The 1,153,433-nt window shown below is 36.6% G+C and overlaps 4 protein-coding genes, 1 long non-coding RNA gene and 1 pseudogene across 17 annotated transcripts; 3 read left to right on the plus strand and 3 right to left on the minus strand.

Annotated features, from left to right (window-relative positions):
* Positions 1 to 15,913: 15,913 nt before the first annotated feature.
* On the minus strand, positions 15,914 to 876,605 carry ATP8A2 (ATPase phospholipid transporting 8A2). 4 transcript variants are annotated; one of them, XM_016421852.2, is made up of 37 exons: positions 876,346 to 876,605; positions 728,234 to 728,378; positions 651,140 to 651,239; positions 649,333 to 649,431; positions 648,505 to 648,550; positions 647,556 to 647,596; positions 645,898 to 645,971; positions 640,890 to 640,959; positions 639,952 to 640,079; positions 637,420 to 637,531; positions 631,667 to 631,832; positions 627,997 to 628,124; positions 626,323 to 626,400; positions 623,414 to 623,502; positions 622,496 to 622,540; positions 621,638 to 621,713; positions 602,777 to 602,882; positions 601,522 to 601,604; positions 599,102 to 599,151; positions 595,660 to 595,729; positions 591,837 to 591,921; positions 589,635 to 589,774; positions 570,723 to 570,861; positions 552,524 to 552,588; positions 442,818 to 442,990; positions 321,635 to 321,818; positions 315,993 to 316,103; positions 236,438 to 236,512; positions 230,642 to 230,764; positions 226,624 to 226,702; positions 205,032 to 205,093; positions 204,383 to 204,439; positions 198,768 to 198,875; positions 68,892 to 68,980; positions 60,456 to 60,560; positions 30,462 to 30,553; positions 15,914 to 22,517 (listed from the first exon to the last, which is right to left on the minus strand). In XM_016421852.2, the coding sequence occupies exons 1-37, from the start codon at positions 876,419 to 876,421 to the stop codon at positions 22,420 to 22,422; spliced, it is 3,567 nt and encodes a 1,188-aa protein (XP_016277338.1). In that variant the 5' UTR covers positions 876,422 to 876,605; the 3' UTR covers positions 15,914 to 22,419. The 4 variants fall into 4 exon arrangements, with proteins under 4 accessions (XP_016277338.1, XP_007495297.2, XP_056650674.1 ...); XM_007495235.3 differs by lacking the exon at positions 876,346 to 876,605 and adding an exon at positions 788,764 to 789,112; XM_056794696.1 differs by lacking the exon at positions 60,456 to 60,560.
* Positions 404,041 to 405,691, plus strand: LOC103095323 (transmembrane emp24 domain-containing protein 4-like). Its single transcript, XM_056825864.1, has one exon. The coding sequence runs from the start codon at positions 404,041 to 404,043 to the stop codon at positions 404,737 to 404,739; it is 699 nt and encodes a 232-aa protein (XP_056681842.1). The 3' UTR covers positions 404,740 to 405,691.
* LOC100616975 (ATP synthase subunit gamma, mitochondrial-like) lies at positions 812,670 to 848,320 on the plus strand (annotated as a pseudogene).
* A 63,660-nt stretch (positions 876,606 to 940,265) lies between the features above and the next one.
* RNF6 (ring finger protein 6) lies at positions 940,266 to 954,085 on the minus strand. Of its 4 annotated transcripts, none has more exons than XM_007495242.3 (4): positions 953,867 to 954,085; positions 946,271 to 946,482; positions 945,266 to 945,373; positions 940,266 to 943,142 (listed from the first exon to the last, which is right to left on the minus strand). In XM_007495242.3, exons 1-4 carry the CDS (start codon positions 953,947 to 953,949, stop codon positions 941,389 to 941,391), a joined length of 2,157 nt encoding a protein of 718 aa, XP_007495304.2. In that variant the 5' UTR covers positions 953,950 to 954,085; the 3' UTR covers positions 940,266 to 941,388. The 4 variants fall into 4 exon arrangements, with proteins under 4 accessions (XP_007495304.2, XP_007495306.2, XP_007495307.2 ...); XM_007495244.3 differs by lacking the exon at positions 953,867 to 954,085 and adding an exon at positions 951,715 to 951,844; XM_007495245.3 differs by lacking the exon at positions 953,867 to 954,085 and adding an exon at positions 950,435 to 951,670.
* A 46,845-nt stretch (positions 954,086 to 1,000,930) lies between these two features.
* Positions 1,000,931 to 1,008,230, minus strand: LOC107648987 (uncharacterized). The gene is made up of 3 exons (XR_001622210.2): positions 1,007,733 to 1,008,230; positions 1,002,862 to 1,003,087; positions 1,000,931 to 1,001,097 (listed from the first exon to the last, which is right to left on the minus strand). It is a non-coding gene; the product is annotated as an uncharacterized LOC107648987 (long non-coding RNA).
* CDK8 (cyclin dependent kinase 8) lies at positions 1,001,957 to 1,121,881 on the plus strand. 7 transcript variants are annotated; one of them, XM_007495249.2, is made up of 14 exons: positions 1,002,757 to 1,002,893; positions 1,003,072 to 1,003,136; positions 1,067,427 to 1,067,502; positions 1,071,262 to 1,071,372; positions 1,074,348 to 1,074,488; positions 1,103,936 to 1,103,993; positions 1,106,664 to 1,106,795; positions 1,111,450 to 1,111,593; positions 1,114,136 to 1,114,205; positions 1,115,471 to 1,115,543; positions 1,117,971 to 1,118,068; positions 1,119,083 to 1,119,161; positions 1,119,284 to 1,119,442; positions 1,120,582 to 1,121,881. In XM_007495249.2, the coding sequence occupies exons 3-14, from the start codon at positions 1,067,479 to 1,067,481 to the stop codon at positions 1,120,705 to 1,120,707; spliced, it is 1,215 nt and encodes a 404-aa protein (XP_007495311.1). In that variant the 5' UTR covers positions 1,002,757 to 1,002,893; positions 1,003,072 to 1,003,136; positions 1,067,427 to 1,067,478; the 3' UTR covers positions 1,120,708 to 1,121,881. The 7 variants fall into 7 exon arrangements, with proteins under 7 accessions (XP_001366866.1, XP_007495308.1, XP_007495309.1 ...); XM_001366829.4 differs by lacking the exon at positions 1,003,072 to 1,003,136 and having other exon boundaries at positions 1,001,957 to 1,002,893; XM_007495246.3 differs by lacking the exon at positions 1,003,072 to 1,003,136 and having other exon boundaries at positions 1,002,088 to 1,002,893; positions 1,119,287 to 1,119,442.
* Positions 1,121,882 to 1,153,433: the final 31,552 nt, after the last annotated feature.

Here is a 1,153,433-nt window from a genome sequence, read left to right on the forward strand (position 1 = left end):
GGAGAGACAAGTGTTCAGTGAGAGAGCAAACTTCCTCTGTCCCCTCTCTTATAAAGCCAGTTTTTACCACTCCTCCTGGGACTCTTTGGTTGGACAGATTTAACTTCAGCCCATGTTTGAGTCCTGCCTTTTTGCCATGTCACCTGTTGTGTGGGGGACTCTAGGACACTAGCACAACAGGTAGTCAAAGGATGGAGCTGATATTGATCAAAGATGGGTTTTCAAACAGAATAAGGGGTACAATTTATGTTAAATTCACATAATTCCCCCTCTGATTCTTTGAGAGATTAATATGTTAGTCTCTCCAATGAATCATCATATGTAATATCTCTGAATTCCAGGATTATTTTATTAGAGTGCATAAGGACACAAAAATATACATTTCTTGAAGGATCCAACTACAAATTGGGTGTTTCTTAACATTTTAAAAAATGATTGATAGGCCCATTGACAAGGAGCCATTATGGGATATTACCCTTTTTGGCCCAAGGGTTTTATGATTAGAATAAAATAAGGGTGCATGGGAAGAACAAAAGCAGATGAAGGGCCAAACCCCTGAGAATTCAGTTTATTATATCCAAAGGCTCACTCAGAGCCTCATGATGTAGTGTTTGATTTCTGGGGACATCCTCTATTTCTGTTGTCTTTTTTAGTCCATTTGGAATCATGATGGTCCTTATAGCATCTTATCTATGTGATCTGCTTTTCTGGTCCAGGTTATTAGTGATATCTTTCCCTAAAATTGCTTTAGAAAGATCTTAAGAGTATGGAATTTTAGGAATACTTCATAGCATCTTGAATGGACAATTCCTTCCAATGCAACTTCACAGAAATTATAGAATTGTAGACCCTTAACATTCCAAGATGTCATCTACTTCAGTCCCCTATCCAATGAAGGAATCTTTATAAATGTAATCTCTTCTTAAATACTTCTAATGAAGAGGAGCTCACGCTCTTACAAAAGCCAGTCAGTTTTGTTTCAACTTATCATTTTCTCTAGAAAAGGGGCACAAAGAGAAAGGGGAGAAAGAAAGATGACATAATTTTGGTATTGGATATAAGTAGATACCAAGGCAGTTCTAATTCAGGTAAACTGAGTTCTGAGCTTAGTGAATATTGTTTGTATTGGTGTGTACATGTGAAAATAAAGTCTATTGTGCTTTTGTGCTATGGATCCCCTAATATGTAAGAAGGTCAGAAGCAGCCCTACTTTGTGAGAACAAATTCACCCATTTAGATGAGATAGAATTGGCAGAATATAAAAAAAATACTATATTTTTGGGAGGTAGAGCAAGGGGGGCTCTTTAGTCTAAAATACAGGAGACTTCTCCCTCTTAAACACTCTCCAATTTATAAATTCAGGATTTACTATTCCAAATGTTTGTGGTATGCCTGCCAACTCATCACAGGTCAAGGGTTTCTTCTTGGGAAGAGAGAGAGTGGACTCCAGGAGGATTGAGGTTCTAATCCTGGCCCTGAAACTCACTAGCTGTGTTACTTTGGACAAATCACACAGCCAGATGAAGCCATTAGCACTTCCTTACCTGCTAACTGGAGATAATAACACAGTTATGAGGATAATTACCCAACTTGTATGCTATTATAGAAATGTGCAACTTGTGGCTTTCAGATACCCTGAGTACTTGTGGCTTTCAGATACCCTGAGTACTAAATATTTCCCAATTATATTTGAATCTGATTCAGATTCATGATCTTCTTAGCTTGGAGGTTGATTGTCTACTATGTGAACAATCCTGTCATTAAAAGATAGAAATTTAATTTGCTAAATGTTTGTTGTATGAACAAAATCTGCTATATGCATTCTCTTCCTAATAGGAAAGTCTCCTTAGGAAACCAAAATAAAGTCAGAAAGTTAATTGGTGAAAATAGAGTCTAAATAAAAGCTAGGATTTAGGATCTGGAAGGGACCTCGGAGGCTAGCCACTTCAATTTCTATTGAGGAGGATACTGAGACTTGCCCAAGGTCATCCAGGTCACTCAGTGTGGCAGTCAAGATTCAAACCTCAAATCTTCTAACTCCAAAATCCATTGCTCCAATGTGATGATCTTGAAACATTTACCTTTGAAGCATATCAAGACACTAGCATTGACCAGGGAGGGCACCTTCTCTCCAGGATACTTTTGGAAGAACTCATAACTTATTTCTTTTAAAATTAAAAAAATAATTAATTAACTAACTTGTTTGTTACCTTAAAATTCCCAGTTTCTCCTTCCTTGCCTCCCCTCCCCACACTAGAGAAGGCATCATTTGATAAAAAAGATATATGCATCTATAAAATTATGTATTGCTTGTTTATATTTATCAGTTCTTTCTCAGGAGGTAGTATTCTTCAATATTTCTGTTGCTGTATAGAATGTTTCCTTGGTTTTCATGAAATCTTTCACAGCTTTCACTTTCCTAATGTTCTTTCCACTGACCTAAAGCTTCTGTTGCAACATTATCTTTTCTATATATTACAATGATATTACAATTTATATTAGCTAAGATTTTGGTTGGGAGATGGGAACTCTAATTTAATTGGCTACAGAGAGATGTTTATTCATGCCAATTTCTATAGATAATTTCAATTTAATTTAGCAAACATTTGTCAAGCACCCATTGCTTTGATACTGGGTGAGAAAGAAATTCAGAAAATACGCAGTCCCTTTCCTCATGGGATTTGTTCTGAAATTTTCAGTGTTGAGAACTGTTGCTCTTTTCATCATACTTATCACTTTAAGACTAATTGGAAATAAAATGTGTGGAAGAAAAAAGTCAGAGATGACAAGAAGCTTTCAAACAGGACACTGGGCTCATTGACAAAAAAAAAGTTAGAAGGAAAATTCAGTTTAGGAGAAGGCTTAAATTAGGGTTCTGCTGCTGCTTTCGAAAAATCTTTTCTTTAGATTCTTGGATTGTTTTTATTTTTTTTTGGAGTCCTATACTTTTTTATAATTTGACTAGAAATTTTTTATTGTTCAGTTGCTTCAGTCATGTCAGATTTGTGGTCCCATTTGGGATTTTCTTGGGAAAGATACTGGAATGGTTTGCCATTTCCTTCTCCAGCTCACTTGACTGATGAAGAAGCCATGGCAAACAGGTTTAGGTGACTTGCCCAGGGGCACACAGGTCTGAGGCCAGATGAGTCTTCCTGACTCCAGAGTTGGCACTCTATCCACTGTACCACCTAGCTGAATAAAATAGCATTTGCCCAGGAAAATACCAATGACTAAAAACAGGATACCTTGGCTTGGCATTTTGTTAGCTATTAATTTGTATGACTGCATTTCTTGAAGTTCAAACCTTGCTTCTGACACTTAGTAGCTTTCTGACCTTGGGCAAATCATAAAAACCCTCTCTGCCTCATGGAGATAATATGGAGATAATAATAGTACCTGCCTCATGAAGTTTTTGTGAGGATCAAATGAAATAATAAATGCTAGCTATTATTATTAATGTAATTTATAATTAAATTCTATAAATCTAAAAATTATCTGTAAAAATCTATAAAATCTATAAATCAAATTATAAATAAATAAATAAAATTAATTTATATCAGCTTTCCTACCACAATAGCCTAAATGGAATCTTACCTGTAAGAATAATAAAAATTGATATTTATAGTTGGTATTTTAAAGGTTTAGAAAGGAATTTACATACTTTATCTTCATCCAGTAATTCTGTGTAATAAGAGACATAGATAGAATTATTCTTATTTAAAGATGAGTATCTTAGGGGCAGCTAAATGGCTCAGTGTATTGAGATCCAGGTCTAGAGACAGGAGATCCTGGGTTCAAATTTGACTTCAGACACTTCCTAGCTGTGAGAGCCTAGGCAAGTCATTTAACTCCAGTTGCCTAGCCCTTACCACTCTTTTGCCTTGGAACCACCATATCAATTCTAGGATGGGATTAATAAAAAATAAAGATGAGAAACTTCATTGAGGTTAAGTGATTTAGTCAGTCAGAACTCTCTACTGTTACCATATAAATAGTACTCTTATTCATGGGAGATGCTAGATGAGCAACTCTCTTGTTTTCAGCTCTGAAAGACAGGATAGAAAAAAAGATTAGGAATGGACGCGGGGGGGGGGGTGTCTACACTGGCAAAAAAAAATGTCAAAAGCATAGAAAATTTAAAATCAATAATGTTGGGATGGGGAGTGTATCCACTCAAATATTTATTCTCTTGGATGCTCTAAAGAGAAGAACTTTTAAAGGATAAAAAGATCATATGTCTCCTATTTTCCCCTTCATCCAAACTCTTCATAAGGCAGCCGAGTTGTCCAGGTGGTAGAACGTCAGTCCTGGAATCAGATCCAACCTCACAAACTTATTAGCTGGGTGACCCTGAGTGTCACGTCACCCTGTTTGCCTCAGTTTCCTTATCTGTAGAATGAACTGGAGGAGGAAATGGTAAACCACTCTAGTATCTTTGCCAAGAAAACATAAATAGGATTATGGGTATAGCTGAAACAACTGAACAGCCACAACCAAACTTTTCAACTATGGTCAATAAACTCACTGGGGCCAGGGCTCACTTTGTCTATTTCTTTTTTGTCCTCGGTGGTCCCTAGAATAATTGGGTCAGCATATAGTAGATGCCTAATACATTTTAATTGAGGGAAGGCCCAAGGCAGGGTGGGTACTCTTCCCATGATGCTACTCTCCTAACTGTTCTCACTGCTTAGACTGGGTCATACCGGGGAGACAAGATTGATCTCTTGAACCAAGGCAGAGGTTATATCAACATCTTCAAACAGAGGCAGCATGATGCAGGCTTGGGAGTTAGGTTTGGGGTTACATCTCAGCCTCATCACTTAAACCTCTCTTCTTACTTTCCTGCATTGCTTTTGTTAGGATCAAGTAATGCAGGTTCTAAACGTTTTTGGTGTCAGTCTCCTTGGTATGAACTATGGACCCCTTCTCAGAATAATCTTTTCCCCCTAATAATTGGAAGAGATACTAAATTTCCCTTATAGGTTAGTGGAAATACAGCTGTAATCTTTCCCCATCTAAGTTCCCGTCCCTCTAAAATGTATCCATGAAACTTTGTATTTATTTATCTATTCAAGGCAAGATCCTTAACCAAACTCCTTTAAATGATGCTGTTTGGCAGAGACCAAAGGAAAGAGGGGCTCTATTCCTTTTCCCAGTTCCATCTTCTGACAAGACTTGAGGATACATTTATGTCTGGCAGGCCTATGACAAAGTAACACTGAGTATCAGAGAAAGCAGAAGGTTCTGGGGTAGAGAGGAAGTCCACAATCTCACAGGATGGCATGCTAGGAATTTAGTTCCTCACTAATGCCCAGAGTTACTACTGCCAGCCATACCACATGTTAGTGAATCTGTTGGTCTGTCTGCATACTTTGGTAGCATAGCAGATTTCCTGTAAGGGTTTTTCCCTATTCTGGGTTGCCAGTGACTTTTTAAAGTCTTCCCTCATCTTTATGGCAGATGCCCAATTTCATAGGAGATAGAGAGAGGGGCTGAGGAGACTTAGGTAAGTTTTATTAAACTCTTGAGTTTCGCCAACCTTCCAACACCTCTTCCCCCCTTTTTTTCACCAGTTTGCAGAAACCAACACTAATGTCTGGCATTGGATTGAAGTGAAAGCTCCGGGAATTCAGAATGATTGTGAGCTTTAAAAAAAAGGTCGTCTTCTTGATATCTTCTATTCCCCCTTCTTTTGGTTCACTGGGAACATAAACATGAACTGAGTTTATTTCTAGAATTGAGTGATTCCGAATGATGGCAAAGGACAGAAATTGTCAAATAAAGTTTTTCAGGCAAATTAGGTGGTAAGGTAGCCATACATATTTCAGCTGATTTCCTGAAGCATATTTCCAGCAAGCTGCCCTCCATTCTGTCTAAAGAGCATTAAAATCCTACTGAGCAGCTCTCAGTTGTTCTGTTAAAAAATTTTAGGCATTTGTGTATATTAAATATAACTCTACCCTGCCAGGTCTGAATAACTTGGAGATACAATTACAAAGCTTTGTGTAGGATTGGGGGCTGTGTGAGTCAGTGTCCTTTTCAGTTAAAACTTCAGTACTTCCAGAAATGTAGATGCAAGATGAAGAAAACCTGGGTTTGTATCAAGAAAAAGAAACGTGTAAAATTAGACTTTTGTTTTTCAAGGCCAGAGTAAAGATACCACAATGTGGAAGGAACCATCAGTCTTAATGCAGGATTTTTTTTTTTAATGTAAGCTTGAGTCTTAATTTTAACTGCCTTAAAAGTGTGGGTTTTCCATTTAGACAAATCAGATTCCACAGTGCGTTATTTATTCTGCAGACATAACAGCTTAAGGAGACTGATTACCATCTGTACCATGTATACATAATTACCACATGTATGTATACATGCATGTACATAATGATCACAAAAAAATTAAAAACAGAAAAATTTGCCATAAGAGGACATCTCGTTCAAGTTGATCTTCTTGAGAATCTCCAGTGATCTTTTAAAATAGGAATTAGGTTTCTTGTCCCTTCCCTTTCCACCTAATAACTGTTAGCTTGACTCTAAAGTAGTTCATTCACTTTTGTTCTCCAACTCAATTTTATCAGGTTGGGTTGAACCATCAAGTCCTTTTTTTCTTTCAAAGATACTTTCAAAGATATTTATTTATGAGCTATCTTGGGAGGCTTTTTTCTTCAGATTTTCTCTCATAAATCCATTGCTAGAAGAATGTTTGCTGGCCTATTTAGAATTCTTTCAGATCAGTTTACCACCTGTGAAACCCAAGTGTCCAATCTTGTGTTTAAACAAGAATTTCCTCTCTATAGAATTGAAGGCTTCTCAGAAAGGCATTTCCCCAAAGTCTTGAGTTGTTCCATCTCTGCTCCATTTCTTTATAGGAGCTGATGCTGTCTCCTACTCATTTTTACCAGTAGGGAGGGTCTTTTTAGATACTGCATTTTCCAAAGACCATCCTGGAACATTCATTACTAGGCTAATTTGTCATTTCATATCATTCTAGGATGAAAGTTTAAAGGAGAGGGGCTCATTTCCTGTCCATGGGATTTTTTTTTTAACTCTAAAGTTGTCTTAAAATCAATACTAAGTACTGGTGCCAAGGTAAAGTAAGGGCTTAGGGCACTGGGGTTAAGTGACTTGCCCAGGGTCACACAGCCAGGAAGTGTCTGAGGCCACATTTGAACCTAGGATCTCCCATCTCCAGGCTTGGCTCTCTATCCACTGAGCCACCCAGCTGCCCCAATCTAAAGGACTTTTAAGTAGGGTGGATCTCACAGGGGTGGAGGGGGAGGAGGAGCTTGTTTTATGCCAGATTTAATGTACTGTCTTCTCTGTCAGCCCTAAATGTCAGCAGTCCCGTAGCCCTTAGAATTTCCCTCAGTCCTGCAGTGACTTTAGTATCTAATGTTTTCATTGACTTATATGCCTGGCCAAGTCAACTAAGATCTGCAAAGTTGTTTTTCTGTGATTTTGTGATTATTTTTGATTCAGTCTTTTTGACTTAATTAGTGCAGTGAGGTAGCACAGGGGATAGAGATGGTTGCTCCTGAGCCAAGAGGACTTGAGTTCAGATCTAGTTTTAGATGTTGCCTAGCTGAGTGACCCTTGACAAGTCCCTTAACCACTGTCTGCCTCAGTTTCCCTATCTGTACAGTAGGGATAATCATAGCACCCACCCTCCAGAATTGTTGTAAAGATAACAGGAGATTATATTTGTAAAGTGCTTTACTAATCTTTTAATGCTCTATACTTGCTGTTAATTACTACGTGGCTCTGGGCAAATCACAAACTCTGAGCCCTTTTTAGTTCTTTCACATATAATATGGGCATTAGCACTAGCTCTCCTTCAAGGCTGTTGTGAGGAGAGCTCTGTATAAATGACCTATATAAATGTGAGTTATTATTATCTGCTTTTTTACTGATGATATTGTGCAATGATGAAGCCACTCCCCCATCTTTTGTTAGTTTCTCCAGCACTGCTATCAAATCAATACAACATTTATTTATTTAACCCCTTATCTTCTGTATTGTCTCTAAGGCAGAAGAGCAGTAAGAGCTAGGCAACTGAGGTTAAGTGACTTGCCCAGGGTCACACAGACACATTTGAACCCAGGACCTCCCATTTCCAGGCCTGGCTTTCTATCCACTGAGCCACCAACTGCCCTTAATCCAACATTTATTAAGTGCCTGCTAAGGTGGTGGAGTGGAGAGAGACCCTCTCCTTCTGGGCTTGAGTTTCACCTCTTCCCCATAATGACTGTGTGACCTTGGGGAGGTCATTGATCTCTCAGGTCTGTAGGTCAGTACTGTTAAATTCAAATAGAAACTGTAAGAATCCCTGCAAGCTGGATATTGACTTAGTTTCTAAAATATAATGTGATTTGCATTTTAATTGTATTCTAATTTAGTTTGTTAAATATTATCCAATTACATTTTAGTCTGGTTTAGTCTATCCTGGGTACCAGCAGGTTTGACACCTCTGTTCTAGGTTCTCTTTAAGACTCTCTGGGGAGCAGGTGGCTCAATAGAGCACTGGGCTTGAAATCACAAAGACTCCTCTTCATGAGTTCAAATTTGGCCCCAGGTACTTATTAGCTGTGTGACTCTGGATAAGTCATTTAACCTTGGTTGTCACAGTTTCCTCATCTGTAAAATGAGCTGGAGAAGTAAATGGCAAACCACTCCAGTGTCTCTGCCAAGATACCCCAAATGGGGCCATGAAGAGAACAACTGGACAATAATGAAGGCTCTGTATTGCAGAAGAAATGCTCACTTGCATCAGAAGAAGTTTCCTCTGCTGGGATTTCCCAATATCATAGAAATCACTGCTCCAGTCCATATCATTTTGTGTGGGGTACTCTGCTGGACTCTAGGGGTACAAAGGAGAACAGTGAAGTCTACTTTGTTTTCCAGGATCTTATATTCTATTGGTGGGGTTAGAAGCAGGAGGACATGTGTAATCACATAAAGAAGGAATACAGAATGAAGGTAAAGAAGCAAAATATAAGGTCATTGAGGGAGGGAGGGAGCAACCTCACTTGGGGGGATCAGGGAGGGCTTCTTGTAGGAGGTGGTGCTTGTGAAAGAAGAGAGGAATTCCACTAGTTAGAGGTCAGGGGAGTACATTCCAGGCATGGGGGATGCTCAGCCCAAAGGCAAATTGTGTGTGTGTACTCTGACTAGGCTGTTGCCTCAGAAAGGGAAGAAATACCCAACAAGGCTAGGAGGACATTGGAGTCAGGAAAGCTAAAAGAAACAAGGAGCCCCTGGAATTTATTGAGGAAGGGAGGGACATATTTTGATTTTTCCTTCAGGAAAATCCCTTGGGCAGTTGGGGGGAAAGGCTGGAGAGGAATGACTAGAGGTAGGGACTCCTTTAGGAGGCCAAAGAAGTAAAAAGATTGAGGAGGAGAAAAAGGGAGAAAAAAAGATTCCCCTGGAACCAGGCTGGCAGATGGGATGGCTCTTGGTCAGAGGCACAGCAGGACCTCCAGAGCCAAGAGCAGGTCCAGCGGCTCCTCGGGGTGAGCGTGACTTCCTGAGCATGAAGGTAATTTGGTCAAAGGTCTCATCAGATCCGTCATACCCACTCCCACGTGGATCTGGCCCACAGCGGTGTCTAAACTCGCTCCCTCGTACATCTCCCCCTTTTTGCTGGCACGCCGTTTCATGTTCTCATTTCGGATTTCACATCCATCCTTCTTTTGATCCACAACTGTCGGATAACCAAAGGGTTAACAAAGCCTTCCGCCGAGTCCTGGGGCTGCCAGTTGTGTCGAAAAAAGCCACTTCTCTCTGCTTTGTTTTTATGAGAACATTTTTTATGGTGACCTTTATGAGCAGGCCTAGCATTTGCTACTTCTTTCTAGGCTCTCTTTGATCATGATTTGATTTGGAATGCTGGGTGCTGGCAGGACACAATGCATTTTATGTGAGCATCTCGGAAAGCTTGAAAGCACTCCAGTCATTTCAGTAACATCTTCCACAATCTTAAATCGGGAGGAGGAGGGACAGAATGAAGTCGACACACTTGCCAAGTGTGGGGTCTCGTGGCCATTTATTTGGCCCGTTTGGATTGTGAACGAGCTTTAAAAAAAATGCAGCATTGCCCTGTACGTTTGAGTTTTAGGCAGCAGTTTTTGGTAGTAGCACAAAGGAAATCACTGTGAGGAGAGCAATTTATTTCATAGGTGAAGGGGAAGGTGGGAAGGGAAGAGCCTGCCATAATGCCTGGCAAAGAGATTAAATTATTCACCTAAACTTCCTGAATGGAGAATAGAGGGCTTGATCCAGGGAAGGTATCAGTCTATTGGTCTCTCAACTCAAAACGGTGAGTGGACCCAGCCTGACTTCCTTTTTTTTTTTTTTTAAGGTAAGGACCTTCCATCTTAGAATCAATACTGTGTATTGGTTCCAAGGCAGCAGTAAGGGCTAGGCAATGGGGGTTAGGTGACTTGCCCAGGGTCACACAGCCAGGAAGTATATGAGGCCAGATTTGAACCCAAGACCTCTTTGTCTGAGTCTAGATTTGAACTCAAGACCTCCTGTCTCTAGGCCTGACTCTCAATCTACTGGCCACCCAGTTGTTCCACCCAACCTAACTTCTAATTCTTGGTCTCCTAGGTGATGGAGAGCCCTGGAAGACCTGGGTGAGGATAATGGTAATAGAGGGTCAGGTATATTTCTGTAGTTTGCATTCATTGAAATGACTATATTGGAATCCCCAAAGACAATACTAATTGCATTTTACATTTTACAACATCCTTTACATTCATTATCCCATTTAAGTCATAATGCTATCAGCAAGGATCTTACAGGTATTGTGTTCTTTTGGACCCCATTTGGGGTTTCCTGGCCAAGATTCTGGAGTGGTTGGTCATTTCCTTCTCCAGATCATTTTACAAATGAGGAAACTGAGGCAAACAGGGTTAAATGACTTATCCAGGGTCATCCAGCTAGTAAGTGTCTGAGGCTGGATTTGAATTCAGGAAGAGAAATCCTCCTGACTCCAGATACTCTATCCACTGCACCAGATAGCCCCCCCATTACAGGAATTACTGTACCCATTTTACAAATGGGACTTAGCACGGTTGAGTCACTGGCCTTTGTATGGTTGCTTACATGCCATGTATAAGTGCAGTGTGATCATAGAATATGGGAACCTGAATTGCTTTAAAGGATGAGGAGGATTTAGGGAGGGAAGAATGAACAAAGGAAAGACTTCAAGTGAGAGTGGTATATTTGGGGGATAGGGATCCCTCGCTGTAACAGCATTGATGATATGGGGCGGCCACGGAAGATGAAAATGGAGAGCTTAGCATTGGGTTTGTGGTTTTCCCCAATTACTTGTTGACGTAGCCAACTTTTGGAAAAGAAGAGCATCAGGAAGTTTTAAGACTTTCTATTTTATTTTTTAATAAAAGTTGAGATTCAGGCAGCTCAGTGGATAGAGCCAAGGTCCTGGATTCAAATGTGGCCTCAGACACTTCCTAGCTGTGTGACCCTGGGCAAGTCTCTTAACCCCCATTACCTAGCCCTTACTGCTCTTCTTCTGCCTTGGAACCAATACACTAAATTTCTAAAAAAGAAGGTGAGGGTTAAGAAACAAATTAATAAAAGGAGAATTCAATGATAATTATCCATAGGGGACCCTTGATAGAACCCTGGTTGTTGGGGTCCATGTTGTGTGGGGGACCTTAGAATAAATTGTGTTTTGGCATTGCTAAATAGAGCCTCTTTTTCACTTTTTCAGAAGGTCCTGATGAGTTATGGATGACAGTTGTTTTATTTTTTTGCTTTTGGTAAAAGAGATCTGCTGTTCCCACTGTTTTGCAAAAATGCTGATTTGGGCCGTAGGATAGATGAAGTTCTGGAAAGTGCTGAGGAGGAGAAGTAGGGGGAAAGGGAGGAAGAGCAAGAAAGGGGGGAAAAGAGGAAGAGGAGGAGGAGGCAAAGGAGGAGGTGGAGGAGAAAGAGGAAGAGGAGAAGGAGGAGGGGGACAAAGAGGAAGGGGGAAGGAAGAGGGGGAAGAAAAGGAGAGAAGGAAGTTGAAGAGGAAGAGGAGGAGAAGAAAGAAGAGGAGGAGGAGAAGGAGGAGGCAGAGGATTTTAGTGAAACCCAAGCTGGCTGGCTTGTTCTGCATTAAGTTTTAGCTCTGAGGATCCTTAGCAGGATTTGCTTCAGACATAACCACAGGCACAGGCTTTAACTTTAAAGCCTGGGCACAGTTCTGTTAATCCTCCAACTCCTGGTGTAGGCCCTGCTGGGGCGGGAGTGAGAGAGCTGGCTTTTTTTGGAACCCAGGGGCAGCGGGAGTTGTCAGACTGAGGCTCCTGCTCTTCTCGGGTCTGTCTGGGATAGCGGAGCTGGGAGAGCCCTGGAACAGTTTCCCCTTGGCGCTCACAGCTGCCAGAAAGTGGGTTTACTCTTGTCTCCAAAAATAAGAAATGGGTTAAGTCCTTGCATACTTTCTCCTGCACCCATGAGCAACTAAGCCAGATTCTCAAGGTTAAGAATGGTTTTTTCTCTGGAGTAATGTTCATTTTTGTCTACTTCATTTTTCACTGGCAGGATTGTTATATATTTATACACACGTATATATTTAAACACAAAATACATGGTGGATTTGAATGGTTTTAAATCATTCATGGAGAGAAGGATTTCTGTTGAAGACTTATCAACATACAATCCTATGGCCTCTTCTATCAGCAGCACACTGATATTGGGTCTCTCTCCCCAAATTAATTGAAAAATGGGATCACATTAAAATTTTTTCCAGCTAAAGTATTAAATTAATTTGCTTGGAGGTGGTTTCCTTTCAAGATGAGTGAGGGCTCCCACCCCCAACCCAGCCCAATTATAAATCCAATATGAAAAAAAAATCCAGTGCTTTTTCCTCCAGTCGTCCTCCTCTAAGTGATTTGCAAGCAGCTTCTGTTACCCAGGCTGGGAGAGAATAGTGAGTTTAACAGCTTTGTTCAGGCCTAATGAACTGCTCTCATTCCGCTGACAGCAACACCTCACTCCCTCTATTCAAGGTCCATTCGGACAACAACTCCAATAACTACGACAGCTTTTGAGCTGACAGGCAAGAGCACCGAGTGCAAAATGGGTTAGAGTGCAAAAGAATTTTTAATCAAAGTTTAATTTATGCAGAAGCACTATTTGGAGACACAGGGGAAATCCACTTCATGTCAGGGATGATTCGAGGTTTCCTGTCTACCATTTACACAATTATTTTATGGCACCTCAAATCCCAGCATCTTGTCTTTGAAAAAGGAGGAATGGTCTGTCCACAACTCTCTTAACAAATGCTAGGCAGAAAGCTCTAGGTAGAAATGCTCTAGGTAGAAAGGTAGAAAGCTTATTGTTCCAATATGGATCAAGAAGATGGCCTTAGTGTCCCCCTCGTACCTTATTTGTTCAGTTGTTTAAGTTGTGTGTCCAATTTGTCAGGACTCCATTTGGGGTTTTCTTGGCAAAAACACTGGATCGGTTTGCCATTTCCTTCTGTGGCTCATTTTCCAGATAAGGGAACTGAGGCAAACAGGGTTAAGTGACTTACCCAGGGCCACACAGCTGCTAAGTGTCTGAGACCAGATTTGAACTCAGGAAGAGGAGTCTTCCTGCTTCCAGGCTCCATACTCTAGCTGCCATCCTTGTTGGATTCTAGTTACATTCTAAACTCAGGGATGACTAACCCTTATTTCCTTTGAGATAACCTTCCATTTCCCTGCATATATCTTGTTTGTACAGAGTTGTTAGCATTTTATTTCCAGTAGACTCTGAGTGCCTTTATTGCAGGGCCCGTGCTTTTGCCTTTTAAAAAAAATATCCCCCCCCCCCCCCCCCCCCCCCCCCCCCCCCCCCCCCCCCCCCCCCCCGTGCTTAATGAAGTTTCTGGCATATAATGGACTTTATATGGAAACAGAGACAATTTGTTGGAGATGAAGCCTTTGGGACAATTCTCTTGAGAATTAGAATACACATAAATGATGTTTGGTCTTCTTTCATTCATTCAGAAAACATTTAAGTGCCTGGCATTGTGCTAAGTGCTTTGGGAAACTCGAATCTTCAGAGTAACTTTTTGGTAAGGGCTGATGTGCTTTCAATGTTTTGTAGGCTGAACTGGAGGGCAAGGAGGTTTCCAGCTAGCCTTTTTGTGTTATGAGAAGAAGTCAGGATCCCCAGCTAGACTGAGTTGTCCTTCTAGCAAATAGTTGGCTTCAAAATGAAAACACTAGAAAATTCTCTTCGAAGGGCCATATGTTTAACAGGAGGTGGAGGGAAAGTTTCAGAAGAAGGAGGGTCCTTCTGATGAAAGGTCTACAAGTTTGTTATGGATCCTCTGGGTTGGTCCCTTCCCCAAAATCATGCAAATAATAAATACACACATATGTATGCACATATGTAATAACATTTAAAAATAAATAGGTGTGAATAATTTTCCAAATTCCTGTGAGTCTTTTCCAGGAAGAACATTCTAGTGAAGACGTTGCTTTAGACAGAAGGCTAGTATTCATTAACTTCCCTCTGGTGCAAAAAAACCTGGTGCAAAAAGGGCACAAGTGAAGCTTGATGTTTCCAGAGACAAATTCTGCAAAGGCAGGACCAGTAAAAGCCATGGCTCAGAACTCTCAGGCTGGCCCTTTGTGGCTTTTATTTAAACCTTTGGGAGGGAATTTTCACATCCAGGAAGGTTGTGAGATGATAGTTGATGGATATGGGTGGATTTTTTTTCACTCTGTAGAGGAGAGGGGCAGAATCTGGGCCAGAGATAAGGTCATCCCTATTTATGTGCCAAACATGAGGACTCCATCTGCAGCAGCAGGAGGCAAGGAGCACCCTACAGCTAAAAAGTTTTCATTTTCTACCCTTATGCCTCTGGGGCTATGTGGCCACAGCTGATGGGCCAGGGCATGTTCACCAAGTTCATTCTATACAATGCCATTAGAAAATGAAATTTTATATGACCGAGAAAGCAAATGTAGTCACTGGAGACCAGATTTCGATTTGGGAGGGGCAAAAGAATCGGTCTCAAGTCCTTTCGGGTTCCAGAGTCTATCTCTATACAGCTTGGTATTTCTTTTAATGGACTCTCTTCTTTCTTTTTTTCCTTCAAGAGCTATGGGAACAAGGTCAGTGTTGGCCATTAAATGGCCCATAGGACCTTAGAGACCATCCAGTCTAATCTCTTAAAATTACAGATGAGGAAACTGAGACAAATTACACACATTGGAGACTGAATTAGAAACCATGTCTTCTTGCCCCTTTCTTCCCAATGGTACAGCAACTGAAAATGTGACTGAAGCAGGAGGTGGGATGGGCTCCAGGGTACTCAGACCTCCTCTTCTCCAATCTAAAAAAAATGTATGTTGGAAATATCACTTGAAAGAGTAGGATGGAGCCAGAGTGCGCTAGAGTACTTCTCTTCCCACAATGATATACTCTTGGGAATGGAATTTCACCTGCCCAAATGTGGGGTGATCTATAATTTTGCATGCTGTTAACAAATGAGATAATAGTAGGAGAAGCTGGTGCTTTGAAGGCATGATCTGAAATAGGGGAGAAGATCTCCTATCCCCATTTGTAAAGAATCCCAGGTAAACCAGAGGAGGTTAAGACAAAGAAGCAGCTTCTTTCTTAAGCTTCTTTTCCACTGTTGTTAGCATGTGTTCCTTCACTGTATCTCTCCTTGTTTAAACAAAAAGTTATCTTCTGAATCCCCTGAAGCCATCCTAAGGTATAGCTCAGATTTCCCTGCATTTTGGCCATTTTAATAATATTTTTCCGAAGCCCCCAGTTCCTGAAACCCTGGCTAGGCTGCACCTGCTGACAAAACCATTCTACGATTCAGACTGGGCTCCTTGATGGCAGCAACTGCTTATTAGTGGAGAAGAGAATTCCAAAAGAAAACAGAGTCCAATCATTTACTTTAACAAAAGGTTTATTTGAAACAGGTTTGTGCAGACATACACCAGTCAACAGGACTGATCAAAGCTACAAATCACTAAATTCTCCGAACCCTCTAAAAACGCAAGTAAATGACCTTCATTTGTATTCACTCCAGGAGGGAACCCCACTCCACTGTAATGTGCTCCTGTAATTTAACTACCAGAGGACATTAATAGGACGTGAAAATGGCAACACTTCTAGAGGGAGAGAAAGAAAAAAAAAACCCACACACCACTGAAGCTCCCGCCGCTCTGCTGGGAGCCAATTAAACATTCCCCTACAGCACTGCTCCACTCTGCATATCCAGATTAAAACCTCCCCATCTAAAACAATATTTAAGCAATCCAAGCACAGATATGACAGACAAGGGAGCACGTGACTTTACTCGCTGATGAAAAAGACACAGTGATGATTCTGTCATTCAAACAGCAGAATATTTGACCTCCAGGAACAATGGGCCACACTAGTGAAATATCCAGGACCATGATAGGCTAATCAACCCACGGACCAGAGCGCTCCCATCTGTGCCTACCAGCAAAGAGTATGAAGACCATCTTTGTGTCTCTGCACTTGCTTTTGTTTGCTTGGCTGCCATATTTAGAAAGAGGCCATTATTTGCTTGGCTGCCATATTTAGAAAGAGGCCAGCAGGCATGAACTCTGAGCACATTCATTGCTGACAAAGTATGAAAGGGAGAGAATGAGACTTAGCATTTCCTGATAAGAGAAATTCTGCTTTATTCCCAACAGGTGTGATTTAGACAGCTTGGATTGCTTTTGTGAACAGTGGGAGAGTGTTTTTGTTTTTCTTTCTGTCCAATGACAATGGAATCACACAAGGGATATTCCCTATCTCTACAACTTGATGATGTCACCTTCTAAACAGGTTCTTATCTTTATTCTATTCCTGAGGTTTGTTTCTGAAAGTTTCCTTTCTTTCTCTTCCACTTTGGGGAAGTTGCCTTGAAGGGTGACTAATCAAATTGATCTTGGCTTGGCCCTCATGTTTTTCTGGGAATGGTTAGTTGGAGATTAGCCCCAAGTTCAAATTTCTTTTTTCTTTTCCCTCAGACATAGGGACCTGACACTAACTATACAGCATGAATGCATGAAGTATGGAGTTAGTTATTAACCTTTTTTAGTAAGTTGACAAACCTTCTTTCCCTGGCCCGGCAGAAATGCCTTCTGGTTAATATTGGGCGCACACGCGATCGATCTTCTTGGTCTGAAGCTATGATAGAGGCGGTAGGTAGACGGGGTTCTGCATTTGAGAATAAGCTCCTTTAGGGGGCTGGCTGCCAAATCATCCTCCCTGACTTTTATTTAGCCTGCTTCCTCTCTGTTAGTGCTGAAAGTGGACATACCATTTCTATAGATATTGTTTGTGATTACAATTACTTGCAAGTTAGGCCTCCTCCAATCTTGGTCTAGAACTTAACATTCTGGCTAGCTGCTCCTCCTTTTGTTCAGTAGCCCTTCTTGTCTCTAAGACTGCACTAATTAAGCATCCCATACTTTAGGTTGATGATTTGGAATGAGTTCTTGTAAGATTAGAAAGAAATATATTTATACGATGTTGGCTCCTTCTGGGGCCCAGGGAAAACTATGTTAAGAGGATAAATCAGTCCTGTTTGCAAAGCCCCTTATACGGTGGCAGAGCCACAGACCACTACAGTGTTGAGTGTGTCCAAATCTCTGAAGGCAAACCATTGTTGAATGGCCATGTTTATTTTGTAAGCATACGGTTTTTAGTGGAGGAGTGGGGGAATAAGTAGTGGGAAAAGGGTCACTAAAGTTTCGGCCTTGAACCGGGAGAAGCCCCATAGATCCTGCTCTCTCCCCTCTCAGTAAAATTTAAACATTTGTCAACATGGAAAACCCTTGGGATTGTCCTCAGGCTCCTACTTTCATTCTACCCTTTTAAGACAGAAAAATAACCAGGTTTTTTTGGATGGCATAAGATTAAATCCTCTTCCTCAAGGCTACATCACTGAGATGCATGTCTGCCTGAGGCCAGTGTAGGCCTTACACTAAAAATCCATTGGACAATGCCTAAATAAAGTCACTCTTTTTTAGTCCCTGGCTTAGAGCTTGGTATGCCCCCATCCCCACTTCTCATTGATTCATTTCCATGAAGCATTCGCTGCATCTTCATAATTATGATAGGAGACACTGTCTTTTGGCTTGACCTGGTTAACTCATTTCTTTGATATGTTAGCATGTCAGACTTCAACGAGTTACCAAATTCCTTGTTTGTATTTTTCTATGGATCTCAGGAGATGAAGGATTCATTACAAATGCTGAGGTTAAATCACTCCTTGAATTACTTGAGGACTATGACCCTGGGCTGTAATTCAAACCGGAGCTGAAATGTGTGCAGTTGTTTTCAAAACAAGGAATAGATCCTGTGGAGTAAAGCTGGTATGAGGGATTCCAGGCAAACTTAAGGGCTGGGCCCTGACAACTTTAGAAACCAGGAAATTGGATGAGAACTTTTTCTTCATTATGGTTCCAAAAGCAAATTAAGGGGTCACTGTGATAAGTGGAGAGTTAGTTGCCTGAAAAAAAGTCAAGTTTAGTGTCCATAATATATACATCCAACACATTTCTCGACATTAGCAACTAACTCTGATTTTTTTCCCCTACTATTTCTCCTTGACAAGTTATTACTGATTTCCACTGCCAGCTCCCTACAGCAAGACCTGAAGCCTTGTCAAGGAAAAGAAAACGTCAACAGACTTCTCAGCAGTGCTCTGCTAAAATCTTGGTTCACTTTTAAAAATATTACTCTAAGGGTGTTAAAGAAACAGTATCTTCTATCCACAGCGTGCAGGTATGGCATGGCAATTGATCCCAAACCCAAAAGTTTGTGTGTTTTCTTTCTCGGGAGGAATGGGAGGGTGAAGGAGGGAAATGGGAAAGGAAGCCCTAAATATTTTGGACTACAGAGAATGGGGTAGATGCATCAGTGGCTCCCCAGAACTTAGTTCCAGAAATATTGGCTGGGACACAGAGCTGAAAAAAGAAAGTCCTTTTTGATCATAACTGAAGTGTTAATCCAGATCGCCAAGCAGAAAGCTTTAGTTCATTCTGCTCCACCACCCTGCCCGGTCAATCACCTTTTCATGGTGGACTTTCAAAGGCTGTCTTTGCTGGCATAAGCATCTCTGCAAATGAACTCAGAATTCGGTTTACACAGAGTGACCCGTCCTTTCTTTTTGCCTAGATGGCCAGGAACACACTAAGTCATCATTCACGCATACCAGCTCTAAAGAGTCAGTTGTGTACCACAATAGATTAAGGCTTGTAATGGTTCCAGAGAACAGGAAGAATGCTGGGGCTTGACCTGGGGTGGGTTTTGCAGGATTAAACCTGATTCAGATTAAGATCCTTGGGCACTGATAAAGTCTGACCTGCCAGTCCTAATGGCCCAGATTGTAGGGCCCAGTGACAGTTCCCGTGTGGGATTTCTAGTGAGCCAACATCTAGCACATGTATCTTAGTTCAATCCATTACTTCACTCTGGGGACGTTTTGTGCATGACATTCTGACCTCAATTTGGAGAGAGGGCAAAATGATACAGCCTCTGAGTCTGCACTAGCTAAATAAATCACATCAAATGACAGCTGCTCCTCCTAGAAACCAGGATCATTCATTTGGCTACAGGAAAGCTCACTGGGCTAAGGAAAGAGAGAGAGGCATCTTCTCCCTCCACTCTTTCCATGTGTGTGTGTGTGTGTGTGTGTGTGTGTGTGTGTGTGTGTATTTTCTTCCTCTTTCTAGAGATTGGTCCATTTTTTTTTTAAAAAGGAAAGTATCCTTAAATCTCAGGAAAGAGGGTCTGTAGTTAAGGAGGAAAGAAAATGATGAATGAATTTGACTTGATAAGACTAAAGGAGGTCCAGAAAGAGGGAGTTATCTCTTATTCTCCTCTTTCCATACAAAAATAGTTCCTAAATGAAAAAAAAAAACGTTTAAGGGTCAAGGTTAGAGCATCCTCACAGCAACTGGTTTCCTTTTCTCCCCTGTACCTTGAACACTGCCATCCATATGTTGGCATTTGTGCCTTGGCTACAGATGCATGTAAAAATGGGTATCTTTCTTGTTGTCATTCCCTCACAGTTTCCATGGTACTGGCTTTCCCAAGTGGTCAGCTCCCAAGAGCTGTCTTCCATTACATTTTGGAATGAAAGAGTACATTACTCTTTGTGATATGTGGGGAAAGAGATTTTTCCGAGCCTCAGAGTGACACTGGGAGAAAGATGACCCACACCTGTTATCTTATCCTTCCTGCTGTTTTCCATTCTTTTCCCAAATCCCATTTCAGCAGAGTTTGGTGTAACAGATCTTTTTTTTGGTTGAATGAAAAACATTCATGTCTGATAAGCCATGAATGCCCAGAAACCAAATGGCCAGAAAACCAACAGCACTGTTCTTTTGTCCTGTGCATTTTTTAAGTGCCCTAGTCCACAGAGTGACTGTGAAATGTCAGTCATTAACAGGCTGCCCAACAGTATTTACTTCATGCCAGTCAAGAATACGGTTTGGCAACACAAATGAAGGGGATGTGCCTAGAGGCTGGTAGTTTACTAAGGGCTCTCACTGCTCTTGCTTATGCCCCAAGGCATCCAGAGTTTAGCACAATTTGGAAGTGTGGCATTGTACATCACTGTGCAGTCCTGAAAATGCAGTATTTCAGCCCAACTTTTTCTTAAGATTCAGGATACTTAAGTCAATCCTGAGAAAGGTGCCAGTGTCTTAAATAGTCAAAAATAAATGGACGCTACCAAAATGCAAGAGCAGGTTTCCTTTCCAGGCAATATTTGGGATGTTGGTCAGCATTTTTCAATTCATTCTTCATTTTTAATCCTTTGTTCCCTCCTGGGGACTTAGTGGACTGACAGTGTAAATAATCCAGGGCTCATTCTATCAAAGGATAGCACTGTAAACCAATGTTCAGTGCTAGACATAAGAAGGCTACCCTTACCAAAAGACTTCCCCTTCTTGATACACTGGATGCAGGGTTAATACAAGAAGACCCCAGTCCTTGGGCTGGATTTTTATAGTTTGATTTCTTGGACATGATTAGCATGAACCCTCCATGTCTCCCTCTCTCCTATCCCACATTCCATCCTTGCAGTCTTTTCTTTTTCAATCCTTCCTCTTAGCTACCTTCTTCCTTGTACTCACTCCTCTTTTGTGGAGAAAGCATACTCCACGACTCAGCCCTCCAAGATCTCCTACAAAAGGAGAGGATGAGATCGCCAACCCTTTGTCCTTTCTAGGGAGAAATATTAGAAACTCTTCTTAGGTATGGCAAGTGAATGTCCAACATGGGCTCTGAACTCTTGGCATAGGTATGGACTCCAACAGCAAGGGGCTGCAAAGGCATGAACCTGCTGGGTACAGAGTGATTGTGAAGCAATCAGCTGGACAGGTAGTAAGGGAACTGCCCCTATCACCTCCTCATTAGCTGTGGACCCAAGGCAGGTCCTGTGCACCAGCCACCAAGAGACTGCCTCGTTAGGACAGAATTAATGCGTTCGGCATATGCAGGATGGTTATGACTCTTCTCTTCTGTTATATGAAGGAAGGAGAGTGGGGAAAAGGGGATGGGGAAAGTATTTCTCCTATCTGATCGGGGTTCTGTCGAGTTTGCAGGCTGAGAGGCCAGAAACAGGGGAAATCATGTGATTGGGACAGTCACAGCATTGGGTTGCCATGTCACCAGCACACCTGGCCTGCCATGCAGAGGGTCTGAAGGAAAGAAATACTGTCTGTGCGTGCAGGGAAGAAATAACTTCTATAAGGAACCTACAAAGCCCCCCTTGGAAGGATGTAGAATACTTCGCTGGAACACCTATATGTGAGCCCTTCTAGGAAGGTAGGTGGTTAAGAAGGTTAAGATAAATATTCTCAGATTTGTCATCCCGTTACATAGTTGTGATTTCATTGCAATCAAGAAGTTTATGTCAACTTCATACAAACAAAATTTAAATCAAAGCAAGGGAACAACCAGTCTAGAAGTAAGGTTTACATGCTGCTGGCATACTTAATCTGCAAGTTAACAAAACAGGAAGTTTCCATACCCCCATTCCAATTAAAGCAAGATAGGTTTCTCACGGAACATAAAATTCTTTTACCTTTCTCCCAGAACAACTTGTACTGATGTTTAAATATTGGTGAAACATAATGTTTTTAATTTCACACCTCACAGAGCACGGTCGAATGCTTCATAACAACATAAACAAAAGTTAGGCAGAGCATTGCAGACAAATTGAAACAACGATTTCCCCCTCCATATGTGCTCAAGGTTTGCAAAGGGGAGACATAATTAACAAACTTGTTGGCTAAGGCCACAGAAATGAATTTTCTTTCCGGTGTTTCAGCTGCTGTTGCTGCCAGCCTTAGTCAAGGATGCTGGATGCAATCACCCAAGTCTCATGAATTCCTGGTATTCATTAAATGGGAAGGCAGTGTCCTACTGCACTCCAGCTCTCTGCTTGGTGGTGTCGTAGGAGCGGACCACTTCTGACTGAGAGACGGCTCCGTGTTCTTCTTGAGAAAAGGCGTATCCATCTAAAAGAAGGAAGCACAGAGTAAGTCAGTTCAAGAACATAATTCAGGACCCTCTGGGGGTGATAAAACTGTCATAGTACCATAGAAACAGCTGCCCCTGTAGCTGAAATACTGGTCAGAGAAACCTCAACCCAATTTAGCCAGACTGAACTAGTGGGTCCAATATGTTAGCATCTATCATCACAGAAGGGAGAAAAAGGGATAGTGCTAGCATGACATTTGAGTACAACCCATTTTCCCCTAGCGCAAGGGTTCTTAACCTAAGGTCCACAGAACCCCATGTGCCTCTGCCTGCTCCCACCCCCCTGCAAAGGGTGGATTTGAAGGAATCTGTAAACTTTGATGGGGAAAAAATTACATCTATATTTGCATTAAGCTTCGATTTCCTTTTGTAATCCTATGTATTTCATTTTTATGCTTTCAAAACATGATTCTGAGAAGGGGTCCATAGACCTCACCAGATTGCCAAAGGGGTCTAGGACACAAAGTTTTAGAACCTTTGCCCTAGAGACTGCATCCATGCTGGGCTCAGAGCACTCTCACTCCACCTTCCTAAGCTACAGGTTTTCCTCTCCTTAGGCACTCACTGCTGAAGGGAGATGTAATAACTCTGGGACAGAGAGGTTCCCAGGTGTGAGACTGCTGCTGCCAACCTCAGACTAAAATGTGTTAACAGGGGATGCACTGGTCCATATCTAGATTTTCCCAACACCAATCAAGAGATCTCTGCTCCGGAAATGCCAGACTCTCTCTGCCTGTAACTGAAGGCCTGCTGCCTAATTTACAAAGCTGTAAACATGCTGGAGGAAAGAAAAAAATATTAATACTGAAAGTTGGCAAAGCAATTTCATGATGCCTGAAGCATTCCTAGGGCTTAAAAAAATCAGCCTGATTCAGATTGGCAATCAAATATTTAAAGTGGGTTTCTTTCAGTTTGAGTAAATAAGGCAACATGCTGAACTTCTTAAGAGGAATTTATTGATCAGCAGTTGAGGCCACAGCAAACTCATTTCTTGCATGTGGTTCAAAGGAAGGGTGACAATCACAATCCTGGTTTGAGAACTTTGGATTCCTCTTTCCTCTCCCTAATAGTCGGCTTCTCACCAATCAAAAGGGCAAGGAAAGGCCTCATACGTTGTTGGCTGGGCTTCATAAGTAAAGGGGCTAGAAAGTTATCACACCTAAATGAGAAACACTGTCATTAAATGAAAAAAAAATAATATAAGGATAATAAAGAGGTAGATGTTCTCATCCAGGCTTATCCATTTAAGCTAGTCTATGATTACCTGACTCATCACTGACAATGGAACCAATCTTCCTTTAAAAGGAGAAAAAAAAATGTCAGTCATGCAGACTGGGATCAGGCAATGTCTATTGGATTCTAAAATCAAGAAAATAAGTGTCTGTGGATGAGTTGACCTAGTCTTTAGATGTGTGTTAAATCGCATGTGTGGAGGTAGGTTGATCAAGAGAAGATCATGAGAAGAAGCCTTGAGAAGAGAGAGAGAGAGAGAGAGAGAGAGAGAGAGAGAGAGAGAGAGAGAGAGAGAGAGAGAGAGAGAGAGAGAGAGAGAGAGAGAGAGAGAGAGAGAGAGAGAGAGAGAGAGAGAGAGAGAGAGAGAGAGAGAGAGAGAGAGAGAGAGAGAGAGAGAGAGAGAGAGAGAGAGAGAGAGAGAGAGAGAGAGAGAGAGAGAGAGAGAGAGAGAGAGAGAGAGAGAGAGAGAGAGAGAGAGAGAGAGGTGAATCTTCCTCCTTTAAGATAACGATGAGGACCATCTTCAAGACACATTGAAACCATCCGTTTTGAACCATCCTCAAGCCTCTCACATCCCAAAGCTCTGCATGTCAAGTTCTTGGCCAGCCTCTTGGTTCTGAGAAAGGATGAAGAATAGCCTCTGTTTTGGTCCAGAAGCAACACACCACAAGGAATGAATCAAGAATGAGTAAGGTTGGAGCAATTGAGTCCATCTGCATTGCTTGAAGGGACAAGTTGACTGGGTTTGCTTGTGGACTTTGAGGGAGGACTGAGTTGGGTGAGAATTGGGAAGCTATATAGGAAAGTCATCATGAGGCTATGAAATGAGAGAAGGACATGAATGTGCTGGAGGGAGGGAGTAGAATGAAGTTTAAGAAGAAGAGTTCATGTTTTATTGAATCTTTGGGGAAAAGAGGGGCAAAATAAAGGAGAGAAAGAATCCAAGTTACATTATAATGCCTCCTCCCTTAAGCTCTCAATAAATTCCAGTAATTCCCTATCATCTCTGGGATCAAATATAAAATCTTTTGTTTGGCCTTCAAAACCTTAGCTCTCCCCCAACCTTTCTGGTTTTCTTACATCCATCTTACTCCATCTCCATGCCACCCCTTCCCCCCCCTGCCCCTATACCTGATCTAGTGATAATGGCCTCTTTGCTGTTCCTCACACAAGAAACTCCCATCTCCAAACTCTGGACGTTTTCTCTGGTTATCCCTCATGCCATCTCATCTCCATCTTCTGACTTCCTTCAAGTTCCAGAAGCCATTCCTGATCCCTCTTAATTCTATTGGCTTCCCTCTGTTGACTATCTCCAATTTATCCTGAATATAGCTTGTATGTACATAGCTGTTTACAAGTGTTTTCCCTGTTCTGGGGGCTCCCTGAGAGCAGGGAAAGTCTTTTCCCTTTCTTGGTACCCCCAGTACTTAGCCCAGAGCCTGGCACATAGTAGGAACCTAATAAATACTTGTTGATTGTATGACTGAAGAGGGGAAAAAAAGTGACAGAATAAGTCTAAGGATGTTTTTCAGAAACTTTTAATAAGAAGAGAAACCCCTCAGTAACTGGATATGTGAACATGGTGTCCTCCCCTTGATCTGTGCCTGGAAAAGTCACTGACCTCCTTGGGTCAAATGAAACCTGTAAGTGGGATGATGATGTGCTTGTCTGTTTCTCTTCTGTGCTCGATGAAAAAAAAAAGTTTATTTGAAATCTCTTATAATTGGTTTCCATAAAAGGTGGTTTTATAACCCTGAGCTTTGATTCTGATTGCTTTAAGACTTATGGGCAAGCTGCTGGCCTTCACTGCCCTGAAACTGTCTTCGCTTGGCTCCATTTTTCTTAAGGGCTTTTATAATGTCTTAGCATTGCCTAATGGGATGGGCATCAACACTTTTCAATCATCAACCTGGACAATGCAAACTTCCCTCTTCCAGCTAGAGCAGGGCTCTTCCAAAGCTCTTTTTCCCCTGCAGCCTAACCCTTCAAACCACACCTCAGATTCTCTGCTCAGAACAAGGGGCTCATTGTAAAGAGTCCAAGTAAGGAGCCTTTCCTCTGGAGTTCTCAAAGCTAAAACTAAGGAATATTCTCTCCCCCTACAACTAGATCATCAAAAGGTTATACCTTAGGGTTAGACTCTTTTGGCTTTTTTTTTTTTAAACAAAGGACATTTCTAGTAAAGATCTGACGTTCAAAGTGAGCAATTTTGGGACACAATGAATGCTAACATTTGCTTTTGCTCTGTGCCCTCTGGCAAATGCTTTCCCTCTCTGGGTTCTTTTTTTATCTGTAAAAAAAAAGGGGGGCACTTAGAAGAAAAATAGTTCTGTGATGTAAATAGAGTCATAGGACTGCTACCCACACTCTGGAAGGAATCACGGAGCTCATTTTGTCCAACCCACTGACTAAGGCCCAGAGAAGATGTGACTTATCCAAACAGCAAATCAAACCAACTTGTAAGAGGGAGTTGTCACAACAAGAGAGCTATGGCAGGCTTGGCTTGCTTGGGAAGGAAGTGAAGCTAGAAAGCCTTTGGTCAATGTGAGCTCTTCTCATCCTTATTTTCCAGGGGTCTTCTGTGGTATCTCTTCAACTAGACTGTCCACTCCTGGAAGATCTGCTGCGGGTCTTGGGTAATGCCCCCAGGGCTCAGCAGGCACCCCCAAGCCCTTGTTTAGGCAGACTAAATGCAAGGGCTCCTTTTATTATTTAAACTGGGGAAACACAAGGCAGAGTGTCTTAAGAGGTGTTTGTTTCCATCACTCAGCAGTTCTGATCTATTGAGAAATTAGTTGGATGCGTTTCAGTATAGAAATACATGTACTGAGCTTGTATGAGGTGCATTTATGGGGGGTAGGAGAGTGGGAGAGAGAAAAGGAAGGACTGAGCAGAGAAAATAAAGCGCACATTTCCTTTGCAGAGTTTCCAAGGGGTATGTTTGTGAAAAGGAGTCAGCCCTATCTAGGTATTTGTCTGTGCAAAAGGAGTGACTTGGGCTGCCAGGCAAGCGCTGGTAGATTTCCTGACCCTCAGTCCTTCCTGCCCGGAGGCTCCGCCTGAGGCCACAGAAAGGTGTCTGTGCAAACGGCCCACAACGATGGAAACACTGCGGCCCTTTTTTAGAAAGGAAAGAGTGTTTTCCTCAGAAAACTTTGGATGGGCATAAAATGAACATGGACTCGACAAAACCCATCCTCTTTGTGTAGAAGCACCATGGGACAGTGCAACAGCGCTCAGGAGTGTGGATTGTAATCTGCTACTTACTGCTGTCTGTGTGACCTTGGCAGATGTCTCTGTCCCTCAGTTTCCTCATCTGAACAATGAGGGGTTGCTCTATGTGACCCTGAAGGTCCCCTTTCCTGTTCAAAATCCCACGGTGGGCGATTTTATTTATGAGTTGTTGACCCTGAACAAGTACTCCTGCCTTTCTGGGCTCCGGCTACTTGATCTCTGGAGTCCTTTCCCTCCCTAACCCCGCGTCTCATCGTTTTGTGTTAGCGTCTAGTTTAAATGAAAGAATCCACTGTCTTCCTCCTCTGGGAGGTGCACCCATCATCCTGAGTGAGGCTGTGCAGTGGGCTTCCTTTGCCTGAAAATCTGTGGGGCCCTTCCTGTGAGGGCTCAGCATTGGGCTTCCCACAGGCATTCCAAGGGGATTGCTCAGTCATGCAGTCATGGGAAGAAGCACAAGGATCAGGTGTGGGGCCAATAATGAAAGGTTTTTTCCTTCCTACCAAACCCATCCATGCCACTGGGCAGACAAAGGCTAGAGAGGTCACTGCCTCGGAAAAGCAATAAACAGGCAGCCAGCCTCTTTCACCACCAGCCTCTCCTGAGGTAAAATATCACCAGAGGGCCACGAGCCAGGTCTGCTGGGCCTGGGCTGGCCACTCGTCTTTTCAGAAGGAAAGGGAGGCAATATCTTCTTTATAAACTATGTGGCGAGCACAGGCCTGATTTCCTTCCAGAACCCCCAGGTAGGAATCAGACCAGCTGTGGGTGAACAGGTAGACCAAGCAACCTAATAGCTTAGGATTTCCTGTTCAGTTCCCTGAAGATTGGCATGACAAAGATGCATGATGCTTGCAATAAGGACTCTGGCTAATGAACTTTTAATTGCTGTTGGCATCCAAATGCTTCAGCTTACTGGAACCCTCCTTTTAAAAAAATTTCCCACTTTCATAAATCTTGCAGGAAGTCTTGACAGCCTGAAAGTAATGACATGGACCTGGAGAATACACTTGCTGGAGCCAATTTGGGAGCTTTCTTTCTCTTTCCTCCTTTTTTTTTTTCATGTGCTTGTTGTACCAGAAACAGGGGACAGAGAAGAGAAAGGGAATTTCCAAGCTATTTTCACCTCCATCTAGGCATGATGAGGTCCAGAAATCAATCATACCATTTTTTTTCTCATCAACTTAGCTTAAATGCCATTCTCTAGTGGACTTTTTCAACTCAACTGGGTTTGGGTGACTGATGTCTTAATGAAGGCAACAGATTTCTGCCATTGAAGAGAGGAGATGGTCATAACAGTCAAATTGCATAAACAGCTTTTCTGTGCCTCTTATTCTAGGAATCCTTAGAATTCTTCAATGAGAGTTTGCCCTGAGGGTAAACTAAGGCACAAACAGGCTGAGGGGATTATCAGTAGAGGGGATAGAGGAAATCACATATAATCACGGAATGTCAGAGCTGAAAGGGACCTTAAAGATCATGGAATCCAAACCTTTCATTGCATGGATGTGGAAACAAAGACCCAGAGAGGTTTTGAAATAAACTTGCCCCTAGCCATATAGAGAATAGTAAGTGGTAGAGGCTGGATTAGAACCCAGGTTTCCTGACTCCTGGTCCAGTGAATTTTTATCACATGACATAGTTTACAGCAGTCAGAAAGAGTAGCTAGCTGCTTAAAGCTTCATTTTCCCAGTAAAAAATAACCATTTTATATATAACTAACTCATTTTCTTAAAAAAACAAAAACAAAAACGAGCAGGCTACCCAATGAGTTGTGAATTGCTGAAACAAAATAAGATTTTATAGAGGCAGCTAGGGGGCCTGGTACAGAGTTCAAATCCTGCCTCAGATACTTAGCAGCTGTGGGACTTTGGGCAAGTTGCAATCTCTTTTAGCCTCAGTTTCCTCATTTTAACAGGGATAATAATAGAATCTACCTCTACTATGTAGAGTACTTTTCCAATCTTGACATACTATATAAATGTTAGCTATTATTATGATTAATTGAGATTAAGAGGCAGGTTTTATATTTAGGGACTTTGTGCTCACTATGCTTCTTGGATTGCCTGTAGTATATTTCTTCGCATTCCCCAGAGTCGGAAAATGTGTTGCAGTAATTGATGTTTGGGAAATGAGGCTCCTTTCCTAAGAGGCCTGACTCGATATTCCCATGAAACGCAGATCCGAAGTGACATATGACCCCATAGAGGCTCCTGGTGACCCTTTGAGCCTTCATTTGCTTATGGAGGGGAAGAGGAAGGTCTGAAAAAAAATTCTTTTTTTTTGGTTTGCCAAGTATTTTGAGTTTTAGCACATATAATTCAGATTCGATTGTTAATACAAATCCTTTCCATGTCTGTGCTATGTACATAATGGTGAATTTTTATAATGATTTTACTGATTCTTTTCTACCTTGTTCTGCCGGCTAGTTCCTCCTAAGCCTCCCTGGGGAAGGGGAGAAATCAAAAGATGGAGGGAGGAGAGTGGCAGGGAAGAGGTGAGGGAGGAAAGAAAGAGAGGGACAAGGAGGGAGAGGAGCAGAGAAATTAAGGGAGAAAATAGAAGGGCGACAGGGAAGGAGCCAATATGAGTAAATGAAGCATAGCAAAGGTCATTTGCCATTAAATGGACTGAACAGGAAATGGAAAGCCTATACAGAACAACTCTGAAAGTCCTTTAACCACAAATGGTCAACACAGTGAGCCACTTATTGGTTCTCATTTGTCACGATTTCTCCTCCTCTCAAGATTCGTTCTTTGGGTCCATTCCTGTGGGTTTCCAGGCCTCTCTTTAAAAGCTGGAGGCAGTCCACACCTCAGATTCTGATAAACCTTGGGGTCTCTGTGTATTTATTCCTTTATGAGTTATCTGTCCACCCCAGCCTGGGTAGGTCTGCCTTTAGCAGAGGCCTAGGCCCCTCTTCAAAGGCTCAATGGCATGGCCAGTTCTGGGTGTGCCCCTACCAAGGTCAGGCGTCTTTGCCAGGAGATCCAGCGACTGGAAGGTGGGTGCTTGCTTTCTGGGGGGAGGAAGGGGGCCCAGTTTGAACAACGGGCCCAGTTTGAACAACTTTGTAAAATTATGGACCTTTACAGGAATGTTGTTATATTTATAAAGCAGAGTTTATACATTTTCTTTAAGGAAAACAAAGAATCCAAAACAAAGTATTTTAGCCTTGAAAAAAAAAAAACCAAACCTATTGGGACGGTGATGGAGGGATCTTGAACACATCAGGATTTTAAATATAAGGATTTTGTCATTCAGGAATCTGATTGGGTCCCCGGGAATTACCTACATTCAAGCTATACTTGCCTGGGGCCATCTACACTAATTCCACTTCCAAATTTATGTCTCTGGGTTGGCAGCTCAGTCCTCTTTCCCTATTAGCACTACCTACACTCTTAATTAAGCCTCCCCCTTCTCTTTACCTGGCTGGGTTTCAGCCAGCTACTTACGTGATACACCTTGCTGGATGGAATTAGAACGGAAGAGAGTTGGAGGCGTTTTTCTGCCCAGTCTCTTTAACAAGTGATCCCGCTCATTCAAGCTGTAAAGGAAATTAAACATGGGTCAGTCTCCAGCTTCTTTAAGTTCATCTCAGAGGCACTTGCTGAATAACTTTCAGGTTGTAAAATAAAAGAGAAAGGGGGAGGGAGGAAAGAAAGCTTCCCCACATCAGGAAAAATGCCTTGTTTCACAAGTTGTCCCACTATTGACAATAGATGCTATCGAGCCTTGAAGTCTGTCAGTACACACGGCACTCCTTCTTCTTTAAAAAGCTTTTCTGTTATAAGTTGGCGTGACACACAGCTCAGGTCTTCACCTTCCACTTCATCGACATGAACTACAAATGCCCTTTTCACACAGTTCTCAGGACATCTTTGAGAGGAAGTCTGATGTGTTTTTTGCTCTACGTCTTTAAAGTTGCCAACCCACCTGGAGTTTGCCTTTATGAACACCTTAGCCATAAATGGCATCAGTTCCTTCCTCCTCATCGCTTGTCTTTCAAAAGGCCCAATTCTCTCAACCTAATCAAGAGAGATTTCTTTCTAAAGAACTCACTTCTTGTGTTCAGATCCAGGACACCTGAAATCAAAGTGAGTTTTTTTTTTGTTTCAAAAAATTTAATGCAAGAAAAAAATACTTCCATAAAAAATGTCACAAAGCAAAAGCTATAAGGATATTCGAGCAAAGTCCTTTATTATTAAAGTCAATTAATTTATCCAAACTCAGTGAGGCCAAGAGTTTCTTTCTAGCTACCTCAATGCCATTTCAAATTCCATGAAAAAGTTGCCCAGAATATAAAGTAGCTTTCTGATGACTCTACTATAAATACTCAGAGTATGAGGTGGTTTTAAAAAAAAATCACATTTTAAGTTGACATTTCACAGTTCATTAAAATATTTTACATACATTTATAAAACACATCTCTTCTTTTTTCATAAGTTTATTGGTGCCATAACTTTCTATCAAAGATGATAGCCAACTTAAATTATTTTCATAAACCCATCACAAATAGGTGTACTTTTATAGAACCACTGCAATAACATAGGGAAAATGACTGCATTAAAGACATTAGGCAGTGAAAACAAAAACAACCAATAATAATAGCATCTTGGTGTAGGGGCAATAACACTAGTCCAAGAATCAGAAGACTTGGGTTCAAATTCTGACTGTCACTTATCAAAGTGAGTTTTTGTCTCAACCTCAAAGATCATCATCATCATCATCATCATCATCATCATCATCATCATTTTTGAAAATGGCTCCTCCGGAAGTGTCCCAATATGGACCAATGGAAGAGCCATGTTCCAAGATGGCTGTTGTTACTCAATTGCTACCTTAAAAACTAAAAAGACAATGAAAGTTGTAAAACAGCCCCAGAGCCAAAGGAAGTTTTTCTCATACCTTTAAGTACTTTATTAATAATAATAAAAGCTGACAACTCACACATTGTGCTTTTGAGTTGTATTGGTTGTATTATGGCCCAGGATTTCATTGGCGCCTCACAACAGCCCTGTGAGGTAGGTGCTATTGTTTCCATTATTAAGATAAGGAAACAGGTTCAGGGAGATCTGATAGGAGCATATCAGAGCCAGGGTCCGAGCTCAGGTCTTCCTGACTCCGAGTCCAGTACTCAATCTCCTATAACTGAGTGAGGCACACTCTCCCTCACCTTAGTCCCGAAGCCCAGGAGTGTTGGAGGCTTTAAGCAGAGCATCCATTACTAGCAAGCCCAAATAGCCTCAGACCACACTTTTAGGCCTTAAGGGGTTGAGAGTCCCCTAACTCATTCACAAAATGGCCACTTGGGGGAATGTCTTCTGGACTGCCTCATTCCTTCTCTTCAAGTTAGGAATCCCAGTGGCCAGGGCTGCAAGAGCATGCGTGTGATTTCTGGTCCAGTCTTTCTTTTCTTTTTCCTTTCTCTTTCCCTTTTCTGGTCCTTCCTCTCAAAAAATAGCTGAGATTCTGTCTAGCTTTGGACCTTTACTTTCCTCTTATGATCAGTAAATGAGGCATGCTCTGCTCTTGGGTATCCAGAACAGACTGTGTCTTGGCTAAGATCACAATGTTTAATTCATCACCAATTAAAATGAAGCCTTAGCTTAACAGAGCTGGGCAAAATGTTTGATGGCTGATGAGGCAAAATGCCTCCTCTATGCCATCACGGTGACTTTGCCTTTTCTCTCAGATGGTTTTTTCCCCCTTCTTCCACTAGCCAAATTAATCTCAGTGGACCCTGCTGAGCACCTGCCCCTGACCACAATGACCCTCAGATAAATGAAGAGCAAGCATGTTAAAGCTTGCCTGTCCCCATGCTGCCCCCGTGTAGTGATCCGCAGCTTCCAGGGCTTTCCGGTTTGGGGAAATGGAACGTTTTATGAAGTGCCTGTCCCTCCCTTGCCTGACCCAGCATGAAAATGGCTTAGATCCATGTGCAGAAGACAGGACAGATCCCAAAGAAGCAACACAGCCTTGTGGCTTCTTGTTCACCCTAGAGGCTGCTGGGGTTCACACAAGGCATTTGGAGCCTGCCTAACGGCAAGAGTTGGGCTGGACCCCACATCACCCATCAAGGCCATGCTCTTCCAGGATGGAGCATTTGGCTAACTTTTACTTTTCTAGGAAAGGTGAGGAACAGAAAGGCTTATCTTGACCCCCTTTCTACCCCTCTACCCGCAGACAGCTCCAATCCCCAGAGCCCTCACATGCAGAAGCTCTCCCAGTGGTGTAGCATCAGGAAAACTTCATTTACTCTCAGGCAGAAGTCATCTGATGCATTCCTTAGCCCTGTTTTTCTTCATACAAATGTCTCTTAACTTGGTTTCTCTGAACAGTCTGCATTGTTCTTTCTCCTTCATGCCCACACTTGGAAAGTGCCATGGGCTTGGAGATCAAGCATCAGAATGAAACTGCACAAACTTATGATTTTTCCCAAGGCTCAACTTATCTCACAAATAGCCTTCCCTAAGGACTTTTTAAGTAACTGAAGATTGAGGGGAGGAAGAAGAAAGCTTTTGTTTTTAGATTTTGGAAAAGGTTCTTAAATATTTCAAAGTAGAATTAAGGAAGAAAAATGAGTAAACTGTGTCTATACCTTTTGACCGAGTGATCCCACTTCTGGGCACATATCCCACAGAAGTCAAACACACCAACAAAGGTTCAAAAGATGCCAAAATAGAGCAGACAAAGAACTGGGAACAAAAGGGGGTGCCTGTTATGATAGCATTTAGACAGCACCTAATATGTGCCAGGGACTATGCTAAGTGCTTTTGCAAATATTTTATCATATGATCCTCACAACAACCCTGAGGGTAGGTGCTATTATTTTCCCCATTTTATAGTTGAGGAAATTGAGGTAAACAGTGGTTAGTTGACTTGCCAAAGGTCAGAGCTAGTAACTGTCTGAGGCTGGATTTGAACTCAGGTCTTTTTGCTTCTAGGCCCGGGGTTTATCCACTGAGCAATCAAAATGTTGTTGATTGAGGAATTGCTGCAAATACCATAGTTTATGAATATTATTGTGTAGTAAGAAATGAATGTGAGCTATTAAGAGAAGCACACTAATCATATATAAGTAGAACCAAGAGAATAATACATAGGACTATGAGGACACCAAAGAGAGGATTGTTAAAAGTACTCTGTCTAAGTAATTGAAAAATCTAATGATGATCTTGAAGAATAGATGATGAATAGATCTCTTCCCTCCTAGCAGAGATGTGGGGACTACCAGGACAGAATATTAAATACACTGTTAGACAGAGTGACTATATTGTATGGTTTTGCTTAATTTTCTTCTCCCCAAGAAAAGGTTCAATCTGAAAGGATAGGAGTTTAGAAATGATTTTTAAAAAAACTCTTACCTTCTATCTTAGAATTGATACCAAGTGTTGGTTCTAAGGCTAAAGAGAAGTAAGGCTAGGCAGTTGGGTTTAAGAGACTTGCCCAAGGCCCTGCACATAGCCAGAGAGTGTCTGAGGCCAGATTTGAATCCCGATATGCCTAACTCCAGGCCTTCCACTCTATCCACTGAGCCACCTAGCTGCCCCAGAAATGGATTATTAAGCTAGAGAGAGTATCAATAAAACATTTTCCAAAAAAATGTTAAATTTTTATGGTTGGACCTGAATATTTTAATTGGTGGTCACCAGGGATTTAATTTCTAAATCCCAAAGTGAATTACTAAAATAAAATGTAATTTATAGTAGTTTATTTTTACAATAGAGGGAAGATATTAAGGATGAGAGAAAAGGGGAGAGAGAGAGAGAAAGCTCCAGCTTCCTCTGAACCAGTTAAAAATTTTAAGATACCAGTCAGGGGAAAGGAGTCTCAAGACAAAGGGCCTTTCTTGGAGGTTCACACCTCCAGAAAGGCAAGGAAACTACATCAGCCTTTTATTTGGTGATTGTCTAAAAGGAAAACAGTTTGAGGTCTCCTGTATGAGCTCCTCCAGGGGTCCAGCTGTACAGCCAAGTGTCTTCACTCCAAGTCTGAGTGTCTGTCTTCCAGTCTCTCCTCAAGTGTCTGTCTTCCAGTCCAAGTCCAAGTGACTCTTCCAGTCTCTCCTCCCAGTGACTCTTCTTCACTCCAAGCCCTAGTGACTGAATCTTCACTCCAAGTCTGAGTGTCTGATCTCTTCTAGTCCAACTCCGAGTGACTGAAGATCTATTGATCCTTGTGTGCCTCTGTTTCATCTATTTAAAGACCTTTTTCTCTTGTGTCACCTCCCCTAAATTTTGTCTACAAATCACAGCTGACACTCTTCTCCAGAACTGCCCACTCGATGTATGAAATGGGTGTTCATACCTTTTGTAGTTAGTTATGCCTTTTGTGGTTAGTTAACACCTCTTTGTAGTTAAAATGGGTAGATCTACTTTAAATACTGAGTTAACACTTTGGGGATTAAAATCTAAAAATAGACAGGGGATTACAAATTTTATCTTCACTGTCAAGGAAGAGCTAAGTACCTCCATTGTTACAATCGGGAGAGAGCCAAATCCGATCTTCACAAAAATCAACCAGGAAGCGCTTCATTCAGGAAGTGCCTACTATGTGCTGGGTAGCTGGGGATACAAAGATACAATGAAACAGTCCCTGGTCTCAAGGAACTTATGGTATATTTTATATCAGGAAGGCTCTCAAAGTGTATAAGCAACATCTTACTGGAGGTGTTGGAGGAGCAGATGTTTCCATATTTCCTTTGTCATCAACAGGCACAATTTGTCCATTGGTTCCCATTATGAATCGCCCACTAAAAGAACTGAGAATTCTTTGTGAGCTATGAAGGAAGAAACTTATTTTCTTAAAACAAAGCATCCCATGTCTGAAGTATATCCATATCAATGTACTTTTTTTGAACCCTTACTTCTGTCTTAGAATCAATATGGTAAATTAGTTCTAAGGCTGGAGAGTGGTAAAGGGGTTAGGCAGTTCGGGTTAAGGAATTGCCCAGGGTCACACAGCTAGGATGTATCTAAGGGCAGATTTGAACCCAGGATTTCCCATCTTTTAAGCTTGGCTCTCAGTCTACTGAGCCAGCCAGCTGCACCCCCCCCCCCCCAAAGTATTTCATGGTTATGGAGTCCTGTCCTTGCTTGGCCTCTCCAGAGGGGATGCCAATGGTCGCTGTGTGTGCTTTCTCTGTTGGCATCCTGGGATCCGACAGCACTCAATTTGAAGACCCCAGGAAGGATCATTTTTAAGACACATTCACCTCCTGGTGACGGTCTCTGGTGCTTCTCAGGAATGATGCTGAAACCTGGCCCGAGAACGATTTCCTACCAAGAAGTCTGCTAGAGACTGAGATGCCACCAGCAGTGCTGGTATTTGAGGCAGGAAGTAAGGCGGATCCAGGGGTACGCAGACAGGGGTGGTGTTCGAATCTCAGGAAGAGACTCTGCACGCACATCTATGGAGGAGAGAAGGGAGACAGCCTGGCTATCACAGCCATTGCTAGAAAGGTTGTTCCTAGATGGAGCTCGTCTTGATCTAGCCAGGAAGGGAGAAAGCTTCCCATTCTTTCTGGTAGCTGCCTTTAAAAAACAACCTAAATGAATGGATGATTCTGGCTAATGTGATGCTAAAGGCAGCCGCATTACACAAGACCCCGTCCCATTTCTGCTTCTGAGATGGCTAGGCGGAGGAGCAGTTTCTTTCATTCTCTAGAACTAAAGCTATCATAGACGGAAGGTGCCTGCAGTGTTGTGGTGGCATCTTAGATTCCGAGCTGGAAGAGGCTTAAGGGGTCATCCTAATGCCTCCCAAGGCCTCATGTTACAGAAGAGGAAAACGAGTGCCGTCTGTGAGCAAGCAGCCCTTTGGAAGTCACAAAGGCATCATTCGCAGCGAACAAAACTGTTGAACATGAAAACCCTGGATTTGGGGATTTTGCTCAGCAGCCACACTTCTCTGACAAGAATCATAGCTACAGCAGCAGCAGGAGCTCAAACTCATTTAAAAAAAAAAGAAATATCACCAACATTTTCAATTAGCTGAGTCTGGGAAGCCTGGGAAGTCTGGGAAGCAGAGAAAGATTTTGTAGAAAAATTACCTCGTCAGACATTCCCTTCCTTTCAGGCAAGACTAGAAGACCTAAGGAGTCCCAGGCAGAGAAAATGGATTCAGTTTGTAAAGGCCTCTAGAGAATGTTATTCCACAATGGTTTTGTGGTACCCAAGTGTATCCTTTCAGCAGCCAGGAAAAAAGGGTGGATGAAACAGAGGATGTCAAGATCATGACCAAGGCCAAAGAGGGGTTATCTTGGCACAATTATTTGAGTAATAAGAAAGGGAAAAAAGATAGAAACTCTATCTGTAACTTAATTTATTAAATGAAGCCTCTGTAAGTACTATTCCAATAAATAATAATTAGTGATTTGGTACATTTTAAGCTCTTTAAAAACTAGCATAAGAACTATGTCTTGTTTATCGCTCTTTCTCCTTTGCTACCTAGGATAGCACCTTGTGCTCAACAAATATTTGTTGACTATACTAGCATTTGTACATCTCCTTAAAGCTTGCAAGGGGCTTCACAAATATTATCTCATTTTATCCTCACAACAACCCTGGGAGAGAAGTAATATTATTATCCTCATTTTATGGATGAGGAAACTGAGGCAAGCAGATGTTAAGTGACTTAAGGGGATGAGGGTGACACAGCTTCTAAGTGTCTGAAGTTGAATTTGAACCTGGGTCTTTCTTATTCCAGATTCAGTGTGTCCCACAGCTTCCTCTGGTATCTGAACAATTCTCTGCAATCATATTTCTAAATTGTTTTCATCTAAAACTTGATTTCACAACTTATCTTCTCCAATAAGATGACTTTTCACCTGTTAACTATTTTTGTTCTCTATTTCCCCACTTAAAGATCATTCTTTATTGGCAGAGAAAACAGAAACAAACTGGGAAATGAGTTTCTCCCTGTAGTCCATTACCATTACCTTGTCCCCATTTTTTTTTATTCCTTTGCATCCAATGAAATCTTCAGCTTTTCCTGAGTTTTAGCATTCTTGACTTTTTAAATAATTATTTTTTATCATTATAATTTATCTTCAGGTATCTTGCCCTGGCCTTCATCTTTCAAAGACCTAAGGTGGTTGATGGATTTCCTGTGTATCTACACTGGTTTCTCTAAAGAACTGCCCCTTTTCTTTTTCAGAGGAATCATCTGTGTTCACAGCATTGTAATTTTGTTCTTGAGAGCACCTCAACCATTGAGAAGATTCTCTTTATAATAATAACTACTCACTTATATAGTGCTGTAAGATATACAAAACATTTTCCTCATGAGTGATATGAGGTAATGAGGAAAATGGAAGTGGGAGGAAGTGACCTGCCCAAGGTCACTCAGTGAGTGTCAGTTCTGGGATTTGAACTCCAGTATCCCTCCCTTCAAAGTCCAGTGCTCTCTCCATAGCACTGTGATCATACAGCCTCTTGGTAGGAACTTAAGCTCTTCTCTTTGAAACCCAATTTTTAAAAAGTTATAGGACCCTAGGATAATGGATAAGGACCTGGAAGGGAAGCCATCTAGTTCAATTCCTTCTCTTTCCAAGGAAGGATGCTGAGAACTGGAGAGGCTAAAAATCTTGTCCAAAGTCACACAAGTAATAAATATCAGTGATGGGCTTTGATCCCAAGTCTTCTGACTTCAGAGTCATTACTCTTTCCCCACTGTACCATGCAGCCCTGAGCCTTTGCTAAGCTTACACTCCATCTCCAGGAGTTTGGGGAAAGCAAACTCTTCTCTTTTTCACATTTTGATCATCCCTAGCCTCTGTTTATTATAGCCTTCTCTAACAATGAAGAGGGGAAGTTTAAAACAAGAGGTTTCTTTTCAAGAAGCCACCTCAATAATATATTGAAGCAAAACGTATGAGGGGGAAAGTAGGATTTATTATGAACATATCCAAGGATGTAAGAAAATGTTCCCACCTTAAAATATGGTGGATTTGTGCATCCTCAAGCTAAGAAAGGCTGGTATATGAAGTAAGCTGACAGAAGGTTGAGAATAAGTCTCTAGGGATAACCATACAAGACAGGCACTTGCTTTGGATGGATTTGAAAAAATAAAATCACTACATCCAGTAAATCAATGAGCTTTCCTTTTGACCTAATAGTCAGGGTTGCAACTTAAATCAATCGGTCAGGGTATAGATGAGTAGAGGGGGTGGTGCCTGCTGGAAGGGAGGTCAGAAAGGAATATAAGGCTAACCCTGAGGGACCATGCTGTCCTGTCACTCACTTCCCCTGAGATAGCATCCTAGCAGAGATTTCTAAAGGTGGTGACTGCTGAAAAGTTGTACCATACAGCATCTTTCTGGATTAAAGAAAAACCAATAATTCTCCCTCCACCAAGCTTTGCAATCCAGTTGGTTTCTATGAATTCCTTTCTATTTATGTTTCTGTACTGTTTTCTCCTTTTGAAATTGTGCTAATAAATGCTATCTAACTATTGCATTTAAGAGGGGTGGGTGGGAAGAAACTCAAATACATCTCTCCTGGAGGCACATTACCCAAGGGAGAATCAATCTATTACAGGCAGTGCTGTTTCTGACCTCATTAGCTGAGCAGGCAAGGTAGAATTTGAATGACAGCCCCAGTGCATATGGAAACCATTGCCTCATGAGTCTTGGAATGAGGTAGTAAAGCTCATCTCAAATAAGGGAAGACACAGTAGTATGAACCTGGGTGGTTGTGAAAAGGTCAAGTCACAATCATGAGATTATAAAGAACAGAGAAGTGAGTGTGACATCTGGGCAAGAAGTGAGTGACCCAGAGATAGCAGAGAAAAGATACTATGTAGGCAGGGGGTGACATTAGAAAAGCTCCAGTTGTAATAGACACATTTGGGAACAATCTGAAAAACTAGAATCTCATGGGAAGGAAGCAAAAAAAAAACCCACTGGTGATAGCACAGGGGCAATTTATGTGATGCTGCTTTGAAAAAAGAAGGCATGGTTGTAGCAGTGGAATGATATCTGTAGCAAGAGATGGAAGTGTGAGAGGAAGGGCAGAGCAGACTAATGGATAGGGTACTGGATTTGGGAGTCAAAAGGACCTGAATTCAACTCCCACTTTTACATTTATGAGTTTTGTGGTTCTGGGCAAGTCATCAAACTTTTTATGCTTTAGTTTACTCATCTTTAAAATGAGGGGGTTGGATCCTATGGTCTTTAAGTTCCTTTCCACTTCTAAATCTATGATCCTATGCATTGAGAGAGCATAAGCATGATGTCATTCCTTCTTTTCCCAAAGCTGACAGCTTCTCTTTCTAGGTGGGAGAAAAAGAATAAGCTGCACCTTATTCTGAGGGTGGGACTATGAGACTGTGTAGGTAAGGAGAAAGAAGTCCCAGCTTTAGAAGGATAACTGGAATTTGGGATTGTATATAACAAAGGCCATTCCAACTAAGATGCAACTTTGTACATGATACCTGACATAGTATAATATTCAATAGCTGAGGCTCTCTTACTTAGATTGAGTTGGAGGCAAAAGATGAAGAAATAGCAAGATGGAGTTAAGTGACAGAATACTTAAATTCACAGTTTTAAGGATGTGAAGGGTTTTGTCAAAGCCCCACTGGATCTGTGGTTGTATCAGACTGGGGACTTAATCAGTGTTAATCTCAACCCATCTATGCCTTCTTATGCTATGCAACCCTAATCAAAGAGCTTCCACCAAGGCTCTGTCCAACATGGTGGAGTTGGCCTCTTGTCAAGGTCTGGTTCCATTTTGTGGGTATGGTGGGGCACTTGGGCTATTTGCCTATTATTTCTAGCTCTCATTCTATGAGTGAAACACTTCTTTTACAAAAAATGTAAGAGATGGGAGGGATCTCAGAGGTCTTCTGGTCCAACATGTACCTAAACAAGAACTCCAACTTCAACATAGTATAATTGCTTATGTGTGTGTGTGTGTACATATATATGTACAAATACATATATACATATGCATATATCTTTGACAAGTGAATAATAAACTGTGTGGAGGGAAAGGATGAAGAGAATTTTACAATATGAAGTCATTCCTGTTAGGTTGGCCCATTGTGAACCCTGATACTACATTTAGACCTCAAGGACAAAAGGAGAGGTGGCTATTTTTCCTCCAGAGATACATTCACCAAGAGAAGGAAAAGTATCACCTAAAGAGCATTAACCTCAAAATATTTTCCAAGGACACTGGGAATTGTGCCTCTTCTAAGACAACAATAGTAATAATGAATTCAGCTACAGTGAATGTAGCTATTGTCATGGCACTACCAAAGGCCAGGATAAATGACTGAAAGAGACTACCAGTAGGGGATGAATTTTCTTAGAAAAGTGCCATATTCATTTACTGGACATAAATATCCATATGGAATTAGAATGAACTATCATTGGCACCAGATGCCTGCTAAAAGGATTAAAAGGCTCCACTGCCCTTTAGATCTTTAGGAATCCCTCAAAGAACAGGTATCCTTCAGGGATGGTGAACCTATATAGCACAGGTGCCAAAGATGGCATGAAGAGCACTTTCTATGGGCACGTGAGCCACTCTTCCCCACCCCCCTTGAAGTTCCTTACTATAAAGGCGGAGGACTGAGGCAGAGCTGCTCCCCTCTCCCTCTCCTCTGTGTCTACAGATATTTTTTCATATTCTCCATCCCTCTGCCCAGCAGCCCAATAGGAGAACACAGGGGTAAGGTGGATGACTCACAGGCGGCAGAACTGGATGGGAGTAGAGTTCTCAGGCCACTCCCCTCCCCTTCTTTGCTTGTACTGAGGCATTTTTCACTTTATCTGTTCCTCTACCAAGCAGCCCAATGGGAATGCTTTCTCCCTCCCCTATCTGGGGTTAGGGGGTGAGATGAGGATGGGTGGTATATGGCATTTGGTCTGGGGGGATGGGGTGGGGCCTGACACTCCATCTCTAAAAGGTTCACCATCACTACTCTAGGAGATATCATGGCAGTTCATAATGAAGCCCAGCTGTTGGGTTGGGGGAGCCAACAATAGACTCAGAGATTATATGAACCATTCTGACACCTTCTGATAGGATCAAACTTTAAGAAAATGCTCAGCCTTGAATTCTCTATCTTTGTGTAGTCCAACTGATGTAAACATTTTGTATTTGATTTGCATGTGTTACATATATAATCTATATGTATACATGTTGTCTGCTACGTTAGGATGGAAGTTCTCTGAGGGCAGGAGCTGCTTTGCTCTTATTTATATTTTCCTCAGGTTTGTCACAGTACCTAGCATACAGTAAGAATAAATATTCATTGATAGATTCCCCAGGATGTCATCATTTTTAGATGATGATAACCAGTAATTCAGCTATAGGTCCTCTATTAGGAAGTCTTGTCCAATAAATCATGAACTGATAAATTATTGAAACAAATGGAATCCATAGATATTGACAATCTTTTGATGAAAGAAACTGGAAGACAAAAGGACACTGCAGCTAAATGGAAACATGGACTATAAGTTCTCCTTGAAGAGGCAAAGAAAGGAGCTGGGAGAACTGATGCTATTGTGCATATAAAGGAAGTAAAAAATAGGTCCTTGGCCATCTCTTTCTGCAATACTTGTGGTGAACACAAGGGAAGAGACCATGATAATAATTGTAATAGATGTTGGTAGAGAGGTAGAGAACTATGAAGGGCCAAACAAATTTTCCAACCAAATGAATATATTTTGCACCTTGATGCAAAGTGAGATACCAGATGACAGTGAAAAATACATCAGAGAATTCTCACATTTGAGAAACAAAAGAGGCCAAAGGCTTGTTGTAGGATACTTAGAAGTCTTGACTATAAGAATTCTTTATTATAGGGGAAAGTTAGAAGAGGCTGGATGATATATCTATCCAAAAATATCACAAAGCAGTGATAACTTGCATCTACATAGTATGTTATAGTTTGGAAAGCATTTTCTTCACAATGACATGTTGTAGCTCTGTAGTGTGATTTACCTCTTCAGAGATGGGGAACATGAGGTTCAGGGACCTGAAGGAACTATCTCCTTGGTCACCATAACCAGTAAGCACTAGGGTCATGCTCTTTTTATTATATCACACAATACGATGATGGCAAACCTTTTCGAAACTGAGTGCCCAAATGCCAACCCTAATGCTGAATATGAGCCCCCCACCCCCCACCACCTTACCCCAGACAGGGGAGGGAGGAAGAGCTCCCACTAGGCTGATGGGCAGAGGGGCAGGGAAGTGAAGAATGTCCTCAGGCCTGGTGGAGAGGGGGAGGGGAAGTAGCCAACACAAACACAGGGTGTAGGGAAAAGGTGTTGTAGTAGATAAAGCCTAGGGCCTTTCTGGAGTCAGGGAGATCTGAGTTTAAATATGATTACTGACACTTATAGCTGTGTGGCCCTGGGAAAGTCACTTACCCTATGCGCCTTAGATCATCTGTAAAATGAGGATAATGGCAGCATCTGCCTTCCAGGGTTGTTGTGAAGATCAAATGAGATGATATTTATAAAAGTGCTCAGCACAATGCCTGGCACATAGTAAGCACTATCATACATGCTGTAATTGTTAGTAATATTATTATAATAACCAATGATTATGATAGAATTGAACAAGGGAAAAGTTAAGGCAAACACAAGGGCATATTTCTGAGTTATGAGAGAACCTCCCAAGGGAAGTGGTAGACGTGTCATCGTTGGAGGAACTGAAAATTAAATCAGACTGAGTGCTGAATATGCATAGGCAAGAAAATGGGCTAAATGATCTAATAGGATTGTGTTTATTTTTTGCTCAAAAAGAAAACTCCGCTGTGATTTTCTGGAATGCTACCTTTCTTGAAGGTAAACTACTTCCACCTTTTCTAGTTAAACTTCGGAAAATTCAAATCAAAGGGGAAACGGATATTTTTCCATTAGTGTAAGGATTTTTAGGGGGGGAAATGGATTTTTCTAGGTCCACTAAAATCCCAGTTAATAGCAGTAAAAATGCTCTCTCCTCCCCCATTCATTTTCTCCTCTTCCCTCCCCTCCCCCACCAAAACAAACAGGCTTTAGGCCTGGACAACAAACATCTGTCTTTACAAATTCAAATGAGGAGCAACCAAACAAAGAGAATAATTCAAAGCTGGCCACAATGTCCCTCTGGCTCATTTGTTCAAGTAATTAAAAAAAGATGAGCTTCACCACCAATTAACCTAGCAAGCACTAATTAACGTTAATGAGGATTCAAGGTGCTTGGCAGAGCCTGACCTCTGTGCCCTCCGGAGCTTCCTAACAGGCTCTACAGAAAGGAGCCTGAAGTGGATGCAGGTGGAGCCGCAGCAGGCAAGGGCTCCCTGGAAACCCTGGGCCGTCCGGGCTTGGGAGAGAATGACCTACAAATGGAGGAACAAATTATGTAGCGCGCAGACATCCGCAGACGAGGCTGGATGGTGCGGTCCACATGCGCACACGCGCAGAGATGCTCCATGCGAAATGAGGCTGTTTCCGCCGCTGCTTGCAAGCCGAGAAGTGCCCGGGATGTCTGTTATCTAACGCGCAGCCACCCTCCCCACCCCCAGTCCTCCGCAGGAGGCTTTTTGCCTCTCTCCCCTTTCCCTCCCTCCCTTCCCTCAAGCAGATGACCCTATTTATGTTCCTGAAAAATTCCAGAGTCTAGTCACAGCGCCACAAATATTTGAAAGTATTTGTTTTCCCATCATCCCATATGAAGTAATGCAATCTGGACGGTCAAAACCTACTCAAAGTTGTTAAAAAAAAAAAAAAAAAGCCCTCTGGCAGGATGATTTGTGGGCACCGCGGCTGCCAGCCCACACCTTCCCCGTCTGAACGTACAGCAAACACCAAGTAGACCCGGGGCTCGACGTCTTGGAGTTGTCATAAAAGGCCTCAGTATTACAGAGTGCAGGCTGAGCCAAGAGCCAGCAGACGAAAAGCAAGGGAGAAGGGCTTTTCTCCGGGCCCTGGACCGGCTTGGCTTCTCCCACCCACACGTGCGGTAGCGCGTCTTACAGGCCCGCCGAGCTGCCACCAGAGTCACTTTTAGGTGAGAACAGCTAAGGAACAGGAGTCCGGGCTGACATCCTGCCTGGAGCTGGCACGCCTGTCACGGGCTGACACTTTAGCGCTCAGGCTTTGCTTTCTCCATCATTAACTGGTGATGGATTCCGGTGAACTTCGGAGCCTGCTTTGTAGGCTACAGTTTCACCATCCCTAATCCAGCACCCACGGTTTTTCCTCGGCCCTTTGTTTTTGAACGTCAGGCGCCTGGGTTAAACCTCCAAAGGCTTCTCTAGCAAAAATGCTTACAACAGGCTTTTGGAGAAAGTTAGATTTCCTCAAAAGAGAGTGATTTGAATCAAGGGACTCTCAAACCTCATTCGTAGGTTAGTAATATCAGGGTTGGAAAAGCCTGGAGAGTTTTGGAGAATCTACAGCCTTGGCTTATTCACTTAAAAATGCATTCACGACTGAGCTTGTAAATGGACTAAAGGCATTCACTGGATCAGTTGTAAAAGATGTAACAACAGGACAGAGAGGTGAAGAAGGCTGGGCGGCAGAATCAAAACAGGGGGGACTGGAACCTGGGTCTCTGCATCTCCTCCTACTTCTCTTCTTCTGTACCATGCTACCTAATGGGAGGCAGGCCAGCAGAGTGGACAGATGATACTGTGGTAGGAGTTAGAAAGACTTGGGTTCAAATCCCACCTCTGACATACTGGCTTGTGACTGGACAAGTCATGCGATTTCTCAGACTCTGAGACCATTATAGCTACCCCCTAGGTCTATAAATTGCAGAACAGTTACTAATCTAGGTTGGAAAAGGGAATTTCTTTACTGTGAATTATACACAATGAGAAAATCACATCTGGACTTCTCAAAATTGACTAGTATTAGTTACTCGATACTAATTCTAATTTAACACCCATTCAAGAACAACATCTGTAACATATGGCTGACTAATGTGGTGTCTCACTCAGTAGTTGGCTAAGGTCCATGAGTGGACTCAGGCAAATCATTAATCTTTTCATGGCATAATGGAAAGAGCAATGAATTTGGAGTTAGAAGAGATGGATTCCAATTACACCTTTTCTACTCATTACTCTGGAAAAGTCACAACCTTTCTGGGCTTGCAAAATGAGAGTACACTTACAACTCTAAATCCTTCGATCCTTAGTTTCGGTCAAAGAATCTGTAAGGAGGTTTTGCACATACTAAATAAATCCAGAATTGTAAAGATTTTAATTCACCGAGTCCATATACTAAATAAATCCAGAATTGTAAAGATTTTAATTCACCGAGTCATAAAGAGAAATGAGAGTTTTTGAGAGATCATCTTGTCTGTTTCCCGTGCTCTAAATAGTACTTAACCCAGCCAGACAACTGCTGGCAATGATTTTCTTTAAAAATGTCCATGTTTTTGTGGAACAATCAAATATAATAGACTCTACTACTAATAGCAATGCAATGATCAAGAACAATCCAGAGGGACTTATGAGAAAGAACGCTACCCACAGCCAGAGAAAACTGTGGGAGTAGAAACGCAGAAGAAAAACGTATGATTGATCATATAGTTCGATGGGTATAGGATTGGGGGTTTTGGTTTTAAAAGATCACTCTATTACAAATATGAATAATATGGAAATAGGCTTTGAGTAATAATACATGTATAACCCAGTGGAATTGCTTTGTTAGCTCCGGAGAGGGGAAGGAAAAGGGGAGGGAGAGAATATAGATCATGTAACCATGGAAAAATAGTCTAAATAAACTAACTGATTTTTAAAAATTTCCATGTTTGTTGCTCCCCAAGAAGTGTCTCCTTCATTCTCCAGGTTTGCCCTGGTAGGCATGGCTGAATCATTCTGTCCTTCAGTTTACTACAGAGAAAGAAATGGGGGTGGGAAATGGAAGACGAAAAAGTCTCTCTATTAAAATTATTTACATTGTGATTTTTAAAAGAAGAATATCTGGGTAGCTCAGTGGATTGAGAGCTTGGTCTAGAGACGGGAGGTCCTAGGTTCAAATCTGGCCTCAGACACTTCCCAGCTGTGTGACTCTGGGCAAGTCACTTGACCCCTATTGCCTAGCCCTTACCACTCTTCTGCCTTGGAGCCAATACACAGTATTGACTCCAAATCAGAAGGTAAGGGTTTAAAAAAAAAAAAGAATAAGAAGAAGAAGCTGAAGTCTAAATTCTTACCCCTAGCCGTTGCTCCTTTTAAAGTGATTTAAAAACTCAAACAATGAATTATGAAAATGTAACATAAAACTGTAAAATCAGATTATAATTTCTATTCTGTACTCTGAAGAACAGATTAGTCCAGTTCTTAGATGCAGGGAATATATTTATATTCCTAAAATGGAGTTAGGTAACTGCTGGTTTGTAAAGAATTTTTAATCAGATGAAGCCAGATTCTTTGCATATGAGGCTTCTTCTGGTTGACTTTTGATCTCAAGATTGGTGAATGTCTCATTTCATAGAATTTTAGAGCCAAAATATGTTTCTGTCTTTCCTTTCCAGGACTCAAAGGCCTGACAGTAGAATGAATACTGTCAGTAGTATCCATTTATTATTGTAAAGATTAGAAACAAGGGACTTATTACCCTGCCTGCTCAAAAGGCTCAGGGAGTAAGTCACTGGGTAAAGGTTTTCAAGTTGGAAGGAAGTCAGAACCTGGTTCTGTGCCTTTGAAAATCTATAGGAAGTAGAAAGTGATCTTCCCTATCAGAAGAGAAACATTTTACTTGATGTGATTTCAGAATATTCAACTATATTTTACCTGAATCAACCCATTTTCATAACCAATACAAATAACAATTCAATTGCCACAATGATACCATTTCTTATAGCTAATTCTTCTAGCTGGCCCTGACAGTGCTATGAGGCCTGAAGACTGGAAAACTATTTATAAATAACTCTGAGGGGGCACCGTTTTAATCTGGAAAACCAGATTATAATTTCTATTCTTACTCAGAGGAAGAACAGACCAGTCCAGCTCTTAGATGCATATATTTTAAGTGTATATGTGCTCAATGCAACTTACTGTTTATTAACTAGCCACTCAGTTTTACTTCTTTTCTTCTCAGAAAAAAATGCACTGAGGTAAATTTCTAGCATACGGACATTTTTTCATGCTGTAAGTGCTATTTTGCTGATGGAAAACAACTATAATGTGGCTTGTAGATGCCACCAAATGAAATAGGTGTTTCCAAATACACAGTACCTTTTATTGTCCTTTAGGCATTTTTCAGTTGTGTCCAACTCTGTGACCCCATTTGGGGTTTCTGAGACAAAAATTCTATGGTGGTTTAACATTTCCTTCTCTGGTTCAATTTTTATCGATGAGGAACTAAGGCAAACAGGGATAAGTGGCTTGCTAATGGGCATCTGGCTAGTAAGCATCTAAGGTCATACCTGAGCTCAGGAAGATGAGTCTTCCTGATTCCAAGCTCAGTGCTCTGCCCACTGCACTACTTATCTGCCCATACAAAGTATGCGAGACATTAAAAGCATGTCATTGCATATGCTTGCGAGACCATGAGGAACAATGCTCAACAAAGCCTCTTTCTTGGGTTCTCCAGCCAGGTGGTGTCTTCCTTCAGCCTCTGCTTTGGAGCTATCATACCAAAGGGCTGACCAATGGACATCCTCAAATGGCCAATGTCAGCTAGCAAACATAGGCAGGCTACTCTCAAAACTCTCATTTACAGTCAGGATGACACCTGGATATAGGGATGAAAAGGTGTGGCAAATGACTAAACTGAAAATACTATTTCCTCTTTTGGAATGCCGCTATCAAAAAAGATAAGTATACCACTAGAAGGAACCACCTACTGTCCACAATTATTCCACCACTCTTGCCAAGCAATTATTCTTTGGGTAAGATTTTTTTTCCACTCCAAAATACTAAAGACCAAATACTAAATGCCAAAAAATAAAGCCCTGTAGCCTTGCGGTGTTTCTAAGTGGACAAATGAACCCAGAATCACGAAACCTTAATTTGCAAAGGGATCTTAGCGGCTATTTTGTCCAAACTGAACAACAATCCCCTCTAACATCTCAAACAAGTTGTAATCCAGCCTTTGATAAATATCCAGGAATCAGGAGTCAACTCCTTCCCAAGGGCTCCCAAGGGAGTAAATTTTCAACGGTGAGTAAAGTGGCCCCTACATCCAGCTTAAATTTGCCTTCCTTTGCACCTTCCATCCATTGCTTCTAGTTTTGATTCTGGGGTTGATACCAGCAAAGCTAATTCATTGCCATGATAACTATCTTCACCTACTTGAATTGTGACAATAGCAAGCATTTATAACATACTTTGGAGTTTGTAAAGTGTTTTGTAAATATTATCTTAGTTTATACTCATGCCACCTCTGGGAGGTAAGGCGCTATTATTATCCTAATTTTTCAGATGAGAAAACAGGGGCAAACAGGTCCAGTGACTTGCTCAGGGTCAAAATAAGCATCTGAGGTGGTCTTTCGGATTCCAAGTCCATACCCTCTCCATTGTTCCACATGTCTAAAAAGGCAGCTAGCAGGCCATCCTTAAAATACCTGCTGATAAACTTCTCTTCTTCAGGTCCACTCCTTCTTGTCCCTTTGGCTGATTCTCAAAGGCCTTTACCCTGCTGGTTGCTCTTCTGGGTCCTAATTGTGGTGGGCAGAACTGAATGAAATGCTCCAGATTGGTCTGGCTGTGGCAGAGGACCGCAGGAGAGCTTTCCCTCTCTGGTTCCCAGACTCTGTCCCTTTCAGTACAATTTAATATAGTAGGTTTGGGTTTGTTTGTTTTTTTGCTGCTATATCATATTCAAATTGAGCTTGGAGTACACTGAGATCTTTTCCAGGTGAGCTGCTGAGCAGCCATATCTTCTCCATCTTATATTTGTGGGGCTAAGTTTTTGGAAACCAAATGTAAGACTTGAACACTCTTCCCCTCCCCATGATGTCACCGTTTTTGGAACTCCTACAAAGAGCTCACTCAGCCTTGTTTTGCCTTCACAATAAGCTGGGTTGGCTCCGTGACTAAAGAGCTGGTGTTGGACCCAGGAAGCCCTGAGATCAAGTCCTTCTTCAGACTCCCCCACTGGTTGTGTGGTCCTGGGCAAATGGCTTCAATGCTGGGGCCTTTCATCCATTCTTTAGGCTCTATTTTGCAAAAAGGGAGGTCCATGAATTTCCTCATCTGGGACCTTCCCATCCCATTGAATTCCCTTATCTCTATCCTTGGCCAAAGTCATCTCTCCCCTTAATCTTTTTTTTTTTTTGGCCTGTCTCCTCATCTTCTCATTCTCCCAGTTTTTATCTTCTAGCATGCTCTTGATGGGACCATTCCACAACCTTGGTTTGTACCTCCTGGCTCCCGTGGTGTTGCTTATTCCTTATATCTTTTATCTAGTTAGTGCAAGAAAACTAAGGTTTGGCATGGTTAGTAAGATAAACGTTTTTTAAACCCTTTCCTCATGTCTTAGTATCAATTTGACAACAGAAGGGCTAGTAAATCGGGGTTAAGTGGCTTGCCCAGGGTCTGAGGCCAGATTTGAACTCAGGAAGCGGAGTCTTCCTGGCCCGCTGCTCACTGCGCCACCTGGCAGGCCTTCCCCTGAAAGGCTGCTCTAAGGAGGTCTGCATTTTGCCCGAGCTTTCATCATCTCTTATTCTTCTTGGGTCACTCCAACAGTTCAAGGTAACAAGTACTTCCCTATTTTTGGTGCAGGAGCCCAAATGGTGGTCTCGGGGCGGGCATGGGAGGAACCTTCTCCAGAAGGCCCCTTTGCCCAGGGCCGGACATCCAGGAGGCTGCCATGACTGACTGCAGCCCACTGCTTAGTCACACTGGGGCTACAGGATAGACTGTTTCATTCTCCAGGCTAAGAAAGAACCCGGAGTTCCTCTTGAGGAAGTGTGAATGCTAGCCAGTAGCACCACCTCAGGGGTGTTAGTGGAGCCAAGGGGAGGTATTACTTGAATAAACAGGAGTATTAGGAGCACAATACAAAAGGAAGATTAGCTGAGCTTGGCTCTGCAGGCCACCAAAATGGTGGCTTAAGCACTGGCTCCAGCCCCTGCCTAAAGGCAGAGGCTCAGTGCAAGCCGGGACTGTCTCCAAACACATACGGGGCACTGAACAAGGAAGGAAAGAGCTTTCGGTGAGACCTACTATGCGCTACGCATTTTATGAAGATCTCATTCGACCCTTAAAACAAACGTTGGGAGATAGGTGCTATTATTCCCATTTTACAGATGAGGAAAGAGAGGCACACCGAGGCTGTAACTCCCCCTTACTGGTTCTCTTTTCTCTCAACAATGAAATGTCTCATCAATAGTCAGCCGAATCAGAGACTGACCAGTAATTTATATTTGAGCTACACAGATAAATCTGTTGCCTAATAACGACAGCTAACATAACCCAGGCTAAGCACTTCACAGTCATCGTCTCATTCAATTCTTACAACAACCCTGGGAGGTAAGGTGTAATAATCATTCCATTTTACAGACGAGGAAACGGAGGCAAACATTAGTTTGGTGGCTTTTTTCCAGTCACACAGCTATTAAGTATCAGATCTCTCTCCACTGAGCCACCTAGCTGCCTCCTAGACAAACAGAAGTGAAGTGATTCGCCCAAAGTCACACAGCCAGTGAGTTTCTGAAGCTATATTTAAACTTGGGTCTTCTTGACTCCAGGCCCAATGTTCTATCCAGTTATGGCTAACTGCTAAAAAATAACAATTAAAAAGAGAGGAGACAGCCTGGGGTAGTGGATAAAGAGCTGATGTCAAAACCAGGAAGAGCAGGGTTCAAATGCTGCCTTTTACACATCCTGGCTGTGAGACCTTGGGAAAGCCACTTCACTTCTCAGTTATCCAGGCATCTCTCTAAGATGATATATTGCAGAGGTGCATCCATAGAGGGAGTTTCCACACCTGGGAGTCCTCTATACCAATGAATTCCCGGGTCCAATCCCTATCCCTATCCTACTCTGCACAGGAATGAAACAAGTGATTTTCAAGACGTTTAACCCACAATCACTGAAGGGAAGATTATGGCTTTGTAGGATATGGAGAAGAAAAGGAAGAGTGAGAGGGACACCAAGCATCTGCTCAGGGAGTCGTGGGTGTTCAAAAATTCAAATACAAATTCAAAATTACTCTAGGAATTTCCCTAGAATTCTTATTGGCTCCTTAAATTTGGTCAGTCCATTGTATTGAGTGCTTACAGGAGGTCATCACCCAGCTCAAATAAGGCCATTTTCTCTCCAGTACCTTGGGATGGCCCACAGAACAAAGAGTAGAGTCGGGTTTCTGCAGGATTATGTCCAAGTTGTAACTCAATTTTAGGAGGGGTTTCTAGTTATCAGTTATCAGCTCACTGGAATGTCTTACTTTCTGAGATCAATTAGAGCTGGAGGAGAGGGAGACCCAGAGGAGAGTCTTAAATTGAAAAGCAAACAAACCCACTGATAAAGAAGCAGAAGTGTAATCAACCAAGATCTTCTGAGAACCTCTTAGAGAACCCATCTCTAGCTGGAATGTTTAATGCTGATATGTGTGCTATGTAAACAGCATAATGAAATAATCTTTGTCTCTGTAAATCCGCTTTCCTCAGCTTCTATTTGCTGGCTCTGTGGGGCAAATGAAATGGACATTTTACAAAAGGAGCCAAATGGTTCCTGGGTGTTTTCTGAAAGGATGCAACCAACCATCAGTGCTAATTAATCTGCTGCTGAAGTCTGCGATGGGAGTGGAACGGAGCCCACAGAAGCACAAATTTGTCAGGAAAGATGGGTAGTTTACTTGTGCTTATTCCTTTTAAGACAAAGGCAAAAATAATTGTATTCTATTCATCCTTGTAACCTAGAGGTGGAGTCCAAAGTGCCCCTCTCATCTCAGCCACCAGTGAACCTTTGGCCACTTTACCTCTCTATGCTAGTTTCCCCTCTTTAAAAGGAGGGAAAAAAGTGCATGGAAACCTTCTGTCTCAAATACTTTGTGAGAATGCAGTAATTAAAACCCCTCCTATAACACTAGGCTTTCATAAAATGATTTTTCCATTTAAATCAACTACAAAGGCATTTGTGTTGAATTGAATTGAACTCTATTTTGCTGTATTTCATAAGTGATAGTTTAAAACTATTTCATTTATTTTTTAAAATGTCCTCATGGGCCCAAAGACTTCTGACATTTTTAGTTCTATGTAATAGCACAGGCAGTTTTTATTTCCTTAAAACGGACTTTCTTCATCCTCTCAATCCTGTATCTTGAATGCAAATAAGGTCACCAGGAAATCCCATTTGGATAATCCAATGTCATTTCCTGGACCATTCATTCTTTTTGTTTCACTAATGCTTTCCCTTACCTGTTGTTTGTGAATATTTGTCAGTAAGGATGGGGATTTAAATCCACCTCCTTTGATGGTCAAGTTCACTGTCCAATTATTCATTTAACTAAGAATTTATCCTTAAGATGAAAACCCTCTTCCTCCCTCCCTTTGACCCAACTCAATTTCATGTTAAAGTCTATACTAGAAATGTTTCTTTCTGTTCAAAGATTCCATGAATTCCCATTTCCCAATAGGGCTTCTCTTTTCTGGACTCTCTTTTGCCCCTAATATAATTTATTTAGCCTCTGACTGCCAATGGGTTTCATTCAATATCCTTTCAAAACTTCAGGAATTCATAAAGTAACAAAACTTCTTTCTGACTGTTGCACATTTTCCCCCATAACTTTATTCTTGCTGAAAATCAGCCTCAATATTTCTCACAGGATTCCATCCATGAATTATTTTAAGAACACTATTTGTAGATTTAGCCTTTGGGCCTATCTCAGACTTGAGATTACTAGATAGCCATCTCTCAGTTTCTCTCCCTGACTTTTTCCCTTTCCTTTTCTGAATATGAAATAATGACTTGTAGCATTCAGGTAACTCCCAATTCTGCATCATTAATGCCATGCTATTTAAAAAAAAAAAACTGACTTCTCTAGCATCTTAGGTTGATGCTAGAGTTTGAATTAACTTGAAATGCTTTAGTAATATTTCCGAGTTTTTCCTTTTTTTTTTCTTCTTATAGGATCATAGATTGGAATTGAAAAGCACAAACTAAATGGCCACTGAGGTCCAACTCTCTCATTTTATACACAAGGAAACGGAGACCCAGAATAGTTAACTCATTTGCCCAGCTCATATAGATAGAAAAAACAGGAGGCAGGATTTGGCCTTCAAATCCAGCTCTCTTTCTACTACTTTATACTGATGTTTCTAAATAATTGATTTCTAAAAGAGAAATGGTTCAAACATAAAGAGGACATGAGACTCTCTCTAGAAATGTTTGATAATGATAACATCATGTAACATAGTCAACAAAATCTCTATGAACTCAAACATAGAATAAGAGAACTGAAAGGGACCTTCAAAGATTATCTAGTCTGAACCTCTTATTTGACAGATAAGGAAACTGAGGCCTAGATTTGTTAATACTAGAAGGACTAGTAATGTCAATTGGCTTTGAAATAAACATTTTCAACCTATTGGCTCTGTTTTCTTTGTGTTATGGATGAAAAAAAATATGGGCTCAACCAAAACAGCTTGGTTCTTTGAGACATCCTTAAATTCTGGTCCTTTTAATGTTAAATGACTGGCCAAAATCACATAAAGCTAGGGAAAATCTGAAGCTTGAACCCAGTTCCTCAGATTTTAAGGCCAGTACTCACAGAATTAAAAGATCATAGATCTGGAATCTTGGATCCTATCTTCTAGTTTAATTCTTGCATTTTACAAATGAGGAACCTGAGGCATGGGCAACTGAGGTGATTTGCTCCACAGGTCATATTGATAGTGAATGTCAGTGACAGGATTGAACCCAAGTCCCCTGATTCCCAAATTAGTACTTCATCCATTGCACTATGTTACTTCCTACTTAATCAGAGGAGTTATGTGATTTTGCTAAGGTCACAAAATAAGAGAGTGGTCTGAGTTTTATACCAGCAGATGGGAGGCCTGGGCTCAAGGTCCAATTCTTTTTTTTTTTTAACCTTTACCTTCTGTCTTAGAATCAATACTGTGTATTGGTTCCAAGGCAGAAGTGACTTGCCCAGGGCACCTAGGGAGTGTCTGAGGCCAGATTTGAACCTAGGACCTCCTGTCTCTAGACCTGGCTCTCAATCCACTGAGCTACCCAGCTGCCCCCTCGAGGTCCAATTCTGACAATAATTACACAACCTAAGCAAGTCATTGGACATCTCTACGCTTTACTTCTCTCATTCATCAAATGGAGGTGGTTGGATTAGATGGTCTCCAAGGTTCTTTCTGGTTCTGATAAATTATAAAACCTAAATGGCAGTAAATCTAGGCTTGGAACTCTATTTGAGATAGGCTTCTTTACTGAATGTCCAGGACATCTGGAAAAATAGATTTAAAATTTAAGAAGTCAAAATGAGCATCCTAAGAAGAAAGTGCCCCCCCCCAATCCCTCTATTTTAAGCCTGTTTGCACACTAGAAAATTCACATTCTGACTCAGAAACAAAAGAGTATCCACTGGTTTTTGATTTTGAGAGACCAAAATTAATCTCGGTTCATATACAATGCCTTAATGGATATTTTCTCAAAACATAGTTGAGTGCTTTTGAGTTCTTTTTAAAAGCATGGTAGCAGACTAAGCTTGAACTGGGAAGAAAAATGTCTTCTGTCTGTTTGAAAAGTTTCCTGGTGCACTTTAGGTCCTGTCCCATATTACACCCCACAAGGGGCCACAGGAACCCCAGGGTTGAAGAGGCCTGGACCTAGGCCCTGGCTTTTCAGAGGCAAACTGCCAGGGAGGAGTTTGCTCCCTCTCTAGGCTGCAGGACCTCAGCAAATGCTGAATCAGATTTCCCTGAAGGGTTTTGGTGAGTGAGGAGATCCCCCTTCATGTATGTCTGCATGGGGGTGGACTTCCGCCAATCACGCATCCATTTTCATGTACAAGGTAATACTGGAGGGACGATAAGGAAGATAACTTGTTCTAAGAGGGTAAGGCTAGCCAGGCAGCTACATTTACCAAAGCAAAAGAGTAAGCTAGAGTTGGTGAAAAGCACTTAAGTGAAAGAAAATCCCAGGCTTTGCTAGTTAAAGACAAAGGCAGGGACTAGGAACATTTGATATTTAAATTGAATTGAAGCAAAGCACAGAAAATTGTCCTCTCACCCCCATACCCCAAAATGATGATTAGAAGGGAAGAGGAGAGTGATCTAGATTAACACAGTGTTTGGCTTGCTGATCTGAACTAGGTTTACATGAGACTCAAACTAAGTATAACTAGGAAATGAGATAAAATTTTCATTTGTTAAAACTACTTTTTTTTTTTGGCCAATTGTACTATCAGTCTCCTTTACCTAAAATAAAGAAATGCAAAACCACAACCAAAAACCAACCCTGAAATAAAAACTTCTGTCTGTACTACTGAAAATGATCAAAACATCATTTTATGAATTTGTCTTACTTATCACACCTTTAAAGAAATTTCTAAAATAAAAGTTTTCCTTTGAAAACGGAATTTGATATAAATTAGATATCCCCCTCACCCTTCAGAAGCATTCTTCTGGAGGAAAGGGGGAAAAATAATTGTATCTAAAACAGAGAAGAAATCTATTTTTTATTTTCGTACAAATGTGCAAAATTTATATCATTCCTATTTCCATTGTGCAAAGTGAAAGGAAGGCCTTACTGTTTCACTGTTGTTCAAAAGATCCTGCTAGATAGGAGTTTGTGAAAAATATATGATGTACCAATAAAAGAAGAATATGAAGTGAAAATATTTAAAGCAAGGAAAAAAAATCTTCCTGCTTACTCACCAAATACTGCTCTGCTACCTTAGCCTTTATTTGAAAACTTCTATTGCCTCATTAATAGGCAAACTAAAGATTCTTAGCTACTAGGATGAAGGAGCCATTGACCTTGACCAGGGCAGAACTCAAGGCGAGAGGTCTCATTGCTTTTCTTTCTCTACCCTTTGTACTCCTCCTGCCAAAACACAGAGTTCTTAGAGGACTCCTCTCTTTGGTCACAGGATCCATATATCGTCTTAGGAGAATGTAAGCTCTTTCAGGGCAGAAACCATATTCCCCATTTTTCAACCATTTCAACGATTGAAATGAAACTTCCCAATCTTTGTCCTGATAGCAAGAGTTTATGTTTTTGGTTTCTGTTGCCATACTTCAATTTCCTTCTACTTCTGCTTCTTCCTATCTCATCCCTCAACCCCGGAAGGCTAATTCAATGGCTACATTTCAAGTGTGAATGGGAGAAGAGCTCTAGACCTTTCTTCCTTCTTTCCTTCCTTGGAGGAATTTACTGAGGAGTTCTTAGAGAAGAGCTTTTGGAGACTTTGGAGGACTCTACACTGAGCTTCTGGGGCCAATTCACATTTAGGTCAGGGTCCCTGATTCTAATTCAGGCCCATCTTGGGCCTTTTAGAAGAACTGGCCTCCAACATGTCCATTCTTGTGCAAATTGAAATAGTTCACTGCCAAGTGCTCTTCAGCTCTAACTACATGCTAGCTATTTTCTCCCCAAGGGACTAGATAACACTCCCCCACTCCAAACGCCAGAGAGGACCCCGATAATGCCCGACTTTTGCTAGCTGCCGCTTTTCGAAGACAATCCCAGCTAGTGGAGAGGGCACTATGGTACCACAGGTCCTTCCACTGCGGCCTCATTAGATACAAGTGGACTCCAGTTACTAGCTTTTCTCCTTAGAAAGTATTTGGGTAAACATGAATATCAGAGGTGCCAGCAGGGGCCCTCAGCAGGTTTGAGAAGAGACCGCAGGAAGTTATACCACCATGATGCAGCACTCAGCAATTATACAGGTTTTTAAACTATGTATATGGTCATGGCCTCCGAAAGCTAAAGAAGGGAAAACACAGCTGAAGAATCCTTCCCCCCCCCCCCCCCCCCAAGGTTCCATTTTCCCCTGCCCAAGGACAAGCACACCAGAGGAAGCAGGTGGGAGAGAGAGCTGAGCTCCACACAAAGGAGATGAAAAAGAACAATTGTGAAGCTCCACTCAGGAGGCTGCAACATCAGCATGAAGCCAGCACCTCTAACAGACTGGAGCACTTCCCCATTTATCTCGTTTGCAGATGGACCACACAGAAAATCTGGGAGCAATTAGGAGAGAGGAAAAACAAACTCATTGGGAGGTGGGGTTGGGGGATGGATTCCTTACATCATCCGCATGCAAGCTATTGGAGCAGGGGATCTGTATGGATGAAGACAGATAAAAGAGCTCACGGTCTGAACTCAGGAAAACAGGAGTCTATGAAAACACTGAGCACACACCAAAAAAAAAATCACGAGCTACAATGTTAAGTTTTGATGATGACTAGACAATATATAAACATAAATGAGGAAGGTGAGCAAAGTCTAGACAGATGCATGTACAACGGAGGCTCCAACTTCCTCCTGATAGTCAAATGGTATTTCAATCTGCATAAAAACTTTAAACAAGGAACTATTTTCAATAAAAATTTGTCTCTTTTAAAAACGATCTCTTCTGCATATAGCAGTCATATAATGCTAACATCATTAAAACAGTCCTGAGTAAATATGGAGATCCCTTCAAATTCCCCAAAATAATAATAGCCTTGAAAAGAGTTGAAATACTCCCCTCTCCATCATGTCCCTACGAAATGTTTAGGGTTCTTCTCTTCTCTTCAAAAAGTGTTTTTCCCTGACCTTCTCCCTAATAAATGAGAATGGTAAAAATTTAATAGCCACTAATGAAAAAGACTTCCTAGAAGTCTCTAGGACCTTTCACCATTTGTAGCTGTAATGGCAGAACTCATTCTCTGAGAGCTAATGTTCTGCTATGAACCATTTAATGAATGATCAACTGATAATTTACTGTTCATCTTATCTTGATAAGGCCACAATACAGAACATGCCTGTTCCTTTTAGAAGCCCTAGAGTTATGAAGTTTTTTCTATCATAAAGTAGGTACTATATTACCTTGATTTGTGAGACAATTTCCACTGTAATAATGAAATCTCTACTTTCAGGAGTGATTCAGAAGTCTGAAATTTCTCTTTTTATACCTTGATGAATATATAGGTGCATTGTGGGTTTCCATCTCATCACCTAATGACATGTTCATATAGTTCTCAGTTGCTTTTTCCTACGTAAAGCTCTTGAGCAATTCCAGAATGACTATTCAATCAATACCCTGCATTACATGATCTCTGTATTAGATCTCTTTTTCTGACTACAGAGGGCAGTTTATTATAAATATAATTTATGACAATACTTTATTGATAGCTTATTTTTAGCTTACCAAAAATTTCTTAAAATTCAATATGTCACTTTTGAGCAATTCAATTGGGAAACAGTGGGCCTTTTGCCTTTGGGCACTTTACACCAACAGATGAAATTATTTATGAACTAGTCATTTCACTCCAGAGTATAAGCTCCTGGAGGGGAGAGACTACTTTGCTTTTTGTATTTGTATCCTCAGAGCACCCAGCACCTAGAAGGCATTTAATAATAATACTTATCTGACTGTTAAAGAACCCTTTTTTTTTTTAAAATTAAGGGATGTACATCATTCTAGTTCCAAAAAGACATCCCAAGCTGAAAGAATGTTGATCTTGTCTATTAGGATACAAACTTTTCTCAGGCACCGGGCTTTCTTCTTTTTGCTAATTTATGTAGTTTTTGTCAAATCTAATTTAATCACCACCACCAAACATGCCATGAAATGGTTCCATGCTGTGAACAAGCTCATTTGCATGATCGACTCCTGGAGCTGTCTGGCCCGCTAGTGTGCAGAAGGCAGAGGTTAGGAGGTGTAATCATTTAAACATATACACACAGAGAAACTCACGTGACAGTCATGCTGCCACTCAGAGAAAGAATTAATAAGCTCATGGGCCCACTCCAAGTGGCCCGGTAACACGGGATGCGCATGGCCCTTGAAGATAAGCATGCTGAGGAATTCATGTTGGCAGCCCTGTATTAGCAAGAAACCCAACGGTGCAGAAATTCTGAGCAGAGGAGGACTGGGCCAGATACCAAAACCGAATGAGCTTTCTTCTGCTTTCCAATCCTCTATGGCAATGCTGCTGCGCCTGATCTCATCTAGCCTAAGTCAGAATCACTGCTTTTTCCATTTTCCACATTGGACTCAGTTTGGTGATGACAGGCCACAATATAGAATCCAGTAAGTGGAGAAAGAGGCTGTCCCGAGGACAGGCTTGGTGGTTAGACAGCCTGTGTTCCACACTGCCATATAGAAACAGAGGTTAGAGCCTCAGATTTGTTTGCTTCCTCAGGTGAAAATGAGTATTTTGTTTTTTGTTTTTGGGTGGCCGGTGGATGGAGGAAAAGCATGAGTAAATCATGATTATTTTCAAAACTGGGAAGGTGGAGAGAGACATGGGAGAGAGATATTGGGAAAGGGGTAGGAAGAACTGATACTTAAAAAAATAATTAGGACGGAATTGCCCCACCTCTTTCCATTACTATCACGAAGCATAGTTTTTCCCAGCTCTCTGGACTTAGTTTCCAATTCCTGAACCTGCTCCATCAAAGTTTTATGGTAGGTATGCTTGGCCCTGTATCATAAGGGAAAGACAAAAAGAGAAGACAACACATGAAGTTTACACAGCTATTTAAAAAAAAGCCCATATTCCCCTCTCAGAACAGAGATGTGCATCCACGGCCACAGCAAGGCTTGGGTCATGATGAGGCATTCAAAGCCTCCATGCAAGATACAGGATATAAACTAGGAAACCTTACCAGAATGCTATTGGGCTTCTGGTCTATGCGCAGTGTAATTATTCACCTACCTCAGAGAACACTTACTGTCTTATGAGAATCTTAGGGATTTGGGGCTCAACAGTGGAGACCCAACAGAGAAGCCACAGGACAGCCCCAGCCCTGAGCCATTCCCATGGAAGCCTCGATGATTTACTGAATATCAGTGAGTCAAACAAGCTGTGTATCCAGTATATCCTGAAAGACCTTTTCATTGCAGAGGATTGAACACCTGACGCAAAGAGCTGATTATCTCGGTCCTTACAAACCTCATCCAAATGGCCACGCACAGACACTGCAACGGAGCCCAAGTCTGGGAAAGAAACCTGTGGGGTGGGGGAGGGTCTGGCTTCTCCCCCTGCCTTTTACCCTACACAGCTCTTACACAATTTATAACATGGCAGAGAGGGGTATCCTGGCAGGACTCAGACCCTTGGAGTGAAGACTCTGACTCCAAACCTGGAAGGCAAGAAAAGTATCAAGATGCTCCATTTTTCTCTGGCTAACAACTTTCCATTAGACTGTGATCATCTCACTTGACAAGCTTAATAACGTCAGTGAAGGGAGTTGGATGTTAACAATGCTCATAAAAATAACATTTATAAACTAAAAGGTGAAGGCACATCTCAGAATTTCCCCTACTCCCCCCAAAACCTTTTATTCAACAGTAGCATGTCTGATTTTCAGACATTTTCTGAGCTGTTAGCTCAAGAAATAAGCTTACCTCACCTTGAAGATATCAGAACACCAGAGTTTTGACCTAAGCCCATGACATTACTGATCTCAGAATGACATCTACATACTTATAAAAATCACTAAAATCTTTGTCATTATTCTCATGCAATCTTGAAAGTAGAGAGACAAATCATTCTGGGACTAGAAAGTTACCACTTGGCAAACAACATGGTCAAAGAAGATGGAAGAGGAGGCTGTCAGAAACATTCTGGAAAGATCTAGGCAAAGTAAAGCTGTAAGATGGCAAAGAAGTGAGATATTATCAACATGTGCTAAGACCCCTTCTTTATTAAAAATAAACCTGTACATTAAAGAGACGCATTAAAGTTTATTTCTAGTTAATAGAAAAGGTAGGAGAAAGAAGACTTAGCACATTTGGCCAAGAAATAAAGGAAGATAGGTGAGTAATTTCACTGATGTTAAAGTCTTTAAATTCAAACAAAAGTGAATGGAAAGCTCCATTTCTAGAGCTGGTATTTTAGAGTTTTTAGGGGATAACAAAATATTAAGACATTTAATTATTAACACTGAAAAACACAAAAGCCTTTTATTTTCTTAATTTGTATAAATTACTGCATTAATAAAATTCCATTTCTATATATACATATGCATATTTAAAAATTTACCCCGTATCATGTAATTTTCAGTTTGACATAATTTTACTATATAAACCATGTTATAACATTATGACATGTCAGAGAATTTTCAAATCTTATTTATCTATGCATACATAACTAAATTTCATTGAAATGAATTCTGCAAGACAGAGTACAAACTTCTCACACTATATTAACCTGTAACTGATGAATACTCCAAATGCACTATGCATGCATATAAATAAAAAAGCTTATCACATAATATTTTGTATGTGTGTTGCTGAAGCAAGCACTATCATATAATATTTAAATAAAGGAATACAATCATATCAAGGAGTGTCCTGAGACTATCATTACAGATAAAATAATATATTATTTTTAATAACAACCTATGGCAACTTTATGGACTCTAGATAGTAGGTATATAGTAATGGGATAGCCAAAAGAACATTCAACCACATTGCCGCTTAATATGGACAAATGGCTATCTTGAGCACTTTTTATTACCCCCATTTTTGATAGAATATCTGTAAGTTAGGCCAGTTGTATTTGACTAGAAGGGTGAGCACAGGTAATATGTCCTTAGTTTATAAATACTCGACTCAAAAGTTACCTCACATACCCAAATCCCTGGCTAGCGTGTGCTGTTTCAGGCAGACTCTAAGAGACTAAGAACTGCGTCTTCTGAGGCACGCCAGGTACCACATGCTAGGTAGTGGGAACTGAAGCTTTTTTGGGCAAGGCAATTGGAAATGGGAAGTCTTTGGTGCCACCTTTGAGGATGGGCGTTTGAGGGCATACTGGTTTAGGTCTTGAGGGTTGTTCAAGGGTCAAGGCCTGGATGATGGGAGTCTTCTGGTTTATGAGGCATTCCTATCCTTCTCTGGCCCCCTGAATCACTACACATTTGTTAATGAACCAGTTAATCTGCAATTTTCTGAGAAGAGGGAGTGCTGCATTGTATAATTCTATATTGACTAATTCTAACCTTCTAAATTCCTAAATTAAACTGATTTTCCTCCAATTAATCTGTTTCCTCATTCATTTTCTCAGTGGGTCTTCAATGTGTTTTTTGATACCTCTATGTACCAGGTCTATGCCATCTCATTTAGTGTACATTGTGGAATGCATTTCTCTCTATAAATGATGTAATAAATGGTTTTTAGTTTCACAGACTAGATCATAAAAGTCCATTAATAACTTTCAAGGTAATTGGAACACTACAAATCTACAAAGGTATCTCTCCCTCTTGTTTTCATTAGTAATTGTAGATGAACGTTCTTCCTATGGCAAAATGAGTTCAGAATTCCTCCTGGCTTAGAAAAGAAGTTTTCAAACACGCTGCTATTGTGGAGGGGAGCTAATGACTCTAGATGAATAGTGTACTGAGTATGGAGTGGCACTGATCATGATGATAGAGTATTCACAATAACTGTGCTTGCCTGTATAGCACACATTTGTTTGCATATTTTTATGGACTCTTCTTTGACCCTTCTAGAATCCTGTGAGATAGGCAGACAGACCCAATTAGGCTCATTTGATGTACGAGTTAACTTTAAGTGACATACCTAATAAGTGATGCCAAGATGAAGTCAAATCCAGGTCTCGTGCCTTCATGTCTCACACCTCCCTTTAAAAACAAGTCCTAGAACTGGATGTGACTCCAAAATATTTACTTGATGATATAGCCTTGTGAACTGGCTAAGTCATAATACTAAAAGATCAAACGGCATTTACAAATTAATCACTGATATCTCACTAAGGCACCAAGGTGAATCAGGATTTCATTTTTCTGGGACATTGGAATAAACTTGCTAGGGCTACTCTGCCCAGGCCCCATCCAGACTATGCTCTGTTAAAGTAGCAGTGTGTTGGGCCCTGTACAAATCTTGATGCTGGGATTAAGTATTAACATAATTTGTGACCTATGGACAGGTTTTATGTTTTCAATTGCTTTCGAAAATTGGATATTAGGAATTTTGTATTTTCCATGATCTTAGTGTCTTTTCTTGACTTAACACAGGTAACTGTTTCCTCGCCCTGAGATGTATAGAGGTCATGAGCCAGCAGATCAAAAGGAAATGGTAAATCTTCTGAATGCTTTCACATGCACAAAGATAGTAGTTAAAAGGAAACAAACTTAATTACCTGGTTCAGAAATTACCTGCCATTTCTATGTTTTAACTGTCTGTTGCTTTATGTTTTGAGTTAAGTGTCTATGGGGGATTATGGCAAGGGAAAGAATGGTTGGATATAGTATAATTATTTAGGAAATGATAACCAAATTCCTAAAGGAGATAAAATCAAATGAAAAGAAATCCTCTCAAATGAGTTCACCGTACTTAAAGTTCTAACAAATGATTTTAAGTTAAATAATGAAATTCCCATTGCCAAGAGGAAGGCGTGCTAGGAAGTTATATTAAAAACTCAGCATAGGCAAACAACTTGGAAGATATAAACTAAAGGCTGTTAAAAGTTTTCTTGGGCAATATAAGATTTCTGCTTCTGTAGGCAATTATCTTTCCATTCAGGGATCATATTTATCTGAAAAGCTCTTTAGGTCAAAGGTAATTAATAATAATAATAATAATAATAGCTAGCATTATATATAGGCCTTTAGGGTTTGCAAAGCACTTTATAGATATCTCATTTTATCCTCACAACAACCTTGAGAGGTAGATGCTATTGTTATTGGAACTTTAAAGTTGAGGAACCTGAGGAAGACAAAAAGTTAAATAATTTGCCCGGGGTCACACAGTTAATAGGTATCTGAGGCTGGATTTGAATTTGGATTATTTTTTACTCCACTGTAACACCTGACTTCAAGTAAGTCTGGCATTTCAATAAGTTGTTCATCCTTGGTTTTCAAAGATGACCAGTGGCATCACAAACCACTCCAGTATCTTTGCCAAGGAAACCCCAAATGGGGTAACAAAAAGTCAGAAATGACTAAATGACAACAAAAACAGCCAGATTTCAGTAAGTATACTATATAGCAGAGCAATAGTGGAGGTCTCTTGTAAAGAAACTGGCAGATGATATAGAGAAATAATGGCTGTGATACTTCCATTTGCCTTTTGTTGTTTTTACAGATAGCCATAGGGCAGGGGAGATGTTGGGTAAAAAACCAGCAGGAATCCAGGAAGATGGGGTAACAAATTTGCTCAAGAATTCTTACCAATAGCTAAGAAAAGTTAATTTAAAATGGGACTGGGTTTTTTAGCCTATTCCACATGAATGATATTTCTAAGTTCTTGGTCCAATTCAGGGAAATAAGGTATAACCTAACAAAATCTCATGATTTTGCTCTAAGGCTCATTCCCTACTTAGTCATAAAATCTAACACTAAAGGGGGCAGCTGGGTAGCTCAGTGGATTGAGAACCAGGCCTAGAGACGGGAGGTCCTAGGTTCAAATCTGGCCTCAGCCACTTCCTAGCTGTGTGGCCCTGGGCAAGTCACTTGACCCCCATTGCCTAGCCCTTACCACTCTTCTGCCTTGGAGCCAATACACAGTATTGACTCCAAGACGGAAGGTAAGGGTTTATAAAAAAAAAAATCTAACACTAAAGTCTATAGATGCTCCTTGATTTATGTCAACTGTTAATTTACAATTATTTCTCTTAAATAAATTGGGAATGCAGTAAGGTGTTTAGACATCAGGGTGATTATCTATTCATAACAGTACTACTATAAGCAAGAAGGACAAATACTGCATGGTTTCCAAAACTGAACTTAGGAATGGAGACTAGAGTTAAACAATGTGGCACTAACAGAGCCAAGTATTTAATAATAAACTTCCTCTTCTCAGAAAAGGAGGAAAGACATTCCAGATTTACTTGACTCAATAGCAACTGTTCCAGGCCCAGGATGTGAAAGGAACGTTGAATGAGATAAATGGTCTATATGATGATAGTTGGATTCTTTGCACAGAAGAAAATTATAGAACTCAATTTGCCAAAGTTTCATTTTCAAAAACAAGAGTCCATTCTGGTTGAGACTAAAAAGCCTAACACAAACAGAATATCTACAGCTCTAGAATAGCTACAGAATCCCTCCCAAACCACCTTTCCCTTCACTGCTGGCAGCCCCTTCTGCATTAGGCAAGAACCTTTGTGTTGTTCATAGGTTACTATATAGGCTTGGTGATGAAAAATAGACAGCAACCAGCAAACACTGCAGAGCAACAGGCACAAACAAAAGTGACTTCTTCATTTCCCCCCAGTGTCTTCTTTTCAAGGCCCTTGGTCCTAGCTCAAATTTTATCTGGCAGAGCTCTAGGAAAGGAAATGTACTTTTACTTCTTCCATATGGCGAGGCTGCAAGCTGTGTCATTTGACTTATTGTAGTTAAAATGTAAATGGTGTTAATTTTACAATGACAGCAGTAGAAAAAAGTCCTGTTTGAGGGAACAGATTCATTTTCTTAATGGTGATACAGGCCTCCTGCTTAAAATCCATGGGGGAAAAAGTCCAGAAAATCAGACAGTGAGGTATAGGGTTTTGGTCTAGTGAGTTTTCTCATTCCTGCTCCTTCTGTCTTTAACACAGAGGTGGGGGGGGGGGGGGGAGAGTGAAAGGGGAGGTGGAGATACTATTGTTGAAATCCCATTAGGCAAAAACTGAGATTTAGCAACAGAATTTTTAGAAGGCTACTTCTAGATGATTAAATCTTAATCAATTGAGACCACTTTACAACAAAACCAATGCCTTTCATTCATTACCAGGAAGAAGAAGTCATGCATGCAGGTAAATCTGAGGGCACACTTGTCAGAAGGCGATTTGTACTTGATTCTCTTGCTGAATACAGAAAACTCAGTGGACAATGATTACATTGTGCTACTGTGGGGCCATTTCCTAAAGGAGCAAATATGGAGCATGCCATTCCCTTCCACTCTCAGTTAGCTTCATATTATCCTTTCTCTGGTTACCCTGAAAATTGCAGAGGATTCTGACAGCCATTTAATAGAAAAATACAGTTTTGGCACTTAGCATGGTGGTGGGGGAGTCATTAAATCATCATATCTCTATAAAACTGGACCTAGACTAAGAGCCCAAGAGGAGAAAAACTACTGAATTTACCTCAATAGCTAAAAAACTTAGTGAGTTGCTGACAATTTTATATAGCATATTTTGGGTTTTTATATATTTTTCACATTAGGTATCATCAGTTGTCAAGATAATGCCAAAATGAAAACTTCTTCAAAAGATATATCCTTAACTGTCAGGCAAGAACAATTCTCATTGAAGGTAGGAGGAAGGGAATGACAAAAATGAAATCTGATGTCTTTTCTTGGAAGCCTCAGATTAAAGCCATAATTCTCTACCTCTGGGTACCCCACCCCAATAATTATGCTGTGTCCTAAATGTAGCCAGGTTAAGAAATCTATATCTTTAGGGAAACTGGCAAGTATTTGTGGGAAGGCTTTGGCACCTCTAAAATAAAGTAAAAAATATTTTCTTTTAGAAATGACTCCTTTGCTTATGCCTTAAGCTATAATTTATAATGTTTTAAAATTTATTTCATTGTTTCATAATTGTAATAACTTCCTTAAAATGCTATGTAAATCAAAATTCTAAAAATGGGATAATTTCTCTTATGTTCCCATGTCATCATCTTAAAAATGCTTTGTCTTTATTTCTCATTAATGCTCAGTTGTGAGGGGCTCCAAACACTTTAGTTATGTTTTTTACCTCCCCTTGACCCTTGGCCATGTGCTTGGTGATCTGTAAGCCAATACTTCAATGAACCTGGGGAATTGCTATTTGAAGGAGTCTTGCTATGAATCTCTTTGATAAAGTGAAGAATCCTTTTAAAATCTGAGAACATATTATTTGCTTACTGGTGACAGAGGTACTTTTGTTTAAAGCCCATTAGGAAAACATCCAGAAAATTAGACAGCGAAGCTTTTGGTTTAGTGAGCTTTGTAATCAATGCTCATTCTTTCTCCAAAATGGTGGAAAGGCTTTGCTGTTGAAATCCTCACATTCAGGGCCAATCATGGAATTTTTTAAGAGACTGATTTAAGATGACGGAATCTTACTTGTCTGAGACCATAAAAACAAACAAACAAACAAAAAACCCAACCACAAATGAATCCGTGTTGTTCATTTGCTACTACAAATTAGGGACCATTCAATGAAGGCAAGTCTTAGAGTACACTGGGGAGGAGGTAACTTTTATTTGCTTCTCTGGTTGAGAATCAAAAATCTAGTAGACAATGACTATAACATGCTACACTTGGAAGCACATTTTAGAAATCATTGCTTTTATTCCTCCACCACTGGCCAGGCCTCTGATAACTGAATATCTAGTTTTGACTCCCATAAAGCAGAAATAAGATTCAAAATTTGAGCTTCTAAGACCTAACATTATTGACTGTTGTTTTTAGAAAGAAAATAATTACATATAAGTCCCGGTGACTGCAAATTAAGTTGGATAGAGAGTGGGGTAAAAAGAGGAAGGGTTTGGAGGAGGCCTGAGAATAGAGGATAAGAACTAAGAAAGTGTTCAAAAGGGGCGAGGGAATAAAGCCGGTATCTTTCAGATCCAATATATATATATATATATATATATATATTTTTTTTTTTTTAGAATGGAGTTTGAATTACAACTTAACATTAAATTCTTACGGAGATACATGCAGGCAAGACAGCTCAAATGTCCTCAGAGTTTCATAAAAATTCTTAGGGCATTTAGTATTATGATGAAATTATTAGCTTAATCTGAATAATAATCATGATACCGAGAGATAATTATCATTATTAATAAATTTATATTTACATCACTTTTCAACTTACGCTTTCCATGCTAAATCTTTAAGTAAGCATGCCCCAGGCACGAGAAGCAGACCCAGCCAGAAGTATCCACAACTTAACACCATTCCTGCCTGCAAAAAAAAAAAAAAGAAATAAATTCTTAGTATCAGTACTTTTACCTGGGTGAAGATTGCTTTCACAACCAGAACGAACAATGCAACATCCATTTCTATGGCAAGTAAAACATAGTCCTCAAGGTCAATGTATTTATGAGGATTATTTTACCATATCCTGTTATATGTCATGTTCATATTAATTAATGCATGCTCATATTAATTAATTCAATACATCTTTTCTAAGAACCTATTTGTCTAGCATACAAAGATAAATAAGATAAAAATGAGTAAGGCCTTGTCCTCAAAGAGCTTACAATATGGCATGGTAGTAGTTGGGCGAAGATACAAAACATTAATAAGGTAAGGCAGAATATGGGTGACCATGGGGTTTCAGGCTTGGTAAAGAGGCGTTGATGAGGGTGACACATCGAGAAAATAGGGAGGGTCCAGAGGACTGTAGGTTATGATATGGATGGAAAACATATTCAAAACAAGTGAAGGAGTGGGAGAGGTAGAAGATTAAGAATCTATCATCAGAAAGGAGAATTTCTTGGAGATTATAGAGGAAGAGAGATTCTAAATGATGGAGTAGTTGTACCACTGGGACACTGAAACAGAACAGATAGAAGTCATTGACCTGGTGTTTACATAACTGTGAGGCATGAATGTTAGTTAGAAAGGTAATCCATACAGATGTTCAAACTTGGATGGTCAGTTTTGAAGTTTATTTGGGTCATAGCTACTGATATTTGCCATATTACAACTTAAAACTGATAAATTCCTAAAATATTGGCTTATTAATTGATTAAAAATGACAAAAACAAACACATTACATGTTAACATAGATTTTTAACTGAAAAATAACTATATTTTCCAAAACAGAAACATATGTAAAAACATGCTATTGTTTTCCATATTTTTACAAATCTCTTTACCATCTGGCTTAATAGAAAATATTTGGATTCTTATATTTGTATTCAATCTGTTGAGATATGCTCTTTTTGGTTATAAACTGGTCTCACATAGATATACAGTTGGAAAGGGAAAAAGTATTTTAATAGGCAAATAATATCTTAGTATAATTATGATCTCATAGACTCCCTGAAAATGTCTAACACAGCCACAGAGGTCCATGGACCACACTTTGGGAACCACTGATTTAACCTAATTTTTGAAACTTATTTCCTAATCTTCCTTTATACAAGTCTGATTAAAGTACTTCTTATTCCCTCAGCAAAAAGAGAAATCCTACATAAATAATTATCTATTAGTCTAAAATATCATTAATACATTATAAATAAATCCCTTGTGATACTAACCTTTGTACTTGCCCCCTTCATCCTATTACCTTCCAGAGCATCCCCTCTCTCTCTAATTTTCAGCATCTATTTTATGTACCAGCTTCTTCCCTGCTGCCTACAAATATGTCCAGATTTCTCCTATCCTTAAGAATAAACATAAATTTTTTTCCACTTGATCTTACCATCCCCTCAAACTATTGTCCTATTATATCTCTCTGTTCATAGCAATACTCCTTTAAAAATGAACACCCCCCCCCCCCCCAAATTTGTCTATATCTGTTGCTTCTATTTACTTGCAGTCACTTCTAACTCACTGGACTCTGGCTTTTACCTCCTTCCTCCAAATACGGCACTGAATGAAATTGCTCTCTTGAAGGGTTATTAATGGATTTCTTTGTTGCTAAAGCTAATGGCTTATTCCTTAGTCTCATATTCTTTTATATCTCTGCAGCATTTAACATTCAGGATCACCTCCTACTTCTGGAGAATCTTTTGTCTTTGAACTTTTCTAATACTGCTCTGTTGTGGTTCTACCTTGCCTAAATGATCTTTCTGAATATTTTTTTTTTTGGGGGGGAGATGATCATTCATGTGGTATTCCCATGCCTAAGTGTTCCCTAGGGCTCTGGCAAAGGACCTTTCTTCTTCTTTGTCTACTCTGTATCTTTTATTTGTCTTATCAGCCCCCTCCCAAGATTCCACTATCATCTCTATATAGATGCCTCCCAAATCTACATATTCAGCCCTCATTTGCCATGTTCCAGTTCTAAATCTCTAAACGCTTGCTGGACAGCTCCAAATGTCACATAGACAACTCAAGGTCAACATGTCCAAAATCTTTCTTTTTACTGTCAAGTAATCCACTATTCTTTTAGCAACTCAGGTGGATAACCAAGGTATCTTTCTCTTTTTTCTCATTCCTATTTTCTATACATTTCATTGATTTTGTCTCAACTTCTCTCATAACTAGTCCCTTGTTTCCACTTCCATCACAAATATCCTACTTCAGGTCCTTTATCTCTTATCCAAACGGTTGTAATTGGTTTCTGTCTACAGTATGTGTCCCTTTCCATTCCATCCTCCACACAACTACCAAGCTGACATTTATAAAGTGCAGATTTGATCTTTTCCACCACCCCACCTCACTTAAGAGAATCCTGAGACTTCCTCTCTTTAGAATAAAACACAAATCCCCCTATTTGGCATTTAAAGCCCTTCACAATCTTGCTTTGACTTACCTTTCCAGAATGATTACACATTAGTCACCATAATACTCTCTACTCTCCAGCCAAACTGTCTTATATGCTGTTTCCTATAATACCTTTCTGTCTCTGCCTCCATTCCCTTTGCACAGGTAATCCCTCTTCCTTTGAACCCCTTCCTGCCTTATCTCTACTCTTTGGAAGCCCTGTTTCATTTTTGAGTCTGTATCCCCAGTGCTTAGCAAACAGTAGGCACTTAACAAGTTCTTATTGATTCATGAGTAGATTTCTCACTCTATTCTCACTTTTCCCTTCCCCCTCACCACCCACCACCAATACCCCATCATTTTTACAAATCCAAATCCTAACTCTTATGTTATACATATATTAATTCTCTAACTACAGTATAAATTCCTTAAAGGGATGGACTATATGTTATATTTTCAGGAAGAACACAAAGCCTAGCACCCATACTTCATGAATAATGAGGACCTAAAAAATACCCACTGAAGATATGCTATTATTTCTCTACAGAAAAAAGTAACACACTACCAGCAAATTTTGCCTCTTGTGGCAAATAATGGCACAAATCTTTAACATTTGGCAAAATGTTATAATAGAAATGAACAATTTATGGCATATCATCAATATCAATATCAATATCACAATTTTGGGGTTTGGAAATAGTGTTTTTTTTTTCATGACCAATATCAGAATCTGACTCATTACTCATGACAAAAACAGAATCTCTACAGTTTCTACTTTCTTGATTCTCATCCAGAAAATATGGAATTAGTGTGTCCACAAGGATGTACTTCTTCACTGAGTCCATCAAAAAGGATAATTATTATGTTGAACAAAGTGATAAATGGTGAAATAATTTTATTTATTTAGTTTTGTTTCCAAGGCTAAACACTGGGCTTTTTTTTTTTAACATATCCTTGATATATTAAGGCACCTAATAAAAACTTCAATTGATGACTGAATAAATAAAACATTAAGACAACTGCCAACCTAGTCGTTATTTCTAAACTGCTCATTAGTGATTAACTAATAAAAATAGAAATAATAACAGCTAACACTGATACAGCCCTTTAAGGTTTGAAAACATATTATCTTATTTGATTGGCATTAATAAGTTTGGTAGTCTGGATTGGAAACCATATAAGAAGAGCAATGCAGTGGAGGAAATCTGAAGGAAGCTTGCTGAGATAAATGGTACTAGGGATGGTTGGGATGAATCGAGGCAAACATATATCTTGCTTAGAGGGAATTTTAAATTTTGAAGGCTGGGAAGGCCACAGCTTGACTGGGAGGTCAGAAACATACTTTCTGGGTATAGAAAATTATGTGAGGGATTGCTCCTCATTGCCCATATATCCCTTAAAGCCTTTGGCTAGCTTATTTGTAAATAATAAGGGACAAGACTAATTTTAGGGGCATGATACTCTATCTTTGTACAGGAATAATGGCATGAACTTCATTCTGGGCCATGTGACATATCAGACCCCTGAACAGAATTGAGAGGGGAAAATACTTTTGGAAACTTTTGACTCTACATATGTAGTTAGTCAACAATGACAGTGAAAGATAATTATAATATCCTTTTTTTCCCCTTTCTATGAAGTTGAGACTATGGAGGCCCAAGTTTTATTTCTGAATTTTGGCATCCTGAGTATTTTTTTGTCCCACAGAATCTTCCTTTTGTTTCCACCTTTATTTTAGGAAGAGTGACATAGTTAGAACATAGTAATTTAGGGTAGTTGTGTCACAGTTCAGATATACTTAGTAGTAGTAATGTCCTTAGCTTTGGTTATACAGCAGGTGCTCCCAGATGCAGCTATCATTTAGAGAGTTCAAACCCTCATTGGGCTTGCAGAGTGACAGATAAATACTAACTCCTTTTTGCTGCAATGGAAACCAAAATACACGACATGTTAAAACATTTGTAGATGCCATGCCACTTGCCAGGGGAGGAAGTAAACAAATTCCAGAGAGAGATGTAGTTCTCAGTTTCCAACAATCACTCATGCCCTCTTTGCTGCCAATTTTAAGTTTAGATTTATTGAACAGGGAGAAAGGAACATCAGAGCCATACTTTGTAAAATGTGCTCAAGAATATTCTGCCACTGACCTACTTTAGAACCCTAGCAAGCTGGCAATTAAATAGTTTGTACTGGAAAGCCACTCTTCCTCCTGCCCAACAGGTAATTCTTGAATGAGTTCTTGTGTACTGCTTTGAAAATGCCAGTCCCCATACAGGGGATGAATATGGAAACAAGCTCCAGGAGTGTATTAAGAAGGCATTATTTTTGAGATTCTGCCAGGCATGTGCATATACTAACAGGACATACTCTTCAGTTCTCTTTCTCCTTATGTGTGCCACAAAATGGGCACATTATAGCTCAAAGATCAGTGTCCTTAGGAAAGTTAGGACAATAGCATGAGATATATAATCTAGTGGCACAGCTGGGTGCTTCACTACTACAGTCCTATTTTGAGAGTGAAAAAAGTGACTGTGTCTGAGAGGTAGAGTTAATTAAGTTAATTATTATTATAATATATAATATAATATATATAATATAAAAATATAATATAATATAATAATAATTAAGTTAAAGGTAATGTAATCTTAACTGTACAACCGACACTTGTCTAATGGATATTTCTGATTCTTACAATAGCTACGATCTCTGCTTTTTCTGGTTTGCATTTTTTCTTTTCAATTTTTGATACATATCTTGTGTTTTTATGTCCATTTTATTTATTCATACACTGCCCCTTACTCATTCCCCTACCCCCCATGAGTTGTGCCTTGTAAACAAAATAGATTAAAAAAATAGAATTAAGTAATTCGATGATTGAATCTGCAATGTTTTATACCTGAAGTCTCTCATTTCTGCTAAGAGAGGAGGAGGTAAATTTTCTCATCTCTTCCCCAGAGCCAAACTTGGTATTATAATTACAAAGCATTCAGTTTCATTATTTTTTGGTCTTTCCATTCACATTGCTACAGTACACACACACACACACACACACACACACACACACACACACACACACACACACACACACACACACGTTGTACTCTGATGGTATCCTGTAGTGTCCTGAACAAATAAATACCTATTGAATTAAATTAATTTCAGAAAAAATCATGTGAATCATTAAACACCCTGAAGCGTCATATAATGGTTGTTTTAACTATTCTAAACATTCTAACTAGAATTGTTGTATTTAACTAAAATAACGACTAAAGTTGTTGTTTTAACTATTCTAAGATTGCTCCTATAATTCGCATAAATATAATTTTCAGAGAACATTTACTTTGGTTATCAGCTATGGGAATGTATTATCCATCCTGGAGTTAAAAGACAACTAACTCTCTCAGAGTTGGGAATTTAACAATTTACTTAGAAGAAACACCCAGAACTGCTGGCATGTGTGTGGAATGCAAACACTGTAGTTAGCAGTTTCTCAACTTTTCTGGCTCTCCCTGAGTCAGTTAGAATTTCTACATATCCTGCATTCATGGGATGGGATTTACAAATGAGAAGAACTTTAAGGGGGAGAAGCTTTCCCTGGGGAGCACTATTTAGACAGGGGGGAGGGAGTTTCCAGCACCCGCTGCCAGGTGAGGTGGTGACAAACAACAACGCATGGTCTTCCTTTTGAGATTGCTTAGGGAAAGCTCATAGCAAAGAGCTGTGTAGGCTAGAGCAATAGAGAGGCGCATGACAAAGATTTCAGGGGGAAGAATGTATAAGGCCCTGAAGAATGAGGTGCCACATGGGCTTTTTCGTAGGTTTACTTCTCTGCTAGAGAGTTAAGCTCTTCTCACAACAGAGACGGAAAGTCCTTTTTTGGAAAGGGAGTGCAGGTGGAGCGGATGACTGTGGAAGGGATGGGGGGCTTCTCTAGCAGTAGCATCCCCTCGGACAGATTGGGGTCTCGCTCATTAATCCCAGGGAGCTGCCTGAGGTATGCGGATGGTAAATGAACCACAGCCCTCATGTTCAGAGGCAAAATTTAAAGTCAGGCCCAGCATCCTCTCTAAGGCCATGCCTCTACTTGGCCTCCAGGGGTGGGTTCCTACATGAGATGACCCTAATAACACATGGTGACGTTAAATTCCAATCCAAGAAGCTAGGGAGCAGAGTCTACTAAAAAAGGAAGAATGGGCCTGTCCCAAGGCTCAGTTGTCTGTTCTCTATTTTTCTCCAAAAAATATAATTCCTATTTGAGCACTTTGTGTTTTACACAGCATTTTCCTCCCCTACCCCTGAGGTAGGTAGGTAATGCAAACATCATCCCATAAGTTGCCAGGTCTTCTTGTTTCTACCTCCATAGTTTTCCTGACATCTGGCCTCTTCTCTCTACTCCCACAGCCACCTCCTTAGTCTAAGACCTCATAACTTCTCACTTAGATCTCTTTGATATGGTCTGCCTTTCAAGTCCCTCCTTATTCCAGTTAATCCTTCAAACTGTTATCAAATAGTGCAATTCTGACCCCCCTCTCCCCCACTAAACAAACTTCAGTGACTCCCTATTACCTTGAGGATAACATGTACTTCTGCTTAACTTTTCAAGCCCTTCATAACCTGGCCCCAATCTATTTCTTCGGACTCACTGTATGTTATTTCTCCTCCCCTACTGCACAATCTAGTCAAACAGGCCTTCTCTCTTTCTTCTTCACATATGACCCTGTGTGGGATGAGACTTAGTGTGTAATTTTCAGAGTAGTAGTTGGCTTATTGTAACCCCAGTTTTCAAGACCCCAAGTTGAAGGAGGGAAAGTACAGTGAGTTTCAAAAGTATATTTTTGTCCTAGTCTGGGAATCCCATGTTAGTTACGGGTTTTTCTTGATCATGGGGGTCTTTAGGGGTATGCAATGTTGACAATCATGCGCTCAAGACTATAAACGTCACAGCCCCCACTCCTGTGGGATTGGACAAAGGGGAAGAGGAGAATTTTGTGTCAAGATTATTATAAAAGTCTGTAATTGTACCTAGAAGAAGAGGGGACATTTTTGCCCTGAGCAAGCTGCTTGTGTGGGCAGAAACCTGTGAAGACTGGATTTGGCTCTCCCCTGATTGAACAATGAAGGCATTTAGCTCTTTCCTGATTATGAACATTTAAATTTTAATTCATGTCTATTTTTAGATTTTAATCCCCATAAGTGTAAACACCCTACTTAAAAGTTAAGTATGAAGATCTGCCCATTTAGATCTAATCACCAAAAGTGCAAATATCCCACTTAATCATGAAGTGGGAGGTCTGTGACCCACATGTGTGATAGTGGGTAATGAATCAGAATCAAACTACCTTCTGGGCAGTCCTAGAGCTGAGCATCAGCTATGATTGGTAGATGTGGCATTAGTGGAAGTGACTCAAGAGAAAATGTCTTTAAAAGTGGAGTTTGACTTGGAACTGGGTATTTGGAGTGGAACCTCCTGTGAGAGAGGAGTGCTTCAGTTTTGGAAGTGGAGACTGGAGGAATTCTTCATGCTTTTGAGTTGAGGCTGGTGAAGAGGGGCAGAAGGATCTGCTAACTGGACTGACGCGCGGTAAGTGAAAAGCTGACTTAACTGATGAATTTTTCTGAGGAGACTTCCCCAGGTCCTGGGCTACAAGGGCCAAGGCCTATCCAATTGAGGACTAAATTTCCCTGTTTTTAAGCCAGGGGTCAGAGTAAATTACTTAGTGTTTAGGCTAGAAATCTTACCTTATCCTCTCTTTGATTTCTTACTTCACTCTTCCTACATTTTGTAAATAAATTTAAATAAATCTCTTTGGAATTAATTAAATTCCTAGCAACCACTCTTAAAATATAAATCCAACCCTTTTAAAATCAAACTCCTTTCCCCCTTACAATCCCTTTTCCTTCCTTTCCCTGCTGTCTGCTGTTTTCCCCAAATAAAGCAGCATTTTTCTACCAGCATCTTATTAACTCTCCTGTCTACTCATTAGTGTGATTTCTGGGGTATGAGCCTCCCCAAAATTCCACTCCACACAACCCTTTCTCTCTTATAGCCTTGTACTAGTTGTTCTTCATGTCTAGAATACATTTTCTTCTCACCTCTATCTTAGAGAATGCCTCTTTTTTTTCAAGACCAATCTCAAGCACTGACCTTTCCTCATCCGAGCTTTTAGTGTCCTTCCTCTCTGAATACCTTTTATTATGTACTTTGTATTTATTTGTATTGACTCTCTCCATATACATTTATATATTTATGTGTATATATATATATTTCTTTTTTCCTTTCCTGTCTCTAGCCTCCCCTCACGGTACTCACTACTCCCTTGAGGCATCCTGGGTTAGCATTCTGGTGAGGCTCATGGCCATCCTCTCTTCCCCATTCAGATATCCTTTAACTTCTAGTTTGCAATGATGACTCTGGGCTTTATGCTACATGATGGTGAAAAGTTTTATTATCACCTACTGAGCTAGAACTTTGTGTTTATCTTAAAAGAGAGGCCTGCCCTTCAGTCATCTCTTCCTTTCTATCTTTCAAGGATGAGGATAATTAGGAGCTGCAGCCAAGGCAGTAGGATGGGGCAATGGTAGAAGCCTTATACTAAACTCGGTCCCATAGAGCTATGCCTATGCATAGGATGGGGCCCACCTCTCTTTTCTCGTTTCTTTTTTTCAACTAGGTGACTGAACAGCAATCTCAAAATGGACAAGTCCAGTAAATTTTGTGAATTTCAGAAAGTCATGAAGCTCTAACATCCACCAGAGTGGGCAACTGTGGGCAGTAGCAACATCAGAAGAAAGAGAGATAGAGAGACAGAAACAGAGATGGTGTTGAAACAGAAGAAAATGCTTGGAACCTACTGGGTTTGATTGGAAAGTGTTGAGTAAAGGTGAAATGTGAAATGGTCCCCCCAGAAAAAAAATTGCCAAACCCGAACTGTTTGTCTCCCCATAGGTATTGAATATTGGCCTATCAACTAATTTTTTTACTAGTAATGAGAATTATTGGATTTTATTCTAATCATCATTTGAGTCTTTATTGCTTAGCATTATCTTTTCTGTGTCTGAAGTTATTGATTTTAAATCTGATTTATGCCTGTACATTTGTAACCTTTTAAAATTTCCACCTTACTAGGCTTAGACTTTGAGGTATGAAAATTAAATTTAACTTTTCCATGATTGTGAAAATGAAATTAACTCCCCTGCCCATTTATAGATTTAATCACCAAAAGTATAAACACTTAAAAGTCGAGTGAAGAGATCTGCCCATTTTTAGACTGAATCACCAAAGGTGTACACACCCCATTCACACTTGAGTGGGGGAGGTCTGTGACCCACATGTGCAATAGTGGGTGACAAATCAGAATCAAACTGACTACCTCGGGGCAGTCCTAAATTAAGCTTCAATTGTGATTGGTAAACGTAAAATTAGGGGAAGGCACAGGAAGTAATGTAAAAGAAAGTGTCTTTAAAAGGGAGTGATAACTTCTTGAGTGGAGTTCAACTTGGCCTTTGGCTTCTTCTAGAGTTCTGAGTTGGAGACTGGAGAAGAATCTGCTGACTGGACCTGAGACTCTGTTCCTGGTGAGGCTGTTCTTAAATCTCTTCCTTTGGATTAACATGTGGTGAGTGAAAAGAGCTGACTCCTTCCTAGATTTTCAGGAAAAAAAAAAAAACTAACCTCAGGAGAGACCTAACTCTTGAGAGAGACTTCCCTGGGTCCTTGGCTACAAGGGCGGAGGCCTCTCTGGTAAACTCCCCTGCCTGGTTTTTGAGCCAGGGGTCAGAGTAAATTGGTTAGTGCTTAGGCTAGATATCTTACCCTATCCTTTCTCTGATTTTTCTAACTTCACTCTTTCTATATTTTGTAAATAAATTGTAAATAAATCTCTTTGGAATAAATTAAATTCCTGGTGACCCTTTTTAAAATATAATCCAGTCCAACCTTTTTATATAATTAACCACCTTTTCACCCTTACAGAGGCAATAACCACTTCTAGAGTTTGCCACTCTATAAGTAACTACATTTACTGAGCAGCGAAGGTGGGGCAAGGCATCAGTGAATTATGAGAATCATGGAGCCTACTTCCCCTATTGAAAGGTCAGGCAACCCCAGAACAATAAACCTAGCTCAAACTGTGGATACAGGTAAAGGATAAGAATTGGTGTAGGTTACTAGCCATTGTTGTCTAAGCTGAATGGTCCCAATTATTTGTTATGCTAGATGTTTGTGTGTGTGTGTGTGTGTGTGTGTGTGTGTGTGTGTGTAATGTCTTCCATTAGAATGTAAATTCCTTGCAAATACAAATTATTATATATATTTTTTATCACTAGCTCTCAGCACAAAGCCTGACACAGAGTAGACAGTCATGAAATGTTTGCTTATTGATTGTTTCTCTCTTTCAAAAAAATCCATGAACTTTCCTTGTTTTATTTATGATCTCTAGGCAGAGGCTCCCAAGAACAACTTTTCAGCTTTGACTTCTTCTTAAGCTATAGACTTTCAACTTTATGGTTTGCTGGATGTTGCTATTAGTAGATTCGATCATTCAAATTCAAAAATTCTCTTAATGCTACCTCTGGAATTTTCTCTACTTTTCAACAGGGCCATTAGTCTCCTACTCACTTCAAATTCCACATGTGGAGGAGAGGCTTATTTGACCAGTATCCCTCCTCCCACATTCAGTAAGTCAGTCAGTCAATAAATATTAAGTATTAGCTAAATGGCAGGCACTCTGCTAAGCACTGGGGATACAAAGAGAGACAAAAGACAGTTCCTGCCTTCAAGGAGCTTACTCTAAATGGGACAATGATATACAAACAGTTATTTACAAACATTATATACAGGATAAACTGAAGATAATAGAGGGAATTCACCATAATTAGGGGAAATAGCAAAGGTTGCTATAGAAATGGGGTCTTAGTTGGGAAATTAGGAGGGAAAGATGAGGAGAGAGAGGATTTTAGTTATGTGGAACTGGCTAATGTCTCTTCTACCCAGGTCTCTATTTTAACTCCCCAAACTCTCCCATTTAGTATAAGGCCTTACTACATCATGCTAAGACTATTGTCATGTTCTTTTAATTAGCATTCCTGACCTGGGTCTTTCTCCATCTGCTCTCTATCCTACACACTGCCAGTAGAAAGAATCGTCTTAAAATATACTTTGTATGTCACTCTCCAGTATTCAAAAGTCTTCAAAGATGTCCCACTGTCTATGCAATAAAAGTCTGAATTCCTTATTATGCCATTTACAACTTTTCATAATCTGGTTCCAAACTACTTCCTAAACTTTCTCCCTTCATATTCCTACATGACCTCCATCCAAAATGATCTTTTCTCACTAATGATCTACTATGAACATGCTGTAAGGATTTCCACCTCTCTACTTCAGTTAAAAATGCAACTTGTTCCATCTTCTGCCTCTGCTATTTATTGCTTAAAAGGCTTTTAGGTAATTATTTATTCTGCCTCAGTTTTCTCATCTATAAAATTAAGGGGTTGGGTTAGATGTCTTCTAACTAAGGTCTCTTTCAATCATATATTTATAATTCTATTATAAGTATTATTGGCATCTGTGAAACTGCTCCTGACAACTATAGACCTTTTTTAAACTATGGTTTCCCAAAGGAGTGTCAGTACCATTCACTTAGTTCTTACTGTGTAGTCTTAGTCAAATTTTTATGTAGCTATGCTATCTCCTTAACTAGACAATAAGTTTTCTGAAGAAGGATCATGTCTTATACCGTCCTGGGTGAATGCTTAGTACATATTTATGGAGGATTCTGCAATGTACATATTTTTAGGGATGCTAAACAAGGGTCTTAAATGTATACACTCAGACATACTTCAAAACTTCAAACTCAAAGTAAAGGGAAGGATCTTAATTTAACCAACTACTTTCTGAACCATCGGCAAAGTGACTACTGTGATAAACGCTAGCTCAAATCTCCATAGTCTCCAAGAACTCCCTCACTTGAGAAGAGGATGGAGATTATCTAGCTTCCTTCTAAGGAGGGATGGGTACTTTTGCACAGAGAAATTAGATGGATTATTCTAATTTTTTTACTATAATAACCAGTTTCAGGGAAAAGACAATATTTTAAATAAGAGAATCTTAACATTGCCCCTCCCATATAATAAATATAAATATATTTCCCATTTCTTGAAATGGTACATTGCTTCTCACTCAGCTTCCAAATGCTTGAAAAGTTAGGAGGAGGTATAGCCTAGCATGATGATTGATGCTACTTCATTCTCAGGTTCCAAGGTTGAATGACCTGGCTTACACACTTTACACCAGTAACTTCCATCTGGCCAGACTGCCTTCCCTTGGGTAGGTTTGTTAGAGTAGGAAAACTCAAGGGGAAATGTCTACAACCATTTTCTTCTCTGTTGTTTTTCTTCGTTAACTCTGACAGTCACACGCAACTGAGCAGCAGTCAATAGTCCCTAGGGATTCTCTCTTCCTGACTTGACTTTTTTGTTTTTATCAATACTCTTTTCTACCTGAAATTTATTCCTTCTTTCCCTTTCACTATATTTTTTTGTTTGAGAAATGACCTGTGCCAGACAAAAGTTTCATAATATCAAAGTGAAATTTGTAAATGGTTCATTCTTAGCTCCCAAATGTGAAAAATTTCAATAATAATGCTTTATTCCTCTATATGGTCCTTTTTTCACAGGGATTTAAGAAAGCTTCACAAAAAGACTCATTAATAACTATGATTCCAGGGTGTTGATAAAACAACAACAAAATGATTTTGGAATATATGGGTCCTGGAACATTAGTTTATCCAAACAATTTAATAGAGAAATTGGTACTAGAACCTACCATTTCTGATTGCTATCCCATAGGATAAAAGCAGACCAAAATATACTATAAGACAGCCTTTCTAGTAGAGGCTGACCAACAGCTTTTCCCCCCCATTTTTCTTCTACCTCTCTTATTTGATTTTTAAATTCCTTTTTGAGCTCTTTCAGTGCCAGAGATCAATTCCTTTTTAACTTCAAAGTTTTGCCTATGGTTGTTTTATTTCTCACTGATCCCTACTGAATCAGTGTCTGTAAAAATTTTCTTTGGCTATTTTTTTTTTTGGCTGTTTGCTCATTTTCCTAGTCTTTTTTGTCTTTTGACTTTACTTTATTAATTCTTGCTGTTTTATGAGATCATTGGCTTCAAATTGCCCAATTCTGGTCTTTAAAGACTGGTTTTCCGCTATAATCTTTTGATTTCCCTTTTTGGTTTGGTCTATCCTGCTTTTCATGGCTTCCAGCTGTTTAATTTTTGTCTCCAATTGGGAGTTCCTGTCTTTTAAACTGTTCTTTTCTTTTTTAACTATTTCCCACTTTTCTTGCCAAAATTCATCCATTTTTCTCATAAGTTCAGATTTAAGTTCTTCAAGAGCTTGTGACCAATTTCCATTTTTTTTGGGAAGGTTTGAATACATTTATTTGTTTGTCCTCTTCTGCTATTTCCTCTATAGTTTGGATTTTTCCTCCATAAAAATTATCCAGGGCCAATGCCTTCTTCTTGTTCTTCTTGGTGTTGGGAAGTTGCTATTCCTGGGCATTGTTTGCCATCACCATGCTGGTTTTTCCTTCCCTTTCCAGTCAGAAGTCCAAGTGAAGAAGGCAGGCTCTCTGTGTATGGAGTTAAGGAGTGTGGTTTTTGCCTGAGGCCACCTCTTGAGACTCTGCAGCTTCTACTGTTTGCTGCCCTTGTCTGTGCTATCTCTGCACTCAAGGTCTGCACTCTTCAGCCTGCTGGGGTCTCAAGTCTACCTGCTCTCAGGGGTAGGTCTTTGGTGGTCTTAGTCAGCTGCCAAGGACCTAGTGCCCCTTGCTTGCTCTATAGGTGCCCCTTGCTTGCTCACTGATTCTAGCACACTGCACTGGCTCTGACTCTAGCGCACTGGCTCAACGTGTGTGGGGTGGGGGAGGGTTGATAAGCTTGCATTTTGGTGGAAGCTTTTTCACCCCTTTATAGTGTAGAAATGCCCAAACACTCAACAAATACTTCTTAGAAGGAAACTGTTAGAATTTCCTCCTCCTTAATTATTGACCTTGCTGTCTTACCTGTGAGTATTATTCTCCTCCCTCCTCCCCCAGGCTCCTCCTGGATTGCAAGAGTCTGAAGAAACCACAAGCAGATCCTGATCAGGAAAAGGTACAAAATTCCCACCTTCCCACAGTACTTAGTGAGAAAGAAGGATCAGGTAGAAAAAAAGTTTACATTCGGAAAATACTTTTAATGCCTGATCTCTGTTTTCAGAATATCTAGTTCCTAACATAATACCTCACACACCAGATGCCTTGTAAATGTTTGTTGAATGTGTTAATAACTATCTCTAATTTTTAGTAAATTACGATTCACCCAATTCCTTTAATTTTAGGCTTGTCAGCATATTTTTCTCCCCCCCCTCCCTTCATAATTCATTAGAGTGAATTGACTACCTATCCACCTCCTTTTGATAAACTCTTGACTTTCCCATTTCTTTTTGAGAGTCATGTTAAAACATTAAATTTATAACTGCATTGAAATAGACTTTAGAGAATGCATACATCCCTTGACATGGTGCAGGGGTTATGATACTGTTTTGTACTGAGAAAGCTGTCATGCATCATTACCTAATAAAGCAAACATTTCTATGTCTTATTGCTCAATTAATAAACAATGTGCCTCCCTTCTGTTATTAGAAAGTAAAGAATGTGAACAGGCTGTGAAGCTTTATTTGATTTCACACTTCTTCAGGAGTGCAGAGCAACTATCATGCATAAGATATTAAATTCTTATTAATTATTGAGTCTATTAAACCAAAATAACATTTCACTTTTCAAGTGATCCCAGAGGGCACCAACAGGTTTGAAACAATCACTGCTGTGTTTGCTGTGCATGCCTGCTGTGTGTGTGTGTGTGTGTGTGTGTGTGTGTGTAAGAGAGAGAGAGAGAGAGAGAGATAAGAGAGAGAGAGAGAGAGAGAGAGAGAGAGATAGAGAGAGAGAGAGAGAGAGAGAGAGAGAGAGAGAGAGAGAGAGAGAGAGAGAGAGAGAGAGAGAGAGAGAGAGAAGGAGAACCTGTGTATAAATTAACGGCAGTAGCAGCTCTCAGGGGATTTCAAGCTTGTGTCTTGTTTGAAGCATAACTATATTGTCTGTATTTCACCCCTGTGGAACAGTCTCTTCCTTTGGGGCCCAGGAATGACTGAGATGCTTCATAAGTTCAAGCCCTAGAAGGTGAATAACTCATGCCTCGATGGATGATAACAGAGTAAAATCTATGTTCTTTTCAAGTTCTTCTCCTAAGACAGTAATGACGGACATCTTATTGCTCTTATCTGATATAAATAATCACACAAGACAATTCTTAAAAGCTGCACAGCCAAGATATTTTAGCACAAATGCCTACTGTGTGCTAGTCACTTGGGTGACCAGGGTGAAAAATGACAGCTCCTGCCCTCATGGGATTTGCAACTTAGTGCAGAAGAGGAATATATCACCTACCCAAACCTTTGTGATACAAAATACAGTGTGAGAGATGCAGTCAGAATGAATACTAAGAGTACATTTTAGAAGGGAAAGCTTGAAGATGGTTCCATGGAAATGGAGGTACCTGAGTTAGATTCCAAAGGAAGAAAAAGTTGTCATTATCTGGAGATAAGCAGGTGACACCCAGACACAAGGACTGCTTGTGCAAATTCATAGACATGTGGTGGTGGTGGTGGGGAGAGGATATAAAAACAACATCAGAGAATAGTCAGGTGCCCATTTGGGAAGAATATGGAATACACCAAGGGAAGTACAGTGAAATAAACCTGTGAAAGTGAAATTGAGTTGGATTTTGGATGGACAAAAATGCTGGATTAAATATCTGATGGGAGCCAACAAATGCTTTTGAACTGTGTGTGTGTGTGTGTGTGTGTGTGTATAATATGTTCACACCTTTGCTTTAGAAGGTTAATTGGGCAGGGGTGTGATGCATTATAAAGGGAAGAGACTGGAAGAAGGGAGACTACTTTAGAGATATTGTAGATGGAGAATTTCTAGGACTTGGCAGCTGATTGAAAATAAGAGATAATAAGGGAGAAGAAAAAGTCAGTTACCCAGATTTGCAGTCTGGGGAATTAAGGGCAAAAGAAACAAGAAATTAGGAGGCGGAAGAAGGTATTTCAGTTTTGTATATTACAAGTGGTATAAATGATTTTATATGACCAGTGCAACAGTTGGAGATGCAGGACTGAGTTTCAAGGAAGAGACATTTCCAGTTCAGGGCTGGATTTTCTAAGGCTTGTTGAACATGTGATATAAGAAATTAGTCATCTGTAAAGGTGATACCTGAAGACACAGGAATAGATGATATTGTTGAGGGAGACCCAGAAAAAACAGGGTCAATTAGGAAGGCATCTTAGCAGATAGTCTCACTTTCAGAAGAGGAAGATGAAAGAGGAGACTGGGAATATGTGGTCTCACAGGTAGGTGGAGAACCAAAGAGAAATGTCACAGAAGTCGCGGGAGGAGAGAGTAATTAGTGTAAAATTCTGTAGACATATTAAGGAAGATGGAGTGTCTGAAAAGCCATTATATTGGAAAATCACTGGTGACCTCTAAGAGAGCAGTTTTTTTGTTAAGTAGTCGGGGAAAATCATATTACATGGAAATGAATGAGGAGGTGGTAGGGAAGTGAAGGGTGCAGGAAAAAGTTGATCAAAGAAAGGGCTGAAAAGAGAATTCAGGTAAATAATTTATGTAAAACAATTTACCAACCTTTAAGTACTATATAAGTGGTATCTATTATTATTATCACAGAGAATAGTAGCTTGAAATTGAGGTTTTTTTTTTCTTTTTGGTTATGTTAAGGATAAAGAAAATTGATTGTTAGTATGCACAAGGAATTAGAAGTGTGGGCTGAAGGGGGGCGGAGTCAAGATGGCAGCTTAGCAAGCAGCAAAAGTTCAGACCTCGTGGAAGACCCTTCCTTAACCGATACAGACTGAATGCTCCTAGGGCACTGAAATTCAATCTGAACAACAGGACAGAAGAGGAGAACCCTCCTTCTGGACTCAAATCAAAAGATATGCCCCCCAAAAGCTGGAATCCGAGAATACTCAGGGCTAAGGGGAAGGCAGAGGGTAGGTCCCCTCCCCAACAACCCAGAGGGCTGAGCCCCCAGCAGCAGCGGGAACCTCTGAGCGGGCACAGGTGCTGGTTTACAGGGTCTACCTTGTGAGCAGCAGGGTGCTAGGAGCATCCAGCTTGGACAGCAGAGAGGAAAACGGAGAAACCTGCCATGGCTGGGTCCCTCCATCGGACTCCAGTCTCACCATTGCCTTGGGGCACATCCAGACTAATCCAGTTAAATCTAATCCCATCAGAACTCCTCAAAGTTTAGGGAGGTGGGCAAAGGCACTTGCTGTCAGCGGAGAAGCAGCTGGAGAGAACTGGAGAGAGCCTGGGCGGCCCAGCCTTCCAGGAGTCTTCAGAGCCTCAGAGCTTCATACCACATACAGCCTGGCCCAGTTGAACTCAATCCAATCAAAAGCCTCCAGAGGACAGGGAAGCTAACATTCCTCCCGTAGAGACTGTACCAAGAGATCTGACAAAGCTCCAAGAGGGGAGACTGACAGCCCCAAAACCAAAACAAAATGAGAGGAGCAAGAGCACAGCCAAATATGGGGAGCAAAGAAGGGGTAAACTCGAGCAAACAACAGAAAAAGAAGAAAGAAATTACAATAGACAGCTTCTGCACAGGTAATGAGCAAAGAGCGAATGAAACAGAGGGGGAGGACCCAGCAAAGGAAAAATCAGAAATCCCAGTGAATTGGATACAGGCTTTGGAAGAACTCAAAATGCAATTCAAAACACAATTAAGAGAGGCTGAAGACAATTGGGAAAAGAACTTAAAAACTAAGATAAGTCATCTGGAAACAGAAAATAGTGTCTTGAAAGCCAAAATCAACCAGCTGGAAAATGAGGCAAAGGAGATGAAAGATGAAGTGAAGAAGATGAAAGATGACCTCTAAAGAAAATCTGACCAAAAGGAAAAGGACGACCAAAAAACTAAGGATGAAATGCAGTCTTTAAGAACCAGAATACAACAACTAGAATCGAGCGACCTTACAAGGCAGCAGGACACTATAAAACAAAACCAAAAGAATGAAAAAATTGAGGAAAATATGAAGCATCTCATTCACAAAACAGAGGATTTAGAAAATCGTTCAAGGAGAAACAATTTAAGAATTATTGGCCTACCAGAAGACCATGACAAAAGAAAAAGCCTGGACATTATATTACAGGAAATTATTAAAGAAAACTGCTCTGAAATCCTTGAACTAGAGGGAAAAGTGGAGATTGATAGAATCCACAGATCACCTCCTGTACTTAATCCCCAACTGACAACACCCAGGAATGTTATAGCCAAATTCAAGAACTATCAGACCAAAGAAAAGATATTACAAGCTGCCAAGAAGAAGTCATTCAGATACCAAGGAATCACAGTGAGGATAACTCAGGATCTAGCTGCATCCACACTGAAAAAAAGAAAGGAATGGAATACGATATTCTGGAAAGCAAGGGAACTAGGTCTACAACCAAGAATCAACTACCCAGCAAAACTGACTATATTCTTACAGGGGAAAGTATGGTCATTTAACAAAATAGAAGAATTTCAAGAATTCATAAAGAAAAGACCAGACCTGAACAGAAAATTTGATGTCCAAGCACAGAACTCAATAGAATCATCAAAAGGTAATTAAAAAAGAGGGGGGGGAAAGAAAAACAAAAACAAAAAAAATTTTAAGAGACTCAATAAGTTAAAATGATATGTATCCCTATAAGAAAAGAGGTCATTGGTAACTCTTAAATTGTTATTACCTGGGCAGCAAAAAGAAGTATACTTAGAGGGAACAGCAACAAACTGTATAGGATGAAAGGACAAGACATAAATAGGTATATAGATATATGCATACAAAAATACATACTCATGAGTATGCATATATATATATATATATATATATATAACTAGAGCTTAAAATAGGTTAATATTAAAAGAAATGGGAAAAGAAACAAATGGGGGTAAATTTATATGTCATAAAGTAGCTCATGGTGGGAGGGGGGAGAACATCAATACACTGGAAGGGTAAAGAGGTCAGAGACAGGAAATACTCAACTTTTACGTGCTTTGAAAGTGACTCAAAGAGGGAAAAACAATCCAATCCATTGGGGGCAGAGAATAGATTTGCACCCTATAGGGGAATAGAAGGGTAACAAATGGTCTGGTGGGGAGGGAAGCAGTACAAGAGAGGGAGGGAGTGGGGGGTTAATTTTAGAAAGACTACAGGGAAAATAAGGGGGGGATAAATAGGGAGTGGGGTAGAAAGGGAAGTAAAATAAGGGTGGGAACAAGGGGGACTGTTCAAAAGCAAACATTAGTGTAGAAGGAAATAGTGAAAGAAGAAAAGGCAGGTAAAGGAGCAGAAATCAAAATGCTGGGAAATACACAGCTAGTAATCATAACTGAATGTGAATGGAATGAACTCACCCATAAAACGTAAGCGAATAGCAGAGTAGATTAGAGTCCAAAACCCTATCATATGCTGTCTGCAAGAAACACATATGAGAAAGGTAGATACACATAGGGTGAAAGTAAGAGGGTGGAGCCAAATCTACTGGGCATCAACTGACAAAAAGAAGGCAGGAGTCACAATCATGATATCCGACAAAGCCAAAGTAAAAATAAATCTAGTTAAAAGAAATAGGGAAGGTAATTACATCCTGATAAAAGGCAGTATAGGCAGTGAGAAAATATCTGTACTCAATATGTATGCACCAAATGGCATAGCATCCAAATTTCTAAAGGAGAAACTAGAGGAACTCAAGGACGAAATAGATAGAAAAATTATACTAGTGGGAGACCTGAACCTTCCTCTATCCGAACTAGATAAATCAAACCAAAAAATAAATAAGAAAGAGGTAAGAGAAGTGAATGAAATCTTAGAAAAATTAGAGTTAGTAGACATGTGGAGAAAAATAAATAGGGACAAAAAAGAATATACCTTTTTTTCAGCAGCACATAGTACATTCACAAAAACTGACCATGTATTAGGGCATAAAAACATTGCAAACAAGTGCAAAAGAGCAGAAATAATAAATGCAACTTTCTCAGATCACAATGCAATGAAAATAATAATTAGTAAGGGAACATGGAGAGGTAAATGAAAAATTATTTGGAAATTAAACAATACGATTCTCCAAAACCAGTTAGTTAAAGAACAAATCATAGAAACAATTAATAACTTCATTGAAGAAAATGACAATGATGAGACATCCTTTCAAACCCTATGGGATGCAGCCAAAGCAGTACTCAGGGGGAAATTTATATCCTTGAGTTCATATATTAACAAATTAAGAAGGGGAGAGGTCAATGAATTGGGCATGCAAATTAAAAAATTAGAAAGTGAACAAATTAAAAATCCTCAGATGAAGACTAAATTAGAGATCCTAAAACTCAAAGGAGAAATTAATAAAATTGAAAGTCAAAGAACTATTGATTTAATAAATAAGACTAGAAGCTGGTCCTTTGAAAAAAACAAATAAAACAGACAAAGTACTAGTCAGTCTAATTAAAAAAAGGAAAGAAATAAACCAAATTGACAGTATCCAAGATGAAAAAGGAGACCTCACCTCCAATGAAGAGGAAATTAAGGCAATTATTAAAAACTACTATGCCCAATTATATGGCAACAAATATGGCAATCTAGCTGATATGGATGAATACTTACAAAAATATAAATTGCCTAGACTAAAAGAGGAAGAAATAAATTACCTTAACAACCCCATTTCAGAAAAAGAAATTGAACAAGCCATCAAAGAACTTCCTAAGAAAAAATCCCCAGGTCCAGATGGATTCACAAATGAATTCTATCAAACATTCAAAGAACAACTAATCCCAATATTAAACAAACTATTTGACAGAATAGGCCAAGAAGGATTTCTACCAAATTCATTCTATGACACAAACATGGTACTGATCCCAAAGCCAGGCAGGTCAAAAACAGAGAAAGAAAACTATAGACCAATCTCCCTAATGAATATAGACGCAAAAATCTTAAATAGGATACTAGCAAAAAGACTCCAGCAAGTCATCACAAGGGTCATCCACTATGACCAGGCAAGATTCATACCAGGAATGCAAGGATGGTTCAATATTAGGAAAACCATCCACATAATTGACCAAATTAACAAAGAAACTGACAAAAATCACATGATTATCTCAATAGATGCAGAAAAAGCCTTTGATAAAATACAACACCCATTCCTATTGAAAACACTAGAAAGTATAGGAATAGAAGGGCCGTTCCTAAAAATAATAAACAGTATATATCTAAAACCATCAGCAAACATCATCTGAAATGGGGATAAACTAGAAGCCTTTCCAATAAGATCAGGAATAAAACAAGGATGCCCATTATCACCTCTATTATTTAACATTGTACTAGAAATACTAGCAGTAGCAATTAGAGAAGAAAAAGAAATTGAAGGTATTAAAATTGGCAACGAGGAGACCAAGCTATTACTCTTTGCAGATGATATGATGGTTTACTTAAGGAATCCTAGAGAATCAACCAAAAAGTTACTCGAAATAATCAACAACTTTAGCAAAGTTGCAGGATACAAAATAAACCCGCATAAGTCATCAGCATTTCTATATATCTCTAACCCATTTCAGCAGCAAGAATTAGAAAGCAAAATACCATTCAAAATCACCCTAGACAATATAAAATACTTAGGAATCTATCTGCCGAGACAAACACAGGAACTATATGAACTCAACTGCAAAACACTTTCCAAACAGCTAAAACTAGATCTAAACAATTGAAAAAAAACATTGATTGCTCATGGGTGGGACGAGCTAACATAATAAAAATGACAATCCTACCCAAATTAATTTACTTATTTAGTGCCATACCCATTGAACTACCAAAAAACTTCTTTACTGAATTAGAAAAAACTAAGTTCATTTGGAAGTACAAAAGATCAAGGATATCCAGGGAAATCATGAAAAAAAATGCAAAGGAAGGAGGACTTGCAGTCCCAGATCTCAAACTATACTATAAAGCAGTGGTTATCAAAACAATTTGGTACTGGCTAAGAGACAGAAAGGAGGATCAGTGGAATAGACTTGGCGTAAATGATCTCAGCAAGACAGTTTATGACAAACTCAAAGACCCCAGCTTTTGGGACAAAAATCCATTATTTGATAAAAACTACTGGGAAAATTGGAAGACAGTGTGGGAGAGATTAGGTTTGGATCAACACCTCACACCCCACACCAAGATAAATTCAGAATGGGTGAATGACTTGAACATAAAGAAGGAAACTATAAGTAAATTAGGTGAACACAGAATAGTATACATGTCAGACCTTTGGGAAGGGAAAGATTTTAAAACCAAGCAAGACTTAGAAAGAGTCACAAAATGTAAAATAAATAATTTTGACTACATCAAATTAAAAAGTTTTTGTACAAACAAAACCAATGTAACTAAAATCAGAAGGGTAGCAACAAATTGGGAAACAATTTTCATAAAAACCTCTGACAAAGGTTTAATTACTCAAATTTACAAAGAGCTAAATCAATTGTACAAAAAAATCAAGCCATTCTCCAATTGATAAATGGGCAAGGGACATGAACAGGCAGTTCTCAGCCAAAGAAATAAAAACTATTAATAAGCACATGAAAAAGTGTTCTACATCTCTTATAATCAGAGAGATGCAAATCAAAACAACTCTGAGGTATCACCTCACACCTAGCAGATTGGCTAACATAACAGCAAAGGAAAGTAATGAATGCTGGAGGGGATGTGGCAAAGTAGGGACACTAATTCATTGCTGGTGGAGTTGTGAATTAATCCAACCATTCTGGAGGGCAATTTGGAACTATGCCCAAAGGGTGATAAAAGACTGTTCGCCCTTTGATCCAGCTATAGCACTGCTGGGCTTGTACCCCAAAGAGATAATAAGGAAAAAGACTTGTACAAGAATATTCATAGCTGCGCTCTTTGTGGTGGCCAAAAATTGGAAAATGAGGGGATGCCCTTCAAATAGGGAATGGCTGAACAAATTGTGGTATATGTTGGTGATGGAATACTATTGTGCTCAAAGGAATAATAAAGTGGAGGAATTCCATGGAGACTGGAACAATCTCCAGGAATTGATGCAGAATGAAAGGAGCAGAACCAGGAAAACATTGTACACAGAGACTGATACATTGTGGTACAATCGAAGGTGATGGACTCCTCCATTAGTGACAATGCAATGTCCCTGAACAATCTGCAGGGATCTAAAAACACTATCCCCAAGCAGAAGATAAACTGTGGGAGTAAAAACACCGATGCAAAGCAACTGCTTGACTACAGGGGTGGAGGGGATATGACTGAGGAGAGACTCTGAATGAAGACTCTAATGCAAATACCAACAACATGGAAATGGGTTTGAATCAAGAACACATGTGATACCCAGTGGAATTGCGCATGGGCTATGGGAGAGGTGGTGGGAGGGAGGGGAGGGAAGAAAAGAAAATGATCTTTGTTTCCAATGAATAATGTTTGGAAATGACCAAATAAAAATTAAAAAAAAAAAAGAAGTGTGGGCTGAAGATTGAAAGGGAAAGAGAAGGAATGAAGAAGAGTACAAGGTCTTAGAAAAGTCAGAAGGGAGGTGAAATCAAGACACAAGGAAAACAGTTAGTGTGGACAAAGGAGGCGTCTATGAGACTGAAGTGATAAAAGAGAAAGACTAGGCAAAAGGATGAGAGATGAGAAAACTTCCATCTTCTCAGCACTGGCGAGAAGGGCTGAGGTTCATTCATTATTCTAGTTCATGAAGAACCCAGGGATCCTTTAGGATGCAGAGTTCTGGGCACTCCCAAGGTAATATTCCAGAGAAAAACGGAAACACACAATGCCTCCAGAAAGAAGAATCTCAAAAAGCAAATGACGAATAGGGCATTGGCCAAGTGTTCTAAGAGCAAACTATTATGGCTTAGTGAAGGGGAAAGGATGAGCATTTATAGTGCCCACTCTATGCCAGGCATCATACTAAGCATTTTACAAATATTCTCTCACTTGAAGCTCATAACCTGGGAGGTAGGTACTATTATTATTGCTTCTGTTTTATATTTGAGGAAACTGAGGTAAGTAGAGGTAAGGTGATTTACTCAGGGTTACATAGCTAATAAGTATCTGAGGATACATCAGAACTCACAGTGTTACTGACCACCATAGCAACAAGCAGCATTCACACAGTGCTTAAGATACCAAGTCACTGGTTTTCACAACAACCCAGAGAGGTAGATGCTTTTATTGCTTGTTTTATAGAGGAGGAAACTGAAGTAAACAAAGGCGAAGGGCCTTCCTCAGCGTCTCGCAGCAAGGAACCTTAGCTCAAGCAGATGTCTGTCTTTCTGTCTGTCTATCCATTTGTCCATCTGCCTATCACGTATGTATGCATCTATCGTCTATGTAGGTATGTATGCATGTATCAGGTATGGATGTGTTGATCTATCCATCTGTTTGTCTATCATCTTTGTCCATAGGGGTGTATCTATTTATGTATTTATCTAGAGACAAGGCAGTTAGATAAGCAGACAGAAGAAAAGTTCATGTCAAAGGTATTGGAGAATGAGAGGGAGTCTGAGGACTAGATAGGAAGGTGGAAGATAAAGGAAAGGAGAAAAAAAAGCTCAGCAAACATTCACACACAGTGGGGGGGGGGGGCTCTCCAATTTCTCTGATTTGACTCCCCAGCGTTCTCTGCCACCATCTAGCAGAGAATGTATTGTCACACTTCCTTTGATCCATTTATTTCCCCGTAAACTACTGCTTGTCACCCTGCTCTAGACACCTTCCACTTCACCTGGAATCACTTGTTCTCTAAGGATAACCCACTGACTTGTGAAAAAAGCAGGTAATACGTCACCTGCCCTGTTTGCACTTTTGTTCCCATTAGAACCATAACTCAGCCACAATACACATATCTATGTTTAGGTGTGAAAGTTAACACTTTATACAGTAATATGAAATACTATATATGTGCAATGAGATTAATTTACAGTTGTCATGGGATCCATAACTTTGCAATTTCCTGGCTTTGGTCTGGGTAGTTTTTCAGACTCAACATTTCATTAGCATCACGTTTTTTCATTGACTATCTGAACTTGATTCGTTTTCCCCATTGTATTAATTTGTCCATTTCTAGGCTGAATATCATGTTGTTAGTGTCCCTTCACTTCTCATCTCTCTTTGTTCGGCTATAGTTTTTACATCTACCCTATGGGGTCTGCACCTTCTTTTTATGCTGTAAATTAAAGCCCCTTTTCCCATGTCACTTCTAGGTTGAAAGGGTTAAGTAAAACAGAACCAAATTCTTTCATTTTGCCCTACTAGAAATGTTTTGGATGTGTTTCCCTTTTCAACATATTTCAATATGCCTTTTCAAGATAATTTCTTCTCTCATTTTTAATCCTGCTCAATATAGTCCAGCATGAATGTGCTCCATTAAGCTTTCTACAGTCTGGCAGCTGACCACATGTCACTCCTGGCAGTCCCTGAATCTGCTTGTCTTGAACTAAGGCTAAATGTGTAAATTAGATTTATGCAATATGTTCTTAATAAAATTATCCTGTCAAATTTGACCTCAGTCACTTCTTAGCTGTGTGACCCTGGACAAGTCAATTAATCCCCATTGCCTAGCCCTTACTGCTCTTCTGCCTTGGAACCAATACACAGTATTGATTCTAAGATGGAAGGCAAGGGTTTAAAAGAAATAAAACCATCCTGTCTTCTTCCATTCGATGATTATTCTACTTTAGAGGTACTTCTCTAGGGGTGCATTTTAAGATATTTGCTCCATTATTTTAACTAATATTACTTGGAGACAGTGAAAAGATCAGATTCATCTCTTTTCTTATTTCAAAAATTATCATTATCTGTGACCTCTTTTCAGCTTTTGACATGATAAAACAATACCCTATTTCCTTCATATATATATTTATTTATCTTAGCTTCTGTAATACTCCTCACTCTTGCTTCCCTTCTTATCTGACATTTGTTCCTTTTTTTTTCAGTCTTGTTTACTCTGAGACCTGATTTTTAACTCTGGGCATCCCCTCAAGGCTCTCTCCTGGGTCCCCTGCTCTTCTCTTCTTGGTCTCATCTCCTTCAGGAACTTTTTCTTCTAGCCAGACTGGATGACTGAAAGCATTCCATCTCCTGCTTCCATGATTTCATACAAACCATCTTGTGATTGGTGTGGATACAATCCCTCCTCATCTCTGTCTCTCAGCATCCTTGCTTGGGGGCTCATCTTAGATGTCACTTCTCTTGTAATGCCTCCTTTGATTCACAGTTAATCCTCTTTCCTTCAGTCTACTGCATTAAACTCATTTGTATAAATGTTATATTCCCTAGTAGAATGTAAGCTCTCTGATTTAAAAAACATGTTGAATTGAATTTCTACATTATATCCTTGACTTTTTTTAAACTCAAGAGGAAGTGACTGAGTTAATCTATTTTTTTTTTAACAATCCTTCTAAAATTGGGGTGGCAGAGATAAAATACAGGACTCGTAAGTCAGGAAGACTTGGGTTCAAATTCTGTATCATATTCTAAGCCAGGAGACATGTTACCTTATCTCTCTTTACCTCAGTTTTCTCATATTTCAAATGGGGATAATAATTGTAAGGCCTCTACTACAGGATTGCTGTGAGTACATGTAAAGTGCTTTGCAAATTTTAAAGCATTATCTCATTGCTGGTGATTATTATTACTGAGATTATAAACTAGATCTTATTCATACTTATGGTTTGACTCATCCACAAAGTAGCACCTACTTGTCAAATATTTGTTAAATTTAATGTTCCCACTGGACTCATCTTTTTTTTTTAACATTATTTTTTCCTATTTAAAATTCATAAATACATCAACATTTTTGGATTATTTATTAATATCAATGGACTTACTTTCTCCTTAGAAAAAACAAGCATATACCCTATCCTGATAAAGTGGGCGTGCAAATTATTCTCTTTTCAATTCTCTAAGGTAGCAACAGTGGAGTTTGTCTTAGCCTCTTATTGTCTCACTATGAAATCCGTTAGAGACTATTAATATATCAACAGTGGAACAACTGGGCAGGGTGGCAGGGAGAAACAATCTGAGAAACATGTTTTTGAATTTTTTTCAATTCATTTTTTACAATGATGATATTGTAACAGGTCCCTCTGTTCTTTGTGATTTTCTTGTATGACCATTACTGGGAAGGCCTAGAGTACACATCATTTCCCTTTCTTCTCGTGATTCTTGAAACATTCTCAAGTTTTAAGAGAGAGCAGCATGTGATCCAAGTTGCAGACCAATAAATTAAGAGGCAACACTTCTGGTGAGAGGTAGGGAAGCAAACTTGACCAGTTTTGCTCTCAAGCACCTCAAGAACAAACCCAGAGCATCCTCTCATTTACTTTCCACAGAATACAGAGTTAGACTGCATGGACCTCTGAGGCTTTTGGGGCTCGCCTGATGCAAAGGCAAAAACATGATGCCTCTCCTGGCAACGACACGTTGCTCTGTTGTCAACTAACATGGACTTTGCAGACTTTGCAGCTCTCCACGTCATGAGGTCTTGAATCCATGTAACTGAGGGGAAGTCTATATGATCAATGGGGCAGCTGTGCAAAGACCGCCAAAGGGAAACGGCAATGGCTAGAAAGGTGTCCTTCTGCTTCATGTCGGGAATAAAAAGGAGGACGGAATCAAGCTTGCATTGAAGGGGCTTTCCCAGGTGGGCCATCAACTTTCCGCCAAACATTCAGACACACTACAGAACTTTCCCTTCCCAATGGCTTACCAGTATACTGGCACAGGCACAAAAGACTACACTTTGAAGCCTGGGTGCCATGATGTCTCTAAGGAATGAACATTTTAGACCTTAGGCTAAACTAAATTTTGTGGGAACATGATACTTTCCTGCTCCATTCAATTTTCCTTTAACATGATGATTTACTGTTTTTCTTTTAATTAAAGGCCACCAGGAAAACATTTGTTTTGGGTCCAGAGATCCAGTCCCGCTGAGGCTTATTTCATAGAATTGCTCACAGGGAAGGTTCAGGAGGCCCTGTCTGCATCTCCACAATGAATTACTTCCGCAGACACACAGGCCTAAAGCCTCCTTGAATCCTTCCCCATAATCCCCAACATCTGTTCTATGTCCAATCCAGGCCAACTGTGGGAATCAGCAAGTATCTGCTGTCAGCGTTAGCACAGATGAGTAAACACACGAGCGCCCGTGTCAGCTTGCCATGTGATTTCAGCTGAAAATGCCGGACATAAAGTGGGGTTCTCATTTAAACCATTTGCAACATAAAGGAAACACCTGTTTTGGACCCATCCAAAATAAATGTGCTCCAAGACTTTTAAATGGGCCAGGATTGACAGCAGCAGTTCAATTTATGGCACTCTGTTTTTTATGTGCAGTTTGGTCCATGTATACAATGTACCCCAAAGTCCTTTTCTATTAATAATAGTCTATGTGAGTAAACTCTTTCCCAATATTTCACTTGATGTTATTAGATTTAAAATTGACCGAGACCTTAGTCTTTTTTTTTGGAGATGATGTACAAATGTTCATAAAATACTCATTTTTACCTTGAACCCCCCAAATTTCCTTTTTAATGAAAAGGAAACTCTTTTGGGATCCCTTATAACAGTTATTCTGTAGAAGAGGAATAACACTTGAATTATAGACCAACAGTATGATATCAGGTTTTAACCACAGGGTTTTTTCTTTTGGTCCCAAATTTCTGATTTCTTTGGTCAAGGCTAGGTAATTTCTTGGTGAGGAAATGCCCTTAATCAAGGCAGATCAGCAACTGTTATATTCAGTAATGCACAGGATTAGAGTTTCTCAGGGGCACTGAAAAATTAAGGGACTGGCCCAGAGTCACACAGCCAGAATGTCCCTGAGATGGAGCATGAGCTCAGGTAGTCCTGAGTGAGAATAATACTCTGTTATACTATGCAACTTCTCTAACCATAAGTACCTCACATATTTAAGTGAATATGAGGAAACCTGGTGCATATCTGAATCCATGTAATAGTAATAACAACCTCCTCACATTTAAATAGCAGTTTAAAGTTTACAAAATGCTGTTTTTTTGGCAGCAATCCTGTGAGACATGGACCTTGTGATAAGTGATGGCACCACTTTATTAGTAGGCTGGCATTCCCAATTTTTCTATAACATGAACACGCCAATTTAATAATCTGAACTATGGAGGAAGGTAACTGTGATGATGTGGAGGTTTAATATTAACCAGAGGGAACTAAGAGGAATACTTTAAAAGACTTTATGAAAAAAGACCAGTGAGGGTTTCAACATTATACTTTCTGATTCAAGGCATAGTTGGGTACCCAGATGGTAATTTGCATGTATACTTGCAAAATGTTATCTAAGGTATAATAGGAAACCCTCTTTGTACACTGTACCACGTCCTTTAAAGGAGGCCTGCCCCTTCACTTCCTGTTTTGAATAGCTGCTAACACTTTTTAAGTCTTTTGAAATTGTACAGTGCTCTGCATGCAGTCAGTGCTCAATAAATGTTTGCTAAATGATTGAAAATATTTGAAGAAAGAGAGATGAATAACAAGCAAGACATGCTTCATTGCCTTTGCAATAAAAAAAAAAAACTATAATGTGTCTTTCAGGAAATGGGATTTGGTTTTCCTGACATCCCTCAGGAGACCAAGGCAGCTTTTGCTCTCAGTATACTACTTCAAGATGAAGAATTTTTCAGTTTTAAAATGTGCTTATTAATAGGTCTGTGATCAAAATATATCTCATTTTGATAAGAGATTAATAGTTATAAAGTTTAAGAGTTGAAAGGGACCTTATAGAACACTTTGCTGTAAACTTCTTACCCCATGTCTTCTATATCATTCATGAATATTTCCAAGAAGGGAGACCTCCAAAAAGCAAGATTATTCTATGGTTGGTCAAACCTGATTGTTAGAAAATTCTTCATACTAAGCTGAAACATACCTTCTAATAACCCCTTCCTATTGCTCCTTACTTTGCCCTCATTAGCCAGAAAGAACATTTAATACCTTTCCTAAAAGGCATTCTGTATAGTTACAGATTCCTTCAATCTCTTCTCCAGGTTAAATACCACCACAAAAACCCTTATCTTCTGCCTTAGAATCAATACTAAGTCCTGGTTCACAGGCAGAAGAACTGTAAGGGCTAACATTTGGGGTTAAGTGTCTTGTCCAGGATCACATAGCTAGGAAGGATCTGAAGTCCCATTTGCATTCAGGTCTCCCATCTCTAGGTCTGGCTCTTTATTTGCTGAGCCACCCAGCTGCCCTGAACCATTCCTCCTAAGATATAGTTTTGAGACGTCCTAGTGAACTTGGCTGCCTTTCTCTGCATATGTTTCAGTTTGCAAATATCTCTCTTAAAATGTGGCTTCCAAACATGAACATGAAACTTTTGGTGCAATCTGACTAGCACAGTATATATTGGCACTACTTTGTTTAATAGTATAATTGCAGCTCCTGCTTTTTCTTTTTTGAAAATCACCCATCATATAGTAAATTTTGCATGACTCACCTTTATTCTGTATTTGTCTTTATAATTCAGATTTTTTTTTCATGCAACAAGTTGATGGGATATATTTTCTTATTCATTCTATTGTTTTTCATTTTATTGGATTCTCTAAACAATACACATTTAAGGTTATGATTACCAGATGTGTGTTTTTTTTTAATTTCCTTTGTTTTGATGTTTTTATTCCTTTCTACCTTTAAGTCAAGACTTTTTCCTTGTCATTAGCTTTGTTTATGTCATTTTATTCCCTACTTCCAAAGGCAGCCACCCCTCACTTACCTGCCATCCCAAGTTACTGGAATGCATTTAAATGTTAATTTCTGGGTTTATTAGTTCTTCCATAGTTTGACTCTTCTCATTCCAGATAAGTATAAAATACATAATTAACAATCATACTCCTCTGCCCCCAATACCAAAGTCTTACTGTAAATAACATTCTTTTCTTTTACCATTTCCCAAAGAATTTCCATTTACTTTGTCTTCCTCCTTATTTCTATCCCTTTCCAGGCTATTTTAAATTCTATTCTCCCATCATTTATTTCCTTTTTATTCTTTCTTCATCCCTCATGAGAGATAAAGTTTCTGTAAAACCAAGTTTGAGCTGACTCCTCTCTTTTCTGTGTTACTGCATTTGTAAATATTACCTTAAATCCTCCTTTTTCCTTAAGCATTTATTTATTTATGTATTAAATTTCTCTTATCTCTTTTGAGGACTTTTAGTTTTTAGAGCCTTCAGCCAGGAGATTACTATTTCAAAGCCACATATATTTCATGATCTCTTTAGGACTTTTTTTAAAATTTGTATTTATGGCTATAGCCAGCATTCTTTTTATTGGAATTATGAATCGATCTATAGCAATTTTCCTTTGAAGTTGCTATTTCTAATTGATTAACTAATTATCCCTTGTTAGTAAAAGTAGAAATTATCCTCCTCAATTTCGCTATCTTATTACAGATGGAACTGTCACTATGGCAAAGTTGATAACTTATTAGATGTTCTATTTTTAGTAGAATGAAACTTTTAGAAATGGTTAGATTTTGAGTCCCCCATTTGGAATACTTTTGTGCCAGTTTTACATTGGGAAAGTACTATCCATATTCTCCATATGACTAAGTGATCTATAGTACAGTCTCGGTGACATTATTTCTGCTTTCCTTTTTCTTCTAATTCATTGGAATGCTTTCTACCCCACATGACCACTCTCAAGCTCACTGGTTCCCATGCATAAGCATATCTACTTAATATAGTGCTATTCTTGTATTCCTACCAGATCCATTCTTGTCTACAGAGTACAAGCTTTCATTGCTCTGTGTCCAAAATAAACTATTGAACTATACCTTTGTGATACCTATGAGACTGTATTTCTCTTTGTGGGTCAACATTTAAAGTTTAGTTATTTATTGCCTACTCTTTCTGTGTTGGCATAAGTTATTTTTCTCCTGTGTATTATTATTCACTTCCTCCACTTTTTTCCTCCTATTTTTTGGTAATATACTTTAAGTTCTCCACAATAAAAGTTTTATAGTTTTAGGCAAACATTTATCTCAAGGATTAGTATTCTCATTGGTATGAATGGGTACTCCTAACAAAGACATACCCATCCATAATCTCCATTTGGCCAGAAGGTCTATATAATAGTCTTATAATGATATCATTTCTGCTTTTCTCTCATTTTACTAGCAGCTTAGAATGCTTTCTATGCCATACTTCTACTCTAAGCTCACAAGTTATCATGTGTATATATATATAATAGGTACATATTATATATATGTGTGTGTGTGTATATATAAAACTTTTACTTTCTGTCTTAGTATAATTTCTATGACAAGAAAAGCAGCAAGGTCTAGGCAATAGGAGTTAAGTGACTTGTCCAGGGTCACACAATTATTAGAAAGCATCTGAGGTCATATGTGAATCCAGGTCTTCCTGACTTCAGCCCTGGCACTCTATCCGGTTACCTGGCTGCCCCCTCTACCTTCATAATGCAGTACAAATCTTCTACCCCTATCAAATCAAAAGCAACAACTCCCAAAGCTTCCATTTAAAGAAGGCTTCCAAGTTGGCCAACTATACGTTTTCCACCAACTTGTACTTGCTGGATAGAATTCCATTATGTCTTTACGCTGGTTATCCCTTCCTTTCCCCTTATTCTTTTTAGATTCCTTTTGTGCATTGTCTTCACTCATTAGATTGTAAGCTTCTTGAAGGCAGGGACTTTTTTTTTCATATTTGTACTCTTAGTACTTAGCATAGTCCCTGGCGCATCAAAGGCACTTTAATGTTTGAATTTTTTTGAGTGTTTGTTAAGTGGGTGCTTAATGACAGCCCTCCCACTTCCTCTAATAACTTAGTAGATGATCTCTGAGAACCTCTGTGGCCAAAATTTTTATCACACTGTAGTCAACCTGGAAATGAGCCTCCGATGTTTCCTAGCCTGGTCCTCGGGCAACAGACATATGTAACACATCACCCTGCCTGTTCCTCCACTCCTTAAATTTCAGTTTAAAATCCTCTTGATGAGGTTGGTAAGCTAAGGATGGTAAATTGTGATAAAACTGGTCTACCAAACACATTCCTTTTATTCTTATGCTCTTTTTAAAGATAATAACTGAAATAATTTGCTAAAGAGTATTAGTCCCAATGAAACCAGTGAAAGTTTTCATTAAAATTAAAAGTAACAAATCCACTAAGGTGATGTTTTCATCTCTCAATTAACGGGATAAAAAATTTTGTGATCTCTTACTCCAATCTGAATTCACAGTCTTCTAGCTTCATTTAGAGATTCTACATCTAGATTTTTAGGCTAGGAAACGTTTTCTGCAATGTCCTACACCTTCCCCTTTTCACCCTCCTTTCCTCCACCAGCTAGAAAGATCCTTCCCTACTTAGTTTACCAAGTGTGCTCTCAGAGGTATTAAGGCTTTTGGCCCTGATTTTGCAATGAACTCATTTACCTGCATGGAAATTTTAGATTTACCACCTTTGGAAATCTTCTACTGTCCTTGACCTGCTTGGGCCAATCTGTCTTGGGTAGATTGCCTGACTCAATTAAGTAGCTGATTGCTAAGACTAGGCAGAGCTTGGTTTCTCTGCTAATTGCACCTAAAAATAATTCGGTCCTGAAGACTTCTACGGTCAGTCATCAGAGGATCTGAGCTACTGCTAGCATAAACCTCTAACATTTCTCTCTGCAAATGTTCCTAGCAGACTTAAGCTGCCTTTTCATTTATAGCCTGCTTATGACTGGATCTCCAGGGGACTTCCTAGGACGCAGGGACTTCTCTAACTTCCAGCTCATTTGCGGAGCTAAGATATCAGGGAGACTTTTTGCTTGATGGATGACCACAGGTTCAGGGAACCATCTCAAGCCACTTCCCAAACATTTTTTCATATCTCACTCTTCCAATGCTCTCTTTCTTTTCTAGCCTCACACCATTGAGAATGCTCCTTTCTAGAATCCAGGTCCACAAGGTCAAAATTATTTCAACATACAGTAATAACGGATAATTTCCATCACCAGTAAGAGGGAGGTCATCTTCCCACACCCTTAAATACGGCAATTTTATTTCCAAGATATTAAAAGAAATAAATACTAAACTGTCTAGCTACAGAGACATTGTCTAGTCTTTTGGAGATTTGCTTTCGAATATATGTGCAAAAAAGACAGGGCAAGTGAAAATACAAATCATTCAAGGTGTCCCTCTCCCCAAACAAAATGAATTACCCTCTTTATTGATTTTCCAACCCCTGACTAAAGAATGGCCTTGTTCTAACTAAGCGCTGGAGTACAACTTTAGGTATTTACTCTGTGTGACCGTGGACATGTCTTAACTTCTCTGTGCATCAGTTTCTTAATCTATAAAATGGGAATAGTAATATCTTCACTAATGATTACACAAGGCTGTTGTGGGGGAAAGTACTTTGTAAACCTTAACGAGCCCTATACATGTGATAATCCTGGAAGCTACATTACGGGAAAGGTCTTCATGGTAGAAGAATATTTTGGCATCAACTGTACCAAGAGATAGGTTCCCTTATCTGGACCTGCCTTGGTTTGCAACAGCAGTTTTATAGGCAAGGCAGAATTGGCTTAACTTTTAGGAGGTGACTTCAGAAGGTGGGAGCTATGTGCCAAGCCTCTGCTCCTGACAGTTGGCTCTTTGTTGGATACTCACGTATTTATTAATCTGAAGGACAGCTATAAAAAGGGTTTTCCCCTTTTGGGAATCTTCATATGTTACTTCACAGGAACTCTTTAGGGAACAGCCAGATGGGCAGAGAGGGATGAGAGGCATGCTTTTGCCCTGAGCAGTCAAAACACCCAGAACAAATCCTACAACCAACCATACATAATGGAACCATTCTGTTTATTCAGGTTTTAGGAGCATCAAAACAGCTCCTCCAAAAGCTTACTTTGGCTTGCTCAGAGTTTTAATTGGGGCTCCCTAAGGCTCACTAATATTTTAAAACTGAGGAGGAAAAAAATCAGGAGCCTTTGATACTAATGACTGCAAGGTACTATTAGTCTGTTTAGAATCTCTAACTGCAAGGGCCACGACTGATTCTTAGTTTTAACCTAAAGGATGTTTGAGGTTTTTCTTTGTTTTTGGAGGGCAAATGATTAGTGACATTGAAAAAAGTTTCTTTTTTATTCTTTTTTATTTAGGCTGTGTCAAAGGTGGTCAGGGGCAGGCTCCAAACAAAGTGGTTCCCTAGAGTTTCAAAATTATGAGACTTTCTTTAGTCAAGACACAAAAGAGTTAAGCTAAAAGTAGGTAGGTGTCTAGGGAAGTTTCTCAGTCTTGTGGCAGAATTAATCTATTCAGTTTTGAATCTGGATCTAGTTTTCTTGAATGGTGAGCCCATGTATGAGCTCCAACTAGACCATTATATCCAACTAGCCCCAGAATACTAGACCAGACAAAAGTTTAAAGTTTCCCATTGCACCCAACTACCAACTTGCCATCTACTCTGACGCCCCCTACTATTATTCCTCCTCTTCTCCTTTCTTCTCTTCCATCTCTTTTTCATAAGTCTGTGTACTATCCCTGGAGTGGCAACCAGAATGTGATTGCCTAATCATTGTGTGTGTGTGTGGTCTTTTAACAGAGGTTGGATGACCATTTAGAATATGTTTTCTAAACCTCTCTCCTAAGTCCTCAGAACTCCACTGTAAATGGACTTTCTCCTACCTTACTGAAATGGTTGAAACCATGAGCTCCTACATCTTTTTACCTTGACACCTCTCAGGTTTCACTTATCCTTTTCTTCTTTGCTACAATCTTAGAGACTGAGGTGCTTCCTCTACCCCCTTGTCAAAGCTACCTCCTTGTCTTGTGCACTTGATTCCTTCCTGTTTCCTTTCTGAGATCTCTCTAATCATCTTTACTTTCTCATTTTTAATCCTTTTTTATTGGTCCCTTATCTACAACTTCCCTTATATACATAGGATCTCCCTTATCCTTAAAACACATATCTTTCCCTGAATCTATCAGCTCAAGTTCTATAATCTCCATCTTTTCTCTTTGACCTTTAGGAAAAGCAGTCTACATTCAGTACCTCCACTTTACCTCCCTTTCACACCTCAATTCACTATAGTGTATTACCACCTCTTCAGTCTATTTAAATTATCCAAAAGTCAATGGCCTCTTAATTGATACATCTAATTTCTCTTTCAAATTTCTCATGTTTCTTAACTTCTCTGCAGTATTCAAAAATTTCTCACTCTATTTTCCTTACAATTCCAGAATCTAAATTTCACTGATCAAAAATCTCTATTACCCTATATACACTTTCAGTCTTGTTTCCACTTGTAAACCTTAAATAAGAGGGAATTCACTACCTCCAAAATATCCCATTCTAGTTTCAATAGATTCAATTGTTAGGAAATTTTTCCTCATATAAAACCTAATCAGCATTTCTTTACATCTTCCACCTGTCATTTCTATTTCTGCTCCCTATCTTCTAATTACATCTGTGACACTGGTCTCTCCTAATTCTCCTCTTACTTCTCTTCTTAATCATCATCTTTGGCCATCTCCAAGGGTTCATTATCCCTTCCCTGTAAGTGTGACTGTTCTCTAAGTCTCTGCAATAGGTTTTCTTTTCTCTCTTTCACTATATCATCTCCCTAGGGGAGCTCATCTGCCACTCTGGATTTAATTAACACATTTATGAAGATAATTTCCAAGTCTCTGTATCCAGCCTCAATATATTCCTTAATGTAGTCCATTAGACATTGTAGTAGAGGCATGGGGAGAGAGAGAGAACTTGCAAGAACCAAGGCTGGAGACTTAGCTTTAGCTGTCAGTCAGAGAAGATTCCCACGAGTGGCATTATGATTGTAGGTTAGAATTTTTAGTGATAGGGAATTTTACTTAGTGAATTTATAGACATTAGGAATTAGAATATTTGCATGTTGAATATGTTAGTGACATTGTTGAAATGATTTGGAAATTGTTACTTGTTTTATGATGTGGAACTATGTCATGTAATTCCCCTACCTAAACCATTTTCCTATAACCCATTCTTAGCTTAGCATTTAGATAGATAGAATAGCTAAGATGAGTTTAGGAGTTTGTTATGGGGGGTTGTAAGAGTATATTTCAGAGAGCAAAGAGTTGAGATAGAATTGTTATCAATGAGGTAAGTATCATGGAAAAAATGCAAGTTGCATTTTATGCCTAATAAAAGGGGGGATTGTAGTAGAGGCATGGGGAGAGAGAGAACTTGCAAGAACCAAGGCTGGAGACCTAGCTCTAGCTGTCAATCAGAGAAGATTCCAATGGAATGTTCCCAGGAGTGGCAGTTGGGGGTTTGCTGGCCACACTGAGAAGAGAAACTTGGCTTTTGGACTTGGTCTCTGTCTCTCTGACTCTGGGCAGTTGAAGCTGATAAGAAAAAGAAACTTGGCTTTTGAGTTGGTGGTCTATTTGAGAATTAAGCTGGCCAGGAAAAATTTAGAGACTTTGAATTTTGTTTTCCTCTGGGGTTGAAGCTGAGAAAGGAGACAAGCCAGGCTGATTTTGTGAGAAAGAAGAAAGAAGATTTAAAAGGCTGTTGTCCTCCATCTCCCTAACTGTCTAAGAGTTACACTTGTGACTCCCCAAATTCTCAATTTTACCTCATTTAGATTAGGGAAATCCTCATCCCTCTTACCTCAGTTTCCCATCCTGTTATCCCAATAAACCCCTTGACTTGATAAAGGAAAAGAAAAGAGAATCTTTATAGTTTACTCAAGTGGGGAGGGAAGGAGCCAAAGGCTTCAAGAAGAACTGGGTGGAGAGGGTTGGTTAAGGGAGGGAGTGAGGGAGGAAGGAGGTTAAGAAATAGATTGATAGGGGATCAATGGATAGACCCCAGAGCAAAACCCAGAGCAGTCCCCTGTGTGGCAGTATCCCTGTGTGGCATCCCTCAGCATTTCTTATTTCTACCTCCATTATAAATAAGCAGCCTCAGGTTCTTGTAGCAGCCCTCTCTAGTTAAAGCCAGCCAGAGAACAGCAGTCATTGTAAAAGGAAACAGGTTCCCCTCAGTTTACTTTAGTTTATTCTTTATTTCAATAAGTAATAGTTTTCCAGTCAGTTTACTTATTCTATTTCAACATCTCATTGTGTTCTAACTCCCCCCATCAGTTTCTCTAATCCCAGTAGCAACAATATCCTCCACTTAATCACTCAGGTTTAGAGTAATTTTTATACTCTCAACCTATCCCCTACTCATCTAATTTCTTTTCAAGTCCTGTTGATTCTACCTTCATACATCTCTTGAATCTGTTTCCTTCTCTTCATTCACACCACCAGCACCTTATTTTAGGCTCCTCACCTCTCATTTAGATTAGTGTAATATTTTCCTAAGCAGTCTTCCTGTGTCCCAGACTTTCTCTTCTCCAGTCCATTTTTAACACAGGTTCCAAATAAATCTGGAGAGGCTTTTCCCCTGCTCAAAGGTTTTCAATGGTTCTCTCTTTCATTGTTTATAGGACAAAATACAAATTCCTTGGGCTTAGAATTAAGACCCTACATGATCAGACTGCCACCAATCTTTCCAGACTTCCTATACTTTATTCTCTGTCATAAAATTAAGCTTGTGTATGAGAAAAGGATTGGTAAATATAAAGAGAAATTTTGAAGAAAAGAACCAAACACCTGGGAGAACTTAGGTTTTTGGATGGTCAGAATCTTGGTAAAGCAGGGAATCGTGTCATCTGCTAAAAATGAAAGAGTTGAAGACCCAAGGAAAGTGTTTAGGAATTAACCTACTTAAAAATCAAATTAGCAGATACTGCTGAGAATTATTTTGGATTTGCTGCTTCTGCTTATTTATTATGTCTATACAATGGGCTTATAAGGAGATGATTCAATGAAAAAAAATCTGAAAATGAAATGAATTCTACAAACACAGAATAATATGGCCATTTCCATTATAAAGATTTCCTTCTTCAAACTTGTAAGAATGCTTTGGTCTTTATTTTTGTAAAGTATTTAAGAGACTATAATTTGGTAGGTTCTGTTTGTATGTATGCATATATGTATATGTATGTGCACACATGGTACAATCATAAATCAAATCAATCACTTATGACAGGATTATGCCAATATAGGGTTAAGATCAACCAAAGTGAGCAAACTGGAAAATTTCAACTACACAGTGGTTTGAACCACACATAGACTTCACTGGACTCTGTGTTTGATTCAGTTTCATGTTTATTTCATTGGGATACTAAGATATATGTGTGGGTTTAAACCACTTTGTAGTTGAAATTTCCAACTAAACCCTCACATATACACCCAATAAAATGATTCTCCCATGTGCTTCAAAACAAATAACATACCTATATGGCAAATTGTATTTTTTTAAAAATCACATAACTCTGAATCAATCTAAACATTTTTAGTACTGAAAATTCCAAAGATAAGCCCTTAAAAATAGTTATGCCAACTATGCTCCTGTTTCTTCCTTAGAATTTCCAGCCTTATGGGTGAACTGTTGGCTCTTATAAGCCATCTGCTACAAGAAGCCAAAACAGTGTCAAAGGTGGCTTCCATAGCCAACATGAAACTACTTTGGAACTGCCAGCAAAGAATGTGGGTTTGTAGAACTTACCGATTGTTTTCTCTAGGGTTTGAAAACATAACATTTCCATGCAGAGGAAACAGTTGAGGAGGTTTGTTTTTTTTTAACTTCATGAATATTAAAAAATGATATAATTGAAGCCAAAACATAAGAAGAAAAATGAATACAGCAATTCCAAATGTGGGTGTTCTGCTTCCAAGGCAATCTGTCTCTATGTGAAATGTTTGAAGCCAAGGAAGACAAATAATATAAACATGACACCAAATCAAACATACATTTCAAATGGAAGTGACTCCAAACTAGATCTGGGCTCAAGCCATATTCTACAATAGGACAGAAAGCACAGGAAAGAAAAACATTATTATAACAGGGAAACCTCATGGAGGAATGGTAGGACATTAATAGAAAGATTTCAAGTGCCAATTCCATATTAAGGTTCTGATTCATTCAAACTGGATAGGGCCTGGACCTCCAGGGATTTATATATCCCTGCTTCAATTTGAAGAGCTAATAACCAATGAGTATTTCAGATAAGGCCTTATAAATATTTAAAACTTTTAATCTGTCGAGAGCCAAGAATTAGATTTCTCAACATGTCCTCATCTTCCCTGCAACCACCATGATGATATTTCCATCCAAATCTGCTGGCACCAATAAAAGTCTGTGGTTAGAAAAGTAGTAATCATTTGAGGAAGATGAAAAATACATCTAATTAATTCAGTTTTCCTACTGATAGACACATGAACATTTTAAATGTTGAGAGATGTAGGCCTCAATATACAAATTTATACTTCAGAACTGTTAGCAGAAATGTAGCTTGAGTGTTTAACTCCATAACAAATGCAGTAAATTTAAATAATTGCAACCTTATATTTGTAGAATGATAACAAAGAGTTTTCAAAGCATTTATGTTAACTCTTTTGACCCTTACAACTTTGTGGAACAGGCAGAACAAATATTAAAATTCTCATTTTTATAGATGAAGAAACTGGAATTTGAAGACTTTAAGCACTAACCCACAGACATACAATTAGTAAATTGTAAAACCAAGACTAGAATCCAACTTTTCTGACTTAATCAGACTGCACTGCCTTTCAGAAGAAAGTATTGACCAAAAACTAGGAAAAAAAATTTTGGTAGCCTTGAATATTTCATTCCCTTTTTTGCTTCAGACAAAACCTATATTTTGTTCCTCCCCACCCTGACTTTCCCAAAGTAGAAATTTTAGAATTTTTGACTTTGCATCTGACTATAATTAGAAGCAAGGGAAAAGAGCATAAGGAAAGACTATTAACCCACTGAAAAAGTCACTAGAAGATGATACAAAAGTGGAAACAAATACAATTTAGGAATGTAAAGGGTTTTGTTTTTTTTTTTTTTTTGATGGGGGATGTAGGTGGGAAGAAAAATCAAATACAGAACTTCTGAAATCAGTAACAGGCAGCAATGACACAAATGACTTTAAGTCTAGCCAATTAAGTGAGAAAGAGATACAGGTACAAAGAAAAAACAGAAAGTGGAAGAGTTAGAGATGGCAAGGGGAAAAAAATCAATATAGAAGGAAGAAATACAGACAGACATCTAGAAGGAGAGAAGTGGAATGAGAAAGAGAGAGGCTGTTATGATAAAAATTTCCTGGGGACTGTATCTTATTAAACAATAAAAAGTGGACAAGAGAAAGAAAAGGCATCAGCCACTCCTGAGACACTAGCCCGAAGCCAGACTACATGCTTCCTCAGTCTGGGATTTCAAGGAAAGAGAGACCTACTTCCTCTCTCTATTCCAATTTAGGCTCCTCCTGAGGTCCCAGCCTCTTTGATTGAAGGACTCCAACTTCAGTCCAGACAAGAGGCAGTCTTCCAGAGGTCAGAAATCACCACCACACAACTTTTAGAATGGTCCCATAGCACATGTCCATTCTTCTCCACCTGGCTTTGCCTAGCTCATTTAACTGTTTTACTACATAAGAGGTTTGTTTACAGATAAACAAAGAACTTTTATCTGCTCTATTTCAGTAAGGGAGGAGAAGCAAGTTCACATAGCTTCAATCTTAAAATCAAACTTTTTTTTCCTTTAAAATCCAAAAGTTGTCTTGAGGTGTCAAAAAGGGGCACAGATTAATATTGATTTTCCACACTAAGTAGCTTGATTATGTCAGTAGATAGCATTTTGTCACTCTACTAATCTACTTGGGTTGTGGTTAACAAAGTAAGTTATTTATACATTCTTTCACTAGACAATGAGTATCTATAATGGACAAAGTTGTGAAGCTCACCTCAGTTCAGAAGACTGCCTTCTGTACCTGCCAACTGCCTATCTATTTTCAGGCTTCAGATTTACTTTTGAAATAAATGATGTTTTTTTTTTTTTCAGTGTAGAATTAACAGGCCTGGGAAAGAATGACTTGGGTTTTAGAAGTTTCCTTTAGGACTTAAGAGTTGTAAGACAAATCTGTTAGTTCACCTAAAAGAGTAAAATAAAAAGTTCCTTAGAGCTATCATCTGAAAAGAGCCTTGATGTTCAAAACCCATCAGTCCAACTAACTTTAAGAGAGTAGGGTTTCTTTATTTCCTGATGCCAGAAGACTATTTTTGTGGCTGTCTTTATTTTTTCCCCAAATATCACCAAGTTCTTTTTTTGACTACTTTGACTACTCAAAACATTATTAAAAACATAAAATGAATTAAGTGGTAGAGCAAGGGGGTCACTTCAAGAATACTGGGGGTAACTATTGTTTATACCTTAGTTGGTCGAATCAAATGAAACCTTTAGAGGTTCTGCTTTGAATGTGAGGAGACATTTGGGAATTATGGAGAGAAATTATTTTGTGGGTTGCTGTGCTAAGGCCAGAATAAATCAACTCAGCCATTGGCTTCCAAGTGGCAAGTGGAATTTAAGCTGAGGATCAAATCTGACTGGCTATAGGATCTTCATCCCTTGGGTAGTCCTTTTATGCTGGATGATAGGTTGGGGGAAGGAGGGAAAGAGAAAGAGAGAGAGAGAGAGAGAGAGAGAGAGAGAGAGAGAGAGAGAGAGAGAGAGAGAGAGAGAGAGAGAGAGAGAGAGAGAGAGAGAGAGAGAGAGAGAGAGAATTTTTGTCTATCTCTAGCATCCAACATAAAATTAGCACCAAATAAATGATTACTTTTGATTGATTACATCCTTTTACTCCATTGGAATAAAACTTGAAGCAACCTCAAAATGTCATCTGGTCAAGTTTTTTCAGCTTCCCAAAATTCAGGTTCTTAACCCAGGAGACATCCTTGATTCCTTACTCTCTCATCCCACAGAGCTAATCTATTGCAATGCCTGCCGATTTTGCCTTTGTGGCATTTTGCAAACACTCCTCTTCTCTGCCATTGCCACCACTTTGATAAAGACCCCTCATCACCTCATGCCTCAACTATTGTAAAAGCTTGCTAGCTGGTCTTCCTGTATGAAGTCTTTTCCCCACTATAGAATGTCCTCTATTCATTTGTCAAAATGACTTCCAAAAGTGTGAGTATGATAATGTTACTCCCCTCTATTCAATAAATATCAGTGGCTCACTACCAGGATCAGAAATCAAATCCTTTGATGTTCAACACCCTTCACAAACTGGCTCACTTAAATCTTCCCTCTTGTCCCTTACCCCAAGTATTCTGCAATCTAGTGATACTGGCTTCCTTGCTGTTTCTTGAACTAAATATTTTACCTCCTGCTTCTGAGTATTTTCACTGGCTCACCCTAAAGCCTAGAATTCTCTCCCCTCACCTCAATTGGCTTCTTCAAGTCCTACCTAAATTTCATTTTCTATAGGAAGCCTTTCCCAATGCCTTTTATTTCTAATTCCTTCCCTCTTGATTTTTCCTGTTAATCTTGTTTATAGTTTGTTTGTACATAGTTGTACATAGAATAGTTTGTCTTTTGCCCGTTTTGTATCTGCAGTGTTTGGCACAGTGGCCTGGCACATGATAGACATTTAATAAATTATAATTGACAAACTAGTTAGTCAGATAAAATATCTACAACCTTGGATTTATTTTACATTCTTGTTAAGGAGAACCAAAATAATTTCCTATCTTTTACTTCATATATATCTTTGGCTTTACGGAGAGAACAGGAGGCAATATTACTATTCCCTTTTTTATGGGAAAAGAAACTTAAATACAGAGAGGCCAAATGACTCATTCCTGCATTTCAAAACAAGTCAACACCCAAATGGAGCTCAAATCCAAGTTTTCTGACCCTGAAATCTCTGTCTTCTAAACAACAAATATCAATAACATTAATTAATACAACATATGGTCTTACATTTACATAACTCATTAAGGTCTACCAAATACTTTTTATCACATTTGAGGCCTATAACAATCCAGTTAGGTAGGCCCTATAGATATTATTATTCCCATTTTACAGATGAGGAAACTGAGGCTCAGAGAGGTGCACTGTCTCAACTATGGTCACCCAGTTAATGTCAGAGTTTTCAGATTCCCAGTTCAGCACTCTGCGGCTGTTGAAGCTGCTTCTATTCTTAATCAGAAAGAGGAATTCAAAGAATAGCAACAAATGCATTGTGGATTTTGTGTTTTGCCTAGATGAGATATATGTTGGCTGATGATCATAACAAGGAGATACTGCATTCACTTGTACAATGGTAGCTGCTATTTATGGTAGATCCATGGTGGAGGACTTTTATATGGCCATACTCTACCAAACACAATCACTACTTAGGCATTACTCATGTGATCCATGGAACTTTATTTTTATATCTCTTATCTTTACCATTTTCTCTAGGGCCAACTTTCCATGCTATTTCATGGGCAATATAAATGAGGAGGTAGATTCTGGCTCTCCTTAATCTTGCCTTGTCCCCTATTAAAAAAAATGCATCCTGCCTCAGATTCAGGACCAAAAGAGAAGAAACCAAGAGCAGGGTCCAAGATGGCTCTTTATAAAATGTTTTCTCCAGGCATTTCATCTGAGCCAGCTCTGCACACTATTATGGGAATTAAAGCATAATACTGTCTTGTTGTCAGAAAATGCGGCTGGGTCACATTGCTTATGACGGGAACAGATGAACAACAAATGTGTGTAACAGGCTAAACCTCCCACTTCTTGGGAAACCACACCCAGGAGGGATATTTGGAAGCATCTAGGCATATTAGACATGGCACAGTATTTCTAACAGCAAGCCAAAAAATAAAACTTCAAAGTTGCTAACACTCTTGTTTAATACTGTACTTTCTGAATAGGTTCCAGTCATCACTTATTTGTAAATTACAGATATTTTATGGCCTTCTGTGGAGGCACCTGGTTTATTGGAAACCTAAGTACCCTGCCCTTTGAGTAGAAAAATACACCATCTTTTCTCATCATTGAAAATAGTTGCGATTCCATAATGTGATAGCTGTCAGCTTACTTCTGTCTACTTTTACTTGGTTCCTTGAAACTCAGATATCTGAAGATCTCATCATCCTGTCACCAGCTATAGCGAGCACATAAAACAATGAAACGGAAAATCTTGGGAAAAACCAACCAACTCTCATCTGAACCCCTATAAAAATGCACAGGATCCCAAGGAGGTGACCTTGTTTGCACTTTGACTGATTTAGAAGCCAAAGCTGTTAATGGGCATCACCAAGTGACCACATGGGACTTTTGGGGTGCATTTCATCTCAAAGTTGAATAAAATAGGATGTATATTAGAGACATGGTCACCAAATGAGAGCCTGGATTTTTCCTACTTTGCTTCAGGGCTCTGGAATGCTTGTCACTTTTCCATCTTTATATGAGACTAGGAAAAATAATCAAGAGAAAAAAACTCTATTATATTCATGGAGAACTTAATTTAAGCTAGGAGTATGGGAATAGCAAATTTAAACATTGCTGTCCTAGATTTTAACATACTTTCCACCCATGCACACATCTAATCAAATAGATAACAAAATATTTTCCTTACTATAAATATAGCACATACTTCCGTTGCTCAACATATCAAATAATCAAAACCATCACAGGTCAGCTTCTAGTAATAAGCCTTTCATGTTAACACAATAATTTATGGATAAACAAATAAAATTATATCTCTGAATGGACAGTTTGCTTTTAGTTCCATTATTTCTGATATATATATATATGGTTTTTTAAAAAGGAGGCCAAAGATTCAATTATTATATTATTAGAATTAAAATATTCCTAAGAAATATCATTACAAAGTAGATGCCCATTGATTGAAGGATAGTTAAACAAATTGTGGTACATGAAGATAATGGAATATCACTGTGCCATAAGAAATGCCGAATAAGATAAATATATAAGCATGGAAACACATGAACAGATGCAGAGTGAAGTAGATAAAAGAAAATAATATATACAACATAAATTGAATGAACAGTCATAAAACAATCAAAACTGAATGTTGAAAATTACAAAGTATAAGCATGGCCTCAAAGAAGAGATATGAGGAGATATTCTCATTCCTTTGTAGAAGTAGGCCATCTATTTGTGTGGATTGCATATATTTTCAGTCTTTTTTGATACAGTTATTGATTTTGGTGTCTTTTTCCCTTTTCCTTCCTAAAAATACTCTTTGTTATTTGGAATGGCTCTCAGAGGAAAGAAAGGATGAATATTATAAGGAATTCTGTACTGAAAATAATAAATTGTGTCAATAAAAATTTCCTTTAAAAATGATGAAGTAAATTTTGCTTGGTATGGTGGCAGAAGCCTATAATCTCTTTTATTGGAAAGGCTGAGGTAACTGAGGTCAGTAGATTTCTTGAGTTCAGGAGTTCTGTGCTGCAGTGGGCTAAGCCAATTGAGGGTCCACAAGATCCCAAGGAGGTGACTGTGTTTGCACTTTGACTGATTTAGAAGCCAAAGCTGTTAATGGGCATCACCAAGTGACCACATGGGTAACTTTTTTTTTTTGGTGCATTTCATCTCAAAGTTGAATAAAATAGAATGTTTATTAGAGAGGCATGGTCACCAATGAGAGCATATAATTCAAGGGATATATAAAAAAAGAAATGAATAATTTTTTTTTAAAAACAAAAGATGAGCATCAGTATGGTGAACCTCTAAGGGTTGGGGGTAGGAACGACACTAATTCAGGAGAGAAGAAATTCAGTCCTAAAATGGAGCATGTCAAAGCTCCTGTGCTGAGTAGTTGTGGGATTTGGTCCATAAATAGCCACTGCACTTCCAGACTAGGCAAGGCAGAGAAACCCAATCTCTCACCCTCTCTCCTCCAACATGAATGTTGCAGAATTACAAAGAAAACATAGCCCCAAGAAAGAGATATGAGAAGATACTTCTTTCTACTCCTTTGCAGAGGAGGGAGTTCCACAGGTATGGAACACTGGACATATTTTTAGATTTTTCAATGTACCAATTGGTTTTGCTATTCTTTTTACTCTAGGAGGAGGGATACTGGGAGAAATTTAAGGGATCTAAATAAATAAATAACATATATTTTTAATAAAAGCTGTTTTCAAGCTTTGCTATCAATTTCTTTTTTTGGTATAAAATTTCTGAAAGAATTCTGTGAACCAGTGGGAAATTTTGAATGACAAAGATTTTGATGATTTGGATTTATTTAAAGAAAATAATTATTATTAAGAAGTAATGTTAAAAATAATATAGTTACTAATGTTCAAAGAAAATGTAACACAAATCTGACTTAATTACTACTTTGTTGTTTAGTTTATCCTTTTGTGATGTAAGAAATCTGGGAATTTTCTCTTGTCCAAATCTTTTTATGATGGCTCTGTTTTTTTTTTTTAAACCTTGCTACTTAGATTCATAAGCATAAACTAAGAAATGAAATAAGATATAGCCTGAGAATTTCTGTTTTATATGACAAGAAAACCATTATTTTCTCAATATTCTTCCCTTTTCAGTTTGAAAGGCAAGTAAATAACCTCTTAGGGTGGTCATCTTTGAACCCTGACTGCCAGGTCCTTCGTTTCTTCATAGCATACACAGTCACATGGACAATCATCCCCAAGTCACTTTTTGGTTTTTAAAGATCCTGTAGCCTCCCGGCCTGCGAGAGGCTGCAAGGGTGAGAGAGAAGATAGAGATAGAGTAGAAGTTTTGCTCCCGCGAAGGGAGTGAACGAGCCGACTTTAGAGATGTGAATAACCGAGTCAGTAGACAAATATTATTTGTATGAGCCCACAGCTAAGCTCCGACCACTGAGTGTTATCCAGGCTAAACCACCCAATGATCTCAATTTAACACTATACTGGTCAGAGGATAATGCTAGCTCAGATGGAAAGGAGATCAGAAACTACAGGAGATAGATAATGCTAGGTAGCATTAGGAGAAAGAGAGGAAGTAAGGCAGGCCTGGCCTAAAGACCAGGCCTTAGTGAGAAAGATAGAGAGGAGCGAGAGACAGGGGAGAAGATCCTCCTTATCAAACCTGTGGATGCTCTTCAAGTGGGCGGAGCTGACTGAGGCTCATTTATTTATAGTCTTGACAGCTCAATACATATTGAACAGTTATATGATACCTCAATACATATGGATGAGTTACCTGGGGTATTCCCATTGGATAATGCAACTTATGACAAGGTGAAGGTGGGGTTATTATCCTCAGGTGAGTGGGACAAAGGAAAGCAAGGTTTCGTGCCTAAACTTCAGCCACGCTGGGAATAGAGCTCATTGCCATGCGCAGGATGGCCATGTGCTCACTCACAATCCTTGTCTCCCCATAATGTCTATGGGCTGGACTGCTACAGATCCAAAGAACTAAATATACTCCTAAATATCAACAAAGAAGGAATGAACTAGTATATATTATCATGGAAAATGGATAACAAAAATCATGGATGCATACCCCTGACAATAATAATAATAAAGAATAATAATGATTTCTAATTCTGGAGTATTTTAAGACTTACAAAGTCATCTTATCGCAATGGTCCTTTGGTATAGGCAGTGCAAATATTATTATCCTTACCAGAGAGGTTAGGTGACTTACCTAGGTTCACATAACTGGTAACAGTCAGAGTCTGTCCAGCTGGACCTCATTCCAAATTCTGTTCTCATTCTCAATATTCCATTCTGCCTCTCAGTATATAGTCTACATCATGAGATCTTGAAGAAGAGATTTTAGAGCTCAGCTAGTCTAATTTGCTTAAAGTCAAATTATTTCAAATCAATTAAGTTTTATTAAGTGCTTGCTATGTGCTAAGCACTGTGCTCTGTGCTCTGAACTCGGGACACAAATGCAAAGAGAGTTAGTCCCTGCTCTCAAGAAGCTTACATTTTAATGAGTAATTGAAAATCAGGAGTGGCATGAAGGGAAAAGGCAGGAGAAGGTACTTGCCGTGGACAAAGAGGAGAAGTCTGAAGGGGGAGAGGGGGAGTGAAGAAAAGTATGGTGGATGAATTCATTCTACAACATTCCTAACAACAGATTATCTAATCACTGTTTGTTCAAAGGCCTGTAATGTTAGATACATAAAAGATATAGTTAGGCTGCTCCCAGGAAGACTGATTAGACAGCTGAGTGGAAAATGGAATGAGAAGGAAGAGACCTGATGGACTAGATACGGCTTCCCAAGGCAGTCAGTTCTACTTTGGTCAGATGAGATGGTTAGGAAATTCTTCCTCACGTGGAGCTGAAATTTGTTGCCTGATAAGTTTTATTGGCAGTTCCAGTTCCTTAACTTTGGAGCCACACAGAATAAGTCTAACTTCAGTTCTATGTGATTCTCATTCAACTTTGTGATGACACTTGCCACACCTCCCTCCTATCCATTTATTCTCTTGTCTAGCCTTCAATAAAAGCATCATCATCAACAGCCTTATTACACACCCAGTCAGCCAGTCAATAAATACTTATTAAGCACCTACCTTCTGCCACGTTCTATGCTAAGTACAATGGAAAGGAAAAAGATAGATCCTGTTCTCAAGAAGCCCACAGTCTCATCGGGAGACAATATGTTGACAGCACAAATAAATTATATACAGGGGAAAATGGAGATAATGGATGGAGAGAAGGCACTAGAATCAAAAGGGACCAGGAAAAGCTTCCTGTAGAAGGTGGGATCTTAGTTGAGACTTGAAGGAAGCCAGGAGGTGAAGATGAGAAGTGAGAACATTCCAGACACAGGGATCACACAGTGAAAACATCCAGAGTTGGGAGGGAGAGTGTTTAGTTTGAGGAACAGCAAGAAGGTCAGTGTCATTGGATAGCATATATGTGGGCGGGAGAGGATTTGGGAGAAGGTCTCAGGTGTAAGAAGACTGGAAAGGTAGGGAGGGCCAGGCTATTAAAAGTTCTGAATGCCAGAGGATTTTATATTTGATCCAGGAGGTGACAGGGAGCCACTAGATTTTAATGATTGTCCTCATTCAATAAAAGGTACAGTCAGGTCTGCCCTTGAGGAAGACAGTCTGATGCAGAGAGGCCAACAAGCTGACCACTGCAATAGTCCAGGCATGAGGTGGTGCAGGCCTGCATCAGAGTGGTGGCAAGTATCAGAGGAGAGAAGGCAGGATGTATGGGAGATGTTCATGTGAGTAATGACTACTCTGTCAAGCCATCCTTTTCTTCAAATGGGAGAGACCCTAGATCAGTAGTAAATTATGCCTTCCTATCCTCATGCACCTTCTTCCTTTTCCTGTGCTTTTTTTTCTTCTACCCTAACCCAATGTCAGGAAGAGACCTGATATGGGTTAGTAATACTTTATACACATTTCAATCAATGATTCTTTGGGGGCATTTGCATTTTTTTAGTTGCTCTAGGGGTAAAAAGTTTTGTCCTCTACTGCAGGAATTTCAAGTGTCATTCAAGAAAGGGGGTGTGTTGGGTCATTTTTCGGAAAGGGGGCACCCTCTTCATTAGTCATCACTTTCTTTAAAAGTGACTACCATGCTTTTTCTTATTCTGGAGCAAAAATTAGCATCAGCCACCCAAATGTTATTTGATTCTCTAAAAAACAATCCAGCCAGATCTAGAACTCTAAATAGTAGAAGATTCAGACTTAATCACCCAAGTTCATTATTATAATTTATAGTAAAAATATTCAATTAGTATTTTGGGTTTTTTCTTTTAATCAGCCCTGAGCTCATATATCATGAATCAGGATAAAGGATAGGGGTAGATCAGGTTTCATAACTATGAATGCTTTATTTGAGTCTTTTTATCTCTTTCCTTTCAAGCCAAGAAATTGAGTAATTTTTTTTACATGTAAGTTCAGAACACATATTCACCTGAACAATTCTATCCCTGTTAGATACACCTTGACAAGAAAAGAATAAAGAAAGGAAGACTGGAGGTCACAAAACAGTAGGCTATTTTTTCTATTTCATCTTACATGTGATTATCATCTGCTATAAAGACCGAGTTTCCATCATATAGAGATTTACTGTGTTTTACTTTCAAAATTTTCAGAATTGTAGCTCACTTCCTTTTTCAACTCATTAACTATCTACAGTCTTAAGTAACATGTTTTCTAATACTGGTCCCTCAAAAGTCCCATGCATGAATTCCTTTTACCTTTAAGTAGTGATATTTATTTCTCTTTTCCCTGCTGCAATCACCTCTCCTCTCAAATTAAACCAATGGGAAAGGAGTCTTTGTTTTTCCGGAGTAATTCTAGTGAGAGAAATATACATCCACGAATCACATATCCATAGAAATTATGCATCTCAGGTCATCTGTGTAGTAACTTAGGAAGCCTTTTTGAATCTGGAAAATGAAGTTGTTCTAGATTTCTAAAGTTTCTTCCAACTAACAGCTACTAAAACAACAACAAATTTTCAATCCAATTTTCCTTAAAAGATTTAGCACCATCTAACCCTTGCTTCTGACTTTTCATTTCAACTCACTTTCTTCAGAACCATGAGCCTCAATTTCTCTGTGTTGGCAATTTAATTTCTCTCTTTTGGTGGTTCCTTTTAGTTCAGTGGAAGCCAGACACGATTTCTAACAGTGAACTCTAGAAACAAACCCACATTTGTTTTGACATGGTTTGTTACCTGGGGTTTGTTACCTTACACAATACTACAGTTTGCAGCAAAACAAGTGAGCTCAGACTAGGAATTTAACAATTGTATAAGCTTACATCTACTCACCAAAACAACAAATGCATTTTTTTGGCCACCTTACTTCCTGTTTTAAATTTCTCTTCCAACTCTTTCCCCCCCTCCTCTTTTTCTGATGTCCTAGCTCAGAAGGTCTCTAATCATCTCTATACCTCTACCATCTTGAAGTATTTTATTTTAATCTGAATGTTTCAGAAAACCTATCCTTCATGTTGCCCTGGCGCCCTTTTATTTCCAAAATGTTCCTTATCTGGCAGTCAGTTCAATCTATTTATGTGGTTTGGCCAAGATTTCTACTTTATGAAAGATGAATTCATTGAATCTAAAAACACACATCCATCCTTCTACACATGATCATTCTCTTCCCCCAAACATCCGCTTCATCATTTTCTCCCTTTCCTTATTTTTCTTCTCCTTACATAGCTTTGGTGTTTTCTTATAGTCAAAGATGGAAAACTGATTCTCAAGAATCTGCTCAGTTAAAATAAAATCTATCATCACTGTGACATGTCTAGCAGTATGATTATAATATCAAACTACATTTGAATTTGTCATTTGCACCTCCAACTGAGTTCCTACTCAGAACCAATCCCCTTATTTAGTGCATAACAGTAGGGTGAGAATCAATTCTTACTCATAATTTCACCAAGAGTGACTTGTTTTGAGAAGAGACTTACAATTTCTTTGATATTGGGAACTACCAGTGAGAAAATACGTTCTATTAATGTGTATGGGACATGCTCTCCAACTTAAAGTCTTAAAGAATTGCTAAGCAATGAGAAGTGATTTAGCCATGTTCAGAAGGCTAATACTGTCAGAAGCTAGAATTGAACCTAGGTCTTCCTGACCGAAAGGCTAACTTTCTATATACTATATCACGGCTCAGTAAACAGACATCTTTTTTGTATGGTCATTGAGCTAAGAATAGTTTTTACATTTTCAAATAAAGTTTTATTATGCTTTAAAATATAAGAAACCTATTTGGGTACACAAAACAAACCAAATTGGCATGGAATTGTTCAGTAATTTGTACATGTATGTACAGTACAGGATTAATCAGGGATGTGACAATGAAGACAGCTGCCTTGAATACAATACTTGCAAAGTCTTTTGTATCTGCTCTCTCATTTGAGTCTCATGAAAAGCCTGGGTTGACATTACAGGTATCATTCCCACTTTACATAAAGGAAACTAAAACTTGTTAAAGTTATAGATTGTCCATTGTTGTCATCTGGTCCACTGCTTTGGCACTTCTTTGGAAGCCTCCATCATGGCTTCCTTCCCCAAGAAATATGTCATTGGGAAATTACACGATGCTGCAAGAAGGAATCCATCTGGTACTTGGATCTCCTCAGTACTCTCTGCCTCACTGATTGTACCCTTTAACTAGAAGGCAGGGCCATGGGTTCCATTTCCAGTGGGGTTGAGCTAGATGATCTCTAAGGTCTCATCAAATCTTTGATTTGAAGATTCTATGTCTTTGGAGAGGCAAGTTGGCACAGGGAATAGAGATCTGGATTGAAGTCAGGAAGACTTGTTTCCAGATTCCATTTTTGACCCTTCTTAGCTGTGAGGGCATAGATAAATCATTTAACCTCCATGAACCTCAGGTTTCTTTTCTGCAAAACAAGTATAATATAATCTGTGGTATCTGCCTCTCACATGGTTATTATGATGCTAAATGAGAAAATGTTTATAAAGTATGCTGCAAAATTTAAAGTGTCCTATGTGTCAGGTACCATTATTGTCATTATTCTGAGCCCTTGTCCTTAGCTAGGCCTGGTGTCCAGAATCAAATGTTCTGAATTGGACACATGCTATTCATGTACCAGGAAAAAAAGAAGTTAAGGTGAAAATTGACAAATGATAGGTGATATTGTGGTAGAAAAAGAAGATGAGTCTATGTTATATAGTAGAGAACAAAGCCACAATAATCTAGAAGTTTGAGAGAAGCTATATACTGCAGTAGACAAGGAAATGAAAAAAAGTATCTCTATTATGGTTATTGGAAAACAAAATAAAATAATTTATAAGAAGTTGGTATGGAGAAGGAAGACAAAGTGCAAAATAAACTAACATGCATTCATACATATATATATATATTTATATGAATACACATTTAAATGTACACACATGGGTACTTATTTATATATGTATTTATGAATATAGATAGATTTCCCCAATTTCTCTCCCTTTTAAAAATATTTCATTCGAAGCTAAGGTGAAAGAACTTTTGGAAACAAACACTGGATTTTCGACTTGTGGACAGCTCCCTGGTGCCATGGCATATTCCATAAGAATTCATCCCTGTCAAATGATATCCTGTTAACAACTACCATTAGCTTTGGTCATATGGAGGAAATCTATAGAATGTTTCTGATGGGCCAGGTGACATCAGAAAAGGAATGCTAAAATATGATTCATGGGGAAGAAAGCGCCACTGCTGGAGATCCTGTGAGAAAGCCTGTGTACGGCCCATGACCCCATGTGCGCTGGTGTGGTAAGAGTCTTTCTTCCTCTGAATGTCTCCTCAGAGAGAACTAAGGCAACTTACAAGGGAAAAGGCTGGGGTTGGACGCTTAGGCTCTGATCTCAGACATGCTGTGCTCTGCCCTGCAGAAGACCTAACGAAATGACAACTTTGTTGTTTGTTTTGTTTTTGGAGTGGCACAGGATTGAAGAACAGCAAAGGGAGTGAGTTCAAACAGAACATTTCTGATGAGTTATGGAGAATTTATCCCTAACTCTTTTTTCTTCCTTCCCCACATTATTAGCATTTATTAAATCAAATGCCCCCCTCTTCCCTTCCTACATTTAATTTGACTTACTGCTGGCCAAACACACTTTTATAAAATAACAGACAGCTGAAAAATGTCCGTTTGAAATGATCATCTATCTCAATGTCTCAAGGGAACCAAGAAACAGACTCATAAACAGCTATATGAACTCTATGAAGAACAAGTTAACATGTTCTCCCTCATTCCACTTATTAGAGAGAACTATTTCACATTCTTTTTCTAGCAATGAATGGAGGGAAGGCAGTGAATTAGAATTTTAGAGCTAGTAGGGAACTTAGTCAAATTGCCACATAGTTCTCTCACTTTACATCTGAGGAAACTGAGGGTCTGAAAGGTGAGGTACCCTAGCCCAAGCTCACATAGCTACTATTGGGAGAGCTGAGATAAGAACCCAGGTCCCTGGCTTGGCCTGCACACTATTCTACTTTCCAAAGAAGCATGAGGAGCCAAAAGTGGGATGAAGCTTGTGACCCCCGAGCCACTCTTTTGGTTCGGTGGACTTGTACTTGACATGCTCATGGAAATAAAGGTTGGACACTAGGTTGGGTTTGTATTCAAGTTCCACCATTGATGTAATTTACTTTAGGCCTTATACACTTAGACTGGTGGCAACAAATGGCAGCCTAAAAGATCTTGCTTGTATCTCTAAAACTGAAGTAGAGAGAAAGACTTGTCCATTACTAATGGTGCCTTCCATTTAGAGGCCCCTAAGAAGACAAAGCAGGATGGAGCAGTGGATAATAGAGCACCAAACTTGGAATCAGGAGGACTCAAATCTGGCCTGAGAGACTACCTAGCTATGTGACCCTGGGCAAGTCACTTATGTAACTTAGTCCAGTTTGCCTCAATTTCCTCATCTGTTAAATGAGCCAGAGAAGGAAATGGCAAACCACTGCATTCTCTTTGCCACGAAAACTCCAAGAGGAGTCAAATATGACTTGAGATGAATGAACGGCAGAAAGAATACAACTTTCACAGCCTGGTTCTAACCTATATTCCCAGGCTGATGGCACATGACTCCTTCTGATGTTTGGTCCTGTTGGTCTACTTAATATTTTCTGTTTCCGCCATTTTATCTCTTGTCTGTGGGCCTTTCTATGGGCTAGGTCTCATGCCTGGAATGCTTTCTCTTACGTGCTGTCTTGTAGAATCTCTTCAAAGCACAGATCATGTGCCGTACCTCTTCTTCCAATTGCAAGTGCTCTGACCCACTTTTAAAGTTCCTTTAAATTTACTCTTTATAGAAAGATTATTTGTATATATGTTATTTTCTCCCAGGCAATTATAAACTCCTTGGGGGGCAGTATCGGTTTGTGTGTGTGTATGTGTGTGTATTTCCAGCATTTAGCATATAATGCCCATCACAGAATAGGCCCCTAATAAATATCTATTGAATTCAATTGATTTCATTATTTTGAAAAAATGTCACAACTATCTAAAGCAGCCTGTATCCTGGCAGTGTAACTTTTTCTTTGGCCCCCAAATAAAAGACTAGAAGAGAATGTACTTAAGTTCCATTTTTAAACAATATGTTTTAATGGGATGATTATTTAATGGAATGAAGATGATTCCTTGGCAAAGAAAACCCAAGTGCTACATATGACATATTTGGTGGAAAGTCTCTTTAGCTTGAATCTAATATGGTGAAATTTAATTATGAAAAGCCTAAAATCTTACAGTTGGGTTCAAAAGATTTTAATGATCATTTATTAAGCAGCTACTATTTGCCTTTGTATTCTTAGGGATACAAAGAAAAGCAAAAAGAGTCCCTACCCTCAAGGAACTCACATTCAAATGGGGGAGAAAACAAGAAAACAACTGTGCACACAAGATACTGACAAAGTAAATTGCAGGTAATTTCAGAGAGATGACATTAGTATTAGGGGAAGACCAAGAAAAGGTTTCTTGCAGAAGGTAAGATTTGAGCTGAGTCTTAAAGGAAGCCAAAGAAACCAGAAAGTGGGGGGTAAACAGAAGGCACATTCTAGGTCTGAGGGCCAGACAGCGAAATGAGGCACAGAAGTGGGAGAGAGTATGTCATGTGTAAGAAACAGGCAGAAGGTCATTCTCCCCACACTGCAGAGTACACAGAGGGACAGAAAGCATAAGACTGGAAAGGTAGGAAGGAGCCAGGTTATGATGGTTATGAAAAGCCAAAGAGAGGAATATATATTTGACTTTGGAAATGATAAGGAGACCCCAGAGTTTACTGAGGAAAGGAGGTGTAGAGAAGGGGTGTCTATGAGAATTATTCTGAGAACAGACTCATGACTCAGCTAGTGATTTGCTATAGGGAGTCAGTAAAAAAGCAAGGAAGTGATTAAAACAATGGTAATGTTCTAGACCAGTAATAAGGAAGTTGGGAAGAGAGGAGAGTTTGGGGGGGAAATATAGTGAGTTCTATTTTAGGTGTGTTCAATTTAAGATGTCTCTAGGACATTTGCTTTGAGAAGTCTAATATGCAGTTGGAGATGTGAGAGAAGATGTTAGGGTTGGGTAATACATCTAAGAATCCTCTGCATAGAGAGGATTATGGAATCCATGGGAGCCCATGAGATCATCAAGTGAAATAATATAGAGGGAGAAGAAAGCCCAGGAGAGCCTTGGGAGATATCCATAGTTAGTGGGAATGAATGAGATGAAGAAGGATGAGAGCAGTAAAATAGTTAGGAGAAATAGTTTAGAGCAATGCCATGAAATCTTAGAGAGGAGGAAGTATCAAGAAAGGGTGGTAGTCAAAGAAGACAGAGAGACCAAGAAGGATAAAGATTGAGAAAAGCTCATCATGTTTGACAATTAAGGGATAGTAGAGAGGAGTTTAAGTTGAATGATAAGGTTGGAAGCCAGCTTAGTTCCAGAGATTTTAGAAGAGAATGAGAAGAGAAGAAGTAGAGGTGTTTATTATGTATAATTAAAAAAAAATTAGCCCCAAAGAGAGGAAAGACATAGAATAGTAGTTTTGGGGGATGGTGAGATCAAGGAAGGGTATTTAAGATCAATTAGACAGGTGTTTGTGGGCAGCAGGTAAACAGTCAAGAAACAAAGATAGACTGAAGATTACTAAATGGGTTGATAGAAGGGGACAATTTCCTAGAGAAGATGGGATTAGAATGGGATCAAATGGGCATGTATTTTTTAATTTTTTTACCTCTAGAATTTTTTTTTTTGGTTACAAGTCATGTTCTTTCCTTCGCCTCCCTCCAACCCCTTCCATAGCCAATGCACAATTCCACTGGATTTTACATGTGTCCTTGATCAAAACCTATTTCCATATTGTAATGTTTGCACTAGGATGATCACTTAGAGTCTATATCCCCAATTATGTCCCTATAAAACCATGTGATCAAGCAGTTGCTTTTCCTCGGTATTTCTGCTTCCACAGTTCGTCCTCTGAATGTGGATAGTGTTCTTTCTCATAGATCCCTCCAGGTTGTTCAGGATCACTGCATTGTCACTAATGGAGAAGTCCATTACATTCGATTGTACCACAGTGTGTCAGTCTCTGTGTACAATGTTCTCCTGGTTCTGCTCCTCTCGCTCTGCATCAATTCCTGGAGGTCATCCAGTTCACATGGAATTCCTCCAGTTTATTATTCCTTTGCGCACAATAGTATTCCATCACCAACATATACCACAGTTTGTTCAACCATTCCCCAATTGAAGGGCATCCCCTCATTTTCCAATTTTTTGCCACCACAAAGAGCACAGCTATGAATATTCTTGTACAAGTCTTTTTCCTTATTATCTCTTTGGGGTACAAACCCTTCAGTGCTATGGCTGGATCAAAGGGCAGTCTTTTATCACCCTTTGGGCATAGTTCCAAATTGCCCTCCAGAATGGTTGGATCAATTCACAACTCCACCAGCAATGAATTAATGTCCCCACTTTGCCACATCCCCTCCAGCATTCATTACTTTCCATAGCTGTCATGTTAGCCAATCTGCTAGGTGTGAGGTGATACCTCAGAGTTGTTTTGATTTGCATTTCTCTGATTATAAGAGATTTAGAGCACTTTTTCATGTGCTTATTAATAGTTTTGATTTCTTTATCTGAAAACCACCTATTCATGTCCCTTGCCCATTTATCAATTGGGGAATGGCTTGTTTTTTTGTACAATTGATTTAGCTCTTTATAAATTTGAGTAATTAGACCTTTGTCAGAGGTTCAAATGGGCATGTAGAAGGGTTTACCTTGTTAAGGAGGTGAGTCATCTCTTCATGTGAGGTGAAAGCAAAGGAGGTGATAGTGAGAGAAGACATTTGAGTGACATGAGATGAAAAGAAGGGGATAAGAAAGAGCACTAGATAAACGGCCTCTTTTTTTTTCTCCCAGGAAGTTTGAGGCAAAGTTCTCAGTCAAAAGTGCTGGAGGAAAAGATGATCTAGGATGTTAAGGGAGGGATGAAAAGATTTGGAAAAGCTCTTTGTTGAGTGGGATAGTGAATTGATTAGAGAAGTATAAAAGGCTTAACCTTGCTGCAGTGAGAGCCTAGTTGAGATTATGTAACCAATTTGTAGTGGAGCCAATTCACCATTTCTTGCTTCCTCTAGCTCTTTTCAGCAGCTTCTGTTTAGGAATGATTGCAGTAGCTGGCAGGAGTACTGCAAGTTTGGAGCTTATCAAGACAAGATAAAACCATAAGGGGTCAAGAACTTGAGGGTACAGGATGGTGTAGAATTGAACGGGCTCACCAACAGGTTGAGATAGGGAAGGGAAGAGTTTTGTCAGGTCTGGGAAAGCACTGAGGGGTGGGGGATGGTTTGGAGTTCATGGTAAAGATGAATAACAGGACTTGGGGTTGTAAGAAAGAGGCAGAGTGAGAATGACAGCAGATTATGATCAGATATGAAATTGCAGGAATTTATGAGCATGGAAGTCAAATCCATAAATATATATACACAGATACTCCCTCAAACACCCCAAGTTTCTAGTTCCTCTTTATTTCTCTAATTTTTTTCTCCTTAACTTAACTATTGTAAACCTTAAAATTTCACAGACTTATGAATGTTAAAATTTTTACTCCACATTGAGGAATCCTCCAATTCCCTACTTGAAATAATTCCCTACCAGATAGTGAGAACTCTACTTGAATATGAAAACTCCTTGCTATGGGAGTATCCCTACTCCACCCCTACTTAAGACTGCTTTAGGGCAGAAAACTCCTTGCTAAACAATGAAAGTACTTGAAAACCATACTTATAAAGGAAAGGAGTTCTTTGAGCCATGCCTGTTTTTGGAATTGATACAATGGGATGCTAGGTGCCTATAAAGGTGGGGCAACTTGTAAACTACTTAGACCTAAAAGGTGAAAACTTATTCAGAGGTTTTCTCTTAATGAAATTAGTCAACACAGCAGCATTTTTCCCCTGACTTACTAAAGAGATTAATCTACTCAACTGTAAATTCAAAATGGGCTGTCTTTTGGAAAACATCTACAGTGATTGGTAGATGGAAGAACTTAGGGGAGGTGACAAAGGAGATTTTGCCCTTAAAAATAAGAGCTCAGAGAAGAGCTGGAGGTCATTCTGAAACATTCAGATTGAGGAAGTCATTCTGAAACACTCAGATTGAGGAGGACTCATCCTGAAACATTCAGATTGAGGAAGGACTGATTCTGAAACATTCAGATAGAGAAGGGAGCTGGTGAAAGCAGCTGAGATGATACTGGCCTGGTGTCACTAGAATCCTTGCTTAGGCAGACCTTGTGGTGAGTGTTAAAAGACTGACTGACTGATCTCTCTCTCTTAAGACTCAGGTCTAGGCCATGTTGGCTTAAGGCCCTTCATACTTATTTCCTTTTTCTCTCTTTCTTTAATTCCACATTTGTATTAACTAAAATCTCTATAAAACCCAGTTGACTTGGGTATTTGAATAATTGGGAATATTTCCCTGGCGACCACCTTATATTTGATTTAAAAACCAAGACACTGTAGTGAAACATATTTTCTGTGGTCAAATTTACTCACCCTCTCTTATACCTATCACAATTTATATCTTCCACCATTTTAACTCACTACAGTTTATGGGCTTCACTATTTTAAATCTCACACTATACATGTATATAGTATGTGTGTGTGTGTGTGTGTGTGTGTCCCTTAAGTGAGGGAAGGAGTTGTGGTAGATAAAGATTGAGACCAGTACTAGGCAATGAACTCATTGAGGAAGGAAGAAAAATGTCCTAGAGGCTCTGAGATAACAACTATCAGAAATTGTACTAGGTGATAAACATGGATTGAATTAACCTCAAAAGAGGAAAAGATACTCAGTGATTAGAATAGAATAAGAATCTGAAAGTGGCCTTGGGGAGCATGGGGCATATCACTCTCCACCACCACCAATGAGAGAAAGTTTAACTATTAAAGAGTGGCCAGTAAGGCTGTGTCTGTCATCAGAAGGGAGTCAAGCCTCATAGTGCCACAAGCTATACAGAATGAGAAAGGAAAAGGTTTAAGATGAAAATAAGTTTGTTGACTTTGGAGTGGGTGCTCCAGAGAGTATAGTGGAAGAGGTGCATAAATCTAGAGTGGGACTATGGGAAGACCTGGTTGAAGCTGAAGCAGATGGGAGCAAGGGAGTAGACAGTAGTGGATGAGAACAATATTTTGATGATAGTAACTGAGGTTTGGAATCACTAGGATGGGGAATGGGTTAGAGCAATGGTGTCAAACTCAAATAGAAACTGAAAGGATCACTGCAGTCACACACTGACTTAGAAAACTACAATTAACATTATTTTTGTTGCAATGTATTGTTATTATTATGTTAAACATTTCCCAATTACATTTTAATCTGGTTCAGGCAGCACTAAGGAGTTTTACAGAGGCATACCCACCAAGTTGCTAACCACTGAGGCCTGAATTAAAGCAGAATACGGGTGTTTGGAGAGTTCATTAAAGGAAGCAGGTGTTTGGATTGTTCAGGGCTCTCTCTCAAATGTCCAACATGACAGGTGATGATACTGACTATTTGGAAGCCCAAGAAACCCAGTTTCCAGAAGGCAGAACTGGTGAAGTTATAGCTTAAGGGAATTTAGATGGAAGGCACGAGTTGGCAATTTGAAGTGAGTCTAATCTAAAGGACAGTTTCTGGAGCATAAGAAAAAGCCTCGAGATAGACTGAAGCCAGAGGATTGGCTCTAGGACTGATGCAGGGCACTCTGGGAAGAGAGATAGATTGGATCTAGAGCTGATGAGGGAAACCTGGTATTCCTGAGGGGCAAAGGCATCAGGGATAGGCAGGCAGAATGGTATCTGGGGCAAAACAATGTTCCCTAAAAAACACTGGGAACAAAGGCAGAGACCACAGGCAAGTGGAGTGGATCAAGAGATTCAGAATTTCTAGGTAATTCCTGGAGATAAAGGCAGCAGCCATAGGCTGACAGACTGGAGCACTCTCTGGGAAGTCCAGTAGGTTATGTGAAAAAGACTTGGGGGAGTTCTAGTAGATGGCATGCTCAATATAAACCAGCAGCATGAAAGTGAAGCCAAAAAAACCCAACATGATCTTATTCTTCATTCAGGGAAGCACAGCATCCAGGAAAAGAATTATCCTTTGCAGTTGGCCTGGCCCACATTTTGAGTTTTGTGTTCAATTCTGGGCACATCATTTTGAGAATGATAATGAATCTGAAACCCATTAAGAGGAGAGTGACCAAGACAGTGAAAGGGCAGGAAATCATTTCATGTAAAGATTAGTTGAGGGAACTTGGATAGTTAGCAGGGACATGAAAACTATCTTCAATTATGTGAAAAGCTGTTATAGGGAAGAGGAATGAAACTTGTTCTGCTTGCCCTACAGGAACAAGGAAGAATGGATGGAAAATGCAGAAACATAGTGTAGCTTAATGTAAGGAAAACAAATTCCTAAGTTAGAGCTGACTAAAACTGGCATGGGATCTCTTGGGTGGTTCACCTTCATTGGAGAACTTCAAGGGGAAGACAGATGACAGACCACTTGTCCAGAATAGAGTAAAAAAAAAGATTCTTATTCAGAATGAAGTTAGATTAGATATCTGATTTCTTTTTCAACAATGAGACTGTAGGTTCCCTCTCAGATTACTTTGGCTTGATATTTACATGTTATCTCCCCTATTAGAATATATGCTACTTGAGAGCAAGGACTTAATACTTTTTTTAAACTTAACTCTATCATAAATGAAAGCTACTGTTAAATAAATATCAAAGTTTTTAGTATAATTTTATTTATAAAAAAAGGTCAAACACTGACATTTTATTTAGGATCATTATTCAAACTCAATGGAATTTTTTTTTTTTCATTTTAGGTCTCCCAGGTAAGTTGTAAATTGCTCTCTTTCCATCATGGATAAATGCGCACACACACACATCTCTCTCCATACACAAAAATGAACTCATAGAGTAATCTTGATCTCAAAAAGCATTCACTTTCTTATTGCATTAATTTTTTTTTTGGTTAAGCCAAAGTCTTCAAACTATTGACTAATTGTTTCAAAGTTATCTCTATTTACAATAGAGAAGAATGAGAAGACAATGGAATTTGGAATATAAGGTCAAACTCATATCTGAAATAAAACTATCTCCTGTAAAAAAGTAACAGCTGAAAGAGATGTCAGAAATCCAAACTCGATTTTCACTTACACAAGTGAAGCCTTTTGAATCTGCTTTCCCCTCCCCTTATGACATGTCATACTCCATCATCTACCATATAAGCCAGAGCTCACTATTTGTCCTTAAGCTGCCAAACTACTAACTGAATCCTTTTCATGTACTTCTTTGTCATCCTGAGGATAAGTCTAAAAGCTCTCAGTGCATTTCCTCCCAGTTAAACTCAAATTAGTCCCCTCTACTGGACCCCTACTAAGATGCCTTGGTACATCACAGAACCCTAACTGAGAAGATCTCTTTTTTAGTCTCTGTAAATCACCCACAGTACCTGCTACTCTGACTAGGCCTGTGCCATTATTTATTACATAATAAGCCCTTGCTGTTGAGGGTCAATTATTCCATTGACCAGGCATTACAATAATTCTTGGTAATTAAAAGAGGTACTTATGTGAATCTGGATGCATATTGAAAGAAACATTAGTTCTTTTGTTCTCTAGGCAAGTCTATTGTCCTGAGCCAGGCCCAACCAATTAACATCTTTTGCCAATCCCTGTCAGCTGGGACTTGGAAAAGAGTGAAAAGAGGGTCAGTCAGATGCTAATTTAGATACAATTGTGACAGCACAGTTTGGGGGGAGTAGCTCCAAAGAAGCCACCAGGGTTTAATGAAGCAAACAGCTTGGGTCCCTGTGACCCTGCAGGGGTAATTAAAAAAGGGCTGCTCTGTGTTCCCCTGCCAAACAGGAGAGTGGCATCATAAGCCTTTCCATTAGAAAAAAAAAGAAAGAAAGGAAAAAAAACACAACAAAACGCACAACCTTTTAAAGAGACATAATCATCCATTTAATCTGCTCATTAAACAAGTCTCTCATGCGGACTTAACACAAATTAGCACTTCTCTAAAAAGGTAAAATGTGACATAAATCAGAGGCTTCCCATCATTCCAAAGGTCACTATTTATTTTTTAAAATTGCCAGTTCAGTTACTGTTGATGTATTAATATTTTAGGGTATCCACTTTTGAGCAAAGACTGTTGCCTTAATTCATTTTAAGAGAGTCAGCCCTCAAAGTTTTCCAAGCTCAGGACCTGGCCACTTGCACCCGCTGGTGTCCCCCAAGGGTCTTAAACACAACCAAAAGGGAGCTGGCATTCTCTGGGTTTTAGGTTCTCTCAGTAATAGTTTGTACTTTAACTCTAGCTTTGGTCCAATGTCTCCCTCACGCTGTTCTTCTTCTGCCCCCCGACTCTGCTAACACATGTGAAGAAAGTAATTCGGCGGCTAGGTTGGTTTCAACCCAGCCTTGAGCTCCTTAGGAAACCGCAGAAACAATGTGTGTTCCTTCTGGGGCTTTTAAGCTACCATTTGGTCCAACAGAAACATAGTTTTGGATGCAGTTACTCAGGTTGCTTCAAGCATCATGAAGATTGATGATGGGCAGGGGAATGGCAACACAACTTCCTGGAAAACATTTTAAATCTTTATTCCTTGGCATAAAACAAACATACACATAGGTCTTCCCCAGGTCCCTCAACCCCAAACTCTCAGCCCTGGGAAAAACAGCCAAATTTGTTGTTACTTAACATTTACTCACTTACATTTCAGGGTCTCAAAATGTTCTGTTATTTTACTTTCAGGGAAGCCTGATGTTATTAAATGGTCAACCTGGCTGGACCTTCACAGTTCATGGCTGTTTACTTGGCAAACAGTCAGATGGGGAGTGAGTGAGTACCCACTAAAGAATTATTTCATCTTTAAAAGAGCAAAAAGTTCCATCCTGGATTCGTTTTTACAAATGTAAACATGACTCCTTGGTTAAAAAAGCTTTGGACCACAGGGAAAGCCATTCTGCCTTGAAAAAAGCAGTGTCTGTTTTGCTGTGAAGCTTATGCACACAACATTTTTATCAAGTTGAAGGGTAGCTCTTAAGGTACATATGGACTAATAAATCAATCCTTACCCGATTCATTCATTTAGCCCCCAAACAATTTCAAGATAGGCACAGAAAGATAGGGTCTCTGTCCACATAAAGTAATCTCAGCACATCAAATCTCAATGGAATTATAGCACTCAGAACTAAAAGAATTTGAAGTCACATATATGATTAAAATATGTGAAGATGTTTAGCATGAATATTCCTCATTGAAAAGCACTAGTTTATTTTGCCTTCTAAAGTTCTTTCTGTCTTCATTGATTTGGCCTTTGCAAGTTAGGTAACACACACCAGTATTATTCAAACTCTGTTGGTCAAACAAGCTCTCAGAAAAGTTCAGGAAACTTTAAAATGCAGCCGAGGCACACGGGACAAGGATGATGTCTGTCATGGAAGAATCGCTCTCCAAATGTTTATTTCTCTTGAGCAAAACAGCGGTCAATTGGTATTTGAAATGTTTTCTTTATTTAGAGCTTGTTGCTTGAACAATAAGGCATGACAGCTCTGGCTCAGCCCCCTTGAGGCCTGAACCAAGGGAAGCCTGAAGCTGCCATTCAGCAGCAGCAGCAGCGGCAGCAGCAGCAACAGCAGCAACAGCAGTGGCAGCAGCCATGGGATGTCTGGAATTTGTGTGCACTGAGCCTTAAAATGGAACAGCTGTTGTGAAAGGCTGTTACAAGACACCTACAGGGACATAAGGCTTCACGGACAGCCTTATCTACCCTGAATAGGAAGGGTAATCGTGGCCTCACCGCACCCTTGCCAGACGAGAAGTTACAAAGACAAATGAACCCAAGAATGAGGCTAAAAGCAAATGGGAATGCGGACAGGACTTCTGTCTCATTAGCTAGGGAAAAACTGAATGGTTGAAAGCCAGGGCAACAGCTACTAACATAAGTGCGTGGGCATTTGTACTCCTTGAAAAGTTATTTTTTTTTGGTGACATGTCTGTTTGCCCCGGGCACTGAGGGAAAATGTAAGAGAGGACTCAGATAACACTTCAAAAAGAATGGTCAGGAGCTTGAGAAGTTTGAAGACCACTGGTCGATGCTTATGAATTAGAGCAGTGATGAGGAAGGTGGTGGAGAGGCACACTTCTTTAGGCTCCAGTGATTTAGCAGACCACTTTTTATTGGCTCAGACATATTTTCAGCACACAGAAATAAACCAGGATCTGAAACCAACCAACCAACCATAATCAAACAAGACAGAGTTAGAGCACCTAAATTAATGCAATGACATAAAGAAGAATCAAGAACTTATTGACCCAGTTTTCATTATAAAGAAGGTATCAAGAAGGAAAAAAAGGCAAATGCAAAAAGCTAGGTTTAGAAGGAATGGAAGGGAAAAAGTAAAAAGGATCAAAAAGAAAGCTTGGGGTGGGAGAAGAGGGAAAAATTGTCAGTGCTAAGAAACAGATGGAAGAGACCCTTTTAATAAGAGGGCCCTAAAAGTCAGTCTAGGAAAAACAGGCCTTTTGGTAGAAACTATGTACATGGCAAATAGAATTTTAGAGCTGAAAGAGACTTTAGGAGGTCATTAGGTTAAGATAGATTAAGGCCTAGCCTGGATCACATATCTAGTTAGAAAAGCCAGTACTGGAACCCTGGACTTCTGAAATCCTAGTTCAAAGCTCTATCTTTTATATAACCCTGTCTAGCAGCAGTGGTGAGGTCATATGGGGCAAGATTTTGAATTTCGAGGTGGGAAAAGGTCTTAAAATGATATTCTCAATAATTCAGCAAACATTTATTAAGTGCTTAGCATACAATATACAGGGGCAACTAGGTAGCACAGTGGAGAGAGTGTCAGGTCTGAAGTCAGGAAGACTCCTCTTTCTGAGTTCAAATCTGGCCCCAGATACTTATTAGTTATGTGACCCTGGGCAAGTCCCTTAACCCTATTTGTCTTTGTTGCCTTAACTGTAAAATGAACCAGAGAAGGAAATGGTAAACCATTCCAGTATTTTTGCCAAGAAAACCTTAAATGAGGCCGTGAAGAGACAGACATGACAGAAAATTTTGAACAACAACATACAAAGTGTCTATGATAGCTTACACTGAGCTATTATAGCTTAAAATGGTACAAAGCCATTTGAGATTTCCTCTATATAACGCATCATACTTGGTGTGGAAGATAACAAGACAAAAACAAAACTTCTGAACCTTACATTTCTTTGGGAGGAGCCTCCATTGATACAGAACAATAGGTAGCACCTGCCCCTGGAGCTGAGCAATAAGTAGATTCCCAATGGAAACCTGTAGCTCAGGAAAGAAATCTTCAGTGTACTGTGACTCAGGGATTAAAGAGGCAGTTTCTTTCCCTTCATTCCAAAGGACAAGAGGGAAAGAGGAATCCCTGTGGCTGAAGAAATGAGCAAAAGGAGTTGAGAGGAGGACGTTAGGAGCCTCTGCAGGCAGGGCATGAGGTGAAGGAGAAAGAAAGTACAACCCTATCAGGGCAGCAAAGCAGGTTCTGACACCTTCTACCTACCTCTGCACCCCAGAAGCTTTAACTGCCCTGCTACAGGGAGCCAGTGATCCTGAGACTGGGATGGTGTGACTGGGGCTGAGTACAAGTCAGCAAAAGTGGGGTTTAGTGCTCCACTCACTGGGCCTTGAGTTAGAACCTGGTGAATCAGAGACTTTTATACTCTTTTTCATCTCCCACCTCAACCTTCTCATTTTTCTCGGGAGAAATAAATCTACTTTATCAATCTGTCTTTCTTAAGTGCATCTTGCATTGTTTTGCAACTTGCTCAAAAATAAGCTGGTTTCTCTAAGATGGTGTTGACTTTATTCCTGTAATAATTGTATGTGTATGTGCATGTGTGAGAGGCTGAGAGAGACAAAGATAAAGACAGAGCAAGACGGAAAGAGAGAGAGACAGAGACAGACAGATAGATAGAGACAGACAGAGAAAAGGAGGAGAGGTCCAAGATATAGTAGGTAGTTAGGCAGTAAGGAAAACAGAACTATCTGCTGACTCTAAAAAAAGAAGGTAAAGTGAGCTGGAAGACGGCAACCAAGATCTAGATAGTGTAAAATAGAGTCAAAGGAAGAGAGATTTCTGGATGGTGGCAGAGATCAGGTCTGGAAATGGCAGTGAAGATCAAAGAGTTTGCTAACTCCTCATTCTGGCCCTGGGTGTCTCAAGACATGATAGAACTAACCATCACTGGAGTGGAAGTGGCAAGAGATAAAAGCTATTCAAGAGGAAGTCAGATTCTCCCATCAGGAGGGAGAAAGAAGGTACAAGAAAGTGATCGGAGGTAAAGGAGAATTTCTAAATAAATCAAGGTTTGCAAGAGGGTGAATTGTAAGGAGAGAGCAGAGGAAGAGTGGGGAGTAGATTTGGGGCATATAGGGATTAGAATATAGGAAGAAATAAGGGACTGATTTTTATATCTGTAGACAGTAACTTAGAGAACCAGAGGATCAGAAAGTAGAAATTTGCTCATAGTAGGATAAGTGTGGGAGATTAGAGGGTTAATAATGGTAGCTGGAAAGTCTGAGGGGTAAAAGGCATCAGTGGTAATGATAACTAGAAGGGCCATGTGGCAAACAGGGCATCTAATCCTGGGTCACCTACTATAAGAGTGTAACAGAGCTTATCTCTTCTTTAAGGGCAACCTTTACCTTCTCCCTTGATTATGTTGTGAAGGGTAGAAGAATAAGAGTGGAATTACTGCACATTAAAGCTCTTTTTGTATTGTTTTTTGTCTTTCATGAGCTGAAATGGCCAAAACATTCATGACTTATTGGAAAAGTTCAAGACGAGTCTCATCCTTGGACGGCAGACACAGTCTATTGCTGGGAGTTTATTCCACAAAGAATAATAAACATTTATTAAGAGCTTACAGTGTTTAATGATCTATGCTACATGCTAGGGAATCATGAAAAATCACAGTCCCTGTTCTCAGGGAGTTTATAGTCCAGTGGGAGAAGATGCATATGATGTGTGCAGTTAAGTACCATGTAAGGTAAACTGTGATAGAAGAAAAACACCCCTCCCTCCAAATGCTATTGGAATAGGAATTTGAGAACTAACTGGCATTCTGGGATTTGCAGTTCAGGAGGACAAGTATTCTCTCAGCTTTGAGGAGAAATTTGGACTATCACATTATTTGATCCAGGAGACAAATGTGTCGCGCCTCAGAATTATGAAAAAGACATATGCTGTAAGAGGGAGACCTAGAGGGTCTGCATGAGATGAGCAGCAGGGGTAATGGGGTGGGTGGAATCCTCAGGCAACAACTGGGCCTGGATGAACTGAGCAGCCCTGGGAGTGGCACCTTCTCAACTCTCAGTGAGGTTTAATCAATTGAAGGGAAGAGAGAAGTGCTGCCATGTCTCCAACAAGGGAGTGAAGAGAGCAGAGAGAGCTGAGCCATGGGAGAGAGGCTAGAAGACATGGGGAGATGGGCTGCAGGAATCTTGGGACAAAATTTGGAGTGAAGCTGAAGGTTGTCTTTTCAAGGGCTGAGGGCATTCGCAAAAATTCTATTTTTTCCTCAACTGTCTCTTTCCATGACTATCTGATAAATGGACCCTGTTACATATTATTTTCTTGTTTCTTTTAACTAATTCCTTTAACTTGATTTTGCTTCCTATTAAAACCAATGGTCAGTCATAAAGGTTTGTATTGCATATCTATATACTTAGGTTATATCAAGAATGGGGGAATACAGATACTTCCCAATTGTGTGACCCTGGACAAGTCACTTAACCCCCATTGACTAGCCCTTACCACTCTTCTGTCTTGGAGCCAATAGGTAAGGGTTTAATTAAAAAAAAAAAGAATGGGGGAATAGAAGAAACCAGGCTTATGTAGGAATACTCAAAATTTAAATTGGGGCAGATGACCAAGTCTCTTTCCAAATATTAAGATTTCTTAAATGGTGGTTATAACCCATTACAATTTTATTAATAATTTTTCAGCTGATATAAACTTTATAAAATAGTAGAGAAAGAATCTATGTAGATCCAAAAACCATTATTTGCCCATAGGCTAGGAGCATGTTAAAATTTTTTTTATAAGAGGGGATGGATGATTAGATTAAATCTCTAGTCAAGGAAAGAAAGTAAAAACCAAAGGAAAGACCACACCCTGAAGATGTTCCTGGGAAGAAGATAGGTAAGGTCTGTGAGGATTTAACTCTACTCCTTTCCAGAAGGGAAATGATCTCTTTTATCCTGCATAATGATACTGGCTGGTGATATGCTATAATAAAATTAAAGTAGGAAAGATCAATTTCATCTTTGAGCATTGGGGAAAGTTTCAAGGAATAAGTAATGTTTGATTTGGGGCTTTGATTAAAAGGAAGAACTTCAATAGCAGAAATAGTTTAAAAAGTATGGAGGATAATCATGAAGGATTGTCTAAGCAAATGTCTAGGGACAGGAGATGGTTGGCTGAGAAGAGAGAATAGTTGAACTTGGCTGTAACATAGAATACATGAAGTGGGGAAGGGATGATGGGAGATAAAACTGGAGAGTTAGGTTGAAGTTGTATTGAAGAAATACTTGGTTGCTAGGAACTAGATATTTAAATTTTGTTTAATAAGCAATGGCAAGATTCTGGTAAGCAAAAATGAATATTTTTGGGTAGAGATACAGACATAATCCTCCATCAGCATGTTATTCTGATTACAAGATAACATTAGCTGGCTGTAGAGAAGGTGGATTTAAGAGGGAATAGACTGAAAGCAGGAAGACTTTTAAAATTAGTATTAAAATAGTCTGGGCCAGAAAGGTGAGAGTCTGAACTAGTTATAGCAAAAACAGAGAAGGACTAAATATGAGTGAAATTGTAGAGTTATTAGTAATGGATATGGAAACTCTATGGATATGTAGGGTGACAGAAGGAAGAGTCAAGATCTTTCCAAAGACATAAGCCTTGGTGTCTGAGAGGACATTCGTAGCATGAGATGAAGCATCACTTTCTAAATGAAGTATTTTCTGATTTCCCCAACTATAACTGTCTGGTCCTTAACCACTTCATATTTATTCTGTAAATGTTTGTCCTTGTACGTGTTGTCTCCCCTGCTGGAATGGAAGTTACTTGAAAGCAAGGATCATTTGATTTTTTTGTCTTTATATCTAGGGGCCCTGAATACTTTGTGGATCCCTTGTTTCCTTAGTAATAGTGGAATAATAGTGGAAAGGGGCCCAGAGTGGGAGTAGGTCATCCACAAACCTAGATTATTACAACTGCTTATTAAGCTTATTATTATGCAGCAGACATTGTATCAGATGTTTAATAAATATCTAATTAATGGGAAATGAAATTCAGTACTAGAATGAAGAATTCCAAAAGCTAGGTAGAAGTAAGAATTGAAAAAATAGGTAGGAATAATATTCATCATTTCTCAAGCAAGGAAACAATGTCATTAAAATGATTTTTTAAAATAATCTTTTTCTGGCAATATTACTCAGGATGAATTGTAGGGGTTGTGGGGTGTGGGAGGAAGACTGGAAAAAGAAGAAAAATGCAAATTAAAACAACCATAAAGTTATCCTTTATATTGGGAGGATTGGCAAAGATGACTTGAACTGGCAACAGTCAATGCTGGAGGGGCTAGAGGAAGATAGGCACAGTAACATATTGTTGGTAGATGAATAGAGCTAAGTGTTCTGGATAGTAATTTAGCATTATGCAAGAAAAACAACTAAACTGTACTGTGATCCAGTAGCCCTGCTCCTAGGCACATACTCCAAGAACTTCAAAGACAGAAACAAAGGTACAATACATATACAAAAATATTTCTAGAAATACTTCTTATGGTAGCAAAGAACTGGAAACAAATGTAGCATAAGAATGTGATGGAATATCTCTGTGCATTAAAAAGTGATGTATATAAGGAATTCATAGAAATGTGGTAAGGCTTGCATGAACTGATTCAGAGTAAAATAAGTAGAACAAAAAGAATAATATATGATGACTATAACAACGCACATAAAAAGTCACTGAAATGAACTCTCAGTAATTAAAGTCCCTCCCCCTTCCCCCACACTGAAGAATAGTCCTGGGGAACAGATAATGAAGGGATGAAATTTATCTACTTAATCTTCCAAAGGATTACTTTGGTAGAATACATTGCCAGACAAAGTACCATATCAAGTGTTTTTGCTTAACAATTTTTCTTTGTTATAAGGGAAAGTTCTGTTTAAAGGATGGGGCAGGGGAAGAGGGTTTTTCCCATAGATAACTCATGTAAAAGCAAAACATATAAATAAAGCTTATTTATTATTTTAAAAGATCTATAGATGACCTTCAGCATATTAGGTGGATATTCTGTGGATGATCTATGGGAAAAAAGTGGACAAGGGGAAGGGAAAAACATTTATATGGCACCCATTTGTGCTGTGTGAGTGTGTATATGTGTGTGTGTGTGTGTGTGTGTGTGTGTGTGTGTGTGTGTGTGTGTTTTAAGAATATTTTCAGAGGCAGCTTGGTGGCTCAGTGGATGGAGAGTCAAGCTTCCAGACAAAAGGTCTTGGGTTCAAATCCAATCTCGGAAGCTTCCTAGCTGTGTGACCCTGAGCAAGTCAATTAACCCCCATTGCTTAGACCTTACCACTCCTCTGCCTTGGAATCAACACACAGTATTACTTCTGAGACAGAAGAGAGGGGTAAGTGATTTGAAAGCATTTGAGCAGAAAATGTCTAGAATAGGTTTTGTGAGGAGTAGACCTGAGGAAGCATTAAAGAACTGAAAAAGAGGTAGATTGGGAAATATCTTTGCTGGGAACTAGGAGACTGCTACAGGACACTTTCTACCCCCAGGCACAAAAGGAGGAGGAGCATTAAAAGATGGTTCCAAGAAATTATTCCAATTTTGGTACATACATCTAAATCATCTGGTCATGTGTGATCCAATGGAGAAAATCCCTTGAGGTTTTTCCTTGCACTAGTTTCTTTGGGATGATCTCATTCAATGAACTAGAGTATAATTATAGATGAATTAGAGGCATCTTGTTTCTCTCATAGGATTTTTGGACCCTTAAATTGTATCTCAATTTATAGTCCCATAAGTAAAATCTTCCTGAGCACAGCAATCAACTGAGTATAACTCTTCCTTTTTATAAAAAGTAGTTCTCAGATGGCTATCACACAATAGACTTGTCAAAAGTAATTATTTTTCTTGATTGACTCCTTTGTTATACTTATGACCATGAGTTTGAAAAAAATAAATGCAATTTTCCCAAATGTTGGTGACCGAAAATGTAAATGGTGTTTATATTTGATTCCTTCTTCTCCAGAATAGAATGCTTTCTAAATGAATAGGAAAATGGTACTATCTGAGAAATACCTTTTATTCTAGCCAATAATACAGTTGATCTGGGTAGGATGAAATGATATTCTCTGGAGTTTTTACAAATGTTCTATTTCCTCATATACTTTTCTCAGCTTGGGAAAGAAATAGCCAAAGTATATTTTATAACAGATAGATCATTTCTTCTGACTGGTATTCCTTCCGATTGTAGGTATATGACGGGGGTTCTATTTGATTTCTGAAATGTAGAGATGAGAGTTAGGGGGTTGAAATGGCTTCCTGGAGATTTATTCAGTAACCATCAATCTTTCCTGTTCAGTGAACTTCATAATGGGCCCATTAAAATTATATACTCTTGATTGGCCAGTATTTGCTTATTTATCTTTTCCTTCTCCTATATCTGATAGCTTAGTTCCATAGAGTCCCCAATCCATCTTAATATACAAAAATTATTGTGAATTATCTGTATTCCTGCATCTCCAATTTTGGTACATTAGCTAATAATACTACACAGATGATATTTTCATCTGAATCATCTGTATATGCATTATTAAATAGAAAAAATCCCTTGAGAGGTCCAGCAAATGATCTAAAAAAATGATCAGCTAAAAAAAATGATCAGCTAAAAAAAAATGATCATTTACAAATAATCAGCATATCTTGTTTGGAGATAGTTTCCTAGCAAGCAAGCCAGGAGCATTCTTCACAAAATGATGATAGTTTAGCTAATAAGCTCTAGAGTGAAATCTAATCTAACTTTAAAAAGTAAGCCATCCATGGCAATTTTAAAGAAAGCTATATTAAAGAATACCGACAGATAACTGCCTCTGAAACCAGCGACCTTCAATTTTAAAGATTTGAATGTGGAAGGAAAAACTTGTAAAATGTATGAATATTTCTGTATTTCCATCAAAAATTCTTTTTGTCTTTCTTATTCCCTGGTTTGATTTTCTCTTAACAATAGCAGTAACCAAAAGATATGTGTGTGTGGTTTAGTAAATATTTCATTTATTGGAAGGAATGTAGTGTCTGAAATAATGGACTTTGAGAAGTCAGAGATCTTAGAGGTCATCTGGTCCAGTTCTGTCATTTTACAAATAAGACATGTGAGGCTCAGAGAGATTAATTGACTAAGCCAAAGTCACAGAGGAAGTAAACTGTAGTGGTGGGATATATAAATAGGCTGCATTTATAAGTTTAAAGCTCAAGATTTACAAAGAGCTTTACAAATACTATTTTATCTTTTAAAAAACCTTGGGAAAAAACCCATTTTAAAGATGAGGAAACCAAGGTAAACAGAAGTTAAGTGACTTGCTCAGGGTCACACAACAACTGACTGTCTAGGCTAGATTTGTCTCAGGTCTTCCTAAATCCAGGTCCAGGATTCTGTCCACCATACTAACAAAGTCAGTCATTTGTACAGCTTAGGTATATGTGCATATTTTAATAATTATAAGGAAATGTATTTTTTCATTCTCTCATATGTTTAAGATACCATGGGGGGGGGGTGTAACTGGAACTCCCTTGTCTAGAAAAATCCTTCAGCCTAATGGAAGCTTCCCTGTCACTTTACTTTCCTCTCCTACCTTTTTCTGTCCCCTTCAACTCAATTCTCAAACTTTCTTCTTCCCATTCTGTTCAGGAACCCTCAGACGCCAGACCATAAATGATCTTTGAGCCCTTCCAATAATGTCCTTTTGCCTCTCAGGGTTAACCTAGGCCTCTGGGTTTCTTCTTAGTATAGACAGCACAGTATGAATTTGACATCCTTCTCCCAATGCTTGTGTCTCCTACAGCCAGGGAACTTCCTCCCTATCCCCAAATGCTCAAGTAGGGTTACATTGGAATCTTGCTGCCTTCTTCAGTACCATCTTCTATCTCTAGGCAGAGTCCAAAGGCAAACACAGAGAGAGCATTCATGTCTCTTTTGAGAAAGCCAATCTTCTTCAGAATCAGACTAGGACAATCAGGCCTTTGCTCAGTCTGTCCAGTCTGCTTTTCTCCCCCCTCCCCCTCCATTTCTTAAAAAAAAATCTTAAAATGAATTAATTGGTTCATTAAAATTCCTAGGTATTTCCCTCCGTTCCTCTCCTCCCTTCACTAGAGAAGATATCATTTGACAAAAAGACAATATGGAGGTATAGAACTATGCCTTGCTTATTTCTATTATCAATTTTTCTTTAGAGGCAGACATATACAAGTCTTTCTTCAAACAATATTTCTGCTGCTGTATAAAATGTTCTCTTTGATCTGATCATTTTATTCTTCATCATTTCATGTAAGTCTTTCCATGTTTTTAAAAAAAATGAGTTGTTTATAATTTCTTATGGTGCAGTAGTATTCCATCCTAATCAAATGCTGCAACTTGATTGAGCCATTCTCCAGTTGATGGGCATCCCTTCAATTTCCAGTTCTTTGCTACTACAAACAAAGCTTCTATAAAATATTTTAGAACACATTGGTTCTTTTTCTTTTTTCCACGATCACTCTAGAAAACAAACTTAATAGTGGTATTGCTGGGTAGAACGGTAGACACAGTTTTATAACTCTTTGGGCCTATTTCTAGATTGCTCTCCAAAATGGCTGGATCAGCTTATAGATCTGCCAATAGTGTATTAGTATTCCTATTCTTCCATGTGTCCTCCAACACTTGAAATTTTGCCTCTTTATGCTTTTTAGCCAACCTGATAGGTGTGAGATATTTCAGAGTTGTTTTGATTTGTATTTTTCTAATCAATAGTGATTTTGCATATTGCTTTGTGAAGGCAGGTAAGTTTCCAGGCTTCTCTGTTTCTAGCCTTGGCAATTAATAGTTAAGGTTTAAGGAAATGATTTACCATAATTTCCCCTTAGGGTTCAATCTGGTTTATGCTGTAACAACAGCAACAATAATAATCTGACAATAACACTGCTATCATCATCTATGCCAGGATGAGATTTAGGTCCCACTCACCATAATACCTCAAAAAACTTTACTAGGGAACAAGAACTCCAGGAAAATAATATAGCTCTTATTCCAATACAGATCAAAAGGTACAACTGACAAAAGAAGAGGGGAGAAGAAAGGAGTGACAAGTTATAGGAAATATGAAAAGGGAAAGAATATAAAGGTTATTAGAGTCATCAAGTTATGAAGCATTTATTAAGTTCCTATTAAGAGTCAAACATTGTGATAAACTCTGGGAACACAAAGAAAGTATCCATGGTGCATTTTAAAGCTACTTATAATAAGATAATAAGAGCTTCCAATAATAAGTCACTGCTCTAAGAAGCATTTCCCAACTGGTTTGCAAATCTTGAATGTGACCTTCAATAATCATTTGAGTGTATCATGTATATACATTTAATTCTTTATTTTCATATTCAACGTGTAAATATTCTCTGTAAGCTTGATTTATGTCATGGTTTCCTGATAAACATTTTATCCCAATTGCCTTTTCCATAGAGAGGCATATCAACAAATTGTCTTTCTTTGGATAATGAATCCAATGCAAGCAGTGCTTGCGTTGCACTCATTGGATTAATGATTTAAACTTCTCTATCCTCTTCTACCTTTCCCTCATGCTATTCCTCTTTTTTGGTAAAGAAGTAAGAAAAGAAAATCATCAGCAAATCAGATAACAAGATCTTTTGGTTGTATGTAACTAAAAGGATTGCTCTCTAGTTATGAATAGGGTCAATTTTGGACAATTAATTAAACTGAATACTGCCATTATCAAGTTTCTTGAACTTGTACTTGATTTCTGTGATCTCTATGGTGGAGTCTTTAGATGTTTCATTTTATTTGCAGTAATACAAATGACTCGAATTTGAGGAAAGGCGGTGGCTGATTTTGGAATCTAAAACACTGAGTTTTTTTCTAAAATAAAATAAAATTTCCATTTTGATGCTTGCAGTTTAGCTTAGAAACCTTCTAGATACATTTAATATTTAACTAATGACTTTCTTTGCAGAATTTCATTATATTGTATTTAGATTTTAGATGCAGTAACAAGGTAGCTCTGGTTATTCAGTTTCCTGCTGCCCTCTTTTCAGTGTGAGCAGTATGGTAGTAGTCTGGCTAAGAAATTCAAGCATTGAAACCCTCCAGGTTAAGGGGTCCAAGGTGGCAGTGAGTGAGCCTTCAAAGGAGAACTAGAACCCACTTCCAGAGAGAATTCAATTTCTTATCTGTCAGTGGCAGCCTTTCAATTGCTTGTGAATGTAAAGGGGATCCTGTAACTATTCCACAACAGTAAATTGAGTTTTATTACATAGGAACTTTGCCTGGTACAATCATACCCCAAGACCTACTATATGCTTCAAATAAAACTATGCATTGGCATTATGTGGTATAAAAAGCTCTGGATTTAGAAACAGAGAATAGAAAGAATAGTAGATTCTAGCTCTTGTCACTTACTCCCAGTATGATACTGAGCAATAACTTTGCTGGGAATCTGTTTCCCAATTTATAAAAATTAGGGAGTTAGAATTAGGGAGCTAAAATCATTTCTAAGTTCCCTTTCTAGTTTTACATTCCACAAACCATTTTACAAACTGAAGGCCAAAAAAGAAAGCCAAAGGACAAATGACTGAAAATGTCAGTGCCATACCATAATCCAAACCTTGATCTCTTACCTCCCAGAGTTCAATACCCCACCATGTCTTAGCACAAAGTCTTTTATGTGCTTCGGTATTTATTTTAGGATATGATATTGTATATGAGGAAATGAGATGATCATTATACAAAGTACTTAGAGCAGAGTCTGGCACATAATAAATTCTATTTAAATGTTAGCTGTTATTATTTTCTATTATTGGGAAGCTATTCCTTAATATTGGGTAACCTTAAACAAATTGTGTCACTTTTTAGATTCCCAGGTTTCTCATTTATAAAAAACCTTTGAGTATGAGGATCTCTTTTTTTAAAGTAGGAAAAAAAAACTGACCTTCTGTCTCACCATAGTAATCACACTGTTAATACCTATTGACAGAGAAATACATAATGACAAAATCATGATATTTGGTATACAAAAATATTTGGAAATTCCTTGAAATAACTTTATGTTCTTCTCCTATCCCCACTAGGGTTTTTGCCCCCCTGGCATCACTGGACTAAGTGATTTTCAAACTGAATTTGCTTAATTAGATTATCTTAGAGATAATCTAATTAAGCAAATTCAGTTTGTATTCACTTTTTTATGCCTCTGAATAACTCTATATTCTCTGCATGTAATCCTACTAGATAATCAGTATTTTAGTAATGAGTTATAAGGAATAATTCCAATTATTAACTGACTGAATAATTATGTATTGAGAATCTGTAATCAACAATCACATTATAAGTAAAATCCTTTGAAATGGGTTGGTAAGATATGCTTGCCAAGGGGAGTTGGGCACCTGAGTCTAGCATCCTGGAATGTGTCCAGACATGATGATATCTCAGTTGGCTTGGAAGCTACATGAGTGACCTTGGTTTTTACCATATACAGAATGGATCATTACTTAATAGAATATGCTTTCTTAAAAAAAAAAAAGAAAGAAAGACCTTCTCTGGTCATACTTTTTGAGAAGAGATATTCAGAAAACTGTTTCTCTTTTAAGGGAGGGAGGTGTGTAATCTGACTCTATATTTGGTTTTTTGGCCAAACTGGAGCAGGTCTGGACCCCGACATTTTTATAATTTGTAACTTTCTACAATAAATGTCAGTATGGCTCAGAAAATTGCTTCCCGGTATTTATTTTTCATTTGAACACTTAGTTCTAAGTTTTATGATCTATGATCTCTTTCCATTTTCATTGATTGTACAAGGCAAACACTGATGTACAAGAGATGACCAACAGATAGCATAAAGGCTGCATTGGTATCACTGCAATGGTAAGAGAATGTAAGACAAGCTCCTAGGATGTTTGGCAGACTCCTTGTTGAAGTTACAGAAAGATGAGAAGTGCACAGGATGAGGAATCATGAGTGACTTGCAATTCATATCATTGGAGGGAATACCACCTTGATGAGATCACAAATCCATGGAATTATTAGAGACCCAATTCCCAAACTCAATGATAGTGCTGCAAGCTTGTATAAGACAGGTATTATATGTAAGTATTATTAAAAGCAATACCATTAAATGAAAAGAAAATCTAATGAATAAAAATACTACTCATTTTCAGCTGGAAATATAAGACAAATGAGAAGAGACTAAAAGAATTTTTTTAAAAACTCATGGAATATTTCATAATCCACCACCTGACAGAGAACACGTGGCACATCACACAATGGAAGGAGTTCCCTATCACTGCAGACCTTTATTTTTCCAAAGCTCTGTTGAGTTGTAAAAATTCATTCCAGGTTGCAACTTGGCAAACCAAATCTTAACCTGGGAGTAATACTTTACAACAAATTTTCATAACATCTGTTGTGTCATTTTTAAGTGATACCTTCTGTTTCCATAGAATTCAAACACAGCTTTGTTTTTGAAAGTGAAATTTTCTAGGCTTCCCTTCCAACTGTATGGGATATTCATTTTTGGCAATAAAAAAAGCTGCCATTAGGGACAATGGACCCAAATGTCTTAAGCATTCCTAACCCACAGAGCTATGTTCAATTCCAGTCTATTCCATAAAGACAAAATGAATTCTGAAAAGTATAATTTCAATCCCCATAATGGGTTTCCCACAAAGTATTCTATATAAGGGAAGTTCCTGGTCATGAAAAGTCCAACATGAGAGAGTTACAGATAGTTATAACAGAAATGTTCAGCTAGAGAGAGAAAGGTGGCTTTCCAAAATGTCACTGCTAGTCATATTTTCACTAGCATAAAATTTTAGTTAAGAATTAAGAAATTATGATGGTATCTTTTAATGATATGATATCTCCACCTGGAAAGAGATATTTCATATAAATTCCTACATGTACTTTAAAGCAATAAGAATATGTAGGTCTTTGCAAATGAAGAAAAACTTTATTGACTTGCTATGGGTAGCATGGGTGCCTTAAGTTATTTTTCTATCCATAGTAAAAGATTTGTACTGATCCATACATACAGCTTTCCAAGATGACCCTCCTGACTAGTGACATTTGCTTGAAAGATGTTTGGCTAAGGTTACGTATGGGATCCTTGGCCATGGGGTAGGATGAAGATGGAGGATCTTACAGAAGTGTGGCATCTTCAGTTTTTTCCTTATTACTATCATGTTCTAGCTAACCTAGGATTTTAATGCATTTTAAAGTAATATAATTTCTATGGAAATGATATACAAAGAAAATGGTAATTAAATATCATAAATTTCAGCCAATAATCTAGGCTGATGGGGACTGAAATTTGTTAAAAAGTTGTTTATAACCAATGACTCCATTTTTATACTTGCTCTTGCATTTTCTTTCTTCAACTCATTACAATCTGGCTTGTCTTTCTACCCAATCTATTGAAACAGTTTACTGAAAGGTTGGTTCTAATCTCATAAGCACCAAATTGATAGCCTTCTTTCCATCCTCAGTTTCCTTGGTCTCTCAGTGGCATTTAACATCATTTACTGCCCCTTTCTTCTGAATAGCCTTTTTTCACTTTGTTTCCATAGACCATATCCTTATCCTTATCCTTATCCATCTAGTTCCCCACTTACCTCTTCAACCATTCTTTTCCCCTTTTATTCATTGTTTCCTTGTTTTCTTCTTAATCTTTAAAGAAAGAATTTCACAAGGAATTGTTTTTTGCTTTTTTTCATCTTCTTATGCTATCTTTGAAAATTTCATTTGTTTCCACCTCAACTAATGCCTCTAAACAGCTGACTCTCAAATATCTCTTTCTCTTCTCCCAAACTTCAAATCTGTACTTTTTTTATTGCTAATAGGGCATATCTCTATCTAGATGAGGCTCCACTTTTATTTCAACAGTATGCTTTACATCAAACTTATAAAAAATTCCCTTGAAACCTATTCTTTCCTTTATCAAATATTTCTTTCAATAGCAATATTATTCCCCTCCTTTACTATGTTGAAACCTTGGTATTTTCTTTGAGGCTCCCTCATATCTCATTTCCAGCGAGTTACCAAATATTGGTGAATTTTTTTAGTCTCTGCAATACCTCTAATAACTATCTTTTAACAATTGATACACCTCAGAGAATCTTGAAATCTTGGCATTGTCTACTGGTTTACTTAAATTCTTTTGTTTAGAGTTCACATACATTTGTATACATCTCACCCCTTTTTTCCCAGACTGTTGGATTCTGTTATGATGTCATCAACCAATAGCTCTTCAAGATGGTTTCTAAGATCCTCTATTACAGATAAAGAAATCTTTCTAGACAATTGTCAAAATGATTAAGAGTTGTTAAGATGTAGTTTGTGAGTGGTTTCTCAGGTACATCCCACTCACCCAATGAGAACATGCCTGTTCTCTCTCTAAACTTTTACCTCAACCAATGCTTCCATTCTTCTGGCATTGGAGAGTCATCAAAATAAAACTTCTCAAAATCAATACTATAATACGGCCAAATTTAACTTCTTTGTATGCAGGTTTTTCTCTTAGAACTTCTTTACACAAAACCCTTGAATGGTTGTCCATTTTGTACCCAATGAATATCAGACTTTTTAACATGGTTTCAAGAACCTCTACAGTGTGATACAATGCTACCTTTCCATATTCATCCCTTTGATATAATTTATACTTTAGCCAAACTGAACCACTCACTAATCTTCATTCCTATCACCTGCTTTCACTTTTTTTCATGACTCCCCATGATCTTTCCTCTGTTCACAACCTGCAATCCTATCTTTTACCTTACTCAAAGGTCCGTCTTGCAGAGAAATCTCCTCCCAGTTGCTCTTAGCCTTTTCCAAATTAAACGCCACACAATACTTCATGTGGACTTCAATTCCACACTTAACATAGATTATCTTCAAATATGATGAGTAAGCCATTTATGTCTTTATCCAATGATAAAAAAAATTAACACATTTGGGGCAATAGTGCCACTCTACCATAGATTCCTACTCTAGTCAACCTCTATCCATTAATCATCCCTCTTTGTCTCTGGTTCTTTAACCAGTATGAATCAATATAACTATATAATCAACCTATAGCACTCCATTTTGATCAAAGAAATTATGAGATTTTACTAAGTGCCTTGTTAAAAAGCAGGTAAAATATATTATCTTGGTCCATTAATCTAGTAATTTTTAAAAGAAAAGGTTAGTTTTATGATTTATTTTTTAAGTAACTACTATTTTCCTTAATTCATGTTCATCCTATAGTTTGAAGATTTCATCTTCTTTCCCCTTTGAAAATTAAGGCTTTCTTTATTCTTCAAATCACTCAGCCAATAAGCATGTATTAAGTGTCAGGCACTATTTTAAGTTCTGGGAGTTTAAAAAATGAGCAAAACCAGGATGCCTGTTCTCAAGAAGCTCAGTCTAATTGAGAAGACAACTTGTGATCTGTTTCTTGTTCTCCATAATTTTGTAAAGATCATATATGTGGCAGGAGGGTAGTACCATGGATAGAATGCTGGGTTTAGAATTAATCAATCATCAATCAATAAATATTTATTAAGCACCTATTATGTGCCAGGCAATGTACAATCAGTAAAATCTGATTACAACTCTCTTCTCTGACATTAACTAGCCATGCCATCCAGGGCAAATCATTAATATTTTCTTAGTCTCATTTTCTTCATTTGTAAAATGAGGGGATTAGTTTTAATGGCCTCTAAGTTACCTTCTAGCACTAAATCTATGATACTATGATCCCAAGGTCAAGGATCATCAAGCAACAATCACATTTTACTTCTTTTAGTTTCCTCAGATTTGGGGCTTCAGATAAACTTTCCGAGTCCTTACTGTTTCTAAGAGTTCACATAATAGTGTGGAGACGATGAAAGAATTATTGTACAAAAAGGAAATCCTTGTTGAAATTAACTCACATGATTTTGGTGGATCCAGTTAGTACATCAATACTTAGTAGCTTACAAATAGGAGTGGAGAAATTAGATGGTGGACTTAGAATGAACTGTCAAGTAAGCAAGGGGACAAAGGGCAGGGATCAGCATGACACTATGATCTCTGATTACTCCTGTCTATACATATACTTAACAGTTTGTGACTATTATCCACCCCGATAAACCTCTCTTATGCCTTTATATTTCTATGCTTTGGCTCAAAATGGTCAACAATATCGAAAATATTCTCCACTCCTCTTCTGGAATTCCCACTCATCTTTTAAAGCCCAACTTAAATGTCTCTTTTTTCCCCCAAACCCTTACCTTCTCTCTGGGAATAGATATTGAGTATTGGCAGAATACTTAGGCAGAAGAGCAGTAAGGGCTAGGGGGTAGGTGAATTTGCCCAGGGTCACATGGCTAGGAAGTATCTGAGGCCAGATTTGAAGCCAAGACTTCCCATCTCCAGGCCTGACTCTATCCACTGAGTCACTTAGCTACCCCTGTCTCCTTCTTAAAATGATCTTTACTCTTACATAATTAACCTTTCCCCTTCTGACCCAGCATAGTGTTTGCTTCTGCATCTCTTTAATGCACTAATTATAAACTACACACATCATTGTGAATATTTTATAAATATATTACACATATAATGTGTGTATTTTATATGCCCATAAAACACACATTGTATATCTTAATTATCATGTATGGGAAGAATTCTTCTTTTTTACTTTAAGTTCCAGGAAGGCATGAAGAATATATTTTTTCAATTTTGTATTTCCCCTAGACCCTGGCATGATACTCATGGTACTTAATAAATCTTTACTGAATTGAAATGAAATGTCTTTAGTGAACCTTGGACTCCCTGAGCCTTAACTTAATCTCTAAATGTACTTAGCCTCCCAATTCCAAACTCTCTATCATGGTATGTATAATCATTATCTATACCTGCTCTATTCCTGTTTGAACAACAGAATCTTGCTAGAGAAACTCAGACCTGGGTGACCCATTAAATTTTTTTCTCGGCAATCGTTTTATTAGTCCCTTAATGATTTCCTAACACAGTCCCCACAATAGCTACTTTGAAACTTCTGTACTTTGCTCATGTTCCCAACCTTCCATAGCTCTACTATTTTACTGAGAAGATAGGTGCCATATGGCATAAGATCTTTTATATCACTCTTCTTTTAGTTTATTAAACCCTTCATTTTTTGTCTTAGTAATTCTAAGACAGAAGGGCAGGTGCTAGGCAAATGGAGTTAAGTGACTTTCCCAGGTTCACACAGCTGGGAAGTGTCTGAGGTCAAATCTGGACCCAGATCCTCCCAACTCCAGGTCTGGAGTACTATCCATTGTGCCATCTAGCTGCTCCTTCCTCACTTAATTTAATATGTGTTTTTTTTTCACTAATTTTCTATTGATTCCCTTCTCTCCCAGAGAAGGAATGGTATGACCTCTTCATTTCCAAGGTTAACTGTTCTACCCATTCATTCACTTTTCTCCTACCTCCCATAGACTCTGCTTCATTAGACAGTTCCTATTTTTATCAGCATTTTGCATCTAATTCTTTCCTCCAGCTTGTTCTTCTGACAAAAAATATTTTCATGTCTTCCCATTAAAAAAAAAACAAACCCTGCAAAACTTTATTAGATTCTGTTACCCTTCTAGATCCAGTGCTATTTCTCTTGTTTTCAGTCCAACTTCTCAAAAAAGTGATTGATACTTACTGCCTCTATTTTCTCACTGCTACTCTTCCATCCTGGTTTCTCAATTGAAATTGTATTCTCCCTAGTGGTTACTAAGAACCATTTTCTTGGCCAAACTGAAGAGTTGTTTTTTTCTTTTAAGTGAGAGGCAGTGTGTTTTTATTGAGAGTAGATGAGATTTGGTACCAGGAATCCTGGGCTCCAGTACTCCTTTACTAGCTATACGACCAAAGATACAAATCATAACTTCTCTGAGTGAACTTTATTCACTTCATTTGTAAAAAGGGAATGGCAATCCTTATAGGAATGTGAAGAATTCTACAAACCTTCAGTTAATAGATAACTGTGAGTTAGTAATGTGATTAACCATCTTTCCATTATTTCTCTTCCCCATTTCCCAAATTCTACTTGTAACTTCCTCTTCAGTTCTTACTTCTTCAACCTCATCTTCATTTCTTCTCATCACCAGTATTCTGGCAAATTTTCCCTTCACAGTAATATTGATGGACAGCTTCAAATAAGGATGAAAATGGCATCTAGGGCATGTTGATAGTAAATTATTTAATTTGAAAAGGCTTCAAGATAGTAAATTTAATTTGAAAAGGCTTCAAGCCAAGACTGATGTGGAAGGAGAATTGATACATAACTTTCTGTTTGAAGATGATTGTATACTCTGCAGCCTCTGAGATTGAGACGCAATAGAGCATGGATTGATTTTCTGCTGCTTGTGCTAATTTTGGCTTAACAATTAACTCCAAGAAAACACAGGTTCTCCATCGGCCAAGCACCACACTATCTATATGTGGGACTGACAGTTAGAGCAAAAGGAAAATTTTGAATGCTGGTGATAAATTCACTTTCTTTGGTAGCATATTTCCAGGTTTACACACATAGATGATGAGGTTGACTTATGTATTGCCACAGCTAGCTCAGTGTTTAGGAGTCTCCAAAAGAAAGGATAAGAGAAGAGGTACTGGGCTGCCTAACAAACAGAAGACCTACAAAGCCATTGTGCTGACCTCCCTGTATGCCTGTGAAACCTGGGCAAAATACTAGCACCATGCCAGGAAATGGAACCACTTTCACTTAAAATATCTCAGGAAGATTCTGAAGATCATCTGGCAAGATGAGATAGCAGAACAGGTTCTTTCTCCAGCTGTACTACCAAGCACTCAAAACTGCTACAGAGAGTGGAACTCTGCTGGGCTAGTCATGTTGTCTGAATGCCAAATACGCATTTGCCTAAAGGACTTTGCCTAAAGGACTATTCTGTGGGGAACTCCCACAAAGCAAGTGCTCATATGGAAGTCAGAAATGATACAAAGGCATTCTAAAAGTCTCTCTGAAGAACTCTGGTACTGGTTGCAATAAATGGGAGACATTGCCCACATCAAAGAAGGCACTGCATTTCATGAGCAAAGCAGAATTGTAGTAGCTCAAAAGAAATGGGAGATCTGAAAATTTAGACATCTCCATTCCAAACACTTATACAGGCTGTTGGTGCACAAACTGTGTTAAGGGCTTCTCTGCTCCTATTGGTTTGGTCAGCCACTATTGGATACACCATACACCAACCCCAACAGTGATGTCATTTTGGTCCTCTTCAAGTAAGAAGGATAACAACCAGCAACACTATGTGCCAAGCATGAAGGAGATATAGAGAAAGAAAGGGAAAATGACCATATTCTCAGGGACCTGTGACACTCAATTGGCACTTTTTATTTAATGTTTTAAATTGTGGCGATTTTTAAATTTGTATGTTTTTATCCTTTATAAGACTATAAGCTCCTTGAAGGCAGACATGATCTCACATAGCCTGGCATCTTCCTGAGCACAGACACGGTAATGTGAATGTGAATGGCACTTGATACATATTTGTTCTTGATAATAAAAGTCTTAAGTGACTCCCACATATGAATGAATTGGTAGAAGTAGAATGAATACCAACATTCTAGACTTGTAAGGAGAGACTGTTGGCTATGCTGCTCCCCCTTACAATGTAAATCAAAATTATCTGGTGAAATTGAAGATTAAATGCTTGGTAATTAAACCAGGAGCTAATAAAAAGCCTTTCAAATGTGTTAGCTTATACCTTAAATTAATTTAAAAATAATTATTGATCACCTTAAGCACAGAAATTTTAAACAAAAGAAATTAAAGTACTAAATGAAAAAAAAGTTACAATTCAAAGGCAAACAAGGAACCATTCCTGAATGCTTTTCAATGGCATTAGGGTGAATTAAGGACAGAAGTTTTTCTTCAACTTTAAAAAGCCTTTCTATTATAGGTCTTAGGTCATACTTTTAATATTGCTTTTATGTAGACCATATAAATATACTATACAGTCAGGTTCTGGTTCTGCCAGCTGGATTGACATTATTAAATTTGCCCAAGCTGCTTTATTGTTTTTTTTCCTCCTTGGAAAACTCAACATTAAAAAGTATAACTACCAACTCTATGTATATAGACCATCTTCCTGTAGAACACAGGAATTTCTTGGCCCTTCCTCTTGGCAAGATAGGATAGGGCTTGGAAAAAGGGAGAGATTGGCAGTATTATTTCAATCTGCCCAGATTTTTCCACCAATAGTTCCTAAATCCTAATCAGCCAGGGCCAGCCTATAGGAATAAACAGTCCTGTTTCCACACTCACTTAAATCTGGACTATGCTGCCTTTTGTGATGTAGTCAACTAGGAAAGGGGCTAAGCTTAGAAATGTTTTTCTCATAGACTACTGAACAGCTACCAGATGGCACAAGAGTAATCTGGGCTAACTCCAACTGAGTGACCCAGGGGTGATGAGACTCCAGGAGGTCTGATCCCCAGAGCTCTTCATTTCCCAGTTGTTGGTGTCCAATGTACACGCTTAAAAGCGATTTCATATGGCCATTGAAGGCATTTCATGCCACTAGGTTAGATTTAGTGACCTGCCGTCTAAAAGCAGATTATAGCTACAGATGTGACATTCAAAAGGGGTTTTCCTTAGGGTTGGGGGAAGGAAGGAAGAGAACAGATACACAAGGGATTTGATATAAAACCCAAACACACAAACCTCTCCACTATGAAAAACCACAAAGCAGTGTTCAGACTAAATGCTTTCCCCAAATGCCACCATGTCTATATTTACTACCTTTTAGAATGAAAGGCAATTTGGATTCATTACCCAAACCCACAACAAATCTTATCCTGCACCCACAACCCCACCCTTCTTTTGTTTATTGTTGTTATTGCTGTTGTGGTTAATAATAATTTGGAAAACTTTCTGGCCATTCCTAAGTAGTTGCAGATGTGTAAAGATGCACACCACAGGCTGCTTCATCAAGGGGCTGATACTGCCCTGCATGCCAATTTCCTAAGTAGCTAATATGAGCCTGCATTTGAAGCAAAGACAGGCCCCAAACCATTTGTACAACTTTTAAACCACAGGATAATAGGCAGCATCTGGCAGCATCTGGCAGCATCCTGTTCCAGGAGATCACTCTTGATCCAGTCTTTATTTCCTTCTATTCTCTTTGCAGGTATTTCATTCAGAATCTCTCTTTGGGATTCTGAAATAGCAATTCCATTGGGTTTTCTCTATTTTTTCTTTGCAAATTACAAATACAGAAATGTATTACTTAAATACTGTTCCTGGACAGGTAGTCAAGAATCCAGGAGATTATAAGTTAATGAATTATCTGGAGTAACAGAGAACACAGATAACCCCAATAAGGCAACTCAGAGAGAATTCCAAAATCATTACCAAGATCTGTTTTTTAAAATAATTTTGTAGATCACATATAGGGTCAAGAAAGAAGAGATGCCTTATGCATCCATAAAAATCCTACTTTGACTGAACTCCCAGCATCTGATTGTGATTTCTAGTATTTATAAGACACAAAGCTGTAGAACCTGTGAAGGAGGGAAGATATAAACATAAAAAAAGGAATTGGAAGGAATGTGCACTTAGCAATGGGTAGACCTTGATGTTTCTTCTGGATTAAATGTCTGTTTATTTGATTTTAGAAAATCACTTCTCTGTTCTTGTAACCATAGTATGGTGGGAAAAAATGCTGAACTAGGAGTCAGGAGAGCTGAGTTCTATGCCTATGTCTGCTACTAACTCACTGTATGACTCTGGGCAAATTACTTTTCTTCTCTGTGACTCAGTTTCCTCATGTGTCAAAGAAGATATCTAAAAAAGGCAATCTTCAAATTTCCTTCTGTCTCAAAAAACTCAAGTAGTCTAGAACAAGGCACATCTAATCTCTGTCAATGAGATTAAAGGATGGCAGAAGTAGCTCAGACAATTCTCAAATTGATTTTTTAGCTCTTATATTCAGCCTAAGTTTACTACCCATTTTAAATACAGCGAGGATTTTTTTTTTTCCTTTAGGAAGCAGGAAGGGGAAAAACAAGCAGCAACAAAGCACCTGCTAATTTGTATTTTGTCAAATTTTTCAGTCAATACCCATCAAAGTGTGACTTCTGATAGGACAAGGGGGCAAAGAATTCAACAGGAGAGGATAGTGGTTAACTAAAGAGTCATCATTACTAATAGAGGAAAGAAATGCCATGGAAGGGGTGATGACCTGGGAGTATACCGAGTAATGAAGAGACCATAGCTATGAGAAATGAGTTTAGGAGAAGTGAAACCTAGGGATTAAATAGAATGGAAATCTAGTATGGCTAGATAAAATGATTTCCAAATTCTTGATCATGGGCCAAAGGCAATACATGTGCTGGTAAGGTCCATGTACCTGATCAGCCCTGCTGCTTTTGCAGAAGATAACAAATATAAATGGCAGGGTAAGACCTGAGGATAAAAGAATCTGCCTAGGAATGGTTATCAAAATGTCCTGGCAGAGAAGCCAGAGAACTATGGCAAAAGGAGGCTCCCAGAAAGAAAGCCAAAGGTTTATCCAGGGAAGTGAAGGAAGGAGAAGGAAAGATTTGGTAGCCTGAATTTAAGGGTTAGGGGAACACTAAGGACACCAAGAAAATCAAGAATTTAGCAATACAGTCAGGGAGCAATAACGACACTCTCATTCCCTTAGCCCTTCTTCCATTTCTCTTCCAAAGGTGCTTCTGATTGTCATTTCATCCCCCTCCTCTACAGTTCCCTTCTGGGGTCTCCACTTGGGGAAGGACCCTGGCTGGGGATCCTTCATTTCCTGTTAGTGCTGCTTTTGACTTTTAAGACTTCACCCCTGTGTCCCAATGTAAGTACCTCCCCTCATCCACATCTCCCCCCACCCTTTCCAGAACCTTTTCTCTCCCATTCCCCTCCAATACTGATCTAATTAATGGGACCAGAAAATGATGAATCCTTCCTAGATCCTAGAAAGTTACTACAAGTGCCTAATGAGAGACAAGGAAATGAGGTCCTTTTCTGTTACTTCTCTTCCTGATTTGAGGGTCTGAAGCCTCCTTCTAATCCTGTCTGATGGGTCTTCAGTGATCATCTATCTGTCCTTTCCAGGGTGCCACCTATCAGTGGCTCCTGGACAAGGCAGAGGAGGGATCTGCAGCTTTAGTTATTATCCTTAGGCCTTCTGACTAAAAGGCAACAATTTTTAAGATAGAAGTGGAAAGACTCAGGCTAACCCTTGGCAGTCCTTTGACCTCACTAAGGACCATTTCTTCATTTTGTTCTTTGAATTTTCAAAGAAAGCAATGGGCATTTTATAGGCCAGGGTTAGGAGTGACCTGCCTAATACCCAGGTAACTGTGCCTACTTAGATTTAAAGGAAAGGCAGAAGCCAGAAAAAAAATGCAAATTACACATATAGGATTTTGAGGTAGCAGATAGCTATCTAATCTCTCTCTTAGTTGTGTTCTGAGGTCCAGAGGAATATTCTAAAGCAACTCTATTCTTTTCCACTAAAACTTTCACCCAAATAACTAAAGTGTTAAAAGTGTTCTTCATTTCTCTTTCCCCAACCTACCTTTTGGATAGACTGCTAATGAACAGTGAAATTCCCAAGAGGCAGTCAGGAAAAGGGAGTAGGAGGAGAAGCAAGAGGCCTGGATAATCCATAAATGAATCAGCCCCTAAATATTCGGGAATTGGCTGTTGGAGTAGATGACTGACAGGAGAGAATGAAATTCTGAAGCTGTCTCTTTCCTCCCAATATCGGATAACAGATCCTATTGCTCCCAGGGATTTGTATGAATGTGTGGAATCTCATTGCAGTACTGCCGGGAGGAAGAAGTGGGTAAAGAATGATTAAAATTCAAGTTGCCCTAGATTGCTAAAGCCAGCCAGAGGCTACTGACCCAGAGGCAGATATTGAAAGACAGCAGAGGTGAGCAAACCTTACAGTTGTTCTACTGCTAAAATCTCCCATTAGATGTTGTTACAAGTTAGTAATATTGATGGCACACACTGGGTGGGAAAGACAAAAGAAGAGATGCAACCCCTCCTTTCCCCCGTCTCTGAAAAATGGAAAGGAAGCAAAAGGGGGATGAAATAACTAGAAGTGTAAGCAGCTTGCTCTGCTTTCTGTCACTCTCGGCTGGGTTTTAAACCTCTCCTCCTATGCTAAAAGCAATGCATGTGCCAAAGTTGTCAATCAAGCTTCTTGCTGGCCTATAAATGTTATCTGGTGTATTCTCTTGATACTCACTTGCAGGTCCCATCAATGTTAATGGGAGTTCCATACCTGCTCAGCTGACTATAACTTGGTGATCCTTTTTTCAGTTTTAATTTGAGGAGCCTGGATAGAAGCTGTTCTCTGGTGGTTTAGAAAAGCAGGAGAAAGGTCAGCAGGCCTGGACCTGGGCTCTCCCTTCTTATGGAACAACCACAAGCCCTTCCTAGTGACTAGGGTTACAGCTAGAGTCAAGCATCAGCACAGGCACAGTCCAGTCATTTCAGTTAGACCTGGGGGGAACCGGCATCTAAGAGGGAAGGTTGTAGGAAATGACAAGATGACTTAAGGTTCTTGGATAAAAGAGGAAAGGGATTTTTCTCTTTGGGATCTGTTATTTCAACTGGTCAATCAGATAGCATTTAGTCTGCACCAGGCATCCTGCCAGGCACTGGGCATACAAAGACAGAAGTAAACCAGTCCCTGCCCTGAAGGAGCTTATAATCTTGGAGAGGAGATGCCGTGAACATACAGAAGGAAACATACACAGGTGGATTTGGGGGAAAGGAAGGGTTAGGAATGGCCACAGTGGAAGATGGCTCCGGGGCTGAGCCTTGGAGGAAGTTAGGGGTTCTACAAGGCAGGGGAGAGAGCCCATACAAAGGCGGGGAAGGAAGAGCTGGATAGATTGCTGTGTGTAAGGAACCAAAGAAGGTCTGTTAAGTTTGATTACAGGATGCATGAAGCGGAGTGGTAAGTCATAAGCCTAGAAAGGTAGGTTGTAGTCAGGTTGTAAAGGGCTTTAAATGACAATATTTGATCTACAGGTAACAGGGAGCCATTACATTTTGTTGAATTAGAGGGTAAAAGGGTCAGATCTGAACTTTAAGAAGATAGCTCTGGCAGCAGAAGAGAGATGAGAAAGGGCAAGGAGCAGGAGCAGGAGCAGGAGCAGGAAGAAAGATTAGGAAGCTCTTTTAATAGTATAGGTGAAAGGTGATGAGGGTCTAAACTGGGTAACTATGATGGAGACAAGTGACTTGTGCCAAAGGCTGACCTTGAACACAGGTTTTTCTTACTGCTTTCTTAGTCCAGTGTGATGCTACCTATTAAAGGGGAATAAATAACATAGTTATCACACTAGTGAGCATCCCTTCCTGGACCACTAAGGATAAAGGATCTGTGCTTCAATTCCATGTTGAGAAATTTAGTTCAATTTAAATTTTTATTAAATGATTTTTAGAGGAGACTAGTTGGTATAATGGACAGAACATGGGACATGGAGGCCGGAAGACCTGAGTTCAAAACCAACCTCATACAATTACCAGCTACCTGACCCTGATCAAGTCACTTAACCTCCTGAAGTCTCAGTTTCATAACCTGGAAAATAATAGCAACTCTCTTTCTTTGTTGTTGTGAAAGGATCAGATGAGACGAAGTACTTTGCAAACCTTAAAGCATTATATGGCAGTGATGATGCTGTCCCCCTTCTCATTTTATATCCCACTTACCATAATACTATTCATTTTTTTTAGGTGCTAGGGATACAGAGATGAAAGAGACAATCTTTGACGTCAAGGACCTTACAGTTTATAGCAGAAACAAAATACATTATGTCATTTCTGAGCATTTTATTTATTTCAATAGCCAAAGATTTTCAATTCACTAGTCTGTCTTTTATAAAGATTTATGAAATATAGGCAAATGACTTCTTTTAATGCCAATAGAAGTTTTAGTATGACCATCTTAAGATATAAGATGTATTCAAAATATCTTAATGAACTTTTTATCATGACTAAATCTTAGCTATCATTACCAACGTGCTATCTATCCCCCTAACAATCTCAGGAGCCAACTTCCTTCCTAGTTCAGACCCCTTTCTGTCAAAGAAAGCCTAGTAGTACTCTGGTTAAAATAACCTGATCTCTAGTCCTTCAACATGATTTCTTAAATTTGAACAAAGTAGTTTCATAATTTTCTGCACAGAATCATAGAATCTTAGAATAGGAAATGATCTCTGAGTTCATCTCATTAAATCCTAATACTGCTGATTTAACTCAAGGAGTCTGAGGATTTCCCCTAGTTTCAATAACTCCCTTAGGTTTTTCTTCCAATCAAATGTTCTCTAGGACCATACAAGCATTCTCTATTATGACTCTTTCCAGTGGATAGGGCCCAAAAAGGCTAGGCTTTTCTGAACAAGGTCAAATTTATTTGACATGAAATATGGTCTGCTCACGTATCACTCTGTTGGTTCCAGTTGAGATGGTCTCATAATATGTTTCACTTTACGAACAGCTGCCCTTGGGAGCTGATGATCTTACTTTGCTAGTGAAACCATAGCAACCCAAGCAACACCAATGAGCCAACATCTAAACTATATTTGGGCCAAGCAGATCCCCTGACTAAACCTGTTCTTATTTATCCCAGGGTAGTAGACTACATTCTTCTTCATGCCAAACAATTAAGCATGGCAAAGATTGTAAGCCCCTTAAGGTCAGGGATCATGCCTTGCCACTCTTTGCAACTCTGGCACCTTGATTCAGAGTATGCACTCATTAATGTTTGTTGATTATGATAAAAATGGATGTCTGTACAACTCTCCTATATGTGACCCATTTTAATTCAATATAAAAAGAGCAATATACATATTAAAACAGAATATGAATATACCAATCAAAAGATGTTTTCTTGTAGGTATTAAAAGGTGTGTTACCTATTGTGAACTAATAACACCATTTGAAGAAAACTAAAATTATTTTTAACTTATAAGAGTAAAAAGCACCACCATCCCAATTATATTTTCAAACAAAAACACTTTGCTTTTAAAAATAAATTATAAACATCATATTTGAGAGTCAAATTTCATTTTCCCAGAAAAACAGAATTTCAGAATTAGAAAGGACTTTCAAGACCATCTAGCCCAACTTTCTCAATGTATAGACAAGGAAACTGAGGCCTTGGGAAGTTAAGTGACTTGCTCAAGGATATATAATTAATAAGAGGCAAGGCTGGGATTCAAATCTAGACTTTTGGACTTCCAAAGTAATTTTCTTTCCACTATGGTAAGGAAGATCTCAAACTGCTCTTATACGACTGCAACTTTCTTGTGGACTTTAATATTGATCTAAAGGTTGTCATTATTTATTTATTTATCTTAACATTTTATTTAATTAGTCAATTTAGAACATTTTCCTCTGGTTACAAGAATCCTGTTCTTTCCCTCCCCTCTCTACACTCCCTCCCATAGCCAAAGCGCAATTCCACTAGGTTTTACATGTGTCCTTGATCAAAACCTATTTCCATGTTGTTGATGTTTGCACTAGGGTGATCATTTAGAGTTTATATCCCCAATCCTATCCCCCTCGACCCATGTGATCAAGCAGTTGTTTTTCTTCTATGTTTCTACTCCCATAGTTTTTCCTCTGAATGTGGATAGTGTTCTTTCTCATACATCCCCCTGAGTTGTTCTGGATCACTGCATTGCCACTAATAGAGAAGTCCATTACATTTGATTGTACCACAGTGTATCAGTCCCTGTTTACAATGTTCTCTTGGTTCTGCTCCCTTTACTCTGTATCAATTCCTGGAGGTTGTTCCAGATCACATGGAATTCCTCCAGTTCATTATTCCTTTGCGCACAATAGTATTCCATCACCAACATATACCACAGTTTGTTCAACCATTCCCCAATTGAAGGGCATCCCCTCATTTTCCAATTTTTTGCCACCACCAAGAACACAGCTATGAATATTCTTGTACAAGTCTTTTTCCTTATTATCTCTTTGGGGTACAAACCCATCAGTGCTATGGCTGGATCAAAGGGCAGTCTTTTATTGCCCTTTGGGCATAGTTCTAAATTGCCCTCCAGAATGGTTGGATCAATTCACAACTCTACCAGCAATGCATTAATCTCCTAATTTTGCCACATCCCCTCCAGCATTCATTACTTTCCTTTGCTGTCATGTTAGCCAATCTGCTAGGTGGGGGGTGGTACCTCAGAGTTGTTCTGATTTGCATTTCTCTGATTATAAGAGATTTAGAACACTTTTTTCATGTGCTTACTAATAGTTTTGATTTCTTTATCTGAAAATTGCCTATTCATGTCCCTTGCCCATTTATCAATTGAGGAATGGCTTGATTTTTTTGTACAATTGATTTAGCCCTTTATAAATCTGAGTAATTAGACCTTTGTCAGAGGCTTTTGTTATGAAAAAATTTTCCCCTAATTTGTTGCTTCCCTTCTAATTTTGGTTGCATTGGTTTTATTTGTACAAAACTGTATAAATTTAATGTAATCAAAATGATTTATTTTACATTTTGTATTTTTTTCTAACTCTTGCTTAGTCTTAAAATCTTTCCTTTCCCAAAGTTCTGACATGTATATTATTCTGTGTTCACCTAATTAGCTATAGTTTCCTTCTTTATGTTCAAGTCATTCACCCATTCTGAGTTTATCTTGGTGCAGGATGTGAGATGTTGATCCAAACCCAATCTCTCCCATAGTGTCTTCCAATTTTCCCAGCAGTTCTTGTCAAATTGTAGATTTTTGTCCCCAAAGCTGGGATCTTTGGATTTATCATAGACTATCTTGCTGAGGTCACTTACCCCAAGCCTATTTCACTGATCCTCCCTTCTGTCTCTTAGCCAGTACCATATTGTTTTGATGACCACTGCTTTAGAGTATAGTTTGAGATCTGGTACTGCTATGTCACCTTCCTTCACATTTTTTCATTATTTCCCCTTGATATCCTTGATCTTTTGTTCTTCCAAATGAACTTAGTTATGGTTTTTTTTCTAATCCATTAAATAAGGTTTTTGGTAGTTAGATGGGTATGGCACTAAATAAGTAAATAAGTTTGGGTAGGATTGTAATTTTTATTATCTTAGCTCATCCTACCCATTGGCGTGTTTTTCCAATTATTTAGATCTAGTTCTAATTGTGTGGAGAGTGTTTTGTAGTTGTGTTCATATAGTTCCTGGGTTTGTCTTGGCAGAAAGATTCCCAAGTATTTTATATTGTCTAGGGGGATTTTGAATGGAATTTCTCTTTCTAATTCTTGCTACTGAGATGTGTTGGAAATATATAGAAATGCCAGTGACTTATGTGGGTTTATTTTGTATGCTGCAACTTTGCTAAAGTTTTGATTATTTCCACTAGCTTTTTAGTTGATTCTCTAGGATTCTTTAAGTATACCATCATATCATCTGCAAGAGTGATAGTTTAGTCTCCTCATTGCCAATTTTAATACCTTCAATTTCTGTTTCTTCTCTAATTGCTACTGCTAGTATTTCTAGTACAATGTTAAACAATAGAGGTGAAAATGGGCATCCTTGTTTCACTCCTGATCTTATTGGGAAGGCTTCTAGTTTATCCCCATTGCAGATGATGCTTGCTGATGGTTTTAGATATATACTGTTAATTATTTTTAGGAAAGGCCCTTCTATTCCTATGCTTTCTAATGTTTTCAATAGGAATGAGTGTTGTATTTGTTAAAGGCTTTTTCTGCATCTATTGAGACAATCATGTGATTTTTGTTGGTTTGCTTGTTGATATGGTCAATTATGTGCATGGTTTTCCTAATAATGAACCATCCTTGCATTCCTGGTATAAATCCCACCTGATCATAATGAATAACCCTCGTGATCACTCGCTGGAGTCTTTTTGCTAGTATTCTATTTCATTATTCATAGATTTCTATGTTCATTAAGGAGATTGGTCTGTAGTTTTCTTTCTCTGTTTTTGACCTGCCTAGCTTTGGAATTAGAATATGTGTCATAAAAGGAATCTGGTAGAACTCCTTCTTTGCTTATTCTGTCAAGTAGTTTCTATAATATTGGGATTAGTTGTTCTTTGATGGCTTGTTCAATTTTTTCTGATATGGGGTTATTTAGTTATTCTATTTCTTCTTCTATTAATCTAGGCAATTTATATTTTTGTAAATATCCATCCATATCACCTAGATTGGCATAGTCATTGCCATATAATTGGGTATAATAGTTTTTAATGATTGCCTTAATTTCCTCTTCATTAGCGGTGAGATCTGCCTTTTTATCTTTGATACTGTTAATTTGGTTTTCTTATTTCCTTTTTAAAATGAAATTGGCCAGTACTTTGTCTATTTTATTTGTTTTTTCAAAGTACCAGCTTCTAGTCTTATTAATTCAATAGTTCTTTTACTCTTGATTTTATTAATTTCTCCTCTAATTTTTAGGATCTCTAATTTAGTTTTCATCTGAGATTTTTAATTTGTTCACTTTCTAGTTTTTTAATTTGCATGCCCAATTCCTTGACCTCTGCCCTCCCTAATTTGTTAATATATGAACTCAAGGATATACATTTCCCCCTGAGTATTGCTTTGGCTGCATCCCATAGATTTTAAAAGGATGTCTCATCATTGTGATTTTCTTCAATGAAATTATTAATTGTTTCTATGATTTGTACTTTAACCAATTTTGTAGAATATTATTTGACAATTAATTTTTGATTTGTCTCTCCATGTACCCTTACTAATTATCATTTTTATTGCATTATGATCTGAGGAGGTTGCATTTATTATTTCTGCTCTTTTGCACTTGTTTGCTATGTTTTTATGCCCTAATACATGGTCAATCTTTGTGAATGTAATATGTGCTGCTGAAAAGAAGGTGTATTCCTTTTTGTCCCTATTTATTTTTCTCTACATATCTACTAACTCTAATTTTTCTAAGATTTCATTCACATCTCTTGCCTTTTTCTTATTCATCTAAAGGTTGTTCTTAAATTAAAGAAAATTCTCAGTTCTCTTATAAATTTTATTACATTCACTTAGCAGATAAGGAAAAATTGACCTTTTTCCATCAGGATACTTGCAGACCTCCAGAACTAAGATAGACCACAGAGATCAATTCATCTTTCACTTTATGAAGAAACTGAAGCCCAGAGATGGAAAGGGCCTTGCTAAGACCTCATAGCAAGCTTGTAACCATAATGACAAGAACCCCACTAACCTAGTACTTGACCCAGGGCTCTTTTGGAATCAATGCATCCTCTTCTTTTACTCATTTAGTACCAGGGTACCATTGCCTTTCAGACTAAACAGAACTGTCATTTTCTCCCAGTAGAAGCTACTTCTTAGATTATGAAAAGCCATGTCCTTGCTTATAAATAATTACTATCAATGACTGCCAGGCTAAGAATAAATAGTTAGGCATGGAGAGAGGTAGTACTCTCAGGTTTGTAATGAAACAAGTCACTGAACCTATCAACTCATCCTTTCCCTAGGCCCAAATTCCAAGTGGAATAAATGAATACAATCAAGTTATGAACCCAGTGAGCTGAAGTTTATTATGGAAATGCTGACAGTCTGTGGGCTACAATGGTGCTGACATATTCATTTTAACCCCAGGGAACTGAAGCTGTGTTTGTAAAAACACAGAGGGAAATCAGGTAAGCCCAATGCTTTGCAGTGATTAAGATCTCCTCTATGAAAAGGAGCCTCCAGTTTCCCTTGGTTTGGCACTTAGCAGCTCTTTTTCAGTGTTCTTAAAATGATCACTACATCTTTTCAGTAAATATCTTCATTATTGTTTCCTCTCCTGGCTGTAGAACTGTCTTGCCTGATATTTCTCAAAGAGAGCCAGGTTTTCTTGTCCATTGGCCCCTGCATTCCTGCCAAAGCCCTGCAGAAACGAGAGCTGCTGCAGCTGCTGGGGTTTATTTACACACATTCCACCCACAAATTGAATTAATGAGCATAATTTAACTCAGGCGATGTCCTCCACAGCTCTTGTTTCTCTTTGCCCCATTCGACATTTCTTTCTTCCTCAAGCTCCCAATAACAACTCACTCCTGAAGTCCTTCCAGGAGTGGGCTTATGTTGCTCTGCTAGGCCACGTTAAGGCTGTGAACGTCCAGCAGAGTGAAGACTGGTAAATACATTTCTAACTGAGCAAGCAGAGGGAGAATTCTGGGCCAAGCTTCTTTCATCATTCAAAGTACCACAGAATCTGGGAGGGACCTCAGATGTCATCCTGTCATGCAACCTGTAACTGAGCAGAAGTAGCCAAACAATGATCAGCTAGCATCTCCTTGAGACCTTCCACAAAGGGGCATCTATCACCTCCTGAGGCAATTCAGACATAGGAGGTTGATCTAGCAGTCTACTTTGGTGGACTCCACCTTCTCAGAATAACTTCTAAAACTCCAGTGCAGAACTAAACCAAGTCAAAGTTCCTATTACTTCCTAACACAATCCAAGTCTCCTCTACAAACTAGAATCTGAAACCATGGAGCAGGAATTCTGGGACCCTTAACTTTTATATGAAAAGTAAAAATAATGCCCTATGAATGGCTTCAACAAGGTATAGTTATTTGCAGGAGGTCTGTTTATTGCATTGGACAAACCAATGAGGAATTTCCTGCATGTTATGCCAAAGTCAGAGAGTAAGAAAATTTCTCTGTGTATTCTCCAGTGTATTAACACATTATATAGCTTTGCTTGCAATCCATGGTAAAAGCCTTCAACTAAGAGAGGAAGAGAAGGAAAAGAAGGGGGGAGATTGGAAAGTGGAAAAACAAAAGGAAGGAAGGACGGAAGGAAGAAGGTAAATGACTATCACTTTGCAAACAAATGCCACTATACTGGATTTCTTTCTTCCTGGTTTTGAATACATGTAATGCCTGCAGCAATAAATACCCTTAACCTTGGACCTAGAAACTGTTTGCTCAAGCCCCTATTAACTCAATATTTGGCTGCCTCTATAGAGAATGCCTTTCATGTTGAATTATATGTGAAGGTGGGATTGGGGTGGGACTTTAAAGGGTAGTTTTAATTTATCTTTAAGCCATTTCACTGAGGATCCAGTAAAAAAGAACAACATTTAATTCAATACCTAAACCACAAAGACGGCAAATTCCTTTTGAAAAGTTTGACTCCTGCTGCTGAAAAGAATCCTCTTCAGCTAAAAAACTTCTGGGGCACTCAGGGTGGATACGATCACATTTCCCAATTCTGGGTACACAGATTATAACAATAAATACTTTCCTTTTGGGTGGAGAAAAGGCAGCTCGCTGACAGCATGCCTTCACTGTATTGGTTCTTCCACCATATTTTAAAAGTTGGGGTTTGTTTTATTTCATTGGAAATGGCCAAATTTGAACTAACAGAAAGACAACGAAATTATCTATATTCTCCTATGAATAACTAATTTATCTTCAAGCAGTTGTCATCCCCATCCTTATTCTAAGAAGTAATTTCTTAGAGAGACAGGCAGCTTGCTTTGATTACAGTAACTGAGAGATTCAATTTGGAGTGCCATCCATCTGCCACTCCACTCATGTGATGCTTTATCTAGCATAGTAAAGTGTGACTAATTAGTCTTAGTCTTTTGTTGTTTGTTTTTGGCTTGATCAACACTGATAGATCACCAAGGCAATTATTCTTCTTTGGGCAAAAAAAAAATTATTATGTGTTTTTGGAACATCAGACTACGTCTCATTGAGCATTAGTTTACTCTGTTATTACCCTATGGATCATGACTGAATTTCCTTGAAGCACAAATTTTGGATAATTATCTACACTTAATTCAAGATCAATCACCCAGTCCCCAGACATATAATCAACTCCATTTCTCCACACTCCCCATTTCAACACCTCTCTGTCAGCCTTTCTAAGGAGCTTTGTAAATCGCAAAGTGCATGGGATCTGGTCAGAAGACTCATTCAATTCCTGTGTGACACTGGTAAAGTCAGTGAACCTCTCTGGGACTTGTCTTCCTCATCTATGAAGTGAGGTGGTTCTCACAACCTCACTACACCTAAAGATGAGGACAAGTCTGACTGGTGTCCCTGCCTCAAGTATCTCTCTACTCTAATCCATCCTCCTTTCAGTTATGATTTTCCTTAACTACCAGCCTGACCATGTCATCTCTCCCACTTAATGAATTCCAGTGGTTCCCTATAGCCTCTGCAATCAAGTATGAAAAACTCTCTTTGATCTTTCTCCCTACTTTTTCCAGGTTTCTTCTGCCTTCTTTTACTCCTGCTCCTACTATCCAGCTATGGTAGCCTACTTGGTGTTTCTCACACACAACATTCTATCTCTGGCTTTATGCCTTTGCACTAGGTATGCTCTATCCCTATGGCTGGAATAGTTGCCCTTTTATTCCTGTTTACTGGTTTCCTTCAAGACTCAGCTCAGATCCACATTCTGCCTTTTTGAATCCCTATGACTTTCTTTACCCCTCCCTCTGCCTCAGCTTCTTTTTCTCTATGAAATTACCTTCCCATTACACTATATGTATTTATGTGTTATATTTATATTTACATACATCTTCCATGTATAGTACATGGTTATTTACATGTTATCTCCCCATTAGACTCCAAACTGGAAGGCAGAGACTTTGTTTTTGCCTTTGTGTCCCCACTACTTTAAAGCATAGAGCCCGGCATACAGTTGTGTGCTCAATAAATGCTTTTTAACCTGCTAATTCTAAAATATTTTCCAGTTCTATGTCTATGATTCTATCATCCTTCCTCCCAACATGTTGTTTGTTCCCATACCTACAAATCTGCTCATTCTATTAACCCTGCCTACATTGCCATCTCCTATTTTCTATGCTAAATATTTCCTTTAAGAAAAGTGTGCTTCACATATCTCCAAGGAGGTTTTTTACAAAAAAAAAAATTCCACATGCAACAAAATATTCATAATGACACTTTTTATGGCATCAAAGAACTGGAAATAAAGTGGATGCCCATGTATTGGAGTATGACTAATCAACTGAGGTACATGGATATAATGAGATATTTCTGTCCTCTATGAAATAGCAAACATGATGAATACAGAGAAACATGACAAGATTTCAATAAACTAATGGGAATTGAAGAAAGGGCAGTCAGGAGAAAAATATACACAATGACTCTTAACAGTGTAAATGGGAAGAATAACCATCAATCAAAACTGAATATTGAACAAAATATTAACTGCCTAAGAACAAAACATAGCAACTGAATGTTGTGAAATGTTAATGAGCAACTTGACAAAGGATTTAAGAGAAATTGTGAGGGGAGAAGGAGAAAATATCAAGTTAGACAGAGAAATAAGAGCTATGGAAATTATCTCCAGAGTTAAATCAGGCTGGTCTACTGTGGTACATGTAGTAGCCTCCTAATAAATGCCTTTCTAAGGAATGCATCTGTTCCTTAAGAGAAGTCACTTACAGGCTATGAAAGAGGCACATATTACTGAGAATATACCATATTTGTTTACTAAAGAAAAGAACATGTAAAGTAAAATATACTTATGATAAGATGTGCCAGTAAGTGGTTTAGAAGATGTGATAACCTTGAAAGAAACTATCCAACTTAGGTATTAAATGCCCCTCTGTATTCTTTTTTCATTAATTAAAAAAAGTTCAAAAGAGTGCTTATAGGAAGGCTCTTCTATTCCTGTTACCTTCCATTAAATAACAATGGTCAAAATGGAGTTCCCCTTGAAATCCAAAGAGAGGAGTTTTAAAGGAAATACTAGTTTATTGCCATAGGCTCTTAACATGGCACTTTCACCTTGAAAGGTTGTATGTAGTGAAGATATAAATAAAATTCAGGAGAGGCTTAGATACCATCTTGGATGATGAAACTAAAATGGGCTATTAAAGGGAAACTTGCTATCTTCATCATCTTTTGAGGTTGATGCCCTGAAGGGCAAATAAAAACTGTCACTTGGAGCCATAGTCAGAGAACAATGATCTACTATTAGATGGAGCACTGGTGTCCCTCAGGAAAATATTAAGAGAATGAGGGGGTGAAATTATAGAATATCTCTTTCTGAAGAGTAAAAATTATATAGAAAATTAAAATATTAATATTTTTGTTCAAGTTTTTGTGGAAAGAAAGGAAGGAAGGAAGGAAGGAAGGAAGGAAGGAAGGAAGGAAGGAAGGAAGGAAGGAAGGAAGGAAGGAAGGAAGGAAGGAAGGAAGGAAGGAAGGAAGGAAGGAAGGAAGGAAGGAAGGAAAGAAGGAAAAAAGAAAAAAGACCTGTATCCCCCAGACCCTCACTCTAATTCCTCCAAATCACTAATTTCTTCCCCTTTTAGACTACCAACTATTTTCTTTACTATGTATATGTCTTCTAAGCATTTAATTATCTGTATTGCCATCTCCTTCATTTGTGCTTCTTGAGGGCAGAGCTTTTTAAAAATTTCCAACCTTTTTTTTATTTCCAGAGCTTGGCATGGTATTTGGCACATGCTAAGTACTTAGTAAATGCTTTCTGAGTGACTAGAGACTTCTCTAACTCTAAAGCAGACTATTTCTCAAACTTTTGGTCTCAGGACTCTTTACACTTTTAAAAAATATTGAAAACTCTAAAGAGATTGTTTATGTGGGTTGTATTTATGAATAGTTACCATATTAGAAATTAAAATTGATCCAATTTAAAAATATTTGTTTACAAATTCATTGAAAAATGACAATAAACCCATTACATGTTTAAAATAAATATTTTAGTGAAAATATTTATTCATATGAGAAATAAACATGAATATTTATACAAAACATATATTTATAACCTTTTATATGGAATATATAAATATTTGTATAAAATTAGTATGAAAAGTGAATTATATTTTTATGAAAATTGAGTAAGAATGACATTTTATATATGTTTGTAAATAATTTTAGTTGTCTGGCTAAAAGAAGATAGGTTAGATCAATTTCTGCCTTTAATCTTCTATGACTGTGATGGTGAACCTATGAAACATGTGCCAAAAAGGGCACGCAGAGCTCTCTTGGTGGGCATGCCTACCATAGTTGTGTTTTGTTTTAGTTTGTTTTCCAAAAAGTCAGAGTGACTCATTGCAGAGTTATTCCCCTCCCTCTCTCCATGTACCTGAGGCCACTCCATGTACCTGAGAACTCCTCATTTCACCTGTCCCTTTGTCTAGCAGCACAATGGTAGGGCTTCCTTCCTCCTGTCTGGGGTAAGGGTGGGAATGGGTAGTAAGGTGGGGGTGGAGTGGGGCATAGCACTTGGTCTGGGAGGTAGGGTTGGGACAGGGCCCAGCTCTCTGTCTCTGAAAGGCTCACCATCATTGTGCTATGATATGTTCTATGATTTGGGTTGAAGCAAATGAAGAAAATCTGGCCTCACAGAGGTATAGTTTAAGAAGGAAGAATATTTCAATAGACGAATAGCATCTTTCAAAGACGAGTCTACTAGCCATACTTTTCTTACCATGTACTTGTGAATTTCTTTTTTTGAAAACAGGATTTATGGTAATTCCTGATATTTTTGGTGGATCAAATTCTAGGTAGCTGGTCCTATATGGAGAATTTTCTAAAGGGCTCTTAAGAATTATTTTTAACCATGGAATGAAAGGTAATAGTACCCTTTGTTAAAGAAATTTCATCTGTAAGTAAGCAAGTGGAGAAATAGCTGAATCTCAGAGATGTCAAGAACCAAAGGTCTACTAGTTCAACCTCTACTTTAAAAAAGAATTCCTTTGGTTTCACAAGGCATTTTGTACCCAAATGAAAATTGTTTTTCAAAGTTTCCACCACTAAGTTTAGATGTAAACACAATGCACCTGTGCTTTGACTTGTGCTATTTAACATTTTTATAAACAATTTAAGTAAAACCATATAGAGTCAGCATTATGATGTCCCAGACAAAAAAAAAAAGCTAATAGGATCTTCCACTACCACTTCCACTTCTACTACTTCCAGGAATTGAGAGGTGATGGTCCTACTGTATTGTATCATTATCAAAACTCATTTGAAATATTGAGTTCAGTTCTGGACACCATAGTTTAAGAAAGACGAATAGAATGATCAGTGGTTGACAACAATGATGGTGAAGGACCTTGATTCCCTGTCATAACAGGTGAAGGTGAAGGACCTTGATTCCATGTCATAACAGGATTCACTAAAGGAACTAGGCATGTTTTTGGAGATGTCTTGAGAGAAGTTCTCAAATATTTGAAGGCCTAAAAGGTGAAGAAAGCTTAAAGTGTTTCCTTTTAACTGCCCAGGACAGAACCAGAAACAATGGTGGGAAGTTACAAAAAAAGCAAATTTAAACTTAATAACATTAAAAACAAAAACAAACTTCCTCACAGAGGCCTGGTTTTTCTAGAAAAATCAACAAGGCCAGCATAAAATAGGTGCCAGGCTCATCTCAGACACTGTCTAGTGTGTGATCACAAGGAAATCAAACAACCTTTTAGTACCTCAGTTTACTTAACTAAAATGGTGATAATGCTTGAGCTATTGACTTTATGGGATTGTGATGAGAATGCTTTGCAAATGTTAAAGTTTACTTAAGAATGAGTAGTTATTTGAAGAATAAACATATTTTTATAAAGCAACAAAAATAAGATACTAGGCTAATTATGTAATATAATGTCCATCATTAGTGATTATTGCACATTTTGTCAATGCTGGTCTTACTGGTTTTGTACAAATCACTGCTCTTTAGAGAGTTCTCATTCAGGACTAATAAGTTTATTTTTCTAGAAACCAATCATAATACACCGATGCAATATTTAAATTTGACATTTACTTTTCTTTAGCTCAGAGTAGTATTAATTTCAAATAATTATGTGTTTTGAGGAGTATGAAAGGGTACTAATTTCCCCTTAAAGTTTAAAATTTTTTTATTAAATTTTCCATGTTGCTGGCAGAAAATTCAAGAATTTAGAGCTATTATGATAGAAGGGAAATGCCTGTGGTCGATCTTAAGAAGAGAAACAAAAAACATTCTTAATGTTATAACCAATGTTTTCCATTAACTATATATTCTTTCTCCAGTTAAATTGTTAAATTCCTTCCTTTCAGATTTAATTACTCTACATGGCCTTTCATATCAAATTAAAATATCATCTAATCTTCTCTGTATCACTTCTCCACTCCTTTCATCCCCATTTCAGCCTTTTAGCTTTCCACACCATCCCTAGTATCTTGATTAATTTATCTAACCTAGTCTCGTTAGCTTGTATGCCACCTTCGAAACTTCTCAACTTTGAAATCCTAAGATTTCTTCCATTTATTATAAGTCTTATGTCCCTCTTATGTTCTCGGTTCACCTTGGCACCCTCAAGCCCTTAGGCTACTTTACGGCTATCGCCATAATGTTTTCCCATTCAGTCCATAAAGTAGCTTTTTTCTAAACAATCTCTGAAATTCTACATCTTCCAAGAACTCTGTTGAGGCTGATTATAGTCCAGATGACCACTTATTTCCTAAAGGCCCCAATATTTAGCTAGACCTGAGATTTTCACAGCTAACTCAGCCATTTCAGTTATACATTTCAGCTTTTCAAAATATGTTGACTGATCATGTGCATCTTACTCTCCAAATGAACCATCTCCTTTCTTTCTGAAAGAGTTGGGTATATAGCTCATAGACTTCCAATTCAAGAAGGTTTGGCTCTTTTCCTCATTCTTACTGATATCTCTTGGAACATACCTTGGCCTTCCATTCCAACCACTTTCTCAACTCCAAAGACTTCCCCACTATACCGCAGATACCCACAAAAGTGCTCACATATTAGACTTCACCATGGTCCCATTTTTTTGCCTTTTTTGAAAATCATACCACCTTCGTTGATTATTATCCCCCATCCTTTTCTGCTCTGTCTGTCTGTCTGTCTCTCCCTCCCTCCCTCTTCTAAGACTCTCATCACTGCCATTGCCAGTCTCTCAATTCTTCCTTCTCTCCCAAATCATCACTGTTCTTATCCAACTTTGTTCTCATATTAATTACATAGGAAATCAGTTCAACTAAGCACTACCTTTCACCTCTGAATTCCTTGGCTCACCTCTCATTCATGCCCTGATAGCAATAATTAATTTTGGATAACTTTTAGAATTGAGAACCTCTGCTTTTTCTTTGTTGTCAGTCATCCTCCTATCCAGCCCAAGCAAAGGTCTTATCGCAAATCTGAGCCTCCCTTTTTTATTCCAATATCATTGTTAAAAACAAACAAACAGAACTTTTGTTTACTCTAGCTGTCCTCACTAGCCTCAACTCATTTTTTATAGGACCATGTCACACTGTGACATTTATATTTTGTAATATGGGCTTGTTTCTATCTTCAGTACTCTTCTTTTAAAAATCTAAACTGGGGAATGAGTTCCCTGGACATTTAAATTTATATTTTTAGGAAATCTAATTTTTCTTTTTCTTTCAAATTATTTCCTATTGAATTCACAAAATTTTATTCTTGAGCATCTTCCAGCCCTCCAGGGATGACTTCCCTAAAAATATTTAGCTGATGGGCTCTTCTCCAAAATCCTGAAATTTACTCTCCCCAAGTATGCATCCTAGGATGCATCTCACATTATGCCTAGATTTCTTTTGTTCTATTATTTTTTCTATTGGAATAGCTAAATGAATTAATATGTAACAATAAAGATATAAAAGCAGATATAGGCATGAAGGCACACTAAAGACTGTGATAAAGGCTGAAAGATTTGTAAAAACTTTTACAATGGAAGCTGGCATGTCAACAGACATGTTTAGCAATATGCTAGTGATGGTTTTCAATTATTTGATATATATTCCATATTTTGTATTTGTGTCATTCCCTAGTTACTGCTATTCTGTTTTTACTATGGATTGTATGAAGTCATTGATGGATTTAAAGCTGTGATATTATGGCATATGAACCCCTTGCTGTGATCTGTGGGTGTATTGTATACAAGTCAAGTGCCTCTGTGTGCCTTTGTGTTAAGTGTCTTAAAGATCTGGTAACCTGGTTCAGAAGGGATTCTGACTTAAAGCTGATAGTTATACAAATGAAAACTCAACTGGATACATACACTGGAGCAATTTTTAAACAACATGAATATGAATCAAGGCTGTGCACATGACAACAACAGATTAAACACTAAAGGGAAAAACTTAATTGGTTAGAACAGGAAGAAGCAGCAGAAATAGTTAATTTATGCCCACTTAGAGATATGCCAGTGGCTAAGCAAAATGAGGTACATAAAGTTAAGATGCATAAGAGATTTTCCCCAGAGGACCTTGAATCTATCAAAAGGAGGACCCCAAATTTCAATGACAAACCAAATAAAATAACATAGAGCAATTGATTTATACAATACTGATTTCAATGATTTTTCCCTATTAATGAAAGAGGTCTTGACAAAGAGAGAGAGAACAAAATTTATACAGGAGACAAGAATAGAGCCTTTATTATAATCTTGGCCAGAGGACTTAATGCAGGATACGTCAGATGATGGGGTTTATGATACGTCAGTAGAAGCAAAAGATGCTATCCTGGAGGTAATGGGAGATACACTAAAAGGCCCAATTCATGGTCAAAATTTGAGGCTATAAAGCAGAAAATCTCAGAAGCTCCTGCGATTTTCCTGGAAAGGATAACTGAGACAGCCGAAACTTTATTAGGGATGGATCCACTGTAAGAAAACTCAATTGCACACATTAAAAGGGTCTTTGTAAAGAATGCAGTCCCAAAGGTCAGACAATTTTTTTTAAAACAAATTACCCCAACTGGGAAGGGTTAGATCTTGATGACTTAAAGAGAAAAGCCACATATTTGACAAATGACTTAGAAGATAAAAATGAGAGAGATACCATTGTTGAGGACTTGAACAGGAAATTAAAGGAAACTGAAATGAAGGCTAAAGACAGTGAAATTAAAGAAATAAAGGTTGTAGCTGCATTGAGATCTGTACAGCCAAGGTATAATAATGACAATTATAAGCCTAATGAGAGGAGATCAGGGCCCTAGGTGCTGTTTCCTTTGTGATCAGATTGGACATCTGTACAGGAACTGCAGATTCAGGAATCAGGTTAGAAGACAATTAAATAATGGGTTTAATAAATACATGAACTGGAGTAGTAGTAATAATTATAATAACAAAATATGGAACACTAATATTAATAATAACAATAATCAAAATAGGTATGCAAATCAATGTCAGAAGGCCTGTTACCAGGGACCACAAGCACCGGATCTTAGTACTATGCAGTCTTGGGTAAATGCTGGAGCTAGACCTAAATACAGCCAAGTAGTAAAGGGTGACCAGAGTAAGAATGCTAGTGCCTTATGAAGTTTCCTCTAAGACATATGAGAATGAATCAAGAAATGAGTGTGATATAATTGAAAATGAGTTGAGGAAAAATGAAATTTGGTGATACAAATGAATTAATTGAATCAAAGGAGGATATAATTGGTGTAAATAATTGTACAGAGAAAGAACATTCTAATATAAATTTAATAGAAAATACTAATGAATATAGAATAAAGGAAATTAATGAAGAATATAAACTAAATAATAATAATGAAATTGTAAATGGGAACAATGATACTAAGATGGAGAATTTAAGGACCAATGAGAGTAATATAAAAGCTGATGATGCAAAATCCTGGGAAAGTCATGTAATTCAAGCAGATGTAGACTTGGATGGACAGGAAATGTCTGAGCTTTGTACTGATCTTACTGTGCTAGTACCAATTCTTAAAACCTTCTAACCTCCAAATAGTACTGAACCCTATGTTTCTGTAATTATAAGGGATCAGATATATGATCTTTTGGTGGATACTGGAGCCAGTAAATCCGTTTTGCAAAGTCTTCCTAAAGATTGTAAAGCTGTTCGTACTATGGAAGTGATCGGGGCTAGTGGAAAACCAGAGAATAGCAAAACTGCAATCTAAAATGATTACTTTAGGTCCACTGACTGAGGAGCATGCATTTCTTTGTATGACAGAATGTACAATGAACCTTCTTGGGAGGGACTTGCTTTGTAAATTATGAGCAACGATTCAATGTACTGACACTGGGGATATATCATTACAACTCCCAGAAGAATCTCTGAAAGCTTTTCCACTGCTGTTCTTAGATTCAGTCAGTGCAGAGAATGAGTTGAATTCCATCTATCCTATTCTTGAGGATATACCAGAAGATTTATGGGCAAAGTTTTCCACAGATGTAGGCCTATTGAAATCAGCTACTCCAGTAATAGTGAGAACCAAGGAAGGACAAGTTCCTTGTGTTCCTCAATATCCTTTGAGTAAAGAAACCAAAGACAGAATAAGACCTATTATTGAGTCCCTAATTCAATAAGTGATCATAATACCATGTTTCTCAGATTACAATACTCCCATATTGCCAATAGAGAAACAAAAGCTTGATCAAGGTGGCAGAGTTGTTTATAGATTCATACTGGATTTGAGAGCTGTAAATGATCATGTAATAAAGACTCATCCTATAGTACCAAGTTCAGTTGCTTATTCATATCTTATCCATTCCAAGTCAAGCAAGATATTTCACCATGGTAGATTTACATTCAGCGTTTCTCTCAATACCAATTCACGAGGATTCTCAAAAGATCTTTGCTTTCACATGGGACAGTGCCAAGTGGACTTTCACTTGTCTTCCACAAGGTTTCTGTGATAGCCCAAGTCAATTCTCTCAAATTTTGAACAGAGACCTTAAAACAATAACATTCAAGGAAAGTAAAATAGTACATTTTGTAGATTATATCCTCCTAGCATCTCCTTCTGCTGAAGTGTGTTTAAGAGATAGCAAGATTGTTCTGATTGAATTATATAAATGTGGACATAAAATCTCTAAAGCAAAACTTTAGTGGGTTTTTCCTCATGTTGATTATCTTTGTTTTGTGTTGTCAGAGGGTTCCAGAAGTATCTCTAAGAAAAGAATAGCTGATATCCAGAAACTGAGTGCATCTAAGGCCAAGAAGCAAGTCAGAGCTGTTCTTGGAACAACTGGTTTTTCAAGACAATGGATACCTGGGTATAGTGAAATTACTAAATGTTTACTAGATCTAACCAGGAATACAGAACCAGAACCTCTGAAACTCAAACCTGAACATCTGCAAGCCTTAAGAAAGCTTAAGGAAGCGATTTTATCTGCACCAGCTCTTGGAATCCCAGACTATACTAAAACTTTTCAATTATTTGTGAATGAGATGAAAGGAATTGCATCTGCTGTACTGACAAAGACATTAGGACAAAGTTATCATCCAATTGGATACTATTGTTGTCAGCTAGATCCAATTGCTGTAGGTACAACTCCTTGTTTAAGGAATGTAGCTGCTGCAGGTGTGTTAGTTCAAAAGTCATCTCTCAGGAAATTGTAAACTTGTTTCTTACTTGAGTGCTTTACAATAAAAACTAAAAGAATTATATTATATGGGAGTATTAATTCAAACTGGTCCTTTGGATTATTCTCTTCATAATTATGAACCAGGAGATATGGTATAGATAAAAAAATTTGCTAAAACAACAGCAGCACAGGAAATTGGTTAGGTCCTTACACTATTGTGTTAGTTTCTCTCTCTTCAGTAAAAATTTTGGGTAGAGATTCCTGGTATCATTGTTCACATATAAAATTAGCATATGGTATAAATAATGAAAATGTACAAATCACTGAAGAAGAAAATGAAGAAGAGATTGCAGAAAGATAGAATTACCAGTCAAATAGATCAGTAAGGAGAGGACCATTGAAGAGGATAGAAGAGGATAAAGCAGATGAAGAAGAGAATTCAAGAATTAAAGGACATTGTTAAAAGACTGAAAATTTATAAATTTAAAAGACTTTGTGAAATTTGCAATGAAGAGGATTACAGGATAAATAGACTGATGAATTTGGGGTAATGTATTATAGTACCTAATAACATAGTATTTATTCACATAAAAACACAAATATATTTACTACTATGGAATTGCAGAAAAATATTCAAAAAGGAGATGAGAATAGAAAGAAAGATCTGAAGTAGGGGTAAGTGTGTTGCATAAAACAATAACATAATTCTTACATAACAGTAACACTGACATTAAAATAGCAAAACAAAATGATATAGCAAAAATAACAACATAATAAAACATAAATACGGTTAGGTTACATTGAATCACTACTTAAATGAGTGAAACAATGTATAGTTAGGGTACTAACAATGTTATGATTAGCTATAGATATGTTATTTACTAACAAAATGTAGTTATATACTTAGATTTAGCTTAGGTATAGAAATTTAGTTAAGAGAAGTATTTTTAAGATAGAGATTAGTTTGGTAAAATTAAGTAAGATAAAATAAGAAAATTAGATACTGACTTGTACTACATCATACATTGCACAACACAGACAACATATGACATCATATATCAAACAAAATTGTAAATAAATATGTAAATATATGTAAATAGAGTATATAAGATTGTAAGTTAATTATATTATACTGTATGTAAATTATATGCATAGCTCACTAATATTTATTGTTACATGTATTTGCATAAGGGAGTTTAATGTTTGGTTTGATTTTCATTATAAAACTTACGCAATGTTGTGTTTATTGTAATTTTAAAAAATTTTCTCTAAGTTTAATGTTAATGTATTGCAATAGTAGTACAATGTTCTGTATTAACTGATAAGAGTATTTTTAAGTTTGATGTTTGCATGGAAGTTATGTTCATCTTTTGTCTGATGTTATATGCTGTTTTGATTTTGCTTCTGTTTGATTTTTATACTTGCTCATTATTTACTTTGTTTTCCTTTTCCCTTTTCCTTGTTAAAATTCCATAGAATAGGTTAGTGTTAGTTAGAATAAACTAGTTGAGTGTAGGTTGTTTGTTAATTTTGGGTAGATTTCTTAGTTTAGGTAATTGGTAAGTATTTTATATTGTGCACAAATTCTAAAATAGTGTTTCCAACACAATTTTTGGTTTGTGCAAAAAGGGGGAATGTGCTAAAGGATGAAAGGTTTGTAAAAACTGTTGCAAAAACTGAGAGATGCAAACCTTAGAGATTGATTAATAGGAGCATGTGACTTAGGGTCAAATGGAAGCATGAGCCTTGAGATATGGCAAAATTCTATTGTCCAACGGTTTCATCTCATAGTCTGCTCTCCTGAAAAGACCTAAGGCTTGAAAAGGATTTTCCTGTGACCAACAGAGGAAAGAAGTTTTCTGGATCTGGCTGCTGACAGCATCAGTGAGGAGATCTCTGGACCTACTTGGACATCTACCAACTTGAGATCTTGGCCCTATTTGAATTGGACTCCTGGTGTGAGACTTGGATATTGGGAATTTAATGTTTAGCTTAGTAATATAGTTTAGTTAGTTATAGATATTAGCTTTTAAATTAAGTATAAGTTTATTCCTAAACCCTTATTCCTTCCTACCCTTCCCAATAGATCAGAATGTATTTATATGTTTCTTCTTGTTTTTTCCTCACCCCAAATCCTACCATAACAAGACTGAGGAAATAAAATAATCAGTAATCATAAATAACAGGCTTCATGTAGAAGTATATGTGTGAATTCTATGGCTAAGGTCAGCTGGTTAGAGTATTAAGAATATTAGTTTCTCTGCCTTCGAGGTTCATTTTTAAAAAAAGACTCAACTTCTATCTTAGAAGAATCAATACTAAGTATTGGTTCCAAGGCAGAAGAGAAGTAAGGGCTAGCCAACTGAGGTTAAGTGACTCACCCTAGGGTCACAGAGCTAGAACATGTTTGAGGCCAGGTTCCAACCCAGGACTTCCTATCTCTAAGCCTGGTTCTAACCACTGAGAAACCAAGCTGCCTCCTAGGTTCACTCTGTCTAATTGAATCCTTCTCTTTCTTTGAGATTATACAAGATGTCATATGACCAACAAGATGGAGAATTAGAGTCCTCTTAGCCCTGCCATACTCATGATTTCTGAAATCTTTCCAAAATTCAAATTAGAGATGAAGCATTTTCAGCTACCTCCACAGTCTATGTAAATCCAAAACCAAGTAAAAGTTCAATAAACTAACATCAGAGAATGGTAAAAACTTCAGGAATGAACAGGAGAGAAGGCTAATCCCTAATCCCTAATATACTCACTTAATACCTCCAGTATTTACCATACTCTCAGTAGCAGGGTTGTAAAATTTATCCCAAGAGTTTGCAAAAGAATTTAATTCTACACCTCATCCAACTTCCCTCCTCTCAGTGCTGTGGACCTGAGGATTTGGAATAGAGATCCAAATGACAGAAATCTGCTCAGACTATAATAGTAATTAAGGAGCATTATAATAGCAACAAACAATAATGCTCTGTGCCACTATGGAAATCAGTCAGAGAATTGAATAATAGGTTTCTAAGTCAGGACATGCTTGTGTATATGTGTGTGTTGTATATGGGTCTTTGTGGCACTCCACTATGCTTGAAAGGAGTCCAGCATTCAATTGAGGGAAGTCCTGGGCCCTAAAAGTCTTTTGTGGCAGAGATCTAGGCTGATGAACCATGAGTTGCCAAGCATGAGAAGAAGCTAAGATAGTTCTGAGATCTAACCCTCAGGAAAACTGCCCCAAAAGGGAAAGAGTCAGAAAGTAACCAATAGAAGTAGTGGGGGGAGTCTGAAATGACCAAAGATCTTAGGAGGAAAAAAATATTCAACAAAGATCTTAAAAGTAAGCAGATAAACCAACAGGGGAGACAATTAATGAAGAATAGCAGAATGTTTTTGAATGATGAAAAGGAAAATAAGGATTGTGAAAGCAGATTTTATGACTCATACAGCAGACATAATTGGGAGGAAATGCCAAATCCCCTAAAACTTGAACCCATGATGACAAGTCATCCTAAAAAACTAGAGGATAATTAGTGGGAATGCAAATACATGTAAGTAAAGAACAAAATGGAAGAAGAGAAGCAAAAAGCAATGTCTTTGAAAGAAAGTACAATCTCCATAAAGCAAAGAATAGTGACCTGAAAAACAGGATACTTAGAAACAATTTAAAGATTAAAGAGCTCCCAAAAGAACATGACAAGTCAAAAAACATGAATATCACAATGCAAGAAATAATACAAGAAAATTAACCAGAACTTCTAAGCACAAAAGAAAAAGACCAAAGGAAAGAATCCAAATCATTTCCAGAAACACAAGACAATCCTATGCTGCAAGTTTAGGAAAAAGTGGTTTAATTTAACAATTCCATTGACAATAAATAAATTATTCAAGTGGCCAGGAGACAAACTTTAAAAATATAAAGGAAAGATAATCTAAATAACAAAAGTTTATTCTGAACCCACTAGAAACTAGAGGAGGGATCAGGATAAGGAGTTCTAAAGAACAAAGCAACTCAAGATGCAGGCCCAGGTAAACTACCCTACAAAATTAAGCCTAACCATAGAAGAAAAAAGGGTGACAGAATTAAAAAAAGATGCATTTAAAATATTCTTAGAAAGAGAACCAGATCAGAAGAAATTGTTTGCTTCTCTCTTCCTTAAAAACATAGCTCAAGCATTATCTAATGTACATGATTTTCCCAATGCCCCAACCACTAGTATATTCCAACTCCTTATATTTAACTATTTTGTATAAATTTGTATTTTCATTCTCTGTGAGTGTGCACACTCCATTGTCTAGTACATATTAGACACATAAAACTTGCTGATGATTAACTTTGGATCAGGTTTTTTTTCCCTCCAACAATAACTATGTTCTATTCCACATACAATCTCCTTGGCCAGCCATTTTGCAGATGTATGACACTGTGCAAAACAATCACCACCATTAGGAAAAATCATTTCCAAGCTTATGTCCTAGTGGTGGTGGGTCAATAATTCTATCTTCATATCCAAATGATATGTTTGTACTAAAATAAACTAAAGTTACAAGAGAAAATATTAGGACAAAAGAAAACTGCTTTCTTTTTACTATATATGAGGAGACTTCTGAGGTTTATATGTTTGAAAACTGTCACATTCACACATACATAGAACTTAGGAAATTTCAGTTGAAAATATTTTCAGAGTAATGATTCATTCTCCAAGTTTTTCCACTAGTTTAGTCTTTATCAACTTTCCTTTAGTTAACTGAGTAATTTGTGCCTCATTTCCAAATATCACACTAAGAGAAAGAAAAGAATGATGCAAATTTGGTTGACTCATTTGCTACAAAGAGGATTATCTACAGTGACCTGGAACCTTCCTGCAGAGGTATTCTAAGTAAAATCAATATTGGAAAGATTTGGGAAGAATGAGTCATGAAGAAGGATAAATGCATATTTGGTTATGTGGCTCTGAGTGTATCTACAAGCCATATTTAAAAGAATGTCACTTTTATGATGATGCAGATGCTAGAGGAAGAGATTGGGCAGGTTGAATTTTGGAAACTGCAGTATTTTCAGTGATCTTGAATTGCTTGCTACTGCAAAAGTTCATATTTTTAGCATCAATAGTCTACTCATGATGCTATATAGCTGCAAATCTCTGAAATGTAACAATTAAATTAACAATTTATTTTATTTTTGTTATTTTTGTTATGTTATGTTAATAACAATTAACAAAAAAAACAATTAAAGAACAGGAATTACAAATTACAAATACTCAAGGGGCAATAAGGAAGAATGTTGGGCATAGGTGGCATGCAATATGTTCCCATAGATGCAGTGCATTCATAATGTCTTATTTTTTTTATAACTCTTACCTTCTGTCTTAGAATCAATACTGTGTATTGGTTCCCAGGCAAAAGAGTGGTAAGGGCTAGGCAATGGGGGTTAAGTGACTGGCCCAGGGTCAAGGAAGTGTCTAGGCCCTCTCATCTGTGGGCCTGGCACTGGGCCAGTTAATTGCCTGCCCCTTCCCCATGATGCTGTATAAAAAAATAATAATAATGAGAGGCACATGATCTGAAATCTCCATTAAAGTCTTACTTTGATGCCTTATTGTGGTGTGAGGGTAACCTTGAAATTTCAAAAACACAGAGCTGGATCAGCACATCCATAATTTTAAAGATAAGGAAACTGAAGCCTGGGGAGGCTAAGACACTTGCTTAGTCAAGTCAAGACTTAAAATCAAGTAGTAAGTAGAGATTTGAATCAGTGATCTTAGAGATTATCTTTTATGATCCTAGAGATGATACAAGAGCCTCATATTTCATTTAGTTCAGCTCTCTATTTTACTGAAGAAGAAAGTGCAACCTGGGGAGTTTAGGTGGTTTGGCTATCAAAATATGAAAATTCTTATCCAGAGATTCTTACCACAGATCCAATGGCCCATAGCATAGGTGTTTAATACATGGTTATTGAATCTAATTGAATTTCTGCTGTATCAAACTACATCCTTATCCATGTCCTACATAACTACAAATATAGTATTCTTTTCTTTTTTTTTTTAATCCCTTTCATTTTGTCTTAGAATTGACACTATTGGTTCTAAGGCAGAAGAGTGGTATGGGCTAGACAACTGAGGTTAAGTGTTTTGCCCACGGTCACACAGGAGGAAGTGTCTAAGGCCAGATTTAAACCCAGGACCTCCTGGACTCCAGAACTGGCTTTCTATCTACTGAACCACCTAGCTGCCTCATATTCTTTTTCGGCACTATACGCGAAATTAATCATTATTCTGTCCTTCCAGAATGTATTTTCTAAGTTGGATTGAGATAACTGGAGAGGATCTTAAAGCCCATGAAATGCAATGGATTCATTGTACAGATAAGGACTCTGGAGCCCCAAGAAGGAAAGTAAATTGCCCAAGATTCCACAGCCACTTAGTGGCAAGACCCCAGCTCTCTTGACTTTCAGACCAGAACTTCTCGTGCTTCACCATCACTGGTGACTTGATTATTTTTGTAGCTCTTTTATGGAGCATCTCTAATTTCTCCATCTTCCTTTGAAGGTAGAAGAATGAACACTTTTATCTAGAATGGAAGAAATATTTAATTTTGAGGAAGCAGAGTGATAAGGTAGGAAGAACATGGACTTTTCATCAGGAGAATTTTAGGTTCAAATCACATCTATGAAACCATTCTAAGCCTTTCTTCATTATTAATTGGGGACAATAACACCTACAGCATTTACCTCACAGAGCTCTTGTGAAGATCAAATGAAGTCAGAGATCAGGTGCTTGGTACACCTTAAAGAACTCCATGAATGTCTACAGTAATTATTGTTAGCGTGATTAGGAACATCAGCTGTCACAAAAGTGATGCTACCATTCACTCAGTAGATGTTGAAGAGGCAAAATGTAAAACTATTTTAACATGAGTGCTCTGTTTGTATGTATTTTCATGTGCTAGGAGAATGGAAAGGTTCCAAAGCCACATCAAGTATACTCTGCAATGAGTGGGCATAAATAAGGAAAACAAACAAAATCAGCATGTCCTGGGAACATCAATTTGCAGACAGATTTCTTTGACTAACTTCAGAATGAACTTACAAGTGCCAACCCCACAGTTTAATATGCCAGAGATCAGATATATAACCCATAATGAAGGCAGCCATTCTGGTTAATCAGTATGAGGATTTTTTTGAAACAAGAAGTCAAAGAATAAGAATTAAAAAAAAATCAAATCTATTCCCCCCAAATTGAAGATGATGGCTGGACTGCAGGGTTCAGGAGAATGGCTAGGAAAAAGCAGGGAGAGGGAAGACTTTCCCTAAGCCTTTCCACAACATACTAAGTCAGAAAAAAAGAATAAGAATTTGAAACCTGCTTGACAGAGGGGTGGTTGGTCATTACGGATAAAGACTTTCAAAACTGCTGCTCTTAGAACAAAGTTGGACTGTATTTCCCAGTTCCCTTTCCATCAATCACTTTACTCCAGTTCAGGGACATTCACCTAATTAAGATCAGTCAGAAATACTGAAAGGCTGAGGGGGACACAATTATGGCTGGCAGATGTGCTCATGATACCTTGCTTTCCTTTTACCTTCCTGGTAGTTTGACATTGAGAAGAGCTCATTTGGGTTAATTTTACTTTTCAGCCATGCTAATGGCCAGTTTATTTAAGGCCTAGCAGGCCTGGCAGTGAGAGTTTAGATTGAGATTTGTCTAGAAGAGGGACTGGTCTAATCAGGGCCAATCAATTTAATGCAGTCCCACGAGACTAAGGGCAAATCAGGGCTTGTGACCTTGGCTTATAATATACAGTCACATTTTTTTCATAAGCTGCTTAATAAAAACACTGCTTGATTTCACCTGGTATTTCCTCAATTGGACTATGTGCTCAAAGATAAGAACAGTGTCTTTCCCTTTTCCTTGTGAATGCAGCATGGGCAGTGTTTGATATTCAACAGGGATTCAATTAATGTTAACTGACCACAGGTTCTAGAACCAGTACTGTGGGTAGAGAACTCCAAAGATGCCCTTTTGGATATACAAAGTCCACTCAGTGGTAGACCCGAACCCTTGGACCAATGCTTTCTTTGAGAGTTCCTTCAAACTGTACTAGATGGACTTCTCTAAAGACTGGAATTAGACTGATCCTCTGGGATGAAGAGTTTTTAAAGAAATCCTTTTCAGGACTGGTTTCCCACTCCTTTCCTTATTTAAAATATGACTGACAGATAGAAATTCAGGGTGATGGGGCTGGTTCTTGAACGTAGAGAGATATCCAATTCATTACACATTACCTTTACAGAACAGGATTACAATGGTGCCAAGAGAAATGTTGCCTTTTTATCCAGTGGAAGAAGCTGGGCCCCATCATTCCCCCACAGGGATGCTGTATAGCTCCTCTGCCCTAGGAAGGGGCCTGCGTCTGGCCAAGAGGAAACTGTGTAGGTAAGGACACATAAGGGGGAGGCCGACACCGAAAAGGGGTATTTCTGTCTGAGGAAGAACAGGACTTAGGAGAACTGGAAGGATCCACGATGCAGCAGAAAGGCCAGACGGACATCTTTGTTTTGCCACTTCAAGAGCTCTGGGATGTGGAGCCAGCTGCCTTCCCTTCTCTGTGCCCGCTTCTCCTGCCCTGTGACCTGCCTCCGCTGGGAGGCCTGGGGATTAGGCCTCCTCTAGCTCTGCTGGGCTTATGAACACTAGGCAGGGCATGGATCCATATTCAAACATTATAAGTCGCCAAAACTTAATGCTGACAGTAAACTTTCCCTTGTCAGATGCTGCCAGAAGGATACAATTGATCTCCCACCCCTACACTTTGTGGAAGTGCATCCCCGTGCCTAGATGGCATGCGTGCCTTACCTCCTGTGTCTGGGGTCTATTATCTCCCCAGCAGGAGGAAGGAAACAAACCTGTATTTCATGCCCACTATATGCCAGGTACTATGCTAAGTGTTTTACATTGATTTCATTTGATCCTCACGACCACCCAGGGAAGAGGATGCTATTATATTCCCTATTTTATACTTGAGTAAACAGAGGCAAATAGATTCAATGACTTGTGTCTGAGGCTGGATTTGAATTCGCGCCTTCCCAACCTTGGGCCAGGTGCTTTAGGTACTGTGGTACCACCTAGTCTCAGATAGCCCTAGCACCGGCGCCTAGCACAGAGCTGATTGACTGGACTCTTTAGTTTCCTTCAAGGCTTAGGGGAGGTGTCATCTCCCAAGGGAAGAGCGCCTAATTCCCCTGGTCATTATTTCACCCTCTGACCTCATCTCATCTTTTACTCATCTGCCTCCATGTTGCAGTTCCCAGTAGAACCCTGGGAGGATGAGGACTGGTTTTCTTTTTTATATTCCATCACTTACCATTACATCTTGCTCATAGTAGGAGCTCCTTGAAATTAATTTAATGATTCGTGCTGAGTTGTTTGTGGTTCAAGTAGAAAATTTAAGGCTAATATATACATTTATTCTATCCCATAATGTATGTATTTATCCCATTGCCATAGCATGAATACGTAGAGAACAATAGAAGTTCTACTTAGAGCTTAGTAACTGAGCATGACATAGAATGTGTATAATTACCGATGCCATTGCTACAGCAAATTGGTTTAGCAACACAATTCCATTACTGTGGCAACGCAGTAAGTACACACACACACACACACACACACACACACACACACACACACACACTCTCCAAGTGCTATGGCATGGAATGCACATATATCATATATGTGTGTATATTTGTGCTATAGTATGGAAGCCTCAGCAACAGGAAACAGTCCTGAAAGAGAAAGCATTCTGCAGCCAAAGATCATATATGAGTCAGAGCCTTTTCCTTGATGAAATCAAGTTAATCAAATGGGGGTGGGGGGGTTGTGTGGAATATGCTAAATAAAATGTGGGAAGAAAATTATGTAAAATCAATCCACTTTGTACCTAAAGGCAATAATGGAGGAGAACTGTAATTTCCCCTGATTGTTTGGCAGAAAGTACCACTGTATCATCCTGTGAAAAGCTTGGCTACAGTCCCTGGACCACGGGCAGCTCTGATCCTTTTGAGCGGGTAGGAATCTCCACCAAAAAATGGTACAGCAGACTCTGTGTCTCTGTGTGTGTGCACAAGACAACAGTGGTCTAAAGCAACAGGGTCGCCCCAAACAGCACATATACATGCTCTTCATTACCAAGAAAACACACAAAAAAGTATATTTGTTGGAAATATAAAACAGGTCCAAATTTAAGTACATAACTATTTCTTACAGATTACTTTCACAGAGAGACACGGAAGCTACCTTTTTTTTTCAGCATTGAAGAATGTCCAACAGTTTAGACATTAAAGCAAAGGATGGATTTCACTAGACCATTCTTTACTGATAACATTGGGAGAGGAAGCCCGTGAAAAATGTGCCTGCGCACGGGGATCTGTAGTGAAGACTTCACTAGTTCTCTTTCAAACTTCTGAGTCAGATTCATAGGCATAGAGACTCAGAGATTGTCTAGTTCAATCCCAACATCATTTTTGTATTTGTGTTTGGTAAACCTTAGAGTACTACAAAAATATGAATGCTCACGGTTCTTTTGCTCAAAATATGATCTGGCCAAAGCAGAGCATCTTCTTTGTCCTATACATTATATTTCAAATAATATGGACTTCTGTTCATAAATTCTATAAAGCTTGTAGCAATTATGACTATATAAACAATATGGCCTGCAGAAGAAAGTTATAAGGACCTTAAACCCTGCTTGTCTTGTGACTTAACTCTTGTGGAAAGTGTAGATAATTTCCTTTAAACTATGAAATCATGGTTTTAATCAGCAGCTATTTTAGTATGTGGTATTTTTAAAAATTATTAACAATTATGATCCTAAAGGAAGAGTTAATGATCAAACAAGAGAAAAAGAATCATGTAAAGTTAAATGAATAATTTTGATTATGTGAAATTAAAAAGGTTTTGCACAAACAAAAGTAATGCAGTCCAAATTAGAAGGAAAATAGTAAACAGGAATTTTTTTTAAAAAGAAGGTTCTCTGATAAAGGATTCATTTATCAAATATATAGAGAAATTGACTCAAATTCTAAAAATAGGAGCCATCCCCTAACTGATAAATGGTCAAAGGATATGAATAGGCAATTTCCAGAAGAAGAAACCAAAGCTATCAATAGTCACATAAAAATGCTCTAAATCATTATTGATTAGAGAAATGGAAATTAAAATAATTCTGAGATACCACTTAATACTTATCAGATTGGCTAATATGATAGAAAAGGGTAATGACAAAAAAGGGGATATGGAAAAATTGGGACAATAATGTACTGTTGGCGGAGTCATAAATGGTTTCAACTGTTTTGGATAGAAATTTGGAAATATGCCCAAAGAGCCATAAAACTCTGCATATCTTTTGATTCAGCAATACCACTACTAGGTCTATATCCCAAAGAGATCAAAGAAAAGGAAACAAGGACCTTTCTGTACAAAAATATTTATAGTAGCTCTTTTTGTGGTAGCAAAGAATTAGAAATTGAGGCAATGCCCACCAATTAGGGAATGACTAAATAATTTGTGGCATATGATTATGATGGAATACAATTTGTTTTTAGAAATAATTTGCAGCATGGGTTCAGAAAACTCTGGGAAGACTTAAATGAACTGATGCAAATTGAAGACCCAGGAGTATATAGTATACAGTAACAGCAATATTGTAAGGATAATCAATTATGAAAGACAGGTACTCTGATCAAGACAACAGTACAAGACAATTCCAAAGGACTTAAGATGAAAAATACTCCCCAATCCAGAGAGAGGAATGATGAATTCTGAGTGAAGATTGAAGCATACATTAAAAAAAAAAACACCCTTACCTTCTGTCTTGGATTCAATACCAACTATTGGTTCCAAGGAAGGAATGTGGCAAGGACTAGACAACTGGGTTTAAGTGACTTGCTCAGAGTCATGCAGCTGGGAAGAATTTTTGGCCAGATTCAAACCCAGGACCTCTCATTTTTAGGTCTGGCACTTGAAGCATACTTTTAAAAATTATTTATCTTTTTGTGTGTGTTTTCTTTTCTAACATGGCTAATATGAAAATATATTTTGCATGACTTTACTCATATAATCTAAATCACATTGTTTGCCTTCTTGGTAAGGGAAAGGAGGGAAGGACAAAATTTGGAACTTAAAAATTTTTTTTAAATGGATGTTAATAATTCTTACATGTAACTGGGAAATATTTAACAAAATAAAAAATTATATTAAAAAAACAGTATTATGATCCTAGCTATTTCAAAGCCCACATCTCTCAGAATAAGATATGAAAGCATAAGTTTACTGTTCTCTATGGTATTTGTTGAAAGTAACTGGGCTTGATGTCTGATAAAAGTTCACAGTTCCAATTGGAGTTAGAACCATAATGGCATTCCAATTGGAGTTGGAGTGAAAATCATAACCCCACAAATGGGTTCAAGACAGAGTGCTGTGCCCATGTTCTCTCTCTGCCAGTGAGAGAAAATATTAAGATTTCTTTGTTAACAGAACAGACCAACAACAATAATATGGCCAAAATGTTTCTTTGCTTGTTCTTATGAGATTATAGACTAACCCTGTGTACACACAAGTATGAATGTAAATTCTAAGTAAATTTATCCTGTATTTTTCACAGACAAATGAGTGCCAGGGTTAGGGACTAGATGGACATGGGAACTTGGCTCCAAAGATGAAGTTAGTAGTTTTTATCCTTTGAAGTCAAAGTATTTTATTTCTCACCTTCTCCTATTTTACTAGCAATGAACAGAACTTTAAAGGAAAAATAAGAAAGTTGGTGAGAAGGATTTTTCCATGGTGTACAATGTAATGTCATTTGGTACAACTGCTTATTCAGAAAGTTTAGCTCCCTTTAAGGGTACTTCCAACATTACCTGAATGCATCTGGCTGGTTGATTATATAAATCCATTGGGAAGAATTTAAAGCTACTATCCCCTATTGTAATAAGACCCAGCAGTAACCAAAACCTAGATGATCAGAAGTGGTTCCCATATAATAGAATGGCAGAAAAATATTTGAGACTACTCTGGAAACTAGAAAGAGTCAAAGATATTCTGCAAAGACAACAGTGAATTTAATGCCAAATTATATTTTCTCTTCTGAATGAATGAATAAAGCATTTATTAAATGCTTATTATGAGGATTTAAAAGTACAACCTATTTAATCTCCCAGATTGCAAGCCAAAATATATTCAGATAAGAGACATAGCCTCTAAGATTATAAACAAATTGTTAAGGTAAACTCTCAAGAAGTAGGATGTGTGAAAATAGGAAGATAGAGTTTTGGGATCTGGGTTTTTGATTATAGGATCTAGAGCCCTAAGGGACCTCAGAGGCCATTTGTCTAACATTTTCATTTTGAGATTAGGTAAATGAGGCCTGGGTAAATTAGGTGATTTGCTCATGATTACAGAGGTAGTAATTATCATAGGTGAGATTTGAATACAAGTGCCCTAATCTCAGAGCCAAGGCTCTTTTAAAAATCACATTTCCTTTATCTGTAGCCATACCAAAATCCCACCTTTTTTTAAACTTTTGCATGTATGTCCTTTAATTTCTAAAAGAATAAATTAATTATACATTAAAATTATAGTTTATAAAATTATGAATTAAAAGGCATGCATGCAAAAGTAAAATCATGGGTTTTTGGTATGGCTACATTTACAATTAATAATTATTAGGGACAGCTAAGTGGCTGATTGGATAGGGTACCTGGCCTGGAAGCAAAAGACTCATCTTCCTGAGTTCAAATATGGTCTCTGAGACTTACTAGCTGTGAGACTCTGGGCAAGTCGCTTAATCCTATTTGCCTTAGTTTCCTCATCTGTAAAATGAGCTGGGAAGGAAATGGTAAACTATGCTAGTATCTTTGCCATGAGAACTCCAAAATGAAGGGATGGCGAGTTAGACATGGCTGAAAAGACTGAATAACAACGATAAAAATTATTAAAGACCATTCCCCTCCCCCAGTCCCCCCAAATGGAGGACTTTCTAAAAAGAGTATATATTGGCTGACAAGTCCTGTGGTCACATAACTGACAGGAAAAGTTTGATTCTTTGTGTCAAAATTCATCCCATTATCTTAGTTGATTTTAGATCTGTTGAGTCAGTTCTATCCTTGATTATTGTCAAAGGTTTTCAGTAGTTCTGGGCCTTTCATCATTTTCATGCTCATTTATGCCCGGGAAAATGGAAGAGCAGAAGGCTTGCTCCTCTCTTGCATCTCTCATCTTCAACTGCTGAAAATCAACTCATCCTTCAAGACCCAGATCAAACATTACCTTCTCTATGAAGTCTTTCCTGATTCACTCCCTAATCTGTCCCTTTCTGTCCTTCTGGACTCATGATAGAACAGAAGGAATTTCTCCTTTCCAAGTCCTACTAAATACTTTGTTGTACTTCTTTTATATACTTCTTAGAGTCTACTTGTGTATTATAATTATCTTATAATTCTTATTCCCCCTACCAGACAGAAAAATTCTTGAGATCTGATATCTTCATATTTTTCTCAATGTCTATACCACAGTTATCTGCAAATGTATGTTGAATAGATGAACAAGTGTTTCAAATTTCAGGCAGGCAGAAAGAAAGGATAGATAATTTTTTTGATTTAAAAGATTTCCTCTGGGATGTCCTGGCTGATTTGACTTATTATGTTTTCATGTTCTGTATCAAGAGGTGCTTTAGGAGAGAGAAAGTCTCTTTGACAACTGAGAAAACCTTTTTTTGACTCGATTGCAGTTTCCTCCCTTTGCCCTCAAGAACAAAACCTGTATTTTCCCTCTGTGAGAAACCTTTCAAATATAAGGGGCAAGAGGAATCAATATTTAGTCAAAACAGTTTCATAAACTTCATCAGAAGTCATGTAACTTTTCAATGGCTTCCCATCTAAAATGCTCAATGAAGATATCTGATGACTAGAGAGAATCACTTCAGAAATGCTGACCACTGTAGGATGCTGTATTTCTATAGCTCTAAAGAATGCAAACAGTTTGGCAAATTGTCCTTAGAGGACGTAAAAGAATTCCTTTACAAAAATGCCTGGAAATATGATTTAGAATGAAGTAAATTTAAAAAAAGAAACCCTGTATCCCTAGCATTCTCCTAAATATGTTTTGGTTGCCTAGAACTACACTGACCAAAATGGCCTGGACAAAGGCTTAGGACTATTGTTTTGGGAGTGGGGGATAGGAGATTCATTTTATTAACTAGAGCCAAACTTTGCTGGAGTTCACTTGACCACTGGCCTCAGTGTTATTGACAGCATTTAATTCCTCTTGTGTCTACAGAAAGCCTTCCTGAAACCTAATGCCAATTTCATGCACAGTCTCTACCTGAGTGAGTGGTCTTTCAGCATTTCAAAAGGTGGCCAAAATGCTTTTTAAAAATCATCACCTTCCTACAGTTTCCAGAGAAGGAGCAAATTAGTATATCCAAATAGAAGTTAGATGGCATCAGAACAGGAGGGCATTATTCAAAATAACTCTTAAACTGTAAAGAGACACACTATTATGACACTCTTTTTCCAAGAGCTCTCCTCTGGTATTAGAATGAAAATGATGAACAGCTCTTTAATGCCTCACACAGCAGAATTCCAATGGGGGAATATGACTACAGGAGCTTTTGACTCTATTAATGAACTCATTCAATCACTCAGGGAAAAGCCTGTGCACTCCAAGAGCTTCGCTCCACAGTCTTATTTTACTCACAGCTAGATATTAATGTCACATGTCAAGACATCAATAGGGGCAGGTAAACAGAAAACTGTAAAATAACATGGGCTAAGTAGAAAATAACATTTTCAAGACAATTTTCAAGCAAAATCTGAATTTCAATTAACAGTTAATTTTCTTTGCGTTGTGACCTGTGCATCTGCAGATGTTAATTTACAAAGCATGGCAATAACTTGTGTCCTAGCCCTGATTTTAATTTAAAAAATTAACTCATTTATCTTTTTAATATATGGCCTTTAATTGTAAAGACTAGTTTGCTCCTTTATTTAAATGGCAAAAATCTTTGCACACTTATTATTGCATCAAGAGTTTGCTCCTCTCCACTAGTCCTGCAGGTTAGGCAAGAGGCAATCAAATTTCATCCTAATCAATGGATGTGTAAATTCAAGTTAGTAACTGGATGATTCGAGTTTGCATTATTACCTAGTGTGAAAATCCACAAGCAATTCATTGGGAAGTCCTATCAAAGGAACTAAATTTTATCTCAGTGCACTGATTGCTTCTTGCCAGCTGTCACTTTCTTTTGCTAGGTTAGACAGCTGTCCATGACAATTGATTCAAGCCCCATCAATTGTTTTTCATTCAAAACCCCAGAAAACTTAATACACACATATCTAACAATATACATATATGTGCACATATAAATATATACATACATATATATTAGACTAGTGTAACATTGACATCAGAAGGATGAAATACAAAACACAGGAAGCAACAGTGCCTTATAGAGTAGGAGTTATTGTAATATATGCTTCCTTTTTTTAAAAAAAACTTTTTTTGTACAAATTGCATAAAATACTTTCACTATATTTGATTTGCTTCATTTCGCAAAGCATACTTATTAGAAAAGCTCTTTTCACTACAAAATCCAATGTATTTATGTATGAGTGAGATATTTGTAAATATCTACCTATATCTTTGATTCATAGATTTAGTGAAACCTGGAATACAGTTTGATCTCTTGTTTTCTCATTTAATTTCACAATGCAAAGATATGTTCCAAAAGGGGGGAACCCTAGTGCTATAGGCAAGTCTCAGTTTCATTCTTATGCCCCAAAAGATATAATATCCTATTATCCAGAGGATGTCAGAAAATCCTGAAGTATAAAACTGATTGCTATATGCTGAAAAAAAAAAAGCAGCAATGCACAGGGGGTAAAATCCAGCAGGCCTGTTCCTTAGCTTTGCCAGGCCATGATTGATCCTTGGCCCGCATCCCTTGGAGCAGCTCCAGGAATGTGAGCTTGGACCAGGGCAGTCTCAGGGCTGCTTCTAGTTATCACCATTCTAGTTCTCCAGTGCCAAAGATGCTCAGGCAGGCAGGAAGATTTGTTGAAAATTTCAATTATGTTTGTAAAGGAAAGTCTTAGAAATATAGTCTCTAATGTCTAACCTAAGTACAAACTATGCAATTCTTAAAATAGCCAGAAATTTTATATAGCAAATGCTCTATTCCATGTGATATGGGATAAGAATTTTGGTTAATATTCTGGTTTTTAGTCCTGCCATGTATACCCTATACAGATTGTCAAATTTCAAACAAATAAATGGAGTAAGTAGCTCATATTTACTCTCTTTTCTTGATTCAGAAAACCACTGCAGATTTCAGAGTGCTTTGGAGTAATGATGAACCTCAGCTCCCACGGTTCAGAACCTTAGCTATGTGGCAGTGCCAGCTGAAGAACAGCTTCCATTTCAATTGGGTGGATGTGTTTTTACTATAAATATCAAACACTTCACCCAACATTCAGATGCCTCAGACAAACTCTGTGGGTTCTTTTGATTCTTGGCCTTTTCTTTTCTTCCTCTCCCTCGATGTAGGGAGGCAACAATAGCTGTGATTGCTGTCAAAGATAGTAAGGAACAAAGAACACACTCTGCAAAGCACATTGGCCCCTAGGAGGAAGCACTAACCTGCCCAACCATGTCTGGTGCGATGGGAATGACAGGCCAGAAGGTCGAGTAGACTCCAAAGAATGCCAGCCAGAGCAATATGCTTCCCCAAACAGCCAGGTGACTGAACTAGAGAAGAAAAGAAAGAAGTCAGGCCTTTCTGCTCTCAAAGGTTTGGTTTATTAACTCCCTCCTCCCCCCAACTCTGGTATTTCTATCCCATCTGGTGAAGATTTCGAGGCAGATATCAAAGCAACGTCCCTGCTCCTGTCTGATTTTGCATTCTTTCTTCAAACCAAAGATTCTAGCCACGGATTCAAGTGACAGATGGCAAAAGTTGTGGTGACCTTGTTCATAAAACAGCTTCCTCATAACAATCTTTCAAGATGGTGACGCAGCTACTAACCCCCTGCCCTCGTTTTAGAGGGAGGAAGCAGAGATGCAGCAGTTTTAAGTGACTTACTCTGAGTCAGCCAGCTATTTAATGTCAGAGGGAGGCTATAACTTCTGATCTGACTCTGAATCCTGCTCTTTCTTCCCTGTACCGCATTGTCTCTGAGAAGGCAGGAAACCGAACACAGACTCAAACTCAGCCTCAACTTTTCCAGAGCCTGACATACCAATTCAGGGACTAATCACTATCTAATTTGAAGTTTATCTATGCCTTTCTGCATTTGCCTGCTTGAGAGAACTATACATCCTACAGAAATGGGCTTTCTAGATTCTATAGCTAGACATGAAATCCAGCTTTGTGAATTTTTCCCCTTTGGGAATAAATGTGATAAGATAAATAATCTCTCATTAAGTGCTAAATGCAGATGTGTGACCTGAGTTCTCTTAGGAATTCAGGATGTATAGATACAATTTATATCAGAAACTACCAAGATAAGGAGAGAAAAATATCTAGCAGAAATGAACTTTAGATCATCACTAGATGAAAGAGGAAACCTTTTCAGAAGGATGCTTTTCTGTATTTCCCAGAAATATCATTTCTATTTTTATTAAAAACACTCACTGTAATGTTTATAAAGTACTTTCCATGATAAGCCTGTGAATGAGGGAGTGTATTTATTATTATCTTCATTCTACAGATTAGAAAATGGAGGCTCGGGTTTTAATAACTTGCCCTGGGTCACATGGTACAAATCAAAGTTGGGTTTCAAACTAGAGTCTTTTCTGATTTAGAGACAGAACTCTCTAAGTCTGTAGCTTTTATTTATTTATTTATTTATTTATTTATTCATTCATTCATTTATTTATTTATTTATTTTGCTAACTCCAGAGGAAAAAAGTTTGAAAGATTCATATGGAAAATTCAATTAGCTAAATGTTAGCAAAGCATGTGCACTTGGGAATGGATTAGAATTAGGGAGAAGGGAGTCACACATGGGAAAAGTGCTGACTCTGGCCCAGGGATCTGGTTTGGAATCACAGCGCCGACATTTACTGGGTGAGTGACCCCCAAAAGGCATTCCTTGTTGTGAGCTTCAGTCCTCTCATTTGGAGACCCTCTTAGTAGATCACGGAGTTGTTATGAGGAAAGGACTTTAAAAAACTTTTAAGTACTCTAAATATATGATTTTAATTTTGTTGTTGTTGAGTCCTTTTAGTCACATCTAGTCCTTTGTGATTCATTTGGGATTTCCTTGGTAAAGAACCCAGGGTGTTTTGCCATTTCCTTCTCAAGATCATTTTTTAAATGAGGAAACTGAGACAAACAGGGATAAGTGACTTGTCCAGGGTCACACAGCTAGTAGGTGTTTAAGGCCACATTTGAACTGAGGTCCTCCTGACTCCAGGACCAGTACTCTACTACACCAGTGAGGAGTTCTATGAGTTTAATAGCTGTGCCCCATCCTCAAGGATTTAAGTGCTCACTATGTTCAGTGCTGGGCTATCAGAGGAGATCATCTGTGCAAATGTTAGTATGTATAACATAGTTGCAAAAGTAAAGCAAAGTTTGGGGGAACCACACTCAGAGCTGTGAGGCAAGGATGATGAGGGCCCTCATGGAGTAGGGACACTTGAGCTGAGGTATGAAGGGAGTGAGGGATCCTAAGAGGCAGAGGTGAAGAGAGATTGCCTCTCAAGCCTGGGGGGACAGCTTGGACAAAGGCATGGAGTTTAGAGGTGTGATAAACAACAAGGAGGTCAGGGGGACTTTCTAGTCTCCTCAGCTAGTTGAGCTTCCTACTCTAGGGCAACCTTTCTTTTACTCTCTATGTGTCTTGTATATTCCCATTTATTTACAAATGGTCTCTCCCACTAGGATGTCAGTTTTGCTTGAAGGTAAGGGACATGTGTGTGCCTTTCTTTGTGCCTTTGACACTCTGACTAGTACCAAGCACACTGCAGATGTCTAAGAAATGTTTGCTGACTGGTTGGAGCTAAGAGCCCATAAAGGGGAGTACTGTGTCATGTGTAGAAAGGTAGGAGGATGCTAAGCTATAAAGGGCTTTACATGCCAAAAAGAGGTGTCTGCATTTGATCCCAGAGGAAATAGGGAGCCAGTGGAGTTTACTGAGTAGAGGAGTAACACAGATACGTGATTTAAATATATAGTACTTTTAGGGCTGTATGAAGGATGGTTTGTTAAGAGGTCAGACAGACTAATAACAGGGAGAAGACAGAAGAATGTTAGTAAAAACACAAAAGAGAAAAGACAATCTGTTACTCAACACTAGCTTACCCCACTGATGGGTATTTAGATGCGCAGCATGTTGAGGGAGATTTTTTATGGACCACTTTAAAAAAAAATTCCACATTCCTCCTCAAGCTGCCTTTCCATTTCTCTACCTGCTAAGCTAAGAGCATTGGTCTCCTGGGGATGCACTCCATGTAACCAATCTACCTGATGATGGAGACGAGGATCAGCTCAAAGCTGTGAACTTAATACTTGCATAGATCTTCACTTATTGACTCTCTTGCAGCTGAAATAATAAGTGCTTTGCAATTCCAGGCCACCAGGTCAAACCTTGGCACTGTCCTTTTGATTAAGGCTATCTTAGTGCTGAGCTGGGAGATTTGCCACATGTACAATGCACATTTACTAATAAGACTGAAGAGGAGAATCCTCCTAATTCTCAAGTTTCTGAAGCAGGTTTCAGAACACATTCATATCTTTTTCATAAATCTGAAGTACCCATAAACTAGAAAGATAGGTAGGAGTGACTTACAAATCTAAAAAAACCTAAAATGGACCTTTACCTTGATCAATGAATAATGTTCTTAACCAAAGGTAGACAATAATTATTATCATATGTTCATATTCCTGGGGGAGAATTTAAAGATATCCAACCATGAATGCAGCAGGTCTACATGGTATATTCCGCTGCCAGCAATGAGATCTTCTGGCTACTCTAACAGACAGACACTATTGACTATCCATGAAGAAAATTTGCTTCATACACTATACCTCATAAAGTGACTTCATAACTTTCTTCCCACACCAGATAAAAGAAGCACTGAATTCCTTGGGATACTCTTAAGACTTCAGGAAAAGATAATGAACAACAGGAAGAGCTAGAACATATTTCCTCTCTTGCTTGGCTTAGTTCCACGTGAATCCCTGAATCAGGCAGCTAGATGATGAAGGGGGAGCTAGGGACAGCAAGTTAGGCACTCCAGAACATAGCCACAGATGTTCCTAAATGAATTCACAGAATCCCAGTGACAGAGGCTTTCTAGTCCAACCAGTACCTAAGAAAGAATCCCCTCTGAGGTACGTCCAAGTCTTTGCCTGAAGATCTCAATGAACAGACACCCCACTACTTCTGAGGGAGCCCATTCTACTCTTGGATGGCTCTAATTGGTAGTTTTTCCCTTATGTGAAGCCTGTTTGCCTCTTTAGCTCCTACCTTTTGCTTCTAAGTTCTGTCCTCTGAGGATAAGAAGAACAGTTTTAATCCTTCTTTCACATAGCAGTCCTTCAAACAGCTGAAGACAACTAGTATGTTCTACCTCTTCTCTGGAGAAGCTTCTCTTCTCCAATTAATATTTTTAGTTTCTTCAAATGAACCTCATAAAGCATGAATTTGAGGCCTTTCACAATGCTGGTTGCCTTCTTCTCCAAGATGCCAAAGTCCTTAAAATTTGGTCCCTGGACCTTATCCTTCATTTTTATAATATAGTATCTAACCTAACTTACCAATTACTTGTCTCACTTATCCAGTTTAGCAACAACTTATCTCCAGGATCTCAATGCCCTTTAAATTTAGTGCCTTGAACAACTTATCCATAGGACCTGACCAGGGTAGCATGCTGCTGCACCACCAGCTCCCAGAACTCCTTTTGCTTTAGATAACTGCTCTCTGAGTACAACTCACCCAATAGATATTCATCAAGTTGACTTCCTATATCCACGGGTATGAAAGACCTTACGTTTATCAAATTTATTTTTGGATTCAGTCCTGATAATCTTTGTGAATTGTCTGTGTCATCCAATGTGGGCTCACAAATTCCTTTGGTAAAACAACATGCAAAATTCATATTGCTAATTTAAGAAGTATCAGGCTGTGGGACATTGTGGACAGCAAGTCATCTCAGTCACAAAAAATCAATCAATCACAGAAACTCAATCAGAAGAATCTCAATTACAATCATTGCCACCTCCAGTACTACTTGCTGTGGGATCCTGGGAAAGCTACTCACCACTCCCAGGACACTGCACAACTTTGCCTAGACCACTGAAACCATGAGGCCTACACACTACATCACATGCAAATATTTCTCCCCTTGCTAGTATAATTTGCTGGCATTTGGGGGTAGGGGCGAATTCATCTTTGTTGGATGTCTTCAGTGTGGAAACTCCTTATATTCAATAATTTCCTTCCCTGCTATGGTGTACTTGGTCCTCTAAGAAGATCCTTTCTCAAGGCTTAGTGAGTGTCTAGGAATACAGAATCAAAGTTTGGTATTTTTTTACCCCCCCTTTTTTTTTTTACTAAGTTAATATTTATCCTGAAATATTAAGCTAAGCGTTATTTCATAGGACATGGATAAAAGACAAGTGACCACATATGTGAAGACTATGTCAAACTTCAGGAAATCAAACAGAAACGGGAACTATAAAAAGGAAAAAAGTAGGAGGAATGAGGACAAAGAGTTTGAATAAATGTAAAGGTGTCAATATCAACGTGACCATCGTAACTGCTTTTGGAATACCTACAGCCATATTATTCCTCATGCAGTGAAGTCACAGATCAGTCAGTATTCTTGCTACATTATTAATTGCCTCGGGAAAAGAATATATGGTAAGCTGTATAATCTAACTGTTCATGGGTGACAAGCTCGTAAAACCTGATTTTCTTCCCTGACAATGTTCAGAGTGTACCTTGGCATAGAGTGATACCATGTTAAATTTCATTATAAACACGTTGGGTCATTTAACACGGGTCTCAGTTAATGGAATGCTAAATGAAGCCTTTTTCAAATGCCAGGCATACAAATGGAACAGCTGGAAAACTTCAGTAGGGAAATTAGCTGTGATGTAGATCAACCTACTACATGAACATTTAAAACTGAAGTTTTATTTGTTACCCAGTCACCCCTGATTCTTGATGATAAATCAGCATGTACAAGGAAAATGGCTGTAGATAATGCAGACATTAAGTTATACCCTACAAGGGAATATTTACCTTCGTCCAAGCTCTTGTCTCTAAACCGGCTTTCAGACAAACAGTAACGACAACATACTGTGGAAAGAGGAATGGAGTCAACATGTATTCTTGTGATGTCATATTTCCCCCTTAGATATCATATTGCCCCACGATTCCTCCATGGCAGTCTCAAGTGATGGAGATATTTTTTAAAAATCTGGCTGCTGAGGTAGAAATGGGCATATTCCCCCAGCCCCAGCTGACCCCCAAAGGATTCTCACCTTCTCTTAGCCCCAAGTTATCATCTCAAGGCTTACATAACTTGACATCATATCAAACCTGCTTTTTTTATTCCTACTTTTTTAGTTAACAACATAGACCTTTTGGTGGAGTTGGGAAGAAATCCCAAAGGCTTTTATTTCTTAGAATATGCATATATACACATACACACAGATGTAGATACGTATGTTCTCAGACTGTTACTCTTTACAAATAAATGGTCAAAAATCATTAGCCAGTAATTTTTGTTTTTCAGGCATATCCATCAAATAGGTATCAGCACAATAAATTAAAATAAAACCATCAGGAAAGCTCTTAATGAGTAAAGAGTTAGACCATACAGCATTAACTATTGTTAATGTGGCACACCTGCCACACTAGAGAAAGGGGAAGGCACTGGAAGACTTACTGTATAAACAATGTTTCCCACAAATAAGTAGTCCACAACACGACCACTTGCCAGCACAGCATCTGAAAAATGAAAAAGTTCAATGACATAAATGTGATTCGAAGAGTCAAATTATCTTTTAAAAAACCCAGGATTACAAAACTTGTGAATATACATTCTCATACAGAGATCACACTTCATTCCAAAGAGCAGGAATTTCAGTCTTATCTTATTGGGGGAACAAACATTGACCAGACAGTAGGAGGGTTATATTTTAATGACTGTTGTTTCAAGTGGTTACATTTTGATGTTGCATTATCTTTGGTGCCCTTATGTTTCTTTCTCCTCCGGATACCACTAACTTCTATTTCAAACTCTTTCCAAAAAGCTACTGTTAAATGTACATAGCATTTGTTTTTCTTTTCTTTAAAAAGCATAATAAAAATGGAACATCATAGACATTTAGCATTGTTAGTATGACCCTTGGCTAGTGCTCTAATTCTAACACCTGCTGTTTCTGCAGTAAAAAAAAGAAGCAGTGGAGTGAGTATATGTTAATATATCTTTAGAAGGTTCCAGTCTTGGCAGTTTTCACATGTCCATTTCTAATTCTTTTTTTTTTTTAAACCCTCACTTTCTCTCTTAGAGTCAATACTGTGTATTGGCTCTAAAGCAAAAGACTGGTAAGGGGTAGGCAATGGGGGTCAAGTAACTTGCCCATGTTCACACAGCTAGGAGGTGTCTGAGGCCAGATTTCCATTTCTAATTCTTGCTGGGCTGGAATAGAAACTCCAGATAAGAAGATGACAACTATACACATGCCCAGTGAATTTGTAATTGAACTAAAAAAACTTCTCAAACATGACCATTAGTTAGTTTTTATATACAACTAAATTGAGAGAATCCTGGGTAATAGGAGTGGGACTTTATGAATTTATACTTAATTTTTTTTTCATTTTTCCTTTCTAGAATACTAAGTACTGTATGCCACAATAATGAAAATATAATTCCAATAGTTACATAATTCATGTCTACTAATACTAAGGCTGTTCAGGAAAGTTCAAGTTGCATTTCTACTGGTAAATTGCCTGTTCTTTAGATCAAGAAAGGTTTCTTCAGATTAATTCTTCCGTCATCTTCAAAACTATACCTGTGGCTCTCACTTAAGTTTACAGACTCCACTTCATTTTTACCTTATGATTCTCAATAGCCTCTTTCACAAATTCTCCTGTTTTTAATAAAAATGAAGGCCAGCCAAGCTCCAGCTTCATAGTTGAAACAGAGCCTAGACTCCTCTATACCTAAACCAAAGGAAGCAATCCAGGGCAACTAGTTGCTGAAATCTGCTGCTGGCCTGGATTCAGAAACAAGGATGAGGATCCAAGGGGCCCATATCTTTGCTACCAAATACAAGGATTGGAGAAAATTAGCTGTGAAGATAAATATTTTTAAGATGGGTTTGGAATTGGGAAGTGTGAGAGAAACCTATTACCCCTGACTGGAAAAATAGAAGATTTCAGGGAGCAGAGTATTTAGGATTATCCTACTAGATTATATACAGGAAGGAGTGGGAGGTCAGACACTCTGCAGGCCTACATTAGACAGAAAGAAGGGTGTGGACCAAGGATTAAGAAGAAAAAGTCTTCTCTAAGCTAAATTGGGCTTCAAAAAAATAATAAAAAGTTGACTAGAAAATAGCTATTAACATCTTCTGGGTTTCATTTTCTGTGACTGGTACCAAGGTGATTTTATGTAATTAATATACTATATCTGTGGATAAGTACATGAGACTCAGCAAATAGGCACTTAAGAATACATAAAACATAATTTCTTTTCTACTAAATGAAGAGATCATATCACAAGGATAAATTCTACAAGGCCTAGTTAGTCAGTTTTCCCTAGATAATTAAAAAAATTGCAAACAATATTAAGGATCAATATGGCTAATTAAACTTGCTTTTATAACTTTTTACATTTAAATAAATTAATGTCAAGAAATAAAATATCATAACTTTTTAGTCAGTTCTTTTAAGTCTCCATCAGGATTTTTCATTTGTTTATTCATCATTATTCACCTGTCCATTTATATTATCCTATTTTTTTGTGTACTGTTGTGTTCTGGTTTTACTTCCTTTTTTTTTTGCCTTAATTCATAAAAGTCTTTCTAATCTTAATTGCACTGAGTGGTCTATTACTTTATAATGCCAAATAAAATTCATTTAATCATGTTCCTATTTCTGGACAGTTAGGTGGCTTCTACTTTGTTATAATTACTATATTATCCCAAATAAAATTTACTAAACTATTCTTTTTCTGGATATTGAGGTATATTCTAGCCATTTGCTATTACAAATAATGCTGCTATGAAAATCTTTGAACAGGCAGGTATTTGTTGTTTTTGTTAAGCTATTTAAGCTACATTCTGGCCTGGAATTATTGGGTCAAGGATAAGGGCTGTTTTCTAAATTGTACTGTTTATTATGCCAGACTATTCCCCCCCAAAATTCTACAAGTCTGAAATTCCCCCAGTGATGTATGAGTTTCTCCACAACTAGCCAGCACTGAATTTCATTGCTTTTTTATTTGATGTATGAGGGTCCAGTTAATTTTATTACAGTAACTGAAAGAGCAATAATTTGAAAGTTATATATAATTGTGAGGGACAAAATTTTTGGAAAATGAGTTGTTTTATATCTATAGTAGTTAGCCAATAATTTAATGGCAAAAAGTTAGTATACTGGATTGCTACATATTCACTCTAACTTGAGGTGTATCTTCTGGTCTCGCATTTCTTAATCTGTGACCAAACTGGCATATATTTTCTTTATGAAAATAGCAAATATCCACTTTGAAAGTCTGTGAAGTTCTATAAATAGTGAGCCCTGATCGGCACTAGAAAAATCCTAGTATAGCTAAGAACTACTAAATAAACATGATAGAAGCAAAAGACAAAGTGGAAGGCCATGCTTGGGCAATATCTGAAATGTTAGAGAAGGCTCATAGAGATAAAAATCCTATCAGATATGAATTGATTCAAGGAATAAAATTATATAGGATAGTTGATTTGAAAAAAAATTTAGAGTTCATTTATGTCTATGCAATATAAGAAAAATTAAATACCAGATGTAGGAAAATCAATGTTTATAAGAAATGTGAAAAAGTTATAAAGAGAAAAGCATCCTTTCATTAGCAGTGGTAGAAAAATGAGTCTTGAATATATAACAAAGCTATATAAGGGAAAAAATGAAAATAAATAATGTAGAGTGCAATTACTCAATGGGGATATTTCTAGAAAAGAATAAACAGCAATTTAGGTACACTATAACAAAAAATTAAGTCTAAGATACCTGTACTTTGAATATAATAAAGTAAACCAGAAAAATCAGGATTGTAGGGAGTCTTCTACAGAGACTACAGTTCTTTTACTGTGTTTACTTTAGGGCACTTCATTAGTAGGAAGATAAAGAGGAGTGGAGGAAGTTCACAGAAACGGAACATAGATAATTATGAAGAAGAGAGGCAAACATGAAGAAAGAACTAGAATAATGTACTGTTTGGCTGAGGGAAACAGAGTGTATGGGACATAACTGTCTGCAAATAGCAGGGGCTTAACCATACATAGGAGAAAAGACATATGAAGCTTTGGTTTAAATAAAAGTGGTACTAAAAGTAAGAATAACTTGATGGAACCAAATTTTGGTGGGTTTAATAGCTAGGAAAAAAGTCCCTTATGTGAATTCTGTTGGAATGGAGACTAATCTGTTAAGGAAAATAAAGGAAACTCTTTCCAAGAGATATTTAATAATAGGCTGACCAAAGAAGTAAAATATTTGTGAGACGATTTGGCACCAAAAAAGGAAAGGGATAAAGTAACCCAAAAGATCTGTTCAAACTCTGCTTTCAGGGATTTTACCAAGTATTTTCCTTCTATCTTTTTTCCTGCATAGACAATTAAATTAAGATGATTTTGAATTGCAATGAAAACATAGTGGAGCCTAGATTAACAGAAAAGGAAAGAGAATACTTAAGTAAACCCATATCAGAAAAAGAAATTTAACAAGCTATCAAAGAACTCCCTAAGAAAAAATCCCCAGGGCCAGATGAATTCACAAGTGAATTTCATCAAACTTTTAAAGAACAATTAATCCCAATACTATACAAACTATTTGACAAAATGAGCAAAGTAGGAGTTTTGCCAAATTTCTTTTGTGATACAAATATGGTACTGATTCCCAAGCCAAGAAAATGAAAAACAAAGAAGGAAAACTAAAGAGCAATATCCTTAATGAACATAGATACAAAATTATTAAATAAAATACTGGCTAAAAGGTTACAACAAGTTATCACAAGGATTATTCACTATGACCAGGTGGGATTTATACCAGGAATGCAAGGATGGTTTAATATTGGGAAAACCATTGAAATAATTGACCATGTCAACAACAAAACTAATAGAAATCACATGATTATCTCTATACATGCAGAAAAAGCCTTTGACAAAATACAACACCCATTACAATTGATGACACTAGAAAATATAGGAAAAGAAGGGCCTTTCCTCAAAATAATAAACTATATTTATTTAAAACCATCAGCAAGTATTATCTTCAATGGGAATAAGTTAGGTGCTTCCCAATAAGATCAGGTGTGAAGCAGGGAAATCCATTATCACCACTATTATTTAATATTGTACTAGAAATGCTAGCAGTAGCAATTAGAGAAGAAAAAGGAACTGAAAAGGAACTGAAGGGACCAAAGTGGGTAATGAGGAAACTAAATTACCACTCTTTACAGATGACATGATGGTATACCTAGAGAATCCAAAAAAAAAAAAAAACTACAAATCTAGTAGAAACCATCAATAACTTTAGCAATGTTTCAGGGTCCAAAATAAATCCACACAGCATCATCAGCATTCCTATATGTTTCCAACAAAACTCAGCAGCAGGAGTTAGAAAGAGAAACTCCACTGAAAATTACTCTAGACAATATAAAATATTTAGGAATCTATCTGCCAAGACAAACACAGGAATTATATGAACACAACTACAAAATACTTTTCATACAATTAAAACTAGATCTATACATTTGGAAAAAACATTAATTGTTCATGGGTAGGACAAGCTAATATAATAAAAATGACAATCTTACCCAAATTAATCTACTTATTCAGTGCCATTCCTATCAAACTACCAAAACACTTTTTTATAGAATTTGAAAAAAATCATTACAAAGTTCATCTAGTAGAACAAAAGATCAAGAATCTCAAGGGAACTAATGAAAAAAAAATGAAGATTGGAGGCCTAGCTTTATCAGATCTCAAACTATACTATAAAGTAGTGATCATCAAAACTATATGGTACTGGCTTAGAGATAGAAGGGTAGAGCAATGGAATAGACTTGGGGTAAATGAAAGTAGCAAGATAGTATTCAATAAACCCAAAGATCCCAGCTTTTGGGACAAGAACCCACTATTTGACAAAAACTGCTGGGAAAATTGGAAAACAATATGGGAGAAATTAGGTCAATATCTTATACCATATACCAAGATGAACTCAGAGCAGGTAAATGACTTTTTTTGGGGGTGAGGGGGGAGAGAGAAACCTTTGTATTCTACCTCTCATTGGTTGACACAATGTATCACTGATTGTAAGCTTTATATTTTTGATTTTTAAAACTCTTTTTTTTATTATTGTCTTTCTTTGCATGTGCAATATAGTATTTGGGTTTTATTTTTTCTCTTCTTTTTGTATTTGAAGCACATGTCAACAATATTGTGATTTTTATTTAATTTTTTTATTTTGCAGTAATGTAAGTTTTAAATACATTTGTTCTAATATTAATGCATACCCAAAAAGCTTTAGACTATAAAAATTATGTTATTGATTGTTTTAAAAAATTATGGGACTTTGCTTAATTATTTTGTTTGATTCCAGGAGAAGGGAATACAAAAAGAGCCATTGCACAGTGCCAAAGAAGCACAAAGCTAAACTGCACAGTGCCAATCAAGCACAAGGTCAAAGAGACCAACAAATCCCAATGGGATTGATGAAATTTTGGGCCAAAAGGAAAAGACTTGAACTTGTTTGGAGTTCGAAATTGAGGCTGTTTTGACACATTTCAACAACAGGTCTTCCTTGTCCCACATTCTACCAATTATCTCAAATTTGGCTCCTACATGGCTCCTATAATCTAGTCTGTATTCTGTCTTTCAATGTGTGGCAAAACTTTCTATAGTCCTGACTGCTGATTGGGTAAATGCATAATTGCTTAAATCACTTTAATTGGGCCCTGATTCAAGGACCTGTTATAGGTTTATTTTTCCTTTACTTAGAATTTTTACACATAAGATTTTGATAGTTTATATTTCATCCACACATCATTTTTTCTTTTATTTGGATGTTTTTGATTTCTCTTGCAAGTTGATTCATATACCTCATAACTCAGCCATGCATTCCTAAGTGATCCCTGTGTTTTCCAACACCCTTTTCAGGGGGGTATGTATTATTATTACTGTCATTGTTATAAATTGCAAAGTTTGCAAATTGCCAAATTTGCAAAATGCAAATCAAAACAATGCTGAGGTACCACCTCACACTTAGCAGATTGGCCAATATGACAGTAAAGGAAAATAATAAATGCTTGAGGGGTTGTGGCAAAATCGGGACATTAATGCATTGCTGGTGGAGTTGTGAATTAATTCAGTCATTCTACAAGGCAATTTGGAATTATGCAAAAAGGGTTTTAAAAGAATGCCTACCCTTTGATCCAGCCATACCACTGCTGGGTTTGTATCCCAAAGAGATAATAAAGAAAAATATGTGTACAAAAATATTTACAGCTGCACTCTTTGTAGTGTCAAAAATATGAAAAATGAAGGCTTGTCTCTTGATTGGCTGAACAAATTGTGTTATATGATAGTGATAGAATACTATTGTGCTGTGAGGATTGATGATCTGGAGGAATTCCATGGGAACTGGGAGAACCTCAATGAACTGATTGATGCAAAGTGAAATGAGCAGAACCAGGAGTACACTGTACACAGAAATTAAACATTGTGGAACAACACAATGTAATGAACTTTGCTACCAGTAGTAATGCAACAAGCCAGGACACGCCTGAAGGACTTATGTGAAAGAATGCTCTCCACATTGAGAGAAAGAACTATGGGAGTAGAAATGCAAAAGCAAAACATAGGACATCACTTATCACATGTATGGGTATGTGATTTGGGGTTTAGGTTTTAAAAAATCTCTCTATAGCAAAAACAAATAATATGGAAATAGGTATCAAGTGATAACACTTGTACAACCCAGTGGAATTGCTTGTCGGCTCTGGGAGGGGGGAAGAAGGGAGGAAAAGAAATTAATCATATAAATGCAGAAAAATATTTAAAAATAAAAAAAACATATTGGAAGAGGAGGCTAGGTGCCTTAGTGGATTGAGAGTCAGGCCTAGAGATGGGAGGTCCTATGTTCAAATCTGACCTTAGATATTTCCTAGCTGTGTGACCCTGGGCAAGTCACTTAACCTCCATTGCCTAGCCCTTACTGTTCTACTACCTCGGAGCCAATACCAAGTGCTCATTCTAAAACAGAAGGTAAAGGTTAAAAAAAACACACACACATTGGATTTGGATTCAGGGGTCCTGGGTTCAAATTCTAGTACTGTTACTACTTGTGTCATTTGAAGCAGGTCATTTGGCCTCCCTGTGCTTCACAGTTTCCTGTGAGGTGTTAGAGAATGATGACTTCCAACCTTCCTTCCAGATATTTATTTATGATCCCGCAATTCTCAATGTAACACATCATCCTTCTAGAGTTAAAGGCTATATCTGGAATTTAAGTCCAGAGAAGTATAACTTCTTCACAAGTCAGGTCTAATGTCATCTTGAAATAATAGTTTCTTTTTTACTTGAAAAGAGAGTTAGCATCAGATAGTGGATAGATGACCACTCTGGAGTTCGAGCCCTCCCTCAGACACATACTAGCTGTGGGATTGTAGATAAGGAACTGAAGAAACTCTCTAATATGGTAATATATAGACTAAGATCTGTCGAGTTCCTTAGAAAAGCTAGTGGATTCGAAAATATCAGCATCCAAATAGTTGTTCTGTGTGCCCTCCTAGGGAAATCGCCCCAGAATATGCATTTTAACTGACTGTAATTGAACTACTTTAACGGTGAGTAACTGTAGGCTCTTGTCTCTGGTTATAATCTGCCAAAATGCCTTGCAGAACATAAGTTCTCAGGAATTTCTTGTGGATAAAAATAATCATAAGCTAGAGCCCACTGAGAATTCAAGGTTATAAAATACCAATTAGGCTATTTCATTTGTTCCCAAGGCAGGTTGCCTACCATACATTTCTGTCTCCTTTGTCTAGCCTAAGTCTAGCACCAGGACTGTGCCATTTCATTCAGGAAAACTTCTTTCCTGTAGTTTAGCCGATATTGTTAGTCAGTAGTTCCTGATTTTAGATTACTTTCTAAAGCTTACATTTACTCTCCCCTCCTCCATTATTCTTGCCAATTTTTCATTTGGATACATGCTTCAAGAATTTCTGAATGTTCACTTTTCTCTCTCCTTTGATTAATGTCTAAATTAATATCTGAATTCCCTAAACATGCAGCCCAGGACATGATTGCTGGGAAGTTTTCAATGTAAGACTAAGAAAACTAACTTAAAAATGTCACACTTTAGCTATATAATCCCCAAATCGCATTTATAATTCCTAGACTTGATAATATATGGATTCTTTTTCCTCTATAATCTTCCTTCCCCTATTCTGGATTCTTCTCTAATATACTGATTTTATTCTTAACTTAATTCATTGATTATGAAATCTGTGGGTGATACAGGCAGCTGGGACAACAAAGAAAGTCAGGAAGACTTCAGTTTGAATTCTTGCTCAGACATTAACTAGCTGTATGCCATTGGGCAAGCCATTTAGCATTGTTAAGCCGCAGTTGCCTCAAATGTGAAATAGGGATAATCCAGTTACCTCACAGGTGGTTGTGATAATCAAATAAGATAATCTAAGTAAAAACTTTAGAACACCTTATAAATGCTACTAATAAAATAAGGCAGGAAGAAGACAAACTCACACTAGCCAATTTTGTTAAATATATGGGACATAGGATGGCAACTCTGGTGAAATGCTGGGTAAAGGAAGACACTGAGTTTGTGGCATATGTGGTAAATGTAATTTGCCATACTATCACTGCCCCTTATCATCAGAGACAAATGAGAGCTTGTTTTATCAGTCCAAGGTTTTAGAAATGACTTCTGCTCTTTTCTAAAACAAAGCTCCCCCTCTAAAAACAAACAGAAATTCCTTTTGCTACTCCTTAGAGAAAACATTTTACTCAACACTAAAACAAATTTGAAGCTTGGAAGGATCTTAAATAGTCATCCATTTTCCCGTTTCCCTCTTCCCCACCATAATCACACCTTCATCAATCAAGACCTGTGGTGGCCTCTCCTAATCTCAGGGTTCATCAGTCAAAGACAGACAATGATTTCCCTCAATGATCAGCTTCAATGTTTAACATTAACTATTAAAGAGCTTTCTTACGTCTGACCTAAGTCTCCTGCTGAAACTTCAGCCCATTTCCTCCTGTTGATCTTGTCAACACTTGGAGGTTCTGAAATTCACATTTTGGATGGTTGGAGGACTGCAAAGCTTAGTCATCTTTGAAGTATCACTTTTTTAAAAAACCATTTGGTTTTCATTAATGGCTAAACTTTAAATTCTCATGTCAAATCATGGCATAAAAGCTAGTTCAACTAATTTTTGTTTTTATCCTGACATTATAGTCTGTGTGAAGATATGACACAAATCATAGTTAAGTAGCTGAAGAAAGGGTATTTACCTGGCTACCCAAGAAAAGGAAACCAGATTGCATAGGGGGACATTTATTTCAGTAGAAAATTCTGCTGTTACTATATATTTCATTCAAATATTAAAGTTTTTAATACATATTTAGAGAGGTGGTATATGGTATCATAGGTAGTGACCTAACAGAAAGGCAAAGATCCAAGTCCCCCTTCTGACAGATACTGGCTGAACCACCTTGGAAGGGTCATTGTATTCTGTCAAGTGTTTCTAGGTAACTCTAATGATGAAAACTACTATCAACCTTCAGACAGAGAAATGATAAGACTCAGAGTGGAGATTCAGCCTTATTTTCTTTCGTTTATTATTTTGGGACATGGCGAATGTGAGAATCTGTCTTGCTTGACAGTATATATTTGTAGCATTTTATTTTTCTTGTTTTCTCAATTGGTGAGAGATGAGAAAGAATATGGAAATGACAATAAACTTAAGTTTACTTCTTAAAGAAGAATTTAAGTTGTAGAGAGAGTTCCTTACTGGAAGATTCTTATATGAGTAAAATGATAGGCCCAAGAAAAAATATACACATCTATGCATATATTTATATATCCATAGCTTTATAAGCTCAAAATTGCACTTAGACTTTGGGGACACCCTGCATATATAAATAGGCGCACTAATTTGTTTTAAATTAAACAGATGTATAACTTTTAAATGCTATTTAAAATTAAAGTTTTTTAACCCCTTTACTCCTACATTAAAGAAATAAGGAGCTAAGTATTTCTCAGGTACCAGCTACCAATAAATAAATAACTTAAAAATTTATTTAAACAAAAGAGAAAAAAAGAGGTCAGCTTTTCTCTAGCCTCCCTGTTCTTTGGAAATGATGATAGTATTTAGCTAGATGAAGTCAAGGGGCAGGCAAAATTTTACAATTCAGCATCATAGATTCAGCATTTGTGGATGTCTTGGGTGAGAGATGGAATTGATATTTATTTCTTCCTGAATGCTATGGTATCAGGCTAGAAGAGACAGCCATTAAGACCAATATGTCCTGGCTTAGGGCCCTTAACTAAGAAAAATTTTCCCTTTGGAACAGGTTTAAGTGTTATTAAAAAAAAAAAGGAGAGTTGTTCTCATTTAGATCTGAGAGGGGGAGGAAGGGGGGTAGAGAGGTGAGAGAAAGTGGGGTAGAGAGGTGGGAGAAAGGGAAAGAGAGAGAGAAAAGAGAGAGAGAGAGGAGAGAGAGAGAAGAGAGAGAGAGAAAGCGAGAGAGAGAGAAGAGAGAGAGAGAGAGAGAGAGAGAGAGAGAGAGAGAGAGAGAGAGAGAGAGAGAGAGAGAGAGAGAGAGAGAGAGAGAGAGAGAGAGAGAGAGGGGAATGTTGGGACCAACACTGGGAGAAACGGTATGATTTTCATATTGCCTAGTTCAGAGGGGAAAATGTGGGAAGAAGTCTCAGAATAATAACTCACATTTATTTAGCAGTAAAACTGTTAGTAAATGTTAATTAAAAGCATTAAGTCATTTCTATATTCTACTACTATACAGTGAAAAAACTCCAAAAAGTACTAATTTGTTTCTGACAAAATTTCTGTTTCTTAAAAAACAAAATTATTGTGGGCAACTGAGATTTTTTGAGATTCCTTAAAAAAACAGGAATAAAGGGGGCAGCTGGGTGGTTAAATGGTTAAATGGTTAAATGGAGATGGGAGGTCTTAAGTTTAAATCAGACCTCAGATACTTTCTAGTTGTGTGATCTTGGGCAAATCACTTAACCCCCATTGCCTAACCCTTACCACTCTTCTGCCTTAAAACTGATATTCAGTATCAGGGTAAGGGTTTTAAAAAATAAAGGACACAACAAAATTAAGACAATTGATTTCAGGTAAAAATGTTTACATTTGTTTCATAAAGAAATAGCAACCCCACAGAATCAAAATCATAAACAGTGTTCACATTAATGACTCTGTGTCTACCTTACCAAGGATACCCGGTTCTGCTGGGATCATTTCTCTGGGAGTCATTAAAAGTCCCATCCAGCCCCTATTCCCATAGTCACAGATGCTAGAACCCTTTCTGACCCCCACAGAATTCCATTGCTTCCGGAGCCCTTTTTGAGATGCTGCTGTGGAAATATTCCAGCTGCTGGAGATTCTATCTAAACTTTCCTCTTCTTCAAACATTGCCTTCCTCTCTAGGCTTCAAAGGAACTAAAAGCAAAGGGAACCAAGACTATAGGATTCAAGATGGCTCAGAGAGACTCAAAGATGGTCAGGGCTACTTATTATTGACCAAGTAACAAACAGGCATTTGTAGAATGCCTGGGAACATAACTACTATGTTTAATTATGTTTTCTGGAGGAGAATACATTTAGAAATGAACTTTTGGAAAATAATCTTTTAATTAATTAGATAGCGTCTCTGATATGATCAAGTCTATTTAAACCTCTACACATTATATAACTATAGAATGGGAGCTCTTTGAAATCAGGAGCTATTTTCCAGTTTTTATATGTATCTCTTGTGTTTCTTAATAAATGTACATTGTATGTAGGAAAAGGAGTTTCCTCCTTTCACTTATCAGTCAATACACATCTTCTTAGAATCAGTTCTCAATTCTTTTCAAGCCAAAATCCCAAGTTTTTACTTTATTTAGGCGTCTGACTCCTCTTTTCCTCTTATTAGTAAACCTTGCCAGAGAACTGTAAGAGAATCATAGGATTTAAAGCTCGAAAAGATCTTAGATATGAAATTTGAATATCAACTGTTCTACATACTAGCAATTTTAGTAATAGGCAGATGAGGAGGAGGTAAAAATTGAGGCAAACAATTTATATTGAGACCATAATATAAAGAAATTTAGGAGGTCTCTTTTTTCAGAGTAGAAGCTAGAAGTACTATTTGCCCTTGATAGTGGACACCATCTTCAAAAATAAAATGAGATTTTAAGATTTTATTCATAGAATCAATTTGTTCAAGTAAGTTGTACTACACACTAATACAATTAATGGGAAGGGAACAAGCAACTACAAAGCACTTGTTATATGTCAAGCACTGGGTTTACTGCTTTACAAATACTTCATTTCATCATCACAACAACCCTGGGAAATAGGTGTTGTTTTTATCTACATTTTACATTTGAGGAAACTGAGGCAAGCAGCAGTTAAGCAACTTCCTTGGGGTCATACAGCTGTTAATCATCAGAAGCCAGATTCCTGATTCCAGGCCCAATACTATCTGCTGTGCCACTTAGCTGCCTTAGTTAAATATCTTTTATGAATTAATTAATAATAAATTATTTTATTATTAATAATAAATTTATAATAATACAATAATCTATTATAATATAATATAATTTATGATAATTTACAATAAAATAATAATAAATTTATTAACGATTTGATTAATAAAAATTAATCAAAATCTGGTATTTCTGAGTTAAATTTTGAGAACTGAAGAAAAAAGAATGAAAATTTTTAAATATGAAATAAATTCAATAAAAAATTCTCCTAAATCACTTCAGATCTGGCCTCACACAATCTTGCTACATATATATCTATTTTTGGATTTTTCTAGAACAAAACCATATTGGTAAAAAAAAATCAGATGTCTCTTTGCTAACAATTTTTCATCTAGAGAAGTCCTTGAATGCTCGTCCCTCTACTCTTTTCCTTAACTTAAGCCAATTTTCTATTCTTAACAAAACATATCCACCAGTAGAATAGAAAGCATTCTTTTTTAATTTAGAAAAATCCTTAGGTGTGAAATTTGAGGAAAGCTTTTCATAAGTCAAAATAAATTATGACCACTGGGTCTCCTTTGACTACATGTTATTTACTTGTATCAAGAAAATATGACAAATTATTGTGGCACCAATCAATTAGATTCTGGCAGATGCAGTTATGAGAGTGCCCTTTCCTGTCCAGATTCAGCTTACCATAAAATAATGGAGGCCTTTGGGATTCGGATATAGAGCACCTCATCAATTTCACTTTGACGAGAAACGGGCTCAAGTAACACCATAGATGGTGGCCCAGTGGTCCCTGAGCAGCGCAAAGAAGCCCATATTCTATGATACATGTACATACGGAGCAATACTTCAGAATTTTTAACAAATTCATGGATCAGTCAGATAGTAGCATTTTCCCTACCAAGTAAACAAAGGGTGACTTGATAGAACTCAAGAACATTAACTCTTCAAAAGGATTATTGCAGAGAGTATTATTTATGATATCTTTTCTCCATTACAAAAATTAGTCTTGAATAGATGAAAATATTTAAAATTAAAACAATTTCTCCTTTTTTCTCTTTAAGTCAATTCTTTGGAAACTTCAACAAGAGGAATATGAATATGAGCATTAGTGAGTGTGGATGTCTGTGTGCAAGCTGAGTCAATATTCTTTTATTAATAAGCACTCTTTAATTCTAGGAGGAATGGTTAATGATTCATTTAGATTCACAAGTAGAAAACACGAGACTGACCAGCCTGTTGATAACTAGGCTGACAGTAAGGTTTCATCCAAGGTCTAAAGTTTAAAACCAAATTTACCTTCCATCTCAAAGGATGCACAATGCTGCCAGATTATGGGAGTGCTGTGGGCCCTGGGTGGGTAGACAAGAGTTGGTGGGAGGACATGATTTAAATTAATTGCCTGAGTGAAAATTACATTTTAAAATTTCAAGTAGATCTTAAGCTGCTTCCAATATTAATCAAAGAAGAGAGCTAGAAAGCATTCTAACAGGCAACATGCCTCCACTTGTTTAAGTCAGTCTCTCCCTAACAAGGAGACTACAGTAAGCAGTACTACAACATGGCATGGAGAAAAACGGTTTTGCTCTAGGGGTCCTGAAGATTCCTCCCTCTCAAGATAATTTCTCTGGAAGTGGTATTGGCATCAAAACTTGGTTAGCATTTGCTCAGTGATCAGGACAGAGCAGGTGCCTGGGCACTTCCCCTACTTTGATTTGGTAGTTCTAGAGTTAGCAGCGTTTAGAGAGGGGATGAATAGGATAGGGCAATACCAGCAAGAAACCTGCCTCTGGGTGCAAAAGGAAAAGCTGGGTGCTATATTTTTTTTTCCTTAAGTATCTTCAAAAAGGCATAGCAACATAGTGGCCAGAGAGCTGGCCTAGGGTTCCAGGTCTGCTTCTGACTGATCCTGGCAAGTCTCTGTGCCCTCTACACAACTCTGAGACTGTGGGGCCTTTAGAAAGCTCTAAGCTGCAGTGGTCTATGAGTTTCCTTACCAAAATGTCCTCTTTCTACTACAGAAATGACAGGCTGTATCTGTATCCCTATTCAGTAGCTTCCTGGCACCCATCCTCTCCCCCAATTTTAATTGTCTCCCCAAACTTTTCTTCTGGCAAAAGCCTAATTTGCAATGGGTGATTATAAAATAAAATAGATTTTATTTATGTGTATATATATACATGTATATGTATATATACATTTGACCCATAATACTAATTAGTATTAATTTAATGATTATTTTAGTTACCTGAATTGCAGAAATTCATTCACTTCTTTTGTTAAATTTGCCTGAGGAAAGTTGTTAAAAATAAAGCTGTTGATAAAACTAGGTTGAAAGAGAGGTAACATCCAAGGTTTAAAGTTTAAAACCAAATTTGTCTTCCCTATCAAAGGATGGGCACTGACGACAAGACAACTTATGGAATTTTAAAGGTAGAAATCTGCATCATGGAAAGAGCACTGGATAATGTAGTAAGGAGATCAGAATTCAAACTGAGGCTATAAGCTTGTAATCAAATTGTGACTTTGGGGTAAGGTACTTATAATTTTTTATGTACTTCATCTTTAAAAAGATAATATATACTCGTAATTCCTACCCTACCTACCTCATGGGATTGTTGAGAGATAAGTCAAAAATATACGTAAAGTGCTTTGTAACTGAAAATTTCAACATTATTATAATTGTTGTTATGTCATTCTCATTTGGTTCAATGGAGATGAGATAGAAATGATCCTGTGACAAACTGTTATTTTGCAGTCTTTTGTATTTAATATTTTGTACTCCTACAAAATGGTTTGTTTTTGTAATAATAAATAATAAAAGTAACAGGACTTAAGCTCATCGTTGGGGAGTAATGAAAGCATTTTCAGAAGCTGATTCTATTCCAACATGGTTTTAATTTCTTCTGTCAGTTCTCTATATTCTGGAAGCTTTTTATTCCATGTAGATTGAGGATTATCAAGTCAGAAATAGGTATTAAGCACCTTCTATGTTTGGTACTATGCTAGATGATGGGAATATAAATACTTACATCTGGTATGACAGTTAAAGAATTGTTCTTAAATTTTTATGGATAAAGGTCATTTCTGGTCTGTTATAATGGTCTAGTTCTAATACACTTTATTTGTAGAATTCTCAAGAGTACTGAGCACCTGCATTTCTAGTACGGGGATCTGTCATCTGTTTATGAAGGAGAGTGAGCTTCTGCTACATAATTCTGGCCATCTGATTGAATCTTTCTATGAATTGCTTAGGTCCCAATTTTTTTTGGAAGCAGTAGTTATATGACGCATATTTTCTATTATCTCCTTGCATAATCACTATTGTATTGATTATTAAACCAGATCTCCTTAAATTAGCCTTTCTGTAATTTCTGGTGCTGATGAGGGGGTTCCTGGATTACCACCTAGGAAAGCGGGGTAGTGCCATAGTGCTCAGCGCACTGGGGACCTGGAGTCAAGAAGCCCCAAGTTCAAATCCAGCCCCAGATACTTACTAGCTGTGTAACTAGGGGCAAGTCTGTCTTAGTTTCTTCATCTGTAAGATGGGGATAATGATAGATAGCATCTACCACTCTGGACTGATGTGAGAATGGAATGAGGTAATAATTGTAAAGCACTTAACACAGTAATTAGCACACAGTTAAGTGCTATATAAATGTTATTATTTTATCATTATTATTCCATTTCCTTCAGCTTCTATAAATAAAATTTGCATTTGTACTTGTTTGATTCTTCTTTGTTGACCTGCTATTGGTGGAGTTCATGAGGATTTCATTTGTGGAGGGTCTTTTGATTTCTGTCTTTGGGCCCTTGCAGGGGCCATTCTTTCCCCTCTCCTGTCATTTCTGCTTAATAAAATTCCCCTCTTCCTTCCAGACACTCCTCAAAGATCACCTTCTACATGAAGCCTTTCTTATTGTCTTTAATTGTTAGTATTCTCCTTCTAAAATTACCTTTTATTTAACTTCTGAGTATTTATTTATTTATATTTATTCTGCATATACTTGCATATGTAATTGTCTCGCCTGTTGGAATATTTGCAAGGAGGTATTGTTTTATACACTGTATTTATATCCTCAACATCTAGCATTGGCTCATAGTAGCCATCAAACATATACCTGTTGATGGGGTGTTAATATCATATGTATTTTTGTTAGGTTACTTTTCAAATTTATGGTCTATTTTATAGTTCAGAGGGTTTATAGTGATGGCTCTTGCACAAGGTTGGATGGGCTTAATTGTATTTTTCTTATTAAGCTTGATTTTTAGAATTCCACACATTGGTTTTTTTGTCCATTTGTTCTGAATTCCCCATATTGAATTCATAGTCAGGCACAATATTCTCTTGAATAATAACTAATAGAGGCTAACATTTATATAGAATGCTTACAATGAGCCCACTTCCCCCAAGTGCTTTACAATGATTATTTCATTTGATCCTCACAACCTCAGGCTATAGGTGCTAACTGTGTGACCTTGAACAAGTCATTTAATCTCTGTCTTAGTTTTCAGTTTTCTTATTTGCAAAATTGCACTGACATCTCAGGGGAATGGTAAAGTTGAGCATAGCATAGCATTAGGTAAAACTAAGCACAAGCCTGGCTATTATAGCAAGCACTAGATAAAGATTAATTATTATGGTTGTTGTTATCCCCACTTTACTGATGAGGAAACTGAATCAAACAAAGGATAAGTGACTTGTTCACAGTCTCACAGCTATTAAGTGTCTGCAGCTGGATTTGAACTTGGGTCTTCTTAAATTTAGGCCCATGAATCCATCTAGCTGTCACAAGGAGCTGTGCTCTTGAGAGCTTTATATGTGAAGTCTTGCCTTATATAGACCAAGACATTTTTAAGTATCAGTGTTCTCTGTTGGTTCAGTTTCACCTCAAAACTCAAGCTTAAAGCCTCTGGTGTCTATCGTTCCAAGATATCCATTAAAACCTGTAATCTCAGGTTCAAATGACATTTCAATAAAATTAGAGAAAGATTCTCTGGGGCGGAAGGGCTGTTTAATGGGGATGTATGCATGTAGTCATATGGCTTGATGCTATTCACAAAGATAAAGTGTTTTTAAAAGATATTCAGGTCTGATTCTCCCTCCCTCTACTTTGGAAGCCAAACTTAATTTCTATTTGGCACAGACAATAATTGATTTAGAACTGGGCAGGACCATAACAGGCTTTAACTGTTTCCTTAAAAATATTATATTTTACAAAATTTTTTGACATATTTGGGTTAGTAGTGTGCTTTAAGTGGAAAAGCTACCCATGTGGTTATCAAATACTCTAAATCTTATTTTCTGTGGATCAGTTTTTATATATATGTAGTACACCACCGAACCACAAGTGTAGAACACAGTCAAGGGCTTTGTGATCATCAATAAAAGTACTAAAGTTATTTCATAAAGGTTATGTCACTTGGAGCATTTGTTAAGTAATTATTGAAATGAGAAGTTGTCTTTTATTATACCTGGGGCCTTTTTGGTGTGTAAGATTTTCTTTAGTAGTAGAAGTTGTGCATACTTTTTATAAAGTACATGAATCTATAATTGGCTCATATTTGTTGGGGTCACCGGCATTATCTTTTGGTAGTATATGTGTGATGCCTTCTGCTATACCCCATTTGGGGTTTTCTTGCAAAGACATTATAGTAGATTGCCATTCCCTTTTCCAGCTCATTTAAAGATGGGGAAACTGAGGCAAACAGGGCTAAGTGACTTCTCCAGGGTCACACAGCTAGTAAGTATCTAAGACCAGATTTGAACTCTGGAAGAGGAGTCTTCCTTATTCCAGGTCTAGTACTCTATCCACTGCACCACCTAGCTGCCCAGTGTAACGGTTTATCTATGCATTATTCATTTTGCAAGCTGTTTCTCATTTGCATCAGTTTGGGTTTTTATTGGGATCATAGAAATGACCAAAATCTGTAATGATAAGGATGATAATGATGGTTATTGTGATATGTTTGAAATAGAGAACAATTTTCCATGTAGATATTAAATACCTAATCAATGATATTATTATGGAAAGAGAATTGAGCTTAGAATAAAATGATAAATTTAAATCCCAACTTTTGGTGAACTACATAAAGATAAATGGCTGAAAATCCACCAGTTCTTGTTCTCAAAGAATTTACATTGTATGTGAGGGAAAACAACATCTATAAAAAAATAAACCGAAATAATGAAAACATGCAAAATACTTTCAAGAGGAAAAGAGTACTAACAGTTGGGGTGGGGTGAGGGAGAGGATGGAGAAGGTAAATATAGGAGGAGGCTCCACAGTGGTGCTTTGAAGGAAGTTAAGGTTCGAAGAGGCAGAAGCAAGAAGAAAGTACATTCTAGACCAATCAGACGAGGGCAAAAAAGTGGGTATCGAAATTTAATGCAAGGAGGATAGTAGGCCAGTAGACTGGAATAGCGGGTGTGTGAAAGCCCTTTTTCTTCAAGGCCTAGGACAAAGCCTTGAGGGATAGCCGTGCTTGGTGGGTGGGAGAAGGTTGATGAGGCAGCAAGGCCACCCAGTGGAGAGAATGTTGGGCAAAGGCTCAAGCAGAGTGGAGTCTGGGTCCTGCCTCAGATGCTTCCTAAGTGGGCAAGTGGGTAAGTCACTAAAATTCTCTCAGCTACAGTTTCAACATTTGCATCATTGCTGAGTCCTCACAGTATTCTAAATAGGAAAACTGCTACTCTCTTCTCCATTTGGCAAACATACTTTGATCTATCAATAAATATAGGTAGAGAAGGAGGAAGATGACAAAATTTTGGAAAATCATTGTAATGGCCGGTTGCCACTTTTAGGTCACTGGGGATAGAGAAAGATAGAGATGCTGGTCTGGCTAAGTTCCAGTTCTAGTATGTTTCTCATAGCAGTAGCATATTAAGTTTTAAATGGAAATACACAGATGGGCTCCATCTTTAGGCAGAATGTCATAGCTGCCAGTATTATGCTGGTCTCTGTAAATTTTCAGCTTAGATGACTCACATAGGGAGCTGAAAACATGAAGTTAAGTGATTTTCCAAAAAATCATCTAATCTATTATGACTAAAGGGATAGAGTTTGAGTATCCAAACACTAAGAGAAGGTCAGATCAGCCCCTCCAAGAAAGACCAGCCAGCTGACCTTTTTGTGGTCCAGGGGATGGAGTTTCCATGGGACAGGGCTTCGAAGGGGGTAGGAACAAAGCGCATATTGCCACTAAAGGGGTCCTGGAGCCGGAGCTCAGCATACAATCACTACAGCTCTCCTACTTGTCTATAAAAATCTTGGTCTGGGTCCAGGACAATGAGGCAAGTTTAACACATTTCTAGGTTATATTTATCGCTATTTTTTGTGATGGATTCTTCTGTCACTACAGATGTCAGTTCTTCTGAAATGAAAATCACACATAGGTCCTCAAACACCAAAAATACTTTTTAGCTTGATTTAAGAATCTATTAGTTGACTTTAAGTTTTTGACCTTTATGGAAAAGGGCTCCTATAATTCCATATTGCTACACAGCTTAAGGATATTTAGATCCATTGTTATGTTACTTAATGATCTGAAGGGGAAAGTGGGCTTGAATTTACACACAGAGACAGTAAACTGGTGCAGTGAAACAAGACATGCACATTCAACATCCTTAAGCATTTAATGGGTTAAAGAATATCTCAGGGAGAATTAATCATTTCTGTTTGAAGCTGAAAAAGCTTTTACACAGAAACACAATGAAGGATGGAAACTTTATATTCTTTGGTTCCTTGGACAATAAAAGGCCTTGTCTAGTCAAGACTTGGAATAATTTTTCCCAGGGGGATTATTACTATTTGAGGGGGATGAACAGTGTACTCTAGTATACTCTTTCATCTGTTGAGACTAAAGACCTCTGTCTTTTTAAGAGGGCATTATTTGGGACTGTATTTTGGGACAGGTCAAGAAGTTCAAAAAACATACAAATAATACACTTCCTCAACTCCCACCTTCTAGTTCCAGTGAGATCAGACTAAAGCCAACTTGGTGATTTGGTCTTCATCCAGAATTCAATTTGAAATGCTATGTGCCAGGGGGAAAAAACGCTTGGCCAGATGTGTCAGCAAAAAACCCAAATTTTTACCAGGACTTGAGAGCTACTATGTGAATCAGAACACAGGCCTTAGGGATTGAAAAACAAGAGCCAGAAAGGAACAAATCTTTAAAACTCAATTGACAAGAGGACTCTGAATTTCATAACAGACCTATGCCTTCCATCAAACTTTGTGACTCAAACATTTATTAAAAATTAGGTGTGAAAGACCTTGTACTCCAAATCTACATGTCAGATACAAAGAGACCTGCTTCTGAAGGTCAGGGTTGATAAATGTCTGAGCCTGGAAACTATAAGCCGGGGGACTGCCTATCATCATTAGATATAAAGGAGGTATTTTTCCCCCCAGAATCTGTTGTGACTTCCATTTCTGTAGAAGGAAAAAAAAAGATTGCAAACATATTGGCACCAGTAAGACTGAAATGCTACTTGCTGACATTTGAAATAATGAAGCCGTTACCATGCTCCAGTACTTTCATTGGACCCCAGAAGAGAATGATGGAGTGGATCAAGGCGTTGATGCAGTGACCCCAGAAAACCTAAGGGAAAACAAACCAAGGGAGTCAGGAGGCTGCCCCAAACTCTTGACCTCTGTCTAACTCTCAACAAATGCCTCATTGTGAAGTTTACTGGCAGCATGTCACAATTCTCCAAAGCCAGAATATTATTCTTCAAAGTTTTCTAAAATGCATTTCCTCATTCACCTTTAAAAATCAAATAACTGTGCTACTGCAGGATAACACTATTTCACTTTAAAAATATACACAGAAGCCTGAGGCGTTAATAGCCAGTCCCAATCTAAACAGTCAGTTGTGATCAGACTTCTTTCAATTACTCAAAAAGGAGAATAAAAGTTTAAAAAATTTCCTTAAAAAAAAAAAACACCTCCCTACTAGGTCTTTAATTTACAACCTACATTTTGGGTGCACTTTCTCACAAAATCTTACTTTATGAGGCATATCCTTCATTTTTGTTCCTTAAAATTTGAGAATCTCATAGCTAAAAAAATCCAGAACTTTTCTTACTTTCAACATTAAATGCATACATTTTTAAAAATTAATTTCAATATTTTATTACTTCAGAGGTTAGTCAAACAATGGAACTGGAAAGTTAGATTATTTTCCAAACCATGAAAAGAAAACACATTATAACTTCATTAGTGTATCTCGATCATCTTTTCTAACCACAGAGATGACAGCAAAACTAAAACCGTATTAGTTTTATTTTAAAAATCCACCACAGAGACATGCTTAAAATAGGCCAGTTTAAATGATATAGTCTGACTGTACTGGGAGAATTGAGTCTTGTTTTTTTAATGGCTAGTCTTTGGAAACTAAGAATCTTTAGCTTCTATACTTTATTGCATATCTGTGAGAGGAAAAACCAACAGCTACATGACCAGAATTTGGTCATGTATGGGTTCCTGGAGTAGGGGCAGAGAAATTATTTTTTCTTACCATGAGATTGTAACAATCAGTAGGGGGTGTGGGGTACCCAAAGGACTTAGGAGAAATAGGCTGTCATAGTGGAGAGATGGCTGGCCTTGGATCTAGGAGGAACTGGCTGTATATATGCTGTTTCCCATATTAGAAGGTAAGGTCCTTGAGGGCCAGGATGGTGTTTGATTTTTTTTTTTAATGCCCAGAACTTGGCACAATGTAAATGCATAGTAGATGTTTTGTTGATTAGTAAATTGAGATCCTATTTCTGCTGCATAAAAGCTGTGAGACCACAGACAAATCAGTTAATCTCCCAGTGCTCTGGAGAACTATTGAGGTTATGGGTAAGTTGAAGCTCTACACTGGAGGGAGTTATTATACTAGGAGTTCATTACACAAATGAAGTCACAGATGAGGGCTATTCCCTCCTTTCTGTAATAAAACAAGGCTTAAGTTTATAATAGGCAGTATGGAGGGGAAACCTCTCTTTCCCAAAACAACCTACACACAGTGAAACCAACAAATTAATGCTTTCAAATGATTACAGATACAGATTACAGATATTTACTTATATTATTTCTCTCATGTAACACTTTCTTCTACTTTCATATCATTGATGAAATTTGGTATATGCCAGATTCTAACTGATTTTGAAGATAAAATCATGTGTGTAATTACTATTGATACTTAAGAATAAATATCAATATTTTATGAAAATGTTATTAAAAAGTGAATCACACATAATCTCATCTATGAGATCAATACATATTTGGATTGTGATTTGGGACTGGTTGTTCCTTCACCAGTGTCTCCATTCATTGAGGTACATCATGAATGGTGGGAATAGCAGCTTCTCCATCAGGAAACATTGTTAATCAGGTAAATGGTTCAGTTATTCAATATATGATTTCAATCTTAGCCTAATGGAGTTTTTTAGACTTTGGGATATCTAAATATTCTGAAAAAGAAAAACTAATTATGTCAATTCTGAATTAGATCCTAACCGTATTTAAGACGGAAGCATTAGCACCCATTGTAACTCTCTGTTCTTTGATATGAGAAGTCACAAATACAAGGTCTTTTCTATCTTCCTGAGGTTTTCCTTGCAATGTACTGGTTACATATTCCAGAATTTAGAACTGTCGTGCCATGTGAGTGATAAGGCACAACATCTATTCTACTCAGTTTTTTCCCAATAGAAATCTTGTAGAGAGGGTGTGTGTGTGTGTGTGTGTGTGTGTGTGTGTGTGTGTGTTCAGGGGGAGCTGGGGAGAAAAGCCAAAGTTGAAAGGAACAGCAAAACTTCTTTTGGTGATTGATGCAAAGATTGTTGGTGACTGAAGAGAACAATCCCAGTACAGAATTTTTGCTCTGCCAGAAGGTGGCATTTTTTTTTTTAGTTTAAAAGGGCTTTCTTCCTAAATTTTCCACCTTGGTGTGCAGAAATAAGTCCCAGGCTAGTTGTTTTTACTGTTGCATGATCTTTGAAATATACTCTAGCTAATTTTTGCTACTTCTCATTCCCTTTAAATGTTCAAATTTAGGACTCAGTATTACTGCAAAACTACCATTTGAAACAATGTGGGAATAATGAGGGAAGAGGGGAAGGTAAGAGCACAGAATAGAAAGAAAAAAAACACTTAAAATATTTGTATATAAAACTAGATCTACAGAAACTTGGATGATCAAAGGCCAATGCCACCTAAAGGGGGGAAAAACAACAAAGAAAGAAAAATCATGAAAATAAACGATTTTGATTTATTATCCAGGGTTTGAGGCTTTGGAATTAATTAATTCCTTCATTCTTGTTTAAAGACAGCATTACAGAAATAGGGCCAAAATTCATGCTAGTAATAGTATTAAATGAATAATAGTACTAAATGAGTGCTTTACTGCTTATGGAAATCATTACAAATTAGGGCAGCTACAATTAGGAATTGAAGACCTATTCTGTACTAAAGACAATGTAACCAAAATAGCCATTTTCATTGTTTTCAATCCCCCAAATACTAGAAGTTGTACCATTCTTGTTATGAGATCTTGGATAAAGGAGGTTAAAAAGAAGGCATTAGAAGGAATGGGAAATTGCTAACAGAATTTTACAAGAGCAGAGAACCTCTCATAATATAACTGGACTAAATAGTTGAATCACTGATTGAGACCTTGGGTTGCACTCTTATAAAGTGTAAACAAGAAAAGATTCCATGAATCCAAAAAATCAAGCATCATTTTAAGCATATGATTCAGTCAGCTGAATTTATTTAGTCTTTTAATCCCCTCTTTTAGGCAAGCTTCCACACACAAATTCAGTTTACATCTTTGTCTCCTTTGATTGGCAGCCCCCATTAATCTTGAGGAATGGATAAGGAACATGACAGATTCTCTGTTTAGTAGCCCAGTGACATAATCCTTATGTGTATCCTAGGGAATCTCTATTTTCTCTTTGGATGTCTCCTACACATTGGATATTCCAGCTTTGGAAGATACCTGTGATCGATTCTATCTCTGCACTCCTTTCCCAGGTGCTATGGGGCCTCTGAACCATACAAAAAAACAAGAGGTCATGGTGAATAGATAGGAAGGATTTTGATTTTGCCACTATCCAGACACCCAGATACAGGGATTTTGTAGCCCAAGGCTCATGGAGTCCTACTCTGTGTTGACTCTAAAGGTTTCAACTTTCTACCCTACTTTGGGTGAAGGAAACGATGAAGAGAGCTTAACAGCTGAATGGATACAATGCTCCCCCCATTAGTTCTTTTTCTCTCTGGTTTCCTATTTTTATGTAATAACTGCACTTTCGATACTCCCTTTTACTCCTCAAGCCCAGCCCCAACCCGACATTTCATTGGTTTCACTCTGTGGGCAGGAAGTGAGTCCAGAGCTCTCATCTAGTGTGGCTCAGTGGTTCCATTTCTGATGATCAAGGTGAGGTACAATTCAAAGTTGGGGGACCAGAGCTCTAGAGATGGGGGAAGAGAAGGTGGGACCGCTATGACATTTTAGAGCGCCATCCCTTCAATAACGCTTTTTGCTTACCTTTGTGTTAAACCCTTCAGCATTCTGGGTAATTCTGTAGAGCTGTGGAAACCTGAGCATGCTCTCCTGAGTACAAGCCCGCTCAAAGATTCCCAGAGTGAAGGGTGGTAATGCAGTGAAAATCTATACAGAGAGAAAACAATGATCCATTAAAATGGCCTGTTTGTTTTGCACACTTTCAAAGTGTTTCAGGTTTACAGAACGATGACTTAATTTTCCTGTCAAGCCCAAACCTGAGAATCCCCGTGATTCATAACTCTCTAAGCACCTTCAGCACAAAGGAAGAGAATCAGAGGATAAATTCTTAATCTTATTGTTCCTTCACTGGCCTAAAAACGAATAAATTGAGCCTTTTATAATTACAGGATACATAATAATGATTAGCTAACAAGTCCAGATAGATTAACATCTATTTTCCTCTTCAGTTCTGGCTGATGACTGTGCAACACACCCCAGTCAATAGTCAGGAACTGCATTCAGTTCTGAAGGAGCTCCAACTCTGAATGTATTTTCTTGAAGCTTGCAAGCGTAAGATTTACAACTCCAACTGTAAATTCTAACCTAGGAAATTCTGACCTCTGAACCAATGTCTGGAAAAAGTTGGGTTCCTTCAGAATAAGCAAAAACCTAAACAGGTTGTTTGAAAATTATTAGGATGTAAACATTTACATTTTAGGCACCATTGTCTTGCCTCAGTGTTATCTAGTATACTTAAAGCCACCAGAACCTCTCTTAGGTACTGGTGCATTTGGTCTTGGCATTCAGGCAAGCTAGGCCCTTCCTTCCTCCATTCCCACAGCAGCAGAGAAGTCCTGACCCTAGATTGATGTACTTGGTGATGATGTCAGTCAGAGACAGGCAAAGGATTCCAAGGAAGTTGTGAGCCCACACACGCTAGTTGGAGATTGAGAATCTGTGCCAGGGAAGGAAACTTTTTTTTTTCTTTTTGTAAAAACCCAACAGTTTAAAGTAAATAGAGATGAGGTGACTGAGATTAATAAAAACCTCAGCCTCATCATACTTAAGTCCTGGGTCCTATCCAGGGAACAGGGCCCGATGGATGATGTTTCCCTAGTCTATTTTTCAGGTACCCTAGAGCTATTTGGTTAGGAGCTCCCCATAGTTTCAGCATAATGAGCTCCATAGAACTCTTGGAAACTTTCCCCATTTTCTAGCGAGAATTGAAAGATCTAAGCACGAAGCAAGAAACTGTCAAGCCCAACAGAGAGGACCCCTAAGAAGTCATATCCTTAATAGTAAGCATTAACTTGAGGCCAGATGATTTATATCGTCTGCCTAGAAAGGAACACCTTAGTCTTTTTAGCTGTGTCCAAAACACAAGAAAGCTATGGATTGAGGGGCAGCATGATAGAGTGGATAGAGGGCTGGTGTACGAGTCAGAAAGACCTAGATAAAAAGACTATCTCTAACATTTATTAGTTTGTGACCACAGGTGAGTCATTTAATCTCTCAGTGACTGAATAGGCTCCTGTGTAAAATGCACATCATACAATCATCTGGGCCAAATGACTTGAAATCTTCAAAGGCAGCTTAATAAAAATAAATGATGCCTTTAGTATCTACATTTAAGGGTTAGGAAGATTTAAAGTTGTATAATGAACAATACAAACCTAAAAGTGTTATATAAAGACCAACTTTTTTAAAAAAAATTTTTATTTAGTAATATTTACTTTTACCTTCCATCTTAAAATAATACTCTATTGGTTCTAGGGCAGAAGAACCATAAGGGCTAGGCAATGGGTATTAAGCAACTAGGAAGTATCTGAGGTCACTTTGAACCCCGGACCTCCTATCTCTTGACCTGGTTCTCTATCCATTAACCCACTAGGTGCTTCTTTGCCATCATACTTTAACAAGTATAAAATGAGACTCTGATGTGAATTCTACAATTACAATTTTGGGTAGCATTTGTTTATTTGTCATATGTAGAAACACAGCTCAAAAGAGTAAGGACATTTGGGATTCAAACCTCATCTTGTATATCAGATTAATTATGTGAACTCAAGCAAAGCAGTTCATGCCTCTGAACCTGATTTCCTTGTTTGGGAGGGATAAATTGGAGAGATAGAACTAGATGATCTCCTAGGTCTTTACCAGAGCTAAATAGTCCCATCAAAGCATCAAAGATGCTAAGCTTGGATACAGAGGGCAAAGCAAAGACAAAAGGCTAAAATCAGCAGTCTTCAAATAATGAGATGCTGTGGAATCTCTGAGTGAATCAAAAAAAAGGCTGTGGGTCAACATTTCTTATCTTTGTACACATTAAAAAGGTCATCTTAGTAGAATGGTAATCAGAATGATATTATTTTTAATGACAAATCAGGAAGGGATAGTATAGGAAAACAACTTATTCACCATAGGATGCCCATGTAGGAAAATGTCACAGTATAGTATAGCATTAGGACAATAGCATGTAAGTGATTTGTCTGGACATTCTGGAAAAACCACTGGCTTTTGGGAGCTAACTTGATGTGTAGTTATTATTATATTTATTCTTAAAATGTTTACCTCTACTCTAGGCAACATTTGAAAATCTACTGAAGACTAAAGAGCTATAATTTATTTCCCAGTATCCTAAGAAGTTGAAGGAAGGATAGTGTGAGAAGGAATGTGTTTGACTTCATGTTCTTTGTCTCATTTGTAAGTACTGCACATTGCCATAAAGATGTTTTAAGAATCCCAGTAAGTGGTGCTTGTTATGTTTGAAAACATACAGCCACATGAATTACTTTTGTAGAAAAAGAAGAAATTAGCAGAATTATTCTGCATGAAAGTATGAATAGTTAAAGCTGTAAGAGTGTTAGGAATGAATATACTATTAATATTAATACCTCAAAAACTGGAAGGGGTTGGGGAGCAGACATACCAGCTCAGTTTTAGTTCTCTTTTCTGTTAAGTTGTAGATAGAGCCAGAATCAACATCAGGAATGTCATCTTCTCTGAAATGATGGCATAACTAGGTATAGTCCTACTAAGCTGCTATCATATAATTAACTAGACTTGAGAGGTACTTGGAAATGTTAAAATGTATGTAGATCATTAAGATCTAATATTGGGAATAAAAAGCCAGAGCAGAATAAGAAATTGCAAAATTAAACTGTAAAATCAAGCCAAAAAATTCAGAGACACAGTCATAGTATGGTAGGAAGTCAATGGACCTGGATTGCATTCCCATCTTTGCTATTAGCTTTCTGAACATAGATAAGTAATTTCAGATATATGGATATATACTTCAGTTTCTTTATCTTCAGAATGGAGAATTTAACTAGATTAATTTCTCATTTGTACCCCACTTTGAACTCTAAGATGCTATGATTTGAAGAAGAAAAAAAATCTGCGTTGACTAATTTGGACAGTTTAAGCTAAATTCTTAACTCATTCAACAACGACTACCAATTTGCATAAATGTAATTTGAATGAATGACAGCTTCCTTAGACTTTATTTATGACTTCTGAAATTTTGGGTTGTGAATTCCTTTGAAGAAAAAATCCCAGAATTTCAGTGTTGGAAAGGGACCTCAGTGGTCACATATCTCAATTTGTCCTTTTTAGAAACCTCCATGAAGAGGGACTCATGAAGCAAATAATTTCACTTCTAAACATTTCCAATTGTTAATGGGTTTTTCTTTGTTGTTGTTCAGTTGTGTCCAACTCTTCAAGACCCCATGGACTGATAGTAGGCCAATACTGACCATGGAGTTTTCTTGGCAAAGATACTGTAGTGATTTGCCATTTCTTTCTCCAGTGGATTAAGGCAAACACAAGTTAAATGATTAAGAATCTAAGGCCAAATTAGAACTTGGGTCTTCCTGATTCCAGGTTCAGCCCTTTATCTATTGAGTCACCTAGCTGTCTCCAAGTTTTTCCTTACACTATCCTAAATCTCCCTCTCTGCACCTCTCCTCTTTTTTTTTTTTACTAGTTCTTCCCTGAGAGATCAATAAAAGCAAGTTTAATTACTCTTCTAAATGATAGTCTTTTCAGTATTGTACTAGTATCATGTTTTTCCTTCCCCTTTCCCTCCTTTCTCTTTTTACTAGTCCTTTCTTCTCCAGGTGAAATATTCCTGGTTTTCTCAGCTGATCTTCAGATGACATGATCTCATGTCATTTGTCCTTTGGAAGCTTTCTTCCTTGTCAATGTCCTTTTTATAATTTAATATGCAGAAGTGAAAAGTAGCACAGAGTTTTTATTGAACTAAACCCACTCTCTTTTCCAAATTCAGTTTGCTTCTACCCACTAGTTTCATGACTTTAAAACTGCACTATGGATGGAGTCAATGTTTCGCTATAAATGATTCAGTCACAAGTTTTTGATATCTTTAGTTTCATTTTTAAAATGTCCTTACATTATATTTGATTAACTATAATTACATATACATTTGGGTTTAAAAAAAAATGGAATGGACCTGAATTTTTAAAAATGTAATGCCATTCATTGTATAGATCAAGAGTAAATATTAGGTGCCACATTCTGTATATGCTGTGTTCTCTAATATAAACTTTTTGCAAAAAGGGACTATTTAATTTCTTTGTTAGTATTTTGAGCCCTTAGCACAGTGTCTGACATATAGTAGGCACTTAATAATATACTTAGTAATGGAGGACCAAACAGTAGTCTAAATAACTTGTGCCAGGTCACGTATAGCTAAAAGATGCCCAAATTAGGCCTACAACCCTCATCCCTGGTTCGTGGTTATCTCTACTATACCATATTACCTCTGGAAATGGTATGAAAATTAAGTAAAAATTCAATCAAGGAAGCATTAGCAGAGATTTAAGTTGAAACATTTTTCTAAGCTGTTACCTTGTTTTAAGCTAATCATACCAACTTCATTCAATGCTTATGTAAATAGTCTCATGCTGTCCTCATTAAAGGAAGATATTATTGACCCACTAGCAGAAAGGAATAGATTCCAAAGTCTTTTCTGGCAAAGACTGAATTTACACTGATTCAGTCCACCTCCCTTCTAAATCTTACTTGTTTCTAGTTGCATAAATCGGTAAATCCAGTCGGTTAGTGGTATAATTGATTAGCATTCATGGAACACACTACAACTAACTGGTTGATAGAGTTTGAACCTGTCATGTGAACTGAACCTCAATGGCATAGTTCTCTAACTATAAATTCATATACATTACATAAATATTAACATCACTCTAGTGATATTTCTGCATGCCCAAAGACTTCTAAGGATGACTACACAGATGAATTCAGAACTAGTCCAATAATTGAATAACTTTAATAATTTAGAGTAGAAAATTTTGGACTATCAATTTGTTTTTGATGGGATCCAGAAATATGAATTCATCTGTTAGTTTTACTTAAGTCGGAAAACAGTTTTCCACAAGTTAATGTAAGTCAAAAAGAAAGACAATAATTATATATTTTATGTGTATCTCTAGGTTTGTGAATTTAGAAAATAAATTTTGAAATGGAATGTGTTTAGGTAAATTTCAGAAATTTTCATTTGGCCTAAGGAAATATTAAAATGTCACATAGCCAATTGCTAAAAAGGTTGCAATAGTATGTTATCAAGATATATGGAGTAATAATTTCATGGGGTGATTCCAGAATGATCTGCCATGATTGAAAACACATGTGGAGGGTTAGTGCTTCTGCAGGATGTGTCGTGGCCACAAAGGCCCTAAAGATGTATTTGTAGTGCATGATATGTATACAGATGATTGACTTAGATACACTTCCCAGACATAAACAACAATGGAATGTCACTGAAGTTCTGCAGGCTATCAAATGGAGATGGAGAATGCTTACCACATTGTACAAGCCAATGCACCAGCGTTCAAATAAAATCTGCCCAGAAAATCCATTAACGAAGGCAAACCAAAGCTGAAAGAGAAGAAAGTTGTATGAAGCTTTATATCAATATTGACCTAAATGTTTCCATACAGTGAAGAGAAGTGGTATGGAATGTGGACCACCAGCTGGACACAGCTGTTAAGGAATAATTAGCCATAGGGCCATAGCAGTTGTTCTTTCATAAAATATATATTTTGAATAGATCATACTATCAGTATTTTAAAGAAAACATCTGAGGTACTCTACTATTTCATTGTATGTTATGCTGAAAAATGACTCCTAAAAATAAAGCCACAAATGATAACATTCAAATAAAAACCAATGAAGTATTAATTATTAAACACATATATGACATACTCATGGGTTCACAATCTAATTGAGGAGATAAAACTAAGACATTTACATTGTGCTATTTCTGCCTTTTCTGTGCAACCTTCAGTTCTATTTTTCTAAGTAATTTGTGTCCACGTCTTATCTTCCTATTTGTTTTTAAGCTCCTGAAGGAGCTTAAAATGAAGCTCCTATGTCTTTTTTAATCTAGGTATTTTCCTCAGACCTAGAGTACCTTCATAAAGCAAGAAGTTAAAAATTAATCAAATGAAGAGTGAGAACATAAAATAAAGAGCATAATAAAAGAAAGTAATTAATTGACTAAATAGGGAAGTGTAATAATAAATGGTAATATTTCAGAAAACAAGTGGATCAAGCTTCATGTAGTTGAGACAAAAGTAGGCTTCAAAAGAAAGGTAGGATTTTGACAAGCAAAGAAAAGAGAGAAAAGTAGCTGGGAGATGATCTAATTAACAGAAGAAGAAATCTTTAAGACTATCAAGAAAACAAGAAATCAATCAATCCATAAGCATTCATTAAATACCTACTGTTGTGTGAGGTACTTTGCAACAGCATTTTCAAGACTGTCATTATAAATAAAAATCTGATAGTTTATGAATGATTTTGTTGCTTTTTATTTTACAGAGATAAAGTTAGTAATTTAAAAAAAAGCATTAGCACATTTAGCCTTTTTACTATAGCATGTCAACCCATAGAAGCATTTTATCATAACAAATATTTCTCAAAAATAAGTTTTCATTTCTTTTCTTCCTAGGGAGATGCCACACACATTGAAGTAATGGGATTATTTGTTCTGCAACTTTTATGCTCCTCAATGTGTCTAACTGTACCAGTCACAACATAACTGATGTGCCTATTAAACCAAACTGGGCCACAGAATCAGAGAATTTCAGAGTTAGAAGGGACCTCAGTGCTTTACCTGAAAAAGGATTCCTACTACAATGTAGAGAGCACAGAGTGATTCATCTATCTAGCTTTGGCTTAAAGATCATTAAAGAGGGAGGGAATTTATTATCATTTAAATAGACTAGGCCATTTTCAGACAGCTCAGTCTATAAGGAAGTTTTTCCTGACATCAAACTTTAATTTTCTTCTTTGCATCTCTTATGCATTATTATTGTTAGTTCTGCATGGTTCCAACTCTGACCAGGCTAATCTTTCTAAAATGCAATTCTAGAACTTATCATCATGCTACTATATTAGAAATTTACAGTATTGCATAACTATCTATTACATCAATTGTAAATTCTTCTGCCTAGTTTTCAAAACTCTCTATAATTTGATCTCATTGAACCCAAAGCAACTTTATTTCATCATTAATCTCCAATATGTACTCCTGCTTCCTAATTGAGCTGGTCCCATTTTCCTCAGAAAAATACCATGTCTCTGTTTCTATTCTCCTCATAGCCTGGAATACTTGTCAAATATTATTTCCATCTCATGTGGAATTAATTAAATTCAGGTCAAATTTCTACCCCATATTTGAAGTCCTCCCATTAATTAACATATCATCTGACTTTTTTCCCTTAGACTTAAAAAAATTATTTAATTAATTAATTTAGAATATTTTTCCATGGTCACATGATTGATGTTCTTTCCCTCCCCTCCTCCCACTCCCTCCCATAGCCAATGAGCAATTCCAGTGGGTTTTACATGTGTCATTGATCAAGACCTATTTCCATATTATTGATATTTGCAATAGGGTGATTGTTTAGGGTCTACATCCCCAATAATGTCCCCATCAAACTTCGTGATCAATCATATGTTTTTCTTTTATGTTTCTATTCCCACAGTTCTTTCTCTGGATATGGATAGTGTTCTTTCTCATAAGTCCCTCAGAATTGTGATGGGTCATTGCATTGCTGCTAGTAGAGAAAAAGAAGTCCATTACATTCAATTGTGCCACAGTCTCTGTGTATCCTCTGACTTTCTATAACAACAGCCTATACCAAACAGTTTGACATTATTACTGGTTTACATTATTAACTAATATTTCATGTTTGTTTGTCTTGTAGCCTAAGAAGTTCACCATTTCCATTAGGGCAGAGACCATGCATAAACAGTTTTTAAAAGGGCTGAGGGGATCTGGGTCAAACATGTTGACTGACTACATTTAGCACTTTTACAAACATCTGTAAGACTTTCTACTTATTTGTGATATTTGAATACATAAAAGCTGATGAAATCATCAAGAGAGAAAATAGACAGAAAAAAGGACCTAACATAGAAGCTTAGGGGGCATCCACATGTGGTGGGTAAGAGGAAGATCACAATCCACCAAAAGAGACTAAGAAATGGCCTCAGGTGGATAGGAGAAGCAAGAGAGCAATGGAAGAGACAAGGAAGGGGAGAATGCCATTGAGAATGAACTAAGTAAGATGAGGCTGCTTAGATATTTTATAGATCAGAGCAATAGACATTTATCACAACAAATGATCAGAAGAACTATTGGTGCCCGACATAAATTTGGGAAGGTCAGGAGAAGGGAGAATAAAGGGCAGCTGACTAGAGGTCAAACAATGTCACATCTTAGAAGGTGGATGGAAGAGGTGCTCATTTCCTTGGCAGTTACAGATCTAACCGCATATGAGAACTCTGACACATCTAGGCATTGTTTCTCAAGGGGGAAAAAAACAATCTTCACCAAAATTATATGTTTTTTAGCAGTTAGAGAAGGTACAATCCATCCTCCTAAGGAAAAAGAGTATATGAATCCTGTATGTAAGAGGGAATGGGTAATGGCTCAGATCTGAAGCCTGGAAATTCCAGTCAAATCTTTTTGACTATCCACCAACAGAAAAGAAGAACCAGGCAAACAAAAGAAAAAGAAAACCAGGAAGTAGTGATTCTGAACTTTCATTAAAAAAAATCTAATAACAAATTTCCATATGAATTTTCTGAAGTTATATAATTCAAATTGTCTCTCTTGCTCTTTCCCTCCACTCTCCTGGAGCTGTCAAGCAATTCAATCTGGGTTATACATGTATTATCACACAAAGCATGTTTCCATATTTTTCATTTTTGCAAATGAATAATCCTATAAAACCAAAACCCTAACCATGCACCCAAATAAACAAGTGATAAATCATATGCTTCCATCTGCACTATTACTCCAACAGTTCAATCTTGAACTTTTATAAAGAAGAGCTAAAATTTTTATTAAAAAAGCAATAATGTAGACTGATTTTCTTCTCTCCTCTTTTACTTTGTTGCAAATGGAATAATTTGCTAGATGGAATAATTTTAATTTGAGGTCTATGATGATTCATATGAGAATTAGGATAAAGTACTAAGCATCTCTCTATGATATTTAAATATCCAAATGAAATACAGACAAACTGAGGGCCCAGGCTGAAGTTGCTCTGTCTCTGGGAATGGTTCAATGACTTTTTAATGAGATCCTTGACTCTCTCTATGGGTGCCTTGGGAATAAGATATTAGAGATATTATTAAATAATTACATTGGTCACGAAGACTTCGTTGGGTTGTCTTTAAACTTACTTTTATCATGTCTATTGGATTATCAACTCCTTTCGTATAGGATTTTTCTTGATCCTTCCCCCATTCCCAGTGAATGATTGTATTTCCCACCAATACCATGTATTTTCTTGGCACATATTTTAGAGAGTTATACATGAACAAGTTTCCTCTTATAAACTATTGGCTTCTTGGGGACAGGGACTATTTCACTTTTACCTTTGTACTGCCATTGATTGGTTTGCTCTCTCTCAGGTCTTAGCACAAAGTAATGTACATTATAATGACTTTAAATGGTATAAAGCCAGAAATCCACCATATTACCTCACTCCAACTGGCAGTTAGGCGACTCAGAAGAGTTGGAAGAACTGAGTTTAAATACTGCCTCAAACACAAAAGCTATGTGAGCCTGGGAAAGGTTTTAGCCTCAGTTTTCTTATCTGTAAGATGGGGAAATTTATAAAATCTTACGTTACAGTGTTTTTGTGAGGTTCAAATGAAATAATTTATGTAAAGTGCTTTGCCAACTTTTAAGTGCTAAATAAATGTTAGCTCCTGTTGTTATTACTAAGGGGTAAATGAAATATGACCACTAAACACTGCTTATGATCCAATGAGCAGAAAGACCCTATAAAATATAAAATATTCCCAGCTTCTTTCATAATCAGTAATAACTCAGTACCAAATAAACACGAAATATGTAAAAATTTCCCCAATTCATGCTAGCCTTCTTAACTTGATAGTTAAATGAAGCCAATTTACAATGCTTATGAAATCCTGACAGTTCTTTCTAATCCTGTGGTTTCTAAACTCTTTGGATTACTCATCCAAAAATTTTGGGGGTATATACCCCCAATGTGTATATGTATACTCTCATATATATGTATATATCAACTTATTTATAAATTATATAATGACTTACTATTAAACTTATACAGAATAAGAACTACAAAAGACATAATATTGGCAACAGAATCAACAAGAAGCTATTGAAGTTTGTTGAGTAGGGGAGTGACATGGTCATTATGTGTTTCTGTGAATCACTACGAATCACTACGGGAGTTGTGTGGATGAGAGGCAGGAGATTTAAGGCAGGGAGAATAATTGGGCGATTATTGAAATGATTCAGACAAGAGGGAACAGATGTCTGAACCACGGTGGTCGATGTGTGAGTGGAGAGGAGAGGGCAGGCCTTTGAGGTGTGTGAAGGTAGGGCTTTGCTGGGATCTGGGGTGAGGGAGAGTGAAGAGACAAGGATACAACCAAGGTTGTGAATCTGGTGACTATCCTCACTAACCCATACACTCACCTAGCCACAAGAGGTGCTGGTCCAGGAAATCATTGGGTGATCCTGTTTGAAGTGGGCCAGGTAGGAGGTGCTGTGGATGGGAACTAGGCCTAGAGTTAGGAAGATCTGAGTTCAAATTCAGCTTCAGATATGTACTAGCTGTGTGGCCCTGGGTAAATCATTTAACCACTGTTTGCCTCAATTAGTCATCTATGAAATGTGGGCACATTGGAGAAGAAATGGCAAAACACCAGGATTCTTTGCCAAGAAAATGCACATGGACTTTGTCCGGGGTGTCACTTAGAGTCAGACATGACTGAACGACTGAACAGCAACAAGGGGTTAAGTGGTCTATCCCAAGGAGGGAGGATGGGAAGCACCATCCCAGACGCTGATTAGTTCACCGCATACTACTTTGGGGTCCCGCCACGGTCGCCACTCTGAAGACCAAGACCCGAAGTCACATCTGGTTTCGCAGCAACCCTGATGTGAGCGTTCTCGTGCGAGTGCTCTGAGAAGAATTTCGATATGTTTGTACTAAATGATCAATCGCAGGTCTAGCAGACTTTGATGGGCATAACATAAACCACAGAGGATCTTTCTTAATTTCACATTTTTATGCTTCGGTGAAAAATAGTCCCCGCCGACCCCCGTTTACAGGCTTGAGCATCGCCTCCATTCAAGCCTGGGGAGGAGACTGGGGAGGAGACGGCCCCTGCCCCAGGATGTCACGCAGGAGCCATGCATAGTTATAGCCGTTGGCTTCATTCAAACCAAAGAAAGTTTAGTAGGGAAAGAAAAAACAAAAACAGAGGCGGGGCTTGGTAGTCACTTTGTCTTGACAAAATGTTTGAAAACTAAACTGGATTTCATTTTCGTGTTGGGATGATCCCACCGGGCGAAACGTGAGAGGAATGAGAATATGCCGCTGTTTTAGCATGGAGACAAACTGACTTGCCTTCTCTCGTACCTAACTGCGGGAAAGGCTTGTTTAGGCTGTGTGACACGCTGTGGCATAAAATCAGTCTTCCACGCTAGCAAACGCCAGTCCACACAGAAAGTATGAGCACAGGCCAGTTCGTAAACACATGCTGCCTTTTGTAATGGAACTATAAGCTAGAAAGCGGCATGCTTACGTGCATACAACTGCACACACTATGCTATGTGAACGGAGGGACAAAGATCCCCAAGTGATTGTATGGAGTCACCGAAATTGTGGTTGCTTAGAGAGACTGTATTTTATTGTCTGAGGTTAGTGGAAAAAAAGTCCTTCGCCATCACCTTCTTGTTAACAAGGAATATTAAATACATATAAAACGGAGTGAGCCAGAGTCTGGCTCAGTTTGACTCAGACTTAGTACATTGGTAGGAAAACCTGCCAAGTCTTCCTGGCTTGCCAAGCTCCTGGGGTTTTTAGATCTCAAGCACAGTACTGCTAGGAGCAAACTGGCCCAAAGTTATTAAATGCTTTTCCTTCTTGGGAAAAAAGATTCCTTTTCATTTTAACTATTGCCTGAGTTTCAAAAATACCATAATGGCATTACCTAAATGAGCATGTGTGGGTCTCCGGTGATGACCATCAACCTTCAACAAAATTTCTGTAGACTCTTATTGACATCTAGATTCTCATTCAATTCAATGGGTTACTTACCTGGTGGCAGTTGCCATCATTTGAGGCTGTTGGTACATTAAAACGGTGCTACGTTTGGTGAAGTGAGAAGCTATGCTTGTGTTTAAAATGTTTTTAAAAAGTTGCGGTAGTAACTTTCTCATTCATTTGTTAAAAGCACACACAAACTCAGTTCTCTGATGTCCTGATCAGAGTTACAGGTAATGAATAATTCTATAGTTAATATATGTGCTGGTCTGAGGGATATGATGAATATTAAATTTTAGTATGATGAGTTCTTAAATGCCGTTATAATGGTGAGCCATTCATACTTAAATACGATGAAAGGAATTAAGAAAATCCAGAATTGAGTGTGAAAGTCTACATTAACTCCATAGTAACTACTCCATGAATTAATAAGAACTTATTAAATATCTACCCTGTGCTAGGCAGTGGTTTAGGCTTTAGAGATACTCAGACAAATCTAAACAGATCCCAGACTCAGTGAGCATGCAATCTATCAGGCTATAAGTAACCATGAGATGTGATATTCTATACATTTGACATTAGTATTACATGTCCATAAGCATCTAGATAGTGTAATGGAGAGTGCTGGCCTGGAATAAAGAAGACCTGAGGTCAAACCTGGCTTCAAATACTAACTTTGTGACTGTGGATAAGTCATTTAATTTTTGTTTGCCTTGGTTTCCTCAACTGTAAAATGGGATAATATCACCCACCTCTTAGGGTTGTTGTAAGGATAAAATGAGATAATAATTTAAGTAGATTAGTCTTAGCTATCATGATGATTAAACAAAAAATAAGTTCATTTTTACACAGACTCTCAACTAGCAAAGGATCTTACATTTAAGAATGGTGATAGAACAGTTAAAATATATAACAAAATTCTAGCTTCATTAAAAATGAATATAATTTAAAGTAGATTCCTTCAGCACTCTCAACAGAAACATGGTTCACTTTTGCTAATGGATGAATTGGGAAGCAAAACTGAATGAAAATAGAAAATGTTCATTTTTAGTTCTTGGGGTTTCTAAATTATTATTTTTTAACACAAACCAAAATATCAATATGGTAATCCAGTTGTGTTTCTAAAATGGCTTCTATTTCAATTAAGGAAATCAAGAAAGGGAAAATTTAAATGATTATATGCAAATAAATGTAACATTACATTTATATGTTCCTTGAACTTAGACTTCTCTTGGTCCTTTCAAATGATAGATAGTGCATAAAGTTTAACTTTGTGACTGAATATGAAATAGAAAAGGTGAGCCTGGTAAATGTTAAGAAATTTCCTTCAAATATTTATTTTCTCAGCACTACAGAATGTTTCTATTATTTAAAAAAAATTCGTGCTCACAATATGGGACATCAGGTAAATACAAAATTGGTATTTTTTTAAAAAGGGTTTAATTCTGACCAGATGGGGTATGTACAATTAAAGTGATTTTTTAATAAAGGATTCTTGGCACAATAGATTTTAATAGCTCCAAATTGTGTCAAGGACTACTTAGACTTTTATAGTTCAAGGATTAGACTCTTCATACCAAATATAGTGCTAGGGGACCAAACAGCTCAAGAGACTAGTAATGGGATAATAAGCCTTTCATCTAGAGGTCACAAGTTGGAATCTTTTTGTTCATTCATTAATGGCACAGTTATTATCAACTTATTGATGGTCATATAGCACAGTGGTTTTTATTTTTTAAAAGAATGGCAGTAATATTTATGAAATGATTTCAATTTATGAAAGTATATGTGGCTACACATTCTATTACTTATAAAACAAGGTTTTCAACTCATTACTGTTAAGCAGCTTGAGCAGCAGTGTATGAATGAGGGTAAAAAATCTGATCTCCATTCAAATGACTTCCTGTGATCTGATGGAACCAAATTATCTCTTTGAATATTGTTTTCCTTTCTGGAAGGTAATTTGGAACTATGCACAAAGGGCTTTAAAAGAATGCCTACATTTGATAAAAACTGCTGGGAAAATTGGAAAACAGTATAGGAAAGATTAGATTTAGATGAACATCTTACACTCTATACCAAGATAAATTAAAAATGGGTAAATTATTTAAATATAAAGAGTGAAATCATAAATAAATTAGTTTAACATAAATTAGTATAGCTGTCAGATCTATTGGAAAGAAAGGAATTTAAAACAAAGCAAGAGATAGAGAATATTGCAAACTTTAAAATGACTGACTTTGATATCAAATTAAAAAGATTTTGTACAAACAAAACCAATGCAACCAAAATTAGAAAGAAAGCAACAAATTGGGAGAATATTTTTATAACAAAATTCTCTAACAAAGGTTTAATTCCCCAAGTATATAAGGAACTAAGTCAAATTTCAAAAAAAATCGAGCCATTCCCCAATCCACAAATGGTCAAAAGACATGAATAGGTAGTTTACACATGATGAAATCAAAACTATCAATAAGTACATGAAAAAGTGTTCTAAATCCCTCCTGACTAAAGAAATGCAAATTAAAACAATTCTGAGGTACCACCTTACATCTAGTAGACTGACTAATATGGCAGCAAAGGAAGTGATAAATAATGGAGAGGATGTGGCAAAATTGGGAGGTTAATACACTACTGGTGGAGTTGTGAATTAGTCCAACTATTCTAGAGGGCAATTTGGAACTATGCGCAGAGGGTTTTAAAAGAATGCTTACCGTTTGACCCAGTCATACCACTGCTGGATTTGTACCCCAAAGAGACAATAAGGAAAAAGACTTTTACAAAAATATTTATAGTCACGCTCTTCATGATGGCAAAAAACTGGAATGTGAGGGGGTGTCCACTGATTGCGAAATGGCACAATAAATTGTGGTATATGTTGGTGATGGAATACTACTGTGCTGAAAGGAATAATAAACTGGAGGAATTCCATGTGAATTAGAAAGACCTATAAGAATTGATGCAGAGCGAGAGGAGCAAAACCAGAATATTGTACACAGAGACTGATACACTGTGGCACAATGGAATGTAATAGACTTTTCTACTAGCAACAGTGCAATAATCCAGGACAATCCAGAGGAACTTATGAGAAAGAACATTATCCACATCCAGAGAAAGAACTCTGGAACCAGAAATGCATTAGAAAACTATATGATTGAACACATAGTTCGATAGGGATACTCTTAGGGGTTCGATATTAAAGGATTCACTCTCCTGTAAATATGAATAACATGGAAGTAGACTTTGAACAATGATACATGTATAACCCAGTGGAATTGCTTGTCAGCTCTGGGAGGGTGGAGGGAAGAGAGCGGAGGTGAAATCATGAATCATGTAACCATGGGAAAATATTCTAAAGAAAAAAAATAACATTTTTTTCTTATCCATTATTTCAAAAGAATGTTGTAAGGAGAAATATGATGACTTCTCTAAAGTGGTTCTCAAACTTTTTAGTCTCAAGAAACCTTCAAATGTTTAAAAATCATAGAGTATCCCAAAGAGCTTTTATTTATGGAGTTATATCCATCAATACTTACTAAATTAAAAATTAAAACTAATCTTTTAAAATATGCAGGTTCATTAAAATAATATTAAAAGCCATTATGTTTTAATATAAATAGCATAGTTTTAGAAAAATATATCTTCAAAAAATTTAATGAGGAAAATGACAATTTTTATATATTTTAGCAAATCTATTATCCATTCTAATACAAGATAACTAGATTCTTAAATTTGCTTCTGCATTCAATCTGTTGAAATGTTGCTTGGGTTGGAGTATATAAAGAAAATTCATCCACACAAAGATATGTAGTTGGAAAATGGAGGAATATTTTAATAGAAAGAAAATGTCTAAGAATTATTATGACAACAGTTTCGAACTTGTGGACTTTCTGACAAGGTCTATGGACTAACAAGGATCCTTGGACTACATTCTAAGATCCATTTTTTCCTAAAGCCCTTAATGATCCTAGCAAAAAAAGAATTAAATGGAAATAAAGTCTTCAGTTGGACGAATAAAATAGGATGGTAAAATGATAATTCTTTTTGGAAAATCCATTATAAGGAAGTAGAATGTGTTTAAAGGATGTGCAAGGAAGAAATGAAAAGTCCACTGATTCTCATAAGTGCTGATTATTAGCAACAGAGGTGAGAGTTTTATTTAAAACTATTAGGCTGTGACAGTCAACAGATTTGGCTTCTGTCAGATACTAAGAAAAGATAATCTAAAAAGAAAATTTTAGATTAGCAGAAAAACTCAAATACTTTCTTTATACTGGGAACTGTCTTATGAAATTCTAATTTATGTAAAGGTATATTACATGTGTGTATGTGTGCACACATAAACACACTCAAACACATACACCCACATATCATACAGAGCATTAGGCTTATACCCAGTACCAAAGTAGAAGAAGATAGGTTAAATTAACCTACATATTTTAATAATACTCAACTTACTTACTCATCAGTCCAATTTTCTGCATAAATTAATGACATGATTTTACATAAATGTAAAGTCTTACATTTAGATAAAAAAAAATTAACTACAAAAGTATAAGAAGGAAGAGATAATGTTAGAAAGCAATTCACTTGGCAAAAAGATCCAAGGAATCCTAGAAAATCTAAACTTAATAAGAATGCAAATTAATTAGAAAGCACTTATTAAGGGAGAAGGGAATGAGCATTTTTAAGCACCTACTATTCACCAGACACTGTGGTAAATGCTTTACAAATATCTTATTTGATACTCACAGAAGCCCTGGGAGGTAGATGCTATCATCTCCATTTTACAGATGATAATGAGGTAGGCAGCAGCTAAACAACTCACTCAAAAGTTTCATACATAGTTTTTGAGATTAGATTTGAATTCAGGTCTTCCTACCTTCACGCCTGACATTCTTAATTAAATGGTTACTATGAGCAAAGTGCCATGTTAAGAAGAGCATGACAGTCTCTGCCCTCAAGGAGCTCCCATTGTAATGAGGGTGATGACACATATGATGGCATACAGATGAGCCAAATGGAAAGTTCCCATGGTCCTTAGGGAACAGTGGCAAAGCAGATAATAATATGGCAGCTCCAAAGGCTCAAATAATCTTGGGCTGGACAAAAGGGAAAGGAAGTGAGACTCCCACTCCTCACAACTCTGGTCAGACCAGAGTTCAAGTATTTGGTTCTGTGCTTGGTGCTACACCTTGGGAAAGACAGACAAGTTTGAGCATGTTGAGAAGAGGGCAATAAAGCTAGTGGAGAGTCTCGGAATTATTCCTGAGGAAGAAAAAAAATGTAGGGGACATGAAAAAAAGTTTTAGACTTTCTCTGCTTGACTCAAGAGATCATAACCAAGACCAGTGGGTGAAAGTTAAAGAGAGGTATATGACTGTGACAGAATACTATTGTGCTATAAGAAATGATGTCCAGTATAATTTCAGAAAAATCTAGAAAGACTTACATGAATGGATACAAAGTGAAGTGAGCAGAACCAGAAGACTATTGTGCACAGTGTCAACAATGTATTTTGATAAGCAACTGTGAGTGATATGTTTCTTCTCAGCAATGCAGGGATATAAGACAATCCTAAAGTATCACGATGAAAGATGTCATTTGTCTTCTGAGAAAGAACAGATGGAGTCTGAATGCAGACTAAAATGTACTATAGTTTTCTTTCTCCTCTTCTTCCTCTTCTCTTGCTTTTTGAGATATCTTCCACAAAATGATTAATATGGAAAAATGTTTTATGTTTTTATCAGACTGCTTACCATCCCAGGATAAGCTGGGCTGGGGAAGAGAATTAAGAACTCAAAATTTAAAAAAGAAAACGAAAGTTAAAAATTGTTTTAGATGTAATTGGGGAAAATAAAATATTATTTAAAAAGAAAGTTAGAGAAGAACTCCAGCTCAATATAAAGGAAAAAATATAATTACAACTATGTAAAAATGGGATGGACTGTCTTAGAAGGTAGTGAAAGCCTTGGCATTAGAGAGATTTAATCTGAATCTGGATAATCATGTAGTTGTTGTTGTTTTTTTTAAACCCTTACCTTCAGTCTTGGAGTCAATACTGTGTTTATTGGCTCCAAGGCAGAAGAGTGGTAAGGGCTAGGCAATGGGGGTCAAGTGACTTGTCCAGGGTCACACAGCTGGGAAGTGTCTGATGTCACATTTGAACCCAGGATCGCCCATCTCTAGGCCTGGCTCTCAATCCACTGAGCTACCCAGCTGCCCCCATCATTTAGTTGTTTTAAAAGATTTGTGATTTGGTTATTTGGCTCAGGATTTCACTTGATGATCCCTCAAGGCCCTCCCAATTCTAAAGTTCTATGGCTTTTATGTCACAGGTAACTAGACATATTCTCGAAGGGTAACTAGAAATACATTTTAAAATTTGTGATTTGTTGCTATGAACAAAGTTTGGAAAATAGAGGAACAAAAAGAGAGCAGTGAGTTAGGTTTTTTTCTTTTCTTTAAAGAATGGGGGGATGAGGGCTTTGTGAAGGAAGTTTTTGCCTCATCCCCTCTATGCTTGGCTTTACTTCCTTCTCTTTCCTCTGACTTTGAAAAAGCTAAGATTGAAAGATGGGGCTCACTGTGACCACTGTCCTTACTACAACTACTGGCAAGCATGAGAGCAATGTGAGAGTATTGCCAATTTCAGGGTTCATGTTCGGCTTCTGGCTGTGGTCAGAACATATCCTGATGCTATGAATTTCTGGGGACCCATTAGCAAACTCCTCAAATTCTCAAGTATGAAAATATATACCATTTAGATTGGTCATAAGAAAGTATGGGGGGAAATAAGGAGGGAAAAATAACTAGGGACTACTGGTGTCCTTTTTCCTGGGGGTCGTCTATTAATCCCAGGCTTAGGATCTTCTAAAATTACTTAAATACTAATTTTGGAAAAAATTTCTTCACCCTGCTACTATTTCCCCTGGCCCAACAGTGTGAAGCTTTAATTCTACCTCATAGCATCTATAATACCAAGTTGTAGAGATTTCTTCTGGGGAGGAGAAAGAAGAGTATTTACTTTCTTTATGCTCTGGCTCTGGGCTCTTCCACTATGACTGCCAACAAAGCTACCAATTAGTAACAATGTTCATAGAGACATTTATTCCAAGAGCCACATTCAGGATATCATCTCAACTCACAAACAGTGATGACAAAAACCAGAAATAACTTAAGTGGGTATTGACCTGGAGTAGATTTATACTAGTGACCTAGAAACAAGAGCTTAGTATTCTATAGCACTCCTGCAGAACCGTTACTGAATATTCTTTCCCCTGCCCCCCTTTTTCCATTCTCCTCACTTGTATTTTCAGAAGGAGCAAGTGATATTTTCTTAATACATTCTTCTCCCTCAAACAACTGTGAAGGCCGCTTTAATTGCATGTTATTGCTTTATGCATAATTATGGCAATATTAATTCTTGGAATAGTAGGAAATAATTTATTTAAAAGAGCTTGAAGGCATTGGAATAGCAAATCATCCATTCTAAATGAGTATATTTATGATGTCATGATAATAGACAGCTTAACAAGGGCCTGAAATATTTTCCAATCCTGCTAAAGGGCACAGAAAGCTAATATAGTCGGGGTATCAACAATTGCCACAGGCATCAATTACAGCCATAGTAGATGCTTTTATGATATAGAGAAGTTAAATGTCCTTTCTTACTATATACATTTTTTTTAACATTTCTCTAAAAAGCTAATTTATAGTTTTAACTACAAAATAAGATTTAAATATCTTGTGTGATAAGTCCTGAATGTCTTGATTAAATTCTTCTCTTGGAGACCTCACTACATGAAAGTCCTGAATCTTCTGTGTGTGCAGAGATACCATAACAGTCAATCCCACAATAGAACATGCACACAAGTACCAATTTTACAATCAACAGTTTGTTATCTAGATTTATTAAGGAACTTATTTCTTATACTGTTTAATTGGGGGTTGGCTGGCACATGCACAGTGCATCAGCTTGCTTGGCTGATGCAATATTCCCATGTGGAGAAGCTGAGTAGTTTGTTACTGGCATAGTTGTGATGACATGGCATGGAAGTACTTTGTAAAAATTGTAGAATATGTGTAGATATTCAATAAGTTGCTTTGGTTCTTTGCATTCAAAAAGCTTCCCACCATCTCTCTTGCCTTGACCTTTTTAGTTTACTGTTGGACTTTTCTGCTCAGTGTCTTGCACAAAACTAGAATGTAAAGGGCTTTTCCCTTCTAAAGCCATGGGGCCCTCTTCATTTATTGTTTCCTCTTTTAGATGAGGAAAACTAACCTCAAAGTTAGAAAAGCAAGACAGAAGAATTGTGGAGAAAGTATACACACAGAGTTTTGCAGTCAGTCAAATTTTAATATCCTGAGGAGCATGGAGTGACCTTTGGGTATGGCTTTTAGGACACAGAGCACTTACCTAGCAGCCATACAGACATCTGTATCTGAACATTGTGACACCAACATTATGTAGGAACTGTGCTCAGAGAGAGCCACTCTCCTTAGAACCTGAAGTGGTATAGGAGAGAATATGCTACGGAGGTGTGGGGGAAATAGTTCTGTATTTGTTGTTGCTATGTACTCAAAGTAAATATCCCCTTGCAAAGGCTGGGTTTAAATGGAACTAAGGTACTCATCACTGGCTCCACAAAGTGTGTATAGGAGCACACAATCAGTGGGAGCTCAAAGCAACAGCAGTAGGAAATAAATACTCTAAATCACTCAGAGTACCCCCTAAAACACTAAGAGGCTCTGAGATAGTGAGCCAGAGCAGACATTAAAAAAGAATTATTAAAAGATAGGCAAGCAACTTCACTTTAATTTATAGTAATAGTTGACACTTTCTCCTGCTTTACTATTAGTTTCCAACAAAGCTTATCAGCATCTAAAAATTTCTTTGCTTAACAATTCAGTGCTTCAGTCTATTTACCTTTTCATATAATTATATTGCAAATCTTTTAATAACCATCAAATAGGATCATTGATGTGAGATAAGCAAACCACAGATCCATTATGCATTTTCAAAAAAGCTACATCATTTTGTTAAAATGAATGCTGAGGGAGGAAACACTTTTCTTACTGTCGTTTTCGTAATAATAACACTAATCATGATGCAACAGAGGAGAATGGTCAATGGGGTGCAGATCTCAGAGCACTCATAGTAGCCCCTGCCCACTGCCAATCATGGCCAGGATGGCGAGATTTGGTGAGCATTATTGGTGATACTAAATGGAAGAGCTCTGCCTTCAATGCAGAGTACACACAGGTATATTGTGACTGTTTTCAGTCCACTACCTGAAGAGTGGGTGAAAAGAAGCCTTTTAATTGGTTGCTAAGTAAGAATCATAAGTGAATTAAAAGGTCCAGATGGAGAAACTCAATCTCTCTTCTCTGATGGTCAAATGAGGCAAGAACTGCAATAGGCTTTGGGTAGGGTGTACCTATCCCAATATATCACATTGACAAATGGGGTGACTGGTTTCTCTTTCTGGTGTGTTCATTCTTCAATGGAGAAGCCAAGGGTTAAAAAGCCAACAGAGGTCCAGGAACTCTTTGCAAGGGGCCAAGCCTGAAAGAGGGAGCAGAGGGGAAAGTATGCCCTTGTTTGAGGGGAGGAAATGTGTTTGTACTTTTGTTCCAACTTTGCAGTTAAGTCTTTTATTTTAAATGATGTAATAAATAGAAAACAGGCAGAGGAGATACTGTATATGCCCTGAGAACTGGGGACCACAGGCTGGTCCCCAATTTTACTAATAATTTGGTTTCATATCCATTATCTCATTTGAGCCATTGATCAATACAATGTTATGAACCCTTTTTTATATATGGGAGCTCATGAGCTAGAGAGATCAAATATCTTACCCAGGTTCACATAGCTAGTAAAAGTCAAAGTTAAGGTTCGAGACCAGGTCTTCCTGATTGCTGTAACAGTAGGGAACCCACTCTAGCAAGCCAGGAACATATTCAGTACTTCTCTACATAGTGACTCATTTCAGCAGATCTTGACTAATCCTCTGGTATTGCTAGACATTCCACTGTCGTCCACACAACACGGTCAATTAAATTTTGTGTCATTGTTCAGCTAGGGATAACCGAATCATTGTGGAGAGAACTCATCAAGAAAGCATCTGTCTTTTGCTTCTCTGTCTCAAGTTTCTCCCTACTCCAGTTCATCCTCCATTCATCTATTTAACCAATCTTTTAAAATGCAGGGATGTCCATATAATCCTGCTACTCAATGAATTCCAGCAGCTTCCAGTCACCTCCACAATCAAATATAAAATGTTCTGTTTGGCATTCAAAGCCATTCATAATGTGACCCCTCCTGTCTTTGTTGTCTTCTATGCCTCTCCACCACCGCATACCCTGTGATCCAGTGACATTGGCCTCAATGTTATTTCCTGTTCCTTGTATGGAACAATCCATCACTTAGCTCTGGGTATTTTCACTGGCTGTCACCCATTTAAAAAATGTTTTCCCTCCTCATCTCTATCACCTTGTTTCCTTCAAGTCCCTGCTAAAATTCCTTCTTTTATAGGAAGACTTTCCATCTAATCCCCCTTAACATATGGTCCTTCTCTTTGTTAATTATCACAATTTATCTTATGTATAGCTTATCTGCAGATAATTTTTTATATGTGTTTTTTTTTTCTATTAGAGAGTCCCTAAGAGCAAGGAATATTTTTTTCCTTTTCTAGCACTTAGCACAGGGGCACATACTAGGTGCTATATAAAATTGTTACTTATTCTTATTAGACAGTTTATTATTATTATTTTTTTGGCAAGGAAGTGAATGGTAAAATTATGATGCTTAGCAAAGTACATAAGAACCATTTAAGCTGAAATTTCTTATGTTCATTACTGATGATTCCTTATATTAACATTTTAAACAAAGGTTTACCTGCCAAATTAGAGACACAACAATGAACATGAGATATTGTGTACTGAGACCTTAAGAAATATTTGTTTTGACCAGAAATTCTATTTTTTACCAATTGCATATAATATCAAAATTTCACACAAGTTTTCCTAAGTTATATGATTGAACTTATCTCTTCCCCTTCCCTTCCTTTCCCCTTCCCAAGTGCTGACAGCTGATTCCAATCTGGATTATTCATGTATTATCATGCAAAACATATTTTCATATTGTTCATTTTTGCAAGTGAATAATCATGCAAAACCAAAACCCCAAACATAAACCCAAATAAACAACTAAAAAATCATATGCTTTCATCTATATTCTGACTCCAACAATTTTCTTTCTGGAGGTGGATAGCATTCTTTGTTCCTCAGAGTTGTCCTGGGACATTGTATTGTCGATAATAGCTAAACCTGTCACAGTTGATTATTCCAGAATACTGCTGTTATTGTGTCCACTGTTTTCCTGGTTCTGCTTATTTAATTTTGCATCAGTCCATGAAAGTCTATCCAGCTCTTTTAGAAATGATCCTGTTTGTCATTTCTTACAGTACAAGAGTGTTCTATCGCCATCATATACCACAACTTGTTCAGCCATTCCACAATTGATGGGCATCCCTTTAATTTCCAATTCTTTGCCACCACAAAAAGAACAGCTACAAATATTTTTATACAAGCAGGTCCTTTTCCATGAAAAAAAAACTCTTTGGGATACAGACCTAGTAGTGGCATTACTAGACAAAAGGGCATGCATTGTTTTATAGCCCTTTGGACATAATTCCAAATTACCCTCCAGAATGGTTGGATCAATTCACAACTCTACCAGCAATGCATTAGTGTCCCAATTCTGCCACATTCCCTCCACCACTTATCATTTTTCTTAATGTTATATTGGTCATTGACCAGAAAATTTAAGAACTTTCACTGCTTCCCTAACTTTTCAGTCTTCTTCCCAAAAGGGCGCCTAGGATTTCTTGTTGGAGGGAAGAGCAGTCACCCCTGGGGGCATCATCTTCCTCCTTTGATTTCTTCCATGCTCCCTTTCCTGTCCAAGTTGTCTCAGAAACCATTTTGATGGCCAGGCATCAGGAAGAATCAACATCACTAAAGGGAGCCTTCTGTTGTTGTCTCTCCCCTTCTCACCAGCCTGGGCTTTCCCAGAACACAGTCAGTTTGGCCTGGCAGTAAAAACACCACTCCTGTAGGGGGTTCCTTAACCCCCCCCTATCCATTGTTTCACTAATCACACAGTTTGAATGAGAATAAAATTAACAATTCTATTCTGTCTGATGTGCCCTTCCCTAAGGTCTTCTAGGCCTTATCATCTGCCTCTGTGCCCTGCATTCCCCAACCATCATAATATGTTTGAAAGTCCTCAGGACCTTTCTATCTTCCTCACTGTTGTACCTTTGGGACTTTTGGGTCTTTCCACATGCTCCATAGCAGAACTTTCTTTTATGTATTATCTCCTCTAATTCCAATATGTACTTCTTGACAGCAGAGGCTTGTTTTTTCTGTTTTTAGCCCCAGTGCTTTCATTTAATAATTTTTTTTCATCTTTTACTTCACTATAGATCCTGTGACCTTATTAAAATATTAAGTCCACAGCTAGTAGAACTATAAAATTAAACAGTGTTATTTTTCTACCAATTGAAAATCACTTCATGAGATGCCCATTTTCTGACTTGAAATACTAGTGCAATTTTCAGTTATGGGAGAGGTGACAGCCTTGTATAATAGATGGAGAGTTGACCTTGGAATCCTTAGACCTTGGTTCAAGTCTTGCATCTACTGGCTATGTGACCCTGGGCAAATCACAACCTCTCTATGTACCAAAGAAAGTCTCCAAGTCTAAAAGTTACGTAATAGCTATATAACTTTGGACTTACAGAGTTTTCCTATTCAGAGAACTCTCCACATTGCTAATATGATGGTTCCAGATTATCATACAATTAACAATGTGTATAATAAAAATCCACATGTAATAAACTACTGGACAAGGTTCTGATGGGAGATAAAGAGGTAGATGGTCACACTCATTACTACAGCATAAGGAATCTTTAATGGGATGTTTAATGGTGAGATAACAGATTGATTTCAACCCTGAATCTCAGAGGCAAAAAGCTGAAGAATCTGATTTCAAATATGGTCCCTTTAAATTCAGCTGCTGAGAAGCAGTGTCTGTATTTAGCCCATGTATGAAAAAACAAAACTATCTTATTTTTTTAAAAAATAGCATTAAGTAAATTACCACAAGTACCTAGACTGAAAAGGTGCAACAAGGAAGAATATGAACACTAACATGTTTATTTGGAAATAGTTACAAATTTAAAGTACATGTTATGGACTTTGTCCAAACCAAGAAATTTGAACCTACTGGAAAATTTTTGACAAATCAGAGATCAGAATCTAGTTGCTCACAATTAGTGATAATAGCACAGTAATTTATTTTTTCCAAACTAAGTTCAAACTTCAGATCTCTTACTTTTAAAGAGAGTACGTGTGCGTGCGTGTGTATGTGTGTGTGTGTATGTGTGTGAGTGATATGCTCACTCCTGCAAAAGTTCAAGATCACAGAATCTATTTTTTTTTCTTTTCCTTTCTCCCTTTTTTGTGTCAACAAATGAAGGAATCATTTGGGATTTCCACTGAATTAGGTCCACAGTAAGGTCATTTTAGATTCATAAAACCTTGTTTCATCAGGATTCTCTACATAGCAGAATGGGGTACCAGTCTTATTTGATTTTATTTCTAATAAATAAATAATTCATTTTTTGAAAACATTTCTAGCTTTATAAAGTTTAACTGAAAGTATCTGATTGCTTGGAGCCCAATAAAAGTAGTACAATTCAATTAGCTACTCTTAAGCAGTCATATAAATTAAGCAGTATCTATTCTATTCTTTTATACTTAACACATTTTTAGCTACATAATCATGTATAATCATGAAGTTCCCTACACCTGACAATGTTGTTATCACTAATTATTAAAGCAAAGCCACTAGCTTTGTCCAAAAATGCCTCATTCCTTTTTTGCTTCCTGCCACTTTTCCTTCTCTACCCGAAGAAGTCAGGGAATATGATATGGTTTCTATACATATTATCATATAATATATGTTTCCCTGTTCATCATGTTCTGAAATAAGATGCATATTGTTTACACTAGAAAAATATTCATGGAGCAAATGAAGTGAAGAGTAGAATGTTTCAATCTGAGTTGTCCTACCTGGTACTTAGTAGGCTTAGACTATACAATATGCATCATAATACAAATTCAATAAGCATGCATTACTTTGCCAAATTTCAAATGTTACTACTTATTTTTTATAAAAGCATATCCTCATCCCAAAACAATTAGAAAAGAAAAAATAAAACAAAAAATAAAGTGAAGTCACATGAATACTATATTTTAGAGCTTTAATTTGTTTAATCTATTCATTTTTTCTTATGCTAGAAGGCAAAGATCATAATTTTTCAACTGTCCATTCTTCCTTTATATATTTTCATTGACAATTCATCTTGGAAATGAACTGATGGTATTTTGCTATATTAAGATCTAACTCTCTTCCTCATCTACATCCAGAAAACATGATGTTATATTGAACAGTACATTCTATATATACCCTGGCGAAAATGAGAAGTTCTCTAAATTCAAATGAAACTTTTGCCAAAATATACAGTACACTAAAAGCACTTTCAGTTATGTCAAAGCAAAAAATTTTATTAATGTATTTTTTACCATAAAAATGATGGTTGAACTGCTCTGGAATAATTATCTGTTCTTTATTTGAATATGTACAAGGAAGTTTACTGTTCACATTACTCTGGGAAAATGAATAGAACTTTAAGAGACAGTAATAAGATAAACAGAAAAAAAAGAGAATAAGCACCTACTACCACTACCAAGATAGTACCTATGTGCCAAGAACAGTAATAAGCATTTTACAAATACTATCTTATCTATCAATCAGGAAGTTTCATGAGTCAAAAACAACTAAGTAGTATATTAATTCAGTATTTTCCAGGGCCTTTCATTTTTTTTTACCATTTTTCTATTGCAAAGCCCCTACTTTGTCTTACACTAAATCCCTCTTTGGAGGATGTGCCAACATTTCATTTTGTTTTTGCATAATCAGCACCTATTATACATAGCTGGCACTTAATAAATGTTACATTAATTTAATTTAATTAAGTGATGTCAACCAGGTGACAGTAAGTTAGATGGCTAATGATATATGAGTCATAGATACTTCAGGAATTCATGAGAATGAATGAATGTGAACTGAAAGAAAAATAAACACAAGATTATTTTTTATAAAAAGCTATAAGGAATTACGTGTAATTTCCAACATATAGGCCAATTCTGTTACATAAAAATTTCTTTTCAACAAAAAACATTTTAGGTAAATTTCAGAGTTTTTTCCAATGCATGATCCACTTATTTTAGACAGTTTTCAATATAACAAAATTACGTTGTAATAAAAAATAGTTAAGCAGTTCAGAAGTACTATATATTACTATAAATGAAAAGATCAGGAAAAGACATTGAACTTTAAAATAACAAACCAATAAAAGCACTGAAAAAAAGAGTAATAAAATATTCCTCTGTCCTCTCAGAAGTGTTGTATTTAGACTATGGGAATGGAACTTCACATATATTGTCAGAAATAGTCACAGTATTGGTTGTTTGTATTTAATTCTCCCATACACAGCTTGTTATGAGGGAGGGCTTACTTCTGGGTGTGATTGTTGCTGGTTGTTTTGGTGGTGATAATATAAAAAAATAACTGTATTGTAAAAAAACATAATAAAAATTACTTTTACAAGTGATAAAAAAATAGGTTATTCCTTCAACGTCACTGCAATAGGTGTGATCTGTATGATACTGATGGCCTACAAAGACTAGCACATGAATTTGGGGAGTGGTACCTAGAGCTATAAATACACTAATATAATCTAATAATAACTTTCAGAAAAAACCATTTGAGGACAAAATAGAATTTTTCATGGAGAAAATTTTAAGAATGACTATCTAAAATGACTATAAGGTAAAATAAAATATTATTTATATATTTTATATCATCTTACATAAATTATTAAAATTACATATCTTTATTTTTATATATTTTATGGACTATACCTATCTAATTAGCTTATCATTCAATATGCTCTAAAAATTTGTCACAACCTACTTCTCCAGATTCATTCTTTCTTCACACATAACCCATTTTCTAGATAAACCAAATTGGTCTCTGATTTCCATTTCATTACTAGTCCATTCTTGTTTTTGTGTCCTTGCTTTGCTCGTGTACTTCATTCCATTTGGACTGCCCTCCACCCTTGCTGAAATTCTATTTATCTTTCTGGGCCCAAATAGACAGTTTCTTTCTGAAATCTTTCCTGATTTTTCTGGCCGGAAGCAACTTTCCAACCAGTTTGGGGTAGTTAAGTGGCAGAGTAGTGCTCTATCAGCACTAGGCTTTGGTGTAAAGATGATCCTGGTTCAAATTCTGACACAGAAACATATTACCTGTGGGACCCTGGGCAAGTATGCTTGCCTTTTTCCTTATTTGTAAGTATGACAATAATAATAGCATCTACTTCCAAAAGTTATTGTGAGGATCAAATGAAACATTATTTGTAAAGCACTTTTACAAATCTTAAGAAGAAATTACATGCCAGCTCTTACTACTACTACTACTACTACTGTCAATAAACTCATGTAACTCTTCACTGGCTACCTTGTCTTATGTGCCATATATTGCTCTTTACTATAGACATTTACATAGACACACACACATCTCCCCAAGTTAGATTATAAACTCTCCCTATGCAAGGACCATTTCTTATTCCTCTTTTTTATCCTGCACTCTCTCCAGCACAGAGTCTCATTCAGAATGGCTTTCCCACAATATCTAAATTCCCTTTTCACTCTTAAACTAAGTGCTTAAAAGTAGTCTGGTCAATTAGGAATGCATGAACTGCGGTTAGATAGAGCAGTAAAATTGAATGCTGGGTATAGACAGAAAGATATGAATTCAAATCAAGTCTCAGGAACTTCCTAGCTTTGTAACCCTGGATAAACTACATAACCTCTGTTTGACTCAGTTTCCTCAACTGTAAAATAGGACTTATAATAGTATTTTCCCCCCAGAGTTGTTGTGAGGATCAAATGAGAAAATAATTATGATGTACTTTGAAAATCTTAAAACATTACCTAAATATTCCCTATTATTATATCTTGCTGACAGATTTACTAATAACTTAAAATATTTTTTTCCTGATCCTCTATTATGGGGATAAAGAAGGAATCAAACATTCATTATGTACCTACTATACACACCAGGGACTGTGCTGAGCACTTTCTCTCAGGGCATCCTTATGAAGTAGGTGATATTATTATCCCTCTTTGATAGCTGAAGAATTTGTCTATGTTCACATAGCTATTAAGTGTTTGAGACTGGATTTGAACTCAAGACTTCTTGACTCCAGATCCAGCACTCCACCATCCAGCTGCCTCTATTAAACACATTAACTATATATTGTAGTTTCCACTGAATTAATAGTAGTTTAAGCAGTTAAGAAAATGCCAAGTATTTATAATTATGCTATTCAATTCCAATAAATCACATGTAAAATGAACTCAGGCTTGATTTACTAGCGGCACCTACAATATTAGCTGCTATAAATGTCATGATGCATCTATTATGAATCCTTATAAAATGAAGGGTATAAAAATGAGAATCATTTTAAGATAGAAAATAATGGGGCAATAATTTCTGCTATGCTTGGCAGCAACACAATTCAATAGGAACAACTCTGGGCTGTAAGGACGGAGACCTAGATTATGGTTATGGGGCTACCAATAATAGGTGTGAAAGTCTCATAAATGAAAGTATAGTTGGAGTGCTCCCAAAATCATACAGACAAACTCCCGTAATATTCTTGCCCTTACTTCCATTGTGAAAAAAAAAACACAAAATGAGCAAAGGACCAAATAATTTATACAAATATATTATAGAGATAAAGTTTTTTGAATTATCATGTAATTATAGAATAGAAAATAATGCAAAACATAATAATTATAAGGATTATACAACTTTACCCCAAATAACAATTGTAATTTGTATTGAGTTAATAAAATTTTTTATCAGATATTATAAATCAAAATTGCTTTTTCAGATTTTAATTTTAAGTGTTACCTTTTTTTAAAATGGCAATTCCATTTCTGAATATACCAACTTATCAAATTTGGCTTCAAAAGACTTTTTGTCTGTTTCCAAAAATCTAATCCACCCTCAAAAGATAAAAGTTTTCTACTGATTTTTTTAAGTGCCAGAAACTGTTAAATGATATGATAATACAATCTATTTTAAGGTTGTTACAATGAAAACACTTTGTAAACTGTAAGATATTATCTACTATAAAATGGAGATTTGAACCTTAGACTTCAATCCCCAGAAGTCCTTGGTATTTCCCAGAATTCCCTATAATCTCACCTGAGTCTCCACCTGGGTGAGATCACAATGAGTATTTAATTAGCTCTCTGCCACACACTCAGTCTCTACTTGGCCATTGCAATGATGTAGTAAGCTAAGCACAGGCACTCTGAATGGGCTAATCAGCCCTAGGCACGTGGTTTTCTTAGTTTGTATTTCTTTATTCCTTGATTTCTAATAATCTTTAATAAACCTCATAAAATATAATATTTCTATTATTAGAGACTAAATTTAAGTTTTACAGTTATGGTGGCCACAAAGGGCTGAGAACTTCTCAATTTTTTTTTAAAAAATGAGATAGCCTAGATAATGTTTTTTAAGCCACATTTCTCAAAGGCTTTTCAGCAAAGCCTCTTGACTCAGCTCACTCCTGTTGCCTGCTTGCTTGCTATCTGCTCCTGCCTGCATTCATCCACTCCAGACCTGCTTGACCCAGATCACTCTCCCAGTCCTGACCTGCCCAGGCCCAGCCCCAGCCCCAGCTGATCTCCAGCCTCTGAGTCAGATTGCCCCAGCCCAGCCCCAGGACCCAGGCTGCTGGTAGCTGCCCGGGTTTCTTCAGGACTCAAAAACCAGCTGGTAAAAACGGGGGTGATCTTTCCTTGGGCTACAATTAGCCTCCACAGGGCAGGGGACCAAAGGGGAAGACAACGAGGAGAAGGAAGAGACTTTTCCAAACAGGAAGTTACAAGCATGGCTTATTTAAAAGGATATCTTTTGAGTGCACTGATTCTGTTACTTATCTCACCTGAGATTCAGGGGAGAAATTCATCTCCCTGCAACTATTTGGCCCAATTTGAGATTCCAAAAACCCACCCTCACTATGGGGGAAGCAGCTCAGTGGCTCAGTGGATTGGGAGCCAGGCCTAGAGACAAGAGGTCCTGGGTTCTAATTTGTCCTTGGACACTTCCTAGCTGTGTGATCCTGGGCAAGTTACTTGAACCCCATTGCCTACCCCTTACCAATCTTCTGCCTTCTGACAACAGGCATCTAAATGTATTAAAAAAAAATGAACTTTAAAGAAACTCGAGGTTATATTTTTAAGGCTTTTCAGACTCCAATGTTTTATAAAAATCTCTGTATTTTATTGCATTTTGCTGATTGTTTTAAGATTCAATTTTGTTGGTTTTAAGTTCATATGTTAATGTATTGAATACTATTCTGTTACACTGAATCTTTTTAATGTACTGGGTTTTAACTATTGTTATATCCTGTTGCTTCTCCCCTATAACTATACTGAACAAATATTATTGAATAAGCTTATATAAAAAACAGCCCTTTTTTCTGTTTTGAATTTGTAAATTGTCACCTAAAGAATGGATAGACAGTATGACCTGTTGTTGTTGTTGTTATAGTATTAGTGAGAGATAAAACTAGAAAAAAACTAGAAAGAAATATTGGGGTCATATTTTAGAGGAAGCCATATTTAGGCTATGGAGCTCAGAATTGATTGATTCCTCTTACAAAAATGGGGGGAAAGGGGTCAGGAAAAAGGTAGTGAAATCAACTGGAATAATTCACACTTTGAAATAAAATTTTTAAAAGACATCATCTATTTGAGTTTTTTGTTGGCAATTTAGATTGATATTACATGGGAGGAAAACCCCTTATCTTCTGTCTTACAACTGATATTAAGCGTTAGATCTAAGGTAGAAGAGTGGTAAGGGCTTTTTTAGCTTATTCCATTTTAGTTACTACTCATCTTGAATTTTCTTTTAAGAACAAATTATAAAATCAGAGTTTACTATTAATATAATGGTAATTGGCTACTATTCAAAGAATGATTCTCCAATTAAAGGGTACTATATTTTCTTATTGCTTAATGTTTAAATATTCTATTAATTAGCATTTGCATGCCAAGTTTTCTAATCCCTAAATCTTCTTCAGGATTTAAGCCCTGTCCCAATGTTTCCAGATCTCAAATTAAAAGACACTGATACCATGACAAGAAGAAACAAATCAATCTGAAACCACTGTGGTTTTTTTTTTCCTATTTTCTTAATACCTGAGCCTGAGTAGCAAGTAGCTCCTGAAAGTAGCAGTAATGGGAGGTAGGTATTGAAGGTTCAAGTAGAATTGTTGAATTAGCCAATTAGTTAGAACTAAAGTAAAGAACAGATCAGACTGAATTGGAGAAATATAGTTCAAACCATAAGAGGTAGGAATAACAATTTATGCCATAAGCCCTATGGCAGCTAAATAGATCCTCCTGGAATTGCCAGATATATAGGAACTCAGCAGTTGTCTTCTCCCTACAAAAGAGATAACTCTGGTCCAATATATCTCAAAACTATTGTGAGAATCAGTCTACCGATCAACAGGCAACTCCTTTTCAACTATGTTCTATGCCCTGTGGCAACAAGTGTAAAAATGATATGATTCCTGCCCTCAATAAGTTTACATTCTCTTGTGGGAAACATAAAAATGTAAGTTTATATAAAATATATACAAGGCAAAGAATTTTACAAACTATTATTATAAGGACAGGGACTGAACCCATCATTTAATGGATGTATTAAACTTTCATAAAAGGAAACTCCTTCTACCCTTGTAGGTGGGCACCTAATCACTTGATCTGCAAGTGGCAGTCAGAGATGCCCATAGGTGCTGAATGGTTTAATGTCATTCCCAGGGTCACATAGCCAGAATGAGTCAGAAAAGGTACTTGCACCCAGACAAAACCACCACAAAGCAAGAAGCACAAAAATATGGGGAACTTGATCAAAACTGGGCAGTTTAAAAAGGCAGAGATACAAGGGTGAAGATGGGTTCAACATCAGAAGAAGCATGAAGAGCTCCCAGGAAAATCAAACAATCTTCATTGAAGTAGGGTTCTTTGATGGTCATTACTTGCATATCCTTCACTCAGAATAAAGGTGCTAATGATAAGCTCAGGGGGAGATCTGAGAAGTAACTTAAGCAAAACCTCCATTAGTGTTCATGCTGATGGTTGAAAGATTTTTATAAAAGTAGCTTGGGAGACTATGCTTTGGAGAAAAGGCTCTAAGATTTGATAGCCACTCTTGATTCTTTTTAAATTGCATTATGATTATCATCTTTTTGTAGTTCAGGTATCCAGTTCTATGTAATTCTATGAACTTTTTGTTCATGGGGTTTTCTTGGTAGATATACTAGAATGGTTTGTCATTTCTTTGTATTGGTTCCAAGGCAGAAGAGCAGTAAGGACTAGGTAATGGGGCTCAAGTGACTTGCCCAGGGTCTATAGCTAGGAAGGGTCAGCTTTCAACCTAGGACCTTCAATCTCTAGGCCTGGCTCTCAATCCACTTAGCCACCCAGCTAACCCTAAAACTTTATATTTAATGGACATATAACAGTTAGTTTACTAATATTTATTAGAAATGCTGCAATCCGGCTCTGGTTATTTCCTTGGGCAAGTCTTTCCTGATCCCTTTAATTGTTTTTTTTAATTAATAAATTTATTTTTACAAGCATTTATTTTTCCTTCTCACTCCACCCCACCTCCCATTGAACAAAAAGCCCTCATAACAAATATGCATAATTGAACAAAACAAATCTCCACATTGGCCATGTTCACTATAAGACTATTTATTGCTCTGATAGGAGTTGTATGATGTGTTTCATTTTCAGTCTTTTGTACTTGAGGTTAAGAAGTCTAAAGCTTTTAAAAGTTGTTTTTTCTCTAAAATGTTGTAGTATAAATTGTTCTGCTAGTTCTACTCACTTCATTCTACATTATTTCATGAGATCTCAGTTTCATCTGAAACTATCCATTTCAAAATTTCTTAAGGTGTAATAATTTTACATTTCTTACATAGACCATTATTCAGTTAGCCATGCCCCAATAGGTGGAATTCATTCAATTTCCAATTTTTAGTTACTTTGAAAAGAGATGCTTATCAATATTTTTTAAAAATATGGATCCTTTCTCTTTTTCCTTGATTTCTTTGGTGGCACAGGTCTAGAAGGGTATCGTTAGATGTGAAAAACTGATTACTGCTACAGAAAGGCTTGCAAACAAGTGCAAGCCATGGAACTTTGAAGATCTGTCAATCAGAAAAATTCTAGAGAAGAATGTGGCCAAGGAGAAGGCAATTTGAATAAGCTGGCACACAAACTGACTTACTCATTTTCTTCCTTGAGACTGAAGAAGAAAGCTGACAGAGAGAATTACTCTGTAGTTTCTGGCTACTGGTTTCAACTTGAAAACTTAGGCTTAGCTCTGAAGATCTTTTCAAATTATTAATAATATTCCCTTAAAGACAATTCAATTCTACTTTCTTGATACTGAAGTTATAATAGATTAGGGAAAACCCCAAATTCCCTCTACCCTTATTCTCCACTCCCTAATCTTTCTTCCTTTAAAATAAGTCATTTTCCAGTACTTTGAAGTGAAATTAGTCTATTAAAAGCTGCTATCACTTACCATCTCTGAATAGCTGTTAGGATCAAATAGAAGGAAGCAGGAAGTGGGTGGGGGGAGGAGAATTCAGTGTCTCCTTGACCTTATTTCTTAGACTCATTGTTCCAGCTTTTCTCTTTACCTTAAATATCCTAGTAATTGAGCCTCCAATACATAGGTCAAAGGGGAATGGAACAGGAAAATTAGTTATTAAGTACCTTCTATGTACCAGGTATTTTGTTAAGCACTTTAGAAATGCTATCTCATTTAATCCTCACTACAATCTTGTAAAGTAGGTGCTAATATTATCCTTATTTTACTGTTTAGGAAACTAAGGCAGACATAGGTTAAGGGAGTTGAACTCAGGAAGTTTTTCTGATGTAAGGTCCTCCCTATCCTCTATCCACTGTGCCATTTTGCTGCTTTGGGTAGTTGTAGTTTAGTTCCAAGTTTCTGTAAGGATTGGATCAATTCGCTGCTAAACTAGTGGTTCATAAGGGTGCCTAACTTCCTACAGAATACTCCCCATCTTCCACAATTGTCATCTGACTTTGTCATCTTTGCCAATCTGATGGTGTGAGGTAGAATTTCTTCGATGCTTTAATTGCATTCTTATTACTGACTTGCTGAATCCTTTTAAATGTTCATTTACACTTCCTAAATAACTACACATGTATGTAATTGGTTTTTACATCTATTACTCATGTCAATGTTGACTAATAATGAAATCTCCCAGAAGAATGTAACCCATTGAGGTTTTATTTTGTCTGTATCTCTAGTACCCTCTATAGAACCTTACAAATACCAGAAGGGATCTGTGATTTAGTCAGTAGAAGTATTCCATCTCCAATGTGGATTAGAACTTCCCAGGGCCTGCCTTCCATATAGGACTCTTCTGCCACACGGGGGCCCATCCAACATGCTGAGGGGTTTCCTTTGATCTCTTCTGATATCACAGGAATGGAGGGCATCTGTTATGTTGTCCCTCTCTGGTGTCACCCCTTGCCACTTTTCTGTAGTAATTTGTTGTTGTTGAGTTGTTCATTCATGTATGACTCTTCATGACCCCATGGGCGACAGCAGGCAGAACCCTTCGGTCTTCTACTATTTCTCAAAGTCTGTGCAGGATCAAGTTCATTGTTTCCTGAAACTCCCTTTTCATCTCGTCCTCTGACAGCCCGTTTGTCTTTCCCAACACCAGGGTCTTTCCCAAAGCATCCTGTCCTCTCATTATGTGGCTTAAGTATTTAAGCTTCACTTTCGGTCTTTGAGCTTCCAGTGAGTCCTCTGAATTCATTCCTTTAAGTATCGACTGATTTGATCCCCTTGAGGTCCGAGGGACTCTCCCAAGTCTTCTCTGGGGTCAGAATGTGAAAGCGTGACCGCGGCGGCCCCCTCTCCTTACAGTGTGACTTAGAGCCAGGCTCTGCTTCCGGAAGGATGATGGCTCGGGGGACACGGAAGTTTAATCACTTCACTTCCTGTTTGAGCACATGTAGCCCGGCTCACAGAGCTCACATTTCAAGCTCCGAGGCACCGCCCAGCTTCACCAAGGTGGATGTTCCTCTTGGCTTTGGCCCAGCCTCTCCATTCGTACCCCGGCTGCTTGTAGTTGTCCTCCGCTCTTCCCCAGGAGCTCGCTGGATTCCTTCCACCCTGAGGACCGCGGGGGGGGGGGGGGGGGGGGGGGGGGGGGGGAAGGAGGGAAAAGCTGTTGGAGGGCTGGCCGTTCCCTTCTCCAGTGCGTTATTTCTTGTCATCGTGTCCTGTCTGTGCTGGGTCACCATTCACGGTATAGCTCATACTTTCCTGGGCTCCCGAGGCCTCTCCACCATGATGAGGCAGTGATCCGGCCACATTCGGCAGCACCGCTTTGCTTGTAATGTGCGGCGCCGGCTGCTGCGAACCACGTTTCTTGCCCTCTGAGGGATTCCGGATTTAGCTTAAGACACAAGACGTCCCTAGAAACATACTGCCACACACAGGCGGCCTTTGCTTGGGAAGATGTCTGGGGCCCTTAAAGGAACTCCGCACTGTTCCAAAGGAGAAAGCATGTCACGTGCTAAGGACAAGAAGGCAGGGGCTACTAGGTGGGGGAGCACACGGAGGGAAGTCATATCTACAAAGTCTAGAAAAGCAGGAAGACATCAAGTCGGATATCAGGATGCTACAGGCCAGGTTCATGCCTGTGCCCTATGATAGCACAGCACACCACGTGGCATGTGTGTGTCATGCAATGACATGATACATACCATGTCATAACCTGATGCAAGGCATGTCATATAATGAAAGACATGAAAACCTGTCTTATCCGAGAATGACACACGTCCTACAACATAGCATGTTATAAACATCGCCATGCAATATGGCCATATCAGCAGTAATATGATGTGCTGCCACAGATAGCCTGCAACATAATTGTCATGTGATAACCTGCCACAACATGTCATGGCATTAAAGACAGTATTTATATGACAACACACCACAACATGCCATGACACAAAGACACAGGAATGTCGTGGGGTATGCTACAACATGCCACATCATACAATGACACACTTTAGTCATGCAATAACATGCAATGATACACTGTTATATGTCAGTATCAGCAGCACAGGCAAAATGCTGAATAAAACCTATTTCTTATACCATGTCACACAACACACTCGTGACATACATGTGTTGTGAGAACACCAAACACCATGTCATATGACATACTAGCATCATACAATAACATGTTGGAGCCATTCCTGATTCATGATACACAGCAACATGCTATATTATAGTGAGACACACCAGTCACACACTATGGCACAGCATGCCGTGCAATGACAAACACTGTCATGTGACAATAGTTCACAACACACTTTGTCAAGCAACAACACACTAATGCCACAATAACATGGGATGGTGTGATGTGTCATAGGAGATGCCTATCATGTACCAATATGCCACAGAAGCTGTCATGACAAAAACAAAACATGCTGTGTCATGCAATGACACACCGATGCCACAAGATCTCATGCCATGATACGCTGTTCTATAAAATTGGGCTACAGCCCCTTATATTATGTGACACACCAAAGACAAACCATGCCATGCGGCACATCTATAAAACACCCTGTAATACAGCATCACTATGAGTCGCCCTTTTCCTACAGCATCTGAGGGCATGGCGGGTCATATGGCAAGCCTGAAACGCCTGTTTCATGACACTACAGGCCTCGTCCTACTACCATGTGCCCACCACAGGCCTGCGTCATACTACATGCCTCATCACATGACACTCAATGACACGCCGTGTTACATAACAAATGATGAGTTTTTCATATAATGAAATGCGGCGACACACCCAGGACGCCCCGGTGCTGTGCAATCCTATGCCATAATAGCACCACACAACGGCATGCCTACAACACGTCTGTGTCAAACAAGGACACACGAGGACATCTTTTCATACAACAGCCTGTTTCCTATGGCGCACTACATCGCCTGTCATGTAACACTCCTTGTCATACAATGAAGGCGCTTGCTAGCCTTTGAAGAGAAGCGTATGGAGAACCAACGGGGAGGTCTGGGGGCCTGCAGGGTTTCGGTGGCTCTGGCCACCAGTCAGGGCAGGGGTCTTCTGGGAAAGCCATCTGAAGAGTCAGGCCAAGCACACACACGTGGACACGATGACCTATCCATGCATATCTACGTTCCTGCGTGCCAAAGGAGAAGCTCTGTTGGGTATCCTTTTCTCTGCATCACAGTCTGGACAGATGGAGGCGCCATTCCCTGAAGAAGAAGAAGGGTGCCATCCTCTCTCCTCCGCCCATAGCGCTCTTTCCCCCCTAAAAGGACCAGGCATCCATGCACTTATGTACATGGACTATCCGCCTTCCACTAAAATGCAAATTCCCTAAGAATAAGGACTCTTTTTTGCTTGTCTTTGAATTCCCAGTGCTCAGGCCAGGCCTGATGAATAGCAGACCCTTCCTAAGGAATGTTCTTCAATCAACATGAATTCACATTTACTGAGTGTGTGGTTTGCAAAACATTTTTCAGGGAAAACTGTAAACTAGGTAGTGAGAATGAATACACCCATTTTGTAGATTCGAAAGCCGGTCAGAGTTTAAGCATTCAGTACTCTCCCTCCTTGAGTCTCCTCCCTCTGATCAGAGGGCACCCCGGCCAGCGCTCTCTTCATTTCCCCTCCGCGTACTATTATGTCCTGTCCCTTAGTACATAGCGTCCCTTAGTAATCATTCTTATCCATAGTCCCTAATTCTGTGAGCTTTCTTTTGTGTTGTCTTCTTCCATTAGCCCATAAGTCCTTGAAAGCAGCGGATATTTCTATTTTTCTTCCCCCCTTCTCTGCCTCTTTGTAGTCCCAGAACTTAGCACAGTGCCTGGTATATACAGTAGGTCTTTAATAAATGTTTGCTGACTGGCTGACTAATTTGTTCGTTGTCAAAGACAATCTTGTGACAGAGCCAAGATCCAAATACGCTTCTCCTGCTTCCTTCTTTTACTAAGCTACAAAGCCTATTCTAGTCTATTGTCATCACTTGAAAGAGGTGGATCCCCAAAGGAAGTCGGCGAGCTCTGCAAAAGTAGATGTAATGGAACATCAGGTAGGCAGATGATGCTAGAAGATGTTTCCAACGATCTTTGAGAAGCAAAGAGTAAGCCTCGGAGATCTAGTGGGAATAGCATTGCGAGGGTCAAGCTGAAAGAAAAGGTAGACAGTTCATAAACCACATGGCTGGGGGCCAAACAGAGCACAGTCCGTCTGGGTTGGAGCCTCCCTTAGCCCACATTCATTACTTTTCCCGTTCCAAGGGCTCCTAGTGACAGAGCAGATAACACCGCTACACAGAACAGGCGCTGCTCCTTGAGCCACCCTCAGGAATTCAAATTTCCCCAACAGTTCTTTCCATCTGGGATCTTGTCTTTTAGGCTTCTGTTTCCTACACTAAGGAAAGAATAGCATGGTCTGGTGAACATGTAGGCCAGGGATAAAGCAAAAAGACAGAACAAGTATTTATAATTCTATGGTAATGATTAGGGGCTGCACAGTGAATAGTGCTTGCAGGAAAGAAGAAAAAACCCTACAAAACGATGGCATAGTGGCCATTTAAAAACCAGAGTTGTTTGAAATGATTTTCTCACTAAGATAACTGTTTGAACTTGTCATTCTACACTCAGGATGGCAACCTCAGCAGTGGAAGCAATGCAAAGCACAATGTGCCTTTTTTCACATTGTATAGGCCAGGTGGTCTACACGGAGAATTAAATCAAAGCGTATAATTTTCTCAGTTAATGCTGAAGGTCGTCTGCGCCAAATGTAGCTGCACAAGACAAAGCTGAGGGATGTCTAAGATTGCTGGGTGACATTTTTCACAAATAATGGATGCTTCCCTCAGGGATTTTTGAGTTATGTGGTGCACTGTTCATTCTACAGTAAGTATCTTCAGAGGAGAAAAATCACTGTTTCTTGCAGAGCAAATGAAACAGAGCTAGCATGATTTCAGTCAGGAAGCTCATTATAGGACACGTGGTGGTCATTATGCAACCCCTAAATCAACCAGAGAATACTCTCAAGGGCAAAACCTCCCATATGTTTTAGGAGTCATAGAAAATAAAACCAAGGAAATTGTCTGGTAGTTAAAGAATGCAATTTTCATTCTGAAATCAAATTAATAAAAGAAAATAAGAGAATTATTTTATCAATGGTTATACATCACAAGCTCTGGTATATGCCTATTAAGCTGAGGCCGATTCAACTTGGAAAATGACACATTTTACCCAGTATCAATTTTTCCCCCTTCTGATGCCAATCATTCATGCTTTTCACAAAACTAATGCCTAAAGTCATCAAAAATATTTAAGTGCCCAATATATATTCTGTGCATGTACACTGTGCTAAGTATTTATTTTACTCATTCCCATCTCCTCAATACTTTAAAACCATTGCCTGCAATATTAAAATGTCCTGGGGGCAGCTGGGTGGCTCAGTGGATTGAGAGCCAGACCTAGAGACGGGAGGTCCTAGGTTCAAATCTGGCCTCAGACACTTCCCAGCTGGGTGACTCTGGGCAAGTCACTTGACCCCCATTGCCTAGCCCTTACCACTCTTCTGCCTTGGAGCCAATACACAGTATTGACTCTAAGACAGAAGGTAAGGGTTAAAAAATATTAAAATGTCCCAATCCTTGATGCTGAAAACTATATGTGCATAACTACTCAAATATAAGCATTAATTTTATATCTGGGCAGAACTAGGGGTTATAGAGAGGTTCTAATCTCTTCTCCTGATGGGAACTCTTTCCTTGTAGCTATCAGTTTGCCATCCAAGCATTAACATGCTCCATACTAGAAGCACTGCAAGATATCAGTCATGGGGCTGAGATACAACTTGATCCTGATCCTTTGCAAAGTCACAATTTTACTCTGCTCCAGCAACCTGAGCCTGAACAGAATGTTCAAGTGATTCTAAACATTTACAGACCTGTAATTTCTTTGGCATTGAGAATTTCAGATATAGAAACTTTGATCCATTAAGATGACCATCTGAATTGCAATTTCTAATTGTAATTGGGGTTGCCTAGGGTTCTGAAAAGTTAAGGAACTTTCCAGACACTCACAGCTAGGATAAGTTATAGATTGGACTTGAACTCGGGTTTTCCTTACAAGATTCAACTCTATTTCCCTGCCTCAGAATTGAAGTCTAAGAAATAGTTGATATTTTAGTTAGCTTAAAAGTAAAAGCATGTTGGAAGAAAGTTTAGTTCTTGCAAGACATATCCACAAAGGCAAATTGTGACCATGTCAAGTGCTTTAAGGGCTACTTCTGGCTATTAACTAAGAGACTGTATACCAACTTAGAGTCCCAAACCAGAAAACAGTCTGGGACCAAGCTATTCTAAAAGGAGGAAAAACAAGCTAGACAAGTGAGGGACTCATTCCCTTTTTTCTGTCTGTTTTTTAAAGATTCTCTAAAGAAACTTTCTTCAACATATTTGGCTTAACTGATTGATAGACAACCCTGCTAATGAGAGAGTTCTAGGATTGGGAAAAACCGTATCAAACTCTGTGGGGCTAACTTTTACCTGTATTACACTGGAACACAGTAGCAGCTTCTTCAATGTAGATGACACTGTGACAATGTCCGCAACTAACCCAGAGACTCAGCAAAATGCTTTCAGGAGATATTACCTTGGACTTTTAAGGGAAAATCAACAATATCAGAAAACTTCCTGATAGTTTAATGCTTCGTCATTATTCTCATATTAGATCTTCAGCGTTTGCCAGAGACATTAGGTCATTAGGCTTGTATACTTAGGCACAAGTGTACAAAATCAAGGCAAAGTACAGATCAAACAAGAAGAGTTCTGTGCTGAAGGAAAGGCCTCAGATCAAGGGTCAGTTACTAGGACCAGATTATAGCAAATGAAACCAACAAGTCAGTAAAAACATCCCTTTACATTAGTAAAGAACCACTATAGAATTTTATGGTTTTCAATTGATAATTGATCAAATGAGGTAGGAGGCTAAGATGGATTCAGGATTCACTTAATGGAATTGAATAAAGTTATGGACCTGCACTGTGGGATCAGGTTGCATCTCAGTCCCTTGAAAGAACTCCCATTATGAGAAGAGATTTGGACCTCTCCCTTAGTTTCCTATCCTATTTCCTGACAAGGGTTTGCTTACAATCTTTATGAGAATTATAAATTATTTTGCAATGGTTCAAATTTTCTCCATTGTCTTTCAGTGTCCTGTGGCTCAGTTGTATTAACCTAAACATGCAGGTGTTTATCAGAGGGAAGCCTGATAGCAGACTAGGTCTTTGATACAAGGCTATTTTTCATAGAATTTCTGAAGTACCACAAAGAGATTTACTTGCACAACTCCTGGTGACATTAAAAGGAACTATGTGACTGAAGGTTCACATAGACCTTTGAAAAATGTTCTCTCTTGGAAGCCTTTCTTGATTTCCTTTAATTCTAATGCCTTCCCTATAATTATTTCCAATTATTCTGTATATAGTTTGTGTATATATAGTTTTTTGCATATTATCTCCCTCATTAGACTATCAGTTCCCTTAAGTGCAATATCTCCAGCGCTTAGCAAAGTGCTTGGCACATAGAAGGCACTTAATGATGTCTATTGAAAGACCAACTAAAAATGAACTCTGATCAGTGTAATAACTAATCATGATTCCAGAGAATTGATAATGAAACATGCTACATACATCCTGAACAGAGGTGATGAATAAAATGTTTAAGATGAAATGCACATCTTGTAGAGTTACTTTGCTTACCCATATATATATTTGTTACAAATCTCCTCCTACATACTGTTACCCCTTCCCTTTCTCTGAACCATTGAGAGGGAGCAGGGCGATTAAAGGGAGAGAAAATAAATGCTTGTTTATTAGAAAAAATAATGTAAAACAAGAGTCAGCTTGGACTTCAAGTTTTGTCTCAAGTACATACAGGCTATCATTGAACCTCTCAATGTCCTAGGGAATGTTCTAAGACCATTAGTTGTAGGGAAATGAAGATTTGCACTAATAGTTTCCTATTTCAAAGAAATCACAGATTTTCACACACACACATGCACACATACACAATTTCTTTTTCTAGTCTTTAAGGGTGAAAGGGACCTATTCTTGCCAAGGTTAACTAACTCCTTCCCTTGCACCCTTGATTCCAATCCCTACAATGTCTATAAATCATTTCCATTGTGTCTACCTCTAAAAAATCCAATGCTACATACATTGCATTCCTTTTGCTAAAAATACCCTCCACTGGTTCAGCCTCTACCTCAAAGAAATGATAATCTCAAATACTCTTCCTTCTCTCCCTCATTCCCTTTCCTCTCCTTCATTTCTAAAAATTCTAGAAAGGGTAATTTGTGCTCACTGATTCCACTTCCTTACCACCGCTCACTCCTAAATTCTCTTCAGTTGGGCTTCTGTCCTTGTCTCTATTGAGACTACTTTCTCTATACCTCTTGAACTGACAAAATTAATGTCTTATTTTCAGTCCTCAGTCTCCTTGATATTTCTGAAATAACATGTATTGTTGACCACCACTCCTTGAAATGCTTTCCTCTCCCTTAGTTTTCATGACACTATTTCTGGTGATTCTCCTACTTATCTGACTACTCCTTAGCCTCCTTTATCTAACTCCCTAAGTCTCTGTTCCCCCAAGTCTCTGTCCTTGGCTCTCTTTCCTTCTTCCCCTACACTATCTTTAATAGATTTCATTAACTACTATGTTTTCAATGATCTGTTCTGATGACTCCTGATCTCTATTCCTAGACTGAACCTTTCCTCTGACCTCTAGTGTTGCATTTCTAGTTGTCCATATAGATGCTTCCGTCTAGACATCAGGCACCACAAACTCAATTTGTCCATATTAAATTCCCAAACCTGACCCTCCATTCATCTTCTTTCTGTTGCTAATATCACCATGATCCCTACTTAGGCTTCACACCGGGAGTCTTCTTTGATTCTTTACTTATCTAAGTAATTTCCAACTTCTTTCAAATTTACCTTCACATACTCTTGTATCCTTTTCTCCTCAGTCACTACACTGGCTCCTACTATCCCACTAATCTCTTCTCTAAACAATTATGAGAAGACTATTAAAAGAAAGTCTCCCCATTTCCACTGTCTTCCCTTTCCAATCCATGCTTCCTCAAGCTACCAAGTCAACTGATGGTATATAGAAGTTTGACAATATTATCCCCCATGGTCAAAAGCCTTTAGAGGCTCCATGTTGTACAATGGACATTGTTAGCTCCTTAGCCTGGAATTTGCAGGTCTTTGTAGTGTAGCTCCAATTTACATTTTCCTTATTTCACAGTACACTCTATTTTCCTTTATATAGTCTATATTCCAGACAAAATAGACTCCTAGTGATTCCTTGGTCTCATTCTGTATTCTTCCAGGCCATTCTTCATTCCTGAAACATACTCTTTCCACATCTCTGTCTAGTGAAGACCCAGCTCTTGTATTATTTTTTCCATAAAGATTTCTTTGATCCTCTCAGATGAAAAAGGTCATTCTCTCCTCAAAATTTCTCAAAACCACTTTGAATTTCTGTCTTGATCATTACATTCTGTCTTGTAGAACATTTATTTATGTCATATTTTACATATTAGTTTATTAGCTCCTTGAGGGTAGAGATTTTTTTTTATCTCTGTAACATTTGGATCTTAGTACAATGGTTAGTGGGAGGGATGTAGTAATAAAGATCCTTGTCACTTGAAAAATTTGAAAAATAAAGAAAATTAAATCCTAAAAATGTAAAACTACCTCTATCAAGAGAAAACTACAACTGTTCCACTATTGTTAGTCATAGAGAATTGTCTGGGAGCAAAAAGAAGCTAAATGACTTGTCTAGATTCACATGATCTGTACCTATCAGAGGCAACCTCTATTCTTGACTCTTCAGTTGTCTCCCTATTGTCTACTACTTCTCTGCCCTGAAAACATAATTGCCACTTAATATATTATGTTTGTTGATTTTGTTAGGCAAGATAACCTAGAAATCAAATCCTTAGAAAATGGGGGTATGTGTTAGATGTTAATTTTATTCAGGTTCAAATGAAGTAACTTCTTTCAAATCAAATTACCAGCCACAGAAAAGCTTAATTTGGACTAAAAATTTGATTTCCACCTATGTCATTCATTGTGCCCAATTACAATTTGCTATTAAAACCTTTAATAGAACCAAACAACCACATGATTAAAACAAACAGGAAGTAGCTACATAAGAATGCAATAACATAAAATGCAGCCAATTCCTAGGGTTGCCAAGTTATGCATTTTTAAAAAACGATGTTTTCAATAAGCTTGAAAAGGAAGCTGAAAAAAACACAACTGAAGTAAGACATTGTTTAAGAGAAGAATGATTCTTTGTTCTAAAATTTGAGGTATAAGATTCTTTCATCCTTGTTATTTATGCTCCTCAACTCCCCCTCTGAGGAGCTAGGGCAGGAACTAAAGGCAACAAGAGAGAAGATAACATGTCTACTAAGGTCACATTTTCTTCACTGGAAGAATTACAGAAGATGGTGCACAGTACTCTAGGGTTGTAAACAAACATGGTTTGAAAACCCCAACTAAAAGTCTTCTGGTCTTTAGATCATCCTATGTAAACAAATATGCAAGAACAAAAATATTTGGCCACCTAAGATTCCTTAAAGTGCACTCATTGCTTAAACATCACACTCAGGTGTAACATCAAGGATGAAAAACAAAATCCTACTAAACTTCTGGGTCACTTTTTCCTCTTTTTTTTTTTTTCTTGATGCTTGCTCCCATCTATATCCAGGCTCTATCCAGCTAGACATTCCTACCACAGCCAATCATGCTAAAGTCTCAACTGCTTTCCTTTTACATAAATCCTAGTCCTATAGACTGTGGGACCTACATGTGGACTTATTGGTGACACTAATTCTTATATAGCAATCATATCAAATCTATTCCCCAAGTAATATACTCCTTAAATCTTAGATGCTAAAAAGTTAGAAGACTTTTAACTCTCTTGCAGAATAATTGGTTTACATTGCCAGGGTCAGATGAACTAGTTGCTTGTATCACTAATTTTATCCTCTAGGAAGCCAGGCTTGTTCACCCCTGCTGGATGTAAGAGACGAGTGAATCCAGTGGGAGATACTTCCAGTTTATATCCCAACCTTTTCCTTTGATCAGCTGAGATGGTTCTAAGTGAGAATATAGTTAAGGAAGAGCAAAAGGAAACTGAATTGCATGTGAGATTTCTTGTCTCCCCAGGGCATCAGGAACATTTTGGTTATTAACCTTTTGACTCTATCCCTGTAGGTTTACATCAAATCTTGATAAAGTATTCTCTAAGAAGGATCATTCCAGAGAGGATCCTGGGGACTTCTAACTACTCTGGTAATGTGGTGAAATCTGTGGACCTTTTTCTTCATAATGTTTGTTGCCTATATTCATAATTGAATTAAAAGTAAATTCTAAATTTCAATTAAGAAATTAAGAAAAATAGAGATGTAAATTTTCTCCCATTAAAGTTTACAGGCCTTTTCAATCTGCCACTGGCCCTATGGGAATCCATGCTTAAGAACCTTTATTTTACAATGAGTGAAAAATTATAGGGGAAAAATACTCTTCTTGCTTGAATGGTTTTTCAGAACATAATTCAGCTTTGTAAATAAGTGTAAGGCATTTAATAGCTAAAATTAATGACTAACATTTGTGTAATGTTTCCAATTATAACAATTTAAATTATAAAGTAGTTTATTTATATATCATCATTGATTTTCATAATAGGACTATGATATAGATAGTACAATTATCATTATTCCCATTTTATAAATGAGGAAACGCATGCTGGGGGAGCTTAAGTGGTTTGAATAATATTAGATATTTGAGAAATGGTAGGCTTTAAACCTGAATGTATAACTCAAGTGCTCGTTCCATTATTGCCCTTCCCATAGATTATATATATTATGAATTATGAATAATGAAATTTGCATTCCTTACTCCTTCCCCTGCATAAATCTTTAATTATTCTGCATTGGTTGCTACTTGTAAGGTTGTTCCCAAGAAACCTATTTTCTGTCAACATAGCTATATTCTCCAGATTACTAAAGCTAATACGTGTTTAATAATTAGAAAAATGACTAAGCTGACCACCACCCAAACTGAGAAAATATGTAACATTCCTCCAGTTTTTAAGCCACAATGACAACTTCTTTTCATTTTCTTTTCACTTCTTAAAATTCTTGGCTCAAAGGCACTCATTTCAACTAAAAATATACATCCAGTATATTCTCTGACAGTGTGCTGACAATCTGTCATCCTAAAGGCATTCCATTAACTGTCAGTTTAAAGCAGTGTTGCAAAGTTGGCTAAATACTGTCTGAGCAAGGGCTTTTCCTATTTAAGCAAATTAGGGTTTCTAATTATTACCATAAAGTTTACCCAAAGGTCTAAAATGAAAAAATGGCACAGAACTAGATAAATATTTTATTTTTCCTTCTAATCAATTCTCCTCACCTTCATAATTTAGAGTCAATAAAGGAAACGTATAAAATTTTGATGGGTCTGTGTCATATTTGGAAAAATTTCTGCCCCAATTCCTCTGCCTTGGAGGCCCACTAGGCTTCTCAGTAGAGAACGTACAAAATGGAAGTCCTCATATGCATACAGTTTCCTTACAATTCCCCCTTGTCAGCTAAGTTGCAGATCCATAATCTCTTCGCACTGTTCCCTTGCTTGAGAAAGGGTTCAGTAGTCTCGCTTTTGTCCTGGCCCTTAGGGGGACTGAGAAAGGTATTTCTAATTTAGGCTTGGATTAATAACTTATTAACAGCAAATCCCATTACAAAGAAAGGCTTTATATACAAGTTCTTTCCATGTTCTGCTGGGTGGCTCACAGAACTAGTATTTTGTTGACATGACTACGTTATTAATTTTCCCATTCAAATGCCCTCTCTGATCTCTGCCCATGTAGTTAGCATAGTTCACAATGAAAATACCAAAGTTCTTGTCCGTTGTACAAGAGGTGGGTAAGAGAAGAGAATTGAGACCTTCACAGTGGGTAGGTTCTGTCAAACAGCAGTTAACCTTGACTTACTTTCCTTTCTTCTCCTTCAAATATTCTAACATCTGTATCAGAACACCTGCCTCAACTCCTAAAGAGGACATAAAAACCTAAGCAAGTAAAAAGATCAAAGAACTTAAAGGAAGAAAATGTGGGAGTGGATTACAGATCATATCTTCCCTTTCTCCACTTGGGTTTCAATACACTTGGGGCTCCTTGCAGGGAGCCAATACGTTACGCTGGAGTCAGGAGGGTCTAGGTCCATGTTGGAGAGCCTGTGGCACATGTGCCGGAGGAGGCTGCTCTCTGCTCCCTTCCTCTTCTCCACGTGGGCTCCTCTGCCCAGCAGCCCTACGGGAGGGCCTCCTCCCTCTCCTATCTGGGGTATGGAGGCAGCCCACGTGTGGCAGGCATCAGGGTTGCAGTTTGGGCACTCGGACTCTAAAAGGTTCACCATGGGGCCTTCACTGGTCCAGGTACTCTGCTGCTGACTACCAGGGTGATGATGAGCGTGGCATCTGACAATAGGAGCAGGTGACATTTCCATATCCCTTTACATAGGTTACTTCTAGCCTTCTACAATGGCCGGTGACATGTGTAACATAAGTATTATCCCTGTTATATAGGAGAAGAAGCTGAGGCCCAGGAATGGGAAAAGAATTGCCGGTGCCCTGGCCCAGAGACTGGACTAGTTTCCAAACTTCTCCTGACTGGAAGTCAAGCAGTGTTCCCCTTACTCCATGCTGCTGCTTCGTTCCTCTAGGCCTTGGTCTTTCCTCTTTTACTTAACAGATGAGGAAATCATTTGATTTCTAAGGTCCAATTTGACTCTGAAATTCTGTCACAGTTTTAGCTCGCCATTTTGGAATAAGATTTTTAGCCAAGAATCCGTAATAGACAGGCTAGATGGCACCTTGTCTCATCTCTGTTGCCATCATCCGCGGGTAAGAACTGGCAGGATGGTCATACCTACAGTCCCAACCTTCCCCCTTTCTCTGTCTACGTCCCCCAGGCCTGCCACTGTCCAGCACAACACACAGGGCCTTCTGTTACAGCTCAACTAACTTTCCCGGTCGTATAAGAGAACTCAGCGAGTAAAAACTCACACAGCTCGGCTAGAGCACGTACTCTAGGATGTCCCGACAAGGTACCACCTTAGAGTCAAAAGCCAGGTTCAGTCAACCAGTATTTATGAAATGCATCCTATGTGCTGGACACAGTGCTAAATGCTTGGAATACAAATAGACGAAGAAAGAAAGAAGAGGGGGAAGGAATAGGGAAAGGGAATAAGCATGTAAATGCCATCTACTGTGCATCAGACACTGTGCTTTATAAATATTACCTCATTTAATCTTCACAACACCCCTGTCACATAGTTGCTGTCATTATCCCCAATTTATAGTTAAGGAAACTGAGGCAACAGAGGTTAAGTGACTTGTCCAGAGTCACCTAGGTAGTAAATGCCTGAGGGCAGAATTTGAACTCCAGTCTTCTGGACTTGAGGTCTGTTACTCTATCCCCTGTGCCACCTCGATATCTCTAAAGACAGCTCTCAGGAAGCCTACATTCTAATGGGGGAAAGACAACATACAAAAGGGAGTGGAAAAGAGAAGGAGAAGAAATGAAAGGGACATTGTAGCACACGTTATAGAAGGGGAGCCTGGATGAGACTGAAGGCACGGCTGGCTTGGATCCCCTCCTGAACAAGGAGGTTCTGGGAGAAACCAGGTGATTCTAGGGAAAGAGCAAAGGACCAGGCAGTACTTGCAATGTGTAAAGAGCCTGTGTTGGAGGGAGTTTTCCAGCATATAGATGTCTCCAGGGCTTCGTAGAGGCAGTCCAGGAGATTCAGGGATGCATCCTAGAGAGGAACTCTAGAGACCTAAGCTCCGGTGCCACTTCTGGCACCCAATAACTCTGAAACAGTCAAGTCAGCTTCTAAGTTGAGGTCAAGCCAAGTAACAGTCAAGAAACCTTAAAGAGCCTCAGTTCTCTTACCTATAACATGGGAGTAGTTGTAGAGATAGCTGCCATTGATGGAGCAGTTTAAAGTCTGTAAAGCACTTTGTTTCATTATCTCATTTGAGAAAGGTGCGTTGTCCCTACTTGGCCAGCACAGATTGCAAGCATTCTTTCTAGGTCTTCTTGTCCTCACTCTTCAGCCTGTCCACACACCCTTCCTTTAAATCCTGTACTTTGGGTCACAGGCTCCTGTACTGATATCTACCAGACCTCGGACTGAGCTGCTACTGTCAGGATCCTGAAGATTTCAGGGAGATTAAAGTTATTCCTCTTTGGGGCCAAGATATATCGATCAAAATTGCTGTTTATTCAGTCATCCTCCGTCCATCTTTAACACAGCTGCTTTCTCTCCTGACTGTCTATAGAAATAGTCTTCTTCTCCCTATCTCTACTTGGTCTCTGGCCCTCCTCCTAGGTCACCTATGAGTCACTAGATTCTAGATGATCACATCCTGCATTTCAGGCACCTAGAATGTTCTGATAAAGGCCTTACAGACTGCATTCCTGGCCCCTCACCTTTCCCCCTTAGTTTTCTTTTCTCTCTATCTTCTTATACTCAATCTAATCCATTCATCCAGAGTCAATTACCCCTGGTCCAGAGAGCCCCCTTGCTCACTTAAACAGCTTTATAAAAATGTTTTCAAAACATATCACAAACAAAATTGTTTTGATAGAGAAGTCCAAAGAACCTTTCTTTAAAACATCTCACACATACGTTTATAGGATTTAGAACAAGACGGATCTGTAGGGTATCATGGATATAAAAGATATCAAATACTTCCAAATGAACCCAAACCAGGTTAAAATGTAATTGGGATATATTTAATAAAAAATTTAAAAACACACAATATGTAGATATTATACTTTAAAACTAAGTTACTGTGCTGCCCACAGAGAACCTTATATACCACTATTTCTATTTGAGTTTGACAACTCTGATCTATACCAACCCTCTAGTTTATTTTAATGTCATTTTTTCAACTAAAAAAGTATTTTTCTTTTCCCATCTGCCATTGGGAGAAAAAACCCCATGCAATATATGTGCATAGTTAGGCAAAACAAATTCCCACATTGGTTATGTTCAAAAATACACTTTTCATTTTGTATCTTCAGTCAGGAGGAAAGGAACATGCTTGTATCATTGATTCTAATTTTACTGATTAGTAACTCAGGCAACTTCCTGAGTTCAAATCCAGTCACAGATACTTTCTAGCTGTGTGATTTTGAGTAATTCACTTAACTTTATTATCCCTGGTTTCTTCACCCTTTAGATGGACTGAAGAATGAAAAAGGCAAGTCACTCCAGTGTTTTTGCAAAGAAAACACCAAATGAGTTGGTTATGGCTGAAAAATGATAACAACAAAAAATACAGAACTAGAGAGGTTAAGTGACTTTCCCCAGGTCACAAGGATGGAAATTAGTAAAGTGAGATCTTCTGACTCCAAATCTAAGTGTTACCCAAATGCTAATATAATTGCACAGGGAATTTCTCCCCAAACCCAGATTTTAAATGGATATTTAAATTGATGGAATGAGGAAGAAAATAATAAAAGTACCAAGTACTTAAAATAATGGAGTCAGAAAGACAGACCAAAGATAGGTTTGTTTATTAAAAATATATGGATAATAAAGAACTAAGCTGGTATAAGCTGAGGAACAAGGAAGGACTAGGAGAGTAGATAGTATAAGAGGTAACAGAAAAAGGCAATCAAGGTAACTCTGTGTTGTTCTATTTAAACAAGCTGCAGATGTCCTCCAAAGGGATATGAATAAAACAAATTATTCCGGTATTGACTGTTATCTCCTCCTATAACTGTGTAACCAATGCAAATCAACCACCACAAGGAGGAGACCAAAAGACCACAGGAACATCAGCCAGCAAACGCTTTATTGACAAAATTGGTTTAGGATATAAAATCTTAACAAAAGAGAATGGCTAAAGATTATTGGCAGAATAACCTAATGATCTCTTATTGTCAATTGGCTCTTTCTCTCTACTTACAAACATGCTCAGATTTCTCTTAAGCTTAAAAACGATCTTCATTTGCCCTTCCATTTCCCTCAAACTTCCATTCAATATCTGTACTCTTTTCATAGAAAAAGGCTACCTGTACTTGTTGTTTCTCCTTTCTCCTTTCTCAGACTCAGTCTGGTTTTTGACTTTATTATTCAAATGAAACTGTTCTCTGCAAAGGATAAATAAAATAATAGTTTCAAATACCAAAGTGGATGGAACTATTCAGTTCTTGTTCTTGGCCTTTCTGAAGCATTTTATGTCGATTCTCCTCTCCTCCTGCACCCTCTTTCCTTTACAGGTTTTACATTGCTTTGTTCTTGTATTCTTCCTACCCATATGACTGCTCCTTTTCACCAAATCATTTTGAGGAATCATCATTGAATCTCCTTCTGATTCCCTCTATTTGTAGATCTTCTCTGGCTCCTCTTTTTCCTTCCCACCCTCTCAGAGTGATTTCATCAGTTTCCATGGATTCAGTTATTATCTGTATGCATACATCTTACTCTCTTAGTTTTATTCTGTAACCTCTGGTCCAATATAACCAAACATCCAGATATAGACATATCCATTGTGTACAAAAGAGAGTTCATTGTCTTTCTCCCTAAATCCTTCTCTTTTCCTAACTTCTCTTTCTTTCCATTCACACAAGAAAGAAACAGGCACTTATTGAGCATCTACTATGGGTCGAACATTGGGCTAAGTACTTTTCAAATATTTTGTTTGAGCCTCCCAACAATCTTAGGAAACTGCTTCCATTTTAAAGTTGAGGAAAGTGAGGCAAAGTGAGGTTAAGTGATTTACCCAAGGCCCAAACCAGAAAGTATCTGAGAACAGATATGAACTCAAATATTCCTGAATCTATATGCTCAGCAGTCTATCCATTGTGCCACTTAGCTGCCTTTACTCTAATGCAGGCCTCAATCCTCTCAATTCCCCAATATATACAATCATTTGCCAAGTCTTAGTTATTTTAATTCCCTAACTTCTCCCACATCTACCCCCTTATCTCTATTCATATGACCATTACCTAGCTTAAGACTTCACTGCCTCTTGCCTGGCCTATCATACTAGAGTCTCTCTCCCTGTCTCTCTGTCTCTGTCTCTGTCTCTGTCTCTGTCTCTCACTCTCTCTCTCACTCTCTCTCTCTCTCTCTCTCTCTCTCTCTCTCTCTCTCTCTCTCTCTCTATCTCTCTCTCTCTCTCTCTCTCTCTCTCTCCCTCTCTGTCTCTCTGTCTCTCTCTCTGTCTCTCTCTGTCTGTCTGTCTCTCTCTGTCTCTCTCTTTCACACACACACACACACACACACACACACACTCTTTTGTTTTTTATAATAGCCTCTTATTCTAGCTCCCTGCTTCAAGTCCTCTCCAATCATTTTCCAAAAAGGTGCCAAATCGATATTCTGAAGCATATGTCTGATCATGTCCCTCTTGTGCTCAAGATGGTCTATAAGATAAAATTCACTCTTCTCCGAATTCTGTTGTGATTAGGACTTCACCTACCTCTCTAGGCTTACTGGATATGTTTCCCCTTCACTTTAGTTCTCTTTCATCTGTGAAGATTAAATTTAACTTTCCCCTGATTGTGAAAATGAAATTAATGAACTCTTCCATGATTGTGAAGATTAAATTATAATCCCTGCCCATTTTTAGATTTAATCACCAAAAGTGTAAACATCCCACTTAATAATTTAGTGGGGGAGGTCTGTGACCCACGTGTGCAATAGTGGGTGACAAATCAGAATTGACTGACTGCTCCTGGGAAGTCCTAAGCAAGGCTTTAGACTATGCGTTGTCCACGTAAAAAGTGGTGGAAGGAACAGGAAGTGACACAAAAGAAAATCTTTAAAAAGAATTACAACCTGTGAGACTCAGTTCTTCATTCTTTGGAGTTGAGACTGGCAAAGAATCTGCTGACTGGACCTGAGACCTTGAACTTGGTGTAACTGTTCTTAAATCTCTTCCTTTGGACTGACACATGGTGAGTGAAAAGGCTGGTTCCTTTTCTGGATCTTCTGAAGAGACTAGCCTCAGAAAGAGACACCTTTTGAGAGAGACTTCCCCAGGTGCTTGGCTTTGGCAAGGCCTCTCTGGCTAAGGACTAACTCTCCCTGCCCAGGTTGAGCCAGGGGCTGAGAGTAAATTACTTAGTGCTTAGGTTAGATATCTTACCCTCTCCTCTCTCTGATTTTCTTACTTCACTCTTTCTATATTTTGTAAATAAATTGTAAATAAATATCCTTGGAATGAATTAGATTCCTAGTGACCCTATATTTAAATATAATCTGGTCCAACCTTTTTATATAATTAACCTCTTTTTTCCCTTACAACTGAAACTGATGTTATTCCTCCCATGTGACATCCCATCTCTCATCTCCTTTTCTGTGATGAGTCTATGTCTCTCATTCCATGAAATGTATTCCATTTTCTGTTCTGTCTCATAGAGTTCTTAAGATTCCTTCAAAATTCAACTCAGGTGGTAACTAGTAACTACTATAGGAAGCTCATCCTGGCTCTCTTTCAACCTCTTAGCACTCACCTCACCTCCAAGAAATTGCTTTGCATCTACTTTGCATTTTTATTTAAGTTTATGCATTTATGCATATGTTGTTTTCTCTAATAATTATATAATGAGTCTTAAGTATAGGGACCACTTTTTGGGCATCTTTGCGTCTCTAGCACCTAGTTTAATGCCTGGTACATAGTAGGTGTTTAATAAATGCATGATGAATGAAGAATGAAAAGCAGTGGAGTAAAAACAAGTTATAGAAAACTTGGTGACAGATTTACTTTTATCAAACCATTCCTAAGAGCATTTAATAAAGAATGGAAATGGAATGAGGACGGCAAATAAATACTGGACCAGCAATGCCAAGATTTCCAGAAACCATTATTTTCTTCACTGACAATAGTGGAGCCAACAATGGAAATGAAATCACTGTCAGAGGTCACTGTCTGATATTAGAAAGCAGAAATAGGATATATATATATATATATATACATATATATATATATATGTATATATATATATATATGGAGAGAAGAGAGAGAGAGAGAGAGAGAGAGAGAGAGAGAGAGAGAGAGAGAGAGAGAGAGAGAGAGAGAGAGAGAGAGAGAGAGAGAGAGAGAGAGAGAGAGATGAGAAAATAATAGGTACACAGGGCTTGAAATCCTGGATGAGTCACTTAATTTCTGTTTGCTTCAGGTTCCTCATTGTAAGATTGGGATAATAAATCACTACCTTGAAGGGCTGTCATGAGGATCAAATGAGATATAATTTGTAAAGTGTTTAGCACAGTGACTAAAAAACATAATAGATTCTATATAATGATTATTCCCTTTCTTCCCCCTTTCCTTCCTAGGGCAACTAGACATGAAGAGGGTTAAATTCAGCCTAATGCATATTTGAGGGTACTGAAAGACTGATTTTCAAATGATCTGAATGGTAGAGCAGTTACCACCCTCAAGGTGACCAATAAAGCAAATATAACTACTAAGCAATATTCCTACTAGCCTACTACAACAAAATCTTAATGAGAATAACTGACACATGAATTTGGGTTAATGATAATGAAACTACGAGAAGGAAATAGAATATATTCTACATCAGACCATATCTTCAAAGTCATACAATAAATAGAAGGGTACAATGAATACCAAATCCCACTGTGCAGTGGAACTGTGCAGAGTTGTTGACTCTTTTAAAAAAATCATTTGACTATAACAAAAGAGTGGCTTAAATACTCTTCTCCAATGAGTTACCTCCCCATGTACACAGCAAAATCATACCAGATTCTACAAAAGATGTAACAATGAAGAACTATGATTATTCTCAACCACATTCATACCAGCCTTCCTGCCCTCTGGCCATCATCCTTATTTTCTCCCAAATGGAAAATTAGACTCTACCCCGTGACACCTGGCTCTGATAGGTGAGTTTTTGCTTTGTCTTGCCCCAAACTAAGGAGTTTCCTGGTCATCTTCATACCATTCTGCTTGTCCTCAGGCCATTACACTCATTTGTTTTCCATCCAGAACCTTTAACTCTGGGCTGTGAAAGGTGGGATTTCATTTTGTCCTACCAACTTTCTGGTCTCCTCCACATCCCCTTTTCCTTATTTCACTCTGTATCATCTTCTCCATTAGAATGTACGCCATTTGAAGGGAGCTACTGTCTGTCTGTTTGCTTTTGTATCCCCAGTTAATGGCCTGTCTGAGAGTTATCACTTCAAAAATGCTGCATCTATCTACTTGTCTATCTGTTCATATTAAATTAAATTTAAAACGTATATATGCATATTTGCTTAAAGTTGTTTACTACTGTCAATAGGATATATTTAGTGCAAAATGCGAATGGAAAAGGGATTCCCTAAAGTCAGCGAGGTTCTTCCAAATGCTGCTGTTTGCATGTTGCGTTGTGCTGACAGCCTCCAACATTGCAACATCAGAGCCTTCTAAATGAGATCCATAATAAAAAGTTTGGCTAAACTGTTCACATAGGAAAAGTGTAGTGTTTAACATTTGTTAATCTATTAGCCAGTGTGTGATATGCAGCTTGATGGACAACCCCAGAGCTGGTCCATTTGGATATTTGTGTGTAAGTACATTATATTCTAGACAGACATTGATGATGAACAAGGGACTCAGTCTAGAGTTGAATAGGAGAAGAAAAATAGGGTAGGCTTCCCTGGGGAAATTGTGCAATGCTTTTAATAATCTCTGAGCTTCCCTCTGAAACAAAGGCTCATCTTTTTATCACAAATATTCTTTAAGTGATATTGTATGACTATGAGTCATGGAATACCACAGTTTCTAATTAATTCAAGTAGTAGGTCACCCAAAGGGCAATGGAGAAGTGCATGATGGTGTGACTAAGCTCCAGCATATTACCAATGAAAAACAGCCTAAACATTTACAGACACAGCCAATGTGCCAACTTGTTTTGCTTACTACACATATTGCTGACAAGGAAAAGGTTTCTCTTTGGGAAGGGGAGGAGGACCAAAGGGTGGGAGAGTCAGTCAGGAATGGCAGTGATGCAAAAAAAGAAAAAAGAAAAGAATATCAACAAAACATTAATATGCACAAGCTCAGAAAGAGATGATTTAGATTTTGTTGTTATTATGCTGTTTAATATACACTTAAAATATGAAAAAAGAAACAGTTTTGCATATTAAAATGACACATTATGTTTTATGCAGAAAACTTAAGGAAACTTTGTTTTTAACACTAAAATGTTTATTTTTCCAGTTTCAAAAGTTTGAAATAAAAAACAAAATTATTTTTAAAAAAGAGAATAGCCTAAGAATTGGGGCATAAATGACAATGTCAAAAAAAGATGTATTACTAGGAAAAAATACAGAAAAGACTAAAATGGAAAAATGTTTTACATGATCGCATATATAAAATTTGTTATCAGATTGCTTATGTATTAGGAAGTGAAAGGAAAGAAAGAATTTGGAACTCAAAATTTTTTTAATGTCAAAAATGATTTTTTCATATAATTGGGGAGAAATAAAATATTTTAAAAATATAAAAAGAAAAAAAAGAAGCTGGGCTTTTTGAGGGATTTAGAGCTTGGGGAAATCCTAATAGCCATAGAATCTAACCTCATAATTATACAGATGATGAAACCGAGGCTAGGAGGGATTAAATGACTTACCCAGAGTTACAGAGCTACTAAACATCTGAAGAGGTATTTGAACTGGGGCCTCTTTGACTACAAGTTCCATGCCTTTGCTGGATAATCTAAACACTTGTTTTATCTGCTAAATGTCCAGAAGTGGATAAGAAATTTGCCAGCACCTTGTTTGGACCATGGCAAGTATTTATGGAAGGAAAGTATGAGAAAGGATTGATGATTTGCACCATCAGAAAGAGTAACTACATCTATAAGGCCACATATCCACTGGAGTATCAAAATTCAGAGAAAAGCAAGGCCTAAGGATTAGCAACTTTAAAAATTTAAGTTCTCTACTAAGCTAAAACAAAGTGGGACCTCCCTCCTAGATTTAAGTTCAAGAAGCTATTCATATCATTGTATTCCAATTCAGTTTATAAATACATTGTTACTTTAAATTTAACTTGATTTTGCATTTACTTCTTGGGAATCTTATAGAGGGGATTCATGTACATTGATAGGCTGGTTGTCCCTTTCTTCTGTGAGATTTCATCATTCACTGATTCAAGTGCTAAGCGATGTCCCACCAATTAAGGAAAAGGAGTTCAAAGAGGAGGGAGGTCATAGGATCACATATTTAGAACTGAAAAGAACTTTTAGGGTTATGCTGTTCAAATGCCATTACTTTACAGATAAGGAAACTGAAGCCTATGGGGAAGAAGTGACTTGTCAAAGGTCATATAGTAAATGGCAGAGTTGGGACTAGAGCTCAAGTTCTCTGACTACCGCCATTATCACGCTGAGAACTAAGATCCCAAGCACCTGCCCACAGTAGTGACACTTGAGAATATCAAAACGATGATGATGATGGTGATCAAAATTAGCAGCCAGCATCCCCTCCCCTCCTTTCTTTTCCCCTTCCTCTCTTTTAGAACAGAAATAGCATAAAGCAAAACCAATTAACACAAGAATGCAAGTTACAGTATATGTAACATTCCATTTCCATGTGTCCCTCCCCTCCACTGGGATATGCATTTCTTTATCTCTTCTCTGGTGCCCAATTGACTTTCAAACATTTTTAACAATTCAGAGCTAATCATTCTTAAAGGGGTAGGGGCTCTATTCTATTTTTACTCTGCTTCTCAAAGAGAAGGGATTGAGTAAATTAAAAAATTAGACAATAGATATCTTCCATTGACAAAGGAAGCTTTTTTGAGGTGGGATTAAAAATACAAAATACATTTAAAAAAATACAAAAATACATTTCAGGGTTTAACCTCCCCCCCCCCCGCCCCAATCTTCTTTTGATCAGTGGATGATACTACACAAAAAAAGGATAAAGATACCCCATTCAATGGTTTTGCTAAATATTTATATCAGTCAACCAACATTCACAGTATTCACCATATGCTCAATCTCAGGCAAGGTGGGAGATATAGAAGAAACAATGGACAAAGCCTTTGCCCTCAAGTCTGAGAAGCTATAGAGAACAGTCACACATGAACTACTAGAAAGCATTTAAATGCTGTTACTTCCAAACTTTTGCCATCACAAGTATTTTTGTATCTTTAGGACCTTGTTTTATGTCTCTGAAGAAGCATAACATTGTTATAGATGGATCAAAAGGCATGTACTGTTTAATAAAAGCTTTGTGCCTAATTCCAAATTATTTTCCAGAATGCCTGGACAAATTTGCAGGTCCACCAACAGTGCATTAGTGTGCCTGGTTTCCCATAACACCTTAAACTTTTGTCATTTTCCCATTTTTTTCATCTTTGCCAATCTGATGGGTGTAAAGTGGATTGAGGGATGCCTATCAGTTGGACAGCTGAATGAACTGTGGTATATGAATATGATTGTGCAATGAGAAATGAAGCAAAAGATGACACATGGAAAGACTTGTGTGAATTAATGTTGAGTGAAATAAGCATAATCAGGACAATTTATACCATGATATCACTATTATAAAACAAACAAATTCAAAGATTTTTATAAGCTGATGAAGGATAAAATAACCAGAACCAGGAGAATAATTTGTATAATAGGATTGAAAAGGCAATTTAGACTTTTTTGACAAATTTGACAATTAAGATTTATGATCAATGACCATCCATGATTCTAGAAGCCAATGATAAAATATTACCTCTAGAGAGGTGATGAGATTCAGACTGCAGAATAAAACATGCTTTAGAAAAATCATATCCAATGAGAGAATTTATTTGGCCTTATATATATATATATATATATTTGTTACAAATATTTTTTTCAATGAGATAGAGATGAGAAAAAGAAAATAAAATAATTAACTAGAAAAACACTTAAGTATGCATGGTAATGGCTATAAGTATATTATGTAGGCAGAAACAAGTAATTGCTATTAAATTAGGAAGTTTTCATGGAAGGGAGGGACTTTTTGCTAGATATTTTAAGAGAGTAAACAACTTCACCAATAAAAACTACCTTGGGTATTGGTATAAAAATAGGGTCTAAAATAATGAAATGACTAAAACAATTTGTCTGCATGCTAAGTAGCAGATAGGCCACCTGAACTGTGCCCTTAAGGTGAAGGGAGCAGTGTGGTAAAATAGAAAGAGCCCTGGACCCAGCATTCTCTTCATTTCCCTTTTATGTGACTTCAGGCAATTCATTTCAACTGTCTGGTTCCTCATCTGTAATAGGAGGGGGTTAGAGGAGATGATTGCCAACATCCCATATCCGGTTCTAAATCTATGTTTTTTGGAAATGCCATGTGCAGATGGTTGGCAAAGACTACTGTGAAGCAGCCACATCATTCTGTTATTTCATAATTTGAGCAGAAAAATGACCTTAGGGCATGAAAGCTGTTCCTGGATCATAACCACAGCATAATTACAGCGTTATGGTCTTGTGTGTTTTTTGATTTGCAACTTTTAGAACTAGAGAATAAAGGCTGCTTTGTTACTTTTGCTGGTTCTTGATGATGGGCCTTATCAGCTCTGGTCATGAACACAAATGGTTGGGAGACGCTCAGATGCTTAAGGATCTATGGGTTTGTAGCAGTTTGGTATACTAGCGAACATAGGCTGGCAATTTGTTTCAACAAATAAGCAATGTGTGAGCTAACTTCTTGCCGCGGTCATTCTGCACACACAAATGAGCAAGCAGTCCATACAGAAATTGGTCACTTGGGTGCATTGATTTAAATGATGCTTAGTAACAAGGGCAGCCATTAAGCTGCTCTTTGAATCGACTATTTTCCATTTCCGGCGGAGCACAGTCCACTGCTGCCCTGCTCCTGCACAGAACCTGCTTGACAAGCAGGATTCTAGGAGCACCCGAGGGGGAGTGATGACTGAGAACACCTCCTTTCAGTCTCCAGTTAGGCCTGGTGGGAAATGCCTCTGATCATCACAGGATTCTATTCACCTGAAGGCCATGACATCCTCATTATCTACATCACAGTGGCTTAAAGCTCGAACTTGCAGGCCATGAAGTAGTGTTTTCAGTCAATTAGCAGATATCTTAAGGCAATGCCCTACTTGGCTGATAGAAAGAAGCAGATGTCTTGCTCCGGTACATACTGATGAACTGGTATCCATCAGAGTGAGATGGTTTAGCTTGGAAAGAAACCAAGAGTCCTCCTGTGTCAGGGATGCAACAAGGCAGCCGTGCTTCCGTGGATTCCTGCCAGGTTTATTTCACTCTGAGCCCACACGGAGGGTTTAAAGTTTGGGATTTAAGGGACCAGTACTTCAGGTTTAATGTTGAATGTTGAATTTTGCTATTATTGATGTAATTCAGGAAAAGTTGTCACAGCTGCAAGTGCTGGGGGCTTTTTGGTTACATCATCAGCTCACTAGAGGAGCTGGGAAGGCCTTGTATCAGTTAGGCGGAAAGAACATTAGCTTTAGGGTCAGAGGACCTGCGTTCAAATTCCATTTCAGATGCTTACTAGCTGTACGACCTTTGGCAAGCTATTTCACTTTCATGGCAAGCTATTTCCTCTCATGTGTAAAATGAGAGAATTGGACTAAACAGCTTCTGAGATCCTGTTTGGCTCTAAATCTATGATCCTGTGATTCAATGAGCACTAGCCTCAATGAGAGGGCTTGGGGAAGAGTCTTTGTTTCCTTGAAGATCAAATAAATCATTCATTCTTATGAGTTTATTAAAAGAAAGACCATTAATAAGCTCTCTGAGGACAGGATCTGATTTTATCTTATTTACTTCCATATCATCCCCAGGGACCAATAAAATTAATGACAACAATATTATTAATAATATTTATAAAGTGATGAAAACTGACATTTATATAGTATCAATTGTGTGCCAGGCACTAGGCTAAGCCCTTTAACAAATATTTCATTTGCTTCTCATAACAACCCTGGAAGATAGGTGCTACTATTACAATGATTTTACAGATGAAGAAACTGAGGCAAAAGGAGGTTGAGTAGCTTAATTTGAGATCACTCCATTAATAAGTGTCTGAGATCAGATTTGAATTCAGATCTTCCTGACTACAGGCTCAATATATTGAAAATGGCAGATGCTTAATAAATGTTGGGCACACTAAATTATTTGTTGATGTTTGGTGTCCTTTTTCTTTTTTGTGTGTCTCATAAGAAACCTACACCAATAATTTTTTCACACATGAAATGAAGGGACTGGGCTCAATGATCTCATGATTTAAAACATTTCCTTTAAACAAATAAACAAAAAATATCCCTAATGCAAGTTTGAGCCTCTAAAGATAATGCCCATTTCTTTCTTCATTCTCCCTCCATTACAAAAGGCATCAAAATAACTAGAATGCCCATGTTTCATGTGTAGAAATGAGAAGATGGATAACTGGATAGACATGTTGTGAATCAATTCAATGAACTTTTATTAAATAATTAACATTTATAAGACATTGTGCTAAGAGTATGAAATGTAAAGACAAAAAATCCTCATAATATAGGTCTCATAATAAAGATGAAGACAAAACGTGAACAAGATTAAGCTTAGTATAAAGAATATGGAGGATGGAGACAGCTCTAGCTGTTGGGGAAAGTCTTCATGAAGAAAGTCACAAGTTGAGTCTACAAGGAAAATAAGGATTATAAGAGAATAAGAATAATTATAAGAATTATAAGTGGAAATGAGAAGAGTGTAAGTTGTAGGGAGAGCTTGTATCACATTTAGGGAAATAAGAAACAGGACTGAGTGTGGGAAAATAATGAGTAGTTCAGTTTGGGTGGAATGTAGAGTATGTGAAGGGGAGTACTATGAAATGCTGGGAGAGGTAGGTTGGCATCACATTGTAGGCTTAAATGACAGACACATGAATTTGTATTATATTTCATAGGAAATGGTGATTCATCAACCTTTTTTGAGTAAGACAGTGCTAGAGTTTTGCTACTAAATGAGTTAAACAACAAGAAGACAAATCTGTTTTGAGAGAGGAAAAAAAAACAGGTTTCAAAAGGACTAGTGAATTGTTATAAAGTAAAAAAGGTCCATCTGAAGAAGCCAGAAGGAAAATAGAATACTATAAAGGGAAGTACTATAGAGGTTAACTGGTGAACAAAAATAAAAAATAGGCAAGTTAAAAAGCTAACTGGTAGAACCAGCAACAGAATGGGCACCCATGGGTATACCTATAAGAGTAGAAATGAGAAAAGAGTACCAATGCATGCTCAACAGGGTGTGCCTCTACACACTCTGCTTTAACCTGGACTCCACAAATTTCAGATGATCTATTAAACTTGGATGGAGAAAAAGAAAAATATATCTTCATCTTCCACTAGCCTTTTAATGGAAACTTTATTTTCTTTAATTATTGAAAAACATTATTCTGAGGTTGGGGGTGGGGCAAGCACCTACTTATTAAGCACCTACTGTGTGCCATCACAGTGCTAAGCAATTATAGATATTATCCCATTTTATCCAATCGCTCTCCATAATCATCAGCATGACAAAAGACTTTAATGATAGAAAATAGTTAGGAGCTTTTGCTTCAGACAATAAAGACTTTGGTAATATAATTGCATATTCAAAGAATCTTCTGTTAAATATTTTTAAAATGAAATTAATTCTTGTCTATTGAAACAGCCTAAATTGATCATTGATTAGTTCATTGAGACCCCATTGTGTGCCTGACCCAATACTAGGTGCTGTGGAGGACAAAGAAATCTAAGGATTCAATTATAATGTAGCTTTAATTCTAAAACTTATCCACTATTTGTGTCATCATTGTTTCTGTTAATGGTAAAACCATTTCCCCAGTCATTCAGAGCCATTCTTGACTACCCTTCTCCACAATACCCCTCTCCCCATCACTCTGGCTGACAAGTCCTGTCAATTCTCTTACATTATCCCTTTCTTTCTATTCTTATTGCAATATTTCTAGTCATATCTTCATTACTTCTTGCCTAGTCTATTGTAATAGCTTCCTAACCAGTCTTCCTTCCTAACAATTTACACATTCCCCAAACTGTCTTTCACACAATGCTGTCCAATGAATCTGCCTATAGTTTCTGCCATTTCAATCCATCCATCTGTCAAAAATATGATCAACTGGCCCTCTATTCAGAGAAAGTCAGCATCTCTCTATAGTCTGCCAAAATATTAAGTTCTCATTCAGGTATTCACTATCTGGATCCAAGCTGTCTTGCCATTCATGTAACATACTACGGTCTCTTTTTCTTGCCAGATTAAACTATTCTCCATCCCATCTGCTTCATGCAAAGTCTTGAATGCAATTTCCTCTTGACCATCTCCAAGTTTTCTTTTCCTTCAATAATACCTATGGATGGCTAGTACTTGTACACCACTTGAAGATTTGCAAAGCACTTTACAAATATTATCTCATTTGAACTTTACAACTCTGAGAGACAAGTGATATTATTATCCCTGTTTTACAGACGAAGGAACTGAAAAGTTACTTACTCAGGATCATATAACATGTCACAGAATGGATTTAAATTCATGGATAATATGAACTTTTCTCTTTCACATCTTTTATAGAATTTTTCTTTGCACTTATCATTTCCCTTGTATAATAGTTATTTGCACATATCAAATAATCAATAAACACTCATTAAGTGTCTACTATGTATCAGGTGCTATGGTAGCGATAAAGAGAAAAAAGCAGCCATCCCTGCTCTGAAGCAGTTTGCATCATATCAGGGGAGACATTCATGTACACATACATATAGGCACACAGATACATATATGTATAAATGAAAAATAATTCATACATACATGTATGTATGTATGTATATTTAAGTAAGGCAATTTTGGGAGGGAGGGCATGAGATGTTAAAAGGGGTCAAGAAAAGCTTTATGTCTCGTTTCAGCTTATGACTCATCTTCATGAGTTCAATCTGTCCTCAGATACTTCCTAGCTGCTTGACCCCTGGCAAGTCACCTCACCCTCTCTGCTTCAATTTCCTCATTTGTCAAATGAGTTGGAGAAGGAAATAGAAAACGACTCCAGTATCTTTTCAATGAAAATCCCAAATGGAGTTACAAAGAGTTGGACATAACTGAATAATAACAAAAAAGGATGCACACAGCAAAGAAAGTCAGCACTTGCCCTCTGGGAATATACTATTCTATATAAAGAAGTGGTGTTATGGTTTGGCAATTCATAGAAATGGTGGTAGGAGATATAAGAGAGTCAGCATGCTCTTTCAAGAAGCACTGACATGACTGTGATTTGCACTACCAGAACTGGGAAGAGGGGAAGGAGAAAGAGTATTTAGAGGAAGTAGAGCAAAAGGTAACAAGATGGGGTGTATGGCTCTCTGAACTTCATGTATATCTCATCTGACTCCCCCTTAAGACCTCATGATAAACATGTTGGGGTTGACATCTTTGTCTTTTTGCTTGCATAACAATGTTTTGTTGCCTCAAGTTGACATTCAACCATTTATAGCAACTCTGAGGAAAGCATCCTAACAAGTGTTTGGGGCTCCAGACCATGTTTTCCTCTGCTTATTGGTGAGGATGTCACTTGAGACAAAATTGAAAGTCTTGCATGTGTTCTCTCCCCCTTCAATTATGTTGCACATCTCTCAGACTGAAGTATGGAAAACATCATCTCTTCATTGCAACTAAGGGAAAAAATCTGTTTTAAGGATGGGTGTCAAACAATTCAAATAGCATCAATGGCAGCTTTGCTGGTTTACCATCTGCCCCTAAAAAGTCAGTGCAAAGTTACTAATGAGAATGTTGAATGGGAAATGTGACTCTTGCTGAAATACTCAGGGTTTTGGAGAGGAAGCAATGCTTTCTATTAGATTGAAAATGTTCACTAATGAAAAAATAGTTATTATTATAAGATGATACTAATAAAAATTACAAAATCTATGCTATATATTGAACTTCTAGTCATTTGCTGAATTTTAAAATGCTATTAGATTTGGAATATCTTAATTTAAAAGCAAGCACATTTTAGATAATTTAAAAGCAAATAGTGAGAGCTTACCATATGTCTAGCCCTGTGCTAGGAATTTTGAGGTACAAAAGTAGATGATGACATAGCATCTCCTCAAAATGTATTTATATCCTTTTAATATTTTTAACATGTAGAATAGATTCTCTTCTGACAGACAGCATGAAGTGTTTTTAAAAATTATTATTATCTACTGATTCTCATTTTAAAAGAGGTAATATATTTTAGGGATGTTAGACTTCTTGAAGCAGCTGGGTTCTGGGAAACCCTTCTCCTAGGGTGTGGTGCATTCTCCAATCAGAAGCCCACAGCAGCTGGTCTAGTAGTAGCTATGCAGCCTTTTACCAAATAGCACAGAAGCTTACTTTTAGGCTAATCAAGGAAGTAGGGATGGCGAGACTGGTTCCTTGTCAGCACCTGCCAATGTCTCTTGCACAGAGTAGTGGTTAATAAATGCCTACTGTAATGGTCCCCAATCTGTAGACCCTAGACTTTTGAGAAGGTACAGAATTATTGCCAGGGGCCCACAAATCTATGTGATTTCAGATATTAGCAAAAATATTTGTATGCCAAATAATATTCATCTCAAATGCTTTTTTTTAATGCATGTACTATAGTTCATAAAACTCTTTCATTTAACTGCATGGCTGAACTCAATAGCTTTTTGGCATTGTATATTTTCCTATGCAATAGAGAGGAAAGTACAACTAACTAGTCCCTATAGCTATTTGAGATATACTCCAAAATACTGTGAACCAGTGGTTCTGTTGAATTGGTCTAGTCCATTCAGAAAAATATCAACATTATGCCAGAAAGAGCTGAGGACAACAAAAAGGGTTTGTTTCCCTTTTAGCTGCTTGTGGTAAAAAGAAAGACCATGGATCAGACGACCGATGGCCACTGAGGTTCTTAGGGTCTGTGAATTGCTATAGCAATTCACTATAGCCACCCCATTGCATATTCTAAGTTTAGGCCACTTAAGGAATTTTGATCTTATATAATTGATGAAGGAAAGAATTTATTCTTATTATTCTTATTATTCTCTAATCATTGGCTTTTGAATATAAGACTAGCAAAACTCTGCTTTATGGTTTTATGAGGTCAAAATCACATGTGACCCCTTATCGAGAGACCTTTAGTTTTGTTAGGCAAGGTGCAAAAGGTCAGTTCAAATAGGATTACAGTTTTGAAATCTGGGAAAATTTAGTAACAGTAAGGGTTGTAGCCTAAACAATTTTCACAGATTACTTTTTACTGGTTTCTAATACACATATATACTTTATAATAAAATAAATTAATTTTAAATTTGGGATTGCACTGACCTACTCTCAGTAGCCCCTGAGTCACTAGAGCAGTTGCTGTGGTATCCTGTTCAGAGACATGCAAAGTCTTCTCGTATTCTTCAATCCCAAGCCTCACTTGAGGTAGGTAGCCAAAATTGATGCATATTTGCAAACAAGACTATTACATAAATACATTTACATTTTTTCATAAGAACTCAGTCATTAAAAATCAAGACTAATATAGTGGATTCGCTTCAACTAGTGATTAATGGAGTAAACAGAGAAATATTTCTTATAAACTATGTATAAACTATGCATATTTGCTGATTTGAAAATAATAACATATAAAATAGAAAAATATTTTTGTAAAGATAGTTTACCAATTACATGTAATCACAATTTTCCACATATGGTTTCTGTAGTTATATGATTCAAACTATCTTCCTTCCTCCTTTTCCTCTTCCTTCCCAGATATGGTAAGCAATTTGATCTGGGTTATACATTCATTATTATGCAAAATACATACAATATAAATTTTAAAAGAATGGGATAAAAAGATGAAATAATAGTTTATTCTAGAATTAAGAGGGCACTTTTGTAGTTTATGGAGTAGGGTAGTGCAACCGGTACCTTAGGAAAAGCACTGGTTGCTTGCTCTTAGAGTGGGGAGAAATTTGAAGTAATTATAGGAGGCAATTTCAGCAGTCCAGACAAGAGGTGTTGAGGGCCTGAACTTGGGTAGTTTCTGCCTGAGTAAAGAGGAGGAGCCAGATGTGAGAAATTTAGCACTTGATTGGTTATGGGGTGGGACACGGGAAAGTAAGTAGTCAAAATTCACTAGTTATTTTCCTCACCCTCAGAACCCATAGCTACTAAGGGGTGACCTAGGGAGTTGTTTTGAGGAGCAAGGACTCTTCCAATGATACAAGTTTGATTGCTTTTAAGTATTCTGGTAACTTTTAAGTTGTAATTACCCTGAAAAGATTTTTGCACAAGAAGGAGTAGAATTTGGAAATGGGGATAAGGATAGATATGACTATGTTAGAGATAAACTGAATTGGCTAACATGGGGAAGATAGGATATGACTCCTCTTCTCATCTTTTCATTCGTTGTTTATACCCCCTTAGTATAAGGCTAGGGACCCAAAGTTTACACAGTGGAAACCACTAGATGAGATGACTTAAAAGGCTTTGTCTATCTGTAAGTCTATTTTGTCAAGATTCTATGACAATCAAACATGGCAGTGACTTGTTTTCTTTTTACTATATTTTTAATATTTGAGTTATAAAATTGTGATAAATTTTAAATTTCACTTGAATAAGATGAGCTATGATTATCTGAACAGATTATTCTGTGAAAAAAGGAATATGACAGGTTTTTGGTGTGTTTTAAAATAAAGAGAGGGAATAGAATAGAAGGTTTGGAAACTACTATCCAAAAGGGAAGGTTCCCTAGGACCCAGCTATTTTACCAAGTCTGACATGTCAACATGATTCCTGGAATTACATATAAGGAATTACACAGAAAAATGAAATTGTTGGTAAAATTAGGACAATATATATATTTCTATAATATAAGGTCCTATCAAGATTTCTGACAGGTTACCTCAGAACTATACTATATTATAAATCAAAATGAATGTATATTGATGAGGATTATGAAAAGGGAAGAGAAATAAATATTTGTATATATTTTACTTTGAAAAAAATCAGTACTAGGTTGCTAGATGATCCACAGAAATGGCAAAAGGACAGAAAATCCTCACCATTGATTCTCTCTTAAAAATCTTCAAATCAATGAGTATTTTGTATATTTTGAGCCAGCTTAAAACATAAAACTAGATGTCAGAGGAATGGGGCTAGACTTGATGACTTCTAAGATCACTTTAAAACCTAGGATTCTATAGTTCTTGTCTTGACTGGGTCACTCACTACATATGTGACATTGGCTAAAGTAATTTGACTTTTCTGGATCTTTGCTTTATTGTCTGTAAAATGAGTGGACTGGATAAAATAATCTAAAAGGCTTTGCCCAGTTTTGCCTATTCAATGACATGTTCCATATCTTCAATCTACATTACCACTTAAATGAGTCTTTCCAATTTGGTCTTTCAGATAAACAAGAAAGTGCTGCCATGAATAGTGATATAGTTATAAAACTCATCAGATTAAGTCTAAGAGATTCAATCATGGAAAGGACTTCTCATCCATTATAACAATGCTATCATCACCTTCTTTATCTCCAGTCTCTGCCTTCCCTGGCTTTCCCAGGCTTACTATATACTTTTTTGACTGACTGTTAGGGCTTATAAGAGACTGCATTCTCTTTAGTACTCATGCCATGCATTAAATTCTGAAGTAAAAGATGATATTTTGATGAATTGAAACCCATGTTAACTACCTACCTTACATCTTCTGTCTCCTTCAGGATTTAAGGCATAATTCTTTAAGAAGGAAGGGACCATCTTAACCAATTTGCTGTGCAATCAGCATTACTTTAGGGAAATAGAAACTAGTTTGGTTTATCTCGGTAACTGACTCCTTGGCCACTCTGAGGATTAACATACTAAATGAAGATTCCCCAAACAAGCAGTCAGTTGTGGACTAAAGCTGAGGAAGAGACTAGCCTACAAGCAATTCCCTTAGAATTATTTTTTTTTAACTTAATAGGGAACTGAAATGCAAGGAGAAAAAAAAAACTATCAGAAACCCCAACAGAAAAATGAAATTGTAAAACAGCTAAAGGGAATGTGAATATGTTTTCAGAAGAAGAAAAATCAGAGTACAGACACCTCTGAGCCTTCTATGGATTAAGTTGACAAGATAGGAATAAAGCATACTTCATCATACTTTTTAGAAATATATACAAAATGAAAATTTGGCAAGTATTTCCTAGTACTTAATCTACTTCTTGAAATGCTGCATTTTCTTAGTTTTCTTTTTCTTTTTTTAAGCTGTTTTATGCTGGCCCAAATTGTCATGAGTAATCTTAGATGGTTCTCCACATTTAAAACCACATAACAGTAAGGCTCTATTTCCCCCTGATTTTCATGTGGTTTTAAAAATCTAAATTTTTTTCAAACAAATGATCTTCTACTTTTATCAACATGAATCAGATTCCAGACAATGATTATATCTAGGCTTACAAAGGCTTGCTAAAGAAGCCATGTGGGTAGTGAATGTTTGTTTTAGAGCAATGAGCATCTTTACGTTCATATGTACAGAGGCAAGTGAGAAACTCACTCATACATACACTAGTCCCTAGGTACTAGTTTAGTGAACTAAAGGGCAGGTCAAACCCCAATAGCCATTTGTCACTGTCACCTTTGGGTAAACAAGTTCACAGTCTGGTATACAATCATCAATTTGTTTTTAAGTGGCACTTCTGTTTTTTGAAAGGGAAATTATTCACAACTCAGCCTTCATTCTTATCCACCACATCCAATCAGCCCAGCCACCAAGTCTTGATTTCCATGACAACTATGGAATTTATTACATTCTCTCAATTTCTAAGGCCACCCAGCTAGTTCAGAGTCTCATCACTTCTTGCCTAACTAGTATAGTAGCCTCCAAAGTGATCTCCCTTTTTCTAGTCTCTTCTGTCTTCAATCTATTCTCCTTGATGAATACCCTTAGGAGCTAGTGCTAAGAAGGTATAGCTCTTTGGACCTGACAGACTTCTTACAAGATTCAGTGCCTTATTCTCTTGTTCCTGACTTGGACATGTTAACATAATCATGGCAACCCACCCTTTGTTAATATTCTGTAGGCTAACAATTCTTGTATCATCTTTTGAACAGATCTTCCACTAGGTCCCTTCTGTGTTTATTGACAGTTTTGGTTTCTTCATGTGAAAACTGCCTTTTCATTTCTCTTGACCATTTGTCAATTGGGGAATGGGTTGATTTTTTTTGTTGTTGTAAATTTGACTTAGTTCCTTATATATTTGGGAAATTAAAGCCTTGTCAAAGTTTTGTTATAAAAATGTTCTCCTAGTTTGTTACTTTCCTTCTAATTTTGGCTGCATTGGTTTTGTTTGTAAAACCCCTTTTTTATTTGATATAATCAGAATCATTCATTTTACATTTTGTAATATTCTCTATCTCATGCTTGGTCTTAAATTCCTTCCTTTCTTACAGATCTAACAGATATACTATTCTATGTTCACCTAATTTATTTACGATTTTACTCTTTATATTTAAGTCATTTACCCATTTTGAATTTATCTTGGTTTGGGTGTAAGATGTTGATCTAAGCCCAATTTGTCCCATATTGTTTTCTAATTTTCCCAGCAGTTTTTGTCAAATAGTGAGTTATTGCTGCAAAAGCTGGGGCCTTTGGGTTTATCGAACACTAGCTTCCTGAGGTCATTTACTTCCAGTCTATTCCACTGATCCACCCTTCTGTCTCTTAGCCATTACCAAAGTTTTGTACCATTGTTTTGTATCATACTACAGTCAGTCCATTGTTTTGATGACCACTGCTTTATAAATACATTTTAAGATCTGGTACTGGTAGGCCCCCATCCTTCACATTTTTTATTATTTCCCTTGATATTCTTGATATTTTGTTCTTCCAGATGAACTTTGTTATATATTTTTTCTAATTCTATAAAAAAAGTTTTTTGGTAGTTTGATAGGTTTGGCACTGAATAAGTAGATTAATTTGGGTAGGATTGTCATTTTTATTATATTAGTTCATCCTACAAAAGAGCAATTATTGTTTTTCCAATTATTTAGATCTAGTTTTAATTGTGTGGAAAGTGTTAGTTGTGTTCATATAATTCCTGTGTTTGTTTTGGCAGATAGATTCCTAAATGTTTTAGATTGTCTAGAGTGATTTTAAATAAAGTTTTTCTAACTCCTGCTGCTGAGTTTTGTTGGAAATATATAGAAATGCTGATGATTTGTGTGGGTTTATCTTGTAACCTGTAACTTTACAAAAGTTGTTAATTATTTCCACTAGCTTTTTAGTTGATTCTCTAGGATGCTTTAAGTAGACCATCATATCATCTGCAAAGAGTGATAACTTGGTCTCCTCATTGCCTATTTTAATACCTTCAATTTCTTTTTCTTCTCTAATTGCTCTAGTGTTTCTAGTACAATGTTAAATAATACAGGTGATAATGGGCATCCTTGTTTCACTCCTGATCTTATTGGGAATGCTTCTAATTTATCCCCATTGCAGATGATGTTTGCTGATGGTTTTAGATATATACTGTTTATTATTTTTAGGAAAGGCCCTTCTATTTCTATACTTACTGGTGTTTTTCAATAGGAATTGATGTGGTATTTTGTCAAAGGCTTTTTCTGCATCTATTGAGATAATCATGTGGTTTCTGTTGATTTGAATATGGTCAATTATGTGAATGGTTTTCCTAATATTAAACCATTCTTGCATTCCTGTTATAAATTCTACCTGATCATAGTGAATTACTTGCTGGAGTCTTTTGACTAGTATTCTATTTATGATTTTTGTATCTATATTCATTAAGGAAATTGGTCCATAGTTTTCTTTCTCTGTTTTTGGTCTGCCTGCCTTTGGAATCAGTACCATATTTGTATCATAAAAGGAATTTGATAAAATTCTTTCTTTGCTTATTTTGTAAAATAATTTTTCTAGTATTGGGATCATTTGTTCTTTAAATGTTTGATGGGATTCACTTGTGAATCCATCTGGCCCTGGGGATTTTTTCTTAGGACGTTCTTTGATGGCTTGTTCAATTTTCCCCCCCTGAGATGGAATTATTTAAGTATTCTATTTCCTCTTTTCTTAATCTAGGCAATTTATATTTTCATAAATATTCTCCTATTTCACCTAGATTGTCATATTTATTGCCACATAATTGAACAAAAAAGTTCCTAATAATTACCTTAATTTCCTCTTCAAAAAAAAAATAGAGGTGAGATCACCCTTTTCATCTTTGATACTGTTAATTTGATTCCTTTCTTTTTAAAATTAGATTACTAGTACTTTTATCTATTTTATTTGGTTGAAGTACCAGCTCCTAGTTTTATTTATTAGTCCAACAGTTCTTTTACTCTCAATTTTATTAATTTCTCCTTAAAATTTTAGGATTTCCAATTTAGTTTTTATCTGGGGATTTAAAATTTGTGCTTTTTCTAATTTTTTTAAGTTGTGACCCAATTCATTGATCTCTTCTCTCTCTATTTTGTTGGTTTAGGCACTCAGCAATATAAATTTTCCCCTCAGAACTGCTTTGGTTTTATCACATAGATTTTGATATATTGTCTCCTCATTGTCATTCTCTTTAATGAAGTCTGTAATTGTTTCTATGATTTCTTCTTTGACCCACCAGGTTTTTGGATTATTTAGTTTACAACTAATTTTAACGTTGTCTTTTCATGGACCTTTGCTAAATATAATTTTTATCACATTATGATTCAAAAAAGTAGCATTTATTATTTTGGCTTTTCTGCATTTGTTTGCAATATTTCTATGTCCTAGTACATGGTAGATCTTTATATATGTACCATGTATTTCTGAGAAGGCATATCCCTTTTTATCCCTGTTCAATTTTCTCCAGATATCTATTAGGTCTAATTTTTCTAGCACTTTAATTACTTCTCTTACTTCTTTCTTATATTTTTGTTGTTTGATTTATCTAGTTCAGAAAGGGGAAGGTTGAGATCTCCCATTAATATTGTCTTGCTCTCTATTTCTTCTTAAGCTCCTTTAATTTTTCCTTAAAAATCTAGATGCTATATCATTTGGTGCATAAATATTTAGTAATGCTATTACTTCATTGTTTATAGTACCCTTTAGCAAAATGTAATTTCCTTCCTTATCTCTTTTAATCAGATCAATTTTTACCTTGGCTTTGTCTGGTACCATGATTGCCACTTTTTTTACTTTAGATGATACATAATAAATTGTGCTCCAATCTTTTACCTTGAATCTGTGTGTGTCACCCTGCTTCAAACGTGTTTCTTGTAAACAACATAGAATAAAATTCTGGTTTTTAATCCACTCTACTATCCACTTCCATTTCATGGGTGAATTCATCCCATTCAAATTCAGTGTTATGATTACTATGTATTGCCCTCTATCCTATTATCCCCTTTAGATCTTGCTCTATTCCCTTCCACTCTATTATTTCTCATGTAATGGGAAAAGGATAGAGATAGCATAAGATTTAAGGGAAGTGGAAGGCTGTCATTAAGGCACAGACTACAAATTCAAGAGAAAGGATTTTAGCAGGCAGAAGGCAGAGGAGGAACAGTTTGGAAGTGACAACTGCTAGACTAATGACTTTCTGTAGGAGGTTGGGCTCTTCCTGTCCAGAAGGGTAGAGAAAAGGTGGGTTTGTCAGAGCTCATCTACCTCAACCTTACTGTGGAGAAGGAGTAAACCCCTAAATCATCTTTGGAGGTACTCTATTTGACTGGGAAACATCTAGAAAAGGATTTGACTATATCTGCTGTGCTTTCCAGAAAGTTTTTATCTACAAATCCTGTCAGATTGGCTTTGAGGTTTTACCTTAGGGGTCAGACCCCCTGGGGTGAACTTAGTCATTTGAGATAAACTATAATGGTTTTTAGAGACAGATTTTGAAATAAATATAAGCAACTACTGAGGGTCATAGATAGGTAGTTTAGTAAGCTTTTGGGGAACAGCTAGTTAGAAATAGAGAGCTGGTAATTTAGCCAGAAGACCCAAAGACTACCTTTTGTGAGAGATGTAGAGGATTGTGGGAGATTAGCCAGATCCCTTAGAGTTAGGGACCCCTTGTTCTGATTCTCAATTTGTATCCCCTCTTATAATAAAAGAGATACTTTTTATATATTAAAAATCTCCAAGGCCTTTGCACAACTGGCCCAGTGAGAGAAATTAATTCTATTTCACTCTCACTAAATGGAGGTTAGAATACCCAGAAATCATGGCTGGGTATTTAGGGTAATCCTTAAATGGAAAGTATTCCATCTACTCTGGGTCGGGGTCTCCCCTTTATGTCTTTTTTTTTAATCACCAGTATTTTGCTTTTTGTCACCCTTCCAGTTCCCCCTCCCTTCAATTACCCTCCACTTCTCTTGTCTTGTTCCCCTTCTACTTTTCTATAGGGTGACAGAATTCCATATCCCACTGAGTGTACTCATTTTTCCCTCTCTGAGCCAGTTACAATGAGAGTAAAGTTTAAGCATTGCCTGACACAACCTTTATCCTCCCCTCTATGTATTGATTTTTCATGTTTCTTTATGTGATATAATTTACCCCATTCTATCTCTCCCTTCCCTTTTTTCTCAATGAAACCCTTTCTTTCAGTCTTTGATTGATTTTTTTACTTATCATTTATATGCATACATATCACACATGAATATTATTCCATATCTTCATATTTACATATATATATATCATATCATCATATACATCATATCATCAGAATCAGCTTACTTCTCAACCCTTTTTCTGAGTAAATACCTTCTATCCTCTCTATTACAAAGAGTAATTTTTGAAAATTACTGAAATCCTCTTCCCATGTAGACATATAAACATTTGGCCTTAATGAGTCCCTTAAATTTTCTCTTTTTTATTTAGTTTTTTGGGCTTCTCTTCTGTCTCGTGTTTGGACTTCATATATATATATATATATTTTTTTTTTTTTTGGTCTTGGTCTGGCTTATTCCTCAAGAATGCTTAGAAATCTTCTATATTATTGAATGACCATTTCCCCCCTTAAAGAATAAACTCATTTTTGCTGGATAGGTGACTGGGCTGTAAACACAAATCTTCTGCCTTCCTGAATATCATATTCCATGATTTTTCATGTTTTAATGTAGAAGGCTCTAGGTCCTGTGTATTGGAATGATTTCGTTTTGGCTGTTTGAAGTATTTTTTCCTTGACTTGGTGGCTCTTCAATTTAGTTATTACATTCTTGAAAGTTTTCATTTGAGGATTTCTTTCTGGAGGTAATCTGTGAATCCTTTCAATTTCAATTTTATTTTCTTGTTTGAGGATATCTGTGTAGTTATCTTTGCTAATTTCTTGTAATCATGGCTTTCAGATAGTCCAATAATTCTAAAACCCTCTCAGATTTATTTCCTAGATCAGTTGTTTTTTCAATAAGATATTTCATGCTTTAGTTTGATATTTTTCATTCCTTTTATTCTATTCTATTGTTTCTTGACTTCTCATGAAATCATTAGTTTCTAGATGGTTAATTCTGATTTTTAAGGCCTAATTTTCTTCTGTCATTTTTTGGTTCTCCTTTTTCAATTGGCCCATTTCTTCTTGCATCACTTTCCTTTCTCCCTGCATTACTTTCCTTTCTTCTTCCATCACTTTAATTTCTTTTTGTATCACTTTCATTTCTCTTTCCCACTTTTTTCCTCTGCCTCTCTTAATTAGCTTTTGAAGTCTTTTTTTAGCTCTTTCAGATTCTGTGTCTAATCCATATTTTTCTTTTGGGTTTTACATGTGTTTCCTTTGCTTTCACTGTCCCCTTCTTTGTCTGCACCTTGCTCTTTGCCTCCATAAAATTTTATGGAGGTAGGTGCTTTTTTGTTGTTTGCTCATTTTTCCTATTGAATTATAGGTAGGTTATGTTTTCTGAGAAGTTGGGGTACCCTGTTAAAGTTCAGTCCTCCCTTGATGCTATTTTCAGCTTATTTTCTGGGTTGTTTCTAGTTTACCAGATGGTCTGAGGGCTGAGAGCCCCCTCCCCATACTGATTCAATTGACCCTTGAGATGCTAATAGCTTAAAAACTTTCCTCAGGCTTGGATATAAGCTTTTGATCTCACTTTGCACTTGATCAGGTCAGGGGCTGATCAAATTCTAGCCCCAGGCTTAGGCTCAAGTTTTTGGTCTCACTGTTTTCTTGATTCAATCAGGCATACCCTTGATTGCCCTGTCCTAGAGCTCTGCCTTGCTTTTTGGCAAAAAGATCTGGGGGGACTCCCCCTGAGAACTGTGTCTTCATGCCACACCATGGATTATGTCCTCATTCCAAACCCAGACTGGGATTCCTGGCTTCACTCTGGGCCCACGCAGACCATCCCCCTTCAGCCCAGATTGCCCTGGACTGGAACTCTGGACTTCTCCACAGGTTTGCAATTTCAAGGGGTGTGAGTTGGATTGGATCACTATATGCCCAGGCAGACTTTCAGGGTCTGAATGTTAGTTTAGATTTATGTTCAGAACCTGTGACAGCAGATGGAGTAGAAGAGAGGGAGTTGTGGTTTGCTTTTGGCTTGTTCTTCCCTCCTTGCTATAGCCTCTTGCTGGCTCTGCTTCCCTATCACCTGAGTTCCCCAGATGGTCTCTGCTTACCTTTTGGATTTTTCTTTTCTTGAAAGTTGTTTTACTCTGTGTCCTTGTTGGTTCTTTCACTCCTGTATTTGTTTTGTGGTGATATTTTAATCTTGGTCACAGAGGATTTTCGTGGTGAAACAGAGATGCTGCTCTAGTTACTCCTCCATCTTGGCTCCACCCCCAGAAGTCCAGAGAAGGGATTTTTAATGGATGGTCAATTACTGTGTGACACAGTATTGGCCAACATTATAGAGTCTTTTGGGAGACGTATGGAATCGCTTAAAGGTGTTTGGACTATCCATCCAAGGAAAGAAGACCAAATAAATGGATGAAGAACATTATATATACATAAATATGTATGAATATATACATAAATATGTAAATATATATATCTACATATATCTATCACAAGTGCCTCCCAAGAGATAAGCAGAAGGGATTTTTTCAATACAAACATTTTTATTGGTGGTGTTACTCATCAGCTAGATGTTGAACAACACTGTCTATGAAAGTCAAAATGTGGGCATCATACAGAGACAATGTAAAATGCATATGGTAGGTGAGAACAACCGGTTACATAACCAAAGAAGAACCCCAAATAAGAAAGTAAAAGATATTGTTAAAAATGATATAGCAGACATTGATGATCAGTTAGATTAAATGGTATAAGAATGAAGGAAGTCAAGTTAAAGCCAGAGTGCTTTTTACCAGTAACCTCAAGATGTCAGGAAAAAGTTAAGAAAGCAAGTTAGGTAGATCACTTATGATAAATTTTTAGGTAGACCTGTATAAGAGGCGAATAGGACGGAAAGGTACAGACAGGTTACAATCTACATCATTATAAGAACTCCAAAATGAATGAGATTGTAGATTCATTTGAGATGTCATACAGCTTAATCAGCCCCTTAGGACCTAAATCCTAGAGAAATCATTTCATGTATACTACATAAATAGAATAATGAGGGTGTATTGCATTATGTATGTTATAGATACCCTAGAAAAATGAAAATTCATCTTTCTTATTTATTTTGCTCTACATTTACTCTAAAAGCCAAGGGAAATGCTAAACCACTAGATTAAGATCTCATTTTTTCTTCTATATTTTAAACTTATTCTTAACTGAAGAAAATACTTGATCTTTTTTGTTTTGTTTGTTATATAACTTCCTTTTCATTAGGCCCTCACTACCTCTTCCATTGACTATGGAAAATCCTAAATTTATAAAACTTCCAAAAGCTTTTAATGAAACACTATTTTGATGATGGTCCACTTCCTACCTAGACCACAAAAGTCTAACTAAGAGTTAATGAATGGGGGCAACTAGGTGGCTCAGTGGATTGAGAGTCAGGATTGAGACGGGAAGTCCCGGGTTCAAATCTAGCTTCAGATACTTCCTAGCTGTGTGACCCTGGGCAAGTCACTTAATCCCCATTCCTTATCCCTTATTGCTCTTCTGCCTTAGAACCAATAGACAATATTGATTCTAAGACGGAAGGTAAGGGTTAAAAAAAGTTATTGAAGCTTAACTATAGAATAAGTTATGCCACAGAAATTAGGGCATTCTGAATAATCAGCTTTTATTTTATTAGTGATAATACCATACTCATTTCCATTGCATTAAAAATAATTTCAGAAGATTTGTTTAAAAAAAAAAACAGCTGTTTTTGAGAGCTTCTTCTTTTTCTATATTTACAGAAAGTAACTTTATAATGAGCATGTATAGAGTTTTATGCAAGGGAAAATTCTATTGTCAATTTAATTATTTTGATTATTTTTAATGATAAATTACCAGTGAGATGTTTTTCCTCGAAGATAGGTAGAGAAAAAGACCTCTGTTTTAAAAATGACACATCTAGCTAGGAGTATATCACCACAGAAATCTGTTTCATTCATTTTGTTAAGGTACATGGGTGGGGAGTAAAGTTTGAGCTACTATGTTAACATGAGCTATTATTATTAATAATCATTATATGAAATAATGTCTCAAGTCACTAATAAGAGAAATATGTGGGTGTATATATATATATTTATCTCAAAACTGTTTCTTACTCAGTAAATTTGCAAATATGACAGGAGAGAATAATCTATCTTGAAGGAGGTTAGTAATTGGGTTAAGAATTCTGGAAAAGAATTTAGAATTACATCATTATGATTATCATGATCAGAACTAGCATTTATGTAGTGTTTTAAGGTTTGCAAAGCATTCTATATGGTTGTCTCATTTCATCTTCATAATCATCCTAGGAGGTAGATGTTATTATTATTACCCTCATTTTATAGCTGAGGAAACTGAGGCAGAAAGGCTTAATGACTTGCCCAGAATTATATAGCTAATAATTATCAGAGGCCAGATTTCAGCTCAGGTCTTTCTGACTCTAGACCCAATGCTCTATCTATTGAGCCATCTAGCTGCCTCTTAATAGAATATTACTGTGCTACAAAATGTGACAAAAATAATGTAGAGAAATATAAAAAGAATTGATGCAAAGTGAAATAAGCAGGACCAGGAAAACAATATTATATGATAACTATCACCATATAAATATAAAGAATGGCAACAAACCAACTAAAACTCAATGCTGAGAAATTATAGTGAAGATGGCTCCAAAGAAAAGAGATGGGAAGGCACCTCTTTTTCCTTTTTTGCAGAGACAAAAAATTATTGGTGTGGAAACCTATATATTATGATAGCCTTTCTAAAAATATCAATTAGTTTTTCTGAACTATATTTTTCCATCTTTGTTATTGTTATAAGGTTTTGCTCTCTGGGAGGGGTAGGGATAGGTGTGTTTTGGGAAATGTAGGTAATGTAAAAACAAATAATATGAATAAGAACGTATTTTTAAAATTATAGAAGCAAATATTTTAACCTAAAACAATGTGACTAGTCACAGATTTTTATTTTATGGCCTTCAAAACAGTATCTTTTGGAAACACCAATATGAAACTAAATGTCAAGGTAACAGTAAAATCTAAATAGCTTTTCCCTTAATTTCTTATGTTGCTTTAAACTGTTTTTTTCAGTTTTAAACAAATATTATTTGACAACAGATTTCAGAACTGAACTTGCTTATGTAGTACTCTTCAAATGTTAAGTTTTATTTGCATTTTCAGTCAGAGCAAGCTTTTGTTCTTAACCCTCACAGCCTCATCTTCATCACCCAGTTAGAGCCACAAAACATGGGTGAGATAGTAGGTGTAAATGAGTAGGAAGGAACCCCTGGAGAGTAGGAGGCTTAATGGGGAATGTCTAGATAAGGAGTCTAGACTATCTGTAATTGGTTGATAATGGGACACACCAGATAAATAAGGAACTTCCCAAAGCCAATTGCTAGGTCAGCTTAAAATGTACATGAAATTTGGGATGAAGTGTGGGGGTAGAAACTGGAAGTCTCTTAAATTACTTCAATCTAATTATGTTCTACTCCAAGTGACATATGGGGAGCCAGTCATTCCTATCACAGCTGCAAAGGCAGAGAAGAAAACATTTTCCAGAGGCTCAAAGGAAGCTACAAATAGGAGGGAAGAAATAAAAAAGATCAAACCTGTGAGAGCTAGATTAGATGACCTCTAAGGTTTCTACCAGCTTTAAATCTTTGATCCATGTCTTTATAAGAACTTATCATTTCAGGCAAGAATGGGTGTGAGAAATATGGACAAGTCAGTAACATATTTCTTTTATCTTTCATTTTAAACTTGAGGCTTTTTGTACTTTGAGCAAAATTCATTTAAGATTTTTTCCCAGGGTGTATTTACCATATATTTGCATAATACAGGAAAGCAAAAGACCTCAACCTAAAGGAATTTTTTTAAGGAATCAAAACCAACTTAATTTCCAGGGCTTTAATCATTTATTTTTAAACTAACATGCAGCTTTCTTTAATCATAACAAATCATATTCCTCTATTTATACAGATTCCTCTATTTACACAGAATTGCAATATCCTGGCAATCATCTCGGCAAAGAATCATCAAGCTGAAGGACTTCAGTTAAGATAGGAGGAACATCAGCCAATGACCAAACATTGGGTTCTATACAGCCTTCTCAGGAAAGAATGAGAACAGTTGGATTATATCACATAATATCATAGCCGTTTTTGCAAATGTTTTGTTCTTTATCTGCATCTACCATTTTCAGGAAAATCATTCAAGGCCATAAAATAACAGATGCCCTAATTATTAAGGTTAAGCGGGCTATTAATTGTTTCCCCCCAAAATGGACAAATCTTCTACTCTGGGGTCATACAGATATATAGAATACCAAACTTGGAATCAGGAAGATCAATGTTCAAATACGGTCTCTGGTATTTAATAGCTATGTGACCTAGGCAAGTAATTAACTTTTCTGTACCTCAGTTTTTCTGGACTGTTATGGACTGTTATGAAAATTGGACTGTTATGAAAATTAAGCTAACATTTGAAGAGAGCTTTGTAAACCTTAAAACAATAACAATCTGAGTCATTATTACTAATGCTGAATTAGTAATGATTCCACTTGGCCTGAAATTAGGAAGATCAGAGTTCAAAACTGGCCTCAAATATTTACTAGCAGTGTGTAACCCTGGACAAATCACTTAAACTCTATATGTCTCAGTTTCCTCATCTGTAAAACAGGGATAATAATAGCACCTACATCCCAAGGTCATTGATTGTATCAAAAGAGATAGTAATTGTAAAGTGCTTAGCATACGTGCCTGACACATTGTAAGTGCAATATAAATGAGAGCTTTTATTGTTATTATAAATCAGAATTATAATTAATAATCAACATTGTTCTCACCACTCCCTCCCTATAATGAATTATTTGTTTTCCTCTTTATTTATTTTTTCCATGAGAAGGAACTCTTGTATTTATGTCACTGATTTCTCAGCCACAATGGAAGATGTTTTCAAGATTCATTTACTTTAGGTTTAAAATAGGTAAGAAAGAGGGCTCTCTTTTTAGAAATGAGTGCCTCGGGGCAAGGACAGACATGCTCCACTACTGCCATAAAATTGTATGTCTGTATGCAGTAGTATGTATGTATAGTATGGAGACTGTATTCACAAATGAGAGAACTCCACAGGAGATGGAAATCCAACTTGGCTTTGTGGTTGTGCAAACTGCCCTTTGCTTAGCTTTTAAAAAAGTTGGCTTTGGGGAATTATTAGTAACTTCTGATGATTCTGGCACTGGTAGAGTTAGCCTCCAATAATATTTAGTAGCTAAGGGGTAAGATTTGCTTTGCTACAAAAATTGATCCATTCTTAGACCCCAGGCCTTGTACTTTACAGCCTTTGAACTTCAATGAGCTTACCAACCTATCAGCATCCTGAAATCAGTTGACAACAAAGCCTGAGCTCATTTGGATATATTTTAGTAAACTTGTTGACCACACACACATCCATATACCCACAGCACTTAACCAGAAGCAGTGAGTGCACAGAAAAATGGCAGGCTTGATAACAAAAAATGGATATAGACACCAGACCCTGTTTATTCCAAGATATAGAAGCAAAGGCCTGGGCAGATGTAGCTTTCATTATGTCCACCAAGGCATGTCACAAGTAGGCATGAGCCTTTGTCACTTATTACCCAGGGTTCCCATAGTTCTAGTCACTTTTGGGAGCTATAAGGCATAGATACATTTACTGGATGCCCCTAATTCCTGGTATTTCAAAAAATTATTTCTTACATTAAAATACCCAGGTAACTCCCTCCACCTCTGCCCTCCCCCCATCCAAGAAGTTATCATTTGACAAAAAGATAAATGTATATATAAAACTATGTCTTGTTTATTTCCATTTAACAATTCTTTCTCTGGAGGTGGACATACACGAGTCATTCTTCAAAAAATATTTTAATGCTATATGTATATATATATATATATATATATATATGATATATATAATGTTCTGAGTTCTGCTTGATTCACTATTCATAACTTCATGTAGGTATTTCCCTGTTTTTTTTTAATTAAACTGTCATTTCTTACAGTGCAGTAGTAGTCCATCACAATCATATGCCAAAACTTGTTTAGTGTTTCCCCAAATTATGGGCATCCTTTCCTTTTCTAGCTCTTTGCTACTACAAAGACAACAGCTATAAATGTTTTAGAACATAGAGATTCTTTTTCTTTTTCTGTGATCACTTTAGGAAATAAACCTTTACTGGTATTGCTAGATAAAAAGGTATACACAGTTTTATAATTGGGCATAACTTCCAATTTTTCTCCAAAATGGTTGCATTGGTTCACAGATCCATCAACAGTATATTAGTGATCCCATATTTCCATATCCCCACCAACATCTGTCATTTTGCCTTTTTATTATTTTAGCCCACCTGAAATAATTGCTTATGTACTGATCTGTAAATAACTGGATAAAATATTTTTTCTCCCTTTCTCTATGCAAATAATCAAGGGAAAAGGATAGCAATGGCATTAGGGAGAAAGATCTTTCCCCCAATTTATTAGCTGAATGGTCTATAATAGCAGTGCTAGGAAGGAAGTCTTTCTTCTCCAAAAATGATGACAATGAACAAATTGCCAATTGCCAGAAACATTGTATATAGCACAGAGGTGCATCATGATTCCCAAACAAGTTGCTAATACTCCACATTATTTAACATATCAGAACATTTTTTCTACAAATATCCTCACAGAAATTCATTCTATGAGATTAATTTAAGTCTAATTATATCTTTCTTTCTCTATACTTTAAATCACTTTCCAACTGCTAAATCCTCTGCCAAAGGCTCAGCTCTTCACAGAAGATCATGCCTCCATCCTTACCTCAATGATATAAAGCACCACATTCTTGTAGAAGCAATATAAGATGCATTTGGTCACACGATTGTAACTCCAAGCTCCATGCACTAACAGAAGCTTCTCCAAATAGGCAAACTGAGAGAGAGAAAGAGAGAGAGAAGTAACAGTCAATTCAAGAAAATGAACTCATCATTTGATAGCACAAGTCATTCAAGGTCATTTGGAAAAATCTCAAGCCTCTGCGCTAGGTCTTAGATTTTTCCTTTTGGGCAGGAGGATCAAAGGTTGGTATATTAGACCAGAGCCTGAAATACTAGCAAACTGCAATTCACAGGGGGTGAAGGAGCTGTAGTATCTAACCCAGGGGACAATAACTTGCCCTGTTAAATAAAACCATTACTTAATCTCCATTTTATGAGAGCACTTAAGCATTTAACATCTTTGCCTAAGAGTTGCTGCAGGCTGCTTGGACTATCATTTGCATAGTTTAAATAACAGGCTTTGGGATCCTTCTTCCTTGGAAGAGGGATTAAGTCCTCAGAGTTTAATGAGAAGAGCATTATAGAGGAAATGGAAAGTGCCAATACAGCCACTACCTTTCTGTACTACTGGGGACTGATGAAAACAACTGTCACTTAGTTTTCCTACCTACAGAAACAGATTCCTCTCGCCTTTCGGGCTAAGTCTTCAAGAAAAGAGCACACCGAGGAGCCCAAGGACCTTTAAAAATACATCCATACACACGGCAGAAGTTGGGATGGATAGAGAGTATCACGGAAACAATGAACATGAACTTGGACAGATGCAAGAGCTAGTGCAGAATAGAAGGGCCTGGCATGGAGTCCTAAGAGCTGGACATGACTGAGTGATTAAACAACAAATACACACGCACACACCTAACATCTACTATGTGCTCCTTACCATGAAGCCAGAGATCTAGTTGATCAGGAAAGTGCTATGGATTACCATTTATAATTAAGTGACAGTGACAATCCAGGTAGCTTTATCAGGAGCACCAGAACTTTGGAAGAAGCCTGTAGGGAAGGGGGATGCTAACCCAAAGGAATAAATCTCATCTTGGCTCAGGAGCCCTTCTTGGCATCTCTTGAATATTCCCGCATGGACAAACTATCTGCTCCTAAGCTGGTCCAACTTGCTCCCCTCCTTTCTACTGCATAGAAAAGCCTTCCGGGTGCGCATTGGTGTGGGGGCAGAAGTAGCTTTTTAAAGATTCTTAGGATCTTAACGTGTTCTGGCAGGAATATATTAAGACTAACTAACTTCATTTTTCCCTATCACAGTTTTGGAATATTAAATACACTTTACCCAGGGTCCTATTTCTCCTTTAGTTTCCTTGAACTAAAACTTTAATCTCCCTACTTTTGAGCTGAGGTCAAGAGGACTCTGTTCCAGACAATTGCTGTAGGCAGTACAGGAGTACAGTAGGGCTCAAATCCCCTTTGTGTATCTAGACATGGCAATTAGTCTAGATTTGACAGTATTTAAATATTAAATAAAAGTTCACTGGATAATCTGAACTTTGTATTAGTTTGAACTAACTGCTAAAATGCAATTGACTTTGCAAACTAAAAATTCTGAACTCAAAACAATACAAGAGGAGGAAGTATGTATTCTATCATGCATTCTCCAAGGATAATGTGCAGGAAGAAGTGCCTCTGACTAATATAAGGCCATATTCTCATGGCCGATTGTCAAATATCTTTGTAATTCATAATACCTTAGAAAGCCTTGATGCAGAAATGCCATGAATGGGCACATATGGAAAAATACAACTCTCCATAAAGACTCATTAAGAATTCCAGGGGGGGATAGGGAATCATAAAATAACTAACTAAAACAAATATAAAGGAAGTTTGCATTTGACCCAGACCCCTGACATTAAACATCAATGAGCACAGAGAACATCTGCTTGAGTCATCTTTAATGTCCCAATTTTTAACTTTGCAATCATTTACCTTCAGGGAAAAGAATCCTAAATCAAAATTCTACTTTTTTGAGGTGTTTTAAAAAAACATTAGTTAGATAAAGAGTCAAAGAGATCAAAGGAAATGGAAAAGCATCTATTTGTATAAAAATATTTATAGCAGCTCTTTTTATAGTAGCAAAGAATTAGAAACTGAGGGGATGCCCATCAACTGGGGAATGGTTGAACAAATTGTGATATAGTGATGGAACATTATTGGGCTATAAGAAATGACAATTAGGATGGAAAGAACTCATGTAATGTGAAGTGAACAGAACCAGAAGAACATTATATACAGTAACAGTGATATTTTAAGGAGGATCAACTATGAAAGATAGCTACTCTGACTGAGACAATGATTTAAGATAATTTCAAAGGACCCATGATAAAAAATGCTATATGGAGTGAGAGAGAGAGAGAGAGAGAGAGAAAGAGAGAGAGAGAGAGAGAGAGAGAGAGAGAGAGAGAGAGAGAGAGAGAGAGAGAGAGAGAGAGAGAGAGAGAGAGAGAGAAAGAGAGAGAGGAAGAGAGGGAGAGAGAAATGAACTTTGAATGCAAAATGAAGCTTACTTTTTTTACTCTTTATTTTTATTGTTTTATTTTGTTTGTGTTTCCTTTTGCAACATGGCTAATATGGAAATACGTTCTGTATGACTTTTAAAAAAGGAGGAAGTAGGAATGACTCTTCCCAGAGGAACGTATTAAAGCACAAGCTAGGGGTAAAATATTATATTCATTTATTTAGTATTTATTATAAATTAGTATTATTTAGTAATAAATACAGCAAGTAAATTTGCATGCAACTAGAAGAGAGGATGGAAAGGAAAGAGGAGCTATCACTGCAAGGGTTCTAGCAGTGGTCAGTGTAGATATAGAAAGGTCAGATACTGTATATCTACCTAGAAGACAATGAAGGCATACTGGGGGATTGAGACAAATCAGCACTTGGCAAAACTATACTGTAGACAAAGGTGTCTTCAAGGTCTTTCCATCCACCCCTTTCCCATATAGAAGCCGTGTTATGTTCTCAAATTCCACTTAAAGTTGCTCTTAGGAAAGATGAAAGAGCTTTTTTTTTAACATTAGGGAATTAATAACCAATAAGGATATAAGTATTATCTTTTCCAGGGATCTTTTATGTTTTAAAAGGAAACTAAAGGAATTAATCTCCAGTAGAAGACAGTAGACTGTCATCATACATTTAGAACTGAATGGGACTTTAGAGGTCATCTAGTCCAACCCCACAGCCCTAATATGAAAATTGAGACCCACAGAGTTTAGATGAGTTGGCCAAAGTTGAAGATAGTTAAATAATAGAAATCAGATCCTATGACTCCTAGTTGAGGGGTTTTTCTACTCTATCAAGCAAAGTGGAAGAGTAGGAGGGTCTCTGGGATTTTTAGGACACAAAAAATCTGTGACTCACAAGGCTAATGCTAAAATAAAGCTGAGAAGAATAAAAGGAGGGTCTTCAGAAGAGGACATTCCCCTTTTTTTGACAAGTCCTTTCAATTAGATGCAGTTGGTTGCAACTAGAACAAGAAAATCCAAAGGTATGGTCACAGGACACTGTTCAAAGCATTCCTCCACCTTCCCCTCAGTGTTTTAGTCTCAGCAAGAATGGTCCAAAAGTTCAATCTACCTCCCATTAGAATTTTTATTTCTGGAAGAAGCTTGTGAATTCCTAGACATTCTTAAGTCATAGGTAGATAAAATTTGCCCGGAAAGGCTAGAAAATGTCATGATATTCCCTTTTATCACTATGATTCTATAACTTAAATATTTAGTAACTCCAAGAGTCCATAACATTTAATTTTTGACAGACTATTATAGGAAAGGAATACCTCTAAAGGTTTTGTCATTACTGTTGTTGTTAACCTAGGACAGGTTGCATATAATATGGGAATTGTGGTTGCCAACCAGGCACATAACTGTTATTCTCTAGGGTAGTTCCTAGACTCCACCCTCAGGCAGAACACCTTCTGTTTCTGAGCCCAAGTTTCAAGTCTGCAGAGATTCAAAGATGGCCTTGAGGATCTGCTCTTATGTCCTTAGAAAGAACTTCATTACCATAAAATGAGGGTACTTTAATAATAATAATAATAATATCCGACTTTACATGGAGCTAACTATGTGCCAGGCACTGTGCTAAATGTTTTATAATTAGTATCTCATTGATCCTCACAACAATGCTGGGAGGTAGGCGCTATTATTGTCCCCATTTTTCAACTGGGAAAATGGAGGCAAAGTGACTTGTGCATGGTCTTCCACTAGTAAGTGTGTGAGGCCAGATTTGGATTTTGGTCTTCTTGACTACAGGCTTGGCTCTCTGTGCACTGTGGTGCCACTCAGCTGCCTAACAAACTAACAAAAGAAGAAAAAATACCTCTCTATAGCAATGTATTACATTATCTATCTGTGGGATAAAATAGATTTTTCTGTTTAGCATTTAAAATCCTTTGCAACCTCACCTGAACATACTTTCCTAATTTTGTTACCTCTTATCTTCACACTAAGATTGGGTCAATTGGGCCTTCTTCATGTTCCTTATGCATGACCCTACATGTTCCATTTATGTCCTTGTCTGCTGGCATATTCCCCATGTCTGGAGTGCACACAGTCCCTTCTTTCCTCTGCCTCTTAAAATCTTTAATTTCCTTATGGACTCATCTCTAGTGCTACCTTCTACTTGCAGCCTTGGCTGATTTTCCCTAGCTGCTAAGGCCTTTTGTCCTCCAGTTACTTTGGGTTTATTTTCTGTGTGATGGATAAATATTTATATAAACATGTTGTCTATTTTCATATACATTTGTTGAAGGCAAGGATGGTTGTTTTTTATATTCCAATGCCTAGCACATAACAGCCACTAAATAAAATATCTATTGATGGTGCATGACTTAAAATATGGTCTAAACCATTAGGATTCATGGCTGATACTTTTTGTTTCTTGATAACCATCGAGGAGATCAAAGCATTTCTTTTTAGTCCAACTTGGTATTGCCTACATTAAACATGTTAGATATCTTCAGGATGGAGCATTTGCTTTAGAGAGCAAAACTCAGAAAGGACTTGGCTTGTGTGTAGAGTTATAAAGCTGCAACTGAATATGATGAAACAAAATGAATGATCCTGGAAAAATAGCTCATGAAGACAGCAGCTAAACTAAAAGTTTCCCCTGGCAATGGGTACAGAAACCAGGGAATGATCACTGAAAACCACCCTTGAATGTCTGAGAAGAAGCAGTTTCAACGGAGTGGCCTGGGGGATGGGGAACAACCAAACCAAGAAATGCCACTCAATTAAGTAGGGGAATAGGACCATTATAGACACAAAAGTTCTTTACCAAGAGATACTAGTTAAACTAAGCAGCACATGTGGGTGGGAGAAGAATTATTATTAGCAGGGCCGCAGACCTAGCTGTCACCAATGGCGCCTCTCCGGGATGACAGAACAATGCAGCCAGCCCCGCAGTTGGCCCAGAGAAACTTAAGCTGCAGGAAAGGGTGCCTCGAACGACGTCAAGATCAAAACCAAAGAGAAGCCCAGATAGCCCGGCCGTATTGTTGTTACACGGCAACCCTCAAAGGAGGCAGCAGAAACTCTATGGGATGCGACCCGGGGCTTGTGCACAGCTGACGTCTCTGTCAACAGGCCCCGGCAGCTGCGCCTTCATGCTTCTGACCTGGGCAATGGCGTAATCGGAGGAGTTTGTTGCCTGCATGCCCTCGTTGCCACTGATCCCCACGCCAACATGAGCCGTCTGGATCATCCCCACGTCGTTGGCACCATCCCCAATGGCAAGGGTGATGGCTTTCACGTGCCTCTTAACCATGTCAACAACTTCAGACTTCTGCAAGGGAGAGACTCTGGAAAGGAAGACAGAAAGAAAATTCCGGTCAGTCCTCAGCACAGTACTGCATGCATCTTTCCAAAAGAGACAGCTGCAATCTACATTTAGCCGCATGAAGAGGGCAGTTATTGGAAAGTTTCCTAATTCGATGCTTAAGCTTTAGTGCCTAGGCCAAAAGAGGCTGAAAAAAAAACCCTGGTAGCTTGCGGCTTTCAAGTGTTCTCTAACTTCACAGAGGAAGCCCACAACACAGGCTGATTTGTAATCACACTTCCCAGGTGCTCCGGTGAACTCCTATGTTATGAAGGTAGTTAGAATACAGCCAGGTGTAAAGGCCTTAAGGGAATGTCTTTCCGATCAATCAGGAGACCAGCATCGACAGCGTTTTTGGTGAAAGCTGTGAGTCATGCACGCATCCCTTGTGCAAGGGGGAGAAGTATATGGAGCAGTCTGCTCCCCATTACATAAGGCAGCACAAGGGAAAGTGAAGAGAGGCCCAGAGAAAAGAAAAAAGGGGAGGAAAGGGGAAGCCTCTTTACAAGGTTTTTAAAAGGAGATTGGGTTTTAAAGGTAGCCAGAGCAGATATGGTTAAGGAAGCAGATGAGAGAGCATTAGTTCTACTCCTGTAGAAATGATCCTAAAGGATGGGTGAGAGAATATTCAATAGACTTTGTGAACTCAAATTTTCTACTTGGTCTACTTCAGTAGAAAACATCTCATCACACAGAAGGCAGACACCACATTTTGGCCAAGATACTGGCATCCTTGGCTCCAATTAGTTTTCAGCTGTGCTTGTGTCTGTACATAGATGTAGGGGGTGGAAACCAGTAAATTAAATACCTGAATCACTTTTGAAAAGAAGGGAACCCAAGTGGGTGGCCTTTTTGCATTACATTACTCAGTGTTCCCTGGCAGTATTGGCAAGTAAACAGACTTGGCATTTTATCTTCCTTTGAGTGCCACAAACAGGTTGTGTGTAGTCTTGTACCACAAAAAAAAAAAATCAGATCAACTGCTCCTTCACCAATCTCAGCACAAACATAAGCAAAAAAAAATACTATTAACTTGCAAAAAATTCTAAGGAATATTTAAAGAAGTTACACAACACTCTCCCATTAGTATTATCAGGCACCACTAAGTGCAAGATTCCCAGTAAGTTAACTTAAAAGTAATCTTTCAAAAACCTACCAAGACGAAAGCCATGGAATCCTAGAACTTGAGAACAAGAAGGAACTTTAGATGTTGATCTGTTCCAATTTCTTCATTACTGACTCTCATAAGTAATATTTTTGAATTCTAAAGAACAGTATGAAAACTGCTTCTAAACAAATTGAAACTTAATGAAGTGGACAGTTGCTTCACTGTCTACTTCACCATGGCTAGAGAAGTCTATGTAACAATTGGGGGTGTCTAAGGGGCTACTTTTGTTAGAAACAAGTTCTTGGGACAGCATGATTAAGGGGAGACAATTATTGCAGCCAAAAAAGTGAAGCAGACAAGGAGCTTCCAAAGAGAGGGGTAACTGTTCAGGACAACTTTGGTCACTCAAAGGAATCTATACTTAACGGGTAATCTTTGTGTCCATAACAAAATGACATCTCCACTATCCTAGAGTTAAGTCCAGGCAGCTCTAGCCCTCTTCTCCCATTGACAGGATGTTACTTGAAGCAAACCAAAGCCTCACATTAACAGAAGCAAGTTCAGATCCCAAAATGAGAGGGTTGCAATTGTTCCAACTTTGGGAAGCAAGTTAAAGTTAAGAAAACCATCTAATTTCTAGCATTTGATTCTCTCACCTTTTCTATCCAAGAAGTGAGTTGCTTTGTAAAAAGTTACTTTGGGAAGCTCCATCTGTTGGCCCAAGCTATAGGAGGGGGCAACAGATGTCTGCTCCCAAAGGCCAAAAGTAAGGGGGAAAGAATCTAACTGGGCTATAAAAATGATTCTCTGTGTTTTTAAGCATGAAATTCTCATCAAGGATTTATTATACCCTCAGCTGTAATGCACTGGAACAACATAATTCTAGTACACACTAGGGGTTCAAAACAGACTTCAAATAGCTAATTTCTACAGAACAGAATAGACATCATTGCAGCATCTAGAGTTAAGTAATGAAGAAGTCAGGTTGCCAATTCTCTTTTTTTAATATTAATTTGTGACCTGTATTCAAATGGTATATTTAATACCTATTCCCATAAGAGAATGTCTACATACTGGACTTCAATCTATTAGTAAGCTTGAGGACACAAAGTAGGGTTTTTTTTTTGTATTTTTATTTCCTATTTTGGTTGATAGTGACTAAAGACACACAATGAAGAGTACATAAAATAAACATATGTTTCTTTGAGTTAATATCCTGTAAACTTCCTTCCTGAACTGGGAATTGACATAGTATTCATTCTATTTTTTAAAAAAATAATTCATCACATAGGTGTGTCTATGTTACAGACACTCTTCTACAATCACATGTAATACCATTTTTTTTTAAAACCCTTACCTTCCATCTTGGAGTCAATACTGTGTATTGGCTCCAAGGCAGAAGAGTGGTAAGGGCTAGGCAATGGGGGTCAAGTGACTTGCCCAGGGTCACACAGCTGGGAAGTGGCTGAAGCCAGATTTGAACCTAGGACCTCCCATCTCTAGGACTGGTTCTCAATCCACTGTGCTACCCAGCTGCCCCCTGTAATACCATTTTTTAGAAACTCAATCACTATTTAAACCAAGTTCAAGTGACCTTTTGTTGATGAGACATTCTTCTAATGAAGATTTTGAGATTCTGCCCTCACTCAGCCACTTATTCTTTGAAGCTGCTCAAACTAAAAATCCTTTAAAATCATTCATATCTTAAATCAACAAAAATATCTCTACCTTATGAATCTAAAACATATTACTTCTCCTATGCCAGACTTACACAAACATAATTGAAGGCATGTCTGTGGCCTAGAGCAAAGAAAATTAGTTTTTGTTTGTTCTAAGGCAGTTTCAGTCTCAGAAAAGTGGGAAAGATAATGTTCTATGTGAGTTTAGATTGATCAGATGCTTTAGTTGCAAAATAAGACCGTGAATGGTAGTAATATGAATTTCACCTCCACAAACACTGAAAATTATTGAATTAAACTTTACATTCAAACAAGAAACTACATACTAGAAGAAACTAAGTAAAATATGTGAACATAAGTATGTGTATATGAGAAATAATACAAAGATATGAGTGGTTCTATTATAATGATGTACTTAGGACTAGAATATGGCCAATTACACTAGGATTATAGGATTACAGATTTAGAGGTAAGAGACCTGGAAAATCATTTTGTCAACCACTTGATTTTATTGATGACGAAATTTAACCTGAAAGAATTTTCTACTTCAGAGTCAGAGAGAAAATAAACAGAAGAGTCACCATTTGAATCTGAGTTTTCTGACTACAAATAAAGCTCTTTTCATGGGGTACCACATTGGCTCTCACTATAACAGCCAAGGTTTTAGCTATGATTTCATAAAATATAGGACATCAATTTCACCACGAAACTTGACCAGAAAGGATGAGGAAATTTGGCCAAGATAACAAAGCTGCCCAGTGGCAGAGCAAGTCATGATGGATTGTACATGCCTGCTTCCTAGGAATCAGCCTCACTGGGTTCTGAGGAACATCATCCAGTTGGCACAATTATAAAGAATTTTCAGTAAGCACTTAAATGCTTATTGATTAAATTGATTTTTTCAGTCAAAATAACTCTGGAAGACCATTCACTAAGTCATAAAGGAGTTGCAATATGTGTTCATGGAGGGAGTTTCCACATCAATGAAATCATACATTCCTCAAGTATTGATACTTTTATAGAAAAAAGTAAAACTACTTAATGATGTGTGCATACATTCTCTATTTCAATATGTAATCATAATCCATTATTTCATCTGTGTAGGTGCTCCTTTTACTTACACTAGTTATCAAAGATCTCCCACCTTATTAAATAGCTCAATGACAGGCTGCTTATCATTCCCATCATTCCATAGCCTGGTGATGAACTTCTCTGAATTTTATGTCTATTGTCTGAGCACCAGCCTATTAGTAGGTTGCCAGCCCTCTACCTGAAGTTTCTAGTCCAGGACTGCATAATTATTCAAAAGATCCATACCATGGAAACATTTCCAGGGGCAAGTCTTGATTCCTTTGGTTGTACAGTGACCCCTCACCTATCATGGGAGTTACATTCCAGAGACTCCCGCCAGAGGTGAAAATTTGCAAAGTAGTGGCATTATATTTATTTTATTATATATACATATATATTTTTACACATATATGTATTTTAAAGTTTTATAAACCCTTCCCACTAAACCTTTCCCATACTCTTATAAACACTGAGCTAATCAGTTTCCAGAATATCAAACACAGCACTGTGTTTGGTTGCCTTTCATTCCATCAGCCAATATTGGCAAACTTGCTCAAGCAGTAGTGGTGTACTGAATTTCCATTGTGTACAGTACAGTATTCATCCACAAAATCCTGCAATATAGCAAAAACTCCATGATACAGAATTATATGTATATATATGTATATACACATATATTTATATATATATATACACAAATGTGTGTGTGTATATATGTGTGTGTGTGTAAACCTGTAATACAGTAAAGCCTCACGAAGTGAACTGTGATATAGTGAGGGACGATTGTACTTTCCTCTCAATAACCCCTCAGAGGTAGGCTGTCAAGTCAATAAACATTTAGTGATCACCTGCTATGTGTCAGGTACTGTTCTTGGCTACTCTCAAAGAGCTCAGAGTCTAATGGGATAGAAAAATGTAAACAACTATGTACATACAAAATAAATATATACATAAATACAAAATAAATACATAAATACAAGATAAACTGGATAAAATCTCAGAGGGAAGGCACTAAGATTAAGGAATCCTTAGGAAAGTCTTACAGATATAAGAATTTTAGCTGAGTCCTGAAGGAAGGAAGCCAGGGAAGCCAGAAGCCAGAGTAAGGAAGGAAGAGAATTCTAGGCATTAGGAGAAAGCCAGAGAAAATGCATAGGGTTTGGGAGATGGAGTGTCTTCTTTCCTCCATAACTCAAGCAACAGAACAGATTGCTTTGCACATAGTAGATTGTCCATAAATAGGAACTGACAGGAGCAGTCAAGTGCCTCAGGAGACAGAAAGCCAGGCATGGAGACAGGAGGTTTTGAGTTCAAATTTGACTTTAGACACTTCTTAGAAATGTGACTCTGGGCAAGTTATTTAATCCCAGTTGCCTAGCCCTTACTGATCTTCTGCCTTGGAACTGAAATTTAATATCAATTCTAAGATAAGAGGTAAAGATTTTAAAAAATCTCTGTTTTCTTCCATCTCATACATTCTATAAATTTTGTAAACTAGAAAATTCATTTCAGGAGCAACATTTTTATTCTAGCTCTTACTGCAACTGAAAATAGAAAGAATAGAAAAGAAAATAATAAAACCTTATATTCGCTTTATTTCCAAACCAAAATATATTAACCTCATATCAAAGAACCATTTAGGACAGTGGTTCTCAACCTTTCTAATGCCGTGACCCCGCAATACAGTTCCTCATGTTGCAGTGACCCCAAACCAAAAAATTATTTTGGTGGCTACTTTAAAACTGTAATGTTGCTACAGTTATGATTCGGAATGTAAATACCTGATATGCATTATGTATTCTCATTGTTACAAATTGAGAAGTTGAGAATCGCTGATTTAGGAGCTCATTTTTTATATACTATGCTCCTTAATGTTAAGTACAGGTTAAAGGCAGTAGAAATGAGATGAAATGAAATGAAAGTTTGTTAAAATATCTGTGGCATGTCCAGTTTTATATCCATAAAAAGCACCTAGAAGTCACTTCCATTTTAATCCTTCCATTTGACTTACATCTTGGTATCACATTCTGTCTGCCAATTTCCTGAAAGACATACTGACCCTTTTGATTCCATTTTCTATGTATAATAATACGAATCCTAGGGAGCAGTGTCTACTGGCCACTCAGTTATTTATTGCTAGCAAATAAAATTTGTTTGATAATCAAATGTATTGGTTTTAGTTCTGGGCTTGCCAGACTATAATATTCTGTTGAGTCTTTTAAAGCAGTCTTTGGTCCTTCTATATCCTCTAACATGATATCTCCCAAAGTATACCCAAGTATACAGTAATTCTTGCAAGTTAGTTGACATCTTGGGCACAATACTTCCTAAATAAATACACATTCTAACTTTCAGTGATGCTCACCATCATCTAAAGCATTTATTATAGTATTATTATACCTGGGGTCAGGTTCACTACTTATTCTGACTGAGATGATTAGGTTTCCCAGTGTTCCAAAAGCATATCTTGACACCAGCTTCCAGGTCTCAGATGAATTCTTGAAAAATGATGAATAAAGCAGACTGAATCAAAGTATACCTACTATGGAGCTGTTTCCTTTCACTTATGTCACTTATGAAGAATAGGTTGGACAAGCTACCATCAACCCTGATATGACTTGACCATATTCTTATGTGATCTTAGTGAATAGAAAGGTCAAATGTTTGAATAGCTAATGAAGCCCAGTCTAGCGAATCTGTCAAATGTGTGAAGGATTGATAAATAAGTTGCTGTAGTTTTCATACATTTCTACACACTTGACTTCATATTTACCATGGAAGCACAGATTAGATCATATACATATAAATATATGTGCATGTGTATATATGTAAAGTACTTTGAAAAACTTAAATATTATATAAATGTTAGATGCTGCTACTATAACTACTAACTGCTGCTACTGCTGCTGCTACTACTAGAGAGGAACATGTGAATTCCTCTTCCTCCAGAGGCAGCATGACAAGAGTCCCTTCTCTGCTATATACTAGCTATCATTTGGGCAAGCATATAGAAAGATTCTGACCTGGCATTAACTTGGAATATCACAAATTAACATGATCTATGTTGTGTTGCATTTTTATTTGTCAAACATTTCCCATTTGTATTTTAATATAATTCCAACTACTTAGGAGTTTTGACAGCCCTATTCTAGGTAATTCCCTTAGATTTTAAGTTCAGAAAAAGCAATCACATGTGTTAGTAGAAATGATTCTTCTCTGAAACTCCCTGTAGTACATGTCAATAAAATCATAAGCCTTGTCTCTAAACTCAAAGTGTTATATGAGTGTCAGCTATTATTATTTTGGGCTCACCAAACAAAAGCCACAAATATGGCCGTAATAAGTGTTTATGTCATAACTTAAGCAGAACTATATCTTCAACAATGCTAATAAGTGAAGAGAACAGAGTCTTTACAACCTGGAATAGAACCATACAATTGGAGTTTGGAGGGATCTCAAACCCCTAACTAAGCAAGGATTCCTTCTATAATATTCACTCTAACTACTGCCTGAAGATTTGAAATAATATGAAACTCAATTTCTCTGGAGAGTCTATTTCTACTCTCAGATACTTCTAAAGATTAGGCCTTTTTTCTTTATATTGAATCAAGAATTCCATTTGAAACATCTATTCACTGATTCCAGTATAGAACCTCTAAGGATTCGAATGCTACCTTCACTCTGAAACCTTCTCTGTCTCCTTCCAACTCCAAACTTCTCCCTCTTTAGGATTCTGTTATGCAACTCTTAAATGTGATTATGATGCATTTGTTAACTGAATTGCAGGTATTACATATATATCATAAATACCCCAGAATCATCTTTTAGTTTCAATGAGTGGGAAATCTTGCAGGATATGATAGGAACAAATTCAATGCATATAATTGGTACTCCAGGTATGTTTATGTGAGTGTGTGTGTCCGTATGCACATGGAGGTACATGTGCTATTTCTTCTATCATTCTATATATCTAAAGTGCACAGAAGAAGATTATTTAATCTTCATGCATGTTTCTCCCTCCACTCCCTATGTATAATGTTCTGCATATAGTTGGCACTTAAAAATGTCTGCTAAATCAATACATTTGAACACATTAAACTGGAATTTCAAAGTGGCTTAATATTTCCTTTTATAAGTACAAGTAAACCTCCAAAGCCTTATTCTACCTCACAGTGACAAGGAGCTGATACCCCTCTGATCATAAAGTTTATTTCATCATGGTAGAAGCTTAGAAAAGTCCTATTAAACTGGATAGACTTTGAGTAAGGGCCAGGACTATGTAAAGCGAGTAGCTAGGTAGCAGAGTTGATGAACTGCTGAGTCTGAAGCCAGTAAGACTTGAATTCAAATGTGACCACAGATATCTGCTAACTGTATGACCCTGTGCAAGTTACTTAAATTCTTCCCTCAGTTTCCACATCTGCAAATTGGTGATAAAAGGACCCACTTTGCAAAGTCATTGTGAGGATCAAATGAGATAATAATTATAAAACATTTAACATAGTACTTGACACACATCAAGTGCTTAAGAACACAGAGTGCTCTTCAGAGTGAGGGGCTTGGGCCAGCCATAATGATGAAATCACTGAGTCCTTAAAGTAGTTAATTACACTAAAGTTCATTTAATAAAAGGTAAGAGCCTATTTTGTAATTGTGCCAAGATGAAAAGTTTCCATGCTTTCAGATGAATTCTTCTATATAAAAGTTTCTACTTCTTCAATGTTTCAGGATGAAAGATTAAATGTGAACAGTAAAGAGAAATAGCATTTTTGCTACTCTCATATAAGATAATCATCATAAAATTACAAAATAGATAAATACCTTCTAAAACATATTTGTCTCTGACTGGAAATTGTGGTATCCTCCTATAATCCCTAATGCTGGCAAAACTAAGGTTGGTAGATTTTCTGAGGAGGGGAATTTGATCTATAATAGGACTGAAGCTAATTGGGTGCCTATGTGTAGTTTGGTGTCAATATGGTGACCCAAGGAGAGCATAGGGCCACTAAACTAATCTGGTTAGCGGTTTTAAACTGAATCAGTTTATTTTTCACTTTGAATGGGATATAGATTATATATATCTATGAATTTTTCTAAATAAATAAGCATACCACATATATATATATATAATATATATATTTATGAATTATTTTACCTCTGGTTACTCTATTCACCTAAAGTTATCCTCAAGTAATATTTAAATCCTTTTTCTAAAATCTGAAATTCTCTCATATTACAGAAAAAATTTTAAAAGAGGATCATTGTGAGAATTGTTTTTAGAGGAAAAAAAATTAAATACCAATAGGCCTGAGATGCTATTGGGTACTGAATAATTACCCTTCCTTTTTTAAGAATTTCTTTCTCCTAACAAGCAAATTGTGCACTCAGAGAACAATCTGTTGTTCTTTGAGATCAATATAGAAACCTCCATCATGAAGGGGTTGTAAAATTGTATGTGAGGCTCCTTCTTTCTTTAGAGTTATGATCTATGACATGTGGACAGTCATACATCCTGTCAAAACAGCCCATGTTTGGGGGATACTTTTTTGAAAATGAAGGCTGTGTCTTCAGAAGATTTTGCAATCAAAGAAAGGTTGCCTGAAAAAAATTTGTCTTCTGCAATTTTGTCTTTGGGGGAGGAAGGGGAATATGAAATTTATGCTATTTTATAGAAATCTAAGACAAATTTACTGTGGTTTTAGGGAGCAGAACAATTAAAATTATATTCAAGGAGTAGTTCCAGCTTCCAAAAGTAAAATATTTTAGCTAAATGGTCCTCCCCAAAATGTTTTAAAAGTTGAACCGCTTGATGCATAAAAACTTAATGGGTTCATTGTTGTGAATTATATACAATTTTCTATTCACTGGAACCAACTTATTACAGTGGGTTTCTATTTGGGCTCTGTTGAGAAGAATGGGAAAGCAGACTAGGAAGACTGGGATTTAAATAAGAGACATTAGATCCTTCTGTTCCCAGGCTGCAACAGGGAACTAAATAGCACATTTAAATACCTTAATGCATTCAACACAAAACACATTCATCTGATACTCTACTTCCTTGAAATGCTTTATTAATGCACACAAGGCACTCCTACGAGTTTGCCTTTCTGGAAGTGAACACACTCTTCTTTGGTTCTACCATAAGTTTCACTAACATTTTAAAATCACATGCCTGACTTCTGTGGAGAAGGTGCCTTATAGGAAATAACACAAAAAGAACAAAGCTGAGAAGTGTCCGATTTTTAACTAGATCTATATTTCACCTGTTACCTGCATGTAAAGTAAAATTAACAAAAGGAAATCTGATTAGGAATTCCCTACATTGGTTGGGGTTACACCTAGACCCCTACTGTACACAAAGTATTAGGGCGTGTCAAGCTTTGACTCTTCTAGTTCTAGTTCAAATAGTCAAAACAAAGAAGAGCCATAGTGAAACAGGAGATGAGAGATACCAGCATTGCAAAATGATTCACATTCTGTTTACTTGGCTCAGGGTCTAATGTAACTTTATTATTTCATCTAAGGGATACATTGTGATAAGAAATTTAGATGAAGATGTTGATAAAAAAAAGGTATGTCTATCTGCTATAACTCTTTTTTTAAATAATAATTTTATTTGATCATTTCCAAGCATTATTCATTAAAGACATAGATCATTTGCTTTTCCTCCCCCCCCACCCCCATAGCTGACGCGTGATTCCACTGGGTGTCACATGTGTTCTTGATTCGAACCCATTTCTATGTTGTCAATATTTGCATTAGAGTTTTGTTTTAGAGTCTCTCCTCTGTCATGTCCCCTCAACCGCTGTATTCAGGCAGTTGCTTTTCCTCGGTGTTTCCTCTCCCACAGTTTATCCTTTGCTGATGAATAGTGTTTTTTCTCCTAGATCCCTGCAGATTGTTCCGGGACATTACACCACCACCAATGGAGAAGTCCATTACATTCGATTATACCACAGTGTATTAGTCTCTGTATACAATGTTCTCCTGGTTCTGCTCCTCTCACTCTGCATCACTTCCTGGAGGTTGTTCCATTCTCCATGGAATTCCTCCACTTTATTATTCCTTTTAGCACAATAGTATTCCATCACCAACATATACCACAATTTGCTCAGCCATTCCCCAATTGATGGGCATCGCCTCCCTTTCCAGTTTTTGGCCACCACAAAGAGCGCAGCTATGAATATTTTTGTACAAGTCTTTTTGTCCATTATCTCTTTGGGGTACAGACCCAGCAGTGCTATGGCTGGATCAAAGGGTAGATATTCTTTTGTCGCCCTTTGGGCATAGTTCCAAATTGCCCTCCAGAATGGTTGGATCAGTTCACAACTCCACCAGCAATGAATTAATGTCCCTACTTTGCCACATCCCCTCCAGCATTCATTACTTTCCTTTGCTGTTATGTTAGCCAATCTGCTAGGTGTGAGGTGATACCTCAGAGTTGTTTTGATTTGCATCTCTCTGATTATAAGAGATTTAGAACACTTCTTCATGTGCTTATTAATAGTTTTGATTTCTTTATCTGAGAACTGCCTATCCATGTCCCTTGCCCATTTATCAATTGGAGAATGGCTTGATTTTTTGTACAATTGATTTAGCTCTTTATAAATTTGAGTAATTAAACCTTTGTCAGAGGTTTCTATGAAGATTTTTTCCCAGTTTGTTGTTTCCCTTCTGATTTTGGTTACATTGGTTTTGTTTGTACAAAAGCTTTTTAATTTGATGTAGTCAAAATTATTTATTTTACATTTTGTGATTCTTTCTATGTCTTGCTTGGTTTTAAAGCCTTTCCCCTCCCAAAGGTCTGACATGTATACTATTCTGTGTTTACCCAATTTACTTATGGTTTCCTTCTTTATGTTTAAGTCATTCACCCATTTTGAATTTATCTTGGTGTAGGGTGTGAAGTGTTGATCTATTCCTAGTCTCTTCCACACTGTCTTCCAATTTTCCCAGCAGTTTTTATTGAATAGTGGATTTTTGTCCCCAAAGCTGGGATCTTTGGGTTTATCGTATACTGTCTTGCTGAGGTCGCTTTCCCCCAGTCTATTCCACTGATCTTCCTTTCTGTTTCTTAGCCAGTACCAAATTGTTTTGATGACTGCTGCTTTGTAATATAGTTTAAGGTCAGGGACTGCAAGGCCCCCATCATATGTGTTTTTTTTTCATTATTTCCCTGGATATCCTTGATCTTTTGTTATTCCAAATGAATTTTGTTATGGTTTTTTCTAAATCAGTAAAGAAATATTTTGGGAGTTCAATGGGTATGGCACTAAATAGATAAATAAGTTTGGGTAGGATGGTCATTTTTATTATATTGGCTCTTCCTATCCATGAGCAGTTAATGTTTTTCCAATTGTTCAAGTCTAGTTTTAGTTGTGTGGAGAGTGCTTTGTAGTTGTGTTCATATAGTTCCTGTGTTTGTCTCGGGAGATAGATTCCTAGGTATTTTATTTTGTCTAAGGTGATTTTGAATGGGATTTCTCTTTCTAGTTTTTGCTGCTGAGCTGTGTTGGAGATATATAGAAAAGCTGATGACTTATGTGGGTTTATTTTGTATCCTGCAACTTTGCTAAAGTTGTTGATTATTTCAATTAGCTTTTTGGTTGAATCTCTAGGATTCTTTAAGTAGACCATCATGTCATCTGCAAAGAGTGATAACTTGGTCTCCTCCTTGCCTATTTTGATGCCTTCAATTCCTTTATCTTCTCTAATTGCTACTGCTAGTGTTTCTAGTACAATGTCAAATAGTAGAGGTGATAATGGGCATCCTTGTTTCACTCCTGATCTTATTGGGAATGGATTTAGTTTATCCCCATTACAGATGATATTAGCTGATGGTTTTAGATATATACTGTTTATTATTTTTAGGAACGACCCTTCTATTCCTATGCTTTCTAGTGTTTTTAATAGGAATGAGTGTTGTATTTTATCAAAGGCTTTTTCTGCGTCTATTGAGATAATCATATGATTCTTCTTGGTTTGTTTGTTGATGTGGTCAATTATGTGGATGGTTTTCCTAATATTGAACCAGCCCTGCATCCCTGGTATAAATCCTACTTGATCATGGTGGATGACCCTTCTGATCACTTGCTGGAGTCTTTTTGCTAGTATCCTATTTAAGATTTTTGCATCTATATTCATTAGGGAGATTGGTCTATATTTTTCTTTCTCTGTTTTTGACCTGCCTGGTTTTGGAATCAGTACCATGTTTGTGTCATAAAAGGAGTTTGGTAGAACTCCCTCTTTGCTTATTATGTCAAATAGTTTGTATAGTATTGGGATTAACTGTTCTCTGAATGTTTGATAGAATTCACTGGTGAATCCATCAGGCCCTGGGGATTTTTTCTTAGGAAGTTCTTTGATGGCTTGTTGGATTTCATTTTCTGATATGGGATTATTTAAGAATTCTATTTCCTCTTCTGTTAGTCTATGCAGTTTGTATTTTTGTATATATTCATCCATATCACCTAAATTGGTGTATTTATTGCCATTTAATTGGGCAAAGTAATTTCTAATGATTGCCTTAATTTCCTCTTCATTGGAGGTACTGTCCCACTTTTTCATCTTTGATGCTGTTAATTTGCTTTTCTTCCTTCCTTTTTTTAAATTAGATTGACCAGTACTTTGTCTATTTTGTTTGTTTTTTCAAAGTACCAGCTTCTTGTCTATAACTCTTAACAACAAGAATAATAACAAATTCTTATGAATTCTTATGAATCAATTAATCAGCTATTATAGAAAATGGGATAAGTTTTTATTTTCCATTTTCCTCTCCCCATCATGTACAGTGTATGTACAATGTATGTATGTGTATTTCCCTCCCCTTCTAGGTATCCTCCTACTAAAACTTTAGTTCCATTCCCCTTCAACCTGTACTCACAGTGACAGGTATAGGTTTCTCAAGGAAGATAGCTGCTACAACTACTCAGAAGAAAATGTGGAAACATGTTGCTGTGTTAGGACCCAAGGAAACCATATCCTTCTGAAGTATGCCACTTAATCTCTAATAATAAGAAATCCAAGAGAAACAGGTATAAATTCAAATCTCCTCTAAAGTCATCAAGCTTCATAGACAAAGTTGAAGGCAGAGGGTGTAGGAGTATTTTTATTCTGTTCTGAAGATCTTTAAAGAAGTAGAAAAGGGGAATACAAGGAAAGGAAGAAGGAAAGGGAATTTCCCTCTTTATATACAAGTGGAGGAGATAGAGTATGCAAAGAAGAGGAAAATGTAGGAGGAAACAGGCATCCCTTGAACCTGGTTTTTATTTGAACTGAATTAAAAATTGATTGAAAACATATTTTTATACACACATACAGTTTCATTTAGAAATACATTACTGTTAACAGGGAAAAGGAGGGGGAAAAGGGGAGAGGATATGTGAGTGGTCATAAGAAAAACAAACTGCATTATCAGGTTGGATCTTGAAAGGAGAGTTAAAAGGAAAGAAGGAGTAAAAACCTATAATGAGAGGCAGAGCAGACAAGAGAAGAGAAACAACAGAGAAGAAACAGATCACTTCAATTACATATTACTATTAGGCAAACTTCTTTTTCCTCCAGTTTTTCCTTCTTTGCAAAGAATGATGCGAGGAGCATAAGAAAATGAGATAAAGGTAAACGCACAACAGTCACAGAAGAGTGAATGGGATCAATTCATCCATAGAATGGAGGAGGATGGCAGAATGGATTAAAAAGCAGATGTCAAAAAAGTTATTTATAAGAAACACTCTTGGGGTTCAGTGTATTCAGAGCCAGGACCTGGCTTCAGACACTTCCTATATTGTATAACCAGAGGAAAGTCACTTAATTCCCATTGCCTGGGCTTACCTTTCTTCTGTCTTGAATCAAATACAAAGTATTGATTCTAAGAGAGAAGCTAAGGTTTTTTTTTAAGAAACACACTGGAGATATTCACATAAAGTTCAAATAATGTTCTAATGTAAAATCTATTACAAATCAGTTGAATTTTTTAAAAAGAGCAAGGGAAGCAATTATGATTTTAGATGAAGAGACAGAAAAAATAGCCACCATACAAAGAAGGGAAACTACATTTTGTATAAAGGAATCACAAATAATAAACTATTATTGATACATACAATATAACACATATACTGAGTGGTCTAGCATCTAAATATTTAAAGTAAATTGTAATTAAATTGAAAGGAGGAAGACAGAAAACCATAATAGGGGAATGCAATGTATTCTGTTCAGAAAAATAAATCTAATAAAAAAGATAAACAAGAAAAAAGTTAAGGATTTTAATACTTTAGAAATGTTAGATATGACAGACCTCTGGCAAACCCTGTATGGGAATAGAAAAGAGTTTGTACTTTTCTCAGAACTGTACCTTCACAGAAAATGCAGAGTTACAATACAAAAGTATTGAGTTAGATATACTCAATATATGTTTTATTAAGCAGAATGCAACAAAAACAATAAGCAGCAAAGATCCTTAAGAAGAAAAGATTAAATTGAATTGGAAATTGAATAATTTAATCATAAAGAATCAGCAACTGAGAAAATAATAGAAGATAGAAAATTTCATTTAAACAATGATAGTGATGAGACAAAATAGTATAAGTTTTGGTATGCAGCTAACAAGTGGGGAGAATTTAACTCTAAATACATTTCTCAACAAAAAAAGAATAGATCAATGAATTGGTCTTACAACTAGAAAATAAATAAATTAAACTAAATAACATAATAGTCATTCTGAAAATCAAAGAACAGAGTAACAAAAATGAAAGCAAAAAACCCACATTAAATTGATAATAGATATCTAGCTTTTTTATGGAGGGGGGACTACTAAAATTAATAAAGAGCAAGTCTGATTTTAAAAGGAGAGAGGAAAAACTTATTTTTAAAATCAAGAATGAAAAAGAATTCACAGGAATTAAAGAAAAGAAGGAAACTATTAGAAATTATTCTGCCCAATTATATACCCACAAAAGATAGCTTAGGTAAAATGGATGAATATTTGTACAAATATAAACAATACTGAAAAATATATTATTTAAATAACACAGTATCAGAAAAAGAGATGAAACATGCCATAAAATTTTCCTGAAGGAAAAACAAGAGAACTACGTGAATTTAGTATTCTATATTCTATAAATTCTATAAAAATTAATAGAAAATTCCAATGTCACATATTTCAATGTGATTCCCAAACTATAGAAACCAATCTAATATATTCAAATATAATTCTGATAATGTTGAAATTAATATCCTATAAGTATAGGAATTATATATATAATATAAATTGATATTAAAAAAGTAGAGATTCTTTAAAACTTTATCTATGAAGCAAATATGGATTTTATAGAGACCAAGGAGAGAAAAAGTAGAGAAGGGAACATAGTTCAATATCCCTAATGAATACTGAAAAAATCTTTTCTAATATTAGTGAAGAAACTACTACAATAAGCTTCAACTACCACATAGTATGATCAAGTTGGATTTCTCCCAGGAATATAAGGTTGGTTCAATATAAACAAAATTCTAAGCATATATGTTTTCATTGGCATAACATTAAATCAGTAAATTAACTTTAATAGTATTATTACTTTTATCATGTTGCGTATGCATTTTGAGATGTCTAATTAGTGGCTGGAGATGTGAGACTAGAATCCAGTAGATAGGTTAAGACTGAATTAGTGTATCTGAGAGTTGTCTGCATAGAGACAATAATTTAAACCATAGTAATTGATGTGAAACAGTAAAGAGGGAGAAGAGAAAAGAGCCTAGGTCAGAGCCTTAGGGGAAACTTAAGGTTACTGGGCATTGATGTGGATGAAGAGCCACCAAAGGAGGCAGAGAAACAGACATACAGGTAGAAGAGGGCCAGAAGAGAGTAGTGTCACAAAAACATCATGTCATCAGGAAATAGGGATAATTTTGTCTTCTCTTTAATTATCTTTGTACCTTTAATTTCATTTTCTTGTAATACTTTTCAAAGCCATTTGTAGAACTTTTTCACACAAGAGGAGAGAAAATGTCCTTGTTTTATTCCTCTATTGAGAACTGTTTTAATGTGTCCCCATTGCATATGATACTTGATTTGGGTTTTGGACAGAGAAGGAAGAAGAAAGGAAGAAGAATTTATTAAGTGCTTATCATGTGCTAGGCACTGTGCTAAGAGCTCCACAAATATTATCTCATTTAATCCTTACTCTGTGAGGTAGCTATAATTAAGATCCCCATTTTATGCTTAAGGAAATTGAAGACAGGATAAATGATTTATCCAGGGTCACATACCTACTAAGTGTCTGAAGCTGGATTTGAACTCATTTCCTTAACTCCAGTTCCCATTACCCTATCCATTGTGTCACCTATCTTCCTAAATTGGTGCCTGATATCACATTAAAAAAAAAAAAACAACCACCTTTCTATTTCTATAGTTTGCAGGGTTTTGATCATAAACGAGTGCCCTATAGATGCTGTTGTCGTTTTGTATTTTAATTTTAGTAGTCTTTAGAGAGGATAATTTATTTCATTTTTCTTTCCTTAATAGTTTTCTTTGCCTTATTTGTATTTCTTTTGTTTAGTATTTTTTATACGTTGTATAATATATTCACATCTTAAATTTTTTTTGGTAAGAGTATTTAACATGATTGAACATCATTGCTTTCCCATCATGAATTGACTCAGATTTGAAGAGTATACCATTGTGCATAAGATTTTGAGCTCCTTTCCTTTTCAGAATATATTATTCTAAACCATTCTATGGTTTCTGATGGGTGGAATATTATTTTTTGAATTTTTCCTTCATGTTTCAAAATATTTTGCCTGATCATTTGCAGAATTTCTTGTTTTGTCAATGGAATTTTAAAATAAAACTGCTATGAGATAATTCCTCATGGGTAGGATGAGTTAATATAATAAAAAATGACAATCCTACCCAAATTAATTTACTTATTCAGTGCCATACCTATCAAACGACCAAGAAATGTTTTTTAATGAATTAGAAAAAAAGTATAACAAAGTTCATTTGGAAGAACAAAAGATCAAGAATACCAAGGGAAATAATGGAAAAAACTGTGAAGGATGGAGACCTAGCAGTACCAGATCTTAAACTGTACTATAAAGCAGTAGTCATCAAAACAATATGGTATTGGTTAAGAGACAGAAGGGAGGATCAATGGAATAGACTTGGGGTAAATGTCCTGGGCAAGAAAGTATGCAAATCCCCAAAGATCCAAGCTTTTGGACAAGAACCCATTATTTGACAAAAACTGCTGGGAAAATTGGAAAATAGTGTGGGAGAAATTGTGTTTAGATCAATCCATATCTTACACCATTTACCAAGATAAATTCAGAATGGGTAAATGACTTAAATATAAAGAAAGAAACTATAAGTAAATTACATGACCAAAGAATAGCATATCTTTTAAATCTAAAAAGGAAAGAATTTAAGACTAAGCAAGAGATAGAGAATATTAAAAATGCAATATGAACAATTTTGATATTAAATTAAATTTTATTTTATATATAATATATATTATATATAAAATATATAAATATATAAAAATAAAAAAATTAAATTAAAAAGGTTTTGTACAAACAAAACCAATGCAACCAAAATTTGAAGGGAAGCAATGAATTGGGGGGAAATCATTATTACAAAAATCTCTGACAAAGATCTAATTTCTCAACATTATAAGAAGCTAAATAAATTGTATAAAAAAAATCAAGCCATTGCCCAATTGATAAATGGGCTAGGGACATGAATAGGCAATTTTCAGATAAAGAAAACAAAACTATCAATAAGCACATGAGAAAGTGTTCTAAATCTCTTGTAATAAGAGAAATGCAAATCAAAAAAAAACTCTGAGGTACCACCTCAGACCTAGAAAATTGGCTAATATGACAGCAAAGGAAAGTAATAAATGTTGGAGGGGGTATGGCAAAATTGGGACACTAGTGCATTGCTGGTGGAGTTATGAATTTATCCAACCATTCTGGAAGGCAAGTTGGAACTATGCCCAAAGGGCTTTAAAAGACTGACTGCCTGCCCTTTGATCCAGCCATACCACTGCTGGGTTTGTACCCCAAAGAGATAATAGGGGAAAATGCATGCACAAGAATATTTATAGCCACATTCTTTGTGACAGCAAAAAATTGGAAAATGAAGGGATGCCCTTTAATTGGGGAATGGCTGAACAAATTGTGGTATCTGATCATGATGGAATACTATTGTGCTGAAAGGAATGATGAACTGGAGGAATTCCATGTGAACTGGAACAACCTCCAGGAATTGATGCAGAGCGAAAGGAGCAGAACCATGAGAATGTTGTACTCAGAGACAGATACACTTGCACAATCAAATATAATAGAATTCTCTACTAACAGCAATGCAATGATCCAGGACAATTCTGAGGGACTTATGAGAAAGAACACTATCTATATCTAGAGAAAATTCAGTGGGAGTAGAAACACAGAAGAAAAACATTTGCTTGATCACATGGTTCGAAGGGGATATGATTGGGGATGTAAACTCTAAATGATCACTCTATTGCAAATATTAATAATATGGAAATAGGTCTTGATCAATGATACATGTAAAACCCAGTGTTATTGCTCATTGGCTATTGGACAGGGGAGGGAAGAGGGGAGGGAAAGAACATGAGTCATATAACCATAGAAAAATATTCTAAATTAATTAAATATATTTTTTAAAAACCCACTATGAGACTTGGAATTTGAATCACAGATTATTTTCTTTTCCTGAAGGTAATCTATTGATTCTTTCTATTGGTGATTTGTTCAGAAATTCTGAGCAAGTTCTTGTATATTTCTTTTGGTGTTCAAGCCTTTTAAAATTTATGAAGTTCTTCTGGAAGACATGCCATCCTCAAATTTCCTACATTTTGCTTAGTTTTGTTTGTTTTCATGAAATTTGTTTACAAGATCAATATTTTTTACTGTATAAAGAGTGCTTAAAATTTTTAGTCTTTTGCTTCTCTTCTTCAAGATTGTTTTTCACTTCAGTACATTTTCTTTTCAATCTTTTTTTAAATTTCTTTGTTAGTATAGCCTCATATTTTTCTATTCTATTAATTATTCCTGCTGTAGAAACCAAAAATTCTTTCCTTGATTCCCTTCTAACTTCTCTGAAGTTTCTTATTATTTTAAAACATTCTGGAACATATTGTTAGGACTGCATGTTCCTTTAGGAACATATACAGTTTTGTGTTCCATTAGGTGTTGGCTCAATTTCCTTTAATTTACAACATTTATTTTCAGGGGTTTGGAATCTTTTGGATGCTTTTGTAACCATTCACATTTGTAATTTCACTGTCTTTTTCTATTTATCTACATATGCATGTGATATTTTTCATTCATTAAATTTTATTTTTTTCAATTAAAGGTAGAAGCAATTTTTGACAATTATTTTCATCATCTGATGCTTTTTAGCAGTGAGGTAGATGTTCAGAGCACAGTTTCTCTTCCCTTAGAGTTCCCTAATGTATAGACTGCCCTGTGCAGAAGAAAGCTTAAATCCTACCTTCAACCTAACTCCTTTTCCTGATATGGCAGGGGAGATTCAATGATTATTTCAACAGGAAAATGGGGGAAGGGGAAAGGTGGAGTGTATTGAAGAGTCTTTGTAACAGGAGGGAAATCCTTGACTGCATTGCAAAGCACAAGCCTAATGAATTAGTTAGCTATTATTTTGGGGCCTTTTTGCTTTATTATAATATAGATTAAGCTGACATTTCTGAATTAATAGTGGAGAATGCTAGTCCTTAACATACTTACTTAGCATGCTTCCTCCAGCAGCCTCAACATAGTAGGCCTCAAAAACTAATGTGCTTGCCCTACCTCTTTTATGTATAATTCCTCCTCTTTTTTCTTATATATTTATTGGGGTCTGGAGAAAATGTTTATTCCTCCATCTTGTTCATACTGTCACCAGAAGTTCAAATTAACTCTTTATCATACACTAAGAAGGCAAAATAAGAAAAATATTTATTTAAAGTTCCATCCATAAAACTGAAGTGTATTCTACCATTGATGATGGACACTATTTTTGCAAAGTTCACTAATGGGTTTGCTATCTGTTTTTGATGATCCCCAAAAATGTGACACTAAGTTGTTCTATAGCTATATTCTTCATAGAAAGTATGTCAGTTGAGAGGGCTGGGATTCTAGATTGCTCCAATGCAACTATCCTGAAATCTTCATGCCTTGATTTCCCAGAGCTGTAGTCTCTGCAATTCCAGTGTTTGGCTCTGATAATTCTCTCCACTGAGACAGTGTTTTGTTTTGTTTTTGTTTTTGTTTTAAATAAAATGCAGAATGCTTAGTCTAAGTTAAGAAAGAAACTCTCCAATTTTGTTCCCTTTGATGGGTTCTGAGATTATTCTTCTCTACCTCTAAGACAGCAAGTGGTTGTACAGATAGAGGTATTGCCTCTCTTTTGACAACCAGCTCTCAGCTACAAGTGGTAATAAAGAAAGTTAGGGTTTCTCTTATACATAGTTCTAAGGTGTTATTTTGCTCAATGCTTCCTGGTTCTTGAATTGGTCCTCATAGTAAAAAAACCTGGCTCTCATTTATAGTGTAAAAATAATAATGCTGAATTATAAAATAGATGGGAAAACTATGCCAATACAGGTTCAAAACTGTTCAGATACTTTTGATATATGTGATCAAAAGGATCTTCAGTGATAAAGTGAAGTGATATCAAATGTGAACTTCCCTTCAGGGCCAAGGCACAGACTTGGAGTCCAAACCAAAGAACAGATCTTTCTTTTGTTTTCTCAGATGTAAGCCAATTTATGAAGACAGAAATAGATAGTCAATAGTGTTTCCTAAGTTGAAAAAAGAAAATACTAAACTCCTGCAGATGGAGAAAGACACAAAGATATTATCTCCTCCAGCCTTGGAAGTGTGACTCTGCCAACTGCCAGAGACCAACTGCCACTCCCAGAGAAATAACTGACACAGAAAAACGGTTAAAACTGTCAACATTTGAAATTCACACGCTCTCTCAGCTCTACTTCAAACTCCAATTCTTTATCAAGCCAGCTTCTCTACTTCTTATCTCTAAACTAATAAAACAATACTTATTTTCTCATATCATCCTTATAATAATTTCAAGTAACCAAACACTCATATGCCAGGAAAGTCATAGCCATGCATTGTATAATTGCTCAATAATCAAATAAGTTTTAAAGTTCAAGGTTCACCAGTTATTACTGCTAAAGTTCTCATGCTGGTAATATATAAATAGGCAACTTTAAAAGAATCCTGAAGTATACTTTACTTTGACAAGTAAGCTATCACAGAAGTTCCTTTATCACTGTTTTTCATGAACAAATCATACCTTTATTTTTAGGAAAATGCAGTTTTATTACTTTTTTAAAATTTATCATTTATTTTGAACATTCTTTAAAATTTTTATTGATTACTGACTTTTCCCCCTCACTTTAGTCACTCCCTTACCGATAGAGAAGGCAAGCACTATGATGCAACTTATACATATGCAATCATGTAAAACATTTTATATTAGTCCCATTGCAAAAAAGCAAGAAAAATAAAAAATATGAAAAAATGACTTGCACTTAGAGAGTTCATCAGTTCTCTCTCTGGAGGTGGATAGCATTTTTCATCATCAGTTCTTTGAAATTATCTTGGATCATTTTTTTTTAATGTCTTACATTGAAAAGGGCAAAGACAAACCAAATATAAAAAGTCAAGTTCTGGAGGAAGAAAGACAAGGATAGGAAAGGGAAAGGACTGCTTCTTTTTAGTTTTCATATCCCTAGCACGTGACAGATGACCTGGCACATAATAAATACTTAATAAATTGTTTGTTGGTTGATTGATTATATATTTTACATTAGAAATCTAATTTGAATTCCTGACAAGTACTTTTTAAAAAAGGTTTTATTATTTTAAAATCAGTGATTATAAAAGACTGAAAAAACAAAATAATTTCACATATAATACTGTAAGGAGAGGGAAAGATAGGGACTCTGATCAAATCATTTAGCTTCTCAAAGTCTTAGCAACTCTCCCAGACTACAAATTGCATTGAAATTGAATGATAATTTGCACTGGATGAGGGAGTTCCTTATCTGGTATTCCCTACAAAATAAAAGGTCTAAGCCCTATTCCGAATAATGATACAAATGAAATACACATATCTTATAGGCAAAGAATTTTTTTTTAAAAAGGCAATTGTTAGGAATCATGAGATATACTGATGAACTCTTGGTTGAACTCTAAATTGGCCTAACCATTCTGTAAAAAAATCTGTATATATAATCACCTAACCATGCATATCCTTTGATCTGGAAGGCATTTGTCCCAAAAATGTCAAAGGAAATGGGGAAAGTACCCATACATATACAAATATTCATAATAGCACTTTCTATAGTAACAAAGACATGGAAACAAAGTAGATACTCTCCAGTTGAGGAATGGCAGAACAAATTATAATATATAATTGTAATGGTATATTATTGCATTATGAGAAACAATGAAAGGAATGGATGGATATAAAGTAAACTTCTAAGACTCATGAATTTATAGAGTAAAATAACCAGATGCAGGAGAGCAATTTGTACCATGACAACAATAATATAAACGGAAATAACTTTGAGATTGAACTTATCAAGGCAATATGTAATCATGACCACAAGACTCATGATGAAACTTGCTTCCTACTATCAGATAGTTTTTAAAGTTCACACTACCCTTTGACAGTAATTATCAAATAGAGTTACAGAATGAGGCATACATTTTCAGATATGACCAACATATTCATTTGTTTTGGGTATGTGTGTATTTGTTAAAAGGAAAGATATTCCTTTTTGTAGGGGTGGGGCAAGTGGTGGTAGAGAATACAAGGAGAGAGATGATATAAAAAAGTCAAGAAACAAAGAGCATAAATGAAAGGTTCCCCCAAATGAGAGGATACAAACAAGCAGAGCACTGTGGGTACTATTATGTTAGATTTAACATATACTTTTAAATTAACCTACACATTAGAAATTCATGGTTTCACCTATATCCTTTTTCTTTTCTTTGTATATGAAAATGCTTGTTTGCCAAGATCACATGAAAACATCAGTAAGTTTGGAGATACAGTAGATCACAGTTCTGAAATAAGAGACCTGAATTCAACTCCTGCCTCAGATACTTCCTGGCTGTGTTATCTCTAGGCAAGTTATTTCATCCATCAGCTTTTATTTCCTAATCTGCAAAATGGGGATAACAACAACTCATGCAATTGTTGGAAAGACTACATATAACAACACAACATGTGTAAAGTGCTTTGTGAATCTTAAAGCATTATAAAAATTGCTAGCAATTATTATTATACAAAATAAAAATAAAATAAAGATAAGGACTGATGTGGAAGCATTTAAACATAGAAGTAAAATGAGGAAATGAAAAACTTTAAGAATGTAGAGGAGGGAATGATGATGTCTCCAGTTTTTCCACTTTAAAATTCTATAATTGTTTTTAGTTAGAAACAAGAAAAAATGACCCCTCAAAAAACCTCCACTTTTAAACATGACCTTAGTCAAGACTGTGTATTAACATAACCACATATAATTCTACGTGACTAGAAGTTTTATATAGTTTAAAATTTGAATACTTGGCTTAACTGGAAATGTATGAATGTATACATTAATAGTATATTTCTCCAATACAATCCTGAAGAGTATAATAAGATTTAGCAAAGGAGGCTTTGGGCTATAGTTGGCATTCTTATTCATTTATAGTAGCTTTGCCCTTGGATAAAGCCAGAGACTAAGCTGGGACAACTATGATAAATGCCCTATGCCTGGAGTCTGTCCATATATCATCATCACAGTTTCTACCAAATAATTAGAACTGTGTAATGAGTGTACTGCACAATCTATACCATCCCCAATCCCAAAGAAAACCCTGTCAGCCTGAAAACAAATTACAAGCACATGAATCACTCTTGCTGACATCATAAGAATTAGCCTCTCTACAAGCAAACCCTAACTTTAACTAGAAAGCATTCTCTTTCATATATAGGCTGGAAATTTTTTTTCTATATTTGCTTAATTCTGCAACCAAAAAAAAATCACACCTAGGTAAAACTAATGGAAAGAGAAACTCATATTCTTTTTTACTATAATAGGGAAAGACTCAAATTCTAGCAAGGGACCACAATGGAAAATGGTACTAGACATAGCAAAATGATGAATAGAATTATTATTTTTAAGATTAGAAAGATCATTCTAAATTAACCAAACATTCTAAATACTAAAAATCTAAGAAATTTGTCCCCTAAAGTACTGAATGGGCTGCTTTTTGCTTTGTTAAAATAGAATTAAAGCTGAAACTCACTTCAACTACATAATTAAAATTAAATATTATGGGGGAGGGGAAATTAAATTTTTTTAAAGTGTTGGTTTTTCAAATTTAGTATGGATAATTAGAAAAGCTAAATCATCTTGCCAATTTTTGACATGATGGTTTTCCAGAGTTCTCTTATTTGTATGGAGTTTTATTTGATATACAAACCCCCAATCAGTGTCCTTCTTAAACTGGAGACATTAATTTCTACAGTCATAAAGGAAAATATGTTTCAGCATTAAGGAAAAAAAATGGGTCTTGGCTGGTTTCCAAGAAACTAGTTGCAGCCCAATTAAGCCATATCAGTAAAAACTCGGTTATATATAGCCTTTTTTAAAAAATCATAATTTTTTTAAACCTAACTTTTTTCCCCTCCCCAGTATGCAGGTAGAGAGGGACATTGCCTGAAGGATTCTATTTCCTAGAGAGAAACTGGCTTTGAAAAGTTTGGGGAGCCAGCATGGTAATGAGTCCATTTCTATTGTCATGTTATCTTCAAAGATGGACTCTTGGGCAACAGAAAAGTGGTAGACAGCACCAGCTTGTTACTAAGAAAAAAGTATTTCTTGTCCATTTCCCTTGCCCATTTTAAAACTCCAATTTTAGCCTGATTTAAAACATGACTGGTTAGGCTTTCAGTGTTTGAAAGACAGTTTTTTTTTTTTTTAATGAAGAAGTTCAGGCCATTAGTGTTACAGAGAGAAAATGTGAGAGAACCCATTTTCTGGTCTGAAATGCTCTAAATCAACCAATATAAATGAATGGTACAATGAAATTTAAAAGATTTCTCTACAAATTTCTATACTTTTGATGTGTTATTACAAAAACAGCAAAGATTAGTTGATTAGCATCAACCAAATGTTTTATAGGCACAATCAATTAGGGAAAGTAGCAATAACTGAACAATGCAGGTTCAGTTTACTTTTATCTCAAAGCTATATTCAAGTTGAATAGAATAAGAACAGAAAGTATACAGAAATGTGAGTAAAGTTTTCCCATGCTTTGAAGAAAGATATCAAAAAATATTATTCTAATTAATCGGAAATATAAATATATAGTAGTACTTTGGAGACTTGATTTGGGAGTCAAATGATAATCTTTCCCTTACACATAAAAGGATGCATTGCACACATGGGAAATAGAGTCTTTGTTATGCCATCTGTTTATTGGGATTTGTGCTCCATTTTGAGATAATTTATTCAAATATAGCTGATGGCTTGACCATCATTCCCATTTCCATTCAATTTCATCTAAACCAGTGAAATGGAATTCAGCAATATTTATTAAATGTAGCTATTCTATCTAAGTCTCCAGGGATTAAAAAACAGATATGATACAGACCTTGTGATCCAACCAGCACAAGATAAATAGAACTTTAGCCTAGTTGGTGAACCTATGTAATATGTGCCAGAGTGTGCCAGAGGGGGACACTCCCTTTCCCCTCTCCATGCATACCTAAGGACATTTCTCTCATTGCCTGCCCCCCTGCCTAGCAGCATAATGGGAGCACTTCCTCCCTCCCCTGTCTTGAGAAAGGTGAGGTGCTCACATGTGGCATGAGGGTTGCAGTTTGGGCATGCTGTTTCTAAAAGAATCTTCCATCACTGACCTAAGGCATCATCACTAAAATAAACCCTTTCCCATTTTTCCACCTCCCTTTCAAATTGTCTGGTGACTTTATCTCAGAGTGAATTGCATCTGTTGTGGGACTATTCTCTAAACCACTGTTCTAGTGTTCAACTGGACTGTTCTCTGTTACCTTCAGTTAAGGCTCTGTGTTGGTCTCAAGAGGCTTCCAATCTAATGAGAGGAAGCATATGTACACACATTATAAGGTATTATAATAATATAAGTCCACATATGAGTCCAAAGAACTGCCATAGAAATAAGAGAAGGAAAAACATCAATTTCACATTGATGATGGGGTGAGGAAAGAATCAAGTAAAGTTTTGTAAAGGTATTCCACAAGTTCAGATGATCTAAGTATGAGACAAAACTCAGCAAAATCCATCTTCTCAAACAAGCTTCTCTGCTTTCATTCAGAGCTCCCTCGTTCCACTAGTCACCTATGCTTGAAACCTCAGACATATATGTAACTACTTTTTCCATAGTCAATTATGAAGTCTTATTTAATCCCTTTTCAAGATCTTTCATATCTACCCCCCATACTTGCCATCATTCCCAACCCACTTCCACCATTCAGATTTTCATTATGTAGTTTAAACTAGTAAAACAATCTGCTAACTGAAACATCCAACTTCAACCTTTTATTCAATCCATCCTCCCCTCTAATCCATTTGAGAAAGTGCACTCAGATTCATCTATTTGGAACACTAATCCTGTTACTTTGCAGTTAATACTTTCTTAAAGGATAAAATATAAACTTTTTATTCTGACATTTTCTGACAGAAGTACAGTTTAGCATACAGTAAGTATTTAATATTTGCTGCCATTGCTGATTTCACTTTGAACTATTTCAAATAAAAACACTAAAAGAAAAGATATCTACAAATAAATATTCCATAGTGATAACTTGGCTCTCTTTTAAGTGCTAACCAGAAGCAGATTATGTGGTAATAAAATACATTACATCATAAAACTCATTTGTTACACAAAATTAACATGGGCAAGTAACAAATGGTGCTATTAACTAATCTGATTGCTTTAGAGGCAAATCTTATATGACTTTTGTCACATTTGTAATTAGCACTCAGAACTTTCTTCTGTTGTTATTATTCCCAACATAAAATGTAAAATTCAAGAAATAAATCAGTTATAGGCAATGGACAAAATGATGAGCAAATACATATTCTTTAGAAGGAGAATTACTTATATGGGAATATGTCTACACATTCTGTTTAAAAGTAAGACTCCTTATAAAACTCAGCAGAATTGCAAATCAATATAGATCACATTGTTTTCCTGAATATCTAGCTGATTAGCTTCAGTGTAACTCAGAATTAGAATTTTCATTAGGAGGGTATAAACAAAATGGAGAACATGTGGCATTTTGAATAATGATAAACCTAGATTTGGCATGAAATGATGAGATTTGGTTGGAAATTATGGGAAATTGTACTATGTCATTGTGCAGAAAAGGAATATGAAAAAAGAGGACAGTGGAATATTAATGAAAATGTCACCTATTTATACACCTATACCAAAATGATTGGTATAAACCCGTGTTGGCAAAGCTGTGGCATGGGTGCAGGGGCACCACGGAGAAGGCTGCTCTCCATAGTGCCAGAGGACATTTTTTACATACCTTGTCCCTCTGTCCAGCCACCCAATGTGAACACTTGTTCACTCCAATGTCCAGGGTAATGGGGGAGGGCAGCTCACAGGTAGCTTGAAGTTGCACTTTGGGCACACAATCTCAACAATGTTTGCCAAGGCTGGTATAGACTCAGGAATTTCCATTTTGAACAGATTACATAATATCTGGCTGTCACCCCAAAGAGAGACTCTTAACAAATATGGTTTTCTCTGTCACAATTGGTCAGCTTACTAAAACTCAGCAAATGAGAAAACATTATTTATATGGTACTCATGTAGGTATTGAATTGTAAAAGAAATGCTTCTTCAGATTTCTAATTTAATCTAATCTAGTAGCAATATTAATAATTGGCTTTGTAATATTGGAACTGAAAATTAGTGGGACTTCTGTTAGTTCAACATTAATGAATGTGTAGCATAGCAGGAAGTTAGAGAATGCAGGTATAGTTCCTGCCTCTAAGTTGACTATGTCTCATATTTGGGTTTTCAAGTCGTTCATCACTGTCTCCACCTCTCTTTCCAGCCATATTACACACCACAGCCTTTGTTGTTTGTGATAGTACAGTTATAGTGGCCTTCCTCCTGCTCTGTCTTTTACCTTTGAGGGTTTGCATACACTGTCCCCCTGGACCTAGAACATTCTCTCTTCATATCTATCTTTTACAAATCCTAGTTTCCTTCAAAGCTCAGTTCAGTTTTCACCTTCTATGTGTTCTACGTTGATCCTTATTGATTTATCTTAATTCCTTTTGTACATATCACATTCTGGAGAAGGAAATGCAAACCACTTCAGTATCTTTGCCAAGAAACACCAAATGGGGTCACAAAGACCTGAACAGCACAACACATACATACATGTATATGTGAAATATATACACATGCATGCTCTCAATATGCACATACATATAGTTATTCAACATACATACATATATATGTACATGACATCTTTCTGATAGAATGTTAGTTCCCTTGAGAGCAGGAAAAGTTTCATTTTTGTTTATATCTCAAAGGCTTAGCATAGTGTCTGGCACATACTATACTATGTAGTTCCTGGGGGGGGAAAAAGAATGTTGAATAAGTAGTAGATAGTCTTAACCTGAAATACCTCTTCTTACTTATTTATGATGAAATGAGGTACTAAGAATTCTGTATATTTATTAATACTTATATCAGGAACAGCAACTCACCTGTACTACGTGTCCCCACTATAAACAACATTCTAACCCATTGTCTTTTTTAAAATGTATTTTTTTAGACAGGATGTGTATTGAAAAAACAGAAGGTAGGAACTGAGGTGATCATTTTTTGATGGGATGTTTAACAAATATACTGATATAACTTGTGACAGTCTACAATGATCTGAAATTCAAAATTATTTTCATAATATTTTAAGAGAATCTAAAGGATTAGAACATCTTCACTATTTAAAAATTTTAAAGTATGAATGTGCACACTAATACAGACACAAAATGTGTGTGGAAAGGGTGGGAAGATCTAGCTTTGGCACTTACCAACTATGCAGTGTATTTCACTCCCTCAGATTTTAGTTTCTTCATCTTTTAAAGTAAGGAGCTGAACTAGATGTTTTGAGGATTCCTCCTAGATTTAACATTTTGTTACATTGTTTTCCCTTCTAAACTTCAGTTTGATACAAGTAAGAAATCATTCAATCTATATTTCAAACAATATAAATTGTCCTATCAAACTGTTACCTCCGATTATAAGAATTTTTTAGTTTTAAATGTGAATCTTGCTCTAGAGTCAAGTTCATTGGAATTTTTTAACTTCCACTTATCCTAGCAAAGTTATTAGAAGCTACAGAATCCAAGAATTTTTAGCTTTTACCTTCAAATTATCAACACAGTAGATTAAAATGTAGAATTAGAGTTAGGTGAGAAAGAATATTTCTAAAGTCATGTAAACTAAACCCAGAATAATTGCTAACACAAACATGCTCATTTCCTAATGCATATGGGTCATAAGGAAGTGCCCACCTCAAAGCAACAACAGTAATATTGTTTACTCTCCATTTTAGACTTAAAAGCATTTTGGTTAGTGAGCAGACCCTGAAGCAGAAACATCTAAACCTATGCTAATGCCCAGCAGAGCAATAACTCCCTTTGATTGATTCAACAGTTCTGAAAGTGCAGGGGGTGGGGGTAAGGGGGGGAAGATCAAAACCAAGCACTGTATTAAACAAATAACCAGTGTATTGCTTCAGTTCCCTACCATTAAGATGAAAGCTGGATGGAGTTGAATGAAAGAGCAACAAATAACTTGCCCTGATCAATGCATGAAAATAACATCCCCCCACTCCCACCAATTCTTCACATTTTCTTCTATGGTCAGAGTAAAATGTTAACAGAGTTCACAACAGAGAGACTTTCTAACAACTGGGGGAAAATCAGTTGTGCAACAGATAGAAATTTGGGGCAGTTTTGTGGGGAAAAAATAATTTGGTGTAAGCTCTCTACAGTTAAGGAGAAGAAAAACACTCAACTGTAAACGGTTCTTCCATCTAATATTGGGAATTATTTCTCCCTCCCACTATAAGCATTTCCTTTCCACAGCTATTTCATGGTTGGATCTACTATGCTTAAGTCACTTAGTCTTTCAATAACTCTCAATACTTTTCAATAGATTGATCCTAACATGGAAAACTGAAATCAGGAGATTAAATGAAGTTTTCTGCAAGAACAATGCTTTTTAAAATCAGGGACAAATTGATTATGAACTTCAAAGCAGCTAATCCTTGAACCCATACCAAAGTCTTAGGGTAATTTTAAGTAAAACTGCACAAAGAACTTTGGGGATACTCTGCATTTGTAAATGCAATCAAAATCATCATCATCATCATCATGTTTTTAACTAGTGCAAATCAGTTTGAAGGAAAACCAAACATTTGAATTTTCTAAAACTATTCAACCAGAACAAAATCAGATGAAATATTTCTCTGAAATTAAATATTAAGTAATAGAGGAGGGCAAAGTACATTATTAATGGCTGAAATCTGTCAGAAAGTATGTTAAATCAAGGGTGAGAAGACTTAAGCTGAATTGAAGTCAAGTGAGCAGTCAGAAATACATGGAAGAATGAAAGACATGATCAGAATTAGAGCCTTTAATCAGAAAGCAGAGAATAAGAACAAGAATAATTATCATTACTATAGCACTTTGTGGTTTTGCAAAGGGCTTTACATATCTCTGATATATGACATGACCTAAATACTTTAAACATTGCTACTATCTCCATTTTTGAGATAAGGAAACTGAGATTATAAGATGTTTAGTAACTTGCCCAAGATGATACAGCTAGTAGGCATTATTAAAGGCAGGGTTCAAAACTGTCCTGATTCAAAGTCCAAGACATTTCCCAAAACCTTTCAAATTTTGGTAGATGTAGATCAATTAATCAGGTTGCCAGGCATCTTTCTCTGTCTTTGAGACTTGCTGTTGACAAGAAGTGAAAGAATGCTAATTGGCTTTGTCGCCTCCTGGGTCTAGGAAAGACAATCTCATAGGTTTTGGAGAAATGGGCAAAAATGAATTTTACTCAAATGTATAATTTTATTATTTTAAGTGATTGCTTCAGATTTTACAATATTAATGCATTACAACTACTGCTTATTTAGAATTTCCTTTATGCTCCCCTTATTAACTTGTTTAAGTAAAATTTCCTTTTTATTCCTTTGCTAAACTTATATATTGAAAATTACTTCTATAAAGAATATATTATATGGTTTTGTTTTGCTAATGCTACTCTAGGTATTAAGAAAATATTTGGAGAACAAACTTGGTCTTTAGGATTATGTTTTTCTATTTGTCTACAGATTAGATTTTGTTCAGATTTTCAAAAAGTTATTTTGCGTCCTCCACCCCTAGTCCTCAATATCACAATTAGAAAATACCATAATATTTTAAAAAAGAACCTAAAGATAGGAGAAATGCATATTGCATGGACCTGAGAAGCAGGGCTCATGATTGCCATATGGAATTCATTAAGTTTCTTTTAAAGAAAAGGAAAAGGGTTGATAGAGGCCTACCTGGTCAACCATGACAATAACCAACAAGAAGTTATCCACTTAACAAAGTAGTAAAACAAATCAGAGAGAAACATCAGTAAAAGTAGGGCAAGCTGCTACTTAATGATAGTCAACAAGCACCTTTCTGTGTTTTTATTTATTTACCAAGAGAATAAAACATTTGGGCTTTCCATATATTCTAATATATAGCATTAGAATATTTGGTAGTAGAGGATACCTGTGCAGTGATCTAGGAACTAATATAAGAGGGTAAAGACAGGGGGAGGAAGGAAACCATGCCTATTTGCAACAACCAAACTATTGCATTAAATCTAATGTGCTTGAACCAGAATTTTTTTTTTTAATTATGAAATGGTTATTCCCATGCTACCACTCTGTTACACTTTACAAAAAGGGATTCCCTTGAGAATTTCCTTGCAGAGCACTCTTACTTCACCACTTTAAAGATCAGTAATTAAATCTTCCTTGAATACTACTCTCTCTGATTCAAATATAAATTCCTCAACGCCCTCCATATCACTCTTACTCCTGGACTTCTCACACTGAAAACATCCTCCTTCCTAGAAACTGCTTCCTCTGATTGGCTGGTTCCTCCAGGAACTCCCATTTTAAGGATACTTCAACCTACGTTCAACCCACAGAGAGGTCACCACCACAAAGAAGGTAGGAAGGTATAAAGGCATGCATTCTCCACTCCTATGGAGGAAGCTTGGTCATTAATTACAATATGTTTTTCTTTTATGCTGTTTTCATTCTTTCTATTCAAACTGTTGTAATCATTTCCTACCCTGTTTTCCTGGTTTTCCATACTTTAACTATGAATCCATTTGTAATTCTTTTCCTGTTTCTTTGAACACTTCATAGTCTTAATTTCTTATGACACAGGAGCATATTCCTTTAGTGTACCATAATTTGCGTATCCATTCCCTAATTGGAAGATATCTACTTCATTTTGAGTTCTTGGCTGGCACAGTAAGGATTGCTCAAATATTTTGGTGCATTTGTGATCTTTCGATCTTTTATCTTTGGTGTGGGGCATGTTCCTGGCATTGAAATCTCTGGGTTAGAGAGTATAGGTATTTAAACCACTTTCTTAGCCTAATTCCAAATGCAAAGTGCTATTTAAAATAAACTATTCCAATTGCCTAACAAAATGGATTCACTTGTTCTTATTTTCTAATTAAACACTCCACAAAATGCCCTGACATGGCCTTTTGGTTAGACTCCAACGTGTTTTGTGGGCCATCTCTCTAAATCTCAGTAGTCTTTACAAAGGTGTATCCCTTGTTAATAGCTAAGTTTTGATCAATCCCCACGTGTTTCTTTGTCAGCTCATTGGGAATGACAATTCAACAGAAAAAGGGCCGTCAATGTAAATTACATCTGTCTGGGTTTTCTAGTGTTTGCAGTGGGGATTCCTTAAGTATTCAATAGCACTTTTACATAGGTTCACTGCAAAAGAATGGGAAGTCTTTCCCAGTGGATAGGAGAATTGCCTCTGACTACAGGGTTCGGTGAGAATGACCTAGACAGCAAACACATTAAGATGCAGTCAACTTCCTGCTTAGCATGGAGTCAATAGCATAGTAGTCCTCGGGTTTGATTTCTTTTTGTATGACTGAAAAATTCTAACCTAATAATATTGCATTACTGTATGGAATTTTCAATTGAATTAAAAAGGCAGCATTCAGTAATACAGGTTCAAAGTCAAATATATGCAATAGAAAACCTAGAAAATGAAAATTATAATTTTCCCTATAATATTAATTTAATTCATTAGGCACTGTCATATCTGTGAGAACAATACCCTTTGCTCTACTCTGTGCATACTTAAGTTATGAACACATTTAGAATATCCTTAATGAAATGACAAAGGCATAGAGAGGCTTCAACAGACAACATGCTTGATTAGAAAACATCTGTACAGTTAATTGGCCAAAATTAAAATGTGAGGTTTCTTTATATTTATTGGGGGAGGAGAAAGAGGGAATAAAGATTTATATAAAAGCTCTTCACTCTGCTAAGCACTTAACAAATATTATCTCATTTTATTCTCATATACCTGCAAGGTAGGTGCTATTGTTATCCCATATTGCTGAATCAAACAGGTTATGTGATTTGCCCTTGGTCACATACCTAATAATTGTCTGGGGTCATATTTTAACTCAGGTCTTTCTGAATCTCTATCACTATACCACTTAAGAAGAAAATGTTTGACTCAGAAGCAAGACAGGATTAAAGGTTCTTTTCAAACTTGGATTCTCCCATGTAAACATCAAAGCATTGGAAGTTTTGATAGATATGACTGTAGAGATAATATCAATGGTCTAATCAGTAATAATGACCATCAAAAGAGAAGTTAGACATTAAATAAAGTGTTCACCAGTGTCATAGAAGATACCTTGTATGAGGTCCAAAACAAAATAATAATCCCTATTAATAGTGTTTCCAAATACTCCAATTTGTAGCTATTTTATGAATAGGTTACAATTTCCAGAGTATAGTATAGTGAAAAAATTTGTTTAAACATCCAGGTGGGAAAAGCAAAGTGGATGAAAACTTTCTATCCCAGTAAGAAAAGCAGTTGGATTTCCTGCACTTTGGATTAATCTATCACTGTGTCTATCTGGTACAGGTACTATAGAAAGATATTGAGCCGGAGTCTGATTAGGGTGAATCACATTTGAGAAGACACAGTGCTTTCAAAGATTCTCAAACGGCATGTTGCTACAAAAATCCATCTATCTCTTTAGAATTAATCTAATATAACTTAGTAGTAAATTAATCTAACAGTGATGCTGAGTAACTAAAAATGCATGACACATTAGGAAACACAATTAAATTTTTAAATATTCCAAAAGGCAATGAAAAGACTTATGTTGGATAAAGGGTATGCTATAATATGTGAAAACCAATGACTTCAAGAAATGGAGTGAAGGACATTTTCAAGAATGTGGATGGGTAGAATGCAAGATAAGCTGTCCACAAGTCAAATAAATATAAATGACAGTAGATAGAGAATCAAAATGAAACCAATATATCAACAAAATACTGAAAGAACAAGAGAAAGATTCTAGTACACTGAGTACATATTCTTTGGAGAATTTATGAGAAAAATATGAACAAAAAGCATATAGGATAAGAAAGTATGAAAGACCAATTAAAAGTAGCACCAATAAAATTAGAGAAGCAAAAGACCAGAGAACATATTAAATTTTTCTGTTTAGTTGTTTGTCATGGCATTTATAGTGACAATACGAACTTTTCAATGAACGAAACTGAAGAAGGAATTAGCTTTAATGTTCTTGGGACTCTTGTAAAACGACCCATTAACAACATTAGCTCTTAACTATCTGTGGATTACCTACAACGAATTTTAAATTCTAAATTTGCTTTACCTTGGCAGCAAACATATCACTTTCCTCTGCCATGATTTGGCTTTTAATTAAGGGATGTAATCTAACTTTCATAATAACTGTGTCAAACCTGGGAAAGTAAATCTGTTGACTTCCCACAAAACACTTCAAAACTCAAGAACTTCTGGCATATCCATCTCCTCTCCAGTAGTTCAACTGAAGAGTTTTCTGCAATTCTCAACTAATTTCATATTTTAAACCAACAGATAGCTTTTAACTTCCAACTCCATATTATTTTTAATTCTTGCATAAAAAGGAAGTACTACTCAGGACTAGCAATTTTTAATATTTTTCTCTCAGCATGTTAAGAGACATTCTCAAAAATCAGAGCAAAGCCTTTTCTATGAGTATCCCATTGTACTGCTACTATTCTGTGAATTATGTCACTATTTCTAATGAGATTTGACAGTTTTACCCATGGCCACACAGTGGCAGAGATGGCAGAACAGGAGTCAAAATTGACAATTTTAGTTTCTCTTTTGTTTCTCTGGTCTTTGGCTTCTCTGATTTTATTGGTTGTTCACACTTTCTCATCCTATATATTTTTTGTTCATATTTTTCTCATATAAGCTAGATGTTTCATGAACTACAGTTTCTTGATTCCTAAGGCTGTCTAATAAGTTTATCAGCACTCTAAAATATGAAATAGCATTTTAAAAACTAGGTACCCTATTCCCTTTCCTTTTGAGATTCATTTAATCTGTATAATTTAATAATTCAAAAGTCTTTTAAAAGACATCTATGGTTTTCCATTTCCTGAGAGAACCTTTGGCCACCAAGCCTGCATGTATAGACAGCAGGATTAGTCTCAACATAACCTGCTAAACATTATTCCCTGGAACAATAATTTATCCAATGAATGGCATAACACTCGTCTTTACTAGATTTGAAACAAAGCATGCATAGGGCAGAGTTAACTTAAGAGAAGGAAGTGGGAGAATTACAAAATATTAAAAGTAGCATCACCAATACGAAAATTTAAATTATATGTGCATGTATGTATACATATATGTACATATGTGTGTGTGTGCATATGTGTACAGACACAAGAAGAGAGAGAAAAAGGAAAACAAAGAGAGAAGCAGCTCTATATATTTAAAAGAAATTATAAACTCAGGAAACAAGAAATTTAAGTATCATTTAAGAAAAATAAGATTGGATAAATCTATTTCAGTGTCTTCCTTTCCAAAAGATCTAAATATATAGAAAAGATAGATTTCCCAAAGATTACTAAAACAGATCCATAATGCAACATAATAAATGGCTTTAATCTTTTATAGCTTGGTAAGAGATGACAGTTTATACTTGATGTGCCTTAAGTAATAGGTACAGTCTCCAGACAGGATTAATTCATATCCCACAGAATGCCAAAGCATTTTTCTTGAAATCTGAAATACTGTACCTTGGATCAGCCTAACAATGAATAAATCAATAGTTAACCAATGGCATGACCCTTCTTCATTCGGCGCTTTAGTTCATTCTTCAAAATGGGTTTTTATAACAAATTAGTTTTGTTGCAAAGGTTAAAAAAAAGATGCAGCAAAAAGTGAAATGGCTGAAATTGGTTAACTTGTTGAAAGCTTCATAAAAAATCACTGTGCAAATCTTTCTCAAAGGCTCCACTTACAGCCTCAAGTCACATTTGTCTAACACTTTTCTTCTCAAGCCTGACATATGCCAAGTACTGATTTATGAATGACCACTATTAACCAAAAGGGTAAATGCTAAATTCTAGTTCAGAGGAGCCTAATTAACCAATTCTTCTCCCAACCAAAATGTTGGAGCTGAGGTCTTCTTCTTGTGGTAACGTATGTTGCATCTATTTCACCTAAGCATTAGCTCAAATTCTATCTTTTGCAAGAGGGCTTTCCCTGACCTTTCCCAACCCCTAAAACTACTGCCTTCTCTCTAAGGCCATTTTCCTTTTACTCTGTATATATCTTGCATGTACATTGTTGTTTACAGATTGACTCCTTCATGAGAATATAAGCTTTTGAGGGCAGGGACCTTTCTTTTTTTTCCCTTCTTTTTATGCCAGTGCTTAACACAGCACTTGGCACTTATCTTGGAGGGGAAAAGGAGAGGGAGAGGCATTTTTTTTCCCACTGCTTCCAAGATAATGCACTATGATGATTCATTATTTTTTCATCCATAAATCTAACGTAAATCTGAAAGTTTTCCTAATTAACACCTGTGAATATAAGTAAAACAGATGTTTTCTGCTAAACTCATTTCTGCTTCCATGTAAAATGAATTTTTAAATGTTTAGGCCCAGGCTTCTGATGTTACACCTTATGTCATTTTGATAATAAGTCTTATAAAGCCACAAAATATAGCTTCAGTGCAATAGAAAGAGCATCTATTTTCGGGAAAGGTATCAAATCAGATAGGACTTCCAGTTTGGGCACTTCACATTTACAATCTTACTTCTTCCTTAGAAAACAGTGGTAAATCATCTTTTTATATTCTAAGTTAAACGAAAACCAAGAGAACAAGACAGTATAACAATATATGTTTAGTAATTAAGTTGTTGGAGCAAAGGGTAGAATATCACAAAGCTTAGTGGCATTCTACCTCCTTTAGGGAATGGGGAGGATTCTGAGCTTTGTGTTTTATTCCTTCATAGTGATCTCAACAAGTCCTAGAATTACCCTTTAACTTTCTTCTAACTCCCTCTCTCACCTTTAATTCCCAGAGTAGGAGCCATGGGCAAGCAAAGAGAAGTATATTATATCTTTTTTTATGCTTAACCCAGCCTGATTAATTTTTTATGCATTCCAGTCCTTGAAATGAGCACTCTGTCACCATGATTCAATATTTTCTGCACATGGGCACATGTACATAGTGGCCAAAACTCTTCACTAGGATCAAAGAACACAGATCAGAATGAGAGACACAGCACAGATAATACAAGAACACAAGGAGAAAACCCGAGACCCTGAGCCTTCACAGTTATTTGGCCAATCATTTTCTTTACCTCTTATTGACCACAGAGGATGAGAAGAATGTTGATTTAGCATAAGAAAGGACTTTATAATAACTTAATTTATAGATGAGGAAACTGAAGTGCTGAGAAGTTAAATGACTTGCCCAACGTCACCCAGCTAGTAAATGGATGAGATTTGAATCTAGAACCTCCTGATTTCAAGTGTAAAGCATATCACTGACTGCCTAGCTCACAGAAAGTCTTCCAAATCATCTCCATTCTCATACTCCCAACAGTAATGGCTAAATTCATCCCTTGGCAATGTAACTTGTGAGCTACTTTGTTGGTAAGACTATACTAAAGCAAAAAAAGAAATGTGAGCTTCCTCATATCCCCTGATTTATACTTCATCCTCAATCCTTTTATCCTGCTGTCTGCTCTCAGAGGATAAAGTGGCCTTCCTGCTGGTCAAAGCTAATTCATATACCTTTAATTTCCTCCCCATCTGCCTTCTCTGTGACCTTGCTCCACTCATGATATCCAGTCCCCTCATTTTATGGAAACATTGAATTTAAGAGTTGGAAGGGACTTCAGAGGCTTTGGTCTAAAACATTAACTGAGTAGAAATACCCTCTAAACTGAACCTCCTACATTTCCAAGGCAATCCAAATGACTTTTAAACAGCTCACTGTCAAAAGGTTTTATTTTTCTTCCCTTTTCATCAAGACTTTTGATTTCATTGCTTTGTGGACCTCTTAGTACAAGAACGTGACCAATTCAAATCAGTAACTCATCCACAACTCTAAACACCTGAGAATTAGTTGCCTGGTTCACCAGACAATTAAGATCCCTGCTAGTGACCATACTTAATGAGATGTGTCAGAAGCAGTATATGAAATGAAGTTTTTCTGCTTCTAGTATACAGTCCTCCTCTACAATGAATAAATAGCCCTCCAATCATTTTAAAAACTTTTGGAGATTCCCTGTTTACTACCCACAATATATGAATTCCCTTAAGTTCATAGACTTAGAGATTTAGGGCTAACAGAGACTTTGGAAAACACCAAATCCAATTCCCTCATTTTACCAATGAAGAAACTGAATGTCATATTGGTTAAGTGATTGCTAAAGGTTACAAAGGTAGGAAGTGACATGCTAGGAGGTGAATTCAAGTTTAAACTCCCCAAATATCCCAAATCAAGTATTTGATGCAAAATTCCATGTCCTTTCCACTGTACCACACTGTCTTTTGTCTTCTCTAGTCAAGATCCCATTTCATTTCATACTCTTCTACTTCATACATTTTATTCTCTTTTCAAACTGGAAAACTAGCTATTCTCCATCCTCGATCTTTACTCCATGTGTTTTCAAAGGCTGTACTTTCTACACCTCTCCATTTACTGATAAGTCTTTGTCATCCATAAAGTCCTAGCCTAGGGGTTACCACCTCCATGACACTTTGTCCGATTCTCTGAGCTAGAAATGACCATTCTCTTCCTTTAAATTCTAATTTGTCTTCTCCAACACATTTAATCATATTCTACCATCTATTATTGGTGTACATCTACATAAATAACTAAATTTCCCTAATACACTATATAAGAGCCTTGGGAACAAGGACAAAGAAGTATTCCCCTCTATATCACCAATATTTGCCACAAAATTACTACTTAAAACATTTGTTGAATTCAACATTAAAAGATAAAAAAATAGAAATTCATATATAAATCCCAAGATAGAATTAGGGATATGAAGTATTTGGAAAAATCATAGAGAAAGAATTATCTTAGCACTGGAGGTCTAGAAGAGGGAGAACTTTTGGGGAATATCGTACAAAAAAAATTTCATGCTTCAAGTAGGAGTTGGACTAAAAGTCCTCTATTGTTCTAGATATATTCCAGGATTCACTGTTTCTGCGAGGCTAAGAAGAAAAGTATCATGTTACAAATGTGAGAAAAGGGAGAAATTGGGCAGATTGGGCAAGATAGTCTCAAAAAAAGGAAGTAAGAGGAAAAAACAACAGCAAACCAGCAAGCCCTCTGTGAGGGAACAGATTAACAACTAAAGAAACAAAAAAGTGAAAAACACACAGTAGGTAGTACCCCATTTCAAGCTGAAGGAAAAAAAGACTAGGAAGAATAACAATGACACACATACGTGACTTTTGCTGACATGGAGGCCAAAAAGGGGAAATCAAATATAAAGAAATAAAGTATAATAAAATACATTTATTTGTGGCCCATAAGAAACAGTTCCCTAATACCTTCCTCTTTGTAAATTTAATATACATCAACCACTGACTATAAATAAAAGTAAGTGCTGCCATAAATTTTAGAACAATTTCAACTACTATTGCCCTAGCACTCAAGAATTAACAGGCATGGGCATCTCTCACTTCATGCAATTAATGTGTTTCTATGTTGTGTGTGAATTTTTATATATTAAATTGAATTTTATGTGTGCCAGGGGAATCCACTCCTTAAAAGAGGCCTATATCACATCTTTAGGCAGGAAAATAATTACTCCCTACTGTATCAGCTTTATAAATGTGGTGTAACAAATAGAGTACTCAACTAAGTAATCAAAAGACTTGTGTGGAATCCTCACTCCATCACTCAAATAATGTGAGTATGAGTGTGCAGACTGTTTAAACTCTCTATATGCTAGTATCATTGGACACTGCACTGGAATAGCAATAACTGCACTCACAAAATGTTCTAACTGGTCCCAAGCTCCCCTCTGCCATGAAAGCCCAGACTTTTTGTTTTGATTTTATTACAATTATTCTTCTGTAGCTATGTGTTCATAAATCATAAAAGACCCTGAATTTGGAACAATTAAAGTTGTAGGTGACCAAGAAGAAAACGATGAAGCTAAAGAGCCAGTAGCATACACAAATGACTGCATGTAAGAGGTTACCTAGAAGATATCACCATGGACATATATGATTATAAAAGGAAGTAGTCAAAACACATCATCATCAGAGCAACTAACATTTATATGGTGCTTTAAAAAGATTCTCTTTTTTACTCCTCATAACAACCCTGGGGAGTAGGTCTTATTATTTCCCCCATTTTACTGCATTTGAACTTGCATCTTAGTACGCCCATGGCCCAGAGCTCAAACTACTAACTATGTCATCTAGTTGCCTCAAAGTAATACTGAAGCATAATTCTCTGAATATTGAGGGACCTAGAGGAGTTAGCTACTGTGTTGGACAGATCCGCTTTGGGGAAGTTCTAGAAGATCATGGATATGAAATCACATCACCTGCGAAGACCCACACTAAGAGATTTAGGAGCCACAGAAGTTGCTCACAAGCATGATATAAATGCTTGACTCAGGAATGGGATAGAAATTATTAAATCTCATCATCAGAAGTTCAGGGATTCAGAGCTAAAACACCAGGTCAAAGGGGGAGGCTGGAGAACAGGAACATGGTATGAAAAAGAATGTTGAGGAACAATTTGTTAGGGTTTGAACTGGGAAAGCAATGATGATTTTTTTACTTGAGAAATTAGGAGATGGCTTCAGGGAAGATGTGAAGTGAAAGATGTTAGTAGGCCAAGATAAAGAATGAGTGTTTCCTTGGCATGAGAGACACCCTGCACAAACACATGAAGACAAATATGAAATACACAAAGACGTATAAAACTAGGGAAGGTTAATAATTGCATTTGACTGGAACAATAGAGTTTATGAAAGGGAGTGGTAAGAAATGGATAGAAGTTGTATAAGGACAGCATGGTGGCTTTTATTTGTTTATAATTCAAATTGTTTCATAGTACCTTAGTAAGCATAGAGTACCCCCTAACTACAGGTTGAATATTGGCTAGATAATCATTTCCTAGAATTCTACAGAAGGAATTCCTGTTCAGGTTTAGGTCTAATTAGATAGCTTCTAAATTCTCTTCCAAATCTCAGTTTCTGGGACTAGCTTCATTTTTCTAATATTTCATCATAAATATTAGGTGTTTCTGTTCAGTTGTTTTTCAGTTGTGTCTGACTCCTCATGACTCCATTTGGGATTTTCTTAAGAAAGATACTGAAGTGGTTTGCCATTTCTTTGTCCAGTTCATTTACAAAAGAGGAAACTGAGGCAAGTAGGATTAAGTGACTTGTCCAAGGTTTCATAGTAAGTGCCTGAAGATGCATTTGAATTTAGGAAGATGAGTCTTCCTGACTTCAGGTCTGATGTTCTATCCACTGTACCACCTAATGCTAGCTATTATCATAAATGGCTATTATTACTTTGGTTTTATAGTTCATCTCCATTGAACCAAAGACAACAAAACTAACCAAAAATTCCTGTAGTGTGCTTATGCAAAGAAGACTAGAATCTACACATTAAAGCATAGAATCATTTCTTTACTTGACCCATAATCATATATTAAAGCCTATTGCAATCCTACCGCAAAGCAGTATTATCTACTTCTGAAATGGGGTCTGTACTAGCATTCTAGTTTGACAAATTTCTCCCACTCACTTAGGTCTGTATTTTGCATTATTTTGTCTCAGATGAATTGGTGTACATTTTCTAAGTTTCATCATATTTTATTTCCTGTTCATTTTTAAAAATCTTGTTACTTCTATTTATAGGATTCCTCTGTCTTTCCAGATTTCTAAAACACTCTTTGATTTAGTATTCTCTGCAAATTTCATTAAATGTTGCTGACTTCCCCTTCCAGATTATTACACAAATTGTTAATTATATCTGTATGTATCAAAACCCCAAGGTACTCAAAAACAAGTTGTTTGTTATACTGTCATTTATAATTGGTCTTTATTTATCATTCTTCAGCTAATTTCTATCTATATTGTTCTTATTCAAGTCAAGAATTTATTATAGAACTGAGAAGTTAAAGACTACTTAAAAATTAGATTTAAAAAATCCAAATGCACTATTATTCTAGGTAAATTAACCTCTTAATTTACCTAATGAAACAGCAATCCAGGGAAAAGAAAGTGAAGCCAAGATGGTGGAGTAGCAGGAAGAAGTTTGGAGAGTATCTCTACTCCCTCCCTCCCAAATAAAAACCCTCCTGATAAAAATTAGAAAATATGCTAAATCCTGATCTGAAAATTTGAGAAAAAGTCACAGTGAGTCAACAGATAGAAAAAATGGTCTGTGGACAATGTTGGTTAAGGTCTGTGCACAAAGGCAAGAAGAGATCCAAGATATATATTTGGGAACTTAGACCTTGAAGAGAGTTTAAGAAAAGGTGACAATTGGCAGTTTGTTAGTCTACTGCCCAATTTTGGGTCATGGAATCTGAGAAACCAAGAAGGAAATGTGTCCAGACATGAGGAAAGGCATAGTTGTTGACCCAAAATGGTAAATCAATTAAAGATCAAGTTCAGAAGCAAGCAGCAATGGGATAACTCAGACTCCAGAATTTCAGCACCAACTTCTACCTTAATCTAAAGCTTGCCAAGGAATAAACAGGAAAAACATCCGAAAAGAAAGGAAGCCTATAGTTCTGTCACCAACCTATTTTTTCATCTAACTAACAGTGGCTAAATCTAGCAGCAGTCACTATTCCTCAGACAAACTCAAGTTAAGAACTTGTAGAACTTAGATCGTGGAGGCAGGGAATCATACTTTACCTTGGATAAGACCACTCTGGGAGCACTGAAAGCTTGTAGATTCCCATTTTGAACTGTTGCAGAGATATTGTAATAACAACAGTACTTAAGATCCCAAAGAAAGCAACAAATGGGCAGGCCCAGACCTTCTCTCCAGAAGTCTGCAGAATCTGTTCCTAAAATCACTTCTAAAGTCAGGAAGCAAGTTGGAAGAATGAGCAAATGAAAAAAACAATACCACCATAAAATGCCATTGTGATGACATGGACTCAAGTCACAAATTCAGAAGAGAATGACTTCAAAACATTTACAAGCAAAGCATAAAAGAAAACACAGATTGGGAACAAATTCAATAAGTATACCAGGAAGAAATGAGAGAAGAGCTTAAAATATTTTTATGTAAACAAAATGAGAACACTTGGGGTGAAAAAATTGAAAAGACAAGCAATAAAATCTCTGAAAATTAGGATGAACCAAAAGAAGACAGTGACTTCATGAAATAACAAGATATATTAAAACAAAGTCCAGAGATTGAAAAAAGAAGAAAATCTAAAGTATTTCATTGTAACCAAAAGAAAAGAAAGTAAAAACCTGAGTTGAAAAACAGAAGGACAAAAACTGATTGGTGGTTGTTCTCTTTTATATTTAAAGAGAAACAAAATGAGATCACTATGTCAGAGTCAATGTGTGACTGTGGCTGATCATACCAACATGAGTTTAAAAGGCTCTAGTACCATATGATCATTTGGGCTAACAATGTCTCTAAATTTGTGCATCTTACATTTCTTTTGAGCTACTGGAATGCTGTTTTGCTCATAAGGCATAGAACCTTCTTTAATGTAGGCATGGCATGCAGGATGGTCCTGTGCCAGTGTCTCTCATCTCACATAATTGGTACCGAAGTTCTTCAATTTCAAATTGAGAGTGTTGCTGCATTGCTTCTTCTGACCTCTGTATAATCATATGACTTGACTCATATGAGTTCTCTGTAAAATTGTCTTCAACAAACATATTTGGCATTTGAATAACATGACCAGAACACTGTAATAGAACCTGATGGAATCTGAATGATTGACAGTTCAGGTCAAGAAAGAATCTCAGTATTTGGTACCTTATCTTGCCAAGTAATCTTCAAAATCTTCTTGAGACAATTCAAATAGAAGTGATTAAGTTTCTTGACATGGCACTAGAATACTGTCCAGGTTTCACAGGCATACAACAATGAGATCAGTACAATGGCTACCTTTAATTTGGTAGGCAGCCTAATGCCTTTTTTTCTCCCAGACTTATCTTCAGAGCCTCCCAAACAGCCTCTGCAAGCTAGCTCTAGCAGTGCATGCAACAACCTCAAAAGCTACTACTGAAGACTTGTGTATCTCATCACCAACACTATCACCCATTTATTTAAATGCAATTAAACTTTATGGAGGCACCTTCAAAGGGAATATTGGCATTTAATAGACTACATTATTGTAAAGAGAAGAGTTAGACAGAATGTGAGTATCTAAAGATCATAGACATTGTCTCCAAGCAAAACATCTGACTTCAACAAAAGCAGAGGTCCTAAGGCAAGATGACTGTCTATACTTGCACAAATTTTGACCCACAATTAAAAAGAAGAAAACAGGTTCCCTATGAGCCAGAACCAGACCATCCACATGTGGAATCATCAGTTGAAGAAAATGGAGAAATTTTGAATGCTGTGGATGAATTTACTTACCTTGTCAATATACAAAAATGTAAAAATCATTTAACTACCTTTTCATGACCAAAAAAAGTGCCTAGATAAATATTTCAAGAAACTACCCAGTTTCTTAGAATCAAAGGGTGAAGTACAAAAAAGAAATAATTGCTCACTTCTAAAATGCAAATTCACAGAAACATCATGGCCAAAATCCATAGCTTCCACATCAAACAACAACAACAAAAAATTCATGTAACCCAGAAGAAAAAATTAAAATACTGAAGAGTCAGAAACATATGACTCAGCAACACACCATGAAGGAGTGGGTGAAATTGGGATTTGCTATTTTATTTTATTTTTTTAGAATTGAAAATTTTTATTTAATTGATTTAGAATATTTTTCCATGGTTATACGATTCATGTTCTTTTCCTCCCCTCCTCCCCCACCTTAGCCAAAGTGTAATTTCACTGGGTTTTACATATGTCTTTGATCAAGACCTATTTCCATATTATTAATATTTGCATTAGGGTGATCTCTTAGAGTCTACAGCCCCAATGATATCCCCAAAGACCCATGTGATCAAGCAGTTGTTTTTCTTCTGTGTTTCTCTTTCTACAGTTCTTTCTCTGAATGTGGATAGTATCTTTTATCGTAAATCCCTCAGAATTGTCCTGGATTATTGCATTGCTGCTAGTAGAGAAGTCCATTACATTCGATTGTGCCACAGTGTATCAGTCTCTGTGTACAACATTATTCTGGTTCTGCTCCTTTCACTCTGCATCAATTCCTGGAGGTCATTCCAATTCACATGGAATTCCTCCAGTTCATTATTCCTTTCAGCACAATAGTATTCCATCATCATCAGATACCACAATATGTTCAGCCATGCCCCAATAGAAGGGCATCCCCTTATTTTCCAATTTTTTGCCATCACAAAGAGCATGGCTATAAATATTCTTGTACAAGTCTTTTTTCCTTATTATATCTTTGTGGTATAAACACAGCAGTGGTGTGGCTGGATCAAAAGGCAGACAGTCCCTTAAAGCCCTTTGAGCATTGTTCCAAATTGACATCCGGAATGGTTGGATCAATTCATAACTCCACCAACAATTCATTAGTGTCCCAATTTTGCCACATTCCCTACAACATTACTTTTTTGGTGCTGTCATTTTAGCCAATCTGCTAGGTGTGAGGTAGTACCTTAGAGTTGTTTTGATTTGCATTTCTCTAATTATAAGAAATTTAGAACACTTTTTCATATGCTTGTTAGATTTGATTTCTTTATCTGAAAATTCCCTATTCATGTCCCTTGTCCATTTATCTATTGGGGAATGGCTTGATTTTTTCTACAATTGATTTAGCCTTTTATAAATCTGAGTAATTAGACCTTTGTCAGAGGTTTTTGTTATAAAATTTTCCCCCAAATTTGTTATTTACCTTCTAATTTTGATTGCATTCGTTTTCTTTGTACAAAACCTTTTTAATTTAATGTAATCAAAATTATTTATTTTACATTTTTTAATTTTTTTAACTATTGCTTGGTCTTAAAATCTTTCTTTCCCATAGATCTGACAAGTATACTATTCTGTGTTCACCTGATTTACTTATAATTTCCTTCTTTATATTCAAGTCATTCACCCATTCTGAAATTATCTTGGTGTAGGCTGTGAGATGTTGATCTAAACCTAATCTCACTCATACTGTTTTACAATTTTCCCAGCAGTTTTTTTCAAATAGTGTATTTTGTCTCAAAAGCTGGGCTCTTTGGATTTATCATGCACTGTCTTAGTGAGGTTATTTTCCCCAAGTCTATTCCAATGATCTTCCCTTCTGTCTCTTAACCAGTACCAAATTGTTTTGATGACCACTGCTTTATAGTACAATTTTAGATCTGGTACTGCTAGCCCCCATCCTTCACATTTTTTTTCATTAATTCCATTGATATTCTTGATCATTTGTTCTTCCAAATGAACTTTGTTATAGTTTTTTCTAATTCTGTAAAAAAGATTCTTGGTACTTTGATAGGTGTGGCACTGAATAAGTAAATTAATTTAAACAGGATTTTCATTTTTTATTATGTTCGCTCATCCTACCTATGAGCAATTAATATTTTTCCAATTGTTTAGATCTAGTTTTAATTGTGTAGAAAGTATTTTATAGTTGTGTTCATATAATTCCTGTGTTTATATTGGCAGATAGATTCCTAAGTATTTATATTGTCTAGGGTGATTTTAAATGGAATGTTTTTTTCTGACTCTTGCTGCTGGGATGTGTTGGAAATATATAGGAACACTGATGATTTATGTGGGTTTGTTTTTTAATTAAAAATTTCTATTTAATTAATTAATTTAGAATATTTTTCCATGGTTATATGATTCATGTTCTTTCCTTACCCTCCTCACACCCCCCTCCCATAGCTGACGCGCAATTCCACTGTATCATTGTATCAGTGATAAAGACCTATTGCCTTATTATTGATAATTGCACCAGGGTGATCTTTTAGAGTCTACAACCCCAATCATATCCCTATTGACCCATGTGATCAAGAAGTTGTTTTTCTTCTGTGTTTCTACTCTATGTGGGTTTGTTTTGTATCCTACAACTTTGCTACAATTGTTGATTACTTCCACTAGCTTTTTAATTGTTTCTCTAGGATTCTTTAAGTAGACCATCATATCATCTGCAAAGAGTGATAGCTTGGTCTCCTCATTACCTCATTTTAATACCTTCAATTTCTTTTTATTTTCTAATTGCTACTGCTAGTGTTTCTAGTGCTATTATTAAATAATAGAGGTAATAATGGGCATCCTTGTTTCACTCCTGATCTTATTGAGAATGCTTCTAATTTATCCCTTTCCATTGCATATCCATTGCAGATGATGCTTGCTGATGATTTCAGATATATACTGTTTATTATTTTTAGGAAGACCCTTCTATTTCTGTGTTTTCTAGTGTTTTCAATAGCAATGAATTGTCAAAGGCTTTTTCTGCATCAATTGAGATAATCATGTGTTTTTTGTTGGTTTTCTTGTTGATATGGTCAATTATGTGGATAGTTTTCCTAATATTGAACCATCCTTGCATTCCTGGTATAAATCCTAACTGGTCCTAATGAATAATCCTTGTGATCACTTGCTGGAGTCTTTTGGCTAGTATTCTATTTAAGATTTTTATTACGTTTATTAAGGAGATTGGTCTGTAGTTTTCTTTCTCAGTTTTTGGTCTTCTTGGCTTTGGAATCAGTACCATATTTGTGTCATAAAAGGAATTGGTTGAATTCCTTCTTTGTTTATTCTGTCAAATACTTTGTATTGTATTGCGATTAGTTGTTTTTTGAATGTTTGATAGAATTCATTTGTGAATCCATCTGGTTCTGGGGATTTTTTCTTAGGGAGTTCATTGATGGCTTGTTTTTCTTTTTCTGGTATGGGATTATTTAAGTATTCTATTTCTTCTTCTGTTACTCTAGGCAATTTATATATTTTTTGTAACTATCCATATCACCTAGATTGACATATTCATTGCCATATAATTGGGCAAAATAGTTTTTAATGATTGCCTTAATTTCCTCTTCATTAGAGGTGAGATCTCCCTTTTCATCATTGATACTGTTGATTTGGTTCTTCTTTCCTTTTTTTTATTAGATTAGCGAGTACTTTGTCTATTTTATTTTCTTTTTCAAAGTACCAGATTCTAGTCTTATTTATTAATTCAGTATTTTTTTTACTTTTGATTTTATTAATTTCTCCTTTAATTTTTAGGATCTCTAATTTAGTTTTCATCTGAGGATTTGTAATTTGTTCACTTTCTAGTTTTTTTTAATTTGCATTCCCAATTCATTGACCTCTGCCCTCTGTCATTTGTTAATATATGAACTCAAGCATATACATTTCCACTGAATAATGCTTTGACTACATCGCATAAATTTTAATAGGATGTCTCATCATTATCATTCTCTTAAATGAAAGTATTAATTGTTTCTATAATTTATTCTTCAACCAATTTTGCAGAATCACATTTAATTGCAAATTAAGTTTTGGTTTGCCTCTCCATGTACTCTTACTAATTATTATTTTAATTGCATTATGATATGAAAATTTTGTATTTATTATTTCTGCTCTTTTTCACTTGTTTGCCATGTTTTTATGCCCTAGTACATGGTCAATCTTTGTGAATGTACCATGCACTGCTGAAAATGTATGTTCCTTTTTTTCCTTATTTATTTTTCTCCATATATCTATTAAATCTAATTTTTCTAAGATTTCATTCACATCTCTTACTTCTTATTTATTTTTTGGGTTGATTTATCTAGATCTGATAAAGAAAGATTCATGTCTCCCACTAGTATAGTTTTACTATCTATTTCCTTCTTGAGCTCCACCAATTTCTCCTTTAGAAATGTTGATGCTATACCATTTGGTGCATACATGTTGAGTACTGATACTTCCTCATTGTACTGCCTTTTATCAGGATCTAATTACCTTCCCTCTCTCTTTTAACTAGATCTATTTTTACTTTGACTTTGTCAGATATCATGATTGCTACTACTGCCTTCTTTTTATCAATTGAGACCCAATTGATTTTGCTCTAGTCTTTGATTCTAACCTTGTCAGTATCTACCCGCCTCAACCATGTTTCTTGTAGACAACATATGGTAGGATTTTGGTTTCTAATCCACTCTGCTATTTGATTCTGTTTTTGGGGTGAGTTCATTTCATTCACATTCAGAGTTATAACTGCCACCTGTGTATTTCCCAACATTTTGATTTTCTCTCTTTGTCCTGACCTTTCTTCTATTCACTATTTCCTTCTATATAAGTGTTTTGTTTTTAATCAGTTTCCCTAATCCCTACCCTTATTTTACTTCCCTTTCTCCCTCATCCATTTTTATTCCCCTCTTATTTTTTACAGTCTTTTAAGCTACCCCCCCACATTCTCCCTCGCTAGTATTTCTCCCCTCCCAACCTTCCCTTTCTGCCCCCTCCCTTTTTATTCCTCTTTTATTTTTAGGGTCTATTGAATTTACTCCCTCCTCTCTTTCCCTCCCTTTTTTCTCCCCTCCTAAACCCCTTTAGTTTCCACCTCTTACCTTTCCTATAGGGTAAGATAGAATTTGATACCCCAGTGGATCTAGATGCTCTTCTCTCACCTAATTGATTCCACTGAGAGTGAGATTTGAGTATTACCTATTAGCACTCTCTTTCTCTTCTTCTTATAATAGTATTCTTCCCCTCACCCTTCCCATATGCCTCTTTGTGTGGTATAGATTATCCTAATTTTCTTATTCCTTCAAGTTTCTCTTGGCACCATCTTCTATTCTCTCATTTTCTTTATTTTTGCATATCATTTTAAACCACTTAGTACCCCAGTATCTAACTATGAATAAATATTCCAACCACTATAATAGTGAATACAATTTTTGAGAGTTACAAATAACATTTTTCCATATAGGAATATAAAATTTTGACCTTATTGGTATCCTTAAAAAAAAAGAAATAAAAGAAAAAAAATTCCCCTCTCTTTCTTATTTACCATTTCATGTTTCTCTTGGTTTTTGTATTTGGATATCAAACTTTCCATTTAGTTCTGGTCTTTTCTTTAAAATTATTTGGAAGTCTTTTATTTTATTGAAAGCCCATACTTTCCTCTAGAAGTATATAGTCAATTTTGATGGATATGTGATTCTTGGTTGTAGACCCAATCCTGTTGCCTTTCTAAATATCATATTCCAAGCCTTGTGGTCCTTTAGAGTGAATTTCAAAACTACTCCACCTTATTCAGACCATTCTTTAGAAGATTGTATTTGGCTATTTCCTGATCAATAACAATAGAGATTATGGAATAACAGAATCAGGTCTTGGAAACTACAATCTCCACCCTACTCAGTTTAACAAGATTAGGAAGAGCTGCAGCAAACTCAAGATTTAATTATTTGAGAATATGGCCTTCTACAGACATGTGCAAAAATAGGACAGGCCTCTGGGTGGTCCTAGGTCAAGCTAGAGCCACCATTGGAACATATGAGATGCAGGAAGTGAGATAGAGAACAGCCTCTGGAGTTCTCAGGACTTCCTGGGAGGAGGGCGAGAGTCAGTGGGAGGCTGGTGCTTGGAGTTGGAGGAGTCTGTGGACTGTTTTTCTCCAGATTGGTCACGTGAGTGATAGGGACTGATCTCTTTCCTTGCCTTGGCTATCCAGGGCCTTAAAGCCTGCTTTGGCTCAGCCTGAGCAGAGTGGGTATTTAAAACCTCTTTCCTTCTCACCCCTTTCCTTCACTCTCACTCTCTCTCTCTCTCTCTCTCTCTCTCTCTCTCTCTCTCTCTCTCTCTCTCTCTCACTTTCTTCCTCCTGTTTGTAATTAAAACACCATAAAAAATTGGCAGCTGACTTGAGTGTTTCATTTAGGAATTCCATAGCTGAATTCCTTGGCGACCTTAAATTCATATATATCAGTCTTTTAAAGTGAATTCAATATCACATTAGTGATAAGGCTGCCAGATCCTGTGTAATTCTGATTAGTGCTCCTTGATATCTGAATTGTCTCTTTCTGGTTTCTCATAATATTTTCTCCTTAGCTTGGAAGCTCTCAAATTTGGCAATTACATTCCTGGGGGTTGGTTGTCTTTTGAGGATTTAATGTGAAGGGTGATCTATGGACTCTTTCTATGTCTATTTTGCCTCTTTTTGAAGAACATTAGGGCAGTTTTCTTGGATAATTTCTTGTAGTATGATGTCAAGGTTTCTGTTTATTTCCAGATTTTCTATGGCAGTGTCTGCTGTGAGCAGCTCTGCACAATCTCTTTGCCCAAGCTCCACATTCCTCAGTCTCCTGGGGACCCAAATCTCTCTGCTCTTAGGGACAAGTCCAGCCCCTGAGAACCTAAAGGTTGCCCCACAGAGGTTTGGGTGTGGAGTGTAGGCAAGCCTCTGTATTTAGCTCTGGAGAGGTTTTTGTACTGGGGCTATTTTTTGAGTCTCTGTGGAGTTTTCTGTGTGCTTCCCCTCTCTGCCTAATCTCCACATCCTATCTCCATGTTTCCTCAGCCTTCCGGAATCCCAAGTCTCATTTCTCTTAGGGGTAAGTCTGTGTTGACCTCAGCCAACCACCCTTTGAGAACCTAGAATTTGTCCTGTGGTGGCTCCAACTCTGGCTCTGTAGGTAGAGTGGGGGAGGGGTAATGAGCTCGCCCCTTGGTGGGGGTAATTTTGTCCCTTTTTAGCTTGGAAATGCCCAAACTTTGCCTACCTTCTGTGCTGCACCCTACTGTGGAGCTCCTTCACTTGTCTGATTTTGGTTTTGTCGTTTTGAGGCACTGTATCTCAGTTGGTCTAGAGAAGAGAGAGCCCTGCTTCTACTCTGGGGTCATCTTAACCGGGAAGTCAGGAATTTGATATTTTAGAAGGCGAATGAAATAAACTTACAACCAAGAATTACTCAGCAAAACTGAGTTAAATCCTACATAGGGGGAAAATTGATTCTGAATGAAATAAGGCACTTCTAAGTATTCCAGATGAAAAGATAAGAACCACATAGAAACTCAGAATTTCATACATAGAAGTGAAGAGAAACATAAAAAGATAAATATATGATTTATGAAGAACTAAATAAGAATGAGGGATTGAAAAAGGAGAAGCTGCATTCTAATATCAGAAGATAATATGTATCTCCTCTGAACCCTACCACTATGAGGAATTGCACAGAGAGTCTTAGTAGAAGGTCTGGAAATCGTTCTGTTATGTTTTGACACTACTAAAATAAAAATGTAAAGAGAGAAGTGAGGGGAGGAAAAAAATGGGATCTTAGGGGAAATTATTTTACATAATTTAAGTGCACAAGTAAAAGTCCATGCAAAGAAGAAGGAAGAGGGAGGGTAACCGCTGACTCTTGAAGGTAACTGATACATGAATTGATCAAAGGAGATAAAAATACCAAAAGATTTGGGTACAGAAATACATTTCATTTAACAGGGAAATAGGAAGGAGAAGAGGAAAATTAAAGGAAGAGTAGGCAATTGGAGAGATTAGTCCTAAGCACAACAAATTCTAAGGATTTACAAAAATATTTAATAGCAATTTTTGAAGAGGCAAAAGATGAGAATCTGAAGAGGAGGTGATGACAAATTGAGAAACAGCTGAAGTTATCATATATAAGTGTGATGGAATACTATTGTGCCATAAAAAATGATGTTGGGTATGTTTCAGAGAAACCTAAGGAGACTTCTATAAACTGATGCAGAATAAAGGAATAGATATGGTCAAGGTAGAGTGCAGAAATAAGACAACAATTTATACAATGACAGCATTATGATAAAGATAAATTACTATAAAGATAAAGATAAATTAAGACAAAGAGCCTAGAAAATTTTGATCAGTGTAATGGCCAGCTGTGATTCCAGAGGACTAATGATGAAACATTCTATCCACCTTCTGGTAGGAAGGTAAAAAAGATTTATGCAGTCACACATACACAACACACACACACAAACACACATACATAATTTTTCTTTGGCCATGGTTAATGAGCAAATTTATTTTGATTATGCATGTTCTGTAACCGGTATTTTGGTTTTGTTCTTATTCTCAAAGGGCTAGGTAGTGGAAGTAGGAAGAACAAATTACAGATTCTTGATGAGTAAAAAACAACTACTAAAAAGAAAGAAAGAACAATGCAGTTAAGGAAATGGGGTTTATTTTTAACATTTTATATTTCCTTATAGTATTTTCTAGAATGTGAAATAAACTCTTCCTGAGAGTGATTTTTTAATGGAAGAATGATGGATTGTCTCAAAGTAACTTAATCAATAGAATCTTATTTAAGGAATGGTATAGGCCAGAAAGCCTATACATCTAGTGGATCTTCCTGGAACTAGCCTAATAGCTCCCTAAATGATTTAAAGTTTATTAGGAACCATGATAATGAAAGCCTCCAGCCTGTATTTAGCAATTCTTTAAGGTTTGTTTGTGAAGAGATTTAAAGATATAAGGAAGATTTTCTTTCCCTTCATAGTTGACAGAATACAAGTTCATTTTGGTCTCCATTAAGAATATTTTCCTTTTGATAGCAAAAGGTAGGACAAACATGGTTAAGCAAGGATTGTAGCCAGACACAGTTGAGAAGATAGTAATAGAGCATCAAGGAACTCATTAAGGAATTCATTAATTAAATCAATTAATTACTTCAGGACCAGCAAATGATACCTGATAGTGCTGAAAACTGACAGATCTAATAAAAAGACAGATCATCTGCCATGACCTTGGAGGAATTACTGGAAACAAACAAGAGGTGGCAAAAGTCTAGAGACAGACAAATATCCCAGTGTTTAAAAGGAAGGTGGCATGTTATGCAAAGAATAAAATGGTAACATTGACATTCATAAATCACAGGCAAAATCTGGGATAATTTAATATGAGGTTAGTAAATATTTAGAAATGAAAATAGTCATTAGAAACCAGCATTGGTTCATAAGTCATGCCAGACTACTTTTTTTTTTTCCTGAAACATTTAGCAGACTGAAACAAAAATGAAATGCTTACAATTTAATACATATTGATTTCATTAAAGTATCTGCCCAAATCTCTCAAATGTCCCTTTGGGAATGACAATGGCCAGTGAATTAAATGATATTAACATTATGTGAGTCTAGAACTAATTCAACAATAGTACGTCAAATGTATTGAGTAAGGATCAATGGCAATCTGGAGGAGAGTGTCCAGTGATATGCATGCTTCAGACCTTTCTTTGCATATACCATGACTTAAGTAAAGACACCCTCAACATATCTAAGTCAGAACTCACTATCTTTCACAAAACAATATAATCTCCATTCCTATCTTCCATTTCTCTATTGAGGGCACCACCATCTTTCCAAACATTGAGATTCATAATTTTGTGGTTATTTTCAATGCTTTCCTTTCCCACATGACCTTTTACCCCACCCATATCTATATACTTTTCAAGTCTTTTAAATTCTGCCTTCATATCTCACCAATACCTTTCCTTTTCTTTACTCAAATCACTACTATCTTAAAGTAGTTTCTTACTATTTCTCATCTATTTGCAATACCTCCTAACTGACTTCTCCTCTCCAATCTATTCTTCATACAGATGCAAAATTGATATTCTTTAACACATATATGACCATGACTGCTCTAGTGCAAGAAGTTCTGATGCCTCCTAATTGTCTAGAGAATAAAATATGACCTCTTCAATTTGACATTTAATGTCTTTCACATTATTACTCCAGACTACCTTTTGGACGATAGTCTACTCTCCTTCTCTCATGACTGTACTTCATTACCTCCTCCTCATTTATATTTTTATATAATCCTAGTTTCCTTAAAGGTTCACTTTAGTTCTACTCAAAGTCTTCCCTGATCTCTCCAGTTACTAGTAATTGTCCCCTTGGAAATTATTTTTAATTTACATTTTATATTAATTAAAATTACTCATCTATGCCCCAGCTGACTTAAATTGATAAAAAGGATTTCTCAGTAGGGACTTCTTCATATAACCACAAATTCCACAAGTCAGGAGCCTGGGCTTGTGTTCAATAGTTTTCCCCCAATAGAATGTGAGTACCTTGAGGGCAGGAGCTGTTTCCCTTTTATCTTTGTATTATCAGTAATTAGCACAATGACTAACATTTAATAGTTGCTTATTAAGCACGTGTTAAATGAATGAATCTAATTATCCAATTTTTGGCTGCCACAAAGCTGGAAGGGATAACTTGTATTTGAGGTGACAGAATTTGATTTTAGAAAGATATCAGATGGCTAGGATAAAGAGCTAACTTAAAGATCAAATTGAATAGGGATAAAAGTAATGTCCTGCATTTAAGATTTTAAAAATCTATTGCATGAGTACATGGGAGACCTGACTTAGCAGCTATTCATATGAGAAAGACTTGTGGTTTTAGTATACATAAAGTTCAATATGAGTCAGTGTGATATGTTTGCCAAGAAAGCTGATGCAATCTTAGGCTGCATTAACAGAACTAAAATGAGAAGATTGTACTAGATGATTTTGATTCTAAAATTCTAAGTATAGGCATCCAGAACAAGGGCGGTGATAGTCCCACAGAACTCTGTGGTCAGACCACACTTGGGATATTCTCTTTAGTTCTGGACATCACATTTTAAGTAGGACTTTGAAAAAATGGCACGTGTCCAAAGGAGTACATTGAAGCAAGAAGAATAGAAACCACATCCTATCAGGAATGGTTAAAGGAAATAGGAATGTTTCATTCTTCAAAAAGAAAACTTAGGGGGCAGCTGGGTAGCTCAGTGGATTGAGAGCCAGGCCTAGAGATGGGAGGTTCCTGGGTTCAAACCTGGCCTCAGACACTTCCTAGCTGTGTGGCCCTGGGCAAGTGACTTGACCCCCATTGCCTCACCCTTACCACTCTTCTGCCTTGGAACCAATACACAGTATTGACTCCAAGATGGAAGGTATGGTTTTAAAAAAGAAAAAAGAAAACTTAGCAGGTTGATATAATTATTGTCTTCAGATATTTCAAGAGGAGTAATGGTGAAGAAGTGGTAGTGTCCTCATTACTTAGAGGTCCTTGGGAAGAACAAAGGCCAAAAGTTTTAAGTTATAGAGTAGTTGATTCTGATCTGGGATAGTTTTTGAACAATTAAAATTTTCAAAAATTGGATGGGCTTTATCAGTTAGTGAGTTTCCCATTGCTAGAGACGTTCAAGGAAGAGAATGGATGAACATTTCGCTTATGGTTATGCTTTTGTGAAGGGCTGGGCTAGATGATTAAAATGTCAGCTCTAAGATTTTATGATTCTATATTCTTCAGCACTGGAGTTGGAAGAGGCAAATTAGGAAGTGATTTTATGTCACCATTTGTCAATTATTGGCAAGCTTTCTGTCTTCTCACATTTTAGCAGATATTCTTATTTAATAGTGTATACATGATTTATACAGTGATAATTTACTGTTTTAGTCTTAAAGCTTAAAAGTGTTATTTTGTTTTAAATATGTTTCAGATATAACATGAAATTGACTAAAACGCTGAAAACTGACAAGGGATACAGGATTACCTTGCTGCCTCCTCAGAGGAAGGCGGTTTTGAAAGAAAATTTGTACCAAATATATAAAGTTGTTGGTTTGGTAAAGTGGTTGGCAAGGCTCCAAAAGGTACATGACCTTGCTTCAAGTCTCTTTTCCTATAGTTCCTGGAAATGTAATTTGAGAATCTGTTAGAAGAAGCAAACCAGCAAAAACTACCTATTTTTAGGAGACCCTCTACTCCTTTCTCTTTCAATTTCTTTTCACATTCTATTCCAAATTCTAAACTCCCTAAAATAAATCACCTTGTCAAGCTTTTTTTCTTGCTCCTACCCAGTTTCATAGACTATGGTTAGCATTAGAATTCACAGCTGAAATAGAAAATTATGATAGAATCCTACAGCCCTTGAAAATCTATGATGCCTTTTCATAGACTCATTCACTCATTCAGGCTATCATTCACAAGGACCTTAAGAAATGGGTAGAAATCAATAAGGCACAGTTTCAAAATTCTTCCCATAATTATGTATGAGGCCAAATTTTTGAGCTGCTTATTTTTGCCACCCCCAAAGTCAGCATGATTCTGAGGTGACTGTCACCAAATCCTCCTCGTACACCCCTGTCCCACACTTGTGATACTGTGTTTCCTCCTAGACCCTGAGTTTAGAATGGACCTGAATAAGCTGAAAGCTCATCAAAAGGAAGGTAGCCAGAATGACAAATATCCTTAATTATATGCCTTATGAGGATTAGTTGAAGAAACTGGGAATACTTAGCCTATAAAAGAAGACTTGGGAAAGAACATTAACTTTCTTCAAATATTTGCTAGAATCTCATGTAGAAAGGGTATTAGATTCTGTTTGTTGCTATGGAGCAGGTACAGGAGTATTAGGTGAAAGTTTCAAAAAGGTAAATATAGGATTGATGACAGAAAATGCTCTCAATAATTAGACATAATCAGAAGAGAAGAGAGGATGAGAAGTAAAGTAAAAGGCTCCTCTTACCAGAGGTTTTCAAGCAAAGGTTAGATGACCACTTTTCTGCTCTTTTGCAAAAGAGATTTTTTTTCCCCATGAGCAATTGCTAAAATCTGTGATTTCTAGGATTAAGTGATTTGCTAAAGATTACATAGTGTCTGAGGCATAATCTGAACTCCAGGTCCAAAATTCTGTGATTCTCCTTTTAGACAACCCAAATACTGGCCTATTCATTTTCATTTTTGGAGAGCTACTCTATAATGCACAACTAAGAAGGCACATAGAAAATCTAAAGAGTGTTCAGAATGAAACAAAGTAATTAAAAGGTTGAAATGTTAAGGCCTTTCAGGAAAACACTAAACGAACTAATGTTGCTTTAAAGAAGTTTAAGCCTTTGAATATTTAGCCTGATATATAGAAAACAGTGACTACACTAAGCAAATTAAAAAGGGAAATAGATTTAAATTATAGGGAAATTAAATGAAAGATAAGAAAAGTTGTTAAACATACGGAAAGATTATTCAAAGAAGTTGTTCAAGCCTTTTCTCTAGAGGTCTTTGCAGGTAAGTTAGGATTTCAGCAGCACTGGGAAATTGTAAACATAGTCTGTCTGAATAAAAGATGTGGAAGAGAAGAATTCTCTAAATTCTTACATATTCTGATTACTATGTACCCCTTCACAATCCATAGGCCAATTAACTGTAATTAGTACATGCCAAACTTATCATTTTAAATCAAATATGAGAAATAACATTACTAGATCTTAATAATGGCACAAGCTACTCACAACTTCCATCATAAAAATAAACACCTGGACTTCCTTTTAACATTTTGTTTCATTAAAACAACTACCTACAGGCAAAGGCCCACATCTTTTGGGAAAATATGCTACTCCACTGCCAGTCTTTTAATCAAAACATGAGCTAACGTCTCTGTTAATCAAAATCCCTGCTGCCAGTCAGATTATTTCCTGATTAACTATTCAAAGTTTTCATGACAGCTCCCATTTTACCATCTCCTAAGTTTCAATAAAAAATAAAATTACTGTTTAACATGTGCATTATTTTTTTTAAAGACTAAATTCAATTTTGTTGCTTGTTTAGAAATAGCACCACTGAGACCTAAGAAAACCCTGGCCAACTATTATGTGCATATGGAGGGAGGGCACTTGGGGAGGTTTCTAACTAAATTTTCAATAAATTTTCCAATAACTTCCAAATGTTTCTGCTTTCCTGCCTTTATTCACACCTGCTGAATAATAACAGCGATAGGATGGGTGTGATGGATTTTCTCAGCAATAAGCTAGTTCCTTTACTGGGATAAACTACTTATGCTTTGTCATAATTTTTTTATCCACATGGGACCTGAATTATTACTTCATAAAACACTGTATCTGCTCTATTATCACTTAATCAACATTGGGTAAACATAACCCAATACCATGCTGAATACATTAAAAAAAAACCTTCATTGGTAAAGTTATCCACATTTAGGCTTTGGGTTTTTGTTTTTCTTTCAGTACAGTGAACTTTAAAATAAGCTGTAATTCCACAGGAATGTTGGAAAAACTAGTTTTTAAATGATTCTTATATAAACCTGATTATGAACACTGGTTATTTGAAAAAAATCATAATAGTATATTTAATTGCTGCTAAAAGAAGTTTCATTTAAATTTACAATTTACAGGATTTTTATAATTCTATCATTTGAGAACCAGGAAAGTGTTTATGTCTTAAGTAGTCTAACACCAAGATAATTTTTTCATCTTCAAGTGAAAAAAAAAAAGAGAGAAACAGGGAATTCTAGTATCTAACATAAGGCTATATCAAGAATAAATCAGTAGAGCTAGGACTAAAATCTAGTTCTCCTATCCTTAAACTCAATAATCTTAACTCAAAAGAATCTAAAGAGTGTTCATAATGAAACAAAGTAATTAAAAAAATCCTAATCCTAAAGAATTCTAAATTTTTATCTGAAAGGGACCTTAGGTGATCTAGTTTACTACTTCATTTTAGAAGGGAGAAAACAGAGGCCTAAGAAGTAAAAGTAATTTGTCCAAGATTGCAAGTAGTCTAACCAAATTCTTTTCTTGACACAAATATGGTTTTGATACCCAAATCAGAGAAAGCAAAAAGAGAGAGAGAGAGAGACAGAGACAGAGACAGAGACAGAGACAGAGACAGAGACAGACAGAGACAGAGACAGAGACAGAGACAGAGACTATAGGTCAATTTCCTTAATTAACTGATGCAAAATTTTTAAACAAAATACTAGCAAGGAGAATATAGCTATATATCACAAAAAGCATATGCTATGATCAAGTTAGATTTATACGAGGAATGTAGGGCTGGTTCAATATTAAGAAAATTATAACTGACCACATCCATAACAAAAACAAGAAAAATCTGATGATTATAACAATAGATACAGAAAAAGCTTTTGAGAAAATACAACACCCATTCCTATTAAAAACACTAGAGAGCATAGGAATAAATGGAACCTTTTAAAAAATGAAGCAGCATCTATCTAAAACCAAGAGGAAGCATTATGTATAATAAAAGCAAACTAGAAGCCTTTCCAATAAAATCAGAGATGACAAAGATGTCCATTATTCACTTCTATTTAATACTGTATTATAACTGTTATAGCAATAAGACCAGAAGAACTTGAAGAAATAAAAATAGGTGATAAGGAATCAAAACTTTTATTCTTTGCAGATGATATGATATTATACATAGCAAACCCTAGGAAATCAACTAAAAAAGTAGTTGAAACAATTAGCAAATTTAAAGAACCCAAAATAAGGTCATATCATCAACATTTCTACTTATTACCAACAAAGCCCAAGAGGATAAGATAGATGTTCCATTTAGAATACCTGCAGAAAATATAAAGTACTTGGGAATCTACCTGCTAAGACAAACCCAAGGGCAATATGAACACAATTTAAAATATTTTTCACACAAATAAAGACAGTTCTAAACAACTGGAGAAATATTAGCTCCAAATGGATAGGCTAAGCCAATATAAAATGAAAATTCCACTTGTTAATTTATTCAGTTTCCAAATAATCAAACTACCAAAGAATTTATTTTGTAGAAGTAGAAAAAATAATAATAAAATTCAAAAGAAAGAATAAAAATTTAAGAATTTAAAGTAAATTAGTGATAAAACAAATATGAAGGAAGAGGGTTTAGTAGTTCAAACTATAATACAAAATTGTAATCATCAAAACAAGCTGGTACTGACTAAGAAAAAGTGGTGGATCAATGGAATAAATTTGGTACATAATATATAGTCATAAGTGACCAACCCCAAATTTAAGTCCAAAGATCCAAGCTTTGGGTGGTCAAAAAACTCACTATTTGAGAAAAAAATGATGGGAAAAATAGACAGCAGTTTGGCAGAAACTAGGCAACATCAAAATAAGATAAAAATGGGTAAATGATTAAAAGTTGACATAAGGGTTTAAGTAAATTGAGGGAGCATTGAAAATTTTATGTCAGATATTTGGATAAGAGAAGAGTTTATGACCAAATAAGAGATCATTAGAAGTCAAATCGATAATTACCATTAAATGAAATTAAAAAGGCTTTGTACAAATAAAACCAATGAAGTCAAAAATAAAAGGAAAACAGGAAACTGGGGGAAATTTTATAACAAGTCTCTTTGATCGAGGCATAATTTCTCTAAAATATACTGAACTGATTCTCATTTATACAAAATAAGAGCCATTCCCCAATTGATAAATAGCCAAAGAATATGAAAAGGCAATTTTCAGAAGAAGGAATTAAAGTTATCTCTAGTCATTTGAAAAATTGCTCTAAATCACTATTGATTAGAGAAATGAAAATAAAAACAACTCTGAGGTATCACCTCACATTTATCTAATTGGCTAATATGACAAAAAAGGGAAAATGATTAATATGTTTGGGGATGTGAAAAAATAGGGTCACTAATGCAAGGTTGCTAGAGTTGTTGAATTCATTCAACCATTCTGTAGATCAATTTGAAACTATGCTCAAACCTTGATGAAAACTGTCTATGTTCAGCAAGACCACTACTATGTTTGTATCTCAAAGAGATCAAAGAAAAGGGGAAAGGATCCTACTAGCTCCTTTGTGATAGCAAACACTGGAAAGTGAGAGGATGCTCATTAAGTAGAAAATGACTGAATAAGTAAGATTTCAATGGAATACTATTGTGGTCTAAGAAATGATGAGCAAGTTGATTTCATAAAAACCTGAGAAGATGTATATAAACAAGGAGAACCAGGAGAACATTGTACACAATAATAGCAATACTGTAACAATGATCACCTATTAATGACTTAGCTACAGTGGTCAAGACAATAAATACTATTCACTTCCAGAGAGATCTAATGAACTCTAAATGTTGTTTGCTACTTTTAAAAACATTTTAATATCTTTCTTTTTCCTCATTCCTTCCTTTCTTCCTTCCTTCTTTCCTTCCTTCCTCCCTCCCTCCCTCTTTCCCTTCTTTCTTCCCCTCTCCCTTCCTTCCTCCCTACCTTACTTTCTCCCTCTCTCCTTTCCTTCCTTCCTTCCTTCCTTCCTTCCTTCCTTCCTTCCTTCCTTCCTTCCTTCCTTCCTTCCTTCCTTCCTTCCTTCCTTCCTTCCTTCCTTCCTTCCTTCCTCCCTGCCTTCCATCCTTCCTCCCTACCTTCCATCCTTCCTCCCTGCCTTCCATCCTTCCTCCCTGCCTTCCATCCTTCCTCCCTGCCTTCCTTCCTTCCACTCTTCCTCTCTGTCTTCCTCCCTCCCTTCCTTCCTTCCCTTCCTCCCTCCTTCCCTTCTCTCCTTCCTCCACCTCTATTCCTTCCTTTCTCCTTTCCTTCTCCCATCTTTCCTACTTCCTTCCTTTCTTCCTCTCTTCATTCAATATGGCTAATAGGGAAAAGTTTTTTATGACTTCTCATGTATAATTGGTATATTGCTTGCCCTCGCAATAGATGGGGGAAGGAAGGAGAGAATTTTGAACCCAAATTTTAAAACATGCTAAAAATAAATATATTTATTAAAATAATCTGTCAAATGGATCAGCCCCTTTCTATTCCCAAATTCTCTCCCAGGAAATTCTAGACCCAAATTCAAATTACTCCTTTTCCCCCTCCATGAGGAGAAAATGGGAATTTGGAGAAACAGAGACTGGTTCATAAGCCTGAAAGGAAAGTTACTAAATGTTGCCTTCTACTGTTTTTGTTTCTTTTTTGGGCACAAATATGAGTCTATAAATTTAAAGTACTCTAAGCTATCTAGTTTATGTTATCCAAATTTCTTCACAAAAACACAGATCACGTTCTGATCCTTTCTGTAAACTAGGCTCAGCATTGGAAAAATATTAAGTAATCTTACTGAGCCTTTATCGTGTGTGTGTGTGTGTGTGTGTGTGTGTGTGTGTGTGTGTGTGTGTGTGTGTGAGAGAGAGAGAGAGAGAGAGAGAGAGAGAGAGAGAGAGAGAGAGAGAGAGAGAGAGAGAAATCAATCTTAAAAAAAAAAACCTGCTTCAACTACAAGGATGACAAACTACAACAACAAACGTGACATCTATAAATATGAAGGCTCTAACCCCAGGTGACAGGAAGTAAGTGTAGTAAGTGGTAGTAAGTGTAGACAAACAAGGAATGGAAACATTCTTGTTATTCAAGTTAAGTATCCAGAACAAAATGCACTTGCTTCAGATTGCCACCTGCATTATTTTCTATTTACCTTTAATGTGCTAACAGAAAAGAAAGAAGGAATTATATGTAATTTGGAAAAAAATATTTTTGTTAGAATAAAAATACAAAACTGAATATTATATAATTATAATAAGCTTGTCCACACAGAAAAAAAGCATATATAACTCTTCCCCACACTTCATAAAAGAGGAATATTATGGTTATACTATTGTTAATCACTAATTCTCCACTAGGTGACATTTTTCTAAGTGAAAAATAGACAGAATTGAAATAGCTACTACCCTCAAAATGCTTATATTTGATGTTAGTTTTGCTAAATTGTTTTTTTATTTGTATCCCAGTATTTATTACAATATCTTTTCATTTATTCATTGGTTATACTATTGCAATTTTTATCATCTCTATTTTAGCTTGTAGCCTACTACCTATAGACTCTAGATCTTTTTTTAGATAAATTGTTACATAACCATAGTCTCCTCAATCTTGAATTTATGAAGTAAATTTCTTGAACTCTAGTTTAAGATTTTACTTATAATCCCATTATATTAAATTAGCTTTGACCCAGTTGCCTAGGGTGACAAGATCTTCTTTTGATCCTGGTTCTGTCACCCTGTCCAGTGTGTTAGCTTCACTTTTTGGAAGTATACCATATGTCAATTGCATATTAAGCATTAGGTAAAGTACAGGTCCCTGTGTCACTGAATAGAAGACTTTCTTATCAGTTAATAGGGAAAGGGCAGTTGGGAAGCTCAGAGGATAGAGAGCTAGGTGTGGGGATAGGAGGTTCAAATCTGGTCTCATATACTTTCTAATTGTGTGACCCTGGGCTAGTCACTTAATCCCCATTGCCTAGCCTTTACTGTTCTTCTGTCTTGGCATCAAAATCTAATACCAATTCAAAGACAGAAGGTAAGGTCTTAAAAATATTAGTTAACAGAGAATGATTAATTATTGAATATTCTTTGTGTGTTCAGTCATTTCAATCAGTTTCAAATCTCCTCACCTGCATTTTTGTTTAGATTCAATCTCTTCCTTTATTTGAGGACAGTATGAAATATTTATCATTATTTGCTAATATTTAGATCCACTGGGTCTATAGCATTCCCCTGATCTAACAGCCTAGTAGCTATAGGAAAAGAACCTAGGATTTCATTGATCAAGAACCCTCCAATTAGCAAGTTGGTACATTTTCTATAACTTGTAAAGTAGTACATTGAGAAATTAGGTGAGTTTCTCAGATATCTAGCCAATATATTTCACAGGTCCTATAGCTTCCTCTATAATAGTCTAGAAAGCCCATCAAAAAGTGATATAAAAGTAGTCTACATGGCCCATCCTTGATAACACCACATGTGATCCTTCTAATCACCTCTTTATTTTCTAAATATTCCCTTACCACCTTTTCAATAATAATGCTAGGAATCAGAATCAAACTAACTTGGTGGTCTATTCTTTTCTTTTCTTTTCTTTTTTTTTGGAAATTAAGAAACTCGGCCTTCTCCAACCTATATTAACCATTCACATTTTTCACCATTATTCAAATATTGCAAATAGTTTGTGAAATAGTTCCTGCTCTCAAGAAGCTTATTTCTAACCACTCTGTTTGATTTCACATGCTAGTTTTGCTAAACTTGCTTTTGTACTTGTATCCTAGTATTGATTATGATGTCTGGCACATAGAAAATATATTAAAATGTGTAAAATATCTGGCATATAATAAGAACTTAATGAAAATTTACTTCCTTCCCTTTTGGAGAAGTAAAGTGACTTGCTCAGTGTCACACAGGAAATAACCTATCTGAAATGGGATTTGAATTTAAGTTTTTCTGATTCCAAATCTAACACTGGATCTACTATGCCACATAACTTCTGTAGTTAGGAATTGTTGGTTACCATCAAGTTTGACAAGTTTTCTATGCTATGGTTTGGAATATGTTCTAGGAAATCACAGTTATCTGGTAGATGAATCGCTATCTGTTTTCTTCAGTGGAGAATCACCATACATTCTACTCTCTTCTTCTTCATCTGACCTTTACTAGATAGTCTTCGAATCTGTACATCCATATCATCATCATTTCTTAGAGCACAAGGAGCTAACATGAGAAATGGAATGGACAAAAGAAGAGTCAAAGGCAAGTTGTAATTCTAAACCTGAGTGATTGGGAGAACTGATGACAACTTATCCTAGGTATAATCTTTATATAAAAGACTGCTAATTGATTTAGTCAACTCCCTGCCACCACCCCCTATGTACTTATTCACTTTATCCTTTAATCATAGGAGCTATTACAAAAAGCATTATTTTTGTGCTCTTGTATTCTTCTGTACTGTTATTTCCCAGATGTCAGTTTACTCACTTATTCCAACTGGTTTCCAGGGTCAAGTAAAGCCAAGAATCTGGAGAACTATATTGTACTTCTTCTCACCCCTCCTTCTAGTTTGTTCCCAAAGTCCTTAATGAGAGAAGCAACTTCTGTGGAGCAGATATTCACCATCACTGCCACAACCAACATCAACTACTAACCTAATGTCACTAGCAGCAAAGGGAAGCTAATCTCTCTGAAGAAGCAAAATGCCCTAAAGAAAGAGACAGGAGGTGGCATGTTCTGGGCAAGTCAAATCACCATCATCTTGACTATAATCCTACCCTCAATTCCTTGCAAAGATAGCCCAGAATATTATGCTTGATGCCAGGAAGAGTTATGTCGGCTTTCCCTGGTGACTGGCTCTACTTCCAGCCCAGCCTCTTAAACCTTCACTGAGGAGAGCAGTCTTTTTAAAGAATGTTCTTGCTATCCCTACCAACTTCATAGAAAGCAGACCAACCAATAGGCAGCTAAATCCAAGAGAACCAGGACTAGCAGCATTCCCATCCCACAGAGAATCAACTCTTTTGGAGATGCAACCTGATAGTCCCCCTGGCATCCATAGCTACTAAAGACATAGAAAAGAAAGTTCTCACCAAAATCATTAGAATTGTCAAACAGAGAAACAGATATAGTTTGAATAATAAAAAGAGAGAAGATGTATTACGCTTTGCTTAGGCTCTGCACCATAAGATCCACAGGGCCTTTCTGACTTGTGGCTGAAATGTCCACTCTGGATCCCCTCCCTCACTAGAGTGTAAGCCCTTGAGAGTCAGGATTACTGTTTTTTCTACTTATATTTCTAGTCTTTAGTATGGTGCTCTTTACATATATTCATTCCTATTTTTAAAAAATTCATTAAATAATGAACTTAATCATCAACAAACATGAACCTTTCAGTTTACAAAGAACAACGATGGTTGCATATGGGAATATCAACTTCTGTTATTTAAAGTTTGATTCAAAAAATATTAGAGTTGCTTCCTTTTCAGAAGATCTAGCTCTGTCTTACTCAGATCTTGAAATGACTAGTCTCCAAATGTCTAGTGAACAATAAGATTATCCAAAGAAATATTTTCAATTATTTTTTTTAAACCCTTACCTTCCATCTTGGAATCAATACTGTGTATTGGCTCCAAGGCAGAAGAGTGGTAAGGGCTAGGCAATGGGGGTCAAGTGACTTGCCCAGGGTCACACAGCTGGGAAGTGTCTGAGGCCAGATTTGAACCTAGGACCTCCTGTCTCTAGGCCTAGCTCTCAATCCACTGAGCTACCCAGTTGCCCCCATCAATTATTTTTTAAATATCCAAGGTCATATGGCAGCAAAACATTGGAAAAAGTGTGGGGTAACTTGGGGTCTGCTTTCAGCTCTTCTAAGATAGGCTGGGTGGCATTAGACAAGTCAGTTTCTCTGTGACTCTGTTTCTTCATATATAAAATGAAGGAGTTGGACTAGATTATCTCTAAGACCCCTTCCAGTGCAAATTCTCTAACTAATTTCATGTCATGATTACATGGTACCAGTATAGAAAAAATTAAGAAATATATTCTTTCTTGACATTGTTTTTGGTAACATGAATCAAAATTTTCAAGTTTTGCTCAATTCAAGATAATAGCTAAATATATTCATTAGTAATAGAGGACTATATGTGAGTAAACTGTAGGTATGAAAGGTCAATTTAAACACTCTTGAATATATTTGGTATTCCAAATATTAGAGATATGGTGCATAGAAGTCTAAATTTAAGATGGTATTCAGTCCTTTGATAGATTATCTATACTCTCTAACAGGGATTCTTAAACAGGGAAATGTGTACTAAAAAAAAGCTTTCAATAACTTTATTTCAATATAATTGGTTTCTTTTGTAACCCTATTTTATTTTATACATTTAAAACATTATCCTGTGAAGGAGTTGATAGGTTTCAGATTGATAAAGGGGTACATGATACAAAAGAGGCTAAGAAAAATAGTTTCCTTTCTCTGGGCACTTTTCAATATAAAGGGATCTTGTCAGACAATATTTTCCCCATAACTGAGGTTGCATAGTAGGAAATTAAATAAGAGCATATTTTTACTGTTTTTGTCATACTTGAGGAAATGAAAGGATTTGGGTCTATCTAGCTTGGATAAATGTTTTCTTTATAAAAGTTAATCTACAATTACATTTAATGTGAAATATTATACAGAAAAACATCCCACATGTTTTTGTTGCTCAAGACTTAATACTTTTTACTTTATTATGGGTCCCTTCTGTTAACCTGAAAAATTTCCCCTTTGGGAAGCCCATTCCAGATGATGGCTTACTTAAGCACTGAGTACTCCAATTAATTTAGAATATGATTGCTTATGGCCAGTTAGAATAGTCTGGTTCATTTTTTCACACAGGGCTGGTAGGATTCGTTTAACACTCTAAACATTCCTCAATCTATATGCTTGTTTGTTCAGTTCTAACAACAATGGAAAAAATTAACAATAACAATGTCAGGCAAGGCTATATGACAATGAACTTCACAAGAATTTTCAAGATATTTTTTAACACTTTACAAGATATTATAGGGACATTACCAGATTTCCATTGTTTCCACTGTAGTATTCTAAGGTGATAAGACACTTACAAGCCTCAAGTGGGGTAAAAATAGAACATCATGATAAAGAAAAGCAAGTACACTATTTCTCCTTATCTGTTCTTGGCTATGACTTAACAATCCCAAACCCTGACACAGAGCTACTTTCTTGAGACTTTCTGCCTCGAAGATGCCTTCTCTTGCCCATGGTTTAAGAAAAAGATAAATTGTTTTTAGCCAAGCAATTGAAGGTTATAAGAGACTCTTGCATCTTTTAAAAGCCTGTAGGCTCAACTTAAGGCTTTCTAACTCAATTCTCATATCTTTTTCCTTATCCTTAAAGTGTACTGACATGTGCAAGAATACATATAGGACCTATGGCTCAACTTTCCCTACTGTGGGTCACCTGTGTTCTTCTTTTCCAGTTATAGGTATGCCTTGTTTTAAGGAAACTCCAATGTATGATTTACATAAATATGTTAGGATAAACAATGAACATACATTAAATACACATTAAAAATTGTTACCCCAAGACATTTTTAAAAATTAGAAACTTATAATAATTAGATTTAGGGAAAATGTTTCAATAAGCAACTTCTCCAAACATTATTGAAGGTGATAAGTGTCAGTGAATCTTATTGTTCCATAGGTGGCTCTCTAATTGTTTGTTGGTCTCAGTTCAGGTGTATCTATGGTATGACTATAAAGCAATGATACTGATTCTCCATTTGGGTTATGGAAATCAGTCTCATTACCTTATAGTTGCACTGGGTCTTCTCCTGCCTTCTCCCATCATTGAATCATTTCCTTACAGGATTCAGTCACTGTTCAGAACTAGAGTTGAGCACCAGGAATAGAAATCTATAATGGCAAACTTAGAAGCAATAATGAAGAACAAATATCAGGATCAAAGCCAGGAATCAGAAGCAGATTTAGTTAAGTAAAAGATGTGAACAAGCCAGAGGATATTTAGAGTTGAAATCCACAGACAAGTTAAATTGAGTAAGTCAGACTACAGAGTCATAGTAATACACCAGAAAAAGTATGAAGCTTGGAAAAGTGGAATGTACACATTGGAATGTCATAATAACCCAGGCAAGTAGGAATCTTGGATCATGAGCTTATAGAATTTAGAGTTAAAAACCCACTTGCTGAATATCTAGACCAATACCTCATTTGAAGGAAGCTAAATCTCAAGCAAAATGTCCAAGATTACATCAGCAGTAATTAGCTGATCACTTGAATCCAGGTTTGGTGACCCCAAATTTAATACTCTTTCTACTAAACCAGGGATTGTTAGCATTTAAAAAAAAAAAACGTGTAAACCCATTTGGCAGTCTTATGTACTCTTTGTCAGAGTAAAGCATAAATATAATAGAGGTTTACAAAGAAAACGAATTATAATTGAAATATAGTTTTAGAAAAAAATGCCCAAAGTACTGGACTTCCTGAAGTGAAACAAGATGGAGGAGTAACTAGAGCATCAGCCCTGTGTCTCCAAGAGAATCCTCTCCAACCAGGATTAAAATGTTGCAAAAAATGAATACAGGAGTGAAAGAACCAACAAGGAGACAGAATGAAAAATGTCCACAGATCCCAGGTAATAACCATTGCACTAAACCATGACGCCTCTTCATGGTCTTTTTTATGAAGCATATAGGATGTTTTATAGAAGCACAGGATTTAGATAGTTGGTTATTCTGCCCTTATTAGTCTGGGATATATTCCTAGAAACAAAATCAAATCAGTCAGATCCTAAATAGCTTTAAGCAACAACCAGAATAAACTCACTAGTTCTCAAAGAAATTACCACCAACCCTCACTCTAATCTCTGGGACTTTCTGAAATGTTGATGATCCTTTCAACTAGTAATGGAGAAAATAGGTCTTATGGTGTTGACTTTCCCACAAAAGAGGTAGGGTCATGGGAAGGCAGTATTATAAGAGACCTTTGGTTTCTCCTAGCCCATCATTTATTTTCTCTGCTCTGATTCAAAAGCCTAACATGGATTATTTAAGATAGAAGCTACCATTACAAGGTAAAAACTATACAGAAAAAACTTTCCTCTGCCTCTTTCTCTGAGTAAGTAGACATATAGAAATCAAGAATATCATAAAAGGTACCATTACATCCACTAAAGTAGTTGCTTTGCATAGAGCATGTTCATTAAATTCTCTTGACTGTCTAATTTCCTTCTTAAGGTCTCAGAACTAGAACCAAGTCTAGAAATTAACCTGTGTTTAGTTTTCTGATTTGGGAAGGAAGAATGCAAAGAATGAAAAAATAAAGGATGAAATTTGTGTAGCACAATTAACATAGAATTTGCAACCTAGTGAGTTTTGAAAGCATGAATGCTTTTTTTTCAACCTACATTTAAATTGCTTTTTTTAAATTCAGATCCTCTGTCCCCTCCCCCCCATACCATAGAAAGCATCAACTGGCCTATGTATGTATATATAGATTATATTTTTTATATTATTTTCACATCTCAGTTCATTCTCTGGAGGTGAACATTCACAAGTTATTTTTTCAATATTAAATCTATAGCTGTATATAATGCTCTCTTGGTTCTACTCATTTTATTCTTCATTATCTCAAGTAGTTCTTTTCAAATGAAAAAATTAATCTAATTTCTTACAGCCACGTGGTATTACATCAAAATCATATACCACAATTTGTTTAGTCATTCCCTAGAAGATGGGTATCCCTTCAATTTCCAGTTCTTTGCTACCACAAAGAGAGCTGCTATAAATATTTTGGAATATATTGATTCTTTTCTTTTTTTCCTGATCTCCTAGGGAAATAGAACCAGTAATTATGTTGTCAGGTCTAAGGACATGCACAGTTTCATAGTTCTTTGGGTGTAATTCCAAACTGCTCTCCAGAACAGTTGGATCAGTTCACAGTTCTACCGACAATGTATTAGTTTCCCCATTTTTCCACATATTTGTCAATATTTGTCATTTTGACCTTTTGTCAGCCTACATTTCTCCAGTTGACTTTTTATTGAGAACCTGCTTTACATCTAATATTATGTTATGCTTTTGTACACGAGGAAGTAACTAATTTATGATCCCTACCTATTAAAGAATTTATCAAGTAGTTTATGAAAGATGGGTTCAAATTCTCCAATTACTTACTCTAAGTGAATTTTAAAATAAACCACTTAACATCTTTGGATCTGTCTCCTCACCTATAAAATTATGGGGTTTAATTAAATGAGTGGCAAGGTCTCATTCACCTTTCAATAAATAACATTAATCATTAATTAATATTTGATTATTAATTATAGGTCACACAGTGGTTAGAGTGCCTGGCCTGTATTAAGGAAGATTTTAATTTAAAACTGACATCAGACACTTGCTAGCTATATGACTCTAGGCAAGTCACTTTGTCCTGTTTGTTTTGATTTCCTCATCTGTAAAATGGGCTGAAGAAGGACCACAACAAATTACTAATATTTAATTATTTAAATTAGATAATTATTAAATTGAACCTGAATAATTAATTTAATAAATAATAATTAAATATCAGAGTACTAACATATGACACATTCCAAAGATAATACTTTGCACTAGCATGAATGAGATAGAAGGGCAAGAACACTTAGAAGTATACAATTCCACAAAGGACAACAAAACCTGGATTTTAACTAATGAATTCACATATTGGGATTTGTATATGTCCCCCAGCACTAGCACAATGCTTTGAACAGAGCGGGCACTTATTAAAGGGCTGAACAAATGAAGCTGGATCCAAATACTTCACTAAGAAGGCTCAAGAGGAAAACAACTCAGAGCTACATATGTGATCCCAATCCAAGGTCTAATTTAAAGAGGCTGATCAGGTCAGAAAATGTTTGTTTTTTTTTAATCAACACAAAAATGCACAGGAAGAGAATTTTCTTTTTAAATCCCTGGACAAGTTTATTGAACAGAAGCCCATTTCCCCTGCTCCTTTTACACAAACCCATTTCTATGTCTATTCAGTGCCAACAGTCAATTAGAACAGAAGAAAGACTTATTAACTTCATTCATCACTATATAAAACACTAAATGTTGTATGTAGGCAGAGCTTTGCTTCTAATCATTTTAAAGCAAATCAATTTAAAATAATTTACTAGAGTTTTAATATTTCATTGTTATTCTTGTACTAAAAATTGATTTCCATTTTACTGTAGTCCAGATTTAGTCTCAGAAGACAGAGCCTGCATGCTGGTCTATTTGGCTGTCCATCCCTAGATGGCTGCTGATTCTTTAGTTCTCTACTGGATAGTAAAATATTGATTTTTACAACACACATTAGAGGAGGGAAAAAAAATCAATATCCTCTAGACATAGCAGATTGGCAACAAAATAACAGAGATCGATCTGACAACCTTGTGTGCAAGTCCAGAAACCAAGACTGTAGGGAAGAGGCTGAAAATGCCACAGAAAAAAAAAGCAGGATTTTTGTTGTTGTTGTTATTGTTTTAAAGAAGCAGCACAGAAGATGCCAAACAATGTGTTGGAAATGTGAATAAGGCCAGCAATTCTGAAAAGTGATTTGAATAGTGCCCTAACAGTTAATATACTGTGCATACATGTCCTTTGATCCAAGGATACTGCTACTAGGTTGACACTGCAAAGAGATCAAAAAAGAGGAAATGGACTCATGTACAAAAATGTTTACAGCAGCTTTTTCTATTGTGGCAAGGAACTGAAAACCAAAGAGGTACTCATCATAGCTGAACAAATTGTGAGGGGAACTAGGTGGCACAGTGGATATAGTATCAAGCCTGGAAACAGGAAGATTCATCTTCCAGAGTGCATATTTGGCCCCAGGCATTCACTGACTGTATGACCCTGGGCAAGTCACTTAATCCTATTTACTTCAATTTGCTCATCTGTACAAAGAGCTGGAGAAGGAAACAGAAAACCACTCCAGTATCCCTGCCAAGAAAACCCCAAATGGGGTCATGAAGAATCAGACATGACTGAAAAATGACTAAACAATCACTTCTGTCTTTCAGGAAGTGGGTAGCATTCTTTATATAAAACAAATATATATATATACATATATATATATATATATACATACATACATAACAAATTTTTACATATAGATAATATGGGGATTTGTTTTTGCTTGACTATATTTCCTTCAAGAATTTTTTTTCTTTCTTTTGGTGGGGGAGTGGAACCAGATGACCTCTAATTTTTCTTCCCTATCTAGATAATAGATTTCACAATTCTGCTTAGAAATCTGTCTATACTTATATTTAGCCTTTACTTTATGTTAAAGAAATATTCTCCTTTGAGATAACAAAAACTAGTAGGTTTTAAATATTTTCATACAATTCTGACTGTATTGAAAATGATTCTCATTAGGCATTACCTAAACAAACTTTAAAAACAAACTCCACACATTTCAAAACACCCACTGGTGGTGTGTCCCTCCTCGACACTGGAATCTCAATGGGAACCCCATTTCCAGCAATGGATCCTTATTGTTTCTGCCTACTAATAACAACTTACATTTGTACAAGATTTGGTTGGTGTTATACAGAGCATTTTCTTTATGACAACCATGATGCCAGTAGCTCATGTTTCTATGGCACATTTGGACTAATTAAAGCACTTTCTTCAACACAACTCTTAGAGAGAATGAATGTATTATTTTCATTTTTGTGATGTAGAAACAGATGACTGGGTTTTCTGAGGGCAAGGCTACTGGTCTTTCCTCTGTACTAGAAAATCTCTGAGTAAATATGAATGGATCTAAGTCATCCAAATAGATCTTTTTTTTTTTTTTTTTTTTTGCCAAGATTCTGAACCTACTTTTATTCAGTAGAATTGTGGAAGAGAAATAATACAATGAGACAGCTTGTCAGTATAATACAAAAGAGTGCTACTCCTGGGATCAGGAAAACCTGAATTTTAATCCTACTTCAAAGTCTTAGTAACTGTGAGATGCTGACAGTCATTTAAAAATTCTTTGCCTTTATTTTTCATCTCTATAATGGAAATAATAAAAATATTAAATTAACAGACATTGAAAGATTCAAAAAGTAAAACACATGTAAAGTTGTTTTGAAACCTTAAACACTATATACTTACAAATAATTGTTATTTATACTAATGAGTTTTAGGTTACTGGTCACAGAAAAATGAGAAAATGTTATTTAATATGGATAATAATGTATTGCTGGAGTTAAGTCTCTCTTCTGGCCACAGTGCTGAAGAGGAAAGGCAGTATGCAATGCATTTTCATATTTGCTGGTTAATCACATATCTATTGTGTTCAAGCCATGACTCACTTCATGTTAAGTCACAGGGCCCTGCTTTGGAGACTATCATACTGTCATGAATTGCTGTGTATAGGGAATATCAACATGGAGGGTTCCTTAAATTGAGCTTCCCTGATTAAGAACTTATTAAGTAAGCATTCTCACCAAATAGATCTTAATACAGCAAACTACCAAGCTGCATTATAACAAGGTTCTCAGCAGAACCATACTCTGTATCAAAGGAAGAAAGCTTAAGGCTTGTTACACAATTTAAGAACGACTTATACAACAAACATGAGGGACCTGTTGCCATCTGGTCTATCAACTACTAGGTCCATTAGACCCTGTTTCCTTTTCCTTTTTAATCTTGATTTTCAATGTGACCATAAAAAAATAACAAGGCAATGGGAAGGAAATTAAAATGCCAAAGACAGAAGGTTTAACCTTAGCTCTTAAATCCAAGCTGGATCCATTAGGGACCTGTCACACAGTAGGTGATTGCAAAGCTGCACATGTGCTACATTACTAAGATGAGTTGGAAAAGTATAGTTTTCATTTTAAATTTCCTCACTCAGCATATAAAACCAACTCATAGATATAGAAATCAGTGATGTAAAGGGTGGAACTGGGAGAAAAACATCTGTTAATATAAATTTGTTACCTGTAAACTGAAGCCAAATTGACCTCCTCTTAATGGGGGGCTAGGGGAGCTGACTTTCTAATGAAGAATCTAGTCAAATTACCTCAAATTTTCTTTTTATTCTAACATTACTAGAATATGTGAACATTGCAAAAAAAATGAAGTTTTGAAAACATTAGCAGTATCTGGAAAACACATTATATCTAGAAGAACTTGTAATGGTTATCAAGCCTCCTCATTTTACAGATGAGGAAACTAAGGCTCATGATCTCTGTGCTGCTATTCAATACACATGCTATCTCTAAATCATCTTGAAGGAAATGTCCTCACTCAACTTCTTTCTAAAATATTTTTTAAAATCTGTAAAATGCAAAAGCCCATAATCTTAGTGGAATATCTCCCTATCCAAGATCTGTGATGACACCCAGGAAGGCAAGTACTAACTGTGAAAATCCTTTCACAGATGCAGATTAGAAACATCTCTCCAATTTATAGTCTTAGCAGTCTGGGAGCATTGAGATAAGTAACCTGCTTATGCATATATGAGGCAATATGAGACAGGGTCAGGATTTAAATCCAGATCTCCCCGACTTCAAGGTTAGCCCTTCGGTCACTGTGCCAATGAGCCTTTCAAATGCCATCCTATCACCGAAAATTGGCACATAAGCTCTTTTCCAGTTAAATGTCTCTGTTATGATCAGGATATCTCATAGGCCTAGGTTGCACTCTTTCTTTATCTCAATCTGTTGAAATATTTCTTCTATAAGAATCAATTTAGGTAGTTTCTTGTAATTGTTTCAGATGAAAACATTCTTTCCTCTGTTTCCTTTGAGTCATCTGGAAGTCTCATTTTCATTCATGAAGCAGGTATTCTTTAGCTCGCCTCACATTTACTCTGTACTATAATTATATATCAAATCTCTCCTGGATCATAAGCTCCTTGAAGGAAAAGATTATATTGCTCATCTTTCTATCTGCAGTCCCTTGTAGGTGTTGAGTGGAACAACAACACAAGATAGTATGTAATTTAAATGCCTTATGTATCCAGAAATGAAAATTTTGGCCACTTGACATATTAGCATTGCTTTGAACTGGGAAGCAAGAAAAAGAGGCTCTGAACTGCCAAAAATCAGTGTTACATAGTTTAAGGGCTTTAAAAGACTATTTGCCCTTTGATCCAGCCATACCATTGCTAGGTTTATACCCCAAAGAGATAATAAGGGAAAAAAAACTTACACAAAAATATTTATAGCGATGCTCTTTGTGTTGGCAAAAAAATGGGAAAAGAGGGACTAACCTTCAACTGGAGAATAGCTGAACAAATTGTGGTATCTGATGGTGATGGAATACTACTGTGCTAAAAGAAATAATGAACTAGAAGAATTCCATGTAAATTGGAATGACCTCCAGGAATTGATGCAGAGTGAAAGGAGCAGAACCAGGAGAATGTCGTAGACAGAGGCTGATACACTGTGGCACAATTGAATGTAATGCACTTCTCTACTAGCAGCATTGCATGATCCACGACAATTATGAGGGACTTAAGAGAAAAAACACTATCCACATCCAGAGAAAGAACTGTGGGAGCAGAAACAAAGAAGAAAAACAACTGCTTGATCACATGGGTTGATGGGGATAAGATCAGGGATGTAGACGCTACATGATCATCCTAATGCAATTATTAATAATATGGAAATAGGTCTTGATCAATGATACATGTAAAACCAGTGGAATTGTATGTTGGCTATGGGAGGGGGGTGTGAAGTGGGGAGAGAAAGAACATGAATCATGTAACAATGGAAAAATATTCTAAATTAAGTAAAAAATTTAAGACTAAAAAAATTGCATCAATTGTATCTTTTAGCAAAATGTAATTCCCCATATCTCTTTTAATTATGTGTATTTTTTTCTTTGACTGAGATGATGAATTCTATCCTAGCATTTTTTCAAAATTTCTGTTAAAGTTCAATAGATTCTACTTCAGCCCTTTATTTTACCTCTGTGAATGTCTTTCTGTTCCAAGTGTATCTCTTGTAAACAACATTTTGTTCGGTTCTGATTTCTAATCAATTCTGCTAAAAACTTCTATTTTATTGGTGAGCTCATCCCACTCACATTCATAGTTATGGTTAGTTACCAATTGTATATTTCCCTCCACTTTATTTTCTTCTGTTTATCCTTTTCTCTTTTTACCTCAGGTTGTTGTATATGCATGTAATGATGTGGGAACAGCATGACAAAAACAGGGACTTCGATCAAGCAAGGTTTTGGAATGCCCAATCTACCCCAGTTTGCAAGGTCTCTGGGCCGTGATAGCCTCCAAACAGCTAGACACATAGCATGCCCCTCGACATAAGAACTCAACCTCTCCTCTCCCCAAAAATACTGAATATTCTTCCAAGATGATGCAAGAATTCTGTGAGAAGAACATACAGTTTTCTGTAAAAAGCTGGGTCATACATTGATATGTTGAATTGACATGTTGAATGATCACCTATAGAAAACTCTGTTCAAAGTCACCAGATAGTTTAAATACATTGTTTCCATCCTATTAATCATTGACTTCCATTGTGAGTGATCGAATCCCTCTGCCTGATCCAACCATCTATAAATACCTACCTGAAATCAATAAATTTTATCACTGAGCAGCAAGAGGTCTTTGAGTCTGTCTGTGAGCCTCCTGATCCCAACCTCAATCCTCTTATCCCAGTCCGTGATCCACAAATAACTTGACGAGCTGGCCTTATCATAATGGAATAATACTGTGTCTTAGGAAATGACAAATAAGATGATCACAAAAAGCATGGAAAGACTTATATGAAGTAACGTGAGTAAAACTAGGAGAACATGTACATAGCAAAAACAATAATATATGATGATCAACTGTGAATGACAACTATTATCAACAAGGCAAGGATCCATGACAACTCCAAGAGATTTATGAATAAAAAGGATATCCATCATAGAAGGAAGAGATGGAGTCTGAATATAAATTGATACAGACGATAATTTACTTTATTTCCTCCATGAATTTTTCTCTAGTATCTTCTTTTACAATGTGACAAACATGGAAATATGTATTACATGATAATACATACACAACCTATATCATATTACCTGTCTTATTTGGGATAGAAGAGAGAGAGAGAGAGAACATGGGTTGCAAAATATCAGAAAAATGAATATTGATGTATAATCTGGAAAAATAAAAAAAATTATTAAAAAAAAACTTAGTCTCATGATTCTAGGTCTACTGATATCTCCTCTATGTCATAGTGCCTTTCTGGTACTAAGTACAGGTTTCTAAGCCACACACGACAATTTATGACCATAGCAAAAAACAGTGGAAAGAAACTTGGAAACAGTAGAAATTGAAGTCAAATGATTTGAGTTCAAGTCCTTGCTATGTTACATACTATCTGTATAACCCTACACACTTCACGTAAGCTTTCTTGGCCTCAGATCCCTCATTTATACAATGAAGCAATTGAAATGAATGATGTCCCATGTACCTTCTAGCTTTAAATTTAGGATTCTAAGAATCTATAAATGGATAAAAAGATTAAAAGTAGAGAACACAGATAACATTTATCAAATCATAAGGGTGCATATTTTTGCCTTGCAGCAATTCAATTTACCATATTATAAGTTGGAGAGCATACAAATAACACCATTTTAGCCCACTCCACCATGTACCTTCTTTTCAGACCATCACTTCTACCTTCTCTACACCATGAATAAAACCTGGATTCTGCTCTCTGGGTTCAACTCTGATAGATTAGCTTTTGATTGATTTTGCCAGGTACCAGGTCTCCATGTCATTAACTTCTTAGCCTGTTCTAATGAGCATGACACCCCTTTACTTCTACTCCCAAACTCCTTCCAGTTCCTTTTTTTGCTTTGTCTTCTCAAATTAGAATGTAAATTCTCAGAGGGAAAGAGCTGTCTTGCTTTCTTGCGTGTTTATCCTTAGCATTTAAAACTCTAAATCTATGAAATACATATAGTCTAATTTTTATGCATAATTATACAATAGAGTTTCAAGTTATCAAATTTAATGGAAGTTTAATTTTTAAAATATTCTTGCAAAACTAAATGTCAAACTCCTTATCCAGGTCCATATAATATGTAATGATAAGTATGGAAATTAAATCTCTCATTTTATTGGCTTATGGCTATCTTAGGTGAGGAAACTCCAAACAATAGAGTTTGGCATCCTCTCTGTTACTCAAGAGAGTTGCTTACATCACTGAGAGGTTCAGTGGCTTTCTGAAGGTCACAGAACTAATCATGCCAAGTGGCACAGTGGAAAGGAAGACCTGATTTCTAATCCAGCCTCAAATATTGCCTTGCTGTATAACCCTTGGCAAACATTTGCTGTGAGGGCCAAATGACAATAGTTATAAAGTGCTTTTTGAGACTCATGCTATATTATATTATATTAGCCTCAAGAAAGATTCTTATATCCATTATATGTTATATTATATATCCATTAGATTAATATGCCATTTATTAATATGGTAAATTAAACAAAACAAAATGAATTTTAATAATATGATTCATGAAAATTTAGTTAATAGCTAGTCAGCCTTTGCACTTCCCAAAAATGTCTGGTCTAATTTTCCCCCACTTGTACTTTTTATTGAAGTTCTTCACTTTGTTTGTTCTTTCATGGTTCAATTTTGATGTTATTTTTTAAACTCCCCCCACCCAAACACATAAAGAAGTTGACTCTTCTACTCCAAACTCTGAAGACATTTTCCTAAATCTGCATGACAAATTCACATCATCCTGACTCACTCTGTTGTTTCAGATAGGAATTAAAGGTAAACTGTTTCTTGACACACAAATATTCTTGGATTTTCTATGCATTACCACAATCATGCTTACATCATATTCTGCATGTGCATAAAGGGATTTTGACTCAGAATAAAATTACAAGATTAGTATGATTTCTAGCAGGTCTGTAGCTAAGCACATTATTCTTAATGCTGCTGTGAGAAGCTCAGCCTCCTTTCATAGCCAGAGGCCTCAGAATGGAGTGCTTAATCAAAGTTCCAAAGAGGCCTAAGGCCAGCCCTGAATCTAAGTCTAAGGAGCTGTCATCAATTCTTGTAGTTACCACTTGAACATTTTCTCTGTAGTTTCTCTAGCAAGAGCTCTTATCCCCTCTGAGGATCATCTGTCTGAAGTGTCCATATTGTAATTTTTGAGATAAGTTAGGAATGAATCTCTGTACATAACAAATGAAATATTTTGATAATATATGCTGGTTTGATATCCAAATATACTAAGCTTTTTGTTTTGCTTTTCTAAGTAATAACAATAATGGGCATTTATACAGGCTATCTCCAAAAGTCTTAGTTCAGTTTCTAGCTATGAAAGCTTAAATATATACTAAGATTTTGGGGATACCCTAAATGAAACTTTAAAGTTTGCAAAGAGCTCTATGCTTATTATCTCACTTCATCATAACAACTACCCTTTAAGGTAAGTACTAAAGGTGCTATCATCTCTGATTTTAAAATAATGAGACAAGGCAGGTGTTTGGGGCCGGAGGCTGCAGGCGGTGATGAGGCGCCGTGCGCGCTGCTTCTCCTGCTTTGGCTGGCCTTCGCTTCAGTGCAGGGTCTTTATTTCCACATCGGAGAGACGGAGAAGTGCTGCTTCATTGAGGAAAGCCCCAACGAGACCATAGTTATCGGGATTTACCGAACCCAGCTATGGGATAAGCAGACCGAGACCTTTCTGCCCTCCACCCCGGGGCTGGGGATGCATGTGGAAGTGAAGAATCCTGAAGGAAAGGTGGTATTATCGTGGCAGTATGGTTCAGAGGGCCGATTCACCTTTACTTCCCATACCCCAGGTGACCACCAGATCTGCCTGCACTCTAATTCTACTAGAATGACCATCTTTGCGGGCGGCAAACTTAGAGTACATCTGGATATACAGGTTGGCGAACATACCAACAACTACCCTGAAATTGCTGCCAAGGATAAATTAACAGAGCTACAACTTCCTGCCGGCCAGTTGCTTGATCAGGTGGAACAGATCCAAGAGGAACAGAACTACCAGCCGTATCGTGAAGAACGCTTCCGTATGACCAGCGAGAGCACAAACCAGAGAGTGCTGTGGTGGTCCATTGCTCAGACTATCATCCTTATCCTCACTGGCAAATGGCAGATGAGACACCTCAAGAGTTTCTTTGAGGCCAAAAAGCTGGTGTAAACTTCTTTTCTGTACAATCTTCTTTTATCCCACTTACTTGGTACTTTTCCCCATATCACACCCTGGCTTTTGAATGAAAAAAAAATTGGGAATATTTTGGTTCCATGGCAGCCAAGCTAATTAGACTGATGTTAATAGCCACTGAACAACACAGAAACCTCCCCTCTCAACCCCCTCAAGGTCATAGGATATTGGTTAAAGCCTACACAAAGCTCCTTCTTTCCTCTGGGGAAGAGCTTAAGCTAATCAGGACACACCCTTTATTTATGACCTGCCTTTTTCCATGTCCAGTTGCCCCTCCTTAACCCTTAAGTAAGTAAGCAAAGGCCACTCACCTGCTCCCTTAATTTCTGACTTTCTTTTACTGCTCCTATATCCTGTGTGACTGAAGTGCCACGAATAGACACTAGCCTCACTACTGCCCAGCTAGTCCTGGTTTCACTGAGCTGATCTGCAGCTGTAAATAAGGGGGCAGGTCTTGGATACCAAGGGAATGAGATTTTTTTATATACCAAATATTTTTCGATATGTGTATTTTTTCCTTCATATCTGAAATATCAGTGGTTGAAAAGATCAATGCAGAACCAACAGTCTTTGGCACTGTCTTTGTATACATTTAAAAAAAAAAACTACTGTGGCTACTTTCAGACTCATCAATGAAAGTTCTAGAAGGTGGGGACCCAAGCAGACATTTCAGCCTATTGCTATTAAGGTCTTGCCTGTAAGTCATGCACAGGCCTCTTATGGATATGAAGGGGATATGGAGTTAAGGTAGGAAGCTGGAGTGAGCAGTTGGAGGCATTCGGTTTTCTTCTTCCTCTCTTTCCCTCATAAAGCTACTAACTGTTAAATTTTATTTAAGATGCAGTAAATATTTTCTCCATGGGTCCCAGGTTCAGTTCTTTGTATGGATTTTCCAGTGAAATAAAATCTGTTGTGGTAAAAAAATAAATAATAATAACGAGACACAGGGCCAGCCCTTCTAATAAGGAGGAAGGGCAACCCCTGTGTAACACAAAGATGATGAAAGGTGGGCCCATCATAAAATATCACAAACACACATAGCCATAGGCTGAGATGGTCCAGAGATGACAAAGCTTACATACAATTTCACTCTATCATCCTGGGATATGAAGCCTTAATTTCAGGCTGGACTACATGAGTGTTCAAGAGAGAAGAACTGTGAGCAGTCATTGGTCTCTGGATACTGTTTTAATGTTTTTGATATGAAAAGCATCATTGTTCCTCTTGTGAACAAGAGACAGCTGAGCAGAAAACCCATTACTAATGATTATTCATATCATTTTAACATATCTGAAGTCAATAGCTATATCAAAACATTTGACCACAGCAACCAGCTGTGACTATGAGAAAAGTGAATCAAACTTTCAATCAATCAGCAATTTTCAAATTTTTCAAATTAATCAACCAAAAACTTGAACACCCCTACTTAACACTAAGTAAGGGAGTTGCCAAGTCACTTATAAAGTGGGTGACAACTCCAGAGGCTATGGACCACTCCCTGGGCAGTGCTAAGCAAATTGAAAGACTACAATTGACTCCTATAAAGTGGAGGAAGGGACAGGAAGGGATGTGGAAAAAGGACTATAAAAAGTCCTGAACTTCCTGTCCGTGGTTATTCAGCTGATGACTTGGCTTTTGGAGGTGGGTTTGGACTGGACCTTCAGCTTGGACCTTGATGTTGGCTCTTGGACTACTTCTTGGAGGACTGCTCCTGGACCTTCTCCTTTGGACTTTGTCTTGGGTGAGTGAGCAGCTGGCCTTCCTTTCCTGGCTTCTGGAAAGATTAGTTCCAAAGAGGCCTTCCTTTCCTGGAGGAGGCTGCGTAGGTGAAATCCTTGCATAAGACACCACCAGGTCCTCTGGCTGAGGGTTAAAAAGCCCTGCCAGGTCTGAGCCAGACACCCAAAGCAACATTTAGTGTGATAGACTAGACATTTTCTCTATCCTCCTCTTACATTTATCTACTTTCACTCTTACCACCTCTTACAAATAAATGCTACTAAAAGTTATTTTGACTTGAGCTATAATATTTTAAATTGGTGACCATAATATTACCTTAGAATTCTCATATTTAATCAAACCCTAAATTTAATTTCTATGTTATATTCAAATAGAAGTCTGATGCCCTACTCTATACTTTAAGAGTGGGATTTTTAAAGAAAAAGACAAAACAGGGGATTATAAATTGACTAGTTTCTGTATAAATTACATTCTAATGACAAAAAATAAAACATTATATCACCTCAGAAGGTCCATGGCTTTCTTAAAATCTTTAGTGAAGGGAGGTGCCACTTTTAGTATCCTACTTATCTTCAAATGCTTAGAACATCTTTTATTAAAAATCTTGATTTTATGAAATTCAACCTCTTATTTGTTCTACAGGAAAAGTTTTGTCCCTCTACACTGCTAATCAATGCCTATTATTGCTTTCAGGACTTATATGAAAACTCATCTTCTACAGTATATTCTTACATGATTAACTAATGCTACTAAATGACTTTTTAAATTTGTGTCCTTAAAGCATCAATGTTTTTCCAGTTACTATGCTATTTTATAGTGCACAGGATCATATAATTTTGATGCAAGGAGGAATCCTTCAGATCATCTAATCTAGGTTTTTTTGTGTCATGGATATCTTTGAGAGTATAGTGAAATCTATAGATCCTATTTAGGAAAAAAATTGTCTTTAAATACATAAAATAAAACATATTGTATAACAAAGGAAACCAAGCTTATTAAAATAGGAAAAAAATCACACATCCTGAAATCTATCTACAGCAACAAATAAGGAAGAGAAAGTCCAGAAATGTCAGGTATTTTGTGTATCGATCATCATGAACTCTTCCTTTTTCCTCACTCTGTTTATCCAAGTGATTGCCATGTCTTCTAAGTTCTGCCTCTGAAATCTCTCCATCCCCTTATAAGTCTATATGAGTCGATGTAGTTCAAGGACTTATTATGAGTTGCCTTAAGAATGAAAAGAATTTCTACTGTTCCAGAAACAATACAAAGAAATTGCAAAGTAATGAAAGACTTCCAGACAAGTAAAGCTATCCAAATAGTTAATGAATTTTATCCAGAAATAATGCATTTCTTTTTACTCCTTTACCAGAGGGCCTCAAATAAAGACTAGATTACCACAGCTTAGGTATCATTAGCCCCATTACCACCACTATTATAAACAAGCACTTATTAAGTATTTAACACATGCCAAGAACTGGACTAAGTGATACACGTTCTAATTGAGGGACCTAAGGAGACAACATTCAAGAAATTACATATATGTACTTATAAATATGTACATATAAGTACACACATTGTGAGATAATCAGATCTAAACTTTATGATGACTGTATTAGAGGGGAATAGTGAGAGATGATAAGGGAACCAAACAGATGTTACACCAGGAAACAGTTTTGAAGTAAGGGAGCTGATTTCAGAAGACACTCTTACTTCCTGTTCTCTTTACTAAGCAGAGTAATAGAGTCTGCCTAACAGACAGTGAATCAGTTTCTCCCTCTAATTACAAAAATCTTGAGAACAGTTTCTTTAGTTGAAAAGGACCTATTTATTTTTCTTGGGGGAAGGAAATAAGAGGGATACTGGGAGAGAGGGAGATAGGTTTTCCCCAATTCTAATTTCTATCACTTATTGAAGGCTTTGGTTTAAGTCTCTGCAAAAAAGAATAAAGTTCACTTCCCCTGAGGGAAATATTAATAATTCAGCTGAGGTCTTTACTGGGCAAGATTCTCTTTTCTTCTTCTCAAGATAGGCGAAGAAAAGTGTAACATCCAAGAATTTCTTCAGCCATCCTCTTTTCAAAGAGGTTAGACAGAGAAAAGTGAAGTGGTATGGAGATCAGACCACTCCAAGCAGAAGTGCCAAGTCAGCTTGGGAGAACTGCCTTCTTTCTCAACCTTCCATAGAATTCTCTCTCTCCTTCTCCAATGGGTTGGGTCTGGAGTCTATGTGCTTTCTTAAGCTCTTCTTCTTTTGCATTTCATTTCTTCTGTTTTTGCCCACTTCTCTCAATCATGCCACTTTGGAACTGAATGTATGATGAACTATAATAAAGAGAAACAAGGTGAGGAAGATAAAGCACTAGGCTACTGAGATGGATCAGGTGGGAGGTGAAGGCCTGTGCCAGGTTGGCAGCTATAAAAGCAGAGAGGAGGGGGCACTGTATGAGAAAACTTTAGAAGATAGAATTGCCAAGACTTGGCAACAGACAAAATACATGGGGTGAATGTAAGTGAGACATTGATGATCACAGTAAGATTGTAAGTCTAAGTGAGTGGGAGAATGGTGGTGTCTTTGATATCAAGAGTGAAGAGGAAAGTTTGGGGCTATTGTAAGCAGATTCTTAAGGCACCATATAAATGTGAGTTTAAAAAAATTAACATACCAGGACACTAGAAATTAAGAGAGGCAGCATGGTTCCTTCCAATGTGAAAATTCCATGATTTTATAAAGCAGTTTATCAAAACATTAAAGATAATAAATTTAAGTATAACCAACATCTTTAAATTTTAAAATAATAACAGGAAGATTGACCTGGGAAGACTAGAAATTGTACCAAGTACTACATTGTTCTGGCACTAAATCAAATATGTATGAATAAGTTATATTTCTCCTTCATCCTACAGTCTTGCTGATCATGGGGAAAAAGTACACTAAAAGCAGGAAAAGAATTGTAGATATTGACTTACCTCATGGGAATACTATAAGAAAAGATTCTGTCTTTTGTAAGAATTAAAAATTAATGGTTTGACTAAGATATATGAAAATTGTAAATAATATGATGGTTGCTGATTCAAAGTGTTATTGCTCAAAGTTGAAATGACTTTAATAGGTTTTATTTACAAAAGAGGTGGAAAGAATTGAAGCAGAGAAATACAAAAGGGTAGAGAAAACATTAGCCTATCTAACTAACTATTGCTCTGGTGCTTGACTCAGCCAGGACTTGTTGACCTTCAACCAGAATTAAACTCTCTCCAGAAGACAGGAAGGGAAAGCCAGCTATCCAGTCACCCAAGTTTCTGCCAAGAGACAGGTCAAGAGGATGATTCAAGATGAAGGTGACTCTTGAGGCCAACTTACTTCCTTGAGCCAAGCTTCTTGAAACTGACTTCCTTCTTGAAATCTAACTCCTTCTTGAAACCAACTTCCTTCTTGAAATTGACTTCCCTAGCCCCAGAAATTTAGGGCCTTTTAGAGGGGCTTCTTGTCCCTTCCCCTCTTCACAAGAGCCAACCACAGCTTCCAAATTGCTCATCACTGCCCAGGGGGCAGTGTTTATGGGAACCACATCTCACCTTCTGCAGAGGTAAATACTCATCAAAAGGTTTCACAGATTCCTGTTGGAATGAGGTGTGAATTCTCATTTCCTGGCTGATTGAGTTGAAAGGGTAGAGAGCTCCTCCACCTAGTGCTAAGTAGGGTGTTCAAGCTTTTGTTAATTCAATTCAAAAGTAGACACAGGAGGGTTAATCCTGTCTTCACAATCTAGTGAGGTACTAAGTAGGGGTACTTAAGTTGTTTTTAACCAAGTGTTAACTCAAAATAGACAAGGAGAATAAAGGATTCCCTTTTACAAGTGTAAATTCAGAATGGACAAAGAGAACAAAGAATTCCCTTTTCACACTTTCTGATTACTCTTCTGGTTCCATAAATATTTTGTAATGAAACTTAACTTTTTTACAACAAGTTTCACTGAAGACTTCAAAGTGTCAGAATCAAAATATCTAATTTAATGTTAATTTTATCCAGGGCTACTCCAGGGTAATGAATTAGCTCTGGTTATCCTGAGCAGTGGATTCCTAATGGCAATGAACAAAAATACATTATAGTTGAGACTTCAAACTCATTTTCAAAACTCTCAAGTAAGGCCAGAGCCAGATTAAAATGAAATTGGATAATGTTTAACAAAATAAATTAAAAATACAATAAAAAACCTTGGATAATGTTAATTTGTGGTTTTGTGTTAGCACAGAAATGTTTCTATCTGAGTTTATTGTCACAGCATTACAATTAGATTTTTTGAAAATTGCTTCACCTTTCCAGACCTTCACACCCTAGCAATAACTTAAATAAACCCAATTTAAGTCTTTTGAATTTAACTCATTTTAACTACAGACTTACCATAAAAGTTATTCTTAAGCTCATAAAATACCATTATAACATGATCTAAACTTAGAGTTATGATAAAGTCACAAAATTTCAGACACAAAAAGGGTCTTCAAAATTGACTAGTTCTGCCTCCTCATTTTATAAGTAATCAAAGAAATGACCAAATCATTTGCAAAAAGTCACATAGCTAGCTAATGGTAAAGTTAGGATTAAAGAAGCCAAATTTTCAGCAACCTAATTCCCATTCTCTCACATATGAACAAGTTATCAGGGCAGTATGTAAATATATTCCACCTATCTTTCTCTTGTTTCACTTGCTTCACATAGAGATAGAGAAGAATAGTCAGAATTGGACGGATAACCAACAATGAGAGGGAACCAATGGGTTTCTCTTCTTTTTCTTCCAACTACCTTCAGATCTTAATCTAAAGCAAACATGATCATAACATTAAGAATAGCAGAATTATATTAACAATGAGAATCAGCTTATATCCTGTTGGTTTTAAAATTAATAATCAATAACTAAGTATTATATTTTATAAAGTTTTATTAATAATGACTAAAACAAAAGAACTGCCTGACTTTAGCCTGGTCCCACATCCAAGAGAGAGAGGGAGGAGTTACAGCCACTTAAATACAATCACATAAAATGTGAGGATGCAGGAAAATGGAATTTTGGATAATTCTAAGGGACTTCTGAGGGATGAAGTCCAAAGGCTCAAAATCTCCATTTATACAATCTAAACAGGTGAAATCTAACTAGATTAGAGTATAATGTAAATAGAATTTCCAGTTGTAGATTAAGCATAAGCTGTTCTTTTTGTTTAGAAATTCAAGGCACAAAGAAGGAAGGAGTCAAGCACTTATTCCAGGCTCTGTGCTAAGTGCTAGGGATATATATATAGATAGTTCCTTTCTTCGAGGAGCTTATATTCTAATGGGGAAAGATGACTCAAAGTCCAAAAAGGGGAGTTGGGGGAAGGAAGTGAAGGTACTCAGCAAGAAGGCACTATTTGTGAAGTCCACAGAAAACCAGAAACAAGACTGGAAAGAGGATGAAGGCAGGCAGGCCTGGTCTCCTCAATATAATGGAGGCTCTAGGAAAGCCTTAACAATAGGAGGAGATGGACTTTGCAATAGATGAGGATAAGGTTTCAGGATTTTGCAGGTTCCTCCAGGGTACAGAGGTCCATGAGCTAGCATTAGAGGGATCTTGGTTTTGAAGTCAATAGAAAGTCAGGAATGTGAATGATGAATCCTGAGTTTTCAGTTACTTTTTTTTTTTTTGCAGGAAGGGGCAGGGAAAGGAACTAACAGGATATGAGAGGCACCAGAGTACCAGAGAAAGAGTATTTTGGAGCCAGAAGACCTGGACATACTCTGCCAATTCTTCTTGACCACAACACATTATTTTTCCATTTGGGGCTCTGTTTCTTATATGTAAAATGAGAAGCTTGGACTAGGTGACTTCTGAGGTCCTTTCTAGTTTTAAATCTCTGATTCTATAAATACCATTCACTAAATCAAGTAAAAATATAGACTAAAGTACATGTTAAAGAATCTTATTTTATATGAAATGCAAACAGTTTGACCCAAAGGACTTTAGAAAAAATTTTTAAAGAGACTTCCTTAAGCCCTCTTTTTTCTCATTATGCCAAGGAAGTCCATCTGATCCTCAAATTCAATACAAATTCTTAAAGCTTAATCTTATTAAGTAGAAATGCAAGCATTTCATAGAACTTTCAGCCTATAAGACACCTTGGAGATTTTGTAGTACAACTTTAAAGGTGAGACAAGTAATATAGTCTAGCAAATGAAAGTGACTTAATAAAAATGATAATTTGTAGGAAAGCTGAATCTAGAACCCAGGTCTCCTCACTTCTAAGTCATCAAGTGTTTTTGTTTTTGTTTTCCTACTTTGCTAAGGCTATAGAATAGTGTGCTTATGAGAATCCTAGAAAAGCTTTAAGATGCAGGTCCATAAAATGATTGCTGACTAACTCTTCCTTTCTGTCATTTTCTCATTACTTTAAAACTTCATAGCCAGTGACAGGTCCACTAGCCTAATGGTTAATAAATCTGTTAGGATGAAAATTAACCAATTTAGTGTTCAACTACCATTACTTAAAAATGCAAATTTATTCCCCTAAACGTAGTGTCTAAATTAACACCATCTTACATTTTTGCACTTTGAGGCAGCAGGATAGTTGTTCCTATTTTCATAAATAGCCTTTCACATTATAATAACTATATTATATTACATTGTATATAATATATAATAACTATGTTATATTACATGTATTACATTCTATTATATCACATTATAACACATAACTCACATTAATTTTCCCATAATTTATAATTCATATTTTATATGAATGAGATGATTTAATAAGATTTTTTAAAAATCTTATTCTTTTATAGTCTGAACATTCCCACTAGGGAGTATGACACACTCATCTTTGATATTTGATACATACCTTGGAAATGAGTGAATTTAAAAATAAAAACCACATTGTCCAAGAATACAGTTAAACTAGATCATCTGTAAGTAGTGCATATAATACAGATATCACGAGTACTTCAAATGGTATTATTCTGTTTTTTTCAAGCATTCAACACTAAAACAAGTTTTAGAAAAGCATACAAAAGTTTTAAAGATTAAAAAAATAAAACTTGGATAATTATTGTTTATAATAGGATTATCCTTAAGCTAGGATATTTGCTTTGGCCTCTGAGAAGTTGGTTTGTCTAAAGTGTGCAAAAACAACTTTGAATTATCATTTTATAAAAGAGTCAGTGCGTACTCTCTTCCTCTTCCTTGAGCAACAGAAATTTATGATCTTTGCTGCCTGCCACCAACGCCACTGCCTTATACCATCTCTTTTCAAATGCACCAGCTATTATCAGAATGAACTAAACCACCAGAGACAAAGAGGCTCAAGAACCCTGTCACAGCTCAGAAAATTTGAACAGAAGCCAGATCATTCAGCAGAAGCCCTGACTCTGCTGACCTAAGCAAACCTTTGCAAATGACAAGGGTAATAAAGCTTTAAAATCACTAATCATAAAATTTAAACAAAACACACACACAGCTTTCCAAAGCTTAGTCCATTTGGGCTTACTCTAAACCTGCCCTATCTTAAGTTCACAAGTTTACTTGGCCCTAAAAAGCACTAAAGAGAATTCTAATTTAAAAAAAAAAAAGGAAAGGAAAAGAAAAGAAAGGAAAGGAAAACCCTGAACTGTGACAAATGAAATGCTAGAATGCCTTTCTCTTTCATTTACTTCCCCTGTGAGTTATATTGGAAGACAGACAGAGGGCCGAGACAGTCATGCCAAGGACAGAAGTGTGGGTGGGAGTGGGTGCGCTAAGCCTAACTGAAATTCCAGCACTCCCCACTTATGAAGTGAGAAATCACATGCTTAGAGAATGGCACTTCCCTTATGGTTTTAAAGCTATGAGAAGGGGACTGGGTGTTATAAGTTGTCAGTCAGAAAAAGGAGAGCAAGCATTGATAATTCAGAAGGTGATAGATGAGGGAAAATGTCAGATGTGTATACAGACAAATGTCATACATATATAATTTTCTTTGGGACCAATTAATATAGGAACTCCTTGGCATATTCTCAATCCAAAATGTGTTGCAATTTTCATAGTAGAAGTAGGCTCTTTTTAAAAAGAAAGTTAACATAACACTTCCTTGCTTTGATAAAATACACTCTGAACTACCACACAGGAAGAAAAAGAAATCTACTTTGTCAAATGTGAACACCATCAACAATGCAAGACTTAAATGTATAAATATTCAGGATGCATTCCAGATGTGCATGCCTTTGTGTGCTATATTTTTCATTCTTTTTTGTTGTTGTTGTGCTGGCGGGAAAGACATCACCAATTAATGAGGTTTTCCTCCAAGATTCTGGTCCACTTTCTGCTGCTTCATCACCCTGACATCGATTTTACAAGCAGTGACTTGTCAAAATGTCATGCTGCCTTGAAGTAATCAGCAATGCAAGAGGAGGAATGGAAACCTGAAAACTCAGGGTTCTAACATCTCATACTGGATTCTATCTACTAAAATCAGTATAGCAAATGGGTTTGATATTATATAGCCTCTGTTACCACAGTAATCAGATCACCACTAAACAAAAAAAAACTTTATTTGGCTATTGTGAGTAAGGGATCATAAATACAAACATTAAGGTGATGACTTCTGTGATAAACTGACAAGGTAAGTTAGATGAAGATTGCCAGCAGGTAAAAGCAGTTGTCAAGATTTTAATCAATTTTTATTTCTAAATCCCTGTGGGAACTTGTAACTTTAAGAAACCCTGTGGTAAATTCTTCTAAAATGTCACAGGATGGCGGCCTCTGGGTGGTTCAGTGTATAGAGAGCCAAGTTTAGAGATAAGAAGTCTTGGGCAAAAATCTGGCTTCAGAAACTTCCTAGCTGTGTGACCTTGGGCAAGTCACATAACCCCCATTGTCTAACTCTTACCACTCTTCTCCTTTAGAACCAATACATAGTCTTGATGCTATAATGGAAGGTAGGGGGTTAAAAAAACTGTCACAGGACTAATTACTAAGAGCACTGAATATAGGGTCAGATGACTTGGATTTAAATCTCCTCTCTACTACTTGCTATAATAATCTCTCTAGGTTAAAATATAAGACATAATACAGATGGATAATAAAAATGCTTTGAACATATATAACCTCTTTCGGCCTTAGGTTTATCACCTGTAAAATAAAGGGTTGAGGTTTATTATCTCTAAAGTTCCTTTCAAGTCTAAATCAATGACACTATATAGAGTCAATAAAACGAGTTCTTTTGAAAATTTGGTTTTTCATGTAGCAATTTTGTGTTGGTTATTTTTAAAGAAAGACAACTTGTCTACTCTATTTACTTTAAAATAGCTAAGACTACTTCTTGGGAAGAGAAGATAGAATTATTTCTTACTTTGCTTCTGTTTTCTCTACCAGAAACACTGCCTTTCTATGAGAAAAGAGAACAAAAATGGATAATATGGAATTGATACTTCAGATAAGTAATAGGATAATAAGAAAGTATTTAGGTGTCCTTTATGAGGATGTCACTTCATACATAGGGAATATAAGAACTGGACAATATGACTACTGAGCCACTATCAGAAATCTTTGAAATAATGGAGACACTAGGAGAGACAAAATAAGATTAGAGAATAGAAATGTCTACTTTTGAAAATAAGAAAGAGAACAGAAATAAAAAACTACAGACCAGTAAGAACTTGACTTTGGATTCTAGCCATGTTTCCCACAATGTATATTTGTGGCTAGAAATCGAGACCATACTATAATAAAAAGGATATTTAGAGAATCTATAGAAAAGTAAATAGTGATTAAAAAAAAAGAATCAGTATGTCTTCATCAAGAACAGGTCATGAGATGTCAGCCATTGTGGTGCATTCCTGAAATCTCAGCTCCTAGGAAAGATGCTCCGGCTAACATACATTGCAGGCTCAGGAATTCAGAATTTCAGTGGGCTAAATCAATTAAGTGATCACACTAAGTCCAGCATGAACATATTGAGTCCCCAGAAACAACGAACTACCAAGTTGCTTAAGGAGGGAAAAACCTTCTGTGTTTAACAAAATTGGGATTGGGATCATGAATAGTTATGACATTTCCAGCATGGATAAAATAAGAGTCAATGTTGAAACAAACGGATAGACAAACAAAAACAGGCCATCTTATTAGATCAGGAGATGGCAAAAGAAATAGTTTATGGGTTCAATCAAGTCAAAGAAAGCTTTTAAAATGCCTACTAAGTGCCAGGCATTGTGCTAGGAATCAAGAACATTCCTTTACGGGTTGTCTTCGTCTATTAGAATGTAGCTCCTTGAAGGTAAGGGCTGTCACATATGCTTGTATTTTCAGTACTTGCCATATTATCAGGTGCACAGTAAACAACAAATGCTTTATCTGTCTATCTGTGGAGGCAGGACGTTTTAGCAAAACATTTGACAATGGCATGTTGTTCTCATGGAAATGATAGAAGATTTAGACAAAAGAATAGTACAATTAGTTGGATTCAGAGAGCTGATTGAAAAGTTAATCTCAAAGAGTCATCATTATCGCCTTGATGACCACTTTGAACGTCTCCAGCACAATTACACAAGGATCTGTGCATGGTTCTGTGCTATTTAACATTTTTATCAATGACTTGGATAAAGAAAAGACATAAATCTCATGTTTATCAAATTTACAGGGTAGGTATTGCTAACACATTAGAAGACAAAGTCAGAATTCAAAAAGATCTTGACAAACTCTAATACCAAGCTAAACACAGCAAGATGAAGTTTAAAATAAGGACAGACTTCAAGTTTGACATATGTACATAACTCAGCACAGGAATAATAATTTTTATTACTGCCTGAGTGATCATGTTATAAAAAAACAAGTTCCTAATTATTAGGTTGGGCAGACTGTGGCTATCTAGTAGTTTATCTGAAAAAAAAATCTGGGAATTTTAGTGGATTACAAGGTTTAAGGAGTCAATACTGTACATTGCAAAACAGTAAAGATCTTAGGCTACATTAAGAAGGACAAGATGTCCAAGGTTAGGACAGTGATCAGGTCCTTAAACATGTATGGAGTATTGAGTCCAATTCTGGTTTCCCACATTTTAAGGATCCTGATAAACATGGCAGGTATTCAGAGAAAAGATCTCTTAAAGTACTGAAAAGCTAAAGAATGTCCAGACAGGAGGAACAAGGATGAAAAAGAACTTCAAGTTCATGCTATGAGAATCAAAATGCATTCGGCCTAAAGAGGAGAATGTGGTAGCTATCACCTGGTACCTTCATATTCAAGAGTTAGAATGGCTGCTGTGTGGAAGATCAATCAGAATTGTTCTTCTTGGTGCCTTCTGGTAGAACTAAGAACCATAGGTAGAAATTACAAAGAAAATTTGAGGGAATAAATAAGATGGAGGGAAGGGAATGAGAATTTAAAAGCCAGGCAATGCAAAAACTAATGTGATCCCCACAACAACTTGTATAAGTAGATGCTAGTATTATTCTCATATCACATTTTAGGAAAGTGAGGTACACAGAGGGGTTAAATGACTTGTGCAGGATCCCATAACTTATGAGGTTGGATTTGAACTTGGGTCTTTCTGGCTCTGACCCCAGTGCTCTATCAACTGTACCACCTAGAGGGTAGATGGGATAATCTCAAGCAAAGCATGACAATTCTCATTCTGAGTACAAGAGAATTTAGACTGTTCCCATAGGATAAGTCATGGTCTTTGGTCATTCCCTTATTCTAATCTAAGGAAGAAGCAAATGGGATAAAAGATTGGAATAAAGGAGCCCTAGAAAAGTAAACATTTCTTATTCTGAATGCTTGATTATTTGTTCTACAAGGAAGTAGCATAAGAAAAAGATATTACAAATAATGGAGAAACCTGATTTTTTCATTCTCAATTTTAGTCATTTCTCCCATAAGCACATTTAATCTGTATGTAAGGACAAGCAACCAAAGAGAGAGATGTGAATTTTACTTTTGTGTACCCATCTAATCTAACAGAATTGCATGTACACAATAATATTTTCTTCAAGATTATCAAGAGCAGAAACAATACCTTGGATAACCAGCCCCTGAACAATTGACAAATGATTCTATATACTGGGAAAGGGCCTCTATTTAGGAAAAGATTAATCATTCATTTTTATTGTTCTAACTCTAGTTCAGAACAGTATTCATTTAAGATACAGTAGAACTATTAGAGAACAGCTATGATTTTTAGTGATTCTAGAGTTTTAAAATTTGAATAATTATTATAAGTTAATGAATCACCCATATTATTTTATTTCTCACCTTAATTTTTTACTTCAATATTCCAAGCTTCCTACTAAAGGTAATAAATAAATACATAGCCAGGTCCTAACAATAGACCCAGATGCCTGGTTTATTTCTTTTTTAACAAGGAAAATGAAATCCATATATAATTTATTTGTCAACTATAGATATATATATTTTAAAAATTTCCTTCTGTCTTAGAATCAATGCTAAGTATCAGTTCAAAGACAAAAGAGTAGTAAGGGTTAGGCAAGTGGGGTTAAGAAACTTATCCAGGGTCACATAGCTAGGAAGTATCTAAGACTAGATTTGAACACAGGTCCTCCCATGTCTAGGCCTAGCTCTTTTTCCACTGAGCCACCCAACTGCCCCTAGAAATATGCCATTAAAGGTAAGTTTTAGTAAAATTCCAGTAGGAGTCTTTACAAATGCTCTTTGTTCACAGGGTCCTTCAAATTCTTGTACTAAATCAAACATCTGCTATATCTTTAACAAGTTGCCACTGAATGACAACCATAAACTGGTTGTACCCAAATAATATTAGCCGAGATATAATATTCCTACTGGAAGTCAAAGGAAAAGTAATTAATTCTATATTAACTACATTCAAGCAATATGATTGACACATCCTTAGGTACATGCTAAGAAATAATTCAAGGATATATTTAGTAACTGACAGTCTAATGACACATTCTTGGGGCAAAATGTGAAGGGAGAAGAATCAGGAAGAACTAAATGCATTTGATATTGAGAATTCATCATTTTGAAAGAAACTTTAAAGAATGATTCCATTTTTGTCAGGTAGACATATTGGATTCTTACCAATATAGAGGCCAACCACAATGTAATTGGTAGTGAAGTTCCAATTACTATGTCTTGATTAAGTTTTGACATACTGATTAGCCAATATAGCACATATGCTGAAAGATGTAACACATTAAAGGCTCCAAGTCTTATTGTTTTCTAGGACCAACAAAACTCCTCAGATGTGAGAGGAGTTAATACACAGTCAAATAAGTGAAATTGTATATGTAGTAGACTCAATGTTTTTCCATGTTCAATCAAATATTGTTTCATTTATCAACTTAACTTTTTAATTCAACATGCCAAACTTCCTGTTAAAGGTGGTACACAGCCAGGTCCTAATAATGGACTCTGATACTTTTTGGGTTTTCTTTTTTATCCAAGGAAAATTAAATCCATATTGACTTATTTGTTAATATTAGAAATATACTTAATAATTAAGTTTTAATAAAGGAATTTATAAAGAACCTACTATATATTCCAGATGCTATGTTATGTGCAGGAGAAGCACAATTAATGAAACAATTCTAACTTGCAATGATCTTATAATGTAATGTAGGGGACCAGTAGCACACATGCAAGCATATGAAAAACAAATACAAATATATACAATTGGTTAAACAGAAAGGAGTTTGGGAAGGACAACACTGGCAGTTGGTGATGAGGGAGGAGAGAAATCAGAGGAGGTTTTATGTTTTAAAGGATCTTAAAGGAACAGAATGATCATAAGAGAGGAGGGAGAAGGAAGGACATTCAAGAAGTGAGAAATGTCCAGTACAAAGAAATGATGTAGTGTTGTATGTGAGCAACAAAGTGACAATCAGTTTGGATAGACTGTAAAGTGCAGAAGGTTGAGTAAGATACCATGTGACAAGGAAAACAAATTGAGGCTATGTTGTGGATTACTTTACAAAGCTAACCAGAAGAGTTTATATTTAATCCCAGAGGCAAAGGGCAGTCACTGAAGTTTATTGAGTAGGGAAGTGACATGGACAGACATATGCTTAAGAAAAATCCCTTTGGCAGAACTTTGTAAGATGAAGCAGAGTGGAGAGAAACTTCAAGCCAAGAAATAGAGTCCCCCTTGAAGAGAAATAGACATTCTGACATGCAAGAGATATGTCAGTTTACTAAAACAATTTTTAACATTGGTAGAAGACTCAAACAGCTACAGTAATAATTGATGTTATCCTTTCATTCCAAGCCATAGCCTTTGTAAGCTGCTTACATTATAGTTACTAGACCTATGACTATAGTAGGCTTTTCTGTTGAGTCACCTTGCTGTTAGCAATTATAAACTTGTAATATTTTCTTTCCTAGTCTGTTTTATCTGAGGACAAGAATATAATAGTCTGCACCTAGTGAAACAAAATCAGATTAATTAATCCATTTGTATCATGGGCTCATGACCAATGCTTCACACTCTGACCAACTCAACTAATCCGTGTTTTAAATTCCTATAATTGAAGAGCAGACACCCTTCTTTTAAAACCTGTATTTTATTAAAAATTTAAACAACTTTAGAGGGTAAAAAAAGCTACTAACACAACAGTCTTTTTTTGGTGAGTTAAGGTCTGCCCATATGTTTTTTACATGATGAGAATTAGAGGGTAAATATTACTTGGTCTTTAAAAAATCTTGCTTCATATACAAATTTTCTTACAACAATGTAGTCAATATACTTATGATTCTTAAAAACCATATCATATTCCACAGAATTACAGTATAGTTTTGACTTTGCCATTTATGAATTATGTGACCTTGGGTAGGTCCTTTCATCTTTCAGAGTCTCTATTGCTTCATCTGTAAAATAAGTGGAGGATGGTTAAATAATCTCTAAGATGCCTTCAGGTTCTAAAACCCTACTATTCTATTAAAACACTTTTCTTTGTCATGTCCATATTGTTGGGCATTTGGGAAGCAAGGCAGTATAATAAAAAGAGTAGTGGAAGCAACAAAGATGAAGGACTAAACATTTTCTCTGATCTCTATTACCTATCCAAAACAAATTACACAAAAAGATAAAGCAGTTATAGTTATCTCCATGGCCTAGGACACCCAGAATGGAAACAAAAGTTAAAAAACAAACAAATGTTGCTCATTTGCTTTGGGTGCACTCAGTACTCCTCTCCTACTTCCCATATAACTGGCAGTGACATGACACTAACAGACCCCAAAGACCTAAAATATGGGTCACACCTGGTAATAAAATCCAATCCTATATTCTGCTATCCCCTTCCTCTCTTCCAAGTGTTATAGAGGGCCCAGCTCTAGGCTATAGATGTTGGCCTGGGCAGTGAAACTCAGTGCAGCAGACAGCAACCCCTCAGCAACAAAAGCCTGCTAGGAGCCCCAATTCCATAGCAGCAATACTGAAAAGCTCTGAACTACAGGTGCCTGGTCAAGAAACTAAAGAAAAGAGGTAATATAAAAGGACACTCACTGCTCCATGAGGGGAGCTCTAAGGCATTTCACTAAGCACCAGGAAAAGAGTACAGCATCTATCAGGAGCCAGTTCTGACTACCTAAAAGTCAGTTGAGGTAGAGATCTAAACTGATGGATTATGAATGCCTAGTGCAAGAGAAGGCTGTGATACTTTGATATCTAGCCTCCAAGAAAACCACAATCAAAGGGGAAGAGTCAGAAAGAATAATAAGGAATACAAGGGGGTGAGGGAGATTGAAATTACCAAAGATTTTAGAAAGAAGAAAATTCAAAGACCTCCAATATAAACAAATAAAACAACAGAAAAACAGTAACAAGAGAAGGAAATGAGGTATAGTAAAAGACTACAGACATTTATGGGAAAATATTATAAAATATTATATAAAATATAAAAAATGGCTAACCTATGGCACATGTGCCAGAGGGAGCTGCTCCCTTTCCCCTCTCTACCACAGCTGAGAACATTTTTTTTTCACATCTTCCACCCCTCTGCCAGGCATCCCAGTGGGAATTCTTCCTCCCTTTCCTGTCTGGGGTAAGGAAAATATTATAAAATAAAAGAAAATTATCGAACACCATGAAACAAAGAACTCCACAAAATTTAGGGAGAACATGGAACTACAACAATTCCTGAGTTGGCATTTCTCAAAAGAGAAATGAGAATTAAGAGAGAACGTATGACTTGTATAGCAAAAATTATGGACAAGATGAAACAAAACAAAACTAGAATCTGCAATGGCAAGCCTCAACAAAGAAACAAAACAGAGTATAGTAGGTTGGGAATGCAAATACATAGAAATGAGGGGCAAACTGGAAGAAGAGAAACAAAAACCAATAACAAAAGAAAATATGCTCACTATACAAGCAAATCATACTGATATCAAAGACAGAATATATAGGAATGTACGCACAATCCTCTGCAAACAAAATCTCACACCAACTCTACTTCTCCTTAGTTTAAGGATTGTATGTCTCCTAGAAGAATACAACATGACAAAAAAATTTAAATTATAATGAAGTAAAAGAACTGCCTGGTTCTTCTGAATATAGAAAATTAAATTCCAATTGAGAGAATTCATAAATTGCCTCCAGAAGGAAAAAAAAAAAGTAATCAAGGCTGTAAACTCCAAGACACATAGTAGTTAATTTTAGCAATTCAATTCAGAAACTCAATTCAGAAATTTAAAAAAAAGTTCTATAAGCCATCAGAAGAAAGACCTTCAAAATCAAAGGAAAGAACATTTCAATAATATAGGAAGGAATAGAATAGTACATTATGAAGAGCAAGGGAGTTTAAGGGGAGGAGAGGAAAGGATAATCTACTTGTCTAACTGAGAGTAAAAATGTGAGTAAGAATTTTATAATTAGATAAAAATAAGAGAGAAAGAGAAATTAAAATGCAAAAATCCCAAAGAGAAAGGGGTAACAAATGAGAGGAGGGGTTCAGGGTGATGGTGAGAGAGATATTGGGTACAGAGCCAATTTAAAAAAGATTAAGGTAAAGTAACTAAAGAAACCTAGTACTGTGTAGCAGAAAAGGGAAAAAATCATAACTTGAAAAGAAACCTATAATCAGACAGATGGAAGAAATTATACACCTAAATTTCATAACCTTAAATGTGAATGGATTAAACAATACAATAAAATGAGAAAAGTGACAGATTGGCTAAGAAAACAAAATCCTACAATATTTTGGTTATAAAAAACACATTTAAGAAACAAACACATAAAGTAAAAATGAAAGCATTGAAAAAGTTATGTATTGACTGAATCCAAAAAAAGGTGAGACTGAGATCATGCTATCTGACAAAGCAAAAACAAACATTCAAAAAATAAGAATCAAAGAAACTATATTATGTTCAAAGGAATCATAGACAACAAATTAATATCAGTAATAAACTTATTTGTTTCAAATACCTTAGCATCCTAATTCATAAAGAAAATATTATCCGAGCTACAAGTAGATAGTAACACAATAATTACAGGAGACTTCAAAAGCCCTTTCTCTTTTATGATATGTGTAACAGAAAGATAAACAAAAGGGTAAATGTACAACTGAACACATCTTGAAAAAAATTAGAGCTTAAAGACTTATGGAAACTTTTAAGTGGGAAAGCAAAAGAGCACACACACACACATATATATACACACATATATATATATACACATATTTTTTTTTATTGAACTGAACTTTAAAAAAAACTTACTGTATACTAAAGCTATGTTGGCTAACCTATGGCATATGTGCCAGAGGGAGCTGCTCCCTTTCCCCTCTCTACCACAGCTGAGAACATTTTTTTTTCACATCTTCCACCCCTCTGCCAGGCATCCCAGTGGGAATTCTTCCTCCCTTTCCTGTCTGGGGTAAGGAGGCAGCTCACATGATGCATGAGGGTACAATTTGGGGACTCAGTCTCTAATTGCCATCACTGTACTAGAGTATAGAGATACGGCAAATAATTGTGAAAGGTCAGAAATCATTACACACACACACACAAACACAAATAGTAATAGTTTCAGGAACCATACATGAAAGATAAAGATCCAAAAAGAAACAATGAAAATTCTAAATAATGAGTGGGTCAGATAATAATCCATGGAAATAATTAACAGCTAAGTTGAAGAAAGTGATAATGATGACACAATGTACCAAAATTTCTGGGATTTAGCTAACATGGTCTTCAAGGGGGAAAAAATCATATCCTTACAAATATATTTTTTAAAAAGCAGAAAGGAAGGATTAAGGAAATATGCATTTTTTAAAACTCAAAAGGGAACAAGTAAAGAAAAATTAAATACAAAAGAAGAAAAATTAAAATTTAGATCTATTTGGACAATCCTGGAAAGTATACTGCCAAGGTAAGTGAACTTATCCAGAGCACTACAAATTTCTCCATTTACTGTAACCACTGATTCCACATATAGATGGTATGATGCTAGTTGGTATAAAACCTCTGTTTTCTTAGGGTTAATTGTCAGGCCAAAATTAGCACAAGTGGCAGAGAATCAATTCACACTCTGTTGCAGCCCAGTCTCAGATACTGCACTGAGAGCACAATCATCCTCAAACAAAAAGTTGCATACCAACTCAACCTCCACATAGTCTTAACTGGCAGTCTTTTCAAGTTATTTACCATTGGTGTGGTAGTTGCTCTTGATGTCATTTTTGTCCTCTTAGAAGGCATCTGACAACATCACTGAAATTCTCATGCTAAAACAGCATAGGAGCAAGTACACAGCCCTACTTAACTCCACTGGTGACAAAAAACATGAAAGCATTATCCTTTATCCAAAACCTGTGCAAGCATGCTGTCATGGAGCTGGCATACAATACTGATGAACTTCTCTGGGCAACCAAATTTTGCCATAATTTTCCACAAGCCCTCATAACTGACAGTGTCTAAGGCCTTGGTCAGGACAACAAATGTACAGACTTCCATTCTGTTCTTGGCATTTCTCCTGGGGAACAACATATCAAAACTCACTAAAGACATATAGATTAAATTACAAAGTGTTCCTTAAAGAAATAAAGATAACTGTGTGGTTCAGTGGATTGAGAGCTAGGTCCAGAGATGGGAGATCCTGGGTTCAAATCTGACCTCAGACACTTCCTAGCTGTGTGACCCTAGGCAAGTCATTTGACCCCCATTGCCTAGACCTTAACACTCTTCTGCCTTGGAACCAATACCTAGTATTGATTCTGAAACAGAAGGTAAGGTTTTTTTAAAAATAAATAAAGAGCTTAAATAGCTGGAGGAGTGTTCACTGTTCATGGCTAGGTCATACCAATATTATAAAAATGATAACTACCAAAAATAATTAAAAATTTTATACTATACCAATCAAATTACCAAGAGGAACACTTTACAGAATTTGATAAAATAACAAAACTCATTTGGAAAAACAAAAATCTAGATTATAAATAGGGAAGTTATGAAAAGATATAAGAACAAAGTACTTCTAGACCTCAGACTATATTATAAAGCAGCAGTCATCAAAACCATCTGGGACTGATTAAAAAGAGATGGATGGATAGATCAACATAACATACTAGAATAGGAAGAATCAGAAACAACAGAACTCAATTATCCAGTATTAGCTGAAGTAAACATAAATCAGTCAGGAAAACAGAGATAACTAGAAAGTAGTCTGGTAGAAATTATACTTAAATAAATACTTTATACTATATTACATAATGCATTTTTACTAGATATATAACCTTCATATTAAAGAACATACTATTAAAAAAAACTTAGAAAAGAAATTGATCATATACCTCTTAATAACAACAGTATAAGATGGAATCTCAACTAAACAAGACATAAAGCTAACTACAAGAGAGAATAAGTAACTCTGATTACTTGAAACTGAAAGCTTTCTGAATAGACAAAATTAATGCATCTAGGATAAGAGAAATGATCAAACAGAAAATTTTATTTGTATCAAATTTTCTCTGATAAGGGTTTGGTATGAGAGATATATAAACAATATAGCTATAGCTATCTCTCATACCAAACCCTTATACTAATAAGTATTCCCCAATAAGTGATCATGAGGTATGAACAAACACTTCTCAAAAGAGAAATATTTGAGTAATCACAGCCACACAAAAAATATGCTCCCAATCACTAATAATATGAGACATGCAAATCAAAACAAACCTGAACTTTCACTTTAAACCCTGAAAATTGATGAACATGAAAAAAATGGCAAACATCACTGTGAAGGAATTATGGATCATATACATATCAATTCACTGCTAGTATAACTGTGAAATGGTACAACCATTTTGGAAAGTATTTTGGAATTAAATAACTTAAGTAATGATAATATCCATTCCTTTTGAACCAGAAACCAGAAATTGAGGTTATAGCTCAAGGAAACCATTAATAAGATGAAATTCCCCATAAACTCCAAAATATTTGTAGCAGCACTTTTTATGATAACTAAGAATTGGAAATGAGGTAGATGCCTACCAATTGATGAAAGGCTAAACTAATTATGGTACATGAATGCAATAGAATACCACTGTGGTGAAAGAAATGGTGTGTCAAGAATACAGAGAAAAGCATAGATAAATCTTTATGAACTAAATGCAGAGTGAAGTAAGCAGAACCAAGAAAACAATATTCATAGTAACTATAATGATACAAATGGAAAGAATAACTATATACTCCCAAAATCCAAAATTAATGTAACAAAATTATAAAGATCAATGATAATTCGAAGAGAGACATGAGGATAGCCTTAATCCACAAGAGAGAGGTCTACAGGTGTTACATATTATATATGTATTTGAATATTTTATAAGTATAAATCAGATCTAATTTTCTCCCTCTCTAAATAATATTTGTTATATGAGGGCTCACTAGAACAGGGAGAGAGAAATACTTGAGATAACTATGAACACATAAGAAACATAAGATAGGGGGCAGCTGGGTGGCTCAGTGGATTGAGAGCCAGGCCTAGAGATAGGAGGTCCTGGGTTCAAATCTGACCTCAGACACTTCCCAGCTGTGTGATCCTGGGCAAGTCACTTAACCCCCATTGCCTAGCCCTTACTGCTCTTCTGCCTTGGAGCCAATACACAGTATTGACTCTAAGACAGAAGGTAAGGGTTTAAAAAAAAAAGAAACATAAGATACTTAAAGTTTATTTAAAAATTGAAAAAAGAAAGAATAGTGTATTTAGAGTCCATCCTCAGTTCAAGTCTAAGGTCTGATACTTTTATAAATTCTCAAAACCTCAGTTTATTAATTTACAAGATTCATAAAATTATACTATTTCATACAGTTGTAAGAAGAGATCTTTGTATAGCATAAACAGTTATATTAAAAATTAGCTTCTCTCATTTCTAATTTCATGCTAATAAAATAGTGTGGTCATAAACATCTTTGAATAAATTTCTTTTAGGGGAAGTAATTGCCTTGAGGTATACTACTCAAAGAAAAATTACTGGGCCAAAGTATATGAACATTTTATAGTACTTTTTACATGATTGTCAAATAGTGCTTCAAAAATACCAGTTTAGAGCACTGAAATTAACATCATATTTTCCATATCCCAAGCAAAAAGGTATTTCGAACTTCATTTTCACTTATTTTACCATAGCTAATTAGTATATAATGGTATCTTCATATTGCTTAATTTGTACTTCTCTAGTTGCCAAAGAGGCTGTGCATTCTGTGAATTCCTTTTTTAAAAATTCTGTGCTGCCCATATCTCCCTCACCACATTGCTTGTTTTTGAGGCATCTGAGTATGTTTATAAGTGCTTATCTTTCAATCTACCCTGAAAGGCAGAAATCTAAACACATCCTAGGAAATAAACGATGACTTTTCAAACTTTTAATTGGGGCATCAAGTTCAAATGTCTAGCTCTCCCAAACACTTCCCCCACCCTATCTATCCCATTGACACCCAAAGCCATAAATCATGATTGTTAACTGAAGCCAATCTCTTGAGGGCCATTAACATCACCTCTGAGAAAATATAACCTTTATTTGCTTTGAACTTGTGGGGGGGGGGCGATACAAATTTCAAGTAACTTTGATTTGTTAGGGAAAACTGATAATTTTTTAGAGGTTATCATATATTTTACTAAGAATACACAGTCATTTTTCAAAGGCAGAGACCATACTCAAGGGGTCAAAATCATGCCTTCAATCGTAGCCCATTATTCAAAAATTAGTATCCACTTTCAAAAAAAGAAGGCTTTGGTCATAAAAAAAAATTAGATAATAAGGAAGCTGGTGCTTTTAATCACACAAAAGAGTAAGAAAAGAGAACTGTTTATTGAACATACTAGTGATTTTATATACTTATTAAGGGTCCTCTATCTTCTCAGCAAATAATGAATTCTATTAAACATTTGCTGAGGACAAAAAATCTTTATAATACATGAAATACTTCTTAAGCCAAAAAATAACAATAAGGACTACTGAAAGCAGCAACTGCAACAAACATTCATGTTTATATGACTAAAAAAGGAGATGAGACAATCATATAGAAGAAATAAGAGACATTAGAGGTTCCTGCAGTAAAATGAAAAAAATAAAAAACAAGAGAAAGGTTTAAAAGCATGTTGGACAGATAGCCTATGGGATATATACTAAAATCCTACATCTTTTATAATATTAAAAATATTGATGCACTGTCAGTAAGTTAATAGAGTTTATCCTTGCTGATACTTCTTAAGTCAATAATATGTATATTGAACTTTGGTATAAATAATCACTAGTTAAATTCAGCAAAGACTGAAATGTTTCTTAGATTTACTTCTTTCAGCCTACTCCCAACCCTGATTCTCCCAACAACTATCACTTGGTCCAAAATCTTCCATTCCCCGAGTCAATTCCATCAATTGCAATATACTTCAAGGGTAGATACTAAGGAAGTAAAGTTGATGGGTGATTTTAATCTCATTTTAGCTAGAGAGTCCTATGAGAGAGAGACAGAGAGAGAGACACACACACACACACACACACACAGAGAGAGAGAGAGAGAGAGAGAGAGAGAGAGAGAGAGAGAGAGAGAGAGAGAGAGAGAGAGAGAGAATGTGTGTAAGAGAAAGATAGAGACAGAGACAGAAAAAGAGAGAGAGAGAATGAAGGTGAAAGTAGACGAAAAAAGGAGCTAGAGGATAGGTTTCCTATCCTAGAAAGCAGCAAAGGGTAGCCCCAGAAAAACCCATAGCTGTAAGGAACTGTTAGACAAAGTGTTGCTTAAAATCTTCTCCTGGTTAAAAAGGCATATTGGTTCTCTGAGCAGTGTTAGTATATTTAGAAGCTTGCCTACATGTTGTTTTCTTTCTTGAGAGGTGGTGGTGATAGTGGTAGGTATGGACTGAGATTTTAATGCCTAGCCTTTGTTTCTAGAGCAGGGATTAAAGTGCCTTGTAATTTTGTTTTTAAAACTATGTGAAGCTAATCATCCTAATAATTTTAAGTGGTCTTTTTAACTTGGACATATTATAATTCCTTGTATTTTAGTCCACTTGCTGAATGGGAGTGGGGAGGCAAAGGAATTTGACCTTTATTTATATATGGTTATAATCTTCTTTTATAACTACTTACCTCTTGGATAAATGAATTTTGACATTTATTTTTCAGATTTCAGATTCAGAAACTGGATTTATGATGGGCAAGGAAACAGCATATAAGAAAAGAAGCCTAGAACCCATGAAAGTAAGGTACAGCAAAAGAAAAGGAAGCAGTGCCATGAGGGGAAAGACAAGGAGAACTTAAAGCTTGGCTCCTAGCAAGCTTTTCTAAGAAAAATCTGTCACATACAGAAAAAAATGTACCAATTCCCAACATGCTTATCTGAAAGGGAATTTCGTGAGAAATTACCCTTCCTTTTATTAAAAAATTTAAATCTAAAGAATATGGCAATCCTTTCTAAACAGAAGCACATTAATTTCTGAATACCTCTTCATAAGTCACAGCCATTCTGCTCACTTCCCTCTCAGCTCTGCTGCTTTATCTCTATCCTAGGTCCCTCCTACTTTGATTTTATGTGTTGTCTTCCCCCTACTTGACTTAGAATTCTCCAAAAATATTTTTATTCCTTAAAAACAGGGATCACCTTGTTTACTTGCTTTTGTATCCATAATGTAGCATAGTATCTATCACATAGTAATAAATGCTCTATCTATCCTAAGACAAAGAATAGCCCCAATATAGATGATATCAAAGCAACATTTCTCTCAAAGTGATGACATTTCTTCAAATGCATTTCCACAATGGTTCAAAACTATGCGAGAAATTCAATATTATTGACACATTTCCTTTTTATGGATTAAATTTTTTTTTAATTTTTTTAATGTTTGAGGAACACTGAATACACTGAAACTCTTAGTCACATGAATACCATTTTCAGACAAACATAAAACTCCTGGTGCTACTGATGTAATGAATTCTTACCTTTTACAGACTATGTTTTGTGCAACATGTATGCATAACATACATTTTCTAATTATCCTCTATGTTTATTTTTGGCGATTCTTTTGGGTAGTGACTCAACTACTGGAAGATATTAGGCTAGGTGCATTGTTTAGAAATGCTTATCCCTTCAATAATTCCATCAATATGTATCTTGACTCATGGTTTTAGAAAATATAATGATCAATAATTTTGATGTGGTCTCCACAACTAATGATGAAGCTAACACTGGGATTGGGGGGGGGGGATAGAATACTCTGTTCTTGGGAGGTTGCTTTAATAATTACTTGAAATCATAAGTCTGAAATATTGAAGAGTTTGTTCTCTGCATTATCAACACTGTGAATATTAACAACCAAAAGTAATGTATTTAATTTACAGCTTTCCTTTTATTTCATACTTTTCACCTATTTACAACTTTTCCCTGTAGATCTCTGAAATATATTAAATGAAAAGGAGAATTTTACTGTAATATTTATTCAGGTCACCAAAAGGTTCTTAGGCTTCCAAATTTGCTTTAGTCAGGTTCATTTAGCATTGCCATTCATTTATAATTTGAATGCTCTTAATAATTCAATTTGACAAATATTTATGAAGCAACTACTTGGTGTAACAAACTGTGCTGATACAAATATCACTGTTTACTTGTTAAAAAATACATGCATCTGCCTAAAGGAAATGGACTATTTCCATTTAACAAAAATATTCCAGAAAAAGTAAACAAAAGGTTATGTGAAGTGTTAGGAGGTCAAATTTATTTATTTAAACATTAGCAGTTGAAATATTAAATTTCTCATTAAATTTGTTCAATTCTCATTAATTTCCTTTGAATTTCACATCCTGGTAACAGTGACCAGCACTTATTTTCTAATAATTTCAAATTATTCCTGTGAATTATAAAACTGTAATGTGCATTTTTAGTGTCTGTGTACTTGAATGTAAGCAACAAAGGGGTTGCTAAAAGAATACATGTAAATTAAATTATTTTACAAAAACCAGAGGAGGTTGCTTTTTAAAGGCGTACTAGAGTAAATATTTTTATGAAGTGATGGATTTTTTATTAAAAGAAACCATGCTATGAGTTTTGTAAAGGAAAGAGGTAGACGTAGAGTCCAAAGAACCAGAGCTTAAATTTTAGTGCTTCTGCCTTGGACAAGTCACTTTCTCTGTATAGGATTCAGTTTTCTGGTTTCCAAAATGAGAGAATTGCAATAGATAGCCTCTAAAGTTTCTTCCAACTCACATATTGATGCACTTATGATTCATAATTTTTACAAATTTATATTTTTTGTATACTGGGTTTGCCAGTGTGAAGCATACCTTTATGATAACTAACATTTTAATTCTTTTTATAATAGCCATTAATAGTAAATGATGATAAATGACATTCGTAAAAGTAAGTTTTAAGTTAATAATTATACTACCAAAAGTCTACCAAAAAATCTATTTCTTGTAAGAAATTAAACAATTGTAATGAAGCAAGAATGACTTAGAACCACAACAGAAACATGAGATCAAGTATAGTAATGGAACATTATCTTAGCTGGCAAAAACATAAAGAAAGCTGGACATGTTCACCCAACTGAAAAGGGCTTTGCTTACTAGTGGAGAAAAATAAAACTAAAAAAAAAATCACTCTTAGTAGCAGAACACAGAGCAATGCAAACCAGCATGGTATGGTTATCATTGTTGTTAAACCTCATCTACAAATGGGAATGTTTTCCAGACACTTATATTTGTAGATGACATTGTGCTGAGTACATCAGGTTCCCAATAGAGACCCTTTTTATAGGAGTCACAGCCACTAAAAAGAGAACTTCGAGAAATCCACTTAAGAAAAAATGAAATAGATGAAAAATACCTCTTTCCTAAGGACATTTAGCTGAATGAACAAAACATGAAGTTAGCAAATAGAGGATATGTAAAAGGTCAGTGGCCTGGGCTCAGGATTGAATAAAAGGAAGAGAATGAACTGAATTACTTTTAGGAAACAATGTAAATGTTTTCAAGTATCTCAGGATGTTCCCTGATACAATTATTTTTTAACAGTAATATTCTCCTTTGCTATAAATCACAAACTACTACAAGCTCTCAGGGATCAGAATTGAGTAACTTCAATAATAGAGACACGTGGTATTCATACGTAGTCTTAAGCATAGTACTAAATGATGGCTGACATCTATAAAGACAGTGGATGTATCCAGTAGATGTCTGGCTGGGTTCAGAGTTGGGCCAATTATGTGATAAGAGTGAAGAACAACAAATCAATAGCCTGAGTAATGGATTGATACCCTTGGAAATATGAAAAAGTCTAAAGTAAAATCTTCTGTCTGTTTAATAGATCTTTTATGGAGGGTTTACTGGAGAACATAGTCAATAATTTCATAGATTAAAAAAAGTATGAATGGCTGATAATCTGTACCACTGGAGGCAAAATCTCCATCAACAAAATCAGAAAACCATTGAAATGATAAAATATAAACTATCACTGAAACCAAATAGCCTTCATGTTAAACAGGCAACACATCCACAGAAATGCAGGTTAAGAACTGATATGTCTTGGAAAGTCCCAGGCTTTTACTTAAAAGCCTAAGTAAAAAAAAATGATACAGCCAGAAACCAAATAAGTGGATTAAGAAAAATAAGGGGGCATTGTATTTATATGGAACTTTTCACTTTTGTTAGCTCAAAGACCTTGATTGACACTAGAGAACTTTTATCTCTTCTTTCAAAGTGAGGGAAGTGAGACTTAGGAAGATGATTTTCACAAGCCTGTGAGAGATGAACTAGAGAAAGAAGAGATTAGGTCCAGAGAGGAGTCAGCGGCTATTACAACAATCTAAGGAAGGACCATAAAAGCATCAATCGTGATTCATGGGGGAGTAGAAAGGAGGGATCAGACATGACAGATACTGCAAAAGGAGAATAGTTAGAAAGGAGTAACTGATTTCAAATGGAAGTCGAAGGAGAAGAAAGGGCCAAGGACACCTCAGAGGCTTTAAACCCAATTGGCTGGGAAGATGATAGCATCAGCCAAAAAAAAAAAAATAGGGAAGATGAGAGGAGATACAAGGTTTCTTTTTTCAGGGAGGGGACAGTGTTTTAGACAAGCTGACTGTCAATGTGAAACTTGAAGTAACCCACTCAAATACTTAAATCTATTTCTTTTGAACATTAAATAAAACAAAATATATGGTAAATATGGATGCAGCAATTGCTTTAACACTGTAAGATAATTTTTTCCCTCTTTCACTATATTAACTACAATGAAATCTCTGGAAATATGCTTTTACTCAATCCTAGAGTAGATTCCTCTTCAATGGAACAGGATGGCATTTGTATACATGGAGATAGACTGAAGAGTGAATGTGGTAGCTGAGACTTATGGTGATATGAAGGTCTCAAGGAAGATACTCTGATCAATTAGTGCAGCATTAGCAAAGACTTTCAAGTTTGCATGCCCAAAGTGCAACTTCAGGCTATCTGTGAGTACCCCACATTACCTCAGAGAGCAGAAGGAGGAAGTGCTCCCTTTGGGCAGCTGAACAGAGAAGTGGGTACAAAAAATGTCCTTCATCACAAGGAGTCATCCTCAAGAATACAAAAAAAAAATATCTTGGAGCCAGTAGGAACCAGCTTAAAATAGCATAGGGGATGACTGTTAAATTTTCATTTTTGAGCATTTATACCCTGGAAATTCATAAGTGCTACAACTCGATTTATTGTTTTGTGAACTATGCAGAGATTTAAGTAAGTGATCAAGAAAATGTTAAAAATACAGATTAAACTTCAAAGTGTGTCCCATTTTTGGTATGCTGGTTGTTTAAAGAAAATGAAACAAAAACATTTACCAGCACACTATGGAATAAAAGACAGCTAGTAAATACACAGGGCTATGTGGAGAATGAGTTGAGAAACTAGTCATAGAAAGAGGGGCTAGAAGGAACCATATGATCCACTAACAGGAACCCCAAACAGTACACAATAGATCCAGATTCAAACCCAGGTCCTCTGACTCCAAATTTAGCCTCTTCAAATCTACCACAGGGCTTGTCTTAGTGAATGTTTGGTACCACTGGGTGATTTCCCAGATATGTAAGTGCTAGTTCCTATTCTGAGAAAACATTCTGGTCTAATTAAAGTAGGAGCTTTCAATTCAACTTGCTCAACACTAACCTTAGTAGAATATTATTATAAAAGTGTGTAAATTTTCCAATTCACTGCATTGCCTATCACTCAAATTTATCAAAAGCAGCTCATAAAATATAGCACTTGAAAATTTAAAAAGCACTTTACTCACAAGAGCCCTACATACATACACACACACACACACACACACACACACACACACACACACACACACAGAGTGACTTCATCAGGACAGGGAATTCCCTGTAAGTTCCTTGCTCAGGGTGAAAAAGCCAAAATGTGGCAGAGGTAGGTCTTGAACTTCAGTCTTTCTGAGCTGGAGGCCACCTTTCTCTCCACAACCCCAAAATGCCCCTCTAACATAAATAGAGATTTATTAACTTGTTATATAAAGAACTTTAGGCTTAGTCAGTCCATCAACAAGTATTTCTTATGTATACATATTAGGCACTGGTGATAGAGAGAATGACAAAAGAGAATCCCTCCTCTTAAGAAGGTCTCAGTCTAATGGAGGAAACAACATGCAAAGAGTTATATAAAAACAAGGTATACAAAGGATAAATTGAAGATAATAATAGAAAGAGGGCACTAAAATTAAGTGTATTAGGAAAGGCTGCTTGAAGATTGTGGGGATTTAACCAAGACTTGAAGGAAAGCGGGAAGAGATGAGGAGAGTCAAAAACAGTAAGTGACACTTAGAGAGGTAGCCTTCAAAGGCCAAATAACCCCCCCCCCACCCTTTCACTGCACCATGTGGTCTCAAGTTCAGAATTGCTAAGTCTTGACTTTACATATAATTAACCAAACCCTAAACTAAATCTATCAGAAACAATTCTTTGTGCTTTTGTAAGAATAAAGAGGCTTAAAAAAATTCCCCAGGAGGACCCAGCTCCTTCCCTTGTTTCAAAAAGAGGTAAACTTAGTACAACTACCTTTTGAAAGATCACCACTGAAAATCTATTTTGGCTTTAGTTTCTCTCTAAAGCCAATGAAATAAATAGAACTTAAATATTTTAGCGTGTAAGTGAGTGGCAAATTCATAAGTTTACAAGGTCCATCTCATGCAGAGTTCTATGACTCTGAGAATAACTAAAAAAAAAAAATACGCCTTCCCAGAGAGTCAAGCAGTACACCATCCCCAATTTAAAGAAATGAAAAATAAAAACAAAAACAGAAAAAAACCCTAAAGAACCAGATTCTCCTCCTCAATTAATGTTTCTGTTTGAAGACTGCAACATATTTAATTTGAAATTTCCTCTCACTGTGCCAAATTAGAGCTTGAGCTCCTTCCTGTGAAGTTTTGAAGTGTACGGTCTTACGTGACACACAAAATACTGTTAAAACAGTCAAGAGTAGGAAGGAATTTTTAAAAAATGTTTTTCTTTCTTCAGTATCATGCACCTGGCAAGAAAAGGGACCGTTCTTGTAAAGCCTTAAAGGCATTCCTCACTCTCTCCTGAGATTCAAACCTACTTATTTTTATTTCCCTTTGTAAACCTATGAAGTTACATCACTTTTTTTTTTGCTTGGCTTTACAATTTTCAGTACTTTTCCATGTACATTGTTCCTTTATCCTTTGCTCCTTGATTCCCCCTCCTCCCCCCAATAATTAAAAGTGACAGTTACTTGACCAAGAGGGGGCATCTGGAAAGGAGCTGACTCACTTCCGATTCCTTCTGGCCTGGGGGAGAAGCACCAACAGTTTGTGGTGTCATATTTATTTAGTTCGAAATAAATGAGCCAGTCACACAATCAGGCACATGCTTACCCACTTACTTTACAACATAAACACAAAGAGAAGGTTGTAAGGAAGAAGTACTCTCTCAAAACTCCTTCCACCTTTCCTATCACTGCTATTCTTAATATTTACTCAGGCAAACAGTACTAAGATCTCCTGCTTAAACAATCAGGATTTTTGCCTAGGACAGGACTTTAGAGATAATTTAGCAACAAAATCACATGATTTCAGAGTTGGAAGGAACCTCTTAAACTATTCAGTTCATCTCATGGAGGAATCAGACCTTTTCTATAACGTTGGACAAGTGGTCACCTGGATTTTGCTTGACCACTTGCAAGGAAGGCTCTTCTTAGTCCATTTGACTTTAAATAGATCTCATTGGGATAGTTAGGTGGCTCAGTAAATAGGGAGCCAGGCCCAGAGACAAGAGGTCCTGGTGAAGTTCAAATCTGACTTTAGCCACTTCCTAGCTATATGTAATCCTGGGCAATTCACTTAATCACAGTTGCCAAGCCCTCACCACTAAGTATCAATTTTGAGAAAGAAAATAAATGTTTTAAAAATAAAATAGATATAATTTGTAAGAAGTTGCTTTTATTTATTTCTTTTTCATTTTTGTATCTTGACCACTTTCACCAACTGATTCTGTCTCTTGTCCTGGGGCACCAAACAAAACAAACAGAATCCCTCTTCCATCTAGTGGTTTTAAGTATTCAAAAGATATTGCCACTGGAAAAAAGGGGGTTAGAACTGTATCGATCAAACTCATCAATTCTAGCCTCCAGTTTGAGGCAAATAGGAAGAACCCTCATGAATTTAGAGAAACAGGGTATTCTGGGCCAAGTTACCATATCTTGTGTTGGAGGTGTAATAGAACAAAGGTTAACCATTTCCCTGCAACAAGGATTAATTTTTCCCCAAAGGTAATAAAGCTGCCCTTTGCACGTAATTGGCTACTGTCTCCCTTAGCAGCTTCTTCTTGGTCATGGTAAGGTACAAAGCATATCAGCCACTGGGAATCTGGCCCTCTCCAAATTGGCAGACTTCTGAAGACCACCAGAATTGTTATACCAAATGCCTTGCTGAAAAGTTACATTTCATTTTAGGAAGCTCCCTAAAATGGCACAGTGGGCAGCGACCTATGCCTAGAGTCAGGAAGACTTTAGTTCAAATTCCCTTCTCAGATACTTACTAGCTGTGTGACTTGTTGCAAGTCACTTAACTTCTATTTGACTCAGATTTAAAAGGGAGATTGTCATAGCACCTACCTCCCAGGGTTATTAAGAGGATCAAAAGAGATAATAATTGTAAAGTGCTTGGCACATAGTGCCATGTAAATTCTAATTATTAATTTTATTGTACAGTTGAGCAGGGCCACCAATTGTCACTATCTTCCTTTGGCTTTCCTTTTTTTCTTATTTTGCAAACAAAATAAAACTTGTTAAATTTTCAACATTTTGTGAATGCCTCATTTTGTCTCAACATTGAACCTTCCATAAAAGATGTCAGACCCAGTCATAATAGAACCATTTGGGTTCAGAGAAATAGGGCACTTTTGGACAAACTGACTCAAAAGCAAGAAGCCTTTACAACACAATCTATATTCTCACCTGGGAAGCATCTCTGCCAGGCATCTTTGTTCCTCTGGGAGAATGATTCTCTGTCAACTATTCTCTGATTAAGTGTGAGGTGAATCCTCTACCCCTTAGTCATTTGTGGGGTCTTCATTCATGAGGACATTGATGTAGGGCTAAGAATAAAGGGCTAGTTGTCTAAGCAAATAGAGAGGAAGTAGACACAGGACCTTCTTCATTCACAAAATGGACCTGGAAATCTCATGAGCAGCAATGGCAGTTCTTAAAGAGCAAGACAGCATGATCCTCCTGGCTCCCTTTCTTCTTTTCTCAATAGTACTCCTCCCATGAGCCTGTTGATCTCTGGCTGGCTCCCCTGCTCTCTCCAAACTATGAATTGCTTCTTCTCTTAAAGCCCAGTAGTCCACAAGGGGCTCCTTCGCATGCCCTTCTCAATCCACCCTCCACCTCCAGTCTTCCTCCAAAGACTATCCAATACAAATAAATATTCCTGGTGATCTAGTTTATGCTAGGCTATTGTTAATCCATATTTAATATTTTAGAGGAAACATATATTACTATGAAATTATATTCATGTCATGGAACACCAGAGTTCTGTGGAAAACAATTTAGGAAATGATGCATTAGTTCAATTGCCTAACAAATGAGGGAACTGATTCCAAGAGAGATTGTGAATTGCCAAAAATCACACAGCTAGTAACAGCAAAGTCTAGAACAGAGTCTTCATCTTAAATCAAGTACTCAACCATTTGGTTTCTATCATCCAAAATCTCTATAATTCCCAATAGTCCAACAACAAGAAAAAGCTAAGCCTTTTAAGGCAGTGAATACAAATGACTATGAATAAGTGAATAAGGGTCATTAGAGATTTAAGTGTGGAGAAGTAATTACCAGATGATAGGAGGAAGAGAATCAACAAAGGTGTCATTGAGGAAGAAGCACCTGGAATGGGCCTTGAAGGATGATATTTAAATAGATAAAGTTGTCTTTCAGTTACAGAAGACTGTGTGTACAAAAGCACAGATTAGAGAGTGCTGAGAAGCTAAAAGTGTATCTAAGATTCCAGTAGCACATAAAAGGAATTTGCATTAAAGGAAGACTGCAGTCAAATTATAGGGATTTGAACTCCAGCATAAAAGATTTTTTTTTATTTAGTAGTTGGAGGAGTACCACTGACAACTTCAGAACAGACTGAAAGTTTTATAAACTATGCTTTAAAAGAACTATTTGGGTCACAGGATAAATTATAGCCTGAAGATGATACAAAATGGTGCCAGGATAACTAATTAAAAATAACAATGGCAAGAAAGATGAAACTACTCACATTTAAAATGTTTTAAGGTTTACAAAATGATTTTACAACAATCTTGTGAGGTGGATAATATAGGTATTATTATTATTAACCCCATTTTACAAATTCAGTAACAAGCTTAAAAAGGCTAAATTACTTGATACATTTTTGAAAAGCTAGAGGTATCAGAGATAGGTTTCAAACCTTGGAGTTTTCTGACTCTAAAGTCAATACTTTTTTTTTTTTTATCACAGTGGTTATATCCCAGTGTCTTAGTCAAGGAATATGAACAATTAGCTCTCAATAGAAAAAAAAAATGCCCACTATTAACAATCATATTGACAGAGTTGGGTTTTTTTCCCAAATCACTGAGAAAAATACAAATCTAAACAGGTCTGAGGTTTTACTTGACCACCAGAAAACAGGAGAAGATCACAAAAGACAGAAATAGTCAAATTTGGAAGGGACCCACAAAGTTATTGTGAATCTTAAAACTACTCAGACTCTACTTTGGAAGATTTGATTAAGCTATTCCCCATTTTTAACAAATGAAGATACTTAGTCAGGAATGTACTGGGAACTTTTAAAATTACTCCACCCTACTCAGACAGTGCCTTAGAGGAAGATAAAATTGTAAACTCCTGATTGAACAATGAAAAGTCCCTAACTCATACTTATAGTAAAGCTAGAACCTTAAGCTAGGTCTATTTTTAGATCTAATACAAAAAGGTACTAAGTACCTATAAAGGTTAAATTAGTACCTAAAAGGTCAAGCAACTTACAAAAGTAGAGTTTAACAAAGAGGTGTGAAGTACTCAGAGGATTTAATCTAACCAGAGAAGGTAAGAACAAAAGAAGATGAGAACTAAGAGTAGGCAGTCCGGGGGGGAAAAAGCATCTACATGAAAATTTAGGGAAAGTGACATAAGAGAAAAATTTTTAAAAGGAAGGGGTAAAAGGTAATTTAGTAGTTGGAGTTCAGAGTTTAAGTGAGGGACATATGAATGGAGTGCGAAATTGAATTCAGTGTGAAGTTCGACTCTGAACTCAGTTCAGGAGATTCAGTGGAGGACTGGAGCTTTCTTGGAGACAATCTTGTGGTGAATGATAAAGACTGACTCACTCTCCCTTAGGCTCAGGCCTAGGCCTTTTTCTACTGCTTGGCTATTCTCTCTCTCTCTCTTTCTCTCTCTCTCTCTCTCTCTCTCTCTCTCTCTCTTTCTCTCTCTCTCTCTCTCTCTCTCTCTCTCTCTCTCTCTTCTTCCCTTAATTCCTTCATTTATGTTAATTAAAATTTCCATAAATCCCAGCTAACTTGGGTATTTTCATGTTTGGGAATTTCCCATGGCGACCACTTATTTTTAGATTTTTAAGTCAAAACACTAAAATTATCTTTACAGTTTGGCCAAAACCTTTTACAGTTTTGGCATTTACAGTTTTTAACATTCACATTATGCAAATTGTCTCAGGAAGTTAAATACAAAAAGAAAAGAACCAAATACAGCAACATATTCATTCATGAAAAAAACTTTCTGTGATAGCAAGTAACAGGAAACAAAGTAGATGGACCATTGAATGTAGAATAGCTAAACAAAGTGTGTTGCATATATAATAGATCATTACTACATCAAAAATAAAGTATTAACATGAAGACATCAGAATAGCAGGGGAAGATATAGCCAACAGATGCAAAGTAAGTAAGAAGTAAGTAAGAAAGTAAGTAAGAAGAACCAAGAAAACAACAAAACAGCAATAATATCAGTAAAAAGGAAAAAGATTAAATTGAAAGACAGAATTATGAGTAAGAGTGATTATAAAGAAGAGCTGAAAAACACACATATCCTTCAGTGTTTCACAGAGGTGAAATACTACAAGTGTGGAATGATGCATTGATTAGGTTTGATGAATTGGTTTTTTCCCCTTCTTTCTTTCGTTTTTAAAAAAACAATGTTGGGGATTTCTAGATAATTCTGAAGATGCTATTCTTGGGTTAAGGCATCTTTAAGGAATTTTAGGACTATAAATGACACAAGGTTCTGGTAGAAGGACAAGAACAAGAAGTATACAAGGGTTATGCAATGTTCCAAACTAGTATAAATAAGATTAGCAGCTAAGAGCACCATAAGGCCTATGGACATTGGTGACATCAAGTAAATGTCATGTTTGACCAGTTTAAAATAGATGATAGCTGAGTTTGGGGTTCAGAGTAGAAAAGATAACAACTATATATAGTATTAAAGTGATCATCAGATGAGTTCTAATATGATCTTAGTATTTTTCACAAGTGTCAGTATGTCAGTATGATTTGAGGACTAGTACACTTAGATCTTTATATTGAGAGAGAAAACTTTTTCACTTTCTTTATTCATCCATCCATTCATTTTATTGCTGATGGAGTCTCCTTCAACAGCTTATTAAGAGTTTATTTACTCTCATCTAATTTTTCTTCTAATTTGCCCTTCTTTGCAAACAGCTTTGCTTTCTTCTCATCATTACATGCAGTTATCAACAGAATGTGATGCCACCCACCTTTATTAACACTGAAAGATTAACATGAAGAAATATACAGACTGTCTATTCCTCTACTGATTAGATCCCAACAGAAAAATACACATAATAAAAACCAGACCAAAGTTCCTTGTTGTCTGAAAAGGATATTCAACCACAGAGCTTGAGAGAGGAGCTGACCTATGACAAGAAACACATAAATAAACAAACACCACACTTCTGGGAGTTGGGCACTTGCCCAGACATTCAAAATTAGATCTAATAGACAGAACATATGGAAAGCTCCCACTCTAATGGTAATTAGACCTTTCTCTGTTCTGTTCCCTACTATGAGTACTTGATTAGAGCTATAATATCACACTATCTGTAGGATTTTAAGTCCTTCTTCATGCTAGAAGACATAAATCTACCTTTTAACAATGCTATATTGGCTCCTGGAAACAAATAACTTGACAAATAAGAAACTATATTTTGGACCTTGCAGAGTGTATGGGATCAACTTTAAATTTAGAGAAGGAACTTTGCCTCTGATAACTTTAAATGAACAAAAAGACACTTTGATAACAATATCAACATAAAATTAGGTGAATATTGAATATTTTCCTACCTGCAACAGATGACTGCTTTACATGAGAGGGCCAAATCCAGGAAGATCTGCCTGACTTCGTATGAGAGGGCATACTTCAGTGTGTGGCCATCAATGATCAAGGCAATGTCATTTTCTTTGCCCAGAGAATTTCCAAGGAAAACACAGTGCTGAGTAAGGGTTTCCCTTGTTGCCTGAAATAAGAAAGGTATGGAGGAGGTAAGAACTAATTCTGATTTTTTCCCACCAAAATGCCCCAAAAGTCGGTGCCTTCATAAAATGCATTATCACTGTTCATCTTAGCTTTATACACTAATAGTTAACCTCAATATCACCCAGAGCCTGTTGTCCTGACCAAAATGCTTTATGATGAGGTCTGTTTGGTACTTCAATGAGTAAATTCGTCTTACTTTGAGTTAGTACTAGATATCAACCATTCAAAATTTGCTTTTATTAAATTGTTTCATTAAAAGAAGCTATTGTTTATTTTTGGTGTCTCATCATTTATATCTTTTGGTAGTTCTTGCCCTGTTAAGTGGAAGGAGAACCTCCATATGAATATTTTTAATATGTACTTTAAAGCTGGTAAGACCAATCTCTACCATCAGGTCATTTGGCAAATAATTCACTTTTTCAATATGGCACAAGGTGTTTTAAATGTATTATAAGATTTTTGTTAAATTCCCTGCAGACAATGAATACAATTGTCTACATGATATTTATAACTCTTTATACTCAGACTTTCCAGAGGCCTTTATGTCATATTCTTAAAATATCTTAATGAAAATAAATTAATTTCTCTTAATAGGGAATATACCTGAAACTCCATCACCTGACTAGAGGGACTATCTAGGCTTGATGTTCTTTTCCAGTTGAAATAAGAAAGTAGGATTATATCAAGGCAGTAAATCTGATCCTTAGTTCTATTCAAATCAATGAGTGTACTAAATCAATAACAGTTCTAAACACAAATCCTAAAAAAAAAAAGTCATACTGGGTAAGATAACTACAAGTAGGTACAAGGTTCAACTTAAGAGTGAATGCAGCTCAATTTCATTATTAAGTTAATTAAAGCTCTATAAAAGGTAGTTCTAGTCATTCTTTGTGTGTGATACTGATGTATTGTATGTGTGGCAAATATTCTGCATATTTAATTATATACATAGAATGAACATAGACTTTCTCCCTCCTACGTAGAGTTTAATTTTAGGGCCAGTTACCACTGCAAAATTGGAACTTCTCATCTTACTGCATCATTTTTCATTCTCAACAAGAGACTTTGGGGCTTAGTAGAAAGAGATGCAGTTAGAACTTCCCGTGCCCTTAACCAAAAATAACACTTGATATTTCTACTACTGAAAAGAATAAATAAAGTAGTACTTAAGGAATGCACTGTTAATAGATGGAAGATGTGTTTAAGAGGAAAGGTAACTTGATACGTTAAACTGATTTTTATTAAAAGGGGAGATGTATAGAAGGTATCTCCATACTATTTATTATTCCCTAAGACCAGTCCATTGCTGAGTCAGGCTACTCAGACAGAAAAACACAAGATCTCGATTCTTGCTGCTAGCTTGCTGTGTGATATAAAGCAAGTTACTTAACATCTGGGGATCGGTTTCCTTTGTGAAGTAGGGTTGAATTCACCTGTTTGATATGCCTAAAGGGAAGTTTAATAGCTATGTTATGATAAGTTATGATCCTAAGAATGCTAAACACATTATGGCATGATATATGTAGGAGGTACTCATTTATGGAATCAGCAAGTATAAATTAATAACTTCTATTACTGAGACATCATAGAATGATGGCACTTCAGAACTAGAAAGGACCTGAGAGGTCATCTAGTCACAATTTAGTGAGGTAGACTAGGGAAAAAGATTGGATTTAGAATCAGAAAGACTTCATAGTTCTACTACTACAATCTGTGTGACTTTGGCAAGAAACCTCCCTTTTTTACTTGTGAATTGCTTTGTCTGTGAAGTGAGGGTATTGGCTCTTGAAGGTCAATTTTTCAGATTTAAAATTCTATAGAATTACATCATATTTCAGGAGGTCTAGGATTTCCTCAGCCAAAACATTTGTTCAGTCATTATAAACCACAACCTATCTCTATGAAATTTCTTATGTCCTCGACTGAAAGAACTGTCACTGAAAGAACATTTCCATTTACCAGGTTTCAGCTTGCATTTTTGTCAATTTAGTCTAGGGATAAATCATTTTTTGTCTTGGATCCATTGGGCAGTCTGGTAAAGCCTGTGGACCCTTTCTCAGAATATTTTAAGTGCACAAAACAATGCAGATGATAACAAAGGAAATCAGCTAATTTGAAGGACAGTTATAAAAAAATACTTGAAAAAACAAATTCACAGATTCCCTTGAATTATCCATAGACGCCTAAGTTAAGAACTCCCAAGTTAGTCTTCAACTCTGATTGTAGTCAGTTCTATAAATCCCAGTTCCTTGCTATTTCCTCCTTTTCCCCTCTCCCCCCATATGGCTTCATTTTCCTTTTCCTTTATTGAATGTCCTACCTCCCACCCCATCTCCTTCCTCTGTTATCTCTTTGCTGTCAGTATAGTGGTCTAAAGGAATTCAGAGACTTAGACTCTTGCCATCTGGCCCAACTCTTGGGACTTGGGTCCTCACAGGAAATGTAGTTCATAGCCAGATGGACCTCCCATAATTGGATCCCTGTAACTTATATTTATATATGCATGTATTTCTCTTCCCGGTTGTGATTAACCATAAATATGTACCTTGCTTTTTTGCAATATTTGTGAACAGCTGGATTGTATTTTGTAAAAATTGGCTTATAAATAGTTTATATGTTCCAGGGGAAGCTGCCATATAAAAGAATACTAAGGTGAATACTTCCATAAAACAATTCACAACTCCCTGATTTCCTTGTTTTAAAAACCCAGACTTTCATATAATGGCTATATTTAAGGGAACAAACATATTGTTATTTGTGAAACATTTAGTAAGACAATTTCTTAAAAGAATATCAGTACATAACACATAGTTTCATCAACAATTTCAAGAAAAAAATCCCAAGCCTACAAAAGTCACAAGCACAAAATTACACTCTTATTACATCCTTTTACTGCAACAAATATTTTTCCAGATGATCAATTAATCTCAGAGGTCTTCTAGTACAACCCACACTAGAAATATGTAACATCATTAAAAGTAGTCATAGTCTCTGGAAGAAGATCCCTAGTAATGTGAACCTCAGGACCTCCTAAGCCTTTCTTTTTCAGATATCTATAAATACTTTTCTCAAACTGATTCTCTATAACTTCTCACTGCTTCCATCTGTGTTCTATGGGTTCAATCTTGTTTCCATATAATAGCCCCGCATGTATTTGAAGACAGTTATTCTATATTTCCCCTTAAGTCTTCTCTTCTCTAGAGATCCCCAGTTCCTTCAACCAAATTTTTTGTCATTAAAAAGTAAATGAAAGCATATATATATATACATATATATATGTATGTGTATCTTAGTTACAAAATAATATTTAAACCTCTAAATATAATCAATTTGAAAGTTAAACTTTCTATAACAATTTAATCTCATTTCTCTTTCAAAGAAATTCAGCAAATCTTTATTGCTTGAAGGTACTTTAACAAATGTAGATATTTATATGAGCACTTATCTATATATTTCATTCTCCCCACCCAAGTTGAGGAAATTTTTAAAAGAGAATAAAAAATAAAATCCTAATCAAAATCATGCTTTGCCTCACAAATTATTTGGACATGACTGAAAATGTTTATTCCTCTCTCTGCACTTTATGTTCATCACTTCTCCAGTAAGAGGTAAGGAGCATGTTTCATCTACAGGCTTCCAAATTCATTGCATTGATTAAAATTTAAAATTTTTCAAAATTGTTTTTCTCAGTAACATAGACGCCATCATGTAAATTGTTCTGGTTCTGTTCACTACACTCTGCATCAGTTCAAAGAGGCCTTTTCACAGTTTCCTCTAATATTATACACTTCATTATTTCTTATGCATAATAATATCCTATTACATTATACACAACAATTTGTTTTTCTATTCTCCAGCAGGAAGCCACTCCTCTAGTTTTTAATTTGGCTACTACAAAAAGGGAAGCTTTAAATATTGGGTGTGTATGTGTGTGTGCACATTTGTGTTTGTCTTTTTCCTTTTCTTTTATTTCATTGGAGCATGGGCCTAGTAGTGATGAAACCAATTCAAAAAGGTATGCAGAATTTAGGAATTCCTTGGAAATACTTCCAAATTGCTTTCCAAAATGGCTAGAATAATTCAAACTCAACCAACAGGGTACTAGTGTGTCTATTTTTTTCCACAGTCCCTCTAACATTCCCCCCCCCCTTTTGTTATCTTTGCCACATTCACAGGTGTAAGGTGGAACCTAATAGCTGCTTGTATTTGTATCATTCAAGTTATTAATGATGGAGCATTTTTTCAGATGATAATGAAATCTTGATCATTTATCTATAAGAACTCATTATAAATTTACATCCATTTCTTATATATCTTGGATTTGAAAGAAACTTTCAAATATTTTTTCTAATTTACTGTTTTCCTTCTTATTTTCACTTAGATTTGTTTGAACCAAAACATTTTTATTTAATCAAAACTGCCCATTTTATCTTAGTGAAATATGTAAAGAACTATGTAATTAGGATTTTGCTCCCCGGGGACTCTCTTTCCCAGAATCCCATTATGTATCTACATAATGTACTAATGGTGAAGCTCTCTCAGAGGGGAGAGAAGCCTTAAGGTAGGAAGATAGAGACAGGATAGAAGTTTTAGATACCACCAGGGGGATGACGGAGTCAAATTAGAGATATGAGGTGGCAGGAATGAGTCTTTATTAATTATCAATGAGCCACAGCTAAGCTCTGATCAAAGGACCTTTCCGAAGGCTTTTACCAGTCCAGAGATCCACATTTAATACCACATAGGTCAGAAAGATGGAAGAGAGATAGAGAAGATTTAAAGATGGAGCTTGGCCAGAGGCCAAGCTCCGGGCAGGACAGCCATCAGCTAGCCTGAAAGAGAGAGAGAGAGAGAGAGAGAGAGAGGCGGAGCTTGCTGGGTTACAAATACCCTTTGCTACGCAGTACATAGGGATGACCCTCATTGGTTAATGACAAGGCATAGGTGTGGTTTCTCTTAACCAGGGAGAACAAAGAAACCTGTTTTCCCGCCTAACCTGGGGGAAGCTGGGGTCAAGGGTCAGAGGCCTTCCCAGCCATGAGCAATACTGAGCATGCTCAAGACTGAGCATGCTCTCTTTTAAGGCAATCTGCACATACCAACTGTTCCCCTTGCCCACAGCTAGGGGTGGACTGCTACAAATGGAGAGAAGATACAAGTTTTGTGTAGCTCTGCCCTTGCTCTCTTCTTCCCAGAAAGTGGCTGGGGGAAGAACTTACCAGGAATATTTACTCATGTGATCTTACTTTAGTTAGAAAATTAGGCTTTTACCTTCTATTTCTTTTAGTTTATTTTTCTTTCTACTTCAAGTGATTATTAGTAAATCTTATAAAATACAATACATGGAATTATTGGATTTTAATTTAAATTTTACAATGTTGGCAACCATAAAAGGGTAGGATCCTTGACCTTTTAAAATAGCCTTTGAGGGGCAGCTGGGTAGCTCAGTGGATTGAGAACCAGGCCTAGAGACGGGGGTTCTAGGTTCAAATCTGGCCTCAGACACTAACCAGCTGTGTGACCCTGGGCAAGTCACTTGACTCCCATTGCCTAGCCCTTACCACTCTTCTGCCTTGGAGCCAATACACAGTATTAACTCCAAGAGGGAAGGTAAGGTTTTAGAAAAACAAAAATAAATAAAATAAAAATAAACAAACAAACAAACAAACAAACAAACAAATAAATAAAATAAAATAAAATAGCCTTTGATCAAGAGGGTTATTCATTATGACCAGGTAGGATTCATACCAGAAATGCAAGGATGGTTCAATATTAGGAAAACCATCCACATAATTGACCATTTTAACAAGCAAACTGACAAAAATCATGTGATTATCTCAATGGGTGCAGAGAAACCCTTTGATAAAATACAACACTCATTCCTATTGAAAACACTAGAAAGCATAGGAATAGAAGTGCCTTTCTGAAAAAAAATAAACAGCATATAAGTAAAACCATCAGCAAACATCATCTGCAATGGGGATAAACTAGGAGCCTTCCCAATAAGATCAGGAGTGAAACAAGAATGCCCATTATCACCTCTATTAGTTAACATTATACTAGAAACACTAGCAGTAGCAATTAGAGAAGAAAAAGAAATTGAAGGTATTAGAATTGGCAATGAGGAGACCAAGTTATCATTCTTTGTGGATGATATGATGGTTTACTTAAATAATCCTAGAGAATCAACCAAAAAGCTAGTTGAAACAATCAATAATTTTAGCAAAGTTGCAGGATACAAAATAAACCTGCATAAGTCATCAGCATTTCTATATATCTCCAACCAATTTCAGCAGCAAGAATTAGAAAGAGAAATTCTATTTAAAATCACTGTAGACAAAGTAAAATACTTAGGAATCTATCTGCTGAGACAAACATAGGAACTATATGAACACTACTACAAAACACTCTCCACACAATTAAAACTAGATCTAAACAATTGGAAAAACATTGATTGCTCATGGGTAGGATGAGCTAACATAATAAAAATGACAATCCTACCCAAACTAATCTACTTATTTAGTGCCATACCCATTGAACTACCAAAAAACTTTTTTTACTGAATTAGAAAAAAACATAACAAAGTTCATTTGGAAAAACAAAAGATCAAGGATAGCCAGGGAAATCATGAAAAAAAAATGCAAAGGAAGGAGGACTTGCAGTCCCAGATCTCAAAGTATTCTATAAAGCAGTAGTTATCAAAACAATTTGGTACTGGCTAAGAGACAGAAAAAAATGATAAGTGGAATAGACTTGGGGTAAATGACCTCAGCAAGACAGTCTATGATAAACCCAAAGATCCCTGTTTTGGGGACCAAAACCCACTTTTTGATAAAAAAAAAACTGCTGGGAAAATTCAAAGACAGTTTGGGAGAGATTAGATTTGGATCAACATCTCATACCCTACACCAAGATAAACTCAGAATGGGTGAATGACCTGAATATAAAGAAGGAAACTATAAGCAAATAAGGTGAACACAGAATAGTATACTTGTCAGATCTTTGTTAAATGAAAGACTTTTAAACCAAGCAAGACCTAGAAAAAAACACAAAATGTAAAATCAATAATTTTGATTACATCAAATTAAAAAGTTTTTGTACAAACAAAATGAATGCATCCAAAATTAGAAGGGAAGCAACAAATTGGGAAATAATCTTCATAACAAAAACCTCTGACAAAGGTCTAATTACTCAAATTTATAAAGTGTTAAACCAATTATACAAAAAAATCAAGCCATTCTCCAATTGATAAATGGGCAAGGGACATGAATAGGCAATTGTCAGTTAAAGAAATCAAAACTACTAATAAATATATGTAAAAAGTGTTCTAAATCTCTTGTAATCAGAGAAATCAAAACAACTATGAGGTATTACCTCACACCTAGCAGATTGGCTAACATGGCAGCAGCAAAGGAAAGTAATGAATGCTGGAGGGGATGTGGCAAAGTAGGGACATTAATTCATTGCTGGTGGAGTTGTGAATTGATCCAACCATTCTGGAGGGCAATTTGGAACTATGCCCAAAGGGCGATAAAAGCTTGTCTGCCCTTTGATTCAGCCATAACATTACTGGGTTTATACCCCAAAGAGATAATAAGGGAAAAAAATGTACAAAAATATTTATAGCTGCCTCTTTGTGGTGGCAAAAATTGGAAAATGAAGCGATGCCCTTCAGTTGAGGAATGGCTGAACAAATTATGGTATATGTTGGTGATGGAATAATATTGTGCTCAAAGGAATAATAAAGTGGAGGAATTCCATGGGGACTGGAACAACCTCCAGGAAATGATACAGAGTGAGAGGAGCAGAAGCAGGAAAACATTGTACACAGAGACTGTTACACTGTGGTACAATCGAACGTAATGGACTTCTCCATTAATGGCAATGAAATGACCCTGAACAACTTGGAGGAACCTATGAGAAAAACCACTATCCACATCCAGAGGAAAAACAGTGGGAGTAAAAACACAGAAGAAAAACAACTGCTTGAATACATGGGTCGAACGGATATGGTTGGAGATGTAGACTCTAAATGAACATCCTAGTGTAAATAATAACATGGAAATAGGTTCTGATCAAGGACACAAGTAATACCCAATGAAATTGTGTGTTGGTTGCGGGAAGAGTGGGTGGAGGGGAGGGAGGGAAATAATGTGATCATTGTAACCAAGGAATAATGTTCTAAATTGAATAAATTAATTCAAATGGAAAAAAATTCCAGGGAACTTAAAAAAAAGACATTTAAATCACTGTCCAACTCCTATTGCCCTGAGTATGAAATGTGGCCTAGGAGCCAAACCCAGGGTGAGTTAACCTGCCTTTCTCTCAGGGGGCTCAGGCTGCCAAGGCCTGAGTTCCCCCCAGACTTGAGGAAGGAAGGGAAAGGATTTCGATAGAAACAGGGACTCCTTTTTCCCCACTTTCCTCTCCCTTTATTTCCCTGCCAGGTTTTCCTTTGTATTATCCTGGTTGAATTAAGTTGACATTAAATAGTTATCTTTTCCCTAAGCTGTGAATCAAGTGTGAGTGAACAGATCAAGGGGAGACCCTTTGGTCTTGCGTAGTGGAGGGGGGACAAGAGTGACAAGAGCAAATTTGGGAGAGTAGCCATAACTAAGGAGGGAAGGCAGAAGGGGGGAAATCTTCAATCTCTCCTCTCTCTGAGCCAAGCCATTACATCTACTGTCTCCCCTGAACCCGGCTTTGAAAAAGTGAGAGTCTCCACTCTTTCCCCCTCTCTATACTGAAAGACTGAATCTCTCGGTTACAACTTAGCAGCCCCTCAAAAACAATATATAGTAGCACCACTACCTCTTACTGATTATTTTCCTGCCTTTAAGTTGTTTGTAACAAGGATCCACTTAGTAGTTAAAGTGAAGTACAATAGCATTATTATATTCCCCACCTCCACATTTATAAAATTATACCGTCTAAGACATCAGAAATGATTTTCACTATTGTAGTCCTTGCTTCCACATTGTAATGGAGCCTTCTATGTCTATTATAGTCTCATTCCAGAGGAGGGAGGTTTCCTAAGGGGCATGGTTACCCCATTATGGGTTATAATCTCACCCAGGAGGTGGGAAGGTTTTCGCAGGGGGCATGGCAACCTCTGGATGGTTCTCAGATGAAGAAATTTCTCATGGAGCCTAGTGGCTCCTGGGTGGCTTATATATTTGTAACTCTTCAGCATACTCTGTCCTTCCACCAGAATGATCTAAATTCTTGGTGACATTTTAAATCCAAAAAAGTTTTCAGCATCAGCACAGAGGGGTTCCCCCCCACCCCCACCTATTTTTTCCTGCCACATTTTGGAATGATGGCAGTAATAGCCTTTGTTAGAAATATATTCACCAAGGTTGAATGACTGGCTAGATCTGGAGAATTTGTGACTAGTATCCATGAGCTTCATAGGTTTTTTTAAAATGTCACACAGCAAGTTTTGAAGACACTCATGTGAATCCTAATGAAACCGAGTTTATTTGCTATTTTCATTAAATATGCTCTTATGATTTTTTTTTGGCAGTTTGTTGAATGTGCATTAGTGGCTATACTACTGTTTTTAAAAGCTGTTACTTGGTGAAAATCATGCACCCTCACACTGTGGATCATGGTCAAGTTAAAAAGGAAATGGATCTCATATTTGTGTGAGAAACCTTTGTATTGTGCCTCTATTTGGATAATATAGTGTGCCACTAATTGTGTATTATATATTTTTATTATTTAAAATTTTATTATTGCTTTTCCTTATAGGTGCAATACAGTATTTGAGTTTTCTTTTTTATTTCATTTTTTGTACTTGAAGCTGTAAAAATGGAGAGTTGAATCCAGGACTTCAGTCCCCAGAAATCCTTACTCCACTTCCCCAGAATGTTTTGTAATCTCACTGAATTCTCACCTGGGCTGAGAGCAAATTATTATTCAAAGGAGTTCTCCTCCTACTAAGGGCCTCTTTCCTACTTCCACTTCAGAGAGGAGACATCTCCCATCATGTGAGTGAAATTGAATTGGGCCTCTTGGTCCACCTAACACATGCCTTTCTTACTTGTATTTTCCTAAATTCCTTATCTTAATTAAACCTCTAAAAATATAATACTCCTTGCAGAGAGAAACTAATTTCTACCTGCCCCAGTTTCCCCCCTAATTTTAATCATTACATTTTGGCAACCACAAAGGGATAATGAGATACTCTCAATCTTCTGATTCTTTTCTTTACTGATCTTTAGTTCAGCCTTTAATAGCTAGTGCCTAGAATTTTTTTTAAGCCATGTTTCTCTGGTCAAGTTGTTTTTACCCTCGCAAAGCTGCTGCTCATTTCAGCCATTAGATAGCTCACCCCACCCAGCTCAGCTGCTTCTTCCTGCCTGCCTGCCTGCGTTCCTGCCTGCAGCCATCCGCTCCAGACCAGTTTACTGTTTGACCCAGATTGCAGCTCACCTGCCCACCCTGGCTTCCCTCTCCTGCTCCTGGTCTTTCTCTCGCTCACCTGGCCCACCTGATTCAACCTAGATCCGTGATCACCTGGTGATCTGCCTGCCCAACAAAGTCTAGCCTTGGAACAGATTGCTCACCACTCAGGATTCATTTCTACTAGCTGTTAACAAACAGGGTAACTTTCCCTTAGGCTAAGATTAGCCACGTGGACTGGGGCAGGAGGAGGTATTGTAGGAGGGGAGAGAGAAAAAGGGAAAGAAGAGACTTACAAACAGGAACTTAAAACATGGCTATTTTACAAGAATATCTTTTAATTGCATTGATCCTTTTAATGACTTCACCTGCGTGTCAGGGAAAATATTCAGCTCTGTACAACCTTTTAGCTAACTTTGGGGAGGCAGCTGGGTTTCTTAGTGGACTGAGAGCCAGGCCTAGAGATGGGAGGTCTTTGGTTGGAATCTGGCCTGAGACACTTCATGGCCGTGTGGCCCTGAGCAGATCGCTTGGACCTCATTGCTTACCCCTTATCAATTTGCCTTTGGACAATAGGCATCTAAATGGATAAAAACCCCAAGGAACTTTAACAAGACTGGAGGTTATGTATTTTAAGGCATTTCAGAGTGCATAGTTTATAAAAATCTCTGTATTCTATTGCATTTTACTGATTGATTTTTTTAAGGTTTAACTTTGTGATTTTAAATTCACATATTACTGCATTCAATATTATTCTGTTACACTGAATCATTTTAATGTACTGAGTTTTAAATACTGTTATATTCTGTTGCTTTCCCCCTATAACCATCTTGAACAAATATCATTGTAATTAATCCCATATATTAAAAAAAAACAGCTTTTCTATTTTTGCCTTTGTAAATTGTCACATAGAGGATAGATGGACTTTAGAACTGGTTACAATTGCTATAACAACCTTTGGAAAATTTAATGTGCCAAATCAATTGATTTTAAGGGTTTTTTAAACATGATTTTTAGAAAAAAAAATTTTTTTTAACAATCTCTGGTCATTTTTGCCTGCCTCTACCACGAGGTGTGAGGCCCATTCTAGTAGCTGAAGTGAAATACATTTTATAACCCCCAACCTTCCCCACATGTGAATGGAAGTTGAGCAATTAATCTCAGGGCATTTGTACCCCTAAAAAGCCTCCAAAAAAGGAGCACCTCTCATTTATAATTCTTCAGCTCACTACTTTACTTCCACCAGAATGATATCTAGATTTCTTGATGGTGTTCTAAACCCAAAATGAGTTTTACTTTGTTTAAAAGTGTTTATTACCAAGGTTGAAAGATTTGCTACATTTGTAAAAATTGTGACAAACATCCATCAATTCATAGGTTTTTTTTTAAATGCCATACAGCAACTTAGGTAAAATATGATAGTGTGTTTGTTTGCTATTGTAATTAACTGGGCTACTGAGAATTTTGGGGATATTGATAACTACATATTTGTACTACTGTTCATTAAAAATGAAAAATGTTACCTTGTTCAATTCATTTCTTTATACTCACAGTGGATCAAGGCCAGATATGAAGAGGAAATGGATCTCATTTTTGGTGAGAAAGCTTTGCATTCTATATTTTCTTAGCTGACATAGCATGTCAATGATTATAAGCTATATTTTTGAATTTTTAAAAACTCTTTTATTGCATTTTCTTGCATGTGCAATATACTATTTCAGTTTTTTATTTTATTTTTTTCTCTCCTTTTTTATATTTGAAGCACATGTCACCAGCATTAAGATTTTCTTTAACTTTTTGATTTTTCAGTAATATAAGTTTAAAATACACTTGCTAATGCATGCCCCAAAAGCTTGTGACTATAAAAATGATGCCACTACTTATTTAAAAAATTATAGGACTTTACTTAATGATTCTGTCTGATTCCAGGACAAGATATATACAAAAGAGCCATTACATAGGGCCAAAGAAAAGTCAATCCAGGTAGGATTTATGCACTTTTAAGCCAATGCTAAGTACTTGAACCTAGTGTGAGACTCGGGGTTGTGACACTTGACATATGTTAACATGTAGGCCTTCCTTGTATCCACACTCTTTGTGAAAATACTCACAGACGAGTATCCCCAAACTTTGGCTTCTACAATCTGGTCCCTTTTTTTCTGTCTTTCATAGTGTGGGAGCTTTCTGTAGTCCTGGCTATTGACTGAGTAAATGCATCATTGCTTAGATCATTTTAATTGGGCCCTGATTCAAGGACCTGTTATAGATTTATTTTTCCTTTACTTAGAATTTTTACACATAAGACTTTGATAGTCTATATTTTCATCCAGTATTCTCTTTTTTATTTGGATTTTTCTGATGTCTTTTTTAATTTCTCTTACCAATTGATTCATATACCTCATACCTCAGCCATGCATCCCTAAGGGATCCTGTATTTTTCATTCACCCACAACACAGAGAAATGTAAAAAAAAATCATTATTTTAAATTGCAAAGTTTAAATTCCTTTTAAAAAGAATTTTCGGTAAAGAAAGGTGATACATCTCTGAATCCAGAAACTGAACTGTTGGAGAAGACACCATGAAGAAGCCTCTAGACCACAAGCTGCACAAAAATGAACTTTGGGTGTGGTTGATTGAACATTTATTTGTATGTATACTTTCATGCCAAAGGGGACTGCCTCCTAACTGGCTTTTTGTCAATGAGTTCAGCAATTATTGGTTTTGTTCTTTTTTTTTCTCTTATCCTTGAATTATTGTAATCCTTAAGTTGATTAGGTTTTCATGATCCTTTTGGGGAAAATTTTCTTTTTTCCAAAAATGATCACACAGTGAAATGTAAAAATGGAGAGTTGAATCCAGAACTTCAATCCCCAGAAGTCCTTACTCCACTTCCCCAGAATGCTTTGTAATCTCACTGAATTCTCACCTGGGCCAAGAGCAAATTATTATTTAAAGGAGTTCTCCACCTACTGAGGGCCTCTTTCCTATTTCCACTTCCGAGTAGAGACGTCTCCCATGATGTGAGTGAAATTGTATTGGGCCTCTTGGCCCATCTAACACATGCCTTTCTTACTTATACTTTCCTAAATTCCTTATCTTAATTAAACCTCTAAAAATATAATACGCCTTGCAGAGAGAAACTAATTTCTACCTGCCCCATCCCCCCCCCCCCAATTTTAATCATTACAAAGCACATGTTAACATTATTAAGGGTTTTTTGATTTTGAACTAGGATAAGTTTTAAATGTTCATTAGCCCTAATGTCAATGCATACTCAAAAGCTTTAGACTATGGAAACCTGCCATTGATTGATAAATACTAAGGGGTGTTGATTAATAATTGTGTCTGATTCCAAGAGAAGGGATCACAAAAGAGTCACTGCACAGTGGCAAGGAGCACAAAGTTAACCTTCATAGTGCCAAGGAGCACAAGGTCAAGGTGACCAACTAATCCCAGTGGGATTAATGAGATTCTGCCCCAAGATAGGGGACTTGAACTTATTTTGGGGTTCAAGAAAGTGGCTGTTGGCAAAGTCAGACACTGGATTTCCCCCATGCCAAATCCAGTCTTCTAGAAAGTACCTCAGTTCAGCTGCCATTTTGGCTCCCCTATCCCTGAGAGCAAATGTAAAATCAGACCAGGGAATGCTATTTCCCTTCTGCTTAAAAATCTGGTCCTTTTTCTCTCTCTTTCATAGTGTGGCAATTTTAGTCTTTAGTCTTGGCTGCTGATTGGGTATGTGCATAATTGCTACTACAGGCTTGTGGGATATAAATCACTTTAATCAGATACTGATTCAAGGACCTGTTATGGACTTATTCTTCCTTATTTAGAATTTTTACATAAGACTTTGAAATTTTATGTTTTATCCAGGAGTTACTTTTTTCTCTTTTATTTGGGATTTTTATGTTTTGGGTTTTCTTTTGAGAATTGATTCATATACCTCATATCTCAGCCATTTATTCCAGGGTGATCTGGGTGTTGGTCAACATCCTCTTCAGGGAGGATTGTATTATTGTCATAAAATTCTAGATATATAAAAGTTGTTCTTGTTTGAGACTAATTTATAAGAAACTTGCTACCTCCCCAAATAAAGAAAGAACTGTTTCGAGATGGTGCCATAAAGAAGCCTGAAGAAACCACACACTGCACCAAAAGATCCAAAATGAACTTTGGGGATGTAGTGAATTGGACTATGAGGAGTTGAACACATTTATTTTGAATGTACATTTTTATGTCAAAGGGGATTGCCCCTAAATTGGTTTTTAGTCAATGCATCTAGCAATCATTACTTTTGTTCTTTTTCTCTTTTATTTCCCTCTTATCCCCAAATTATTGTAATTTTCCCCTTAGAGTGTGCAATATTGTATGCACCTCTAATTAAAGATCTTTAAAGATATAAGTAGGTTATGTGTACTGATTCCTTTTGGGGAAACTAGGCAAGTAAATCTGGGAGATTTCTACATGTTCATTTCCCAATGGAATCACAGGGGGATTATGTAATTAGGATTTTGCTCCTCAGGGACTCTCTTTCCCAACATCCCAGTTATGAATCTACATAACATACTAACATAGGGAAGTTATAATTTTTGTGTAGCTTCACCCTCACTCTCCTCTTCCCAGAATGAAGAAGAACTTAGTAGGAATGTTAACTCACGTTGTCTTACTTTAGTTAGAAAATTAGTCTTTTAACTTCTAGTTTTTTCGTTTATTTTTCTTTCTACTTCAAGTGATTACTAATAAATCTTATAAAATGTAATACTTGGAGTTATTGGATTTTAATTTAAATTTTACAGAACTGATTCAGATTTATGAGAGCCATATCCCAACTCTGAAATGGTTTAAGGGACATAAAGGCAGTTCTCAAAACAAGAAATCCAAACTTTATAATAATGTGAAAAATGCTCCAAATCACCAAAAAATATAGAGTTGCAAATTCTAAAGCAACTCTAATGTCCAACTTCACACTAATAAGATTAACAATGTTGACAAATAAGGAAAATAAATATTCAAGAGGTTTTAGGTAAAGGACTTAAATTCACTAGTTGCGGAGTAATGAACTAGTCTCCAGCCATTTTGACAAGCAATTTGGAGTTGTGCTCAGTTACTAAAATGTGCCTATTCTTTGAACCAATAACTAGGCTTGTACTCCAGAGGAGATCAAAAAGAAAGGAAAAGGACCCATTTATACAAAAATGTTCATATTCATTCCCCATGAGGTTGCAAAGAACTAGAAATTAAGGAAGCATTCATCAATTGAGAAACAGTTGAACAAATTATGGTATATGAATCTAATGGAATATTATTGTCCCAAAAAAAATGATGAAAGAGATGGCTTTAGAGAAACTTGTGTGAACGGGAATTCTTTATTCTCTTTGTCTATTTTTAGTTAACACTTTGTTAGAGAATTTGCAAGTCACTTACAAAAATGACTGATAACTCCAGAATTCAAAGCACCCTTACTAAATAAGTAAGATCTGGGAAGACATTTATGAACTGATACCAAGCCAAGTGACAAGCAGAAGAATAATTTATACTATAACAACACTCAAAAAACATGAAGAAGTTTGAAAATCTATGGAATTGAGATTAATCACTGCCATGGACAATCATAATTCCTGAGGACAAATGAGGAAGTACACTACTGAACTGCTGAAATGGAAGTGACGGACTAAATATTCAGAACAGGACAGTGAATTTTGGATATGTCTACCATGGGAATCTGTACTACTTATCTAAATGTGACTGTTACAAGGATTCTATTTTTCTTTTCAGTTGGAGAGGGAAGGGGGAAGAAAGGATAACAAAAATTTAATTTAAAAAATGTTAATTAAGAAACCTTGGTCTGTAGGCCTCCATGAGAGCAAGGTCTGTCATAGTTTTCTATTTTTATCCTTTGCACTTTGTCCATATTTAGGCATTTAATGTTGTTGTTATTTTTTTTTTTCATTCTGCCATTTACAATCTCCGAGTCATTTAGGCTACTTTCTCATTTACCATATCCAGTCAATTGCCAAATTTGGTCTTCCCCTACATCTATTTCCTTTTTTGTTCACTCACACCGCTACCACACTATTTCAAATCATCATCACTTTGCTCCTCCATTATTACAATAGCCTCCTCACTGGACTGTTGACTTTTCTTCACTTCCCCTGCCAATCTATCTTCTAAGTAACTGCCAAAATAATGCACCTAAAGCACAAGTTTTATCATGCTCACAAACCTTCAGGGACTTCTGGAATAAAATATAAACTTGCCATCCTGGCATTATAAGATGTCTCTAGCCAATTACAATTGTAGCTTCCAGGCTTATTGCACATTTTCCCTCTGCATGAGTCAAATTGGCCTAGCTTGGTGTTTCCTGGAACTTGGCACTCTATCTCCAGCCTCCATGTCTTTGCATAATTCCAATCAATCAACAAGCACTAACCCAGGTACTGGGAATAAAAGAACAAAAATAAAACCATACTTGTGTGCCCTGAAGGAGGTGACATTCTATTCTTCCTCACCTCTAACTTGTAAAATCTCTGGTTCCCTCAAGATTTAGCTGATACCCTTATTGTTTGGTGCTTTCTTGCCTTCTCAAATTATCCTGAACATTCTTCTCTGTGGAAGTGCTGTATCCCTAACAATAAAAAGTAATTTCATAGAGAAGAGGCCCAATTTTTCATATTGCATAATAGCCTTAACTTGTAGAAACTACATATACATAGTAGGTATTTAATGGATTCATGGAAGAATGGATTTACTAGTTTGTGGTAATACATTTGACAGGGATAAGAGAATTGTTTGGGTATGGGGCATCAAAACAACATACATCAATTTTATGATTTAAAAAATAATGTGTAAGAGAAGAGGACCTGTAGCCCCAGTGAGAAGGTCAGAGGCATACATTTATATAGTGCCTATCTACCAGTCAGTGTGCTAAATGCATTGCAATTATTATTTCAATAAGGCATTTCAGATTTTCTTCTATTTTTTTCATTTTTTTTGATTTTGTTTTATAAAATCTTGATGCCTTGTGAAATCATTAGCTTCTAATTATTCAATTCTAATTTTTAAAGATTGGATTTTATCCATGACTTTGTGATCTTCCTTTTCCTTTTGAACTATTTTTCTTTGTAACTCATTTTCCTTGTCTTTTAAATTTTTTGCCCTGTTTTCCAGCTGGTCAATTCTGGCTTTCAAGACACTATTTTCTTGTTTTAGTTCCTATGCCTCTGCTTCTAAATGACCTATTTTGCTTTTTAAATTTCTTTTTCCAGTTTTCTTCAACCTGTTTTTGTTTTGTAAATTCTTTTTTGAGTTCATCCAGAGCCTAAATCCAGTTTGCTGGAGTTTCTGAGGTTTTACTTAATGTTCCATGGTCTGCCTCTCTTCCATCTATTCTTTGTTGTTTTTCTGAATTGTAGTTTTCAATTGTTGTTTTTCCCCTTTTGTTGTTTACTCTTTTTTCCTCCACCCCCTCTACCCCCACAGGCTCCTCCAGTTGTTGGCTAACTCTGTGAGTTTGAGCTTTTCTGCCTTCTAGAGGCTTCTTCTCTGTACCACTGGTATACTAGATTAGTTTAGTTGAGCTGATCTACAGACCTGAATGTGCCCTAAAAGCCAAAACTTCCTGGGGCAGAGGCCTAAGATGGAGTTGTGGTGACTGAAGGCTGCAACCAGCCTGCTCTCTTCTCTTCCTCCTTTCCAGCTGCTTCTTTGCCAGTTGTGGTCAGAGCCCTGAATTTTGCCTAGTTGTGGTAGAATTATACTCTGTCCCATTTGGAGCCCTGCTACTGATATCTCACTGAACACTGTGAAGAGTGAATCAAACTTTCTTTGTCTATCAATCATCAACTATTAAATTAATCAATCAAAAACTTAAGTACCCCTACTTAACACTAAGTAAGAGAGCTTACAAGTCACTTGCTAAAGTGGGTGACAACTCTAGAAGCCACTGCCCTGCCTCTGGACAGTGCTAGGCTAATTAAAAGATTTCAATTGGTTCCCTTAAAGTTGAAGAAGGGACAGGAAGGGATGTGGAAAGAAGAGTATAAAAAGTCCTGAACTTCTTGTCCCGGGGACAAGCATGGAGACAAAGGATATGATGAAGCCCTACAGGGCTGAGCCCCACACAGGACCAGCATTTAGGGTGATAGGCTATATAAGTCTCTACTTTCTTCTTACATTTTCCCACTTTCACTCTTTCCACCTCTGTAAATAAAGCTACTAAAAGTAATTTTAACTTAAGTTATATCTTTAGATCAGCATCCACAATATTACTTTAGAATTCTCATATTTAGCATAAAACATAAATTTTCAATTCTTATACGCTTGAGTCTCAGCACAGTAGATGAGGCAGGGGAACTGGGACCTTCCTTCTTTCTTTTCCTTATACCTAAGAATTCAACCTTCTCTGGGTATCTTTTAAATTGAATGGAGCAGGAGGGTCCTGCAGCTCTTTTTGTTGTATTTGGTTTTCTGTCCCCCTTGAAGCATTTTGTTTTTAATGAGTGTGAAGAGTATTCATAGAGGAATTGATTTTTGCTGTTTTTAAGCCTCAATCTTGACTCTATAACCTGCAATTCTTTTTATTATTTCATTTGCTTCTCACAACTCTTTATTTTACCCTTAAGGAAATTTAGGTAAAAGTGTCTTGTCTACTTACAACTTGTAAGTAGTCAGGGGACTTGATTAGCAGTTACATAAAAGGTCTTATATCCTAAACATGGCAGCATGGTTCCATAATGGTAAAAAGAAAAACTGTTCACAAAAGAAATCTATGAATTGTCTCTCTTTGGAAAGATCCTAAGCCATTTGAGGCACCATACTATAATCTTTATTCAGTCTACCTAGGTAATGTAGATTTTTCAGTAAAACTTAAACCATATAAATGATGAGATCATGGAAGTTCCTACATGCAAATATATCTATATAGAGATTACTTGTATATATGCATACATACATATATATTTTAATGATATAAATTTCCTTAAGTATTCCAAATTTCATTCTGTGAGTACTTAGCTTTGCAAAAATGCCTGCATACACATGACATAGCATCTGTCAGTATGTTAGTAGCTCTGCAGAGAACAAAAAATATCTGCTTTGCAATATAAACATTTTGAGTAAAAAGAGAACTCCTGAATAATAGCTTCCAGTGGAGCCTGTGATGGATTTCTTCTTTCTCTAGCTTTGGATTAATTTAATTCTAAGTCTCCTCAATTCTGGGAAGCTTGAAAGAACAGAAGAAGTGGTACTTGCAAAAACAATTTTAAAAAGGAGTCTTTCAGTGTAACTTAAGAGAGGAGATCTTCTCCATGAAGACCTCAAGAACAGCTATTAAACTGTCCAAACTATTCCTGTCCAGTTTTAATGAACCCAGAAGAAATTTCAGAAAGTCAAGTTCATCCTATGCCATAGAAGTTATAAGTCATACTTTATTACAAATTAAAAAGTTGAAATTTCAGAAACATGTAGATAGCAATTATAATAATCTGCAAAAGAATATGTTGGCTATAGTGTGTGACTATATTGAGAGTAGTAAAGATGTAGCCACCACTTTCCTAGATTTATATGTAATACAATGGGAATATAGCACCAAAAATTAAACTCTGACCTTTTCTTTAAATAGGTTTTCTTACAGAGGAGGAGAAAAAACATTGATCAATTCACTTAAGACTCCTGAACAAACTTGCTGTTCACATTAGTTGAAATAAAGTCTGCTTTAAATCAGAATTCTTGAGACACAGAAATAAATAGACCAACGGTTTCTAATTCAGTGCTTTCACCAACTGATTATTTTCATTCACAACAGTGGAAAAACTTGATATGGTCAATCCAAGGGAAAAACCAAGACCACAGAGCACACAGCAGAAGCAATCAGATCAATGCTGTCTTAAACTTCACCTTGTCTCATGATAAACACTTACAATAAAACTAATAAAAGTGAAGTGAAACAGAGATTGTTTCTCAGAGGCTTTCATGGCCAGTGTCAATTCGGTAACATTGTTTTTCTGGGCCCATGAGCCTGAAAAAATAAACATTGCCAGAATGATGGTAAGATGTTGAGCCAGAAGCATCTCAATACCAGGATTGTTCTCCCAGGCAGTGCAGAGTGCAGAAGCTTCCTCCTGAGTTGGATCCAGTCATCATTAATATCAGGTTAGCAGAGTGGGAAAAAATGCAGGACTTGAAGCAAAAAGGCCTGGGCTCTTGGCTGGTTATGCTACTGACTAGCTGGTGACCTGGGGCAAGTAAACACTAAGCCTCAGTCTCCTCATTTGTAAAATGAGATTGATATTTGTACTATCTGACAGGGTTAATAAAAATAAAGTGAAGTTGTCTATGGAACAGCACACTGTCAGATACTAGAGAAATCTAAGTTAGGATTATTACATCCAACTCGTGTAGTATATAAGGGGTCATCCTCAAAACTAGAAAGGTCTGTGTTTAAGTCCTACCTCTGACACATACTGGCTATGTGTTTCTCAAAAAAATAGCGTTTGGTGCTCTGAGCAATTCTTGAAGACGATTAGTTAGAGAGAGGGTATTAATCTATATCCTTAGAGAAAATTCTCTGATCTGGGAGTTCCCTATACCAGTAAAATCACAAATCTAGTCCCCCTCCCTCTAGATTCTGATTATAACAAATTCTTGTTTAAAGGCAATCCAAGGTATTTCCATACAGATCCATGTGTGATTAGCCCATCCTTTTTTAACAGATCACATACCCTTATTAATAAACAATGTTATATTCAGAAAAAGGCAATCCAAGTCCTGGGTTTTGAATTAATCTCCTTTCTTCCTCCTCTGCCTATTAACTATTTATTTAGCTGCATGTGTCCAAGAAAAAAAGATGAGAAAAATAAAAGGTAATGAAAACTGAAATGACTGTATCTTGTGATTTGCTGCTAGCTTTATTTGAGAAAACATTTAGGACTTCTGGGGATGGAGTCAAGATGGATGAATAACTAGGGTAGCAATGTGCTGTTTTACCATGAAAACCCTCTTCAACCAAGAGTAAACTATATCACCACAAAACGAATAAAGGAGTAAAAGAACCAACAAGGAGGCAGAGTGAAACAACCTTTAAAAAAAATAAGCCCAAAAGGTAGGCAGAGAACTGAAGGAAGAGGGAAGTGGAGCTACCAGGAAGTATAGCTGCAAGTGAAGAGCAACCCAAGAGCAAACCCTCCCACCAACACACACACACATCATCTTTCACAGGTTCCAAACTTAAGCCCTACCTAACAAGCAGACTCTGAGACCCTGCTGGGGCAAATAGTGGTCCAAGCCAACTCACACCCCTTCTCAATTTCGAACTTGTGAAGAAGTCTGGAGTCCCAGCCCAGGGCAATCTGGGCTGAAGGGGGCCAATCCATGTGGGCCCAGAGTGAAGCCAGGAATCCCAGTCTGGGTTTGAAATGAAGACATAATCCATGGTTTGGGTTGAGGACACAGTTCTTAGGGGGAGCCTCCCAGGGATTTCTTTGCCTGAAACTAAGGGTGGAGCTCCACGACATGGAAATCACAGTGTCCCTGATTGAATCAAGAATACCTTGAGACCAAAATCTTAAGCCTAAGCCTGGAGCTGGAATTTGATCAGCAGCTGTCCTGATATGATATATGATGATATGATATGTATGTAAATGTGATGATATGGAATGATATGTATTTTTGATATGATATGTATGCCTATGAATGACACATAAAAGTCAATCAGGGGCTGTAAGAGATGAATTCACTGAGAGAAAAGGGAAGGAAGAGATAGAATGGGGGTAAATTATACAACATAAAGAGGTGAGAAAAATCAATACAGAGAAGGGAGGATAAGGGTGATGAAGAGCAATGTTTAAACTTTACTTTCATTGTAACTGGCTCAGAGAAGGAAACATGAGTATGCTCAGTGGGATATCGAATTCTATCACCCTGCAGAGAAATAGAAGGGGAAGAAGACAAGGGAAGCAGGGGGCAATTGAAGGGAGGGGCAGCTGGAGGGGTGACAAAAAGCAAAATACTGGTGAGGAATAAGAGAGTGAAAGGGAATAGAGCAGGATCTAAAGGGGATCCTGCTATGGTGGGCAATACACCATTAGTAATCATAACAAATATAAATATGATGGTTCACCCATTAAATGGAAGGAAATAGCAGAGTAGATTAAAGACCAAAATCCTACTATGTTGTTTACAAGAAACACATTTAAGGAAGGGTAATATACACTGATTCAAGGTAAAAGGCTGGAACAGAATTTATTATGCATCATATAAAGTAAAAAAAAGCAAGAGTATCAATCATGAAACCAGACAAAGCCAAAGTAGAAATTGATCTGATTAAAAGAGATAAGGAAGGAAATTACATTTTGCTAAAAGATACTATGAACAATGAAGCAATGTCATTACTAAAAATTTATGCACTGAATGGTATAGCATCTAGATTTCTAAAAGAAAAACTGAAGGAGGTCAAGGAGGAAATAGAGAGTAACATTATACTAGTGGAGGATCTCAACCTTTCTTTTTCAAAACTATATAAATTGAACTAAAAATAAATAAGAAAGAAGGGAAATAAATAAAATGCTAGAAGAAATAAAGTTAATAGATATCTGGAGAAAATTCAATAGAAAAAAAGAATATACCTCTTTCTCAGGAGTACATGGTACATATACAAAGATCGATCATTTCCTGTGGCATAAAAATATTGCAAAAAACGCAGAAAAGCAGAAATAATAAATGCCACTTTTCCAGATCATAATGTAACAAAAATTATAATTAACCAGAGTCCATGGAAAGGCAAATTTAAAGTTAATTGGAAAGTAAATAATCTAATTCTTCAAAATTATTGTGTCAAAGGAGAAATCATAGAAATAATTACAGACTTCATTAAAGAGAAAGAAATTGAGGAGACATCATATCAAAACCTATAGGATACAGCCAAAGCAGTACTCAGGGGAAAATTTATATTCCTGAGTGCCTATACCAACAAAATAGAGAGGAAGGTGATCAATAAATTGGGTTTGCAACTTTAAAAATTGGGAAAAAAATAAATGTAAAATTCCCAGGTAAAAATAAATTGGAAATCCCAAAAATTAAAGGAGAAATTTATGAAATTCAAAGTAAAAGAACTATAGAACTAATAAATAAAACTAGGATCTGGTACTTTGAAAAAATAAATAAAATAGATAAAAGTACTAGCTAATCTAACAAAAAAGAAAGAAAAGAATCAAATTAACAGTATGAAAGATGAAAAAGGTGATTTTACCTCCAATGAAGAGGAAATTATGAAAAACTACTTTGCTCAATTATGTGAATTATGTGGCAATAAATATAACAATCTAGGTGAAATGTGTGAATATTTACAAAAATACAAATTGTCTAGTAAAAGAAATTGAACAAGCTATCAAGGAACTTCCTAAGAAAAAATCCCCAGGACCAGATGGATTCACTAGTGAATTTTATCAAACATTTAAAGAACAATGAATCCCAATACTCTACAAATTAGTTGAGAAAATAGGTAAAGAAGGAGTTTTACCAAATTCCTTTTAAGACACAAATATGGTACTGATTCCAAAGCCAGGCAGACCAAAAACAAAGAAAAAACTATAGACCAATCTCCTTAATAAACATACATGCAAAAATCTTAAATAAAATACCAGCAAAAGGACTGCAGTAAGTTATCACAAGGATTATTCACTATGAACAGGTGGGATTTATACCAGAAATGCAAGGATGTTTTAAGATTAGGGAAACCATCCACACAATTAACCATATCAACAACCAAACCAACAGAAATCACATAATTATCTTAATAGATGCAGAAAAAGCCTTTCACAGAATACAACACCCATTCCTATTGAAAACACTAGAAAGTATGGCCAATCCTCAAAATAATAAACTATATAATTAAAACCATCAGCAAATATCGCCTGCAATGTGGACAAGATAGAAGCCTTCCCACTAAGATCAGGAGTGAAGCAAGGATGCCCATTATCACCTCTATTGTTTAATATTTTTCTAGAAACACTAGTGATAGCAATTAGAGAAGAAAAGGAAATTGAAGGAATTAAAGTAGGTAACAAGGAAACTAAACTATCACTCTTTGCAGATGATATGATGGTATACTTAAAGAATCCCAGAAAATCAACTAAAAGGCTAGTGGAGATAATTAACAACATTAGCAAAGTTGCAGGGTACAAGATAAACACCCATAAATCATCAGCATTTCTATATATTTCCAACATAATGCAACAGCAGGAGTTAGAAAGAGAAATTCCACTGGAAATCACTCTAGAAACTATAATATATTTAAGAATCTATCTGCCAAGACAAACACAGGAATTATATGAACACACGTATAAAATACTTTTCCTACAATTAAAACTAGATCTAAACAATTTGAATAACATTAATTGTTCATGGGTAAGATGAGCTAATATAAAAAAAATGACAATCCTACCTGAATTAATCTACTTATTCAGTGCCAAATCTATCAAACTACCAAAAAACTTTTTATAGAATTAGAAAAAAATTATAACAAAGTTCATCTGTAAGAACAAAAGATCAAGAATCTCACGGGAAATAATGAAAAAAAATGTAAAGGATGGGTGCCTAGCAATACCAGATCTTAAAGATCTTAAACTGCACTATAAAGCAGTGGTCATCAAAACATGGTACTGGCTAAGAGACAGAAGGGCTGATTAATGGAATAGATGAGGGGTAAATGAACTCAATAAACTAGTGTTCAATAAACCCAGAGACCCCAGCTTTTGTGATAAGAACTCACTACTTTACAAAAACTGCTGGGAAAATTGGAAAACAATATGGGAAGAATTAGGTTTAGATCATCATCTTACACTCTATGCCAAGATCAATTCAAAATGGGTAAATGACTAAAATATAAAGAGTGAAATCATGAATATATTAGGTGAATAGAATAGTATTCCTGTCAGATCTGTGGAAAAGGAAGGAATTTAAGACCAAGCAAAAAATAGAGAACAATTCAAAATGTAAAATGAATGACTTTGATTATATCAAATTAAAAAGGTTTTGGAGAAACCAAATCAATGCAACCAAAATTAGAAGGAAACAAAAAAAAAAAAACCAAAAAACTGGGAGAATATTTTTATAACAAAACTCTCTAACAAAGGTTTAATATCCCAAACATATAAGGAACTAAGTCAGATTTACAAAAAATCAAACCATTCCCCAACCAACAAATGGTCAAGGACATGACTAGGCAGTTTTCATATAATGAAATCATAACTATTGATAAGCACATGGAAAAGTGTTCTAAATCCCTCCTGATTATAGAAATGCAAATGAAAACAACTCTGAAGTATCCCCTTATACCTAGCAGACTGGCCAAAAGGAAAGTGATAAATTTTGGAGGGGATATGGCAAAATTGGGACACTAATATACTGCTGGTGGAGTTGTGAATTGGTCCAACCATTCTGGAGGGCAATTTAGAATTATGTGCAAAGGCCTTTAAAAGAATGCTTACCCTTTTACCCAGCCATATGACTGCTGGGTTCGTACCCCAAAGAGATAATAAGGAAAAATACTTTTACAAAAGTATTTATAACTGCATTCTTTGTGGTAGCAAAAAATTGGAAAATGAGGGATTATCCATCAATTGGAGAATGACTCAATAAATTGAGGTATATGTTGGTGATATGATATTATTGTGCTGAAAGGAATAAAGAACTGGAGGAATTCCATGTGAACTGGAAAGACCTCCAGGAATTGATGCAGAATGAAAGGAGCAGAACCAGGAGAAGATTATACACAGTGACTGATACATTATGGCACAATTGAATGTAATAGACTTTTCTATTAGGAGCAATGCAATGACCTAGGACAATGCAGACGAATTTAGGAGAAAGAATACTTTCCACATCCAGAGAAAGAACTGTGGAAACAGAAATGCTTTAGAAAAACATGTGTTTGATCACATAGTGTGATAGAGATATGATTGGGGTTTTGATGTAAAAGGATTGCTTTTCTGCAAATATGAATGACATGGAAATAGGTTTTGAAAAATGATACATGTATAACCCAGTGGAACTGCTTGTTGGCTTTGGGAGGGGGAAGGAAAGAATGGGGTTTGGGGGGAATCATGAATCATGTTTAATTAATGGTTTAAAAGGGGTTTAAGAACCATATTGGGCATTCTATCCTATGATTTTTTCCTATGGCCATGGAAACAATAACAAAGAATATATATAAAAAAAGAATTCTTTTATAGTTCCTTTAAGAACTTCTTAGTCAAAATACTAAAAAATGACTTAGAATGCTCTAACATGAGCTATAGGTAGGAATTCATTTAGTCAACAAGTATTCATTGTTGTGCACTGTACTAGTTGCTAGAGATTTCAAAACAAAAACAAAAGAAGCCTGATCTTCAAGAAACCTACATTCTATCAGGAAGTAAGCATTTTCCCAATTTTAAAGATATGAAAAACTGAGGTTGGGCTAAACATAATAAGATCAATAATGCAACTGAAAACAGGGTGAACATTTATGAATAACAATTCAAGGCTCTATTCAGGAACTCAATAACTTTTAGTAGAACACAGAATATTACTCCATCTGTACAGTTCTTTTGTTAATCAACAAATAAACATTTCTTGAGTCCCTACTATATTCCTAGCACTTTGTCAAATATATACTTCTTGGAGAGGGAGGGGAGAAAGGAAGGGAGAGGACAGGAAGGGAGAAAGAAGAGGGGAAGAAGGAAGAGAGAAAGGAAGGAAGGAGGGGAGAAAGGGGAAAGGAGAGGGAAGGGATAGAAGAAGGAAAAGAGAGGAGAGAAAGGGAAACAGAATGGAGGAAGGGAAGGAGAAGGGAGAAAAAGAAGGAGACAGGAAGAAGAAAAGAAATAAGATGGAAGAGAGGAAGGAGTTAAGGGAATAATTTAACATTTATTAATTGCCTACTATGTGCCAAAAACTGTGCTAAACACTGGATATACAAAAAAAAAGGAAAAAAGAAGGTAGGAAGGAGAAAGAAAAGGCAGAAGAGAGAAGATGGGAAAATAATGGGAGCAGTTAACAATGCTGTTTTTTGCACACATTCCACCTTCAAACATAATTAAGTCTCCTTTATCCATTAAGCTGGTCACATTCTTTTTTAACTTAAAAGTTGCACAGAATCCTCACTTAGCCTCACTGTCTCTCCCCAAATCATCGAAGTTGAGGGGCAAGACAAAAGTCAGGATGACTATTGATGGTAAAATGCAGTGGATGACACGGTCATCTTCAATTCAGTCTTTACTCCTTCCACAGTACCTGCTTCATGTTCCTTCATGGCTATTGGAACAAATAGTTGTCATCTGGGCCATTCCACCAAGGGAAGTATTTGCATACTTGATGTAGACATTCCCCTAACTTACCAATGGGTCTGTGGCCTGTCAATTACCTTTAACCTGGTTTAGTACACTTACTCACCTTTCAAGACAGTTTACTGGAGTGTGGCCACCGAGTATGCTACAGCTTGTTCAAGTTAGAGTGGGTGAAAGGTAATCAGCAAAGGTTGATAAACAGCCTTGAAACGGGCTAGGCAAGCCCTCAAACCAGAGGTACTAGTGCTCCCTGAACACCCTATAAACACCATTAAGTACTTAAATGCTTGTTGGCTGATTATTTTCCTACTCATTCTTTATACCCTTAAGTCCATGAAGTCTTCATTCTTTAATCTGCCCTGGTAATAAACTCCTCTCTTGTACTGGATCACATTTTTTTTTGTACTCCTACCAATACACTCATCAAGTAATATTTTAGTTTGGTTATCTCTAGGTTCATTTTATCTTTCTACTAGATTGTAAAAGTCCATGAGAACAAGAACTAAATCTTTAAACTTACCATTTCCTCTAGGGCTTAGTTAATACTGAGCTCAGCACAAGGTGTTTTAAATGAATATTTGTTCAATCTGATCCATTAGAATTCCACCAGTAGTATTCCTCAACTCTACAACAAAAAGTCCTTATTAAGACCACAGGTTAAATAATTGCTGTTAGTTTTATTCAATCAACTTTTTATTAAATGTCTGTTTCCTTCAAGGAACACTTAAGTGCTGGGGATACAAAAGTAAAATATTCCCTGACTTCAAAGAGCTTACAATCTAAAAAGAGAAAAGATATATTCATAAATAAATATGGCATAAAGTAGAATACAATGAAGGCTAAGAGGAAGTCTAGATACTATTAAAAATTACAAAGATGAAGTGATGGTAGGGAAGGATATATGAGAAGGTCTCTTGAAAGAAACTTCTGGAAAGAAACTATGGAAGTTTGTAGCACTACTCATTGATAGATTTAGACTTGCTCCACTTAAAGGTTATTCTCCTAAATCAAATAAATTATAGCATTCTAGACTTATAGAAAAGTATAAATAATAATACTGTTTCCAAAGAAACCTTGGTTACCTAAGGAGTTGCTGCATTTAAATCCTAGAATTCAGTATAGTATTTAAGTTTGAAATAAATATGTTAATTTATTGAAAGATGACTACTAGTGGTACTAAAAATGCTTAGGCGCAACTCCTAGTGTATTTATCTAGTATATATTCTTACTGATGATCTTGTCCATCTCCTATGAGGGAAGAGTCAACATTAATAAAAGCAAATACCATGCTCAGCAGAAATGGATCCCTCAACAGAATCCAAAAATATTTTTGGAAAACACATCCTGCAGTTGAAAACTAGTTCCAAAATTCTGAGTATAACAATCAATCAGCCTGAGGAAATTCAGCTACACCCTGCTTTCAGAGAAAATGAGGCACAAACTCACATGGGGAATTGGGACACAATCACTGGCAGCCCAAATGATAGAAAGAAAATATGAAATAACAAAATGAGGTGGAAGAACAAGATTCTGAAATATGTTTTTAGGATTCTCAATAGCAGATGAAGAAAATGGTAGCCAATTAAAGCAGAAATACAACTAAAGGAAAACCACCAATGCCAAAAGGAATGCCAGGGCACTGCAATTTTTCCAACTAATGTTGGACTGGGGTCTCTTAGTAGAGTTCCAGGAAAGGATATTCTTCCAGACTAGAATCTCCCCGAGCCAGAAAGAGATTGTGAGGGGAAAAGAAAAGAGGCAAAGAGGAAAGGAGGATTGACTCAATTAACAAGAAATAAATACATAGGTAACACTGGAAAGCTAAAAAGGAAGTTTTTGATTGATATTATGAAGTATGGCATGGAAAATCTTTATTTGAGCCTCTTGATAGTCTCTATTTAAACAAGTTTAAATTACCATGGATAACATGTGAGATGGTATTTTCAATTTTTACACCCTTACCAGATAAATATATTTTTAGAGAATTTTTCAAGGATTGTTTGTTTTGGGGGAGGGTGGCATAATGAAAACAGTAGTCAAAAATACACTTAAAAACACACTTTTTAAAGAAGAAAAAAAAATTGAAAACTCTGGGCTCTCCAACTACACATTTATATTGGCTTTAATGTTCTTGCTACTTTACGAAGAAACTGTTATTCCTCCTCCAAGTTGTCAAGAGATTATGGTTCTGTGATTCCTTAACTTCAGTCTACCAAAAAAAGAAATAAAAAGGGTATTGCAGAGTGAGAAACATCCTAGCTCCTACAGTGGTTACAATTCAGTAGTTCTATCATAACAAGAAAGGCATAACATAAGAAATCTCAATGTCCTGAAAAATAAATTATCACAGCAAAATAAGGTGAACCCCTAAAAAGGGTATATAAACATTTACTGGTGGTCTCAACATGTAAAAAGCATGCAAAAATATTGACACAAATTTCAAATTCATTTTAAAATATGGTTTGTTTTAATAGTACTCACATATCCCTAAATCAGAGAGAAGGCATAGAATTCTAGTTTATGTCAGGCTATTTGTTTTCACCATGGTCAAGTGGTCTTGAACAAAGGCACAGGGAATCATATATGGTAATGTGCCACTCCCTTTAGCCTGGCATAAACACTCATATTCACTGCCAGCCTAAAATTTACCCACTGCCAGTTCCTACGGAGCTCTTAGCATTCAGGACCCTACTGGCCATCCTCCAGAAGGCAATTTGAGAACTTTTAGGTTTAACTTTGATCCAATTCAACTCTAGAAGGCCTCTTCTACTAAAGGAATGGATTAATTCAAGCCAACATCTGTTACAACCTTCTCAGGGTAATAGATTCAGGTTATTCAATTTGAGCAAACTGCTCTCTATCCCTGCTTTAGTAGTTAAAAATTACTGGCAGACATCATAAAAACTCCCCAAGAAGGCCTGACCTCAGGGGTTCTGCATAGATGCAGAACGTGATTCCATAATTACAATGACCTAGATCCCCAATACCAAGGAGGAAGTCTTCCAACAAATACTCAAAGTAATAGATTTGACATGCATAAAGTCACACAGAGATAGAGCTTGTATTTAAATGTAAAACTTCTAAGTCTAAATTCCAGGTTCTTTCTACTATATACCATGTTAACTCATTAAAAAGCTTGTCAAATAAATGAACAAGTATCTATGAAATGCTAACTGAATGCTCAGAACTTTGGCACTGGAGATGATCACAAAGTTATCATCCCTGCCTTCAAAAAGTTTCAAAAGTAAATATTTATAGCTGTGCTCTTTGTGGTGGCAAAAAAATTGGAAAATGAGGGGATGCCCTTCAATTGGGGAATGGCTGAACAAATTGTGGTATATGTTGGTGATGGAATACTATTGTGTTGAAAGGAATAATAAAGTGGAAGAATTCCATGTGAAATGGACGGTCTCTAGGAATTGATGCAGATTAAAAAAAGCAGAACCAGGAGAACATTGTACACAGAGACTGATACATTGTGGTACAACCGAATGCAATGGATTTCTCTACTAGCAGCAATACATTAATCCGGGACAATTCTGAGGGTCTTATGAGAAAGAACAATATCCACATCCAGAGAAAGCTCGGTGGGAGCAGAAACACAGAAGAAAAACATATGATTGATCACATGGTTCAATGGGGATATGATTGGGGATGTAGACTCTATAAACAATCACTCAATTGCAAATGTTAATAATATGGAAATAGGTATTGATCAATGATACTTATAAAACCCAGTGGAATTTTTCATTGACTATGGGAGGAAGCGAAAGAACATGAATCATATAATCATAGAAAAATAATTTTAATTAATTAATTAATTAAAGAAACATAATTTAAAAAAGAAAACATTAATTTTAAAAAATTTTCAAAAGTAGTAGGAGAGATAATAAGAAATTATAGAAGACAATGTATAATTAAATACAGCAACAATTGTGATTTGTCTCCAACTCAAGACAAGGTTAACAGGTAAGAATCCAATGCCCCAAAGGTAAGCAAATAAGGTTAATGGGCCCTCAAAAATCACTGTTTTTGTGAAATTAAACAACTTTTCAAATTGCTAATAAAAGGTTTTATAAGTCACTGGAATCAAATCAACTCTTTTAGTAGGTCAAGGAGGAGCTCAATAGTCTTTTTTTTTTTTTTAAGGTTTGCAAAATGCGATATCTATTTTAATTTGTTATCCTGTCCCTAAATCCATTTTGTTTCTGCAAAATTAAAATTTCCTTTGTTTTGGCATAGGTAAAATGCTTACAGGTAATGAAGGGTAATGGGGAACTCTGATAAAACTAAATAAAGTATAATTTGTTGACAGGCAAACAATTAGAATACCCTGAAGCAAATAAATCCTGTGTGGTCTCTCCAAGATCTTATCTCCTATTTCTACTAAAAGTCTTGAACTGACTTGTTTGTATTCATTCTCCTTACCTACTACTTCCCAGAAAGAATTATGCTTAACCAATATAATTCAATAGCTGATGGGAAATGCTATTCATTGGAGCACTAGTAAAATCATCATATATTAAGAGGACACTGAAAAAAAAATCAGTAAAATCAGTCAGAAAAATTTCTTTCTCCTTGTGTACCTGTTTAAGTTCAGTATAGATAAACCTTTGCTCTCTAATATGAATCTTAAGATTTTAAAAATCTTTAATCTGTATTACTCATTAGATTCTTGTTTTTTACAGTCACACTCTGATTAATATTCCAATATTTGCAAAACAGAGAAGGAAGAGAAGCTCAATAATGCTAGGGGGCCTGAGAAAGGAGTTCTACAACTATGTAAAGTGGAACACATTCCTTGGCAAAACTAGTAGTAGTAGTCTCTCAGAAGCCGCGGATCACGATTATCTTTGTGCATTATCATCTATTGATGTACCCTCATGTGGCTTTGAAGTCCAAAGGATGAGGCGCAAATTTTGTGGCACATGGGGCATGGGATGCCAATTGTTACGGGAGGTGCGGTTGTGGCCTGGTGTCGGAGTTCACGTGCAGCGGCAAGATGTCGACGTCGCTCATCTTCAAAGGTGGTGGCGGCATGGTGAATGTGGGTTCGCCAGCTGCTTCTGTCACAGGCAGCGAGTTCTAGTTGCTTTGGTGTGATGCCAGCCCACTTCAAGTTGGACTTTAGCTGATCCTTGAATCTTTTCTTTGGTCAGCCTTGTTTCCTGAGTCCAGCTGACAGTTCACCATAGAATACTTGTCTTGGTATTCACTGTGGGTCCATGCAGATGACGTGTCCAGACCATCGTAGCTGGGTCTTGAGGACCATGACTTCGATGCTGGTGGAGTTGGCTCTGACGAGGACTTCCTGATTCGTGATTCAGTCCTGCCATCGCATACTCATGATTGACCGGAGGGAGTGTTGGTGGAATTGCTCCAGCTGTTTCATGTGCTTCCGGTACAGTGTCCATGTCTCACAACCATACAGGAGTGAGCTGAGGACCACTGCGTTGTACACTTTGAGCTTCGTCACAGTGCTTACACCTCTGTGTTGGAGGACTTTGGAGCGCAGCCGCCCGAGTGCCTGGCTGGCCTTTTGGATCCTGGCATTAATCTCGTGGTCTAGGGACCCGTCGTTGGTGATGGTGCTGCCCAGGTACTTGAAAGTGTTGACGTTAGAAAGCTGCGTGCTGTCGATTGTAATGCACAGCTGGTTAGTTGGCCTCCCTGGTGCAGGTTGGAACAGCACCTCTGTTTTGCTGAGGCTGATAGTCAGGCCAAACAGTTTTGTTGCGGTAGAGAACCTGTCCACAATGGTTTGAAGATGATTTTCTTGGTGGGCGGCCATGAGAGCACAGTCATCTGCAAAGAGAGCTTCCATGATGAGTCTCTCTGTTGTTTTTGTTTTTGCAGTCAGGCAGCAAAGGTCAAATAGTGAGCCATCCAGTCGGTATTTGATGTAGACACCCAGGTCTAGATCCATCACAGCATGTCGTAATACTTGGGTGAAGAATAGGTTGAATAGCACCAGAGCAAGGATGCAGCCTTATTTCACACCATTGGAGATATTGAAGTGATCGGAAGTCTCTCCACCAGATAGGACTTCCCCTGTCATGTCGACATGAAAGAGCTGGATCAGTTTGACGAATTTTGCTGGGCAAACGAGCTTGCTGAGGATCACCCACAATGCCTCCCTGTTCACTGTGTCGAACGCCTTTGTCAGGTCTATGAAGACAATGTAGAGACTCAGGTTCTGCTCAAGGCATTTTTTCTGGTCGGAAGCCGCATTGTGATTCAAGCAGGTTCTGCTCTGAAACAGATGACAGGAGTCTGTTGAGTATAACACAGGCAAGGATCTTTCCAGCAGTGGAGAGTAGTGAGATGCCTCTGTAGTTGTCCCAAGCTGCTCATGTGTCTTTGCTCTTGTATAGGACTACAATAGAGGCATCTCTGAGTTCTGAGGGCATGTCTTCCTCTTCCCATATGCTGGTCAGCACTATATGGAATGCCTGAAGTGCCTTTCCCTTTAAGGCCTTGTATACCTCAGTTGGGATCCCGTCTTTACCAGGTGCCTTGCCCGCACTCATTTGTTTAATGGCTTTTTGGACTTCTTCTAATGAAGGAGGGATATCAAGTTGCTTGATGATGCAGTTTTGGGGGATCTGGTCAAGGGCCCTTTGGTCGACTGAGGAGGTTCGGTTGAAGAGCTGGCTGAAGTGTTCTTTCCACCTGTTGCTGATGCCATTTTATCTTTTATGAGAGTGTCACCATCAGAGGATAGCAAGGGGGTGGTGGTGGATTTTAATGGCTCATATACAGTCTTGAGGGCACTGAAAATTTATTTATAGTTTTTCGTGTCAGCAAAGCACTGGATTTCTTCTGCCTTTTTTTCCCCCCATCGGTCTTGCATTTTCCTGATCTCACACTGCCCCGTGGCTTGAAGAGACTTGAATCTGTCCTTTTTAGGAGCAGAGTTTGGGTTATTTTGCCACTCCATAAAGGTTTTGTTCTTTTTGTTCAATAGGTCTTCAATAGCAGTGTTGTTCTCGTCAAACCAGTCCTGGCGGTTGCGTTGTTTTGGGCCTAGGACTGCCTTTGATGTTTCCATCACTGCGTCTCTGAACTGGTTCCATTTCTCGGTTGGGCTTCCAATGAGTGGTCCCTTGGCAGATAGCTTGTCGTCCAGACAGGACTGGAATGTTTGCAGATAGAATGGATCTCTGAGATGACTCACGTTGCAAGATGCCCAAACTGCCTGGGCGCATTTTGGATGGCGAGGCACAATGAGCATTTGAAGAGTCGCTCTAACCAATCGGTAGTTTGTCCAGCATTCAGCTCCTCTCATGGTTCTGGTGATCTTTACATCCTGGATGTCTCACTGGTGTACAATGATGTAGTCAATGAGATGCCACTGTTTTGATCATGGGTGGATCCATGTTGTTTTATATTTGTTCGCCATTCTGAACACAGTGTTCGTGATGGTGAGTTTGAACTCTGAGCATTTGCTGAGTAGCAGTAGGCCGTTGTTGTTCATTTTGCCCATGCCATGTTTGCTGAGCACTCCTTTCCACCTTTCATGGTCCTGGCCAATGGCGGGCATTGAAGTCTCCCAGTAGTATCAGCTTGTCATTTGGGGGCACTGAATGCAGGACGGCACTCAGGTTAGAGTAGAACTGCTTGATGGTCTCCTCTGTGCTGGTCAGTGTTGGGGCATATGTGCTGATGATTGTGGCATACCGGTCTTTGCTGAGAGGCAAACGGATCTTCATGAGCCTCTCACTGATGCCCACAGGCAAGTCTGGCAGCTGTTTGAGCAAGTTGGTCTTGATGGCCAGGCCAAAACCGTAGATTCTATCTTCACTTGTGGCTCTACCTTTCCAGAAGAAGTTGTGTCCAGTGGTGGGTTCACTGAGTGATCCCTCTTCTGGTAAGCGTGTTTTGCTTAAGGTTGTGATGTCAATATTATATCATGCCAGTTCTTTACTGATTAGAGCTGTTCTTCTCTCAGGTCTTGGGGTATTCTCTCTGTCAAGTAATGTTCTGATGTTCCATGCTCCTGGTAGGAGTTTCTTTGTATTTTTTCTTTTATTTCGACCACATAAAGGGATGACCTGCCAGCCGCAGTGTGCTGACCAGGTGTTTGTAGGGCAGGCAATGTTTGGGACACCTTTTCTAGTCCCTTCCCTTGATTAGGGTGAGCAGTGCTGTCCTAGAGAGGGCTGATCAGTCACCCAGGATGCTGCGGAACGTCCCTGCTGCCCACTGGGCCCGAGCGACCACTGGTCAGTGGGCCGCCTACGTGCAGGATCGTGACTACAACTGCCAGTGGTCACCTCCACCTGTTGCGTCGTCACTCCCCCATCACCGCAGGTCTTGAAGAGGGTGGACAGGGTTAGGATAGATGAGTGTGCACAAAGACACTTGTGCATGAAGGAGATTTAAGTGGAAAAGTCGGTGCACAGAGACATCCCCACTCTCTCGGCGTTGGAAGCCTGGGTCCATTGGCACGAAAAATCGTTACACAAAACTAAATCAGGCTATAAAAGCATAAATTTGGTCTTTAGAGAGACTTGGGACGATAAAAAAGAAAAGAGTGCTTAGCTTGCATGGCCTTTTATAATTCTTCCAGCTCTAGAGCTGAGACTTGAGAAAAATCAACTTTATGATGGAGCATGGCTAAATTGACCTTAATGACATTATTATAAAATCATGTTTGTTAGGGGCAAATTCATGTGGCCAAGGATGGTCCATATGGTAGAAAGAATACTAAACTTTACTCTAGGCCTTCTAAATCCAAGTCCCAGCACCAGTATTTACTGTGTGACCTTGAACAAGTCATTTACTTCCAGGATCTATCTCAGATGTAAAATAGAAATGATAATTCTATTAATTTAATCACCATTACAAGGCTATTATAAGGATCAAATGGCAGTGCTTTTTGATTAAGATCCTATAAAATTATTCCCAAAGAACTTCTACACAATCAAGATACCACTATATTATTTATTTAATAGCCAAAAAAAACCCAAACTCTACATTATGAACAAAATGTTATATTTTATTTTTTATGCCAAGACATTAAATTTTCTGTTTAGCCTACAGAAGGAACTGGGAAAGAGTACTAGTGAAGAGGGGGAAGAGAGGAAAGGCAAAATTAAAGGGAGGGAGAGCCATTAGGAAAGTATTACAATAAATTGAGGCTGGAGGTAAAATGGGTCAGACATATTTATTCCCTATAAAATTAAATGGGGATAAATGTCCAGTTTTGCACTTGAGTACAAAAAAATCAAGGGGAGGCATGGATAGTTGATTTATTCTGAAAAGGACTATGAGGAAGAGGGAACTTCAAGTAGACTATAAGCTTCATGTGAGTCAGCAATATAAAGCAGAAGCTTCCTCCCTCCCCAATCCTAACATCATCTGGGCTATGTTAAAAGAGGCATAACTTCCAGTAACAGGAAAGTAACAGTTCCATATTAGTCTGCCCCTAATAGACCTATTTGGAGTATTATGTTTAGTACGGGGCACAATAATTTAAGAGGGTCACTATTAAACTGGAGAATGTCTAAGTGAGAGCAAAAAGAATGGTGAGGGACTTTGGGTCCAAGACATAAAAAGATTAGTTGCAGGAACTGAGACTGTTTGGATGGAAGAAGGGAAGTTTCAGAGGCACCATGAAAGCTCCCTCTTTATATCTTAATGGTTGTCACAGAAATACTCAACTGGATCTTTTTGGGGTCTAAAAGGAAGAATTAGAAAGAAAGTTATTAAAAGATCAATTTAGACTTAATATCTATTAAAAACTTCTTAATGAGTAGAACATTTCAAAGGGAGAAAGGGCTATCTGGAGAAGTTCTAGATTACCCTTTCTTGGAGGTCTTCAAACAGAGGCTAGAAGACCACTTGTGGGATTCATTATAATAAAGATTCCTTTTATGTATGGGTTGGAGTAGATGATCTCTGAGGTTTATTCCAACTTCCAAATGGATTCATGACAAGTTGAGACAGAGCATGGAAGAAGGGAAAAAAGAGAACTCAGTAACTAATTGCTGAATGGAATTAGTTGGAAGCCATAAAAACAGGTTGGGGTGGGGTAGAGGGAAAGATATGATGAAGGAAATTTTGGACATGTGAATTTTGATGTGCCAGCAGGACATCCATGTGGAAATGCCCAGGAGACAGCTGGAGATGCAGATTTACAGCTTTTGAGAAACACTTCCCCCACCTAAAGAAAAACACATCTGCTCCTCAGTGGTCATACACTCACACACTCTCTACTCTTACAAGCCATCCTGCTCTTCTCAGGAGGAAAGAATGCTAGACATTTGAAAGCAGAAGATGATTGACAGCCACTCAGCAGTGGCAACAGAAGAACACAAAAGGCATTTGCGTGGCACCACCTGCTATAGTGTACCATGAGAACAAAACCTTCTGGACAGTAACTACATTATACTCAGGTCAAAACTATTCCATATATTCAAGGCTGCTGTTTGCCTTGTCCTTCCCTATGAAGCCATATCACATTTATTTGACAGTGTTCATTTTCCAAATATGGATTAAGGCTCTTGAAAATTAATCTGTCAGCACATACCCAGAAGTATGATATGACCCAATCCTATCGGAGACCTGCCTTTACAGAATTACTGGACCTTACCTACCCTTTTCTTACATGTTAACAGACTCAAAATAGTTTCCTCTCTCTCCCTCACTTATGGCATGCCATTTTCTGTCTTTGTGACTTTGCACCAGCCTTCTCCCATTCCTGGATATGCATACCCTACCCCTTTGTCATTACTTCAGGAAGTCCGTCTCTTCTATTTTGATGTAGTTTAAGAATCAACTTCTTCATGAAGCTTATCTTGACCCATAACTGCTAGTTCCATATTTCCTAAACTATCTTACATTAAATTATTTTCTATGTACTGCATGTACATGCACCTTTTTATTGGCACTGTATATATTTTAGATATGTTTATCCACCTCTAGAAGAAAGTAAGATTATTGAGCAAAAACTGTTCCCTTCTTTGTATTAGTACTGAGCACAGTGTCTGGTAAGAAAAATTGCTTTCTAAATACTGGAAAAACAGAGGGGAAATACACATTTTACTATTGATTTTCAAGATTACTGTGCTTATATGGAAGATTACTATATTTCAGGATATAGTTTTGGAAGAGACATTACTGTTTTATTTAACAGGTGAAGAAACTGAGGCTCTAAAAGGGAAGTGAAACAAGGCCCAGAGATGATAAACAAATAGCAGAGCTTATGTTTGGAAGCAGGTCCACTGACTCCAAAGACAGTGTTCTTTCCAGAAAGGTAAAAAACTTAGGACCTTCTGCTACTTTGTTCTTTTGGAGCTCCTCTCCCCTCCCTCTGCCTTTAGTCTACCTGCCTGCTACTGGAACCCTCTACTGATATTCTTTCTTCATAATAAGGAAGAAAAATAAATTAATATCACATTCATTTACAAATAATTTTACTGGAGACAGATGGGAGGGAGAGAAGGTGGATTTTTGTTGAAAAAAAATTTTTTAATTTAAAAATTATACCAGCTACTTGGGGAGGTAGAACTAGGGCGTAAAGAATAGCGTTAACACATCCTTTGATTTAGGAAGTTCATGCAAGGGCATTGGTCTAGATCTAGAGGGGATCCTATGGCCATCAAGTCCAATCCCCTCATTTAGTGGATGGGAAAACAGACCTAGAGAAGTTAAGATACCTCAATGGACAGACTGTCTTTGGTACTGCCCAATATATTCAGAAATTCTGCGTAGTGTAGCCCTAGATTTAAAAGAGCTAAAAAGTGCTTTAGAAGGGAAACAACACTCTGCATACAATCTGTATGCAAGCTCCAATAGATAGGGGGAGCAATAGAATGACATATGACAATGCTTCTACAACCAAAATTGTTTCCACAACGAGGTAGACCCCAATCTCATTTATTTCAGTGGTGCAGTTATATGGGACCAGATCCTCACAGAAGGCATCTCTTCTAGGAATCTCTTGTTATTTTGCTTAGCAAAGGTGTTTGTGAAACTAGCTTATTAATGATGATTAAGGAAAATATCATGATAGAATAAAAGGTCATCCACAACAACAAGAAGACATAGCACTGCCCTCAGGCCAAAGAACTATACAAGATAGTCTTATAAGATTGTGATCCAGGAAACTATGTCTAGCCTAACTGATGAAAAAAGAAGAGCCCCTTCACAAGCCTGGACCCTCCCTATTTTTCCAATAATTCAGGGATTCTGGCTTATTTGCTGATACTATATCATCTTCATCTCCAGACTGGGTATTTTTAGCCATTGCCATCCTATGTTCTTCCTTGTTTCCCTTGCCTTTGTTAAGACAGTTCAAATTCTACCTTTTGCAAGAGACCTTTCCCTGTAGCCAACCTCCTCCATCACTGTGATTGCCTTCTCTCTCTGAGATTACCTTCCATTTACACTATATACAGAGTATATAGATTCATTACATGCTATTTCTTCCCTTTGAATGTGAGCTCCTTGAGGGCAAGGATCATACTTTTGTCCTCTATTATATCCCCAGAATTTAGCACAGTGTCTGGAACATAATAAACGCCAGATAAGTACTTATTGGTTAAGATCGGAGATGTTATTTATAGTGCCCTATATTCCTACCTCTAACTATTTGAAAAGTTTCTATTTTTGCCTGCCATTATAGTTAGACAAAGCACTGATAACACTATGAGAACACTGATTAATGCAACCAGACTCTCCATCTCCTAACTCCAGGTATGTTCTCTGGCTGTCCTCCATTCCTAGAATGTTCTCCTTTCTCATCTCTGCCTCCTGAATTCTCTGGCTTTGTTCAGGTTCCACTTAAAATTTCACTGTCTATAGGAAGCCTCTTCCAATCACCATGTAAATAAATCACTAGAACCTGCTATACATCTCTATAAAATAGCAAAGGTAAGCCAGAAGACTTTTACAAGTCAAGCTTCTTGGGGGCAGCTGGGTAGCTCAGTGGATTGAGAGCCAGGCTTAGAGATGGAAGGTCCTGGGTTCAAATCTGGCCTCAGATACTTCCCAGCTGTGTGACCCTGGGCAAGTCACTTAATCGCCATTGCCTACCCTTACCACTCTTCTGCCTTGGAACCACAAGTTGGAAGGTAAGAGTATTAGTTAAAAAAAAATAAGCTTCTTGAGGACAGGCATGATTTGTTTTTCATTCTGCCTTTGTATATACCCAGTGGTTTGCCCAGAAGAGCGCTTAACACAGTGCTTGAACACACTTAACCAATATTTATATACCGACTGAGAGGAGGCCCTTAATATATGCTTGTTGAATTAACTTGAATCTTGTTACAACTCATTTTAAGGGACCATTGAAACTTTGGTTTCATTACAATTTAATTGTGTTGAGAGTATTATGTAAAACACATGGACTATCAACTGGGACTTGGAAATTTCTGTGTCATGTGGAGATTTTCATTATACCCCCACTTGTAATGGGATTTCATTCATGCCCAACGATGTAAGTAAATTAGAGATCTATTGTGTGGCAGATGGAAGTTTCAAAACCACCCCCGGCCACCCTTTTCTATTTAATATGCTCTGATCCACAACTAATCTATCAGCCTCTATGCCATGTGTGTGCTTCGGACTCAGAGCCGGGAAGAACTCGCCTCCACCAACACGTGAGAATTGTGTTTCGGTTGGCATCCAATCAAGTATAACAAAGCTAGACTGAACCGTCCAGTCCCAGGAACTTCAAATGAAATAGGCACGAGAGCGGGAAGATCCCGGGGAATGCCCCCGCCTCCTGTTACTTGCAGCGAATCTGAAGCTCCAGCCAAAGTATGAGCTTGACAGGTTCTCACGAAAACTTAGAAATACTCCGCTAGTAATGGTGAGGTGAGTCGGTTTAGGAAGGTAAAGGAGGCAGAACAGGTAAGTTGTCGCTTCTTTATCTTTTTTTTTTCTCCTAAGTAGGAGAAACATTTGACAGAGTAAATAAGCGAAACTGGAGATTTTGGTTTAGCCTAGTGAAAACTGAGGAGAGCCTGAGGTCCGAAGTTTTCCAAGCTCTTCCTGATGTGCTGACCCAACATCAGCAACCAGCAAGACACAGAGTGGCTCTTCAAGGACCAAGGCATATGGCAAAGGAGGTAAGGCAATGTCTGGTGATGGTACTCGCCCTTCCTTCTCTATATCTGTCTTTCTCTCCTTCAGTCTCTTCTCAGTGTGTATCAGGGATCCAGTGCTCCCAAGCTGCTCTCTGGTGGTCCAAAATCTTTAAAATGTACCCCGGTCTGTATAAAGATCACATCCACCTCCTAGCCTCAAACAGGGTTCTGTCATCAGCTTGGTGTCAACTGAGTTGAAAATCACATTAAAGTAGGAATTAGGATAAATTTAACCCTCAGGAGAGAGAGTTATATTTTTTAAAAAAAGAAGGGGCAGTTATGTAGGTAAGTGGATTGAGAGCCAAGCCCAGAGACTGGTCCTGCCTCAGACACTTACTAGCTGTGTGACCCTGGTCAAGTCACTTAACCCCCATTGCCTAGCCCTTGCTGCCCTTATGTATAATATTGATTTTAAGATGGAAGTGAAGGGTTATTTTTAAAATTAGTAAAATAAAAATAAAAAGAAGAGCTGGTCACCCCAAATAATGTATGGAGTACATGATTTACAAGCATGTAAAGTATATGAAATCAGAATGAAAGAATTTTAACTCTTTGAAAGTGAAGGCTATTTGCTTTTATATCGCCACTGCTTATCGCAATGCCTTGTATACAGCAAACACTTCAACGCTTGTCAAGATGAAGTTTTACTGATTTTAGCTGTTTCGTGAATAGAATTCCAGGGACTCGAAGGGCCTGTTACCCAGAGAGGGGGCTGAGCATGGAACGGACTGTGGCTATTAGATTATCCTAGGTGCGCGCGCAGGGAGTACCTGAGGGCGACCTGCTTCAACCCCTTCCTTTTTCTAGACGAGGAACTTGTAACAGATGAATCACTTGTTTGAGGTCATGCAGCCAGGCGCACCCTCCGCTCTGCCGGCTCCTTGTTCAGTGGCTTTACACTATTTCACAGTCTCTTCTACACATCATACGTGGGTTGGGAATGGCTTTCTCAGTGCCTGGACTCACCCCCTCAGCATCCAGAGAGACCTCATGTTTTTGCCATTTCCTTCCTACAGCTGGGTGGTGTGAGGAAGATCTAATCTTCAGCTTGTGAGGTTATTTCTAAAATGTACTATTTTAAAAAGTCTTCCTTGGAGTCACTTCAAAGAGAGTGTAAAGGCAGAAATGCAGTTGGCCTAACACTTTTCAGTCGGGCCTGTAAGAAAAAAACTTCCCACGGCTCACTTCACTGTCAACGATCTGCTGGGAGGGCAGCAACACGCCGGAAGCTGTCTAGCTCCTAAGCTCTGGGGATCAGTAAAAGGATCTGATGAGCACACTTGGAGCAAAAATAATGAGAATAACAAAAGGAAAACCAACTAATGTTTAACCCAAAGACCTTAGAAGAGAATTTGTTAAGAGAACACCTGTTATATAAGAAATGCAAATTGTCCCAATATACTTTATTGATTCCTAAAAACCCGAACCTTCCATCTTCAATAGTGTGTTTTGGTTCTAAGGTGGAAGAAGAGCAGGAAATGTTCAGCAACGGGGGTTCTAAATTTCTTTGGGACATGCAGCTAAGAAGTGCCAGGCAAGATTTGAACCCAGGACCTCCTAGGAGTCCTAAGCTTGGCTTTCAATCACCAAGCCATCAAGCTGCCTCCCTCCCAACCCAAATATACTTTAAACAACAATTTCCAGGTATATATTTTTTACTTAAATATAAAAGGATTTTAAAAAGTTATGGGATAGGGGAAATCACACATGAAGAGTTTCTAAATCTATGCTGTCCATGACAGATACAATATTTAAGGGAGACATGAGATAACATAGTCTGAAAATGTTATGGATGACTCCTTTTATGTAAGAGAATATATTATTTTATATAAGTATAATAATAGTGTTTACATGGCACTTTGAAGTTTGCAAAACGTTTTGCTCATGCTACATGATTTGATCTTTATAGCAATCCTGGGAGGTAGGAGCTACTACTATCTTCCTTACAGAGATAAGCAAACTGAGGCAGATAGAGGTTAAGTGATTTGCCCAGTCACACAGCTGGTAAGTGTCTGAGGCTGGATGTAAATTTGGTCTTCCTGCCTCAATCAAAAATGATCCAAATATGAGATGCCTGAAAGCTAGTATACATTTGACAAATGTATCAGTGATGGGAAAGCAATACTACATCTGGAGACATAAAATGTGGGTTAACATCCCTTCTCTAGTACTTGTGTGACTCTACACACATCAATTCATTTTTCTGAGCTTCAAGTTCCTCAACTAAAAAATGAGAAGACTGTAATTAAATGTTCTCTTCAAGTTCTAAAACCTCTAAATTAGTTGAATGGAGGAAGACTATAGGAAACCAATTAAAGTTAACTGAAGAAAACTGTGCTTTATATGTATAAAACTAGTCAAGATCACTAGAATTCAATCGATTCAATAAGGGTTGTAGAGAAATAGGGATATTCATTCATTGCTCATAGAATTGAAAATTTCTGGAAGAATGTCTGTGAGACCTGGACTGTGGGGAAGCTGAGTGTCACAAAACTGAAGCTTCTAAATTGTGGTTGTGGAGAAGACTTTTGAGAGTCCCTTGGATAGCAAGGAAATACAATCACTCAATACTTAAAGAAACTAATTCAGACTGCTTGTAGAAAGGACAAATACTAAAGCTGAAGCTTAAATATTTTGGTCACATTAATTATTGGGAAAGGCCCTGATGTTGGGAAAGACCAAAGGCAAGAGGAGAAAGGAGATGGCAGAAGGTGAGATATATATGGAAGCAACAAACATGGGTCTGGACAGACTTCAGGAAATAGTGAAGGCTAGAAGGGCCTGGTGTTCTATGATATATGCGGTCACAAAGAGTTAAGACAAATGAACAACAATAAAAGGGCCACCTTAACAATACAGAATAAAAGTTAAAGAAATAATCATCATAGAGGAAGCTGGGTAGCTCAGTGGATTGAGAACCAGGCCTAGAGATGGGAGGTCCTAGGTTCAAATCTGACCTCAGACACTTCCTAGTTGTGTGACCTGAGCAAGTCACTTGACCCCATTGCCTCACACTTACCACTCTTCTGCCTTGGAGCCACTACACAGTATTGACTCCAAGACGGAAGGTAAGGGTTTTGATTAAAAATAAATAAATAAATAAATAAACAAATAAACAAACAAACAAACAAATAAATGAATGAATGAATGAATGAATGTATGAATAAATGAATGAATAAACAAACAAACAAACAAATAAATAAATAAATAAATAAATGAATGAATGAATAAATAAATAAATAAAAGAAATAATCATCCTATCCTTTGACCTGAAAATTTTAGTATTTGGAAGTGACTGTTGCTACTTCTGTATTTTCTTACTTGGTGTTCCACAGAATGGCTGTCCCCAGATAATAATTCAAAAGGGGGACATTTAAGGAGTTTAAGGAGAAAGATAATGAATTCTAGTGGTACATGTTTAGTTTGAAATATCTTTCTATAATTAGTTGTTAATAAAGTGGCGGAGCCTGCAAGAGAGTCTAAAACTAGATCTAGATATGATACCCACATTTTTGAGCTCTGGAAGATATTAAAGTATGGACAATGCTTTATTCCCACCTCAGCCAGAATGCTCAAATACACTTATTAGTGCAAATTACATATATGACACTGCTTATTTCAGCAATTTCAAAACTATAAAAATGTAACACGAAGACAGAGTTTCACAGGAAATCTAGATGCAAATTTTCCTTTCCTTGGGTTTTTATAAAATTTCTCATTTTTTCCTCCTACCCCTTCTCCTTCCTTCCCTCCCTTCAGCTTCTTCCTTCCTTTCTTCTCTCTTATTGTTTCTTACACACACACATGCACGCATGCACACACACACACACACAATCCTTTCACCAGTCAATGCTCATTAATCAAAAGGATGAATTCACAACAAATCATCATATCACTGAATTCTAACTACAAAGTTTAGGTTGGGTTAATATTCTGTCCAATATTATCCATTTCAATTAATTTCTCTTTATCCTCAAACATAAGTTTTTATCTCCTCATTTAAGGAACATTACAAATTGCCTATAGGAAAATATCTGATTCTTGCATAAAGATCATTAAATAAAGATTAAATAATTTGATCAACTTTACAAAAGAACATACATAAAAAGGAAGAAGATGCCAGAGTGAATTAAAAACTAGAAACCAAAAAACTGTCATATACATTAACTATATGTGAAATGGAAAGACACACAGTATTAAAATAAAGTGTTAAAAAAGAAACTATTATGCTTTAGGAAAAGCTAAAAAAGACAGGAGGTAGAAATCATGACTTCAGGCAAAGCAAAAGCAAAAAAAAAATCTGAACTTAGTTTAAAAAGATAATCCAAGAAACTAAATTTTGCTGAAAGGTAGCATAGACAATGAATATCAATACTAAACAAATATGCATAAAATGCCATAGCATTCAAATTCTTAAAGAAAAAAAATTTAAATGAACTACTAGAGGAAATAGACAGTAAAACTATATTATTGGGGGGCCTCAATTTTCTCCTTTTCAAAATTATATAAATTGAATGCTAAAATAAATAAGAAATTAATTAAGGAAATTAATAGAATTTTAGAAAAGTAATATAAAAATAGAGTTCTGGAGAATATTGAATGGGAATAGAAAAGTATATCTTTTTCTCAACAGGAAATGGCAGCTTCCTAACACCTAACCATATATTATGGGCATAGAAACCTCACAACCAAATGCAGAAATATTAAATATACTCTTTCTGGATCACAATACAATAAAATTATATTCAACAAATGGTTTTGGAAACACAGATTAAAATGATTTACAGAAGTTTATCCTATATTGTACAAATTCATTACAAAGTTGTTCATTGTTTCAGCTAAGTTTTTTTGTCAATTTTCTAGGGTTCTTTGAGTATGCCATCTTTAAAAAGTGATAGTTTTGTTTTCTTGTTTCCTATTATTATTCTTTCAATTTAATTTTCTTGTCTTATTATAGCTAGCTTTTCTAGTACAATATTTTAAAAAATAGTGCCTCAATCTAATGGGAAGGCTTCAAGTTTATTTCCATTATAGATAATGCTTGCTTTTGGTTTTAGATAGATACTATTCATCATTTTAAGAAAAGTTCTACTTATTTCTATTATTTCCATTATTTTTTAATAGGAATGGGTATGGTATTTTATTAAAGAATTTTTCTGCATCTATTGATATAATAATGTGATTTTTTTCTGATTTTTAAGACCTGATTTTCCTCTGTCAGTTTTTGTATCTCCTTTTTCAATTGGCCCATTTCTTCTCGCATCACTTTCATTTTTCTTTCTGACTTTTTCTCTGTCTTTCTTAATTGGTTTTAAGGTCTTTTTTGAGTTCTTCCAGAATCTGTGTCCAATCCATATTTTTCTTTTGGACTTTGCATGTGTTTCCTTTGATTTCACCATGCCCTTCTGTGTTTGTACCTTGTTCTTTGTCTCCATAAAAATTCTTTAGAGTTAGGTGCTTTTTGAGGTTATTTGCTCATTTTTCCTATCTAATTATAGATAGGCTTGGGGGGGTGATGTGATGGTCTGAGGGCTGAGAGCTCTGAGAGTCCACTCCCCCTGCTGATTCAATTGACCCTTGAGATGCTGATAGTTTAAAGACTTGCCTCAGGCTTAGGTATAACCTTTTTCAAACTCATTCTCATCTTATTCAGGTCAGGGGCTGATCAAATTCTACCCCAGACTTAGGCTCAAGTTTTTGGTCTCTCTGTGTACTTGAGCCAATCAGGCACAATCTGGATTGTCTTGTCTTAGAACTCTACTCTGAGCTTTGGGCAAAAAGATCAGCACTTAGTTACTATCAACTACCCCAAAGTGTGAACTAAGTCCTTATCCCAAGTCTAGACTAGAATTCCCTGGGCTGAGGCTCCAGACTTCTTTACAGGTTTGAAATTTCAAGGGGTATGGGTGGCTTCTACAACTATTTGCCCAGGCAGGATCTCAGTATCTGGATGTTGGCTTGGACAAAGGTTCCTGAACCTTGGATAGCAGATGTATGGTGGGGATAGGGGTGTGTGGCTTGCTCTTGGCTTGTTTTTCCCTCCTTGCTATAGCTTCTTACTGGCTCTGCTCTCCTCTTACCCAGTGCCCCAGATGTTCTTTGCCTACCTTTTGGGTTTTTCTTTTCTTGAAAGTTGTTCACTGACTTCTTGTTGGTTCTTTCACTCCTATATTTGTTTAATATTTTAATCTTGTTCAGAAAGGATTCTCACAGAGGCAAAGAGCTGCTCTGGATTACTCTGCCATCTTGGCTCCATCCCTGGAACTCTCATGTGATTTTTAACATTTTTGTTATTGGTAGAATCAATAATGCTAATAGGTTTCCTAATATTGAATCAGCACTTCAATCCTGCTCTAAATCCCACTTGGTTATAGTATATAATTTTGATATATTGCTATGGTCTCCTTGCTAATATTTTATCTAAAAATTTTACATCAATATTCATTAAATAATGGGGTGCTCAGGGAGGGGTAGTATCTCTGGTATGGAGGGCTTGTCATGCCCTTTTAGGGAAGCTCTCCAGCCTCTGACCCTCACCTGACACTCAGCTCTCACTTGTGGCTCCTAGTAGCTGCTAGCATGCAGCCGTGGCCACATCCCAGGCAACGGCTTCAACAGGCTGGCTAAACCTTGTGAGGGTAGCCATTGGGTCACAGACCCCTGGTGAACCAAGGCTTTGCTCACCCAGCACATGAAGACTGCTTTGGCCAAACAGCCAGAAGAAACCAATAAGAAGGTTCAACGGCTGAGATGGCAACGCAGCAGAGCACTGTGGAGTGCTTAGGGCGTGTTGGAGCACAAAGGACAACACGGCCATCCAATGCAGCTGAGGAAGTCTCCAGGTGTAACAACTTTTCATGCTACCGGACCCAGTCTTCCAATGCCAAGAGAGTGGAACTGTCTCTGTGCAACGACTTTTCCACTTAAATCTCCTTCACGCACAAGTGTCTTTGTGCACACTCATCTATACACCATAGATGAAAACGCACAAAGACAATTGTCATCCTCAGTTACCGAGAGACTACTACCAATGGATTAGATATCAAAACCATGTTTGTGTCATATAAGGAATTTGGAACTATGCCCAAAGGGCAATGCAACTATGTATACCATTTGACCCAAAAATTTGCCAAAGAGATCAAAGAAAAAGGGGAAAAAAGACTTATATGTAAAAAAATATTCATAGCAGCTCTTTTTGTGGCGACATAGAATTGGAAATAAAGAAGATGCTCATTAATTGGAGAATGGCATACAAGTTGTGGTATAGGATTGTAATGGAATGCTATTGTGCTATAAGAAATGAAAAGGGGAATGATTAAGAAAAAACAGAGGTTTAAATGAAATCATACAAAGCGAGGTGAGCAGAACCAGGAAAATATTCTACACAATAACTGTAATATTTTAACAATGATCAACTCTGAACAATGGACTCATGATGGAAAATTAAATTCATCTCCAGAGAAAGAACTAATAAACTCTGAATACTGATAGAAGCATATTTTTTTAATTTTATTTTTCGTGTTTTTTATTTTTTTGCAACATGGCTAAGGAAATATATTTTACATGACTTCACAAATATAATTGATATTATTTGTTAAACTATTTTCAGTTATATCTGACCCTTTATGACCTCATTTGGGGTTTTCTTGGCAAAGATACTAGAGTGCTTTTCCATTTCTTTCTCTAGCTCATTTTACAGAGGAGGAAACTGAGCTAAAATCAGTTAAATGATTTGTCATGGTTCAAATTGCTAGGAAGGTGTTTGAGGCCAGAATTAAACTCAAGAAAATAAGAGTAACTGAATCCAGGCCCAGCAAAATTCACTACCTGTATTAATTGATGTAATATTGCTTATTTTTTCAGTGGGTCGGGGGAGGGCCTGGAGAATTTGAAATTCAGACTTAAAAAATGTTTAAAAAAAGCATGGGGAGGGGGAACCTTTACAAAAACCACAGCTAAAATCAATACTCAGATATTCTGACAAGTTCTTTCCAAATAAATTACTTTTATTTATAAAATTGAACATTTAATATAATACTAGGGTGAAAGGACCTTAACAGATATCTAGTGTAGCACTTTATAGATATTTCTGGTATAGGCTTTACTAATTCACCAATTTACTAATTTACTAATTTAATTGGGTAAGTCGTTTTATTTTGGACTTCATTTTTCCCCTTTTGTAAAATGAATGGGTTAGATTGGATTACTTCTAAGATCCCTTTCAGCTCTGATATTCTGTAAATAGACCATCATCTATATTATATCCCTTAAATGTGAGGACACTTTGAAGCCTGATCCTGAATCATCTTCTCTCTACAATTACAACAATGTTTTCTTTTTGGTTTTTAAAGGCTTTCACAACCTGGCCTGATAATAAGTAAAAATGGAAAACTCTTTTGGGGAAACTCCAAAACAGAAGTTCTCAGATCCTAATTGAGTACAAAGAGTAAATCAAGTGAGAGATTTCTATAAGTTATCTGGGCCCTCTGGTCTCAGAAGAAAATCTTTGATACAAGGGTAATAATGGCTAAACAGGTAAGAAGCATGATTTTGTGAAATGTTAATTTCAGGCAGAATACCTAGAGATCATCAAAACAGTACGGTACTGGCTAAGAGACAGAAGGGAGGATCAGTAGAATAGACTTGGGGTAAATGACCTCAGCAAGGCAGTGTACAATAAACCCAAAGATCCCAACTTTTGGGACAAGAACTCACTATCTGACAAAAACTGCTGGGAAAATGAAAAATAGTATGGGAGAGATTAGTTTTATATCAACATCTCGTACCCTATCCCAAGATAAATTCAGAATGAGTAAATGACCTAAATATAAAGAAGGAAATTATAAGTAAACTGGGTGAACATAGAATAGTATACCTGTAAGATCTAAGGGAAAGGAAATATTTTAAGATCAAGCAAGAGATAGAGAATATTCCAGAATAACTAGAGGTATTATTATTAATTTATAGTGCATATTCAGCAGTAAAATAGAATTCCTTGAGAACAGGGACTATTTTTGTTTGTTTTGGTTTCTAGCATCTAACAAAATGAGTTGACTATAGTCATTTTGAAATTTATTTTAAATATTTGCTATTTAATTCATCTTAAAAATAATTCTCTTTTTTCTTCAAGATCCATACCACCAGATACATTTTTACTATAATAATTAATAATTCCTATATTTGATAGCTATTTTGAATATTATAGAATACATTTCTTTCCCTAGTTCATGTTCTCATTTCAGAACCCTACAAGTTGTTGGTCATTTGTTCAGATAACTAGTAAAAGAAGTTCTAATGTTTAAATGAGTAATTATCCAACTAAAGTGTAATGGCAAAATATAAATCCTACCTCCAATCTATTCTGGATAGATTATTTCTACATAAAACTTCTCCTCTGATCTGCCTTTATTTTTGTGTGCCTGTGTTCTTAATTCCTTGATTTGAAAATATCTTTCAAATTAAAAACAGAATCCTAAAACAGAACACCCAACATGATTTAAAAACACTTTTTAATGATTATTTTCGTTTCCAATTTATTTGGGGGTTCTGTACTATAGGTATTTTGTACATATATAGGGTTTTTCTCTTTTCCTTTTATCTCTTTGGGCTATAGATGTAATCATTGTATTGCTGGGTCAAAGGGTATATAAAGTTTTGTTGCCCTTTAGGTCTAGTTGCAAAATGTTAACTAGAATGTTTGGATTAGTTCACAACTCCCCCAGCAGTGTATTAGTGTCCCTATTTTTTCACATCCATTCTAACAGTTGTCATTAAAGTTTGCTTCCTGGAAAAATATGATTGGATACTAAATTTCTTTATGAGAAGCAGAAAAAGAGGTATGATCCACAATTAGAAATAGAGGTTAATGAATAAGAGATAAAAGATAAAATAGCCTGAGTGATATGGGGAACACTGAAGAAACTAAAAGAGCAAAAGAGGGCTTCATCATGTTGGGTAGATCTTCTGAAATCAGTCAGGACATAAAACCATATATGTATTGTGATCAGAGATGGTTTAGGGGGAATCTCTGATGATGGGATTACACATTACTCAAAGCAATTAAATTACAGATATGCACTGAGTATCTTTTGAGGCATTCCTTCAGCTCTTTGCTTCATAGTTTTTCTCTTTGAATGTTAGAGTTTGGCCTAGTAACAATTTAAACTTGCACTGTTCTCTGCACCTGACAACACTCTACTATCATAGATAATCCTAAGAATCTTCATTCAGCTATTGGACCTATTTGGACAGAGGACAGCATAATTCTTGGCTAATTTTTTAATGTACTTAAACTATCAAGTTGTAGATATATTAAATAGGACGTTAACATTTAAATAAAAGAAACCAAACATTTATTGGACAAAACTAAGAAAAATAAACTTTCCTAGTGTTTTTCAATTTTCACCTTTACTCAAGTTCTGTCTACCAATCAGCCAATGGGTTGTCTATTTGTAAATGGATTAATTTCTGCATGTATTCCTAAACATATATTGTTTGCTCTTGAATTAGAGAAGGGTGATATTAATAGCAAAGATGACTGACATGTGTAACAGAAATTTGCAGATTCTTGATTTAAACTTGTCCACCCTTTTCCTTGGTTCTGTCCTGTATCTGCCTTCCAACAGATTTTGGTGGAAATAGAAGTCTGAAGAAGTCCTATTATCAGTACTGTCAACTGCATGTTAAATGAAAGATTCTGAGTTGCTGAGGGCCCAATTGATTTCTAGTCCAGTTTAATTCCTTTTAGGTCTGGGGCTTGTAGACTTATCTGTATCTGGCATGGCAACTTAAGTCTGGGATGGTTGATGTTAACCTCAGGTCATGTGACTGATCTGAAACTTTGTCAGTCACACAGAAAACATTAAGGGCATTCATTTTCACTCTGAAGACCTTGCAGACAAAGAAGCCTTCCTTCATTCTGCAAATGTTACAAAATTAAGAAGGGGTTCTTCAAAGTATAGTAATGATGACACTGGAAATCAAAATCTTGTGGCATAAGATTTTGGGATCAAACCCAATATTAAACATGCAAATTAATTATGAGCAAACATGTAGCATATTGGCAGCAACCATCCTGGCCTTGAATCGTATCCAACACTAGTGTGCACATACAGAAGCATCTATCTTAGTACGAGGAGCAACTTTCTCTCCTATGCCCTAAGCTTCCTTCAGGCCCTAGTTAACCTTTGCTCATGAAGCATCATATGACAGAGATGGTTCATGGAAAGGACTCGCCACAGCCATCATTTATACACCCAACTCCTGACTGAGAAGTATTTTGTGAGCACATACATTAGAAAGAGCCTCCTATAATTGCACTGCTATGTGTTTTTCACACAATATGGTGCTAAAGCATTTTTTGCCATGATTTTCATTTTTAAAACTGGTTTGGTTTTCATCTTTGAAATATCTTGGTTTTCATGGCAAACTTACCTGTGACTTAATAAGAATGTGCTTCTTAGTCAGAAACCAATGCCTGCCAGTCATTTTAAATAGAGATATTGGTTGCATTATATGGGTGCTTCAGAATTTACATCCTACGCATTTCCACTTTTATTTTACGTAGGTGGTATTTTGACAGTTGGCAATATTTCAGAGCCCCCGGCAAAACTATGCAAATTGGCTTTAGCCTATTTATGTTATCACTTGTTAGAAGACAGCTTTTAATCCATTCCCTCAACAAGAAACATATTTCGATATCGGGCTTCTTGTCACTCACAGGCTTTTTCTTTGTGTCTGATTAGGCTATAAACTCCACCTACTCCCACTTAAAAAAAAAAACAAACCCTTTTAGATAAGAAAGAATTACTTTCACTACTTTGTCCTTTCTTGATAATTGTACTCATTCACCTTATGCATCTGTTGTTTAGTGTCCCTGAATATTGAAAAATCTGCTTACTTTTTTGTTGTTGTTTATAGGAATACTTCAAATGTCTCTCTTTGGCTCAATGTCTATGTTTTTCTCATTTGTGATTAAACTCCCCTTTGCAGGTTATGTTATTGGAGTTATACTTTGAACTCTATTCCTTTTTGGTATATAATATTCTACTCTCTTCTGCAATGTATTGTGTATGAAGAATATACTCAAATAGCCATTCTTTCATATTTTAAGGTTTTTCTTCTTGTTCAGTTGTTTCACTCATGTCTGACTTTTTGTGATCCAATTTGAGGTTTTCTTGGTAGATACTGGAGTGGTTTGCCATTTCCTTCTCCAACTCATTTTATAGATGAAGAAAAAATTAAGGCAAACAGGGTTAAGTGACTTGTCCAAGATGACATAGCTACTAAGTCTGAGGTTGGATTTGAGCATAGAAGGCTTACTAAATCTAGGTCTAGCACTCTACCACTTAACTGCCCTGGTTTTTCTCCTAGCTCCTTACAAAATGTATGGTTTGTTATTGATACTTGAAAATTTTACTACTACATAACTTGCAGTTTGAAATACACAGTTGTTTTTTTTCTGAGAGTGATTTACGAATTCTTTTCATCAATGCTTTTTTATCTGTAATAGATCTGGTCAGTTATCTTGAATTATTTCCTGAATTACAGCATTCAGATTTAGCACCATAATTCTTAGTTTATTTCTCTGCATCCATATTTAAGGTCAATTTCTTTGGCTAGTATAGAGTTCCTCTGCTTGTAAAGTAATGTTTCCTTTCACTCTATTTGGCCAAATCCTGAATTTCAATATTGAAAGCTTTTACCTTTGTCTTAAGTTAATTCTGGATTTCTTCTAAGTTTTATTTCTCTATATACAACTGTTTTTTTGTTTTTTCGCTTTTATCCATGGTCTCAAGAGAGTTTATAAGACTCTATTTCATCAGATAACATTGGTTCATGGTCCTTCATATGATAATAAACATTATAATTAATATATTATAATGAAATAATAACAGATATTTCTGTTAAATGGTCTTTGGATTTTTGTTGAGTTGGTACTAATTCTTCCTTCAGTCTCTATGATTATGATTCTCTTTATTGGTTTATCTCTTGTGGGCAAGGTTTTGTCAGGCTCTCATGAGCTGTGCCATTCTCAGTTATGGGAAGAGTCAGATTTAGGTAGAGTTCTTACCATGGGATATCCCTAACTCACAAGTCTGAGAAAGTTTCCTGCAGCCAACACATAGCATTTGTTGGAAATATGGAGACTGAACAACAGCTTTAAATATTAAAGCTCTTGGGGCAGGTGAATGGCTCAGTGGATTGAGACACAGGAGATCCTGGGTTCAAATCTAGCCTCAGACACTTCCTAGCTGTGTGACCCAGGACAAGTCACTTAATCCCTATTGCCTAGACTTCATTACTCTTCTGCCTTGGAACTAATACACAGTATTTAAGACAAAAGATAAGGGTTTAAAAAACTAATAATAATAAATATTAATGCTCTCTGATATAAATTCGTGATGTTGTTGTTGATGATGATATTTTAGTAACCCTTACCTTCTGTCCTAGAGTCAGTACTAAGTATGGTTCCAAATCAGAAGAATGATAAAAGTTAGGCAATTGGGATTCAGCAACTTTCCCAGGATCATCCAACTACAAAACATCTGAGGTCATATTTGAACCCAGGTCTTCCTGAATCCCAGGCCTGGCACTCAATCCACTATGCCACCTAGCTGTCTTCAATTCATGAAGATCTTAACCTGAAGATATTTTCTGAAAACATCAATACTCCATACTTAGATTTCTTCTCCACCAACCCCTCACATCCCTCTGGTTGATGAAGATAGAAAACCAGCCAAATATCCTTAAGAGAAGATTGTCTCCTCTCTAAAAAAGTCATGATCATCCGGTGCCTCATTGACCAAACCTGGTGTGAAGACTTCATAAGCATACTATGTACCAACTAGGGAGAATAACAGAGAGCTTGATGAAGCTGAATGTGCCATGTTAGAGAATGGTATCACCCAAGACCACTGCTGACTTCCTTCCTCTTCTTGCTATTACCTAAAGACCATCAAATCTGAGATTTCTGCAACCAAGACTTCACTGCCTTCTTTCTTCTAAGTGTTCTTCCCATATTTCTTTCCCTGAACATTTTATTTAGACTTTAAACCCCCACATTTGAGTTAAAACATGGCCTTGTGATTTTCTGGTCTGATTTTGTTTGTGAATCCTATTGCTTTTCTTAAGGACTGGAACAAACAAAAATCAGGTTAAAAAAAAAGGAGGGACATTTCCTATAGGAAACATGAAAACAGAGAGATGTCGAAGCAAGTGATTTTCAGAGCCAGCAGCACTCCAGGAAAGATCAACCATGTTGTGACATAGATATTTTGGCAAAATGAAATTTTACTTTTGTGAAATTAATATTTCTGAACTTTAAACCTGGCAAACTAATAAATTCTTAAAAACAATTTCTATGCAGTAATAGATGTACTTTGAGTGCTTGTTTAGTTCTTCATGCCATCAACTAAGAAGGGTAACTACTTTTAACTAGTCCACAAAAAAGTGAGCAAAGGCCTAGTTACAATTTCAAGAGGCTGACTTTATTCACAATAAGCTAATTCTACATGCAATGACATGCTTGTTAAAAATGAAGGTCACTTTTCCAAATGTCTTCCCCAGAGGCAGAACTGCCAAATTAACTGCTGATCTAAGCTTTAAAACTTATCATTTATCCAGTGTCATCCTGAAGGCTAACATGAGAAGGCTTTGGCAATTTCACTTTTAAAAATGGAATTGGCTGTCTTATAAGGTAGGGCTTCACTATTTCCTTGTAAAATGATTCAATGCAGGATTGCACATTTGAGGAAAAATAAGTCTTACTTTTGACATTGACCTAACAAAGGATTAGAACAGCCATCTTTTTCTTTCATGCTGAAGAGCCCGACTAACCTGAGTTCACCCTCATAGAATCCCTGGTGCTCCTGCTTTGCTTTCATATATCAGCAGGGAAGCATTCCATATCCAGTAGCACATGAACAGCTTATCTGGAGGCAGACCCATGGGATTCAGTCTAGCAACATTAAGATGGACTGGAAAATAGGAATAGCATCCTTGCATGCTATTCCATACCTCTAGATTGGCAATTGTTGAAAGCTTCCATTACATGGGAGCCTGCCTCCAAACCATGACTTGGCAGTAAACTCTCATTAAGTGAAACTTGAGTACAAAAGCTTGTTGATGGCAACTTGTCTAAATTTCCAGACTTGGAAAGCAGGTTGAAACCTGCTATGTCAATAATTCAGCAGCCATAATCTACAGTTTTTACACAGAGCCACTAGAGCTTTCAAGGGGTCATCACTACCTATTATCTTCAAAGCAATCAAGCTACATTTTTAAAACTACGACTTATTAGAATTCCCAGAAGCACAGAAAATGGCTACAAGTAATTTGGCCTATAAGCAACGAATCTGATAATCAGCTTTCAAAAATCAGGTATCACCCCTTCCCAACTTCCTCATAATCTAAGATTTCCTTGATAATGCCTCCTGTTTTGATCGATTGTTTCTTTGTTTTTTAACACCTCAAAGAATAGAAATCAAATCATTCCGCTTAGGCACACAGAATTTTATTAAGGGTATATTGAGGACATATAGTAAGTGAAGCTACAAAGTTCTACCTTAATTTCCTGGTAACAAATTAGGTCAAGTAAGTTGCTAAGATGGTCATCCAATAGAATAGTCAAAAAGTATTTGACATGCCTAGAACATGCAAGGATAGTACTGTGCTACATGCAAAATTACCCAATTCTACTGGGAATTTGAAATAGTTTCTAAAATCATAACTGAAATGATAACCTGAGATCATATAAATACACAGTTAACTCATAACTGACACAATAGAAACCCCAATTAGTTATACGGCTTTATTAACCTATTGAACAATACTTAAAAAAAAAAATCTCTGTATTTGCTACAGGGATCCTTTTTTTCAAAAAGGGCACTTCATTGCCTTTGGGTCCAATTGTTATTTGAAGCCATCTTTCCCCAATATGATTCTTACCCCAAACTACAGTCCAAATTCTCTATCAGCTTTACACAGCAAGAGTGCCCTGGGTCATAGCTAGGGGCATGCATGGCATTATAATAATTATTACTGCTCTGTGCTTTTATTTAAAAGGATTTTGATAAATTGGCTTGGTAATCCTTGTCAACATTCCTAGGCAGCAGTAAGGTAGCAGATAGTATTTTTTTCCCCTCTATGGTCAGGGAAATTGAGATTTAGGGGTCACCCAGAAAATCTACCCCAGAAACTGTAGGGAACAGATTCCCTGATTTACTATAAAGTGCTCTCTGAAATATGCTATCATGTATCCCCAACTAAACTTGGCATGCCAAACGTCTGTAATCATAGAATTTAGATTAAACAATCATTTCCTGCTTATGCCTTCACACACTTTCACTTCCTGACCCTCAATTCCAAAGAAAGATCTCCAACTCATTTTATTTAACTTACCAGAGAGCAGCTTCAATCCCAGAGCTCCTCTCAATCCCATTTGGAAAGTTTATGTCCTGAATTAATGAGGAAAATGGTACTTTAAATAGAGACTATGAATCTTATTGATCTGACTCCATTGGGTCTTTTATAAAAAAAAATACCAAAACTCAGCAAGTAACAGCAGAATTCATGTGAGAGCAGTTCGATGCAGTAAGCATTTGGGTTCTTAAAGTAAAGCTATATTTTATAAACTACTTAGGGAACACAATACCAAAAATAAAGTGCTTCTGAAATTTGCCAGCTTACTCTTGAACTCGTGTGTGTATGTGTGTGTATTTAGACCCTTTCAAATGATGCTGTCATTTACTAAAAAGTAACAAGCAAAGAATAAGGAAAATAGGAAACATGCAAATTTATATTTTACACTGCATATCTCCTAGTATCTATCATAAAGTTTGTAATGATTCATTTAAAATAAAGAAAAATGAGAAGGCTTGTGTGTAGTAAGGAAACCACTGTTCTAAATTTGTAGAGAACAAATTAATGCATCATTAGATTTCTACACAGGTTTAGTCTGGCACAATTAGCCAGAGAGCAGCCTGGGCATGCTGGAGGTCAGCCCTAAGGGGTCAAAGAGGGCTCAGTTCCAGAAAGAAACCTTTTGCAGCTGCTCACCCACATAAACTCCATGGGCTTCCTTTACACCACAGCTGTAGAAGCTAATCACAGTTTGGGGGTGAGGGTGGGAAATCCCATGGCCAACAGCTGCAACATGTCATTCTGTATCTGCTTCCGTCTCCAGAAGAACTCCCTGACTGCATTAAACCGCAACAGCAATAATGTTCTTCATGATGAGGCTGGGGGGAATCCATGGTGGAAACTAGGAAATTATACCACCCACGGGGGAATGAAGTGATCTCCGACATCATCCATGTGGAATTAAAGGGCATTCCATCTCCTACCCTGAAAGCCAGTTTCCAAAACTCCAGGTTCACTCAGAGGTTAGTCCAACAATTTCTAAATCCAGGATCGATTCCATCTATATAGCCCCAAACTCTAAGGCTCCTACTTGAACATACACATCTGCCTGATTCTACTCTTCATTAATATGTTTCATATCTAATGCTATTATGCCACTGAAGAGACTATTTATTAAGTTCCTTCATCCTAACAACTCCAAGCCCTACTTCACCCCACACATCATGGCACCCCAATCAAGAAAACTCTTTTTACAGTCCTGGGGAACATCTGAGTTCCATGACAAGGTGCAGAAAGCTAACAAGGGCAAAAGGAGTGAAAGGGACCCTGTAGCAGGATTGTCATGAGGACAGAAACAGCTACATCCTTAACATATATGGGAGGAGGGGGATCAAAGGATGAAACTCCCTCAAAGGATTAATCTTATTGTCCCCAAAACTCTGAAAAGAGCTAGAAGCTTTCCCTACCACAGAAAGCTACTGGTCATCTACCAGTGCCTGAGAAGTTAAAAGAAGGACACTGGCTCAGCAGCCTGACATTCTAAAAATGTGCCTCATCTTTCTGGCCATTGTCCCAAATTTTTCATATAGAAGTGAAGAGCCTAATGGGAGAAATATCCTACTTTCCTGGGCAGTTCTTTTCCTAAGACAAAGGACCAATTTAAAGGACATCAGCATCCATTTAACCCACAATATAAGAAAATAATTCTGCCTTCAATATGCCTAACAATTGTCATCCAGTCTTTGCTCAAAGGTCTCCATTAAGCAGAAACTCACTTCTCCCAAAAGCTGCCCATTCCACTTTTAGATTTAATTATTAGCAAGCTGTTTCTTTTTTTTAATCAAGCCCCAATTTACCATTTTGTAAGTTCTATTCCTAGTCATTCTTTCTGGGACCAAGGAGAATATTAAATTCTTGTTCTGCATAATGGCTATTCAAATACTGGAAAACAGCTAAAATGAATCCCTTAGACTTTTTTTTTCCTACCTATTCCTTCAATCTTTTTAGGCCATGAACTCTAGGCCCGTCACCATCCTGCTTAAACTCCACTGGAATGTTTCCAACTTCTTCATCTATTTCCTATCATATGGTACCTAGGGATTAACTCAAATACTCACAGATGGGGTAAAATTCAATAGGATTGTTGTCTCTTTATTTCAGAATGCTATACCTCTCAAAGTTAAAATTACATTAGTTTTTTTTGCCTGTCATATCACACTATTAGCTCCTATTGAACTTACAGGCCCACTAAAGGTTCTAGATCTATTTGAAACTACTCTCTAGTTATACTTCCTCACTTTAAATTTGGCAAGTACCTGTATGGATCTGTCCAAATAGAGCATCTATCAGATTATTTACCATCTCAGGGAGGTAGGAAGGGAGAGAAAAAATTTGAACTCTAAAATGTCAGAAAACAATTGTCAAAAATTATTTCTACATGTAAATGAAAAAATTAATTTTTAAATTTTTAGAAAGAACTATGGATGTGTCTTTTATAATGCATGTTGTTCAAATTACCAAATTAGATAATATTTGTAAAGCTCTTAGCACAGTGCTTGGCAGGTAGCAGGCATTACATAAATGCTTAATTCCTTCTTCTTACCCACAAAAAATTTCCTATACTAGGAGGGACTTGAACTCAAGTTTTCCTTGAGTAGGAACCAACTCTCAAGCAATTCCAATCTAATATGACTTTGTTAACTCTTTTAATTTGTATTTACATATTTAGACTTTTTATTTCTATTTTTAAAATAGAGTACTACCTCTTGTTCATGATATTTTAGGTACCGATGAACCAAATAGATGGGAATTGGGGTGTGAAGGATAGGGAAACCTCAAATCATTTTATGCCTATGGCTAACCTTGAAGCTAAATCTGATTTAGTCTTTACAGAATACTTGGAGGCCCTATATCAAAAGCAACAGTTATATATTCAACATCATTTTTGAATTTTGAATTTGAATTCTGAATTGAAGCAATAGCCTCAGTATGATGCTCATTACTTAGTAAAGTTTTGCTCAACAGATCAACCTTCTTACCTCCCTCTTCCCATCAGCTTCTTTGGCTTCCAAGGCTTCCAATGCAGGAGATAGAGAGCCTCTAATTCTAAATGGAATGATGGCCTTGTGCCCCCAGATTTCTGCTGCCTTGAAACATCTAGTATTGAGGACAATTGTTATGTCAGAGGTAGCAGTCACACATTCTACCTCTTCAGAGGCAGAGGTGGAGAGAAGTAAGTACTAGAGGGAAGAAAAGATATCAGAGGTATGACAAGTGGGGAACAAAGATACAGAACATGGGGAACCCTAGAACTGAGGGAAAGGAGTAGCCCAGAGACAGAAAGCCTGACTATTTGGGAACTTGGAAATTGGGATCTAGAATTTTTGGAAAACAAAAGGGGAGAGGGAGGGAAGAAGAGGAGAAGGGAGAGAAAATATGAGTACAGAGAATGATTAAGTGGTACATGGACTATATAAACTGTTCAAATGGAGGCTTTTAATTCAAACATAGTTGGTAATCCTAAGACTTTCCCCTCTCATTTGATGTTTCTCTTCACTAATTCAAATCTCTTCTCTATTTTTGCCTCACTCTAGGAAGACTTGACCAAAGCCAGATCTGTGATGCCAGAGGCAGAGTTGGAGAAGGAAAAGACTGACTCCCTACACATCCCCACATAATGCAGATCCCTTCCTCAGCCCCCCTAACTGATCTCCAGATGTACATTCATTCCAAACCTCCAGAAGTGATTTTATCTCAAATTCCACAAAAACCAAGTCGTGAATAGAGATCTCTACTATAATCAGGTACCCAAATAGGAATATATAAATTCCTTCTATAACTTACTTTACATGGAGTCAACTAAACTTCATTCTCAGCCATACCTCAGCTTCTAGGAAACATTGTAAATCTGTTTTTCCCCAATTAGGACCAGTCCATTTCTGGATAGTTCTATTTGTGCAGAAATTTTCCCTCATATGGGGCAAATACATTTCTATTCAACTTCTACCCATCTCTTCTAATAATGTCTCATCCCTCTAGTTTACAGTAATTCCTCCATCCCTTTGCAATGTCAAAAATCAATAATTATTAAGTGCCTATTATGTACAAAGCACTATACTACAGTACAAGGTACAACATGTTTTGAAGGAGCTCACAATCTAATGGACAAAACAACATGAAACAAATATATACAAACCAAGCTATGTATAGGATAAATAGGAAATAAGAAGAAATGTGCTAGAATTTAGAAGGGCTAGGGAGGTTTCTTGCCAAAAGGTGGGATTTTAGTTGCATTAAAAGTCATTTCATCTCCCTGACCTTCAGATTTCTTACAGAGAAAATGAGGGGGTTGGATAAAAATCATCAGTCCTAAATACTGTGATCAGGCATTTCAGTTGTACCATTCAGGTAGCTTTCTACTGCCTGTTCCCCTTATTATAATTATCTCTGCTACTTGCTTAAAAATGATCTATAATGTTTCCAGACCTATCCCATGCCTTTTCCTCTAGCCCCACACCAAAGAGATCCAGTTCCAGTTTTGGTGATTTGTCCAGGGAAGAAGACCTTTGGTTTTCATTTGAATTATAGATAAATACTTAGTCCTGTGACATCTATATTGAACTTTTTTTCCTTACAGGATGAAAAGAAAAGGAAAAAGGAAAAATGGGCACAATGTAGAACCTTTTTAGTCTGGCTCTCATTTAATGGAAATAATAGCAACAGCAATTCATACTTTAGTCTACAATATACTTCCTCCCCACCACCACCACCATGAGATAGGTAGTACAAATTATATTATACAAGTTTGCAGATGAGTTAACTAAGATTCAGAAATTAAGTGAATTAATTTAAAGCAAAGTTTAATATGTAGTAAATACTGGACACCCATATCAGGAGACATAGTCCATAATCCTTACTCTATCACAGACCTTTCTCAGCAAAAAGTCCTGGAACAACTTCCCAACATGTCTGTTTCAGAAACAGGAAAGTAGGGGAGAAACTGAGAGGTCATATTTTGTTCTATAATGGGCCAGGGAAGAAGAAAAACTGAATTAGATGGTAAGAGTGGAAAAGGAAACAAGCGGCCAAATTCTGAAGCATACATATACAAACATGCTCCTATGCTTGAACGTATATGCAAATATACAACACTGGAATGACTAAATAGCCATGCTGAGAAATCCACATGGACAGAAGGCCTTCCTCACTTCATTAGAATTTCTTACCCCAACTCCTCCCATTTTTTCCTCAAACTTATATTGTCCCAGCAAACATTATCCCCAAGTAAGAATCAGATAGTACTCAGGGCAGTCCTGAAGTCAAGGAAAGCCCTTACTGTTAGGGCAATAGGAGATGTAATCATGGTGTCCCAGGCAGGGTTTCAAATCTATAGTCATTTGAATACAGAACTAAATTTCATTTACATTAATGATTTACCAGACTGTCTAACCACCACAATATTTCTATGGGAAAATGTTTCACATGCTCAAGTTATAAACAGGCTTATAGAATGCAAACTGTTAAAAAGGGGGTGGGGAGGCTTCCTATATTGAAGAGAAAAGAGGAAAATAATAATTTGGTGTGATTGAATAAAAGTAATATTTTTATGTACTTCTTAACATTTATACCAATAATAATGGAATAATCATTATGTAGATCATTAACTGTATCAGATTAATTTTGCTTTAAGCTTAATCACAACATTAAACTCTACATATTTACTTGGTTCTCAGTTTGCTGTTGGTGCAATATGATCATCTATTCAGGTTAGGGAAAAAACACTTAGGATACTTACTGTCTTAGTAATTTATTGAAACATGTTTTCCAAATTCCTTTTTAAAAGCTCTTATTAATGATTTGTTAATCCATGAATGATTTTCCAATGAAGTTTGAAGTGTTGACAACTGTCAGACTTAAGACTTAAAAGCAGTTATTGTTTACTTACAACCTTTATTTAATCTATACTGAACTGCTGTAAAATAGAGTAAAAATGGAGGAAATAGGAGAAATACTAGATTAGTCCTTAATTTAAACATTTCTTTCAAGGAAAGAATCAAAAATACTACAACTAATATTATAGTCATTAGAAATCTATGGTTAACTAAATGATTTCTAAAATCTCCAAAATGATAAAAGAGAAAAGCTCAACTTAAAAAAGTACTAAGAAGGTACATGAAATCACTGCTAATTAAGTATATGTTTAGTTAAAAAATTTAAGCTCAGGTGAAATTTATTTTTTACAATATATTCATATACTTTGTGTGTACTTTGTATAACCAATGAATGTAATATTCTCTCACCTTTTCTTTTAAAAAGGTTTATTAATACCTTTCCCCACCCTGGATACAGAGAACCCTAATTCTATCCCTACCTTTATTCATCCACTCCCCATTAAATACCCCATTGTAACAAAGAAGAATAGTTAAGTGAAAACAACATAGTGATGCTTGTATCAAACTCGAATAAAAAGGGATACCTATGGTTACATATTGACATAGAAAATTGCAATTTAATGTTATCTGTCTTTTAATATATTTTTCTTTATTTTGTTAAATACTTCCCAATACTATTTTAATCTGGTTCAGGTTTCCTTCACAGGAGTGTTGTTGGATTCTTGGAGTGACAAGCTTTATGCCTCTGATGTGTATGATATTCTGTCCTGAGTATTTGAGTATTCTGCCTCTACTGTCAAGAGGAAGATATTTTCATGGCCTGTTTTTGAAATTTATAAGTACTTTTGGTTAAATATCCTTTCATGATGTTATTTTCCTTTTGTAGTCATTATAGTTATTATTGTCTAATGTAATATATTTTTTGTTCTGTATTGAAGATTTTATTGTTATAGGGAATTCACATGGAAAAAACTCCCTCACCAAAACTGATGTAACTATTCAATATTTTAGACACTCAGAAACTTGTCTGGACTTTAAGTAACAGACAGTATGTATCACAGGCAACACGTGGACTCTACTGCCTATTTTGAAATTAATCAATAAACATTTATTAAACTCTGTGAGTAAGAAACTGTGGGAGCTATTGGGGAAACAGAGAGAACAGTCAACCATCCCTTACCCTGAAGAAGCTTACTCTAATGTAGAGATAGCACATACACATAAGAGTATATAGAGAAATTATCCTACATGAATACAAGAGAATTTCAGGAGGGTTTGCAGCTGAAGGAATTAGGCTTGGGATGAGTCTTTTTTTTTTAAAAACAACCCCTTATCTTCTGTCTTAGATTCAATACTAAGTATGCGTTCCAAGGCAGAAGGAGTTGTATGAGCTAGGCACTTGGGGTTCAGTGTCTTGGAAGTATGAATTAATATTTGAACCTAGGACCTCCTGCCTCCAGGACTAGCTCTCTATCCACTGAACCACTTAAATGCCCATGAGCTGAACCTTGAAGGAAAGGAATTTCAAGAAGTGAAAGCAAGGAGGGTCTAACTGGGCATGTACAAAAAAGTGAAAAGGGTCCATTATGGCTGGAAAACAAAAGAGAGGAGGAGTTAAGCATAAAATTAAAAGGATGGGAAGGGACCAGTTTATGAAGAAGTTTAAATGTTCAACAAAGAGGTTTATTTTTTACACCAGAGTCAACAGAGGAGTGAAATGGTCAGATCTCCACTTATGGAAAATCACTTGGACATGTGTGAAGGATGAATTAGAATGGAGAGATGTTTGAGGCAAGGATATCAAAGGTATTGCAGTATTCTCTTAGGTGAAAAGTGATGAGAATCCAACTAAGGTGGTGGCTATTTGGGTAGAATGAATGAACCAACCAGTCATTGATCCAGTGCTGACTATGAGCAAATTATTGTGCTAAATGCTAGGATATCAGGGAAGGAATTTGCATATTGAGACCATGATTTACAGATGACAGATTCCTGGCCAGGGGTAGAATACAAATGACAAAAGCTGTTCAGATGACTTGAAAATCTTATCTTTTTTTTAATTAATGGAATAGAGAAAGGAAAGTCTATGGATATCCCTAAAGTTAGAACCTATAAAGAATCAACATAAAGAATTAAGAGTAGCAACTAAGGTGTGCGTGTGCAAAGATTCCCGGAAGACAAAATGCAAGAAAGCCTAGACTCATAAACCCCATGGTCTTCAATGTCTGTACACAAATGCCCAAAGTTTATATAACAAATGAGAGGCCATAAGAACTGGAAGAATGAAATCCATAAATAAACTTTGATTATGGGTCATACACCTCATTCAAAAAAATTTTTAAAAGGACAGGCAAAAAGGAGCAAAGTATAGTAGCATTATCTATTAAAATATATAAGAAAATCCAGGAACCATGGTGGGAGAAGCATGATAGACAGTTTTTACATTTAAGTCAAAGGAAGGAGAAAACAAAATTATTATTTCATTGAAGTGCCAGAGTAACTGGACAGAGAAGAAATTATGAAATGTTTAGAAAGTACCAAGGGCTGTCAAGATGGCGGCATAGAGGCAATGAAAGTTCAGACCTCGGAAAACCCTTTCTTACCTATTACAAACTAAATGCTGCTAGGGGACTGAAAAATCAAACCTAAAAAAAAAAAAAAACAGAGCCAAGGAACCCTCTTGCTGGACTCAAAAGATTCACCCCCAAAAGTCAGAATTCAAGAATACTCGGGTATAAGGGGAAGGAAGAAGGAAGGTCCAAGGACCCCCTCCCCCACATAGAGCACTAAGTCTCTAGCAGCAGCTGGAACCTCTGGGCTGGCAAGGGAGCTGGTCAGGAGGGAGTACCTTGTGGTCAAACCTGTGCCAGGCTCAGAGCGTCAAACACAGGCAGTGATAAAGCAGTTAGAGAAGAAGTGCAGAGCGGCAGAGCGGGCAGCCTAGTTGCAGCAGTAGAGACACTCCATATCCACCCCCCCAAGGTTTGGGCCTCCAGCCACTTCTGGCTCTGCAACTCAGCTTGGCTTAATCTCATCAGAACCTTCAGAGGGCAGGGAAGATCAAGCTCCAACACCCCTCCACCATAGACTGTGCTGAGAGATTTGCTGACAAAGCTCCAAGGGTGAAGGTTTACAGAAAATCCCAAACCCACAAGAAAAATGAGAGGAGCAAAAGCTCAGGCAACTGCAGGGAGTAAAGGAGGGGTTAATATGAGCAAACAACAGAAAAAGAAAAAAGAAATTACAATCAATAGCTCTATCCAGGCAATGAACAAAGAGCAAATGGAACAGACAAGGATGAGGGAACATCAAGCAAAAAAACTGAAAATCCAGTGAATTGGATGCAGGTTTTGGAAGAACTCAAAATACAATTCAAAACACAATTAAGAGAGGCTGAAGACAACTAAGAAAAGAACTTAAAAAGAAAGATATGCCATGTAGAAACAGAAAACACTGTCTTGAAAGCCCAAATTAATCAGCTTGAAAATGAGGCAAAGGAGATGAAAGAGGAGGCAAAGAAGATGAAAGAGGAGGCAAAGAAAAGAAAAGATGAGGCAGAGAAGACAAAAGATGACCTCCAAGGAAAATCAGACCAGATGGAGAAGGATGACCAAAAGCCAAGGAAGAAATTCAACCTTTAATATCCAGAATACAACAACTAGAAGCAAGTGAATTCACAAGGCAGCACAATACTATAAAACAAAATCAAAAGAATGAAAAAATTATGGAAAATATGAAGCACCTCATTCACAAAACAGAAGATTTAGAAAATCCTTCCAGGAGAGAAAACTTAAGAATCATTGGTCTACCAGAGGGCCATGACAAAAGAAAAAGCCTGGACATAATACTACAGGCAAATATCCAAGAAAATTGTGCTGATATTCTAGAAGATGAGGGAAAAGTGAAGATTGAAAGAATCCACAGATCACCTCCTATACTTAATCCCAAACTGACAACATCCAGGAATGTTATAGCCAAATTCAAGAACTATCAGACCAAGGAAAAAATATTACAAGTTGCTAAGAAGTCATTCAGATACCATGGAACCAGGGTGAGGATAACACAGAATCTGGCTGCATCTATACTGAAGGACCAAAAGGCATGGAATATGATATTCAGAAAAGCAAGGAAACTAGTTCTACAATCAAGAATCAATTACCCAGCAAAACTGACTATATTCTTACAGGGGAAAGTATGGACATTTAAAAAAATAGAAGAATGCCAAGCATTTGTAAAGAAAAGACCAGACCTGAACAGAAAATTTGATGCCCAAGCACAGAACTCAAGAGAATCATCAAAAGGTAATTGAGAAAGGTGGGGGGGGGGGGGAACAAAACAAAACAAAAACCAAATTTTTTAAGAGACCCAATAAGTTGAAATGATATGTATCCCTATAAGAAAAGAGGTCATTGGTAACTCTTAAAAAGATGTTATTATCACCTGGGCAGCTAGAAGAATTACACTTAGAGGGAATAGTGACAGACTGTATAGGATGAAATGCCAAAACATAAATATGTATATAGATATGTGCATGTATAAATACATATATATGTATATATATATACACATATATATAACTAGAGCTAAAAAAAGAGGTTAATACTAAAAGAAATGGGAAAAGAAATAAAAGGGGGTAAGTTTATATGTCACAAAGAATATCATGGCAGGAGGGGGGAGAACATCAATACACTGAAAGGGTAAAGAGGTTGGAGATAGGAAATACTCCATTCTTACATACATTAAAATTGACTCAAAGACAGAAGAACAATCACATACATTGGGGCAGAGACTTGATTTGCGCCCTACATGGCAGTAGAAGAGTACCAAATGAACTGGTGAGGAAGGAATCAATACAAGGGAGGGAAAGGGTGGGGGGATATTATAAAAAACTGTAAAGAAAATAAGAGGGGAATAAGAAGGGATGGAGTAGAAAGGGAAGTAAAATAAGGGTGGGAATTGGGGGAACTGATTAAAAACATAACATTGGTGTAGAAAGAAATAGTGAAAGAAGAAAAAGCAGGACTAGGAGTGGAAATCAAAATGCTGGGAAATACACAGCTGGTAATCATAACTCTGAATGTAAATGGAATGAATTCACCCATAAAACTGAAGCGAATAACAGAGTGGATTAGAAATCAAAACTCCACCATATACTGTCTACAAGAAACACACATGAGAAGGGCAGACACGCATAGGGTAAAAGTAAGAGGATGGAGCCAAATCTATTGGGCATCAACTGATAAAAAGAAGGCAGGAGTCACAATCATGATATATGACAAAGCCAAAGTAAAAATTGATCTTTTTTTAAAAGAGATAGGGAAGGTAATTGCATTCTGATAAAAGACAGTATAGACAATGAGGAAATATCAGAACTCAACATATATGCACCAAATGGCATAGCATCCAAATGTCTAAAGGAGAAACTAGTGGAGCTCAAGGATGAAATAGATAGAAAAACTATACTAGTGGGAGACCTGAACCTTCCTCTATCAGAACTAGATAAATCAAACCAAAAAGTAAATAAGAAAGAGGTAAGAGAAGTGAAAGAAATCTTTTAAAAATTGGAGTTAGTAGATATGGGGAAAAAAATAAATAGGAATAAAAAGGAATACACCTTCTTTTCAGCAGCACATGGTACATTCACAAAGATTTACCATGTATTAGGGCATAAAAATATTGCAAACAAGTGCAAAAGAGCAGAAATAATAAATGCAACCTTCTCAGATCACAATGCAATGAAAATAATAATTAGTAAGGGTACATGGAGAGGCAAATAAAAAATTAATTGGAAATTAAACAATATGATTCTCCAGAATTGGTTAGTTAAAGAACAAATCACAGAAATAATTATTAATTTCATTGGAGAAAATGACAATGATGAGACATCTTTTCAAAATCTATGGGACTCAGCCAAAGCAGTATTCAGGGGGAAATTTATATCCTTAAGTTCATATATTAACAAATTAGAGAGGGCCGAGGTCAATAAATTGAGTAGACAAATTAACAAAAACTGGAAAGTGAACAAATTAAAAAGCCTCAGATAAAGACTAAATTAGAGATCCAAAAATCAAAGGAGAAATTAATAAAATTAAAAGTCAAAGAACTATTGATTTAATAAGACTAGAAGCTGGTACTTTGAAAAAAAAAACAAAATAGACAAAGTACTGGTCAATCTAATTTAAAAAAGGAAAGAAGAAAACCAAATTGACAGTATCCAAGATGAAAAGGGAGACCTCACCTCTAATGAAGAGAAAATTAAGGCAACCATAAGAAACTATTATGCCCAATTATATGGCAATAAATATGGCAATCTAGGTGATATGAATGAATATTTACAAAATATTAACTTCCTAGACTAACAGAGGAAGAAATAGACTACCTAAACAACCCCATATCAGAAAAAGAAATTGAACAAGCCATCAAAGAACTCCCTAAAAAAATCCCTAGGTCCAGATGGATTCACAAAGGAATTCTATCAAACATTCAAAGAACAACTAATCCCAATATTATACAAACTATTTGACAGAAAAAGCAAAGAAGTTCTACCAAATTCCTTTTACAATACAAATATGGCACTGATTCCAAAACCAGGCAACTCAAAAACAGAGAAAGAGAACTATAAACCAATATTCTTAATGAACATAGATGCAAAAATCTTAAATAGGATACTAACAAAAAGACTCCAGTAAGTGATCACGAGGATTATCCACTATGACCAGGTAGGGTTCCTACCAGGAATGCAAGGATGGTTCAATATTAGGAATACCATCCACATAATTGATCATATTAACAAGAAAACTGAGAAAAATTCCAGGATTATCTCAATAGATACAGAAAAAGCCTTTGACATAATACAATACTCATTCCTATTGAAAACACTAGAAAGTATAAAAATAGAAGGGCCTTTTCTAAAAATAATATATAGTATATATCTAATACCATCAGCAAGTATCATCTGCAATGGGGATAAACAAGATGCTTTCCCAATTAGATCAGGAGTGAAACAAGGATGCCCGTTATCATCTCTATTATTTAACACTGTACTAGAACCACTAGCTGTAGTAGTTAGAGAAGAAAAAGAATTTGAAGGTATTAAAATGGGCAATGAGCAGACCAAGCTATCACTCTTTGCAGATGATATGATGGTCTACCTGAACAATCCTACAGAATCAACTAAAAAGCTAGTGGAAATAATCAACAACGTTAGCAAAGTAGGAGTATAAAAAATAAACCCACATAAGTCATCAGCATTTCTATATATCTCCAATCCATCTCAGCAGCAAGAATTAGAAAGAGAAATTCCATTTTAAATCACCCTAGACAATATAAAATACTAAGAAAATCTATCTGTCGAGATAAACACAGGAACTATATGAACATAACTACAAAACATTCTCCACGCAATTAAAACTAGATCTAAACAATTGGAAAAACACTGATTGCTCATGGGTAGGAAGAGCTAACGTAATAAAAATGACAATCCTACCCAAATAAAGTTACTTATTTAGTGCCATACCCATTGAACTACCAAAAACTTTTTTACTGAATTAGAAAAAAACATAAAGTTCATTTGGAAGAACAAATGATCAAGGATAACCAAGGAAATCATGAAAAAAAAATGCAAAGGAAGGAGGTCATGCAGTCCCAGATCTCAAACTATACTCTAAAGCAGCTGTCATCAAAACAATTTGGTACTGGCTAAGATATAGAAAGGAGGATCAGTGGAACAGACTTGAGGTAAATGACCTCAGCAAGAAAGTCTATGATAAGCCCAAGGATCACAGATTTTGGGACCAAAGTCCACTATTTGATAAAAACTGCTGGGAAAACTGGAAGACTGTATGGGATAGATTAGGTATGGATCAACATCTCACCCCTTACACCAAGATAAATTCAAAATGGGTAAATGACTTGAATATAAAGAAGGAAACTATAAGGAGATTAGGTGAACACAGAATAGTATATTTGCCAGATCTTTGGGAAAGGAAAAGACTTTAAAACCAAGCAAGAGCTAGGAAAAAAAAATCACAAAATGTAAAATCAATAATTTTGATTACCTCAAATTAAAACATTTTTGTACTAACAAAACCAATGCAACCAAAATTAGAAGGGAAGCAAAAATTGGGAAACAATCTTCATAACAAAAACCTCTGACAAAGGTCTAATTTCTCAAATTTATAAAGAGTTAAACCAATTGTACAAAAAAATCAAGCCATTCTCCAATTGATAAATGGGCAAGGGACATGAATAGACAATTTTCAGTTAAAGAAATCAAAACTATTAATAAGCACATGAAAAAGGGTTCTAAATCTCTTATAATCAGAGAGATGCAAATCAAAACAACTCTGAGGTATCACTTCCCATCTAGCAGATTGGCTAACATGGCAGCAGCAAAGGAAAGTAATGAATGCTGGAGGAGATGTGGCAAAGTAGGGACATTAATTCATTGCTGGTGGAGTTGTGAATTGATCCAACCATTCTGGAGGACAATTTGGAACTATGCCCAAAAGGCACTAAAAGACTGTCTACCCTTTGATCCAGCCATAGCACTGCTGGGTTTGTACCTCAAAGAGATAATGAGGAAAAAGCTGCAGTTTGTGGTAGCAAAAAAAATGGAAAATGAGGGGATGCCCTTTGATAGGGGAATGGCTGAACAAATTGTGGTATATGTTGGTGATGGAATACTATTGTGCTCAAAGGAAAAATAAAGTGGAGGAATTCTATGGGAACTGGAACAACCTCTAGGTATTGATGCAGAGTGAAAGGAGCAGATCCAGGAGAACATTATACACAGAGACTGATACACTGTGGTACAATTGAATGTAATGGACTTCTCCATTACTGGCAATGCAGTGATCCTGAATAACTCAGAGGGACTTATGAGAGAACACTATCAACATCCAGAGGAAAAAGTGTGGGAGTAGAAACACTGAAGAAAAACAACTGCTTGGTTATATGGGTTGAGGGAATATGATTGGGTATCTAGACTCTAAATGATCATCTTACCGCAAACACCAACAACATGGAAATAGGTTTTTATCAAGGACACATGTAATACCCAGTGATATTGCATGCCAACTATAGGAAGGATGGGTTAGGGAAGGGAGAGAAATAATATGATTCTTTTAACCAGGAAATAATGTTATAAATTGACCAAATAAATTAATTTAAATTTTAAAAAATTAAAAAAATAAAAGAAAGTACCTCAACCTTGGTAGAGAGGCATAATATAATAGTGATGAGAGATTAACTATCAAGACATCTGCTAGAGCTCTTTGCTAATAGGTGTGTAGCTAATAACTTCTTAATTTTTGTAAGGGATAATTTTATCCTTCAAAAGGAAGATGAATTAATAAGAAGAAATTTCCTGTCTGGATTTGATTCTCACTACCAGTAAGAAAGTTGTTTCTGGAGTGAATTAAAAAAACCTCAGAGGAAAGTGATGACTCATTTTTTTTTGTTATTTAATTAATTAATTTAGAATATTTTTCCATGATTGCAAGATTTATGTTCTTTCCCTGCCTTTCCCCAACCCTTCTCCCATAGATGACGTGCAATTCCACTGGGTTTTTTTTACATGTGTGTAATAGATCAAGACCTATTTCCATATTATTGATATTTGTACTAGGATGATCATTTAGAGTCATATCCCCAATCATATCCCCATCAACCCATGTGATCAAGCAGTTGTTTTTCTTTGGGGTTTCTACTCCCACAGTTCTCCCTTTGAATGTGAATAGTGTTCTTTCTCATAAGACCCTCAGAATCATCTTGGATCACTGCATTGCTGCTAGTAGTGAAGTCAATTATATTTGATTGTGCCCCAGTGTATCTGTCTCTGTGTACAATGTTCTACTGGTTATGCTCCTCTCACTCTGCTTCAATTCCTGGAGGTCACTCCAGTTCACATGGAATTCCTCCAGTTCATTATTCCTTTAACCACAATAATATTCCATCACCAACATATACCACAATTTGTTCAGCCATTCCCCAATCAGAGGGCATCCCCTCATTTTCCAATTTTTTGCCACCACAAAGAGCACAGCTATGAATATTTTGGTACAAGTATTTTTCCTTATTATCTCTTTGAGGTACAAACCCAGTAGTGCTCTGTCTGGATTACAGGGCAGGCAGTCTTTTAGCACCTTTTGGGCGTAGTTCCAAATTGCCCTCCAGAATGGTTGGATTAATTCACATCTCCACCAGCAATGTATTAATGGTGATAACTCAATTCTAGAGATTAAGAGACAGAAGAATGAGAAATCTGGGCAGAGTGGTGCATACCCTAGATTTTGGTAAAGCACATTTTAAGGAGTTCAGAGAAGAATAAGTACCATCCTATGAACAAAAATGCTTCAAGGGGAAATCAGCCCTGGTGATACAAGAGGTGCTCAAAATGAAATTCCTAAGAAACAAAGTATAATAATTTCAACATACATTAAAAATAGGGTTTGTCTGGAAAAGTCTGATGTAGCTGCACAAGCAACTGGTCAACCAACTTAGATTTTTTTTAAAAAGGAATTTAGATAAAATGGTAGCAAGTCCTTGGAACAGAAAATAAAAATGAGAACGAATTTGACAGAATCCTGTCAAAAGAGCATCAGGATTACCAAAGTTCAAAATGAGCCAAAGGTGGTGTGAAAAGCTAATGACAACAATAAAGTGATTTAGCAGTATTGAGAGAAAAATGAAAATCACAGAAGGGATACTTGCTTGGGGCAAATGGGGAACTGATAACTAAAAACAGAGAAAAGGCAAAGATTCTAAACTTTTGTCCATTTTCTCTACAATGGAAAACTGTTTTTACACTACTGACAAAAGAGAAATTATGAACACAGTTGATACTTAGGATGAAAAAGAAGCTTGTAAAAGTACCTAGCTTCCCTTAGAGGAGTTTGAATCACCTACAACAGATGAGCTGCCTCCTCAGGTTCTGAAAGCAAAGGCATATGTGATTCCTGAGTCATATTCAGTGAAGGTCATAGAATATCATCATCATGAAATATCACAGAAAACAGTAGAGCTTTGAGAAGGGAAAATGTTGTCCTAATTTTGTCAAAAGGAAGAGAACAGACACTGCAAACTCATGTCTAATATGTTTGACTTCAATCCTAAGGATAATTCTAGTATGGATCATTATAGAGATGATACATGTACTTTTAGGAAGGGAAGCAATTATTAGAAGGAGTCAATATATCCTCCTGAGTAAGCTAATTTCTTTCATTCATAGGATGTCCAATCAAGCAAACGTGGGGAATAAAGTAGATGTATTTTATCTAAATTTCAGTCAAGCATTTGATGACATAATTCATACTATTTTTTTGTGGCAGATATAAAAGAATATTGAGTAGACAATAATATAATCAGAGAAATTTAGAATAGTGGAATGGTTGAACTCAAAGTAAAGTTAATGGTTCAGTATCAATGTGACAGCAGGTCCTAGGTTCCAATCTGACCAGAGACACTTCCTAGCTGTGTGACTCTGAGCAAATCACGGAACCCCCATTGCCTAGTCCTTACTATTTTTCTGCCTTGGAACTGATATTTAGTATCCGATCTTAGATGGACTGTAAGGACTTGTTGTTTGTTTGTTTGTTTTTTAATTCCTAATGACACAAAGCTGGGAAGGACAGCTACTATGATAAATGACAAAATTAGAATATTAAGATCTTATAGGCTAGAACACAGAGCTGCATCTAAGAAGATGAAATCCAATAAGGATAAATATAAAGCATTAGGTCTATGCAATAAAAATTATGAAAAAAGGAGTTAGGTAGGTAGCTCAGTAGACTTGAGAGCCAGGTCCAGAGATGGGAGGATTTGGGTTTGAATCTGGCCTCAGCCACTTTGCAGCAGTATAACCCTGGAAAAGTCATTTAACTGCCATTGCCTATACAGTACTTACTCTTCTGCCTTGAAACTAATACCTAACAAATCCTAAGATGGAAGGTAATGGTTATTAAAAAATCATGAAAAAAGATCTGAGGGTTTTAGTGGACAGCAGGCTCAATGCATTAATGTGCTCTAGTAGCCAAAACAAAAGAAAAACCCAATGTGATCTTGGCCTATATCAAAATGCATATAGCTTCCAGAAATATGGAGGAAAAAAATCCTCATTTGTAGCATTGTGTTCAGTTCCAGGGTCCATAGTTTAAGAAGGACATTGAGAAACTCTCGAGTGTCCAGAGGAATGTAATCAAGATGGTCCATAACATATGAAAATAAGTTGAAGGTATTGAGTATATTTAGCTAGGAGAAAGGAAAATTCAGGGGGAACATGGGAATCTTCTTCAAGAATTTGAAGGGCTGCCATATGTAGGACATAGTAGACATGTTCCATTTGCCTCCTTAGGCTGTAGTCAGGAGCAACGGAGAGAAGATGTAAAGAGTAAATTTAGGCTTTTGTCAGGGAAAAGCGCCCAACAACTACTGAACATTGCAGCTGTCCCAAAGTGGAAAAGCCTGCTTAGAGAGGTGGTTGGTTTCCCCTCTTTAGAGATCTTCAAGCCAAGTCAGGCATGTTATAGTGAGATTTCTTCCATGTACAAGCTAGACTATAGTGGTAGTCTCTCGGTGATCGAGAATGACTATTGTCTTTGTGCCGTTTCATCTACGGTGTACCCTCATGTGGCTTTGGAGTCCAAAGACTGAGGCGCAGAGTTTGTGGCACATGGGGCATGGGACTCCAGTTGTTACAGGAGGTGCGGTTGTGGCCTGGTGTCGGCGTTCACACGCAGCGACAAGACGTCGACGTCGCTCATCTTCAAAGGTGGTGGCGGCATGGTGAATGTGGGTTCGCCAGCTGCTTCTGTCACAGGCAGCGAGTTCTAGTTGCTTTGGTGTAATGCCAGCCCACTTCAAGTTGGACTTTAGCTGATCCTTGAATCTTTTCGTTGGTCGGCCTTGTTTCCTGAGTCCAGCTGACAGTTCACCATAGAATACCTGTCTTGGTATTCGCTGTGGGTCCATGCGGATGACGTGTCCAGACCATCGTAGCTGGGTTTGGAGGACCATCACTTCGATGCTGGTGGAGTTGGCTCTGTCGAGGACTTCCTGGTTGGTGATTCGGTCCTGCCATCTCATACTCATGATTGACCGGAGGGAGCGTTGGTGGAATTGCTCCAGCTGTTTCATGTGCTTCTGGTACAGTGTCCATGTCTCACAACTGTACAGGAGCGAGCTGAGGACCACTGCGTTATACACTTTGAGCTTCGTCGCAGTGCTTACACCTCTGTGTTGGAGGACTTTGCAGTGCAGCCTCCCGAGTGCCTGGCTGGCCTTTTGGATCCTGGCATTGAACTCGTGGTCTAGGGACCCGTCGTTGGCGATGGTGCTGCCCAGGTACTTGAAAGTGTTGATGTTAGAAAGCTGCGTGCAGTCAATTGTAATGCACGGCTGGTTAGTTGGCCTCCCTGGTTCAGGTTGGAAAAGCACCTCTGTTTTTCTGAGGCTGATAGTCAGGCCAAACAGTTTTGTTGCGGTGGAGAACCTGTCCACAATGGTTTGGAGATGATTTTCTTGGTGGGCCATGAGAGCACAGTCATCTGCAAAGAGAGCTTCCAGGATGAGTCTCTCTGTTGTCTTTGTTTTTGCAGTCAGGCGGCGAAGTTCAAATAGTGAGCCATCCAGTCGATATTTGATGTAGACGCCCAGGTCTAGATCCATCACAGCATGTCTTAATACTTGGGTGAAAAATAGGTTGAATAGTACTGGAGCAAGGATGCAGCCTTGTTTCACACCATTGGAGATGTTGAAGCGATCAGAAGTCTCTCCACCAGATAGGACTTCCCCTGTCATGTCAACATGAAAGAGCTGGATCAGTTTGACGAATTTTGCTGGGCAACTGAGCTTGCTGAGGATCACCCACAATGCGTCCCTGTTCACTGTGTCAAACGCCTTTGTCAGGTCTATAAAGACAATGTAGAGACTCAGGTTCTGCTCAAGGCATTTTTCCTGCATTTGCCTCACCATGAAGACCATGTCGATAGTGCTGTGATCTGGTCGGAAGCCACATTGTGATTCAGGCAGGTTCTGCTCTGAAACAGATGACAGGAGTCTGTTGAGTATAACACGGGCGAGGATCTTTCCAGCAGTGGAGAGTAGTGAGATGCCTCTGTAGTTGTCACAGGCTGCCTTTGTTCTTGTATAGGGCTATGATGGAGGCATCTCTGAGTTCTGGGGGCATGCCTTCCTCTTCCCATATGCTGGTCAGCACTATGTGGAATGCCTGGAGCACCTTTCCATTTAAGGTCTTGTACACCTCGGTTGGGATCCCGTCTTTACCGGGTGCCTTGCCTGCACTCATTTGTTTAATGGCTTTTTGGACTTCCTCTATTGAAGGAGGGACGTCAAGTTGTTCAATGGAGCGGTTTTGGGGGATCTGGTCAAGGGCACTTTGGTCGACTGAAGAGGGTCGGTTGAGAAGCTGACTGAAGTGTTCTTTCCACCTGTTGCTGATGCCTTTTTTATCTTTTATGAGAGTGTCACCATCAGAGGATAGGAAGGGAGTGGTGGTGGGTTTTAATGGCCAATAGACAGTCTTGAGGGCACTGAAAAATTGTTTGTAGTTTTTCGTATCAGCAAACCGCTGGATTTCTTCTGCCTTTTTTTTCCCACCATTGGTCTTGCATCTTCCTGATCTCACACTGCCCCGTGGCTTGAAGAGACTTGAATCTGTCCTTTTTAGGAGCAGAGTTTGGGTGATTTTGCCACTCCATAAAGGCTTTGTTCTTCTTGCTCAATAGATCTTCAATAGCAGTGTTGTTCTCGTGGAACCAGTCCTGGTGGTTGCGTTGTTTTGGGCCTAGGACTGCCTTTGATGTTTCCTTCACCGCGTCTCTGAACTGGTTCCATTTCTCGGTTGAGCTTCCAGTGAGTGGTCTCTTGGCAGACAGCTTTTCGTTCAGGCAGGACTGGAATGTTTGCAAATAAGATGGATCTCTAAGACGACTCACATTGTAAAATGCGCGAACTGTCTGGGCACGTTTTGGATGGCGAGGCACAATGAGCATTTGAAGAGTCACTCTAACCAATCAGTGGTCTATCCAGCATTCAGCTCCTCTCATGGCTCTGATGATCTTTACATCCTGGATGTCTCGCCGGTGTACAATGATGTAGTCAATGAGATGCCACTGTTTTGATCTTGGGTGCATCCACGTTGTTTTATATTTGTTCGCCATTCTGAACACAGTGTTTGTGATGGTGAGTTCGAACTTTGAGCATTTGCTGAGTAGCAGTAGGCCGTTGTTGTTCATTTTGCCCACGCCATGTTTGCTGAGCACTCCTTTCCATCTTTCATGGTCCTAGCCAACACGGGTGTTGAAGTCTCCCAGTAGTATCAGCTTGTCATTTGTGGGTACTGAGTACAGGACAGCACTCAGGTCCGAGTAGAACTGCTCGATGGTCTCCTCTGTGCTGGTCAGTGTTGGGGCATATGCACTGATGATTGTGGCATACCGGTCTTTGCTGAGAGGCAAATGGATCTTCATGAGCCTCTCGTTGATGCCCACAGGCAAGTCTGGCAGCTGTTTGAGCAAACTGGTCTTAATGGCCAAGCCAACACCGTGGATTCTGTCTTCATTTGAGGCTCTACCTTTCCAGAAGAAGGTGTATCCACAACAAGCTAGACTAGGTTGTTACTAAAGTCCCTTTCAGGAAACTCATTCTGTGATTAGAAGACACCATTGAGTCACCAAATAAAGGTGTCCAGAAATGAAATAAATTACATAAGTGAAAATCCCTTAAAAGTAGGAAGTGTCTGAAGTGCCCTGTTTTTTCAAGCTAAGCACTAGAATACTGTTAATGTCAGGAATGGAGGTGGTTTAAGGATAGCAATCCATTTCAAAGATCAAACCAGGAATTCATGAGATAACCAGATTCAGTATATTTGGCAAAGAAATGTAGTAGAATCATGCCATGTTGGTCTCTTAACTGATCACGGATACAATGAAGAGGAGCTTAAGGCCATGGCTTACTTCAAGCAATGAGCTAGAATCAGCATCATTTTATGGTGGATTATTCTATTTCAGGGTTGATATTTCAGAAGAGCACAGCACTTCTACATAGCATTGTAATAGAATGCATCACTACAATTCTCAATTACCAACAGAGAGCCTGTGTAGAAACCAATTTTGATCTTCTAAATATGCTTTCAGTAATATTTCTCATTTAAATAGAGTGGATAGGTCATTACAATGTTCCATTTCTGTTTATAATTTAAAAAATAAATTATTCTTTCATTCTTATATAATAGTAATCAGCTTTTACACCTTTAAACCAAATCACTTTTTTGTGCTAAGAACTTTTGAAACAAATTTAAACCATTTTTAAATTGGGGTGGTAAAGGAGTAACAGGATGACCCACTACTCTAAATGTTGTTACACTATCAGAGAGGTGTTATGTATTTATCAGTCCTGAAAGAATGCATGTCCCAAAGCCTAGCTTCCTTAGCCCACTCCAGGTACACTCTACACATGCAAAACCAAAGACAGTTTTAGCTTTGTTTCATATAACAATTCATCTGGGAAAGGTCTATTCACTTCACTGGTGAGTCTGTGTGAATAGTGATGTATGGATATTGTACCTGCATGTGCACACACATATATATGTATAAAAATTATGATTGTTAAGATTCAATGAAAATCTCTGAAAAAGAAGGCCAGCAGAGAGATGCAAATATTGTAATTAAGCCCTGATAATCCAGGTGCCCAGGCATTTCCTGGGAGAAGTTAATGGCCTGAGGCACAGCCAAAGGCCATTAATTTGAACCAGTCCTTAATCCCCAGGAAATACTCTATACAAGTCACAGACACCCATTACTGCTCTAGTAAATGAAAAAAAAAAGGGAGGAAAAGGAACATTTTACATACATAGGCACACACACACAAGAGCATGACCAAATAAAAGAACCCTTTCTCAATAGATAATGGTTGCCTTTCATATGCCCAAAATATTCATAGAGGATAAACATCCTCCTTGTTAACCAATCAGATGACTTAAATTATCTTTCAACACTCCATTCATCTGATAATCATGGACATGTTTTATTAAGAACTGTTTTACGCATATCACCACAAGAGCTTTATAAAGATTTCCTATAGATTGTCACCCTCAAGGAAAGGCTTCAAAGAGCCCCTAAGAGTTGGCTGCATCTAACAGCTGGTTTTATTTATTTATTAATCCAAGCTTCCATCACTTAGAAAAGAATGAGCTTGTCGCCAGTTTTATCAATGATGGGATAAATACAGATGCATGTGAAACAAAGATCAAGGTAGGGGTAGACTGACAGGAGAAATTGCCTAACAAACACACACACACACACACACACACACACACACACACACACACACACACACACAAATCCATGTCAGGAGATAAGTGTTGTCATATTGAAAGGGAAAGGGCTTAGTCTCATTCATTCACTACTTCCATGGAACTCACGCTGTTATTTCTTTGGACACACTGATATACCATGTCTAGGTTGCCCTGTCAACAAGCACAGTTGTGTCAGTTCTTAATTGTCCTATGAATACATTATTTCCACTGCCTGAAAAGAGAATTACATCCCTCTCAAGGCCAGGCAATTAAGTCCCCCCCCCATGACCTTGTTACCCCTTATTCTCATGCAGATTATTTACTGGGAACAAAACTTTAGCAACTGTTCAGTCATATCAAATGCTGGTCCCTGCTTTCCTTCTCCCTCCCTTTGGATAAAGACACTAAGAACTTAAGGAATTATGTCCTTAACATGAGCCAACCAAAGGAAACTGGATATCAAGTAAGAGACTGATGATATGCTATTCCGCAGGATGCTAGGAAATATTTTTTTCAGAGAAATTATGTCAAAACATAACCTCATATAATATCAAGACTTAACTATTTCTGAAATTTTTTTGGCTCATAAAATTATCTTAACTACCAAATGATCAGAAACAATAAACTATTTTCCCATAGATCTGAAGCTTGCTCTCAGTTATCAAAAGGTACTCATGGACATAGTAATATAAATCTATCAGACAGAATAATAGGTCAAGTTAAACAAAACAGTTTATATATAAAACTGGGAGCCTCAGCAGCTCATGTGTTTGTATTAAAAGAGAATGGATTAGCAATAAAAACAAAGAAGGAAAAAGGAAATTAAGAAGGAAGTAAAATAAACAGAAAAGCTGGGCATCAAATACATTCACCTTGTTTACATGTATTATTCCCAAATATATTATATCATTAAAGAACATATTTTTCATGTATTAATACAAAAGCTTTCTAAAGGTGTTCTCTAGAACTTCCCTCTTAAGGAAACGCTTGGAAGATCTTTATAGTTATTACTTCTATTATTATCACAGCTTCTCTAAACTAGAGATTCATCAGATATATGCATGAGCTATATTATCACTAACAAAGCATTTGCAAAGCCACTTCTAGAAAGCTAAATATTAGAATTTGTTCTGTAAGAAAGCTAAAAGAAGAGTCTGGGAAGTAGTTTCAGAGCTGAAAGACACACAATTCCCAAAGAAGATTGTTAGGAATGAAATTATCAGGACTACATACTCTCAAAGATTAAATGACTTTTTAATTAACTCTCTGAAGAAAATTCCCCTTAAGATTGTTTCTCATTTTCAAACACTGAAAAGTAATTAAGCTTTTAAGTTCATATATTAATTTATGCCTTACTCTTTTCTGGGTTTCAATACTGCTGCTATCAAATTAAATTTATGTTAAAAATAAACTCAATAATTTTTCAACAGTTTGCTTTTCTGATCTCTCATTACCATTGTTTTAAAAATTGCATAATTTATAAAATAACTAGTCTAAATGCTATATAATCAATATTTGTACTTTAAAATGTATTTGAGAAGCCATTTAGGTGAAAACCTATTTGGTCTTCACTGTAGGGGACAGTATATTTGACAGTTCTATGAAGTAAAAATATTGGGCACTCCTTCCAAAGGTCAGGTGATAATCCATTCAAACCTTCCTGTCTTGTTTAAATTTACCAAAAGCATGCCAAAAATCTTCCCCAGAAGATGCTCTGAATATAATGGCGGCCTGAGTGTCATTGTCTAGGTTTTGCATGGACACCAACTGAGCATAAAAGTTGCCCCACTTTTCCTAAGTATTTTCTACTCCATGAGTATCCGTGACCCTGCCTTCTCTTGATTCTCCTCCTGCTTGTCTGATCACACTTGCTAAATCTCCTTTGTTGGATCATCACCCACATATTGCTTCAGGTCTCCATTCTGGGCCTTCTCTCAATGTACTCTCAGTGGCTTATCTTTACGTAGACAAGTCCCAGACCTAGATACCCAATTCCATGTCAAATGCCTTATTAGACATTGTATTAGTGGGGACATTGAGAAGGAACCAAAGTTTCCAGCTACTTGGGGAATAAATATAAAGTAACACCACTTCCTTCCTCCCCTTCCTCCAAGTTGGGCTGTTAACAAACGGATGTTCCATAAGCAATTCAAGGTGAGCATATCCAAAATAAAACTCATGATTATTCTCCCAAACCACTTGTTGTTGTTCAGTCATTTCAGCCATGTTTGACTCTTTATGACTTCAGCTGGGATTTATTGGCAAAAATACTGGAGTGGTTTGCTATTTCCTGCTCCAGCTTATTTTACACATGAGGAAACTGAGGCAAGCAGGGGTCAAGTGACTTGCTCCAGATTACATAGGTAGTGAGTGTCTGAGTCCAGGCTTGAATTCATGAATATGAATCCTCCTGACTCCAGTCCTGAAACTCTATTCACTATATCCTAAGCAGTCCCTAAACCATCCCTATCCCTAACTTCTCTCTTTTTTTTTGGTTGATACTGCCATCCTTTTCCATTACATAAGTTTATAACCTCAGAGAAACTCACTATTCTTATCATGATCTGTCTTACTTCACATATTCAATAAATTGGTCAGCTTAGAAATTGTTTTTCTCCCAAACACCTTCTGCATTTGTCTTATCTTTCTATATACAGAGCCAACTACATCAGACCCTCAGTGTCTCTTGTCTAAAATTCTACTATAGGAAGCAACTAGGTGGCTCAGTAGATTGAGAGTCAGGATCAGAGAGGGGAGGTCTTGGGTTCAAATGTGATCGTAGACACTTTCTAGCTGTGGGACCCTGGGCAAGTCACTTAACCCCCATTCTCTAACCCTTTACCAGTTCTACTGCCTTGGAAAAAATACACAGCATTAATTCTTAGATTGGAGGCGGGTTGTTGTTGTTTTTTTAATATGTAAATAAATAATAAAATTTCTACTACAGTATCCTAATTATTCAACTTTCCTCAAATGTCTCTCCTTTCTCATCCACCTTTAACATAGCTGCCACAAGAACTTATTTTATTTCTCCAAATAGGAAGAATAAACATGTGTGCTTATGTCCATACACACACATCACCAAAAATATTAGTTCCATAAAGGCTAGTCACAAAGAATTTACATTTTAATGGGAATGGCAACAAGCATATGTAAAACATAAATATGAAGTTAACAAATGCAAATATATTGCAGTAGTTAAAAACAAGATAGCTTGGTAGGAAGAGTACTAGCTCTCTTGGGAGAGGGGAAGGTCAGAAAAGGAGTCACATAGAAAATGGCATTTGAATTGCATTTTAAAGTAAGAGAAGGAGTGAATTTCCAGTGTGGGGGACAGACAATGCAAAGGTTGTATTTGTCTTTAAAATTTCAACAGAAGAGTTGCTGTTATATGCTTGAGACAAAAGGGAGCCACTGAGTGTCATTATTCCTTTTCATACATTATATATTTGGCTGAAACTAACTAGCTTTCTTGCTGTCCCTCTCTCAAGCCATTCCATTGTTCATCTCTCTAAAGAGTTTGCTCACTGATGCTCATGCCTGGCATGTGCCTCTAAGAAACTCTAGTTCTCTTCAAAGCTCAGCAAAGTGACAGCTTATACATAAGTAAATGAATGAACCGTTATTAAGTGTTTTTTTGTGTGTCAAGCACTGCCTTTCCTAATTCCCCTACTTTGTCTTCCTCCAATTCCTTATTGCTTGCTTGTTTGTTTTTGCATGCAACTTATAGATATACACATAGAATATAAGCAGGGGCTGTTTGATTTTTGTTGCCCAGCATAGCGCTTAGTGCCTAATATTTCTGTTGGCTGTTGTTTGGTCATCCAGTCATGAATGACTCCATCATCCTCTGCCAAGTGGCCCTACTGGCAGCTCTGGGCCTGGAGCTTCCACAGCACAGCATCCCTGGCACCCCTTCCCAGGCTAGAAGTGGGAGCAAGTAAGCCTCATGTAGGAAATGGAAAGAGCAGGTGGCCATGTAGTTAGGGGAGAGCAAGAGGAAAAAGTCATCTTCACCACTCAACTCCTTTCCTCAAGAGCTACTGGTTAGATAGGACCAGATGGCTTCTTTGACATGGTGGGCAGGAGGGAGTGAGGGAGAGGCTTAAACCCAGGCTCAAATTAGTTTAAAATATTAGTTAATAAATTATTTTCTTGGGGTTTTGTTTGGGTTTTTTTTTCCCACAGAAGCTGGTAATCTAGGACCTACATGTGAACATGTTAATAAAATATTTTTTGTACTCAGTTTACTTGGGTTGGATTAAAACCTTCTATTTAAGTTCCTGGACCACTGTGGATCCCCTGATGTTTAGGAATGGCAGACACTTTGTAAACTAAAGAGATGTTTGTATGAATAAAGCTATTTGATGGGGTTGAAAAAAAAGTCATCTTCATGACCCCATGAACCATAATGTTCATAGGGTTTTCTTGGCATATCCTTCTCTAGGTGACTAAGGCAAACAAAGTTTAAATTATTTGCTCAGGATCACAAAGCTAGAAAGGGAATAATCCTGGATTTGAACTCAGGTCTTCCTGTCTCCAGGAAAAGTGTTGCACTCACTGAGCCACCCAGCTGCCTCTCAATTTGTTAAACAATCAATTGTAATAAACAGAAGGCTGAAAAAAGTTATTTCTGCTACATCTTTCAAGGAATCTTTGATGATGTCATAACAGATTCTAGAGAGAAGCCTTTATAAATAAGGTCCTTAAGATAATGTTTTCCTCTCCTACAGCCATCCTTTTTTTTACAGTTAAGCAAGCACAGAAGAATCTTGTCAATCATATGACTATAAAGATATAGTCTGTTATAGAATATTGTTTACAGAAGCCCAACTTTTCCTTTCTTATTCCTTCATTATGGATTTTCTTAATACATGTACATGTTGTTTTCATAAACATTTTGTTCAGATGGAAAACTAAACATATGGTTCCAGATTTTTTGATATTCTTTTAATTGCCTTTTAAGGTTGGAAGGGAAATAAATTTCATGAATTCTTCCACGTTTTTGGTAACCTTTCCTTTTAGATACTATAAAAATAAGTACCTCAAGAATTTGAGAATTTTGATGTCTCTAGCACTGTCCCCCTTTGTGTGTGAATGGTCTTCTTCTCTTTGATTTCTTTATTCTCATTTCTCACAAAGCACAAAGACTGTGATGTTAAAGTCCAAATAGCATTTCATTGTTATTGATGAATAAGAGTTTGTTGCAAAAAAAACCTTTACAGATCTTCTCCACTTTTTTTGCCTCTTGATTTTCCTCTTACAGGTTTCATCCATCATACTTGGGATAATCTGACCTAGTTGAATCTCTCAATAAGTTTTCTTTAAACTGAGTTTCTGCCTCATTGTTTCCAGCTCTTTTACAACATACTTCATAATTGTACACAATTCTCCTTAGTAAGATTTCTACAACTTCGTTTACTTTCTAACCTTTTGTTGTCCTTGGCTGTCACCTTCTCTATTTTCTAAGGTCATCAAGTGCTTATTAATTGATACAATTTTTCATCTCTTCATTGTGATAAGTTTCATTACTTAATTTTCTTTAGGAAATGGTGATAGGTTTATTGTCTATATTTTTTAAACCAATTCACATTTTTAGATGTCAGTTTGTTTTAAAAGGCCAGACTATAACTGGCTGATTATATATCAGATCTTTTCATTTTTATTTATTCTTTTAATTTGATAATTGTTTTCATCTTTGATGGGTCTTGAGCATATGTCTTACCTCATCTGGGCCTTCAGTTCTTCCTCTGTGAAATTAAGGTTGGACTAGATGGTCCTTAAGGTTTCTCACCTCTAAACATAAGATCCTATTAACATTAGTTAAACCATTCTATTTACTTTCTCTTTCCTAAAATAGCAGATCCTGAAAAAAGGCTATGAAACTAGTTACAGAATTATTTACTTTCTAGATGTTATATTTATCCTATCTGTATGACTATGATAGTCAATACCATCAAAGCAATTGAATGATTAAGAAAAGAAGCTCAGTCTTTAGCTCATGATTATTGTTATTTAGCTTAATCCCCACACTTGAAATGACTTTCAATAGATTTAAGTGGCCCTGGCTCTCCCAAAACAACAGACCAAAAATGTGTTAGCAAATAGTGAATTATTCTACTACCTTTTCATAACATCTTCCAAAATCTCCAATGAAATCCTCAGCCCCCATACTCCTTAAAGTTGTTTTGCCACTTACAGCTCAAACCCATAAGTATTATTTCCTGAAAAGGTAATTTAATAATCCTTGATTGAATCAGGACTATATATAGTAAAAGTTGAAGGTCTAATTAGCAGCTAGAATTCTATTACTTTACCAACATTCATAATTGCAGACAAGTGCTTCACACTGGACAGAGGCTTTCCAGGGAGAACACTACATATTTTATATCAAGTTGGCATTGCTACTTTGCTGAATGCCCAATTAACACTGTGAAAGGTTGCATTTGTACCATTCCAATAAAAGGAACTAGTCAAATAAAAGGTTTCCTCTCAGTTAACAACACTTCTCAGATTTCATTTGATTACTGGACACAAACTTTGTGTGCAAATCCTAAATAACCTGTTGTTTATGGGTTCCTATATCTCTAAAAAAATCCAAAGGATTCAAGTTGAAATGAATTGTGCTGATCTTTAATTTTCTTTCTCCCACCCTCAGTTTCTTCTCCAAGTCCATTTACTTAATCATCAACCTGCTGCTGCCAACTTTACCAGTAACCAAGACAACTCCCCTGACTCAAGTTGCTTTCTCCAGAATGACTTCCTGAATAGCTTTTATATAAATGATTTCCCAAAACTCATTCCCCTTGTGAAGTTTTCCTTCTGAAAACTCTAAAAGAAAAACAAAATCAAATTACTGTCCTTTGGTGGGTTGAGGTTCTTTACATGGACAAGTTAGATCACAGGCTTCAGCTGAAAAATGCACATGTCAGTATTGATATGCTACTTACTGTTTTTCAAAAAAATAATACAAACAAAAAAATTTACAGGAGCTGAAAATGGAACTGAAATTTTTGATGAGGAGAGTTAGTAAGGTAACCAACTTAATCCATCATGTGGACACAAGATAGTAATTCTCCTCCAGAAAAACAGGTTGCATAAACAGCATCAGTCACTACTAACTAACTTTATAAGCATATAATTGGACATGTTCCTCAAAAGCTTTTTATAACACAGTATTTTGTGAAATAAAAAGGCCTCTACAATTTGCACTTTGGGAGCACATTTTTCAGCACACATATAACATATAACAATGTCCCAAGCGCTTTATAAATATACAGAAAGACTACATTTACTTCAAACTCCTGAGTGCCTTATTATTGTATTTCTGTACTGCCAATAAAATATCAGCTCAACTAAGGAGTAGAAGGAGGCAAGAATAGCTCAGAATCAGCTCAAGTTAGGAATAAAACCTGTAAGTGTAACATTCATTCTCAGGTATTATTATTTTTTTTCATCTAAGAACCCTATATAGTCATTTAAGTTTCACATACCTCTCCATTACTTTCTTTATACACATATGTGTGTGTATGTATTTTTTTTTTCAATGTCCTAATAAACCTTAGCTGGTGTCAGAAGTCAGAAGTGAAAGTAGTTTAAACTATTAGGAGGCAACACAAGGAACTTTCAGAGGAGTTATGAAGTCCCTCAGTTATATAATAAATGTTTTGGAAGGCTACCAAATAAATAAAAGACCAACGTTCTTATGCTCAAGGAGCTTATAGTCTTAATTGACTAGGCAGGACACATCTGGTTCCAAACCTTGATATGTCTGCCACTTACTACTTGGGTGATCTTAGATATTCCACATAAGTTCTGTGATCCTCAATTACATCAGATATAAAATGAGAGAGAGGTCGCCTGAATGACTTCTGTGATCCTTTCTAGCCCTAAAACAATGACAGTGTTATCCTTTGACCCAAAAGTATTGTTTTTAGAGGAGGTAGATGGATGAGGAGGATGGATGAAAAAATTAGGATGAGGAGGAAGATAGCAACCTGAAACTATCTCATTGATAAGTGAGTCTTTGCCCATATCTGTCATATCGTCAAGGATTCCAGCCATGCTCCTTATATCTCCACAGAACACTATCCAATGTCCTTCAATTCTATACTTACTACCTTCCACTTTATCTGCATCCCAGGTTTCCATCTTTCCCTTATATCGTATCGTCTACCAGTTGAATGTTTAAAAAATAAGCAAAAGGATCTTTGAAAACTGAAGATTCACTTAGAATGAAACACGTGTCTCTAACCTTTAATGTGTTTGTATATTTTCAGGTTAAATGTTTTCTTTGACATACTGCAATAAAAAGAGAATAATATGAAGTGGGAGAAAATTAAGAAATGTTAAGAATGTCATTTAAAGACAACATGATAGTTAGTTCAGACTCAGCTCAGACTTGAGCTTAAATCTGGCTTTTGGCTTCTCAAAAATTAAAGCAATTCAAAAGTATTAGAATGTATAATATTCTGCATTTTGTATTTCATTTGTAATTTAAATTTTAAGTTAAATTCAAAATCTCTATTTGAAATGTAAATACTAGCTATATCACCCTAAGCAAGTCACTTAACATCTACCTCAATTTCCTTATCTGTAACTAAAGGTTAGAGACACTTGCTTCAATCTAAGTGAATATACAGTTTTTAGAAATCCTCAAATAAAAATAAAACTAGTGCCACACTTTGCACAGTTAGGGTCTTACAAGGGTAAAGGAATTCAAAGAATTCTGCAGGGATGAAAGAATTTATCTTTCATTCTCAAATTCTTTTAAAAATTTTTAATCAGTACTTTTATCTACAGGCTTAAGCCTGAAGTTACAGAAATCATAGCTTTTGTCCAGATTCATAGGAGTATAGATTCAGAGCTAAAAGTAACCTTTTATAAAAATTATTCAACTTTCTCATTTTTCATGAGGAAACTCAAATCCATGGAAATTAAATCATTTGCCCAGTCAGACAAGTATGTGGTGGCAGAGCTTAGATTTGAACCCAAATTCATTGCAAATCTAACCCCAACACAATGCTCCTTGCACTATACCAACCCAGTTCCGGTTTCTGACTGTTTCCCAAAATTAAACCAATTCAGGTATATTAAAATTTATAATATTCTGCTCATATCTATTTGTGATATAATTTTTGTGTATCTAAACAAATTCATACAATTACATCAATAAATAATTCTCTAATTCAATATCTTAAAAATCAGTTTATTGAAGAATTCATTAGATACAGTATGTGTGTGTGTATATATATATATATATATATATATATATATAAGCATCTTTTGGTGTATGTATCAAAATAAAAATCACATTTACTTTTTAGTTCTGAGAGATAGACAGAAAGCAGACAATTCTTAGACCATGACAAGAGTTTCTGGAAATTTGAAGCCTTTACAGTCAAAAGTATGACAAGGCAGAATGAGAGAAAAAAAAGGTCTTAGAGTCCAAAGTAATCTGTATGACCATCCAAAACTTGCCTTAATTTTTTGAGACTTAGCTTTCTTATCTGTCATTTGGGAATAAAACTGTTTGTTCCACCTTTCTCATGAGATTGTTGTGAGTCGTCAAGTGCTAATGTAAGCAAATATTTCTATACTGTGACATTTTCTTACTCTCCACTTTTTAAAAATCTTTATCTTTCATCTTAGAATCAATACTGTATTATTAGTTACAAGGCAGAAGGGCAGCAAGGGTTAGGCATTTGGGGTTAAGTGACTTTTCCAGGAAGTGTCTAAGGTCAGGTTTGGCCCCAGAATCTCCTATCTCTAGTCCTGGCTCTCAATTCACTGAGCCACCCTGCTGCTCCCTCCTCTTCACTTAAAAAAAAAAAAACATGGCTGAAGAAGACAAAGAATTGACTAAAGGGAAAAGAAAAGTGGTAGCTTTTATTACAAAGCATCTTTCTTTCCCCCTCTTATCAGTGGTCTGGGTTCTCCAATCATGAAATGTAAGAAAAAGGGAAAAGTAAATGGAATAAGAAATCTCATTAGGATCAATGGAGACTTTTCATTTTTTATTCTGTATGTCTCATTTTAGTACTCCTATGCCCTAAAAGAAGTTGAAAGTTTCCCTCCCATCCCAACCATCACAGTGTAAAGCTGAGAACAAACTAAAGAGACATTCAGTTACACAGTGAGATGTAAAATGGATTTGGAAGATATGAGAGATTTTTAGCAAGTTCCTTCCAGATTTATGACGTATCTGTCTTCTATTCATTCTAATATCTGTTTATTCTTCAGAGATGATTTCTGGGAATGAAATAATTAAATCTTCTACCCCATGTAACATTTGGACCTTCCAATTCTTACCTATTTTATTCTCCTAGGAGCTGAGATCTAATCTCTTTATCAGGACAGCAAACAGAACATGGCAAACATCAACATCAGCCAGAGTGAAGAACAATGAACTCATTTTAAGGGATAAGATTGTTATCCTTATAATGCTGAGAAATTCTTTGAAGAAAATGAGGAAGAGAACTAAAATGCCAAATACTTTTAAATCAAAATTAAGGGTCAGGAGAAGACTGACAGGAAAGAACTGAGAAGACTGGAATAGGTGAGGTAAATTGAAAGGAATGATGAACACATTTCAGTTCTATTTTGTATTCCCTATATCAGTAAATTCAGTTTTGTAGGCAATTTTTTTTTCTGTTGTTGAAGCTATTAACATACAGTCCTGAGGTCAGGCAGATGCAAATTTATCTGATGTTTGATGACTCAATATATTAGTCAATGGAATATAGTCTTGTTTTTTCAACTCTTCTCTAATTAGAGTAAAAATACCTAAAACTCATCAGTAGCAAGTAAATAATCCTACTGCTGGCTTTGAACCTTAGTAAAAACATTCTAAAGGAATATGCAGTGGTGATGTTAATTACTTCAAAAACGTGGAAAACACTCAGGATTTTCTAAGTGAATAACTTGTCTATGGTCTCATTGTTAATAAGTATGAAATTAAAGATAGATTTGAACTCAAGTCTTTAGGACTCCAAACCCAATACTCTCTCCATGGTGCCACTAAGCTGACATTAGGACTTACATGGATTTTTGGGATAAAGATCACAAAAACTGGGGAAAAACAACTATAAATCCTGGAATAACTGAACCTTGTAGTATAGTTCCTGAAATATATACAACTTCAGTTTCTTTTTCATTGGATTTCTTCTTCCCCAGCTTCTTCTAACTCCACAGAAAAAGCATTTATTCATTGCTTTAACTATGAAAGTGAATTTATTTAAGCAAGATTCTGAATGATGAGGCAGATTTTCTTGAATGGGAGGTAGAAGGATGCCAATTCTCTCACCATGAGGTAAATAATAACGTATAATTTTGCAATACCACCCTTCTGTCCTTTACCTCTTATTTTTCCACCCCTAGTCCTCATTTCCCATCATGTGATGACTGGAACTTAAATTCAGATGTGTGACCTTTCTGGTAATGGAAGTGAGGCACTGAGATGCAAAACATTTAGTCATCTTCACACTTTACATGGTGTCAGTGTCATATGATAAATGACTGAGTCCACAGGAGCAGAAATCACCTACAGAACTGGCAAACTGATAAAAGTGTGAAGCAAACAAACAAGGCAGAGTGGAATAAAGTAATAGACTCAGGCTCCAGAGCAGAGGTTCTTTCCAGGTCTGTGATGAACATGCTGTATGACTTTGGAGAAACTACTTAGCTTCTCTGAGGTTATTTCCTCACATATACTAAGAGGTGGTAGAATAACACAGGGGTATTTGTCTAGCTTTCATTCAGTTAAAACTGGAAAATAATAAGACACCCATCCATTTCCAACCACAAAAAAGATTCAGGTATCTTTCTTGCTTTTCTCCTGGACTGCCCATTCAACTGATGCATATGCTCCATTGCCTTATTTCTCTCCCATAGAATCAAAGAATTTGAGAGTCTTAAAAGACCTCAGTAGCAAGGGGAGGGACATTTTTATTGGTAAAGATTTCTTGTAGAAGGTGGGATTTTAGTTGAGACTTGAGGAAAGCCAGGAAGCAGAGATAAGGAGGGAGAATATTCCTGGAATGAGGGATCGCTATCAAAGTATTTGGTTTCAATACAATGATCGGAGACAATTCCAAAAGATTCATGATAAAAAAATGCTATCTACTTCCAGAGATAGAAAACAACTCATTGCAAAATGAAATGTAATTTTTTCACCTTCTTTGGCTTTTTTGCAACATGGCTAATAAAGAAATGTGTTTTGTATGATTTCACATGTATAATTGATATCATAATGCTTGTCCTCTCAATAGGTGAGGGAGGGAGATAATTTAGAATTCAAAAAAATTTTTAAAAACATTAAAAATACAAATCTTCTTGTTAGAATTAGACTTATTAGACAATGAGCTTCAAATAAAGAAATCATGTAATATAAAAATGTTCTAATAAATATATTCTAAGAGAAAAAATACTTCAGGGGGGACTAGATTTCTATTGACAAATAACTGGCTATGAGATGAAAAAATGCTATTTGGTAAATAAGAAAAGTAGGAGCAATGAGGGAGGCATATGGAATTACAGGGAGGGTTGTGAGCTCAGGATGAAATGTTTCCTTCTCATTAGACCTGTGAAATAATGATAAGGGCTGAGACAATGAATTCACCATTCATTTAGTTTTTGGGTCACCTGAAATATGATTTTTCTGAAATCATGATGTTCCATAATTCCATGATATCCCTAATACTGATGTCAGTTAACAAGATGTATTGGGGGGAAGGGGCAATGATCCTGGAATTATTGAAAGTACTAACCAATTTTCCAAAAGCACTTTATTCAGTTTGGTTCTTCCCATTAAATTCTGGTCTGTTTATTGGCATCTGTTGGAAATATATGAACTAAAGGAGAAACTCAATGGAAGTTGCCATGTCAATTAAAAATTGAAAAAAAAACAAGTTAAGAGTGTATATTGTTAGAGGAACATCCTAGGAAACTAGTATTCACTGGTTTGAAGAGTGCATAGGGTGGTGTTAGATGTAAGAAAACCTGAAAGGTGGAAGAGGTTGAGAGAGAGGTTATAAAGGATTTTAAATGCCAAATAGAGGATTCTATTTTTTATGCTAGAGGTGATAGAGAGCAATAACAGTTTAAAGCAAATAGAACAATGGTGTGTTAAGATATGTACATTAGGAAAGTTGAGGATTGACTGAACAAGGAAAGATTTGTGGCTGATGACCAACCTATAGCAGGCTATGTCATTCCTTTTTCTTCACAAGAATCAAAAAAGATATTTTATCAAAGGATTTGCTAAAAATCTAGGTAAAGTATTGTTATAGCATTTCCCTCATTTAAAGATTTAGTCATCCTATCAAAAAAGGAAATGAGTTTAGTATTGCATGACTTGTTCCAGATGAAGCTTTGCCTAATTCTATGTCAAACATCTCTCTAATGATCTACTCTAGGATTTTCCAGGAATTTAGGTGAAGTCCAACCACAAATAGTTTTCAGATTGTTTTTTGTTCTATTTTTTAATAATCAAGACATTTTCCTTCTCCATACTGTGGTTCCTTTCCCATTTTCCATACTCTTTTGTATATCACCCTCAGTAGATCAGCAAACCCATTTACCTTTCTTCAGCACCAGAGGATGAATGGAGCACATCTATACAAGGGACCTGAATTTATCAATGGCAGTAAAATGTTTTCTTATTATATCCTTGCTTCTTTGGGGCATCACAATTCCATTAGGTATTTTTATTGTTATCTCCAATAGAAAGATCATTGCCCTTGGAACAGAAAGAAATGCAAAGAACAACAGAGAAAATCTGCCTTCCTGATGTTTCAGCACCATATTTACTTCAAGCAAATATTTCTTCTTTAATCTCTTTTTTCCTCCCAATTTAATGGGGGTGGGGGAATAAAAGAAAAGCTGTGTAGTGTGTATGTATAGTTTTGCTCACTAGTCTCATTTTATTCTGATTTTTAGACTTCCTAATGTTGGTAAAGAGCTTAGTCTTATGTTATTTATATACTTGAGGTAAGCCCCCTATATGCTCTGGGCTCCAGTCTTGTTTTAACATGAGTTAAGCCAGGTCTTTAGGATAAAACAAGCAGCTACAAGTTTTTAGGGATAAAACCATCAGATGCCTGGAATCACAGGATATAAATCAGGAAGAAATAAGCCTTAGATCTTAATTTAACAGGTAAGAAAACTGAATCCAAGATGGTGAAGTAGTTTGTCCAAGGTCACATTGGCAAGATATCAAAAACATATTTGAACCCAGATCTTCTGAGTTGAAGTTTAGTGTTCTTTTTTTTTTATAAAAGATGCTTTACCCTAAAGCTAACAACATTTAATTTTCAATAGCATATTTTAGAAATATATTTAAACAACAACAAAACAAAAAGCCTTAAGATGTAGGAGGAACTGCAGAAGGTCATGTAGTTCATCCCACACCTAAAAGAGTCCCTTCTACAGCATAATCAGTCTGTGCTCAAACCTGCTATCATAATTTTTTGGAACCTTTTTCCTCCTATACACCATGCCAAACTTGCCTTTTTGCAATTTCCACCCACTATTTCTGGGTTTGCCCTGAAGGACCAAGCACAACAGGCTCCAAAAAATGGCCTTTTAAGTGCTAGAAAACAGTCATCTTTCATTCAGGTGCATCATCCAACTTTCCTTCAACGGATCTTTATATAGCAAAGATTAGAAACACCATCCTGGTTGCTTTCCTCTGCTTTCCTCTTTCTAGCTCAAAGTCCTTCCTAAAATGTGGACAGTCAAAATGAACACAATATCTGAGATGTGCTCCAATCAAGACAATGTACAAGCATGACAACATTCCCCAGTCTTAAATATTAGGTCTCTCCTAACGCAGTCAGGATTTGATTAACTTGGCTATGGTTGACATATTACACTGCTGACTTAAATCGTTTGCTATAAAATTTTTAAAAACAAGATTTTTTTTTCCATAGGACCAAAAATACCCCTCAGAAGCCATACTTTCCCCACATTATACCTGTGAAGAGGTATATAAGAAGTTTTTAAACTTCAATATGACTATATTTATATCTATTAAATTTCATCTTGTTAGGGATAGCCTAATGTTCTAGTCTATTTGAGTTATTTAAATCTTGACTATCAAGTATGTTAGCTCTCTTCCAGCTTTTTGTCATGATGGCTCTTGATTTCTTGCCGTATGAATGAACCATCATCATTTTTTGCCTAACCCAGGCCCACCAAGCTACTATCCATCAGCTATCTTCACATTATATTTCATGTACCCTTCACACCCAACCCCTTCCTCAACATCTTACTCTCCACAGACACAGTATTGAAATCAGTATAATACAATATCATTCTGGAAAAGGGACTGTCAATTAATTGCTTTATGACTCTACTCACTATCCAATTTTTTAACCAAAACACCCCTCCTTGTCCACCACTCCATTATATATGTTCATAGGAAGAACATTAAAACTAAAATAAAAACTACCACAGAAAACATCATTTTAGCACAAAGACTATTTGAAGTAACTTACAGATACTTAGTGAGCTTCCAATGAAGCAACCATGAAATGTATTTTAAGAAACACTGAACCGTCCCATAACGCTCAGAAGGATGAAGGGGGAAAAAAGAGTTCCAACATTAAATAGTGTTCAGTTGATTTTGGGCTGTATTGACTTTTTTATAAACAGAATTTCCCCCAATACCAATTCCTATTCTACGATCTTATTTATAACTAAGTTCCTAGGCTGATATAGCCTTGGTCTCTCATGTACATAATAAAAATTTCTAGCAATTATTGAGACATCAGTTACATATTAATCATATTTTTATTCTAAATAATATTGCTAGTAGAGATTTCTAATCTGTGGTTTGAAAAAATAGTGGATATAACATATTAAAATATATTATAAATATTAAATATATAACAAACATATGAAACAGAATTTCAGTCTTTTTCTCCCCTTCAATATAAAATGCTAGGGGCTTATATTACTGACAATTTAGATATTGGCCCTAGAAAAGAATAAAGTTATGGAAAAGGAATAGCACTAAATAATTTGAAATTTAGAAAATGTGATAGTTCTGTCACCTATAGCAGAATAAAGGACATAGAGCTAGCCCTGGGGAGGTAAATTAATACCTCCTCCCAGGCACTAAACCTATATCTTGGATAGTTGTCTACAAGTAAACAGTGGTTCCTGTTTAGAATAGCTTATTCTCAAGGCTTCAAAGGCTAAAATACAGCTATACAATATAACAGAATATTGATACTTTCACTGGCATTTTTTGCCACAAAATATGGTATTCAAAATAGGGCATTAATATATATTCACTTTTAGTTTCTTCTTATAAGTGATAGAATGCTTCGAAGCTAAAGTTAAAAGAGTTACAAACTCATGCCTATTGCAATAAACCTTTTCTCAATAAAAACTGAACCATACTGGCTATCATACACCATGATTTCATAATGGATGATATTTTCTTCTCCCAATGGCCCAGGGAAGTATCCACATCGATGGAGCTAATTTTCAACATCTTTGAAAACCCCCCAAAATATATTAAAATATTTTCTATTGAGATTTATAGAGTAGGGGAGTGTGAATGGTCAGGAAAGTACTGGTTATAATGTGGAGAGATTTGAAGTAAATTGACCAATTAGGGGGCTACTATTGTAGTCCAGCTTATAGGTGACGAGATCTGAACTAGCACAATGCTGAGAGTAGGGTAAGAGATAAAGGATATGTGAGAGGTAGCATAGGGATAGAAATAACAAGATTTAGCAATTGCCTTGGATGTGTGGGATAAGGGAGAGTGGGGAGCCAAGTATGACATCAAGGTTTCCAACCTAGAAAGGATGTTGGTACATGTGAAAGAAATAATCAATTTGGAAGAGAGGTAGGTTTGGAGGAAAAAAAAAAACACAAATTGTTTTAGACATTTTGAATTTGAGATGTCCAACTGGAAATGTTAGTGAGCTCAGGAGGTAGACTAGAGCAAGATATATAAACCTTGGAGTCATAAAGGCAGGAGGCCTGAAGGCACTGAGACAACTAGCTGCACTATCTGGCTACCTACCTATGTCTGTCTACTTCTACCTATCTACCTAAGTTTGTTCAAGCATTCTCAAATACATAAGCACTTAACACACTACTTTACTATCACAGAAAGTGCTTTGTATATTTTGGTATATATATATAATCTGTCTCTGAACTCTTTAGGGTCCAAATTATTTTGCAGAATGGTCATCTCAATTCATGGCTACAATAATAGCCTGGTAACCTTTCTTTCTACAGCACTTCCTACATTGACAATTACTAGATTTTGTCATATTTCTCAGTATGTTGGTTATGAAGTGAAACCCAGGAGTCTATTATCTTCAATTAAGGACTTCTGTAAAACATTAGTAAAAGACTCATGAAAAAAAATAAATATTGCCATAAATGAAATCAAGGCACCAAGGTCACAGAAAACAAAGCCCCGATCTAGGCATTTTGACATTTATTCCTCTATTCTGCTTCTGTCATGAGAGTGAGGGAAATGATTCAGAGTCAATAAGCTCATTTGTTCAACAAAATACACTTAATTAAGTACCCCTCATTAAGTCAGTCTGCCACTTGGGACAGAAATCACATACTGAAAACTGATTAGAAGACTGCAAGTCAATAACACAAATGAACCACCCAGAAATTTAAATCAGCTGAAATATGAAAATGTTCAGCAGCCAAAAACAACAAACCTAATATCCTGTTTCAATCAAGGTTACTTGATAACTTAACAAAAATACCCCCAAAATGAATTCATTAAGCAACTGCAAAGTACGGTATGAAGCCATTAAATAATAAAAGCTTCTAACAAAATAAATTCAAACAAAATTAACTTCAAGAAAAATAACCTCCTTTTACTTTCAGTTTGGCATCAAGGCCTTCATTGTTTCTGTAAAAGTACAGTAAGTTTTTCAGTCATTTTCTAAATATCTTTTAAGGTTTTATCTCATCCAGTTTGCATAAGTAGAGTAATATCAACTACTCAAACCATGATTCAACTCTACAGTAAGCCATTTTTATGCCTGCCATAATTTCCTTTTCATGATATAATAGCCTTCAGCATCATTCTGTAACATCATTTTCAATTACATATTTAATCTTTATGTTTTAGTTTAAATTACACCCATAACATACTCTGGACAAAATCCTGGTTGCAAAACTAGACATGTGGCTGCCATAGCCTTCAAAAGGTTAATAGCTTCAATGGGAGACATATGTGCCAATCTGCCACCAGAATGGCTTGACTTCAACCCATCACTTTCTTTTTAAAAGATCTGTAGGGTTTTTTAAAAAGATAAAAAGTAGAGTTCACATGATACTCATGATTCAAAGAGGTGATGAATAAAAAAGTATTTCAACCCAAAGACTGAGTCAACATTCACATGCTGAAAAGTGTTCCCAGCCTCTTTGCTTTTTCAATGACTAATAATTATCTCAGGGACTTAGAGAACCTAGCAAGCTATGCTAAACCATATCCTAATTGCCAGACTTAGACCCAAGTCTTTGCTAAAAATATGAGGATAGGAAAGCAACAACATCCACAAAGATCGCTAGGTTCTCTAGGTTTGCATCATTCAACCTACTCTATTCCTGGAGCACAGAAGATAAAGGTACACACTGGACCAAGAGCTTGGTGAGAAAAAAATTATTCCACTCCTCAGGACATGGATAAAGAAACATTAAATATATGTTCATGAAAACAATTTAGAATTTAGGAAATAAAGTGATGAAAATAGATATATTTCTATACTTCTAATAAAGTACAATAGCAAAAGATACAAAGAGAAATTCCGTTTAAAGTAACTGTAGACAATATAAAATACCTGAGAATTTATCACCCAAGACAAATCCAGGACCTATATGATCAGAACTACAAAATACTTTTCACACAGTCAGATCTAAGCAACTGGAAAAACATTAATTGCTCATGAGTAGGTCAAGTAAACATAATATAAATGACAATTCTTCCTAACTTAATTTACTTGTTCAGTGTTATACCAATTATACAAATGTTATCTCATAGAGCCAGAAAATAATAACAGAATTCATCTCATAGAACAAAAGACATAGAATATCGGGAATTCATGAAAAAATAAGAAACAAGTTGGCTTAGCTATAATGAAATACAGCAAACATCAAAATAATCCAGTATTGTCTAAGAAATCAAATGGAAAAATGGAATGCATTAGGTACCATAGTTGGTCTAAACATCTACACTAGAAAAACTAAGTGGTTGAAAAGTAAGTACTTATTACTCAAATTGTAGCATGCAATTAGATGCTATTAGAAATTGGGTCTTGCTATATTAGTTTAGAGATAAAAAATAGAGAAGCTGGTTTGAGAAAGAATTGGAGTTTCAAACAAAGCCGAGACAGTGTCAGTTTCAAACCTAACAGTTTTTCTGTGGCACTTGGTCTCTGGCAGTTGGCAGAGTCAGACTCTCTCTGAGGGCTTGGAGGAGGAAAAATCTTTGCCTTTCTCTCTCTCTCTCTCTCTCTCTCTCTCTCTCTCTCTCTCTCTCTCTCTCTCTGTCTGAGGTAGAAGGAAAGGAGGGAAAGACCTGAAAGAGCTAAGTATTTTCTTTTTCCAACTTGGGAAACACTATTGACTATCTATTGCTGTTTTTATACATTGTTTTAACTCTGAGAAGACCAAAGAAAGACCTGGTCTTTGGTTTGGACTCTGAGCTAACTTGATTCTTGCTGATACTCAGCCAGTTAGCCTTTGTTATTTTTATAACTTGGAAATGAAAGTTAAGAATTATAAGGATAATAGTGTTAGTTTATTTAGAATAGTAAAAATTTGGATGAGTCAGATCAGGAAGGAACGATGTAGCCTGTAGAAACAGGAGAAGCAGTTCCTTGTGGAACCAGCGGGTTTTATTTGGGTGGAGTTAGAATCCCTTAGAGTTAGAAATCCTTTTTATCCCTATATTTTCAATAAATATTTTATTTTTTATAACAAGGGTCTCTTTAGCGTCCTTACACCTGGCTCTGAAGAGAAATTCACTTATGAGCTTCCCTTCACTAATATAAACTGGAGATACTCTGTAAGTACAGCAAGCAGAGTATCAAAATCAGTTTATAACCCATAATCAATTCGTGGTGTTTTTATTTTTATAGTTCTCGCTATTATTTTTTACAACATGCACTGGTAAATTATCATAGTTGGTCTAAACATCTACATTGGAAAAAACTAAGTGGTTGAAAAGTAAATACTTATTACTCAAATTGTAGCATGCAGTCAGATGAGCAGCCTATTGAGTTATTCTATATGTGCAGAGGTGAGGATGGTAGCTTGGATACTGGAACATAATGGAGAAAAAGCTAGCTAGGGTCAAAAGCTCTGGTTTCAAGTTATGTACCCATTATATACTGACTATAATGCTGGGCAAGTCAGTTTAATGTCTTACTGCTCCCTTAAGCAAGCAACTCATGAGAATGATAACTGCACTGATGCTGATTAGCATTAATAAGGAATTTCCTCAGGGGGAGTTCTATACACTAAATCCTACATACATTCTTAAAAATCTGCAATTGTTATAGAAAGCAATTTGGAATTATGCAAATAAAGTGACTTGAGTGCCCGTATCCTTTAATACAAACTCTATTAGGTTTATACTTCAAGGTGGTCATTAGTAAGAAGAAAATTCCCATATACACCAAAATATTTATAACATTTTTAAAGCATCAAAGAATTGGTAATAAAGTAGATGCCCATTGATCTAGGAACAGCTAAACAAACAGTGGCACATGAATATAATGAAATATTACAATGCCATAAGAAATAAAGAATATGTTGAGTATAAAGCATAGAAAAATAATAGATTCTATTGCAAACTTAAGTAAGCAGAGCCAATAAAATAATATACACATTTACACCAACAATGCATACTGAAAGAACTACCACCACACAACAAACAAAAGGAAATACTATAAAATTACAGAAAATAAGCCTGACTCTAGTGAAGGGATGTGAGGAGATCTCCTCATTCTACTCCTTTGCAGAGGTAATAGGTCCACAATATTGTGCTTTGCATACATCTATAGACTGTTTTCAATATATTGTTAAGTTTTGCTTATTTTTCTCTTCTTTTAAAAATATTATTTTTTCCATGGGATGGTTCCATAGGATAAGAGAAGGGGAGAGGAGATAAGAGAAATTTTGGTAATGTTAAAAAAGATATTTTAAAAAATTATTTTTTAAAAAGTAGAGGCACTATAGAATAGTAAATGGAATATAGGAATTGGAATAAGGGAAGAAATAGGTTCAAGTCTCATCCCAGACACTCACTAGCTTTGTAACTCTGGAAGTCACTTAACCTTTCTCTGAGAAGTCTGTTTCCTTTTCTGTGAAATAAGGAGGTTGTTTTGATGGCATCTAAGGTTCTTTTCAGCTCTAAAATCCTTCATCCTTTAACCATGCGTATGGATGACTGCATGAAGCCACAACCTTTTTTTTTTTTAATATGTTGGGTTTTAAATTTGTTATGACTTTCTGTGAAGGAATAGATGGGGGGTGGATTAGAGAGAAAAGGTACAGTGATATAAGAGATGTGATATAAAAAAGATATTAATAAAATATTTTTAATTCTGAATGTACATGCTGAAGAATATATGCAAAAAATGGGCATAGAGAAAAATGGAAAGTGGGTAGTACTAATTCAGAGCACAGGGATTCTAATCTTGTTTTGAACACTCACTTTGTTAGCCCTGAGAGGCCTCAGTTATTTCATCTATAAAATGACTAGCTGATTAGTATGGTATTTCCATGCTTCTAAGTTTCTATGGATGAAGCTGGTCTCTACAGTAAAACTGCCCCAGGTTTTGAGGGATGCATGCAGAAACGAATAATTGAAAAAAGGACAAAAGCACCTACTAAATGCAAAGAATGATGTTAAGTCCTGAGGATAGTAAACAGCCCCTATTCTCAAGGAGCTCACATTCTAATAAGGGAAATCAACTTATGAGGGAAATTTGCAGTCCAAGACAGAGAGAAAGGCCCTAAGGTCCACAAGGTGTAGTTGCAAGTAATGTATCTTCACTGTCACTTCCATTTGTAAAGCCACATTTGTTGAACTATTTAATAGGGGCAAAGACTTGGATTGTAAAAATTTCCTTTTTTGCATCTTTCGTAGCTGTAGCTGGCTAGAGGCCAGGACCTGTGACACTTGCAGAGCAAATTGTCAGGATAAGTCTCCACAAGAGGTGTTACCCCTGGACAATGGTGGCAGGGGGCAAGTGCAAGGCAGAGCTGAGAAAGGCTGCTGCTGTTCCACAGGATCTTGGGCTTACCTGCTTTATGGGTGTCCCTCCTCAATAGGACAGTGTCCCTGGATAATGGCTATGACAGCAGGGAGGGAGGGTCAGTGGTCTGAAGGGTACTGATTTCCTGGGTATTTTGATTATAGGGTGTCAGTCCATCTCTACTTAAGTATAAGTGTCATGGGGGTAGGGAGCTGATTCACCTGCTCCCTCAGGATGCTTTGGTGGTTCAGCTATCCAGCTTGCCTGCCTGACCCTGTGATAGTGATTTGGTGGTTTGGTAGTGAGGTTGATGGGCCCCTTTTCAATGGTTGTTTCCATGGATAATGACAGGTTGAAAGAGGACTGGTGGTTTCTATAGCTTCTGGATAAGAGGAAGAAGTGTAGTCATACAAAACAGTGTGCCACTTTACTGTCCTACATTATTGGTCTCCTGTTCATTGAGGACCCCTGAGAACATGGGGATGGAGTTGAAACAAAAATTGGTTGTGCAGTTCCCAAGAAGTTCCAAGTGTGAAGTTTCTAAGACTCCCTCCCACTACTATGTTTAGACAGACAAACAGCCCCCTTCTAAGAAAGAATCAGGCATGAATTCTGGCAGACAAGATTCCTCCTGCAACAGGATATTTCTGCCTAGAGAACAATGAAGCAAAGTGCAGCTAATAACCAAAAACCTGTTATGGCTAATGACAGATCCCAGATTCACAGTTTCATACAGAATTCTTTTTGTGTATACTATGTTTATGGAAATGCTCTTTTTATGTGGGTATAAGCCTAAAATTTTTTTAAGTCTTTTCCCAAAGCTACAATTATAGAACTTACCAAGTGAGATCTACTGAAAGGACTAACAAAAGCTGAAGACCTGTATCACCCAAGAATTTTCACAATTTTAGAAAAATCTATGAAATCCTAAAATAGTTTGAACATGCATGCCAACTCTTCAGAGGTAGGTAGGTGGCATATTAGATTAAGAGCTGATCTTGGAGTAAAGAAGATCTAAATTCAAATCTGACCTCAAATGTCACTAATTGTATGACCCTGGGCAAGTTGCTCTCTGTCTGCTTCAGTTTCTTCATCTATAAAAAGGGAATAATAATAGTACCTACCTCCCAGGGTTGCATGAGGTTAAAATGAGATATTTTTTGTCCATAGTGCTTTGCCAACCTTACAATGTTATATAAATGCTGCATGCTATTATTTTTGCTTATTACAGTTATTATTATCCCCCAAACTTTTTCCTTAAGGAGGTTTAATTTTCAGAAGAACATTAGAAAAGTAGATAGAAAATAAGTTCAGAGTCACACAAGAACTTAAAAAAACTTCTATCCCTAGAAATCAATAATTGTTTTTGTTGTGTTATATAAAATGCACTTGGGTAGTATCAACACTACCCAGTAACACATTTGTCCAATTTTTACCATTGCTGATTTATAAAAATTTGGGAACAGCTCAGCAGTCATCTTATTAATGAAATATCACATTTTCTCTTTAAAATCCCAAAGGCTGAGAATCAAATTAAATTTATCATAGCAAGAAAATAATCTATTAGGGGAAACAAAGTCTTGTCCTTTTAAGTCAAAAGGGGAAATGCTGCTCTAATAAAATACCCATTTTGTTACATTTTTACTACTTCATGTTCAACACAGAGTTACTACAATATTCACTTAAAACTTACTTGGATTTGATTCCAACATAGGCAGCCATCTATTTGATGTAGTACCATATGAAAAACACCTTCTATATCACAAAACTCCCCTTTCCTACCCATCCCTACCACCTAATTGTCAATGGCAGTGGCAGTTATCATAAGAACAGCAGGCAGCCTTCTAGAGACATATTTCATTTACCATTAAACATTACAAGATGAGATAATGCAAGAGCTTCACAAAATCTTATCTACTTCAAAATGCAATTCAGAATTGGCCATTCTCAGTTTCTAGAAAAACATCTCTCTTGGTCATTTGTTTTTGAAAGTAGAGGCTAAGAACATATTTTTAAATATTGCCATTTAGATATTTAATTCTTTCAATCTCTTTCCCTTAAGACTTCTAGGCCTTCCTTCAATACAGTACTATTTGAGCCCAAACAATAGCATTGGTGCTGCAATATTTCAATAAGAGTACTGACTAATATAACCAAGGAAAACTATTGGCTATTTCCTAGACAAGTTGAAATTTTATTTTCTTTTTCCATTTAAGAAAATAGTAATTGAAGCTCTGGCATATATAAAACCAATTTTTCCCTTTATTGAGCATTAAGTGTAGACTCTTCCATCTCCTTCAACACTTACAGTGCTGAAACTAGCTGTAAAAAAAAAAAAAAAGCAAAATTCTACACTAATGGCATTTTTATTTAAATTAGTGATTTGATGGTAAAACAGGAAGATAAAGCTGAGATTTTCCTTCACTGTCAAACCACAGATTTGATACCCTTTCCAAAGGTCATAAAGAAAGAAGTCTTGATTTTTTATTTTAACAGAGCCTCTCACTTTGTTTCCTCACATATCAATAGTACTCAGTACATACGCTTATTTTGGTAAAGAGAAAAAGTTGGGAAAAAAGCATAAGAGTTAATGCACTAGTCAGCCCATTTCTATATTATTCCAAGAAAGAGATAACTAGAAATATGCATTAAATCTTTCTGACTAATATCAACTTCACCCACTATATACTTGACTATATGGTATTTTTTTAGAGGTGGAATTTAGAGTCTTTACAAAAAACCTAGGTGAACAGACTGCTTATTTATTTGTATTAGAATAAATTATTTTAAAATATTATGTTTGGGAACATGTAATTTTCATCTCATCAATCTTTCAATTTCTAAAATAAATGATGATTCAGTTTTTTTACTTCTATTCTTTCTAAAGCCACATTTGACTATCTGATCTTTTATCCCCTTTACCTTGAATACTTGAATGAAATATCATAAAAGATATGTGCAGAGTAGTACAAGACTATTTTCTAGGTGATTTAAAACTTAATTTTTAAAAGAGGAATTTGATTGTCAAGGCAGCTGAGATTTGAATGCCTTTGGCATTTCTATCAAAGAAATCCTGTAAGACTGCAGAGTACAAAAGGCTCAAGGCATAAGCAGCATCTGCACATGGCTATGGTGAGAGTAGAGTTGAATCAGAAATGGTATTATCTTCAAAAAGCCATTGTGGATTTAAGAGAAAAATAATTGGAAGATGTTTCTCCTACTTTAGTGGGGTAAGAATGTTAATAACTCAAAAAGGAATCAAAGTGGTGACATCAATTTTATATCACCTGTTGCATGCTGAGTACAGAAAAAGAAAAGTTCCCCATGAGGGGGGAACTATATTCATTCTGAAAACTTGACTAAGACTTTTGAAAACTTCATTTTTTGCTACAATGATTTCATGCATGAAATACATTAAGTTATTTCAACTCACAAAGTTTTACCAAAGGTAAATCATGAAACAAATTCATTTAAGTAGATAAAAGTAAAGAAAACATCACTTCATATAAGGGTTGCCATTATCCAATCAATTTATGCAAAAACATAATGATCAGAGGATCATAGTTTTTTAGCTAGAAGGCATTGCATGTATGTTTTCTGCTAGATGCAAAAATCAACAAAGTAAACCTATTAGACAGTAAGGGTTCCATAGTGCAAGAAAAGAAGAAAATAATCTAATATACTTTAAAAGTCAAGAATAATGATAATTTATCATATGAACCAAATAAGATATATTAAAAGTTGCATGTAAGATATAGCTTAGAAGCCTTTCCAAAAAAAACATTCTCAGTTCCACGGGAAGATATCTTATACTTAAGTCTTACCCAGAGACAACAGTGCTTAGAAACTCGAGAGAAAATGAACTTCATCAATGAAGCCATCTGACAGACATAAGCCTCCAATGTAACGATAATATATCTGATCTACTGCCTCTAGAATAAAAAGGGTTACCTTGTTGCAACCCCAAAACCTGTTATCTGACCTCAAGCATCACTATTACTGGTGATATTCCTCATTTCTCATGATACATATTGAGGATGTACCATGTAATCACCAATTTTCTTCACTGACGAGGCCAGGGGCCATAAGTCAAAAAGCTCTGGGCCTGGATGGCAAGTTATGGTGCTCCCAGTTTCACTCCCTTTATCCTTTTAATACTTTCAAGGCTTCCATTTATTCTGAGGCTTGACCAAAGACAACTGATACTGTCTCACTATACACAGCTGGATTTTAGAATCATCCCAAATAGCAGCCAGTTATTTTCATACGTATCCTTAACAACATTAGGAGAAAACTTCACCAGAAGAGGCTTCTTCAATGATGCATTTGTACAAGGAAATGATGGCAAGTTTATATCATGAACAATCATAGTCTTTTTTGTGTCTTAGGCTTAATATGGTGAATCAACTGGTAATTTAAGACATGCTCACTTTACTTAAGCAAAAGCATATATTACAATGAAAGTAGATATGAGACTTACTTTTGATACTTGGACATGTATTAATAAATAAATTAAACAGTCAAGAAGTCTTATTCTTTACGGCTTATGACTTGTTATAACAACCACTGACATCCCACCTTCACTCATTCAGATAGCAGTGATGGCTTTTTTCTTTTACTTCAAGGTTTGTGTGGTTTAAGAAAGCCCCTGACTGTCTTTCTCTGCCCCACCCCAAATAATCTTTACTGGTATCCCAATGAAAATTGATTACCAAGCTTAAAACAAAATTATTTTTGGCCCTTTCAAATTGCCTTTAGAACTAAATAAGATGGGGTAATAACAAGTAAAAGTTCAAGTTAGAACTCACTACTAATTTTTATCTGTCAGACAATGACAAAGGAAGGTCGTGACAGATAATTTTTCTGCCAAAGTCAAGAAGACAGAAAAAGTGTCTGAACTAGTGTAAATATTAAATTTTAATGTTGGGTTCATAAAAGCTAGATAAATTCGTAAATCTGAGATCGATAACCAGTTATTATGGGAAGCAAGGCATATACTCCTAAACTATTGGTTCCTGCAAAATATTCCTCAACATCTCTGTCAAAAAAGAGCATATTGAATCAACAGAACAGGGAAATGAGGCGGAATTATATATAAACCTTGTGTTCTCATATGAAGATTATAGGTAACTCTTCTTGTCTCTAAAGAATCTTTAGCAGATACAAAAATGTTATTCTAGAGGCAGCCATGTTATGGTCAAACTGAGGCAATTCTGTGCCCCCAACAAAATCTTAGCAGGCAAAAGAACATTTCTCAGTCTCCATTTCCTTACCTGTAAGAGAGAGATAATTCTTGCCCTAATCTCTTCCCCAGGGTTACCATGAGAAATTAATCATATAAGTCATGTTAAAACACTTTGGAGGCTGCAAAGTACTCCATAAATGTATAAAGTATATGCTTAAAGCATTATTTTTACTAAATTATTTGCAAGGTAGTAGAGCTAAACTATCTTAGAATTAGATCAACATGTATTCCCCATCTTAATTTTAATCATCACTGTTAAGTAGTGAGAGTTGGGTAATAATACTATTTAGAAGGAAGACCTATTGTGGTATTTTAAAAGTTTCAATAAGTAAGATTGAAGGAGACTCAGAACTGAATGGATTTCTCAGACTACTGAAATGACTAAAACTAAGCCTTGCCAAGAAAAGTCAATACCTTAAGCTTATTTTGAGCTTCTAGGGAAGTGATTGTAAGGCATCCTTGCCATAAATTTAAGTTAATATGAATAAACAGGGAAATATTATTTTTTTATCTTTGTTTCCTCTACCCACCAACTGAACCATCATAAGAGGTAAACCCCAAGATTTTCTTTTAAAAAACTGACATATTCAATTAAATGCACCTGAGGAAAATTTACTTACGTCCAAAGAATCTTCATTCACCAAAATGAGAGACATGTTTTGTGACACCAATTTGCAGGCATAGCCTATTAAGAAAGTGAAAAAAAAATTACACACTTGCAATGCCAATCTACTCAATGAGTTGTGGATTTTTAAAGGTTTATTGGCTAATTGGTGAATTATCCAGCTTTGCTTTTTTCTTCCTTTAACTTTTACGTTTGGACCATTTCATGGCTCATTAGCTCATCCACACAGGTTAGGAAATTAAAAAACAAAACAAAACAACTAAATCCATTTTGTTACTTGAACAAAAGTACCTGGGGAAAAGGTCATTAATAACAGTTTAAACAAGAACTTTCAGAATTTCTGTGTATTTTCTCTTATTCTTAGTATTCCTGTCTCTCATAAGATGAAGTATACTAAATTTTATCATAACTCAAAGCACTTCAGAATTGTCTCACAAAACCATGAAAGTATAGATTGATGGCTATTGTATTGTATTAAATAGAAGATGCAGAATACATTTTAAAAACATCAGGTGATTCTCATAAAAGAATCCAAAGGGGAGTAATCACCACTTATACTCAAGAATTCCATTTTATTTCTGAAAGTTGAAAGCAATTTCTTTCATTCTGATTAAAGGTTGATTAGAGACAATACACTCAATCAGTGATGGCAAACCTATGGTACAGGTCTTTGGCACCCAGAGCACTCTTTGTGGTCACTCAACAACCCTCTCTCCTCAACCTCCCCAACCCCACCCCCCAGAGTTCATTACTAGAAAGGCAGGCAGATCTGCTCCTTCCCCCTCTTCACCAAGCCTCACATCCCCCACCCCTCTACCCAGCAGCCCAATGGGAGTACATAGGGGTTAAGTTGGTCTTTTGGGTGTGTGATGGGGGCAGGGCCCAGCACTTGGTCTCTAAAAAGTTCCCCATCACTGCACTAGATCAAAAGGACTGAAAAAAAAGTCCACAGACAAAAGAACTTGCACTTTAAAAAATCCTCACTATCAAAGTAAAACGATCCAAGGTTAACAATCTACACAGTAACCAACTTATAATATCATCTTTCATCAAGTACATCCTGACTTACTAGTGATTTGTTAATGCTTTTGGATAACAGATAATTGATAACACACAAAATCAAAAACCCAGAAGTCCACTGAGAGCAGGATTAGTCTTTTTTTTTAATCCTGTATCTAGCACAAAGCAAGTTCTTAATAAAGAATTAGTAAATTTATTTGAATAGACAAAAAAGATCTAATTGAAACACTGCCCCCTATTTTAATCATGATGTTTGACTGAAACCCATTACGATGTTTCTGGCATCAATTTTAAAAATTTATAAAAATGTTTTATTATTATTATCATGTAAAACACACTTCTACATTGGTCACTATTGCAGGAGCACACTCATACAAAATAAAAACTCCAAAATAAAAGCACAAATACATTGATGTGAAAGATAGTATGCTTTGATCCACATCCATCCAACTCCAACAGTTCTTTCTCTGGAGGTGGATAGAGTTCTCTATCATAAGTTTTTCAGGATTACGCCAGATCATTGCACTGCTGGTAGTAATCAAGTTTTTACAATTGATCACCATACAATATTGCTGTCACAGTGTACAATGTTCTCCTAGTTCTGTTTATTTCAATGCATCAGCTCATGTAGATCTTTCCAGCTTCTTCTGAGATCATCTTGCTTATCATTTCTTCTTATAACATGATAGTATTCCACATCACCAATATGTATCACAATTTGTTCAGCCATTCCCCAGATAATAGCCATTCTTCAATTTCCAAGTCTATGCCACTACAAAAAGATCTGCTATAAATATTTTTGTACAAGTAAGCATTTCCCCCTTTTTAATATTTTTTGGGATAAAGCCCCATTAGAGGTATTATAGGATCAAAGGGTGTGAATAGTTTTATAGTCCTTTGGGCATAATTCCAAAATGGCATCTTTTTTTTAAACCCTTATCTTACATCTTGGAAGCAATACCTGTATTGGTTCCAAGGCATAAAGAGGGGTAAGGGCTAAGCAATGGGAGTCAAGTGACTTGCCCAGGGTCACACAGCTGGGAAGTGTCTGAGGCCAGATTTGACTCTAGGACCTCCCATCTCTAGGCCTGGCTCTCAATCCACTGAGCAACCCAGCTGCCCCAGCATCTTTTTTTTTTAAGATTTTTTTTTAATGTGACTATCATTTTCCCCTGCATTCTTCCTACCCTTAATAAAATCATTTTTATAATAAAGAATTATTTTAAAGAAGAAATATTCAGCAAAACTAATAAATATAACTAATCCATACCCTCACCTGCACCACATACAAAGAAGTAGAGCGACATATTTTCTCAGGTCTTCAGTAGGGACAAACTTGGTATTTATAATTTTATAATATTTGGTTTCAAATGTTGGGGAGCTGGGGTTGCTGTTTTATTTCTACTGGTGAGGTTACTGTGTATATTGTTTGCCTGGTTCTATTTCCTTTACTATGCATCAGTTCATTTCAGTCATTTCATGCTCTTTATGTTCATTATGTCCATCATTACCTACAATATAGTAATATTCCACTACATTAATGTACAATAATTTGTTTAGCCGCTCTAGTAGTTTAATACAAATTAGTTTGAGAGGGAGGGTACTAGAAGTTGGAGGAGCAGGAAATGATTCATGTAGGGATTATCTGATTGAGAAATGGAGGAGACTGTTGGTATTGTTCAGTTGTTTCAACTGTGGCCCACTTTTTGTGACCTCATATGAGGTTTTCTAAGCAAAGATACTTGAATAGCTTGCCATTTTCTTCTTCAAATCATATTATAGGTGAGGAAACTGAGGCAAATAAGGTTAAGTGACTTGCCCCGGGTCACCTAGCTAATAAGCTTCTGAATCCAGATTTGAACTCTGAAAGATGAGTCTTCCTGGATTCAGGCCTGGAATTCTTGTCACTATAACACCTAGCTGCCCAGAAGGGACCTTAAAGTATAATCTACTCCAATTTCCTCATTTGACAAATAAAGGATATCCATATTGAGTGTCCTTTGATAGTAAACTTTTATAGAAGTGCTTTTCACTGCTAGTGTTCACCATCTTTCATCTTTTTCTTCAATATAGGAACAATGAAAAAGAACCTTCCTCATAGAAAAATAAGACATTTGCCTACTGTCTATAGACCTGAGGAAATATACATCCATTAAATTAGTATCCTAGAAGATAAAGTGATGTAAAGGAACCTTTCCTTACATGTTCTCTAAGGAATCTAATATAAGGGATCCCTATTAGACAATTGTCATATTTTAAGATTTTAGAGCTAGTCTAAGCTAATGAATGCTCATTCTACCTCCTCATAATCAACAATTTCACATAGAATGATGCAGCAGAAAGAACATTATACATATAATCAGAAGAACTTAGTTCAAATTCTAGCTCTGGTACTCTATATAGGATTAAAGACAAGTTACAAGCTCTCGGTCTCAATTTGCTCATCTATAAAATAAGGACAATACTAATTAAATGAACTTAATAATAATAATTATTATTATTCATTTATTATTATTCATTTAATTTATTATTATTTATTCAATTTATTGTTACTATTTTATTTCTTTATTAATAACATTAAATAATATTTATTATTAATAATCAATAAAAATATTTAAATAAACATTATTTATTATTATAAATAATAAATTAAAATGTTAATAACCTTAACAAGGTTAATGTAGAGAAAGGCATGTTGTACATTTTGAAATACTTCTATAAATCCATCATCAACAAGCATTTATTAACCATCTACTATGTTTCAGATACTGTGCTGGGCATGGGGATAAGAATACAAAGAACAAAGTGATTTCTACTCTTAAGTGATACAACATAGACATATGTAAATATATATTGACTAAATACAAATAAAATAAAAATATAATACCATATAAATGCAAATGATCTTGAAAGCTAAACTGAAAAGCCACTACTTTGAAGCTGATGTTTAACTATCATTGTGTCAAACACCTTAAAGGCCAAACTTTCAGAGCATCACATTCAACAATTTTTATTTTCTACTCCCCAAACACTACATTTACATAAAGATTGGGCATATATTTGGTTTGTGCCAAAAGTTCACCTCAGAAAAAAGAAAATTAATGAAGAATAAATTATGTGTATCTTATGGTTTTATGGTTTCCCAATTGAAGTGGATAGGTGTGGAATCAGCAAGAAATTCAAATATGAATTCAGCCACTAATTGTGTGACCTTGAGCAAGTCATTTAACTTCTGTTTGGCTTGGTTTCCCCTGCTGTAAAATGGTGATAATAACTGTACTTACCTCCTAGATATAGGTATTACTCAGGGATGTTATTGGTTCTGTTATAGCTTACCACAATAAAGCAAATCATATGAATTTTTGTCCCCTTCTGTATATAAGTTATATTTCTGTTATACTGTAATATATTAAGTTTATAGTAGTATTATATCTAAAAAATCCCCAACATTTATTCCTTAATTAAAAATACTTTATTGCTAAAAAAAATGCTATCACCTGATCATTCATCAATCTTTTTGCTGATGAAGGATTCTGCCTCAATGTTCATGGCTGCTGACTGATCAGGAAGATGGTGACTGAAGGTTAAGATGGTTAAAGAAATTTTTAAAAATAAGACAGTGAAGGTGCCACATCAATTGACTCTTTCTTTCACAAAAGTAGCACATAATGTCATTTGATAGCATTTTACCCAAAGCAAAACTTCCTATCAACTAAATTTATGCAATATTCTAAAACCTTTGTTGTTATTTCAATATTATTCATAGCACCTTCAACAGGGGTAGATTCCATTTCAAGAAACCACTTTCTTTGCTCTTCCATAAGAAGCAACTCCTCATTCATTAAAATTTCATCATGAGGTTGTAAGAAATCAGACAAAACTTCAGGCTCCATAACTAATACTAGCTCTGCTATTTATTTCCATCACATCTGAGATGATTTCCTCCACTAAAGTCTTAAACCCCTCAAAGTCATGCAGGAGGGTTGGAGTCAATGTCATCAAAATTCCTCTTAATGTTGATTTTTTGACCTTCTCCCATGAATCACAAATGTTCTTAAGGGCATCTAGAATGATGCCTTCTTTCCAGGAGGTTTTTAATTTATTTTATCCAGATCCATCAGAGGACACTTTGGTAGTTATAGGCTTATGTAATATGTTTCTTAAATAATAAGAATTAAAAGTCAAAATTACTCCTTGAACACAAGTAATACCCAGTGAAATTGCACATTGGCTGCAGAAAGGGGCTGGAGGCAGGGAAATAAAGTGAGTATTGTAACCAAAAAAATAAATTAAAATTACTCCTTGATCCAAGTGCTACAGAATGGATGCTGCATTAGCAGGTATGAATTATAATATTCATCTCCTTGTACATCTTCATCAGAGCTCTTGATGACCAGGTGCATTGTCAATGAGCAGTAATATTTTGAAAGGAATCTTTTTTCTGAACAGTAGATCTGAACAATGGTTTTAAAATATTTGGTGAACCATGTTGTAAACAGATGTGCTGTCACCCAAGTATCCCCCCACCCCCTGCCCACTTATAGAGCACAGGCAGAGTGGAGTTAGCATAATTCTTAAGGGCCCTAGGAGTTTCAGAATGGCAAATGAACACTGGCTTTGACTTAAAGTCACCAGCTCAATAAGCCTCTAACAAGAGAGGCAGCCTGTCCTTTGAAGCTTTGAAGCCAGGCATTGACTTCTCCTCTAATATAAGGTTGTTAGTCTATTCTTTAGGGTGGCCACCTTTGTCTTCGTCTTAGCTAAATCTTTTGGATAACTTGCTGCTTCACCTTGCACTTTGTTATGGAGATGGTTTCATTCCTAAAATCTCATGAACCAACCCTGCTAGCTTCAAATATTTCTTCTGCAGCCTCCTCACCTCTCTCACCTTTCAAAGAATTGATGAGAGTTGGGGCCTTGCTCTTGTTTAGGCTTTGACTTAAGGGAATGTTGTGGCTGGTTTGATCTTTTCTCCAGACCACCAAAACTTTCTCCGTATTAGCAATAAGACTGTATCATTTATGGGTTTACGAGCAATTTTAATTTCCTTCAAGAACTTCTTCTTTGCATTCACAACTTGGCTGTTACTGCAAGAGGCATGGCTTTTGGCCCTATGTCAGCTTTCAAAATGCCTTCCTCACTAAGCTTAATCATTTCTAGCTTTTGATTAAAAGTGAGACATGGGACTCTTCCTTTCCTTTGAACACTTCGGGGCCATTGTAAATGTATTCACTGGCCTAATTTCAATATTATTATGTCTATGGGAGTAGGGAGAACCAAGAAGGAAAAAGACAGAAGGGAGGATCAGTGGAGCAGGCAGAACACACATCTACTGTTTAAGTTGGCCACCTTAATTTAGAGGAGTCCATGGTGCCCTAAAACAAATACAACAATAACATCAAAGATCCCTGAGCAGACATTATCATAACATAAATAATAATGAAAGTCTGAAATATTGTAAGAATTACCAAAATGTGACAGAGATATGATGTGAGCATATGCTGTTGGAAAATCGGTACTGATATGTTTGCTCAATGCAGGGTTGTCACAAACCTTCAATTTGTAAGGGAAAAAAAATCTGTGAAACACAATAAAGCAAAGTGCAATAAAACAAGGTAATGTCTGTAGTTGTGAGATCAAATGAGATAATATTTGTAAAGTACTTTGAAAAGGGCCTGGTACAGTGTAGGTACTTAATAAATACTTGTTCCCTTTTCCCCTTCCCCAAGTTGTATTAGATTTTTAATGTCAATCTTTTTTAAAACTACTTCCAATGATAAAAATTGTCTTGAGATAATTTTTAAAGAACAAAACCATGGTTCTATTATTCCAGTGTAGTTACACTGTGCTCAAAATAAACTTATCCTATAGGTAGGTCAAAAGTATGTATGTTGAGGTTTGTTTTTTCATTTTGTCATTTTTTATTAAGGCCAAATCATATGCTCAGAAAGCATGCTGTTTGACCCCCAAAAAGGCACTTTGGTTTTGTCAAAAGTGGCTTCCAATGAGGAATAATTAAGACCTACAGTAAGCAGCAACAAACAAGAAGGAGGCTACATAGTATATGACTCCTAGTGAGATATCTGAAGTCATTTATATCCTTTTTATTTCCTTGAGGATTTATATCCTTTTTTTCCATTAAAGTCCTAGAAGTTGATTTTCCCCCTCCAAAGTCTGAACCCTCAGATTAGGTCCAGAAGGAAAGGGGTACATTTTATTTTCATTTAAAAGGGGGGATATTGCAACTTTAATCATTTCCCTCTCTGTTAGGCTTACTCCTCCCCTAGAGGATACTACCAGCTTTAAGCAGTAGACTGTTACAAATTCAGTATAACTAATTCCAAAGGATTTTCTAGTAGTTTTGATTGGAACAACAGCTGCAGCAGTCAGTGAGCAGTAATTTTTAAATACTGGCTCATTGCTTTATTTTACATCTTCCTGCTCAAGCAAGATGCCATTTGACAAGTAAACCTGGACAAAGATATTCTGGAGAAAATGTTTTAAGTATTTCTTGGTCAGAGTCAGAGGGAAGGCACCCCCAAATGAAACTGCCCCATATTTAAATATGTAGCAAGTCAGAGCTCTAAGACCAAGCAAAAGCATTTTCTAAAATGTACAAAATAAAGCAAATTTCCTTAAAAAGTCATCACATAGCACATATGTAATTTACAAAAGCCACGTCTGTTTTGCATAGTAAATTTGGGCTTAGCTAATGTGGCAAATTAAATTAAGACCACTCCAATTCTGGTGAGCTTGATTTCTGATGTTTTTGGATAAAATGAGATCAGCTCCTGGGTCAAAGCCAGGTATGAAATGTCAATCCACACTTGTAAATTGAGGTCTAGATCTTTAATCTAGCCGTCTAACAAGAGGATCATAAAGTGGCTGGGGAGAAGACCTATGGGAACTTATATTTTCTGCCCCTGAAATTAACAGTGCTGCAAAACTGTTTGTTTTTCATATTACTTCAGTTTAATCGAGGTTCAAAGAAACCAAAATGTAGCATGCGGTTTAAGTTTTACTGTAGTTCTCAGAAATGAAGCTTTTTTTAAAATGAAAAAAAAAATACTGGAAATCATCCAACACAAATTAAATGTATTGACCCTTTGAAATTGTCACTGATTCTGCTTTTCTTTTGATTATACTCTTTGTTACAATAACACAATCATTATAAGAAAGTCTTCTCAGGCAATCTTTTCGAAAGACAACTCTAAGAATATCTCACATATACTAAGAAAAGTCAGATTTTCTCATGAATTAGAGTTTAAAATGATTCTGAACTTAGACCAGGCTCACAAAAGAGGTGGGGAACATGCATCAAGTAAGCAACTGATCAGTGTTCCATAGTTCTCCTAAACCATGCTTTCCAATCTATCATGTACCTCTTGTCAATGACTTTTCAAATCCTCCTACCAATGGCATGCTTACCCATGGCATCTTGCAAAGCCCAGTTCAAGGGGCCCTCTCCCACTCAAGAGGCCCTTTCCCAATTTTCCCAAGGCTCTTATAACCTCATTGTGAATATATGATATGCTCCTAGTAGAATATAAGCAACTTAATATTTTTTATTTGTATCCCAAGAGTACAGTGTCTGGTATAGAGTAGGTATATATGTGCTTGTTGATTAACTGTTATATATTATGTATTTACTTATCTAGGTATACACTGTTTCCCCCTGAAAATATGAGATCCTTGAGGACAGGAAGTATACAATTTTTATGACTCTATCCCTAGGACAATCCCTGTCACATAGAAAACAAAACAAAATGTAACTGGGTACTAGGGAAATGGGCAAAAAAAAGTTCAGAGAATGGAAATCTGATACCCACTAAATTGCAAAGAATTCCATCTTATAATTCAAGTTCTTCCCTTTGTCTGGAATGTCTCAGCTGCACTCCAATCTTCTTCACAGGATCAACCTTCCTCAAGTCCCATGTTCCCAAACCACTTCTGACCTGGAGCCTTCTCCAATCCATCTGGTTCACAACGAGATAAGTAAGATTGCCCCTCTCTTAAATTCATTTGCATTTATCTCTAGCACACAATTATATTTTGTCTTGTTCTCTATTTTAAGTTTAGGTTTCATCTTCCCAGCTAGCCCACAAGCTCCTTGGGGTCAAAGTTTGTGCCTTCTATTTCCTTATCCCTTTAATCCCTCATGTTCCCTTTCTGTGGTTGGCTCAATGTATAAGATCAAAGATTTAAAATTGGAAAAGATTTCTGAGAACATCTTGTTCAACCCCCTCTCCATACACATGAAGAAACATAGTTCAAGTCCCTCTTCTTATACATGAGGAAATCAAGACCTAAGGAATCTAAATGACTTGTCCAGGATCACATTGGTCATGTGGAATAATATACTTGTTTAATTTATTGGTAGGGTCAAGAAATTCATAGATTTAGAATACAAACCAACTATATTATAAATTTCATGGCCCAGACTGAGCCAGAAATGGCAATGGTACCTTTTTAAAGTCCAGGCCAAAGGGTTTCCTATTGTCTATTACTCTTTTGGTTAAACTTTCATTATTCCCCTAATAAGCAACAGAAAAAGCATTAAATGAAGGTAGACAAATGCCTACTAATGTAAAAATTGCAAAGTATACATTGATTTTAGGATAAAATTAAGTTCACAATTTAAATGTTTTAAAATGCTACATGTACACTAAAAACTTTTGCTCTTAATCTCAGTCCATTAAAAAAATTATAGGCTCCGAAAATTATCTGTCCAATCCATTTGTATTACACATACCACAGAGATTATCTTCAACAATGAGAAAAACCCACGACTATATGAATACCAGTGCTGGTCACATCTGAAATTTCACTTTAGACTAACTGATGCCATATTTTTAAGCAAAAGAAAACTTCCAACTCCCTGGAACATGGCTAGAGAGCATAAGTTCAAGCACAAAAACCAAAGTTCTGGCTTCATGCCAAGACCATGCTCCTTAAAACCGCAGGAGCTATGCAGGCCTTGCTAGGTAAGGATCAATGGGTCAGTTTGGCTCACAAAACCCACAAATTACTTCAAAATTAAGCTGAATTTAAATCAGCATTTTTATTTTTTTCAAATAGACTAAAAGAAAAATATATATTTCCATCAAAAATAAAATCTAAAGTGGTAGAGATAACTTCTAAAAATCAATGAGTCATAGCTAGCAAATCCTTTGTTATAAAGACTAGCAAATTGTTAAAGCCAACTTAAGCTATTTTACAGAACTAGTTTGTTGTTAGTTTCATTAGGCACCAGAGTATAACCCAAACCTAGAAATCAGGAGGCTGGGACTTTAATCCTAATTTTGGTGCTAATGCACTATTATTTCTGTGGCTTCTTCTCATCTGTAAAATGAGTGGATGGACTAAATGATCTCTAAGGTCCATTCAAGTTCTGAAATATGATGGTTTCACATGAAAAAATGTCAAGTAGTTTCATAAATCACATCTATATACATAAATTTAGCAGCTACTTGATTTTTCCCCCAAAATACATATAGTCCACCTACCCACAAACACTTAGTAAATCACAAAAGTGTTCACAAAAACTTGGATGTGGAGCTCAAGACCTCTAAAAGATATGGCCTTTCATAAATCACAGGGTCAAATTTTCCCAAACCTCACATTCAAAATATGTGCTTTGCTTTTCCTTCTTTCCTTACTTTGAAAGAAAATAAGTAGGATTTTCTAAATCCTAGATGAAGGCTGAAAGGCCCACCTGCTTGGGAAGGCAAAATTATTTCAAGAATTCAGGATTATAGTGAGTCACTAATCTATGCCTAGTACCATTAGGTACAATGGAGAAAGGAGGAGGTAAATAACATTAGGAGATGATGAACTTGGAATCAGAGAGAGCTAGAAAGTAGCTTAGGGATTATTTAGTCCAACCCCTTTGCATTTCACAGAGGAGTGATATATATGTATGGTCATATAGGACTTAAAGGGAGCAGATAGTATTTTAACCCAGGACCTCTGACACAGATCTCATTCTCTTTCCAACACAAGCTTGTCTTGTTAGAAACAAGCTAAATATATGCTTAGCATGTATATTTCTGCAAGGGGAGCATGGGGAGAATGGGACAAAACAAGCTCAGGTGCACTATAATGCTAGAGATGATATGTATTCAAGTGCCGAACGTATGGTGGGAAATATTAGTGATCTATCAATCCAGGAAGGGAAGACAACAATATTGGTTTAATTGTTAGTAGAGGTTGTTTTTGTTTTGTTTTGTTTTGTTTTGTTTTGTAGAAGGTAGGAATAGATACAGATATTGACATTTTTGTCATAGGCTTAAGACCACTGACATAAAACATGACCCTCATTTGTTGTCACTCTGAGGTGTGACATAAATAAATCATTCATAACATTTCATGTAACCTTTACTACATCCATTCAGTCACTCAGGGAATTTATATAAGCCACAATGCCAGGATTTCAAGGGCCCTGTGGTCAGAGATTCTGCCTGACACCTACTCTCTGTATGATATGGGATATGTTCATTTTCGAGGCCTCAGTTTATCTGTAAAATGAGGTGGTTGGCTGAAAGGACAACTAAGATCTCTCTCAGCTCTAGTTTGACGACCCTCTGACCTATGATTTTATCACAACCTAGTATAACTTATACTAGTAGAAAACTGCCCCAGGACCACAGACTTGAGTGTCTTGCCCCTGGTCACAGAGTCGGTAAATGTCAGAGACTATAATCGAACTCGGGTCTTCCCAATTCTAAGACCAGGGTTCTATCCACTACAGTGTTTCTGGCTTCTTAACCACTTGACTACTTGTATTAAGACAACTTTGCAAAAATCACCAGCTCTAATTTAACAATAATAAATCTAGAATTCTGTGGAAGAAACTAAGATGCAGACTGCTTCAGGAAAGGTATAATCCCCGGAAAGATGGGTGGATAGTTCAATCTAATCCAATTATTTATTAAGTGTGCTCAATGTATAAGATGTCCTGCTATGTTTAAAGAATTTAAATGAATTTAGGCCTTTGGGGAGATACAAAATGCAAGCGAATAAGTAAAGCAAGTCTATTTGAGAAGAAAGAGAACACAAACAACCTAAGGAAACCAGCAGGACAGTAATGAGAAGAAAACAACAGAGGCTTTGTCTTAGGCACTGAAGTTGTGAGGGGGCAAAAATTTAAAACATATACTCAGAAGCAGTGAATCTGAAAGCAAAGTAGATACCATATATTCTAACCTGTATCTGAATAAGACTTTTTAACTCCTTCCGAAGCCTAGCCCCCAGCTAGAAAAAAATTATTTCTCAAAAGATTCCTCAAAAAGAAACTGCCACTTAGTCACTCGAAATGTTTATCACACACCCTTCTTAGCTATCCTCTTCCTACTCAACTGTGGGTATTAATTACTGCTTGCATCATTTTTACCCACTAAATTACAAAGTTGACTTGAGGAGCATCTTGTTCCAAGATGTCAACATTGCTAATTACAAGGAGATAAGGTAAGAAGATCAGGTGCTCACTGAGCTTAGATACAAAGAGAAGCACAATCTAATAAGTAATAATTGATTGAAACAGATGGCCAAGATAAAATGTGTTTCTATGGATGCAAGCAGCAACCTTGACTGCAAAGAGGACCACCAGGGTTGTGATATCTTCTTAGCCAGCCAAGTTCTTCTAAGAATCAGGAAAAGGAAAGAAAATGAGGTGAACAGATCTAAGGTGAAAAAAGTTAATAATTAATAGAGCACGGGATTCAGAGAAGAAGATGGGATTGGAAAACAAAAAAGAGATGGAAATGTATAGTGGATGTGGATGAGAGTTTAAGGAAAGTTAGGAAGGGTAAATTTTTCACCTCCACAAATGGTGACTCAATCATAGGGATAAGGGAGAACAGGATGTTGGAGTTAGAAATACATAGAAAAAAATTGCTCAGTTCATCAGAGTCCCTTAATTTGAAAAACCTATGATGACTTGACACAGAATTGATTGAGTCAACATCTATGATTTGTCAACTCAAATATTAGAGAGCTAGGAGTGGAAGTTCTGCCTAGGCTTCCAAATCCATAAATACCTAGAAATCAATTCTGAAGGCCCAAAAGAACTTACACTTGAAACTGCTTCTGAAGCTACATCTCTAAAGAATAGGGAAGGACAATTCACAGAATGGGAATATGTACTTGGCTTCCAGAAAGTTGCAGTACCACTGATTGAAAAGGAAAAGCTGATGAGGTTCTTTAATGGCTCCAAATGTCCAAAAGAACTGTCCTTGTGTACCCCCAGATCTTTGCAGTGAAGTTTGCGTTCCCAGAGGGGTTGGCCCAAATTTACCCACACTGCCAGTTTGGTAGCACTCCAGAAAGTAAAATTAAGACAGACTAAATCCTGCACATGGCAGAATAGAATTAACCCTGGATTTAAGGTTAGAAGTCTTAGGATTGAGTCTTAGATCTGTCTTTACTCATTGAATGACTTTGGGGAAAGTATTTCATCACTAGGGACTTCCATTTTCTCATGTATAAAATGAGGCAATTGTACTAGATCATTTCTAAGAGCCTTTTCAAAATTTAACATTGGGTGGTAGTACAAAATATGTCTAATTTTAAGAAACGTTTTGATGGCATGATTGAGCAAAAGCTAAATTCTGGCCTCTACTCAAAACCAGACAAGTTTTAATCACTTCACATCTTGAGCCTCAGTTTCCTCTCATGCAAAATGGGGATAATATTTGCACTTACAGCCACTGTGAGACTCAAATGAGAATGTATATAAAGCATATAAAGCTCATATAAAGCTTAAATAAAGATAAGCTAATACTGTTACTCAAATATATCAATTATCTAACTATTTAAACTGAGGAATAAGGAGTTGTTTGGCAAACCTCTACTAGTATGCTAGGGGTAGAGGACTCTGAGGTGGAGATGGGGAGAAATAGTACTTTGGCAAAGCTTCCAGTTTTCAAAGAAGCTTTTTTTCATTTTAAAATCAGTCATAATTTTCAGGTAGCTTTTATTAGCCAATTAAATATAATCTGAGAGGTATGGGCACTATGTATTATGTCTTGAGCAGTAAATCTTCTTTGACAAGGAATCAGTAAAATTCAGACACAATATAAGAAGTCACTGTCAATGAAGAAATATCACCAAATTATGCTGGAAGTCTTTGAGGACAAAGGATAAAGAAAGCCTTATTCAGTAAGCTGGTAAAAATTCCTTTACCTAGCAGCAACACATCTATCTTATCTAGATTGAGTTTTAGCCAGTATGTTCTCATGTATGTATAGAACTTGGCCAGACTTTGGTTGGCTCAGGCAAAAAAAAAAATTCACATGCTCATGTGCATGCATGTACCATCTGCACACACGTACACACCCTCAAGTGCTACACTCACAGCAAAGTTATTTGGACAGATTTAGAGCAATAGAAAAAGAGGCCAATTATCCTTCCACCCCACTCTAATACCATATCAACACTACCTAACCCAATTTTTTCACCATTTCCACAAAGCAATTCATGGTGGCTAAATTTGAGCTTACAAAGAGCATGGGGATTGAATATAAACACAAGTTGCATTTCAAGTAGAAAGAAAGGAAGATCTTATTATGGGGTTCAGATGTGTACCCCTGAATTCAGGAAGGATACCTTTTGCAAGAATGCAAGACTCCAAAACTTAGCTTAAAAACAAAAAGAGAAATTTATTAATTTAGGAAAGTAGTGTTGAGAATGGCCAGAAGTTTAGCAAGGTGGAACAGCAAGATGGAAGGCTGCTCCCAGAACTCATCAATTCTGGGGATTTTATACTCTTGCAACAAATGCTGTGTGGATGTGACTCTAGAGTGGTCGTCACTCAGGCATTTGGTGGGGTGGGGTGGTCATCTGACTGGGGTCTGCCTGGAGACATAGGAGACATAAAGATTCCTTAGTTTTAGGGAACAGACAGATGTCTGAGGTGTAGCCTGATAGGATCGAGGTGTAGACTGGAGGTGCATCTCTCTGTCCATCTTAAATCTAAAGGAGGATCAAAGGACGATCATGTCAGGGTCCTATAGGGGTCACTAGATGTTTTAGGTTGGGAGTCTAGAGGATGGAAGGGAGCAAAGAAATTTACCTGATGATAGTTCACCTGAGTTTCTGGGGTACAGTGCCCATGTCAATCTGACATAAAGGGACAAAAGGATAAATAATATATATATATGTTTTAATTCATGTCAGAAAAAGCAAAATTTGGAGTTTTTGCTTGTAATATATTAAAAAATTCACACCAAGAACCATTATTTCTGAAAATCAAAAGCTCCTATGGGCAATACAGACCTCTACTACCCCAAAAGCCTACAAAACATTCCCACATAGAAAACAGCGAGGTGGTGTAAATTGGTCATTTTAGCCAGTCCCATATTCGGTGGCTTGTTATTCCAAATAATGGGTATCAGGGACCGGAGGCTCCATCTAGGTTTTTTCATCCAAAACCTGAAATTTCATGGATATGCAGAATGCCTCCACTGACACAGATTGGAACACTTCTGTCACTTAGTAGATGGTGTTCAAGAATTGCCATGGCTATAAAATCTATACTCCTGAAGCCAAGCAGGGAAAGAGCCTGTCTGACAGCTAGATCTACAGTCCTTTGCCCAGACTGTGCTTAAAGTCTTTCCTGCTCATTAGGAATTGCAAGAGCCTGGGGCTCAAGACTACAAGCTTGCCTCTCCACACAATGAGGCCCTCGAGGATTATTCTCAGAATTTATCAGGTGTATCACTCCAAATAGGGCACCATATATTATTGTCCTACAAGAAGACCATCCTTTTTATTACAATGCTAATGTCATGGACATCAGTGGAGTATGGACTTCCAGTGGTTTTTCCAGTAACAGGGAAATTGTATTGAATCAGCTTCACAGTCTTGCTTAGCCCTCATCATAACCAATGATCGTCATTTGCAAGATACTAAGAATTCTAGAATTCAAAGTGTACTCTATAGCTGGTTCTTTAGAAGTAGTTAAGTGTACACCTCCACCATTCCCCACTTCTTTCTCTCTCTGTCTCTCTCTGTCTCTCTCTGTCTCTCTCTGTCTCTGTCTCTCTGTCTCTCTCTGTCTCTCTCTGTCTCTGTCTCTCTGTCTCTCTCTGTCTCTGTCTCTGTCTCTCTCTCTCACACACACACACAATCTTGCCACTTTAGTCATGCTTTACTTTTTTTTTTAAGTCTACTCAGTTTTTTATTAAAGGCTGTGCTTTACTTTAAAAAAAAAAAAACCTTCAGGTAGTAATAACCTAAATCACCACTTAACTCTCCATCCTTGACTGTGAATAATTTATTTCCAAAAGCCAAATACTTCCTCTAAGAATAGTCCCCCCAAAATGAACCAAGATAGTCACCAATAAGGATATTCAAAAGGGCAAGTTTAACAGACATCTCAAAACTAACTCCAAAGGAGTTGAATAAATGCTCTGAGCAATGGTGACATAAATGCAAGTAACTAATGTTATAAGAAGATTCCTCTGAAGGTGCTGAGTCAATTGTATATATGTAAATACTAGTATGTTAATTCTTTTAAACCCTTACCTTTCTTCTCTGAATCTATACTGTGTATTGGTTCCAAGGCAGAAGAGCCATAAGGGCTAGGCAATGGGGGTTAAGTGACTTTCCCAGGGTCACACAGCTAGGAAGTGTCTGAGGTGAGAGTTGAAGCTAGGACCTCCTGTCTCCAGGTCTGGCCCTCTATCCACTGAGCCACCTAATATATTAATTTTAAGTTATCTATATACAAACATCCTGGAAAAATGTTGCCCTAACCAATAATGTTTTGCAACATCATTAGCAAATTACAATCAAACTCCATTACAAAGTTATGAAATTTCATCATAGCACTGTTCGGCTGATCGCCCATTGATATAATTGTTCATACAGAGCTAACTGCCCCCATAATGCTTTTTATTTAATATAATGAATTACAGGAAAGCATATAGGCCATTACATAGGCTATGCCTATATGTCATTATGTGTAACCAAGCTTTAATATTCCTTAATTATGGTTTTATGAAAATCACATGTAATTATATTCTAAAGAATTAATTTCTAAATCCTTGAACCTAATTTTGGTTAGCACAAGCGATTCTTCCACACCTAAACTTTTCTTAACCTGCTAACAAATAAATGCAGCTCCACTGATTTCTAGTTCACTTTCCCTATCTGTCTCTTTCTGGTATTAACAAGCATGAAATAAGTCTAACGTACAGACTGAAGGAAATAGAACCTGGAAAATCCACAAATTGGAGGAGTCCCTAAATAATCAAAACTGGTTATAAACATACATATAAAATCAATTCTATAAAATCAAATATTCATCCATAATAAATTACATGTCCAGAATGAGAAAATAGTACATATTAATACAGAGTTCTGAAGGAAAAAAAGCAACTTATATAAAACCATACATTATTTAAAATGATATCTTACATTTTATGTTATGGGGCTAGAAAAGTCTATTATAGGTCTTCATTCTCAGTGACTAAATTTGAGCTTTACAAAGAGCACAGAGATGGAACAAAAACTCATATAAGACATATTTCAAGCAAAAAAAAAAGTGAGAGAGATCTGAAATAAAGAAAGGAAGGTGTAGATCACATACAGAACAAAACATTCCCTTAGAAAATCAGAATAACAACAGATTCGAGCCAGACGAGGCCCTCACCACAGGTTGGGAAGCACAAGGCCCAGACAAACTGCTTTCCTACCCTACTTTGGCCAGCCCTCCTTTTCACATTACCTCCCAATAAACTTTGCCTTCCCTCAAAAAAATCTTAATATCTTTTCAGACATACTCCCTTTATTTAGAGCAAGGGCTCTTAACGAGTTCTTCAAGGAATCTGTGGGCTGACTCTGGAGACCCCATGAACTTAGATGGAAACAAAATTAAACCTTTACTTCCACTAACTTCTAACTGGAATTTAACATTCCCTTCAACAATGTGAAAGGGAGTCCACAGGTTCCACCAGACTATGAAAGGGATCCATAGCACACAAAAACTGATAAGAACCTCCTACTTTCAAGGTACTTTCCCCTTGATTCATAATAGGAAATTTTCATTGGGCTCCATATTTCCATTAAGGTTTTAATAACTGCAGAAGATAAGCTACCTATCCTGGACATTAGAACACATTTGTTATCACTATAATTAGCTTCAACATAGCATCACTTTAAAAATCTATTACCTATATTGATTGCTGTTTCCTGTTTATCTCCAGTTAGGATCCATATTTTAATTTCTGCTTTCATTAGAGTTGATATTGTTTCTGGAACACCTGCTTGAAGACGATCTTCAATGGCTGTAGCTCCAAGAAGCAGAAGATTCTAACATTTTTAAACAAAATAAAATTTTTAATTGGTTACAGTTTTGAATATACTCAAAAGTAACATCTACAATAAAAAATCCTGATTAGCCTAAATTCATTCCTTCTTCAGCATCTAATTATGTGCCCCACATAAATGGTTTGGATCTCATTGATATCAATGCTTCAAAATCAATCAAGTAATGTTAAAGTGATCCAAAGCATAAGAGATATTGTATAAGTAACCTATGCACAAAATCTATACCTTTTAAGATTTATTTTGAGTAGGGATTTAAGTATTGGAGAGGGATAAGGAATTTCATCTATTATTCCATAAGATGTTCACTGTGATCAATTGCAAAACATAACAAAATGTTCAAATACCTGGGACACAAATTTAACAATATAATTGCCAAAAGAGAACCTACAGTACTAAAGCTGGGTGTCACAGAATTGAAAAAAAAAACATATCAAGTCAAAATTCTCTAAAACAAGGTCCAATATAATTGTTAGTGCTTCAATGAGGACTCAGTGACAGTAGACTATAGATGAGGACTACAGTTTACATACTTTGAGGAAGGCTTAAACAAGATAATGAAGGTAAAATACTTTGAAAAGAAAAGGTTTGGAAATATGAGACACTATTAAATTGAAATCATCATTGTTGGGGCAGTGGGGTGGCTCAGTGGATTGAGAGCCAGGCCCAGAGACGGGAGGTCCTAGGTTCAAATCTGGCCTCAGACACTTCCCAGCTGTGTGACCCTGGGCAAGTCACTTAATCCCCATTGCTTAGCCCTTACCACTCTTCTGCCTTGGAGCCAATACACAGTATTGATTCTAAGATGGAAGGTAGGGTTTAAAATTTTTTTAAATCATTATTATTAAGAGAGGAAGAGTGGATAGGGGAAATGGTCTTAGGATCAGAAGTTCAAGTACAGCCTGCCATATTGTGTGGGTGACCTCAGGCAGGTATTTTAACCTGTCATGGCTACAGCTAGTCTAATTCTTTACATTGCTAAACAGTTATTCATCTTTATTAGTAACAATTCCTCCTAAAGTTCCTAATACCAAATAATGGATAGCCTGACTTTTGACCAGTTAGTATAGGTCACAACTGATGCTTCTGTATAGAAAGGCTGATACTCTGTATCTCAATAAATTAATAAACATTTATTAGGTGCCTACTGTGTACCCAGTGCCAGGGATATTCAAGTACAAAGAATGAATAATCTCTCTTCACAATGAGCCTGTCTTCAAGGAGGAGACAAGTAAGTATAAAATGTATACAGAATAAATACAAATAAATGCAAACAAATACAAAGTAGTTAAAAACAAGGTAGTCTAAGAGAGGACACCAGCAGTTTGAGGGGATAAGGAAAGACTTCATTAGGAAAATGGCACATGCAGAAGATCTTAAAGCAAGAAAGGAACTCTGAGGCAGAGTAAGGAGATATGCAGGCATGGGAACCATTACTGCAAAGGCTTAGATCCAGCAGATGGAGTGTTAGTGAGAGAAAGAAGAGCGGTCCTGGCCAGATTGAAGAGTTCAGGAGGCAGGGTCATATCTAATGAGGCTGGAAAGAACAGTCGGGACTGTGATTATATAAGGCCTTAAAAGGTTAAACAGAGGAGTTCCTATATCATCAAAGAATCAATAGGAAGCCACTGGAGTTGATTGAATGAGGAAGGCACATGGTGAGATCTACAGTTAAAGAAATTTACTTTGGCAGCCATATATAAGATGTGCTGGAGTAGGGAAAGACTTAAGATGAAAAGACCACTTAGGAGACTGTTGCAATGATTTAGGCAAGGGGGGAGGAGAGCCTGACTTCAGGTGGTAGTGATATGAGTCATGAATCAGATGAAAGAGGTAGAGGTAGAAATGGCGAGATTTTGGTGATTCCTTATTAGATAGGAGGGGTGAGAGAAGTCTAGGGTAACACCATGACTACAAACTTGAGACATTGGAAAGGTGATGGTGCCTCCAGGAGACCAGGAAGGTTTTGGTAGAGGGTTTAGGAAGAAAGATAATGAGCTCAATTTTAGACATGTTGAGAGATGTTCATAGCAATCTAGTTTGAAATGTCCACTAGGCAGCTAGTGATGCAGAATTAATGGTCAAGACAGAAGTGCTAGTTATATAGATCTGGGAGTCACCTGCATAAAGATGATAGTTAAACCCAAAAGCTGACAAGATTACCAAAGGAGAAAGAAGAGGGAAAAAAGGCCCTTAGACAGAAATTGGGAAACATGCAGAGACAGGCACAAGATGTGCATGATGAGCTAGCAAAGCTTACTGAAGAGACCCTTGGCCTATCATGTCCCATTTTACTTTGCTGAACCAGCAAAAAAAAGAGAGAATATGAGAATTATTGACTGAGACAGGAACTTTCTAGGTCACTGAGTATTACCTGGCCCACTCAACACCATTTCCAACAAGTCGTCATCTGGCCTATATTTGAACACTTCCAGAAATGGAGAGTTCATGCCATTACAACACTGGTTCATTTTCAGATCATTGTCATTGTTAGTAAATTCCCTTTGCTGAGCCAGAATCTATATTCCTATCACTTCCATTTACTAGTTCCAGTCTTACTATCTGGAAGCCTACAGAATGAAAGTCTAATCATTCTAAAACAGATGGAAATACTTGAAAACAGCTACTATATTCCTGGTAAACTAAAATATCTCTTCCTTTAACTGGCCTTCATCTGCCATGGTTTCAAGTCTCCTCAGAATCACAGTAGTCTTCCCTACTCTAAGTATGCTACAGTTTTCCTATAATTTAGTCCAGGTTTGTTTGTTTTTTCCACAAACCTACTGATGCTTCCAGAAGTTTAAGGTTTTTACTACATTATTTCATCGTTATTATCTCCTTACGTGAAATTATCAGGCAACAAGGATGACCTAGAAAGAATCTGAAGGGACCTTAGAGGTGATCTGATCACTGTCCTCATTTTACAGATAAAGACCTTTTGCCCAAGGTCACCCCGCTAATAAGGGGTAGAACTAGGGTTTCAATCTACCTGTCTGACTTCTTCCTATCATATAAGCTAGTTCTATAGACATATGCATGTGAACAATGAGAACTGAAACTATTTCAAATGTAATCATATAAAATAATTAGTAAAAATGAAAAAACAATTCAGAATTAATGCATATCAAACTATGGACTCTCTTTTTCATCTCGAAAAGTTCCATATATCCATACACTTAAGATAAATATTATATAAAATTATATTGCTTCACTAATTGAAGTTATGTGTGAGGGGCTGCAGATGTAATGTGTATGTGTAATGTCCCTAGACATATATACATATGTGGAGAGAAGGGGGTAGAGGGGGCAAAAGAAAGAGAGAGACAGGGACAGAGAGAGATGACAGAAAGAGAGAGGAAGAGAGAGATGACAGAAAGAGACAGACAGATAGACACAGGGACAGATATATATATCCATATATCCATACACTTAAGATAAATATTATATAAAATTATATTGCTTCACTAATTGAAGTTATGTGTGAGGGGCTGCAGATGTAACGTGTATGTGTAATGTCCCTAGACATATATACATATGTGGAGAGAAGGGGGTAGAGGGGGCAAAAGAAAGAGAGAGACAGGGACAGAGAGAGATGACAGAAAGAGAGAGGAAGAGAGAGATGACAGAAAGAGACAGACAGATAGACACAGGGACAGAGATGACAGAAAGAGACAGAGGCAGAAAGAGAGACAGACAGAGACAGACAGACAGAGACAGAGAGAGAGAGACAGGGACAAAGATGACAGAGAGACAAAGACAGATGACAGAGAGAGACAAAGAGACAGATAGACAGAGACAGGGACAGAGATGACAGAAAGAGACAGAGACAGATATGACAGAGACAGATATGACAGAGACAGATGACAGAGAGAGAGAGAGAGAGAGAGAGAGAGAGAGAGAGAGAGAGAGAGAGAGAGAGAGAGAGAGAGGAGAGAGAGAATGAGAACACTAGGTGGTACAATGGACAGAGTGTCAGGAAGACTCACCTTCCTGAGTTTAAATTGGCCTCAGACACTAGCTATGTGACCCTGAGCAAAGCACTTGTTACCCTGTTTGAATCAGTTTCCTCTTATATAAAATAAACTAGAGAAAGAAATGACAAATCACTCTTGCTCCAGTATCTTTGCCAAAAAAAATAAAAACATCAAAAGGGATCACAAAAAGTTAGACATGATTGAAACGACTGAACCACAAAAAGCAATAAAGTTGGAAATATATATTTTTGTGTACATATATGTGTATATGCATATATAAACACACATCCTTTGCTATATGAACCTGGACATGTTACTTAACTATCCCTTATTTCAGGCTCTTCAACTATTTAAAAAAAAGAATAATAATAGCACCTACCTAAGAGTTGTTAGTGTCAAATAAAATATTTGTAAAAAGCACTTAATGTAGTGCCTGACAATAAATCAAACATATATTAAGTACCTACTATGTGCTGTGATAGAGGCTGGCACTAAAGAAGTGCCAGACTGAAGAATATGTGAAATTGATCACTTCAATGGGCTAGGGGCCCCAGGAGTGAATTTTGGGAGGAGAGAAGACTCTGTCTGAAAGAGCAGCGAGGGTCTCTCCATCTTGAGACATTGAAGAGAGAAGGTGGATAAAGACTTTCTCCTGAAGGTTACCCACTTTTCCTTCTGGTGACTGGAAATCTTTTCCCCCAACACTTCCCAATTGAAGGGATTTTTTTTTATGTGACATTTGTTTGCCTTATTTTATTTTATTTTATATTTTATTTGATCATTTCCAAGCATTATTCATTAAAGACATAGATCATTTTCTTTTCCTCCCCCCACCCCCCATAGCCGACGCGTAAATCCACTGGGCATTACATGTTTTCTTGATTTGAACCCATTGCTATGTTGATTGAAGGGACTTTTTTAAAGAGAAACATGAACAGACTTTACTTCAGCTCCTGTTGCCCAGGGGTAAATCAACCTGACTTTCTCTCAGGGGGGCTCAGGCTGCCAAGGTCTGAGTTCCCCCCAAACTCGAGGAGGGAGGAAAAGGGTTTAGATAGAAATAGGGACCCCCTTTTCCCACTTTCCTTTCCCATTCTTCCTTGTCCATTATTCCATTTGCATTTCCTGATTGAGTTAACATTAAAAGTTATCTGTTCCCCAAGCTGAATGTGAGTGAACAGATCTAGGGGAGACCTTTGGGTCTTGAGTAGTAGAGGGGGGATAAGAGGGACAAGAGTGTATTGGGGAGAGCAGCTTTAGCTAAGGAGGGAAGGCAGAAGGGGGAAATTCTTCAAACCCCTTCTCCTCTCTCTGAGCCAACTTGTTACATCTGCGGTCTCCCCTGTACCCCGCTTTGCAGGAAGAGGGGTTCTCCTCTCTTTCCTTTCCCTGTTCTCTTTCTCCCTCTCCATACCTCAGGGTCTAAGCTGCCTCCCTCTGTGGGGTACATCTCTTCTCCTTCCTTTTATTTTTTTTAAAACAATGCTTAGCACTGTACTAAGCTTTAGGGATTAAAAAAAGTCAAAAGACAATCCCTGACCACAAGAAACTTATAATCTAATGGGAAGACAAAATGCAAATGAATGTACACAAAGCAAGCTATGTGCAAGACAAATAGAAAATAACCAACAGAGGAATTAAACAGATGCTTCATTCCATTCTCTTTTCATCCATGGTGTACTCCATTGCTATGTATACAAAATCAAGAGAATGTTTCCCAACACACTGAGTAGATCTCCTTGTGGTAGATTTATATGCAGAAATGGAAGTGAGCCGAACAAGACAGATAGTCAAGGAAAAGTTGCCATCTGGATCACTTGAAGGAGTGCCCTCATTGAAAGAGATCATAGATTCATTACTGAACTGGAATTAAAAAGGGATTTAAGGAGAACCCAAATTTCAAATTAATCATAATAAAATTATGTGTGAGAGGTCTGGAGATTGTTAGTAGAAAACATTCCCAGTCACCCACCAGCAGTTCCATGATGGTGCTTAGATAATAGTACTCTAATTGCACTTTGAAACCAGTTCTCCCACAAACCACAACCTTTCTATTATCTTGAGAGGTACCTGAAGTTTATAGTCAATCACTGACAGGAAGATTCTGGTGACATAGTAGTCAAGAGAATGGCTCTCAAGTGGGCTGTGGTCTCTGATGTTATGTACCCTAGAATGGATGGTTAGTGCTTTATCCACAGTTTCCTGTGTTATACTTTATGACTTTAAAAGAATACCACAGGGCTTTGACAAGCATGCTTTCACTGAAATCATATACAACATATCCTTTTGCCATCTGTATGTTTATCTTAGGCAAATTCTGTTCCTTTTGGGAACAAAGACTAAGAGAAATTACTGCAGAGGCTATTTTATTTCAATGCTACAAAAGACATGAACTTCTAACAAAATATTTTATATGGGGAAGAGGCAAAAAGATGACATATGGCAAATGGAAGCTCAAGCTAACTTATACATCTAACCACCACATTTCACTTATAGATGTCAAAATTATGGAATGAAGAATAAAAATTGCCTTCCATGCCTTCATCTAATAGAATATAAAAATGCAGTTTAAAAGTGAGATTTCCCCAGTGTAAGCAACACTGGAAAACTCTCTTATACAGGAACTATTGCTGGACAAGCAGCTGAGCCCAGAACTGAACAAAAAAGAGAGTGAGAGAACTTGCAATTAGAAAATTGTAGGGTGCTTGCATTAATTCAAAGTCCCTCTATGGAAAAAAAAAAAACAAGCCTCTTTTTTATTCCAGCATCCTTTCAGTGATGCTATATAGTTTCTAGTTATGAAATAGAAGCACAAAACTGCAGATGACTCTAAGAACAATGGAGAAACCCATGGTAAGAAAAATAGGCAATAGCATATAACTGATAATATACATACATGTGTGTATATATATACCCACAGCAGCATAAAACATATTTTTTTAATTGTAAGTTACTTATTTAGTCAATTTAGGACACTATTCCTTGGTTACAAGAATCACATTCTTTCCTTCCCTCCTCTCCCCCCACCCTTCTGTAGCTGACGTGCAATTCCACTGGATATTACATGTGACCTTGATAAAAACTCATTTCCATGTTGTTGATGTTTGCATTAGGATGTTCATTTAGAGTTTACATCCCCAATCATATCCCCTCGACCCATGTTATCAAGCACTTGTTTTTCTTCAGTGTTTCTACTCCCACAGTTTTTTCTCTGGATGTGAATAGTGTTCTCTAGTAAGTCCCTCCATGTTGTTCAGGATCACTGCATTGCTGCTAATGGTAAAGTCCATTACATTCGATTGTACCACAGTGTATCAGTCTCTGTGTACAATGTTCTCCTGGTTCTGCTCCTCTCACTCTGCATCAATTCCTGGAGGTTGTTCCAGTCCCCATGGAATTCCTCCAGTTCATGATTCCTTTGAGCACAATAGTATTCCATCACCAACATATACCACAATTTGTTCAGCCATTCCCCAATTGAAGGGCATCCCCTCATTTTCCAATTTTTTGCTACCACAAAGAGTGCAGCTATGAATATTCTTGTACAAGTCTTTTTCCTTATTATCTCTTTGGGGTACAAACCCAGCAGTGCTATGGCTGGATCAAAGGGCAGACAGTCTTTTATTGCCCTTTGGGCATAGTTCCAAATTGCCCTCCAGAATGGTTGGATTAATTCACAACTCCACCAGCAATGCATTAATGTCCTGACTTTGCCACACCCCTCCAGCATTCACTACTTTCCATTGCTGTCATGTTAGCCAATCCAGCATAAAATATACGAAAGAGATGCATGAGTGGAAAAGGAGGTATCCTAGGCATGTAGTGGGGCAGCTGGGTGGTACAGTCAATAGAAGACTTCATAGAATCAGGAACATGTATTTTCCTGATTGCAAATCCAACTATATGACCCTGGGCAAGTCATTTAACCTACTAGCTGTGTTTCCCTGGACAAGTCACTTAACCTGATTTGTCTCAGTTTGTCTGTTATATAAGCTGAATATAGGAAACTGAACAACACTAATATCTTTGTCAAGAAAATTACAGTGGGGTTATGAAGAATCAGACATGATTGAAATGACCGAACCATAACAAAGTCATGTACCAAGAGCTAGAAAACCAGTATGTTGCAGTGGCTCTCTAGTAAGGTTAAAGCCTAGAGATAGGTTTCCCAGCATATTTGGCAGGATTCCTATAGGCAGAATTCAGGAAAGCACATGGATAAAAGTTATAGTAGATAGGTAAGAGTGGGTAGGTTGCTATCTGCACTATTGGAGGAACTAGCTATATCAGTGAGATCATGTTTTTGTTGAAGTATTAGGAAAGTTAAAGTATACGAAGATAAGAAAAATAAGAGAAATTGATTCAAATCTACACAAAGTCCTACCCCAATACCTTATTTTCTAGAACTGACCCTGATTTCTCAATAGCTTACAATCTAACAGAGAGAATGGTACATACAACACGATATACAATGTACACCTATAACAAAAGCACAAAGCAACACCAAAAGTAATACAAATTGCTACGAAAAATTTGAAGAGGGAGGAAATCATTTGAGCAAGTATGAGATCAAGAGAATGGTTAACAATCCATTGGATAGACTCCCTCATAATAGATTCATGTACAGAAATGGAGAAGAGCTGAACAAGTCAGGAAGCCATGGAAGTGTTACAATTTGAATTACTTCAAAGGAGAGCTTCATTAAAAGAGATCACAGTTCCATTACAGCATTGGAATAAAAAAGGTGAGGGGAGAAACCAACTTTCAAATTAGTAATAACAATCATCATCAAATCATATTTGAGAGATCTGGGAATAGTGTTAGAAAATATTTTAGTCACTTGTCAACAGTTCCATGATGGTACTCAGAGAAGAGCACTGTAATTGCACTATGCAGCCAGAGCTTCCATAAAATACAACTCTTTATTATCAATCGAGGCACTTGAAGTTTATAGTCAATGATAGATAGGAAGATTCTGGTGACATAGTTGTCAGGAAAATGGCTCTCAAGTGGATTATGTTTTCTGATGCTATATACCCTAGATTGGGTGGTATACCTGAATTGGAACTTAAGGGAAAGGATGATGATAAGATTCCACCCAAAGAATGGGAATTGACTTAAAGTCATGGACATTAGCAAAAATAGGATGAGTAAAGGAGACAAGGAGCAGTCGAATTTGACTAGAATGTGGAATATGAAAAAGTGAATCATATGTGATAAGGCTAATCCATTATGGACAGACTTAATGCCAATATTGACAGTTTATGCTCTATCTGGAAAGCAATATAGAACCACTAAAAGCCACTGAGTAAGGGAATGACTAAGAATATTAGGAAGATTTTGGGAGCACCACTGTAAAAGACTGACTGAAGGGAAGAGATATTGGCAGCAGGATGACACAATAAGGAAATAATTATAAGGGAAGAGGCAAGAATCCAACTAGGATGACTAAAGTGCGAATGAGAAAGAAAAGAGACAGCATCAACAGGGCTTGGCAATTTATTGGATGTTAAAGATAAAGGAGAGTGTGGAGTCAATGACAGTACCCCAATTCAAGCCTTGGTAGTTAGGAGAATATTAGTGATACCATCAGCAAAAGTAGAGAGGTTAGAACATTCACTAGATTTTTAAGGAAGATAAGTCCAGTTTTGGGCATGGAGACTTTGAAGTGTTAATAAGACATTTAAGTAGAAACAAATATCAGATAAAAGGAAATTCCAGACTGGAGTTCAAAAGAGGTTAAATCTGGAGGTAAGAATTTAGGATCATCCACACAGATGACAATGGAAGAGAAAGGACTATATAGTAATTCCAAAGGAAAAAATATCAACAGAGAAAGGGGTCAAGAATAGTGTTTGGAGCAACTTTCATTTAAGAAATGGGGGTTTTGAAGAGCCAAAGAGAAAGGAATAGCTAGAATCATGAAAGCAGTCTTACTGGAAGCAAAGTTTGTCAATTGTATTAAATGACTCAAGAAACTGAGGACTGAGAAAAGGGTACTGTATTTATTGGTGAAATAATCAGTAACATTTGGAGAGAAAATAATTTCAGCAGAATAGTAGGAAATGTAAGTTGGATAGCATTCATTACCTTCTTCAAATCCAGGGCAGAACCACTATCTCAGACCAGGAAAAGAATGCAATTTGGATAGTGAAGGTGGGTGTACCAACTTGGACTCATCCCACAGAAACCCAAAGCTCTTTTTTGCCTCAGGAAAAAACAGGGCTTACTCTGCTCTGAATCACTAAAACAATACTACAGTGCTTCATTATCACATTAGGTATCAAGGCAGATGAGATACTCCACAAATATCAATGTTTCTGTCTGGTTAGTAATAAATCACTCTGAATAAGGAGCACCTAAGAAGCATCAATTTTGTGCTAGACATTATGCTACAAGCTACAGATATGAAACCAAAAGTGAAATAGTCTCTGCTGTCAAGGAGCTAACATTCTAACAATGCATTCATACATACATAGAGAGGCACAAAACAGTCACATGTTAACCCTTTGGAGGAAAGCCATTAGCATTCTGGCATGGAAGAAAGGGTTCTCATGGAAAAGATGATGCTCAGGTTAAATCTTTTTTATTTACATTTAATTATTTCTTTTTTACATTAAAATATCTGGTTAACTCCTTCCCTCCTCTCCTTCCTCCCATTAAAGAAGGCAACATTTGACAAAAAGATCTATATATGCATATATATGTATATGTATATAAAAACTATGTCTTGCTTAGTTCTGTTTATCAGTTCTTTCTCTGAAGGCTCTCTTGGTTCTTCTCATTTCACTCTTCATAATATCATGTAGGTCTTTCCATGTTTTCCAAAATTAACCTGCTCATCATTTCTTACAACATAGTAGTATTTAATCCCAATCATATACCACAACTTGTTTAGCCTTACCCCAGTTGACAGGGATCCTTTCAATTTCCAGGTCTTTACCACCACAAAGAGATCTGCTATAAATGTTTTAGAACATGTATGTTCTTTTCCTTTTTTCCTGATCACCTTTGGAAATAAACCCAACAGTGGTATTGCTGGCCCAAAAGGTACTCTTAAAGCATAATTCCAGATTGCTCTCCAAAATAGTCAGATCATTTCACAGTTCCTGAAAACTAGTGATTCCAAGAAACGGCAGTGAAAAGGGAGTGCATTCCAGGTACAATGGATAGCAGGTACAAAGGCACTGAGAAGGGAGATGTAGAATTATATGTGAGGGACATCCATAGATTGAGTAGAGGAGAATAATGTATATATAATAAAGTTAGAAAGGTAGGATATAACCAGGTTTTGAAGGGGTCTAAATGCCCAGAGAAGTTTGTACTTGATCCTGGGATTACTAGAAAGCCATAAGACTTTACGGAGTGCGGAAAGTAGGATAGAAAAAAGTCAGAGCACAATATACTCAGAGCTGCCTTTTTTAGAAAAAAATCACTTTGGCAACTGTGTGGAAGATGGATTAGAGTGAGAGAAGGCTTGAACTATATACAATAAGGAGATTATTATAATAATAGTCCAGTCAACTGGTGATTAGGACATGAACTAGAGAGGCGGTTGCCATGTGTTCAGAAATATTATAAGGTTAGAAATAATAAGATTTAGCATATCATTATATTCAATGGGGAAGGAAAATGAAGAGACAATGACTCCAGTTTTGGGGGGTCTAAGTGGTGGATAGATGGAGAGCATTTTTTTTCAGCAAAAGTCCTTTGGAATTGTCATACATCATTGTATTGATTAAATTCACTAAGTCTGTGCCCAGTTTCTACCAGAATACTTTCTCTTTTTCTCGGTAGTTTTTATTTTTATTGAGTTCTTGTCCCAATAGCTGGGATTTTTAGGTTTATCTAACACTAAATCAGTACACTCAGTTGCTTCTGTATATTGAATAACTAATCTATTCCATTGATCAACACTATTTCTTTTCCAGCACCAGATTGTTTTGATGATAACTACTTTGTAGTATAGTTTGAGATCTGTTATTGCTAGACTTCTTCCTGTATGATTTTTTTCATTGATTCCTTTGACATTTTTTACCTTTTCTTCCATCAGATGAATTTCATTATTTTTTCTAGTTCTATAAAGTAATTCTTTGTTGTCTGACTGATATGGCACTGAATAATTAAATCAATTTAAGTATCATCATTTTTATTATGTTGGATTGACCTGCCTATGAGCAATTAATATTTCTCCAATTTTTAAAATCTCCATTTAAATCTCAATTTAAAATCTCAATTTAAATTTCTGAAAAGACTTTTGCAACTGTGTTCATATAATTATTATGTGTGTGTGTTGGCAGGTAGACTGCAAAGTATTTTATGTTTCCTGCAGTTATTTTAAATGGAATCTCTCTATCGCTTCTTATTGAGTTTTCTTGGTCATAGGTAGAAATACTCATGATTCATGTGGGTTTATTTTATATTATGAAACTTTGCTCAAGATATGCGTTTCAACTAGTTTTTTAATTTACTCTCTAAGGTTCTCTAAGTATACCATCATGTTTGCCGCAAAAAAAGTGATAGTTTTGTTTCTTCTTTGCCTATATTTATTCTTTTAGTTTCTTTTTCTTATCTTATTGCTATAGCTAGCATTTTCTAATACATAGTGAATGATCATGATGATAATGAGCATCCTTCTTTCACCTTTGATCTTATAAAATTCTTTATTTTATCATTATTATAATAATATTTACTTTTAGTTTCACATAGATAGAACTTATTTTAAGAAAAGTTCCATTTATTCCTATGATTTTTAGTGTTTTCAATAGCAATATGTGTTGAATTTTGTCAAAAAGTCTTTTCTGAATCTATTTATATGATCATATGAATTTTTAGATGTTTTTGTTATTGATATGGTCAATTTTTTGTATATTTTACCTAAGAGTCCTACATTCCAATCTGGTCATATATAGCAGGATCACAGGGTATATGACATAGTCATAATGTCCTTGATAGTATTTTATTTAAAATTTTCACATCAATGTTAATTGGAGAAATTGGTTCATAGTTTCCTTTCTGTTTTTCTTCCCCTTGGTTTAGGTATCAGAACCATGTCATAGTAAGTATTTGATAAGATTCTTCCCTTACCTATTTTTTCAAATAATTTATATAGCATTAGAGCTAATTTGTTCTTTAAATATTTGGTAGAATTTACTTGCAAATCCATCTTGTCCTGGGGATTTTTTTTTTCATTGAGCTCATTTAAGGATGGTTCAGTTTCTTTTTCTTAGATTAGGTTACTTAAGCTTTCTGTTTCTTCTTCTATTAATCTGAGCCATTATATTATTTGTAAATATTCATTCATTTCATTTCGATAGTCAGTTTTATTGGCATATAGTTGGGTAAAATATCTTCTAATAATTGCTTTAATTTCATTTTCACTGAAAATTTACCCTTTTTCTTTTTTGATACTAGTTTTGTTTTTCATACTTTCAATTTTATTATTTTTCACTTGATTTTTAGAATGTATGTTTTGGTGTTTAATTGGGGATTTTTAAAAAAGCTTTTCATTTGCATGCCCAATTCATTGATTTGCTCTTTCTTTTATTAATATAAGTCTTTAGAGTCAGAAATTTTCTCTTAAGTACTGTTTTAGCTATATTCCACAAATTTTGGCATTGCCTACATGAAATTATTGATTGTTGCTATTATTTGTTTTTTGACTCAATCATGACATAGGATTAGTCTCTAATTAATTTTATGCCATGTTTCAAAAGTAATTTATTGAATATAATTTTGTTCCACACATTTTTAAGGTTTTTATGCCCTAATAAATGGTCAATTTTGGTGAAGGTGCCACACACAGATGAGAAGTAGATATAATGCCTTTCTATTTCTTAACAATGCTCTCCAAAGGTCTATATATATCTGACATTCTAAAATTCTTTCCATCTCCTTAACTTCTTTCTTATTTATTTCATGATTGGCTTTATCCAGGTCTGAGAGGGATAAAACTAAGGTCCCCCATTTGTATAGTTTTATTTTTTATTTTATTTTATAACATTTAAATTTTCCTTCAAGAATTTATATAGTATACCACATATGATGTGTAAATGTTCAATATTGATAATAATTCATTGTCCATCTCTATAGCACCACTTAGCATAACTTAGCTTCCTATTTTGGTTTTTACTTTATCTGAGATCATAATTGCTATCCTTGCCTTCTAAACTCCAGTTGAAGCATAATAGATTGTGCTCTAACTCCTTATTTGAATTCTCTGTGTGTATTTTTCTGTTTCAAGTGTTTCTTTTAAATAACACATTGTTTGATTCTAGTTTCTAATCCATTCAACTATTCGCTTCTGTTTCATGAGTGAGATCATTGTATAAACATTCATAGTAATGATTGGTAACTATGTATTTCCTCCATCCTAGTCTATTTGTCCTTTTTTTCGCCCTGTCCCCTTCTTAAGAATCTGTTTTGCTTCATACCACTGCCTCCCTTAATCTGCCCTTTTTATGCTACTCCCTATTTCTTTCAGTCTTCTTCTCTCTTGTATTGCTGTTTGGTAAGATACCCAGTAGAGTGTGTATTTACATCCTTTCCTCCTTGAAGTAGTTCAGGTGAGAATGGGGTTCAAGCATTTCCCGCTGCCCACTTTACATTTTCCCTTTCATTGTATAAGCTCTTTGAGAGAATGTCTTCCATTCTCCCTCTCCCTTTCATTTTCTTCCAATACATTACTTTTTCTCTACCTTCTTTTCTTCTTTTGAGATCAATGTGACATATTAGACTCACAACTATGCCCTATTTCTAAGTAGATACCTTTTAACTAGCTTAATGATAATATAGTTCTTATGAGTTACATGTATCATCTTCCCATAAAGGAATATAATTCAAGGTAGTCAGCCATCTGTTGAATGTTTCTAATTATATGCTCAATGTTTCTCAGTGATTTGATTTGGCCTCTTCAGATGAGCTAAAGTCTTTCCTGCATATAGCACTCTGACTGTTACATGAATGCTCTCATCACATTTTCCTAAATCCATCTGTCTAGCCCATTTTTGTCAAGAGTTAGTCAACCTAAGCAATTCAGGTTAAGTTTCTGTACCTCTCTACTAAACCCAATTAAAAACAATTAAAAAAAAAAACAACTATTCCATTCCCTTCTAGAGATGAGCTTCTTTCATTTAACACTCATGAATATATCTCTCAATGCTCTTTAAAAGCCTCTAAACCTGCCTGGAACTATGTTCAGATCCCCCAAGGGCTTCTTGTCATGCTAATTATAATTATGCTTTTCCTGCTCACTAGCTGTCAGTTGTAGACAAGAAGCCTACAGGTTCCCAGGGCATAAGAATTCTGGTAAGATAAAAGAAACTAAGTGTGGAGATGAGAAAGGCGTCCTTTGTAAGGAGGGCATTCCCTGTGATGCCTTCTTTCTCTTCCCAAATACATGATTACAGCATTATCTGCATAAACTTTATTTGTCTTCATGCAGTGATTCATAGACTTAATAGATGAGCTCTCCCCTTAGAGAACTAGATGGGCATGTCCTCTTTGCTCACAAGGTTTTCAAGACATCAACTTTATATCCTACTTAATATAATGAAGCAGAGATCTCAATTTATGGTAGAGAACACTTAAAATTGGTAATATCAATCTATAGTAGAGAACGCTTGAAATTGCCAACATTAATGTCCCAAACCAATGGAATGGGCAAGTTTAAATATTTCAAATGCCACCTGCCCCAACACACACACACACACACACACACACACACACACACACACTGTGGAAGTTAGAAGACAAATGCATCATTTTATGGTTTCCCCTAAAATAGTCTGTGATGCTTACTAGTTGGGCAAACATGGGCAAACCATTTAACCTCTCCAAAATTCAATCTCTTCATCTGTCCAAGTGGGAATGATAGTATCTTTAGTACCTATCTTACAGTATTATTGTGGAGTCCAAATGAAAAGTTATATAAAACATTTTAGAAACTTTAGAGGCTATATAAATGCCAGCTACTATGCTACTCTCTCTCTCTCTCTCTCTCTCTCTCTCTCTCTCTCTCTCTCTCTCTCTCTCTCTCTCTCTCTCTCTCTTTCATTCTCTCCATATATATGTACACACACACATATATGCACATACATACTTATATATGAAAGATATATAATATATTTTATATAAAAATATATAAAACATATAATTTCCCCTAAAATTCTTCCCTGTAGGTTGTATAAAATGAAACTGAGCAGCAATAAAGTAACATGTTAATTCTGTTTCAAGCCTCACTAGTCAGCTTTTGAATTGCCTAGACTTTGAAAGTGCACCACAGGATTTCTTCTCTTCCCTGGGAGGTGTTTTATGAACTATGTATACACATAAGTAGCCAAGCAAGAAGGTGGGAGTGAGAAGACAACAGGGGAGAGTATCTGATGTGGTTGTTCACATCCCAGAATGGGGAGTAGAAACTGAAAAGATCAGGACTTCAAAGTTTCAGAAAAGGAATATAGAACAGGCTCAAATGTCTTAGAAACCTTGCCCTTCACCCTAAAGCAAGTGCCCTATATTTGAGCCCATCCTGGTTAGTAGTATAAAAAAATTTTTGTAGCAGTGTTGTGATTAGCAGATTCTTTCATTCTCATTCTTCAAAATATCCTGTTTTTGCTGATATGTGTTAATCTTGGCTATCTCAAAATACCTTTTAAAAAAACCCTTACCTTCCATTTAGAATCAATACTATGTATAGAGTGGTAAGGGTTAGACAGTATGGGTTAAGTGACTTGACCAGGATCACACAGCTAGGAAGTGCCTGAGGTCAAGTTTGAACGCAGGACCTCCCATCTCTTGGATCCATCTCTGGGCCTGCATCTCAATCCCCCTGTTCCCCTCCATCCCCCAAATTACCTTTAACCAATGTTAAAGTATTTAGCCATAACATAGTTGAAGCCATACAAAAGTAAGTTTTCTGTAAGGACTAGAAAAGTGTTCCAGACTTATGAGATAGACAATGAGTAAACTGAATTTACTCATATGGATTATTAATGGCTCCTAAGATTTAGAGGTGAACCCTTCTTGAAAGTTTCCTTTCCTCTGAAATATTATTTACACATCTTAGCAGTCCAACATAGGTCTTGATGTCCTCCCTTTCAGAGAGCACATCCAAAAGAATTGGACAATTTTTAGAAGGAACAATAATGATAGGATGAGTTTCACTTACTTTGATAATATGGAATCCTAACATAGTGGCTACAAGAAACTTATACCAAAGAATGGTATGCTGGGCCTTCCATCAGTCTCCCACCACTATAATCTCCTAGAAAACTCACAAAGAGAAAAATTTGGTCTGATGACACTGCCATTCTTCATTTATGACTGATTATTCTGGTAGGTACCAAATGGAATTTCTTTGTCACCTTTCTAATGTATACCAGGGAAATCAGCTGAGGGGAATGGTTTCAGAGGTCTTCTCCAGGGAAATAAAATATACAGAAGAATGACTAGTTCTGAGAATCTTAATGGCTTTAGTTCAAGAAAAGTTTATGAAACTCATGGCTTAGAGATCCATGATTTCAACATTGCTTTCTTTTGCCTTTGTATTGCTCAAGGCTGTAGAGAAGGTGCTGATCTGCACTGGTAGTAAGTTTCCTCTCCTTGGAGCACCCTACTACCAATGAAACTACATGTCCACTTATTATTCCTTTTTTTCCCCCTTTTTTTGTCTAAAATTCAGGAAAATTGAAATATAGGGGAGGATTCTCATCCTAACATTTTAAAAAATGTTTTGTAGAAAGATTGCCCCCTAGTGGCACCAAATCAGATAAGAGCTTATTCAGAAGGGAAAAGACAACTACTGAAAGAAAAAGTATTTGTTTTTATTTACATTTAGTTTATAAATAACTCCTGAGGTTTTCTCCTATTAACACAGCCACCTGGTAGAAAGCCAGTTTTAAGATATGTTGAGTCAGATATGCCAAGTAAATAATACAATCTGTGCCCAATTTTCACTTAGGGAAATTCCATCTCTTGGTCTACCACAGTATAATTATCTTACTGCTCTGATGCACTAAATGGAACCAATGATGTTCTTAAAAGGTTCATCTTCCCCAAAGTCCTCAGATCACAGGAACATAGGACTCACATCTAGAAGCTGCACATCCTATGGCCCATCGCCCTTATTTAACACATTTCCAATCTGAGGCCCCGAGAAGTGAGACGATTAGGCAAAGGTCAAGGCCTTAAGAAGCTCCAGGGCCAGCACGCACACCTCCATCTCCAGACTCCACACCCTCTTTTCACAAACAGGACTCCTCTGCATATACTTGATTATGTCATTAATTTTATACATTTGAGCTCAAACTTGAAACTGACAAACACAACTTCAAACTAATGAATTTTAATATCAACAGATATATTAGACAAACATGGTCAGGAATTGATATCATACATGTACAGAGAAGAAAGAATCATCCTAAAGAGAGGCACTAAAAAGTAGCCCATGAGTATGGAAAGCTGGAAGAACTTGAGTGTAGAACTTGGATTTTTGGATAAAGTGTTCCTACGGAAGCCCAGTGTTTCCTTTCAGGAGAAAGATCACTTGGAATGAAGTGACAAGAGAGAAAGTAGAAGGACTGAAATGCTAGCTAGAGCTTATAAATTAAAGCCTCTTAAATTATTCTAAAAGAAATCAGACACTTCATATAAGTAAGATCATGGAGGGGAAAGGTAAATGCCAATTAGGAGAGCTACGGGGTTTTTTATGTTTGTGTGCTTATGAGAACAGCCTACTCAAAGGGAAGTTAATTTGGTAGAAGAGAGACCATCTGTTCTAGTTACCTTCTCAATGATTTCATAGCACTCTTCCAACATCCGAGTTCTGTCTTTCAAATTTGTGCTGGCCTCATTATAAACAGTCAACCATTGCTGATAGACCTCCTCAGATAGGTCTGCATAGGCAACACAGAGTGTTCTCAAACCTGAAGAATAAACAATGTAAAAAAATCTTTGTCAGTTTGGAGAAACCCACCTCCTAAAAATGAAAACCACAAGTCTTCTCTCACACTTCAAGCTTTATGAGTTATTTCAATGGTTATTGCTACATTTTCAAGGGCTAGAATTTCCAATTACTTTTTCCTCTTTGTGGGGAGGGAAGAAGGGAGGGTGGTGGTACAGATTTGCAATTTCATAGGCATAATGAACTCCAATTACAAGAACTCCCTCTACCACTCCATATGGCCAACTCACCTGTAACTTATAGACTTAGAGAGTCGCCTGGGGCCACAAAAAGTTAAATGTCTTGCCCAGGGTCACAAAACAAAAGTTTTGACAGCAAAATTTTAAGTCTAGGTCTTCCTGAACCTAAGGCCAGACCTCTATTCATATCATTGCATTCCCCCTTTATTCCACAACTTAAACAGATGGCCATTAATTAGCATAGTACTAGGAAATTTCTTTGATACCTTTGAGAATGTTTTTAAAATATATATAAACTCTTTTCTTCTATCTTAGAATCAACACTGTGTATTGGTTCCAAAGCAGAAAAGAAGTAAAGGCCAGGTCACTGGGGTTAAGTGACTTACCCAGGATTACACAGCTAAGAAATATCTGAGACCAGATTTGAAATCAAGACCTCCTGTCTCCAGACCTGAATCTCTATCCACTGAGTCATGTACCTGCCCTGCAACTACCTTTTGAGACCTGCCTGGAGCACACACATGTTTATTAAGACAGCAGTCAAAAATACCAGGTACTCTGAAAAGAGATTCATGTTTTCTTGCCAGAGGCAAAAGTATGTCTGTAAAAATTAAAATTAATCCCAAATAATAAAAATATTATATTATTATATAACATATAATAGTAATGATCATTTATGTCAGAGGCTAGAGCTTATAAGCTCAAACAGGATCTTGGATAAGACAGTCTATGACAGTGATGGTCAACCTTTTAGAGATGAAGTATCAGGTCCCACCGCCACACTACCCCCTAGACCTAGTGCTGTGCCACAACCCCAGAGACCTAGTGCCATGCCCTACTACCCCCACCTTGGTCCTTGGTCCCCCCTTAACCCAGACAAGGAAAGAGGCAACACAAGTAATGTCGAAAAAAATGCCATTAGGCACAGGAGAGAGGGGGAAAGGAGCAGCTCCGTGTCTTAGTCCCTCTACCTTTCTAGTAACAAATTCTGGTGGGGGAGGGTGGCATGTGTATCCACAGAGAGAGCTCTGTGTGCCATCTTTAGTACCCATGCCATAGGTTCACCATCACTGGTCTATGATTTTTGTCATCTTCACAAGCAGGGAAGACAGAAATCAAAATCCTAATTTAAAGCCTCTCTGAGAATACTTAGGGTGAGTCACTACAGGTTCAGTGTCCATAATCAAGGAATGAAAAGTCAGTTATACAGCTAAGAAAAGGTCATAAGCACACTAACTACAGAGGCTGGTTCAGCTATATACTTGGTGACCAAAATTCAGGCTTCCCTGAGTGAGAAAATGATACTGCAAAGATCTCAGACAAAGGATGCCATCCATGAGAGCATCTTTTACTCTCAAGTCTCTATTACCACAGGACAGCCTCTGTCTGCACCAGATCCAGCACACTGACTAGACCCTACTGGCTTTTAGACTCCTTGGGGGATTGAAGAGCGCACAACATGAAGGCGAATAAGTATCCTTACTGGAATAAGCACAGAAAATGATAAGAGTTTTAAAAGCCTTAATGAGATCTATCTTTGGAAATAGTCATGCTTATTCATCACTATTCTGGACCAAAAATGCAAATGTATGTATAAGACCAAGTCCTTCTACATCCAAGTATACATATACACATATGGGTGTATTCTGCATATACACATATATTCATATATTATAAAGCTTGAGTCACAAGCATTCAGAATTACTAACATTTCGATTCTTGACACCATTGAGACTTTTGAGAGCACTAGGTAAATAAAAGAAGTGTTATACAAGTGTAAAGTATTATTGTAGATACTAATTTTATCATTAATGATAACATCAAAAATAGTTTAGAATAACTTACCTTCTGTAGCAAAATATTCAAGATGACACAAAGTTTGTTCCTTGAACTGAGAATCCTCTGACAGTCTTTCATAAATCACATTATCCTATCAAATAGGAAGTCATCATGACCAGCAAATTCACATATAAAATTACAATTCAATTTTCTAAATACTATTTTAGAACTTTACATGTTTTCTACCTAATAAATAAGAAGTATTTTGAAAGGCCCTAATAAAAGTAGTAGCTGAATTCCAATCCAGAAGCAATGATGAGCTTTGAACTTCACAATGGGTTGGCCTCCATATGATCAGAGATTCTGAGCTCAGAAGAATCTTTGCAAGTTACCAATTTATAAATACTTTTATTTTACAGATGAGAAAATGGAGGTCCAAAAGCTTAAATGATTTGTCTAAGGCCATTCAGGCAGAAAAGAACAAAATTTCAGTTACAATCTCTTTTATGATTCCAAATCAAATACTTTGCCTACCATGTCTGGAAACTCTGAAACACAAACCAAGAAGATACCTTTTCTTATACAATGATGTTTAATATGCAGAGAACCTTTTTATGATTGTTTGGTGGCACTAGAACAAAGACCCTTTAGGTTTTCCATTTTCTATATGAATAAGAATAGAGAGAAAAGTCTAAACTTTTTAAGATATGATTCACCCTTCTTTCAAAATTAGTCATGCCCTACAGATTTGAACAAGATCAAGTGTTCTTAACCCAGGATCTAGGAACTTGTTTTAAATATGTATTTTAACTAAATTTAAATATGATTGTTTTAGTTTGTAAATTCTACATATTTTATTTTGTGCATTTAAAAATGTTCTTCTGGGAAGAGGTCCATATGCTTCATCTGATTACCAAAGGAGTCCACAAGAAAAAAAAATTCAAAGCCCCTTCTGAATAAGACAATTTCTGAGGGTCTCTGGTTTTATACAAGCCTAATTTCCCATAAGCCTCTCAACCTCTCTTTTTTGATGGCTGTGATGTTAACAACTGACATGCTGACAAATCTAGTAAGAAAAACTTAAAAAATAACATGAAAGCATGCTATATTGGTATTTGAAATGCTCACATTAAAATGAGATTGGGGGGGTTAATTTTTAAAATTTATTTTTCCCAATTATATGTAAAAAGAAGTTTCTAACATTTAAAAAAATGAGTCCTGTATTCTCTCTCTCACTCCCCTCACCCACCTAGATGGTAGACAGTCTCACATAGATTTTAGATATACAAACATGTAAAACACAAAATGAGATTTTTAAAAGCAAAGATATCCTAAATGTGTGCCAAAATACATATGCATGTGTGTATATATATATACAGATCCATTAATTTTTTTCTTTTTCCTCCAGGCAGTGGCAATATTCAGATATGACTACAAGCCAGTTCCCACAAGCAGTATTTCCTTTTTTCAGACTAGGAAGTAAAAGTAAGAGACTCCCACAGACCATTACTTGTATTTCACAGGATCAGGGGTGGTCTCAATTCCACATTACTACCATACAGAAACCAGGAGCCTAACTTAGTATCATGCTTCAAGTCAAATAAAAAAGAACTATGATCTTCAAATCTCTCTAGATCATGGCTATTAGATTTAGACACAGAATCTTAGGTTTGGGTGTATCCTCTAAGTTAATGGAGTAAAACCCAAGTTTGCACAATGCTTTTGATGTACTATCCCCAAAGAGTGGTCATCTCTGCTCCATTTGAAAATTTGAAGTTCCTGGGAACTTATTAGCTACCAGAGAAATCCATTAAGACTTTTGTACAATTTTAATTGTTAAACAAGTCTCAACATTCTTCAACATGACAATCATTCAAGTACCTAAGACAGCAATCACATCCTCCCCACCACCCTTGCTAAATCTTTATTTCTAAAGGTGATTAACACTACTTTCTTTACCTCTTCTTATATGACATGGATCCAAGTTCTGGTACCACCGCAGTTGTTCTCTACTGGCTATTCCCTAGTTCATCAACTTATTTTCTTTACTGTGGTATTCAGTTTGCAACATAATTCTCCAAACAACTAAGTGGTACAGTAGGTAGAGCATGTGTATTGATTTAGAATCTTGAACCCTAGAGATGACATTTCCCACAATCCCCTTTTCCTTTTCCTGTTTGTGGGTCTCCCTATGAGAGGATAGAGTTTTGAGTTTCTTTTTCCACCCACATGGTCTCTGATTCCATTGTGGAAGAGGGAGGAGTGGCTTTTGGTTTTTGCTAGCCTTACTTCCTTATACTTCAAGATAAATATTTAATCTTTACACATGGATAATCTGAGCATCTAGCTCCTACAGCCCATATTGACTAGCTATGTGACTCTAGTAAAGTCACTTAAGTTCTCTTAGCCTCAGTTTTCTCATCTTCAAAATAGGGATAATAATAACATCCACTTCACAGGCCAGTTGTGTGGATCAAAGGAAATAGTATATATAAAGTGCTTTGTGAACCTTAAAGTGATATATAAATACTGCCTGTTATTCTTATTCACATGGTCTGACCAGGACAGAGGGCAGCAGAGCTTTCTATGCTAAGAGCAAATTCTCCTTATAGCTACTTTTCCAACAAGCTCATACTGAGCCTGCAGTCTACTGAAGTTCTTGTCTTTTTAACATGAGCTGATACCTAGCCGATCTCCCTCATCCCATGTTTGCATACTTTTTTTCTTGTTAAGCTCTGGGATGAGACTCACAGGCTTACTAGACCTCAGAGTGAAAAGAGACAGAAACCTAAGCCTAAGTCTAAGCCATACCTAAGCAAGAGTCCTTTCTACAACATCCCCAAGAAATGGTCCTCTCAGCTTTGTTTGAAGAACTATGGGAAGGGAGATTCCATTTCTGAGATACCGTGATCTACCTTGGAATAGCCCTAAATATAAGGAAATACTTCCTAATATCAAATCTAAATTTAACTCTTTGATACTTCAACCTGTTACTCCTAGTCCTACCCTTTGGACCCAGCAACATAAATCTAATTCTTTCTCTACATGATAGCCCTTAAACACTTGAAGACAGTTATCACATTGCTCCTTCTTTGAGCCTTCTACTGTACACATTAAAAATCTACAGTACTCATATGACTTGACCTTTTCATATACCTGATTGGAAAGATTAATATGGAAATAAGTATAGATCCTAAAAGTGGAAAGCCAGGAAGTGGCTTTAAACATTCCCAATTCCTTTCACTAAACCTTACATGGCAAAAACACAAGGTCCCTCTCTTCCATTTTATCCATGTGCTTCTGAAGCTATGATTCCAAGAAATTAAATATTCCAAATCTGTTTTTGCCACCATAGTCCTGGACTAGTCCTGTTTCTTTTACTGCAACTTATAAATGTGTTAGCTTTTGTGACAATCATCTCACATAGCCAATTCATACTGTTTGTTGTTTACTTTAAACCCCAAGACTTTCTCTTAAAAACAAACTATTCTCTGGCTATTTTTCCCCATCTTGTATTTGTGAAGTTGATTTTTTAAAAATTCAAATATAAAACTTTACATATATATATTTGTTATCTTATCTTATTAGATGTGGCCCATTATTCTAGCCAGTCAAACTCTTTTTGGAGCTGGACTCTGTAATCCAATGTGCTAATTACTCCACTCTTCCCACTTTGTGTCATCTAATTTAGTATGAGCTCTATGCCATTATTCAATAGAAGAGTCATCATTCATGATCAGCATTTTCTTCCCATGGAATAAAATTTAAATTAGTTACTAACACACTAAGATGAGAAAATAATACGGAATTATAACAGGCCATTAATGATTCTGGGTGGCAAAAGTCAGCAAATTCATATTTCAGGGCAAGTGACTAGTCTTATACTTACAGCTCCTTTGCAGTAGATGCGAATTTGTCCTGATGGTGTTCGAATAATTACTGACATCCTTTTTCGGTTACTATAAGGAAAAAGGAATTGTCAGAGGTCAAATTACTAAATGATTAGGCTAAATTTAGGAACAACTTAAGAATGTTTTGTTCTCTTTTGGAGGTGGGAAGAAACAGAGTAGGTGGAAAACTTTAACAGGGCTTCAGTTATTACCTTGTTACTGACAAAACATTTATGGACTGGCCACTATACTGTCTAAGTGTCCAGGTCCACTCACGCTCTCCTTTATCATCCTCAGACAGTCAAATGAGAAAAAAAAAGATGCAAACTTTCATAGGCATTATAGTATAATTAGCTCATAACTTCCTGATATAAGTAGGTGATTCAATGATAATAATGGAAGTAAAAATTCCCTTCATTTAAAACAAATAAATAACTATATTATATTTATCTATACATATACACATATATGTACATGGGTATGATGCATACACCATTTTCTATCTTATTTAATGGATGCCAATTGAATGATGAATTAAAAGATTGTTGAACTACTTTTGACAGTGGAGACCAGAATTAGCTTAGGTAAATAAAATCTAAATCAATCTCCAACTTTACTTGTACAACGTTGTTAATGGTTAAATAGTACATTGGAGACAGGACAACCTGGTTTCAAGTCTTATTTCAGGCACACACTAGTTTTGTGACCAAAGATAAGTGAATTGATCAATGTCTCAGGATTCTAGTAATCCTTGAAGTTACAGAGGAGTTGTTGCTCAGTAAAAGGGATAGGTATTTTCACACAGGAGTTCACACTAAGGAAATCACAGGTATGGGCTGGCCTGGACTATCTCCCTGACCTCCTCGTCCCTATTTTAAAATCCCCTACCTAACTTTTAAAAATAAGAAGTATAATTAACTAATGTTTGACAATTCTTCTCTCTACTTACTTCCTAAAGATCTAGGAAAGAGCCAACTTAACGATCAGTTGACCAATATTTGAAAAGTATCTTTTTAAAGTAAAAAGCTCATCTTTCTTTTTCCTCTTCTGTAGCCAGACCAGCATCACTGAGAAAAAAATGGTGTCTGAGAGAATTTATTGCAAACTTTTAGTTACCAAAGATATAAATACATCATGTGGGAACTATAAAGGGGAAGTATTTTTCCATTAGACCATGTTTATTCTAATTGATCAACACAGACTACAAGAATAACTGGATTTCTCTCTTTCAGGAGCCTGAATATTGCCAAAGAACCTTGTAAAAGTTGTAAAATGGAAGCAGAGGAGGCAGAAAACATGCTGAAAGGGGATGGAAGAGAATCTTTTAGGCAATACTAGACAGAGCTAAGCATATGTATGTATTTGGGAATGGGGTGAATATAGAATTAGAAAAAATAGAACCCAAATATGACCAGAATGATACATCTCTTTTATCCCTGCAGTTTTTATACTTCTTTTCTATCTTTCCCATTTTCACTGAATCTTGGAGCTGGAGAAGAACACTTAGAGGTTTCTCTTACAATTCATCTTTTTCCCTTCTTATGCTGAGGGGGTTAAAGATTTCGGGATGATAATGTCTAGAAATAAACATTAGTTTTTCTTTTCTTGAAGGCTTGTCAATATGGAGGGGGGGGGGAAGGCAGTTTATCCCATTCTTGGAAAGTTTATGTCAAGTCTCACTTTACCTCCTTGTACTCCCTAGCTCTAAGCCCACAAAGAATAAGTCCTCCTTCCAAATGACAGTCCCTGGAGAATTTCAAGACAGTGATCATATCCTGCTTAAGTCTTCCTTATCTCCTCAATTGCTCCTCAAAGGAAATGGTTTTGGGTCTCCTCATTGCCTTAGTCATCTTCTTCTATAGCACTCCAGGAGAGAAGGTGTTCCATCCAGCTTGCCAATGTCTCTTATGAAACATATAGCATAGGCCTGATTCTTTTGCCTCTTCTTTCTACTCAAGCTTCTATCACTCTTCACTTGTCCTTGCTCAAGTTCAGTAGAAAAGTACAGAGACAACACTAGACAAGTAATTCTTCAAGGTCACTGGAGATTAGGTAGCCTGAGACTAAAAATGGGAGAGGGACCAGGCAGAGGAAACTGTTGGAGCTTCTCAATAAGAGAGCTATTGTTATTCCTTCCACCTATCCTTTATCCCCTCTAATGTTAGCTTGCTGCACTGTTAAAGAGATCCTTTGTACACACAAAGAATGCTAAGAAGCAATGAGGAAGACTAGATTAGATTTTCAAGGTGGGAATAAAGGCTTGATATGACTTTTAAATAACTTTTGAAAACCAGTTTAGGTGGTTTGTTTGAATAATTGTTAAGTAAATAAAGCAAGGTCATCATACAGCTCTTATTGACTGCTGATGGAATAAAGCAATGACTTGGACATTCTGATGCTGGAGAAGGTTTTCTGGATAGAATATGGTTGTGCTGCTAAAAGCAAAAGCCAGATGTTAAGAAGACAGAAAGCTATATTCAATATTAGGAAATTTTTTCTTATGACAGTCTTATTGGAACAAAAACCATTCCAAAGGAAAGAACAAATATCTCTAGGCCTTGAAGCACTTTAAAATGGATTTGGGGAGAGTGCTTCAGAACATGTCCAAAGGAGCCATCCTACACTGACCCTCCAATGGGATGAACTGATGATCTCATCAGTCAGTCTTTTCCGTTTCCAATTTCTCAGCTCCCACATTAACAGTGTCAGATGGTGCAAGAGGTATGACTTCACAAGACCTGGGGAAACTCCAATGAAAATAATACCATCATCGACATACCCTGAACTATTCAGACATGTCTGCTGCTGCCCTGGTGGGAATTCTGCCCCAGCTGCTAGAGCATTGGAGCCTTTGAAATGGAAAAGGAGAGTAGGATATGGAGATGTATTGAATTTCTTTAGAAAAGACATTTAGGAAGAAAAACAGATGATTTCATTGTCCACCTCTACAGAAAAAAAAAAGTTAATACTTTAGGTTCAACTGGGCTTCTGGACATCAGCCATCTTCAACACATTTCCAACTAGCTAATAATGAAACTGCAGTCTACTAAAGTCCTTGTCTTTTTAACATGAGTTGATACCTAGCTGATCTCTCTCATCCTATGTTTAACTCCTAAAGTCTCTTCCACTCTAAAATCCTTAAGATAATCCTAAAGTAAGGGTTCTTAACCTGAGAGGCCATAGACCAGAATCTGTAGATAGATTTCTGAGGGTCCATGACCTTGGATAGTCTTGGATCTTCACTCATCCCTAGCTGAAATTTAGCATTAGCTTATTAAAAAAAATTATTCTGAGAAGCCCAGAAGTTCAGACTATCAAAGGGGTCTATATGACACATAAGAAGAAAGAGTCAAATATAAAAAACAGACACTCGTATAGTCCTGTGAAAGAGGTAGAATGAATTCCTTTATAATGCTTAAGTATATGGAAAAGTTAACATACCTCGAAAACTCCAGGACATTAAGAACTTCAAATGTTTCCTCTTGGCCCATCTGCAGGAAGATGAAATGATTTTCTTTTAAAAATAATCAAAAGTTTGGTTGTTTTTTTCTCACAAGATCCAAACCTTCATATTCCCCCAAACCCTATATAGGCTCCACCTCTAGCCCCAAGATATCCCTTTAAAAAAATTAATGGACAAAACTTATGTGATGACAGCTCCCCCTTCTGGTAAAAGGAGTCCTAATTTGTTGACTGAGCAGTCTTCCTGACAGCCATCAGACTCAGTATGACCAATGAGGCAAGACTAAACAAATGAAGCTGTTGCTCAAAAATGGAAGGTTGGGGGGAGGGGGGAAATTATAGAAACTGGAGAACATTTATTTAAGGAGACAGAAATAACGCATCCAAATATATCTATAAATTTAAGGTGTGATCACAATACACAAGGCTAAACAACAAAAAAAAATTCAGATTCAAGTGAAATGGGGGGAAGAGGGAGAAAGCCCTCCAGTTTTACATAAGATAATATGGTAGATATTTTCCAACTTGATTTTTTCTACTATGTGAAATAAAAACATGTATTACAATATACCAGAAAATACATTGGAAAGGACAGCTCTGTTGCTCACGTAGATAGAGAGCTAGGCCTGGAACCAGGAGTTCCTGAGTTCAAATCTGCCCTCAGACACTTTCTGCCCAAATTGATTGTCAAGCCCTTACTGCTCTTCTTCCTTGGAACCAATACTTGTTTTGATTCTAAAGGAATAAGGTAAGGACTTAAAAAAAAGGTATAAAAGATATTGGACAGGGTGTAACAAACCTCAAGTTTTACTTCTGACTTAGAGACAGATTAGCTTTGTGACCTCTGTCTGGAAAGCCTTTTAAACTTTCACAGACTGTTTTATCATCTTTAAAATAAAGAGATTGAATGTGATTATCTCTAAAATGCTTTATTATACCATTTTCAAACATTACTTGAAGTTGCAATACTTTGATGGACCAGAGATCTCATTAATGTAGGTTCTCCTTCTGAAGGAGCAGGTAACAATCCACGTACCTTCATAGTCATATGAAGCAGGAGAATTTTAATATTAAAAGGATAAGCCTTTGTTTCAGGGAGAAGCTTGGCAATCATTACAAGCACTGAACATTTTTCTTAATATAATTCAGCTGTTTCTCCCATTTAATTCTGTGACTAGTTCACTGTTCATATGTAGTGTCTGCCCAAAGATATAGACATAATGATGGATAACCTCTCTGGACTTTATCTCCAATTGAATTTGCACATTCTTCATCCACTTAGTTTAATCTATATAGCTACTGAGGTTGAATTCTCCTGAATGCTTACAGATTTCATTTAGGAGATTCTGCAATATTCCAGGGCTTGATGCCATCAGTACATTGTCATCTGCTGAGGAGATTTCAGCTTCTAGAGGGAATCCTTCCATTTGGACTTTGTATGGGACATACTTGCTAACAGTGGTACGCATCTATGGCAAGTATGTATCTTCCTCCGGTACTTCCAACCCAAATTTGTCTTGAGCTCTTGGTATTGTCCCAACTTAGCCCTGTTTATCTAATCAAGTATTTCATCCCATCTCTGCCACTTCCTGACCTTTCCTTCTGCTGGCTCCTTGTGTTCTGATATTACCTTGTCTCTGAGCCTTGGCTCTGACTGAACTTTCTTACCTGAACTGAATCTCTGCTTCCAATTCTCAAGCCAACCTGGCAGAAAGAATATAACAATTTGCTTCTATCCATACCTCATTTGATTCCTGCTGCCTTCTATCTGTTCTACTCCATCAGGCCCTTTTTTTTTTCCTATCTAGCCCCAAACAGAGATTAGAGTACAAGGGAGAAAATGGAATTAAGACATTTGTTTCAAGTACAAGAATTACTCCCAACTACTAAAGAATGTATTCACAGTCAGAAGACAAGAAATTTAATGCTCTGTCATGTATTTTTGTCAATATATAGACAAGTCACATGTTTCTTCTGATCATTAGTTTCTTCGTTTGTAAGATGGAAACAGGACCTAGCTCATACACTTTTAGCAAAGCTCAAGTAAGACTGTCCATATGATTTTTTTTGTTTAGTCCTTTCAGTCATTTATTATTCTTTGTGCCATTTCCTTCTCCAACTCGTTTTACAGGAGAGGAAACTGAGGTAAACAGGGGAAAGTGACTTGTCTCTGGTTAGAAAGCTAATATCTAAGTCCAGACTTTAACTCGGCTATCTTGATTCCAGGACTAGCACTCTATTCACTGAGCAACCTGGCTGCCCCAATCCATGTCAAGAGCCCTGCATTTTGCAGTACTTTATGTCAGTTATTACAGGGAAAATCTTCCTCTTGAAGACAGAGTAGGAACTTAGAAGAGATTGGCTTGATACAATGCCAAGGCCACAAGCATCTTACTTACCGCATCTATGATAACCGAGTCAGGAGTTCTTGCAGTAAAAACAAAGCCAAGTTTTTTTGCTCCTTTTACTAAAGCCCCTTCATCTGTTGATAAAGAATAATTCATAATAATGAAAGTTAATGATACCTAGCTATCAACAAGATGGAACTATAGTACTGGTATATTCTGAAGCTAAGACTCACATCATTTTAAGATCATTAGCCTTATTTAATCAATGGGAAATAAATATGCAACTGTAAGAGATTCAAAGACTTTTCCAACCTCTGGATAACATTTTGTATAGTGAAAATAGTAAAGCTGAGAATTGACTATGACTATTCACTGTTGAGAACAAATATACACTTCTCATATGCTCACTAATCCAGTGAAGTGGACACAAATGTCTAAATCATATTACTGTTTTGACTACTTGGATATTTATTTTAGGATTCAAGGCTCAGAGGGGCATATCTGTCTTCAAGTATTTGAAGGAAGGACTGCCATTTAGAAAGAGGCATATACTTGTTTAGTTTGAACCCATTGGACTTAATTAGGAAAAAGATATGGAAGCTGCCAAGAGGAAATTTGTTTGCTACCCAGAAAATTTTCTTCACAGTGAGAGTCATCCAAAAATGTAATAGGCTGCTTTGACTGGAAGGAGGTGAGAGTTGAGGTGGGATGCCCAATTATCAAGTGTAAAGTAGAAGTTATCCCTTTTTCGAGCATAGGCTGATGGAAAACCCACAATGAACTTCTCTAACATCAAAATATTAGAGCATCTAGTGTGGGCAAGGCACACTATCAGGACAAAGAAGAAAAGTCAAGGTGATGAGATAATTTTCTCTTTTCTTAATATTAGGAAGAACAGGGTCTCTCACACTTAAAATCCTCTGGCAAAGCCAGAAATAGCATCAATCCTCCTCATCATGGTTCATTTATTCTCTCTCAGGGGACAAATGAGACCTAACAACTGCTGCCAAGAAGCCAAGATGAAAAGATAACCTTTCAGGCATTCTTGAGGCTTCACAAGTCATGCTTTTGCTGTGAACATGCTATAAAGCCATCTTTCTATGGCGCTGACACCTTTTCCACACAGCTGCCTTTAAGCCAAGGAAAATGTTTCTGGCCCTAAGGCCAAAAAATAAAGAAGACAGGTTTTTTTTTCAGATGCAACCTAGACCACACCCTCAATCAACAGTCACTGAGTCCCAAAGGAAGAACATATCCAGTGATCTAACAGGTTAAAGGCAGACTATCTCAAGAGCAGCACACTCACCTGGAGAGGAGGCCTGGTAGTTGATAGTATTGCCATCATTCTCTGGAACAACAGTGTGACAAACAGCCAGCAATGTGAGGAACTCCTGTATACACGGAGCAGTGGGCTACAAAGTATTTTGCTGTATTAATGTCTGATCACCAAATTCTCATTACATTTAGGATTTAAATATGTGGAGAGCCTGCCATCTGGGTGTCAGATGCACACAGAGACAGGCTTCATCTTTTTCTAAAATTCTGTATAATTATGTCCCATAGCTGTCCCTTTACTAGCTGCCTCTTTTCTCTGATTCTGACATCACTCTGTGACACCACAGCTTGGTGAACTTTCAAGCAAATAGCCACTGACTATGTCACCACCCTACTCCAACTCCAGAGGTTCTAGGATTAAATATTAAGTCCTCTGTTTGGCATCTCATGCCTTTCAAATCTTTAGCTTTCCCATCTCCTTATTCTTATCCCCTGTACACAATGTACAATCTCACAACAGAATGTCATCTCCCATATCTGCACCTTTGCTCAGGCTGTCTCTCATGCCTGGAATGCTGTCCTTCCTCACCTCTGATTCCTAGCTTCCCTCACTTCCTTCAAAAATGAACTCAAATTCCACTTTCTGCAATGGGCCTTCTTTGTTCTGCCCCCACCCCTCTTCTCCCACAGCTTCCACACCATCCTTACTCTTGTGATAAGAACCCCTTTACACTGAATGGATCTTGGATACATGTGATTATTTACACTTTGTCTTTCCTATTCAATGTGAGCTGCTATGTTTGCATTTCTTTATGCCACCTGTGCTTAGCAAGATGCCTAGGCTTATAGTAATTGCTTAGGAAATGGAAGGAGGCAAGTAAAAATTTTCAGCACAATAAAATTTGAAAACACAACACCACCAGGGGAAGGGTCATACTCTCTCTTTGGCTAGGTTGCCATGAAAGCTGGGGTGACGACCTTGCAGAAGATTTCCAAGAGGATCATGGACAAGATACAAACAATACAGATAGCCATGCATTTTTTTACAAGCATTTCCCCCAGTTAAACATGTATTAAATCATTTGATTCTCATGAGAACCTCACAAGTTAGGTAACTGTTATTAACCTCCTTTTGCACTAATCTGAGTCACTGGAAGGAGAGACCTTTCAGATCACAGATTTACTGAAGTATCATTTGTTATTATTCAGTTGTATCAGTCATATCCAATTAACTAAGGTTAGTTTTCTTGGCACAGACACTGAAGTGGTTTGCATTTCCTTCTCTGGTTTATTTTACACATGAGGAAACTGAAGCAAACAGGGTTAAGTGACTTGCACTTCATCATTCCTTATAGCACAATAGTATTCCATCACCATCTTATGCCATTCCCCTATCGATGTACACTCCCTCATTTTCCAATGTTTTGTTACCACAAAGAGTTCAGTTATAAATATTTTTGTACAAATAGATCATTGCCCAATTGTTTTTTATCTCTTTGGGATATAAACCCAGAAGTAGTATTGTTGGATGAAAGGGCACACATTCTTTTAAAGTCCTTTGGGCCACTTCCTAGCTGTGTGACCTTGGGCAAGTCACTTGACCCCCATTGCCTAGCCCTTACCACTCTTCTGCTTTGGAGCCAATACACAGTATTGACTCCAAGATGGAAGGTAAGGGTTTAAAAAAAAAAGTCCTTTGGGCATGCAAATTAACCTCCAGAATGGTCAGATCAATTATGATAAGCAGTAAAAAAAAAATCTCAACTGATCCACACAACAACCCTAGGAGGTAGGTGCTATTATTATCCCAGTTTTACAGTTGAGGAAACTGAAGCAAACAGTGGTTAATTGACTTGCCCAGTGACCCAAAGCTATTAAATATCTGAGACCAGACTTTAATTCAGGCCTTCCTAACTCCAAGTCCAGCACTCTGTCTACTGTGCCACCAACTGTCTCTACTAAGTTGTAATAACATACAAGAGACTACTGGATACTTGTGAATCTATGAAGACATCATACCCAGGACTGAGTGTGAAGCAAATCCATTTACTCAATTCTAAAGTCCCCCAAATGATGAATCAGCTACAAAGTTAAAATGATTATACAAAATTTTCTTTAAAAACACCTAGGTAGTTGCCTCAAAAAAGTGACTATCATACCTCCCCCATCCTATCTTCACCTTGTATCAAAAAAAAATCTGAAAAGATTAGTTTAATACATGCTGCACATTGTGAACCCACTGCTACAGAAGAATCAAGGGCAGACTCAATAAATGTAAAAGGAAAGTTGCACCAAAGGAAACCAGAATCTATAAAAATCTATTTTGGTGGGCAAAAGTATTTGACAATTGGATTTTTGCCAGGATGTTGCCTCCACCTGTTGTATTTTTCCCTCCTGCTTTAGATATTGATGAAAAAAATGATTTGATTTACACACACACACACACACACACATACATATATATATATATATATATATATATACACACACATACACATGCAACACGTGGGATTCACATTTCAGCATCTGTTCCTTCAAGAATTCGGAGTTAGAGTCTGATGTCATCTGGCCACTTGTACAATGTCCTTCTAACTGAGGCGACACCATCATCTCTGGACTACCCTCCAAGCATCCTAAATATCCTACCCTTCAGAGTGAGATCCAGAGAGCTTGCTGTTATGTGTTGCTGTTCTTTTTCAGTTTGAAAGATTAGTTGACAGTTATGCAACTACAGATCACAGAACACTGAACCTTATTTATCACTGCATTTCTCTCTCCAAGCTGTTTGTTGTGTTATTCTTCTCACACAAAACACTGGCTACCTTAACAAACACAATGGGAGAAGAAGATAAATGTTCAAAGCCTGAATATAAAAATTAATTAGGATGTTCTACTCTACAAGAAGGTTATAAAGGTAAAGGATGAGAGAAGAGTGTTGGCTACAGCAATTTATTAAGCATCTACTATATTTCAGGCACTATTTCAGGCACTAAGAGTATAAAGACAAAAAAGAAATAGTCCTTGCCCTCAGAAAGCTTTCATTCTAGTGTGGGAGACAATATTATACATAAATAAGGCAACAATTTATTTTTTTTTAATCTACTAAGTGCCAAGCATTGTGTTAAGCTATATTCAAAACATACAAGATCAAGTTTGGTAAATGTTGGTGAAGAGGGGGCGACTGCAGCTGTGACAGGCATCAGGAAAGGCTTCATAGAAAATGAGAGGTACAAAGCAGAACATTCCAGGCTCAGAGAAGAGCCACTAGCAGAGCACAAAGACAGGGGATGGAATGTTATGCATGAAGACCAGCAAGAAGGTCAGTTTGGCTGGATTGAGAAAAGTAGTAGAGAAAATTAATACAGAATAACACTGAAAAGGTAGGTTGAAGCCAGGTTAACCAATGATCTGGAAGTCATTGACAAGGCAGGTAGGCCATAAGGTGGGTCCTGAAGGTCTTAATTAAAATCTGGCCTCATACTTAGTAGCACTGGGTAGCTTACTTAGCCACTGTCTGTTTGGCATACAGTAGGTACTTAATAAATGCTTGTTCCCTTCCTTCCCCTTCCCCTCATCTCAAATAAAGCCAATAGGACTAGAAATTTACCCTTCTAGAGTTGCACATTTGACCTCATCTCCTGCTGACCATTTGACCTGGAAGCCAGGACTCTGTGAGGGAAATCATTGTGTAAATTAGGTCACAAGGGTAGAATTGCAGTTGAAAAAAGGCAGCCATAGAATCAAAGAGGTACCGGGACAGAGGGCAGGGGGAACATCCCCTTTACTACCCCCACCCTGATTGGTACAGACAAAAGGGAGAGCCATGGTTGGCTCTAGAAATGTGATGTGTAAGACTTAGTGGGTGGAGAATAGGCTTGATAAACTGAGGCAGTAGGAGAGCTTGCTGGCTGAACTTTCATATTTCTTGGTGACTGCTCTCCTCAATGTTGGTGTGATTGGGGGTCCCAAATGGAAGCCACAGATTAGCCAGCTAAGTACCTTTTGTATCTCTTATTTTTCCTTCTTTTTCTACTACTTTTGACTTAATAAAATTATAAAATTCAAGGCAAATCTCATAATTTTAACTATTACAGAGGAAATAGGATATAATATGAGAAAGTAATTACTGTTCATTCAGTCTATAGGTCTCACATATAAGTACAGGAATTAAAAAAAATAGAAGCAAAAGAAATATTGGAAGTAGGGGGCAGCTCGGTGGCACAGTGGATACAGCCAGGCTAAAGTCAGGAAAATCTGAATTCAAATCTGTCCTGAAACTCTTACTAGCTATTTAAGCCTGGAAAAGTCACTTAACCTCTTTTCCTCAGTTCCTTGTCTGAAGAACTACTACATTATCTTTGCCAAGAGAATCCCAAAATGGGGTCACCAAGAGTTGGGCACAGCTGAAAACAATCAAATAATATCAAGTTTACACTAAAAAGGGTAACAGAAGAATTTTAAATAAATGTCATCCTAAAAACAGGTGAGCTGATGATTCACAAGAACAAAGAATAATCTGCAGAGAGGCCTTGGGTTGTATTACCTAAGTAAGCAATGTTGTCAAGATACCCAGAGTAAAACTCTTGACATACTGGGTAGATTCCCTAGAGGATTTATGGGATAACAGTGGGCAATAGCCACAAAGGGGGAATATGCTATGAGTTGAGTCACATGAATGAGATTACAAATCTATTCAAATACTAAAAAAGGAATGCTCTTAGTTTATAGATATCATAAATAGATAGCATCAGTGGATTATAGATTTAGAGCCAATAGAGATTTCAGTGACCATCTACTTTAGCACATCATTTTATAGACAACAGAAAGCAACTTGTTTAAGGTCACCTAGGTCAAAGGCCTCAAAAATATAGAGACGGAGAAGATTTTGGAACTCTAATCTGTCATCCACATTTTGCAAATGGGGAAACTGAAGCCCAAGGAATGAAAGTATATTGTCCAGTATTACAAAGGAAGTAAATGGAAGACCCAGGATTCATATCCGATTCCTCTAATGCCAAATTCCATGCATTCTCCACAAAATCAGAGAACATTTTTGCATTTGATTGGACTTTGGATTAGGATGCCCTTCTTTCTCTCCTCTTCCTTTCAATTTCCTAGGAGGGACACTAGCCCTTTAGTAATTTAAATTTAAACAATACTAGAGTTAATAAATGTAAAAAATACTCTTTGCAATTACACAGGGATACCATATGACACAGATGTAAAGAATATTAACCTTCCCATTTAATAAATGGTGAAAAATAATTCAGTAAGAGAAATAGGATTGACTAAATCTAAGACATAGCTAACCAAAAAGGTCAATAAGTAGATGTCCAAGTCAGGACCAGGGGACTGATATGTTCCAAAGCCTGGGACTGAGTGCTCAGGGTCTTACACATCTTCCTCACAGACTTAAAATCTTATAGCAGATAGATGTTTCCTGTTAACAACTTAACAACTGAGAATCCTCTGGGAAGATGTGAGTTTTCATCTGCTGTGATAGCCTGTTTACCTAATGAGTCATTTTCAATTTATTTGATGGCTTCCATAATGACCAGAGAAATGTAAGAGTCTGGAGTTTTCTTGCAAAGTCAAATTATTTCTATAAAACTGGCACTGACAAATATAAGAGTGAAAATGTAGTGTGAATACATGATCTTTTTAGAGGGATTCAGACTTGAGAGTTCTCTGGGGACCATTACAGAGGCTGTAACTTTACAAAGACAAATTCTGCTCTTTGTATGTTACATCCACATGTATAGAAAGTCACTGCTTAGGAATGTTATCAAGGGACAAGAGAGATATTTTCCATGGACACTTTCCGTGGAGTGACTGAGAGCCAGACTCAGTCTTGGCCATCAGCCCACATTTAAAAGTTTAAATATAAGCTTAAAGAGACCCAAAATGATGACACAACACAGAAGAAAATTCTACAACAGATGGGAAATGTTTCTTCTAGAGGGAATAGGGGTTCTTCTTAAATATTTTTTAAAATTTTGTACCTAAATGGGTAATAACTTATCCTAAAATCACTTTCATTAACATTCATTTCATTTAGTGGAATTGAGGTTTGGGGATTTGTAGAACCCAAACACTGCAAGGTATTTTGCTTGGAATTCTTACTCAATTCTTTTCATGAATCCTCCATTGAGGATTTATGATGCTACAAAGAGGATATCTAACAAAGAGAAAGAAGACAGTTCCCACCCTCATGATGCTGACAATAAATGTCTTGCAATCATGTAATATTGCCACTGAAGACATGGGTTTCCAAGAAATCAAGTTTGGGATGACTGAAAATACACTATTTTCAGACTGTTTTCTTCTTCTTGCTCAATTCTGGGGCCTACATAAGATTGTGTGAATGCTTGCAAATGAATGGTTATAAAATTCTGAGGGGGGGGGGGTTGGGATTTGGGGATTTTGATTGTATTAGTGTATGAAAATCCCCTGTGAAAAAATCCCTTCTACTAATGAAAATCAGTAGCCACTCTGCGTTGTAGCTCCTTGGTGAGTTGTCTGAGGTGCTGAGACATTGAAATGACATGTCCAGGATTACACAGTTAGTAAGGATCAGATGCTTTCCTATACTGGCTCTCTGTCCATTATGCCACTCTCCTCTCCTCCCACTCTACTTCCTTTCTCCTCCACTCCCCCACACACTAATTCAATAAATCAGCTACTCATCCAGAGTATCATGCTTTGATCTGGGTAATAGGTGTTTCTCATATATCTTGTTTTTTCCAGGGTGGATGTTTAGACCAGAGGTGACAAATGTGCCAAAGTTCTTGAGAGTATCCAGAACCAGATTAAAATATAACTGATTGTTTCATAAAATAAATAAAAATACAACAGAACAAAGATAATGTTAATATGTGATTAAGTCGATATGCACCTGCAGGAATTCTTAAAAATGTTTTAATTCCCTCCCCTGCCCTGTATAATTGAATTTAACTCCTTTGATTTAGATCAATGTCATCCATGTAGTTTTCCCTGAGGGTGCTTTGTGCTGTTCTGGATCACAATGTAATCAGTACAATTTCATCTATAAATAAATAAAAGTAAAGCGAATTTCACCATCTCGAGACTTTTCTTGAAATGGATTTCTATATCTTCTTTGACACAGGTAAACACATGACTTTGACTATTCATTTTTTTAAATTGGGCATAATGGGATCTTCTATTCTCTACATCTTCAGTCAGTTATGTGGCAATAAAAATTAGGATCCATTAAAGGAAATTGCAAAAATTTGCTTATTCCCATTTCATATCTTAATCCTTAATCTCTGCCACCTTTTCCCAGATGCCTTCTGTAACTCTAGCTCTGTCATGAACAACTTTCCCTCATTCTAGATCCCTTCTTTCACTTTCTCAGTTCTCTTATACTTAAAGAAATATGTCTGTGTCTACAAGACACTGCATCCTAAACTACTCTTAAGCAATGCTGGATGCTCTTTTGAGTTTCATGTCCCCAGACAAAGTAGACTAAGAAAAAAGTTACCCCCTTCTATTCATTCTTCATTGCCTCTTTTAGGCCCTTTCTCAGTCAACAAATGGAAACTTCTCCTTGGAGGTTCATTCCAATCAACAACTCCTTGCTCTGTTCTATTGACTCGAAGTCTTTAATTTTGTTCATCTTTTATCTACAAAGTTAATAGCTTGTTTAATCAGTTGGGATTATAATTCCTACAAATTCATGTAGTGCCCATCTGCTAATCTTTATTCTTTTCTTCTAATTCAGGATTTACTTTGAACTTTGCCCCAGATTTGTTAATAGTAAGACCTCATGCAGACAGTTGACTGTAACCACTCACAATTCCTCCAATAATATGTCAACCCACTGGTTTTGGATTTCACCAACATCCAAAGTACCCAGAGTTAAGTTCATGTCTTCAGATAGTTTAAGAATTATGATTCTTAGCCCACTCTGCCATTACCTTTACCAGGAGGCAGCTAAGTGGTGATGGAGATAGTGTGGTGGCCTGGGAGTCAGGGAGTTGTTGTTCAGTCATTTTTAAGTCATATCTACCTCTTTGTGACCCCACTTTGGGTTTTCTTAGCAAAGATAATGGACTAGTTTGTCATTTCCTTCTCCAGATCATTTTACATATGAGGAGACTAAGGCATACAGGGTTAAGTGATATGCCCAGAGTCACACAACTTATACATTTCTTAGACCAGATTTGAAATCAGAAAGATGAGTCTTAACAACTCTCGCCCATCACTCTATCTACTGCCACTCAAATTCAAATCCTTTCTCAGACATTTCCCAATTGTGTGACCCTTGGCAAGTCCCTTAACCTCTCTCAAGACTTAGTTTCTTCATCTTTAAAATGAAGACAAGAGCAGCACCTAATTTACAGGGTCAATGTGATGATTAAATGAAATAACCTATGTAAAGGGCTTTACAAACCTTAAAGCCTACATTGGTGGTTTTTATTGCTGTTATTATTATTATTATTATTATTATTACTATTGCTACCACCAGAAGTAGAAAAAGGTCCCGAAAGGGTCATTTTGTATTTTTATGTATTTCACTACCTGGTAGTCAACCTTCTGAGACCTAAACATAGAAAATATTAATGCTATTATCTATTCTTTGAAAGAGCTCAAACTGTAAAAACCAACTTTTTATTTCTTCCTTATCCTCCAGAGATTTTTTTCCTGATTCAATTGAATAAAGGTTTATTATTAAACATCTATTGTGTGTCAGGTACTCAAGATACAAAGACACAACAAAACAGTACAGTCCTTGTCTCAAGCAGCTAATGAATGTAGAAGAAGCATATGCTTTTTTCTCATAACTATAATAATAGTTAATATTTATATAATGTTACAAATGTAAAATGCTTTACACATATAATTTAGTTTGATCCTCATAATGCCACTAGGAAGTAGGCCCTATTATCATCTCCATTTTACTGATAAGAAAACCAAGAAAACTAAGAGAAGTTACATGATATCACCAAGTTACACAACTAATAAAGCAGTATTTGAACTTAAATCTTCTTGACTCCACAGCCAGAATTTTATTCACTGTATCATTTGCTTTTGTATTCATGTGCTACAAGTGAATAGCTTTCTTGATAGTACAACTATCTGTAAGTTCATAGATTGCATTCTAAAATTCAAGGCCCACCCCCTCTTCATAACTTTTGCAAATTACAATGACTGAATAGGCTCTCCTTGCTCCAATCTAAGATAACAGCTTCTTCCAAAGTCAGCCTTAATATCTGTGTAGCATCTCCACTGGCAGTTTGCCCATTCTGAAACAATGGCCACCTCCTTAGACTAATAATACAAGGAACTTCCCATTATAGATGGACATCCCCTCCAAATAATATCTATCTATGACTGAAGGTGCTAAGGGAACTGAATGTGAGCCAAGGCCAAGTGGTTCAAAAGACCAACCATGAATTATAAGATTGGACAAGAGTTCAGTTACATATACTCTGGCCAGTTGATATTCCCAAATCCAGGTGATTTAAGAATTTATCATATAAAAATAATTTTAATGTACCCTCAGAAGCAACTTTTTTATAATATAATCAAGAATAATCTAGCCTAAGCTACTCTGCAGATAAAAGTTCTTCTATGGCCATCATAAAGATAATGGTAGTTACATCAGAGCACTGCAGGCTGGCAGATGACCAAAAGCTCTACAGGCCCTCATAGAACAGACCTTCCTAACACAGGGGCACCTGAAAGAGCCCTGACAACTTTCATCCTCCCTTTGTTCTCTATTTAGCCATAATATACCTTTCCTGCTGGACTGTATGTGAGTTGGCATTGAATTTCGCTTTCACCTTCTGGTGGTGCAGCATTAAGATTTGTCATTGTAAGTATCCAATTAGAAAGCATATATTGCTAAACAGGGAAATGCATGGGAGAAACTGATCTCTGATCTAAACCTTGATATTAGCTCCTTGAACAGGCAAAAACTTCAGCTTAATTTCATCTATCCCTGTTCCTATGCACCAAAAACTGATCTCATTTATACCTATGGCTTTGAAAACCATATCCAGCATTACAGGCTCTAGTTTATGAATGGTAGAAAAAACACTAGATATTCCAGAAATATTCTTTTCTTCCATCCATTACTAGTCTAGTCTTTGTCATTAATTTGCTGGACAAGTTGCTTGACTATTCTGGGCTGGAGAGAAGATGAAATATATGTTAACAAGTCTCTTTCAGCTCTAAATATTTTATAATTCTATGAATAAATGAGTCATTCTAGTCTTGAAGAAATTTATAATAGCAATGAATATTTCTACCACCCCAAAGTTTCCTTTTCCTCCATTTTCTCTAGGTCATGTAAGCTAAATAAGCAAATTTGAGTACAAATTTTGGGAGGAGAACTGGATCATCTTTTTTTAGTATTCTTAGAGAAAAAGAAAGTATTCTCTTTTCTTAAAATGTCCAGGAAGAGTACCCAAGGGAAATTACTAAACTGATTAAAGGAGTCCATTGAAATACAGTGACATTAGATATTAAGTATTTTAATTTTGAAGGATTTTTTAAAACATATTGGGTCTTATCCCAGGGTTAAATATATTTCAGGATACAAAAATCTCATTGATAAAAATCTCTGAGTTAAACTGCAATACCCCAAGGAAAAGAAATTCTTCCTTCATGGGCTGCTGTGACAATCTTTTTCAGAGTATTTGAAGTTTTGATAAAAGAAACTGTTATAAAGTCACATCATAATAAATAATGGGCTAGAAGGAACTGAAGAGGTTTGTATAGATTACACAGATAGGAAATGGAGGAGTCATGATTCTAACAAAGATCTGTTGACTCTGAAAAGATATGAATAGAGTTTAAAAAAGAATTTTTAAGTGTTTCTCTCATACACTTATGTCTAGAAGAAAATCACTAAATTAATTTTACTTATATAATTCTAGACTGATTTGAAGAAGCAAAGATCATCCATTTAGGATTATTATAAATGGTTTCTCTCCATCATGGAGATGAAATGGAAGCCAGAAAAACAAAGTCACTTATCAAAGGTCAAATAGACCATAAGAAGGAAGCAGGTATTTTAACCCTGGCCCTCTGACTTCCCAGGTAGTATTCCTTCTACTGTACATAGTTGTTTCTCAGTTGTTCTATGGTAGAAGTTTTCTCACCCTCAACCCCTCTGTTTTAACTCAGACCATCACCCCCAAACTGGCAAGATACTCCAGCTCTAAACTCCAAGTATTTTATAAAAGTTATTTTTACTTCATTAAATATTTCACAATTACATGTAATAGTTTTTTTAATTATTTAAAAAATTTTTGAGTTCCAAATTCTCTTCTACTTTCTCATCCTCCCCCTTCTCCTCGAAAAGGCAAGCCATTTGAGTTCAGTTCTACATGTGAGATTATGCAAAACATATTTCCATATTAGCCATGTTGCTAAAGAAAACACAAACAAAACAGTAAAGATAAAGCAAAAAAAAATTGAAAACATGCTTTATTCTGCATTCATTATTTATCAGTTCTTTCTCTGTTTTGTTTTTTTTTTTCAGCTTAGGTCCTCTGGAATTGTCTTAGATCACTGTCTTGATCATCATAGCCAAGTCTTTCCCAGTTAATCATCCTTATAACATTTCTTTTATTGTGTACTATGTTCTCTCAGTACCTTGCATGAGGTAATATGTCTTCCCAGGTTCTTCTGAAAGCATCCTGCTCATAATTTCTTATAGTACAATAATATCCCATCACAATCATATACCATAACTTGTTTAGCTTTTTTCAAACTGATGGGCATCCCATCAATTTCCAATTCTTCATTATCACAAAAAGAGGTGCTATAAATATTTTGGTAGATATAGGTCATTTTTCTTTTCTTTTATCTCTTTTGGGATACAAACCCAGTAGCTGCTTTGCTGGGTACAAAAGTATGCAGAGTTTTATAGCCCTTTGGCATAGTTAAAAATTGCGTACAGAATGGTTAGACTAATTTATAACCCCACCAATAGTATCCTAATTTTTCTACATTCCCTCTAGAATTTGTCATTTTCCTTTTCTGTCATATTAACCAAATTGAGAAGCAAAAGGTATTATCTCAGAGTTGTTTTAATTTCTCTAATTAGTAGTGATTTAGAGAAGTTTTGAGTCACTATCAAGATTTGATTTCTTCTTCTGAAAACTGCATGTTCATAGCCTTTAAACTATTTAGCAACTAGGAAATGACTCTTTTTTTCATAAATTTGGCTCAGTTCTCAATATATTTGAAAAATGCAAAACTGTCATGAAATCATATCATTATACAGAGAAAGCTAAAAAGAACCTAAGAGGTCAGAGAAACTTTTATTAGAGAAACTAATTGCAAATCCCCTCTCTCCAGTTTCATATTTTCCTTCTAATTATGGCTACATTCATTTTGTTTTGCAAGGTTTTTTTTTTCAGTTTAATGTAACCAAAATTATATATTTAAATTCCTGTAATCCCCTCTCTCTCATAATTTGGCACAAATTCTTTTCTTATCTAACAGATACATTTTTTCCATGCCTCCTTAATTTACCTATGATATCTCCCTTTATGTCCAAAACATTTATCCATTTTGACCTTATCTTGGAATAGGATGTGAAGTGTTAATCCTATGCCTAGATTCTGCCAAACTGTTTTCATCTTGCCCAGCAATTTTTGTCAAATGATGAATTCTTACACCAAACACTTGGATATTTATCAAAGAGTAGGTTGTTTAATAATGTTTATTGTGAACCTTATCTATTCCACTGATATACCACTATTTCTAAGCCAGTATCAGATTGTTTTGATGATTACCACTTTGTAATATAGTTTGAAATATGGAACTGCTCATCTGCCTTTCTAAACATTTTTAATTGATTCCCTTGATATCTTTGACCTTTTGTTCATCCAGATGAATTTCATTACAATTTTTCAATCTCTATAAAATAATTCTTGGCTAGTTTGATTGGCATGGCATTGAATAAGTAAATTAATCTGTATAGAATTATCATATTTATTATATTGACTCAGCCTATACATAAAGAATTAATAATTTTCCAATTGTTCAGATCTGTCTTTGTATGTGTGTGTGAGAGAGAAAGATAACAGTTATAACAGTTTTTTGATGTAATCTCTGACTTTGTCTTGGCAGGTAGACTCTCAAGTATTTTATAATATGTACAATTATTTTAAATTGAAATTTTCTATCATTTCCTGATGGGGTTTTGTTGTTAGTACATAGAAATGTTGATGATTAATGTAGGTTTGTCTTATATTCTACAACTTTGCTAGAGCTCTTAATTATTTTGACTAGTTATTTTTAGTTGATTTTCTAAGGTTCTCTAAGTATGCCATCATATCATCTGCAAAGAATGATACTTTTATTTCCTCATTCCTACTTTTTATTCCTTTAATTTATTTTTCTTGTCTTATTGCTAATAGCTAGCATTTCTAGTAAAATCTTGAATAACAGGTGTGATAATTATTGGGAATGCTTCAAGTTTATCCCCATTATTATCCTCCTTATTATGCTCATTGATTTTAGATAGATTGATTTTTAGATAGATCTTGCTGAATTTAGATAGATGCTATTTATCATTTTAAGAAAGGGTCCATTGATTCCTACACTTTTTAGTGTTTTTAAATAGAAATGCATATTGTATTTTTGTCAAAATCTTTTTCTGCACTTATTGATATAATCACTTTTTACTATTATTGTTGATAGTCAGTTATGCTATTTTCCTAATATTGATCCAGTTTTGAATTTCTGGTATAAATTCTATCTTTGTGATATATTACTATAATCTCCTTGCTAATATTTTATTTAAAAATATTGCATTGATATTCATTAAGGAAATTGGTCTATAGTTTCCTGTTTTTTCTTTCCCTGCTTTAGGTATTAAAACCTATATTTGTATCATGAATTTGGCAGGGCACCTTCTTTACTGATTTTTTCAAATAGTTTATATAGTACTGGGATTAATTCTTCCTTAAATGTTAGGTAGAATTGACTTGTGAATCTAAATGTGTCCTGGGAATTTCTTCTTCGGGAGTTCATTTATGGCTTCATTTTTTTTCTGAGATAGGGTTACTTAAGTATTTTATTTCCTCTTCTGTTAATCTGGGCAGTTTATATGTTTATAAATATTCATATACTTCACTTAAAGTATCAGTTTTAATGGCATATGAGTGAGCAAAATAATTCATAATAATTGCTTTAATTTTATCTTCATTGGTGGCAAATTCACTGTTTTCAGTTTTGATACTAATAATTTGGTTTTCCTCTTTCTTTTTAAAAAAATCAAATTAAGCATGTATTTATTGATTCTATAGGTTTTCTTCATAAAACCAGACCCTTGTTTTATTTATTAATTCAATAATTACTTTTAAAATTTCAGTTTTATTAAACTCCTTAATTTTCAGGATTTCCAGTTTGGTTTTTAATTAGGGATTTTCAATTTTTTCTTTTTCTAGTTTTGTAGTTGTATGCCCAATATGCTCTTTCTTTTATTGATGTATTGATTTTTATTAAAATGCAGTATATAGATACAAATTTCCTCCCAAATACTGCATTGGATGCATCCCACAAGTTTTGGAATATTATCTCATTGTTGTCATTCTCTTGAATGAAATTATTGGTTCTATGATTTGCTTTTTAAACACTTATTCTTTAGGATTATCTATTTTCCAATTATCTTTAAATCTTTGCTTTCACAGGCATTTATTAAATTTAATTTTTATATACTATATACTTAAAAGGGTACATTTCATATTTCTGCTTTTCTGCATTTGGTTATGAGATTTTATGTCTTAATACATGGTCAATTTTTACATGTCATGTACAGTTGAATAAAAGTATACTCCTTTATATTTCCATTTAATTTTCTCCAAAGATATATCAATCTAACTTTTCTAAGACTATTCATCTTCTTGACTTCTTTCTCATTTATTTTGTGATTAGATTTATCTTCCTCTAAAAGGGAAAACTGTAGTATCCCCTTACTATATTTTACTCATTCTTCCTGCAATCCATTCAACTTTTCCTTTAAGAATTTAGTCACTATGCCATTTGTTCCTCATGTTTAATATAGATATTGCTTCATCATCTATAGTTCCATTTAGAAAGATATAGTTTCCCCACTTATTTGTTATTTTTAGGACACTATCCCAAACTTCTGGCTTTTTTTTTTCAGAGCTAGTTCCGGGGTTTGGGAAGTTTTGGGTGCTTCAAAGGTGGTGTGATTTGGGGAAAGATATGGCCTCTGCTCTCTTGGTTTATACTCTGGTCCTTAACCCAGGAGGGCTCCTGATCCCCTTAGGACTGCAAATGATATTGCTCTTCAGGGCCCTTCCTCCTTTTGGACTTCTCTGATCCCTTAGGGACATAAAAGATCATTGCCCTTTAGGGTTCCCATTCTCTCTGGACAAAAAAGTGTTCTTCTCTTCCCTTGAAGTATAACCCAGAAGTGGGCATAGAGAATGGAGTTGGCTAAACTGGGTCTGATCTTGTATCCAAGGCTGTAATCTTGTAAAATCTGTAATCTCTTTCTGATCAGTTGCCAGATTCCCTTACCTTTTCTGGCTTGAGAGCTTCCAAAGTCTCTGCTGCTCCTTCTAGCACCACCACCTAGTCCCACCATTGGTGTTTCAAGAACACAGGCTTCAGGCCAACCTACTTGCTCTGTGTCAGTGACTTCTCACCTTGCCTTGGGCAAGAAGAATGTTTTGTTCTGAACTTTTGTTTGTTCTAACACTTCAGAATTCGAGTTGAGGTATTATTTTAAAGGTTTTTGAAAGAGAATGTTGGGAGAGCTCAACTTTTTCTACTCTCCTATCTTGACTCCATACCCAGAAGATTTCTAAGCATATTCCCTGGCTGTTGCTCATGTCTAGAATGCTCTTCCTCATTATCTCTATCTCTTGCCTTCCTTCAAGTGCAAGAAAAAATTCTACCTCCTACAAAAAGCCTCTCCTGATTTAGAGGTTTCTTGAGACTTCCCTCCTTGGGAGTTGTTATCTGCATATTATCTCCCCCATTAGATAGAGTTCCTGGAGAGCAGAGACTATTTTAGCTTTCTTTGTATTCTCAGAACTTATCATAGAAGGTTCTTAAACATTTATTAACTGACTCAGTTATGGTGGTATTAAATATAAATGTTATATACTATTACCAGTCTAAACTCCTGAACAACTTTTTTCAAACTATTATGCCTTTATTCATGATTTACTCTGTCTATGTGACTTTTTTAAGTCTTCTAGGCTGGAATATGTATCTACAACACAATATTGGCACCCAAGGGATTTTTGTATGCATTATTGGTAAAATTTTAAGACTTTCCAACCTCATTCTGATATCAAATTCAGAGCTGGCTACTTCCTTTAAGGGCATTTTATTAAGAACTAGATGCTAAGCAGCATTATAGCAATATGAGTCTTGTCCAGAATTGTTAAGGATATAATACAGTTAAGAAATTGTGTTTGAGTTAGAAAGTAAAAATATAATTCTCCCTCAAAAATATACTGCAATTAAATAAAACAAACAAAAAAGAATTTAATCTCCATAGAGCAATAACCATCTTTAAAAAATATTTGTATCCCTGTCTGTTAGTGTGGTATTTGTCCTGTAGTAAGTATTTAATAAATGTACTTTCATTAAATAAATAAATAAGTCATTAAAATATATAAGGAGGCATTTCTCAATCCCTCTAATTGCTGCCCCTCCCCAATTACCTTATATTTAACTACTTTGTATTTGTTAATTATGTTTATGCTAATTATTAGTATTGTTATATGCACCCGTAGTCTCTTCTAGTAACATATAAAGTCTTTGTGAATAGTGTCCTATTCTCTGTATTTGAATACTTAGCCCTTAGCAAAGTGTCCTGCACATAATGGCACTTTGTACACTGAATGGTTTCTCCCATTCATAGACAGATTCCTAGATAAAGGCATCAACAATTGTTTCCTCCACATTTTAACCTCCCATTCACTTTTCAATCCTGTCAACTGAAACTATTCTGATCAAAGTCAGGAATGTTATCTTTTATTGCTAAAGCCAATAGAGTTTTCTTAGTACTTTTTCTTCTTATTTTCCCTCCAATATCTGATGGTGTTGACCTATCATCTTCTATCTTCCAGATAGTCTTCCCTGAATTTTCCAAAGAGGACTCTCTAGTTCTCTTCCATATCTCATCACTCCTTCTCAAAATTCTTTAATGAGTTCATCCTATACATTCTTCTTCTCATATGGGTCTATGGCAGGATTCTATTGTAACCCCTCTTCTCTTAGTGTTCAAGTCTCTCGGTGATTTCATTAAAGCCAATGAGTTCAACTCTCTCTGTAATTGTCTCTCAAATCTGCATACATTCCCTACATCTCTCTTCTGTACCACATTTCCAAGTGACTGCTAGACACTCTACCTGCTTGTCCAACAGACATTTCAAACTCAACAAGTTCAAAATAGAACTGATTATCTTTTTAACTGTACCTAACCACACTAAATGCTCTGTTTTGCTAGAGGATGCTACCATTCTTTTAGTCAAGCTTATAAAATAGGAGTCATCCTTAAGTCTTCATTTGTCCCCCTTCCCCATAAGTAATGATTTGCCAAGTCCAGTTGATTTTATCTCCTTAGTAGCTCTCATCCATCCCATTTCTGTTCACATGTTTATCACTAATTCAGGGCCTCGCCACCTCTTCTTTAGATGATTGCACAGACTTATAATTGGTTTTCCTGCATCCTGCTACTTCCACAGTGGTATTTCTTAAGCACAATGTCACTATTCTCAAGAAATATCAGTGACTCCACTTCCTCCAGGATAAAATGTTCCTCTAACATTTAAAATTTTTCAGAAACTGGCTCTAGCCCATATCTTGAGACTATCTACACATTTCTCATCTTCATACACTTTACATTCTAGTGGAATACTTGCAATTTCTCCCATAAATCCTCATCTCTCTTTTGCATAAGCAATCTTCCAAGGCTAAAATATCTTCCCTTCAACCTTCTTCTTTTGAAGTCCCAAGGTCCATTTAAGGCTAAAATCAAATACTACCTCTAACAAAAAGCTTTTCCTGATTCCTTTAGGATTTTTTGTATTTATCATTCTCCTATGCCCCCCCCAAAAGTAATTTGTATTTATTTTGCATAAACTCAACTCTTAATTTATTTCTCTTCAGTCATGTCCCCCCCCAATGGAATATAAACTTCTGAAAATTAAGGCTTACTTGGTTTTTGTGCATACAAATACCCCCAATGCTAGCATATAGTAGGTGTTTAATAAATCCTTGCAGACTGGCAGAAGAGCAACATAAAATAAGACTATAAAGATATGGGGTGTAACTAGACTATGGAAGTTTTATATATCAACATAAGGGGTAAGTATTTAATCCCCAAAGCAATAGAAAACATTTTTAAGAGAATGAATGTGATCATACCTGTGTATCATCAAGATAACTTTGGCAAGGATTTAAACATTTTAAAAATTATCTTTATATCCCCAGGACCTAGCACCTTGCCTGGCACATAGTAAGGACGTAATGGATTCTACTTGACTGAATGAATATATTACTTTTTTCTATACCCCATTCTCCTCAAAACATTTTTAGAAATCCAGTTTAAGATGACTCTTAAATAAGAATTCTTCAGAATCTCTACAAGTGATGAAAATAGAACATAACTGACATATCCTTGCCCCAAACCAATTACTTCACTGTATAACATTTACATTCTAGGGCACACTACTATAGTCAGTATTCCAAGCTGAATATTATTAGCATAAAATCTCTTGCCTGAGGTGCTGGTGCATTATAAAATTTCAGGATCCCATCCCATCCTTATGTTTAGTATTCACAAATGTTAAAAAAAAAAAAGTACATCCCTTTAGAGATACACAGCATTGGCAATTAACTTGGCACCAAACCAAAAACTTACATGATCATTTTCAATGTTCTCTAACAATCTTGGGTCATTGAATACACATGAATCACTCGTGGAAGGAGGCAACTGACTACAATGAAGAACAGAAAGAAACATTTCATGTAATAGAAATATATTCTTATTAGCATGTGCATGTTTAGGTAAAATCAGAACTTGTAGCTAGAAAGGACCTGAAGGCAACATTTGTCCATCCTTTTGCTACTCAAGAGAACTAAAATTTAAGTACTACCAGGTAATACAAGAATGCATACAATCATACAAGGCATTATTTCAGCCCTCAAGGAAGTAACATGGCAATGCAAACTTGTACATATCTCAAAACAAGTTTGGGGATAGAAAGAGAAAGGGGCAACTGCAGGATAAAGAGATTGTTTATTTCGTGTATTCAAATCAGCTACAGCAAAGGCTATAAAGTAGGAAAAAAGATAAGTCACAGTCATTACAAGAAAGGCAAAAGCTATTAGCTGGGTTGAAAGGGGAAAGAAGAGAAGACATGTAGAATGGTGGTAGCAAAACCTAAAATGAGATTTCCCTCTTTTCCATTTAATGTCTCTATCTCAATCTGAGAAAAGGTATGAATCTATCAATATTTCTCAGTCCACATCTGGCATTCTTTCACATATCCACCATTATTTAACACATGCACCATTATTTAAGCCACAGCTTACTGAGCATTAGGACTATGTGGCTTACTTATCCCCCCCCATTCTTAAACTACAACATAAATATATCTTATATTTATGTCCTTAGACATACAAGTGAAAAATACAAATGGAAACTTTGATAGATACATAGATAGATAAAATGAGTCACATTCATGGTAACTTCATTTTAGCTCTAAAAGATATTCACCTGAAGTCTTCTGAGGAGTGTTCTCTTTCCAATTCTGGGAAATGGCTGCCCATTAATGTAGGAGAAAAATGCATTTGTTACAGAACAGTATGAGCACAATAACATATTAAACAAAGGTTAAGTCAACAAATGGTTTATAATTTGTTGTCTACTGCAATAAACATATAAAAAGAATTATAATAATTGTTAGACTTATACAGAGTCTACAGATTTTTAAAATGTTTTATAAATATCTCATTTGATGTTCACAATCCTGAGAGGTAGAGGCAGGTAGAGATTAAATGACTTGCCCAAAGTCAAACCACTAGCTAGTATCCAAGTCAGGATTTGAACTCTAATTTTCTGAATTCTAAGAAGGCTACAGACTCCCTCTGGTTCCTCATACAAAAATGAGTTTGTTTGTGTTGCATATATACATAGATGTTTACACACATAACACACAAAATAACCAAGGTTGCCTATCACCAATGGTTTTCATTAAAATTTCATTGTTAGTAAAATACTCCTAAAATGGTCTGTATATAAATATGTGTTATATGCTAGCATAGAAATAATATGGTCTTGTTAGTTTAGGAAGCTTTTTGCATCAATTCTGATTACAATTACATACAATTATGATGACCTGGTAGATAAGATCTAGTGAATTGCCTAAAGCACAGAAAAATTAAGCAACTAGTCCAAGACCAAGCACCCCATATACTGAGTAAAACGTAAGGTGGAATTTGAAGCCAGGTTATTGTGACACTATCCCCAAGCTGCCTACCATAGGAAGGATAAACATACGTCATGAATAACTTTTCCTTTTTCAGAAGAGAAAATAGAATTTCCACCTATCAGTCAAAGCAACCAAAGGTGAATTTTGTATTTCAAGTTTATCCACTGGAAATTTGCAACCATGCAGAGAGATAGAACACTAACCCATAGGTTACTCCTGCGATGCTACATTTCTTGAAGGTCATAATGTTACATGTAAGGGTTCCTGTTTTATCAGAAAATAGATATTTAACCTATAAGGAAAGAGAATAACAGCAGACAGTAAAGGAGGTCATTATAATGCAAAAGCCATGTAATAAAATCTATTTCTTCTCTAACAAAGACTGTATCAGTTCAAAATCTATAAACTGCCATGTAGTAGATGCCTTTGTCTAGACGGGCCAAATGCTCTAACCTTTTACACATGCTCATAACCCTCTCCATGACCAACTGACTCATATAACAATATGCCACCAAGGAACTGAACATCAGCTCTAAAACCATCACTTAAGCATAAGACTAGCAGACAATTCCATTCTTCATCCCCTTGCCCCTGGTGCCTTAACTAAACCATACCATTCACATTTTCAAATTTAGTGATTTTACAGTCTACTTTGAAAACCTAGTCCTACTGCCCTACCCCAACCCCAAGCCCCCAAAATGCTCTGCTATCTGATCCCATAAGAAATGAATACTCTAAAAACTACTAAAGAATTTCCATTTTTTTTCAGCCACGTGTCAACAGTAGACAGTTCCATGGCCATTTCAATCACGTATGCTTCCAATGCTCAGTTCTTAAGAAGACCTGTAAACTCTATAGAGATTTTCTGGTAGCTGGGACATGGTACAAGGAAAGCTGCAGCTCATTTGAAAAAATCATTCACCGATGTTCAGTCTAACTAAATGAGGTGAGAAAAAGAGCAATATTATAGGAATCACCAATGTAATATTTATAGGGAAAATGGGTGGGATTGAAGAACAGGGGATACTGACGGTTTTGTTACAGGGAATGGAGGATCTTCCCCCCAACATAGGATATTATAATAATAACAACAATGGTTAAAATTCATTATGTACCAAGCACTATACTAAGCACTTTACAAATATTATTTCATTTGTTTCTCACTATAACCCTGGGAGGTTCTATTATTATCCTCACTTTACAGATGAGGAAACTGAAGCAAAAAGAGATTAAGTTACTTGTCCAGGGTCACAAAGCTAATTCAATGTCTGAGGCTGGATTTGAACTCAGGTCTTCCTGACTCCAAGTCCATACCCCTACCCTTGTGCTCCCTAGCTCCTTAATGGATATTGAGGATATGTATGATGCATTTTAAGAGCAATTTTGATGGGTGATATTCTTGGAATATCAATGAGATATTTATTTACTTAATCTATGACCCTTATGACATAAAAATATGCAGTCAAGCTCATTCATAAAGATGCTAAAGTTAGAGAGGAAAAATGCAAAAGAGCCATTTCCCAAGGTGAAAAACAAGGTTTTACTCCAATGCTGTTCAGCGAAGGACTTTCAAAATGCCATCCCTTTGAATTATTCCCCTTATTACAGTCAAGCAATCAGCATTGATTAAGTAATTTCAATAGACTGTGCTAGATGCTAGGGATACATTAAAAAAAATAAAAGATAGCATGTTTTTAGACTGGCTCTGTAGTCAAAGGAAATGGATTCAAATCCCACCCTGAACTTACACTCTGTGTGACTTTGGACAGGTTATACAATCTCTCAATCCCTCAATTTATTCACCTCTAAGATAAGGGGATTAGACAAAGTGACTACTGAAAGCCCTTCTAGTTTTACATCTCCAACCCTAGGATGCTGGGAGTACATATCAAATATAAGAATAATCATGGTTCCAAAGGAGACATAGGAGAAAACACCCTCAAATCACTCTTTTGAAGATGTAGGAAATATCTGAGGATGACACACTATGGTATTTATTGGTCAGTTTAGCTGATTTTTTCCTCTTCTTTTTCTTTTTGGTTTCCTTTAAATATATTTTCATGTGATGGCCCTCTGGGAAGGGAGAAGGGAATGATACTAGGAGAAAAAATATTTATAATAAAAATGTCCCTGGGAAAAGGAAGGAGATAGACGAAGTACTATAAGAAGTACAAGGAGGGAGAGATTATTTTTAGCTAGGAGGAGGTTTTATAGAGAAGATGGTATGGTCTGGGCCTTCACCAAACACTGGCATAAAGACCTGAACAAATACACTGGGTCAGAATAAGGCAGGCTTAATCTGAGTTGGCTGGAATACTGAGACAGTGAAGGAGATTTGGATGAAGTATGAATAGAAAAGTCAGGCAAGCAAATGGAATACTTTAAATATCAGACTAAGGAGGTTTTATTGTATCATATAAACAATGGGTTGGGGGGGGAGGGGAGACTGAACATTCTGGAATGGGGAGAAATGTGGTCAAACATCCAAGGGGGAAAAATGTTAAAAGGTGACAATAGTCTGGGCTTTTACAATATTGCAGAAAAGAGGTGATAAGGTACGAGTAGAAATGAAGGGACAAATGCAAGAAAAGTTCCTGATGTAGATTCAACAAGGCTTATTGTTTATGGCAATAATTTGTGCTTTTGTCACCTGGTAATATTAATAATAACAACAGCAAAAACTATTCAAATTGATACAGCAGGTTGAGGTTTAACAATGAGCTTTCTTCAGAAAGCCTCTGTGAAATGAGCAGGACCAATATTAAATTATCCCCATTTTCTAGATGGGGATACTGAAGTTTAGAACCTAAACACAGTTCTTATGACTAAATCCACGGGTCCTTCAATTAGACCACACTGTCTCTCAAAAAGAAATAGTAGATTAGAAATCGTTATCTATGTGCTCCTGGCATGTTTTTGTAAAAGCCCATCTCATGATGCAATCATCTTTTCAGATAGCCACATCTAGCTCCTGCTAACATTAAAAGGAATCTGATCCTTTAACTAACTTTGGTTTTTCACCTTTGCTTAAATTTTCCCTTTTGTCTTCCTCAAATGTTCTTCCTTAATGCTCCACCACACTTTTCCTGTGATTCTAAATGAGAGTTCTCACCTGTCCAAGCTCCTCATTAAGGTTTGATGTCCGGGCCATTGCAGGAGTATCATTTTCTACATAATACATATCCAAGTCCTGAAAGAAATTCATGAACAGAGAATGTCAAGGAGTGCAAAACTGGGCATGAGTTAACAATCCCTTTAAGAAGCCTACATTCATCACTGCTGTAACTACCACAGGGGAAGAAGTAATAGTACTCACTCAGAAGAGGATAATGGCCATTTATTTTACTTGTGATTGAGGATCCAAGGTCTCATTGTCATAACAGTAGATATTAAGAATATTCCTTACAGCAGAAAGCATCACTTAATAATATCTTAATAATCTTAATAATCACTTAATAATACTACCCTCAAGTCTAATACATTAAATCTTCTCTAATCAATTACATTTCACAGAATTGTATATCTACAACTCAGAGGAATCTTACAAGTCAAGTTTGACCTTAATTTTTATTTCTGTTACATTTAATGAAACGGAGGTATATGAAGTGTGACTTCCTAAAAGATAAAGAGTCTGGGGAAGGAATCATGTGAACTTGGGTCTTCCAGACTCCAAAGTCAACACTTTGTTTTACATCACAGCCAAATCTCCACAAAGACAAAAAACAAACAAACAAACAAACAAACAAAAAAACTTTGTTTTTTAGAGATGGCTAAAAGATAATCCAGTTTGTTTGTTTTTAGCTGCAAAACTCAGGGCAGTATTTACTAAAGTATAGAGAAGGTTGCCAGCCATCTTTTTAGCCTAAGAAAGAACACAAAATTATCACCAAAGAAATCATATTATCATCTGAGAAAACATGCCTCAAGCTCTGAATCAATTCCATAATTCCTACTTAAGATTCCCTTCTCAAATACCTCTTCCACACCATTGCTGAGATAGGAAGTCTCTGAGTTTGGACCATTGCATACATTAGATTTCTTCAATGCATTGATAGGTTGCACTGAATTTTTTTCACTTATCCTCTTTTTCTTTTAAGAAGATGTTTTTGTTATATGTGATGGCTCTTTGCAGGGGTTGGGGGCTGAGAGAGATTTAAGCAATATCAAGATAAAAGATGCCAATTTTTAAAATTCCCTTCTCAAACCTTTAACTCCCTTAGATACCCTATCCTCTTCTATATATACTGAATTCTCAATGTCTTACTAATGCTTTGACATTTGCAACTCATACACACACACTTTGATATTCCTCATTTGGCTAGAGGAATCTCTCTTTAGAATGACAGTAAGTCAGTAAAAGATAAGCTCTTCATAATTCCTGAAAACGAAATCTGCTTGAAACTTACAACCCAAAATGCTTTTTGTTAAGGTGGCTACAAACAATTTTTTAATGATTCAGTTAATTCCTAAAATTCTTTTTTTAAAAAAAAACCCTTACATTCCATCTTAGAATTAATACTGTATATTGGTTCCAAGGCAGAAGAATGGTAAGGGCTAGGCAATGGGGGGTAAGTGACTTACTTGCCCAGGGTCACACAGCTGGGAAGTGTCTGAGTCAAGATTTGAACCCAGGACCTCCCATCTCTAGATCTGGCTCTAAATCCACTGAGCTACCCAGATGTACCCAATTCCTAAAATTCTTAACATGAAATAATAACAGGAGAACAGATTGACACATTATGCTCCTGTAGCTGTTACAATTTATCTTAATCATTTGAATACTCACCCAGTTTATAAAAAGGGCCTGAATAAATTTCACTACTTCAAGGGTGACCAGAAGACTAATTGGAATGAGATTGTTATACAAGATGATAAATGTCAACAGGTTATATCCAAAATTGTTGGAAATTGTCTCTGTAGAAGAAAGCCAATGAGAGAAAACCATATAGTTTCAGTTAAAGTTTGTGATAAGTTTCATGGATTTTCATTTTATCTTCATGCATCATTTGTAGACTTTTCTGGAAGGAAAAAATTAAAACAAGCAAGGTCCAATTTAAAATAATATGCAAAAATGTGAAAATATTAACATTATGAATAAAGACTCAATCTTATTGTTCCTTCATATATATAATTTTACAGTACTTTCATACATCTGTACATTAAAGACAGCCTGCTTTTGTTAGCATAAGAAATCTCTCCACTGGCAAGTCACAAACTATCTACAATTTATAGGTTTATAGTAAAATGAAACTCAGAGAGTAATCAATCCATAGTCAAACAGCTAGAAAATGCCAGAGGCAGGATTTTAAACCAGGTCTTCCTAACTTCAAGTCTTGTACTCTATCTACTCCATCATTTTGCATTTTTCATGATTAACAAATACATGCATTGATAGCAATATCCAAAATGCCAAATTAAACCTATACAACCACTTAGTAAGTTTAAAATTTGAAAACTGGACTGAAAGATATGAAATATGCTTTGTACAAAGTAGGATTTTATTGGCAAAGTCATTCTGAAACAACAAATGCCTTCACTAAAAATTTGTTTCTAAACATTGAAGCAATAGTCTAATGACCAAGTATACATAACAGGATAAGAGATGAAAATTAACATGCCTTCCAAAATAAGCTCTCTAACAACTATTCAATTCTGTTTCTCTATATAGATTTTGCTATACAGACCAATCATAGATTCTCAGGAGTTGGAAGGAACCTTTGGGGTCTTCCAGTTGAATTCAAGCATGTGCAGGCATCCTTTCTATAGCATCACTGGTAAACAATCACCAAGCCTCTTCTTGAAGACCTACATGGATAGGCTAGTCCTTTTCTTCAAGGAGGCCCCTTCTACTTTTGAATGGCTCTTGTTGGAAAGTTTTTCCTCGCATACTGCTGAAATCTCTTCATAGCTTCCATTCTTCAACACTGCTGCCAAACAGCACAAGTATAATCCTTCTATATAACAGTCCTTCAAGTATAATGTCCTTGCTAAATCTTCTTTTGGCCAGACTAAACCGCTCCAGTTTCATTATTCAGTTCCCACAAGAAATGGTTTTGAGTCCCCTCAACATCCTGGCAACTTGTTTTGTCAACCCACTGTAGCTGGTCAGCATTTTTCCTAAACTACACCCCAAAGGCTTAACACAATATTTCCAACAGATTATGTAAGAGGACTACCACTCCTCTTCATCCTGGATACTATGATTCTATTAAATATAAAGGAGAACTTTGCATTTATAGATAGTGCTGTGTAACAATTTAATATACATTATCACTTTACAAGAGTGTCTCGATCTGGAGTCCATTAAATATCTCTTTTTAAATTGATTATCAAATTTTAATATAATTGTTTTCCTTTATAATTCTGGGTATTTTATTTTGTGCATTTAAAAACATTGCTTTGAGAAGAGTCTACTGACTTCCATGACTGCTCAAGGGTACTAAGCCTCTAAAAAAATCTTAGAACTCCCACCTTGGAACAATTCTGAAGTAAGAAGGGTAGGTATTATTGCCCCCATCTACAAGTGGGGAAACAGAGGCTTGGAGAACATAAATGAACCACCCAAAGTCACACAACTAGTGAAGAACATTAAAGCTCACATTCCTTTTTTCTGACTCCAAATATCAAGAGCCTACCAGGTGGTACTACACATTATCTGTTTTGTAAATTCATATCAGGAGTCTTGATTCTGTGAAGTTAATAGCCAAGCAAAGTGGGGGAGGGGGACAATGGAGAAAGGATGTGGGATTGTTAATGAGAAAAAAATGGAAAATAGATAATCAATTCAATAATACCATTTCAATTCAGTTTTCTTTATAAAAACCAGCAATGAAGAGGTTAGCTAAGTCAACTGACTAGCCTAAAGAGTAGAAAAATAATAAGCACTAATGTGACCCTCTACAACTTAGCAGGCTGCCTCTTTCAATATGCCTTGTCTGAAGAATTCATAATTTAAGGACTTCACAAGAACCCTAGAAGGTAGGCACTATTATTTTCTCCATTTTACAGTTGAGGGAACTAAGACAGAAATAGGTTAAATGACCTGCCCAGGTTTACACAGATTATAAGTGTCTAAAGTTGATTTTGAACTCAGGTCTTCCCAACTCTAGGACCAGTGCTCTAATTACTGTACCACTTCGCTATTCTAAAAGACTTTAACTGAGGAAATCCAAACTTGTGGGAGAGGACATGGGGACTAGAGAATAACAAGCAGAAACTTTTACCTTCTTCTCCAAGCTTATCACTTCCTAGCACAATAAACCCATTCCTACATCTCCTATCCCTATCAGTTAACAACAAATATATATATGTATATATATAATTGTGTGTATGTGTGTGTGTTCTATTGACAGAACAAAATGAATGTAATTTGAAAGGACAAAGTACCAAGAACTGAAATTAAATCCAAGTTAATGGAAAATGGGAATTTGGAACTCTACTGTTTTCAATCAGAGCAATTGCAGTCTTCACCATAAAGATAACATCTCTATTAATAAGACAGAATGCTTTAAGTGGGACAGCAGAGGACATTTCTTCCACTGTAAATCATGTAGCTACTAGAAAGAGATTATCCAAACAATTTCATTGCCATTTATTTATTTTCCCAAGGCCTGTATCCCAAGATAGTGTCAATGCTATACATTACCCAGAACCTAACACATTTTACAGCCAAGTACATATATATAAACAGAACCACCAAAAGAATCTACAAAATTACTTTTCTAAATGTGCATTCTTGTTTCAAACTAGAGTAGGCTTTAATTTTTAGTCATATTAAATTATACAAAGGATAGAATGTTATTTTTGTTTCTGTTTTACAACAGAGTTTTGTAATTTTAAAAATAAAGACTAACAACCTGAAATTGAGTAGAGAAGCAATGAAGTTTAAGAAATCAGATTATGACATAATCTGAAACACTGGGATCTGATTTCAATTGTAATCAATGGCCTGAAAGTTGGGCCCTTTCTTTGGAAACAGCAACTTAACAAGTGCACTCTTGAGGGTTGTTTGAATAGTTTGAGTTCCTCAGATGAAAGGATAAAGACAACTGTAAAAGGACATCTGAACAGTTTACCCTGCAAACAACGGAAGGCCTACACAAAAGAAAACTGATTTTTAATTCAGGAGTTATTTATCTTTAAATCTTATACTGACAGGACATTAATCTGACTATTGAACAGCCCCATCTTCAGCACCTTTTGATCTTATTCCTACCTCTTTTATCTTTTCCCTGGAATGTGAGCAGTCTATGTCATTGCTAAAGGGAGAATGCTGACTTCCTAAACGTGTGTATCCTGTTTATAAAATGCTTAACTCCCATTATCCCTTTACTGGATAGAAACATTTCCTGATTTAATGGAAGAAAGTTAACAGCAAAACTAAAGTATTCAACTCCCTGAAAATGGTCAGAGATTTAGAGAAATGGTACTTCCATTCTCCATTCACTGAAACTTACCTGTTTCACTAAAGTACCAGCTAAAATCTTCATGGGATCGATGCCATAGTAATGCGCCCACAGAACTCACCAAGGCCATGACCAGTAGAAGGCCGAACAAAACCAGAATTTGCACATTGGTCACTTTCTCTACATTGGATCTCTTGAGAGGTGCTTTAGTTGAATTCTGGATAATAGTACAAAAAGCCATTATTCACATAGCATATAGTTATTCCTGGTGGGAGAGGGGAATAACTCCCTAATTGAGAGCTGTCATTAGATTTTAAATCATTAGACTGTGAGCTGCTTGAGGGTAGAGACTGTTTTTTGCCACTTTTTATGTCTCCAGCACTTAACACAGTACCTAGTACACAGAAAGTGCTTAATAAATATTTATTGAATGGAATTGAGTATTAGGACACTTTTTTGGTTCAGTAATCTGTTCCACTGATCTTCAACCTAATGCTGCCTTTCCCACCATCCAACAAGACCTGAAGGTCACTTCTTGACCACCTTTTAGTCAGAATACATGACCTCCCACAGCAAATTCCACCCCTAGTTTTTAGTGTTATACTTTGTGATGAAAAAAAAATTCATCTTGGAAAAGAACTGTTCCTGAAAGACATTAGAATGAATCTAAAAGGTATCATGGACTATGTACAAAGGAATATAATAAATTTCATTTTTTTTCTCCAACAAGTACGTTAAGTACCTACATGTATGATCCTCTACTGGATCTAATGGGAATAATAACTATGTTCCATGTTTCCTTGAGGAACTGCTAATCTAGGTGGAAAGAAAAGACATAAGCATGACACAGTCAAGTAACAGACACGAGGCAGAAGTGACAAAACAAATGAAATAACAAGTAGGATGACACAATGGTAGGGGAAGAAGAGGCTCTTATATAAGAGGGAATTCTTGGGCCAGGTCAAGAATGATAAGTACAAAATCTAATAAGAAGCAAGGGAGAAAATTGTGGAGAAAGGAGAACTGGTTGGCTAGATTTATGGACACTGAAAACATCAAACTTGTTGAAAAGATGTTTTATTGGCTGATTGTCTTTGAAAGTAGCAAGACTTTAAAGTAAATGAGGTAGACAGGAAAATTAGAGGAGCTCTGAGTCCCAGTTACAAGTTACACACACACACACACACACACACACGTGTGTGTTTATGTGTGTCTGTGTGTGTATTTTTGTAAATGAGTCAAATGCATTCTGCAACTTCAAATTCTTATAAAGATGGTTTGAATTGAGTGGGGGCATATCTGCTTTCCTTTGTTATTATACTCTTATCTGCCTTAACTATTCCCTTGGAAGAGACAAATCTAAGAACCTTGAAACAATAAATGTTAAAGTCATCAAAAATGAAAATCAGCTAGAATGTGAATGAAGGGGAATTAATTTGAAAATAGCATGAGATCTGCTTGTACCCTACAGTCACAAGATGCTTATCTAAGCTTCACTGGCAGAACCATAAATATTGCTCTTTATACAGTATTTGGCTTTCTGAAGAGCCAAGGTTGGCAATCCTCTCTTGAATTAAAAGTCCATATAATGAATGCACACTATAGCTACATTTCCCTTTGTCTAGAGACTCTTTCCACATTTCAGTTCCCTTAAAGTATAGTCTCTCAAACCCTGGCATTTACTTTATTTTTTTTTAAAGAAGTCCCCTGAGAAAATAAAAGGAAATTCATTAGAAGAAGCAGATCTGTGATTAATCCATCCTCTCCCCACATTCCGGCCCCCCACCCGCCACTATATAGTACTGCACATCTACATCTGGTCTCACAGCAGGATCTTTCACATAAGGGTTCCATTTTTTTAAACAAATGCTGTAAATTTGACAGTCCATGACTGCCTTATCAAAATTTTAATAAACACTCAGTGAATGGATAGGCAAGGAAAATAAATATACTTTGGCAATGATCTTATTTCCATGATCCCATTAATTTATTGACTTTTGATCTTTTCCAGTGGTTGGATCCTTTCCAGTTAACAGGGTTATGCAAAGCTATCTTTCACCTGGGTTGCTGGAAAAAATCCACCTAACAATACTGTAATAATTACCCCCCAAATCTCTGGTTTTAATAACATCTGCATTTCATGGAAACAAAACTCTGGGGTATATCAGTAATGTCAAGGAATGAACTTTTAATGTGAAATTCCCATCAACATTACAGAAACTTCTATAAAGCTCTCTGCATCAGAAAAAAAACCAACAACAACAACCCTATACTTTCTGTTTAATTGAGTTCTAATTTTAGGGAAATTTCTTCCAAAGAAGAGATGAGTATATTCTATAGCCACAGAATTAGATGAAATTTGCAGAACCTACATAGCTATACGAATTAAGGTCCATCAGTCATTATAAAGAATATAGAAGACTGCTTTAAGAAAATAATAATCTCATTAACTCAGTCTATCTATTAACTCAGTTAAAAGAAAGTTCAATCTGACAGCAAGTCTAAATTTAATAGGCCACAAGAGAAGTTCTAGGAGGGCAGTGAGCCAGCAATATAAAGGCAAAAAGGGAATGTAAAATAAGCACCCCAAAGCAGTAATATTTCCTCTCTGTGGTCAAGTAGTCCAAGTACTTACTATAAATATTATTTCACAAACAGGATGGCCTTTGCTAAGCATGATCCTTTATCCTTCTTTAAGGAACTCTTTATTTTTGCCCTTTTTAACCTTAAGACACAGAGAATTCTAGGTACAGATGTTTTGGAGATTTTCCAGTATCATGGGTTGGAATGATGAACACTAGTCATGGCCTTACAAATGATTATACATGAAAGTATAAACCCAAAACCATGAATGATAATAAAGTATGCAACCTTTATTACAGTACTATGTACAATGGGACAGATGATTACATTAGCTTTAGATGATGTGGGAGATACTTACTCAAGTTGTTTTCTTTTAATCTGTTGCTATAAAAGTATGAGCTGTTACCTACAAATTGCTACAATATGTTACCTACATATTACTGCATCAAAAGTTATTTGTTTGTTTGTTTGTTTAATTGTTTTTTAAATAGCCCGAACCCTGGAGTTTGGTGAATATAGTCAATATGGCTATGGCCCATGTAGTTTTCAATGGCTAATATGAATTTTTTAAAATCTACTCCAAGGCAGGGGGCCCAACTATGAGCTACAATCTGAGGAAGAGGGGTGATTGGTTCTCCTATCTAAGGACAAGCAAAGGTACCCAATAAGCATTAGTCCTAGGCTATGCTTATAATTTCAGCTGAACCAACAAAGAATGAACTAGAGATGTTAAGCATGTAGCCCTTGGGATTCAGGGTGCCCACCACCCTCCCCCAGTATGGTCTGAACCAGATTAAGATGTAATTGAGAAACTTTTTTAACAAAATAAATAAATAATACAATAAAACATAGATGATGTTAGTAAATGGTTTTTCTAACTCAATATGTAGCCTACAGGGATCCTTATACATAGTTTCCTTTCTATTTGACTCTATTGACACCACTGAACTGAACAGCATCACCACAGGAATATAATTTTAAAACTAAAGATCAATTTTGGTTTAGGAGTCAGAAAGGCAAGGAGGCGAGTTGGCATTAGGCATGGGACTCAAAGAGACCTGTGGCTCTGGGCCACAGAATCCAGGATTCTTGTGTCATATCAGTAGAAAAGGCCATTTAAATCCAAGCCAGACACGAAAGATGAGCTCAGAGAAGGTACTTCAAGTTGACTAACCATGATATAGCAGATAAGAACAAACAACTTTCTGGGGCCTGGAGCAGAGAGAAAGCAGGGGGACGCCAAGTAAATGGCTTTGAGGGCTCAGAGAAGAAAAAACCTCTTCCTAGGAGTCAATGGAAGGAGACTTTTCCAGTACATGGTAGGTAAATATTTCAGGGTGAGGAAATTGGAAAATAGTCGAGCTAGACACTGTGGCTGGGGGAAAGCAAGAGCCCAATAGAACAATTAGTACAGAAATGTAGCACCCTGGGTAGCAAAATCACAGAAAGGAAACTCCGTGCTTCTGAACTGGCTGTCTCCCTAGGGCTCCCTCCTCCCCTCCACCTCTTAAGAAGCAGCTCAATGAATACTTCCTACATGAAGCCTTTCTTGATTCTCCCAACTGCTACTGTACTCTCTCCCAAACTACATTGTACATATCTACTGTCTTTATTTTATTCTCTTTATATTTATTCTACATGCACTTATGTGGTTTTTGTTTCCCCTATTAGAACAAAGTTCCTTGAGATCAAGGTTCATCTCATTTATAACATTTATATTCCAAGCACAAAGCACAGTATATGACACTAGTAAGCATTAACTAAACACTTTTTGGTTGATTGAATGAATTGAACTAATATCAAGGCAAAGACCAGGTAAAAAGTTAAATAGGAAGTAAACTATGATCAAGCAAATGTCTTAAAACTAGCACTGAGGACTAGGATTTTACCCTAAGAACTCATGCAACTCAAAGAAATCAATCTCCTGGGGTAGGGGTCGGGGGTGGTAGTAAGTACATAGTAACTCTAATGCCTTGTAGTAGATCTTTCAAAATTCCTAAAAGATTGGTGGCCTCTTAGTATGGAACAGAGGGAAGAAAAGAAAAGTAAGGAAAACCTACAACCTTTCTCACAAGATTCCATTGGCAGACAACCCAGGAAATCAAAAGAAAATGGTGGCTAAACCCCATAGGATGTCGATAGAATGCACACAAAAATAGTGAGGAGACTTCACAAAGGCTAAGATATGTTGAAAAAGATAAAATGATCCTTCAAGACCAAAGGAAGTAGTATGGCATTATGAAACAAGTGTTTGATTTGAAGTCAAAGGGCCTGGATTCAAATTCTGGTCCAGTTATTTACCTGTGTGACTTTAGACAGTTTATTAGACCTCTCTGGGACTCAGTTTTTCTCATCCATAAAAATATGAGGCTTGGTCAAAGTAATATCCAAAGTCTTTTTCAGTTCTCAATCTATCCTTCTTTATGCATAGACAACCTACTTTGATCCTGCCAGTTGAACTACTGTGTAAGAGGTAGGGAACAACTGATACATTGTACATCAATTCTATAAGATCAAAACTATTAAACAAAATGTATCTTTATTTTTAAGAGTAATTTTAAAAGTATTGTGCAGAGAGGACAGAAATATCCTTTAAGCTATTCTCTCTAACAAAAGAGTCTCTCTAAGGCAAGAGGACCATAGAATATTCTCCAAAGGGTGCAGCTCTGAAGAACAGCACAAAACACTGATTCAACTAGAATTCGCAAAATCTCTCACAAAGGTGAGCCAAAACTATAAATGTCTAGACACACTAAACAAACAAAGGCCAATTAAGGCAGACTAAAGAATTTGTTGAGGGCAGGCTCATTTTACCATCCTGATGTTTTCTTTTTGACATGTATAAGGAAAGCAGTTCACTTAAATAATTAAAACGTCTTTCAAAATGTTAACTTGTTCTAAGATTCAAACAAATGAATGAGGATAGGAAGAGGTGAGAAGGGAGTTCATACTACTTACTAGCCCTGTCCCAAAGCTCAGAACATAAAGGGCATTTATATTTTATGTGAGATTTTTTTTTCCACAAAAAGAAGGGCAAAAAGAATTAATTTTACCTATCCCCAACAGAAGGATGGAGAGGCACTGATCTTCTAAGTTAATTTAAGGTAACTAAACAGGGTTGAGTCTTAGGTATCCTCTAGATTCTATACTTGCCTCTTCCCTTCGTAGACAGACAGAGAGAAAAAGTAAACATTTCATGTTGGCACAGAAAGGCTTTTTACCTGCATGAGCTTGGTCTCGTGTCCAGTGTATACAACTAGGCCAAAGGCCCACTGAGTATTTCTAAGCTGGGCACCTCTTAGTAAGATCTGGTCAGGCCCAATTGAAACTGAACTAAAAATAAGAAAAAAATAAAATTCATATTTAATGATATTGCCAAAGGTGTTTTCCACTGTTTTCATAATATGATGGCATAAGCTTTCTCCTTGAACAAATATACAATGTAATCTCAATATTGTTTTTCAGTCAAGTTCAACCATTCCATAGGAAAAACAAGTGTAATTTAAAATGGCTTTTGGCCAAAATTGCCTATTCTCCTGACTATAAAATTAAAGTTAAATTTTTATTCATCAATTTTCACTATAGTAATGGTGAATTACCATGAATCTATGAGGTTGGGAAAGAAGGATGCTTCTTAATAGAGGCTGGTGTTAGGATCCATCCTAGAGAGTGTCATTGACAAGTTAAGGCCTTTGTTGTTCATTTGTAGATCACTTTCCAATTCAGGAAACTTGTAATAACATTGCAAGGATGATATAGGATATACAAACTCTATTCCTAACATATCTATTTAGAAGGGCCAAAGTCTACAGCAAGTCAGGGCACCCAAGAGAAGATCATTTCAGTCACCCAAATTAACTTTAATGTTGCTTCTCCTAATTTCCTTCTTTCCAGCACTGGTTCAACTGAATAATTTAAGAAGTGGTACCAAAGAAGGCATAAGGAGCAAATACATGAACAGACAAAGCAAAAGAGAGAAGACAAAGAGCACCAGACAACAAACACTACCCTGAAACAAATGATGAAGATGCCACCAAAATATAACAATGAAAACAATGCAGACAAAGGATACTAAATGGGGGGGGGGGGAGGCTTCCCATTCATTAATCTAAAATTTTACTATCAATAAACAAATCAGTACTTTGAAAAAGAAACTCTGTCAGTGCCAACTAGTCCCTTCACAATTTAATTTATTCTCCTATGCCTTTAAAACCATAAGTTCCCAAGAATACCAAGAAATGCTTATATAGTAATCATTTCTCTGTCCTAATTATTTTCTTTACTAACATTCCTATGATGAGTGGTTCCTAATTAAGTTTTCCTACTATACAAAATATCTAAGTAACTGTTCCACTACTCTTTCTGATATTAAAGTTAGCATTTTCTTTACTTTTCAAGCTGTTCATTTAAAAACTAGCACTTATTACATGGAAAATAATGTATAACCATGTATATAACTTATTTATGTTGACACAAGATACACTAATATTTTTTCAATCAATCAATAGAACCCATTCTCCATCCCACAAACCTCTGCTCTTGCAACCTTCCCTATTTCTGTCATGGGCATCTACCACTTGCATCCTCATTATCACCCTAACTTTTAATTTGTACCCCACATATCCACCCTATTGCCAGGTTTTGTTCTTTCTACCTTCACATTTCTATTGTTATTTTAAAAATAATCATTCTCATACAAATTTGGCATACATCCCCTTCTATCTCTTCAACACAGTTCCCATCTTGGTGTACATCCTCATTACCTTACATTTGGTGCTTCAAGAGCCTTCTTCTTTGTCTCCCTGTCCCAAGTCTCTCCTCATGCCAGGTCATCCCTGACCCAGTTTTCAGAGTGTTCTTGCTAAAACAAAAGTTCGATTGTGTCCTTTCCCTCATCCACTCAACTCAATAAACTACATGGATTCACTTTTACCTACAGGATGAGCAAATATAAAAACCCTGTGTTTAACTTTTAAAACCCTTTATAACCTGGCCCTTTCCTACTTTTCCAGTCTCCTTACACTTTACTCCTCTCCACATACTCTACAATATAATACCAAAGTATCCTTTTTGCTCCATCTCCTGCCTCCCTTTCCTTCCTCATTTCCTACCAGTTCCTGGTTGCCCTGACTTTCTTCAAGATTCCTCTAAGATGCCACATTTCCCAGTCTTACTCTCACTTCTACTGCCTTTTCTCTGACTGCCTTTCATTGATGCTGTAGATATCGTCTATGCACAGGATTTTGTATGTTGTCTCCCCCATGAGACTGTTATCTCTTTTAGGACAGAGATTGAGTTTTTGCCTTTCTTTGTACCCCTACTGCCTAGCACTTAATCAATGTTTGTTGACTGAAGAAGCAAAATTACATGGGTCTGGGCTTAGTTTTCCTTACCCTAATATTTTAGGGAGGAAGAGTACAAGTTATTTTTTTAAAGCAAGCCAGCATTTTAAATGCCTTATATATAAAAATATTAGCATATATTTTCCTTCTCCACATCAATAATACCGTCAAAATACATGTGTTAAAGTAGTCGTAATTCTGACCTATTTAGAATCATGCTACACTAATTTTCTTAGATAATAGTGTACTGAATAAATTTTGAAATTTTGTCATTTTTTATTGTGCAGTTTATAGACAAAAGCCATCTGTAACAACCACACTAACAAAAACAACATCTTACTACCTGCTCTGAAGATCCAAGATTACCATTATTTATCAAGGGAAAAAATTCTCTAGGAAGAAAAATGATACCTGTTACCATCTAAGTACAAGTTCCCAATGAAGTCATATAGGTGGCGGTTGGGACCTTCACATTCTATTCTTCCAGATACTTTTATCAGCTGCTCCCTTGAAGTCAATTTAGCTGTTTGAGGCAAACCCTGGAAATCAAAACCAAAGAGAAAGCTCAAATAAAAGTCAATGAATCTAGTAAGAATCTAGTAAGGTAGAACATCTCTAAATCGCATTAAAAAATCAACAAGTAAAATCCTAAGCATAAGATTTTTAATTCCTATATACGTATAGATATACCCATACACACAGAGAGATATACACACATAAATATTTCTGTTACAAAATAGGTAACTTTTGTTTTGTAACTGTCTTTTAATTTACTACATATATTCCACTTTTTAAAAAAACTGAAAGTAAAAGAAATGTATAATCTCTTCTACAATCTTCTTTCCTGTTCATTAGTCATAAGCGTATGACTAGGAATATCTTTATTAAAAAAAAAGTCACAGAAAATCTTTCTCTATTTCATAACCTCAACCCTCTCATTAGAATCACAGACTAACACAACAGCAGAGATGAGATCCCTTGAAGCTCATCGCTTCCATCATGCAGACTGCTATATCTTCCAGACAAGTTCCCTAGAACTCAGAAACAGCACTTGGAAAGATGTCTGTATATATGTGCTGACCTTGGCTTAAAAAAAAACAGCCCAAGTAGAAAGAATTGCTTACTTATATTTAATAGAACAGTTACTTAGAGGTGTTTTTCCCCCTTTAGCAGGGGTGGTGCTAAACCCAATATATGTTTCCCCTAATTCCATATGTTACCAAAAGCATGCATTTTTCAAAATGTTTGCATAGAAATAGCATACATTTTTCAAAGGTAAATCATTAACCTACAGATGAAACTTGCACATGAGGATTCAGAGAATACCAAAAATAAAAAGGTGACTTTACCTGCCGAATTTTAAGATTAGTCTCCCCATCCAGATTGGATGTTTCAATATAGCACATGGCTTGAGGTTCACTAAAAAAATCAAAGAAAGTCATTATTAGGTAAATCTCTCCAGATAAACTTTATGCTCTCCAAGAATATTACTAAAGCTTCTATATAGTATTATTCAGGTGTAAACTGTCTTCATGCTCACTATCTAAGAACATTCAAGAGTTATCATCAAATTATAAAATATCTCTTGCCAAACAATTTCAATATGCAAGATGATATAAGTAGAGCAAGAAAATAGCAGGTCGGTGTCCAGTTTTGCTCTCTCTGGTTAGGGCCCAGGCCTAAGAATGCAGAAACTCTGGAGGGAGTGGGTCTGCTAATACACAGAAAAAGCTAGTTCCAAACTACCTTAGACCCTTTGGGAGCAGCTGGGTATCTCAGTGGTTAGAACATTAGACCTAGAGTCAAGAAGACATTTAACAGCTGTGTAATCCTGGACAAGTCACTTTACCACTGCTTGCATCCAGTTTTCTCATCTGGAAAATGGGGATATTAATAGCAACTATCTCCCAGGGTTGTTCTGAGGATAAAATGAGATAATAATTGTAAAACACTCAGCACAGTGCCTGGCACATAGTAAGCTCTATATAAAATATTAGCTTTCATTATTATTATCACCACACCAGTTCTAAGATTAAATCAAATATGGAAATATTTCAAAATGAATTGAGAGGAATATGAACTACTTAACTCATCACAGTCTTGTCCCCATAAAACAATCTCTTCCTCTACAAACCCCACTATCTCAGGAAACAGCCCCCAAAGAAATATTATATATATATGATATATGTAATAATATATTATATATTTATATATACACATATATATTTATATACTATATATATAAATAATTTTAAGGAATTTAAAACAAAGTCTTTTTTCCTAATAACTTATCTCTCAGAGTAGCTACTCTCTACTTCATAGCTTTGTAGCTACTTTGAATTGGGTCAGCCCACCATTACATTTAACAATGTTGACATTTTTCTGATTGATGCTTCTTTCCTCATTTCAATTTATAAGATCTTAAAATACTATATTCCCACTTATTTCTAGGCTCAAAGACATTCTAGCACATATTTTCAAAAAACTACATCTTTATTAGTAGTAATAGTCTTTATTAGACTATGTCACTAGAGGTAGCTATGAAGGCTGCTGTTCTATACTACTACAGAGATCTCTTCAACAAGACAATAAAGGACCAAGGCTGATACTTTTGGGTTCCTGGGTTCCTTGTCCCCGGGGAAAAAATGGATATTGGGAGAGAGGACCTATTAAGCTAAGAAAGCCCCAAAGAAATTAAGTAGCCATAGTTTACAATCTGGAAAGAAAGACTAGACAAAAATCACAAATTTTCCAGCATTTAATAACAGAACCTTATCTTTCTGGGGGTTTTTTAACCTTATTCTTGATGAGTTCTTATACAAAAATGACTCTCAAAAGAATGCAAATATTGTTCCTTTCATCTTTCATGACCAGTCAAGTTGACTTTCTTTAAAAGCTTTCCTTAAGTTCCTCCTTTTTTTTTTATTTGATAAAGGCCTTTTAACAACATTAAGATTTTCTTTCCTGTAGAAAGAAATCATATAATGAATTCCTAAAGTCACCTTCTACCTTTTACTCTGATAAGAATACTTAAGAAGACACTCTACAGGATGCAGGCACTAGTTCCCAATGACTTCAAAGAGAATAACAAAAAAGTGCAGAGATATTCAGAAATCTCCATGTTCCTATAATGAGAAACTCTGGAACTGAGTAAGTCATGCATTCTGCATGGTACTAGACAAATCCATATCACAATCACTGTACTATTTAGTAGTGCTGATTTTACATCTAAATTATTTTTATACCTATTTCCTAATTTTGTCCTCAAAACTACATGTGAGATGCAGAGGCCAGTTTTGTTGTCATTTTTAGAGATGAGGAAACTGAGGTACAGAGAGAATCAAGTGATCTCTCCAAGACCACATTTCTAAAAGTCTTTGACATAATTTCTAATAGAGTAATGGCTCTCAACCTTTCCTTGATGTGTCCCTGAGTTGAACAGTATAAAAGACTATTTCAACCTAAAAGGGAATTAATGTAGATAATAATTTTATATAATCATTCTTACATGAATTCTGTCATCATAATAAAAATAGATCTCTTAACCATTAAGTTGTACTTAACATAATTCCTATGCCACATGTCCAAAGTATCTCCTATATTCCCCCCCAACTTCCTCAAAATTATCACTGGTAGATGTCCCTTCCATCCATATCCCTGATCCCTTCATATTGCTACTGTGTTTGTTTGAGGATGGGATTCATTTTGTAGTCATCCTATAGCTATCTCCATTCAAGGAGACCGGGGAATAAATTCCCTGGTCTTTCTGTTGTGCAATTTTCATAAAACTCAAGATTTAAAATTTTTTTTTTGAGAAAAAATTTCAGGAAAAGAATCTCTTTAACTCCTTTAATCAAGAAAATAAACTGTTAAGAGAAAATGCTATAAAGAAACCTCCACTGCATCAAGAAGATCCAGAATGAACTTTGGGGTGTAATTGATTGAACTGAGGGGGGTTGAACACATTTATTCTGAATGTAAACTCTTATGCCAAAGGGTACTGCTCCCAATTGGCTTTTTGTCAATGTGCCCAGCAAACATTGGTTTTGCTCTTATCTATAACTATTGTAGTTTCTTCTTAGAAAATGCAATATTGTATGCACCAGTAACTAGAAAATCTTTAGAGGTATAAGCTGGTTATGTTAAATGATTCATTGGGGAGACTAGTCTCCCAAAGAATCACAGGGGTGATTGTGAAGATAGGATTAATTCTCCCCTTGCCTATTTTTAAATTAATCAACAAAAACTGAAAACAACCCTACTTAACACTAAGTAGGGAAGGTTCACAAGTCACTTACTAAAAGTGGGTGAAAACCCAGAGGTAAGTGACCACCCCCTAGGCAGTGCTAAGCAAATCTAAAGATTGCAATTGGCTCCCATAAAGTGGAGGACGGAACAGAAAGGGACAGGGAAAAAGGAACTATAAAGGGTCCTGAACTTCCTGCCCAAAAGGTCGTGGGTCTAAATCTGGGGCTTGAAGGATCTTGGCCTGGGATTGTGACTTGAAGCTACAAATTAGGACTTCATCCTGGGACTCTGGTTCTTGGACTGCACCTGGTAAGACTGCTCCTGCATCTTCTCCTTTTGGAGTTTCAGCTTGGGTGAGTGGAAAGCTGGCCCTCTTTTCCTGGCTTCTGGAGAGAGTAGTTCTGGAGAGGCCTCCCTTTCTTGGAGTTGTTGTGTTGGAGTTGGAGTGTGGGTTGAACCCTTGCTTAATTCACAACTGAGTTCTCCAGTTGAGGGGTTAACGAGCCCTGCCTGGGTTGAGCCAGGGATTGGAGCAACATTTAGGGTGATAGGCTTCTCTATCTTTTTGTACATTTCTCTACTTTCTTCTTTCCAATTTTTTTGTAAATAAAACCATTAAAAGTTAATTTGATTTGAGCTACAATATTTTAAAATCAGTGACCACAGTATTATTGTCTTACAATTCTCATATATTTAGTCAAACCCTTAATTATAATTCCTTACACTATAGATTCTTGGAAATCTTAAGTTGGACTAATACAATTCAATATATACTTATTAAATACTTATTCAAATGGGAATAAATAATTGTCATTGACTCGTCCCAAGAAATAGGAGCATAGCCTAAGATGAACAAAGGCATACCCTGGGATTCTTTGGGAGGGTAAAAAGCATGTGGTGCATTTCTCCTGGATAAAGATGGTGGCCATCTCTATGTGGCCAAGTCTGTGTAATTAGAATCTGTTACCCTAAAAACTACAATCCCCAGCAAAACTATGATTCCCAGAACCCCACTCACTTCCTGTCATTACTTTCTGCCATAGACAGGATATAAATTGGGTGGTGGTCCATCTCTCTCTCTCTCTCTCTCTCTCTCTCTCTCTCTCTCTCTCTCTCTCTCTCTCTCTCTCTCTCTCTCTCTCTCTCTCTCTCTCTCTCTTCCCCTCCTTCTTGTCAAGGCTTTGGTGGAGTGGAGATTTTTGAGCAGAAAGAAAACTTACTCACATGGTTCTATTTTATCAAATGATAAACTTTATAAAAATAATACTTGAAGCATTGGACATTAATTTAAATCTTATAAGTCCAAATCCCAGAAAGGATTCCTAATGAAATTAATTTATATTAGGAAATTCAGCAATATGATTCTACTCATTAAACCCAGTAGTTGGATGTTAGCCCTACTGGTGAGTTAACTATTAAGCACTATGATGGATGTTTTCTTCCTAAAGAAAGATTTAAATATTGTCATTTTTAGATAAATAATCCCTTCACTTAAGTCAAGATTGACTAGAAGTTATATGGGAACAAAGGGATAAATAGCCATAATTCTGCCCTGTTCTTATGTTGGAAAAGGCTTGGGTCTGGTGAGAGATATGAAGTAGCAATCATTTAGGATTTTCAGCAACTCAGATTATTTGGGCACACAGGGAGAAATCCTTTTGCCTGGAACAGAGTAAAACCAAAATTTCCTAAAATGCAATGAATTTTCCTGGAATTAAGCATTCTTTCACAAGCGGGATAGGAGGAGACCTATATCCTAAAGGTTCTGGCTTTATCACTAACTTGCAATGTAACCTTAAAAAGTCACTTCACCCCTCTCCATGACTCAAGTTCTTCATGTATAAAACAAGAATACTCGCCTGTACTTCATCCAAAGTTCTTTGGAATACATTTAAAACATACTATGCAAATTAAGGTAATAATGGAGATGAACCAAGATTAAAGATAAAAAAAAAAACACAACATAGAGTTATGAGACACAGGTAGAAGGAGGGTGGACAGAGTCACAAAATGAGGACAGAGGGAAGTAGTGTATTTATGTACTATGTATTTAACTTTCACGTTCTCCTGAAATTTCAATTCAGCATAAAAATGCCATTTCACACTGACCTGGAAGAGATAAGGATCAAGTCTGCTGGAAGATATTGCCCATTTGTGACCTTCACAACATCTCCAACAGCCACCTGTTTAATGATGATCAGGGATGCAACAGCATGAAAGAAGAAAAAACAAAAAGTGAAGAACTGAATTCTGTCAGTAAATGACACAGCCTTGCCTGCAAAGTGCCAAAGATATGACTTTTAAATTAGAGGTATTTCAGTATTCCCAACCATTTCCACTCACCTGAAGATTTGATGGATGTTCAGCCAAAATTCTAATAGATCAATCAAAGCAAATGCTGCCTACAGTCATTTTGTAAAACCAGGTATTACAACATTATGGGGAAAATAGCTGGTCAGAGAAAATTATAAATGGGCAGCTGGCCAAGTGATGCTGCAAGTTAGCCTTCTTTATAGTATATTAATGATTTCATGAAATGACATTGGCCGACTTTGAGTGTGTTTGCATATTGCCAAGAAACAAATCTGTTTAAGTTGAGTAACCAGAAGCTCTGTAATATCTAGCCTCAGAGTTTGTTCAAAATGTTTCTATCTTCAATTTTGGGCCTTTTAAAAAATTGTATGGGAGTGGAGAGGGAGCAGGGGAGAGATTCCCTAAAGTTTCAAGTTGTTCTTATAGAAACACAAAAGGGGGATGAAGGATGAATATTTTGAATATTTTGCAGTTATATCCTCATCATATAAGATAGTTGTCTGTTATAAAATTTATGTAAGAAATATGTTATAAAGGTATGTTTATTTAAAAGATATTATTTTAGTTATCCTTAAGTATTTTTTTTCTTTTGAAATTGAACTAAGCATCATTTTTTTTTAATTTTGAGGCAGGAGAAAAATAATTCATAGACAATGCCAATTCAGCTCCCTGTTGCCTAGAAATCTAGCTTAAGAACAAATTCTACAGGTGGAAACACAACTTACAGAGTAGACCCTAAGCACCATATTGTCCTTTTTGGTAATAATCCTGATAGACAAAAAAAAACATCATTGTGAACTTTCAATCTTGTTGCCAAGAGACTTTAGAGGCTCTTTCCAGGTCTCTTAAGATGAAGGGTGATAGCAATCTTTTCAGACGTAGTTCTGCCTTCATTGAGAAACTAGACAACTTCCAAATTCAATTCTATGATTTTCTCTTATTCAGTATTTACATTACCCCCAAAAAGGTGAGTTTTAAAAAGTCATTTTAAAAAGTTTAAAAAGAATTAAAGAATTTTAAATACATTTGGAAAAAATCTAATTTATTCTCCATATGTTTTGGTGAATAGGTAAGAAGGAAAGGAGGCAAGGAGGAAACAAAAGATAGAATCTTTTTACTTGGTGCCTATCAAGTAATTTAGACAGCCTAGAGACCACCCCAAATATATACACAGAAAGTTCTTAACTGCTTTGCTCTGACCTACATTCAACAACATAATATAACATGCTATTCCATGTATTTTAGGGTAATCTAGAAAACAGTACATACATACCTACATTCACTATACTTATTTCCTTCCATTTTCATGGATAATTAGAAACTTAAGTATGGCAAATAACTACAGACATTATTCATATTAAAGACAGTAAACTTTTTGTTTTACAATGAATAATCCTTGCCAAAAATGAACAATCCCCCAATCATTGCTACATCATCTTTAATTTAGTGTTTACCTCTTTCCAAATAATGTTCTGCCACATACCATTCCTTAACACTGAAAAGAAAATAGGTCTGTATTAATTTTCCATCACATAGATAGTATACTCCAAGTAACCAAAGAACATTTCTAAAAGAGCAACTAAATTCACATTTAATTAATTATTTTTGGATTATTTTAATCGATCATTGGAAAAGTCAGATTTTACACTTAAAAACAATACTACAAAAATACTACATTCAATTTTTTTTAAAGCAGTGATACTACAGAGGACATTGAAAAATCTATAGTCTTCACTCTCAGACTTGAAAAGGAAAAAAATATAGCCAGTCAGAAAAAAAAATATAGGGTTGAAAACCAGGCTAATATCCTGCAAATAAAAAGAAATAAATTTTAAACTACAAGGTAGACATTTTAAAAGACAATACATAGGGTTTTATGTCACTTTTTTGGTAAAAACCTATGTCCTGAAAATTGGACTACTCCCCTCTTTTGACTACATATTATTCTAAGTAGAATAAATCAAATACTAGAAGAATAGAATCAACATAATTATATTTTTATCTGCTTTTTTCTTAATTGTTGTTGTTCAGCTATTTAAATTGTGTTTTAGCAAAGACACTGGAGTGCTTTGGCATTTCCTTCTCCAGTTCATTTTAGGATAAGGATACAAAAGTAGAGTTAAGTGGCTTGACCAGGGTCACACAGCTAAGGTCACATACCCAAAACACATAGTGGTTGAGGCTAGATTTGAATCAAAGAGATGAGTCTTCCTGATTCTAGGTTTGTCACCTAACTAACCCTTTGTTTCTAATTACATTTCTTTATTTTAGCAAGTATACCAATTTTTTTTGTCTACTATCAAAAGCCAAAGCATTAGCCTATAATTTATTTCTTTAATCCTTCTGGTAATTTTGGACATGAGTATTCCTATGGTGGATTTTAGAGCAGAAAAGCTAGCTTACCTATTGTTTTCTTTCTGTTAACTGTATTGTCAGCCTTGTGACGTTTCTGTTATAGAATAAACCAAAGAAAACTATATTAAATTCAAGAGTTTCTAATGAATCATTTATCCAGTAACACAATAAGCTAGAAAGGCACAAAGTACAAACAAAGAACTAAAATAAATTAGAGGTAGTACTTAAATGTGAGAACCATGGGACAGAATATGTGATCAACATTCTGAATGTCAACGGGTTTTCATTTCCAATTTTTGTGATCATGGTCAAAAATCTTCTCCACAACAACAAAAAAAAGTTGATAATATACCTATATAAAAATCAGTTATGTGAATACCAAGTCAGACTCATAAGGCAAATGGAGCAGAAAAAGAGGTTAAAAAGGGGGAATAGGGACTTAAAAATGATACCTGGCACATAGGAAGGCAAGTGAAATATGGAAAAAAGTAAAGTAAGAATCATATTGGATATTTCCTGTTCACAAGTTTAGTAGTAAGGAACTGAAATAGGACTAAAGGAGGGTTATAACTTCCAATTTTACATAAGGTACTTAGTTGGTATTAATTTACCTGTTCTTTCACGTGAGTTTTAAAATTCTCACTTGTATGATTATCTCCCTAGCTACATTGTCAGAACTTTTGTCATGGTGAAGGTGATCACACTCAAATATTTAACTATATAAACAAAAAAGTTATATAGTTAATTTATTTGATCATCAGATATTTAATTTATAGCAACTGTAAACAAACTATACTAATTCCAAGAAATCCCATAGAGTCTGAAAAATACACCAACACAATTCGGTAATCTAAGAATGATCAAAAGTTAACTTACATAATCTTCTATAATCTCTTTGATGCCTGCAACTGTTAGGATAAACATCAATGGCACCAGGGTGGTATATCTTCCTGTTGGAGACACATCTGGAATTTGCTGCAAAGTAATCAGAAAATGAGAAATTAACACAGATGCCAAAATAAGGTATTGGTTTAAATAACCAGGAAATGACAACTTGTATAGAAGGGTTTTGTTAGTGGGTTAAGCCCTTCCCTGGAACATCCCAAAAACCACTGTACTATTTCATGGTTGGAAAGGGAGGAAATTACCAAAACAACCAACTTTCAAGGGTTTTTGAAGGCTTTATACTTTTATTTTTAAATTTTATTTTCAATTTAAAATTTTTCACTCTCAATAAGAGAAGTTTACAGAAACTCTTCCCTCTTTTAAAAATGCTTTAGAATGTTTATTCTACAAAATTGTCAAATTTAGCACCGTCCACACTTTTTGTCAGCTCTATCTGCATAAATCTTACTTCCATTACATGTGTCTCTGTTCTAACCCAATCATACTCTTCCCTATTAGCCATACTTCTGTCCTCTCAACTTTTTCTCATGTTGCTCCACATACTTTGGGTACTATACAACTTTTCCAAATTCTGTCTATCCCTGGAGACCTATGTCTAAGGTCTTCCAAAGTACTCAGATCCATATTGCCTTTTATATCTCAATAGCACATAAGTACCCATTCTTCTGGTACTGAATGATACATTCCCTTGAACTGCTGCCATGTGACCAATTTTAAATTATTTTTCTCCATGGTTAGATAATGAAACTTCCTTGAAGGGGAAGATTCTTATTGTTGTTGTTGTTGTTTGAATGCCTAGTTTCTAATAAGTCCAAAGGAGGAGTATGCTTTGCACTGGCCTTACAAAATACATATGCATTTAACTGACAACTCAAGAAAGCTTTAAATGGAATTCCATTTTTTTCCTTTTCATTGCTATTTCAGGTCTATGTGAAAACTAAAAAAAAACAAAAAAAAAACAATAGAGCTACTCTAAATGAGCTTCTTGTCATGTCTTTAATATACTATTTCACTGAATTGTGCTCTGCTATATAAAAAGAAGGATATAATCCTTCAGTGTTTGAAATAGCATAAAGCATGCACAAACCTGGCTCTAGAAATATCTGGCCACATTATTTGCTAAATGTAGAAAACCTTACGGGGTAGAAACACTCAAGGTTCTCTCTAACCTTGGGTCTTCGATAAAGCAATACTTTTGGTTCCACTTCCTAAGCAACCCCAATCTCATGTCTCTGAAAATGAGATGGATGCTAAAGTGCTCTCCATCAAAAATTGATGTTGACCATCAAGAGGACATAATATCCTTTTAATCCTGGAACTCATTTAAAAGATTTAACAGAGAAAAAAGGAATTGTTCAGAATAAGGTCAATAATGGTTAAATCAACCCAATAGAGAATATACATGAGATGTTCACTGGAACCCAGTCAACTGAGTATTTACCTTCACTGAGATCTAAATAAGTTAAAGACTCAGTTATTTTTTATTAGATATACTATAGCCTAACTTATAGTTTTAATATACTTCTGGTTCTGCAGAGAATGGATCAAAATTCCAGCATACTAGGCCCATAGATATGGTTTCAGTGTGAATTTTTATTAACTAGGGTTTTCTTTACAAATGACTTTTCTTACAAAAGGGATTCAAAACTCAATTTGAAATACAAGTCTTACAAACTAAAATTTCTGACATCAAGATTTTAGCCCTTTATTATTGTTTGTAAGGACACAGTCTTATTTGCATCTAAAATAGCAAAACAAAAACAAACAAAATTGTTACCTGCAATAAGGCAATGAAGAGGAAGAAGGCATTAGCAGCTCTTCTAATCTGCTCATACAAGAATCGAGGTAGAAATGTGAGGAAGCTGTACTTTGCTGTGCTATGGGTTAAAAAAAAATAACAATATTATCAATTCATGGACTACACTGTTGGAGTAGGGGAGAAGGAATGCAAAAACCTTCAAAATTTTTTGTTTAAAATACAAAGATAGGTAATAAAAAGTCAATATGACTACAAAATAATACTAAAATAATTTGAGCAAGTTATGGCATCATAATCTTCTACAGAACATTTGCCTAGAGAAAGAATCTATTGATATCCACAATTTCTATTTTGACTTTTGATTTTTAAGCATTGTTGAGCTGTTTCCTCATGTAAAGGACACAAAAGAAAACCTTACAACTTGAGTTTCTGAGCTATAAACTTAGTAAGATATACAATAAATACCCAAATACATAGCTGTCGTTTTAGAGGATTTTTTTTTTCAGAGAATATTGTCCTGAAAAAAGTAGAGGCTGGATAAGATAAATTGAAGTTTCTTCTAGCTCTGAAATTTGATTTTATGAAAATGAAACAAAGCAGCAAAGAATACAGTATTTATTCAAACGCCAGATACACCACTTCAAACAAGGTAAAAATTATACTCAAAATTTGGCAAGGCCTTACTATTTACTGCAAAGCTATAGGGTATGAATCATGTTCTGGATGAAAGTAAGACTATAAACTTAACAATTAATGCAAAACAACTTGTTTTATTGTCAGAAACTAAGAGGTGTCTATGGCCTTTGTTCTCCAAGTAATATAAACAGTCATTTTAAATCATTAGTTTCTTTTCTCCACCATACTGGAAAATATATTATGGAATACACACATAACACACACATCCATATTTTATATATGTATTTGGTGTGTATATTATATATACATATATGTACACATATGTTAACATTTATGTCTTTCACTTTCCTCTCCCGCATTAGTAGTCTCATTTCAGAAGCAAAAGATTTCTGACAGTAGAGTCTGCCAAAGGGACTGTCAACAAGAAAATACTTTCTTTCCATTCAAAAAGTCTAAAAATATGGCCAAAGGAAAAGATGAGCAAAAAAAAAGCCTACTTCTAACTCTGCCCTTTTTACAAGTAGTACATTAATACAAGATTCAAATAAAATATGGTACAAAACATACCATTCCAAGCTGTTCTGCACAAGTTGACTTCATCAGTATGGTTATTCATAACTAGTGATTTCAATCACACAGTGAGAAGCATACTCTAGTTAACATCATGAATTGAGTCCTAGAAAACATTTTGGTATTTCAAAGAGGAATTGAATGTCATAGAAACCATGTCCATTCTGTAAGCAACAAAGTTCTGTAAAGTAGACTTAAAGGCAAGACTGAAGTACTAACTTATATTCTTCATCAAATATCCAACTGTATCTTGGGGTAATGGGCTGAGATGAGGTTTATCATGTTGTTGAGAGCAGGGGAAAATAACAAACCACTGATCAAGACACTATTATGGTAATACTGTTTGCTAATTTGCTGGTTTGGTACACATTCTTTTGAATTTCTAAAACTTTCAAAAAAAAATCCTTTTAGCATGTACCAATCATTTCTCTAATACAGTAACATCTCTCTTGTTTAAAAGTCCTTTATCCATGAGACTATGTGCTCCTTGAAATTACAGACTTATCTTCCTTTGTATACCTAGAGTTTAGCAAAGAGTCAAATATATGAAGTGTTTAATAAAGTTTTGATTTGTCTTTTAACAACTTCTCTCCAGAATGCAGCCAAGAATCAGGCAATAAGCAAAATAGTTTAATATCCAAAAGATATATCCTAGTCTACAATTCTGTAGCATTTATCCTTTTATTTTAAGGATTATTCTAGGAGCTCAACCAACTAGAAACACCAAACCTAAAAAATGGGATTGAGATGGAGTAAGAGAGGAATGGAAAGACAGAGTCAGGAAGAGACCTGTCAAGGAGAGAGTTTACTAAAAATCAGAAACTAATATCAATATGAAGTGAGGAAGGAAAGGATAGAGGGAGGGGGGAAGGAAGGAAGGAAGGAAGGAAGGAAGAAAGGAAGGAAGAAAGAAAGGAAGGAAGGAAGGAAGGAAGGAAGGAAGGAAGGAAGGAAGGAAGGAAGGAAGGAAGGAAGGAAGGAAGGAAGGAAGGAAGGAAGGAAGGAAGGAAGGAAGGAAGGAAGGAAGGAAGGAAGGAAGGAAGGAAGGAAGGAAGGAAGGAAGGAAGGAAGGAAGGACCCAGCTATTGAGAGACATTAATGAAAAGCTGGCAGTTTCACACACCTTAAAAAACTTAAAAGGATAGCAGTATATTATAGTCTTGTAGAACAACTACTTCATAATGGCAAAGTAAGAAAAAGCCAAATTATATTCTTTGAGTTCTGTTTAAGACAACATGGAAACATTTTAGAAATGGTTCTGACAACAAAAGAAATAGTTAAATGTAATTATTAATAATGTTCAGATACCTGGAAGATCCATGTATTTGGAACCTTATTCTCCTAACATGTGCTTATAAAATGTGGTATACATTACTAATTTCCTTATGTTGATAATTCATTAAGTCCTGAAGATGGAAAAAATCAAAAGACTTATTTCTAAAACATTACAAAGAGATATAGAACATCTTTCCATTTGCTCTTAAGGATAATGAAAATAATGATGAAATGAGGACAACTGACAGCATTTATTCTTTGAAGGTTGTATCTGTAGTGACAATCTTTTTTTTTTTAATTTTCAGTTAAAAAAAAACAAAAAGCTCAAAAACATTTAGAGAAAAAGATAAATCACAAAAGAAAGTGATTTTTAGAAATAAATCCTGCCTGTCATTTTAATCTAAAGAGATCCATTTATTCAAAATAATAATAAAAATAACTAATACTAGCTATCATTTCTACAGTTATTTTAGGGTTTAAAAGAGTTTTACACATGTTGTCCCAGTTGATTCTCACAAGCACCCTATAAGATATTATCCCTGTCTCACCAATGAAGGGTAAAACAGCTGTTAGATATCCAAGGCAGGATTTTAACTCTTCCTGGGCCAAAATTTCCTGGTCTCTTACTTAGATGTTGTTTGTTTTGTTTTGTTTTTACTTTGGCATTTCTTCTTCAGGGGGACAGTAAAATAGCCTTTAAAAATCTGTAGATTTCATAACTACTTCAAAACTTGGGTTGAAGGGAAAAAAGACAGGAACTGTCTCCTTTGAGCAAAATACTCTTGCTATTTCTATCAGCTGGAAATCCATAGTGCTGTGGAAAAAAACAATGGATAGGGAATCAGGACAACTGGATTTGAATTCCAACTCTGCTAATTGCTACATGACTCTAGACAAGTCATTGAACTTCCTAAAGCTTCACTTCCTTCTGTGTAAAGTGAGAGAGTTGGACTAAATAAACTATTTCTCTCTCCCAACAAAGCCCTTCCTGAGGGCAAGGCCTATGATTTTTATGTTTATTGCCCTAACAAATTGCAGGCACTTAATAAATATTTCTTGATTCATTTATCTAGATTCTCTTCTCACCAAAAAAAAAAAAAGGTGATTGTTTATGCTCTCAGTCATTGGTAATGCTCTTTTACCTAATCCAAGCAATGAAAATATTTGCTGCCTTCTCACTCAGTTATCAATAATTAACATAGCCAGTTAATCCAAATTTCTGAAAGTTGAGAACAAGAAAATATTGCTAATGGCCTCAGGAAATCACTGTCTATCTATAGCCTGTTTAATCTGTCCCCAATATCACTCTAAACCAGTTCCAAAAACCAAACTCCCACTGGCCTTCTGTCACTACCAAATGGATAACAAACATCACACACACACACACACACACACACACACACACACACACACACACACACACACACACACACACACTTCAACAACTCCACTAATAACCAGCACACGAGCTTTCAATTTAAGGACAACCAGATTGTCCCTTAATATTTGACAATGATTCTAACAATGTTTGCAAACAGTTCTTCCCACATTATATAATGGATGTTCATCCTTGAAAATAAGAATTACTACTCTAAGTGATTAAAATCCATTGATCAATTTTCTCCTCTTAGTTCCTCCTACTACTCACAGATTCATATACATAGGCTTAGACCCAAGTAACCTTAAGGAATCATCAAATCCAATCCTATCATTTTTAAACACCTTTTTCCAGTCTTATTTTACAAATCAAAAAACTCAGAGAGGGAAATTTACACACAGCCACAAAAATAATTTATTGACAGAACCAAGAAACCAAAATTTTTAGCTACTTGACAGCTCTATCTCAATCAGAACGTGAGCATGGGAGTATTGCCTAGTTAAAACTCACATTTGTCCATATTAACAACTTTTTTTTAAATGTTTATTATTTTTTAACATTCTTTTCCTTTAAATTTTTTCAAATTTTCTCCCTCCCTCCACACATCCTCCAACCACTGAGGGCAAGTAAAATTATATCTATTAATTATATATGTGAAATCATGCAAAATATATTTCCTTATTAGTCATATCATAAAAAAGCAATAAAAAAGAGAAAGCAAAATAAATTATATTTTGATTTTCACTGAGTTCTTCCTCTGGAGGTGGATAGAAAGCTTTTCACAGTTAATCACCATTGCAACATTGTTCTTACTGTGCCCAAAGATCACAATAGTTCTTTTTACTTCATTTTGCAATGCAGGTTTTAATATGCTTTTTCTGAAAACACCTCCCTCATCGTTTCTTATAGCACAATGGTACTCTATCACAATCACATGACATGACTTGTTTAGCCATTCCCCAAATAATGTTCATGTCCGTAGTTTCCAATTCAGCCATCACAAAAACAATGGTTAATTTTTTGGTACAAATGAGTCCCTTTCCTTTTTTCTTTGATTTCTTTGTAATACAGCTCTACTACTGGTACTGCTGGGTCAAAGGTATTGATGGGTCAAAGCATAATTTTATAGCTGTTTGGGTATAGTTCCAAATTGTTAACTGGTTCAACCATTCTGGAGAACAACTCTATTCATTAGAGTATCTATTTTCTCTGAGCCCCTACAGCATTTGTTGTTTCTGATAGGTGTGAGATAATAATTCAAAGTTGTTTTATTTGTACTTCTCAAATCAAGAGTGATTTTTTTCATATTACTTTAATTGCTTTATTTTTAACTGTATGTTAATGTCCTTTGGCCATTTATTAATTGGAGAAGGGCTTGTTTTTATCAATTGACTGTTATGTATTAGAGAAATAAGGTTTTTAATCAGAGAAACTTGTGGCAAATTTTTCTTTAGATTATTCCATGTAGTTCCTTTTAGCAAAATGAAGTTTCCATGATCCTCTTTTTTTAATTAGGTCTATTTTGCTTTTGTTTTCTCTGAGATCATAATTTCTATCTGTGCCTTTTTATTTTAGTCAAAGCATAATAGATTTTGCTCTAGCATTTTATTTTAACTGTGTGCAGCTTTCCATTTGAAGTATATTGCTTATAATCAATATTGTTGAATTCTGATTTCTAATCTATTCTCCTATTTGATTTCATTTTATGAGTGGGACCATCCCATTCATATTCTATTTTTTGGTAATGTGAATTTCCTTCCATCCTACTTTCTTCTGTTTATCTTTCTCTCTTTTTTTATCTTGTCTCTCCTCAAAAGTTTGTTTTGGTTTTGGGCACTGCTTTTCTTAATCCACATTCCTTTTTTACCATCTCCCCTCTTCCTATATCTCTTATCCCTTTCATCTTTTATTTCTCAATTTTTAAATTATATTTTTCCTCAATTACATAAAAGACCAAATTTTAAACTTCAATTTAAAACAATTTTCAGTCAAATTCTCATCATCCTAGTTGCCTTACCCTCACCTCTCCCTGAAAGGACAAGCAATCTGATATCAATTTTACATGTATAACAGTGTAAAACATTTTTAATACTGGCCATTTTCTGAAAGAGAACTTGAACAAACAATAGAAAATTGAAGAAATAAAGTGAATTACAGTATGTTTCAATCTGCATTCAGACTCCAGTTCTTTCTTTGGAGGTATATGTTATTTTTCATTATAAGTCCTTGAGGATTGCCTTGGATCACTGTATTGCTAAGAATGGCCAGTTGTTTATAAATGTTCATCATGTAATATTGCTGCTACTGCTTAAAATGTTCTCCTGGTTCTGCTCATTTCACTTTACATCAGTCCATATAAGTCTTTCCAGGTTTTCTGAAATCATCCTTCTCATCATTTCTTATAAAACATTAGTATTCCATTGTAATCTTATGCTACAATTTATTCAACCACTCCCCAATTGATGGACATTCTCTCAATTTCCAATTCTTTGCCAACATAAAAAAAGAGTTGCAATATATGTACACACACACACACATACATATATGTATATATATATATATATATATATATATATATATATATATTCTTGTACAAATGGGTCTTTTTCCCTTTCAAAAAATCTCTTTGGGATACAGCTTTAGTAATGGTATTGCTGGATCATGTGAACTTTAGATTTACTCCACCCTGCTTAGTCTAACAAAACAGGAATGTCTACACCCCTACTTAAGGATTAAGTATTGAGAAGAATGGCCTATGACACACATGTGCTAGCAAATGACAAATCAGAAACAACTGACAGACCCTTGGGCTGTCCTAAGTCAAACTTAAGCTACCATTGGTACATGTGAGACTCAGGAAAGTGATATAAAAAGAGTCTATATATTTCATGTCACTTCCCCACTTGGGTTCTTTTTGCAGAGAGGTGGCTCTGGCGGCAGTGTGCTGAGTGTCTTGTCATCTTGGCATGGCAGAAGCTATTGTCCAGGTTTGGCGGTGAGAGTCCTTGATACACTACTGGGGAAGCTTAGTAACCTAGTTCAGGTGAGGCATCTTCTTGGAGCTCTCTTGGAGTTTAGGCTGATTCTTTTCTTCTTTACCTTCCAAAATACTATCCTCTTAGGAAATCTTCTGAAAAAGAAATCTAATCTTCTGAAAAGACCTAGTGGCAGAGGTCTTTGAACTCCCCCTGGCACAGGCCAGGCGGGAGAAATCCTATACCCTTTCCCTCTCTCTTCTCCTTAATTCCCTCCCTCAATATTAATTAAACCACCATAAATTTCCAAACTGACTTGGATATTTTATTTGGGATTTTCCCTGGCAACAAATTAAATTTAGATTAAGTCACAACCCTAAAATTTCCCCTTACAAAGGTTATGGACAGTTTTAAAGCCCTTTCAGAATAGTTCTAATTTACTCTCCAAAATGATTGGATGAATGCACAACTCCACCAGCAATATATTAGTGTCCCAATTTTCCTACATACCCTCCAACATCTATTATTTTCCTTTTCTGTCATATTAGCCAATCTGATAGGTGAGGTGGTACCTCAGCATTGTTTTAATTTGCTTTTCTCTAATCAAAAGGGATTTAGAGAATTCCGTGTGAACTGGAATGACCTCTAGGAATTGATGCAGAGTGATAGAAGCAGAACCAGAAGAACATTGTACACAGAGATAGATACACTGTGGCACAACTGACTGTAATGTACTTCTCTACTAGAAGCAATGCAATGATCCAGGACAATTCTGAGAAACTTATGAGAAAGAACGCTATCCACATCCAGAGAAAGAACTGTGGGAGCAGAAAAGCAGAAGAAAAACAACTGCTTGGGGTTGTAGACCCCCAAAGGATCACCCTAGTGCAAATACTAATAATATGGAAATAAGTCTTGATCAATGACCCATGTAAAACCCAGTGGAATTGCTCTTTGGGTATGGGAGGGGGGTGGGAAGAGTGGAGAGAAAGAACATGATTCATGTAATTATGGGGAAATATTCTAAATTAATTAAACTTTAAATTTTTAATTTAACTTAAAAAGAAGGATTTAGAACATTTTTTCATGTGACTATATATAGCAGTGATGGTGAACCTATGATATGGGTGCCAGAGATGGCAAGCAAAGTGCTCTCTATGGGAAATCGGCCACTCTCCCTACCAGCTCCTCACCCCCCAACTTCATTAATAAAAAGACTGAACAATTTGGGTACAGCTGCTCCCTTCCACTTCTCTACCATGGCTGACAATATTGTTTCACATCCCCCCCCACTCTGCCCAGCAGTCCAATGGGAATGCATAGGGGTAAGGTGGGTGGCTTACAGGTGACAGAGCGAGAGGGGAGCACAGTGCTTGGGCCACTCCCCTCACCCTCTCTACACAGGCCTCTCATCACCTACTCCTCTGCCCAGCAACTCAATAGGACTGCTTCCTCCCTCCCCTTTCTGGGGGTGGTGGGGTATAGCACTTGGTCACTGGGGTGGGGCATAGTGTGGCACTCAGTCTCCAGTAAAAGGCAGGCACACTCAGTCTAGGGAGTAGGGTGGGGCAGGGCCTGGCATTTCATCTATAAAAGATTTGCCATCACTGATATATAGTCTTGATTTCTTCATCTGAAAACTATTCATATCCTTTGACCATTTATCAATTTGGGTAGATCAGTGTTCTTATAAATTTGACTATGTTTTCCATATATTTAAGAAATAAGGCTCAGAGATACTTGCTGCAAAAAAAAACAGCTTTTTCCTTTTCTTCTAATCTTGACTGCATTTGTTTTCTTTATACAAAAACCTTGCAGTTTAATATAATCAAAGTATACCTTCTAATGCTTCCTATTTCTTCTTTGGTCATAAATTCTTTCCTTATTCATAGATTTGTCAAATACATAATTCTATGTTCCTCTAATTTGCTAAAGGTAGCACCTTTTATGTCTAAATCATGTATCCATTTTGACCTTATCTTGGTATATGGTGTGAGATGTTGGTCTATACTCAGTCTATGCCATACCTTTTTCTAGTTTTCCCAACAGCTTTTGGCAAATAGTGATTTCTTATCCCTAAAATGTGGATCTTTTGTTTTACCAAGTACTAAATAACTACAATAACTTGCCACTATGTACTGTGTCAATAATTTGCTCCATTGAACTACCACTCTATTTCTTAACCAGTACTGAATTGTTTTGATGATCACATTTTATACTATAGTTGGTGATCTGGTACTCCTTAGCCACTTTCACTTTTTTATTGATTCCCTTGATATTTTTTATCTTTTGTTCTTCCAGATGAATTTTGTTCTTTTTTTAGCTATATAAAACTATTTTGGAGCAATTCAATTGGTATAGCACTGAGTAATTAGATTAATTTAGGTAAGACTCATTTTATTATAATGGCACTGACAACTCATGAGCAATAATTCCGAATCTCTTTTCCCATGGACTTTTTTTGAATGTAATTTTTATTGTATTATGATCCAAAAAGGATGAATTTAATTTTTCAACATCTAATTGTGAAGTTTTTAATGCTCTAATACATAGTCAATTTTTGTGCAGGTGCCATGCACTGCTAAAAAAGTTGTATTGTGTTCTATTCCCATTTAACTTCCTCCAAAGGTCTAGCATATCTAACTTTCCTAAAATTCTATTCACCTACTTAACTTCTTTTTTGTTTATATTTGGCTAGATTTATCTAGTTCTAAGAGGGGAAAGTTGAGGGTCCCCACAAGTATGGTTTTACTATTGAATTCCTCCTATAATTCATTTAACTTCTTTAAAAATGTGATGCTAGAACCAGGAGTACACAGTAATAGCAATATTGTGGGATGATCTACTCTCAGCAATATAATGATCCAGGATAATTCTGAGGAACTTGTGATAAAGAATGCTATTCATAACTCCAAAGAAAGAACTGCTGACCTCAGGATGCAGATCAAAGGATGTGATTTTTCACTTTGAGTTTTTGTTTTATATGATTGTTCCCTTATAAAAATAAACAATATAAAAAATTGCATAATAATAAGGGTGTAACCCAGATTGAATTGCTTACCAACTCTGGGAAGTGGGAGGGAAGGAAGGGATGAAGATGATTTGGATCATATACTTTCAAAAAATTGTGTGGAAATTTATTATTACATGGAATAGGTTAAAATAAAAATAAATTTTAAAAAATTTGGATGCTTTACCACTTGGTGCATATAGAGCAGTAACGGTGAACTTATGGCATGGGTGCCAAAGATGAAATTCAGAAAGCTCCCTGAGGGTACCCAGTCACGTACCCATTCCACCCCCACTGCTACAGTCCATTACTAGAAAGGTAGAGGAACTCAGGCAGAGCTGTTCCCTCCCCCTTTTCTACCATGTCTAATGACATTTTTTCACATCACACATTCCTCTGTCCACCAGTCCAATGGTAGCACACAGGGGGTAAGTTCAGTGGCTCACAGGCAGCAGAACTGGAGGGGAGAAGAATGCTCCAGCTTCTCCCCTCACCCCTCTCTACATTCACTGAGGACATTCCTCACTTCACCCAACCCTCTGCCCAGCAGTCCACTGGGAGTGCTTTCTCCCCTCTGTGGGGTAAGAGGAGGGCAGAGCATATCCAGGATGTGAGGAGGGAAGAGCACAGCACTATATCTTGGGGGTGGGGTATGGTACTTGGTCAGGGGTGGTGGGGTTCACCATCACTGATATATAGCATTGAAATTACTTCATTGTCATTGTACCTTTTAGATAGATAAAATTTCCTTCCTCATCTCTTTTAATTAGATCTAATTTTACTTTAGCTTTGTCTAAGATTAGGATTGCTACACCTCCTTTTTGTAACTTCAGCTGAAGCATAATAGATTCTGCTCCAGCCCTTAACTTTTACTCTGTGTGCTTCAAATGTATTTCTTGAGAATAGCATATGTTAAGATTTAGTTTTTAATCCATTTCCATTTTATAGATGAATTTATCCCATTCATATTTACAGTTATGATAGTTAACTGTATATTTCTCTCCATCCTACTTGTCCTCTGTTTATTCTCCTCTCTCTCTATTTTCACCTTGTCCCTCCTCATAAGTGTTTTACTTCTGGCCATCTTCACTTCTATAAGTCTCCATCCCTTTGAACGTTTTACTCTCCTTTAGGGTGATTATAGAATTCTATATCTAAATGAGTACATACATTATTTTCTCTTTGAGCCAAATCCAATGAGAATAAGGATCAAGTCTTCTTCTCTACCATTATCCCTATCTTTCCCTGCATTGTAATAATTCTTCTAAGGCTCTTTAAAGTAAAATAATTTATTCCATTCTATCTCTCCTTTCCCTCTTCTCCTGGTCTTCTTTTTCCTCATTTTTGGATACCATCCCACAAACACACCCTCTATCATACATATTCCTTCTAATTGCCCTAATATTGATAAAGTTCAAAGGAGTTATGAGTATTATCTTCTCATATAAGAGTGTACAGTTAAATAGTTTAACTTCACTGAATCCCTTATGTTTTCTCTCTCCTGTTTATTTTTTATACTTCTTCTAAGTCTACTTTTCAAATGTCAAATTTTCTATGAAGCTCTGGTCTTTTCTTTTTCTCTCTTTTTTTAAACCCTTACCTTCCATCTTAGAATTAATACTATTTATTTGTTCTAAGGCAGAAGACTGGTAAGGGCAAGACAATGGGGGTTAAGTGATTTTCCCAGGGTCACTCAGGAAGTGTCTGAGGCTAGATTTGAACCCAGGACCTCTTGTCACCAGAACTGGTTATCCACTGAGCCACTTGACTGCTCTGGTCTTTTCATTAGAAATTCTCAAAAATTATAAATTTCATTAAATATCCATTTTTCCCTTTGAAGGGTTATACTGAGTTTTGCTTGGTTATAATACTAGTTTCTTTATATTTTGGAATTTCATATTTCAAGCCTTGAAATACTTTAAAGTGAAAGCTGCTTAATCCTTATTATTATAGTTCCATACTATTTGAATTGTTTCTTTCTGTCTACTTGGATTATTTTTCTTTGATTCGGGAACTTTGGAATTTGGCCATAATATTTCTGGAATTTTTACTTTGAGAATCTATTTCAGGAGGTGATCAGTAGATTCTATCGATGTCTATTTTACTTTCTGATTCTCAGATGTCAAAGCAGTTTTCCTTCATTATTTATTGAAACATAATGTCCAGGTTCTTTTTTTTCTTATGGTTTTCATGCAATACAATAATTCTTAAATAATCTCCCTATTTGCCAGGTCAGTTATTTTTTCCAATAAGAAATTCCACATTTTCTTCTATTTTTCATTCTTTGGATTTTTGTTTTATTGTTTCTTGAAGCTTCCTAGAGCCATTAGTTTCTACTTGCATAATTCTAATTTCTGAGGAATTATTTTCTTCTTATATATCTCCTTTTTCATTTGGCTAGTTATAATTCTTAAGGAGTTGTTTGGCAAATTTTTAGATAGTTTTTCCCATTTTTTGTTTCCTTTAACAAGCTGTTGATTCTTTTTTATGTTTACCTGCATTACTTATTTTCCTCCAATTTTTCTTCTATCTTATTTGATTTTTAAATTGATTTTAAGCTATTCTACAAGATTTTGAAGAACTTTAGAACAATTTACATTTTTCTATGATCCTTCACATGTAGCTATTTTGAAAATGTTGTCCTCTTCTATTTGTATCTTGATCCTTCCTGTCACCATAAAAATGTTCTCGGGTTAGACTCATTAGCTGTTTTTGGTTCACTTTTTTTCCAGTTCACTTTGATATTTTATTGTATAGCAAAGTTGAGCTCTGTGGATTAGAAAGGGCCCATGCTTCTTGTGCTGAGACCTGAGGCTTTGCTTCTGGCCTGCACCAGTTCTCAGGGTCTAGATGCTATTTTCTGAGTTAAATCTTAAAATCTGTACTTTCAAGGTGTTATGATACAGAAAGAAGTGTGGTCACTGCTCTCCTGGTCTGGACTCTAGTTTTTACCCATAAAGAGCCCCTGCTCCCCTGCAGTCCAAAGTCCTAACACTCTTCTTGGCCTTGGAACTATGATCAAATCTCTGGATCTCCTGAAGCCACAAGTGCTAGTATTCCTCTCTACCCTGGAAGTGAGACCAGGGTCCCTGCACTTTTGTAATCAAACAGAAATGTTCCTCTGTGCCCTGGAACTGTGACCTAGTCCTACACATGGACAACAGAGTTGCCAATCAGCACCCGCTGCACCTGGCCCAGCAAAGTGTCCCCTGTATTCTCTTTCTGACCAGTTACCTGACTTCTTTACCTTCTCTGGGCTGAGAGTTCCTGATGCTATTATTGCTGCTATAGTAGCCTCTTCTAACATATACCATTGGTGCTTCTGCCATTCTCTAGATTGGCTCCCATCTGGTGTTACAACCTCTCCTGCCAAACTCCTAAGTTGTTTAAGGCTTGAATAATGCCTCCCTCTGACCTTTTGTTGGCTCTGACACTCCAAAATTTGATTTAAGTTATTTTAAAATTATTTGGAGGAGAATGTTGAGAGAGTTCAACCAGGCTGCCTATATTCTGCCATCTTGGCTCTGCCTCTATTAGTTACTTTTCAAAAACTTTGTTCAAAATATTTTGGGAAAGTATGTTTTGAATGTCCATAAAATCAAAAACTTGGTATTATTTAAAACTGTTTTTTTTTATTTTTATGGGCAGTTCTCAATTTCCCAATGATCCATATTTATAAATAGCCTACTAAAGATCTACTTCCACTTCAGAAATATCTCATAACCCTTTGCCAACTACTGCCAGGTGAGTCAATATAAAACCAAACAAAATGACTTTTAAGTTATCAGAAATATCTTGGATTCAGAAGCAGACAAAGCAAGGAAAGTGTGGAAAAGTAGAATAGTTTAGACAAAGTGACCACAGGGTAGGCAATCTGGCTGGGATAGCTTGCCTACATTGCAATTCTCCATACAGTTATCATCTCAACCATGATTCCTAAAATACTGTCAGTTCATGTTTTTAGAATTCTTGAAATTCCACCAGATAATCTTTTAATAAGTGGTCTCTTAAATTTTAAATCCTCCAGAAGAATTAAGGGAGATATGAATGAAATTTACCTTATTGTGAATTTGCTCAGTTTTCCTAATACTTAGGAATCAATAGTCAATAATCCAAAGGGGTTTCTTAAGAACTAGAATTATATTAGAAAAGTAGGATAGGATCCATCTTTAGCCTTCTACACAGTAAAAGGACTATGACATGGAATTCCCAATAGCATGAGAACATTAAGCAGAAAGAAGCATGAGATGTGTCTGAAAGTTAAGAGGAAATAGAAAGATTACAAAGATAAATTCAATATTTAAAAAAAATTTTACATGAAGTCAATTCTACATTAAAAAATTTTCTCCCTTTTATGTCACAGATTGCCCTGTATTTTGGGAACTTTAGGACACACAATGATATTTAGAATATATTTCCTCATAAAAACAACTTCATGAAGCAGAAAGTTTAATCCATACCATTAACAAAATTCTGTTTAAACTATTATGTAATTCTTCCATGATAATAAAGTCTATATATTAAGAAATTAAGAAATGAATTTTCAGAAGTCACATTCTTAGCAAGTTGAGCATTGCTCACAATTCCTATTAAAAATTCAGAGTTTCTTGTGGATCACTTCTGATTTTAAACTCCTTAAGAGAAAGGATCTCCTGTAATCTATATACTATCCTTCATTGTGATGAATAATTCAGTGCTTACTTTTGACATGAAGTGGTTCTTAGTAGAAATACCTCAATATGTTTTAGGGTGAACCTGGGAGAATAAAAAAGGCACAAGAAAATATTTTGACCACTAACAACAAAACTCCAAGGACAATTATATTTAAAACAGCATTTGTTTGTCACAGGTAAGCATACACACCCACATCCACCCCCCAAATGTGCAATTTTTGTCACCAGTATCTATATGTGTTTGTAGTAACTAGAAAAAATTTTCTTAACAACTATCCTCTATCCTGAATAAACCATTATCTGTGAACTACATACAAAAATAATGAGTGGTATATCTAAAAACTTGTTTCAATTTCACACATGTTGCCACCATTATATGAAATTATACTTTTAGCTCTTCAGATAAGACAGAAACAAAAGTTCGTTGACATTGTCACAGAATCATAAGATCCTTGGCCATCATATAGTCCAATCCTCATTACAGATGAAGGAACTGCAGACCAGGCAGACTGAGCAACTTTTCCATGGCTACACAAGTAGTAAATGTCAAAGTTGAGATCAGAATGGAGGTGTGAATTAATCCTTTCAAACCTTGTGGGGAGAAGAGAGGAAGAATGCAAGGGAAACTAACATTGAGTAATGAGAATTTCATGAATTCAGTGGATCCACAGAAACACAAAATCAAGCTATGAACGATAATGGGGACAAAAGTATTAAATCTAAAACCCACTAATGACTTTCATTATAAATATCTCACCACCTTTAGCCTTTAAGAATTGTACACTTCCAATTCAAGAAACAAGTTTATGAATAGCATAGTGTCTTAGGAGCTGTCCATGGTTCTAATAGAGTACATTGATAATTTTGAGGCTGTATCAGGACTTTCCTACTTAAAAAGAGACAAAAAATACAACATATATGTAAATGATGTTTTGGTGGAATATTAACATCCTAAAATCTTATAAAGATACACATTGCAGGCACTTTTTATTCATTCAAAACTGACAAAATATCTAGAAACATAGTAGCTTATTGATTTTATTAGTAGCTCATCATATATGAGAATCATCCTATCAAATAATACTAGTTAAATATACCATGAAACTATCATAAAGAAACCTCTGCCATAAATGAAAGAGTTTGATGGTATCTTTGGTTATAGGAAATAAGTCAAGAAAGATCTTTCCCTGACAGAAAAAAAAAATGCAGACTACAATGATTAGACTATTGTAACCAAAGCCTGGATTGATTCAGTATCAAGTCCAAGAAGGAGGACAGTTAATATAGGGCCTGGAATAATTGATACATAAAATTTATAATGAGAAAAGAACATCTTAATATAGAGTTGAAAAAAAAAGTTCATTTACACAAACACATGCATACTTTATTTCTATGTTTAAAGTTCTTTAAATTAGAAAGAAAAATATTTTAAACCTACAAAATAAAAATAAACTACTTTGACTAAAGAGATCTGTTATTCCAGATTTCTACCATAATATTACCATTAGGTTGGAAAATTACCAAATAAAATAATGTTTAAAAAAATAAAAATTTAATTTAATTTAATTTAAAACAGAACCAATTCAAGTGATACCACTTTAATGGATCCTTCCTAAACTGCACTCCTTCCCATCAAAATGAAAATCTCTCTCCTGTTCTTCATGTAGCACTTTATTCATCCCAGGAATACATTTTATCAAGTTCCTTTTGGATTACGATTGTGTATTCTAGTAGATTGTTGGCTCCTTGAAGACAGGGAATATATTTTATTCATATTTGCATACCACTGTAGCTAACACAGAACTCCATATATAATAGCTGCTTAAGAAATATATTCTCAAATAAAAAAAAACAAAAAAAATATTACCATTAGATTTCATTCAAACATCTTGTGAAACATTTTAGATCATGACTTGGAAGTGCTTTTGTGAAACTAAGGAGAAAGAAAAAAATTATCTCACAAATGAAAATAAAATGCAGATAGCAAGGATTCACAGTAAAACAATCCAAATGAGACCAAGAGAAGCAGATCAAGTCACATCTGATGTCAAGTAATCAAAAAACTGTCATGTTCAGTGTGGAAAGGAAAACCGAATGAAGCTTTGGCATTTATGACACTGAGGTGGAGCAGACAGCAGTTGAAATGTTGAAGTGTAATTGATGGACAGCAATGACAGTTTCTGGGGGAGGGGCAACTGGGAGAGGGACAGTTGCTCTAGAGAGTTATTCTTTTTCCTGCCCCTCAGACTGAAAGGATCTCTCTCTCCCTGTCTCTGGATAGAAGTACGTCTATTCCTGGATTTTCTCAACTGTGTGTTCTACCTGGATTCCTGTGATCATTTCATCAAAAAAAAAGGATTTAAGGGGAGTAGCTTGAACTTAAGGCCTCTCTTTAGGGGCACTATCCTGAAGAGACAGGCCTAACCAGCTCTGAAAGTCAGAACCTTTTCTTCCTCTTGCTCTCTACTGCTAAGACTTTGAACTTAAGAACGTAAGAAAGCTAGCATAGATTAGCATAGACAGGAATAAAAAAACCCTCCACCAGCCTGCAAGGCCTGGCCTCAGCTCAAAAGCTGAGAGACTCAAACCTAATCTGGGGAGAAGTATAGGGAATCCATATTCCTACTACCCCTGATACCTTCCCAGCCCAAACTTGTTATTAAAGTCATCTTTAGTAAAATAACCTGCAGTGAGATAAGAGGAGGACTCTCATTTCAGGGGGACATAGAAGGAACAGAACCTAAGGACAACCATTCAACTATAAACAATCCTTATTGGACCCCTGCTTGGTGACCTTGGTCCAGGAGGAGGCTTGTCCCTCAGGAGGGTCTGTGCTTACTTGCCCTGGGGTATCTTCAACATCAATCAATAGAGAAGTTGGTCCATTTCTCAGGAACCCCATTTTTCAAAGACAGCCTCTCAGCAGGGGGTATCTCTCTCTTTTTATCTCACCAGCAGCCATATTCCCTCTATCCCTTCAACTCATCCATTCCCTATTACAAAACCTTCTTTATCCCCTGTACCTATTCAATTCTCCAAAAATTCCTTTAACTATTACACCAGGAAGTTAATCACAAGGGGAAAAATTATAACAAAAACTTAGCAACTACACTCACTTAATACAACAAATTCTCCGTATTCACCTCTTATTTATAATAAAGAGTCTAGGCAGATCTCAAAAGGAAGAACTCTATGGTCACTCTCTGATTTAACAAACAAAAGGATGCAGTGGGGTTTGGGGAAGTTGTGTGGTGTGGTAAAAAAAATACACTGGCTCTGGGTTAGAGGACTTGCATTCAAATTTTACCTATGTTGCATACTACCTTGTGACCTTGGGAAAATCAATTATCTTCCTCCATTTCCTCATTTGTAAAACAAAGGTGTTAATCTAAGTGGTTTCTGAGATCTCTTCTATGATTCTATTATGAGGAGAAGCTCCTCAACTCAGTCTTTTGGGAAGGAAAATAATTTGAAGCTTTCCCCCTTAAGTGGAGTAAAATATTCTACTAATTTGGTGCTGGTTCTTGTTATCCATAAATAGTAAATCACTGCCCTCCTACCTCTAAACATGAAGTCACTAAGTCCTTTTGTACTAACTCCACAGTACCCTCTAGTGGCCAGATTTTAGAGCATCCTTCTCCATAAGTTGAATTGAACATTTTTTCTTTTCTAAATTATAACAGCCAAGATCAAAGACTTTCAGTATTATTAACACCAGCATATTCATTTTATGATAAGGAAATGGAAGCTTAAGGACTTAAGTAACTTTCCCAAGGTCACATAATGAATGACCTGAGAGCTTGACCCAGTTATGCCGATTCACAATAAAGCTCATTCCACTACCTATATTGTTCCACCTAATCTAACTGGAACAGGTTAGCACATTCCCTAGGAACAAAACAACTGTAAATTTTTTTCATGTGCTTGGCTAGAGGTAAGGTGTGTTGTCAGGAGCATGGGGAGGAGGCCATATTATGAAAGCAGTTTCTTTTATTATTTCTGAATTTACTAATAATAATATTAGCTTACATCTATATAGAACTTTAATGTTTTACAAATTATATTATTTGGTCCTCATAATAGCCTTGTAAGGAAGGTGTTATTATTAACCTGCATTTTACAGATGAGGAAACTAGGGGTGATAAAAGTTAAATAACTTGTACCAGTTATACAACGTTTAAGTGTTAAAGAAGTTTAAACTATTGTCTTTCTACCTCCAAGTCCAGTAATTAATTACACCTTGGTGCAAAGTTCCTCCCAAGCTTGTATAAGGCAGAAATATATCGACCAATAACCTTTAATGAGTCATTACTATATGCCAGGCACTTGTAGTACTCTGGGAATAAAAAGACAAAAGAGATAAGTCCCTTTTCTCTAGGAGCTTCTCTTCAATATGGGGAGACAACATGTATATGGCATACAAGATATCCAAATGTATAGAAACAAAAAATATAAAAAGCACAGAGTAAATCCTAAAGAGTGTCAAAGTTCTTCTTTAGCTTCCTAAGCATATATTCATATGTATAATTTATGTGCACTTTGTTGTTCTTGTTTAGTTGATTTTTCAGTAATGTTCAACTTTTCGTGATCCCATATTGGGGTTTTCTCAGCAAAGATACCAGAGTAGTTTTTCATTTCCTTTTCTATCTCATTTTACAGGTGAGGAAATTGAGGCAAATTGGATGAAGTGACTTGCTCAGGGTCACACAGCTAGTTTATATCTGAGGTCAAATTTGAACTCAGTTCTTCCTGACTCTAGACCCAGCACTCTATCCACTACACCATCCAGCTGCTCCCAACTATGTGCATACTTTCATATAAACAAACATATATGTACATACATTTTATATCATACATATACCAGATGTCCCCACCTTCAATAATAGTGACACACCTAATGAAGGTCGACTCAAAGATCCTTAAGTATAGAGTTCAGAATCATGAGCCATTTTCATAGCAATACAAACAAAAATGAGATTTTATTTCAGTCCAGAGCCTGTGATCCTGGGTGAATGAGTGTGTGTTCATACATATCTATTCTAAGATAAATAAGGAGTATAAACACCAATGCCCACAACTCTTAAAAATTTCTCTTCAAAATCAATCTTATGATTGTTCTTCCTTATTTCCTTTTATCTAGTCCTCTTTTTTCTCCTCACCATTTTTGGCGATATTTGGGAGTGTTCCTGAAAAAGAAGTGGGCTTATAATGATTATAAAGGGCAAAGACTACCTTGGGAAGAGGAATGGTCTCCCTCAGGCAAAGCCAGGATGACCATTTGTTATTCAGGTTCAAGTTAGACAAGATTACCTCAGATAATTCTAACTCCAAGATTTTGATTGTGTTAAGGTTAGAGGTATACCAACACTTCTATGACTCCCTGGAAAAATTCACCAATAGTGTATATACCAGTAGGCAATGAACATGTGAATTCTACATTGTGATTTTTACCTGGTACAAACCAAGCTATTTGTAACCTGTGGCATTTTTCACCAATGGTACTCATGAGAGCAAACATGTACTATTCCACATAAGTTACTGAGAAAGATGTTCCTAAGACTGTGACAGGGCAAAGAAAGCTGAGGTGCCTAATAGAAAACAAAAACCCCCAGTTTTTCTCCCAAATTTGCTTCTTAAACACTTTTTCTCTGTACAAAAAATTAGAATTTCCACCTTCAATATGATGAAAATCAAAGTTAATAAGGATTCCAAATCTAAAGTCTATTGAAGCCTTTCACTTGAATAAGAACATGCCTAATTTTGTTCAAAGAGGACAGACAAATATCTGGGAACTATCTTCAGTGTTTCCTATAATGAGCACAGATTTAAATAAAATCATGCTAGAATAAATAAGTAATTCTCCCTCTATATTCAGCAGAACTCAGAAATTTATTAGTGAACTAGGTTCAACTGATAGTAAAAAGAACTCTAGATTGGGAGTTCAGAGACAAAACAAATCCCTGCTCCACCATTCATTTGCTGCATGATCTCAAGTAAATCACTTAACTGAGGGTCACAAGTATTAGAGCATGAAGGAACCTTAGAAACATCTGGATCTACTCCATCATTTTACAAACATGAAGAGACATTTACTCAAGATCACAAAATATTAAGTGGAAAAGGAAGAATTTGAACCCAAGTCCTTTTACTCCAAATCTAGGACTCCTCTCATTACAGGCTTCCATATTTACAAATAGGGCTAATATGTGTAATACACAAGAGAGCTGAATAGATAACAGTAGGTATATGATTATTTGTCCAAGAGAACAGTGTGAAGAAAAGACAGTAGTACCTCATGTCTGTGAATTTGTAACAAGTGATTTAGAGCAAAGTAGCATCTTATAGAGGACAGCAGAAAAGTATTGATTCAGGCTACATCTATAAAGTTTTTAGTATTCAAATTATGAGTAAAGGGGAACTATAAATAAATTGATGATGGATATGTAATTTTAAGAGGAATAAATCTAATATATCAACAGCCATATGAAGAAATCCTCTAAATCACTAAATGATTTGAGAAATGCAAATTAAAGTTGTTGAAGTTCCATTTCAAACTCATCAGATTGAAAAAGATGCCCCAAAGCAGGAAAAGAATAAGTCTGAGAGCCCTGCTGGTAGATCTTTAAAAATTGGCACTACCATTTAGAATTATTCACAAAGATAAGGGCATACTCTTTCATCAAGTGATACTTTTTCTAGTCCTATACGCCAAAGAAATAAAAAAAGAGGAAATGGATACATCTAGGCAAAAATACTTATAATCACTTTTTTCATTATAGCCCCAAACATCCTAGAAATCAGAAACTTGCCCATGCATTGCTAAATGAAAACTTATGTTATGAATGTGATATTATTGTGCCATCAGAAATTATAAAATGAAAAGTTTTAGAAGAAATGAGAACTCTTTCAACTGATGCAGAGGAAAGTTAACAGAACTAAGAGAACAATTTACTTAACAAGATTATAAAGAAAAACAACTTTAAAAGAATTTTAAATTATTATAATAGCCATAACAATAACTCACACATTTAAAATAGCAAAAATGAAACACACCATTCACCTAGTAGGAGAGAGGTGATGGACTGAAAATGGGGAATGAGATATAAATATTTGGACCCTGCATATTTTATGAGGATTTTCTTTTTAATCATTCAGTCAGGAGAAAGAGGAAGAAGAGGTAAAAATGATTGGAAAATATGCTTTTTATATGTAAATATGTATGGGTATCTCTTCCATATTGCAGGGGTTAGGGGTGCATTCTGAAAATTCACATCAACTTTTTTGGTCCTCCTTTCAAATAAGAGAAGTCTGAATTTTTTTTCTTTTTCTTTTATGGAGTGTTTACAGTGGTCTATTGTAAAATTTGGGTTAAATATTTGATCATAAGCTATATGTAGCTCAATGTTAATAGTTCTAGGCTTTGTGTGTTATCTGCTGACTTTCACATATTTTTTTCATAAACTCTAACTTTTTTATTTATTTTAGCTTTAAAAAAGAAATTGTATATATTTATAGTATTAAAGATAAAATATGTTGATATCACACACTACTATAATGCATATATTTTATGCATTTCTGAGTATCTCTGCTCTGTGTTGTCTGCTGATCTTCAAAAGTATCATCTGTGGCTCCCTCAAAATCCAAAAAAAATTCCCATTTAGTTTCTTAGGCCAACCTGTGTTATATTAAAACTATGATGGGGAAACTCATCATATAGAAAGGACAGATATATATATATATATTTAATTTCCATTAAGGGGAAAGAACTGAGAATTGTATATAAGAACAAAGATTCTCTGTGATAGAAATGCCAATCCACAGAAATAGTTAAGTTAAACACAGTAGGGAAGCAGGAAGAAGAATTAGGGGAGAAGAAATTAAACACGGTCAAAAATACCATTTCAACTTCTTTATTTAATGTTTGAGTATGTAGTAAAGAAAAAAAGTCACTGTTACCTAGCATGGAGCCCTGAATATAGCAGCTGCTTGGTACACATATTGAAGTAATGGTTTGAAAAAACCTGTTAAGTAGCATATTTTCTCAAACAATTTTCTTATAGAATTTCCCATTTAGTTTCATTCTATTTCTTGTTTGTTTGTTTGTTTGTTTTAATTATGTGTTAAGCCAGTATTTCACCCCACAGTGGAAGCAATAAAATATCACAACAAAGGCTATCTAAATCAGTGGAGAGATACTGGTTTTTTATGGCATAAACCAATTTACAGTGAAAAGAAAGAAAATCTACAGAGTATATACAGCCATTAGGAATGTATTGTTTGGTTTTAGGACTTTACATGCTAAGATTTTGAAAGCATTTTATAAATAGTAGTAAAAACTCCTCATATTTTTCCAGAGGAGGAAGCAAAAAATATATTAATTGAATGAGTTACAGAATTATCTACATAGGATCAAACAATTGGACTCTTAGTGTGCTATTAAAATACATTGTATCTTTGACTTACATGTTTTGGAGCAGCCTATATAGCTATCGTGTTTGGTCCTTGGGACCCTTGAAAGAATTTTTCATAAAATAAAAGCAAAAAAATTCAAAAAAAGTATATATATATATATATATATATATATATTTAATTTAAATGTGGTGTGCTCATAAAGACAGGCATGGTGATGTATTAGATAAGGACTTGTGTCAGAATCCAGAAGACCTGGGTTCAAGTTTTGATGGATATATACTAGGTATGTGAACCCAGTAAGCACCACTTCCTCAGAGCACCCTTTACCCTGAGGCAATTCTCTTAGATAGTAATTGCAAAGCAACCATGCTAATAGTTTTATCACAGTTGTTGCCCATATCAATGAAGTTACAAGTTCCAACAACAAAAAAGGTGAAAAAATACTTAAGCCACAAAAAAAAAAAAGATTTAGATCTGGGTCTTTAGAATATGTCTAGTCCAGCCTCTTCATTAAGCACATTAAGAACCTGAGGCTGACAGAAGTGGCTTACCCCAAGTCACAGGGGTGAAATTTGAAACACACCAATGAAACTTGGACCCAGGAGCCTTTACTCGAGATTAAAGCATGGATGTCATCAAGGATGCATGATCAGAAATAAAGGTGAGCCAGTCATGAATCAAACTGAGACCACGTATGAACAGCTCCAGTGATATGGCAACACCCTCAGGATATCCAAAGAACCAGATGGAACCCTCTAACCCATAACTCCTCTGTGTAGAATTTATTGAAATACTTGCACAAGAACATGTATAAGTATGTAAGTGGATAACAAAAACATGTATAGGTATTTGGAAAAGTAGGCTTACGTAGTATAGTAAAGAGAAAGCTAAATAAACAGCAACAATGGAATGACATGTGGAAATGAAAATATAAAGACTGTTTTTTTTATAATATCCAGATCTGTCTCATTCTAAGACAACTGCATGTCCTCAAAGACATCACCAATTACAAAGTATCTGGAATCAGGATTAATTTCAGATTCAACCATATCTTCTCCAAGGAAACTATGCTTGCCAACACTTGGGCTTCTGATAACAAGGAATTACCTACTCAATTCAACAAACATTTATGAAGAACTTAAGCTTCATGCTAGATGCTGGGAATACAACCAAAACTAGTCCCTGACTTCAAGGAGTTCCATTCTCCTGCAATATAAGACATGTACCTAGTGTGGAAGTGTCTTAAAAATGAAAACAAAACAAAATCTTTTTGTCTTCAATTGAAAATATAAAGAAATTATTTTTTCTCTAATCTTAAAAATCTTTTTTATACTTTTCTCTGGAATTTCATAAGGAAATTAACATTAGTTAAGATTCTTGATCTCTAAACCCCTGAGGAGATTGGCTTTGGAATTCAACTAAGGTCAGTGTCTTCTTTTGCATTCAAGATTAAGACATGGATCAAAGGGGAAAAAAAATATTTTCAGTCCTTAAGGAGAATAGTCCAGGAAGGAAATGAATGGTGACTAATCAGCAATGTTAACCCCAAACCATATTTAACAAATTATGATCTTTTACTTGCTCAAGATTCCTACAAATGTTACCTCAAATTGTCTCAGTCACATCTGTAGGCATAGAGTGATTCTGTGATATTTGGTTAGTTTCTCTCTAGTTTAAAAATGTTTAAGTATTAGATTAGTAATAAATAAAATTACTTTTTGCAGACTTGTGCCTTCTACAATAAGTAAATATAAAATAATACAAAATAATTTCAAATTGAGAATACTAACAAAGGGAAAGAGGTGGAGACAATCAGAAAAGTTTTATAGGAACCATAATAAATGATAATACTAATAATAGCAGTTAGTATTTATGTAACACTTGTCTGCAAAGAAATTTATTAATATTATTACAAACATTATCTCACAACCTTTATTATTATTCCCATTTTACACATAAGATAACTGAAGCAAAAAGGAGGGTTAGGGACTTGCCTAGAGTCACACAGCTAGTTAGTGACTGAGTCTGGATTTGAACTCTGAACTTTCTGACTCCAGGGTCAGTATTCTATCCACTTTAGCACCAAGAGACCTAAAAAAAGAATTCTACTTAAATTATCCTTTGAAGGAAGATAGATTTCCCACAAGGTAGGTGAAGACAGTTCAGTACTGACATGGGAAGACAGACAGAATTGGACATGCACAGGGGAGTGTGGAAAAAGCATTCAAAGGACAAAAGCTGGGGATGGATCATCTATCAGTCAAATGAAAATTCCATTTGGAGTATTACCGGGAAAAGCAGTTGGAACCAAGCCAACTGCTGGACTGGGCTGAAAGGCTTTTGGCTTAGGGCTGATATGGAGAAAGAAGCTAGTTGTATCTCTGGGACTTGAGTTAATCAAGTTGGAGGTGACCTGGCTGATTAGAAGGAAGAAGAAGAAAGACCATAGTCCTTATATCTCTCTCTGACTGACTGACTAGTTCATGCTTGTGACAGAATTGCCATTTCCCTCAATATCCTCCAATCTAACATTCTCTATAGAGAATAGGGATAAACCACTCCTCTTACCTTATCCTCTACCCTTGTCCTGTCTTCCCCAAATAAACCCTTACTTGAGAAAAGAAGAGAAAAGAGTATTTCTTCTGAAATCTCATAGCTCACACTGAGTGATGTGAGGGAGAATGAAGAAAGGGGGAGGGGAAGCTGAAAGGCTTCTGAAGAGGGAGGAAAATGAGGGGCATTGGGAGGAGGGTCGGCAAAACTTGATCCATTAGTTATTTAGTATACTCTGAATATATACCCTCAAATTATTGTCTATTACAGATTGGCACCCCTAAAAAGGCTGAACTTACAATCTCTAAGAAACAGCAGAAAAGGAAAAAATTGATTAAGCAAATTTTCTGTGGAGCTGTTGTGATGGCAGCCATTACTGGATTTTGGGTCTATAACATTCTCTATAGCAGAATGACCAATATGATTTTTGATTCTTTGGATTATATTGGCAACACCACCATGTTTATACTGCAGTTGCCATTTCAGACTGAAACTATACTATGGCAGGTTTTGACTCAAGTTTACATTATCTCTAAGACAGCTTTACAGACTCTGACCTATTTGAAGAATATCTATATATTTGTAATCCCCCAAAAGGCAAAACAGATAATGATGGTAGATACTAACTTGGAAACTGTTATTGAGAACTTATTTACCCAATTGTATGGCAATAAATATGCCAATCTAGGTGATATGGATGAATATTTACAAAAATATAAACTGCCTAGATTAACAGAAGAAGAAATAGAATTCTTAAATAATCCCATATCAGAAAAAGAAATAGAACAAGCCATCAAAGAACTCCCTAAGAAAAAAATCCCCAGGGCCTGATGGATTCACAAGTGAATTCTATCAAACATTCAAAGAACAGCTAATCCCAATACTATACAAGCTATTTGACATAATAAACAAAGAGGGAGTTCTACCAAATTCATTCTATGACACAAATATGGTACAGATCCCAAAGCCAGGCAGGCCAAAAACAGAGAAAGAAAACTACAGACCAATCTCCTAAATGAACATAGATGCAAAAATCCTAAATAGGATACTAGCAAAAAGACTTCAGCAAGTCATCACAAGGGTTATTCACTTTGATCAGGTAGGATTTATACCACGAATGCAAGGATGGTTCAATATCAGGAAAACCATCCACATAATTGATCATATCAACAAGCAAACCAACAAAAATCACTTGATTATCTCAATAGATGCAAAAAAAAAAAGCCTTTGATAAAATACAACACCCATTCCTATTGAAAACACTAGAAAGCATAGGAATAGAAGGGTCTTTCCTAAAAATAATAAACAGTATCTATCTAAAACCATCATCCAATATCATCTGCAATGGGGATAAACTAAATGCATTCCCAATAAGATCAGGAGTGAAACAGGATTCCCCTTATCACCTTTATTATTCAACATTGTACTAGAAACACTGGCAGTAGCAATAAGAGAAGAAAAAGAAATTGAGGGTATTAAAACTGGCAATGAGGAGACCAAGCTATCACTCTTTGCAGATGGCATGATGGTCTACTTAACAAATCCTAGAGATTCAACCAAAAAGCTAGTGGAAATAATCAACAATTTTAGCAAAGTAGCAGGATACAAAATAAACCCACACAAGTCATCAGCATTTCTATATATATATCTAATACATCTCAGCAGAAGGAATTAGAAAGATAAATTCCATTCAAAAATCACCTTAGACAATATAAAAAACTTACAAATCTATTTGTGAAGACAAACACAAGAACTATATGAAGACAACTACAAAACACTTTCCACACAACTAAAACGACATTTGAGTAATGGAAAAACATTAACTGCTCATGGGTAGGACAAGTGTAAAAATAAACTCAAACTCTGGACTTCAATCCCCACAAGCCCTTGCTCCACTTCCCCAAAATGCTTTGTAATCTCACGGAATTCTGAGGTGGGCCGAGATGGAGAAGGGATTTAACCTGATTGCAAAGGCTTTTGTGGTCTCTTGTGGACTTCCGTTTTGGAACAGATGAGTCTCTTCCATGATGTGAGATTATCTTGTCTAGGCCTCTCTGGCCTAGGCATGTGCTTCTTATCCTGTATTTTCTTTAATCCTTAATCTTTAATAAACCTCATAAAAATATCATACTCCTTGCAGAGAGAAACGAATTTCTACCTGCCTCAGTCTCCCCTAAATTTTAATCTTTACACAAGCCAATATAATAAAAATGACCATCCTACCCAAACTTATCTACCTATTTAGTGCCATACCCATTGAAATTCAAAAAAACTTTTTTACTGAACTAGAAAAAACCATAACAAAGTTCATTTGGAAGAACAAAAGATCAAGGATATCCAGGGAAATAATGAAAAAAATGCAAAGCAAGGTGGCCTTGCAGTCCCAGATCTCAGACTATATTATAAAGCAGTGGTCATCAAAACAATTTGGTACTGGCTAAGAGACAGAAAGAATTACCAGTGGAATAGACTTGGGGTAAGTGACCTCAGCAAGACAGTCTATGACAAACCCAAAGACCCTAGTTTTGGGGACAAAAATCCACTATTTAATAAAAACTGCTGGGAAAACTGGAAGACAGTGTGGGAGAGATAAGGATTGGATCAACACCTCACACCCTACACCAAGATAAATTCAAAATGGGTGAATGACTTGAACATAAAGAAGGAAACTATAAGTAAATTAGGTGAACACAGAATAGTATACATGACAGACCTTTGGGAAGGGAAAGATTTTAAAACCAAGCAAGACTTAGTAAGAGTCACAAAACGTAAAATAAATAATTTTGACTACATCAAATTAAAAAGGTTTTGTGCAAACAAAACCAATATAACTAAAATCAGAAGGGAAACAACAAATTGGGAAATAGTCTTCATAACAAAAACCTCTGAAAAAGGTTTAATTACTCAAATTTATAAAGAGTTAAACCAGTTGTACAAAAAATCAAGCCATTCTCCAATTGAAAAATGGACAAGGGACATGAATAGGCAGTTTTCAGTTAAAGAATTCAAAACTATTAATAAGCACATGAAAAAAGTGTTCTAAATCTCTGATAATCAGAGAGATGCAAATCAAAACAACTCTGAGGTATCACCTCACAGCTAGCAGATTGGCTAATATGACAGCAAAGGAGAGTAATGAATGCAGGAGGTGATGTGGCAAAGTTGGGACATTAACGCATTGCTGGTGGAGTTGTGAATTGATTCAATCACTCTGGAGGGCAATTTGGAACTGTGCCCAAAGGGTGATAAAAGATTGTCTGCCCTTTGATCCAGCCATAGCACTGCTGGGTTTGTACCCCAAAGAGATAAGAAGGAAAAAGACTTGTACAAGAATATTCATAGCTGTGCTCTTTGTGGTGACAAAAAATTGGAAAATGAGGGGATGCCCTTCGATTGGGGAATGGCTGAACAAATTATGGTATATGTTGGTGATGGAATACTATTGTGCTAAAAGGAATAATAAAGTGGAGGAATTCATGGAGACTAGAGCAACCTCCAGGAAGTGATGCAGAGAGAAAGGAGCAGAACCAAGAGAACATTATACACGGAGACTGATACACTGTGGTTCAATCGAATGTAATGGACTTCTCCAGTAGTGTCAATGCAATGTCTCTGAACAATCTGCAGGGATCTACGAGAAAAAAATACTATCCACAAGCAGAAGACAAACTGTGAGAGTAAAAACACCAAGGAAAGGCAACTGCTTGACTACAGATGTTGAGGGAATATGACTGAAGAGAGACTCTAAATGAACACCTTAATGCAGTTACCAACAACATGAAAATGGTTTCGGTTCAAGTACATATGTGACACCCAGTGGAATTGCACATCGGCTATGGGAGGGAGGGTGGGGGGAAGAAAAAGAAAATGATCTTTGTTTCCAATGAATAATGTTTGAAAATGACCAAATAAAATAAAGTTTAAATCTGAAAAAAAAAGAACTTATTTAACTTACAGTTACTACACCCTCAAATTATCATCTATTACAGGAGGATAGTTGAATATCATACACAGGTTAGCAGGTCAATTTGACTATAGAGAGTGTATGAAGAGGAATAGTTTTCGATAAGCCAGGAAACGTAGGTGACATCCAGACTGAGACAGGAATGGGACCTATGTGCCTAAGGATTTTATGTTTCTTCTAAGCAATGGGTTATCATTGAAGATTTTTGTGTCAGGTTTTTTCAGTTGAGAAAGTAAGAAAGAGAGTCAAACACAAAGTCAGAGAAAGACACAGTGAAATACAGAACACAGAAAAATGGAGGGAGAGAGAGAAAGGAGAACTGGGCAAATTTAGGTTTCTGGAATATAAGCAATCAGACCTATCTGAATGCAGGAAATTACTTCTCCCACAAGACTTAAAGTCACCATACTAGTCTGAAGAGAGGAATGCATTGTTAAAATTAAACTGTTTAGGTCCCACTGTACCTAAATCCAATTATTTAAATGGAAACTTTATTTTGTATAATGGCTTCTAGAAGGAGTTGTGGTTTAAGTGCCAAACATGAAGTGGGGAAGACTATGTTCCCCTTAGATACTAGCTATGTAGTCATGCACCAATCATTTTCTTTTTTTCCACCTCAATTGTGCCTACTTCAAAGGTTGTGAGAAACATAAATGAAATACTGATATTACTGATATGTAAAGGACTTTTCAAAAGTTAAATGAATATGGTAGTTGTTGCCACTGTTATTATTATTGGATTTCCTACTTTTACCTCCAAAAAAAAGGAAAACTCTTCCTTTTTCTTTTTGTTCTAGATTTATAATATCATGGGATCATAGACTTAGAGCTGTAGAGCATTTCAAAGCCATCTTATTCAATTACATTATTTCACACACACACACATACACACACACACACACAGTCTGGAGGAGTTAATGCCCAATATCAGACCTGGGATCTGGACCCATGTCCTCTGAGGCCACAGCTCGGGCTCTTTGCACTGTACCATGCTGCCTTCTAGTTTCACCGATGCAGACAATTTCTGGTGAGGAAATTCCCTATACGTATATAAACTGGCAATTATTCTGCAGTTTATATTTTTAGAGATCAGGATTTGTTCAAGGTCACAATGTCAATCTGTGGCAGAGGTGAAATTTGAAAGCAGATCTTATTGAATCCAAGGCTGGTTGTCCATCCACAAAACAATGAGGAAATATAAAGAATCCAAAAACTGCCTTTCCCAAATTTTATCTTCTTATCAAACAGAGAAACATGCAACAAAAGGCAACATTAGTTTAAAATTATAAGTTCATTCATCTTGAAGGTAATAGGCAGTAATCTCATATAACCCTAAAATACTGAAAATTAGCCTGTGGTGAAAATGGCCTGAGGTGCAATTATGCCTGATCACTTTGGAAGCATCTATTGATGCAACTAGATCAGGGGCAACAAGGAAACATGAAATGAAAAAGATCTGCCAAAGTGTCTGTGGTGATCTAAACAGCCCTGATAATGGAACCACTACATTTGGAGTCCTTTCTTCCTCCTCATTTTTCACCTTGCTGCACTACTTTGTGACGTCTCTGGCACACTTCTCCACTATGCCCCAGGAATCTCACTGTTGAAATAACTTCATTATCCTTTAAGATCTCACTAGCATTGAGACTTAACCTCATGACTATCCTCTGCCCCCTCTGAATGAAGGATGGGACCATGAACTCCAAATCTTGATTTAAGAGGAGAGCTTAGCTCAGGCTTCTTTTCATTACTCAACTGAATGAAACCCCAGCTACCACTTTTAAGCTTCCTTTTTGTGTAGTTCCTTCCCTTATTAAATTATTTGTATCCTAAGCACATAGCAGACACTTAATGTTTATTGCTTGATCAGTATCCAATGTACTATATAAGAAAGAGGGAAATAGTACTTATGAAGTAGGGAAGTAAAACTAAACCAAATCACCACAGATTAAATTCAACCTGCATGTGAGTTAAAAACATTTTATAATCAATGATAACTATCTAAAAAATATAAATCCCAAGAAAATATAAAATCTCATGATTTTAATAGGGTAACCAAGAAGATATTAACAACAACCAATCTCACATATCTATTTTTTCTTTGTTAAAAAAAGTTTAAGAATGGTCTATTCATAAGTTGAGAGTATCCTTCATTTATACATTTATACACACATATTTAAAAAGATTGCTTTTGCAAATTTTTCTAGAACAAACCATATTATCTCAGTCCCATAAATGACTGAGAAATTTGAAAAATAAGATACGATATTATTACTTTGGGTTGATTACATAAATTTCATTTAAATAGGTAAATCAAAATGTAGCATTAGAAGGCTTTCTTCATAGTTTATCTCAGATGCAAATAAACTTGTGGTACAATGACCAAGTATCAAGATCAAGCCAAGCATTAAAAAGATGGATATATTTGCTCAAAGTGTCCACCAGAATCCCAAAAGAGATCTTACATGAATTCTGAATAGAAGGTAGCTTTTCTCTATCAACAGTTTTTAAGATGCTCTTCTTTGAAGATGTGAATATAAATCAAAATACAAAACAGGAATTGTCCTCCTTAATGAGTTCATATTACTGAATATATCAAATTAGCGATCAACTTTGGAAAAACAAAATGGATAAAAAAAAACACTTTCTACATTATAACATGCAGCTGAATTCATTTACTCAAAACAGAAACTATAGATAGACAATTAGCTGAGTTAGCAGAGAGAGATCATATTCAGGCAACTACACAGTGTTAAAGCTGTCAGGTTTTTTTTAACAGCAATATTTTTTTCAGTGAAGCTCTAGACTCAAATACCTTCTCATAAGAATTAAAATTATAGATAGCCCATAAGTCAACAGAAATACATTAGATAGATAACAGTAGGCAGCAATATATCATCAAACATGACTTTTATAAAATCATAAGGAACAAGCTTTTTACTATCAAAGAAGTATATATGAGTAGATATTTCCCCTCATTCTTTTGCAGAGGGCAACAGGGAGGTCCAAAAATCTGTTGCCAGATTTTTTTATGTATGTATTGACCAACTTTGCTCATTCAAGAAAAAATTTGTTGTAAGAAATGATGACTCTTTGGGAAGGAGGATGAGTGGGGTTTTAAGTGCAATTTGGGAAACATAAATAGAAATGTATTTTTAAAGGCTTTGCATTTGATGTAAACCAAAGGTATCAAAATTGCTTGGCAACACTCTCTGGAGTGGGCTGAATTGGATTAAAACATAACTGTGAAACATTTAAGAAAATAAATAAAAATAGAATAGGACATAATGTTAGTTTGTGGTTTTCTAAGTCAATATGCATCCAATAATGGTTTTAGTAGTGCTATTTCTATTTGAGTTTGATACCACTAATGCAGAGAACATTATCAAGGACTTAGGTAGCCAGAAATGGAGCTGACCTAGTCACGTAGTGGAAAGAAGTAGCAAACCAACAGCCCCTCAGGTTTGGAATATCCACAAAAGATTCAAATGACCACAGGAAGGTCTCATTTACTTAAACAAAATACAAATGCTCTAGAGCCTATGTGAAAAAGAATTAGACAATAATAGCCAAGGATGAGATGAGTTATAATCTGTATAACCAGTAGTTAAAGTAACCAGACAAATGACTGCATCATTTGAAATATGAAAGAATTTAAATTGGGGCTGCAATTCTCATCTTACTCCACACATTTTCTTTTTCTACAAAATGATTAAAAAGGATGCAGGGGCAAAAATTTCAAAGGGTTGGAAGGAGCACTATTATAGAGAGAGGGTTAGGAAACAAAGGAAAAAAGAACAAGTTCAACAGTCAACAACAATCTGTTTAACTCATACCATGTCTACAGGTTGGTATAAACTGTAAAGAACTACAGTGGTCCACATTTATGGAGCAATGAGGAAGAAGATGAGTTATAGAAAGATATTGCTACATTTTACAAGTACTCAATACTCATTTTGTGCAAGGCATTTTATTAAAGACTTGGGATGAAAAGCCAAATATGGTGGGGAAAGAATTTCTTTGTCCTCAGGGAGCTTAGAGTTTATGGATTGCTATAAGAAGTAGTTGTTAGAATGAAAGGTAAATAGTGCTAAAGGGAGTAAGAGAAAAATCACTTATGAATAGGGGTGGGGGAGCAAAGACTACATGGGAAAGATAGAATTGGAGCTGAGCTTTTGAAGCCTGGGCAGAAGAAACAGAAGGGAGCGTGTAAACTAATCTTTGCTTCTGATAGGCAACATAAACATGTAATGCTACAACTAGTTTCCCTTTTAGTGCCTGAGTATTTCACATAAAGTAGTATAGTAGGGAGCTATGAAACACTTCAAACATAGTAATCAGACAGTCTCAGCAGTATCTGTCTTTTTTTAAGACATCTGAAAACTCCTTTCATCCATATGCCATTATGTATTAGACCATGTCCTACAAGGATGCACCTGAATATCTTTATTCCTAAATATAATATTTACTGACTCCTGGAAGCATGCTCAAAGGTTCATGAAATCCTGAGCCTTACAGGAATTATTCATCTCTTTGTACTCTTGCAGCATAATTTAACTCAAAATGCCCATAGTCTTTAGAAATTACAAAAGCAGCATCCTTTTTCAGCATCATGTGGTAGGTGGTATCTATTCAGATTTTAAAAGGCTCAGAAGAAAAAAGAAGACAACCCAAGTACATTTTCTTCTTTTCTTAACTTTTATTTTTAAAAACTCATCCTTTCTCCAATAGAAAGTAATTTATTTTATTCTTTATATTGGAAGTAACCTTTCTTTGATTATTCTATTAAATAGACACTCTTGGGGGCAGTTGGGTAGCTCAGTGGATTGAGAGCCAGGCCTAGAGATGGGAGGTTCTGGGTTCAAATGTGAGCTCAGACACCTCCCAGCTGTGTGACCCTGGGCAAGTCACTTGACCCCCATTGCCTAGCCCTTGCCACTCTTCTGCTTTGACTCCAAGACGGAAGGTAAGGGTTTTAATAAATAAACACTTCCTAGAGATAGCAATTATCTTATAGTAGGCCCCTACCCCAACTAGTGAATTCATCCTGGAGTCTTCATTTTGTGGAGGAGTCTCTGCTGGCCTTCATTCCCCTCCAAGGCTTATTTCATGCTTCCATATTTCAAACCCTTCCTCTCCCAGAGTCTCATCTGGGAATTTCCCTCAGAGCCTGAGGCATCCTCATCCTGGAATATCTAATCATGCCTGGGGCCTTTTCAACCTGTATTATCTCAATAAAAGTGCTGCCCCTTCTCCTCAGTAAGTTCCTCCTGAAGACTCCATTTTGCGGAGAGGCCCAGATCAGCTTTTATTACCCCTTCCAACTCTTCCTGGCTTCTGGATTTATCCCTTCTCTCTTCTGGGAACCTTCGTCACTGCCCATCCCCACCACTGTTAGTCTGGCATTAAAAACATATGACATCCTGGCCCCTTTCTGACTTTCTTACTTCACTGGCTTCCAAAGCCACCTTCACTTCTTCATGCTCTTTCCAGGCCTTAAAATGTGAATCTCGTCCCTTCATTTTCCTAATTCTTGCTCAACCTTAAGAACTCAGGTCAACAGCCACATCTTTGACCCAGGATACTTCGTGAACACTTAGGGGACTATCCAGACAAACTAATCTAAACCTAATTTCACAGAGGAGGAAACTAAGAAGACAGAGGTTAATCCCTAGAATATTTACTATATCTCTCTCTTTCACTCTGACAATCATACAGCCTTGCATTGCTAACTGTTACAAGTAGTCATTTTGTCTTCTAGACCCTTCACTCCTCCAAAGGCGGAGCTGAAAAGTAGATCCAAGAATAATAATCATTACTTACGGAAAAGAAGATTTGAACATAATTTAGAGAAAAAAGAAATTGAAGGTATTAAAATAGGCAATGAGGAGACCAAGCTATCACTCTTTGCAGATGATATGATGGTCTACTTAAAGAATCTTAGAGAATCAACTAAAAATCTAGTGGAAATCAACAACTTTAGCAGAGTTGCAGGTTACAAAATAAACACACATAAGTCATCAGCATTTCTATATATCTCCAACACATCTCAGCAACAAGAATTAGAAAGAGAAATTCCATTTAAAATCACCCTAGACAATATAAAATACTTAGGAATCTATCTGCCAAGACAAAAACATGACCTATATGAACACAACCGCAAAACACTTTCCACACAATTAAAACTAGATCTAAATAATTGGAAAAAGATTAATTGCTCATGGGTAGGAAGAGCTAACATAATAAAAATGACAATCTACCACAATTTATTTACTTATTTAGTGCCATACCCATCGAACTACCAAAAAACTTTTTTACTTAATTAGAAAAAACATACAAAGTTCATTTTGAAGAACAAAAGATCAAGGACATCCAGGGAAATAATGAAAAAAAAATGTGAAGGAAGGTGGCCTAGCAGTGCCAGATCTCAAACTATATTATAAAGCAGTGCTCATAAAAACAATATGGTACTGGCTAAGAGACAGAAAGGAAGATCAGTGGAATAGACTTGGGGTAAGTGACCTCAGCAAGACAGTCTATGATAAACCCAAAGATCCCAGCTTTTAGGACAAAAATTCACTATATGACAAAAACTGCTTGGAAAATTAGAAGACAATATGGGAGAGATTGGGTTTGGATCAACATCTCACACTCTACACCAAGATAAATTCAGAATGGGTGAATGACTTGAATATAAAGAAGGAAACTACAAGTAAATTAGGTGAATACAGAATAGTATACATGTCAAATCTTTGGGAAAGGAAAGATTTTAAGACCAAATAAGAGTTAGAAAAAGTTACAAAATGTTAAATAAATATTTTATTGCATTAAATTAAAAAGGTTTTGTACAAACAAAACCAATGCAACCAAAATAAGAAGGGAAGCAACAAATTGGGAAAAAATCTTCATAACAAAAACCTCTGACAAAAGTTTAATTACTCAAATTTATAAAGAGCTAAATCAATTGAACAAAAAAAAATCAAGTTATTTCCCAATTGATGAATAGGCAAGGAACATGAATAGGCAATTTTCAGATAAATAAATCAAAACTATCAATAAGCACAGGAAAAAGTGTTCTAAATCTCTTATAATCAGAGAAATTAAAATCAAAACAACTCTGAAGTACCACCTCACACCCAGCAGATTAGCTAACATGACAGCAAAGGAAAATAATGAATGCTGGAGGGGATGTGGCAAAATTGGGACATTAATGCATTGCTGGTAGAGTTGTGAATTAATCCAAACATTCTGGAGGGCAATTTGGAACTATGCCAAAAGGGCGCTAAGAGTCTGTCTGCCCTTTGATCCAGCCATAGCACTGCTGGGTTTGTACCCCAAAGAGATAATAAGGAAAAAGACGTACAAGAATATTCACAGCTGAGCTCTTTGTGGTGGCAAAAATTGGAAAATGAGGGAATGCCCTTCAATTGGGGAATGGCTGAACAAAATGTGGTATATGTTGGTGATGGAATACTATTGTGCTGAAAGGAATAATGAATTGGAAGAATTTCATGTGAACTGGAATGACCTCCAGGAATTGATGCAGAGTAAAAGGAGCAGAAGCAGGAGAACATTGCACACAAAGACTGATTCACTGTGGTACAGTTGAATGTAATGGACTTCTCTATTAGTAGCAATGCAATGATCCAGGACAATTTGGAGGGATTTATGAAAAAGAACGCTATCCACATTCAGAGGAAAAACTGTGGGAACAAAAATATAGAAGAAAAACAACTGCTTTATCACATGTGTCAATGGAAATATGATTGGGGATCTAGACTCCAAATGATCACGCTAGTGCAAACATCAACAAAATGGAAATAGATTTTGAACAAGGACACTTGTAAAAGCCAGTGGAATTGCGCATCAGCTATGGGAGGGGGTAGGAGAAGGGGAGGGAAAGAACATGACTCTTGTAACCAAGGAAAATATTCTAAATTGACTGGTTAAATACAATTTTTAAAAAGGATCAGGACATAGAATATGATATTCTTGAGAGGAAATGGAGCAAGGATTATAACCAAGCATAACCTACTTGGTGAAATAATCCTTTTGGGGGGAACATGCTATTTAATCAAATAGAGGACTTTCAAATATTCCTGATGAAAAGTCCAGAGCTATACAGAAAATTTTATTTTCAAATACACGACTCAAGATAAGTATAAAAAGGTAAATAGGAAAGAAAAAGAAAAAGGATTCAATAAGATTACACTGTTTACATTCGTACATAGGAAGATGATTCTTGAATTTATAAGAACTTTATCATCATTAGGGCAGTTGGAAAGAGAATACATAGAGGACATAGGTGTTACTTAACTATTATTGGATGATATAAAAAATTAAGAGTTAAGAAAGAGTAATGGCCCTGATAGAAGAGGGAATGAAGATAGAATGGGGGAAATTATCTTTCATAATAAGAGCATGAAATTCCTTTAATAATGGAGGTTAAAATACTGGGGGTGCCAGCCAACACTTGAATCTTATTCTCATTGGAACTGGATGAAAGAGGAAATGACATATATATTCAATTTAGTATAGAAATATATTCCAGGAAAGTAGAAGCAGAGAAAGATAAGAGAAGGAGAGGAGCTAAAAGAAGAAAAGGTGCATTGGGGGAAGGTGGTGGTCAGAAACAAAACAGTTTTGAGGAAAGACAGGGTTGAAAGAGAAAGAGAGAAAGGGGAGAATAAATAGGATAGAGAAAAATACAATTAGTAATCATAACTGTGAATGTGAATGGAATGAACTCCCTCATAAAAAGGGAAAGGATGGCACTATGGAAAAACCAGAATCTTATAATGTTGTTTACAAGAAATTCACTAGAAACACACCCACATGTACATACTATACACATATAGAGTAAAGGTAAAGAACTAGAGCAGAATCTATTATGCTTCAGCTGAGGTAAAAATATCAGGAATAGCATTCATGACCTCAAGCAAAGCAAAATATATCCAATTAAATAAGATAAACTGCATTTTGTTAAAAAGGGACAATAGACAATGAAGTAACATCAGTACTAAACCTATACATACTAAATGGTATAGCATTTAAATTTTAAAAGAAATTAAATGAGTTACAAGAGAAAACAGAGTAAATTTATACTACAATTGTATTCTCTCACAGCTAGACAAATATAAACTAAAAAATTAGTAAGAAAGAAGTTAAGGAGATAAAGAGAATTTTAGAAAAGTTAAATTTAATATCTATTTGGAGAAAACTAAATGGATATGAGAATAAATATATCTTTTTCTCAGAAGTACATGGCACCTACACAAAAACTGAACATGTATTAGTCCATTAAAAACCTCACAGCCAAATACAGAAAAGTAAAAATATTAAATATATCCTTTTTAGATCATGATGCAATAAAAGTACATTAAACAAAGGATCATGGAAACATAGATTAAAATTATTTGGAAACAAATTATTCAGACTTAAAGAATGAATGGGTCTGAACAAATTACAGAAACAATCAATAATTTTATTAAAAAGAATGACAACAGTGAGACAGTAAACCAAAACTTATGGAATGTAGTCAAAGCAGTACTTAGGGGAAATGCTTAAACCAATGGAGAAAGAGCAGATCAATGAATTAGATATGCAACTACAAAACTAGAAAAAGAAAAAAAAATTAAATCCCCAATTAAACACCAAATTTAAAATCCTAAAAATCAAAGGAAAGATTAATAAAATTGAAAGAAAGCATTGAACTAATAAAAAAATAGTAGAAGTTGGTTTTATTGAAGAGGGAAATAAAATTGATAAATCACAGGTTAATTTGATTTTTAAAAAGAAAGAAAAATCAAAAAATCAATATAAAAATTTTGAAAAGGTGAATTCACAACCAATGAAGAATAAATTAAAGCAATTATTAGGCATAATTTTGCCCAATTATATGCCAATAAAGCTGACAATTTAAGTGAAATGAATATTTACAAAAATATAAATTGCCCAAATTAACAGAAGAGGAAATAGAATACTTAAATAACCCCAACTCGGGGGGGGGGGGGGAGTATTATCATGTTAAATTTAAAAGGGTTTTGTACAAAAAAGAAACCAATACAACCAAGATTAGAATGAAAGCTGTGGAAAAACTTGTTTAGTAAGTTTCTCTGATAAAGGCCTCATTTCTCAAATATGTAGAAAACCAAGTCAAAAGTCATAAAAATATGAGTTATTTCCCAAGGGATAAATGGTTAAAGGATATGAACAGTTTTCAGATGAAGATATCAAAACCATATATAGTCCTATGAAAAAATGCTCAAAATCACTATTAATTAGAGAAATGCAAATTAAAACAACTCTGACGTACCAACTCATATCTAGCAGATTGGCTAATACATGGCAGAAAAGGAAAATGGCAAATGTTGGAGGAGTTATGGGGGAAGTGGGAAACTAATGCCCTATTGATAAAGTTGTGAATTGATCTAGCCATTCTAGTGAGCCATTTGGAATTATGTCCAAAGTGCTATATAAAACTGTGAATGTCTTTTAATCCAGAATAACATACTAGGCCTATCCCAAAAAGATCCAAAACAAAAAGAGGAATGACCTATATATATACAAAAAACTGTATATAGCAGCTCTTTTTGTGATGACAAATAATTGAAAATTGAGGGGATGTTCATCAACTGGGGAATCACTGAACAAGTTTTGGGTAAAGAATTGTGATGGAATACTATTCTTCATAAGAAATGATGAGCAGCATGCTTTCAGAAAAAAAAACTTGGAATGACTTAACATGAATTTAAACAAAGTGAGCAAAACCAGAATCAAAAACTACTGAGAATAGCTAAGTAATCCAGAGCTGATCATTATATAATATTGCTTGTTACTGTACACAATGCTCTTTGGTTACTCTAATAACCCTCAATCATTTAAGTAATGATTCACCAGTATGAAGATTAAATTAACTCTTTCCCTGTCCATTTTTAGATTTAATCACCAAAAGCAAATACACCCCACTCACACTTGAGTAGAGGAGGTCTGTGACCCATGTGTGTGATGGTGGGTGACAAATCAGAATCAACTGACTGTCCCCTAGGCAGTCCTAAGCAAAGCTTTAGCTGTAATTGGTACACATCAAGTGGAAGTGACAAAAAGGAATGATCTCAAAAATGCCAAGAACTTCCTGTAAGGGGCTCTTTGGTCTTTTCGTATTCAACTTGACTTTGGAGGAGATCTCAGACTGCATCCCTTTGGACTGACATGTGGTGAGTGAAAAGAGCTTGACTCCTTTCCTAGATTTTCTGAAGGGACTAGCCTCAGGAGAGACCTACCTCTTGAGAGAGGCTCCCTGCATCCCCTCAGCTCAAGGCCGAGGCATCTCTGGCTAAGGACTAACTAGCCCTGCCTGGGCTGAGCCAGGATCAGAGCAAAATACTTAATGTGTAGCCTAGATATCTTACCCTATTCTCTCTCTGATTTCTTACTTTCACTCTTTCTATATTTTATAAATAAATTGTTAATTAAATCTCTTTGGAATTAATTAAATTCTTGGAAACACTACTCTTGAATAATCCAGTCCAATCTTTTATAAAAAACCCTCACATTTTTACCCCTTACACTAGCTTTTTCTAGTTTTTACTAAAAATCTAATGGGGCTATTTTAGACTCTTTCTCTTGCTATAGTCTTCTAAATCTGATGTTATCACCAATCTAGAAAAACAATGTGCAGTATGCTCATATTAAGTTATTCATGAATATTACAAATGTTTGTAATCTTCACAAATCTAAAACACAACACACATGGCTTCATTATCTAGTGGATGTTATCCTATCTATCTATATATCCTATCTATAAAACTATCAGACCTAAACCTAAACTTAAAACCTAATCAGACCGTACTTTAGAAGATCTGATTTAGCTATTTCCTGATCAATAACAATAGAGATACTGGGACTAACAGAATTAGGTCTTGGGAACTCTACATTTCTCCACCCTCCTTAGTTTAACAAGATTAGGAAGGTCTGCACCAAACTCAAGGATTAAGTATCTGAGAAAAATGGCCTTCAACAGACATGTGCAGAAAAAGTGGACAGACCCCTGGGCTGCCCTAAGTCAAGCTAAGCTATGATTGGTACAGATGAGACACAGAAAAGTAATGTAAAAACTATATAAGGCACGTCATTGGTTCTCTTCACCCTCGTTCCCTGGAGAGGCATCTTAGAGTGGTGGCAGTTATTTGTCTGGGTTGTATTTTCATAAAATCCAATATTTAAATTTTGTTTGAGATAGATCTTCAGAGAAGAAGCTTGCTAACTGACTGAATCCAGAGAATGAACTGTTTGCAGAAAGATATCTAAACCTTTTCACTACAGGAAGATCCAGAATGAACCTTGGGGTGCAGTTGATTGAACATTTTTTTGAATGTACATTCTTATGCCAAAGGGGACTGCCCCCTAATTGGCTTTTGTCAATGCACCCAGCAAAACATTGGTTTGCTGTCTCTCTCTCTCTCTCTCTCTCTCTCTCTCTCTCTCTCTCTCTCTCTCTCTCTCTCTCTCTCTCTATTTCCCCTAATCTACAACTATTATAGTTTTCCTCTTAGAGGGTAAAATTTTGTATACACTTGAATTTAGAATTTTTCAGGGTGCAGGATGCTTATGTTTAGTGATCAATTAGGGAGACTAGTCCCCCAATCATCATCAGGGGGGATTGTGAATTTTAAAATCTCCATCTTGCTTGGTCTAGCACCCAAAATTGTACACACCCACACTACACGGGCATGTGCTAGTCAATGACAAATCAGAAATAACTAACTGCCCACCTGGGCTGTCCTAAGCCAAGCTTGAATCACCATTGGCACTTGTGAGACACAGGAAGTGAGGTAGGGAACAACCTCTGGAATTCACTCATTTCCTATGGAGAGAGCGAGGCAGCAATTTGTGCTAGGAGCTTGAGCAGGGAGGAGCCCCGCAGACAGCTTTCCTTCAGATAGGTCACATGAGTCAAGGACTGATTCTATTCTCTACCTTGGCCTTCGGGTCTAAACTCCCTCTGGCTTTGCCAGAAGGTTGAGTTAACCTTTTTTCCTTTTCCTCCTCTCTCCTTCACTCCCTGTCCTTTTTTTCTTACTTCCGTTGTGATTAAACCACCATAAACTCTATTCTGACTTGAGTGTTTCATTTTAGGAATTTCATAAGTAAATTCCTTGGCGACCATAAATTAATATTATAACAATCTTTAAAGGTGATTTTCACCATAACAGGTTTGGTGGTGAGTTTGCCCTTGAGCTGATTCAGGTTCAGGCATCTTGGCTGAGCCCCTTTTGGACTTCAGGCTGACTCCTTCTTCTTTCACACTCCAAAACCTCACTTTCTAGGTCTTCTAATCTTCCTGCTTGGTACTAGCCAGGCGGAAGAAAACCCTACTCCTTTTCCTTCTTCCTTCTCTTTAATCTCCTCCACTATCAATTAAATCACCATAAAATTTCCAGCTGACTTGGGTATTTTATTATTTGGTATTTTCCCTGGAAAACATTTAAATTTATATTTAAGTCACAACGCTAAAATTATCTTTACAATGTGGAACAGGCTAGAAATCATGTGACCTGAGGCAAATCCTTTAACCTTTCCTTGCTCTAATTCCCTCATCTGCAAAATAAGGTGTCCCAACATTATAATGATTAAAACATTCAGAAAGCATTTTAAGACTCTAGAAAGAAAGGCCCTATTCACAGAAAACTCCACCAACATCTTAGCTTTGACTTCTCCTTACCCATAATACACACACAACACTGGACACTTTTCTATCTTAACTTTGATATTTTTTCTCTTCTCCCATACTTCCCCCTTAAAATAACTCCAAAACAAATTAATATTTTTTTAATGAAAGAAAATTGTTAACATTCATCTATAGGCAGTCTTGGCCTTATTAATTCCACTCAATCTGAGCCTACAGCAGTTGTAAGTAGATGGCTTTTGAGTGAAAGGGAGAATGATAAAAGAATACTGAACAATCAACAGATTTACAGTCAATCCCAACTCTAAGTCGTAGCATCTGTGTGTCCATGGGAAAATTACTTAAAGTTTTTGAGTCTTATGCTCTTATCTATAAAATAAAATGATTCTTGGTTAAAGAGAGGAATCTATTCCCACAAGTTTTTAATGTGGAAAAACTCTTTGTAAACACAATAATACCAGAGAAATGTGACTTTTCTGATGACAATGAGCAGATGAAGAGATAGTAACAAATAAAGAATTTAATAACTTCTCATTTCTTGGAAAGAAGTTTTTTTTAATGGCCTTTATATCATATTTATAAGACTGAATTCCCTTACATTATCTAAATGTGCTTAATGTCAGAAATAAAGTATATCAGAGTTCAGAATCAAATGAAACATTATGATCAATATTTAGCCCATCTTAATTTTGTGACCCACTTATGTCAAAACCATTCCACCAACTTCAGTCAATGAACTGATTTTCATTCAGCAATAGTCTTTCCCATTCTTTGTGAGTCTGGTTAAGGTTTTTTCCTCTGGATGGTCATGTTTTGGGGTTGGTATTCATTAGCAATCCCTTTTAATTTGATTATATAACATTCCTCCCCACCATTACCACCTACATGCACCCACACAAACCATTCTTTTTTTTTTAAACCTTTACCTTCCATCTCAGAATCAGTACGTGTATTGGTTCCAAGTCATAAGAGTGGTAAAGGCTAAGCAATGGGGATTAAGTGACTTTCCCAGGGCCACATAGCTAGGAAATGTCTGAGGCCACATTTGAACCTAACACTTTCCATCTCTAGGTTCTCTATCCACTGAGCCAGCCAGCTGCCCCACCCCTACCATTCTTAACAAATCTCAAGTCTATCATTTAATAAAGCTGATCTCACTAAAAATTTAATGGTTCATTGAACCTACTGCTTCTAGATAATCCTGCCAATTTAGCCTTAACTACTCATCTCATTCTCTATAGGAACTATTCTAAGCCTTCTCTGTCCCTCAACAATACTCCTGTCCCCTACACTTAGAAATACAGGTGGTCTTTTTTTCTACTCATCTAAAAAGACTGGAAACATTTAACATGAATTCCCTTGGTTTTCCTCCTCTATTCTTCATATTCATTCTTTCTTTCTCCCTCTCCTTTTTCTCTCCTTCTATCTCGGTTCCAGGAGAGATAGCCATATCACTAATGAAAGCTAATCCTCCACTTACAGCCTTCATCTCATTATTTTCCACCCTTTCTAAGACCTGAATCTTTTGATTATCATTTCTCACAAGCATATTCTATCTGCACTTATCCACTAACTTCTTATCTACCTACAAAGATGTTTCCCCAGTCCCTGAAAAGGGACACTTTCCCTTGATTCTTCTAACCTGACCAATGTGTCTTTTTCCCACCATGAACAACTTCATTTTTAAAAAATTGTCTACATGTGGTATCTCCATTCCCTCACTCCTCACCCACTTCTGCCCTCACCCACTTAAGGTCTAATATCCTCATCCTAAATTTAAGTGTCCTTTTTTTAAATATCCTGAGGGTCTCTGTAGTTTGATACTGTTGAATATATTTTCTCTTATCCATTTGCTTTAGAAGCAGCAGGCTTTCCTTTGTTATTCACTGGTTATTCATCCCCTTTCCTGTTCCTATGTATTTCTATGATTGTCTTTAACTCTTCTTCTAACCAAGTTAGTTATTTTACCCTTAAACCTCCTTTTACTATTAATATTTGTATTACTGTATACATTAACTTTGAGGTTCCCCAATTTTTCTTTCTTCCTCCTTTTTATATCTAATTAGCATGACCTATCAATTTATTCCCCCTCTAACATCTCTAGAATTCTTCTTTACCCCTCTATTCCCACTTTCACTACCCTAGTCCAGACCCTCATGACCACCCTTCTGAAGGTTAGTTCCTAATAAATTAGACTTTGGGGAGCATGTGAGCTACGGATATATCTATATTTGCCTTTTTTTTAAATCAATACGACCATAACAATTGAAGATGAAATAAAACTTTCTCCATTATAAGACTTAAGACCAAAATAAATGGGAAAACTGGTAGATTAACTAATGGTTTATGAAGACACCAAGATATTAATCAACTTTATCTTTCAACTTTTTATACTTTATTAAACAAAATCTTGATACAGGTAGACAACCAAGGTTATCTTGAAAATATATACAAATAAATATCTCACACACCCAAAAAACTGAGCTTCTAATCTTCTTGGTTTTCCACTATATTCTTCCCCATCTTTATAAGCTGAACAAGTTTTGGGGCCCTTTGATGTGTGGTTTTACTTTTAGGAAGCTTTACAAAAATATTTATGGGTGTTTTAATATTAGCAGAAAGTTCCCTACAGTGGTAGGGAAGTTAGGCATGACTCTTCAAACTCCAAACATAAGAGAATATGTTACTACAGTAAAGTGCATATGGCAGCTCTAGGCCAAGCTCATTTTTGGCATTCTAATCACTGAGACCTATAAGATTATCTTCTTACTACAAAACAGAAATAATTCTACATTCCTGGTTGTATGGATTTTTCCAAAACATTCATCTTAGTGTACAGTTCTCACAATTGACAATTCTTCAACTTCTAATGGTCCAAAGATTCTTAAAATTACTGCTCTTTTTGCCTTATGCTAAATTTTAGGAAGGTTACTTACACATAAAATTGGGGCTGGCTATGTCATGATGTCACAGAAGCTCTGAGATGTAAAGGGCCTCAAGGGATAATCACTGACTGAATGGGAATCCCTTAAAGAAATACAAAACAAGACAAGTGGTCGTCTAATACTCAACACTTAACCTAGGTTCGAATATATTAACCTCATGTATTAAAAATAATTTCCCTTATTAAATGTACATATGAAAGTTCTATGGATAGTTGTTGGATAAGCTCCTTTATAGCTTTTGTTTTGTTTAATAAAAAGCATATTTTTATACCCTGAAGTGAATTTGATTACAAATAAGAAAAAAGAGTATCTATAGTTATCCTATATGTTATTTACTTTAGGGTAAAAGGTCCACAAGTAATATAAACTATCAGCAAGTAAATAGTGATATTTGGGTTTGAGTTTCATGGTTTGACCACTGATATTGCCTTCCCACTAATCTGGCTAACTGGGCTACTAAGAAAGTACTTTTTCATTTGGTTATGCTTGCCCTTTCAAAAAAATGGAAACAGTTAAAATGAAGAAAAAAGCATGATTGCTATATATAAAGAGGTGACCTGAGAAGCAGCATGGCATAACAGAGACCTGGTCTCAGAATCAGGCAAACTGAGGTTAAAGTCCTACCTCCGACACACACAGATTGTGTGACTAGGCAGATCACTTGATTTCTCAGTGCACAAAGTAGCAGGGCTATTAGGGTGGTGAAGGATCTTGGGTGCTGGAAGCCATGATGTCTTGACAAGGTCACTCGTGGTACTTGGGTCCATATCATTTAAAGACTAGTTGAACTAGGTATGGTTATCCTGGAGAAGAGAAGCTTTGGGAAAGGGAGTAGAGACATGATCCCTGTTTTCAAGTATCTTAAAATCTATCAAATGAAGGATATAGATTATACTTGTTCAGGCTGACCTCAGAGTGGGAGCTGCAAAGAAGACAATTAAGTTTTTATATCAGGAAAAAACTTCCCAGCAAGAGAACTGTCCCAAAGAGGAATGAACTGCCTCATGAAGTGGTGTGATCTCCATCCTTGGAAGTCTTCAAACAGAGGTCAGCAATCATTTGTTGGTTATGTTAAAGTGGGAATTACATTTAGGTATGGGTTGGATTAGAAGGCCAAGAAATTCCTTTAAATCTCAAAATTAATGAGTCTGTAAATTTTCATATTATTATTATTATTATTCAACTTTAAAAAGCTAGAATTTTTAAAAAAATTTAGGTTTCTTAAACTGGAATTTATGGCCCAACCAGTCTATGAATGGATTTCATCGGGGAGGTCAATATATCTGGGTTTGTCTTAATATTTTGATAACTTTATTTCAACATCATCAATTTCTTTGTAATTCTATGTATTTTACTAGATACATTTAAAAACATTATTCTGAAAAGGGCTGGAGCAGACTACCAAATGGGATTATAACATAAAAAAGATTAAGAACCCCTGTCTAAATGAACTAAGATGACTAAATGCTTTTGTGAACTTTGAAAACTTTAACACATACATTCACCAAAAGCTGACAATCATGAAGAAAAATATCAATTCCCCTTTGCAGTTTTCCCTTCTTGTAAACTCCGTACTTATTAAGGTATTGTACACAATAAAATTCAAGTGGACTTATCTGAAAAATAAGCTATTTTCAAGCAGAGTCACTCTCAAATTATAGATAACTCTCAGCTCCTTATAGCTCTGGCCTACATCCTAGTAATCTCTCATAGTACCTACATTGTCATATTTATCCTATTGATTTGATAACAATTGGGGGAAAGGAGAGAGAAGGAGAAAAGAGGTTAAGTACAATGTTTTGGTGATACTACCTACCCCAAGCTCAGTACTCCTTGTCACAGTAAAATATTGCAGAAGACACCGGTTGGCCCAGACCCAGAGAAATACTGTGTTTTACAAAGGAGAAATTAGAAGCCCATACTAGAAGCCAAAAAGGCATCTGAGATTATTTACTATAATAAGGGAGGTAGTTTCTCCAAGAAAGTGCCATTATAGCATTTCAAGGAGTTTCACACACACACACACACATCTTGAAAAACATTTATTTATTCACTAAGATTATGAAAGAATTCCCAAGGAGAAAGGACAGTGAGGTAATCAAGATCTATGGATTTTATTGTAATAAGAGAAAGAAGGGATAAATTGAAGATATTTAGAGCTAAAAACTTCTGAAGTAGAAAAAAGAAAAACCTTTAAAGTATGGTTAAATACTACCCCAGTGCTACCTCCAGTAAATAAACAACCCTGGGTTCTTGAAAGATAAGTCAGTGCAATTCCATACCCTGGGTAGGTCCTAATAACATTACAAAATAGAGACATTTTAGTCACAGTTCCAGAGACAAAACTGCCTGGAGTCTTAAAAGTAGAAGCTCATCATCAGAAGGTAGGCTAACAGGTGACCAATTCCTCAATGAAGTCAACTAGGGAAATAGCAAGCAACTTTATGCAAAATACCTTTCAAACAAATCAGATTCAAACAAACTCCAAAAGGAATTGCTAAAGAATAAAAATTAAATTAGGTCTCTCCTCAGCTCTTTCTGAAGAGAAGTTTGTACTTTAGTTCAAACTGATTACCCAAATCAATCACTCATCTTCCAAGACCAAAGGTGGTGCAGTGGAAAGAGTATCAGTCCTGGAGTCAGGAAGCTACTATTTTTCAAAACTAATTCTGGGTGTTTATAAGTTTTTGGTGCATCCAAGATGGTATTATCCTGAGAGAGGTGTGGTCACTGCTCTCTTTGTTTATACTCTGATCTTTACCCAGGAATGGCTCCCCTGCCCTACTGTAGCCCTATGTGTTAGTACTCCTCTTGGCTCTGGAACTGTGATCCTTGCAAGCAAGGTCCTTGCTCTCTTATAACTGACAAGAAGTTCTCTGCATTATCCTGAAACTGCCATCCAGAATAGTTTATGGACAACAGAATTGCCAATCAGTGCCAACTTCACCCAGTGCCAGCAAGGTTCCTCAGTGATCTCTTTCTGACCAATTATCTGACACTTTTACTATCTCTGGGCTAAGAGCTCCTAAAACTCCTACTGTTGCCACCAAGATCCACAAATGATGTTCCTGCTACATTCCAATGCTCTCACTCAACCTACTGTTACAAACCTCTCCTGCAGATCTGCTAAGTTGTCTTAGGCTGGAAAGATATCTCCCTCTGACCTTTTCTTGGCTTTGCTGATCCAAAATTTGATTTGAGGGATTATCTTAATGTTGCTTGGAAGGGCATGTTAGGAGAATTTATTTGGGGTCCTGACCTGTACTCTGCTGTATTTGAGATCAATGATTCACTGGTCCCATCTTTTCACTGCTTGCCCCGCCATGCCTTCAATTTTCTCTCTCTTCACTTCCAGTTCTTGGCTTCCTTCATAACTCAGCTCAAATCCTACTTTCTCCAACAGGCTTTTCCCAGTCTTCCTTATTCCTCGTAGATTCCCCTTTCCATTTACACTACATATAATTTGTTTGTACATAACTTTAAAAAATTTTTGACACATAGATACAATTTTTTAATAATAGTTTTTCTGACATTTTGCAATCCAGGTTCTCTCCTTTCCTCCCACTCCTTCCCCCACACAACAGATCGTAATATGACATAGGTCGTACAGGTACAATCATGCAATACATATTTCCATGTTCATCCTGTTGAGAAAGAAGACAAATCACTTGTAAAAGGGGAGAAACCTCATGAAATAAATTAAATTGAAAAATGGTATGCTTCAGGGTGCATTCAAACTCAAAAGAGGTCCACTGAGTCAGTTATATAGTCTGGAAAGGAAGAAAACATAGGGGGTGGGTATCCTTCTTGGAATGGATATTATGTGAGAAAACAGTCTATCGGAGCAAGTGGCTGTAGAAGTTAGCACCAGAGTGAGGCACACTATAAATGTTTGATAAACACTTTTTGGCTGACTGAAAGATATCAAAGAACAGATAACATACTTTTATCATTTTTAAGCAACTCTGCATCACAGCATCAGAAATCTTAAGGTAAGGGGTCTGGTATCAGGGTAGATGGGTTGGAGAGAATGGAAAAGACAGCCATCTACTCATCTACCACAGAAACAAACATTCAACTTGACTTTACCTAAACTTCCACAACTGCTGAGCATCCTAGAATCTTTAATGTTACTAGTATGTGAGCAAGTGTCTTTCCATGTCCAGATGTTGCCTCCACAATATCTGCTACTTATCTAAGTGGTCACAGGCCCAAGCTACGAGTTGTAATATACCAGTATCCCCTCTCATGCTTCTTAGAATATATTGAAGACAAACCTTCCTCTATTGTAAGCACACAACTTAATGTCCAAACTTTAAATAATTTTAATAACATATTTCAAAAATACAAGGAATGCAAAATGGAAATTATAAAGAGGTTGTAGGTAAGTGAGAAGACAGCTTTCAGATTCCCCTCCAAGAGTCAAATTAAGGATTTGACTTTATTCTGCCCATATTAGCAATATGAAAGATTTCGTGGCACCCTTGATTATTTTTCCTCACACAGCTCAGCTATTACATGGAGGTAATTAATTATGGTTAAGGTATCAACAATTATGTCATAGGATAAAACAATGCAGAAATTTAAAGAATTTCACAAGACCTACCAAGCCAACTTTCTAACTTCATATCTAGGGATTTCTTTGACGGTCCAGGGAACAAAGGAGGCAGTTTCATAGAAGGCATGGAAGAATTATGATGATTGAATAAAGAGGACAAAGAATACTGAAATATATGGTGTAAGAAGAAAAATGTAAAAGGCATTTTTACTCCAAGAAAGTCAGAAGTAGAGGTTGGAGAGAAACGAAGACAGAAAATTTCTGTGTCCTCCTTAACATGGATGTTCTGGAAGAAACAAGCCAATCAGAAGACAAGGTTATAGAGGCCAGCATAGTGCCTGGTACATGATAAGTGCTTAATAAATGCTTGTAGGTCCATTATGGTCTCTTCTGTAGATGATGTCCTCCCCTATTAGAATAGAGACTCAAAATATCAGCTTTTTTGTAAGTGCTTAATAAGTGATTTGTCATTCATATGTTCTTTACAAAGACAAAAGATTCCAGACATGATCAACATACACACACAGAGTAAACTATCTTGACAGACAGGAAACTATTGGTTATTGAAGTTGGAAAGCATTTCAGAAACAGCTGTCTGTGTATAGCAAAATCATTGGCTCATTAGACCAAAGGTCAAAATCAATATCAAAATAGGATAAAAATAAGAAGAAAGGGCACTGAATCCAGTTATAGAAACTTGAACTAAATCTATTTAAATAAGCTGCTGCAAACTCTGGAAAAAATAGGAAAGAGATTTTTATCATTTTTTTAGTTTCCTATTTCTTTCTTTAAATATTAAAGAATTTTAAACAATGTAAAACAAAGAGGTCAAAAGAATCCAGAGACTGTCTCTGCCACCAGCATTATATCCTTGATAAATGAGCATCTATGTTGCCCAGACTATAACATAATTGGCTGGACAGCCCACTTAGTCCATCAATAAATCCATCTTGGACAAGTGCTGCAGATGTACAATAAGCCAGGTTCAGGGTACAATAGGAAAAGAATGGTCTGGATTACACTTGGGAAATTGTACAGTACTTAGACTGCTATTAAGCTGCTTGCCCATTCTCTAAGGCCTTACCCCTGGGTCTCTGAACTTAGAAAATTATCTTGATGACTTATTCAACATAATAGTTTTCATTTGTAATTTTATTTTATGTATTTAAAACCATTCTGAAAAGTGGTCCATAGGATTCAGACTCCCCAAAGAGGTTCATGACACACAAAAAAGCTGATATGTTACTTTCTTCAATACTTCTATGAGGCAACCAGGATATTAACTCTACTTTACTACTAATAATGATCGTATTTACACATTACTTTTACATTTATAAAATCCTGAATGTACATATATAATTTTATCTTCATAACAACTCCATCAGGTAGATATTATTGTTACAATCCTACTTTATAAATTAGGAAACTGAGACACTGATAAAGCCAAATGATTTATCTATTGTCACAATAAGTATCTGAGCTAGGATGAATTGATATCTGAGTCCAAGTCCTACAATGTTTTCCACTGTAGAAGACAAAGAAACTCCTCCAAATACCCCTGAATGCAGACTGATTTCAAAGTATCAAAGTACATGGCAGAAATCTCTAATAATTGTTGAAGTCAAGCTCTCTCTTTTCTTTCTACTAAAACTCATGTTTTAATTTGATATTAGATATGGTGATAGTCAGTATTAGATTTTCATTAACTGGAAGTGGAAACCCATATTCCTAATATCCTAACTAAGCAAGCTGGCTGAATATCTGGATGTATATAGCTCAAAAACCTCTCTTAGTGAACTTATCTTTTATTTTTTAAAAATTGAATATAAAGGATTGCAACTTAATATAAAAAATAAACCATGCAAACACTAAATTCAATAATAAACTCAAGATACAATTAATCTGGAAAACAATGAATATGGAAAGGGGAGAGAGACTAAGACTGAATACACTTAAAGGACAATACATACGTATATGAGAAAAAAATGTAGCACTGCCCTGCAGAATAATGACTCCTGATAAATTTTATGCTCAATGAATGCTAAGGTTTGCTTCCTAAGTGCAAGATAGATGATAATTTCATTCTTGCTATGGATAGGGATACTTTGAAATTAGTCTGGATTTAGCCTATTTGGGTGAGCTTTATTGTCTTTATGTTCCTAGTCATTATCTTTCTAGTAAAGTAGTAAGGACCATAGAAGTGTCGTATCAGAATTAATGACTTCAGTTAGGCATGTGACCATAATGTCCAATCCTAGTTTTGTGATACCTTAGCATTTCACAGTTCCAAAGTGTGGCCAAATTCTCAAGTTTAAAAAAAAAAAACTATTCAACTTCATTTCAATAATCTATAACATACCTCACTGCTCCAGCTTAGATTCCATTGCCTACTTTTTGCCTAGACTTTTAATAGCCCACTATCTATTCTCCTCACCTCTAGTGTCTAATCATTCTAATGCATCTTTATTACTACTCAGATTAATTTTCCAGCTATTCAGCTTTGATCATATCACCAACACTCAAATTTAAAAAAAAACAACATAATGGGAAATTGCCTTCTGTATTAACTCCTAATTCTAGTATTTAAGGTCCTCTTTAAGTAGAATCCAAACTATTTTTCTGGTCTTATCGACATTATTTCCAATCAGTGGATAAACTGAATTGACTATCTCTCAGAGATTCTTTTCTTTTTAACTTCTTCATCTTGTCTATGACGTCCTCTATAGCATAGGACTATATACTGAGATCTTATCTATGATTGAAGAACCAGTTGAAATATAACATTACCCAAGCAAGAATCTCTTCCCTGCTACAAACTCTTACCTATACAATGCACTTCTCTTATGTCAATTTACATTCCCTACTAATATGGTAAGCTCCCATGACAAGGATTTCCTTTGTAACTTCCCTTAGCATACAATCATCCCCATATTTAGACTAGAAACCTAATAAATGTTGTGAGATGACTGAAAGCACTTTTCTAGAAGGGGGTAATAAAGATATCACAGACAAGAGGGTACTAAAATTTCAAGACAGTCATGTCAGTCAACCATTACATCAAGCACAGTTCTCAGCTCCAGAAGTACAAAGGCAAAAAGTCACTGTTCTAAAATGGGGAAAACAATATACAAACAAGATGTATGCAGCATAAAAGATAATCTAAAAGAGTAGGTACTAAGATTAAGGTAGACTTAGAAAGGCTTATTGAAGCAGATGGAAATTCATCTGTGATCAGAAGGAAACTAAGGAAGCCAGGAGGCAGAGAAGAGGAAGGGGAGAATTACAGGTATGGAGAATTATTACTGAAAATCGATGGAATCGAGGGATGGAATGTTATATGATAGGAACAGCAAAGGGTTCAGTGTCACTTGATCACAGAGTATATGGGAATTAATAAGATTATTAAAAAGCTAGAAAGTTATAAAGGGACCAGATAATGGAAAGCTTTAAAAGCCAAACTGAGGATTTTATATTTATATTTGTATTTGCCACTGGAATTAATTAACTGAAATTGGTGGGAGGTGGCAGTATGACATGATCTGACACACTAAGGAAGATAAATTTGCCATCTGAAAGAACAGACTGGAGTGAGGAAAGATTTGCAGGTGTCAATCTGAAGACTTTTGCAATATTCGAAGTATGAAGTCACGGGGGTGGCTGGAATGTCAGAGAATAAAAGAGAGAATATATGAGAGGTGTTAAGAAGATAGAAACCAAAGTAGTACTTGATGTTTGATTGGATAAAAGTATGAAAATGAGGTGTTGAGGATGATACCTACATTGTGAACTGAGATGACTGGGAAAATAATAGTACTCACAATAGTAATAGAGAAGTTAGGAAGGTGGGGGAATTAGTTCAATTTTAGACATGTTAAGTTTAAGATATGTAAAGAACAATCTCTTCAAGGCATTTAGAGATATGAGAAAAGTTAGGGTTAGACAAATTAATCTGAGAATCACCTCTCTAAAGATGATCATATAATTCACGAGAGTTATGAAATTAAGTGATATCTCATAAAAGGAGAAAAGAAGAGGTCTTGGGTGCACCAATGGTTAACATGACCTGGACAAAGATCTAGCAAAAGAGACTGAGGAATGGTTGGATTGGGGGGATGAGAATATGAAAGGAACAGTCATGAATTCTAGAAAAAGGAATGTATCAAGAAGAGGACTATCAGAATCAAAAGCTGAAGAATGGTCCAGAAGAATGAGGACTAAGAAAAGATCACTAGGTTGCAAGGTTATTGGTAAATTTGAAGAAAGCAGTTTCAGCTGAATGATGAGGTCAGAAGCCAAACTACAAAAAGTTCAGAAGAAAGGAAATAAATAGCAGACACTACACTACTTACTTCACAGGGGTCACAGGGACACAGACAGCATCCTGATGATCTGGAAAATATGCATAAAAATTTTTGGCCCTCTCTTCATCCTAGAAAAGAATCTGACTTTGACTTTTTCTTTTTCTTTTATTGAGAGTTTACAGTAGAATAAATTGTGTAGATAGATAGATAGATAGATAGATAGATAGATAGATAGATAGATAGATTAAAAGACAGAATATATTGATATTATACAATACTATACATATATTTTATGTATTTCTGAGTGTTTCTAAATTTTTTCTGTGTTATCTGCAACTTCCACAAAACTCCCAGTTAATTTTTAATGCCAACCATAATATATAGGAACCACAATGGGGAAAGTTGAGATATGGAAGGAAAACCTATACATCTCTCTTTAAGCAAAAGGCCTGGATATAAAAGTAGATGGACCCTTTTCAAAGGATTTAGCTAGAAAAGGGAAGAAACAGGAAAATAGTTAGTGGTATTAGACATGCCATGCCTTACAATATTGGGTTTTTTAATCAGTGCTTCCTCATATAGCCATTTAGGATATTCAGAAAAATATTTGATTATGTTAATAGTTTAGTAGTATTTCTGACTTACTAAGAAAAAATTCTTATAACTTATCCCTCAAAACTCACCAGGTAAAGAAGGTAAGCAATCAAAATTTCTATCTTAATTCAAGATTTAATTACTTTTGTAAAACTATTCAAGTTAAGTACCAATCCTTTATAAAATGGTAGCATTGTCTTTAAGCATATATCAGAAGCAAACACAGAATTGGGTATATTTTATGCTGAACTGTAGAATCTGTTCCTCATTCCTTAATTAAGTGTTTTTAAAAGGCACTGCAGGCTACACTTTAGAAATTACTTGGAGGCAAACTTTTCCAGTATGAACACCAAATCATTCATCTTTAGAGAAAAGGAAAAAAGATGTTAATATGAGATAAAGCAAGAATTACAAAAACTTCCTACTGCTAAGCTCTTACTAAAAATAACCTAATGGAAAAGAAAAGTCACAATAAAATGTTTAAAGCAACTTTTCCTCCTTTGTCACAAAACCCTAGATACAAATTTAAAAGGAAGTTTGTCTACTTAACTATGCTCCATTTATACTATCCTAAAAAAAAAAATAAAAAACAAAAAGGAAGATTAAGAAACCAAGAGTTTCTCATAAAAACAAACACTAGCATTCATCAATAGTGGTTTACAAAAAGCAAAAGGAATCACACAAGAGTACAAGAGGGCATACCAGGGTGAGCTAATAGTTCATACACTTTTGTGTTAATTGGTGACATCAGTTCTAATCAATATATTTATTATCCTTGTCAGGAGATCTTAGTTTTAGTCTAATAGATTTAAAGCTAGAAGGAACATCAGTGAGTATTCATTTAAAGCCTTTAATTTTACAGCAGATACAATATATGGGCCAAAAAAGTCAGTGAATTCCCCAAGGTCATATGGGCAATAAAAAGCAGAGCTGGGATTTGAATATTAGCCATTCAACCCCTAATTCAGTTTAATTCCCATTGTACCATACTGTTTCCCACTGATGCATGCCGACTTTTCCCATAATAGTTTGTGTACAAGCTATAGAATGTGCTGAGAATTAAGGAATGCACCATTATTTCCCTGAAGACTATCCCTTCTTCAAAGCTTCTGTTTCTGGGAAGTTATCACCACCCTTTCAAACTCTCAGGTTTGTAGTCTTCAGACTCATCATTCTTCCTTCATCTAACACACCCACTTGCCAAATCTTGTCATTTCTACTTTTCTGATATTTCTCCCATCTGATCCCTTTCTCCATCCCCATACAGCTACCACCTGAGTCCAGACCCTCAGCAACAACCACTCAACTTATCTCCCTGCTTCAAGCCTCTCCCCAGTCCAGTCCTTCCTACCCATTTCAAAAGTACTTTTCCTTAAGTGCAATCAAAGCATGTCATCCTTTACTCAGTCAATTCCACTGGCTGTCTAAATCTAAAATAAAAATAAATTTCTGGGTCAACTTGGTAGCTCAGTGGATTGAGAGCCAGGCCTAGAGATAAGAGGTTCTAGGTTCAAATCTGGCCTCAGATACTTCCTCACTGTGTGACCCTGGGCAAGTCAACCCCCAATGCCCTTATACTCTTCTGCCTTGGAACCAATACAGAGTATTTATTCTAAGATGGAAGGTTTATTTAAAAAAAAAGAAAGAAAATTTAAAAATAAAAATAAATTCCTTCATTTAGCTTTTAAAAACCTATTAAACGTTCCCTAATTTGTGTTTATAGACTCACTGGAAATTATTTCCCCCTTCATACTCTTTCTTCAGTCAAACTGGCCTTCTTTCTGTTCTTCCTATATTTCATTCCTTGTCACCATGCCTTTGCATGGTCGGCCCTCATACCCAGACTATATACTCCCTTCTTTCTCAACCTCATAGAGTTTCTCTTGGGGTGTACAGGGTCTTCAGGGAAAACTGGTACCTCTAATATAAGGGTTTGCTGAGCTCTTTTCAGGGCTGCTCTTTTACCTTTGGTATCTACCCTTCTCACCTGTGGTTCCTAGAAGCCACAATATGTATAGTTGCCACAACCTAGCACACCAGTCTTTCAGGTAGGTTAAAACAGGTTGAGGATAACTAGGCTGAGGGGCCATGAAGGAGTTGTGGAATGCTTAAAGCTTAGTTAGATATCAAAGAAGCCAAGGTTGTCCACTGTGTCCTGAACCATCACCAGTCATTTTTTGTCTTACCACTGGAAATCTATGATTCTGGAAGAGAATGAGGATGATACTTTGTGCAACTCTACCTCACTCAAATCCTATTTACTGGATTATTTGTGTATCAAAAGACATCACCAGTGATATCATTTTGTTCCTATTTGAGTACAAAGGAGAGCAATCAACCAACCAATCTCTCTTCCTTTAAGACACAATTCAAACACCATGTTCTACATCAAGTTTTCCCTGATCCTCATTCCCCCAAATGCTAGTATCCTTCTTCCCAAATTAGCTTATATTTATGTTGCAAGTGTGTATGTGTATGTATGAATGTATATGTATATATGCATACTTGTCTCCTTCATTATAATGCAAGTCACTTAAGAGCAGAGATTGTTTTATATATTAAAGTTACTCCCAACTTCAAGCAAAGGATTTGGCACATAGCAGGACCTTAATATTTACTGACTGATTTATATGTGCGATAATATTGAAGAGTAAATAAAAATACTTTTATTTCATTTCTCTTCCTAATTGAATTTCCCTATTCTGTTCAGACCTAACATTTCATATATTTAGAAGTAGCCAGTGGGGGGGGGGGAATGAAAGCCCTTTTATCTGGATCCTTCTACAAATATTCTGGGTGAAACTATATAATAATCTTAATAAATTTCAAAAAACCCAATGGCAAAAATGTTCTAAATCACATATAGCTATTCACTTGCTGTTCATTTCTATAAGATGAAGTAGCATAAAATTAATTACATTCCATACTATCCTTTAGTTGAATCGTTTACATAATGACATTGTAAAGAGTTATTATAATATAGGCCCTGTGTGATAAAACATTCATAGCTATGAAGTTGTTTTTTTTTAAAGAAAGGTACAGTAATTTAAAATGTTTAATGACCATTATGGTTGAAATGGAAATCGAACTGCATGAAAAGCAAATAAATTCTTGATAACCCATTCCCCACTGATATCTCTAAATAAGATTTCATTTGATTAACACAGAGTGCAATACCACAATATCTCAGTAGAGAATAGTGATGAGTTACAATATAAATTTAGAAAAATTACTATTTTTCTGTTGAATGGGGAAAATACCAAAACATCCTAACTAATAGAGCATGCAGATCGCAGCAACAGTAGTTCGTATGTGTTTGGTTTTTTGGTATTGCCCAGAGCAAACCACCACCTGAGTTCAACTCAGTTAAACAGATGTGAAAGTGGTTTGTATAACAGAAGAAACCAATCCAATAAATATTTAAAATTTATTGCCTACTATGTCCGAGGGACAGTGCTAAGTACTAACAAATCATAAAAAGAAAAGCATTTCCTGTCCTCAAGGAACTTACAATCTACACCCATGGGGTGGGGGCAAGGTACACAAAAGAAGACAGGTGAGGGAGGGGGGACTCCAAGTATTACCTAGTGCTTACGATTCAAAAGACCCAACAATTGAATACAAGAATATTTGTTTCTTCCTCCAACTCCTTTCAGCATTACTCAGTTTTAGACTCTTGTATTTTTATGTAGTTATTCATCAGACTTGGTCACTTTTTGGTTCAGCTCTCAGAGCTATAAAGTGCCATGAAGTTGCTGACTTTGTTCTAACGTGTTTTATGACAATGATCATGCTTTCAAAGGTCATCCGTTTTGTGGACCATAGAATACTTAGTACTAGTAGGGGGGTAAAATTGGAGGAACGTGGGCCTGAGCATGGGTATGGCCATGTCTGTGATATTGTAGGAAGCTACCAAACTCAACTGAATACAAAACCATGCATGTCTGAGTCAATCATCCCCAGTTAACTATCAGGCTGTTGATAAGAAGATCAAGAGCTATCTTCATAGGTTCTTCCCCCTACTACCCAAATCAACTAAAATTAAGGCTGAAGCCAAGATCATCTGCTTGATAGATGGACCTCTATCCATCACCCCAGACATAACAATAAGTATATCCACATGCTTGAGAGAGTCAAAGTCAAATGAAGAGCTTTTATGAATCACAATTCCACATTCATTGACCTTCTCCTAATCTTTCTCCATTTCTTATTCTCCATTGATTATTTGAATCCATTGCTTTTGGTGTCTACCACAGTGCCTGTGACACAAAAGGCACCCAGGAAATGACTTTTGAAAGAACTGATTTAACAACATGGCTAAGCAGGGAACAAGCTGGCCACCACTGAATTAACTAATCTACTGGTTACAACTGAGAAAGCAGAGGCAGAAATGAAGCAGCTACACCTATTGACAAATCTCAAAAAATGCCATGTCCACTTTCAAAGAAATCTGAGGAGATTCATATAAAATGATACAGAGTGAAATGAATAGAGCCAGAAAAGTAATTTATACTATAACCACATTATAAAAACAATTTTGAAAGGTAAGAATTCTGATCAGTCATGAGTGCAAAGGATTGCTGATAAAGAATACTATCCACCTCCAGCCAGAGGTGATAAACTAAATCTGCTAAATGAAGCCCACATTTTTAGACATGAACAAGTCATTTATTTTGCTCACCTAAGATTATTTGTAACAAGGGTTTTTTTTCCCCTTTCCTCACCCCGCCCCCAAATTAGGAAGAGGCAGGTATGGGAGGAGGGTTTATAATTAAAGAAAAAAATTAATTGGAAAAAAGAAAAAAATGCTGTATCCTAAGAAGATCATTGTAGTAAGGGCAGATTCAGCCTATCACTGGCAGATGCAATCAATTGGCATCAGAGAGCTCTAATAATGGGCAGAAAAGAAAAGGTAGGTAGAACATTGCACCCATCTGGACTATAGGCAGCAGGTGGTGTCCCAGATAGGCATATCTGGTATCGGAGAGATCTGGTGTTGGTGCTCATGTGGACCTAATCATGCAACTAGGGTAGAGGTCACAACTTTAGTCTCTGAAAGGACCAGTGCCAAAAATGTAGGGCCTAGTTCCAAAGGAGAGGATATGTTGAATGGGACCCAGAATAACTTTCTAATACAGGCAGGTATATGGCACAGTGGATTTAGTGTGGGACTTAGAGTTAAGAATAACTGAGTTCAAATCCTGCCTCAGCCGTCTATTTAGTAGCTATGACCTTGAGCAAATCACAATCTCCCTTAGTCTCAATTTCATCATCTGTAAAATACAAATAATAAATAAATGTGACATGTTTTGCAAACCCTTAAAGGGCTAAACAAATGCTAACTATTATTATTATTATTCAGTCATTTACTAAGTGCCTATGTCTTAGGCACTAGAGGTACAAAGATAAAATGACAATTACTACTTTCAGGAACCCTACGTTCTACTGGGCAAGAGCGGTGGAAATGGAAATGTCCAATATATAAGTACATATATATGATTATTTCTGGAGAGGGAAGAAATAACTCACAACTAAGGCAATTAGGAAAGGCATCTTACCAGAAGCAGGCAAGCTGCAACCTAAAGGAAGGTAGGAATGTAAAGGAGCAGAGATGGGGCTGAAGTGCATTGCAGGAATTGCTCATGGCCCAGGACACCCAACCTCTGGGTTTACATGGACACCAATAAAACAAGGACCAAAGCCGAGCCTGGGACACAGAGTGCATTGATCACAAATGCTGAAAACCCCCATAGCTGGCATTAGCACAAGGTCATTATGGGAGCAGTCATTCAAATGTCCATCTGCCATGCTGCCCGAGCAGCCATACAAGGAGTCTGAATAACTGCCTGGAATGGAGATTGAAGGGTGACCCGGACTAGAGGAGGCTGTCCTATACCAGATATCCCCAGAAGCAGCACCCACCTAGAGCTGCTAAAGACCTGGGGACGGCTTTCTGAAATGATATAGCCAGTGCTGAGAAAGAAAAGTCTGCTCCTACCTTGCATGCTTCCCCGCCTGTGTGACGTCCTCTCCCATCTGTTCTCGGGGCTCTCTGCCAAATCTGAAGTACAAAGGACAGGTAGGCCAGGGAGCCAGAGAGTCCTGCACTGTCACAACGTGAGCCAAACCACAGTGTTCACCCCATCTCTTAGAGGATTTCAGTTTTTTAGCAACTGACTTAGCTTTTGAGTTTCCTTCCTTTGCCTCATTCATGGCTGGCATGCAAGTAAGTTGAAAGATTGTAGAGAGCTCAAAGGTCCCTTAAAAGGTATCCAGTCCAAACCGCACTCCCCCCCCCCCCCACGGCCACCTTTTACAGACTGGGAAACAGAGGCCCCTAGATGTCATTTGTGACACAGGTAAGAAGAGGCAGGGTCCGCATCGGCCGGGCCTCGGATCCCAGAGGATGGCTCTTTCCAGGGCCCCAGGTTATAGCAGCAGGTACACAAGATGGAAAGGTTGCAGGCTACCAGCCCAAGAACAGCCGCGAAGGTTCATCCTCAGAGGATTGGCCTGGTGAAGTCTGGAGAGGGCGGTCAGGCTAGCTAGCAGGGCACAAGGGGCTTCTGTTGGGTTGGGCCACAGCCTCTGAGGCGAGGGGGGCCCTGAAGGACTGCGGTCTGTGCCCATGGAGGCAGCATTCATCTCACTGAAATTGGTGCTCTTTGGTGTAGTCCAGTAAGATCTAACGCTCCCTACGCTACCTTCCACTGCTTGGATGAAGCGCGCCACTACCTTCCTTAAATCCTTTCACTGAAGGAGAGGAGGGCCAAATGGAGCTTTCCACCCTCAGCTTTAAAGGCTGTAATAAATGACCAGCATGTATATAGACAGCACTTAAAGGTTTATAAATGCTTTGCATATTCTATTTCATTTGATCTTCACAGGAAAATGAGGAAGACGGAGGTTAAGGGACTTGCCAAAGGTCACACACCCAGTATCTGAGGTAGGACTCAAATGCAGTCTTCCTGACTTAAAGTCCGCTGCTCTGTCAACAACAAATTGCTTCTAAGAATGTTCTAACAAATTACAACAAATTGCTTCTAAGAATGTTCTCTTTCAAGTCTTCTCAAGAAAATAAAGACCAAAAAAAATAAAAAACAAAAAATAAACAACAAAAAGCACCTGTGTGTCTTCACATTCATTAGATTAATTTGCTATCTATGCATACCACTGAAGACAGTGAACTAACTCTACTACTCTACTATCCCCCTCAATAAGATCATTTGTTTTTTGCAGCAGTAAAATGGCATGATGGAAGAGAGGGAAGGAAAAAAGCATTTGTTAAGCACCTACTATGTAGCAGACATTGTGCTAAGCACTTTTACAAGTGCATAATTAGAATTTTCTCCCCATAACTCTCTTTCTCAAGTTCCTATTTTCTTTCTTACCTTATGTTTACTAACGTAGGGAAGATATAAGTTTTGTAGCTCCTCCCTCTCGATCTTTTCTTTCAGGATTGCAGCTGTGGAGGCTGGGGGGAGAACTTGGCAGGAAAATTTACTCATGTGGTCATACTTAAGCTTTTGTACTTCTTTTTTTTCCCTTCTACTTCAAGTGATTACTAATAAATATTATAAAATATAATACTTGGAGTTATTGATATTAATTTAAATTTTGTATAAGCATGACCTCATTTGATCCTCACAACAATCCTGTGAGAGACTGTTTTCTCAATTGTAATGGAGGAAATAATAGGATCTAAGGCAAACAAAATTGAATTGACTTAGCCAGGGTCACAGAGCTAGCACATCAGACTAAATTTGAACTAGGTCTTCCTGACTCCAGTCCTAGAGCTCTATCCACTGCATCATCTGGCTGCACAGCAGCACAGAGCCCCCATCTCAGTAGAAAGAGAGGTCTAAAAGGGAACAAACTACAGCTGGCAATGCAGGAACAAACCTAGATCTCTTCCTTCACTGACCAACTTGGTTCCACGACTTTACCTCACAGTCTGTGTTCCTGACATACTAGCTTGCTTGATGATTCTTAATTCAGGATGTTCCATCTCCAGTCTCCACGGATCTTTTCAAAAGGTCCTCCACATCTGGAATCTTTCTCTACTAACTCCTTTCAAACCACAGCTCAAATACTGACTCTTAGATGAGACCTTTTCTGACACCCCCTACCAACTATGAATGTCCTTTCCATTCCTTTATAATTATTTTCTATATATTTATTATATATATTACTTTGGTTTTTATATTTACTGTATATATAGTATACAAAATTACTTTGTATATATTTTATTTTGTATACTTTGTATATTTTGTATACTCACATGTATATGTATCATTTCCCCAACTAGAATGTAAGCTTTGTGAGGGCAAGGATCCTTTATTTTTCTTTCTTTTCCTTTATGTTTGGGGGGTTGGGAGGTTGGTCTTTATATCTCCACACCTGCCTGGTACCTGCCTGGTACAAATAATTCAATGCTTGTTTGATTTTCACTTTATGAAGAGAAGTGGCAATGAAGATGTGTATTATCTTTACAATTCCTGAGAAGCAGAAAAGAATTTTGTGAGGATACCAGAATGAAATAATCATTTAATCTAATATGTATTTAATCTGGAATCTATAACATTTGTCCCTAGGATGTAAGAATGTCGCTTTTTAACATCTGTTCATATTTTCAAAATAAAATCTTTCATTCCATTTCCATTTTTAAAAAATAAATAGATGCCCTGAATTTAAAAATTATTTTTCCCTTTAATGAGAACACACAGTGAAATATCAGCTTCATTTAAGACAGATGTGCTTACCAATCCTTCAGGACAGCTGGCAGGCACCATCGTGATACAAAAGTTAATGTTTCTACTCGCCCTTGGCAAAACCATTCATATAAAGTAATTAGGTTTACTCTGATACAACAGGACTGGAATGATTAAAGAACTCTAATTTTGTAAAGGTAACACATTAAATATTAATATGAAGCAGTATTAAACAAAATAAGACCGAGCACCAAGGAAGTAATTATGGTATTATTCAGCAACAGTCTTTTTGTTTCAAAGGAGAGAATTCTATTTTAAGGCCTGTCAAATAAAGCGTGTTAAGTCTCATTTCACAGAGCAGACAATAATATTTATCATAGATCCTTACTGCACATCAGATTTATTAGGAAAGAAAAACATTTCTGACTATGTAATTTAAATCTGACTGCTACTCTATCATTTAGAGACCTGTCATTGAATACCCACATTTCATATTAGACACCCACAATGCTAAATATTATGGGCAATAATTTAAAAGCACAGTTCCTAATCCTGCAAATTTCAAAGATCAAGAAAATAAGGTAATAAAATAAAAGAGGCTTCTATAAGTATAACATATCCCCCACTCCACAAAAAAGTCAATTTTATTTAAATGATTTAAAAGACCACCTATAGTTAACTTTTGATCAATGGGGAACCCCCAAATTCTCTTTGAGTCCATACTGAAACTACTCTGAACATATATCTAGCTTGACCAAATTAAAAAAAATAAAAATCTAGCAAGCACCTACCATATACAAAGTACAGTATTAGACACTGGAATAGACCAACTCTGTCTCTATTTAAGATTTTTCCATTAATCCTCATTAAATTTCATCTTATTAGTTTTAATGAAACATTTTATCCTATCAAGATCCTTTTTTTTTAAATTCCAGACTGTCATCCAATGCGTTAGCTATCTTTACCATATTTAGACCATCTACAAATGAGATAAGCATACTATCTATCCAAGCCACTGACGATGATCATTATATTAGTGATAACATTTATTATATATTAATTATAAATAACATATAAAATACTTTATATACAGTACTTTAAGATTGCAAGGTGCTTTACAAATATTATCTTGTACAGCACAAGACCAAGCACAGATCCCCAAGGAGCCCCATTGGTGACTTCTGTTCAAGAACTATTAATGACTACCTTTAGATGCAGTCATTTGACTAGTTCATAACCCACACGACCTATTAAATCTCCCAAATCTGTTCATCTTCTTGATAAGAACAACATGAAAGGCTTTATCAAACGAAGATAGCTTTTAGCAATGTGGAAGATATAAATGAGGAATTACACAACTGCCATTTAGAGATGGCAATTGATACCATCACAAGGTAGAAGTCACCTCACTGTAGCTTTTAAGACCTAACCTTAATTGTGGGCCCAGATATACTTAGAAATCTACCCAAAATGAGCCATTATAAAAATCAGTATATATTGATTTCAAAACAGTAGTTTGCCAAGCCATGGATTAAGGTTTGTAGAGTTAGCTATAATTTTTTAAAAAGGGGACAAGGAAGGTATTAATCAGCATTTAATACTAGATCTAACCTTGCATGTTCTGGAAATTACGTTGCATACATTCTACCATCCCAACAATGAAAGAGCTGATGCTCCCTTTGTTCTCTTTATCCACTTAATCCCTCTTGAAAGAGAAGGCTGCTGATTAGTGTTTTTAATTATGAATTTGCTCTTGGCTAAGGTAGTTCACAAATAAGAACAGCCATGAGTAACATGAACAAACTATATTCACTCTTTTGTGCAAGATCACAGATGGCACTGTTCCATGATTATCAAAGTGAAGTTCTGAGACACAAAGTTATTCATTGTAAAGTTTCCTACTTGCCATCCCAAACAAAAATCACTCTGAAATCGGATTTTTTTTTTTAGTTGAGTTCTTTACTTCCCAAAAGTGATAGAGAAGATAGAGAGAAAGGGATGAAGGAATGGAGGGGAAAGTTGGGGGGAGGGGGAGACAAGAGACAAATAGTCTGTCATGTACTAATAAGTCTCAGATATAATAATAATATAATATAATAACATAAAAACAGTTAGCCATATACTATAAGCTTCTGGTATAAAAAATCTTGAAGAAATGAGGTGGGCAGATCATTTAGAATTCACATTCTAGTATTTTTTGCACCTGACTTCTGACTTCCCTCAAATGCATAGAGAGAAAAGTCCATCCATCAGCAAGTATTTTTTAAGTTCCCACTATGTGTCAGGCACAACTCTAGGCACTGGAGTTACAAAGCAATAAATAGTACTCAGAAACTCTACTCACAATGAGCTTACATTCTAAGGAGGTCAAGTACATATGAAAATATATATGGTATAAATACTAAGTTAAATGCAAAACTATACAAATTAGTTAAACACAAAGTAGCAGTTAAGGGGATTAATATAAGACTTCCTGGTAAAGATGGTGACTCAGCTGTATTGAGAAGGACTCTATGGGGCAGAGGTAAGGAGGGAGTGTGTCCCAAGCATGAAGGACAGGCAGTAAGTACAAAGGAACGAGGATGAGAAATGGAGTGTAGTGAATGAGGAACCCAGAGAAGGCCCACTCACTTGGTCAGATTATTATCTAGCAGGGAAAACACTGTCCAATTAGAAGGGAAAGATAGGCTGTTGCCAGGGTGTACAGAGCTTTTAAAGTGAAACAGAGGAATTTATATTTTATCTTAGATGCACTAGAGAGCCACTGGAGTTGATTGAGTAAGAGGCATCACATGGTGAGGTCTGCACTTAAGGAAAACTTCTTTGGCAGTGATATAAACAACAGACCAAAGTAGTAGGAGCCAATTGCAATGATTAAGGCAAGAGATGTTGAGGGCCTAAACTAAGGTAGGAGCTGTAAGCGTAAAGAAGGGGTCAGATATAAAGCATGACAAATAAAGAAAATGATCTATGGGGGTAACTAGGTGATTCAGTGGATCTCTGAGAGCCAGGCCTAAAGACAGGATGTCCTTTATTCAAATTAGGCCTCAGACATTTCCTAGCTGTGTGATCCTGGGTAAGTCACTTGACCCCCATTACCTAACCCTTACTATTCTTCTGCCTTGGAACCAATACACAGTATTGATTCTATGATGGAAGATAAAGGTTTAAAAAAAAGAAAGTGATACCAAAGAAAAGAAATTACCCAAAAAAGGTCATGTTGGTAGTAAGTAGCAGGGCTAATATTTGAACCCTCATCCTCTAACTCCAAAAGCAGCACCCTCTCTACTATACCATGCTATTTTCCCTTAATTACTCCAGAGGACTGCTAAGCAGTGCTCCTTGCCCTTAGCCCCAAGTTTAGGGCTGTCTGTAATTCAGTTGTGTTTTCCGAGTTATTGGAACACTGAAAGAGAATTTTGTATTTTTATTTTTTGCATTTAACTGAGTTAGCTAAATTTAATTACTAGGATTTAAGTAGTAATAACACTGAAGTTTTCACTCTTCTACAGACTGCTTTTCTGAGCCTGAAGCACACACATCAACATGGAAATTGAAAATGAATATAGATGTTTCTTCAATGCCCTAGGTGTCTCATTTAAAACATTGCTTCTGAATGAAATATTGCATTTCTGCAATCAGGCAATCCCCAGAGTCTCTGGTCATCTTGCAGGAAGAATTTCAGAAGGTATTACCAAAAAAGAGAGTTATTCAAGATACATAGACTTAGAGTTAAGGTAGCAAAGCCACAGGAACATAAGAACAAATGGAAATTAGAAAGCATGTAAGTAAAAACAAATCATTGAACCTCTTGGAGCTTTACTTTTTTATCTGTAAAATGGAGAAAATGTTTTCTTCACAATATTTTAAGAAGTATTTTGACAACTTTGCTATCTATAAAGCACAAAAAGTGAGTTATTATTCATCAAAGAATTATTTAAGAAGTAACAGAGCTTCCTAAGTCTTAGTTTCCTTGTATATAAGGTGAAAAATTTAGACCAGATGACTACTGGGATTCCCTCTACTTTTAGATCTATGAATTATCAATTACATACAAGAAAGCCAATAGTTTAACCCCAGATTCTAGCAGAAGGCCCTTTTTTTGCCCATAAAATTATCCTACCACAATGTCCTGCGCAAATATTTCCTGATGACAGAATAGATCATCAAATATCACACGAGAGACTTATTTGATTGTGACCTAAAAGTAAGACCTTGGCAGAAAATCAATCTGAAGAGGCCAGGCATCTCCCATGACTACCTAGACCTGGCTCTCAAGAGAGCTCTATTTTTCTTCTACTGGCTCTTTCCAGAGTCAAGGGGAATCAAAGGAAGAGTTAGTTGAGAGGTCATTCACCATCCAAACTCCCCAGCATCCTACAGAACTTTAAAACCCCTCATTTGTTTGCCAATGAAGAATACCATTGTTTAAGATGTGCAGATGTTTCAGCAGAAACAGAGCACGTTCTACAACTGGGAGCTGTAAGTGTAACCCTCTTTTAGGATATCTCAGAATTCCATACAGTCCATCCTCATCTTATTACTTCACCATCTCTAGGCATCTGTAACTTACCCTTTCCCAAACACCTCCTGCAGTGTGGCCTTAGCTCCAGTTCTCTGCATCAGGAGACAAACCCTACATCTTTAGAGACCTTGTCTCTTCATTCGTTAAATTCTCCTGTCCTCAAAAGCTGCCCTATCAACTCCAGAATGAGGGGCAATATTGCTGGTTCCTCCTCTCTGCTGCTTCCAAGTCGTGAGCTAGCATGAACGAGTAAAGACCATGACAGTCTCAACCCACACAACTGCTGTTGCTCCTCCTGAAGGTAACATCTCTGAGAGACCTAAAATGACCTATGATTACACCTCCTCTACTGAGATCATCCTAGTTGATTCCAGAAGCTCTTGGAAATTCCTGCTCTGCTATTCACTACTTTTCTTCTAAGTAGTGATCAAGAATATTCCAAGACAATAACAACAGCAGAGAAGGCAAAAACTGAGCAATACAATAATCTTGCCATTGATTATTTTAGCTAAGGGAAGGGAATGGGTATTTATTAAATTTCTAGTAGGCGCCTCTTAGGGTGCTAAGTTCTTTACAAATATTATCTCACTAATACACTGTGGTATAATCGAACGTAATGTACTTCTCCATTAATGGCAGTGTAATGTCCCTGAACAATTTGCAGGGATCTAGGAGAAAAAAAAACACTATTCATAAGCAAAGGATAAACTATGGGAGTGGAAACACCGAGGAAAAGCAACTGCCTGAATACAGCGGTTGAGGGGACATGACAGAGGAGAGACTCTAAATGAACACTCTAATGCAAATATTATCAACAAAGCAATGGGTTCAAATAAAGAAAACATGTAATGCCCAGTGGATTTACGCGTCGGCTATGGGGGGTGGGGGGGAGGAAAAGAAAATGATCTATGTCTTTAATGAATAATGCTTGGAAATGATCAAAAAAATATATTTTTAAAAATTGTGAATCTCAAAAAAAAATGTTATCTCATTTGATCCTCATAATTTCTGGAAGGTATTTCTCCACTTTAAAGTGTCTAATATTGCTATTTAGTGTCTGTATTAGGATTTGAACTCAGCTCTATCCACTGTGCCAACTAGCTCCTCATTTATTAACTTATATCAAAGAATGAGGAAAAGGATCCCTGTACACAAAAATATTTACAGCAGTTCTTTTTGTGGTGGTCAAGAACTAGAAAGTAGGACAGTGCCCATCATTTGGGGGGATTAAATTACGGTATAGAAATAGAATGGAACAAATGTGCTTTAAGAAATGGTGAAACCAAGGCAAGCTAGGTGACTTAGTGAATAGAAAACCAAGCCCAGAGATGGGATGCCTGGAGTTCAAATCTATCTTCAGATGCTTCCTAACTGTGTGACCCTGGGCAAGTTGCTTAATCCCTATTGCCTAGCCCTTACCACTCTTCTCTCTTAGACCGAATACATAGTATTAATTCTAAGATGGAAGGTGAGAGGGTTAAGGAAAGAATCTTTAGTTGATATGAAGTTAACAAAACGGGAAGAACAATATTATAAAATAATAACAAGAATAAACAAAAAAATCTATGCCCAAAGGGTGATAAAAGACTGTCTCCCCTTTGATCCAGCCATAGCACTGCTGGGTTTGTACCCCAAAGAGATAATAAGGAAAAAGACTTGTACAAGAATATTCATAGCTGCACTCTTTGTGGTGGCCCAAAATTGGAAAATGAAGGGATGCCCTTCAATTGGAGAATGGCTGAAGAAATTGTGGTATATGTTGGTGATGGAATACTATTGTGCTCAAAGGAATAATAAAGTGGAGGAATTCCATGGAGACTGGAACAACCTCCAGGAAGTGATGCAGAGTGAGAGGAGCAGAACCAGGAGAACATTGTACACAGAGTCTGACACACTGTGGTACAAGAGAACGTAATGGACTTCTCCATTAATGGCTTTACAATGTCCCTGAACAATCTGCAGGGATCTATGAGAAAAAAAAAATATCCTCAAGCAGAGGACAAACTGAGGGAGTAAAAACACCGAGGAAAAGCAACTGCTTGACTACAGGGGTTGAGGGGACAAGATCAAGGAGAGATGCTAAATGAGCACCCTAATGCAAATACCAACAACAAGGAAATGAGTTCAGAGCAAGGACACATGTGATACCCAGAGGAATCGTGCTTCAGCTAGGGGAGGGGTGAAGGGGAGGGGAGGAAAAGAAAATGATCTGTTTCCAATGAATAATGTATGAAAATGACCAAATAAAATAATGTTTAAAAAATAATAAATAAATAAATAAATAAAGCTTTAAAAAAAATAAACAAAAAAATATCGACCAGAGTAATGAGCAACCATGATCCTAGAGCCACAGTAGCAAACCTATGGCATGTGTGCCAGATGGGGGGCACTCAGAGACCTCTCTGTGGGCATACACACCATTGCCTCAGCACAGAGTTTGCCACAGTTCCTTACTAGAAAGCCAGAGGGAGGCGGGGCTAGGCTGCACCCCTCTCCATCTCCCCTTCCCCCACAGCCTGAGAACATTTCTCATATCACCTGCCCCTCTAAAAAGTTTGCCATCACTGTCCTAGAGGATTGAGATTCATCCAAGATGCAGAATGAGAAATATCTTTGTACATGGCCAAAGTAGGAATTTGTTTTGTTCAAAGACATTTCTTTTTACCAGGCTTCTCTCTCCTTCTCTCTCTCTCTCTCTCTCTCTCTCTCTCTCTCTCTCTCTCTCTCTCTCTCTCTCTCTCTCTCTCTCTCTCTCTCTCTCTCTCTCTCTCTCTCTCTCTCTCTCTCTCTCTTGTATCTATCTATCTATCTATCTATCTTTTGGTCAAGATTTGTGGAGGAGGGAATTATTGAGAGGGAGGAAAACTAGGTGCTAGGTTGTTTTATATTTGTTTTTAATCTACTACTCATACCTGTGAGGACTTATCCTTGCACTTGCATAGCTTCAATATGGTATATTTACCATAGTCTCTGAGGACAATTGCAGATAAATAAATGTTATTTAAATAGCTCTCTAATTTCAGAGATTTCTCCTTTACTTGCAAGCAGCAGGAAGACAAAACTGGCTAATGCCTGACATGAAACATTGGCCAACTTGCTTTTCAACTTTGAATAATAAAATTCACTAACTAAACTAAACCCATACAACAGCATTTCATCTTGGAGGTCAATTAATCTGTAGTAAATTAGCAGGTGTTCTCAGATCCCAGGAATCTCTTTGTTCTAGTTATTTACATGATGCCATGGAGTGTTTATGTTTGTTCTCTGGCATTTGTTGGTATTTAAATAAAAAAGAATATGACAATTATCTTATTACATTTGTTTTAATTGAGTGTTCAGTGCTTGGGTTGCAGAAGAAAAGAATACAACTGCCTCAGAAGACAATTATCTAAGAGGGTGAAAGTATGTGGGCTACTTCATAAGACAGATTATTATAAATGATGCTTTCAAAATGGTGTATAATGTTTTCAATTAAATTTTTTAAATATCAATTCTACAAAACTTTGTTAAACATATATATTATAAAAATAGTCACTAGGGATAAGAAGGCTTTTTAAAGGGGCAATTCTTCCCCCCAAAGTGCTTAAGGTCTATATCTTGCTTTGTATAATGGAAATTTCTGTTTCATACTCAGGGATTCATAGGACTTCTATATCTTCTCCAAAACAATATACATCTTGGTCTCTCTGAAGTTTTTACTTGCAATGTGGATGATGATAAAGTATCTATCTTATCACAATTAGATTACGGTTCTTCTTCCAATTCTATCTTCCCTCCCACTCCCCACCCCATTACAGAAAACTCCTTGAGGTTGCTTACCCAGATACCGAGATACCGAGATACTGACATTCCGTTATCACAGGGATGGTGATGATCACCAAATAATGGTTGACTTGCAATGATCAAAACATTAAATCTTTTACCACAATAGCCCTCTCTGCTAATATTGTTCTACTAAGTCTCTACACCAATGTCTCAGGGTAACACGGAGTAATCATGGATTTCACAAGCAATGCCAGAGATGTATAGGCTCTGAAAGTATTATCAAGTTGAAAAGGATGAGAGTAAAGGTCCTGAAGATGAACTATGTGTATATATCTCATATAATACTCAAGTGAGCTAAATCTGCAGTCTTATCACTAGAAGTGATATATATAAGTATATATATATATATATATATATATATATATATATATATATATACACTGTCTATGGAAAATGAAAATCATCCTTTAATGCATGGAGGGTTTATGATCTGAGTGGCTGGAAGGAACATCCAGAAGTATAAAGCCACAGGTCCTTCAAGTTTAAGATAAATTTACATAATTCCCATCAAAGACAGTTTCTATTCCCTTTTATTTCTTAGAGGCAAAAACCTTATCTTAGCAATATCAAAAGAGTTCTTAAAAACCAGGGTCTCCGCATATGTCTTGTATAGATACTAAAATAAAATTATGACCTTGCAAAACATTAATACAGAGCCTACAAATAGATGTTACTTTATAGAGGAAGACAACTTAAAATTTAAAGTTAGTGAATTCAAGACAACATTTTATTGTCATTCACAATTTTATTTGTTACATATAAGACTCCTTGAGGAAATAAGCTTTAGTATCCTTAGGAATTAAAATCCTATCAATGTTATTTGGCTGCTGCTCTAGTAACCGGCTGCTTGAACTCTTGAGTTATTTTTGCTAGAGAAAACTCCCACTTGAAGTGGATGATGCATTAAATACCTGGGCATATGGTTACATTCCCAACTTGCTTTTAGGAACTCAATCTCAAAAGAGCTGTGAAAATGACTTGTTATAGCTTTGAAGCCCCGTTTCAAGATTTAGATGTTTACAACCACATAGAAAGGCCACCTCTAGGCACAAGGCCCAGTTTCCAATTATATGAATACTAATTTATCAATGTATGAGTTCGTTTATTTTTTACTCGAATTTGAACACAAGTATAGCAAATCTGTATGAAACTAGCAAATTAGGAGATGGCCACTCATATAACAAAAAAAGGTTTACTTACCACTTAAAAAAAAACAGCAAATTCTCATAGAGGGTTTAAATCAAACTACCAAATTCTGATTTTCACTCAACTTTGTGGAAAGACATTTATTACATAAAATGAGGACTATTATCCTATGTGGAATTATGTCACATCATCTTTTTCAACCAATTCCAACTACCATTGCCAAGTGACATGGATCAAAGTGACCCTGTGATTTTGTTATTTTGTTGACGGAAAGAATTCCTTTTACACATATTATGTTACATAGTTTTTCATAGTTTCCTAGAGTTCTGAGATATTAACATAGTCACATTGACAGAGTGGGTCAGAAAGACAAACTCGGGTCTTCCCGATTCTGAGGCCATCTTTCTAATCATAATGCTTATGCTCAGTTTGAAAAAGATTGATGCCTAGGAAGAAAATATATTTGTAGCCCAGCAGGATGAATATCTTAAGCCAAATCAAACACCAACATCATTTCAAGCTTGAAGAAATAATTGAGTACTTGGCTACTGATTGTAAAATGATAGAGGCTATCAGAAAGGCAATTGCTTAGATTTCAGTGCTATCAAACAGAGGCAGTACACATCTAGTTCATGAAAGGTTTTAGAGTATCCTTCTCCTTCCTGCTTCCTAGGATTCCTAAGAGTAGGATATTATTCCTCATCCTAAAATAAGCTCAAAATCAACTTCCATTCATTTACTCTTGTTTTTCTGAAGGCCTACCTATTCTCCATCTCATACTTTATGGACTAAATTTGAAGTCACCTGAGGAAACACCCTCAACTCTGCTCCTTTTCTGAATTAAGTCCCTGGCAATAATGGTCCAAGAGAGTAAAGAGTTAGGGGTGAGAAACCAAGAACCATATTTAAGCAACATCCAAGCAAATAGTAAGTGTCTGCATATAAACTGTGACCCACTTCAAATAATTTATTTGCTACTGCTTTCTAAAAAAAATTTTTTTTTCATTATTCTTAGGAGAAAAACAAGGGTCTAGGATTTAGGATTTGGGGGTTCTTTCTCTATGGAAAAATGTCATTCCTGAAGTAATTTTCCTAATGCCTTGGAAGAAAAAAAAAACAAAGTACTAAAATTATGATGTTCAATACAACTTTAAAAAATACATTTTTTCTGTCAGATTCTAACAAACATTTCTGATAAAATAAAAGACTTTGACAATTACTAGTAACTGATTGAAATCTTTAAAAAACAAAGTTTCAGTCACTATGGTCATAAAATACGGCATAATTTACCTCCTCTGATAACCATTAAAAAGTCCAAGCAAGTTTTGCAAGTAATTCTTGATGAAACAAGATGCAATTATGATAAGCCTCTTAGGGCCAATGTTACATTATTAGTCTGGTTATCATTCCTACTGACAGACATATTGTACATTAAGAATGATTGAACTCCCAGATCATAAAGCAAGTTACATTTAAATGTTCAAGATTCTAAGTATTAAATTTTGAGTCACTTTTATGCTGACAGCACATGCTATGAAACTTGAATATACAAACAATAGTTTAATAATTAATAAGTACAAAGTTTAGCTAATTCGGTTCTAATTTAATCACGTATGCAGGGTTTTAATCCTGAGACATAAAGAGAAGAGGGGAGAAAGAGGGACTATTGTTCTCTAATATTTTCTCCTAGTGCCTAGCAAGCACTCCATAGTTTTATACACCATATCAGATCTGAAGCTATTCAACACACTGGCCACTTAAAATTTTACTATTAAACTGCAATAATAATCTTAAAAATCAATTTTGTCTCAATATAGAATGCAGGAATCAAACTTCCTTTACTATAGTCCTCTGGAAGTTAAGAAAAGGACTACTAAAATGTTTTTTACAAAGTCAGGATGCTAACAGATCCCCTTCTCCTTCTGTTACATCTTCCTCTGTAGCATTTATAGTACAAAATAAATAAGACTACAAAGTCTAAACTCTGGAAGTCAAATAGAAACAACACCTGATGCATTACTGAACTTCAAGAAAGGGAGATATCCTAACTCTTCAATTCTTGTCTTAGGGTAAAATACTTTAATGTTTTTTTTTTTTACTTCATGAAAATAAATTACAGCAAAAGGTATGAAGTAATACAAGTACAACACAATATAAATTAATACAAGGTATATCTACACAGACCAGTCCCAGAATTTCCCAAAAAGAAAGCCTTTCTTCTTAGACAGAAGCTGGGAATAGGAATAGCTTAGAAAATTAGTGAATGAATGGAGTGAATCTCCCTATCATAAAGAAACCAAATCTCAGTTCCTCAGTGTTCAAACAGCAATTCTGGAAAAGATGGTAAGAAAATCACAGGGTTTTTCTAACAGTAATATTAAACTATCCTTGCACTGAAGGCAGCACTAGTCATTCTATTTAACTGACTGGAGGTTCAAAGAAAAAACTTGTGACATCCATAATGTCTCTTATTCATCAAGAAAGAAGTTATTCCATCCATATGTAAGTCTCTTTGTTCATCTAATCAAATCACTTGTGATAGCTGCTGACACAATCTTTTTTAAACATAACTGTCAAAATATTTTCTACTCTAATTAAAAAAAACATGCTAGAGTATTTTAAACAGACCCTTAAAGGGAAAATATTTTACTAGAAGTCAATGAGACCAAGGTTCTAGTACTAGTTTCTTACTAACTTGTAGAATGACCTCAGTCAAATTATTTCATCTCCAGTAGTCTCAGTTTCCTTTTTTGTAAAATGAGAAGACAGGGCATTACTTCCAAGGCACCTCCTAGAACTAACAACCGACAATTCTGTGTTTAAACACTACCTTCAGAGAAGTTGAGATTAACATCTGGGCAAAGTTAATTCTCATTATTCTAAACTCAAACAAGTGAAAACCAGGTGTTTCTTAGGACAGGCTGTGTGACTAATTAATTGCCAGGTACAATGCTAAGATAATAAAGCTATATGAAGTGTATGGTTTCTCTCTTTTCTTTTTAAAGGATGCCTGTGTAGTCTATAAACAAGAAATGTCATCTAGCAGTTGTCTATACAGTACTGCTCACCAATAGGTTCAAGGGGATCCCCTGGGTGAGGGCCTTGGGATGAGAACGGGACCCACTCTTGGAAATATTGGGGGGTGGGAAGACTTTGCTCAGGGTTCCAGTAACTATGAGGCTTGAGACAAAAGATCCCCTGGGCAAATGAGGAAAGGGATGAGGAGGTTCAGAGGGGGTCCACTGACTATAACTGTTTTTACTGGGTTGTTTGTTGTTGTTTGGGGGAGCTGCAAAGGAAGAGCAACAGCATCCTAACTGTGCATGCATGTAGGGTTTCTCCTTGCTCCTCCTCCCAACTGCGTGGTTCTCTTACCTGACCCGGTTGTTGCGGAACTTGCTCTGCTGGGGCTGGTTGAAGTAAATGGTGCGAGGGGGTGCCTCATGCAGGTCCACAGTGGACATAGTCCCAGACATCTCATCATCCGCTTTCTTGTAGTGCGGGGAGGAATAAACAGGTCCTGCAGGAGCGACAGAGACAGGGCAGGAAAGAGAACACAAAAGAAGTCAGGAACCAGGCAAGAGGGCGAGCAAACACTGGCAGCTGCTGGGGACCGAGCTGGGGGAAGGATGCTCTCAGCACGATGCCCAGGTCCCGCCTATGTACCTATCCCCTCCCCGGAGACTGCTGCTGCTGCTGCTGCTGCTGCTCCCAACCCCAACTCCTCCCCCTCCCTCCCCTTTTCCTCCCCCTCCCCATGCTTAGACTCCAGACTGACAGCAGAGCAGCAGGAGCAGCAGGGGCAGCAGAGGCGGCGGCAGAGGTGGCCGTCCCCTCCTCCCGTCCCTGAGCCCTCTCACTGAAGCTAGGGCCAGCCGGCGCAGGCGCTGGCTCATCCAGCTCTGCCACCTCCCCGCAGCCCTGACAACGATGCGCTTAGGCGCGGGAACAGAGCGCACCGAGCTAGTGAGGAGCAAGCAGAGGGCAAGGAAGCAGGCCTCACCGCCTACAGGAGCTTCGGGCAGCTTCTGTATGGTGCCGAGAAAGCGCCAAATCCTAGGCCAGACCCGAGCTCGACTGGGCGGAAGGAACGGAGGGCAGCTGAGCACCGAAGCTATTGTTCTTTGGCAGCCCCAAGTCAGCAGCAATTACAACCTTCTTTGACAATAAGGCAGAAAAAGGCAAATTCTCACAGATCGGGAATGGGCATAATGGGGACTGCAGCCGCCTCTATTGGAGAGCCAGTCACTAGAGAGGAGAAAGGAGGGGTAGCGGTATTTGATTTTTGATGGGGAGGTGCAAAAAGATTATGCTTGCAAGCAATGGATGCCACAAATCAATCTTCAGCTTCCTTACAAATAAGCCCCAGATAACGCAGGCAGCTCCAAAGCAGAGGCTTCCTCATCAATGTGCTATGGTTTGCATAGCCCCCGCACTGGGGAGGATTTCCCATTCCATGGTCCTAAGGACAGTTTTTTCTTCAAGAGTTTGCCAAGCAACCTGAAGCAAACCCGCCCAAGACCATATTTTTTCACATTTCATTATGTTAATTGTGATTTCTTCGGAAGCACACAAACCTAGACTTCCCTTTGATTCTTATTTTTTTAATCCCTATATAACATGTTTCAGAATTAACATTTGTGTGAAGGTAAGCTTACTCCACCGGTTAGGTAAGGAAGCAAGTCTATAGCATGTCTTATCAATTTCTAATCTGAGAAACCTAAAGATTCTAGTAAGTGTCACAAAGTGGACATCTTTTTATTTTCACTGTTATCCTACCCTAGTCTCCAGCTGTAAATACATACACACACACACACACACACACACACACACACACACACACACACAGCAATACCTCTTATCAACTTCCTTCAGAATTGCCTCCTCAGATTATATACACATTACATAGATCAAATTGCTTACCATCTCTGGGAGAGAGGAGGTAAGAAAGAAAGGGAGACAATTGGAATTCTATAAGTTTAGAAAATGTATGCTGGAAATTGTTATTATATGTAATTGGGGAAATAAAATATTTAAATAAAATTTTTAATAAACAAGGCCACCCCAAATTACAGATTTTTAAAAATTCTCTCAAAATAAATTATTTTTCTGGTAACAAAACCATAGACCAAAGGAAGATGTCCATGACCACTTGCATGAAGATTCATTTTAGTTTCCTTATGTATTTAAAAATAATAATTTACACCTGATGGCACTCAGGCCCATTTGTTTACCATTTTAGAGTTACTTTAAGGCAAATCCTTCTGACTTTAACCTGTCTGATATCATTTAGGAAATTGACAAGTACTTGGGAAGATAGATGTCTCTTACTCTAGTGTATACCACAATTGAAGTATATCCTAACTGTGTAGGAAATGTTAAATATTGAGAAATTATAGGAGATATTGTGAAGGAGGTAGACTTGGTTTGAGGAAAACATTCCCTAGGATAAGAAATCTTAGAAATTAAAGAAACAGCTACAGGGATACATAGACACTGGGACTAGCAAGAAAAGGATTTCTATCTTGAAGGAGGTTTTTACTCTCTTAGAAACTTTCTGCCCCCATCAACATATTCTCTTAAAACTAACCAGACCTAGACAAAGAAATTAAAACTATCTTTAGTCATATGAAAAAGTGTTCCAAATCACTATTAATTAGATAAAAACAAATTAAAACAACTCTGAGGTACTACCTCATACCTATCATACTGGCTAATATGACAAAAAAAAAAAGGAAAATGCCAAATGTTGGAGGGGATGTGTGAAAATTGGGACACTAATACACTATTCATAGAGCTGAGAACTGGAGAGCAATTTGGAACCATGCCCAAAGGACCATAAAACTGCATACCCTTGACCCAGAAATATTACTACTAGGTATATATCCCAAAGAGATCAAAGACAGGGGGAAAGTACTTACTCGTATGAAAATATTTTGTAGCAGCTCTTTTTGTGTTATCAAAAAATTAGAAACCAAAGGGATGTCTATCAATTGGGGAATGGCTGAACAAGTTGTGGTATATCATTTTAAAGGAATACCATTGTACCATACAAAATGATGAGTAGGACAATCACCAAAAAAACCCTGAAAACTTATATGAAGTGATTGATGCAAAATGAAGTAAGCAGAACCAGAACATTATAAACAGTAACAGCAATAATGTATGATAATCAGTTGTAAAAACCTTAACTATTATCAGCAATATAAGGATCTAAGACAACTTTCAAGAGACTCATGAGGACAAAGGCTATCCACTGCCATAGAAGGAACTGATGGACTCTGAATGTAAATTGAAGCAAACTATTATTTTCTTTCATGAGATTGTTTTCCCTTATGGAATCAATATATGTCTACTTTCGCAATGTGACAATATAGAAATATGCATTGCATATAGATAATTAGAATTCCCTCCCCGGGACTCTCTCTCCCAGCATCCCACTTTCATTCTCACCTTACTGTCCTTACATTTTGGAGATAATTTTTGTGTGACCCTGCCCCTCTCTCTCCTCCCCAGAAATGCAGTGTGGAGATAGGTTGAGGTGAGAGGCAGGAGAATTTTACTCAGGTTTTTACTGTCCTTTCATTTCTTTTACTTCAAGTGATTATTAATAAATCTTATAAAATATAATACTTGGATTTATTGGATATTAATTTAAATTTTATACAATGCCACATGTATAACCTGTATCATATTACATATCTTGAGAGGGGAGGGGAGAATGAGTGTGAGGGAATATGGATTGCAAAGTATCAAAAAACTATTATTAAAAATTATATCCAGGAGGCGGAGTCAAGATAGCATCATAGAGGCAGCAAAAGTTCAGACCTTGAAAGTTCAGACCTCAACAAACCCTTCCTTACTGATTATGAGCCAAGGAACCCTCCTGCTGGACTCAATTCAAAAGGTATGCCCCCCCAAAAGCCAGAATTCAATAACACTTGGGATTAAGGGGAAGACAACAGGAAGGTCCCAGGACCCCTCCCCCCACCTAGAGTGCTAAGCCTCCAGGGCAGCAGGAACTTCTGGGTGGGCAAGGATGCTGGTCTGGAGTGTTCCTTGCGGGAAAAGCTGTGCCAGTCTCAGAGCATCAAATACAAGCAGTGGGGAATCAGTTGGAGAAGAAATGCAGAAAGCAGAGCAGGCAGCCTACTTGGAGCAGCGCAGACACTCCATATTGCCCCTCCCACAGAGGTTTTGGCCTCAGGGCACATCCAGCTCAACACAGCTGGACTTATCCCATCAAGCCTTCAGAGGGCAGGGAAGCTCAGGCTCCAACACCACTCCCCCACAGACTGCACTGAAAGATTTGATGACTAAGCTTCATGGGTGAAGGCTGACAGAAAAGCCCACAGATCCAACAAAAAAATGAGAGGAGCAAGAGTGCAGGCAAATTCAGGGAGTAAAGAAGGGGTAAATATGAGCAAACAACAGAAAAAGAAAAAAGAAATTACAATCAACAGCTTCTATCCAGGCAATGAACAAAGAGCAAATAGAACAAAGAAGGATGAGGGAACATCTAGCAAAAAAACAGAAACTCCAGCAAATTGGATACAGGCTATGGAAGAACTCAAAATACAATTCAAAACACAATTAAGAGAGGCTGAAGACATCTTTAAAATCAAGATAAGTCATCTAGAAACAGAAAACAGTGTCTTGAAAGCCAAAATTATTCAGCTTTAAAATGAGGCAAAGGAGATGAAAGAGGAGGCAAAGAAGATGAAAGATGACATCCAAAAAAAATCAGACCAGAATGAGAAGGATGACCAAAAAGCCAGGGATGAAATCCAGTCTTTAAGAACAAGAATACAACAATTAGAAGCAAGCAACTTCACAAGGCAGCAGGACACTATAAAACAAAATCAAAAGAATGAAAAAATTGAGCAAAATATGAAGCACCTCATTCACAAAACAGAAGATTTAGAAAATTGTTCAAGGAGAGACAACTTAAGAATCAATGGTCTACCAGAAGACCATGACAAAAGAAAAATCCTAGACATCATATTACAAGGAAATTATCCAAGGAAACTGCCCTGATATTCTAGAACAAGAGGGAACAGTGGAGATTGAAAGATTCACAGATCATCTCCTGTACTCAGTCCCCAACTGACAACACCCAAGAATGTTACAGCTAAATTCAAGAACTATCAGACCAAGGAAAAAATATTGCAAGCTGCTAAGAAGAAGTCATTCAGATACCATGGAACCACCATGAGGATAAAATAGGATCTGGCTGCATCTACACTGAAGGACCAAAAGGCATGGAATAGGATATTCCAGAAAGCAAGGGAACTAGGTCTACAACCAAGAATCAACTACCCAGCAAAACTGACTATATTCTTACAAGGGAAAGTATGGTCATTTAACAAAACAGAAGAATTCCAAGAATTTGTAAAGACAAGAGCAGACCTGAACAGAAAATTTGATACCCAAGCACAGAACTCAAGAGAATTATCTAAAGGTAATTAAGAAAGAGGGAAAAAAGAAAAACAAAACAAAACGAAAACAACTTTTTTTAAGAGACCCAATAAGTTAAAACAATATGTATCCCTATAAGAAAAGAGGTCATTGGTAACTCTTAAAAACTGTTATTATCACCTGTGCAGCTAGAAGAATTACTCTTAGAGGGAACAGTGACAAATTGTATAAGATGAAATGCCAAGACATAAATATGTATATAGATATATGTATACATAAAGACATATATATGTGTGTATACATATAATGTGTATATATATATATATATATATACACAACTAGAGATAAAAAGAGGTTAATACTAAAAGAAATGGGAAAAGAAACAATAGGGTGTAAATTTATATGTCACAAAGAAGCTCATGATGGGAAGGAGAGAATAGCAATACACTGGAAGGGTAAAGAGGTTAGAGATAGGAAATACTCAACTCTTATGTGCATTGAAATTGACTCAAAGAGTGAAGAACAATCAAATACATTGGGGCAGAGAATAGATTTGTACCCTATAGGGAAGTAGAAGGGTAACAAATGGATTGGTGGGGAGGGAAGCAATACAAGGGAGGGAGAGGGTGGGGGGGAATTTTAAAAAGACTACAGGGGAAAATAAGGGAGGGAATAAAAAGGGAGGGGGGTAAAAAGGGAAGTAAAATAAGGGGGGGGGAACTGGGGGACTGACTATAAACAAACATTGGTATAGAAGGAAATAGTGAAAGAAGAAAAGGCAGGACCAGGAGTAGAAATCAAAATACTGGGAAATACACAGCTAGTAATCATAATTCTGAATGTGAATGGAATGAACTCACCCATAAAACGCAAGCGAATAGCAGAGTGGATTAGAATCCAAAACCCTACCATATGCTGTCTGCAAGAAACACACATGAGGAAGGTAGATACACATAGGGTGAAAGTAAGAGGATGGAGCCAAATCTATTGGGCATCAAATGATAAAAAGAAGGCAGGAGTAGAAATCATGATATTAGACAAAGCCAAAGTAAAAATAAATCTAGTTAAAAGAGATAGGGAAGGTAATTACATCCTGATAAAAGGCAGTATAGACAACAAGGAAATATCTGTACTCAGTATGTATGCACCAAATGGCAGAGCATCCAAATTTTTAAAGGACAAACGAGAGGAGCTCAAGAATGAAATAGATAGAAAAACTATACTAGTTGAAGACCTGAACCTTCCTCTATCAGAACTAGATAAATCAAACCAAAATAAATAAATAAATAAGAAAGAGGTAAGAGAAGTGAAAGAAATCTTTAAAATATTGGAGTTAGTAGATATGTGGAGAAAAATAAATAGGGTCAAAAAGGAATACACCTTCTTCTCAGCAGCACATGGTACATTCACAAAAATTGACCATGTATTAAGGCATAAAAACATTGCAAACAAGTGCAAAAGAGCAGAAATAATAAATGCAACCTTCTCAGATCACAATGCAATGAAAATAATAATTAGTAAGGGTACATGGAGAGGCAAACAAAAACTAATTGGAAATTAAACAATATGATTCTCTAGAATTGGTTAAAGAACAAATCACAGAAATAATTAATAATTTCATTGAAGAAAATGACAATGATGAGACATCCTTTCAAAATCTACGGGATACAGCCAAAGCAGTACTCAGGGGGAAATTTATATACTTGAGTTCATATATTAACAAATTAGAGAGGGCAGAGGTCAAAGTGAACAAATTAAAAACCCTCAGACGAAGACTAAATTAGAGATTCTAAAAGTCAAAGGAGAAATTAATAAAATTGAAAAGTCAAAGAACTATTGATTTAATAAATTAGACTAGAAGCTGGTACTTTGAAAAAACAAATAAAATAGACAAAGTACTGGTCAATCTAATTAAAAAAAAGGAAAGAAGTAAACCAAATTTACAGTATACAAGATGAAAAGGGAGACCTCACCTCTAATGAATAGGAAATTAAGGAAATCATTAAAAACTATATTGCCCAATTATATAGCAATAAACATGGCAATCTAGGTGATATGGATGAATACTTATAAAAATATAAAATTGCCTAGACTAACAGAGAAAGAAATAGAATACCTAAACAACCCCACATCAGAAAAAGAAATTGAACTAGCCATCAAATAACTCCCTTAAAAAATCCCCAGGTCTAAATGCATTCACAAATGAATTCTATCAAACATTCAAAGAACAGCTAATCCCAATACCATACAAATTATTTGACAGAATAAGCAAAGGAGTTCTACCAAATTCCTTTTACGACACAAATATGGTACTGATTCCAAAGCCAGGCAGCTCAAAAACAGAGAAAGAAAACTACAGGCCAATCTCCTTAATGAATATAGATGCAAAAATCTTAAATAAGATAGTAGCAAAAAGACTCCAGCAAGTGATCATGAGGGTTATTCACTATGACCAGGTAGGATTCATACTGGGAATGCATAGATGGTTCAATATTGGAAAAACCATCCACATAATTGACCATATTAAGAAGCAAACTGAGAAAAATCACATGATTATCTCAATAGATGCAGAAAAAGCCTTTGACAAAATACAACACTCATTCCTATTGAAAACACTAGAAAGCATAAGAATAGAAGGGCCTTTCCTAAAAATAATAAACAATATATATCTAAAACCATCAGCAAACATCATCTGCAATGGGAATAAACTAGAAGCCTTCCCAATAAGATCAGGAGTGAAATAAGGACACCCATCATCGCCTCTATTATTTAACATTGTACTAGAAACACTAGCTGTAGCAATTAGAGAAGAAAAAGAAATTGAAAGTATTAAAAAAGGCAATGAGGAGACCAAGCTAACACTCTTTGCAGATGATATAATGGTCTACTTAATGAATCCTAGAGAATCAACCAAAAGCTAGTCGAAATAATCAACAACTTTAGCAGAGTTGCAGGATACAAAATAAACCCACATAAGTCATCAGCATTTTTATATATTTCCAACACATCTCAGAATTAGAAAGAGAAATTCCATTTAAAATCACCCTAGACAATATAAAATACTTAGAAAATCTGTCTGCCGAGACAAACACAGTAACTATATGAACACAACTACAAAACACTCTCCACACAATTAAAACTAGATCTAAACAATTGGAAAAACATTGATTGCTCATGGGTAGAAAGAGCTAACATAATAAAAATGGCAATCCTACCCAAATAAATTTACTTATTTAGTGCCATATCCATTGAACTACCAAAAACCTTTTTTACTGAATTAGAAAAAACCATAACAAAGTTCATTTGGAAGAACAAAAGATCAAGGCTATCCAGGGAAATTATGGGGGGAAAATGTGAAGAAAGGAGGACTTTCAGTGCCAGATCTCAAACTATACTATAAAGCAGTGGTCATCAAAACAATTTGGTACTGGCTAAGTGACAGAAAGGAGGATCAGTGGAATAGACTTGGGATAAGTGACCTCAGCAAGACATCTATGATAAGCCCAAAGATCCCAGTTTTGGGGACCAAAATTAACTATTTGATAAAAAGTGCTGGGAAATTTGGAAGACAGTATGAGAGAGATTAGGTTTGGATCAACATCTCACACCCTACACCAAGATAAACTCAGAATGGGTAAATGACTTGAATATAAAGAAGGAAACCATAAGTAAATTAGGTGAACACTGAATAGTATACATGTCAGATCTTTGGGAAAGGAAAGACTTTAAAAGCAAGCAAGAGCTAGAAAAAAACACAAAATGTAAAATCAATCATTTTGATTACATCAAATCAAAAAGGTTTTGTACAAACAAAACCAATGCAACCAAAATTAGAAGGGAAGTAAGAAATGGGAAAAATATTCATAACAAAAACCTCTGACAAAGGTTTAATTACTCAAATTTATAAAGAGCTAAACCAAATGTACAAAAAATCAAGCCATTCTCCAACTGAAAAATGGGCAAGGGACATGAATAGGCAATTTTCAGTTAAAGAAATCAAAACTATTAATAAGCACATGAAAAAGTGCTCTACATCTCTTATAATCAGAGAGATGCAAATCAAAAAAACTCTGAGGTATCACCTAGCAGATTGTCTAACATGACAGCAGAGGAAAGTAATGAATGCTGGAGGGGATATGGCAAAGTTGCGACATTAATTCATTGCTGGTGGAGTTGTGAATTGATCCAACCATTCTGGAGGGCAATTTGGAACTATGCCCAAAGGGCAATAAAAGACTGTCTGCCCTTTGATCCAGCCATAGCACTGCTGGGTTTGTACCCCAAAGAGATAATAAGGGAAAAGACTTGGACAAGAATATTCATACCTGCACTCTTTGTGGTGGCCAAAAATTGGAAAATGAGGGGATGCCCTTCAATTGGGGAATGGCTGAAGAAATTGCAGTATATGTTGGTGATGGAATACTATTGTGCTAAAAGGAATAATAAAGTGGAGGAATTCCATGGAGACTGGAACAACCTCCAGGAAGTGATGTAGAGCGAAACGAGCAGAACCAGGAAAACATTTTACACAGAGACTGATACACTGTGGTATAATCGAACGTAATGGACTTCTCCATTAGTGTCAATGCAATGTCCCTGAACAATCTGCAGGGATCTAGGAGAAAACACTATCCACAAGCAGAGCACAAACTGTGGGAGTAAAAACACCAAGGAAAAGCAACTGCTTGACTACATGGGCTGAGGGGATATGATTGAGGAGAGACTCTAAATGAACACCCTAATGCAAATACCAACAACATGGAAATGGGTTCAAATCAAGTACACATGTGATACCCAGTGGAATCACGCATCGGCTATCTGGGGGGAGGGGGGAGAAGGAAAAGAAAATGATCTTTGTTTCCAATGAATAATGTTTGAAAATGACCAAATAAAATAATGTTTAAAAGGAAAAAAAATAATATGACAGCAAAAGGAAGTAATTAATGCTGGAGGGGATGTGGCAAAATTGGGACATTAATGTATTGCTGGTGGAGTTGTAAATTAATACAAACATTCTGGAAGGAAATTTGGAATTATGCTTAAAAGTGCTAAAAGACTGTCTGCCCTTTGATCCAGCCATAGCACTGCTGGGTTTGTACCCCAAAGAGACAATAAGGAAAAAGACTTGGACAAGAATATTCATAGCTGCGCTCTTTATGGTGGCAAACAATTAGAAATGAGGGGATGCCCTTCAATTGGGGAATGGCTGAAAAAATTGTGGTATCTATTGTTGATGGAATACCATTTTGCTCAAAGGAATAATAAAGTGGAGGAATTCCATGGGGACTGGAACAACCTCGAGGAATTGATGCAGAATGAGAGGAGCAGAACCAGTACACAGAGACTGATTCTCCATTAGTGGCAATGCAGTGATCCTGAACAATTTGGAGGGATCTATGAGAAAGAACACTATCCACATCCAGAGGAATGTGGGAGTAGAACTCCCACAGAACACTGTGGGAGTAGAAACACAGAAGAAAAACTTGATTTCATGGGTCCGGGGATATGATTGAGGATGTAGACTCTAAATGAACATCCTAATGCAAACACCAACAACATGGAAATAGGTTTTGATTAAGGACACATGTAATACCCAATGAAATTGGGCATGGACTGTGGGAAGGTTGGGGGGAGTGGTGGGAGGAAAATAATATGGTTCTTGTAACCAGGGAATAATGTTCTAAATTGACTCAATAAATAAATAAATGAATAAATGAATAAATAAATAAATAAATAATTTAAAAAGATTATATCCATGTGTAATTGGGGAAAATAAAATTAAAACTTAAAACTTAATCTTAGAGAAATTCATTGTCCAATTGGAACAAACCTGGGCTTTGTTACTCTAGAGACCCCAAAGTTAACAGTTCTAACCCCAAGGTTAACACACTCTCTGAAATCACCCAACAGCCTAACCCAATTATTCAACCTCCCAAATAAATTAAGTCATTAAGAGCCATATCTGATGGGTTCCTTTTATCTCTGATGATGTCACCTTGAAACTATGTTGATGCTAAACTTTTTATCTTCCAAACTTGTCTCTTAATTTATTAATGTCCAGTCAAAATTAGGTCCATGATGGGAAAAATTACTCTCCAGGAATATTCTAACAATTCTGGTTTGAGCAATTCCTCAACACTATTACCATTAGAATAAGAAAAAAAATCTGAGAATTTAGCTAGTTTACTAACTTTTCCTGAAAATCCACTGGGCTAATGGCACTTTACTGGGAAACCATTCCTAAGATATTTACATCGAAGACATGCAATGAAATGAAACCATTGGAAACCATGACCTTTTATTTTAGCAATATTTTTAAGCACTCAAGTTCATCTGAAAAAACCCCTTCCAATTCTCAGAAAAACAAAGCAAAGATTTGCATTAGGAAGGTATCTGTACTTTCAACATGCTCTATTAGCAACAAACAAACAAGCAAACAAACAAAAAACAGATCTTGATTGCCTATTATATATCAGCCAGAGCTATAGGTTCCTAAAGATAGATTTTCAATAGCAGAAGCTCTGACACAGTCTCTCTGAGAAAACTTGAGTTTTGAATACCACCACTGTCATTTCTTCCCTGTGAAAGGTTGAACAAGGTATTCTCCCTCCTATAGACATGATGAGGGAACTGAAGGAGAGATTTAGACTAGGTGATTAAAGATCTCTCTCACTCTGAAATCTATGAAACATGATAGTCCCTCAGGGTTATTTCAGTTGATTTCTTTCCCTCATCATTGGAACAGAAATTCTAGAACCATCCTGTCTAGGAATATAATAGACCTGAGCCTTTACCAAGAACCCTGAGGTTGAACAAAACAAGTTATGTCAGGATTATCTTTTCTTCTTCAAGTCATAATAGATTTATTGCCTCAGTCACTCTTTCGCCCAATGCCCACCAACCTTATTTATTAAAAAAAACCCAAGTAGTATTTGAAAAGACAACTTAATAATTTCTGGGATCTAATTTTTGGTTAAAAGCAGTGTAACAAATATAAAATCCCTTTCTCACTCATAATGCTAGCACAATGTGAATGTTAAGGTATAAATTTCATGGGCTTTAACAAAGTAGGTAAGAAATCTCTATATTATAACTCTTTGATAATGGTTTTATTTTGTCTGCATATATTGGCTGATTTTACATTGATCTGCATGTAGAGTGTGTGTGTGTATAAAATTAAGTATTATCTCATTCATGAATGAAAGTAAATGTGCATCCATGCTTTCCTTTCCATTCCTTTTCCTCCTGCTAACAGGATACAACAAGCTTGGAGGTCAGTAGAAAGTAGTATGAAAAAAGGAGAGATCACTTAGAAGCCTTAACATCATTAATGAATCATGGAAATAGCTCAGAAACAATCCTTTAAACTCAACATATTTATCCTGACTGTGCCACAAAACCATCTTTCTACTTTCTGATTTCCACTGTGCATTTGGTCAACAACATTACCGGTATCACTATTACAAAGGGTGAAACTATCAAATCATCTATGTGGTTATTTTTCACTTTCATCCCCTATATCAAATCAAGCTCCAAGTTGGCCCTTTAAAGCCATTCACAACCTAACTCTAACCTACCACCAATCAATGTTCCCAGACATTATACATTTCTCCCCTTTTCACAGTCTTATTGTTCAGTCAAACTGGCTGGCTTCCTTGTTCTTTTTCAGTCAGTTGACTTTTAAGTGCCTGTAATGTGCTAGGTACTATGCTAAGTGCAAAAGATACAGAAAAGCAGAAGTCAGTACATGTTTTCAAAGAGTTCACAAATATGTACAAACATGATACATGCAGGAAATGATAGTTACCTTGTAATAAGATGACCTGGTGGGTCTTTGATGAGAGTTAAAGACATGCAGAGTCTAAAACACAGACAATGAAAGGCAAAGAAAAATCATTCTCCAAAGAGACATTTTCATTCTAAAAAGTGTAAAGGATTTAAATACCTTAATTATATATAAAGAGAGGCCAGCAAGACAAAGAGGGCACCTCTTTAGGCCTAAAAAGTATTCATACCTTAGACCCAAGCCACTTTTCTACTTTTCGTTAGATTCTCAGATGTATTTGGGAGATGAAAAAAACTGAAAGTGATTGGCCTAAGAAAGAGGCTTCTAAGTAAGGAAGAATTTGTAGAAATGAAGAACAAACCTTCTCCCTTCTCCAGCCTATATAGCCTAATAGCTTCAGCAATAAGGTGATCACAGGAGATCATCAGAGCAACCAACCAAAAAGAGACACCTACATAGAAGGCTTCCTTACTAAATCTTTCCACCATCAGCTGCCCAAAAGTAAAACATCCTTCCCAATACAATCTTGCAGCTGGGAGCTCGCTGACAAGTCAGTATAGCCACCAAGTGACCTTTCTGGCCTAGTTTAACAGATTAACACATCTAGACAAGACACTAAACCCTAGGACTGAGCCCAGCTATGTTTCCAGGGCAGCAAGGAGTGATTAATACCAAATCTTTTGAGAATTCTCCAGAGAAAGGACTTTGAGGTCCTGTGACTTGTACTTGTTGCCTAACAACTATCATATTCTTATTTCCCGCCCACTTTTTCCCCTTCTGTATATATGTGGGAAATTGAGGTATATTTGTTGGAAAGTATACATCTAGGTTTAAGGGAACATATACATACATATATTTATTTTTTTAAACTGGGGTTGCTATTTGAGTAAATGCTTTTGTCAGAGATATATGTCTACTAACTTCTTTTGCTTTGTATTTATTTAGAGGTTTAGTCCTCCTATCTCACCTTGGCTTGAAGTAAAATGGCTATTAACAATCTGATCAATTAATCAATAAACATTTATTAAGGACCTATTACATTACATGAATTGAAGATACGGGAGGCACTGGAGTGAACCTGGAAAAAAACCTGAAAAAACAAAGATTGTCCCTGCCCTCAACAAACTTGCCATCTAATGAGGGAAAACAACATGCAAAAGGAAACTGAACAGGCATGTTGGAGGCACAGAGGAGAATGAACCCAATTCTCAGCTGAAGAGCTGAAAAAAAAAACTATTTGATTCTGTTCTTTCAAAAACTTTGTTTTAAAGACAAAAACTGAGTTTCCCTAGCCTGTAAGTGACTAACCCCCACTAAACCTTTAGTCTTGTCAGATTCAAAAGTCCCCTTGGTGCAAGATTGGTCTTTATATAGACTAATCCCACACCAGGAAGGGGGAGGGGGGAGGAGGATGGTCCCTCCTTAGCATGATATTGGTCCAATTCAAGACCAATCCCACACCAGGTAATAGGGTGGAGGAATGCCTAGGGCACACTGGGGGATGTAGTTCCCCCCAGCCACAATATTTTAAAACCCACGTGTCCCCTTGTGATCCTTTGGGAGACCAGTCACCCCAATAGACCATTTCAAACATAACAAACTAAAGATACATGCTTTTTTTTCCAAGAGAAAAATACAACCCCTGGGAATAATGAAACAAAAGGGAAACAAGAACAAAACCAATTGGGGGCAGTCCCCTTTCATACAACATACAAATTAAAAGCATTTAACAAAACAAATGCAGTTAATAAAAAACAAAAGCATTTTAACAAAACAAATTCATTTAACCCCCCAAAGTTAAATTCTGCCTCTCCAGTTTGCTCAGGATCTCCTGGAGCAGCCTGTGGTCTCTGTGGGCATCTCCATGACATCTTCTGCAAGGAATTCAGTCTCTGGATTCTGGGAAGCAGCAAATTTCTTACCCTTACAATTACTTAAACTTTTCATATAAAATAAAAAACACACTGCCATGGTGAAGTCAGAAGTCCCAACGTAGTGTAACTAATTGAGAATTGAGGAGGTTTTCTCTTCCCTCCAATCAGAGAATCAGAAGGGAACAATAAGATGCAATAATAACTCCATAGAAGCTTTGACCAGCTCCTTCTCCACTAGGTCTCACCCTTCTTTAGTCAAACTAGTAAACTCCTCTACCTCACATCTCCAGAGGCTCATAATTTTGGTGCCTGATTTAGAGTAGAAATCCAATGACCTTTGCCCTATTGTAGCTCAGAACTCCTGAACTCAAGTGATCCATCAGCTTCAACCTCCCTGGTAGCAAGGATTATAGATGTGTGCCACCAAGCCAAATCTACTGGCTGACTGTTAAGGAAAAGCACACTAGGTTGTCCTTGAGAATGAGGGTTTAATAGGATAGCCACCTTATCCCTAGAATCTCTGATGTAGTACCAGCTATCCCTCTGGGGATCCAATTGCCTAGCAGAAGTATGAACTGGGCATTACATTTTTATGGGGATACAGAGAAATTTTAAAACACTGTATGTTGTTAATGAAAGGAAACCATCTTTTCTCCTCTTTCCAACAAGGAAAGTAACCTTAGAGGTCAAAGAAATGAAGCCTGCATAGTTATACTGAACCTATTTCAAAGGGAAGCCTCCACTCCAATCATCTGATATAGGGTCACACCAAGGTAACTGCAAAGTTAGAACATTCTCCTCCTTCCCCCAAATCATCTCAGTTCCATGGACTAGGAAAGTGACTGGACAGCCTCACCTGATAGTCAGTCTCCTTTGCCACCTTCCCTAAAGTGATATAAACACACACACACACACACACATACACACACACACACACACACACACACACACACACACACACACATATATATATATATATCCCTCAGCTCCTAGGAGGTGCTAGCTGCCAAGCAAATGCCCATTAACCAAAGCTAATTAAACTTTTTATCTTTTAACTTTGCCTCTAGATTTACTGTCCTCCAAAGAATCTAGGTGGGAGGAATTACTCTCCAGAAGATTCTTAAGATTTCTGGGCTGAGGAATTCCCCAACAGAGCTAAATCTATCTAAGGAAAATTATACAATCAGAGAAATGACTGGGAAAGGCTTCTTGTAGAAGGTGGGACTTTAGCTGATATTTCAAAGAACCAAGGAAGCTAGGATGTGGAGTTGAGGAGATGTTTTTAGACAGGAGCAATAACCAATGAAAATGCCCAGTGCTCGGAGGAGTGTCTTATGCAAGTATATGGAATGAAAATTAGTGTATTGTTAAGCTTTAGTTTAATTAGATACAGCTACACTCTCCCTTCCCTTTTCCCCTCCCACTTTCTCACGTAAGCCTTTGGTTGGTACTCTTTTGTTCAGGTGGAAGGTACCGTATTAGTTTCCTATAAATTGGGGAATTCATTTGTATCTCTGGATTTTTGACTTAAGCACAATGTCCCTATCTGCTGTATGACATGTGATAAAGCTGCTTCTTATCCTGGCCTCTCTGATTATTTTTGTGATTAAAGGGGGTGCATCTTACTATATCGAGAACCCCCAAAAATTCTACTCCAGACACAAGGAATTAAAAGGTGGATAATGTCATGGTTTTGAAGAAGATATGGGAGTAAAAAGCACAAAAACTATAAAGGTTGGAAGCACTCAGGTTATGAAGGGCTATGAAAGCCAGATGATTTTATATTTGACCCTGGAGCTAATAGGGAGTGCCTGAAACTGAACGGTATAGAGAGAAAGTTGGGGAAGCAAATTGTATGGTCAAACTGGCACTTACAGAAGAGTAATTTGACAAGTGAATGGAAGATGGATCAATATGAGAAGACTGATAGAGAAGTCAGCTAACAAGCTACTGTAATTGTCCAGATAAGGGGTAACATCAAAGAAGAGGAGGGAGTGTATGAAAAGTGTTCTGAAGGTAAAAACCCCAGGGTTCAGTCACTGATTGGATATGGATGGAAAAGGATGAGCGAATGAGTAGTTAAGAATGAAAACCCAGGTTGTAAGCCTGGGTGACTAGGAAAATGTTAGAAAGATGGAAGTTAGGAAGAAGGGAGGGATTGGGGAAAAGAAAATTAGTTTAGTTCTGGGTATGCTGCATTTAAGACATCTACATGACATAGTTTGAGATGTCTAATAGGCGGCTGGAGTTATGAGAAGGGAGTTCAGAGCTGCACAAATAGGATCAGCTGCATAGAGATAATAATTTCATCAATGAGAACTGATTAAATGACCAAGTAAAATAGTATATATAGAGAAGAAGGTCCAGGACAAAGCCTACATTTGTTAATAGTTTATTCCTTTCCTTGGAAAGTCAGGTGGCTCAGTGGATTGGATTAAAATAGACTTGAGTTCAAATCTGCCCCCAGATACATACTAGCTATGTAACCCTGAGCAAGTCACTTCACCTGTTTGCTTCAGATCCACATCTGTAAGATGAGTTGGAGAAGGAAATGGCAAATTATTCCAGTTTCTTGGCCAAGAAAACCATAAATTAGATCACAAAGAACTAGACATAACTAAAATAACTGAACAATAACAATTCCTTTCCCTTAAATCACATGAACATTTAATTTATTTTTCTCCTCCCTCTCTCCTTCTCTGACCACTAACCCTATGACAAGGCAAGCAGCAAAGAAGCATAAGATAAAGCAGCCACCCTATGAGATATTTATGAGCACGACTTGAATGGAAATCCAGCACAGGAAACTGAGAAGGAACATTCACACAGCTAGGAGAAAAACTAGAAGAAAGCAATTCCATAAAAACCTAGAGAGAAGAGAGTATTAAGAGCCTAAACAACATTGTCAAAGGGTATAAAGAGGTCAAGAAGTATAAGAATTAAGAAAAGGCCATTAGAATTGGCAACTAAGAGATCAGTAGTCCTTAAAATGATAAAAAGCATCTAGCTAAAACCATCAGCAAACATTATCTATAATGGGGATAAACTAAAAACCTTCCCAATAAGATCAGGTTGGAAGTAAGAGTGTCCATTATCACTTAAGCAATATTTGTTATTGTATAGGAAATGCTAACTAGAGCAAGAAGAAATTGAAGGAATTATAATAGGCAATGAGAAAATAAAGGGATAACTCTTTGCAGATGATATGCTTAAAGAATCCTAGAAAATCAACCAAAAAAAAACCTAACTGAAACAATTAGTAACTTTAGTAAATTTGCAGGATATAAAATAAACCCACATAAATCATCAGCATTTCTCTATACTACCAATAAAAACACAACTGAAAGAGATATAAAGAAAAAAAATCTCTTAAAATAATTGTGCACTATAAAAAGTATTTGGGAGTCTACCTGCCAAGACAACCTAAGAACTATATGACCACAACTACTAAACAGTTTTAGCACAAATAAAGTCTGATCTGAACAATTGGAAAAACATTAATTGTTCATGGGTAGGTCAAGCCAATATAATAAAAATAACAATTCTACTCAAATTAATTTATCTATATAGTACCATACCAAATTACCCAAAAATTATTTCACAGATCTACAAAAAATATGAAATTCACCTGGAACAACAAAAGGCCAAAAGTCCCAAAGGAATTAATTTTTTTAAAAATGAAGATAGCTCAGCTGTACAGGCTCTCAAACTGTATTATACAACAGCAACCATCAAAATCTCTGAAACTGGATAAGAAATAGAGTAGTGGATCAATGGAAAATAATAGGCACTCAAATACATACTGGTAAATGCCATAGTAACCTAGTGTTTGACAAACCCAAAGATCTAAGCTTTGGGGAGAAGAACTCACTATCTGACAAAAACTACTGGGAAAACTAAAACAGTGTGGTATAAAGTAGGTACAGACCAACACCTCATGCTATCTACCAAGGTAGAGTCAAAAAGGATTTATGATTTAGAAATAAAGGGGGATACCATAAACAAATTAGGGAAGTTTACCTGTCAGACTTATGGATAAGGGAAGAATTTGTGTCTAAATAAGACATAAGGAACATTATGAATATAAAATAGATGACTTTGACTATGTTAAATTTTTTAAAAAATTTGCACAAATAAAACCAATGTAAACAATATTAGAAGGGAAATAGCAAACTGGTAAAAAGTCTTCATCGGAAGTATCTCTGGCAAATATAAAGAAAAATGAGTCAAATTTTTAAGAATTTTGGGCATTTCCTCATGGGCAAAAATGCCCAAAGGATTTGAATGGACAAATCTCAGATGAAGAAGTGAAAACTATCTTTAAGTCATGAAAAAGTGCTCCAAATCACTATTTGAGAAATGCATCATCATCATCATCATCATCATCATAATAATAATAATAATTCTATGGTACCATCTCACATCTATCAGACTGGCTAATGTGACCAAAAAAAGAAAAAGATAAATGTTGGAAAGAATGTGGGAAAATTGGGACACTAATACACTGCTGGTGGAACTACAAACTGAAATAAATATTCTGGAGAGCAATTGGAACCATGCCCAAAGGACCATAAAATTGTGCATACTTTTTGATCCAGAAAGACCATTACTAGGTCTGTATCCTAAAGAGATCAAAGATAAAGGAAAAAGGCCCACTTGTACAAAAAATATTTAGTTCAGCTCATTTTATATCACATCTTTTTATAGTAGCAAGGAATTGGAAACAGAGGATGTTCATCAGTTGAGGAATGGCTGAACAAGGAATGGTATATGATTGTTATAGAATACTATTTTCCAAAATAAAATAACAAAAAAAATGATCACTAAAAAAATCTGGAAAGATTTAGATGAAGTAATGCAAAGTGAAGTGAGCTTCTGAAGATTGTACAAGTAACAGCAATAATGTATGATCATCAACTATGAATGACTTAACTGATAGCAACAATGCAAGGATCCAGGACAATTCCAAAGAGACTCATGGAAAAAAAAAAAGCTATCAACTGCTATAGAAGGAACTGAATAAAAAAAAAAGTCAAAAGACAGTCCTTGCCCACAAGGAGCTTATCAGCTAGCTTCTGTATTTGGACTAGAAAGAATCTTCCCCTCCTATGAACATTGGTATCAGTGGGAATATTTAGCCTAGAGCAGTGAAGACTTGGATTCTGGTTGGGGTGGGGAACTCTTTGAGAGGGTCCTCTACAATTGGTGCTTTTCCATTTCCTTCCCTCTCATTTTATACAGTCTGACTTACAACTTTGTGATTCATTTGAAACTGTTCACTCAAAAGTTATCAATGGTTTCTCTCTCTCTCTCTAAAAAAAATATACATATATATTCCAGATGACATATCAATACAATTTTCAATAATAATTTTCTGACATTTTGTGATCTAAGTTCTCTCCTTCCCTTCTAATCCTTCCCCCTCAAGACTATAGATATTATGATATAGATTATACATGTATAATCATACGATACATATTTCCATGTTCATTATGTTGTGAAAGACACAATGCTTTCACTTGAGAAACATTCATGGACATTAAGCAATTTATCTATGGTCACACTCTCAGTCTGGGTCACAAAAGTATGAGTGTGCTTGAACCAATTCCAACTAGCTCAGAAGAATAGTTAAATTTTCAGTGTTATATGATTTACACCTTTAAAATACCACCAGAGTTTAACTTACTGTTTTTGTTGATTGTAGGATTTAATAAATGATGGAGAAAGTGCTAATAATGTCTCTGATGGAAAAAAATGTTAAGAATAATTCAAATTAACCTTTAAAGTGTAAGCTGCAAACAATTTTACCCTCTAGAGAGATGACTGTTCAAACATTTACTAGCATACCTTAGATTACAAGGGAAACTGGAACTCATATGTTCCTGACTCAAAGGATGGCTCACCATATTCCCTATGTTGTTTCATTTATAATATCAGCACCTAAATGATTTGTTTTAAAATGAATGTAAACTTAGCATATTCAGAAAATTCCGTTTAGAAATCTCAAACTATCAACTATAGTTCAGCAACTATACAAAAAGAAAACTAGTGTTTGTTTCAAAGTTCAGTGATTATTCTTTATTTTTAAACCTTTACCTTGGGCATTAGCATCAACACTGAGTATCAGTTCCAAGGCAGAAGAGCAACAGGGGTTAAGGCAATTGAGACTAAGTGACTTGCCCTTGGTCACAGAGTTAGAAAAGTACCTGAGAGAAAATTTGAACCCGGGACCTCTTGCCTCTAGACGCCAATGATTATCCTTTAAAAAGTCAGTAACTCACTAAACTACCTATTGTATGCAATAAATAAAATATTACTGAGCTATAAGATGAGAGGGAAAAAAGGAGTAAGTATTTATATAGTGCTTCACTAGCTACATGCCAAGTACTGTGTTAAACATCATTTAATGTTCACATAACTCTATGGGGTAGGTGCTATTATTATCCTCATTTTTTACTTGAGGAAACTGAGGTAAACAGAGATTGTTTTGACCAAGGTCACATAGCTAGAAAGTGTCTGAAGCCAGATTTGGACTCAGGTTTTCCTTATTCCCATCCCAGCACTCTATCCAAAGTGCCACCTAATTGCCCCAATAGTATTAATATTTTTTTCTTCTACATAGCCTATATAGTTATAGATCTCTCCCCAAAAGCAGAACCTGAAGCAGTGGACAGAAGCTACAGAGGTAAATTTTGGCTGGAGATAAAAATTTTCTAATCACAAGGGCTGACAAAAGTAAAATGGGCTGGAACTCTGTCCTTAGAGGTCTGTAGGCAGAGAATGGATGACTTCCTGTCAGGTATGACTATAAAGCCCTGCTGCAATATGGGTTATCCTCATGGTTATCTTTTACTGTGTGTTTATCTTGGGGTTTTTTTATTAGGTTAAAACCTCCTTAAGCACATATCTCCTTTGTATTCCTCACTGTGCTTAGCATAATAATAAGCCAAAAAGTAAGCATTAAATCCCCAGAGAATAAAAGTTTTCCTCAGCAACTTATTCAAATGTTCATATTTAATAGGATTACTAATAACAAACCTCAATCCCTCTTTCTGAAATCTAAATTTGCTTCTTTTCTTTTTTTTCTTGAACTCCACAGAAGAGGTAGTCACTTATCTTACATGTACTTTAAGGCCAGACATCCCTTATTGAAGGTAGGCCCCAAAACAATGATGCAACAACTATCTCAACCACCTTTGGAAAGGAAGCAGCAGAGACTCTGACATTTCCAAAACAGTTCTCCTAATTTGAACCTGGTTTCTCTCATGTCCTCCCTCAAGATGAAAGCTGTTTTCCCTATGACCTTAAAAGAGCACTTAGAGAAAAGAGTCAGGATGAATGTTTTTCCTTCATCTATCAAACACAATTAAAGTGCAGTGCAAATGCAAAATACTATAATAATTCTAGCTTTAGCATGAAAAAGAAAGCTCTAAAATCCTAGCAAATTGTAACTTTCCAGAACTCCCTTTTTCTAGATACTGCATCTGTGCTGCCTCTACTCCAGTATTCTAAGGAAATAATGACTAGCAAAGGAATGGAACAAGATTTTATTTTGCAGCAGAAATGTCAAAGCTTCTCTTCCTTTTTAGGGTCACAGGGAGAAAAAGTGGGGTCAAGAGGCAGAGACATTACCTTCAGAATATCTTTCCTAGGAGGCATTCAAATATATGTTGATAGGCTTCTATGCTTTTCAAAAATGAATGATTAAAAATGAATTTTAATCATTGAAGCCAGATCCTTACATATTCAAACATCAAAACTCACAGGTTTCCATGGTTCCATGAATGTCAGTGGTGCTAGGAGTTATCAGTTTGATCCCAACATCAACAGAACCTAATAATTACATGAGACACCCATTTACCAGAGCAGAGAAGAGGTCAGGAATATAGGTAGCTAAGAATTAATGAGCATAAGTAATTTTTAGAAATCAGCTCTAGGGAGAAGAAAGGAAATTTAGCCAAGATTGTCTCAGTTTACTAGATAAACAATTATTAAATAAAAAACAGGAATTTTTTTTCAAATCCAAGTTTATAGAAGGTAAATCAGGAAAAGTTGCCAATAGTTAGTAAGGTAACATGTTCTTTTTTCATATGAGACAAGGTATGATCCAATCCAAGCTTTCTAGATTCAAGCTAATAGGACAGGCATAAATAAGCTATACAAGATGTCTACAACTGGAAAAGGAATGGCTTCAGGGGCAGGTTCTGACATTTAATAAAGGAGGAAAGAAATGTAGAATTAAATCAAGGCATTGAGTACAGTCATTATCCTGAAATTGATTAAAAGGGTTTTGCTATCAATCTTCAAATAGATGATTGGTTAGTCAGGAAATAACAATTCATAATAACTAACATTTTTATAGTGCCTACTACATGCCAGGCACTTTGCTAAATGCTTTTCAAGCATAAACATAAGAGCTCAGAAAAGAAACAAAACTTAGGAATTATTGGTGAAAAATAAGAAGCAGAGGGAAAGCTAGGTTTTCATGACAACAGTTGTAGACTTATCAGGGACAAACAAAACTTGAAATTGCAAGGAAATAAAATTTGAAACACAGGCCCAAAGGAAACCACTTGAGTTAAGATAACATTTTCTTGACTCTATGTCTCCCCTGTCCTTCACTGTGACTAAACCGGGCATAGGAATTAACAACACAGGAGATACTAAATAAGTGTATTCATTTATGCCTATAGTGTTAAATGTAAGGTAAAAAAGAGCCATGAGCAAAAGAATAAGAGATGGAGCAAACTCCATAGCAAATCAGGAGGTAGTAAATATACCCATCTAATTGAAGCAATGAAATAATACTTCTGAGTAATAATGGAAAATAAGACTGAACATGGAGTTTGATGACCAGTCTGATAGCTTAAGTAAACTGAATGTTACCCTGTAAATGAAACAGAGAGATATGGAAGTTCCCTGGATATTTCTTTTATCATCATTTTAGTGCCTCCTCTAAGTCAAATACTCTACTTGATAGGGGTAGGAGGAAGCTGTAGGCAGAGGTACAGAAAACAACAAAAATGTACCAGATTTCCTCTATCCTTAAGGAAATCTCATTATGGTAGGAACAAAGATGTTCACAAATAACCATAATTTATAGAATTAAGTGCTATAGAGGTTCAGAGGAAAGATATTATTTTTAACTTGCATGATTAGGACTTCATCAAAGAGAAGGTGGCACTTAAACTATACCTTATAGGACATAGTAATAAAAATGAAAGAATGGCTGTCTGAATATAGGTTTGCAATGCCATGGCTCCTTGAAACCTTAAATGTTTCTACTTGCATATAGCATGTGAGAGTTGTCCACATATCTGAAAATCATTGCAACCAATTAGTTTAAAACTAAAATTTCTCACTTTTGCATGGCAAGTAGAAGAAGCAACAGAAATAATTCAAGAAGCTCATTTCCTTACACATATACAATATGTTGTTGAATTTCTTGTTAGAAGAGGGGTTTTTGTAAAGGTTTTATTACCATTCATAACTTCTTTTTCCTTGAAATGAGTTTACTCACAATATTATAAAGACAAACTATCCCAATTACCTGGTGAAAGACAATTATGAGTGACAGTATCAACAATATCAGATTGAGATTTTCTTCTGCCAGTAAATAATGATCACATTAATATTATATGGTTATTTTAAAGTTATTGATATGGACATTACAAGTCATTAAAAGATTTGAGTAATAGTTAAAGTGTTATATATCAGTGTCATGGTGGAAGACTGATTTCAACAAATTAGAATGATGGTTTGAACTTAATAAGACTACATTTATCCCTCTTAAATTCCAACCCCACACTTTGATTTACAATATAGGATGGGAGACTGTGACAAGACTACAGTTCATGTTCAAGAAACTTGTATGATTTAGTATCCTACATGCACAAAAGGAATTGATGATGTGACCAAAAAAATGCTGATGAAATATTTGCCTGCATTCATAGAAATTTAACATCTAAGAGGCAGAAATAAGATAGTAACATAGTAGCAGAAACCTTCTGAATCTCAAAAGCATCTCAAAAGGAAAGAAATCAAAATCAAATTAATAAAGGGGCTCTCCCACTGGATGAGGCCTTAAAGGTAGGCAATGTTTGGGGATTCCCACACTATAAGGGGGAGAAACTGCACTTATCAAAGCACAAGCTAATCACCCCTCCACCACACCACCTCCTGTGCCAGAGTTAGACTGAGGGCCTTGGCAATCTCTAAATTCTCGGGGGCTGGCTGAGGCCACCACAGACTTACTCTTGAGTGCAAGGCCTTCACAGCAAGACTTGAGACCCAAGGGTAAGAAGTATGGAACCTGGGCAACAGAGCATGGACCATGGGGAGAAGTGATGCTAGCCACAGCAGAGGTAGCAGGGGCTAGAAAGATAGCCTCAGGGCAAAATGCTTTAAAGTGGGCTACATGAAGAACATCACAGACTTATCTGCCCTCATTCAGACTTCTGACTGGGAAGGAAAGATACTACCAAGGTAAAGCCCTGCAAGACAGAGACTAAGAAAGCAATCAACATGCAGGAACCCCAATCCACTAGTAGCAAAAGGAATAAGCAGCGGCTAAAAAAAGATCTTGACCATGGATAATGTCTATGAAGAAAATGAGCAAAATACAGAAGCAATAGCAGAGAGTGACAAACAAACAAACACATCCAAACTTTCTCCCCAAAATGGAAATTGGTCACAAGCTCTCAAGGAACTCAAAAAGGAGTTCAAGAACCAAGGAAGAAAAATAGAAGAAAAGTGGGAAAAAGAAATAAAAGTAATACAAAAAGAAAACAACAGCTTAAAAAACAAAATTGCCTATATGGAAAAAGAGTCACAGAAATCAAATGAAGTAATAAGCAAATTGAAGACTAGCATTGACCTGTTAGAAGCCAGAAAAGCAGAATAGACCAAACCAAAAAGGGAAATCAAAAGATCATAGCTGAAAATCAGTCTTTAAAGACTAGAATTGGGCAAATAGAAGCTAATGATTTTATGAGACAACAAGAATTAACAAAACAAAATCAAAAAATGAAAAAAATAGAAGGAAACATGAAATATCTTGTTGAAAAGACAACTGATCTAGAAAACAGATCAAGGAGAGACAATATGAAAATTATTGGTCTACCAGAAAGCCTGGAACAAACTAAAAGCCTTGACATCATATTACAAGAAATTATCCAAGAAAATTGCTCCTATATTCTTAAACAAGAGGGCAAAATAGACATTGAAAGAATCCATAGATCACCTCTTACATTAAATCCCCAAAAGACAACCCCCAGGAATTCAAGAGCTTCCAGGTCAAGGAGAAAATATTGCAAGTGGCCAGAAAGAGACAATTCAGATATCAAGAAGCCCCAGTCAGGATTACACAGGATCTGGCAGTCTCAACACTAAAAGGCCACAAGGTTTGGAATATGATATTCAAAAGGCAAGAGAATTGGGTCTACAACCAAGAATACCTACCCATCAAAACTGACTATATACTTTAAGGGGAAAGTATGAGTATTTAATAAAATAGAATATTTCCAAGCATTCCTAAAGAAATATAACATCTAGAACAAGGGAGATGATAAGTCTTATTCTATATACTCTGGCCTGATCAAACCACATCAGCACCCAGCACCACATTTCACTGATTGGCTGTATAATGTCTAATGTCTGGTAAAAGGGTAGGTGAACGTGTTACAAGGATGAATTAAAAGGACAGGTATTGTAAACTGGAGGGGGAAAAAGATCCAGGAATAACATAAGAGCAAATTTCAAGTATGTGAAGATTTGTCAAGTAAAAAAAGATATTAGGCTTGTTTTATTGAATAACCTCTTGTCAGGAATGTTAGAGTACATGCTACCTAGATATTCATTTCAATCAACATTTATTAAGTGTTTACTTTGTGCAAGGTACTGGGAACACAAAGGAAAAAAATAGCTCCTGGCCTCAGCTTAGTTTCTAATGATTACAATAAGTAAATAATAGTAAATATGAGCAAATTTGAGAAGGGAGAGAATACTATAGGGAGGTGAAGAAAAGTACAGGCATAAGCAAAGGCCCTGAGGCAATAGAAATTTGAGAAAAAGAAAGAAGTCTGTTTGGACTGTAATGATGAATCCTTGAAGATCAGATAGAAGTTTAAAAAGAACTGAATCTGGAAAGATAAATTAGAGACAGTTTTTAAATGGCTTTAAATGCCAAAATGAGCAATTCTGATGCTTTTAGCATAAACTACAGTGACTTAAAGGATAGGTTGTACTAGATGATCTCTGAGGTCCCTTTGATTTTATGATTCCGTGACAAAGGTCATCTCCTATTTTCCTTCATTTACAGACTGAAAAAACATAAGCTTCATATGAGAGTTATTTTTGTTATAATTTGAGTAGTATGACATGAGATATTCTGAAACAGATTTCACTAGAACCTAGAATAAAAAACAAGCAAACAACCACAAAATTATACATGTAAAAGAACTGTATGGAAAAAATACACAGCATATTTTCCATATCAACCATAGTTATGTTGCTATTCCAGCAGAGAAAGTTCCAAGTAATAAAAGCATTAATATAATACACATTTGGGAGAAGAAAAGCCCAGAACCTATTTAGGTATTCTATTAATGGTATTACTGCCTAATGCCCAACCCATTAATGATCACTACTCAACTTCTGCCAAGCTCATTGCTATTACTAAGCTTTCAAGTTATGGCTATAGAGTGGTGGGATGGAATTTCAGAAGTGCTAAGTCAGGGCTGTGTCTGAAAGGCTGCATCATCATAGATTCAGCTCTTGTCAGAAAACTGAACCTCTGCCACTGGGCACAAAACACTTTGGAAAAGGACATGCAACAACATACTTGATGATCTGCTTCCCTGCAAATCAACAATACATCCCATGGAATAAACACAGACTTGCCCCCATCAGGAAATTCCTCCTCTGGAGTTCCAGAAATGAAGCAAAACCCTTCCCAAGCCTTACAGGTTTACTTAAAGGCACCAGAATTAGTTAGTTTGGTTAAGTTACCAGTCACTTAATCATAATAACACCCCTCCTCAAATTCAACCCCTGCAATGATTCAGGAGTCATTTTCCAAGCAAACCATGAGCCATTTTACTTTTTTCTCCATACTTAGCACTGATTAAGCCAGTCACCAACTCCTATCATGCTTTTGCTTGCTTCTTTAATAATTCTAACCCTTTAAATAATGTTCTTCATCTTGAAATATGCCATAGGCATTTATTAGACTATTCTAAATCTTAGTCAAATTAAGTAGTTTTTTAAAAGTAGGGAAGGTAGAGGGCTTCAAAATGGTCATGAAAATCTTCAATTATCAATTGAGAAGTTCCTTCTTACTTCTTCCTCACCTACTAGTCAAGCCTTTCTCACACACATGAGGAAGATACTAGGATCCAAATGATACTGATAGAAGAACAAAAAATAAAAGTTAATGCAGCTTTTAAATCTATCCTTCTCAAAAAAATAACATCTTAACTATCCTATCTTTCTTAGAAAAGAAAAGTTGAAACTGCAGGCATTCACATTATAGACCAATTATTTTCTGTCCAAACCAGATACCTCACCATAAATTCTGAACAGTATTATGGTTACTGTTAGTTTCTCCAATGCTGACAGGCCACTATCCTGTGTAAAAGGCTAGTCCTTCATGTTTCTTCCCATAGGCTATGTACTAACATGAAGGGAATATAATGGAATAAAGACTGAACTTGGAGACAAGAAAGATCTGGATTTTAATTCTCCATTCAATTTTGAATTCAATTCAATTCTGACATATGAAAAGAATTATAAAGAGTAAACTAAAATTAATTTAAAGAATAATTTTACCAGACTTGAAGGATAAAAAATAAATCATATAAGTCAACAGTACTTCTATTAAAAAAAAAACAATAAAAAATCAGAGAGAAAATAGAAATTCCATTTAAAACTACTATAGAATACCTAAAACACTTGGAAGTCTAATTTCTGAAAAACACATGAAAATTATATAAATAAATTTAAAGAAAAATAAAGATAAGTAATTGGGGAAAGATTGATTATGAATAGGATGAGCCAATATAATGAAAATGACAAACCAGTTAAATTAATTCACTTATTCAATGCCATACCATAACAAAGGATTACTTTATGGAAACAGAAAAAAAAATTATAAAAATATATACAGAAGAGAAAGATCAAATATTTCAAGAGAAATAATTTAAAAGGAAAAAGGGTGACCTGGTGGTACCAGTTGTCAAACTATACTACAAAGCAGTAATTATCAAAACAATTTCATACTGGTTTCAAATAGAGAGATCAATTAGTAGAACATAAGATTAGGAACACAACATAAATAAATATATGTAATACTTCATTATTCTGTAAACAGAAAGACCTCAACTACTGTGATAAAGACTCACTATTTAACAAAAAACTGCTGGGAAAATTGGATGGCAGTAAAAAGAAGTTAGAATTTTACCAGAACATTATAGCATGTAAAGATAGGTTCCAAGCAGGTGTTAACTATGATCAATGCAATGACCATTCATGATTATAAAAACAGTGATAAAACATGCTTTTGATTAGAGTGGATAGACATAGGCTATACAATGAAACATTTTTTATATAGTCATTAAGGGAATTTCTTTTGCTCTTGACTATATTTATTTAAATAAATTTACATTTCTTTCCTTTTTTCAATGAAGGTGAGGAGGCAAGAGCAAATAGATTTTTTATTAATTTCAAAATAGGTGAAGAAAGGAAAGAGACATGAAATGTTACATGCATTTTAAGATGTGCTCATTGAATTATACATTTTGCTTTTTTTTTTTTTTAAACCCTTACCTTCCGTCTTGGAGTAAATACTGTGTATTGGCTCCAAGGCAGAAGAATGGTAAGGGCTAGGCAATGAGGGTCAAGTGACTTGCCCAGGGTCACACAGCTGGGAAGTGTCTGAGGCCAAATTTGAACCTAGGACATCCCATCTCTAGGCCTGGCTTTCAATCCACTGAGCTACCCAGCTGCCCTAATTTTGCCTTTTTTACTTTGTTACAAGAGATCTTGCAAAATGGAAGCAATCTGGACATGTTTTTAAGGCAAAAACAAAGTATATTAATAAAATTTTCTAAAAATCAATTCTGCATTCAGCACCTATTAATGATTTAATACTGAGCAAATCAATAAAATACTTTTCATTTGTGAGTGGGGATTATAAATCCTTCTGACATGCTTGACAGGTTATTGAGAAGTTCAATTAAGAATACATCCGAAACACTTTGTAAACATATAAAACACTTTGTAAACATTGTGGAACATCAGCTATTACAAGTACCTCATCTTATGACTAATGAAATGGCCACAAACTACTGCCTGATTCTTAGCTTTATAAATCTCTTCTTTCTTCCTAAGAAAATGTTGTTTGTATCCAAACCTACCTATCAGATTCCCTTCTAAGAAACATAAATCTAGGCACATCTCCCTCCTAATTCACCCTCAGAAAGAAATTCCTAGTATTGTCAGAATAAAAGGATGATCCCACATTCAGTCATGGATACATACAAAAGTAGAAATCAATAGTAAAATAAAAATCATGTGCTTATTTAAAAAGATGCAAGGGGAGGAGAAGGAGTGTTAAGCTTTTAGAAAAGACAACATATCTTCTAGCCAAGATGGCTGCATGAACAGGAAAGCAAACAGTTCAATTCCTACCTATCTATGCAAGCAAAACCCTGAAGTTCACATCAGACAGAATAATAAATGATCAAGGAATACAATGAGAAACTTCAGCTACTTCTTCTACCCCTGACTGCATACAGAATCAACCAGATGCCATGGGATGATAGGAAAGGAACACCAACAAAGCCAAATCCTGCAAAGACAAGCAAGTCCAGCCTCCTAGTATGACCAGAACATGGCAATGGCCACTATAACCTGCAGGACTCTGCATTCAGAATCAGTAAGGGCTGCAAAGGGGTTTTTCTAACAAAGCCCCAGAGTGATCAGAGAATTCTAGAATGAATATATTGGATCTACTGGAGAATAGGAGCATTTTCAGACATGCATTTTAGGAAAAATAATTTTGGTCAGGATCACACTAGCAGCTTCTAATATAAAAGAGAAAATATCTCAGATTACAAAATTCCAAAAGGCAACATACATAAGCTGACAACCAAAAACAACTTATGCTAAAAGCTGTTTATGATCTAATAGGGAAGGAAATGGATTTTTAAAGAAAAAAAAGTTATCACTTAGTTGTGATTTAAAAACCAGAGCTGGGGGCAACTGGGTAGCTCAGTGGATTGAGAGCCAGTCCTAGAGATGGGAGGTCCTAGGTTCAAATCTGGCCTCAGACACTTCCCAGCTGTGTGACCCTGGGCAAGTCACTTGACCCCCATTGCCTAGCCCTTACCACTCTTCTGCCTTGGAGCCAATACACAGTATTTACTCCAAGAAAGAAGGTAAGGGTTTTATTTAAAAAAAAAAAACAGAGCTAAAATATACAAAGAAAAGAGACCAGAACCTAGAAAGGTATATTTACTTGGGCATGTGGGAGGAGTTATATGATGATGTAGTGCTAACATTCAAAGAAGAGTGGAGGTAAGTAGCACTTCAAAACCTTGATGTCTTCAAAGAGAATTTTTAAAAGTTGAATAAAAAAGAGATTCAGCTTTAAGAAGAAAAAGAGAAGGAAGAGTGCAAAGGATTTACTGGTATAGAAAGAAAGCAGTGGGAATAGAACTTGCTATTTCTCCTAATTATAATATAAAAGAAGAAGATTTTGCAAACAAGATGGAAGAAAATTAGATGAAACTAGTTAATTGACTTAAAATCGAAAATAAAACATGCATATTTTGGCTAAAATAGGAATCTATTTTGTTGGACCATACATGTCTTTTCTGACTTCCCCAATCTCTCACACACACACATCTTAAAAACTGTTTGGGGAGAAGGGAAGAAGATAAGGGAGAGATACTATATGTTTGTAGAAATATTTTTAAATAAATGGCCAGTGATAATTTAATATTAAGATATAATGCCATAAGATCATATGTTATTTTCCCATGTAGTACTTTTTTCACCTTTGTATTACTGATTATTTTATCTTTGAGTAAGAATCAAACTCCCAATATATGTAAATGTGTTATAAATAGAACATAAAAGCTATTTTCTAATGAAAATTTGCAAAATACTGACCACATAGAAATGTGTTCCAAATAAAAAATAGTAAGAGAAATGCAAATCAAACAATGCTGAGGTTTTATTTCATTTGATGAAAATTTACAAAGATAAAAAAACTGAAAAGATAAATTATAGAGAAGCTGTAGGAAGATGGATATACTGATGTACTGTTAATGAAACTGTTTAATGATCCAACCCTTCTAGATTTCAATTTTGAATTACGCAAGTGACTCAAATGTACCCTATGACTTAGAAATCCCACCACTAAGTAAGTATATATCCCAAGGAAGTCATAGAAACAAAGGTTGAATATAGACCAAAATATTCATAGCTTCACTCTTTGTGGTGGTAAAGGGCAGGAAACCAAGTAAGAATCTAAGCAAATTAGTGAATAACTGAAGGAGAAAAAACTATCATGTATGAAAGTAATGGAATATTATTGTAATAAAAATATTGAGAAGGAAAAAATTCATGAGATTTATAAGAACTGATACTCAACACATTAAGTAAAGCCAAGAGAATGTAAATAATGATTACAAGGTAAGTTAAAACATTTCTAAAATGAAGCTGAAATCCAAGTAACTAAAAAACAGAAAATAAACATCAAATCCATGTGAGTAGTCCTCCTCCTTTTTCTTGACAGCTAGGTGTAAAAATACTAGGACAGAATATTACCTATAGTATCAAACAAGGTTTTGGTACTGGTTGTAAAGCCAAGGCATTGAGATATATATAATAAACCAATAGCAAAGTTAAATAGAACACTAGTTCTATTTAACTATTCAACTGGGGGGGGGGGAGTCAAATAAACAAAACATTGACAACACAAAGACCATCCATCTAGTAGTGTCAAAAATGGGTAGCTATCAGTAAAGAAGCCAGAATGCCCAAAAGAAAAGGCAGAACCAAGCAGGAAAGATCCTATTATTGACTTCTATAAGAAGTATCAAGGCTGGATTAAAGAGCTTAGAACAGTGCCTGGAACACAGTAAGCAACATATTCATGTTAGTTATTATCATTATTACTATGCTTACTCAAGCAATATTGTTATGGGAAGGGGAGCAGCATAAGACAACCACTCATTGGTCTTTGAGGGGCATGGGCATATACAAAAAGTAAGGTCTCAAATACAGAGGCTAGGAAATAAGGAAGAAAGACTCAGGTGCTTATTTTAATTGGATTTGTTGAAATGCCTTTTGAAAAAATATACATCTACATAAATTGTCTTGAAATTACATTAAAGCTTAAAGATAGCAAAACAGAAAAAAGTCAGTATTATTTTATTGCTTTTGAAAAAAAAAGCAATTTTGTAACCTTCATAGAAATTCTTTAACATGAGATAATGAACAGTGAAATGAGTAGAAACAAGAGAATATTATAAACAGCCACAGAATTAGTTCTAGAAAAATAAACTGTGAATGTTACCTCCAGAAAGTGAATAGAGAGAGACTTAATTTATATGTACATGTTGACTGCCTCACCAATAACTTCTGTGATAAAGAGAAGGTAGGGAGGGGCTGGGACACTAGTAGATGGGCTTTATTTTGTAGATATAAAGAAAAATAAGCTAAACATATAGGAGATTCTTTATCTCCTTTGTGTACTATCTTCTTTTTCTTTGTATATGGAAATGCTTGTTTCATTTGCTTTTGTAAAATCCAGAATAAAAAATAATTAAAAAAAAGAAATTTTATAAAGTTCATAATAAGATATATGCCACCTTTAGCTCATCTTCTTCACAGTCTTCTTAAAATTTAATAATATGGTAAAATCCTTAACTGTTGAAAAGAATTGACCCATAAAGATGGCAGTCATATTTGGTTTTTTAAATGAGGATCACAACTCTAAATCAATTTGTGAATGGAAGGTAAGTCTTTCCATAATATCTGTTACAACTTTCAGAGAAGTTAAACCAGGGGAAAAAACTAATTAGTTTTGAAAAAAATAAAAAAGAAGTTATTCAGGTAAAGTGGTTGATGTTACTTAAAACACTCAGATTCATTAAAAAATTAAAGTAATAAGTTGTATCTCCACACAGGTTCTGGCCCTTTACCATGGGTATGAGGCCTAGCTTAAAAAGATGATTGGTGGAATGGTGAGCCACTGCTATTCCCATGGCTCTTGGGCTCTGAGGTGCAAGAGGAGCTGGTGGGGGTATTACCCATCTCTCTCACCCTTAGAATGTCTTGCTGCTTATTGGCTGTACATCACATGGAAGTCACCTGTGAATTGCCATTTATGTCATTTATCACTCCTTCCAAGTCACGGATACATTTCGACTCAGGACAGATGCAAAGATAGAGTTCTGGAGCACTTTGCTAGAAACTTTTCTCCATCTTCACAAGCAAACCATCTATCTCTGTGACTTGGATCCATTCATTCAGCCAGTTCTGAAACTACACTTTGCTGAAATCCAGGTATCCCGAGTCTACAAAATGTCTGGAGTGTACACATGCACAATGTGTATGCAAAGATGTGTGGGAGGGAGAGAGCACTTTATCGGGAGTAAGTCAAGCTGTACTCAAGTCATGCCCTTGACTCTGAAGTTCTAGACTGTGTGGCAGATGCTCAGGGGCTTTAGAGGTCATTTGAACTCCCTTTAGTTTCTTCTCTGCCTTTTCACCTCACAAAGCACTGTGGCAACTCTAATGTACTTATTATATGTTGTAGTTATCTTTGTTCTAACCTGTGTCTCTTCCTAGAGACATCAAGAAATGGCAGTGGATAAAATGTGCTGGGCCAAGAATCAGGAAGACCCAATTTCAAATCAAGACTCAATCACTTCTCGTCTGACCTTAGACAAGAATCACTTAAATCTGCTCTAGTTTCTTCCACTGTAAAATGGGTTTAATGATAGCATCTACCTCCCAGAGTTACTATGAGAATCAAGTGAGATAGGACTTGTAAAGTGCATAGCACTGTGCTTGACATGTTGCATGGTGCTTACATTTCCCATCTAATAGTACTCTGCACATAGCTGATCTTTAAGTGATTTGTGAAAGAACAATGAAACTGTTCTTGAAATGCCATTGCATAGACCTAAAAGCTGTTTCCTACAGGATTTGAGAGAAACATTTGACTGTTTTATTTTGTTACATTAAAGTCAAAGGTGATTAACTTGAAAAGGAATCTCAAAAGTATAGTTGATGTTCTTGTTACTATGTTTCTAAATATCTGCAATATCAATCAGAGTTAAAGGGGTTTCCAACACTGTCTAGTCTCCATAAGAATCCCTTCTACATCTAAAAGGAGTCATGCAGCCTTTCCACAAAGACTTTAAAGGATTGGGAATGCAATCTCTTGTGCACAGTCCATCCTACTTTTTGGACAGTTCTGCTGGTTTTAAACCAAGGTGGGATGGAAACAGGGAGAACTCTCTGAAGGAGTTCCAAAGCAAAGTACCTAACATCCTAAATAAAGAGAATCATTGCCATTAGATACCAGCATTACAGAAATAGACGAAATTTCCATTTCCTAGAAAATCAAGTTAAATCAAGTACCTTATTCTCCAGCTGTGTCATTAAACTGAGTTGTTAAAGTACATTTAGTTTACCTTTCAAAAACCATGATTCCCAGCATCGTAGATCTATGTGTCTGCATTGTAATTTAGTGGGCAAAGGCAGGGCCTTTGCCTAGTCTGTAAGACAACAGAATATCTAAGAGGCAAGGAAGGCAGTGGCTATAATCTTTCAGCTATCAAAGGCAATGCTGCTTTTCAGAACAAAAGAATATATCCAGTGACTCCAATAATATGAATGAAGACACAGCTATCAGAATGAGATTTTAAATGCAATAACCAATCTTGTTTCCAAAGAACAAATGTTGAAATACACTTCCCTCAGGGCAGCTAAGTAGCTCAGTGGAGAGAAAGCTAGGCCTGGAGACAGGAGAACCTGGGTTCAAATATGGCCTTAGACAGGTCCTAGCTGTATGACCTTGGACAAGTCACTTAAATCCAGTTGTGGAGCCCTTACATTTCTTCTGCTTTAGAACTTATACTTAGTATCAATTCTTAGAGAGGGAGGGAGAGATGGAGAGAGAAAGGAGAGGGAGAAAGAGGGAGAGAGGGAGGGAGAAGGAGGGAAGGAGAATAAAAGAATGTGAAAGGGAGGGAGGAAACTTCTTTCTCACTAGACAGGCATCTAACTACAGGTGTAGAATGTCTATTTTGCCACATGTGGTAATTGTGTATTTCTTTATTAGAAGGAAGGCTCTATGGAGGTGATTGTGTTTTTGGTAAGTGACTATGACGTTAAAGACAATGTATAAATACAACTTTTTTAGAAATAAAAATGGAGGGTGGGAAGAATGTTACTTTGTACCACCAAATCTAAGACTAGATCTCAGCTTTCAATTGGACCTTTCCTGATATAAGCTAAATTATTATCATGACAAGTATAATACTAGTATTCAATGAATATTTAATAGTATTAATAAGGAGACTATGCTTTTATAACATGCTGGACAGTCTATAAAAGCACTCAAAGTGAGTGGTGAGCATCTCTTTAAATGTTAAAAACAATTGTCCTTCAAAAAATGTACTTTAAGCAGAAAGATTAGTTAGACGGTCTCTGAGTGACATATGCAGCAACCATCCCAGGTCTGAGAGTGTGGTTAAAACTGCCAAAGAGCACTTCAGGGAAAAAGGCCCACACAGTTTGCTTTCAGTCAGCCACCAACATTTTAAAGCATCTCAACAGAAGCCAAAAGTCCAATTTCTATTAAAACAAACACACACACACACACACAGGAGAGAGAGAGAGAGAGAGAGAGAGAGAGAGAGAGAGAGAGAGAGAGAGAGAGAGAGAGAGAGAGAGAGAGAGAGAGAGAGAGAGAGAGAGAAAGAGAGAGAGAGAGAGAAAGAGAGAGAGAGAGAGAGAGAGAGAAAGAGAGAGAGAGAGAGAGAGAAAGAGAGAGAGAGAGAGAGAGAGAGAGAGAGACAGAGAGAGAGAGAGACAGAGAGAGAGAGAGAGAGAGAGAGGACACTAGAATCATTAGGTATTTAAAACTGGAAAGGAACTTCAAGATCTAGTCCAAATTATTATTGTTATTTTTAACAGATGAAGAAACTAAAGCCTAGACAGGCAAGGTGGCTCATTCAAAGTCACATATCAAATGGCAGAGCCAAGCCTCAAGCCCAGGTCTACTGATTTGAAATACAATGTTCTTTCCAATGAACTATGTTGCCTCCCATTAATAGTGAAGAAAAGGAAGAGAAGTCATGTTATATGGTTCCTAGGCCTTATTTTTCTTATTGTCATTACTTTAGTCATTATTTATTCAACTAACACTTAGTAAGCACTGATAATGCATATGTTACCAAACAGAGACAAGTGAAACAGACTTTGACCTCAAGGCTTAGCTGGCATTTGGTGGAAGCAAGCAATATACACATAATTAAGTACATACAAAATAAAAGGCAGTCTTGGGGTAGGAAAACACCAACAATGAAGAGAAAGCAAGAAAAGCTTATTAAGAAGGTGGTACTCAAGCAAAGTTTTCAAGGAAAAAAGTGATTTTAAGAGGCAGAGAAAAGTAGGAAGGAAATTCTCGTCATGGAGAACAGCCAATACAAAGGCATAGCAAAGGGAGTTCAAGGGTTTTTATGTGAGATGCAACCAATAACCTAGAAGAAGGATAGAAAAGTTGAAGTCAGGTTGTGGTCTCCCAAAGTCAAAGGAGCTTACATTTGATGCAGATATAATGGAGAGGCACTGGCATATAACTACAGCAGTGACATGGTAAACTCTGGACTTAAGGAGAATCACTTTGACAGCTGTGTGGATGGATTGTAGAGGGAAAAATGAGGCAGAAAGACCAATTTGGAGATTACTGCCTTAGTTCAGGTAAGAGGTGATAAGATCTTGACCTAACATGGTAGACATATGAGTAGAGAAAAAGAGACATTTGCAAGCAATGTTGCAGAGGCAGAAATGATAAGATCAGCAACTATTTGGAAATGTGGGATAAGGGAAAATGAGGAGTACGAGATAATATCAAGATTACAAATCTGATCAACTCAAAGGATGGAGATACCCTTGACATAGGTCAGTTTTAACTGACAAACCTATGGAACATGTGCCAGAGTTCATTACTAGAAAGGGAGCGGGACTAGGGTGGAGCTGTTCCCCTCCTCCTCTCCACCATGCCTGACAACATTTTTTTCATTTCACCCACCCTCTGTTCAGCAGGCCAATGGAAGCGCTTCCTCCCTCCTCTGTGTGGAATAAAGGAAGGGGAGTGGAGGGGAGTGGAGGAGGGACACACTTGGCACTCAGTCTGGAGGAGGGGTGGGGCACAGTACTTGATCTCTCAAAGGTTCACCATCACTGACGTAGGTAATAGATAAGTTCATAAAGAGAGGTAGGCTTGGGCAGCAAAAGAATGAGCTGTGTTTTGGATATGTTAAATTTGAAACATTCCTGGTAAATTCAGTTTGAAATGTCCAAAAAGCAGTTTTAGATGCTTGAGTAGGGCTTGAGAGAGTCCAGTTAGGGGATCAGTTGACAGGCATTTATTAAGAATTATTATGTTTTAGGCATGGTGGGATACAAAGAAAGTAAGACAAGGGCTGGATATAGATTTCTGGGAGGTACAGAGACAACCAAACCATAATCTGATGACTGTGCAAAGAAAACAGAAAAGGACTCGGGACAGAGCATAGAGGTATACATACAGTAGGCACATGATAAGACAGCAAAGGAGATTGAAAAGAAGTCAGATTGGTAGAGAAGAATCAAAAGAAAGCAATGTCACAAAGAAAAGAGCATCCAAAAGAGGAGGAGATATTCAACAGTGCCACACACTACAGCAAAGTGGAGAAGGATAGAGATTCAAAAAAGGCCATCAGATTTAGCAATGAAGAAATCATTAGCAATTTTGGAGAAACCAGTTTCAGTAGAGTTTTGAGGTAAGCAGCCTGATTTCAAAAGGCTGAGAAATGAAAGTTCAATAGTATAGAGGACTTCTTTCAGTCTTTAAATGAACAATTAATCTATAATCATTTAGACCAATCTGTTCTAAGCAAAAGGACTTCTTTAATTTGCCTTGTGATAACAATACTGCATAGAATTATATTTATATATGTGGTCTGCCTCACATGATACTAACTAACTTACTTTTCAGACATTATGAAGAGGAATTAGAGTGATAATAAAATTGTTTTCTTTAGCACTTAAAGGTCTTATAATTTGTAAAATAATAATTATATAGGGTTATATATCTACTGCCTTAGTGCAGTTTTAAATAGTAGTTTAACCGCATAAGACATTTAGGACCCCTTGTATATCTGTAAACTATTCAGCTTTTCATCCTTAAGAGTAGTCAGTTTCCTGGATCAACCTGTACTGAATTAAATCTATGCAAGGAAAAAAAAAAGGCCTCGTGTATTAACAACTAGCATATAAATTTATAGATGAGCTCTTGGGGCTTTGTTTCCTTTTAAGAATTAAAAAGGGGGTTCCTTAATGTAAACATAAAGTCTCTAAGACAACCAAACTGGTTATAAAAAACTGACAGCCTATATACATTTAATAACATACCTCTCAAAACCTTTTCCCACCTAGATTTGGCACAAACCACAGTTGATTATTTGATATTAATCTAAGATCCTTTGTTCTATGTCTGGAACAGATCAAAAATTCATAATTTGAAACAGTAATATGGTTGGACACGTCCTAGCTTTAAAGAGTTTCCCATTCCCCTAAATCTTTCAGAAGTTGTAGTGTAAGCAGTTGATTACCCAAGTTCATCAGAAATGCATGTCAATCCATATTTCTTAGATCACCACATTTTCTAAGCAGTAATTGTGGGCTAATAAAGGCCTCATGTCAGCTGAAACATTATTTTCAACATCTTTAAGCCATAAGGACAAAATAAATGAACTCATCTATGATTCAGCATGACACTACAAATAGATGAAAAACACAAACTCCTATAAAATCAATGTCTATTTTTACATTGTCATTGGTACACTGTCACTAAGGGAAACCTGCAAATATACTGTGAACAAATATTTCCTAGAAGCAGTTGAGAAATGTTAAGGTTTTGAGTTGGCAAAATGGTTTCTGACTAAAATTACAGCTTCCTCACCCTCTCCAGCTTTTCTTTTCAACAACTGTTGGGGCTGACAATAATATCTGAAATTGACAGCATCTTAAAATTAATATCTTTCTGGCACAAAGCTGCTAGTCCTCTTACTACAATATGTTGAAATGCTGTCTGATTTATCTTTCTGGTTCCATCTAATTATTCCAGCTAGCAGGTGCCTACTTAAGAGATCTTAACCACCCTATTTGAAACATGCTAACATTTCTACTCGATTAGTAGTCTATATTCATACATACATATATATATATATATATATATATATATAATTACCACACAATCTTTTGTTCTAATTTAAGCTAAAGGACCACAGTCCTAGATTCTGGATCATGTGGGATTAGAGAATTATTGAGTACACACAAAGCATCTACTTACAGCCCTCATTCTTTACTTCAACCTCGAATCTCAGACCTATGTAACTAAGACAGCTTTCAGTATAGTGAACCATTTATTACCTATAGAGCAGCATCTTCTCCAATTGTGGGACATCTGAGACTCATACTCAGGCTTTTGCCCTGGCTATATGCAGAAGAGAACAGCAGGAGAATATCAAAAGGATTAACAGAGCTAATTAGGACTAATGATCCCCATGATAATCTGAGGTTATATTCTATGCTAACAATAGCAACCTATTTGTATTTGCCTAGCAAAAACCGTTTTTCCTCTGGGAAGAAAGGTGACCAAGATATCCAATGTAATTGTCCATCATTCCACAAAGTAAATCAATCAGATCTTCTAATCTTCATAAATCACATGTACCTTCATTTTCTAGTTTCAGTAGTGAGTTTGTTAAGAAAAGAACAAGGTGCAATTCTCAATCAGATCTTCTCTAATCCAAGCCCATAATTTTTCAACCCTCCATAGACCCTCCAAAAAAGAAAAAAAAGTTAAGTAAAGTCCCTTTAAACAGGGGTCCTTAGCCTTTTTGTGTAAAGAACCCTTTGGCAGCCTGGTGAATCCTATGGATCCCTGCTTAGAATAAGATTTTAAATCTATCAAATAAAATTCATACGATTACATAGAAAACCAATTATATTGAAATACATAAAGTTAGCAAAAAATAATTTTAAGTCCCAGGTTTGGACCCCAAGAAATATTCAATTTATGATTATAATTGTAACATTTGACACATATGCCCTCAACAATCCTCTAAAGTAGGACATAATGTATAGTATTAGCTACATTGTATCAAGAAGGAAACTGAGGCTCAGAGATGAAAAGATTGTCCCAAGGCTTCATAACCATGAAGTGGCCACACCAAAATTTGAACCTGAATCTTCACAGTATAAATCCAGCACTTTCCCCACTATATCACAGAAACCATATAGCGGCCCAACAAATAGTCACTAACAAAGTCAGAGGAAAAGTCTATTCATTTCAATCTGATGATTTTCTTTAAGTTACAATGAGTTAAGTTTTATAAATTGTGTGCAGAACTCCATTCTGTTGGCACAAGGAAGGATTCCACAAACATTTCTTGAGTACCAACTGCGCAGATCACTAATGTGGTAGGAGCTACATGAGGAGAAACTAGGAGAGATGAAACTGAGGTACACCCAGACCCTGTAGAGCAAGAGCGCTACACTCTTAGGACATGTTGAAACACCGGGGAGATGAAGACAGAGAGTCTCTGTAGCTCACTTGATCTAAGCGGTCCTGAACCTATGTTTGCCTCAGGATCCCCAATCTCCTTACCAAATGGGTCTATAATTTTATTGTGAATGGGAGCAAAATATGTAAGGAAGAAAATGGCTGTGCAAAGAGTTGGGCTGTGCTCTGCTTTACTGAGGGTTTGACTCCGAGTCCTTTAGGCAGGAGTCCATTAGTACTTTAAATAAACCTGTTTTATTTTCATGCATTGCTGTTTCTAGCTCTATCACACCTCTCACATTTGCACTTTTATTTCTACTCACACAACTGCCCCCTTGGTTCAGGCCTTTGTCATATCTCATTGAATTACTCCAACATCCTTTCCATGTCTCCACTCTACTCTCCAAGTCATTTTCCTCCTACTCAATGAACTCCAGGGGCTCCCAATTGCCTCTAGGAGCAAATAAAAACTCTTCTGTTTTGTTTTAAAGCCTTTTATAACCTGATCCCAACCTATCTTTCCAGAGTCATTATTCCACCACTCCCTTTTCACACTCTGGTGGTAGGTCAAAGGTGCCTTCTCTATCTGCTTTGCATAGAGTACCTTATTTCTTGCCTTGGTTTAAACCACAGAGAAGTCACTATGATTCTGCCTGTATAGAGAAAAAGAGAAAGCAGAAGAGGAAAGAATATGTGGGAAGTTAACCAAAGTTAACTGGAAAAAAAACAGTATGAAAAAGAAAAAAAGTTTATGCAAGGCTAGGCTTGTCCAAATAATAACAAGAACAATTAACACAACTCTAGATCTTAGGATGCATTGCAGGATGTGCTAAAGTCCCCTGGCTGGGAAGGAGGCCACTATAATTATACAATGACAAATGAAGCAAGAAGAGGTGAAGTGAGTTACCCAGGGTCCAACAGCTAATGTCTGAGGTTGGATTTGAACTTGTCTTCTTTTTTTATTATATTTTTCCTTATTATATATAGATATAATTTTTAATAATCATTTTCTGACATTCTCTTTCTTCCTATCCCCTTCCCCTCCAAGACAGAAGGTAATATGATATGTTATACATGAGCTATCCTTATCCTGTAATACATATTTCAATGTTTTTCATGTTGTGAAAGAAGCCATATATCACTTCTATAAGAACAAAACTCATAAAGGAAATAAAGTGAAAAATGATATGCTTCAATCTGCATTCAGACTCCTTCAGTGCCCATAGATATCTCAAAGTCAACACATGCAAAACAAACCTTATTATCTTTATTCATAACCTACCCTTCACCAAACTTTTTTTTAATCCTGTCCAAAGTACCACCTTTCTTCCAGTCTCCAGGTTCATAACCCAAGTATTATCCTTGATGTCTCCATCTACCTTAAATACTCATTCAAATGCCAAATCTTCCCATTTTTACCCCTATAAAATCTCTCACATCCAACCTTTTCCCTCTATTCACATAGCTGCCATCTCAATTTTGGCCCTTACCACCCCTTACCTCATAGCAGTGGCTTCCTAAATAGTCTCCTTGCCTCAAGTCTCTTCCCACAGCAGCCCATCATTATTTTAAAATCATAACTGACCATGGGACTTGTCTATTCAATCAGCTCCAATAGCTTTTCTTTCTTATCTCTAAGATTAAATATAAATTCCTTTGTTTAGCTTTTAAAGTTCTTCAAAATCTGGCCCCATCCTATCTCCCAGGCTTTTTATATAAGTATTCTCCTTCCCATAGTGTACAGTATGGTAAATACATGAGATTACTCTCTGTTTTTCACTCCTAGTCAGTGCCTTTCCACTGGCCATCTCAGACACCTGGAATGCAATCCACCCTCATCTCCAACTCACTGAATTCAGAATTTCCTTCAAAACTCAGCTCAAGAACTACCTTCTACATAAAGAATTGGTCCCCTGACTATCTTGTATTTATTTTATGTTTATTTTACACAGACTTATGTAGGTATGTATTTTCCTCCAATAGAAGGAAAATTTCGGAACAGAAACTCATATTTTTGTCTTTGTGTGCTAAATTCCCACTAAGTGCTTGTTGATTGATTTACTTCCCCTCATCACCCCCATATCAATCAATCATCGATTCTGCCTGTAGAAGCTTTTTTGAACCAGTCCCCTTCTCTCAATTTGTTCAGCTGCCCTCTAGTGCAGGTCCTCATCACCCCTCACCTGACTGTGAAAATAGCTGCCTATACCGACCTTGCTGTTTCCATCCTCCAGATAACTGCCATAGATATTCCTGAAACATAGGTCTGACCACGTGATTCCTCTGATCATGAAGCTTTACCGGCTCCCTGTCATCTCTAGGATGGGTTAGAAACAAACCCCTTATGTAGCAGGCAGTAGCTAAAGTATTTCATAATCTGTCTTCAACAGATTTTCCCTGCCTGATTATTATTCTCCACTCACTTTTCCTTATTGGCAAACTGCCCTACTTGCTGTTGCCTGTACAGAATATTGTATCTATGATTTCAATGCCATTATACAGGCTGCCACCCTGGCCTGGAATGCTCTTCCTCCCCACCCTCTATCTTTTTACAGTCCTTAGATAATTTCAAAGCCCAACTCAGGTGCCACCTCCTCCAGCCCTACTCATTTGTTAGAAATAAAATACTCTGTATTTCTTACCAATGTACATGTTTTATACCCTATCCCACCCCACTCTCCAGGAGAATACATTTTCCTTGAAGCATGATACCTTATCTTTATTTTTGTGTGCTGAGCAATGAGCAAAGTGCCTGATAAGTAATGCTTGCTAAAACTGTCGCCCCTCCCTTATGATCATTACTTTCCTAGATACCCAGAACTTAGTTTTAGCCAGTTCAGAATAGCAATTCCCTTCTGTTTTCTGAAGTACTAAATTGGTTGGAAAATGAAACAAGAACTTAATGGCTGCTCTCCTTTAAGCAAAAATTATAGCAGATTTCTGGAAATGTGAAACCCCCACCCTAGACAAATATATTTTGTTTCTGTGCTATCTCTGTCCTTTATGGAAAGAACTCATCTATTCTCTCTACCTGTCCTTGTAGTGTTTCTATACCAAATGCTTCTACCACAGTACTAGTTCTGTTTTTACACTTCAGTTTTATAACTTCCAAAAAAGGGAATATTTACTTTATATGCAAGGTTATTCCACTGTCCCTTTTATCTACTTTTTTCTCTTTGGAATAAAATATCTTTCCACTACTATATTCCATCTAAGTGCTACATTCCACTTAATTTAGGTTATACCCAGAAGGTCATCGTTATCTCCTTGCTTTTTTTTCATTCTGTTTATTAATCACCCCTTGTAGACTGATACATGAGCATCTAAAACTATGAACATTATTTTTGCTCTTCTTCCAAATATTGTCTCCTATGAATTATTGCATTTTACCCTCTATGGAAATGTGCTTTAGAATCCATAACTGGATATTTTATTCTCTCCCTGGCCTTCTCAGTTTAAGACCATCCTGGAGTGTATTTTCCAAGTATACATTCTTCCCAACCTTCAGTAAATGCATTTTACTCTTGGCCAGAGCCCATTAATTCCTAAACTTTAAGTCATGGTCTAGAAAGATTAGTGGCATTCTTTGATATAGTCTGCAGCAGTTGCTCACTTTCCATTAGCTTTCTTTTCTCAACTCCCTAACAAGAATTAGCAACAGTCACAAAAACCCAGTGGCTCTCACTCAGTCTTAAGCTTCCTGACTAGTTCTCTAGAATTCCTAGATTTTTTTCAAAGTTACTCAATTTATTTTCACATCTGCCCATGTCATGACCCTATTCAAAAATCTCCAGTAGCCCTTTATTGGGTCTAGAGTCAATATACAAATTTCTATGGTATTTAAAATCCTTCACATTTTGATGCTACCTTTCCAGCCAGGGGTTATCAGCAGACAAAATACCAGGCCTACAGTCAGGAAGACTCAACTCATCTTCATGAGTTCAAATCTGGCCTCAGATAATTACAAGCTACGTGACCCTGGGCATTTTTGCCTCAGTTTCCTTATCTGTAAAGTGACCCAGAGAGGGAAAAGATAAATAACTCCAGTATCTTTGCCAAGAAAACTCCAAATGGGACCACAACAACCCACACAGTGTACATTATTCCCATTCACAAACTTTATATTCTAGTCAAACTAGTTTATTTCATGTTGCTTATACAGGATATGCTATCTTCTATCTCTAGGTCTTTGAACAGGCTGTCCTATACACCTGGAATATATTCCCTCTCATCTTTACCTCTTACAATTCAGAGCTTCCTTCAAAGTTCATATCAGATACTGCCTCCAACAAAAGTTAATAACCCAATCCTCCTGATTCCTGGAACACACTTCAAATATTTTATATTTTTATATTTACTTATCTGTGTACACAATGTTTATCCCCCAAGTAGAAGTTAAGTTCCTGGAAAAAAGGAATTTAAAAATTGCTTTTGTATTGCCAGTGCCTAAGTACAGTATCAAGCATTCAGTAAGTGCACACTAAATGTTTGCTGAATAAATTGATCAGAAGTTGGTAGTTAACGTCTGGTGTGCTAAGTTTAAGGGAAGATATCTTTTTTAGGATTTAAAAAAATTTCTTCCATGGTTACATGATTCTTGTTGTCTCCCTCTCCTCTCACCTCCCCCCTCCCAGAGATGGCAAGCAATTTCACTGGGTTATCACTCAAATCCTATTTCATATTATTCATTTTTGTAATAGAGTAATCTTTTAAAACCAAAACTCCCAATCCTATACCCATATAAATAAGTGATAAATCATGTGTTTTCTTCTCTGTTTCTATTCCCACAGTTCTTTCTCTGAATATGGATAGCTTTCTTTCTCATAAGTTCCTCAGAATTGTCCTGGATCATCGCATTGCTGCTAGTAGCAAAGTCAATAAACATTTGATCATCTCACAGTGTCTCAGTTTGTACAGTATACTGTTGTTTCTGTTTATTTCACTTCACATCAGTTGATGGAGCTCTTTCCAATTCTTATAGAACTCAAGCAGTTCATCATTCTTTATAGCACAATTGTATTCCATCACCATCATATACCACAACTTGCTAAGCCATTCCCAAATCTAGGGACATCCCCTCATTTTCCAATTCTTTACCACCACAAAAAGCATAGCTATAAATATTTTTGTATAAACAGAACCTTTCCCATTTTTTTATCTCTTTGGGATACAAACCCAGTAGTGGTACTACTGGATTCAAGGACATACATTCTTTTAAAGCCCTTTGGGCATAATTCCAAATTGCCTTGCAGAATGGTTGGATCAATTCACAACTCCACCAGCAATGTATTAGTGTCCCAATTTTACCACATCCCCTCCAACATTTATTATTTAAGGGAAGCTATATCTTGAATATAACCCTGCTCCCAGGGAAGACTGACTATACAGCTCCTAATTGGTCATATTGGATTCACTCATAGATGTTTCCAAACTATTCAACAAGTAATCAATTACCACCATAACATCACTTTTTCTTGGGTCTAGTAGAAAATGTTTCTGTTCTTTGTGGCATTTACAGATCCCTTACAATCTTTCCATCACATCTGAAAAATTAGTCCTTGAAAAAGGACATAAAACCATTTTTTTTCTTAACCTGGGTCTTCCTATCTCTCCTACAATGGTAGTATAAGATCTACTTAAAGGCCTAATAATGATTAGTACAAGAGCTCTGACCTGCACTAAGTCTTCACCCCTCCTTAGCCAGCCTTGGGACCACCTCCTATCTCTGCTTTTGGGAGTTTGCTGTATTAGTCCTAGACTTAATGTAGCTATCTAATTAGCTTAGCCCCAATGCCATTCAGAACTCTCAAATTTCATCATCATCAGTATCCCTAGAAATTGGGATTATAGATGTATGTTATCATGCCTGACTAGATCCATATTCTACAGTAGGAGATGCATACCAATTTTTTCAGAGCAAAAACTCAAAAAAAATCATCTTTTATGCTGCCTCCATTTGTCACATGCTTCTACATTTTAACTCTTTGACCCAAAATCATATTTGCTCCTGCATTCTGGTGTTTTGGTTGGTTGATTTGCTTTTATTCTTCCTGAATTTTTTTTTAACCACTTCACAGCTTTATTCTTTTTTTCTCTTTTCTTTTTCTTTTTTTTTTTTACTTTTAAACATTATTTTATTTGTTCATTTTCAAACATTATTCCTTGGAAACAAAGATCATTTTCCTTTCCTTCCCCCCTCCCGCCACCCCTCCCATAGCCGACGTGCGATTCCACTGGGTATCACATGTGTCCTTGATTCAAACCCATTTCCATGTTGTTGGTCTTTGCATTAGGGTATTCATTTAGTGTCTCTCCTCAGTCATGTCCCCTCAACCCCTGTAGTCCAGCAGTTGCTTTTCCTCAGTGTTTTTACTCCCACAATTTGTCCTCTGCTTGTGGATGGTATTTTTTCTCCTAGGTCCCTTCAGATTGTTCAGGGACATTGCATTGCCACTAATGGAGAAATCCATTACATTCAATTGTACCACAGTGTATCAGTCTCTGTGTACAATGTTCTCCTGGTTCTGCTCCTCTCACTCTGCATCAATTCCTGGAGGTTGTTCCAGTCTCCATGGAATTCCTCCACTTTATTATTCCTTTTAGCACAATAGTATTCCATCACCAACATATACCACAATTTGTTCAGCCATTCCCCAATTGAAGGGCTGAATTCTTTATTCTATCATGTTGAAAAAAAAATTATCCTCCCTAATAAGTAAGAGAGTTAAGAGAGTGAGAGTTTCCCATCTTATCCAGTAAGGAAAACAATTTGAACTTCATGAACACAACTGTTTACCCTTTGCAGAAAAAGCTTAAATATGGTTAAAAAAACTCTAAAGGAACAATTGTGCTCATGATATTACTAAATAAAGAGCTCAGAAGGAACTTCTGTTCTTTGTATATGGTCCAATGAGGAAAAAAAACTCTTTGGAATATCTTTCACTGTAGTGGTGACAATTCCTAAAAGAAAAATAAGGAGTCTTTTCCCTCTTGGGGAAATTTCATCATGCCCAATCAGACAAGGAAGACATGCATTATTCCTGGAAGGTAGCTGAGGAAAACAGAAAGTCAGTCATGTAAAAATGACTAAGGTTACACGGATAATTAATTGATCAGTCAACCAGCATTTATTAAATACCTACTTACCATGTACCAGGAACTGTGCTAAATATTAGGGACATAAAGGCAAAAAAAAAACACATTTGTTTTCAAAGAGCTCACAGTCTAATGAAAGAGAAAACATGCAAAAACTTTATGTACAAATTATATATGCATATATATATATGGACCTAAATATACATATACACATATAGAATAAATTGTGGTAGTCTCAAAAGGAAGGTACTAAGATTAAAGAGGACTAGGGAAGGATTCCTGCAGAAGGCAGGACTTTAGCTGAGATTTGAAGGAAGCCAGGAAGCAGAGCTGAGGAGAGAGAGAACAGAAGATGGAGTGTCAGGGATGAGAACAGAAAGGAACCAGTGTTACTGAAGCACAGAGTATGCATACAGGAGTAAGGTGTGAGAAGAAGGCACCAGGTTATGAAGGGCTTTAAAAGGCAGAGAATTTTATATTTGACCCTAGAGGTAATAGAGAGCTGAGGCTATTGCAGTGACCTAGGTGTGAGGTGATGGGAGTCTGCACCAAGGTGCTGTCAGTGCCAGAGGGGAGAAAGAGGCATCTTTATTAGTGGAGGTAAAAAATGACAGGAGCTAGACTGGAACCTAGGCCTCCTGGCTTCTAAACTCTGGCTCTCTCTTTTTTTAACTAAAGCACATCACAGCTGTGACATCTGTTTGTTTACCTATAAAAAAGACAACAGATGTGAAGCTAAGGCCAGTCTCCAGTAGAACTCAATTAGGAAAAAAGATCCTTGTACTTTTTTGTTACCTGCACAAGGTGTGCAAAGCTCACAAAGCCATAGGAAGTAATATATTCAGAGAGGAACAGAGGCCATGCTTCCAACAAGCCATTTCAAGGTATGGAAATAAGCCAAGGGGCAGAAACTGTTCAACAAACCAGGCAGGGAAAGATGAAGAGCCAATTTTTACCTTTCTCTATGATTCCTATGTCTGGTGGCTTAGTTGGAAAAAAAAAAGTCCAAAGAACTTATTCCTTTCTTTGACCATAAATAACCAACCCCCTGCTAAGGTGACACCTTGAAAATAAGGATTGTTTCATTTGTTGTATTTATGTCCCTGGCACCCTGCACTGTGTTCTCCACATATAGGCATTTAATAAATATTTGTTGATAAGCTTCTCTACCAGGGTGCCCTTCAGTGTTTAATGTCTCTCTGCTTAAAAAGCAAGTGTGAGGGGGCAGCTGGGTGGCTCAGTGGATTGAGAGCCAGGCCTAGAGACGGGAGGTCCTAGGTTCAAATCTGGCCTCAGACACTTCCCAACTGTGTGACCCTGGGCAAGTCACTTGACCCCCATTGCCTTAAAAAAAAAAAAAAGCAAGTGTGATAGTGGCTACCTCTCCCTTAGAAAACATTATTTCTTGGTATTCACTTGCAATGACCTACTAAACACTATAAATTATTTTGCCAACTACTCCAACTGCATTTTAGTTTCATGAAACAAATCACATCTTACACCCAACAAATGCTTAATAAATGGTTGTTTAATTGATGAGACAAATACAGTCAGTAAACCAACCATATTTTACACATACATAGAATGAAAATAGCCCTGAAGCAAAGCTGACCAATTTTGCTAGGCCATCTGCCTGGTCAGTTCTGGTGGTCAAAAACCAGGATTTACTCACCCCAATAAGAATATCACATTGTTTCTGCAAAGAAATATACAGGTCTGTGCAATATTGACTGATTTTTGAGGGGCTATGATTTTGTTGCTATAGCAAAGTTCCAGGGAGGAACCCCTACCAATACAGACTGGCACCTGCTCTGGATAAAAAGTTAGAAATTTGACTAAGGGCCTAGAAGGTTAAATGACTCATCCAGAGATATCCAGCCAATTTGTATCAGATGTAGGATTTGAACCCAAGTCATTTCATCTCCAAAGTCTACACTCAATCCACTAATGTCAATTCTATTTCTCTCACAACTGTGGTCATGTCTAGATTCTCTCATATTCTTATATTTTGGGTTCTTGTCTGAAACTCTTTGCCTACAAAATCTGGATGGAGCTCATCACAGCAGAATAAATGTTGTCATCAAATACAGGAAGCCTCCAACTTCAGTTTAAGATGAAAATATTTGTCAAAACTTTCCAATCTCGGGGCAGCTGGGTAGCTCAGTGGATTGAGAACCAGCCCTAGAGACGGGAGGTCCTAGGTTCAAATCTGGCCTCAGACACTTCCCAGCTGTGTGACCCTGGGCAAGTCACTTGACCCCCATTGCCTAGCCCTTACCATTCTTCTGCCTTGGAGCCAATACACAGTATTGACTCCAAGACAGAAGGTAAGGGTTTAAATAAAAAAAAAACTTTCCAATCTCATCACAAAGGGAAAAATTTGTGACTAGTGAAAATTTCAAAGTAAAGCATAATTCAACATATTGAACCTCTAAGAAATTTAGAATTTGAGGGTCTCCCCCGTTCACATCATCTTTTTTTATTAGCAGGTCAAATCATCCTTTAAAATAGATCTCAAAAAGACCTATATGTGTTTGCTATTTGGTTCGTTTAAGAGTGCCAAGTTGGTAACAACATGGAGATTATTTCAAGCTGTCTTCTGCACCGAAATAGCAGAAAAGCCTATGGCAGAAGACCACTTATACAAAATAGATGAAAGATGTAACATTCTGGTTCATTCGAAAGCCCTAGATATGGGTTATCAGTTAGAAACACAATACATTTCTATTGATTATCTCCAATTCGTCCTGCATATACCTTGTTTGTACACAACTGCTTTCATGCTGCCATCACTCCACCCTACCCCCTTTAGAATGTTAGCTCCTTGAGAGCTGGCTGTGCTTATCCTTTTGTTTTTAAACTTTCTTCATATCCCCAGTGCTTTGCATGTTATCTGGCCCATGGTAGGATCTTGATACATGCTTGTTAACTTACAGTAGCAAGGATCTGGGACTTTGCTGGCATAGGAAGTCCATCCATTTATAAATCCAGGTGCCCATTAAACATCTCAAACTGGATATCCCAAAGACATCATAAACACAACATGGCCAAAACTGAAATAATCATCTTTCCCATCAAGTCCTACCCTCTTCTCATCTCCCATTTGCTGTTGAGGGGACACCATCCTCCCAGTCACCCGGGCTCACAACCTCCTCCTCAACTCTTCCCTCTCTCACCCTCCATCTCTAATCATCTCTTGTCTGCCCCCCCCCTTCTTTTCCTCGGACACTGCCACCACGGTGGTGCAGGGCCTCATCTCCCCACACCTGCAGGGCCTACTGCACTAGCAGGAGTTCTCCCTGCCTCAGGTCTCTCGCAATGTTAATCCATCGTACACTCAGCTGTGAGGCTGATCTTCCCAAGCACACGTCTACTTGTGTCAGACTCCACTGGATCTCCTCAAATATCAAATAGGCAACTTGGCTTTTAAAGCACTTCCTAACCCAGGTCCTTCCTTTTAGCTTTCCAGGACTCCTACATCTTACTCCTTTTCTATGGTCCTGAAACACTGACCTCCTTGCTGTTCTCTAGAGAACACCGCTAATTCTGTGCATTCACTGACTATTCTACGATCCTTCAATTCCACCTCCTAGCTTCCTCAGCCTCCTTCAAGTTTCAGATAAAATCCCACCTTCTGCAAGAACCCTTTCCTGACCTCCCTTAACGTTAGAGCTTTCCCTCTGAGATTACCCTATTGATCCCATACATATCTCATTTGTATTTAGCTCTTTGCATGTTGTCTCCTCCATCAGGATGGGAACTCCCTGAAGGCAGGGACAGCTTTTACTGTTCCTTGAATGTCTAGTGCTTGGCAAAGTGCCTCACACAGCAGGTGCCTAATGCCTGCTAACTAGTGGCCACAGTTAAATAAAGTGAAGTGATTGACCGTAGACCCCAAAACCCAACGTATTAACACTAACTATGTTTTACTGTATTTTTATTCATTTTGTTTAATCTGGTTCTGGTCACACTGTGGCAGCAGACCACATGATTGACACCTCTGGTCTAGGCACCAAAAAGTCAAGTGACCTACCAGGGGTCGTTCAGTAAGCATCAGGTGAAATTTGACCTGAAGCCTTCTTGACGCCAGTTCCAGCCTTCTGATCACTAGGCCACATTGCCCAAGTGCACGGCATATTTAAGACTAATACTAATACTATACTTTTTCCATTACCTCAGGGAGGGGTAGTATCTCTGGTACGGAGGGCTTGTCGTGCCCTCCTAGGGCAGCTCTCCAGCCTCTGACCCCCATCTGACCCCCAGCTCACACTTGTGGCTCCCAGTAGCTGCTATCATATGGCAGTGGCCACACCCCGGGCAACGGCTTCAACAGGCCAGCTAAACCTTGTGAGGGTAGCCATCGGGTCATCGTGGACCCCTGGTGAACCAGGGCTTTGCTCACCCAACATGTGAAGACTGCTTCGGCGGAACAGGTTGAAGAAACCAACAAGAAGGTTCAACAGCTGAGATGGCGATGCAGCAAGGCACTGTGGAGTGCTTAGGGCGTGTTGGAGCACAAAAGACAACACGGCCATCCAATGCAGCTGAGGAACTCCTCAGATGTAACGATCTTTAGTGCCACTGGACCCAGGCTTCCAACGCCGAGAGAGTGGGACTGTCTCTGTGCATCGACTTTTCCACTTAAATCTCCTTCACGCACAAGTGTCTTTGTGCACACTCGTCTACATTACAGATGAAAACGCACAAAGACAATCATCATCCTCGGTTTCCGAGAGACTACTACTGATAATTCCCACAACTTCCTTCAGTTAGAAACTCTACAGACCCAAAGATTTCAAGGATTTCTTCCATCTGGGTACTTCTCTATGAGAGACCTCAACCATAAAAGAGACCATAAGAAGCTGTGGACAAAAAATACACATTGCCTGGTAGCAAACATTCTCCTAAACTACCTCGAGCTGACGTTCAGATCAGAGACACGCAATCCAACCCAACCTAGCACAACCTCCTAGGACTTAGTACACGCCATTAGGATAGCCTCCCAGAACCCAGAATCACCTCCACAACACAAAAAGACATTAGAGCGGGCCTTCAGGCCCACACTATAACTGGATTGGAGAGAATATCTTTCTTGGAGGATGCAGAGGATACTTCAGGGTCATAGTATACAGCATGTGTCAACACCCCAAACTCCAAACAGTACAGTGGTATACCACAGAAGTAAAAAATAGGTTAACAATGATTCTACCAAATGACTTTATGAAGCATATCATTAACATGAAACTGAACAGAAAAGCCCCCCTCAAAACCAGGAAGACCTAGATTCAAATTCTACTTTTAATACATCCCAATTATATGACCCTTAAACTCTTAATGCCCTAGACTAGGAGTGTTAAACAAGTGGCCTACTAGATAGAAAGCAGCCTGCACCAAATTAAAACATAATTGGGAAATATTTAACAAAATAAAAATCCAATAAAAGTTAATATTCAGATGTGTACTTTTCTAAGTCCATTTTCATCTGTAGGGATCCATATATAAAGGATCTTGGCCCCCATTTCTATTTTGAGTTTGACACCACTTCCCTAGAAAACTGAAAATATAAGTTGCCAAGAAGATGCTGCTATGCATCTAAAGAAGGGTTCTCTCCGTCAATGAAATCTCAGGTTTGATCTAAAAATAAAATCCCTAATTATCAGTTTGTTTACTGCTCATCTCTCCCTCTTGTTCAAAAGTATAGAAAAGTAACTCATTCATTAGGCTTTACTATCTATCTAGAATTCCACTATTTTCCTATAATATAACCATGACTTAATTATGACTTCCTACATAATATGACTTCTTTACAATTCATTTAGAGATCAGAGTCTAAGAAGAGATGAATCTAATAATCAAATTCTGTTTGATAAGTGTAAGTTTTCACACTCAAGAATGTTTTTTAATATACAACCTCTAATTGTGCTATAAAGGCCACATTTGTTTTAAAACAGATACTGCTAAAAATAAATGATAATAGCAACTTGTATTTATGTAGCATTTTACATTTATGCACCATTTTACATGGATTTTCTCATTCATTTTCACAATGACCCTATGAGGTTAAATAGTAAAAAAGCTACAGTCATCAAAATCAAAGCTCTGAAGAGGGAAGGGACCTCAAAGATCATCTAGTCCAACTGCCTCATTTTACAGAAGAGGCCACCAAGGCCTAGTATAAGGGCCTCGCCTAAGAACACACAAAAATAAGATCAGTTCCGGGCCTGAGCTTTTCTTACTGCTCACCTGCAAAACAGGTTGAGCGATCACGAGTGGCAAACACTTGAGCTGAGACTCCAATCAAAGGCCTTTTGACACCTATCCCAGGTCTTTTCCTACTATTCCATGCTGACTCGCAGAGATCATTGTTATACATTGATCTGAGAGTTGGGCTTATCATATCCATACCAATATTCACAAAGCCTGTCAGCTCTATAGGGTAAAATTCTACTGTTGTAGCAAATGTCAATATTTGCCCACATCCCTCTTTCTCCTCTCTGAATAACCAGCAAAGGGTGCTAAAGGAATTGGTTTAAGGGAGAGGTGACAGCCATAGAGAAGAGGACTCCAAATACTACTGAAGTCATCTTGCTTAGTCAGGAGCCAGAAATAGAGAGTAAGACTTGCCTGTCTTGAGTAACTGGTAACAGTGCAACTGGGCTGTCATGTACCAATAAAGTACGGTCAGAGACTAGAGAAGATTTTTAAAACATGCCTTTCTACCCCATACCTTCTGCCAAAAAGGAGCGCTCAGCCAGGACAATTATCGAGTAGCCAAACTGTCCAAAATCCCTGAGGTTTTGACAAATATTTGGGACTGATGATTGTTCATTTGAGGATTTGTTTTCTTTTCCTCCTTCTTAAAATGAAATTTTCTTCAATAATCATTTTTAAAATCACATACTTATAAGGGGGAATTCATTGTATTTAGGGATCTAGTATGGGGGAATACTTATATTTTCTCAGGCTTCTTGGGCAAAGACTAAAAGTCAAGAATGTGAGTAAATTACTCAAAGTGCCCTCAGGACCTAGACTGTAGCAGTCCACCCCTAACTATGGGCAAGGGGAACAGTTGGTATGTGCAGATTGCCTTAAAAGAGAGCATGCTCAGTCTTGAGCATGCTCAGTATTGCACATGGCTGGGAAGGCCTCTGACCCTTGACCCCAGCTTCCCCCAGGTTAGGTGGGAAAACAGGTTTCTTTGTGCTCGCCTGGTTAAGAGAAACCACACCTATGCCTTGTCATTAACCAATGAGGATCATCCCTATGTACTGTGTATATTTGCATATCAAAGGGTACATGTAGCCCAGCAAGCACCGCCTCTAGCTCTCTCTCTCTTTCAGGAGCTGATGGCTGTCCTGGCAGGAGCTTGGCCTCTGGCCAAGCTCCATCTTTAAATCTTCTCTATCTCTCTTTCATCTCTCTGACCTGTGTGGTATTAAATGTGGATCTCTGGACTGGTAAAAGCCTACGGAAGGGTCCTTTGATCAGAGCTTAGCTGTGGCTCATGGAAAATTAATACTCACTCCTGCCACCTCATATCTCTAATTTGACTCTGTCATCCCCCTCGTGGCATCTAAAACTTCTATCCTGTCTCTATCTTCCTACCTTAAAGCTTCTCTCCCCTCTGAGGAAGCCTTATAGACTATATAAAACCATTTTCATACAAGAGTTATACTCCATATCTGATTATCAATTTCCTAAGCACATAAATGCCTAGGATACATATTTCAAAACAAAATCATTATGGCAAAGGTTCTTAATCTTTTGTGTGTCATGGATCACTCTGGCAGTCTGGTAAATCCTATAGATTCTCAAAAAAATGTTTTTAAATATATAAGATAAAACTTTGGATGAAAAAGGAAATGAAATTCTACTATGATAGTTATCCAAATGTTTTTTTTTTTAAATAAGTTCATGTATTCAAGGGTTAAGATTCCCTACATTAAGAGAAATCTCTAGTCCTAGGTTCAAATTTGACCCCAGACACTTCCCAGATGTGTGACCCTGGGCAAGTCCCTTAACTCCCACTGCCTAACCCTTACCACACTTTGGGCCTTGGAACTAATACATAGTATTGATTCCAAGATGGAAGGTAAGGGTTTTTTAAATTTTTTTAAATTAAAAAAAAAAAAAGATTAGTCTCTAGGGCAGGAATTAGATCATCTTGGAGAGATTTATAGGAAGATTTGGTAAAGAATCATACAAGACGAAAAAAATATAGATAGGTTCACAGTATGTACTGGCAAAGGAAGAACCTACATCAATAAACTCACAGAAAAAAAAATTATCAAACTGGGCTTTTATAAGCCCAGTTTAAGACACTAAGGTTCCCTTTACCTTAAATTTAACAGATTTTTTATTTAAAAACATTTGAATAAAATATTACTGTTTTCCAAATGAATTTTTTCAATCAATAGACTGAATATTTATAACACTCTTCCTATGCAACTAACTGCCATACCTTAAGAAAGCTGCTCTCCTCAGCATGTTTTCATGGAAATTAATTTATATATATGTATACATACATACATATATTCATATATATAAAACTAATTAATGTTATATGACCCAGAATCAGGAGTGAAGAAACCTGGTTTCTAGGCTTAGTCCTGACACTTCCTCTCTAAACTTCTTTCCCTGTCTTTAAAGGGAAGTAGTGTTACACTAGGTGATCTACAAGCTTCCTTCCAGCTCCAAGAGCTCATCATGATTCTAAATTTTTGATAGATCTATTGGATTAAATAATCAAGTTAAATTACAGTCAAAATATTCAAGGATGAAATGTTTTAAGCAGATTCTGGCACAAAGGTATAAAAAAGACTAAAACAGTAACAGAGTAACATTATCAAGGCTAATTTAATTGTATAATCTTAGAACTGGGAAGGCTCTCAGAAGTCATTTATTTAGTCATTGCAGCAGAAGAAATAAAGAAAGATGATTTCAGAGAATCATGAATATCATGAACTAAAGCAGAGAGAGTAGAACCAAGAGAACAATTCATACATGGGCAATATCATAAAGAAACAATTTTTGAAAGGCTTAAGAAGAATTCTAATCAAATTACTGACAAGTCATAGCTCCAGGAGACCTGTAATGAAACATGTTACTCACCCCCTGATAGAGAAGTGATTAAGTACAGACATACATTTTTAGATATGGACAAGCACATAGATTCATTTCGCTTACTTGTTTATTTGTTATAAGGTCTTTTTCCTTTCTTCTCTGTTAACTAGAAGTTAACTGGAAGGAAGTGGGGGGTTAGTAAAAGTGATTCTCCCACTCCTTAGCTCCCCCTCCAAAAAACGGCATTATCACTTTTTGAAATATGTAGAAGAGGACAAAAGGAAACAGAGATAAAAAGGACAGTTTTGAAAGTAATGTGTTGAATGTATTGGAGTCTTTTTTAAAAAAAATCAAACAGAAATGGATTTACCATTTTATGTACAATCACCTTTTTGTGTTCTGCTGTATATGGAAATATACTTTTTTTCATGTTTAAGTTCTTATTTTTAAAATATAAGTTAAAAAGACACTATCCTGTCCAACTCATTGGTCCCAAGGGCATCGTCCCTGACAAGTCTGGCTTCTCTCTGAGCACTCCTAGGGTCAAGGAACTCTTTACCTCACCATACCACCCAAGGCTTTTTCATGATTGTCCCAAGTGTTTAGAAGTTGTTCCTTTTATTAAACCAAAGTATGATTGATCCCTTTCATTCTCCCTATAAGTCCGGGCTCTGCTTTATATAGAGACACAAAATAAGTAACATCTTTCTTCTTCAAAACAACTCTTCAAATATTAGAGGGCAATGTTTATGTTCCAGTCATTTCACCCTCTCCCGTAAGAATTCTCCGCAGTGGGCTAAACATCTCTAGAATCCTTTAATCCAGACTCACGTGTAAACAGAATACAATATAGCATGCAGGAAGGAGCTATTATTAACATATATAAAAGAGCAAAGAGGGCTTCGGTATTGAAGGATAAATTTCAGAGAAAATCATAAGACTGAAATGAAAGCAAGCAGGATAGTGAAGGACCTCCAGATTACTTAATTCTGCTTTTTATGTGTCAGGCACTGTGCTAAGCCCTAGGAATATAGAGACGAAATGAAACAATTCCTCCCCTAAAGGAACTCACATTCTATTGAAGGGAAGAAGGTGGTGCTATGGATAAACCTCCTGGCCTAGAGTCAGTGTAATCAGGAAGACCCAAATTCAAATCTTGACTCAGGCACTTATTAGCTAGGGGACCCTGAGTAAGTCACATACTACTCAGGTCTCAGATTCATCATCTGTAAAATGGGGACAAACATGGGACCTGCCTCCCAGAGTTGTTGCAAAGGTCAAATGAGATATTTATCAAGTGTTTAGCAGAGTGCCTGACACACAAGAAGCAGAATATATTCACTATTTGTTATTATTATCATTCCAATAGAGCACTCCCAAGTGAGGAAGTTGCCTCTTCCAGCGTGGGTTGCCACCCTCTCAACAAACTGTAATCTGGAGAGAGGCCTGGAGCAGAGAAACATTCACTGAGATGATGCAGCCTGTGCCTCTCAGCTAGGGCCTGAATTCAACTCTTCTTTTGTATAAGGCTGGCTCCCACCCACAAAACTGTGCTGTCTATGGAAATAGGGAGCCAAGGGAGTCTACTGAGGCGGGCAGCAACATGGTCAGAACCAGGCATTTTGGCAGCCATGTGGAGGGTAAGGCCGAAGGAACTCTGGTCCTTTGGCCTGCAGAAGACAAGGCAGGAGAGACAGGATGCCTGTCATTTTATTAGAGTTATCTTAGGAGTAAGATAATAAATTATTACTATCAATTGGGCCTCTTCATGAGTGGAATGGGAGGCCTTTGGTTCCTCCTCACTAGGAAAATCCACAAGCAGAGGCTGGATAACCATTCATGTGATAAGCAGCACAGCATGTTCTGGCTCGGATACGGGTTTGTGATGACCACCAACGTCTCTACCCACTATAAATTCTGAGCCCCACAAAGTCTTTTCCAAGAAAAAGGGCCCTTCTACCAAAAACAAGGAGTCATCACTACCACTCTTCTTTGAAATTATGCCAAGGGTGTCATTAGCCAGACTGGAGCTGAACAGCACTTTAAACATGGCAGGCGCCTTTAAAAGATGTTTGTTGGCGATATTGTACAAGGATCAACTGTGAAACCGTGGCTCCTCTCAGCCACGGGATGATCAGGGACAATCCTGAAAGACTCCTCCTGGGGAATGCTACCCTCCTCCACAGAAAGAACTGTTGGCGTCCTCTTTCACATGGGTGTGTTTGTGGTTTTATTTTGGGTCTTGATTATGTATGAGTGTGCTCTGACGATGATAACCCATGTGGAAGTGTGTTTTGCATGACAATAAGTTATACAGAGAAAAATATAAACTGATTAGTGCCCCCACCCCCTCAAAAAAGGTGTTTTTAATTTAATTAGGAGGGAAGCTGAAATCTTCTGACATTGAGAGTAGGGTTCCATGTCCCATTTTGAGTTATCCATCGATTGATTCTGTATTTCAAAGTTTTGGACACTGGAACATCCCCTTATTCCAAGGCGACAGGGCCACCTCCTTCTAGCCCCTATTCCCACAACCTCTGGCAGCTCAGAACAGGCTAAGGTGCCATGAAAGGGCACCCACAGCTGAATCCCAAAAGTCTGACCAGGGCCAGCTCCCCAGGCCATAGCCAAGGAGGCTGTGGGCAACACATTAGCCAGGGGTGTTCAGGGGCTCGGTGGGGACTCCTAGGTTCATGTCCCAGGAGGTAGGAAGGGAAGGACAAGGGAGCAACAGAATGAATGCAAGGGAGGATATCCTAAGATAAGGGGAGCCAGTGGCCACAGGGCCCTTGAGCCTGCTCCCAAAGACACTCACCCACACAGAAGGAGGAGAGAGAGCCCTGGCATTTTCGCGGGGATGATCGATGCTTCTGCTTCAAGAAAGGGATGGGTGTCAGCCTAAGGCGGATGGCAGTTGACTTCTGGGACTTCTTTAGTGGTAACTCCATCTTCCTGACCTCTGGGCTACCTGACCTCAGGATGCGTTTCTCCCACATACATAGCCAGAGCAGGGGTCAGAGGCCCTGCCCTCCCCAGACCACCCCTCTCAGCACTTCCTCCAGGGCTGGAAGCCTGACCACGTGGCGCCTCCTGCTGCTGGCCCTGGAACTCAGGCTTCTGGGAGCCCAGTCAGTGTTCCACAAGTGGGGAGGGGAGGGGCGGCCACTCTGACCACGCCCCTGCAGAGGGACCCTGCTCACCAAGGTCATGCCCCCTCGCCCCCTCTCTCCCCCCCCCACAGGCTGCAAAGGGGCTTTCCTGAAGGATCTGTGGGTTCCATGTGGCATGGCCTTCTCTTCCTGTGGCCATACATACACTCTCTCTGTGTCTGTCTGTCTCCTTATCTGTGTGTCTGTCTCCCTGCCTGTGTGTGTGTCTGCCTCCCTATCTGTGTATCTGTGTCCATCTCCCTGTCTGTGTGTCTGTCTCCCTGTCTGTGTGTCTGTATCCATCTCCCTGTCTGTGTGTCTGTCTCCATCTCCCTGACTGTGTGTCTATCTCTCTGTCTGTGTGTCTGTCTCCCTACCTGTGTGTGTGTCTGCCTCCCTATCTGTGTATCTGTGTCCATCTCCCTGTCTGTCTGTCTCCCTGTCTGTGTGTCTGTATCCATCTCCCTGTCTGTGTGTCTGTCTCCCTGCCCATGTGTCTGTGACCTTGTATCTCTGTGTCTGTCTCCCTGTCTGTGTGTCTGTCTCTCTGCCTGTGCATCTGTCCTGTGCACTGAATTACCATGGCTATCATTGGCCAGTGGGGAGAATTATTTGCTACAACAGTTAATAGTCTGTATTCAAGAAGCTATCCAGAAGCCAGAAGCCATGACGGGAAGTTCAAGTGTTTCCAACTAGCTCCTCTCTGCCCACACGGGCTGGCCTAGGCTGAACATTCAGGAGTGGTGTTAGAGATCCTGAGGCTGTCTGTCGCTGCTGTGCCACCGTAAGCATAAGACGCCCTCCACAGCCTAAAGTCATGCAGGGAACAAGTAGACAGATCACCGACCAGAAGTTTAAATCCTGCTTCTACCCCTCATTGCATGGGTAACCTTAAGCAAGTTCCCTCTTCCGTGAACTGAGGAGGCTGGAATAAATGATGCTCAGTATCCCGACTCCGTCTATAACTATGCCGATGGGAAGGTTTTCAGGGCAGGGTCACACAGAGCATTTTTTAACTGTTTAGAGCTCCTAGAAATACCCTATTTTCTGTGGAGTCTGTTATTTAGTCATTTTCAGTCATGTCTAATTCTCTGTAACCCCTTTTGAGGTGGGCAAAGATACTGGAATGGTTTGCCATTTCCTCCTCTAATTCATTTTACAGATGAAGAAGCAGGCAAAAAGGGTGAAGTGACTTGTTTAGGATCACACAGTTACTTAAGTGTCTGAGGCCAAATTTGAACTCAAGTCTTCCTGACTATAGGCCAGGAACTCTACTCATTGAGCCACCCAACTGCCCTTCTCCCTCTATGGAAACACTACAGGGTAAAAGCCAGAGAACACTACTCAGGGTACTTTGGGGAGCTGTGAGGAAGAATGCTCTGAAATCAAGGATTATCTAGTGGCTAAGAGCTCCTCTGAGATTCTGAATGGGTAATCCTTGAGGGGCAAGACAGAATGGTGGAAAGAGAATATTATTTAGAGTCAGAGGACAAGGGTTCAAATTCCACCACTTCTACTTAATTTTACTAATTATTATACTAATATAATAATAAAAGTCACTTGCCCACTCTTGTGTGATTTTAAATGAAAGTTTTGTATTAGATATCCTCTAATATTCCTTTCAGCTCTACATTCATGATCCAACCCATGGTTTGTCCTTTAGAAGTTTTTTTTGATACCAAACTAGCTTCTTTGCAGTGGCACCATGGCTATATATCCATCATTACTAAATACCACCTGCTGATCTCCTAGTTCTAGCGCAGACCAATGCTCCTAATGATACCAATTAAAATTCTACCTATATAAAAACTCAATTAGTTTAAAATTCTGAAATAAAGGCCAAAAAATTCAGTTCCTATTCCACCAAGGAATCATTTACATTAAAAGCTGGAATTGCATGATTCTATTTTAATTTCAAAGGAAAAAATAATTGGGTTGTGTTTTTTAGTGCTTAGTTTTATTATTCCTAGTAGAAATCAAAACTTTTATTGAAACTAGATCTCTGATAAAATAAAGTTCTCTCAGAAATAATTAGCAAACAAGCATTCTGTGCATGGAAAACATACCCAATTAATAACATTCTGACCCTCCCTATTGTGTGCCAAAGTTACACTGTCCTCACAAATAAAACCAGAAAAACCATAGCAATTAGATATATTAAATTTATATTTTTCATTCAACAAATATTTGTTAAACAGCTATACAAAACACAATGTAGAATACTGAGGTAAGTATTTAAGTCGAATCTGCCTTCAGAGAGGCTTATAGTCTAGTGGATGAAATAAAACTGCTAGATATCTTTACTTCTGCTGCCTCACACTAGAATCCAGAAGTAGGTGTGCACAGAGCAGAAGTCAAGCAATGAGGCTATGGAACACTTCTAGAATAGGCGAATCTCTATGCAGTCATTAGGATTTGCTAGCAATTTTACAAAGGAAGTTCCTTTCTCTGTATCTTTACACTTTATCATCCCTTGTTAGTCATTTCAAAGTGATTTGATGAACCAAAAAAAAGCTAATCTTAGTTTCATTAAGAAATTTACAGTGTCTAAATGCACTGCTGGTGGAGTTGTGAACTTATCCAACCATTCTTGAAAGCAATTTGGAACTATGCCCAAAGGGCACTGAAAGACTGTCTGCCCTTTGATCCAGCCATAGCACTGCTGGATTTGTATCCCAAAGAGATAATAAGGAAAAAGACTTGTACAAGAATATTCATAGCCACAGTTTGTGGTGGCAAAAAAAAAATGGAAAATGAGGAGATGCCCTCCAATTGGGGAAATGGCTGGACAAAAAATTATGGTATCAATTGGTGATGGAATACTATTGTACTCAAAGGAATAATAAACTGGAGGAATTCCATGGGAACTGGAACGACCTCCAGGAAGTGATGCAGAGTGAAAGGAGTAGAACCAGGAGAACATTGTACACAGAGACGGATGCACTGTGGTACAATTGAATGTAATGGACTTCTCTACTAGCAGCAATGCAATGATCCAGGACAATTTGGGGGGACTTAGGAGAAAGAACACTATCCACATTCAGAGGAAGAATTGTGGGAGCAGAAACACAGAAGAAAAATAACTGCTTGATTACATGGGTTGGTGGGGTTGGGCCTGGGAAAGTAGACTCTAAAAGATCACCCTAGTGCAAATATTAATAATATGGAAATGGGTCTTGATCAATGGCACATGTTAAACCCAGTAGAAGTGCATGTCAGATACAGGAAGGGAGAGGGGGGCAGGGAGGGAAGGAACATAAGTCTTATTACCATAGAAAATTATTCTAAATCATCTTATTAAATAAAATTTAAAAAAAATTTTTAAAGAAATTTACAGTGTCTAGAATGAAATACCTATGGACACTAGTCTCTACATTGTTCCAAACCTATGTAATATCATGTTCAATTCTGGCAATTAATTTTTAGGGAAGACTTTGATTAGTATGCAAAGGGTTACCAGGAAGGTTTAAGGGACTGGAGACTATGTCAAATAGAAGACTCACTGAAGGCACTGGGATCTTTAGTCTAAAGAAGAGAGTTGAGGAGAAGGAAAAGTCACATGGAATACAAAAGTCACATCTTCAAGGATTTCAACAATTGATATAAGAAATAAGTACTTAACCCCAAAGGGAGAAAATTAAGAATAAATGGAGAAATTTTCAGAGAAGCAGAATTACATTAGGTTTGATATTTGTGGCTCCTGGCAATGGGAGATAACTAAAAGTTGTATTCATGGGAGATCTGCTGGTATGGACTGAATATTCATTTATGAGGGATGCTATAGACAAAACTCCTGTTCAAATAGAGGTTAAGTTAAATGGCTATTTCCTATGATAATATCTGTGATTTCTTTGCTCCCTTTCCCTTGTTTTTTTCTATTTAGTCTTATTATTACCAGCTAGAATGAGGTCAAGGATCCAAAATGCCAATTAATTTTAGAACATTATACCACAGTAATGAAGAAAAGCCATAAAGGCAACTTGTTTGGGACTCTTAAGTACCATCCATTCACATGTACCCTACTTCATGGAATAGTTGAATATCCAGAGTCTAGAAAGCAATTTTTCCACTGACATTATAAACAGAATATATAAGCCTCTTGGGAGACGGGGGAAATATATGACATATAAACTTTGGAAAAACATGCAAAATGATAAAGAAGTTTCTAATAAAACAGTACCCTAGAATAACTACAAAATTAGTGCAAACTAACAAAGTTATTTTTACATTTGGTACAACAGCTCAAGTCACACACACACACACACACACACATACACACACAGATTTGTTTTCCAGATGCACAGACTTTATTCAGTCATTTAGTTTCTCTTAATCCCCATTTCTTCTCAATATTTTGAAGCATGGAAAGATTTGCATATTGTAAGGTAATGCTAATTGGTTTTTAAACTAGGCAATTTGATCTGAACTGAACATAAGAGATCCAGACAAAAAGCAAAGGTAAAATATCAATTTCAAATATAGCAAGATTAATAAAAAGTAAGCAGCACATTAAACAACTGTGTATGAAGTTATAGAGGAACCTTTTTGGACATGGCTATGTGGCCCTAAGCAAGTCATTTCATTTCTACATTCCTCAGTTTCCTCATCTGTAATATGAGGATAATAATGGTATCTACCACCAAAGTTTGTCATAAAGTTCAAAAGAGATAATATTTGTAAAGCATTTAACAAAGTGTTTGATACACAATTAATGCTTATTCGATTTCCTTTCCTCTCCTGCATCAAGAATATTTATTAGCTAAAAGAATGATATATTCTCTCTCTCTGTCTCTCTCTGTCTCTGTCTCTGTCTCTGTCTGTCTCTGTCTGTCTCTGTCTCTCTGTCTCTGTCTCTGTCTCTCTCTCTCTCTCTCTCTCTAATTATAACATATTGATGATTATTTAGGAATGTCCAAGGGTCTTGCTGGAAGTTAAAAGGATATGTGACTCAGCCAAGGCAACAGTATCACACAGGGATCTTCCTGGCTCCAATCACACTGATACAACACAGAACTATCTTTTATTCTACTAAACTAAAACCACTAAGGACTAAGGACCAAACTCACTGGGTGGACCACCTGAGCATATTGGATGACATGAATGAGAACTGAACAAGAGAAACAGATGAGCTTAACTTGTGCTCTATACCCTGAGAAGGAATGTTATCATCAAAAATATCAACTTTGACAAAATATAAGCACAACATTTTTCTGTGCTCCCTTGTTATTCAAAATTGTGGGCAAAAAAAATCTGATGGTCCATTTCTACACAGTCAAAAAGTAGTTATGGTCTCTGCAGATTGACAAGTTTTCTACCAGAAGATGGACTCTCACGGCCAAAAAGTTGTCTGGATTAAACCTTCAGTCCTTTATTTTGAAACAATTTATGCTTAACAAAGATTTGTCTGTTCTTAAAGTTTATGCTACTGATTATGATGCTATTGATGTAGGTGTGATACAACCCCGTTTTAATAAAGGGAAACTATGTTGTCAAGAAGATTCCATGGTAACCACAAATGGGATTACAACCTAAAAACTAAGACTCTTTAGTTTAATAAGTCATCAAATACATATTTTAAAGTCTTTAAATAACCTATTTTGTGGAAGTGCTATCAGATATCACATGTGCCTGAAAGGGCAGAGGTACAAGTCAAAATGGTTTTTAAATAAGTTTTGTTATACTCTAAGGGTCAGAGAAGCATGCCAAAATATGCTATCACTAGGATAAATAATAAATGGAACACTTTGTCATATTTATTTAGTCTTTAAATTTTTATTTCTTCCTCTAAGCAGTTTCATAGCTGTTTGTTTTTTTTAAAGCTCTGTTTAACATAGTGGTTAGATAAATAATCCAGGAAAGGAATATGGATAGTTCTGAGATGTTTTCATAGAATTAAAAATCAAAAATACTTGTCTTTTCCATCCTCAATCACTCACCATTATGGTATTGGTATTGGTATTATTGTGGTGAAGTCAAATTACTGTAGAAGTAGTGAACCAAACATCAAAAAACTTGTTTGTGTCTGTCTTTTGTTAGGTTGTAACCTCTGGCAAATCACAGTCTCCCTGTGCTTTAATTTTTTCTTCTGAAAAATGGAAGGGGTTAAATTGATTGGTATCTAAAGTCCCTTCAGGTTCTAACTTTCTAAGACTCTGTGAGTAGAGTGATTGAAAAGAATAAAAGAAAAGAAACAGAGACACTGGGTATTGAGATTTAGGAAAACTTTGGGCAGACCTAGCATTTGCTGCCTGCAGCATATGCCAAGACAAAACTGTGATTTTTGTCATGTTGGATCAAAGGAGTATCACTTAAAGATGGTGGCTTATTAATGATTATAAATTTCCTTAGTTCTGTTCCTTACTTCTAGGTTTAACTTCATTTAAGTCTCAACTAAAATCCTTTCTTCTATAGGAAGCCTTCCCCAACCCCTCTTCATTCCAATACCTTCCCTCTTTTAATTATTTCCTATTTAGTCTGTATATACCTTGGTTGTACATATTTATTTGCTTGTTGTCCCTCCCATTGGATAATGAGCTCCTTCAGGGCAGGGACTGTCTTTTGCTTCTTTTGGTATCCCAAGTGCTTAGCACAATGCCTGACATATAATAAATGTTTGACTGTCGTTATTCATGTGAATTAAAACCTGATATATCAAAAGATTCCACTACAAATACCAGAGGGAAACATAGGAAGAAAACAGTCAACTATCATTCATAATTAATGTTTAGCTAGATAAGAGCAAAGAACAACCTAACTCCAAAGTGAAAAATGATGTAAATTAAAATATCTGATTTAGCAAAGTAACATTAAATTGGATCCTCTATTAACTAGTTTTGCTTAAGTTTTGTTTTTTTTTTTAACAGGAAGGTAGTGTAGAGGAGATTGTGAAATATATTAAATTGTTTTATAAATTTATAAAGGCTATTACTACACCCATCCCTGTGCAGACATATATGACAATTTTACAATATTTGCATTCAAAAACATTATATTAAATGTTTCTGTAATGTGAACCTCTTTAAATGCATGGCAGAGACCAAATATAAATGAATCCTTTTCTAAATCAGCCATCTTCCCATTCTTCCCCCTCCCCTTTATTTACTTATTCTAGCTCCTTATAGATCAACTTTGCATAAAGAAAGCACACCTAAATAACAGAATCCTATAACCAAGGTAATGGCATATATCAATAAATCTTAGAAACAAGATCTAAGGTAAATACAAGTTTACAGATTATAATTTTAAAAGTAGAAAAATGATTAATAAGTTTAAGTCATATCTTTTTAAAAGTTTTTACAAAGATCTATCTTCTCCAATGCTTCAAAAGTATTAGAAATATACCTGAGCTACTTATAGACATTCTCCCCAAAGAAGATTCCAAAGGATTCACACATTTAAAGATCAAACTTCTCAATAGATTGAAATTTCTTATTTTCATTGATTTCAGTTCCATTTCTGCTTAAACTAATTTTTTCAGCCGTTCTTAGATAAACTGCTATCTTCAATAAGACCATGGAAAACTTGACCATTTAAATTTCATAGGTCAAATATTCAAGAGTTCTTTTTAATAATTTTCATTAACTATTGTTAATTCATTTTTATACTAGTGCAATCCAGGTTACACTAGAATCTTCCCATTCGAAGGCACTGTAAATCACAAAATGTGAGTAAGATTGATTCACTGTAGCTGAGGACAAAAGGGAAGAGAAAGGGGTTGGGCACATCTGTAGGCAATTTCCCATGTTATAGAGACACAGGATTGTAAAAAATATTCATTTATTTGTCCCAAGGAGAAATCTTAAGAGAAAAAATAAGCTAAAAAATCATACTATTTCTTCAAAATGTTCACCTTTCTTATCCACCACCACATGTCTCAAACCCAATTCCTTGTATTTCTATTTCCCCCTTTTTATATTGGCATTTGATTGCCATTTGGCCTCAGCTGAACTACTTCCCTACCTGCATTCATTTCCTTTCTTCCAAAATCTCCAACAGGAAATGAATTCTGAAACTGGGTAGGCCTGAAAGGTGAGAGACATGGTAATCTCTTTGGTCCCCTCCCAACATGAAATTAAGATTCTTTAGAGATCACAGAAAAATAGTCATTAAGTGGCTTGAAAATCTTTTATTTTCACTTTAATTACATAAATGATTACAACAGGATACACGCATTTGAGGGATAAAAAAGGAAAAATAAAAGCACAAAATAAATTTGCTATTAACCACACTAGTAATCGGTAACTAATGGGAGTACTGGCAAGAGATCATTAACAAAAGTTCTGGCCTAATTCAATGGGCCTGCAGCACTCTTTGGGAAAAACTACCCATGAATACTCATGAAAATGTCCATTATGCATACTCAGCTTTCAATTACTTAAAATCTTTTTTATTTTTAAAACTGACAAAGAGATCTCTTTTCAACAGGAAGTTTAGACTTTTAAATATCTTTGCTTCATCTTGTCCTAATGCATATATGCTAGTTGGGCTGTTGAATTGTGGGGTTTTTTCCTTTTTCTTTTTTTCCGATTTGGTTTTGTACAATAGCTCATAGAAAAATCTCAGTATTTTCAGTAACCAAATCCAACCCCTCCACTCCTGTTAGGAATTAAAATGCTTAAGAGAAAAACCTTTCCAAAAGTTCTAAGTGTATTAAAGTGGAAACCTACATGCAATCCTAAAGTAAAAAATGTCAGAATAATCCAGATTTGCTGTAGGAAAAAAGCTGAAATATAATAAAGCCTTAAAGAAATTACCACCATGACTTAAAAGAGAAAAAAATGATGTTTTTATTATAGAAGACCTTCAGCAAACAAGCCACTGAGTAAAGCTTTACTAAAAAAAAATAGATTTTTCTCAGGGACCGAAATGTTTCTGACATTTTCTAGATAATAGTAAATAAAAATAAACCAATCACTTCATGAAAAACAGAAGCAAAATCTTATTCTATACCAATTTAATGAGGGGAAATGAACCCAGAAAAGGGCTGTTAATAACTTAAAAACACCATTTATTTTGTGATTTGATGCAAGATGTCAAAAATGCTAAAAAAAATTTTTAGAAAAAAAATTATTTTTTCTACTACACAGATGGATACCCCAAGGATACTCTTAAATAGTAAGATTGTATATACAGATTCTTGTTTTTCTATATAAGATTTTAAAAAAGAATTGAGGAAGTTACCAAGATAATTCAGACACACACACTTTTGACATCCTAAATTTCCTTTGCACCAATTATCCCAAATATTTGGAATTCACTGCCTTGCCATATACATCAGCATTCCAGAAGAACTCTACTCATACCTTGTGTCAGAATCCAAAAATACAGGAATGACAGAGCCACTGTGGCTCTTCATTGTTATCAGAGAATCAAAGAAATTTCATCCTGGGACACATCTGAGATGTCAGCTAACCCAGTGGTTCTCAAACTGTTTTGGATTCTGGACTCTATCTTACCAAATTCATTTTATGTCATAAATATGGTACTGATTCCCAAGCCATGAAGACCAAAAACAGAGAAAGAAAACTACAGGCCAATCTCCTGAATGAATGTAGATGCAAAAATCTTAAATAAAATACTAGCAAAGACACTACAGCAAGTGATCACAAGGATTATCCACTATGACAGATGGAATTTATACCAGGAATGCAATGATGGTTTAACATTAGGAAAACCATCCACATAACTGACCATACCAATAACCAAACTAACAGAAACTACATGAGAATCTCAATAAATGCAGAAAAATCTTTTGACAAAATACTACACCCAACCCCAGAAAATATAGTAATAGATGGGCCTTTCCTCAAAATTAATAAACAGTATTTATTGAAAACCATCAGCAAGCATCGTCTGCAATGGGAATGTAAGGGGCCTTCTCAAAAAGATCAGGACTGAAACAAGGATGCCCATTATCACCTCAATTATTTAATATTGTACTAGAAATGCTAACTATAGCAATCACAGGGGAAAAAAGAAATCAAAGGGATTAAAGTAGGCAGTAAGGAAATTAAACTATCATTCTGCCAATGATATGATGTTATATTTAGAGAACCCAAGAAAATCAACTGAAAAGCTAGTGGAAATAATTAATAATTTTAGCAAAGTTGCAGGATTCAGGACTCTACAGCACTCTTGAAAATAAATGAAGAGGGGGCAACTCGGTAGCTCAGTGGATTGAGAACCAGGCATAGAGATGGGAAGTCCTAGGTTCAAATCTGGCTTCAGACACTTCCCAGCTGTGTGACCCTGGGTAAGTCACTTAACCCCCCATTGCCTAGCCCTTACCACTCTTCTGCCTTGGAGTCAATACACAGTGTTGATTCCAAGATGAAAGATAAGAGTTTAAAAAAATAATAATTAAAGACCTCACCTTCCACTTCCATGCTTTTATTAAGGGTATATTTATTGGTACTTACAAATGAAATATTAGAAATGAAAATATCTTAATATTATTATGAAAATAATTTTGACCTTGTGGAATCACTGAAATGGTCTATGGGATTCCCTAGGATTCCCAGACTGTACTTTTGTCTTTTAGTCAAACCAATGAGTTAGCTTAACCTCCTTATTTTAGAAATGAAGAAACTAACACCCTTGAAGAAGATATAATTTGTTCATAGTCTCATTCCATATCTTCCCACCTCTCACATGCATTATGTCATACAAGTCTAAGAGGCAAATAGTGTGTTTTTATGCTCATTGTTATCCTCAGTTTACAGATAAGGATACTGATGCTGAAAGGAACTGTTCAAAAATCACACAATTTCCAGGAAATTTTTAACCTGGGACTCCAATGCCAAACAATGGGCCCTCTCAGTGTGATTTGCCTGCCAAGCTAACTGTCTTCTTTATTTGGTTTACCTGCATAGGATTAATACCTTTATAAATCTTCACTCAGGCAGTAAAGCCATTTCTCTTGCATTAAAGACTCTGTTCGTGATAATACTGAGAAAGAGTAGGAGAGAGCAGGGAGAGGTTTGAGTTCCTGGAAGTGGAGCACCAAGAAATAACCTTCAAATCTTGGTCTTTAGTCATAGACTGGTGAGACAAGATAATAACTGTTTTAAGTCTGAATTTCATGAAGATAATATGGTGGCCTGGCTATACACTCTTCAAAGTAATTCATTTCTCTTAACTTAATTTATACTTTAAATTTCAAGTCTTTAAGTTAGCATGGAGTCCAATTTCTAATCTGAACAATTGTTCAGGAGTCTCTTGTCTTATGATCCCCATATCATGTCTGTCAGAACACAGTGTACAATTACAAATACTTTTTCTTTCTTCTGTACCTGATTATTTTTTGGCTCAATTAAGATATCACTTCATTTAAGCTGACAGTAATAATGGCAGCCTAAAAGAAAATAAAATATTCACAAAAATGCAAAATGACTAATAATAAAGGTACTCCCTGCATCTTCCATGGGGAAAAAAGGGAGGGGGGAAATGATAAAAGGAACCATTTGGACAACAGTCATAAATATTAACAACAGGAATGTCATTCTAGCTAGGTCTATAGCCACCAGGGCTATTTAGGCTTCCCCTGATGTATCATATTAGCCAAATAATAATATGAATAGTGCACAGCTAATGTTTCCAACTTGATTTAGAGTCTGAGTTTGTTAGGAGATTTCTTCCCTTTTTTCTTTCTTCTTATTTTGTGTCTGTGTGTGTGTGCTCATTTTTTGTTGCTGTTTTCTTAAGATAAACTCTAAGGTTTCTGTAAAGAGTATAAACACTTAAGATAACAAAGGCTGTCCAGAATCAATGATGGGCTGTCTACGCTTACTGTCTGATGGATCTGTCCTACAGAAAAGCAAGGAGTCCACCTCCTGACCCTGGCGCCAGAACTGAAATTGGAGTCTCCCAAGAGGCTTGCAAAAAAAAAAATCTCTCTGTGATCAGAAATTTTAACAAATAAATGGAAAATAAATGCTAGTATACATGAGATAGGTGAAACTGAAAAACAAAACAAAACAAGGGGACTGGGAGGGTGCCATTTGGTCCTTGCCAGTGCTCTTCCTCAGCACTGATGTTGCAGTAATGAGAATTTCTTTTTCACTGAAATTCTTACTGACTGCAGCACAGGTCTCAGAAAATGCAATCAAATCCAAAGCATTCACAGAAAAAATACATAAAAAATGATCACACTGTTCTCTTATGGAAGTATCAAGTCTAAGTGAGAAAAGTCATAGTTTCCATGGTTATGTTTAGTCAATAGTAAGCTCTGAGCTTTCTCAGAGACCAGGTGGGGCCCTTCTGCAGAGGGACTGTATGTCGTTTTGTTTCTTTTTTTTTTAAACCTTTACCTTCCATCTTGGAATCAATACTGTGTATTATTGGTTCCAAGGCAGAAAAGAGTGGTAAGGGCAAGGTAAAGGGGGATAAGTGACTTGCCTAGGGTCACCCAGCTGGGAAGTATCTGAGATAAGATTTGAACCTAGGGGGACTTCTGGGTAATCATGGCTGCAATCTAGACGCCACACACTTCCTCTCCCCAGCACCAAACGAAATAGACTATATCAAAGGAGCATAAAAATCACCTTTGGAGGAACAGAAGGACTCCCCAGTACTCCCCAGTACCCCACAGAGGTGAAGGTACGTGGGGTTTGAACATTTCCACACTATAATAAGGAGGAAAAGCTTGCACAGAAACGTGAACTGAGCCGCCCTTCCCCCCCCACCTGCCAGAAAAAATGTCTCAGGGCGGTTTCACGGGAGAATACTGCGCAGAGCACAGGGGGCCCAGGGAGCCATACTTGGGGCTGTTGCACTGAGCATCTGGGCAGAGCTAAACACCAGGGGCGGACCACGTGCTGATTATCTGGGCGGAGCTGAACACCTGGGCAGTTTGGCTGTGATCAGGGGCCCAGCACTCTAAGAAACCCTGGAGGCTGGGAAGAAGTAGTCTGAGGCAACCTAAATTCACAGAAAACCCACCCATATCACCCAGACACCAGACCCCAGACCAAAAAGGAAAGGGGAATAAAACCACCAAATGGATGGCTCACATGGCCCAAAATCAAGCCTCCAGGAAGAAAGGGAAAAAGGTGACTATTGAAAATTTTATGGTGCAAGTACCCAAGGAAAAGAAGAGAATGAAGATGAAATCCAAAAAAAATCAGAACATGCCTCCCAAAATGGAAACTATCAACAAGCTCTGGAAGATCTCAAACTGGAACTTACCCAAAAGATGGAAACCTGGAAAGAAAAATGGGAGAAAGAGATCAACAGTCTGACAGATAAGACTGCTCAATTGGAAAAGGAGCTGGAAGCATCCAATAGAAGGGCAGACAAAGCTGAAAAGCAAAACCAGTCCCTAACGACCAGAATTAAGCAACTCGAAGAAAGTGAGATCATAAAACAGCAAGAATCAATAAAGCAAAGCCAAAAAATCAATGAATTAGAAGAAAATATAAAATATCTCACTGAAAAGGTCACAGACTTGGAAAACAGAGGAAGAAGAGACAACCTCCGAATTATCGGTCTCCCAGAAAAACCAGAGATAAACAATAAACTCGATGTTATTCTACAGGAGATTATAAAAGAAAATTGCCCACACATTCTGGAGCAAGGGGGCAAAATAGAAATAGAAAGGGTTCATAGAACACCCTCTATACTAAATCCCCAAAAGTCAACCCCTAGGAATGTAATTACCAAATTCAAGAGCTTTCAAGAAAAGGAGAAAATCCTACAAGAAGCCAAGAAGAGGAGCTTCAGATATAGGGGGGCTCCCATAAGGATCACACATGACTTAGCGGCTAACACACTAAGAGACCACAAAGCATTGAACACGATATTTAGAAAGGCAAGAGAGCTGGGTCTCCAACCAAGAATCAACTACCCAGCAAAACTGACTATATACTTCCAGGGGAAAAGTATGGGCATTCAACAAAATAGAAGATTTCCAAGCATTTGCTAAGAAAAGACCAGAACTTAGTGGAAAATTTGATATCCAAGCACAGAAAGCAAGAGAAACATGAAAAGGTAAATATGAAAGAAAGGGAAAAGGAGATAAATCTTATCTTTTTCTTTAAGTCAAACTCTCTTCTATAAGGACTACATTTGCATCAAATTATATATATTAATATGCAGGGAAAATGTTTTGTGTAACTCTCAAAAATTGTATGCATCATAAGGGTAGTTAGAAGAAACATGCATAGGGAAAGATTGGGGCATTAAGAAGATTCTGGGAAAGTGGGGGCAAAGAAAGGAAAAGGGAGGGGGGAACCTTCGATAACACTAAGATTTACTTCAAGAAATAGGGGTACTTAATAGAATAATCTTTTCCATATAAAGATACATGGGAAGGGGAGGGGAAGAACTCTCATATGAGGAGAGGAAGAAAGCATGAAGTAGAATTACTTAAACCTTACTCTCAGTGAAATCAAATCTGAGAGGGAAGAACATCTAGATCCAGTGGGATCCTAAATTCTATCTTATCCAACAGGGCAAGAAAGAAAGGAAAATTAAGGAGGGGGAGGGGGAAGTATAAAAAGGGAGGGAAGGAGGGGGGAGGGGAAGAGAGCATAATAAGGGAGGGGCTAGAAAGGGAAGCATATCAAGGGAGGGGACTAGGGGGACTGACCTAAAGTAAATCACTGGTTCAAAAGGAGATAGCTAAAGAAGAAAGGTCAGAACTAGGGGAAGATATCAAAATGCCAGCGAATACACAAATGACAATCATAACTTTGAACGTGAATGGGATGAACTCACCCATAAAACGTAGACAAATAGCAGATTGGATTAGAACCCAAAACCCTACCATTTGTTGTCTTCAAGAAACACATATGAGGTGGGTTGATACTCACAAGGTTAGAATTAAAGGTTGGAGTAAGACCTTTTGGGCCTCAACTGATAGAAAGAAGGCAGGAGTTGCAATCATGATATCTGACAAAGCCAAAGCAAAAATAGACCTGATCAAAAGGGATAAGGAAGATAAATATATTCTGTTAAAAGGGAGTATAGACAATGAGGAAATATCACTAATCAACATGTATGCACCAAATAGTATAGCATCCAAAATTTTAATAGAGAAACTAGGAGAATTGAAGGAGGAAATAGACAGTAAAACCATATTAGTGGGAGTCTTGAACCAACCACTATCAAATTTAGATATGTCAAACCAAAAAATAAACAAGAAAGAGGTAAAAGAGGTGAATGAAATCTTAGAAAAATTAGAGTTAATAGACATATGGAGAAAAATAAATAGGGACAAAAAGGAATACACCTTCTTTTCAGCAGCACATGGCACATTCACAAAAATAGATCATACACTAGGTCACAGAAACATGGCACTCAAATGCAGAAAAGCAGAAATAATAAATGCAGCCTTTTCAGATCACAAGGCAATAAAAATATTGATTGGTAAGGGTACATGGAGAGCCAAATCAAAAATTAATTGGAAATTAAATAATATGATACTCCAAAATCGGATAGTTAGAGAAGAAATCATAGAAACAATTAATAATTTCGTTGAAGAAAATGACAACGGAGAGACATCCTTTCAAACCTTATGGGATGCAGCCAAGGCAGTACTTAGAGGAAAATTCATATCCCTGAGTGCATATATTAACAAATTAGGGAGGACAGAGATCAAGGAATTGGAAATGCAAATCAAAAAACTTGAGAACAAACAAATTAAAAACCCCCAGAAGAAAACCAAACTAGAGATCCTAAAAATTAAGGGAGAAATTAATAAAATCGAAAGTGACAGAACTATTGAGCTAATAAACAAGACTAGAAGCTGGTACTTTGAAAAAACAGACAAAATAGACAAAGTACTGGTCAAACTAATAAAAAAAGGAAAGAAGAAAGGCAAATTAACAGCATCAAGGATGAAAAGGGGGATATCACCTCCAATGAAGAGGAAATTAAGGCAATCATTAAAAACTACTTTGCCCAACTATATGGCAATAAATATACCAACCTAGGTGATATGGATGAATATTTACAAAAATATAAATTGCCTAGACTAACAGAAGAAGAAATAGATTTCTTAAATAATCCCATATCAGAGAAAGAAATCCAACAAGCCATCAAAGAACTTCCTAAGAAAAAATCCCCAGGGCCTGATGGATTCATCAGTGAATTCTATCAAACATTCAAAGAACAGCTAACTCCAATACTATACAAACTATTTGACATAATAAGCAAAGAGGGAGTTCTACCAAACACCTTTTATGACACAAACATGGTACTGATTCCAAAGCCAGGCAGGCCAAAAACAGAGAAAGAAAATTAAAGACCAAACTCCCTAATGAATATAGATGCAAAAATCTTAAATAGGATACTAGCAAAAAGACTCCAGCAAGTCATCACAAGGGTCATCCACCATGATCAAGTAGGATTTATATCAGGGATGCAGGGCTGGTTCAATATTAGGAAAACTATCCACATAATTGACCACATCAACAAGCAAACCTACGAGAACCACATGATTATCTCAATAGATGTAGAAAAAGCCTTTGATAAAATACAACACCCATTCCTACTAAAAACACTAGAAAGCATAGGAATAGGAGGGTCGTTCCTAAAAATAATAAACAGTATATATCTAAAACCATCAGCCAATATCATCTGCAATGGGGATAAGCTAAATCCATTCCCATTAAGATCAGGAGTGAAACAAGAATGCCCATTATCACCTCTATTATTTGACATTGTATTAGAAACACTAGCAGTAGCAATTAGAGAAGAAAAAGAAATTGAAGGCATTAAAATAGGCAAGGAGGAGACCAAATTATCACTCTTTGCAGATGACATGATGGTCTACTTAAAGAATCCTAGAGATTCAACCAAAAAGCTAATCGAAATAATCAACAACTTTAGCAAAGTTGCAGGATACAAAATAAACCCACATAAGTCATCAGCATTTCTATATAATTCCAACACAGCTCAGCAACAAGAACTAGAAAGAGAAATCCCATTCAAAATTTCCTTAGACAAAATAAAATACTTAGGAATCTATCTCCTGAGACAAACACAGGAACTATATGAACACAACTACAAAACACTTTCCACACAACTAAAACTAGACTTGAACAATTGGAAGAACATTTACTGCTCATGGGTAGGACGAGCCAATATAATAAAAATGACCATCCTACCCAAACTCATCTATCTATTTAGTGCCATACCCATGGAACTTCCAAAAAAATTTCTTTACTGATTTAGAAAAAACCATAACAAAGTTCATTTGGAAGAACAAAAGATCAAGGATATCCAGGGAAATAATGAAAAAAAAATACAAAGGAAGGGGGCCTTGCAGTCCCAGATCTCAGACTATATTATAAAGCAGTGGTCACCAAAACAATCTGGTACTGGCTAAGAGACAGAAAGGAGGATCAGTGAAATAGACTGGGGGCAAGCGACCTCAGCAAGACAGTATATGACAAACCCAAAGATCCCACTTTTGGGACAAAAATCCACTATTTCATAAAAACTGCTGGGAAAATTGGAGGACAGTGTGGGAAAGATTAGGTTTAGATCAACACTTCACACCCTACACCAAGATAAATTCAAAATGGGTGAATGACTTGAACATAAAGAAGGAAACAATAAGAAAATTAGGCAAACACAGAATAGCATACATGTCAGACCTTTGGGAAGGGAAAGACTTCAAAACCAAGCAAGACTTAGAAAGAGTTACAAAATGCAAAATAAATAATCTGGAATACATCAAATCAAAAAGTTTTTGTAAAAACAAAACCAATATAACCAAAATCAGAAGGGTAGCAACAAATTGGGAAACAATCTTTATAAAAACCTCTGACAAAGGTTTAATTACTCAAATTTACAAAGAACTAAATCAATTGTACAAAAAATCAAGCCATTCTCCAATTGATAAATGGGCAAGGGACATGAACAGGCAGTTCTCAGCCAAAGAAATCAAAACTATTAATAAGCACATGAAAAAGTGTTCTACATCTCTTATAATCAGAGAGATGCAAATCAAAAGAACTCTGAGGTATCACCTCATACCTGGCAGTCTGGCTAACATGACAGCTGTGGAAAGTAATGAATGCTAGAGGGGATGTGGCAAAGTAGGGACACTAATTCATTGCTGGTGGAGTTGTGAATTGATCCAGCCATTCTGGAGGGCAATTTGGAACTATGCCCAAAGGGTGATAAAAGACTGTCTCCCCTTTGATCCAGCTATAGCACTGCTGGGTTTGTACCCCAAAGAGATAATAAGGAAAAAGACTTGTACAAGAATATTCATAGCTGCACTCTTTGTGGTGGCCAAAAATTGGAAAACGAGGGGATGCCCATCAATTGGGGAATGGCTGAACAAATTGTGGTATATGTTGGTGATGGAATACTATTGTGCTCAAAGGAATAATAAAGTAGAGGAATTCCATGGAGACTGGAACGACCTCCAGGAAGTGATGCAGAGCGAAAGGAGCAGAACCAGGAAAACATTGTACACAGAGACTGATACACTGTGGTACAATCGAAGGTGATGGACTTCTCCGTTAGTGGCAATGCAATGTCCCTGAACAATCTGCAGGGATCTAAAAAATACTATCCACAGAGGATAAACTGTGGGAGTAAAAACACCGATGGAAAGCAACTGCTTGACTACAGGGGTTGAGGGGATATGACTGAGGAGAGACGCTAAATGAACACTCTAATGCAAATACCAACAACAGGGAAATGGGCTCGAGTCAAGAACACATGTGATAACCAGTGGAATCATGCTTCGGCTATGGGAGAGGGAAAGGTGGTGGGAGGAGGGGCAGGGAGGAAAAGAAAATGATCTTTGTTTCCAGTGAATAATGTTTGGAAATAACCAAATAAAATAATGTTTAAAATTTAAAAAACAAAAAGAAATTTAAAAAACAAAACAAAACAAAAACACCTTACCTTCTTTCTTAGAATCAATAATGTGTATTGGTTCTAAGGCAGAAGAATGGTAGCGGCCAGGCATTGGGGGTTGAGTGACTTGCCCAGGGTCACACAACTAGGAAGTAGCTGAGGTCAAATTTGAACCCAGAACCTCCAGTCACTTGGTCTGACTTTCAATCCACTGAACCACCTAACTTTCCCCTCCCATTGAAGTTTTATGTCATATTCAAAGTTCAATGTCAGGAAAGAAATAGTGGTAAGATATTTTAAATTCTGTATATATGTTTGTGTGTATGTATATACACACATGTATATCTAAGCACACACATATATACATGTGTACAGATATATGAATACATGTCTACATACATGTGTGTATTATATAAATACATATCTACATTTCAAAAAAAAAAAAGATTTGAACCTAGGACTTCATATCTCTAGGCCTGGCTTTCAATCCAATCTGCTACCCAGCTGCCCCCTGTTTTGTTTCTTTTAAGAAAAAAATACATTTGTTTTTATATGCATTTGTAATCTGTCCTTCCCCAACTACCTATTCTATTAAAAAATAAAAATAAAACCCTTACATAAACACATATAATCTGACAAAAAATATGATACACACATATGTATCACATATGATACATATTGGCCGTGCCCCCAAAGGTATGCCTCTTTCTTCTTTTTCAGTTCATTCAGTTCTCTGCCAGGAAGTGAGTGGCATGCTTCATCTTTAGTCCACTGGACTCATGGTTTATCATTGCATTGGTCACAGTCCTCAAGCCTCTCTATGTTGCTTTTCTTTATGATGCTGGATGTTTCTACCCAGATAAATAATGAAAAGCAGTGGAGACCCTCCAATAATAAATTATTCACACAACATCTGTTCGTCATGACCCTGCTCCTTTGGGAACTGATACAAAAACCAAGGAAGAGATGAAGTGATGGGAAGAAGGGAGAAACGCTCCATCACCATAACCATTAGGCAGCTGCCCTATTTCCTGTGAGACTCTAAGAGAGCAGACAAGAACCACTGCCCTGAAGCTGCGATGCACTCATTCCATCAGGGACTGTAATAGAGAGGATAAAGCCCAGCATCCCATGGCACGTAGAGAGGAAAGGTTCAGCGGCATTATCACTCTACAGTAAGCCCTCCACTAACTCAAAGTGACCTGGAGGACACTCGACTTTTATGAGGCTGAGGCAACTGCTAAGTAAGTGAATAGAGGCAGTGCAGGGATAGTAGAGAGAGGAGTGGAAGGAACAAAGATCAGGACCCCTGAGTTCTAGGTATACTAGTCACTGTGTGAGGCTAGGCAAGTCATTTTTCCCATTACAGAGCTCAGTTTCCTTGTCTGTAAAATGAAGGGGATGGATCAAATGGGTGATTCTAATGTTCTCTAACTAATTTTTAGAACTTAAAAAAAAAACTATAGTAAAGGGCAGTGAAGTGGTCCAGAGGACATATGTATTTCCAGGAAATTTCTAACCTGGGACTCAAACCCTGGTCTTCAGATGCTAAACAAAGGGTACACCATGTTGCCCCCTCTCAGTACAATTGTGAGGTCCTGGGTCCAAGACATTTTCTTGCTGTGTAACCCTGGGCAAAGCATTTAACCCTCATTGCCTAGCCCTTACCACACTTCTGCCTTGGAACTGATATTTAATATAGATTCTAAGATGGGAGGTAAGGGTTAAAAAAAAAAACACCTTAGTAATAGTGGAAAAAGCTCTGGGTTGGAAGTCAGAGGACCTGGATTCAAATCTCACCTTTTCTACTTCCTAGTTGTGTGACCTTGGATGTCATACTCTCTCTCTGCCCTCAGTTTCCTCATCTGTAAAATTAAAGGGTTGGATTAGTTTTTGAAGTCCCATCCCATTCTTAATCTATCATCATATCACCTGGGATCAAAACCTGCCTCTACACCAATTCACTATATAACCTTTGGACAAGTCTAAGTATTTCCTTGGTATCTATGAAATATTAAAAGACTCAGAGGGAAGGCCTCTGGCACATTGATTAAATCCTCTGAGGAGGATTTATAGAAATACATGAACAAGATTCATACACTATTTAAAGGCAAAAATATATTACAAGTTGCATTGCTAGAGAGCAATGAAAACAACTGAACTTTATTGTATTTAATAAGACTAGAAATTTTTTACTAAAATGGTCTTTAAAATTTTTTTCAACAAGATCTGAAGGTAAAGGCATTTCTACTTAAATAATTTTTAAACTATAATACTAGATTCCCTAAGAATGGCAAATAATTAAGGCTTAGCTAGAATGTTTTCACATCAATTAGTAGGAATTCTATGCAACAAAGAATCATTAAAGAAAAAAGTCAGGAAAATCTTGACAACATAATAAAATTGGTATAGAAAAGGAGGTTTTACCAAAGTGAGTGAATGTATTGCTCTCATTTCAGAAATTCCATTGAAAGAGAGCTTACAATCTGATTTTTTTCAGATAACTGCCAGGATTCCCCTTTTCCCCCAACCCTGGTATTATATAACAGGGTAAAAAGTAATGTGTCTGTCCAATTATAAAAAGAAACTTTAGGAAGCTCCATATAGAGATGACTTCCATTCTTTAAATTAACCAAACATTTTTTAAATAAATACCCCTTGGACCATCAGTGGTCATAGATATTATAATAATGCAACATCCAGCAGCCTAAAAACCATTTCAGGTCCCTCATAGATAGTGCAAAGGACTTAAAGTATTTGAAGTCACGGAATCATATGATTTTAAAGTTAGAAGAGATGTTAGAAGTCAGATGATAAGGGGGAAACAGTCTTCCACAGTTTTATTTTATTCCCTGACAAATGATCCATCTAGACTCTTCTTAAATGTTTCCATCAAAAGTGAGATAGATTGAAGAGGTCATGGTGCTGAAAGGTGAGAGACCCACGTTCTAGCCCAGCTTCTACCATTTGCTAATGTGTGACCTTGGATAAGTCACTTAATATCTCTATGACTCAAAGGTCTTAGCTGTAAAGTGAAAAAAAAATATTTTACTTGTACCAAGTAGAAGAATTAACCAGGTAATTTCTTAGGGATCCTTATAACTCCTAGCTCTATGATTCATCTCTTGTCTAGAGAGTTCAACCCACCTCTAAAAATTACAGTTTTTCCTTCATATCATGTCAAAATCTGACTATATGCTTATTCTGCTCAGTAATTCTAGTTTGCCAGGCTTCTTTAATAAGCCAGAATGTTAAGGTTCTTGCCTTTTTTTATTCTTTTTTCCAAATATGTATAAAAACAATTTTTTCACATTAAAAAAATTGAGTTCCAAATTCTCCCCCTTCTGTTTCCTTGCCCTTCATTCAGAGGGCAAGCAATTTGATATAATTATCCATGGACAGAAGGATCTTATCTTTTTTAAGAATATTGATCACTGATATCACCTTTTGATACCAATATTTCTCTTGATACCTACAGCATCCACTTAGTGACAAGACTGGAGAAAAAAGGCTAATTTTAAGTGTATTACCTCCTGCATTACATCTAGCCTGCATAAATCTAAAATTTTATAATATCATACCCATAGTAGTTGCTTGATATTTATTTTACTTTATTTGATCTTAAATCCCCAAGTTCCCTTGAGCCTTTTTGATTTGGTTTTGAGACACAAGTTATATTGTCTTTGTATCCTCAGAGGCTAGAGATGTATCTTGCACAGATGTAGTATGACCTTCAGAAATGCTGGCCAGATCAAACCAGAATGGTTTGGAATACTGGAGAGACATAGACAACTAGAATCCTCTAATTATATAATTTTGAATGGGGACTTTAGAAATTACCCAGTCCAGGATATAGACTCTAAACACCCACCCTAGCATAATTATTCTCAATAATATGGAAATGGGTCTTATTCAATGACACATGTGAAACCCAATGGAATTGCACATTGGCTATGGGAGGGGGTTCGGGGAAGGGAGGGAAAGAACATGAATCTTATAATCACAGAAAAGTATTATTAATTAATTAAAATTAAATAGTTAAAAAATAAAAAATGAATAAATTACCCAGTCCAACTCTGCCACTGTGCAAATGAGAAAACAGAGATCTTGTGGTCTTTCAGTGATGGACAGAAAACCATCTTCTAGTAGGATTTACATTTTTAAAAATCTTCCAACTGTCTTCATAACTGCACTGGCCTTTGTCAGAAGAATCTAAATGCATTAGCTGTCCTCAACATTTTTCAGGTAGGTCCCATAACTCGTGTAACCACCACACATACTTTTCTTAGGGCACTTTGTGTTTTTATGTCTCCCACAACTAAAGTGGGAAAAGGGTAGAGCACTAGAAATAGAAATCTACATTCTAGATTTAAATTGTAAAAATTACTTGGCTTTCCATTCAACTATATATTCAAGGTATCCCCAAAGCATCTGTGCAGGTTTGTGCTCTGGAGGGTTAAACCTACACTGAGATTTTGGGGGACATTGTATTGGGGGACGCTGGGGGACACTGATCTGGTCATGATGCATTTTAATCAATGTGTTTTTTCTAAGGGGATAAGGGGCTCTGGATTATACACAAGTTGTAATGAAAGGCCAGGCACTGAGCATTATTTGATGTAGAAATATCAACTTCGACAAGCGAGACAGGTGAGCCGTAGTAGCTGAAGATGCTGGGCACCCTGAGGAGCCCGTGTGCCAGGGGAATTACACCCCCACTTTGGCATTGACAACTCTCTCCCCTAAGGCCCTGATGGAGAGATATAACAGGATCCCTAAACCCAAGAGGCTTCGAAATAGCAACCCTTCCAGCCCAATGTCAGCAGAGGCATCCTGGGAAGCAACTTGTGTCCCTTGTGAAGATGAAGCCTGGCAACAGCTCCTACAGGTACTGCAGTTATAGCTACCAAAGAGCCAGAAAAGAACATCCTTGCCACCAAAGTCCTTGGCACTGGCAAGTGGTACAAAAGCAGAAATTTCAATGATTTTTATCAGTGGCAATGGCATTAAAGAAAGCCCATTCCCAAGGGCTTTGCTGCTGTATGTACCCTATGGCCCCTAGGACCTTTCCTTCTGACCTGCAGCTAAAAAATGTCTGTCTATACAGGTTCTATCTACATTCCCTTAGAATGTGAGCTTCCTGAGGGCAAGAACTGTCTAACTTTTCTCATTGTATCCCCAACTGTTAGCACAGTGCTTTGCTCCCAGTAATTATATGCCTGAATAAATACTTTTATCCTTCATTCATTCACAAGAAAGCCAAGGAGAGATTTAGGATCAGTCTTCAAGGATATGGAAATCCTTTATGCAGAGAATGACACACATTTTTTCTCTTGTCTGGGTATCATGGTGGAATGGAAAAAGAATTGAAGCATGATTCAGTTTGAAGCCTGCCTGGTCAACGACATTTCTGGAGAATGTAAGATCCTCTAGGAGAATATATGGACTTAGAGGTCTGAGTTCATTTTGTAACCATGCTTTCAGATGTCCCTTCAAAAACCTGTTCCTCTTATCTAATATGCCAGGCAATAAGCACTAGAGGTACAAAGAAAAACCAAAGTAAAAACATTGACTGTGTCCTCAGGGAGTTCTGTCAGACCTAAATTCAAATTCAGCCTCAGATACATAATAGCTATATGACCCTGGACAAGTCACTTACCTTTTTCCCATCGATTGTAAAATGGAGACAATATAAATGCCTATCTCATGAGGTTAGTGTGAGGATCAAATGAGATAATATTTACCACATTCTTAGTACAGTGCCTGGCACCTGGTAAATGTTTAATAAATGTTTGCTCCCTTTCTTCTACCCCCTATCCTAAATTGATTGATATTTTTTATTTCATGTAGGCACTATTAAGTGTCACTTGCCTGAAGTCAGATGAAGAGAGAGGGGATTCTTTTTCCAGTTCTTTCTTCGGGTTTTCCCCTATATCTCACTAAAAACTCTTCATTCAGACTATTTGGTAACATTCCAAATTTTTATCTACAGGAACTTGCCAGAGTATAATGTGGCATAAATAGTAGTAATAGTAACTGACATATGCAATAGTTAATATATATAATCTCAGAATTGAGTACTAAGTGGAATATTATCCCCATTATATAGATGAGTTTACTGAGGTTAAGTTTAAATTAAGATTCCCATCCAGCACTGTCTTCACTCTGCCAGGCAGCTTCTTGGACCTGGATAACATGATCCGAATGCTCCACTGATCTTTCCCCCATTCTCTATATGACTTCAGGCTATGTTGTTTAATCTGTTAATGTTTCCATTTTCACATCTATAATGTATATCTAATAATAAAGACCTTCAAACTGCCCAGAGGTGCTACAAAGATAATGTAACAAAATTTACGGTTCTCAAAAGAAGGGAAGGATCTAGATCAGAAGTCAGCAGTTTTTAAAACTTGGGTTACTAATTGCTGCACAATTAGGACGAGGAGCATGACTCGAAGGCAACCCCAATGGGCTCCAGCCATCTCTCAAAATGAAAGGGTTCAAGTGTGGCTACTGGTAGTCCCTTTAAGGACTCTGAAATCCAAAGCAAAGAGGCATTTCCTCTTGACTCCAAGCCCTTTATTCATCCCCCATCTTCTTGGTCATTTGATCCAGAAAAACCTAAAGACCTCTTCCCTCCTGGAGGGCACCAGGACTGCTTGGGTTCCAGTGCTGACCTTGAAGCACACAAGCCTCAGAGGGTTCTGTCTCCTATAAAAGTACCATCCCTGGAAGATATTTCATTCCAATCATCCAAGCAAAAAGACTTAAAAGGAGCTCTCTACTAGCTCACTAACCCCAAACAAGCATTGCCCTATATTCAAGGAGATCCTTCTGCTGGGGCTGCCTGGGTTCTACTTATAGGCAATGCATTAAGCCTTCCTCCAACAGCTGGAAAGCCAGGAAACCTGGACTGGGCACCCTTGATCTGCCAATAACTAGCTGATTCGTCTTGGAGAAGTCACTTATCTGGACCTCAGTTTCTTCATTTGTAAACTGTGAAGGATTGGACTGGATGATCCCTAAGGTCCTTTCTAAGAATTCTGTTATAGTTAAGTCTCCAAACAATCTACCAAATGTATCTGTCCCTTAGAAAAGAAAGTCCACCAGACAACAATTAGTGAGCATTTATTAAGTACTTGTTAGGTGCCAGGTAAAAGGCTAAGTGTGGATGATACAGTCAAAAAGCAAAGAGTTCCTGCTCTCTAGGGGCTTGCATTCTAATGAGGGAGACAATATGTATGTAAATAAGCCTATAAAAGATAGAAGGAAAGACAATAAGCTGGAAGAACTAGGAAAAGCCTTTTGGTGGTGGAGCTGTCTTGAAGAAAGATAGAGATTCCTTTTTTTAGCCCACACCTTCTGTCTTAGAATCAATACTAAGCATTGATACTAATTGATACTAAGGTAGAAGAAGGGTAAGGAGCTAGGCAATTGGGGTTAAATGACTTGTCCAGGGTCACATAGCTAGAAAGTATCTGATGCCAAATTTGAATCTAGGATCTCCTATCACCAAGCCTAGCTCTCTATTCACTGGCCACCTAGATGTCCCTGGCAGTTAGAGATTCTAAGAGTACCTATGCTGATCAGAGTAACATCTGTGTTTCTAGTATGTGTGAAAGTCTTTTGAAAAATTAATAATAATTTTACATTTTAATTTATTTAATATTTAATAATTTGATTAATTTTAATAATAAAATAATAATAATAAAAGAGGGAGAGCAATTCAGACATGGGAGAATAGCCATTGTAATACATGGAAATGGGGAATTGAATGCAGTGCTTAAGTTGGTGACTCTTAAATGTTGATCACATTTATTTGATCCTCCCCTTCTTCCTCTTCTGATTCATGGAGAAGAACCATTTCTGGAGATGCAGAGGAAAAGAATCTTTCTCTTCCTTTTCTCAAGTTGATCTGATCTGATCCCAGTCTAGCTCACATTAGAAGAAGTAACAGGGAATAAAGATGTAGACATGCTGTTAGTTTATGCTAATGTTGTCTGAGAAGTCCAGTAGGGACTTTTGCTCCTTTATTGTGTTGGTATCCTTAGCTCTGGCATAGTGTCAGATGCATTGTAGATGCTTAAAATTCTTGCTGGTCCATGGATATGGTACATTGCACACACATATACACACATAATATACATTTATACTTTTAATTGTATTGATCAATTTTGCTGGGGTTTTTTGTTTCTTCTTCCTTTTTTTTCTCCTTTAAAAATAGTTTTTGTTATATGGGATCATGATCTGTGAGAGAGAAAAAAGAGGAAGACTAATAAAAAACCCATAAAGTGAAAAGCAAATGATAGCAATAAAAATGTATTTTTAAAAATGCTTGTTGGTTGGACAATTGATTAACAATTATCTGGCTGTTGGGACATGGAGAGGAGGATGTGGTGGTGCCAGCTAGAGGAAGGCAAGTCTCATATGGTGACATCAGAGAAGCAGAATGGCAAAACAGCTTAGGTAGGACTTAGAGAAGAAAGGACAAGAGAAGGACCCCATGAATTGCTGATTAAGAATGGAAGGACAGGCAGATAGATTGAGCTCTTGAGGTCTGAGTGGCAGTGGGATAAGTCATTGAGTATCAGCTCCAAATGTGGCATTTGGTGAGCCCCAGACAATAGGGATAAGGTCACAAGATTGCCTAAGGAAGGGTAACTTGGCCCATGAAGGAAACAGAATAGGTAAAATTTCTCATGATGGTCAGAGAAATTCCTATATTTACAGACTGCATGAGTTAGAGAAACCCAGTCTTTATATAATAGTCATTGTTGTAAATAATTGTTGTAGTGCTATTAAATTATTATTATTGTATAATCAGACAAATTTTTAAAAAAAAACATGAAAATCTAGCCCAAGTAAAGAGCATGGGATATAATCAAGAATAGTTGGAAGAAGGTTGTGTTTCAAAGAAGAAGAGAAATTAAGAAGAGATATGGAAACTTGGTCTTTAAATTATTGTAATTGTTATGTTATATATTATATTGTTATTAAATTTATTGTTCTATAATTATGTATATTTTTTAAATCACGAAAATCAGGCACAAGTGAAAACGATGGTAAGGAAACAATCAAGAATGGTTGGAAGTAGGTTGTATTCCTCAAGAAGAAAATTGACTTCAGAAAATGTCTGGAAGTAGAATACAGTGTATACAATTTTGTACAGCTGCTAGGATTATAGTTAGGCTACTAATGAACAGAATCTAGAATCAAGATCAGAGTTCAAATCCTGCCTCAAAAACTTACTGTGTAACCTTGAGTCTCTTAGCTGATGCTTCAGTACTTAATTTTTTAAAGAGGTATAAGAGTATAAGTATAAACCTACCTATCCAGGTTTTTGTGAGGAGAAAATGGCAATGTTTGCAAAGTGCTTAGCAAACCTTAAAGCGATATAGAAAGGCTAACTGTTATTTTTAGCTGCGTGGAAAGCAGTTTTCAAAGTAGAGGGCTATGCCTGGAGTCCAGACCAAAAAAAAAAAAAATCAGAGAATAAATAATGCCCTTAGCACAGTGCCTTATACATAATAGGCTCTCAAAAATATTTATTAATTTTGTAATGCAATAGAAAGAACCCTAAACTGGAAGTTGAGAGTTCTACACCTTTTGAGAGCAAGAACAACTTCCTTTTTGAATTTGTATGCCTGGCTCCCTAGGTGAACAAGAAGCACTTGATGAAGCCATACTAAATTGAACTGAATAGCTGCTGAGTGCAGGTCCTAGAGTTGGGAAGGCACATCTTCCTCAGTTCAAATCTGGCCTCAGACACTTACTAGCTGTGATAAACCAGACAGGTCACTTAACCCTGTTTGCCTCAGTTTCCTCATCTGTCAAATGAGCTGAAGAAGGAAAGGCAAAACACTCTAGTATCCTTGCCAAGAAAACCCCAAATGGGGTCATGAAGAGTCAGATATGACCAAAACAACTTAACAACAACAAAAAGTTTTACTAGCTCTGAGATCTATGACCAAGTCATTTAAATCTCTCTGAGACTCAGTCTCCTTATCTATAAAATGGGAATAAAGATATTTCCACTATCTACCTAATAGGGCTTTTTTGAGTCAAGCACTTTGTCAAATGCAAAGCCTTCTATTAATGTCAACCATTGGCTTGTTGGCAAAGGAGACTGATAAAAAATAAATATTTGATCATGATATAGCACAGAGAAAATAAAGAAGGAGAGTGACCCAGAGAATCAGGTCTTCTAATTTGCTTGTCCTCACAAGGTAAAAATTTTTGAGGTTTTATATGTTCAAAGATTTTCAAAGCAGCATTAGGCAGAATTGCAAAAAGCTGGAAAAAACCTCAATGTCTCACAACTGGGAAATGTTTAAATAAATTGTGGTACATTAACGTAATGGGATGCCATTAAGATCGACAAGCATGAGGAAAACAAATCTGGAAAAAACTTTATGAAATAATGCGAAGCAAAAAAGCAGAACCAGAAGAATGAATTCCACACTGACTTATAACCACATAAAAGGAAAACTGAATAAGAATGAATGAACAAGGAATCCTGATGAAGACTTGGAGGAAGTGATTGAAAAATTGTGATGACACTTTATGCACTGAAATTAATTTAAATGTAGAGAGTTATAAAAACTTCTGGGTCATATAAGTAACAAGATGGAAGACTAAACATTTTCTCTGATTCCTTCAAATTCCCCAAATTCTCCAAAACAGAAATGTTGTGCCAAAGATAAGGTAACTTCAATTTTCTCTATTCAAGAGAAGTTTTAAGAATAAAAAACATAAACTGAGGCTCACTGATCCTGAACTCACTCAGTACTCTTCTCCCAGCTGCCACAGTATTAACAGCAAGGCTGCACTTGCAGATCCAAGGACTGGGCACATGGGTTGGAGCTTGCAACAAAACCCAGCTCCATACCCATATCTACTCTTCCTCTTTCTTGTACTGTGGAGACTGGATCCAGGCTGCAGAAGTTTGCTTGGACAGCAACAGACAGAAATCACAGCAACCCTACAGGACCAAAACTCTGCTATGGACCAAAGCCCTGTTCTGAACTACCAGTACCAGGATGGGCAAGACTAGAGCACCAGTACAGCAGAATTAATGTCAGGAAGAAAAACCACATTGCACTAGCATGGCAGCCCTCTGATCTACCCAGGACAGCACACCAAGACAAGACACCCAGCACTTGATGAGACAGAGGACCCTGTGGAATGGAAAGAGAACATGCAACCACAACATGTCAATCCTGGGTGGTTCAAAAAAGAAATGAGAATTATAAGAGCAGAATTTATGGCCTGTACAGGGGAAAAAAATAGGTAGAATAAAAAAAAAGCAATCTGCAATGCAAGCATCACCAATGAAACAAAAGAGAGAACAAGGGATTGTAAATGCAAGCACACAAAAGTGAAGAAAGATCTAGAAGAAGAGAAACAAAAAACAATAACATTTTTTAAAATTCTATTCCTTAACAAAGAGGACTTTGAAAGAGTTTTATTAGGGAAATTCAGAACTAAAGATATGTTTTGCTTCTCAAACAGCCCAAATAACAGAAATGTAGGTAGAGGGGACAGCTAGGTCAGCCAGTAGACTGGGAGTCAGGTCAAAAGACAAGAGGTCCTGGGTTCAAATTTGATCTCAGACAATTCCCAGCTGGGTGGCCCTGGGAAAGTCACTTTACCCTCATCATCTAGCCATTACCACTCTTTTGCTTTGGAACCAATAATCAGAATTGATTCTAAGAAAGAAGGTAAGGATTTCAAAAAAAGAAAGAAATGCAGGAAGAGTGGCAGTAAAGAGATCAGTAAGAAATTTCTTTCTAAACGGACACAGAGGAATTGTGAGTCAGCTATGGTAGGGGAGTGGTGGGAGGGGAGGGAAAGAACATGAATCGTGTAACCATGGGAAAATATTAATTAATTAATTTAATTTTTTTTAAAAAGTAAAATAAAATAAAATAAATGGACATAGAAAGACAGGAGCAAAGGCAAAAGGCCTGCAGAAGCAACAGTGAAAAGGTGGGCTTTAGCATTGTAGACAGAACCTGGAGACACCCTGCCAACAGGTGAATTTTTATGGGACTACATTACAATATGAAAGGGTACATAAGGGTGGGAGGGGATTAGGAGAATAGGGAGAAATGCATGATGTGCTAGAGTCAAATCTAGGGCAAACAATAAAGGAAAAATGAACTCTCTGGTCTTAGACATTTTCAAGCTGTGTGACCCTGGGCAAGTCACTTAGCCCTCTAGCCCCTTGTCCTTCTGTCTTAAGAGTTGTTACTAAGATAGAAAGTAAGGGTTAAGAAATCCAGAGAAATAACTATTAGAATCATCTTTCACATCCCTGTATCTTTGGTTTCATTTGAGAATTTTGGTCATGTAAGAGTGTGCTCTTACAACAATGACCAATATAGAAATGTGTTTTGCATGACAATAAAATGGAATAAAATAAAATATAGAAGGATATGGTTAGTTGCACAAAATAGTGTATTTTTGAGAGGTAGTAGATGACATAGCAAATGAAGATCTGGTATAAAAAAGCACATGAAGATCTAGGTATAAAAAAAAATGGCTGGTAAATCTAATATTCCTTTCCTTTCTACTTTCACTAATCGTACAGACCAAATGGTGAATCAGGCAAAATTCATTTTCCCAGCACAGTATATAGGCAATAAGAGGAGATCTGGGTTCAAATATGCTCTTTGACAGACTACTACTGTACTGTAAATGATCAAGGGAATGGTTAAAAAAAACTGGGAAAGACTTGCATGAAATGATACAAAGAGAAGTAAGTAAAACTAGAAGAACATTGTTCACAGTAACAACTATATTGTAATAATAATCAACTGTGAATTGCTACTCTGATTAATGCAATAATCCATGCAAATTCCAAAGAATTCAACATAAAAAATACTATGCACCTGCAGAGAGAACTAATGAACTCTGAGTGAAGCATATTTTTCACTTTATTTTCTTCCTTTTTTTCTCCTCACAACATAGTTAATGTAGAAATGCTTTGCATTACTTCATATGTATAATGAATATAATTTTCCTTGCCTTCTCATAGGTGTAATAAGAAGTGGGGGGGGGGGGGAGAGAAAGAAGTGGGGGGGGGGAGAGAAAGAATTTGGAACTCAAAATAAAAAAAATTTAAATAAAAAATTAAATATCAACTTGGCATCTGTGAAGAATGGATTGAAAAGGAAAGAAGCTAGAAAGAGCGAGGCTAATGAGGAGGCTATTTTAATAATCTAGCTGAGAGATTATAAGGATGTAATCTTGGACATCTAATGTAAAGTCTTTAAAATTCAGAACATTAATCACTATGGGAAATAGTGTGGTACAGTTTGAAAGTCACTAGATAAGGAAGGCAGAAAATCCAAGTTTGGGTCCTAGGTCTAACACATAACCTCCATGAGTTTCAATTTCTTCAACCATAAAATAATTTTTTTTTAGGATTTCCAAGGTCCCTTCCAGTTTTACTTTCTGAATAGGTCATAAAAGAAGTTATTCATGAAGTGTAACCTGAGGGGCTAAAAAGCCTGACTGACTGCCTATTTCTTACCTTGCCCTTGAGGTCTGGTATACAAGATGTCACCATTTAAAATACAAGTATAATTACTATCACCCCAACATCAGAAAACAAGGCTCTAAAGGAAGAGGACAAAGGCTAGGTATAATAGATGATGGATAAGAAACAAAACATCACAGAGACCTGGAGTAAGTGCCACACGAGGCTAGGATTAAGGAGGCATCAAAAAGAGGGTCTGTTAATTGAGCAGCTGAAGACAAAACACCTTTATATGATATTGCTCAGAAGTGTATTCTTTCAGGATCTCTGAGAATAGTTTATTTTTAGGCTTTTAAAAAAAGCCCAGGATATCCTAGATATGGTGGTAAATACTTATAGTCCCTGCTACTGAGGAGCCTGAAGCTGGTGGATTGCTTGAGTTAGGGAGTTCTGAGTTGTAGTAGGGCTAAAGCTGGCTGAGTGTCCTCACTAAGATTGGTATCAGTATGGCGAAGCTTAAAGAGAGCAGAGGATCCATTAGACTCCCCAAGGAGGGACAAACTGCCCTAGGTCAGAAATGGAATCGTCAAAGCTTCCATGCTGACCAGAAGTGGGTCATAAGAAGGGTCACTAGACTTCAAGCCTGAGTAACCGAGGGAGATTCAATTTCAAAAAGAAAAAAAATTAAAACTTATCATAAACAGCTCTTTTGAATCATTTTTCCATTTACTCTTCCAATTAATGTCTCATCATTTCTACTCATTTCAGCTTGACAGATTCTGCATACAGCATTTGGTATCCCTCTTCCATCTTAGATCTTGGGCTCCACTGGATATCAAAGGCTTTACATTTTTTTGTTTTATATTTTCCACGCTTCTTGAGGATAATAATCATAGTTTTGAGGATATGGGTAATGTATTACATGCCACTAACAACAACAAGCAGTAAGAGAATGGAAAGGAAATAAGGTTTTGGCGAGCTTCAGTAAACAGACAGGACAACAGACTTTATTTTTGAGAGTTCAGACTTGATGTCAATATTTTAGTAGACAGAGAAGCCAAGTAGCAGAAAAGTGGTGAAAGCTGGCCTGCTAGTCTAGACTAGAGAGAAGTGCTGATTTCCAGAAACTGCTATTTGAGGGAGAAGAGGACTTTACAGGAAGGAATATGAAAGGGGAAGTGAGTAAAAATGAATACAGACAAGAGGAAGAAGGGAATAAACAAATACTGAGTAAAACTAGAAACAAGGCAATATCAACATATAGCATGTAGATTTGGAAGGAATCAAAAGTAAAACCTCATCAAATATTTTATTTTTAGGCTACACAATATAAATAAGGTTATAGTTACACATACACAACTCAGCATTTGTATCTTTGTGGTTCATTTCCTCTGAGGAGATTATCATATACAAGGATAAAAATTATTAATTTGAGGAATGATAAAACCAAGATATAGAAGAAGCAAGGTGGTTTAGTGAATGTGGCATTGAAGGTGGCTTCAGACACTTACTGGTTATGTAACCCTGGATGAGTCACTTAACCTCTCTCGGTCCCAGTTTTACTCATCTGTAAAATGAAGGAAACAGTAGCATCTGCCAAGATGGTAGAGTAGCAGGAAGAAGTATGAATCTCCTCCTCCTCACACCAGAAAACTGCTCCAAACAGCATGTCAGACTGAATCTCGATGGTGAAATCCAAGAAAAAGTAACACAAGAAGTCATTTTTCCAGCCCAAATCCATGCCAACATTGTGATTCACATTTTACAGCTGGGGAAACCAAAGCAGGCAAAAGTTAAGTGATTTAATACCCATAATCATATAGTAAGAATCTGAGGCCAGATTTGAATTCAGGTCTTTCCTGACTCAAGGCCCAATGCTCTATTTACTTGACCACCCCACCTACTTGTTTAGGGGAATATTAAAGCAACCCTTTTATTGACCACTGAGCAGGAAAAGCTGATGACTCAGTGGATCTTTGAAAAGGGAGTGAGTTTAGCCCCTGTCTATCTATTCAAGGTATCATCATATAATTTTGGGATTCCTTTAACGAGTGGCAGAGGGGTGGTCCTTCTCTACCACAGATGGCCTGTGCCCTGTTTCCACACAGGAGCAAGAGCAAGGGAATCCACAAGGAGCAAGGGCAAGATTGAGCGTGGTCCAGTTCAATCGATTCTGCTTTGGGTTTTTTGCCTATTTTCCTGATCCTAAGTAAACAAACACCTATAATATCCATCTTGATATGGAAGTATCTAGGTTTGGGGGCACCCTTGAAAGTTTAAGGAGTCCAGAGAGCCTATGTCCTTCATCAACGCATCCTACATTCAGGAGGAGTCACTGACAACTATTCTGGTTCTTTTCAGAGAAGATGGCCAACAGCCAGAAGAGCCCAAAGCCCCAGCTTGGCTTGCTGGAAGACATGGACCCAAAGAAAGCTGTTTGAACCCTGAAAGTGAAAACCTTTCAAATTCACAAAGTCATCTCCATATCCTTCTCAAGAGTGATGCCTGTTGATCTAAGATAAGACAAAGACAAAGAAACATAGAGCAGAAGTATAGTCAGACACCCAGTCTCAAGCTGACAAAGCTGAGCCCCATTGATTTTATGGAAATAGTCAGTTGGCATGCCTTTATGGTGGGAAAGGGCCTCTCCTCTCAGGATGTCCCAGAAATGCATGATGTCCTCCAGAGGAAGGAAAGAAGAAAAAGTCAGGGGAGGCATCACTCTCTTTTTTACAGTCACAGATTCATCAGCTCTTTCTGCTCAGTGGCCAATAAGCTCTATCACCTCCAAAGCTTGCAAAATATTTTATTAGTGAACCATACATTGGTTGGCTGGAAGTAAACAGTAGATCTGTGAATGCCCTAATATACAGATATATTCAGAATGTATTTTTTAAAAATAAAAACTCAATTATCAATTCAAGAGATCTTGTGGGACTTGAGCTGTCTTGAAAGGAATCAAGAATCCTAAGAGGTGGAGGTGAGGAAGGAGAGAATGATCTGTTTCTGAGGAACCTCATTTGGACTGCCTTTCCAAAATAAACTGGTTCATTTTGTGATAATAGTTCACTGAAGATAACTAGGGGTCGAGCTTTGGAAGAAGAAAGGAATCTTACATCAATAATTTAATAAGATCTTGGTTCAAAATATTTACATAGCATTATAAGTAATTTAAATTACACTTGTTAAAATATATATGGCATGGAGTACACAATTTTAAAAAATTATTCTCATAATTTCCTTGCTAATTCACTAATTTTTTATATTTAATAATAGGCAGTGGTATCATCCTTTATAGGCAATGTGGGAATCAGTCAAGTTTTTCTTATAATCTAGTCCTTGGAAAGAGTGTTTAGTTCTCAAAAGCCACAAGACTTGGGACCAGGCTTTATCCTCTGAATAGTGCATAAAAGAAGTTGTTCATGAAGTGTGACCTGAGGGGTTAAAAAGCTTTGACTGACTTCTGGTCAAGATGGCAGCTTAGAGAAAGCTAAAGTTCAGAGCTCCAGAAACCCTTCCTTACCGATCTCAAACTGAATGCTCCTAGGGCACCAAAATTCAAAACAAACAACAGAATAGACCCTGGGAACACTCCTCCTGGACCTGGATGAAAAGGTACGGCCCCCCCAAATTCAGAACCCGATCTAAGGGGTAGCCAAAAGGAAGGTCCTAGGACCCATCCCCCCAACCCAGAGCACTGAATCCGAGGCAGCAGCAGGAACCTCAGGGCAGGCAAAAGGGCCTCAGGAGCTGGCTATTCTGAAGGCCGAACCCTGAAAACAACCTGAGCCAGTCACGGGGGCACCCAGACAGCAGGGAAACAGAGAGAGATGGGGGGGGGGGGGGGGGGGCATGTAGCCCCCTGACCAGATCCTTCCATCTGAGTCTCACCTAAGGTCCCTGCCTCAGGGCATACTCAGTCTGAGGTTAATCCTATCACCAGCCCTTTGAACTCCAGGAAGCCACGGCCCCTCCCCCTCAGAGTGCAGGCTCCTCTGGCCAGCAAAGGCATTGAAATACATCTGAGAGTGTCAAGCCAGGCACAGAGCATAGAAGTAAGGCAACAGAGAAACATTGGGAGGGAACTGAGGAGGGTAGTAACACCAAAACACCAGCAATTCCGGGCTTCCTGGGGAAGACAGACAATTTGCCTGGGGCTAAAGCCACTGAATACCAGACAGATAACAGAAGAGCCAGCCCCCCTCACTCAGATAGAGATGGCAAATAGCACAGAAGCAAAAAAGCCTCAAAACAACAAGAAAAACAATAAGGGGTGTAAAGATTAAAATTTTGGGGAGACGGGGAGACTGAGGCAGGTGGTAGAAATTAGTTCTCTCTGCAAGGAGTATTATATTTTTTAGAGGTTTATTAAAGGTTAAAGATTTAAGAAAATTCAGGATAAGAAACACGTGTCTAGGCTACAGGGAGGTCTAGACACACAACCTTACCTACATTATGGAAAGCGCCATGTCTGCCCCAAAACGGAAGTCCAAGCCAGCCAAGAGAGACAAGAGAGCCCTCAAAAGCCTTTGAATCAGCTTAAATACCTTCTCGATCTCGGCCCAGGTGAGATTACAAGGCATTCTGGGGAAGTGGAGCAAAGGCTCATGGGGATTGTAGTCCTGTATTCGAGTCTATTTTTTACATCCCCCCCATTTGATCGTTTGCAAAAAAATTAATTTTTTTCCAAAGGATCATGAAAACATAATCAATTTAAAGATTACAATAATTTGAGGATAAGAGAAAGAAAAGAATAAAACCAATAATTACTGGATGCATTGACAGAAAGCCAGTTAGGAGGCAGTCCCCTTTGGCATGAAAGTATGCATGCAAATAAATGTTCATTAACCACATCCAAAGTTCATTTTTGTGCAGCTTGTGGTCTGGAGTCTTCTTCATGGTGGCTTCTCCAATAGTTCAGTTTCTGGATTCAGGGAAGTAGCATCTTCTTTACCTAAAATTCTTCTCAAAAGGAATTTAAACTTTGCAATTTAAATAATGATATTTTTTTTTACATTCCCCCCCATTAAGAGGGTGATATAAAAAACCGGGATCACTTAGGGATGCATGGCTGAGGTATATGAATCAATTGGCAAGAGATATTAAAAAGACATCAGAAAAATAAAAAAGAAAAGAAAAATCTCTGGATGAAAATATAGACTATCAAAGTCTTATGTGTAAAAATTCCAAGTAGAAGAAAAATAAATCTATAACAGGTCCTTCAATCAGGACCCAATCAAAATGATCTAAGTAATGATGCATTTACCTAGTCAGTGCCAGGACTACAGAAAGGTACCACACTATGAGAGGCAGAAAAGGGGACCAGATTATAGGAGCCAAGGTTTCGGGGATACTCGTCTGTGAGTATCTTCAAGGTGAGTGTGGATACAAGGAAAGCCTATATCTTAACACATGTTAAACATAGTAACCTCGAGTCTTCACACTAGGTTCAAGACCTTTGTATTGGCCTAGAAGTGCATCAATCCATCCTAGATTGGCCTTTCTTTGGCCCTATGAAATGGCTCTTGTGTGTATCTCTTGTCCTGGAATCAGACAGAATCATTAAGCAAAGTCCCATAATTTATTTAAATAATTAGTGGCATCGTTTTTATAGTCACAAGCCTTTTAGGGCATGCATTAGCAAATGTATTTCAAACTTGTAGCACTGAAAAGTCAAAAAGTTAAAGAAAATCTTAATGCTGGTGACATGTGCTTGAAATATAAAAAGGAGAGAAAAAATAATTAAAAAAACTGAAAAAGTATATTGCACATGCAAGAAATATATATTAATAAAAGAGCTTTAAAATTCAAAAATATAGCTTATAATCATTGACACTCTGTGTCATTTAAGAAAATATAAAATACAAGGCTTTCTCAGCAAAAATGAGATCCATTTCCTCTTTGTATCTGGCCATGATCACTGTGAGTAGAAGGCAAATGAATTGAACAAGGTTAACAATTTTTCATCTTTAAAAATACAGTAGTACAAATATGTAGATATCAAAATCCCCAAAATTCTCAATAGCCCAATTAATTACAATAGCAAACAAAGACACTTTCATATTTCACATAAGTTGCTGTATGACATTTTTAAAACCTATGAATTGATGGACATTTGTCACAATTTTTACAAACATAGCAATCTTTCAACCTTGGTAATAAATATATTTTTTTAAACAAAGTAAAACTCATCTTGGGTTTAGAACATAATCAATAAATCTATATATCATTCTGGTGCAAGTAAAGTAGTGAGCTGAAGAGTATAAATAAAGGGGTGCTCCTTTTGGAGGCTTTTTAAGGGTACAAATGCCCTGAAATTAACTGCCCAACTTCCATTCACATGTGGGAAGGTTGGGGTTTATAAAATGTATTTCACTTCAGCTAATGGGCCTTACCTCGTGGTAGGGGCAGGCAAAAATAACCAGATTGTTAAAAAAAATTCCAAAAATCATATTTAAAAAACCCTTAAAATCAAATCATTTGAGGTATTTAGCACATTAAAATTTCCAAGGTTGTTAATACAATTATAACCAGTTCTGAAGTCCATCTATCTTCAGCAAAATAGAAAAAAGCTGTTTTTTCATATATGGGCTTATTCACAATAATATTTGTTCAACACAGTTATAGGGGAAAAACAACAGAATTTTAAAACTCAGTACATTCAAAATAAATTCAATCAACCTTCAGTTCAAGCAGAATAATATTGAATCCAGTAATATATGAACTTAAAAATCACAAAGTTATATCTTAAACAAAACAATGTAATAGAATACAGAGATTTTTCATAAACCATTGGAGTCTGAAATGCCTTAGAATATAGCCTTTAGTCTCTTCAAAGTTCCTTGGGGTTTTTTTGTTTGTTTGTTTGTTTTTAATTATCCATTTAAATGTCTATTGTCCGAAGGTAGAGTAGTAAAGGCTAGGCTATGGGGTTCAAGGGATCCGTCCAGGGCCACATAGCTGGGAAGCATGGGAGGCCAGATTTTAACTAGAGTCCTCCTGTCTCCCGGCCTGGCTTCCAGTTCGCTGGGCCACCCATTTTCCTCCCCCAAAGTTAAAGTTGAATCTTTGGGCTGAGTCTGCTCCCAGATAGGCAGGTAAAATCAATGAAATTGCCAGAAGAGTCAAAAATCCTTTTAAACCCATTGCTTTTTAGGTTTCTGTTTGAAAAGATCTGTTTCTTCTCTCTAGTCTTTTCTCTCTTTCCCCTCTCTGATACCCCTGTGGCCAATACCCCCATCCACGTGGAGGCTTAGCCTAAGGGAAAATTGCCTGGTCTCCTTTCCCTCATCTCTCCCCTCCTCCCATGTGGCCAATACTGTTACCAGCTGGTCACAATGAGTCCTGATCGATTTGTTCAAGGATCTGGGGTTGTGCTCCAGCGTCTGGGGCACAGAAATAGGCAGGCAGCAGGCCGGTGAGAGGCCAGGAGCAGGAGCGGCTTCGGGGATGGGCAAGGCCAGGACCAGGTACCAGGTGAGGGCGATCAGGGCTGCAGGCTGCAGGCAGGAAGCATCTTCATGCATCTCCCCAATTTGTCCCAGGACATATGGAAGACTTGGAAGATGCCCTCATCCAGAGATCACCTGACTGTACACTCTCCTCACAGGAAGAGAAAGAGGAGACAAACATGCATAATGAAAGTAAAGACAACTACAGTGATGGCAGTGATCACAATGACAGTCATAGCCATGAAGATGATGTCAATCATGGTGGCAGCAATGACTTTAAGAACAAGATCAAGAAATTAATCCTGCTCCCTTCCACCTTTACAACATGCAATTTCAGTTGGAGCTCAATCACAGAGAAGCTGTAGAGAGAAGTGAAGGTGTTGCAGAAGGGAAAGAGAAGACAGAAGTGCATCAAGCCTGTGGATCCAGAAGTCAGAAGGACTATAAGGAAGTGTTTCCTTATTCAGTGTCCTCTTTTGTTAATGGATTATAATCAGAGAGATGCAGATCAAAAAAACTCTGAGGTATCACCTCACACCTAGCAGATTGGCTAACATGACAGCTATGGAAAGTAATGAATGCTGGAGGGGATGTGGCAAAGTGGGGACACTAATTCATTGCTGGTGGAGTTGTGAATTGATCCAACCATTCTGGAGGGCAATTTGGAACTATACCCAAAGGGCGATAAAAGACTGTCTGCCCTTTGATCCAGCTATAGCACTGCTGGGTTTGTACCCCAAAGAGATAATAAGGAAAAAGACTTGTACAAGAATATTCATAGCTGCGCTCTTTGTGGTGGCCAAAAATTGGAAAATGAGGGGATGCCCTTCAATTGGGGAATGGCTGAACAAATTGTGGTATATGTTGGTGATGGAATACTGTTGTGCTCAAAGGAATAATAAAGTGGAGGAATTCCATGGGAACTGAAACAACCTTCAGGAAGTGATGCAGAGCGAAAGGAGCAGAACCAGGAAAACATTGTACACAGAGACTGATACACTGTGGTACAAGCGAAGGTAATGGACTCTTCCACTAGGGACAATGCAATGTCTCTGAACAATCTGCAGGGACCTAAAAAACACTATCCACAAGCAGAGGATAAACTGTGGGAGTAAAAACATCGATGAAAAGCAACTTCTTGACTACAGGGGCTGAGAGGAAATGACTGAGGAGAGACTCTAAATGAACACTCTAGTGCAAATACCAACATGGAAATGGGTTCGAACCAAGAACACATGTGAAACCCAATGGAATTGTGCGCCAGCTATGGGAGAAGTGGTGGAAGGGGGGCGGGGGGGAGGAAAAGATAATGATCGTTGTTTCCAATGAATAATGTTTGTAAATTACCAAATAAAATAATGTTTAAAAAGTCAAAAAAAGAAAAAGAAAAAAAAGAATTCACGGAAGGGAGGCACTTAATGAATGGGTACCGGTAGTCAGATGTCAGATTCCTTGAAGTTTTGGGGTCTATAAGAGAACTTTATTCTGAGATATAAATGCATTTTTGTGTATGTGTGTGCTTTAAAAGATAAATACACATGTACATGCATAGTAATCTACGAGCCCCTTGTTTTACTCCTGATGAAAATATCATCATCTCAAGAGAAATATATCATGTCAAAATATATGTATGTCACTTTCATATTACTTATGAGACAGAATTATATATATATACACAGTATTTTAATGTTGTAAGAGACCTTAGAAATCGTCTGGTTGAACTATCTAGTTTTCTAGATGAAGAAGAGTCAGAGGTTTGCTCAAGATGACCAACCTGATAGTTCTGCTCTTCTAACTATACAAAGCTAATTTCTATGTTTTTATTGTATGAAGTTAAACCAATAAAAGGCATATTTTCTACTTAAAAAAAATAAAAAGCTTTGACTGCCCTTGAGGTCTAGTCTACAAGATATGATCTTTTAAAATGCAAGCATGATTACTAGCGCCCCCAACATCAGTTTTTGCAGCTCTGTGACAGAGAACAAGGCTCTAAAGGAATAGAACACAGGATAAGTGTAGTAGATGATGGAGAACAGACAAAACCTGAGACAGACCTCGAGTAAGTTCCACACCAAGTGCCAGGATGCTAGGATGAAGGAGGCATCAAAGAGAGGGTCTATTTACAGGAATTCAGTAGTAGAAGACAAATCACTTGATATAATATTATTCAGAAGTATATCCTTTCAGGCTCTTTAGCAAGAGGGCAACTTCAGACTTTAGGAAACATTCAGGGTAAGCTAGATGTGGTGGTAGATCCTGCAGTCCCTGCTACTGGGGAAGCTGAAGCTGGTAGATTACCTTAGTTAGGGAGTTCTGAACTACAATAAGGAACCAGTATAGAGAGCCGTAAGGAGCAGAGGATCCATTAGACTACCCAAGGAGGGATAAACTGTCCTAGGTCAGAAATGGAACAGGTCAAAGCTTCCATGCTGACCAGCAATGGGTCACAAGAAGGGCCACTAGACTTCAAGCCTAGGGAGACCCAACTTCAAAAAGAATTAAAAAAAAAGAAAAAGACCATGGTCAATTGACTCATTTAGAGCTTGCTCATAATTTTCTTATGAGATTACTCTTCTGATTATCTTACCTTCATCATAAATTCTTTTTCAGATAAGATATAGCACAATTTTGAAGCCTTCCTGCATTTAGCAGGCAAAATCAGAAACTATGCTCATGTTCTAGGGAAAAACAGTGCTAATGGGCTGTAGGCTAAACGTTGGTCACTTTCAGGGAACTGACTAGGAATAGGCTGCCAAAGTATAAGAGGGGCGTAGCTAGGTGACTCAGGAATAGAGTATGAGGTCCAGAGTTGGGTTCAAATCTGGCCTCAGATATTTACTGGCTATGTGACCCTGTTCAAGTCACTTAACCCCTAGCCTTTATCATTCTGGTTTAAAATTGTTATTAAGATAGAAAGTAAAAGTTTGGAAATAAAATAAAATATAGGAGGATATGGTCAACTGCACAGACAGCGTTTTGTTTTTTGGAGAGGTATTAACACCTCCAATGAAGATCTGGGTGTTAAAAAAAAATGGAGAGGGAGGGAAAATGGGCATGGTAGTAAATCTGACCCCTTTAATCTCTGCTTTTGAGAATCAGGCTGGGCATAGCCTAAGGCAAAATGCTGAATCAGGCAAAGCTCATTTTCAAAGCAGGGTTATATAGGCAATAAGAGTGTCGGTCCTGGACTTGAGATTAGGAACTTGTTTTCAAATCTTGACTCCAACATCTCCTATCCTTGTGACCATCAGCAAGTGGTTTAATTTTTCCAAATCCTGATTTCCCAGTTTACAAGATATGGATAACAATATTTGCACAATGGACCTCATAGGTTGTTTGTGGGGAATATAGATTACAAATCTTGACAGGTTTTGTATGTGGATTGTTCTCATTCACTCCCTCCCACTTCTATACCTTCTCTCTTGCCTCCAGTGATTTTATGCTTCCAACTCTTCTATAGGGAAGAAAGCAGTTTGACAGATTTATTTCTACTCTGAGGTTGGAGATTATCGCTAGCTAGAATATTAGAAGATTACTGGTGGAGAGAAGATAATGTTTCATAAGAAGGAATGAGTGCTAATAAGTGGATTGTCATGCCTCAGTAGAGGAGATATTTTTGGAGGGATAACCTTCCTATTACCCTTCAAGCCATCCTACCTATAAAGTAGGTGACTGCCTACTCTGACTATGCATAAAACTGACCTCAGATGGGGAAATCAGGAGCACAGAAAGGTTAAGCAACTTGTTCAAGGTGCTTTAACAGCAAATATGGGTTTATAATTCAATGCTTAGTGTCCATATATCCCATCCACAAACATAAGGGCCATCTTTAGACTCATAGAACTGTAGGATTTCATTTAGTTTAAGTGTCTTATTTTACAGATGAAGAAACTGAGGCTCAGAGATGGTAGATAGCCTACCCAAGGTCATGCACCAAGCTGCTGGAAATCAAGATTTAAATCCAGGTCTTCTGATTCCTAGCCCAGTAAGCTTTCTTCCTTACCATACAGCTTTCACTGTCAATGCAAGAACAATTCTCTCTTGATCCTTCTCCCCTTCTATTACCAATTAGACTATCCTGGTTCACTCAACAAAAAACTACTTGCCCAGACAGCATTTTCTAGTAGTTGGAGGACCCCCCCTTTTTTTGGAGGCCTTTTCTGAGAAATAATACCAGAGTACCACTATTTTGTTGGTGTCCAGAATGATGCAGCTAGATACTATTGATTTAGTATTTAGTAGAAGGAACTGGATGTCACTGAAATGTTATCTCTGTCTTCCAGTGTTGACTGGAGAAGTCAGGCTATTGTGGTAAACAAGCATGGTAAATAGAGAAAGCAAATGTTGAAAGGGTCCTCATTCAATGTTATCATTTCTATTCATGCTAAAAAAATACATTCACACAAAAACACTGGGATGCACTCGCCATACAGCCTGCTGTTGCTTACTCACATGCATACATTATCTATTTTGCTCATTGGGTTTTTTCGCTGAACTAACAGGTGCTGGCATTTGTCCATTCCAACACTTGCCTAAAATAAGTTCATTTCCAAAGAACGAATAACTCAAAGCAAGAGAAAAGCAATATGAAAATGGTTATTCTGGGACAGAAAAATTCTAGGGTTCTATTTATAGGAAACAAGAGCCTGCCTACACTATTCACTTCTATACTTCAACTATATTCATTGCAAATGTTTATTAAGCTATTTTGCTGCTGGCACCTCCTCCAGGTTTAATCTCTAATAAGACATATGCAAACATCTGCAGCTTTCATTTATGTCTAATTTGATAGATATTAACCAGATAGGGAAATACTTGACCTAACATTTCCTCTAATATAGTAACATCTGATTCATTTGGAGATTTGATTCAATGTTAATAATGTAAAGAACACTAGATTTGGAGTCAGAGGGTCTGAGTTCCAATCCTGGATCTGCTACTTACTACTTATATGACCTTGAGGAAGTAACATTAACTTCTCTTTGACTCAGTCTCCTCATCTGTAAAATTAAAGATTTGGACTAGATGATCTCTTCCAACTCTAAATCTTATCATCTCTGTGGACCTTCGTAACTTTGGCATATAATCATGGACTCAATGAAAGCAAAAAAAGACTTTTTCCTGGCAGATAGAGATACATATTTTGTTCTGTAGGATATATTTTTAGGCTCCCACTTAGGGACTCTTATTCAACATGCAATTTTTAAAAACATGCTTATCTGGTTTCCCAGCTCATGGCAGACTAGAAGGAGCAAATTACAAAGAGAGCAGTGGGTTGAGAGAGGCAGGTACCAGTATAGGCATATTAGCAACAGCCTATCTCATAGCAGTAACTAAAAGGCAGATATGCAAATATAATGTGTATTGTAGCTGGCTACAGTATTGAATATTCATACCAGTGATCCTAAGTCATCAATAAAATTTTAAATTATATCCATTACCTTCTTCTTAAACAGGCAAGAAAATATATTATACATTTTAGAAAGATTTCTATCAAAATGGTTAGGAGAAACAAAGCTTTGATTCATGTAGGAATGTTTCACTTACCTAGAAAGTTAACTTTTGGGGAACTTTTGTTCTCTGATAATGACAGATAAATAAGATTTTTCTATATACTAGAGGATACATTTCAGGAAAGGATTAACAATTTCTTAAAAACATGAGGGAAAGACTCTATCCCAAAAGGTTCCTGTCATAAGTTATGTATGTATGTGCGACCCTCATTTATGAAATGATTCGCTTCATTTTTATTGTGTCCAAATAATCCCTACTTCCAAGGATTCTTATACAAAATCCTTCCAGTCAGGTACTCTGGGAATGTCAGATTCATTGCTCCTTGTTGCCTTATTTCTCAAAGATGAAACACATTTTTACTGATGTGGAACAGATGTATCAGACCTAAAGCGACAGACAAAAATGCCATTGGTAAATAGGCATCAGAAAGTTTGCTTTGGATGGATTACAAGGGGTGCAAGAATGAAATCATGTTATTCATTTTTCTTTGCTCATTAATTTATTTCTTCTATGCAAAGTGATTTTATGGATAGAGCTCTGAACTTGGAGCCAGGAAGGCCTATAATTGAACTTGTCTGAGATGTTTAATAGCTGTGTGATCCTGGACAAGTCACTTAAGTCCCTGTGTCTCAGTTTCTCCAAATGAAAATAAGGATAATAAAATCACTTTTCTCCCAGGTTGTTGTAAGAATCAAATGGGATAATATCTGCAATCAGTGGTTGTTCTGCCATTTTTCAATCATGTCTGATTCTTCATGACCCCACTGAGGGGTTTCTCAGCAGAGATGGAGGAGTGGTTTTCCATTTCCTTCTTAAGCTCATTTTACAGATGAAGTAACAAAAGCAAACAGATTTAAGTGACTTGCCTAGGGTCACACAGTAAGTAAGTGTCTGAGGTCAAATTTGAACTAAGGAAGCTTTCCTAACTTTAAGTCCTGCACTCTATCCACCGAATCATCTAGCTGCTATGGAAAGTACTACATAATTTTTGGTTATTTGAATGACTATTAAATACTGAGTTTTCTGTAAGATTGGACTCCTTTTTTAACATTTTTGTTTGATTACTTGTTTTTGTTTTTTTATTATTTGTGATAAAAAAAATGTTTGGTCTGTTTTAAGACCATTGCTTCCATTCATCTTGAGTAGCACCTCTATTTCAACTTTTACAAATCTTTCTGATTTAGGAAGAATTTCTTTTCCAAAAGACAATGACAATGTGATCAATTGCTTTGAAACTTCCCTATCACACTCATACCAGCACCACTGAAAGGCTTTCAGGGGTGGGTTCTATTCAGATACAGTCTCTAAAATGGACTGTATAAGACTTAATCATTCACATAAATCACTTTGCCAGTTTTCCAAGCCCCATGGAGAGATAGCCACAGCCATGCTAAATACTCAGCCATCTGTACAATTACTAAGTACCATAAACAGTGACTCAGAGAGTTTGCAATCAGCTACCATATCCAGTTTTATCAGGTGTAGACATGGACAGACACTACTTTACCAATTGCTTAGTTTTATCAGGAGTCTGGATGGGCACTTGAACCAGATTTCACAGTCATGATCTCATTGCATACTTCTGGGCATCAGCAAACCAGGTTGTAATGGCTGTAGCCCAGGGCTGCTCTATTTTTAACTTTTTCTCATCTTTTGCTTAATAGAATTTAATAGTATCTTTTCTAGATTCCCTAGATATTAAACAAAAACAAAAATCTTCCATTTTGATAAATTATCCTCAAGACAACTTTATGCAGGTCCTAAAATCAGAGCTGTTGGAGTACAATCAATTAGGATATTTGCCTTGAGACCCATGATTTGGTGTTGGGACCAGAACATGGGAGGTAATCAATCAAAGAGGCTTTAGCCAAGAGGCATGGAGGTAGGGGGCAATGACAGCTGGTATTAAAAGAGACCAGATGATGGAATACTATTGTGCTCAAAGGAATAATGAACTGGAGGAATTCCATGGGAACTGGAACAACCTCCAGGAAGTGATGCAGAGCGAAAGGAGCAGAACCAGGAGAACAGTGTACACAGAGATGGATATACTGTGGTACAATCGAATGTAATGGACGTCTCTACTAGCAGCAATGCAATAATGCAGAACAATCCCAAGGGATTTATGAGAAAGAACGCTATCCACATCCAGAGAAAGAACTGTGGGAGTAGAAACACAAAAGAAAAACAACTGCTTGATCACATGGGTCAATGGGGATATGATTGGTGATGTAGATTGTAAAAGATCACCCTAGTGCAAATATCAATAATATGGAAATAGGTTTGATCAATGACACATGTAAAACCCAGTAGAATTGCATGTAGATTACAGAAGAGGGGTGGGAAGAGGGGAGAGAAAGAACATGAATCATGTAACCATGGAAAAAATTCTAAATTAATTAATTAGATAAATTAAAAAAAAATAAAAGAGATCTGAGGTATTCATATACATAGTACTTAAAATCCATCCCCACAAATAAGATTGATCCAGACTACTTGACAATAATACCCTCCTCCCAGCTAATTAATATATTCTTCAATCTCCATATCATCCTTTTGGATAACTTTAACTTCTTTTTTATCAGGTTTTATCTGTATAAAAAAGGGAATTGCCAAAGGGTAAGAAGGGAGAATGAATATGGATATTTTAGCTTTACAGCTCCCTAATACTTATCCTCCCAAAGGACAAGTATTATCATATTATTATCAGCTATTATCATATCAAGTTTTAGTTTCTGAAGGGCCTGTAATGTCCACCAACTTAGAGATCTGTTTCAGGCTCAGAGGGATCACAATTTCCCAGTTACATAATTAGTTAACGGTTAGGGGCAACAGAAAACTGTGACAAGGAAATAACTTTAAAAGACTGATATATATTAATTTAAGGTCGCCAAGGAATTCAGCTATGTAATTCCTTAATGAAACTTCAAGTCAGCAGTCAACCTTTTATGGAGTTTAATTACAAACAGGAGGAAGAAAGGTATTAGAGAGAGAGAGAGAGAGAGAAAGAGAGAGAGAGAGAGAGAGAGAGAGAGAGAGAGAGAGAGAGAGAAAGGGGAGAGAAGGGAATAGGGCTTAAATACCCCCTCTGTTTAGGCTGGGCCAAAAGGCCCAAGCCCTTAGATAGCTGAGGCAAAGAAAAGAGATCAGTCCCTATCACTCACGTGACCAAAATGGAGAAACAGTCTCAGGGGCCTCCACCTCCAGCTTCCTTCCGAGCAAGCTTCTCAGAGCACCACCTCTCAGAGCAAAAACTCTCCAACCAACCACCCCTAGTCCTCAGACCCCGCTATCTTTAAGGAAACCATCCAAGTTCCCTCCCCTCAGTTCTCACATCTACCAATCACTGTCCATGTCTTCCCTGTGCCAATGGTGGCTCTAGCTTAACCCAGGACCGCCCAGAGATCTGTGGCTTTGCACATGTCTGTTGAAGGTCATATTCTCAAATAATTAAATCTTGATCCTTTGCTACAGCCCTTCCTAAATCCTGTTACCCTGAGTAGGGTGGAGATTGGAATAATTAAATTTTGATCTATGCTGCAGCCCTTTCCATTGTTCAGCAAAAGGTTTTTGTCCTAAAGTAATCTTAAGAAGGGAGGAGGAGGAACCTCCCTTGCCAATGGGGTTCACATTCTAATGATGAAAATTCCAACATTCACAAGTCTAAGAAATTTTAAGGTTTACAAAACTTGTTGAATAAAAAAAAAAAAAAAACAGTCCAAGGCCCACCTCTGCAAACTTACAGTCTGTCTGAATTTGGGCAAGTTATCACCTTTCTGGGCCTCAGTTTCCCCATTTGAAAAATGATGAGGTTGATCCACATGGCCTCTAAGTTCCTTCTACCACTAGTTCTATTGTTCAGTCATTTTACTCATATCTGACTCTTTGTGAACCCATTTGGGGTTTCCTTGGCAAAGACCCTGGCATGGTTTTGCCATTTCCTTCTCCAACTCATGTGACAGATGAGGAAACTGAGGCAAACAGGATGAAGTGATTTGCCCAGGGTTACAAAACTAGTAAGTGTCTGAGGCCAGATTTGAACTAAGGTCTTCCTGACTCTGGGTCTAGCATTCTATCCACTGTGCCACCTAGATGCCTCTAGTTTTCTCCTCCCTCTTAATTCTAAATCTATCATTGAATGAAACTGTTCTATATCCTACTCTTTTCAAAAAGCTGCTCTTCTCACCTATTCTCCATAAACCTAGCTGGCCTCTGACTTGCTCTTTGAGTTGTATGCTTCTGGCTTTGAATCTGATCCCTGGCCCATCCCTGGGTATTGCTTTCTTGCCTACCTTCCTTTTCATGCTGAATCTGTCTACCTGCCATGATCTGAGAATTCTACCAAGTCTTCAAGCCCCAGGTGAAATGCCACCTTTCTTGATTCATGCCAGCCTGAAATGAAGACTCCCAATTTCTAAAGTCATTGCCTTTTGATCATTTCTTCTACTGTCCTATTGAACTTTAGGTGAATAGTTTTTGGTTATTCAACTTTTCCCTTGTTTATTTATAGGTTGTCTCATTAATTAGAGGGTAAACATTGGAGGATAAGGAAAGTCTACCTCTTTGCATTCCTTTCACCATCTATAATAGTTTCTTTTATAGTATATATTCAATAAATATTTCTTGATTAGAGATTGACCAGAAAAAAAAAACAAATCAAGCTCTATGCCTTGATTTCCATGTATTATTTTTTCACCACAAAATAGAATAAAACAAACAGGTTCACAATATCTTTCCATTTAATCTCTATCCACAACCCATTATTTCTAGCTTGATCATCCATACTAATCATAGATTGTCCCCTCCCTATAAGCTGCCCAGCCAAAGTGTCCAACTACACCTAAATCAGTTTGACAACCTTATTGTCTATTCAATAGAAAAAAGACAAATTGTGCTCAATAACAGATGCTTTCATTTGCAGTCTTAGATCTATAATTGATGTCACAAAATCCATCACTTACTATTTAATTACATTTATATTTGAAGTCAGGAAGATATCCTCCTTCCTGTCCCATCACAAATAACAAAGAAGATCCATTATTTTTATTTGTAAAATGAAAAGTGTTAGGATTAGAGTAACTTTGCCTCAAACTCAACATCAGATTTGTTGATTTGAAGTATCTGTCATAAAGCTATTTCTATGATTATTATTACATTCTTGGTTTATTTTCACAAAAACGTGCTAATTCCAGGATTTGAAATCCTTACAACTTTTTGTCTTCTAAGGTCCCTCTTAGCTGTAACACTTTGTGATTCTAAAGTATTCCATAAATGAATGTTGAAACCACATTTTTTTAAAACCCACCTAAAAAAACCTCTCTGAACACATTAATTGATATTTTCTTAAACAAGTTAGCATTTTTCTTTTCTTATGTTTTTAAAAGGAAAAATATCAGATATGAAGTAAGTAGACAGAGATTCAGATTGGGACTTTGCCACCATTATCCATGTAACCCTGAGCATATGGGTTTGGTGGAACTGCAGATATACTAAAGACCATTCTGTCTTCTCCCACTCCCCTACCCCAACTGCCATTAGAAGGCTCAATCTTCATTTCAAGTTATTACATGAAAATTTGGAAGTGGGATAGGTTATAATCATTGATGAGGAACTTGCAATGGAAAAAGAAAACAAGGAAAGAAACACTTAAATGCCATTCAATCATAAATCCAAGACATCCTATGATGTCATTGATCCTCTTAGAAATGGAGGAATAACAACCTTCAGCAAGACATTCATTTACTCAAAAAAACATGAAGAAATTGGACTATAACAGGGATTCTTAACATTTTTTTTTATATCATAGATCCCTTTGGCTATCTGAAGATGCCAACAAATTCCTTCTCAGAATAATGTTTTCAAATAACAGAGAATAAAATACTTAAATGGAACCAATTTTATTGAAATATCATTATCAGCATTTTTTAAAACAAGTTCACACATCCCAGGTTAAAAATCCCTGACTTAGAATAATGATTTCTGAGATGCTTTCGATGTCTAAGGCTATTTTTGATGCTATGAATAAAGTTGTTCTTGTCCTCCCTTTCTAATTTAGTTTTTTTTTTCTGCTTAGTGCTCAACAGTTTATTCCATACTAACTTTAGTAATCTTCTATTACATCATAGGTAGCCCTTGATCCTTTGTTTGATTTTGTACCCTTTGGCCCCTCTCACCTTCCACTGTGATATCTATCCTTCATCTAGAAGAAGATAACTACTAATCATTTTCTTTTTCCTTTATTTGTACATTAGTCCTCAGGCCATTTCCCCCTCATCCATCTGGTTCTCTATTGCCAAGATTGAACTCTCTCCTACTGAAGGAAGATTTCCTTGGCTGAAACAGCCATGTCCTTGAATTCCTCCTCCAGCAGTTTTCTAGAGCAATTCTTCATCTTGTCAGCCTTCTGTTCACTGGTGCAAAACTAATCTCCTTTTCTGACTATGCCACTAAAAAGATCATGTAACAAAACAATGATATATCTACCACAATAATGAACTCAGGAACTTCCAAAATAGAGGATGAGAGGCTCAGAAGGGATATCAAAATAACTTTATAGAAAATTTAGAGAATCAAAATAATAAATGCAAAGAAAAAAAGAAACAACAGCTATTGAATTTTCTAATCCACAATTCTCATTGTTATTAGTACTTCAGTATTATCTCTGTAGAGCTTTACTAAGTAATATTTCTAAGGGACTTTGCCTTTTCTTCTCTACTTAGTTCTCTCAAGCATATCCTAGGGTAATAAGAAAATTTTGATAACAAAGTTTATTTAGAAACATTTTAGAGACTAAGAAACTGAAATCCAGATATGTATCCAAGTTAACAGCAATCATTGTCAAGGCTTATGTTACTTGAGGCAAGTCTGTGGTTTAAAACTCTTCTTTCTCTGTCTTTTCTGTCTGCTTTGGTCTAGACAGGCACTAAAGATAAAGTGGACTGTGAATGTGACCTATGGGCAATCAGGATATGTCAGACTGGAAAATTCCCCCTCAAGATAGAATATGATAGCAGCAGAGACATATGTGTGAAATAAAAATGAGAAAATAAAAGTAAAAAATTTGGAAACATTTTGGCCTCACAGATGACTGTGCTATTTTTATTCCCTACCAAAAAAAAATAGTCTAGGATACAGTCACACACTCCTGCCTATCTAGAACTTTGAGCTAGAGTTAATTAAGAACTATTTTCTTGGTTGGAAGATCAGAATTAATTGCCTTAATCTCAAACTGTAAAAGATCTTCTCTTTATTTCCAGGTCTATAGGAGTGAGAATATCATTACTAGTCCAAAAGGATGATGGCAACAGTTCTGTGCTTGAACACTCAGTTGAGCAGCTGAGATGACTATGAAGGAAATGCTCTGGGAAATTCAAAGCAGAAAAGTGACATTAAGTTGGATCATGAATCTTGGTGATTGAAGGAAACTGCTGATTTTAATCCCAAGAGGGGAAAACAGGGAATCTGATTCCACTTACATCTATCTACAACCCAAGCCATCACATGGTTTAGCATAATGCAGTATAACTTACAGGATCTGCGCCAAATGGGCAGGACTTCCAATGGCTGCTACCTCCACCTCCTTCCAATTTACCTTTTAGTGATCTCACATTATCTTTCAAGGTAAGTCACAAAAGCAGTTGGTGGCTAGACTTCTCCTTAAGACTTCTGCATGACATTCAGACATCCTTTTTGCTCCAAGTTTGAGGAAACAGAAGTCACATGGAAAACTGTTTTGCTTTCATATAGAAAGAAACTTTTTTTTCTACTCTCTGTACAAATATCCAAGTGGCTTCTTTCAGAGGGCATCCTCTTTTCCATTTTTGTCTTTTGAACTACTCAAACCAAATGACTGGCCAATCCTTTATATAGGTTTTTAGGAAGTACCATCTATTGCAAAACAATAAGACAAAATGAACAAAAAATCATTTGTGAATTAAAAGTAAGTCATTATCAGCAAAATGATCATATTAGACCAGATAATTACTGAGATACTTTCCAATCTAAAAACTCAGGCTAGAATAATTGAGATATGATTTGTTTTTAAAGAAGGTGATGTTTCTATATACTATGAAGAAACAAAGGGCCCAAAAATTAATGCCTGAGAGAGATGACTCAATTAGTAATATGAGCAACAAGGTGGGCAAACTAGACTTATTATGTTAAGTGGGAAATATAAGAAACTGGAGTTTATAGAGGAACTGTAGGCAAAAAAGAGAAAAGCTTAAAATAAGACTGGGTAGTACAGCAGAGAAGAACCCCTAGACTGTGTGTCAAGAAAAAAGAATTCTGTTCAGGAAAAAATGAGCAAAATTCAGATGAGACAACCTGGCCAAGTTTCAAGTGTCTTCAAAGAGAAAACTTTCAACCTTAGCCCACCAGAAAAGACCTATGATTAACTTAATTTGCTTATGGTTTATACCCTCCAATTCCCTTATATTGTGGTTAAAATAATTTGTCTGCTCTAAAGGGATGATGAGGATTTATGTGGTGAAGGTCATGGTACAAGAAAGGGTAAGGAAAAAATATAATGAAAAGGCCATAGACCCAGGGACATAAGTTCTCTGTAAACCTGGAGAGGAAACTATTTAGTTCCAATGGCTGACCCTTCCATTCTACCTCATTTATATCATGAGTCGGGCATACCCTTGACTTTGCCATCACCCCCAAGTGTTCCACTTTCATGTTCACAAACTCCCAAATTCCTTTATTTGATCATAATGTTTTATTATTTCACCTTTCTCTGTTCTTTTTGACACCTAACCCTATTCTAACCCTATTCTTTATCCTCAAGATGACCTCTATTCCTTCCATTCTTCTTTTCTTTTTCAGAACTGTATTGGCCTTTTTTTTGTCTCTTGCTTTGCTTATCTTGATAAGCCAACTGGACTCTACAACATCCTCTACTCTAAAGTTCTTTACTGCCTTTTATATCATTGACCAACTATTGCTATCTATCATCCTTAAATTGCCTTCACATGGTATCTATTTATATGCTACTGAATGGAACTGAAGGACATCATGAAACTACCCACTAAATATACTAAAAATTTATGTCATCTAATTCCAACTGGGTCCTCACTATAGCAAAGCAATAATTTAATGATTCCTCAGTTAATTTGCTAACTTGCTCTACACAGTGGCTATTCCAAACCCTTTTGTCTCTCCTTAAGCCTCCCATGGCATTCACCCATTTTTTTCTACTCAAGATCTCTCCTCAAATTTCACCAACAATTAGTCATTCACCATAAGCCTCTTCTTCCCCTCTCATCTTCCATCACTCAAAGAAATTCTCCCACTATCTCCTTCATTCTCATCTCTTAAAAAGAGATAGTCCTTTTCTTTCCCAAAGCAAACTCTTCTACATGTACTCCTGATCCAATTCTCTCCTCCCTTCTCCAGCATATTGTTGCCACCAATGTTGTCACTTTCTCTCTTATTTTCAATCTTAGCTCCTTCCTTCTTGCCTACAAACATGACCATCTCTCCACTATTCTTTAAAAAATCCTTCATTTGAACCTAACCTCCATGCTAACTACCATTCTGTATCTCTCAATCCTTTTTGCAGCTTAGCTACATACAAAAAAATTCCTATATACAGTTCCTCCTCTTCGTCTCCTGTCACTTCTAATCCTTCTATAAACTGGCTTCTGACTTTTATCATTCAACCGAAACTTCTTTCACCAAAGTAGTTAGTGATTTCTTAATTCTGGAATCTAGTGGCCTTTTCTGAATTTCCATTTTATTTAACTTTACTGCAGACTTTGGTACTTTTGATCATCAGTTCCTTCTAGATATTTTCTCTGCTCTAGAATTTTGTGACACTGTTCTCTCTTGGGTCTGATCTTACTTATTTGACCATTCTTTCTCAGTCCCCTTTGCTGTAGTTTCATCCATGCCAGGCCCATTAACTATGAGAGGGTACAGGGAGTGGTGACTGAGAAATCTCCCAGGATTTTGTCCTTTTCCCTCTCTATGTTTCACTTCGTTATATCATTGACTACCATGTATTCAATAATCACCTATGAAAATGATTTCCCAGAGCTATATTTCAGCCCTACTTTCTGTCCTAAACTACATTCCCCTATTACCAACTGTCTTTTAGACATCTCCAATTGGATGTCTTACAGGCATCCCACACTAACTAGGTCCAAAACCGAGGTTATTATCTTCCTCTAAAGCTTTCCCCTCTTCCAAACTTCCCTATTATTGCCTAGGATGCCACCATTCTCCTGATGACCCAGGCTCACAAACTTGGTGTCGTCCTTAACTCTTCATTCTCATTCAATTCACATACCTAATACATTGCCAAATTTTGTCATTTCTACCTTTGCAACATCTCTTGTATGTGCCTCTTTTTCTTATATAATCACAATCCTAGTTTAGGCCCCCATCACCTCTTGCCAAGATTATTAAATAGTCTTATAAACGATCTCCTGGCTTCAACTCTTTCTTCCCTCTAATCCATCTTCCACTTAGCTTCCAAAAGTCATTTTTTAATAAAATATAGATCTGATCATTACACACACAGAGACACTCCCACTCAGTAAACTCCAGTGGCTCCTCATTATCTCCAGGATCAAATAAAAAGTCTTTTCTTCATCATGTAATGATCCTCAGAACTTGACCCCTTCCTGCCTTTCCAGTGTTCTTACACATAGCTCCTTTCATAGACTCTACACACTCTGTGATTCAGCTGCAATGGTCTTCTTCTTGTTCTCTGTATATAATATTCTACATTATACATTGACTGACCCTTATGCCTGGGATGTTCTGCCTTCTCTTACCTCTGCCTTCTCCACCTCAGATTCCCTGACTTCATTCAGATAAAATCCTGCCTTCTGCAGAAAATCTTTCTGAGTTTCCTCAACTATCAGTGCTTTTCCCTTCCATATTAATTTCTATCGACTCTCTATTGATTTATCTATCTGTCCATCTAGCTATTAATCTATCAATTCATCTATCCATCCATCTATATCATCTATCCATCCTTTTATCATCTAGTTAGCTAGATGCATGTATGTGTGAGATAGGGATTCTATTTTTGCCTTAACTTCCCCCAGTGCTCAGCACCATTCCTGACACATAGAAATCAAACTTAAATAAGGGGCTAGTGATCTACATTATATCAAAACACCTTAAACATACACCTTAAAATTTTGTCTAAAAGTAACTTTCCTCCTTTGTTTCTACATAGTGACATAAATTTTCATTATAGGCCTTCAAGTTAAACAAACAAATTTGAAAAGTCTCTCCGTTATACTTAATGAATGTAAAATGAACAGATGCTCTTTAGAGTTGGGTCTGCTCTTTTCATGGAACCCCCTACAATGAAAGGATGCTTAAATGATATTTATGTCAATGCCTCTTCCCTTCTTTAATATTGGCTTCCTCGCTTAAGGCTTATTCACCAAAGAGAAACCTTGGTTTACTGCTTTGGGTATTATGCTATTAACTGCTTTACATTATTGAACTTCTTTAAAACACTCCAAGGTGTGGTTTGTCTAAAAGATACCAAAATAAAGATCTCTAAGGCTTTCCTGTAGGGAATTAGCTTATCTGTGGTTTTATATCTTTAGATTTATTATTGCAACAATACAAATTCTATTTTTATTTTTAATTCTTTTCTTGGTCAGCCTCCCAGAAAATGATTTAAAGCAATTCCACCAATCAATCACATAACTTTTGGCTGAATTTCAGAAGTGAAAGATATTAATTCTTTTTGCATTACATTTGTTTTCCTTTGATATTGAGAGTTGCTTTGGATTTCTATGGGGCTCAGAATAAGTTGCATTTCACAAAAATATGTATCTGTTCAATTTTTAGTGTGAAACAATGAGGGAAAGGGGAAATTCTCTGAAAGAGTCTTTGACACTTTGTAATTTGTATAATCAGAAGTGTGCTGTGAAAAGAAGTAGAGTTTTCAAATTGGAAAATAATCTTCAAACCATTTTTAAAACAGATTACTCCAACAAATATTTTGCCAGATTTATCAAGAAATAAAATTAATGTTTGATTCTCTTTCTGTCCCTTTCCTGGTCCTGTTTAGGATCCAATGGAAGTGTTAAAGAGTAATTTAGCTTCCAAAAAAAAAGCAGGCAAAAGGAGGATAGGCAACAAACCTGGACTCTCAAAATGGAAGAGTAAAAGAAAATTAATAAAGAGTCAGATTTCAATAGTTTGAACTATTTAGGGGAAGACTAATCTGAATGAATGACTGAAAAGTCTGAATTATAAAATATTTCCAAGTGAATATAATTTCTTATCTTTCAAATATATGCAATACCTGGAACCAAGCTAAAAATGGGAGGAAAGGAGTGGGTGGAGAGAGAGAGGAATAAATAAACAACTATGAATCCTTTGAGGTTAGTTATCAATTATTTGTATTTTTGAATGTAAAAGAATTTGTGATCCTAAAGTGCTTGAAAACAATTCTTTAATGTATTCACTTTAAATATTTTTACTGTAATAGTATACATCTGATTTGCTAGCTTAACATGACCCTTTTTCTTTTCAAACAGAACAGAGTTAAACTTCAGGCCAACCCCTCACCCAATGATTACAAATTTTAAATCATTAGTATCTGAAAGAATTAAGTTTTATCATATTTCTAAATAAAAGTTCATTATATTTTTTGACAAAATCTTACTGATTCATTCCAAACTTCCCAGTTAGTATTGATGGCACCATTCTTTTCCCAAAGTCATAAATGAAATTATTTTTACTTCTCTAGTTCTCACATACAGTCTAACGTCAAGTCTTATAATTTCTTTCTCATTATTTCTTGGATCCCACTGCCTCTCTATTATTATACCACCATCATGGCCCATGTAAATCCGTAAACATTTATCAAGTACCTACCACATGCCCAGCACTGTTAATCATCTCAAACACACACAGATATACAACCAACTGCTCATACTTTGGCCATCCGACTTCCAGTCTCCCCATCAATCCTTCCCAATCTTTATCACTGGCTATAATCTTAAACATAGTAACTAAAATCATCTTGCTCTAGTGTCTATGAATTATAGTATTTTCCCTCACTAGAAGTTCAAAGTTCCTATTACCTGAGTAGAATCAAACTTGTCTTCCCTCCCTGTGGGTTGAGGAAGTATTTTATCTGTCAGATTCAAAATGCCCTCCCTCTCTCTTTTCTTTTTGGTCTATTCCTATGTTTTTAATTTCTGGTGATCTCCCATGATGGCTTTTAGTCAGTTGCCTCCTTTATTCTCTTTGTATAATCTTACCATTTTTCTTTAAATATAATAAAAGGGAAGAAAAAGACTTTCAGGGCACATGATCATATTTTTCTAATTTTTAAGGATTTTCATAAGCTTCTTGAGCACAAATATTGTTTCACTTCTATCTGTATCCCCAGTCTCTGGCTTGTAATAGAAGCCTAATAAATACATGTTGATAGATTAATTACACCCTTGGTTCTTCTCTTCTGTTTTAAGACTCATAATCAATTTGACAAAATCAGAGGCATACTTAATAGGACTCACTATGACCACTTCTTGGAGACATTTAAGGAAGTAGGGAGGAAGCCTCTCACAACTTCAATCATTGATCTTGAACTTCTAAATTTGGGATAAGAGTTTAATGAAGGATCTATTATCTTTAATCAATTCAGGTCTATTGACTCTTATAAGGCAGAAGAAAAACCAATCTTTTCCCGAAATGCCATTTCAAATGCTAAGAGAATGAAAATGTATGATGACATTGATGTTGATATGTTGTAAAACTATCAAGAGTAAAGTCTGACAAACATCATCTACTAGATTCTAAAGGAGTCCCACCACTGAGCAGAGTACAAGAATGACAGATATGGACAGTTCGAGCAAGAATGCTTCTGAGTTGATTAATAAGTTGACTTTGACATTTATTGATACTCTCTAAACTGTCACCACAAAGGAGTTAGCTGAAATCATCTCTGGTGCTACAACTCTGAACTAATGGATCAGTTCAAAGTTTTATCCAGATTCAGAAGGTAAAGGCATGAAATGAAGCAACATAATTAATTTAGTCTACTTTTATCTGTCAGAAAAAAAACATTTGTCCCATTGTGTACATGGGAGGCAAAATATTTATGGATTATCTTATAATAAACAAATTACATTAAAACAAAAATATTTTAAATTTGAAAAAAATTTAAAAGACTCATAACCAACTGCCCTTTTTCCACTTGAATACGATCCACTCTTAATGCTCCTCTACTCCTGATAAACTAAGTTATTTATCATCCTTTTCAACTATTATTATCCTGGCACCTAAAAGAGGCACTATAAAATTAGAGAGGCTATTAAAGGTAATCTTTACATTTTAGAAATAAAGCAACTGAGGTTCAGAGACAAAGTTATGTAGGTAATTAAAAGCAGAGAAAGAATCTGAATACAAGCTTTCTGACTCCAAATCCCATGTCTTAAACTATACTATATTATATATTCTCCCACTGTACTACATTTCCTCCTCTACATCAATCAAGTTATTCATTTTAAAGGCAATTCTAGCAATGTTTAGCTGATAGAACACATATACTCTTAAATGCTAGACATTATAACCAATTAATAGGCAAAAAACAAATGGCACCAGAAATTCACTCACACTAAGTGGGGAGTCATTAAACGCCTTGATTATTCAGAGAATTGGAGCATTTTAGTCATCTGTTATAATTACCATCTGAAGCATCCTTTCTATAACATCCCTAAAAATTGATCATCGAGTTTTCATTTGATGGCTTCCAATGATGGAAAAGCAGCCCCCACTCCATTTTTAGACAGCTTTGTTAGCAAATTCTTTTATTATGCCAAAAGCTATTTTCCTACAATTCTGCCTCAAAAGACCAAGTGGAACAAGTCTAATGCCTCTTCCCAGTAGCTGCTAGCATGTGGCAGCAGCCACACCCTGGGCAACGGCTTCGACAGGCCGGCCAAACCTTGTGAGGGTAGCCATCGGGTCGTCGACCCCTGGTGAACCAGGGCTTTGCTCACCCAGCATGTGAAGACTGCTTCAGCTGAACAGACGGAAGAAACCAACAAGAAGGTTCAACGGCTGAGATGGCGACGCAGCAAGGCACTGTGGAGTGCTTAGGGCATGTTGGAGCACAAAAGACAACACGGCCATCCAATGCAGCTGAGGAAGTCTCCAGGTGTAACGACTTTTCATGCTATTGGACCCAGGCTTCCAATGCCGAGAGAGTGGGACTGTCTCTGTGCATCAACTTTTCTACTTAAATCTCCTTCACGCACAAGTATCTTAGTCATTCTCGATCACCGAGAGACTACCACTATATTTGACAGTGATTAGAATAATTAAGCGCAGGTTTAATGTCCTTCTGGCCAATCTATCCTCTAGTAGCATGGACTTGATATCTGACTGAGATCTTGGGATTTATGGTTCAGAAGGAGAAGCATTCACCTCTTAGCCCTAAAAGTGATTTTGGTTTGTTGTCATCTTTGAGCTAGAAGCTAGAATTGAGCCACACAACCTCCATGTTCTTAAGGAGGCACATGAAAGAGCAAAGCAATGAAATTCAGCCTCTCCAACAACAAATTGAGCTGGAAAGAATCAGTGACAAGAGAGCAAAAGACAAAAAGAGAAAGGAAAGGAAGGGACATCTGCCCTTTTCTATGGATATATCAGGATTCAAGATTATTACTGCTTTTACCTAACTCTTCAAGGGTAGAGAAGAGTTCTAAACTTCCCCAACTTCCTTGTCTGTCTTGTAAAAGGCAAATATAAACATAATTTAAATTAGGGCAGAGAACCAAATCTGTTCCTGAATGTTAAGAATTTTCCTAACTGGAGACTCTGAGCTATTGTGATTTGCTAATAATTTTTCATTTCGTATAAATCCATAAAGCAGCAAAGCACAAGGGAACTTTGAAAAATGAGCTAATTATTATAGTATGGTGTGGTTCATTAAATTTTCAAAGATAAAAGTGGGGGGAAGAGAAGATGGTGACATCAGCTAGTCATCTGTACTTCATCTGGGTAAAATGTGCCCTCCATGCTCACTGATATTACACTTATGTTATCATTTCATGTACCCTCATTAACCCAGTCACCTCAGACTGCATGAACTCTCTGTTAGCTACATCAAGAGATCTGAATTTGTATACTAGCAGTGACTCTGTTTAAAATCCATGTGATGTTGGGCAAATTATTTATTTCTTTCTCTAGGCCTCAGGTTACATGATGCATTTACCTATAAGATGGGACTTATAAAGTCCTTTGTAACTCAAAATCTATGATAATATGAATGCAAAGGAGCTAGATGATAAAATGGATAGAGCCCTGGACCTGAAATCAGGAAGCTCTGAATCTAAATCCAGTCTAAGAAAAGAATTCACTAATTTTAAAACAGTGGTCAAAATCATTTAGCCTCTACCTGCCTCAGTTTCCTCAACTGAAAAATTGAGGTAGTAATAGCACCTACCCCCAGAGTTTCTACGAGGGTCAAATGAGATATCTGTAAAGTACTTAGCACAATTCCTGGCACATAGTAGACACTTAATAAATATTTGTTCCCTCCTCTTAGTGTCCCCCCACCCCTGCTAAATATTATCCCACAAGTGGTCTGACCAGTGAAAGATACAACAAATATACATTTGTTCTTACAAAGTAAGATAGTAATGATAATAATAATAATAGTGTACAGAACACTCAATATAAAAACACAATATTAGGATAATGATTTTTTTCTAGGATCATTTCCATCTGAAGTGCATCAAAAAATAAGAGAAGAATGAGATGACTAATAACTACAGAAGTGTCAAACTAGTAGCTGAGTCATATGGAATTATTTGTGGAAATAGAGATTTATTATGGCAAGTCAGGATTAGGTCAGCAGAAATTATAGAAAAGTTACTCTTTTTTTTTTAACCCTTACCTTCTGTTTCAGAATTAGCACTAAGTATAAATTTCAAGGCAGAAGAGCAGTAATGGTTAGGCAATTGGAACGAAATGGGTCTAGGGTCTAGGGTCACACATTTAGGAAGTGTTTGAAGTCATATTTGAACCCAGGATCTCCCAACACCAGGCCTTACTTTCTATCCACTGTGCTATGTAACTGACTCCAAAAAAGAATTATTCTTAAGAAGCCCAGACTTGGTGATCAATAAAGATTAGTAAAATAAAGTGGTAGAAAATATGTATCTCATTAGTTCAGGTAACAAAATTTTAGCATCTTCTAAACACCTAGCCAGAACTAGCCTACTGGATAGAATTGCAAATCTATCAGAAACTCTATATTTAATGGACTGAAAGAGACAACATTTCATCATACTACACATTCAGACTCTAACATATCCTGAAAAGATGAAGTAATCAAAGCTATCAATAATCAGATTTTAAAATGTTATAAATCCCTCTTGATTAGAGAAATGCAAATTAAGACAACTCTGATTTACCACCTCACACCTATCAGATTGGCCAATAAGGCAGAAAAGGAAAATGATAAATGTTGGAGATGTGGAAAAATTGGGACACTCCTGATGGAGTTGTGAACTAATCCAACCATTCTGGAGAGCAATTTGGAATTATACCCAAAGGGGTATAAAACAACACATACCCTTTGATCCAGTGAGACCACTACTAGGTATATATCCCAAAGAGATTATTTTTTAAATGGGAGGACCTAGTTGTACAAAAAATATTTATAGCTGCTCTTTTTGTGGTGGCAAAGAATTGGAAATTAAAGGGGTGTCCATCAATTGGGGAATGACTGAACAAGTTGTAGTATATAATAGTGATGGAATACTATTGTGGTATAAGGAATGATAAACAGGATGATTTCAGAAAGAGCTGGAAAGACCTACATGAACTGCTGTGAAGTGAAATAAGCAGAAACAGGAGACTATTTTACACAGTAATAATAATATTGTAGAATGATCAACTCTAGTAGACTTAGCTACTCTCTCCTATACAGTGATCCAGGACAATTCTGAAGGACTCAGGAAAAAGAATGCTATCTACCTCCAGAGAAAGAACCACTGGAGTCAGAATGCAGATGAAAGCATATGATTTTTCACTTATTTATTTGATTTTATGTTTGGGGGTTTGGGTTTTATAAGATTATTCAGTTACTAAAATGAACAACATGGAAATATGTTGCATGATAATAATACATGTATAATCCAGATCAAAATGTCTGACAGAACAGGGAAGAGAGGGAAACAAGTTTAATCATATAACTTAGGAAAACTTGTGTTACTTTTATTACATGTAATTGGTAAATATATATATATGGGGGGGGGGTGTATTGAAAAGCTCAACCAATAAACTACAAAGTGGAACTGACCCATAATTATAAACAGAACAGTTTTCCCAAAATCACCTGAATATTACATTGATCCATAAAAATGGAAGAGCAATGTTTTTAACAGACATACCAAACTCTATTAAGTTTTCATAATCTCCAAGATATAAGGGATAAAAATCTTTCAAAATAAAGACATTTGTCAGAAAAAAAATCAAAACCATATGGGAACAGAGTGAAATACTGATCATCCTATCTACTATCAAAGTTGTACTAAGGATGTTCTTGTGAGCAAGAGAAGTTATTTTAAGTTTTTATATTAAGTTTTTGATATCACAAAATTTAAATACTCACCAATATTCCTTGCTCCTGCCTATGACTCCATGCAGGCAAGCGCCCCGCCACTGCCCCCACAGATGACCATTTACCACTCATATTACATATACCAGCAGAGGTCCACATGGTCCAGCATTCTACAGAACACACATATAAGACAGTCCCATACTTAGATAGCAACTGAATCCTTTAACCTTAGGCAGGGAATACCAACTATACTGATACAAAGAGGTGCCAACTTTCCATAAATGCCTTTGGACCTTATAGTTTTGCCAACCACTGACAGGATCTGGAATGGACTATCATAAAACTTTTATACAACTATAAAAAGTTATACTATCTACTTGTGCAAAGAATAACAGCAGCATGGCAGCTTGTGCCAGGACAGGGAATAGGCATATAAATAAGAAAAAGAAAGATGGTCCCTGAACTCAAAGAGCTCACAATCTAATGATGGAAGAAAATACATAAAACTTGTGAGAAGATGAAAAGAAAGAGGAACCACCAGGGCATGCCCAGTGGGAGTTCAAAACAAGGGGAGCAACTGATAGATGAAATAAGTTGGAACATTCTGAGTCTTCTATAAAGGCAGGCATTGGGAGGATCTTGTTGCTTCATCATCCAGTCCTCCAGTCAGTGGAAAGGCAACTGAACTTTGCAAACTTTAAGGTGCTATATAAATGCTAGCTATCATTATTATGGTCTTTATTATTATGAAACATACCTCCCATTTATTCTGGTACCCTATTCATATAGTTCATTAAAGAAAATATTTTCTCATTAAAAAAATATAATCAAGACTCTAAAAGATCACCCTCGTGAAAATATTAATAATATGGAAATGGGTCTTGATCAATGACACATGTTAAACCCAGTGGAATTATGCGTCAGATACGGGAAGAGGGTGGGGTGAGGGGAAGGGAGGGAAAAAAACATGAGTCTTGTAACCATGGAAAAATATTCTAAATCATCTCATTAAATAAAAATTTTTAAAATTACTATTAGTTTAGTTCTTAAGATCAATTTGTGCCACCACATATACCAAAACCATTCTAGGTTCATGACAAATCTATATCAGTAGAAGGCAATGAACCTTCATCATCAGCCTCCTCAGAGTGGAATGAGGCTATCGAAAGGGTGCTGACATGTTCATTAGATGTGCATGGCTATTCTCTCAAGGTTAACCTTGTGATGCCAACACTGACATCCATATTTATTCTGCCCATGCTTCTAGGCAGCAGGCAGAAGACACCATTTAAATCATTAAAAATAAACCATTTTTCGTTAAAAAACAAAAACAAGCAAACAAAAAACCTACCTTTTGTCTTAGGACCAATACTGTGTATTGGTTCCAAGGCAGAAGGCTACGCAATGGGATTAAGTGACTTGCCCAGGGTCATACAGCTAGGAAGTGTCTGAGGCTAGATTTGAACCTAGGACCTCCCGTCTCTAGGCCTGACTCTCAATACACTGAGCCACCCAGCTGCCCCCATAGGACACCATTTTCCTATGCAATAGGAAATATAATATAGGGTCAAAGGCTGGGCAAAAGATCCTGAAAGGACAGCCTCAGCAGTTAGCTTCTCTGCAGATATAGTCACAATAGGTTGATGGCCTATAATGCTCATGTGAATAAATTATACTATAAGAATCTCTTTTGAAGATTTAAATATACTATAAGTTAAGTTCCACCCCCAAGGGACACCTGGATGGCTCAGTGGGTTGAGAGCCAGTCTTAGAGATAGAAGGTCCTGGGTTCAAATATGAACTCAGACACTTCTTAGCTACATAACCTGAGCAACTCACTTAACCCCCATTGCTTAGCCCTTACCATTCTTCCACCTGTGAAACAATATGCAATATTGACTCTAAAATGGGAGGTAAAAGTTTAAAAAAAATTCCAATCCAGTGGAATTTCATGTTGGCTACAGGAGGGGTTTGTGGGGAGGGGAGGGAAAGAACATGAATCTTGTAACCATAGAAAAATATTCCAAAATAATTAAATAAAAATTTTCAGAAGTGAAAAAAAATTCCATCTCTAGAACATGGGTGATGGACCAGTTATCCCCCTAATGTTGTTACTAAGGCTTTAAACTGGTAGAGTTATTGCCCTCTAAACCTTCATACAATTATAGTAGGGAAGAAGACTGAACTTGGGATTTCATTGATATCTGGAGCTCCAGGAAGTGGAAACTTCTTCTACTGTTACAGATTGGTGCCTTCTCTGTATCTTCTAGTCCTATGGAGGTGCCTAGAGCCAAGAGGTTCAACAATTCACCTCTACAGAGTCACATTATCAGTGGGAAAATGTAGTTAGAAGTTCCTATCAACTCAAAATTGTGAACAATCAAATGGATCTATTGTTAGCCCTGAGTGATTTCCAAACCCAAAGTATCTTTATTCTCTCTCTAGCACTCAATCATATTATGAGGAAAAGGGTCTGTGGGTTGGAGTAGAAGGGACCCTCTGGGCTCTTTTTCCTAGAGGTAAGATCGAAGGGTCAGAATGAAGCCAGGAAGGAAAAAGGAGAAGGGAGAACTGGGAGGAAGATTTAAAGGTAGGGGAGAATGCTATGGCACAATGACTGTTTCCAGAAGGACAAAAAGGCCTCAGAAACCTCCTTGCAGCTTAGGTGACCATCTGTTTCTTCCATCTATCCAGCAGCTTAATTAAGCCTTCTCTATGGGCTGTTGCCCCATTTAGAATATGAACTCCCCAAGAGCAGAGCAGGGGCTATCTCACTCTTCTCTCTGTATCTCCAGTCCCTTAGCATTGTGCTTGTCACATAATAAAAACTTAATAATTTTTTTTTCATTCATCCAATGCCAACAGTCTTAAGAGAGGATGCCTATTTCTGCATTTAACATTCCATTTGGCCCTTTTCTATGCACACATATGCTCTTTACTGTTTGCATTTCCACTGGGAGGCTTATTTGAGAAAGTGATAAATTATGGAGTAAATATAGACTAAGAGGAATTTCTGAAATATGGTGTTTAAAAGAATAAGTCAAATCTAATTAATGGCTGGCCTCTGGGAAAAGAAAACTGTTGCTGAGATGTCCTACTCACTTTTTAGTGCGGATAATATATGGGCCACTCAATTTTTACCAGCTGTTATACCTATGCTTTGCTTCCCATGCTCAATGCCCTCATTAAGCAGTTTAAATTTTGCTGGTTCAATGAATTCTATAAGTGTTCTCTGGGTCTCTGCCTCTCCCTTGACTTTTATGGTGTTGCTATAAGTTGTTTTATTTAAAGGTTCAAAAAGCTAAATTGTGCTACAAATAAACTGGAAGGAAATAACCTACAGACTCATTAGAACACATTCAGGATAAGGGAGATCCATCTTAGACCTTGGAGCAATACCAACCATTTTTAAGCACTTACTATGTGCCAGGCTCTATGCTAAAAGCTGGAAATGAGAAAGACAAAACCCACCTCCCTGACAGGTATTTAGTACTGAACATTCCTAAGTTCGATCACGATTCACTATGTGAATTTAGGACAACGAGGTGGCACAGTGCCCAGAGTACCAAGCCTGCAGTCAGGAACACTTGTCTTCCTCAGTTCAAATATGGCCTCAGACACTTGCTAGTTATGTGACCTTGGGCAATAACCCTGTTTGCCTCAGTTTCCCCATCTGAAAAAGGCTGGAGAAGGAAATGTCAAACTATTGCAGTATCTTTGCCAAGAAAACCCAAAATTGGGTCAAGAAGTGCCAGATGTGACTGAAACGACTGAACAGAACAGGAATGATCTTAGATAAGTCACTTAATTTCTAGAGTTAGGTTCCTCATCAGCAAAATAAGGGAATGAGATTCCTATGGCCTATTTCAACTCTAAAATGCTATGATTCTATGACTATTGTTCATTCGCCATTCATGTAACAAATATTGAGTATTATTTTGGATTTAAAAGTAGTATTAGATATAATGCCTGTTTTTAAGGACTCTCATCTAGTAGGAGATAAAATATACAAAATATATTTTATACACAAATCATATATATAAAATATAGATACCATATATAAAGTGTTTACAATACCTATACTTTGTACTTATATAAATGTGCTATTATTATCATTATTACAAAGCTTCTAAGGGCTATGAGAAACTAGGAAGGAAGGAGAATTTGAGGCTATCACTGACAGGCAGTGAGGTAGTCTTGAAGGAAAAGTAGAGTTTTAATAATAGAAATTGAAAGGACAGCATTCTAGGCAGAGAGAATAGAATGAGCAAGAGTGTGGAGGTGGGAAAGTGTGAATTTAGGAATTCATAAGTTATATAGATTAGCTAAAGCACAGATGTCTTGTTAGGAAGCATTGAGAAAGAGAGCTGATGAGGCTGGGGAAATACATTGTGCAAAAGAAGGAGTTTTGATTTTAGAAATCATTACAAGTTTTGTAGTAAGGAAGTAACTCAATCACATGGGTGCTTTAGAAAGATCAGGATGATTGCACTATAGAGCAGAGGTGGCACACTAAGCAAAACTTCTGAGTGAAGACTCAACTACATTAATATGTAATTGGGAAATATTTAACAAAATAAATTAAAATGGGGGGCAGCTGGGTAGCTCAGTGGATTAAGAGCCAGGCCTAGAGATGGGAGGTCCTAGGTTCAAATCTGGCTCAGAAACTTCCCAGCTGTGTGACCCTGGGCAAGTCACTTAACCCCCATTGCCTAGCCCTTACCACTCTTCTGCCTTGGAGCCAATACATAGTATTGATTCCAAGACAGAAGGTAGGGGTTAATAAAAAATTAAAATGCATTATAACACAGATGTTGTTCATTTATGGTTTGCTAGGCTAATAAGTGTCCTTCAGGGATCTGTTTCTATTTGAGTTAAGTTATAGAGAATGAATTAGAATTGAGATAATCTGGAGGCAGAGAAGACAGTAAGGCTCCTACAGTAGAGTAGTAAGGTGATAAGGACTAAATTATGGAAATAAAAAGAAAGGATAATATTGTAAAGGGAAAACTAACAATTAAATGTGAATCAGGAAAGAAAGAGAGGCATAAAATAAAGAACAAAAGAAAATAAAAAATTGTCAAGCCTACTTAATTAGAAAATGGTAGTGCCATTGATAAAAACTGGAAAGTTAAGAAGAATATTTAGTTTTGTGGGGCAGGCTGAAGAGGAAGGGAAAATTATAAATTCAGTTTTAGGGGTCAAGTTTGGGGTCCTGGCAGAACACTTTGGAAACTTCCAGCAGGTAGTTGGAATATGGCACTGGAACATTGCAGAAGATTAGATTAGAAAATACAGATTTGGGAGTTATTCACATGAAAGTCAAGTCAACAAGAATTTAGTATGCATTTATGTGTCAGGCATTGTACTAATCACTGTGAATAAAAATACAAACAAGCAAAACAGACAGTCCCTGATCTCCTTTAAAGGGCTTACTTACTAATGGAGGAAAGTAATAGAGAAAAGAAGCTATAGGAGTTGGAGATGAAAGAAGGTTTATGGATTATGGTGGAAAGAGAAGTCCAGGGAGTCAGGAGCAAGGCCAAGAAAGGGATTCCAAGAGTGAAGATGGCTGTCCATTCCTTGAAATGAAAGTTTGGGGAGAAATTGGCCAACCAAATTAAAAAGTAGAATGATCTTCCAGGATGAGAAGGCTGCTGGTTATGGTAGGAAAAAAATGATAACTGAAGACATTGAGGTAGAGATGAACTTTGTGCAATGCAAAGATTTAAGGGCTAATAAAAAGGATGACCAATGAAGGAATCCCTCCTTTAAGTGGGAAAAGGGTACTAAAAACTTCCAGTAGGGAAGATCAGAAGAGACTTTGCCTAGGAATTTGTACCCTAGTTTAGGCCTGAAGAAAGTCAGGGATCCTCAAAGAAAAAGTGAAGGATAAGTTAGGGAAACAACTAGAAGACCAAGTTGGTTGAAAGTTAAAATGTGTTGATGGGAGAAATATGAAAAGGGGGATAAAAGCCTAGAAAGGTTGGGCTGAAGAAGAGACAGAACTGAGGTAGAGGAACAATAAGGAAGAACAATAAGAAAAATTAGAAAATAATTATTGCAGATAGCCTAGTAGTATAGTGGATAGTATACTGGAATTGGAGTCAGGGAAAAAATCTAAATATAAATCTTACCTCAGACACTTAATACTTATTACCTGTGTGACTTTGGGCAAATTGTTTGATTTCTGTCTTTGTGCCTTTATTTCCTTACATGTAAAATGAGAGGGTAGGATTTGATGCCCTCAAATTTAGAGGTGGTTCTTTCCAGTTCATAACCTTATGGTTATAGTCCCAGTGAAGGAGAACCTGAAAGAAGGTAAAGACCATGTGAATGAAGAGAAAAGAGGATCAAGATGAATTCATCTGGAAGTATAACTGATAAGAGTTGATAACTCATATCCAATCAGAAGTGATGGATAGAGGGGAAGAGTCATGGATAACTGAGATTGGGAACTTGGGTGAATGAAAGCTTTAATGGCGCCATCAACAGAAATAAGAAAGTTAAGAGCAGGAATGGGTTTGGGGGAAGGATCTTGGGGCCCTGGGCTCTGATAAATGAACTTTCATTTTATCTTTTTTGGAACCAAACCACCACTTTCTGGCCTGCTCCAAAATATAAACCTTTGACTACTCTTTCCCTCTCCCCCTCTCCCCACCCTTCTCTTCACTACTCTCCAACTCTGTCTCCCTTCTTTGTATTGTCTTCCTCTATTAGAATGCTGCCTCCTTATGACAAGGGCAATCTTGCTTATCTTAATTTGTGTCTCTAATGCTTTGCACAGTGCTTAGCATATAGAAAGCACTTATGCATTCATTCATGTTGAATTTAAGGTGCCAATAAGATCTATAGTGGAGATGTCTAGTAGGCAGTTAACATAAAATTATGGATCAAGAGAGAGATAAGGACTGCACATATAGATTTGGGAATCATCTGTGTAAAGATAATTGAACTGACTGGTAGTAGCACTGCCCTGGTAAATGTTTAACAATAGGTTTTCAAAAAGAAAAAAAAGCATAACACTTTTAAGTTTAATCTGCATTATGAACATTCCTCCATGATTTTCCTCAGTAAATACGATTGATAAAACAATAAATCAAGTTTTGACATATAGTATTTGCTCATTTCTAAAGTGCAAATACTCATAATGAAAACTTAACTGATTGTTAACTGATTGGCTCTGGCTCAAGTTTTCAAAGGAGCCAATAAAATCACTAAAAGAGACAAGAGAAAAGAATAGGGGACCTAGCACAAAGTTTTAGAGTTTACCTATACTTAGTTCACAGGAAATGGAAAATAACCTAGCCAAAAATTTAAAAAAAAAAAGATTGAGAAGCAGTTCTTAGTGAGGTTTGAGAGAATATTTTCTGTAGAGAAGTAGAGACAGAAGCCAGATATAGAGGAAGAAGTTAGAGGGTGAGGAAGTACTCAACAAAGAACTCTTTCAAGAAGTTTGGCAGGGGGGCATCTGGATAGCTCAGTGGATTGAGTGCCAGGCATAGAGATGGGAAGTCCTAGGTTCAATCAGACACTTCCTAGCTGTGTGACCCTGGGCAAGTCCACTTAATCCCATTGCCCTAGCCTTTACCACTCTTTTGCCTTGGAACCAATACACAGTATTGATTCCAAGATGGAACATAGAGGTTTAAAAAAAAGAAGTAGTTTAGCAATAAAATGGAGGAGAAAGATAGGACAATAACCTGAAGGTGTATTGGGGTAAGAGAAAAATATCTTGGGATGGGACAGACTTGAGCATGTTTTTAGGTAAAAGGGAAGAAAACATTAGGGAAGAGAGGCACAAGAGAGAAAGGAAGCAAAGTTCTGATAGAAATGGGAGTAAAATGAATTCTGAGTCTCATTCTCTTCTGCCCCAGATGGAGGAATTAGACTTCAGAAGGACAAAAGGACCTCTTTTCCTCTGAGACAGAGGGCAAGAAGAGAAGTTTTGATAAGCAAAGTGGGGATTGTGAAATTCATAGTAGGTCTCAATCTAGTATACCTAAGTAGAAGGAAAGCTATCAGATGAGAGTGAAGCAGGAGCTGGTGGGACTAGGGCTTGATGATTGAGGAGTAAAGGAAATATTTGAAAGAGTCAATAGAGAATTTGATGGGAAGTAAACAAACCAATTAAAAGATTTCTGAACTATATTGAAAGCCCAGTTTGGGTTGAAATGACCTAGTCATCATAACTCTAACAATGCTTGGCAGCTGAGTCAACAGAAAAAAGAAAGCAGATGTTGGAGATGACTCCAGTTTGGCAAGTGGCACAATGGGACAACTGATACCATAGAAGCAGATGAAAAAGAGACTTTGAAACTTGATCAAGTTAACTTAACAAACTAGCCAGTTGCTGTATAGAAGCTAATCAGAGAGCCAGAAGAATAGTTCTTCGGTTTGTTTGGTAGGTATTATTGAGTACCAGACCCTTAGGGCTACCAACATTCAGTAGGAGGGTTGTGGTGTAAATTTGATGTGAAATTTAATCAACATGCAAGAGTAAAGAAGACTTAAAGTAAGTCAAAGAGAGACTTACATGAAGCTAATGATGTGGTTCAAAATATTTGGGCAGAGAGCTGATCCTATAGTAAGCTAAGGGAAATAAACCACTCTCAGACAGAGTTGCATAGTGCTCTCTTCTCTGAAGGTAAATTAATTCCTCTAGGGTACTGGTGTCTCATTTAGCACCAGGAAGAAGCAGCTTACCAAATAGCACCCTGGATAATAGTTTGATCACCCTAGTTTTCTGTATAATTAGACAATAACATTTAAAAGACTCATTATGGCTTCAGTCCTTGGTCCTCAGTACAAGTTGTTGATATGACAGCACCTTTAAAAAAAAGAAAACAATGAGGAGGGAAAAAAGTGCCTGAGCTACTCATTCAAAAGGTACCATGTAAATCATTTATTATTTTGTATATATTTATATAGGATCAAAGGATATAATATTTGTAAAGTTTCCACCTGGCACATAGTAGATCCTTAATAAATATTTATTCCTTTCCCCCTCCTCCTTAAGAGTCTCCTGAATCTCAGGTATATCTGCTTCTTAACATATAATATATGAAATATTGTTGCACCTATTTCACCTTAGCCCATAATTCTAGTCTGCTACTTCTCCCATCCAATATATTAATCATTTTCCCAAGCTTTCTGTCATTTGCAATTTGATAAGAATGCCGTGTCTACTTTTATCAAAGTCACTGATAAGAGAGCAGGGCCAAAAACACAGTCCCAGGTCACCTCAGTAGAAGTCTTCCTCCATGGTGGTTTTGGCCAACACTCCATGCCCCATGCCACCATTTAATATCCAGTGTTTTAGGAGGCAATGCAATGTTATCACTGGTTTGGTATGAGAGAGAAGAAAATTTAAAGAAACCACCAAAGAGCGGTTTCCATACTTGCAGAGAAACTCCTATGCAGTCAGGGACAGGGACAGACATGTGGCTGGACAGTCCTGCTTAATAGCCCTTATTGTAAGAAAAGAGATGTACTCTTGTCCAGACTAGCTGTCAGAATGGCTATAAGACAATTATTTTGGTTCATCCTGCTGCCACTTCCATATAATCTTACAAGGGACTTTAGCTCTGTATAATGTGCCATTTGCCCTCTCTCTGTGGTTGCCTCTGATGCTTATGGAGAAAAAACCCTAATGGAGAGCAGTGAGCTCACTTTTATTTTTAACGCATCTTAATGGTTGTTAACATTTGTTCTGTGCACTTTCACTGGCCTAAATGGATGTAAATAACATTTTGTACCTAGTGTGGTATTGACCATGGTTTATTTTTAGTGAGCGTAAAGATCCAGGAAGGAAAGATAAAGACCCAGCTTTGCTGGTTCCACATCCTCCCAGAAATGATTGGAAGCTTCTTAGAGAATAATTTTAATCTAATGCATTTGTCTGGACAAGCACCTTGGTGAAAGGAAGGTTTAAGATAAAAGACATGTCCCTAAAGTAAAATAAATCAATAATTAAATAAACAAAGCCATTAGCCAGAAGGATTATTAACCACCTTCATAATAGAATGTGTAAGCACTAAGGATGGAAATATTTTAAGGTGATAGTTTGGACTGGTGACTCACACCTGTAATATCTGCTATTGGAAGGCTGAGGCTGCTGGATCACTTGAGCTTGAGGCTTCTAAGCTGCAGTGGGCTAAAGTCAGTCAGGTATCTGCACTAAGACCAGTATCAATATGGTAAGATCTTGGGAGTCTGGGGACTATCAGTCTGATGAAGGAGGGACAAGCTGGATAGGGTCAGAAATGGAGCAGATCAAAATCTCCATAATGAGGGACAATGATATGGATGCATTCCTATCCTTGGAGTAGAGGAAAGAAGGAAGGAAGGAACAAACAAACAAAGGAACAAATGAAGGAAAAGAGAGGGAGAGAAAAGTAGAAAAAAATACCAATTGATAAATTTCAAATATGCACCTTCCATCAGTAATTATGATGCTCTTTGGTTTGCTCTTTTGTTCAATTCAACAACCTTTTATCCATTATCTATTGTGTTCAGAAGGCTATGGGATGAAAAGTTTAGATAAGACACAGTTGTTTCCTTATGGAGCTTACAAATCTATACTTGTCATTTCCTAAAACTGTCTGATGAGAGAAAAGGATGCTCTGAGTTGCATTTTTTCTTTGTTTTTTTTTCCAAAGCCCCTAATATAATATACTGCCTTGTGTGTAATAGGTCCTTAATATGTAGTTATTAATGAATGAATGTAAATTCCATTAAGTTCTGCCCTCTGTCAGGCCTCTTCTTTAGAGAATGGGACAAAAGAAAATTTGAAATAATTGGTATTTTTCAGTTCAATTACTTTGTGACTGTTGTTGTTCAGGATAAATCTCTAATGATAAAATCATAAGAATGTGGAAAAGGATAGGACTTTTAAAATATTTATTTCATTCAGACTCCTTGCTGAAAGCACTTCTAAAATATTGCCAATGACAGATAAAGCAACTTATCAAAGTAAATATATGACAGAGGTCATTATCAGTAAACCAATTAGTATCTTAGTACCCTCAAAAAAGATGATATATAAATTGGAGGAATGGAGAATAAAATCCACTTTCTCCCTTCCCGGGGAAGGGCAAAATACAAATCAAATGACTTAGTCAATTTATGTAAAATATGAATAGAGACTGTGGTCTAGAAAGCAAGAGACTTGGGTTCTAGGTCTAGCTCTTCTACCTAATATGATCTTGAGCAAATAAATTAAACTTTCTAGGCCTTATTTTTCTTGTCCATATAATGACAAAATTGGTGTGAAATCCTTCCAATTCTAACATTGTAGAATTCCAAAATTCACCCAGTATTTTGAAGGAACTTCATTACTCATTGAGGAAATTAAGGCTATTCACCATGATCCCCATCTACTCCCCTTCTCTTCATCTCAAACCCCTTTGACATCATTCCCCCTTTCTCCTTTTTTTTTCCAATCCCTGAAAAAGAGGCAGGCCTTCTCCTTGACAAGGCAAACTCCTTGATAGGTATCCTTGATTCTATCCCCTCCAGTATCTTTCTCTTTTTCTTTTTAAAAAACATCTCTTCTGTTATATCTTTTGGTTTCTTCCCTACTTCTCAAATATGTCCAAGGCTTTCTAATCCTTAAAAAAAATTTTCACTAGGCCCTACCATCTCCTTAAATTATATCCTATATCTCTTCTTTCCTCAGTCAAATTCCTAGGAAATTCTTTATTCTTATTGCCTCTGCTCCCTTTTACACTCACTCTTCTTTTTGCAATCTGTTTTCTAACCTCACCAGACAACTAAAACTGCTAGCTCCAAATTATCCAATAATGTCATTTTCAAGTCTCATAGAATATCAAGTCTAATAGAATATCATGACTAGTTTTTCCAATCTTCATATTTCTTGATCTATTTGCTACAGTTGATGCTTTAATCACTCTCTTCTCCTAGATACCCTTTCTTCTCTAAATTTTCATTTTGCTTTTCTCCCTGGTTCTCCTCCTATCTGCCTAATTACTCTTTCTTAATTTCCTTTGCTGGCTCATTATCCATATTGAATTCCTGACTGTGGATTTCTTAAGGCTCTGTCCTTGGCTCTCCTCTCTACACATACTCTCTCCTGATGACCTCATCAGCACTCATGGGAGTTAATTTTTATTTCTATGGAAATAACTCTCAGGTTCATATACTGTGGACTTTGCTTTATACAATAAATACATTCCAAGACCCTACTGTGAACTTTAGATTACTACACCCTACTTAGTCTAACAAAAATCAGGAAATTGTAAACTTTAGATTACTCCACCCTACTTAGTCTAACAAAATCAGGAATGTCTACACCCATACTTAAGGATTAAGTATTTAGGAAGATGGCCTATGACAGACATGTGCTGGCAAATGACAAATCAGAAACAACTGACAAATCCCTGGGCTGTCCTAAGTCAAGCCTAAGATATTATTGGTACATGTGAGACGCAAGAAAGTGATGTAAAACCGTCTATATATTTGGTGTCACTTCCTCTCTTGAGTCTCTTGGATGGTGGAGGGTGAAGAGGTGGCTGACAGCAGCTGGATGAGCATGTTGGCATCTTGGCATGGCAGCTGCTATTGTCCAGTTTTTAGTGGTGAGTTTTTCTTGATACCATATTGGAGTAAGCCTAGTAACCTAGTTCGGTAAGGCGTCTTCTCTGAGATCTCTTGGAGTTTTAGGCTGATTCTTTCTCTTTTACCTTCCAAACACTGTCCACTTAGAAGCCTCTAATCTTCTTCAGAAACCTTGTGGTAGAGGATTTTGAACTCCCCCTGGCACAGGCCAGGCAGGAGAAATCCTATACCCTCTCCCTCTCTCTTCTCCTTGATTTCTTCCCTATATATTGATTAAACCACCATATATTTCCAAACTGACTTGGGTATTTTTATTTAGGATATCCCCTGGCTACCAAAAATTAAATTTAGATTAGGTCACGACCCTAAATTTTCCTTACACTACATAAACTTTATTACTTAATAAGTAATTCTTATATAAATATGACCAGTTCTTTATGACTTTTCTTGGGCTTATTAGAGCTACCAACATCACTACTTTTATACTTTGGGGCCATTATTAATAACTAAGCTTCAAGTCCAAGTGACTAGAAGGATGGTGGAACTCTTGACATTAGTAGAGAAGTTTGGAAGAGAGGAACATTTACAGAAAAATATAATTAATTCAGTTTCAGACATGTAGAATTTAAGATGTCTTATGAGACATCCAGTTTGTGATATCTAGTAAATAGCTGGATTGAAAGACTGGAGCCAGAGACCAAGGCTGGGCAAATAAATCTGAAAGTCATCTGATAGCTGACTCCCAGAGAGCTGATGAGATTATCTAGCAAAATAATATACAGGAAGAAGAGAAGACAAGGACAGAACCTTGAGGACCCCCATACTTAGCAGATTAGACCAGATTGAAGATCCAGTAAAGGAAACCAAGAAAGGTAGGAGAAGAACCAGGAGAGGTTAGTCACAAAAATCAAAAAAGAAGAAAGTATCAAGGGCTGTAGAGAGTCAAGAAGGATGAGGATTGAAAAAAGATCATTAGATTTGGAAACTAAGAAATCATGAATAACTTTTAGGATTCAATTGATTAAAGAAGTTGAAAGCCAAATTGTAGAGTTAAGAAGAGAGTGAGAGGAAAGAAAATGGAAATACCTATTGTAGATGACCTTCTCAAGGAGTTTAGCAGAGATATGAGACAATAGCTATTGGAGGTGTATGAATCAACTGAATTTTTTTTTTCAACTGAGTTTTTAAGGATGGAGGACACATGGGAATGTTTGTAAGAAGTGAGGAAGCTGCCACTAGATAAGGATAGATTGAAAATAAGTGAGAGAATGGGACTAATAGGAGAATCTACTACAGAAGACAAAATAGAATGGGACCACTTGGATATGTGTATGTGTGGGTCATGTTGGCAGGGAGAAAAGCCACCTCTTTTGTGATACAGGGATAAAGGTAGAGAAAGTGGAAGAAGGCATTTGAATGATGTGAGATGAGGGGAAAGGTGGGGAAGAGAGACCTCTTGGTAAATGGTCTCAACTTTCTGGGTAAAATATGAGGCAAGGTTGTCACCTGATAATATGGGGGCTAAGTAGCCATAGGAGGCTTGAGGAGTAATGCAAAGATTTAGAGAAGTTGCTATGATAAATAGTGAGTTAATTAATGAGTTTATAAAAGGATTGCCTTATATTAGTAAGGGTCTAACCAAGATTATTTTATATAAATTTGTAGTGGACCTAGTCAATACAGTTTTGGGGTTTTCTCTACCTTTTTTCAGTCTCACTTAAGTATAAGTAAAAGCAGACCATGCCTGAGACTTGGTATAGCAAGATCTTCAACAAGAAAGGGGCAAGGGACTCAAGAGAAGAGGATACTTTAGAGTTGAACTGATTCAACAAGGGGTCAAGATAGAGTTGGAAGGAGAATAAGCACAGAAGTGATGGCCAGGGAAGGAAGTGAGTAGATCAGAGATAGGATAAAGAACAGGGTATGGGGATGCAAGATGGATTGGGATCAGATAAAAGAATTTCAGTTTATTCACATGGAAGTGGGGCACTTGTGACTTATGGCAAGATCAAAGATACAACTATTGTTGTGTATAGCTGAGGTAGGGTGGAAGAGTAGTTAATTTCTATTTACACACCATCTCTTGCATCTGACCTCTATCCTTCTCCTCACACAACCACCACTTTAGTTCAGGCCTCTCTACCTCTCACTTGGACTACTGCAAGGACTTCCTAAGTTGTCTCTCAGCCTAAAGTCTCTCCCCTCTCCAATCCAACCTCTACAAGCTGCCAAAATAATTCTCCTTAAGCACAGATCTGAAAATATCACTACCATACTCCATAAATTTTAGTAGCTCCCTCTTGCCTCTAAGATGAAATATAATCCCTTTTGATTTTACAGCACCTTACAACTCAGACTCCAACAAACTTTCCATCCTCATCATACATTACTCCCCTTCCCATATTCTTTTATCTAGACAAACTGAACATTTTTCTGTTTCTCTAACTTTTCATTGGTCATCACTCATGCTTAGAATGTGCTTCCTCTTCACTGCATCCCTACTTATTTCAAGACACAGCTCAAGCATGAAGTCTTTCCTGGTTGCCCCAAGTGCTAATGGACTTTTCCTCTAACTACTTTGTTTTTAACTACTTTATATTTGTTTTACAATAAATATAAAACCTCTATTCTGGAATAATAACAATTGTGAAAACATTGATCAACCAATATGAGATATCTGAAAGAGGGAAAAAAACAAAGGCCTGCAAAAAGTCATGAACTTTGTTAATTTCACCAAAAAGTGACAAACATTTCCTGACTTATGTACCTACTCTCTTCTCAATGAAATCTTTATAAGGATAATCTATACACAAATTGATGGCATACTGTGTGAGAGTATATGTAGAAGACACACAGGCTTTCACAATTTGGTTTTCATTTAACAATAGTAGTAGTAGTCTCTTGGTAGCCGAGGATGACGATTGTCTTCGTGCACTTTCATCTGTGATGTAGATGAGTGTGCGCAAAAACACTTGTGTGTGAAGGAGATTTAAGTGGAAAAGTCAGTGCACAGAGACAGTCCCACTCTCTCGGCGTTGGAAGCCTGGGTCCAGTGGCACGAAAAGTCGTTACACCTGGAGACTTCCTCAGCTGCATTGGATGGCCGTGTTGTCCTTTGTGCTCCAACATGCCCTAAGCACTCCACAGTGCTTTGCTGCGTTGCCCTCTCAGCCGTTGAACCTTCTTATTGGTTTCTTCCGTCTGTTCAGCCGAAGCAGTCTTCACATGCTGGCTGAGCAAAGCCCTGGTTCACCATGGATTGACGACCAGATGGCTACCCTCACAAGGTTTAGAGTACATAAGAGTAAATAATCCAAAAATGATTTGATTTAGAAATATAACATTTCTGTCAAGTCTCTTCCTAACTATGTTTGGATGAATCAATATATTAGGAGTAATTGTTATTAGAAATACTAGACATATAAGGTCTTTGTTGCTTATATCACTAAAACTATATCATAAACTCTTTGAGAATAGGGACAATGTCATATTTATCTTTGTTTTATCTCCATCAACATCAAGCATAGTATTTCACATAATAAGCACAAAAATATTTTTTTGAATAGCTATTATATATCTGTCAGTGAAATCTTTTTTCAGATTTCGACATTATATTGTGCTCCTCTTTTCCTAAAAGTCCCACAGTATAACTAAATTTTCATTCTACTAAGAGTATTAAAATTGAAGGCTACTGAATAAAAATCAGTCTTTCTTCTCAGAATATACATAGTTTTATGTATATTCATTTAACAATGGCCCATTAGAAATGACAAACAAGATGATCACCAAAAATCTGGAAAGACATATGAAATGATGTAAAGTGACATGAGAAGAACCAGGAGAATGTTGTACACAGTAACAGCAAAAAAGTACAAAGATCAACTGTGAAAGACAACTGTTATCAGCAATAATATCCAAGACAATTCAAAAGGGACTCAAGATGAAAAAGACTCTCCCTGCCGCCCCAGCTTATCTATTTAGCCATCTCTGAGGCTGGAATCCTGGACCTGGTCTTACTTTAAGTTAGAAAGTTAGAAAGGCTAAGACCTCTCTCTTATCTCTCTCTCTCTCTCTCTCTCTCTCTCTCTCTCTCTCTCTCTCTCTCTCTCTCTCTCTCTCTCTCTCTCTCTCTCTTTTTCTCTCTCTCTCTTTCTCTTTCTTTCCCTCTACCAATATTACTCTCTTTACTAATAAATGCTTATAAATCTGGTAATAAGCCTCCAGATCAATTTTTACTTATAACAAACTTGGAAAAAATAATTTAATCTTTCTGGGCCTCATTTGTATAATGAGGGAATTGCCTCTAAACTCCCTTTATGGCAGGGATTCTTAATTTTTTGTGTGTCGTGGACCTTTTTCAGAATCTGGTAAAGCCTGTGGATTCTTTCTCAGAATGTTTTTAAATGCATAAAATATATTAAAAAGATATAAAAAAGATTAAAAGGAAACCAAATAATGATAGAGGTGTTTGTTTGTTTTTTCCACAGACCGTCTGAAAGCTACCTAAGGATGCTTTTGAGTATATAAACCTCAGGTTAAGAATTCCTGCATTAGGATGATTTGGGAAAAATCTGGAAAGACTTACATGAACTGATGCAAAGTGAGCAGAACCAGAAGAATATTGTACACAATGACAGCAATATTTTTGAACCACAAATGACCTAGTTACCAGAAATACAGTGATCCTAGACAATCCCAAAGATTCATGAAAAATGTCATCTGCCCTCTGAGAAAGAACTCATGGTATCTAAATGCAGACTGAAATATTATATTTCACTTTCTTCCTTCTTTTTTTACTTGAAATCTCTTCCCAAAAAATTACTAATATGGGGAAGTGATTTATATGATTATATATGTAAAATCTATATCAGATCGCTTACTTACTTGGATATGGGGGAGGGATGAGTGGAAGTAAAGGAGGGAGGATAAAAAGGAGAGAGAGAAAATTTGAAACTCAAAAAGTGTTTTAAATGAATGTTGAAAAATTCTTTTTACATATAATTGGGAGCAAATAAATTTTTTAAATTTGCACCACATGTAACTTCACCAATATATTTTTAAGATAAGAGACACCATGGTATATTGGAAAGAATACTGACTCTGGAGTAAAAAAACCTGAGTTTAAAGTATGACTGACACTACCTGTGTATTCTTAGATAAGTCACTTAACCTCCATGGGTCTCAGTTTGCTCATATTCATCTGTACAATGTGAGAGTTAGACAAGGTGTTCTACGGGATTCCTTCTACCTCTGTATCTGTGCTCCTATGGATCAATCCAGAAAATTTGATTTTGAAATAGAGGAAGAAAAATCAATATTGTTGGAGGAAGAAAGCTGCAAATTCAATGCAAAGTATTTGTATGACTTCTTTATAGGTGTTTTAATTTTAAGGATTATGTTCTTTTCTATGTAACCTACTGATACTTAAATACTTATTAAAAATGTTTTATTAATACCTTTTAAAAAAGTATTCCTGTATCAGGGGGCAGCTAGATAGCACAGTGGATAGGGTGCCAGATCTAGAGTCGAGAGGACCTGGGTTCAAAACTGAACTCAGATACTTCCTAACTATTATGACCTTGGACAAATCACCCAATTGCTTAGCCCTTACTGCTCTATTGTCTTCAAATTCCTACTAAGAAGGTAAGGTTTAAAAAAGGGTTAAAAAAAGAATTCCTGCTTTATAGGCTCTGTCAACTTTCGAATTCAGTTAAGTCTTAATAAAGGCATCAAATTTCAGTAGAGATTTGAAGAAAAAGGCCAATGCAGGCCTAGCAAATTTAAGAACAAAGACACATTTGGACTGAGAGAACCTGGTCTGGAATCCCAGTTACTCTACATACTAACTTTGTATCCTTGAGGCAATCAATGAACCTTTTTGGGCTTCAGTTTCTTTATCTGTCAAATGAGTTGTAATAGATTATCTATAATATCCTTCCATCTCTAAATCTACGATTTTATTTACATTTAAATAGATAAAAATCAAGCCATAAGTAAACATAACTCTTTTTAGTCATTCCTTCTAATATATTTCCATTTCAGTGGAGTATAGAGTACATATAAGTTAGAACCAGATTGCAGAAGGTTCAATATCATACAGGAAGTTTAGACTATTCATTAGACAGTAAAGGATTTTGAGCTCTTGGACAGCATAGTCAGAGCTACTCTTGGAAAATCAGTAGGATCAACAGTGTGAAGGATGGGTTGGAGATGGAAAGAAACTAGGGAAGCTTGTTAGGAGGCTCTTCTTCAAGTTGGACTGACAAAATAATTTCAAAAGTCCCTTCCAATTCTAAGAATCCATAAGATTGATGTTGCTCATGTCCAATGGCCTTTATGATATTAAAAAGGAGGAAGTCATCTGTCTGCTTTTTAGAACAGTAGCTATGAGGAATGGGAAGCTAGATGGCACAATGATAGAGTGCTAGGCCTGGAGTCAGGAAGACTCAACTTCCTGAGTTCAAATCTGACCTCAAATACTTAATAGTTGTGTACCCTTATGCACATCTCAACCCTGTTTGCCTCAGTTCCTTATCTATAACATGAGCTGGAGAAGAAGATGACAATCCACCCCAAAATCTTTGTCAAGAAAACCCCAAATAGGGTCACAAAGAATAGGGCACAACTGAAAAATAATGCACAACAAAACCATAAGGAGGAATAGGATTACAAATAGGAGATGAAATTCCTTTCATGTTCCTCCTTGAACATTTCCTTTATCAATCCTATCATTAATATCTCCTTCATTATATTATTCTCCTCCTTCCACCACTGGAATTAGATGGAAAAATATTTGCAAGGTAAACTAGGTTTCTTAATGTTTTCTGAGAAGAGCAATTGTATATAGGTAGTAAATAGGCAACTACATTCTACACTAAAGCATTTTAGAGAGGCAAGGTGATCAATCAGTAGAGTCCTTAGTATCTCATTGGATTCTAAGCCCTCCGCACTGATTTTTGAACATAAAGAAAGGAGAGAAATGACAACAGATATGCTGAGTTCTCAGTCCCTGGGCTCAGGAATCAGTTAGACCTAATCTCCTAATCCCTTCTCAATGAATTTCAAACATGACAATGATGATAGTGATGATTTTGCTAACATTTATATAGCAAATCACTGTATGTAAATTATCTCATTTGATTCTCAAAACCACCCTCTGAAGTAGGTGCTATTATTCCTGTTTTACAAATTGAGGTGAAGACACCTGCCCAGCTGTAAAAATTAAAATTAGATCTCAAATAATAAAAAATGTTATATTTTAAGAAAGTTTATTAAATGATCATTAGAAATCAAGGAATAAAGAGGGTGCAAAATAAAAATAAAAACCATGTGCCCATGGCTGGTTAGCCATTTTACAATCCCCACCTTACCACCATCACCACTGATTGCTACATCATGCCAAAGAGGGAGTGGGAGGAGTTACTGACAGTTAAATACCAATAACATGGTCTTGCCAACATGGAGATGAAGGAGAGATTATAGGGAATTTTGGGAAATTATTAAGGACTTCGGGGGAATGAAGTCAAAGGTTCAAAATCTCCATTTATACACAGTGTGGCATAGCTTATAACTGTCAGAGGCAAAATGCAAACTCAGATCTTCCTAATTCCAACTATAGCTTTCTAAACTCCCCTGCTGCCATCAAAGTTTTTGGTGAATAGCATGAGCTTTGAAGAAAGGAGAGAAAAAAAGTAGTGGGGAGGCCCCATGCAACAGAAGCTCCTTCTGGAACCTGAGAAGGGCTGAGAGTAATTGGCCTTTCCACCAGTTAGTAAACAAGTCTTTAGTGAATATTTACCACATGCCAGCCACTGTGCTGAGTGCTGGAGATTCAGAGAAAGACAACACTGCCCCAGTTCTCAAAAAGCTCATATTCTAAGGGTGAAGGGGCAAGTGGCCTAAACTCTATTCTCAGCAAGAGTGTAAAGGGATTTCACACCTATATCTATTGGACTTTGCCTTCTTATACCCTGGGCTACACCTGGGAGATGAGATATTGATTCTTGTAGTTCTGTGATCCAGACCTGAGCTGGGGAGACTGTGGAGTTAGGGATGGCCATGGGATTAAATGGAATGTAAGAATATATTGATGCAATGCATTTATCTTTTATTACCTCTTTACTTAATCTAATTAAACTATTTACTAAAATAATGATGCTTTGTATAGACTTTTCATTGGTGAATGTGAGGGAGAAAGGCATTAGCCAAGCAGGTAAGGGAACAAGTTGAGAGATTTGATTGGTAGACACACAAATATCCTTAAATGAATATCAGAACTCAGCATCGAAGACATATGTATACAGGTGATGTACCAATGAGTAATTGTTCTTAGGGTCTTAACTGAGATGTAGAAGCAGCTGGATTAATACAGCACCCCCTTATGGATATATATACATATATATACATGTTTCAGAGAACTAAATGATCAGTAACCAAGTACATAATTTTGCAGCTAGCTCTAGTGATACACTAGTCTGTGATACACTTTTTCCAAAGGAAATGACACTCATGTTTCAGAAGATGTACAGCAGGAAACTGAAGTTTATCCATTGGTCTTATGCTATTGTAAGTTTCTCAAATAATCATTTCAAATAAGAGAATTTGTTCAAACAATGAACTGCCCAAATCATGGAAGTACTGATGCTTTTAGAAAGCAGTTCATGCTATTGATTTAAACCACTATAATGTATAGAACTGTCTGTAGGGGAATATCTACTAATAAAGTCATATAATTGCCTTCCATGAAAGTAAGGTGCAAGTCTTGAAACCTGAAAACAGATTAACTGAGCCTTGTTCTTTAGTTAAATGACTTGGATACAAAAATATAACCTCAATTATTCCTAGAATAAAAATAAACCTTATTTTTGGTGAACATAAAGTGTCAGAGATATCTAGCTTTGATATTCCCTTATAAATGTTTAAATATTTTATCAGTTTATCATGATTATTTGAGGAAGCCCCACAACTCAAGTGCTGCCATTCTTTCCAAATGTATCTGTTGTTGTTGTTTTTATTTCATTGTCTTCATTTTCCTACTAATTTAAAAAATGTAAATTATGACCACTGGAAAAGTCAGAATCTCAAATAGTCTATTAAATATTAAGGGGACTTCTAGGTTTGCAGGCTTTGATGCCCGAGACAAACATCTTTAGTGGTAGTATCAGCAGAGGACAGTTCATATTCATGATATTTAATACCTGAAGTATGAAAGTCAATTATATTTAGACATCTCTCTTCTCTATATAAAGCCTGGAATCAGAAAGCTAACAGCTTCCAAATGTAAAGAAGGTGCCTTCCTCAAAGCAAGTCTCTTCACAAGCCTTCAGGAAATTCTTAGCAAGATATGAATGTTTAAGTCATGCAGTGAAGGTCACATTTCAATTTTCATCACAGTGAAATCGAGATTACCCAAGGTCACAGGAAGCAGGGCAGCCTATTCTGCTTAACCATACAGGACACAGAAGGAACTTCTCCATAACTATAAACAAAAACAAACTATATGCTTATCAAGATTATAAGATTAGAGGTATCAAGGCATTAGCCTGTTATATCTAGATTGTAATGGATTAAAAATAAGAGTAACTCACTCACATGGTTCGTGACCAGATACAAAACACTTTGTATTGAGGAAGGTCATACACATAATAGTATAGATGAAGAAACTGAGACTAGAAAATAGAAAAGATCATTTGACTTGCCAAAGGTCACATTGCTATTGTATCAGAGTCAAAACTCCTCAGATTTTCTAACTTCAAGTTCAATGTTTTTTTCCATTATATCTTTTTTCTTCAAGTTATTTATTTAATTAATTTCAAATCTTTTTCTATGGTTACATGATTCGTGTTCTTTCCCTCTACTCCCTCCTCCCTCTTTCTCTCTCCTCCCTCCTCCCTCCTCGCTCCCATAGCCAACGAATAATTCCACTGGGATTTCCATGTATCATTTATCAAAACCTATTTCCATATTATCAATATTTGCAATAGGATATATAACTTAGTATCTTAAATTGCCCAGAGTTACACATCTTTACAATGTGTACACTATGAGCTCTTTGTGTTCAGTATACGCTTTGGCTGTCCTTCCAAATTTGGGGTTGAGTGGGTTTGTTCTGTTTAAGGGGGCTAGTTTGGGGGTTCAGATAGAAAGAAAATAAAACTGCCAGTAAACATTTTCAACCACTGGCTCCACCCCAACCCCAACAACACAATGCACAAATCAAGCAAACCTAGGAGAACCAACAGGCTTCACCTGCAGCCTGAAGAGGGTCCGGGGTTCTCCATACCAATTACAGCAATACCACCCCGACCTCAGAACCCTGGGCGCCCTTGGCTCGACAGCAAAACGCCGCACTGTAATTTAAGGAGTAGGCATATACACAGAGGCACCCCCTCTCACCCCATCTCTGCCCAATTTGCAGAAGAGGCAAAAAGACTGGTTCTTATCAGACTCCTTTCCCCCCAGTTACTATCCTCCACCATTAAAGAGGCAGCAGCTGTTATCTTGTGCTTCCCGGGTAAAGGGAGCCAAGGATATCTCTTAGACACACACTGGGCCTCTGGCCTGCTCTAGTGGAAGCAGAAAATGTCCATGAACCTAGATGTCCCAGGGAGGAGCAAGGGTGTGTCAGATAACAGCCTGGCACTGGTGGCCCAGTCCCGCCCACCCCTCCAGGCTGGCTGGTGCACTCCTCTGGTGCAGCCCCCTCCCCTAGCTCGGCCCTGCAGGCTGGTCCTTCCTTCTCTTCCCTCCTCCCCTCCCTCCCAAGGCAGCGCAGCAACCTCATCCCCGCCCCCCGCCCTCCGCCCCCCAACCTGGGATCGCCACCACCTCCCTGCCCTACCCGCTGACGAATGGATCTTCGATTTCCTCTGCAGAGACATCTTCAAAGCTTTGTCCAGGCCCGACGTGTTCGGCATTTTGCTCCCTGTCTGGGTCTGCCAGCGACCCGAATAGCATGCAGGGGCTGAAGAAGGAAAGCGGCGGCGGCTGCTTCTGTTGCGGCTGCTGGGCCGGACCCCTGGCCATGGACTCGCGCCGCCGCTGGCTAGTCTGCTGCAGCTCCCAATGCAGCTCCTGCGACCGACCGCCCGCCCCGCCGCGGCTACTGCGGACTCGGCTGGCCTCTGTGCAGCGGGCGGGGGTGGGGAGCAGCTTTGGCCGCACTCAGCTCCCGACCTTCCGCCCGAGCCTAGGGGGAAGGAAAGAAGATGGGAGGAAAGCAGGAAGGACGAGAAGAGGCTGGGAAACGGAGATTCGGGCTAACCTTGGGAGCTAAATGTTTCCTTTAGTGCGGGCCATGGACAAGGACGAGTGGGCCGGGGTGACATGAGGTTTGGCCGTGGACTTTGGCAAAGCTTTGGAGAGCTTCCTTTCACATACACCCACACCCACATGCACTTACGTCCCCAGGATCTGTCTGCCGACCTGTCTTAATCTGTCAGCCTGCCTATTTGTCTTACACTCTTATCAGTCTGTTTGTCTGCCTGCCTGTCAGTCTGTCTTACTGTCTGTCTTCTCTACCTGCCTGTCTTTCTTCTTGTCTGTGTGTATCTTACAGCCTCTCTGTCAGTCTCTTGTCCTTACTGGCCATCCATCTGCTTTCCTTTCTCCCTGCCTCCTTATCTAGCTATCTGTCTGTATGCCTGCCTGCCTGCCTGCCTGCCTTTCCCTATCTCTTTTATCATATTGAATTCAGGGGATATTTTGCTTAGGATTCAGCAGAATGTCCCTCCACCCTTTATTCATTCCCCTCTTCCGTACCATATGTATATCTGCCTGGGGCATGTGTGTAGATTTTCTTGTGTGATCTATGTGCAAACTCTGGAGGCTTTGGTATGTGTTCCTGGTATACTTATGTTCCTGGGAAACCTTGAAAGGCACACGCGGCTCCAGTTTTCCTCACTGGTTGAAGCTCAGCTAGACTTTAAGACTGTCTCCATTTCTCCAGTTGCAGAAGCTGTTTTGTTTGCTTGTCTTTCTTTGTTGATTAAAATATAAGGGTTGCTGATAGCCTCAGCTGATTGGTCCAGGTGCATTAATAAAAAGGCTGAATTTCAAAGGGAAGGTTAAAAATAAGACAAATTAACATTCTGTTCCTGTTAGAGTCTTATCCTGTTAAAGGCCTGAGTCAACAGGTAAAACCTGTACTGTTTGGTGCTACTATTACATTTTTAGTTTGCATCTAGGAAGACAGGAGTCTTCAGAACCCAGCACAAAAGGAAAGAAAAAAAAAGACAAATGTTCCCTTCAGTTCTTCTTCCCACCTCTAGACTGCCAGACAAGGAACAAAGAAAAAAATTAAGCATAACTCTCCTCCCACAAGAGTTCCTTTATTGGGCTACTATGAAAGATGGAAACCTAGGTAAATAATACAAAACTAGAGTCTGGTAACAAACTGTTCTCTGCATTACTGTTCACCCTGCAAGAAATTTTTTTCTAGACATCCAATGAAAAAATGTTTACTATTTCAATTAAAATTAAATAAAACGACAGACTGCTGGATTTAGAGGGACTTAGAGGTCATCTTGTTTATATAGCCCCTTTGATTCAGGAGGAAACTGAAAGAGAATTGAAATGATTTACTCAGACAGGAAGCTAGTTAGTAACAGAACCAAAATTAGAATCCAAGGCTTTCTGATGCAGTGAATTTTCCATAAATACTATCCTACCTTTGTTATTTAAATTTATTCATTCTTTAGGGCCATAAAGCTTCATCCCATAACAACAAATATGGAGAAATTCTGTCATTTCACCAGCTTTGGGATCTCCCTTCAACAATTTACTAAGATTTAGTAAATAAATCCTTGAAAATTGTCTGAATAATGAAGAGGTTAAAATGACCTTCCTAGACCACATACCTAGTAAAGATGGGAGGTAGGATTTGAACCTAGGTCTCCCTGACTCCTGACCCAGCACCTTATTCATAATTTGACTGGCAGCTGAAACTGTCCATCTTCATTAGAATGAGTTTCTTAAGAGCAGGGACTGTCTTCCTTTTCTATTTGTATCCTAAATAGAGTGCTTTGCATTTAGTAAGTGCTTCATTTGTTCACTTATTCATCATTATAATAACCTTTATAAGGTTCCAGCACTTAGCACAGTGCCTGACACATAGTAGGGGCTTAATAGATTTAGGCACAGCATGGTAAAGTAGTAGATTAAGTGCAATAAAGAATACTTCAAATATAATAATAATAATTTAAATAGCACCGTTTCCTTTGCCAAGAACTTTGTGAATATTCCATTTGGTCCTATGAACAGCCCTTTGAGGGTAATACTACAACTATTTTTTAATCCCTACTTAAAAATTGAGCAAACTGGGACTAAGTTTAAGTGATTTATCTATTTAATAAGCCAGTGAGGTGGGATTTAAACTGTCTTTCTGACTCCAGGTCTTGTACTCTAGAGATGTCAAATAGGACTGCCTGAACTAGATTAAAATATAATTAGGAAATATTTAACAAAATAAATAAAAATGCAATAAAATATAGATAATGTTCATATGTGACTTTCTAAGTTATTATGAGGTAGCATTACGATTTAGTGACTGCTGTTTCTATTTGAGTTGATACCAGTGCTGTTTTATGAAATTGGACAGATTTTAAGGGAGACTGGAGGAAGGATAACTAGTTAGCACAGTAGATAGAGTGCCAGGTCTGGAGGTAGGAGGACCTGGGTTCAACCAAAGCCTCCAACACTTCTGAGCTGTGAGAACCATGGGCAAGTCACCTAAGCCCAATTGCCCAGTCCTTATCACTCTTTTGCTTTAGAACCTATATTTAGTATCATTTCTAAGAGAGAAGGTAAGGGTTATTAAAAAAAAAAAGTGGAGGGAAAAAGGGCCAGGTATGCTATGTGACCAGGTGTTCACAAAGAATCAACTGAACAGCTGAACAACCAGTACTGCTATACTTTGTATATGTTTTGTTGCCTTTGCTGTATATATATATGTATAATGCTTTGCTGCCTCCTAACACATTTTTTCCTTTTGATGTGATGCTAATGGCCCCTCAATTCTGATGATATAATACATGTCTTTGGTGCCATTAAAGGTTTGTTTGTTTTTTTGTAATTGCATTTTATCATTATTAAAGTGGCAATTGTATAGTACTTCTAACTGACTTTTTGTAGGGCTACTACAATATCTCTAATGATAAATAAATTATTCCTTTAAAAGGTTAAATTATATTAATGCTTTTCATTGTGGAAAAAAAAAGTAAAGCTTTCAAACTTTGCCTATTAAGTACAAATCCCTTCAACTGGAACTACCGGTGATCCCATAACCCCTTAACTCCTCCAAGATTTGTCTTCATCCATCTATAATTCCCTCTCAACTAAGAAGCTTACCTCATTTTTTACTAAAAAAAAAATTGAGGACATTCAAAGAGAGTTCCCTTTTTTCTCCTCCTCCTCCTCCTCATTCCATGTCACCTAGATGCCTTATAACACTGTTTTCTCCTTCACCCATCTCATAGGAAGTAGAGGCCCTTCTTGTTGACAAGGTCTATTCATTTTACCTTTGTAAGGTCTCCCTTATCTTCCCCCATCTCTCCTCTGACATTGCCATCACCCTGGTACAGGTCCTCATCACCTCACACCTGAACAATTGTAAGAGACTGCTAATTGGTGTGCCTGCCACAGTCTTGCCCCACTCCAGCCCATCCTTTCTAAAATAGGATCTGACTCTGTCACCCCTTCATTCCCAATAAATTCCATCGGCTTCCTATAGTCCCTAGGATTAAATTTAGCATCCTCTGTTTGGCATTTAAAGCCATTCATAACCTGCCCTGACCACACATTGTACCTCCTCCACATACTCTTTGATCCAGTGGCACTGGCCTCCTTGAGGCTCCTTCCATCATCTCCCAACTCCAGACCTTTTCACTGGCCATCCTCCATGCCCAAAGCACTCCCTTCTCATCTCTGCCTCCGGGCTTTCCTAGTTTCCTGCAAGTTTCAGCTAAAATCCAGCCTTCTACAGGTCCCTCTTCATTCCAATGCCTTCCCACTGATGGTTTTTTCCAGTTTAGCCTGCATAAAGTTTGTTAGTAGCTATTTATTTGTTTACTGTCTTTGCTGTCTCAGGGGCAAGACCTACTTTTTATATTTCTTTGTTTCCCCAGTGCTTGGCAAAGTATATGGCACCTACTAGGCACCTACTAAGTACCAGGTATTATGCTGAGTAGCAGGGACCCAAAAAGAAATATATGTTTATTGATTCAATGAGTCTTACTGTCCTGAATCTTCAATTTCTCCTTATGTCCTGGCTCCTTTTTCCTCTACTCATCAACAAATGTAAGTCTATCCCCTCCTAGAAACAAATAAAAACTTTCTTCTAGTTTGCTCTCAGTTGAAAGAACTAATTTAGGGAGGACATAGTAGTTGTCAAAGGATTTGAAAAGCTATCATGTGGATTAGACTTGTCCCCAGAGGACAGAACTAGGAGGATTATGTGGAAGTTGCAAAGAAACTGAAGGCTTGATATAAGGAAAAAATTTCAAATTAGAGTTGTCCCAAAATGGAATGGGTGGCCTGGTGAACTAGTTGATTTCTCTTCAGTAAAAGTCATTAAGAAAAAGCTGAATGACTACTTGGGAATCCTAGAGAGAAAATTCTAGTTCAGCTACAGATTTGATTACATGGGATCTGAGGATACTTTTTAATTCCTTGATGCCTCTGCTTTCCCATCAGCCATTTACTCCTCAGGCCCTGTAACATGACCTCACTGCACTGCACTGCACTGAAATCTCTCTCTGAATTGTCCTTACTGACCTCCTAATTGATAAAGCCAAAGGTTTCTTTTTTAGTATTCATCCTCTTGGATCTTTTACTGGCTTTAATATCAGCATTAAAACTATTGATCTGGTTTTAGTCACTCTCCCTAAGTCTTCATACTCTTCCTTTCCCAGACATCAGTGACACTGCACTCTCCTGGTCCTTCTATCCACTTCTCCTCTGACCCTTTCCATACTAATTCTTCTTCCTTCCATGTCCTTAATGTAGACACCCCCTCATGGTTCCATCCTTAGCCCTCTTCTTTCTCTGCACTCTTACTCTTCATGATCTCATACACTGGCACATCTCCAACTATCACCTCTATGTGGATGAAATCATATATAGAAATAATAATGGGATAAAAGAATCATAATTCCAGAAGGGACGTTAGAGACCATCAAATCCAAACATTTGATTGAATAGATCAGGAAACTAAGACACAAAAAGACTTAGTGACTTATTTGCTCAGCATCACATAGCTAGTGTCTGGGGCAGGATGATGAACCTAAATCCTCCTGATACCTATTACAATGCCCCAGCAATAACATCAATCTGCTATCTAATGAATTTAAATCTTGCATTTCTAATTACTTATTGGATATCTCCACTTAGCTATCTGATATCTCAGATTCAACAGGTCCAAAGTATAAATTAATCTCCCAAATCTGATCTTTTCCCTTTTTAAATTCTGTTGATGGAAACTCCACTCTCCCAGTCACCTTGAAGTAGACTTAAGATAGGACAATTATGCAGTCTAGGCAGGGTTCACAAGTCCTAAATGCCACTGATGATATGGACATATTTTGTTGCTCTTAAAAGAAGAGTTTGGACGATATTGAATAGATGAAATTATAAAGGACAATATTAGTTATGTATAATTACAAAACTTTTGCACACATAAAATCAATGTAAGAGAGAATTCAAAGAAAAGATTGATTTGGAAACCGTCTCTGTTACATAAATCTATAGAGAACTGACAGAAACAGGACTCTGTTATTTTATAATAGGCAAGTTTTCAAAATACAGGAACAAACAGTTCAAAATAAAAAATGCAAATTATAAAGAACTTAGGAAAAGTACTAGCGATCACAAATGATCAGAAAGTGGACATTAAAAATACTCTAAAGCATCACCTCATTTCCACTGAATTAACAGTCATAAAAAAGATAGGAAAATTCAATGTTAGAGGAATCATAGAAAGAGAAGCATGCTAATTCATTTTTGGTTATTGTTGTTCTCATTGTTCAGTCATTTCAGTTCAATTCTTTGTGACCCCCCTTCGGGTTTTCCTGGAAAAAATATTAATTTGCCATTTCTTTCTCCAGCTAATTTTACAGATGAGGTAAACTGAGGTTAAATGATTTGCCAAAGGTCACATAGCTAGTAAGTGTCTTAGACCAGAACTCAGAAAGGTAAGTCTTCATGACTTCAGGCTCTCTATCCTTTAAATCATCTAGCTTCCCCTTCTTTGCTGATAGAGCTGTAAATTAGAATTATGCAAGAAAAGTTACCACATTGTTTATATCCTTTGGCTCAGAAATCCCACTACAGGGATTTTGCCCCAAGGAGTTAAAGACAGCAAACAAAAATCTTCATAGCAGTATTATTTGTGAATATAAAAATTGGGGGTGGGAGGGAAAGTTAGGAACAAAATGTGTGCCCAGTGTTTGGGACCTTCCTGAGCAAACTGGCATTTGAATATAATGCAAGATTATTAGCCATACACAATCGAATGTAGTGAACTTCTCTACTAGCAGCAACGCAATGATCCAGGACAATTCTGAGGGACTTATGAGAAAGAACAGTATCCACATCCAAAGAAAGAACTGTGGGAGTAGAAACACAGAAGAAAAACAACTGCTTGATAACATGGGTCAATGGGGATTTGATTGGGGATGTAGACTCTAAATGACCAACCTAGTGCAAATATCAATAATATGGAAATAGTCTTGGTCAATTCCACATGTAAAACCCAGTGGTATTGCACATAAGCTACAGGAGTGGGGTGAGGAGAGGAGAGGGAAAGAACATGAATCATGTAACCATGGAAAATTTGTCTTAATCAATTAAATAAAATAAAAAAAGATTATTAGCCATAGTAATATATATGCATATAAGATTTGCACAAAGATATATAGAAAAAAGAGAGTAGATCCAAAGTAATAATATATCCAATGATTAAAACAATGTCTCAACAGAAAAAAAAAAAGCATCATTGGTCAAATACAATGGACACTGCTGGTTAAAGGGTTATCAAAGTTCAAGCTCACAAGCTTCCTCGTTAATAAACAGTAAAGTACAAATGTGAAAAATGGGATCCTCTATCAGTCACATTTACCATAATTAACACTTTTGGCCAAACTATTTAAAGGAAATGTAGTTAGATGGAAGGATGTTTGATGGGAAGTGATTTTTATTTCAAAACAAAATGAATAAAGGGAAAAGGGCCTATTTGCACAAAAATATTATAGCTCTTTTTGTGGGAGCAAAGAATTGGAAATTGAAGGGTTTTTCATCATAAGGAATGGCTGAAGAAGTTGTAATATATTATAGTGTTGGAATAGTATTGTACAATAAGAAATGACAAGCAAGATGATTTCGGGAAAATTGGAAAAGACATGAATTGATGCAAAGTACAGTGAGTAGAACCAGGAGAACATTGGGCATAGTGACAGCAATGTTTTGTTTTGTTTTGTTTATGAAGAACTATGAATGACCTAGTTATTCTCAGCAATGCAGTGATCCAAGACAATTCTAGACTCATGACAAAAAAAATGCCATCTGGTCTCCAAGAAAGAAATAATGGAATCTGAATGCAAACTAAAATATAGAATATTTCACTTTTTCTTCTTTGTCTTTTTTTTCATTTGAGATCTCTTACACAAAATGACTAATATATAAAAATGTTTTATATGATTGCACATATAAAATCTCTATCAAATTGTTTACCATCCCAGGAAGGATGAAGGGAGGAAACAAGAGAAGGGTGGGAATGAGGGAGAAAATTTAGAACTCAAAAAAATTTTTAACTGAATGTTAATTTTACATGTAATTGAGAGGAAATAAAATTATAACATTACTTCAAAAAGCAAAAAATGAAAACACAAAAAAGAGTTTATTTCCATTTCTAAGAACAATAATAACAAAATCATAGTAACTAAGCACAATCCGCATATTGTGCAATTGCAAACTTAGTGATTATAATGCAGCTATTCTTACTCTAACAGCAGCAAAGTCACTGATATGACCAAACCCAGCTGTTTTGCATGTTCGGTGTAACACACATATCCCTTTGTTTGTTTAAAAATAAACAAATACATATGTGCCAAGAAGAATCATTTTTGCATTCAAAAAACTTGAATTTATAAAAAATAATATTAAAAAGGAGCAGTAGGGTGTTTTAGAAGGACTTGGATTTCAAAAGCCCTGATTGAAATCTTGCCTCTGAGATTCACTGGAAAAGTAATTTATAGGCAAATTACTTAACCTGTCTGGGCCTAAAGCAACTATCTAAGTTTGAGTTATGAAGGGATTATGATCTGCTATTGAATGGAGCTCCCACACCAAGCCCCCACAGCCATGAAATTGCAGGTATTTATTGTATAAAAATATGATTTGTCTCATTGTGATCCTGAAAATGTTGCACCTTTAGTTATTGACTTTTTTTTCTGATCCTAATATTGGTAGAGAGAGTATATATGGGTATTCTATGATACCCATGTAAGTTATAAGTATCCATATTGGTCATTCTAAATATGGCTTGAAGAGAGATAAAAAATATATATATATATATTCTCCTCCCCTCACCCTTTTCCAAGAAAGGCTTGGGTTCCAGCCAGGAGGGGAAGTAGGAGGTTGGAGCCAGGAGCTAACTACTCTGCTCTTCTCAGAAAGAAGGAATTTTGAGTGTCAATTTGAAATCTGGATACCCCAAGTTTACCCCTGCCCTTTGAGAAAGCCCAATACCAGGCACACCTGTTTTGAGTTGAACTATAGATCTTAAGGCAGTGATGGGCAACCTTTTGAGCTCGGTGTGTCAAAATTTGCCAAAAAACTGAGCATAATTTGGGTGGTGTGTCACTTCAAAAAAAACCCATAATTTTGAGATATAGTTTAAATAACAAAAATGTATAATGTAAAAATGTATAATGTGTAATATATATATAACTGAATTTAATAAACCAAAAACTAATTATTTAACTTACCTGCTTAGTAACATCTTTGTTCACCTGTCAGTCAGTTTCTTTTGTTGGTCTTGATATTATTTAACTTGTGTGGGGTGCCATGAACTAAGGTAAGTGAGGGGGAGGGGGAATTCTTTAACTAACCTGCCTATTAGTGACCTTTTTGCTGCTGAATTTCATTGGCTAAATCTTCACTTGAAGGTTGGTATTTTGTACACTTCAAGCCCAAGCAAGCGCTACTAACTTCATCTGTCAATCTGTTTCTTTTGTTGGTTTTGATATTATTTAATGCTGAGAATAAGGTCTCTCAAAAGTATGTAAAGGGGAAAATTGTGAGTAAAGCCATTGCTATATTTTTCAGGGTGCTAAAAGTGTCTGATAATCTGTTCCAGGCAGTCCTCCTTTACAAATGGGCCAGAGCCCCACCCAGTCTTCTGCTGGCAGGGCCCCACCCTACCACCCCTCCCCAGCCAGCTAGCCCCAGGGGCACCATGAAAGCAGTGTCTGCTGCCTGCCAGACAGCCTGCCTGCCTGCCTGCTCCTGCTCTTTCAGTACATGTGCTCTTCCTCTCTGCCCCACAAGAGTTCCACATGCCCCAGCCATGTCTGAGGCCAGATTTGAACCCAGAACCTCCTTTCTCTAGGTCTGATCCTCAATCCACTGAGCCACCCAGTTGCCCCCTGACCCTTTCCTTTGTAATTGTTATAGCTGAGGGCTCCCTGATACTCTAGTTGCTGGCTGCAAACCTCTTTGCAGCCTGCTTGTAGTTTGTCTATGCGTGCTTGCTGTACCAAGTTCTCCAGAAGGTAATATAAGTTCCCCAAATTCTATTATTCCTTAGAAGATAATCTAGTATGGTTAGCCTCTCAAAGATACTGGTGTTGGCTAAATAATGGACAAATATCTCTCTCCTGATTAAACACTTGGGTTTTCTGACTTTTTTTTAATAGTGCTACGTTTTTTTTCCAAGTTAGCAGGGGTTAGATTTATGTCTTCTCTCTTAAATATTATTAGTCATGGGAAAATAAATTTTAGATTCAAATTGTGCACCCGATGACTGTCCCTGAACAAGAAAGGAATAGTGGGCAGCTGGGTGACTCATTAGATTGAGAGCCGGGCCCAGAGATGGGAGATCCTGATTTCAAATGTGACCTCAGACACTTCCTAGCTGTATGACCCTGGGCAAGTCACTTAACCCCCATTGCCTAGCCCTTACCACTCTTCTGCCTTGGAACCAATACACAGTATTGATTCTAAGATAGAAGGTAAAAAAAAAGAAGGAATATTCCAAATTGTATATTCATATATTAACTCTTCCACCAGATGCCAATTTCACAATGAACACACATAGAAAATAGTGAATGAACCAATTTATCCATGTTGCTACCAAAGCAGAATTCAGAAAAAAGTATTCAAAGGAGAAAATATACCAGATGATTGGCCAGGCAAATGAATTATCCTATTAGGAATGAGGTGATTTAGCTCAACCAAGAGAAAGGACCTCAGCTCTCATTCCAGGGGAAATTTCTCAAAGAATCTAGCGTAAAAAGCTGAAGATAGGGACACGACTGAAGTAGGTGCTATTCTACATGTTAGCTTCTTCCTAGAGTCTTTATCTCCTTAAAAAAAAAAAAACCTGAGGATGCAGCTGGGTAGCTCAGTGGATTGAGAGCCAGGCCTAGAGACAGGAGGTTCTGGGTTGTGAATCTTAAAATTTCTCAGACCTGTGAATCTTAAAAATTCTCAGACTCTACTTCAGAAGATTTGATTAAGCTAAACCCATTTTAAATAATGGAGTTTTGTTTGTTTGATCAGGAATGTGGGGACTTCTAAAATTACTCCACCCATACTTAAGCATACCTTAGGGGAAGATAAAGTTGTAAACTCCTTACTGAACAATGAAAAAGTACTTAACCCATACTTATAGTAAGGGAAAAGCCCTTAAGCTAGGTCTATTTTTAGATCTAATACAAAAAGGTTCTAAGTACCTATGAAGAGCCCCACCCACTATTAATTAGTATTAATTAATCACTAAAAGGTCAAGCAACTTGCAAACTTGCAAAGAGAAAGCTTAACAAAAGAGGTGTGAAGTTTTAGTCTACCCAGAGAAGTTGAGAATTAAAGAAGATGTGAATTAAGAATGGACAAGCCTGTGGAAACATCTACTGTGATTGGTAGATGTGAAAACTTAGGGGAGGTGACATAGGAGAAAATTCTCTTTAAAAGGAGGTCAGAAGGCCTCTGAACTTAGTTCAGCTTGCCAAAGCTAAATTGGAGGTCAGGAGTCAGAGGAGGTTGCTGGGTTTCTCTCTCTCTCTCTCTCTCTCTCTCTCTCTCTCTCTCTCTCTCTCTCTCTATCTCTCTCTCTCTCTCTCTCTCTCTGTGTGTGTGTGTGTGTGTGTGTGTGTGTGGCTGAACTTAAACTGGAGGGTCTCTCTGAACACTACAGTTTTGCTTGGAAAGATCTTGTGGTGAGTGATTAAAGATTGACTTAGTTTCTCTCTTAAAGAGAAAAGGCCTAGGCCATTGGCCTAGGCCCTAGCCTTTTCCTATTATTTCCTCTTACTCTGTCTCTCTCCCTTTCCTTAATTCCTTCATTCATATTAATTAAAATCTCCAGCTGACTTGGGTATTTCATATTTGGGAATTTTTCCCATGGTGACCACTTATTTTTTATTTAAATCAAGACACTAAAAATTATCTTTTACAGTTTGGGCAATTCACAGTCTTGAAACCCACATTTTCTAGGTCACAGTTTATGGCAACCACTCTTTTGTCTGTAACAGGGTTCAAATCTGGCCTCAGACACTTCCCAGTTGTGTGACCCTGGGCAAGTCACTTAACCCCCATTGCCTAGCCCTTACCACTCTTCTGCCTTGGAGCCAATACACAGTATTGATTCCAAGACAGAAGGTGAGGGTTTAAAAAAAAAAAACCTGAAAAAAATCCAGAATGCACAATTTCTTCCTTGAAGTCTAAGGCCAGAATGACCAAGATATCTCTCAATCTCTCACCAACAGCACCCCTAGTGTGCCCCAAAGCACTGAGTAATCAATCCCCACCAACTAGGAAAGCACCGTACAAAGAGGTTTTGAGGCTCTGGTAAAACTTGTTCTGATTAAGGGTATACTAGAATTTTAAAAGTTACTCTTCACCAGGAGGAGGAAAACTTTTTAAAGATACTTTTTAGGGTTATGGAGGAGTGGCAGGAAAAGAATAATTGCCTGATGTCCTCAGTGTTCCCAATAAAGTTAAAAAACATTTGCTCTAAATATGGAGCAATGGTAGAATCAAGACCTTTAAATCAAGGAAAGGGTTTGAAATAATCTCAGTGAGGAGCGTGATAGGAATTCATCTCTTACATAGACAATAAATGAACAATTTCATCTCTATACTCTCTTTCATATCAGACTCTTCTCCCCCTCCCTTTCCACTGCTACCACCAGATCCCCATTACTACCCATTTGGACTATTTTAATAGTCTCCTAATAGTTCTTCAGACTTTCCCCCTGCTCCAGTTTATCCCCTATGCCACTGCCAGAATAATGTTCCTTATGCACAGATCTAATCACATTGCTCTTCTGCTCAAAAATCTCCATTAGTTTCCTATTTGCCCACCAAGTCAGTTTCAGATTTCTTTGCCTGTCATTCAAATCTTTCCATACTCTGGTGCCATCCTTCCTTTCCATATAATGTCAATGCAAATATTCTTATCAAATAGCTAAACTAGACAATAATTTCCCACAAATATCTGAATATGCCCTATTTTGTCCTGCTCCTATGCCTTTGCATAAGGATATATACATATATATTATCCATAATTTATAATACAGTTCAAATACTATCTCTTCCTTGGAGCCTTTTCTAATCTCACCTCTTAGAAATTACCTTCTTATTCAGACTTGACACAGAACTTTATTTTGCTTCTTTCTAGGACATTTGCTACATAAGAATGTGTATTATAGTCATCTATGTTTATGCCTTAATGCCTTACTACTGTAAGGTGATACACAGAACCATTAAATCATCAGAAAAGCCACTCTTTAATTAAGGAAAGTAGTTTAGAGCTAGAATTTAGGCCTCCTCACAGAGTTGTGCACTATAAACCCACTGAGAGTCCCCAGACTCTGGCAGCTCTGGTCTAAACTCCTGGGAGTGCCACAGCACTAGATGACAACTCCTAAGAGGGACAGAAATTGGGGGTCTTTTATACCTTCTGGCAGTCTTGGTACGGCAAGCCTGCATAGACAAACTGCAAGCAGGCTTCAAAGAGATCTGCAGCCAGCCTCAGGGGTATCAGGGAGCATCAACTATAACACTTACAAAGGAAAGGGTCAAAATAAGAGCTGGGCTTCCAGAGAGAGGGCTGTAATGCAATGGGACAAGCTTCTAAAACAAATTCCAAAACAAATAAAGGCTCTCAACATTGGGACTATGTCTACAGATCTCACCCACACTAGGATCCCCAAACAGTTGTCAACCCCAAACAGGTGTGCCTGGTACTGGGGTTTCTCAAAGGGCAGGTAAACTCGATGGGTGCAGATTTCACGCTGACACTACAATAGGGCAGGAACCAGGTCTCCTCTAAATTTTGTATCTTTCACCTAGTTTGCACAATGCTCTGCAGAGAATAAACAGTGAATATTTTATGAATAAAATAAAACTAAATAAGAGTTGAATTTGGCTTGCTGAGTGTTCCCTACTGATATTTTAACTTAGTCACAGGTGGAAATTTCAAAACATCCATTCAGAAATCAGCTCAGCTCTAACCAGCTGCCCTTTTTAAGTTGACCAACTTGAGAACTCTTGTCTACATCTCTCCCCAATGCACACAGCCAGACACAAATGGAAATGTGCAAAGAAATTGTGTTCTTTCCAGATCAGAGTCATTTCCTTTCCACCAAAACTTACCGTAACTAATGAAGTTGATTATGTATCTTGCAAAAAGGACAGTCAGTAGCAATTTCACTCTTAATAGTTACTGACAACTTCCAATGCAAAACCTATGCAGAAAAGACCATTTCTTGGTTCCATCCCAGGGTCATGAAACTCAAATGCAGCCTCATTTGCTTTCCTTAGGACAGAGACCAATTTTCCTGACAGCTGGAGTTCAATCAACAGATATTACAGTAGTAGAGGTTTTGAAAGGAATGCTAGGAAAGAAAAAGAGGAGAGAGATAGACTAACATGGCTCTATCCATACATAGGATCTGATTTCCTAGTTAGGCAGTAATCCCTCCTATTTCTGCGAGATAATGAATAGCACAGCCAGGTGGATGATCATTCTTGTCCTGACTAATCGGGCAATTTGTGCAGTTCAGAGAGCTAGAAGGTGTAGCAGCGAACATTCCCACAGTTGTCTGATAGCAGAAGCACCTGGCACGCTCCTGTGCGTAACCAAGAGATCTCCGTCTCCTTCTATATTGTGAGACAAAAGCATTTACCTGCTTCTCTCTTTCCCATGGCACCGAACAGGTCTAGGGAGCAGGGGGAAGAGTTTGGCCTCACAACTCTCCATCCCTAGGGAATTGGAAGAGGACAGCATGATTTTTTCAAGGTCCTATGCATTGGAAGAGTATTTGGAGGATTTCCTTGATCTTTCAGATATGAAATAAGTTATTTTTGTTCTTTTTTGTAACATGAAGTCTAAATGATTTGTCATCAACATCCTAGGTATAAAAGGAAGTGAGAAGTTTCTAGTGGGATGGGAGAAAAGGAGCCAATGAGAATGCCAAATTAGCAATAACAGGAAAGGGATGCTAACCCATAAAAGTCTCTAAGAAACTGTTAGACATAGTCAACTGACTTTGGAGATTATAGTCAATTAACACTTGCTAGCTTTTGTCTTACTCTAATGATATTCTAATAGACAGAATGGGAATCTGAGAGAAAGGAATTAATAGACTTGGACTAGAGTCTCAATTGACTCTCTAGTTTGCTCTTTTACAAAGATTATTAGGTATGACTCTTTTTTTCAGACATGACTTTTAACTAATGATAAGGTAAAATGATTCCCTGAGAATCGTCATAAAATGTCTTGATGCTTTTTTTTGGCCTTTCTGTTGTTGCTGAATAATCTATACTTTGAAAGGACCTTATTCATACTCTGAGTATCATTCTACCATATCTCAGTGATGTTAATAAAGTATTCGGGACAGTAGCTAATCAAGATTTTAGTTTCCTTTATTTCCCATACTCTGAATTTTTTTATTGCCTTATCGTGGTTTCCTACTTCATGGTCAGACCCAAGTGACCTCAAGTACTTCCTAAATTAAACAGTTTCTTCTAAAAGTTAGCTTTTTCCTGTTAAAAGATAAACACTGATGGTTTATCCTTGAAATGTGACATCCAATAATTACAAATATCAATGAGACAAACTTCTGAGTTAGGATATGCCTAACTCTTAAATGAGGCATCTGGAGAAGTCCAACACCTCTGGTCTGCTCATGCCTTCCAGAAAAAAATATCATAGACTTTAGACTGAGCAAACTTTTGTGAGTGTGTGTAAAAAAAGCAAACAAATCTAAATCAAAACTGTGTCAATGTATTTTACAATGAGCAAGACCTATTAATCTTCATAGGTTTGTATACATACCAGGGAAAAAACTGGTGCTGATAATCTACCTCATATGTATGTTCAAAAATCTGTCAGCAGAGGTCAGTATCCAGCCAGGGAACTAATTTCTTTATCCATCTATATGTTGTCCACTATTCTATCTGAAAAAAGAAATGGATTCCATATACTACTATTCCTATCATGTGTTATAAACCTCCCCTAATATTAACCTTATTTTTTTCAGTAGTTTGGGCATTTGTGAGTTTGTTATTGTGGATACTTCCTAGCAGAAAACTCTAAAGGAGAAACAGGAGGCACGTGCCAAGTAAGTCAAACCACCAACATCAATAACTTGACCACATCTCCCCTTGAAGAAGACATTCCAAGACCTGTAGTCCAATATCCTGGGGACTAGCAGTGTCCCCCAAGCCAACAGACTTGCTTTCAGCCTAACTACTGTAGTTCACCATTGAAGGGAGAAACAATCGTAGAGGAACCTACATTCCTCATCACTATCAGCCTCAGCTGCTGACCAATTGCCACCAATAAGTAGATAGGTACAAGAGCCCTGGTACTAGCAGTCTTGTCCCCCTGGGACCTGCCTCTAGCTCTTACAGCATTCACTTCTCTGGGGATGGGACTAACTCTCCCTACCAAGTGTCATTCACAGGGCAGGACAAGCCAACTGGAATGAAATAACAAAGTACCCTGAGGGAGAAACAAGAAGCAATTTGTCAAGCAAGTCTCAGACTCTGACAGAGACATCTCAGGACCCTGAACCTGTGTTACTCTGGGCATATCATTTAACATTAATTTGTCTGTTTCCTCATCTGTAAAATGGGAATAATAATAGCACCTACCTCCAGGGTTGTATAAGATTAAAATTAATAACCAACACTCCAATAATTATATTTATTATTTATTTCATAGGGTTTCTTAATCAAAATTAATAATAAAAATATTAATAATCACTTGAAGTGATTGAAGCAGAAGGAATAAAAGGAAATAGAAGTAAAAAAGCCTAATTATCTAACAAAACTAAAACCATGTGAGCAAGTTCTCCAGCTTTTGCCTCACCTCACCTCCACAGGGCACTGTCACCAAAAGAAAGAGCAAGAGGTGGGGCTACACCAAATTTATATCCTTACATAATGTGAGAAGGAACATGGGGTGCTGGGAATTTGAGTTCTAGGGTACAGAAATTAATTACACAGTTGTATGGATCAAATGAACTAATGCTTGTAAAGTGCTTGGTGCAGTGACTGGCACATAATTTGCATTATATAAATGCTAATTGTTGTTATTCTTATTGTTGTTGTTATTAATCCAAAAGCCTTTGGTACAGCAATGCCAATATATGCATTATTCATTGTTGGGAAACCAGGAAAACTATTATGAAGATGCAATCTGGCAAATGCTCCTGTAGTTGCTATAATCACGTGTATTGAAGACCCAAGAAATAAAGTTCTTATCATCAAAGTCCTTGACACTGTCAAATGGGTCAATATTAGAAACTGATATGATTTTATCAACGGAAATGATATTAGAGAAAAAGCATTAGCATATGCTTTGCCATTGCACCCTAAGGACCATGGGACCCATCCATTTGATGTGACAGAGGCTGGCACTAAAGAAAAAGTGCCAAGCTGAAGAGTGTGTGAAACTGATCACCTCAATGGGGGAGGGGCCCCAAGGAATTGGAATCTGGAGGAGCAGAAGACTCTGGCTGGTAGAGGAATTGGTCTCTCTCCATCTTGAGACATCTAAGAGAGAAGGTGGAAAAAGACTTTCTCCTGAGGGTTATCCACTTTTCCTGCTGGTGACTAGAAATCTTTCCCCCCAATATTTCCCAATTGAAGAGACTTTCTGAAGAGAAACCTGAGCAGACTTTACCTCAGCTCCTGTTGCCCAGGGGTGAGTCAACCTGACTTTCCCTCAGGGGGCTTAGGCTGCCAAGGCCCGAGTTCCCTCCAAACTCGAGGAGGGAGGGGAAAGGGTTTAGATAGAGACAGGGATCCCCTTTCCCTATATTCCTTTCCCATTCTTTCCATGCTGGTTATTCCTTTGTATTACCTTGATTGAGTTGACATTAAAATAGTTAACTTTTCCCCAAGTGGAGTGTGAGTGGACAGATCAAGGGGAGACCCTTTGGTATCAAGTAGTGGAGAGGGGACAAGAGGGACAAGAGCAAATCTGGAAGAGCAGCCTTAGCTAAGGAGGGAAGGCAGAAGGGAGAAAATCTTCAAACCCCCTCTCCTCTCTCTGAGCCAACCTTAAACATCAGCTGTCTCCCCTGAACTCTGCTTTGAGAAGGGTCTCCTCTCTTTCCCCCCTAATTACTGAAAGGCCAAACCCCTCAGAATACAAATTAAGCCCCATATAATACACTGACTTACAGCCATATCTTCCATGTATGTTGTTTCCCTCATTAGAATATGAGCTTCTTGAGAACAGAGACTGTCTTACTTTTCAATTTGTGCGCCCAGTGTTTGATAAGCATTTAATAAATGCTTTATTTATTCATTCATCAATAAAAATTACAGATGATAGGAATATAAGGTCATAGCTCTAGACCTGGAAAGGACTTAGTGGCCAACTAGTCCAAGACCTCATTTTCCTAAAGTCACATTGGTAGAAAGCATCCAAGGTCGAATTTGAGCTCAAGTCCTTTAACTCTAGAGCCAGGACTCTTTGTACTAACCTTTTATATTCCTTGCCCCCTAGTGGTTACTGATCCTAGAACTGATCACCACCCATTTTTGATGAAATCCTCTTGTATTTACCTCCCAACTTCTCAAATTTTTACCTCCCAAAATTTTTAAGCACTAGCTAACAAAGAATATTCTCTTTGATATGTAGACATTTACCAATGCATACTATAGTGTAGAAAATTGCTCTAACCCAAAAATTCATTGCCCTGTGGCCAGACCCCAAGTTTAACCAAGATTATCTTAAGACAACAGACACACAATTTATCACTAGGTTTCTCTTTGTCAACAGAAATTACGAGAAATGGGAATATAAGTTCATAACTAGAAATATTCCACATTGGAGCAAAAATTAACATTTAGTATAGCCTACTAGAATTTGAGGTCACCTCATAAACCATAATGAGGTATCAAAGGGTATGCGACTTTAGTGGAAGAAAACTATTTTAGGGGATGACATTATGAGTACAACAATTTAATAATATTATTTATTTCTGTGCATTCTTTACCTGTTGGTGTACTCCATATGGCAAAACAGGATCATTAAAATAAAGTCTATAATTTCAGCAAAATCATGAGCACTGAAATGAAGTTACAAAACAATTACATTGAATGGTACTTGTGAAAAGAATGGATGACAAGCTACACAAATAATTTTTTGTACCTTTTGTACTATAGAGAAGATTCCTGATAGACATTGTATTCAATTTCCATCTTAACTTTAAGAGGAAACACACAATGTCCTGACCCCACAATGTCATGAAGGCAAAAGAGGAAGATTGTCCTCAAATTTCTTGTGGCAACAACCCATTTTGGTAGAACCAACCTTGACTTCCATATGGAACTGTCAAACTGGAAAAAACACAGAACTAACTATTAAAGAGTCAGGAAAATCACTCTTTAATCATGGATAGGAGTTCAACACGGTACTCCTAGGAGTGCCAATACACTAGATGATAGCTCCAAGGAACAAAAGAATTTGGGGGACCCATATACTATTTGGGGGATTGAGGGACTGGAAAAGATGATTGATTGACATTACCATAGCTACAAGGAAACGGGAGTGTTCAGTCTATACTGACAGAATAGTCAAGTTTGGGAAAGGAATCATAGCTAGAAACTAGGGTGTCAGGGAAGGGGCTATTTACAATGGATACTAAAAAGATGGTCCCTGCACTGGTGTGGGTCTTCTTGGAAAAGGGTCTCTAATACAATGGGAGAAGCTACTGGGATAACGGATATTTTAGTATTTGATTAAAATGTCTTCACTACACCTAGCTAAGTCAGCTAAATATATTAAGTATCTTAAGGTTTATTGTTCAATCTGAAACTGCTAGTCTGAGACTCCCTTCAGGGTGGATTCTCAGGGGAACCAAGACAAACTTTGGGGTCCCCATCTTTCAAACTGACCAAACTTGTGGTTAATCAGATCTTGCTAGCTACTAGCTACTAGTTTGTGGGTTTCCAGATTCCACATCAACAGAACAGTATATCTAAAAATTATGTACATCATTAATCTGAAGAGAAATTGGTAATTGCTTCTAATAGAAGCTTGTACCATTGTTATGACTGAAAATCCAACTAACATGAGTTTCTTCTAATCTAGGAATACTGTACAGTAAACTGATTTTTTACAATTTGATGCTGCCCCTAGTGCCACACCAATCGCTAGGCATTTATCACCTGGCACACTCATTAACTAGATTCAAGTAGCTTTCTGGGAGCCTTGCCTCTTGGTGGTTACTGATCCTAGAGCTAATCACCACCAGTTTTTAATGAAATCCTCTTATATTTACCTCCCAATTTTAAGTACTAGGTAATACAGAGTCCCTCCTTTGATATATTGGCATTTACTCTTTCATGCAAAGATAAAGGAATTCACTCAGCGAGTCTAATGTAATGGATATACATGGTATTATCTCCTTTGAGCATCCATGGGAGATTATGCCCATTTTTTTACTTCTTAAGGGACTCCAGAGGAGAATGAAAAGGAGAAGAAAGCAGCAGGGGAAAAGGTAGAGGAAAAGGAGCAGTTTCAAGGTGAATGAACTACCTCACCTCTAGAACTCATTGCTATTCCATCTGAGGTTGCAGATTGATCTGAAGGAATATAATTGCCATCTGTGCCCACTTAGCAGTTCCCTAATGACTGGAACACTCAAGCTGCTCCTGAAGACTGGACTGCAACCCCTATGACTGAGGTCACTGAATGGGCAACAGCTAAGCTTTATCCCATATGCTTTTTACTAGTGCTGAATTATCTGAAGGATAATAAACACCAGTTTTTTACAACAACAAAATCAACTAATATTGGACAGACTACAGTAGGAAGGAATGCCCGGAGAATGTCCTAAAAAAACTTCAGGAAATGCAGCTCAGCTGGAGAATTCTGGGAAACATACCTACCAAAAGATTTTGAGCAAAGAGGAGGAGCTTTGCAAGGGGAGTGGAGAGTGGGAATCAGTTCCTACAGGTGGTAATAATGGCTACAAAACAAAGGGCATTTTTTGCATAGAAACAAGGTAGCAAGATCTTGATCTAACATCTGTTTTTCTGACCAATGGATAATATTAACAGTGACCTTTGAACACACACATACATTATATAAATTTACATGTTCTGGTTTCTATTGTGAGAATCCTTCTGAGACAGATTGAATTTCATGATCAGAAAGAACTCCTAGAGGGTTGAAAATTTCCTAGCTATACCTCATTTTATTTATAAAACTCTAGATATTAATAAGAATAGCGCTCATAAGAATAATTCTGCTAACTATTCTATCTTGCAGTTTTTAAATTTATTTCTTTTCTCAACCAAAGTTTATTCTGGACAATTTTTTGCACAGATTTTCTAAGTATATCAAAAAATAAAATTTCAGAGGTTACATGATTTCCATTATAGTAAGATTTATTAATCTAAACCCAGTTTTTATGCTAATAAGAATGAAAATAACCTTTATGCTTAACATTAAATATTAATATTTATATTGTATATAATATAATAAATAAAAATTAAATGAAATCTCTGTTTAGCACCTATTAACTACTAAGTGCTCTGTAATATGTTAAATGTTCAGGGGTACAATGATGAAAAATGAAAATATAACCTTACCCTCAAGAAGTTTACATTTCTTACGTTCATTCTTGGCTATGTGTCCCCAGAACATAGCAAGGCAACCTAATGTTTGCTGAACTGAACATAATTGAATCAACAAAACACTGGTTTTCAATTCTAAGACGAATTTGAAAGATAGCTAATTTATAAATTTTTTATTATATTGTCTTTCTTAAAAGCATTGTCTTTGAATATAATTTTATTTTTAGGTGAAAGATATTGATTCTATATATTCCAATTTAGATGGCAATTATAGAAACATAATCAACTAAGGAAAAGTAAGTATGTGGGTGGTAGTTAAATTTCTTGAACTAAGAACAGTAATAACCAACTAAGACCAACACCAGAGTAGTGTCATGGATAGTTCTCAGCTAAGAAACTACTTCCAAGTCTATAAAGCCTTTTGAAATCCCCACCCCAATTGTTAGTGCTTTCTCCCTCCTCAGATAACCTTGTATTATACATATATTTAGTTATGTGTGGTATTTATCTCTTCCCTTTCATGTTTTTGAATTTTAATTCCAGTGCCTGGCACATAGTATGCACTTATTAAAATTTGTTGATTGATTGACTAGAAGACTATAGGAAGGCTAAGAGAGAAGGGGAATGGAGATGGGTAGAATAAATGGGAAAGAACAGACAACTAACCTTTATTTTTTTATTCCAGAAGGCAAATTTCATTTCCATTCAGGATAAATTTTCCTAACAATAGAACTACCGAAGATTAAAATTTCCAGCTCTTACCCAAGTTCCAGAGAACTTCTGTAAGTTCTTTTGTAAGCCTCAACTCTAGCCAAGCCCAGAATAAAGATTCCCATCTCTCTCTCTCTCTCTCTCTCTCTCTCTCTCTCTCTCTCTCTCTCTCTCTCTCTCTCTCTCTCTCTCTCTCTCTCTCTCTCTCTGTCTCTCTGTCTGTCTGTCTATCTGTCTCTCTCTCTCTCTCTCTCTCCTCTTTCTTCCTCTCTCTCCACATCCACACATCCACATGGACACTCAAGTTCTCACAGTGTGACCTCTAAGAACATTCTTAAAGAAATAACGTGTGGTAATACATGTAATGGATGAGGTACCATGCTTGGAGTCAGAAAAGCAAGGGTTCAAATCCTTCCTCAGATACTCACTAGTTCTGAGAATCTGTGCAAGTCATTTAACTGTTGTTTCCTCATATTTAAAATGAAGATAAAATTAAGATTTATCTTGCAGGGTTCTTATGAGGCTCAAATGGGATAACCCATTTAAAGTTCTTTTAAAGCACTATATTAATGTTGGTATTATTATTATAAACTCACACTCAAATATTAACATAAATATAGACATACTTATACAATGGTTTGCATTTACATATATATATATATATATATATATATATATATATACACACAGATGTATATGGAAAGACATATACACACAAAGTGCTTTCTTACCTTAATTTTCCAGTACCATAAGCAGAAACTTAGTACTGCAATATTCCTAAAAATATTTATGGGACTCATAAAAATGTAAGTAATTATAATGTGGGAGAGGAGAGAGAGACTTCCATCTAGGACATGGACTGCAGAGCCAAAACTCTGGGCAAACAGCCACCTAATATGAGAGACTGAAGGAGCAAAATGAAGAGGTTTTTTAATACTACTTTTTATAAATGTACGTGTTTTAATGCCAGAAATATCTGCTCTTTATGGCAAGAAGGCATTTTTTGGTGTGATGTCAAGCACACGTTATAGTAAAAGTTTAAAGCCTCTCAGGTTAAGTATCAAAGAGCAAAATGTTCATATCTCCTAAAGGGCACATAAATGCCCGCTCCAGACTCTTTTGGGTGCACACAACTGAGGGAAATCCCCATATTGCCACAGAGCTCTGACCCTATATAGCTGGCAGCTGCATTTTCTCCCTCAGACACTTCTTCACTGCATCTTTTCTCTCTTTTCTCCTCACTGTTTCCCCAGGTCCAGCTTTATTCACTACTACCACATTCCAGTCTTTCAACTTTAGCCTTTTCCAGCTTCTTCACTCTCTTTTCTAGCTTAGATGGTTTTCCCCAGCCTCTAAAGAGCCTACTAGCAGTGTTAATTGCATTTCCAATTGTAGGACAAAATGTCATTTGTTACTGGACCTGCAGCCAGAGAAATATGCCAAGGCTACCATAGAGACTAGCAGAATCAGGGGAGGGGCTTTTGAAGAGGGTAGAAGTATAATGTAGAGCAGAGAGGCAATGGAATATTGGTGGGCAGGCAGAGTCCAGAGCTATGGAGCAAAGTAAAAGAGATCACTCTTGAAAGTTGGAACTGGAGCCAAGTAGAGCACTGTGTATTGATATCTAAGGATTTGGTACAGGACATCTGTAATATAATGTACAATTATTCTTATGGATTTGATACCATTTGTGGAGTGGTTACCTCAAATACTGCATTAGTTGAACCTATCCTATAATAATGGTTATGATTTGTCATTCTATAATTTAAGAGATATGTGGAAAACTTTAGAAAACTTAATGAGAATATACGGAAAATTCCCAAATTGGTCCTAGGATTGAACATAAGCCAAAACATGAGAAAAGACTGAAGGAATCAGAATTATCAGACATGGAAACAATCAAAGCTGAAATGTCAGTGATTGATGATGTAAAGGTTAATGGTTGGATGATGATTATATGAAATTATGCAGTCATCAATATTTATCATATTTGAGTCAGAAATTTATTTACAAATAGGGAGAAAACAATAAAGAAGAAAAATGTGAGGGAGATAGAGAAGTTATCTATCCTATAAACCTAAATATTTTGGTCCAGGTCTGCTTAATGCAGGCAGAGATTAATTAGCTCTCCACCAGGAAGGCTGGCAGCAAGTAACCACTTGGGCTCCTCCAAGATGGAAACTAATCTCTCCAGAAGCTAGGAAAGGAGTAAGCCTTTTATTCACCCAATGAAGTAATCCAAGAGTCAGAGTCCAAGTAGAAGCTGAGCTCCAAGCCCACAATCAAAGGTGTAGCCTCCAGCAAGGCTCTGTTGAAGACTATCTAAGAATGTCTCCAGAAGACAATCTCTTCAGACTATCTTCTCAAAGACAATCTGCCCTGAAGGAGATTGGGGCTTGCTTTTATGGTGACTTCTTGTCCCTTCCCCTCTTCACAAGGGCCAAGCACAGTTTCCAAATTGTCTAGTATTGTCCAGGGGCAGTGACTGTAGAACTGACTTCTCACCTTCTGAAGGTTAAATTCTCATCAAAAAAGATTCACAGATTCCTGATGATTGAATCAAAAAGGCTCACAGTTTCCTGATTTGATTGAATTTCTAAGAATGTAAATTCTCTAAGTACTTTATTAGCCTCTCACCTAGTACTAAGTAGGGTACTTAATCTTTTGTTGATTCAATTCAAAAGTAGACAAGGGGAAATTAATCCAGTCTTCAGTCTACTGAGGTATGATGTAGGGGTACTTAAGTTAGTGTTAACTCAGGCTAGACAAAAGAGTAAAGAATTCCCTTTCACAATCTCCCCTGTGATCCTTTGGGAGATTAGTCTCCCCAGGGGATCATTTTAACATAATCAGAAACCATAATAGTTAGAGATAAGAGGGAAATAAAAGAGATAGGAATAGAGAGAGCAAACCAATGTTTGCTAGGCACATTGACAATAAGCCAGTTAGGGAGCAATCCCCTTTGGCATGCAAGTTTACATTCAAAATGCTTGTGTTCAACCCCCCACAGTTCAATCAGTTATACTTCAAAGTTCACACTGGATCTTCTGATGCTGTGGAGGTTTTCTTTGGGCATCTTCATGATGTCTTCTTCTAACAGTTCATTTTCTGGATTCAAGGAGTTAGCAAGCTTTTTTCTTGAAAATTTTGGATTTTCTTGACAATTATACAGGGTTTACAAAACACATCTGGCAGGTTACCCTGACAATTGGATAACTGGATTTTGGTAATAATACTGTATTTTTAACAAGTTATAACTTCTTTGTTTATACTAATGGAATCAGTGGGAGAACTGCATCATCTAAGATAGTGGCTATGTTAGCATATTCATTGTCTTGACTTATTAATTTTTAAGTTTTCTGACATACAAAATTTATAACAAGTGGGTCAGCCTTCAAATTCCAAAAACATTTATTAGAGGATCAAAAAGCTATAGTAAAGTGACAATACTACTCATGTCATTGAAAATTTATGTAATGGGGAAGCTAGGTGGCCTCAAGCACTTCCTAACTGAGTGACCCTGGGCAAGTCACTTAATCCTAATTGCCTAGCTCTTATCACATTTCTGACTTAGAATGAATGAGATCCATTCAAGACAGAAGGTAAGGGTTTAAAAAAATAAATATTTATACAAATGTTAAAAGGAAAACAAGTTTATGGAATCTAAGTTAAGAAATTCTCCTTCAATCTTAGACCTCCAAAAGCAAAGTCTCTCTGCAGTAACTCCAACACAAAAAATTAATCTAATCACTTTTCAGCTTTGTGGATTTGCCCTAAGGCTGTGCTATCCTGATTGATGTGTGAATGAATGAAAATTCACCTAAACCACTATAGACTTAGTGAAGGATGAAGACTACTCCTGGAAATTGACAGAGAAATCACTGTCATGGAGACCTATGGCATTCAGCTGACCAAGGTAAGCCTCTGAAACTTGGGAAGAACCATATTATTTAAAAGTTCTGAGTACCTTCTTAAAATGAGCCTATCTCTGAATAGCTCATAATATGTCAGCATTTTAGATAGCATGTAGGAAAGTCTTAAATGGTATCTATGGATACCATCTTTGGATCATATAACCTTGGAAAACTTATTTAGCAATTTGTTATTACACGTTATTGGTAAAAATTAATTAATTAATTTATAAAAAGAAAGCTTTGGCTACTTCTGATGGTACACATTCCTAAAGCTCTGTTCCAACCACTTGAGGACAACTTTAAGAGTTTTAGACACAAGGCAACTGATAGTCTTTTCTCTGGGTTGAAGGCAGCATTCTCAAGATGATATAAAATTAGTTTGATAGGTAAGATGATTAATCTGAGTCACCACTAATGCATCTTAGCATAGGTTTACTTTGAAAATCTGAGATTACCATCCTGGTCTGGTAAGGGAAAATCATTGTGTTTATAAGAATAAGTACAGCTAAGAAAGAGGAGATAATTTGGCATGACATACTAAAAATAGGCCAAATGCTAAAGGGTAAATGACCCCTGTGATACTGCTGAGGTGATCAGCAACCACACCATTAGTCCACCATTGCTCAGAGGAGATTTTTATGGAAAAGAATGAAGACAAGAATAAGAAATTTTCCAGTCTAAGAAAATTCAGAGGAAATTAGAGAACAGACCCAGCCATTCCTGTCTGAGCATTAAAACTTCAGAATTTTAATTACATCAAATGGAGAAAACTGTCTGCCAAACCTGATCTCCTTTCTTTGCTACCTGACCCCTAGACCTTGCCTCCCTCATCACTTGCCTCATACATCATTTTGATCCTGTTTTGGACCCTGCTTCGCTCCATACCCCAGTTTCCACTTCTGATCCTGGAAAACAATGATCTGTACCCTGGCTCACCTTAGCCCAGGAAGTTTTCAGTTTCCTACCTACTTAGTAACTTCCTGAGGCATTCCATTTGACATCTTATTGCTACTCTAATCAGAAAACTTCAACTAATGTCATGAATCTATAAAGACACAGACCATGATAGGAAGTCCTAATCTTGGGAAATAATACACCATTGATCATGGACTAATCACTTAGAACTTCAGTAGGGACTTTACTGGTCATATGGTTCAATCCAGATCTGCTTGTTATTTTTATAGCTCAATAGTATTTCATCATTATCATATACCACAACTTAGTCATTCTCTAATTAGTCTCCTCACTTTCCAATTCTTTGTCATCACTAAAAGAGCTGCTATAAATATTTTTTGTGCAAACTTTTTCATTAAAAAAAATCTCTCTGAGATAAAGACCTAGGAGTGGCATTGCTAGAAAACAATTTTAAAACCTTTTGGGCATAGTTCCAAATTGCTCTCCAGAATGGTTGGATTTGTTCACTACTCCACCAACAGTGCATAAATGTCCCATTTTTCCACATCTCCTCCAATATTTCTCATTTTCCTTTTCTGTCATATTAGCCAATCTGCTAGGTGTGAAGTGGTATCTCAGAGTCGCTTTAATTTGCATTTATCTAATCAAGAGTGAATAAGAACATTTTTTTCATATGACTATAGGTAGCTTTGATTTCTTCATTTGAAAATTGCCTGTTCATATCTTTTGACCATTTATCAGTTGGATAATGGCTTGTAGTCATAAATTTGACTCATTTCTTGTAATATTTGAAACAAGAACTTTATCAGAAATACTTGCTATAAAAATTTCTCCCAGCTTTCTGCTTTCCTTATAATCTTATTTATATTGGTTTTGTTTGTGCCAAACCTTTTTTAAGTTAATAAAATACAAATTACCCATTTTGCATCCTGTAATGCTCTCTATATCTTGTTTGGTCATAAATTTTCTTTTTCCATAGACCTGACAGACAAACTATTCCATGCTTCCTTAATTTATTTATAGTATCACTCTTTATGACTAAATCATGTGTCCATTTTGACCTTATCTTGATATACTGTGTGAAATGTTAGTCTATACCTGGTTTATGCTATACTGCTTTCCAATTTTCCCAACAGTTTTTGTCATATAGTGAGTTCTTGTCCCCAAAGCTTGCATCTTTGGATTTATCAAACACTAAATTATGATAGTCATTTGTTATTATATATTGTATCTATTCAACTGATTCACCACTCTATTCTTTAGCCAGTTCTAGATTGTTTTGATACTTATTGTTTTGTAATATAGTTTCAGATGCAATACAGTAAAACTATTCCTCTGTTAAAAGTCTAGCAATCTGTTAGTAAATATCTCATTTTGACTCTATGTTGAACTTGAACTTAGGAGGATGCTCACTTTGGGGTCACACCTACAATACCTGTCAAGATTCCTTTATATGTCCATTGTGATATCCAACATATTAGCTATAACTTCCAAATTCATGTCAACTGAAAATTTGATAAGTATGTCATCTATACCAAATAAAAAATTTGGAATCTGGGCCAATGATAACTATAGAGATCTGGGGTGCTCCCCTAAAGAACTTCCTCTAGGTTGACATGATTTCATTCATCACATCTCATAATTTTCCAGATTGAGGAAAAGAGCTTCAAAAACAAATGAAGAGCTGGATTTACTTTCCAAATCAAAAGTAAGTCATCTTAATCACCACTTAAAACAACTTTCTTGGCCTTTTAAAAATCAGTAGCATGCCAGACACAAGAGGAGACCATGAGCCATTTTGAATGGCAATGACAGTCTATTCCCCCCACTCCCTCTGCAGGAAACCTTAGTGGAATGAGTCAGAAAAAAAAACTTTCACAGATCAAGATTTCCTGAACTATATGGCTGAAAGGGATGCAAATCTACCACAGCAGATACAAGCAAGGGTTATTTTGGTATGAGAGTCTACACTCTGAAAATCTGGAGCATTTCTAAAATTATTTCTAATTCAAGATTCATACTATATACTACTAGCATATAAAATCTACAGTTATATTAAAATTAAAAAAAAACATTTTTGGAAATTATTTGTGAAATAGAGTGCTGTCCCTCTTTGAAAATAGTCACATAGAGGCCAGTTGACCATTTTGGATTGGATGATCTTTAAGGTCCCTTTCAATCATAAATTGCAAAGGAGAATTTAAATTATAGATTTTTAAAATGTTAAAGTATTTACACAAAGAAAATCATCTTTCATGTCAAATAAAAATGCTACCGTTTAAATAGCTGTTATTTGGTGTTTTGAATGAAATTTCTTAAAGACGTATTGGGAAATTTTTTTATAGTTTAGAATTCTCATTTCATTAGGAATCATCTAGGGAACTCTCTATAAAGAATTTTACTCGACCAGTGTAGAATAGCACATCTGCAATTTATCATCTTGAAAGTTTCTCCTGGGGTTAAGCAAATTGTCTTGAATCAGAGAGACATTATGTGTCTAATGATCCCAGGACTTTTTAACTCTGAGACAAATCCCTTATCCACAATACCATTGTAATTTAGTGAAATCATTCCTATTTAATAACTGTTTGCACTGTTTTGATGCATGACTTATATTTATTCCTTTCTGGGCCCCTCTTACAAAGGACCAAGAGGTCATTTAGTCCATTTATCTGCTTCTAGCTCTGACATAACCTAATGCATTATGAGGATATACTTCTATTTTTAAGGTCTTTGAGGGGGAATTTTTCACAGCCTCCTTTGACAACTCTTCACAGTGTGGAATAACCCATACTTTAACATTTTTTAAAATCTATAATCTAAATTCCCTTAGTAATATATGGCCAGAAGGAGGTCACACATTCATACACTGGGGAACTGGAGAGAGAGGGTGAGAGAACTGAAAAAATGGAGAGAGGGAAGAGATTGACCCTCCCCTTTCTTCCCCTTGGGGAAGATAGCACTATTTGTCTTCCTAAGGGACAGAATATGCCTCCTCAGAGATTGAGTTTGGGAGGTGGAGGTTAAGGACTGGAGGAGAATGTCTAAGAGAAATGACCCACTGCCTCCATTCTTGATTTTAGCTGTTGCTGAGAGGCATATAAATTTCCTGCCTCTGGATCCTCCCAATATCCCAAATGCCACCTTTCCCTTTGAGACCTAGTTCACTCCTTTGCCCTAGTCTTGAGCTATTATTCCTTTTGGGAAATGGTAGGATTCCCCCCAAATCTTCAGTCTCCTTCTTTGATATCAGCAAGCAGGCAGACCTGATCTAAAGGGTAACACTTTATTCTTGAGAACACACAGGGAAGGGAGGATGAGGGTGTTTGAGGAAAGTGGGAGATAGGAGTCCCTATAGATTAGCAACTGACCTCCCCTCCAAATCCTGAGGGATTCAGGCTGTATGCCTGACCCTCCTTTGGTCAGTTGTTGGATTTGTCCTTCCTCCTAAACTAATCTGACTATAAATTGAAGTTCAGGACTATTTGGGGAAAGAGAAATCTTCTCAGTAGACAGCTTTCTATAAAGTCCCAATCTACTTTTGTCTTCAATTGTAAACAAAGAGATTTAGGGGTTCACTGGAAGGTAGTCAATGTCCTGAGCGATCCTCCATCTCAGAGATCCTCCTCTCAGACCCTCCACTCCAGGAGAGTGCTGATCAGAAGTGAAGTGAGTTTGAATCCTCTCAGCTCCTCTGTTCCTTTCTGAAATCTTGAGTCTTCCTTGCACTTCCCCCACTTGGGCTGTTCCTTTGCCTTGCTGGATCTGATTTTTTCTTCTTTTGCAACTTCTCTCTTACACCCCATTATAATTTATGATTGGAAGGGACATTAGAAATCATCTAATTCAAAATGGCCAACTGGCAACCATGTGACTACTTCCAAAGATGGACAGCTCTCTATTCTACAAAGTAATCTGTTTCATCATTTGTTTAGTTTCAATCACATCTCCATGTTATCTTGGAGTTTTCTTGACAAGAATACTGAAATGGTTTACCATTTCCTTCTCCAATGGGTCCTTTTTCTTTGTGTTCTATCCAATCTACCACCTAGCTACCTCATTCCATCATTGCACATTTATGAATTGTTTCACCATTCTTTCTTATGTTGAACCAAATTCATACATACTACAAATCCCAACTGTTGTTTCATTCATTCTGATCAATCAATCTGCCAATATTTAAACAAAAACACTTTATAAAGCACTAAGAAAGGTATAAGGATTTGATAAGCCTGGAGTTTAAAATCTAGGAGGAGGGAAATATAGAAATTAATTATAGAACAAAGTGCTTTGTAAAGTCTGAGCTAGAAGGTCATTACCTGGACCAGGTGGGGGGGGGGGGTAGGGGGAGAGACATGTAGATAAAATCTAGGTAAATTATATCCATGGAATCCTTTCATCTATTAGTTTAGTAATCTTGTCCAAAAATTAAATAATTTATTTTTAAAACCACACTGACTCTGTAATCAGCTATTTCCCTGTCTAAATGTGACCATGTGTCACTTTTTTTGGTCAGTGGGTCAATAAACATTTATTAAGCACCTATTAGGTCTGTTTTAGAATTTTCTCAAGAATCTAAGTCAAGGGGGCACCTGGGTGACTCAGTGGATTGAGAACCAGGTCTAGTGATGAGAGAACCTGGGTTCAAATCTGGCCTCCAATATTTCCTGGCTGTGTGACCCTGGGCAAGTCATTTAACAAACATTGCCTAGCTTTTTACCACTCTTCTGTGTGATAGAGGCTGGCACTAGAGAAAAAGTGCCAGACTGACAAGTATGTTAAATTTATCCCCTCGATGGGGGAGGGGCCCCAGGAGTGGAATCCTGAGGAGAGAAGACTCTGGCTGAGAGAGCAGGGAGGGTCTCTGTCTTGAGACTCAAAAGGGAGAAGGTGGATAAAGACTTTCTCCTGAGAGTTACCCACTTTTCCTGCTGGTGACTGGAAATCTTTCCCCCAACACTTCCCAATTGAAGGGACTTTCTGAAGAGAATCCTGTTGCCCAGGGGTGAGTCAACCTGACTTTCTCTCAGGGGGCTCAAGCTGCAGAGGCCGGAGTTCCCCCCAGACTCCAGGAGGGAGGAAAAGGGTTTAGATAGAGACAGGGACCCCCTTTTCCCACTTTACTTTTCCCATTCTTTCCTTCCCGTTATTCCTTTGTATTACCTGATTGAGTTAACATTAAAAGTTATTTGTTCCCCAAGCTGAGTGTGAGTGAACTAATGGAGGGGAGACCTTATGGTCTCGAGTAGTGAAGAGGGACAAGAGTGAATTGGGGAGAGCAGCTTTAGCTAAGGAGGGAAGGCAGAAGGGGGAAGAAAAGGTGGAAGACCTTCAAACACCCTCTTTTCTCTGAGCCAATCTGTTACATTTGCTGTCTACCCTGAACCCCACTTTGCCAGAAGGGGGGTTCTCCTCTTCTTCCCCCTCTCCATACCTCGGGGTCCAAACCTCCCCTCTAGACTACATCCCTTCCTTTTTTTAATATATTTTTTAAAACATCTGCCTTGAAACCTATATGCAGTATTGATTCTATAATGGAAGATATGGTTTAAAAAAAATTCTAAGTCAAGCTCACTAACCTGTAATTTGAAAGCTTTGTTTTCTTCGTTTAAAAAAAAAATTCAGACATTTATTCTCTAATCTTAGTGATACCTCCACTTTCCATGATCTTTTTTCTATCATGAATGATGGCTCAGTATTTATATTTGACTTCTTTCAGAGTTTGAGGATTTAGTTCATTTGGACCTGGTGACTTGAATTTATCAAGGAAAACTCCTTGTTTTCCTGCTGTCTTATTTATCTTATTCCTATCAGTTGTTTTTGTTTGATAATTTCCAGTCTAAAGCAGAGTAAACAGAAACAAAGGCATAGTTGAGTAGCTTCACTTTCTCTTTATGCTCCTCATTATCATCCCATCCACCCCAGAAGTACAATCCCTTCTTTGATCCTGAGTTTCTTCTTGTATAGCTAAAAACAAAACAAAACAAACAAAAAACCAATCCACTTTTTTTGATGTTCTTAGCTTTCCTTCGTAGCCAGAGTTGATTGAGCTTTGGAAGTCCTTGGGTTAAGTCATGTTTTTAATAGTCATTTTATGTCACTTTACCTTGCTTTTGTTGTCTGTCCCTTTTTTCCCCTTCACTATTCCTCCCACAAAATATCCCATCTCCCAACTCCATGCATTTTCACCGCCTATTCCCTTAGTCTAGAATTCTCTTCCTTCTCATAGCTGTCACCTGGCTTCCCTGGTCTATTGTTACTCTCTACTCAATAATCTCCTTCTGTTTGGCATTCAGAATCCTTCATAACTCTCTCCTGTCACCTTTCCAATATGCTCATACCTTTATCCTCCCTCCCTCAAATATCCTCTGATCCTGGGACACTGATATTTGTTGTTGTTGTTGTTTCTCAAATAAGATGCTGCACCTCCTGATTTTGGGTATTTTCACTGGCTTCTCCCATGCCTGAAATTCTCTCCCCCTCATTCCGGTTTTCTGACTTGTCTGGGCTCCTTCAAGCTTTAGCTAAAATCTCATCTTCTGCATAAAGCTTTTCCTAGTGCCTTCATTCTATATTTATCTCTAATTTATCCTGTCTATATTTTGTTTGTATATTGTTGTTTGCATTTTGTGTCCCACCTTGGATTATGAGAAGGGGCTATTTTTAGCTTTCATTGTATCTCCAGTCTATAGCACAGTGCCTAACACAAAGAAAGAGTTTAATAAATGTTTATTGAAGGACAGGTAGATGGTTCAATGAGTAAAGAACCAGGCCTAAACATGGGAGGTTCTGGGTTCAAAACTGGCCTCAGACCCTTCATAGGGGTGTGATCCAGACAAGTTACAATCCTAATTGCCTTAGAATCCATATTTAGTAACAATTCTAAAACAGATGGTAAAGTTATGAAATAAAATTTAAAAATTAGTCAATAAGCATTGATTAAATGCCTGCCATTTTCCAGGTACTTTGATAAGTAAGCACTGGGGATACAAAGAAGACCTGTGGGGCTTGTGGTGTCCCACTCCAGGACCCTGATCCAATCAATCCTTCAGCTCCAGTACCAGAAACCATTTTGTGAATAAAGTAGCTGAAAAACTAAAACTCTTCCAGGAAAACAATGACCTCCCAGTCCACCTGCAGGGTAAGGGCCAAGACAATCTCCTATACAAATGAACAATAGCAATGTGCTTGGAAGGCACTTCCTTCAGTCTCTTCTGCCTTGGCTGGGCTTCCTTCCCCCTACTAGAAGTGAGATTGGATACCAGAACAGGACAGAAAAGGAAAGGACTAGGGCTAGAGTTAGGGCTATAGATAAATAAATTCCCTGGTTGAGATAAAGCCAAAAAAAAAATTTTTTTTTAAGTCCTTGTCTTCAAGGAGCTCACATTTTAGTGGGAAAGACATCTAGATACACAGAAGACTGGATGGAAGGCAACCAGAGAGGGGAAGGCATTATTTTATTCTCTAAGATTGTTGGTGGCAATGTATGCAGGCCCAAATGGAGAGAATTCAGCTTGTGAGCCAAGCTGAATGATTCAGTGGAGGAAACACAGAGTTTAGGGAGAGCCCCACAGCACCCTATCCCCAAGAGTTGTCTGAGCAAGATGCCAATCATCTTGGATTCATTGCCCAAATGAATTCTTCTTTGACTGCTTTTACTCAGAAGCTGTATTCTGAGCCTGCCCAGGTAGCTTTCCTAGTAGGGTCACAGAGGGCCAGGCAGCCCACTTCCCTCCTACTAACAGACTACAAAGACTTCATTCAGGAGCTACAGGAGACTTGCCATGACCCAACTAGCTCTAAATCCTCAGCCACAGATCTGTCTGTCCTCTCCAGCAGGGAAGCCACTCAGTCACAGGACTATAGCATCAGCTTCTGGATGCTGATTTGAGGTCCCCTGGAGAAGAACCTGGCCAACTGATGGATTAGTTTTAGACGTAGCTGAGGATAAACTATCAAGAAACAAAGCGAAATCCTCAAAGGGCTCATGAAGCAAGCTTTGTGCTTGGATAGAGACCTTACTCCTGGCCAGGGCAGTGTCAGGCTCTACTTAGGTGCCATCCACTTCATTTTCCAAACTCTGTCCTATCTCTTATCCCCCATAAATCCGTGAAGCTCTGATTAGAGGATACAGGAGGAATCGGGGCATTTCAGAGCATCCCAAACTGATGCCTGCAAAATAACCCAGGGACAGGCTCCTACAGGCACTATTCCCAGACAAGAGTTCAAAGGGGCAAAGAAATGTCATGGCTTCACTATGGAGGACTTATTGACAAAATAAAATCCTTTACCTCACCCGCCCCCAACTCTGCCAACTATTCAGAAAACTGGTTCTCCTTTCAGTTTTTGGACTTAAATCTAGATGCTAGTTCTGGGGTTTGATAAGCTCAGGAGCTTCCTCCAGCTTCTTGGAAATAAAACTGGCCCAGAGGGAGCAGGTGCTGCTCTATCCTTAGATATGGTCAGGGCAAGATAAAACAAGCTTTATCTTTTCAATCAAACAAATGATTAAAATACTCAGGCTTCAAGATCTCCTGAGGCAAAACAAAAGGAATGGAACAGCTATAGGTGAATCAGAGGATAGAGACAGGCCTGGAGATGGGAGGTCCTGAGTTCAAACTTGACCTCATATACTTCCTAGCTATACAACATTGAACAAATCACTTAACCCCAAACTTCTGCCTTGGAACCAATATTTGCCATCCATTCTAAGAGGAAAGTAAGTATATAAAGAAATAAACAAATACATAAATAAGAAAAATAAAGGGAGTGCATCATCCTAGATGTCTCTCAGTTGCCCTATATTTTCTATGGTTTTGAGGGTCCAAGAGAATAGTTTCATCCAATTAAAGATAAAGTGGACACTTTCCTTCATTTGTCTCCCATGCCTGAATGTTCTCCCTCCTCAATTCCACCTACTGACTTCCCTGGCTTCCAGTCCCAACTAAAATTTTATCTTTTACAGGAAGTCTTTTCCAATTCCTCTTAATTCTAATATCTTCTCTCTGTTAACTAGTTCCTATTTATCTTGGATATAGCTTGCTTTGATTGTATTTTTTGCATGTTGTTTCCCCCATTAGACTGTAAGTTCCTTAAGAGTGGGGACTATCTTTTTCATCTTTGTGTCACCAGTTTAGCACTGTGCCTGGAACATAGTAGGTTCTTAATAAACATTTGCTGGTTGACTGATTGCTTACTTTTCTGTGATATGTTTCAAGCCTTACCAGTCAGAAATGTGACACCCTGCCACCTAGGCTTGGCTCTCAATCCACTAAGCTACCCAGCTGTCCCTCAAAGGGTTTTCTTGGCAAAGATACTAAAGTAGTTTCCCATTCCTTCTCTAGTGGATCAGGACAAACAGTGGTTAAATGACTTGCCCAGTGTCACACAGCTGGTAAATATCTGAAGCCAAATCTGAGCTCAGGCCTTTCTGACTCCTAGCTCAGTATTTTATCCACTGAGTAATTTAACTGCCTCATTTCAGTGATAGACACCCTCACAAAAAAGTAGCTTGCTTCATCTGAGCATGTGATCCTCCTGTTCAATTGTCTTCCATGCCTTCCTAATGCTTCTAAGATGAAAATAAACTCCTCTGTATAGTTTTTAAAGTTCTACCCAATCTGGCCCCAATGGGTCTTTCTAGCCTCACTGGACGCGACTCTCCTTCTTGCATTCCTCAATTCAGCAAAACTGACAATCCCACTGTTCCTTACATTAAACATGCCATCTCTCATTTCCAAGCCTTTGTGTTCGTTCTCCCACATGGTATGAATGCAAGAAATTCCTCATTATCTGTCCTACAGGCCCTTAACTGCCTTTACAACATAGTTCAAGTGCCATTTTCTGCATGGCGTCTCCCTAATTTACCCAGTTCCTAGGACCATTGTGTATTTTACACTTTTGTATTTTTTTTTACATTTTTATTAAGATTTCATTCTTTACAACTCCAGATCTTAATTTATTCTTTTTTTTTCATTTAGTTAGTAGTTTATTAGTACAGCACAATTTTCAAGCAAATGTCTGGATATTTAAGTTTTCCCTCTCACTACTATCTTTTTTTTTTACACTTTTGCATTTTTTATATATTCATATATATCTTTGTATTTATTTTATATATCTTTGTATATATTTTTGTATTTATGAATTTTATGCTGTATATATTTTATATGTACTTATACATTTAACATGTAAACTTTTTGACATAGAGATTATTTCATTCGTTGTAGTTCTATCAACAACATCTAGCATTATAGATCAATTGCTTGATCTGTGCTCTAGGTTCCTTGAAGTAGTCAAGATAGCTTAGTTATTTCCCAAGGAAACCTTCACTATGCATGACCTGTCTTCCATCTCACAAATTTGGTCTGTCATCTCCTCTAGCCTCCAGGTTAAGTTTCACCTCTCCTCTACTTATGGATTTCAATCCTTGTGAACTCTGAGATCTTGTGATTCTTCTAAGAATCCAGTATCACCTCCAAATCTAGGTGAGTCACTAGAATAGGACATTAGTGGAAATAAGTCAATTATATTAGAATATAACTTGCAAGTACTGATGGGGCTATCATGTACAACAAGTTGATTTCATCCTTTATTTGGCTTGACCTTTTATAACCCAAAACTGGATTTTTATTTGACAAACTGTACCTCCTGCTAGTACTTCTTATCAGCCTTACTGAGACTTTATGGTTTCTACTCTGTGATATATCTCCCATCTTTGGTCTCTTCCCACTTATTGACCTGCTTAACCTGTTTTTGATATCAACAGGCTACACTATTAGGAAGAATTCAGTCTCTACCATGGACACATTTAAATCATGTTCCTGCAGGCCCAACTCACCCAGTGATGGACAAAACAGTTCACCAAATTCACCTAAGTATACTTATCATCAAATGTATATATCCATACCCTAATTCATAAGAATATTTCATTATATACCAAAATTAAGTAATTCCCTAATTTGAAGGTCTATCTAGTAACACTATTTTATCATAAAATGGGATTTCTCTTGTATGACTTGTTTTTGAAGAATCTATACTAGTTCATGATCACCACTTCCCTTTCCAAGTCTTCAGGAGGAAGCCAGGTGGTGTAATGAATAGATAACTGGGTCTAGTCTCAGGAACACATAAGTTCATAATCTTGCTTCAGATATTTACAAACTGTATGATTCTGGGCAAGTCCCTTACTTTCTGTTTCCTCAATTCAAAATGAAGATAATAATAATAAGACCTATCTCTCAAGGTTGTTGTAAAGATCAAATGTGATCATATTTATAAAGTACATAGCATATAGTAGGTGCTTAATGAATTCCTTCTTCAGAAACCATTCCTTTATTTTTAATTGGAAATTTTTATTTAATTAATTGATTTAGAATATTTTTCTATGGCTACATGATTCATATTCTTTCCTGCCCCTGTTCCCCCCCTCCTCCCCCCAGCCAACATGCAATTCCACTGGGTTTTACATGTGCCACTGATCAAGACCTATTACCATATTATTGATAATTGCACCAGGGTGATCGTTTAGAGTCTACATCCCCAATCATATCTCCATCAACCCATGTGATCAATCCTATGTTTTTCTTCTGTGTTTCTACTCCCACAGTTCTTTCTCTGGATGTGGATAGTGTTCTTTCTCATAAGTCCCTCAGAATTGTCCTGGATTATTGCGTTGCTGCTAGTAGAGAAGTCCATTATATTTGATTGTGTCACCATGTATTAGTCTCTGTGTACAATGTCTCCTGGTTCTTCTCCTTTCACTCTGTATCAATTCCTGGAGGCCGTTCCAGTTCACATGGAATTCCTCCAGTTCATTATTCCTTTGAGCACAATAGTATTCCATCACCAACATACACCACAATTGGTTCAGCCATTCCCCAATCAAAGGGCATTCCCGTATTTTCCAATTTTTTGCCACCACAAAGAGTGTGGCTATAAATATTTTTGCACAAGTCTTTTTCCTTATGATTTCTTTGGGGTACAAACCCAGCAGTGGTACAAACCATTCCTTTATTAATGGATTCTAAGAATTTTTCCAGAGAATAGAAGTCAAATTTATCATCCTATAGTTTGAAGAATAAACTTCTTACCCTTTAAAAAAAATCAGGATAACATTTACCTTTCTCTATCCCTGGGGCTATTTTCTGTTTTCTCCTGTTTTCTTTGACTTTCCTCCAAAGCTGGCTCATTCATATTGAACCTTCAGGCAATTAAACCTTTCTTTGACTTTTTCAAATGACCTTTTACCTAGCCATGTCATCTCAGATAAGAGAAGGAAATGTTGGAAGTCTAATGTGTAAGGCTCACATTTATCTCTTTAAAAAAAAAAAAAGATTTAGCCTAATTTTTTAGTCAGGTGAGGTATTTTTAGATCCTATTGTCCAAAGTATCCACTATGAGACAATATTCAAAGAAATAAATACATAAAGATTTTATTTTAGTTCCCACTTTCAGAATGAGTATGCAGAACTGTATTGGTCAAGCTATAAACACCCAAGTTTTGGCTGTCTACCATCAAAGAGACCTAACCCGAGGAAACTGAGGCCTAGGAATCTTAAGTGACTTGCTTGATCTCACACAGAGAGTAAGAATTGTCAGACAAAAAGCTTTTATTAAGTATTGACTATCTGCCAGGCAGACAACTAGGTGGCACAGTAAGATACAGCACTGGGCTTGGAATCTGAAAAACTCATCTTCGTGAGTTTAAATTCAATTACAACTGTGTGACCCTGGGCAAGTCACATAACACTGTTGACTTTAATTTCCTCATCTTCCTCATCTGTAAAATGAGCTGGAGAAGGAAATGGAAAACCATTCCAGTCTCTTTGAAGAGTCAGTCATGACTGAAATAATTCAACAAAATGTGCCAGAAGTGCTAAGCCCCGAGGAAACAAAGAAAACATGGTCCTTGAATTCAAGAAGTTTCTATTTTAATGGGAGTTCACATTAAACCCATGTTCTCTGCCTCTAGAATCCATGCTCTTTCTACTGTAGTTACCTTTCTAACTGGAATTCTATACTCCATTTTCACAGTTCTTGTATATCCAAAAGGAACCACTAGGTAGAAGTAGAGGACAAGTTAACCACTGAGATGGTCAATAGTCTGGATCCAAGACTGCTTTTATTGTTGTAGGATCAATGACACCTTTAGTCTCACACAGAGGTCTCCTAAATTCTTCTAAAAGAAGAACAAAATTTGGAAAGCATTATGAGCAGCCTCCTTCCCTACAGACCCCTAAAAAGTGTGGCTTATTTCAGAATGACCTGCAAGAGCAATAAACGCGGTAACCAACTTCATAAAATGTCCCTCTCAGAGGGCCAATTGATTCTGAGCCTTCAAAATTGCTATCTCCCCAACTCTAATTGAATATATCTGGGTTTCCACAAAACCCTCAAGCTTATAGTAAACTTACCTGCTGCTTGGCAACCGACAAATAAAACCCAAAGAGTATATAATGCACCATTTTTAGAGGTGTGATATGTGATAAGCAACCAGTCTAGTTTTTATTAATCTGGTTACAGTATATTCACTCATTTGGTTCCTGTTTTTAATTCACAAAATTCATCATTTCTTTCATTTTTTAAGCTCTAATTTCAGTCTCTCCATTCATAGTCTGGAGGAAGGAAGGAGTCCCTCTGTTTGCATTCTGGGCAGCTGTTTTCAGAAATATGATGGCAGCAGAAATAATGCAAATAACCTCTGTCGTTTTAAGGAAGGCTTGAATGAACTCATCTGGATTCTCTAAATTAATTTACAGTTATGCTTCCTGCCGCAGTAGGGAGCTTTGAAAGGTCTGTTGTTTACTGGTTGGCTGGTTGGCAATTGAAATTCAGCTCTTCCCCAGGACTCTGTCACTGATGTGATCAAGTTGAAAAGTCATCTACTGCTTGCGTTAATTGGTGACCCTCTCAATTGTTGAGAGTGATGGATTTACTAATTTTTATTTCAGGTCCTGTCATTATTTCTGCTTTAATAGCTGGCTGAAGAGTAAAGCTGCAGGAATATTGTCATTTTAAAGATGATTGTAACAGCTTGATGTGAATTTTAAATATATTTCACTTCTTTGAACAAAGGTCTAGGGGCAGCAGACTGTATAATTTTTCAGTTTTTCCTCCTCCTGTGGGTGACCCTCTGCTCTGGATTCCCCAGGCACATTTTCTCCTCCCTGATTCCAGAATACTCATAAGAAGATGACATCAGTTTAAATACAGTCTCAGGAGTGGGCAGGTGGGGGGTTGGGGTTAAGGGGAAATATGAGAAGTGGGAATTATCTTGTCAGGAAGATAGATGACATAGTTTGGGTTCAAGATTCCTATCATCCTTGATAAGGCATCTGTCTGATCTAAATATGCATTAGGGCATAGTCTAGGAAAAGGGCAGCCCTTCTTGGAAAGAATTGGCTGTAAATTATGTCTGAGGCAATTCATTATCCATAGAATCAAAGGAAATATGATATTACAATCTGAGTTAGATCTCATTGCAGTGCATGAAACAGAGCTCAGTGATTCACTAATCCTTGAAATGATGGCATTATCATCCATACTCATATGAAAAAAAAATGCTCTAAATAACTATTGATAAAAGAAATTCAAATTAAAACAATTCTGAGATACCACTTCCCATTACATCTATTAGATTGGCTATCATGACAGAAAAGGAAAATGATAGATGCTGGAAAGGATGTGGAAAAGTGAGGATACTAATACACAGTTAATGGAGTTGTGAACTGGTCCAACCATTCTGGAGAACAATCTGGAATTATGCCCAAAGGGCTATTAAACTGTAGAGGTGCCTTTTGACCAAGCAATACCACCACTAGGTCTATATACCAATGAGCTCAAAGAAAAAGGATAAGAACCCATATGTATAAAAATATTTATAGCAGTTCTTTGTGATGGCAAAGAATTAGTAATCGAGGGGATACTGATCAACTGGGGAATAGATAAGCTATGGAATATAGTTGTGATGAAATTATATTGTAATATAAAAAATAACAAGCAATATGTTTCAGGAAAAATCTAGGAAGTCCAATTTGAATTGAGGCAAAATTAAATGAGTAAAACCAGATCATCTATGAAAGACAGCTATTCTGATCAAGACAATGATCCAAGACAATTCCAAAGGACCAATGATGAAAAATGTTATCTACCTACAGAAAGGGTACTGATGAACTAACTCTGAGTGCCAATTGGAGTATATTTTTTTCAATTCATTTTTCTTGCTTTTTTTCAACTTGGGTAATATAGAAATACGTTTTTATATGTATAATTGATAATCATATCGTTTGCCTTCTCAAAGGAAGAAAAGACAACTTGGAGCTCAGAATTTAGGGATTATCAAAATTATGTTAGGAATAACAAAATAAAAAGCCAAATTAGATTCCTGTACTCCAGAGCTTTCACTATTTTGGATGTTCTCTTAGACAGTGCAGTAGATAGGGTTGTTGAACTTGTATCATGAAGACCCAAGACTCTCAGGTGAAAAGTTCAGTTCCTGAATCAATTTCTATCTCTATTACCATCTCCTCCTTTTATCAATATGCATATTGCTACTCCCTCAAACACTCCAAGTATTAAGGGCAGCTAGGTTATACAGTGAATATTGTGTTGGACTTGGGGTCAGGAAGACTCATCTTCCTGAGTTAAAATACAGCCTCAGTCACATACTAGCTATATGACTCTGGACAACTCACTTTGCCCTGTCTGCCTCAGTTGCTTCATGTATAAAAGGGGCTAGAGAAAGAGATGGCAAGCTATTCTAGTACCTTTGCCAAGAAAACCCAAAATGGATTCATGAAGAATCAGACACAACTGAAACAAATGAAAAACAATAACAAATAGCCTAACTTCCTAATGTCTCAATCTACTTAATTCCTATGACCTTTTCCTCTCTTCCTCTCTTCCTCCTTGGCTACACACAGAGATGGGCATACCCTTGATCTTGTCATCACCCACAACTTTTCTTCTGTTCACAAGTTCCAAAATTCCTTCATCTAATCATAATCTTTTATCACTCTATATTTCCTTACACTTTATGACCCCTAACCTTGATCTTTGTTCTTACTGTGCTCCTCTACTCCTCAATGCTTAACTGGGTCATCATTCTTGCTCCAACTATGCTTGTTTTCTAACATTTCCTATCTTTACACATTGGTGAATTGGTTCAATTCTACACTATTTTCTCTTCTTGAATTACTTACCCTTTTATCCTATTGCTAATCATGTATTGCTGTCCTTTAACCCTGATTACTTCCACCACCCACTTCTTTCACTCCTATACATGTATTACTGTATGAAGCTGGAGAAAAATCAAGAAATTGCTATATATAAATTTATGATACATAATCTCAATAGTCCCTCACTGCAGCCAGATCCTCTCTAGTTGATTTGCTATATCTCAATTACCAGAGTGACTATTGCAAACCTTTTTCTCCTTCATTGAGCCTCCTGAAGCTTCTCCTTTCCCCACTTTTCACCAGAGAGTCTTGGCTCATGTTTCACCACCAAAAAAACCAAAAAGGCCATTAGCTAAGACTTGTCTACATTTCATCTCACTTCACTCAGACATCTTCCTCTACTATCTCCTCTTTCATTGTCTCTGATGAAGAGGTGACTCTTTCTTGTCAAAGCAAACTCATCTAATTGTACTCTTAATCCTATCCTCTCTCTTCTTCTCCAGAAAATTATCCCCATGATTATTCCCACTCTCTTATCTTTAATCTCTCCCTAATATACTGTTTCTTTCCCTGATGCCTATAAATGTTTCCATGTCTCCCTCTACCCCAAAAAACTCTCCTTGGATCCAGCCATACCTACTTATTATCATCTGATTTCTCTCCTCCCTCCCTCAAACTTTTTTTTTTTTAATTAAGTCCTTTGTACTTGGTATTCTCCCATTTAAAAACGTTTTTGTTATCTGGCTTCTGGTTTCATCATTCTATCTATACTTCCAAAGTTGCCAATACTTTCTTAATTTCTGAGTTTAATAGTCTTTTTTCAATCTTCATCATTCTTGACCTCTCTGTAGCCTTTGACACTACTGATCAGGATCTCTTTAATATTCTTTCTTCTCCAGATTTTTATGTTACTTTTCTTTCCTGGTTCTCCTCCTATGTGTCTGACCACTCTTATGTCTTCTTTACTAGATCTTCATTCATGTCATGCTCACTGATCATAGGTTAGAGCTTTCTCACATAGATGAAATATTCTTCTTCTTCATCTTCACCTCTTAACTGCTCTGGCTTCTTTTAAGATTTGGCTCAATTCTCATATTCTGCAAGAAGTCTTTCTCACTCAACTCCTACCCTATCCCCCATTAGTGCTTTCCTCTAAGATTATCTTCCATCCTTTCATCTCTCTCTCTCTCTCTACCTCCCTCTCTCTTTCTCATTCATACACATATATTTGTATATGTGGAAATATGAGAGCAAAGGTAATGATTTCATTTTTTTTAACCTCCAGTTCTTATCATCACCCTGTCTGGCACATAACAAGTGCTTAATAAATGTTTGCTGACTGACTTCCACTAACTCTCCACTTATTTGGGTTTCCAGTCTTTAACCTCCCTTCCAGCCTCTTCAATCTGTAAATTCTTCTTCTTGTCAGTGAAACAGAAGGGAAATAAGTAGTTCTGACTTCTTTCATCTGTTAATATTATTTCATTTATTCCAAACAACAGGCCTACCTCTTCCTTGTTCTTTTTTCTTAATACCTTTTTTGTTATGCTTGATGTATTTTACAGGCTGCAACTCATTCTGGGCTTCTGCTTTCCTAACACACTTTAGCCTGAGATATCAAAGTCACCCTTAAATTTGTCCTAAATTAAGTATCTTTGCATGAATCTTTTGCTTTTAGCAGAGGTTCCATCTAATTCAGGAACTCCTAGCTATGTCAGCTTCAGTACGGGCTATCTGAATGCTGAAAGCACTCATGAGGGAATAAAGAAAGTACCCTGCTCTCATGTAGACAAAAGCTGGCATAAATGTGTGAAGTTCCTATAAAAATAGATCTGCTTGTATTGCCTTCTAATTAAAAAACAAACAAACAAACAATTGCTTTGCTATCTTTTACTACTAGTTTTAAGACTCTTCACAATCTGGTACCACCCTTAACTTTGCAATTCTATCTCATAAGAGTACCTTTCACATTCACTGCCAGCTCCAACCACACAGGTTTCTTCTCTGTTCTTCCACTATACTGTTGACCTCCTCTGCTTTCATGTTCACGTTGTTCCCTCTACCTGGAATGCCTGCCCTCCTCCTCTCCCCACCCCCATCTCTGTTTGATATGACCCTATCCTCTAAGCCAGGGGGCCCCAAACTTTTTACACAGGGTACCTCAGACTGTTGGAGGGTCGGGCTATAAAAACCTAACCCTAACCCTAACCCGGCAGCAGTATACACAGTATGGAATCCCCTCCCCCAGATCACCGCTCACCATGCTGATGTCTTCCATTGTGCAGTCCCATAATCCTTTGCTCTTTCTACAAAGGATTATGTCACCCGAAGTAGTACTGTATGTGAGTTATGCCTCACTTTGTGGTGCCACCACATACAGTGCTCCTCTCACTGACCACCAATGAAAGAGGTACCCCTTCCGGAAGTGTGGTGGGGGCCGGATACATAGCCTCAGGGGGCTGCATGTAGCCCGTGGGCCACAGTTTGGGGACCCCTGCTCTAAGCCCATGTCCACAACTGCTTCTGGTCACTTACCACAGGGAGACTTTCCCCGTTCCATCTCTTTGCATTTTGCTGTCCCTCTTTAACCTACTTCTCATTTTACCTCGTGTATTCCATTTACCTGGGTTTATGTCTCTCCCCTTACCAGAGAGTGGGCTGCAGGAAGGCAGGGATGAGATGCCTTTTCTCGATTTTCACAGGATCACAGAATTGGAAGTCCAAGCCACACAAGAACATGCATCTTCTAGATCTTCAAGAACATACACCATCTACAGGGGTGGGTCTTCTAATCTTTGCTTGAAGCCCTCTAGGGAAGGGAGCAAGCATTCCACTTTTCAATAGCTCTACTGAATAGGACCTTTTCCTTTACATCCAGCCTAACTTCCTTGGTAACCCTCCCAGGTCCCACAAAGTGTTACTGCATAATTTATTGAGAACAGTGGAATGATAAACTGGGTTCCTCGAATGCCTGAAGAGCTTTCTTCCTGGTGGAGAGGGCAGAAGCCCACAGATAAGCCTCTTGGGAGGCAGCCTCCTTCTATGGATCTGTCTAGGTAGGTTTAAGGGCTGCTTCGGGGCAGTGATGCCCTTCCGAGGCAGGAGATTAGTAGCTTGTCTCTTTCTCTCATCTGCTGCCCTGGCTTTGAACTCTGCCCACCTGGCATAAACTACTTGCTGGATGTCATAATCCCTGCCTAACTTGACTCTGATACTTCTACTGACTGGCAGTCTAACTTCCAGTAATTACTACTTTTGTTTTAACTTCCTGAGAAGAGATACACTTTGTTTATGGTGGCCAAAGGAACTGAAATGATCCTAAGACTGACGTAGTTCAAGAGGATATGATTAGAGTTTTGACGTTAAAAGATCACTACTACAAATATGAATAACATGGAAATAGGGTTCGAACAGTGATGCATGTATAAGCCAGTGGCACTGCTTGTCATCTCCAGAAGGAGGGAGGGAAGGGGGGATCATGAATCATGTAACCATGGAAAAATATTCTAAATAAAAAAAAAAGAAAGAAATGATCTAAGACTGGTCTGTTACAATTAACTTCCATAAGTTAGAGTTAGGAGCTGGCTGGGTTTTAGTGATAGCCCCTAGTACTATTCGTTAAGATTTTGAGTAAGTTTATTTTAACAAAGCAAGACCTTTGTTCCCAGTCTTGGCTGGGTGACCTGGACAAGTTCATTAACTTCTAAATGCTCCTAGGTAACCCTGTAAGGCTAAATATTTTGGAGCAGATGGTGATCTGAATTGATAATAAGTTTTCTCACTGGGAAAATCATTTTATCAAAAAAGTCCCAAGTTGTCCTTCCCTTCCTGCTACCATTCCCTCCAAAGGTAAGCTCTCCAATCTAAAAAATAAAGAGACAAGATGGAAGGATGAGGCTGGCCCCTGGCATATATCAAACACTAATGGGAAGAGGATCCCAGGAATGCAAAAACAGTAGAAAACAGGTAAAGATAACTAAGGAATTTAATGAAGTAATCAATCAATCAATCGAATTTTACTAAGTACTTTCTGTGTGTATGGGGTGAGGACTGGTACCTCTGATATAAGGGCTTGCTGAGCCCCTTTCTACCCAACTTTCTCCTGTAGCTCCAAGAAGGTGGAGCATGTCCAACAGCCCTACTCTGATAAATCATCTTGACAAATGGGCTACACTAGGTTGAGGGTAATTTACAGGCCTCAATCCCATCAGGTGAGTATGGGGGGATTGTCCACCCTGAGTATGTGAAGACTTCCCCTGGTGGAATGGGTGGATGAAAGCAATTGGTTTCAACAGCCAGGAAGGTGGCAGAAGCATGTTCAAAGAAAGCCTTAGAGCAAGGTCAGACATCCAAGACGCCAAGGTCATCCCCTGCATCCTGAGCCATCACAAGTCCTGACATTTGCCTTGTCTCTGGACGTGGTGACTCTGGAAGACAGGATGACTTTGTAGCAATTCTGTCTCAATGAAATACAATTCATGAGTAAGTCAAGACATTTCACCAAGATGGCCTTGGGCTTCTTTGAAAATGGATGAAAAACAAGTATGTGCCAGGCACTAAGCTAATATGGAAACATGGCAGTACTTCACCAGAGCAACAAGAATGGTCTCACTGGAGTTTGTACTGGGAAGGTAAAAAGATAATACCAATACTATGTCAGTGATTAGGATAAATAACAATAGAAATATCCAGAACTAGTTTTGAAGTTTGAGAAGGAACAAGGGAGTAGCTATGTCTAGTAGTAAAATAAGAGTGGAAACAGAGAGGCTACGACAATGAATTTAAGTCTTGTATTACTAAACTAAAAAGGGAAAGGGAGGCACTTGGACCATACATGCACAAGGAATGTACCCCCTAGTACCTACCTAGAGCTATCTGGGCTCAGTAAAGTATGTAGAAAATTCCAGGTTTCTTCTATATTCTTCCTAACCTAGGAAAGATACGATGAGGGCAGACTGTGGAGCCACACAATTCATGGTATATCTAAGAGAACTATTAAACATCCAGATATATGTTCAATACCTCCTACAAGCAAATTTCAACAATTATCAATCACGCCTATGTGGTTTTTAGGCCTGTTCTCAGTTCTCCTTATTAGTTCCTCTGGCTTTCTGTTCTTAGCATAGTGTCTGGCATATAGTAGGTGCTTGATAAATGTTTATTGATTTATTGATTCTGCTGGAAAAGCATCTTTGAAAGCTAAAGGGTCTATCTGTTCTTAGCTCTTTCTTTGCCAGTTAGAAAGAAAGTATCTGCTAGGGGTTTGTTACCTGGAGCAGTGCCCAGAAAAATTTCCAGAGGCCTGTGAATTTGGATAGGGAAAAGAAAATCATATCTTTATCTTCATATGTTCATCCCAGAAATCCTACTTTCTGGCTCCAAGGAGATCAGTGACAAAAAGGACCAGACTGTAGAAAAACATTCAACCAATATTACTAGTAATAATAAAAAAAAATTTTTTTTAAGAAAACCCTAAGAACAATCCTTATGCCCCCAATTGGGGAATGACTGATTGTGATCATGGAACATAAATATAATAAAATAATATTGTACTATAAGAAATGATTAAGAATTATGGTAGGTAAAGGAAATGTTAATGGTATATTGAGGGAATAAGGGAAGACTTACATGGAAAGGAAAAAAGTAGAAGGAAAAGAGCAATAACAACAAAACTCACAGTAAATACAATGGACAATGTTGGTGCTAGCTTACTTTATTCTGATTGGTTGTTACCCCAGTGCCAAATAGTACTAGCCTAAGTCATTGATCAACAGCCTAAGTCATTGATCAATAAAATGTTGGAACAAAAGGTTTCCATATAAAAATCCCCCAAAGAAGAAAATATATAATATAGTTATTAAAACAGAAACCTCATATGAAATGATAAGCAAGGATTGTAACCAAAAGTAAAGGAGGTAAAAGCTTCATAAAATAATGATGTTTAAATACTTAAAGCTTACACTCACTGCCTGGATAGCCAGGCCATGATAAAGGGAGTAAGTCATCAGAAACAACTTCATAGGGTTGAGCATCATGATCTGACAATGGAGGGAGATTGGGGAGCACCCTGCCTGGTTCTGAAACTACAATGACTCATCTGGCTCTTCTTAAGAGGCTGAAGACATTGAATCTACCCAACCATAAGAAAGGGAAGAGTTAAGGTGAAGAACATAGATCAATGAACACAACACCAACTAGAAAGAAAGATTTTTCCTTGCCCGATGGAATGGGGACTAGAAAGTTAATTGGAATTGGTCCTCTTCCAATGTAATTAACTCTAGTTAGTGAACTAGTCAGCCCTTCCTTCTGCTCAGTTTAAGGACAGCTAACCTCAAGGCCTCTAAGGGAGAAAGTTCCTGTGCAATGGAAGACCGGCCAAGTGAGGAAGGTAACCGAAGACAAGCTACTCATAATAGAAGAAAATAACTTGCCAAGAACAAAGACAAAAAGTCCAACGGACATAGGCTAGATATATGTCTAGTTACAGTGTATAACTAAAAAGTGAGATTCATAAAGACAGAAAAATTCATTGAAAAATTTAAAAAATGTTTTATACATATATAAATAGAATAAATATATTTAAGTCAGAAAAGCCTTGACTTACAATGGAGGTATGTTAAATAAAATCATATAGACAACAAAATATAAATGGTATAAATTTGTATATAATAAATAATAAACCCCAGCCAAATCAAATAACTAACTCAATAGCTGCATTAACCTCAACCTCCCCAGACATAAGATATCATACTAACTCTATAAATAAAACAAATAACATACCATATAAATATAAAACATATAAATCCACATATCTCCATTATGATACAAATTTTTTTTTGCTTTTACACACACACACACACATACATACACACAGCAGTGAAGAGAACACTGACTTTATTTTTTTTATTTTTTAAAACCCTTACCTTCAATCTTAGACTCAATACTGTATATTGGTTCTAAGGCAGAAGATTAGTAAGGGCAAGGCAATAGGGGTTAAGGGACTTGCTGGGGGTCATAGAGCTAAGAAATGTCTTGAGGTCATATTTGAACCCAGGACCTCCCACCTCTGGGCCTGGCTCTTAATCTACTGAGTCACCTAGCTGCCTGGAACACTGACTTTAGAACAAAGATATCAAATTCATAGCCTAGAGGAACCGAGTAAGCAAGCCTCCAATGTTCTTGAGTGGTGCCCAAACTATATTAAAATATAATCTAATTATAAATACTATAAGTATATTCTATAATATGTATATTCTATAATATATAATATAAAAGTATAATAAATATATAATGAATAATAATAAATAATAAACCAAAACATAAGTGTTAATTTGTGGGCTTCTCAGTCACATAGAGATCTATTTCTATTTGAGTTTGATACCACTGTTTTTAGAGTCAGAGGTCTAGATTCAAATCCTACTTGTCACTCTTTCTCTATATAGCCTTAGAGAAATCACTTCATGTCTCTGGGTCTCAGCTCTCTCATAAATAGAAAGGATCAGACTCTTTGTCCTTTAAGGTCCCTTCCAGTTCTAAATTTATGAGACCATGATTCTAGTAAATAGATGTATGCAGATGTATGTATTTCTATACACACACAATGGCGTGGATGGTGGCCTAGTGAATAAGGACCTTGCCTTAGTTAGATACAGGAAGACCTAGACAGTCATTTTAGACTAAAAGTTGAAGAGAATGTGCCAGTGTCAATCTTCATCGGTAGAGGGAATTTCCTCAGCAGGGATTTCTGTACATAATGAAATCCCAAGTCTGGCCTTTATCCTCTATCACACACATTATATATGTGGCAGGCTGTCAGGGGCATGGATCAATTTCAGATGAGGCATTTGGCTCCCTCCCATCTCCAAGGGAAGTCACAACATCCTTTGGTGGAGAGCAAGAAGTTGGATAAGTTTTCTCGTACCCCTTTAGGGACAGGGGAAGGGATAGGCAGGATCTGAGACCACCAAGGTTGAGAGACCTCTTTTCTATTCTCTTATCCTCTCCAAGAGGGATGTCTAGCTAGAATGATCTCTTTCTACCATACACCAAATATCTATAGTCTAGGGATACAATCAATGAGTGTGGAATAAGTCACTTCCCCCGATGGTTCTCTAGGGGAAAGTAACAATTGATTTTGTCTTGCTAATTTAGCTTCCTCCCACCCACTCTAGTTACAAAGATGAATCAGAGTAAACAGTAAAAAAAAAAAAAATCAGTAAGTCACACAGATTTAAGGTAAACAATAGAATATACCAGAGTGAATGAGTTCTTTGACTCAGGAAGAGATAACACCTTCACTCAACGAAGGAGAAAACAATCTTTCTGGAGTAAAGGTTTTCTTTTCTTTTCCTCTTTCTTTCTCTTCTTCCTTCCTTCCTTCCTTCCTTTCTTTCTTTCTTTCTTTCTTTCCTTCTTTCTTTTCTTTCTTTCTTTCTCTTTCTCTTCTATCTTTTATGGACTTTCCCCACATGTCTACAACTTCAAGGGGTTCTCCAGACCATCACGTCTCCCTCAACAGCCTCTCTTAAACACTTCTGAAGCATCTGGTGTTAAGCATTATCAGATTAGATGTCTTGTAGCCATTGAGAAGCATTCAGGGTCATAGGGATGTGCATCAGGAAAAATATCCCAGGCTTAGACAGAAGTGGAGTTACATGTATGCCTGGGCTTAGCAGTTACATCCCTGCCCATTTGAGCCCAGGAGCACCCAAATTTCAACCCAATAAATTTGACTTAATTTTTTTCAGTTTTGAGTGCTTTGTTTTATTTTATAATTCATAATTCATAAATTTTTATTTACAATTTAAAAACTCATAATTTATAAAGTTTTTGTTGTAAGCTCCCAAAGGCCTGGGTGCTCATTCATTCATAATGGCCCTTGGTGAGGTCTTTAGAAGGCTCTATTTTAAAGGCTTGTTTATTCATTTGTTTTTAAATGACATTGCTGTGATTGGTATTTTAATTAGTTATATTAAAATGGTATATTTAAAATGCTTTTTAACATTTTAAACACTGCACATGAAACCTAATAATTTGTATTAATAAGAAAGAGTTGGCTAAGCAAAGCAATCTTTCTCCATCTTCTTATTTGAATCAGGATGAATTCTGATTTGGGGTCAGAAGATGTTGCTTTATTTTGTATTATTTTGTATCAGCTGGTGTTGTTTTTTATTCTTAGGACTTTTTGTTTGCTTCTCTTTTGATATCTTTTGTGTATGGACCTTCCTCCTGCCACCCAAGATTTTATCTGTAACCCTTTACCTTTTCTTCAAGTAGTTGTTATATCAACCCATCATACCAACTATCACCTCTGTATCCATATGTAAATCAGGGGGCCTAGCTTCTCCCTCTGCCTCCAGCCTGGTCCAAAATCCTACCCCTTGATCAACTGAGTGGCAACTCAAAAACAGCATATTTAAGGCTGGAGGCAACATTTTCCTTGCTCCAGACCAATTCCTCCTCTTGAGTTTCCTGATTCTGATAATGGTGGCATCATTTTCCAGTCATCCAGGGTCAGAATTTTGGAGTTAATTTAAAATATCTCTGGATCTCCATTTTTAGGCATTGCCAACCAGTATCATTCAAAATCTCTCACACCTGTCTCTTTGTTCAGTTCCTTTTTAGTTCCATCTCGTATTGTCTCATGCCTGTACAATTCCTAAAGTTGCCCAGTTGCTCTCCTTGGTTCTAATTTTTCTTCCCATTAAAATGTCTTATACACTGATCTCAAATTAATTTCCCTAAAGCATACTTTCTTCATATTTCTTCATGTTCAAAAATCTAGTAGAGCTCTCAACTTTCCTCTTTGGCAAGATCTCCTATATTCCCTTATACTAGTGGTGGCGAAAGTTCTCAGGTTCAGGTGCCCAAACTGCAACTTCAAGTTGCCTGTGACACCCCTCCCCTCCTCTCCACCCCATTACCAGAGAGAGCAGAGGGAGGAAGTGTTTGCTTTGGGCAGCTAGACAGAGGGGTAGGACATGTAAAAAAAATGTCCTCAGGCACTGAGAAGAGGGGGAATGGAGCAGTTCTCCTCCCCCAATAGCTGGGCACACATGTCAATACTTCACCAACGCTGCCTTATACAAATCTGATTCCAATCAAACTGGTTGACTTGTATTGGAACATATCTGCATCTTTCTAACTCCAGGCATTTGCTCCCGCCATTCTAAACTTGTACTATCTTCTTTTACTCATCTGTTTCAATAAAGCAAATTTCTACCCAGTTTAGGGGCTCAAGGCCCCATTTTAACCATGCCTTTTCCATGAATCCTTCTCTGAATAACTCAGCTGAAATTCATCTTTCACTCCACTAAATTCCTATAACATTTAATATCTGAACCACTTATAGATCAATTACACACATCAGGCTCCTAAAAGAAAAGACTATATCTTATGCTTCTTTTTATCTATCCATAAATCTACTACCTATTTTGCACATAGTAGGCATTTAATAAATATTTGTTAAAAAACTTCATAAAGATAAGCAAGGATTTAACCTAAAAGTAATACATTTTAAAAAATCTGAGTGGTATAATTCTAGGTAAGTTACTTCTAGAATTCAGTTTCCTCATTGATAAAATGAGGTTAAATAATCTTTAAGGTATATTTCAGGCCTATTATTCTTTCTCCTGTTTTAACATACTACCAGAATGGCAAACACATTTAGGAGAATGCTTTATACTTTATCTTATTTAAGACTAATAATAACCCTCTGAGGTAATAACTGACAATTGGCATTTTGCAAAGACTGAGTGTTGGGACCTTTAGAGGTCATCTAGTCCAACCTCTTATTTTACAGATGAAGAAAATGAGGCCCAGAAAGGATAATTTGTCCAGGGTCACATAGATAGTAATAATTATTGGAGGCAGATTTGAAGTTCATGTACTGTATACACATTATCTCATTATGGATTATTTAGCTACAAGTCCACCTACCCAGGATAGTAGGCTGGCCCAGAAATAACCAGTAATACGCTTCCCTAATTGATTCCACCCCACTCCCAGTATTTAATCCCTAACCTCTCCTCAAGATTATATGGGGGGGGTTAGCTGGGGAGCTCAGTGGATTGAGAGTCAGGCCCAGAGATGGGAGCTCCTGGGTTCAAATCTGACCTCAGACACTTCCCAGCTGTGTGACCCTGGGCAAGTCACTTGACCCCCATTGCCTAGCCCTTACCACTCTTCTGCCTTGGAAACAATACACAGTATTGATTTGAAGACAGAAGGTAAGGGTTTAAAAAAAAAAAAGACTATATTATAGGAACAGGTAGTTAGCTCTGTGGATAGAGAGCCAGGCCAAGAGATGGGAGGTACTAGGTTCAAATTTGATCTCAGACACTTCCTAGCAGTGTGATCCTAGGGAAGTCACTTAACCCCATATGCCTTGCCCTTACCTCTCTTCTGCCCTGGTATGGATACAGTATAGATTCTAAGAGAGCAAGTAAGGGTCTAAAAAAAAGATTGAATTATAATTGCATTATGTATAAACCTTCAAGACTATATCATAATTCATCTGCTGCTTACTTCTACGGCCACATATTCCACCACCTGTTACTCTCCCTATTCCTGCATTATTTAATCACCCATTTACCCAGGAGCAAATGATATCAAATCCTCACCTCTTGTTCTTTAATCTTCATTCTCCTTAGCTCTACTCTACCCAAGTCCTATTCTAGCCCTGCTTACTCCTTCCACAGTGCCCTCTGGAGTTTCAGTTCCATGATGAACAAAGTTCCCTTCACTTTGGACTTCTTCCTCTCGTCTTTCAACTCCCTGCACTCCCCAAGACAGTACTCTTACACAATGCACCTTCATTCACACTACGCCCTCTCTGACATACTAGTCTCAGAGGGCAACTGGAATGTTCCTTGTTCACTTCCAAACTTTTCTTCCACTATCATCATTAAGTATTCCATTCATGGCAGCTATTGTTTACTGGCACACAAGTGATATTCTGCTTTTTGATCACCTTGCTAATTCTTTGCTCCACGACTTGTGCCCTTATATATTAGGTGACACATTTAAGGTAACACTTCTTGGGAATTCCCTAAACTTCCATTTCCTCAGTCTCCTCAAACCCCATTACCTATTTCTACCCTCCACCTCAACCACACATAGGGATGATCATACCTTCCTCACCATTATATCTATTTCCTTGATCAAAAAAATGGGTACATTTCTCAATCCTTCCATCTTCCCCAATTACTTACTCCCTCTAAACCTGTTCCCTGCCCTCAGTAAGACATCCCTCTATCTCCTTTAGTGAGTATTGCTAAGGACATTACTTCTGCTGATTCCACTTTCCTCCCTTCCCAATCTCAATTCTATATTTAACTCTCAAATCTCTCACTCTGCTATCCCACTGGAGCTCATTCCTTATCAAACACCATCCCTAAACTACTCGAACCACCTCTAGTCCTACATACATATTGAATTGGTCTGAAGAAGTCATAGACCATAGAGCCTGGATAATACTAGAGATTTGTTACCCAACTTTAGGAGGGCTTTCACTGCAGCAATGAAGTACTTTTTACTCTTCCCTAATTGATTGCCCCATTTCCCTCAGAACTTAATCCCCAACCTCCCCTCAAGCCATCTACACTTTCCCCTTGACTTTTAGCTAAAGATTCTACTACTTTACTTTGAAAACTGAGGTCATTCAATGGTGAGATCCCAGGGTTTCTCCCCTTCTCCATTTCAAAAGCCATCTACTGTCTAATTCTTCCCACTAGTCTCTGATGAGATAGCCCCTCTTCTTGCCAAAGTCAATCCCCCCAAATATGCCCTTGATCCCAGCCCCTTTGGTCTTCTCCATCAGACTGCATCCTCAATAATCTTCCCATGAATCCTGAAACTACCACTTTCTTCGCTTCTGTGTACAAATATTTCCAAATTCCTAAAAATAACAACAACCAAAAAAAAAAAACCTTTACTGGACTCAACCATCATTTTAAGCCAAAGCTATCTACATCTGTTTTAACTTCCTATCCTTTCACTCATTCCTAAAAACTGCAATATGGCTTCCTACCTCATCATTCAAATGGCATTGCTCTTTTCAGTTATCAGTTATCTCTTAATCATTAAATCTTTTCTCAGTCTTCATCCCTCTTGCCCTCTCTGCTGCATTTGATGCTGTTGAATACCTTCTCCTCCTATGTACTCTCTCTTTTATGGATTTTCCTGCCACTACTTGTCCCTGGTTCTCTTCTTAACTGTCTGACCACTCCTTAGTCTCCTTTCCTAGGTCATCATGCAATATTACATCCCTTAACTATGTAGGATTCCCAAGACTCAGCCTTGAGTCCACTTCTCTTTCTATACATTCTTTTTTTTTTTTAAATATATTTTATTTGATCATTTCCAAGCATTATTCGTTAAAGACATAGATCATTTTCTTTTCCTCCCCCCCACCCCCCATAGCCGACGCGTAAGTCCACTGGGCATTAGATGTTTTCTTGATTTGAACCCATTGCTTTGTTGATAGTATTTGCATTAGAGTGTTCATTTAAAGTCTATCCTCTGTCATGTCCCCTCAACCTCTGTATTCAGGCAGTTGCTTTTTCTCGGTGTTTCCACTCCCATAGTTTATCCTTTGCTTATGAATGGTGTTTTTTTTCTCCTGGATCCCTGAAAGTTGTTCAGGGACATTACACCGCCACTAATGGAGAAGTCCATTACGTTCGATGATACCACAGTGTATTAGTCTCTGTGTACAATGTTCTCCTGGTTCTGCTCCTCTTGCTCTGCATCACTTCCTGGAGGTTGTTCCAGTCTCCATGGAACTTCTCCACTTTATTATTCCTTTGAGCACAATAGTATTCCATCACCAACATATACCACAGTTTGTTCAGCCATTCCCCAATTGATGGGCATCCCCTCGTTTTCCAGTTTTGGGCCACCACAAAGAGCGCAGCTATGAATATTTTTGTACAAGTCTTTGTGTCCATTATCTCTTTGGGGTACAGACCCAGCAGTGCTATGGCTGGGTCAAAGGGTAGATATTCTTTTGTCGCCCTTTGGGCATAGTTCCAAATTGCCCTCCAGAATGGTTGGATCAGTTCACAACTCCACCAGCAATGAATTAATGTCCCTACTTTGCCACATCCCCTCCAGCATTCATTACTTTCCTTTGCTGTTATGTTAGCCAATCTGCTAGGTGTGAGGTGATACCTCAGAGTTGTTTTGATTTGCATCTCTCTGATTATATGAGATGTAGAACACTTCTTCATGTGCTTGTTAATAGTTTTGATTTCTTTATCTGAGAACTGCCTATCCATTTCCCTTGCCCATTTATCAATTGGAGAATGGCTTGATTTTTTGTACAATTGATTTAGCTCATTATAAATATGAGTAATTAAACCTTTGTCAGAGGTTTCTATGAAGATTTTTTCCCAATTTGTTGTTTCCCTTCTGATTTTAGTTATATTGGTTTTGTTTGTACAAAAGCTTTTTAGTTTGATGTAGTCAAAATTATTTATTTTACATTTTGTGATTCTTTCTATATCTTGCTTGGTTTTAAAGCCTTTCCCCTCCCAAAGGTCTGACATGTATACTATTCTGTGTTTACCCAATTTACTTATGGTTTCCTTCTTTATGTTTAAGTCACTCACCCATTTTGAATTTATCTTGGTGTAGGGTGTGAGGTGTTGATCTATTCCTAGTCTCTCCCACACTGTCTTCCAATTTTCCCAGCAGTTTTTATCGAATAGTGGATTTTTGTCCCAAAAGCTGGGATCTTTGGGTTTATCGTATACTGTCTTGCTGAGGTCGTTTTCCCCCAGTCTATTCCACTGATCTTCCTTTCTGTTTCTTAGCCAGTACCAAATTGTTTTGATGACTGCTGCTTTGTAATATAGTTTGAGGTCTGGGACTGCAAGGCCCCCATCATATGTGTTTTTTTTCATTATTTCCCTGGATATCCTTGATCTTTTGTTCTTCCAAATGAACTTTGTTATGGTTTTTTCTAAATCAGTGAAGAAGTATTTTGGTAGTTCAATGGGTATGGCACTAAATAGATAAATAAGTTTGGGTAGGATGGTCATTTTTATTATATTGGCTCGTCCTATCCATGAGCAGTTAATGTTTTTCCAATTGTTCAAGTCTAGTTTTAGTTGTGTGGCGAGTGTTTTGTAGTTGTGTTCATATAGTTCCTGTGTTTGTCTTGGGAGATAGATTCCTAGGTATTTTATTTTGTCTAAGGTGATTTTGAATGGGATTTCTCTTTCTAGTTCTTGCTGCTGAGCTGTGTTGGAGATATATAGAAAAGCTGATGATTTATGTGGGTTTATTTTGTATCCTGCAACTTTGCTAAAGTTGTTGATTATTTCAATTAGCTTTTTGGTTGAATCTCTAGGATTCTTTAAGTAGACCTTCATGTCATCCGCGAAGAGTGATAACTTGGTCTCCTCCTTGCCTATTCTGATGCCTTCAATTTCTTTATCTTCTCTAATTGCTACTGCTAGTGTTTCTAGTACAATGTCAAATAGTAGAGGTGATAATGGGCATCCTTGTTTCACTCCTGATCTTATTGGGAATGCATCTAGTTTATCCCCATTGCAGATGATATTAGCTGTTGGTTTTAGATATATACTGTTTATTATTTTTAGGAATGACCCTTCTATTCCTATGCTTTCTAGTGTTTTTAATAGGAATGGGTGTTGTATTTTATCAAAGGCTTTTTCTGCATCTATTGAGATAATCATGTGGTTCTTGCTAGTTTGCTTGTTGATGTGGTCAATTATGTGGATGGTTTTCCTAATGTTGAACCAGCCCTGCATCCCTGGTATGAATCCTACTTGATCATGGTGAATGATCCTTCTGATCACTTGCTGGAGTCTTTTTGCTAGTATCCTATTTAAAATTTTTGCATCTATATTCATTAGGGAGATTGGTCTATAGTTTTCTTTCTCTGTTTTTGACCTGCCTGGTTTTGGAATCAGTACCATGTTTGTGTCGTAAAAGGAGTTTGGTAGAACTCCCTCTTTGCTTATTATGTCAAATAGTTTGTATAGTATTGGGGTTAACTGTTCTCTGAATGTTTGATAGAATTCACAGGTGAATCCATCAGGCCCTGGGGATTTTTTCTTAGGAAGTTCTTTGATGGCTTGATGGATTTCAATTTCTGATATGGGATTATTTAAGAATTCTATTTCCTCTTCTGTTAGTCTAGGCAGTTTGTATTTTTGTATATATTCATCCATTTCTCCTAAATTGGTGTATTTATTGCCATATAATTGGGCAAAGTAATTTCTAATGATTGCCTTAATTTCCTCCTCATTGGAGGTGCTGTCCCCCTTTTCATCTTTAATGCTGTGAATTTGCTTTTCTTCCTTCCTTTTTTTAATTAGATTGACCAGTACTTTGTCTATTTTGTTTGTTTTTTCAAAGTACCAGCTTCTTGTCTTATTTATTAAATCAATAGTTCTATCACTTTCGATTTTATTAATTTCTCCCTTAATTTTTAGGATTTCTAATTTGGTTTTCTGCTGGGGGGTTTTAATTTGATCGCTTTCGAGTTTTTTCAATTGCATTTCCAATTGATTGATCTCTGCTCTCCCTTGTTTGTTAATATGAGCTTTCAGGGATATGAATTTGCCTCTGATTACCGCTTTGGCTGCATCCCAAAAGGTTTGAAAGGATGTTTCGCCATTGTCATTTTCCTTGATGAAATTATTAATTGTTTCTATGATTTCTTCTTTAGCTAAACGGTTTTGGAGTATCATATTGTTTAATTTCCAATTGGTTTTAGATTTGGTTTTCCATGTACCATTACTAATCATTATTTTTATTGCCTTGTGATCTGAGAAGGCTGCATTCATTATTTCTGCTTTTTTGCATTTGTGTGCTATGTTTCTGTGACCTAATGTATGGTCAATTTTTGTGAATGTGCCATGTGGTGCTGAGAAGAAGGTGTATTCCTTTTTATCCCTATTTATTTTTCTCCATATGTCTATTAATTCTAATTTTTCTAAGATTTCATTCACTTCTTTTACCTCTTTCTTATTTATTTTTTGATTTGATTTATCTAAATTTGATAATGGTTGGTTTAAGTCTCCCACTAGTATGGTTTTATTGTCTATTTCTTCCTTCAATTCTCCTAGTTTCTCCATTAGAAATTTGGGTGCTATATTATTTGGTGCATACATGTTGATTAATGATATTTCCTCATTGTCTAGAGTCCCTTTTAACAAAATATAATTACCTTCCCTATCCCTTTTGATCAGGTCTATTTTTGCATTGGCTTTATCAGATATCATGATTACCACTCCTGCCTTCTTTCTATCAGTTGAGGCCCAGAAGGTCTTACTCCATCCTTTAATTCTGACCTTGTGGGTGTCAACCCGCCTCATGTGTGTTTCTTGAAGACAACATATGGTAGGGTTTTGGATTCTAATCCATTCTGCTATTCGTCTACGTTTTATGGGTGAGTTCATCCCATTCACGTTCAAAGTTATGATTGTCATTTGTGGACTCCCTGGCATTTTGATTGCCTTCCCTAATTCTAACCTTTTCTTCTTCGGCTCTACCTTTTAGTCCAGTGATTTACTTTGAATCAGTCCCCCTTGTCCCCTCCCTTGATGTTTCCCTTTTTAGTCCCTCCCTTTTTGTTCCCTCCCCCTCCCCCCTCTCTTTCCCTCCCTTTTTGTTCTCCCTCTCCCCCTCCCCCCCTTGGTTTTCCCTTCTCCTTACCCTTGTTGGGTAAGATAGAATTCAAGATCCCAATGGATCTGGATGTTTTTCCCTCTCAGAGTTGATTTCCCTGAGATTGAGGTTTAAGTAACCCCCCCCCCCCCTTCCTCTCCTTCTTATAGGAGTTTTCTTCCCCTCCCCTTCCCCTGTGAATCTTTGTGTGAGAACCATTATTCTATTTGGTCTTTCTTTACCCCCTATTTATACATTACATTTTCCCCACATATTAGTATACATAGGTTGATATAAATGTAGTCCTTATAGAAGAGAGTTTGAGTAAAAGAAGATAACATTTTTCCCCTTTCCTTAATATTTACCTTTTCAGGTATTCCTTGCTCTTTGATTTTCGGTATCAAACTTTCCACAGAGCTCTGGTCTTTTCTTTGCAAAAAGTTGGAAGTCTTCTATTTTGTTGAATGCCCATACTTTCCCTTGGAAGTATATAGTCAGTTTTGCTGGGTAGCTGATTCTTGGTTGGAGACCCAGCTCTCTTGCCTTTCTGAAGATCATGTTCCATGCCTTACGATCATTCAGCGTAGAACTTGCAAGGTCTTGTGTGACCCTGATTGGCATTCCTTTATATCTAAATTGTCTTTTTCTGGCTTCCTGTAGGATTTTTTCTTTTGTTTGATAGCTTTGGAATTTGGCAATTACATTCCTGGGAGTTGTCTTTTGGGGGTTTAGTGTAGAAGGTGTTCTGTGAGCTCTGTCAGTGGATGTATTGCCCCCTTGTTCTAGAATCTCTGGGCAATTTTCTTTGATTATATCTTGTATCACCATGTCCAGTTTGGTGTTTATTTCTGGCTTTTCTGGGAGTCCAATTATTCTTAAATTTTCTCTTCTCCCCCTGTTTTCCAGATCTATCACCTTGTCGGTGAGATATTTTATGTTCTCTTCTAATTTCTTGGTGTTTTGGCTTTGCTTTATTAGTTCTTGCTTTAAAGCCTGGTTTTCTTTTACAGTTTGGTCAAACTGGTTTTGTAGATGCGTGAATTTCTTTTGCATCATTTCCCACTTTTCCTCCCAGAGGGCTTCCATCTTTTTGGTCCTTTCTGATTCAAATTCTTCATGGGTTTGTGGAGAGTTTCTATTTCCTTTGGAGGATTTTGGAGAATTTTCTTGTATATCTTCTTCTATCTGCTCTGTATTTTGTATTTTGGCTCCATAGAATGTGTCCAGAGTCGCCCCTTTCTTCTTATTTTTCTTGGTATTTTGGGGCTTCTGTGCTTCTGTGGAGTTTGTCATCTCTGAATGTGGAGGATTAGCTTTTCTTATCTCTGGTGATCCGAGGCTTTAGTCCTGGGCAGATGTTGGTTCTAAGAGCTTTCCCTGGGTTAAACTGAATATGCCTCACTGGAACTGGAATGGAAGGGTCGGACCACGAGGCCACACTCTCCCCCTGGCTCGATTTCCGGAAGTTGCCTTCAGAATCCCTGGCCGTGAGGCTGTTTCGTCGGCCTGCGGGGGGATGGGCTGCCGCTTCCCCAAGCTCCGAGAGCACAGACTTTCACTGAGACTTGGATAGCAGGATCCAGCCCGTGAGGCTGTCTTGCCCGCCCTGAGGGTTGCTGTTGTTTTGACCAGCTCTCTGCAGCGGAGACCCCAGGCAGTAACTTTCACCCGGACCGACCAGCTCTTTGCAGCGGAGGCCCCAGGCAGTAACTTTCACCCGGACCGACAGGCTCTCTGCAGCGGAAGCCCCAGGCAGTAACTTTCACCCGGACTGGGACTTGGGTAGAAGACCCTGAGGGTTGTTGTTCCTCAGACCTTGCTCTCTGAGCCCGGCGCGGCTGCCGCTTCCGGGAGCCTTGGACTCTGCGCTCCTACCCCTGAGGTCCGAGGGATCTCGGGTTCTGGCTTTTAAGGGGAGCCGTACCTTTTGAACCGGGTCCAGGTCCAGGAGGAGGGTTCCCAGGGTCTGTGCTGTTGATCGTTTTGAATTTCGGCGCCTTAGGAGCTTCTAGTTTGAGATCGGTCGGGAAGGGTTTTCCGGAGATCTGAACTTCAGCTTTCTCTAAGCCGCCATCTTAACCGGAAGTCTATACATTCTTTTTTTTTAACCATATTTTAAATTTTTTTCTCAATTGGATATAAACAATTTTAACATATTTTAAAATAATTTTTGAGTACCAAATTCCCTCCTTCCCTTTATTCCTGAGATAAGTACTTTTACATAAATTATACATATGCAGTCATGCAAAACACATTTCCATATTAGCCATATTTCAAAAGTGAACACAGACCCCACACCCAAAAAAGCAAAGAACAAGAATGTTTTAAAAAGTCTGTTTCAATGTGCATTCCACCTCCATCAGTTCTTTCTCTGTAGGTGGATAGCATTTTTCATCTTAAGTTCTTTGGAATTATCTTAGATCATTGCTAAGAATGGTTAAATCATTCATAGTTGATCATAATACAATATCATTGTATTATGTTTTTTACTTCATTATTTTGATCTCCTAGCTCTGTTCACTTCCACTTTGCAACAGTTCATAGAAGTCTACTCGAGTTTTCTGAAACCATCCTGCTCATTTCTTATAGCACAATAGTATTCCATCACAATCATACACCTATATGTTCTTTCTTAGAGACCTTCTATACTCCCATGAATTTAATTACCACCTGTATGATCATTTGACTTTCATCTGAGATTACTCATGGATTTAAATTTCCAGCCCCTATTTCATCTCTGAGCTTCAGTTCTAAATCACCAACTGCAAACTGAGTGTTTAGTTGCTAGAAATTTTGGAAATACGATTCATGATTTGGGAAAGGCATGAATTGGTGATCTTTAAGTTCCCATTTTAGTTTTAAATTACCTGAGTCTATAAAGAAAAGACTTACTAAAACTGAAAGGTGTCAAAGAGGAAAAAAGGTTGCCTCAAACATATAGATATCACAAGAGCTATTTAGAGCCTGGAAAAGTGTTTGCCAGAGATATAACAGAAAAAATTCTTGTCCAATATGGGTCATAGGGGGCCACCAGGCCTCTTCTAACTCTAGGAACCTAAGATTACAAAAATATTCACACAGCCTTTGCATTAATGTTTATTGTAGAAATAGAAAGTTTTTTTTTAAATACATGACTTTTGGTGTTCATATAAAGTCTACATTTTCTTTATTATAGTTATTTTATTATGCCTCAAAGAGGACTCACTTTGTTACCTATACATTTTATTCAGTACAGAAATGGTATCCTTTCAAAAAAACTTTTTTATATAAGTTTGAGAAACCGTGCATATTGTATACATTATTTTATAATCCAAGAGGTCTTTGCATTTTCAAAATAATGAAGTAAAAACCAAGTTGAACCAAAGTTAAAAGTAATCTAGATATCCTAAAATTTTCATGTTCCATTTCTGAATCGATATCTGTTTCAAGTTCAAACATACTATAAAGAAATACTTGTTTACTATAATAGATTGCTTGCTGCCTACTGAGATTCAGATTGTCAGAAACATTGTACTGAACTGTATATATTTTTAAATGTCACCTTAATCCACCCACTTTCCAAGATGAACTTATCAACATTAAGCATTGTGTAAAACCACATGCAAAAATTTCCAAAAAGTTTAAATAGAACCAAACTGGTAGTTTTCAGACTGGACATTTCAATCTTAAAAATAGATATATTTATGTATATAGTATATTGCATATTAAATTGAACATTTCAAGTAACTTAAATACTTTTATCAAACATCCAGCAAAAGATTCTTTTATGAAAAGAAATTGTTCTTAGAACAAAAAGCTAATGAGTGACTATTTAGACACCAATTTCTTGACACAGTACTGAGTCTGTGAAAATTTGAATTCTAAATAAAGTCTGTTGCATTGTTAACAATAAGCAAATTGATTTTATCCTATGTTCTACATATATGAAAGTGCTTAGCATAACAAAATAAAAACATATTAAAGATTATTTGGTTCTAGCAATATTAATAGTTCTAAACTTTGTAAAGTAATTTATCATTTGCATTTTAAAATTTATGCAAATTTCCTACCTCTTCAAACAAATTTTTTTTTAAAGAAAATAGCCCAAATCATTATCTAAATTATTATTCATCCCAGTTGGCTCATCACAAATAGGCTAAAAAAATGAATGCTTAAACAGATACTAAACTATGATAAAATGTAATTATGAAAGCAATTTCCATTATTTTATCCATTGTCTGCTATATTGGATCCTAAAACAGGCTGCCGACAAATAGGACAAGTACAATTCTCAGATAGCCAGCGATCAATACAATGAATATGAAACTCATGCATGCAAGGTAATTGCCTAAGCTTATTTCCTGTTACATATTCATTGATACAAACGCTACAGGTTTTACTTAGTTCACTCTCAATATTTCCAAAGTTCCGTGTAGAAAGATTGTCAATCTGCTCTTTGGTTAAGCCCCTAAAGTGCTCATCATCATCATCCTCATTTAATAAAAAGAAATGGGCAAGACGAAGAATAGGTAGTGTCCCACTTTCAACTAAATTGTTTGCATCTTGAGATTGCCTGTTTTCTCTATTTTCACTGTTGCGGTTATTAGATTGGGTCCTCTCATTTTCATCACTCATTTCAATGCTGCCTTCTTGGACCTGCCTCTCTTGAAAAGATACTTCATTTTGTTGACTGCCATCAACTGCATGTGAATTACTCACCTCTGAATGCATCTCTCTTAAATGTTGCCCACTCCTCTGAAATTCAGATTCAGATTCAGTCTCCATCAGAGAACTCAGTTCCCCAAATCCAGTCATGATCTGCCTTAAAATTGACCGTAAAGCCACTGATGATGGCTCACCAAGTCCGTTCTCTGAAATCCTACGGAGTGGAATCCTTATGGTGCTGACATAGGTTCGAATGCCAGCACGTTCTGAGCGAGAAATGGTTCGACGAAACCCCCCACTATTGCTCTCGAAGGTGACTGTGTTTTCTGCCAATCCTACTCTAGAGCGAGTTCTATTTGCAATACTATCCCGATCTCTATTTTCTCCAGGACGAATCCTTCGAACCTGAAGGTCCAGTGTGATAGTTGGATGCCGCCTCACAGCAGCTGTGGGCCTAATGGATTCTTCCCCTTCCACTGTAATTCTTGACAGTAGTCCTGAATTAGACAGTGGGGTGTGGGTAGAACTTCTGTGTTCCCCAGCTGGCTCTAAATAGACACGAGCTACATGTCTCCTCCTAACTGATCTTCTAAATGTTTGCTGTAACGGTCTATTTTCCCTATGTTCTTCAGAATCCACAGCATTACTCTGTCTTTGAACTGGTGACCGGCTACGACTATTTACAGCAGACTCTAAGTTTCCTGGCTCTTGTCTTTGGCTTGCACTCCTTGTGGGAATGGGAGTTCTACCCCTGTTTCCCTGGAGCTGTGAAGATGCAGCTAACCCTTCTCTAATGTTGGATTCACTAGTGCCTTGGGGGCTTGTATGACCACTCAGATTATCATTTACCGAATTTGTTCTAGAAACACTTACTGACCCCCTATTTCTGCTCCTCACCCTTCCCAACATAGAAAAAGACATTTCTACTGAATTCCGCCTCCTTGAACTTCTTGCCATTCTAGTCCTTGGGACATTGAGACTGTCATCATTCAGAGTCACTGAGGTCTGGCTCCTTGTTCTCCTGGCCACAGGACTAACTGCTCTTTGGTGTCCATTTCCAGGATGATTTCTGCTGGCATGAGAATGGGAAACACTTGCGTATTCGTCACTAGGAGCTTCAAATCCATTGTTTTCATGATTTATATTAATTTCCAGACTGAACCGAAACTCTCCACTATTCGGATTTGTTCGACTCACAGCCCTCCAAGTTTGGTTCCCACTCTGTCCACTTCGAGTTGCATTCCCTGTCCGACGGAAAGTGTTCAGCCATTCTAACAAAGAGTCTCCATTTGAACTGTCCCTAGGGATTTCTGCATCTAGAGAAAATGGGAAAAAAAATGGATTTAAATACATTTTTAAAATTGATTTTATAAATACTACTTTCACAGGATGCCTAAGAAAAGCAAGAGTTAGCCAAATTAATCAAATAACTTTAATTACATTAAAAATTTTTTGGATTACCATAAAATCACCAAACTTAAAATCATGCTATGATCATAGCAGATAGATTCTTATTCTAAAAACAAATGTCAGCATAAGTACAAAATACTAGCAAAAGGCACCGTGAGGCAGGGAAAGGTTTGGACTAGCTGTAGGAAGACTTGGGTTCAAGTTTTGATTTGTCCTTACCAGTTTGTGTGATTTTAGGCAAATCATTTCATCTCTATCTCAATAACCTCAATTGTGCAAATGAGGAGAGTGGAAGAAGATGTCTGAGATCCCTCCCATCTATCAAAATTTTATGAATTAATGTTTTATAACATAAGACTTTATAAACAGGTACCATTATTATATATTTAAATGAAAGGCTTTTAAGATTATCTTATCCTTACTTAAAGAGAGAATTGAAAGGCAATAGTACATTCACTTTGTATGCATAAAATTACTTTGACCAAAGCTAAGAATCAGACACTTTAAATCTCTGGAGTCAAATAAAGATCCACTCTAAATCTTGACCTTTAAGAATTCTAACTTACTATTGAGGAACTTCCAATAGTTTGGAGCTCAGGAAAGGAGTTTACCTGTTGCATTAATTAAATGAATGCCATGAAACCTGTGTACTGATTAGTAAATTCTAACAGTAAAATTCACCCTGTAAGTGGGCTTTTTGGAAAACCATAGCTTTCACAAACCAAGCTACAAAATAACATTCTTTTATCCACAAATTGCATTCATTAATAACCATTAAAAAAAGGCAAGATGACTATAGTTTCACCATGTGACTATGACCTATCTTGTTTAGGAAAATTATTTTGGAGGGTGAAATTGATAATTAGATACTAAAGGAAATTTTTTTAATGGGTAGGAATACAGATCTTCATTTTATCTATCTAGTATTAGTATACTTACTTGAAATAATGAAACTTATGAACAGTAATATAAGGGTCTTTGTATTTAAAATGAAGGTCTTTATGGGCAAGTAGGTGGCAGAATGGATAGAGAGCCAGGCTTAGACACAGGTGGTCTTGGGTTCAAATATAGCTTCAGCCACCTCCTAGTGTGTGACCCTGGGCAAATCATTTAACCCCAATTGCCTAACCCTTACCACTTTTCTGTCTTAAAACTGATAGTTGGCACAGATTATCTAAGGCAGAATGTTATGGTTTTGAAAATAAAATAAAGATATTTGGATTAGATGACCTTCAAGGTCATCTAGGTCATCAAGATCTATCAGCTCAAATTGTATGGTTCTTTAATTAATTCTCATTCATTAAAATTTAACCAAGTCACTGGCTCATGGTCTTTTACAAATTGTTTCTTTTTTTTATTATTTGTAGAAATATAATTAAGCAACATCTATATTAATTATGAGGAAGAAATAGGTTAAATTTTTTTTGCCAATAGCTTTGGAAAGTTCATCAATAAAAACAAACATTGATATTTTAAAATCACTTCCTTATTTAATAAATCCGACACATACTATGACTGTAGGCACAACATATCTTATCAGATGGCCTCTATTGTGTTTTCCAAACATGTAAAATGGGTACCTAAGAGAACAGTAAAAAAAAACAACACTAAATTTGCCATGTATAGCTAACATGTATTCATCCCCTACATTCAATTTTAAGAGTTCATGATAATTCTTGGATATTATCTTGGATGAAAATTTATTATTTCATGACTAAGGCAAGCTAGTCTAGGAGTAAAGCCCAGTTAGTAGCAATAATAGTAGAGATGTGTTCATATGTATGTTCATGTTTGGAAATTTCATCTGGCATCCAGACAGTCATTCTGATAAACAATAAAAAGTTTAGTTATATCTCTTTAATATGTAAATTGCATATTCTAGGAGTAAATTAACATGAATCTAATTTTGTAGCAAATAAAAAATTGAATCGGTAAGATTGTACACGCCAACAAATAATATATTTCATTGTTGTATATGCTCAGATAAAGCCTATTACTTGTGGAAGTAAAGAATAAGTGCTCACAGTACCTCCCAAAGTTCCTCCCTCAGTTTGTCTATTCTCCAAGTCAGGCTGGGATGCTAGATGCTCCTTGGCTCCATCCAGTCGCTGCTGTAGCTCTTCTGATGTTATTTCTCCTGAAAGCAATTAAAAAATGTAAATTTTAAGGTCAATCTTTAATTGCTCAGTTTTATGAGGGGAACATAAGATGTAGAACAAATCTTTAGCATACTATATAACAGAATGAATTTAAATGTTTATTGTTTTGAAGATGCTAAAGGAAAGTGAAAGTTGTATAAATGTTGGGCTCAAAGATTAAACAACTAGGCTCTAGCTAGTACACACTATATATTCACCAGAAAATCCAAATAATTATTTCTTTTTTTAAAATTTAATTTATCCCTTGATCTCCTGGCAAGCTACCCTAGCATAAACTTTGGTCTACTTCTATGAATTTCCTTAGCTTGATGTATAAATCAAGGAAGGAATGCTTCTGGAAATGTCAATTATTATTTTATCCCCCAGATCTCTTTGAAATCCATTTAATTGATCTTACAGTATATAATCCAATCACCAAACCAAATCTACAAAGTACACTGGCTTCTTATGAGAGGGAGTAAATCAAATGATTAAATAAAGTTATATACCTAAAGATATGGAAATTCCTATTTTGAATGTCTGTAATTATAGTGATAAACATTTTGCTTAAGATAATATGTGTTTTGTGTCTATGCATATATGTAAGCATATATACATACACATATAAATATGTCTCCATCTCTCTCTGGAACATCTTATGGGACAGATGTCCTTACATATCATCACCTATTGTTAGTTCAGTTGCTAATGGAGCAGAATTATTTTCTGCTTTCTATCCTATGCTAACATACAGGAATATTCAAGATTCATTTTTCTTTGTCACTTTAAGTCAGAAACCAGTACTCTGAATCTTTGAACAGAACTCCTCACTTGCTGTGTTTCTAAACTGCCTCCTCAAATATCAAAATATTTCTCTCCTGCTATACATCTCTTACCAGGGGTGCCTAGGAGATTGTGGTCTCTCATTAACCTATAATCTTCATCATTGAGTTCATTAATGAACTGGTAATAGGCCTCTTCCCTGCTGAGGCGCTCTTGCTGCCATCTTCGCTCATCTTCACTGTGACGGTGGTCTTGAGAAGAGGCCTGTTCACTACCTCCACCTGAACTAGACCTAGACTGATCCATGCTGTGATATCCTGGCTTCCTGTTCAACCGATACACAAAAAAAATTAAATGTGTTAATCAGAGGTTACAGGGTTCTTCATTTTTCATTTAAGTTGGACTAGAAAACCTTGTTTTTCCTCTCCTTTTGCCCCCAACCACACTACCACCCTCCACCCTTAAAACAGATGGCACAGCTATCTACTTCCCTGGGAAGACGAGGCCAACTGACTAGAGATTCTTCACCCCCAAACCCCCTTCTATTTCATTCTTATACCTTGCCATCATCACTCTTTCCTCTTTCCCTCCTGGCCAGGGAACACGAAGTATCTTTGCTCCTCTTCCCCAAAATTAATCTTTCTACCAACCCCTTTGATTCTATTCCTTCCCAGTTCTCCAGGTTCTCATTCCTGTATTCATTCCCCCCCCTCCCCTCATATGAGCCTTTAATCTTTCTTTTACCACTGGTTTCTTCTCATCTGCTAAAAAAATAAGCAAACAACAAAAACAAAAATACATGCTAAGATCTTCCCAGTTCTTAAAAATATATAAAAACCTTTAACCCTTCAAACCATCAGTTACTATTTCACTTTCTTATCCTTTAATGCTAAAATTCTTTTAAAAAGCTGATGATAGTCCAAATGTATTATCCTTTTCCTTAAACCTGCTCCTTCCTTTTGAGTTCTGTCACTGGTGGTACCACTATTCACTAAATATAGCTATACACACATTATATTACCATTTTGATATATTTCATTCTTCTCTCTCATTACCAGTCCTGTCAATTTCACCTTTACAGTACCTTCCACATCCATCCCCTCTTCTATATATTCAAGGACCCCAATATAGGCCTTTATCACTATCAACCTGGGTTATTATATTCGTTTCCCAAAAGGCTTTCCATTTTTAATCTGTTCCTATTCAATATATCCTTCATATTACTGACAAAATAATCTTCTTCACATATGTATCTGGGCAAATCACTCCTTAGCTCAAAATCTTTAGTTCTTGGTTGGCAATGGAGACCCAAGGTCTAAACTCACTCCCCTACTTGGCATTCAGGGTCTTATGATATTAAGCCATAAAACCTTTAAAAACCATATCATATTATTTCCCTTCATTCATTCAACACTCTAATCAAACTGAAATATTTTCTGCTCTCAAACCCTGCCTGTCCTGGACCTTCACGATTCTATCCCTTTGCTCCCTACATGTGCAGTCTTCTCTCTCATTCTCTATGCTTGTTCAATACCTACCCGTCCTTTCAAGTCAGTTAGATACCATTCTCCTTCACAAAATTTTCCCTGATTTCACATCCTTCTAGTCAGTAATAGTTTTCACCTGTGAACTCAAATAGTGCTTGGTTTTGCAACTCCCCAATATACTTAAATAGCTAGATGGAACAAATTAAGCATTATATGTCAGGTGATGTGCAAATATTGCATATATTAATTAAAATATCATACATTATCTCCCATGAACCTATAAGCCCCCTAAAGGCAGGAACTCATTTCATGAAAATTTTGTATCTCACCCAAGACAGGGTTTTTGCCAAAAAAGATAATGAATGTTTGCTGAATTAAGAATTTTTTTTTTAATTTAAAGAAGCAAGAACTAGATCTTTTGGCCTGCATTTCTTCACTATATATATATATATATACACATACATATATATATATATATATATAAAACTATTGCAAGGGAGTTGAAACAAACCTGAATTTGTGCTCCAATATTTACTAGCAATCTCAGCTTTAGTGTCCCCATCTGAAAGTGGAGTTAATAACACTTGTATTACCTACCTCACAGGATTATCCAAAGTATTTTGTAAACCTCAAAGTACTATCTAAATGTGAGTTACTAAAATGTACTTTAAATGAAAATATACTCTGAGTTTAAAAAGTTTAATCAATATACCAAAATAGGAATAGCTAAAAGACAGTTAAGTCTCAGTGTCAGTTTATATTTACTTGTACTGAACATTTCTCATACCAAAGTTATAACAATGTGACAAATTAAGACAGTTATCTAGATAACTGTCAAACCATTTTACTTATAGTTCAATTTTCAGTACATTTCAAGTTAAAGTGAATTTTAATTTGCTTGAATTACCCAGGTAACTGCCATGTTATTCAAAGGGACACCTGAAAATAACAGTACAAAAGTTTATTTAAGTAGATTTTAAAAAGTATAGTAGTCCTAAAATGTAAAATATCAGACTTTGCTATAATTTAATTTAGTCAACTATATCCTACCTGCTTTGCCTGGAGAGTTCACTTGCCCAAAATAAAAAAGATTCACTACTTATAAAATAACAATGTGAAGAAATCTTATGGGAAACTTATTCTATACAAATAGCTGGAGTCTAGGGCAGTGATGAGGAACCTTTTAGAGGGACTGGTGAGGTGAGAAATGTCCTCAGGCATGTGTGGAGAGGGGGAGGGGAGCAGCCTGGCCCTGCATCCCTCTGGCTTGTAACAGACTCTGATAAACTCTTATTTTGGCACACTTGCCCACAGACAAGGCTCTGAGGGCCCCCTATGATATGCATACCAGAGGTTCACCACCATGGTTCTAGGATATTAAGTTAGAGTGTCTGATGGCTTCTCATCCTAAACCCCAATCTTTTCTTACTCAATGGACATTTTCCTTATATCTGACTATTAGTGAGACTTGCTAAAACCTGTCAATGAGAGGACATTTTGATTAGGCAGCAAGAAAAAATTTCTGGCTTAGGAACCTTTGTTTCTCTCTTGAAGCCAATTTCTTAAATTTTGATTCAAGCCAAGGGGGAAATTTTTTGTTTTACATATTTTTTTAAAATTTCAATTTTAAGAAAACATCTGATTAATTAAATGAAACTACCCATAATCCTATTGCATCAATTCTACAAACTTTTATTAAGCCCTATAAACAAACTGCTAGGATATGGAGATACAATGAAACAGTGTCCTTGTCTTCAAGGAGCTTGTAATCAAATGAGAGTGATAAGTTATGTATACAAATGACTATAATACAAAATATACTGTGATAAGTGTGGAGATGTACAAACAAAATACTATGAGAAATTTTGGAAAAGATCATGTCTAGCCTGGGGTCTGAGAGACAGAAATAAGAGAAGGCTATATTAAGTAACTATCATCAAAGTTGGGTATTGAAGGAAGTGGAGTATTTCAACAGGCAAAAATTGGAAGGAAAAGAATGAAAAGAGATATAGATTCATTCCCAGGAAGGGGCCAAGGTGGACAAAGGCGTTAGAACATGAAGTGAAACAGCATGAAGCAAGACTCAAAAGATTAGTTGGTTCCCCTTAATGAAAGACCTTGAATGGCAGAAAATAAAATTTATACTTCATTCAAAAGGCAAGAAGATAAGGATTTTGGAACAGATGAATGCACTATGAAAACTATGTAAGTGAAAGTGTTTTGGATTGAAACAAGGAAAGAATAAAGATAACTACATTTACATTTAATAGTTCCAATATAATCTGAAAGTACGAATCTAACTCTCACTTTTAGGGAATGACAAAGTTCAGAAGAATAGAGCACAATATTCAAATACCTGGTAATTTAGTTTATATCATCTCCTATAAAATTACAGGAGATTTAAAAAAGTTAAATACGGCCTTAAGTCAGCAAATAATAGATGTCAATGTGGTCTAAAAATATTAAGAGAGTTAAACTAAATACCGTTAGATATTACTACTAGTCCAACGTTCTCAACATGATAATTGAGTCCTACAAAACATAACAAAACTGCTTTCTTAACTATACTTCTCCATTCCTTTGGCAACAAGTTCCTTCCACTATCCACAAAGAGCACTCAGTCCTAGACATCTGATCAGTGTAGCAAATCTTAACCCTTGCATCTTAAGAAGCTATTTTAAGAGCAAGAGCTGAGTACTTTGTACATGAAACAACTTCCATTCCTTGGTAATGTTAGGCATGAATCTAACAGGCAAAAATAACATTGCTTACAGACTACATATATAATACCTTGGATTTCTAGCTTAGACTTGGAAGTCCCAATCATCACAGAATGTTTGGTTGGCTGTTTGGAAACTTATTTTTCATCTATGCATTTTAGAGATGAGAAAACTGAGGCCAAAGGTCAAGTAGCTTCCCCACAATTTGTGGCAAAATTCTCATCAGACCCCAGATATTCTGATTTTTAGTCCAATGTTTTTTCCTCACCACAGGTTACAAGGGAAGACAAAGGAAAGACCCACATATATAAAAAGACAGTGCCTGAAAGAATAGGCTGGGAACATTCAAATAATATTTATATATTCTAATACTTTAAAATCTCATGCTGATTAACATGAAGAGCATAAAAGGGAAACCAGAAGTGAAATGGGCAGTTAATTAACATGGAAGTAAATAGCTGCAAAAGCTCTTTCCATTTTTTAATTTTTCAGATAAGGACATGGCCTAACATTATAACTGGTAATTTGAATTCTCCAAAAATATTTTCATGTATGATTCATAATAATTTACTTCTAAGATTTAAACACCCTAACTTCCTTTCAATTTTTTTTAAAAGGCATAAACTGCTTAAATTATTCCCACCCCACCCCCAAATACCCTTAAGAAATAAGAGGGAAGGGGTTAAACATTCAAATTAGGTTGCCTCTTAGAAGCCTTGATACTTCCTTGTATTCTACCTTTGCTGCCCCCAATGGACTACAGATTCTCCACGTGGGTTTTGACAGATAAGCCTAGAAAAAGGAATTCCCCCCAAAAAATTAAGTTATGAAAATTCGGTATGACGTTCCTTCCACCTAACAAGTTAAAACTAGGCCTTCCTATTTACACTTGGGGTTGGACTTGTCTCTAAATCTTCCTTATCCACTAATCCCGACTCAGTTACTATGGCCATAGTTCAAGTTTCGCCCCATAAGCTCCTGATCCTCTTTTCCTAGGTCGGCTACAGGTCTCCTTCGGAGCTGTAGGGGCAGCCACCTAAAAGCCGAGGTGGGTGGGTCAGTTGACCCCAAGGCCGCCCCAAGGCCCCTCCAACCCCTCCCCAAATCAAGCCTGCAGCGGAGCGTCCCTCAGCAACTCGGACTCCCAAGAGGGCAGAATGATAGACAGCACGCTCCAGCCAATCCCAGACTAGAGGCGCTCATTAGTGAAGGCCTCTGCCAATCAGAGAAAGGGTGGGTGGAGCCAGCGAGGGCGAGGATGGCCTGCTTTCCTCCTCCTCCTCCCCCAGGGCAGCGGCAGCCGCTCGGTCCCACCGCAGCCGTTGCCATCGTGCCCCCGGCTCATCTCACCCTTCGTTCTGGGCTCCTGGTCCGGCTGCGGCGGAAACGGCGGCTCTTCTCGCGGGGCCCTGGAGGAAGTGGCGGGGGCGACGGCTGCTTCCCCGCGAAGCGGTTCCTGGGGCCGAACGGCCGGGCCCGACGGGCCTGCTGCGTCGGGGAGCCGTTGACCTGGAGACGGGCCAGAGCGCGGCTCGGAGAACGGCTAGCCGCAGGGGAAAGGAGACACCGGACGGAATGGGAGGGGGGACGGCTGCTGCGACTTCTCACTACCCCCAATCCCTTCCCCGCAGCCGGTCCACCCGTCACCTGCCAGGCCGAGCCACCGCTCGAACGCGGGGATCGGCTCTCCCGCGGGCTGAAAGCATCGCGGGTGCAGCTACAATCGCCGTCCGGCGGGGAGCCAGGATTCCTGAGTCCTGCGTTCCGCCCACTGGACCACTCCTAGGCTCCACACCCCCCTCCCACACTCCCAGCTGGTTATCACATGGCCTTCTCTGGGCGTGACACTGCGCTCCTCCTCCAGTTGCACTCGCAGCAGCTGTGGGGCTGTTTGTTGGTTCGCTTTGGGTAGAAGTTGGGGCCAGTCTTTCTCTCCTAATTATGTAAAACTCATGGTGTAGTGTGGAGGTAGAATAATGTCAGTTCCCTCAACTGTTATTTATGTAAAAGAACATTTCCTATAATCGAACTCATTGTTGCTGTGATCCAATGCAATTCAACAAACATTAAGTCCTTCCTTTGCATCAAGGCGCTGTAAATTCTACAGATACAAAGACAAAAATGGAGTGGACCTTGTTCTGAAGAACTGGTATCAAAATAATTAAAACCAGGTACACAAAGACTAGACTGGCACCATGGGGTAAATTTGTATGGAAAGAAAAAGATCTCGGGATTTTAGTGGATAGCAATCCAAACAAGGCAGGCCTTAGATTTCATTGGTAATCGGGAACCCCCAGGTACAAGTTTGGTTCTCTTTCCCAACATAGGGTAAGTACCTTTGCAATTTACAGTTGCAGAGAATGGACCTTAGGGTCACAAGACTAGGGAAATGATTGGTCCCATAGAGTTGGGCCTTTTATTGCCCCTCTTAGGTGGAACTATTAAACTGAAGAGCATACCTAAGAGAGTGAGCATGAGGGATTATGAGACTCATTAAAAAAGAGCATCCCGGACAAGCAAAGTGGAAGGAATTAAAGGATAGTTTAGCTGAGAAAAATGAGACTCAGGGAAGATTAGGAGAGTACACATGATTATAGGTGAGAAAGTGGTACAGTGGATACAGAGCACTAGACCTGGATTCAGTAAGACTAGTTCAAATGCAGATTCAGTCACCTAGCTTTGTGATCCTGGGAAAGTAACAGTTTGCCTCAGTTTCCTCAACTGTAAGATGGAGATAACACCAATCTTGCTATAAAGAAACTTACAGGATCAAATGAGATGTTTGTAAAGTACCCAGCTTTGTGTCCGGCACATAGTAGGTACTCTATTTTCATTTATTCTCTTCCCTTTTTCTGAGAGCTGCCTTTAAGTACTCTTACGCAAAAGCAAAGTTAGATTTACTCTGCTTGGTCCCAGAAGAGACAATTAGAAGCAAGAGAGATAAGTTTAGAGAAGCAGTTAACTGCTTAAATAACCAAAAGTGGAAAGGATTAGGAAGAAGGCTCCTCAAAGTATTCAAAGGAAGGCTAGATGCCCTCCCATTTGGAGTGTGGTAGAGAGATTCTTGTGCAGAAATGGGTTGTCCTCAATTGTACTGAGATTAAATGGTTTATCCAGGGTTGCACAGCTAAGGGGTGACAAAGACAGGACTTGAAACCAGGTCTTCCCTAAACTCCCTCTCTGCCTGCTCTTCCATGCTGTAACTCTTTTGGAATATAAATCAAAGAAATATTTTTAAACATCTAGTAATTATAAGAGTATGACATAGTCTTCACCCTTAAGGCATGTACAACTTAACTGGGGGATAAAAAAAAAGACATCTAATGAAACAAGTACTTGGTTATCATATAAGCATTACAGACAAAGAGTAAGATCACTGGAATGAGGTCATCTGGGAAAATTTCAAAGCAGCATGCCTTTGTTGGGTATTAAACAATGGACAGTATTTGAGAAGGGACAGATGAAAATCATTGAAGTCCTAAATATCATGGTCTTTTCATACCAGTATGAGAGGCTGGATTCTGCCTCAGGTTCTCTAGATGAGTTCTCCATAGTCTCTGGGTCACATGTTCTACACAATCTCATTTATCCCTACTCTCAGTATAGGATCTAAATTGAGAGGCTCCTAGATATAGAGCTATGAGGATCTTAGAGGTCACTCAATGGATGAGGAAACTGAAGTCGACTTGCCCTAGGTCACATGGGTGGCACAGCCCCGATTTGAATGTGAGTCCTCAGTCTCCAAGTCTAGTGTTTCTTCTGCTCTTCCCAAGACTCTTAGACTTACCTGCCCATTAGTGGCAGTTGGTTATCGGTTGGTGTTGGTTTGGTGGGGGTTGGGGATAGGAAAAGAGTATGTATGTTTGCGGGGGTGGGGTAGAAGGGGTGTTGGACCCTGTCTCTATAGGACACATTTGAATGATTGAAAACTTTTGATTTTAGAATATATCTTTATATTACTCTTTCTAGCCCATATTAGTTCTTCTAGACTAAAACTTAATTCATGACTACCCCCACACCTTTCTTTTATGACTTGTATATAAAGTGTTATGTTCCAGTTAAAGTTCTTTAGTTGAAATCACCAAAGTCTTTACCCATCAGGTTATTTTATTGTCCTCATGAGGTGCTAAGCCTCATTAAAATTTTAGCATTATCCACTTAAAAAACTGAAACAGACGTTAGAGAATATCAATTTCTAGATAAAGAAACTGAGGCCCAAGATCAAGCAAAACCTAGAACTCAAGTCTCCTGACTATTACAATAAAATAATCCTTATGCAAACTTTCACCTGGAATGATTATCAAAACTCAAACTATATTTTTAAAGTCATAACATCTTTAAAAGCATCACTGGGCTTCCTTTTGTAATAAACCATTGCCCAGGAAGGTCAAAATGTCAACCAGCTGGCAACTATACCACTTACCTAAAGGGTTTCATTCAAACAAACTTCATCTTAGCCCCAGAAAAATGTAAACTTCTTGAAAGCAGGGACTGCTTGCTATTAGCACAATGCTTTGAACATCAGTGCCCAGTAATAAATGTGGGTTGAATTGAAATGACATGTCTTATAGATCCCTTCCAACTCAGAAATTCTATGATTATGGCTTAGGGAAATTGCTTCTTGGGGAAATTGATTTTGGGGACATTGCCTTGGTCTTTGATTCAACAAAGGACTTGCCTTACAAGTAAAATGGCCACAATATTTCAAAGAAATAATATATCAAGCAAAAAAACAAAAATGAATAGAACCCATTTAGTAACAAGTAGCTCACAGAAACCCTAAATTCTAATAACCCTTTGAAATCAGATGCTTTTGTTATTACACCAAAGCCATGAGGAGGGAAGTGGGTAAAGTGGAAAGAGTTTTGAATGAATTGAGTCAGAGGATCTGGTTTCAAATTCTGAAGTTGCCAACCATAATACTTGTCACTTTTCTATAGTTTCCATTGTAAAATAAAGGGATTGAATAAGATAACCCTAAAGATTCTTTCTAACTCTAAATATGTGATCCTTTGGGAATAATAAGATAGGACTCTACAAAAGAACTTTGTCTTCTCTTAATCTCACTTCCAAAACAAATATTGATCTTGCTTCAAAGTTTCTGCTAGAGATTCTTAATCTTAATTAATTCCATGAAATTTGTGGGGAGGGGGAATTACATTTTACATATTTAATTCTCATCAATCTCTAATTCAGTTAGAAATGTTTTATAACCCCACATTATCCTGAAAAGGTGTCCATTGGCTTCACCAAATTGCCAAAGGAGTCCTTGACAAAAAGGGTGAGTTGTCTGAGAGTTGCCAATGTGATTTGCTTGTGTTCAAACAGTATGTGACAAACAGCTAGGTAGTTCAGTGTATAGGATGCTGGACCTGGAGTCAGGAAGACCTGGGTTTAAATCTGGCCTCAGATACTAGGTGTGTGATCATGGGTGACTCATTTAACCTCTGCCTTAATTCATTGAAAAAGGAAATAACAAACCACTCTATTATCCTTGCCCACGGACAACATTAGCATGCTGTGATCCACAGGGTTACGCAGAGTCAGACACGACTGAACAACAGTAAACCAAACAGTATGTCAGATGTAGGACTTAACTCAAGTGTTCTTGACTACAAGGCTGGTCCTCTATCCATTGTGCCATTCTACTGCTGATTCTAGGGCATGGGTTCTGGTTCTTTCTGAAAGTTCCTATCAGTGTCCTAGACCAGGATTTCAGCCGAGCCTGAAGCTGGAGGCAGTGGAGACCATAAACAATCATTTGAGTCATATATCCTAGCCAAGGAGCATGCCCAAGTTTCCCATCATAGCAACTTACCCTTCAGAGATACCTCACCACCATGAGTAGCAAAAGGTCATCATGTGCCCAAGATACTGAGAAGCCCAATAATACCAGAAGTATAAAGTATTTTAGCCACATGTGTTCCCTCTACATGTATTTCTTCACTTGTGTGCTTTATGTTTCCATTCTTCCCATTTGTGCTCCAAAGATTTGTGTGAGAGTGGGTGGAAGGTTAATGGAAGTGATACTTCCTTGCAATTTTTCTTTTTATGCCACTGTCCTCTGCCTTTGCTTGGAGTTGTGTCCCCTGGCTGAATAACAAAAGGCAAACACACCAAAAAGAGTTCATGAGCTATCAATTTAGAGGTGGGGACCCACACCAGAAGATCTTGAACCTAGGGAAGTAGTTTCCCCAGGAAACCCAGACTCTAAGTTTAAGTTTGGAAAAGATGATTTAAAGAGGCAGCAATTGTAAGTATACACAGACCTATTTCTTAGGGAGCTCATTTATGGCTTTTCCTTTTATGAAGAAAACTTATTCTATTTTTTGTTCTGTTCATCTGGGCAATTCATGTTTTTATAATTATCTACTTCATTTAAATTGTCAGTTTTGTTGGCATATAGTTGCACAAATTAGCTCTTAATTACTTTTTTCATCTTCATTGGTTGATCCTCTAATTTGGCTTTCTTCTTTTTTCTTAATCAAATTAATCAATGGTTTAAATATTTTATTGTGCTTTTTAATAAAATTGAAAAAAGCTCCTGGTTTTATTTGTTAGTTCAATGGTTTTTTACTTTCAGTTTTATTCACCTTGCCTTTGATTTTTTGGAGTTCCATTTTGGTGTTTCACTAGGGGGGTTTTAATTTTTTTTTTCCTAGCTGTTTTTTAGATACAAGCCCATTCATTGATCTGCTTTTTCTTTTAGTGGTGTGAACATTTAAAAATGTAAAAATTTCCCCAAGTACTACTTTTGCTGCATCCTACAAATTTTGATATGTTGTCTCATTGTTCTTACTCTCTTTAATGAAATTATTGATTATTTCTATGATTTGTTCTTTGACCGACTTGTTCTTTAGGACTAGATTATTTAGTTTCCAATTAATTTTTAAGCTATGCTTCAAAGGCCCAGTATTGAATATAATTTTTGTTGTATTATGTTGCATTGCACAATATTTATTGCATTATGGTCAGAAAATATATATTTCTCTTTTTTACAAGTCATTTCTTTTTATTTTTTTTTAATTAATGGAATTTATTTACAAATGTCTCAATCCCTCTCTTCCCTCCCTGCATCATAGAAGGTATCATCTGGAAGTATATATACATACATATATGTATGTATATATAAATTAAGGTGTTCATGTTTTCATTTTTCATTTCATTCTCTGAAGGTAACATTTAGAAGTTATTCTTCAATTATTAAATCTGTAGCTGTGTATAATATCCTCTGGTTCTACTCATTTCACTGTTAACTATCTCATGGTTCTTTCCAAGGATTTTAAAAAATTAGACTGCTCATAGTTTCTTATGGCACAGTAGTATTCCATCATAATCACATACCACAATTTGTTTACTCATTTCCCACTTGATGGTCATCCCTGGAATTTCCACTTCTTTGCTATCAAAAAGAGAAGTGATTTAAATATTTTAGAATACAAAGATTTTCTTACCTATGATCTCCTTCGAAAACAGGGTATAAACAATTTTATAACTCTCTGGGTTTAATTCAAATTGCTCTCTAAAATGATTGGATCAGTTCACAGCTCCACCAACAGTGTATTAATGTTCCCATTTTTCTACACATATATTTCAAAGATTGATGTAGACCCTCTCTGTCTTCATGCAGGTTATAAAAAACTCTATATTTTAGAAGATGGTTTTTAAGAATTGCCATGGCAAAAATGCCACACTTTGGCAAAATGGGTGACAAGATTTTCCAAACTTTTAACTTTATCTTTGGACAATAGACATGCTGCCCATTACTGGGCTCATATACATGCAATATACATATATTGAAGGAGTGCGGTTCAGTGGAACAAATGATGGATTTCAATTCCCTAGGTTCCTAGGTTCAAATCCCATGCCTCTCATTTACTATCCATGTGATCATACAAAAGTACCCATCTTCCTAGGACTAAATGCTTCATCTATAAACATGAAAGGGATGGATTAGAGGAATTTTAAGGACCCTTCCAACTTTAAATCCTTGATCTTATGAACAGGGTATGTAATTATTATGGTCCATATTCACACTACTATTAAATTTTGGAGAAAAAAATAAAACAAAAGACTTTAACACCTTATTAGCATCATTAAACAAAACTACTCATCTATACAAGCATGTGAATAATACTTCTTTGAGATTAGATAATAAATTAACTGCTTTTGGAAAGTCTAAACATTTGCTAGATTTCTGGATTATGCTGATATTGACATTAGAAGAGTTTGGACTTTTGCTATGACATGTATACTGACATATCCCCTTTTTTTTATACCTGTGCACATAAAAACTAATTTTTTAAGTATCAATGTACATACATCTTTGCTTTAAATTGGAAGCTTTTTTTAGTAAGGAATCAATCCATGATTTTAAATTAACTTTAAAAAAATAGAGTCCCTAACTTAGCAAGGAATCTATCTGTGTTCCATAAATTCATTTATAGGTCATTTAAATAAAAATCCACCAATCTATAGAAACAATGGCTGTAAATGGTATATATAAAGTGCCATGCCTAACCCACAAAAATCTATTTAACTCAAAACATAGCTTTATTTTCATACTAATTATACTACTCTAAATGTGGTGTGCTTAGGACAAAAGAACCAGTCAATACAGTAGGGTTGAAGAGGGAGAGAATAAGACAAGATTTTCTTCTCCAGGGCAATAAACTGGCCCTTGGCCACTGTTTAGTAGTCAAAGTTCTCTTTGACTCACTGTCACCTTTTTGTTCTTCCTTTCTCCAGTCAAAGGCACCTCTTCAGTAATGGAATCATACCTAGTCCTTGCCTGCCAGGGTTCTCCATTGTCACAAAGTAATATTCCTCAGCAAATCAAAATTAAGCTAAGTTTTAGGAAATAGATTAATATACATGAAAGTAGAAATGACTAATAACTCCTTGATCATTCAAGTATTTGTATTTTTTTAATAAAATGAATCTATATTATCAGGGTTTCAGGCACAGTTACAAAAATGAAGTGTTAAAAATTCAGAAAGAAAGTTATTTTAGAGCCAAGGAGCAACTATGTAACTACAACTGCTTGGTGGAAGAGGCTGTCTCTAGATTAGCTCCATAAACTATTCCTCCTTTTCACAGCTTCTTCCCTTCCTTCACTTCTTTTTTTTAAAAAACATTATTTTATTTGGTCATTTTCAAACATTATTCATTGGAAACAAAGATCATTTTCTTTTCCTACCCACCACCCCACCACCCCTCCCATAGCTGACACAGGATTCCACTGGGTATCACGTGTGTTCTTGATTCGAACCCATTTCCTTGTTGTTGGTATTTGCATTAGGGTGTTCATTTAGAGTGTCTCCTCAGACATGTCCCCTCAACCCCTGTAGTCAAGCAGTTGCTTTTCCTCGGTGTTTTTACCCCCACAGTTTGTCCTCTGCTTGTGGATAGTGTTCCTTCCTTCACTTCTGAACACAGAGTTCTCCAAAAATGTTTTAATGTGTGTTTTTAAACACAGCAGCTGCTACAGCAGCAACTGCTCTAGTAATAGGATGGTAGGGTGGTCAGCAGTCACTGATTAAATAAAAGGTTGGGGGAGGCAACCTGGAAAGATGGAAAGAGGAACTTATTCATAGTCTGTCCACAAGCCATTAAGTTATCTGAGCCTCAGTTTCCTGTTCTGTTAGAGGAGAATAATAACCAAGAAAATGCTTTGTAAACTATAAAGGACTATATAAATGTGAACTATTATTTATGTCAGGTGTTTGTAAATTGAGGCTTGCTTTACAGGAGGAGCCCATTTAGATATACTACCATCTGGTCTGGACTGACATTTGGTCATTTGTAATTTAAAGCTCTTCAAACCTGGCCCCTCCTAACTTCATGGACTCTATCATCTAGTTATACTGGTTTACTTTCTATTCCACATAACCCCAATTCCTGGCTCCATTTAGAGTTCTCAAAAGTTAATTGTTTATGCCACTGGTACGTCTGTATCCCAAAGAAATAATAAGAAAAAAGGGGAAAGGACCTACTTGTATAAAAATATTTATAGCAGTCCTTTTTGTGGTGGCAAAGAATTGGAAATTGAGGGGATGTTCATCAATTGGGGAATGGCTGAACAAGTTGTGATACATGTTGGTGATGGACTATTATTGTGCTACAAGAGATGATAAGCAAGATGATTTCAGAAAAAAACTGGAAAGATCTGTGGGAACTGATGTAGAACGAAATAAACAGAATTGGGAGAACACTGTACACAATATTGGATGATGATTATCTGTGAAAACTTGGCTACTCTCAGCAATGCAATGATCTGGGACAGTCCTGCAAGACTTATGACACGGAACGCTCCACCTCCAGAGAAAGAACTGTTGGAGTCATCTTTCACATCAGTGTATTTACGATTTTATTTTGGGATTTGGGTTATGTATGAGTGTGTTCTTACTATGACCTATATAGAAGTGTGTTTTGCATGGCAAAAAAAAATGAAAAAAGATTAATTGTTGTTCAATTGTGTCCAACTCTTCATGTCCCCATTTGGGGTTTTCTTGGCAAAGATATTAGAGTGATTTGCAGTTTCCTTCTCCAGTTCATTTTACAGATGAGGAAACAAAGGCAAGCAGAGTTAAAGTGACTTTCCCAGGGCAACACAACTAGGAAGGGTCTGAGGTCAGACTTGAACTCATGAAGATGAGTCTTCCTAACTCCAGGTCTGGCATTCTGTCCAGTATACCACATAGGAAATAAAGCTGAAAAGGTAGGCAGAAGCCAGAATTTGGACATCCTTAAATGCCTGGAAGTGCAAATAAGTGATTTGTATTTATTTTGTAGGTATTTAGGGATTGCTTAAAGTGTTTGAGTAGGGGAATGATTAGGATACATCTATACGTGAGGAAGATTATTTTGGAAACTGTATGGAACATAGATTGAAGAGAAGACAGAGGAAACAGGGAGATCACTTAGGAGGCTATTACAATAGTCCAGACTCTGAATTTAGAGCTAAAAGATTTATGGCAGCTGAAAAATGGGAACATTAACAAATGTGCATATTTTTCTACCACATGACACCTTTCCAAAAATAGATTGTATTTTAGAGCATAGAGAAATTGCAAATTAGTGCAGAAAAGCAAAAATACTGAACACATCCTTTATAAATCAAGATGCAATAAAATAGTGATCAATACATGGATACAGAAAAAAGACAAAGACATAAATAAAAACATAATAATATGAAACTTATAATTATATCCTAAATTCTAAACAATAGATCAAATAACAAATCACAAAAACAATATGTGAAAGTAATAATGAAATAACATACTAAAATGTATAAAATGCAACTAAAGTACTTCTCTCAGAGGAAAAATTATACCACTAATAGCAAACACATGCAAAACAAATAAAGAGATTAGTGATCTACATATTCAGTTCTAAAATTTAGAAAATACTAAATGATAATTAAAAAAATAAAATATTAGAGGAACTCACAATTTTAAAGAACAATAAATACCTATTCTGTACAGATTATTCTCAAAAATTGAGAAAGAAAGCACTCTTCTAAAGTCATTTCAATATAAACATCTAAACAGACTACCATCATTGAAGAAATTAATTAAAATTTTTTCAATGAAATCTTGGCAAAAAGAATTCAAAGGTAGTTTTGTTTTTCTTAAAACCCTTACCTTCCATCTTAGAATTAATACTGTGTGTTTGTACCAATGCAAGAGATCAGTAAGGGCTAGGCAATGAGGGTTAAGTGACTTTCCCCAGGATCACACAACTAGGAAGTATCTGAGGCACATTTGAACCCTGGACCTCCTGTCTCTAGACCTGATACTCTATCCACTGAGCAACTTAGCTGCCCTTGTGCTTACTACTTTTAGAGATGGCCTATTTTTGTTTTTGTTGTTGCAATTCCACTGGGTTTTACATGTATCACTGTTCAAAATCTATTTCCATATTATTACTATTTACATGGGAATGATCATTTAAAGTCAGTATCCCCAATCATATCCCCATCGAACCACATGATCAATCATTTGTTTTTCTTCTGTGTTTCTACTCCCACAGTTCTTTCTCTGGATGTGGATAGTGTTCTTTCTCATAAGTCCCTCAGAATTGTCCTGGAGCTGCTAGTAGAGAAGTCCATTACATTTGATTGTGCCACAGTATATCCGTCTCTGTGTACAATGTTCTCCTGGTTCTTCTCCTTTCACTCTGCATCAATTCCTGGAGGTCATTCCAGGTCACATGGAATTCCTCCAGTTCATTATTCCTAATAGTGTTCCATCACCAACAGATACTACAATTTGTCCAGCCATTCCCCAATCAAGAGACAAGCCTTTCATTCCCCCCCCCCTTTTTTTTTTGCCACCAAAAAGAGAGCAGCCATAAATTTTTTTGTACAAGTATTTTTCCTTATTATATCTTTGGGGTACAAACCTAGCAGTGGTATGGCTGCATGAAAGGGCAGACAGTCTTTCAAAGTCTTTTGGGCATAGCTCCAAATTGCCTTCCAGAATGATTGGATTAATTCACAACTCTACCAGCAATGCATTAGTGTCCCAATTTTGTCATATCCCCTCCAACATTTATTACTTTCCTTTGCTGTCATGTTAGCCAATCTGCTATGTGTGAGATGGTATCTCAGAGTTGTTTTGATTTGCATTTCTTTAATTATGAGAGATTTAGAACACATTTTCATGTGCTTATTGATAGTTTTGATTTCTTTATCTGAAAACTGCCTATTCATGTCCCCATAAGGGTAATTAAAAAAAATAATTCACTATTTCATGTTGGATGGTCTAGAATTTTTAAAAAAATAAAACTGTTGAATTTTCCTGGAGCCAGTTAGAGAATGAAATAGATTTAGGATGGTAAGGGAAAACAAAAGCAAGGCTTAATAGGCTCAAAAAACTCTTTGAAGGGTCTTACTTCTGTGACAAGGAAATCACTTTAAAAGACTGATATATATTAATTTAAGGTCACCAAGGAATTCAGCTATGTAATTCCTAAATGAAAACTCAAGTCAGCTGTCAGCTTTTTTTTTTTAAAGTTTAATTACAGACAGGAGGAAGAAAGGAATTAGAGGGAGAGAGAGAGGGAGAGAGAGAAAGGGGAGAGAAGGGAATAGGGCTTAAATACCCCTTCTGTTTAGGCTGGGCCAAAAGGCCCAAGCCCTTAGATAGCTGGGGCAAAGAAAAGAGATCAGTCCCTATTACTCATGTGACCAAAATGGAGAAACAGTTTCAAAGACCCCCACCTTCAGCTTCCTTCAGAGCAAGCTTCTCAGAGCACACTCCAACCACTCTGACAAACTCCTCAACCACCCCCTCTGTCTTCAGACCCCTCTCTCTTTAAGGAAACCATCCAAGTTCCCTCCCCTCAGTTCTCACATCTACCAATCAGGGTCCATCAATTTCCCTGTGCCAATGGAGGCTCTAGCTTAACCCAGGACCGCCCAGAGGTCTCTGGCTTTGCACATGTCTGTTGAAGGTCATATTTTCAAATAATTAAATCTTTGATCCTTTGCTACAGCCCTTCCTAAATCCTGTTAACCTGAGTAGGGTAGAGATTGGAATAATTAAATTTTGATCTATGCTGCAGCCCTTCCTCAATCCTGTTAGGACTGAGTATGGTGGAGATTGATTCCAAGTATCTCCATTGTATCAATTCTAAAATCAATCATGACTCAAAGAAATTCCTGTTCTATGCTTAAGCATAGGTCAAAGTCCTTTCCATTGTTCAGCAAAAGGTTTCTGTCCTAAAGTAATCTTAAGAAGGGAGGAGGAGGAACCTCCCATGCCAATGGGGTTCACATTCCAATAGACTATCAGTAAGAAATTTTCCAAGTATAAAATTTCCCAATGGTGAAATTTCCAACATTTATAAGTCTAAGGAATTTTAAGGTTTACACTTCCTTATCCTCCCTTGATTTCCAGCTCCCTTTTATGACTTGTTTTCCACTATTAGAATAGGAACACCTTGAGAGTAAGGACCATCTTTTTTGCTTGTATTTATATCCCTAGAACTTAATATAGTGCAACTTTTTGTGGTGGCAATGAACTAGAAATTAAGGGGGTGCTAATTAACTGGAAAATGATTATACATATTATGGCATAAGCATGTAATAAAGTATATTGTGCCATAAAAGATAATGAATAAAATGTTTCAGAGAAACCTGGGAAGACTCATATGAACTGATACAGAATGAAGTAAGAAGAACCAGAAGAACAATTATGCAAAAAAAGAATATCTTAAAGACAAACAACTTTGAAAGACTAAGAACTCTGACCCAAACAAAAACTAAATTATAAGTTCAAAGAACTAGTGATGACATATGTTACTCACTTCTTGAGAGAGAAGTGAAGGATTTAAGAGGCAGAATGAATAAACCATACACTTTTAGATGTGACCAATGTAGGAATCTGTTATAGTTTTAAAATATACTTAGTTTTTTTTAAATTTATTTTGGTTTTATTTTCCTCTACAATGGGAGAGAAAATAAAAATTATTTATTTGATTTGATGATTTGATTTTGTTAAATCTTTGTAGATAATCTATTTTGGGGGGAATCTTAGATGTGTCAAAATATAAACTTTATAGTAGGTCCTCATAATTATTTTTATTTCTTCATTTATTATAATTGTACTCTGTTCTTTTGTTGTTGTTATTGTTCATTTGATTTTCTAATCTCTTCTTTTTAATCATGGAAGTTTGTTTGCTTGTTTGCCCACCTCTTGGTTTGGAGGGATGAGTAGATTCTGGCGTACAGATTTAAAAACTCTACACTTCAGAGAGAAACTTTGCTGAGACTCTTGAGCTGGTGTATTGTATATAGAGCCACCTGGTGGGCTAATTATATATCACAATGCCTCACTGGCTAACTTTGAAGTGAACCTGTCTTTCCATGGGGTGAAAGTACATAAACTGTTGTGGACTTCTGCTGTTACTGATATCATTTCCCTCCTGGCTACACTCCTTTGGACTGGGATCCATTATGCTCCCCAGAACCTCTTCATTAGGGAACTGATGTTCATCCGTTGCATCAGTCATGGCAATCACATCTCATCAGTCCCCTCAGCACCTTTGCCCTTTGGATTGGAGAACTGGAAGGCAGAGCAATGAACTTCCTCTGAATCCTCCATTTAAAAAAGGGTTCCCAAGCTGGCCATCTCTTCCTATCTGGCTGCCTTTCTTTTTCCCTCCCTCATCCCTTTTTAGTTTCCCTTTGTGTGTCGTCTCCCCCCTCAAGTTACAAGCTCCTTCAGGGCAAGGGCTGCCTTTCTTTTTCTATATTTGTAGCCACAGCACTTGTCACAGTATATAACACATAACAGATACTTTAAATGCTGCTCTTGCAGAATCTGGTGTCACATAGGACAAAAGTATATGCAGTATGTGCCACCGTCATGTCTGATTGAGTATGCTTAGTTTCTGGAAGAGAATTTCTCATTCTGAGGACCAGTTGTTAGGTTGTTGTTTATAGATAGTCTGCAAACTAAGCAATCCTTAGCATGCTCTGACCCTTTTTCTGCCACTCTCATTACAGAAACTAAAAGGCTGCATTGGATAAAAGGCCATTTGGGAGATTCTCTGCTTTTCACATTTTTCCTTGGACATTTGCTACCAGGCGCCTCTTACCCATCTCTTTCCCTAAAAGTATATACTCCTGATTCTTGCTGTGACATCCATCCATTGACTCCCACTTTTGATCTAACATCTTCATACCTTCTTCTCCCTCAGTGCCAAATTAAGGTTGGCCCAGAATCCATCAACACTTGCATACTACCCCTCTTCCTACTCTCTGGCACCCCTAAATAATCTTGTGGAAATACCAGCACAGCCAATCACATATATCAGCTGATCCTACAGCAGCCAGGTCTGTGTACATAGGGAATTTCCCCAAGCATCCTCTCTCACTCCACAGCAAAAAAATGCTTCATTTATGATTTTTCCCTAAAGTTGGATCTCATAATTCTGCCAATTCAGAGCAAGAGTACTATGGATTGGGATCTCTAAGCATTTTCCCTTTAGCCTGTGTTTTTAAAATTCTGCCATAGCCCAGTATAGGCACTGGGAGATGTCCCTTGGGTATCCTTCTGGGTATATTCCTGTTTCCTCTTGCCTGGAGGTCTCACTACTACTTACTTAGAAGACCAAGAGAGAAATGGCTTAATGGCAATTTGAGTCTGATGCTTAGCTGTGACTGAATTCTTGATCCTTTCCCACAAGACATGATCCTGGCAATGGTCAAAGTTCCTGTCTCTCAAAATCTATTGGGAAGATAAGACACATAGCTATAAAATAGAATAGGAAAGGTGGGCTAAGGGGCTATGAAGTGCTTGTGATGTTCAGATAAGGAAGAGATTGAATCCAATAGAGGGGATCATGGAAGACTTCTTAGTAGTTTGAGTTGGACCTTGAAATGATGGGTAGGATTTCTAGAGAAAGTGAAGGGAGGAGGGGAGAGGAAGAGGGCACTTTATGTGGGCAGAATAGCAGGAATGAGGTCACAAAAGCTGGTAATATTAGGAAGAATGAGGATCTGTATTCCTGTTTGGCTGGGGCACAGAGGGTCTGTAGTGAAAGAATAGGACTTATGGCTGGAAAGGTTGGCTGTGAGCCTGGAATACTAGACTAATGAGTTTGGATTTCACATAGTGTAGCAGTAGGGGGCCAGTTTGGTGTACAGAATTATTCAGCCACTCCTATTCCCTTCCTCACCCTACTACTAACTCAATGTCTACTTGGAGGTCCTTATACTATATAAACCTCCTCCCTCTGCTCTGGAAAGTTGTAACAAAAAGAATCTATAATTATTTATCCTTTTAGGTTCTTCCCCTCAAGATAGACAAGCACAGTTTTAAATTGCTCTTTCCTCTTCCCTGAAATATTTTAATCATCGGTCTCCTCCTACTATAATTCTAATTAATGTACCCAGATTTGCAACCACCTATTGTTAGTACAGTTTATAAAGACAAAGAAAACATTGAGAACAAGGAAAGGTAAGCTGGGGGCAACTAAGGTAGCTAGGTGGAGAACACCTCAGGCCTAGAGATGGGAGGTTCTGGGTTCAAATATAGCCTCAGATACTTCCTAGCTATAGGACCCTGCGAAAGTCACTTAACCCCAGTTGCCTAGCTCTTACTGCTATTCTGCTTTGGAAAAGACAGTAACAATTCCAAGACAGAAGGGAAAGAAAGAAAGAAAGAAAGAAAGAAAGAAAGAAAGAAAGAAAGAAAGAAAGAAAGAAAGAAAGAAAGAAAGAAAGAAAGAAAGAAAGAAAGAAAGAAAGAAAGAAAGAAAGAAAGAAGAAAGAAAGAAAGAAAGAAAGAGAGAGAGAGGAAGGGAAGAGAGGAAGGGAAGAGAGGAAGAAAGAAAGAAAGAAAGAAAGAAAGAAAGAAAGAAAGAAAGAAAGAAAGAAAGAAAGAAAGAAAGAAAGAAAGAAAGAAAGAAAGAAAGAGAAAGAAAGAAAGAAAGAGAAAGAAGAAAGAAAGAAAGGAAAACTGATCTTTGCAGTGACCAGAGCAAAACGCTTTAGTATATATGGCAGTGCTTGGCACTGCAAAGTTGGAGAAAGGCTACTCTGTCTCCCCCCATATCACCCCCTTTTTATTTAACCTTCACATTCTCTGTATATATCCTGTATGTACCTAGGTATCTATATGTTGACTTCTTTATTAGAATATACAATCCTAGAAAGGAAGGACTGGAATTTTTGTTTTGGTTTTTTATTTTTGCTTTTCTTTGTATTCCCAACACTCAGGACACATAGTAAGCATTTACATATTTACTGACTAGCATTCAGACTCCCATAAAGGAGTCCAAGGAGAAAAATAAAATAAGAATTACAGCTTTGGCATCTGTAGCCTGGTGGCATTCATCAAAATAGCATCCATCCTGACATCCTAGTGCTCAATCAGTCCGCTCTGCCTTTTTCTTTGAGTTCTGGTCCCCCTCCACTCATAGTTTTCTTTCTCTAGTACCATGGTCTTTTACATGTCTCACACAGTAGGAGCTGGGTTCTTGCTTGATTCTGAAGTCAGCCTGCCTGCATGGGAACTGGCTTTTAAGGGTGATGGAGATATAGTATATCATTTCTTAACCATTGGTGTTACTCTTTCTCTCTCTCTCTAATCCACTCAAGAGGTTTGTTCCACTTTCATAAAAGGGTTACTGTATGTCCTTGCATTTTTACAGTTAAATACCTCATAGTTTAATGTCTCTGAATAGGTCTTCTGGGTTTTCAGAGGGGGCAATTCCTTTAAAATAGTATGGTAAGATCAGAGATCTAGACCTAGAATGGAATTTTGGGGCTGTCTGGTCAAACCCACTCATTTTACAGATGAGTATACAAATGCACATTATGAAAACCATGATTGACTGAATGATAGAATTTCAGAGTTGGAAGGGACCTTAGAGCTGAAAAAGGATCTTCACTGCAATATTCCTGATGTGAAAGGGCATTCATGAAGCTGTCTTAGAGGTTTTTGGAATGAAGAACTCTCAAGCTATTCCTCAGTGACCAGGTTTGACTTGGCTCTGGTTGAAGAATTCCCTCATTGGCTACCAAAGAAGGATGAGCTGATGACTCAATGGAACTTTAAAATGGAAATAACTCCTCTCTTGCCTTTTCTTCCTTCTACCCTTAATGCTATTGTTCTCTAGTTGTTTCAGTTATGTTCAACTCTGTTACCGCATTTGGGAATTCCTCAGCAAAGATACTGGAGTGGTTTGCCATTTCCTGCTCCAACTCATTTTACAGATGAGGAACTAAGGCAAACTGTGTTAAATGACTTGCCCAGGGTCATACATCTAGTAAGTGGCTGAGATCCAATTTGAACTCAGGAAAATAAATCTTCCTGACTCCAGGCTTGGCTCTATCCACCCCACTACCTACCTACTACTCACCAAGTAGCAACATGTAACTCTGAACCTTTCCATTAAGTTTGAGGGAGGTGTGACTCTTTGTCCCAAGAGTATATCAGCTGCCCCCATATATGCAGCTAGAATACAGGGGCTTAACTAGTCAAGTTGGAGCCTGGTCCCCTAACTGCTTTTTCTACTTTGGTGTTTCTTTGTTTGATTCAAGGGGACCAACCTTGTCAATTACAAGAGTGAATTCTGGGTCCTCTCTTGAAGCCCAGTTAGGGTTGTGCTGGTAAAAATTTACAATGGGCTCTGGGTGGGTGAACTGAATATACTCAGAGCACACTTTTAAGTTTATCTTCTTGATTAAATAAACATTTTCTCTCTCACTTTCTTAAATTTATATGAAGACAATCAGCATTTGCTGATTTCTGAACTGCAACAATGGGCTACTCTTACCAACCTGTTCAAGCTGTTTTAGCATAGACCTGGCAAAAAGGAGTCTTTAGTTACTACTCCAACATTCACATGATAGATAACTACTGGCCAGAAGATGAACCCAAACCCTGACTTGTCACAAGATGTCTCCCTCTGGAGGGGTGTGGGGTCAATAATAAGAGAAAATGAAATGTAGACATTGCTATTACCATTCAGGAGTCAAGGTAAATATTTTATTTTCCCCTTAATTTAAAATATAGATAATGTTTTATTTTTCCAATCATATGCAATAACATTTTTAATATTAATTTTCTAAAAATATGAGCTCCAAATTTTCTCCCTTCCTCTCTCCCCTTCCTCCTCTCTCAGGTGGTAAGCAATTTGATTTAGCATGAAAACATAAATTTCCATATTGCTCATGTTGTGGAAGAAGACTCATATAAAACAAAACAAACAACAACCAAAAAAAAATCAGGAAGAAAATAAAATGAAAAATAAAATGCTTTGATCTATGTTTAGACTCCATCAGTCCTTTCTCTGAAGATGGATCATATTTTTCTTTATGAGTCTTGTGGAATTGTCTTCAACTGCTGAGAATAACTAAGCCATTTACAGTTGATCATTGTAGAATATTGCTGTTACTCTGTACAATGTTTTCCTGGTTCTGCTTACTTCACTTTGTGTCAGTTCAAGTAGATCTATTCGGGTTTTTTCTAAAATCATCCTGCACATCATTTCTTTTTTATTCAAAAATATTTTATTTTTCCAATTGCACATAACAATTTTCAACATATATTTCCCCAAATATCCAAATTATCTCTCTTCCTCCCTTCTCTCCCTGCCCTCTCCCCCCCTTCTACCCCCTAGACATGGTAAGCAATTTGATCTGGGTTATACATGTATTATCATGCTAAATTTGCTTCCATGTTGGACGTTATTGTAATACTGTACCCATACAAAACCAATATCCCAAAATAAAACCATAAATAAACTGATGTGAAATATGGTATGCTTTGATCTGTACCTGACTCCAACCATTGTTTCTTTGGAAAAGGATAGTATTTCCCATCATAAATCTTTCGGAGTTGTCCCAGATCACTGTATTGCTGAGAGTAGCCAAGTTTTCACAGATAATCACTGTACAATATTGTTGTTATTGTGTGCAATGTTCTCCCAGTTCTGATTATTTTGCTCTGCATCAGTTCATGTAGATCTTTCCAGCTTTTTCTGAAATCATCCTGCTTATCATTTCTTATGGTATAATAGTATTCCATCACCAACATACATCACATTTTGTTCAACCATTCCCTAATTGATGGACATTCCCTCAATTTCCAATTCTTTACCACCACAAAAAGAGCTTCTATAAAAATTTTGTACAAATAGGTCCTTCCCCCCCCCCTTTTTTAATCATCTCTTTGGTATACAGACCCAGGAGTGGATCAAAGAATATGTACAGTTTTGTAGCTCTTTGGATATAGTTCCAAATTTGCCTCCTGAATGTTTGGATCAGTCTACAACTCCACCAACAATACATTAGTGATCCAATTTTGCCACATCCCCTTCAACATTTATCACTTTTCTTTACTGTCATATTGGCCAATCTGATAAGTGTGAGGTCTTGTTTTAATTTGCATTTCTTTAATCAAGAGGGATTTAGGACATTTTTTTCATATGCTCATCAGTTCTTATAGCATAATAGTATTTCATTACAATAATTTACTGCAACTTGTTCGGCCATTCTCAAATTAATGAACATCCCCTCAATTTTAGGTAAAAATCTTACTTGGATCACAACAATAAGTTAGATTCCCTCAGCTTTGAATCTAAACCAGCCCAGTATGACTAGATTCAAAGTTGAGGAGTTACTTATTGAAATTCAAAAGAGCTCAGCGCACCAACTCTGGTATAGCAGTGACTCTTCTATACCAGGGGATCATCTTTCAGTCTTTGTTTAAAGACCCCAAGTGAGGAAGAACCCACAAATGGCTAAAATACAAGGTTATGTATGATAAGTGCAAATATGAATGGTTAGGACAAGAAGTAATAATAGACTTCACAGAAGGTAAAGATCATTGTAGGTAAAGTTTTATTTCAGCCTTAAAGGATAATAGATGACAAGGGAGGAGGGGAGCTAAGTGAATTCTATACATGATGAATGTCATAAATAGAAAAATGGAGACAGGAAGGTGTGAGTCATGTTCAGAGGTTGGTGAGTAGACCAGTTGAGATGGATCAGAGAGTCCTCAGGTTTTTTCTTGTTCTTTTAAATTCTGAACTGAATAAATACCATGTAAGATGAACATTTTCATATACATAATATAACCAATTAAAGGATTCTACATGAAATTGTAAGTCACTATTATGTATAACTTGTTTTTCTTTTTCTTTTTTAAGTCTTATCATTTGTTTTAGAATAGATACTAAATACCTGTTCCATAGCAGAAGAGTGGTAAGGGATAGGCAATAAGGGTTAAGTGACTTGCCCAGGATCACATAGCTAGGAAGTATCTGATTTGAATCCAGATTTGAACCTAGGACATCTGGTCTCTAGGCCTGGCACTCTCTATCTCCTGAGCCACCTTGCTATCCCTTCACTTTTCTTTAAAATGTATAATAAATTCAACATGACGCTTTCAAAGCTGTCATGTTTGTCCTTTTTTGTCCTTCCTCCTAGTCTCTTGTTCATTTAATACTTCAATTATCTTTTTTAGTCTTTTTATCTTTATCTTTAGTCTAATTATCTTTATCTTTTTTTCCACCTACCAAAATATATACAATATGGACACAACAAAATAACCATCATAATAACTCTTTTTATGTGAGCATAATATTAGAAGCAGACCAAGGATGTATTAATTATGAAATGGATAATGTGACAAATACTATCTTGATATATAAATGTAATAAATACTACCTTGATGTAGTAAACAATTAATTCATAAAATAAGCAGAAACATAGGAAGATTTACATGATTTTCTGTAAAGAGAAGAAAGAAGAATCAAAAGAAATCTGTATGACGTACATGAAAACAACACTAAAAGTCAGCTAAATTCAAATTAATTGCAATGACTAATCTTGATCCCAGAGATTAAATAATAAAACACCTTTTGACTTTTATTGCTGGTGAAGTTGTGAAATGGGTGTGGAATGTTCCATATATTTTAAAACAAACTTTATTTAACTACTTCTTTTGTTGTTGTTGTAGGAAGAATGGTATAACTAAGAACTGGCTTCTGTAATATACTGTGTGATCCTGGACAAATACCTCAATCTCTCAGAACCCCAGGCAGCTTTCAAAGATTATAAATGGCAGAGCAAGTGCCAACATGCTTCAGTAGCTGGAGTTTCTTCAGTAGGAGGAGAAAAACAGGCCCTATCAAAAAAAATTCTTCTTTCTAAAAAGGGAAGGTTCAATATAAGGTAGGGAGTGAGGATATATTTGGAAATGATTATGATGTTTTTAAAAAAGGCACCAAAAATATTCTAGTTGGGAGATTTTGCAATAGTCCATGGGTAAGGTAAAAAGGATTAAATTAATTTGGAAGCAGTGGGAATGGAAAGGGAGAAATAAGATATGTGGGGTTGTTAATGAAGAAATAATAGACATATATAGTTAAAACTGGAAGGAACTTTAAAGATCATTTAAGTCCAATTCTTTCAAGTTTATAGATAATGGAAACTGAGGCCTTTTTGTTCTATATTCATTAATAGAATAAAGAAAGATGATGTACTCAAAGATAACTCCAAGGTATCTAACCACAAAACTGGAAGAATAATGACACTGTTATTGAAATTAACTGAAATATGAAAAGGATACCATTTACTGAAATATGAAAAGGAAATATTGTAGAATCACAGATTCTTGGATGGCAGCTGGACCCATAGACCCAACATAGGTGTACTGGGTTAACAACAGCATAGAAAATGCTAAGCTAGCAGTTACATTCAAGTGTAAAAGATGTGTGAGGGCATATCTCCACTGACTCTGCACTGCCTCACAACTTTCCAATAGACATGGACACTTAATGGCCCTTGCTCCAACTTGTTTGTTTCCTGGTAGAGAGAAACCATCATTATGTAGTAAACTCAAACTTTTTCAGGTCCATGAGGGGTAGTTCTGCTACAGGAGAATATACGGATTTTACTCTCCTTTTTAGTTTTTTAGTCCTCAGTTATATTTTTCTTTTTACACAAAAAGCCAGCACAATAATTGTACTACTCAATATTAAATATAGACACTCAGTAATAAGGTTAAAAACAATAACATCATAGATACTCATATATTAAAGCCTGCATGTGAATAATAAAATAAAATGCACATATAAATGTGGATCACCCTCTTCCACCAATAAATACACTCAGTAATTGTAGAAAAAAGTGGGTGCATTCAGAAATTTGTCAGAGAAATATATATGGGAGAAAAACCCCTGTGCTTCTGGTAATTTACAACACGAGACTGCAAAGTTTAATATAATTGATCCCTGCAAGAACATCTGCTCTTTATGAAATTGCTTCTCTGCTTTTTGTTTGCTGGTCCTTTCCACTCTCCAGGTGGGCAAATCCTCTTATCTTTTCAAACCAATATAGCATTTAATAGCTGTTTAAACTTATAATCACCCTTAAAAATGCTTTGCAAAAGTGTAATACTATTAAATTATCTAAACTGAATTACCTTCTATTAAGCCAAAGAAAACAAGCTTATCACCCTGGCTATTTCTGGGCATAACAAATCAGTTCAACTAGCTATTAACTTACCATGATCTTATATCACCTAAGGAGAACAAAGCTTGCCAAAAAACAACTCACATTGACTCATCTGAGAAGGCAAATCAGCCTAGCCAGCTCTTATATTTTTTATTCAATTTTCTTTTATTTTTAGATCCAAATTCTCTCCAACTCACCAAGAAGGTAAGAAATAAAAAACATTACAAATATGAAGTCACACACACACACAAAACAAATGTCCAAATGAGTTATGTTAAAAAAAAAAGAAAATGAAAGAAAGAAAAAAATATGCTGCAATTTGCTTTCTGAATCAATCAATTCTTTCTCTGAATATGAATAGCATTTAAAAATATAAGTCCTTGGGAATTGCAGTAGGTTAATATGTCAATCAGTTTTTCACAGTTGATTTACAATATTGCCAATACTGTGTAAATTGTTTTCCTTGTTTGTGTGATTTTACTGTGCATCAGTTCATATAAGTCTTCCCATGTTCTTCTGAAACCATCCCTTTCACTATTTCTTGTAAAATAATAATATTCCTTCACATATTATATGCCATAAATTGTTTAGCCATTTTTCAACTGATAGGGACCCTTTAAATTTCCTTTTTTTTTGACCACCAAAAAGCTGCTATAAACATTTTTGGACAAATGGATCCTTTTACTTTTTTCTCATTGGGGTATACACTTAGTAGCATTGCTGAGTCAAAGGGTATGAACAGTCTAATAGCTTTTTGGGCATAGGGATAAAATGCTTTCCAGAAGAGCTACTAAGAGTGCATTAGTGTAGCTATGTTTGCACTTCCCTTCTAGCTTTTGTCATTTTTCTTTTCTGTCATCTTTGCCAGTCTGATGGGTATTAGGTGTTACCTCAGAATTATTTTAATCTGTATTTCTTGCATTATAGTGACATAGAGCATTTTTATGTTATTGATAATAGCTTTGATTTCTTTCTCTGAAAACTGCCTGTTTATATTCCCTGACCATTTATGAATTGCAGAATGGTTCTGTTTCTTATAAATCTGGTTTATAATTTTGGATCTCTAGACATTTGAGAAATGAAACCTTTATCAGAGAAAATTGCTGCGAAGATTCCCCCCTCCCCATTACTACTTTTCTTTTTGTATTAGCTGTATTGATTTTGTTTTTGCAAAAGCTTTTCTAATTTTATGTAATCAAAATTATCCACTTACTTCCTGTAAATGCCAGTTCTTTTTATATAGCAAAGAAGCTTCAGAACTTGTCTTTCTCCTTTCTGTTTCCCACCTCAAACCAGAGGTAGCAGAAAAGGGCAGCACAAACTTCTGAGAGTCTTTATTTCTCTTAAACTTTAGTATATCCTGAAGAATTATACCTAGAAATGAGATTCTTCTCTGAGCCTTTTTCTAGGTTATCAGGAATCAGGGACCTGAAACCTTCTGTGACCAGTTGCCACTTCTCTACACTTAGTTCCTACAGAACTTCTCTTTTAGCATCTACTGTTTCCCCAGTCTTACCAAGTACTTCTAGCTTCAGTTTTAGCCTCAGCCTCCAATATGCTATATCTTTCAATGGTTTAAAATAAAACCTTCTGAACTCCATAACAGCTTTCAATTAAAAGATAGTAATTCAACAAATCTTCCACATGAAATCAGCAAACATTTAAAAATTAATCTCTAAATAGATATGTGAATTTTTCTTTTTTTTTTTTAGTTTTATCCTCTTAAGTCTTATAATAGATTTATATGCAGATCAGGGGTACAGTAATCAGACTCCCCTCAATCAGACTGCATCTGGAGCACTAGAATTTTACAGATACTTAGCCTATCCCTGAGATCCTTGAATAACACATCACTCAATACTCCCAAGAAAACAATATCAAGATCAGCCCAGATCTCTAGAAATGTGGCAGAGCCCAGTCCTAACATTGTCTGAAGTAGAATGTGGCCTGGCAGAATGGGCAAACTAACAAAGAATCTCTCCATAAAAAAAGTTAGTATGGCAACAGAGCTGTACAAGCCAAAAGCCAAAAGAAGAGAATGACTCTGAAACATCTAGGTGCTAAATCTCAAAGAAAAATACAGCTGAGCAGTGTAGGGCAACTAAGTAGATCAGTGGATTGGGACCCAGGCCTAGAGAGATGTATACAAATTTGACCTCAGACACTAGTCACTTAACCCCTGTTGCCTAGCCCTTATTACTCTTCTGCTTTAGGACCAATACACAATACGGATTCTAAGAGGGAAGGGAAGGTTTAAAGGAAAAGGAAAAATACAGTTGTGGTACAAATTCAACAAGATTTCCTCGAAGAGATGAAGCAAGGGTTAAAAATATTTTTGTAAACATGAGAATATTTGAGAGAATGGAAAACTATGGAAAATAGAGAAATATCAGCTTGTTACAAGAGTTACAAAAGTTTACCAGGTAAATTAATACCCTGAAAATTAGAATAAATCAAATAGAAGCTAATGAGACAATAAGAAATATTTAAAAAGTTAAAAGACTGAAAAAAGTAGAATAAAATATAAGGTACTTCACAGCAAAACCAGCAAATCTAGAAAACAGATTGAGAAGGAAAAAATTTAAGAATAATTAAAGTACCTGAATGCTATGACCAAAATTAGGGCCTATATATCCTAGTTCAAGAAATCTTAAATGAAAACTGTTCAGTTCTCTTAGAACCAGAAGACAAATTGGAAATAGAATCCACTGGTCACTTCCTGAAATAATCTCAAAATGAACACTCTCAGGAACTTCATAGCCTAAATTCAGGGATCCAGGTAAAAAATAAAAGTTCTCTTGAATGTTTATCATTACATAAATCTGAAATCTTTCTCCTTGTAACCATCACAATGGTCCTAGTTCTTTCTTCTTGGATCAAGCTGAATAATTTCAATTTCTCTTCCTTGTAACAAATAATAGCCTAACTCATATGGAAATGTACAGTTTACAAAACACTCATGTAGAACTGGAAACTGAGGGTGTGTCCTTAAACTGAAGAATGACTGGACTGGATGAGTTATCATATGTAAATATGATCAATTATTTTTAATTTTTAAATTTTATTTAATTAGATGATTTAGAATAATTTTCCACAGTTACAAGACTCATGTTCCTTCCTTTTCCTTCCCTCTTCCCCCTCTCCTTCCCATATATGACACACAATTCCACTGGGTTTAACATGTGCCATTGATGATCAATTATTTTGCAGTTAAAAAATGATGAAAAAAGTTTCAGAGAAATCCAGTAAGACTTGCATGAATTGACATAGAGTGAAGTGAACAGAATCAGGAGGATAATGTGTATAATGACTATAATATGGTAAGGGCAATGAAATTTGGAAACTGTGATCAATATAATGACATAACTATGATTCCAGAGGACTAATGATAAAACATGCTGCTTTCTCCTCATAGAAATGAAGAGTTCTGAATGCAGAATGCAATTATTATTATTTTTTAAAGCTATAGACAATTTAGAAATTTGTTTTAATTGGCCATATATGTTTAGAGTGGCTTTTTTTTTCTTTTATTCTCACTTGGGTTAGGATGGAAGGTGAATATCAAATTTTTGTGACCCAAACAAACAATTTTTTAAAAAGGCAGAGGACCATAGGTATTGTTAGATTTAAAATGGTTGAAGGCCTTAAACTGTAACAGTTAAAAGAGTGTTGTTGTAAACTGTAGTGAGTTAAAATGGTGGAAGATATAAATTGTGATAGATATAAGAGAGGGTGAGTAAATTTGACCACAGAAAATATGCTTCACCACAGTGTCTTGGTTTTTAAATCAAATATAAGGTGGTCGCCAGGGAAATATTCCCAATTATTCAAATACCCAAGTCAACTGGGTTTTATAGAGATTTTAATTAATACAAATGTGGAATTAAAGAAAAGAGAGAAAGAGAGAAAAAGGAAATAAGTATGAAGGGCCTTAAGCCAACATGGCCTAGACCTGAGTCTTAAGAGAGAGATCAGTCACTCAGTCTTTTAATACTCACCACAAGGTCTGTCTAAGCAAGGATTCTAGTGACACCAGGCCAGCTCCATCTCAGCTGACTTCACCAGAGAGAGTTCCAGCCAGAGTCCTCCTTAAAGAGCCTTCCAGCCAGAGACTGTTTCAAAGGGCCTCTCTCCAGAGCCTCCAGAGGGACAGAGTCCCCTCAGAGGAGCTCCACGAGACCTCCTTAGAGATTGTCCTCCAAGAGCTTCCCTTCTCCAGAGCCTCTCTCAAGAGATTCTTCCCAAGAGATCCTCATCAGAGATCCTCCAAAAAGATTCTTTTTTCTCAAGAGATTCTGCTTCTTATATAGGAGGTTTTTCTCCTATGTCACCTCCCCTAAGTCCTTACATCTACCAATCACTGTAGATGTTTTCCAAAGGACTGCCCATCTGAATTCTTGCTAAGTCGACAAATATCCTGTAAAGATTAAAATTTAGGGGAGATGGGGAGACTGAGGCATCTGAGGCAGGTAGAAATTAGTTTCTCTCTGCAAGAAGTATTATATTTTTTAGAGGTTTATTAAAGGTTAAAGATTAAAGAATATACAAGTAAGAAACATGTGCCTAGGCCAGAGGCCTAGACAAAATAACCTCACATCAGACAAGAGACACGCCTGCTCCAAAACGGAAGTCCAAAAAGAGCCAAGAGAGAGAGCCCCTCAAAAGCCTTTGAATCAGCTTAAATACCTTCTCGATCTTGGCCCAGGTGAGATTACAAGGCATTCTGGGGAAGTGGAGCAAAGGCTCATGGGGATTGTAGTCCTGTATTCGAGTCTATTTTTTACACTCCTCAGTAAGTCTGAACCAGTGAAAACACAGCTGAGTCAACTAATCTCATTAAGAGAAAACTTGCCCGACCCTTTTAGGTACCTAGCATCTCATTGTATCAATTAAAAAAACAGGCATGGCTCAAAGAACTCCTTGCCTTATTATAAGCATGGGTCCAAGTACTTTCTTTGTTTAGCAAGGAGTTTTCTCCCCTAAAGCAGTCTTAAGTATGGGTGGAGTAGAGGTCCTCCCATAGCAAGGAGTTTTCTCATCAAAATGGGGAATGTTCCCAGTCCAATGGGGAAATTTTTAACATTCACAAGTCTGAGAAATTTCAAGGTTTACAGTATTGAATGTTGCTTTCATATACTTTTAGAAATGAACATTGTGTTGATTAAGTAGATTAAACTACTTTTTTAAATTTTATTTTTATTGCCATGAAGAACACATGTCCATATTGGTCATTGTAAGAACACACTTATACATAGCCAAAACCCCAACATAAAACCATAAGTACACTAATGTGAAAGATGACTCCAACATTTCTTTCTCTAGAGGTGAATAGCATTCCCCATCATACATTTTTCAGTTGTCCCAGATCACTGTATTGCTGAGAGTAGTCATGTTTTCACAGATAATCATTGTCCAATATTGTTTATTGTGTGCAATGTTCTTCCAGTTCTGCTCACTTCACTCTGCATCAGTTCATATAGATCTTTCCAGATTTTTCTGAAATCGTATTGCTTATCATTTCTTATAGCACAATAATATTTCATTACCAATATGTATCACAATTTGTTCAGTCATTCCCCAATTGATGAACATTCCCTCAATTTCCAATTCTTTGCCACTACAAAAAGAGCTGCTATGAATATTTTTGTACAAGTAGGTCCTTTCCCCCTTTTTTTTAATTATCTCTTTGGAATACAGACCCAACATGGCTATTATGGGATAAAAGGATATACACAGTTTTTATATGTATACACATATACACTATGCCCTTTGGGCATAGTTACAAATTGTTCTCTAGAATGGATGGATCAGTTCAGCACTCCACCAACAATGTATTAGGGTCCCAATTCTGCCACATATCCTCCAACATTTATCACTTTCCTTTACTGCCTCTTGGTCAAATTAATAGGTGTGAAGTGGTACCTCAGCATTGTTTTAATTTGCATTTCTCTAATGAAGAGTAATTTAGAACATTTTTTCATATGATTATTAATGGCTTTGATTTCTTCATTCAAAAATTGCTTATTCCCATCCTTTGACCATTTGTTAATTGGGGAATAGCTTATATTCTTATAAATTTGACTTTGTTCTCTATAAATCTGAGAAATTAGACCTTTATCAGAGAAATTTGTTATAAAGTGTTTTCTCAATTTGTTGTTTCCCTTCTAATCTTGGTTACATTGATTTTGTTTGGACAAAGGCTTTTTAATTTAATATAATCAAAATTATTCATTTTATATATTATAATATTCTATCTCTTGTTTGGTAATAAATTCATTCCTTCTCAAAAGATCTGCTAGCCAAGCTATTCTGTGTTCCCCTGATTTAGTTATGGTATCAATCTTTATATCTAAATCATATATCTGTTTTGAACTTTTTTTGTATAGAGTGTGAGATATTAGTCTATATCCAGCTTCTGCCATATTAGTTTACAGTTTTACCAACAGTTTTTGTTAAATAGTGAGTTCTTATTTTAAAAATTGGTATTTTGGGGTTTATCAAATGCTAGATTACTAAAGTCATTTACCCCTGTATATAATCTACTCCATTGATCTACCATTCTATTTCTTAGTCAGTACCAGATTATTTTGATGATTGTTGCTTTGTAATAAGTTTGAGATCTGGTTCTGTTAGGCCATCTTCTTTCACATTTTTTTAAATTAGTTCCCTTGATATTCTTGATTTTTTATTCTTCCAGATGAATTTTATTATGATTTTTTTCAAGTTCTTTAAATAATGATTTAGTATTGGATTGATATGGCACTGAATAATTAAATTAAGTTAGATAGAATTATCATCTTTATTTTATTAGCTTGGACTACCCATGAGCAATTAACATTTTCCAATTATTTAGATCTGACTTTATTTGTGAGAAAAGTGCTTTATAATTGTGTTCATATAATTCTTGTATTTGCCTTGGCAAGTAAATTCCCAGTTATTTTATATTGTTTACATTAATTTTAAATGGAATTTTTCTTTCTAACTCTTGCTGCTGGACTTTGTTGGTAATATATAGAAATGCTAATGACTTATGTGGATTTATTTTGTATCCTGCAACTTTACTAAAGTTATTAATTATTTCAACTAGGTTTTTAGTTGATTCTCTAAATTTACCATCACATCATCTGCAAAGAGTGTTAATTTAGTTTAGATTCCTCATTGCCTGCTTTAATTCCTTCAATTTCTTTTTCTATTCTTATTGCTAAAGCTAGCATTTCTAATACAATATTAAATAATAGTAGTGATAATGGGCATCTTTGTTTCACCTTTGATTTTATTTGGAAAGATTCTAGCTTATCTCTATTGCAGACGATACTTGAATGGTTTTAGGAAGATTTATTTATCATTTTAAGGAAAGGTTCATTTGTTCCTATGCTTCTTAGTGTTTTTTCCTAAGAATGGATGTTGCACTTTGTCAAAAGCTTTTTCTGCATCTATCGAGATAATCATGTGATTTCTGTTCATTTGGTTATTGATATGGTCAGTTATGCTATTTGTCTTTCTAATATTAAACCAGTCCTGCATTCCTGATGTAAATCCCACCTCATCATAGTTAATTATTCATGTGTTATATTGCTGTAATCTCCTTGCTACTATCTTATTAAAAAGTTTTGCTTCTATGTTCATTAATGAAATTGGCCTATAATTTTCTTTCTCTGTTTTTGCTCTTCCTGGCTTAGGTAACAATATTATATCTGTTTCATAAAAAGATTTTGGTAGAATTCCTTCTCTGCCTATTTTCCAAGTAGTTTATGTAGTATTGGGATTAATTGTTCTTTAAATGTTTGATAGAATTCACTTGTGAATCAGTCCATCTGGTCCTGGGGATTTTTTTCTTAGGGAGTTCTTTAGTGGCTTATTCAATTTCTTTTTCTGAGGTGGGATTATTTAAGTATTCAATTTCCTCTTTTGCTAATCTGTACAATTTGCATTTTTGTAAATATCAATCCATTTCACTTAGATTGTAATATTTATTGACATATAACTGGGCAAAATAGATCCTAATGATTACTTTATTTTCCTCTTCATTGGTGGGTCAAAGAACAAATTAGAGAAACAATAAATAATTTTATTAATGAAAATGACAATGAGGAGACAACATATCAACATTTATGGAATATAGTCAGAGCAATACTTAGAGAAAAATGTATATCTCTAAATGCTTACATCAATAAAATAAAGAAAATGCAGATAAATGAATTGGGAATGCAACTAAAAAAATTGAAAAAGAATAAATTTATAATCCTTAATTAAAGCCTAAAAATTAAAGGAGAAATTCATAAAATTGAAAGTAAGAGAAATATTGGGTAATAAATAAGAATAAGAGTTGGTTTTATTTAAAAAACAAATAAAATATACAGAAGAAAATAAAATAATCAGCATCAAAAACATTATGATCTGAAAAGGATGCATTTAATATTTCTTCTTTTCTACATTTGCTTGTAAAGTTTTTATGCCCTAATACATGGTCAATTTTTGTGTAGGAGGGGTGTATGGGGTGTTTAGGGAGGGGTAGTACCTCTGGTATGGAGGGCTTGTCGTGCCCTCCTAGGGCAGCTCTCCAGCCTCTGACCCTCACCTGACACCTAGCTCTCACTTGTGGCTCCCAGTAGCAGCTAGCATGCGGCAGCAGCCACACCCTGGGCAACAGCTTCGACAGGCCGGCTAAACCTTGTGAGGGTAACCATCAGGTCGTAGACCCCTGGTGAACTAGGGCTTTGCTCACCCAGCATGTGAAGACTGCTTCAGCTGAACAGGCGGAAGAAACCAATAAGAAGGTTCAACGGCTGAGATGGTGATGCAGCAAGGCACTGTGGAGTGCTTAGTGTTGGAGCACAAAGGACAACACGGCCATCCAATGCAGCTGAGGAAGCCTCCAGACGTAACAATTTTTCATGCCAATGGACTCAGGCTTCCAACGCCGAGAGAGTGGGACTATCTTGGTGCATCGACTTTTCCACTTAAATCTCCTTCACACACAAGTATCTTTGTGCACATTCATCTATCTTATAGATGATAACACACAAAGAAAAGTCATTCTCGGCTACCGAGAGACTACTACCATTTGGTGTAGGAACCATGTGGTACTGAAAAGAAGGTCTATTCATTTCTATCCTCATTTAATTCTCTTCAGAGATCTCTTAGTTCTAACTTTTCTAAGATTTCATTAATTTCCTTTAGTTCTTGTTTATGTTTTGATTTATCTAGATCTGAAAGGAGGAAGTTGAGGTACCCCACTAGCATAGTTTTATTGTTTATTTCTCCTGAAGTTCATTTAATTTCTCCTTTAAAATTTTAGCAAATATACCATTTGGTACATATGTGTTTAGTATTGATATTATTTCATTGTTTATAGTACCTTTTAGCAAGATGTAATTTCCTTCTTTATCTCTTTAAATTAGATATATTTTTGATTTAACTTTGTCTGAGATCATGATGGCTACTCCTGTTTTTGTTTGTTTTTTTTTTTACTTCAAATGATGTACAATAAATTCTGTTCTAGGCTGTTACCTTTACTCTGTGTGTTGCCCTTCCTCAAATGTGTTTCTTGAAACAACATATAATAGGATTCTGGTTTTTAATCTACTCTGCTATCTCCTTCTGTTTTATGGGTGAGTTCATCCCATTCACATTCTACCCAACTATTAAATCCTAGAGTAAAATCATTTTTAGATATGCTGAGTGTGAAGAATTTAACTCTCCCCTGATTATGAAGATTAAATTATAACCCCTGCCTATTTTTAGATTTAATCACCAAAAACTGTAAATACCCTAGTTAAAGTTGAGTGGGAAGATCTTCCCATTTTTAGATTTAATCACCAAAGGTGTAACACTCCATCCACACTTGAGTGGGGGAGGTCTGTGACCCATGTGTGTGATAGTGGGTGATGATTCAGAATTGACTGACTGCCTCCTGGGCAGTCCTAAAACAGGACTTCAACTGTGATTGGTAGACATAGAATTAGGGAAAGGCACAGGAAGTGACACAAGAGAAAGTACCTTTAAAAGGGAGTGACAACTTCCTGAGTGGGGTTCTACTGACAGTTCTTCATTCTTTGGAGTGGAGGCTGGTGGAGAATCTGCTGACTGGACCCGAGACCCTGTTCCTGGTGAGGTTGTTCTAAAATCTCTTCCTTTCTACTGACATGTGGTAAGTGAAATGCTGACTCTTAACTGCTGGATTTTCTGAAAAAACTACCCTCAGGAGAAACTTAGCTCTTGAGACTTCCCCAGGTCCTCAGCTTTTCTGAGGTGTAAGCACTAACTCTCCCTGCCCAGGTTGAGCCAGGGGCTTGGAGTAAATTATTTAGTGCTAGAGCTAGATATCTTACCCTAACCTCTCTCTGATTTTCTTACTTCACTCTTTCTATATTTGGTAAATAAATTGTAAATAAATCTCTTTGGAATTAATATAAATTCCTGGTTACCCTATTTTAAATATAATCCAGTCTAACCTTTTTTTTATAATTAACCCCTTTTCTCCCCCATACATAAGTCACACAAAGACATAGGTGAAAAGTAGAATCATAGATCTAGAAGAAACCTTAGAAGTCATCAATCCAGTGTCACCAAATTAAAATAGAAACAAGACCATACCAAAGTATCCTTATGGCAGCATATTGAATTAGAAAACCACATATTAACATTATCTGTATTCTGTTATACCTTTAATTATTTTGATAATTATTTTCCAATACATTTTAATGGGTTTCAGCTACACTTTTGGGAGGGGGAAAGAGGGAGAAATGTCACCAGTGATCTTCTTATTTAATACCCCTGATCTAGTCCAACCTTCTTACTTTACAAATAAGAAAAAAAGAGGCCCAGCCAGGTGGTTATTTTGCCTTTAAACTCATAATACAAATTTGGCAATTAACTGTGTTCAAAAGTAGTTTAAAAATAATAAAGGACTGTATAGATGTAGGACCTTATAGGAGACTGGCCAATGAATCTGGAAATTCTTTAACTGGTTCCAGTCTGTTAAACGTGTGGTAAATAAGGAGTCTCTTTGATTGGTTGTGGCTGCATAGCCAGTGTTATACATAAAAAGCCCCATTACACTGTTCTTTTTTATTGGGGGAAAGAGAGGAATATGATACACTATTGATTGTTATTGACATCTCCCTTCATGATATAAATGAATCCTAAACTAACAATACAAAATTGATTGCAAACTGGATGAAATAGGAGCCAAGATTGCTAGTATTAATGGTTGACCTTGATCTAGGGCCCAGGATAGGCTTTAATTGCATGAGAATTGTTTATTCAAGCACAGTGGAAAACTGGGTCAGAAAGGGATTTAATAGCTATGTGGCAGAAGCCCATGAGATAAGAGGAAGAGATGGCATGACCTTGAGTTCAACATATACTAATAACTCTTACAATATCCAGGCAAGCAGTATGAAACAAATGTAAAAAGTAGAGAAATCCGATTTCTTCCATTTACCAAAATAAATGAGTTACTTAAATAAAAAAAATCTTCTTGTCACTTGTCACTAAACTTATTTCTTCTTCTGTTAAGTGAGGGATCTGGAAGTCCTTCTGGGATAATATTTATGAGCTTATGGTTCTTATAAGTCATTTAAATGACAACCAAGTAGAGAACCACATTAAACAAAAATCTTCACAAGTTTGTACAATGCTACTGAAATGATTTTGTTCTGAAGCTCAGAATCTTTATGGATAGTTCATGAGATCCCCAGAGAAGGCTCCAGCTCTTGGTGCTAGATTGATATTATTTTCTGTTGCTGTTGGCTTTCCAGGAGAAATGACAGCAGTTTGGGATCCAGTCTATTATCAGCCATCAGCTGGATAAAGAAAGAGGCAGCCATTTGGCACCTCCACCTCTACTGAGGACTTGAAGTAGGTTCTAGAGAGGTAGTAGGTGGCCAGCACCAAGGAGCAGAAGCAGATAAAAAAATCTAAATTGTGGATTTTCCAAATTGAAGGCCATTGTACCACTTTTCCCCAAAGACAGGAAGCCCAATAAAGTTCACATTCTTAAGACTGCAACTGAATATATATGCACCTTCTCTCCAAGGAAATTCACTCCAAGGCCCACAAAAATGGAGACCAGCCTTTTATAACTAGAAGTTATACCTCTAATTGTGCCATGCCAAGCCTCAGGGATAGGTAGAATAGTCAGAGAATAAAAAGAAATGGCTTCTATAATCCCATTGTATTATTTTTGAAATCACAATGAATTTTAATAATCATTGCTTCTTTTTCTAAATATTAGTAAACAATACCCTTAATAATTCTAGTTTTCTTTTTTTTTTTGGCCAGGAATAGAAATCAAGCTCACTGACATACAGCTTTCTCTATTTTTAAAAAATTGATATGGTATTTGGTCTCTTCTATTATCCAACTGCCTTCCCCCACCCCCAAACAGATCTCTTCTTATAGGAAGAGAAGTAACATTTTATCATAACAGTTTTTTGCTGCTGAGAAGAGTAAAACACTATTCCAACAAGTAGTCAGTCTGATCTCCTGACTTGGGGAAGGAGATTATCATTACTCCTTTTCCAAATTCTCATTCTCAAGGCCCTCAAAGGATTCCCTTCTTAGGTCATAATACTATTGATATTGAAAACCTCCCTAAAATTTTCATTTACTGATTAAAAACTGTCACCAGGTCATACTTTCTAGTGATTCTGAACATAATCGAAACCCCATTTCCCATCACCCTCTAATTCCTTATTCTCAATCCCCTCAACCAAACCACTTCCACAAAGTCCCAACCCTGACCACCACTTCTACTGTGCTTTCTGGAATGCTTACTCCACTGGCAATAAACTTATTTTCATCTTAAATCTTTTTCCTTTCCCACTCTTGTCTTCTGGTTCTCACTAAAACCTGGTTCCCTCCTGATAACATAGCTTTCCTGGCCACCCTTTCCAGCACTGGCAGCACTTTCATTCATTTCCATTGACTTACTGTTCTAGGTGGAGGAGCTGGAATACTTTTTGCTCTCCTTTGTCACCTCCATGTTTTCTCCCTACCACTATCACTCAGCAACTTCTCCTACCTTGAGGTTTACTCAATATATACCTACCATTCAATCAAAATCCTGGTAACTATTGTTTATTGAACTTCAAGGCATTGCCCTTCTTTCCTCAATGAGTTCAGCTCCTGGTTCTCAATTTTAATCTCCCCAATTCCTGCCCCCTTACTGGGGACTTCAACTTAACATATTGATAGTCCCTTAAACATCCTAACCTCTCAATTTCTCAATTTACTCATTTCCCATGACCTAATCCTCCATTCTACCTTAGTCACACACAAAGATGGTTATACCTGTGATCTAGCCATCACCAACAAAGGGCACCATCCTCATGTTCATCTACTGAAATTTTCTTATTTGACCACAATCTACTGTTTTCTCTGTGTCTTCTAACACCAAACTCTGCTCTTGGTCACACTAAGACCTTAACTTTTTGATTCTTTGATTTATCCTAAGCCATTAACTTTGTATGAGTCACACTTTCCTCTTTTCCCAATCTTGACCCCTTCATGAACTAGTTCTACTCTATTATCCTCTTTTCTGGAGACCCTTGGCTAGTGGGTATATCTCTAATTGTGCCTTGCCAAGCCTCAGTCTTGAATTATCTATCCATATGGAAATATCACTCTCATGCATATACTACTGAATGAAAGTGGAGAAAATCATGCAATTGTCTTGATTATGATACATAATCTCAACTGGGCCTTCACTGCTGTTAGGCAATCCTTTTACAGATCCCTAATTAATTCACTATTCCATTGTGAAGATTAAATTTAACACTCCCTTGATTATAACAATGAAAATACTTAACTTTCCCCTGATTGTGAAGGTTAAATTGTAACCTCTGTCTATTTTTAGAACATGGTACTCTAAAGTTATGTATGGAGATCTACTCATTTTTAGATTTAATCACCAAAGGTGCAGACACCCCATTTCACACATTGAGTGGGGAAGGTCTGTGACCCATGTGTGTGATAGTGGATGATGAATAAGAATCAACTGACTTCTGGGCAGTCCTAAAACAAAGCATCAACCAGGATTGGTAGACGTACAATTAGGGGAAGTGACCCAAAAGGAGTGTCTTTAAAAGGAGCTGCTACTTCCTGTGAGAGAGAATTCTTTATTCCTTAGAGTGCTGACTGGGCCTGAGACCCTGTTTCCTGGTGAGTCTGATAAAGAATCTGCTGACTGGACTGACATGTGGTATGTGAAAAGCTGACTCTTAACTGCTGGATTTTCAAAAAAAAAACCTACCCTCAGGAGAAACCTACTCTTGAGAGACATTTCCTGGGTCCTTGGCTTTGCCGAGGCCAGCTGAAACTAATTCTCCCTGCCTGGAATAAATTACTTAGTGCTCAGGCTAGATAGCTTACCTTATCCTCTCTCTGATTTCTTACTTCACTCTTTCTACATTTTGTAAATAAATTATAAAATAAATCTCTTTGGAATTAATTAAATTCCTGGCAACCACTCTTAAATAATAAAGTCCAACCCCCTTAAAAATTAACCCCATTTCCCTCTTACACCATTCACAACAGTAGCTCTTCCAAATCCTTTCATATCTCCTCAGACATTTCATAACTCACTCATACATACCCTCACTTTGACTCATATTTTTACTGAAAAAAATTGAGGATATTTGCTCAGAGCTCCCTCTTTTCTCCTCTTCATCTTATATCATTCAGATAATTTCTGCCTCTATTTTCTCTTTCATCCTATTTCACATGAAGAAGTGGCTCTTCTCCTTGCTAAAGCAAATCTATTTGTATAAGAGATCTCATTCCATTCTGTCTCCCCTAGCAGATTTCCCCCTCTATCATCCCCAGTTTTCACTTATCTTCAATCTCTCCCTGTCTACTGGCTTCTTCTCTATTTCCTATAAACATACCCATGTGTCTTCCATCCTCAAAAACTCCTCACTTGATCCATCCATCCCCAATAACTGTTGTCTCAAATTTCTTCAGCTATTCATGGTTAAACTAAAAGAAGTAAAAAATAGGTACCTCTAATTTCTCTCATCTCATTCTCTTATTAATCTCTTACAATCTGCTGCCTACCTTAACACATCTGAAATTACTCTCTCCAAAGCTACCAATTATTCAATGCCTAAAACAGTAGCTCTTCTTCTTTTTTAAAAACCCCAACCTTCCATCTTAGAATCAATACAATGGGGGGGAGGGCGTACAACTGGGTAGATCATTGGATTGAGAGCCAGGTCTAGAGATGGGAGGTCCTAGAGTGGCCTCAGACACTTCCCAGCTGTGTGATCCTGGGCAAGTTGTTTAACCCCCATTGCCTAGCCCTTACAATTTTCTGCTTTAGAACCAATACATAGTATTGATTCTTTTTTTTTTTAAACCCTTACCTTCCATCTTGGAATCAATACTGTGTATTGGTTCCAAGGCAGAAGAGTGGTATAACAGTTAGACAGTGGAGGTTAAGTGACTTGCCCAGAGTCACACAGCCAGAAAATGTCTTGGGCCAGATTTGAACCTAGGTCTCCTGACCCCAGTCCTGGTTCTTTATCCACTGAGTCACCTAGTTGCCCCTTGAATTTTCAATTCCATCCTTCTTGAATTCTCTGTAGCCTTTGACCTAATTGATCATCTTTTTCTCCTTAATATTCTTTTTTCTATTCATTTTCAGAATAGTATTCTTTTTTAGGTTTCCTCTTATCAGATTCCTCAGCTCCTCACTCTTTATATCCAATTTGTTGCCAATGTCTATCGATTTTACCTTTGCAACACCTCAAATACTCCCTATTATTTTCTTTGATAGTGCTACCCCCTTGGTGTAATGCCTCATCACCTCCAACCTAGATTTCTGCAATAGTCTGCTGTGGATATGCTGTTGTAAGTCTCTCCCTACTCCAACCTATTCAACCTATTCTCCATTTATCTTCAAAAGTAATTTCCTAAAGTACAGGTCTGATCGTAACATACCCTGTTAACTTCAATAAATTCTCAAGCTTTCTGATCACCTCCAGAATCAAATATAAAACCCTCAGTTTGACATTAAAAAGCCCTTCATAACTTGCCCCCATCTTTATAATTTTCTTCTACCTTAAATGCTTTCCCCTACATCTCAAGTGACTCTATCTTCAAGTTTCTATGTATTTTCACTCTGTCCCTCATGCCTAAAATGACTCATGTTTGCCTTCTGACTTCCTTCAAATCTTAGTTAAAATCCTACCTTTTACAGGATACCTTTGTCAATCTTTTCTTAATGTTAGTGCCTTCCTTCTGTTGATTATTTATTTATCCTTGGTCATAAGTATTTTTTGCATGTTTCTCCCATTACATTGTAAACTCCTCTAGGGCAAGGATTGTTTTTTCCTTTTTTCAGTATCCCTAGCATTTAGCATAGTGCCTGTCACTTAGTTGGCATGAAATAAATGCTTATTGACTTAACAATTAGACAATTAACATTTAGATAATTCTAAAAAAGTTTGCAAAACACGACATGTTATTGCATTTTATCTTTGAAAGAACAACAACAGAAACCTAGCAACATACATTTCAATTCATTTAGTGTCCTGAGACATAGTTCAACAGGTTTGAGCTCTGTAAGGACAATTTAATACTATCTGATCATATCTTCACTAAACTTGAATTTCCACTCCTTGTTAATGATTTTTCTTCTATCCTTTTCCATCAAAAGGTTTTTCTTCTTTGGAAGAGAAAACATAAATAGGAGTTAAGTAGCTTAGCTGTCTCTTTAACCTGATATTAACCTGGTTTCCCCTAAGCAATGTCCTCTGTGCTCTTTGATCTGGCTCTTACTCATAAATTTACATTTAAAATGTTTCCTTTTTTAAAATTTTGCCTTTAGTATTCATTGAGTCATAGTTCACTCTGACCTTTAACTTTGCTGACACAATTCTAACAGGACCATGTATTTCTATTGCAAGAATTCTTAATTTGTGGTCCAAGGACAAATCTCAAGTCATCTGTGAATTTATATGGAAAAATGTTTATCTTTATATCTGTATAATTGATTTTCCTTATAATTCTAGGTACTTTAGGCTTCACCAGATTTCCAAAGAAGTTACTTTAAGTAGATACTCTTTTCTTTTATTAGTTTCTGCTTATATAATTAATTATATATAATATATATAAATAATAAATAAAATTAATCATTTCTGCTTATATATTTGGAATTTAATTCTTGGTAACGTTTCTTCTCCTTTGGGCTTACTTCTCTTGCAAAATATTAGGTCATTGGATTTTGCTTTGCTCTTCTCTCAGCCTCTGAAAACTACCTGCTAAAAGTCAAGTTGAATTATGATTATGTCAGTTCATGAACTAGACTGTTAAAACTAAACTTTGAGTATGAAATAAAGTTCATGTTATAGATTATGACTGGAATTAATCTTCCTAATTTGAGGACATAGGTATTTTTTATTTACTTACCAGAAATAACATGACCCTCTTCTCTCCCAGAAAGCAATCTCTCTAGAAGGGCCTTATAATGAACTTCATTTTCACCCATAAGGATCTATATTCCAAGGTCTCTGTCTCCTCTGACTGACAGTATCTACTTCTCTCCCCAAGTGGAGGCTCTTTTTGTATTTCCCAGGCTCAAGAAATTGTGGTTCTAGTTCTGCCTGGAACTTTCTATGGTAGTAAATTTATCAGATCTACAAGGACTGTTTTCTCTTTTCCTATTTCATTCCTTCTTCTCTCTCTTCCATTCTTTTGTTTAAAATCTTCTTGATTAGATTCACATTTTTTGGAGTCAATTCTAGAGTCAAATTTTAAAATATGATTTTATTAAGTACATCTTGGCCCTTACCAAGAGCCAAATATTTTTACTTAAAAAAAACCATATCAAATAAGTCAAATCTCTATCTCAAGAGGATACTATTTTCTTTACCAGATTTCCCAAAATTGCCTTTCTCTTCTGAATCCACCTTCAGTCATAATAAATATGCCATTTATGTCCCCAACGTTTTCAGAAGCATTTAAACACTTACCTTCTATATTGGTTCTAAAACAGAAGATGAGAGTCAAAAAAATTGGAAAGGGACAGCTAGGTAGCATGGTGAATAGAATTTCAGGACTGGAGTCAAGAGGACCTGGGTTCAAATCTGGCCTTAGACACTTCCTAGCTATGTAATCCTGGGCAAGCCATTTAACACCAATTGCCTATCCTTTGCCGATCTTTTTCCTTGGAATGGATACTAAATATTAATAAGAAAGTAAAGGTTGTTTTTTTGTTTAAGCTTGGAGACTAGAAATGGAATGTCTTGTGAGAAGAACTGCAAAACAGTGTCACTGGATTGTAGAGGGTATTGAGAGGGTCACGGTATAAGAAATATAGAAGAAACAAGGTTAGGAAAGACCTTACTAGCCAAAGAAAGAATTTTACATCTTAATATGGAATTAATAGATAGGCACTGATGTTTATTGAATAAGGGAGTAGACATGGTCATCTCTTTGCTTTGGGAAGTTGACTTTGACAGGGGAGTGGAGACGGATTGGAATGGTCAGAAACTTGAGGCAGTCAATTTGTTAGTGTTCTTTCTTACTAATTTTCCTATTCTTTGATTTAAACGTTTATTTTGTGCCTATATGTTTAGACATGGGTATAGATGTAGATGTAGCTGTAGAGCAGGACCTGATGTCAGAAACTATTTTCTTTGTTTTGCATTAATATTTATGTGCCAAGCATAAAAAAGTAATTAAAGACAGTTTTCACAATGGATTTTCCTTTTAGGTACTTTTAAAAGAAACTGATTTGGGGGCAGCTGGGTAGCTCAGTGGATTCAGAGCCAGGCCTAGAGATGGGAGGTCCTAGGTGCAAATCTGGCCTCAGACCCTGGACAAGCCACTTGACCCACATTGCCTAGCCCTTACCACTCTTTTGCCTTAGAGTCAATACACATTATTGACTCTAAGACAGAGGTAAGGGTTAAAAAAAAAACAACAACAATAACAACAAACTGATTTGATAGTTAATTTCAGGTTAATTTTTCTAAAAACACTGTTTAATTTAAAGTTCTTAAAATATTTGATTTTCAAATATTGAGAATTGTTTAGTTCATGCTTTTTAAAAGGAAGGTATTCAATACCTCCTCCTCAATCAATCATTCAGACAACCAACATTATTGGGTTTATTTTAAAAGTGTAAAAGAAGATTGTCTATACTCTGCAATCTCTATATAAGGGACAAACTACTCTTTAATTGGGTCAAGAAGGGAAGAGTATGATTGGTTAACTAATAAGCTAACTACATATAGGATCTCTAAATAGCAAGAGAAATTTCAGCAATTTCAGAAAAGTAGTAGACTAGTCCAGTGGTAAAGGTTTTAAGTAGGTACTTGGGTGGGGAAGAAGATAAGGGACATTACAAGGAGAGAGTTACTATTGGCCATAATGTTAGAGAGACTAGAACAGCAGCAGCAAGAAGGAAAAATGCATCTAGAAGACACACTAAGGACAAACATAGACCTAGACAGATATAAGAAGATAGTCCCTTGAGGAAGGAAGCAGCTTCAAGAACTGTGACTCCTTGTACATGAAAATAATGCACTCCAGGAAAGACTCTAAGTGACTAGGGACTGTGAGTTCACAACCTGAAAATCAAGCCCAATTATTATTTAGCCATTCTTCAATTAATGGGCATCCCCTTAAGTTTCCAGTTTTTAGTATGTCAAAAAGAGCTATGAAAAATATTTTTGTACATGAATGACCTTTTCCTCTTTCTTTGACTTTTTTATTTTATTTTATTTTATTTTATTGTGTGTGCCTAGGCTTAGTAATAGAATAGCTAGGTGAAAAAGCATGCACTGTTTAGTAACTTTTTGTGTATAATGCCTAATTGCTTTCCAGAATGATTGGACTTACAGGTCAAAAAATTTATTGTAATCTAGACTTTATTATTTTTGTGCAAAAAATATAAATTTGATGTAACCAAGTTTATCCATTTTATCTTTTGTAAACTTCTCTATTCTTTGGCTTGAACTTTTCTCCTACCTGTAGATCTGATAGATAATTTAATCTCCCAAGTTTCCAATATGTTCATGATGTAGGCCTCTATTTCTAGGTCACCTATCCATTTGGAACTTGCCTTTGTAGAAGATGCGAGGAATTTATATAAATCGATTTTCTTCTCCACTGTTGCTCAATTTTCCCAGCACTTTTTTTTTTATCAAATAGTGAATCCTTATTTCAGTATGGACAATCTTTATATTTGTCAAATTCCAAGTTATTAGATACATTTGCTTCTACATGTTGTATGCTTAATCTATTCCATCAATTAACCAATTTTAGAAAGGAAAAACAAACTGAGAAAAAATTTTCGTTACAAATTTCTCTAATAAAGGTCTCATTTCTCAAATATATAGAAAACTAAGTCAAATTTATAAGAATACATGTTATTCTCCAGCTCACAAATGAAGCAGGAGGATGGGATTAGAGGCTGACCACTTTGCTTAAGTCAAAGGGAGGAAATATTGGGTGAAAAATCAACTCCACCCTCTAAATATTATTAAAGGGAAATCATTTTTAGGCATATGCTGAACTACCCTTAACAGGGAAGGAGTGCCCAGGGTATCTTTTCAAGGCTTGACTCCCCTCCAAACTCCAGTTCCACACAGCCAAATATTTAAAAAAACAAAAAACCCAAACCCATTTATTACATGAGACAGGAAACAAAAATCAGCAAAGTTATAAATGAGGATATTTCTAGATAAAACACAGAGTGACTGATTTCTCCCATTGCGAGTGAGATATCTCCTCTCAATCTAGAGAGCACCATATATCTTACCAAGGAGAAATTTCCCAAAGTCTCTTGTGAAGGAAGCTGGGGATTAGGACAATGATGGAGGCACTAATTCCTCTACATGTCAGCTTCTTCCCAGAATCTTTCTCTCCCTTCAGAGAAATGAATCTAGAATCTAGAATCACATTATTTTTTTTGAAACTTGGAGCCCAAAGACTAGGATTTCTTTCTTGTCAAGTTCTTGACAATTGAATTTATCTTATACAGGTTAGGATATTGAGTAATGCATCTTCACTAATGAGAGAATCTTATGTAAATGATTGATCAACTATAAGTTATATTAATGCTATATGAAGTAGAATTAGTGACAATGGTCATTTCTTTTTCACCCCTGATTTTATTGGAAAGGAATCCAATTTGTCTTTTACAAAAATGCTATTTCTTGGTTTTCATCATATTCTATATATAATTTTTAAAAGAATATGTTCTATGTTTATTCCTGTTTTTTTAAAAACATAAGTGGTGATTGTATTTTGTCAAAAGCTGTTTCTGCAATGATTTTTGTGGACTGTAATTAATATGATTATTTCAGTTTATAGTTTTCCTAATATTATACAAACCTATAATCTGTGGCATAAACCTGCCCTGGTCACAGTGTATAATGTACATGATTTGTTATTTTAGCTTCTCTAATATTTTAAGGTCTTCTTGCATTTCTCTTTATTCTTGATATTGGTCTATTGCTTTCTTTTCCTCTTTTGTTTCTCCTTGGTTTATGTATCAAGACCACATCTGTGTCAGAGAAGGAATTTGGTAGGATTTCTTTTGGTATTTTTGCAAATAATTAATGTAATAATGGAATCTATTTTCCTTTGAATGCTTGATAGAATTCACTGCTGAATCCATCTGGTTCTAGAGTTTTTTCTTTGGAAGATCATTTATGGCTAAATTTGGTTTTCTACTCCATTTGGTTAATATTCTACAATAGAACCTTACTGAATATTAACCTTACCATAGTTCTTTAGATGAGGGAATTGAATGAATTTTCATTCAACTCTTTCCCTATTCTGACCTCCTCATTCCTCCAGACACCAGCTATTTGGAAGAAGTATTGGTACAGAAAAGAGGTAGGATGGTAGAGTAGTTATCGGGATAATCTTAAGAGTTAAAAAACTCCTTAGAAACTTAGTTCCAATTCGAACTCTGCTACATATCGGTGATGTGAGCATGAATGAATAAATTAAGTTCTCAATTCTCTAGGAAATTGTGATTATAAAATATAGAAGAGTTTCCTATGTGCTTTGATCTAAGAGTGTCTACACTTGGAATTCTCCTATTTTTCAGAAGAAAAAAAACCTTGGTATTTATTCTGTATAAGAGGCAGCATGGTACAATGGAAGGAGTGATGGTCTTGGAGATTGGAGAACTTGGTTCAAATCTCTGCTATGTCACTTAGAAGCTATGTAACCATGAGTACACAGGATATTAATTTTAATTTTCCAAAATTCCTATATTTCTATCAGCCTGTTATCTTATCGACATAGATATTTCCTTCAAGATGAAGATCACAATCTTTCCATCCCTGTTTATCTGATGAGGCTCTTGTCCACGCCTTCCCATAAATTTGACATGGGAATCCACCTAACATGCTGGGAGCCTTCCTTTAGTTCTCTTGGTATCATGAGGAACATAAATGGAACATGAAGGCTGTCCTGTGGTTATCCTTATATTTGTCATGTAAATAGATTTATCTTTTTCAAATACATATTTCTTTGATGTCATTCTTTATTTGAGAGACAATGTGGATGGAGATCTGGCTTCAAAGTAAAATACCTGGGCTTGAGTCCTCTTTTCTAAGTCCTACCTTTGGCACATGTGATGTATGATCCTGAGAAAGTGGTTTGACTTCTCAGTACTCTAGGCAACTCTCCAAGTCTAAAGATACAGAGAAGGTACACCCGGCCCTGATAGAGAGAGGTTCTTCATCTGAGAGTTCCCTGTACCAGGAAAATCAAAAGCCTTTTAGCAAAAATATATCAGCTATCTATATTATTTATCTATATAATTATTCTTATGTATAGTGAAATATAGATATGATGTTATCTATCTATATTATTCTACATAGTGAAAATATATATTAATGGAATATATATTATACATAATGAAACAGCAATTCTAAACCTGGCATCTTCAGTTTTCCAGATCTGCTTCCTTGGCTGGGTGTTGAAAAGCAATACAGAAAAGCCTTACTAGCTCTTCATGCAATAGGATTTAGCCTTCTTCAACAAACTCCAAGCAACAATGCCTCTCTCCTCCAGGGAGCATAGGTCCCAGCAAAATAGATGCAAAGATTGCTTTCCTCCTTTTCCTTCCTCCTTTTTTATATTGTAGAGGGTAGTAAAAGGGCAGTATAAACATCCTTGAGAAGTTTCTTCTCTCTCAAGTTGTAGATGGTGACAAAGGTAGTAGAGTTGTTTACCAGCTAATCAGCTCTCAACAATACATAGCTTTGCATCCAATGAGCATGGCTCCCAGAAAAATTACTGAAGACTGTCTTTCTTTTTTTCTTTTTAAATCCTTACCTTCCTCTTAGAATCAATACTGTATATTGGCTCCAACAGTGGTAAGGGCTAGGCAATGGGGGCTAAGTGACTTGCCCAGGGTCACACAGCTGGAAAGTGTCTGGGGTCATATTTGAACCCAGGACTTCTCATCTCTAGGCCTGGCGCTCTCTCCACTGAGCAACCCAGCTGCCCCCAGGATTGTCTTTTTCCTGTCAACTCTAAACAGCTATTTTTTTCACCTTTAATTATTTTTTTGTGTGTTCTTTGTTCTCTATCTTCTGACTCCTTTGTCATTCAGCTTGTGGCATCTAAAGCCTCAAATCTGGGTCTCCTCAAAAGTATTTAATGTCTGTCCCTTCTCTCAGTCTGAAAAAATCAAATTCAAAGTTTTTTTTAAGTATAACATAACTAGACAATATATATATTTTCCCATATTAGTTTCCTAAATATTTTATTTATTTATAGTCTCTCAGCTATATATATATATATATATACACATATATCCTTAAAAGCTCTGAAAAGTCATATGTAAATGAACTTTGGATAATAATGCCATATAAGCAACCCTACCTTCAGATTTATGCTTTTGATTTCAAACAGGTTATTTATCTGAGGGTCTGTTCTCTCTCAGGTCCTCAGAACTATATTAAGCTGTCTTTCTTGAATGGATTTCTTTTTATTTCTGTCCCTTTAAGCAGCTAGATTATCACTTAGGAAGGGAGAAAGTACCTTCAATTATAAAAAATCAAATATTTGAAAAAATTTTTTAACCTATCATAAATGAGATTTTATAGTTTCTTTTTCCCCTTAACAAATTACATAACAGTAAAGATTTGTTCTACTATATTGTTTGTGAGTTTGCTGGTTCTCTTTTAACCTTTACCAAAAGTACCCTTGATGCATTTGTTAATGCATTATATTTATAAAAAATTTATGTAAATGAAAAGTAGCCATATGTGTTGGTAGTTATTGAGGATCCTTTTCATCTTTAAATCTATAGTTTTTTATTCTACATTTGCTTTAATTCTTGTGTGTGTGTGTATATGTGTGTAATAAGTACTGATTTTTTCCCCTTGGGTCTTTGGTATCAATTAATTTAAATACATTTAAATAAAAAATGTGCTGCTTCCTGCAAGGTCTTCTAGGTAGTAGTTTATGTTTGTTGTCTTCAGTGCCATCTCTACTTCCTGAATCATATCTATAACTGTAAATGTTTGCATCCAAATGTGGTGGCTTCACTTGAAGGTGATAAATTTGTTATAAACATCATTGCAATTGCAGATCTCTTATATCATCCTAGAGACAGGCCTCGATTTTTACCTTTCTGTTTATTCTGTTCCTTTTTTAATACATGGAGTAGTCTTTAATTGGCTTGGGGGCCAGGAGATGAGTGGGGAAGACCTCAAGGTCTGCAGGGTTCTCTCACAGGGAGCCATTAGTGAAGGAATCACGTTGATTCCTTCAGATAGGAATGCTGAAACCCCTAGCTCCTGCTGACTGGCCATTTTAAAGATGCCAATAGTTCTTATTATGCAGTCAATGAAAAACAAAAGCTCCTCCCAACCACAGGGGAGGCCAATGCAGAATGTCTACACATGACTCAGTCTTCATGAAGCTCAACTCAGAAACCCCGTGTTCAAGGGTTCCATCTTAACAAATGGGTGTGATCTGCACATGTGTCAGAGACCCATTAAACATCTTTCATTTGCTTATTTTTTTATCTTCTAGTTTCATTGCTAAATAGCCTTAAGATGACTTTATTTTTGTTTGATTTTTCACCCATAATTCTTTAAACTGTTTTTTTTATTCTCTCCACTGTTTCTATTTCTTAAGGTGATACTGTTCATAATCTTTTATCATTCTTTTCTGTAAGCTTTTACAAACAAGTTTATGTCCCATTCCAGTTCTTGTCATTGGTTGATGTATCTCTCTGCTTGGCAAAGAAACCTGGCTTGCTGATGGAGGTGATTTTTCACCTTCTTTGATTTCCTCATTATAACACTTGATATATCAACTGGTTTTCTGTGAAATTGTGACCTTTATATGTCTTTTCCTATTTCCATTTTCTGTTATTTTGTGTCAAAAACTTATTGAAATGAGTCTAGTTGGATCTGGCTTTTTAAAAAGCATACTATATCTTTCTACTAAATTTTGTTCTTTCATTTAGTTTTAAGTTAATTTTGATCTTTGCCCTAAGAAGTTAGTGGATGACTATATACAGAGAACTGATTTAGAAATGGTTAACATATCAGTAAAAAGTTGTTTCATTTTAATTGAAATATAATCATTTAAATTCTTTGGTGATGCTACCTCATGCATATCATGTCCAGTACTTTTCAGATCTTTTCTCTAAGAAAATATTCATGAAATATAGATGTGACTTCTATGTAGTATATAATTTTTTCTCCCTTCATCTCTTACTCCTGAAATATATTTTATTTGTCCTTGTATAGCTATACCATGCTCATCTTTGCATTTGTCATTTTGTACCAAAATATATCATGATTTACTTTATGATTTATTTTTATTTTTTACCAATTACATGTATTAATAAATTTCCACACAAGTTTTCCCAAGTTATATGATTGAACTTATCTCTTTCCCTCCCTTTCCTACACCCTCCCAGAGCTGGCAGGCTATTCTATCTGGGTTATACATGTAGAAGGTTTACTTTGGAAGGTCCTTTGGAATTTGAAAAATGTCTTTGCTTCTAAATTCTCTGCAACAATACTGGCACATAAACTGTGATAATTTTCATGAATTGTCTTTAGTACTGCCAATATGAGAAAAAAAATGTCCCAAGTTGTTTCTTATTGCCTTTGGATGCAGAATAAGACCAAATAGGCTGGTTCCTTTAAATGTCTTTCCATGGAGAATCTGTGTTTCATTCTTCTATTTAGCTACAACTTCCCAAATCTTTTGGTTTTGTCAATAGTGAAAAGTAAAAATTACTATGCAGCTTCTTTAGTTATACATTCATTTGTTGGCCATTGGATAAGGATCTAACACTTAAAGTCCAAGAGTTAAATTAATGTTAAAGTTGTGTGATTCTTAGATCCATTTTGTTTCCCCCTACAAATCTGTCACCCTTATAGCAAAAGCAGAAGGGGGCAGCACAGGACTGAGGACTGTTTTGTCTTTTTTCTTTTGGTTCATAGCATGCCATAGTTGAAAAATTCATCAATAAGAGGTCCATTAATTTATACCGAGACTCCCTATACATATACATATACATACATACATACATACATATACCCATATATCTATATATCTATATCTATATCTATGATGGTCTTCTGAAAAGGAGAAATGGTTTATTTTCCTGGCCATGTTGGCAGCCTTTTCATGGTAGAAGAAACTGCCAGATATTGTGCTGTATTGGCATAGACTTTATGAAGGCAGGGTCACATCATATTTTTAAGGCAAAGGAGAATGACACTGTGGAGTTTCAGTTTCTTTAACTATAAAAAAGGGATATGATATTTTCATCATCAGTTATGTCAGGCTGGTTTTTAATGAATGTTTCTTGGTAAATTATAATATGGATAAAACTATAACTTGGTAAGGTATAATAACACTAATAATGGACTATGATCTTTTATTATATTTTGGCTCATAGGAATATAAATTTAGAGCCAGAAGTGAACACAGGCATCTCCACCGAATCTTCATTTTTTAAAAATAGAAAACTGAAATACAGAGAAGATGTGACTTATCCAGGGTCACATAGCTAGTGTCTAGAGCAGTGTTTGGATTCTATTTTGGGCAAGACGATGGATTTTACTTTTATCATCTGTGAAATGAGATGCTTGAGCTTGGTGATCTGTAACATTCTGAGTAACAGCTAGCTAATTCAGTAGATTAAACACAGAGCTTGGAGTCAGGAAGTTCAAATCCAGCTCCAGACACCAGCTGTGTGACCTTGGGCAAATCACTTATCCCTATCTGCCTCAGTTTCATTAGCTGTAAAATGGAGATAACGATAATAGCTTATCAACTGCTTACTATGTGCCAGGAACTGTACTGAGTTTTACAGATATTGTAGGTACGATTATAATCTCCCTTTTTGTTGCGAGGATTATATAAGATAATATTTGTTAAGCACTGTGCACATGGCACTAAATAAAATGCTTATTTTCGCTGGTTCCTTCCAGCTCTATATAGACACATGATCTTTAAGGCGACTACAAATCCCAGAATGCAACAAAAACATCCCTCTAGGGCGGAGTCATTCTAGAGGGTGGGAGCTAGGGCGGAGGGAGGAGCCCATTGCTTTCTGGGAGTCGTAGTCCCCGCGCCTCAGACTAGTCCACGTGGTTGACCCGGCAGCAGCTGGGGTTTGCCGGCTGCCTTATACTCTCGCTCCACCGGCTCAGTGAGGCTCGGGTGTCGCCGCGAGGGGCAGCGAGCTCCGAGGCCAAGAGCTATCGGGGCGGGAGGGGGGTGGGGGGGAAAAGGAGGAAGAGGAGAAGGAGGAGGAGGCAACCTGAGGGTTTGCGACGTTTTTTTGCGACAGCCGCAGCTGCGTTTAGTGATTTCCCCCTCCCCTCCGGCCTCCCTCGCCCTCTCTCTCTCTCTCCGTGTGTGTTTGTGTGTGTGCGTGCGTGTGTGTATGTATGTGTGTGTGTGTGTGTAGATACCGGCTGTTGTGTTGGTGCCGCTGCCTTTCCGAGTGAATGTGCTTGCGTGTGTGTGTGTGAGTGGGTGCGAAAGGGAGTGAGTGTGTGAGAGAGAGGAGGAGGAGGAGGAAGGAGGAGAGGGAGTAGAGAGAGGAGCAGCTGCAGCCGTCGCCGCCGCCCCAGCCAGCCAGGGAACGAGAACTGAGAGCTGCTCCGGCCCCGGCTACGACCCCTTCCCTCTCGCTCCCCTTCCCGGGTGGGAGCGTCCCCGGCACCGTCTCTCGGCCCGTCTCTTGCCCCTTCGCTGGATGTCCCCGGCTTCGTTGCGGGGCCTCTTCCTCCTCCTCCTCTTCCTGCATCAGCCGGGGTGGTGCCGCCGCCGCCGGGCGTGAAGCGGGCGGGATCCCGGGGGCTGCGACTTCCTCTGCTCCCCCTTTTCCCCCCGGACCCCGACCCTGACCCCGGACCCGGAGCCTCCCCTCCCCGCCAGCCCGCCAGGAGGCTGTGACAATGGACTATGACTTCAAAGTGAAGCTCAGCAGCGAGCGGGAGCGGGTCGAGGACCTGTTTGAATACGAGGGCTGCAAAGTTGGCCGAGGCACTTACGGTCACGTCTACAAAGCCAAGAGGAAAGATGGGTAAGTGGGCCATGCGGGTGCCAGGGTGCGTGCCTGCCCGGGTTCGCTCCCGCAAGGTGGGAGGGAGGGAGGGACTGGCAGGGTCAGGGGCTCGGGCGGGGCGTGGGGAAGGTGGCTGGGTCACTCCGATGGCTTCTCCCGTGTTCTCCTTTTCCAACTCTCCTCCCGTTCGTTCCAGCTCTCATTAGCCGGCTCTGTGGGAAAAGGCGTGAGTGAGGAATCTGAAACATCTAGAAATCCCAGGTGCTGCTTCTATGTGTATTTCCACTGGGGTTGGTGAGGGGGATTGCCAAATAAGGGAGAAGGGGAGTCTCTAACCCTTTGGGTTGCTTTGCTTTTGGAAAAAAAAAGGTTTCAGCAGGAGAGCTTCTATTCAAAGGACGTCAAAATGGATTTTATAAGTTGCATTATTATGCTGGTGGTTACCCTTCTGGGGACTTTACCATCCCCCTCCCGAGTGACATCTATCAGTCTGGAGAATGGTGCATTTTAAGGGCAGCTGGGATCCTTTTTTCTTCCCTCTAGCCAATTTGTAATCATTTTTACCTTTAAATTCAGCTTTCATTTCTTGGAAGGGAGATGGCAAGAAAATGTTGATAGCAGGAGTTGATTACTATAATATCTCCTATGTATGTGGCACTTGCCATTTAGATTTCATTAGCCCATAGAAGCAGTGAATTTTTACATAGAACAATGGGGGTTTGGTGCATGGTGGGTGGTGAGGAAAGAATTGTAACAAATAGAGACTATGTTGTATGCCTAGCTATTTTTACCCCCCTCCCCAAATATAGGAGCTAGAAGTGAACTTTAAGTGGTCCATTTACTTGGGGAAAAAAATCTTTCCTGTCCATAACTTAATTAAATCTATGACTACTAATCCTCACAATTTAGCTATTCAGAACTGACAAGTGAAATACTCCCTTTCCCTTTGTCAGAAGACAGAATATTTTATAACATCAACAAAAGAGAAGATAGTTGTCAGGGTGAAAAATATGTTTTATTAGCTCCCTGTTTTCTTTTATATAAATGATTCTCTTCCTAGCCTATGTTTCACTTGGAATTGTTGGAAAGAGACTATTCAAGTCCTGTTATATAACCTTTGAAATTTTATTAAAAATCAACATAGTAATACTTGCATATCCTCATAGTTTTTTTTTGGCTAATTACTGCTTAAAAATAGGGCAACTTCATTTTTTGTTTAGATTTGGAAAGCAGGATGTAATGTATTAATCAGAAATGTTAGCACAGGAATAAGCATTTGACAAAGCTGAACTAAGTCATTTTAGAATATTTCAGCAATTAAAAACAACTTGAGTATTCTGGAGATTGAAGAAAAAAGCCCTTATTCAACATTTTTCTTACTTTTAGTGAAATTGCTTTCAAAAATAATGTGAAATAGATAGCTCTTGAGGAAGAGTTCCATAGTTAATGATTTGTATATATACTTCAGCTTTTTGTAGCAGTAAAGCTTTTTATGTATTTGCAATCAATCTTGAGATAATTTAAATACTTGATATACCATTTGTTGAATATGTTTGAAATTACCCCCTTTTTTCAGTCCAGTGCCATTTGAGAAATCAGTTTCTGAAGATGCTGTTTACTCTTTTGTTTTAATTAGATTTTTCATTAAAATATGACTGAAAAAGTATATGCATTTTACAAATCCAGCTTGATTTTCCACATTTTTTCGAAAAGCCTCTTTCCCCCAATAGTGTACGAATTCTGTCAAATTCATAAAATTTAAAACCCTTGGGAATTTGAAAATGAAGTTGTTTAGATCTAATTGTGATTTGTTTTATAAAATTATTGTGACTATAAATTACTGTTTTATTTGATAAGAGGAGCCAACTATATTTTCAGAAATTACCAATGTATACCAATATAAATATGCAAATTTGTGGCTTTAACTATGATTACACATTTTATTAAACCAACTGTATTACTTTATGTTTGAAGGAGATACTTTGCAACATATTTTTATATGACTCATTGTCATGTTTTAATTTAAGCTATTTCAAAAATCAGTAATGGAAAAATTACCATAATTTAAGAACAATTTTGAAAGAATTCTTTCTTTGAATTGAATTTTTTTGTAATGAAAAAATATTGTATTTTTTAAAGGAAATTTTTATTTTGAATTCATTGTGATTCCCTTTGTTTATATGATGAGCTTTAAAAAATGTATTCAATATTTTCATCTAACATTATTTCAGTTTTCCAAAGGGAGTATCTTTTTGGCTGATTCTGATAAAATTTAGTATTGTGTCTCTGAAGCTATCCTTTCATTTTATGTCAATGTAATGTATATAATTTACCCTTGATCTTGGTGATGCAAATTCTACAACTATTAACATTTTTAACACAATAAAGATGTTTCAGAAATTTTTTGTTTTTTGATATTGATTCACTTAGGATATATTCCACAACTTAAATTTATATTACATAACTTAAATTTCAGCCTGATCAAGGCACGGCAATGTACACAAATTTGAAAGTAAATATTGCTGTGAAATTTTCTCTTTACCAGCAATATAGTGAAATAAAACTAGTTTTGTTTAGATATTTTAACACCTGTTAAAATGCAATTAGAATTAAGTCCTTTGGCCAAGTGGACTTTGAATATGGATAATTGTTTCATTAAAGGAAATAATTTCCTTCAATCAAACTTTTGGTTGAAATATATTTATTATCCTTTTTCCCCTTTTAAATTTTGTCTCACCATTCTGTCATGTGACATGTACAATTTAAACATAATCTGTTAAACTTGATTTTTGGTGACTGATAGTGAAAGAAACAATAGAAGATTCTTTTGATGTGTTAGTGTATTTTTAGGGGAAAAACTTCTTTTAATTGAGTTTATTTTACATAATCCTCAAAAGAGTTCTCAAGTGTTACATAAATGCACAATAAGCCTTGAAATTAATTTGTGCCCATTGTCAATATAACTAAGATAGAAAGGTTTCTTTTTCTCTGACTACCAACTTTGTGGGTGGCTTAGGTATTAATTTTCTTCCCAGGTCAGTTGCACATACTCTTAACAAAGTTTAGGCAACTAAATCCAGTTTCTCTGAAAAATATGGGAATATGTGCAGTAGGTAGATGTGTGTGATTTGTGAGTTTAAATGTTTGAACTCAGTTTAAGATCAGATAATTTTCAGAATTAAAAATAAACTTATGATAGTATTTTCATTTCAACACATTTCTTTTAGTATATTGACTTTTATGGATTTCTTGAGAAAGTAAACAGCACATTATTCAAACTTTTTTGGGAGGATTGGGGTGGGGCAATTTAAAAAAAATCCCTTACTTTCTGTCTTATAATTGCTACTAAATATTAATACCAAGGCAAAAGAGCAGCAAGGCATAGGCAGTTGAGATCAAGTGACTTGCTAAGAAATATCTGATACCATAATTGAACCCCAGGTTTCCTCAACTTCTGGTCTGATGTTCTACCTAGCTGTTCCTGAGGACGCAAATGTTAGGAAAAATTCCTTTAGTATTTTTGAAGATTAGTAGGGCTATTTACAAATTAATCCATTAGCATTAATTTAGATATTCATGATTGAAATTATTCTTGGATTATTCAGTATTCTTTATGTTAATGGAAAATATATGTGTGCATACATATATTTCCCAACACAGAATTAATTATATGCTTTCTCTTACCTTATATAATTGGATTTAGTAAACTGGTATATATTCTTATGTGTTCTTGAACTTTTCTTGGATTCTTTATGCCTAGGACCATACTTGCTAATGACTTCTCTATAGTACTTTTCAATAAAAAAAAAACTGGTTTGGTGATGTTAATTAGCTTCATAAAATTGCTTGCTAGTCATTATAGCTTCATGTTAATGTAAATGAAACTTCTTTACCAGAGTTAATAGTGTCTTTTTAAGACTGAAGGTTACAAGGGGAAAAAATAACTTTGAGAGAATTTTTTTTTAAAAATGTATAAAATTCAGTGTATAGTAGATAAATATTTTTGCAAGGTGAGATAAAATTCAATAGCTGTTAACAATTTGAGATTTTATGAAGTTTCTCATAAATAGTCTTGAATAATTATCTTCTATTTTATGTCCATGGTGACTTTGGTCTTATATTGGGACATAGGAGAAATGGATATCTGTTTTACTAATTATTAGCAACCTGTAGAATAACATTCCTTGGCTCCTGTGGGAAAAAAGATGCATGCTGCTGATTCCTTCTCTGCTTTTTTTTTAGAGGCTGCCCTGGGATCCTTTAAATTCAGGACTAGAACTAACTGCCTTTTGTTGTGGTACTTAAGTGATTCATTGGCTCAAGACTTGCTTCATATAATGATCAAAATGAAAGGGTATCAGTACTTATGTATATCTTTCTTAAAAAGTCTACCAAATCTTATTCACTTGGTTAAGCAGTTTAGTTTTATATTATTCTGGATTCTTGAGACCCTTGCCCCATTAAGGAAGGATCATAAGTCACAGATTTGAACTCCTTGGGCATAGGGACTATCTTTTACTTCTTTTTGTTTCCCCAGCACTTAGCATAGTGCCTGGCATATAGCTTAATAAATATTTACTAATTGAATAAGTGATTGATAAGATCTAGAGCTGGAAGGGACCTCAGAGGCCATCTGGCCCAACTTTCTTTAAGGTCTAGTCTATGATTATGTAGATATTACCATCAATAAGATTTGAAACCGGACTTAGACTCAGTGCTTTTTCCACTATACCCTGTTGTTCATTCTGTTCCAGATCCCAAACTACCATCTCCTTTCTTTTTTCTTATTCAGTGCAGCTAGAGGAAATCAGTTGTAAAAGACTAGGTCTATTGCATATTTATGTTGTCCAATCTCACCTGGGTCCTAACTGCTGCACTGCAATCCTTTTAATTTTTCTTGGTTGATTCTTTGTCACATTGGCCACAGTGGTGATATCCCATGTCATTTCTTCTTAAAGCCATCTACAGTACTTGTACATCCTCTCCCTTTCATCAGAGGACTTGTTTTATGTTTTACTGAAAAAATTGTGGCCATCTGTCCTGGGCTTCGTCTGTTCTTTTGCTCTAGTTTTAGAGAATGAGATGGCCATTTTTACTAATGCTAACCCCTTTGGTTGTTCCTGTGGTCCTTTGCCTTCCTGTCTCAAGGAGTCCACTTGTTGGATTCTCTCCTCTAATTTCCAGCTTCATTTTATGCATTGGAAGGTTTTTTAAAAAACTCAGTGTGTTATGAATGTGACCATGGTTCTCCAAAGCTTTGACAATGGAATATATTCTGTAGGACAGTGATGGTGAATCTTTTGGAATGTTTTAGGGGACCCAGTGCCATGCTCTGCCCCTTCCCCTCCCACTGTTTGCCTATACTCCACCCCCCCATTGTGTGCCCCACCCCCTGACTGCAAGAAGTGCCCCACCCACCCCTGTGTTGGGGGGGCCAGTGAGGATGGGGATGGAGATGTAGACTGGCCCAGCCAGGGCTGAGTTCCCAGGGGAGGCTCCAGTGTCCCCTTGTGTTTAGGGGCACAGCCAGGCTACCTGTGGCCCTGGGCTGGCCAATGCTTTGCCTACAGGATGGTGCAACCCCACTGCCCCTCCTCCTGCTTTCAGAGGTGGGGCTAGGTTTTCAGCTGGCTAAGCCAGTGCCAAACTCCACTTGGAGAGAGATTCCAGTGCCCTACCCCCTTGTGTTTGGGGGCAGGGTCCAGACTCTCAGCTGGCCAAGCCAGGGGTCTGCACATGCCCACAGAGAGGTCTCTGTGTGCCACAGGTTTGTCATGTCTCTAGGAGAATGGACCATTTTGGATGTGCTTTGGATGTGATTCTGATGAAGTACTTTATATCTGTTCAAAGATTGGCCTAGATAAGTTTTCAGAGGGTCATCATCAGATTGGCTAAATCTGAATGAGAGTGGTGAATTCTTTGGTACAGCAATTGACACAAACACAGAGGTTGTCATTTATATTAATGGAGAAGTACCACCACTAATTAAGGTATAGGTCCTTAAAGTAAGCTTATATTCATAAGAACTGGAGGGAACCTTAAAAGTTCTCTAGCCCACTTTGTACTAGCTAGGAGATGGGTGGACCTTAAGGATCATAAAGTTTAGTCCCCTTATTTTGTAAATGAGAAAACCAGTTCAAAGGGGAAGTGGATTGTTTAGGACTAGTGATGGAGATAAAGGACAAAGCCAGCTCTTGGTTCCATCTTTTCTGCCTTCCATTCAAGTTCTTTTTCCATTATACTTCCTGTTGGATTGATAAATTTCAATTTAAAGTTTTGCTCTTTATGATCAATAACCTCTTTAACTATTTGGAATTAAACCTTACCTGACTTTGCTATTCTCTCAAGATTTTGTCCTATATCTTTCCCCTTTCACTGCCCTTATAGTAGAGAAAGCTATTTATATTCATTCTGTTTTTGTTATCTATACTTGGTAATTTTTACTTGAATCTCAACCTTGTGAATTCTGATCTTCCCATTTGCATGAAACAGCTCTCACTAAAGTTAACCAACTATCCTACTTACTAAATCTACTTTTCTTTTAGTCCTTATGTTTCTTTACTTCTCCACAATGCTTTGATGCTATTGGGCGTTTCCTCTTTTGGGATAAGTTCTTTTTCCTAGATTTTATGATACTGCTTTTTCCTGATTCTCTTCTTGCTAATCTGTTTCTCAATATTTTCTGGATTCTCAATTTCCATATTCTGACTTCCATGTATTCAAGCTTTGTCCTAGACACTGTCCCCTGCCTCCTCCCACCTTCACCTCCCTTCCTTCTTTCTCTCTTTTCTTTCCTTCTATTTTTTTCTCCTTTATGATCTTCATTAGGTCTCATTTTATCAGTTATTACTATAAAGATGGCTCTCAAACATATTCACCTCCAAACTCTTCAATTTCTAGGCCCTTCCCTGTGAACTTTACTTATAAGATCATTCTGTAGTCATCTGAAACTCAACATGACTGAAACAGAGTTCATTGTCTTTTCTCTTAAACTCACCTTTATTTATTTATTTATTTTGCTTTGTTTCTGTTCAGGACTATTCTAGTCATCCAGGTTCTCAAGATTGTGACATCCTTGATATTCTACTCTTTCTTGCCTCATATCCAATCAATTGATGAGTCTTATTAATTCTATCTCTACCCTTTCTCTCCACTCACATGGCCATCATCATTGAGGCTTTCATTACCTCTTGTACTATTGCAGTAGTCTTCCATTTTGTCTTTCTACCTTTAGTCTTTTTTCCAGTCTGTATTCCATATATTGTCAGCCAAATTGGTATTTCTAATATCTAGGGGCTAACCATGTTATTCTGTTTATTTAAGAAGCTTCAATGGCTACCTATTCTATATTGCTTGACATTAAAGCACTTTACAATTTTGTTGCAGTTGCCTTCTTATAATTATTTTATTATTATTTTTAATAACTCATACCTTTTGCCTTAGAACCAATACTATGTATTGGTTCTAAGGCAGAGAGATTGGTAAGGCCTAGGCAATGGGGGTTGTGACTTGCCCAGGGTCACACAGCTAGGAAGTATCCAAGGCCAGATTTGAATCCAGGATCTCCCCTTTCTGGGCCTGACTCTCAATCCACTGAGCAATCCAACTGCCCCCTTACCCCCTTCAATTAATTATGTTTAAAATACATTTGTTTTTTTTTTTTTTGGTACTACTGAGAGTTTTGCTTGTGGCTACTGCTTTTCTTAGTAGTAGACATTGGCAAAATTAATTACCATAAATTAGCTTTTACATTATATAAGTAATATTAATGTAGAATGTATTTTTTCCAGAGTCATTTCTACTACTTGATGGGACAGTATTTCTCATGTAAACTGCTGTAGAATAACTTCTCATTAAGATTAAAAAAAATTTTTTTTAACTGATATGTTTTGCTTCACTGTGTCCCAATATATTTTTAACTCCACCCAGAGAACACAACAAAAAAAAATAAAGAATAAAGAGTTCAATAGACAAGTAGGTGGTATAGAAGATAGGAAGATAAGATAGAAGACCTGAGGTCAAATCAAGCTTCAGACGGATGCTAGCTGTGTCACTTTGAGCACTCTGTTTGCCTCAGTTTTCCTCAGGTGTAAAATGGGATTAGTAATAGAACTACCTCCCAGGGTTGTTGTGAGGATAAAATATTTGTAAAGTGTTTAGTGCAGGGACTGGCATGTAATACGTAGTAGTAGTAGCTATCATCGTCATTAGTAGTAGTAATAGTAGGTTTTAAAAGCAAGAAATTTAGTAAAAGTAACCACTATTCAAGCTGCTACAACAGCTGTGTTCTACTTCTGTGGTCTGGTGCATTCTCATCCCTTAGGTGACAAACTACCCAGAAGTTGGTTTTGATTTTTTTTTAATTTGCAAATTTATATATTTGTATCCTCAATTATAACTTCTTCCCTTTGTGCCAGTCTTCTCATGGCTTTTTATAGTTGTCATTTTTGTAATTTCTTATGTTACAGTACTATTACTCAGTAAATTTTAAATTCATTTTGACAAAGTTTAAGGACTTCCTTCATATGAGATATTCCCAGTCCTTGATCCCTACCTCTTATCCTTGAAAATTTGGCCTTTTAATGAAAATGTTCTCTTGCCATAATATTCTGCCAGAGCCCTTTTTGGTTTATGTGCAAGTAGACCTTTCTATGTGTTTCATAGGTTTCTATCATGGGGTCATAGGCAGTCCCCAAGATACAAGCAATCCACTTTAAGGATAGTAATTTAGATAGAAGATGGTTCTTTTTGAATGCCTGGAAGTAAATGGTTGACTTTTTGAGACTATTCTGGGATGGTATTTTTGTAAATGTGGGTAGGACATTATAGCAGTGTGTTCTGGTTATCCCAAATTCCTACTTATGATTTTGAGGTGATTTTCTTCAGAAATAATAAAAACTGTAGTGCTATTACTGAGTGAAATAACCTAGAGCTGTGGAAATTAACTACTACATATTAACATTGTTTCTAAGTGCCAAAGGAATAATTACAAATACACTTTTGTAACATTTGTAAGATTGAGGATTGCTTGCATCAAAGCACTTTTGATTACTTGTGTTTGTTTCTTTTTCTTTCCCTTTCTGTATTTCCTTTCTTTCCTTGGCCTTTTAAAAAGATTCCATCTAGGGGGAAGCTAGGTTGCCTCAGAGGATTGAAATCGAGGCCTAGAGAGAGGAAGTCCTGGGTTCAAACCTAGTTCCAGATACTGCCTAATTTTGTGACCCTTGACAAATCACTTAACTCCCATTGCCTAGTTCTTTACTGCTACTGCCTTGGAACCAATACACAGTATTGATTCTAAGACAAAAGATAAGTTTTTGTGTTTTTTTTAATGGTCTTATTGTCCAATCCAGCCCTTTTGGGGCTTTTGATTTTACTTTGGCTATATTTAATAAATGCTTTTTTGGTTGATTCTTTTTATGCTGATATTAATGAACATTTTCGTAATGATGTTATGAAAATGCCACTTTCCTCCACTCATTCTCACCCTATTAAGAGGAGCACTTGATCCTTTTTTGATTAATACATATTTTCAGTTCAGGTGAATATTTTTCATTTTCTCTGTTTCTCTGGAGTAATACTAATCTCCTTTTCCTTAGATTCAACTTTTACAATTATTCTCTACTGCTAAGACATTTCTTAATAGATTGTCAGAATTTGCCCACAGTTTGTCACCTATTGTTTTGAACATATGTCCTGTCTTGGGAATATCTTTTTGCCAAGATTCTTTCCCTCTTTTTGAAGCCCATTTATCAGATTGCTCCTTTCTCTTGTTGTTTGCTCTGTAGGTCTTCCTTTTGTTTTTGCTAGTCAGATTTATTCAACTCCTTTGTCAGATTATTACACCTTATCCTTTGGGCTGTATCTGAGTCTATACCTTATTTGGAGAAATCTGTCCCTTTCAGTTTGATGAACTCTATCATTTTAATAGATGTGAGTCTATACCAATTTTTCAAAGCCTTCTTTATCTTATTGAAAAATAATTTTAGAGAGGCTTGCCCTCTTCAATACAACTTTTCATTCCCCTTTCAATGATTTTTTCATAAAACTACTTTCATGAGTTGAGAGACGTCATGATATAGTGGAAAGAGTCTACCACTTGAATTCTGAGGATCTGAGTTTAAATCCCATGGTTCTTACTACTTGACCTCAAATATATCATTTTATCATCGGATCTCAATTATTAAAAGCTAGATAAGTGTCATACCTAAGACACTAAAAACGTTAAAGCACTCTTGATATTTCAGGGAGGAGAAATGCCTCTTTGCCCAGGAGCTGCTGAATGACTTAGATTGTGTACCAAAAATTGTAACAACTTTAATTTAGAAAAAAAAAGATAAAAAAAACTGCTAAGTAAACGTTCAAACTGAGATAAACTATATATTTTCTAAAGCTATTAAGCTATAATTTTCCTTTTGAATAAATGAGTAACAATACAAAATCTGACAGGTGAAATAAACTTAAAGTCCACATATATATGTACATATGCAGTTACCATGTTTCTGTGTAATAAGGGAAAGAATCAAAAAATACTCGTGGTGATAAAAAGAATAATCACAACATCAGAATGTTTTTTGACCCAAACCTGACCCAAATTGATATTTAATTTGATTTAAGCTCATATACTACAACTTGTTTAGCCATTCCCCAATTGATGGGCATTCCCTTAATTTCCAGTTTTTTCTCTTTGCCATCACAAAGAGAACTGCTATAAATATTTTAGAAAATAGATATTCTTTTCCTTTTCCCCTGATCACTGTGGGAAATAGATATAATAATATTGTTGGGTAAAGGGGCATTTACAGTTTTATAACTCTGACCATAATTCCAAATTGTTCTTCAGAATGGTTGGATCACTTTACAATTCCAAGTGTATTAGTGTCCCCCATTTTTCCATATATCCTCCAACATGTTATTTTTCCTATCTATGATTTTAGCCAATCTGATAGGTTGAGATTTTTAGAGTTATTTTAATAGGCATTTCTCAAATAGATAATGATTTAGAACAGTTTTTTCATATTATTATACACATATATGTATCTTTGATTTCTTTTCTCTGAAAACTGCTTGTTCATATCATTTGTCAGTTGGGGAATGACTCATTCTTATAAATTTGACAGAGTTCTCTATGTATTTGTGATGAAACCTTTAACCAAGAAATTGTCCATAGAACATTTTCTCTGATTTTCAGCTTCTGATCTTGGCTACATTGGTTTTATTTGTACAAAACCTTTTAAAGTAATCAAAGTGATTCATTTTACCCTTTCAACATGCTTGCTATCTTTTGTTTATTCATATTCATTCTTCAATTCATAAATCCAATACACAGTGTATTCTGTGTTCTATTTTGTTACTTATGATATTTCTCTTGATATCTAGGTTATATATCCATTTTGATGTATCTGGTTTATAACTAGTTTCTGCTAGATTGTCAACAATTTTTTACCAATTGGTGAATTCTTATCCCAAAATCTTAGATCTTTACATTTGTAAAACATAAGATAACTGTAATCATTTATTACTGTTTTGTATGTCTGCTATGTCTGCTCTGTTCCTCAGATCCACCTTTCTATTTCTTAGCCAGTACCAGATAGTTTTGATAATTATGACCTTATAATATAGTTTAAGATCTAGTCTTGCTAGATGTCCTTCCTTTGTCCCCCTTTCTCCATTAATTCCTTTGATATTCTTGACCTTTTGTTTTTCCAAATTTTTGTCATTCTAATTTTTGGGTTATGGGAATGGCATAGAATTAGTAGATTAGTTTAGGTAGAATTATCATTTTTATTATACTGGTTCTCACTATCCATGGCAATTGGTATTTCTCCAATTATTTAAAATAGATTTTGTTTGTATAAAAACTGTTTTATAATTATGTTCATGTAGTCCCTGGATTTATCTTGGCAGGTATATCACAGATATTTTATTTTGTCTGTGGTTATTTTAAATGGATATCTCTTACTGTTAGTTTTTTAAATTTAATTTCTTTTTTCTAGAAAAGATTAATTTATTATCTTCACTATTTCTCTTTTCTGTCTATTCTAGACTTTCGTTCTTAGATTCCTGGACCTTCCAGTTATCTAGTCCCTTTTTAGTATCTATATTCTCTTAGAATTGACATTTAAAGTTCTCTTCTAAACATTTTTTGTTATTATTGCCTCATAGATCTTGCCTAATCCTCCCGTTTGCTTTTATGTGATATATCACACTTATATATGCCAATTCCTATAGGTAATAAAGAAGATATTAACCAATCATAGTATTCTTCATTTTGTAGTTTGTTATTGACCTTGGATCATTCCTTAGTTATTTATAACCTGCACATATTTGCAGGTCCCCCTCCCCACATCTGCTTCAAAATTTTTTCCCTGGGTCCATGCCCTCCTCTCTTTTATGTATCATTTGGCCCCAAGAGCTCTGTTTCCCCATCTCCTAAGACAAGATATGTGATCTAAATACCAAAAATAATAACCATTGTCTGGTTACCTGTCTTTATAGACCCCGTTACCTCCTTGCATTCATCATTGTGCCCTTCCATCATGTACCCTCTATTATGTAATTTAATGACCCCAAACTCCAAAAATTCCAGAAGAAAACATTGATTTACCTGTATTTGTGGGTTACTGGGGGGTTAAAAGTCCATTATGTTTCAGGCTTGTTTTTCTACCATCTCTTTTGTTTGACTTCTGATTTCACCTGTCTTATTTACATTTAGAAAGAAATCTCTTAAATGTTCTTTCTGTTACAATTTTGTTGTTATTGTTGTCCTTAGTTTCTTTATTTTTATGTCCCTCTCTGAGGCACTTGATTAGCATATACTCTCAGGTCTAGTCTTCTTTCTAGTAATGTTTTGAACACCTCTGGACAACCATCTTTTTTTCATTTATAGTTAGGCTCAGATTTGCAGAATAGGTAACCTTAGGCTGTATCTTGAGTATCATAATTTTTTGGAATACATTATTGTGACGATGATGATGAATCCCTCCTGCATTTTCTGCTGGGTGAAGAATAGTCTTGCTATTCAGTTTTTCTTTCTCATATGTATATATGGAATTGTAAAATATAACTGTTGTGTGATTTGGAGTTTTTAGCCTAGAGTTGTTTTTTTCCCCCTGGATTTGAAATATAGATTTTTTTTTTCCTATTGGCACTTTGCTTTCAGTTACAGAAGTTTTGGGAAGTTTTCTTGTGTTATTTCTTGAATTATGGTGTCCAGGTTTTTTGATTTTTGCTCTTCTGGAAAACAATCCTTAAATTATCTGTGTAGCTTGTCTTTGAAATCAATACATTGTGCTTATTAGAAGTGTGCTTTCTTTTATTGTTAATTATTTTAGCTTCTATTCTTCAAGATTGTCCTTCACTTCAATATTTTTGCATTCCCAGTTATTTTTGAAATAACTATTTTTTGTATTTTTGAAAAAGAGACTTTGGTTAGCCTTGTTCCTACATCACATTTTTCTATTCTGCCAGTTATTTCTGCTGTGTGGACCATTATTCTGCTCCTAAGATTTTTATTTTTTTCAAGCCATTCAGAAACATTCTGTGGTTCAGTGCTTTCTTTAATCAGATAATAATAATCAGCCTTAGCAGATATTGAGCCACTTACTTACTAATCACAAATATAAAGGATTTTGTTTCTTTTTTGCCTGTTCTTTTCCCCTTATTTTTTTTCTTGTCTTATTTTGATAGCTAGAACTCCTAGCACTGTGATTGCAAACCTATGGCATGCATGCCAAAGGTGGCTCTCAGAAAAGTCTTTGTGGACATGTCCATGTCCCATCAAGCAGTTGCTCCCTTGCTCCTCTCCACCATGCCTCTCCACCCCTCTGTGCTTACTCCCTCCTCTGAGTATCTGGGGGGTGGTCATGCTCTCCAAAGGCTAGCTATGCTCCCTCTATCCCCTACTCTCTCACCCCCATGTGGGTTGTAGCCCAGTAGGCAGTCAGGGGAGGCTGGATGCAAGAGGCAGCTTCAGGAGGAGTGCTCTGAGCCACCCCCCTCCCAGGCTTCCCCCACTTTCCATCTTCCTGGCAGATTCAAACAGGACATCAATCCCTTCCCTCAGCTCATCCCAGGGGAGGCTCTATGCAGACATGAGTCCCTGTGGCTGCAGGAGGCAGCTTACCCCTGGACAGGTGAGAGCCAGGTGGGAGGCAGCCTGCCCCCCCTAAACTTGGGGGAGGGGGCACTTGGTCTCTGAGCTCCCTCCCTCTCCACTTTTTTGGCAGTAGCCCCCTCACTCTGCCCCATGGCCCCAGTAGGTGGCATCTTGGGTGGGGCCTAAAAGGCTTGCCATCACTGTCCTAGCACATGATAAAGACCATAAATAAGTGTTCAAAAGATGTGAACAAACAGTTTTCAAAAGAAATGAAAACTTATTAACTATATGAAAGGAGTTTTTCTTCAAAATCCTTAATTTTTCTGTTTACAAGTTCCACCCATTGCCTCCTTGGATTTTCCTTCTACAGTCAAACAGAACAAGTCTAATCCTTCTCCTGAATGCCATCCTGTTATGTACTTGAAGGCAACTGTCATGTTTTTCATCTCCAGGCTAAATATCCCTGTTTCTGAGATGTTGAGCCCCTTCATGATACTTGTAAGATTCTCTCCACATTGTCAGTATTTTTTCTAAGCTGTGAAACAGTTCTCTAGATGTGTTCTGACTAGGTTAAAGTATAGCCTTATTGTACTATTCCTTATTCCTGGAAGTTACACTTTTCTCAGTGTTGCACTAGATCTCATCAGCGTTTTGTCGATTACATACTGAATTTCCAGTCCACTAAGTCCCCCATGTCTTTTTCAGATATAGTGCTATCTGATCATGTTTCTTGATTTTGTCCTTGTGAAATTGATTTTTGAACCCAAATTCAAACGCGAAATAAGAATTTTTAATTTTAAAAATCAGTCCTTTGATTTAATTGATATAAGAAACTCAGTATGGAAGCTCTCTCTGTATTAATACAGATGGGAACCTACCCTGGAATTCATCATCTTGGAGAATTGAGGGCCACTGAGAGCTTACAGGACTTGCTCAGTCTCATAGACCTTACATTTATCTCTATTATATTTCATCAGAAATTTTTTCCATATAGTCTATCTAGCTTGTTAAGATATTTTTTTAATTCTGTCAGATAGAATGTTAGCTATCTTTGTCACTGTCATCTTCAAATGCAAGAAACATGTCTTTTTCCAAATCAATAATAAAATATTAAATAGCCCATTGTGAAACATAGATTTCTGATGTACTCTACTGGAAGTGTTCTTTCAAGTTGACTTGGAGTTGGTGAGCACTCTTGAGTCTGGTCATTTACCCATTTGATAGTTTATCTTGTACTATTGTTTATCCCTTGCCCTTTGCATTTTCCTCCACAAGAATAGCATGAGCTACTTTCTCAAATTTTTTCAAAAAATCTAGGTGTAAAGTATTTATAGCTAGCTTCTCATTAATCTACCAATTTGGTGATAACTCTGTAAAAAAGGAATAAAATTAGCTTATAACCTATTCTTTTTGAAGTCATCCAGTCTTTGTGATCATTGCTTCTTTTTTTGTTTTATACATATCTTTAATAATTCATTCTAGAACTTTTCCAGGAGTCAAAGTTAGGTCAGTCACTGGCTTATAGTTTTCAGACTATTCTTTTTCCTTTGGGGAAAAAAAAATCAGAATAACATCTGCCCATCTGTAGGCCTGTCCTTCTCCACAGTCTTTTAGCTATTATACAGTTGTTCAGGTTGTACTAGTTCTTTCAGTACTCAAAGGTAGAGTTCATTAAGTCTAGATGACTTGATTTTAATACTCTTTATATATTGGATTTCAACTCCCTGTTAGCCATATTTGTTTTCTTCTTCTAGTTTAACAAAAGTTATTCTTCTTGACAGAGGACACAGAAGCATAAAAACACCTGAGTTCTCCCTTATCTTTGTCGTTAGTTATGATTCTTTTTACTCTGAGCAGTAGTTTTATACCCTTTCGTCCTCTTCCTCCAATTAGCTACTTTTATCTCTTATTGTTTGCTTTCTTCAACACTCTCAGCTAATTCTGAACTCTATCACTCCTGAGAATAATCTTAAAGGATCATGCCAATGCTTTTGTTTTAATCTTCTGATACTCTTGCTTCCATCTTCTTTGCAACCCAGATAACCTGTTGAGTTTGTGATCTTATTGACAAAGTTTCCTCCAATGATGTATATTGCAGCCCATTCATTCCTGTCTGTCCTATGTGATGACTCTTTATGTCCTTCAATGAATTCCAGCTGGAGAGTTCAGTCAACATTCTTGGAGACCTTCCTTATTTCTTTCCAACATTGTAAGGGTTCCAGTGGAGCACTCTTGCTGTCACTTTTGCTATATAATCAGTCCATCGTCTCCTATCATACATTTTTTGATGACATCTATTTACCTCAGTTTTTTACTGGTTATATGTAGTAACCTTTTCAACTCCATTCTGATACTCTCTCTGCGTTACTCATTTTTAATTCTTCAGAGATTGTTTTTCTGACTTGCTGTCATATGTAACAATTAAAATAGTGGTATTGGCTTAAATTGTTACAGATAAAAGAGTGGTTGGTATAAACTGTGACCGTGGAAATATGGTTTCAAATATTGTTTTGAGTTAAATCAAATATAAAGTGGTTGCCAGGGAAAAATTCCCAAATATGAAATATACTCAAGTCAGCTGGGTTTTTATGGAGATTTTAATTAATACAAATGAGGAATTAATGAAAGGGAGAGAGAGAAAAAAGGAAATAATGAGAAAAGGGCTAGACCCCAGCATGAGCCAGCCTAGGCTGAAAACCCTAAGAGAGAGATCAGTCAGTTTTTTATCCACTCACCACAAGATTTGTCCAAGCAAGATTCTAGTGTTCAGAGAGACACCAGTTCAGCTTTGGCCAGCTCAATCTCCAGAGAGAGTTCTCTGAGTCTCCTGCTCTCAGCTTGTCATCTCCTTTTAAAGAGAATTTTCTCCTATGTCTCCTCCCCTAAGTTCTTACATCTACCAATCACAGTAGATGTTTTCCAAAGGACAGACCCTTCTGAATTCACACCCCAGTAGACTAAACTTTTGAGTAATTCACACCTGAGTAGACTAAAATCTCTGAGTAAGTTCTCACCTCTTTGTCCCTTGTAAGTTTACAAGTTGCCTGACCTTTATAGGTACTTAGAACCCTTTTGTATTAGATTTAAAAATAGGCCCAGCTTAAGGGTTTTTTGCCTTATAAGTATGGGTTAAGTACTTTTCATTGTTTAGCAAGGAGTTTACAACTTTATCTTCCCCTAAAGTATGTTTAAGTATGGGTGGAGTAGAGTTCTCACATTCCTGACTAAGTCCCTTCATTGTTTAAATGGGGAATGGTCTTAACCAATTCTTATGAAGTAGGGTCTGAGAATTTTTAAGATTCACACATAGCCTATAGAATGTTGGTATTAAAAAGATGAGACTTTGCCTCCAAGCGACCCTTAGGGCTATCAAACATACTTTGTAGTTTTCTGATGGTAATCTAGCCTTCTTTACTACACTGGGGGCCTAACTTGTCCATTTATATACTTTTATGTGTACTTAAGCATACTGGTGGACAAATTTCATTCCAATTACATAGAATAAATGAATGAATCAACATTGTGAAGTACCTACTCATTGCCAAGAGCTGTGCAAAGCACAGTAATTTCTATACAAGTAGAAAAATGAGACAGTTCCTGCCCTCAAGGAACTCAGATTACTTAATATGAGGAGATAAGACATATAGGAGAGTTCAGGGCAGATGGTGATCTCAAATGCTTGAGGAACCCATGCTCACAAATGTTAGAAAAGAGTAAGTAGGTTTAAGGGTCATATTTGAGTGGGTCTTGGGGGCTCCTTACCAATGAATATGAGAGTTAGGCATCAGAATCTGAGCAAAAGACATTTTAACTTTATATTGTGTTTCCCATGTGGATGGTCAGATATCACTAAACAGTAAGTACTTTTTTTTAATATTCTCTACATCTTCTAATTAATTGTGAAATGGAAAATACTATTGAATATTATTTGTAAAACCATATTTGTTCCCTACTAAAACTCTTATTGAGGATGCCCTTGATTCATGTTTACTTGAATCTCCAGGACTTTGAATTATTATTATTATTTTTTCTTTTTTTTATATTTTATTTGATAATTTCCAAGCATTATTCATTAAAGACATAGATCATTTTCTTTTCCTCCCCCCCACCCCCCATAGCCGATGCGTAAATCCACTGGGCATTACATGTTTTCTTGATTTGAACCCATTGCTATGTTGATAATATTTGCATTAGTGTTCATTTAGAGTCTCTCCTCTGTCGTGTCCTCTCAACCACTGTATTCAGGCAGTTGCTTTTCCTCGGTGTTTCTACTCCCACAGTTTATCCTTTGCTTATGAATAGTGTTTTTTTCTCCTAGATCCCTGCAAATTGTTCAGGGACATTACACCGCCATTAATGGAGAAGTCCATTACGTTCGATTATACCAGTGTATTAGTCTCTGTGTACAAGGTTCTCTTGGTTCTGCTCCTCTCCCTCTGAATCACTTCCTGGAGGTTGTTCCAGTCTCCATGGAACTCCTCCACTTTATTATTCCTTTGAGCACAATAGTATTCCATCACCAACATATACCACAATTTGCTCAGCCATTCCCCAATTGATGGGCATCCCCTCGTTTTCCAGTTTTTGGCCACCACAAAGAGCGCAGCTATGAATATTTTTGTACAAGTCTTTTTGTCCATTATCTCTTTGGGGTACAGACCCAGCAGTGCTATGGCTGGATCAAAGGGTAGATATTCTTTTGTCGCCCTTTGGGCATAGTTTCAAATTGCCCTCCAGAATGGTTGGATCAGTTCACAACTCCACCAGCAATGAATTAATGTCCCTACTTTGCCACATCCCCTCCAGCATTCATTCCTTTCCTTTGCTGTTATGTTAGCCAATCTGCTAGGTGTGAGGTGATACCTCAGAGTTGTTTTGATTTGCATCTCTCTGATTATAAGAGATTTAGAACACTTCTTCATGTGCTTATTAATAGTTTTGATTTCTTTATCTGAGAACTGCTTATCCATGTCCCTTGCCCATTTATCAATTGGAGAATGGCTTGATTTTTTGTACAGTTGATTTAGCTCTTTATAAATTTGAGTAATTAAACCTTTGTCAGAGGTTTCTATGAAGATTTTTTCCCAATTTGTTGTTTCCCTTCTGATTTTAGTTACATTGGTTTTGTTTGTGCAAAAGCTTTTTAATTTGATGTAGTCAAAATTATTTATTTTACATTTTGTGATTCTTTCTATGTCTTGCTTGGTTTTAAAGCCTTTCCCCTCCCAAAGGTCTGACATGTATACTATTCTGTGTTTACCCAATTTACTTATGGTTTCCTTCTTTATGTTTAAGTCACTCACCCATTTTGAATTTATCTTGGTGTAGGGTGTGAGGTGTTGATCTATTCCTAGTCTCTCCCACACTGTCTTCCAATTTTCCCAGCAGTTTTTATCGAATAGTGGATTTTTGTCCCAAAAGCTGGGATCTTTGGGTTTATCGTATACTGTCTTGCTGAGGTCGCTTTCCCCCAGTCTATTCCACTGATCTTCCTTTCTGTTTCTTAGCCAGTACCAAATTGTTTTGATGACTGCTGCTTTGTAATATAGTTTAAGGTCAGGGACTGCAAGGCCCCCATCATATGTGTTTTTTTTCATTATTTCCCTGGATATCCTTGATCTTTTGTTCTTCCAAATGAACTTTGTTATGGTTTTTTCTAAATCAGTGAAGAAGTATTTTGGGAGTTCAATGGGTATGGCACTAAATAGATAAATAAGTTTGGGTAGGATGGTCATTTTTATTATATTGGCTCGTCCTATCCATGAGCAGTTAATGTTTTTCCAATTGCTCAAGTCTAGTTTTAGTTGTGTGGAGAGTGTTTTGTAGTTGTGTTCATATAGTTCCTGTGTTTGTCTCGGGAGGTAGATTCCTAGGTATTTTATTTTATCTAATTTTGAATGGGATTTCTCTTTCTAGTTCTTGCTGCTGAGCTGTGTTGGAGATATATAAAAAAGCTGATGATTTATGTGGTTTTATTTTGTATCCTGCAACTTTGCTAAAGTTGTTGATTATTTCAATTAGCTTTTTGGTTGAATCTCTAGGATTCTTTAAGTAGACCATCATGTCATCTGCAAAGAGTGATAACTTGGTCTCCTCCTTGCCTATTTTGATGCCTTCAATTTCTTTTTCTTCTCTAATTGCTACTGCTAGTGTTTCTAGTACAGTGTTAAATAATAGAGGTGATAATGGGCATCCTTGTTTCACTCCTGATCTTATTGGGAAGGATTCTAGTTTATCCCCATTGCAGATGATATTAGCTGATGGTTTTAGATATATACTGTTTATTATTTTTAGGAATGACCCTTCTATTCCTATGCTTTCTAGTGTTTTTAATAGGAATGGGTGTTGTATTTTATCAAATGCTTTTTCTGCGTCTATTGAGATAATCATGTGGTTCTTGCTGGTTTGCTTGTTGATGTGGTCAATTATGTGGATGGTTTTCCTAATATTGAACCAGCCCTGCATCCCTGGTATAAATCCTACTTGATCATGGTGAATGATCTTTCTGATCACTTGCTGGAGTCTTTTTGCTAGTATCCTATTTAAGATTTTTGCATCTATATTCATTAGGGAGATTGGTCTATAGTTTTCTTTCTCTGTTTTTGACCTGCCTGGTTTTGGAATCAGTACCATGTTTGTGTCATAAAAGGAGTTTGGTAGAACTCCCTCTTTGCTTATTATGTCAAATAGTTTGTATAGTATTGGGATTAACTGTTCTCTGAATGTTTGATAGAATTCACTGGTGAATCCATCAGGCCCTGGGGATTTTTTCTTAGGAAGTTCTTTGATGGCTTGTTGGATTTCATTTTCTGATATGGGATTATTTAAGAATTCTATTTCCTCTTCTGTTAGTCTAGGCAGTTTGTATTTTTGTATATATTCATCCATATCCCCTAAATTGGTGTATTTATTGCCATATAATTGGGCAAAGTAATTTCTAATGATTGCCTTAATTTTCTCTTCATCGGAGGTGCTGTCCCCCTTTTCATCTTTAATGCTGTTAATTTGCTTTTCTTCCTTCCTTTTTTTAATTAGATTGACTAGTACTTTGTCTATTTTGTTTGTTTTTTCAAAGTACCAGCTTCTTGTCTTATTTATTAAATCAATAGTTCTATCACTTTCGATTTTATTAATTTCTCCCTTAATTTTTAGGATTTCTAGTTTGGTTTTCTGCTGGGGGGTTTTAATTTGATCGCTTTCGAGTTTTTTCATTTGCATTTCCAATTGATTGATCTCTGCTCTCCCTAGTTTGTTAATATAAGCATTCAGGGATATGAATTTATCTCTGATTACTGCTTTGGCTGCATCCCAAAAGGTTTGAAAGGATGTCTCGCCATTGTCATTTTCCTCGATGAAATTGTTAATTGTTTCTATGATTTCTTCTCTAACTAAACGATTTTGGAGTATCATATTGTTTAATTTCCAATTAGTTTTGGATTTGGTTTTCCATGTACCATTACTAATCATTATTTTTATTGCCTTGTGATCTGAGAAGGCTGCATTCATTATTTCTGCTTTTCTGCATTTGTGTGCTATGTTTCTGTGACCTAATGTATGGTCAATTTTTGTGAATGTGCCATGTGGTGCTGAGAAGAAGGTGTATTCCTTTTTATCCCTATTTATTTTTCAACATATGTCTATTAATTCTAATTTTTCTAAGATTTCATTCACTTCTTTTACCTCTTTCTTATTTATTTTTTGATTTGATTTATCTAAATTTGATAATGGTTGGTTTAAGTCTCCCACTAATATGGTTTTACTGTCTATTTCTTCCTTCAATTCTCCTAGTTTCTCCATTAGAAATTTGGGTGCTATATTATTTGGTTGGTGCATACATGTTGATTAATGATATTTCCTCACTATCTAAAGCCCCTTTTAACAAAATATAATTACCTTCCCTATTCCTTTTGATCAGGTCTATTTTTGCTTTGGCTTTATCAGATATCATGATTACCACTCCTACCTTCTTTCTGTCAGTTGAGGCCCAGAAGGTCTTACTCCATCCTTTAATTCTGACCTTGTGGGTGTCAACCCGCCTCATGTGTGTTTCTTGAAGACAACATATGGTAGGGTTTTGGATTCTAATCCATTCTGCTATTCGTCTACGTTTTATGGGTGAGTTCATCCCATTCACTTTCAAAGTTATGATTGTCATTTGTGGACTCCCTGGCATTTTGATAGCCTTCCCTAATTCTAACCTTTCCTTCTTCGGCTCTACCTTTTAGTCCAGTGATTTACTTTGAATCAGTCCCCCTTGTCCCCTCCCTTGATGTTTCCCTTTTTAGTCCCTCCCTTTTTGTTCACTCCCCCTCCCCCCTCTCTTTCCCTCCCTTTTTGTTTTCTCTCCCCCCCTCCCCCCCTTCGTTTTCCCTTCTTCCTACCCTTGTTGGGTAAGATAGAATTCAAGATCCCAATGGAATTGCATGTTTTTCCCTCTCAGAGTTGATTTCCCTGAGATTAAGGTTTAAGTAAAAAAAAAAACCCTCTCTTCCTCTCCTTCTTATAGGAGTTTTCTTCCCCTCCCCTTCCCATGTGAATCTTTGTGTGAGAAAGCTTATTTTATTTAGTTTTTCTTTACCCCCTATTTATACATTACATTTTCCCCACATGTTAGTATACATAGATTGATAGAAATGTAGTCCTTATAGAAGAGAGTTTTAGTAAAAGAAGATAACATTTTTCTCCTTTCCCCTTTCCTTAATATTTACCTTTTCAGGTATTCCATGCTCTTTGTTTTTCGATATCGAACTTTCTACAGAGCTCTGGTCTTTTCTTTGCAAAAAGTTCGAAATCTTCTATTTTTTTGAATGCCCATACTTTCCCTTGGAAGTATATAGTCAGTTTTGCTGGGTAGTTAATTCTTGGTTGAAGACCCAGCTCTCTTGCCTTTCTGAAGATTATGTTCCATGCCTTACGATCATTCATAGTAGAACTTGCAAGGTCTTGTGTGACCCTGATTGGCATTCCTTTATATCTAAATTGTCTTTTTCTGGCTTCCTGTAGGATTTTTTCTTTTGTTTGATAGCTTTGGAATTTGGCAATTACATTCCTGGGAGTTGTCTTTTCGGGGTTTAGTGTAGAAGGTGTTCTGTGAGCTCTGTCAGTGGCTGTATTGCCCCCTTGTTCTAGAATCTCTGGGCAATTTTCTTTGATTATATCTTGTATCACGATGTTGAGTTTGGTGTTTATTTCTGGCTTTTCTGGAAGTCCAATTATTCTTAAATTATCTCTTCTCCCTCTATTTTCCAGATCTGTCACCTTGTTGGTGAGATATTTTATGTTCTCTTCTAATTTCTTGGTATTTTGGCTTTGCTTTATTAATTCTTGCTCTTTTACACGATCGTTGTCTTCCAGCTGCCTGATTCTGGCCTTTAAAGCCTGGTTTTCCTTTTCAGTTTGGTCACACCGGTTTTGTAGATGCGTGAATTTCTTTTGCATTATTTCCCACTTTTCCTCCCAGAAGGCTTCCATCTTTTTGGTCATTTCTGATTCAAATGCTTCATGTGTTTGTGGATAGTTTCCATTTCCTTTGGAAGGTTTCGGAGCATTTTCTTGCGTATCGTCTTCTATCTCCTCTGTATTTTGTATTTTGGTTTCGTAGAATGTGTCCAAAGTCGCCCCTTCTTATTTTTCTTGGGATTTTGGGGCTTCTGTGCTTCTGTGGAGTTTGCCATCTCTGAATGGGGAGGATTAGCTTTTCTTATCTCTTCTTTGACTTCTGGAGCATAATATTATAGGTTCTCTTCTCGTTTACATGCCTGCAACATCACATTTGATCCTGTTTATTGCTCCTTGATACTTAATTCTTTCTTAGCTACTCAGTATTTTTTCTTTCACCTCAAAGCTCTGGGTTTTGGTTACAGTGTTCTTAGGAGTTCATATTTTGAGATTTTCGTTAGGAGGTCACTGGTAGATTATATTTCCACTTTGCCCTCTGGTTCTAAGAGATCTGGACAGTTTTCTTTTATGATTTTGTGAAATATGATGTCTAATATTTTAAAAAAATAATTACTTTCAGGGAGTCTAGTATTCTCAAATCATCTCTCTCAGATATATTTTCCAGGTCAATTGTTTTTGCTATGATATAGTTTACCTTTCATTTTTTCAGTGTTTTGATTTAGATTAGTTTTAACATTTTATGATGTCTCATGAAATCAGTAACTTCTGTTGGGTCCATTCTTATTTTCAGAAAGTTTGTTATTTGGGGCAAGGTTTAGTACCTCTTGTGCCAAGAAGCTATTCTCATTCCATATTTTTTTCCCTTAGTGCTCATTTCTTTTCCCATTTTTCCCTCTCCCAACTCTCACTTGTTTATTTTTAAAAATTTTATTAATAGAATTTATCCATGTTTCTCAGCCCCTTCTCCCTTCTTTGCATAGCAGAAAGCATCTTCCAGGAAACTGACATGTTCATACAAATTATGTCGTTTATATTTCCACTTAACAGTTCACTATCTGGAGGGTAACATTCATAATTTATTTTTCAAGAATTAAATCTATAGTTGTGTATGATGTTCTCTTGAGTCTAATCATTTTGTTATCATCCCATGTAATTCTTTCAGAAACTTTTTTTAATTAGCCCATTCATTATTTCTTATGGTGTAATAGCATTCTATCACAATTGTATACCACAATTTAGCTGTTCCCCAATTGATGGGCATATCGTCAATTTCCAGTTATTTGCCACCACAAGGAGAACTGCTATATATATTCTGGAAATATAAGTTCTTTTTGTTTTTTCCTGATATCTTTGGGAAACAGCCTCAGCATCGTATTAGTGTCTCCTTATTTCCACATCCCTTCCAACATTTATTTTTTTGCCTTTTTGTTATTTTAATCAGTTTGATGAGTGTGAGATATCTCAAAATTGTCATGGTTTGCATTTCTCTAATCAGTAGGGATTTAGAGTATTTTTTCACACCTAGAATTTCTTTGTCTGAAAATTGTCTGTTCCTATCTTTTGTCCATTTGCCAATGAGGGGTGGGTTGGCTCTTATTCTTATAAATTTGACAGAGTTCTCTATATTTTAGATGTGAGGCATCTGAGAGACTCTATATCCCAATTTTCTATTTTCCTTCTAATCCTGGCAACATTTGTTTTAAAAAATTCAATTTATTGTACTCAAAATTATCTGTTTTACATTTCACAATGCTCTCCATCTCTCGATGACTTATGAATTCCTCTCCTCTCCATAAATCTAATAGGTAATGTGTTCCCTGTTCTTTTAATTTACTTATGATACTTTCTTTTATGTCTAGACCATGTGTCCATTTTATCTTAGTGAATGATGTAAGATATTGATTTATACCTAGTTTCTGCCATACTACTTTCTAGTTGTTCTAGCATTTTTGACCAGATAGTGGTTTCTTTTCCCTCAAATCTGGATCTATGCTTTTAGGTTACTATAATCTTTTACTATTGTTGTATAACTCTCTTTTGGTTTTTAGGACCATTGTTAACTCCTTTTTTTTCACTCTTGTTTTATTTCTTTTTTTCTAGGAATGTTAATTGAATTTCTTCCCATGCTACTTTGTGGCTTTACTTGTAGAAGTTTTGGGCTCTTTTCTGGCTTTGTGTCTTGAGCTTCCCTATCTGCATTTTTTATGATGAGATTCTTTTTTACTTTATATATATATATATATATATATATATATACTTTTAAAAATATCTTTTATTTCTAACTAGTAACATTTTCTTTGGGAAAAAAAGAATTTAAATAAAGGAAGACTAAAGATCTAACCAAAATAACATCTACAAGTAGGAAAGGCATACTTTACATTAGTACCAGGCTCTGCTCATTTTTGGAAGAGAATAATATGGCTAAGCTTTTGTCTTCTTCATTCCTACTGATGCTTTATTGGGTTGGGTTATTGAGTACTGTGCTCTCAGGTACACCTTTGGCTGCGGACCTGTAAACTGTAAACTTCAGTGTTCTTAGTAACACAATCTGTGTCAAAAAATGCCATTCGTTTCCTAAGGCTTTTCTCTTCTCTGGTAGAGGGAGGAGTACCTGATACCAATGAGATCCCAGATCCCAGATCCTTGTATTGAAGTAAGCAGTAGTTCAGCAAATATTAAATGAATTTTACTTTATTAATTTCCTACCAAGGAATTGCCTTTCTCCCAGTTCACCAAGCCCTTTTTGAGTCTGCATCTGAAATCCTGCCCATGTCTCTGAAATTTTCTCAATAATTAGAATGCAATCCTGTCCAAAATATATAATTTCCATAATTCCCTTTCACCACATGTAAATTATCTCTTACCTAGATAGAAACATTTCCTGATTTTATTATGATCCTTGACAATTACAGGTATGATATAAAGAACACTGGTGAAGATTCAGCATATGGAATATTAAAATAATTATCATAGTTATATCTTGTATTTCTAACTAGTAACATTTCCTTTGAGAAAAAAAGAATTAAAAAAAAAGGAAGACTAAAGATCTAACCAGAATAGCATCTACAAGTAGGAAAGAATAATTAAATTCAGGAATCAGAAGCCCTCAAATTCCAATAAATTTGAATAAATATGCTTTTATTGAGAATAATATTTATGACCTTAAATATTATGTCTTGATTATAGGCTTAAATTTAATACTATATTGATTATAACAGGGTTTTGGGGCTAATTGCAAGAGGCATATGAAATTTCACAAGTGTGTATGAAATTCAAATACATGCGAGTACTTTCGTAAGGTCAGTCAATATTAAGTGCCTACTATTTGTCAGGCACTTGGAATACAGAAAGATGCAGAAGACTGTCCCAGCCCTTGAGGAGCTTACATTCTAATGAAGGAGACAACAAGCAAACAAATATGTACAAACAAGTTATTCAGGGTAAATAGGAAATAATCAAAAGAAGGAAGGTCTTAGAATTAAGAAATAAGATGTCCTATAGAAGACATGGTTTTAGTTGGGACTTAAAGGATATCAGGGAAGCCAGTAAGTAGAGATGAGTGAGGAGAGCATTCCCTCTATGAGGGACAGTCAAAGAAAACCCCAGAGCCAAGAGATAGAATGTCATGTTCAAAGGGCACTGTCTTGAAGAGTACATGTTGAGGAGTATAAGGTGTAAGAAGACTGGAAAGGTGGAAGCGACTAAGCTATGAAAGATTTTGAATGTGAAACTGGATTTTGATCTTGGAGATAATAAAAAACTACTGGAGTTTATTGAGTGGAAAGGGGGGATGATATGGTTTGACTTATACTTTAAGAAAATCACTTTGGAAGGCCATTGTATTAAAATGAATAACTTGAAATTTTTGTTTTTTGTTTTGTTTATGTTTATTATGTTTATGTTTTGTTTATTTAGTTAATGATTTTTCTAATTAATGTTTAGTAATTAAGTTTTCACAGGTGTACAAAAAAATAGGCTGCCATAAACAAACTTGGCTGCATATACATACATAAGTTATAGTTTGTATATGCAACCTATTCTTTCATAGATAGTCAAAGTAAAGAGCTGGATCTTTTTCCTCATGCTAGAATTATTGGAGCCATTCAGATAAAGAAATGAAGTGATTTACTCAAAGGCATAGAACTGGTTAATGAAAGAGCTAGGTAGGACTGGAGTGTTATGACTCCCTGCCCCCAGTTTTTTAATAAAGAAACAAACTGTATTTTAAAATACTAATTTATCTTTGCCATTAAAAATTAGTTTTCAATTAACAATTATTTACTTTCCCAATTAAAAAAAATGAACCCTCATAATAAATATACATAGTCAAAGAGAATATATTTCCACATTGTGTTAAAAAAATGTCTCATTCTATATTTTGAATCCATTACCTCTCAAGAGGTGGCTAGCACAGATTATGATCATTCCTCTGCATCATAGTTGGTCTTTGTGTTAATCAAAGATCTCAGTCTTTTCAAGTTGTTTCTCTTTACAGTGTTGTTGTTTATGTCCTTGGGCTTATTTGGCACTAAATGATTGAATTACATTTTTACCTGGGTTTTGCTTACCTAGTTTCTTCCAACTGTTTGCTATATTTTTAAAAATAGTATTAAATACTTTTTATTCTTATTGTTTCATAAAATAGCATAATTAGTAATACCATCTATGGCTCCTTCCTTTCAGCTTTTTTGCTATCATTTCCTTTGAGAATCTAGATCTTTTGTTTGTTCAAAGGAATTTTGTTATTATCTACTTTTATCAAGTATCTCCTTTGCAATTTGATTGGGATGTCTTAACTTTATGGATAAATCTAAATAATAACTTTTTTTATTATGGGCATGGCATAACCACAAACAATCTTCAGGTATTTAAGTCTTATCTTATTTGTATGAAAAGTATTTTCTAGTTGTGTTTATAGAAGTCTTGAGTATATAGGCATATATTAGAGATATTGTGGGTTTGGTTCCATATTTTTTAGAAGGGGTTCTCTAGACTGCTAAAGAGGTCCAGACTCAAAACTATTAAGTTCCCATGGTCTTTAGTTTCTTTTCTCTGTCTAATTTTGTAATTAGTTTGAATGTTATTCCTCTTTTTAAAAATTTCTTCCCTGTTTTTTAGTACTGAATGGAATTCTTTATGACTTAGTCATCAAATAAAAAACCTGCTTGCATGTAGGAGTGATATGATGGAAGGAAAAAGTGATGTAGGATATATACTTGTTTGTAAAATCTCATGGTTGAGGATGATGAAAGATTATGAATAGTGACACTTTGCAAGTGTAGAGAAACCAATTTAAAGAAAACTTAGTCTGAGACCTAACCAAAGTTATACAGACAGCATTTAAAGATGAAACTGAAAGGATTAGGAATATAAAACAGAGATGATATAGAAAAGATTTGCAAAGATTTCTATGACAATAGAAGAGAAAATATTCTTTAGAATATTTTTCCATGGTTATTTCATAATCCCATGTTCATAATCCTACCACCCCTTTCCTCCTCACTCCTGGAGCTGACAAACAATTCAACTGGGTTATATATGTATCCTTGTTCAAAACCTATTTCCATGTTATTCATATTTGCAGTAGAGTGATCTTTTAACATCAAAACCCTAATCATATCCATATCAAACTACATGATTACTTATATGTTTTTCTTCTGTATTTCTGCTCCTACAGGTCTTTCTCTGTATGGGGATAACATTCTTTCTCATAAATTCCTCTGGATTATTTTGGGTCATTGCATTGCTGCTAGTAGAAAAGTCTATTACATTCCATTGTACCTCAGTGTTTCAGTCTCTGTGCACAATGTTCTCCTGGTTCTGTTCCTTTTGCTCTGCATCAATTCTTGGAGGTCTTTCCAGTTCACAAGGAATTCTCAGTGGAAATTTTTTTATTGGCAATTATCACTTCTTAATAACTTGGAGGCCCCACTCAAATTACTTGTATTTGTCTCAAAAGCTCCAGACATGGTTATATCTAGTTCTCCTGTAGCCTTTCACTGGCCTGCTCTCTGTCTTAACAATATACCCTAGTCATTAATTTACTTTATGAATTTTCACTCTGAACATTTTCCTGATAATCTTGTCTTTTTCCACTTCCTTGCCATCTTTCAGTTTACTATTCTTCTCTAGTGGCCTGAAACAATAGTCTGTTTATAGACTATAAAAATGTTGCAAGAATAGACTATTTTTAGATTAGAAAAACTCAAGTTCTTTGAGCAAATCACTTAATTTCTTTATCTGAATGGCTTTTCAAGCATAACATAGAAGAGTCAACAATGAAACCTAGGTTGTGAACATGGGTCCATCTCCAGAGAAAGAATTGATAAAATATAAGCAAAGCAAGACATAGTTTTATATATATACACAATTTTTTTCTCAAATGATACTTTCTTAGTGTTGGGAGGGAGGGGAAAGAAAAGAAGGAGAGTTCAGAGAGAATTTTAATGTAACAAACAGTAGTTTGGGGGGGGGGTAGAGATAGTAATAGGGAACTTTGGAAGGGTGAAGTTTTGTTTTTTTCTTGAAAGATAAATTCAATTTTGGACTTGTTGAGGTTAACCTTTTTAGGGGACATTCATTGAGATGTGTAATAAGTATTTGGAGATAAAAGCCTAGAAGTCAAATGTTGGTGCTAGATGAGTACATAGGAGAATAGAGCATAGATAATTGAAACCTTGGGAGCTGATGAAATAAATGAGTAAATTATTATCTTTTTAGAAAAGACCCTTACCTTCTGTTTTAGATGAATACTAAATAACAGTTCCAAGGCAGCTAGCCTATTGGAATTAAGTGATGCTTGTCCAGAATCACATAGCTGATCTTGATTTGAACTCCAGGCCTGGCTCTCTATCCTTGACCCACCTAGCTGTCCCCAAGTAAAGTCTTATCTTTATATAAGAGAAAACGTCCAAGGACTTTGCTCAGGTTTCAAAGGTACCTTATAACATATAACTTTAGTAAGTGGGGCCTTGGCTAAGATCCAACAAGGGAGATTGAAGAGATAGGCGGGTGGGAGTAGAATTAAAATGAAAACCTAGAGAAAAGAGGGAAAAAAATGAAAGAGGGAAAAAAATGAAAGAGGGGAAAAAATGAAAAAATGAAAATCTGGAGAAAAAGGTGACAGAATGTGTCAAAGGTTACAGAGAGGTCAGGGTTGAGGATTGACAAAAGGCCATTAGATAAGGCAATTAAAAGATCATAGGTAACTGGATAGGGCAGTTTTAGTTAAATGATGAGATGAGAAGTTGGGCTTTAGAGAATTAAAAGTGATTGAAAGGAAAGGAAGTGGAGGCACCCATTATAAGATAGCTTTCTTGAGGAGTTAACCACAAAAGTGAGAATAAAGATGATAGCTAGCACAGATAGATGGATCACCTGAGGATAATTTTGAGGATGGAGAAAGATGTGGGCATATTTGTAGGCAATAGAGAATCAGTATACAGGAATGTATTGAAGATAAATGAGCATGAGCATAATAGAGGGAACAATTTGCTAGAGAAGACAGCATGGAATGAGATCTTTTGTGTATGTAGAGTGGTTTGCTTTAGTCAGACAGATCTGTTTATGTGAGAACGGAATGAAGCAGACTATAGTGTTACATAGTATCTGATAAAGTGAGATGAGCAAGATAGAAGAGGAGCTATTTCTGAATAACCTCAATTTAAATATATTTGCAAGTACTTAATTTCAAATATAATTTACACATTACATATTTATTAATAAATGTTGAAATAAGTATATATATTTAAAATGAGACAAGATTCTCAATTGAGAATATGGAAAGAAAGGGAGGCATTGGAGGTTTGGTTAGAGATTAAAAGGTTTGGAAGAACTCCGTTGAGTAGAATCCTAAATTAGGGAGTATTAATATTGGACCCAGTTAGTACAGTTTCATGATTTTTCTCTAGCTTCAGTCAGCAGTGGATGATGAAAGTGCCCCAAAGTTTGCCAGATAAGGGGACAAGGAATTTAAGAGAAGAGGAGAGTGTAAATTCAACCTGGTTCAAGCCCATGTTGTCAGACTTGGGAAGGGAGGAAAGGGAAACTAGTGTAGGAGTGATGAATTGACAGAGAATTGAGGGGTTGAGAGATTAGAGGTTATGGTATAGATCAGTGTTGGTGAAGGTTTTTGAGTTTGAGTACTCAGAGGGCAAATTCAAGCTGTCTGTGAAGTGTACACTCCTTCCCCTCCTCCCCCCAGCATTACTCAAGAAAGTGGAGGGAGCAAGTGCTTGCTGGGAAGAGGGGGAACAGTGTTGGCTATGCATGGGTGCCAATACTTCACCAGTGCTGGTATGGATGAATTACAAGATTGGGTTTATAAGACAGGGAGAGAGGGAACATCAGTAAATTGTGATCAAATAAGGAAATTTCATAGTTCATAAACATGAAAGTAGTACATTTGTGGTTGATGGCAAGATCAAGGATAAGACCATCTTTGTGTTTGATAGAGGTAGCCTGGAGGAGCAGGTTCATAGGAAATAAGTTGAGGAACTGTGAAAATAGGGTGTTTAAGAGAGTTATCTACATATGTTGAAGTCCCCTTGCATGAGGATAGAACTTGGGGAGGAAAGATTGTGAGCAGGACCCTGAGGAAAGAAGAATGTCTTGGAGTCAGGAGACAAGGGTTACCAGAATTTTAATTGGATGGTTGATATTGCTTGAGTGAACTTCACTTCTTAGTGATGCTGTTAGGAGAAGCTGAAAGTCAAAGTGGAGAGCAAGGAGTAATTCCAACTTCCCAGGCATCAGTTAGTCAATAGAAATGAATGATAGTGTTGCCAGATCTAAGACTGGCTAAGGAGGTTGTGCATACATATGTTAACCTATCTCATGCTAGAATGTGACTTCCTTATGGGCAGAAATAGTGTTTTTTCTTTTTTTCTTTTTTTTTCCATCTCCAATGTTTATATAGTGCCTGCCACAAAGCAAGCCTTTTTAATGATATATGCTTGTTGATAGAGTGATATATATATGGATTAGTGATTGACACAGATTAGTGAAACCTGCTTTTATTTTAAAACTTTTCCTTTCTCACTTCCTCTATCTTATGGCTATCATTAAGACTGTTTCCTCATAATGACAAGGCCTCCCCGGCCTCCTTTTCCAGTATAGGCTCCACTTTCATCTTTTCCTCTACATACCTAATGAAAAAATTCAAAAGATTGAGTCACCCTATCTTTATGAGACTAAAACAGGCTTCTGACAGATTGAGCCCCTGATTATCACAGAAGTTTTGATCCAATCATTTTAGTTTCCTGAAGCTCAGAATTCTGGAGATCAAAATATCCACTACTTTGCGGCTTCCCAATAAGCAGAGATTATAGGATTAGACTAGTTAGCTTGGCCCTTACAGATTTTTTTCTTTGTTCCATATTATGATTGCCATATAACAGTGTTGGTGAAGTATTGGCACATGTGCCCAGCTGTCAGGAGCTGTTCTAGTCCCCCTGTTCCCAGTGCCCGAGGACATTTTTTGCATTCCCTGTCCCTCTGTCTAGCCATCCAAAGCAAGCACTTCCTTCCCAGCCCTCTCAGATAATGGGTTTGGGGGGTGGCTCACAGATAGCTTGAATTTGCCCTTTGGGCACTCAAACTCAAAAACCCTTCTTCATTGCTTCCAATATAACTTTATAACTTATTTTTATTTTCTCCACAGAGATAAAAATTGCCACATTTTACTGTTATTTCTTATATCCCTCCATAAACTGTTGAAAAGGAAATCAGAGTTTTCCTTAGGTGCTTGGTCTTGGTTTGCTGGCATTTCTCTATTTAAAAACTTTTTTTCTTCATCACAGTGCTAAATAAATCTATTTGAAGTTAGAATTTAAACAAGGGGCCAGACTTTGTGCAATTACAAATTGGAGGAAAACTGCATAAAGTTCTTTACTTCTTTTCACAAAGGTGTTAAAGCTGGAAACAATTCCAAAATCATCCATTCTGGAACTCTACCTTCAGTTAGCTAAGAAATTAACTACATTTTACAGGTGAAGTAAGTGAGGCACACAGAAAAGTTGTAATATGCCATGGTCAAACTGAGTTTATTGCTTGGGGTAGGAGAGCAATTTAGGGGAGTAGTTAGAACTCAGTTTGCTTTCATTTTCTTGATTTCTTCTTTCTAATCATTTATTTGATTTCTTCTCATTTACAGAACATAGTTCTTATTTAGAAGACATCAGGAAAATACCAGTGTTATAGCTTTTGGTTGGTGGATTCAATTTCTGTTTTCAGATCAGTTCACTGAAAACTTATTAGCTTATGTCAAAAGGGGCAGAAAAGGAAAAGGCTCTTAAGTTTCCTGGAATGAGTAAGAGGGGCATATAGTATTGATGAGCATAGACCTGTCAGGGAATAAAGTTTAAGAAGCCTGGAAAGGTAGGTAATGAAGGACTTTGAAGGCCAAACAAGGCATTTTATATTTCTTCCTGTAGACAGTAAGAAGCCACTGGATTTTATTGAGCAGGGAATTGGATGTGCACTAAAGCACTTTAGTGGCTAAAGGGAGGGCTGAGCCAAAAGGCTATGATGAGGTGCTGAGATCCTTTATTAGAATGGTGGTAATGTCAGAGGAGAAAATGGGGTGGGTGTATTTAAAAGATATTGTTAAGGTGAATTTTCCAGGTTTTGGGTAACAGCATGTCTATGTGGGTGAGATAAGGAAGAATCCAGATGACTCCTGGGTTGGGAGCCTGAAGGACTGGGAAGATGGTTTTCCCCTCTACACTAATAGGGATGTGTGTGTGTGTGTGTGGGGGGGGTGATTTCTGAAAGGTAGTTGGAGAAATCAGCCAAGAAATTTGGATAGGAACAGTAAATTTGAGAATCAGCATGGAGATGGCATTTGAATCCATGGGAGCTGATGAAATCACCAAGTGAATTATTGATTGGTTGCTTGTTGTCTTTCATACTTGAAGAACTATGTACAACTGTGGCTGATCAGATCAACAGGAACTCAGAAGGCTCTACCACAGGGTACCACAAATAGCTTGTATGAACATTTAGGATAGAGATGTCTTTAAATTTGTACATCTCACATTCATTTCTTTTGAGTTATTACAATTCAGCTTTCCTCTTAGAGCACAGCAGCTTAATTGCCGCTGGCATGCCATGATGAAAGATCCTTTGCCAGTGTCTTCCATATCTTAAAATCACTACCAAAGTTCTTCAGAGAGATCTTGAGAGTGTTCATGTGTCAAGTTACATGAGTCTGTCTCGTTTAGGTCAGTGTTTATCTGGCTGTGATCATCTATTGAATGCTTTTGCTTTCTTCTTTAATTTTGTCTATTATCAGTTTTGGATGCAAATTTCTTAATTTTTAACCATGGGTCCTGACAATAGAGGAATTGAAGGTATTATAGCAGTAGCAGAATACGGAGGTTTTTTAGGAAATTAGTGGGAAGGAGCCCAAAGGTGAATGGAGGTAATCAGTACAAGTGAGATTAAGGAAATGTTGAGGATTTGGGAAAAAATTAAAGCTTATTAAAAAGACACACCCAGAAAAAGTTGTAACAGAACTCTGTAATGACACTTGTTTCACACATTGTTGTATATAGAGAGCAAATTATGTTAAGTGATAGCTCATGAAATGAAAACCTCCTCCAGCATCTTCGCCTGACCTTGAAGTAAATAACATCTCATAAGCAAGTTTATTTCTTTACATTCTTTCCTATTATCTGTAAATATATTTATTTGTTATTTATAAAGTACGTTTTCATATTTAAAAGCACATAAAACAAAAAATTTGTGTTTTTTTCGGGGCCAGAACAGATTAATTGGATTTCCATTGATTTAAATGGGGAAATTCGATTTTACACACGAACAAATTGAATTATGAGCTTGGCCATGGAACGAATTAAACTCGTGTGTCAAGGTACCACTGTAGTCTGGAAAATAAGGTTAGTCATTATTTCCATTTGTATTTTTGTAGTCATGTATGTTGTTTTCCTTGCTCTTTTTACTTTGTATTATTTCATATAAATCATTCCCTCTATATTCATCTTGTATATTGTTTCTTATAGCATAATAATATTTTGTTATGTTTATACACCACAATCTATTTACCCATTCTCCATTTGAATAGGCATCACTTTGTTTTCAGTTTTTTGCTACCACAATCAGCACCAACAGTGTTGCTATAAATACTCTAATGTATGTAATACCTTTCTTTTTATAAATAACACAATTTTCATCATATGCATAATAATGGTATTTCTACACCAGAAGTTATGAACAATCTAGCTAATTTATTAGCATAATTCCTATTATTTTTAAATGGTTATGCTAATTCACAGCCAACACCAACACATTAATATGCCTTCTTAACAAACAACATTGACTATTCCGATCTTTGGGCATCTTTGCCAGTTTGCTTGGATGTGAGGTAAAACTTGAGTGTTGTTTTGACCTTCCTTCCTTCCTTCCTTCCTTCCTTCCTTCCTTCCTTCCTTCCTTCCTTCCTTCCTTCCTTCCTTCCTTCCTTCCTTCCTTCCTTCCTTCCTTCCTTCCTTCCTTCCTTCCTTCCTTCCTTCCATTTCCCTCCCTCCCTCCCTCCCTTCCCTCCCCCCCTCCCTTCCCTCCCTCCTTCCCTCCCTCCCTTCCCTCTCCCCCTCCCTTCCCTCCCTCCTTCCGTCCCTCCCTCCTTCCCTCCCTCCCTCATTACATGGGAACCCTCTGTGTCTGCAAGATCTCAAGTTAGAGGAGCAAGGACTATAAAGATATTGAGATGTGAGTACCAATTCTTGTGTAATCTCTGTTTGAATTTCCTGATGATGAGCTTTTTCCTTTATGCTATTAGTGATTTGGAGCATTTTTTTTTCAAATGGATATTAATGTGTGCATTTTTCTTTTGGGAAATATTTGTTCATATCCTTGGCCTTGTTTATTAGGAAATTGCTTTTGTCCTTTTGTTATTTAATTTCTTATTAGTTCCTATCATATGCTCTCTGTTCCATCCATTTAGCTTTTGCTATACCCTATGTATGATATTCCATCTTCTACTTCTGTGCTTTTGTTTTAATTTAATTCTCATACCTCATTCCCATACGCTGGATTCCTTTAAAGCACAAATCAGGCAACATTTCCTATAAAAGGCTCTTTCTACCTCCCTTCCTGCAATAGTTAATGCTCTTTTCTCCTTGGTATTACTTTGTATTGGCATAAATATTGGAGGGGATGTGGCAAAATGGGTGGAATTGTGAACTAATCTAACCATTCTGGAAGGCCATACCCTTTGATCCTGTAATACTACTACTAAGTCTATATCCAAAAGAGATAATAAACAAGAGGAGAGGACCCAATACTTGTACAACAATATTTATAGCACCTCTTTTTATGGTGGTAAATTGGAAATGGAGAGGATGTCCATCAATTAAGGAAGAGCCGAAACTGTGGTATATGTTGGTGATAGAATACTATTGTTCTATAAGAAATACGATGATTTCAAGAAAAGTTGGAAAGATCTACATGAACTGATACAGAATGAAATAAGCAGAACTGGGAGCATTATACATAGTAACAGCAATATTGTGTGATGATCAACTGTGAAAACTTTGCTAATTTTAGCAATGCAGTGATCTGGGACAATTGTAAAAGGACTGACGATGGAAAATACTATCTACCTCAAGAAAAAGAACTGTTGAGTTGAGCTGCAGATCAAAGCATAGCATCTTTAATATCAGTATAATTATGGTTTTATTTTGGGGTTTTGGTTTTGTACGAGTCTGCTCTTACAACAGTGACCAGTGTGGAAATGTGTATTGTATGATAACACATGTATGGCCTGGGGGGGGGGGAAGAAATTATGTTGTGTTTATCTGTATACATGTTGTGTCCCTTCAGTAAAATGTAACCTGAGGGCAGAGACTATTTTTTATCTTTTTTTCTTTGTATTCCTAGTGAGTGAATGCGCCTTGCTCAGATCCTCCAAATCAGAATCAACCTTACCTCTCCTACAGTGTTAGTCTCTTTAAATTCTTTTATACTCAAATTAACAACTGCTCTGTCCTGATTTCCCTTCTTAATATGTAGTTAAGATATCTATATCTGTGATATGTATGTATACATACATTTTAATATATATTTTTATATATACACATATTCAGACACGAGTATACACATGGAGATATAGATGCAATATATGTAAATTATTTTTACTTAAAGAATGACAGTTGTACTAATTAAAACAAATAATAAAACATAACCTTAAAGCTCAGAAAACATTGGAACAGGAATATACTTTGGAAAGTGTGGTAGGGGAGAGAGAGAAAAATGGGAAGGAAATAGGGAGAGGAGAAAGTAGAAAAATTATTGTCCATTTCAGCAGAATAAAGTAATGGTATTATCTCTCTTACCCCAGGTGGTATTCTCAGGGCTTAACAAATATGTATCAATTTATACTGTCCAAGATGGGAAATAACATGTACATATAAAAATATCAACGTACTAAGTAATAGAGTTGTGTAAAAAATAGACTCGAATACAGGACTACAATCCCCACAATTCCTTGCTCCACTTCCCCAAAATGCCTTGTAATCTCACCTGGGCCAAGATCGAGAAGGTATTTAAGCTGATTCAAAGGCTTTTGAGAGCGCTCTCTCGCTCTTTTGGACTTCCATTTTGGAGCAGATGCATCTCTTCTGTGATGTGATGTTTTCTGGCCTAGGCCTCTGGCCTAGGCACGTGTTTTTTTCTTATTCTGTATTTTCTTTAATCTTTAACCTTTAATAAACCTCTAAAAAATATAATACTCCTTGCAGAGAGAAACTAATTTCTACCTGCCTCAGTCTCCCCGTCTCCCCTAAATTTTAATCTTTACAGTTGGAGGTACTAAGATCTGTGGGGATCAGGAAAAGAACTTGTGTAGGAGATGACATTTGAGTTGAGCTTCAAAGGAAGATTCTATTGCATTACAGGCTGTATAAAAGACAAAAGATGGAATGTATGTTTTCAGAAATAGTGAATAGGTCAATTTGGCTTGCATTCTATGGTTCATTAAAGTGCTTAAAGAGGAATAATGTACAAAAAGTCAGAAAAGATAGTCTGGAGCCACTTTTTGAAGAACTTTAAATACCAAACAGGAGCTTGTGTGTAGAGCCAATAGGGAACTTTTCAATTTTATTCAGGGAAGTATCCTGATCTTATGTATGGTTTTGGAATATCATAGCTATGTGGAGGATGAATTAGAGGAGGCCAGATATTGTGAAGGCATTGAGTCCTTAAAAATTAAATGTCAGAATAGTCTAAGTAAGAGGTGTTAAGGGCATGGACTAGGGTCCTCTCTATGTGAGTGGAGAGAAAGAAATGTAATTCAGGAAATGTTTTGAAGGTAGAATTGATGAGACTTGTCAGTGAATTGTATTTGGGGATGAGGCAGAATGGAGAATTGAGGATGTTCTGAGGGTTTCAGCTTGGTGAAATGATGGTGTTCCTGAAAGAAAAAAGAAAGGTAGAAAGAGAGGATGTGGTTAGGAAAATGAGTTTGAGATGCTATTGGATATCTAGCTGGAGAAATCTAATAATAGGTGATTGGTGATACTGGGCTAGAGTTCAGTAGAGACCAAGGTTGGATCTCTATATTAGTATTCTTCTATCAGTCCATTAGGCCAGATGAGGACACCAGAACAGTATTCTGAGCATGGGAACTCTTGGCAAATAAAGCTCAAAACCTGAGGCTCTGAGGCTCCTTCTGGTGTTGCTATTGCAGCCTGAGCTACTTATAAGGTAGCTGTTTAATTCTAACAAAATTACTCTGTAATTAACTTTACATAGAATGCATCTGTTCTATAAAGTGAGGGATACCCTGACCTTAAAAAGGACATGCTAAAGAGAATATTAACTTTCCTATAAATATTACCATTCGAAACATTTCATTGTTGTTAGTGCACACTAGAGGAATCAAGACACTAAAATGTAAGATCAGACACTAAAATTACTAACAGCAGATTTTGAAGAACTGGATGAATCGCAACACTAGGGCATAGATTATAGATCTTTTTTTTTTTTGAATACTTAGCATTATAAAATCTGCTTGTTTCTCATAAACTAGGCATTTTACTTTTGGAGGACTTGAGAGGCATAGAAGAATAAGAAATGCTACTACTCTTAGAGCCCCAAAGCTAGAGAGACTTTGGCATGTAATGTAGGAAAACTGGCTTTACCGGAGTCTGTGCTGCACCTGTTTGACAACTATGTAAAGATTCTTAGTTTTCAGTGTCATCAGTCAGGACCGATTTGCCGATTTGCAGTAATTTTTCTGTAAGTCTGGAAGAATGGATTTTCAAAATTTTACCTATCATATTTTCCATCATAAGTCAATACTTTGTAGTAGTTCCAAGGCAAAAGAATGGGAAGGGTTAGGCAATGGGGTTAAGTGACTTTCCTAGGGTCACAAAGCTAGGAAGTATGAGGCCAGATTTGAATATAGGACCTCCTATCTCTAGACCTGGCTCTCAATCCATTGAGCCATCTACTTTCCCCCAGAAGAACTGTTTTAAAGGTGAAATATATTACACTAATTTACATGATGTATGATACAGAATACATTTTGCAACTTACATAAGACATTTTATTTTTCTCTTTTGTAAGACAATTGAAGGTTTGTAGGGCTAATATAGTAATAACATAGTAAGAGGGAAGTCAACTGGCTAGAAGTATTGGGATCTTGAGTGATGAAATAGATAAATTTAAAAGTACTGATTGAGATGTTAGAATTTGGTTTTTAAAATATACTGGGGAATTATATAACAATGCTGAGTAGAGAAATTATCATATTTTGTTTCCATCCCATATTTTTGTTCAAGGATTTGAAAATTATGGTTCAAATTCTAAGATCAGCCCATCTGACACCCCCTCACCCCCACATTTTGTGGTTATTCAGTTTCTGATATTCAGTGACGTTTTCCCCAGTAGTGCCACAGACGGATACATTTCCTTATGGCACAAAGCCAGTCTGTTAGAAATGAGCATAGTAAAAATTTTTGGTTATTGAAAAAAAAGCTTTCATCTCTTGTTCCTATTCTCAGATTAGTAGTGATATATAAAAATACCATAGCAAATGCTGCCAATAACATAAAGGGGGAAAGGGAGAAAAGGAAGGAAAGGGTCTGCTTTGTGCCAGTTACTTACTGTATTACATGCTTTATAAATATCATCTGTTATTTTATATCAACCCCTGAGGTAGGTGCTATTATTATACTCATTTTATAGTTGAGAAAAGTAAGGCAGACAGAGGATGTGACTTGCTCAAGTCATATAGCTAATAACTTTCAGAGGCAGGCTTTACACTCAGATCTTCCTGACTCCAGGACCAGTACTTTATTTACTGTTTCAAGATTGCCACTTAACTTATTTTCTGATATTAGGCAAATTATTTGACCCCCTCAGAATGTGTGTGAGACTAGGCGATTTTTAAGATCCTTTTTGAGCTCCAAAATTGTATGAGCTGCTTTTGTAGACTGACTTAGTCACAGGAACTGGGTAGGTTTCCTAGCCACCTTTGTGGTTAACAGACTACAAATATTTACTTTGCATCTGTGTGTATTGTACCTGTCATCAATATTTATTGTACCTACTTAAGTAGAGTTTTTTGTCAAATAGTATTTTTCTTTATATTTCCAAAAATTTCTTCCAGAATAACCCCTTCCCCCTATCCTGACACTATGTTGGCAGAGGCTTAATGAGAGATGTTGCATTTTTGTAGTTGTATTTAGTTTTTTTTTTTCAATTTCAAGTAAAAACAGTTTTTAACGTAAAAATTTTGAGTTCCAAATTCTCTATGTCCTTCCTCTCTGCTCACATTGAGAAGGCTAGCAGTTTGATATAGGTTACATATATACAACCATACAAAACATTTCCATATTAGCCACGTTGTGAAAGAAAACACAGACCAAATAAAGAACATGAAAAAAAATAGTAAAAAATAGTATTCTTTGATCTGCATTCAGAGTCCATCAGTTCTTTCTCTGGAGTTGGATAGCATTTTTCAATATAAGTACTTCAGATTCATCTTGGATCATTTTATTGCTGAGAATGGCTTGAGTTTCACAGTGGAATATTGTACAATGTTGCTTTTGCTGTGTACACTGTTCTCTTGGTTCTGTTTATTTCATTTCGCATCAGTTCATGTAAGCTTTACAGATTATAAAAAAATCTTCCAGGTCATAATTTCTTTTAGCGCAATAGAATTCCATTACAATCATATACCACAGCTTGTCCATCTAATCCTTCATCCATTCCCCACCTCCCTCCCCCAGTTGTTGGGGATTCCCTTAATTCCTAATTCTTTGCTGCCACAAAAAAAACTGCTATATTTTTATACACATAGTTCTCTCCCTCCACCTTTTTTGGGGATCACTTTGGGTTATGAACCTAGTAATGTTTTTTGCTGGTTTTAAGGATATGCTGCACAGTATTATAGTTTCAAATTGCTCTACATAAGGGTTGGATCAGTTCACAACTCTACAACAGTGCATTTAGTGTTCCAATTTCCCCACATCCCTCCAACATTTGTCATTTTTCTTTTCTGTCATATTAACCAATCTGCTAGGTGTGAGGTGGTATTCAGAGTTATTTTAATTTGCATTTCTCTAATCAGTAGTGAATTAGAACATTTAAAAAAATATGGTATAAAATTAGCATTGATTTCTTTATCTTAAAACTGTTTTTATCTTTTGACCATTTGTCAATTGGAGAATGATTGGCATTCTTATAAATTTTCTTTTCTTTCCTTCTAATCTTGGTTGCATTGATTTTGTTTGTGCAAACCCTTTTTAATATCAATGTAATCAAAATAATCCATTTTACATCCTGTGATATCTTATATTTTGTCATAAATTCTTCCATTATCCACAGATCTGATAGATAAATTATTCTATATTTTCTTGATTTCCTTATGCTATCACCATTTATATAACTAAATTACATACCCATTTTGACCTTATCTTTGCATAAGACAGTATCTTAATATGAGATGTTGGTCTATACCTAGTTTCTGTCAAATGGCTTTTCAGTTTTCCCAGCAATTTTCATCAAATTATGTCTTGTACCAAAGGCTGGGGATCTTTGCATTGATCAAACACTAGATTACTGTGATTATTACCTTCTGTGTACCCAAACTATTCCTCTGATTGACCACTTTTATCTCTTAGCTAGTATCAGATTATTTTGATGATTATTGTTTTGTAAGAGTCATGATCTAATTTGATTCAATTTTTCTAAAATAAAGGAATTGGACCAGATTTTATGGTGCCTTCCATATCTCAGATGTTAGTCTTGTCTTATTTTTTAATATAAAATGCATGAAGGTTTTAGAGTAAAGTTGACTTACTTTAAAGGACATTGAAAATAATGCAGTATGGGGCAGCCAGGTGGCTTAGTGGATGGTAAAGCTAAGCCTGGAGATGGGAGGTCCTAGGTTCAAATCTGACCATAGACACTTCTAGCTCTGTGACCCTGAGCAAATTCCTTAAACCCAGTTGCTTAACTACTCTTCTGCTTTGAAACTATACTTGGTATTGATTCCAAAACAAAAGGTAAAGGTTAAAAGAAAAATAAACTAAAGAAAATTATGGTAAGAAAGAATTCAAGAACTGAAGGAAAAAATAAGTACCCTATTTCAAGCAGAAAAAATATTAAACTAGATGATTTTATATTTATATAGTTCAGATATACCAGAGCCCTGTGAAAAAAGGTTTTAAAATTTATAAATAGAAGTATAATTTTTAAAAAGACTAGTGCTACAATAAAAATTTATTTCCACACGAGACACTAAATTATCAAAACCAATTTTCTCTTTCTTTTAAAAAATGATTTAGAATATTTTTCAGTGGTTAAATATTTCATGATTTTTCCCACCCCTCTTTCCTCATCTCTCTGCTGATAAGCAATTCCACTGGGTTATACATGTATCATTGTTCAAAACCTACATTACATGTTCATATTTGCAATCTTTTAATGCCCAAACCCCAATCATGTCCCCATCAAACCACGTGATTGATCATATGTTTTTCTTCTGCATTTCTACTCCCACAGATCTTTCTCTAGATGTGGATAGCGTTCTTTCTCATACATTTCCTCTGGATTGACCTAGATCATTTCAGTGCTGCTAGTAGAAAAATCTGTTTCATTCAGTGGTGCCAAAATGTTTCAGTCTCTGTACAATGTTCTCCTGGTTCTGTTCCTTTCACTCTGCATAAATTCCTGGAGGTCTTTCCAGTTCACATGGAATTCCTCCAGTTCATTATTCCTTTCATCGCAATGTATTCCATCATTTCTCTTCCTTTTTATCTTTTCATTAATGAACATTCATTTCGTTATTTTCAACCACTAGATTAATTTGACTTATGTTAGAATCGAATGTTAGTAATTTTGATTACTTCTTTAGTAATTTGATTACTTCTTACCATATTGATATGTTGAGAAGTAAATTGAATCTGATACCTTTTAAAAATTGGTTGAATAAAAAGGAAGGTGGAAACATGAGAAAAATATGGAGCCTTTTGCAAAGGATGTCCTTAATTAATAAAATGTGTTTACTTTTGGAATATAGTATGGTTTAAGAAAATGTCTGCAATTGAAGGGGAGATACTTTGTTATGTGTGAAAACAGCTGAATAATTTCAAATCTCATTCTAGTATAAAAGACTTATTCTGGGGAAATTATTAATGTACATTAATTTTTATTTAAAGTGCTACCTTTATCCCCTTTAAGTCGGTTTTTCTTAACTAAAGTTCTACTTTTATGCATTGTGGCTTAAGGCTTGTTAGTATCAGTACATGCAGATTTTACCAAGCTGGAATAGCTTTAAATATGGTGTCAATCATCGACAGTGTTGGCTGAGCATCTAGCTTAGTTTTATCAAAATAGGCATTTCACCAAAAGGTTGGTCACCAGACAGGAAATTGGTTGTAACAAATTATTAAAAATCAGTAGTGTTTTAAAAGAATTAAAATCTATGTTAGTGACATGAGAACTGATAAAAAATAATGAATTCTTGATATATTGAAGTAAGTTGAGAACAAGTACCTAAAAATATTATGTTGAGTCAGTTAATAACAGGGAGGATATTTTAGAATTTTTAAAAGGGAAGTGGTATGGTCAGAAGAATATTTTGGATAGGTAATTGGAGTTTGGGGGGGGAGTAAGTCCATTTAGGAAAGTGTGGGAGTCTTTCAAAACTTTAATTGAGAGGAAAGCTCTCAAATTTCTTGAAGTAAACTTTTAAATCATTTAAAAAATTGTTCATTTCTTTAAAATACCCAGTTAACTCCCTCCCTCCTACTTCACCATTAGAAAAGGTATCATTTGACAAAAAGATATTTGTATATAAAAAACTATGTTTTACTTTCTGTTTATCAGTTCTTTCTGTGGAGTTTGACATATTTAAGGAACAAATAGTTGTAAAACATGATATAGTAACCTTGTGCCTGACAAAAGTAAAAATCCAAGTTTTTGGATTAAGAATTCACTATTTGGTAAAAATTTTGGGGAAAAAGACCAATATCTTACATCATTTACCAAGTTAAGATCAAAATGGATAAATGACCTAGGCATAAAGGGAGCTATTATATCATTCTTAAGTCTTTTTTCCCCCTATGTAAAGAACACTCCTAGTTCTTTAAACAGCTACTTATAGATTCAAGTCCTCTTATATCTACTTTGGTCTCCTCTGAACATAGGATTACAAGTTCAGAGACTTAGAACTTGAATAAACCTTAGAAGCTATTGAACTCAACTCTTATTTTATAGGTGAAGAAAGTGGGACACCCAGAGATTAAATGACTTGTCCAGGGTCTAAGGTCTAAGCTAAGAAGGATCTGATGCAGGATTTGAATTGAGGCTTTTCTGATTACTTCCTGTGTCCCACATAACCTGTCATATCCAAAACTGTTAATTATATTCTATATTCTATTTTCTGACTAAGACAGAATATTTTCAAACGTTACTTATTTTGAATATTATGCTTCTATCAGTGCAATCTGTGATGACATTGTGTACATTACACTAAAATCTCCAGTTCTTTTTTCACATGAATTGCTTTTTAGCCATAGAGCCCCCATGGAGTATACTTAATTGTTGTTACGTTTTTTAAACTAAAGTTTAGAGTTTTACATTAATCCTTAGCAGACTACATATTGGATTCAGCTTATCTACTGTCTTTGAAGGTTTAGTAGCTATCCCAGGTAACTTTATAATCCTCAAATTTGATAGAAACAGAATGCTATCTTTGCCTTGCAAATGTTAAAATGTTGTATAATTGTTAGTATCATTGGCTATTTCATCTAAATTATTGTTAAAAAGTGTTGAATAGGGCAAAGATAAGGACAGTTTTCTCTGGAAAGTCCCCTAATTTATTTATCATAAATCTCCGACTTTGGTCATTTCAGTAGTTTTGAATCTACTCTTGTCCTAGCCACATTTCTTCATCTTTTCCACAAGAACATCTTTAGAGACTTTGTCAAATGCTTTGCTAGAATCCAGACATTTCCCAGATCAGCCCATCTAGCAACCTTGCCAAAAAAGGAAAAGAGCAAGAGCTTTTCTGGTCTCCAAGTCCGACAGTCTTTTCAGCCTTGCAGCTGTCTCTCCAGCAAGGTAAAAATGAATCAGAAATACAAAAGCTAATAGGCTCAACTATAAAGCTCTCCATCTGGCAGAACCATTCGTGAATCAGGTTTGAATTCCAAGGGAGAATTTTGATGAGGCTTTCATTGCTAGGACTGTTTTGCATTGGAAAATTTTAGTTACAAAGAATTTTCCCAAATTTATTATCCTTACACCATTCACAACAGACTTTCTCTATTGTCACATAAATTCCTTTAGAACATTTTCTAAAGTTGCTCTTGGCTTTAAATCTTTCATATCTTTTAAGAGGTAAGGAGAGAAATGTTACTGATATTACATTTATATTGTCAAAGGTGATCAGATATAGCATAATAACTACTGTAAGATTTTTTGCATGCCTGTGCTGAGTCAGTCAATAATTGGAACCTGAAGGCATGCCTCAGCTTAGTTTTTTTAGCTACTGGGAAAAATATTAATAATAAGCAATCTCATGATTTAAAAAAAACTGGAAAATACTATATCCCATAGGATTTTAAAATATGTCATTTATTTGATAGCTAGAAAAAGAAAATACTCAACAACTTGAATTGTAAACTTTTAATTTTTTAAAAAGAAAATTTCTATAGAAATCTGCTTGCCCCTCCCCCACAAAACAAAACTTGCATCTTTTTTTTTCCCTTTTCTTTTTTAAATCCTTGCCTTCTGTCTTAGTATCAATTCGAAGACAGAAGAGCAGCAAAAGGGCTAGGCAATTGAGTTTAAGTGATGACCTGGTCAGGATCACACAACTAGAAAGTGTCTGAGGCCAGTTTAGAACTCAGGTTCTCCTGATTCCAAGTTTGGCACTCTATCCACTGTTGCTATAACCCTAGCTGCATTTGTATTTTTTTTTCCCCTTTGATATGTCACTTATCTTGGGTAACAATATCATTTTCTGAATCTTTTCATTGCTATTGTTTTTAAGGTGGCTAGAGATTTGTTAAATTTTAATAAAAAGTACAGCATAAACTAATAATGATAGAATTAATTAGGATTTATTCTAATACCTATGTAGATTTCTGATCTTAGTCATGACTGTGCGCCCAGCAGTGCAAATTACAACCTATCTATGTTTTCTCATCCTGTGCAGCTTTGTCTTTGTTTTCCCAAATAAGCTGTGTAGGAAGTACACCAAATATGATGGGTAGAGGCTTTTTATTTCTTAACATTAAATTAAACATGTATCATTGAAGATACAGGTTCTTCATTTATCTTTCGCCCCCCCCCTTTTTTTTTACCACATGACTGATAATCCCCTTTTCAAATTATGATATCTCTCTGATGATATCTAGTTTTGGTGTACATCTTTTAGTTGATAGATATTCTCAACACCATCTATTTTTCCATTGCCCTTTGAGTGACTTGAACAACATGAATTATTTTGAGATCAGTAATCTTTGTATTGCAGCTATATTGATTTACCAGAAGATTAATAGTGTTAAAAAGATGAATTTTTATATTTGGAAATGTTTGGTTCATTAAGAATACTAGCACTATTTTCCATGTGTAGTCTAGAGAGTTTCCCTTTCCCATTTAATTCTAGGGGATAAGCATTTATGTATTGGGTAAGGGGATAAGCATTTATATTTTACCTACTATGGGGCCAGGCACTGTGATAAGTTTTTTACAATTATTTTTATTTCATTTGATCCTTACAACAGTCCTGTGAGGTTGCTCTTGTTTTTTTCCTTTTTACATTAGGGAAAACTGAGAACAGAAGGTAAGCAACTTGCTGAGGATCATACAGCTATCAAGTGTCTGGAACTGAATTTGAATTCAGAACTTCCCAACTCCAGATCCTCTCCTTTGTGCCATCTAGTTGTTTTTCATAAGACAATAGGCATTTTTCAGACACCTGATTTTAAAATTATAGGCTGCTTTTGTTTTTCATTTTCTTTTTAATTTATAGTACAGGCTGATGATTTTGTTAGTGGAGGGAATTCTGACCAAGAAATTCTAAACAATGTATATAAGGAATTGTTGTTAAGACTTAAATTGTCTAAGGTTATTTTAAGGTTAAATAACTGTTCAAAGTTATACAGTTGTGTATTGTTATATGATTTGTATTATATAATTACAAGTGCTTTCAACCCAAGTCTTCCTGAGATACTAAATATTTGTCCACAACCCTAAGTTATTCCTCTTTTGAGTTATTATGGATTTCATTTAGTAGCCTCTTCTGTATTCAAGGATTTGAAATCTGTGGCTATCTCCCAAGGCTCTGCTGTGGGTTCTCTTCCCTTTTCCCTTTTTACTGTTGTGCTTGGTTATCTCAACAATTTTCTGTGGATTCAGTTATCTTTATGCATATGATCTGTTCAGTCCTGACCTTTCTTCTGAATTTTAGTCTTACATCTCCACTGCCTCTTGGACATCATGAACTTAATATCCCATATATATCTTGATTTATTATATTCCAAACTGAATTCTTTATTTTTCCTCATCAACTCGCACCTCTTTATTTTTCTCTTACTTTCTCAGGTACTGCCCAGTTTCCTATGTCTGGAACCAAAATGTTTTTCTTGACTTCTCACTCTTTTAACATCCCTCCCCATATCCAATAAGTTGCCAAGTCCTTTTGTTCTTACCTCTCAAAAGCTTTCTTTCATGTCTGTCCCCTTCTTTTCTTTGATATTTCTACCACCCTGTTAAAGGTCATCATTTTATGTTGGGACTATTTGCAGTAGCTTGTTGTTTTGTCTTCCCTAACTCAGGTCCCTCCACATATCAAAGTAATGTACCTAAAGCCTGTATCAGATCATGTCACTCCCTTCCCCCATTCATTAAACTCCACTGCCTCCTATTGGATGCCTCTAGAATCAAACATAAATATTTTTTGGCTTTTAAAGTCTTTCACAACTTAGTCAAAATTTTCTTCCTACCTTTTCAGTTGTACTCTTCATTTCCTTCCTTCTAGTTTGTAATCCAGTGACATTGATCTTTTTTGCTATTCCTAGCACAAGACAGTCTCCATTCTAGCTGTATTTTCTGTCTCCCATCCTTGGAATTGTCTCTCTCCACATGAGGAGACTCTCTCTCTAGACTTCCCTTCCTTCTTTCAGATCTCAGCTAAAATTCTACCTTCTACTAGAAAATTTTCCTAGTCCTCCTTAATCTTAGTGTTTCCCCCCAATATTATCCTCAGTAATCCTGTATGTATCATTTTTGTACAGTTATTTGCTGATCTTCTCTACTAGATTATGAGCTCCTTGAAAATAGGTAATGTATTTTATTTCAGTTTATATCCTCAGTGCTTAAAAGAATGCCTGACACATAGTAGGTGCTTATTGACTGATAAAAATCATCAGTGTCATTTGCAAATAGGAGCATTATAGTATTTGAACTTCCATTTGATCTCTGTGCTAAACATTCTCCAGAATAGGGGATAATAGATGTAGTTAATAAATATAGAAATTGTATCTACAGAGCAGAAAGACCCAGGAGAGCTTTTAGTCCAATTTACTACTTTACTGTTAAGGGAAATTAAAGGACTCTAGTTCAAGGTCTCATAGTGTTAGAGCCAGGAAATCTTGATTCCAAATCCCTTGATCTTTCCACTACAACATAGTGCCTCATTGTCATAAATTTATTTAGTAAATATGAGTCTCTTTGATATTAATCATCAGTAGGTCATGGTAGCAAAGCATCAAGGGAGAGACCTGCCAGACAAGTCAAACTACTACCAGTACCTTGACCACCCTTCCTCCTCCAGACCCTGATGGAGACAGTCTGCGACAGTGATGGCAAACCTTTTAGAGACTGCTTGCTGTGCTTGGCCCCCACCTAGAGACTGAATGCTCCCTCCCAGCTCCCTTACCATTAGGCAGAGGGGCAGGTCAAGTGGAAAAATGTTTTTAGAGTTAGAAATAAATTTAGAGTTAGGGTTAGAAATGAATTTAGAGGGATATAGTTGGAAATGAATTAAGGGTTAGGGTTAGAAATGAATTTAGGGTTGGGGTCAAGGAGAGGAGTGGCCTGAGTGCAAGTTCTCTACTCTCCCCCCAACTTTGCCTCCTGTGACCTGCCCACCTTATCCCAGACAGGGAGAAAGTACTTCCTATGGGCTGCTGGGCAGAGGGGCTGGTCAATTGAAAAAATGTCCTCAGGTGTGGTGGAGAGGGGGAAGGGAACAGTTCACAGCCGAGTCCCTCTGCCTTTCTATTAACGATTTTTTTTTCTATTTTGGCAATGGTTTCTGCTGCCTATTTTTGAATGCATGCCATAGGTTCTCCTTCACGGATCTAGGATCATGAACTTTGGTGTTTTGAGAATGGCAATTGTCACTAACAAGCAGGTAGTCATTAGAACCCTGGGAGTGGCAGCAGTCCTTAGACCACAAGCCCTATTTCTAGTACAGCCCTGAGAGCCATCCATCCTTCAGGGAAGCACCTTCTCTGGAAGAGGGTCAGTCATCCCCACATGTGATAATAAACTATTTATCCCCAGGGCAGGCAAGCCAGCCTGCTTGATGAAGAAGCAAGGCACCCTGAGAGAGAGATAAGCAGCATGTGCCAGGCAAGTCCAACTATATCCCTTGGCTACCATCTTCCCAGACTCTGATAAAGACAGCCCAGGACCCAGAACACAAGAGGCTTAGTAACAAGCTATTTTTTGAGCCCTCTTCCTATAGTTATTATCCTGGGAAACAACTTTGTGCAGATGTTCCCTGACAACTGCTTCTTCAGGTGTGTACAGCTTCAACTACTGAAGATTCAGAAAAGAAAGTTCTTGTCACTAAATTCCTTGGAACTCTCAGATGACTCAACATCAAAAACTGATGTGATTTTTTTTTTTCAATGGAAATGACTTTGAAGAGGAGGCATCACCACCTACAGTACGCTAAGGATCATGGGACCTTCTCTTTGTATCCCTAGAATTTAGCCCACCTTATTACTTACTCTGCACATAGTTAAGTACTTAAATGCTTTGTTCATTAAATAATGTTAAATTTGTTCCATTTCTCAGGAATCTTCTGTGACTTTACCTTGTGTGAAAGAGAACTTGTTGGAGGAAACCCTTTTAAAATGAATTTTGTTCTACTGAATAAAATACATTTTTGTTGTCAACAAATGGTAAATAGTTTGATTCAATAGATGTCAAGTACCTAACCATGTACAAAGCTCTGTGCTTGGTGCTGAGGATATAACTACAAAAACAAAGTTCTTCTCATAGAGCTTACAGTACTTACCTTTTATTCTCTATACTTGTTAGTTATGTGTCTGTAAAAATGTAGTCTGTTATATGATTCTCCTTTTTAAAAGCCTACTTATTACCTTCTCATATGTTAATATCAATCTTATCCATACTTGGCATATAGTCTAGCTAATCATTCATATTGATACTTCTTGAGATATCCTAATTTTCCATTTTCTTAGGTCTTCCTGAGTCCTGGCCTGGTGCTATCTAGTATCATGAAAATCTAGAGGAGAGATAATTCCCACAAGAGGACTATCAAAATAAGTTGAATGTTGCAGAGATATTGCAAAAATATTTTACCCTTGAAATATAATTTTTAACTTCATAGAAGGCAATTTCAGTAACCTTCCTATGGTTGAAAGCTGGAGGAAAGAATGTAGAGGTACACTCACACCTAGTTTAGATGACTTTCTCAAGGCATATAGCCAAGAAGGAAGGGAAAGATATAAAATATTGTGGAGTTGATTGGATCAAAAAAAAAATTTTTTAAAGAATGTGTGTTTGTGTGTGTGTGTGGAATGGGACCTTTCAATTCTTATTATGGGTAGCCAAGAACAAGCCAGTTGGTAGGGAGAGATGGATGTAAGAGAATGGAGGTGATAGGTGAACTTCACTGGAGATGAATAGGAGGGAGAATTTGCTGCATACTTGAGGAAAGAATAGAACAAAGGAAAAATGCAGAGGAATTTGATTTGACAAAGAAGGACTACATCTTCAGCTGAGACTGTCTATAGGAAGAAATAGAGAAAGAAGGTAATGATGTGGCATGAGGAGAAGAGGAAAAGGCAGAACTTTAGGTAAATTATTTCAATGGGGGGGGTAATTCTTTTTATCAAATATGAGGTTAGGTCCTATACTGGGAGAGTTGAGAGAATGGGTCTTATGGGAGACTTCAGGAGAGAGTTTAAGACTAGCTACTGAGGACAGTATAATAGTGAATTTTGCTATAATTCAGATTAGAAAACATAGAATGGAATGGAATAAATAAATAAATATATATATATATATATATAGTTCCTACTATGTGTCAGGCACTGTGTTAAGTGCCTCTTACAAATACTACTTCATACAATCCTCACAACAATCCTTTGAGGTAGGTGTATTTATTATCTCCATTTAGAGTTGATGAAACTGAGCTATAGTGTCTTGCCTTGGGTCACGGGTCACATAGCTAGTAAGTGTCTGAAGTAAAATTTGAACTCAGACCCTCCTGACTCCATGCCCATTGCTTTATCCTCTGTGTCACCTACTATCTCTTAACATAAATTTGGATAGACCATTAGCATTTTTCTATGTTAATCAGTAGGTGAATAGAAGTGAAGGAGGCAGAAGAAGTTGGATCATGGAAAGGTGGGATCAACAAAAGGCTCAAGGAAAATGAGAATAAGGAATAGTGAGTGGAGAGTTGTTGTTTCATCAAGGAATTGAGATAGGGGAAGGAGGAGAGTATAACCTGTATCAAGATGATGGCCTGGGGAAAAACAGAGGGTAGATAGGCCCCATTGAAGATAAAGAATAGGTTTAGGAGTTATAGGATTTAAGGAAAATTTAATGATAAAGGATTATGATCAGATAATGGAATATCAGAAGATGCAACTATAGAAGTGGAACATTTGTGAGTGATTGCAAGATTGGAGATTTGACCATTTCTGTAAGCTGAGGTAGAGTTGGGAAATAGGCTTATAGGATTTGAGTATATTATAGACCTGGGAAGATATGATATTTAAAGAAATATCAACATTAGGTTGAATTCTTTAGTATGGTCGCAAGAGATGAAGATGAGAAAGACTGAACTGGGCACAGAAAGAAAGAGAATGTCTTAGGGACCCTTAAAAACCCACCAGGACCTGATTTGGATGATAGATTTAGATGATCTGAACCTCAAATAATGATGGTTATTATTATATGGACCTTAATAAAGGTGGTTGGAGGAAGGCCTGAAGGTGACAATGGGGAGGAAATCTGACTTACTTTCTGTAAACAGTGAATCACCATTACCTTTTCATTGACCATACACATCCCTCTCTACCCTGTCTTTACTTCTTGGTAAACTGGTTAAACTGTTTTTACCTCTTCTCCTGAATCCCTTGCTCACTTGTTCTTTCTAATCATACCTTGCCAGATGCCAGCCATCCTTTGCTCCTGTGCTCTGAACCGAGGTAGAGGATGTCATGAAACCATTATGACTAGTGCCATTTTAGATTTATTATCTAGTTGTCAATCCTTCTACTCTTTCCTAAAGGGTTCTCTATTCCATTTACCATAGCATTTTTTAAAAAAAGTTATTTTCTGGAGCAGAACTAGGAAAACATTGTACACAGAGACTGATATATTATGGCACAATTGAATGTAACGGACTTTTCTACCAGCAGCAGTGCAATGATCCAGTACTATCCAGAGGAATTTATGTGAAAGAATGCTATCCATATCCAGAGAAAGAACTATAGAAAGAGAAAGGCATTAGAAAAATATATGATAGATCACATAGTGCAATAGGGATACAATTAGCATTTTGATGTTAAAAGATTACTCTGCTGCAAATATGATTAACTTTGGAAATAGTCTTTGACCAATGATACATATATAACCCAGTGGAATTGCTTGTAGTTTTCAGGAGGGGAGAGGAAAGAGGGGGAGAGGGTGGGGGTGGGGAGTCATGAATCATGTAACCATGGAAAAATATTCTAAATAAAAAAAGGAGGGGAGGTTCTTTTCTCCTCACATATCCCACAATAGCCATCCCTTTACATTCAGCTGAGAACCTTGCCTAATACTATAGTGAAAAAAATGGAAAACATTCTCTGAGGCACCCTTACCTTGCATTTTTCTTTCTGACATTTCCCCCCATTATTTTCTCTTTTACCTCAATCTTTGATGAATAGGTGACTTTTCTTGCCAAGATTAATCTTTGATCCTTTCCTTAGCTATTTTCTACAGCATATTTCCCCCATCATTATTACCTTTCTCTTTGATCTTCAATCTCACCTTTACTGATGTGTATAAAAATGGCTGTTTGCCCAGGCCTTGACAAATCTTCACTAGATCCTATCAAACTATGTTTTTTTCTTCTCAACTAATCTTGAAAAAACATTTTGTGCCTCCATTCACTTTCATTGGCAACCTCATCACTTAATTGAAACTGTTCTCCATAGTTACTAATGATCTCCTTAATTGCCAAATAATGACCTCTTCTCAATTGCAATTCTTCTTGATCTCTCTGCAGTATTGGACAATGTTAACCATCCTTTTCTCTTGGATACTTTCTCTTCTCTAGATTTTAGTGATTTTTTTCTTGAAATTCTTGTTTTATTTAAGTCTCTTTTCTAGATCTTCTGAAACTAATTTTCTTATGGTTTGAACTTTTATACATGTATCTATTTGCAGTTCATTGATTTAAATCTAGTTTTTTCCAAATCACTTTCTAGTTTTTCAGGCACTTTGTGTCAAATAGACTATAACTTGTATTTTGGGGGTTATAAAATAATTGGGTTACTGTTTTCAGATGTTTCTGATTCTTGCCAAGTCTGGACCACTTGTCTACCTTTTTGTTTTTTAATTTGATATCAGATAGGTTTAGCGTCCTGTTTTGGGGGAAATTTTGCCCGTGTTTGCTTGTATCTCACCATATCCTATTGCTTCTGTTCTTTGGACTTTTTCCCATGGAAATTTTGGAGCATCAAGAGGTTTTTTTTTTCCTAATTGTTTGTTCATTTTCCCACCTGTGAATTAGGAAATCTACATGTTGCTGGGCATTTCTGTCTTAGCTTCTGGTTCACAAGGTTTTGCCCTGGGGCTATCTTCACTGTTGCCAAGGAGATTTGAGAGCACCCAGTCCTGTGGACCTCTGGACCTCACTGCCAGCTCCTGGGACTTTGAGGGGTGGGTCTCCGAGGTGCTTTTTTGTTGGTGTAGCCCACAACCCAGGAACCTGAAGTTGTCTACATCTTGGTTCTGAGTCTGATTGGGTAGATGGGGGTGGGGGGTGGGAGTGGGGGTTGGGGGAGTAAGGGTGGTTGGCCTGCCCTTTTCTGTTTGCAGTTTTGCTCCTGGTTCTCCTCACCCAATAGAGTCCTCATAATACTATATGTCTCCTACTTTGGGACTTATCTTTTTCCTAATATTTTCCTTGAAGCCCTATACCTTTTATTCTCCATATGAATTTTTTCTAGTTCTATTAAATATCCAAATTTAGCATAATATTAAATCTATAAATAGGTTCCGAGAGATTTGTCATTTTTATTATGTTGGTATAGCTTAATCATGAACACTAAATAATTTACAAGTATTTTGCCTAACATAAGTAAAAAAGTCTTTTAGTGTTTTTATAAGGGCCTTTCTCTCTTAAGTTCCAGATGTTTAAAATTTTTTTGGACGTTAATTAAATTTTTCTAAATTTTTCATGGTTTTCTGTTAGCAATATACAGAAATTCTATTTACTTTTGGATTTTTTTTTTTTTGGTAACATTGGATGGGCCACATCATCTTGTGCTTCAATTTCCTGAACTGGAAAATATGGCTATTGTGGAAAGTGTGGAATTTTCATGGCTTCACATATATATAAAGGGTATTATATTTCTTGCCTTCTCAATATGTGGGAGCGAGAGAGGAAAGAGAATTTGAAAATGAATATTTATTTAAAAAGAAAAAAGTTCTGAGTTATATGCAAGAAATATGCAAGCTAGCAAAGAACAACAACATATATGCTATATGTTAGAAAATAATTACTGATACCAAAATGGATTAATACCTACAATATTGAGATGGTTCAACATTTGGAAAAGCACAATTAATGTAGAAGACAATGGAATCTTGGCATAACTTGAAACTTGAACTTGATCTGATTAATCCTGGTTCTGAAACTTTCAGCCTTTGTGACCTCTTCCAAGGTATTTAACCTTTCAGAGCCTCATTTGCAAAGTTGGAAGGTAAGAGTATGTAGCCTATGAGAGTCCTTCCAACTTCAAATCTCTGAACCTAACAAAAACAAAAAAACAAAAATATGTGATTGTATAAACAGAAGGACAACAAATCTTTGTCAAAATGTAGCACACTCATGTTAAAACCATGATTTGGGATTACTTGCAATGGGATAACAACATAAGCTTTCCTGGAAAAACAGGAGTTGTGGGGGGGATCCATTTTTCTACTAATCCTTGACAATTCTTAAAATGCCAGACATAACAAAGAACTTGAAATTTAAAATAATAAAACAGGCAAAGAGAAAACAACATTTTCAAGGGATAACAATGATTTGTAGAAAACATGATGGTTTACTCAGAAAATTCCTTAATATCAGTTCCTTCAGTTCTCCCTTCAGAGTTGGATAGCATTTTTCATCAGGAATTGTTTATTGATCAGAGTTGGTATCTTTCACAGTTGATTATAGTATTACTGTTACTCTGTACATTGTTCTCCTGGTCCTGCTCACTCTACTTTTCATCAGTTCATTTATGTCTTCCTAGGTGTTCTTTTCTTTTTCTTTTCTTCTTTTTTTTAAAAAATAAAAACCCTTACCTTCCATCTTGGAATCAATACTGTGTATTGGCTCCAAGGCAGAAGAGTGTTAAGCTAGGCAATGGGGGTTAAGTGACTTGCCCAGGGTCACACAGCTAGGAAGTGTCTGAGGCCAGATTTGAACCTAGGACTGCCCATCTAGGCCTGGCTCTCAATCCACTGAGCCACCCAGCTGTCTCCTCTTACCTAGGTTTTCTAAAATCATTCTTTTCATCATTTCTTCTTTTTTTTTAAAACATTATTTTATTTGGTCATTTCCAAACATTATTCATTGGAAACAAAGATCATTTTCTTTTCTTCTCTCTCCCCCTCCCACCACCTCTCCCATAGCCGATGCGCGATTCCACTGGGTATCACATGTGTTCTTGATTTGGACCCATTTCCATGTTGTTGGTATTTGCATTAGAGTGTTCATTTAGTCTCTCCTTAGTCATATCCCCTCTACCCCTGTAGTCAAGCAGTTGCTTTTCATCAGTGTTTTTACTCCCACAGTTTATCCTCTGCTTGTGGATAGTGTTTTCTAGATCACTGCAGATTGTTCAGGGACATTGCACTGACACTAATGGAGAAGTCCATCACCTTCGATTGTACCACAGTGTACCATCAGTCTCTGTGTACAATGTTTTCCTGGTTCTGCTCCTCTCACTCTGCATCACTTCCTGGAGGTTGTTCCAGTCTCCATGGAATTCCTCCACTTTATTATTCCTTTTAGCACAACAGTATTCCATCACTAACATATACCACAATTTGTTCAGCCATTCCCCAATTGAAGGGCATCCCCTCATTTTCCAATTTTTGGCCACCACAAAGAATGCTGCCATGAATATTCTTGTCCAAGTCTTTTTCCTTATTATTTCTTTGGGGTACAAACCCAGCAGTGCTATGGCTGGATCAAAGGGCAGACAGTCTTTTCTCGCCCTTTGGGCATAGTTCCAAATTGTCCTCCAGAATGGTTGGATCAATTCACAACTCCACCAGCAATGAATTAGTGTCCCTACTTTGCCACATCTCCTCCAGCATTCATTATTTTCCTTTGCTGTCATGTTAGCCAATCTGCTAGGTGTGAGGTGATACCTCAGAGTTGTTTTGATCTGCATCTCTCTGATTATGAGATGTAGAACACTTTTTCATGTGCTTATTAATAGTTTTGATTTCTTTGGCTGAGAACTGCCTGTTCATGTCCCTTGTCCATTTATCAGTTGGAGAATGGCTTGATTTTTTGTACAATTGATTTAGCTCTTTGTAAATTTGAGTAATTAAACCTTTGTCAGAGGTTTTTATGAAGATTGTTTCCCAATTTGTTGCTTCCCTTCTGATTTTAGTTACATTGGTTTTGTTTGTACAAAAACTTTTTAATTTGATGTAGTCAAAATTATTTATTTTACATTTTGTGACTCTTTCTAAGTTTTGCTTGATTTCTAAATCTTTCCCTTCCCAAAGGTCTGACATGTATACTATTCTGTGCTCATCTAATTTACTTACAGTTTCCTTCTTTATGTTCAAGTCATTCACCCATTCTGAATTTATCCTGGTGTAGGGTGTGAGGTGTTCATCCAAACCTAATCTCTCCCACACTGTCTTCCAATTTTCCCAGCAGTTTTTATCAAATAATGGATTTTTGTCCCAAAAGCTGGGGTCTTTGGGGATGTCATAAACTGTCTTGCTGAGATAATTTACGCCAAGTCTATTCCACTGATCCTCCTTTCTTTCTCCTAGCCAGTACCAAATTGCTTTGATAACCACTGCTTTATAGTATAGTTTGAAATCTGGGACTGCAAGTACTCCTTCCTTTGCATTTTTTTTCATGATTTCCCTGGATATCCTTGATCTTTTGTTCTTCCAAATACATATTCAGAGTTATTATTACTAGCTGTGTATTTCCCAGCATTTTGATTTCTGCTCCTGTTCCTGCCTTTTCTTCTTTCATTATTTCCTTCTACACCAATGTTTGCTTTTAAACAGTCCCCCTTGTTCCCACCCTTATTTTACTTCCCTTTCTACCTTCCTCCCTTCTTATCCCCCCCCCTTATTTTCCCTGTAGCCTTTCTAAAATTAACCCCCCCATCCCCTCCTCTTGTACTGCTTCCCTCCCCACCAGACTGTTTGTTACCCTTCTACTCCCCTATAGGGTGCAAATCTATTCTCTGCCCCCAATGGATTGGATTGTTTTTTCCTCTTTGAGTCTATTTCAAAGCATGTAAAAGTTGAGTATTTCCTGTCTCCGATCTCTTTACCCTTCCAGTGTATTAATGTTCTCCCCCCTCCCACCATGAGCTTCTTTATGACATATAAATTTACCCCTATTTGTTTCTTTTCCCATTTCTTTTAATATTAACCTATTTTTAAGCTCTAGTTATATAAATATATATATGCATACTCATGTGTATGTATTTTTGCATGCATATATCTATATACCTATTTATGTCTTGTCCTTTCATCCTATACAATTTGTCACTGTTCCTTCTAAGTATACTTCTTTTTGCTGCCCAGGTAATAACAACAGTTTTTAAGAGTTACCAATGACCTCTTTTCTTAAAGGACTATATATCATTTTAACTTATTGAGTCTCTTAAAAAAAAATTTTTTTTTGGTTTTGTTTTTCTTTTCCCCCCACTTTTTTAATTACCTTTTGGTGATTCTATTGAGTTCTGTGTTTGAACATCAAATTTTCTGTTCAGGTCTGGTCTTTTCCTTATGAATTCTTGAAATTCTTCTATTTTGTTGAATGACCATATTTTCCCCTGTAAGAATATAGTCAGTTTTGCTGGGTAGTTGATTCTTGGTTGTAGACCTAGTTCCCTTGCTTTCCTGAATATCGTATTCCATGCCTTTCTTTTTTTCAGTGTGGATGCAGCCAGATCCTGAGTTATCCTCACTGTGGTTCCTTGGTATCTGAATGACTTCTTCTTGGCAGCTTGTAATATCTTTTCTTTGGTCTGATAGTTCTTGAATTTGGCTATAACATTCCTGGGTGTTGTCAGTTGGGGATTAAGTACAGGAGGTGATCTGTGGATTCTATCAATCTCCACTTTTCCCTCTTATTCTAGGATATTGGGGCAGTTTTCTTTAATAATTTCCTGTAATATGATGTCCAGCCTTTTCCTTTTGTCATGGTCTTCTGGTAGGCCAGTGATTTTTCATCATTTCTTATAGCATAGTAATAGTCTGTTACAATAGCATTATTTGTTCAGTCATTTCTCAAATGATGGGTGCCCCTTAATTTCCAGTTTTTTGCCACCAAAAAAGAGTGACTGAATATTTTTGTATACATGAGTCTTTTTCCTTCTTTGATCTCTTTCTGGTATAGATCTAGTAGAATTTTGCTAGGTCAGAGGGTATATGAACAATTCCATAGCCTTTTGAATATAGTTCCAAATTGTTCTCCATACAGCTTTGCCAGCATTTTATTAGTGTACTTATTTTCCCAAATTTTATTTCAGAAATTTTCATGAATATACTTTAGGGATATTAGTCTATCATATCTTAACTTTTCTAAAGTTCTTTTCATCTCCTTAACTTCTTTCTTAATTATTTTAGAGTCAGATTTAGATAAGTCTGAGAGTGGTAAGTTTTTTCCTTACTTAACTTTTCCTTCAAGAGTTTAGATGCTATACTATTGGTGGCTATATGTTCAGTATTGTATTAATTCATTCTCTGTGGTACATTTTAGCAAAATGTAGTTGCTCTGATTATGTTAATCAGGTTTTTATATTTGCTTTTATATTTCATCTAAGATCATGATTGTTCTCCTTGCCGTTTTTTTTTAAACTTCAGCTAAAGCATAATAGATTCTGCCTCCAGGCTGTGCATGTAATGTATATTCTTCTCTCCTTGAGTAAATTCAAATGAGAGTGATGCTCAAGTGTTGCCTTCTCTTCCTCCCCTCCATTTCTCTCTTTATTATATAAGCTTTTCTTTTCTTTGCCCCCCCCTCCCCCACTCTTTTATGTGAGATATTTTTCTCCATTCTTCCTCAGTGCATTCTTTCTTACCCTTCCATTCTTTTGAGATCATCTCAGGTTAATAGACTCACATCCAGCTCTCTAAGTGGACTCCTATTTACTGCACTAATGATGATATAGTTCTTAGGAGTTACAGGTATTATTTTTGTATATAGAAATGTAAACAATTTTACCTTGTTTTTAGTTTCTTATAATTTCTCTCTCATATTTACCTTTTTATACTCACCAACCCCTCTGTCCTTTTATAGTAACACCTGCTAAAAATATTGTGTAATCCTAACTGTGGCTTCAAGATATTTTGAGTTATTTCTGATTGTAGTATTTTTTCCTTAACCTGCAAGTGCTAGAATTGGGCCATAATATTCCTGGGAGTTTTATATTGGGGTTTCTTTCAGGAGGTGACTTTAACTTTCTACTCTGTTTTCTGGTTCTAAAATATTTCTGTAATTTTTCTTTATAATTTCTTGAAACAGGATGCCTAAGCTTTTTTAAAATTCATTTCAGGTAATCCAATAATCCTTAAATGATCTTTTTTGATTTATTTTCTAGATCAGTTTTTCACATTTTCTCCTGTTTCCCCCCCAATCTTTTGACTTTGTTTTATTGTTTCTTGATGTCTCATGGAGACATTCATTTTTACTTGTTCAGTTCTGATTTTTAAAGTTATTTTCTTCATTATTTTTATGCTTCTTTTATAAAGCTGTTCATTTTTTCCCATCATTTTCTTGTATTGCTTTGATTTCTTTCCTCTATTGCTCTTATGTGCTCAAGAATTTTTTTTTTCCTCTTTCAAAAATAATCTCTTTAGCTCTTCTAGGAATTCTTGGTGGTCTTGTGTCCAATCTGCAATTTTCTTGGAGCATTTGCTTATAGCTGTTTTCAAGTTACTGGCTTCTTTTGAGTTTGTGTCTTGACCTTCCCTTTTACCAGGTTCTTTTGTTTGCTCCTTTTTTTTCCAGCCCATTTTTTTTACTTTGAATTTTATGTTAGAGTTGTGTTCTGCTCACCTATTGAGGGAAAGGCTAGCTTGAGCTTCAGACTTTTATGTTCTTCTGTTGATTTCCTAGGTCAATCTGGGGTTCTAAAACTTTTTGGTGTTTCTAATGTATTGTAATCTAGGCAGAGGTTTGGTCATTGACTTCCCTAGTCTGTAATGAGGTCCTTAACTAGGTAGGATTCTTTTGACCATCCCCTCTCCTCTCTACCCTGGAAATGCAACCCAGAACTGGATAATGGACAAAAGAGCTGCCCCGTGCACTCAATTCTGTTCCAATATTAGAACAACGGTTCCCTGGGATCTCTTTCTAACCGGGTGTTTTGTCCCTTAACAGACCTGGGCAATATTACTCTCTGCTGCAACAACTCTATAGCTCATAGATGGTGGGAAATGAAATTATTCTTTTGACCAGCCTCCACTCCAATGTTTACAGATTTCTCCTTCTATATTCCTAAGCTACCCTGCCTGGACTAGAAAAATTGCTCACTGTGACTTGTTCTTGACTTTTCCTCTCAGGTTTTAGTTTGATGTTTTCTACGGTCATTTTATGGAAGAGGTTTGGCAGTTGTGACTGTTTGCTGCCATCCTATTTGCAAGAATTTTATTTAAAAAATTTGTCAGTGTATTTGAGATATTTAAAATTTCTCTTAAGGCTATTAAGCACTTAATATGCATGAGACCCTTTGTTAAGCACTGGAATCTAAAAACAAAAGTGAAAAAATTCCTGTTCTTAAGAAGGTTACTTTTAATGGACGAGATGATGTGTGCCATATATATGTATTTCAGACAATATACAAAATTTAAATAAAGTAGTTTTAGAGGAAAGGGGACACTAAAAGTGGAGAATTGAAATGAGGAATGTCAAGAAAGTCTTCACATAGAAGATGGTTCTTTGATCCAGTTTTCAACCCAGAAATTCTCAGAGGTAGAGATGAGGAAGGAATACCTTCCAGATATAGGGAAAAGCTATTGGCAAAAGCATGGAAATGGAAGATCCAATGTCATATGGGAGGAACTGTATGTGGGTCAGTTTAGCAGAACTGGGAAATGCATAAAGGAAGTTATATGTAAGAAGCTTGGAAAGATTGGAAGGGGACATGTTGTAAAGAACTTCAGATGCTAAGCAGAGTAGTTCATATATAATCTCAGAGATATGAGACTGCCAATGAATTTCTTGAAAAGGAGAATGACCTGGTCACACCTATGCTTTAGGAAAATCTCTTTGGCAGCTATGAGGAAGAAGGATTGGAGTCAAGAGAAACTTCAATCAGGCAGTATGAATAGAAATTTATCACAGTTGGTCAGGTGAGAGAGAGGTGATGAAGATTTGAATTAGGGCAATGGTTTTGTGGGTAGAGCAAAAAAGAAATATATTGAAGAGATTGTGGAGATAGAAATGACAGATTTTGGCATCTGATTGGATTTGTGGAATGAGTGAGAATAAAGAGTTAAGGATGACCCTAGAGATGTGAACTTGGGTGATTGGAAAGGGTAGTGGGACCTGTGGCAGTTCAGAAGATAGATGAGTTCTTGAGAAAAGATAACGAATTCTGCTTTGGATTTGAGCTTGAGATGCTTATGCAACATCCAGTAAGAAATGTCTAATAGATGAAAATGCTTTTCTTTTTGAATTCTTGTGTATTTAGATCATTTTCTTCCAGTTGCCTAATTCTGGTCTTTAAAGACTGGTTTTCCTTTTCAGTTGGGTCTATCCTGCTTTTCGTGACTTCCAGCTGTTTCTCCAATTGGGAATTCTTGTCCTTTAAACCACTATTTTCTCTTTGAACTATTTCCCACTCTTCTTCCCAGAAGGCTTCCATCTTTTTGATAAGCTCCAATTTAAATTCTTCAAGAGCATGTGGACAATTCCATTTTTTCGAGAAGGTTTTGGGTTTATTTGAATTTCCTCCTCTATTTCTTCTGTAGCCTGGGTTTTTCTCCGTAAAAATTTTCCAGGCTCAACCCCTTCTTCTTGTTTTTTTTTTGTTTTTTTATGAAGGGAGGTTGTTGCTCCTGGGCACAATTTTCCATCACTGTGGAGGTTTTTTCTTCCCTTTTTAGTCAGAAGTCTGAGTGCAATGGGCAGGTTCTCTGTGTATGGAGTTAAAGAGCAAGGGTTTTGCCTGAGGCAAGCTCTCGAATCTATGCAGCTTCTGCTGTTTGCTGCCCTTCTGTGCTATCTTCCTAAGAGAGCTCTTTAGCCTGCTGGGGTTTCAGGTGTAGCTGCTCTCAGGGGTAGGTCTTTGGTAGTCTTAGTCAGTTCCCAAGGACCTAGAGGTGCCTCTCACTTACTCGCTGATTTTGGCACAGGCTGACTCTGACTCTGGCTCTGTAGGTGGGATGGGGGAGGGTAAATCAGCTTGTGTTTTGGTGGGAGCTTTTTCACCCCTCTTATAGTGTGCAAATGCCCAAATCCCACATACCTTCAATGCTGCGCCCTATTGTAGAGTCCCTTCGTTCTTATGAATTTTTTTTTTTTGATCTTTTGAGGTAGTCTATATTGGTGGGTGCTGAGGAGAGGACAAGTCTTGTGTCTAGATTGCCGCCATATTTCAAACTCTTGTGTATTTAGACCAGTAAACATCTTATGTAGTTTCCAAGTGGATTATTTTGTTGATTTATACAAAAATCTAGAAGTTACCAAAACCACATAGTTTCATTTCTAATAGAATGTATTTGGTAAGTGATTTCTATTGTATGGATATATATGTGGATTTTATTTTCTATATAATGAATCTAACTCTGGTTTCAATATTTATTTAACAATATATTTTATGCTTTTATAGGAAAGATGACAAAGATTATGCTTTAAAACAAATAGAAGGAACTGGGATTTCTATGTCGGCATGCAGAGAAATAGCAGTAAGTAAAGATCTTTTCATTGTTGCTTGTTATTGTAGTTATTGTTACTGTTATTCAACAAACATTTATTGAATGACTAATAAAACAGTCACTTTTATTGCAATTCAATTTTCCTGACACTAAATTTTTTTTGTGTGTGAATATTGCAGTAGATTATAAAAGCTAAAAATTTTGCTAAAAGAAGTTCTGACCATCTACAATATCTTTAGTTATATAGTAAATCTTTTACTCCAAGGATAATTTATCTTTTCAATTATTTAATACATAACTCATATATAAATATTTGTGTCTTCATTGTGCTGTTTATTTGATTGCACAAGAAAAGAATGTGGAAGGTAATGGAAAGAAGAGTACATACCAAATGTGTTGGTATGAGAGATAAATTTTCTGTGTCCTGCCCTGTGTGTGACTGTGTGACTGAACAAGTTAACTGAACTTCTTTGAACTTCATTTTCCTTATCTATAAACTGGGACTCATAATATTTATAGGATATACCTCACAGGCTTCTTGCAAGGATCAGCTAAAGTAATATATCTTTAAAGTGCTATGAAAACCTTAAAATGATATTTATTAAGCACTTACTCTATGCAGGCACTAAAGTGCTAGGCATACAAAAAGGGGGAAAATCTTTACTGTCTTGGAGCTTATCCTCTTTCTACTAGCAGTAGCATATTAATTTAAGAAATAGAAAAATCATTCTAATGATGGGATTCATGGATTGTTAAAATTATATGAACTTAAAACTAAATATTTCAAGTGTTTTCATAGCTGCTATTTAATCATGTGTGCAAAGCAAAATAGATGTTTTGGGATCATTTAGTTTTTTCTTTTTCTTTTTTAAAATATAGGTGCACGAGAATCATTTTTGTTTGAAGTGGAAATTTTTTTGTAATTTTTTTAAACACTTTAATATAGCAACTTTTTCATTTATTTATTGCCAATCAGCACTAAGGTTTTTTATTTTTTCTTTGTTCATTTTTTAAAGATACTCTTCACCCTTGCTACAATAGTACTAACAAATGATATCATTATCTTTGGTTTAATTTTTTTTCAGGTGTTATTAAATATGAAAAGTAGTACTTTTCACTTTTATATTGTAGAGTAAGTACTGCATATGTAACGTGTATGTAATTTAAGAATTAAATTGATAGAAACATTGCTAGGATGCTGGGCTTAGAGTCAGGAAGATCTGGGTTTGATTCAGTCATAAAATATATATTAGCTGTGTGATATTAGACAATTTTTTTAGCCATATGTGTCTTATGCAACTCCTTAAGACATACTTATTAATTCATAGGAAGTTGTATTTATGACAAAAAGATTCTTTTCAAAGTTACATAGTACTTAAGATATTGATAGCTTTAAATTTTGTATTAGTTATAGGAATTTTTAGACAACTTTTTTACATTCCTTAAACAGATTGATTAAAAATGAATTCCTCATTTATCACTTCTTTAATATGCTCTGTGGGCTGAATATTTGAGTATAAGAGGTTGTTTAATCATTCAGATTTGGTTTTGTGTGGAGTGTTACTACAAAAATAGCAGCATTTTCAGTTTCTGAAAATTTGTCTAGTTACTACATTTTATAAACTCTTACCACATTATCAACTTTTTTTTGTATGCCCTATTAGGTATAGCACTTATTACTGTTTACGAAAGTAAGTATTTTGGAGTAGTTATTTAAGAATTGTCATAATTTAATGCTTCATTGTGGGATGGAGTCCATCCTAGGTTCCTGAAGCCTCTCTTTATAAGAGATCATACGTATATCCTTCATACATAGAGTGTGCTTGAGAGAGAGAGAGAGAGAGAGAGAGAGAGAAGAAAGAATTAGAAAATAATTCTATATGCTTCCTATTTGGAAGTAGATAGCATGTTTCATTATGACTCATTTGAACTTGTGATTGGTCTTTGTGTTGATCAGAATTCCTGTCTTTCAGAGTTGATTATCTTCACAATGTTCTTGTTGCTGTATAACTTGTTCTTCTTGTTCTGCTCACTTCACTTTGTATTCAGGCCATATTAGTCTTGCCAAGTTCCCCCCCCCCCCCCCCCCCCCCGAAAATGTCCTCTTTATCATTTCTTATAGCACAATAGAATTTCATCACAATCATATACCACAACTGTTCAACCATTCTCCAATTGATGGACATCTCTTCAGTTTCTAATTCTTTTGTCATCTAAAAAATCTGCTATGAAAATTTCTCTACAAATGGGTTCTTTTCTTTTTCTTTGATCTCTTTAGGGTGTAGACTTAGTCGCAGTCTTGTTGGCTTAAAGAATATTCAGTTTTAAAGCCCTTTGGATTTAGTTCCAGAATGTCTCCATAATAATGGAACTAGTTCATAGCTCCACCCAGAGTGCATTAGTATCCCCTCCAACTTTGTTATTTTCCTTTTCTGTCATCTTGGCCATTCTGATGGGTATGGCATGGTACCTCATAGTTATTTTAATTTGTAATTTCTCCATTTGTGATTTAGAGCAGTTTTATATCACTAAATTATTTGGATTTCTTCCTCTGAAAACTGCCTTTTCATATCTTTTGACCATTTATGAGTTTGGGAAATGGCTCTTATTCTTATAAATTCAACTCAATAAATTGTATATTTTAGAAATTTATCAAAGAAATTTGCGAAGATTTTTACTTACAACTTTCCATTTCTCTTCTAATTTTAGCTATATTGGTTTTATTGTGAAAACCTTTCTCCTAGGGATTCTACTAGTAATTGTACTCCCTAAGGTGATCATAAAAACAGACTCTATTATGTATCAGAATATTTATAGCAGCACTTTTTGTGATTAGTAAAGAACCAGAAACAAAGTAGATGCTCATATATTGATGAATGTAGTACTTGGATATATTGTGCTATAAAAAATGATGAATATGATGAATCAGATAAACATGGAAAGACTTATATGAACCAATGCAATGTACAGTAAGCGGAACCATAAAAGCAATATATACGACTGAAATAATGCAAAATGGAAATAATTGCCACTGAAAAATCAATTCAACTTTATAAAATTATGAAGACCAAGATTGAGGTCCCAAAGAAAAGATAGAAGGAAATGCTTTCTCCCACTTCTTTACAGAAGTTAAAATGGTTGGGTATGAATCATTGCACATAACATTTGATTTTTTATTTAATGTATTGATTGGTTTGGTGATTTTTTTTGTTTCCCTTTTTTAAAAAAACAATTCTTTATCTAAGCAATGACTCAGGGAAGCAAATGTAAGAATACAGCATAGGGAATATAAGTGACATAAAAACAAAAGATATTAGTCAAAACTTTTAAAATGGTTGGATTTTATTAACTTTTTCCATTGGAATTTATTGGGGGAGAAGGAATAATGACCTTTTTGGGGATGCTGGCTCATTTTGTACTATATAAGTGTATCCATTCAGACTTAAAATTTAATAAGGATACAATATAGACAAAAAAAAAACGAGCAGGATAATCTGTGAAAATGTGACATATGCTATGTTTGGATCTCTATGTAAACATTTTTGTATTTGATAATCTTATGGGGAAAATGTGCAGAATCTTAAATTAAAAAGTAATTTGTTTCATCATCATCCTTTTTTCTCATATACTTTGAAGGCCATATTCATATTCAAAAATTTTTTTTAGTGAATTGGATATCTTAAGATAGAAAACATGAGAGAAACTTCTGCCAATTTAAAAGACAAAAAAAGATCTTGACTGCTCTTTATCTGCTTTAGACTTTTTTGATGATTTTCCTTTGCTTTGCAGCTACTTCGAGAGTTAAAACATCCAAACGTCATCTCTCTTCAAAAGGTGTTTTTGTCTCATGCTGACAGGAAAGTATGGCTTCTGTTTGACTATGCTGAGCATGACCTCTGGGTAAGGCCTGTTACAGTTATAGTTATTTGATAATTTTATTTAATAACTAAAGAGATTACAAACTATAGACTTTTATATCAATTTATTAAATAGATATAAACTCATAAGGTATGCATATATGTGGTTTTCTTCATAATATTTTTGTTTTTCATTGTTCTTTTTGCCAATATCATTTGTTCTTTGTATAAAGAGGCATAAAATCTCATTATAGAAACAAAATTCAATAAAGGTATAAATACATACATAAATTGTTTTATGGATATTTACTGTCTTATATGCTCATGATAGATTTGTGTTCTAAAGTGACTCATCTAATTCTTTAAAATATGATCTCTTTGGAAGAATATATTTATCATGATAATAATTTCACAAAATACTGTATTAAAATATCTCTTTATACACACACATTTTGACTGTTAGGCAATAGGTTAAAGATTTTCATGCCTTGTCCAAAGGTTATACAAATAAGAACCATAGGCAGATTTACTCTGATTTAAGTAGAGGAGATATAAAACAGACTGTTGGCTACAGGTACAAATTCTTTATTCATTCCTCTCATCTTAGTATCAAAGACTAGAAGCAGAGTAGGGAAAAACTGGGCAGAGTGGTTTTTTTTCATACTTATTTGGAGGAAAAGTATTTTATACGTGGGTCCTTTCTTGAGAATTTATGTAAAGATTTCTTCATATGATCATGCCTTGGAAGACTGTAATTTAGTTACTGATAAGTAACTGAAATTTACCTTCCGAATACAATTCTGTCATTCATCAGAAAATGCTATTTGATATTATGTTTTTTGGAATAATGAATAAACTTTCCATGAAAAATTATCCTTTTAGAAAATTCTGTATTACAAAATGAGATAAGTGAAAATGGATACAGATAAAATTTTTCTCATATCTTTCTGACCTGTCAACAAAATTGTCTAAATCTGTAGATAGATGCATGCGTGCCTTTTTATGTTGTTTTTACAAGTTTTATTTTTGTCTTGAGAATTTGCTTTTCATACTTAAGATTTGTTTTGGAAGAGATGACCAGCATTTTTTGTTGAACAAATACAGTAAATATCAAATGTTAATAATGTAAAATGTCAATAAAAAGTGAACATTCTGGATGTTTCAAAAATAGGAAAGCAGTAGTCCTTTAAATAATTATGGTACAATCAAGATTTTAAAATTTATTTAACTAAATAGCCAAGTCACACAACTAGCTTTGAAATCACCTTCACGTCTAAGAAATAGTCAACTTTCTAATTCAGCAGCCCAAGACCTACAATTCTTTTATAGTAGCATTTAGGCCAGGATGAAATTAAGGGGAATCAAAATGCACAAAAGAAACCATCCTCTTTGTCCAGCTAAAATATAACCAATCACAGCTGGTAGAGAAGCATAAAATTACTCATCTAAAGGAAACATGAATATATCCAGATTTTCTGAAATCTAATTTTATGATTGATTATTTTTGTTATCAATTTCCTATTTATTACCTGTTGGTGAGACAAAGACATGTTTGAAGTCAAACACAACTAAAGTGTCTAGAATAACTGAACAATATGATTCTATGGACTATACAAAAAAGGGAATAACTTTTCCATGTTTGGTTTATTTCTATTTCATTAATGCTTTTAAAAATATCTTAATTTTGGTTATGCAGTTATAAGTCTACATATTCCACATGGCCTGGAAAGTAAACATATGAAGAAGAGATTTATTTTCATGTTTTCTCTGTAGTTTTAAAGTGACAAAATAACAAAAAAAGACTTTTTTTTATTTAAAAAATTATGAACTTAACCAATATCTCTGTACTTCTTACTTGTCCTTGTAGACTATTTTATATTTTAATTACAAATGCTTATGACTTTATTTTTTATTTTAAATTCCAAACTTGTACATTCTCAGCTTAGTGATTTTTTTTTAATCCGCACAACAGAATTATTAATTAGCTAGAGTGATCTTCCTTAAGTACCTGCTATATGCCAAGCAGACCCTGTCTTTCACTAGCTCATATTTTTTCTGGTGGGTAACAGTGTTGTGACAACAACATTATTTACATGCAGATGACACTTCATAAACACTTTAATGAAAGATTTTAAAAATAAGATTGGATTGTGAAATCTGGTTTTAGAGCAAGACCCTAGAACAGCGGTTCTCAACCTCTCAATTTGTAGCAATGAGAGTACATAATACATATTAGGTATTTACATTCTGAATCATAACTGTAGCAAAATTACAGTTTTGAAGTAGCCACCAAAATAATTTTTTGGTTTGGGGTTACCGTAACATGAGGAACTATATTGTGGAGTCACGGCATTAGAAAGGTTGAGAACCACTGCCCTAGAAGAATAGACCTTTCAAAGTTCGACCTGTTCCATATGAAAACTCTAATCTTTTTGCTTCTCTTTGTTTAATAACTTTATTATTCAATTTTCCTATAAATTTCCTATGTGAACAGTCATTATTGCCCGTTATTTCTTCATACCCACTTGTTTATTACAAAATAGAACAAAATTCTACCTGTAAATTATCTTCTTTTATGCAGCTATTTGTTATAAATATATGGTATTGTGATAAAAGGCAAAATAATCTCATATTTTGTTGTAAAATTTCTTTGTGAAATTCTGCTTTTTTATTAGAAAAATCAGGATGGAATGCCATTGAAAGAAATGATTATATTTTACTTGAATTTCTAAATGAAAGTATAATATTCAACTCCTGTTATATCCTTTTATTTCCTGAGATATTATCCAATGTTGTCATGTTTTTATTGTGTATAGGAAACTATTTGAACCCTAGGCACAGTTGTTTGGAAATTTTAAAATTACGTTTTTTAGAAGAGGATGGAATGATATTGGGAAGCGTCATGAGGAATCTCTGGAAGGTTTTGTTTTGTTTTGTTTTTTCCTTCAGTAAAGCATTACACATCAAAGTGTCTTTTCTTTTTTCTGCTTCTATTGATATTTTTTTCCTTTCTTTTAGCACATAATCAAGTTTCATAGAGCTTCTAAAGCAAACAAGAAGCCAGTTCAGTTACCTCGGGGAATGGTCAAGTCACTATTATATCAGATCCTAGATGGTATTCACTACCTGCATGCTAACTGGGTGTTGCACAGGGATTTGGTAAGTTGATCTGCAGTGGAGTTTGAGACGGGTAAGGAGCATTTACAGGTTGCTGTACTTGTTGCCTTTATCACCCAGCCTTTATTAAGTGTCATCTATCATATGCCAGGAAAAAGTTGAAATAAATAAATTTATAAATAACTTTACACAAGTCTGGGGAACAACAATGATATAGTAAGAATAGAAAAGGAATTTGTCATGAATAGTGTTCAATTCTTTGTCCTACTAGGTTATATAGAAGTTTTTTGACTAGCCAACTTTCATCATTTGTGAAGAATGCTATATAGTCTTCTTTAAAAAAAAAATTTTTTTTTTTAACCCATACCTTCCCTCTTAGAATCAATTCTGGGTATTGGTTCTAAAGCAGAAGAGTGGTATGGACTAGGAAATATATATTTGTTATGGGTAAAATTAGGGTTGTTGACTGAATATATTATATTAGTGGTCGCCAGGGATTTAAATTCAATTCCAATAAAATATTCAAGTTAGTTTGGGATTTTTATGGTGGTTTAATTAGGAAGAAATTAAGAAGAAGAAGAGAGAGAGGGAAGGGTATAAGATTTCTCTGGCTTAGCCTAAGCCAAGGGAAGTTCAGAGGCCTCAGCCAAGGGGCCTTCTCAGAAGGTTAAATCTAGCTTGACTTTCAGCCACGAGACCTCCTCCAAGATGAGGGGCTTCCTTGGAGAATAGTACCTTTCAGAAGGTCAAGGAAAGGAGGAATCAGTCTTGGTTTACTCACCAAGATCGCTCAGGGAAGATGCCTCACCTAAACCACGCTACAAAGCTAAAACCCACAAGCACGCCAAATGCTGCCCAGAACTCCCAACGCTGCCAAGAGAGCTATCACAGGAAGTGAAGTGAAATATATAGGCAGTTCTTTACATCACTTCCTGTGTCCCACATGTACCAATGGTGGCTTGAGCTTGGCTTAGGACAGACCAGAGGGTCAGTCAGTTGTTTTCAGATTTGTCACTTGCTAGCACATGCTGGTCATAGGCCTTCCTCCCTGACACTTAATCCTTAAGTCGGGGTGTATACATTCCTGATTGCTAGAATTCTAAAGACTAAGCTGGGTGGAGTAAAACTAAAATTCACAAATGGGGGTTAAATGACTTTCCCAGGGTCACACAGCTAAGAGAAGTGTCTGAGACCAGTTTTGAACCCGGCACCTCCCATTTCTGGACCTGACTCTCAATTCACTGAGCCACCAAAAATCATTATTTTAAAAAATAAATGGCATTCAGAATTTGATGAATGAACTCCTATAGAAGTTTTTTAAATTTTTTTTTCAGTAGAAATACAATATATGTACCTGTTATTTTTTGCCTACTATATTATTTCACCCTGAATCTTAATAGTTACATTATCTAAATCTCAAATGACCCTTTCTTATGAACATACTTCTAAATTATGTGCATCTTTTATTCTTATTTTAAAAGCAAGTGAGGTTTTAATAGTTTATTCATTTCAAACAGTTCTGAGCACAATACTGTAAATTATAATTGTGGTTCCTAATCATAGATATTTTAGTATTTCACTGGAAAAAATTCATATGGAATATAAGGTAGTACTGATCTGACCTCTCATGTAGATAACTGATTCTAAGCTTCTCTGTATTTAATGCATTAAAGCTTCATCCTTGAAATTAGCTATTCTCATGTTGTCTTTTCTAACTCTTTCATCTTGCTTCAGTAATCCCCTTGAAATATGTTTAATGATGATTATCTTACCTCTGGTTCTTGTATTCCTGTAAATGTTTAAAATAGAAACTGCAAAAAATTGTATGAAAAAACTTTATCCAATATTTAAAATGTATTTTCCATGAATTAGAAAATTTTATTCATGACAGTAAAAAATTATACAACAGAATTTATTGCAGATTTTAAAAATTATCTTTTAAAAGTATTAAAAATTTTTTAGGACTTATGGATATTAGGGAGAGGGGATGATATTAGGAATAGGAACTATGATCAATTTTAAACCCCTGTCCATTTCTATGGTATAAAACAAAATACAAAAACATATACTGGGGACATGCTCTCTCCCAGCCCCTTTTCATTAAGTACAGTGAAGATAAATTCATATGCATTATATTTTATTTCATTTCTTTGTCATCTTCTTATTTAACTCTTTATTTGTGTGTGTGTGTGTGTGTGTTTATGTATATGTGTAGTTATTTAGTAAATGTATGCAATGGATCTAATTTTTCTCCTAGATTTTGATTCATGTGTAAAATTATATATAATATAATTGAGTCTATAATGCTGTTGTTTAAGAGTGATTTCATTTAGTACAGGTGGAATAATTCTATTTAATAATAATGATAAAATCCTCTTCTGTCAAGACTTGTATTTTTCGATAGATCTTCACTAGCTAAGACATTCCATTTGAAGTAGAAATACTATATAATGTATTCTTTCCCAAGTCTCATATACAGTTTAATTATTATTGCTTCTATTACATATTTCCTTTCCTCCATATGTTATTCCATGTGTCTTAGCTCAATTGTTGCCTTTATATTATCTTAAGTATCTTAGGGATGAACACTTAATACTCACTGAACTATTACCTTAACATTTTTTATTTTTTCCAATTTTTGCCCCTTGTCCTGGTGAGGCAGATTCCACTAGGATTTGTTTCAGATAGGAACTCTGTTACACCCTTAAGTTCTATTAGAAATCACTCTTTTTCTTGCACATACAAATCACCAACCCAACAATTTTAATATTTAACATTATGTGGATATTTAAATGTAGTTACAAATAGTAACTGCACACATAGCAATAAACTCTTTATCCATTTAGCTTTCCTACAAACATCATCTTGCCTTGCTCTGGCTCACCTTACTTTCACCCTTGAATCTGTTCTTATTTATAGAGAATATGCATGAAATATGATTTATGTCAAGAGATTAAAAATTAACGCTCTAGTTTATCCCTCTGCTTTCATTTAAAGTAGTTTAATATCCATTATGTGAGTTCAGAGTAGTTGGCTAGTTAAGTGGGATTTAACCTGTATAAAGCTTTGGTCTCCGGTGAAATCTGATTATTTTTACTTGCCAATATGCCAATATGGTCTTGGTCGATCCCTAAGAATGATGTTATAATGAAACTCCATTGTAGTGTTAGACATGATATATAGGATCAACTGTAGCATTGGCACTATAATATTTTTATGATTGTGGAAATTTAAAAAGAGAAAAGGAAAATGACTTTTTTATGACCATATACATCGTAAGTCGAAGAATTGCTATTTGAACTAGACCTTTGGAGTCCAAATCTTGTGTTCTTTACAGTTTACTGCACTAATAGTAACAGGAACCCAATAATTTCATTTTATAGATGAAGAAACTGAAGTCCAGAGAGTTTACATTTGTATTGTGCTTTATGGATTGCAAAGTACTTTATATGATTTAATTTGATTCTCACAAATAATTATTGAATGTATTATTACTGTGATTTAAGGAATTAAGAAGGTAACTATCTAGAGGCAAAATAACTTGCTAAAGTTCAATGAATTAGTGAAAATTTTTGGAAATGCTAGAAATGTTCTGATTATTATAACCATATATATGTGAAAAATGAAATCATTATGGAGTTATATTAAAGCAGTTAAACTCCCATCAATCAAAATGGTGTCTCCAAATAGTCTCCTCTAGCCATAATATGGCTTTAAAAATATAAGTTAATAGGCCTAACAAGTGATTAGAAAAGAAATATAGGCAACTTGAATTCTCATTCTAGCTCTGCTGCTCAGTTTCCCTTTTTGTTTATATTTGTCCTTATTTCACATATGGGAGATGAAAATGTTTGGTAGTTGTTTTATTTTTGAAGTTATACACATTTTAAAATTTTAATGTCTTGCTCTATTTCCCTTTTAACTCTGAGGAAATTCAAAACAAAAGTGAAAAATAAATCCTTCAGGATCCAACTATATGGATTGGCAAAACAAATTTCCACAATATCTGTATCTAAAAATGTATTTTTGCATTTTAAGTGCATTACCTTTGTTAGATTTTGAGAGGCATATTTCATTCTTTTAGATTTTTAGTTTACCATGACATTGATCAGAGTTCTAAAGTTTTTGAAATTTTTCTTTATATTGGTGTCACTGTAAAAGTTGTTTCCCTAGTTCTTCTCACTTTATTCTTCAGTGCTTGATATAGGTCTGCTCAGTTTCCAATGAGACTGTGCATTTCATCATTTTTTATGGCAAAATAATTACATTTATATGCCACAATGTATTTAGCCATTTCTCAATAGGGGAAATGACAGAAAAAAATTTGCAAATGAAAATACTTTAATTAAAAACACTTATCCAGATTTAAAATAAAACTCCCAAAGTAATATTTTTTTTTAAAAGCAAAATGCTTCAGGCCCTGGGTTCAGGTTCTGGCTCTCTCCAATAGTACAGGTATGACCTTATACAAACCACTTAATTTCTTTTTCTCAGTTTCTCTTAGGGGTATAGGAAGGGGTGGAGGGTTGTTAGACTAAATAATCTCCAAGCTTTCCTAGTTGTATCCATAAGCCTCAGAGGCTAGTATAGCTAGAAAAGATCTTTTTAAAAAAATCTGATCCGAATCTCAGCTTCTAAATGGATATATAGCCCATATATAAAGGGATTTTGTATTGGGGGAGGAACTTTGTGTGTATAACCATAGTTAGTATTTGATAAACCCAAAGACCCCAAGCCTTTAGGATAAGAATTCAATATTTGACAAAAATTGCTGGGAAAATTGGAAAGCAGTGAATACTTTTTGATCTAGAAATAGTTCATTAGTTCTGTATCCCAAAGAAATCAATGAAAAGAGAAGAGGACCTATTTGCATAAAAATATAGCAGCTCATTTTTACAGTGGCAAAGAATTGAAAATTAAAGGGATGCCCACCAATTTAGGGAATGATAACAAACTGAGATATAGGATCATGATGGAATACTAACTATTGTGCTGTATATAAGAAATGATCAGTAGGATGGTTTCAGAAGAGCCTGAAATGACTTATATGAGCTGATGCAAAGTGAAGTGAGCAGAACCAGGGAAACACATACACAGTAACAGCAATATTGTAAGAATGATCATCTGTGAAGAACTTAGTTACTCTTATTAAGATAATGATCCAAAATAGTTCCAAAGGGCTCATTTTTATAACATTTTTGTGTTATCTAATATGGAAATATGCTTTTCATGACATAATATTTATAAGTGATATAAAATTGCTAGCCTTTTCAAGGAAGGGAGTAGGGTGGGATGGAAGAATTTGAAGGTCAAATTAGAAAAAATAGTTAAAAATGGTTTTTACACTGGCTTTCCCTCTTAACTCCCTGCATATATTTGGAAAATATTTAGTGAAACAAATTAAAAAATAATTTTTAAAAAGGAAGAAAATGTGTCTATTTGTGTGTATATATATATATATATATATATATATATATATATATATATATATATATAGAGAGAGAGAGAGAGAGAGAGAGAGAGAGAGAGAGAGAGAGAGAGAGAGAGAGAGAGAGAGAGAACGAACATTTTATTCAGGTACTTATTACTAGCAATGCAACCCTGGGCAAATCATTTAAACCTATATTTGCCTCAGTTTCCTCAACTGCAAAACAGGGATAATAAATAATAGCACCGAATTTTCAGGGTTGTCAGGATAAAATTAGGCTATTGTGATGATAAATATTTGAAAATTACTTAATATAGTGTTCATGGCATATGGAGATGCTATATAAATGCTAACTATTATTTTGTTGTTATCATTATTATTGAAAAATTAACACAAATTTCTAGTTTACATATGCAAACTTTCACCCTTGAAAACCCAGAAAACTGTACCTCTTCACAGTAAGTTCATAAGCTGAACCCTTTTAGTACCCAGTCCCACAGACAGGTTTTTTCCAAAGTTGAATGCCACATTTATTGTATATATTTTGCTACAGTAGAACTGGGGCTTGGTAGAGTATTAGTTTACACATAAGCATTCCATCATCTTCCCCTTCAGTGTCAATTCCTTTCTTTCTCCATAACCCCTCACTTCCTGATGCTTCAATCATCCACTCAGCAGTAAAGTTCAGTTTTGTCTATCTGGACCCAGTGGGAGCTAGGGTATAACCTGAGGCTGCAGATGTTACCACTATTTCATTTATTCATTCATTCATTCATTTATTTGTTTGTTTATTTATTAACACACATAAAACTGCTTGCATTTTTATTTGGTTAATAAGTTTTTTTGAATGTGTCACTGATAATATTTTGGGTATTTTGTCCCTAACTGCATTTTCCCCACAAGCCTTGTGACTTTTATTGTTCAATGTTGCATAGTATAGTGATTTTTAGGAACTTGTGTCTTGTTATAGCAGAATTGGTTTCAAAAGCCTGATTTTAGTACTACGATAAGGCATATGAAAAGTTAATATTTTGATCTTATTCTTGACATATTATCATCTAGCCTTCTAATATTTTATTATTTTTCAGTCTTCAAAAGATTTGTAAAAAGTTATTTAATTTTTAAAGATGGAATACATTATATTAGGTACTTATCTCAGCTAAAATTCTGAAATAAACTATAAGTCTTTGGTGGTCACAGTTGCATAAATCTTTCATTAAGGCTCTGTCAGTTTGATAACATTATTTCTCTTCTTGATGTGAGCAAAAGAGGAATGATTAAGTGAAAGGGAGAAATTAAGTTTTTCTTTTAGAAATATTGGCCTGCCATCTTTCATGGGTAACTTATCACAAAAGGTCTTGAGTAATATTTTAAAATATGTTTTGGTAAATGCTAATGTTTATGATCAAGAAAAAGATATTTACCAAATGAAATTGTATTGTGAAGCAGTTGTTTTAGGGACAATTTTTTTAAAATGACCTTTATTCATGGTATAGTTGGACTTTGCTGCTTTTTCTCCAGCTTACCATAATTTATTTTTTTAAAGCTATTTCCATCTATGATTTTAAAATTCATAATTTACCTAACTTTTACACCTTATCACAAGCATACAAGAGTCTTATCATCTAAGTATGTAACTAGATAACCAGGCAGCTGTCTCCACAACATCAATCAAATCATTTTACCATCTGATATTAAACACATGTACATCTTTATTTGAGCCTAAGTCTTCTTATGTAAAGATACTTATACCAGTTCAAATCAAAATGAGTATTTGTACTTTTTTGATGTATTTGAATTATTGAATCTTGGAGTTGGAATCCTTAAAGGTTGGGAACATCAACCTTCCTCTTTATACAAGATCAGTGATGGAGAGAGCTCATCAATTTATGTGATGACTTGTTGGATGGATCTAATGAATAAGAAAATTCTCATTGGAAAAACATTTACTTAATTACATTAGCCTTCCAACTTCTAGTGTCTGATGGGGGCATATTTTCTATCTCCACAAGAAGATAAAAATAAGTCATTAGTTTTGCTCAGGATTTTAGAAATCTTTGTAACTTATAGTTAGAGAAGTATTGCTGCACTTTCTTTTTTCCTCTGAATTAAAAACAAATCATTTTACTTTATATTTTTTTCAGTTAACAAATATTTTCTCACTCCAAAAGAATTCTTCTAACATATGTATAATCAGTCTTCTGAAATCATGATTGATCATTGTATTAGTTCTCCTGTCTTCCAAAACTTTTTATTTATAATGTTATTAGTGGTAGTCTCTTGGTGACCGAGAATGACAATTGTCTTTGTGCATTATCATCTATTGATGTACCCTCATGTGGCTTTGGAGTCCAAAGGCTGAGGTGCAGAGTTTGTGGCACATGGGGCATGGGACGCCAGTTGTTACGGGAGGTGCGGTTGTGGCCTGGTGTCGGCATTCACGCGCAGCAGCAAGACGTCGATGTCGCTCATCTTCAAAGATGGTGGCGGCATGGTTAATGTGGGTTCGCAGCTGCTTCTGACAGAGGCAGCGAGTTCTAGTTGCTTTGGTGTAATGCCAGCCCACTTCAAGTTTGACTTTAGCTGATCCTTGAATCTTTTCTTTGGTCAACCTTGTTTTCCTGAGTCCAGTTATTATAAAAATATACTCCTTGTTCTGCTCACCCACTCTTGCTTCAGTAAATAGAATTCTTTTCAAAGAGATTCCTTTGAACCTCTCCCTTTCACCATTTCTTATAGTACTACAGAATTCCCTCACAAAATACCATAACAAAAAGAACTATAATACATTTTAATTTTTTTATATTTTCATCCTTTCTTTTTTAAGACAAGAGCAGTAAGGGCTATGCTATTGTAGTTAAGTAACTTGCCCAGGGTCACACAGCTAGGAAATGTCTGAGGTCAGATTTGAACCCAGATCCTCTTGACTCCAGGCCTGATGCTCTATCTACTGTGCTATCTAGCTGCCCCTTTATGTACTATCTTTCAATAGGATATAGTAATGAACAGTAGGATCTGCTGTCAGTAGTCAGTACATAAAAGTATTTTTCTGCTGCTTAGAATTTCTAATCAAGTAATCTGAAGAAAGATCAAATTATAGAGGATGCATCTTGCTTGTGCACAATTTTCTATGGATAAATTTGGAATCCTTTAGGGATTCCTTCCCATAGAAAATAATAATTCTATTATGATCAAATTATTCTCTATATCTAACCCCACATCAAAAGAGCAGTTTTTTGATAAATAACACTTAGCTAACTTTTTTTTAATCTTATCGGGTCTTATTGATTATTGAGCTACTCAGAAGTTTGTCTAAGAGAAAATTATTATTTCTAAAAATGATTTTATTTTTAATTTTTTAATGTTAATTAATGCCCTTTTTCTTTGCTTAAAAAGTTATTTTAAGGTCCTTTTCCAGACTAAATGCTCCCTTATGATAAAGAAAAGCATTTAAAAATGCAAAAACATCAGATACAGAGCCCATGACTGATGGTATATTAAATTTGTTTTATTTATCCTCTACCTTTTTGTTGTAAATAAGATATATTTTATTGTCTGTTTTCTTAGACCTTCATTAATTTTTTATTTGCTGAAACCTTCCAATCTCTTGCTATTCCTGATTTTAAATCTTAATTTTTACCATAATCTTTATTCCCTCTGTTCTTCAGTACTCTCCCAGGCCTTTACCCCAATCTGGTTTCACCTTTCTCCCTTCTCATTTTCAATTCTTAATTAAAAAATAATTTTATTGATGCCTTCTTTTATAGTATATTAATTTCCAGATATTTCCTTTTACCCTCTCCTATCCACAGATTAATCCCTTATAACAAAAAATGAAAAAAAAGTTAAACAAAATTAATCAGTACATCAATCAAGCAATAATTTTTGCAATTTTCTGCACCTCTTGCTTCCCCCCACAACTTTCCAAAGATGAGGAAGTAGGAACATTTTTCCATCTCTTCTTTTGAATCTGAGTTTGGCTCTTAAGGTTTTTGTACTGTTGGTGGTTATTTTTTCTTTCTTATATGGTTATTGCCTATGTTGTTTTCTTTGTTCTTATTTCAATTTGCATCTGTTCATGTAAGTTTTCTCATGCATTCCCCTGTTATTTATAGTCATAATTTCTTATAGTGTAGTAGGAAGTTCTTATATTCCTGTGCCACAGTTTTTTTTAGCTATTCCCCAAACAGTAAGCATCTTATTCTTTCCCTAATCTTTTGCTACTGTTTTGGTGTATTGTTGACCACCTTTGAGTTCTATCTAGCAATTAGTTCTTGTGGTCAACTGGTATAATTAGTTTAGTCATTTTATGGAATGATGGTTTAGTGATTTTAAAAAGCTGTATCCCTCAGTTATGAAGAGGACACTCCTTATTTGTTTTTGGTTGAAATAGTACTTTAGATAATTACTAGCTGTATGAACATAAGACAACTTACTTGCCCTCTTTGTCATTTTATTTTTCTATAAACAAAGTTTGTTGAATTTGATAGCCTCTAAGCGCCTTTCTAGCTCTAATCTATGTTCCCATGTGTTTATGTGTTGTAGATTCTTTCCCCAGGGAGAATTATACCAAAAATGATTTATTGAGCATTTCCAATCACTCTAATTTGCTCCCCCCCCCCCCAAATCATTTAGGATAGAAAAAGTGATCTGAATTCTTCAGTACTTGTGTTTTCTCCTCTTTATGGTTCTTTCTCAATTTTTAGTACTTAGTTGCCAATTGTATGCTTGCAGGTATTCTTATGAAACCTAAACTCCTTTTTAAAAAGAGGAGATATTAGCAAAATTGGTGCTTTTTATCTTTCATCACCCTTTCCCTACTCATCATATGTTTCTGTAAGCCTGTCATACAGACGAAACTATGTTATTGAAAATTTACTAAGGCTTGAGATACTTTATTCTTCAGACTTAAAAATACGTATTTAGACTCCAAAACACAATCCATAGACAAAGTAGATGAAATAGTTATAGTACCTGTAAAAGCAGTTCTTTCTGGTTCATATCTTATTAGAGAAGGCAAGGCTCTTTGTTATTAAAATATTGTTTTAATCCATGAAGATTTAAAAAGAATTTCTTAATTTCTTTCTATCTTAATTCATTTTTGATAATACATATTGTAAACTTAATTATGGAATTTCAATTTTTAAGTTTTTTTTTCTTATTCAGTAAATAAGGCAAAGTCAGGCAATGTACCCCCCTTCCCTTTTATAAGAAAATTTTTGAACCTTGGAAAATAATAACCAAAATTTATAGAGCCTTATTTATATTATCTCATTTGAAATTAATAGTGCCCCCAAATTCCAAATTCCAATTTGGAGTTCCTTTTTCTATGAATGCTTCCAATGTATAAATGCGGCATTTTGTTTAGAAGAGACACTACTTTTAATTTCAATTATGTAAATTTTATTCTTTTAATAGGTATGCTAGTTATTAGCTAAATGTTGGAATTCAATCCCAGCTGGAATTTTTAGGGAAACATTCATCTTACTTATAATTATGTGCCATATAGAAATAGTTATGCTGAAATATAGTTTATAGTATCTGAAAGAAGGTACATTTTTGGTTCTGGTGAAAAACTCAGATTTAGACAGCATCAATATATATTCTTCAAAATTTGTTCATTTTAATCTGAATTTAATAATACTACATTTAGAAGAGGATAATAAATATTATGTAACTGAAAATGTTCAAAGTAGGATTTAAAAGAGATTCATATAGGGTTTTAGAAATAGGGTAAACTATCAAAAACTTATGTGCAATAAGTTAAAAAATTTTAGTTATTTTTTCATTTAATAAGAGACTTACATATTAAGAGATCACTATGTCTAGCTCTTTTTTTTTTTTTTGTATGACCAGGGAGCTTGAAAAATCTAACCTTACTATCCCAAATCTAAGAAGTGACTGACTTCAGTTGCCTCACAGGTCCAATAAAATGATTTTATGATCTTAGGTTTTGATGGGTTACATGGATTTTAAAGGGTGTGTGTGTGTGTGATCTTAAGTTTCTTTAACCTTTGTTTTAGCTTTTTTTCTAGAGTAAGAGGAGGGTAATTGTATTTGAACTACCTGCTTTAAGAAGTTGTGAGGAAAGAGCTGCTGAATTTAAAGTGAAATATAAATATTAAGTATTAATAATAATTGAAGCAGCAGTAGTAAGCAGTTTGTAGTTTGTCTTTTAATTGAAAATCATTGAGCCCTTGTAATGTGCCAGAATTCAGGAATGGTAAATACAAGTTAAATGCTCAACATGACCACTGACATATGAATGCCATGTTTGTATCTGAATTCCACTGAGGGAAAATAAGTTGATAATTCAGAAAGGAGTAATAATTTCTTAGAGAAAACTCCTAGGCAGTCTTGAGATATGTTTATAGATATAGTAGGGTTCAGTAAATCCTAATCACCTGTATACATTGGTTGGGTTAAAGGGTTAGGACAGGATGGTTGTTGCAAATATATACCCATTTATAGGTTTTCTAGAACCTGTAGATGTACATATTGTTTTTCATTTTATATGATCATTGAAAATTTCATTTTAAGAAAAAAGTTTGTGGAGCCTCTTTGTGCTTTACTGGTTGTAGTCGAAATCTGTCACATGATGCCACAGACCTTACATGCAGAAGAGCAGCTTTTCCAGTTAAAATACAAGCTCTGCTTTCTCTTTGCACTGAAGGGCCTAAGACAGAGGCAAAGAAGCCACTAGTTGCCTGTCCTTTTTCTCTTTCTCAGCCTAGGAAATAGCACCATCTCCTTATTTCTGTCCTTCTCGTTACCAAGGTTTACATTATTGGAGCCATCCTTGATTTTTATTCCTTGTTCCCTATATCTGATCATTTTTTGAAACTCTGATTCAGTCTCCACATCATCTCTTATATCATTCCTTTTTCTCCATTCTAGTTCATTTCTTCATCAGTTTTTACCTACATCTCAAACTTTTGTCAGTAATCTATTAATGTTTATTAAAAGTCTTAATATTGTTATAAAATAGTTTTAACCATGTTAGGTCCCCAAAAGGATCTCAGGGACCTGGTATCTAGGCCATACCTGGGGAACTGCTTATTTAGATTTTTAGAATATCTTCCTAATACATCTTCCAGTCTCAAAATTCTCTCCTCCGTCATTCATCTTACATTCAGCTGCAAAAAACACATGTCTGATTGTGTAACCCCTGGCTTAGAAAACTCCAGTGTCTCCTTATTACCTCTAAGAGCAAATATAAACTCTGGTGATAGATATTTCATGGTATTCCCTTTCACATACTCTATAGCCCTGTCATCCTGTCCTATTGGCTGTTCCTTATACGTGACATTGCTTTTTACATGTTCTTGTTTGGCTTGTCTCCTTGGCCTGGATTATACTTTCTCTGCTGTTAAAATTATAATAATTAGCTTCATTAAAAAATCAGTGCAAGGCGGAGTCAAGATGGCGGCTTAGCAATCAGCAAAAGTTCAGACCTCGTGGAAGACCCTTCCTTACCGATACAGACTGAATGCTCCAAGGGCACCGAAATCCAAGCTGAACAACAGGACAGAAGCAAGGAACCCTCCTTCTGGACTCAAATCAAAAGGTACGCCCCCCAAAAGCCGGAATCCGAGAATACTCAGGGCTAAGGGGAAGGCAGAGGGTAGGTCCCAGGACCCCTCCCCCACAACCCAGAGGGCTGAGCCCCCAGCAGCAGCGGGAACCTCTGAGCGGGCAAAGGTGCTGGTTTGGAGGGTCTACCTTGTGAGCAGTGGGGCGCCGGGCTCAGAGCATCCAGCTTGGAGAACGGGGAGGAAGCCAGGGAGAGACAGTGCAGTGGCTGGGTCCCTCCATGGGACTCTAGCCTCACCTTTGCCTTGGGGCACAACCAGATCAATCCAGTTGAACCTAATTCAGTCAGAACTCCTCAGAGTTTAGGGAGGCGGGCAAAGGCACTTGCTGGAGAGCACTGGAGAGAGCCTGGGCAGCCCAGCCTTCCAGGAGTCTTCAGAGCCTCAGAGCTTCATACCACATACAGTCCAACCCACTTGAACTCAATCCAATCAAAAGCCTCCAGAGCACAGGGAAGCTAACATTCCTCCCCTAGAGACTGTACCAAGAGATCTGACAAAGCTCCAAGAGGGGAGACTGACAGCCCCAAAACCAAAACAAAATGAGAGGAGCAAGAGCACAGCCAAATATGGGGAGCAAAAAAGGGGTAAACTCGAGGAAACAACAGAAAAAGAAGAAAGAAATTACAATAGACAGCTTCTGCACAGGTAATGAGCAAAGAGTGAATGAAACAGAGGGGGAGGGATCAGCAAAGGAAAAATCAGAAATCCCAGCGAATTGGATACAGGCTTTGGAAGAACTCAAAATGCAATTCAAAACACAATTAAGAGAGGCTGAAGACAATTGGGAAAAGAACTTAAAAACTAAGATAAGTCATCTAGAAACAGACAATAGTGTCTTGAAAGCCAAAATCAATCAGCTTGAAAATGAGGCAAAGGAGATGAAAGATGAGGCAAAGCAGATGAAAGATGAGGTGAAGAAGATGAAAGATGACCTCCAAAGAAAATCCGACCAAAAGGAAAAGGACGACCAAAAAACTAAGGATGAAATCCAGTCTTTAAGAACCAGAATACAACAATTAGAATCGAGTGACCTCATAAGGCATCAGGACTCTAAAACAAAACCAAAAGAATGAAAAAATTGAGGAAAATATGAAGCATCTCATTCACAAAACAGAAGATTTAGAAAATCGTTCAAGGAGAGACAATTTAAGAATTATTGGCCTACCAGAAGACCATGACAAAAGAAAAAGCCTGGACATTATATTACAGGAAATTATTAAAGAAAACTGCCCCAATATCCTAGAACAAGAGGGAAAAGTGGAGATTGATAGAATCCACAGATCACCTCCTGTACTTAATTCCCAACTGACAACACCCAGGAATGTTATAGCCAAATTCAAGAACTATCAGATCCAAGAAAAGATATTACAAGCTGCCAAGAAGTCATTTAGATACCAAGGAACCACAGTGAGGATAACTCAGGATCTGGCTGCATCCACATTGAAAAAAAGAAAGGCATGGAATACGATATTCAGGAAAGCAAGGGAACTAGGTCTACAACCAAGAATCAACTACCCAGCAAAACTGACTATATTCTTACAGGGGAAAATATGGTCCTTCAACAAAATAGGAGAATTCCAAGAATTCGTAAAGAAAAGACCAGATCTGAACAGAAAATTTGATGTCCAAGCACAGAACTCAAGAGAATCATCAAAAGGTAATTAAAAAAGAGGGGAAAAAAGAAAAACAAAATTTTTTTAAGAGACTCAATAAGTTAAAATGATATGTATCCCTATAAGAAAAAAGGTCATTGGTAACTCTTAAAAACTGTTGTTATTACCTGGGCAGCAAAAAGAAGTATACTTAGAGGGAATAGCAACAAACTGTATAATGAAAGGACAAGACATAAATAGGTATATAGATATATGCATGCAAAAATATAGAAAAAAAATAAACTAGAGCTTAAAATAGGTTAATATTAAAAGAAATGGGAAAAGAAACAAATGGGGGTAATTTATATGTCATAAAGCTCATGGTAGGAGGGGGGAGAACATCAATACACTGGAAGGGTAAAGAGGTCGGAGACAGGAAATACTCAACTTTTACGTGATTTGAAAGTGACTCAAAGAGGGAAAAACAATCCAAACCATTGGGGGCAGAGAATAGATTTGCACCCTATAAAGGAGTAGAAGAGTAACAAACGGTCTGGTGGGGAGGGAAGCAGTACAAGAGAGGGAGGGAGCGGGGGGTTAATTTTAGAAAGACTACAGGGAAAATAAGGGGGGGATAAATATGGAGGGGGTAGAAAGGGAAGTAAAATAAGGGTGGGAACAAGGGGGACTGTTCAAAAGCAAACATTGGTGTAGAAGGAAATAGTGAAAGAAGAAAAGGCAGGTAAAGGAGCAGAAATCAAAATGCTGGGAAATACACAGCTAGTAATCATAACTCTGAATGTGAATGGAATGAACTCACCCATAAAACGCAAGCGAATAGCAGAGTGGATTAGAGTCCAAAACCCTACCATATGCTGTCTACAAGAAACACATATGAGAAAGGTAGACACACATAGGGTGAAAGTAAGAGGGTGGAGCCAAATCTATTGGGCATCAACTGACAAAAAGAAGGCAGGAGTCGCAATCATGATATTGGACAAAGCCAAAGTAAAAATAAGTCTAGTTAAAAGAGATAGGGAAGGTAATTACATCCTGATAAAAGGCAGTATAGACAGTGAGGAAATCTCTGTACTCAACATGTATGCACCAAATGGCATAGCATCCAAATTTCTAAAGGAGAAACTAGAGGAACTCAAGGATGAAATAGATAGAAAAACTATACTAGTGGGAGATCTGAACCTTCCTCTATCCGAACTAGATAAATCAAACCAAAAAATAAATAAGAAAAAAGTAAGAGAAGTGAATGAAATCTTAGAAAAATTAGAGTTAGACATGTGGAGAAAAATAAATAGGGACAAAAAGGAATATACCTTCTATTCAGCAGCACATGGTACATTCACAAAAATTGACCATGTATCGGGGCATAAAAACATTGCAAACAAGTGCAAAAGAGCAGAAATAATAAATTCAACTTTCTTAGATCACAATGCAATGAAAATAATAATTAGTAAGGCAACATGGAGAGGTAAATCGAATATTAATTGGAAATTAAACAATACGATTCTCTAAAACCAGTTAAAGAACAAATCATAGAAACAATAACTTCATTGAAGAAAATGACAATGATGAGACATCCTTTCAAACCCTATGGGATGCAGCCAAAGCAGTACTCGGGGAAATTTATATCCTTGAGTTCATATATTAACAAATTAAGAAGGGCAGAGATCAATGAATTGGGCATGCAAATTAAAAAATTAGAAAGTGAACAAATTAAAAATCCTCAGATGAAGACTAAATTAGAGATCCTAAAACTCAAAGAAGAAATTAATAAAATTGAAAGTCAAAGAACTATTGATTTAATAAATAAGACTAGAAGCTGGTACTTTGAAAAAACAAATAAAATAGACAAAGTACTAGTCAGTCTAATTAAAAAAAGGAAAGAAATAAACCAAGTTGACAGTATCTAAGATGAAAAAGGAGACCTCACCTCTAATGAAGAGGAAATTAAGGCAATCATTAAAAACTATTATGCCAATATGGCAACAAATATGGCAATCTAGGTGATATGGATGAATACTTACAAAAAATATAAATTGGCTAGACTAAAAGAGGAAGAAATAAATTACCATAACAATCCCATTTCAGAAAAAGAAATTGAACAAGCCATCAAAGAACTCCCTAAGAAAAAATCCCCAGGTCCAGATGGATTCAGAAATGAATTCTATCAAACATTCAAAGAACAACTAATCCCAATATTAAACAAACTATTTGACAGAATAGGCCAAGAAGGAGTTCTACCAAATTCATTCTACGACACAAACATGGTACTGATCCCAAAGCCAGGCAGGTCAAAAACAGAGAAAGAAAACTATAGACCAATCTCCCTAATAAATATAGACGCAAAAATCTTAAATAGGATACTAGCAAAAAGACTCCAGCAAGTCATCACAAGGGTCATCCACTATGATCAGGCAGGATTCATACCAGGAATGCAAGGATGGTTCAATATTAGGAAAACCATCCACATAATTGACCATATTAATAAGCAAACCAACAAAAATCACATGATTATCGTAATAGATGCAGAAAAAGCCTTTGATAAAATACAACACCCATTCCTATTGAAAACACTAGAAAGTATAGGAATAGAAGGGCCTTTCCTAAAAATGATAAACAGTATATATCTAAAACCATCAGCAAACATCATCTGCAATGGGGATAAACTAGAAGCCTTTCCAATAAGATCAGGAGTAAAACAAGGATGCCTATTATCCACCTCTATTATTTAATATTTTACTAGAAACACTAGCAGTAGCAATTAGAGAAGAAAAAGAAATTGAAGGTATTAAAATTGGCAATGAGGAGACCAAGCTATCACTCTTTGCAGACGATATGATGGTTTACTTAAGGAATCCTAGAGCATCAACCAAAAAGTTACTCGAAATAATCAACAACTTTAGCAAAGTTGCAGGATACAAAATAAACCCTCATAAGTCATCAGCATTTCTATATATTTCCAACACATCTCAGCAGCAAGAAATAGAGAGAGAAATTCCATTTAAAATCACCCTAGACAATATAAAATACTTAGGAATCTATCTGCCGAGACAAACACAGGAACTACATGAACACAACTACAAAACACTTTCCACACAGCTAAAACTAGATCTAAACAACTGGAAAAACATTGATTGCTCATGGGTAGGACGAGCTAACATAAAAATGACAATCCTACCCAAATAAATTTACTTATTTAGTGCCATACCCATTGAACTACCAAAAAACTTCTTTACTGAATTAGAAAAAAACCATAACTAAGTTCATTTGGAAGAACAAAAGATTAAGGATATCCAGGGAAATCATGAAAAAAAAAATGCAAAGGAAGGAGTACTTGCAGTCCCAGATCTCAAACTATACTATAAAGCAGTGGTTATCAAAAACAATTTGGTACTGGCTAAGAGACAGAAAGGAGGATCAGTGGAATAGACTTGACGTAAATGATCTCAGCAAGACAGTTTATGACAAACCCAAAGACCCCAGCTTTTGGGACAAAAATCCATTATTTGATAAAAACTGCTGGGAAAATTGGAAGACAGTGTGGGAGAGATTAGGTTTGGATGAACACCTCACATCCCACACTTCAGAATGGGTGAATGACTTGAACATAAAGAAGGAAACTATAAGTAAATTAGGTGAGCACAGAATAGTATACATGTCAGACCTTTGGGAAGGGAAAGATTTTAAAACCAAGCAAGAGTTAGAAAGAGTCACAAAATGTAAAATAAATAATTTTGACTACATCAAATTAAAAAGTTTTTGTACAAACAAAACCAATGTAACTAAAATCAGAAGGGTAGCAACAAATTGGGAAACCATCTTCATAAAAACCTCTGACAAAGTTTTAATTACTCAAATTTACAAAGAGCTAAATCAATTGTACAAAAAATCAAGCCATTCTCCAATTGATAAATGGGCAAGGGACATGAACAGGCAGTTCTCAGCCAAAGAAATCAAAACTATTAATAAGCACATCAAAAAGTGTTCTATATCTCTTATAATCAGAGAGATGCAGATCAAAACAACTCTGAGGTATCACCTCACACCTAGCAGATTGGCTAACATAACAGCTATGGAAAGTAATGAATGCTGGAGGGCATGTGGCAAAGTTGGGACACTAATTCATTGCTGGTGGAGTTGTGAATTGATCCAACCATTCTGGAGGACAATTTGGAACTATGCCCAAAGGGCGAGAAAAGACTGTCTGCCCTTTTATTCCAGCCATAGCACTGCTGGGCTTGTACCCCAAAGAGATAATAAGGAAAAAGACTTGTACAAGAATATTCATAGCTGCACTCTTTGTGGTGGCCAAAAATTGGAAAACGAGGGGATGCCCTTCAATTGGGGAATGGCTGAACAAATTGTGGTATATGTTGGTGATGGAATACTATTGTGCTAAAAGGAATAATAAAGTGGAGGAATTCCATGGAGACTGGAACAACCTCCAGGAAGTGATGCAGAGCGAAAGGAGCAGAACCAGGAAAACATTGTACACAGAGACTGATACATTGTGGTACAATCGAAGGTAATGGACTTCTCCATTAGTGGCGATGCAATGTCCCTGAACAATCTGTAGGGATCTAAAAAACACTATCCAGAAGCAGAGGATAAACTGTGGGAGTAAAAACACTGATGAAAAGCAACTGCTTGAATACAGGGGTGGAGGGGATATGACTGAGAGTCTCTAAATGAACACTGTAATCCAAATACCAACAACATGGAAATGGGTTCGAATTAAGAACACATGTGATACCCAATGGAATCGCACGTGGGCTATGGGAGAGGTGGTGGGAGGGGGGAGGGAAGAAAAGAAAATGATCTTTGTTTCCAATGAATAGTGTTTGGAAATTACCAAATAAAAATTAAAAAAGAAAAAAAAAGAAAATCTGTGCAAGTACCACTTCTTACATTAAGCTTTTCACAAAACTACCCAGTCAGCAATTAATACTTCCCTCCCCTCAAAAAAATCAACTTGAATATGAATATGAATGAATATGAATATGAATATGAATGAATATGAATATGAATGAATATGAATGTAATATATAATAATATATATTATACATAGAGAGAGTTGGTTTTTATGTGTACATGCCCTGATACAGTGTAAATTCTTTGAGGGCAAAGCTTTCCCCCCCCCTCCCCCCTTCTCTAGTACTTGGCATAGTCTAGCAATTAGTAGATGCTAATAAATGCTTACTTAATTTGATCATTTGATCCAGATTTGCTCTTCTCCTTTGAGCCTTTTCAGGAGATGCTGAAAGAGCCTTCTGGTGACCCTGATTTTAAGATTTAGAAAGAGAATCCTAGAGTAATATACTATTTTCTTTACCTATTAAGTTTAGTTCTTAAATTTGGGGGCTGGTTCCTAAAACCCAAATATGGATGGTCTTTATGTACATAAAGACATCATCAGTGGCCAGGTATTAGCTGGAATTTGGTATATTTGCCCTCATTCACTTTTAGTATATAATCTAGCATCGCCTTAGGGCAGGGACTGTATTTTGCCTTTCTTTGCTTTGTGTCCTTAGCAACCTTTAGCACAGTAACTAATTAAGTAATCCTCATCCTCTGCTACCCTTTTTAGACAATCTGGAGAAATCAAGTCATATCTAGAGAAAATGCAGATATTTCGAGCAAAGTTTTCTAAACTGTATTCTACAAGTTTTCTTTTTTCCCTTCACTGAGTAGAGGGGCACCATAAGAAAATATCAGGGTAGCAATATTTTTTCTCTGTACATAATACAAAAATGGTTTTTCTGTACTATATCTTACCATATGAATGTATGCTTAATATATTTTATTTTGCTTCAAAATTATGCTGACCTTTGTCAAAAACTATCAGATCTTTGAATATATTTCAAACCCCACACAGGAGCTAATCCTTAGTTCAGTGATGCCGAACTTTTTAGGAACCCTCTGCTGTGCCCTGCCTCTTGTGTTGGAGGGGGCTGCTCTGCATTTGGGAGTGGGCCAGTTCCCAGCTGGTTGGCACCCTGGGAAGTCACAGCCACCTCCTGTATTTCAACCTCACCTGCGTATTGGGCTGCTATCCACATGGAGGTGGGAGCAGGGGGCAGAGGGAGAATAGTTAGCCTTTGCGGGGTGGAGTCACCCTCCAGACTAGAGGCTGGCAGAAAGGAAGAAAGTGGAGATCTTTTAGGGGGTGGGTCTGGCCCATTGTTGGGAAGAGTAGACCCCCACCCCTACATCCACCCCCTTGTAATCCCTAGTCTTAGACAGGGATGGGAGGAAGGGAGGTCTGTGGCCTAAGTGCCCAGCTCAGGGGAAGGAGTGAGTGTAGAGGGCTAGGCAAGCATGTTGGAGAAAAGGAAGGGAGCAATTTTGCAGGGGACAACCCTGTGTGCTCATAGAGAGGTCTCTATGTGCTGTCTTCGGCATGCATTCCATGGGCTTGTCCTCACTGCCCTAATTGATAAGTGATTAAAAGATATGAATAGTCAATTGTCAGAGGAAGAAATCAACTATCAATAAGTCATAGAAAAATTCTTAAGATCACCAGTGTATATAAGTAGTAACAATAGTGTAAAGATAGTCCATTGTGAAAAATTTAGTAACAGATCAATACAGTGATTCACCACAATTCCAAAGTACTCATTTTGAAAAATGCTATTCACCAAATGATGATCTCAGAGAGCAGATTTAAGCATTTCCATCCTTTATTTTTCTTTTTTTTGGGGGAGGGGTAGGCATCACTAATGCAGAACTGTTTTTCTTGATTTCATGTTTAATGGATATATATTGTCTTCTCAATGAGATGGGAAGGAGCAAAAGGAGGGAGAGAAGTTGAAGCTGAAAATTAAAATAAAGTGAACAAATAAGAAAAAAACTTACAGCTTTGGAAATAAATGAATCTTCTAACTTTTGGATCCGCTATTTACTATTGATAGTATTCACTATTACTAGTGAAAGATACTGACAATACAAAAATCTTACCATTGGCTTGGACCTTTTAGAGGATAACAAGGGAACAAGAGGAGAGTGGCTTCAAGAAGCATCTCCAGAAATAAAGTTTCATTTATATAGTAGTTAAGATAATTGATTTTAATTAATTTTATAGGAATTGTCATGATATTATAGTTGTAGGTACCAGTGTGTATTTGATTAAAATTTTAAGACTGCATAAACTTATTGATGTGTAGGATTGTAAACTAGAACTGAATGTTGTTATTGGAAGCATTGTTCTCAAATATATCTAAAAAAACTTAGTGACTCTACAGGACATGAAACTGACTGGATTTAACACTTTAAAAATGTGGCTATCACAAGACTCATGTTGAGGTAAAACTATTGCAAAAATAATGGGTTTTTTCCCCCCTTTTAAGTTTAAAAAAATATAGCAAAACATTTAAGTTTAATAACCAAATTTCTAACACCATTAAATGATTGCTATACTTCAAATTTAAGTACCCATGATGCCCATTAGTGTAATAGTTAAAGGAATTGTTGAGGATTGAAGAAGTACAGGGAATGAGGAAGGTTTTGTAGCAGAGAATGGAGGAGTTGAAAGGACAGAGGGAATATGGATGCTGGTGGAGGTAAAAGGAAAGAGATATCATATCCCTGCTGATAGGCTGTCTTTGAAAAATGGGGTTCCTGAGAAATGGGCCAACTGTGATAGACTGAAGGGGATGTCTTCTTTATTGATTGATATTGAAGATACCCCAGGGCAGGTAAGTAGGGACTCTTCGGAAGAATAAGCCCCTCCCCTCCGCCCAGGTTGCCTGGCAGGGGTCCAATAAGGACCATTTATAGTTGAATGTCTGTCAGGTTCTTCCCCCTCTATGTCCCCCTGAAATAATAGTTCTCCTCTTATCTGACTGCGGGTTATTTAACTCAAGATGGATTTAATAACAAGTTTGGATTGGGAAGATATCAGGGTAGAGGGAAGAAAGGTTTCCTATACTTTTCCCTAGATTGGATTTGAGTCTCTCTCAGCTTTTGAGCTGAGGCCAGACCTCACAGGCTGGTGGAGGGTTTCTTTTATTCCTGTCTATGCTAATCTATGCTAACTTTCTTAAGTTCAAAGTCTTAGCAGTGGACAGCAGGAGGAAGAAAAGGTTCTGACTTTCAGAGCTGGTTGGGCCTGTCACTTTGGGTTAGCACCCCTAAAGACAGGCCTTAAGTTCAAACCGCTCCTCTTTAATCCTTTTTTCAGTGACATGATCATAGGAATCCAGGTGGAGCACACAGTTGGGAAATTTCAGGAATAGAGGTACTTCTATCCAGAGACAGGGAGAGAGCTCTCCTTCCAGTCTGAGGACCAGGAAAGAGAAACCTCTCCAGAGCAACTGTCATTCTCCCAGTCACTCCCACCCCCCCAACCCAGCTGTCATTGTTTATATCTTCACTTCACTCCAACATTCCAACTGCTATAGTTTCCACCTCAGTGGCAGAAAGACCAAAAGCTTGATTCAGTTATCCTTTCCACATTAGTTATATAGTTGGCAAAATGAAAATTAATAAAATAGATCAAGACCTTTAGCTAAAGTAGTTAAATAATTTTTGTATGAGATTTAGACTACTTGCAAAATTACCTATATGGTTATCTCTTATTCAGATGTATGATTTCATCATCTATATATATGTTCCCTCTAATTAAAATATCAGCTTCCCCTACACTGGTCAAAAAAATTAATTACCTGATTATCAGCCCTCTGATGATCATCTTTGAATTTAGTTCTCATATATGTAGGGAGTAGGGGCTAGGATTTTTTTAAAAAACTGGAAAATTGAGAATACAGGTTATAAAGGGCTTTGAATGTCAAACAGAAGTGTTTGTATTTTGATACTGGAGGTGACAGGGAGCCACTGGAGTTTATGGGGGTGGGGGGTTGACATGATCAGATGTGCATTTTAAGAAAATCACTTTTAACATCTGATTGGAGAATGAATCAGAGTGAGGAGAAAATTCTAACAAGGAAAACAACCAGCAAGCAAGCCATAGCAGTATATCTCATTAGAGAAGGGGTGTTTTAAGAGGTGCTACAAAAGTAAAATCAATAGGTTTTGGCAGTAGATTGGTTATGTTAGAAGAGAGAGTGAATTGAAGATGACATGTAGATTGTGAGCCTCAGTGACTGGGAAGATGGTTATAGACCCTCAAACTAATAAGGAAGTTGAGAAGAGGAGAGATTTTACAGAGAAAGGTAATGAATTAATTTTTTTGAAATATTGAAATTAAGTTATCTATAGGATATCCAATTTGAAATGTCTAATAAGCAGCTGGAAAAAATTAGTATGGAGGTTGAGAGAGAGGTTAAGGATGGATCTGGAGAATTGAAAATCCTCAATATAGAGAAGATAATTGAATCACTGGGAACTGATGAGATCACTAAACTAAATAGGATAGAGAAAAGAAGACACAGCACAGATGAGAGACATCCATGGTTAGCTATTATAATATAGCTGAGGATCCAGTAAAAAAAAAAAAAAGACTTTGAAAAAGTGGTCATATAAGTAGGAGAAGAACCAAGAGAGAGTAGTGTTCTAAAAAGCCTAGCGAAAAGAGAATATCAAGAATCTAGCACCATTTTGTATTATAATCAATAGTTACAAAGGTTTCAGGTCTAAAGGAGAATCCTACAGGATGAGGTACACATGGTCAGACTTAGAGTAAGAAAGAGCCTTTAAATCTATGCTTATCTACTTTTTCCATTTCAGGGGATTATTAATAAACTTTATGGAAAATAAGAACTTGAAGATATTAATTTAAATATAACAGAAATTTAGAATTAGTTGAATGGTCAGACTGGAGATAGTTGTTAATGGATATCAGATTAGAAGATCATATCTAATGTAGTGTTCTGGAAATCTGGACTTGGTTACAATTTCATCAGATATGTAGATGACCCATAGTTGAACACTGAACTACAGAGACAGAATTAAAAAGATTAGATCTAGAACTTTTCACCTAATTGTAAAAGATGAAATATATTAAATATGAAGTCAAGTCTTACATTTGACTATAAAAAAGCAACTTCCCAAGTAAAAATGTGACCAGCATGGGTTGGCAACATTTCATTTATAAAATATCTTGAGACAGATATTAGTGGACTAAGTTCAATATTAAATCAACATGATATAATAGCCATATTAGTTAATGTAGTCTTGAGCTACACTGAAAATTAGAGGTTCCACTAAATAAATAGATGATAGTCCTGCTGTCAGATTATTTTATAGTAAGATCACATCTAAAATATTGTGTGCATTTTTGGACACCACAGTTTAAGAATGACATTGGTGGACTAGAGAATATCTAGAGGAGAGCAGTGCCATATTAAAGTGGGGATTGTTTTTCAGGTGTAGGTAAGATAAAATGACCTCTTTTGATTTTGAAACTCTATAATGCTATGAAATAATTTATATTTAGCTTGTCTTATTAACACCTTTAAAATGTAGAATGATGGGATCAATAATCCCTCCAATTTTCAGTAATGAGAACAAATAACCAAGTACAGTGAGCCAACAACTGTTTTTACTATATATAAAGCAAACAGGAAAGACTGAACAAAAGTAAACAGTTTGATGCCTGGAGGGAAGATGTCAGCTCTGTTGACTTCCCAACTCCTTGAATCATAGCCCCTGCTCCAGAAAGATGAAGGTGGAGTGAGGAAGTTGGGTATTCCATGTTGCCACTCTTTCAAATTACTTTTCTTTTCAACAACTTTTTTTTCAGTGTCTTTTTTTTTTAATAGGAACCAAACTCTTAGTTGAAATTAAAAACCAATAATGTACTAGATGATATATGGGCAGCTAAAAAGATAGAACAAAATTTTTAGATTAAAACAAAAATGTCACAAACAGAATATTGATTTATGACCCAGATATGAATTCTTCATATGGTTTTACATCACAAACCCTCCTCTTCACCCTATTACTATTGAGAGCACCACTTTTCTTATAGTCCCCCAGACTTACAGCTTAGGAAGTATCTGGATTTCTTATCTCTCACCTTACCCCTATACCCTTTACCAATGTCCAAGATGTTTACAAGGCCTATTGATTTCACTTCTGTAAATTCTCTAGAATATGTCCTCTTCTCTAATCTACCATCCTTGGCCTCCTAAATGGAGGCATGGCTTTCATTTGCAGTAAGTTCGGATTTTTGTACGAGAAATTTAAATAGTAAGTTAATGAGTCAGCACAAGGGCTAATTGTCAGTTGCAGAATTCTATAGGTTGGATGAGCTTCAGAAGATTTTCTTTTACAAGTCAGTTAAACCAATTAGAGGACCCAGATGGATATTGTCCTGTCTCTTTTTAAATTAATGAATTGCAGGGTTTTGTGTACTTGGATTCACCTTATTTTCCTTTATAGACAGCTCCCCAATATTGATAGCAACAAGTGAAGGGGTGAAATTTTTCAGAGATGGATTTGATGACTGGATTTATATCCCTTCATCATAACCTCTTTATTTTAGATACAAATAAATCTTATCCTTTAGGCCCCCAATCTGAAGGGGCATCAGAACTTAGCCTAGGGGCTTTCTTCATTAGATTACTTTATAAGCCTGAGCAATTAGTAAAATTTGAATGAGTGGTTGGGGCAGGCCAAGCAGCTTTTTGGGTAAATTGTGCTGTCCATACCAATGGGATCTTAGGGGATGATTGATCAAAGGAAAAACCATGCCCCCTGTCAATTACTATGGACAGAGATAATCTGTCTTAGAAAGAGCTTTGGTATAGATTTTGAAATATGACATGGACAATAAAATGATAGCCTATGTTGTGTATTAAAGAGGTTCTTTAAAAAATTAAAATACACATTTGATCATGAAGACCTAAGGCGGCACTGGCAAACACAGTTCATGCCAGACTAGTCTTACTTTAATTTAATCGGGGAAATCTGTAGATATAGTTTATGTATACTATAACAAAGAATTATTTATTTAAAGTAACCCAAACTGTTCTTACAAAAGAAATGGAGAGATTAGTGGATTAGATGGTCATGTATGTTTTTTAATTCCTTATCATCTTCTAATTCTCAACTAAAGTACCCCTCCTTCCATAAACTCTTAATTTCTCTTCAGAAAATCTGCTCAAATTTTCCTAGATCACGTCCTCTTGAGCTCTTCTTTTTTCCCCATCTCCTCTTATCTTGTACTTAACTGAATACATGTCATTTTTGTCTTTTATATTGTAAACTCCCTGAGAATATAGAAACTTTCATTTTTGTTGTCTTGACCCCAACACTCTCAGTAAATATTTATTGAATTGAATGGAATTTATTTGTACTATTCTAGAGTAGTGTGTAGTTGTCAGTCACAGGAACAAAAGACCAAAGATTTAAAGCTGGAAGTGTGGATTTTAGATTTACTACACCCTGCTTAGTCTAGCAATCAGGAATGTATACACCCCTACTTAAGGATTAAGATGTTGAGAAGGATAGCCTATGACAGACATGTGCTAGCAAATGACAAATCAGAAACAACTGACAGACCCCCTCGGCTATCTGAAGTCAAGCTTAAGCTACCATTGGTACACGAGACACAGGAGGTGATGTTAAAAAAAAGTGTATTCGTGTCACTTCCTCTTGCTGATCTCTTTGGGTGGTGGAGGAATTGAGCTCGGCATCTCTCTCTCAAAGACGTTGGGCTTGACTAGTGGTTTGGCTTGTGGCAGCGTTTTGGTGTCTTGGCATCTTGGCATGGGTCAGGTGACGCTGATTCCTTTTTTCCTTTACCTTTCCTAAACACTATCCTCCTAGGAGGCCCCTCATCTTGGAGGAGGCCTTGTGGCTGAAGTCTCTGAACTTCCCTTAGCTTAGGGTAGGCTGGAAAATTCTTATACCTCTTTCTCTCTCTCTTCTTCTTAATTCCTTCCCTCTATATTAATTAAGCCACCATAAAATTCCCAAACTGACTTGAGTATTTTTATTGGGATTTGAATTAATTCCTGGTGACCAACTAAATTTATATTGATTCTCAACCCTAGAATTACCCCTTACAGAAGAGACCATATAGCCATCTATTGCAACCATCCTTCTTGAGGAAATTATGGCTCAGAGCGATTAAGTGTTTTGTCTGGAGTGACTCAAATAATAAATGTCAAATACTGAATTCAAATCTACATATTCTTGTCTCTTAAGTTCAGCAGTCTATCCATTAGTCCATGCTGCCTCTCAAAACTTATAGTACCCAGTACTCCCAAGTGATCTCCCATCCAAGTGGTGTAATTGTGGGCCTAATCCTACTTAGCTTCCATGGCTTTATTTTTAATTTGTTGTGCTCCTTGGGACAAACAATTTGATCTCAGTCACTCCATTTGTAAAATGAGGGATTTAGAATTATTTTATCTTGGCCTTTCCATTCCTAAAATTCTATGATTGTGTGAATTTCTAACCTTTGGGGCTTTATGGCAAATAGAGTAATAGCTCAATAGTATACTTTCTTTTTATTATTGAAAGCAGATCTTTATTTTTTGTAGCAGAATGATAGTTGTCTTATATAGTACTGAAAGTGGCAGAACAGAGGATTTATTCATGTAGTAGAGAATTAGGAGGAGATCCTAGTACCTAGAGTAAACACAATAGAAATAAAAATTTCAATGTGATTTTTAGAATTGTCTTTATTAGTTCCCCCTCCCCTCTTGTCTTCTAGTACAGTTGTACTTTTATTTAGCAAACTGGTTGTTGTCCTTTGTCCTCAAGGACCAAAATGACATCACTGGTGATGTCTTTTGACTCTTGCATAAATTAGGCTTAAGTGAGACAGAGTTGTACAAAGTTGTTGGTCTCTGTTCCTTATATTACAGTTGTTAGCCTCACCTGTTCCAGAGTCATTGAAGTCCAGTGCTAACCAAGCTCTAAGCACTCCACAGCACCTGCTTCTATCACCTTCATGGCCGATTGGAATAAATTATTCTCATCTACCCTTTCAGTTGGGTGAAATAATTCTTGGGGTAGATACCTCTAAGTCACTTATGGTTTTGAGGCCTATCAGTTACCCTTAACGAGAAAAACAGCCCTTAAAAGATCTTGACAAGCCCCCACATAGTCTTCCCTGAACACTCCAAGCAAACATTCCAAGATCAAATTGAATGAATAGCCCATCAGAGTAGTCTAGGGAGAAAAAGAATGTATTTAAAATATAATTTCAACTTTCTTATATTTGGTGGAATTATTAGCATTTTAAAAACCATTGTTAGAGAATAAATTAGTGATTTTTAAAGTGAGATTTTAAAATCGAATGAATAGTTTTCTTAGTACTTTCAAATTCTAGGTTAATTGTTTTTAAGAAATAAAAACCATTTTCCCAATATTTTCTGCAGTTTACTTGAGGGATTTGCATGAAACTTAGTTTATCTTTCATACTGAATGACAACTGTAAATTATACAGAATGTTTTTAGTTGACTAAGGGGCTTGGAAGATGATTCATTAATATGTGAATCCCTTGAAGTCAAGGACCATTTTATTCTTATCTTTGTTACTCCCATTATCTAGCCTAGGGCTTTGCCACATGGTATCTATTTAATAAATGCTTCTTATATTGAGTTACTAAGTTCCTACTAGATAGTTCACAAGGAATACAGTGGTGAAAATAGTATCTATGTAAGAAATTCAGGAAAGCCTCCACTCTGTTATGGGAAATGAAAGACTGGATAACCCAATATTCTAAATATATATGTATATATATGTTTATGTGGATATATATATATATATGTATATGTATATGTATATGTATATGTATGTGTCTCCACAAATGAATATATTCCTTTGGTGATCTGAATTCAATTGGACAGTGTTGTAAATTGGTATTTTAAAAATTTCAGGTTGATTTTATTTTTATTGATATGTTATCTACTTAAAAACACACAAATATTTTGTTTCCACAGAAACCTGCTAATATTTTAGTTATGGGTGAAGGTCCTGAACGAGGAAGAGTAAAAATTGGTATGTTATATCTTTTGTTAAGTCACAATGCAGCATGCTTTTAGAGCTTAAAGGGAAGTTAAATTATTTTAATTTGGAGGTGGGTGGGTAAAATATGCATATATTCTCGGTGGAAATGATTTTTAAAGAACATTTATTAAAATTGAAGAATATTTCACATTCATAAAAGGGTTACAGGCAGTGGCTATTTCTCCATAAATCTTTGCCTTAATTATATAACCTGTATAGGTTATACAATATAGAGATTAGATTCAACTCTATTCATGTGACAAACATATACTAAGACCCATCAGTTTTATTCATGTAGGACAGTGATGGTGAATCTTTTAGAGACCGAGTGCCCAAACAGCAACCCTCAAGCCGCATGTGAACCCCATGCCTTACCTCAGAAGGGCGGAGGCATTCCCATTGGGCTCCTGGGCAGAGGGGTGGGTGATGAAAGAGATGTCCTCAGGTGTGTGTAGAGAGAGGGGAGGGAGCAGACACCTTCTGGGGCATTCTAGCATGTGTGCCATAGGTTTGCCAACATGGATCTAGGGCAGTAGAATTATGAACACATTTGTTTCTTTGGTAACTCGGGCTGGATTAAAAGCTAGTTTCTTGATAAAAAGACTTATTAACCAGCCATTTATGCCTGATAGCTTAAAAAAATTCTAAAATAATCTGTCTTTTTAAAAATATAGTGATATGGGTATCTTTTTGAAAGCTAATAAAACATTCTATACTCTGGGATCTATGTTCTTTAATAGAATTATTTAATTCAAAATTAAAGAATAATGTGACATTCCTTGATTAAGCTTCTAAGGAAAGGACAAGTGTGTAATTTTCTCTCATTTTTCTTGGTCATTTCCCTAGTTGTATTAGTCATATATATTTAAGCTATTTTGTGTGTTCATACTAGGAAATCATGAAATGCTTTCACAAAATTATACTTAAATTAGAAAGATTAGTAGACTTGTGCACCAAATTTAATATTTAATTTGGTTTGCAGAGTGCAGTATCAGGTAATCAGCTAACAAGTTATATTCTGCCTTTTAAAGTGAGATCCTATTACCTTTCACCCTTCTTCAACATCTCCCCCTGTATAAGTCCTTGATATTTCTTTACAATTGATAGTTTTATATCAATGACTTAATTGCTGGCTATAGTATCTAAATTTTTATGTCTTGCACTGTAAATTTTTTCTCATGTCATTCACATTAATTCTCAAATCACATCTTCTGGAGAAAAACTGACCCCTGAGCATCTATTTAGATCTCATAGATAACTGATCTTCATAAGAGAAGGGCCTATCAAGTCTGATAAAGTTCAAGTGAAGCTTCTAGCAAAACTTAAGAAATTGGAGAGAATCCACCAAGCAATACTTTTACATGTATTGCTTAGTGTGAGATATGGGGAGAATTCATGTAAAGTATTTAAATTGTCTAATTTGGTGTTATTAAGCTTCTAATTAAGGTAAAAGATCCTCATGGTGTATGGGAGGGGGGTGGAGAAGCTAGTGGGTGCGGATTGACACATCTGAGAGGAAATTTTGCTTTTAACTCTAATCATCTCTTGAAAATATGATTATATAGAATTATAATCCATTGCCAAATTAATAATTACTCTATTTTCTTATTCACATAATTTAAGTATAGTAGAACAATGCTTACTTTGTTGAAGAGTCCCATTAGAAGAGAAGCTAACCTTACTTAATGATTCTCCAGTGTAAAAGAATACTGGGTTAAGCTTTGAAAAGAGTGAATAGATGATGTAGAAAAGTTATTTTATTTTCAAATTGATTAATTTAGAATATTTTTTCCTTGGTTACATGATTCATGTTCTTTCCTTCCCCTTTTCCCTCCCCCTTCCTTAAGCTGATGAGCAATTCCACTGGATTATACATATATCATTGTTTAAAACCTATTTCCATATTATTAATATTTGCAATAGAGTGTTCATTTAAAGTCAGAATCCTCAGTCATACACCCATCAAACCATGTGATCAATTATATGTTTTAGAAAAATTATTTTAGAGAGGTAACACAGATAGCTGGATAGATAGGTAGATAGTAGATCTCTTTATGTTCAGTTTATACACAAAAACCAAATTTCACATTTGTTTCATAAATGGCTATGTAATGACTTTTGGGAATGTCATTTAACCACTCTGTTCTTCAGATTCCTCATTTGCAAAATTATGAGGTTGAACTAGATGATCTTTGCGATCCCTTCAAGCTTTAAAATTCTGATTGCCATTTAAATCTAATAAAAGTACAATGAAGAAGCACCAGTGAAATAAGCACAGAAAATTTAAAAGAGCAGATAATCTATTTTTGTCAGTAGTATATGCTACTTTGTCATGGTTGTCATACACTCTTCAGTAACAGAGTTTTCTACAACCTATCTTAGTTGGTGTCAGAGATCCCTCTGCCTACAGGAATATAGTCATCTTTAACAAAAGGAGTAGTATCATAAACCTAATCTAATCAAAGATACAGGTAGCAGTGAATAACACTCAAGATATGAAGATAAGGTGGTCTTTATTAAGAAAAAAGTTTTATTTCTTCAGACTGTTTTTCTTTTACATAAGTACTATGAAATATTAATGAAGTGTAATATAATCCATAAAACTTGCAAAAAATATTTTCTTAATATTAAAGTAGATTTTGTTTATTTTGAATTTCACAGCTGACATGGGCTTTGCACGATTATTTAATTCACCTCTGAAGCCTTTAGCAGATTTGGATCCAGTAGTTGTAACATTCTGGTACCGAGCTCCAGAGCTTCTTCTTGGAGCAAGACATTATACCAAAGCTATTGGTGAGTAGTACTAAATTTAAAACTGCCACTTAGCTATTACTCTTGTGAAATAGTTTTAGAATCTCAGTCAGAAGGGACCCCAGAGATCATCTAGTTCAACCTCATCCAAAGCATGAATCCTGTCTACAACTTTACCAAGAAGCGATCATTCAAGCCAGCCTCTATTAGAAGACAAGCAGTGATACTGTTTCTCAAAAAAAAAAAGACCATCCCATTTTCTGCCCAGTTTTCCTTTTGTTAGAACCAAATTGTTCTCTACAATTTCTGTTTGCTGCCCTCAGAGTGACATAGCATTAATAAATTTAATACTTCAGTTATTTAAAGACATCTGTCATAACTGACCGTAAGTCACTCTCCATTATCATTTATACTTGCCTTGAGTTCTCAGTTTAAGGAAAAATAAAAAAGATTAAAGAAAAGTTGTTAGTAACATTTAAAGAAAAAAAAAATAAAAAATTCTTGCATTGTATCTATTTTCAATTATTTAATTAAGTTAATCAATACAAATTTGAATTTCAATATCACAATATAATTTTTTCCACATATTAACTCAAAATGTGTTATAATTTGGGGAATGAAAAATAAATGTTGTTTGTAGAAATATTGATGGCATTCAAAGTATTTTTGGAATATATTAAACTTAATGTTACTTCTACTTTTAGCCAAAAATAACACTGAAATAATTCTCTGTAAACTTGTGGTCTCCACAGTATAGAAAATATAGTATCTGCATTTCAACTCTGTATCTATAGTCATTGTCTGACTCATTGGTTATTTATTGCTTTTCCCCCATAAAATTATTCCGTTTTCTTATGAAGGGGGGAAAAAAGTTAGTCCAAAGTTACCATGCTAGCATGTCATTAAGTTTTACTTTAAAGCTTAGTTGCCAATACAGATAAGCTACTTTTGGTTTTAGACTTCCCTGGTTTTAAAATAACCCTAAAGAAGAAATGAGCAGCTTATCTTTATTAAGAACCATTAAAACTGGGGGCAGCTGGGTGGCTGAGTGGATTGAGATCCAAGCTTAGAGAATGGGAGATCTAGGTTCAAACCTGGCCTCAGACACTTCCCAGCTGTGTGACCCTGGGCAAGTCACTTAACCCCCATTGCCTAGCCCTTATCACTCTTCTGCCTTGGAATCACATACAAAACAAAACATTAAAACCAAGGACAAGCTCTTACTAGCCAACTACATAATTACAAAATGTAATTAACTTTTAGTTTTCTAAAATGTTTCTCTTTTGTTTCATAGTGATAAATATAACTTGTTTTGCTATTATCTTGCCTTTTAAATCTAAAATGGGAGCCCTAAGTTTTTTTCTCCCTCTGTCTGACCTGCCACTGCATGGCCAAGCCTTCTTTTTACCACTGAAAGAGTTAAGGATATCTACCTCTGTATAGTCTTACTACTGGAATGCGCTTTGAGTTTTATGTACTCTTCCATTTCTGATAAAAAGAGAGAGAATTCAGCCATATTAGGCATACAAAGTCTTCTACTAATGCTTTGGGACATCCCAAGGAGAAAAGGGAAAGCTAGAATTCAGATAAACCAAACCAACAGCCCTTTAATTGGTACCCAGATGACTAGGTTCTAATTACTTGCTGCAGAACCTTTATCTATAAAATAAAGAGGTTGAACTAAATGGTCTGTAAGATCTAGTCCATTCTAACTCCAACACCTATGATCCTTAACATGTTCCTATTTAGCTTCAGGCTGAATTGCTATACTAGAATGAACAGAATAGATTTAACATAACTGTCTACCCAAGAGCACCAGACCAAAGTTTTGTTAAATTTTAAAGACTTATTTTTTTTAGGTTTTAATTTTTCATTGATAGTTATTCATTATATGCTTAAGAGTTTTTCCGAATAACTAATGGAACCCCGCAAAATGATTCCTTTTTTTTTCCCTACATGCCCAGATGGGTAGAATCTGATGCTTAAGTAATACTGAGTGTGTGACTCTTTGCTAAATTGGAAATGTGCTGTATAATGGAGAAAAACAAATATATTTCAGATAGTCTTCAAAACTAATAGGAAAAATATAGACATATGTAACTTAATCATACATATACACTCCTACAAAGTAAAATACAATATGTAATTGTTATTTTTCAATTTGCTACCAACAATAGGCATGTGTTTCTATCCTTTAGCAACCTACAATCTATAATGGCTTATTAGTACTTGAATAGTTATGTGCAGTGCTATGTTTGGAAAGTGGGTAGGATTTATATTTTGGGTGTTACTTTGGAAAGTAATTTTGGAAGGGCTAAGTAGATATAATGTGATAGATGGGACTGTAGAGGATATGGTTTAACAAAAGACACACGGGTGCAAGAAAGAAGGAATAGGAACCTATACATATTTGAGAACATAGCCTGAAGTGTAGTATATGGGATGAGAGCAATTAGTTCATGGTTGAGGTATTTTAATTTGATTTGGATGTTGACTGGGAATCAGTGGAAAATTTTGAGTGGACAGTAAAATGGGCTAAATAATGTGAATAAAAATTGATCTTACATTAGTGTTCAAAACATGGAAGATACTGAAAGTGGGATATATATTGACAAGGAACCAAAGATGATGAGGAATTTGGTACATAGCAGTCCCCCTTTCCCTTTCCAGTTGTATTAATGAAAAAGAGAAAGGTAGTAATAGTAAGTATATTTGCCCAATTTGCCTACCTCTTTTTATATTTGCTTTTTACTTTTCATATATTTGCTTTAATCCATCAATCCACATACTTCCTAGCTGAACTGGTCCTACTTATTCTGATATCTCTTCTATGCCATGAGCTAGAATTTGGAGCAAGATTCTAATGTGTTGTGTTTAAAACAAAAGTCCCATCTGCTTTTCTTTTTGCAGACATATTTTATAGTATCAGTGTATAGATTTCTTCATTGATTCTTTTAAGTCTTCCCTAGGTCAAATTGGTATGTAATTGCAGGATAAATTGCTACCTGACAGTTTCTTAATAAAGAAGGATATTTGGCAAACTTATAGTATCTTTAAGTTTATGCTATGTGAAATATTGCTTAGATATAAATGTTTGGTACATATTTATCTTGATCTAAAGATATTTTCATTTATAAGTATTGAGTGTGCTTGGTGACTCTTTGGTGTGAAATGCTATTCATTTATCTCAGGGAAATGTAAACCTGGGTTCATATCAAAGACAACCTTTTTTGCATCAGTGATAGGTTTTCCTTCAAGAACAGGTAGATTTAATTTACTTTGAAATTGTACTTCACTAAAAGTGACAATAGTTAATCTGATTCTGAAGGTCTAAGAGTTGTTTTTGAATGTCTCTACAAATTTCATTCTAATCTAAAATTAATGTAGCTAACTTTATTTAAAATCAACTTTATAACAACTTTTGCTTCTCTATTGATTTATACCTGAATAATTTTTAAAAATTTAGTAAATACATTTGCCAAAATAATCTACTTTTCCAAATTTGTTTTGTATCTGTGGTGGATCATGTTACCTGTCATTTTCATTTTGGGTGTAAAAAGGAAGTCAGGCCATCTCTTTTCTCTTTTTGTGTTTTGATTTTTTTAAAGTTATAAATAATTCTGATACGTCGATTTTAAACACAAAGCAATAATAGAAAAAGTATAATTTAAATTTTATGAAATGAGTATGTCAACTCCATCAGGTAATACAAAAGGAAATAATGGGCAGGGAAGAATGGGAAAAGGAATGTGGGAAAAGGGGGTCCCTGTCTCTAAACCCTTTCCCCTCCCTCCTCGAGTTTGGGGGGGGGGGACTTAGGCCATGACAGTTTGAGTCCCCCTGAGAGAAAGTCAGGTTGACCTCACCCCTGGGCAACAGGAGCTGAGGTAAAGTCTGCTCAGGTTTCTCTTCAGAAGTCCCTTCAATTGGGAAATGTTGGGGGGAACGATTTCCAGTCACCAGCAGGAAAAATGGGTAACCCTCAGGAGAAGTCTTTTTTCCAACTTCTCTCTTTGTCTTCTCAAGAGAGAGAGACCCTCTCTGCTCTCCCAGCCAGAGTCTTCGCCTCCTTCGGATTTCACTCCTGGGGCCCCTCCCCCATCGAGGTGATCAATTTCACATACTCTTCAGCCTGGCACTTTTTCTCTAGTGCTAGTCTCTGTCACACTGGTAACAACAGTTTAATTAGGATTAATGACAGAATAATTGCTGAAGCTTTGAAGTTAGTAAGGAAAAAAATGATAACATAGTCATTGCATCACACAAATAAGCCCTCCTTATTTAAAAAAAAAGTATTGCTTAATTTTGTTTCATTTTCAGTTATCACTTCTGATATAATATGGGGTCTGAAGCCTGTTTTATTTTGTAATTTTGTTTTGGGCATAAATCACTTCAGTGGAAGTCAACTATACTAATTTTGGAATAAGGCTAATAAGCAGGAAAGAGGTGTGGGACCACAGGATTAAAATCTGGGGTTTAAAAATTAATGTAATTTCATGGCATTTAATTGTCCGTAAGTTAACTGATGAAGAATAAATGTTTTCCTTTAAAAATAAATCCTTCCCCTTTCTCCACTTATCCCTCCAAAAAACCCCCCAAAACCCAACAATGCATTTTCTTTTGGAAAGATCCACTTTATTTCCTCCTTTCCTTTTCTTTTTCTTTTTTCTTTTTCTCTTTCTTTTTTTCCTTAAAGATATTTGGGCTATAGGGTGTATATTTGCAGAGCTACTAACTTCAGAACCAATATTTCACTGTCGACAAGAGGACATCAAAACTAGTAATCCTTATCACCATGACCAGCTGGACAGAATATTCAATGTAATGGGATTTCCTGCAGGTACATATTAACATTTTTTATCACTTTTGTTTAATTTTAGATATCTGCATTTTAAGATGTATTTTTAAAATTAGATCTTAGACTGAGTATTAAGTGTACAAGCTATTTATAGCATGGAATCTTTTTTTCCAAAAGGTCACACATACAGCATTTTATTTATATATATATATATACATATATATATATAAGTTTATATTTCAATGGTGACCTAAATTTGCAGAGGGAATAGGGATAGAAATTGTTTTAGTGTTTGAAAAATGACGAAATATTGTTACGATCTTTAACTGATCTTTTAAAGACCCCGATGTTAACAGAATAAATAAAATCACTTCAATTTGGGACTCAGTGTAGGAATGGGATATGTTAAAAGGCCACTATAGTTCAAGGCCACTTCAGAGAGATCTTTCTAATATTATTAGTGTGCAGTAAATGCTATTAAAATCTTTATATATTGGCTTTTTTAAAAATAGGTTCTTTTCTTAGTATAATCTACCATTTCACATAAGACAGTGGAAATATTTTTTCATTTTTCTTTACGGAGGAAGAAATTGCACACATAATTCATGGCTTATCCATGATGTCATAGGGAGTTCCAGGCAGATTTGGGGCTAGAATTAAGGTTTTCTGTCTCCTAATTTTTTACAATATCTATAATTTTATACTATCTAGCTTTCTAGAGGGAGATGGACCAGTATTAAACACAAACAACAATGCTGTCTGCTCAACACCTTTCCTGGGTGCTGTTATAAAAGAAATATGAGGGAATTACTGCCTTTAAAGAATCTACTTTAGGAAATATGACATGTAAGATTCCCTTCCACCAGATATTTATTTTTTTGTACAGGGGACCATTGCTGTTATTTAAGTGGTATAAGAAAACCTTTCAGGGATGAAACTCCTACTAAGTCAGATCAGCACTTGCTTCACCACATGCAGACTTTAGAACTGGGATTAAGTAAATTGCCCAGGTTCACACAGCCAGCCTATGTCTGAGGCTAGTCTCAGACCTAGGTGTTGAGACTGGCTTTCTGTCCCTTAGCATATAAGCTAATTTATAATTTAAGTGCAGAATTATGTGACAGTTTATCATAGTCCTTTATTAATTACTGAAAACTTCCTAAAAAAAGATGTAAATTTAGGGCTTGAAAAATAGCTACAATTTGAGTAGTCATAGATAAGCTGAGAAGTCATTAAAGTCTTAAGAAAAAAGCATAAACAAAGGTCTAAAGGCAAGATTAAACATGACTTTTATGGAGTCTGCTAGAGTAGACCAAAACAACATGAATTGTAGGAGAATCCTGATCAATAAATTGGATAAACAAGTTGAGATCAGATTAGAGAGAGCACTGAAAGTCTGGCAGAAATGTTTTATAGTGATGTAATATGGTACAAAGAACTATTACATAACCTTAAGCAAGGAAGTGACGTAATGAATGAATGATTAGATGATTTAGCAAAACTAATTTGACAACACCATGCAAAATAAATTGAATAAAGGAAGTCTATTTTCTGAGACGCCATCCAGGAAGTTGTTGGAATTATCCAGGTTTGCAATGAGAATTTTTACTAGTATGATATGGAAGCAAAGTAGATAAAGGTTAAATGTGAAATATCTCAAATTAGATCTTTGCAAATTGTATGAAAGGAATGAGAGAAGAATCAAAGGCTAAGGTTTCTAAACTTAAAAATAGGAAGAATGATGTTAACACAGAGAGAAAGAAGTTGGGAAACTGATTTGAAATGGAGGAATTCAATTAAGAAATAAATGTGAATAAAGAATGTACATTATATTTCTTCAGTATTGTTGATTAGTGGGAAATTGTCCTGGAAAGAAATTTGATACTGAGAAATAAAGAAAATAAAATCATCTCAACCATATATATGCTAAAAGTGCTACTAAACAAAGTACATACACCATGTTCATTTAATAGTGATGATAAAGGTAGTCATTTGGGCAAAACCTCTGATCAAGAAACCCTGATTAGATAGATAGATAGATAGATAGATAGATAGATAATGACAAACAGATGCTCTCTTACTTACAAATTCTATTCCTATCCTATTCTAGGTAAAAAAATTTTCTTCACCTAAACCATTTTGTTTCTAGGACTTTAGAGTAATTTTGATTGACTAACAGTAAAACTCTTTACAATAATTCATACAGCTTCTTAATATTTACATGTATTACTAATGTGAAGAAATCTAAGTGATAAAGAATGAAATAAAGAGGCAAGGTTAGATCATTAGAGGAAAGTTATTTAACTTTCTGGTTCTAGTTTCCTCATGTGTAAAATAAGGTCTCTCCCAACTCTAGATCTTTTTGAGTATGAGAATTACAAGAAAAGTTTGTTAGCAGTTTTAAAAGAAAGGAGTAATTTTCACTTACCTTTGAGAAAATTATAGATGGGACCAACAAAGTTTAGTTCAAAAAGCCAAATTAGATGAATTATGCCATGTGGTATAATAAAAATTGGGACATCTTAAAATAGTACATTGATAGTAAGAAGTTGGGCAATATAAGATTAATGAATGTATTTCACAGATAAAGATTGGGAAGATATAAAAAAGATGCCTGAACATTCAACATTAATGAAAGATTTCCGAAGAAATACGTAAGTCAAGGGGAAAAAAACATTTTCTTGCATGCTTTTTAATTAGTTTGAAGTCCTGTTCATTTTATCATTTCCATGTGGCTTCACTTAGCACGAGATTATTTTTAAAAATTAAACCTAATGCCTTTTTGATTTTGACAAATTATGCTTGTTTTAGTCTTTTTCTCCAGTGATGATTTTTTCCCTACATTTTAACTTAATTACAAGACTGGGATAAATTTTTTTTTTTAATATTTGATCATTTCCAAGCATTATTCATTAAGACATAGATCATTTTCTTTTCCTACCCCCCATCCCCCTTAGCCGACACGTAAATCCACTGGGCATTACATGTTTTCTTGATTTGAACCCATTGCTATGTTGATAATATTTGCATTAGAGTGTTCATTTAGAGTCTCTCCTCTGTCATGTCCCCTCAACCGCTGTATTCAGGCAGTTGCTTTTCCTCGGTGTTTCTACTCCCATAGTTTATCCTTTGCTTATGAATAGTGTTTTTTTCTCCTAGATCCCTGCAAATTGTTCAGGGACATTACACTGCCACTAGTGGAGAAATCCATTACATTCGATTATACCACAGTGTATTAGTCTCTGTGTACAATGTTCTCCTGGTTCTGCTCCTCTCGCTCTGCATCACTTCCTGGAGGTTGTTCGTCTCCATGGAACTCCTCCACTTTATTATTCCTTTTAGCACAATAGTATTCCATCACCAACATATACCACAATTTGCTCAGCCATTCCCCAATTGATGGGCATCCCCTTGTTTTCCAGTTTTTGGCCACCACAAAGAGCGCAGCTATGAATATTTTTGTACAAGTCTTTTTGTCCATTATCTCTTTGGGGTACAGACCCAGCAGTGCTATGGCTGGATCAAAGGGTAGATATTCTTTTGTCGCCCTTTGGGCATAGTTCCAAATTGCCCTCCAGAATGGTTGGATCAGTTCATGAGATAAATTTTTGAGATATAGGGTTGAAAATCTTGTGTTGTAGTGCAAAATTAAGTGATCAAATATAACATTCAGATGTATATTTTCACTTCAATTAAAAATAATATATTCAATCAGTCACTTTCTTTAGAATGTGACTGAAAAATAGATGAAATGAGTTTTAATTTTATGTTAGTCTTCACATATAGATAACTATTTTCATATATGTATTTCCTAATCAGTAATAAAAGATGAAAAAAAATCTAAGCTTTTTTGCTAATGTAAAATAAATCTCAACTTAAGTCTGATATGATTCTACATCTTATAGTGTTTCTCTTTCAGATATACCAACTGCAGCCTTATCAAATATATGGAAAAACATAAAGTTAAACCAGACAGTAAAGCATTCCACTTGGTAAGCCTTGATTAATAGCGATCATAATGAAACTGCCTTAGTGCATAATAAATGACTAGCTCCCCTTGGGGCTGGTCCATTAGAAAAGAGCTCACCGGTGTGGCTAGTGCAGCACATACTATAGAACACTTATGTTTCCTGACTTATGAGGGATTTCTAAAATCAGAGTCTGACTATTTTACATAGATTAATAATTGTAACTCAAGTATTTTTTGTTTTTATATGTTTTTCATCAAGCACTTTTTGAAGGACTGTTTAATGTATGTTAAAAGTATAGTATAACCTAGAACAATATGCTATTGGCAAACAGGGATGACACTGACATTTTGAAATTTCTTTATTGTATTAAAAGATGCACCACACTACTATATGCATAGGATTTGCTTATAACAAAAATAAATTCATGTAATAATGTGGTGATTCCTGACAAAGTTACAGTGTACTTTTTATTATTGCCAATTCCATATTTGGTAATATATTTTGTTGTTAATAGCTCTTATGTATGTTGCATTGAAACAGAAGTATTGCACAATTGGTTTCCAAAAGTATGCTCTTTTGAAATGCAAAAGGGAATCTTTGGACAACAGTTTGATTTTTCATTTTCATTTTCTGACATTTTTACACTCTACTATCACATGCTTTTTAACAGTTCAATAAATAGTACTTTCAATACCTTGAAAACTTTAAATGTTGCTTCATTTTCCATGCTTACTCAGCAAACATTTGTAACAACATGATGAAGATTATATTTTATCAGTGTTTCAAACTGCATTTTTTGCTTTCCAGAGAAATAATATACTTTGCTCACAGTAGTAAGTTATTATAATATATTTAGAGTAGGATCCAAATTGTTAAAGAAGTTTAAACAAATTTGATTTATAAACCTAAAATTATAAACATAATAATGGCATATAATTCAAATACATTAGCAGGGTCACGAACAAGTTCTTTATTTTGCAGGCTTGTGAGTTTTTAGAGAACCCTATTATTGTTGGTATGAAAAGGTAATTCAAGGAAACCTCAAAATTATACCTCTTTGCGACTTATTTGGAGAGAAATAAGATGTTTGTATCATGGGATGACCATTCTGTCTTGGTTTATCTTAAGTAATACCAACCTGTGGTTCTTATATAATTTCATAAACATTTTTGTGGGTTCTTAAGCTGTTTTAGCTAAGTGACACTAATTTTCTTTATATCTGTCTAGTCCTTAGTCTCTTTTGCTGGATCATCATCCATTCTGTGTTTTCCAAAACTCTGTTTCCCCCTTACTTCTTCCCACATTCCTACTAAATTGGCCTTCTTGCTATTTTCCCAAACATCATCCTTTAATATCTCTAACCTCTATGCCCACAATGTTTTCTTTTTTCTTTTCTTTTCTTTTCTTTTCTTTTCTTTTCTTTTCTTTTCTTTTCTTTTCTTTTCTTTTCTTTTCTTTTCTTTTCTTTTCTTTTCTTTTCCTTTCTCTCCCCTCCCCTCCCCTCCCCTCCCCTCCCCTCCCCTCCCCTTCCCTACCCTCCCCTCCCCTCTGAGGCTATTAGCTATAGAGCAAGTGATGACTTGCAGTGGTAGAAGGGAGTACCTTCCCCATGGCTCCAGATACCCATGAAACCCCATATCTAAGCCAATACATCTTCCCCTCCACAAAGCAATACAGAAACAAAAACAAAAAACCAAACCAATAGGACCTGCTCTCACGTGGCTACATGGAAGATACACCTTCCATGTGTTTATAACTATTTTGTTACTGTAAGCTACTAGAAAAGTCTGAAGTTGTTTTTGTTTTTCCAAATGCCAGTGAGATTTATTGATTCAAAATTATAATAAATTATATAAATCATTGAGTGTAGAAGGAGTATTAAATTCAAATCTATTTAAATATATCCTAATAGACTCAGTTTTTACATAAATTTATTAGATATTTACTTAGTATTTAAGTGTGACCTTTTTGTATATTTGTTCCTTCAGGTATCACTGATTTATACTAGTTTATTATTTCAAAGTCTAATTGCTATTTGTTTCCAAAAATGGGACACAAAAGTAAAAAAATTTTAATATGTTTCAGAAAATGGTTAATACCATATGTGAGTATACGTTTTTTTCATAGAATTTGATGAACTCAGAGGAGCTCTGTGAGTAGTCCAACCCATTCATTTTAAAGATGAAGAAATGTGGACCCAGAGAGGTTAAGTGATTTACTTACACACAGCTAGTATGTAGTGTACTTGGTACCAGAACCCACATCTCTGGGCTCCCATTATCTGCAGTTGCATTGAACTAAATTAATAGCTTATGAATTTTCATATAATTTAGTTTGTTCAAATAGACATCCTTCACATTCAGATTTGTTTACTGTAAGTCATAAGAGTTCACTTGTAGGTCACTCTTTTGAGCAGTATATTAATACTTTTGTGACCTGTGGTTTCAGCTTCAGAAGTTGCTTACTATGGACCCAATAAAGCGAATTACCTCAGAACAGGCTATGCAGGATCCTTATTTCTTAGAAGATCCACTTCCTACATCAGAGTAAGTGATTGACTTCTTACCCTGTCAGCATATATGTTTTTCCCTTGTTGTCCTCACCAAAAATCCACCCCCAGGATGGCTAGAAAGGAAAGACTTGGCTTCTGACAAGTTAAAGATGAGCACTAATGACTAAGATGCCATTTGGGGGTTTAAAGTTAAGTGGCATTTCTGCTAATCTCTTGCTTTATGAAACTTTGATCCCATTAGTCATAGCTCTAATCCTGTTATTCACTGACAGGTTGATTATTCATGCTATAGATCTTCCCAGACTCCTACTCAGAGCCTGAAGTTCCTGCTTTCTGTTATGGAATGCCAAGTGCCATTTGCTAATTAGTTAACATTTTTCCAACTCATCCTTTGTTGTAAAAGTTGCAAAGAGTGTGGAATTCAGTTCAGGAAACATTGTAAGATAAATTTCTTATCTTCATTGTGAGATATCTAAACTATAGTTTGGTGATCTTCTCTCTAACATCATCTAGAGAGAAGCAATTTGATCAGACAGAAAAAAAAATATTCATATATTTCTAATTCCTCTTGAGACTGCTGGTTTTATTTTCTTTATACGAGTCCCCTAACTACCCGAAATAATGCTAGTACTTCAGAATAGAGATTCAGGTAATTTCTTAGTTGCATGTAAAGTTCTTTGAAACCATGACATAAAACTTTGTTATTCTTTGTTCCTTAAGGAATAAAAAAATTTTTTTTTATCTGAAATGGTTGAAATTTCATATTAAATGAAGCACTAGAATATTGGATAGTTTATTAAGCATTTTTTCCTTGTTCAGAAACTATAGCTGCAATGATGATGATAGTGCCAATAAAAGAAAGAGCACTTAGTCAAAGGAAAGTTTCAGTAAGAATATATCTTCTAATATTTTCTATAAAAATAGTTAGAAAGAAAATAAATGTGGTCTTGCAGAAGTCTTTCTGTATAGACTAGTTTTCCCCATAAGGGCACAGGAACTTTGGTTCCATCTATAAAAAGGCAGTAACTGTTTGTTTTCTTATGGCCAGTGTTTTTGCAGGTTGCCAGATTCCTTATCCTAAACGTGAATTTTTAACAGAAGAAGAGCCTGATGACAAGGGAGACAAAGTAAATATTGAAGTACAATCTATAGCTTCTTGTTTTGTTGTGTTGTTACCCCTTAGCCTTATACTTTTTGAGTTTTGTTCTCCTTCTGAGTTGAAATCTATTTTTCTGTTTAACCAATTGAGAAGAACCAGCAGCAGCAGCAGGGCAATAACCATACTAATGGAACTGGTCATCCAGGGAATCAAGACAGCAGTCATGCACAGGGACCCCCATTGAAAAAAGTGAGAGTTGTTCCTCCTACCACTACCTCAGGTGGACTGATCATGACCTCAGACTATCAGGTATTAACAATTTAAAACTTTATTATAAAGCTGTCTTTTGTGTGTTGAAGATAGTCAGGAAGCAATGAATCATTGTAAGTGTTCCATAATGTATAACCATGCCATTTAGACATATTTTCCTTATCCATATGGCACAGAAGGCAAGCATTTATTAAGTTCCTATTATGTGACAGGCACTGGGCTAAAAGTACTTTTACATACTAGTCTCATTTGATCCTCACAAAAATTCTATGAGGCACATACCATTATCCCTATTTTACCCGTGAGGCAGACAAGTTAAATGACTTGTCCAGGATCACAGCTAAGAAATGTTTTAGGCCACATAGGAATACAAACCTTGATTCCAGGCTCAGCACTATGTCCACTGTACTTTTTGGTTGTCTAGGTATTGGCATGTGTCCTTCTCAAATGACATGTATTTTATTTTCTTATAAAATTTGTATTGAGAATTAATCACTTTCTTCCTGATCATTCTAATCATCAGACTGGGTTCACTATTTAATGATCCCTGAAACCTAAATCAAGCAGTTATTTTTCTATATATGGAAGAACAGGGTCTTACTTAATTTTCCCAAATATCTACTACTTTAAGAATTAGGATTTGAAGATTGATACAATCCTAGGGACTTTTGTTTTTGGAGTTCATTTTTTGCAGGGGTGGGGGTGTCTATGGGAGGGGTGACAAGGATATAATAAAGGGGAGTTTCAGCTATAGGAGAAATACTGTATACTATCTGGGTTAAGAAAGAAAATATATCATTCTAGTTTTTATATACTTCAGGGTCATAGTTGGATTGTACATGGTCACACCAACAAAATACAGCTTAATTCTCTTGCTTGTTCACCCAGCCTGAATGGATATAGTTCCCACTTTTTTTTTTTTGACTCAAGAATGTGCTTATACCATATTAACCTTGGAGTGAAGTCAAACAATTCTACAACCTCTAATTAGCATTCTTTAGAAATGAATTCATCTTGTCAAGCTTATTTTAAACTGTTGTCTATGTTGGTTAATTTTGAGAGAAAACATTTGTTTAATGTATAAGCCTATGTAGTTTTAAATTTCCATAAGTTCAGGGAAACTGTAAATTGCTTACTTACCTTACCTCACACCTTTTGCCATTTGTCTCCTTTTCTAGCGTTCCAATCCACATGCTGCCTATCCCAACCCTGGACCAAGCACATCACAGCCACAGAGCAGCATGGGATATTCAACTACCTCCCAGCAGCCTCCACAGTACTCACATCAAACACACCGGTACTGAGCTGCATCTGAAAAATGTCAATGCACTGTTGCTAATGCTGCAGGACTGACCGTGCAGCTCTCTGCCTGGAACCTGGTATGGGCCATGCGAATGTACTGTACAACCACACCTTCAAAATGTCCAATAGCCAAGTTCTACCACTTTTCACAGATTGGAGTAGTGGCTCACAAATGTTACCTGTTTTGGAGTTAGACTTGAAAAGAAAGTGCTAGCACAGTTTGTGTTGTGGATATGCTACTTCCATAGTTTACTTGACATGATTCAGACTGACCAATGCATTTTTTCAGTGACAGTCTGTAGCAGTTGAAGCTGTGAAATGTGCTAGGGGCAGGCATTCCTTGTTGTACGTGGTGAATTCTCTCAATGTAACATTATCTGACCAATAGTACGCAAAAATCCTTTAACTGGTACTTGAAACATACAGTATATGTTAACAACAAAAAAAAAAACAAACAAAATAATCAAGATTCAGATTGATGAGATTATTTTGGTATATATTTCTTTTTAGTCTTTTCAATGGGTTGATTCATTTTCCACATGATCAGTGTTTTTGACCAACAAAATTAGTACATATTTTTTCAAAATACATAAAGCCACGCAATTTTTCCAGCAGATTTCAGAACTCCCAAAGATTAATTTCCAACCTATGAATTTGTTTTTTGTTTTTTAAATCGATGACTTGACTGGTATTAAAGCTGCTATTCGATAGTAAATAAGTATGTTGTCATTGATATAAACCTGTTTGGGTTAGCAAACAAACTAAAAAGATTGTCATAGACAGTGTTTTATTTTTTCTGTTGGTGTTGCTGATTGTGAGCATGCTTTGAGATGAAAAAGCATGAGGTGATAACTGCCTTTAAAAAGGTGCGGCATCCATTCAGATATTTTGTCCTGATTTTCAGAGCTGACTTGGTGTAGTGGAATTAAAATTTTATTCACTTAATTTTCTTTCTTCAAACTTGTTCGCACGATACTTAGGGTGCCCTTACTTCAGCAAAGGAGAAAGGAGTAGGAGAGCCTTAGAATTTATGAGGAAAAAAAAACCTATAACATACAATGTACTGTATCAAACTATTTTACATGAATGACGCAAGTATTCTGAGGAAAAAATTGAACATTGTTTAAAAAAAAAACCAAGGTGTTATGTAATAAATTTATTTTTCATAAATCTGAATATGATGTTATTTGTCTTTTGTGCTTGTTTCTTTTACATGACATCTAAGGAAACTGTTTCTAAATATATTATTATACTTGTCCCAAACTGAGCTTAGTGTGTTTTCTTCCACAACATCTCTCATATGCTCCTTTGTCTCCTCTGATACTATCACCACTCTGGTTCAGACACTCAGCTCTTCACCTTGGACTACTGCAATAGCCTGCTGGTGGGTCTGTCTATCTCCAATGGCTTCCTATCATTACCATACTCCAGGCATTTTCACTGGCAGTCCCCTTTATCTGAAATGTGCCACCTCCGCATCTCTACCTTTTGGTTTTCCTGACTTCCTTCAAGGCCCAGCTAAAATCCTATATTCTAAAGGAAGCCTTTTCCAATCCCTCTTAGTTCTATTGCCTTACCCTATGGATTACTTTAAAGTAATTTATTATATATGTATCTTGTTTGTATTTATTTGTTTGCATATTGTCCTCTGTTAGATTGGGAGCTCCTTGAGGGCAGGGACTTGTCTTTTGTCTCTTTGTATCCCCTGCATTTAGCACATAGTGGATAATAAATGCTTATTGACTGACTGATTTTTTTTTTTTAGCACAGTTACTGTTATGTTCTAATGCCACCAAAATTACAACTCATGTTAAATTAGGACCACTTTCTCCCTAAAATTTTGATTTCTTGAATACAAGAGATACCTAGACCAGATAGAACTAAATGTACAATGACATATACATTTCTGGATGATGACTCATAATTCTGTTGTACAAAAAAATAATTCTGTCATTAAACAATTTCCCTTCATTTTTCCAGAGGACAAGGAACTTTTAACATAATTTTAGCTTCTAAAAATGTCTGTCTATACATATAAAAATATTCCAGTGTAATTTAGAACAGTGGAAATTTGGGGACTATTTGGCCCAGCCCCAAGAATAAGGTTTGTCCTTTGAAGATGAATTGACACTTTAAAGTTACTTTTAATTGTATTTTAGGGGCCAATTCCCAGTTATCTGATGATTTTTCTGTAGGATCCCTAACTGTGCTAACCTAATATCTATGCCTTCTTTTTGATTCATTCTGCCATTACCATAGTTCAGTTCTTTATTATCACCTCCCTGGTTTATCTTCCTTCAAATCCAACCTCCGTATTTATGCTTATCTTCCTTGGTCATATCACTCCTCTGCTCAAGAATTTTAAGTAATACTTCATTATCTGCCAAATAAAATTGATATTCTCTCTTGCCTGAGATTCAAAGCCTTGAAGAATCTGGCATCACTCTAAGCTATCTTTCTAGCTTTGACACATCTTTTCTATCACCTGTATTAAGCTCCAGCCAAAATGGGCTACTTTGTCCTCTGAACATTGCTCTTGTTTTCCTACTTTCCTACAAGTACTTCTCACTACTTATTATATTAGAATGTTTTCTGTTTTCTCTGAACCTGTTGAATTCTTAACAATTCTTTAAAATCCAACTAAGATTCTTTGTCCATGAAGTCTTTTCATAATCCCTCCCCAATGTCAGCCAGTGAATCAGCATTTATTAAATGCTTAAATTAATGACTAAGTGGATAGATAGCAAATATGTTGACAATGATAAACCTTTTTGGTCTATTAAAAAAAAAAAAGCCCTAAAATTCCAAGTTCTATTCTAAGCCCTGGAGACAAAATGGAAAGTAAAACACAATCCCTGACCTCAATGAGCATATATTCTAATGGAGAAGACCACATGTAAATAAGTCGGTACTTACAAGGTAGGTTGTATGCATCGCAAAGATACAGAGTACCTTAAGCATGTAATATTAAGTAATCTGAGAGAAGAAAGGGGATTGGAGGGAAATAGGGTTGAAAAAAAGTTCCTAAAGTAAGTTGGATTTGAACTCAGTCTTATGAAGGAAATTAGAACAACTAATGAAACAGAGATGCCAAGAAAGTATTATAAGGAGGGGGAATGGCCAGTGCAAAGGTACAGCAACTACAGGAGATTTATCCTGGTTAAGTAGATGAACTTGGCTGGATTAAGAAGTATGAGGAGGGAGGTAAAGTGTGAAGAGAATGGAAAGGTAGGAAAGGACCAAGTTATGAAGAGCTTTAGAACTTCATTTTTCATCTTGAATATGATAGGGAGATCCTAGAGTTCATTGAAGTTAACAGTCAGAGCCACACTTAAGAAAAATTAATGATAGTTGAATGGAAGATGTACTGAAGTGGGGAGATACTTGAATTTGAAATGCCCAAAAGGCAGATGGAGGACTGAAGCTTAGGAGAGAAACTAGGGCTAAGCATATAGACTTTGTAAGCACCTGCATAGAGATGTGAGAATTGAACCTATGAGAACTGGTGAAATTAAAGGAGATAGTATGGAGAAAAAGAAAATAGGATCAGAGCTTGCTCACAGGTGTGATCTGGAGGAATACAACAAATGAGACTGAGGAGTGGACAGACAGGTAAAAGAATGTCCAGTAGAGATTGGTATCATGAATGATTGAGAAAATATTTAAAGTTCCTCATTACCTAGCCCCTTCCTACATTTCCAATCTCCTCATACTTTAATGTCCCTCCTTGCTCTAATCCAGCAAAGTTGGTCTATTTACAGTTCATCAAGTTTGTGAAGAAGGATTACTTGTAAATTTGAACAGAACAGTTACATTAATGATAAGATTGGAAGCCAGGTGTTGTGAAAATACTGAGAGTTTCTTAGTTTCAGCTATGAAAAGAGATAGCATGAACATAAGTCAAATGAGGGTGAGTTTTTCTCTCTTTTTTAATGCTGGGGGGCATAGGTATATTTGTAGGGAAGTGGGAAAGGGTCAGTAAATAGGAAGCAATTGAAGATAAGAGAGTTAGGAATTGTAGGAACAATTTGCTGGAGAAATTGGGAGGGAATGGGATCAGTGGTGTTTGGAGAGGCATTGATTTTGTCAACCAAACAAAGATTGTCTATTTTTTCTTCCAGAATTGAGTGAAGGAGGAAATTATACAGGAAGATAACTGAGTGATGTGAAATAAGGATAGGGAGAATAAAGGAAACTTAGTAAATGGCCTTAATTTTTTTTTCACTGAAATATGAGACAAAGTCTTCATTAAATATAGTTCAGTAGGTAATTTGAGGAGTGTCAAGATTTGGAGCAGTCAATAAAGAGATTGGCCTAGCAACTGGGGAAGAATACGATGCTTTGCTATTGTGAGGACCCAAGTAAATAACGTAAGTTTGTAATGGAACCAATGCAAGCAATTTTGTCATTTCTGCCATGTTTGTTAAATAGAAAATAGGAGTGAAAATGGTGAATGATGGGAATAATCTGAGTTGGTGTTTGACAAGAATAATAGGGAAAAAGATGCAAGATTAAAGGCGTAAAGTAACCTAAGGGAAAGGGAAGTATAGCAATAATTTGGAAAAGAACATAGGGGTTTGGGCAGGATGGGCCCCTGCGTGGTGAGGACAAAGAACAGAGTTGTAATGGGGTCATTAGGCATAAGGAAAGATAGAATGAGAAAATGATAAGATAAAGGAGTTTTGGAACGAGGAAGTTAAACATTTGTGGGTAATGAATGATGGATTATCTTATTGTACAGTTGAGATGGAAGAGTAAGTTAGGGGAACTGAATAGGTTAAAGAACTGGAAAGTTGCTATCTCTGAAAGAGCATCAGTATGTCAGTATGTATGTTGAATTCCCCTATTTTGGGGGCAGGAAATGTGGAATCAACAAAAATTGAGCTAAACATTAAACTTATCTAGGAAAGAGTACACTGGAGATCAATAGGTCACAGTTAGGAGGATCTGGATTGAGTGATAAATTGGATGGTATGAACCACAAAAGAAGAGAAGGTGCTTAGTGAACATGGAATATGACAGTGAAGAATATGGAAATGACTAAGAAACAAGGAGTATTACAACCCCTCACCATGTCCAATGAGTTACAGGGTATTCCAGAAGGAGTACGATTACTGGAAAAGATGGTGAGGGAAATGAAGGCATCAATAAGCCAGGTCTCCCTCAGGACCAGAAGAAGGAAGGAATGATAAAGTTTAAAATGCAATAGATAGTGTTATTACATGTAATTGTGAAAATAAAATAACTTCGAATAAAAAAATATGCAATCAGCATTATAGAGCACAGTGATGATAGGAATGATAGGGGGTGGGGGAAGGTATAAGATCCAGGTAGGAGTGATGGAGTAACAAGTTGGGGTGAGAATGGGGTTTATATATTGACAACTTGGGGTTCAGAATGACTGGGACATGGTGAATGTAAAGAGAGCACCATTGAGGAGTAAATCCAGAAATACTAGTGCCCAGAGAGATAACTGTTGATCAGTTTTTTGAGAAATGTTATTTTTACCTTCCCTTGTTATAATCCTAATACAAAGCAAAGGCTTTTCTTATGTGAAATTTTTTGTTCTCCCTCTGCACACTTGAATCGAGTTTTGATTGTAACCCAGATTGGCACTATACTGGAGGATTCCAGTGAAGAAAGGCTATATTAGGGCCAAAACAGAAGTTCAGTTCTATTTGGGAGTCTTTAGGTTGTTTTAGGACAAATCAGAAAGATTGAGGAGGCCCAGACCTTTACAGAATTCATATGGTAAGAAATTATAGCAGAATTTAAATTTCTCCTTTGAATACTACTCATACTCTCCAATTATATCCCTCTTTTGTAATCTTTGTGGCTTCCATATTCAGAACAATAAAGCATTCTACCTAGCTCAATGACCCAAATGTTCAATTTGACCTTTGTCACCTCCCTTTTCCTTACTATCTTTCTTGGTGACTTCATCATTTATGAGGCTAACCCTTCTAACACCCTGTACGGTAAGTTTATCAACCTCTAATTTTGTTATAACTCATCTATCTCTACTGTGTTTTGACAACTCAGATTTTTGATAACTCTGTGGACTAGTTAAAAAAAAATTACTCCAAGTAGTTTCATGTCCTTATAATACTTTTAAGGAAGGCTACCCTAATAGCTGTAATCTATGTTTAAGTTGTTAATATAGTTTCTTGAAATTTGGTACAATGAAATGTTAACTTTTTTTGAGAATTTAATACTCTTGTATATAAGCACATTTCCCCCTTAAGCTTTATGTTAGTGAGAGGGATAAATACATTTAGAGAAGAAAATAAAATGTGGATCTATAGTTTTCCTGATTATGCCTTAGAAAGAGAACCATGGTGAATTTTATTATAAATTAAACATTAGGTATTTATTAAAGGAGTTTGAACTGTTCTTAATGTCACAAACTGCAGACATTTCTTGAAATACAGGTATTAAAAGTATGCTGAGTGGTCACTAATAGTGTCTATGAGGGGGGAAAATTCCCTTTTCCTCTAATCAAATTATTTAAAAAATGTCTTAGGAAAAGAATTTCTGTCTAAAACTAAACAATCTTTTACTTTATTTAATCTTAGATACAAAAATTACAACTGTTTCATTTTCCTCATCTATTATTTAGCAAATGTAATTTAATTTACCTCACCATTGCAGAATTCTGTTGGGGGATCAACTGGGTAATAACTTAACATGTCTTGACATTTTATTCATTTAGGGAAAAAAGATATATGTGTGCATGTGTACACGTGTGTTTCTTTTGCTCTTGTCTTAGATTCTAAATAAATTTGCTAAATTCTCATAACATCTCAAGTTAATATTAAATTGCACAAGGTTGATATCAGTTGGTCATTAGACTTTTATTAAGTACCTGCTGTGTGCCAGTCATTAAACCAAGCACTTAGAGATACAAAGAAAGGAAAAGATAATCCTAAGGCTGGAGAAGTTCCCAATCCAATAGAGGAGACAATATATGAACAACTATTTACAAACAAGCTGTATAGATAACAAATGGGAAATAATCATCAGAGGAAAGGCAATAGAAGTAAGAGGAATTATAAAAGGTTTCCTTTAGAAGCTAGAATTTTAGCTGGAATTTGAAGGAATCTGGAGCACCCAGAAAACAGGAATGAAAATAGCAATAGCTAAGGAAATGCCTGGAGTTAGGAGATTGGTTCTCTTTTTCAAGGAATAACAAAACCAATCTCACTGGATTGAATGATTTGTAGTAGGTGAAAGAAAACTAGAAAAGTAGAGGGATATCTCAATTATGAAAGGCTTTGAAGACCAAATAGAGGATTTTTGTACTTAATTCTGAGATGATAGGGAGCTTGGAATTAATTGAGTTGGATGTGTGGCATGTTAAGTCTGCACCTAAGAAGAATCATTTTGATAACTGATTGAGAGGTGGGCTGGAATGGAGAGGAACCTGGGGCGCCAGACCCACTAGCAATATTCCAGATATCAAGAGATGAGAGACTAAACCAAGAGGTGGCAGTATCAGGGAAAAAAAGGAATATCTGAGAGAAGTTGCCAAGGTGAAGATGTCAGGTCTCAGATATGGGTAATGAGAATGAAAAGTCTAGACTGACATCTAATATTGAGCCTAGAAGGATGGTAGTGCCCTTGAAAAAACTAAGAAAGTTCCAAAGGGAGTAGTGTGTGGAAAGAATGATAATGAGTTTAGCTTTGGACATGTTGAGTTTAATATGGCTATTGGATGTCCAGTTCAAGATGTCTGTAAACCAGTTGGAGATGGAAATATGGAAGTCAGCAGAAAGATTAGGGATGGATAAGTACTTTTGAGAATCTTTAGCATAGAAATGATCATTGAACCATGGGAGCCAATAAGATATTACCAAGTAAAATAGTTTAGTGGAAGAAGAGGGCCCAGGAGAGAGTCCTGTAAGGCACTTCTGGTTAATGGGCATGGCCTGGATGAAGATCCAGCAAAGAAAACTGAGTGTCTGTTCGATGGACAGAAAAACCATGGGAGAGTAGTTAACAAAAACCTAGAAAATACTATCAAGGACGAGGTAATGTTAAGAGCTGCAGAATGGTCAAAAAGCATGAAAGTTGAAAAGCAACTCTAGGATTTGGCTATTAAAAAAACCCCACTGGTAACTTTGGAGACAGCAGTTCTAATTGAATGAACTGAATTGAATCTAATTGAAACTAGTCAGAATCTAGCCTGTAGAGAGTTAAGAATACAAGGAGAGAATTGGAGACACATTGTGCATGGACAGTCTTCTCAAGAAATTAGCTGCAAAGGTAAGAGAAAGATAAGAGGTGTAATAGAAGAATGTAAACTGAAGGAAACTGTTTCTTCTTGAAATAGAGAAGGTAAACTGAGGGGAAGCTGTATCATTTTATAATGACTGCTGTTCTCTGGCTGGCTGTGACTAGAGAGGGCTGCTACAGGAACCTGATGCTGCTTATTTGTAATGGAGGTAGAAATGAGAAATGCTGAGGGATATGGCCACCCAGGGATGCTGATACATAGAGGATTGCTCTGGGGTTTGCTCTGGGGTTCTGCCTATTGATCCCTACTGATGGCTGATGGATCAATCTATTTCCTAACCTCCTTCCTCTCTCACTACCTCCCTTAACCAAGCCTCTCCTTTTTGCCTCCCTCTCCTCCTAATCTTCTTGAAGCCTTTTGCTTCTTCCCTCCCTCCTGAATAAACCATAAAGATGCTCTAGTTGCTTTCTCAGTCAAGGGGTTTATTGGGGTAACAAGATGGGAAACTGAGGTAAGAGGGATGAGGATTTCCCTAAACTATGGGGAAATTTTTAGGAAGGTTTGAGGAAGTATTCCAGTCACAAACTGTGACTCTAAGAGAGTTAGGGAGATGGAGGACAACTGTTTGAATCTTCTTTCTTCTTCACCAAGAAAAGTCTTCTTCAGCCTGGCTGGTGTCCTTTCTCAGCTTTAACCCAGAGAAAAACCAAGTTCAAAGTCTCTTAAGTTTCTCCTGGCCAGCTCAACTCTCAAACAGACCACCAACTCAAAAGCCAAGTTTCTCCTTCTTGTCAATTTCAACTGCCCAAAGTCAGAGAACCTCAAAAAACCAAGTCAGCCCCACCAGAGTCTTTTCAGCCAGTTCAACCTTCAGAGAGAGAGAGAGAGAGAGAGTGACTCCCAGTTCCCTCCCCCTGTCAGCTCAAACTGCCAACTCCTGGGAACATTCCGTTGGAACCCTGGTTTTTGCATCTTGGTTTATAAGTTCTCTCAGTTTCTCTCCATGCCGCTACTACAGAGGTGACAGATGGCAGAGATGGTTGGATGAAGTGAGGTGTTTTGAGGAAAGGAAACATGGGTATGTTTTGGGGCAGTGATGAAGCAGAGGATGGACAGGGAGAGACTGAAGATGAGTGAGAGTTGTGATGATAGAAGGGGCAGCCTGTTAGAGAAGATGGGTTGGAATGAGATCATGTATGCATATAAAGTAGTTTGCCTTGGTAAGGAGAAGGTCTACCTGGGGCAGCCAGGTGGTACCACTCATAAAGAGCTAAGCCTAAAGTTCTGAGTTCAAATCCATCCTCAGACACTTCCTAGCTATGTGACTCTTGGTAAATCACTTAACCTCTGTCTGTTTCAGTTTTCTCATCTGTAAAATTGGGATAATTTATTTAATAAATAAAATTGGGATATTATTCCAGTAATAGCTCCTACTTGTCAAGGTTGTTTGTAAAGAAAAAAATAAAATAATATTTATAGAGTGTTTCACAAACACATATAAATACTAGCTATTATTATTAAAGTATTCTATCCAAAATGTAAAAAAAATTGCTGACTTGCTTTGATACTTCACCTTCTAACTTCTATAGAACTTCCCATCATAACATTCTTAACATTTGACCCATTACTATTTGTCTACATGTTATACATTTATTATAAATTCCATAAGAGCAAACACTGTTATTCATTCTTGTATCACTCAGTGCTTTGCACAGAGGTGTTCAATAAAAGTTTTGTTCATGAATGAATATAGCATTGAGGCAGGAAATACATGAAAAAAGCAAAAACGCTGGTTTGAAAAGAATTTGTCTCAAAATATTCTTATTCGCATTATCTCTTCTCTTTCCTTTCCTATGTAACATTAGTTTTAAAAGCTTGCTAATTTGTTACTTGGGGGTAATATGGCATTTGTGTCTATTATAGCTTTATTTAACAGTCTAGCAAACTTATTTTTCTTAGAATTTTTTTTTCTTTGTTAAATGAAAGAAAATCCCATGTTCTCAGTGGAGCATTTAAAAGATCCAGTGCATTTTATGTTTAAGAGGGGAAAAGGGTTTACTCTGGAAAATAATTGATCAAATCACATTTCATTATTGTCTTTTGTAATGATGTGGAACTTATGCACCTAACACCAAAATGTTTATCTACTAATTTGCTAATTAGCCAGTTAAAATTTATTCCTTTAATTTCAAAATAATGGAATGAAGGGTTGCAGCTCTCAAACTTCTCCCAAAACCTCTCCTCAAGTGATTTCAGAAAATTCCAAATCAAATTCTGAGCAGAAAAGCCAGTTAAAAGTCCCAGGATATCATTTTTTCCAGCCCAGGGCAACTCAAGAACACAGAAAGAGAAGTCTGTGGGCACTCAGTTGAGAACTGGCTGAGAGTGTGGTGCTCAGGGGAAAATGGAAGCCATGATGGAGGCAGCTGTAGCAGGACTATTCAGCACCCAGGGTTAGTCAGAAAGAAATTTGAGGCTACCTTTGTCCTAGTACTGGTCACTGGATTGAATGCCATTTGACAGCTCCATAATCTTTTATCTAGTTATCAGTTGCCATTCCAAGGCAGACAGGAATAATTGTAATCAATAGGGATCAGAGACCCTGCTTGGCTAAGGTTAAGAATACAGACCAGGAAAGCAATGACCAGACCTCTCCAAATCATACCACTTTGTAAGCACTGAAAATCTATAGACCCTCAGATGGATCTACAGAAACTCAAGTCATCCATTCTCTCCCAAATCCTCCCACAGGTGATCAGAGCCCAATCTCACAAAAGTCTGAAGTCAAGAAATAGTATAGAAAAACAAACAAAGGAATCTGTCCCTAAACTCCAGAAAGAAAAAAAAAATCCAACCCTTAAGAAAACAATGACTTGAAAACATTGATAAACAAAGCCTCAAAGAAAAATGTAGCTTGGGCATAAGCCCAATAGGAATTCCTAGAAGAGCTGAGACAATAGAATTAAAAATTTGGTTTTTAAAAGAGGCACAAAAATAGTGAAGAAAATAACTTTCAAAATTGGAATTGGGCAAGTGGGAGCTAATGACTCCATGAGACTTTAAGAAATAAAATGGTCAAAAGAATTTTTAAAATAGAAGAAATTATAAAATATCTCATTAGAAAAACAACTGACTTAAAAAAGATTGAAAAGAAATAATAATTATTGACCTACCTGAAATATATTATTAAAAAAACTTAGATATTATTTTTCAAAAATTATAAAGGAAAACTGCTCAGATAGCTTAGCACCAGAGGAAAAAGTAGAAATTGAGAGAATTTACTAGTTACCTCCTGAAAGAAATCCCCAAATGAAAATTCTCAAGACTATTATAGCCAAATTCTAGAGCTCCCAGAAAAAAAAAAGATTGCAAGTAGTCAGAGAGAAACCATTCAAATATCACATAGCCACAGTCAGGGTCACATGAGAGTTAGCAGATATCACTATAAAATGGTACAGGGCTTAGAATATGATTTTCTGGAAGGCAAAGGAGCTATTTCTACAACCAAGAATTACCTACCTACCCAAAGTAAGTATAATCCTACTGAGGAAAACATTTAATAAATCAGAGAACTTTCAAGCATTTCTGATGAAAAGAAAGAGCTGAATAGAAACTCTGACATTCAAATGCAATTCTCAAGAGAGGCTTAAAAGGTAAACATGAGTGAGAAATCATAGGGGACCTAATAAGGTTAAGTTGTTTACATCCCATATGGGAAGATGATAGATAACAACATTTTCATTAGTGCAGTTAGGAGTCTACTTATACAAAGAGCATAGGTCTGGGTTTATTATAGTTGTGTGATTGCAAAAGAAGAAAATAGGATGAAAAGGGGGTTCATTAGGGTAAAAGGGGGAAGGGAGAGCTTAAATGGGAAAAATTAACTCATAAGAGGCAACCAAAGGGAGCAGCTGGGTAGCTCAGTGGATTGAGAGCCAGGCCTAGAGATGGGAGGTCCTAGGTTCAAATCTGACCTCAGACACTTCCCAGCTGTGTGACCCTGGCAAAGTCACTTGACCCCATTGCCTAGCCCTTACCACTCTTCTGCCTTGGAACCAATACACTGTATTGTTTCCTAGACAGAAGGTAAAGGTTTTTTTTTTGTTTGTTTGTTTTTTAAGAGGCAACCAAGGAATTGGTTTTACACTGGAGAAGATGATGGTGGAGAGAGCAGGCAACACTTGAACTTCACTCTCATCTGCACTGGTTCAGGAAGGGAAGAAGGGTATATATACACATACACAGTTGGGAATAGAAATTCGTCTTAAGCAATAGAAAAGTAGGAAGGAAGGGGCTTAGAGAAAGGGGTTTGGGGGGAAGTGCTAAGAGGGGAAAGGAAATTAAGGAAGGACACGATCCCAGGCAAAATAGTTCAGATTCAGTATTGTACTAGGAATGCTAGCTATAGCAATAAGACAAGAAAAAGAATTTGAAAGAATAAGAATAGGAAACAAGGAACAACACTGTGACACTTAGCAGATGATATGAGGGTATACTTAGAGAATCAGCCAAAAACTACTTGAAGCAATGTACATTTTTGGCAAAATTTCAAGATATAAAATAAACCCACAAAATTATCAGCATTTCTGTATTATCAGCAAAATGTAGCAGGAAGAGATAGAGAAATTCCATTTAAAATAACTGCAGACAATATAAAATACCTGGGAATCTGTGTGCTGAGACACACATAGAATCTGTATAAACAATCATAGAATGCTCTTCATGCAAATAAAGACGTAAGCAATTAAAAAATATTAATTGCTCATGGGCAGGCTGATCAAGATAACAAAAATAACAATACTAACTAAATTAATTTGTTCATGCCCATACCAGTCAAACTACCGAAGAATTACTTTAATGAGCTAGAAAAAATAAAAACAAAATTCCAATGAAGGAACAAAAGTTCAAAAACATAAAAGGAATCAATAAAAAAAAAGAAGGAAAGAGGACCATGTCAAACCATATACCACAAAGAAGTAATTATGAAAACAATTTGGTACTGAATAAGAAATAAAGTGATTGATGAATGACATAGATTAGGCACCCAATAAACAAAAATAAATCTGCATTGTAACCTTATGTTTGATAAACCCCAAGTCCTAGTGATTGGGGAAAAAACTCACTATATGACAAAAACTGCAAAAACTAAAAAAGTAGTATGGCAAAAACAAGGCATATACCAACAGCTCACTGTACACCAAGATGTTTATATAAACATGTTTACATGATTTAGATTTCCTGTACAAATTAGGGGATCACAGAAAATTTAGAAAATCAGATCTATGGAAAGAGAAAGAGTTCATGACCGAAGAGATAGAGAGGTTGATGGAAGATAAAATGGACAATTTTCATTGCACTAATTTAAAAAAAATTACACAAGCAAAACCAATACAACCAAAATTAGAAGGTAAGCAGAAAAATGGGGACTTTTTTTTTTACAGTAAGTTTCTCTAATAAAAGTTTGTTTCTCAAACACGTGGAGAATTGAGCCAAATTTACAAAAATAAGAGCCATTCTCCAATTAATAAATGGTCAAAAGGCCTGACCAGGCAGTTTCAGAAGAAGAAATCAAAGCTATCAGTAGTTATATTTTTTAAATGCCTATGAAAAATTAAGTCAGTAATTGACAGTCTTTGAAGTTTCACTCATTGAAATATAAGATTTGTTATTCCTTTAGAGCTCCTTTCATATGGAACAGTTTAGGAATGAGAAGAGTAGAAAAAGTATTTGGGGAAGAGGTCTAAAGGAAAGATTTTAGCAACTGTTAAAGGATATAAGATATCCCTCCTGTGATTGTTAAACATTTTGATACCTAAAAGAAATAAGAAAAGAACTTTGTTTTAATAAAAAATTACTAACATATGTATGTGAAGAAACAGATTTCTAATAAGATTTTAAAAGTTTCAGATGGATATGAACTATTGTATAAAGAAAAAGATTCAAATCACTTTATGAATTATGTAGAATGATGCCTTCCTTGTGAGTGTATAGTCAGATGGGTTTTTTTAAAGGTAGAGAAAAGCTTATTATTTTAAAAGAAACTGGAGAAATATGAGGGAAATAAGGTGGATTATGCTGAAGTCTCTAGAACTGCAGGGTATTATCGTACTGCAGCTCCTTTGTACATAACTGTTTTATAACTAAAGTGGGCAAAAAAATTAAAATTTTGCATTTAATTATTTTTTTCAGTTCCAAATTCTCTCTCTGCCTCTATCCTCTCTCTTGCCCATTAAGAAGGCACGAAGTACAATACCCATTATACAAATTAAGTCATGCAAAACATATTTCTGCATTAGTTATGTTCCGAAAAAGAAGAAAAAAATTATAAGAGAAAAACCCCATAAAACATGATTTTAAAAGGACTTTCCACTTATAGGGGAATTTTGGGGGAGCTGACTTTTTAAAATTAGAAGTGAATCACTGAGAATTAGGAGCATTGAAAAATGGCTTAAATATTAGGAAGTTGATATAGGAACTTGAGGAAAGGTGTGATATGGGAGTCTGTTAGTATCAATCAATCAATAAACATGTATTAATTAAATGCTTACTATGTACCAGGCACTGTGCTAAGGACCATGAGAATAGAAGACCAACAATAGTGCTGGAAAGCTGCTCTGCCAAAACCTTGGTAGGCAGAAGCAGTCAATTGATAAAAGGCTTTGACTGAGTGACCCTGACTGGTAGGAGAAATAATTTATTTTATTGGCCAAGAACTTCAGAGACAGTTGCTCCTCTTCCAGGATTGGGAAGGGAAGAACTTTCTCACAAGGGCTGGCTGCGCTCTGATTCCATTTCTAGTTTGGAAAAGAAAGATGGAGTCTTTGTAGGGACTTTGCATGGTGGTAAGTCAACTAGGTTTTGTGTGCCAGGCTTAAAGAGTCAACCTAAGCTTTCTTGCTGGGAGTTCAGTTCTGATTGCACAATGCAGCATCTAGGTAATAGATGACTGTTTGGACATTGCCATTTTGGGGAGCTTTGTGTATAATTTTTGTGATACATTGCTATAGTCTTCTGGATAATATTTACTTTTATGAAATAATATTCGTTAAGGATATTGATCTAAAATTGTTCCTGTCTTGAATCTTATTAGTTTGGTTATCAGTACCATATTTGTGTCATAGAAGAAATTTGGTCACACCCTTTTTTTCCTTTAAAAAACAACTTACCTACTATTGGAATTAATTGTTCTTTAAACATTTTATAGAATTAGTGTGTAAGTCCAACCTTATTTTGGGTTTGTTTTCTCTGGGAATTCATTATGTCTTGATTAATTTGTTTTTCTAAGATAAGGTCATTTAAGTACACTATTTCCTATTCCTTTAATCTGGGCAATTTATAGGTTGTAAATATTAATTTATATTTTATTATCTAAGTTATGTTTATATCAATTAACATATAATTGTACAAAATACCTCCTGATGATATATCTTATTATTAATTAGTTGTAAGTTCATTTTTTTCATTTTTGACATCCATGATTTGGTTTTCTTTCTTTTTTAAATCAATTAATCACTTCTCTATTTCATTTTTCTATCAAAAATAGCTTCTAGTTTTCTTTATTAGTTCAGTGAGTTTTCACTTGTAACTTTGTCAGTCTCTCCTTTGATTTTCAAAATTTCTATTTTGGTGCTTAATTCAAGGTTTTAAATTTATTGGTTTTCTAGTTTGCTTGTTTTTTACTGGGATGCCCAGTTCATTGATCTGTTCTTTTGAAAGTGTTAAGAGATAAAATTTCTCCTACATACCACAATGGCCATATCCCACAAATTTTGGTATTTTTCATTGTTGTCATCTTTAACAAAATTATTGATTGTTTCTATGATTTATTTTTTGACCCATCTTTTCTTTTATTTTCAAGATTACATGTTGGTACAACTTTCTTTTTATACATTTTTTTTATTAACTACTGTCAACCAAAAACATCTGAAAGCTCATCCTTTCTTTAAAATTAAATTAGTCTCAATTCATTTTTAATCTTTGCCCCAGAGGCCATTTATTGAATATAATTTTATTGCATTGTGATTGATAAAACATATTTAGTATTTCTAATTTTCTGCATTTATTCTTGAAGTTTTTAATGCTCAAATAAATGGTGAATTGTTGCAATGTGCCATGCACAATTGAGAAATAAGTATACTGCTTTCTATTCTCATTCAATATTCTCCAGAGATCTATCATATTTTACTTTTCAAAAATTTTATTCAGGTCCTACATTTTTTTTCTTATTTTTTGGTTAGATTTTTCTAGGCCTTATGTTAATTTAGGTCCCCACCTATTATTATTATTATAGTTTTGCTACATAATTCTCCGTTTAACTCATTTAACTTTTCCTTTAAGAATCTGGATGCTTTGCCACTTTGTTTATTTACAGTTAGTTGTTTTTTTTGTTGTTTTTTTTAACCCTTACCTTCTGTCTTGGAATCAATATTGTGTATTGGATTCCAAGGCAGAAGAGTGGTAAGGGCTGGGCAATGGGGTCAAGTGATTTTCCCAGGGTCACAGCTGGGAAGTGCCTGAGGTCAAATTTGAACCTAGGACCTCCTGTCTCTAAGCCTGGCTCTCAATCCACTGAGCTACCCAGCTGCCCCCTACAGTTAGTTTTGATATCAATTCATTGACATTGATACCTGTTAGCAAAATATAATTTTAATTAGGTTTATTTTTGCTCTTGCTTTGCTGATATCATGATTGCTACCCCTGCCCTTTTAACTTCAGCAGAAGCATAGTCTAGCTCTTTATTTTAACTCTGTGTATATCTTTCTGATTCAAATACGATCCTTATAAACAACATTTTTTTGGACTCTGATTTCTAAGATATTCTGCTATTTTCATCAATTTTATGGATGAGTTCATCCCCTTCATATACAATTTTGATTGCTTACTACATATTTCCCTTTATCCTATTCACTTATACTTTCCCTTTTCTTCATCACATCATCTTAAATTTTTTTTTTTTTTTGCTTTTGAGTAATCCCTCCCTTAATCTACAATTCCCCATATTTGCCATCCCCTTTTCCTTAACCCTTTCCCTTCCTGTCCCCTGCTGGCTGAAATGTATTTTCATTTCATTCACTTGGACCTAAGATAAACCATTTTGTGTGTGAATATATTCTTCCTTCTTTTGACTAGTTCAGAGAAGAATGAAGTTTAAGTTTCAACCTCTACCCCCTCCACTCCCTTCTCCTTGTTGTGTAGATTTCTATTTGTACATTCCATTTATGCGAGATCTTTTTCCTTTCCATTCCCCTCTTCCCAGTGTATGCTTCTTCTCCTTCCTTTCCATTCTCATTTTAAGGTCACCAAAACATAATAACAGAATTATTCTTGGGCCCTCTATGTAATTAGACTTTCTCTTTGACCACTGATGCTGCCAGAGTTCTGAGGGGCTATGCAAAACATCATTCCATATAAACATGTGAAGAATTTAACCTTGTTTAATCCCTTATAATTTCTCAGTCCTGTTTACCCTTTTATGCTTCTCTTGACTACTATGTTTGGATAGCACTTTTTCTACTTAACTCTGGGTTTTTCAACAGGTATATTTGAAAGTCCTCTTTTTCATGAAAATCCATTTTTAAACTAAAGGATTGTTCTTGAGTTTTCCAGATTTATTCTTGATTGTAAGCCTAGATGTTTTGCCTTCTAGAATATTTTATTCCAAATTCTCTATTCTTTTATGGTAGTGGCTATTAAATCTTACACAATTGTTACTATGACTCTTTGGTACTTTAACTCCTTTTTTTCTATTTGCAGTATTTTACCCTTTTAATTGGAAGAACTTAGCTATTTTGTTCTTGGGGATTTTCATTTTGTGATTCTTTTAGGGGGTAACTATGTCTATTTCTGCTTTGCCCTCTGGTTCTAAGAGATCTAGGCAGTTTTCTTTCTTTGATTTCTTGAAATATTATCCTTGGTCTCTTTTGTTTCATTTATAAATTTCCTATTCTTAAATTATTTCTCTTTGATCTATTTTCCTGGAATATAGGTATCCTTATATACCCAGGATACAATTGGCATTCCATATGAATGTGTTGAATAAATGTTCGAAAAAAGATTTTCCCCTTCGCACAGCCAGTCTCACTTGAGTTTAACAGAATTCATAAGACAATAGGAAAAAGGGAAGCATGTTGGAAAACTAGAAATCTTAGAATCCAAAATATATTTCAAACTTAAGTAGAATTATTCCTTTATGGGTAATTTAGCTGAATTTTGCTTTCTTTTCTTTCCTTGGGAAAGATGCTTAATAGTTACACTCTATGTTGTCTATTAAACACATACAATATTTCTAATTATATTTAAGAATCTACATGATAGTGCTTGACATCTTCCAAAAGGAAATCTCTCAGAAAAATGATTTTTTCTTCCCTTAGGTTAGTTCTTAGGCATACAGAGCTTCATGACTTAATCAGGTATCTTTGGTCTCTTCACAATATTCAAAGATTTTCATATTGTCTATGACAGAGCATGCTTAGGAAAAATCAGATTTCCCCATGCAAAGTGACTTTCTGTTCCTTTTGAATCAACAGTTAATTTTTGTTTTCATCAGCAATCTGGAATATGTCTTCCAAAGTGAAGTTAAACATGATACCAAATATGAGTCTTTATTTATTTAAAAAAACAACAACAAAGATCTCTAAGACCTTGACAGAAATCATAAAATCAAACTCCTCTCTATTTTCACCAGGCTTGTCACCCTATTGTCGTCTCAGAACTGGTCAGTGACACATTGAGAATAATATTTGCCTTTGTCTTCTCCTTAGTCATTGCTCTTCCCTTTTGAGAATCTTTATTAGAGGAATGTCAATATTCAGAAAACTCAATTAACAAGATTAACAGTGGGCATGGAGGATGTGGTTCAGAAACAACATGCTAACCCAAAATTTACTCCACGTAACATTGTTTTGGGTGTTGGAATCTTAAGTGAAAAACCTGCCACTGAGAAGACAGAATTAGAGAGCTGAAGTAGACCTTCAGGATGATTTCTAAGTTCTTCACTTTGCAGTTGAGGAAAGTCCAGAAATGTGAAATAGTTAATGGTTGATGGCAGAACTGGGTTCCTGCACTCCCAGGCCAGAACTCATTCCAGCATTTCATGTTGCTTCTCTTCTAAAAAGGTGAACAAAAAGAGGGCAGCGGCTGTGATTATTTTTGACTATATCCTGATGACAATTCTGTATCCATCTTGTAACCTAAATCTCAAAATTAAGTGAAGAGTTTGGAATCCAAAACATTGCGAAGAGTTACTGGTGAAGTTTCAGCAGTGAGATAGCTTCTCCACAGGTTATTGATATCACATAAAAATGCAATGTTTTAATTTCCCTCTTTGAATAAAGTTTTAGACCACTTCATATCTCTCAGTCTTTTTTGATGATGTGAACCAATGCCCTTGATGTATAGAAATTTGCTTTGCCTCCTCCTTATTACTCATTATTTAGATGTGTGTTAAATTTCCCCCCAGTACCCAATTTTACCTTAAGTTGAGACTGATTTTTAAATTATTTGCTTAATGGAATTTAAATGACCTCAAGAGATTATCACTATCATTATTAAAGATAATCTTTAACATTAAATTTTAACATTAATAAAACTAATTTAACATTAAAACATAACTGATTCTTTGTTGAATTTCATTTTTTGCATCTTTAAATGCACATGCTGATTGGATATTCTTAGAAGTTTCTAAAAGTCACTATCCCTTAATCTAGAGAAAGGTATATTTTGTTTCTTGTGGATGCAGGTTCTTACTTGGCATTCAGAGCATACTCTCTGGCTGTGAATGTCTTTACACTCATTTCCTAGCTAATTTATTTCTTTAAGAGCTACACAATCCAAGGCTTTGTCCCCATGAGTGTTAGAGGAGAGACTTTGCCACATTCAGATGGCAGTGACTGATTTAGAAATGGTTTGTTTTAGGTCCAAGCCAAAGAAGTCTCTGCCACGTCCTTGATGCTGTCTAAATGATGCTGCAGGCCTTGAAAAGATCACGCTTTCTTAATTTGCTGGGAAGCATTTGCTTTGTTTTATTGGCTGCAGGACTGGAAGGAACCTACAGAGCTGAGTGGTAATCAAGCTGCCAGGTGAGGTGCCACAGAGCAGAGCCTAGGGAGAAAATTGTTTAAAATGCTGAAAGGCTTTGGTGTCATGCCAACCTATTCACCAAGGAACCTGTTCAGCCCTGCTTGGAAAATTGCTTAGACAGGCAATAAGAGATTCAGAACACTTCCAAAGGAGAGCACCTAAGGCACATGTAATTGCCCAAGCCAAGCTGGAGAGCCTGTGGGAAAATCAAGCCAGTGCTGAATGTAGGACTTGGGGAGCTGAGTTTGAACAGAAATGCAAATGTGTCTTTGCAAACTGACTCTACCCAGGGAAGATGAGGTCTAGGTGTCTGCTTTCACAGCAAATTAGTTCTACTGCTCCATTTGGCTAGGGAGTATAGAAAAAGTAAGGACTTAAGTGTGCTTAGCATAGTGCTAGGTACATAAGTATGTGCTTAATAAATTATCTATCTATCTGTCTGTCTATCATCTATCTATCTGTCTGTGTATCTATCATCTATCTGTCTGTCTGTCTATCATCTATCTATCTATCTATCTATCTATCTATCTATCTATCTATCTATCTATCTATCTATCTATCTATCATCTATCTGTCTGTCTGCCTGTCTATCATCTATCTGTCTGTCTATCATCTATCTATCTATCTATCGTCTATCTATCTATCTATCTATCTATCTATCTATCTATCTCTATCATCTATCTGTCTGTCTACTTATCTATCCAACTGTCTGTCTGTCTATCATCTATCTATCTATCTATCTATCTGTCTGTGTATCTATCATCTATCTGTTTGTCTGCCTATCATCTATCTGTCTATCATCTATCTATCTATCTATCTATCTATCTATCTATCCATCTGTCCATCTGTCCATCTATCTATCTATCTATCTATCTATCTATCTATCTATCTATCTATCTCTATCATCTATCTATCTGTCTGTCTATCTATCATCTATCTATCTGTCTGTCTATTTATCTATCCAATTGTCTGTCTGTCTATCATCTAGCTACCTTTGTCTATCATCTATCTGTCTATTGTCTGTCTGTCTGTTATCTATCTATCCATCCATCTATCTATCTGTCTGCCTGTTATCTATTTATATGTCCAACTGTCTGTTTATCATCTAGCTACCTTTGTCTATAATCTATCTATATCTATGACATATTTTTGAAGGTGTTGAGGAATAAATCCTAAAGATACCCTAACAAGGGGAATATAACAGGCATGATGTGATAAGGAAAAAAGTGAAATTTTGCAAGCAATGTTCTGCAGCAGACTATCTACAGATATACATTTACCTGAGAGTTTCAGAAACTTTAAGATCTCATTATGATTTTTGTTAGTTAACAAATAAAAAATTTGATGCAGTAGAGTAAAATTCTATCTTAAAGACTCTTCCCACAAGATATTTCCCCAAATAATACAAAATTTCTTGAAAGATGCAACAGAGAAGCTTTGAACACAGATCTTCTTGATTCCCAGACCAACCATCTCTTTCTAATTTATCTTTATTAAAACCAATATTTTTCTCTTGATGTAATATTACCAGAAACAAGGGAATACCAGGCCCTTTAAAGAATTAGTCCCAAATTTCTTAACTAGTAATGGTGAAATGTGTGAGGAGCATGAGAAAACAACATATTATCACCAATGACATTTTTATTATTGTTCAGTTATTTCAGTCATGCCTGGCTCTTTTTGACCGCCATTTAAGGGTTTTCTTCACAAAGATACTGGAGTGGTTTGACCTTTCCCTCTCCAACTCATTTTATAGATGAGGAAGCTAAGGCAAACAGAATTAAGTGACTTGCTCATGGTCCTACAGCTATGAAGTATCTGAGGATGAGCTCTCCTGGCTCTGAGTCTGACACTCTTTTCACTATACCACTCTGCTGTCCTATAAAATATACTATAAGATAAACAACCTAAAAGATATTATCAAAGAGACCTATGATGATAAAAAGAAATCAGTTCCCTCTCATGAGAGGCCTTTAAGAAAAGAATGGATGACTCCTTTTTGATCACATGATGGAGAAAATTCTTATGCTTGGACTATATGGTCTATGAAGTCCCTTCTAAATCTGAAATTGCGTAATAATAATCATCCTTATTTAGTTGGCATTCAAATAAATATGAAGAAGGAAAGATTTTACATTGGCATATATCTATATGCTAATTCAGACAACAACCACCTGTAGGTATTTCTGTGCATTTGCATGTGTGTAGGCAATATATGCAAATATCAGAAAAATATTCCCCTCTTCCTATTCATAGTCACTCATATTTCATATGGGCATAGATTTTATAGATGAATACATTTTCCCCATTTGTAGAGGAACCCATTTTTTCCCCATGAAAACAGAGAAATTCATTTCCATATGAAGCTGTCACACACACCTGTCTTATTGCCTTAGCAATTTTATGTCTCTTTAGTTAGTTACTAAGTTAAGTTTTTTGGTGGTGCCTTCTTTTCCCCATCCATCAGAAGAGCACACGTGATCCCTTTGACAGCAGGAAATAGTCGCAGAGTATATTTGTACAGTAGGAAATACTGAGTACGATATTCATCTCTCTTCCTGTATTATCTTCCTTCCTTTGTTAGTACAGCCAACTCTCTGAAATTACATGAGACTCTTCCAAAGTATTCTGACCTTATATGAGCCCAAGTAGCAGGAAAAATAGCCCTGTGGGTCACGCATTACCACATTAATACCTTCCTCAAATATGTCAGACACATAATGTGCATCAAAAACTAAACTATATGTAGGGCTCATTCGTTCAGTCATATTCAACAAACATTGTTATAAGCTATTAAAAATATTTATTGACCAGCTTGGCAGCAGAAACAAATAGAACCAGACCTCATCAGGACAATCTTCTTTTGGGCTGATCTAAATCCCTCCCACTGTAGTTTGGGTCAGTTGCATCTTGTCCAGTCTTTAGTAGAACCAAAGAAAACTGGTGGTTATAATTATTTCCACAATAGCCCTCCTTGCATTATGAAGTCTATGAAATAACTGCTTCTCTCTCCTAGCTGAATGATCTCAGTTTCTTTAGGAGCTTCTTTGTCTTAAGATCTCACAGCACTTTATAAGGACACAAGTAGGTGGTAGCTACTAAAATGAAAGATGCTGTAGGAAATGGAGCCAAGAGGACTTGGTTGCACACAAGCCCATTCCCACAACCACGACAGGTCCAGGAATAGTAGAACACATCAAGCGTGGTAACACTCAAGGATGGAAAGGTCAGGAAGAATGTGCCAACACAGCCAAGGGCTTCCCAGGAATGGGAGAGGGTTCTCCTGTGTAGGTATCAAGTCATCCATGTATATTGATGATTAATATTAATAACTAGCTTTCTCGATGAGAATTCTCTACACCAATGAAATCACGGGTCCTGTCCAAAGAAAAGTAGGCAACATGGGTATGGCACTTTATAATTCCAATGGCCTTCCATGGGTCCACTTGATGTTTTAGGCTTCATTCATTTCTTTCAGGGCAACAAACTGCCACTCACTCCTTCTGTTTGCATGTTTTGGGGGCATATCATGTGATAAAGGAATTAACTTCATTCTGTTTGACTGGAATTGGCAGACCAAGCAGCAAGGGGTGGAAGTTGTGGTGAAATAGATTTAGCTTTAATAAAAGGAAAAAACTTCCTCACAATTGGAGCTGTCCAGTGATGGCATTGACAACCTCAAAGGTACTGGTTTCACTGTCGCTGAAGGTCTTTCAGCAGAGGCACTAGAAGAACATTCATGAGTAATATTTAGGGGCAGCTAGTGGATAGAGAGCCAGAGCTAGAGACAGGAGGTCCTGGGTTCAAATTTGACCTCAGATATTTCCTACCTGTGTGATTCTGGGCAAATTTCTTAACCCCCATTGCCTAGCCCTTACTGTTCTTCTGCCATGGAACCAATACTTAGTAACATTCCAAGACAGAAAATAAGGGTATTTTTAAAAGGGGTAATATTTATTTATTTATTTTTGAATTGAAAATTTTTATTTAATTTATTTAGAATATTTTTTCATAGTTACATGATTCAAGTTCTTTCTCTCCCCTCCTTTCATCCCTCCCCCCAGCGATGCGCAATTCCACTGGGTTTTACTTGTGTCATTGATCAAGATCTATTTCCATATTATTTATATTTACACTAGGGTGATCACTTAGAGTCTATATTCCCATAAACCCATGTGATCAAACAGTTGTTTTTCTTCTGTGTTTCTACTCCCACAGTTCTTTCTCTGAATGTGGATAGTTTCTCTCATAAGTCCCTCAGAATTGTCCTGGATCATTGCATTTGATTGTGACACAGTGTATCCATCTCTATATACAATGTTCTCCTGGTTCTGCTCCTCTCACTCTGCATCACTTCCTGGATGTCATTCCAGTTCACATGGAATTCCTCCAGTTCATTATTCCTTTGAGCGCAATAGTATTCCATCACCAACAGATACCACAATTTGTTCAGCCATTCCCCAATTGAAGGGCATCCCCTCATTTTCCAAATTTTTTCCACCACAAAGAGTAAAAAAAGGGTAATATTTAGAGGCAGACCCTGTTCAGATAAGGATCAGATTAAATCCTCTTCAGGACCTTTTCTAGTTGTGATATTTTGTCACTTTGTCTTCTAGAGGACAATTGAGAAAATTGAGGCAGTCAGAAGTTAAGTGACTCAGCTTAGTCACACAGCTAGGAAGTGTATGAGGCTGGCTTTGAATTCACATCTTCCTGACTTCAGGCCAGTGGTTTTACATGGGAGAAGTCTAAGGCTTGAGGGAAGGGAGACAAACACAAACATTTTCTGACATTTTAAGGCTTCGCAGCAATGGTGTTCTGGGTCCTTTGGGAGGTAAAGGGTTGATGAGTTCTCTCTCATTTCAAGTCTGCCATCAAAGATTGGATGCCAAAGTCTCAAGAATGCGGTAGGATGAACTCTTATCTAAATATGGGTCAGGCTAGCTATTATCTGAAATGCCTTCTAATTCTGATATTCCACAGTTCTGTGAAAAGTCCCAAGAGGAAGATAAAATAGCTTGTCAGTACTCTTATTTGTAGGGAAGGAAGCTGATTCTTGAAGTAAAGTGACTTGTTGAAGGTCATGCAGGTCTGAGCACATGCCTCGCAATTTCCCTGCTCTGTGCCCTGACTAAAAGCTCTCCATTATTTTAGGAGAACAAGAAATACTTTCCCAATTCAATGTAATACTGAAGATGGAGAGACTTCTTAAGATAACTGTACAAGCATGCACAAGCCCAGGCCATTGTTTTGCAAAACACTGGCTATGACACAGCTTATTTCACCTCCAACTCAGTCACTGAATATATAGATATCCACTAGGTGAAAAAAAGTAAAGATTAAGAGTCCTTGGGGTGTTAGTCTGAATAAAATCCTAAAGTTGAGAGAGAAAATACATAGAACTTCTTCCTGGGTGAGTTCTAAGTGAATCAAGGATTTTCCCCCTCTGTTCCACCATGTTACTACCAAGAAATAAATACAGATACAACAAATAAATTCAGATGTCACACAGTAAAGGATAAGTAGGGTTTTTGTTTGTTTGTTTGTTTATTTGTTTTTACAAAATGAGACCAGGAGGTAAGGGAGGCAGCTTTGAGAAAATAGCCAAATAATTAGAAAATTAGAAAATAGTTGAGAAAATGAACTAAAGGATTCAGCAAAATTGGGTTGCTAGGAACCTGTTGAACTACAGTTAAGAGCTATTAGTTAAGAGTATACTAAATATAAGGAACACTTACCAAGACTCCTTAGCTCCTCTCCTTGAGCTTATTTCCCCCTTCTTTAAATTATGACCCCATTTCTCACTGCCATCCTAATTATTAATCCTTTTCAAAAGTACCACCCCCAAATGGGATCTAGGGGAAAACAAGACTTGTATGTTGAACATCATAATCATCTCTGTGTACACCGGCATTTAAACATCATTAGATGCCCATTGTTCATGAAAACAGGTCAAAGAATTCAGAGGAGTAGTACTAAAGAAAAAATGGGAAAGAAAGAGGGTAAGGCACAAAGAAGCAAAGGAACAAGGTAACCGGAATCGTTCACTTCTTGGGATGTGTAGATTTTTTTCCCTCTGGACTAATTTGATTGATGGAAAGAACCTTCCACAATAGTCTTCAGGTTCATATGAACATTGTCCAGTTCTATAAAGCAAACCCAAACATACTTGGGATGTTCTTCCCTCTTTTACAGCCTCTCAAAAAGCATTCTCCCATGATATTTTGCAAGCTGTCCAGCTGATCCCCTTTTCTTTTTCTTTTGGATAGGTAAGATCTCAGGACTTTCTGAGTAAAGTACCACCATAACATGAGATAATGTATGTAAAATACTTTGCAAACCTTTAAATACTATATAAATGAGCCATTGTTATTATTTTTTCTCAGATTTTTTTCAAATATGTTTAGATGGCAACAGACCTGAGATGAATTTCTTTTGAAAAATTATTCTCTTATATTTAATATTCTGGAGATTTCTTCCTACGTGGATGAAATGACCTTTTTGAAACAGAATAAAATATTAGGATGTAATGTAAACTATGACCCTTTTCTCATCACCCAATCTTAATGCTAATGTCTTTCAAAATTGCCTGCCTCAAGTGAGGTGTAGGGAAAAAAAGAGAAAAGACTTGTAGTTTGGACAACATGATTGTCACTGCCTTCATCAGCTTTTAAATGCTTGTTGGATTTCCATTTTATGCAGGGCACTCAGACTTCCAGAAATTAGTTAAGACAACTTCAGTCACTGACAAGAAAACAGGAATGATATATACTTCCTACATGCTTATGATTTCTTTTTCTACCTTCTGATATTTTGAAAGCTTTTTATGCTCACATAGTTTGGAGAACTGGAATATCTGGTATTGGTGACATTAAAAATTTTATTCTGGAGCAGCTATGTGACCCAGTGGATAGAGAGCCAGACTAGAGATGGGAGTTCTTAGGTTCAAATCTGGCCTCAAACACTTCCTCTCTGTGTGAACCTGGGCAAGGCACTTAACTCCAATTGCCTAACCCTTATTACTTTTCTGCCTTAGAATCGACACTTAATATTGATTCAAAGACAGTAAGGGTTTAAAAATATGGCATTTAAATTAAATTAATATCTTCATATTAATAAAGAATAATATTATTAATGGTAACATGTTGAATTAATATCTTAAGTTATTCTTAAATTTAAAATATATATTATTCTTAAATTTGTGTGTAATGTACCACCACCCTTTTCAGAGAAGATGTGATAGAAGGCCAAGCCCAGGCTGACCAGAATATTCAGATGTTTAGGGATTTGTTTGAACAGTGCAAAACCATGATGAAGTTGAAATTGATGTTCAATAGCATCACTAAGTGCTTTATGTGTAATATTTTAAGTATCAGTCTCCTAGGAGAATAAAATAAGTTATTAGTTTGAATTTCACATGTTAAGTCTCTATCAATGTACATTTATGACTTTTGTGTTTTCAGTAAATTTTTTTTTGGTGCAGGAGAAATAAACAACTATCCTCAACACCACTTTTTAATGGATTGATGTAACATCTAAGTGATTGTGGTTGACACTTTTGTTGGTGATAATGATTTGTTTCAAGTATAGTTTATTTATTGAATTCTAAAGGATATTTTGGGGTTTGTAGTTATAATACAGAAATTTATCATATTAACTTATGAAAGATAATGAGCCTCTGGTCTGTAGTTCCATTTGCTTACATTTTCCCAAGTATTTGGCAAATGATACATTTTTGCAATTTACTATAAAAATTGAACAATTTCTACTAGTTCTTTGATATCAATCACTCAGTCTGAGTCCTTTAAGTAGAACTTTATGATTTCTGGTGTAAATGGCTTGAACTTGAATCACTGTACCCTCCATGACAATAAATAAATATTTTTGACTCATCTATTTTTTCAGTAATTCTTTGTCAACATACTGTTGCATGAGTTCATGTGGATTTCACCATGGAAGGCCTTTTGATTTCATCTTAAAATCTTATCTATTTTATAGGCTAGATGTGTCTAGATGTGAATCACTTTTGGTTAATTCAATAAATCTAGTAGCATATTGTTATTGTTAACCTTAATTATTGCTTTGTAAAGTGAGACATGTTTGTTCCAAAAGAATTTCTGTACATTTAACCTATTTATAATCTTAGAATATTTGTCAATCCATTTCTTTTTTTTTTTGACAAGGCAGTATTATTTTTTCCATAACTACTCAAAGTAATGAGCCTTATGTTTATTCTTTTTTTAAAACCTTTGCCTTATGTCTTAGAATTGATATTAAATATTGGTTGCAAGTCATAAGAGCAATAAAGGACTAGGCAACTGGGGATAAGTGACAGCTAGAAAGTGTCTGAGCTCACATTTGAACTCAGGTCCTTCCATTTTTCAGTCCAGGGTTCTCTATTCACTGAGCCACCAGCTGCCCACTCCCCTTTTTGTGAGTTCTGTATTTAAGTCAAACTGTACATATGATTGCTTAGAAAGCTTATAAATACATCATCCATTTTATTATTGTTAAGACTGATGTTTGGTAGATCAGTGCTATCGAACTCAATTAGAAATGAGAACCTCTTACTCATGTGTATGGAACTCAGCAGGCTCCATATTGACTTAGCTTTAAAATGTAATAGTATATGCATTTTATTGCATTTTAATTTATTTTGTTATGTTTTTTCTGATTACATTTTAATCTATTTTGGACTGCACTTGGGAGTTTGGGGGGACACATGTGCCCCCCCATGTTCGGTACCTCTGGTGTAGATGTTAATTGCCTAAATTGTGCTTTTCTCATTGAGCTTTGGCTTCAGGATGCCAGTCAATTTCTTAATATAAATCTTCTCAACTTGTTTCTTAAAACTCTTATGCTCAGTTTGTCTTGGCTGAAGAAGATGAAATTTAATATGAATTTCATCCATTGATTCAATTTGACTCCCAAATTAAACCCCCTAAACCGTTAGTGTCTAATCTTCCTTGGCTCACCTTTTTTGAGTCCAAATAACGTTTTGAAATTGTCAGGAAAAAGTTTCCATGAATTGAAGTAGATAATTAATGTGCTTTTCAGTGGAGTCACACAATTTGATAACATCCATGTATATATATTAAGTGACTAATATAATGCTTTGAACGATTTTTTCTTTAACTTTCCATATTCAGCTCTATTCAGGAGCAATAATAATGGGTTAAAAACTAGGCAGAACCATAGCAAGCTTTGTCTGTCTCCTGGGAAGATGCCACGTTTTATATTAATTGCTTTTTATATGCTTATTAGTGTCTTCTTAATAGTGAACAGTTTTCCATGTGGATATAAAATATTCTAGCATTCTCTCTGTGCTCTGATCTATTTTCTTTACTTGTAGTACTTGTCTTATCCACAAATACGGAACAGAGTCAAAGGTTTTGAGTTACAAAATAAAGATATTTTAATGTTCAGCATTTTGCAGTGTTTTGGCCAATAATCATCAAGTCAAGAGTGAGTAGCTCTTTATATTACAGAGACTTTGGGTTATTATAATCTGTTTCTCCTCAATGCACATATAGCATTCTTGTGTTTATAGATTTTTTAAAAGGTGATGCAAAACATGAATGTTGATGTAGAGCGCACAAGCATGTAATTGGTCTCTAGCTGGAGTGGCTGCTCATCTTTCGCTGATAAATATGTAATGTCTTCTGTTAAAAAAGATGGGATCAAGCTTACATCAAGTGGAAGCTGGTAAAATGCTCTGCTGGTAATTTGCATAGCACCATGAAGTGTTTGAGCCAACAATTATGAACTGTATTTGTCCCTGCCAAGTTTTCCAGTTTTGCAGAGAAACTAGTTTCCCTTCCTTCTCTTTATGTGACCTTGATGTCGTTTATTGAATTAGTGGTATGCAGTCTTTCTATTTTGGTCTTGATCTAGCTTGCACGTCTTTTGATCATAGAAAATAACTATAAATTGTCTACATAGTCCTTTTGGAGTTCTCTCTACTCTCAATTTCTTTGCTTCTCAAGTCTCTAATGGATATCCCAATCTAGTAATCCTGTCCAAAAAAAAAAGGCTCATCTGCCATGCTCTGTTCTTGACAAACTGAATTTTCCTTGCCTTTAAAATACTAGCATGTTATTATTTTTTTTTGTGTAGCATGTATAGGGAGTGGCACCAATCCTTCACTCTCTTCCTTTATAGCAGAGATTCTTAATTTTTTTTCTGTCATGAGCCCCTTGGGCAGCCAGATAAAGTTCATATATTCCCTTCTTGGAATTACTTTTAAAATGCATAAAATAAAATATGTAGGTTATAAAGGTATCTATCTCTATCTATCTATCTATCTATCTATCTAAATATATATAAAGTTATTGAAATATATTCAAATGATACCAAAAGGTAAAAAAAAAAGTAATTAAAATATTTATAGGGGGAAGCTGGATGGCTCAGTGGATTGAGAGCCAGGCCTAGAGATGGGAGGTCCTGGATTCAAATCTAGATGCAGCCATGTCCTAGTTGTGTGACCCTGGACAAGTCATTGAACCCACATTGCCTAGCCCTTATTGCACTTCTGCCTTGTAACCAATATACAGTATTGATTCTAAGATAGAAGGTAAGGGTTTAAAAAATAAATAAAAACATATTTACAGATCCAAGCCTAAGAACCCTTGATCTATAATTTTATTTTAATTAAATTTATTTTTATAATATTTATTTATAATTAAAATTTATAATAAAATAAATTTAATTAAATTCATAATATTTAAATTTATTTATTTATTTAATTTAGAATATTTTTCCATAGTTACATGATTCATATTCTTTTCTTCCCCTCCTCCCTCCCCCCCTACCCCCTAGAGCCAATGAGTAATTCCACTGGGTTTTACATGTGTCATTGATCAAGACCTATTTCCATATTATTAATATTTGCACTAGAGTGATCATTTAGAGTCTACATCCCCAGTCATATCCCCATCAAACCATGTGACCTTGATCCATAGTATAATTTTTGACCAATGTTGAATTTTATTATTCGTGTTTCTTTGACTCCTTTTATAAATTTAGTTTTTGGCTTTCGCTTTCCATTGTTGATTAAGACGGTGAAGAATTTCTTACATGCTTGTTGTTTCCATATTCCATTGTACACATTCCTTTGCTATCTCCTTTAATTGGGGGATGTGATATTTAGGCGTTCTACTGTGCATGCCAGCAAGATGTTAAGTCAAGGCAACAGCTGTGCTATATACTGTTGTGTGCAGTTCCTGAAATGTTTTTAGACCACATGAAAATATTTTGGGAGAATGCATTCATTCGTTATAGTTATAGCAGAGAGCAACTTTTGTGAATTACTCTGTTGTGGTGTAGTTGGTTGGATTTATACTATCACTCTCAAGAGATTTTTGATATTCAATTCTATGTCTATTTTTTTCAAAATTGCTTGAGAAGTATTATGTATTCTTTGTTTTTTAACATTTACCTTCCATCTTAGAATCAATACTGTGTATTGGTTCCAAGGCATAAGAGTGGTAAGGATGAAGCCATAGGGGTTAAGTGACTTGCCCAGGGTCACAGAGTTTGGAAATGTCTGAGCTCAAATTTGTACCCAGGACCTACTGTCTCTAGGCCTGGCTCTCTATCCATTGAGCCACCTAACTGTACCCAGTATTATGTATTTTGTTTCAGTATTTGGGAGTGCTTTTAAAATTTTTGTTAAGCATTGTTGTTCAGTTGTTTCAGTCCTATCTGATTCTTTGTGACCCCATTTTGGGGTTTTCTTGGCAAGGATATTAGAATGGTTTGCCATTTACTTCTCCAGTTCATTTTATAGATGAGGAACTAAAGGAAACAGTTAAGTGATTTGCCCAGGATCACATAGCTAGTAAGCATTTGAGGCCAGGTTTGAACTCATAAAGATGAGTCTTCTGATTCCAAGCCCAATAGTCTATCTACTGCACCACCTTAATGATCCCTTATTAATCATAGATTACTTTTTTAAATGAAATTTTATTTCATTTTCAATAAAGATCTTCCTTTTCTCTCTCCACTTCCTAAAGGAAAAAGCAAAGAAAACAAAACTTGTCCCAAAACACGTATAGTCAAACAAGACAAATTGCCACATTGCCCATATTAAAAAAAAATGTCTCACTCTTCATTCTGAAGCCATCACTTCTCTGTCAGGAGGTGGGTTTAATCATGAATCTTCTGCAATATTTTGTGATCCTTGTGTCAATCACGTTCCTAAGATTTTCAAAGTTGTTTTGTATATGTAATATTTTTGTTATTATATACATTATCCATCTGGTTCTTAAACATAAGTTTTCTGTGCCTTACAGATTCTTCATCTTTTTCTTCTTCGGATTTAAATAACTCCGAAGTTCCTGTTTTCATCCAACCAAAGTTTAAGAATAAAGTTGTTTCTTATAAATCCCCTGCACCAATCTGCAATAACGTATA

The sequence above is a fragment of the Monodelphis domestica genome, chromosome 4 (assembly GCF_027887165.1).
Source record: "Monodelphis domestica isolate mMonDom1 chromosome 4, mMonDom1.pri, whole genome shotgun sequence".
In the NCBI taxonomy this organism is placed as follows: domain Eukaryota; kingdom Metazoa; phylum Chordata; class Mammalia; order Didelphimorphia; family Didelphidae; genus Monodelphis; species Monodelphis domestica.

Coding starts and splice junctions, on each gene's coding strand:
- RNF6 (XM_007495242.3), bottom strand. CDS start 953,949: ATGAGATTGTGTAGAACATGTGACCCAGAGACTATGGAGAACTCATCT. Junction 946,483..953,866: donor GAATCCAGCCTCTCATACTG/GTATGAAAAGAC, acceptor TCGGTTGAACAG/GAAGCCAGGATATCACAGCA. Junction 943,143..945,265: donor TGAGGGAGGAACTTTGGGAG/GTACTGTGAGCA, acceptor CATTTTCTCTAG/ATGCAGAAATCCCTAGGGAC.
- LOC103095323 (XM_056825864.1), top strand. CDS start 404,041: ATGAGACAAGGCAGGTGTTTGGGGCCGGAGGCTGCAGGCGGTGATGAG.
- ATP8A2 (XM_007495235.3), bottom strand. CDS start 788,944: ATGTGGGAGAAACGCATCCTGAGGTCAGGTAGCCCAGAGGTCAGGAAG. Junction 637,532..639,951: donor TTGTACTTAGATGGTAACAG/GTATCATTTTTC, acceptor TCTTATTTTTAG/TTCAGTTTCAATTGGGCCTG. Junction 589,775..591,836: donor TGAATATTTTGCTACAGAAG/GTAAGTTATTCT, acceptor TTTATTCTTCAG/GTTTGAGAACACTCTGTGTT.
- CDK8 (XM_001366829.4), top strand. CDS start 1,002,766: ATGGACTATGACTTCAAAGTGAAGCTCAGCAGCGAGCGGGAGCGGGTC. Junction 1,002,894..1,067,426: donor AAAGCCAAGAGGAAAGATGG/GTAAGTGGGCCA, acceptor ATGCTTTTATAG/GAAAGATGACAAAGATTATG. Junction 1,074,489..1,103,935: donor GGGTGTTGCACAGGGATTTG/GTAAGTTGATCT, acceptor TTGTTTCCACAG/AAACCTGCTAATATTTTAGT.